This window comes from Sus scrofa, chromosome 18 (assembly GCF_000003025.6).
Source record: "Sus scrofa isolate TJ Tabasco breed Duroc chromosome 18, Sscrofa11.1, whole genome shotgun sequence".
Classification (NCBI taxonomy): Eukaryota; Metazoa; Chordata; class Mammalia; order Artiodactyla; family Suidae; genus Sus; species Sus scrofa.
The window spans coordinates 38,421,891-39,373,425 of record NC_010460.4 but is presented as its reverse complement, the minus strand read 5'-3'; the positions used below and the strand labels follow the sequence as shown (position 1 = coordinate 39,373,425).

General features: G+C 40.1%; 4 protein-coding genes and 2 long non-coding RNA genes across 30 annotated transcripts; 1 reads left to right on the top strand and 5 right to left on the bottom strand.

The window, feature by feature from the left end:
* On the bottom strand, positions 1,957–15,132 carry LOC106508214. 3 transcript variants are annotated; one of them, XR_002340514.1, is made up of 5 exons: positions 14,406–15,132; positions 11,564–11,649; positions 11,021–11,189; positions 10,351–10,551; positions 1,957–4,170 (listed from the first exon to the last, which is right to left on the bottom strand). It is a non-coding gene; the product is annotated as an uncharacterized LOC106508214 (long non-coding RNA). The 3 variants fall into 3 exon arrangements; XR_002340513.1 differs by lacking the exon at positions 1,957–4,170 and adding an exon at positions 7,419–8,196; XR_002340515.1 differs by lacking the exons at positions 1,957–4,170; positions 11,021–11,189 and adding an exon at positions 7,419–8,196.
* Positions 25,485–162,109, bottom strand: LOC110257625. Its single transcript, XR_002340512.1, has 5 exons — positions 161,662–162,109; positions 75,426–75,525; positions 72,164–72,273; positions 26,645–27,006; positions 25,485–25,703 (listed from the first exon to the last, which is right to left on the bottom strand). It is a non-coding gene; the product is annotated as an uncharacterized LOC110257625 (long non-coding RNA).
* NPSR1 (neuropeptide S receptor 1) lies at positions 160,635–430,927 on the top strand. The gene is given in 13 exon segments (XM_021079326.1): positions 160,635–161,311; positions 251,640–251,795; positions 283,610–283,733; positions 287,195–287,720; positions 287,723–287,814; positions 317,670–317,802; positions 391,213–391,316; positions 398,941–399,034; positions 405,691–405,892; positions 417,258–417,334; positions 426,431–426,517; positions 429,405–429,585; positions 430,449–430,927. Coding segments are annotated over 10 exon segments (1,110 nt in total). The 5' UTR covers positions 160,635–161,311; positions 251,640–251,795; positions 283,610–283,733; positions 287,195–287,671; the 3' UTR covers positions 430,540–430,927.
* On the bottom strand, positions 289,236–572,083 carry DPY19L1 (dpy-19 like 1). 16 transcript variants are annotated; one of them, XM_021079315.1, is made up of 48 exons: positions 571,684–571,981; positions 554,377–554,401; positions 553,671–553,758; positions 550,058–550,195; positions 546,602–546,722; positions 545,836–545,929; positions 530,161–530,218; positions 521,515–521,606; positions 517,280–517,379; positions 515,552–515,629; positions 507,077–507,163; positions 503,915–503,974; positions 503,248–503,328; positions 497,869–497,970; positions 492,427–492,498; positions 490,494–490,543; positions 486,736–486,760; positions 485,545–485,664; positions 483,950–484,124; positions 482,811–482,910; positions 481,193–481,318; positions 470,744–472,586; positions 468,516–468,586; positions 467,110–467,199; positions 433,197–433,373; positions 428,470–431,173; positions 381,839–381,968; positions 373,772–373,851; positions 366,810–366,952; positions 358,888–359,109; positions 358,479–358,590; positions 356,735–356,816; positions 351,411–351,566; positions 345,668–345,834; positions 344,496–344,599; positions 343,570–343,702; positions 341,767–341,973; positions 333,650–333,756; positions 324,321–324,466; positions 322,786–322,906; positions 317,608–317,810; positions 308,453–308,562; positions 302,466–305,063; positions 300,620–300,932; positions 300,229–300,373; positions 300,037–300,112; positions 295,673–295,741; positions 289,236–291,839 (listed from the first exon to the last, which is right to left on the bottom strand). In XM_021079315.1, exons 1-22 carry the CDS (start codon positions 571,979–571,981, stop codon positions 472,430–472,432), a joined length of 2,247 nt encoding a protein of 748 aa, XP_020934974.1. In that variant the 3' UTR covers positions 289,236–291,839; positions 295,673–295,741; positions 300,037–300,112; positions 300,229–300,373; positions 300,620–300,932; positions 302,466–305,063; positions 308,453–308,562; positions 317,608–317,810; positions 322,786–322,906; positions 324,321–324,466; positions 333,650–333,756; positions 341,767–341,973; positions 343,570–343,702; positions 344,496–344,599; positions 345,668–345,834; positions 351,411–351,566; positions 356,735–356,816; positions 358,479–358,590; positions 358,888–359,109; positions 366,810–366,952; positions 373,772–373,851; positions 381,839–381,968; positions 428,470–431,173; positions 433,197–433,373; positions 467,110–467,199; positions 468,516–468,586; positions 470,744–472,429. The 16 variants fall into 16 exon arrangements, with proteins under 16 accessions (XP_020934974.1, XP_020934973.1, XP_020934975.1 ...); XM_021079314.1 differs by lacking the exon at positions 345,668–345,834 and having other exon boundaries at positions 302,466–302,757; positions 304,973–305,063; XM_021079316.1 differs by lacking the exon at positions 345,668–345,834 and having other exon boundaries at positions 428,470–428,754; positions 430,919–431,173.
* On the bottom strand, positions 607,483–679,475 carry DPY19L2 (dpy-19 like 2). Of its 7 annotated transcripts, none has more exons than XR_002340221.1 (22): positions 678,774–679,475; positions 674,200–674,224; positions 672,469–672,556; positions 668,192–668,329; positions 658,783–658,903; positions 655,568–655,661; positions 654,000–654,057; positions 652,483–652,574; positions 649,537–649,636; positions 641,962–642,039; positions 641,102–641,188; positions 635,697–635,756; positions 630,722–630,802; positions 628,551–628,652; positions 627,167–627,238; positions 624,837–624,883; positions 622,051–622,070; positions 616,704–616,823; positions 615,349–615,523; positions 614,806–614,905; positions 613,365–613,490; positions 607,483–609,552 (listed from the first exon to the last, which is right to left on the bottom strand). XR_002340221.1 is itself a non-coding variant. In XM_003134795.4 (22 exons), exons 1-22 carry the CDS (start codon positions 679,453–679,455, stop codon positions 609,402–609,404), a joined length of 2,622 nt encoding a protein of 873 aa, XP_003134843.2. In that variant the 5' UTR covers positions 679,456–679,475; the 3' UTR covers positions 607,483–609,401. The 7 variants fall into 7 exon arrangements, 6 of the variants coding, with proteins under 6 accessions (XP_003134843.2, XP_020934216.1, XP_005657835.2 ...); XM_003134795.4 differs by having other exon boundaries at positions 622,046–622,070; XM_021078559.1 differs by lacking the exon at positions 607,483–609,552 and adding an exon at positions 613,993–614,044 and having other exon boundaries at positions 613,364–613,490; positions 622,046–622,070.
* Positions 691,736–737,823, bottom strand: TBX20 (T-box 20). Of its 2 annotated transcripts, none has more exons than XM_013990852.2 (8): positions 737,202–737,823; positions 733,805–734,063; positions 732,740–732,835; positions 728,612–728,720; positions 724,375–724,533; positions 716,481–716,557; positions 698,812–698,924; positions 691,736–696,634 (listed from the first exon to the last, which is right to left on the bottom strand). In XM_013990852.2, exons 1-8 carry the CDS (start codon positions 737,326–737,328, stop codon positions 696,294–696,296), a joined length of 1,281 nt encoding a protein of 426 aa, XP_013846306.1. In that variant the 5' UTR covers positions 737,329–737,823; the 3' UTR covers positions 691,736–696,293. The 2 variants fall into 2 exon arrangements, with proteins under 2 accessions (XP_013846306.1, XP_003134842.1); XM_003134794.4 differs by having other exon boundaries at positions 732,671–732,835; positions 737,202–737,822.

Genomic DNA, 951,535 nt, shown 5'->3' with positions numbered 1-951,535 from the left:
TTACTGTTTTGACTTTTACATGAAGTTTGTTAGGTGATCAAAGGATGACTTGGAAGGGCTATTGTCTCCCCAATAAGTTCATTATTCTCCCAAACAACCACAAAACCAGAGTAAAAGGAGTATGGTGGACATGAAGCTTCAAAACAACCTCCTCGGTCTACCCCTGCACCCACATTAAGGGCCCTGAGCACCCTTATAAAAACAAGGTCGAGCTGCTTGAGGAAACCACCCCGCCCATGGGAAGGAGATATTATCATGCATATTTGACAGATGAGTTAACAGAGACCCAAGATAGTAAGACAGAGCTGGGATTGAAATCTAGATCCGTCACCTATCTTAGCTACAGTGGTTTCAGAATTGCAGACAGGATGCCCCCTACTTCCGCTGCACACACACTTAAAGAACAAGTCTCCCCGAATGTTCTTACTGTCTTCTTTCGTGCCTTAGTTTTGCCTCAGCCTTGGTAATTAATGTCAAGTCCTGGAAGGTTTACTATAAAATGCATCTGGCTCCCATCCAAGCTATTAAAAAACCTGGAGTCTGCATCCAATCAGGACATGGTAATGATCTTTGGCTTAGTTATGATATGAAGCAAATGAAGGCCATGTAAAAAATTGGTACCAAACTCCCTTGGCACACACTTTACATTTTGCATATTTTTAATTTTTTATGTATATAAAAGTTTTCCATGGATGAGCAAGATTGCCTTCATCTCAACCTATTGTATTCCTGTCTGTTTTTCATCTTTCTGGCCTTCTCTTCCTCTTATTACCAAAATTAAATTAAAATGCCTTGAATTGACAGCCAGCCACCAAGATAAGCCTAACGGGGCTCAAAGGAATTATTCATAATAGTAGGAAAACAAATTCCCACCATTAGCTTATTCTCCCTAGACTCTGCCTCTTCTGCATGGTGTGGATGTGATCTTCTTCCCTGGCCCATCGTTGCCTGTTGCTTCATCCTGATCCAAATCCAGCTTCTAGCATTGTTGACCTCGTGACTCCAGTGCTGTATGCAGCCATTCCCGAGCTCCACACCGTCTTTGCTGGGCATTTCAGCAAATGATCCAATCCAGCTTTCTGCTCCTGGCACCTGTCCTGGAAAAGATTCTGAGAATCTGACCTTGATTGCCCAGATGGTGCCCATCTGCCTGGCAGTAATTTGGGTCACAAAGTATAGCCTAGGCCCCTGTGCTGACCAACACAAGGGAGAAGGGAAGGGAGAAGTAGGAGGGAGCCAGTTCCTGCTGATGTGACTCAGAATGTCGAACTAGGCACAAATATTTGCTGGATGGATGGTGTGACTGGTGACTGGATGAATGGGTGTGAGGATGAATGAAACCAAGGAGTAATTTCGGTTCACCTGAACTTTGTTAGGCTCTAGGTGGGATGAGCAAGTGGCTATTTTAATGGTTGTTTCAGTGCGCTGTTTTGTAATCTTCTTCGGTCAATTCAAGTAAGCATGAAATAGCATCTGCTTGGTCTTCCATGACAGAACTTATTAACCAGTGTTGTTTATCTCATTGCACTCAAACTATGAGCTGTCAAAACCAATCTGCCTTTTTAATCGATGTTGGCTTATTTCCGAAAACTGAAATTTAGCCTTTTAACTGTTGTTAGCTATTATCCCTCTTCCAGTTAATCTGAATTTTTACGGGTCATGGTACATCACAAGTAGCGTAATTCTGTTTCACTGCCATTCACATGCTCTTTGTAACGAAGACCCAGATCTATGAAGGCACTTGGCTTTGGACACAATCTGACTTGAGAGTTCTGACATAAGACAAAATTGAGTCACACTCACTAGGGAAAGCAAGCTGGATGGGAACATGCCAGAAATACCTTCCCTTGTTTAAGGCTTCCTTACTTCATAAAAGTAGCATATAAATATATATATAGAGAGAGACAGAGACAGAGGGAGTGAGAGAAACTGCTTGGGCTACCTGCATTTGCCTGTTTCAATTAGGACATCCTTTTTATTTACGCTTTGATTAGTTGTAATGGCCTGCACCACCAGAGAAAGTCCACAGGCTGCCACTGCAGTACGGGAGTACGGAGGGGGGCGGGGTGTGTGTCAGTGGTGCCTGGAAGCACTGGCACCCTGACTACATCACAGCTTTATCAGGTGTCATGCCTATTTGGCCAGTTATCCCTACTACAAAACTGGCTTCTGGTACCTTTTGTTACATCAGCAGAGGGTCCTTGTGTATCAGGAAATCCTGGGAGGAAGATATCGAGAAGGCCCCTTCCAGTCCCAGGCAGCTTTTAGGAGGCAGTGTGGCTTCATTCCTCCTTTGACTGGGGGTTGGAGGGAACTGTGGGTAGACAAGAGCAGAGGAAGCAACCTCTCCCTCTGAACACCTATCCACAAAGTGCCCTTTCAATAACATGAGGGAAGGCACTGATAGGCCGGTTGTTAAGGCTGCAATGAAAGGAACCCAGAGAAGGCAGTGTGGACAGCAGACTGTGAGCCCCCCCCCAAAAGCAAGCAAAAGATGGCACCATTCTCTCTGCTCCTTCTGCAGGCTGACCTCCCTGCACGTTAGGACCTGACTATGTCCCCACATCAGCCCTGACCTTCCAGTAGGCAGAATTGGGTCTGTGCCATCGGCTGGCTCCCAACTGATGGACAGTGGATTGGCTGAAGCAGTCTTGGCCCTGGAAGTGCCACAGGGAAGTTCATCACCTTCTTATGGAAAATTGCTTTTGACCTGGGCTTTTTTAGGGTGATGACACTTTTTCAAGGACAAACTCTGCCCGGCATTACTGGAGGTGGTGACAACAAGCCTGCCACATGCTGGTTAATCAGGCCCCTCAGCCCTGGGCACCAGTCTGAAGGGGGGACTGCAGTGACCTGGGGAGGCAAACAGAGGGGAGAAAACTCAAGGCTGGGTGCCTGGCCTAGAAAGCAAGCTCAGAAGGAGCACATATTCTGTGCAGGCCCAGGGAGCAGAAATATAACCCGTGAGGGGATGTTCAAGGTCACAGCATCTCTGCTGGTGTACACGATCTAATTTAGAGTGGTTTCTTATTGGAGAGGACTTATTGGAGGTAGCAATCTCACTGTTGCTCCAATCAGAGGTCCAGGTAGGGATGGTAAGAGACGCGAACTAAGGTCTCATAAGGATCCAGGTTTTGTGAGTTTATATAATTTAGGGACGCCTCTTAGCAACTACAGAATACAAACATGCAATTAGATATGAAGGTAAATATTTGTTTGGAATGTGAAAAGAAATCATGGCAGATTACTAGAGTCTTGGAGATCATGCTTCTTTCCTCGGAGATCTTTTCAGGCAATTTTCCATGGATGCTTATGCGGAAATCCTTTTGCTTATAACCTCTCTTCCCTTCTGCACACAGAACATGCTACGGTTCTCAGCAAAACGCCCATCTCCCCAATGGGAGCCCAAAAGGAAAAGCCCCAAAGTTTCAACCTCCTGACTTCACGGTAAATCCTCCCCGGCTGAGCTCTCATCTAGATTGAGAATTGTGGGGATGATCAGATGATGGTGGACCAGAGCCTCCTGCAGGGAGTGGAACCGACAAGTGGCAGGTGGTGCAGGAGTCTGGGGAGAGAGCGCCCTCTGGCTGAGTCCCTGGCGCCATGCTTGTCACACTCCACCTGTTCATCTCCCCTGCCTGGCTTAGCACCACTTTATTGTGCAGGAAGGTAAGGCTCAGAGATGTGAAGAGTCAAAGCTGCTTGTATCAGGTTTTGTGTTCTTCTTCTCACTTGGAGCTGCTGACGCCTTCTTACTGGAGACGTTTTCTTCCTGGTAGAAGGAGAATGATTTCTTGAGGACAGACGGAGCTCAGAGGGTAGCCGGAGTACCCGGTCGGGGAGTGAAACACAACATTCACGCCAGGCCCAGGGCTGTCCATGTGCAAATGTGTTTCCAGTTCAAGGAAGATGCTTTTAAAACCAGAGGAAATAATTCTTTTTGTGTGGCCAAAGGCACATGCTATTGAGGCTGCACTGATGAGAAAATTACCACTGACATCCGAGGGGAAATCAACTTTTATTCAAAACAACGGTCGGGAGTCTTGCTTTTTTCCCCCACTCAGAGCTGCCTTTAATTCCTCCTTAAACGTGAGGGAAATTGTTGCTGATTTCTGGGCCATGTTTTCTCCTCTTATGAACACAGCTGTCCTCCATCCTCCTTCAGGTTCTCTACGAGGATGAATGTGAAAGCAGTTTAGCCTTTAGTAGACCCATTCAGATACAGATCACACATGGCTATAAAAAGGCTTGGATATTAGTTTTGTTGTCATTGAGAAAAGCAACCACAGGTAACAATAATAACACTAATTGAGTTACAAAAGAATCCAGTCTCCCTTTGATGGAAGTGAAAGAAGGTACACTTTTTCTTTCATTATGAATGCTACATAATTAATTTACATTTATAGAAAACTCAGGACATATAAAGTAGAAGGAAAAATGATTCATAATCTCATCTCCCAGATATATAAATTGTTGACAGCATTTTAGTGTAAATTCTTCCTTCTCTTCCCTCTCCACATGCATGTGCAAGGGTGTGTAAAATGTTGTCATTTTTACCATTTTCCTAAACAGTATCTTACTATACTCCGTGTAACTTGATGTTGGCATAGTAATATACTGTGAACATCCTTTCATGCCCATAAAATCTATTTAATCACATTTTTTTGGGTCTTTTTAGGGCCGCACCTGCAGCACATGGAAGTTCCCAGGCGAAGGGCCTAATCGAGCTATAGTACCTGGCCTCTGCCACAGCCACAGCCACGCGGGATTTGAGCCGCATCTGTGACCCACACCACAGCTCACAGCAACGCCGGATCCCTTAACCTATTGAGAGAGGCCAGAGACTGAACCTGAACTCTCACAGATAACTAGTCGGGTTCCTTACCGCTGAGGCACAATGGGAAATCCTATTTTTATCACACTTCTAAGTGACAGAATTATATTCCATTGTATCAGTGTACATAACATGCAGACATATTTTTATTGTTGAAAATGAACAAAAAAGCAATTATCCTACACAATGATTCAGTAAACATCTTTTACTTGATGATCTGATTGTTTTCTTAGGAAGCATTCCTGGAAGTAGAATTACGGGGCCAAAGAGTATGTGCATTTTTTGGTTCATGATACCCAGACCAACACTTTCTCCAGAAGGCTGTCCATGTGCTCTCCCCATCTCTGTGCCAGAAAAAGCCAGTTTCCTCATGCCTCTGCCAAGAATAGGCACTTTGTTCCTAAACTTGGCCAGTTTGAGATGTGAAAAAAATGGTATTTTGTATTCATTTGCATTTTTTGCTTATTTTTGAGGTGTTTCTTAGCCTTTTGTATTTTATCTCTTACAAATTGCCTATTTATTTCCTTTGTTTATTATTTTTTCTAGAATATGTTTCTTTCATCTTTTTTGAGAAAGTATACTTAGCAATATTTTCTCTACCTTATTTTAGGATGTGGAGCTTCAGATTCTCTTAAAAATTTGATTTCCCCACCCAGTGTAGTCTCTCCTCACTGAAAAGAGGCAGGCAACAATTTTAAGAAGCAAAATGTACTGGCAGTAAAGAGAGCATATTTGATTTTTTAAACTAGCATTTTATCCTTCAATTTTTAAATGTGGAAGCTCTGTGTGTGTGGATGGGTTGGGTGTGTTTCTTGATGAACGTGAGCTTTTGGCTTGGATGAAAAACTAATAGGCTATCTAAATTTTATGCTCCATTTGAGCTCCAGAATCTTCCATGATCATGTGTTCATCTGTGTGTGTGGGAAAGTGGGGGACAGGGTATAAGCCATGGTGTCCACAAGGTGTCTTTATCTTAATACCCAGAGGGTTTCTGCAACCCAAGCACTTATGCGAACAGCGTAGGCAAACTGTTGTAAATGACAGAACCTATATTTTGGTACTAAAATAAGAACTCCATCTATAGTTCACTACGCAGACAGTTTAAGCGAAATTACACATAACAAATTATAAATGACACATTACAATTTCTGACATTAATTCTAAGTCTCCACCAAGAACGACCTCAGTTCTGCCCAGTTCTCCAGGCACTCCTTCTGTACTTTCAGATCTCTTGCATTTCTACTTCCTCTCTCGCTCTAGATGATCTCCTCCTGCTTTCAAGGCCCTGTTTCCTAGTCTCGGCACGCTCTCACCTCCACAGCTGCCCATGTCAGTCTTCAGTCATTCATTCCCGAATTGGGGCAGTTAAGCATATTTGCTTTCTCTGATGCTCTTTTGCACAAAGGATTGCCCTGGCTGCTGACAGCCATCACTACCTGGTCCCGAAGCTTGAGCCTCGCCGAGGACCTGCCACTCTCTGCTTCAGCAGCACCGCTTCACTTCTCATCGAGGCCGTGGCAGTGGGAAGGGTTTTATAAGCTTTAGCAACAGGGTACCTTCCAGACGGAGACGTGGTTGAAAATTATTTCCCCTTCTCGTTAAAGACATGAACACTCTGTCCCTTCAGAGGACACCCATAAACAGTGCCTCTGGCAGCTTAATCATGTAACCTCTCAAACGATAAGGGCTATTTACACCTTCAGGGGTCCTGCAAGTCTTGTTTACTTAAATCAAAACAAAACAAGTGAAAACTTCCTTTAAAATCTCTAATGAAGTATATGCAACTATTAATTTGGGGACTTTTATCAATTGAAGCGTTGCTGTTTCCCTTTGGTAATCTAGGAGTTCATACATCTGCAGCTGGGGTAAGAGACACACCAACTTCGCCTAAGTATGAACGAGGCATATTTTTTCACCAACCCCCAAGCCATCACTAATACAAGGTGGGTTGTGTCTAATTGATGTCTACTGAAAATATTTAAGGATAGCAGAGAAATTGCAGCACAAAACGAGAAGAAACTTGTAGTTGTGTTGTCAGGAATCACTATCCCTAATGCGTTATCAGCTATCCTCTGACCCAGAGAAAACATCCCGCTGAGTCTCCCGCCACACTGCTGACTCCCCACTGTGTCCCCTCATGAGAACTTTTTCCTACCTCTTCTCTCAACTGTCAGGTCTTCATCTATTAAACTGTTTCACAACTAAGCAGAGCCATTTATCTTTGCTTTGCCTTAACATTTTTCTCTTGGACTATGCCCAAGTCCTGTTTTTCATATTCAATAGGGCTATTCATAAGAGAGCCATTTGCCACTGAGAGGAAACTCTCTCAACACAGCCCTGGTGACAATTAGTAAATAAAATGTGTCCTCGAGTTCCCAATGTGGCGCAGTGGAAATGAATCCAACTAGTATCCATGAGGATGTGGGTTCAATCCCTGGCCTCGCTCTTTGGGTTAAGGATCTGGCGTTGCTGTGAGCTGTGGTGCAGGTTGCAGATGCGGCTTGGATCCTGCATTGCTGTGGCTGTGGTGTAGGCTGGCGGCTACAGCTCCAATTCAACCCCCTAGCCTGGGAACTTCCAGATGCTGCCGGTGTGGCCCTAATAAAAGGTGGCAAAAGAAAAAAACAAAACACAATGAAACAGAATAAAGTATGTCCTCTCTCACACTGACCACTCAGCAATACAGCCCTCAGAGACTGGTCAACCCCAGAGCAATCTTGGCTGTCTATGTCCACGCATATTCCTCTCTCCTTCTGTCACATTTACGCAGCCAGCTTTGCAGCCCTTCCCACTTTGCTGGGGTTTTAATGGAAAGATGCAGACATGGGAGCGCTCTGCTTACTCCTGAATAGGAGGTCCTGGGCCAAGATGTTTAATGCTATTCTCCTCCAGACGTGTTCTAAGCCAGCATCCACTTCCTCTATTTCCACTTCCTTTTGCTCAAGGGGTTTCTGGAGCTGCTGGAGGCAGTCCAAGGGGTACAGTAACCAGGTCTTCTCGAGGTTTATTTTTCTCTTTCTTTGACCTGCACCATTTAGTAAGTGATTGCTTTAGCATGTCACATGGTTGAAGGAGCCTCACAGAAGTACTTCACCTTGTTCTTGAGAAAATCCAGTGTGCTATTTGCTGATCAGAAGGAAGCCTTAGCTGCTGCTAGCAAGTGCTCTTACCCTGTTCGCCTTCAGCAAAGCCATACATCATCTGGCCTGGCTCAGGGCTGTTCAGCCTGATGCTGTAATTGCACTGTGATTACCTGCATTGGACCTCCTGCCTGCCTTAGATGCGGTCATTTCTCATGAGTGTAATTCATTGCCGTCATTGAGGACTTGGGGGTGATTCATTTCCACTGTCTCTTCTGGCTTCTAAAGAGAACAATTTAAGCAAAGAATAGATGAAAGGGAAGGCTGAGAACAGTGAGGAATTCCTACATCACTCCCAGCCGACATGTTCCCTTCCGAGACCAGAACCAGTGCATTAGGAGTAAAGAGATCACTCATGTCATGATATTTTTGTAATAAATTGCAAAGTTTACTATAGTGCCATTAAAGCCTTTTCAAAGAAAGATCTTATTGAAAAAAAAAGTTCTCTGTCAATTCAAGATTATAATGACTTGGAAGTTCCCATCGTGACTCAGCAGTAATGAACCCGACTAGTATCCATAAAGACTTGGGTTCAATCCCTGGCCTCACTCAGTGGGTTAAGGATTCAGCGTTGCTGTGAGCTGTGGTGTAGGTCACAGATGCTGGCATTGCTGTGGCTTGGTGTAGGTCAGTGGCTACAACTCTGATTCGACCCCTAGCCTGGGAACTTCCATATGCCACAGGTGCAGACCCGGGGGTGGGGGTGGAGGGGCAGATTATACTGACTTTTTGATACCAAGTCTTGCGGTTACCCTGACACCAGGCATTTAGCTGGGAGGAGGCTGCCTCAGTCTGAGATGCCTGGACCCTAGTACCATATTAATGCCTTTTTGCTCCTCTATACCTGAACCCAGAGCTTGCCCCAAAGAGTGACATATCCACCACAGATGGGTTGCAAGGCTGTCTAATGTAGGTGTTCCTTTGTTGGTTATGCCCAGGTAGGCTGAAAGCGCTGCTCTCTATTCTCCGGGAGGAGGAAGTACTCATCTTACAAAAGGATTCTGGGCATAGGGTTGGAGGTGGGGAGAGTGTGCTTTGGAAAGAGGAATGAACAGGACTAGGGAAGAGAGTTTGAGGAGACCTCCTGGGCTGTGCTACTCACAGTCTGTGAACCCAAAGCATCAGCATCACTTGGGAAGAGCTTGTTAGGACTGCAAGCCCTTCTCCTAAACCATAATCTGCACTTGTGATTGGTCTAATCCACTGGTTCTCAAATCAAACAGTGATCCTGGACAGAGGCATCAGTATCACCAGGAAAAATCTAGGTTTTTTTTTTTTCCTTTTTTCTTTTGTCTTCTGTCTTTTTTTAGGGCCGCACCTGTGGCATATGGAGGTTCCCAGGCTAGGGGTCCATTCGGAGCTACAGCTGCTGGCCACAGCCACAGCAACATGGGATCCGAGCCTCACCACAGCTCATGGCAACGCCGGATCCTTAACCCACTGAGCAAGGCCGGGGATCAAACCCGCAACCTCATGGTTAATAGCCGGGTTTGTTAACCACTGAGCCACTACAGGAATTCCCCTTGTTTTTAAGTTTTTTTTTTTTTTTTTTTTTTTGGTCTTTTTAGGGCCGCACCTGTGGCATATGGAAGTTTCCAGGCTAGGGGTCTAATCGGAGCTACAGCTGCTGGCCTACACCACAGCCACAGCAACGCCAGATCTGAGCCACGTCTGTGACCTACACTGCAGCTCACGACAACGCCAGTATCTTTAACCCACTGAGTGAGGCGAGGGATCAAACCCGAAACCTCATGGTTCCTGGTCAGATTCGTTTCCACTGCGCCACGATGATGGGAACTCCGTTATTTCTAAAATAATAGTTACGGAAATGAAAATTCTGTGTTCCCACCCCAGACCTACTGAATCACAAACTTTGGAGCCAAGCCCTCCAAGAGATTGCAGGGCACACACAAGAGTGAGAACTCTTGGTTCGACCCCACAGTCTTTGCCAGGAATTAGTTCAGAAACCCGGGCCTAAGTCAATCAATAGCTATAGGGTTGAACATGATGGAAGATACTATGAGAAAAAAAAAGATATGACTGGGTCACTTTGCTGTACAGCAGAAATTGACACAATGTTGTAAACCAACTGTACTTAATAGAAAAAAACTGCTATAGGGTTGTTCAGGAGTATGTATGGGACACCAGCATAGGTCAAAGAAACTCCAGCGGGAGGTTATTCATGTTTTGTGAGGGAAGTTTTATCACATTTAGACAGAGCCTTAGGAATGTGTGATTTCTCATCCTATAGATGATGCTATGAAGCTACAAAGGGCAAACACTGCTGCAGCCACCCTGCTGATGGCCTGAAGGGGAGCTGGCGTAAGGATGAGGACAAAGGTGAGGGGTTAACAGTCAAATGATATGGGAGCCTACCTTCCTCCGGTTATAATCATTCCGTTTCTTCATTTCAGCCAGTTTCAAGTTAACTGTTAAATGCAGCTTAAAGCAGCTCACTGACAGCTCTGATGCAATGAATAAGCTGCCTTGGCCTAGTTTTGCTGATGGTCTCAAGCCTCTTCAAATACAGACATGATATCCAAACTCTTTCATGACTGGTACAGTCCAGGCACTGACCTATTGAAGAGGGGACAACGGAAACACTTTTACTATTCACTCATGAGAGCCCAAGACCAAACTTTCTTTTTGATTGCTCCTGTAGCCATGCTGGCACTTCCACAACTTGCCATCAGGATAGAGACTAATTTCTTCTTTTTCTAGTAAGCCATTTTTGCTTTTCTGAAATCTATGGGCTGGCTGACAATCACAGGGACACGTCCTACTATGAATTTCCTTATACTGTAATTTCAATATTTTTTAGTTCCAATTTTTCTATATGTGAGGAAGGAAGTGTTAGTACTCATATCTTAATAAATCATAAAATACTTCTTCAACTCTCTTCCTCCTTTTCCTTCTTAAACATCAAATTTCATAACATGTGATAAAAAGTAACAATTAAAGAAAACTTTTAAAACTATTTATTAAAATTAAATCAGGGCTTAAAAAATTTATATTAGAACAATGTATGTGACTCTAAGATTTTTACCTTTTTTCAGGATTATTGTAGGAGTTGATTTTGTTCTAATCCTTTGAAAATTGTTAGTGCCTATGTAACGTCTCTATATGGTAATAGCTATTTATTAATCAGGACATTTGATCCACCAGAAAATAACTGCATATGTCTCAAACTGAGTCGTTTGGGATTTTAAGGTCCTCTATAAAGAGATAGAAAGTGGTTAAATTAATTTATTAAAATCAGAATCTAGAGCCTCTAACATAATGATAATGGGTACTGTGGTGTGTGAAATGAGACATGCATGTTTTAATATAATTTTTGCATTTTTAGCTATTGGTAACAGCTAGAGCGTGATAGCCTGAAATTGCCATCTGTTTGCTGACTCCTGTTTCGGTCCATTAAAGGCAGGCCGGCCAGTTCACCTGAGCAGAAGAGATGAGCAAATGAAGACACTGATGATTAACAACTAACTAGATCTCTCTCTTCTGAGAGAAAATGCTACTGTGCTGTATCTTACAGTTTTTTTTTGGGGGGGGGGAGAAAAAACCAACGTGGGACCCTACTTCAACTTACCGCACTCCCCTGGTATTTTTCCTGCCACAGTGGATGTTTCCCATTGGGAATCAGTGAAAGCCACAGCTGATTTCCTGGTGAGTCATCTATAAGCAAACACTGCAGTGAGACATCATTTTCTTCAAGGGACAACACAGATTGGTCCCACATGAACAGCACATTTTTTTCCTCATAAAAGGCTGTGTCCCCTGCTATGGCACATTGGCCACCTTCTTAACGACACTCGTCATTACACAGGTTCCCCCTTAACTGAGATGGCCTACCTGCCCCATCTGAGGAGCCTGATGCCAGGTTCAAGCAGACTTCTGGTAGCAAATGTCCCACCGTTAGGGGGCACCAGAAGTTCATCTCACCCGTGGGTGCAGCTAAGTCTACAGTGAGGGAGATGTTGAGAAGCCAGCAGAACGTGGCCTCAGCACCTCTCACTCCCCTTTCCTATGCCACTTTCTCTCTCGCCACATTTCTTCTCCGGTGTCCCCATGTCATCACCCTCCCCACACACATGTTCTTGTGGTTCTTCATAAAATAGACAATTAAAATATAGCACCAAGTTGGCTCATTAGGGCTTTCTCATATTTCAAAGAAAAGCATAAGCAGAGAATTCTGAAGAGCAGTCTCTAAATGTTAAAATGATAAAATTTCAGACACTGTAACCCTGAGGAAGTGTCTGGAGACTCCCCAACCTTACTGCTCAGTTTGCTGTCCCATCTGTCAATTTGGAAGGCCAGATCCACTGACAGCAGGGCTTTCCTAGAGTGTGAGTTATTTTGGATCTTGCCAGCAGCCATAGGAGCCTCCTATTTCTTATCTTATCTCCAGCCCATTGATCCAAGAGCACTGATGATATGTTTTCACTCATCTTTTCCCATATTTTTTATGTTCTGGAGAAAAAGTGGCTGAATGTCTTAGAGATGAGTTGACTCAGGCAAAGCCACACAGCTAGTAAGGACTTAAACTCAGAGCTGATCCCAAATCCAGCACTGCAGCAGCCCTGCAAATTTCCCCATATCTAATAGTTACAGACATTTAAATTTCTCCATTAACCTTAAAAGACTTGCTAATAAAACCATCTAGGTTCTGAGCTATGTTCTCTTGACCAATTTTTCAAAGGCAAATCACTTAAGCTTCCCACCTCCAGCAGTTATGAAACCTTACTTGTAAGCAAGGAAGACTTTAAAAGGGGTCTGATAATTCCTATCTTCAGAAGGGGCCCCAGGGTCCTAGTACCTTTAGTTCTTTTCTTTCCATATGTCCCTTGCAGTCATAGGAAGCTCTTTCTATGCCACATAATTTAGTTGAGTTTCCAAACTTGGTTTCATAGACTGACTGCATAAGAATCATCTGTGGTATTGTTCTAAAAACACAAATGACCAGGCCACCATCAAAGGTTATGACCCAGCAGGCCTCAGGGAGGGTCTCTCAGTAGTTTTAATGTATAGTCATGTCTGGGAGCTCTTGGACTGGTTGAAGAGTCAAGTCACAATGCTGGAGACCAGAGGTTTGGTCCTGACAATACCACCACTCCCAGGGACTCAGTCTGTTTGCTTGTGAGCTAGGAGTGGGAAGTCCTTGCCTTTATACACCCTCTGAGGCCACGTACGGGGGGTGGGGATCATGTCATGACTATTAATATACACGATGAAAATGCTTTGCAGATTAAAGTTTATTTCTATTCCTCGTCTCTACAAGAACGCCAAGAAAACATCTTAAGTGTGGATCAATTTAATATCTAGTATCCCTCAAGTTTCTATCCAAGAGGATAAAAATACTGTGGCTCCTTCCTTACCAGGAGCAGAGAATAAGCTTCTCGAGATCTCCTGGGTGATCTCCGTCAACACCTAGTCGCTTGGCCCTCTTCCAAATCTAAAGCTTAACGATCCATCCGTTCAGCGTTAGCTCCACTTTGACACCCACTTTACAGAAAGCGTTCTTTTGTCACTCGGGCTGTCCCGTCTGCAGGGCTTTCTCAATAGGTCTCCATCTCCATCATTTTCCTTCCCACCCTTCTACCCCTGGGCTACTCTAGTTCTTCCTAAACTTGAATCTGATAACAAGAGCCTGGGGAGTTTGTCATAGGTGCAGCTTCTCAGGTCCTGCCTCACAGATTTTGCTCCAGAGGGGCTGAAGTGATGCCAGACAGCCGCATTGAACAAGCACTCCAGGGAATTCTGTGACAATGACCCAAGGTGCACACTTGAGGAAACACTGCACTACACGTTTGAGTGGCATCAAGTTGGTATGTGCTTGCTTTGATTCCAGACATGGGATCGTGGCATTTGGAGCGGATGACCTGAGCATGGGCTTTTCACTGTGAAGAAAAGTTTAGTCGAGCCTCGTGACGTAACCCATGGTCTTCAGATCAACTGCTTCTTCTCACCTGGAAGCTCGTTACAAACGCAAAATCCTGTGTTCCACCTCAGACCTTATGATTCAGGACCTGCGTTTTAGCAAGACTCCCAGGTGGAGGATATGCTCACCGAGGTGTCAGAAGCACATCTGTAATGACCAGAACATAGGTTGGGGAGGAAGCTGACTTGGGCTTTATTTTTGGTGCCATAATTTAGGTTTGTGTGAACAGGGTGAGTAGCTTCACCTCACTGAGGGTCTCTTTCCTAATGAATCAAATGGAAAGAATAGATATGGAAACATCATTTGATTAATGCCTTCTATGATCTTGACAGGTATATTGTCTAGGAGAACTCCTGACAGAAAATCATGCTTTATAGATGTTACTTTCTTAGAACTCCTTCTATCACAGTTAATAGTAACCAAAATTTATATGGGGAATATGGAAATTGCTTAAGAAACCAAATTGTTTAAACACTACAGGCGGACAAGTTACCTCTTTAGAGGAATACGGGGACATTCTTGAGAGACCTGAAGGGTTGTCTGAGAAGAGCGGGCCAGGGACACTGCCTGTGTGACTGAAAGAAAAGAAAGTTGAGGATGTGCGGGAGAAGACAGGAGGGATGGGTACAGAAACCACTGGGTTCTCCTCTCTAGCCACTCCACGAGGGTCAGGGAGGGTGGAAATCGAGGCTGAGAGAGGAGGCCAGGCAGCCAACAACGACAGCTTGCCTGTGACTTTCCGAAAGGTGGCTAAGAGATGGCGGTTATGCTGGGATTGAATCCGAGAGGGTTTTCTGTCTGATGCCGAGTCCCAGGGTGGGCAGAGTCAGGATGACCTCTATGGAAGGGCTGAGCTTTGGAGAGGCTCTGGTCAAGGCGTTCAGGGCATTCCAGGAGAGCTGGGAAACTGCAAGGCTGCCACCATGGCCAGAACCCTCTCCCCGTATTCCTTTTATGCTTGAAGAGGCAGTTGCCATGGTTAATGGTGCGGCCTCCAGCCTACCACCTGCATACTTTGGGCAGGTGACTTAACCTCTTTGCATCTCTTTTTATTTTCAATATATAGACAATGATAGACCCTATGTCCTATAATTAGTATGGATTTAAATCCAGTAATGCCAATCAAAGGTCTAGCTCTGAATGGGTTAGCCACATTATTTGTTTATTTAGAATTAGAGTTACTGGAATTCCCTTCGTGGCTCAGGGGTTAATGAGCCTGACTAGGATCGATGAGGATGTGGGTTTGATCCCTGGCCTTGCTCAGTGGGTTAAGAATCCGGTATTGCTGTGAGCTGTGGTGTAGGTCACAGATGCATCTTGGATCCCATGTTGCTGTGGCTGTGGTGTAGGCTGGCAGCGGTAGCTCTGATTAGACCCTTAGCCTTGGAACTTCCGTATGCTGTGGGTGCAACCCTAAAAAAAATAAATAAATAAAATTAGAGTTGCTATATATCATCCACTACATGAACAGTCAATGAAGACTGAATGCGGAAGTCAGCTAGGCCATCTTTGAGTCTCTAAATAACTCCTGGGCACTTAATGTTTGATCTGTGTTAAAAAGTGATTCCTGTTAGTTAAACTTAATATAATTTTATTATAATGGGTGCCTGTCTTATAATTTAGACATTTCCATGAGTGCTCAGAAAGGGGAATTTATACCCAGTGATAGTCAGTAAAGCTAATTATCCCATTCATGAAAAACCACATCGATGAAGCTGCCTTAGCTCTGTTATCTCCGTGACTTATTTGAGGAGCATAGTGCAGAGAGAGCTTCGTTCTCCATAACGCACACGTACCCCAGTGTCCACCCTGTCACTGTGCTGCTCAGAAGACAGCAGCCCTCGGGCGATCGTCCGGGCCCTCCCACCAGCAGCCCATCAGGAGGCTCTACCTGTCTGCAGTCTCCTGCTGCTCCTACTGTCCAGATCTAGGCCAGGCACCCCATGTTCTCAACTGAAAAAGACACTTTATTCTTTTAATGAGATCCCTCTAGAAAACATCTAAGGAGCCAAATTTTCAGCTGCTGTCAAACACTGATAAGTCTGTCTGATAGATTGTGGAGAATAATTTCACAAGCCGCTCAAAATGAATTCCACTAAACAACGGCCATTTCTGTTGTGTGGCTTCGGAATTCCAATTAATGTTATATGGTGAAAGACATCTGTCAAACATTTAGGGGGACGGCTAATTGTGATACTTCATAGCATCCCTTCCATAAGGTGGATTTTTTACTCTTTGGAGGGTAGCACATGAAATTGCCCAATGGTGTTGATAGCACTGTGGCACCACTGCCATCATCATCTGCATTATCCCAACAGCGACTATGTTTTGAGCATCAGGCACTCTGCCAGGGATTTTTGCATACAAAATAGAAAGTTTAATGTTAAGCATTACACTTCCTGGTAAACCCTTTGGGGTACACACTTGCCAAAGTGTACTTTGCGTAGAATGAAATAATTTAAATTTCCATTAGAAAAATGAATATAGTAGCAACGCCGAGTAGTTATGCTGCAAGCCACACGGGATAAAATAAAAAAAATAAATAAGTAAAATTTAAAAAAAGAAGAATGAATATAAATCTATTGAATCTGGGAGGATGTCTGTCAAACCTAATGATTTTGGTGTAAGGCTGTTATCTTAAGCCATCCTTTTTGACAATAAGCAGATTACAATGCAAATTATGAATGGGAGTCCCTTGTATTCCATCATGATAAATAGGTCCCTACATTGTTTTCCAGACAGATTTCTTCTCAAGGTAATAAGGAAGTGTGATGGAGGTCAAGCACATCGGAATCACACTTAAGCACTTCTTGTTCCTTGAATTAGTATTAGCTTAAAACCCTTTCTTCCTGAAGCAACTGGCATAAGAGGTTGGAGAGAGAAGGGGGCTTCCAGTAACCTGCTTGGTTTATGGTTTCAAGGGCATCGAAAAAATGTTGTTCAAAGGGGTAAAAATCACACATGCCCTACGTAATTAGGTCTAATAAGTTAGCAAAGAGAAGGCCCCCACACAATGTCGCCATTCTGGTGCCAGAAAATCTTAACATGTGCTAAAGTTTGAACGTTTTAATCATTAGTGTCATCTACAAACAAAACAAGGTAAGGCACCTACAGGTTTCTAATCTTTCCTCAGATTATAAAGCTGAGAAGAATGGGTATCCTAGAAATCAGATGAGATCCGGGTTTCCTACATTTTGTTCACCAGTTCCCCTAGTTTCTCTTTACTCTCAGTTTTCAGTGAGCCTAGGTCTTCTCATAAGTATTTACCACATATGAGTGTTTTGCAGGAGATGATGGTTTTACCATAAAATTTAAATTTAACATTATTCCCAGTGGATTTTATTGAGTTCTTTTCTAAATTCTGTTTCATACATCACATCACCAAGCTGGCTCTGTTTTATCTGACAATGCTTTACAAACCAATAACTGGAGGAGTGATAATAAAATGTCACCACTGGAACTTGAATGTTCCTCATTCTATTTCAATATTTGATCCTCAATACAAACCCTGGTCCAATTATAAGTGTACATAAACACTGGGACAGCTATACCAAGATCACACTGAGAGGAGGATTATCACCTTCAGCCAACTCAACATACCAACCAGTCCTTAGAAAAATTAGCACTGTGTTAAGACAAATGTCCCCTGTCTACCAGAATGTAACCGAGCTAGTGCCCCGTGGGGCTCCTGGGCACCCAAACCTTTCTGTGTCCTCCATTTCTTGTTTTCAGGGAATAAACTTCAGTCTCCATGATCTTCCCTGAGTCCCAAAGGGCAGCTGCCCATCAGGGAAGGGAGGCGATGCAGAGACCAGGGAGGAGCAGTCATGAAATAATAGTGCAGCCTTGGGGCAGGGTCCTGGTTCCTCTTCAAGGAATATACATAACAATATCTTTCTGCAGAACTAAAACCCCCAACCAATCAAAGAACTACTTAATAGCATGCTTCATTCAGGGAAGAAGGAGGACCACCAGAACCAGTTCTGGCGCCGCTAAACACCGGCTCTGAGAGACAATGCAAGCTTGCCTTACCCTGCACCATTTTCCACTCCCCAAACCATAAAACCACTTTCTAAGGCCCTCCAAGCGGGGCACAGTCTTTAAGACATTAGCCCGCTGTGGCCCCCTTTTCCTGGCAAAGCAACAAAGCTATCTTTTTTTTCCTTCAACCAAAACTCTGTCTCCATGTTTCTATTTGACAATGGTGGACAGAGGCTGAGTTTTAGCAACAAGAAGCATTACCATTCAGCAGAACCAAAGTATGAATGATTATTTCCTTGCTCAGGGACCCTTCCACAGAGGTCCCTGAATCTGTTCACCAAGGACATCCTCAGCACTGAGACGCATGGATTATTGATCTGACATTAAAGCTTGTTTTACCCATGACAAAGTTACATCATAGTATTAAAACAAAGCACGCTCAGCTTCTTAGAGAACTGAGCCAGCGCCAGAAGGAAAACACTCCTGTGGCCTGAGCTGAGGGGCTTAATTTACATTTCCTTTATGCTCATGTTCCCTTAAACTTACATTTTCTCTACTCTTTAATATGAGGGTTGGCCAGGCCACCCTAACTCCAAAAATGTTTTCCCTTACAGCAGAGAATAAGAAAGGTGCTTATATCGTAATATTTAAGGAAAGGACAATTTTGGAATTTTAAGTGTTACAATAAGATGTAATGTTAAACTCCATTTTGAAAAAGGACATCATAACTTTTCTTTGGGATTCCGACCAGACAAGTTTGAAGAGAGGCGTCATGATGTTGCTGAAACTCAGCCTCTGTCTCCCGGTGCTGAACAGAACAGCGAAGAGTCCTGGTCGAAGGAGAAAAAGATAGCTTTATTGCTTTGCTGGGCAAAGGGGACCACAGGAGGCTAATGCCTTAATAAAGTCTGTGGCCCCCTTGGGAGATTTCAGGAGGTGGTTTATAGTTTGGGGAGTGAGAGGAGGGCCATAGATAAGGATCAAGGTAGAGGCAAGCTTGCATTGCCTCTCAGAGCTGGTGTTTAGTGGCCCCAGGACTGGTTCTGGTGGTCCTCCTTTTTTTCTGGAATGAAGAATGGCCCCTCTTCCATTTGTTGGGAGGGTTTGTTCTGCAGAAAGACTCAAAGATGTTGTTATGTATGTTCCTTGAAGAGGAACCAGGACCCTGCCCCCCAAGGCTGCACTACTGTCTCTTGACTGTTCCTCCCTGGTCTGTGCATCCATCCCTTCCCTTCTCTGATTAGCTACTGCTTGAACCTGCCCTTTGGAACTCAGGGAAGGTCATGGAGGCTGAAGCGTATTCCCTAAACACAAGAAATGGAGGACACAGAAAGGCTTGGGTGCCCCGGAGCCCCACAGGGCCTGGCTCGGTCACAATGATCCTGGGAAATACATACTCTAGGGAATCAACTGGACATAAAAGAAGAAAATAACTGTGATGTTGAGTCACCAAGCTTGAACTAAAATCATAGCTGTTCCATGAATAATTTGACTTGCAGCTCTCTAATCTAGTTCATCACACCCAGGTATTTTTCTATGTATTGAGGCCCTCAGGTCTCACCTATGTCCACAGTTACAAGGTGTTGCTTGAGGTACTGCATCTGACTGTGCTTTTAGCCTCTGGGATCATTTCATTTCTCTGACTTCTATCTTACTAGATAACCCTTCCCTCTCCCAGCTCCCCACACCCTTTAAGAAGATGTATGCCTGATGGCTTCATTTTGCTATGATTTGAGATGCAGCTTCTCAGCTTGATACACCTGTGGTCAGATACATGAGAACTCCCCACAGGGGCTTGAGCCCCACAGACTGCCAGTGCCTCCAAGCTGGGAGCCTAGGAACTGACTCCAGAGAGTATCACTTTGTAAGTCTAGACCTATATGCAGCATTGGGGTTGGTCTGCTAGAAGGAAGCAATCCCACTTTGCTGAACTAGGCAAGGGGAGCTTCAGCAAGATCTATTGGGAGAAATCTGCCAGTTGTTGGAGGGTTCAGCATGAAACTGGACTTGTAGAGTGAAGGCAGAGAGAATCACTTTTGAGAACACAACCACATGGGAAATACATCGCTTGATCAGGAACCTCCAAGCCCATTAACATAGTTGGTATGGTGGGAGGAGCCGGGAAGAAAAGACCAGAGACATAGTAGCAGATGATGACTGATCTTCTAGACTGTGCAGGGGGATTTGACTTGATCTTGAAGATGTGCTCTTATACATAATACAATAGAATCAGAATCAAATACGTTTCCTATAAAATGTGTGGCAGGTATAATGAATCTTCCAGAGATTTCAGGAATAAAGATGACTTTACAGGAATATAAATGTCACAGATTGAAACCATTTATGAAGCTAGGATTCTTCATTCCATCACCCATCAACAATGGCAAAAGCACCTATATGAAATTTTCTCAATACAATTGCTCTACAAATAGTTGTTTGAACTTCCCCAGTGTTGTCTTGATGGTTGCACTGGCCTCTCTTGATAGTAGAGGAACCTTCTGTCCATTTGACTCCTTTTTCTATTCCTGCTCTCCTTTTTATGCTACCTCTCACTGAAAGTTCTCTGAACAATATTTAAAGCTGTGACCTTTTAAATAAAATAAGCATTTAAAAGTCTTGCCGTGATTTAAATTCTGATCATGAGCCAGCTGTTTTTACCTAGACATGCTGTGGGTATGAAAAATTGCTAGAACAATTTAGGATGGAACTTTCTATTTCCAATCAGCATCAGATGACGATAAGTGAATTATACTTTTTGTCTTGCAGTGTTTTTCCATTTTTTACAATTCATACTGTGTCAGAAAAAAATCAGAATCCACTCCTGCTGCATTTTGATGCACTTCCTGAAAGATTATTAGCCAAATCAGTCATACTCTCAGAGAGATGATATGGTCCAACTTATTCTCATAACTTACAGTTTGGACTTATTTTTCCTTCACTTTCTTCCAAGCTATTATTTTACTGGCAGTAAAAAAAATAGGCCCATTGAGCTATCAGATATTTTGGAACCAGTATCGTTTTCAGCTTCATAAAGGCCAGCTTGAAACAATCAGCAGGGTTATCAAAGTAGCAATGTTTTGTCTTTTACAAATGACTGGAAATGATTGGAAGTCCTGACCAAGGAATTTTTGGACTCAACTGGGGTAATGAAGTATGATTTAATCTTTACTTTGAAACTGATTATCTAAACTAACTTCTAGTTCATATCAAAGATTTCAAAGAAAATGGGATATGCTTTACCTAAGATCAGGCAATTGGTTTCAGTCAAACAACCTTGTGGAATTGCTGGTTACATCTCCTGAAACACAGGATCCTTGTTATTGAAAGAATTTGTTTTTAGTAGTCTGTGATTCTTGTTACTCATTACTATTATTGGCGTGAGGGCTTGTGTGTGTGTGCGACTAAGCTGGGTATCCTCCACCGATTCCAGGCATGAAATAAGAGGTAAAGATTCTATTCATAAATGGAGTCCTTGAGTCTCTGGGCAGAGAAGATGACTGTGCACATCCACTCTGACAATAGATTTGCAGGTAAGAACCTGTGATGAGGGCTTTGTCCTCTCATATGCTCTGTCCTTAACTAAGTAGGGAAATTGCCCTAACCTCAGAGAGACCTGGGATTTGGAGCTCAGTCCAGGGACAATAGTTGGAAAACAACAACCTTGGGTATGACACAGAATGGGGTCACACATATTTTTTATCATTCCTATGAGATTTTTTCCCAGGTTCTTTGTGAGAATCTGAAAAGATGAGTACTCAAATTAAGGGGTAGACACGTAGGAGTGATGAGCTAAGATGGTATGTATTTTGCTTGGAGCTCTATACTAAATAGCAGTACTAGAGACTGACAAGGCTTTATTTTTGGCCTCAGCTAGAGTAATGTGGACAGAAACTGGAAGGTTAAGAAGGACTCTGAAAAGTTGGATATGCCACCAGCAAAGCACCAACTCTGGCCATAATTTCCCTAAAAGTCAGCTCTTTGCTTGGAGTAGCAGCAAACTGAGTGATCTGAAGAGTCTGCATGTAAAGAATTCCAGAGACCAAGAAAGAACTGGAAAGATACCAATATGGAAAACATTAGAGGCATGAGTCTTGGTTTTGGAGTCATCACATAACATCTCAACTTTGAAGAGATGTTATAAGGCAGAGGCATGGAGATGCCTCTTTTCTGCTGGAGAAGGACCTCACTGGCAGCCATGGAGAAAGGAGCAAGTCATCTTAAGACACTAGCTGGATATGGGAGTAGGTGTGTATGTGGTGGGCAAGTGAGGTGTAGAGATCCAAGTCTGGGAGAGAGGTTTCGAGTGAGAGTATAGTTGGCAAACTATGTGCTTTCTAGTCTCAGGTAAGTAAGAACTAGGAAACATGGTCACTGTGTTAGAACTCACATCAGAAAGCCACATAAGTGAACAAACTATCCCCCACCCCACCCCAACCATTGTCATTATACACAGAACAAAAAACTCTTACTCTTCCAAGGTCCAGTTCTCAACTCAAATTGAGACCATCTGTTTATGGGCAATTCATAAAGCGATGAACTAGTAGATGGAAGGCCCTGTAAAGCCTTGGGCAAAGTAAAGTCTGGACGCCCTTAGAAATAGTATCTTCAGTTCAACCAGGTTCTAACACTGGCCTGTCCTAGACTTCCATATTATGTAGCCTAAGAGGAAAGAATGAATGCATGGTTGGGAGAAGAGCAGAGTAGTCTTTCTTGATATGAAAGCCACTGTCCTCATCTTCACCCTTAATTCTAGTTCAAATTTCCTATTTTGAAACTAATTTGGCATCTCCAAGTCTGTAATCATTTCACCCTCAATGTGTCCTATTCTTACCACACGAACTCTTCCCTTTCTCTCTTCATCTGTAGAGCATCCTTCCACTCTTGTAACCTCCAAACTTGGAAACAGCTTTCATTTCTCCCCTAAGTCCCTGAAAACCCATAAAACAATACATTCTTGAATCATTCTGACCATTTTTCTTAAAAGAGATGAAAGTTTTTCTTCTTGCCACTATACAACCATAATCTAAGCATACATCTCATATACCTCCCTGTGTCCCTCTGTTGTTCAAGTATGTTTCCCTATTGCCTGAGCAGTCAAGTTCAGTCTTCTGTCCCCGCCACGGCTGGTTGCCCCCACCTTTCAAATAGCAATATTTCCACCACTTCTCAGTAATTAACCTCAACTCTGAGGCCCCCCCTAGTTTATGCAGAGCCCATACATCTCTGTATCAGCACCACTGTTTAGCTAATTCCTGGAACTGGCAACTTTTCTTTTTCCTATTATCAGCTTTGCTATTTTCTACTGTCATATAAAGCCTATTTGAATTCTCTCAATGTGGGTAAAGTGATCTTTAGTTACTTCTGCTGACACCAACCTTGAATAGCTCTGAGCTACACCTTTTGGGGCTCACAGTGGGCATTCAATAAATATTTGAATTAAATTATATTGGGTCATATTAATCTCCTTCATGTGTGAATAGTGTTGTCCTTTAAACTATAGTATAAGGCCTTTGAATTTAATGAGTACTTGCCAAATTGAATTGACTGACTTATGTTGGAAATAATTTTAATTTTAAAGTATGTGCTTGGACATAGTCTATCAAACATGGCCATTTAAATGTAAAGGAAATTTAAGCAAATATTTTTCTTCTACAGTTTATAGAGAAGGAGAACTGACAGGATTACGCTACTCTTTTGCTCTTTAGGGTACATAATATTCTCTTAGGAGTCAGGACAAGCTTGTCATTTTTAGCTTTCAATAGCATTCTACGCACACATCTTCTGATACATGGCATTGTGTGGGAAGACGGATAAAGGAACAGTCTCTATTTTCTGGATTTCTATATTCTAGTTAAGAAAAGAGTGATGAAATAATGCAAGACTTTGTTCCCAAGGGGACATTTTAGCCAGTGTGCTACAGGAATACACAGAGGGATTATCAATGGGTACAAAAACAATATGAGAAAGCTTTGTAGGGAAGTGTGCCACTAGAGAGGAACTTTGAGGAAAAGGGCAAGATTTTAACAGAGAATGGTAACTCCCTGTGAGAGGCGCTGCAAATCAACCTCTCCATCTGTGTCGTAGTACCTACCACACGAAATGAGGAACTTGGGTGTGATCACTTTCAGGGCTACTCCCAGGGACCCAAGGTCGGCAAGTGAGGGACATGGCAGAGGAGGCACTGTGATCATAGCAAAAAAGTGGCTAAGCATGTCAGAGCTGGTAAGGATTAGCAAAGATCTTTGGGGAACATTTGGTCCTGAGGATATAGATAACAGGTGTCAGGGGTTCAGGATATTCCAGGCAAATGGTTAAAAGTAGGTGGGTCTTTGTGGCTTCTTTTGGTCAGGTATAGCTCCTGATACCAAAATCCTTAGGGTTTTAGAATTTATAAATGACTCAGCTTGAATAATGGCTTCGAGTTTTAGATAAATATGTATGTTAAGGAAGATGAAGATAATTTGCCTGCCTCTCTTTTAAAACTCATTTTGAAGAGAAGAATGAAATAAGATCACATTGGCTGCATTTCAAACGCTTGGTAGCCACATGTGGCCAGTGGCTACCATATTGGATAGAGCAAATGTAGACATTGCCATCACTGCAGAAAATTCTACTGGACAGCTCTGCTTTAAGTCTCCTAGTGAGTTCACTTTAAGCCCCAGAAAGAGATCAGAACACACACCCTCCCCAAACTATCTTTGGTTTTATGATTACTTCAGACATTCCCAGAACATTTCAAAGAATGTCACCAAATTATTTTTAAGTTAATTTATGCCAATTCAGGTCAATTAAAACAAAAAAGATGTTACATTCCATTTCTTTCTGTGAAGAGTAAAGCCTTTTTATTGTTCACATCTTCTCAGAAGAGCTATTTGAGCAGGTCTGAAAATAGAACCTGTTCAGAGAGTGCAGGCTTGTTTGTTTCACCAGTTACATCATCAGCACCTTTTGGAGATGGCTATGTGCACTGGGCCCCTTGGTGCTGCTCAAGTGTTGTTTAATTGGCCAGACTCCTTTGTTTTCTCTTCCTTCGGGTCTTCTGCTTTTTTCATTGAGACATTCTGGTGCCCTCCAAAGAGTGGGATCCACGGTTAACTGATAAGTAAACAGTATATCTCGTGTGTGTGTGTGTGTGTGTGTGTGTGTGTGTGTGTCTTTTTAGGGCTGCACCGGTGGCATATGAAAGTTCCCAGGCTAGGGATCGAATCAGAGCTGTAGCCTCCAGCCTACATCACAGCCACAGGAACGCAGGATCCGAGCCACATCTGTGACCTACACCACAGCTCACGGCAAAGCCGGATCCTTAACCCACTGAGCGAGGCCAGGAATTGAAACTGCATCCTCATGGATACTAGTCAGATTGGTTTCCACTGAGTCATAATGGGAACTCTTGGTATATCCTTATATACAGGAGTCACAGAAATGTCAGGTTGGCATCTTGAATGGAAACTTCCCACTTGGCCTTCCCTCGTTATAAAATACAGTTATCCTTTTTAGGATTAAGCTCCCACCTCTTGTCGTGTAACAATTTGGAGAAAGCAATTTCAAAACACGACCAAACAAATAATGATTCAGATTCAGACAGCCTAGGAAAGGCCTTGGAGAGCTTTACTTACTTCTGGGACAAGCCCCAGACTCGCAGATCTGGGAGAGGAGGGGCGAGGGAAACAAGTGGGGCAGATGAAGGTGCTCCTGAGGACGGGAGGAGAAAACGACACATGCAAAGAGCGTCTCACCATCTCTCACCCCCTCTGGTAGCTGCCATCTCCTTCTTCATTCTAACCCTCAGGCAGACCTGCTGGAACTTTGCCTGCGGAGGCGAGAGCGTCACACATCAATGAACACATCTTCAGGCAAACATTGCTTCCTGCGAGGGTCCACTTGGCTCATCACAGAACAGAAATGAGAACGAGTCACATGACCTGGTTTTCCTCTTCCATGCCTTGCATCTGTACAGACTCTTTCCATTTTAAAGGTCTTCCTTCAGCAATGTATTTATTGAGCAATAATATTTTGTTCAATGGACTAAACGAGGCATCAAAGATAGTAAGATAAATAAGAAGTTTTCTTTGACCTTAAAGAGTTCAGTGACTATTAGAGGGATGTAAAACACCTGGCATGAATGTCGCCGCATTCACCTCGCTTATCACAGGAGACATTGTGCCTTTATTATTCATTCATCCAAATACTGAGTATCTACTGTGTATTCAGACTGAGCCGGCGCTAGAGATACCAAGGTATAAAATTCAGGTAAGATCTCTGCCCTCATGAAGTCTACATTTAACGTTCTCCCATTGAATTCAAATATGCCCTCAGGGAGTTCCCGTCATGGCTCTGACTAGCATCCATGAGGATGCAGGTTCGATCCCTGGCCTTGCTCAGTGGGTTGAGGATTGGGCATTGCCATAGGCTGTGATGTAGGTCGTAGATGAGGCTTGTTTCTGGTATGGCTGTGGCTCTAGCGTAGGCTGGCAGCTACATCTCTGATTGGACCCCTAGCCTAGGAACCTCCATATGTGGCGGGTGTAGCACTAAAATTAAAAAAGAAAGTATGGCCTCAGAATCCTTCTCAACACAGTGCTCTAGTATCACTAATTCCTGAGGCTGGTAGAGAAAAGGCCCATTGTCTGTCTGAACCATGGTTTGACAGGAGAGATAGATCTATACATAAAATACTGCAATGCAAGGTGACAAACACTACAGCAGAGATGCACATTAAGTTGTCCTGGAACATAGAAAGTGGTGACTCACCTGTGCCCAGGGAAATCAAGGGAACTCCTAGAGGAAATGCAGGTTTTAAGAGACTTGAAAGAAGCATAGGAGTCCATAAAGCAGGGCAGAAGTGGTCAGTAGAAGGAAGCGCTGCAGGCAGAGGCAGGAGCACCCGCAGAGCCCAGGGCTTGAAAGGCCACTGGTGATATTCAGGGAACACATGACGAGAGTCCCCCGTGTGGCCAGTGGGTGAAAGTGCTGTGGTGGCCAGAGCAGGCAAGGCTGTAGATGCAGGATTAGGCTCTGTCGTGAAAGGTCATCTATTCCATGTTGTGGAGTTTGCATTTCATCCTGATGGCGATTCTGGGAGGAGCAGTTTAAGGAAAGTGATGTGCTCAAACCTAAAAGGGAAGCAGTAGCATTTAATGCTTTTGAGAGCACAGACACTGAGCCAACAGCCTAGGTGTGATTCCATCTCTGCCACTCACTAGCTGTGTGGCCCCGGGCATGCCAGTCAGCACTTCTGTGCCTCAGTTTCCTCATCAGTAAAGTAGAGAATGATGGTAACAGCATTCACTGCATTGTGATGATTAAAGAACTAATATATGTAAAGTGCTTAGAACACTGGCACACAGAAGCCCTTTATGTGGGCTGTTTCTATGCTTATAACGCTGTTTTTGCAAATTTGGGAGCCGAAGCACAGAAAGACAAAATAATTTACTCTGGACTACAATGCTCCTTTGTGGTGGAGGCTGGATACCAATCCATCACACCAAACTGCTTTGAACAGGAGCATTATCAAACACTCATCTCTCAATGAATCCTAGTAGATACAGTTTTGTTTGTTTAGATGATGAAGAGGAAATTAATTCTCTTAAAACTCTCTGTCATTTTGATTTCCCCCTTTTATCTTAAGATGCTCCAGCTGCTTTCCATATTGTGTTCTTTCACGCTGTTGTTCTTTTACTTTAACATGTACCATTTCAATTTCCCAAAACACAGTGCAATTTATCATAATGTAAAACAAATAAATAAATAAATCTAAGAGAAACATAAAGCACATTTTTTTCTCCAAGAAACTTCTCTGTTCCAAAGCACAGACAGAGAAAACCCAGTGGCACCTTCAACAAACATATACATCAATAAGTGCATTAATCATATCACTGTAAGAAGCTAGTCCAGCTCTGCTGGAATTTTTTTTGCTTAAGATTGAGAGAGAAAGCACGTCTTTGAAGGCTGGCCAGATTGTCCAATCACTGCACCAAGTCCAAGCCATTTAAACTTGGTATTAAGTATTTTGCAAAACAAGCACATTAGCTATTAAACTGTTCTCAAGGAGGCATTTTCCTAGTCTCTCTATATAATAACCAAAATCTTTTGCTCCCCCAATGAATCCTGTAATATCTGTGGTCAGAAGTAGAGATTCTTACCATCAGTTTGTGTTAAAATCAAGCTGTCTGCCCATTCCTGAAGTGAAGTGAGTGTTTAGGAATTGGAGTCTATAATCAGGAACAAGAGAAGGCATTGAAGTGGACAGGAGAAAAGGAAATGATATTTTCAGTTGTTTATCTTTGGCTAAGACAACCACTGTAGAAGTATGGACTTCTACTTCCATATGTGCACATATAGGTCTAAGAACTCTAGGTTTTTGCTGTTGGTGAAAGAAAAGAGTTGAAGCTTATTTAAGGGGCACTGATGATGTAATGAGGTATATGGTTGGCATGTTCTAGTAATTCCTAGAGGAAGAATTTTATGGTAGAGTGGAATCTGTAAAACACCCTGGGTTAGAGAAGGATGTTTAGGTGAGGGGTCTCCATCAGTATACCTATGCCCAGTGGTTATCAAGGCTGCACTTTGTCCAGCTGGGGGTTGGAGCCTCATATACAACAGCTGGTTGAAGAAGCACAAATATCAGCCCATGGTCAAGAATCACAGATTCTGTGATTCTCAAATCTGAGGCATATTAAAATTTCTTGAGAAGATGTATTTTCTTTCCTTTTTTAAAAAGTAAAAAAAAATAGGATCATAATATATACTTATAAAGTACAGAAAACCTAAGTGTATAGCTCATGAATATTTAAAAGTGGCCTCACCCATGCATCACCTGGAACAAAATATAGACCACTAGCAGCACCCTACAAATCTCCCTTCAGCTCTTGACTGGCCAGTATCTGCTGGACCCACAAAGGCAGTTACCACAGACTCGCCTCCCCATAGAGTTGTTTTGCTTGCTTCTGAACTTTATTTTCATGGGATTATACAGGACATATTCTTTGGTGCCTGGATTCTTTCATCAGTATCACGTCTATGAGACTCATTCACGCTGCTACATATAGGAGCAGTTTGCTCTTTTTCGCAGGTGTATACTCTGGCTATGATGATAGGTACATACAAATTTATGTCTTATTATATATCTTCTTGATGAATTACTATCTATTTTGATGAATTGAAATTTTTCTCATAAATATCTCTTTCATTCCTTGTAATATTTGTTCCCTTAAAGTTTTTGCTGACTGATGTTAATACAGCAATGTCAGCTTTTTTTTTTTCATTAGGGTTTATATGTCTGTTTCTATCCCGTTTCTTTCAACATTTCTGTTTTCTTGTATTTTATATACATATATGTAATACTACAGGAATAAAATATATATGCTACTAATATTTTTTATTTTTTGTCTTTTGTCTATTTAGGGCCACACCCACAGCATATGCAGGTTCCCAGGCTAGGGGTCTAATTGGAGCTGTAGCTGCCAATCTACACCACAGCCACAGCAACTTGGGATCCGAGCCACGTCTGCAACCTACACTACAGCTCATGGCAACACCAGATCCTTATCCCACTGAGTGCAGCCAGGGTTTGAACCCACAACCTTATGGTTCCTAGTCGGATTAGTTTCCGCTGTGCCATGAGGGGAACTCCTATATGCTACTAGTATTTAGGTATTTTATATATATATATATATGATATAGGAATATATATAGGATTTTATTTTATTAAATTTTTTACTTGGATATTTTTTTTCTTTTTACAGCCACACATGTGGCATATGGAAGTTCCTGGACCAGGGGTTGAATCAGAGCTGCAGCTCCCAGCCTGTGCCACAGCCACATCAACACGGGCTCCAAGCTGCATCTATGAACTTCTGTGCTTGCAGAAATGCTGGATCCTTAACCCACTGAGTGAGGTCAGGGATAGAACTCACGTCTTCACAGAGACAATGTCAGGTCCTTAACCTGCTGAGTCACAACACGAACTCCTACTTGGATAATTTAGTCTAGCTTCAGTTAAAATAATTATTGATATATCTGGAGTTAAAAATACCATTTTATAATTAGTTTGCTATTTGTCCTACCTTATCCTTGCTCCTTTTTTCTTCTTGCCTTCTTTTGTATTATTTTAGTACTTAAAAATTCTATTATCTTTTTAGTTACATATTCTCATTGTTCTTTTAATGGCTACCTGTAATGGATCCTCGAGTTAATAGAGTCTACTTTAAATGAGTACCTCTATGACGTCTCAGATAATGCAAGGGCTTCACAATAATTTTTCTATTTATATCATTTCCCACGTTTGTGCTATTGTCATTGCTTCCTTTAATTCTACATTTATTCAAACCCTTAGAAGATATTATTATTATTAAAAAGGGAATATTAATTTAATTTACTCACATTCTTCCATTTCAGTGCTATCCGTTCCTTCTTACATTTGCTTCCTTCCACTTGGGATCATGCCTCTCCTGCCTGATGAATTCTCTTTAAGTTCTATGGGGGAGGGGGTGGAGTCCTTGCTAGAATAAATACCTTCTGTTTTTGTTGGTCAAAGAATCCTCATTTTACCTCATTTCGGAAACAATTCTAAGTTGACATGTATTTTCTTTCTGTACTATAACCACATCATTCTCTAGTCCAGTGGCTTCCACTGTTTCTACTGAAAATTCAGATTTCAGTTTTACTGCTGCTCTTAGAAGGTCATGTGTCTTTTTTTCCCTGACAGCTTTTAAGATTTTCTTTTTTTTATTATGAAGTATCAAGGTGTGCTTTTCTTTGTATTTATCCTATCTGGGTTTAAGAGAGTCTTGAATCCGTGGCTTTACATATATATATTTAAATAAATTTCAGATAACCTTTGGCTAGTTTTTCTTCACATATTTCTTTTGCTCCATTCTCTCCTCACTTTGATCCCAACCACACAATGTAGACATTTTCACTATATTCCATTTGCACCTTACCCTTTTTTAGTTTCTAGCCTATTACTGGCACGTGCTTCAATTCAGTTATTTTCCGCAATCTTCCCGCTGCTCGATCCTCTCTTCTAGTTTGTCTAATGTACTGTTACACTCATCTATTTAACTCTTAATTTTAATATCACTTTTTTTGTTGTTCTAGAAGTGCCATTTGATTCTTATCATTTTTGTCCACTGGAGAAATAATCCTTTCCTCTTTTTCTTGAACTCATTACTTGAAGATATTTTAAAATCCATGTCTGATAACTTCAATACTGTGATCATCCATGGTTTGTTTCCATCACATGGATTTGTTTTTTCCTTTTTTCTCTTGCCTTTTAGTCATCTGGTCCAGTTTCCTGGCATGGCTATTAATTTGAATGCCAGACTTTATCCATGAAAAATAGTCTGAAAAATAAATGGGGCTCTGGAAGATTTTATCTTCCTCCAGAGTGAATTTAATATTCTTCTGGCAGGCAGATGGAATATAGGCAGATGACCTTAATGCAAGCAGCAGGTTCCTATGATTTTAGGGTTTTGAGGCATATGCATTTTTTGTTTGTCTTTACCTTAGGGAGTAGCTCTTTTTTGAAAGGGGCAAATCAACGAAAATCCGCAGACATTTATAATGGCCTCACCTCCCTAGCAGACCCAACTCTAATTATTAGTCTCTCCAGTACCATGAGACTGCCTAGATTTCCATTTAGCTATTTAGCTTTTCAGCAGATGCTTTTTGCTTAGATTCTTGGCTTCTAGTACTGCCTACTCTTCCCACCTTCATGCACCACTTAAGAATCGACAAATGCCTTAAGAGGAAATGGCAGACATTTGGGGCTTACTTCTATGTGGTTTTCCTTTCCAAAGGATCTTCATCTCTCACGTCCTTGTCACACTGGTACCCCTAAACTCTATTTTTTTTTTTTTAATTTTTTATCCTAGAAGGATGGCTGAAGTTTTTAGGCCACTCATTTTGGTTCAGCCTCTATGCTCCATAACATGAATTGGCAAATACTCCAAAGGATAATAAAATTAAAAAATTAAAATTAAAATCCTATACCCCAAACAAAACAAAAACAACTGCTTACCTCAATGGGCTTTTCTTCTATATTGTTATTTCTTCTGCTTCTATTTACTTTTAACTTTTTTTATGCAATGATTTTTATTTTTTTCATTATAGCTGGTTTACAGTGTTCTGTCAATTTTCTCCTGTACAGCATGGTGATCCAGTCACACATACGTGCACACATTCTTTTTCTCACATTATCATACTCCATCATAAGTGACTAGACATAGTTACCAGTGCTACACAGCAGGATCTCATTGCTTATCCATTCTAAAGGCAATAGTCTGAATCTATTAACCCCAAGTTCCCAATCCATCCCACTCCCTCCCCCTTTCTGCTGGCAACCACAAGTCTATTTTCCAAGTCCATGAGGTTCTTTTCTGTGGAAAGGTTCTTTTGTGCTGTATATTAGATTCCAGATATAATTGATACCATATGGTATTTGTATTTCTCTTTCTGACTTACTTCACTTAGTATGAGAGTCTCTAGTTCCATCCATGTTGCTGCAAATGGCATTATTTTGTTCTTTTTTCATGACTGAGTAGTATTCCATTGTGTACATATACCACATCTTCTTAATCCAATCATCTGTCCATGGACATTTAGGTTGTTTCCATGTCTTGGCTATTGTGAATAGTACTGCAATGAATATGTGTGTGCATGTGTCTTTTTCAAGGAAAGCTTTGTCTGGATAGATGCCCAAGGGTGGGATTGCTGGGTCATATGGTAGTTCTATGTATAGATTTCTAAGGTACCTCCATACTGTTTTCCATAGTGATTGTACCAACTTACATCCCCACCAACAATGAAAGAGGGTTCCCTTTTATCCACATCCTCTCCAGCATTTGCTATTTGTGGGCTTATTAATGATGGCCATTCTGACTGGTATGAGGTGGTATCTTGTGGTAGTTTTGATTTGCATTTCTCTAATAATCAATGATGTTGAGCATTTTTTAATGTGTTTGTTGGTCATCTGTATCTTCTTTGGAGAAATGTCTATTCGTGTCTTTTGCCCATTTTTCAATTGGGTTGTTGGCTTTTTTGCTGTTGAGTTGTATATTTTAGAGATTGAGCCCTTGTCAGTTGCATCATTTGAAACTATTTTCTCCCACTCTGTAAGTTGTCTTTCTGTTTTCTTTTTGGTTTCCTTTGCTGTGCAAAAGCTTGTCAGTTTGATTAGGTTCCATTGGTTTATTTTTGCTTTTATTTCTGACGCTTTGGGAGACTGACCTGAGGAAACATTTGTAAGGCTGATGTCAGAGAATGTCTTGCCTACTTTCTATCATTTTATTGCATTGGTTAATGCCTCTCTAAAAGCTTGCTCTTGGTTTGCTCATTATCTCACTTAATTTAGGTCTCCATTTGAGGTCAGTTTCTCAGGGAAGCTTGAGGCTGTACTAGCACCAACATTTCCTCTCTTACTTTTTTTTTTTCTTTTTTCTTTTTAGGGCTGCACCCATGGCATATGGAAGTTCCCAGGCTAGGGGTTCCTATGCCACAGTCATAGCAACATGGGATCCGAGCTGTGTCTATAAACTACACTGCAGCTCGTGGCAACACTGAATCTTTAACCCAGAGTGAGGCCAGGGTTTGAACTTGTATCATAATGGATACTAGTCAGTTTCATTACTGCTGAGCAACAATGGGAATTCCCATTCTCTCTTGCTTTCTATCTTTTGTCAAAGCTCTTGACTTTAACAAACTTATGCTATTTACTTGTTTACATTTTTCATGACTCTCTCCTTTCTGGAATGTAAGCTTCATGAAGGCAGAGATTTTAAGTTCTTCTCACTTCATTTCCAGTGTCTAGGACTGACAGTTTATGACATAATGTAATCATCCATAAGTATTTGTCCAATGCACTAAAGGTACTTCCCTAAAGCATATAATATGGTTGCCCTTTCACAGAAGATTTCCTCAGGAAAGTCCAGCAATATGAGAAGGCAGGGTGAGGACACCTAGTATCTAAGACAGAATGAACTGTATAATTCGAATATTTAGTGGCCATCAGGGAAAGAATGCCTGAGGCATCTATTCACAGGATGAGAATCTTTCTGATTGTTTACCTATTTTATATACAGCTACTTTATGTACGGTAGTGTGCATCTGTCAATCCCACACTCCTAATTTATCCTTCTCCCTGTTCTCTTTGATGCCATACCTTTAAAAATAGTATAAATGAACTTACTTACAAAACAGAAACAGGCTCACAGATTTAAGTGTGCTATTCTTATTTCCATGGTCTTCCAAAGAGTGTAATTCTACTTTTAATTCCTAATTGAATGAAATGGTTCCTTGGGCTTTTTTTGTTCTCACTTTTTAAATTTTTATATTTTATAGTTTTACTATTTTGTTATCAAATAATATAGCTTATACATTTACAACTTTTCAAAATGAATTAAGGCTCAATTTTTGGTTTAATAGAAAATCAGTTTTAATATAACTATTTTATAGTTTCACAGAATGTTTGTGTAACTCTTACAAAATTCAATATTAATTTTTTCAACAATTTCAATCACATTACTCAAAATTTCTGTGCCCTTACTTAATTTTGGTGTATTCTATCACTCAAATAGAAATAATATTAAAGTTTCTCACCATTATTGCACTATGGGTGTTTTTATAAATTTATTTTCCATTTTTATCTCACAGTTTTGTTTTACATATTTTTATTTGCATATATTTTATTAGTCAAATATGAACTGCTTTATTAAAATAGGTACTTAAACAATGTCGCTGTTAATATTTGTTTGTTTTCTTTTGTGGCTGCCCCACAGCATATGGAGTTCCCCTGTCAGGGATCAGATCTGAGCTGCAATTGCAACCTATGCCACAGATGCAGCAACAGAGGGTCCTTTACTCCACTGTGTGGGATTGAAACCACGTTCTGGTGCTGCAGAGAAGCCGCCAATCCCACTGTGCAACAGTGAGAACTCCTGCTGTTATGTTTTAATATGAAGAAATAACTACAGTCTACATGATGACATCTTTCATTAAATGGCATTAATCATTCATGCTAATGTAACATTATCCTGAATAAAAAGGAAACCATATATAGCCAACTTTTACTAAAGAAAGATAAATGTAATTTTTTTTTTTTTTTTTTTTTTTTTTTTTTGCTTTTTAGGGCCACACTTGCAGCATATGGAGATTCCCAGGCTAGGGGTCAAATGGGAGCTATAGCTGCTGGCCTACGCCAAAGCCACAAGCAACGCCAGATCCAAGCCATGTGTCTGTGACCCACATCACAGGTCACAGCAACACCGGATTCTTAACCCACTAAGTAAGGCCAGGGATGGAACCTGCAACCTCATGGTTCCTAGTTGAATTCATTTCTACTGTGCCACAACGGAAACTCTCAATATAATGCATTTTAATAACATTTATTTGGTACCTATTATCTGCACTATTTTTCTTTCCTGAATGAGTAATACTTTAGGTCACAGGAAATATTTGATTAGCTATGTCAACTAAAAATTACCAAAAATGCTTCATTATCTTAACCATTTTTTCTTTAAAAAGGTGAAATTTGTATTTTTCTAGCTTTTCATACACCTACATTAAGTCACATTTATGAAAGCTGACTTATCAGTAATTTCACACTCTTAAAAACAGCAAGGTTTACTCACCTGCCCACTGTTCACCAATAACAGTAGCCAGGCAGTAAGCAAGACTGTAAGCCACCAGCACAATAACCATACTCCTAATTCTCCTTACAAATAGAATTTTAATACTATTTGGGGTGCCAAGAAGATCCAGATGAAAACTGCTTCCTGGCTTTCTTGCAATAAGGAGTGATTGTGTTGCTTTATATATGTAGACATTTTGTTATTGGCTGAATAAAAGTTCATGCTTTTCATCCTAATTTTATACTTTACCCTCAATTATTTATCTTATTAATATGAAATGATTTTCCTCATTCAATTTTAATAATTTTTGCTTTGATTTCCAGATCAGTTAAAATTAATTTTGACTTTTGGAATTTTTATTTTCACCAGATAAATCATAGCCCATCCTTTTTTTTTTTTAAAAAAAACAAGGTATTTTGTTTTAAATGTATTATTTTAAGTAGTATATAGTTAGGTTTTATTTTGTAAAAAACAATCTGCTGGAGATGGGATTAAGGTGGTGGAAAAAAAATTCACAACTACAGACTGAGCAATCTTCACTCAAATGGACCAAAAGATATCCTACTCCAGAATACAAACAGGAAGTGACATCAAGAGGTAGGAGGAGTGATTTTGCAATATAAACCACCCCATACCTCCCAGGTAGGAAGCCCCACAGACTGGAAACTAACTGGTTCACAGAGACTCACCTACAGGAGAGAGAGTTCTGAGCCCCACATCAAACTCTCACGTGTGGGGATCTGGCACTGGGAGGAAGGGCCCCTGGAGCATCTGGCATTGAAGACCAGTGGGGCTTGTGCACAGGAGCTCCACAGGACTGGGGAAAACAGAGACCCCATTCCTAAAAGGTGCACACAGACTTTCACGTGCACTGGGTCCCAGGGCAAAGCAAAGTCTCCATAGGAATCTGGGTCAAACATGACTGCAGTTCTTGGAGGACATCCTGGGAAAACAGGGGTGAATGTAGCTTGTTGGGAGGGAAGGATATCGAAAGCAAAGCTCTGGGGAATATTCAGCAGCATGCCTTTTTCTGGAGATGGCCATTTTGGGAAAGTCTGGCCCTGCCCATCAGTCAGCATTGAGAAGCACCAGGACAAACAACATTCCAGGTGGCATCACAGCCCCACCCCTCAGTAAACAGGCCACCTAAAGACCCCTCAGGCACACAACTGCCTCTAATCCCATCCAGAGACGAAGCCCCACTCACCAGAGGGATTAGAATCAGCTCCACCTACCAATGGGCAGGCATCAGCTCCTCCCAGCAGGAAGCCTACAGCAAGCCCCCATACCAAATTCAGCCACAAGGGGGGCAGACACCAGAAGTAACAGAGGCTACAATTCTAGTATCTGTAAAAAGAGCACCACACCAAAAATCTATAAAAATGAAAAGACAGAGAACTATAACTCAGATGAGGGAGAAAGGAAAAACCCCAGAAAATCAGCTAAGTGATGAGGAGACTCTCAGCATCCAGGAAAAAGACTTTAGATTGCTGACACCGAAGATGATGCAAGACATTGGAAATAAACTGGAGGCAAAGACGGATAACTTACAGGAAACACTGACCAAAGAGATACAAGATATAAAATTTAAACAAGAAGAGATGCAAAATACAATCACTGAAATAAAAAATTCACTAGAGGCAGCTAACAGCAGAATACAGGAGGCAGAATACAAGAGGAGAAGAACAAATAAGCGAGGTGGAGGACAGGTTAGTGGAAGTTATGGATGCAGAACAGAAAAGAGAAAAAAGATTGAAAACAAATGAAGAGAGTCTCAGAGAACTCTGGGACAACGTTAAATGCACCAACACCCACATTATAGGGGTGTCAGAAGAAGAGAGAGAGAAGAGGACAGAAAAAATATTCCAAGAAATAATAGCCGAAAACTTCCCTAACATGGGAAAAGAACCTCCCATTCAAATCCCAGAAGCACAACGAGTACCATATAAAATAAACCCAAGGAGGAATACACTGAGACCTTAATCAAACTGACCAAAATTAAAGACAAAGAGAAAATCTTGAAAGCAGCTAGGGAAAAGAAACAAGTAACACACAAGGGAACCCCAATAAGGTTATCGGCAGATTTTTCAGCTGAAACTCTGCAGGCCAGATGGGACTGGCATGATATACTTAATGAGATGAAAGGAAAAAACCTCCACCCAAGATTACTCTACCCAGCAAGGCTCTCATTCAGATTTGAAGAAGAAATCAAAACCTTCACAGATAAGCAAAAGCTGAGAGAATTCAGCAACACTAAACCAGCCTTACAACAAATATTAAAGGAACTTCTCTCAGACGAAAAGAAAAGATAGCAACAGGAAACAAAAATTCCACAAATGACAAGGCTCACCAGTAAAGGTATATATACAGTAAAGATATGAAATCATCCATGCACAATTATATCACCAAAATCAGAAATCATGAAAATAAGTGGGTACAAATGCAGGACATTGGAGATGAACTTGCAATTAAGAGGACAACAAGTTAAAACAATCTCATATACATACAGACTCATATCAAAACTTCAGAATAACTGCAAACCAAAAATCTACAACTGATACACAAACAAAGAAAAATCAATTCAAATATAACTCTAAAGATAGTCATCAAACCAGAAGAGGAGAGAACAAGAGAAGAAGGAAAGAAAAAAGAGCAACAAAAACAAATCCAAAGTAATTAATAAAATGGCAATAAGAACATATATAGCAATAATTACCTTAAATGTAAATGGACTAAACACCCCAAACAAAAGACATGGACTGGCTGAATGGATACAAAAACAAGACCCTTATATATGCTGTCTTCAAAAGACCCATTTCACTTCTAGGGACATATACAAATTGAAAGTGAGAGGATGGAAGAAAATATTTCATGCAAACAGGGATCAAAAGAAAGCTGGAGTAGCAATACTCATATTAGACAAAATAGACTTTAAAATGAAGAATATTTTAAGGGACAAAGCAGGTCATTACATAATGATCAAAGGATCAATACAAGAAGAAGATAACTATTTTAAATATCTACGCACCCAACATAGGTTCACCACCATATACAAGGCAACTGCGAACAACCTTAAAAGGACAAATTGACAATAACACAATAATAGTGGGGGACTTTAACACCCCACTTACAGCAATGGACAGATCATACAGACAGAAAATCAATAAGGAAACACAGGCCCTGAATGATGCATTAAACCAGAGGGACTTCATAGATATTTATAGGACATTCCATCCAAAAGCAACAGAATACACATTCTTCTCAAGTGCACATGGAACATTCTCTAAGACTGATCACATCTGGGGCTACAAATCCAACCTCGGTAACTTTAAGAAAATTGAAATCGTATCAAGCATCTTTTCTGACCACAACACTATACGACTGGAAATCAACAACAAGAAAAAATCTGCAAAAAACACAAACACATGGAGACTAAACAACATGCTACTAAACAACCAAAGGATCATTGAAGAAATCAAAGGGGAAATTTAAAAAATACCAAGCAGCAAATGACAACGAAGATACAACACTCCAAAACCTACAGGATGGAGCAAAAGCCGTTCTAAGAGGAAAGTTTATAGCAATACAAGCTCACCTCAGAAAACAAGAAAAAGCTCAAATAAACAAGCTAACTTTACATCTAAAGCAGCTCGAGAGAGAAGAACAGACAAGACCTAAAGTTAGTAGAAGGAAAGAAATCATAAAGAACAGAGCAGAAATCAGTGAACTAGAAACAAAGAAAACCGTAGAAAAGATCAAGGAAACGAAAAGCTGGTTCTTTGAAAAGATCAACAAAAGTGATAAAGCCCTAGCCAGACTTATCAAGAAAAAAAGAGAGAGGACTCAAATCAATAAAATTAGAAATGAAAAAGGAGAAGTAACAACAGACATCACAGAAATACAAAGGATCATAAGAGACTACTATATGCAACTATATGCCAATAAAACAGAAAACGTAGAAGAAATGGACAAATTCTTAGAAAAGTACAATCTTCCAAGACTAAACCAAGATGAAATAGAAAAGATGAATGGACCCATCACATGAGCTGAAATTGAAACTGTGATTTAAAAACTTCCAACAAACAAAAGTCCAGGACCAGATGGCTTCACAGGCAAATTCTATCAAACATTTAGAGAAGAGCTAACACCTCTCCTTCTGAAACTATTTCAAAAAATTGCAGAGGAAGGGATACTCCCAAACTCATTCTATGGGGCCACCATCACCCTGATACCAAAACCAGACAAAGATACCACAAAAAAGAAAACTACAGGCCAATGTCACTGATGAACATTGATGCAAAAATCCTCAACAAAATACTAGCAAACTGAATCCAACAATATATTAAAAGGATTGTACATCATGATCAAGTGGGATTTATCCCAGGGATGCAAGGGTTCTTCAATATCCACAAATCCATCAGTATGATACACCACATTAACAAACTGAAGAATAAAAACCACATGATCCTCTCAATAGATGCAGAAACAGCTTTTGACAAAATCCATCACCCATTTCTGATAAAAACCCTTCAGAAAGTGGGCATAGCGGGAACCTACCTCAACATAATAAAGGCCATATATGACAAACCCACAGTGAACATCATTCTCAATGGGGAGAAGCTAAAAGAATTCCCCACTGAGATCAGGAACAAGACAAGGATGTCTGCTCTTGCCACTACTCTTCAACATAGTTTTTTTTTTTTTTTTGTCCTTTTGTTATTTCTTGGGCCGCACCCTCAGCATATGGAGGTTCCCAGGCTAGGGGTCTAATCGGAGCTGTAGCCACCGGCCTACGCCAGAGCCACAGCAACGCAGGATCCAAGCCACGTCTGCGACCTACACCACAGCTCACGGCAACGCCAGATCGTTAACCCACTGAGCAAGGGCAGGGACTGAACCCGCAATCTCATGGTTCCTAGTCGGATTCGTTAACCACTGCGCCACGACGGGAACTCCCAACATAGTTTTGGAAGTCCTAGCCACGGCAATCAGAGAAATAAAAGACATAAAAGGAATCCAAATTGGAAAGGAAGAAGTAAAACTATCACTATTTGCAGATGACATGACACTATACCTAGTAGGCTGAATCGGAACTGTAGCTGCCAGCCTACACCACAGACACAGCAACTCAGGATCCTTAACCTGCTGAGCGAAGTCAAGGATTGAACCTGCATCCTCATAGATTCTAGTCAGATTTCTTTCCACTGAGCCATGATGGGAACTCCCACTAGCGGTTACCTTTAGATTATACATACACACAACATCTTTCATAATAGACATGGATGGAGGCGGTGAGGTGCTATTCGGTTTACTGTATGTCTTTTTTGAGGTATCTTTTCTTAGTGCAAAAGTTCCCAGGTGGGGCAGTTTTGCTCCCTGGAAGACAGCTGCTAATGTCTGGAGACATTTATGCTTGTCAAAACTTGGGGAGAGTGGATGCTAATGGCCTGCAGTGAATGGGGGCCAGGGATGCTGCTAAACATCCTACAATGCACAGGATGGTCTCCCACAACAAAGAATTACCCAGAACCAAATGTCAGTGGTGCAGAGGTTGAGAAACCCTGATCTAATTAAACCTTCTAAATCTTACAGATGAGGAGTTTAAAACTCACAGATGTGAAATGTCCTGTTCAAATTCAGTTAGCTAGTTAGCACCACAGTGAAAGCAATAATCCGACTATACAATCTTTTGCACTGCAGCACCCTACCTCCCTAACAGATGTTCATTTAAAATAAGCCACTCCCTATATATGTCAGATAACTTTGCACAGAGCCTTCTTTTCACTGAAAGCTGGCAACAATAGCTTCTTCGCTAGTAGCTCTGAGATCATATTTGCTTATTCAGCTTTTCACCTGAATAAGATCAGCTAGATGGTGGGTGGTTCTACAAAGCTTCAGTAAATTAAAATAGCCATGTGGGCAACAAGCACTTTTGGGTTTCTGTACAATATTAAAGGTGAAATACACAGAATTTGAGAGGAGAAAGTTGACTTGGAGGTCATCTCACTCCACCTCTCATCCATCATGATCATCTAGACTGTCTCTGCTGGGGCAATTTCATGGAGAGGAGGCTTAAGGCACTCAAATGCAGGTTGTAATGGTGATTACTGTAAATGCAAGGTATCAGAGAAACTGCAACTGTGATTATGGTGACCATAAGGTAACAATTGAATTTATGTTCATAAATCAATCAGGGAAGAGTCTGTCAAACAGAACAATGTAAGTATTGTTGAGAAAGTGACCCTAAGAGGGTATGGAGGAAGGTACTGAGGTTGGGAAGTGCTTTAGCATGACAGGTGATATAATCGAACTTCACAGGTCCTAGAAGGAAACTCTACTTCCAAGACAAAGGAGCCAACCCACTGTGAAGACCTGAGCTTCTGGACCAGAATTCTTACTCCCATGGAGAAAATTATAAGGAGAATTTCAAGATTGGGGTCACGATGGCTGATTTAACTGCTGAGTTAATCAATGGCTACAAGAGGGAGAAGGAAAATCCAAAAGGTTTCTTGGAAAAAGTCAAGCTGATAAAATCCCAGGATATTGTCTGTTATCTATGCGGCAAAAGAAGAGGAGAGAAGATATTCTTTACTTGGATCAACATTTTAGATGTGGACAGAGATGAGGAAATCACCAAAATTAAAATAAAAATTCTGAATTCTGGTTTTGAAAAGTGTACTATGAATTTCTACAAGTGGACTTTTGTTCCATAACCGAATTTTTTATTTACTCCCACCTCCAACCTGACCGCCTGCCTTCAGTCTTCCCCATCAACCAATGGTACTACCGTCTACCTAGATGCCTTAAGCCGTAGACCCAGAAGTCATTCTTGATTCCTTGCTCCTCCACATCCTTCCACCACAAGTCCGATACCGCATTATATGGATTCTGTATCCTAAAATCATCTCAACTGCAGACACTTGAAACATCCTCACCGCTATTACCCAGGTACAGGCGGCCATAATCTCCTATTCAGAAAACTGCCATCATTTTTCTGATTACCCAACTCTGAGTGCTTCCGATCTACAAAGCAGCAAGACGCAGTTGTTTGCTTAAAAGAAAAAAATCACAGTTCTTCTTGACTGAATAAGACCAAAGGACCCACGAAGAAATAACTTCAATAATAGTAATAATAATACCTAATTTATGTGCCATTATCAATTAGTCCTAAAACAACACTATGATGTAGTTTTATTGAGCCTCAATCTATGAATGAGGATATTGATGTTTGACAATGTTAAGTAACTTGTGCAAGATCACAAAATTAGGGAGTGCCTGAGCTGTGATTCAGCTTTGTCTGATGTCAGGATTATGTTTGTTGCTCTTGCTCCTAGTATTGGGGAAATGGTGCAACCTCTCCTCCTCCTTGCAAAGAAACTGTTTGTTTTTTTTTTTTTTCTTTTTTAAGTGTTTTTCATAGCCGACTCTTTTCACAGGCAGAAGGGAGAATCTACTTCTTCTATTTTAATACTCTGAATGTAAACTGGCTCTTCTGGCTAAATGTGCAGCCGTTTTGCATTATTATTTAAGAAAATAACAGAAGGAACAAGAAAAATCATCACAGCGTTTCTGAGGCAAATCTTCACGGTTCTTTTCTCACAGTGAAACGTGATTCTAATTTTTCTTAAACAAATGGAGTTTAACAAAGAATATCAGCCTAATAATGAAAATGTGAATTTTACTTAATCACACTTTAGCTTGTTTGTCAAGTAAATTTGGGATTTTCTTAGCAAGAAAATTTAGTTTTGAATGGTATTTTGCATGTCATCTTCAATTCAACTCAATACTGTGTATTCAGTATGTGGATGGGGAGGGCAGGTGTGGAGAAAAAGAAGCTGATGTTCAGCGATCAGACGTGGACCAAAAGATCCCTGTTTACCACCTACTACATGTAGGCAAGCAGAGAACTCAACCACTCTCTGAAGCTCAGTTAAACTCATCGCAAGAAAGGAGGCTAATTCCTACCTCAAAAGCTTATTGCAGTGATCAGCTGAGACAATGTATGCAAGACGGCTTAACCACTGTGCCCAAGACATGGAAGATTTCAAAAGAACTGGCTTTATCTGAAGTGGAAGAGATGTACAAGCAATGCAGGGTTATAGAGACTGGAGGAGGTCATAGGAAATGAGAGATACAGGAAAGCTCTCCTGGAGTAGGTTACACTTAAGTCAATATTTAAAGAATGCATAGAATTTCCAGAGGTGGAGATGAATGATAACAAAATTCCAGGGGAGTAAATTTGATTAAATGAAGGCAGAAAAGTACAGCTCTGATTTAAGAATCACTAGTTGTGAGGCTTGGCTTGGGATAAAAGCTTAGTGGGGGAGAGATGAGGAATTAATTGGATGATTATATTGCTATGTTCCACTTCAGTCACATCGAAAAACACCATCCACTGTACGAGGCACAGTTCTTCCATGGTCTATTCAAAAAGAAAGAATTCAGCCAAGTAAACCGTGACACAAAATCTGTATTTACTGAATGAGTGCTTTTAGAATTACTTTTACATCATATATCATTCTCACGCATAAGTAGGAAAGGAAAAAAAGGAAAAAGAAGTTGATTTAGGAATGCTGACAGCATCTTCACTTTCAGCACCCGGAGTCCCTTGTGCATTCAGAAGGGAGCTGTCCTCTGTGCCATGAGAGCGCTGGGAGTGCAGTGTTCCTTAAAGTGCTCTGCAGTTGTTTCTGGGGTTTCCTCCAAGCTGCTGACACCTATTCTGTGAATCCCGATGTGTTGTCTTAGGCAGGGGCCAGCATATCACTGTCACCACCTGGCCACCAGAGATTTTAAGACACAAGCTGATTTCAGAGATATTAAAAAGTGTGGGCGCAGGTAGGAAATGTGCTTTTCAGAAAATATTTGGAAGCCAGTGGCTGTGCAAGTTCTTGAAAATACACTATGCTTAGATTTTTCATTGGAAGCCAATTGAGAAGCACAGAATACTTTTGAATCAGAGGGGTGTTTGGGGCAATTCGTTCTGGCAGCCGGCTATAGAGGGATAGGAGGGCAAGGAGCTCAATGGTCTGTGGGCTGCTAGAGATGAAGATGGGCTCCACCAGGGCAACAGCTGAGACAATGGGAAGAAGACAAGAGACGTTCCATGGGGAGGCTGCTCTCTGAGCAAGCTCATCATGTGCCCCTGTGTTACTGATGCATCAAATCTAAAATAAGTTAAATTTTGTTTTTTCAGCAATTATACGTCTGGGCCCTAAAAAAGGAACAAGAAGATTTATAAAAGAAGTCTGGGAAACTTTGGTTATTCAGACTGGTAACAAATTTTTCCCACCTTCTGAACCTTTAGTATGTTGCTAGGCCCTAGGCTAGGTCCAGAATAGGCAAAGGTGGGCATGACTCAATCCCTACTCCCGAGGAACCAGTCTCATAGGGAATACAGAGGAAATGAGTCACATGCCACATGACGCATCCTGTGAGGAGTGACACAGGACAGGAAGGGTGGGTACAGAGGGGAAAGAGGGCACTTTTGAGGACAGAGAGCCTCAGGAGCCTGTGGGGGCCTAAGGGAGCAGCAGAGCTGCTTTTGATCAGGATACATAAAAGCAGAAGCAGAGGCAGGACAGAGTGGGCTTTTCTCCCTGGAATTCTCATCTCTGCCAGTGGGTAGCTTTATTCCTTAGTTCCCTCAGGGCAGGGTGTGCACGCTGGTGCCAAGATCCATCAGGCCCCAAAGAAGCAAATGTGACCTGCCCTCATCCGTATACCCCATCTCTTTGTAAGGGCCAGGAGGTATCAGACCCCAGTGTGGCTTAGACAGTGGTTCTTCCCCTTTTCTAAGGATGAACCAAGCTGTGGACAGAGCACCACCCCTCACCAGCCCATCTCAGAAAGGAAGAACATCCAGGCCATTCTTTTTCCAAGCTGATATGTCTCTGCCTTGGTGAGAAAAAAAATTGCCTCTTGTGATTTTTACTCTGACTTAGGAAATAAATTGAATTTTCTGCTGGATCGACATGGGTGACTTGCACCCAGAAAAATGTCCAGGAAATTGCCAATGAATGCAGATTCCGCTGTCTTGATTCATTATGCCAGTGATTGGTGTAGTTCTCTGCAGGGTCTGTCTCCCAGAGAGAAACCCTAGGTTGGAGGTAAAGATGCTGCTTGAGGCTAATGTCCTGTCAATTACTGAGAATAGCTCACAAATAGATATGTAGGATGCCAAACTAGAGTGTATGAACATTGAGAATAAGAGCTGCCTAAATTCAGCACCCTGCTGATGCTTAGATACTGGTGAAGGAAATAAATCTCTTTAGTGGAATTATTATCCATATGTTTATGATGTTTTGGATTTAATCCTCTATATTTAATGCTGAAAAGATTTTCTAGATAGGATGAGTCCAATTGTGGCAATAAACAAATGGCAAAATGCAAAATAGTATAATGCAAATGAAAGAAGTCTATTTCTTACTCACATAGAGTTCAGAGCAAGTGCTTATAACTGACAACCCAGGCTTGCTCTGCCACTTCAAAATTCATTGTGCTCATTTTTAAAAACCTAGGAAGCAGACCAAGGCATGAAGGATAATGCTTGGGTGGTTTCTGGGGAACAGGCCAAGGAGCCCATATCACTTCTGCCTACATTTTATTGGCTAGAACTCAGTCAACTTACACACTTGACAGTAAGTGAGCTTGAAAAATGTAGACTAGCTATGTGCTTGAGAAGAGGAAAAAGGTTAGAGATTAGTGAACGTTAACCAGTCTCTGCTATAGTCTACCTTCTGTTCACTAAATACAGTATCTGCCCAGATATTCCTCCCACACACAAAATACACTCAAGCCCCTTGTCAAAGAAGGAAAATAAAGTTCCATAAGTCACCACATCCAGTTCTGACCAGTGTGATATACCATTAGTTCCCAGTGAAAGTCAACCTATGAATATATCATTTGAGCCCACATACTCCATAGGCACAGTGGAACATAGAAAGGACAGTAGCAAAATTCCTGTTCAGAAATAGATGACACTTGTCTTCTGTTAGTCCGTAGTACTGGATGGAACCCTGATGGGTCACCAAATTTGGAAGTTTCTCAATTAAGCCCTGATTCTGCTGTATGGAAGAAACGCCATGGCACCTGGTTCCACCCTCACCGAGATTCTTTTTTTCATTTTTCCTATTTCACTTAGGAAGTGGTCATTGGAGAGTATGCGCTCCTTGGGAGGTAGGTTCATAGCCCATTTTCTGCTTATGTAAGGTTGGTTTCCCATGGACTCTTCCTTTCTTTCTTTTTTTGTCTTTTGTCCTTTTAGCGCCACACCAGTGGCATATGGAGGTTCCCAGGCTAGGGGTCTAATCAGAGCTACAGCTGCTGGCCTACACCACAGCTATAGCAACACCAAATCCTTAACCCAATGAGTGAGGCGAGGGATCGAACCTGCAACCTCATGGTTCCTCGTTGGATTCGTTTCTGCTGTGCAACGATGCGAACTCCCCATGGACTCTTTCAAAGTTTAAACTGTCAAAGATATTCTCATGGCCCTAGTCATGGTTTCTTTGACAACACAAGTCCCTCAAAAACTGTAGGCTTCTGATCTATTTGCACCAATAAATCTAATGTACCAACAACACCACCCAAATCTTTTCCTACTAAATTTGTAATCATCTTTGTTTCCGTATCTCTCTCCATCTCTTCTTTCTGCCTCCCCCTTCCCCACCCCTTACTATAAGGCTAATGGTAGCCTTATGGAAGCTATCTAAAACCATATGTGTTGGGGGGAAGGTTACAGCCTTAATCTGATCTTTGCTGTAGAACTGTCCCCTCTGCATACTTACATTACTGGTCAGCTAGATTCTCAACGTCTTCATTACTGTAAATAATTTCTCCCCTCTTTCAGTGTCTTTTGAATGAAAGTGCTGATTGCATTGGTTAAGAGCTTCTCTGGCTGCCAGGAAGTATAAAGAGGGAGCAACTGGTCTCTTTGGTTTCCTGGGTACTGAGAAGTGAACCTCTGTCTTACCATGACTCAGTCCCTTTACCAGCCCAAGAACCATATGTATCCTTCCCGTTTTCAAAAATAATGTTGTCGGAGTTCCTGTCATGGCTCAGCTGTTAACAAATCCGACTAGGAACCATGAGGTCGTGGCTCAGTGGTTAATGAATCCGACTAGGAACCATGAGGTTGTGGGTTCTATCCCTGGCCTTGCTCAGTGGGTTAAGGATCCGGTGTTCCCGTGAGCTGTGATGTAGATCACAGACACGGCTCGGATCCTGCGTTGCTGTGGCTCTGGCATAGGCCGGTGGCTACAGCTCTAATTCGACCCCTAGCCTGGGAACCTCCATATGCCGGGGTGCAGTTATAGAAAAAGACAAACAAAACAAAACAAAAATAATGTTGTCATCTAGTTATTCTCCTAAGGGAAAAGATACACTCACCAGTTCCTTAAAAGGAAACACCTCAAGGTACATCAAGTGTTGCATCCTGCTCCAAGTCTATGATCTCCAGGTTATATTCACTGCTCTATTTTCTCTATGTGAAGTCTTGTTATTCTTTGACTATAAACTAAACTGTAAAATTAGCCATCAAGAATCCATAGTGGGAGAAAGAGGTAAAACAAAACAGAATTTAGGTAAATATATAAATAAATAGACTTGAGACGATGAGGAAGGGTTTTCTGGAAGAGGCTATGCTTTCAAGCAAGGGGTTTTGAGGCTGTAGCTTGCGGTGTTTGTCTTTTCTTACTTTTCTACCTAGCTCATCTTCCTTCTGCTTTCAACCAGTGCATCTGCTGGCCAGTGCCCTTGACCTAGGGGGACTGACCCAAACTTTCATTCCTGAAAGATCTGAGCCTGTGGTACTTCTTCCTCAGTAGCACCAGAGTAGTTTTCTACTAAGTTTTGCTATAGTCTTGGTAATACAAAGACATACGTTGGCTTTCATATTCCATATTCTTCTCCAGCTGCAGTGTGCAAAAGCATCTCTATATCCTCTTGACAATTATGATCATTATGATAACTATTAATTACTGTCAGCACTGTGACCTCCTTTTATGTCTGTTTACTTAGTGGCATGAAAAAACCTCAAAGGCTATTGTCTACTTTGATCCTCAAATGGGAATTACTGTTGAGTCTCCTGATAGAAGTATTACTTCTTTATGCTTTTATGTACGTAATAGGCCAATGAAATCGTTGACTTGTGCATTGGTGGGATGGTGAAGTTCCCCATAAATGAATAGTGGCACTCATCTGCAGAGAAGTAATCCTGAGGCAAAATGTACTACCATCCCTGTCGAGTAAAACCATACTACTGCTGGTTATTTCCCTTTAGTGGGAAGCAGTAAAAACATCTGTCAGTTTCGTAATTGTATACCAGGTATTGGAGCTATAGTCCTCGTGCCAATTCTCATCTGTAATTGAGCCATTTCACATGATCGACCTTATAATAACCTTTTACTTTCATAGACCAATATTACTTCTACACGTTTAACTTCAGACAATTGGAGATATGAGGCGAAGTGCCAACCTTGAAAGTTTTGAGACTGAAAGTGGCACCAAACTCTGAATCACACTGTGATGTAGTATTGTTTTTATTTATTCCTTTGACGTGAAGGATGAGTTTGAAGGCTATGACCTTGGTCTTCCTACCACAATAGACTCAAAAATGGATCTAGGAAACCCATTTGTTGCAGAAGATTTTACTCCCACCTCTGCACTAAAGGGTAGGGAACACATCTCAGATGCGATCTGTGTCTCACCTGGCTTACCAGGATGTGGTCCAAAGTCATAACTACTTATTACTTTTATTTTACTAATCTCCCAAAAATTTCTTTGAAGAAGGCTAGAAGGTATATTTCTAGCTTTGTAATTTTTTTATGATTGTGACTATAGTACTCTTTCTCAAGGGTAAAAAAATCTGTTATTTAAGGTCTGGGAATAGCTGAGTGGCCATTGTTATCAATTGGTGTGGATTACAATCAGCTTCAACCTGATTTTAAAAATTAACTCTCTTCCTCCCTAGATAAGCACTCTCAGAAGAGATTTCTATAAATGTTTCTTATTCTGGCCTATAAGAATTAGCAGTCACTAATTTTTTAGCAAATTTTCAAACATAGAGAAACAATGAAAAAAATTTTACTGTGAACACATGTATACCTACTACCTAGATTCTACATTGGTTACATGTGTTTTATCACATATTTATTTCTTTTCCTTCTATCTTTCTTTAATCTATTTTTCTTTTATGTATTTCAAAGTATGTTGTAGATTTGATACACTTCCCCCTAAACAGTTCAGCATGTACATGAGTTTTGCAAAATAAAAGCAAATGTTTAACCCAACCCACCATTTAGATATAGAACATAAGTCCTTCCTATGTAAATTTTCTCTTTATAATTTTGTAATGATCTCCAGGAGCACGTTGAGTTATTACTTTCCTTATGACCTAAGGACAGTGAAGGGTGGGTATGGACTGGGTTCAGATGAGGATTAATTTCATTTATTAACTTACTCAGGCAAGGGAAACCCAATCAATAAAGTGAAGGGGCTATTCACCAGGCAAAGGAGGGTCGGATTTTATGTACCAAGAGGGTTCTTACAGATCAGTTTATCATTTGGCCTGACAGTTGCTTTCTCTGTTTTTCTTTTTCCTGTCTTCCTGTGAGTTACCTGAACCTTTCCTTAGAATTCCATCTTAATTTATCTATAGTGCATTTTAGTACATCTCTTGTATAAAATTTTAAGTGATTTTTCTAGGTATTATGTTATACATCTATAATTTATCAACAGGCTTCTGCTGCTGACATCTCAGGGATGTAGCCAGTTCCTCTTAAATACACATGTGAAGCTACATCATGTCAGGTGGAAGTCTTGAAGTCAGACCCATTTGTTTCCAACTCCTGTTTCTACTCCCTCCTAGGCTTATATCTCTTCAAGTTTCTTTACCCTTTCCAATCATAATGCAATGTTTTACCTATTTCCCCTGCATACACTGATAATCACATCAAATAATGCTACAATTTTTGCTTCAAACATGACACATTAGAAAACTCAAAAGGAGAAGGAAAGTGTATGGAAATTTGCCTTATTTACTCTTTCCATTGTTCTTTCTTTTTCCCTGATGTTCCATGTTCCTTGTTTCAGCGTTTTCTTTACATTTTTTAAGGTAAGTCTGCAGGCGTCAAATTCTCTTAGTTTTCCTTCGTCTGAGAATGTCTTTTTTTTTTTTTTTTTTTTTTTTTTTTTTGTCTTTTTGCTATTTCTTTGGGCCGCTCCCACGGCATATGGAGGTTCCTGGGCTAGGAGTCGAATCGGAGCTGTAGTCACCAGCCTATGCCAGAGACACAGCAACGCTGGATCCGAGCCACGTCTGCAACCTACACCACAGCTCACGGCAACGCCGGATCCTTAACCCACTGAGCAAGGGCAGGGACCGAACCCACAACCTCATGGTTCCTAGTCAGATTCGTTAACCACTGCGCCACGACGGGAACTCCTGAGAATGTCTTGATTTCTCCTTCCTGTCTGAAGAATACTTTTCCTCGATGCAGAATTTGGGATTGATAGGACTTTTCTTTCAGCATGTACAAATTACAGTGTGACTTCTCCCTGGTTATTTCTGCTAGAACTCCGCTGTTATTTGAATTGTTTTTCCCCTGTAGGTAAAGTTTCACTTCTTTCTCTTTGCTTTCAAGATTTTTCTGTGTTTAGTTTTTAGAAGTTTGATTATAATGAGTCTTGGTGTGCATTTCTTTGAATTCATCTTCACTGGGTTGCACTACTTGTTTAAATCTAGGTTTATGTAGTTTGCTAAATTTGAGAAATTTTTACTCATTTCTTTGAATATTTTTGTCAGTCCCATCCTTTTCCTTCTCTTCTTCTGGGACCCTGATAACACAAATATTAGATCTTTTGTTATAGCCAAAGACTATTTTATTTCCATCAATTTTTTTTCTCTGTTATTCAGTCTGGGCAATTTTTATTGTTCTATCTTCCAATTCACCAATTCTTTCTTCTTTTCTTTTTGTTCTATTATTGAGCTCATCTGTCAAGTTTTTCATTTTAGTTATTATATTAGTCACATCTAAATTTTCCATTTGCTTCTTCTTTATATCTTCCATTTATCTTCTGAGGTTTTCTTCTTTTTTCATTTGTTACAAGTGTGTTTGTAATTGTTCATTAAAACACGTTTATCACGGCTGCTTGAAAATCTCTGTGAGATAATACATTCATGTGATCCTGGTGTTACAATCTATTGCTTGTCTTTTCTCATTGAAACTGAGATTTTTCTTAGTGTGACAAGTGGTGTCTGACTGCATCTTGGCATCCTGGGCATTATGTTATGGAATTTGGGATCTTATTTAATTATTAAAATTTCTGTTTCAGCATGCCTCCTCCGACCCCAGCCTAGTGAACGAAGGAAGTTTCCCTCTTGTTGCTGCCTTATTTGATCTTCATTTGACTGTGATTTAAAGGAGGAATTTTTATTGTGTTTGGTCATTCAGATTTGGAGACTGTAAGAACAGCTCGTATGAATTAGCCTCATACTTTAGAAAAATATGTATCTGTTTATCTGCTCTATACAGATCCCTGACTCATTTCTCCAGTTCGTTTTATTAATGGGCACACTATAATGTGTGGTAGGAGAGGTGGGGATGTGGTGGGGGGATGTGGCGTGAGAGGACAGCAGCCTCTTTCTGTGCTCCTTTAGGGATATTTATTAAATTAACATTTTCATAGGGGGGGATAAAGCTCAATGCGATTTCTTCCCTAGACGCTCCCCCACTCTCCCAGTGGAAAGCAATCTCCGGTTGTACCCTGGTAAGCACTGTGCCTTTTGGGGTACTCTTCTGCCACTGGGCCCAGTGCACCAGCCCTCGTGGTCTGAAGAGAGAACACTACACTCTACAGTGAGGAATGTTTTCTCTTCCCTGCAGGGTCCAGCCTGCTGTGTGTAATCAACTCTGAAATCTGTGTGTGGCAGGTGCTGCTTACCTAGGGAGTGTGCACGAAGCACAAGCATGCTGCGGTGGCACAGCGACGGCGGAGCAGGTGAAGGCTGTTAAAAGACACGATCTGCTTCTCTCTTTCAGCGAGATACTGGTTTCAGGAGAAGGGACCAGAGTCTTCCTTCCAAACTAGAGTTTCCTCTTATCCCTGATTAGACAGAGAGAGTGAGGTGATTGCCTACCCCTCCACTGAGGCTGGGACCAACTCTGAACAGGGTGCTTTATGCTTCCGATCAAGTGAAATTCGGTCGGTGGAAGCATTCTGTAGCCAGTTCCTCTTAAATATGCATGTTGTGAAGCTACATCATGTCAGATGGAATATTGAAGTCAGACCCATTTGTTTCCAGCTCCTGTTTCCACTCCCTCCTAGCTGGTTAATGTTGGGAATATTTCTAGACTTCTCTGTTTCCCCAGCTCTAACATGAGACCTCGAAGGCCTACTTCTCAGGGTGGAATTAAAATAAGTAATATGGGAAGCACTTAGCTCTGTGTCTGGCACATAGTTGATGTTCAATAAATGTTACTTTTTCTTTCTTTTCCTTTCTTATCCACCTGGGTGGAGCATGGAGACAACTCTTGCTTATGCCTCTGCCTGCCTCAACATGTACATTTCTGGATGTAAGAAGCTCAAGACTTCTTCAGCTATGATTACACAAATTCTATAGCAAGTAACTTTGGCTACTTTAGTGTGCAAATTCCTTGAATGATGTCCCAACCCTCCTCCTCTGCATACTCCATTGGATGAAGACAGAAAGAAGGCAAAAGAATGGATAGGGCACTAGACTTGGCACCAGAAGCTCTGGGTGCAAATTTCCTTTCCAGCTGAGGCAGTGTTGGTAAACTTAAAACTCTCTCCAAACCTCAGTTTACTTGTATAGATGATGTCTGTGACAGCTTCCAGAGCAAGCTTCATGAAATGCAAACAATCTAGCATAAATATAATGTATTTCAGTGCGCTTCCAGCATACATTTTTTTTTTCTGATTGTTCCCCCCCCCGCCCCCCGCGATTTTCTTCTATGCTTTCAGGTGGCTTGTTCTACACGCGCCTTCCCCAGACCCATTGAGCAGCTGTGTTTTACACACAAAGGTGGTGCTTTGGCTGGGCCAGCCGTCCATGGCCTTGGACTCGCATCATCTTCCTTTGCTCACATCAAGAATGCATTGGTTTCCATGCATGCTACTTTAAAAAAAATCCCCATCAAAGCAGAGCACAGGGAGAACACACTCTCCTTGCCTAAGATTTTATTTTTCATATACTTGTCTCCATGCAATCGCAGATCCCTGATGTGGTTTATACATCTTTGTTAAGGTTTAGCGAAATCTCACCCCAATTCAGAGGTGGCCATTTTACAAGTGGAAAAGTCTAACAGTTACCACAGCCAGCAGACATGAAAGACAATGTATGGATAAGCTGTCTGAGATATTGTTACCGGGGGAGTCATCTGTTTGAATTTTCTGACTTTACTTAAAAAGCCTAACCACCTTGATGTTTGTTTAAACTTGAATTCAATTCCATTAAGGGGTAACATTCCCGTTGTCTCACTTATATGTTAACAGAGTTTTATACGTTTGAGAATATATTTTCTTACGGTCAGAGGCTTTCAGACCTCTGCTTTATTTCACAGCTGTCTGCACTTGGGGCCATATTTTTGGACATCTACTCTTAATTTTCCTGCTTCCAGCCTCTTTGGAACCGATTCAATCTCTCCTCCAAAGCTATACAAAGGTTCATTTGGGGAGCACGGTACCTATTTCCAAGGAAGAACACTGACTTTCAAAAAGAGAGTAAAATAACATGATGGAACTCTCATGTTCCAACTCTGTTCTGACTCATTAATTCTCTCTGTATGATACCTCGATGATCCGAATCACCTACCTGACTTCAAACAGGCTCTGATTTCTTGCGTTGAGTTTGGTTCCTTGTATGTTTCCTCTGCTGTCTGGAGAGTTTTCCTCTGTCTTTGGACTTTGACACAATGCAAGCTCATGTTCAACTCCTGCTTCTGCTTTTTTTTTTTTTTTTTCTCACTTGAGTCTCCTGAGCTAAATGGATCCTGTACAATTTACCTCATGCCTTATCACAGCTGTTACCACTTTGCTCCAAAAATGTTTTCCTCATATTTGATTACTTTGTCACTCAGGCTTATCGTTACGTTGACATAGCATTCACTCCTGTGTCTCGTTAACGTAACATTCTGATGTGCTGTACAAAATAGCAAACACATTTGATGTCTTGAAGCTACAGTCCTGTTTGGGGATAAAAGCCTTATTTGTAAATGTGTCACTCTAAATGAACACTTTGCAAATCTATTCTATCATCATTTCATTTCTTTTGATTCTGTTTAATAAGCAAAGAATAGTATATTTCTGGGGACTAGCAAAATTCTTTTATACAATGATAAATATTTCAGAAAGAAAAAAAGTCCATTTATCTGTTTCCCTCCTTGACTTTCTTGTTTTCCAAGGCTTTGTTAGGATGCTGAGAGTATATGCCATAACATTTGTCAGGATTTATTTTTAAATTTGTTTAACTAAGGAGGCCTTCCTCTTGACCTTTTAAGAAAAACTCCTTTTTCCATTAAGCTTTTTCTAAGGGAAACCTTAATTTTAATTTTCCTAATTTCATTCTCTTTTTTTTTTTTTCTGGTTAGAAAATGGAGGAATTTTATCTTCTTCTCTGTCCATAGAATTTTAGAATTGAAGGCAAACTTAGAGAGTATCTCATTCATCTTCTCAGTTTTTCAGATACCAAAGTTTAGGGTGACTGAGCATCACAAAACTAGTCTTGGCAGAACTGAACCAAAGTTCAGGTTTTCAGATTCAGATTCCCAGCCCAGCTTTGTCAGTCTCTACAGTGTTCAAGGACACTGAGTCTTTTCACCTGCTATTGTCCAGGTTCTGTGACTTTCTTCTTAGACTGTATGACTTGGAGGTGATTCACCCTCTTCAATTTAATTCCCTTTTCAGGAATAGGACATGGGGATAGCTAAAGACTGAAAAGTGGATTCACTGATTCAGTTACTTCTTCAGGCCAGGGATGGCATCCTATGCATTTCGGTAGTTCTAAGCTAGGTACTGGTTCTCACTTATAGAAAGTTCTTCGTCAATATTTGTTGAAGAAATGAATGAATGAAAACCAATCTCTTGTCTTACAACACTGTATGAACTATGCAGCATAGAAAAGATGGGGAAAAGATTTACTGCCATCAGTGAAAACCTAATCTTGAAACTGAGAGCACAGAACAGCATTTAACTGCCGGAATGAGAGTATCATCAAAGTTCATAAATGAAAAACAAATACAGCTAGAATCTAGAAAAATATAAGGAGTGTGCTACAGTAGACACTGATACATGTTGTGTAAAATGGGGATATATCTCCAGTTTGAAGGATATCTTCTTGAAAAATAAAGGAGAAATAAAGGGGAAAGTTCCTTTCAACAGAGAAAATAGAGAAACACACGTGTAATCTAGGGAAGAGAGAGAGAGAGTGAGAGAGGCAGAAAGAAAGCATAAGCTGAGGGACTAAGTCAAGTAAATTCATGAATAACATCTACAGATTTGAATTCAAAGTTTAAAAATATGAATCATTTTAGTATATAGGTTTTAAGGGCATCTCATCAATGTGCTCTAGGGCCTTTGTCTCTCAACTAAGAACTTCTACTAAGTAGGACAAATACTTTTCCCAATTAACTCATTTCTTGTAAGTTAATTTCTCATTAATTTTTTGACGTGGATTGGGGATGGGTAAGTGTATTTCTTGGCTATTGATTCAAACATAATGTTATTACTCAACTTGGTGAGTAGTTTAGATTTTTTTAGTCACATATGAAGCATCTCCTTAGAGGAAACAAAATATTGAATGGCTTTAGTACTAAATTTTGCCATCTCATGGTTTAGGGCTTCCAGTGATTCCTGAGGAAAGTAACATTCTAGATCTATGGACCTTGACTTTGTTGTCTCCATCTGAAAAATGGAAATGCTGCCCCAAGTCCTGCCTCTCCTTTGGAGCAGAAGAAAGGCGCTGGGCGGAAAGTCAGGAAGCGTGGTCTTTGATTCTGGCTATATACCTGGAGCAATGAAATCAAACCTCGCGAGGCCTCAGTTTCCTCATTTGCTAAATTAAAGCTATATTCTGAGGCTATGTCCTCTCAATATTTATGTATTAATTAAGGCTCTTTGGTTGCAAGCACCAAAGGAATTAACTGAAAGATAGAATTGGAATCTACAAAGAAGTTGCATAACCAGGTTTCAGAAAGAAGACCTAGGAAGAGTCGAGGTTCAGAGGAGGAGGATGGAACGGCTGATCCCCTCAGAATGCACCCATAAAGGAGCATGTAGCCCCCGTGTCACACCATTTGAGGTTCAAGTTCCCAGGACCAAACATTTGATTGTCCAGTACTCATTCTTGGGCAAGAGGTAGACCTAAAACCCTGGTAAAGCCTAACTAGTGCTCTTTTCCTAGAAACTGAATTTCAGGAAAAGTGACTGAAACAATACAAAAGTATAAGATTTGCTCCCAGTGAAGTTGAAGCTGCAGCTTTTTATTGTTGTTGTTGTATCCATGGCCTGCATGCAGAAATGCCTGGGCCAGGGATCAAACCTGGCAGCAATCAGAGCCACATCAGTGACAACACTGGATCCTTAATCTCTTGAGCTACCAGAGAACTTCAAGGCTGAAGTTTTTAAGGACCAGGCCAGGTCCAACATCTTACCTCTCAGTGAATCTAACTTATCTCTCCCCCCCCCCAGGATATATACATTTTTGCTAGATAGACTAGTCAGATTTTGTTTAAAGAATGTTCTTCCTCCTTCAGATATAGATTTTGGACATGTTCCAGTAATCTATTGCTGCCAAAGAGCCACCCTCAAACTTAGTGGCTGTCTGAGGACAAAACCCATGACACTGGCCATGATACTTTGGGTCAGGATTTTGGCCAGGGCTGGGTGAAGATGGCCCATCCCCACTCTACATGGTGCCAGCCAAGGAAGGTGGACTGGGGCTGGGGTATTGAAAACGGATGGAAGCTGGGGCTGGCTGTTGGCTGTGGAGGCCCAAACTACATCTATGCTTAGCTTCCTCCCCTGCCTTGTCTGCTTCCTCATTTCCTTACACAAATCCCCATCTCAGTCCCTGCTTCCAGGGCACTCAGTCGAAATCTCTGGGCCTCTGTGTCTTCACCTGCACATGATAGAAGTAGGGTCAAATGGAGTGTCAAGACTCCCAGGCTTGGGTAGGTTATCCTTTCCTGCTCCCCTCTCTGCCCCCCTGAGTGAAAGGAGACGTTTCCATAAATCCATAATATCAAAGAGCAATGGAAAGTTCGCACAGAGATCTAAATGCACTTCTGGCTGGGGGCCTTGGACCTGCTCCTTAATTTTTCTGAGCCCGTTTCTTCATCAGAAAAATAGGGATATCCGTATCTATCCCAGAAACAAAACATGTGGGGCACTGACAAATGGGACCTAATCAAGCTTATCAGCGTTTGCACAGCAAAGAAAACCATAAAAAAACACAAAAACAAAAAGACAACCTATGGATTGGGAGAAAATATTTGCAAATGATACGCCCAACAAAGGGTTAATTTCCAAACTGCACAAATAGCTCAGAGGACTCAACAACAAAAAAACAAACAACCCAACCAAAAAATGGGCAGAAGACCTAAATAGACATTTATTCAAAGACATGCAGATGGGCTATAGGCACATGAAAAAATGCTCAACATTGCTAATTATTAGAGAAATGCAAATTAAACTTACAACGAGGTACCATCTCACATTAGTCAGAATGGCCATCATTAATAACTACAAATAACAAATTCTGGAGAGGGTATGGGGAAAAGGAAACCCTTCCCTACTGTTGGCAAGAATGTAAATTGGTGCAGCCACTATAGAGAATTATATGGAGTTTTCTTAAAAGACTTAAAAAAAATATAGAACTTTCATATGATCCAGCAATCCCACTCCTGGGCATACATCCAGGAAAAACTATAATTCAAAAAGATAAATCCACCCCTATGTTCATAGCAGCACTATTCACAATAACCAAGACAGAAACAACCTAAATACGTCCATTGACAGAGGAATGGATAAAGAAGATGTGGTACATGACATACAATGGAAATGACTCAGCCATAAAAAAGAATGAAATAATGCCATCTGCAGCAACACGTATGCAACTAGAAATTATCATACTTAGTAAAAAAAAGTCAGAAAGAGAAAGACAAATACCATATAATATCACTCACATATGGAATCTAAAATATGACACAAATGAACTATCCATGAAACAGAAACAGACTCACAGGCATAGAGGACAGACGTGTGGTTTCCAAGGGTGAGGGGGCTGGGGGAAGGATGAATTGGGAATTTAGGGTTAGTGGATGCAGACTACTACATATAGATTGGAGATATATATATATATATATATATATATATATATATATATATAAAACTGAATTACACTGCTGTACAGCAAAAATTAATACAACATTGTAAATCCACTAAACAGAAATTAACACAACATTGTAAATCAACTATACTTCAATAAAAAATAAATTTAAAAAATGTGAAACACTAGTTGAGGGCCTGGTACATAGAAGGTGCTTAATAAATATTCTTTTTCCTTTTTTTTTTTTTCTTTTGCTCGAAGGCTCCATCCTTCTGGAGTATTACATTCCCCTTGGGACAGAATAGATCAAAAATCCCAGTACAATGCACTTTCCTATGACAGTGAATCTGACTGGCATCCATGAGGACACAGGTTGGATCCCTGGCCTCGCTCAGTGGGTTAAGGATCCGGCATTGCCATGAGCTGTGGTGTAGGTTGCAGACGTGGCTCTGATCTGGTGTTGCTGCGGCTGTGCTGCAGGCTGATGGCTACAACTGATTTGACCCCCAGCCTGGGGACCTCCATATGCTCCTGGTGCAGGCCTAAAAAAAAAACCAAAAGACAAAACACTGCTTAAATGATGTCCTCAAAAGCACAGTGACTTGGTGTAAAGTGTCAATGGCTGAGATTTGAGGCTGACTCCTAACCCAGGACTATCTAGGGTCCCAAGACCATGATTCTCTAGTAAGTGAAGGAATAAAAAAAATATGTAATTTGAGCTGTTCTGTTTTCAAGGTCACAGAATTCAATGAAGAAAAATGGAAGTTCTCATTGTGGCATAGAGGTAACAAACGCGACTAGTATCCACGAGGATGCAGGTTCAATCCCTTGCTACGCTCAGTGGGTTAAAGGATTTAGTATTGCTGTGAGCTGCAGTGTAGGCTGCAGATGTGACCTGGATCCCACACTGCTGTGGTTGTAGTACAGGCTGGCGCAGCCGCAGCTCTGATTTGACCACTAGTCTGGAAATTTCCATATGCTGTAGACAAGGCCCTAAAAAGACCAAAAAAAAAAAAAAAAAAGAAAAAAGAAAAAAAATAAAAGATAAAGAAAAAGAAAAATGGATGAGAAAATAAATTTTCACCTTTCCTGTGTTCATTAAAGAAACATGTCTACCAATCCCATTCCTGCTTCAATTTAGGTTGGGCAGGATTAAAAACAAAGCTATTCAGACTCTAAGTTGGAACTTCACTGAATGGTGTACCTATTTGAGTCAATAAAGCCCAGTAGTAAACTTCAAAATAAAATCTACTAATCTGTTCACTTATTTCATTTCTAGGGTCTCAATTTTTATATCCACTAACTGATATGCTCTCTCTCTAAATTATTCTTTTCTCTTTTAAAATTTTTTAAATTTTTAATTTTTTGCTTTTCAGGGCCCGCACCTGCGGCATATATGGAAGGTCCCGGGCTATGGGAACTACACCACAGCCACAGTAACTCGGGATCTGAGCCACATCTGCAAACTACAGCACAGCTCACAGCAATGCCAGATCCTTAACCTGAGGCCAGGGATGAACCCACATCCTCATGGATGCTACCGCTGAGCCACAATGGGAACTCCTTTATTTTTTATTAAAGTATAGTTGATTTGTAGTGTTGTGCCAATTTCTGTTGTACAGCATAAATTCTTACATTTTTTCGTATTTTGCCAATTAAAAGTGAGCATGACTCCTTTCTTCCTACCGGCAGCAAGCCACAGATACATGTTTTAAGTGAAGATTTAGACTGTATGGCTTCATGACCAAATTCATTCAATCCTGGTACTGTTGTAAAGAATGGCCTTTGTGAGCCGTTTTCTAAAGCATGTCTCTTGGAGACACTGCTTCCTGACTTATGTGGATTACCTGCCAATTTGAGTTCCCTTCCTTCACTAAAGAGCCATAAACCCTGATTGTTCATTTAATTTTACAGTAAGGCTGCATGGGATTAGCAAGACTCTCCTGGGACCATTTGTTAAGCATCATGTTTCACACATCAGGTAGCAACTCAAATCAACTTTCAAAGTATTTACTTTTACTTACAATCATTGCAAACTTGCTCAGCAAGTCAGACAGCATGCAGCAACTAACATTTCACATAGACCTAAGAAATAACTTAATAAACCACAGTAATAAACTTACTGAGCGGGGCAAGTTTTTATATGTAATTGACATTCTTTTATCTATAATTTAAGGAATCTTCATCCTCCTTAACTCTCTGCTCTATTCAACAGAAAAGTAAACACAAGGGACACTATGTAGATTTAGTTTAATATTCAGAGAATATACTCATTAAAATAACTGTGATATTTCCATCCATGAACTTGGCAAATTCAAATTATAAGGGGACAGTTTGTGGAAATAGGCACCAACATATACTTTTGACTTGGGTAAAATGTCAAATTAGGTAAACCACTGAGAAGGTGAGTTTGACATTCTATATCAAAGCCTTCAAAAAGAAAATGTTTCACCACTTCAAAGATTCCCATTTCAAATAGTTAACTCTAAAGAAATAATCAGAGACATGCTCAACAAATTCTTGGCAAAGATGATATTCAAAGTGGAATCTTTAACAATAAAAATTTAAAAAAAAATTACTCACACCAACAAATTAGTGCAATAAATGGTGACATATCCATTCAATGAAGTACTATATACCTGTCAAAAGGAATTTTTCCAGAATAGATGAGAAAAATAATTGTTTCAAAAAAAAAATAACATGAAGGTGCCATACGGTGGCCATTTCACTTAAAGTAATCAGAAACACATTAATACATAGTTATTTTTATGTAGGTATGTATATCTGTATACACATATTAATATGTGTGTGTGAGTGTAACACATCATCTCTTTTCTAGACTACTGTCACTAAACTGTCTGTGTTTCCACTCTGTGTCACTCCAGCTAATTCTCCACAAAGCAGTGAGGATGACCTTAACCAGATCATCTCACCGTCTTTCTTTAAATCTCTAACACTTTTTATATTTACAATAAAGTTAAACCCTTTACTAACACCTTCAAGACCATATGCATATAACTCCTTTCCGTCTTTCTGGGCTCATCTCTTTAACTCACTAATTCTAACTTGGTTAGGGGTAGTATGGAGCAAGCCCCCATATTCCCGAGTTGACCTCATTAAAAAAAAACAAAAAAACATAAAAACATTGCATGTTGTGTTGGACCCTGTGGTGAGAGGGGCCAGGAGACAGAGAACGGAGGAGGGGACAGAAGGAGCCTCAGGAGCTACCCTGCTGGGGAGAACTAGTCCCCTCTGGAGAAAAGGTCAGAGTGTAATATATTTTTTTGTTTAATATCCTGGTGGAAAAAGCAGAGGAAACACATCAGAGAGGCCACTAGATGCAAATAGCTAAATAAAGAAACTTGTTGGCTTTTCAGCCCCTAAGTACAGTTAGAGGCAAAAGGAATAAATCCATCATTGGAAGCACCAATTTACCAAGCATTTATCAAGTATCAGCTTTAGCACTAAGTACTAAACATATATCACCCTGTATGATTCTTTAAAACATCATGCGGATAATCATTAATTCCATTCTTTTTTTTTTTTTTTTTTTTTTTTTGTCTTTTTTGTTGTTGTTGTTGTTGCTATTTCTTGGGCCGCTCCCACGGCATATGGAGGTTCCCAGGCTAGGGGTCGAATTGGAGCTGTAGCCACCGGCCTACGCCAGAGCCACAGCAACGCGGGATCCGAGCCGCGTCTGCAACCTACACCACAGCTCACGGCAACGCCGGATCGTTAACCCACTGAGCAAGGGCAGGGACCGAACCCGAAACCTCATGGTTCCTAGTCGGATTCGCTAACCACTGCGCCACGACGGGAACTCCTAATCCCATTCTTAAGATAACATAACTGAGGTTCAAAAAGGTTAAGGGACTTTGTCATAGTCGCTCAGCTAAATAGCAGCAATTTGGGATTTGAACCCAGCTTTAAGAACTCCTAAGCCCATGGTCTTAACCTTTTGGTTACACTGGCTTCCAGTGGAGACAGGCATGGCAAAGATTTGGCAATACTTCCTGGGAAGAGATAGGGAGGGAGGTAACCTGATCCAAGATGTGCAGTGATCAACCTGGAGCAGGACATCCCTCCTTTCTGCACTTGTGTGTGTGTGTGTGTTTTTAGGGACAGGACAAGGTAAAAGAGCCCCTGTAGCAGCTCTGATCTGACGCTTTATCAAGGAACACTTCTTGAGGAGGACGTGGCCCGGGAGACACATGTACGGTGGCTAGGAGGGAAATATGGGACTCAGATGGACCCAGTCCAATGACAATGGCTTTCAGGCCACTGGCTACTTCAATAGGAAGAGGAGCTCTGACCATGAAGACAGAGGAAACTGGAGTATCACTAACATAGGGCAGGGGCTAGATCATGCTTGAGCCAGGAGCCACTGGTGATGTGGAAAACTGAGACAGAGAAAGGACCATAGTGCCCAGGAAGATACGAGGGAGAACCCTGGTTCCTGCTGCTAAGGTGGTGAGTTGAGCTCAAATAGCTTACCCTTTAAACTCTGCTCCCCTTTAAACTTTTGGGGCTCCTTGTGCAGAGTCTACATAAAGAGGTGAAAGCCTCTTTATGTAGAAAGAGGTGAGCTCCACGGGGTTTACTTCGAAACAGAAGAGAATAAAGATTCCAACGTGGCCTCCTGCCTTTCTGCACCACTTTGTACCTACAGTCGTGGTCGTGGGGATGAAGGCTCTCATACTTTGAGCTTAAGTCCATCCTAAACATTTAATTAGAGGTTTGGGAAGTTGTTAAAGGAAAGCTAAAGTGGAGGACCAGGAGACTACTCATTTAGTTCAGGAAAACATTCATAATTCTTTTGCTATGAAATGACAGCAATGGGAGAGGAGGAAACACTGGAGGCTAAGCTGCTCTACTTAACAAATTAACAGGAATCTTGAATGTTTCCCCTGGTCAGCCAATATGAGGGGGATTTATGACCCTGGGGCATGGAGATAAAAGAAGCAAAAAAAAGATCTTAGGAGAGAGAGTAAAAGCCAGTAGTGAAGAGGGGTAACTGGGGCGGAGGGAGGAAGTAAGGTTCTCCTCCTCGATGTGAAAGTGGATGAACTTAAACAACCTCATTGTCTGATACTGTATTTAAGCTGTTTCTTATCCTGTGCTTTTCTGAATTTCAGAAGCTATGGTCAAACATGCAAAAGAAATTCTTTTAAAGTGAAAATTATTCTTCTGTTTTTCTTGAGTCTGCATCTCACCGAGGCCCCGAAATGTAGTCTAATTCAACTTGGTAGTTAAGAGAGAAAAGCCATAGTTTTTCTTTTCTCTCTTTTTAGATGTATATCCAAGTTTCAGGAGACTTATAGAACCTCAAATCATCCAAAGAGTAGGGGCATTGCATCCTAGGGATGGCATTTGGCTGTAAGTATAGGAAAATTAATTAGTGACTAATAATAATCAGAGATTTTTATCATATGATGAAAACACTGGAATCAAGACGTCCAGGACTGAGTTGACGTTCTATGATGCCATCAAAGGCTTAAACATTTCTATTTGCTTCTGAGTCATTTATGTGTGAAATCTGTCCCCATGCATGCTTCCTGGTAGACACTAGTACCTGCTTCATCTTCATCATCTTGTTTCCATTCCAGAAAGGAAGAAGAGAAATAGCAAAGGTCAGAGGCACACAGTAGCTGACTCAGCACCTTTGGGGAAAATTTCTCAACTTCTGCTTACATCTCAGAGGCCTGAATTGTGTCACAGAGCCATTTTTAGCTTGAACAAGTTTGGAAAATGTAACTTTTTTCTTTAAGCATTTCCTGGCAAAATGAATGTCTGATAATAAAGAAGAAGAGGTCATGGCTATTAGGCAGGCGACCGGCCGTGTCTCTCTCGGGCATCACACTATCCACATCAGTGTCCTCTGAGATGCTGTCTCTTCTCAGGTCTTCGGTTTCCCCTGACACTTTGCTTCTTCAGTGAGACACAGATTTTGAGCAGGAGTCTAGATGGCTGGAAGAGTGATGTTGCTGATTTGGGCATCCAACACAGGAGGGGACTCAAATGCCCCATTTTCAAAAGCTGCTCATTTGAGCATGAAAACCTCAGTAGCGTTTAAGCCAATCCCTTCCATTATTACTCTTGGAACCTGGGTGCTGGAGTAACATCCGCAATTTACTACAGGTTAGAAGAGATCTAAATCTCATGAAAAATGAATTGTCCCCTCACTTGCTACTTCCAGTTAACTTGAAGTGTTTAATTAACCCCAGAACCTCAAACAACACAGTCTCTGTCTTTGAGCAGCCCAATTTTGATGAGGTCCTTTTGTTCTGGGATGTGAGTTTCTTTGGTCAAAAAGACAAACACGTGACCCATCTTTCTCCAGCTACTGAAAAGCAGGTCTCCAAATAATTTAAAGATAAAATGAGGTAAGTTGCTTCTGCCATCTATCAAGATCTGAACCTGACTTGAGAAGGAATAAATTGCTATTTAAATATCCTAAGATTATCCGTCTACACGTTACCCCTCCCCCTGTTCCTGAAGCTACCGTCTACTGAGTCAAAGAACACTTTGGAGTCAATACGTTTGCTTCATCAGTTTCTCTTGGCTTAGGGATTACTTAGGCTCCTTTAGGATTTACGGGAAGTGTGGCTCTCCAGACATAGAATCCTTTTCTTTTTTTTTCTTTTTTGGCTGCTCCGTGGCATATGGAGTTCCAAGGCCAAGGACTGGATCTGAGCCAGAGCTGCGACCAACACCAGACCCTTTAACCCACTGTGCCAGGCTGGGGATTGAACCTGTGTCCTGGTGCTTCAGAGATGCTGCAGATCCCATTGTGCCTCAGTAGGAACTCCCAGCATCCTTTTCTGATAGCATTGGATTTGCAACACTTTCAGGAAACCCTTCCCGAGAGACTGGTGTCCTGGTCTATGATACAAGGGAAGACTGTTCAGGGAATGAATGGATTCAAAAGAGTTGTTGTTCTTGGAGAGAACTCAAAAGGGTACAGGACTCCCCTGGGAGGGTTTGGGGGGCTGGGAAGACTGGAAAGCCTAAAGCAACCACCATTCACCTCTTAGCAGTCACAGACACCTCGGAGAATCTCATGAAACCTACAGATCCTCTTTCCAGACACGCAAAGGCTTTGGGGCTCCTTTTCTGAGTATTCTTTCAGAGGAGTCAAAGAATAATGTGACGTCAGGTTGTTGCACTGGCAGAGTGTGGCCATGTCTCACCTATCGTGGTCTAATTTGAGGTGCAATAAGGAGGAAAGACTGAGAAACAGCACAACACAACACTGGGGAACCTAGGATCCAACCTGACTTTCGCCCCTGGGCTTCTAATCTTCAAAGCCAGGGATTTTACCCCCTGCTTCAGTTTCTGTCCAATCTCAGATGTATGGGCCACGCCTGGCAGTCAGTCTGCTCTGTTCTTTCACTTGGGGTTTGGATCTAGGATCAAAGCCTAGGAGCCAAGTTTTTGCGATGCTCTCATAAACACGTTCCTGCCATACATTCTATTTGACAGGCTTGACTCTCATCTTTTGCCCTTTTGAAGTTTTAGAGCACCATCCCCAAGCTGTGAATTGATCTTGAGTTTTTTTCTTATAGCTCACCTTTCTGTGCCATTGGCCCTGATCACCAGCGATTCCAGTTCCTATTGCTCCCAGATGACTCCAGGAAAAGCGTCAGGAGTGAGCAATGAACTTTTCTTGGGTTCTGGAGTTTTTCAGATTCCAGTTGATCAGTGACATAGAAGCCCTTTCAATCCCTTTGTACCTTCTATCCTTTCCATCGTGAAACATTATTTTGTCAGATTCTATAAGACACAAGGTCATCGCTCCCGTCTTCAAGAAGTTTATACTATAATGGGACAAAAAGCAAGACATAATGTGACAAGCATCACGAGACTAAGATAAACAATAAGAAGACTGTGATACACAGAATTCCTGGTGGGGCGGGGGGGGGGGGAACACACATGAAAACTGGGTTTGAGCCAGAAGGTTCAAGAAGCCAAGGATCTGAGCAGAGTCCTGATGGATGGTGATGATTCCCACAGGACAGCCATTCTCAATCTTTTCTTTTATAGACCTTTGAGAACCTTCTGAAACAGGAGGAAAGGGTGCTAAAAGGCCTCTGAGGGCTGTGGTAACACCAGCTCAGAATTAAAAGTTAAGGTCCTGGATTGTAGTCACAACATCAGAATGACCTGAACAAGCCATTTTTCAAAGTGCATCTTGATTATTTTATCTATATAGTATCTTTGAAGGAGATATGATTAGATAATGATTCAGATCTCTACTTGCTAAAATTATATAATTCTATGATCTAATTCATCATCCTGGATAGAGGCATACTTAGGTTGTTTCAAAGAAATTAACACTTTCTTATCAGTGTTATGTCTTAGCAGAAGACAAAAATTATCTTTCTACTTCATTCAGAAATTTTCAAAATGATTGGAAAATGCATAATGCACATGGTGGGATTTCAATGAGCCTAACATTCTGCACATGTTTAAAGTCTGTCATAATAATGAAGGCCAACCTTTATTGAGCAATTAGTATGTATTGAGTGGCTAAGTGCATTGCATACATTATATCATTTAATCCTTGCACTAATTCAATAAGTACTCTTCTTATTATTCCCATTTTACAAAAGAAGAAACTAAGATTTGGAGAGATTAAATTACTTTCCTAAAGAATCTCAGTTGAATTTGAATTTAGGCATTCTGACTCCACACCGCAGGTACTCCATCGCTGCTGTGGCTTATTTTTTCAGTGGAGTGGAATGAGATTTTTCCTAAGTAGTTTTATGCTGTTTCTTAGGTCACAGGTACTTCAAAAATCTGATGAATTTCCAGTATGTAAACTTTTATCTGGAAGGACACACACACACACACACACACACAAGTACATACGCACATGTACATATGGGTACATACAGATATATATATATCAGGATCCTTAAAACTCTTTTGAGATCAGTTCAAGTTTTCCTACTGAAAGCCAAGAATAGCTTGAGTAGACTGAGGAAGGTCAAGCTTGGTCTCAAGCTGTCTTTTTGGAAGAACAAAGGGCTGTGGCTGCAGCTTCAAACATGGGTAGAGTTGGCAGAAGATGCTAATACAGGAGTTCCTGTCATGGCTCAGTGGAAACGAACCTGACTAGCAGCCATGAGGACGCAGGTTCTATCCCTGGCCCTGCTCAGTGCGTTGAGGATCCGGAGCTGCTGTGAGCTGTGGTCTAGGGTCACAGATGTGGCATGCATCTGGCATTACTGTGTCTGTGGTGTAGGCTGGCAGCTGTAGCTCTGATTCGACCCCTAGCCTGGGAACCTCCATATGCCACAGGTGTAGCCCTAAAAAAAGACAAATAAATATGTAAGTACATGCAGAGATACTTTTTTAAAATAGATGCTAATATAAGAATACCCCATAAGGCACTGTCAGCCTGATGAAATTCAGATATGCCACAGTTCAAGGGGTAAAGACATTGGACCTCACTCACTTTATCAGTAAAAAGAATCTTCTTTCTCCAATCACGCATTTTTACCATGAACCTTCCTGGTTTGTCTCCAAACACAGTATCTCCTCAGAAGTGACTTAGGCTTTTCAAAACCAGTCCTAGAAAATGGCATTTTATCTGCTTATTCTTCCTTAACAGTGAGACATGGAGTCACACTCAGCTGACATCATAACCAACACCCCAAGGGCGAAAATCCACGAATGATGAGTAAAATCTCCAGTTCTGCTTTTCCACTAAGAAGAACCCCTTAGAAATAAAGGCTGAAATACATGTCATAATAACACATTTTCGACTCCGTTTTCCTGCTTCTTTTCGGGTTCTTCTGCATGAGTTTTTGTTTCACACCAACCAGGCACAATCTTTCCAAATGCAACGTGATGCCATTTGTCCACTAGGGGGAGACTTGCCCCCACTTATAACCTATACTTCGTCGGGGGGCCCTTTCCTTTCTTTAGATAAGAACTGGAACTTGATTACAGCAGCAGCTCATTTACCCCGTTTCCTTGGCTAAGCAAGACACTTTAGTTTGATTAACAACATTTTCTAGTTAATGTTCCACTCTCATTTTAGGAAGCGATGAGGAAGAGGCGAAATGGCGATCATGCAAATAAAGTAATGACTTCGCTCCTTTTCCCAGACCTCTGAGATGAGTGGCTTTAACTCGACCCTGGAAGGCGCCAGCAGCCTGTGCCTCCTGAGAAAGAAAGCACAGCTGCAGAGTTGCCAGCTCCTGCGTGGGCAGGGCAGCGGACCCAAAATACGCACTCTGCAGCCAGCTCCGCCAGTGCCTTTTTTAGATTATTTCCGGCCAGGCTGACTCACGCAGCTAAGACAGCAAAATGTACCTGAGGCTATTACTGATGGGATTCAAACATCCTTATTTTCTTTTCTATTTTTCTCTCCTATACTCTAGCCGGTTTCTAGCTTCCATCCCTTTCCATCACCTCTGCCAACTTATGCCTCAGGCCTCCCAGCTGCTCTTGGCAGTGGCCAGCCCTGTGATTGGTTCTCAGCGCTCAGGGAGCTAGTGACTCTGACCTTGTCGGAGGTGACTCCCCAAGTTCGTGAACTCAGCAAATGTGCATCCAAATTATGTATGGAATTGCACCTGTTCTATCAGGATTCACCATACACACTTACTCACACACTTGGTTAAGTTTTATTTTTCTGACTTCAGAAGTGGTTCGAATTGGAAGATTATCTTTGTTAAACCAGAAGGCGGTGGGCACCCAGGGCGCATCATGGACCCGCTTACTTCTTTCATTTGCATCCATATGCTAGACAATAGCCAGGGAGCTGAGCTATAGATGTCTATTTTTTTTTATTAGCTTTAAAATGTAACATTTGATTCAGAAGAGGGAAGATGATCCTTAATACGTCCCTGCCCTCTGTATCTGAGGATGCCTGCCTAATTTAATAGCTACCTAATATCTACTTTTTAAAAAAAGGTATTTTAGACCAGAACACATCATAGGTGTTTTGCCTTCTAAGGGAAGAATAGCTCATACGGGGGGAAGACAAACACAGTCTGCAGTTGCCTTCGCCTGGCAGAGAGGGCGGGGTGCTCCGAGCAGCCGTCTCTGTGAGGGGAACCCTGATAAGTGTGTGGATATACAAAGGGGAGCCCTGAGCTGAGCTGAGTTGTAGGAGCAAGGAAGACGGAGACTGCTCTGCCTGGAGGGATGGGTGCTGGTAGGCGCGTGCCACAGGGAAGTGGAGGTGAGGGGATTGGAGAGACTAGCGAGGGAATAGTGCTGTGTCCCAAAGGCAAAAGTGGATCCTGACTCTTAGCTGTAAACTTCCCCCATTTCTCCCAACTGTCAGTAACATCTGTATGACCCAAAGGAATTCTAATGATATATATATTTTTTAATGGAAACCAAGAGAAGTGTCTAGGTCTCATTTTCATGTGTTCATATTTATTGAACGTCTGCTGTGAAGCAGGTTTTCGTCTAGATAACTCATGACAAAGAGGTGAATAAGGCAGTCGGAGATGCCTGCTCCCTGAATCCTTGCCTTCGAGTGGAGGGAAAAGGTAATACGCAAAAAGTTAGCAAGATCATTTCTGAGAGCACCAAGTCCTGTGAAGACTAGTACCCTGGTACAGGTTACAGACAAGGGGCCAGGTGTGAATGTCAGTATCCACTCAGGAACATGGAAACCACTCCAGGATATTTAAACACGGAAACTGTAACACAAGGCATTTGTTATAAAGTTATTGGAAGGACAGGAGAACAAAGGGAAGATTCTGCCAGTGGGGATTTGGCAAGCAGGAGATTAGGAGGCAGAGGGAGAGGAGAAGGCGCATCTCCTCCAGTATTTGGCAGAGACCTCGGCGGCGGCGGCAACACCTTCACAGACAGCAGCCCTGGGTCCCTGCTCAGGCACTGGGGTTCCAAATAACAGCAGAGGACTCTTCCTTTTGCTTTTCCAAGTAAGTGCATGGGACTTGTCTGAATTTCCTTTCAGAGAATACTTAGGCTCTCCCCTGCCCTGGTTCCTTTCCACTTTCGGCACAGTCGGATGACAAGCCTAGCCTCCCCAAACACACACCATAGAAGAAGGGAAGAGTTTTGTTTCTGAAGAAATAAGACCAGAGAGACTGTAAAATAAGGAACACTAGGTGAACTGGGGGGCCAAAAACAACAAGGGGGGTTTGGTGCCCGCCTACAAATGGAACAGAGATTTTCAGTCTGCAGCCCGTTTCCAGATCACTGCCAAGCAGACATTATCCCACTGCCCTGCCTCAGACACAGGGTTATCACCATGTTCTCAAAAAACCCGAGCACCTGAACCTTAGACACTGACATTTGGGGGTGCGCCAGTGAGAAGACCAGCTATTTAGTTTCTTTAAACTATATGCATCTGTTATTCTGATATATATATATATATATATATAAATATACCTGTATATTTAAATTGCAAAAATGGGATGTAAGGAAGTGGAGACATGGAGTACAGACAAATTTGAAGTATTTTAAGGGAATGGGAGTATGGAATTAAGCCAGTAGCCAGTCACTGGAGCAGGACAGAAAGCTGAGGGGTTTCAAGTTTGAAGGTACTGTAGTATCGTTGGACTAGGACAGCAGGGAGAGAGGGAGAGAGCAGTGGATGACACAGGGATGAATGGAAAGATGCAAGAGCCTAGTTCTTCTTCTTCTTCTTTTTTTTTTTTTTTTTTTTTTCTTTTTGGCTTTTTTAGGGCTGCAGGTGTGGCATATGGAAGGCCCCAGGCTAGGGGTTGAATTGGAGCTGCAGCTGCTGCCTACACTGCAGCCACAACAATGCAGATCCTTAACCCACCAAACAAGGCCAGAGATTGAACCCGTATCCTCAAGAACACTAGTCGGGTTCGTTATCACTGAGCCACAATGGGAACTCCTGAGAGCCTAGTTCCTGAGGTTGGAGGGATGTGGAGGTGACATAATCGAGTAGCTGCAAGACATGGTATGCAAATAAGGACAGCAGAAAATCAGAGCAGAAGTGAGGATGACTGAGCACCCCAGGACTTAGCAAACCTCTCAAGGGAGACATTGGATATTTGATAAAGTGTAGCATGATGGCTTGAGCAAAGCTCAACTTGTTCTTAAGGGTCGGGGTGACCTGTTTCACCCCTGGGTTCATTTATTTCTCAAGTGGAAATGGACTGTTTTAAAGCTGGTTCTAATTTAAAATTTATCTATCCAGTGTTTTTACCTTAGCCTTCTCTTTTTCAGTTTTGTCTTTTACTCTTTTATATATACTTTCTGTGCTAGCCAAGTTAATCCAAAGCAAGCCACTAACAAATATTTACTGTTGAATAACCAAATTGGACTTACAATCTCTTTGGCCCTGCTGGAGCACCCCATTCCTGCAGTCCGTGTTTTCCTGGATCTGCCCTCTGCGTCCAAGATTATGGTCATTTAAAAAGTTGTTAATATGTGTTAACCTGTGAACACAATGAGGATAGTAACCATATTTTATTCACCTTGTTTACCCTGAACAGCCTAACACATCATCATGTGTATAGGGAGTATTCAGCAAATAAAAGTTTACTTTTAATTTAATTTCCCCACTTAAGTGTTAGTGCACTGATAAAAATGCACCGGTGTCCTGTGACACTGGGGCCTCTCTTCTTCAACTGTGGAACAACCTTCTACCCGCCCAGATTGCAAACAGATACTTTCTTTTATCACTCCACTTTCAAGATTAAAGATTTTTTTCACATCCTTTGCAGAAACCCACATACCTGCAAAGGCACACATGGCCTAAAGGCACATGTACTCTAAGTCACACACATGTTCATTTGCACACATAGGTAGCTTCTGTCTCCTAAAACTGAATCCTGATTAGTATTCTGAATCAGTGTTTTTTAAAAAATCAGGTTTTTTTGTGGTATGATTTACACATGGTAAAATTTATCATTTTAGATATATATTTCTGTAAATTATAGTAAATACCTTGTATGAGTGAGGTTCTCCAGAGAAACAGAAGCACCAGGAGGAGATCTACACACACATGCACACACACACACACACATTATGAAGGGATTTATTCCAAGAAATTGGTTCACAGTTGTGGGGGCTGACAGGCCCAAAATCCACAGGGGACGGCCAGCAGCCTGGAAATTTTGGAGTAGGAGTTGATGCTGCTGTCTTAAGGCCGAATTTCTTTTATTTTTAAATTTTTTTATTACAGTTGATTTACAATATTCTGCCAATTTCTGCTATACAGCAAAGTGACCCAGTTATACATATATAAATTGAGGCTGAATTTTTTTCTTGCTTAAGGGAAACTTAAGTTTTGCTATTAAGGTTTTCCTACCAATTGGATGAGGCCCTCTTACATTATCAAGGATAATCTCCTTCACTTAAAAAATCAACTGATTGTAGGTGTTAACCACATCTACAAAATACCTTCATGACAACACCTAGTGTTGTTGACTAGCTGGGTCATGACCTAGCCAAGCCCACACATCGAAGTTACCAGAGCTGGCAGGTAGCTGTGTGACCACAAGCATAATGAAGATACAGAACAGTTCCACCATCCCAGAGAATTCCCTCATGGCTTTTTGTCATTGGTCTTCCCACACCACCCACCCCTACCCCTGTCAACCCCTGATCTGTATTCTCCCTCTATTTCTGTCTTTTCCAGAACATCGTATAAATGGAATCACACAATATGTGATCTTTTGAATCTGGCTGCTTCTGCTTAGTGTGATGCAAATGAGATTCACCCACGTCTATGCATGTATCAGTAGTTTGTTTCTTTTTATGGTTGAGAAAATTCTCTTTTATGGAGGAACCATGATTCTAAATTAATTTTATTAATGGGAGAGATATCATCTTTTATGTTTATCTAGATTGGGCACATTAAACACCCTCTCCAGCTTTTGTTATTTGTAGACTTGTCAATGGTGGCTATTCTGACTGGTGTGAGGTGGTACCTCATTGTCGTTTTGACCTGTATTTCTCTAATAATTAGTTATACTGAGCATTTTTTTCATGTGCCTACTAGCCATTCATATGTCTTCTGTGGAGAAATACATATTCAGGTTTTCTGCCCAATTTTTCCATTGGGTTGTTTGCTTTTGTGTTGTTGAGTTATATGAGCTGTTTGTCTATTTTGGAGATTAGGTCCTTGTCAGCTGCATTGTTTGCAAAGATTTTTCTCCTATTCCATAGGTTGTCTTTTTATTTATTTAATGGAACCCTCTTTCACTGTTGGTGGGAATGTAAATTGGTATAACCACTATAGAAAATAGAACGGAGGCTCCTCAGAAAACTAAATATAGAACTACCATATGATCCAGCAATCCCAATTCTGGGCATATATCCGGACAAAAACTACAATTCAAAAAAATACATGCACCCCTATGTTCATTGCACACTATTCAAAACAGCCAAGACACAGAAACAACCTAAATGTTCATCAATATATAAATGGATTAAGAAGATGTGGTACATATATACAATGGAATACTATTCAGCCATTGAAAAAGAGCAAAATAATGCCATTTGCAGCAACATGGATGCAACTAGAGATTCTCATACTAAGTGAAGTAATTCAGAAAGAGAAAGACAAATACCATATAATATCACTTATATGTGGAATCTAAAACATGGCACAAATGAACCTACTTCCAAAACAGAAACAGACTCATGGGACACAGAGAACAGGCTTGTGGTTGCTAAGAGGGAGGGGTAGGAAAGTGGGCTGGATGGGTAGTTTGGGGTTAGTAGATGCAAATATTACATATAGAATAGATAAGCAACGAGGTCCTACTGGAAACTATATCCAGTCTCTTGGGATAGAAAATGATGGAAGGTAGTATGAGAAAAATAAAGTGTGTATGTATATATACGTATGTATGACTGGGTCGTTATGCTGTACAGCCCAAATTGACATAACGCTGTAAATAAACTAATAAAAAATAATAAAAAGATAAAATAAATTAGGCACATTACAAAAGTCTGAAAATGTATAAGCATGTACATTAATAAAAAAGACTAGAGAGTTGTCCTAGACACATAACCGCTGAGAAATCATATATGAAGCCTATTTCCCCATGCCCGCGCAGGTATCTGTCCTTTAAAAAAATGAATGATTTCTTTGGGCACATAGAGTCAAGGCCAAGGTGGATCTAAAAAGCATCAGTCATCATAACATTCACATTGGCCATATAGCAGAGCAAACTATTTCAGGACAGGCTCAGTTGACACTTATTTGTCATAATGGTTAAAGGCTAAGCCACAAAATCAGATCAGGGAAGGGCTGGATTTCTGAACTAGTCATGAAGATGCTAAAAGGCGTAACACTGATGATTGGACATGACAGATGGTCAGATATACATGTTACAGCATAAGTGTCAATCACTCTGCATAAAATGGAAGGGCAGCTTTCATCCACGTGATCTGACATTGCAGAACTCCCTGGCATCTTGCTCAAGAAGTCAGGAAAGTCCACAGCCTAGTCTGGTCCAGAGGGGCCAGCCCCTCTCTACTTAACAGACCCTGGGTCTAAACCTCTTCCTGTCTATGATGCAAGAGTAGAGTATTAATCTGGAGCAAGATTATAAGCCGAATACCAAAGTTGACCTACTTTCCATTGTTGGTCTGCGAGGTGTTGGGCTGAGGTCCTCCTTTACCAGTCAACAAGGATTTATCCAGACATTCCTATGGGTCCCTCATGGTGTTCAGCACTGGGGATGTAAGAACAAACAAGACACTCTCAGTCCCTGTATTTATGGAATATAAATTCTGTTGAGGAAATGTATACAATCAAGTAATTGAATAAAGAAATGAAATCTCATAGACTGTGGGAAGTCCAAAGAAGGAAGCAAATAAGGAGCTGCGGTTCAGAACATTCTAGATGGGGGGCAAGGAAGTCTTCTCTGAGACTTTGGAAAACAGACAGAGGAGGATGAATTTGGGGAAGAAAGTTTGGACAGAAGCAAGGGCATGTGCAGAAGCCCTGATGGAGGTTCGGTGGAACTGGAACAGCTGAGCGAGTGCGAGAGGGACATGGTAGAGGGTTAGAAGGTGTGAGGTCACCAGCATCTTGTGGGCTGTGATAGGAGCTTCCGTTTCCTTTTGTACAAGGGGAAGCCTTTGGAGGGCTCAGGACACAGGGGTCAGATGATCAGATTTATGTTCGAAGAGGATTACTTTCGCTGCTGTAGGGTACTGCAGTGAGACAGGTTAGAGGGGTGACAGCAATTAGGTGCAGGTGCCCAAGTCCAGGTGAGAGGCGATAGCGATCACTGAGATAGAGAGGTGCCGATAGGAAGACAGACTGGAAATTTGGGAGATACGTATAGTAAATAAGGGGTTGTAAGTAAGGAGTAAAGATGAGGGAGGAAATGGACTGATTTATACATTGTGGTAAAGACCTCTGACATTTAATCAAAGGGGGAAAATTGGTTCGATCAGTGTTTGGAACTCAACAAGCTGAATTACTATTTCGGGATTCTAATACATAACCGGTAATATTTACAGTTATGGGAATTGATGAGCTTAGGCACCCCAACAATGTCAGAAGATGGAGGAAAGGCAATGCTTTACTCAGGTAACAAGAAAAAGAAGAGTCCAAGAGGCCAGGGAAATAAGAGAAAATCCAGAGGAATGTGGTGAAAGAAGTCAGGAGAGTCGTGCTCCAAGGATGAGGGTGTCATCTGTGGGGTTGACTTCTGAAGGGATGAAGGGCCAGGACAAGAGGTGGCAGCATCCTTGAAGAAAAGAGGCATGCCTGAGCCCTGAGAAGAAGCCTGTAAGCAGCTGGGCAGGAAAACCCTATCAAGGTGATCCTACAGGGATTCTAAGAATCTGTGACTCTGGTCTGATTTTGTTATTGTTAACTATAGCTTAAATTAGTGCAGTTTTGTGACTTATAAGAAATGTATATTTGTTCATTCAGATGATCAAAATATACTTTTCATATACATTTGATTTGCATCCTGGTTCCCGGCTCACAGTGACCCAAACCTGAGGGATTTCCTGCACAATGATAACAATGGAATCACTTTCTATTATCATCTCCGGTGTGTTGTCCTCAGTTCCTGAAATTATTTCAGAGCCATAAAGTTGAAGTGGGTGTCTGTTATTTATCACCAGACCCTTTCCATCACAACTGGCTTTACATTAATGAGGAGACTTTCAGAAAGCACCTAAAGCAGGGGTTGGTTACCAGAGGAACCAACCATGAATAGAGGCTTAAAACGTTCAGTCCCACTTGCTGATTTCTGGGGAGGAGAAACGAGAGGAGCTCAAAGTTCATCCGTCACTAATGGCCAATGATTTAATCAATAACACCCAGGTAATGAGGCCTCCATAAGAACCCAAAGGAAGGGGTGAGGAGAACTTCCAGATTTGGCAGGGAAGGGGTGCAGAATTCTTCCATGTGCCACCATGCTGAACCTCAAACTCCAAGAGCACAGTGCTCCTTTGTTCAGAGTTCATCCTATGTCTCTCTTCATCTGGTTGTATTCAGATCCTTTAATACTCTTTGTAATAAACCAGAAATCTAATGAGTAAACTGGCGTTTTGAGTTTTGTGAGCCTCTCAAGCACATTAATTGAACCCAAGGAGGGGGTTGTGGGAACCTCTCATTTATAGCCAGTGGGTCAGAAGCACAGGTAATAACCTGTACTTGTGATTGGCAGCTGAACTGGAGGCCAGTTGTGTGGGACTGAGTCCTCAATCAGGATCTGCAACTATTTCTGGGTAGACAGTGTTAGAATTGATTTGAACCACAGGACACCTAGCTGGTTATTAGGTGGGAAAACCCACATAACACACTGGAACTGGGTATCAGAACCCTTAATTAGCAATTTAGTTATATTTAAATAACTCCAACTCTCTCCTCCGTAGTACTTAATGAATGATATTAGTTACTTTATTAGAAAGGCAGCATGGTATATTGAAAAAAATATGAAATTTAGGGGTAGATGGATCTGACTTTAATTCTTGTCTCTGCCACTAGCTGGCTGTGCACTCTTAGGCAAATTGATTTGAATTCTCTGTGCACTCTTAGGCAAATTGATTTCAATTCTTTGATCTGGAAAGCAAGGGTGATATTAATATTTACCTAGATACTTATTCTGAGGTATACACTAATTAAGGTAAAGTAAACAGTTTTGAGAATTGCAAAGCTACATGCAGTGTTAGTGTAGTAGGACTGAATCCTAGTCCACAAACAGATACATAAGAAAAATTGCGTTTTATGATTTTACTTTGTATGATTTAATTATGAATTGAGATATCTACTAACCTCTTACAGGGTTGAAAATTCAACTTCAGCTATTATTCAACTTCCATCTCCTCCCACTCTCATATTTAGTCAAGATTCTTAAGGTTTTCCATAACACCACAGCATGGCTTTGGTACCGCAGAGCCCATTAGTCACTATGGAAACACCATAGATTCCTTCAGGCCCAGCATCTTCTATGGCACATGTGAGTGAGATGCTGCCTCCGCAGTTAAACTATGCAACCATTCTTCTAGAGGGGCTCCTGCAAGGAAGAAAGCCTAGGCCCACTTGAGAAAGTAAGGGACCTCTTTTTCCCCTCAGCTTTAGACAATATTCTTTCTCTTCCCATGTCCTCAAAAACCTTGCAATTACTATGCTATTACTATGCTGTCCTTCTGGGACACTTAACATTTTCTCCTTAAAGCACTTTGACTTTTACTAATTCAGGAAGAGCTATTACTTGAGAATTTTTTTTTGCTTTCAGGTCTATCAAAATTCCCAAGATAAGGAAGCCCCCAGAGGGTGGGAAAGTAAAGAAGGGACAACCAAAGCTATTTGAATAAATTCTGTTCTATGACAGTTTTTTTAGTTAATTTGCCCAGGATATCTGGTAGCCCTGTTGGACCATCTGCCTCATAAAGGGACAGGCCAATTCAAGAACTTGGAAAGTACTGGCTGCAAGAGTTAAGGAGATATATGTGGAAATTTCAACTCTTTAAAGAAAGATACTGTTTATATACACAGCATTTGAATAGGAGAACTAAGTCCACTTCCTAATGCAGGTATTAGCTTCTCTCGACTGGGAAAAGCACCAAGGAACTAGGCACCATTCGAGGCATCGATACCTATTAACTTAATGCGCAAATGGATCCTTACAAGCAAACTTCTTCAAAAAATGGCTGTGGAGCAATGAAGCGAATATCCTAGGGAGGTCCTGGTTGCCATGCTCAGCCAGCCGAGGAAATGAGCATCGCTTGGACTAATTGCTGGAGTTAGTCCTACTTGACTAGACAGTGGCCCATTTGGCTGAGCACACAGCTCTATCCTCACCCAAGTTTCTGTGCCTGAAATAGCAATAACAGAGACCTCATTTAAAACAGTGGCCTAGGAGCTCGGAACAGGGACACACTGAGTGCCACCAGGATGTGTGCAATTCATCAACATAAACTTCCCAAGGAGATGCTGGACACCCGCAGAAAAGCATCTTCCCAGATTACTATATAATAATGGAAATTCCGGCTCATTATTCTAAGATCAAGATGAGAAACCTTGAAATATTATCTAGTTTTATTCCCTGCCTCCGGGTAGCCTGAACCTACCACACCCTTACAGGTATTTACCTCAAATCCCAAAGGAAGTCTGGCGAGGTACAAAACCCCTGCTTTCATCTACTTCTACAGCCTGTTCCAAGGAGGAGTGAAGGAACCCAAAATTTACCAATGTGGGAGATAACACCAGGTGTTAGACAAAGGTCTAACATGCCAGCATTCAGATCTGCAGAGTTTAATTATATTTTACAGGCAGATTATTTAATGTGCAAAGAAAACAACAACATTTACCTCACAAAATAACAGAACACTCTTCTTTTTCTGCTTAATTTTTAAAATGTGTGTATGTAACAAAAACATTTAAATATATGGCCAATAATACATTGTGTCATGAACTACAACAACGCTATTACAGTAAGTTTTAAAAGAATACTGAAACCCAGAGTGGGTAAAGAAAATAGCCCTAGGTGACATAGCCAGATATGGGAAAGCCTTGATTTAAACCTAGTTGTGATCACATGCTTTATGACGACTGAGCATTTTAAGACTACTTCAGAATGCCTTCTTGTTTTCGGTCTCTCCTGGTTTCTTTAGATTTGAATAATCAGATTTTGAATACTATAAAGAACTCCATTATATGTGATCACAGAAAGAATGCATCTCTTGGCTTCCCTTTTTGTTCCTGAACTAGTGGCTGGGGTCCTCAGAGCTGTGCCAGCTGGGGGACATTGAGAGCCACCAGGTTTACAATGTGCGCCTAAATTTGACAACTTTTGTTCTCTATTTCCCCTTAAATTCTTTAAAGCCCAAAACACTTCAGTTGAACCAGTGTATTAATTCCATCTGCAAGAATAAATAAAAACAATGTGAAATTCCATTTCACATTAATGAAACGTGGTTATCTGGGTGGGAGAAAGGAAAGCATAATCAGAACCAGCTCTTTAGAAAGATAAGGAGCCCACATATATTCCCCACAGATAAATTATTCCATTTATATAACTAAATCTATGGCTCTCAGCCCTGACTAGTCTAATTTCGCACAGTCCACTAGCACCTCTTCCTACACTGAAGCCTGGTCTGGTCTAGACCTAGTGGGCATCCTCACCCACACTGTCTTACTACCATCCTAGAATTCCTTGCCCTTCAAACTTCGGTGACCTGCTTTGCTAATTTCCAGATCTGTACCCTTCAATGAAACTCTGTCTCCAGTGATAAGAGAAAGACTTAACAATTTGCAGCTCTTTCTACTGCAAGCATACATTGTCAAAGATGAGGCCCTTCATGACTCAGCAATACTTTATATCATCTTGTGTTGATTCTCTGGTATAATGATCTTATCTTCCACCCTATCTCCACCACTCATATCCAGACATAAACCTTAGATGCTGTATAATAATAACTGTAAAATCTGCATTTCCATCATCCCTGTTTCTAATCATATTTAATCCCTAAATTGTCTGCCCATACTCTCTGCTACTCCCACTCTAATAACTTCAATTCCCTAGACACAATAAACCCATTAACCTTAATATACTTCCTCCATTAATCTCCTCACATCCTTGCTTCCCTAGTTGTCCCACTTAGATTCCATAGCTCATGATAATAATTACTCTTGTACATGCTCTCAAGAGTATATTATACTCACTTGGAAAACACAAACCTGGTTAAATCTCCATTTACTTAAATGCCTTGAACAAATAAGTCTCCCAGTTTTTGTGAAGGGACACTATGTTTGGCTTGGGGCATGACTCCATTGCTTTGCAGACAGTTTACGACTGTATTTTAGCCTTCACTTCTTGTTTGTGTACAGCCTCAAGGTCAGCCAGAGGTGAGAGGTTAGGACATTCACAAGCCTTTGTATGTGTGAAGTCTTTTAGAGTCTCTAGAATATGTCAGAGCTTTTCCAGTTATTGAAATCTCATTTCCAAGCTTTTCCTTTTCAAGTGTTTTGATCAGTTTTTCTTTTAAGTTTTCCTGATCAGTTATTGTACCTTAGGCAGCTGTGACATAAAACAGTCATCACTGGTTGTTTTTTTGGGGAAAAAAATGCCCTAGGGAACATGCTCATAGCAGTGAGTAAGCTCAAGTCAGGTCAAATAAAGACAAGCCCTGTAAGTTGGGGTTCCTAGGTAGCTGTCACACAAGTCAGATGGTAACAGTTCTTGGGAATGGGGCACTTTTTGTGGCTCCTAAATTGTTCTACCCTTTTCCAGTGGCTGCGAGGCCACTGCTAGATGTTCATGGAGATGTTTGTGGCTACCACGGAGCTGGGGAGAAGGACATGAGAATAAGGCAAGTTAAAACATCATGAAGCTCCTGGCTCTGACTGAGATTTAACTATTTTTCTTGAATTAAACGTTCCTTGGCTTTCTGCAAGTCTTTAATTTCCAGAATTCTGAAAAAGATGAATTTGATTTTTCAAGTGATCTCATTGCTTTTATGAAGGAGCAGAAATTCAGAGATGCTCACACTGTCATTCCAAGCACTGTACTGCTTTTTATATCATACAAACCCAGTGCTTGATGTCCATTTTAAAAAGTAAATCCTTTAACACCACATCCTCCACAAGGTCCTGCCCATGTTTATTCTTATCTTTCTATTAAAACTCCCTGAAAGAATTCTGTTCTCATTTCCTTCTTTCCTTCTTCCAATTCATTCTGTAATCACTCTAGTCAAGCTTTTGTCCTCACCTTTTACTAAAAAAGAAAATCTCTTATCAATGTCATCAATACCCCTTCCCTAACCAAACTCAATAGTCAGTTTTTAATCTTCATTCTACTCAACCTCTTACTCAAATGGTTTACAGACAGCTTTCCTTTTTTTTTTTTGTCTTTTTGCCTTTTCTAGGGCCTGCACCGGTGGCATATGGAGGTTCCCAGGCTAGGGGTCTAATCGGAGCTGTAGCTGCCAGCCACAGCCACAGCCACAGCCACTCGGGATCCGAGCCGCATCTGCGACCTACACCACAGCTCATGGCAACACCGGATCCTTAACTCACTGAGCAGGGCCAGGGATCGAACCCGAAACATCATGGTTCTTTGTCAGACTCCTTGACCACTGAGCCACGACGGGAACTCCAGCTTTCCCTTTCTTGAAAAATTTCCTTTACTTATCTTTGGAACCCTGTACTCTCCAATTTTCTCCTCTCCTTATTGCTTCTGTACCTTCTTTAGTCTCCCTTGAAAGATCATCTTCTCTTACATGTCTAAATCTTAGAATGATCTAGGATCTACTCTGAGACCATTTCTCTGTCTACAGATTCTCATGGGAATTTATATAAACTGCATACTGATTTGTAGTAGAGATTACTAAAATCTGAACCATAAACTATAGAGATGTAGGGTTCACAGAGTAAGACCTACACTTGATCAAAGCATTGGAGTACAGAAATGTCAGTAAGGTTATTACCTGTCCAGAAATTATGAGAACTCTGCCCTTGGATTGCAGACTAGTGAGAAGCCTATTAACACACTAGGTTTCTTGATAGAAATGGTAATAAGAACACTGATACTGAATGGACAGACCCCAGGATTATTTATCCATAGATATCAACTAGAAACGTATATAATTTAGTTGATACAACATTATTTTTTATCAATTATTTACTAGGAGTTGGTGAAACTCTTAGCCGAGAGAAACTATGGAATTGTCTCTCTCTTTTTTTGTGGCAAAATGTGGCTTTCTCTTTTCTATTAATCATGTTCATATTTCCTCAATATATGCAATATTTTCTTGCATATTATTTACTCAGGTCTTTGTGTTTTAAAACAGAAAATGCTCAGCTTTTTCATTTGCAGTTGCTGCAAGTTCAAAAATTAAATGCCAACCAAGCTCATTCATTCCATAAAAGGTCCTTGAGGGCGTGACCTTGAGAGTATGGTTTATCACACTACAGACCTGGTATATAATAGGCACAGATTCATATTTGTTGAACGAGTACTGGCTGCCAGCTGCTTATCACCAGAGAATGCAGCTTGGGTTCTGTTTGAGATGCTCTCAGACCATAGCTGCTGGCTCTGCCCTCCCACAATGGTGAAATGCATTATGCACTGACTCCTTTTGGTGGAAGACTAACTTTCAGCTTAAGTGTAAGAGCAAAAGGATCAACAGCAGAAGCTCCAGGTTTCAAACTTGGTGAGAATACTGTTGGAGGGGATTCACTTCCTCACCAGTGCTGAAGTCTTAGGTCTCCTTGGTCCATAATGTAGGATTTGGCTCCTTGACCTTCTGTTCAATTCTGCAGTAAGACAGGGCTAGCCTTTCTGACCACAGTTTGTCCTACCCTTGTGGCTACTACTTCTTTTAACTGCTTTCTCTCATTGCCTCTAGTTCTCACTGAGGAATTCTCTCTATCACATGCTTTTTGTATTGTTTTCAAGAGTAAATGATTGGGGTCCCGTAAGATAGTAAGTAGACAGCTATTTCTCAGACCTAGTGTCAAGGTGTAAAGATATTCCTCCAAGTTGAACAATGCTCTCACAGCATTATGGCCAGAGACCACTTTAAAATGCAAACATGACCCAGAAACATAATTATTCCCAGGAGCACCCATCTTGCCTCATTTTTTCTGGTTCCGAGCACAGTTAACATCTTATACTTAGTTTCTATAATATCTTAACCAGGCCTCTGAGGTTCAGAATCAGTAGCAGAAAGAATTTTGCCTCTTTCTGTGGCTGCTCACAACTTTTCTGCTTCCTTTCATTCTTTCAACCAGGACACCTGTGGTGCCCATTGACAAACAGGTCCTCAGAATGGTCCCCCAGGGCCAGGACCCCCATATCAGGTGCGCAGGTAATGCCACGCTGAGACTGCTGCTATCTTATTGTTCCATTATTCCCACAACTAACCTCACTCCATAGATCACATTTCCCTATAATTTGTGGCTCAGAGTTTTGTGAAGTCAACACTTGGGTTAGTTTCTGTTTGGACTACATCTGATTCAAGATGGCAGATTGAAGCACTCTGCAGATGACTGTATGTTAGACCAATTTTATACCATTTGGAATTTGGGGGGGGAATAGCTGCTTTTTTACTATTAGAACCACATTATTTTTTGTTAAGCTGTGAGGCAGACGGGTAGACAGACAGACAAATGTGAAATATAAAACTGTAGAGAAATATAGTCTCATGTAATTACAATCCTTGCTTACGCATCCATGTCCTTCCATGTGCTCTAAGTTCCCTGATGAGAGAAGTTTTGTTTCTGCTATTATATCCCCAAGACCAATACAGTGCCTGGTATAAAGTAAACACTAAGTATGTATCTGTTGACCAAATGGCCACACTCCCACCCAACCCCAACCTGGGGTCTCTGTCTCGGTTGCCGTTTCTCTCCATCATGCCATCATCTCTGTAAGGAATACTGGAGAACGTTGGTGTCACATATTTGCATTTTCCCAGAATCCTTAGGTGACAATGTTTTACCTTAAAGCAATGAGTTCACACAATGGTGCTGCAGCAGACTGTCAGAGAATTATATGGGAACAGGCAATCCTTTCTTCAATGCTGTATTTGAAAACCTAGTCTATTTCATCCCAGGAACCCACTTAAATATGTAAGCTCCATTTCCATGTTCATTTGAAGGAGACATTAATTCCAATCAAAACATTCTCTCTCTGTAATCTGTTTTATTGTTTTTAACTAAACACAAAGATAGGTTTTAAGAGCTGTCTAAGCTTGTCAAAGGAAACCGCAATAAACTAGCTAAAATAGGCTCTCTTAGACATATTAATGTCTAAAGTCTTCTAAATCCATGCTACTAAACACAAGTTGTATTTTAAATAGCCTCAGGTTACAAGGACGGTGACTAATGAATTACAGAGGAAGGTAATTAACTTCCTACACTCTCTAAAAACTTGCATGGTGAGACCCTCGCTGACACTCATTTAGAGAAGACTGGAACGTCTGATTAGCATTGTGAAGAAAACTGCCCACTTCTCTTCTATTTTCAGATTCCTTTCAGACTGGGGGTGTAGCTACAGCAGACTGTGGAAATTTTGAAGTCGATCAGAAAAGGAAACATGGCATGTCAGGAGCTATTTTGCTATTAACCAGCAGTGATATTGAGGGCAGGCATGTCATTTAAACTCTATGCCACAGTTCCCTTATTTGTAAGGAAATTGTTACAAATGGTTAAAACACCATGACCTATGAGGTTGCTTCTACACCTTATGATCAATCAAACTTTCTCATCCAAAGGCACATGAAACATGGCAGGATGTTCCACAGTTCGTGAAAATTTAAATAACATTTAAAAGAAAAATCAAAACTGAAAAAAACTCACTGACCTGGATGACATTTCTATGACTTACTGGAACACTAAGAAAGGAGAATGACTGGTTTTCCTTATGCAACTGACATACTGAACAAGCTCAATGAGTGGTGTGGAATCAAGACACAATTTAATTTTTATCTCTCACCATCCCCTTAAACATTATCCCATGGCAGTAATCTTTTATCTTTGGTAATCTTTCTTCTGCAGGCTCATGACTTTTCCTTCACTCTTAGGAAACAGCGCAACATTTGCTTTGAGTAACAAATACTATTCAATTCAGGATATATGAAATCCAGCTTCTCATAATTATCAAAGTCAAAATTTGTGTGACATGTCCTTTCCTACAACAACTTGGACCTACTTCTTGGAACAGGCAGCCTGGTCCTGCTGACCTCCCCTGCCATTTGTGTTACTCGTGAGCGAGGTACTCCTAGCAAAGCTTAGAAGGATAAGAAGTAGAGGACGATTCTCTCCAAGGGTCTGGCATTGTGCTTTACGGGCCCGCAGCTGGTGGAGAATGACTGTTTCCCATTTTTCCCAGGGCTTTTGAGGATCCCCTTGGAGGTTTCCTGTTGGGTCCTCTCTCTTGCATTTTCCTTGACTCAAGCAGAAACACACTTAATCTGAGTTGCCAAATGAGGCTCCTTTTCTAGCCCTTGGTCACCTGTTGTTATGCTTCCAGCTCCCCCCACCACCCCAACACCTGAGCTTCTCTTTGCTGAGGTCTTCTCGCCCCGTAGCTGGACAGGACCTTGGACGATTCCATTCCAGCTTAATTCCATCCACTCCTCTCTCTCTCTATGGGAAAACTCTTATATCCTTTGCCCCTGTGAACCCTGGAAGGCCAGTCTAATCTCAACAAAGCAACTATTCTGGCTCTCTTTTCTCAAGATTTCTGGGTCAAGCTCAGAGCACATTCCATAGTGGGTTTTACTATCTCAATTGTACATCAGGGGCCAGTCTTCTATTTTCCTAATGTCAGGGAATTTCAATGTTTTGTCTCCTTTTTTTTTTTTTTGCTTTTTAGGGCCACACGCTGTGGCATATGAAAGTTCCCAGGCCAGGGGGTCAAATCAAAGCTACAGCGGCTGGCCTACACCACAGCCACAGCAACGCAGGATCTGAGCAGCGTCTGCAACCGACACCACAGTGCACAGTAATGCCGCATCCTTTACCAACTGAACGGGACCAGGGATAGAACCTGTGTCTTCATAAATACTAGTCTGGCTTGTTGCTGCTGAGCCACAATGGGAACTTCAGGTATTTCAATGTTTTCTAAGTAGACACTTTGGAGACAACCTCCTGCCTACTCTAAGAGCTACTGCCTGGCAGGTCTCTAGGCTGGTGGCTCATTTTTGCTCTCTGATGCCCTACATACACCCCCAAAGAAGAAAATGGGGAAGAGAGCAAGACAACAGATCTTTCCAGAAAACAAAACAAATCTAAACTTTCTTCACTAGACTTCTCCCAGTGCTTCTGTCTGATGTTTTATATGCCTTTGATCACAAGGAAGTGTCCAAAAATACATGGATTTCTTTTAACTAAAATTCTGCATTTGGGAATGGTGGACAGGTTTGTCTCTCTGTCATTGCAATCCAGGAGTTACTGTATTGCTGCTTCAGTGGAAACTAATTACGGGAAGACGTTCATTCTAACGTCCTATAACAGTCATATTAAGCCCTTTGCTGACGACTAGAAAAGAAATTTGAAAAGGTAATGAAATAATGGAAATATTTTAATTATCCTAAATCAATGTATGCTTTTATTTGGGGGTCAATAAAACCGTATTTCTTCATTTATAGCTATAATCTCATTGTACATATGCTTTGCAACATATTTTTTAAGCATTCCTTACACACATTTTGTGAAATCATGCCTGGAATTTTAATGTGTGCATATGGGCCTGGATATTGATGTGTTGTTCATTTTAATCAAAGACCTTTTGAATGCCTACTCTGGGGTTGCAAAAGTTAAAAGAAGTGAGTAAACACTTTGTTTAGGGAAGTTCAAATTATTACAATGCAATACTGTATTTGTCACAAGACAGCCACATGAAGTGGGAGTAGAGAATAGAATGTATTTATGTTTTTTAAAGGAAATTAGGAAGGAATACAAAGGAAGCATAGAGTTGAGATGTTTATGGAGGGTGCGTGGGAGTTTGCTAGGTGGGCAAGCAAGAGGAAGTCACCCATGGTGGATGGAACAGCTTGTGCAAAGGCATGGAATTTATTTTGATTTTGTATAAGGTGTGAGTGTTTTCTTTTTTTTCAAAACTGTTATTGAATTGTTCTAAAATTACTCATTAAGCAACCTTTTCTCAAGTATAGAGTTGTACCCAAAAGCTAGCTTTACTGTATATTAAGTTTACTGTGTTGCTTGGTCCACATATAGTCTCTTCAAGCAATTCCAAGGATTTCTACTCTTTGGGTGGGTCACACTCCACTTCTTAAAGAATTGTTGCTTTTTAATGGTTTCAAATACCTAAATAATATACCCTCATAGCTTTTTTGCTAAGCAATTTGTTTCTAAATTGTTCTTATCTTAATATTCCCTTAAAGGAACCTCATTCCCTTCTGAAAATCTTAAAAGGTCAAAAATATTTTTGATATTTCAAACACTTCAAGACAAAATTTCTTCAAAATTTTAGCTGACTTAATCATCAATTTTACGGGGTTCCCACTGTGCATCAGTGGTAACAAACCACCTAGTATCCTTGAGGATGCAGATTCAATCCCTGGCTTCACTCAGTGGGTTGAGGACCTGGCATTGCTGTGAGCTGTGGTGTAGGCTGCAGATGTGGCCATGATCCTGTGTTGCTGTAGCTGTGGCGTAGGCTACTGGCTACAGCTCTGATTCAAGCCCTAGCCTGGGAAGCTCCATACGCTGTGGGTGTGGCCCTAAAAAGACTACATATATATATATAAAATATTCTCTCTGCCTCTGGCTTTAGATAAAAATCTTATACAAAAGGCTTGAAGCCAAATCCTATACTTTTGGAAAATGTTTTGTTGCTGTTACTGCTGGCGTTTTCTTTAGATTTGTTTCTTCACACAAGCCTAAATGCATGTATCTGTGTAATCTCCTAAATAATTTCAAAATATCTTTAGAAACGAGGGGTTTAGATGGAATTTTCCAAACTGCGTAATTTAATTTATTGAGCAAAATCACCAGATAATTGCCAGCTTTCCTACTTTACATACGGAAGCATTCGTATAAACATTTGAAGATGGTTAGACTGTTATTTTTATGATTGGTGTTAGGTTTACATAAATTTAGCTCCACAGATTTCTTTCTCTCCTTGCTCCTAAAGCTAAGAAGAAAATGTATCCCAAAATAACACATACAATGTAGGGAGCCCATTCTGGCCAAAGTTGTGGGTTCAGATGTGCCTCCAAAGTACCAACAGATGGGATGGGTCCGTAGTCATTGACTTGCATGAAGACTATAGGCTACAGGAGGGTGAGGAGGAGTGGGGAGCATCCCCTGAGGGAATGGCACAGACCCAAGAGTCTTCTCCTGATTTTGGAGGCTGGGTAGGATAAACGTTTTCAGAGGTATATGCTGTGCGATATGCGAACCCAAGCAATACAGCCAAAATGACAGAATAGCTTTGGAGCTTCAAAGCTAGAACCAGGAAATACTTGCAACAATGTAGCACCTTTTCTACTTCACCTCTTTGTTCTGTAAAGGAAACTAATATCCAAACTGGACAGGATGCTTCTCTGGGACACTAGCCCATCATCTTCTTAGTCTTCTGGGTTTTCCAATAAAGTTGCCATTCCCTGCCCCCATCAACTTGCCTCTGGATTTACTGGCCTGCTATGTAGCGAGAACTCCAAGTTTGGTCTCAGTAACACGGAGGTCATGAGAGGGGCACCTTCAAGAATGGGATTAGTGCCCACGTAAAAGAGATCGCACAGAGCTTGCTAGCCCTTTCCACCACTGAGGGCACAGCGAGAAAGCACCGTCTATAAATCAGGAAGCAAACCCTCACTAGACACAGCAGCTGCCTGCATCTCGATCTTGGACTTCCCAGCCTCCATAACTGTGAGAAATACATTTCTCATTTCTAAGTCACCCAGTTACTTATTTTTTTAATAGCAGCCTGAACAGACTAAGACAAAAGGTTTAATTCAGACATGGAAGAAGGGTTCGAGGTTAGGAATTCTGTTAATAAAATTCACTACATAAACACTTTGAAGGAGAAACCATAGGATTATCAAATTATATGTGCCACTATTTAGCACCCTTTGTGATAAAACAAAACAAGCCTCTGTGTGTTATAGATCCCTTCTTATCTTGATAGAAGCTAGACATCAATAACAAATATCAATGAAGAGCCTAAGACATGCTTGTAGACCAGATCAAGACAAAGATGTCCACGGAAGTCTGCAAAGATGATACCACCCAGTGGACACGGGTTCTGGTATTTACACTCTTGTGCAGTCACTCTCACAGAAACTAACCAGCCCACGACTTGCTTGACAAAGAGAACACGGTAGAAATAATGTGGTGCCAGTTAGAGGACTATGACTAAAAAGATGTGACAGCACACCCTCTGGTGTGCTTGGAAGCCATCCACCATGTAAACATCTGATTATCCTTCTGGACAGAGAGGCCACCGGGAGAGGCTCATGGAAGGGCAGCAGGGCTGTGTATGAAGCCAAAATATTAGGCAAAACGTGCCACCTTGAAATTTACATTTCAGTAACTACACTGAAGGCTAATCAACTATAGTAATCAGATCATCAGGACCTTGGTATAAAGCTAGATATATAAATAAGTGAAACTGAATAGAGAACCCAGACACAAACCCAGGGATCCAAGGGCATCTAAGGCAGATATACATATTTTATATATATATGTGTGTGTGTATATATATACACACACACATATTTAGATATACATATTTATATATATAAACACAGACAGTAAGTGTATAAATACATATTTAAAAGGAAATCAAATGGGTGCAAAAAAAGATGAATTGGGCAAACAACACATGTTGTTGCTTGGTCAATTGGAATTCAGATATACAAAAGGAAAAAAAAAGACTTAGATTGCGCCTGTCATAAATAAAAATAAATTCTAGATAGAAAAACATTTTTAATGTTAAGAGTTCCCGTTATGGCTCAGCAGTAACAAACCCAACTAGTATACAAGACGACAGGGGTTCGATTCCCAGCTCTGCTCAGTGGGTTAATGATCTGGTGTTGCTGTGAGCTGTGGGGTAGGTCTTGGATCAGAGCCCACGTTGCTGTGCCATAGGCTAGCAGCTACAGCTCTGATTCAACCCCTAGCCTGGGAATTTCCACATGCTGCAGGTATGGCCCTAAAAACACCAAAAGGAGAGGGAGGGAGGGAGGGAGGGAGAGAGAGAGAGAGAGATTGATTTTTAATGTTAAAAAAAAATAGAGCTCTGAAAATATGGAAAAACAGAGGCAAATTTTTTTATACTAACTAAAAATGCAAAATTCAAAAGGAAGGATTTATTTATTTATTCATTCATTCATGCCGATGCAATTTAGCAATTTAAAGAAGGAGAGCATTTAATTTAGGATAATTGTTCTCTGGGATTCAAGTTTTCTTTCTTAAAAATATGTTTTTATTGTAAAATAACAGACATAGTGAAAAGCATTCAAAACCTAAATATAATTATTCATAAAGTATCAAGAAGTAAACACTATAATCTCTATAATCAGCGTCAGGTCAAGGAATAAAACCTTAGCACTGTCTCAAAAGCCCACTTCATGGCACTCCCATTACTACTCCTTTCTTTCTAGTCTGAGGTAACTAGTATTCTGACTTCCAATATTCTGGTTTAGTTTTATCCATCATTTAAACTTTTTCTAAGTAGAAACATTCTCTTACGTCTGCCTTGCTTTGCTCAGTATTACGTTTGCAAGATTTACCTTTATTAGTGCATTTAATTATAGTTTTAATATGTTACACGTTGGGTAAAATGTCACTTCTTGAATATATACAATTTGCCCTTCTGCTCTTGGGATTCGAGCTTTTTTTAGTTTGGGGCCATAATTAATAATGATTCTTTGAACATTCTCATATACCTTTTTGTGTAAAGTTCAAACATTTCTGTCTAGTCCATACCTAGGATTGGAAATACATATCCATAGGGAATGTGCATTTCAATTTTTATAGATAATGTTTCCAGAATGGTCCCCAAAGTTGTATCAATTTACGTTTCTACCAGCTGTGTGTAGAGGTTTATGCTCTCCTATCCTTGCCCACTTTTTACATCACTCTTCGTAACTTCTGGTATGCATATAGCTTTAATTTTCATCTTTTTTTTTTAAAGAAAATTCATCAGGATCCCATTTTTAGAATTTTTTTATTTTTTATTTTATTCTTTTTTTTATGGCTGCATCTGTGGCATATGGATTTCCTAGGCAAGGGGTTGAATCAGAGCCATATCTGTGACCTAAACCACAAGTGCAGCAATGCCAGATCCTTAACCCACTAAGAGAGGCCAGGGATGGAACCTACATCTTCACAGAGACTGTGTCGGGTTCTTAACCTGTTGAGCCGTAATGGGAACCCCTAACTTTCATCTTCTTGACGACTAATGAAGTCCAGCACCTTTTCATATACTTAATGATCTGAAGACCTTTATAAGCAATTGCCTATAGTTCAAGTACCTTTTCCATTTTGACTTGGTAGTGGTTTTCTTACTGAGCTATAGGAGTTCTTTATGTAATTTGCACATAAGCCCTTTCTTGCAAAAGTGTTGCTAGTAACATTTCCCACTTGTGGTGGTTTCTTTTCTATTCTTTGAATGCTATCGTGTCATAAAAAGATGTTCTTAATTTTAATATAACATAAATTATTGATATTTTCTTTTATGCTCTACTTTTTGTGCCCTGTTTAAGAACTCTTTCCCTGCCTCAGGCCATGAAAATAATCTTATTTACTATCTTTTAGAATTGAGCTGTTGATTACAGTAGCAACTAACCACATGCGGTCAATTTAAAGTTAAAATAATTGAAATTAAATGAAATGAAAAATTGTTTCCTTGTCATTCTAGCCATGTTTTTAGTGGCTCAGTAGCCAAAGGCATAGAACATTTCCATCACTGCAGAAAGTTCTACTGGCCAAATACGTTTTAGAAGGTCATTTTGTCTTGTCTTTTGCTATAACAGCAATAAGAATGTGGGTGGAAGGTTGTGGGAGGAAATGTAAGAATGTTAATTTTCTCATCTTTAGTAGGAAGGCAATCAATGTCTTCTAAAATGAACACAAGCAGAAAAAGTGTCCTTAATGACCTTTTATCATTTTAAAAAATTATGGATTCCCTTAGCTTTGGAAGGAATCTTTTAGAATTATTTCTGTTATGAGAAAATATTGATTTAAAGTTTATTAATTGTTTGGGTTTAGCTTGTCCCTTTTTATTCTAAATTCAGTACAATTAAATTATAATCGAGCAAGCTAAGATGACCTCTGTAAATGAATGACATCAGACCCCTGTTTTCCTTGCTTTGTTCTTGGCCTCCTTTCCTTTGTTTTTCTTTGTGCTATTTCCTTCTTTTCTTCTCCCTCCTCTGAACCTTGACAAACCACAAAGCTTCCAAAAATAGCTCTTGAAAGAACTGTTCTGACAGTAGCTTGAATGGGATTGTACCAATGATCCTGAGCTAGAAGCATGAGAAACCAGAATATTCTCTACTTCCTGTAACCACGAATTTGCAGCAGTTAGAGTTTTTTTTTGTTTTTTTTTTTTGTTTTTTTTTTAAATGCAATTCAGGCCAGATCACAAGGAAACACAACCTTCTCTTCTTCTCCTGTAAAACTCCAATCCTGCTTTGTTCGGGGGGAGTTACCTGGTTTTCAGGTTCTCTCTCATATGTGTCAACTAATAAATACTGTCCTTTATTTGAATCACTTAAACTATTTGCTTACTTGATTTCATGTCTTGGGGTTTGAAAAAAAAAATGTACTTGGGAATAGAATGCCTTGTTTTTGCCAGAACACAAAAATGTCATCAGGAAACCCCTACCTGTTGCTTATAAAAGCATGTATAAAAGCTACAGCAATCTCATCATCAAAACCCCTCAAATCAGGTGCCACTTAATAAAATGTACTAAAAGATAGCTGTAAAATAAAAAATTGTCATTGACTGGATAGTATATGCTTATTTTTTATTAATTGTAATGCATTTGGGATAGTTGATACAGGTGGCAAATGTAGTTTCTATGAAGTATATCTTGAATTTTTATCTATGTAGGCAGAAATGGGTACATTTTGGGAATTGTGAGTAAACAAAATATTTCTGGGAGAAGAAAGGATTTTATTAAGAATAGGAAGGACTGAGGGAACCTGGTGCTCATACACAATAGACACGTGGAGAAAGAATTCCAGAGAGTGCATCAAGATGATGGACCAATCAGAGGACCCAAGGGGAAAGCAGACTGCACATGCTAGATTCACATCTCATGAATTACAAAACCCTGGATAAGGCTTCTCATCATAAGAAGATGTGAACAAAACATACTCAAATTTCCAAAAATGTTAAGAGACTCTATCAAAATTATGAATGAACTTGGGAAGATAATGGGTTTTGCACTGTAGCCCAGGTACAAAAAAGCCAGTTTTTTCTTTTGGCAGGGAAGGGCTGGGAAGGTTGTTAAAGAGATGAGCTTGAAAAGTTCCATTTGCAAGTGAGAGATGATTGTAAAGAGAAGGACCTGTGTGCTCTCATCTAGGTTGGAAAGAGCTCAGACACAACCAGATCTTGTGCCATGACCAAAAATCGGTTATTTATACTCCAAAATCCATCATCTTACATCTTTGTGAGATTATATATTCTTTTTGAGTGTGGTAAGATTGCTATAACCTGGGAGGTATAATATAAACATAATAAAAAGTGAAGAAATAAATCAATATCATAATATCACTTTTGTATTAGGGTAAGAACTATAAAAATAAATTTTGAAACCATTATAATACCCTGTAATGCCTGTTTCCAAGGTGACTTAATCAGTTAAAAATTTCTCAAATTAAATTTGATTTTATTGAAAAGTTTTGTAGAATTTGATTAATTACATTTAGAATCAAGATTTAAATACTTAAGAGAATTCACGCAATGTGTACATGTTTATATGTTGGTGATGTTTAAGGGTTTAGAAACACTGTAACAAATAGATTTGTAGATTTTAACAAACTGAATGTTAAATAGTGAAGCCAGAAGTAGAAGTATGCTTCATGTTCAGGTTTGAAAGGTTCATAAACAAAAGCTGACGTTCAACACCGCAAAATATATACTGAAGGGATAACATGAAGAAGTCTCCTTGTAGTGGTGGGACAATCTGTATCCGGATTATGCTGATAGTTATGTGGATCCACATACTTAAAATTTCATAGTGCTATAAACTCCCAAAATAAATGATTTAAGATGAGAGTGTGTAAAACATGATGCAATTCAAATTCGGTCTGTACCTAAGTTAATTTTACGATATAGACGTCAATGTTCTGGTTTTGACACATTCTATGTATTACGTAAGATATTATCATTGGAGGAAGCTGGGTGATGGGTACGTGGAAATTCTCCATACTATTTTCGAGATTTATTGAGAATATTAAGCTATTTCAAACCAAAACTCTTTTTAAGAATATATATGTAGATATTAGTTATTGTAAAAAGAATAGGCATAGGCCACCTTAGTGCTGCAGACAGGTGGGTCAGCAGAGCCTGTATCAGCTTCCCACTGTCCCTTTGCCTCAACTGGATGTTCTGCCTGTGAACTCAGGTATTGGTATGACAGGAGGTAGATCTTGATGAGTCTGCCATGGCAGCTTATTGTTTCTTATTATCATTAATATTCTTGTAGGATTAAATGCAACAGGAAACAGCTATGAGCCTCAGCACTACAAAAACAATCATACACAGTCTTTCTTCCCACTAGATGATGCCTCCCTGAAAATTAATCTTCAGGCATCCCTTTAGATCATTTCTGCCCGCACAAAAGGTTTTTGGATGTTAAAGATGCCACTCTCCCATTTAAAAACCACCTAGTTGGAGCTCCCGTCGTGGCTCAATGGAAACGAATCGGACTACCATCCATGAGGATGCAGATTCGACCCCTGGCCTTGCTCAGTGGGTTAAGGATCTGGTGCTGCCGTGAGCTGTGGTCTAGGTCGAAGATGCAACTCGGATTTGAAGTTGCCGTGGTGTAGGCCAGTGGCTACAGCTCTGATTCGACCCCTAGCCTGGGAACCATAAGCTGTGGGAGCGGCCCTAAAAGACAAAAAATAAAATAAAACAAAACAAAAAAACCACCCCATTGTTTCTCCCATCACTTAGACTTGAACCAAAAAAAAAAAAAAAAAAAAGGTCTCCTTACAGTGAAATAACTGTTATTATTTTCTCTATTTACTTTTGTCTGCCTGTCTGGATCCACAGAGCCTAATACATAACTGGTGCTCAATAAATATTTTTGAATGAATGAAGAAAAGCTCCTATTGTTGGTGCTTATTCTGAGAAGTACAAATAAGGGTGATCAGACTTATACTGTACTTATATTTCAGGGCAATTTGATATTCTTAAATCAAGCATAAGCTAATTTTGCAACTAAGTTTAGGAAAACATACATCCGCAAACACACATTTATGCCTGGAACAACAGATCACTACAAAGGTCTTGATAGCTTTAACATTCTATGATCCTAGACTTTCCAAATTGTTCTCACCAGATTAAGGAAGGGCACATGGCACAGTTTAGCTCTAAATGGTAAGGTATCAAGGGAGAATCAATGGATTCCATTTTGCAATTATGAATACACAAATTAACACATGCACCTGTGTTCTCACCCTAATTCCTATAAAGGATGGGTCAAGGACATCAATTACCTCTAAACACCAGTTATGCTGGGAGAAAACAGAGGCAATAGCATTTCGGAAGGTGGAGGTGTGTATTGAGGGAGTGGGATGGCTCTTTGCAGATTGATTCTTTCCTTTTCCATCTGGTCTCTATGTATGGAGAAGCAGAATCTGTGCCCCCATATCTTGGCCTTCACTTTGAGCATTATCACTGTTATGTGTGAGTGAGCTGAGGTAGGAAGGGATCATTAAATTTTTGGTATGCCCTTTCCTTTTCCATAAAGTATTTAGGCATCCCACAAAAATACAAAAGATATATCAAGACAAGTCTAAAGCAGAAGACAAAGAAAGGGCCAAAGAGGCGTGAATGTGAAATGGAAGCAGAAGTGAGGGCTAAATAAAACCATGCCTTTCAGAGACCTACCCTCTTTGCAAATGGGGTGCAAACATTGGCTGGAACCTTTCACAGTTCTAGTATATAAAGGGAAACTGAATCAATGACACTTATTGCAATACTTCTAACATAAGATAAATCAAATCAATTGCTTTGTCAATTGACAGCCATTCCCCATAGCAAAGTAGAAAGGTTTTCTGAAAGTTTCTATAAAGAAGATGTTATTCTTAATCTCCTTGCGGTGATGTTTAACTTCATTTCTTTTAATATAGGGCAATGGCATAAGTCCAAGATGCAATTAGGTTGAAACAATTATCTGGTGATGGGAGAGATGGTGGAGTGTGAAGTGGGGGTGGAGGCTGTGAATGACACTTTAATATAAATATATGTGCCTTTAGCATAATCATATACATTTTCTTCAGTCATTCCAAGATGAAAATTGGCAAGCATACTTTTTTTTTTCTGTACCAAATTAGAATCTGCCCCAGGACTAAGGGAAACAGAGCTGGGAGACTGATCGTTAAAAGCCAGTAAAAGTCATTATTTCTGCCTCACTGGTCAGGCATATTTTGGGCAAATGAGTCAGCATGAGAGGGATGTTGGGGCTAGACTTTATCAGAAGTTACATAAATTTTTCCAGAGTGACTAAAGCTGTTCTGGCTAGTTATTTAAAGCTTTAGGGAGGAGAAGGACTGAGGAGGTGGGGAGGAACTGAACTTACTTTGTGACTGGGGCAGCTTTGATTGGGCAACTTCTCTGTTCTAGCTTTCTGTGAAATGCCCCCTTTCCGGGGTTTAATATCACTGTCTTAAGTATAAGTTGCTCAAGTTGGCCAAAACCCACGAATTCCCAACTCTGGAATATCTGACAGGTTCCAGCCTGTGAATGCATTCTTCCATGTCAGATCAGTTGTTCAGTGCATTTGCTGGCCCTTAGAGGTAAGGCTATCTCAGTGACTCATTTTGATTCTTCAGGCAATAACTAAGTACATGCTATGTACTCGATATGTATGCGGTTCTTAAGGAGATGACTGAGATCAAAACGTATGTTCTGTCCTCAAGAAGCTCATGATAAAGTGGCAAAGACAGGCCTGAAGATAATGCTAAGAGTGCCAAGAATGTGATCATAACAGAACCAGTGCATGGTTTCTGGAGCCAGAAGAGAAGAGAATGGACTTTTAGGAAAGGCTTTCATGTGTCTCTTTTGTTGAGGCATCTACCATGTAGCAATGCTCAAAATTTAGCACACAGCTAGACGGATGAATTAAGAGGAGTAGTGTTAACTGGACAAGAAAGACTGAGGTATGAAGAGCTGGGGATGCGTAGAAAAGACGTCCAAGGTCAGAAAGCTACATGGAGGCATGAAAAAGTACAGTGAGTAATAGAGTTGGATGAATTTAGATAAAGAATAGCCTGGAACATTGTTGACACCCAGATAAACCTGTTAGTTTTAAAAGGAACACTCTCCTGTACTTTAGTATTCTAAAGAGCGAGTTTTAGAGCACATAGAAACCCTTGGAGATGAAGGCAGACAAACACTGTTCTAAGATTAAGCTTGGCTAATCTAAGTCATGTACTATTGGGATGTGAATGATATGGCATAAAGCCAGGATTTTCTAAGGAAGACGCAATTATACCTGCTAGGTCTCCCTTCTCACTGCTGCCTACCTTCCGTAGGCACAGCCCTTGGGGAATAAAGGTAATATGCTCTATGAGCAGAGGGTTGGTACACTAAATGGGGATAACTGAGGAGAGCTTAATGAAGAGAGTATAAAATTGTGGGTAGGGTTAGAGGAAACCAGCAAAGGATGGTGAGGGTGTGTGGGTCTTAAGACCATTTGGAAGCCATTACTGCTCTTAGGACCAAACAGGCAAGGGAATGGAGTGGTTGTCAAAACCCAGAAGGAGCTGTGGCTCTGGGTGAAGGAAGGAGCAGGTCACCAACAGGAACTGTGGCCTCCTATGGAGGAACGCACCCCCTGCCCACCTGTGACCAAGGAGGGAGCTGAGGAATGAACCCCCCAGACCTCTCTCCTCTCAGTTTCCTTGTGGTCCTTCCTCACGTGCAAAAGTCTTCCCCAACCGGAAGCCAGAGTGCAAAGATGCCTGTGGCACAGTCCCTAGTGGTCAGCCTCCTGGCAGAGCAGGCAGAGAAACATGGAGAAGGACTATGGAGAAGAACTCAGAGCCAATTCAGCCCACATGGAGAAGACTGAAGCTCATCTTCCTCAGAGGATCTCAGGGGACCCACATGACACCTGTGATTATCATGGCATGGCGAGGAAGAAATACAGACACCTCTGCAGATTTAAAGGGTCCAACTCTCCCATATTTCAATAGGCTGGGCTTTCCATGATACAGAATTATCTGCAAGCTCCAGCTAACTCATTCTCCACTCTAAGCACTCCTATCCCAAAGGGGTCAGGGCTATCATTACTTTCTCAAATGTTGGTGACATGTGTAGGTACAATATCACGAATTAGGTGGTGAAATCGCTGGAAGACATGGATGCTTCCCAAAACAGGTGGCTCTCATTAAGACACTGAAAATCTATTTGTCTCCTTCACCCCAAAACTGCATTTACCTACCCAAACCCTTAAACCTCAAACACTTTTATCAACCTACAAGGGGATAAGAGTAACATATCTTTACCTATATAGCAGGCTGTAAATAAACCTCCAGGTAATATATTCAGATGTGTGCTTCCAAGGTCAGTATTATATGTTGGATGTGGGGAAGGGCATTTTATATGAGAAAAAATGTTATACTAGGAGAATAAAAGGAGAGAAGGAGGGTTGGCAAGCTTTGGAGAAAGTGTCAGTCATCTCAGAGTCCTCTAGCTAGGATACAGAGAGAGAGAGAGAGCGCCAGGCAGTTAAAGAAAAACTCCCACCTGCAGAGATGTTCAGTCTAGTTTGGTTTGAGTACTGATGTATTAAGGGTGAATTCTCAGCCATAACCTCTTATATGAGAAATGCTACACTATTCAAAACAAATAAAATCTGGCTTTGCCTTTCTATGATGATGGGCTAACAAGACATGAAACATCAATACTGATTGCTATGCATTCTCCCCACCACCAAGAGTCCATATTCTGGGCTTTGGAAGTCCTCAGCCACCGTGGCCAGACCCCCACCCCATCTGGCTGCCAGAGATGGAACCTCAGGCTCCAGTATTTGGAGAAACCGCTGCCTCTATTCTCTTCTATGTGCTGGGAATCTCTCAAAGGCCCTCCTTCTCTCCCCTTCTATGTAGCATAATCTCAGTGAGTTTAGCTTCTCTCAAACTGTAGGAAGAGGGGCTGCCCTCCAGAAACAGATTCAAATTCTTGATAAACAGGGAGAATAAAAATCTGAGACAACAAGATAAAATATCTCTCATCTTTTTCAACTCTCTCAAGATAGAATGAACAAGTCAAAATTAATATCTACAAAAGTTATCCTGCCATAGTGGTCTTCCCCACCGTCTTCCATGCCTGGTGAGCAGAGAGTGCTGTTCTCTCCAGCTCTGATGAGCACTGAACTGGAAGGCACTGCACTCAGCACCAGGGTGACAGAGAGCACTCCTATCTGCTGAGTTTACCATGTAAGCGGCAGCAGGCATGCCCACAACTACCATAGCTGGGATAAATTCTCTGACGGAGGTACAGATAAGAGGAAGGTACTGCATGGGGCCATGCATCAGAGGAGCAGTGGAGAAGGAGGACATACTATTTAGACTACAGATGGTGTCAGTGACCAGTCTGAGTGGCTCAGCAGGCATCAGGGGTAGGAGCAGGATGGTTCAGAGCAGAAGGGATGACATATGTAAAGTTATCAAATAAAGAAGAGCCCAGCATGTTATGGGAATAAGAGGTATCACTGGTCGAGTTTCCTAGGAAACAGACTCTGAGTCAGAGATCTGCATGCAGGAAGGTTACTGGGAGTCATCAATATGGGAAACACTCATGAGGAACTATGAAAGCAAGACTGAACAAGTTAAACTTCAAGGTAGTTGCAGCAAGGGCCTTGGCAGACCCTATGGGGAGCTCTAGAGCTAGAATGGTTCTGCTAAGGGGACTCAAATTAAGGCAAGGGAGCCAGGTGTTTGTAGGTCCTCAACTGTCAAACACAGGTCAGGGCCATTCTTGGCAAAAGCGGATGTAACCCTGGCAGGAGAAATTCCCTTTGGCTGAAGTCCATGCCTGGGGAAAAACTCAGCTCTGAGCCCGTAGCAGGCAATACCTCCAAAGCTGGCAGAGGGTGTGCCTCTCTCCTGAAGGAGGGGACCTGGGTAGTGACCCATTTCATCTGCTGCAGCAGCTACAGCCCAGCATTGCTGTGTCATGTCTGATGGGGTAAGAGAGGACTAAGTATTAGTCAGCGTGTGCTCAGCTATGCTGCAGAAACAAAAACTCCCAAATCTCATGACATCACAAAGCTTTCTTTCTTGTGCACAGCACTCTTTTCTGAGGGTTGGGTAGTTACTATGGTAACTTAGGGATTCAGGCTTCTTCCATCTATCCAGAGCTGCAGTAAGAGAGACAAAGGGAGAAAGGAGGATCACGCCAGGGGCTTGATGTCCTGGTCTGCATGTTGTGTGCCTCGCTTTTTCCTACCCTCTGCTGCTGAGACCCAGCCACATGGGCACAACTTAATTGCAAGAGAGACTTAGGAATACACTCTTCTACATGTCCAGAAAAAGGAAATGGGGTTGGTCATGTCTAGCCAATCTCTGGCTCAGACAAACTTGCTGAGCTTGCTTGCTGTCCATTAAGAGCAGGACCACTGGGTAGCATACATTTGCTAATATCCAGTATTGAACAGGACAGTTCAGGATTTTCCCTTTGTTTATAAACACAAATGTGTGAAAATCTTGTGTTTTCTTCAGCAAAATGAAAAACTGCTCTAAAATTATAAAAGCTTTCTTAAAACTTGAAAAAGTTTATCAAGCACACATTGCAAATGATTTATTAAAATGAGTGAAACTATTTTTAAGCTATGACCAATGTGCCCTTCCTGGCTGGTATTATGATATTTTTGTGCAGAACATCCGTCAACCTAGCAGTACAGAGAGGTAGGAGGGATGCTGGGGAGGGGGGTCCCTGCGGTGGGAGAGATTCATCCACAGACTCTTGAGCCTTTCCAAGGGATGGAACATTATTCTGAGGGCAATGGTACATCTGCAGGTTCAAGCAAGATGATAACCTGACACAACCTATCTGGAATATGGTCACCCATAGAAGCAGGCAACATGCAGCAATGATCTGATCCAACATGAGATCAGGATGTGTGTTTGCCAGGTATGTATTTGCAGTGTAAATCAAAATATCAAGTCATGACTATTTATAACAATTCACTTAACCCAAAGGAAAGTTCCTTTTGTGTAACCCTCCTACTTGAGTTACTTCCAGAATTAAATTTGATGAAAGGAAGCCACTTCCTTTCAAGAGAGAATTTCAAAAGTATCTGCCTAGCATGGAGTCCCCCTAACAACTCTGTCCCTTCATCAGTGAAGAGAGCTGGATGTTTCACTCTCTTCCAGGCAGCTTTTAGGAATCTCTTACTCTTTTGGAAAGTCAGGACTACATGGCTCTTCTAACAGTGACTTGATGGCAAAGGAGAAGCCAGATAAGCTTAGGCCCTGATGGGAGGGAGCAATAATTTCTGAATTACAACAGAGGCAAAGCCCTTGGTGACTGGCTTTCATCTGCTCTTTAGACTTAGCTGGAAATGAACATCTGACAAGACTCCTTTCCATGTCTTCCTTCTTCCTCTCGCTCCTGAAACATTCTGATTGGGGGCAGCACTTTATGGCTGTTGCTTCTTTATTTTTCTGCAGGCAACAATTGCCTAAGAGCAGGGCCCCTGTCTTCTACATGTCATATGCCCCCTAGTATTTGGAACTTCTTGCCCTCTGCAGGGGGTAGATAACTATTTGTTACAGGTGCAGGGGTCAGAGCCAGGCTTCCCATAACTATTTCCTATTGCAAACTCATGGAGTAGATCCTATAATGGTTTTGGTCCTCATCTAGAAGATGAAGAGGCTGGACATTCTCTGGTCCACCTTCTAGCTCTCAAGTTCATCAGTACAACAATTCCTTTTTGGGAGAGACTGGGGTGCAATGCTACCTCTGGAGTCAGGAAGATCTGGTTTTGAATTCCAACTCTGCTGCCAGCTGGGTGATCAGGCAAGTCACTTTACCCCCCTAAGGAAAACATTTTCAATTTTGTGACTTTCTGGTGAGGAATGTAAGAGATTTAGGCAAAGTATCTGGCTCACAGCAGGCATGAAACAAAAACAGACTTAATACATGAGACTAGAAGTAGTACTAGGCTAATACTAGATGTTTTCTAGGCTAGATGTTCTAAATGCAAATTCATGATGTTGGTGAAAGTGCCTTCTAGTTTTTGGCACCTGCTATGTCTGGGCTCTGAAACTGACACTGAGCAGAAAAGATGCTGAAGTTTGGTGAGAAACCAGATGATGAAACGGATGGGTATAATCAATTATGATGAAAATGCAACAGGCCACTTTTTATTTGGGTTGCCTTCTTCAGAAAGCTGGTAACATAAGGAACCGTTTTACCAAGAGCAAAGCCAGAAAACTGTATTTTAAATATTTGAACAAGACTTGAAAGGCTGATCCTGGCCTAGATGTCATTAACCCAGTGAAACTTCAGCGTGTGTGTGTGTGTGTGTGTGTGTGTGTGTGTGTGTAAGACTCCATGTGTCTGTGTATGTGTGCATGGTCACACGTGCTCACACACTTGCCCCTTTCGGCAAACACCCCCAGGTTTTGCAGGCATGTTCACACACTCAGATGGCAATAGCATCAGCAATCTGTCATCTTTTCACACCAAGAGCAGTAAAGCACGTTGATGTAACAAGAAAATACATCCTTCAATCAGCTCTGAGTAAAGGACAGATGACAAATAACTATATTTCTAAAGTTGGGAACACAGTCTGCATCTTCCAAGCTATGCTGGTAAAAGGTTCACTTGAACATAAGTACAGGGACTCAGCCAGCGTAAGGGGTGGATTTTCCCAGCAAGATACCCCTAAACGGCAACTGCTGCCAGAAAAAGACTGTGAGGCACTGAGTTAACTTAGCTGTTGTCTGTAACCTGCATGGCCCCCTAGTTGGGTCCAGCCCTGGAATATAAATGTGGGCTAGAGGCAGCAGGCCCATATGTATGTATGGTATCCACATATGGAAGGTCTGGGCATCTCAAGCCACTCCTTGGGACTGAGCTAAGATCATGGGAACCCCAGCTCTGCAGAGTGTGAAAATCCACCCCGCACCACGTGCTTTGGGAACTTCATATGACTGGATGATATTTTGAGACATTATTTTTTATTTGCTTTGTCCTCACTATCTCTGATTTTCTCTCTCTTTGGCTCATTCCCAAGGGCCATTTGTGCTGTACTTGTGTAGATAAGGTATATGGCAAAGCAGAAAGCTGGAGTCACTGGCAATACCTGGTAATTTCTTTATAAACATTTACAGAGAATCTGGGGGTCTGTGGAAAAAGTAAAAGGATGAAGGGTATCCAATGGCAGAGGCAGGGTGACCTGGAGGAGCAGAAGGGAGAGCTGGGCTCACCTGTGTCCTACCCCACAGAGACCTGGGCTACAGGAAGAGAAAGCTACATTGCAAGCATCCTGGCACAGCGGGGATCAGCCTGGCTTCCTAGTAGCACCCTGATGAGCGGCCCCAGAAAGGAATGCCGTGGGCCCTGTCTCATCAGATAGGGCCACAGGCTATATTTCAAAAGGATCCACAGAAAGGGATGATTGGTATCCCACTATAACCCAGGTATGCCTAGGACCAAAGGCCGGATTTCCCTGACACCCACCAATTCATCCAGGCTTAACCCTGAGGATGACTAGCATCAAGCCTCACAATGGCATCTGCAGAATAAAGAATTTTTTTGTTTTGTTTTTTTTTGCTTTTTAGGGCTGCTCCTGTGGGATACGGAAGTTCCCAGGCTAGGGGTCAGATGAGAGCTGCAGCTGCCATCCTATGTTACAGCCACAGCAATGCCAGATCCAAGGCACATCTGTGACCTACAGCACAGCTCATGGCAGTGCTAGATCCTTAACCCACTGAGTGAGGCCAGGGATCAAACCTGCATCCTCATGGATAGTAGCCAGGTTTGTAACCTGCTGAGCCACAATGGGAACTCCCTCATTTTTTTTTTCCCCACACACTTGAGGTTGTAAGCTGGCATTTCTATCTACCACGTATGGATGACTAACATTTTATAGATTAGCAGGTGGTCTTTATTGTCTGCTTTGAGGCTGCTCTAGGAACCTCTGCTCCTCACGCCTGAAAAGGAAGCCCCACAGGATATCCAAGAGTTGTTCTGGGACTATGAGAGATGTACCTCCACCAGAGATCCACTCTGGTGGATGACGCACCATTTCCTCCTTTCCAGGGGGTTATTTGCTTTTGCTAATCAGTTAGGACTGTGCATCCTGAGAGCATAATAAATCTCCAGCTGGTACCATCTCATTTCTGTTGCTTTCTCTGTGGCTTAATATCTTTAATCCCTATGATATCAGGACCGTACAGCTATGCAGGGTGGGGTGGGTGAAGTTCCTCAAGACTGCTGTTCCTAGAAAAGTTTTGGGGAATCATTTGTCTACAGCCTTCTCCTCCCCCCGCCCTCCCTCCCTCCCTTCCTTCCTCCTTTGTTACTCTTTTACTCTCGTCTTTCCTGTTTTAATTTTTTTCCTCTTTTTTCCCACATATATTGAGAACCTCCAGTAGATCATGCTCTGTGTCCAGTGCTGACAATACAATGATGAGCGAGGCAGACCTAATTTCTCCCGTTTTTGGAGTCTGTGTTTCCACAGGGAATTATCTATAAGTAAACAGGCAATTAGAGTCCTTTATCATGAATGTTCATCTATAGCACCCAATGCTAAGAATCTCACAGAAAGGGCAGGAAACTAGTTCATAGGACGGTTGGGAACCAAGAAAGCCTTCCTAGAGGAAATAATTACTAAATGAACACGAGCCAGATGTAAGGAGTTCAAAGTAGGAGAGGAGTGTTAGGAGAGAGAATGGCAAAGCTGGGAAAAGAGAGAAGATGTGAAGTACTGGAGGTATTTTTTAAAATAATGGCTTTAATAAAACTATAGTGCTTATTATAACCAACCCCATGGAGTAGATAGCATCATTGTCTACATTTTCCAGATAGAGAAACTGAGGCACATGAAGGGTAAGGAATTTGCCCAAGAAGTTCAGTGGGGCTGCCCCTGCTGTAGAGCGATTGCCTGTTCCATGATTTCACTGGCACTGTGAGGTCAAGAGAGCCAAGATCCCAAATAGCAGGGCTCTAGAAACAGCGTTCAACAGATTAACTACCAATAGGTGCTTCGGTGGACAACCAGGACCCTCTGGTCAGGATCAAGGCATACTGCTCTCTCCTTAGGTCCTGGGCCCAAGCAGAGTCAATTCTCTTCAAAAAATCCCCTTTGCTCCAAGCCGTTCTCATTCTCTTGATCCCTTATTTATGCCAACGGTTTGCTGAGGAAGGCTTTTTCGCTCAGAGAATTTAAATGGGGAACTGCAGTCAAGACTCTACCCAAATTATCATACACTTTGAGCAGAAAAAAAATTCTAAAAAGAAATCCTTAATTTGCAGATACATCATGACATTCTCATGAATAAATTAAATAAAGCACAGTTTGAAGAATGACAATCAACTTAAAAATAAAATTATGTTTCAAGCTTGGTAATTATGGCACCCCACCCCAACAGCTACCCACTTTATTTGTTTGCTTTTATCTTACAGCTTCATTCCCTTCCCCTTCTCTTTTTTGGTTGATGTGCTCTTGCTTTGCAATTTCCTTGACTTCTTTACTTGGTTTACTTGATAAGGTTTGGTGATATGAGGACATATTTAAAAATAAAATCTTGCAAATAATATTTGAGTAACCTTTTGAATTTTGTGATCATATGTCTCCATTGGAATTTTGTAGTTAAGATTTTTTTTTTTTTTGGGTCTCTTTTAGGACTGCACCCACAGCATACGCAGGTTCCCAGGCTAGGAGTCAAATTGGAGCTGTAGCTGCCGGCCTACAGCACAGCCACAACAATGCAGGATCCGAGCTGCATCTGCAACCTACACCACAGCTAATGGCAATGTCGGATCCTTAACCCACTGAGCAAGGCCAGGGATTGAACCTGCATCCTCGTGGATACTAGTCGGGTTCACTTGCCTCTGAGCCATGACGGGAACCCCAACACTTTTTTTATAAAAGTATTTTTATAAATTTTATTTTAAAGGCTCAATTTTGCAAAGAATATTCTCATTTCTGCTCTGTGGAGGAAAAACTCCCCAACACAATAAAATAACTCATTTCCCATGAAGACACTACCAAGTATGAAAAATTAAGTTGGTTTTTAAACACTTCTTACAAGTTGTTTCTTTCATACCTGTAATTTCATTTATTTTTTTCTTTTGAGTGCCAACTCCATGCCATCCCAAAGGGCACCTGACCTGCCTTCAGCCGACTAACAAGTGCACTGATACAAAAGTTCTAAAATAGGTGTATGTGTGAAATCCTGTCTGTAAGTGTTGGCAATGCTTTTTCAGAGAAGGGAATTTTGGGCTGGCCCTTGAAAGAGAAGAAAAGCCAGCAGAATATTCCAGGTAAAGGAAACATGCAAAGCCATGGATGTACTGCAGGGAGCTAACAGGTTATAGGACACTTAGAGACTGTGGTAGCCAGCTTCTCTGTCGGGCCCCTATGAACCTCATCTCTGATACTCATGCTCTTGCATAATCCCCTCCAACACTGAAGCAAGGCTAGTACAATACTATAGAAGTGATGGCATGTGACCAACAAGATTAGTCACAAAGACACTGTCCCCCACCTTGGCTCTTGGATGGCTCACTCTAGAGGAAGTCAGGTGCAATATTTTATTATTTATTTATTGTTTTGCTTTTTAGGGCTGCGCCTCTGACATATGGAAGTTCCCAGGCTAAGGGTCAAATTGGAGCTACAGCTGCCGGCCTCTACCACAGCCACAACAATGCCAGTTACGAGCCACGTCCGTGATCTACACTCTACAGCTCACAGAAACACCAGATTCCCTGCCCCCCGACCCCCAATCTACTGAGCGAGGCCAGGGATTTCACCTTCATCCTCATAGATACTAGTGGGATTCATTTCTGCTGCACCACAGTGGGAATTCCAAGGTGCAATATTTTAAGTACCCTCTGGAAAGGACCCCTAGGGGAAGGAATAAAGCCTCCAACCAAGAACCAATACCAACTTGCCAGCCACGAGATTGGGCCACGTCAGAGAAATTACAATCTCCAGCCCCAGTCAAGGCTTCAAGTGACTGCTGTCCCAACTGACCTCTGACTACAACTTTATAAGAGACTCTGGGCCAGGGTTCCCAAGCCAAGCTGCTCCCGAGTTCACAACATACAGAAACCATAAGATACTAAATTAGTATTGTTGTTTTAAGCCACTAAGATTGGGGGTGATTCTTTGGACACCAATAATTACGCAATATAAAACATTTCAGTGTTTTTCAACTATGAGTAGTTCACATCCTTCTCTCCCGTTGATTGACCACATGGGCTAATGCAGTAGGCTGTTCTTAAGTCCTGAATCCTTGAGTCATTCATGAGATGATTCTTCCTGGGAACTCTTTGCAAGAAAAAAAGTTTCCAACTTTATATCCTCTGGGAATCTAGCCCATTTATGTGTCAACATTCCTCTTTTGTTCTGAATTTTATAAGATGTGCAAACTATTTCAGAAATTTTCTTTTCTTTACCCTCGTTTGTGATTTGAGTAAGTGAAGGTACCCAGAGGCTGAGTAAAAAGAAACAAAAGGAGAAGGAACTGTAGCTATGACTCATCTATCGATTGGATAATCTACCTTGAATCACTAAGGAGGAATTAAAGAGTATGTGCAGGGCATGGGAGTTCAATCCTAGGGCTCTGTTTCTTGTACATTCCTGTGCTGTGTCCCTTGGCACTTCTGCCTGGCGCCTCCACCAGAGTATCCAAGGAGAAGGGTGGTCCAGGCAGTGGTGGTTCCCAAGGCAGGTTCCCAGGCATAGGGTGCTAGATCACAGCCTGCTTGCTGCTGCTCCTATTTAGCTGTTATCAACGTGGCATTCTGAGATCATCGCTCCTTTTCTCTACCTCTTTTTGGCCCTTCCAGGATATGCCCACTCCCACCAGGGCAGACCCAGACCCAGGCACATTTATCCCTAGAACCAGTCCCAACCAGAACAGAAATCCTATTAGAGCACCCACACTGCAAGTTCATGAGTCTGTTGTGTGGGGCAAATTTGGTGCATGCTTGAAGCCATTAATATGCAGCATTCCACTCTCTCTTTTCTCCTCGTCCCATGCCAATGTATTTTCAGGACTGGACTCATGCCTCTGTTTCCCTGACAAGCCCTCTTGAGCTCTACTTAGACCAGTGCTGTCTTACCTTGGAAGCATGCGAGGTGGTCCTGTTGCTGGCTAGCTTAGTGACTAGATGCCGTTACTTTCACAAATTACTGTTTTATAAATAGAAGGAAAATTACCTGGACCACAATCTGGCCATCTGCCTGACTTCTTTTTACGCTACACACTACCACCACTCAGGATTCTTCTTGGAAATAGGATTGTCTGGGTCAGAGTTTCCTGGTGACCTAGTGGGTTAAGGATCTGGCATTGTCACTGGTGTGGTTAAAGTCACCACTGTGGCACAGGTTGGATCCCTGCTCTGGGAACTTCCACGTGCCATGGGCATGGTCAAAAAAACTCAAAAAACAAAACAAAACAGAATTTGCCCAGGTCATATTTGAGCTCCTTAAAAGTTTTAGACACTGCACAAGACCATCTTCACCCGACCAGCTTTCCTCTCTGGCCTCTCAATACACATACTGCTTCCTTTAGCTGTGTGTTTCCCAAACAAGCCTCTCAATGTCCCAGCATGGCCTGAACTGCACTCCAGGAGTAATTAACATCTTGACTGTCTTGATTTCTTTGGGGAAGAAGATAACGGGATTGAAGGTTTAGTTCTTGCCTCTTTTACTCCCTAAGGAAGCCTTTATTATCAAGACCTGTTTGGTGGAAGACAGAGCAAGAAAGGTGGTAAGAAACACCAGAGACCCTGTGTGGAACCAGGAGCCATGGAGCCAGGCTTCCTAGCGGGACACACCCTTGTTCTCTCTCTGGGGGAAGATGGTTCCCGAACTCTAGTGAACCCATGGGGAATAGAGCCATGGGGAGGGCAACGGCTGATGCTACTTCTCTCACAGTCTCCATTTGCATCACTACACAAGCCACTCAAAATAAATATAAGATCCACCTAATAGTAGTGTGATGGAAACAGAACTTCAAGACAAATTCCCTGGTCTCCTTTGAAAGGGCTGATTGTGGGTCCCCAGACAGGTTCTCCCGCCTCTCCTAGAGAATGCACTGCTCCACACTTAGCCCTCCTTCAAGAAAACAAGTTCTACCATTTCACTCTGCCTGGAATTCATGCCTTCTTCACCTGAGAAATTCTTCACTTGCCAAGTCCCAGCTTGACAGTCTTCTCTTGGATAAAACTATCACTAATCTGGGTTTTCACCTCTTCCTTGTGGCCTCTATGGACTTTTGTTCATATCTCTATGATGGTGCCTTTTATCTTCATTTTAGTCCATTTTGCTACAGGTTGGTTGCTGTTGTTTTATTTTGGCTACCTGCAGCACATGGAGTTTCCAGGCCGAGGTTCAAATCCAAGCTGCAGCTGCAACCTGCGCTGCAGCTGCGGGGGCAATGGCGGCTCCTTTAACCTACTGAGCTGTGCTGGTGATGGAACCTGTGTTTATGGAATGAATGAAGGAGGAGACAGTTTTGCTGACCACCACATTTGACTCTTACTGTTAAACGTTCTAAGGAAACCTATTCACAGGGAGGATCATTATCTTGAGACAATTTTGTAACTCTCTGATCCTTAATACCTCCCGATTAAAAATCACAAAAGGAAGCTGAAAGAAGGAACAGAATTCCTTCTAGAACTCTCACCCCTGTCTTTGGCTCCTGCTTTTACAAGTGCAGGCTTGAATCTAGAATGAGGTGACTAGAAGGAATTGTGTCACATGCTGCCTGCACTTGAGTGTAGTTCAATTTTAATTTATGGATTGCTTTGGTCGTCAGAGACCATCATCGTAACCAAATGCCATGGCCTTATTACAGCACCTGCACTCATCTATCTTGCACAAATGGACAGTCAGACACTAAACGCCAATTGAAAAGGCCATTCCCAAGCTGTGCAGGTTAATGCTGATCTCTGATTAGGCTCAGATAATGTCTCAGGACTGACATCCTAATTTGCGTTCCCTTTTAGAGAAAAGATGGCAACAAAATCTGTTATCGGATTTGCATAATTTTTTAACCTTTTCAGTTTGTTTCACCTTGCTTCTCACTTCTCTTTAAGACTAAGATCATTTCTTCCAGAGTTCCCACCGTGGCTCAGCAGAAATGAATCTGACTAGTATCCATGAAGAGGCAGGTTCAATCCCTGGCCTTGCTCAGTGGGTTGAGGATCTAGCACTGCCGTGGGCTGTGGTGTAGGTCGCAGAGTGGCTCAGATCCCACGTTGCTGTGGCTGTGGTGTAGGCTGGAAGCTGTAGCTCCTATTCGACCCCTAGCCTGGGAACTTGCATATGCCTCAGGTGTGGCCCTAAAAAGACCAAAAAAAAAAAAAACCCCAAAAAACCCCAAAAAGATAAGACCATTTCTTCCTCTTTTATCACATTGGTTTTTCCTCATTTCAAAAATCTGGTTAGAGTTGGATATCTATCCCCATTGATCCCTAAGTTTTACTGTCATCTTAAAATAGGATTACTGGTTTGTTTTTTCTCTTAAAAAATTACTATCACAAAAATGAGATTTTTCAAAACCACTTTTTTGAGATATATTGGCATATAAAGAGTTGTACATATTTTTGGCATAAAACTTGATGAATTAGGAGGTAAGTATACACCCAAGAAACCATCATTACTATCAAGGCCATACATATGTCCACCATCTCCTGGAGAGATTTCCTGCCACAAAAATAAGACTCACAGCCTATCTATCTAAGGCATACAGAGATATTATATTTATCTAAAATACCAGTTCTGTATTCACACAGAAAAAAATCATTTAATTAAGAAATAGTCTCTGAGAGTTGTTTGTTCCCTATAAACATAAACAGATGACTTGGAATTTACATTTTGCAAACTGATGTTTCTTTCTAGGAAGCTTTGCCTTCTAGAAATCATTTCCTGTCTTGATTTTAGTTAAAATGTTGCAGTCTAGGGCTCTGTCCTTGGTGAGCACTTCTCAATCCCACTGAACATGTTCAAGGTGGCCTTGTTTGGTTGTAAAGGATGGAGCCAATCTCAGCATAACTTTGGGAAAGAAAGCTGTATTTTACTTGGCAGGATGCTCAGCATCATTGCACCTCCTGAGAACAGGACTGGAAGTCACTAAGCTGCACAGCTTCAATCTCATGGCAGCTGCTTCTCACTGCACATCTGCCAAATGCTTTACTGTCAACCACCTGGCATCTTCTCCACCTGCTCTTTTTTCTTTTACATTATGCATGTAGACTCTGAATTGACATGTTCTCAACCCAACATCATGAGTTTAATTCACTCTCTACCTCTACTTCTAACCCAGATTCATAATTTCCAAATCCCAAATGCCCCCAAACAGAAGCTGCACAGCCTAGCCCATCTTTGTGAACCAGATCTCACAAGAGATTGGTCACTAGCCAGCCTGTATATGCTCCTCTTTGAGTAAGATGTCCAGCTAGCACCAAGCAGCTGTGACAATAATGAAGGTTGTGTAATATAAATGTGATCTACTGAAGCAGAGGGTCTGAAGATGGCAAAGTGCATTACAGCAGAGGTGGCTGAAGCATACATTTATCTTTAGCATTTGTTAAGGCATGAAACCAATGTTTCCCTGGGCCCATATAGTTTTCCTACATGGGAAACAAGGACAGCTATAGTCATAACTCCCCGTGATCTTCAAAGGATTAAGATCCACTAACCAAGCAGTCTCAAGAGACTTACTGAGAAAACAAACAAACCAGAACTTCAAGTCCAGTGCTCACTTCTTGCCAATCCCAGTAACTTACTTAAAAGTGACAGAAGGGCACTTCAAATCAGCTTAAGCTAAAGAGGATCTGATGCTCACATAAACCAATTTCAGGAAGAAAGGGGTTACAGCTGACCTCAGAAACCCCTGGATCAGGGTTGGAGTCCTCTCTGTCTCCATCTCTGAGTTTTGCATCTCTGCATGCTGGTTTCATTGCTCTCAAACCAGCTGACCCTACATGGAATATTTGCTCAGGGCTCTACCACATCGCTGAAGATTCACATTCAGGGATAAAGGGGGATTTTTAAAAATCCTGGGGAAGGATTCTGATTGACTCAAAGCTTAGTCACAGACTGTGTCAGTCATAGTTCTTTAGAGAAACAGAACAAGGAGGATACATATATATATGTACACATATCATAGGAAGGCTGGCAGGCTGGAAACTCAAGCAGAATTAAGGTTGTAATTTGTGGCAGGGTTTCTCCTCTGAGAAATCTCAGATTTCGCTGTTAAGGCCTTCAGCCGATTCAATGAGGCCCACTCACATGGTCAAAGGTAATCTTTACTTAAAAGTCAGTTGATTTTAGATATTAAATATATCTACAAAATAGCTTCACAGCAACATACAGATTAGCGTTTGATTAAATAACTAGGTACAATAAGCTAGTCAAGATAACACAGAAAACTAATCCTAAAACATACCCAACTGATGTGGTAATGGGGACTGGAAAAATTAAGATCATTTGCTTACCCATGTTCATATGTGGGGATTCAAGCAATAGAAATGAGATCAGTACAGACATGAACACTTGCCAGCTCATAAGCCACCTCAATGGTCTATCCATAGGTGCATGAGTTGGCCTGGAAGCCAGGCAGTGCCACTTGGACGAGCAGTACCTCATAGATGAAAAGTGCCATATGGATGGGAAGTAAGACAAGAGAATGCTTGCTTTACTCAATTGTAATAGCAATGCAGTCTCAACATATGCTTTTCTTTTTGTCTTGCCTTTTGACAGTACTTTGCTTCTCATAGTCTCCAAAGATTAATGAAATGTGTAGGAGAATCAACATGAATAAATTTATAATACAAGATATTTCTTAATAGAAAACATGTACATTGACGTTTAACAAAAATTAAATACTGCTACAATTTCCAAAGTGTTTGTGATTTATACTGTGATTTATCCTATCTTCCTCTCCATCTCAGAGTTATACCTTACTAATTCATAAAAAAGATGCATTTTGAGTGCTGCTGTATGACAGTGGTGGTGAACAAGGCAATTAAGTTCCTTTATGAATTTCAATCCTGGCCCCTCTTTCCTTCATTGCTTGTTTATCTACATATTTATCCCATTCTACTTGAAATGGAAAATAATAGAGTTTAAGTGAACTGCAGAAAGTCAGGGTCTTCTGACTTCTAGCCCAAAGCTCCTTAAAGAGTGGCTCACAAACCCACAGCATCAGCATCATCTGGGAGATCGTAAGAAATGCAAAGTATTAGATTTATTGAATCAGGTTCATTGGGACATCAGAATTACCGAAGCAGACTTACTGAGGGTGGGATTCAGGAATCTGTTTTAAGCAAGCTCCTCTGGTGACTCTTCTGTACCACCAAAGTTTGAGAAAAGTTTTAAGATTCTTTTTAAAATTTAATTTAATTTTTATTAAGGTATGTTGTGCCAATTTCTGCTCTACAGAAAAGTGACCCAGTCATATATGTGTGTGTGTGTGTGTGTGTGTGTGTGTGTGTGTGTGTGTGTGTATATTCCATTTCTTATATTATTGTCCATCCTGGTCTATCCAAGGAGACTGGATATAGTTCCCTGTGCTATACAGTAGGACATCGTTGCTTATCTATTCTAAATGTAATAGTCTGAAACTACTACCCCCAAATTCCCCATCCATCCCACTCCCTCCCTCCTCCTTGGCAACTACAAGTATGTTCTCTATGTCTGTCAGTCTTTTTCTTATCTTTACCTACACCACATATGCTGAGTATTAATAAACTTTGCTTTAATTTGACTGTTTCATTGCCTCAGATTCTCTCAGAAGAATCTCATTCTAAGACCTTGAACTCTCTGTTATATGTGGTAAGTCATCCCAATACCCAGTCAATCAGCATCTGCATTGCTCTAAGGCAGTGAGGGGTGATTTTTGTCCCACAGGGGACATTTGGCAATGTCTGTAGACACTTTTGGTTGATACGACCTGAGTGGGGGTGATACCACTGGCATCTAGTGGACCAAGCCAAGGATGCTACTGAACATCCAAAAATGCACAGGACAGCTACTTACAACAAAAATTATCCAGCAGAGAATATCAATAGTGCTGAGGTTGAGAGACCCTCCCGAACAACTGACAACCAAAATGACTCATGATGACATTTTGACCTACTCTCTTCCTTCCCCACTCCCCAAATTATTAATAGCCACTTAGAAATGGCAAAGTTTGCTTGCTAAGCAGAGATGTATTCTGATTTTAAACTTGATTCAGCAAAAGAAATTGCTTCTTGACAGTAGAATCACAATATATCATTCCACACTCATCTATCACCTTCCTCTTCATTTTTTTCTTTATGTATCTTTACCAACATCACCCTTGTTAATATTTTACATAGCTATCTTATATGTTTAATAAAATGCATGCCATTTAAAAGTCATAATGTCCTCACCAGGATTCGTATATGATACCATATAATTTTTCTTGAAACAGGGATCTGGCTTAGAGAATGATTTCAATTTGTTTTCCAGACACATGCGACATAAATCACTATTTCACTGACTCTGAGCACCAGACCACTGCTGGTCTGCAATAAATGTCTCCCAGCCTGCAAACCTTTTACCACGGAAAGTTCTTATTTTTAAAAGCTATAAACTGAAACAATGATCCCTGACAGGGAATGAAACTTACAGCATTACTTGTTGAAGTTCTAATTTTTATATATCTTAGCAATAACATAAATAATTGAATAGAGAAAATATAAGTCAAATAGTGCCCATCTTAGCCAAAGCAGAATCTGAGGGTGAAGGTTTATGATGAGCAGTTAATCTGAGAATGTGGTTGCAAAAAGGAGAAACAAGGGATGGGGGATGAAGCAGGAAAGGAGAGAAATCCAACTGCACCACAAGTGGGCTGCACCATAAGTTGGCCACCCAGTGGGCAACTGGTCACTGCGCACCACGAGCCTCTGGGAAACTTTGTGACGTGTATCTCAGAATCATCAGTCTGGGTAAGAAAGGGGGAAGCAGCTGTCTGATAGCTGCCAGTCTCATGGATCAGTGCTGTTGTAAGAATGTCTGCTTCCCTGGATTTCATTTGTGAGTGCTAACTCTTCCAGAGATTCCCAAAGATAGGAAGAGAGGGGCTTTAGGCAAGAAAATATTAGGTTGCACCTGTTAGAAACTTGTGGAGGACTGTAGAACTTGACCCTGAAGAGGTAGTTATAATGAGAGGTAAGGCCAAGAGTACTTGAAGAGGTGAACAAGAGGTGTTTGCAACAGAACCACTTAATGATGCATTTAAACTATGTTGAGGTATATTAGTATATTACTCATACATCTGTAGCATATACAATGAATGTATCAATATCTGAGACATGTACTATACATATGTATCATTATGGGTATGAACCTATACCTGCAAGTATAGCTACATATGATATACACGTGTACATATATGCATGTACACATACAATTTATAAGTATATAATTCAAATAAATATTTATGCACATGTTATATGCTTATATAACATTTGATAATGATAAAAGGGATTTTCAACATTTTTCTTGTCTAAGCTTAGTGCTGTATAAGATGTATGGTTACTCTCATTTTGGCCTCATTTGAAAGGAATTACCATTTGACACTGAAGTGTACAGCTCCATTTCTTATTGGAAGTTCATGACACGTGTGCCTTTCTAGTGGATGTTAGCTTCTGGCATCCTTTGGGTAATATATTCAATATTGACTCTTTCGGCTATTTAGACTTAGAATCTGTTTACTTCTATTTAAATCTTGTCTATAAAACTAGTTGTGTGACCTTGGGCAGGTTATTTAATCTTTCTCTGTATCAATTTCCTCAGTTGTAAAATGGAGACAAGAGCAGCCCCTATCACATAAGATGACTATGGGGACAAATTAGATAAACAGGAAAAACCTTCATGCTGGGGCCTGGTACATAGCAGAAGCTCCTAGTATCTTAACTATTCACCGCTAATAAATGTTACCTATCATTATTCTTTTTTGCATGCATACCAAAACCATATGGAACGGGATGTAAGAAGAGAAAGGATGGAATTAGTTGGCCGAGGTTTTCTTGAGTCATTTCCTACCAATAAGCAGACCCCAAAGTATTTACAAACTGAGCAAACACTTTAAAGTGCCTGTCTTGGAGCCCGTGACAGCTCAGTGGCTAATGAACCCGACTAGTAACCATGACGACACGGGTTTGATCCCTGGCTTTGCTCAGTGGGTTAAGGATCTGGCATTGTCGTGAACTGTGGTATAGGTCACAGACATGGCTCGGATCCCGCATTGCTGTGGCTGTGGCATACGCAGCAGCTACAGCTCTGATTTGACCCCTAGCCTGGGAACCTCCACACACCATGGGTGCAGCCCTAAAAAGATGAAAGACAATAATAATAATAATAATAATAGTAACAATAATAATAAAAAAATTGCATGTCTTTTGCTTGTTTGTAAAGCACTTTGCTTATCCTAAGTTTCATTCAGAGATAAACTTTTTTTTTTTTTTTTGTCTTCTTAGGCCACATCCATGGCAAATGGAGGTTCCCAGGCTAGGGTTCGAATCAGAGCTGTAGCCACCGGCCTACACCATAGCCACAGCAATGCCAGATCCATCCAAGCCATGTCTGTGACCTACAGCTCATGGCAATGCCGGATCCTTGACCCACTAAGCAAGGCCAGGGATCTAAACTGTGTCCTTATGAATACTAGTCAGATTTGTTTCCACTAAGCTGTGACAGGAACACCTCAGAGATAAACTTTTAAAGTATTCTAGAGGGTATTTAGTATGCCATCTGAGAACTGCTGAGTCACACTAGGAGTTACTCAATGGAACAAAGCCTTTAAAAATCCAAGAAATGTCCAAAGCAAAAAACATGAGTTCAGTGACTCTGGATGAGTAAATTTGGAGGTCACACTTATAGCCATGTGGCTAAAGGGTAGGAAAACCCTCAAATAAGACAAATCAGAAATGTTCTCTGTAACTTATTCTAAGTCCTGTGCTAAGACCTTATCTACAAAGCTAGAGAGGAGAATCTCTCACTCAAGGAACTCAAAGCCTAGAACCCTGCTTCTTAGCTTTACATCAAAAATACGTACCAAGTATATATGAACCAAATGTATAAACCTGTTTTGGGTATAAACCTAAATAAAATCAATAAAACAAATGAAGTTTGTCTAAATGCTCTTAGTAAAAATTTAGCCAAATTGACTCTTTGGTACAAAGAATATGATTCAAGGAGGATTCTAGTGTGTGTTGGTTCCATTTCACTGTTAGATATAAGGGGCGAGCTGGAAGCCAAGTCCAGGCTAAGCCCTATTCCTAGAGAGAAAAAGCAATAGTCCAAACCTGGTCCTTGAGGATGAGAAGATGACCTAGAAGGGAACTGAAAAGAGGACTGTAAATGAGTGAAAGTTTTAAGTCTCTTAAAACAAACACTCACCTTCTGCCTGTCTGAGAGAAGAATGTTACCTTAGTTGAGGAGCTACTATGTACCAGCTTCCCAACCTCTTTAAAAGAAACGTATCATCATTACCCTTTTACATTTCCAAAGATCTCTAGCATTCCAGAAGTTAAGGTAGCAATCCTTAAGAGATTATGAAGGTAATAAGAAGCCAAAGCAGAATTGCAACCCCTGCCTATCCTACAATACAAATCATCAGACTGCTTTTTCCTGTGAATGCAAAAAAATGAGCACCAGCTTGCCAAATTCACAGTTGGCCATGATGACAGCTAGCTGGCCACTGATCATGGGAGGTCAAAGACAGTGACTTGGTGTCAGCCATTTTTGAGCCCGGGCAGCGACAGAAAAACGCTCTTGACCCATCAGAGTCGTGAGTTTGACAGGATAGATGAAAAACTGATATCAATTAGAAACATAAATTACGATTTTCCAGTCAACTTAAAAATAAATTATATGCAGAGCCATCCACAAGTTGAAGTGGGACTCATTTGCTGAATCAAATAATTGCCTCTCAATGTCCATAGCAAGTTAACTACCTAAGGCAAGTGAGAAAAAACACCCTCGAGAGAATTGTATTTGCTGTCCTGGTAAGGAGGCTTTTAACTGTGGTATGTCCCTCTGCCTAACCTCCTTGACATTTAAATGACAGTGATCCATTCTCTACTTATTACTCATGTTGACGATAAATAATACAAGGCTAAGAATTGATTTTCTACTAAAGGTAAATTATGTGAGGTTCAACAGAATGGTGAGGACAAGGCTCTCCATATTGTCTCTGTCCTCTGCTATCTATCGGGCTTAGCCCACACAGTCCCTTGTTTCCCAGAGGCACTGGGATTGGAGCAGAGATCACACACCAGAATCTTAGGTCCTAGGATTGCCACCGCTCTGCAAACTTAGAGAGACCCTTAACTTCTCTGATCCAAGTATCCTCATTCAGATGTAACTAGTATCATTTGCACACTTTGAAAGTGGCAGAAATTTTCACATACGTATCCTCGTTTACTGTATGTAACCTGCCACAGACCCTGCCATGCTGGTGATACAGTCCCTGCTCTTCAGAAAAAGAAACTAAGGTTTAGAGTGGGAAACTGCTGGAGTTCTCCTTTGGGATGGGGGTTAATGATCTGGCATTGTCACTGTAGTGGCTTGGGTCACCACTTTGGTGTGGATTCAATCCCTGGCCCGGGAATTTTTTTTTAACAGGCTATTTTTTATTATTATTATTTTAATAGTTATTTCCCCAATACAATTTTTTTTCTACTGTACACATGGTGACCCAGTTACACATACATGTACACATTCTATTATTGTACATTATCATGCTCCATCATAAGTGACTAGACATAGTTCCAAGTGCTACACAGCAGGATCTCCTTGCTAATCCATTCCAAAGGCAATAGTTTGTATCTAATAACCCCAAGCTCTCCAACCACCCCACTCCCTCCCCCTCCCCCTTGGTAACCACAAGTTTATTCTCCAAGTCTATGATTTTCTTTTCTGTGGAAAGGTTTGCTTGTATCATATATTAGATTCCAGATATAAGTGATATATATAGTATTTGTCTTTCTCTTTCTGACATTTCACTCAGGATGAGAGTCTCTAGTTCCATCCATGTTGCTGCAAATGGCATTATTTTGTCCTTTTTTATGGATGAGTAGTATTCCATTGTGTAGATATATATCTTCCTAATCCAGTCATCTGTCGATGGACAATTGGGTTGTTTCCTTGTCCTGGCTATTGTGAATAGAGCTGCAATGAACACGCGGGTGCATGTGTCTTTTTTAAGGAAAGATAGATGCCCAAGAGTGGGATTGCTGGGTCATATGGTAGTTCTATGTATAGATTTCTAATGTACCTCCATACTGTTCTCCATAGTGGTTGTTCCAGCTTACATGCCCACCAACAGTGCAGGAGGGTTCCCTTTTCTCCACACCCCCTCCAGCACTTGTTATTTGTAGACTTACTAATGATGGCCAATCTGGCTGGTGTGAGGTGGTTATCTCGTGGTAGTGTTGATTTACATTTCTCTAATAATCAGTCATGTTAGCATTTTTTCTTGGCCCAGGAATTTTTACATGCTGTGGGTGCAGCCCCCCCAAAAAATAATTAATTAAAAGAGAAAGGGAAATTGCTTTACTTTAGGTTACAACAAAGAACTGAGGTCAGCTGACCCCCAGTTCCATGCACAGTCCACCATGGTGTGTTGGTCATGTCCCTCTCCACTCTAGTAAAATTAGAACTTTCTGATTTCAAGTAAGAAACAATCAACTCTAAAGACTGTTCAAACTTGACCTTCTGCTTAGTGAACTTTGTTATACCAGCAAAAATCAACTACTTAGATTTAACTCCTCCCCCTCTCTGTCATAACCAACTTCCACCAAGGCCCTTAGATTCTCTGTTCTAAATGTTCTCAACTCTCTTTTCTTCCATTCTCCATCCCACTTCTTAGTTCTGAGACCTTCTCCTCAACTCCTGGGCGCCTGTCTCCTCCTCACCTCCCTTCAATCTATTCTCTTTGCACTGTTGGCTGCCTGGCCTTCTATATTATAATTCTCTCTGTTATGAGAAACCCATGCCCTGCTCTGCATTACTCTCCCAGGGTCAGCTCTTACACAGCCTTCATCCCACCTCATCCCAACCCCCAGGCCAAGTCAGCTGTTTTCATCAGTCTAGGCACTCTGCACTGCTTCATGCCGCTGTGTAGTTATTTCTGTCTAGAACCCTACTGTCACCTTACCAAGGAAAGAATTTTCCTTATCCTTGAAAGCTCAGCTGCCAATGAAGCCTCTCCTCCCCCTCCTTCTCCTCCTTACCAACACCCACCTCCCCTTTTGCTCAGATCTACTACTTACCCACAGCTGTCACTTTAGGAGATTATAGTGAAGAGTTCTCCCAAACTGGCAAACAAGGTAAGTAAAACGATTCTCTGAGAGTTAAACCTTGAAACCAACACAAAAAGGATCAAGGCAGAGAAGTACAAAGTCATCTTAAAGAGATAGAATAGTTTCCAAGCTTGAAAAATGGGTTATAATAAGTCTAAAACCCTTGAGGCCAGATTTACTTTGAAATTCAGATAGTTTTTGTAATACAACGCTTATTCCATATGTTCTATATATAATACTCTCAGTGCAACATGTCATGGAAATCAGTATTTTTGAAATGAAAATATGAATTTCACACCAAAAGACATAAATAAAGATTATGAATAGCTGCATGTTATTTCAGGTCATATTTGCCCTCAATTTACCACAGCTTTTGGATTTCAGAGCTTTGAGGGTTTCAGAATTGCGGATAATGTATTATGGACCTGAATATTTCTAAATAAAGAAATCTCTCAATCGGAAAGGGAAGCCATAACCATGGAGAAGTGAGTCAGTAAGTCTGGTCCACATTCAAGAGAAGGGGCTGATACAAAGGTGTGAGGACTAGGAATTAGGATCCCAGGGGGCCATATTGGAGGCTGCCCATCCTACAAGGGGTTGTGAAGTATTCCAGGGTTAGTTAAAGCTGAGCGGTTTTCATCCCAAGGGAGAGGGTCAAGGGGAGAGTAGTTCATAGAACTTGGAAGGATAGAAGCATGGGGAGAGGGCAGCCTTGAAACACATTGTATACTTGGGTCAAGGGAAGAGATATCTTCAGATGATCCCCCAGGGAGAAAGCAAGTGGAATAAATATCCTGACCCCTTTTTTCTCTCTCCCTCCATCTCTTAATGGACCTTTGGATTGGCAGAACCCAATCAGATGCCCTGAAGCAACAGAGCACATTGATGTAGTCCATAGAGGTCTGTCTGCAAGGCAGAGGGTGGGTCTGGAGGGATAAATAGAAGATACCAGCACATACTGGTATCTAGAAAATTTCCTGTCAGGGACATTTATGTCTTAGGGAACCTCCATGTAAAAAGTTAACTTGGTATAGCAAGGGAACTCTATTCAATATCTTTTAAGAACCTATAATGGAAAAGAATCTGAAAAAGAATATATATGATATATATTCATATATGTATATGATATATATATGATATATATATATATATGATATATATATATATACTGAATCACTCGGCTGTACACCTGAAACTAACATAATACTGTAAATCAATTATGGTTTAATAAAAAACTTTAACTCGAATTATTTTTTTTTAAGCATGAGTTACCTTAACAACTGTGTTATAAATTCCTGGACAGCAAGGATGGAAACACATTTTTTTTAACATTATGTACTAATTTACATGTGCCAAGACAGGTTCTCAAAAAATTCAGTATTTGAGAACTAGAAGGAATCTTAGATACTATGCAGTAAACATTTTTGGTTTTAGAGATGAGAAAATTGCTGCGATGTTAGTGAATTGCCTAAGATCACACAATGCTAAGCCCACATGTTCCAACACTATCTATAATTTACTAATTCCTTAATAGTAATGATAATGATAACTCTGAAACATTTTAAAGTTTACAAAGCGCTACCACCCACATGATCTCATCCAAATCTCAGAGTCACTCTGAGGTCCTTGGAGGTAGATGTTATCTCAGTTTTACAACTCAGAGGGTGACCCACATAAATGTTAGTTATTTTCTTTTTTTAATTTTAATTTTTAAAAATTTTTATTTTTTGCACTGTACAGCATGGGGACCAAGTTACACATACATGTATACATACTTTTTCCTCCCATTGTTGTGTTGTGATGTATCTAGACATAGTTCTCAATGCTACACAGCTAGGATCTCATTGTAAATCCATTCCAAGAGCAATAGTTTGCATCTGTTAATCCCACGCTCCCAAGCCCTCCCACTCCCTCCCTCTCCCCCCAGACAGCCACAAGTCTGTTCTCCAAGTCCATGATTTTCTTTTCTGTGGAAACGATCATTTGTGCTGTATATTAGAGTCCAGTTATAAGTGATATCATATGGGATTTGTCTTTCTCTGACTTATTTCACTCAGGATAAGAGTCTCTAGTTCCATCCATGTTGCTGCAAATGGCATTATTTTGTCCTTTTTTATGGATGAGTAGTATTCCATTGTGTAGGTACACCACATCTTCCTAATCCAGTCATCTGTCGATGGACAATTGGGTTGTTTCCTTGTCCTGGCTATTGTGAATAGAGCTGCAATGAACACGCGGGTGCATGTGTCTTTTTTAAGGAAAGTTTTGTCCAGATAGATGCCCAAGAGTGGGATTGCTGGGTCATATGGTAGTTCTATGTATAGATTTCTAATGTACCTCCATACTGTTCTCCATAGTGGTTGTACCAGCTTACATGCCCACCAACAGTGCAGGAGGGTTCCCTTTTCTCCACACCCCCTCCAGCACGTGTTATTTGTGGACTAATTAATGATGGCCATTCTGACTGATGTGAGGTGGTACCTCATGGTAGTTTCGATCTGCACTTCTCTAATAATTAGGGATGTTGAGCATTTTTTCATATGCTTGTTGGCCATCTGTATATCTTCCTGGGAGAAGTGTCTCTTCAGGTTTTTTGCCCATTTTTCCACTGGGGGATTGGCTTTTTTGCTGTTGAATTGTATAAGTTGCTTGTATATTCTAGAGATTAAGCCCCTGTCAGTTGCATCATTTGAAACTATTTTCTCTCATTCTGTAAGTTGTCTTTTTTTGTTTTCTTTTGGGTTTCCGTTGCTGTGCAAAAGTTTGTCAGCTTGATTAGGTCCCATGGCTTTATTTTTGCTCTTATTTCTGTTGCCTTGGGAGACTGACCTGAGAAAATATTCATGAGGTTGATGTCAGAGAGTGTTTTGCCTATGTTTTCTTCTAGGAGTTTGATGGTGTCTTGTCTTATATTTAAGTCTTTCAGCCATTTTGAGTTTATTTTTGTGCATGGTGTGAGGGTGTGTTCTAGTTTCATTGCTTTGCATGCAGCTGTCCAGGCTTCCCAGCAATGCTTGCTGAATAGGCTTTCTTTTTCCCATTTTATGTTCTTGCCTCCTTTGTCAAAGATTAACTGACCATAGGTGTCAGGGTTTATTTCTGGGTTCTCTATTCTATTCCATTGGTCTGTCTGTCTGTTTTGGTACCAGTACCACACTGTTTTGATGACTGTGGCTTTGTAATATTTTGCTTGAAGTCTGGGAGAGTTATGCCTCCTGCTTGGCTTTTGTTTCTCAGGATTGCTTTGCCAATTCTAGGTCTTTTGTGGTTCCATATAAACTTTTGGATTGTTTTTCTAGTTCTGTGAAAGATGTCATGGGTAATTTGATAAGGATTGCATTGAATCTGTAGATTGCTTTGGGTAGTATGGCCATTTTTACTACATTAATTTTTCCAATCCAGGAACATGGAATATCTGTTTCGTTACATCTTCTTTAATTTCTTTGATTAAAGTTTTATAGTTCTTGGCATGTAAGTCCTCTACCTCCTTGTTCAGGTGAATTCCCAGGTATTTGATTTCTGGGGATGCAATTTTAAAAGGTATTGTATTTTTGCATTCATTTTCTAATATTTCATTATTAGTATACAGAAATGTGACTAATTTCTGAATGTTAATTTTATATCCTGCTAGTTTGCTGAATTTATTAATCAGTTCAAGTAGTTTTTGGGTTGAGTCCTTAGGGTTTTCTATGTATAGTATCTTGTCATCTGAATACAGTGACAGTTTTATCTCTTCTCTTCCTATTTGGATGCCTTTTATTTCTTTTGTTTGTCTAATTGCTGTGGCTAGGACGTCCAAAACTATGTTGAAGAGCAGTGGTGAGAGTGGGCATCCCTGTCTTGTTCCAGATTTGAGTGAGAAGGCTTTCAATTTTTCTCCACTGAGTATTATATTTGCTGTGGGTTTGTCATAAATGGCTTTGATTATGTTAAGGAACAACAAAAAGCACTGTAATAGGCATAGAAAATAATCTAGAAGTTTGGAGTTTACTGAACTGAGCTATTCAGTCTCATCACATAGGCTTACCTCCTCTAACTGGCCAAGGCAATTCTCTGAACTATGAACTTCAGAGGAGCAGCTCAATGAGAAACCAAGACAGGGTCCACCTGAATGAAAACGGTGAGTGTAGACTGAAGCAGATCTCAGGGACTCTTCTAAGGGACTCTTCTCATCCCTGCTGAGGAGCTTTCATTCTCTACCACTCATGGAGTTCTTCCTGTGCTTTCTGGTAACATAGCTATAGCAATTCTTCAGGAAAGAAGAAGCCTATTCTCTTGGGAGAGCCTATATCATGAACATACACATCAAAAAACACAAGTAGGCTGGGGGGACATGAAGAGGGTCTTGGGAAAAACCACAAAATCTGAAGCCTCTACTGTTGTTTTAATTACCTACTGCTATTTTAAAAACCCCCAAACTTAGTGGTTTGAAATAACAACTTTTTTTCCCTTTTTTGGTGTCCCCCCCCCCCCCAGTATATGGAAGTTCTGGGGCCAGGGATCAAATGTGAGACAGAACTGCAGCAACATAATATCCTTAACCCACTGTGCTAGGCCAGGGATTGAACCAGATCGAACCTAAGCCTACAAAGAGACAAGCATATCATTAAGCCACTGTGCCACAGGGAGAACTCCAATACTTTTTATTATAGCTCACAATTTCATGGGTCATGAACTCAGGCAGGGCTCCACTGGACAATTCTTCTGTTTCCCATGGCAATGACTGGAATGATTCAGTGATATCCAGCTAACAGTTAGTCTGGTCTGGAGAAGTCAAGAGGCTTCATTCATGTAACCAGTGTCTTGATGGGGATGGCTTGAAAGCTGAGCTCCCTTCTGCCTCTCTCCCTCTCCATGTAGTTTCAGGGTCTTCTATGTGGTATCTCCAGTAGAATAACTGGATTTCTTTCATGGCCATTCAAGACTCCCAAAGACGCAGGAAGCAGTTGCTAGCCTTTGCCCAAGGCTAGTTTCAGAACTGGCTGGCCTTAGTTCAGCTGTGCAGTTTTGGTCCAAGAAGTCACAGGCTGACCCTACTGAAGGAGAAGCTAAATGGGCTTCACCATTTGGGGAACAGTGCTAAAGATTTTATGACCATCTTTAATCCCATACAATTCTTACCATAATCTGCTCCCATTTTCTCCATTTTTTTCTTTGTCATCACTCATTCCAATGTTTTTACAACTATCATCAGAAGAAAATCATGAAAACAAAGGCTGGGGGTAATTTTTTTTTTTTTGTCTTTTTGCTATTTCTTTGGGCCGCTCCCGTGGCATATGGAGGTTCCCAGGCTAGGGGTCTAATCGGAGCTGTAGCCACTGGCCTACACCAGAGCCACAGCAACGCAGGATCCGAGCCGTGTCTGCAACCTACACCACAGCTCACGGCAACGCCGGATTGTTAACCCACTGAGCAAGGGCAGGGACCGAACCTGCAACCTCATGGTTCCTAGTCGGATTCGTTAACCACTGCGCCACGACGGGAACTCCTGGGGGTAATTTTTAACTTTAGGAAAACTCCCTATCAACTGGGGACATAGCATGGAGTGGGGCCTGTGTTGCTGTTTCTGCTCAGCCTAGAGTGGAGGATGGTGAGTATAGGGATTGTCTGGTTCTTTTAAGAATTTATGTCTGGCATAGAGAATGGACTTGTGGTTGCCAAGGGTGGGGGGAGGGTGTGGGATAGACTGAGAGTTTGGGGTTGGTAGATGCAAACTATGACATTTAGAATGGATAAGCAATGAGGTCCTACTGTACAGCACAGGGAACTATATCCAATCTCCTGGGATAAACCGTGATGAAAAAGAATATTTAAAAAATGTATATATATGCATGACTGAGTCACTTTGCTATACAGCAGAAATTGGCACAACGTTGTAAATCAACTATACTTTAATAAAAAAAAATTGATGTCTGAGAAGCATAACTCCCAATATTCCTCTTTGATCCTCCAATTTGATCACCCATGTGAATGGGAAAAATCTTCTGTCCCCCAGAGGAGGAGGTATAGTGCTAGGCGTGACCACACTTCCAACGTCTTGGGGATCTAAGAATGTACTGGGAGCGGAGTTTGTGTGTGAGTTTGCCCTAAGTCCCGTCTCCTTCACACATGGAAAGAACATGAGAAGGCACCCCAGCACAGTGTGAACTGCCTTCTAAAGCCATTAAGCCTTATAAACAGATAGATCTAATTATGCATGAGTCATCAGTGTCTGATTTATTTCATCAACATTTCACTCATATAGTTACCATTACATATTTTTGAGCTTTTGTAGCATTGCGAATGTACTCACTATGAGAAGCTCTGGCATTTGGCACCGAATGTTCTTTTGCTTGTGCTTTTTTGGTTCTCTTTTTCCACCAACATCATCTCTCCCTTAGAGGTCACTCTCACTTGTGCAAACACCCTGATCTCAGAACCAAATTAGAGTCTGTAGAACTTCCCAGGCAGTCTCCAAGTAGGAAGGAAGGGGAAACTGATGGCAGTGTGAAAAGAAATAAGAAGGTCTTTAAAAGAGCCTTGCCGTAGCGCTCTTACTGTCTGCTTGCCGAATACTTGTGGTAGGTCCTAGTGAAGCTTATCAATGTTGTTTTTTAATTTTTTTTGAAACAAAAGCAATGAAATGAATTTTTTCTTGTTAGCAAAGCAATACACACTCATGATAGGAACTGTGGAATTTTCATGTAAATGAACATAAAATTTTTAAAATATCATAAGGAGATAAATTCTATTCACATTTTCATGAATGTTCTCGCCCATGTTTTTTTTTTAATGTACATATAAATAAATATGAGGACATACGGATCACACTATACATTGCTTCATAACCAAGCTTTTCATCTGACAAACTATCTTGAATGTTTTAGTGTTCATATGAAGAATTTTTTAGATCATTATTTAAAATGGATTATAGTATTTCGCTTTATGGATTCACCACTGATTATTTTACTATTTACTTACTGATGAAATTTTAGGTTGCTCTATTTTTCTTGTCCTAAAAGTAATTCTATGTGAAAAATTCTTATACATACACCTGAAAATACACCCATCTATTTTTCTTAAAGTCAACACAAAATCCCTACCTGTGCAATTACTAAGTTAAAGAGTTAGCTCACTTCAGGACTTTTGATACATAGTACAAGTTCCCTCTTATAGGTGGGTTCAAATCAACCTGGGTAGTATTAACAGTGTATGCAATGATTATCATTATTTCTAATTTCTGCCAATGAAATTAAAACTGGTACTTGGTTGCTTTGTAATTATTAAATACCTGATTAAATTGAATGTTTCTTCCCTCATATTTTACTACTTTTAACTTTTGTGACTTGTTTTTCATTTATCTAGTCGAAAATATTTATCAGGTACATAATACATGTCAGATGCATTATCCAGCCATGACTCTTTTTCTAATCATCTCTTATGAAGTTTCTAGAAGTCTGGACTCATTTGATTCAGCTCTTTAGATGATGAGGATATTAGCACTCCTATCTGTCCTGTACAGAGCATATGCCATTTCCGAGGGCCCAAGGGGTTGGGGGTGGGTTGTTTGTCTTTAATGATTTTATGGACTTTTTACTTATGTACGGGGCTTAGGCGATCAAACAGCCAAATGTGGGTGTGTGTGTGTGTCTTCATACTTACAAAGGTCTTTACCAAAAATAAAGAAATAAAGAAAAGCAGGGTGTTCAGAAGCACTAAGCTGCTGTTATGGCCCCAGAGATTCCTTTATTAGATGTTAGAGACTGGTGTGGGTATAATTATTTGGAAAGTAGCTTAAACATTATTACAAGCTATTTGGAAAGCTGTTGATTTCTGATAGCTTAATGGAGTTTGAGATTGGCCTAATTAATATCAAGAACTAATCTATATCATCTATATCTCGGAACTGTAATTACATTTGGGTAAATGTCTTTACCTAATCACGGTCCCTCCGACAGCTTCATCTACTTCAGTATATAGTTAGAAAATAGAATATAATAATATCAAATTGACAGCATTATAAGTTACAGAGTGCACATACTGTAGTAAAAATTTCTTCGTGTAACCTATTCATAGTATAAATCCACTTATTCAGGAAAGCCTTCCCACTGAGCGCTAGCATAGATTAGGTTAGCCTCTAACACCTTATCGAGGCTCTTCATCCCTCTCCTTAAAGTCACATGTGGAAATGGCAATTATTTAGACATTTGTAGAAGCACTGGGTTAATGCTGGCCTCTGCTATACCACAAGCTCTGCAAGGTACCCCTGTTTTGCCGATTACCCTACACCCAAGACCTAAAACAGGGCTGGCAATGAAGACAGTTGGTACTCAGAGGTATTGAATAAATATATGAACATTGGTCTCTTTCTTTGTGGAAATGGGACCTCCATCTTTTGAGTTAGGTGGAATTAAAAAGAGGAAGACAGATTGACAATTTATTCTTCTGCTTGCTTTGGTGAAAGAAGAAGAGAGAATGAGCCACAGAGGCGCACTGACATTGTAATCAGCAGTGATTCTAATCAGACCAGGGGTGCTGCAAATTAAGTCCCTGGGCCAAATCTAGCCATGCCCATTCATGTATACACTGTGGTTGCTTTCCTGCCAGTTAGTTGAGTAGTTGCATCTGATCTATAAAGTTTAAAACATGTATTAGCTGGCCTTTTCCAGAAAATTTTCTGACTTCTGTATTAGACAAATGATCTTACTCTGGACCATAATTCTCAGTACTCATATTGGCATGGCTTCTCATTTCCTCTTGTGTATCGGACTGAGGAAATCTATATCCCATGGCTTGAACTCACTGTGTGGGCTTACCTAATGAACAGGTGAGAACAAGTTGCCAGTCCAGGATGTGGCTGACCTAGGGAAACCTGGAGACAAGCCTAGTGGACTCCTTTCTGGATACGGAAAGACAGGAGCACTCTATGTTGGGCAATAAATTTGGCAACAAAAACCTAAAGGCCAAAAGTTTCATATGCCGAACTTCTGATCATTTTAATGTGAGAATGTCTTTTTCCTATAGAAACTTGTTTGTGGAATTTGAAGACCTTGAAAAGACTGTCCCCCCCTTAATGTAAACTTTCTACCTGTTAATACTGGACCCTTTCGGTTGCACCTAGAAGGTTGTCCTCCGGGTCTCAGAGGACCTTGGAGTTCCAGTTCTAAACACCGGGGACCTTTCCCATGCAGGAAACTTTCTTTCTCCTCCATGTAGCTACTCAGTATAGGCACTGGACCTGCGAAAACTGCTACCTCTTGTTTGGAACTTAATCAACCATGCCCGACGTGTGACATGATGGTAGCCTAGCAGAACTCTAAGATGGTGCCAACATCTTACCATTGAAAAGATATCCAGAAGGACCCACGTGACATTTATAAGCATAAGGAAACCAGGCAAAAGAAAGCTGAGTAAGCCTCGTTTAACTGTGCTTTGAAAGCTAAACACCTGTGCTAAATTCTGTACAGCAGGCTGGACTACGTGGCTTAGACCAGAGATTCAATGCAGTCTTCGAACAGATCTCCATTTGAAAATAATATCTTAGCTGATTCAATACAACCTATTGCTCCTTCACCCCCAGCATAATTCTAGAGGAGATGGATGTAGACAGGAAAAGATGGTAAGAGAAAGTACCTATCTTGTCTGGACGTCAGCATGGCAGAGGTCCGAGATGAGGCTGGAATGTCTGAGAAGAGCTTAGGAAGGAAACAGCTCTAGGGGTGTTCCAAGGTAATGGGTATCGGGTCAGATTCCTACTCAGGCCACTCAGGTGTAGGAGGGAAAAGAGAAAATGAGCCATTCCTGACCTTCTGGTGTCCCATGATTCTATCCACTAGAAACAGGGCTCAGTAGGTATCCTCAAGCCTGGCTTTTGAGATCAGTTTTCCTCCTACATTTGGATGAGCAGGAGTGGGGAGAAGTTAATGAGACAATTTCCCTTCCCATACATGCCCATATCATTGGTCAAGAAAAGGCTCTTTCTTTAAAGTTGCAAAGGAAAGCACTAAAAGGAACAGGACTTGATTTCCATCTATTACTCACAGGGACCTCAGGGGCAGAGTGACTCATCAAAGACAGAATTCAGATGCTAATGGACATTTGGGACAAATGCTATTTTTATATTATCTCTTTAAGTGAGAGGAAAGTGGGACACCAGACGAGAGAATCTCTAGGGTCCTCGCTTGGCCTGATACTTTGATGTCTGAAAGGCTGGTAGAGATAGAGAAACTGCCTTTAGAAGCCAGCACACTGGTGCTAAGGCATATTCATAACCTGAGCACAGAGGACAAAAAAAAATCTACAAAAATCAGGAACTCAAACATGAGACCGGCTTAGAGCCAGAGAATACAGACCCTTATATATCTGCCCTATGAGTCAAGACCTAAGGAAAATGGAGAGTCTCGTTCAGGAAATGGGACTTAAGGGGGAAAAAAATGCAGCTTAGCTTGACATCCACTGTGGGAAGAGTCAAATCCCAAATGAAAATGTTTTGGTGTATAAAGTTTTTAACTAACTCAGTTAAGGAATGTAAAGAAATCACCTCATAGCCATAGCCAATATGGATAGTAATTGACAAAAGAGGGCCAAAATGGGATTCACAGCATAAACATACTTTATCAACAACCAACTACCCACCAAGAATGGACCCAGAGTCATTATTTTTACCCAAGAATCCTACATTTCTTTTTAACCTTTGCCAGCATCGGGGTGCTTCTGGGAACAAATGAGCCATATAAGACAGAATTTTGAAGAAGAAGGAGGGGGGAGGATGAGGAGCTATATATTTGCCTCTTGGGGCAAAATTCATTGGGATTTGCAACTCTTCTTTCTTTGCTTTCCGCTGGGGTATTGGGTCATCAGTGCCCTATGGCCCTGGGAGCATCCTCTTTTCCAGGACAGCACAGTTCCACCAGCTGCCCCAACACAAAGGACATCTTACCCAGAGTACCTCTGTGGTGTACTTATACCAGATTGCGACCAAAAGTAGGTGCATTTATTTATTTCTTCTGTCAGAGGCAAGGATATCTTTTTAAGGACTAGAGTTAGGCAATGAGACAAATAAAAAGACAAATACCCCACATGTAAAAGAATGAAATTAGAACACTTCCCAACATCATACACAAAAATAAACTCAAAATGGATTAAAGACCTAAATATAAGACCAGACACTATAAAACTCTTAGAGGAAAACAGGCCAAACACTCTCTGACATAAATGACAGCAACATCTTCTCAGATCCACCTCTTAGGGTATTGACGATAAAAACAAAAATAAACAAATGGGATTTAAACTTAAAAGTTTCTGCACAACAAAGGAAACCCTAAACAAAATGAAAAGACAACCCAGAGAGTTGGAGAAAATATTTGCAAATGAAGCAACTGATACAGGAGTAATCTCCAAAATTTATAAATACCACCTACAGCTCAATACCAAAAAAACAAACAACCCCATCAAAAAACAGACAGAAGAACTAAACAGACAATTCTCCAAAGAAGACATACGGGTGGCCAAAAAACACATGAAAAGATGTTCCACATCACTCATCATTAGAGAAATGCAAATCAAAACCACTAGGAGGTACCACCTGACACCAGCCAGAAGGGCCATCATCCAAAAGTCGACTAACAATAAATGCTGGAGAGGGTGTGGAGAAAAGGAAACTCTAGTACACTGTTGGTGGGATGGTAAATTGGTGCAATCACTGTGGAAAACAGTATGGAGATTCCTCAGAAAACTAAACATAGAACTACCATTTGATTCAGCAATCTCACTCCTGGGCATCTATCCGAGAATACCATGACTCGCAAAGACATGTGTACTCCAACATTCATTGCAGCACTATATACAATAGCCAAGACATGGAAACAACCTAAATGTCCATTGACGGAGCAGTGGATCAAGAAGACATGGTACATATACACAATGGAATATTACTCAGCCATTAAAAGGAATGAAATACTGGCATTTTTAGCAACATTGGTGGACCTAGAAATTATCATGTTAAGTGAAATAAGTCAGACAATGAGACACCAACATCAAATGCTACCACTTACATGTGGAATCTGCAAAAAGGACAGAATGAACTTCTTTGCAGAACAGACAATGACTCACAGACTTTGAAAAACTTATGGTTTCCAAAGGAGACAGTTTGGGGGGGGGATACACCGAGGGTGTGGGATGGAAATGCTATAAAATTGGGTTGTGATGATCATTGCACAACTATAAATGTAATAAAATTCATTGAGTAATTAAAAAAAAGACAAATACCAGAGCTTGGGAGCAGCCTGTGCAGCCTACAGATTTCCCAAGTCACATGTTAATTAAAACGTGCAATTGTCTCAATCTCCTAGCCATGCTGTAGAAGTGGACACTGCATGGCTTGACTTGTTCTCAAGGTAGATTTCTTTCTTTGTGAGAAAAGCTCAAAATTTAAGCAGCCACTATTATCCTATGGAAACCTGAAAACTTTTTTACTGATTTTTAAATGTCCTTTATATATGAAGAGGATTGCTAGAAGCTGCAAATGGTATTATACTTATTGTTCCTTTTAATATTTTGTTAAAAATTTAAGCCATCAGATTTTTGAGTTTATGTCAAATTAATGAGTACATTTGGGGGATATTTTCCAATTTTTACATGTGTGAGAATGCATTTCTGATCCAGATAGTATATAAGTATTTTGATGTAATACCTGCTGATTCTTATCTATCAGCTTATTTTTAATTATTTAAAATGTCGAAATTGGCCCATATAATGGATTTATAATCTTCAGGATCCACCCCCCATAGCTATTTTTTCCACACATTTGTAAAATAAACAATTGCTTCCTCAGTGATTTATGATGATCTTTTCTTACCGCATATGAAGTTCTTATCTATATATATTAGGATCTGTTTCAGAGATAAGTATTGGGCTGCAAAGTTATTTATTACTGCCTTTTTTTTTTTTTTTTTTTTTGGTCTTTTTGTCTTTTCAGGGCCACAGCTGTGGCATATGGAGGTTACCAGGCTAGGGGTCGAATCGGAGCCACAGCAGCACGGGATCCAAGCCATGTCTGCTACCATAGCTCATGGCAATGCTGGATCCTTAACCCACTGATCAATGCCACGGATCGAACCCATGTCCTCATGGATACTAGTCAGGTTCATTAACTGCTGAGCCACGACGAGAACTCCTGCCACATTGTTTTTAATAGTGTAAACTGGGGAAAACTTTTGATTTTAGCTAAGCATTATGTTACAGATACACAATGTAATAATACTCTTTTACAAAGACGGTATTACAGAAGTATATGAATTGATAAGCTTGTTTAAATTACATTGTTAAGTGATAAATGTAGATTTATTTATTTATTAGGGCTGTCCCTGCGGCATACGGAAGTACCCAGGCTAGGGGTCAAGTCAGAACTGCAGCTGCTGGCTCATGCCATGCCAGATCCTATCTGTGTCTGGGATCTATACTGCAGCTCGTCACAATGCTGGCTCCTTTAACCCACTGAGCAAGGCCAAGGATCGGACCATATCCTCATGGATGCTAGCTGGGTTTTTAACCTGCTGAGCCACAACAGGAACTCCCAAATGTAGGTTTATTTATACATACATACACATTCTAAAATCTTTATTTTTTAATATTGATACACACAGGCAAAAATCTGAAAGAATACTTCAAAGTTGAAACTGATGATCTCTGAGAGTTGAAGTTCTGGTTAGATTAGAATTTCCTTTTGCTTGCTTATCTATATTTCTTGATTTGTCTATGCAATCTAATAGATATGCAATATTCAAAAAGCAATGTTATATATATTTTATTTCTGTTTGCTTAAACATAAATAAATTAATATTTTGCTAAGTTTTATTCCAGTATATAGGACTAGATTTTGCTTTTGACATTTTTATAATTATATTTAAACTCTGAATCTAAGGGAGGGTTTTTAGTTAAGGGCTATTTTTTGCTCAAGAATAGAGTTGATGTGATAATGAGAAATAATAATTTATGATAAAATTATCTATTGTACAGCCTTATCTCTAGGCCATGACTGATTTACCCTCACCGTTTTGAATGAAACAGGAATAGCCAATTCAATTAGTTGTGGACCTTGGGGTGATGTTTTTCCTACAGACTTTTTTCTGGCGAGTGGGATGTGGGCTTCTTGGCTTCCTCACAAGACGATACCCAGTCTTTTCAATGCAATAGTTTCCTTCTCTTGAGTTTTCATATTTTTAAATTCATTTGTCTGTAGAGGCATATCTTGAAGAAATCCTATTTCAAGGTAAGCCCTGGTATATCTAAGATTTATCTTTCTATTGCCCTCACATATAAAAAGAAACTTGACTGTGTATAAAATTCTTCAGATACAATTTTTTTTTTCTTCAAAATTTTGCAGCTGTCACAGTTTTGTCTTTAGTGAAGTTGGTTCCTGTTTTAGAAAGCCTATAATTTCTGCCTGGAAGCTCCTGAGAGCTTTTTAAAACAAATCCATCTTATTCAAATATTCTGCTAGTATATATTTATGTATGCACCTATTTTCCTCAGTTTGGTCCAGTACATGTTTAATATTTTGTATATGGCAGAATTGGACTTTTTTTAGTTTATTTATTGTTCTTGGTATATTTTATCTAATTTCGTATTATTGCTTCTGTTACAATGTCCTAGTTTCTTGCTAAATTCAATTTTATATTGAATCTATGATTTTTGTTAGCCACTGTTTCTTTCATTTGCTTTGTCCTCTATTCGGGATCTTACCATTTTCATATTTTGTCTTTTCTTTTTGCATTTTCAGAAAAGAGTTGAGTTGTCTTCCGTATCGCTGATTACATTTTCTTAAGTGTGAATCATACTCTTTACCAGCACCAGTGATGCATTTACTGCTTACTATTACTTTTCTGGCATTAATTCTGAATATTACCCAGCTCATTTTTGATACATTTGATTACTTTTAAATCTTTGTCCACAAGACCACCTGTTTTTCCACAGAAGTCAAAGTTTTCTAATGATAGTAAGGAAGTAAAACTTCCTTACCAACTCCTTCATTCTGGTTCCATTAAGATATTCAGGGATTTTTTTCTTAAGTCTTTAGCATGAATCCCACCTTTCCGTTTACTGAGATTTTTTTTGTACTCTTCATTTTTGTTGTTATTAATTTACTCCTTCTTGCATAAGAGGCTGATCCCATCATGGAACGAACTGCAGAGGGGGTAACTGTTCTTAGTCCCAACATCTGGTTATTTAAGTGCTGGTAGCATATTCCTCTTAGTTCTACAGTTGGATCAAAGATTGGCTCATTTTTGGCTGTGAAAAATAAAGGTGTTATATACATTTGAGTGCAGTTTTTTGTGCGAACACAGATTTCATTTCTCTGGGATAGATGCCCAGGGGCATAATTACTGGGTTGTATGGTGGTTGCAAGTTTAGTTTATTAAGAAATTGCCAGACTATTTTTCAGCGTGACTGTATCATTTTACATTCTCATCAGTAAAGAGAGATCATTTCTCTATATCCTTGCCAGCATTTGATGTTGGCATTATTTTTTATTTGATCCATTCTGATAGACATTTAGTGATATTTCATTGTGGTTTTAATTTGAATTTCCCTAATGGCTAATGATGCTGAGTGTATTTTCATGTACTTATTTGCCATCTGTACATCTTTTGTGGTGAAATGTCCCTTCAAATCTTTTGCCCACTTTCTAATTCAACCATTTTTTGTGGAGGTTTTTTGGAGAATTTCAGGGACTAGTCTTTGCTCATATGTATGAGCAAATATTTCCTCTCGCTGTCTCCAACTTGTCTTTTCTATCTTAAGGTGTTTCACAGGGAATAAGTTGTTAGTGCTGTTAAGTCTGGTTTATCAATTTTGTCTCTAATGGATCATGCTTTCTTTCTTTTTTTGTTTGTTTGTTTTTTAGGGCTGCACCAGCAGCATATGGAAGTTTCCAGGGTAGGGGTTGAATTGGAACTGTAGCCGCAGGCCTGTACCGTAGTGACAGTAACTCAGGATCTGAGCTGCATCTGTGGCCTATACCACAGCTCACAGCAATGCTGGACCCTTAACCCACTGAGCAAGGCCAAGGATTGACCCTGTATCCTCATGGATACTAGTTGGGTTCATTACCTCTGAGACACAATGGGAACTCCTTGGATCATGCTTTTGATGTCCTGGAATTCAAGAACTCTTGCCTAGCACTACATACTGAAAATTTTATCTGTGCTCTTTAAATAAAAGTTTTATGGTTTTACATTTTACATTTGTATCAGTGACTTACAGTGAGTTTTTTTTTGTATTAGGTGTGAGGTGTAAGTCGAAGCTCAATTTGTCACCTATGGATGTCTTATTGCTTCAGAACATTGTCCAAAAAGTTATCTTTCTGCAATTGAATTGTTTTTGCAACCTTGTCAAAAATCTGTTGTAAATATTTTTGTAAGTCTACTTCTGAGATCTTCATTCTGTTCTGCTTATCCGTGTGTCTACCCTTTTGTTAATACATGTAATCTTGATTATTCCAGTTAAACAGCAAGTCTTGAAATTCATAAGGCTGATTCCTTCTGTTTTCTTTTCCTTTTTCAAAATTATTTTAACTACCCCATTTCCTCTGCCTTTCTATATAAAGTTTAGAATAATCTTATTTATATCTACAAAAAAATCTTGTTGGAATTTGGAAAGGATCTATCTGTCTACATTATCAATTTCAGGACAATTACTATGTTGAATCTTCCAATCCAAGGGCATTTCTAGGGCTCCGTTTACTTAGATTTTAAAAATTTCTTAAACTGATTTTTGTAGTTTATCACATATAAGTCCTGTACTTGTTTTATTAGATTTTTACCTGAGTATTTCTTTTTTTCCTGAAGCAATATTATGGTTAGGCAGCACTGTATTTTTAATTTCAGTGTCCAGTACTTTTTTTTTTTTTAATGGACTTTGTCTTATAAACCTACATCTTCTAGTTTGCCACACTTCTCATCACTTCCAACCTGGTTTCTGCAGAGGTTTTCTCTATGTTAACTTCATGTATTTCTGGTAATTTTAATAGAAAACATTTCTGAAAAATCCAAAATCCAGGATAGCAGAATTTTTCCTGTTTTTGACCACGCCCAAATCACTCTGATTTGGGAGAATGTAATCCTCAAGATTTAACCCAAGAATCTAACTCATGTAGAAGAGACAGACAGACACTCCATCATCTCTATTTTTTAAAAATGCATTAAGGTGTGTGTGTTTGGCCCAATCTTGGTAAATGCTCTATGTGAGCTTGAGAAGAATGTGCATTCTCTGTTGTTGGATTAGACAGTCTATAGGTGTCAACTATATCCAGCCAAATGATAGTGTTGACAGTGTTGTCAAGTTGACAGATTTTCTGCTTGTTGGAACTATGTTTAAAAGAAGGGTATTGAAATCTTTAACTCTAATAATGTGTTCATCTATTTCTTCTTGCGGTTCTATCAGCTTTTGCCTTGGGCATTTTGACACTTGGTTGTTACATACATATATGCTAAAGATCTTTATGTGTTTATGTGTTTATTCTTTGATTCCTGTTTCTTCGTTTTCTGCGTCTTTTTTTAAATGAATCTTTTGTGTTTATCATCAATCCCATTTAAGCCGCTTTGTCCTTTCTCCCTGCTGTGGGAGAGTTAATTCTGTTGGTCTTCTCCTTCATTAATATGTTTCCTAATAATGTCCATTCTGCTCTTTACCTCCAACAATAGATAACACTTACCGGATGTGGATGTTGGGTTCCTGGCATTTACTTTAGGAAGCTTTATTCCTATACTGCCAAGTCTTTGGCAGGCATCTCTCTGCATGTTGAGATCAAGTACCCTCTGGTTCTGATTCTCCCGTGGCATCACTGCCTCGGACAGGATACATCCCCAAGAGCACTCCTTCTTTGACAGGTCATCAAGGACAACCACTATTTGTTTTCAAAGGTAAGAAGGCATAAGCAGTGTGCTCCTTAACAGATTATGTCTGCCCCTTACCTTCAGCCTCTGCTCTTCTTATTTCGAGAATGTTTCTGAAGATTTTCTTAAGACCTTTCTTTATTCGTCTTCTGTGTCTCATTAAATCCCTGTCTCGAGTTTATACGCATGTCAATGCTTAATTCTTATTATTACACCTTGATAATTACAGAAAATTCTGTCTTTATTTTCTTAAATCATTGTTTAAATGCAGAATTATTATAATATTCCTAAGGAGTTTTTTTCTCATAGTTAAATTATTATTTTTATTTTATTATGTTTTTTTAATGTAAGAATTTTTTTTTAGTCTTTTTGCCATTTCTTGGGCCACTCCCACGGCATATGGAGGTTCCCAGGCTAGGGGTCGAATTGGAGCTGTAGCCGCCGGGCTACGCCAGAGCCACAGCAACGCAGGATCCAAGCTGCATCTGCAACTGACACGACAGCTCACAGCAACACCGGATCCTTAACCCACTGAGGGAGGCCAGGAATTGAACCCGCAAACTCATGGTTCCCAGTTGGACTCATTAACCACTGAGCCACAATGGGAACTCCTAAATTATTATTTTTAAGACGAGGACTTGAAAATAACGACTACCTATTTGATGCAGGACTGTTTTTGATTTTCTGATGTTGTGACATTATACTTCATTTTGGAATAATATTACAGCTTCCCTTTGGAAAGCATAGGACAATGGAAATCAGACAATGGAAATCAATTCTCAATAACTTAAACAGAAAGTAACTTATCAGCAGGATCTTACAGGATCTAACAGAAAGGCTGGACAGAGGATCAGGCTCAAAAATAAGATGGAAAACAGGGCAACTCTATAGATATGCAAATAAGAAATTATTGACAGTGCTGCTGCTGAAATGGAAGAACTCTAACGATACTTTTCTATCCTTGACCACCTAGCTCAAGATTCAAAGTCCGTGCATGAGAGCCTTAGCCAGGGTCAGGAAGGTCAAACACGGCATGGAGATTTGCAAACCACAGGGAAAAGATATTTCCCTAAGAGGAAAACAGAATTCAATTACCAAAATAAATATAGGAAGAAGCAGGATAGTGGAAAACAGCAAAAGTCTACTGTAGACTGCAGGTTTTTTTTAGTTTTAAAGCAGAGTTTATTTACAATGTTGTGATAATTTCTTCCATACAATAAAGTGATTCAGTTATACATATACACACATCCATTAACTAGGTATCTTAATTTTAATTGGGAGGAGTCATGCTGTGTGGTCTTGCTGAATAGCTAAGAGAGAATTATTCTGAGATTCTCTGGTATCTTTCTCTCCCATACGGCTATGCTGGCAAATAACATGTTCTAACATCTTGGATTTCTTTATCTATAGTTAATGCCATTCATTGACACACATCCTATATTTTATTGAAGTGTACTTTAGGGTAACTTTTGTATTTATTTTGGAATTGTTACACATTCAAAATGTAATCTTTAAAAAACTTTGAACAAACCAAAGTCCAGGACAAGACGGCTTCACAGGCAAATTCTATCAAACATTTAGAGGGAATTCCCGTCGTGGCGCAGTGGTTAATGAAACTGACTAGGAACCATGAGGTTGCGGGTTTGGTCCCAGGCCTTGCTCAGTGGGTTAAGGATCCAGTATTGCCGTGAGCTGTGGTGTAGGTTGCAGACACGGCTCGGATCTGGTGTTGCTATGGAGTGTGGTGTAGTCTGGCAGCTACAGCTCTGATTAGACCCCTAGCCTGGGAACCTCCATATGCCTCAGGAGTGGCCCTAGAAAAGGCAAAAAGACAAAAAAAAAAAACTTAGAGAGGAGCTGACATCTATCATTCTGAAACTATTCCAAAAAATTGCAGAGGACATGCAGAGAAGGTGGAGGATTAAGACGGCGGAATAGAAGGACTGGAGCTCAACTTCTCTCCTAAAAACAACCAAATTCACAACTACAGGCTGAGCAATCTCCACCCAAATGGTCAGGAAACCTTAAAAAAGTTACCCTACTCCAGAAGAAAAAGAGGAGGGCACATTAAGAGGTAGGAGGGGTGATTTCGTGATATAAACAACCCCTTACCTCCGGGGTGGGAAGCTCCACAGACTGGAAACTAACTGGTTCACAGAGACTCATCTACAGAAGTGAGAGTTCTGAGCCCCTCATCAAACTCTCACGTTTGGGATCTGGCACTGGGAGAAAGAGCCCCTGGAGCATCTGGCATTGAAGGCCAGTGGGGCTTGTGTGCAGGAGCTCCACAGGACGGGGGGAAACAGAGACCCCATTCTTAAAAGGCGCACACGGACTTTCACATGCACTGGGTCCCAGGGCAAAGCAAAGTCTCCATAGGAATCTGGGTCAAACATGACTGCAGTTCTTGGAGGACATCCTGGGAAAACAGGGGTGAATGTAGCTTGTTGTGAGGGAAGGATATTGGAAGCAAAGCTCTGGGGAATATTCAGCAGCATGCCTTTCTCTGGAGATGGCCATTTTGGGAAAGTCTGGCCCCACCCATCAGTCAGGGCTGAGAAGCTCCAGGACAAACAACATTCCAGGTGGGATCACAGCCCCACCCCTCAGTAAACAGGCCACCTAAAGACCCCCTCAGGCACACAACTGCCTCTAATCCCATCCAGAGACGAAGCCCCACCCACCAGAGGGATTAGAATCAGCTCCACCTACGAATGGGCAGGCATCAGCCCCTCTCATCAGGAAGCCTACAGCAAGCCCCCATACCAAATTCAGCCACAAGGGGGGCAGACACCAGAAGTAAGAGAGGTTGCAATTCTAGTATCTGTAAAAAGAGCAGCACACCAAAAATCTATAAAAATGAAAAGACAGAGAACTATAACTCAGATGAGGGAGAAAAGAAAACCCCCAGAAAATCAGCTAAGTGATGAGGAGATTCTCAGCATCCAGGAAAAAGACTTTAGACTGTTGATGCCAAAGATGATGCAAGACATTAGAAAATAAACTGGAGGCAAAGATGGATAACTTACAGGAAACACCTAGCAAAGAGATACAAGATATAAAATTTAAACAAGAAGAGATGCAAAATACAATAACTGAAATAAAAAAATTCACTAGAGGCAGCTAACAGCAGAATACAGGAGGTAGAAGAATGAATAAGCGAGGTGGAGGACAGATTAATGGAAGTTATTATGGATGCAGAACAGAAAAGAGAAAAAAGATTGAAAACAAATGAAGAGAGTTTCAGAGAACTCTGGGACAACGTTAAATGCACTAACATCCATATTATAGGGGTGTCAGAAGGAGAAGAGAGAGAGAAGGGGACAGAAAATTATTCCAAGAAATAATAGCCGAAGACTTCCCTCACATGGGGAAGGAATCACTCACTCAAACCCAGGAAGCACAACGAGTACCACAGAAAATAAATCCAAGGAGGAATACACCGAGACACATATTAATCAATCTGACTAAAGAAACAAGTAACATACAAGGGAACCCCAATAAGGTTATCAGAAGATTTTTCAGCAGAAACTCTGCAGGCCAGAAGGGAGTGGCATGATATACTTAAGGTGATGAAAGGAAGAAACCTCCAACCAAGATTACTCTACCCAGCAAGGCTCTCATTCAGATTCAGAGAAATCAAAACCTTCACAGATAAGCAAAAGTTGAGAGAATTCAGCAACACTAAACCAGCCTTAAAACAAATACTAAAGGAACTTCTCTAGCCAGAAAAGAAAAGGCCGCAATTAGAAACAAAAATACCACAAATGACAAGGCCCACCAGTAAAGGTATATATACAGTAAAAATATGAAATCATCCATGTACAATTATACCACCAAAATCAGAAAACATGAGAGGAGGTGGGTACAAATGCAAGACACTGGAGATGAAATTACAATTAAGAGGACCACAACTTAAAACAATCTTATATATAGACTCTTATATCAAAACTTCAGAATAACTGCAAGCCAAAAATCTATAATTGATACACAAACAAGGAACCTCTGGAGAAAAAATATATCTCATAGTAAATAAGTGCATAATCCACCATGAAAGAGGTCATTTGACATCATTCTTGGAATGCTGAAGTCTTCTTACATCTGATTCTGATTTCCTCTCCAACAAAGAATTTACGATAATTATAATTAAATAATGCAACTGTACAATTAAATAATACAGTTGTACAACTGTATTATTAATAACCATTTCTCTCCATGGTACAATGTAAGGTCTATAATGTCTTCTTTATCACATCACCTAGAATGGTGTAATGACTATATTGAAGAATCAATAAGACATAACAAATTGTGAGGACATATTTATATAATTACACTGTTTTTTAACCAATTTATGCATTTTACATTTTACTTATTTTCAGAGGGTGTATTATTTTTGTTATTCTTACCAGTTAAGTTATTCTTTTAATTATACCATATAAAATATTTAATGGTATATGAGGCTTTCTTTTTTATAAATTTTAGTTGTATAATATACACAATTTTAATATAATGCTAATTTTTAAAGAAAAATTGAAATGTAATAGATAATACTAAATAGTAAAAATGAAAGCCATACAAAATGGGATAATGTATAGAATAAATTTCCTATTTGTCTCAGCATATTTTCCATTCCACTTCTCCAGAGGGAGTCACTTAATCTGTTTCTTAAGATCCATGATATAATAATCTGTGTTTAAATACATGTATTTTAATCTGTAAAAAAAAATTGCAGAGGAAGGGACACTCCCAAACTCATTCTATGAGGCCACCATCACCCTGATACCAAAACCAGATATAGATACCGTAAAAAAAAAACTACAGGCCAATGTCACTGATGAACATCGATGCAAAAATCCTCAACAAAATACGAGCAAACCACATCCAAAAATACATTAAAAGGATTGTACGTCATGATCAAGTGGGATTTATCCCAGGGATGCAAGGGTTCTTCAATATCTGCAAATCCATCTGTGTGGTACACCACATTAACAAATAAAAGAATAAAAACCATATGATCCTCTCAATAGATGCAGAAAAAGCCTGACAAAATCCATCACCCATTTCTGATAAAAACCCTTCAGAAAGTGGGCATAGCGGAACCTACCTCAACATAATAAAGGCACTATATGACAAACCCACAGCGAACATTATTCTCAATGGGGAGAAGCTGAAAGAATTCCCACTGAGATCAGGAACAAGACAAGGATGCCTGCTTTCACCACGACTCTTCAACATAGTTTTGGAAGTCCTAGCCACAGCAATCAGAGAAGAAAAAGAAATAAAAGGAATTCAAATTGGAAAGGAAGAAGTAAAACTATCCCTATTTGCAGATGACATGACACTATACCTAGAGAATCCTAAAGACTCTATCAGAAAACTGTTAGAGCTCATCCACGAATTTGGCAAAGTCGCAGGATACAAAATTAAAACACAGAAATCAATGGCATTTCTATATACTAACAATGAAAGATCAGAAAGAGAAATTAGGGAAGCAATCCCGTTTACCATGGCATCCAAAAGAATAAAATACCTAGGAGTAAACCTACCTAAAGATACAAAAGACCTGTACTCTGAAAGCTGTAAGACACTGATAAAAGAAATCCAAGAGGACACAAACAGATGGAAAGACATACCATGCTCTTGGATTAGCAGAGTCAATATTATCAAAATGACTATATTACCCAAGGCAATCTACAGATTCAATGCAATCCCTATCAAATTACCAAACACATTTTTCACAGAACTTGAACAAAATATTTTAAAGTTTGTTTGGAAGAAAAAAAGACCCAGAATAGCCAAAGACATCCTGAAAAAGAAAAATGGAGCTGGAGGAATCAGGCCCCCAGACTTCAGACTATACTACAAAGCAACAATCATAAAAACAATATGGTACTAGCACAAAGACAGAAATATAGATCGGTGGAACAGGATAGAAAGCCCAGAATTAAACCCACGCACCTACAACCAACTCATCTATGACAAAGGAGGCAATAATACACAATGAAGAAAGCACAGCTTGTTCAATCAGTGATGCTGGGAAAACTGGACAGCCACATGGAAAAGGATGAAATTAGAACACTCCCTAACACCATACACAAAAATCAACTCCAAATGGATTAAAGACCTAGATATAAGTCCATACACCACAAAATTCTTAGAGGAAAACATAGGCCAAACACTCTCTGACATAAATGACAGCAACATCTTCTCAGATCCACCTCTTAGAGTAATGACAATAAAAACACAAATAAACAAATGGGACCTAATCAAACTTCAGAGTTTCTGCACAGCAAAGGAAACCCTAAACACCACAGCCTACACCACAGCCACAGCAAAGCAGGATCCTAAACACCACAGCCTACACCACAGCCACAGCAAAGCAGGATCCGAGCCACCTCTGTGACCTACACCACAGCTCGCAACAATGCCAGATCCTTAACCCACTTAATGAGGCCAGGGATTGAACCCACAACATCATGGTTCCTAGTTGGATCTGTTTCTGCTGCACCACAATGGGAAGTCCACATCCTGGAATTTAAATCTCATTATTTGACATTTCAGGGAACTGGCAATTTTTTAAATGAATTACAGTGTCAAGGTAATGCATATGACTCCATTTCCAACTACTTTCTTTACTAGGATATACTGCACTCAACATATAAATTAGGGACCTGGTGGGATGAAAAAGGAATACCACAAGACTGTTAATGTAACAAGTAATTTCAACAATGTGATATACTCTCATGTTAAGTAATCCAAAGATGTGAAAATACAAAACTGTAGAACAAATTATAAATTAATCATTTGTTTTACAAATAATATATTCTATTAAAAACTGATTTGCCATAACAATTTCCACCTTCTAAACAACTTATTGTCTAATGAGATAAATAATAAGTTAATGACTTTCTTGAGTGGAAACTTATAAATAAGAGGGATGGAATATCATCTAACTTACTTAAAAAAAACAATGAGGGTCAGGAGTAAATGGTTATTCATTCTTCTAATCAAATAACATTATTTGAAGGCCTGTTAGATGCCAGATGCTATTAGGATCCAAAATCAGATGTGAGGATAAGTCACAGGCTCTATAAACACTCATGAAAACAGGCTATGAATTCAATATCCAAAAGCATGTAGAATGTCAGTATTAAGTTTTTAGTTTGGCTTTGCCGGGAAAAGGTAGACACATCACATTGGGTTCAACTAACATTCAATTCAGACTTGGTAGGAAAGATTAAAATAGGCCACTTTGATGGCTTGAGCTCTACCAGCCACCACTTACATTTGGTCACAAGGAAATTTGGATTTGTGGATATTTCATACCTATGTGGCCTGGGCTCTTCTTATCTTTCTCCCTTGACATATGTAAAATGTTAGAGTTCATCTGTTGCTAAACCTAGATTTGTTATGCAGAGGTGATGTCATGTTGTTGTATATTTCATGTGCACACATGGTATGTAGAAGGAGATTTTAAGTCAGGCTCTGCTGCACAATGGATAGCGCACTGGACTTCTAGAAGGAGACTTTAAGAGAGGATGTGAGTGTATGTGTGTGTGTGCATGGATGCACATGTGCTAATTTGCTTAGGATGTTCATATCCACCTACAGACATCTCAAGTTCTCTATGTAAGTGCCAGATATCATAAAGATTTGAAAGCCAGTAAGAAAGAAGATTAAATTATTTAATTAAATTACCCAATTAAGGTTTTCTGTTTTGTTTTGCTTTTAATTCCCCTTGAGTCTCTTAATAAAGGCCTCTATTGCTTATTAGGGGTTGTGGGGCTTTACAGTGGTAAGAGAGGCAATGATAAAGAGGAGATTAAAAAAGATGTTTCAAATTAGAGATGAATGTAACTAATATAAATCTTTTGAATGTTTACTCCTTGAAATTAAGCTCCAAACTTCCCACCACCTCTTCAATGATGCTGGATTATAATTATTAGGAGGAAGCAGAAGATGTAATGCTCATTTTTGACTAAGGCCTGGGGAATGCTTCATGGAGAATCCGTGTGGCAGAGAACTTTCACTGTATTATTGCTAAAATATTATGTGATTTTTCATTTAAGGACTCATTCTGGGTTAGAACTAGAAGGAAAATTATAGACAAAAGTAGTATTTCCCCTACCATTTATAATAGTAAAACTGAATGCTAAAGAGAGTGGAAGAAAAGATTTATCCATGATTATAGGTAGTTACTAGTGGAGTTGGAACTCGGGTGTTCTGTGCTATGATGCAATTCACAGCTATGCTGAATTAAACTAAAAGCACTTGCTATGAAATGAAGAGTTTGGCATCATTTCCCTATTATGTGCAGAGAGCTCTACCCATGGTAAGTCCAGTATGATCTGTTTTCCTCTGGTAGATGAGGAGGTTTCTGTCTATGTTAGTGAAGTGCTATTGATGTTATGAGGCCTAGGTTATCAGATTCGCTTCTGTGACAAACTTTGTTTAAAATTATGATAGACACGTTCACTGTATTCTTTTCATCAACAAAAATTCTTGAGTTGTGTATTTTAGAATGCATTAAGTTTACTCTAGGAAAAAAGGCTTTGTTCTTACTGGTAGCTGAATTCTTACTTGCTTTGTGAGAGAAAAGCATTGAATATTTAAAATGTTTAGCAGGACTATTAATTCCTTTTTAAATTATTCATGAACACTTTAAATGTATATCATAGCTATACTATGAGTAAGGTACTATGGTGGGTAAAAGATACTAAGAATGAAATACCTACGAGTGAAAGTGCATAGGAAGTTTCTGGCACATAATAAATACCCAAAATGCTACTTTTTCATATCTCAATTTTTTCCTGACATATAACATTTGTCCAAAGCCATGATACAACTTTCAGTTCTCCCTTTTATTCTGTTTTTCCCTAAAAATTACTAAAATATAATTCAACAGCCTAATATCTGTCCAACTATATTTGCTGTCAACATTCCTGGCATAAACAAAAGACTTCTCTGGGACTGAATTCATCAATTTTGTTTTTAGAAAACTTCGTCAAAACAATTAAAAAAAATAAAAGTAATCACCTTGAGAATGAGAAATTAGATAAACCCAAGTTTAAAACTTCATGTAACAATTCTACTAAATGTATTGGAGATCTGGATGAATTGGCAAATACGACAGAGAATATAAATTGATTAGAATTGACTTAAGGAGTGGAAAAATTAATCAATAAGCTACTGAAGATATGTAAAGAGTTGTTTATGAACTGTTTCCAAAAAGATAGCTCGATTTAGACTATTTTGCAGATGGATTTTCAAATTGTTAAAGGATGTATCATCCCCATGATATTAAATTGTCCCAGAAAACATGAATAATAAAGGAAAATATAGCTTCATTTTGCATATATATATATAATAACTCTGATCCGCAAACCTGACAAATATAACCCAGGAAAAATCCATCTCACTAATGAATACAGACGTCAAATTTTGGAATACAATTCAGCTGTATGTGAAAAGGAAAAAAAAAATCAGTGACTAATTTAGGGTTTATTCAGTAATGCAAATATGATTTAAATCTTAGAAAACCTATTACCCTAATTAATCGCATTAGCAGATCAAAGGTGAAAAATTGAATCATCAATCAACGTAACAGATAACAAAAAAGACCAGGTAAAATTCAGCAACCACTGCAGCTAAAATCCTTAATAAAGTATAAATCTAAGAATACCCCCTTAAAAAATGTTTCTTTTCGAGGAAAAGCAAATCTCACTTACAGACATATAGATGATCAGCATTTCCTTGGGGTTGGAGATAAGAAAGGTTATCTCAGGTCAGTCTCCCAACACAGAGGAAATAAAAGCAAAAATAAACCAATGGGACCTAATTGAACTGACAAGCTTTTGCACAGCAAAAGAAACCAAAAAGAAAACAAAAACACAACATACAGAATGGAAGAAAATAGTTTCAAATGATGCAACTGACAGGGGCTTAATCTCTAAAATATTCAAGCAACTTATACAACAAAAAAGCCAACAACCCAATTGAAAAATGGGCAACAGACCTGAAGAGACATTTCTCCAAGGAAGATACACAGATGGCCAACAGGCACATGAAAAAGTGCTCAACATCCCTAATTATTAGAGAAACACAAATCAAAACTACCATGAGATACCACCTCACACCAGTCAGAATGGCCATCATCAATAAGTCCACAAATAACAAGTGCTGGAGTGGGTGTGGAGAGAAGGGAACCCTCCTGCACTGTTGATGGGAATGTAAGCTGGTACAACCACTATGGAGAACAGTATGGAAGTACCTTAGAAATCTATACATAGAACTACCATATGACCCAGCAATCCCACTCTTGGGCATCTATCCGGACAAAACCTTCCTTAAAAAAGACACATGCGGAGGAGTTCCCATCGTGGATCACTGGTTAATGTATCCAACTAGGAACCTTAAGGCTGCGGGTTCGATCCCTGGCCTTGCTCAGTGGGTTAAGGATCCAGCGTTGCCGTGAGCTGTGGTGTAGATTGAAGACACGGCTCGGATCCCACGTTGCTGTGGCTGTGGCATAGGCCAGCAGCTACAGCTTCAATTAGACCCCTAGCCTGGGAACCTCCATATGCCACAGGAGCATCTCAAGAAATGGCAAAAAGACAAAAAAAAAAAAAAAAAAAAGACACATGCACCCGCATGTTCATTGCAGCTCTATTCACAATAGCCAAGACATGGAAACAACCCAAATGTCCATCGAGAGATGATTGGATTAGGAAGATGTGGTAGATATACACAATGAAATACTACTCAGCCATAAAAAAGAACAAAATAATGCCATTTGCAGCAACATGGATGGAACTAGAGACTCTCATCCTGAGTGAAATAACTCAGAAAAAGAAAGACAAATACAATATGATATCACTCATATCTGGTATCTAACATATAGCACAAATGAATCTTTCCACAGAAAAGAAAATCATGGTCTCAGAGAATAGACTTGTAGTTGCCCAGTGGGATGGAGAGGGAGTGGGAGTGCTTGGGAGCTTGGGGTTAACAGATGCAAACTATTGCTTTTGGAATGGATTAACAATGAGATCCTGCTGTGTAGCATTGAGAACTATGTCTAGATACTTACATCACAACACAACAATGAGAGAAAAAAGTATGTGTACATGTATGTGTAATTGGGTTCCCATGCTGTACAGTGGAAAAAAAAATTGTGTTGCGGAAATAAGAATAAAAAAAAAATAAAGCATTGGAGAGGGGATTGAAAAATAAAGACCTTATAACTATTTTTAAGCAAAAGCTACAAACAGCCAAAGCAGTAGATCAGAGTGAATATTGAAAAAGATATTTTTTGCCATTCTGCAAGTGGTTTTCCATTAAGGATAAGAATAAAATAAGATGCCACTATTATTTCACTCATTTAACGTTATTCTACCAGCACTGCCAATGTAATTAGATAAGAAATAAGAGAAAGAGAAGCTGAGAATAAAGGAAATTTAAGTTTGGGGTTGTTTTGTTTTGCTTGTTTATAAGGGACCATTGAAAAACACAGGTTTGAACAGCTAAAGTCTACTTATATGTGGATTTTTTTTAGTGTAAATAGTATGATAATACATGATCTTCAGTTGGTTGAATCCATGGTTGCAGAACTGCAGGAACAGAGAAATAGAATATATGGAGGAACTTGTACATGGAGGGCCAGCTATAAATGATACATGGGTTTTCAACTGCTCAGAGGTTTGGCACTCTTAACACCCACATTGTTCAAGGGTCAAGTGTATTTTGTTTTTATTTTGCTGATAATTTAATGGTCTAATGGAAAATCTAAGGAAAACAAAAGAAAACAAAAAATGGTATGGAGTATAAGAAAATTTTGTAACTTGGCTGATTATAACATAAATATTTAAGAAATTGATACTTTTCTATATATCAAGAAAAGGCATGATACTTTCCATAGTACATTAGATATGATAAGTGGCACTTTGGTAAAAATATGCCAGAGAAGTCATATTAAACTGATATGGAAAAGAAGCTTAATTAACATTATTCTCAACTTATTAAAATAAATATTTCTGCAAATTTTGATATATTTAATATATATCTTTATGCATTCAAATTTTTGATATGTATGTGTGTATATATATATACACACACTCCTACAACCCCATTACATACATCAGACATGTATGACTATATACGTAATGTATGACTATATATGACAATGTAATATTTAAGTCAGTATTACAGTATTATAAGTAATATTGATTTATATTGACTTATAATGTTATATTAGTTTCACATATAAAAACAGTGATTCAATATTTTTATCCATTATGAAATGATCACCATAAGTCTAGTTATCATCTGTCACCATACAAAGTTTTTATGAGTTCCCATTGCAGCTCAGCAGGTTAAGAATCTGACTAGCATTCATGAGTATGCGGGTTCCATCCCTGGCCTCGCTCAGTGGGTGGGTTAAGAAGCCAGTGTTGCCACAAGCTGCCACATAGGTTGCAGATGTGTCTCGGCCGTGGCTATGAAATCTTATTTTAATGTTTATTCTCAATCCCGCTGAAATAGTTACTTGTCTTATTTTTAGGACTGTGATTATTAGCTACTTATCTCAGTCTTCTCCCTATATTTAACTTGGTAGTCTATCAGTTTTTAACTGGTAATAGTTAAATAATTTAAATAATTATGCTTTTAATTTATTTAAATAATTATGCTTTTAATTAAATAATTATGCTTTTAATTTATTTAAAATTCTAAATGGTTTATAAATGCTAGTCATATATATTAATTCTACCTATAGCATAACACAACATTTACTAATCAAACTGAAGAATCGGAGCTGAAAAATATAGAACAAAAATTTGAGTTTGTTGCTTGCTTGCCATATTCATTTGCTAGGGCTGCCATTATTAAGTCCACAGACCAGGTGGCTTTAATCATAAGAACCTTGTGTACTCACAGATATAGGGGCTAGAAATTTGATATCAAGGTAGCAGCAGAGTTGCTTTCTTCCGAGGCCTCTCTCCCTTGGCTTATACATGGCCATCTTCTCCCTGTATCTCTCATGGTCTTCCTATTTTTGCCTCATTTTAATGAAGAGGTATTTAAAGATCCTGGATCAAACTATGGTCACGTTCTGAGATACTGGTGGTTAGGACTTTAACATACATATTTTGGAGGATAGAGCAAAGTTCAGCCCATAACCCCTGGAAATGGGGTGGCACTCAAAAGTAAGTTCAGAGAGTCTCTGTGACTAAATACAGGAAAAACAAATCAAGTTTGCTCAAATAAGGCAGGTTTCTGAAAGGCATCATTCAAGTTGGCCAAGGAGAGGATTGTGCCTTTCCTTTGGGATGCGTCTGCACTGCTCTGGTTCACACGATAGCATCACAGGCTTAGGTCTCAAAGGTGAGCTGCTTGAGATGCCACAGGGCTCAGGGTCATGGCCCAGGCACTTTCAGATGAATATGTTTGACACTTGGTGTATTCTTCCTTTCAACATGTTAGTGTAAAGTTTTAGAATTTCCTAACGCTTGGAACCTAATACTTGGAAATAATTTCCTCTTGCCAAAACAAACTATCAAGATATCTTAGTAAGAAAGTAAATAATGCCAGTGTTTTCCCCCAACATTTAAATCACATACAAGGACAGAAGAATCAGTTTAAAGATCCAGCTCAGTTTCACTCAACTTCTCCAGGCCCTCATTAAGTTCCTTCCTATAATTAGGTTGCTTCGTTTGAGAACTAAACCTTATTGCACACAACAGTCTTTCCAATTTACACTGACCATGGCTTTGGGATGGAGACTCTCATAGGCAATTTTAAATATACATATATATATTTAATATATATAATATATTTTTAATATATATAATATAAAATATATTTTTTTTCCTTTGGGATGGAGACTCTCATAGGCAGTTTAAAAAACATATATATAAATAAATATTCAATATATTAATAAATATAAACAATATATTTAATATATATAATAATATATTTAATATATATAAGTGTGAAATATATATAAATATTTGATATATTATATTAAATATTATATATTTAATACATTATAAATAATATAAACATATATAAATAATATTTTATATTAAATAATATATTTACTATATATAATAAATATAAAATACATATAATATTGAATATATTAAATATTTATTTATATATATTTAATATATTTAATATATATATTTTTTTCTTTGGGATGGAGACTCTCATAGGCAATTTAAAATATATGTTTTTAATATATGTAATATATTTTAATATATATAATATAAAATATATATTATATATATTTTTTCTCCTATTAGATGTTTCAGAATTCTCTTGCATTTGCTCCAAAAGACTTTAATTCTAACTGAAGCTTAAAATGTCATAGGACATTCATTTTGAAGATGGAAAATTAGAAAACAGAAGCAGATCCTTTCAGTATATTAACTGAGCCTAAGGAATATAGTCTTCAGACTTGAGTCTCACTTGTTTTTTCCAAACTCTGGGGTAACGTTGCAGTGCTAGAGAATAGGGTTGCTCTCATACTATTTTTGCAGAATCTTAAAGTCAAAGGTATGAGAGACCTTTTGAGAAAATTTAGATGGTCAGAGATAGATAGCTATCTCCCTTGTAGCAAAGGACTGATCTTACTCATCAATCTATCTTCAGTTGCCTCTACATAAGGTCACTCTTATGCATTATAAATGATCAGCAAATATTTTAGTGATTAAATTCTAGACTTATTGCTGATGCTTGTCCAGTAGTATCATCTCTTGGGTGTCCATAATTCCCACCTCAAAGAAAAGAGGATGGCGATACAGAAATGTAAGTACGTGGTATTTGGAGCAAAAAGAGATTTTGCCTACAGTGGATGGACATATCTGTAAACTAACCAACCAGTTAGTAGAACTGGGGAAAGAGAATTATCACTATTGGTGTTTTAAATTAGTAAGTTCTCTATTTTTCATAAAACATTTTTTGATTAAATAAGTTACTATAGTCACTGGCTACATTTCCCATTTGAAATGCTTTGGTATACACACACATTAAAAGCTCATACTTCTGAATCAAATCCCTTATCTTTTTACTTCTGCACAAGTACTTGAAATGCCCTGAGAAGAGATGTTTAAAAGGTCTTAAAATGGCCAGGTTAGGTCAATCTAGTTCTGAATTTCAATGTGGGTAACTGGCTTGCTAAAGGAGTCAGGTGCTTTACAATGAGCAACTAAGAACTATGGGCCCCCCAGGACAAAGGTTAGAAAGCAGGAATCAAGATGTATTTTCTTAGCCTATCAGTGTCTTGATGCTACTAAAGGAAATCTGGAGACAGTTTAAAACAGAAGAAATAAAATGAAGATGGAAATTCACTCAGATATAAATTAGATTTCATTTGAGCCCCCAGGCTATTGTCTCTGGAATCACCCAGGTCTTGTGGAGATTTCATTCCTTGTTTGGTATATTTCAGCCTTTCAGATTCTTCCAAATCTGGTTGCCATGACAACTCATTGACTGGGGTAGGGAAAGGAATCCAGCACACAGCATGCTGCAGCCCACCTCTATCTCAGATCCTGAGGGTCTTTGCTCCACTCCCCTGACCAATCTGGCACATGTTTTTTAGATTAAAATTGACTAATCAGGACAACCACTCCCCAGCACTCCAACAGTGCCCTTTAAACTTTTCCTTGGGAAGGTAGCTTTAATAGCCTTGCAAGTCAGTATATCAGCAACATACCCACTGCTCCTAATTGGGGGCTATGCAGTCTTTACATAGTCAAATATTTAAAGTGCTCAGTTCCATCTGTTTAAGATGAATCTTTGCATTGTTCCGTTTCAAGCCAGGCTATGAGAGATGGGAAATGACCTACCCCTACCCTCTCCAGAGTCACAACTTAGGGAAGGAAACAAGTGGTTTTGGATTATCTGAACGAAGTCAAGTTTTTTTCCATTTCACAAGTAGGCTGTGAATTCTCAAAGGCAGAGTTGAATATTTCACTTTTTAAAATTTTTTTGCTGGTGGCTTGCGGTTGGCTGTGATACCACTCTGCGGTCATTCTATATCAGAACCTGTTCACATGTGTACTTCTGAGCACTCAGTGTTCATGGTTGTACTCATAATAGCAACTAATAAGAATGCATTCATAGAAAATATTTGCTCCTTCTTTTTCATGCTTCATTATAAGAGGGATTTTTTTCTACCTTCGAAATACGGAGAATGTTAAAGTCATGTTTCCAAAATCCTGAACTACTGCTTATTTACTTTTCTCCAGAATAGGAATGACTTTTCAGTTGGGTGAAATTAATGAGAACCTGACATCCATTTATCTGACATCATGTTTATGTGAGGTTGGTTCATGACATAAAAAGATTCTATGTCCCTTTCCATCCTGCTGGTGCCTGAGATTTCAGGACAGACTGTGGTCCTCAGCATAAGTAATTGAATAAGTGAGTTCAGCATCTGTTCAGACCCAAGTCTCTCTGCAAGTCTGTGTCAAGTTCTATATTTGGTCTAAACTCAGGAGGGGACTGTAGAAACTATTCTGTATGCTCCTGGGTGCTCTTCATTTGAACGTTACCCAAGGAACTCCATGCTTTAGGAATTATTGGGGCTTCATGAATACTGGTGCTTGGATATGCACTTGGCTGCTCTGCTTTATTGGTTCTCTAGAGGGTAGAATCTGGCTAGAAGGAAGTCCCAGTCTTCCATTAGAATATAACAATTTCTGACAGTCTATAGAAATGGTGCCCTACCCTCAAAAAGGCAAAATGCTTCTGAAGATGTCTTCAATAGAATGGAAGGTTGGCTGCAATTCCCTTGCCATCAAAATAGTGGGAAAAGAATGGTGGTTCAAATATGGAAAAGCTAAAATTTGAGAAAGACAGCTGGTGGGAGCTATCATAGAATTTACCACTTGCTGAGACCCAGTCATACGTTGTATTAATAGAAGTGGATAGAAATTCCAGAAATGCTATTAAGGCATATTCAAACAAACTTGAATTGGTCAAAGCTTCTGATGTGACCATCAGTAAAAAGCTATGGAATGGAGATAATTATTAGATAAAAAAACAGTGAATGTATGATTTTGTGAAGAGTCTTTGCATCAGCAGAAACTTCTACTTTCTGACTTTTCTGTAGTAGTTTTGCATGTTTGTGATTTGATTTTTTCTATTTCTTTATTTTGGATAGTGTCTAATATTTAGGATCATCCCTTTCTGTCCACTACCCTCTCTTTAAGTAAAGTATATATAATGGATGATGGGAAGTTTGGCAGAAGAATGGTCAATGTGTCTAGTTTCTCTTTCATTTTATCAGGATTCTTAACTTTCACCTCTTCTTTCTTTCTTTTCTTTCACTCTGCTGTCTCCAAGTTATATTGGACCTCCTTTAAGGCATCTGGTTCTTCCCAAGAAGCAATGCTTTTCCAAGGCTTCCACTTCTTGTTCGTAACAGGGGGCCCAGGAAATAGAATTTTAGAGAAAGAATTATTTGTGGTCCATGGCCGGATCTAGCTTATAACAAGTTTCTTGTGGATAATGCTGTGAAGTTGTGTTGGCAGAAGCATGACAAACCAGAGACTCCTCATGGATGGTCACAGGCATTACCAAAAGGAAATCACTGGAAATTAGTATCAGAAACTTGCATCATACCCAACACTACTTGCTATACAAGAGAGCAGCTACCTGAGACATTCATATGCTGCATTATGTTTGCCTGAGATTTGAGATGCAATTTTGTATTTTTTTTTTCCTCTGAATAGCTCATAGTCTTAAACTTTTGTTTGGTTGCATCTGCCTGTTAAGCATGTACTGCAGGTTAAATATGCACCAAAGAATAGAACTCTGAATGGTCCCAGCTTCACAAGACATGCAGAATTGAGTAATTCAGAAAGCCGACCTAGCCCTTCAGCAAAGGCTCCCAAAATGCACTATCATTTATATTATATTACTATTTGGAATAATTCACCATTTTCTCTATACCTTAAAATGGAAAAAAAGCCCTATCATAGGAATTGAAAAAGCAAAATATTTTTCATTATTTCTTTCATTCACGGAGGCAATGACATATACATGTACCTGCCTTGAGAGATTTATTAAAACATGATCTTCATTCAAACAAAGATGACTAGAAAAAAATTCAGTAAAAGGATATAAAATGAAGATTTAATATATATTTAATTTTGCAGCTAGAACTAAAACAAGATGGGAACACAGGTTAAAAATAATATGTAAAGCATGAATCTGACAAACTAGGGAGAATACACCTTTAAAATGTGAGAAGAAGGGACAGAAAATTAAGGAAACAATAACATTAGTGACTGATACATAGGTCATGGAAAGAGTCAACAGATATTTAAAACTGAATATCAGAGACTGGAAGAATAAGAAAGAAAAAAGGAGATTAAGGGCAGTATAAATAGTACTATGAGTACAATAGGAAACTTTACAATAAAAACACACATTTTCTTAAGCAGCAAAAGCAATTGAGATAAAGACAGAATTAAAACTGAATTGGTTATAAATTCAGTGTAAATCTTAATAAAAATTCCAATGAGCTTTTTTTAAAGCTTATCAAGTTGATGCTAAATTTTACACAGAAAAATAAACTCAAAAAGAGATGGGGCTTTGAGTGGAGACTAGCCCTACCAGATGGTAAAACATACTATAAAACCTTTATAGTTAACACAGTGTGGTACTGACTCATGGATATACTGACAAAATAATGCAATAGAACAGATCAGGGGTCATCAAACTACAGCTCACAGGCCAAACATAATTCACCACCTGTCTCTGTAAATCAAATTTATTGGAACACAGACATGCCCATTCATTTACATGTTTTTTTTTTTATGGCTGCTTTAATTCTTATTATAGTGTTGAGATGTTGTGAGAGAGACCACAGGGTTCACAAAGCCAAAAATATTTACAATCTAGGCTTTTACAGAAAAAGGTCCCTGACTCCTGGTATAGATTATTCAAAAATAGATCCAAATCTATCAAAAATCTCAAATCACTTCAGCATTGGCAGTTTTTTTTTTTAAATAAATGGTATTGGACAAATGAGTAACCATTTGGAAAAAGGGAAAATTAGGTTCATTCGCTATACATAGATACAAACTCCAAATTGACTAGAGATCTAAATTAGGACCAAAAAAAAAAAAAAAAAAAAAAAAAAGCCCCAAATTATGAGAACTTGTATAATGAAAATACAAATGAATTCCACTCTCATATGGGTATAAGAAACGATATGCTAATTATGACTAAGAATTCAGATACGAGAAGAAAAGACTGTTTAAGGCCAACGACATAAAAACCAAAAAGTTTTGCTGGGCAAAAACATTTTAGGCACACCCAAAGAGACAAATGACAAACTAGGATAAAGTATTTGTAGCCTATACCATAGATAAAAGCATACTGACCTGAGTTTATAAATAAATCCTAAAAACCGAAGTGAAAATTTTGGATAGATAACCCAGTAAGGATGTGATACCCTAATAAGGAAATAACACTTCTGCTGTCTTGCGGCCAAGAATGTGTAACTGGAGTATAATGACGAGGAACACCGGACAAACCCAGGATGTGGAATGTTCCATTTGAAGAAAGAGGGAGGGAGATTATATTCTTTATACTGTTGATGTCTTCAAAGACAAGGAAAGGCTGTGTTATTGTTCCAGATTAAAAGAAGCTAGAAGACACATGACAATTAAAAGCAAAATCTGCCCCTAGACTGGATACTGTACTGATGGAGGGAAATGCTGTAAAGAATACCAGGTCAATTGACATCACTGAAACACAAATCGTAAATTAAATAAAAATGTATCATAGTAAATCTACTCAAGTTGGTAACTGTGTTCTAGTTATTAATGTAAGGGTGAATCATTAGTCTTAATAAATGCACCCTGAGGTATTTAGGAGTAAAAGGTCTACAGTTGGTTTTATACTTTTTTTTTTTAAATTTAACTTACAACTTTCTTTCTCTCTCTCTTTCCCTCTCTTTCTTTATTGCTTTTTAGGGCCTCACCCACAGCATATGGAGGTTTCCAGGCTAGCGGTTTAATCGGAGCTGTAGCTGTTGGCCTACACCACAGCAAGGCGGGATCCGAGCCACATCTGCGACCTACACCACAGCTCATGGCAATGCCAGATCCTTAACCTACTGAGCAAGGCCAGGGATCGAATCTGTATCCTCATGGATGTTAATCAGATTCATTAACCACTGAGCCATGACAGGAACTCTAGTTTTATACTTTCTCAATATTTTTATTGTTATAACATTTTTACAATTTAAAAATTATTTCCAAACAAGGAATTTTTAAAAAATAATGATAAATCTATAACAGCATTTTAGGGTTGGTTTTCTCTTCCTATTCCCTTCACCCCCACTCCCACCCCAAAATAAAGAATTAATAGAATACAGTGTACCAGTGAGTACCACTTTCTTAGGGTGATGCACAAAGACAAACAGACCAATAAAAAAGAAGAGAGAATTTATAAAAATACCATACCCATATGACCACTTGATATTTGACAAAGGTGATATTTCAGTGGTGTGAGGATTAACATTTCAACAAATGGCACCAAGCGATTTGGATATTCACATGCGAAAGATGAATAAGGAGGCTGAAAGGGGCAGAAGAGGAGATGGAGTATAGATCCCTTGGATCTCCCTATAGAAGAACATCAATTTTAGGTGCATCGTCATTCTGAATGTAAGAGGTAAAACAAAGCTCAATGAATAAACATAAAACATAACAGAATGTTCTCACAGACTTAGCATGAGCCAAATTTCATACGCAAAAACAACGAACACTCATCACAAAGAAAATAACTGATAAATTGGATCACTTTAAATTTCGCAAATTCTGTTCATCACAACATGTATTTAAACTTCTGGCTAAAGACAGTGTGAGCTGTGCAGTAATCAGCCACCCCAGACGATACAAAATAATTTCATAACTATGAAATTTCTACATACAACCATACCCTTAGCATTAACTGAAAGCATGAGCAGAAAGAGAAAAATCAACAAATTCCTCAGTATCATCCTTCAAGCCCCCATCCCGCCCTTGTCCCATTAGAAAACTACAGAGAGCAAAGACAGACCCAGACACACGTGGGAAGAAAGAGGAGGAAGGACTAGCAAAGAGGCCTGGGAGTTGGATCAGTCGCTAGGAAGAGTAAATCAACCCTACATCTAAAATTACTGAAAATATTTGGAGCCCTGGACTACAGGGCAGAGGTTTTTAAGTATAAGTGATTTAAAGAGCCAGGCCCCTTTATCTATTTAAACGGGAAGATACTACCCACAAAGCTGTAAAAGCAGACAACTACGACAGCCAGAGGCTAAGCAGACAAAGTGGGGTAATGGCCAGGTGGCAGGAAACCACACATCTTGTAAACAGTGGGGAACCTTGGGCGACAAAGAAAAAGCAGGAACCTCCAGACAGACAGGAAACCACACATTCGGAGCAGTAAGTGCCCTGGAGGCAGACAAGAAAAGGGGATAAAAGGTGGAACTCCCCTTGGCCCCAAGGCAACCTTCTGCTCATATCATGCCGTCAGTACAATAAAATTAGCCTTGCAGATAAGAAATTCCCATCATCACGCACTTACACGGTGACACTTCCGATAAAGGCTAAATAAGGCCGAAAACCCTTACTCTCCTCTGGGAGGTGGAGCTGGGATGAAAATCAGGGAATAGGACCCTCAAGCCCCTCCCTCCCGCATGGACACTCCACCCCTTCGTTTCCGCGCATCGCGAAGGGGCTGGCCAGACACACTCAGGGCCGCGGCTCCCCGAAAAGACTGCCCACTCTTTTCTTGAGAGAGTACTACCGCTCGAATAAATCCTCCCTTTGTTTCTTGACCTCCCCATTTGCTCTGAATTCTGAGGAGATAAGAACCTATCCTCCGAAACCATCTTTGGCGGAAGGGCTCCTGAGCAGGAAAATTCGGTAAGCTTCAGCCTCTCGCCTCCCTTGCGCTTGAGAGGCGCTACCTAACTCCCCGCCCTTACACTCTCGCTCGCTCGCTTTCTGGGTCCGTCCCCATTTCACTCTTACTTCCTGCCTTACGCTACTGGAGGTGGGGGAAAAGAAACCTGCCAGGCATTTTCCAACCTGGCTGCTAGGTCTAGCCCTTTTCACAGTTACAGGTGCGCGGGTACGTCCGGAAAAGTTTCCAGCCATTCTCAGGGGCAGCTCAGGACCAAACCACAGGAGCCTTGCCCTCTGGCTTTCCTTACTCATCGTTTAATTAACTGTCAGCAGGTCCAACTGTATGAAAATACAAAATGTAGCCTTACTTAGAGTTCACTGTGTTTCCTTGACGGGCTCCCTCCGGCCTTGGGTGGACTGTACGCCTGCGTATCCTCGGGTGTTGGGAGCTGGACTGGTCCTGCCCGCAGTTGGGACCCTCGGTGGCGGGAGTTGGGGGGGGAGGGGGCCTGCATCAACAAGCAGCCACTCTTCTCCCCGCCTCTGCACGCCCCAGCTGCCAAGGACAGTCCTCTTCCGGCCGTCTGAGGTCTGGCCCCGCCCTCATCCTCGCCTTGCCCTGTTGGGGGCAGAGCCCTGGTGCGGGGCTGGGCCTGCACTTGACCACGCCCCAGGGGGATGTGCCCCAATCGTGACCTGCCTCGTTTGCTCTCCCAGGGTTGCTGGGATTGGGAGTGTCCTTGTGGGGCAGCTGAGCTCTTCATCCTCTTAAATGCAGCGCATCTGCTGCCAAACAGAACAGAGCATTGGGGGGGCGGGGGCGGAAGGGGAAAGATGCCACCCATTAAAAGGTTAGAGAGGTTTTTTTTGTTTGTTTTTTGTTTTTTAAATAAACTACCTCCTTAAGGGCCTGTTTTAAGAAACTTTGCACCCTTTCAGAGAAAAAGCTAGGACCTATGTAGGTTCTGGACCTATAAAGATGTCTGTTTCAGGGATCATACCCCTGGAACACAGGGAGTAATCATTGGTCATGGAATCTCTAGAGAAGCCTTTAGGAAGGTAGGGTGTCCTGGGTGCTCTATAAGCCTCTTTATCTGGCCATACCAGAAGTGTAGCCAGAACTCCTTGGCCCCCTCAGGAAGTAATAGGTGAGCCTTAGAAAATTATCAGAGGTCGCATATGTTTTTTTTAGTCCAACCTCAACTAGTACCACACTTGCTTAGGCAGATGCTCAGAAGATCCTGGCCAACTGAAGAATTCCTGGGACTAATGCTCTCCTTAGACATTATCTGGAAGGACCTGAATGTCTTTTCCCACTGGTGCACCACCACTGAGGAAAAGATCTGTATTTAGGCACAGCCTCAAGCATATTCTGATGGATTACGCTTTGCCCAACCTCACGACTACCCTGCGGGCATGCTGGCAGTGCCTCTAATGGATCTCAATTGGCACTATCAGCCAGGTGAGTTTAGTATCACTAGAAGGGATCTCATGATAGGGATGGAAGAATGCGTAATTAAACCTGTTAGCTATGATGCCTCTAATGGATCCCGATTGGCACTATCAGCCAGGTGAGCCTAGTATCGCTAGAAGGGATCTCATGATGGGGATGCAAGAAAGCCTCATTGAAGGGATGGAAAAATGCATAATTAAACCTGTTAGCTATTATAAGTTTAAAAAAATCACCCCAGGCCAAGATGAAAATCCAGCCCTATTTCAGGCCCAATTGGTAATTGCCTTCAGAAAGTATACATACAGGATCTCCTGTCAGGGATCTGCAGTAACCAACCCGAATGGTATCCATGAGGATTTGGTTGGATCTCTGGCCTCGCTCAGTGGGTTAAGGATCTGGTGTTGCCCTGAGCTGCAGTGTAGGTTGCAGACGCAGCTTGGATCCCGCATTGCTGTGGCTGTGGTATATGCCAGCCCTGCAGCTCTGATTTGACCCTAGCCTGGGAACTTCCATATGCATATGCCATGGGTGCAGTCCTAAAAAGACAAAAAAAAAAAAAAAAAAGAAAAAAGAGAATACAAATGTAGGTCCAAATACTTTTGGGGGACAAATTGTGTTTGCTACCTGCCGAGACCAGCTCAGCAGGATGGGGCTGAAGAACAGGTGCTGTGAAACTTAAGGGAAAAAGTTAGCATAAAACAAGACACAGAGACATTTATCTTAAATAAAGATGGGAACCGGGGGACTCAAGGTCTCAGGGACCAAGAGCCCTGTCTCAAGAAACCACACTGCTTTTATTGTGCTCTTTAGGATGACATCAAGTGAGGAGGGGGTATGGGTGGAGGATATAGGGTTTGTTTATTGTTTTATAAGTTCTTTTATTATTTTAAAAGTCACTTAGCTGGTAGAAGGTTAAGCTTTTACTCTGACCTTTAGGCACATAACAATCATTAGCATTTGAGTTAGCTATGCAGAGCATTCCAGAGAATCCTCACTGTGCTTCTGCAAACGGCATGCCTACTTGTGGCAATCCAGTGTGCCTAGGTTTGCACTATGGTTCTCTTTGCTAATGCATATTTTGCTAGTGACCGCTCATAAACCACCTGGCCATGAGGTTCCTCTTTCTCTTATTCCTTAGAAGACATATCATGCTTGTGCAAATGGCGTGCCAGTCTGCACAGGTCTGGGGTGCCTAGACCAACACATTACGTCCTCATTCAGCTGACCCTATGAATAGCTTATGCCTTTAGGTCTTTGTTCTTAAGCTGTTCACCAGCACTGGGACTGTTTTTCAAGCAGGAAGATGGGATAATTAAAGCAGGCCAAGATGGAGTTTTCAGCAAAGAGGCTAAGAAAATATTGTAGAAATATGTCTTGCGACAGCTACCTACTTCATCAACCAATCAGCCTATGATATCCGTTGGAAGCTTCAAAATCTTGCCATAGGGCCCCGAACCCCTCTCAGCCTTCACATTGACACAGCCTTCAGTGTCTAACAATAGAAACCAGGATGAGGAGGAAAGGAAGGGACAGTGTGGCTAAAGAAAGGAAGAACGGCAAGGCAGGCTTTTGGCAGCTATCCTGCCAAGACCTAACCCACCAGCTACTCACGTGGAAAGTACTCCCAGAAGACCCCTGCCAGGAAAGGGAGTCTGTTTTAGCTGTGGGAGCTCTGAACACTGGAGAAAGGAATTCCCAGGAAACAGGTCCCAGCCTACACCCAAAACGCTGTGCCGGCTCTGTAAGCAGATGGGCCGCTGGAGTCGTGAATGCGGCCAGCAGAGGATATGGGGGAGGGGTTTGTCCCCACAAGGCCCAATAGGGTCCTGCTCAGTTACAATACAGCAAATAATAACAATCAGCAAAACGGAAGAAAAGCACAGAGAAGAGAACTCTTATGGAAGATAAGGAATGAAGTGTCACATACTTCAAGTAGGGAAAACAACCCCCCCAAAAAAAAACCCATAGAGCAGAATGTAACTTTAAATATTAGTCCAAATAGAATTAAATGTACTCAAGCATTTGAGAAAATGAGAAAATCACCTTGAATCAAAAATTCTAAACTTAACCAGAATGGACAAAAATAGGAGAAAAATGTAAGAGGTGATTGAACTCAGGAAAGAAATGGAAGAAAAAGACAAAATTTTCTTAGAAATAAATTAAGAAACTGCAGGAGCCCAAGGGAGAATCAACTGCAATGAAAATTTAATAAGACGCATTAAAGAAAGGTGTTAAAACAACCAAGAAATTTTAAATCCCATAAAGAATGAAGTAAAAATAAAAGTCAAAGAGAAAGTAATAGAAATGAAAGATTAGTAGAGAAGCAATAACATCCACATTATTGGAATACATAAAGAAGAAAAATGATGGAAGAGTTAATAATTAAAATTATAATTCATTAAAAACTTTTCAGAAATAGAAAAACATCTGAATCTTACACGTTGAAATGATTCCCTGTGTACCTGGGAAAATTAAACCAGAATGATTAACTCTGAGACATATCCTAGTAAAGCTATTAGATTTCAAAGATAAATTCCTTCTGGTCATCAGGCAAAAAGGTAAAGTATTTACAAAGGCAAAGGAATTAGAATAATAATTCCTTTCAAAATTAGCATTAAAGCAAGGCAACAATGGAGCCAGAACTTTTAGAAAAGTCAGTGAGGGAAAATGTGAAGTATGGATTCTATATCCAGCTAAGCTCTTCTTCAAACATCACCAGCTATGGTTTTAACATACAAGAACTTGGGGGAACACTGAGCCCTTCAGTCCTATCTGAGGAATCTACTGGAGATGAGTTTTATCCAAGAGTGATGACCAGGGAAAGTTCAGCAAAAGAACTGAAGTGAGCATTATAAATTATTTACATGTATGGATAAAAATAAAACAAAGGTGGACATGAGGGTGGAAGAATAATATATAAATGTTACATATTGTGACAAAGTAGAAATAATGCAAATATTGGGAAGAGATTGGAGCACAAAAGAGGAAAATTGATAAAGCTCATTGCTATTTGCTAACAGGTGATATTAACTAATACAAAACAAAAAACAAAAAGAAACACACTTAAAATTACTCAAGCTGAAAATAATGGAATGGACACATTTATACTAGGTAAATGGAAATAGAAAGATTATCATTACCCAAAATACAGGGTTTTAGCTATGCTAGTATCAGACCAATAATTCAAGCTCGAAAGCTATGACATGACAAAGATGGATACTTAATGGTAAAAGCTACAATGCCCAATGAATATGCATAAATAAAAGAACAATCATCTTTATGAAACTGAACTATAGAAAGTGCAAAGAGATATAGTTAGAGACACATTTATAAAAGGAGATTTAATATACCTCTTTTGGTTCAAGACAGATCAAGAGGACATAAATAATTAATGGAGAGAAGACCTAAACACCATAATCAGTTGAGTAGATCCTGGATACATACCAAAGCCTGCACCACAATGACAGAGACTACATATTCTTCTCAACTGTCCATGGCACATACACAAAAATTGATCATATACTGAGAAACAAAGAAAATGTCAGTATCACTCAGAAAGTATTAATAGTATAAACATTCTGGTCACACTATAATAAAACTAGAATTTACTAAACAAAACTAACAAACAATAAAAGTCTCTTCTACCTAGGAATTTTTAAACTTGCTATTAAAAAGTTGAAGGACCTAATGCTGTCTCTGTGAGGGTGTGGGTTCAATCCCTGGTCTCGCTCAGTAGTTAAGGATCCTGGATTAAAGGGGAAATACAAACTAAAATTAAAAAAAATTTTTAAATGACAATGAAACTCACTACATATCAGAATCTATGGTAGGTATTTAAAAGAGTGGTCAAATGAAAATTCATTACTCTAAACACACTTATCAATAAAAATGAAAAGAGACAAATAAGTGAATTATATTCCCAGCTTAAAAAAAGGAGTTCCCTGGTGGCTCAGTGGATTAAGGATCAGACATTGTCACTGCTGTGTTTCAGGTCACTGCTGTGTTTCAGGTCACTGCTGTGACATGGGTTTGATCCCTGGCCCAGGAACTTCTGCATACCCCAGGTGCTGCAAAAAACAACAAAACCCCTAGATAAAACAGTAACAATACAAACCAAAAAAGGACACTGGGCTACTTCCAAAATGGTCCCTTCCTGGTTTTTCACTGCACAAATGAATATTTTTGGTAGTATCAAAGAAAGTAACAGTATTGGTTCTGAAATGGCAGCTTGGTCTTCTGGTAATTTCTGTCTCATATCTTCTTTCCTCAGACCAGCACAGCATGACCTGAGCAGCATTTTCTCTAATAGTCCTTATGTTCTCAGCCTCCCCTAGCAGGACATTAACAGATGTGCTATTGCTGCCCAGTGAAGTAGTGACTTTTTAAATTAAAGAATATGTGAATTATGATATGTTTGGGGGCTTTGCTATTAACTGAACTGTTAGGCCATGAATTTTAGGGGAAGGGAAGAATGATTCAAGAGAGTGAGAAGGAAGCCCTTTCCCTCTGCTATTTTTTTTTTTTCCTATACTTGCCTTGTAGGAGAGCAGTGAGTCAGAATGAACCTTTTCATATACTAGTGGAATTATTCAGATTTGAAATGACAGCCAGAGCAAAGCTATTCCAGTGTAGTTATAAACCCCAGAAGGCAGAGGCGTTGTCAAGTGCAGATCCAAGGATCATCATCCACCTGCAGAGTTGGAGAGAATCGGGCTCACCTGATCAGCCGCACAGAATTCTTTGTGTCCAAACATTCCGTCAGATACCTTTTTTTTTTTTTTGGTCCTTTTAGGGCCACACCCACAGCATATATGGAGGTTCCCAGACTAGGGATCCAATCAGAGCTGTAGCCGCCAGCCACAGCCACAGCCATGCCAGATCCAAGCCGTGACTGTGACCTACACCACAGTTCACGGCAATGACAGATCCTTAACCCACTGAGTGAGGCTAGGGATCGAACCCGCAACCTCATGGTTCCTAGTCGGATGCATTTCCGCTGCGCCACAACAGGAACTCCAGTCAGATACCTTCTTGAAGAAGAAAATTCACATTTGAGAATGGTCATAAAGATGTGCATCTTAGCTAACTTGGCATTAGTATGAGTTAGAGGAGGAGAAATTGGGGAAGGAAGGAAGTGAGAAAGGGAGAGCGGGGAAAAGGGAACCTCTCTATGTCAACTCTCTGTATCTGCTAAATGCTTTTGCATATGTTATCTCATTTAATATTCCCCCAAGTAGTGTGAACAAGATAATATTTCCCCATTGTTTTAGATTTTAGAGATCTGAGTCTTTGAGAGAGTCAGAAAGTCAGAAAGCCAATAAGTGATAGAAGTACAGTGTAAATTCAAGTTTTTCTGTGTGAAAAGCAAAATACTCTTTTCCTAAATCTGCCTTTGTATCCTTCTCTTCCTCCCATTCTTCCCTATTTCACTCAGTAAATATCTACTGACTGCCAGTGGGTGAGGGACTGTTCTTGGCACTAGGGGTAGAGCAATGAACAAGACAGACACAGTTTTGCTCTCACAGAGACTACTGTCTAATGGAGGAGACAGAACATGAACAGTTACATAAACAGGAGTACTAGCAGGTCATGACACATGATGGGAAGATTATGATATGAGTGTGGGTAGGAGTTCCCTGGTGGCTCAGCTGGTTAAGGATCTGGTGTTGTCACTGCTGTGGCTTGGGTTTGATCCCTCGCCTGGGAATTTCTGCATGCCATGGGTGCAGCAAATAAAAGAAAGAGAGAGAGAAGTTGGTTGACTGCTTTAAGTTGGAAAGACCAGAGGAGAAACCAGATCTCTGAGTTATTCCAGGCATAGACCATTATGGGAAATGGGTTTGGATGTCTGAGGAGCAGAAGGAAGGCTAGTGGCTCTGGGGTGTAGGGAGCAAAGGGTCAGTGAATAAAAATAAGGTCAGGGAAGTTAGTAGGAGCCTGATCTTTTGAGAAACTGTATACTAGAATAAAGAATTTGGGTTCTATTTTGAGGCTGGTGGGAGACTTTTGAACATTTTTAGCTGGAAATTGATAGGACCTGCTTTGTATCTTGAAATGACATGGGAGCAGTGGGATTATGAAGAATATGTCATTTTAAGTCATTGCAAACCATCTCCACCCAAAGCTAGCATCTAGGATAGCAAAGGAAAAACTCCTGCAGACTGTATCTTCAGTTGAATAATGGGCAATACTTGAGAATGCCTTCCTGAGCTGCAGGGTATGGGAAAGAGCATGAGCTGCGTGCAGATATCCACAGATTAGTTCAAGCCTACTCTCAAAATTATCCAGCAGACATTTTTTTTTCTCAAAGGACTAAGCCTCACCTTGAGCAACTAGTGATGGAAAAAAGATTAAAAATTGAGCAAAAGATAACAAATGTGGGATTAAGGGCCAAAGAAGCCCGGAGGATGCAGATCCCAGGAAATTCTGAGCAGGAAATGTAACCTGACTAAAGATGAGAGCACTTTCTTTGAAGGTGAGGCCTTTGAATTCTTCATAAACAAAAGAATGGAGGCAGAAAACCTCCTCCCTGAACCAGATCCAGCTCTGAGAGAGGAGGCTGGGGATACAGAGACCATGTGTTGGTCCTTATTGGAGCAATAAGAAGCTCATGAATCATGAAGCTGGGAAGTCACCCTGACCCATTCCTTGACCATCACAGGAAAACCCATCTCACTTAAACATAGAAACAAAGAAGAAATATGACATCACCCCTTAGAGAGTTATACAAAGAAAAAAAATAGATGAAGATATAGTAACATTCTGATAAAGAGAGTGTACCAGAAATGTGACCACGAAGCAGACAAAAATTGTAACCATATTTCAAACCAAGTTAAAAGAAAGTTTAAAAATGATTGGAGCTTTGGAGTTCCCGTCGTGGTGCAGTGGTTAACGAATCCAACTAGGAACCATGAGGGTGAGGGTTCAGTCCCTGCCCTTGCTCAGTGGGTTAAGGATCCGATGTTGCCGTGAGCTGTGGTGTAGGTCGCAGATGGGGCTCGGATCCCGCGTTGCTGTGGAATTGGAGCTTTAAAATCAGCACAAATCAGAACAGATGAACTTAGAAACTGTGGGCAACAGGAAGATATGAAATGAGAATTGGCATAACACAAGAAAGGACTTTAAAAGAAAAATTCTTGGAGTTCCTATTGTGGCTCAGCTGGATAAGAATCCTACTAGTATCCATGAGGATGTGGGTTCAGTCCCTGGCCTCGTTCAGTGGGGTTAAGGATCAAGCATTGCTGCAAGCTGCAGTGTCGGTCACAGATGTGGCTCATATCTGGCGTTGCTGTGGCTGTGCTGTAGGCTAGCAACTGCAACTCTAATTTAACCCCTAGCCTGGGAACTTCCATATGCCATGGGTGAGGCCCTAAGGCCCCTACACACAAAAAAAGAAAGAAAAAGAAAAATTCTGAAATGAAGACCAAATGTTAAGGTACATAGGAAGGAATAAATACCATGGAAAATATAATAAGGGAAATATGGAAAGTAAAGAAGAAAAGTGAAAAAATAAAAGAGAATTTTGTTAAAGGAATAAAATAGATTTGAGGGAAAGGGATACATATGAATGTCAAGGAGAGGAGATCAAATATTCACATAAGTGGTGACACTGAGGAAGCTGTGAAACAGAATAAATATTAGAAAAACATAATTTAAGAAACCTTTCCTAAAATAAAAGCAGCCTTGAATTTTCATATTCAAATGGCACATCATCATGTACCTTGGAAACACAACCCAGAGCATCCAAGGGAGAGACGTATAATCTCAAAGGGCTTTTTCAAAAAGAATCTGAGAATCCAGGCAAAGAGCCACATTATTTATAAGGGAAAGAAAGTCAGGTTTGGATAGATAGCCTGACAGCCCCTCCCCTTTTTATAAAGTTAAAAAACAGTGGAAAGGTGTGCTTAAGGTATTCAGAGAAAGAAAATGTGAACTAGGATTTTATAATCAGCAAAATTCTACTTTAATTATATAGGGCACATTCAAACAGTTGAGAATATGCATGGACTCTGTGAATATTAATCCCATGAGCCCTTTGCAAAGAATCTATTAGAAAATGAGCTTTAGACAAACCCAGATGATTGAAGAAGCATTAGTACAAAGTCTGGGGTTGACTACTGAATATATTTAGCCATGAGGCTAAATTAAAACATAGGTATCTGGTGACAAAAATATATAAATATTTATGTTTTGACAATGTGGAAATAATAAAATTAACAAAAATGGGTGAGGAGAAGGGAAAGATTAGTTGAAGTGAAAGAAGTTTATTGATTATGTTATGTATATTTGCTATATATACATATATATTTATAAAATGATACCCTTTGAAGCTGATACACAGGGTCATAAAAGTTAAATACATTTTCAATACTCTCATTGACACTAAGATAACACTAGTGAGAAAGAAGGAAGGAAAGTAGGGAGAAGAGAGATTACTAGGAAGTTCAGCATTAGTCATAATGGTAAGTGATACCATCCAAGGAAAGAAAGGACTAAGAGGATGCAGTGAAGGTGTTAGTAACCAGTAGAAAAAAAAGCACACACAAACACCCCTCCTTGCAAAAGAGAAAATAAAGCAAATATACAGTGAAGGATTTTAATGTATATTTTAATAGCTATACATGACATTACCTCCCCTTCCAAAGAACAAGATTTTCAGACAAAGCAAAATCCAACATTATGCTTTATTTCTGAAATGCATCTAAAATATGCAGAAAGGTTTAAAACAAAAGGATGTGCAAAAAAATTTTCCAGGGACATGAAAACAAAAAGAAAGTAGAGGACTTCATCTTGTTATCAAAGTAGAATTCAGATCAAAGAGTATTAAATAAGACAAAGAGGGACACATTACTAAAAATTGTGATTTACAATAAAGATGTAATAATTGTTAATATCTATGCATTAAATAACACCATCAATTTTCATAAGGCAGAAACTATAGGGAAAAGAGAAATAGAACAAGAACACTGAAAATAGAAGACTTTAATAGTCCTCTCACAGATATAGATAGATCAAAGATGAAAAATTCATAAAGATATTGGAGAGCTAAAAAAAGCTTAATAATTAATATGGAACTTATATATTGAATAAGATAACCTTCTTTTCAGGTGCGTATGAATTATTTATGAAATTGATTAGATAATTGGTAGGCTTCAAAAAAAATTTTAACGAGCTGAAAGGAATGTGATAAAATACATACATACATACATTAGACACACATACACACACGCATAGCATTTTATATACATACATCATTCTTATGCAAAAATCAAACTTAATAACAAAGTGAGAAAACAGTAACGTCCTTTCTTATGGATAGTAAAAAGAAATAAATGACTAGCCTGCTAGAACTGAGAACATAGAAATTGAAAGATTATATTGTATACTTTGGAGATAGAGAAAAGGGATTTGCTGATGGATTTGGTAAGAATGGTAAATATAGAAAACAATGAAAGGGGAGTTCCTGTTGTGGTGTAGCAGAAACGAATCTGACTAGGAACCATGAGGTTGCAGGTTCAATCCCTGGCTTTGCTCAGTGGGTTAAGGATCTGGTGTTGCCATGAGCTGTGGTGTAGGTCGCAGACGTGGCTTGGATCTGCACTGCTGTGGCAGTTGTGTAGGCTGGCAGCTGTAGCTCCTATTCAACCCCCAGCCTGGGAACCTCCATATGTTGCCAGTGTGGCCCTAAGAAGAAAAAAAGAAGAGAGAGGGAGAGAAATGAAAGACATCTACTAGATTCTGGGTTTAACAAAGGGGTTCAGTTATTGAGGTGAGAGAAACTGGAAGCAAGTTTAGTGAGGACAAGATGGTAGAAGTGGAACTAAAGATTCTGTTTTGATCATGTTAAAAATGAGCTGCATAAGCTCTATTTACAATAGCCAAAACATGGAAATAACCAAAATGTCCATTGACAGACGAATGGATTAGGAAGATGTGGTATATACACAATGGAATACTACTCAGCCATAAAAAAGAACGAAAAAATGCCATTTGCAGCAATGTGGATAGAACTAAAGACTCATGCTGAGCAAAGTAAGTCAGAAAGAGAAAGACAAATACCATATGATATCACTTATATCTGGAATCTAATATACGGCACAAATGAACCTTTCCACAGAAAAGAAAATCATGGACTTGCAAATAGACTTGTGGTTGCCAAGGGGGAGGGGGAGGGAGTGGGGTCGTTGGGGAGCTTGGGGTTAATACTTACAAACTATTGCCTTTGGAATGGATTAGCAAGGAGATCCTGCTGTGTAGCACTTGGAACTATGTCTAGTCACTTATGATGGAGCATGATAATGTGCAATAATAGAATGTGTATATATATGTGTAACTGGGTCACCATGCTGTACAGTAGGAAAAAAATTGTAGAAATAACTATTAAAAAATAATAATAATTTTAAAAAGTGAGCTGCTTGTCTTGACATCCTATCAGGAATTGGATATATTCATCTTTGTTCTGGGCAGCCTATCGAAAGTTCTTTTTGAGCATATGAAAAAATCTTCCTGAAAGGAGTTCTGGTCAGCACATTTTGCTCCATCTCATCACTTTCCCAAATAGTCTAGTGCTGCAGTATTTCAGTGCTCCATGTATGCTACTGACCTTAACAGCTGCCCAGATGGCCCATCCCTTGGTCTAGTCCCCAACTTAACCAGTGGCTCCTCATCCCTTCTCATTAATGTCACCAACAAGACATAAGAAAAGCACATTTCAAACAACCATACAGCATTAGCACTTGCTAATTGTAAAGCTCTCCTTAATTTTCAATACCGAAGACTTTACTAGATTATATGTGCAGCTTCCTCTCCTTCCGAACTTTGGCTCTCAGCAGTTGCTTTGGCATCTGTTTGGGAAATATAAAGAATCTTGTGACCCGCTGGTGCTGGAAACAGGTAAGCTAAGATGAACATCTCTTGTCACCCAGAGTTAAATTTGATAGCTTCCCTACTTTCCTTGGGACAGAGTAAGTTTTGTTTTATTTACTTCCTTGGTATTTGATCATATTTTATGAAAACCATTGCTGATTCCAAGGTCAAAGATCTGAGCGTGTCAGGAAAAGAACTAGAAAAGAAGAAAGGTTATCTGTGGGACTACCTCTTAAGAGTGAGAAGTCATGACTTCATAATTTTTTTAAAGACTCTAGCAGGTCTACCTTGGGTCAAAGCATCCAGGCCAATTCCTGGTCAGAGTGAGAGTGGGAACCCAGAAAAAGGGACAGAACCAGGTCTTTACCACAATTTCCCACCATGACAAATCTTAGAAGAGACCTTAAAAGATCTTCTATCGAATCTCTTGACTGTATGACTGTAACTTGTATTATGTTTTTATTTCAGAGATTAGATACTTCAGACACTTTGCTCAGAGGTGTGGCAGTTGAAATTAGAGGCTCCTGACTTTTAGAACCATGGTTTTTTTCTGAGTCCACAGTTTGCATTGCCTGCCTTGTATCACTGCTACCACTGGGTCACTGGTCTTACAACTTTTCTACAACAAGGGAAGTGAGGGCAAGAGACTCATTTTTTTGGAAGTCACTCACTATGTGCAGCCTGCACTTAAAAAATGCGAAGTTACGCTCTACCTCCTTGATGGGGCGTATCTACATCAATTACTTGCAGTTCTACATGGGAGATTTGTCTCTTTCTGCCCATTTATTTATAGGAGTACGGGCTCAGTAATTACTGTCTTTTACACTGAATTGTAATCCATTAATATAGTGTTCCTTTGACATACCCTCATCAATGTTCCTCTCTCTCTCTTTCAGTCACACGCACACACACAAACACACTCATCCAAGCTACTCCAAGCTCATCTGGAATATTTCCTACCCCTATTATAGAATCAGCCTTCTCTCTGTGGAGGTTTGGTTTCTGGCATTGCAGAATGGAATGAGAAACTAAGATCTGGGTGGTAGGAAGGCTTATTGTTACTGGAATGTTCTTGTTTCTAGGTTCTTACAGCTTACAGAGAAAGGAAATATATGTGTGTACACTAAACCCTATATGTACACACATCTCTAAATATTTCTATATCTAGCCATCTATATTGATAGCTAATACCAACATAGTATACTGTATTGATACTAATATCTTTAACTCTAATCCAGCACCATGTGGATTATTCTAGCCTCCTCCTCTTGCTTGTGTATAACTTCTCACTCCAAAAGCGAGAAAGTTGGTTTCTTCCATTTGCCATCAATTTATTTAATTGTTCAACTCCAGAATAGTGGTATCAGAATTCTTAACCTGTCCTCTGTAAGAAAGAACTTTATTAACTAGAGTATAGTGCTTACGTACAGCTTTTTTGCCTTCGATTTTGTAGACACCAATCATTTCCAAAGTTATTTCGGTCAGAATCTTTTCCCACCACCTCCTTCAGTGAGATTGCTTCATACACCTGTAACAGTTAAATTATTTTGTCACATTCTGTGTACCGTCTTAGGATCCTATGAACTTCTAAATGATTTTTCAAATTACTATTTTAAGATTCACTCTTTGTGTTGCAAATTTTTATAGGTTTTGATAAATGCAAAGTGTTATGTACCGCCATTGCAATATCGTACCAAACAATTATACTACTCTAAAATATCTGTGTTTTACCCGGTCAGCTCTCCCCCATAACCCTGGCAACCACTGATGATTTTACTCTCAGTATAGTTTTGCCTTTTCAAAATGTCTTCTAATTGGAATTATACAATAAAGAGCCTTTTAAGTCTGGCTTCTTTTACTTAGCAATACACATTTAAGATCCATTTGTTGGAGTTCCCATCGTGGCGCAGTGGTTAACAAATCCAATTAGGAACCATGAGGTTACGGGTTCGATCCCTGGCCTTGCTCAGTGGGTTAAGGATCTGGCATTGCCGTGAGCTGTGGTGTAGGTTGCAGATGCAGCTCAGATCCTGCGTTGCTGTGGCTCTGGGGTAGGCCGGTGGCTACAGCTCCAATTTGACCCCTGGGAACCTCCATATGCTGCAGAAGCGGCCCAAGAAAAAAGACAAAAAAAAAAAAAAAAAAAAGATCCATTTGTCTTTTTGTGGTTTGATTGCTCATTTCTTTTTAATTTATAAATATTTCATCACATAGACGTACCACAGTTTGCTTATCCATTTACCTACTGAAGGAAATATTGGTTTCCTCCAATTTGGAGTAATTATGAATAAATCATTCATATGCAGGTTTTCATGTGGACATAACTTTTCAGATTAGTTGGATAAATCCTTAGAAGTACAATTGCTATATCAGATTTTAAGACTATGTTAGCTTAGTAAGAAATTAGCAAACTGCCTTCCAAAGTAGCTGTACCACTTTGCATTTCCATTAACAATGAATGAAAGTTGTTGCTCCGCATTCTCACCAACTTTGCTATTGTCAGTTTTTCTGCCTGTTAACTCTTATGGTAGGTGTGTCGTGGTATCTTATTTTAATCTCCTTAATTTCTATTTTTAAGATGCACTAAGGACAGCTTGCAACTGTCAATCACGGTGCTTGCTAGAACCACAGTCCTTTCTAGAACCACAGTCCTTTGGCCCCAGGCAGCCATTGTTAGTACCACGATTCCTGGCCTCTACTGGCCATGGTTGACCATGCTAGACATGGGCAAGTAACAGTAGGACCTGGTGGTGCAGTTGAGTGGAAGCTGAAATTACACAGAGATAAATGTGATGAGACAGAAAAAGAGTCAAGAGCAAATAGAAGTTCAAAAACAAAGACTCAGAAAGCAAGTAAAAGTTTTGAAGTAGAAAAAGTTATAAAGCAGATGTTAAGAAAGTCAGTTGGTAATGTAGAATTAAGAATTAAGAATCTATGTCAACACAGGAATGGTGATTTAATGGTGTGATGATATATAAATACAGCAAGTCAACATGTTGTGTATCTTGTATTTTCACAATGTTATATGTGAATTATATCTCAATAAAGCTTAAAAAAATAATCTGTACCAAGAGAAAAAATGCATTAAGGATATTTATTTCTTCACAATTCAGTTGTCTAGTATGTGCAAGAAATTCAGTACTTTTCTTTTTAACATCAGTATATTTATATTTTAAATGTAAGCCAGGTGTTAGTATTCAGTTGTTTTTTTCAATTCTTATTTCCATTCCAGTTGTTGTGACATTGTTCAAAAATTTCATAATTCTTAAATTAGATTTCCATTTATGATCTTCCTGTTACTACGATGTTTAACGTTTTCATTGTTTTTGTCATTTCCCCTACATCAGAAGACATCTTCTTAAATTTGACATTTAAATTCCTTATTCAAGATCCTGAATTTCTATTTCTGTCTTCTAATTGAAGTTTTGTTTGTTTGTTTGTTTGTTTTTTTGTTTGTCTTTTTGGGGCTGTACCCTCAGCATACCTTGTTCTCAGGTTAGGGTTTGAATTGGAGCTGTTGCCACTGGCCCACGCCACAGCCACAGCAATGCCAGATCTCAGCCTCATCTGTGACCTACACCACAGCTCACAGCAATGCTGGATCCTTAACCCACTGGGCAAGGCCAGGGATCGAACCTCCATCCTCATGGATACTAGTCAGATTTGTTTCCACTGAGCCACAACAGGCACTCCTGAAGTTTTTTTTGTTTTTTGTTTTTTTTTTTTTTTAATTCAATTGTTGAATGCATTTGTCTGGTTTCCTTATAGCATCCATTTCCCTTTGAATTTCTATTTCCATTTTATCTTTTCTCTTATAAAGTATTCATGTCCCTGATTTTTTTAAAGCTTGCTTTATTCATAGAATCATTTTCTGTGATACGATTTCTTCTAAGTCTTGAAAAGGATGAGAAGAGAATGATATGGATCTGCTGTTTACCAACAGTCAGGATTTGTGGTTTGGTTTTCTCTTTACCTAATTAGTTGTAATTTAAAAAAAGAAATCTTTACTTCTTTCTTGAAAAACATGAATTATGGATAAAATGTATAAAAATTGGACTTCCCATCATGGCTCAGTGGTTAATGAATCTGACTAGGAACCATGAGATTACGGGTTCGATCCCTGGCCTTTCTAAGTGGGCTAAGGATCCCGTGTTGCCGTGAACTATGGTGTAGGTTGCAGACGCGGCTCGGATCTGGCATTGCTGTGGCTCTGGCATAGGCCAGTGGCTACAGCTCCGATTCAATCCCTAGCCTGGGAACCTCCATATGCCACGAGAGTGGCCCAAGAAATAGCAAAAAGACAAAAAAAAAAAAAAAAAAAAAAAAAAAAAAAGAACCCAACTAGTATCCATGAGGACGCAGGTTCAATCCCTGGGAACCTCCAGGAGCGGCCCAAGAAATGGCAAAAAAACAAAACAAACAAAAATATACAAAAATCTTTAATGCTCAAGATGCACTGTGGTGTTTTCCTGCAGAGGACGATATAGCGAAGCATCCCAGTGCCCCCCGCCCCTCTGTTCTTGTCTGACTCACTGTTTTCTGAGAGCTACAATCTCTGAAGCCACTTGACTAAGAAGAATTTTGGAGCCATGTGGGGGAAAATGTCTCACTACAAAATATTAACTTACTGCAGCAGAGAAATAGATGTGCTGTTTGGGGCTGATAAAGGTCTGAGGTTCTGATCTGCAAGCCAAGATGTTAGTGAGAAATTTAATGTTCTTTATACTTCGGGCAAGAATGTTCCCTTCCCTTAGGTGAAAACCATATGCCAATGTCTCTTTCATATTCTAATTCTCATTTCTGCTTCATGTGTTTTTAATTAATGAAAATGCTCCCTATGGTCTGGCAATATGTTGACTGTCAGCCTTAGTTTTAGATGTAATTACAAATTATAATCATTTCCTGAGTTCCCATAGGTATTCCATTAGGAATTGTGCAAAACTGAATTAAAGAAAACTAGCCAAATGTTATAATGGTAAAAATGAAATATAGGATTTTCTCGACACATGTCTTATAAAGTAGAGAAACCCTGCAAAACACAAAAGAAAGTTTAAGAAACCATAGATTACATCAGCACACTTTACTAAATTACTCTGTAGCATATAATAAAATAAAATATGTGAGCTGCAGGCGTTAATATAGTGCTGTCCACACATTGTTATCACTTGTGCAGAGGCTGAAATAGAAATTTTGAGATTCATAAGGAGAAACTGAAAAGAATTAAAGGAATAATAATAAATCTTAATATGAAAACTGTAACGAGAGACTTAAACCCTCACATTAGAGACTTCTAGACACCCCTTCATTCAGATAAATTATTAGCAAATACGAAAGTGATCTTTAATCCATGTCTTTATAGCTTTATAGAGGTGTAATTTTTATATAATAAAATTAGCCCATTTTAAGTGCATAGCTTGAGGACTTTTACTAAATGTATATAGTCTGCAACCACCAGCATTTTCAAATTTAGTAAATTTCCATCACTCCCTAAAAGTCTGTGATTCCCCTTAGCAGTCAGTCAAGGCCTCTTGCACTGACCTCTGAGAACCACTGCTTGATTCCCAATCACTATAGTTTTACCTTTTCTAGAATATTATGTAAATGGAATCACAGAGAAAGTAGGCTTTTATAATTGGCTTCTTTCATTACATGACATTTCTTAGCTTTATCTATATTTTAGTGTTTTAATAGTTTGTTTTGTATTGCTGAGATATTCATTGTAAGAATATCTCACATTTTCTTTATCCATTTAGCAGTTCATGGATGTGTGTTCTTTAAATAACAATTTGAATTGATTACGAATAATGCGGCTGTAAATATTTGCCTAAGTTCATCAGTAGACACAGATGTTCATTTTTCTTGGGTAGTGGAATTTTGGGGTCATATAGTCAACCTATATTTGACTTTTCGAGAAACTGCCAACATGTTTTCCAAAGTGGCTGCACTGTTTCAGACTCCACCATAAGACAAGAGTGTTTCAGTCTTTCCACAACTTGCCAACACTTGATAGTGTCAGTTTTTTCGTTTTAGCTGTCCTGTGTGAAACACATCCAAAGGCAAAGCATGTTTGCATGTCTCTCAAAGCTTGCTCCATTCTCCGGGGTGTCACATACACATGTGTGCTTTAGCAGTCAGCCAGTGTGCCTGGAACATTTATTCTCTCTTCTGCAGGCTCTCATGACCAAAATCCTCCCATAAATTCTGAGCTGCTCTGCAGCCTGTTCCACATTAAGACCACCTTGTCTGGTAAATGATAGGTTTTAATGACCTAGGTGTGAGAGGGGTAGAAACGGCCACATTTTAAGAAGATTATAAAATCACCATTATTTACCAGTGAAGTATCAGTTATTCCCGAGTAAACCTTTTCAAGTTATTACTTGCCTTTGGTCAATTTCCTCTCCCCTAAAATTTTGGATTTTTAATAATTTAACCAATTTACCATTGTTTTTATGGGAGGAGCGGGGTGGAGAGTCAAAGTCCCCCTGCCTCATGCTGCCTCTACGAGACGTAGCATAATCAGTCCATTTTTGTGAAGTGGGAAAAAGTTGTATACAGATATGCACAGAGATCTAAGTGCCCTGCTACATCTGCCGCAACCAGACTGTAGCTTTTGCGAAGCAGCGAGGGCGAGGCTCGGGAAGTAATGGAACTGAGAGTGTTCAGTGCATGACCACAGGATTTATACACACCTGGTCAGGGAAAAAAAAGTCATTGCAAGAATAAGTGTTATTCTGAGCTTGGGAGAAGAGTCAGGGAGAATATGAGGAATAAAAATGATGAATAACTTAGTTATCTGTGGATGTATTACATGTTATTTTAAAGATAATGACAGTCCATTCCTCTTTGTCTTTAGTTATGATTCTAATGTAAAAGAAAAGGCCCCAAAGTAAAATTAAGAATAGAGAAAGTTCCCTTGTTAAATATTTGAACAGGCAGAGGGAGATGTTATAAAACTTTCTTTTCCTTTTACCACATTATGAGTAGAAAAAAGTAGCTTTTGGGCAAGGACTGAAATTAAATTAAGATAAACTTGAACAATACCTGATATTGTCTCCAGGTGCAAATGACTATAAATCATATTAGGCTATCTATGGTGATAAGAGTTTAGATAGCAGTATTTAGCAATTTATAATTGTTATTAAGTATATAAAGTGCTGCTATGATAGTGCTTGTTAATGTTATTTCCTACCTCTCAAATTATTAATATACAAAATACATTATGTATTAGAATTACTTAGTTACTCAGGATCAAAAGAAAATATTATGTAGCCAGAATATGAGTTTTAAGAGAAAAAATTACGTATAGGTAAAGCCTTATTATTATCACTACTTTTTATTTACTGAATACTTCTTTGGGCTTTAGTCACTGTATCCTGTGCCTTTCAGAAAAACAGCTCATTGAGGAGATAAATGAATCTTCACAGATAGCTTAAAAATGGGCAAATCACTGCATTTCCCGCATACTCTCAGAAGGATAAATGTATGGTCTGACAAGGAAAAGAAAATTATATGTGTCCCTAATCATAGATGCCAGGAAATCTAAGGGAAACCATTCAAAATGGGGAAGAAGGATGACTCTCCCACCCACAGTCTTGCAGTTCTTTCTTGATGCCGGCCGGAATTGTATTTGTTCATTTGTGTTTACAGATTATTCATTTACTTGTATTAATAATGCACCAGATTCCCAGTGCTTTGTAGAGTTTGAAACATTTTCACTCCATTTGCTTGATGACAACAACTCTGCCATTAACCTCATCAGAGGAGGAGTAAATTAAGAAAATTAGCCAGTGGTTACATTAGTCATGATTCTATCCAGTGGCCAAAAGTAAAATTAAGTAGAACCCAGAATTTGCTCTCAAGTATTTTTTTAAGCTGCATCAATTTTTTTCCCCTATCTGTATGCTGATGTAATCTCTAGAAGAGAGGTTGTTTCTTTTTTAGTCAGAAAAATGGAGGCATTCAGAATCCTCAGTGCGAGGTGTTCCTTTTCTTGAATATATTGTTAGATGCAGACACTCTAGCAAGACATGACTCTTGCTAAAGTTCTGGGTAAGTATCTATAATGCAGGGAGGTCATTTAGAAAATTTACAAGCTTTTAATTTGTTTCTGCAGCAGTTTATCTGTGCCCGTCGAACCCCTCTACCAACATCTAACTTGGTTATAATTTTCTCTCCATGTCTGTTTATTCTGCTACTGAACTGTGAAATCACTGGAGGCAGAGATTATGTTATAAATTGCACGTAGTGTTTACCATAATGCTTTGCACACAACAGTTCACAATCATTGTTTGTTAAATGAGTTATGCAACCCTATTCCAGTTTCTGTATGATAATTACATTTCTTTGGTTTCTTGACAAGAGCTATCAGTTTGGATAAGATGAGGAGAAACCATGCAATAGAGGGAGAGACAATAAGGAACCGATGTGGATGGTAAGTGCAAAAAAAAACAGTGATATTAGGGGAAAGAACCAAAGTAACTTAGAGGGAACTGGGAGTTAGTAAGAGGAAGGATGTGGTTGTTCAGAAGGCTGCAGAATGCACTGATTTGACTTGACTTTGGCTTAGACGTCAGAGAAAGGAACTTAGGAGGATGGGAACTTGCTAAAACCTGTACAGTGGTCAGCCTGGGAAAGTGTTTTCCTAAAGGAAGATTTAGAAAGGATTAGACGTCCCCACTGACCAAGAAGGTGCAGACTATCACCCAGGGAGACTCTGCAGAGAAGCAAAATGGAATGAAGATTAAAACCATCTCTCTTCTATTGAAACAGATGAAGATCAACTCAGTAGCTGTGACATAAGCCATGGAATCAACACTGGAACAGATGGCAAAAATGACAATAAATGAATACGTTCATACATAATACCTACGTACAAAAAAAATAAATACAGATGACTACAGGAAATTAGAAAAATCTAATTAGTAACAACCAATCTAACAAAAAAATATTTTACATGTGCTTGAAGGAAGAAAAAGATGGTTCTTGTAAGAGCATCCCATCATGGTGCAGCAGAAACAAATCCGACTAGGAACCATGAGGTTTCAGGTTTGATCCTTGGCCTCACTCAGTGGGTTAAGGATCTGGCATTGCGGTGAGCTGTGGTGTAGGTCGAGACGTGGCTTGGATCTGGCATTGCTGTGGCTGTGGTGTAGTCCGGCAGCTGTAGCTCCGATTCGACCCCTAGCCTGGGAACCTCCATATGCCGCGAGTGCAGCTCTAAAAAGCCAAAAAAAAAAAAGAACCAACCACAGAATTCCTATCCAGATGACCTGGCTTTTGTGGGGGAAACACCAGTGCTAAATAATAGAGACAGGCCCCAGAATGTGTGGATGAAGGTGAGGGGGCTAAGAAAGCAGGATGAAGACTCTAAGAGCGAGGATGACCCAGAATAATGATGGAGGGCCTGAACACTGGTAGGAGGGAGAATCAGAGAAAATCCCCTAGTGAGAAAAATGATTAAAGCTCTTCCAAGCACAGGAACATCTAATATACAATTTTAAGAAATTTTCTGTTCTATTTGGGCATGTAGCCTATTTCCATCACCACAAACCTTGAGTAAAGTTTACTAAATATATTAGATTCCACATATAAGTGATATCATATGGTATTTGTCTTTCTCTCTCTGCTTACTTTACTTAGTATGGGAATCTCTAGTTGCATCCATGGTGCTCCAAATGACATTATTTTGTTCTTTTTATGGCTGAGTAGTATTCCACTGTATATATATATGTACCACATCTTCTTAATCCATTCATCTGTCGAAAGACAAAATACCATATGATATCACTTATATGTGGAATCTAAAATATGGCACAAATGAATCTATCTACAAAACAGAAACAAACTCATGGATATAGCAGACAGACTCGTGGTTGCCAAGGGGGAGGGGGAAGAAGTGGGTTGGTAGATGCAAACTATTACATTTAGAATAGATAAGCAGTGAGGTCCGACTGTATAGCACAGGAAACTATATCCAGTCTCTTGGGATAGATCAGGATGGAAGATAATATGAGAAAAAGAAAAACATATGTATATGTAACCGGGTCACTGCTGGACAGCAGAAATTGACTCAGTGCTGTAAATCAATTATACTAATAAAAAAATAAATTTGATTTTTGAAAATTTACTAAATGTAGCTCTAGTCAAAGTCCTTTGAGGAGTGAAATAATAGGAAACTTTGCAGTTTGGGGGAGAGGGGCAGTTTTGGCTGAGGGTGTAGAAAAATGTTATCCAGGAAAGAAAAGGCAGACCAGAACCTTTTTAGTAGAAGTCAGAAGTTAAAGTCAGAGGGAACTGGGGAGAAGTAGGATCCCTCCCCCCTCTTCTCGTGGTCCTTCTCTGACACAGTTGAAGGGTGTTGCCTTTCCCACTACAAGGCTGTGGTTGTCTGAGACAATTGCATTGAACTTCTCATGGGCAAAGTAGACGCTCCTGAGAATGTGAAGAGGGAGGCAGGAGGTGCCTGGGAATGTACACCTCTGGGGATCATCTGTAGCAATGATGGGGGATAAATGCTCCAGCTCCTGTGTGCTGATCAGGACACCTCTGGGGAGGACGGACACTGTCTCCAGGCTGCCCCCGTGCTATTGAGCCAGGGGCATCCTCTCTGAGACTCTGCCTGTTATCATGCGCTATTTGGCCTTCTTCATACACACTCTTCTTCAATAAACCATTCTCACCAGAATCATGTCCTAAGGTCTGTTTGGGAGAACCGAACCTAAGATCAGAGGTCAAGGAGGGCCGTACAAGGGAGGCATGGTTGAACACACCAGACCCTGGACTCTGGGCCGCGTGGCCTGTGTCATTTATATTAGAGCACTCCTGGGCTCGAGCACAAGACCAGCACAGTGGAGAGTCGGTGCAGGGCTCTTGAATGTGTGAAAGTGAGTGAATACTCACACCCGGCTGGAATTGGAAGGAGGAAAGGACTTTGCCTCAGAGTCCAATGGAGTGAGATGAGGGACAAATCGAGGAAAATGAGATAGACGGATAGAATCGAGGACTGCAAAAGGCCCATCATTTGAGGTCTTTCTCACATACACCATCGCTTTCTTAACTATCTTCCTTTACTCTGTAGAAAACCTAAGGTTTCCGCAGCACCCTGAATACTCGGAGAAGGTGGACCACTGTCGGCACACTGGCACACCAAGGTTCAGTTGTGTTCACCTCCAAACCTGCTAATGACTGTTACAGTTGCTCCTATTATTCCAGAATATAATGAGGTATTATATGAGCTGATGAGGCAGAAGTGAAGAAAAGACACATGTTTCTATGAATACTTGGTTGAATGCTTTGGAAGGACAGCAGAGACTAGCTTAAAATGCTGTCAAAGTAGGGAAAGTAGGGATGGGGGAAACAACTCTTTAAAAAAGAAACTCAGAAAATTAAAATATGGAAAGATGCTGCGTCATATTACTATAGAATATATCCTTTGGTTCTCACTCTAAAGCTGGACATGGTAGCGAAGTCATGATGAAGGCATTCCGACCTGAAAGGTGAGATGGAGACCAAGTAGTGTGTCTCTTGTCCAAAGGCCTTCGTTCTGGCTTAAAATACGAACTGGATAATGTACAAATGTACATTTACTTATAATAAAATATTAACCACTTTAAAAAATTCCTGAATTTAACTGACCATTTGATTAAGAAAGCAACCACCAAGTGATATCCAATTGTGATGAATATGAATGCTTTTTAGAAAGCATTAGGCCACAGAAGCCTCCCAAGCCAAAGAAATAGTGAGTTGAGGAGGCAGTAATTCAAAACACTTACACAAATGCAGTCTAGAGCCAGGCTGGTGTGTATCACTTGCTAGCCCTTTCCGTTACAGACATACTTCAGAGATACTGCGAGTTCAGGTCCAGACCGAATGTTTTGGTTTCCTAATGCATGTAAAAGTTTACATTATACTGTAGTCCATTAAGTGTGCAATAGCATGATGTCTTTAAAAAAGCGATGTTTATACCTTAATTTAAAAATGCTTTATTGGAGTTCCTGTTGAGACTCAGCGGGCTAAGGTCCCAATGTTGTTTCTTTGAGGATGCAGGTTTGATCCCTGGCTTCACTCAGTGGGTTAAGGATCTGGCACAGCCGTAATCTGCAGCAAAGTTCACAGATGCGGCTGGGATCTGCTGTGGCTGTGGTGTAGGCTGACAGCTGCAGCTCCAATTTGACCCCTAGCCCGGAACGTCCATATGCCACAGGTGTAGCCATAAACAAACAAACAAATTTTAAATATGCGTTCTTGCAAAAACATGCTAATCATCATCTGAACCTTCAGTAAGTTGTAATCTTTTTGCTGGTGGAGGATTCAGAATACTGTGAGAATTACCAAAATGTAACACAAAGACATGAAGTGAGCAAATGCTGTTGGGAAAATGGCACCGAGTGACTTGCTTCATGCAGGGTTGCCACAAACCTTCAATCTGTAAAAAACCCTCAATATCTATGAAGTGCCATCAAGCAAAGTGCAATAAAACTAGGTCTGTCTAGACTGGCACTGCTTAGTGCTTCAAACACATGGTTAGGTTCAATCCTCCAGCACTACCTTGTTTGCAAAAGACTGTATCACAGATAGGGAAATAGAAGCTCAGAGATGAACTTGTCCTAGATCATGCAGCTAGGTGGACTTTGTTGCTATGGCTATTATTACTGCTACTATTATCTTGGTCAATGATAAATATACAACCCCCAATAGAACGTGGTCAGAGTTGAGAAGGTAAGCAAGCTGAAACATGTTTGTTTTTCGCAGAATTTCTGAAACCACTCCAGGCTCCCACCTTCCTGTGCAGTAAGCTTTTGAATAATTCACCTTTATGTGGAAAAAGAATTATAAGGGACGGAGCAGCTGGCTTTTGAACAAGAACAGGTGGATTTGTACTGATACTATCGCACCATTCTGCAACAGTAGGGGATGCTGAAGCTGCTGGTTTTGTCAGCTGCATACATTTCCCGTCCCCTTTTGCCTGATAACAAGCTGTCCTCTTTCTTGGGTCAGACTTTTCCTTACTCTACCACGATATATCTTCCTGGACAAGTCCAGGCACATGGCCCACACCAGGCCCGTCAGATTCCTTACTTGGAAGTTTTCAGATGGGGTTCTGGCAACTTTTCTTCACCATCATTTGTGAGAGCTTATCTGCAGAAGAGAGACCGAAAGCGGTGAGCAGGGATGAGTGGGAAAGGAGTGCATGAGACAGTGTCCCCTGGTGGCACGGAGTCTCTAGTTGCTGTTCTTGAGGGCTTGGTTCCTGCAGGGCTTTCTTGTGAACGTTCTACCATCTTTCGGGTTGAGACTACTCCACCCCACCTGCAAATCCCCCTTTCCAAAGCGTGCCTCTATTGAGTTCTTGTCTTTTGCAACTGAAAGAATCTTGACTAATATTGTGACCTCTGGGAGATTATTTAAGTGATCATAGCTTTATCTTCATTTCTACAAGGGTAAGGTAGGCACCTCCTGAGGTTATGGAGGGCAGAATTAGATGATACCTGGAAACACCTTCCACATAGTTAGTGCTCAATACACAACAGCTATTTTCATTGTATTACTGTTACTGCTGAAAAGAAGGGACCCTGAGAAACAAATCTCTATTATAAGGTAAAGCATTGACATAGTCCAGTTTATACTTTGGTTTCATGTGTGTCTGGTCCAAATAAATCCACCACAGGAATTAGTCATTTCTGGGTGAGCTGATACCAGGTTTTGGGCTAAAATCTAAGGGCTGTGCCCTGGGATTGGGAGCTCAACTGACACGCTGCCCACCGATGAGTAGCCCTTGGGGATCCCATTAGCAAACCTCAGCATGGAGTGTTGCACAGTCGTCCTGGAGTGGTACTTTGAGGCAAGCTTCACCTCTTATTGAAGAGGGTTTTATTTGGCTTTTTAACCGGGAACATGTTGTGGGGCAGTGGGATCGATTTATTTTTAATCTGGAGGTGGCCTGATACACAATTCAATAAAATGTTGGTGATAAATCTTCACCCTGCTCCAAGACCCTGGAGGCTAATAGCGACATGCAATTATAGATCAGTCATAGTTTGACAAATGCTTACTATTTAATCTCTGAGGAATCTGCAAACATTGAATCCCCTGAGTTTCCCAAGCCAGTTTCCAGTGTTGTCTTATCCTGAGAAGTAAGTCTTACTGGGGAGCCATACGCACCCTATGTGTGCTGGGCCCTACACTGTTCACTCATTTAATCTTCAAAATGCTAGGATGTAGTTCCTTACACATGGTTCCCATTTTATAGATAAGGAAGTGGAGGCATTGAGAAGTTCAGCCACTTTTGCAGATTCATACAGCTTGAGGATCCAGAGACAGGATGCAAACCCAGGCAATCTGGTGCAGACCCACCCACTACTACAGCAGCAATTACTACTAACAATACAACTGCCCATTCAGTTGGTGTTTACCATGTGTCAGGCACTTGCTAAACAAGTGTTATTAACTCTTAACAGATGAGCTTTATGATTACTTCCATTTTTACCAATGAAGAACAGAAAGCAGAAAAGGATGTGGTAAAGCCAAGGCTCCTAACTGGGGCCCTGATCAAGGGCTGTGGAAATCTTGCTTGAGGAATTAATGTTTGAACTTCATTTAGGAGAGTGAGAGGAATGAGCTAGGCAGAGGTAAGAGAGGGGTAAGGATGTTTCAAGCATGAACAAATGCTCTATATGGCACAGTCATGAAACCCAGCAAAGGCACTGTGACCAGAGAGCAGAGAAGGAGGGAGGTGTGTGAGATGTAGGAGTCTGGTTTGCATCTTGAACTACAGGAAGTTGTTGGAAAACTTTCAGTCAAAAAAATAACATTATAAACAAGATAAACAGAACGGTGGGAGACCAATTTGAGGGCTTCTGCAGCAGTCCTGGTGAAAGAGGCTTACAAGTTAAAATAGATACAGAGGGAAGGCAAGGAAGGGCAGGAAAGTGAATTAACTTGAGAGCTATTAGGCTGGATAGAAATGATCTTGAGAGAGAAGTGTCAGAGAATGACCCAGTTTTCCAGTTTGTGCAGCTGGCTGGAGAAAGGCACCATTCATGGAGATGGAAGACACACCTCTCTCCCCAGATGATGCTCTCACTGCTCATCCTGAGACCTAGGCTCCTGTGCAAATGGGGGTGTGGGTGGAGCTGTGCAGGGTAAGCCAGGTGCACTGGGAGAGTGCTCTGGACTGGAGATATTTGTCCATCCGAATCTTTGGTGCTGAGTTAGATCGGTTGTATGTCCTTATCCCACTTTGAAAGCAAGAACCATGAGATTATAGATGCAGCCTATTGCCTTTGGAATGGATTAACAATGAGATCCTGCTGTGTGGCACTGGGAAGTATGTCTGGTCACTTATGATGGAGCAAGATAATGTGAGAAAAAAGAATGTATGCATGTATACATTCTTTTTATAAAAAAAGAATAAATGTGTAAAATGTATAAAAAGTATAGATTTTCACCATGCTGTATAGTAGCAAATTGACAGAGCACTGTAAACCAGCTATAATGGAAAAAAATAAAAATCATTATGTAGAAAAAAAAAAAAAGAACCATGAGATTAATAAAATTATCCAGGTTTTACAGCTGTTGTTGTTTCAGCTCTTTGTATTAGTGACTCCAGAACTGGGCTAGTGAATGAAGTTTAGTTCCAGAAATATCTCCTCCCCACAAGCACCCTGGGTCTTGACTTTTTTCCATCTCTCCCTCTTATACTCAGCCCATCACTTGCATTTTGCAGGATCCACCATATCCTGACTATTGCCCCAACCTCTGATGGTCTCTGTGATAATGCCAAGCTCCAGAAATTCAAGGGCAATATTTTCTGTTTTCCTGAAATTATGTATGTGCTTTTTCTATATGCAGCAAAAGATTTTTTTTTTTTAAAGAAACATTTGGAGTCTAAACTGAGCTTAAGTTTTCCTTTCGGTTGGTCTCAACATGTTTAGAAAATCATTTTATATTTTGGAAATTATAATAAGAAATTACTGGTTAGTTCATGAGATTTATCTCATTCTCTGGAAGAGAAAGTCTTCTTGGAATTCATCCACAATTTATTCCATGAACATTCATGGAATCCCTACTTGGTTACCCGGCATCAAAGATATAAATCTGAGTAAACAGTATTTTCGGAAGTCAAGAAGGAATACGCCACCTCATGTGGGGGGCACACTCAGTTTGTTGTGACCCCCTCCACAACATCTCAGTGATAACCCACAGGGAACTGAGCATTTGTGTGGGAAGTGGACCAGAGCAACAGACAAAAAGACTTTAAGACAAAGAGTGTTTCCAGTCGGCACGCTGGAGTCGCTTGATTTAAGGCCCCTTCTCAAAAACTGTTTGAATCACAGTCCCAAACGGCATGAAATTTTGCCTGGGTTCAGGTTCAGATCAAGAGATATTTTGAATGCTGATTCATTAGATGTAAAAATAGATTTGTTCCAGCTCAAACTGGTTCACTGTTTTTGTTAAAAAATTTTAAGTAGTTGGGGGAGGAAGTGAACTCCGGTTTGTTATGAGGCTTTCAACAGGGCAGGGTGCACAGGGGGGTTTTGTAACACAGGTTGTGTCAAGCCCTCCATGGGAAGGCAGACAACCCAGAAACAGGAGTACACAAATGAGGACAAGCACCTGCTTCTCAGGCTTGTTGTAACTCCCAGTGGACTTGAGAAAGAAGAGAAAGCCTGCCAAATTAGCTGGCATAGAACATCAAAACTGGATGAGGAATTTTAAGAGGCAGAAAAGACTTTTAATCAGGAGGCAGTACCCTGAGGGAGATCAAAAGCCTGTTACATACAATAGTTATGATGGAGTTTAGTGCTGAAGGGGCCATTTGGCTAATTAAAGCCTTATATGTGACTCTTATTGTCTCCATCCTTAGATGCCTCTGTCCTCGTAGATGGAGATGGGAGCAGGAATCCGATTATAGGGCCTCCACTAGCTGAGAGCAATGTGGTTTGAGGACCTGTTTTCTTTTTCTTTTTCCCATTATAGTTGATTTACAGTGTTCTGTCAGTTTCTACTGTACAGAAAAGTGATCCTGTCATACGTACATGTATATTCTTTTTCTCACATTATCTTCCATCGTGTTCTATCACAAGTGACTGGATATAGTTCCCTGTGCTATACAGCGGGATCTCCTTGTTTATCCACTGCAAATGCGATAGTTTGCATCTATTAACAGCAAACTCCCAGTCTATCCCACTCCCTCCCTCTTTGCCTTGGCAACCACAAGTCTGTCCTCCAAGTCCATGAGATTCTTTCCTGTGGAAAGGTTCATTTGTGCCATATATTAGATTCCAGATATGAGTGATATCATATGGTATTTGTCTTCCTCTTTCTGACTTATTTCAGTTAGTATGAGAGCCTCTAGTTCCATCTATGTTGCTGCAAATGGCATTATTTTGTTTTTTCTGTGGCTGAGTAGTAGTGTTCCATTGTGTATGTATACCACATCTTCTTAATCCATTCATCTGTTGGACATTTGGGTTGTTTCCATGTCTTGGCTATTGTGAATAGTGCTGCAATGAACAAACAGATACATGTATCTTTTTCATTGAAAGTTTTGTCTGGATATATGCCCAAGAGTGGGATTGCTGGGTTACATGGTAGTTCTATATTTAGTTTTCAGACTTCAGGCAGTATTACAAAGCTACAGTCATCAAGACAGTGTGGTACTGGTACAAAAACAGACTTACAGACCAATGCAACAGAATAGAGAACCCAGAAATAAACCCAGACACCTACAGTCAATTAATCTTTGACAAAGGAAGCAAGAATATATAATGGGAAATTATATAAAATACAAATAAAATAAAAATACAGTCTTTTCAGCAAGTGATGCTGGGAAAACTGGACAGCTACATGTAAATCAGTGAAACTGGAGCACACCCTCACACCAGGCACAAAAGTAAACTCAAAATGGCTTAAAGACTTAAACATAAGACAAAACACCATCAAACTCCTAGAAGAGAACATAGGCAAAACATTCTCTGACATCAGCTGTATAAATGTTTTCTTAGGTCAGTCTCCCAAGACAACAGAAATAAAAGAAAAAATAAACCAATAGGACCTAGTCAAACTGACAAGCTTTTGCACAGTTTGCAAAAGATAACTTACAGAATGGGAGAAAATAGTTTCAAATGATGCAACTGGCAAGGGCTTAATCTCTAAAATATGCAAACAACTTATACAACTCAACAGCAGAAAAACCAACAACCCAATTGAAAAATGGGTAAAAAACCTGAATAGACATTTTCCAAAGAAGGTATACAGATGGCTAAAAGGCACATAAAAAATATGCTCAACATCACTAATTATTAGAGAAACCCAAATAAAACTCCTATGAAGTACCTCCTCAGGCCTGTCAGAATGGCCATCATTAACAAGTCAACGAATAACGAATGCTGGAGAGGATGTGGAGAAAAGGGTACCCGCCTACAGTGTTGGTGGGAATGTAAGTTGCTACAACACTGTGGAAAACAGTATGGAGGTACCTCAGAGGACCTGTTTCATACCAATCATGACCCAGAAGTTACAGCCTGGAAGCCCATGGGCCGTATTTGATCTGAAGATGGGTTTTGTTTGTGTGTTTTTGGTTTGGAGGGTTTTTTTTTTTTTTTTTTTGGCTGCACCTGTGGCATGCATAGTTCCAGTGCCATGGCAGTGACAGCTCAGGATCTTTAATCCACTGCACCACCAGGGAACTCCAGAATAGGTATTTTTTTGGACCTGTACAGTACTCACGAGTCACATGATGTAGTGAGGGAAAAAGTCTGGTTCTATGACTTCCCTTGAAAAACCAGACCTGAAGACTCTGGTCCTGAACTCCCCCGTAGCAGCTTCTGGATGGTTTTGAGTAGCATCTGTCCCCTTTAGACAGGACAGGAACTCTCCAGTTCACCACCAGCCTCATGCTTAAATTATTGCTTATTTTTTAAGCCTCTGTATCCTTGTTTGTATAGAAATTATTGCTAATTTTAGGCAATTATTGAAGAAACAGTTTTAAAATTATTGCTTATTTTTATGCCTCTATATCCTTGTCTGTATAAAAATGACCACACAATTTTTCTTACATGTAGTCCATTTCATCTGTCTGCATCATCTGCTTAGTCTCTGCTGCATTTGATTTTATCATTCTCAACATGGGAAATGCTTAGCCATGAATTTGTTGGGATCATTTTAAAGATCCCATTAACAAAACAAAACAAAACACCCGTTTAGAAAATAAAACCTGATTTTATTTTTGCTGGAGAACAGGTAGTTACCTTTCTAATTCCTTTTTGGTTTCTTAATGTGAGATGACAGAGTGATGGAGAAGAGAGAAGCAGATGTTAGAGTCAGGCAGCCTTGGTTTAAATTCCAGCTTTGCCAATAATTATGGGTAGACTTGAGGAAAGTCACATTCTGGCCGCCATTTCCTCAGTTCTAAAAATAGGTATAATAAAATTTTTCATGCAGAGTGATTCTGAAGATTAAATAAGAGCATCACATAAAGCTCCTAACTGCCCAATAAATGACGCATTATCAATTATGATCAAATAATTTTATATTCCAGCTCCAAATTTAACCAAGATTTTATGACAATAAAATTAGGTAATATGAAATATGTCAGGTACAAGTGTGCTACAGTCTATGGCCCCCCTCAGGAATATACGAGAAATACTATCGCTCATTTAGAGGTGAATTAATCTAATAGAAACCATGGATTGGAGCAGGGGTCAACAAACTTTTTCTGTAAAGCACCACACAGTAAATATTTTAGGCTTTTTAGGCCACAGGGTCAGCATCGCTGCTGTGTGACTCTTCCTTTGTAAGATGAAAGCAGCCACAGCTAATACATAAATGAATGAGCATGGCTATGATCCAATAAAACTGTGCTTATGGACACTGAAATTTGAATTTCATATCATTTTCACATGGACTCTAATATTACACTTGGGGTTTTTTCCCCCCGCAACCCTTTAGAAAAGTAAAAGCTATTCTTAGTTCTTGAGCAGTACAAAGTCAGATGGCTGGCTGAAGTTGGCCTGTGGGCCATAGGAGTCCAACTCCTGCATGAGAACAGTAATATGAAAAATCATAGGGAAAACATTCTAGCTCACAGAGCTAGACTTCACTTAGGCCATTGTAGCTAAATCATCAGAAGCAAATGGAGATTTACAGAAGAAAACTTGGGCGGAGTAAATCCTCTCCATGTCTGCCTGACCCCAAGCCCAGCTGGAAGGACTGGCCCCATCTGGAAATAGATGTGTTGGACTAACATGGCCTGATGCTAATTAGTGGTTGTATTGTGCCAAAATTCCCTCACTCACCAACAGTCCTCCTAAGTATATTTGGCTTTTTTTTTCTACAGAGCTGCTTACACGGAGCGAATGTCCTGGTCAAGCTGACACAAATATCTATTTTGTTTGACAGTTATTTCTTATCGCCAGTGAATTAATTGTGATTCTGATTTACTCATCAGTCTTTTCTAAATCCATTTATTTTTCCCTTGAAGCCTGAATCAGCATTTCCAAATGTAATTAATCTGGGGATATATATGAGACTGTTTTTATGAGCCTATGTGGCTGAGGGCCAGGTCCTCAACACTGGTTAATTTATGAAGGTAATTTCACTTGAAAGGCCCTTTCTGTGTGGCCAGCCAGCCTCCCAGAGAAAATCCAACATTTGCACTGGGTTCCATATTCTCCACCCAAACTTCCACCTCTTTTTAGAAGGTTAGCGTGGGGATTCATTGAGTTATGACAAGGAAGTTAGTGATGGCACATAGGAAGTGCTCAGTGAGTATGCACCATTATGACGGTCACAACTACAATTATGGAGAGTCGCTGTCACTTTACCCTGGTATCTTAATTATACCCATGAATAAGCCTCCCTACCTTTTTATGTTCCTGATATTAAAAGGTTATAATTTATTTGAATGGGTTGCTGGGACAGAGCAAGTTACATTATTAGACTGTCTTGGAATCTTTAATTAATTTAAAACTACTCTGAAACAGCTCATCTTTCTGTAGATTGTCAAAAAGTGCTTTCCACTTAGAATCGAGGTCACATTTACCAGAAAAGAAAAGAGGGCCTCAGATGCACTGAGTACTTACTCTCTTCCGGAATCTCTAGGCTTTAGTGTTTTCGTGAGGTCTGTAGGTTGGTGTAGGTATTCCATCTGTATTGACAAGGAAAATGGTTGCTCAAAAAAAATGAAGTCATGTGTCACAAAGCAGGGAAGTCATGACTCCAGGATTTGAATGAGAATCTCTATCTCTTCTTCTTAAACTGTATTGTCCCTTGTATGCGTACATTCTTTGTGCTACAATTGACATATAGATTACATCTAAATATGTTATAAATTCTACCATATGATGCTATAATTTTGCTTTAAACGACCCTATGTGTTCAAAAAATACAGAAAAAGGATAATAGATTCACATAGCGACCATTTCTGATATGAATCTGAGTCTTTGCTTCAAGCTTGAAGGTTGTCTCCTGCCTGATGACAGGCAACTCCATCAGGTTCCCAAACTGATTTTCTGTTCTTTTGTGCTTGGACATAGGACCACCCTATGATAGTATAAACCATAGCCTGTAGAAAGGAAAAAAAAGTTGCCCCACAACTTTAAAAAAATAGTGGGAACAACCGATATTTACTTAGGGCTGATGATGTGCCAGAATTCCACTTAGAGCTTTGCATGTAATTTCTCATTTAATTGTATTACCTTTAATAATAATCAGGTAATCTCATTAGCTGCAATTTATAGATGAGGGACCTGAGAGTTAAAGTGGTAATTTTCTCAATATAAAGGAGCTAGTAAGAGACTGAGCTAAGATTAAAATGTTGGTCTCTCTCTCATATATATTATTTTTCAGATTCTTTTCCTTTGTAATAACCTATTATGGTTATTACAAGATACTGAATATAGTTCCCTGTGCCAATATAGTCCCTTGCTGTTTATCTCTTTTATGTATAGTATAATTGAATCATTTTGTTATAAACCTGAAAGTAGCACAACATTGTAAATCAACTATACTTCAATTTTATTTTATTTTAATTAATTAATTTATTTTTGTCTTTTTTTTTTTTTTTTTTTTAAGGGCACCCACAGCATATGGAAGTTCCCAGGCTAGGGGTCGAATCAGAGCTGCAGCCACTGGCCTATGCCACAGCCACAGCAACACGGGATCCAAGCCATGTCTGCGAGCTATATCACAGTTCATGGCAATGCCGGATCCTTAACCCACTGAGCGAAGCCAGGGATGAGCCAGCGTCTTCATGGATACTAGTCAGATTTGTTTCCATTGAGCCATGATGAGAACTCCTATACTTCAATTAAAAAAAAAAAAGAAATCTGAAAGTAAAATACTGGTCTGTTTGACTCCAGAGCCTATATTCTTACTAAAATGCCTCCTGTTATTTCATGTTCTATGGTTATAACTATAATTATTACATTGTCATGCACTTATTCGGATCAGTGAACACAAATACCATCTTACTATACTCTAAACAATGCTCTAAAATTATCATATATTCACAAATACCATATAATATCAACTATAAAGTGACTTCCAATTTTTTCTGAAAGAGTCCTCCAAAGAGGTTTTCAGTTTTTAGCTTTTTTATCTGTATAAACTTTTGGGTTATAGATTTAATAGTTAATTGCCTTGTTATTTTCAGTCTATCAATTTACTTATGCAACATATGTGTGTATATATGCAAGTTACTATAGAAAATCAGATTTAGATTTTTTTTTTTACTCTTGCACTTCATGGAATGATTTTGTTCAAATTTTTCACATGCATCTTTAACGCCAGGGCTGTATCCATATTAGAACCACTTTTTAAGTCATTTAACATGGTTTTCCCAAACACATTATCTTCATTTCCATATAAGTAATTTGAGATGTGGCCCATTTGAGTTTTAGTCTAAGTGTGATGGTTCAGCTGTAAAACATTTTCTGAAGCCACAGCATTCATTTTTAAAACTTAATAATTTGTTTTTAATTGGTCATGTCATCTCTTTGACTTAACAACTGTATTATGCTTATATACCTGAAAAACCTTTATGACAATATCCATCACTGGCAACAATGAAGGTAAACCCCAGGGCTGATTATTAAGTCTATCAACATAGTTTATCTTCTTCCTTTTTATTTTGAAATGATAACACACTTAGATGTATTAATCCTCATACAATTTATTGGAAGCTTATATGAGATAGCATATGAAGATGTCTAGAGTGAGGGCTCTGCACATAGTAGGAACTCAGTTATTGTTAGTTCTAGAAACCAATGCAGTTCCTGCTACTGATGAAGGTAATATTATGACTTCTGTCTTTTGTAGCTACAGTACTTTTGCCCTTGATGAAATCAGTTGATGGTTTATCTCCTTTACAACCAGAAGACTGAGAGGCAGTGCACTCAGCCGGCTTAAAAGGCTGTTGCCTACTGTTCCATCTGCTTGCAATCTGGTCACTATAATTTTTCTTCTAAAATAAAAGGTCTCACACTGCTCCTCTTGGGTTTTTTCCTCCATGGTCCTCAATAATAATAATTACAATGACAATAATAATTACAATGATAATAGTAACTTTTTTTCTGATTTGTATAGAAAGATACAATCTACAAGCTACTTTACCTGTGTTATAGTATTTAAATCTAACAATGAGGCTGCAGCCAAGGTATTATTACCTCTCATTTTCTAGATGAGAAAATTGAGGTGCAGAGAGCTTAAATAACTTACTCAAATTCCCAAAGCTAGTATCAAACAGCTGTCATAAATACTCTTTTGTGTCCAAAAATGAGTCATGTTGGGCAAACCAACAATGACAGCAGTTATATTCAATAACACTGTGGGATATACACACCCCTTCCTTTTTGGCACAATCAAAATTAGATGGAATGGAAATTAAAAGTTGTAATAAAAATTATAGGCAATGGATTTAGACAATATTATATAATTCTCTATACAGAAATGAAGTACTTTGTTGCCCAGTCAGCATGGTCCCTGAATCACAGGTGGGGGGAATTCCCCAGACAAACCCAATCAAGCCTCTGGTTTTTAGGAATTATTTCTCTCCACGAATACCCTTTACCTTTGTCTACCCACTTTCAGTGTTGGGCAAACTTCTGTGTTCTTCTCAAAGAACCCAACTCAAAAGTCACATCCTCTGGTCTTTAATAAGATGTGACTTTTGTGTTAGGTTCATTTGAAGAACCTATCTGCAAAACAGAAACAGACTCACAGACGTAGAACCACTTTTTAAGTCATTTAACATGGTTTTCCCGAACACATTATCTTCATTATCTTCAGACTTGTTGATGATGGGGAGGGGGAATGTTCTGGACTGGGAGTTTGGGGTTAGTGGATGCAAACTATTACATTCAGAATGAATAAGCAACGAGGTCCTGCTGTACAGCATAGGGAACTCTATCCAGTCTCTTGGGATAGACCGTGGTGGAAGATAATAGAAGAAAAAGAATGTATATATATTGTATGCCTGGGTCATTTTGCTGTACAGCAGAAATTGGCACAAGATTGTAAATCAACTATAGTCCAAAAAATTATCCTTATCCTTAACATCATTGCTTTCAGCTTTACATTTTTTTCTCCATTATCCTCCATATCCAGTTTAGATTACAGTACTCAGAACTCCCTGCTTACTGTCCGCCCCCATCATGCTTGTCATTACAGATGTAAAAATCTGGATGAAGATAGATTGGATTTGTACCCAAGAGACCAGTACTGCTGGATACAGATCCCACCCTGGGGTGGGCTGGGACTTCTCTGTAGTGGTGATTACTTGCTCCAGGTGGACATTTTACCCTAGGGGTCCCATTCAGTGCTTGGTGAGCTGCCTCTTTCTCATTCATCAATGATGATTTTACATCTCTTTCTCTTCAAGCCTCCCAAATTTCCTTTCCCTGTGGTATTTTCAGCATGCAAAACTTACTTCTTCTTTCACTGAAAAAAAACAAAAACAAAAACAAAACTCTTTGAAAGAGAATTTCTTCACTGTGAAATGAGCAGGTCTAGGGATCCATCCTATCCAGTTTCTCCTCTTTCACAGTTTCCGGTGACAAAAAGCTCTTCTTCCTCTTACACCTGAGATCTGGAGCCCCTGTCCCTTTCTCCTTTCATGCCTCGCTCTTTTTCCTTACACCACCAATCTCCCTGCTGGAGCATGTGCTAGAGTATCCAAATAGGCTTTAGTATTCCCTATCTTAGGTGAAAAAAAGAAAGAAAAAAGAGAATACCTTGTGGAGCTCCACAATATCCTTCAGTTTTGTCCTGTTTCTGATGCCCTTTATAGTCCAAATTCTTAAAACCTCATCTTTCTAACTCCTACTATCATTCTTCCAACAGCTCTATTCTGAATTATGCTCTTGACTGTATTCAAAATGCTATTTTAAAAATCAATGGGACTCTCCAAATTAAAAGCATGTTTTTCTGTCCCTGTCATCCTTCACGTCCCAGCAAGATCCCACACCGATGACAATGCCTTATGGCTTCAGCATCTTCTCAGCTGGTTTTCAGAGCAAGTTGCCTATTTTCCCCAGACCTCTATGACTGATTCCACTGTCTTATTTTTTTTACTGACTTCTTTAACTTTGCCTAACCTTCAAATGTTGAAGAAATTCAAGTCCTTTCCGGTATCAGTTCCAGGGTAGCTTTTCATCTTTTTCAGTCTCTCTCAATGCAATCTCTAGGATTTGCTCAGCTTTAAAGACTAGAAATTTATTAAGAGGTTCTGGCTTAAATATGGGAAGTAAACAATTTCTTCTATGTTTATTCTCTTCTTGATGCTTTTTTCTTACATATCCACTTGTCCACTTGATAACCCATCCTTAAATTATTATATTCATCATGTATTTAATACGTTCAAATTGGACAGATACTGTGTTTTTTTACAAATTGAAGGTTTGTGGCAATCTGCCTCGAGCAAGTCTATCTGTGCCACTTTTCCAGTAGCATTTGCTCACTTGATGTTTTTGTGTCACATTTTGGCAGTTCTTACAACATTTCAAACTTTTTCATTATTATTATATTTTTCATGGTGGTCTGTGATCTTTGATGTTACTCTTGTAATTCTTTGGGGGCACTACAAATCACACTCACCTAAGACAGTGAACTTAATTGATAAATGTCCTGTGTGTTCTGACTGTTTCACTCCCAGCCATTCTTCCATATCTTTTCCCCTCCTGAGGTCTCTCTATTCCATGAGACACAAAAATATTGAAGTTAGACCAGTTAATAGCCCTTACAATGGCCTCTGAGTCTTCAAGCGAAAGAAAGCTGCATATATCTCACTTTAAATAAAGTACTAAAAATGATTACATTTAGTGAGGAAAGGGAGTTCCCGTTGTGGTTCAGTGGAAACAAACCTGACTAGTACCATGAGGATGCAGGTTTGATCTCTGCCCTTGCTCAGTGCGTCAAGGATCTGACATTGCCATGAGCTGTGTGTAGGTTGCAGACATGGCTCAGATCCCATGTTGCTGTGGCTGTGGCATGGGTGGGCAGCTGCAACTGAGATTTTACCTCTAGCCCAGGAACTTCTATATGCCACAGGTGCTGCCTCCCCCCCTCCTCCAAAAGGCGATAAATAAATATGCTTTGTAAGGAAAGCATGTTTAAAGCCAAGATAGGCCAAAAGTTAGCCATCGTGTGTCAAAATTAGCCAGGGTGTGAATGCAAAAGAGAAGTTATTGAAGGAAATTAAAAGGCCTACTCTAGTGAACACATGAATGATAAGAAAGTGAAACAGCCTTATTGCTGATATGGGGAAGGTTTAGATGTCAAACAGCCGCATTTCCTAAAGCCTTATCCAAGCCCTTCCTTTCTTTAATTATATGAAGGCTAAGAGAGGTGAGGAAGCTGCAGAAGAAAAGTTTGAAACTGGTGGAGGTTGATCGATGAAGTTGAAGGAGAGAAGCCATCTCTATAACATCAAAGTGCAAGGCAAAACACCAAGGGCTGATACAGAAGCTACAGCAAATTAAGCAGAAGATCTAGCTAAGATAATCTATGAAGATGACTAAACTAAACATGCAGTGTAAACAAAAATAGCCTTCAGTTGTAAGAAAATACTATTTAGCAATTTCATGGTTAGAGAGAAGTCAATGCTGGGTTTCAAAGCTTCAAAGAGCTGACTGACTCTCTTGCTAGGGGGTAATGTAGCTGGTGACAAGTTGAAGCCAAGGCTGATGTACCATTCTAAAAATCTTAAGGCCCTTAAGGGTTATTCTGGAGTTTCTGTTGTGGCTCCATGGGTTAAGGACCCAACACTGTCTTGGTGAGGATGTGGGTTTGATTCTTGGCCTTGCTCAGTGCGTTAAGGATGGAGTGTTGCTACAAGCCATGGCTTAGGTCACATATGCACTCAGATCTAGTATTGCTGTGGCTATGGCATAGGCCCCAGCTGCAGCTGATTCAATCCCTAGCCTGGGAACTTCCATATGCCACAAGAGCAGCTGTAAAAAGAAAAAAAAAAAGGAGTTATGCTAAATTTACTCTGTCTTTGCTCTATAAATGGATCAGCAAAGTCTGGATGACAACACATCTGTTTACAACATGCTTTATTGGATATTTTAAACTCATTCTAGAAACTTACTACTCAGAAAAAATTCCTTTCAAAATACTACTGCTTACTGACAATGCACGTGGTCACCCAAGAGCTCTGATGGAGATGTACAACCAGCTTAATGTTGTTTTCAAACTGGTAACACAACATCCATTCTGCAGCCCACAGCTCAAAGAGCAATTTCAACTTTCAAGTCTTATTAAAAAATACATTTCATAAGGCAATAGTTGTCATAGCTAGTGATTCCTCAAATGGATCTGGGCAAAGTCAATTGAAAACTTTTTGGAAAGGATTCACCACTTTGGATGCCATTAAGAACATTCATAGTTCATGGAAAGAGGTCAAATCTCAAAGTTAATAGGAGTTTAGAAGAAGTTGAAACCAACTCTCATGGATGACTTTGAGGGGTTCAAGATTTGGTTTGAAGAAATAAATGGAGATGTGGTAGAAAAACAACAACAAAAAAAAACTAGAACTAGTAGTGGAACCTGAATTGCTGCAATCTCATGATAAAATTTGAACAGATGAAGAGTTACTTCTTATGGATGAGCATGTAACGTGGTTTCTTGAGATGGAATCTACTCCTAATAAAGATGCCATGAAAATTGTTAAAATGACAGGAGTACCTAGACTATTACATAAACCTATTTGCTAAAGCAGCAGCAGGGTTTAAGAGGATTGCCTTCAATTTTGAAAGAAGTTCAACTGTGGGTAAAATATTCTCAAACAGCATTGCGTGCTACAGAGAAATCGTTGGTGGAAGGAAGGGTCAGCCAATGTGGCAAACTTCATTGCTGTCTTGTTTTAAGAAATTGCCACACCCACCCCACCTTCATCAACCACCACCCTTATCAGTCAGCAGCCATCAACACTGAGGTAAGATCTTCCACCAGCAAAAAGATAATCACTTACTGAAATCTCAGATAGTGGCTAGCATTTTTTAAGCAATAAAGTATTTTTTAGCAATAAACTGAAGGTATGTACATTGTTTTTTCAGACGTAGTACTATTGCACAGACTATTAACAGACTACAGTATAATGTAAAAATAGCTTTTATATGCATTATGGAATTTTAAAATTTGTGTGACTTACTTTATTGTGTTATTTGCTTTACTGCCTGGAACCAAACTCACAGTATCTCTGAGGTTTATCTGTACTTTGTTAGAGACCAAATACATGGTTTGCAAGGGAAACTTTTGAGAGATTTAATCCAGAAGAAGCAGGCATCAAAAAGCCATAGGGAAATGTTTACAGAAAGCTCCGTATTCAGCTGAAGAGAAGACCAGATGTTACCATAAACTGTTCCATGCTTGAAAAATTCTTCTACAGAGTTCTGGCCAGAAAAAATAACTGGAATCTTCTTGGAAACATGGGTAGCTTTTAGTACTGGCAATTAGGTGCCTCAATTTCTTTCAGTTATCATGTAGAGTTAACACTTCTCCCAAGCCAAATAATAACAGGTTGGGCCATGTTTCAATACAAATGGGAAATGTTCAAAGAACACGGATTATAATTCCCAGTGAAACTTTCAGTTTTTGTCCATGCTTCTGTGACCTAAATTATGTTCAGAAAAAGAAAAATAAAGTTGTTATCCTAACCATATGTTAATTCAGAGACTACCTTTGGTGGAGCAGTGAAAACTTGCCCTGGACCTGTAAGGCTTCCATGCAACCAGTTATTAAATCCTTTGGGGGAGAGTCAGGCCAGATATGAGAGGAGGAAGGAGTCTCTGGCAAGGATTTAGGATCAGACTTTGTGAGGGGAAAATAAAGGATGTTCCGTCTACTCCTGTACTGAGGAAGGTAGTGAAGCCCATTGAAATGGCCCAGGGCTGAAGTGGGCAGCATTCCCAGATGCTGTTTGCCCAAATAGGCTGGCTAGTGTTTACTGCAGTCACAAACAACCCTCAAGTCTCAGTGGTATGCAAGATCAAAAGTTCTATTTCTTTTCCATGTTACAGGGCCAAACAGGTAGGCAGCGGGGCTTAGTGCCAGGACTTCAGCTGATGGAGCTGCCATCTTAAAATGTATTTCCCTGATCAACTAAATAGTATGTTTATTCAGTATGTATTTATTGAATGAGAGTTGTGTGCTGGATCTAGAAGTACAGTAGAGAATATATCAAAGGGTCTGGCTTTGTGGATTTACATTCTGGTGGCTTTTGCACATGCTTTAATTCTCAGGAGCATCCTCATGAGGTAGAAAGTATTATCATCTCCATTTTATCGATGGGGAGACTGAGGTGTAAGTTAAGTCTTTCGTAACCAGTAAGTGGTAGAACTTGGCAGTCTGACTCCAGAGTACATGCTTTCAACCATGATGCCCTGCTGCCACTTGCTGATGCCTACTGAGGACAGTCACCATTTTCTGTTCCCAACAGATGAAAAAGAGACCTCATATATTAGATGTCATATGGACTTGGTTTTTTTTCTGACTTTCTTCACTTAGTATGAGTGTCTCTAGTTCCATCCATGTTGCTACAAATGGCATTATTTTGTTCTTTTTGTGGCTGAATAGTATTCCATTGTGTATATTTACCACATCTTCTTAATCCAATCATCTGTTGATGGACATTTAGTTTGCTTCCATGTCTTGGCTATTGTGAATAGTGCTACAGTGAACATAGAGATGCATGTATCTTTTTCAGTGAAAGTTTTTTTCTGAATATATGCCCAGGAGGGGATTGCTCAGTCATATGGCAGTTCTATATTTAGTTTTCTGAGGTACCTCCATAATGTTTTCCATAGTGGTTGTACCGATTTACATTCCCAAATTTACATTTGTGCAGGAAGGTACCCTTTTCTCTACATCCTCTCCAGCATTTGTTATTTGTTGACTTGTTAATGATGGCCAAACTGACTGGTGTGAAGTGGTACCTCATTGTAGTTTTGATTTGCATTTCTCTAATAGTTAGTGATGTTGAGCATTTTTTTCATGTGCTTGTTGGTCATCTGTATATCTTCTTTGGAGAAATGTCTATTAAGGTCTTCTGCCCATTTTTCAATTGGGTTGTTGGTTTTTTTGCTGTTGAGTTGTATAAGTTGTTTGTATATTTTAGAGATTAAACCCTTGTCAGTTGCATCATCTAAAACTATTTTCTCCCATTCTGTAAACTGTCTTTTTTTTTAATTTTTTTATTTTCCCACTGTATAGCAAGGGGATCAAGTTATCCTTACATGTATACATTACAATTACATTTTTTCCCCCACCCTTTGTTCTGTTGCAACATGAGTATCTAGACAAAGTTCTCAATGCTATTCAGCAGGATCTCCTTGTAAATCTATTCTAAGTTGTGTCGAATAAGCCCAAGCTCCCGATCCCTCCCCCTCCCTCCCCCTTCCCATCAGGCAGCCACAAGTCTTTTCTCCAAGTCCATGATTTTCTTTTCTGAGGAGATGTTCATTTGTGCTGGATATTAGATTCCAGTTATAAGTGATATCATATGGTATTTGTCTTTGTCTTTCTGGCTTATTTCACTCAGTATGAGATTCTCTAGTTCCATTCATGTTGCTGCAAATGGCATTATGTCATTCTTTTTTATGGCTGAGTAGTATTCCATTGTGTATATATACCACATCTTCGGACGATGTGGTATAAACTGTCTTTTTTTAATGGTTTCCTTTGCTGTGCAAAAGCTTGTCAGTTTGATTAGGTCCCATTGGTTTATTTCTGCTTTTATTTCTGTTGTCTTGGGAGGCTGACCTAAGTAAACATTTGTACAGTTGATGTCAGAGAATGTTTTGCCTATGTTCTCTTCTAGGAGTTTGATGGTGTCTTGTCTTATGTTTAACTCTTTAAGCTTAAGCCATTTTGAGTTTATTTTTGTGCATGGTGTGAGGGTATGTTCTAGTTTCATTGGATTTACATGCAGTTGTCCAGTTCTCCCAGTACCACTTGTCAAAGAGACTTTTTCATATTTTATATTCTTGATGCCTTTGTTGAAGATTAATTGACCATAGGTGTCTGGGTAATTTCTGGGTTCTCTGTTCTGTTCCATTGGTCTGTATGTCTGCTTTTGTACCCGTACCACACTGTCTTGATGACTATAGCTTTGTAGTATTGCCTGAAGTCTGAGAGTTATGCCTCCTGCTTGTTTGTCCCCCCACCCCACCACTTCAGGATTGCTTTGGTAATTCTGGGTCTTTTATGGGTCTATATAAATTTTTGGATTGTTTGTTCTAGTTCTGTGAAAAATGTCATGGGTAATTTGATAGGGATTTCATTGAATCTGTAGATTGCTTTGGGTAGTATGGCCATTGTAACAATATTAATTCTTCCTATCCAAGACAATGGAATATATTTCCATTTTTTGAATCCCCTTTAATTTCCTTGATTAATGTTCTAATATATGGCACACATGAATCTATCTATAGAAAAGAAACAAACTCATGGACTTGAAGAACAGACATGTGGTTGCCAAGGCGGCGGGGGAGTGGGATGGATTGGGATTTGGGCTTAGTAGATGCAAACTATTGCATTTGGAGTGGATAAGCAATGAGATCGTGTTGTATGGCACAGGGAACTATATCTAGTCACCTGTGATGCAACATGATGGAGGATAATGTAAGAAAAGAGTTTACATATATATATATGTACACACACACACACACACATATAATATATAATGGGGTCACTTTGCTGTATAGCATAAATTGACAGAACATTGTAAATCAACTATGATAGAAAAAATAAAATCTTTAAAAAAAGGGGACCCCAAAGTAGATGCAAACTTTCATTTAGAATGGATAAGCATATCAGACACAACTTAGAATAGATTTACAAGGAGATCCTGCTGAATAGCATTGAGAACTTTGTCTAGATACTCATGTTGCAACAGATGAAAGGGTGGGGGAAAAAATGTAATTGTAATGTATACATGTAAGGATAACCTGACCCCCTTGCTGTACAGTGGGAAAATAAAAAAAAGAAAAAAAAAAGAAAGAAAAAAGAAAGAATGGATAAGCAGTAAGGTCCTGCTGTATAGCACAGGGAACTATAGCCAATCACTTGTGATAGAACATGATAAAAGACAATATGAGAAGAAGAATGAATATATATATATCCATCCAATCACTTGTGATAGAATATGATAAAAGATAATATGAGAAAAAGAATGACTATATATATATATATATATATATATACACACACATAAAACTGGGTCACTTTGCTATAAAGCAGAAATTGACAGGATGTTATAAATCAACTATAATAAAAAAATTTTAAAAAACAAGAAAATATTTGTCACATGAAAAGAACAAAGAAGTCTCAGCCAAAAACCTAAGAGAAGCATTATAGAATTATGTCCAGAAATGAGTCAAAATTATATTTTTGAAGGACTTTATGATATTTATATTATTCATCAGCTTTTCAAAATCCACAATCTATTGTGATTCTGGTCATAGTTTAAATAAATATTCAGTCAGACCTGGAAAAATAATAATAATTAAAAAAGGAAAAATGGAGTTCGAGAAAGTAAGATGTGTATTGTCATTGAGTCAGCTGGAGAGCCACATGCTAACCTAAGTCACAAATGGTCCTGTGTGGAATAGCACTGAGCACCTCAAGGCTTCAAGGCTTCTACTACCTCTGTTCATTATAGAACTGGGAATGCTAGTTCCTAAGGCAGTGAGTTCAAGGGTCTGTTTGGGAACAATTGACTCAAACCCCCAAGTCCACGTTAAGGCAGTGCAAGCCTTGGGGCCCAGTGGTATACATTTGGATCCCAGCCCAACACCAGTGCCTGTGACTCTGGGCAAGTTGCGTAGTTATTTGAATCTTAAGTTCTTCATCTGTAAAATGAGCATGAAAATGGCAATTATCCGCGTATTGGTTTCATATAAGTTTAGAAGTGATAATGCATGTAAGTGGAGTCCTGGGACATAGAATGACCCCTATCAATTATTATCCATTATGTCACATGAGCTTAATGTTCCTTTTTACATAAGAGTTAACGGGAACTTAGGAGGCACTAGTTCAGAAAACTCAGAAGAGTAAGGATAATGTGTGGAACAGGAAGATGCTGAGAGGGCTATGTTCATGCAAACTGCCCAGATCCCTTCTCCTTTGCCCAAGTCACAAGTGTATTTCACATTTCTCTCCAATGTCTGCTTTGTCAGGTTTCTAGCATTCACTTCTGTTCTAATCACATTTTGTCTAATTAACATCACAATCTAATCCATAATTACTACAGGGAAAAACATCACTGGGAAACACTTCTTTTAATCCCTGATGGTGTGTAAACAAGAAGGGTATTTGCTGAGCCTTGGACAAGTCCTACTAGCCCAAGATATAATCAAGGGGACAAGGAAACTCATGCAAGCAACTGACCTACAATGATTAAGAGAATTTTCCTTCAAAGGCTATTGGTCCCCTGAAGGAAAAGTATCAAGTACCACGGTAGAGAAAATTTAGGACGTTTTGCTCTCAAGGGGCTCAATTATTTCTAAATATATTTTCAAATAAATGAGACTTTCTTAAACCATTTATCACCATAGCAACTAAGCTGGCAGAGTTGGTGGGAGTTTTAGCTTCTGTCAACTGTGAAATATGCTTGTTGCTTGCAAGTCTGTAGAAAAAAAAAAGTGCTATATTGAATAACTAAAGCAGTAAATTCATGAAGACTCACAGGAAATGAATGAATCAAGGGATGATGGAAGCATTTGCAGAGATGTATAATCTTACTCTAAGTGTTTAATAATGAAATTCCATTAGACAAAACCTCATTGTGCCCACAATTTAGTTATCTCTTAAGTTAAATAATTCTCTTAAAATACCAAATATGTGTCTTTATTCATACATCCCAGCATACGTGGTACCTAAAGGTAACGGCCTAGAGATGGAGAGATTTGGGTTCTAGCCTCAGAGCTGATGTTAATGAACCCTCTATGCTGAGTAAGACTTCTGCCCTCACAAGGAGCATTTCCTTTTCTGAACAGTGAAAGGATATGATTCTATTGCCCTGAATAAATGAGGGGAAGACTAACTTCTAAAACTTCTTTATGGCCTTTAAAAATGTATTTCTCTGTTTTCACATTTGCAATTTCTTTTTAAGTTCTGGGAGATGAATCAGGGATACAGGCTCAAGGGCTACGTGCCTTTGTAAGACCCTGGCTCCCCACATGTCTTTCAGTCAACTGAACGGAAGGGCAGGTTGACATTGAAGGCATTTTCGAAGGAAGGTGGAGGTAGTTATATTCAGTGCACAACTTTGCATTTACGGTACTTTTACATATTATCTCCGTTCGTCCTTACAACATTGTATGTCAGGGATTATAATTCCCACTTCAGAGCTGAGGAAAGAAAATGTTTAATCTGCTGGCTCACTGTCCCACCATCAGTAAGTGGTGGAGTTGGGGCTTTAATCCACATCTGCTGGACTCCAGAGGCAGGACCTCACCAGGCTACCTCGCCTTTGAATCCACCTGGTTCAAAGGCATGTTATAGTGGAAAGAGGCTTGATCCGGGAGTCGAGACCTGACCTTAAGATCCAGCACAGTCGCCTACTAGCTGTCTGACCTCCAGCAAGTCACTGCCATCCTTGGGCTTTAATGTTTATCTCCAAGAGACTGGATCATACACAGTGACCACTTCTTGAGACAATGGACATCCTCAGATGAAAAAGAGGATCAGAGAGTTGTCCCAAGGAGGAGAAGGAGGGTGAGAGTTTCAGACTCACTGTGGCTGTGAGTATTTACTGCAGGAGGCTGTGAGGTGACCATGTGTGGAAAAGTAGGTCCAGTCTTTGAAAGCAAGGGTGAGCTCAAGTAGCACAGGTTTCGAAGGGGGTTCATTCAGCATTCACAACTGGAAACAAAAGTCAGACAGAAATAAATAAGCTAGAAAAGAGTTTTCTGGCAGCTGAGGCAAGGGTTAGGTTGAAAGCAGCAGGCTGCATTTAGCTCTCTCTCTATTTCTCTGCAGGTGAGTTACTTTCAACTAAACCTAGTGTCCAGACATGAGAGCGGTAGAATCTACTAGAAAGTAGACTTGGCTTAAATTTATTAATACTCTATTTAGGGGGTTTTCTTTACAAGTGATGTCTTAATGCATTGGTAGTATTGAGAGACTATGTTCATTGGAATCTCACCACTTCCTTGTGTTTCTGTACACTCCAAAGAAATAGTCACCTGCAGTAAATAGAAGAAAACATACACCACCCTCACCTTACTACTGCCACCTTTTCATCTAGGCTTAGTAACTTTATCAAACACAATTCCACCTCTAGCTCCCTAACTCATGAATTAGAAGAGAAAGCATTGGACACATTTTATGAATATTGTCCCTCTGAATACAAGTGGAACAGGTCATTTGTGCTTTGAGAGAAATAATGTAGTGCAAAGGTCAAGGACCTGGAGTCAGCCAGTGGTATGCCCAGTTCTGATGCCTTCATTTATTAGCTGTGTGATCTTAATAAATAACTAAATATTCTGTACTTCATTTTCCTTCTCTGAAAATGACTATGAAATTCTAGCAGCTGTTGATTTCCTGGAAGTTAGTGTAGAGCTGAAAGCAAAAGATAAAACAAGCAGTCTCAAAAATGAGAATTCTGGGAAGAAGTTGGGGAATAAGATTCAAAGCAGAAGGAAGTTTCAAGGCCAGAACATGGGTGGCGTTAGGAGCTTGTCTATCCAGAACCCATCCACAGGTGTGGATGAATTGACAGTGACAAAGGGTGCAGTTACCAGCCAGCTGGCGAAGTGCTGGCAAGCCTGATGTTGTGACTGCTTACATTGTGATCAAATCACCAAGACAAAGGAAGAGAAGAGAAAGCAAGAAAATTTCAAACTGTGAGAAGCAGCAACAAAGGCTTCCAACGTGGAATGATGAAAAGAGGACTCAGGTGCAAGCAGCTTCATTAATAATGCGTTATTAATAACGTGGTGCACTCCATGGGGCTACAAAGATGGAAGAAATCATGTAAAGCCTTCCAGTTCTTCTGCTTGTTCTTCCCTTTGCTTTAATGTCACGTGTCTCTACTATGACACTCACACCACTCTGCATGCCATCCATCCAGGTACCCCTCTTGCCTGAACCCAGGAAGAAAGAGGGAGGCTTTGCGAGTGATGGTTTTCTCAAAGTAGGAGAGCTGGAAGGTGCCAGAGCCACCCTTCCTCCCTCAGGAAGTGGCACTCTGCCTCCTGACCCTGCTTCCTCTATCTGTGATGGGTAAGAGGGCATCATTTAGTCTCCTTCCATGTCATTGTCACTCTGTCCAAGCAGCTGTACTCCCAGACCTGACTGCTATGGGCAAGGATGTCCAGAGTCCCCCACATAGACCCAATAGCAGTAAACCTGATGGGTAACCCCAAAGGGGCTTCAGCAACATCTGTGCGTAGGTATGGATCATTCTCCTCCCTAGGGCTGGGCTTTACACTTGCAGTTAGTAACCATTCATCTAGGCCAATTCCAAAGACAAGTTCTTTATTAAATTTTTGCTTTACTCTTTATTTTTTAAACTTTGACTTTTGAAATGATTCCAAACTTAAAAAAATTACAGGAATTCCCGTCGTGGCGCAGTGGTTAACGAATCGACTAGGAACCATGAGGTTGCGGGTTCAGTCCCTGCCCTTGCTCAGTGGGTTAACTATCCGGCGTTGCCGTGAGCTGTGGTGTAGGTTGCAGACGTGGCTCGGATCCCGCGTTGCTGTGGCTCTGGCATAGGCCAGTGGCTACAGCTCTGATTCAACCCCTAGCCTGGGAACCTCCATATGCCACAGGAGCGGCCCAAAGAAATAGCAAAAAGACAAAAAAAAAAAAAAAAATACAAATTAATGCAATGTACTCTCATACACACTTTATCCAGAATTAGTTTCAAGAAGCAAGGATACATAAAGAATTTTCACGTATCCTTCACCCAAGTTCACCCTTTGTTAACAATATGCCACATTTGCTACACATTCCTTGTCTCTTATGTAATCTCCCTTTTATATGTGTATATATACATGTATATATCCTTTTTACCTTAACTACTGCAGAGTAAGTGGTAAACATCACACCCCTTTACTCCCAACCTGTACAGTGTATATTTCCTAATAACATACAGTGTATATTTCCTAATAACAGACTATGTGCATATGTAATTACAGTAGAATTTTCAATATCAAGAAATTTAGCATTGATGCAATACTATGCTTAATCCACAGTCCATATGCAAATTTTGCCAGTTTTCCTAATAATATCCTCTGTAACATTTTTTTTTTTTTCCAAGAATCATGCTGCTTTTTAGCTGTCCAGCCTCTCCTTTAACCTGGAAGTCTTTCTTCATCTTTCTTTGTCTTTCATGAATAACATTGACATTTTCCGAGAGGTTGTGCAGTTTTAAAAATATTTCTCAGTTTGAGTTTACTGTGTTTCCTCAGGTTATGTGATATTCCTTTTTGGCAGGAATATCGCAGAAGTGACATCTTGCCCTTCTCAGTGCTTCACAACAGGAAGCACCGATCTCAGTTTGTCTCCTATGGGGATGTTTACTTGGATCATGACATCATTTCTCCTGATCCTTGTAACACTGTGTGAGAGTCTGGATCAGTGGTATTCAAGCCTTTTTGGACATTAGGATCATCCTGGAAACGAAACAGCAACCACAAGCTTGAAGGTCCAGACTTCACCCTCAAAGTGATGCTTTTCTGAGGATAGAGGTGAGGGGGTGTTGGAAAGGAGGTCTGCTATCAGCTGCTTTAAGTCTGCACATAACGCAGAGAAGATTCTTTAATATGGCTATGCTACTTCTTTTCTGCTTTGTGTGTAAGAACAAATAAATAAAACCCACCGAATTAAAAGATTTAGCTGTTCAAAAGAAGGGGAATAGAGGTAAGGAGTTGGGATTAATCTTAACCTTGTAATTGATATTTACAATGCGATTCCAGATGACATTGTAGGAAAAAGGTGTTAGAAAAGAAACATTCAATATCAGGAAAACATTGTTTCAGATAATAAGCCCCATTCCTACATTTTAAAAAACACAGTGGAAGCTGTCACTGCTTCCACGGTTGGATAAAGAAGGAAACTGAGAAGCTGATAACAAAATGAGCACAGAACATTGTCTCAGAACCCATAGGAAAAAGATAAAGGTAGAAATATAATAATAAGCAAAATGACAAGAGACTAGGAAAAATGAGCCAAGAGATCCGACGCACATGATATATTGGTATAGGAGGATGAAATTGAGGACAAGGAGAAGCAAAATCAAAGAAATAGTTGAATAAAAGTATCCTTAGTTGAAGAAAAATTTGAAACTACCAGGAAATGGATTGTCAAATACCAGATGACAGTAACAATAAAAAGAAAAGAAATCTTGCTTTTCAACAGAAAAGAAATCTTTCATAGAGGATAAAAACTCTCAGTATAAAACCAAAGTTCCTCTTTACTACATTGAATACTAAATGAAAGTGGAAAATTTCAGTGAGATTCTCAAGAAAAAGTTTGCATAGATTTCTCTCTCTTTTTTTTTTTAATGAAAGTGTAGTTGATTTACAATGTTGTGAGTTTGCATTGCTTTTGAGGGAAAAGAATTCTGTACTCACCACTCTATGAATAAAATCATTAAGATACTCTCAGATGTTCAAGGATGCATACCCTTCCTGAAGATGTTACCCAGGAAATCATTGTGCCACTAAAAAAATAAAAATAACTCAGGAAAAATGAGGATGTGGTATAAAACCATAGATACAAAATAATGAAACTACTTAAATCTAGACTTACTGTCCAAATAATTACTATAAATATGTTTTCTCCCATAGGAAGAAGATTTTATTTTTCTCTTTAAAAAGACATATTTTTAAATCAAAGAAAAAGTGTTGCTTTAAAACACAAAGGCCAATAAATGCATTCCCTGTTTCCACTAAAAAAACCTGAACTAAGATCTAGCAATAACCATAGTCTTTGTATTTTTAACAGTTTTAATATGATTTTGCAACCTGGTAAAAGTACAAAAATATTTTTTTAAATAGTAAATAATAATAATATGATTGTTCATAAAGCTGATCTGGATATAAGATCCCAGATTATCCTAATGAACATTACTAGCAGGGGAAGGGAAGAGATAAATTGTGGACATATCCTACAGTTTGCAGTTTGCCTAGTGGACACCAGTGGATACTATTTCTAATCACCATACGGAAAACAGGCTAAAAGGATTTGATTTCTTATTGAAATAGAAACATCAAGAGGCTAATTTGAGGATAGCTAATATGTAAATATAAAAGGATGCTAGGAAAAATCACCTATGTGATATAACAAAAGCTGTTTAATTAGAAACATTCAAGCCTGATATCCTGTCATTATAGTGGATCTTATCTTTAATGGCCAAAGTCAAGTATTAAAAATGACGTTGATTTTGACTGAAGTGTTGGGTGAGTGAAGCTTCAAGGGGGTACATGGCGGTCACTCTTGACATGAGTGTCCGTGCAATATGGGCTCTGGAACATGTTGGTTCTTCTCAGATCTGCTCCCTTACTGTCTCCTGTGAGCCAGTGAGAAGCCCTGTTCTAGAACTGTGTATTATCAAATTCATCATTACAAAGACATTTTCTTGCTCTTAAAAAAAAACCGGACACTCAACAGGGAAATAAGGGTGTGCAAGTAATATTTGGTGGACATTACTGTGTTGCAGCAAAATTGCTATATGTTCTTTTTAACTACACAAATCATACTCATCTTTTTCAATTAAAAGGGTTTAAAGTCATCTTGACATTTCTTCCTTTAAATTTAAAGATGGACTCGAGTTTCCTGAGAAGGAGGAAAGTGGATGTGATACTCTCTGTATCATCACAAGATAGAATTCTGACACATCAGGATGGTTAGGATGGTGGGGGGGCTCCAGGCAAAAGAAAGAAGCTTTTGACAGAGAAGTTAGGGCAATTTTATGAGAAAGCAATATTTGGGTGGAAACTTAAGTGAGAATAAATATTTCAAGGAGAAGCTTTTCAGGGAGAACTCCCTGTTAATACAAAAACCCAAGGCAGAAATGAGCCTGAACTGTCCCAGGAAAATTAAGACAGCCACGACAGCTGGGAGCACAGAGAGTGATGGGGAAGGTATTCCAGGTGAGGTCTGGGAATTAGGCAGGAACAAGATCAGGGAGGACTTGCAGGCCATGCTAAGGGGTATGAATTTTATGCTGAGGATAAAGGAATGTCATTAAAGAATTTTACACTGGGAAGTAAAATTTCCTTATTTATATTCACAAAATTACTCTGATACATAATAATGAATTCCAGGGGCAAGAGATATGCAAAAAACCCAGTGAAGAGGTTATAGCTGTGAAGCAAGCCACTGAGGATACAAGAGGTAAATGCTGAGGAACTGATGGGTGATTTATATTAATATTCCTATCATTATTGTTATTATTCCAGAGAAGATATTGAATTTTATGAAATATATCTTAAGAATTAATGGGAATAATATTATGATTTTTCCCTTTTGATTATTAAAAGGTATTTTATATTAATAAATTTTGCATTTCTGGAATTGTAGTTACTTGGTCTTGCTCTGTTAATTCCTTTAGAATGCTACTATATTTTCTTTGCTTAATAATTTGCTTATTGATTTTTACAGTGATAGCTATAATTACAATTGACTTATAATTTTATCTTTATAGCATTTTGAAGTAGAATTCATGTGCTTTTAAGAATTTAGAAAACTTTCATTTAAAATATTTTATATAGCTTTAAGTAATCAATTTGCTCAATAGTATTTGGTAGAATTCCCTTGTGAAGTTATTGAACCTAGTGCTTTCTGTTTAAGTATTGCTCAATGACAGCTTTTAAAATTTGTGTGGAATTAGTTTCTCCAGGATTATTTTTATGTCTTCCTAGTCAATTTTACTAATTTATGTGTTCCTAGATATGTATCATTTTTAGCTAGGTTCTCAAACTTATTGCATAAAGTTAGGCAGAATAGCTTCTTTTTATTTTAATTTCCTCTATATTTTTAGATATTTATTATCCCATCTTATATTTTATGTTTTATGTCTTTTATTATTTTAATTTTTTCATAACTAGCTCTAAGAATATGTATTTGTTCTACCTTTCTTCTGTATTCTAATGCTTTATTTCCTTTTTATACTTTAGTAAATCCAGTATTTAGCTTTCCTTGAATTTTTCTATTATCTTTAACTTGTTGCTTTTGGTTTAAATTCATATATTTTCATTATTTTATAGTTATTAGTACAAGTACTTAATATCCCTAATTTTTCTCTAAACATTGTTTAACCTGTACCCATACCTTCTAATGTGGGATGTTATTTTACTAACATTTCTTTAAATATTCTGACTTTTTAATTGAATGTTTCTTTAGCAAAAAGTTCTTGGCAAAATTTTAAAATTTCAGGATATATTCTTTTAATTTCCAGGTGTTAGTTTAATTTTTCAGGGATTCTGATTTTGACTTTTTCTCTATTACAGTTCTTATTTTCTAGTTTTGTTGAGTTATGATCAGAGAATATTGTCTGTACCTTTTCTACTCTGAGGAGTTAATTGATGCTTCATCTGTGGTCTAATACAGGGTCACTTTTTAGGACTGTTTCATGGACTCTTTTCTGGTTTAGAGATTCAATGCATATTGTTGAAGAAATGTAGGTTTTTATATCCTGACCTATATTTAACCTACTTGAACTTCTGTGGACTGAGAGATGTGAATGAAAAGCTTCGCCAATAATATTTTTCTGCCAACTGCTGCTTGTAGTTTTTAAATATTTTGCCTAGGAAGGTTGGTGCTTTGTTCTATAGCATAAGGATACTGAGAAATGTGAGGCTGTTATTATGGACTATAACTTTTACCATTATAAAGTGCTCTTCTTTTTCTCATTTAATGCCTTTGGTTTGCATTTAACCTATGAGATACTAAGATTTGGGCATTTTTCCTCTCTTTTTCTAAATCTGCATTTACTCTTTATGCCTTCGCCTATTCTTTTAATTTTTATCCTTTCGCATTCATTGCACTCGATATGCCTGTTGTGTACAGTAACCTTCATGTGTTGCTTTGTGATTCAATCTGGGAGTCTTCTTATTTTAAAATGTGCCCTATTTCACTTTTTTTGGTTTTGATTTTTGTTTTATTATCTTTCAGTTTTATGTGTATTTCTGATTATTTGAGAAGTTTGCAGTGTTTTTATTTGGACAATGTATTATCACTTGATTTTCTATTTCTGTAACTACCATCTACTAATTTTCTACTAAATAAGCAATGATGGAATTAGTATCCATTTGATTCTCCTCCTATTTCTAAAATAATTTGGAAATATCCCACTTAAAAATTTCATCTGAAGAGAAAACTTAAGATCTTTTTTCAGTCAAATATACCTAAAGTTCAATGTTATCCAAAAAAAGCACAAATCTTTAAAAAAAATATGTCTTTAAGAGGAGTAGAGAAGTGACTTTCCTAAACATGCTGCATTGGGAACACACAAGCTAGTTAGGATCTTCAAGTCCAAAATTTCCATCCCTTGTTTCAGATACATCTTTGCCAAAGTATCCCTGGGCTGCAAATTCAGTTAAGCTCAATCCTTTCTGGGTAATAACCTAGCACTTAATGATTTTTAAATTAATGACTTTTCTGTAATTTACAAGAATAAAAAGACTTTGTGATAGAAGAGTGTTAAGAAATAAAGATTGAAATTAAATGGAAAATTTCCACTCACATCTTCATTTTCTCATTTCTCCAGTGAACACGTAGTGATTGCTGGTTTAGAAATTTATCTGAATATCATTGAGTGAATATAGAAGTTACAAATTGGAATAAATGAATAATCCTACATAAACAGTAATATGTATAATATCAATATAGTATAATAACCAGCACTTACTGAGCACTTTCTGTGGATTGTCTTTTTTAAAATGTAAATCAGTCTTATTAGCGAGGTCCTATTAGCATCCCTACTTCTGAGAGAAATGAAGCTTAGAGTAATTAAGTAGCTTTATTGGTAACATGTTTACAAGCAAAGCTGTCTGAACTTTGCATTTTATAATTCTCTATTTGACGTCTTACAATTTGTATCATAATTATAATAAAAACTAAAACCAAAAAAGTCTTTTGAGACATTTGCAAAAGCAACCATTTTATTACCAAATGTAGAGTCACTTAATAATTCTTTCCATTTATGCTCCCTTCCCCAAACTCACTCTCTAATAATAAAACATATAGTAGGAATCTTGCCAGCATAGTCTTTGTTTGAGAGCTCAGCGTTCCAGCTCCAATGGTCCATTGTTCCAGGACTAACTCTTTTCCTCTTTGATGGAGATTTGAATGAATCATTGGGAATTCTCCAGCGATGGCTTTTAGTGGTGAACACTTGGCAGCTGTGTCTTTAGTCACAAAGTTGCCTTTGGGCTGCTTGTATTCCCAGCTGAGCTGAAGTCCCTCTGCATATTCCCTAAGCTCATAATGATGGTATTTTGCAGGAAGGAGACTGACTTTAGCATTTCTTCAAAATATTTGTACTGAAGTTTATTACTAGCTCACTGGACACACTTATAACTATTTCTTTGACTGTCATGTATGATGTGGTTTAAAACAGACATTTCTTCCTTCTTTATGAATCTACCATATTTTTTTACTTCCCCTGTGGAACATCTGTAGACACTGTACCTTTAAATATACATCTCCCAGTTCTCCTAGCCACACTTTTGGGTATATTCCCATTCTCTCAGAACAGGGTCTGAGGTAAGGATGGAGTTGTCAGGTCTCTAGGAAGACCAATCTGATTGTTCCTTCCGTGGAGGTGGTTGTGGGGGAAGAGTACACATACACATGGTGGATATTTTTACCTCGATGTAAAAATATGCGTGCCAAGTTCAGATTTGCTTGATCAGATGACATGATTATCCTGATAACTAATAGCTCAGCCAGCCACAGAAATATACAGAGATGTGAGCCTCTCCTGGTTTGGGAGGGAAATGTTTTTGATACCAGAATGGGAATACTAGTTCGAAATTCTTCAAAAACTTTGAGAAGAGGGTTAAAAATCTCCAAATATAACTGTGGATTTGTCTAATTCTCCTATAGTTATGTATTTCAAAGCTCTGTAATGAGGTGCATAACATTCAGGATTTTTAGGTCTTCTTGATGAATGGACCTTTTTATCCTTATGAAACATTGTTCTTTATCTCCAGTAACACACTCTTTTTATTGAAATATATTCTGCCTGATGTTAATATATAATGTCCCCAGTTTATATTTGAATAATATTTGCATGCACATTATCTAGTTCCACCCTTTTACTTTTAAGCTCTCTGTATCTTTGTTGTTAGATTGTGTCTATTGAAGATTGCATATACGGATCTCTCTTTTTTTATACAATCTGGCAATCTTTGTATTTTAATTGATTATTTATTCACTATACATCTAATGTAACTATTAATAAGATTGAGTTAAAGTGCACCATTGTACTATTTTTTCTATTTAGCTTTTTCTACTTTACTTAATTCTCTACTTTTAAAAAATTAACTATTTCTTAGTATTCCATTTGATCTCCTCTGTTTTTTAACTATTTCTTTTTGTGTTCTGTTTATCTTTAGTGACTGCCCTAGAAGATACAACAAGAATTTTAACCTACCACAATCTGACTCAATTTGAAGTCAGATTTCATGCCACTTCATGAAGTGGATTTCATGCCACTTCATGAAATCCTTACAACAGCATGTTTCCTTCTGCTTTCTCTCTTCCTTCGGTTTAATTTCCATACATCTTACATCTACGTATGTCATAGACCCTCAAATTCATTGCTATTATTTTTGCCTCAAAGAAACAGTTGTCTTCAAGAAATATATTAATGAGGAAAAATCATATTTATAATTAGTGCTCTTTTTTATTTTTTATTTTTTTGATATTTTTAAAAATGTGGATCACAGTTTCCATGTCACGTCATTTCCTCTTGGCCTCAAGAACTTCCTTTAAAATTTCTTTTAACCCAGGTTTGATGGTAATGAGTGCTTTTATATTTGTTTATCTAAAAATGTGCTTCTCCTTTATATTTGAAGACTTATTTACAGGGAGAATATAAAATTCTAGGTTGACAGCTTTTTTTAATCCTATTTCTTTCAGTACTTTTAAGATGTCATTTCATTATCTATTGACTTGACTTCTGATGAGAAGTCATCAGTATTTCTTATCATATGTCCTCATACGTAATGTCTCTTTTCCTCTGGCCATTTTTAAGATGTTCTTTTCTTTTTTGAGAATTTATGTTATCTTTTATTTTGAATAAGTTGCCTATGATATGCCTAGGTATGAAATGAGAAAGAGAAAGAGAAATTACTGTTAAAATGTGTGTATATTTATTTATCCTGCTTGGTAATCAATGGACACTTTGGTTCTGTGGATTGATATTTATCATCAGTTTTAGGAAAATTGGAGCCATTATTTTTTCAATAATATTTCTGCTTAATTTATCTTCCTCTTCTTCATAGACTGTCCATTTCCCAGATATCATTTAACCTCTGTGTACTGTTTTCAGACTTTTTTTTTTCTCTCCGTGGCTTCATTTTGAATTGACTTCCATAAATCAATCATTGTTGTTGTTGTTGTTTTCTTTTTAGGGCCACATCTTGGCATATGGCAGTTCCTGGGCTAGGGATTGAATCGAAACTACAGCTGCTGGTCTGCACCACAGCCACAGGAAAACCTGATCTGAGCTGCATCTTCCGCCTACACCACAGCTTGTGGCAATGCCAGATCCTTAAGCCACCTAGTGAGGCAAGGGATTGAACCTGCATCCTAAACCCACTACGTTGGGTTCGTAACTCACTGAGCCACAGTGGGAATACTTGTAAATTGGTGTTTAAGTGGCTGGTTTTTCTTCTGCAGTGGCCAATACATTGATTCAACATTTATGTCAAATTTGTTCTTTTTCTGTTGCTTCTTTTTTTCCTTCTGGTTAAGGAATATCCTTTCCTGTCTCTTCACTGTCTACTAATTTTTTAACTTAATGCTGCACAAGTGGATGCTACATGGTAGAAGATTGGATTTTGTTGTCTTTTCATCCTATCAAGGATTAATTTGGGGCTGCATCTGGGGCTAAGTTTTTTAAGTCGGCCCTATAATAAAGTCTACTTTACTGTAGGGTTGAATTAGACTTACTCCTAGGAGTAATATTTTTGGTTCTTAATTCTCAGGTGTTCAAAAAAGTGTCACCATTTTGGCTGGTCAAAACTCCCAAGTTTTTTCAAGATACCTCTAGTATCTCCATGAATCTCACAGTCCAAAAATATCAGCATTCTGCCAGGCCTTATGGAGTCTTTTATTTCACATAGCTAAGTATTTGGCCAAAGCCTTAAAGGATCTCTATGGATTTCTTAAGGTCCTCTCTTTGTTGTCACCTTCTTTGCTGTACATTGTACTGACATCTTCAGTCAACTCCAAATCTGTCACTCCAGTATCTGTTTCCTCTGCCCAGTAAGCTTGCTGCTCTCTGGGAAACACTTTTCACTGTGGGAAAATAGCCACTTTGTGTATTGTCGGTAGAAGTATATGTTGATAATTCACATGGGGTGCAATTTTACAAATCCATTAACCTTAAAAATGCAAATATCCTTTGACCCTACAGTTTCACCACTGGAAGGAAGGAAGTTAGGAAGGAAGAAAAGAAAAAAGAGAGAAAGAGAAAGGGAGGCAAGGAAGCAAGCAAGAAGCAAAAAATAAGAGATTCTCAGCACTCATGAATAATTAGGAAAGTGTCGACTGAAATCATAATGATATACCACTGCATACTTACTTTTCTAAATGTATGCAGAAATTTTAATTGTAAAAGTTCAAACCGAAAACAACCCAGATTTTCATTACAAGTGAATGGTACACAAAATTGGTATATCCATGTAATGGAATACTACTTAGCAATAAAATAGAATGAACCACTGATACATATAACAATACAGATGCATCCTAAAATAATCAATAAGTGAAATAAAGGACAATTTTTTTGGAATTTATGATTCTGCTTATATAAAATTCTAGGAAATACAAACTAATATACCATGACAGAAACTAGACCATCGTTTTCCTGAGGAATGGGATTACCTTAATATGGGCAGAATGGATGGATTTCAAGGGAGGACAAAGAAACTTTTGGAGTAATAGCGATATTATCTATAATGTAGTGATGGTTTTATGGGTGCAAATATTTGTCAAAATTTATCAAAGTGTACACTTTAAACACATGTGATTTATTATATTACAATCATATGACAATAAATCTGCTAAAACAACACTATTAAGAAATGAGTAGACAGCAGTTCCCACTGTGGTGCAACAGGATTGGTGGCATCTTGGGAGTGCTGAGATGTGGGTTGTTTTCCGATCAGGCACAGTGGGTTAAGGATCTGGCATTGCCACAGCTGTGGCTTGGGTCGCAGCTACAGCTTGGATCTGATCCCTGGCCTGGGAACTCCAAAAATAAAAAAATAAATAAATAAAAAACAATGAATAGGAAATGAAACACAGAAAATATCTCAAATGTGTATATCTGGCAAAGGATTTTTTAACCAGCATATATTTAGTTTAAAATCTCCTTCAAAAAACAAAAAAAAAAGTTAAAGAAGTCTTTTTGTTTGTTTGTTTTGTTTTGTTTTTAAGGACTGCACCCACAGCATATGGAGGTTCCCAGGCTAGGGATCAAATCAGAGCTGTAGCTGCTGGCCTACACCACAGCCACAGCAGCACCAGGTCTGAACCGAGTCTGTGACCTACACCATAGCTCATGGCAGTGCTGGATCCTTAGTCCACTGATTGAGGCCAGGGATCAAACCCAAGTCCTCACAGATACTAGTTGGGTTTGTTACCACTGAGTCACATTGGGAACTCCAGAAATGCTAATTAAAACCACAACACATACGGCTATATACCCAGTACAATGACTACGATAAAAACACTAACAATCCAAAGTTCCCTTGTGATGCACATGAAGTATCCAGTATTTTCACTAAAGAGTCCCAGGTTGCTGCTGTAGTACATGTTCGATCCCTGGCCCAGGAACTTCCACATGCCACAGGCTTGGCAAAACAAACAAACAGAAAACACTGACAATCCAATGTTAGGAAAAATATGTACTGGAAATAGTAAGAAAAAAAAATAGTAAAAAAAGTAAATGGTTTATTCTCTTAGTATGAACATATGCATAACTGATATATTTGAGAAAATTTGGACATTTTCTTTATTTTTTCTTTTTTGTCATTAAAGTATAACTGACATTTAACATTATTAGGTTCAGGTGTTCAACATAATGATTTGATATTTCTATATATAGTAAAATCACCACGATAACTCTAGCTAGTATATATTACAACACAGTTATAATTTTTTTTCTTGTGTTGAGAACTTTAAAGACTTATTCTCTTAGTAGCTTTCAAATATACTATATTTGGAACTAGTATTATTAACTATAGTTTCCAGGCTATACATTACATACTCATGACATTTATTTTATAAATGGAAGTCATTTTGCCAACTTGCACCCATTTACCCATCCCTGCTCCCCAGCTTCTCACCCCTACCCCTACCACTGGCAACTACCAGTCTGTTCTCTGCATGTATGAGTTTGTTTTGTTTTTTATATTCCATATGTATGTGAGATTATACAGTATTTGTCTTTGATTTAAAAAAAATTTTACTGTCGTTGCCCCAATACAATTTTTTTCTACTGTACAACAACATGGTGACCCAGTTACACATACATGTATACATTCTTTTTTCTCACATTATCATGCTCCATCATAAGTGACTAGACATTGTTCCCAGTGCTACACAGCAGGATCTCATTGCTAATCCATTCCAAAAGCAATAGTTTGCATCTATTAACCCCAAGCTCCCAATCTGTCCCAGTCTCTCCCCCTCCCCCTTGGCAACCACAAGTCTGTTCTCCAAGTCCATGATTTTCTTTTTTGTGGATAAGTTCATTTGTGCCATATATTAGATACCAGATATAAGTGATATCATATGGTATTTGTCTTTATCTTTCTGACTTAACTCACTCAGTATGAGAGTTGGGCAGCAAGAGAAAACAAAGCATTAATTATAAAGGCACCCCCATAAGGCTATCAGCTGATTTCTCTACAGAAACACTACAGGCCAGAAGGAAGTGGCAAATATATTTAAAGTGCTGAAAGGAAAACATTTGCAACCTAAAATACTCTATCCGGCAAGAATATCATTTAAAATAGAAGGGCAAATAAAGGATTTCCCCAACAAACAAAAGCTAAAAGAGTACAGCAATACTACACCAATTCTAAAACAAATACTGAAAGTCTTTGTCTGATTTATTTCACTTACCATAATGCCCTCGAGGTCCACCCATGGTGCAAATGGCAAGATTTCCTTATTTATGGCTGAATAATATCCCACCCATGGCAATTTTATCACAATACTCTAGGACTGGAAACAACGCAAATACCTATCTGCAGGAGATCGAATAAACAAATTGTGATACATTCATTCAATGAAATATTACTCAGCAAGAAACAGGAGTTTGCTACTGAAACATGCAATAACTTGAATGAATCTCCAAAACATGCTGAGCCCGAGAAGCTAGACATAAGAGTTTATACTGTTAGGTTTTATTTAAATGAAGTGCTGGAAAAGGCAAAACTTGTCTACAGTACTAGAAATAAAAAAGCGGCTACTTCTAATGAGTATGGGACAGGCAATTGACTGAGAAATTTAGGAGGGCGATGGACCGGCATTTTCTATATCTCGTTTAGGGTAGTGTTGCATGAGTGTATACAATTGTTAAAACTCACCAAACTGCATGTAAATTAGACCTCAAGTAAAAGAAAGAAGGAAAATCAGTGAGTTGATTTCAAAATAGTAATAAGACAAAAGAATAACCTGAGAAGAAATGTGTTTTTAGGTTGTGCCCTAAATGAAATAAATGGCCACTGAGAAGCCGTAGCAATCAATTCAAAGTCCAGCCAAACTATCATTCAAACAGATAAAGGCTTTTTGAGATATGAAGTGACTCAGAAGTGTTTTTCTTCCCCACATACCTTATTGGGAAGCTGATTAAAATATGCTCTAGCAAAATAAGAACATAATGAAGAAAGAGAAAGACATGCATCTTGATAAAAATAGTGAATTCCAAGTAGGAGGACAGTAGAAGAAAGCTCCCAAATTAACAGTTTTAGGACACTTAGAGAGTGGTTTATACAGACTGGAGGTTGAGGAGAGAGAATTCCAACAGGAGAGTGTCTGGAAAAGAGGTGGATTCTTGAGACATATAATCATTTAGAACAACTTAAGGAGCTGAGAGATATTGTGTGCAAAAAAAAAAAAAAAAAAAAAAGCCATCAATCTTAGACTTTAAGGAATATAGCACCTTTGTGCCCAAATAAAGAATTTGGAATGGAGATATTCTCAGAGGAGGCATGGAGTCCCTTAAAGGCAGGTTGAACAGTAAACAACTGCCGCAGTGCTTGTAGCATTTAAAATAATTTCCCCCTTAATTTTAGAAGGATCCTCTAGAATCGAATAGTTCTAGTGTTTAAAATAAATAACTGAAATTCAGCAACTACTTCTCACATCAACTTCTTTTCCTTCTGTTTGATTCATATAAAAGTAAATTTCATACCTTCTTACCGAAAATATTATGTTATGTAAAGTGTTATCCCATTGTCACAAAAATCACTTCTCTGGCTATTTATCTAACCGTATTTCTTCCTGTGTGCATATATGCACAGAGAGCTGCCTGGAATCATGCTTATCTAATGCTCATTATATTTCTCAGTGGAATTTAGGTGACTTTTTTTAACTCTCATTCTTACACATTTTTATGATTGGATTTGTACCCCAAAAAGGTATCATTTCTATAAAGACAATAAAGAAGAAAGCTTTAATAAAGGAATCTGCACCAAAATGTGAGAAATGTATTATAGCTTAAGGCTACATAGGATGCTAACATTTTAGCAGGGCTAATTCAAAAGCCCGTCTGCACAAAGTAGAAGCATGAGAGCTAGCAGGCTGCTCATCCATCTTTTCTGCTGTAGTGCCTCAAAGGCCTGGTGAGTGCCTTTGCAGCTGTATGGCCTCTTCTCCGCCTCATTCTTGATGCCTTTTCTTGGAGGAAGTTGTCATGACCACAGACCAGTGCAGCCAGTGTGCTTGGTGCAACAGAAACAACTGCTTGGTTGTTTTGCTTTCAATTCAAGTAGAATTCAGAGAGATACAGTAAACTATTTAGAGGAGCGGAAGCAAAAAGACCTATGTCAGTTATTATTCAAACAGGACTTAGATAACCATAAGAATAAATTAGGGATAATCACAGAAGAAAATTAAATCCAAAAAAAGAAGAAAAGAAATGCAAACAAAGAGGGACAATGATGTCACAAACATATCCCTATTCATTCAACGTGTTCCATCCTTATTTATCAACTATTAGCTTTTCTGACACTGTGCCTGCAGCTAGGTGTGTAGGGTAAACAGAGGAGACCTGTTTCTTGCCTACTTGTCACTTCATTTTAGTGGGGAGAGAGCAAATAATCAAGAAAATAATTGAAAGTTGTGGTCAGTGCTTTAAAAGAAACGGCAGTTGAGATTAAAAAAATAATAACACGGTGGTCAGAGAAGATCTGCTGGGAAGAGATAATCATTAAAGATGAGAATTATGGAGTGAGAAGGACACTTTTCACCTGTGCTGTTGGCACATGTGTCCAGTGACAGGGCCTTGCTCACCTACCTTCTCTGTAGGTTAAGCATTAACCAGACCAAAGGTTTGAACCTTAAACAAAATGTAAACTTTAATAAGACAGTACAATAAGATGGAAACTCCCCTAATTTTCCTTTGAAGCTTTTGGGCCCAGCTATAGTTGGCAACATAGAACACCATCACCCTCATCAGAGAGAATATTCTAAATTGTTTACTTCACTTCACCTTTTCAGAAGTTCCCAAACCTGGCTGCTCATCGTAATTACCTAGGAGAGCTCCTTAAGTGACAGGTTCTCCAGCCTTACCTTTACTTAAGTACCTGGGCACAGAACCAAGAAATATACATTTTAAACCCAGTTCCCATGCATTCTGAAATGAATGGTCCACTGGGAACTGGGTTTGGGGAACCACTGTTCCTACTGGGATGGCCCAGGGAGTGAGACCCTGTTATAGTCATGTTTTTATACCCACCCCCTGACCTAGTGCATGGAACATGGGAAACCCCACAAGTGCTTTTTGTCCTGAACTGAACTGATAAATGCACATCGAAGTACAGCCCAGATGCGAACACCTGTAAGAATCAGTCACACTGACTAAGGGGCATTTAAGTAATGTTTCAAAAGATAAGTAGAAGATTTGCAAAGCAAATTTGGGTTGGAGGATAAAGACCTTCCCAAATAAGACGTTCTTACAAATAAGAGATATGGAAGCAGGTGGGCAATAGGGGCTGAGGCTGGGCTCTTGGGGATGCTCTGCCCTGCTCTCTCTCATACAGGAGCCCACTCAGCCAGGAGGTCCCTGGGTCCAGCCACAGGGTTGATTGTAGGAGGCCTGTAATCTGTATCTCTTTGATATCTTCAAGCCTCTGACATTGCCAGGGACAAGTGACACTTTCTAACTGCAAAACCTTTTCTCTTAGTGGCTCTCCAAGCTCCATCTCCCCACTTGTTGCCTGTCCTTTCCCTATTCTCTGACTTTTCTGTTCTTCCTTGTGGAGCTCAGAGTCAGTCTCTTGTGTACCTTGCTCTCCATGGTCCTTTTCTGTAAATTTCAGCTCAGCTCGAGAGGGAAGGTGGGGAAAGGGGAGAGGATTGTGAAAAGGGAAGGGAGAAGGAGGAAAGGAGGGAGGGAGTGGAAGGAAGGTGAGGACTGAACCTTTCTCGGGCATCTATTCTAGGCAAAGTGCTTTCCTATAGGGTATTTTGTTTATGACAAGCTGGTGAAATAGCTCTTTCTAGCAATACTTTGTTCATGTGCAAACCAGGTTAATAATGTGTCCAATATCACAGAAGGATCTGCTTCCCCTGTGTAGACGCCTGCTAAAATGGCTTGCCCCAGATAGACACTATTTCAGTAATCATCTTGGTTATGTGGTAAGAGGTGGATTGGCATTTTCTTGTTACCAGCACTAATTTTTAAATGCTAATATTCCATTGTCTTAGAAGGCAAGATTGCAAGGGAAACATTTTCAGGGCTGGTTCCTTGTTGATAAGCATACCCAAGGAAACATTTAAAGCTTTTCTCTCTCCAGAAGCAGCTGCTGTAAAGGAGAGAAGATCCCCAGTAGAGGTTTGATTCATTTCCTGGTTTGAGAGTTCGCTGTGGCTGGAGTCAGAGTTCAGAGACATTCCTCAGAGAGCAGAGTATACTGGCTTCTACAATCTCAATCGATTATTCTTAATGCTCTTTTACAGAATGCATGTTTCTCTTTTAAAACGTTTTATTCTTCCAATTGCCTAATAAAAAACGAGGGCAGTGGGCTGGCCAAAATATCATGTGGTGTTGAATATGGAATGCCAAGACAGGCCAAAGAGTCTCTCTCCTCCTGAGAGAATGAAAACGATAAAGAATAAACTCACACATTCTCTTCCCTCCCATTGCTTCAGCCACCACCCCTCATATTTCCATAGTGTCCTGCTTGTGACCACACAAGAATGACCACTCACAATTGCTATCTACCTGCCTGTCTGACATGTACCAAGCTCTCCATAATTCTTTTTAATTTTTTTTCCTTTCGTATCAATAATGGATCTACATTCTCTAACCCATTTCATCTCGGTAGGGTTGTGTGAGTAATTATTGGGAAGAGAAGGAAAGTGGAAATTGTATCCTTTGGTTTCTGCCCCCTCCCCATGCTGTCTTTACCTTTCTCCAGCTGGGTACGTACAATGATGAAGCCCTGGGGGGGGGGTCCTTGAATCCTACATAGTGGAGAGCTGACTGTCATACAGAAAGACTAATTTCAGACCATAGTGTAAAGAAGAAACACCTTTTTTCTGTATTTTGTTTGTTAAGGTAACCCAGCACAGCCTACTCAAACTCATAGCAATAGGAACATGAGTGACAGGTTAGATTTGTGACAAATGGTATTCCTTCCTACACCAACATGGGATCTTGACATGCTGCTGGAATTCTAACCCGTTACTTTGTAAATCAGCATTAATTTGCCTCAGCTTAAAAATTTAAGTCATGGGAAGTAGTTGGAATCTTACCTAAGTTCACAAAGAGACCATTTAGTATTTTAAGTAGAGAAGCGGCAAGACTAGGTCCATAGTTTAGAATGACAAACAGAGGAAGATGAAAAGCAGGGAGTCTATGTTGAATGCTATTGTTGGAGTCTGGATTCTGGGCAGTGTAGACAGAAAGTGGCAGATGTATTCAAAATATAGTGGTGCCGTGGGTTAATCATCCGGCATTGTCACTGCAGCAGCTTGGGTCGCTGTTGCTGTGGGGGTTCAATCCCTGGCACAGGAACTTCCACATGCCACAGGCATGGGGAAAAAAAAACCCTCACAATACATGTCTAGAAGGGAAAGAGGAAAAGGTAGTAAAGATGGAGAAGTTAAACATTAAAGAGATGGTCGAGACACAAGACACAAGAGCCTGCTAAGGAGACTCAAAGAAAGCATCTCAAGAAGCAGGAAGAAAACACAAGGATGTTTTGCACAAGAAAGGAGCCCAGCAGAGAAACTTCCGGGAGTGGGTTATGCACAGAGACAGATAATGCTGAAGGCAACAGAGCCAAGCACAAAAAGTGCCCATCTGACTCAATGAATGAGAACCACACTTTGGGCAGTGGGACCAGGACTGGGGGGAGGTCCCTAACCTGCATTTTTGTAGCTTTAGAAATGGATCTAGCGTGAGCATATGAAGACAGGAAGTTTCGAAAAATCTTTTCAGGAAGGTTAGTTATGGCAGGAAAAGTAGGGAAGTAGAGGAAAATATGAGTTGAAGGAGATACTGTGTGTGTGTGTTTTAATTTGTTTTAAATGTGAGGAGATTTTTCAGATATGAGTTGAAGGAGATACTGTGTGGGTGTGTGTGTGTGTGTGTGTGTGTGTGTGCGCGCGCGTGTGGTGTTTTAAATGTGAGGAGATTTTTCAGATTTTTCTGTTGTGAAGGAACACACAGAGAGAAGAGAGAATAATCAATGGAGCAAGTCTCTGATGAAAGAGCTGTAAAGGGCTATGTGATGCAGGGTGGATAGAGAAATTAACTCTGTTGGCAGGATGAGGGATACCTCTTTTATTGTAAACATGAAAAGTGAAAAAGAAGTACAGATGAAAGGAATTTATGTTTGGCAGAAACAAGGATATTTATGTTGTTGGCAGAAAAGGAAAGTGAAAATATTTATTCAGCCTATTAGAGTTTCTAATAGTTGGAGAGAAAGCAAAGTGGCCCTACATAAGGGTAATTCAGAGGCGAAATCCACATAAAAATGATCTAGGCAGGACCCAGAGTAGAATTTCAGAAATGTTGTGACCGTATGACCCAGTGGTTGAAGACATGAGCTTCGAGATCAGAGAAACAAGTTTTACTATTTAAAGTTATTAAATAGTGGCTCTGTACAGTTTGTCTGACTTGTACAGTTTGTCTGACTTTCATAGGACTCCAGTTCCTAATATCTGGAATAGGATTATGGCCACAAAACAATGACTTTGGTGTATTTCAGGTAGCACATTATTAGCCATCCAAATACTTTCAGCATTATCGTTATGATCTGTCAACAGTGTTTAAGGAACTATGGTCTTTATGAAACAAGCACAGACACACAGGGATTATGGATGACGATAGAAAAGCAAATGGAGTAGCTTCCTAGAATATTTAGGAAATGAGCACAGATTTAAACAATAAGAAAGTTGATGGATGCAGAGGACTCATATAAGTAATTGATGTTCCAGAATGAAAGATCAAAGAATAACAGAAGCCATGATCAAAGATACACATCCATTCATTTGCTATCTTTGTGAGTTTTCACACTGAACACCCACACACTTATAATCCACCCATTTTTGCTATACAAAAGCGGATTTTTTTTTTTTTTTTTTTTTTTTTTTTTTTTTTTACTTTTACAATTTGGAGCTGGTTACAATCAGCTCAGAGTCATATGACATAAATTTTTGCTCATATACTTTACAAGTTTTAGTGCTAGAGTTTTAATCGTTAATTATGTTTTAATTTGTGGCAAAATCATGCCACAGATACATTTTAACCATCGCTTGCCATTTGCACAGACAAAAGAACAAAACAAACCAATAAACTGGCAAAATGGCAAACACTAATTTTACCACTATTACCAAAATCCCTGTTACTTCAGGAGTTTTTTAATTTAATTGCCTAATGATAGAGGTTGTAATTATCTACAGTATGTAATTACCAACACTCATTATTGGTATTAGCAGCTTAAAACTTGAACTCTCTCTTCCATTAATAGGAGCAAAGCAGTTTTTGCAGTAGCGTTAAAGATACAATGTATGTGTGTTTTTGCCCAACTAGCTAAAACTTCCACACTTGTATGGCAGGGGCTGATTTATCAGAATATTCTGATGACCTGGAGACATCTGTATGTAATTGAAAGGCTCCTCCATGCAGACAAAAATCAATGACAAGGGATCCATGCTAGAGTCCATCCTGGCAATTTTTCTAATTACATAGATAAGGGAAAATTCTCAAGTGCGGAGATTTGAGGGGATGATGATATTTCAAACCTTTTGCCCAATCCCCACCTCAAGGTTGAGAAATCAGACAATGTAGACAGATGGAGAACACAAGAGCCCCAGCACTGATAAAGCTGACTGGGGATGAAGCTGAAAGCTGGTCCCCCACAGACATCCTAAATCGTCTATTCCTCTCCACACCCCTCTCAAAACAGAAACTAAACCTGCCAACCTGGTCACGAACAGAGCTGGATGAGCTCATGAGTCCCCCACAGAGGGAGACGCCTTACACGTGGCGGAGGAAGAGAGATGAAAGAGTTCCAGTGGAAGGTCACAGGTTGGGCACCTTGGTGTTCCTGCCTGAGACTTCTCCTTCCAGAAGACTAGCCTGGGCTTTCGACAGGCTGTGTGGGGCTTAGCAGGAGGAAGCAGAAACTGCCAGTCCTCCTAAAAGCTTGCCGCAAAGCCGGCACAGCAGCACTTCTACCACATTATATTGGCGAAGCAGTCAGGCCCGTCCAGAATCAAGTGAGCGAGGGATAAACGTCTCTGCTAGATGAAGAGCTGGCAGGAGTGTACAGGCAGGAAGGAAGTGATGGCAGTCAAGCTGCCCCACACTCTAAGGGGTCTGAGGCTACCTCACAGTTGCCTCCAAGTACCAACTTCCAGCCCATCTACATGGTCTGCATGTTTCCAGTGAGCAGCGTTGCTTTGGGGTCTGAATGCAGGGTGGAGAGGGCCCTGGCATGCTCGAGATTAATAAAATTCTCCCCAGATATGGAGTCTTACTGCTCTTCAATTTAGAGAATGACATATGAAGTTTGTTATGCTCTGGCTGTTCGTTGAAAAATGAGTCTCATGAAAGGTGAATCAGCAGAGCCTGAAGATTGTATTTGTAATAACAGTCTCACATTCTTAATGCTTAAAATCACCTCTTGAGTTTGAAAAGCTGTAAGAAACCCACCTTAATATATATTATAATTTCTTCATTTTCACCTTTGAAAAAGGGAAATTCATGACAGTGCTGAGAGATAAAAATAGATACAGAATGTATCTCTGAAAAAAGGTCGGACCTGGAATAAGAACTCGGGCCTTCTCCTTTTAAAATAACATTTTGCTGTTGTTGTTCATGAAAATAATAAATGTTCTTATATAAAATCCGGATATACAAAAAGCTTGAAGAATTTAAGAAAGCAAATTCCTTGTAAAAGTACATCTCACAGATAAGCATTTATTATTCTTGTGATTTAACTTCCAATATACTCATTTCTTTCCCCTTAGTTACCAGCAATAAAAAAGCTCTTAGAACCTTCACAATCATGTATGTAGTTTTTCAATTGTAATCATATCATAAAATGACTGGGTATATCCTTATTTCTCCCAGTCATCAGACATTATTCAAAGCAATTTGCAAATGATATATTCTTTAATTCGACTGTATAAACTGATACATTGTATAATATCTGGAAGTTCAAGAGAAATAATAAGAAATTAATTTTAAAGTGCTCTGTAGAAATTGACAGAACACTGTAAACCAACTATAATGGAAAAAATAAAAATCATTAAGAAGTAAAAATAAAATAAGATAAAATGCTCTGTATGCCTACTACCCACAGCTAGCAACTGCTATCTTTTTGCTGTTTTTTCTTCTGGAAATATTTTAATGCAGGTAGAGATATTGACAGTGACATACACATATCTTCCTCTTTCTATGTAAATATATAGATACTGATATGGCTATATACATGTGTATATACTCAGCATATATACAATACATATAGGTGCATTTTATATTTACAAAAGTGTGATCATAGTATACATTGTTTGTAACCTTCACTTCACTTTTATGGCGCAGCCTATGGTGAATATTTTCCCACGTCTGTCTTGACAACACCATCTCATCTAACATGTTATTATGCAAATTTTCAAACATTCAGAAAAGTGTAAAAGGTATCTCTTGTATGCTCATACACTGTCACCTAGATCCTACCACTGATGACACCAGTTCGTATAGTTCTTTGCTTGAGCATGTTTGTTCCTGGGACACCCTCTGACAGGCCTGACCTACTGTTCAGCAGGGGTAGACAGCAAGTACCCCTGGCAGTGCAGTACCTTTCTTCCAGTGACACTGGGTGGGCGAGGTCTGTAGGCAGGGCAGCTGCAGAAAGAAATGATCTCTGGTTCAATGGCCCACGGTCAGCGCTCTACTCATCACAGGCTCTACACATCTCGGAGGCCTTTCTCTGAGGTGATGTAGCTCTCCGACTTCCTTAGGGCAGTTGCAGGGGAAAGGTTTTCTGTTTCCAATACTGTCAGCCTGAGACAGTCATTTCCGGGTGGGTCAGTTTTCATTGTACTGCGAAGAAATTTTATTTTCGTTCTTGAAAACGGTTGAAATTGGTCTTTTAGCCTTACGCACATTGTCTGGAACCCCCAAATCCCTTTGCTATTTGAGAACGTAATGATCCTCTAAGAAAATGCAGACGTTTATCCCCCAAATAATAAATCAATAAATAAACAAACAGACAAATAAATAAATAAAACTGCAGTTCGGGAAAAAAACTCTGCACTCAAATTCTATATGAAACTCCCTGTGGTCTACGTGGTACCCGAGAATTTGCAGAGATGGAAACAGCTGAGCCAGCTCCCCTAGAGTTCCTTTCCCATCAAGTGGAACTAAGGGACCCCAGAAAGAGCTCCTCTGTCCATGGGGCTGTGAGAGTCCACACTGTCCCACTGAGCAACAAAATGACCTTAATCTTGACATCTCCACCCCAACGCCTGTTTCTCAAGGGTAGAGTGAAGCAGAGAAAAGCTTCGAGCTTCTCCTTGAGGAAAACGAGTGATCACTCTGAACTTTCACAAGCACTGTCCCGATGCCAATTCATGTCTCGACTCCCCTCGGGTGAAGTCAGGGAAAATATGGTCACGCTCTCCCCTTGTTGGAGAGCAGGATTCAGGGGTTCAGATGGGTGTTCGAACCTAGGTCTTTTGACCCCTTAACTCCCTGCCTCTTCCATGCCCCTGCCGTACTTGCGTCTCCTCAGAAGCAAAGAGAAAACTGGTCAAGACAAAAGGCTGAATAAATGGCAGGCATAGCGGCTTTATTACAAACCACCCACTAGGCAGCTTTCTTCCTTCCACAATGTGGCATCTGTAAAATGCTCCTGGCCTTCAAGGAACTTAAGAAGTTCAATCTGCCTCCTTTGCCTCCTGTGAGTCCCTACAAATTGAAAGCTATTCGGATGAAATGATTGAAAGGAGCAGTGCGCTTGCACCAAGGTCCCTTAACTCTCATTCTGCTAAAATAAAATTATGAGGCAACTGCCCACCTGAGAAACTTTAGACAAAGTAATAGGGCAGGGACCATTGATCGACTAGGCATTTGTTTACCCCAGTCTGGTTCTGTCTCTCTGAGGACCACCTCCTCAGGCTTTGGGCCACAAAAGAACCTTAATAATTTACAGTCATAAAAATGAAAAATCACTGCATGGAAGTGAGGTAAATCAGTTCTGTGCAATGAATAGGAAATGGCTTTTTTTTTCCTCCTCCCACAAAGCGCTCGTATCCAAGGAAAGGACTGAATCACGGTATTTCCAAAGAGCTCGCTCTTCTCTTACACAAATCGGTTAACCTGAGTTCTTGATTTATACTCACAGGAATCTGTGATTTGGCCAGTGTCTCATGTTGAGTTCTATGGGGCTCTTCTAGAAGGACCAGGGATGTTGCCATCTTTGACCAGACACATTTTGGATCATTTTCGTTTAATTGATTATGTACACATTATCTCCACAGTGGTGGGCTGTCTTGATTTGGATATTAATTCACTTTTGAAAGATTAAAAGCTTACACCAGAGCCTCTGGCCCTCAGCAATTATTCTTCCCCATGAGGGGGAAAAAAATATATAAAGGCAGACAGAAAGGTGGAAATTCTCAAACAGTAGACTTTTTCCCCAAATGAAACAAATAAGAAAACTCAGGTGTCAGCAGATTTTTTTTTAGTGCTAGCACATTTAGATCCCACTATTTATTTCCTCTGCTCTTAATTAAGGAAGCCCTTGAGACTCTCAGGCCTGCCCAGTCATCCAAGGACAAAAATTCCAGGAATTCAGCAGTTGTACCCACAGGAAATTTTGCAGCAAATCAAAGAGCTCATTAACATGATTTGTCTTAGAGACCAAACCTAAGCACCTACCAAATTTCCTATTTTATTGAGTTCCAGGCTTCTGTTTCAAATCTATAGCCTCAGGCCCTGAATCTGATTGAAATCCTGGTCAACGTGGCAAACCGAGACAAAAGCTGTTACTATTTCATGGGGTGATCTGGGCTCCAGGGGCTCACACTGCCATGTCTCCTTTGCTGTGAAATGAGCCTGCGGTGTTAATGTATTGTGCCTCCTATAGTGGGCTTCCTTTACCTTCCCCCTCTTCCTGACTTCTGCAGCCACTAACCTTCTCTTCTCACGTTGCTGTCTACATCTTTATTGTAATAACAGCTTGTGCTGCTGACAGTGTTTTAAGTGGTTTTCAATTAGTCCTGTCATATAGTGTGGGAGAAAAATTTGAAGATCATCTAATCAAACCTCTTCCTTTTTTTTTTTTTTTTTTTTTGAGTGACTTAAGCAACAAACATTTATTTCTCACAGTGGAGGCTAGGGAATCTAAGATTACAGTGCAGGCAGATCCCATGTCTGTTGAGAATACAATTTCCATAGGAGTTCCCGTCGTGGCTCAGTGGTTAACGAATCCGACTAGGAACCATGAGGTTGTGGGTTCGATCCCTGGCCTTGCTCAGTGGTTTAAGGATCCAGCATTGCTGTAGCTGTGTGTAGATACAGATGGGGTTTGGATCTGGCGTTGCTGTGAGCTATGGTGTAGGTCCCAGGCGGGACTCAAATCTGGTGTTGCTGTGGCTGTGGCCTAGGCCTAGGAACCTCCATATGCCATGGGTGCGGCCCTAGAAAAGATTAAAAAAAAGGAGAGAGAATTCAATTCCTGGTTTGCAGTTAGCCATCTTCTCTTTATAGACTTACAGGAACCTTTCTTCTTTAAAATCAAGAAGCCAAGGAGTTCCCGCCGTGGCGCAGTGGAAACGAATCTGACTAGGAACCATGAGGTTGCCGGTTGATCCCTGCCCTCGCTCAGAGGTTAAGGATCCAGTGCTGTGGTGATCTGTGGTGTAGGTTGCAGATGCGGCTCGAATCCCCTGTTGTTGTGGCTGTAGTGTAGGCTGGCAGCTGTAGCTCTGATTACACCCCAGCCTGGGAACCCCCATGTGCTGGGGGGTGTAGCCGTAAAAAGAAAAAAAAACAAAAAAAAAACAAGAAACCAAGCTCAGAAATTACATAATTTTGCCAAGGTATCGCTACTTATTTTGACAGAAGATCTATCCTGCTCTTCTAACTCAATCCTATATTCTTCACCCACATACCACTGATTCAAAATATTTTTAGCCGATGGACTCTTTCTGTCACTGAAATGAGATGGAGAAGGCAATTCAAAAAGATGATAAATTTAAAGCAGGAAGCCCACCTGCTGGATCATCCCCTCATCCTGCCCTGAGTCAGGCCATAAGACCTCTGGGAAGGAGATATAAAGAACATTTAACCATGTGCAAAGGCACAAAACAATCAAAACACATGCAGCCGTCACCACGGCCAGCCATGCAAATCCAAATGCATACTGGCTGATCACCACTGCTGCCTCCAGGGATCCACCAGTACAGCTCTGTAGACCACTGCACTTCACTGTGTTAGCAAGGCTGCAGGTGGAAAAAACACTAACCATCCAGTTTATCACCAACCAGAAATTTCTAGAAATTGGACTTTACAAATTGATAGAGCACTCGTGTCTAGTTGCTTATGAATCACAGTGTCAATTTCCCTTGAACAAACCACACAAAAATACAGAGTTAAGGTTTGTGCAGAGTGCTTCAGCTAAGTAGAATAAAAACTCTCCTTCAGCTAAGGAGAAAAATAACTGGGCCAAAATTTCACCAAGTGGGAAAATGGGAAATGTCAGCAGTTTATGGAAAATGGCAGGCACTTGGAAAAATTTAAGGTTTAACATGTATATTTATGTTTGAAATAAAATTTGAAATAAATATGTGTTTGTGTTGTATGTAGGTGGTTCTAAAAATATCTGGCAACTGACAAATGCTTGTTATAAGATTCATACTTTTTAAAACAGCAGTTAAACATGCACATGAAATCCCAAGACACCTCTCCATCACTCAGATAGAAAGAATCAAGAGGCTAAATCAATGTTATTTTCTCTCAGGTCAAAACCGTGCTTTCTCTTAGTTGGAAGGGTAAATACTAGAAAGTTTAGAATATCTGGAAAGTGACAAGCAAATAGATTTGGAAGTCTAAACTTTTCCACTTGTGCATTTCCTGGTTCCTGTGTTGGGGTGTTTATCCCACTCATTGCCTTTGTACCCCAAAGACAGTATCATCCAGCATGTCTGACTTTTCCAGCTCAGTTTATGGTACAGAAGACATGTCATGAGACCACAAGTTAGAAGGTCAGAAATCGAGGCCCTGTGTGATCACATGACCTCCCTGGCTCTAGGAAATCCTTAATCTTCAGGAACCTCAGTTTCCTCCTCATGAATAATTTTTATTTGCTTTGTTGCTAAATGTAACAACTGGAGATTTTAAGTTTATTACTTTCATTAATATTTTTATTTTTAAAATGTATTTTATTTAACAAACGCTTATATGTAGGGGCTATTTTTTTAAGTTCTATAATTGTTAACTTATTTAATGCTCAGTACTATGAGGCAAAATATTCCCTTTTCCAGATGACTAAACAAAGACTTATAGAGGTTAAGTAATTTTCTCAAGATCACACAGCTAGTAAGTCATAGGGTTGAAATTCAAACCCAGGTCTCCCGTTCTTACCTGTTACACTATACTGCATCATAGAAAGTAAAATGTTATTTTTAAAACATATCTTGACATTGTAGAAATTGAAAACTAACACCAGCCTCAAACAATGCACGAGGGGTAGCGGAGAACCAACACCCAAAAGGTGGAATGGTTTCCCAAATCTCCTCTTGCCTGCTGAGGAGTCACTATTAATCCTCTTCGTGCAGAGTATTAATCTTTGGCAAGTGGGTGTCTCCTAAAAATTCAAAGAGATAAACAAAAATGAGTCTTGCAGACAAAGTTGAATTGTAATTGCACTCTCCACATGAGCAGAAGAGTGCATGAATGGGTCATAGCAGAGTCCCCTTCCAACAGACTTCCTCCAGCTTGAGAGAAACAGTTTGAGCAGAAGCTACACTCAATGCTATAAATGTAAGGTTGCAATGGCTATTATCTAGGGGTGATCTCTTTCATGGGGATGTAAACCTTGAGTAACCAAGTCCTAGCTCTGAAACCTACAATGTCTTTTTATTTCCTTTGCAAACATTAAAGAGAACTGCTTCTCCCTACCACACTTGTCTGAGAGCCCCAATCATAAAAGAGAATAAGCTGGAATTCCTACATGGCTCAGTGGTTAACAAATCCGACTAGGAACCATGAAGTTTTGGGTTCGATCCCTAGCCTTGCTCAGTGGGTTAAAGATCCGGCATTGCCATGAGCTGTGGTGTAGGTCGCAGATGTGGCTCAGATCTGGTGTGGCTGTGGCTGTGGCTGTGGCATAGCCAGCAGGTGTGGTTCCAATTCGACCCCTAGCCTGGGAACCTCCATATGCTTCGGGTGCCACCCTAGGAAAGACAAAAGAAAAAAAAAAAAAAAAAGACAATAAGCCATCAAGACAACAAATGACTGAACTAAAGCCCATAAAGGACATCTCTTTGATGATGGGGGCTCCATCTGTGATGACTCAGCTAACATAGATCTTTGTAACAAAGATGAGTCCAGAAAGGATGCTAGTCCATCTTTAGCAGAAGACCAAGGTAGGGTCAGTGTCGTTGCTAATATGCAAATTTGAGTTCCCCAAGCGAGTCAACTCTAGTGTCTTTTTGGAAAAAGATACATAATCATAGCAGTAAATTTGTGTGTGTGTGTGTGTGTGTGTGTTTTACATGATTCAGGAGAAAATAAGCTTACAGCCCCACTGATGGAGAAAGCAGACATATAACTTAAGCCAGTTACCTAACCCCCACCCCCACAAAAAAAGTCATTCCACCCTCTTCAGAACAAACAGAAGCCTAGATAGACAAAAACTTTCGCATAGAGCTGTTGACCAGGGCCAGGTGTGGGGAGAGTTAATGAGGCTACTGAAGAAGAGGACTGTCCTGAGAAAGGAGAGAGAATGGACAGATTAAATACAGAGGACTGTATAGACGGAGAGGGCTGGTTGAAGAGGGACTACCCCACATGGAACACTCTCCAAACCCTTTTGAGCTGAGCAGTCTTATTTCTGCTTCTCCTACGGCTCCTCACTCTCCCACAGAGTTAAGGGAACAGAAAAGTCACACCTCCCAGTCCTCAAATTCTGTATTGACTTGGGATACTTACTTGAACCCTTTAATTAGAAACGTGGTGTGGAGATATTTGAGATGGAAAAAGTGGGGTGCTTTTAAGACAAAAATGTATTTTTTAAGTCCTGATTTGTTGCATATGCCCCTTTCCTTGGTAAATAGGTCCATCAATGCTGATTTCAAGCCACCAAGGTGATGTCACTGAGTGCAGAGTTTGTACGCTTTGCCTGCAGTCCCTTTCTCCTGAATCAGTACTCTCTGGCTCCCGCATCCCACTCTACTGGATGGGGGCCACACCCCTTTTAGATCATCAGCCTGTGTCTTCTGCGTGTCTCATTTAAAAGCTTACAAACCAGCCAGTGACCATGATCTTCCACGGCTGAGAGACTGTTAGACTCGTTTCCCTGAACTCTCCATTCCCCTAGAGACTATAAAAGGGATGAGTGTAACCGAAGTAACGACCATGACAGTAAACGGTGATGATAAGTCTGTTCCATGGAACAGGACCATGATCCATGACCTTACGCAGGGCAAGTAAGTAGCATCAGCAAACCCAAGTGCTGAGAGCCACCCAACCTGAAAAAAAAGGTCCAACAGTAATCTTATTAATATCTTATTACTTGAAACAGTTACTAGAGGCAAGCCTGGATAACAGAGTTTATGCCTGTAGTCAAGAAGGCTTCCAAATAGGAAATTCCCTGCAAGTAAGGAATCTGGAGGAATAGACACCTTTAAAATGAGAAGCACGGAGGAGAATAATAGAAATCATGTTCTCTGCAGGAAGATTATCTCCCAAGAGATTTTAGAGAAAGGAAGTGATGGGAGATTATGACTCAAATTAAACAGGTCCCTATTCTGACACAAGCAACAGTGGACCAGAGCAGGGTTCCTGAAACTTCCTAGGGATTCTTGGCCCTACTGAGAGGTAGGGTTTACAATGAAAGGAGCAAAAAGGAACGTTGCTCCTAAGAGATGTTTCTCCCAAGAGGGAACGAAGAGGGAGAGACTAGTTCTATTTTCCCTACACAACTCACCATCAGATAAGCTACTCCAGGGGTCAAGAGTATCATGCTAATAGATGTCTTTGTCCATGGAGCTTAAGCTTTTGATCAGCTAGGAGTGTGACTCCCTCTGGGGAGGAGAGCACCACAGGGCTTAGGGAAGACCTGTTCCCCCTTTTATTAGGCTTCTGCCTAAGCACTGACTTCTGCTTTGTGTGTCCTCACGAGACTGCTGATGAACAGTATATAATTTGCCTCCATCAGGCTTCAAAATTGTTCAGAACAGTTCATTAATTAGGACAACCACAAGGCTATTCAGTTCCCAAGGTTGAAAATTTCCTCTCTATTTTATTTCCCGTGCCAAATTATGTCCAGCCAGCATATCAGAGTTTCTTCAATAAAAACACGTGAATAAAATGCCAACTCCATAGACAGACCCTGAATTTGATCACTAAAACCTCTCCCTTAATCAATTTCCAAAGAGAAATTAAAGTTGAAAAATTTAACAAACCTTTGCTTGTTAAAGTCCAAGATTTATTCTCTCTGATCTCATAGTCTGCTCAGCTCAGCTAAATGAGTGATTCCAGAGCCTTTAACTCCACCTGTAATGGCTTCCTACAGAACTCTCCAGAAGTTACTCACACAGCTGACTCACCTCCCTCCAGCTTCGCAGACCTCACGTAGCAGCACTAAGGTCCAGGGTTCCTTTCCTCCCCACAATATGTCCATATATTTTCAGCGTCTACCTTCTCCTTCCCATCACCTTCTTTATTATCCCAAACAATTGAATGAGGATGGACTTGAGATGCGCAGGTGTGAAGATGTTTCTCACCTCCTGCTTCTACCTGGTTACAGACTTCAGTAGATATTCACAATCATTCAGAAAGGACTAGCAAATGGACATTTGATACACTCCTCCTCTGTCATTAAGGAAAGATAATTCCCAAAGGTTTCTATTCTTCACTTTTGGAAAAGCACAGATCTCTATGGTCAATCCCACTGCCAAGACATGCTGCTATTGCCTAGCAAGAAGGAATTTCTGAACATTGTATATGTTAGGACCAAAAAAAAAAAAAAAAAAAGACCTTTTTTTTTGTGCCATGCTTCATTAAGAGAATCTTGGTGACAGTGTCCTTAGGGACCATGCCATGTAATGAGACCTACTAGGCTTTGGAACTTGGCTTCATAAATAAGAAAAATAGTTTGCTTACCTAAAACTGGAGTATCAATTTTTCTACTTCTCTAATCATTGCAACCAACTTTGATAAATAACTTCTGACATTTAAGATGCAGCTTTTGAATCTCCCTTCTCATTAAAAGGAAAAAAAAGGAAATAGCCATCTCTCCTGGCTCTATTACTGAATGGATCACTTTTTAAATAAATGCTTTCACATAGAAGCTATCATGCTAAGTGAAGTCAGCCATACAATGAGACACCAACATCAAATGCTTTCACTGATATGTGGAATCTGAAAAAAGGACAGACTGAACTTCTTTACAGAACAGATGCTGACTCACAGACATTGAAAAACTTATGGTCTCCAGAGGAGACAGTTTGGGGGGTGGGGGTTGTGCCTGGGCTGTGGGATGGAAATCCTGTAAAATCAGATTGTTATGATCATTATACAACTACAGATGTGATAAATTCATTTGAGTAATAAAAAAAATGGAAAAGAAAGCAGATATAAAACAGTAAGAAAACGAACACCATGAAAAAAAATTAAATAAATGCTTTCACTATAAAACTAGAACATGCATATTAAAGAAGATTTGGAAAACCCAGGAAAGGAGACAGAAGAAAAAGCACACTTAGCCCCATTACCCAAGAAAAAAAACATTGATAGCATTTCAGAATTTTCATTTATGACTTCTTCTTAGATTTTACACTTATAAAGCATTTCCTCAGACTGAAAATAGATCAGTTACCCATAAATTAAGCTATCCATTTAATGTAATTCTAAATTGCAATTCTTTATTATAATATGATTCTGATAAAAATCTCCATAATTTTCTTCTAGAACTTGATTCACTCTAAATTCAACCTAAATTATAAATGGATGAGACTATGTAAGAACATCTTTTGAAACATCAAAAAAAAAAAAAAAGGAGTCTGGCAATACATATTAAAATTAAAAATGTATAATTTAAAATTAAATGCATATAAATAATCTATTATAAGAAAACTTTCTTTAAAAAGTGTAACACAGGAGCTTCCGCTGTGGCACAATGGGTTAAGGATTTGACGGCAGTGGCTTGGATTGCTGTGGGAGCATGGGTTTGCTCCCCAACCTAGTGCAGTGGGTTAAAGGATCCAGCACTGCTACAGCTGCATGTAGGTCGCAGATATAGCTCAGATTCAATCGCTGACCCAGGAACTTCCATATGCCCTGGGTGTGGACATAAAAAAATTTTTTTTTAAAGTAGCTCATAAATTTTTATTAAAGTTTTTTTTGGAGTTCCCATTGTGGTGCAGCGGAAACAAAACTGACTAGGAACCATGAGGTTGCAGGTTTGATCCCTGCCCTTGCTTAGTGGTTAAGGATCCGACCTTGCTGTGAGTGGTGGTGTGGGTCTCAGACACAGCTTGGATCTGGCATTGCTGTGGCTGTGGTGTAGGCCAGCAGCTGCAGCTCCAATTAGACCCCTAGCCTGGGAACCTCCATGTGCCACAGGTGCGGCCCTCAAAAGCCAAAAAAAAAAAAAAAAAAAAAATTTAAAGTATAACACTAGTATGTATTTTGGAGTGGATTGTTTGTATTGTTTTGGACCTGCAGGTACAGAGCATTGAATTCATTACACACTTCCCATTTATGAAACATCCTGACGTCATCCACACATGAAAGGAACACTTCATTTTTGTTTTTCTTATTAGTTGTTTCATTTTAATCTCCAATCTCATTCTCCCCCCCCCCATTTCCTCTTTCCACAGTAATCACACATCACTTTACAGTGATCCAGTCTTTTAAGAATGGCACCTAAATTGCCCTCAAGACCATTTTTTATCACAAACAATGTAGCAATGAACATCCCCAAGCACTTTTCCTTCTGGATCTGTGTACAAATTTAGCTGGGACACAGGAGGAAGGGAGGGAGAGAAAGAGAGAGAGAAACATCTTTTTTTGCAAAGTACTTTGAAACTATTTTTCAGTAAGACAAGAAAAAAAGAAAGAAATGTAGATAAGGGTTTGAATGAAAAATATAAAACTGTCATTATTTACAGGTGACTGGATTGTGTAAATAGAAAATCCAAAAGAATTGGAAATACTAGTTTTAAATTTGATACATGAATTTATCAAGTTTGCTGGACTCAAAGTCAGTATGCCAACAAAGATTGTATTGCTATATGCCAGCAACAAACAAATAGAAAATAAATTTTTTCAGAAAGAATCATATAGAATAGCATCATAAAACATCAAGTAATCAAGAATAAATCTAAAAAAAAGATATGTATGACCTCTATATTCAAAGCTACAAAACACTGAGTGAAATTAAGAAAGATGAAAATAAATGGAGACATATATCATGTTTGTATTCACCTGCCGGGGCTGCCATAACAAAATACCACAGACAAGGTGGCTTAAACAATAGAAATTTATTTTCTCAGTCTGGAGGCCAGAAAGTGCAAGATCCAAGTTCCAGCTAGTTCAGTTCTGGTGAAAGCCATCTTCCTAACTGCCTTCTCACTATGCCTGTACATGGCAGAGAGAGAGCAGTCTCTCTGGTGGCTCTTTTTGTTTTTTTGTTTTAATTTTTTACTATAGTTGATTTACAATGTTTTGTCAATTTCTGCTATACAGCAAAGTGACCCAGTTATATATTCTTTTTCACATATTATCCTGTATCATGTTCCATCACAGCTGGTGGGATATAGTTCCCTATGCTATACAGCAGGATCTCATTGCTCACCCACTCCAAATGCAATAGTTTGCATCTGCTAACCCCAGACTCCCAGTCCATCCCACTCCCTCCCCCTCCCCCTCCCCCTTGGCAACCACAAGTCTTTCTCCATGTTCATGAGTTTGTTTCGTTGCTGTAGATAGGTTCATTTGTGCCATATATTAGATTACAGATAAAAGTGATAGCATATGGTATTTGTCTTTCTCTTTATTACTCATTTAGTATGAGAATCTCTAGTTCTATCCATGTTGCTGCAAATGGCATTATTTTGTTCTTTTTTATGGCTGAGTAGTATTCCATTGTGATGTAGTATACCACATCTTCTTAATCCAATGATCTGCCAATGGACATTTAGGTTGTTTCCATGTCTTGGCTATGGTGGCTCTTCTTATAAAGATAGTAATCCTAAAGAATCAGGGCCTTCTCCTCAGGGCCTCATCTAACCTTCACTGCTTCCTTAGAGGACACAATAGAGGTTAGGCTTCAACATATGAATTGGGGAGGGGGACACAAATATTCATTCCATAACAATATTCAGGAGTAAAATCTTCTCTATCCTGGATATAAGGATAGGCAGTCTAAGATTCAAAATAAAAGAAAAAGAATTCCTAAGTTCTTCAAAAGTTTTAATACATTTTTAATAGCTTGTGCATGGCATATATACATATGTAAATCAAAGCCAAAAGAAAAATTGCAAACCTATAAAAGATACTTGCAAAATATAAGTAAAGTTCTAATATATAAAGAACTCTTTAAAAATGAAAGAAAAAGACTGAAATTCTGGTAGAAAAAATAGGGAAATGAGGTGAATAGAAAACTGAAATAAAAGATCTAAAAATAGCTCTTAAACATATGAAAAGTTCAATTTTTCCTCATACAGAATAGAGAAATGCATACTGACATACTATTTTTCACCAACCAGTGTGTCAAGCATTAAAAAGCCCGACAACAGTTCACAAACAACAAATGCTGGAGGGGTTGCACTGTTGGTGGAAATGTAAGCTGGTACAACCACTATGGAGAACGGTATGGAGGTACTTTGCAATCTATACATAGAACTCCCATATGACCCAGCAATCCCACTCTTGGGCATATATCTGGACAAAACTTTCCTTGAAAAAGACACATCCACCTGCATGTTCATGGCAGCTCTATTCACAACAGCCAAGACATGGAAATAACCCAAATGTCCATCAACAGACAATTGGATTAGGAAGATGTGGATTATATACACAATGGAATACTACTCAGCAGTAAAAAAGAACAAAATAATGCCATTTGCAGCAACTTGGATGGAACTAGAGACCCTCATCCTGAGTGAAGTAAGTCAGAAATACAAAGACAAATACCATATGATATCACTTACATCTGGTATCTAATATATAGCACAAATGAACATTTCCACAGAAAAGAAAATCATGGACTTGGAGAATAGACTTGTGGTAGCTGAAGGGGAGGGGGAGGGAGTGGAATAGATTGGGAGCTTTGGATTAATAGATGCAGACTACTGCCTTTTGAATGGATAAGCAATGAGTTCCTGCTGTATAGCACTGAGAACTATGTCTAGTCATTTATGATGGAGCATGATAATGTGAGAAAAAAGAATCTATACATGTATGTGTAACTGGGTCACCATGCTGTACAGTAGAAAACTGACCAAACACTGTAAACCAGCTATAATAGAAAAAAGTAAAAATCATTATATAAAAAGTTAAAAAAATTTAAATGATATAACTGTATCATATATATACTATGCTATATATTATACTAATTTATACTCTAACAATTATAAATTGCAATAAATGTTTTAAAATAAAAAGAAAAAAAATAAATAAATAAAAAGCCCGACAACAAATTCTATTCACCAGGCTATGGGGAAACAAGCATTATCCTACACTGATGGTGGGAATGTAAACTGCTGCAACCCTCAAGGAAGGGAATTTGGCAAGTTCTAGCACAATTATGCATGTATTTATATTGTGACCCAGGCTTCTCATGGCTAGGCATTTACCAGGAAATTACATCTGAACTAATCTGAAAATACGTATGCACAAATTTATTCTTTGAAGCTTTGTTTGAATTGCAAAAAACTATTGTAAACTGGAGTTCCCGTCGTGGTGCAGTGGTTAACGAATCCGACTAGGAACTATGAGGTTGCGGGTTCGGTCCCTGCCCTTGTTCAGTGGGTTAATGATCTGGCGTTGCTGTGAGCTGTGGTGCAGGTTGCAGACATGGCTCTGATCCTGAGTTGCTGTGGCTCTGATGTAGGCTAGTGGCTACAGATCCGATTCAACCCCTAGCCTGGGAAACTCCATATCCCGCGGGAGTGGCCCAAGAAATAGCAAAGACAAAAAAAAAAAAAAAAAAACTTTTGTAAACAATCTAAATCCCATAAACAAGAAAAAGTTTGAATAAACTATGGTACATCTACACAACGGAGTACTATGCACCTATAAAAAATAATAGGCATGATTTTTAAAAACTGATACTCTGCAAATTTAGAGAGGGATTAGGAAAAGTGGCTGTCACTTTTGGGGGCAAATTATGCAGTTGTCTCAGGGAGTACAGAAGAATAGACTCGTCAGGATGGTGGACTCTCTGTCTCTTCATTTATAGGTGTCAGCTCTCTTGTAATCCCAGGGAAGACAGTTTGGCACACACCGTAGAGAGCCAGCGCTTCCTCTGTGAGAGGACCACCTGCTGTGCACTGACCCTGGGGCATTCCTGAGCCTTCTTGCTCTGAGTGATGCTATACGCCATGACTCCAGTACAAGTAGGCATCCTCAGAGATAGAAAGAGCACCAGGGTTACCCTCCTACTGAAAGCCACTGGATGCACGTGCTTTCCATGGTGCAATTTCTACCAGCCACATTTGCCCTTTTCCTGAGGTTTATACCCTTTGGGAGGCTTACTTGGAGTAGTGAGGAAATTGTCAAAAAATGATTGATAGAGAAAGGAGCAGGATTTTGTGACCTGGAGAGTTGAGTACATATAACGACTGGCTTCCACCTTCTGAAATCATTTAACCAGAGAGGAAAACTTGGTCAGACTCTTTCCTAAGAAAGTTCTGGAGAAAGGCAGTAGGGGCCTCCAGCATTCCTTGCAGTGGAAGGAGAAGGAAAGGAAGTAGCCCCTTCAGTAGGGAAGCTCTTTCCTAGGGCAGAGCCTTGGGGACACTCAAAAGAAGTCTGGGATGGATGGGACAGACTCAACCTGGAGAACAGAGCAGAGGAATAGGAGCCATGGGACAGGCAGCTGTTCTTCCTGCTTCCTCATGTTTACCCTTCATCTCTCGACTTCTGGGCACAGTGCTGTAAGGGGACTTTGAAGTACTTAAACGAGGGATGTGGGTGGTTCTTAGTGAATTGCCATCAGTTCCTTTGAAATGGTTCTTGAGCAGGTGAAAGCCTGGAGAGTGTGCAGCAGACCACCTGGTCCCATTCCTTTGAGGACTTGAACAGTCTAGGAAGCCAGCTCTTCACCCAAAATGAAAAAAAAAAAAAAAAAAAATTCAGTACCTAAGTTCATTGAAAATTTTAGTTTGGTAAAACAATTCTATCTGCATATCTTCTAATGAGGGGAAAGAATCACATTTTCAATAAAACTTTTAAAAAGCATCCTCTTGTCTCATTAAGAAACAAAACGTGAAACTCCATTAAGAACTTATGCTCCTTTTATATGAAAGGTTACTATAGAAAATACTATCATAACAAAGCTCTAAATGAAAAGGCGCCAGAGATTATCCTAATAAATATTCAGTTAGCAAAATACCCCAATTGTCAGATCCTTATCTTTTATTTTCTTGCAATAAAAACTGAAATGGTAGCTGAATGAAAGTGTAGATCAAAGTAAATTGTTTTGAAAGATTACATGAACACTATCGCAAAGGTCGCAATTCATAAAAAGGACATGTTCCAAATAAGATTTTTTTTTCCTCATCCTGATGATTTGTCTTATGTTCTTATCTTTGAAAGTAGAGTTTTTAAAGAAAAACCATTAGGTTTGCTCTGTGCTCGTTTTTGTTCTGGTCAAATATTTTTGTTAACAACTTGGCTGTGGATAGCAATGGTATGCGGCGGATCCAATAACCCTGACCCCAAAGTGGGGAAGATCAGCTTAACTACCCAGCATGAGAAGCAGAGATGCTTAATACATCGGAATGTAGAACCAGGGTCCAACACAGACCACCATATTGGCTAGGAGCCATTCTTTATCAGCCGGGCATGTTTGTTTGTTTGCATGTTCAGTGGAAACCAATCATTCTAATAGAGGTGATGTTAAGGCTTAGGTGTGCATGGTATCTGGAAAAAGGAATCATAGCCCTGGTGTGTGTGGAGCCCATCCTAGAGTTTAGCTGTGGAGCAGGGTTTACTTCTAGGTTCTCCTTATAAACAGGTTACTCAGACAAATTCGAACCAGTTCAGAGGAGGACAGCTGAGACGGTGAAGACACTGAAGTGTTGTCACTTGGGGAGCTGGTAAAGGTACAAAGAGAAAAGATTTATGGAAGACATGATATGTACCTTCCAGTACTTGAAGGGCTGTCACAGCAAAAGGACAAGATGTTGCAGAGAGGCTGGCTGCACGTCTGGGTGAGGCCAACCAAGAACAGATTGGTAGGCTGCCGGAGTAGGAAATGAATGCCCCGCATGGAGGAGCTCCCACAGACAAGCATGGTTAGACATGGTTGGGGGGGTGTTCTTGGGTTAGAAGTAGCGGTGGCTAGAGGAGGCTGAAGATTGGAAGACTGGCCTGGGAAGCCTCTGCAGAATTCTACAAGGTTCTGTGTGTAAATTGGTTTTCCTCTCATGCCTTTCTCCCTCATCTCACTGCTGCATGGAAGTTTCCTTTTTTGTGTGCTGCCTTCTTCACCCCTCACACGGAGCTCTCTTTCCTCTTGTTTTTTAATGCCCGCCCCCCAACAGTACTCATCACATTCTGTTCCCTACTGCACTGCTCGTTTACCTATCCTGCCTTCTCTCTTCATCTGACTTGAGTCCTGATGTGTTAGAAGAAGGCTCTCACTCCCTGTCAACAGCATACCCTTTGGCTGAAAGCATCTTGTCAGAAGTGGCTGTGTTCAGCTTTGTAAACAGTTATATAAATAACTCTGAGAAATAGAAGAATCTGCTTTGAGAAAGGTGGGGGGGGCATGGTTAATGAGCGACCTCAAATACGTGTTATACAGAATGCAAAAAATAAGAGAACAAGCCAAAGCTTACATGCTCCATTATATAACCAAATAATATTGAACTGTGTAAAAAAATAATTTCTTCTGAACTGGAAAAGATCCCTCACCCACTGAGGAAACTAGTGTTTTCTGAGGTCACCTATGTCACTGTAAAAACAGAAATCAGGAATTCAGAAATACAGAGAGTCGGGTCCAGCATTGTTTGAACCCCCGCATTCTGATTACACTGAGTGTCATATGCTAAGCCCAAGACGACAGTAGTCAGTTTTCTAAAGTCATTCAGTGGAAAATCCTATCCATCCATGTTCTGGATGGGCTACATCTTTATGGGGTTCTAATAGGTGTACCTGAGGCTCACTCTACAGGGATGGTTCTTTCAGACTCTTCAAGCGCTGGGCCAGCTGCACTGTGGCTGCCCCAGGCAAACTGCCAGCCTTGCCCCCACAATTACAATGGCTGGGAGCAAAGCTAAAGTGCATATTGGAGACCAGTATATCTGAGGCTGTCAAAAGTCAAGGTATTGGAAAAGTTTCTTGTAATGTCCAAATTAGAATGTGCTTTCATATCATTGTTGGGAATTAATTTTTAAATAATTTTTGTTGATATCTGTTCATGTATTTACTACTCATCCACATCACATCACACAGAGTAAGGGTTTAAAGCAGGCAGCGTAAGGAGTCCTTGGCCTTAGAGAGGTGACAGCCCCTTTGGGAGGTAGGTCTGGGGTTTAACACAGGTTAAGGTCAGGAAATAAAGGACAGAAGGGAAGCCAAAAGACTTGGAATAGTGACCTATCTATCTCCTCCTTCGAGGCTCCTGTGCTGTGAGGACCAGGAGCTTCAGGCAGGCTTCTGCAGAGGTGCCACCCTGGGCTGTGGGTCCAGATAAGCTTTAGAGCACAGGTGCCAAACCACAAACCAGGGTGTCACAACAAGAGAATCCAGACTCCTTAATCCACACCACCCAGCATGGCTAAGTTCTGCCGCATTTCTGGCTGGTCTGACCATTCAAGGCAGAAGCCCAGCCAGGGTCAAGGGACATCTGAACAGGAACTCTTCCTTGGAAGGACGGTGACAAGAGCTGGCCACTCTCAGGGCAGGACCCAGGGAGGCCACAAAGGAGCATCCAAGACATCATTATATGGATTCTGATTCTAAGACAGCAGTTTACAGTGTTTCTCTACTGGGCTGTATGTGTTGAATTATTTTTACTTGCACAGCACAAGCCCATAGATGTAACCTTAACTCGGACAAACACAATCCTCTTTCACTATTTGGCATGGCATTTTAAAGCCTTTCATAATCACAACAACAATGAAATCAGGGACTTATCTCCAAACATTGTCATTTTAAAGAAAAACTAATAAATGTAACTAATCTCATTTCTTAACAATTTTGGATTGAAAGAAAAAACTAGTAGCTACCAGCGGGGCTTGGCTGAGACAGGACCAGTGGAGGATTGCCGATTCCAACTGAATTCGCTGTCAGAACTCCTCCTTCTCTCTCGCTCCAGTTCAAGTACTAACTGATCTTTCATCCGTATTATAATCTCTAATTACTGATGAAATGAAATTATGTGTACACCTCAGTTCCAGAGTACCAGCGATAATCCTTCTCACGGTTCATCACGGCACACCCACTGTCTCTGTGCCGCGTGTGGGGAGAATGGGTTCTGGGACCTGAGACCGTCTTCTCAAAACTCCCCAAAAGAATGTTTTCTCTGGTTGTGGAAACACCCCTACAGCCAAGGCTCCTTCTCCTCACTGATGTCCCATGGGCCCCGACATGCAAGGCAGTACCTTAGTCCAGGAGGAAGTGGGAGAGACGCAGACACGGAGAAGGAAGCTAAGGAGCTTTTTCTCTCTCTTCCTCATCATTCTATTTCAGGGAGGAGAGATATGCCTTAATAACTACACGAGATTATTACAGATAAATCCAGTTAATGTGCGATAAAAGCACAATCTTCCTTCCCTTCCCACACACTCTGCTGGAGACCGAAGGACCAGTTTATTCTAACTGCCGAGATATAACCCAAAAAATTGTATAACTGTGAAACGGAATCCCCCTAAAACTGAGTTCCCTTACTGAGTTTATGACACTATCTATCCAAAAATTTTCCCCTTTCCTGTCCCCTTGGACCTCAATCCTGTGCTAACTAAACACTGATCAACCAGAATCAGGTGACTAACCTGGCTGTTGTGGGTTTCATGATGAACCTACAACCTCAGGTTGTTTCTCCAGAGCAGGAGGAGGTAACAGATCCCCAAACCATGGACCGCCTGGCCTGACCATCATAAATTAAAAACATCCTGACTTCTGAAACTGTAATTAAGGAGTATCACAAGAAGATGATTCATTCCAACCTCTTTGTTCTTCCCCCTTAGAAATACCTCTAACTCGGAGACCAAGCTGGAGGGGATCTGAGGCTTCTCTCCCATTCCCTTGCTTGCCGTCCTGCAAAAAATGCTGTTTTCTTCTTCACCACGGAGAATTCAGAAGATCATCTTTGCTGCCGGTACATTGGCTTTGCTTCGCAGCAGGTAAGTGGACTTGAGTTCTGTTTGGTAGCAGTTGCCCCTCCCTGGGTCCCTTGGTTCTTTTCAAGTGGAGGAGGAAGCGTGCAGTGGTTAAATGCACTTTGGCCTTGGACCATGGTTCATGTCATGGCCGTGCTGTTTACCAGCCGGGTAGTCTTGGTCCTCAGATTTCGCGTGTGTTAAATATGGGTAAAAAATATTATGCCGTTGGATTTTGAAAAGTGATACTGCGTGTGAAGTACGGTTCCTGATACACAAGAAACAGTCCCCTGAGGCCTGCTAATATATAACTATTCATAAGAGTGATAGTAAAGGTGGTAAAATGTGTGAACGCTGAAGGCAAACAGTCTGGGCCAGAGCTTGGCTTTGGTTCTTTATGTTACCTTTGAGCAGGTTACCTGATTTTCTATGCCTCAGTTGCTGTGTCTGTAAATGGAGATAAAATTAGTACCTACTTTACAGGGTTGCTATGAATAGTAAATAACATAATCACGAAATGCTTTTACAGCAGACGTCTCGTGATATTAGCTATTAGTTGTTATCATCCGGTAGAGGAGCGCATCCTTCCCACCCTCCCGCCGCCGGGTCTAGAAGGGATCAGCACACTGGTGTTTCTCACTCAGACTGACTTACAGTTGGATTGGAAACCAAGGATAGCAGCTTACTTGGGCTGATTCCAGGTGGCTGTTTGGGTCTCTCCTGCCCATGAGTATCTCACTGGGCTCTCCTACCCGCAATGGCAAACCCCCTAAGCCCCAATAACTATGAATTCCTCACCACTTCTTAAAAAATTCTGGACGGTCAGGAACAATTCTTCCTGCTGAGACACCGCACAAAAGACTCCTCCAAGGCAAGCCTTTCCTGTCCACCTGACACATGCTCACCCAGGACCCCGCTTTGCAAGTTTCCAGGTTGCATGGCTCTTACACATCATTGTCATGGATTAATTATGCGGCACTTTAAGTCTCTGTTAGTCATGGGTCAGGTGTGGTCTTTCCAGCTAGAATGGGAGCTCCAGGGTAGTGAGTGTTCCGTTCATCCCTATTACCCAGTGCTTTCCCTCGGCTGCCGCAAAGTACACATTCAATAAATCCGTCAACCTAAAGAAAATAATCTGCTCAGTGTATCAAACTATCATGTTCTCAGATTGTTTCAAGCTCCCCCACAAGCCTGAAAGGTCCTTTAGGGCAAAGATAGTGGGTGTTTTTTTTTTTTAAATCTCTGTAACCCCAGGATTGCCAAGTACCTCGTGGGTGCTTAATAATCAGGTATGGAATAAATAAAACGATGAATCTGCAAACTGATTTCGTTTGAACGTAGCTTTTTATTAGCATAAAGATCAATAATTCTTGAATCAGGTAAATTTCAAAGATAAATGGTGTAATTTAATCAAGATTAAAGTAGCATTTTGTAGGGAGAATGTTTAGTTGATATGATAGATCTGCAGTTGCCTAGAAATTCCAATCCTTGGTCCTCAGGCAAATTATGGCAGTGGATCACTCACTGAGTTTTTAAAATTCACATTCTTAGGTTCCATCCCAATTTGTTGAATCAGAGTCTCTAAAAAATGAGCATAGACAGATGTTTTGTTTTGTTTTTCCAAGTATCTCCAACTTGCCAGCCCTGTGATCTTGAGCAAAGTTTTAATTTCTCAAAGCTCCAGTATCCTCATACACATACATAAAATAAAGATAATTATCAAATTATCATACTTCCCTTGTATTTATTTATTTTAATGGCTGCACCCACAGCATGTAGAATTTCCCAGGCCAGGGACTGAATCTGAGCTGTAGCTGTGGAAACACTGGATCCTTTAATCTACTGCACCAGGCAGGGGATCGAACCCGCACCTCCAAAGCTGCCTGAATCACGGCAGTTGGATTCTTAACCCACTGCATCCCAGCGGAACTCCTCAAGCGTCCCTTTTAGGTTGAGTAATGTTTAAATGAAAAAAAAAAAAAAAAATCCCGTAAGAACTAAACACAGTACCTAAAGTGCCAAAACATGGAACAAACATTTTTATTTTAATACTAGTGCAATTTTTAATCTTGGGAGTATGTGCCACACCACCACCCATGAGCCACCACTGCCACACTGGCCAAATATCCTAACTGCAGTTTCCTGTCCTTTGTTGTTTTTTTTTTGTTTGTTTGTTTTGCTTTTTAGGGCCATACCTGCAGCATATGGAAGTTCCCATGCTAGGGGTCAAATTAGAGCTGTAGCTGCTGGCCTATACCACAGCCACAGCAATGCGGGATCCGAATCGCTTCTGTGACCCACACCACAGCTCAGGGCAACGCCAGATCCTTAACGCACTGAGCGAGGCCACGGATCGAACCCACATCCTCATGGATACTAGTCGGGTTTGTTTCCACTACACCACAAATGGGAACTCCCTTTCCTTTGTATTTAAATAGTTAAAACTGAACCAACCCGCTAGTTCCCACTAATCAAGTATAAGAGAGAGGCTAGATTTTAAGTATTCCAACCTCCTCCCTTTTATCAACCTCTGCTATTGAGGGGCAAAATTTCTTCAGTTATTTCTAAGAATTAAGTTATGCAAGTCTCATCCAGGCTTGAAGTTACCTCTGTGGGGGATGGCAGAGAAAATGCTCTAGGACAAAACTTCTTAAATATATTTATCCCCAAAGATTAAAAAGATGGCTCAAGAAAACCTGTTCTGTGGGAAACTGTTTTGAAAGATACGTTGCATTTATTCATTAATTTCCTTTCTGTTCTCTCTCTAATGTCCTTATAGCTCTACCAGGGCTCCAATGTTCATTTCCATTCAAAAGGAGCCAAATGAGTACATACTGTGCAAACGGTAGCACATGTGAACTCTTCGACATTTCAGAAACCAATTTCTCTCTTAATATTATGGGGGAGAAAAGGAAAATATTTAGGAGGAACATAAATGCTTCAGGTAGAAAAAAGCATCCTTAAGAAAACAGCCCAGGATCTCCTGTATTCTACTAAGAGGTGGCAGGAACATAGAAACAAACTTCTGGAGTTGAGAAAACATGGATAGAACATTTTCTAGGTCAATACAAAGTCTATTATATACCTTATCTTCACACTTACTCTCAAAGGTAATCTTCCCAATGACGCCAAAAGGGTTGTGCTGTTATCCCAGTGTTACAGGTGAGGAAAGGCAGACACATTAAAGCTGAGACTTCACAGAATGGAGTGAGACTCAAAGCACGACTTGCTCCATTTCACGGTTCATCCTCTTTTTATTAAACTATTCTGTGTAGTACAGAGGAGCAGCCCACAACTACCCAAGGCCATTGCTAACTAAAGCAGAATACTCTAGGGAGTTCCCTGGTGGCCTAGCAATTAAGGACCTGGCATTGTCACTGCTGTGGCTGGGAACTTCCACATGCTGTAGGCATGGCCAAAAAAACCAAACAATTCTGTTTAGTTCATGTGAAGAAAAGCTCTGGAAATGGGGCACAAGACTCTGAGGGAAGACTTTGCCCTGTGGGAGACTCCCCTGGGCTGCACATGTTGGAATGACTTTTTTACACATTTGCAGGACATGAATAAAACAATTTTAGACTTTGGAGCAGAAAGAAATTGGTCAGGAGGTAGGGGACAATTTTTTCTCCCTCTGTTCTTCATGTTTTAATTTGGAGATGGGTTTATTTATTTTTAACTTATTATGAAAAAGAAAAGGAGGCTTCAGGACCACACTATGATGGGCTTTCCTATTTTTGTCAGATAAGGAGGACTCTCAGCTTTTTCACTCTCCCTTTATTTATACCAGCAGATGAAGACTTTGAACCAAAGCATTTGATGTTTTTCTGTTAATTCCTCAAAATCTTACCAGACCTCCCCCGTATAGCCCAATGCTTCTCTCTTACAAAGACCCGCGTGAGAAGGAGGGTAATGAAAAGATGACACGAAACATGGATGAATGAACCCCTTTGCAGAACTGTACCAGTTGAAGTGATGGCACTAAGCTCAGGTCTTCACGGCTGTTGTCTCTTTTAATCCTTAAGATAACTTGTGATGATCCTCTTTTATCAAAAAAAGGGCACTGAAGCCTGGAGGGGACAGTTAGCTTGTCCAGGGCCCAGCAGATCCTGGGCAGTGTTTCCAGATCCCTGACCTGTGCGTTTGTGCAGTGTAAGGGCTTTAGAGCCAAAATACTTGGGTTCGTATTTTAGCTCTACTACCCACGTGACCTTGGGCATATTTCTTAATCTGGGCAGAGAGATTCATCTCCAAAAGTCTTCATCTCCAAAACAGGGGGCAGTGACGGAGACAGTCAATCACAGCGCTACTGTGAAGATTAAATGAGTGAATACATTTAAAGGTCTTAGATCTGTGATTTCCGCCTGGTATGCCAAAGGGCTTAGGGGACCACAAGGCTGAGATATTTCAAATTTTCAAGGGAACCTTCAAGGGAAATATCTGACACCTGTCAGTGCGTGAGCTGCTAGCTTAAAGTGGTTCACAGTTTCAACACTAGCTCACACTGCGTTCCTTTTGATGATGGTATATCTTCACAAACTGGGTTCTCAGTTAACACTGTGGGGAGGCAATACCACCCCAAATCCAATGTGGAGCCGACATGAAAGTGGCAGTGTCCAGTCGAATCCCCACATTTGAGAAGCTGTACAGCACCCAACAGGCACACACATCCCATTATAGCTAATGACGTTATTTAAAAATGATACAAAAGTATGTCATTGTTTTCAAATGGCTCTTAAGCTGTCAGGACATAAATAGGTATCAAGTTGTTGAGACGACGGCAACATCATCATCAACATTAACCCATTTGTCCATCATCTACTTAGTAAATGGATATGATGAATATTTCTTTTGGCCCAGATGTGCCATGGGAAAAAAAAAAAAAAAAAAAAAAAAAAAAACAGTGTCACTGTGAATGCCACAAAATGAGAACGTTTGGAACGTCTGACTTGGAACAATTCCTGGTAGCTAGTCAGGCTGTATATGTGAGCTGTTATCATCCACCTCCATGCTGTACTGAGTCTCATATTAAGTTCTACCAATTCCATATGAGTAACAGAGCTGGTGTACGTGTCTGCAAACTGCCTAAAGAGGCTGGAAGAGAGGGACCGGTTTTACAGCTAAAGACGGAAGGCTGAAGCTGGCATGTGACTTGTCCCAGTCGTTCGGCTCATCCATGTGATGCTGGAACGTCCACAGAGCACTTGTTTCTCTAAACCAGGATGCTTCTTCAGAAAAAAAAAAAAAAAAAAAAAAAAAAAGGACACAAAACCAGAAAAATGTGTTACAACAGATAAAATTCTTCTTTCTGCTCCCCATCACACCCCCTGGGAATGGGGGAAGTTGCATCTCTTCCTTCATTTAATTATCAGTTCATTTGAAAGTACATTATTTAACAACTTTAATGAGAGTCACTCTGTTGATGAAGCCAGAATTAATTTTCCTCTCTGACTAACTGGGAAGGCTCGAAGAAAGCTCCCAATATGGAATTCTGGGATTCAAATTCCCATCTGCTACTTTTACCTCTGGGAGAGTCATACATACCCCGTGGAGATGGGCGCCTTCTGCTGCCTTTTACGAACCATGGCTGGCTTCTTCCAAGATCCGGCCTGGGGTGCCAGCAAAGAGGCAGTAGCTCGGCCACTTTAGCCAAAGGACCCAGTTCTGTTATCTCTAAGAAGCAAAGGAAATCAAGAAAAGACTTCACTTGGCACAGATAACTGTGCTTTGAGAGAGACAGCCTTTTCACTGATAATTTCAAGAAGCTGCCTTGAGGGGGTTTGTGTTTTCTTGTTTGTTTGTTTATATTATTTTTATGTGTCCCCTTAAATATTTAGGAAATTGGTTTACCTTTAATGTTTTCATAGCTTCCCTGTGGTTGTCCCAAGGGGAATGCTTCAATTCACATCAACAACAAGCTGCATATCAGCTGCTTCAAGCAATGCGTAAGGGATTCAACAAAGGTGCTCTGCGAAGACTTGGTTCTGGGCATCTTTCAAGGTGCAGCTTTAAGCCTTTAAGCCTCTGCCTCCATCCACTGACCCATAAACCATTCTGCTGGGCTCCAGAGATGCCACTGATACTGTTTCACCACAGTGGGAACTCCTCACAATACTTTATTTTTATGCTTCTATCAAGACATTACTCTTGATGGCTCAATATAAGTTTGCAATTCACTCCATTAAACCATGAGCGCCTTGAAATCAGGGACTGTGACTTGTTCATCTCTCAAATATTGGTGCCTACCTTGCATTAGATTCAACAGACGTTTATTGAATAGGTGGATGAAAGATATAGCTGGAAGGGCAGATTATTTCTGGTGAACAATAAAAAAAAGTCAAGAGTCAACATGGGAAAAAAAAAATGCAGTCTTCTGACAACCAAATGGAGAGAGTCAGAAAGTCATTGTTGAGTGTGGAAGAAAATTGGAAACAATCAACAGATCAATGCATGCATTCACTTTTTGACTCAAGAATCTCACTTCAAGATCTACCCTGAAAACAAACCTTCAAAACTATGAAAAAGTACATGCACTTTGTTATTAACTGTGGCGTTATCGAAATAACAAATGTCTATCAGTGAAGGACCATAGAGCATCCACAGGTAGACTATGACGCAGCTCTTACAGAGAAATGTGAACCTCTGTGAACCGATATAGGGGTCTCCAGAAAACAGTGTTTACAGAATGCTACCTTTTGTACAAGAAAAAGGGGGAATTTATGTATCAACATTTTTAGGAAACAAGAACCAAGTATATGTTTGCAAAATGAAACACAGAACTGATGACCCGGAAACTTATGAAAGTGGTTCTCTCTGGGAGTAACATGTTAATAACCTTTCTTACACCTCTGACCTTCAAACCACGTGAATGTCTTATGTGTGTTCAATCAAAAAGAAAAAAAGATCAAATTATAAAGCTGAACATGAGTGGAAGCAAATGAACTTAAATACATATATACACGTGGGATTTTCAAAAGATGAAAGTATCATGGGAAATAAAGTATGGAGACTTACTTTTAAAGAAAGAGACTTTATAGTCAAGTACAATATGTCAGCTTTGATTAGATTCTGGTTTAGAACAAACAGTAACAAAAGATTTTGAGACAACTGAATAAATTCAAATATATTGAAAATTAGATAATATTAGGGAACTATTAGTTTTCCTAAGTGTGATGGTATAGCTAAATGGGAGGATAGTGTAGCTGCATGAAGAAGTATTTAGGAGTGAGATATCATAACTGGAACTTACTTTCTAATAGTTCAGCAGAAAGAACATCTATATGTGCACATGTGAGAAATACACATAAATATCAGAAAGGAGAAAGAATATAATGAAATACAAATACTTTTAACCTAGCTGTAGTTGTACCATCTTTTCAGATTTTCTCTGTGGTTGATTTTTTTTTTTTTTACAATAACACATTAGGAGAAAATAAAGAACTTAGGATATAATATTGGCATCTGTGGCATTAAAGTTTATATAAAGTTCAAGGTAACCAAGATCTGAGAAAGGTTTAGCATAAAGATGATGATGGTGACAGGAGACCTTTGAAAATGTGTTACTCCTTATAGAGTCAGAGGAGAGAGGGCCAAGTAGCCAAGAAGTTCACTCACGCCAGAGAGTCAGAAGCAGAAAGAAGGATAAGAGTTGAGTAGCTAAATCAAGTACTGGATCATTGATTTTTTAATAGAAAAGACAATATCACAGTAATATTAAAGGGCCTTTGAAAGACATAATGATAATAAACAATCCATCATTCTTTACTCGTGTTTATTAATATTGCCATGCTTGCTATTTTATAGTCAAGTTTAACTATATATTATGTCAAGTATTTTCAATATCTGTAAAAACATATGCACAATAGCTTCATGTTTCATTATGCTTTATGTACCGTAATTCATTAAATCATAAACATTTAGGGCTCTTCCTCCTTTTTTTCCCCCTAAAGCGGCTGATGCTGCACTCATTTGTGTATATTCTCCTTCTAATAGATCATTTCTAACCCCCGGTATAGTGGTATGTGGAGTAAGAAAGCAGCTGAAGTTAAATGAAGTCACAAGTGTACAGCCGGAACCCCTCAGCATTAGTGTCTTTACGAAAGAGACATCAGGAATTCCCGTCGTGGCTCAGTGGTTAACAAACCCAACTAGGATCCATGAGGATGCGGGTTCAATGGCCTCGCTCAGTGCGTTAAGGACCCAGTGTTGCTGGGAGCTGTGGTGTAGGCTGCAGAATGCAGCTCGGATCCTGTGTTGCTGTGGCTGTGGTGTAGGCTGGCAGCTGGAACTCTGACTCAGCCCCTAGCCTGGGACCTTCCATATGCCGAAAGTTTGGCCCTAAAAAAAACAAACAAACAAACAAAAAAAGACATCACAGAGACCCCCCGACTCCCATGTACTGACAAAAGGCCATATGAGGATCCAGTAAGAAGACACCCATCTATAAGCCAGGAAGAGACCCCTCATCAAAAAGCAAATTTGTCTGCACCTTAGTGGTGGATATCCAGCCTCCAGAACTGTGAGAAAATCAATGTCTGTTGTTTAAGCCACCCAGCCGGTGAAATTTTGTTATGGCAGCCCACACAGATGAATACATCACATCATCAAGGGGGCAGTTCTTCTCAAATTAACCTACAAATTAAAATCATTTCAATCAAAATGTCAGTGAATTCTTTTTGAAAATTTAACATTAGTGCCCTCTACAAGCTCCTTAAAATTCAATTTGAGAAACATAATTTTCCTGAAATAAACTGGAAGAAAAATAAACCTACTTCAGTAGTAGAGTCACTGTCAGAGTCCAGTCAGGGAATTGGTTATACAGGTGACAGAAGAACTGAGAAGGCAAATGGGTTGACGAGGCAATGCAGAGTTTACAACTGCAGACAGTTGCTCACATCCTCACACCTGGACTAATGATGGGCAGGAAGTGGTGTCACCAGAACCAGAAGTTGAGACCTTCCTGTGAGAGCTGGAGTCCCAGTGGGAACCAGAGCAAGATTCCAGGGGAATCTGAGACTGCAGAGGAAGGGGCTGGAGTCTAGCAAGAGACTCATTGCTGATCATTTGTACAACTATAAATGTAATAAACTCACTGAGTAATAAAAAAAAAAATACACACACACAAAAAGAATAACACTCAAGGAGAAAGACAGAGAAGCATGCTGGCTTTTGCTTTCCAGTCTTCCACCAGTTCCTCACTTTAGTTAGTCTACCTGGAAATGAACGAGGCAATGACACCAGGGATACATAATTCCCAACAATTGAGAATAGAGCAGGGAAAGGTGGGGAAGAATCCAAGAGGGAACAGGCAATAAGCCAATATAACTATTCTGTGATATTTAGTGGTGAGGAAAACATATTCATGATATATTTTAAGGAAAGAAACGAGTTATAAACATTTATATATTTTCAAATAGGCACGTAAATACATATATAAATACTTGAGCACATAAAAAAATGAAAACACAGCAAGATATTGATGTTAGCATCATCTGAATGATACTATTTGGGGCTTATCTGTATCCTCTCCTTATTATAAAATATAAATATATAACACTAATGACCTAAAAGAATAAAAAGATAATTGTGTTTCTATGTTTAAGCAAAGAGTAATTAGATTGTTGGCTCCTTGAATATTGGATATAAAGATGAGCTGGCTTTATCATGTTTAGAGCCTTTATGTTAGAGGAAAAAAGAGCTTAAATTTGTCTACCAATATGAAACACACAACTGCATCCACTGACATTGCCCATCAGACAAAACGTTCAATGTATTTTTACCTCTGCCTGCCCTTTTCCACTCCCACATATAATAGAAATAATAAGGTACATTACATCTGATTCCTTTTTCTCTCCTTCAACAGTATGTTATGAATCATCTCCTTTAAGAATTTCACATTTGTTTTTTTAATCATGTTAACCTCTATTATTCAGATAGTTCCGTTTTATGGTTCTCATAGTTATTAACATTTTATAAAAGATATTCTCTATTCCTTAGATTGTAATTTTGTTTCTTTTTTCTCTCAAAACACTATCCATGTGATCTGAATAGTATTAGAATGCAGATCTTGTTTGGGAGGATAATTCTGACACCTTTCTAAAGTGGTAAAATGAGAACCCCTTACTTCTCCATAAAAAAAACAACTGTCCTTCCTCTAGGTTTGTCCGAGTCAGTATCCTGCCAGAAGGTAGCGATCACACCAATTATTTTCACAAAAAGAATTTAATACAAAGTATAGCTAATTAGATTTTGGAGAACTGATAATGCAAATAGGAGACACTGAGGTATTATGGAGGTTGTAACTTCAAGAATTAGCAACGATCCCTAGAGTTGGGAAGACAAAGAGAAGGAACGGGGTTACTAAAATGTAGATGCTTAAAGGCGGGGTCCCAAGGAATAGGATGGAACCATGTGCGGAGAGAGCACTGCCTGGTTGGTCTAGGCTTGTAGAAGGCTTCCTGAGGAGCTGGGACCCAACCCTCGGGGCAGGAGGTGCTGACCAGTCAGGGCTGCTATCCCTAAGGGGATCCCATGAGGTTCATTCCAACAACAAACCAGATAGCTACTGCTACTAGCACTTCCTGCCCCTGCCAGGATGGACATACACTGGAATGGTGTTGCCTGAGATGAAGAGAAAACAGACCTTAAGAAGCGTGGCGCCTTCTTCTTTCAGGGTGAGCAAAGCCACCCTCTCTCTGGCTCCCCCTATTGGCAGAAGTAATAAGGAGCAGATGGACAAATGGCGTTTGCAGAGACCTGGTTAGAAGCTGAGTACAGAAGAGTGTTTTGAAGCTAAGAAATATTAGAAAAGTCTTCTGCCACACAGCTTCTGTACAGAGTGTCTGCAAATAATAGGACTCTATGCCTATTTAGGAGCGTGAAAAGGATGATTGGGGTCCAAAACAGTAAAATAGGCTTGGAATAAAAATTGGGGCAGTTGTTTACCTTAATTAGTAGGATATCAAGACAGAACCATCTTCTCCCAACTCAGCTAGTGCTCAACAGGGGCAAGCTTTGACCTTCCCGATGCCGAGAGGACCTCGTACCTCATTATTTATTTGGTTCTCTGCAGCTCCTGGTATATATACATATTTTTTAAATCTCAATTCCTGTTATTAGTGCCCATTGAATCAGAAAACAAGTTTGAATTTCTGAATTTTGACTCTAGGAGCCCTCCCTCAGGTACAAAGTATATTGGCTCTTTTAAATGACATCAGTCCCCCCACCCCCAACAATATCATGGCTCATTATATGATGCTTTCCCACAGATCTGGGTTGGTCTTAGAGAGCCCTGTTTATCCATTCCCTAACACATGTTCCCTAACACGTTTGCTTAGAACTTTGTGTGTCCAACATTGTTCAAAACACTGGAGATATATTAGTGAGCAAAGCAGACCTAGTCTCTGCTGGAATGTGCATTCTAGTGGGGGGAGGGGCGGGGGGAGAGGGAAAGGCAGGAGCAAGGCAGGTGAGGCACAAACACATGATAGAAGGTCAGGGAATAGTGAGTCCTGTGGAGAATAATACAGCAGGGATATTATTCTGAAAAGATAGAGAGTAGCAGGGAAATAGAGAATAATCAAGAAGGTCTCTGAAAAAGTAACAGTTGAACAGAGATCAGAATGTTAAGTCTTAGGAAAGCCTGTGAATAAAGCAATAGCAGGTCGAGGGAAGAGAAATTGCAAAGCTGCCGAAGCAGAAGCATGGCTGGCATGTTGGCAGAGAAAAGGAAAAAAGCCTGGTGTGCTGGAAAGGGGCTGGCTTGGAGTCAGGCAGGCGGGTAAAGCCAGGGAAGGAGCAGATCACATGCAGTTCTACCAGCCATGGTAAGGACTCTGCAGAAATGAGAAGCGACTTAGAGGGCATGGGCAGAAGAGAGAAAGTGGTTGATTTAAATTTTTTTTAAAAAATTGTCCTGATTACATTTAGAATGGAGAAGCAATGAGGTCCTACTGCACAGCACAGAGAATTACATCCAATCTCTTAAGATAGAACACGGTGGAAAATAGTATGAGGAAAAGAATGTGTATATATACAGCTGGGTCACGATTCAGTACAGCAGAAACTGGCACAACACTATACATCAACTATAATTTTTTTAAAAATTTAGCAAAGAGAACAGATACTGATAAAAAAAATTTCTGTAATACCATCCAAACTCTATGATGTAATTAGAAGCTTCTAATTACAAATGCCAAACTTCCATTTGGCCTGGCATATTATCTTGATCTCAAAACTAAACTTTATTATAAAATTAATTTTTGATAAAAATAGCCATTAAGACCATGAATACTGTATGATTAATGTACCATATGATTGCAAGAACTGTATCGTTGCCAAAGTAAATGTATCCTGCAATTTTCTGAATAAATGTAAAATTACACTATTAAAAAATTGTCCGGGATACTGTGTGGATAATATATGATAGACTCTAAGAATTAAAAACAATTTGAAGAGATACCACTGTTGTTATGTACCACTAAGACATTAAAAAAAAAAACACTGGTAATTAAGCCACACATAAAGCTTTCTTTTGAACCAGAAAATATTTACACTTGTTTAAAAAGCTGTCTTAAGTTAATTCAAATAGAGATTTTATCATATATCCCTGTTTTACATATAGAAAAGGAAAAATATACATGAAATTAACTGGTTAAAACATGTCTGTCTTTACATTCAGAGTTCAACCTTTCTGAAATACTTTTCAATTCAAAGTCATCAAGGAAGCTCAGAGCGTCCTTTGTTCTTTCATTCATTCATTCAGTAAATAGAATCAAACACCTGCTCTGTGGTAAGCACTGTTCTTGGTGCTGGGATGAAACTGAAAATAGGACAGGTACAATCTGCGGCCTCACCAAGCTTACAGTCCAGTAGATCACGAAATGCAAGGAAAGGGAAGGGCAGCAAACAGAGAGGAGAGGGCAGCATTTCTGCAAACACTCTGTCATCATAAGGCATCACTCACAACAACAACTCTAATGTCAGACAAAGCCGGGTTTGAAACCTGTCTTTCCTTTTAGTATTGAAAAATGTCTTTCATCCTTGAAAAAATTATTTAATCTCCCTGGTCATCAATTTCCTTCTAATATTGACCTCATAGAGTTGTTATTAAGGAAAAATAAAATGTAATTTCCTTAGCAGAGTATTGACTCTAATTATGGAACTCATGGTTACGACATGAGTACATATATTTTGCATTTAAATATGTCTTGTAGGGTTCTCAAATCAATTTACATGCTATGATACCCTAGATTCTTCTTGAGTCTGTGCTTATTCCTTCTTTCTATAAACTTTTAGGAATCTTCTAAACATGCTACACACACAATATTGTAAGAACCTGACTATTTTGTCTTCTGACAATGATATACTGAATTGACATCTTGCTTCTCCTTCCCCTAACTCATAAAATCTCAAAAAAAAAAAATCTCACAGTTGCCTCCAATTGTATAAAGAAAATTGTTTTTATTTGCCATTCCTTTTATTTGGCGGAGGTAAAAACTGAAGGACTGAAAGGAAAGCGGTTGGAGCACAGGCTCAAAGAGCCTCAAAGATGGTGCCAAATTATTTCATCTAAACCAGTTGAAGGAAGTTAGGAAATGCTGGGCTGGCTCCATCCAGGAGCCGCCATTGTTTACTTGGCTCTCATCTGAGTCACTATAATAAACATTTCTCCATCAGTCCGTGGAGTTCCACAAGGAAGACCCCTTAGTCCTGCAGCCAGGAGGCTGAAGACAGTCACAGTAACACACTTCAGGATGTTGTTGCAACCATCCTCTAACAGAACTTAGAGCATCTGTGGCCCGGTCATCTTCCTGGCCATATATTTAAAGCTTAGATCAAGCACTGTTTGTTTCCATTTCAAAAAGCCTTACAGAGACAGAGAAAACCCAACTACAGCTATTTCTTTCCTTTAAATCTTAAGTGATATAGATTGTTTCTTGCTTGATGTCTTCTTGGCAGGAACTTCTTAGAAGCAAAGAGGAAAATCCATCTCCAAGATCTAGTTACATTATTTTTCTCTTTTAAATTCTAGACTTTATTAGAGACCTTGTTCACCATCTGGCTTAGCTGGGAGAATCCCAAAAAAACTGGAGTTATGAATTGGAAAAAATATGTATCTTTCTATATGTATCCTCTGTTAATATGTTAGCACAGTGAGTGTATGACCAACATTATTTCCAAGTGCATGAAAGACGTACTCTGCTCCCTGCCAACCTTTTCTGTTCCAAAGGAGGAAGGATCTTAGGGATCAGACAGTACAGCTTCCAAATAAAGAGGACTCCGTGGCTCCAATACCATTACAATAGCATAAGGTGCCCTTTCAATTCCTAAATGTTTTAAAATAAGATGTTAAATATATATATGCCCTATTTGATTTACTCTCTTCCAAAAGATACTTTAACTGCAATGAGCAACTTGAGGCAATATGGATCTACAGAGTGGTCACAAATGGTTAAAGTCCCATTACAGGCAAATAACGGAAACACCATGAGGAGAATAATGAATTCTTGCTCAGGCAACATATGGTCTTTAACTACAACAGGCACATGAGTGTGTTCTATGTTTATAAATTTTTAATTTTTCAAAACGTTCCAAGCAGCTCAAATTAATTGTTGGCATGTGATACTTCTTAAAACATATCCCATCTTTGGATTCACAAAGTAAAATTAATTTTTTTTTCATTTGAAGGTTTAACTGATGTGCATAATCAGATGTCAACTGGGTAGAGAAATTAATTTCATCCAAAGTATGGATAAATTACTTTCTAAATCAACCTTTATTTATTTCAAACGTCTTGCCTGTTGTACTTTCCACACGATTCCTCTTATGTCCTGATTAATACCTCCATTGTTTAATTTCCCAGAGAGTCCTGTGGAGCCAAGACGAAACCTGCCCAGGGCAAAGCTCATACTTGATTTCCACTTTCTCTTGAACTTTGCCAGTTTACTCCCTATGTTTATTGGTAACAATGATGACGATGATGGTATCTTCTATTTCATTCATTCAAATGCCATTCTCTTTTCTTGCACTAGAATGCTCTTGTACTTTTTTCCATGTTTATTACCTCATTTAAGTCTCATATCAGTTCTGAAACAGGTGGGGTAATAATATTATATCCATATTTATAAAAAGCAAAAGAGAGATTAAGTAATTCCACCAAAGTGTAGTTGTTAAGGACTGGTGCTCAGAATAGTACCTAGATTTCCTGACCCCATCACACTCTGTTTTCTGTCATGTCTTTGGGGAAATAATCTGAGTTTTGATATTGCATGTACCTCAGTTGGAATTTTCTGCCTTAACTAGCTAAGTGAATGTGATTTAGGCTTTAAAATTCTCCTTGAGCTTCAGTCTCCTCATCAGCAAAATGGAGATGGCATATAACATATATAAACCACCTGGCGCAGTTCCCAGTGCAGCCTAAATTTTTAATAAGTAGCTGTAGTAAGGGTGCTACTTAGTGCATAGCGGACGCTCCGTAAATGCAGGTTTCTCCCTTTCCAGTCAGATCACATCAGGCTTCATTGCAAAGGAGACTGAGAAGATATGACCAATGATATGTATTGAGCACCTACTATGTGCCATACACTGTCTATTCTAAAATGAGTTATATGCAAAGTTAGGTACTATTATTATCTCCATTTTACATATGAAGAAACTGAGTGCCAGATAGGTTCAATAACTCCTGAGATCATGCAGCAAAGAGTGACAGAGTTGGAACTGAACCAGTTAATCTGGTTCCAGAGTCCTCCAAGTATAGGTCTTTTCAAGTATCAATACTATATCCACATTATATACCAAAAATATGCAAAAAAATCCAGCCCTACATAGGAGGATGCCCTGTTTTGTTTTACACTTCTGTAAGAATCAGTTTCTGTCTTTGCATCATTCAACTACTTTAACTTAAAAAACCAACGTTCCAAAAAAAAAAAAAAAAAAAAAGTGTTCCCATTGCGGCCCAGCAGATTAAGAACCAAACATAGTGCCCATGACGATGTTGAGGATGTGGGTTCGATCCCTGCTCACTCAGTGGGTTAAGGATCTGGTGTTGCCTCAAGCTATGGCATAGGTCACAGATGTGGCTTGGATCTGGCATTGCTGTGGCTGTAGTGTAGGCTCTGATTGAACCCATAGGCTAGGAACTTCCATATGCTGCAGATGAGGCTGTAAAAAAGAAAAGAAAAAAAATTACCACATATCTTGGCATAAGGCAAAAGTTGCTTCTGAGAACAAGCCAATTAATATCTATTTTTAACCATCAAATAACAATGAAAATCTTGCTTTTAAATATTATGATAAAGGAGAGACGTTTTCCTTGAAGTAAACCAGGAGGGTATCAGACCACTTCCCTGCTTAAAAACATCTCCAACGCCTTCCTTTTTCCTATGGAATTAAGTTCGGATTTCTGAAGACACTCCCAGATCTGCTAGCAGTTAGTTTTTGTTTTTTCTCCCCCCTACTCAACAGCCTGAAGTCTCCACTGTTGTCCTAATATTACTCTCAAATTCTTACCTCACAACCTTCCTCTAGTTACCCCTCTATCCAGAATGTCATCTTGCCTCTCTGCCGTCCCTTCCCACCCTCCAGCACAATGGGCAGCATTACTTCAAGTGACTCCTCAATTCCAGCATCTTCAAGGGGTCCTTTTATGCCAACCCCTCTAGTCATCTGCTGTTAATCTTCGCATAGACTGAGCCTCTGTGATGTCCCGGATGCTCTCAAGGTGTATTTGTTCTTAATCCATCCAACACCTGGTATATACATTACTGTCCTCATTTCTCTTAGGAATAAATCAAGGCTGAGATATCTAACTTGCCAAAGGAGACTAGCTATAGAGAAGTGGATTGGAGATTCAAATCAAAATGGTCCAAAGCCAGAAAGAATATTTTCCTCCAAAATTTCCAAATCAGAGTCTAGATTTTACCTTTTAAGCCAACCTGAACAATTTCTCAGGATACTATCTTGAGAATAACTCCAAGGCTATGCTAGGGCACAGTAGGACTAAGTGCCGTGATCCATTAGTGGTGCCCTCAGTGGGTGTGGGAAAGGCAGCGGGCGTGCAGCACGGGGAGCACAGCCAGGTCTGACATAGAGAAGGAGAACATGCTGACATGGCAGTAGGTTGCTTCTCCTCTGGGTTTCCTTGTAGTCACCACACATCTCAGCTACTCGCTAGGCATTTCTGACACTCTTCTTCCTTGCTGTCTCCCACTGTCAAGCCTTTAAAAGCCAGGCACTCATTTTCCAGACTTGCTTACAGCTAGGGATTGCTGTATGCTCTCCTTCTTTTTTTTTTTGTTTTTGTTTGTTTGTTTGTTTGTTTTTTAGGGCCACACTTGTAACATAATGGAAGTTCTCAGGCTGAGAGTCAAATTAGAGCTGTAGCTGCCAGCCTATGCCACATCCTGAGCAACTCAGGATCCTAGCTGCATCTGCGACCTATACCACAGCTCTCGGCAACACACTAGATCCTTAACCCACTGATTGAAGCCAGGGATTGAACCCACATCCTCATGGATACCAGTCGGGTTCATTGCTGCTGAGCCATAATGGAAACTCCTTTAAAAAAAAAAAAGAAAGAAACAAAACCTTTTTATTAGAGTAAAGTGGGTTTACAAATGTAACAATTTCTGCTATACAACAAAGTGACCCAGTGTATGTATATATGAATGGGTGATGTATACATACACATACATACACACATTCCCCTTCTCACATTGTCTTCCATCAAGAGTCCCTCCCATATGCTCTCGTTCTGGCCAAGAAAATAGAAAGAGATACCTGCCAATACCTTCATAAGCACCATGAAAATATCTTCCTCTCAGAAAAGAAAGATGGATAATAACACCTTCTTCCACAACCACCCTCTCTTTTTTTTCCCCATTACTATCCTTGCTTTTTGTTCTGGATGCTGACATATGAATGTATGATGATTAGGGTTGGCAGTCATCTTGTAATCATGAGGGAAGCTTTTGGCTACAGGATAAAAATGGCAAAAAGGAAAATCAAAAGAGCCTAAGTCCCCTACAGCCTTGTCAAGTCACCAGATCTTCTCTAATACTGCCTGGTTCCAGAACTCTGTGGTATAAACCATATGTATTTATGGTTTAATCTACCATAAATTGAGTCTTCTGTTCCCTGTAGTCCAGTGTCCTAAAACAGATATACCATCAAATGGGCAGCAGAGATAACTTCTTACATGCTCTGCCCAGTCTGGCAACATAGATATAGCTCAGAACAAGGCAGTCACTGAATCTTTAAGTGATATTTTTATAAAGCTGTAGTGGCAAAAGTTCCACCCATTTTGGAAGGCTCAGCTTGAATTGTTAGATCCATATTCTTAAAAACATTCCTGATGGATTCAGAGCCTATAGTGTATACAAGCAAGGCAGGAGGAAGAGAATTCAGCCTAACAGGTGTTTCCTTGCTGCACACAGAGAAAATAAGAATATTCCCCATAGAGGATTGGGAATGAAGAGCAAGAAAAGAGATGCTAATGGTGGGGTCTGACTCTCACCCTTTTCTGCAGGCTTGACCTGTTGATAGGGGGTTGGATAGAATTGGTTTGGGGATCTGAATGTAGAAAGGGCTTGTACCACACTTCTTGTCTAGAATTCAGAGAGGAGATAGCTATGCAGAGTTCCTCGCATCAACATAGGTATGCTGCTATGGATTAGTAATAGCATAGCAAGACCAAGCCATCTCAGACCTTGGAAGAGATTCAGAAAGTCCCCCACCTTCCCCCAGAAGGGGCCCAGAAGATGCCTGAGAATTAAGAGCTGAACTGTGGTCAGGGATTCACAACCCCATAGCAGAGACACGGAAAGTGATGATGTCAGAGAAGTGGGAAGAAAAATTAGGTGCGCAATTCAGAGATTTAGTTTAAAATGAGTTACCCTAAAATGAAAAGACTGGAAAGATGAAAGGCTTTGCTTTTCTACTATAGAACAGAAGTGGTATTTCGTGAACTAAGCTGATTTCTATAATAAAGTTTCATTTTTCTCCTCTGAATTGGTCTTACAAAATTTAAAGTTGTAGTAGAAAATTCGACATCCCTGGAATACAGTATGCTATGGCGACTGTATCTGAGCTAACAGCAGTTTTCCCGAAGAGTCACCAGCAGTAGGCTACCCTGTTGCTGTCATGTCTGACACTGATTTGTCTGAGCCAAGGGTCTACCCAAGTTGAGAAATACCACAGGCTAAGAGGTTTTAAGCGTGGATTTTATTTCACAGTCACAAAGAGGAGGCACAAGCCCACCAGATGAAAATGGCTTGGCCAGCCCTTGCACTTCTCACCACAGAGCACTTTCACACTCAAGAATGGACCTTGTCTACAGGAAGCTACATCACTCAACTGGATTTGCCTCCAGTACCAGGTTCCTGGGGGGATCTGCTTATTGTGAGGGACATTTTATTGTTGACAGTAGGCTTTTTGGTTCACTCTAAGCAAGAGCCATTCAAAGCTCTAAAGCACCCAGAAAGAGAACTTCAAATTACAAACCAAATCAGGAGTTCCTGTCGTGGCTCAGCAATAACAAACCCGACTAGTGTCCATGAGGACTCGGGTTCGGTCCCTGGCCTCACTCAGCAGGTTAAATAATCCAGTGTTGCCACGAGCTGTGATGTAGGTTGTAGGTTGCTGTGGCTGTGGACTAGGCTGGTGGCTGTAGCTCCGACTTGACCCCTAGCCTGGGAACTTCCATATACCTCGGGTGCAGCCCTAAAAAGACAGGGGGAAAAAAAAAAAAAACAGATACAAGAGAGTTCAGAGCAGCCACCTAGGCCACTGCAAAGTATTTGAATGATCATGGACATGGGATCAGACTACCTGGGTCAAATCCATTTCCATGATCTGCTGGGCACATTACTCTTTCTTCAGTTTCCTCATTTGTGAAGTGGGAAGGCTAAAAGCTATCTCAGCATAGTTTTCTGAAGATTAAAGGAAGTAACACATAGGAGTTCCCATCATGGCTCAGTGGTTAACAAACCCGATTAATATCCATGAGGATGCAGGTTCGATCCCTGGCCTCACCAGTGGGTTAAGCATCCAGTGCTGCTGTGAGCTGTGGTGTAGGTCGAGGATGCAGCTTGGATCTCATGTTGCTGTGGCTGTGGTATAGACTGGCAGGTACAGCTCAGATTTGACCCCTAGCCTGGGAACCTCCATATGCTGTGGGTGTGGCCCTCAAAAGACAAACAAAAAAGTAACACATATAAAATAACACATACAGACCTAGAGAAGAAATGTGACAAATACCAGCTTCTTTTTCTCTCTTCTTTTCTTATTTCACACTGTAAATTTTACCTTATTATGAATTTAAGCCCAAAGCTAAGGTTTAACAACCATGGTGACTTCATCCTCTAGTCAATTAAATTAATTGCAGCGTGGGCTGCACCCAGTAGCTCCTGAAGATAATAACAAAACCACTAAACATTCAACTCTCTAAACATTAAGCTCCTATGATCCACTTAAACAGCTAGAGATAGCCCCACCGATACTCATTCAACAGATGTCTACTCTGTGTCAAAACCGGACCAATCTCATCCACAAGGCTGGAGGATAGAAAAGGGGATAGTATAGCCTTTGTAACACATGGCAGAGACAAACGGGGTGATATGGAGCTAAGATGAGGGATATCAAACCCAAAACCAAGACCGAGAAGCAAGGAGACTGTATCAGACTGTTTCAGTAATTCAGGTGGGAGATGATGGGGGCCTAAGGAAAGATTATCATAGTGGAGATGGAGAGAGACTGTTTCAAAAGAGCCCTGGAGAGGAGCCCTGGCAGGCTTTGATCACTGAACATATGGAAATAGCAGGCAGAATAGAGGAGGTAGATATGACACCATGACATAGTCTGTTCATTCTAATTGAGGGCCTGAGCCGGGGACAAGAGTTCCCCAGGTGACTTGGGAGATGAAGGTGAAACCGCATTCCTGACCTCTAGAAATTTTACAATCTATTTGTAATAAAGCATAATGTTTTCCCATCTCCCCCAATTTGTAATTTTATTTTTAAAGGGCCCTATTCAGTTGTTGGTAAAGGAAAAAAAAAAAGGTAGTGAGAATAAGAAGGGGTTGCCCCAAGGAAATCCCCCTGAAACCTCCACATAGTTGTTTTAGTCTGACAGAGAAAGTGGATGGTAACAGATTGTGCCATCTGCTTTTGAGCCAGGTCCCCCAAAGCGTAGATGTCCCTAGTTTCCTTTCTCTAAAGGGAAACTGTAGTATCTGAAAGCATTTTGAAAACAGCCCTTTTGGAATTATACTGAGAAAATTAACCTTTTCCTTTAAAGCCCATATTGCTTAAAAGTACATATCATCTTTGGATATGTGTATGTGTGTGTGTGTGTGTGCGCACATGCATGAGAAACTATCCTATCAGCGTTCCAGCTAAAGTAAAAGAAATTTGCTATGAGGTGTCACTGTGGGCCCTCAATTTCTGCTCTAGGTAAAATAAAGTGTAAAGTTGTCTCCCTAAATCCCTAGTCACAGCCCACAGTCTCCTTGTCCTATTTGTATGGGCCCTACCTCAGGCTATGGGCAACCTCTCCCTTCACCTGTCCTCATCACCAGGTGTGCTTTGCCCGCACCATCTCTGGGACCCTGAGTTTGTCAAGATGGCTAGAAGCCACCACATTCAGACAGAGAGGCTAAAGCCATCGTAGATCAATATTTGGACTTGAGGTTGATGTGGAGTCAAGGAAACACACAACCTGAACATCTCCACCCCTATTGCCCTGGCGTCTGTTTCACTGTGAATTCATTGTCCATCATGATCTACCTGGAGTAGTTGCTCCAGAAAGCATCCCAAGGAAGAGTAGGCAGATTCTCCAGGTCTAATTCACAGATCCAAAGCCAAGATTGTGTTAGAACAAGGTCAGGAAATGAATGGGAAGTTGGAGAAGCCAGGCCAAGCAGGAGTAAGCCTGAGAGTGTGGTATGGGACTGAGTTCTGAGGATGTAAATTTGAGACCACTTTAGAAAAGTTTCCTGAAGAAGCACGGCAGGTAAGTGAGGAGGCAGTATGGAATCCTTAAGGCCTCGTTCTACCACTTCCACCCCATCCAAATGCATACGGACATTGGTGGTATGCCTTATGAATCACTGGGACGGTACACTGACCGTGTCTTTTGCCTTGAGGAAGGGGTCACTGAAACTAGGACAGTAGCTCTGGTTTCCAACCAAACAGACAACCGGAAGTGTGCCAGCACTTAAAGAACAGGAAACTTATTATCCCCTGGAGAGTTATCATATTAAGTGAGGTTAATCAGACTGTGAAAGACAAACATCATATGATATCCCTTATACATGTAATCTGAAAAAGGATACAAATGAACTTATTTGCAGAGCAGAAACAGACTCACAGACTTTGAAAACAAACTTATGGTTACCAAAGGGAATGGGTTGGGGGGTGGGGTGGACTGGGGGGTCGGGAGTGGCATATGCACACTGAGGTATACGGAATGACTGGCCAACAGGAACCTGCTGTATAGCGCAGGAAACTCTACCCGATATTCAGTGATAAGCTATGTGAGAAAAGAATGGATGTGTGTACATGTATAACTGAATCACTTGGTTGCACATCAGAAATTATCACCACACTGGAAATCAACTATGCTTCAGTAAAATGAGAAAAAAGGAATCTTGTTATTCCAGACTCCTTATTCCTTGGGCGAGGCATAATTCTAACTCACTATTATCTCCCCTCTCTGATTTAATACTAACAGCTAACCAAGCCTTCCCCAGATACCCCGCATCCAGCCAACAGCTGACCTTACCTCCTTGCTAGGAATCAGGGGAGGCAAATTGATCTCCTTCTTACATGATCCACTGAATATGTTGCCTAGGGACATTTTGGTGCTGGTTCGTAGTTGTGCAGAAACTCTGTACCCGATTGGCTTCCTGAAAAAAAAAAAAAAAAGAACTGTACACCCCCTCATCATCCTATCTTAAGAGGGCTACTTTCTCTTTTCTCTTTCCTGGATGTGTTCCAGTGATCAAATGGCAGGTGCATTCTTCTGCAACAGTGAAAAAAGAGGACATTCCTGGAGAGGCCTAGGTGGTCTTCTGAATCTGACAGAATCTCCTTTCAGCTGATCTATTCAGAGTACCTGATATAATCAGCATGCATTAGGTTTAGAGCAATGAATTTTCTCTTCTCTTATTTGAGTGATGGAGATTGGGCTTATTAATTTTGTTTTCAATAAATGCTCCTCAACATCCCTCTTGCTATGATTCCTCACAGCATTGTAATTTAAAACAGTTTAGTGTGACAATATGGGGCATGATGTTTTGATTCTGGTACAAATCTGTCATAAGAGAGTGAAGGGAGAAGAAGAAAAGCTGGCTATTCAGATAAGAAAAAAATAATTGACTGAGAGCTCTTATACTTGAGAAAGAGATAAAAGTAGAAATTGAAATCATTGACATGAAGTGTGGACTTTTAAAAAACCTTTACTTTGAAATTTAAATTACCTAGATATGCCAGGCCTCATTCTACCCGAGGTCAGGGATTGTGATTTAAACTACAACCCATAGTGTCTGCAGTCAACCTTTATATTTTCTCCCTAAAGGTAACAGAGTTTGCTTGCAAAGTAGGGGTGCTGGATCTTGGGATGGGAAAGTAAGATGGGCCTGGGACAATTTGTGGTTGGAGAGTGGTGATTTATTTAGACATTCTGGAGATAGCATAGAGACAGGTAAGTAGATGGACTTGAGTAAGGACTTATACAACAGGCACTCAAACAACCAGAAAAATCATAATTATGGTCCATTAGAATAAGATTAATTTAAATGTAATCCTTGAGTCCATGATGACACTAAAAATAAACTGAAGAAGAATGCTAAGGGAGGGAAAATTGGATGAAGGTGGTCAAATACACAAACTGACAGTTATAAGATAACTGTCAGTTATAAGAAATACTAGGGATATAATGTACATGAATAATATGATTAACATTGTTGTGTGTTCTATATGAAAGTTATGAAGAGAGTAAATTCTAAGAGTTCTCACCACAAAGAAAGAATTTTTTTCTTTTTCTTTTATTTCTTATTGATATGATGGGTATTTACTAAACTTATTGAGGCAATCATCTTGTGATATATGTAAGTCAAATCACTAAGCTGTAAACTTTAAACCCATACAGGGCTATGTGTCAATTACATCTCAATAAAACTGGGAAGAAAGTATTTAAGAAATATTTAAGTTGGAGCTCCCACTATGGCTTAGTGGTAACGAACCCAACTAGTATCCATGAGGATGCAGGTTCAAGCCCTGGCCCTGTTCAGTGGGTTAAGTGTCTGGCCTTGCTGCAAGTTGTGGTATAGGCCACAGATGTAGCCTAGATACCATGTTGCTGTGGCTGTGGTGTAGGTCAGCTGCTGCTGCAGCTCCAATTTGACCCCTAGCCTGGGAACTTCCATATGCTGTGGGTGCGGCCCTAAAAAGCAAAAAAAAAACAACAACAAAAAACCTCACAGGTGTCTGTGTATTGTTCTGCTTTTGATTTTGCTTAGTGTTGATATATATAATGCATTCCAAAGATAAAAGTCAAGTAAAGCAGAATAACAGCTCAAGAAATTCTACTAAGTATAATTGAGTTTGAACCACAGCAGAGCACAACAGCCCTCAAATCCCCTTTGTAAGACTCTTACTAATTGCAGAAGAAAAGGAGAAAGGGGTTGATGTGATTAGGAAGTAGATGATAGATAGATATGGATGACATAGAATGAAAACCAAAGAAAGGGTAATAGTGTTCTAGGGGATGCAGGAGAGAATCAACTTAAAAAAAAAAAAAGCTAGTGTTTAAAAACTTCTCTAGTTCCATCCATGTTGCTGCAAAAGGCATTATTTTGTTCTTTTTTTATGGATGAGTAGTATTCCATTGTGTATGTATACCACATCTTCCTAATCTAGTCATCTGTCAATGGACAGTTGGGTTGTTTCCATGTCTTGGCTATCATGAATAGTGCTGCAATGAACATGCAGGTGCATGTCCCTTTTTTAAGGAAAGTTTTGTCCAGATATATGCCCAAGAGTCACCATGCTATACAGTAGAAAAAAAATTAATGTATTGGGGAAATTAAAAAATTAAAAAAACAAAAAGAATATGTGGTACATATAAACAATGGAATATTACTCAGCCATAAAAAGAGTGAAACAATGCCTTTTGTAGCAACATGGATGGATCTGGAACTATCATACGAAGTGAAGTAGGACAGTGAAAGATAAACATTATACAGTATCACTTATATATAGAATCTTAACAAAAAAGGATACAAATGAATTCATTTGCAGAACAGAAACAGACTCACAGACTTTGAAAAACTTATGGTTACCAAAGCTGACAGGCATATGTGGGGGATGGACTGGGGGCTTGAGATAGGCATATTGCCCACTGAGGCACATGAGATGATTGGCCAACAAGGAAATGATGTAAAGCACAGAAAATTCTATCTAATATTCTGTGATAATCTATGTGAGAAAAGAATCTGAAAGAGAACAGATATGTGTATATGTATGACTGAGTCACTTTGTTGTACAGAAGAAATTATCACGACCTTGTAAATCAACTATACTTCAATAAAACTTAAAAAAATTTTTTTAAAGAACAACAACAAAAAAACCTTCTCTCACTTGAGGAGAGTTCTAAGTATAAAAGAATCTATCATTAACAAGAATACCAGATAACAATGTACCAGCAACTGCACTGAGAACTTCAAATACAGTAACTTGTTTGATCATCACAAAAGCCCTAGGAAGCACATACTATAATTATGCCCATTTTACAGATGATCTTTGGGGTAAAATAACATAGTTCAATAAAAGTACGTGTCATAAATTTCTCTCCAACAACAACCTAACACTAAAATATACAGGAGTTCCCATCATGGCTCAGCAGTTAACAAACCCAACTAGCATCCATGAGGACTCAGGTTTGATTTCTGGCCTTGCTCAGTGAGCTGTGGTATGGGTCACAGACACGGCTCAGATCCCGTGTTGCCATGGCTCTGGTATAGGCCAGTGGCTACAGCTCTGATTCGACCCCTAGCTCAGGAACCTCCATATGCCGCAGGTGCGACCCTAAAAAACAAACAAACAAAAAGACAAAAAGAATAAAATGTACAGAGTAAAACCTATAGGAAATGAAAGAATAAGCTTACAAGATTTCAATTATAATAGAAAGCATTAGCAGATATCTCTGAGTCTTTGAAAAAACAATAAGTAAGGAAATAGAGGATCTAAAGAATACAGTAGAATATATGAGGATACCCTGACACATATGCATATGAAACTATTTGTGTGTGTGTATATTTAATTGTCTTGTAAATAGAATTCTGTGGATTTTTTTAATCTATTATATAAAAGTTTTTAAATATTTCAAAATGTAGATTTTTGTCTTCAAAACATAGTTCAAGAAATAAAAATGTGAAATTGTATTGGCTTGAACAAAAATAATATTTGGAAGTCACTCACAAGTAATTCTTTGCTGCAAGAAGAAAGCAAAGCACACATTATATATATGTGTGTATATATATATATAGTAGGAAATATATATTAATTTATTTATTAATATATAATTATTATCATTATTAACATAATATTGGTAGTATATTAATAATTATATTATTATTTATCTAAATATATGCATAGTAGGAAATAATGAAAATAAGAATAATACACATCAGAATCTGACTAGTTAAAAGCATATTCAGAGGAAAATTCATTGCCTTATACATGAATGAAAATAATTATTAAGCATTTAATTCAAGGGTTCAGATAAAGAACAGCAAAACAGACAGAAGAAGAAAGAAAAAGCAGCAATTATACCTTGAGAAAATATTTTGAGAATTTATCAGACAAGTGTTCAAAGCTGATTGTTCAGTGCACAATTTCTGAAAACTCTGACAACTTAAATCTCAATTATTATGAGAATAATTGAATAAATCCTGGGAACATCACATCTTAGCATTACAGAGAGACACTAAATATAACCATTATATTTATTAATATAGAAGTCTACAATATGTGAAATTTAAAAGCAGAGAACAAAGCAGAGTGTATGGTACCATCTCACTTGGGGACTGAGGAATACATTAGCAATTAATATAACTTGCGTCATTGCATGTTCATGTATTTATTTAGAGTAGGCAAGTTTTACTGTTAGAATTTTTAAAATACAACCCTAAAAGCATGGGCTGCTGTATCACATTTCTTCCAGTGTCCTCTTTAAAGTAGAACATTGCATTCCAGTTCTTTAGGGAGTATATCTCTTAATCACTGTAACATGAGTAACCTCTGGTACCTATCAGAGCAAGCAATTACCAGATGTAATACTGAATTTATCTTTTCTCCAGGCTCCCAAGGATTTATCTCTGTCTTCAAGGCAGTTTTCTCTCAGAGAACACTATTATTTCATACTAATAATTTAGAGCCCTCACTACCACATGAGAAGGCAAGGCAAAAATAAAGGGGCAAGGGAAATTTAATCAGCATGGGGTCGATGATGCTATCTAATTTCATCTCTCTACTTTAAAAGTGGGAGACTTGCACCCACTTTAAAATGATATTCTGGGAATTAAATGTCCTGACAGAAGCCAAGCACCCAGCACAGTGATTAGGTGGAATTCCCCCTTTTCCTTCTCTCATATTCTTTCCTACTCTTCCCGCTATAATTAAAGCTCCTCCAGCCAATCCCTATTTACATCGATTCTAAAAGCGGCATTTAAAGTAAAGGTGCAAGTGCAGCAGCCTCGATATATCTGCCTTCGGTAATGTCTGTGACATCACGGCTACTGCAAGCTTAGACTCATTCCTTTGAGAGAAAGTCACGGAGGGAGGAGGATCTGTTAGCACCTTCACCCTGAGAAATGGAGTCTCGGCAGCAGGGGCACTTTCTGGTATCAGAATCAAAATCCTGCCAGAGAAAGTTAATGTCCTTGTCCTAAGTCCACGCTTATTCAACCATTCTCCACGTCGGTAGAAAAGAAAAGGTGTGGGCTTCATCCAGAGTAAATAAAAACACCAAAACCCAAATTTAAACCTCAAAACTATGATCTTTGCTTCCTCTGAAGGTGAAATATTAATTCTCTTGGCTATTCACTTGGCTATAATTACACAGTGCCTGTGTCGCCTCCTGCTTTTGTGTTATTTTACTCTCCTTCTGTGATTGAACCTGGAGTGTCATATCTATTCTCTCCAAGAGAACCATGAACTTCCCCACATCATAATGTATTCCGCATACAGCAATTGCTTAAATAGGTTTTTTATGACTAATAACAAATTCGGTTCAGTACAACATGCATTTTTGAACGGTTTGGAGCTGTCAGAGAACAACATGGGACTTTGTTAAGAAGAGATTTGATTTGAAAGGATTGTGGCCAGAGGAGGAAAGGGGCTGCTGTAAACAGGGAAAGAAGGACCTATGCAGCAAGGAGAATGTTCCCGCCAGGAGATCTGCAAGTGTCTCCAGGCTTAGACAGAAAGCAGGTTATGAGACTGGAAAGAAGCGGGCATGGAAAAGAGGGATGGGTGGATTGGTGCGGGTTGAGAGTAGAGCCAGCAGCTTATTTCAGTGCAGGGCTATTATGGCAGGGCTGTAAGCCAGCTCAGGCTGGGGGCAGCCCAAGTTCAGCCTGTGGAAAGGACAGAATCTTAAAATTTGTTTAACCAGCATTTTGTTCCAATTGATCAGTGGAAACCAAACAACATTAGTGAGACAAAGAAAGGGAATTGGAGGGTCTGTGTCTAGCCACATGATAGGCGGCTGTAGGTGTCGATGACCTACGAGGAGCCATCCATGGATCTGATCTCACTTATATGGGGAATGATAGTTAGCAGTGAGTCATTCCTGGAACACAAAGAAATGGTTGATTTCTCTGTTTTCCAGGATCACAGGGCTCAGGGAAAGGCCATCCTTGTCAGAGGAGACAAAAAGAAAAGGTGAAGATTCTGCCCTTCAGGTTAGAGACTAAATGAAGAGCCCAGAAAAACTTACACACCTAAGAAGCGACAGTCATAACTGAGAAGGAGAAGAAGACAATGAGCATTAAGACAACAAGCATTATCTTCATTTAATTCCCCAACACCTCCTGATGCAGGCACCACTGCCATCCCAGTGCACAGACAAGGAAAGAGAGGCTTGGGGGTGTCCATGGACCCACAGAAAGGAGGTAGCAGAGCCAACTTTGGATCCAGACAGCCCAGGTCACAGTTAGTAGATGAGAATGCCAAAATGTCAAATAAGGAATGAGTTCTGGGAGCTCCAGAACTCTTTCTCCCTGTTGACATAGGACTAATGAGAAACCTTTGGGCTTTCAGACTGAGGCAGAATGGAAATTCGACTTGTTTCATATACATAAACATATGAAACAAGTCTAAATATTTTGCTTATAATTTTTACTCCAAAGCTTATAAACGCTTCCCTTTTAGCATTACAGGGAAACAATACATATGTTCAAGGACATAAACACTGTAGCCAGGGCTCCCACAATAAATGGATGAAGCAGAAAGCTGGGTGCAGGAGTGGATGGCAGGATGTGTGGAACCTTGACCGTCTCTCATCTAAATCTCTCCATTATTTTATTTACTGAAGTTGAAATTCCTGTCCCAGGGCAAAGCTTTTCATCCTAGCAAGGTTAGGACTTAAATGCTGCTACTGGGTAACTCCAAGCGGTATGTGTCTGATATGAGACTGATTTTGAGCAAAGGTGATTATAGTGGAGATGAAGAAGGGAGCCAGTAACCCAAGAAAGGTGACCTTCATCTTGGAAGGGAAGAGGCTGAGGATAAAAAACAAAGAATACAGAAAGGCCTCAAAACAAAACCAAGAAAAAGCTCTCTTCTTCATAATGATCGAAATGTGTCAAGATACAATTTCAAAATAAATTTGTGTATTCCTTCAGTCTTTGTAAAAATCCCATTACTTGTAGTCCAAGGCCATCTGCCTATCAAGCTGAAAGAGCTAGAGGCCAGTCACTGCTTTTGACCAAAAGGGTCACTGCAGGGAGAGTCATTTGTGAGCCATCAGCAGAGGGCCTTGTGGAAGCCAGGTCAGCTTCCAGCTGTCCTTTGATTGATATTTAGTAATAGCCCAACAATGGCCAACATGTCCCAAAAGATGTTCCACTAGGTATAATTCTTCCCTCTACTCTGGGAGTTAGGGAAACTCCCTGTATTAAAGCCACTCTGGCAATGGAAGCCCAGCTGGAAGCAGAGTCAGCTTGATTCCCCGTCGCCCCTGACACTGGCCACCGAGGGCCCTGGTTTCAGCTGATGCTTTCCTGTTCTCCATCAGGTCAGGAGCTCTGCCCATGACTCAAGAGCTGCCAGAAACTGGAGAGTCACCAAGGCAGTGAGGGACAAGGGGTTGTTTCTCTGACTGCCCTGGGCCATGTGCGGTGCCTTTCTCCAAACTAAAGTCTTGACTGATGCATCAGGAAGGGGTCGGGGAGTCTGAGGAGAGGAGAACGGGGCATGTACTGGAGACAAAGGTGGACAAAAAATAAAAGGTGGAACTTCCCAGATAGCTCCTTTTTTCCAAAGCCCATAGTCTGCTGTCCTAGGATGGGGATTCTTTTTCCTTGAGGTACATTAGAATCATTTAAAAACCCTAATGCCCAGGCTGCACCCCAGAACGACCTAACCAGAAACTTTGGGGGTGGCCTCCACATACTATTGCCTTTTAGAGGAGCCCCAGGTATTCTTATGTGCAGCCAGGACTGAGAACCCCTGCCCTAGGAAGTGGGGAGCATGTAAAATACAGGCTCTGGAAGGGGCTCCCAGTTTCTACAGGGAGCCTAGGGCTGTGAGGCTCATTCATTCCAATCTATTAGAAAACCATTTACTAAGGCTTGTGTTAAGGAGGTGGGAAAATGTGGGCTGCCTCTAGTCATGTACTAAGCAGACATCAGCACTCCCAAAACAGAGTCAGCATATGGAGGTTCCCAGGCTATGGAATCGAATCGGAGCTGTAGTCCCCAAGCTATGCCACAGCCACAGCATCGCCAGATCTGAGCCGCATCTGCGATCTACACCACAGCTCATGGGCACTCAGGATCCTTAACCCACTGAGTTAAGGATCCAGGGATTGAACCTGCATCCTCATGGATACTAGTCAAATTCATTTCCACTGAGCCATGACGAGAACTCTAGGTGAGCGTGTATCTTTCTTGCAGGCTCTGCCATGAGTCAGCCCCCAACACTATTGGAAATTGAAGGCAAAGCTCTCTACTGCATCATCACAACTTGCTGGGTTTGTGGGTGTGGTGTTTTGGGGTACTAGCTATTTAATAAAGTCAAAGTACTGACATTTTCCAGTAGTTTACGTTATTTTGTTAAGTTAGAAGTTTCGAGGTTATCCTTATAACAGTGCCACCCTCACGTACTTACACTCTGATGGGTTCATTCATTCAACAAATATCTATTTAATTCCTCTCATATGTGTGCCAAGCACTGTGTTAAACCCTAAAGATACAGCAGTTATCTGTAGCTGTGGTCCTTGTCCTCGTAGAACTTATCATTTATCAGGGAGCAGAGATAGTTCAACAAAGTATTAAATTGACATGAGCACTATGATGGGGCAAATAAAGGCTACCAAGAGATTACAAAGCAACAGACTCTTAGCAGAGGTTCAGGGAAGCTCCTTTCTGCCAGGAAACCTGACTGATTAGTAAGTGCTGAGCCAGAGAGCAAAGGATGATGTTATAACCAATAATGAGTAATTGTCCCAAACTAGGAACTTATTCCCAAAGCTATGGAAAGTCATCATCCCCAAGGAAATGAATAATTGTGACAATTATTAGCTATCATAATATTGTGATATACTTTACTTCCCTACAGATTTGGGGGAATTCATCATAATCTCAGTAAAACACAGGAGAAAACGTTCCAGGCACGTGGACATCATTTTTCATATGCATCATGTTACAGGAAAACAGAATTGATGCTGGAAACATGTCAAAAGGTAATCACATTCCTTTCATGCCTAGACATCAGTGGGCTGATGCATTTCAATCCTTCCCCAACTCCACTCAAGCCCCTCCACCCAACATCACTCAGTTCACCCCTCTAATGACCCCATGGGCTTTGGTATGAATCTCTGGAATAGTACTTTCCAAACTCTAGCAGGCATCAGAATCACCTGGAGTGTTGTTAAAACACAAATTCCTTAGCCTCACCCCTAGAGATTTTGATTCAGTAGGGCTGGAGTGGGACCTCAGAATTTGCATTTCCAGCAAGTTCCCAGGTAATGATGCAGATGCTGCCGGTCCTTGGCCCACATCTTGAATATCACTGGTCCTTGAAAGAAAATCCCAACTAAATTTGCAGCCATCTGAGATTCTTTCCAATTTTTTTTTCTTTTTTTTTTTTTTTTTTTGCTTTCTTTTTAGGACCGCACCTGTGGCATATGGAGGTTCCTTGGCTAGGGGTCAAATCAGAGCTGCAGCTGCCGGCCTCCGCCACAGCCACAGCAACATGGGATCCAAGTCACATACGTCAACTACACCATAGCTCACGCCAATGCCAGATCCTTAATCCACTGAGAGAGGCCAGGGATCAAACCCACATCTTCATGGTGGGTCCATTACCGCTGAGCCACAACAGGAACTCTCTCCATTCTTTACCTCTGAATACAGTATCCAGAGGAGCTTCTGACACCAGAAGCAGACTTGATATGCTATCCCCGACATTTTTGCTTTGGACTCCCTGGAAATGATGTGTTCAAATTTAGATAATACTGCAGAGAAGTTTTTGAAAGTGTATCAGTTTACATCACTACAGTAGTGCCTGATGTGTGATGCTTCTCCATCCTGCACATTCCTACAAACACATCATATTTCCCATCTTTATCCATTCAGCCTTTCTAGCAGGTATCTCATGGTTTACTCTAAGTCCTATGATTCATTAATGCCCCTCTTATTGTTGTGGAATCTCTAGGGATGGATTCGAGTAAAGAGCCAGAGGCCATGTTTAATACTTGGGCTTCTCCAAAGAAACTGAATCAACAAGAGATACATTGAGGAGTTCCCATCATGGTGCAGTGGCAATGAATCCGACTGGGAACCATGAGGTTGAGGGTTCAATCCCTGGCCTCCCTCAGTGGGTTAAGGATCCGGCATGTGCCATGAGCTTGGATCTGGTGTTGTTGTGGCTCTGGCATAGGCTGGCAGCAACAGCTCCAATTAGACTCCTAGCCTGGGAACCTCTGTATGCCACAGGTGTGGCCCTAAAGACAAAAAAAAAAAAAGAGAGAGAGAGAGAGACATTGAGAGAGAATTTACCATAAGGAATTGGCACCTGTGATCATAGAGGCTGAGTAGTCCTAAGATCTGCAATCAGTTTGCTGGAGAACCAGGGAGCTAATCTATAGTTTAAGTCTAAAAGCTGGCAGGCTGGAGACCCAAGAACCAATGCTTCTGTTTTGAGTCTAAAGGTCTGAAAAGACCAAAGCCCTGGCTCAAAATGGTCAAGTGGGAGGAGTTCCCTTTTATTTGAGGACACATCCGCCTTTTTGTTGTGTTCAGTTTTCAATAGACTGGATGGAGGCCACTCTGCCTCACTCGGTCAACTGATTGAAAAATTCATCTTATCCAGAAACATCCTCAAAGACACACCAAGAATAATATTTGGCCAGATATCTGGGCACCTCACTCCCCCATTAAGTTGACACACAAAATTCACCGTTACAACATGACAGCATGTTAGTTTTCCATCTTGTCGGCAACCATTCCTTTCAAATGCTATATTCCATTGTGAAATGTATACACATGTATGTATATGTGAATATATGTGCACACATATGTAGTCATACTTCATATGAATTTTAAAATATCATTTTGTTTAAAATTATATTTGTATATTTCATCTATATTTTTATATTTTCTACAGATCATTCCCCTTGATAGATAGTATCTTATTGTATGATTGCATGGAAATTCATTTATCCAGCCTCCTGGTGACAGGCATGTGGGGAGTTTCCGGTTTGGAACTTCTCATTGATTTTGTCACAGAAATATTTAGATTACTTCTGACTTGTTTCTAAGAAATGTTGCCAAGGCATCTTTTTGCATATTTCTTGTACACCCACATAAATGTTTCTCGTGGGTGTCTACAGGTCAAAAACTGGTCCATCTGGACCATGAGTGGAGAGAAAACAACACAAACAAAAGATTCTCTCTCCACCTTCACCACACTATGACCTAACTAGCTTCTGCAGTTTCCCAGAAGTTTCTCACAGATTTTTATAAATTTTTATTGATGTAAAGCATACCCACCAAAAAAGTGTGTACAGTTTATGTGTATAGTACAGTGAATTTCCCTAAATTGAATATACATGTCACCCATTATCTAGATAGAGTTGTGTAATTTCAGCTTTACTGCATACTGCCAAATCACTCTTCAAAGAGATCCTATCAGCTAACTCTCACACCAGACATGAAAAACTACACCCATTTCTTCTCAATTTTGTCAATACTTGGAGTAGTCAGACCCTAGTTTTCACTATGCCCACAAATAAAAATTCCATCTTGTTTTAAGCTGATTTTCTTTAACTAATGGTTGAGCATCTTTTCCTGTATATTTGGCAGTCAGAATATTCTTTGTGGAGTTCCTGTTGTGGTGCAGCAGAAACGAATCTGACTAGGAACCATGAGGTTGTGGGTTTGATCCCTGGCCTCGATCAGTGGGTTAAGGATCCGGCATTGCCGTGAGCTGTGGTGTAGGTCACATACACAGCTTGGATCCTCTGTTGCTGTGGCTGTGGCATAGGCTGGTGGCTGTAGCTCCTATTGGACCCCTAGCCTGGGAACCTCCATATGCCGCAGGTGCAGCCCTAAAAAAAAAAAGAATATTCTTTATTTTGATATTGGGTTGTCATCCTATTCTGCTTGGCTGAGTACAAGCAGCTTAATCCTTTTGTTTTACACCTAACCTGTTATTCTTACTCCTGTTAACTTCACGCTTCCATAGGCCCTTGAGATTTGATGCAAATCAGTGTATGTTACAATAAAAGCACCATTGTCTAGGAATTTCTGAAGAAGATGTTAGCATCTCATTTCCATCACCAGCTGTGGGATCCTGGGCAAGTCATTTCACTGCTGAGAAGCAGTCTCTTCCTGTGTAAATGAGAATGTAAAGATGTGTTTCATGCAGTTGGTTTGGGTATCAAATGAAAGAACACAAAGGTGATAAGAGTATCCACCAGGCACCAATCCCGTCACATCCCAAGGGGTCGTGACTTACTGACAAACAGACCACAGGCTTTTCTGAAACCTGAAGTAGAACCAGGGGTGTGAAATGCACATGTGCTCTTTGCTCACATTTGCTGAAATAATGCCCAGGCTACTGAGTAAATGGCTGAGTAAAGATTATAAGTCAGAAGGCAGCCGCAGCTGAAACAAATGCATTATTATGATTTGATTTCAGATATGCACACATGACCTGAATGAATGGACTGGCTGTTGAGCCCCAATTCCCGCACTGTTGACGCTGGAGCGGACGTGGGGGTTCCGTTTTGGAAGTGAGGAAAAGTATCCCTGAACAGGAGCCCTGTCGTGGGAGCCACGTGGCTCACTGGGGGGGCCTCCTACCCGCTTCGGGGGCGGGGCGACCCTTCCCTCCGCCCTGGGCAGGAATGGGGGCTGTGGAGGCTGTACTGTCAGCCGGATGCTGGATGGTAACTGCTGAGAAGAGAGCAGCACGTGGCTTCTCCGTCGGCAGGCAGAGCTCTTCAGTGCGGTGGGCTCCAGGAGGGCTCTGTGCCTCTGCTCAGCCGAGCTCCAGTGGAAGCCTAGGGAGGCAGGAGAGGTGCGGAGCTGCAGCTACTGCCCCGCTCCAGAGAGGGCTGGACACTCTCCCTCGGCTGCAGGTGCAGGAGCAGCCGGGCTTACCTCCACCTGAGCCATGCCGGCCAGCCTCACAGAGGACAGCCCAGTGACCAACGGGACGAGCAGGCGCCGGATTCTCCGGTCCTTTGCACTGCAACAGTGACTTTCACTGCAGTAGCGGAAGGAGAGGAGTGGGGGTCCTTCTACTACTCCTTTAAGGTAAGTTGCCTGCCTTCCACTTGGAACACTGATGGTAAATAATGAGACAAGTAGGATTTTAAAGACCAAATTAAAAGATCCTAGCCAATATTGTGAGTGAATATAGCTTATTTTCCTTTCTAAAAAGAGATCAAGGGAAAGAAAAAAACCTGATGAGCTAAAGCAACAAGTTTTTCATACTGTGCAAGGAACTATATTATAGTTTCTTAAGAATACTGATCTTGTTTTGTTTTATTTTTGTTTTGCTGCTGCTGCAAATGTGTGAATCATGAGAAACATTTGAGTGGATAACTTTTTAATTTTCCCCCTTTCTTTGGTTGAAAGAAAGTTTAATTAACCCTATAGTAGGGCTTGAAAGGTCTCTTTCTTGTAAGGGTTACTGCATGAGCTCTTTGCTAGGAACATCAGAGGTATGGAAAGTGCACCGTTCCCCCCCCCCCCCAGGACCTGCGTGATGCAGTGAGAGACCTAGCACGGAGTAAGGAAAGAACCACACTTTGTTGATCTTTTGCATTAAACATCAATGAGAAATAGGTTCTTTCACTGTCGTTGGTGATGTCACTGTTTGCAACAGGTTGCCTCCTAGAACAAATGAGGAAATCAGAGTTCGGTGAGTTTCCCCTTCAAAGTATCCAAGGGCCACACACTGAGGACAAGATCCTCATTAGCTGATCCCAGTTCCTCTTCTGCAGCAAGCTTTTGGTCAAGAATAAACCCAGCATCTGTACGGTAGCGCTGGGGAGTCAGGTTGTTTCACATGCTGCCTAGCACATTCAGTTGTTAAATTCCCAAGTCTCAACTGGTATTTAATACAAAAAAAGAAAGAAAAAAAAAAAAAAGCCCGAAACTTCAAGAAAAATTCAAGTAGTTTTTTTTAAAACCTCTAGGTGTTCTTGAAATAATTTGGTTTTTACCTGGCAAGGCAGGACTGCTGTAATATCCACCTCAGAGCTTTGCTTCTCTGCCAACACTCGGAATAAAACTTTCAGCAGGGAGCCGTCCCAGGAGCCAGCTTCGCTGGTGCTCCTCAACACCAGGTGACAACGAAGCAAAGCCGAGCCCAACAAGTCGCTTAAGCCGAGCACAGAGGACCCAGCCCTTGGCTTCTCCTCCCAGCTCCACAATGGAAAACAGAAACTGAAATTGGAGTTTGTTGCCGTTTACCCCTGACTGAGTAGTCCCTTCTATGAAATCAGCCTGCAGATCCAGAGATTCTAGTTTAGAGAAGCAGGATTTCTGCACCCGGAAAGCACTTGCCTCCTCTCAGTGATGCTGCCTCTGCAGCCTTTCTGATATTTATAGAACATGACAGCAAACAGAATGGAGAGAGACTGGCCACGGCGAAAGGGGTAATAATCAGCAATAAGGCGGTTGCTCTGAGATTCAGGCAATAATCACTCACAGCTGAAATCTCATTTGCCTTTTTTTTTTTGTTGTTTTGAATGCGGCTCCTAAGGGGATGTGTCGAGTAGTCAGAAAAACAAATCCTTGCTCGTGCTCTTCTAGTGTTTGTACTTTGTCCTGGCAGCGTGATCTCTAGGCACTAAGGAGAATCACATAGTTTTAATCTCATTTGTTAATAAGCTTGCCTGCAAGGAACTGGACCACTAGACACAGAAGCAGGAAGAGAGGAAATCTGTCTGGCCAGGAGCTTAGAATGTTCCGTTTTATGTTTTGAGTGATGTAATCATTCACTAAAACAGCGATTTTTAGTGACACAGCAATCAGTGGCGGTGTTGGTGGAACTAGTTTAAGTGTCCCAGTGTAACTTTTTCCATGGTCCCCTTTGAGCACAGGCAGTTTTGACGCACTGTTGATACAGAAGCAGCTCTGATGCAAACTCTTATTCACTGTGATCCTTTTGGTCCCACGTCCTTCTCAAGAAGAAAGTCAGAACTGTGCTTCTTTACTGTCTTCCAGACGTGTCCTTTTAATCCCCATTGCCTTTTCCAAAAACAGTAAAAAGGTCATAAAAATTAAAATGGTAACAGCAGTAGCAGAACTAATAGCAACAGCAACTGCCTTACATTTCTTTGCTGGGGGCTTTCTTGGTGACAGGAATCTTTCTGAGTGACTTTTGTGAAGTATTTCATTTAATTCTCAACCCACGGTGTAGCTTTCCCTCTGGAATCGCCTTCCATCCTCATCTGCATTTATCTAAATGCTACCTAGTCTTTAAGGCTCTCCTCTTGGGATGCCTCCTCCCTGACCCCCCCCAAACTACCCCCCACCCGCCCAAGATCCAGTAGTGTCTTGGAGTGTACCCCTCTCTTTGCCACTTAATTCAACTCTGTCCTCTACCGCCATTTAGTGAAAGGAATGCCTGATGTTTGTTTCCCATTTTCTCCAGAAACCAGCACCTTACTAGGCCTACTCAACAAATATTGACTGCCTTAATCAAGGGTGGCGTTGCGTTTCTGTCAATGGTCTACATGTTGTCAGACTGGGCAACAGGAAGTTTGCTTTCTCAGTATCAGAGATGGGGTCTTGTTAACCATTTACATCCCCCACCCCGCACCAGCCCTGCCCTGCCTGGTCTCTCCAAGCTGAGCTCATCAAGGTCCTTCTCTACAGCTACAGTCAGCTCATCCTTATTCCGTTGCTAAGCCAACGTGATCAGGTTTAAGTTACGGTTTCCGGTGGGTGGAGTATGGAAGTAGCTGTGGCATCAAACACCGGTACCTGGTACCTAGTTTAGCCCTGGGCAACACATACCCACGCTGTTGCTGCCTCACCGAGTCTCAGCTGCCTTAGTCTACATGCCTCTGCTCTAACTTGGTTTCCTACGTGGCCCTCTAGTTCTCCTCTGAACCCAAAGCTCTCTTGGTAGGAGGTAAACATCCCTATCTAGATCTTACTGGCCCTTCTTCCCAAGCTTAGAGCCTTTTCCTTCTTCCCACCTCCATCTCCAAATTCTCACCTCTGGTCCCCACCACTCTAACCTACTCTGCCATCCTAAGTGTGTCCTTGATGTCAGCAGGGAAGGCAGAGCTGACTTCCTGACCCCTTCCTCTGATATGGGCTTTATGCCACTAACCCTGTGTGCTCCTGGGTTCAAGGTTCTCAGCTCAGGCTCCAGTTTCCTTCACAGTTTCCAATTTCTCAAGTTCAAGTCCTGTCCAGTTCACGTCCTTAGTTCCTAGCATTGAGGAATTACATGGGCTTCAAGAATCTACTAGATGTTTCCTAGGAGGATGGGACCTGGATCATCAGAAAGTGAATGGGGGATTTGGATGTAAACCTGTCCAAGTGGAAGACAAAGCTGCCACTCTGTTAACAGCCTTTAATACTGCAGGTGAATTCACTAGCAGTGTTTCCTGAATCCCTGATTCTTAATGATGAGAAAATTAATTCAAAGTAACCGGGAGGGAAAACTGCCTGAATTAGTAAATTGCCTAAATTATAAAATAATGCAAATGAACTCAGTTTGATTACTCTCAGGTGAGGGGAGAAACCGGAAGGAGACCGCTGAAATATTACCTGAAGACGATCTTCTATTGAATCTCCTTCAGTGGGTTGTTACAGATGATATGCGATTAGTCTGACTACTGTTTGTATGGAAATGGTTGCTTCTGCGTGCTTGAGGGTGATTGGACACAGTTTGTTTCCTTTGTGCATCCTCTGCCCGCCACCTCACTGTGACTTTTCTGAACACACCCTCCCTCCATTAATACAACAAAAGCCAATTCCAGCTCAAGCCATAGCCCAATTATCTCACACTAGGCTTTAGGAAAAGCTCAATTTAAGAAGCTTAAATATACTGTGCTTGTTTGTATTATATTTAGGTTAACAACTCATTTCTGAGAACTCTATCTACTGAGCATTTCTGCAGCATGTGCACCATCAGTGACTGCCAGCTCCTCTTTGATACTTGCCCGCTTCTTTGAACTCTCCTCTTGTCCCATCACACCCCTGCAGAACTTGCCTGTGTCTCTTCCTTCTTGGGACCCCAAGACAATGTCAGGGATGCCCCCTTCCTGGAATCCAGGAGCCCTGGGTCCTGGCCAGCTCTTCCAGTAGAGCTCCTGAAAGTTGTAACAAGGGTCTTGCATTTACGTCCTGCATTTTTTTTTAACCTCTTCTAATTAGTTTCATTCAATATGTTCATTTTGAGTTTCTAGAGTTGAATACCATGGCTGTGTATAGGGAAATTACCACTAGTTTTGCTCAATTAAGTAGTGATTAAAGGTCTGCTAGCAGCGTTGCCACTGTGGCGCTGTGGGGTACGAATCTGACTGCAGTAGCTCAAGTCAGTGCAGAGCCTCAGGTTCAGTCCTCAGCCCGGTGCAGTGGGTTCAAGGATCCTGCATTGCTACCACTGCAATGTAGGGCACAGCTGTGGCTCAGCTTAAATCCCGGGAACTTGCATATGCCATCGGGTATATGACCATTAAAAGAAATAATAATAAAAGAAAGATCTACCACTGTCTGTTTCTCTGCTTCTGCTGTGCACACCTAGCACAACCCTCCCTTTCCAATCCCCTGCCCTGGGCCAGCTCATGTCCAATATCACTCCAAGTCCTTAAGAAAGGCACACGAGTTCTCGGCTGGCTCCACAAGGATGTCCTGTGATTCCCTGGCTGTGTACTCCAGTGTGTGGAAAAGGAAAACCTCCTTAACTCAATTTCCCTTTGTGTCACTGGTACATCTGAGAGCAGGAAACAATCTTAGTTAATTCCGAGGAAACTCAGAATTGCAGAGTCTTTCAGCTCGTGAAGGGTTCTGCCACTTTTTGATGCAGGGAAGCCGTCTAATCTAAGCTTTAGGAATGAATGATGCTTTTAAAGTGTGTTCAGAGTTCCCTTTGTGGCTCAGTGGTCATGAACCCGACTAGTATCCATGAGGACAGGGCCTTGCTCAGTGGGTTAAAGGATCTGGCATTGCTGTGAGCTGTGGTGTAGGTCATAGACGAGGCTTGGATCCTGAATTGCTGTGGCTGTGGTGTAGGTGGGCAGCTGCAGCTCCAACTGGATCCCTAGCCTGGGAATTTCCATATGCTGCAGGTGCGGCCCTAAAATAGATAGATAGAGAGATAGAGAGAGAGAGATAGATAAGGTGTGTTCACGTCTGTGTGGTTGAGAGGAGGGAGGGAATCTGACCTGGGCAGGAATCTGGGCAAGTTGGCATCGGCTGAGGTGTGCAGTCCTGTCTGGCCTTCAGAAGTGGCCGTGCTTGTTCCAGGCCCTTGCCGGGACCCCCACCTGGCTCAGATCAGGCTGCACTGCATTCTGCGCAGCGCCCCTTTGTCCCATTTCCTTTGGGTACATGGAAGCTCACATCTCCCTCTTTCCCTCTCTCAACCCCGGCTCAATTTCTGGATCCTTCCTGAGCATGAAACATTTAACTGCTTCTCCCTCACATGGGGGCTGGTCCCCTCTTTCCCCACATGGCGTCAGAATGGTTCAACTCTCACCTCATGAAAGCAGGGTGAATCCCTGGGGCAGCCGTCTCTTGATTTCTAGACAATAAAAGGAGCTCAGCACCCTTTTAATTCTGTGCATCCAGATGTGGTCCCTTCCGCTCCCTTTTTGTGGGAGCCTTAGGAGGGGGCGTACAGCATCCCCTCCGCAGTGTCTAAGGCTCCTCGCATTCCGCCCACTCTTGTGCAGTCTGACACGCCCGTCTCCCCCGTCTGCTTTCTCTGTTGTGGGGCAACTGACGAGACTGTTTTCTGCCAAATGTATTGTTCCAGACTCTCTGCTCTGAATGCTCAAAAGATATACCCTCTTGCAAAGGAAAAAGACATTTCTCTTCAAGCTATGTATGATATCCTCTGCGAGGTACTTTGAAAGCTGAGAGCTGACTTGCTTCTGTCTGCATTGCTAAAGTAAAGGTTGTGCCCTCAGGGCAAATGGGGCAGTGCTTGCTCTGGGCCGTCTGGGCTCCAAGGAGTTTATTCAGGGAAGCAGAAAGGAGCACATCCGTTAATGCTTAAAAATAATGTCATCCTGTCGTCCTTGAAATAATTCCTTGTTGGTGTAGTGTGTAAGACTTTCGAGCCGTGTACTCAAGTGGACAAGAAATGTAACTTTAGTTTTCTGTAGCTGAACTTAGCTTCTTTCTGGACCTTTCAGTTCAGCTGATGGTAGAAGAAGGAGTCAAATCATCCCCAGGTAAACTCAAGCTCTCGAATCTTCCCCATCACCGTAGTGAGGCACCTGCTGTCCAGTCAGACTGCTGGGACGGGTCCCAGTGCCACCTCTGTCTAGCTGTGAACTGGGGGCAGTTCACTTCTACCTGTGCCTTGGTGCGCCCCTCTGACAAATGACGTACTAACTGAACGTCCTTCTGAGGGTTGTTGTGACAAGTTAAGTGACTGAATGCTTGGAAGGCTGATAAGAACAGTGATGGTTTAGAGTGTTTGATAAATGTTAGCTTAATAGCCCCAGGGATTAATTGTTCACTCCTTTCTAAAGCCACTGAGAAAGGAGAAGCTACTGTTCTCTACATGGAAGAAGCTTCTGGAGCTTCTAAGATGACTGTAGTCAAAGTTCTCAGACAGCTTTAATATGTATTAGACCTTCAAACAGCAGGTCCTTCTTTCTTTCAATTAGACCGTGAAAAAATGTAGAATAAGATATTTAGAGAAGATTTCATTTCTTACTTTATCGTACTGTTACAATGTCTAATTTTATTTTGTTTTATTTTATTTTGTCTTTTTGCCATTTCTTGGGCCGCTCCCGTGGCATATGGAGGTTCCCAGGCTAGGGGTCTAATTGGAGCTGTAGCCACGAGCCTGTACCAGAGCCATAGCAATGTGGGATCCTTAACCAACTGATCGAGGCCAGGGATCGAACCTGCAACCTCATGGTTCCTAGTCGAATTCATTAACCACTGCGCTATGATGGAAACTCCTACAATGTCTAATTTTAACTAAGCAAGCTTAATGGCCCACTCCAAGAAAGGCTGTTTATAGAGGCGAAGTTTTGCCCTATCCAGAGAAAGGAGGGATGAGCTTCTAGTTTGGGAAAAAGACTTTCTGGGCCACAAGATGGCAAAACCACTCAAGATCGTGATGAAGCCATTAAGGCATAACTGGGGACTCTTTTTTTTTTTTTTTTTTTTCTTCCCCCACTTAGGCAATACTGATGGCTGCCCACAAATGATGTGTCACTTACACTTGGCGGCACTTTCAGTTAATAACGTGACCGCACAGGATTTCACCTGACTTCCCAACAACTCAAGGAGGGGTTACAATAGCGTTTTTTAAAAAATCAGATATGAACATGAAAACTGAGAGAGGTTAAAGGCGTGAACTTTCTAAGAAAGAAAGAAAGAGGAAAAGAAAGGAGTAAAGAAGGATTAAAGGAAAGGAGGAAAGAAAGAAAAAGAAAAGAAAGGCAGGCAGGAAGTGAGGAAGGAAGAAGAAAGGAAGAGAAGAAAAAGGAAAAAGAAATATGATTTTCCTGCAAACAAGTCTCTGCAACAACAAAAAGCTAAAACCCTAGATCTCAGTGGTTTAATACATCAAAAGTGTATTTTTCTTTCATGTCCCAGCTGCAAGCAGGTCAGCTTGTAGCTCTGCCTTCTAGAATAAGCAGTTTCCAAGGGAGGGCAAACTTTCTCTTATCTACTCTGGCCTGAAATGACACATGTTTGATTCTGATTCCTTTGCAAGAATTAATTAGCTGATGGGCATGAGAAATGCAGCTTAACTGGACATCCCCAGTGCAGGGAACACTGCTTTAAGCCTAGTTTGACCTTCACCTTTTTTTTCCACAATAAAACCCAAACTCTTCAGCCTGGCCTTCCAACTTCTCCCAGGCTGAGGGGACTCCCCTTCTCCTCCTCTCCCACCGCCTCTATCGCGATGCACTGAACACCTCACCACACTCCAGGGAGATAAGGTTCATGTTACCTTTGGCAGAAGTGCCTTGCTCATAGCTTTTTCTTCTGATAGCACATCCAAGCTCAACTGCCCCCTCACCTGTGAAGAATTCAAATTTCCAATCTCATCATTATCCTGATGCTTCCAAAGCACCTCAGATCTCTGTGCAGTAAGATTCATCTCTTGACATGCATGTCCGCCTACACACACACAGACATGACCGCAGACAAGCAGACACCCGTGCACATATAAATACAGACAGACACACGCATACACAGAAACACACACACACTAGATGTCACTCATTTTAGGGCAGCTGTAGTTCCCACGGTCCCTAGTATAGTGCCTGACACAGAGATCAATGGTCAGTAAATGTTTTGTTGAATGAAAGAGCATATCAAGAACAATGTGCATAACAAGTTTATTCCTAAGGAAAGTCTCAGTAAATTCAGTGAGCGCATTAGAGCAGATGGAATCTTAATCCTTATTCTACAAGCTATTGGATTTGAACTTTAAGGAACCATGATTTAGGAAATTCCTGACACCACAGCAGGCCATATTGGTGGGGAGGGTGTGTAGATAGATCTTTAGACCTGAAGCCAACAAGCTCCAAGGTCTGTCTGTCCCCCCACCCCCTTTTTATTTTATTTTATTTTTTGCTTTTTAGGGCCGCACCCAAGGCATATAGAGATTCCCAGGCTAGGGGTCCAATCGGAGCTATCAGCCTACACCACAGCCACAGCAACACAGGATCCAAGCCACATCTGTGACCTACACCACAGCTCACGGCAACACCAGATCCTGGACCCACTGAACGAGGCCAGAGATCAAACCACAACCTCATGGTTCCTAGTCGGATTCGTTTCCGCTGCACCGTAACAATAACTCCTGTCCCCCTTTCTATGCTGCCAGCTGTGGTTCCACCTCAGAGGCCCGGAAGCCATCCACTTCTGAGCCCTTAGACACTGGGCAAGTGGTGGAGAAAGATGTTACCATTCACGTCCTGCTCTCCATGTGTGTGTTCTGGTGCCTGATGACAGAAGCTCAGCCACAGAGACCTTCTGCAGAGGTCAGAGGGCAGAGGGCACAGCCTGTGGACAACACAATCTGCTCCAGTGGTGAATGGATCATCTCTGTCTCCTGGAACCTCAGGCAGGCAGGCAGTCACACATATGGTTCCTGTCGCTGCCTCTGGACACTTCAAGCAGAAAATGCATCTGTCATGTGAACAGTAAGACTACAGCTGCTTCCACTGGGTAGCACCTTACACTAGGTACTAGGGAGCCAAAGAGGATTAATCACTGTCTTAAGGGGCTGCTCAACTAATGCTTTAATTCAACAAATATTACTAAGATGAGTCCAACCTTTTAAATTCTTTTTTTTTTTTTTGGCTTTTTAAAATGTTAACACCTACAGAGCAGAGAAACAAATATTTCTCCCTCCATTCAATTTAAATTTTAAAATAAATATCATATCTAAAAATAAGTCAAAGTATAATATGCAGACACAATCTTTTTTTTTTTTTTCTTTTTTGGGATGCACCTGTGGCATATGGAGGTTCCCAGGCTAAGGGTCCAATAGGAGCTGTAGACACCGGCCTATGCCACAGTCACAGCCACGCAGGATCTGAGCCACATCTGCGACCTACACTACAGCTCAAGGCAACGCCGGATCCCCAACCCACTAAGCGAGGCCAGGGATTGAACCCTCATCCTCATGGATACTAGTTGGATTTGTTGCCGCGGAGTCACACTGGGAACTCCCAGAATACAGTCTTTTAAACTATATTATCCCCCCCTCCATATATTATGTATCCCTTTACCAAGTTCACAGAATGATAGATGCGCTTAACTGAGTATTACCCTTAGGCACTGGGGTTTTAAAGATGAACAAAATAGATACCTTGTTCTCAGATAATTCTGTCTCATGGGGAGAGACTCAGTCAACATTGATGATATAAGGAAAGAGAATGCAGTCACTTAAATAGGGAAGAAAAGATAGGACCAGGGGGCAGGGGAAGCGGCAGAGGGAGGTGTATAAAAAGAAGGCCTCTGCATTGAAAATCAGGTCGATCACTGAAGATAAGTAAGCAGAAGCTTTGGGTTTAGATGAAAGAGTTCAAGAGATAAAAAGACCCAAGTGGACCATTAAACTAAACAATATGGATTTTTTTTCCTTATGGGCAAGAAGAAATCTTTGAAGTTTTATTAGCAAAAATGTTAACAGTGAAAACTGTGACTTGAGAGAGATGAATCAGTCTGCAGAGTGCTGAATGGGAGGTAGAGAGGGGCCACTGGGGAAAGAGAGTCTGTTAGGACAACCTGGGAGAGGTGTCCTTGCTCAGCCAGACAAGGACTGCCTGAAGGCTGACGGCAGGAAGCAACGGGACCGCCTGTTGGATCCTAGGCAGAGTCTGGGGAATCAAAAGATTGGCAGAGGCAGGGAAGGACGATGATATGGGGGCGAGAATAGATAAGCTGATTCTAAAATGTCTATGGAAAGGCAAAGGAAATTGAAAGGCCACAATAATTCTGAAAAGGAATAAAGTTGGGGAACTCACACTCGCTAGTTACAGTGTGGTGCTGAGAACGGAGTCCAGAAATAGACCCATTCATATACCATCAGTTCATTTCTGACAAAGATAAAAAGGCAGTTCAAAGGAGAAAAGAAAAAAGGTTGCTGGGACAAGTGTATAGCCATATATAAAAAGTGAGCCCCTGAAATTCCCATTGTGGCTCAGTGGTAATGAACCTGACTAGTATCCATGAGGATGTGGATTCAATCCCAGGCCTAGCTCAGTGGGTTGGGGATCTGGTATTGCCATGAGCTGTGATGTAGGCTGCCGATGAGGCTTGGATCTGGCATTGCTGTGGCTGTGGTGTAGGCTGGCAGTTGTTGCTCTGATTTGACCCCCTCGCCTGGGAACTGGTGAGGCCCTAAAAAGAAAAAAAACAGTGAAACCCTACCTAAATCTTAAATCCCATAAAAATTAACCCCCAGTAGATCATATATCTAAGTATAAAACCTAAAATAAAACATCTAATTCATGTGACTGTGAATTGGGCAGAGACTTCTTATGTACAGCACTAAAGGCACAATCCATAAAGGAAAAATTAGATAAATTGGACTTCATTAAAATGAAGAATTTCTGTAATTTAAAAGATGCTATTAAGAGAATAAAAAGGCTAATCACACACTAGAAGAAAATACCTACAAATCACATATCTAATAAATAATTTTTACCCAGATCATATAAAGAATACTTAAAGCTCAATAAGAAGGAAAAAAAAAAACCAAAACCCTAGTTTAAAAAAAGCCAGGAGTTCCCATTGTGGCTCAGTGGGTTAAGAACCCGACTAGTATCTATGAGGATGCATGATTGATACCTGGCCTCACTTAGAGGGTTAAGGATCCGGCGCTGCCTCAAGCTGCAGCAGAGGTCACAGATTCAGCTTGAATCTGGTATTCTTGCGGCTGTGGGGTAGGCTGACAGCTACAGCTCCGACTGGACCCCTAGCCTGGGAACTTCCATATGCTGCAGGTGTGGCCCTAAAAAGAAAAAAAAAAATAGCAAAAGTTTCAAACAGACATTGCACCAAGTGAAAAAATGCTTTATATCCTTGGTCACTGGTGAAGTGCAAAATAAAACCACAACAAAAATACCACCACACACACACACACACACACACACACACACTTATAAGAATGGCTAAAATAAAAATACAGTTATGATATCAAGCACTGGCAAGGATATGAGGCAACTAGAACCATCATACATTATTGACGGCAAAAAAAAATGGTAAAGACATTGTGGAAAACTTTTTTGGCATTTTCTTCTTCATACATTTATTAAACTATCCAAAAACCCTTCTCCTGGGTATCTGCCCACAGAAAATCAAACATGTCTATATCAGAGCCTCTATGACATTTCTCTACTGGCTTCATTTGAAATTGTCAAAAACTGAAAACAACTTTAATGTCCAACAGCTAGAGAATGAATAAACTGTAATACCTCCATACAATAGAATATTACTTAGGAATCAAAAGGAATAAGTTTACAGATACACAAAACAACATGGATGAGTTTCAGAAGCCAGACTCAGAAGGCTGCACCATGTAGTGATTTCCTTTACATGATGCTGTTGAGAAAACAAAACCCTCAAGACAAAAAAAAAAAAAAAAAAAAAAATCCATGCTTGCCATGGGCTAGGGATAGGCAAGAGGGTATCTACAAAGGGGCGCAGGGGGAATCTCTTTGGAGGATAGAACTATTCTGTCTCTTGATTGTAATGATGGTTGCATTTATCAAAACTCACAAAACTAAACATCTGAAGGTGAATTTCCCTCTGTATAAAGTAAAGCTTAATTAAAAAAATAATTATATAGAGCCTTACCTTTCAACAAAGCATGTTTCATTTCAAAGTCATAAGCGGCAGCACAGTGGGGGTAATGGTAGAACCCCAGGAGGACCTGGAATGAGATGGAGATTTAGAAGATTAGTACAGAATTCAAGAAGGATGAACCTCCAAAAACACTTGATATAGGTCTTTGTTCAGATGTCACCTCCTCAAGAGTCTTCGACTTACTTGCCATTGCATGTCTGCGCATGTGTTATCTATCTCATGGTATCCACAAACTCTGCTCCCTGAGGATAGGAGCTGATTCTTGTTTCACCCCTGTGTCTCCAGTGCCAGCAGCCATGCCCGACCTTGATGAGACCCTCCGAGAGTCCTAAAGAGGGAATGAACCTTATCATGGCTTTAGCCTTGGGTTAGGCATGAACACTGACAAAGAATTCCTGCTACAGCTCTATGAATGTTTTCCAAGGGTCATCTTTATTTTACTTTACAAGTAGACATCAACCATTAGCCATTTAGTATGAATCCTTACTATACCATAGTTAGTGGTAATGAGGAATATTGATGATGAGACCAAATTTTAGAAAACATTAACAGTATGGGTGAGAGGAGGTACTACCTGAGCCTGGAAAAGAGGAAACCACGTTCAGGAACAGGTCCTGAAAGGGCTCCTGCAGGTAACAGTGCTGTCTGCTTGATTCCAAGTCTCAACCCCCTTCTGACTTTCCCAGCTGAATACTCATTATCCTAGTCTCCGGGGAGTAAAAAGTAGCACAGTTTGAGAAAGTCAACTGGAAGTCTGTGAGGCTTCTGATAAAGGTTTCTCTTCTTCTGATAGAAGGAGAGAGACATGGCTGGCATTTTATGTCCTCCCTTCTTTCTCCCTTGAATTCAGACGCACGGCTTTCTTGAATGGAGCTGCAGCAGCCATCCTGTGACCACAAAAGAAAAGCCAACACAGTTTTGATGAGTTAAGGACAACAGCCACCTATCTTCAGATCCTTATTATACGAAAAAAAAAAAATAATAATCTCTTTGGTCAAACCACTGCTCAGTGGGCTGACTTATTTTGGAACTGAACACTTTCCCAGGTGATACAGATATCAAGCACAAAACTACATGTTCCAAATACTGAAGGCAAGCCCTTGAAAGCAGACCACAGAGCGTCAAAGAGAATTTCATTTATTCTATATTTGGGTGGTGCAGGGGCTGGCTCAGCTCATATTTCTCATGCTGCTATTATCTAGATTACAAAGGGATTGAATAGAGTTTTATAAACATTGATTCAGACTGGATTGTATGTTTCCGAGTAACAAAGAAAGAGAAAGTTTCCCCCTCTTCCCAGAGCAAAGCGCCTTAAATTTTTTAGAATGATTCTTTACATTCCAGATAATGACAGTGCTTTTCACTTAGGTAATTTTATGGAGAAAAAATACTGAAGACACTTTTAAAAACATTAGTTCAAAAAACTACTGAAAATATCAGCTTATTTGTTCATGATGGCTAAATAAGAGGATTTTTACTCTCCTCCCTAAAGCACAAGGAATCACATCCTTTGCTGACAGTTTAAAACCACCAAGCAAAGAATGTATATATAGGTATGATTGGGTCTCCTGGCTATATGGCAGAAATTGACAGAATATTGTAAATCAACTATACTTTAATAAAAACAAAACCAAAAGAGAAAAAACTGAGAAGTGGGCTTCGGCCACTGAAGCCAATTCTCTATCAGGCTACCCCGTCACATCACATAGTTTTTCTGGCCCCAGGCAGCTCCGCTATGACAGCAAGACAGTATCGATGCCCCTGCAGGATGGTGAAGTAGGCAAGAAGCCAAAGCATATGTGTGGGGTGAGGTCTTGGGGGAGGGAAGCAAGAGGGTGACTAATGTCCGGGGGTGGGGGGTCCCCCCAACACAGAGGGGCCGAGGGATGGCTAATGCCCTTCTCCTCAAAGACCAGCCTCACAGCCTCTCCATCCCAGATTTATCCTCCCAGACCCGCCACCCACCCACACTATCCTCCCCCGACTGCTAAAGGTAATAAAGCAGAAACTTCTGAGACCTCTCCCTTTTTTCGTTCCATTCTTGGAGGGAAAGCGCTAGTTCTCCTCCAGATAGAAGTAGGTGGTTGGAGAGAAATCAGCAGCAAGCATAACCTTGACATGATTCACAAGAACACCCTCTCCCAAACTATACTTCTCCCTTGCCAGCCTCCTCTCCTCTCCTCATCCTTACCAGGCACTTAGTTTGGACCGGGAATGCCCTGCTTAAAAAAAAAAAAAAGTCTCCCTCTTTTGCACGGTCCTTCCTTCATCTCAAAACTCTTCCCCTCGATAAACTGATTCCAAGTATTTATATAAAAGCCATTCTGAGTAAACACATTCCTTCCCTCGGGTGGCTGTGTCTTCTTTGGCTATCTGCATTTTTAAGAGAACTTTGCTTCATGAATATACACCCTCCTCACCTGAGCTCCCTGGGCGTGAGATGGTGAAGGTTATACAGGGTCTAGGGGATCGCTGGACTTCGGTGAAGCAGCAGCACAGGGAGGAAGGTTCCCCTTAATTCCTCTTCTTCCAGCTCCTGAGGTCTCCTCGCCTCAATGCTCTGTGGGCCTGCAGCCATGAATCGCCCCGGCCTGCGGTGTTTCAGGCGCTGCACCGCACAAGCAATTTTCCCAGAGCTCTTAGAATTCCACTCACATATAGGTGTTGAACCAGTGTTCGCTCAAGAACCATTATTCACCACTTCTAATTTAACTAGAAAGGAAGAGAATAGTGTTATCGCCCAAGTGCAAGTCTCCTTTCTTTCATTTAGGGTCATGGAGCATCGTCCCTGGCAACACAGCAATCCAGGCCAACCGAAGATTGTTTTGGTTTTGGCTTAAGAATAAATTTGATTACCTTTCCAATGTAGTTAGTCCCTTTTGAGATTTTTTTTTCCCTAGCCCAAGATAAAACTTGAAGTAATCGACTGGATGCTGACTCTGCCAAGCACTTAGTCTTTTTCATTGATTATTTTATTTACCTCTTCACTAACTCGGGTTAAACTTGGTTATGCTGTAGTAACAAATAGCCAGGTATTGTCAGAGAATTAAAACCATAATGTTTAGTTTCTCTTGGTGCCACACATGTTTATCAGAGGTTAATAAGGGGCCTCTGCTTATTATAGTCACTTGGGGACTCAGGCTGATGGAAGCTCCATCTCAACCGTGGGAGGAAAATCACAAGAGAACCACTGCTGCTAAGAGAGCTCTCTACACTGGAGCCCGGCAGCCACGGACAAAGTGTGACTCAGGCATGTGTCAGCCTGGATGGAATCTGACCTTTTGACCACGTGTTGTCCTAAGGAAGGCATTGCAACATCTGCCAGAAACTCAAGACACTTATGGAACCACTACCCTAAAATAATTTGTGACAGCCTGTCTACTTATTGGACTCATATCCAAGAACAACCTGTGATTGCTATGGACCAGTTATTTCCTGACTTGCATCAGAGTCAATCACAATTGTTGTTAGGCAACTTTAACAACCTTGTGGCTTTTTGTCTTTATAAACCCCCTGCCTCTTTCTCTTCCCTGGACCACTCAGTTTCACTCCAGTCTGTGTCTCCAAAATTGTAATTCTGTGGACCTCCAATTAAAGGTCTTCAAGCCTTGATACTGATTTGTCTTGGTCACAACACAGGCTTCCATAAACCAGAGTTAGAAGACAGGCAGACAGACAGACAAAGAGAATAGGGAAGCCTGTGCTGGTTCTTGCAGCTTCTGCCCAGAAATGGCACGTTTCCCTTCTGCTCACAATTCACTGGTCAGAGTTAAGTTCATAGTCAGATCTGATATCAATGGAATAGAGAAAAATAATCCTCCCTCGGGGAGAAGCAGGAGATATCGGTGATGTCAGAGAGGAAGAAATCTTCCTCTTCTCTTCTGGATTCTTCTGTCTGTTCTAAGAATTAGATTGACATGAGACAGATTGGTTGGAGATAATCAAACAAAAGTTTAATAACACGTATACATGGGAGAGCCCCAGGAAAACTGAGTAATTCACCAAAACGGTCCAAGCCCTCACCTTAAAGGCCATCTTCATCTACAGAGGAACGAAGATGTTGAGAGCAGTGGTTTGAGACTTCAGAAGGGAGGAAGGTGATTCATGAAGAGATGGAAAGGCAAATGTTTGGTAAATAAATGTTTGCTGGGTCATGCCGAAACAATGGGACACAGAGTGGACCCTCCCCAATTCTTTGCAGACGTCTCTGGTGTGAGACTCCATTCTGGGAACAGACCTTTTATCTCATTTCTTTAGGCAGTTAAGGTGGAGTTTAAAAAAAAAAAAAAAGACTTACCGAATCTTCTCTTTCTTAAAAATAATCAGCCTGTGTCAATCTTCATGCCATAGAGATATGTTTTGGGGTGGCAAATTTTGCTCCCCTCCAGTGATCAGACTAGTGTAACTCCTACAACTCTGAGCTAGGCTTTATTATCCTTGACTTACAGAGAAGGAAGATGAGGCTCAGAGAAAATAAGTTCACACAGTAGTTCATAGCCCAAAATTTGGAACCCAGATCTGGTTCCCAAACACGAGCTTTTTTTTTTTACCATATCAGAATTCCCCAAAGGATGTTCCATAGCATCCTAGTTATGTGAGTTGCTAAGCAGATAAAAGGGGACTATCCCGCCAAAAAGTTGGGGAAACAGCACATCATATGTATCAGCATATACTTAGAGGGTGTGTCAGTCTAATAAAGTTTCTGAGAAGCCTTTCAGTAAAGCAAAGTGTTTAATTATGCTTAACCTGAATTTCCTAAATGTACTTGGCCACATAGCATTACAATGTTACGTCTAATTATACCTGCCACGAAGGCAAATGCCCCTGGAACACACCTCAGAAAAGGCCCTGCCCAGGAGCCTGTGGAATAACTTAACAGACCAACCTCTTTGGGCAGATGAGGGCCAGAGAACTAAAGTGATCTTACCAAGGTCACACAGCCATTAAGTTTTAGTCAGGACGAGACTTGCAGTATCAAGATCTAAGTCAGAACTCCTGGGCAGCTTGTTGAGAGGATCCTGAAAATACGAGGGTACTTTATAAACTGGAGAGCACTATTCAAAATTAAGATAGCCTTAGCTCACAATGCTAAGCAGTACTGAAATGTACAAAATATTCGAATGAGTGAAAAGGTACATGTGCTCCGGGATCAAAAAGATTAAATTTTGTGAAGATGTCAATTCTCCTCAAATTTCCTTTTGCTGCCGGCCTACGCCACAGCCACAGCAACAGGGGATCTGAGCTGCATCTGCGACCTACACCACAGCTCATGGCAACGTCAGATCTTTAACCCACTGAGTGAAGCCAGAGATCGAACCTGTGTCCTCATGGATGCCAGTTGGGTTTGTTACCATGGAACTCCCCTCCCCAAATTTCTTTAGGTTTAAAAAATTTAATCAAATCTTCAATGTGATTGTTTTAATTTGACAAAATAATCCAAAAGCTCATTTTAAAAAGCTAAGAAAAGTTAAGATTTGAACATAAATGCTAATGTTCCTGGAAGAAGGATTTTTCTCTCACTTATTAATAAATCTGAACCTGCATTAAGCAAAACATTTTAGAATGAGCACAGTAATTGACAGAGTAATAATAATAGTTTGCCCTGAAAATAAAATCCTAGTACATAAATGAACTTAACACTACAAAGAAACTACAAAAATTAGTGAGAAGGAATGAATATTTTGGCAGTAAGGGTAGTGGGTAGATGGATGATTCTTACCTCATGTAAAGTTTTCAGATCAATTTCAGTTGGATTTTGTAACTACGTTTTTATAGAATAGATAGGGAAAAGAGCATCAGACTGATTTTGGTCTGAGCAAGAACTTTCTAACCATAAAAATTTAAAGGGAAACAAAAAACTGAGAAAAGAACTTTAAATAAAAGTAAGTATACAACATATGTATATAAATATTTGTTACCTATTATAATACATAATAATTACAAATATAACATGATTCAAGTCCTTAATATATAGACAGTTCTTAGAAGAGAAAAAGATATTTCTAATAGAAAAAATGGCCAAAGGAAATAAGAAGAATTTTAGACTAAATGAAGAGTTAAAAGAACGTACAGAACGTTATTTGCAGAGTTCCCTGGTGGCTCAGTGGGTTGAAGATCCAGGGATGTCACTGCTGTGGCTCTGATTACTTTACTGCTGTGGCACAGATTTGATCCCTGGCCTGGGAGCTTCCCAAAGCTACAGGCATGTCTAAAAAGAACAAAATAGGAGTTCCTATCGTGGCTCAGTGGAAATGCATCTGACTAGCACCCATGAGGATGCAGGTTCTGTCCCTGGCCTTGCTCAGTGGGTTAAGGAATCCAGGTTGCTGTGGCTGTGGCATAGGCCAGCAGGTGTAGCTTGGGTTAGAGCCCCTAGCCTGGGAACCTCCATATGCCACAGGTGTAGCCCTAAAAAGACACACACCAAAAAAAAGTAAAAAAAAAAAAAAAAAAAACACAAAAAACATAAATAAACCAAACAAAATGTTACTTGCTAGTGGTCTGAACAATACAAACTTAACACTGAAACATAATATGAGACATATCAAATTGGTAAATATTAAAGCATGTGACAGTCTTGTAGACTGTTTGTGGGAGAGTAAATCAGGAAAACAAACCCAACTTTTTTAGAGAGCAGTTTGGTAACATACAGGAAGCCCAAACAGTAGATTTGCACTTTGACTCAGCAATTCTGCCTCCAGGATTAAACCTTAAGACTACTAAAGAGGAGTTCAAGTCATGGTGTAAAGGAAATGAATCCGACTAGGAACCATGAGGTTGCAGGTTCGATCCCTGGCCTTGCTCAGTGGGTTAAGGATCTGATCTGGCTTTGCCGAGAGCTATGGTGTAAGTCGCAGATGCAGCTCAGATCCTGCATTGCTGCGGCTGTGGTGTAGGCCAACAGCTGTAGCTTCGACTGGACCTCTAGCCTGGGAATTTCCATATGCCACAGATGCGGCACCTTAAAAAGAAAAAAAGAAAAAAAAAAGAATACTAAAGAAATGTACAGGAAAACTTTAGACGCAGTCATATATGCTAGGTTGTTTCATTCAGTACATTTGGCAACAGAAGAGTGAAATTGTGACACAATCACAGGGTGGAATATTCAGAAATATTCTGCACCTATAGTAATCATGATGCTAAAGTTTTTTTAAAGCACAATAAGCTGTATATAATGTATTGCAAGTTTTGTAGATATATAACTATTTATATCCAGATACATAGATATATACTCAGAAAATATGAGAGGGAATATGCCAAGATGTGAGAGTTCTCTCTGAAAGGTGGGTCTTTTGTCTTTGTACCTTTTAAATAGTTCACTAAATGTTTGACAGTGCGCACATACTACTTTTACTGTCAGAAACAACAAAATAAGCATGTAAAATACACCATGCAATGTCTCAGATACATTTTACACATTTTATTTCCATGAGAGCAAATGATAGGATCTATTTCCTCTGCAGACAAATCACAAGGGAGGTTCTAAAAAGTATCTGAAAGCAAACACCTTTGTGACAGCAAAGTAGACCAAATCCAGGAAGAGGAGGTTCCAGGTAACGCATGCACTGGCCCCCAAGGATCAGACATAGAAGGGTCTGAGAACCTACAAACATCTCCCTAGTAAGGAAATGTGTGGGCGGGAGAGGGATGTGATCTTTAAATAACGAAGGTTACACACCTTCCGAGCCACAGCAGAACTCAGGAGTTGAATGGGGGCAGTGCCATGATTCTCCCATGTCATTTTTTCTCTATCTTCCTCCTATCACTCCCCGTAGAATGTTTTTCCCAATCAAACCCCCAACTAAGGTCTTCATAGTGATTTCTGGACTAAGTATGGAACCGGTAAATTTCCTTTAAAATAGATTATCTATTTCCAATTGTGTAATTTTTCTATTATCATTGGAATGGACTGAACCATAAAGTATGCTTGGAATTCCATGTTAAGCTGAGAGTGGTAGGAAGTGGATTAGACAGGCAGGCTTAGAAGACCAACCTGGCCCAGGGAACTGCTGGGGTAACCAGGGCTCCTGAGCATAGACCCAAGGTGAGGTGGCCAACTCCATCAAAATCCAAGAGGCTCAGGTAGAGTGGAAGTGATGCTTGGAGTCAGGCAGGTGCCTGCCTCTCTTGACCTGGGATAGGCTCCCATGGAACCTATGGAGTGACTGATGAGAGGTGGAGGGACTAGTGTTCCACCCTGGGCTGGGGAGGCTTGCAAGATTAGAAAGGCAGGCAAGGGAATGAGAGGACAATGTAAACCAAGGCAGATGACCAGCTGTCATGGGGGGTACACTAACTCATTAGCCTTTTAAACTCTGCTGACCAGCCACCCAACTTAGATGCACAGAAAATGAAGCCACCAAGAGTAGCAATTTAGGATGAGCCCCTCTCGTGCCCTTTTCCCTACCTGTTCTCATCCACCAGGAGGTTCAGCTCCATGCCCTGGCCTCACATCTGCTTCGGCTCTTCCATTTCTGGTTGCGCCGGGTTTCTTCTAGCTACTTGGTTTTGAGCCTCCTGGATGGAACAGAAACTACAGATTGAAGGAAGGTATCATGGTCCGAGTTGAGCTGAGCCCCCGGGGGAAGGTTCCTGGGACACTATCCCCTGTTTAGTAGCACCTCCGAAACAAAACAAATTCCCACAAGTTTATTTATTTATTTTTTAAATAATATGGGTCATGAGAAAGAATAGTTTCTTGGTATTTTTATTACATAGTAATTACTTTGATTTCTACTGTATTGTAGAGTTTTGGACCTAATTTATCAAAATGTTAGTTTTCTGTATTTCAAGGGTCTAGAGCTCAAATAGCAGTTTAAATGTTAATCTCAGTTCTTGACACCAAGCAGAGACTTCATTCATTTGTTCAACAAATATTAACTCCTACCTGGACTTGGAGCCCAGTGGGCTTTAGTGATTTCTAGTGTCTATGGTCTGATGCACTGTGGGAATTCAGATGGAATCCCAGAATTTAATTGCCTCAAAGCTTCCCAAACACCCTATTTGTGATTAATCTGGAGATCACTTTGTGATCCAAGAATGAATCACAATAAGGGTCTCACATTAAAATGAATGTGAGAAACTGGCATTTCTGTTTCTGGTTTAATCCAGGGCTTCGCTAGTATCAGAAAACTGAGTCAACCAGTCTTGCAAGTGCAGTCCCTGATCTGTGCCAAAAGCTGACAGAAATGAGGACAAACAGGCAGTGGGAAGTTGACAGTGGTAATTAAACACAAACTCTGACCCAGGGCAGCAATGATAAAATACTCCAGAACAATAACTAAGCCTTTCTGGTCAGAGTAGAAGAGCTGATATTATTATCCAATATGTCCTAGAAGCTAAACTAAGAAGTAAATGTTAGGTAGCAAATCATTTTTCCTGTTCAGCCCCAGTTTGGAAGAGCTAAAAAAGTTGTATTCATCACCCATGATGATGGTGTTGAGAGGTAGGACAAAGGTGGTGTGGACAATGAAGACAACTGGAGAAGATTCCTAATGGAGATGAACCTTTTCTCTTGGTGGCTAGTTCTGTTCACTCAGGACAAAGATCCAGGATGGACCGTTCTCCACTTATGACATAGTTTTTAGGACGTAAGTCTTATTTCTCATTCTAAGCCTTTTTCTGCTCTTTACACTCACTCACCTGAAAGTTTTCACAGTCTGCCTTCACTCAGACTGTTGCCAGGCAACCTACCTGTTTGGCTACTTCTACCCATTTTTCAGGCTCAATTCACATACTGATTTCTCCAGGATATACCTTTTGACTGACCGTGATCAGCCCCTTTTCAAGTTCTGCTACACGCCGCTTATTGGGATTCTACACATCTCCATCACAGTAGTTCACGATGAAAATTTTTGTTTACATAGATGTCTCCACCATCAAACTAGAAGCTCCTTGTCTCAGCCTCCCTTCGGTTCCTATATGACTTTTAGGAAACTATGGCAACGTTCCCAAAGTATGTTGAACTTTACTGCCAGATTCTCAATCAATGTTTGTTGGGCCTGATTGTGTACAATGCAAACCAGTATAATCAGGTCAGAGCAATGTGATTTCAAGGTCAAGGTCCCACTTCCTGCATATCGTTTCTACACCAACATATATGCTAAGGCTCTCCCCTCGGGGTAGATGTCTTCTCCTTCTGATATACCACATAGGAATTCATAGAATAACTGTCACGCAGAGCTGTCTGGGACCATCTTGGTCCACAGCTCTGCTCTCAACCTCAACAGACCCAGGCTGTGACAATACCTCCCACCCCATTCATGTGCTCCATTCTTCATGCAGAAGGCCCCCTGCCAGCTTGTTCCTCCAGCCCCTAATCAGAGGGTACAATGCCCATCCCTGTTCCAGACCCCTGTTAAAATGATATGAAAAGCCTTACAAAAATACAAGGCTGGAATGAACATCCATCCACACTTGTGTGTAGCTTTAAGTAATTTTCTAGCTTTCTGTGATAGTAACTAATTTAAAAATCTTGTTAGATATCTTTTTCATAATTGAGTATTAGAGATGAAGGCTCTCCTGGAAGTCATCCAAGGTAGAATTCCCAGCAAAGGTGAATGCTGATAGGTGGGATGACAGTAATTCCATGGGATCTGCAAGGGTGTCTCCAAGCTTGGTTACTGGCTGCTGGTGAGAATGCAGACTTTTAAAGGGGCATCATCAGAAGGAGGGGGTGTGGGGAAGACTCTGAGCCGGACACTCCTGGTCCAACCCCCATGCCTCCTGGCTGACCGCCTCACTGGCTGTTGACCACCTGGCAGTGCTTCTAAAGGAGCAGGTGGGGCAGGACACTGGGGAAAATTGGGACAAACTCCCGAATGACAGGTTTCCAACTGTTCCGAAATGGCCACTGCTCAGGGGTCTACAGATCCTCCTAATGCGTCTCATTCCTCAGGTCAAATGAAGCAGCTTTGCGGATCCAAATCCTTGCAGTCTTTTCCCGCCTGTCTCACTTTAAATTGTGTGCTCTCCCTGTAACATAGTGATTCATCTTCAGTGGAATTAGACATTGCCAGGTCTCTGCTTTTGATATTCCAACCCACCCAAGCAAATTAAGGAGGCTTGGAGCCGACCTCAGAGACTGGGTGCTGAGAATGACAGGTGGCACATGGGTCTCAGTGACTGTCAGGACAGCAGAGCTTCTTTGCCTGCTCACTGAGAAGTGAGGCTGAATCAGAACCTATCTGAGCCTTCATTTCCTCTCTTGGAAAGTATGATCTATGTGATCCTTCCTGTGTTTGAGATACTCATCTTCAACATCACAGAAATAACAAGAATCGTAAAATGAACCACAAAAATGTAAAGGGCGGAGAAAGCCCTGTGATTCTCCGGGGGGCAGATGTGCAGCTGCATCTTGTGTGATATTTATGACTCCTGCTGTGTGGAAGCCACATGCTCCTCCAAGGGCCATCCGTCTGGACACATACTGAGCACTGACCTTACTCGCAGTCCTGGGGGAGACAGTCATGAAACCGACCCAGCTCCAGAAATTCAGACAAGTCTGGGATCATAAGGAAAATGAGATCTGTTTTCCACTTGAAAATTGAAAGTCATCAGGCAATATCACCATCTCTGGCTCCAAATTCGAGCAGAAAATCACTACAGTAAGCAGAGCATGGACTTTCCAGCCAAGCAAAGCCACATTCAAGTTCCAGCTGCATCCCTCTGAGCTGCCGTCCCAGGTGAGCAGCGTCTGTGAGCCCTACTTCTTTAACTAAAAGATCAAAGACAGTGTCATCTCATGGTCAGGCCATGACGACTGGCACATGACAATCACCAACAGGCATTTATTGAGTAACTATTCTGCATTACAAACTAAGTCAGTCAGGTGCTAAATTAATGTGATTTGCTCAAGTGTTAGTTCCCATTCACTCTGTGCTTGTTAAAGATACCTTCGAGTTTTTTTATTTTTTGTTTTGTCTTGTTTTCAGTTTTCAGGACTTCACTGGAAAAGAAAACGATTATGATCAATATAAATCCTGTCTTCCTCCCCAGACAAGTCTAACATACCTAGTTTCAACTAGTTATCCAACTAAATATCCTGTGCTTCCTGAGATAATTTTCTTTTCAAGTAACCTCTAACCTCTTCTGTGACACTTCTAAGTACCCCTGCCCTTGTAACAACCATGTATCCATCCATCAGACATCTACTAAGCACTTTCTATGGGCACGATAAAATGCCAGTCTGGAATAGTGACTCCTGCTAATGCCTCGCCTTTTTGGGCCTGGAAGCATATCCCATGGAGTCAAGTGCCGGGTATCAGTCCCATGGCAGCCCCAGCATCATCAAGAGAATGCTGCAATTCATCCTTCTCAATCCCAGGTTGTAATTTTGTGATCTGTAGGGATCTGAAATCACTGCATGGCCTCATGAACTCAAGGTTAAAAGCCAGGTAGTCATGAGCAACAAATGTATAACTGAGTTGAAAACACTGTAGTCTTTGGTCATTGAAAAATTCCAAATTCGTCTATTACTTCTATCCAGTATTGAGCCTCTGGCTTGACATTTTGCCTCACATGACCACTAGGGGGCATTTAATCCCCAACTATATTCTGAAAGGGTTCTAAGTATGGTGTGGGGATACCGTATGTACCTGCTGGGGGTGGCGGGGTGCAGGAGGAGGGCCTTTTAGGCTCAGATGAAATTCCAACAAACTGGAACTGAAAACAGGATAAATTCAAGCATCATTCTGCAAAGGTAGTGAGTTATTTATAAATCACCCCTCAAACCTAAATGTAGTCCATGAAACTAGGAGAGGAGATAGAGTAATTCTTACTGTGTGTATACGATGCATCAGGCCCTGAGCTGGGTTAGGGTTAGGGTTTTCATCATCCTGTCTATCCATCGCAAGTGTCCTGAGGCAGATTTCATTTTTATATTCATTGTATAAATGAGAAAACAGGCTCAGAGAGGTTATTACTTACTGATGCTTCACACATCTAGCAAGCAGTAAAAAATCTGATTTCAAATCAGGAAGGTTTGAAAACCTGATGTTCATATTGTGGCTCAGCAGGTTAAGGATCCGACATTGTCTCTGTGAGTATGTAGGTTCGATCCCTGGCCTGACTCAGTGGGTTGAGGATCTGGCTTGGCTGCAGGCTGTGGCACAGGTCGCAGATGTGGCATAGGCCACGGCTGCAGCTGATTTGACTCCTGGCTGGGGAATTTCCATATGCTGCAGGTGCAGGGGTAAAACGAAGAAAAAAGAAAACCTACTCACTTTCCTAGCACATTGCTTACTTACTGTGATGTTCAAATGCCTCTAAATTTGTTTTCCCAATTCCCACTGTCATCATCTTCCCAATCTCCACATTACCCTGGGATGTGTGTTAGGGTATATGCCCATGCATGGGTTAAGAATGCTGTGAATAAGATGATCCTACAACTGTGCAATTGTTTCCATCCCGAATGACCTTTGTATTACTTGATGATGAAACAGCATTTAAGTTTGGCTGGGGATAATTTATTTATTTATTTATTTTTTGTCTTTTTGCTATTTCTTTGGGCTGCTCCTGTGGTATATGGAGGTTCCCAGGCTAGAGGTCGAATCGGAGCTGTAGCCCCCAGCCTACGCCAGAGCCACAGCAACGCGGGATCCAAGCCTCGTCTGCAACCTACACCACAGCTCACGGCAACGCCGGATCGTTAACCCACTGAGCAAGCGCAGGGACCGAACCCACAACCTCATGGTTCCTAGTCGGATTCGTTAACCACTGCACCACGACGGGAACTCCTGGCTGGGGATAATTTATACAGTCTACATGCTTTAGTCTCCTTTGCAGCATCAACACTTTAATTGATACTGAATGATTAATAAATAAATAGCCATGGATCTTAGAAAGCAACAGTAGGGAACTTCTTCCATCTGGAAATTTCCTGAAGCCAGTGAGATTGTCTTCCAGTAGAAAACTCCAAAGCAGAAGGAGAGGACTGGATTTCACAGGATTTGTTCAATCTGCCTCATAGACATCATCTAATCCCAAGGAGAACAGACCCTGACCTGTTCACAGAGCACCCTGGGCCGACTAGCCCCAAGCATAGTTCCTGCAAGCTTCTAGGAAAAGACTCCTCTCAGCCGGCACTGGCTGCTCCAGCCCTCCTGAGACCTGACCTCCAATTCACTGAGACATCTAACCAGGATAATTTGATTTGCCATGTTTGTCACTTCTGCTCCTAGCAGAGTGGTTCTGAGCCCTGGGCCTACTTTGAAGAGACTGGATCAGGATGGTGCAGTACAAAATGAAGAAAGCAGCCATGCCATGCCCACTGGGAGGCCAGGGGGCACCTCCACTGGTGAAACTTGATTTCTAGAAATCTGGATTTTGGTGTCGGCAGCATAACCCCCAACATGCTTTGTGAAAAGCACATCGTTTACGTATTTCAGTATTGCCTTTCTGGAAACGTGGCCCGACTGCTCTTATCACAGGCCGTTATGTTAAGGACAGGGGAGCGTGACGAAAGAGGGACTCTGGGAAAAAACATTGACTTCTAGTTCCAAATTACCCTGGGTTCACTTGATTGACTCTCCTGTTTCTAATTCTTATCCTCAAGGCCTTCAGAGTGTCATTTTAGTTGGGAAAGATTCTGTGTCAGAAGCAGAAAATAGGGGAGGGTGTCACCCGCCTGCTGGGAAGTTGGAGGGCTCTCTGGAAGGTGTAGGATACACAAGACACCTGCAGGCAGGGCAGGCAGACCCATATTCATTCTCTCTCTCTCTCTTCTGGGAAGCAGAGGTCTCCCTGGGGATTTAGAGAGGCGGCCCAGCCCACAGGGAATCCCACCACAGGAGTACTCAGTCCAGAGGCTGAGGCTGGGGTGGATCCACTGCCTTCCTGACACCCTACCGTCCACTGCAGAAGGCCAGGCCTCCTTCTTTGTCTGCTTCCAGACACTGCTCTCTCCCCACACACCATGGAGATACAGACTTCTGATCTGACAAAGAAGGATCACAAACATTCTAACTTTCCCCTTCCTTCTCCATCTGAGGTTGAAAGAGTTCAACAGAGATGGAGATCTAGACAAGTTTGGAAATAAATTACCCTCCACCACCACTAAGTGGAGAAAGGTTGCTGGATGCAATAAGAGTATTTTGTAATTCAAAGCAAATTACTTAAGGCATCGGAATGCTTTTCCCTAAGAAACAGATTTCCCTAAGAGAAATAGGAAAAAAAAATCTTGGGAAATCTCTCATTTGCATGCTCAGCAGGGTTGGAAAGGACTTTGTAGGCCCCTTCCTGCCATACCACCTGCTCCAGGGGCTCCATGATATTTCTGAACCATGAATACTCCCAGGATGCAGTCATCTTTCCTGACAGCTCACTACATTAGGTCCATGTTGGGGCAGAGATGCCTCATGGATCACCTGTATCATCTATTACCTTATGGTATCCATGAGACCTTCTGCTAAGAGAGAATTCCAAGCCCCCTCGCTTCTTACGCTGGTCCCCAGGTTGCTCTCCAGTTTTAAAAGGTACATCCTCCACATACACATCACTTCTTCCTGTCCCAGCACCTACACATGAGCTGCTGCAGGGGGAACGTCAGTCTGGTACATCAGAGGCTTCCCCTGCTGTATCTGCTTGTGACAGCACAGTTATCCATCTTTCTCAAAGGAGAGAATTCTCTTACAAAAACTCATTCCCTCACTCCATTCAGAATAATCCTTTTTAATAATAAGTAGTTTCCACTCCTGATGCTTCCTCAGTGTCACCCATGTCTAGACTGCTAGAGAAATGAATCATCCAGAAAATGTGCCCCTTCTGGTCAGAAAGGACGAGAAGAAAAAGTAGGATGCCTGGCAACTGAGCAAAGATTCTGCCCTCTAAGCATGCTGGAAGTGAGCTATCTTTCTTTCACCTGTGCCTTCAAAGTACAGAGGTTGCCCACCCTTTGGTCTTGCCACTCCCACTCCAGTTGTGCACCAGCCCCGCCCCCTGGCACCACAAAAAGGTCCACCCTCTGTGGCTTCCACCATCATGCAGCTCCAAGGCCTTGACCTCCACCAGGGCCTCAGGACCCATTTGTAAATCTAAGATTTAATATCAGCTTGGTATATATTTGCTGTTGATGTGTGTGTGTGTGTGTGTGTGTGTGTGTGTGTGTGTGTGTGTGTTTATAAAGTACTTTTAAAAGGATTGGAAGGATATATAATATAATTGAAATGATGTTTACCTCTGGGATCAAACAGTTGATCAAGATGGAAAGAGGTGGCCAAAGGGGATCTGCATGTTATAGCTTTTAAAGAAGTTATTTGTCTGTTACTGTATAATTCAAAATTAATCTAGTATAAGAAAAAGTGCTTCCCTGATGCTTCAGAGTCTGGAATGCTGGAAACTTAGGCATGATTTCTGTGTTCCTCAAGGAACTCTTGAAAAAGCATCCCTTCTTCAGGAAACCTCAACTTTCGCTCTTAAGGCTTTCAATTCACTGGCTGAAGTCCACCCATCTTATGGAGGCACTCTGTGTTAAGTCCAGTGATTGTAGATGGTAATCACAGCCATAAAATACCTTCACAGCAACCACCTTACACTAGGGTTTGACCAAACGACTGGGTACTCTAGCCCGGCAGGTGACACCTATAATTTACCATCACAAGGGGCTTCTCTAGCTCTTCTTATCATCTCCTCCTAATAGGAGAAGCACTTTGTGTTCCAGTCTTAGGCATGTGCATTCTTACCAGGACTCTGCCTAGACCTTTTGGGCTGAAGTCGCTCAGCTTCTCATTTCAGACCTGCCTCTGGACCCCCCGGCTCCCCTCTTCCTCACCCACAGCCCACACCACCCCATCCCTGCGTCCATCATTTCCCGTCGCTTCAGGCCTCTTCTCATCCTGGGCTGTGGGCTTGGGGTAGATGGAAAGTTCCATTTGAAGGAACAGTGGGAAACTTTATGAGGAACCTGACATTTTAAATTAGTAGCATTCCTGATTTTTTTCATTTTTACTAATTATACATTATTCACTAGAATGTTAATATTACTGTATTATACAATTCTGTCAAAGGAAAAAAAGTAAGATAACCCATAATCACACGATACTAAAATAACCACTCTCAACATTTTAGTATACTTCAGGTTTTTCCCTACATGTATAATTTTGCAGCACTGTAATCATATTCAATATACAATTTTATCATGTTTTTCCACTTACCATTTTATTATAAGCATTTTTTTATGTTGCTACATAATCTTCGTGCCTGTCATTGTTAATAGCTACATAATAGTTCATTGACTTGAAGTGCTTTATTTACTTAACTATCCTGTTATCTTTAAACAATTTCCCCTTTCTTCTTACAATAAATATGCACATCTTTGTGATTGTAGTGCTCTTTTTCACACCTTGAATTCTTTCACATAGGCTTAAAATTGCTTGGCCAAAGAATACTGTGTATTCATTTTTGTCTCTTGACAAACATTTCCAAATGGATCTTTTTAAAGGCTATATCAATTTGCACTGCTGCCAGCTTAAATAAGGACCACTATGTCTTTGTTCTCTTGAGAGTAGAACTTGACAGGTGGGGAGGGGGCACCGGGAGGAAGACATTTCAAAACCTGAGCCTTACCTTCTGTGCAGCATGCTGGTCCTTTCTGATACACAGGTTTTGTGTTACTTTGTTTCTTACAGACTGAGCAGTTGATAACTCTGTGGGTCCTCTTTGTTTTCACCATTGTTGGAAATGCCGTTGTGCTGTTCTCTACATGGAGGAGGAAGAGGAAGTCGAGAATGACCTTCTTTGTGACTCAGCTGGCCATCACAGGTAAATAACTGCAGGTGGAAAAGGAATAAGTACAGAATTCCTATAGCCCCTCACTTTCAATTATTTTACCAATAGAGTTGGTGTATTATCAGTTCAAAAAGCAGCCACAAAGTTGCAAGTAATTTCTATAGGGATATAAAACTCACATCTGAATTTTTCTTCCAGCAAATTTAACACACTTAAATATTTACAAAATTCCATTATAGAAATAACTCCCTGTAAAACAAACTTGAAAGTACCATCATCAGCACTGCCAAAGAGTTCTAAAGGGTTCTGCTTTCCCTATACACAGCAGCCCCCATAGGTCATGAAGGTGATATTACCATATCAGATGATACTATGAGTTTAAAGAATATCTCCAAGAAAATAAAGTAGAAATAACTCTATTCAGTAATAAACATGAAGTTTCAAGGACTTTGCAGAGCTAAGTTTGTGGGCATTGCTTTTGAAATGTATAAGTGACCTGTAACACCACTGCTGGGCATAGTATAGGATCATACCCTGGATCAAGATACTGAAATGTGGACTTGAGGACTGGCTAGTACAGTTGAGGAGTAAATGCATCACACAAAGGAGGGAATGAGGAAATATTCTCAAGTTAAAGAATGGTCTGTGAAAGAAAGATCTCTATCCTTTACTCTTCGTCCAAGCCATATCAACACTCCCTATAAATTAGCTTTCTCATTATACTCTCAGTCTTTTTACTGCAGATAACAGATACTATCTCATGATTTTTGTTTAAGTACTCAGAATGCATTCCCTTGCATTTTTCCCTATACTAGATAATTTGGGGGTCTACATGCTTTTCTAAAGTAACTACTGCAATTAATACCTTGGGACTTATAAAAGTTGGGGAGTTTGGTTAAAATCTCTTTTTATAATTTGTCAAATTATAAAAGACTATATTACTAGCAATCTATGTAAAAGAAAATACATATACATTTATATAGAATATGCACGTATTATATGTAATTAATCTAAAAGAAGTTAAGAAAGAAGAGAGAAAATATTAGAATTATTAGAGTATGTAGGACAAATAAGCCATTACATTTAGCCTCAAATATATCAGTAATTGCATTAATTGTAAATGGACTGAATACTTCAAATAAAATAACAAGACAGTCAGAGTCGATTAAAAAATACCTACTTTAATCTTCTAAAAGATACAGATTAAATATAAAGATATGGTTCTTAAATATAATGATGTGGAAAAATCAAAATTAAAAGGAAAGTAAAAGAATACAAAGTAATAAAACAAGAAAACACAAACTAAAAGAAACCTAATGCAGTTGATACATGCATCAAAGATTCTGATAGCCAGTGACCCTCTTGGAATTACTTCGAACCATGTGTCTTAGCATTTGCTTCGGGAGGAATAGCGCTAGTAATGAACATGCTATTTACAGACCTTGATAATAGCTATGTGGGCATGTTCCTTTTGTCATTATTTACCAAATTATATGCTTCTGATTTGTGCACTTTATGTAGTTTATTTCAATAATAAGTTTGTTTGCAGGACAAACACTCTCTGACATAAACCACGGCAATATCTTCTCAGATCCACCTCCTAGAGTAATGACAATAAAAACACAAATAAACAAATGGGACCTAATTAAACTTAAAAGTTTCTGCACAGCAAAGGAAACCCTAAACAAAATGAAACAACAGCCCACAGAATGGAAGAAAATGTGTGCAAATGAAGTGACTGACAAGGGATTAATCTCTAAAATTTATAAACACCCCCTGCAGCTCAAATACCAAAAAACAAACACCCCTATCAAAAAATGGGCAGAAAATAAAACAAAAATACAACTTACAGAATGGGAGAAAATAACTTCAAATGATGCAACTGACAGGGGCTCAATCTCTAAAATATACAAACAACTTATACAACAGCAAAAAAGCCAACAACCCAATTGAAAAAAGGGCAAAAGACCTAAATAGACATTTCTCCAAGGAAGATATACAGAAGGCTAACAAGCACATGAAAAAATGCTCAACATCACAGATTATTAGAGAAATGCAAATCAGAACTACTGCGAGATACCACCTCACACCAGTCAGAATGGCCATCATTAATAAGTCCACAAATAACAAGTGCTGGAGGGGGTGTGGAGAAAAGGAAACCCTCCTGCATCATTGGTGGGAATGTAAATTGGCACAACCACTATGGAAAACAGTATGGAGGTACCTTAGAAAACTATACATAGAACTACCATATGACCCAGCAATCCCACTCTCGGGCATATATCCAGACAAAACTTCCCTTGAAAAAGACACATGCACTCGCATGTTCATTGCAGCACTATTCACAATAGCCAAGACATGGAAACAACCCAAATGTCCATTGACAGATGACTGGATTAGGAAGATGTGGTATCCATACACAATGGAATACTACTCAGCCATAAAAAAGAACGAAATAATGCCATTTGCAGCAACATGGATGAAACTAGAGCCTCCCGTACTAAGTGAAGTAATTCAGAAAGAGAAAGACAAATACCATATGATATCACTTATATCTAGAATCTACTATATGGCACAAATGAACCTTTCCACAGAAAAGAAACTCATGGGCTTGAAGAATAGACTTGTTGTTGCCAAGGGGGAGGAGGGGAGTGGGATGGACTGGGAATTTGGGGTTAATAGATGCAAACTGTTGCCTTTGGAATGGATTACCAATGAGATCCTGCTATATAGCACTGGGAACTATGTCTAGTCACTTATGATGGAGCATGATAATGTGCAATAATAGAATGTGTACATGTATGTGTAACTGGGTCACCATGCTGAAAATTGACAGAACATTGTAAACCAGTTATAATGGAAAAAAATAAAAACCATTATATTTTTTAAAAAATGGGCAAAAAATCTAAACAATTCTCCAAAGACATACAGATGGCCAAAAAAACACATGAAAAGATGTTCAACATCACTAATTATTAGAGAAATGCAAATCAAAACCACTATGAGATACCACCTTACACCAGCTAGAATGGTCATCATCAAAAAGTCTACAGATAATAAATGCTGGAGAGGGTGTCGAGAAATGAGAACCACTGTTGGTGGGAATTTGAACTGGTGCAGCCACTGTGAAAACTATGGAGATTCCTCAGAAAACTAAAAATAGAACTACTATTTGATCTAGCAATCCCACTCCTGGGCATCTATCCAGAGAAAACCATGACTTGAAAAGATATGTGTACTCCAATGTTCATTACAGCACTGTGTACAACAGCCAAGACATGGAAACAACCTAAATGTCCATCGACAGAGTAGATAAAGAAGACGTGGTACATATACACAATGGAATATTGCTCAGCCATTAAAGGAAAGACATAATGGCATTTTTAGCAACATGGATGGACTTAGAAATTACCATGCTAAGTGAAGTCAGATAGTGAGACACTAACATCATATGCTGTCACTTACATGTGGAATCTAAAAAAAAGGACATAATGATTTCTTTGCAGAGCAGATACTGACTCAGACTTTGAAAAACTTATGGTTTCCAAAGGAGACAGGTTGCAGGGTGGGGAATGGGTTTGGGGGGCTGGTTTGGGATGGAAATGCTATAAAATTGGGTTGTGGTGATCACTGCACAGCTATAAATGTAATAAAATTCATTGAGTAATTTAAAAAAATAAAATAAATAAAAACATGGAAAAAATTAAAATAAAATAAAAAGTTTATGTACAAAACATATCACCTCAATGGAGCGGAGGAGTTCCCATTGTGGCTCAGTGGAAATGAATCTAACTAGTATCCGTAAGAATGCAGGCTCAATCTCTGGCCTCTATCAGTGGGTCAGGGATCTGGTGTTGCCTTGAGCTGTGGTGTAGGTCACAGACTTGGCTCGGATCCCGTGTTGCCATTGCTATGGTGTAGGTTGGCCACTATAGCTCTGATTGGACCCCTAGCCTGGGAACTTTCATATGCTGCAGGTGCGGCCCTAATAAAGAAAGCAAATGTATATAGATAGATAGATAGATAGATAGATAGATAGATAGATAGATAGATAGATAGATTCATTCGAGAGTAACTATCTCAAATGCCTTCAGTTGTTGAGCAGGTAATGTAATGTGTAAAAGAGCCTGGGAAAGAGACAAGCAGAGATGGAGAAGAGGAAGCAGAGCAGGAATGCCCCACCTGTTTCTGTCCAATGCTGCGCTGATCAAAAAAACCACACCAGTAGGTCAGATCTTGCCTAAGGGTCACCGGTTTACAACTACAAATATATAAATTTTTTAAATCGGAATTTGAAAAGCGTGTGCCATTTCAAAACTCTAACTCACCTCTGAAATATAAATCCCACTTTTCACATGTGAGTGAAATGTTAAGCTTTTCGGATGGGGTTGGGGAGAGTGAGGGCAAAGTGGGGAGCTTAACACGAGATGGTTTAGATAAATCACATATTTGACATTTAAAATTCATTCTCTGTAATGAAAATGCATGTTGGGACTTCCTTCTATAGTTTTCTTTACTATAATTTTAAAATATTGAAACAGGATATGCTTCAGGAACAATAATAATACAAATGAATATATAAAGGAAATTTTCCTAATGATATCAAGCCTAACCCATATGATCTAAAGTCTTCATGATGATGAGATGACCATGTGGATTAAGGAGAAAAGTCAAAATCAGCACATATTCATATCTGCTTATCACTAAAATTTGTCCATTCTAAGACCATGTATTGGGCTTCTCTAAATGAGGAAAAAACCCTGCCAGGATGCTGACTCTATACGGGTGATATTAAAACGGGCTACTGGCTTAAACTCAGCATGGATGAGCTGTTCTCACATAATGATGATGCTGTAATTGGTGTGTTCCTGCAGTGCCAATATGCTTGCATCGATACAGCTAAATTGTATAGGTGTTTTCCTTTCGACATCAAAAGGGGGACATCCTAGTTTGCTCAGGTTGCCATAACAATACCATAGACTGGGCGGCTTAAATGACATAAATGTATTTCCCCACCTAAGGAGGCTGGAAAGCTGAGCTCAGAATGCCAGGGTCTTTGGGTCCTGGTGAGAGCTCTCTTCCTGGCTTGCAGTCAGCTGCCTTCTTGCTGCACCCTCAGGTCGTCTTTCCTTGGTGCCTGCACATGGAGAGAGAAAAAGCAAGCTCCATGGTGTCTCTTCTTATAAACACCAATCCTATCAGATCAGGGCTCTACTCTATAGTCTCATTAACATTAATTACTTCCATAAAGGTCTTATCTTCGAATACAGTCACAGTGGGGGATAAGGCACAAAGTAGTATATTTGGGGCAACACAAACATTCAGCCCATAATAGGTTAAAAGCTGGATTACAGATGATTCAGAATGGGCGGGACACAGTGGGGTGATGGAGGTCCTAGGTGAAAGGTAGTAGCAAGAAATGAGGGGCAGCAATGAATGGGAGCTTCTTATGGCTTCCTATGTTCAGGCTTTACCCTGATCATATCCTCTATATTGCTGGCTTTGTTCAGGCCACCGTCACCATTTATGTGGATTACCGCAAAGGCCCCAAGGTGTAGGAAATCAGAAAATAGATGCTTAAATTAATCCATGGCCAAGTCTGGCCCGTAACACAGTAACAAGGGAACAGTAACAGGAAGTTGAACTTGTCAAGAGGGTGATACAAGCACTGGACACACAAAGACCATGCCTAAGAAAAAAGTAGGACAGGTCCAAAATATACAGAGTCAGTGGAGGTCAAGGAATGAGAGGTCTCCATAAAGCTTGATGTGGGTTTAGTGAAAGCACTTGTACAAAAGAGCTGGAAGGGAGTGAAGATGTGTTCGAGAAGCAAGATATTCTCAGAGATGGCGTGACTCAATGGTGTGTCCACTGTACTGGGGAGCTAAAGTGGAGTGGCACGGAACGCCACTAGCAAACAGGGCCACAGTCCTGGAAGCTAAACTTTATTAAATGCTTACCATGTACCAGGCTCTGTGCTAGGCTTTATGTAGATAACCTCACTTAATCCTCACAAAAGTCCTATGACCTAGCCCTGCCATAATTCCACTTTTATAGATGTGGAAGTTAAGGCTCAAAGAGATTTGGACCTTGCCTAGGTCATGCAGTGAGTGGTAGACCAGAGATTCAAACCCAGCCTGTCTTTCTTCCAATCTTGAGTTTTTATCTGTTTTAGTTTGTTTTTTTTTTTTAGCCACACTCATGGCATGTAGAAGCTCCTGGGTCAGGGATCGATCCCACATCAGAGGAGTGACAATGCTGGATTCTTTAACCACTAGGCCACCAGGGAACTCCCCCAGTCTTGAGTTTTTAATCATTACAGGATGTCCCTCCCCAAGGGGCCTAGGTGTGGGGTAGGTAATCCATGAATATACTCAGGATAATGGAAACCTGGTTAAATGAAGCAAAAATGAGAGCCTGATGCCAGTGTATTTAATAAGTGAATGGAATTGGCCAAGCTAGAGCATAAGAGTAACTAGTGGAATTGGATATAAGAGCTGAGTACAAACTTCAAAGGATGTTTGAAAGTGCTGTGATTCAGCTATAAATACCTGTAGTTGCGCAGCTGGCTGGATTTCTGGGCTGCACAGTGAGCACCATGCCAGGACTCAACTAGTGGACAGCTGCCCATCCCAATGCCTCCCAAGCCTCTGAGCATCAGCAGAAATGCCCCACTGGAAAAACACTTCTTGGATGCCTGTTAAAGTGAAGATACTCTGAAAACACTTTCTCTTGCTTCACTTTGTCACCTCCCAGTGTGAATGAACTTTTGAGAGCTCTTAGAGGAGGGTCCTGTGGGTTGTGGATGGCAAGGGGCTGGGAAAGTGGCCAAGGTCACCAAAGACCAGTTTCACCCATTTCAAATTTTTCTACTTCAAATACTTTGGGGAGGCATTGGGAGTTTATATTTAAAGGCAAACACCATTAATGGTTCCAAGTTTTGAAAAGGGCTAGATATAGCAACATTTTTAGTTTTCTATTTTAATCAACATTCTGAATATGATCTTTTTAACATATCTATTCTTCCATCAATGACTGTACAAAATCACTCTTTAAAATACACAAAAATTTCCACAGACTCACCTCTTCGGATGAATATTTTGCTTTGCCAGTGTTTTAGGTTATTCAGATGTGGGTCTGAATCTCAGCAATACTACTTCCTAGCTCTGTGGCTTTGGAAAAAATGGCTTATTTTCTCTGAATGTCAGTTTCCTAATCCCAAAAGGGGAGATGCCTCTTGGAGTTGTGGAGAGTATTAAATGAGATGATATCTATGAACTGCCTAATGCAGTACAATGTCCATAGGAATTGTTCAATAAATACTTACTGTTTGGAGTGCCCTTTGTGGCTCAGGGATTAACAATCCTGACTAAGATCCATGAGGACACAGGTTCACTCCCTGGCTTCCCTCAGTGGGTTAAGGACCCAGCATTGCCATGAGCTGTGGTGTAGGTCGCAGATGCGCCTAGGATCCCACATTGCCATGGCTGAGGTGTAGGTCAGTAGCTGTAGCTCCGATTCGACCCCTAGCCTGGGAACCTCCATATGCCAAGGGTGCAGCCCTAAAAAGAAAAAACAAACAAACTTACTGTTTGATGCTGCCACCATCATCGTAGTTTAATTCATTGAAATGATTAATTTAAAATCCTTTGAGTCTCTTGCTAAAAAGTGAAGGTCCTCCAAAAGGGCTCACTGCCACCTCCACTGATTTGCTTTTCTCTTCAGGACAATGCACTTTGCTCGGCTGTGTCTTTGACTTTCCCAGGTTGCTTTGAAGGATGACCAAATTTTTTTCACATAAACAAATTCTTAAACCACCAGATTCAACTGACACCACTGACGACACACATATTTGGAAAACTAAATTCAGAGACATTATACCTGGCTCTTCTGATGGAGAAAAATAAGCACTAACAGTTACTATTGGATAAGGCAATATTCATGCTCTTCATTAAATAATGTTTTCCATCATGACTCACCTCCTGAGAACAGCCTCCTACATACAGGCCGGTATCCTTGAGTGATTCTTTGAGAAAATTTTGACTTCCATTTGGTCTCTTACTTATTTAGTTGGTGAATCAGTTGGAATTGAATTCAGCTGCATATGTATAAAAGCCAGATAATGGTGGCTTAAGTTTATAAGGATTTATTTTCATGTTATGTAAAGAATTCTGGAGGTAAGTGGTCCAGGGCTCATAGTGTATGTCCCTATCACTGGAGACTCAGGCTCCTCTATATTTCTACTGTATTAAAGGACTTTCATCCTCAAGGTCAGCTCATGGCATGGATGACTCTTGGTTCAAGGTGGCTGCTAGAACTCCTGCTCATCCCCAAATTCTAGTCAACAGAAAGGAAGAGGGGCTCGTGCCAGCCCTTTGTCCTCTTAACTGGCATTCCTGGAATTCCTACCCATTAATTTTTGCTTGCCTTTCATTTGCCATCTCTAACTTAAGAAAATCTGGTCAATATTTTGTCTGCTTTTTTGCTTGATTGTGTTTAACCCATTGCCCAGAATAAAATCAGGCTTCTTTTCCTAAGGAAAAATGAGAAGTAGCAGTCTGGTGTAACTTGTCTTCCATACTTCAGTCTCCATCAAGAACTGAGACGTTTAGACGGTAATCTGTTTACCCATCCATTTCCCTGCTTTGAAAATGCTCCCTCCAGAGCACCAAGCTTTCTTCTTCAAACCTCTTATCTTGGCGCAACAGCACTTTGTGTATTATCCAGATACCTCAGTGACCCACTGGATGGCTGTCCCATTAAGTAGATTAACGCTTATTGTTGACTGCTTACATACCCCCACCCCCACTCTTTGGGGTATTATCAGAAACTCTGCAAAAAATATCCTCACAATTAAATCTTGTGAGCATTCTTTATTACTTATTTAAGAAACTTTGAATTCACTTCCTTTGAGTGAGACATTTCTGTGACTTTCAAATTGGCCGATATTCTTTTAGGTCACCCAGGACCAAAAGGTCGTGAAAAATGTCATGGGATGGGTGCTGTAGAAGCCAACAACATAGATCCACACTGGGGGGGGGACCCTGAAAAGGATCCTAGAAATAAAAACCTATTGGCTTGCAACAGTTATAGAACCAGGATCACTTCCTTGAGTGGATGGATTCTCTATTCACCTGTTAATGTTTGATCCACACCAAATCAAATATAATTAATTTGCTTATTTTGAAAAGGAGCATTTTCTTCTTCCCTAGCTAGTGTTTTAGAGAAGAATCCATGCCTAATTCGTCTCCCCCCCCAACAGTAACTATAGCAGCACTCATATATCTGTGAAAACAAAGAGCACATCATTTACCAGACACCTGAATGAAAGAATTGTTTTAATTCTGCATCTGTATATTTTAACTCACTTCTCCTTTCTGCCCATTTCTTACCCTTTCAAAAAAAAAATCTTACCTAATTCTTCTATTTTCCATTAGGAATTTTGACTGTAGGATTAGTCATGAGCATGGAAGGAAATCAGAAGATCTTAAAGCTGCTATTTTGGCATATTCTGCAATTTTCAGCACTTCCATCTTAACAATTTCTGGATGAATTAATGACTGTTTATATTTTATGAGCTAAAGTGCCAATTAAAATTTATTAGTCATTTATCATCTCCAAGACTGACTTGTCTGTTGTATTCAAATGCCATAAAGAAAGGGAGCTAATGAGAGTAACTCCCATTGAATGTTCAACCAAGGAAAGATAGAAAACATATTCTTTGACACATATTCAAATAACTTCCTTCTTCTGATAGGACCAAATCTTCTCATATTGGTGGAAATTAGCTTTGTCTCAAAGCACTTTCTGGAGAGCAGTTTACTAATAAACTAATGAATGCACCACTCTCAAAATCCTTCTAATAATTATCTGAGATCAGAGAAAACTGAGAGGTTCAGCGAGGGAGGTGAGACCAGGAAGACTGAGGTGTTCAAGGCTGTACATGGAGTTTACTACCAACTTTCCAATGCTGATTTCAGTCACTTTTTCCCTGGAATTTTGAGTTGCATATTGGTTCATTTATTTATTTTAAATATGCTCATCATTTATTTTTAAATTTTTGTCAGCTTTATTGAGATAAAATTGACATAGACTATGTATAAGCTTAACATGTGCAAAGTAAAGATATGCTCTATGTATATATCGCAAAATGCTTACCACAGTAGGTTTACTTAGCATCCATCACCTCACATAGTTACACTTTGGGGGTGGGAGAAGGGTGTGTGTGTTAAGAACTTTAAAAATCTACTCTCTGGGCAGCTTTTGAATATACAATACCCTATTGTTAACTGCAGTCACAATGCTGTACAGTACATCCCCAGAACTCATTCTTCTTAGAACTAGAAGTTTGTTCCCTTTGACCACCTTCACCCATTTCCCCCACCCCCACTTCTGGCAACCACCAATTTGTTCTCCATGTGTTCATTGTTTTTTCTTAGATTGCACATATAGCATTTGTCTTTAATCCACTTAAAGTTCATCTTTGTGAACAATATAAGATGGGGGCCAGTGTCATTCTTCTGCATGTGAATATCCAGTTTTCCCAGCCCCACTTATTGAAGAGAGCATCTTTTCTCTATTGAGTATTCTTAGTCCCCTTGTCAAATATTCGTTAACTGTATATGCATGGTTTATTTCTAGCCTCTAAATTCTGTTTCATTGGTCTATGCATCTGTATTTATGCCAGTACCATACTGTTTGATTATGACAGCTTTGTAGCATAGTTTGAAATCAGAATGTACTATGCTTCTAGCTGTGTTATTTCTCAGAACTGCCTTGGGTATTTGCAGTCTTCTGTGATCCCAAATGAATTTTCTATTTCTGGGAAAAATGCCATAGAAATCTTCATAAGGATTGCATTGAATCTGTTGATTGGGGTAGCTTGGGCATTTTAATGATATTAACTCTTCCAACCCATGAATAGGGGTATCTTTCCATTTATTTGTGTCTTCTTCAATTTCTCTCATCAGGGTCTTATAGTTTTCTGTGTACAGATATTTCACCTTCTTGGTTAAATTTATTCATAAGTATCTTATTGTTTTTGATGCTATTGTAAATGCGATTGTTTTCTTTATTGTTTTTTCAGGTAATTGGTAGTGTAGAGAAATTCAACTGACTTTGGTGTGTTGACTTTATATTTTGCAACCAAAATCAGGCAAAAATGCCCAATAAACTTTCTTAGCCAGATGGGGTCACCAGCTGTGATCTTTGCTCCAATACATCTGTGAAGAGAAATCTGTCACGATCTGAGCACTGGTTGCCGTAAGCTCCATCCTCCTTCTCTGCTTATTTATGAACCACAGTGGTCAAGTCCTGAAGTCTTTGTGAGGTGAGACCATAGTGGGCAACCTGGGAAGCATCCTGCAACATTAGGAGAAGTGGATGTTCACTGTGGGATATTTTTTCCCCACTGGGGAAATTGTAGGCCCAGAAGGACCCTCTCAGTATGGCCTTGTGCCTGCCTGGGGGATGGGTTATGCTGTCCAAGTGTAGTTGTTCTGATTTCCTTCCAACCTGGTCCTTCTTGGTCTCTGTGGTCCAGGAAAGGGGGATCGGTTGTTTCTGGCATTTTCACAATCATGTCTTGTCTCTGGACAGCTGCTAGTTTGTTTTTTTGTGAGGGGGACTGAAGTCAGGAATAACCTATGTTGCCACCTTGATGACATTACTTGTAATTCTTCCCTGTCATAATGAAAATGTTTAAGACTGAATTTTTTTTTCTGAATCCATAAAGCTTATATGAGATCATTCTTATTGTTATTCATTTATTTTCCAGATATTTTATTGTTGAATTTTTATTTCCTCTTTCACACAATAACGATTATTAGTTTTTGGCTATTTTTATGTTTAATTTCTAGATGACTTTATTTTTCTTTAACATTTTGCAATTCACAGTCAGTTTTATTGCCTTGCAGTCAGAGAATATTTTTAGAAGGCTTCTTGCTCTTTAGAATTTATTAAAAGTGTCTTTGGCGTATAACATGTAATCATTTCTTGTGAAAAATATTTAATATATACTAAAAAGTAGGAAAAATAATTAAAGTTGTGGAAATTTTTTATTTTTAATTTTTATTTTTTTGTCTTTTGTCTTTTTAGGGCTGCACCCGCAGCACATGGAGGTTCCCAAGCTAGGTGTCAAATCGGAGCTACAGGCACCAGCCTACACCACAGCCACAGCAACACCAAATCCGAGCCATGTCTGTGACCTACATCCAGCTCATGGCAACACTGGATCCTTAACCCTCTGAGTAAGGCCAGGGATCGAACCCACATCCTCATGGATACTAGTCGGGTTCATCAACCACTAAGCCATGACAGGAACTCCAGAGTTTTGGAAATTTTTAAAAAAGGTCCCCCAAATGAGAAAAAGCAGTGGTTTATTTAGATCTTGTTACAGCAAAGAAGTCAGTCACTATCACTTGTGTTGGCAGGGGCTCAAAGTCAGGCAGAGGAGTGCAAAGCTTCATAATGGGAAAAAAGGGAAGACTTCAGGTATGCCCCGATGGGAGGCTGTTGGCCTGGGAAGCTGTAGGTGGGCTGACGAGGAGCAGGCAGCCCACGTGAATGAGTAAGCATTGCATAGTTGGCTCTCTCTGGTTGGTCCTAACTTGGAAGCAGAGCTGGTTATTAATTAGGGAAGCTGCCATTTATTCATCAAGTGCTGGCTATTTGGGACAGATCACTATAGCAGGTATAGTTTGGCTTTCTGGACTGGGTCCTACAAATAATAAGTTGGCTTCCTGAGCTGAGTGCCACAGGTTGTGGTTCAGAGTTCTATTTTTATTCACAGTCTAGTCATCGTCCATATGCATGTTCAGTCTTTCAAAAAAATCTTTGTAAAAAAATTTTTTTTAAAAATCTTTGTATTTATCTTTCTGCATTTGCCCTTATTAATTATAGTCTTCAAATTTTCTCTATTTGCATATACATACTTCTTGCCTATTTGATATATCATGGGTGACTAAAAGTGCTGTTAAAAACTTTCACACTTTCTCTCATGTTCTTGTGGTATTTTTATCAATATTTATTTTATAAATTTTAACATTTTGCTCTTTGGTTCCTAAAGGATCCTGACTTTAAAATAAGTTTGAGTGCTTAATATTATACACACACACAATCCTTTCAGTTTCATTTATTAATTTGTTTAAATATTATTTAATATTAAATGCATCTATTTACTTTTTATTGCATTTGTTTTCCAAGCATTTTAATAAAATCTCATTTTGAAAATATATTTATCGCATTTGTCTTCGGCTTTGTGACTATACTTGCAATAATTAAAATGAGTTTTTCTAGAGTTGAAGGTTTCAATGCTCACCAACAGCTGGCTTCCCTATTCTGTGTTCCTTTATTTTGATAGAGCTTCCAATTTTCTGGAGTATTTTGAGTGATAATTTTTTCGCTTTTCAGGATGGGTGCCTGGATAGGATTCTCAGACACCTGGCCTTAAGGAAAAAGACTTTCTCTTGGCTCCCCGACAATGACAGTATATTGGAAATCTTGAATTCACAACTCAGATAACCACAGATGTTGCTCCATTGACTCGTGGCATTTCATGTTACAGAGAAGTCTGAAGTCAGTCTGGGATTTCTTCCTTTATAGCTTATCAGATTTTTTTCTTTTATTTCAATTTTTTTTTTTTTTTTTTTTTTACTTTCGAGGATTCATACTGTTATCTGGTTATATCTATTTATTGGTCTGTTAGACTGTTAGATCAATTTTGCTTTTTGCCAAGTAAGCCCTTTTGATTTGCATATTAAAATGATTTCTTAGTTCATGTTATTTATGTTTGAATATTGATCACTTTCCATTTGCTCTGTTCTTACGTTCAGGAACCCTCTTTGTCAGTAACTATGGTCCTTCTCGCTCACCATTTAGATATTTTGGTCCTATTCTACATTTGGAAGAATTGTTAAAACATTTTCTGATCATTGATTTGATTTTGATTAGCAGTGTTAACCCTACTTTCTGATGTTTCTAAATTATCTTAAAAGTTGCTTTTCCTGTGAGCAGTTTCAAAACATTTATTCTTTATATTATCTTGTACCTTTTTACTGCTGTCAACGTCTCAGTATTTCTCTTTTCACAACTTACCTCATGTCTTATTATCCTATCTTTCACCTTTTATGCCATAATCTCTAATTTTTTTCTAAAATGTAAAAAGAATACAAAACACGCTGTTTAAGATTTAAGTGCGGAGTTCCCGTCGTGGCGCAGTGGTTAACGAATCCGACTAGGAACCATGAGGTTGCGGTTCGGTCCCTGCCCTTGCTCAGTGAGTTAACGATCCGGTGTTGCCATGAGCTGTGGTGTAGGTTGCAGACGCGGCTTGGATCCCGCGTTGCTGTGGCTCTGGCGTAGGCCGGTGGCTACAGCTCCGATTCAACCCCTAGCCTGGGAACCTCCATATGCCGCGGGAGTGGCCCAAGAAATAGCAACAACAACATCAAAAAAAAGATAAAAGACAAAAAAAAAAAAAAAAAAAAGATTTAAGTGCGTTTCCGGAACTAAGGGATTTGTTTAAGTGCATTCTTTTTCTGACATTTGTGTGCTCTTTTCTACTTAATGTTACAAAATTTCCCTACCGTATGACTCATTCATTCCACCAAAAGTCACTTGCTTGATAGGCTGATACCTAAATGAATGTGTTTGCCTTTCATTTAGATTATTCCTGCAGTCGCTGCACAATACTATCCTTGGTTCCTACTCAGAGAAGAGATGGTTTATGTTTGTAAAGAAAATCAGTTTCTCTTGAGCAGGAAAAGAAGGTATTGTCCTATCACTATGGGAATAATTTAACTAAAAAGAATGAACTCTTATCCCAAGAAAGCTTTTTCTTCTGTAGAGAAATTGGGTTTCTTTTCATTCCTTCCCTTTGCTCCACCATTACCATACCATGTGATCTGGGAAGGGCACTTAACCTCACTAAGCCTTCGTTTTCTCATCTCTAAAATGAAGGCATTGTCTGGATGATCTAAAAAGACCAGAATAAGCTGGTTCTAATGATTCTGTGCTTCAAATTAGAAATTTCCAGCTGTAGAAACTGAGGGCAATTTTTATATCTTCAGACGTCCGCTAATTAAACAACTTTTGTTATAATGAATACAGGTCACCTTTATGAATTAGCTCTGTCACTTAACAATGGTCGCATCTGGTTCCTGATCCACATAGAAGGAAAGTGGCCACTGGACTGCAGTAGTCATATTAATAAGGTTGACTCATTCCTCTGTTGCTTGCTGCCTCACTGGGCTTCCCAGATCACCATGCTAAAATTCCTTCTGTGGTTTTTTTTTTTTTTGGACTGCACCTGTGGCATGTGGAGGTTCCCAGCCTAGGGCTCTAATCGGAGCTACAGCTGCAACCTATACCACAGCTCACGGCAATGCTGGATCCTTAACCCACTGATCGAGGCCAGGGATCGAACCCAAAACCTCATGGTTCCTAGTCAGATTCATTTCCACTGAGCCTCAACAGGAACTGAATAAGCCACAGAAGGGGAATTCTGTGGTTTATTCATTCATTCCTTCCTCTTGTCAGTCAACAAATATTACTGATCACTTATTATGATGAGGCTTGGTTCTAGGTACTAAAGGCACCCATGATATATTTGGTTATAAGTTATAGCGGAAATAATACATCAATAAAGGGGATGATTTTGCTTTTGTCATGCGAAGTTCAGTGACAGAATAAGCCTTGGGCCTAATTTGCTTCAGCAATTCAGGAACCCCACCAAAGACCTGGTCTCTGACATGGTAGAAGGCATTTACCCTCAGCTGTCTTCCTCTTCCTAGTTACAGAACGCCGTATTCATTTGCTAGGGCTGCCATGACAAATACCACAGACTGGGTGGTGTAAACAACAACAACAAAATTTTTCTCACAGTTCTGGAGGCTAGACATCCAAGATGAATATGTTGGCAAGTCTGATTTCCTCTGTGGCCTCTCTCCTTGGTTTGGTAGCCATCTTCTTCCTTTGGCTTCTGTCAACCTAAAACAATAGACAGCCAGTTATTTCTCCAGCAAGGAAAAAAAAAAAAAGAGTATTTATTCAGGATCAACAAAGAATTGCCATTCAGAGTCTGCAAGTATGGCGAGCCACATACAATTCCTTCCACAACAAGGAGAGGAGAACTCTTTTAAAGTGGGGGAAAGGCAGTTCAGTTCAGAGGGCTATAGTTCCCTGGTTGAATTGAGAGTTCAAAGGATAATGGCTTTTCATTGGCCAAGTTGTGATGGTCTCTCACTGGCTGAGTTCTTGCCAGGCAAGAAGAGGAAGTCTTTCTTCTCCCTGTTGGGCTCTGCCATCTTCAGAGGACAAGAGAGCGCCCCCTTCTGGCCTCCTGACTATTTTAATTGAAGTTTCTGTTTTATCAGTTTTACACCCCGTGTGGTCTTTTCTCAACGTCTGTGAATGTCTGTGTCCTAATCTCCTCTTCTCATAAGGACACTAGTCAGGTGGGTCCCACTGTTATAACTTCATTTGGGCTAAATTACCTTTTCCTACCATATTTCTAAATAGTCTCATATTCTGAAGCACTGGGAGTTAGGATTTCAACAAATACATTTGGGGAGGGGGTTACATAATTTACCCCATAACAGATGCTTATTAATGACTCCTGGGGAACTCTTGTCCATGCACAGAGAAAGATTATGACTTCTAGAGGCCTTTTTAGAAATGTAGGAAGGCACCCTTCCCAGCAGAGCTTAGCAAACCCCCATATGCACCTCACTGACCTAACTTGAGCTGCATGTTCATATTTGAACTAATCAGCGTGAACAAGATATGCAGTTACACTGGTGAACTCAGATTAAAGTCAAATGCCCTATTCCTAGGGATTCAGCCTTCCCTGAAGCACACAGGCTGGGATGTGATATTTGAACTAAAAGCTGGGTGCTTACCCAAAGAAGTAGATGTTGGAGAGGTAACCTCATTACAAATGGTAGAGGGGCAAAAGATAGAATCCCTAATGCTTGGGAACTTCTCTTTAGGGGAGGGGGGAAAAGATTTTTCTCAGAGCTTCAGGACTGGGGCATCAGGGCATTTAATGCCTGGATTCCAGACCGAGACAGAATATAGTTCTGCCCAAAAGTTGGGAGCCTTTTGAATATCTTTAAAGATTAAAAGTGGCAACATACCACCTGAGAAATGTGATACTTGTGAGGTTATAAAGTTAGCCTATTCCATTCAACGCAAGGGAACTTACACAGACCAAATGAACTGCAATCATGTTTATCTCCCTGGTATTCATGCAGAAGGGTAAATGGCGAGCACAGACCTCCGAGATGTTTACAAACACTATCCCTTGCAACCTTATTCCAGCCTTGTACAATAAATATGCCCTTTATGAGGAGGCTCAGAGAGGGTAAGTGGCAGAGCAGAAGTCTTCCAGTGCCTTTTGCCCTCCACCATAGCTCCTCTCAGTGTGATGATACAAGAAGGAGGAACCTGGAGATGCAGGTAGTCACTTTCCCCTAAGGGGGCTCGAGAGCCATCAAGCACTTGTTCAAGGGGTCCCTGTGGTCATCCTTTGAGGATGCCGTAAAAGAGAGTGACTTAGTGGCACCAAAACTTTGTCCTATACAGCCCTCTCCTTGGTTCAGCAGTTATTGGCTCCATTATGGATGAACTCTGCCAAAAACTTTAACATTAAGCATTGTTGCCTGTCTTTAATTTTAATAAGTCATGGAAGTTTTACAACTTTCAGTGACTTTTAATTCAGTTTTATTTGGCGTACTCTTTCTTGTGCAGTAACAGTGTGATCCTTGTTATATAGATAAAGGCTGAACATGATCTATGACTTAACTTCTTCCTCCAGAATAATACTGCATGCTCCTGAGTTCTCTAGCTTTTTGTACAATTGGGTCATTGTCTCAAAATTGAAGGAGGCAACACTTGTGTTTAAAACGTGTCCTTGTATTCTTCTTTTCAGGCCAATCCAATTCACAATGCTATGACTTGTGTCGCCACCCACTTACTTGACATGTCTAAAAATGCCCTTCTTCTTGCACAGCTTTCCACACCTCAGCTGATGCCAGCACATCTCTGCAGTTGCCTAGAACACACATGAAGTCATCCTAGATTCCTCTCTTTCTCTTATACCACACATCCAATTAATCAGAAAATCATATATATATATATATATATATATATATATATATATCCAAAATTCAACCACTTCTTGCCATCTCTGTTCTACTCTATTCTGAGTGTTCATCATCTTCTGCATGAATCACCTCAATAGTCTCCTAATAGGTCTTCCTGCTTCTCTATAGTCTATGCCAATGGTGGCAAACTATAGCCCATTAAGTCAAATTCTGCCAGCCACCTGTTTTTGTAAATAAAGCTTTATTGTAACACAGACAGGCTCGTTTGTTTACATATTGTCTGTGGCTACTTTTGTGCTAAAACAGCACAAAAATGAACAGATGACACAGAGATTATATGGCCCACAAAGCCTAAAAATATTTGCTCCCTGATCTTTTTTTTTTTTTAAGGGCTGCACCAATGGCATATGGAGGTTCCCAGGCTAGGGGTCGAATCGGAGCTGTAGCTTCTGGCCTATGCCACATCCACAGCAACCCCAGGTCTGAGTCACGTCTGCAACCTACATCACAGCTCATGGCAACACAGGATCCTTAATCCACTGAGCTAGGCGAGGGATCAAACCTGCATCCTCATGGATGCCAGTCAGATTCATTTCCACTGAGCCATGACGGGAACTCCTCTCTGGTCTCTTAAAGAGAAAGTTTTTTAGCCTATGAAATCCTCCTAACTTGGCAATCTGAAAGGTCCTTTGAATAAATATCAGATCAGGTGACACCTCTGCTTATATCCCTCCTATGACTCCCCACTTTTACCAGGAGTAAAATCCCAAAAGCTTTACAAAGATTTTTAAAGTTACATGGTACGGCTTGCCCATTACCTCCCTGATTTCTTCTACAGCCATCTCCCTCATTCACTCTGTTCCAACCCAATGGACCCCCCTCGCTGTTTTTCCAACATGCCAGGCCTGACCCCACCTCAGGGCCTTTGCACACACCATACGTGCCACTTAGAGCTTTCCCCAGGTGTCAGCATGGCTTACTCTCTCATGTTCTTCAAATCTTTGCTCAAATATAAATTTCTCAAGGGACTTTCCCTAACATCATTAATACAGCCCACCATCCTCAGACCCGAAAATTCCTGGGATTTCCTTCAATCTGCTCTGTTTTTCCTCTTTTTTCACAGCAATTGTTATATTCTACTATATTGTAATTTACTTATGTATTGAATTTATCATTTATTGTTTGCCTACAGTCCCTAAAATGTAGGGCAGGGATCTCTGTTCTATAAGAACTTAGAAAAGGACCTGGACACAGAGAAGTCATTCAATAAATATTTGTTGAGGGAATGAAAAAACAAATGAATAAATGAAAAATGAATTAAAATATTTATATGGCCTAACACCCAAGCCCTGTGGGAGAACACCCCCCCCAACATATATGCGATGTGTTCCTCTACCTCAAGAAGTATTATCACATACACAGTTGAAGGAACTCAGGAAAAGTAAAACGGAGTATAATCAGCACTAAAATGATGGGTATAGCCAAATGTTCGGAGTAGATCAGAATCAAAGAGAACCAAGTAGGACAGAGTTGTTGAGGAAGCCTTCGTGGAACATCACGAACCACTCCCAGAAAAGTGGAGAGAATTAAACAGACTGGAATAACAGTGGGAGGCAGGAAGGACTCATAAGTCCATGTGAAGGGCTCAGCATAAGCAAAGCCAGGGAAGTGGGGAAGAACAATCCTTACACATTTGCTGTTCAGCAAATTATGAGTAGCCCTAGCTTAACAATCCAGTGTTGAAGTTTTGAACTTCCTCCGTCAATCGTGAATCAATCAATCAATCAACCAACAATCAATGGGACATTGCGAGCCTGGTCTAATTCGCCTGGAGAGTCAGTGCAGAGAAAGCAAACTGTGGAAGGGAACATGGGGCCTTCTGGAAGACACCTGGCCAGGTAGTGCAGGAAGAGTGTAGTTGAGAGGCATGCCTTTAGTAGATGTCTTAGCATCTGCACGTAGGACATTCTGATGGGCCTTCATGAAGCCCCAACCCCAGGACATGAAAGAGAGGGAAAGACGATTTCCTATTAACAGTTAAATTTACTAAACCAATCCATGATGGGAAAAGGCAGAGTCCTCTAGAACCACTGAAATAGTTACTTTACTATTGCTTTATCAGTCATATGCAGTCCTCTAAACATGTAGTATAATATGTAATAGTGCATATATATATATAGATATGCATAATAGTACACATGTATGTTATATATGTATGTATGTATACTAGATATATAATATATATATTTTATGTAACTATAATATATATAGACATTCGATAATATATAACACATATGATACATATGGTATATAATATATAGAGGTGCAATTTATGGTATATACAGATACATTATAACATAAGTTATGTATGCAGATACATGTTATACCTATATGTCACATATCATATCATATATATATATATATATATATATATATATAGCTATATAGATCTATAGCATCAGAAATTAACAATCTGAAATTTTTTCGTAAAAAGATAGAAAATTGGAATTGGTTATATACTGCTGGCCAAGAGGGACCCACTAAATCAAGTCATCACTGTGGTGTGACCAGACTCATCCTTTGAATCAAGGATGTCATCAGGCCTTACCATGATTATGTATCCATTCTATCATTCAAGGCTCATAGAGCATCTGCTACGCACCAGGCTTATGCTAAGTGTCAGGGATTGAGTGGTGAGTGAAACAGACAGTGTGCCTGGCCCTGTGGAACCGAAGTCTAGTACCTGCAACTATTAAACACACACTGGTCAAGGAGGGTTTGAAGGGGTCTCCAAGACTAGCCACCAATTCTTGCACTGATTGTATGATCATGAAACCACCTTCTGATGACTTAAATCAGGAAAACTGTGATTTTAGAGAGTACTGACTACAGACTGGAAGCCTAATTTCTGTACCAGCTGGGCTGAGGACTAAATCATAGACCCTGACAAATGCACCACAGGAAAGCCACTCTATATGCCTCATGGGGACAAGCACACAGAGACACTTTCCTGCTGGATACACACCCTGCTTTTAAGAGAATTTTTTCCTTGAGATTTCTATCTTTTCCCCATTTACATTTTCTCACGTCTTCTTTTTTTCTTCCTCTCTGAGTCCTCCCCAAAATAAGCCTGTCTTGACTTACCTTGAGTTCATTTCGCAGACTGTCTCGTGTTAGCTCCCTGGCATCACCGCTTCTCTCTAGCTTTTGCTGGGCACCACAAGAGCCTCCGTTCCCCAGAACTGTTTTAGCCATTTGTTTCCAGGTCACACTCTGGGATATAGACATGACCTTTCAAAGACAGACAAGGAGAAACCACTTTCTCCAGTGGCAGGTCTGCCAGAGCATGAGCAGATGGCAAACATAGGATTATCAGCAGCACCTTCTAAGCAAGTTCTTGGAAAATTACCTGATTTCCTGGTGCTTCCAAAGATTCTTGAAGTTTGCAGACTCGTGCTGAGCTCCTGCAAACCATCTGCTTTGGTGCTGCAGGCAACTAAGGTCATCTGCAGCAGCTTTGTAGCCACTCAGGTGCCTCTGGATTTTATGAACTCAAGCCTAAGCTGCCCTGAGCCCTCTTCAGTCTAGTTCCCTGTGTCTAAGACATTTCTTACTTGAAATACTTCCAAAGGCTACTTTCCGATCAAACCTGAAAGGTTCAGTAGGTTTGTGTGGGAAGGACTACTCCCAGTTATTTGGGGCCGCTCCTCAATATTCTTGAACTAAATATATAATGGCCTCCCTTCAGAGAGAGGAGAGAAAACAGAAGAAAGGAGGGAAGAAATTACCTGTCTCTAGATTCCACTATTCGTGACCACAGTGCCCTTTACACTTCCTGTACTGGAGCCTCAATGACTTCGAATAATCAGAGGCTTGGAAAGAAGTCCTTTAGCCAATAGGAAAAGGACCTTTCTACCTGGCCTGATGTTGGATAATTGAGAAGCTCTCCTTGGCCTGTGGCTTGATTCAATGAGGGAGTATTAATTTGGGGTCTACTGTGTACAAGGCCCTCTGCTAGGCCTGGCAGGGAAGAGTGACATTGGTAGGAAATAGTCTTTCACTGGGGGGCTTCCATATGGCAAGGAGAAATCAAAGTTATTAACTGAGATGACACAGACAGAGGAGAATGTCATGGAGAAAAATCCATAAAAGCAAGAGCTAAGACAGTGTCAAAGAAGGTGAAATTATATTCTCATAAGAGAAATCAGATAGGTTTTTCTGGAAGACATAGATCTTAAATCATAGTCAGGTTTCCCAAAGGGTTAGGCTGGGAGCTGTTTTGGCCTGGAAAACAGGATACCAAGAGATAAGCACTGTTTTAAGAATATGGCAAACAGGCTTGCTTGGATAGGGAACAGGGACTCCATAAAGGAGTGAGATTTATAAATACATGCACTAGACGCACTTCATTGACTCCAAGGCAAGTGCTTCTCATTATCCTGGAGATAGTCAATTATAAGAGCAATTACAAAAAAAAAATATGTCCAGGCCCATATCACAGATTTAATTTAACTGATCAGGAGGCAAACCAAGACAATAGTTTTTCAAAGTACTCAGATGATTTTAATATGCAGCCAGGGTTGAGAAACACTAAGAAGATGCCATGAAATGCCCAGCACAGATCCAACTCAAGAAATGTTTGCTTTTGTCCTCTGCTGTTAATGTTGGAAAATCTGAGATATAATCCCAGGCTTCTTGGAGGACTGTCTTTTCCTTGCCCCATGTAGCCCGGAAGAGTGGACAAGACCATTTGGCACACTAGCCGAAACTTCCAGTCAGTGGGGACTTTGCAGAAGTACTGATACCTGGTCCTATCCTGACCAATTAAATCACCTTCTGGGGTAGGACCCAGGCACCAGTATTTTCCCTATTAATTATTCCACAAACATCTGGCACAAGAGCTGATCTCTGCTTCCCCATTATAACTGATTTGCAGTTCTTTATGCCACTTCAGTTTGCTCAGTATGCCTTATATTATAGCTACTTGTTTATGTTCTTTCTCCTACTGTCCTGTGAACCACCAGAGGTCAAGGCTGATGTTGTGTTTCGTAGTATTTTTGTCCATTCCCTTTCCCCTTTCAGAACCCACCAGAGTTCTAAAACACACTATATACTTAAGTCATATTAATTTAATTCATTGTCTGAGGCTGCAGATACTCATTTGAAAGGCTCCAACCTCTCCAATCTACTTTTTCGCTATTTTCCTTGTTGTTGCCATCTTTTCTTTTCTTTTGTGGTGGTTGTTTTGTTATGTCCTTTTTTCATGCGGTAGCCAAAATGATCTTTTCAAATTCAACTCCATTATTGAAGCTGGCCGGTGGGTATAATAGTACACGTACAAGAACACAATCAACATGCTTGTTAGTTATATGGTTGGTCTATTTTTGTGTGTGTGAGAAGGCCCCCACAATTTACAAAGGTTTCCAGTGATTCAAAAATGCACCTAAGGTTAAGAATCATTGTCGGGGTAGGTTGAGGCCAGATTGCAGAAGCCCCTGAGACAGGGGACTGACTCTAGGGGGTTGGAGAGTAATAGATTGGGACACTGGGTCATCACTGAAGTCCTTGAACAGAGGTACAACTGAATCAGAGACATGTTTAAGTGTACAAGCCAGAAATGCAGCGTGTGGATACAAAAGGGAGACTAAATTACTTCTGAGAGTCCTTTATTCATTTCTCAAAGGACTTATGTAATCATCTCCATTCTGTTTCCAGTTTCCTTCCTTCTATAATTTTTTTTTCTCCATTCACTTACCATGATAGCCTTATACTCATTTGAGCCTCTGTCAAAGGGCCACATTTTAGTAAATTAATTCTCTTGCTAAACATCACAGCTTGAATCCCCATCTGCTATTTTTACTAAAATATAAATGGGGGGAAAAAACCCTCTTACATTATCTGGGAGATCCACGTGGGCAGCCCGGCCCCATTAGCTGTCGTCTGCGTGGAGGTGGATTACGGGTGGGCGTGATCTTAAGGAAACAGCCCTTCGGTGGTTGTTAAACAGAAGATCAGACAGGCAGAGAGAGGGTGTCTCCCTGATCAGTAAGTATCATCACTGGTGCCCACAGCAAACAGAATTTCAATTGTCAGAGCCATCCTGGTGGAACAATAGAATACAACTGTGAATCTAATTATCTAGAAACCAAGGACATAGTTTCACTTTCCTGAATGAATTTGCATCTTTTAAAACAGTGAAGACGTTCATGGTTTTGCTGGCAGAGTCGTGTGATAGAGGGGCAAATGCCCAAAGAGGGTCTAGAGAGAAAATAAGGAAATGAGGTTAAAAGGTCAAAGGAAGCAGCTTCTGGAATCCCTCCTTTGTAGCCCACCTTCCAAATAAAACTTCGAGAAGAAAAAACACATTTAATAATTCATCTCAAAGGCAGAAGGTGAAATCTGCAGGCACCAGAAATGAAGAGCAAATCCTTAGGTAGGAAGACCGTGGGAACGAAAGCCCTGCAGAATGCACTGCCGAATGTATTGAGATGTGATATTGAGGTGCTGCGTTTTCACACTGCTGTGGGAGGTCAAGGCTGCAGGACTAGAGCACGGAACTGGGCCCCCTGAGTGAAGCCCGGAATTGGGGAGACCGCAGGGTCTGTGACTGGGAAATGGAAAATCTCCTACCCGCTGGAAAGCCAGCCATCTGTCCCAGGCTTTGTTCCAGGTCCCTCCAGATATGAGAACCTTAGGAAATAGGATCTTGGTGTAAAAGCCAAATGGAAACATGGATTGAAAATAAGACAACCCAATGGCGCCTTCAGAAGTGATCATGAAACTAGTGCCATGGAAGGAACTGTACGCATTAGCGCATCCTCAGAATTCACAAAGGTGACAGGGCCCCTGGAAGATGAACTCAGAGAGAAGGTAGGTGCCACTGAGCAGAACTGGGATGTGAGCTCCAAGGCTGACCAAGTTCGAGTTCACAGGGTTCCCCATTCCAGACCCAGTCGGTCATTCCCAAGTAGCCTCGGGAGTAAAGCAGAGCCAGATCTGGGCTAGATGGGTGGGCAGGCTCTCCAGTGACTTTACCTGTGCATCAAGGAGTGCCACAAAGACCAGGGGCCAGACAAATGAAGGTGTGCCACGGGTGTGTTCATAGGACACAAGACCACATGCATATTCGTAGGAAACTACTAGGACCACAAACCTCCCTCTCAGCCCAGCAGCAGTGATCTCTGAACAGAAGCCCCAGGATAGCACAGTTCACAGTGGAGATGTGTGCGTAGATTAACACAGATGACAAGTACCATCGTGCTTCCCCTGTTTGGAGGATTAATTGAGGACAGCTCATGTGAGAAAGGAGTGAAGAGCCTGGCTGTCAGGGCTGGCATGTTCCTCGCTGCCCAGTGATGCTTCAGAATGGAACAGAGATATATGATGGCCCCATAATTCAGGCTGCTTGAAAGACAGCAAAGAGAGAATACCTGATTTAGTGAAATTAAGAAGCTCAAGCCGGTAAAGGCAATGCTATCCCAAGCCAGCACGGCTCTCAGGATAAGCACATGGAAATATGAGTCCAGAAAGTCCTTCTCCCAAAGAAATCACCTTTTATGACAGCCATTCAGGTGCAGGTGGATTATGAAGTAGCTCATGCACTGAGGCATTTAAGAAAGTCAGAAAACCATCATATCATTAGACCCTCCACCAAGGAACTGTCAGTCAGCCTTACAGAATATCTGTGTGGCCTTACCTTAAACGTGTGGCAGAAATAATTCTTCTCTTCTCGATGGGGTCATGCAATTTGTTCAAGCCCATGGAATGTGAGCAGAAGTGATTATGCCACTTCCAGGCTGAAACCATGAAAAAGTCCCGTTAAGATTACCCTGCCAAAATAAAAAAATAAAAATAAAAAATAAAAAAGATTACCTTGCCAGTCCCTGCATTTTCAGTAGTGAGTGTGGAGGCTGTGTTGACACATCAGGGTCTTCAAAAGCAAAGCAGCCTGAATCACTCTGCATTTGGAAGTCATCTGCTACCACAGGCAGCATAAGCCCCATCTACTCTGTTACTCCAGAGACCTAATAGGCTCATCTCTGTAGCTCTGATGCTGGGACCACCACATGGGAGGACCAGGGTGGAGGCCTGGGGGGCAGCACCTGGGCGGCAGAGCTTGTTGTTCAGCTTGGAGTGATGTTGGCAGAAATAATCCTAGGCTCTGCCTCCAAGAGAAGAAAGTCAAGTGAAGCCAGTCAGGATGTGGGAGATGGTCTTGGTTGAACTCAAAGGAGGGAGCCTAGAAAACCTGGAGGAGGAGTGATGATGTGGGTGCCTCCAGAGCTGAGGTGCCAGGACATGGTATAAATTGTGCTCAGGATTGAGCTGTTCAGGTCTCAGTTTACCAGTGGGTGACACATGCCTCGGTGCCCACTCAGCAGAGGACATACTTGAGGTGAAGATTGTGCTCTAAATTCTGTCAATGGTGAGTCTTGTTACTTGAACCACAAAATGATTCTAGCAAAGGCTTCATCCTCCAGCCACTATAGAGGAAACAAGCTGATGTATGGTATTTATTAACATGTAAAATGGTGCCAAACATCACACCCCTCAAGGCACATTACCTGGTACCTTGGAAGATGATGTTGTCAGGAAAACTCTTCTTCCTAGCCTAAGCCTTACCTGAGAAGAGTAGGAGAGTGAATATAGCGGCAGCAAGTTCTGGTTCAAATCCTAACTCTTCTGAAAGGTGATTATGTGACTTCTTTCTGCTCCAATTTCCTCATCTGTCAAATGGAGATGAAAGTAACTCCTTTTTCATAAGGTCAGAACAAGAATTACATTGGATCAAGAAGAAAAGTGCTAAGCCCTATGTCTGATGCCTGAGTCTTAAATAAATGTTAGAAATCATGATTTAACCAGGATCCTTTGAAGTACTGGATAGTTATCCTACCTGCTCCCTTTCCCCCATTTTCCCATCAGAAGGCCGAAGACAGGTCCTTTCTCCCCTCTCCACACCTGCCAAGCAATTCCCGGGAACACAACTGCACCGTGGGGTCCCGCTCTGGGATGGGGCATCCGAGCTTAAGGATCTTAACTCCCTTCTCTATCTCTGCAGGCTCCAAATTTCTGACTTGCTACCGTTCTTGTCTGCTTCACACCTAGACTGGGGTGTTCAGGGGCAGGTTACCCAGAGCCCTACAGCAGCTGCTCTGTGAACGCGGGCCTCTCTTAGAGGAAGAGCGGCCAGACAGTTCTCTCCTTGGTGTCCTTTTTTGGATTCCAGAAAACTCCCCCTTCTCACATTTTTACCACTTACATTCTAATGTCTTAAATTCTATAAGGCAGGAAGGACACTGTTGTTTAGCCAAAATGTAAAAATTCCAGGCAGAAGATACATAGAAAGACTTATTGATCACATATACCTCAGTATAAATTAATTTCTCACAGATTACTTTTCTGAAAGCAGGTTAGACAAGGGGGATATATAAGAGGATGAAAAGGATCCAAATGAGAGCCCTGGGGACGGGAGGGACTGCCCTCGTGGAGGTCATCTGATGCAGTCTGCTCGGAATGGGCCATGTCCCCTAACGAGATGAACCCCCAGAGACCTGCAGGGTTCCTCGGAGTCTCACTCTAAGAAGAGACTGCTTTCAAATCCTGGGATTGCAGAGTGCTTTTTGGTTTTGTTTTTTGTGTTTGGGGGCCACACCATCGGCATATGGGGCTGCCCAGGCTAGGGGTCCACTTGGAGCTACAGCTGCCAGCCTATGCCAAAGCCACAGCAACACCAGATCTGAGCCATGTCTGTGACCTATACCACAGCTCACGGCAATGATGAATCCTTAACCCACCGAGCAAGGCCAGGGATCGAACCCACAACCTCGTAGTTCCTAGTCGGATTCGTTTTCGCGGCGCCATGACAGGAACTCCAGAGTGCATCATCTTTAAAGTGTCATCTGAAGAGCTATTCATCAGCCAATAAGAAGTAATCAGTGTGCATGTCCAGCAGGTGTGGGCTCTGGAATCAAAGGCATTTTTATTGGACACGTCCTGTCTGGGGAACTTTTGAGTACCATCAAACTTGTCAAAGGCCTACCTGCCACTCAGTTAAAGGATGTGGGATCCCCTGGCCCTGCAGATGTGCCACTGCAGCCCTTCAGGAGAGTATAATCACAGGGATAAACAACAGATGATCAAATCCAGCTAAGAATTATTCTGGCGTCATATTTTAGAAAAATTATTTTAATTTTTTTTTTTAGTTTACACATTTTAAAATAATATTGCAGAGTCCCTGTTGTGGCTCAGCAGGTTATAAACCCCACTAGTATCCATGAGGATGTGTGTCCAAACCCTGGCCTTACTCAGTGGGTGAAGGATCTGGAGTTGCTGTCAGCTGTGGTGTAGGTTGCACACAGCATTGTACAACCTACATTGTGCTGGCATTGCTGTGGCTGTGGTACAGGCTGGAGCTGCAGCTCTGATTCATCCCCTAGCCTGGGAACTTCCATATGCCATAAGTGTGGCTGTACAAAGCAAAAATAATAATATTGCAGCTCCCAAAGAAATTTAGTTTATGTGGGTTAACTTATCTCTAGAATTACCACTTTGGAAATTAAAATTAATGAATTAAAATATTTTATTAATTTATTTTAAATAACAATAATAAAAATGTTAATAAAAATAACATGTATTATGAAAAGTAATTATTTTTTCCAAAACAAAACCAAAAAAAAAAAAAAAAAAGATTGCACTGTTTCTTCACCAGTCCCCTATGATGTTATATGTGTGGCATGGTAGGAAATACATACATTTGATCTATGCCCCATCCCTGGTGCAGATCTCCTAAAACCCCTGGAATTTCCTGGGTGACAGGCATGACAGAAGCATTTTCTGTTATTCATGAAAAGCCCCTTTCAACTGTACTTGCATTTATACTCATGAGGTGACACTTGGAGGTCCCCCAGATAGCTTCAGGATGGGAGCTGGTCCCCAGAGGAACCAACCCTGACTAAAGGGTTGGAACTTTTGGCTCCACTCCCTGCCTTCTGGAGGGGCTGGAGACTGAACTCAATCCCCAGTGACCGGTGACTTAAACCAATAATGCCTGCATAATGAAATGGCCATAAAATCCCCTGAACACCAGGATTTGAAAAGCTTCCTGGTTGGTGAACACAACAAAATGGTGGGGAGTAGAGATCCAGAGGAGGGTCTGGAAGCCAGGTGTGCACCCCCACACGTCGCCCTGTGCATCTCTTCTGCTTGCTCAGTGGCATCCTCTGTAACAAACTGGTTAACATGAGCAAAGCGTCTTCTTGAGTTTTGAGAGTTGTTCTGATGAACTATCAAATGGGGGCAGGGCAGGTTGTGGGAACTTCCAAATCTGCAGTCAGCCCTATAGAAGTCAGTCACCCGGGCACCCCATTTGAGGCTGGTGTCGGAAGTGGATAGTCATGTGGGACTGAGCCCCTCACCTATGATGTCTATACCAACTCTTAGAGTCAGTGTCAGAACTGAGTTGGATTGTTGGATAACCAGTGGGTGTCAGAGAGCCAGAGGCAAGTAACATAGGCTCTGGAAAACTCTGGAATGACAGTGAAAAGCAAATAACATCTTAACACGGCTGTAAAAGGGCTTTGACCTTGTAAAGCCTCCTGGAACTGTCTCAGGGGACTCCAGGGATCCCCAGACCCCCCTGACCCCCTGAAGACCTGTGTTTTAGAGGACTGCTTTCCGTGATTGGGATGTTGTGAAACGACCCATCCCTTGACTTCTAAATCCACGGTGCAAGTCTTGAAGGTCCAAGAAAAGCTTCAAAGCCACATTTTTGTAATTAAGGACATACCTAGATTTAAGATGAAGACCCCCAGGAGTATGGAATTTGTGGAGTAATTACGGATTAGGATGGAAGAGGATGGGTGCAGGTGTCTTTGCTGAACCTCCATGTTTGTGAGTCTGGAAACCACAAGGGAAGCAGCTGAGTACCCGGCTGTGCCACTGCAGGGCCGCACACACTTGGGGAAAGTCATTACATCCTTCTAAGACTTCCTCATTTGCAAAATGGAGGTAATGTCGGGGCACTTTGCAGATGTGACCTTATTTCTTATTTAACTCACATGCATATTCTACATGCACAGACTTGCACAATCCAGAGATACAGTTACGCTTCTTTACAGATGGGAAGTTACTTGCTCAACAAAGGGCCCAGCAGACACAAAGTGACTAATTGCAATCCAGGTTTGTTGACCTGGAAGCCCACGCTTTTCCCGCTCCTGCTGGCCTGGAGAGAAGGTGTCTAGGGTCAGCAGGGAGCAGAGAGGGGGATTTGTTCTGTAAGTTTATCCAGAGCCCTGGCACATGGTGATCATGCCAGGAGTGAGTGAATACTCAGTATCTAATAACTGCATGGGGGAGGTTTATATAATGAGTGGAAAATGGGATGGTTGTCAGAGGGCCAGAGTGATGAGCAAGGCCCTCAGAGCACATCTGCAGGGTATGCAAATGCCCTCCCATCCCTCCTGGGAGGTAGAGGGATGGAGGGAGGTCTCTCCCTCTCCTTTTATTTAGATGCTGACGCCTGGCATAATTTGCGGCAAAGCCATTTTCTCTCTCACAGCTCAGTTAGGAGAATGGAGTCAGATGGTTAGCATGCTAGATTGTTCAGAGCTATGTTGAAGCAGCAGGTGACCTAGAAAAGATCTGCCCTAAGAAAAAAGTGATAACACATTGTCTCTGGATAATGATGATATTCTGCCTCTACGCAGTGTTAAGAAGTTTCAGAAATATTATGGGAAATAAGAAAGGGGTTTTTCATACAGCTGGCACCTTACTAAATAAATATATATTTCACACCTGATTCTTCAATGAGGATTCCAAATGCATTCTCATAGTGCTGTCAGAATGTCTTCCTAAATCACAAACTGATTGTTTTTCTTCTCTTATGCAAAGAATCAAGATGGACTTCTAGCTCAAGATTGTGCCTGGCTAATAGCTCTCAATACAACCTGTCCCATTTTCTCACTTTAAAAATATGGGAAAAAATGAAAACTCTCATTACTATTGAAAACCATCACAGAGAGACAACCTAAAGTCAGAATCAGAGAGGGATCGATGCTACTTATAAAGCAAATGGAGCTGCACTGAGAAACACCAAGCCAAGGAGCCCTCTGTTCCATGCGCAACACAGACTGTCAACATTTTTGAGACGGGGCACAGTGTGTGGCCTGCTCTGGCCCATCGACAGGGAGAAACTCATCCTTAAATGCTGCTGGGCTACAAGGCAAGCAGAGGATGGATGCTTTACCCTACTAACTACTTTCTAGAAAGAATATAAGTCCCAGGAAATGCGCAGTATGTAGGAGTGGACTCAGGATATAATGCTGTGTGTATACAGTCCTACAAGTGAGGAGATGGGTGTGTGAGTAGAGAGACATGTCTTGGTAAGAGTGCCCTGTTGGGAGTGGGTGGGAGTGGGTGGTCTGTGCAGGGTGTAGGGTGCGTGCATGGAGTATATGTGTGTGTGCATGTGTAAGCCTGTGGTATGTGTGATGTGTGGTATGAGTGTGGTGTGGTGCGTGTGTGTGTGTGATGTGCTGAGTGACTGTATGTGTGCATGAAGTGTATATATGTGGTGTATGTGTGTGTGTGTATGTGTGTGGTGTTTGGTTTATGCATGTGGGGGTGTGTTTGTGCATGTACCTGACTATCATAATTAAGAGTCCCCCAAAATTGGGCAATTGAAGGAGAGGGAGGTTTCCTTTGAATAAAGACCCTTCAGAAACTTGGAGTTGGCCTGGAGCTGTTTGTGCATGTTGACCTAGCCTCCCGATGCAATCAGCATGTTTATTATTGGTTTATCGTATGCTGAACCAAGAGCGGAAACAAGAGATTTTCATTTAACATATTTGCTTCTAAGCATCAAATCTGAAAAGGAATATGGTTATTTTTTGAGAAGAAGAAGAAATCTATCAAATAACTTAGATTTATAGAAGCAGAAATTATACCAAGAAGAAAGAAATAACATCTGGAAAGCTCTGAAGAAAAAGACATCTCTTAAAAAATATACTTCAATGACTAGACGAGAAAATATTGCAAGGAAATGTTTTAGTGTCGTGCAAAGAGGTAAGAAGGTGTGAGTAGGAACAATGTCTTAAGCAGAAAGGCAGGAAGAGGATGGCGAGAAAGGAACCATTGTGAGGAAAGGTAGGCACCAAAACCACACCTGAGGCAGTGGCAACCAAAAAAGGCCAATACCTGGTGCAGAAAATCCCATCAATTACTGGAAGGATGGGTTTGAGAAGCCTTTCCAGAATGCCGAGGCAAAGGATAAGAAAGTCAAAACAAAGTAAGAGGAACTAAGAATGGAAGACGGCAAAGAGTGTTCCTGGAAGAGAAACAAGCATAAATGAGAAAAAACAGAATCAAACTTATAACAGAAGATATCTTTCCTGTGCTTGAAAAGGGGGGAAAGGAGAAGAGGCTTGTGTGTGTAGGTTCCAGGAGCTCACTGCTTTTAGGCCCAATCATTGGAAAGACAACCCACCCCACCCCACTCCACTCCACCATCATTTAATCACATCTTAGCAAAGTGTTTTTATTTATTCATTCAACACATACTTATTTTAGGTGTCTGGTACTGCAAGTATAAAGGTCAAGGGAAAAGTCCTCAAAAATTCAGGCAGAACAAAACTATTTACTTACAATACCCACAGTAAACCAAATATCAGGGCATCATAAGAAGACTGTCATTTTAAGGGGAGAGTTTACGGCTTTAGGGATTTAATAAGCTGCCAAGTTACCTTTCATGCATGAAGGTAGCAAAATGACAAATGCAGGTAGGTACACAGACATTATTGAACCAAACTGGGTTCGGCTTGCCTGCCTCACAGACAAGCCAATCTGAAACAGGAGGGAAGAAGGCAGCGCACAACCCTGAAAAGAATGACATAGTAGAAAGTTCCCATTGTGGCTCAGAGATAATGAGTCTAACTAGTAGTATCCATGAGGACGAGGGTTTGATCCCTGGCCTTGCTCAGTGGGTTATGGATCCAGGGTTGCTGTGAGTTGTGCTGTAGGTTGCAGATGCAGATCAGATCCCTGGTTGCTGTGGCTGTGGCATAGGCTGGCAGCCGTATCTCTGATTTGACCCCTAGTCTGGGAACTTCCATATGCCATAGGTGCAGCCCTAAAAAACAAAAAGAAAAAAAAAAAAAAAAAGAATGACATAGTGCTAGAGGATATGACAAAAACTGGTTAGAACCAACTAGGTCCAAGATGGTGGATGATGTGACTTCCAGTGGACCTCAAGTTTCATTATATGCTCATTGTAACACATTAGCAAACTGAATGACATGCCCACAGGTGTCATGACAATTCTAAGGCCTATCATAAAAGGCCAAAAAGTGGGCAGTGGCCCAATTCCTGGAAATCCCCATCCCTTCCCAGAAATAGCTGGAATAATCTTCCCACTTATTAGCCTATGAAATTACCTAGCCCATAAAAACTCACCACCTGATACTTCAGGGCCTCTCTCCTCTGGCCTCTCACCATCTGAGACAGCCCACACTTTGTCTCTCTCTCAATAAATCTACTTCTTACCTATTACTTTGCCTCTTGATGAATTTCTTCTGTGCTGAGATGTAAAATCCTGAATTTCGGTAAGTCCTGGACCAGGTGTGTGATTTCAATTTAAAGAAAAACAGTGGGTTCAAGTCCCAGTCTGAGGTGTATGGTTTCAAATCTTCTGACACTGGCCTGAGGGGAAGGAAAGTACAGCCTTTATCGCACAGCCAAGCAGGGCCAATGAGAAGCCTGTGCTCAAAAGACCCAACCTCCGCATGGATTTTAGGCAAGAGTTTCTAAAGGCAGTGTTAGGGGAGGGGATCTCAGGAGCATGATCAGCTCACGGACCTTCTTCTGATTGGTTGGTGGTGAGGTAACAGGGTGGTGTTTCAGAATCCTAATCATCAACCTTCTGGTTCCAACCAGTCTGGAGTCTACATGTGTGTGCTCAGCACAAAGTCACCATCCTCCATCTGAGTGAGGAGTCTTAGTTCTTGCACAACAACTCAAAGATCTGTGTCAGATTGTTATGTATATCCCTTGAGGAGGAACTAGGTTTTATCACTGAACTATTGTTTCTTGATTGCTTTCCTTTTATTTCTGTGTTCCCTCATTTCCCTCATTAGTAACTGCTCCAGTCTATTCCTTGGAACTGAGGGAAAGCCTAGGAGATTAAAGGTTTTTTTTCTACAAAAGTGAAACAAGAGGGCTTTATGCACCCAAGAGGGCCCTGCAGGGTCCTGCTCAGTTTCACAGTGGTGTAAAAACCATGGCATTAGTATTGAAAGATTAAAACTATATTTAAAGGTATTCCACAAGCAGTGGACAGTTGTAGTAGAAAGAATTAGAGCCCTAAAATTGAAGAAGTCATGTACAGAAGTCCTAAAATTATTAAAATAGACATAATCATAAATAATTGGTACACGTGGGGAGTTTCTGCTGTGGCTCAGCAGGTTACAAACCTGACTGGTATCCATCAGGATTCAGGTTTGATCCCTGGCCTCCCTCAGTGGGTTAAGGATCCAGTGTTGCCGTGAGCTGTGGTGTAGGGCACAGAGGCCACTCAGATGCTGAGTTGTGGTGGCTGTGGTATAGGCCAACAGCTACAGCTCTGATTTGACCCCTAGCCTGGGAACTTCCATATGCTGCAGATGCAGCCCTAAAAAGCAAAAAATAAAAAATTTTTTAAAAAATTGTACATGTGGTTGTAAACTGAAAATAATATAACAAATATTATACTAGAAAAAAACATATAAACATATATACACTTAACAATTCTATTGGTAGAGAATTTCTCAAGGAATTATTTAAAGATGAATGGTTTCTAAACAAGGATATAATTTACTATGTTGTATATAAGATGAAAAAAATAGAATAAGAATAAAATGGTGGTGGTACTGGTTCTATAAGCAGTAACTTATGATGAAATAAAGTAGAACAATTTAGATAATGTCCATTTATAGGGTAATAAGCTGTGATATTGTTACCCTAACACGGGATTCATCTCTTGGTGTTGAGCCAAAAGATAGAACCAAGCCAAAACTGGGGAGAAGGAAGGACTTATCATTACCTGCAGCAAGTACTGAGAATACCAGGGTTCTTTCTCAAAGCAGTGGCTCCCCAACAGCAAAACTGGGGGAGTTTTAAGCTAAGGGTACATGCATATTCATGGTGGGGCTTGGGTTGTCTACAATAGTCCAAACTTGAGTTGATTTTTCAAAATCACATGGGTCAGAAAAGGTCAACATTGTCATCCCTCAAGTTCCTTCCAGCTGATCTGGAGGTTGAGTGCTTCACACTAATCTTTACCAGTGAAACAGAACTGGGAGTCTTTACTGCCCAGATACTATCTTTGCTATTGTTACTTCTCTCTTTCTTGGTAACAGTCATTTGTTTCTGTATCCTTTTGTTCCCTGAAGATTATTAATTACTGTGACCTGATCAAGGGCAAGCATTGTGGCCAGGCTTAGATCACAAAGTGGTTTCTCTTCTGGTTACAATGTTTTGTTTTGTTTTGTTTTTTTCAAAGAAAAGGTTAAAACCCAGTATTTATAGTATAATTCTATCTTAGGAAAAAATACATGCATGTAAATAGAAAACAAACTCTTAAAATCTCTACAGTTAAATATTAATACTTGTTGTATCTAGATGGCATGATTTTCTGTGCTTATTATTTTCTGTTTTATCCTGGGTTGTTTGGCTCATCTGGCCTTTCTCTTCTACAAACTGCATGTAAGAGATTTAAACAAGGCTGTGACATAATTAGATTTTCAAGGGTAGAGACAGGATTATAGGGCCAATATTCTAAGAGACAAGGTAACTGAAGCAAACCAAGGGAGAGATGAAGGCAGCCAAAAGCCTGACAGTGGCAGTGGAATGGACAAAAGTGGGAAGACTTGAGTGATTTCAAGACAAGAACTGATAAGGCTGGAGATTGGTTAGATGTGGGAGTGAGGCTGCAGATAATTACAGTGCAGTAAGAAATCATGCCTCCTCAAAGTTTAAAGATAAGGGTCAGCCAGATGGAGAGGAAGGGAAGGTCGTTTCAGCCAGAAGTATGAGTCCCATCACTTGACCTGTCTCGCAGTGGCCTTTCCCAGCCAAATTGCAAACACACTCTCCCAAGTTGTATTAGCATTTTCAAAGGGAGAGGAGAGCACCAATCCCTCTGGAACCTCTGAGCACATCGTGTCAAAGTGAATCCATCTATCCTGGCTATAGCAATCTCCAGATGGGCTGCCCAAGGGTTATTCTCTGCTGAGCATCTCATTTACACCTGAATGGAGAACTCCTGGGAGTCCTGGACCAGCCAAGCACAGCACAGTTAGAATTTCTAGGAAATTTTCATTTGACGTTAGTGACTTACAATAATAGAGAGATGTCCGCTTGCCCAGTAATAATCACTGTGACCTTCACTGGGACTGAAGGGTCCTTTCCCCAAGGACCTGCTCCAAAATACCATCCAGCAGATGGGAGCTCCTGTCACAACAGGAAGATCCATCACACTGACAGGTTCTCCCTGAGGACTCCTAGTGCCTGAGGGTTTGAACAAAGCATCCTTTTAAATGCAGGATGACGGAGGCACACATTTCTAAATGGCACAAAATAGGGTGGTGTGTAATTACCTATCTTGAGCAGACATTTGAAGTAGGAATAGGTCAATGGGACTTCCTTGTCAAATCTTCATTGAAATTCTTTATCGAAAACATTTCTTTTTTCACTTGATATATTTAATATTTCTTACTAGTTATAATTTATATCAGTGGTAATCACAATGAAAGAATGAGTGTTTCTTAGTTTGCCAAGCCCTATTGGAAATGTATCTCATTTTATCATTACAACAATCCACACAAAGAAGGTAACCCAATTTCTACAGGTATCAGAGAGGAAATTTACCCATTTGGTTGAGCCAAAACCCATCTACCTCCCACACTGAGGAGTTAGGCTTTTTTTTTTTTTTTTTAAAGAATATGCTGTTATCAAGAAAAGCCCTTTAAACATTCAGTTTGACCTCTGCCCTCAGAGTCATCCAAACCTGAGTGACTGGTTGGTTTCTCCAAAAGGAAAATTAATGTTGATTTACTTTGTATCACCTTCCATGACTAGACCTGGGATAATGGCATAACTAGCATAAAGGAAAATTTCTAAAACAGTGTGGCCATATTGCCACAGAAACAGATTCAGAAAAATAAACCTGAGAACTCTAGAGAAAGAAAACATATTACATAAGTTTTCCCTTAGAGTTTGGCAGCCTTTGTTCATAGTTGGATATAAACTCATTTAGTTCTACCAATAAGCCCACACAACTTTACTTCCTGACATCTGTTCTCTCCTCCCAAGATCTGGAAGATTTCTTTCTTCTGATAAGTGTAAAACATTTGTGGGGATAAGATGTGTTCAGAAAGGGAGAGGAAGCAAACAGCCTAATCCAATGGTTCCTGGGTGGGGGGAACCCAGAAAGCGAGATTTTTTTTCTAAACCACTCTTTCAAAGTTTTTCTTACCCAGGTGGTTCTGGAAGAAAGTTTTGAGAACCTCAGGTTGGTTATTATTGGTGGCAGTACGCACATGGTGGTTAGGAAAATGGCATCACAGTGTCCAGAATCAAATCCCAGCTCTTTGTGTCACCAGCTGGGTGAAAGTGGCAAGTCAATGAACTAAGGTTGGTTTGATAATAACATGGGTAAATTAATGAGATAATGCATAGATGCAAAGTGCTTAGCACCATGTCCTTATTAAGGTAAGTCATCAATAAATGGAAGTAATTATTATCATTATATTATATGAAAAGTTAGATAATAATATAGTATGCAGTGAAGTTCTCATTTTATTGGACGGAAATAAACATAAATCCCTGTATCTGTTGCCTGTGGGGTTAGATGAGAGAAATGTTTAATGGTAATAAACATCATGTGTTATCAAACTACCTACATTAATAATCCATTTAAATTCCATGTTCAAAAGGAATGAAAAAGAGAAGGGACCTCTAAAAGAGAGAGGACCTCTAAAACCTTTCTCAGCACAAAGAACAGAGCTCTCAGAACAGTAAACTGCTAACTGCCACCAAAGTGACTTGGTGAAAGTAGATACAACTTTCAAAACTATTCCTGAAACCACTCATATTCCAAAGAGAGAATATACTTCTAAGACAAAAACTTAGTAATTAAGACAAACTTAGTAATAAAGCCAAAACAGGACATCACAATATGTGTCATGACATCCATAAGAACACTTTTGGAGAATTTACTATGTCCCATCAACTGTGCCAAATCCTGTACTGGAATTAGTTCATTCTATCCTGGCAACCACCCTAGGATAGGTGTTGGTTTGGTCTTCACCTGCAGCTGAGGGAACTGAGGAGAAAGAGACTAAGTAATTTAGCTAGGCGGCACACCTCTGGACAGTGGAACCAGGGTAAGCCCAGGATAACACATCCCGGAGCCTGTGCTCACAATCAGATCCCTCACACAGAACTGCCCATGTCGTCAAGAAAATAGCAGGGTCCCAGAATGTGGGCGATACCCAGAGGAGAGACCGTTTAGTGCACTCTGCCAGATAATTGTTGTCACCAGCTTGTTAATAAAAAGGAAGTAGGTCAAGAGAATGAGAAGACAAGTCACAGACTAGAAGAAAATATTTTCAAAAGACACATCCAATAAAGCACTGTTAACCAAAACATACAAAGAACTCTTAAAACTTGAGTAAGAAAACAAACAACTCTATTTTTAAATTGTGCAAAAGACCTGAATAGACACCTCGCCAACGAAGATATACAGATGGCAGACAGGCATGTGGAAAGATGCCCCACATATGTCATTAAGGAACTGCAACTTAAAACAACAATAAGATACTGCTACATACCTATTACAATGGCCAGAATCCAGATCACAGACAACATCAAATGCTAGTGAAGATGTGGAATAACAGGAATTCTGATTCATTGCTGGTGGGAATACAAAATGGTACAGCCACTTTTGATGACAGTTGCGGCAGTTTCTTACAAAACTAAACATACTCTTACCACACAATCCAGCAATTGCATGCCTCAATATTTACCCAAAGGAGCTGAAAATTTATGTCTACACAAAAACCTGCATGTGAATTTTTATAACAGCTTTATTCATAATTGTCAAAATTTGAAAGCATCCAAAATGTCCCTCAGTAGGTGAATGGATAAATAAACTATGGCACATCTATACAGTGTCACATTACTCAGTGCTAAAAAGAAGTGGGCTATCAAGCTATAAAAAGACAGAGGAAACTTAAATGCATATTACTAAGTGAAAGAAGCCAATCTGAAAAGGCTATATAGTGTATGAATTCAATTATATGACATCTTGGAGCAGATAAAAGTATTCTGTACTAAAATTAAACTGGACATAGTAAAAAGATCAGTGGTTTCCAAGGGTTAGGAGAGAGGTAAGGATGAACAGACAGAGTGCAGAGGATTTTTAGGGCTATTGTGTATTCTGTATGATATTACAATGATAGACACCTGTCATTATACACTTATCAAAACCCATAGGAGTTCCTTGGTGGTTCAGTGGGTTAAGGATCTGGCATTGTCACTGCTATAGTTCTGGTTACTGCTGTGGCACAGGTTCAATCTCTGGGCGAGGAATTTCTGCATGCCATGGGCGCAGCCAAAAAGAAACGAAAAACAAAACCAAAACAAAGAATGCACAATATCAACATCAAGAGTGAACCCTAATGTAAACTATGGACTTTGGATGATGATGCTGTGTCAGTGTAGGTTCACTGATTGTAACAAGTGCATCACCGGTGTGGATACTGGGGGGCTGTGCATGTGGTGAGGCAGGGCGTATATGGGAACTCTACCTTCCTCTCCATTTTGTTGTGAACCTAAAACTGCTCCAAAATAATTAAATGTCTTTTTTTTTTAAGTGGATGCTAATTTTTAAACATGTGCAGCTTTTGTAAACAATGATCTCCAAGAGGATGAGAATCATGTTTATTGTGTTTGCTTTTTTAAAATTTATTTTGAAATAATAATACATTCAAAATACAAAAATAAGATATAGAGAAATGTAGAGTGAGGTCCTTTAATCTAATTTGTCCACAATGTATTTTGCATAATTCTGTTATCAAAATCAGGAAACTGACATAAGAAAAATGTGTTTGCATAGCTCTATGCCGTTTGCCCACATGTACAGATTCGTGTATCCACCACCACAATACCTTATTCAAGTGCCGACTAAGATACTCAATACAACTATTAAGTGACTCAGTGCATGAACAAAAAGCAAGTGGCTGAGTGGATGACTGCATGCATGACTTAAATAAATAGCACATAGTTCTTATGTGAATATAGGGTCAGTCATTCTCACAAATCATTTTTATTCTTATGGAGTCTTGAACTGAGAGATGTTTATAAATGCGTGGATTGGGAGCACCCCAACACACTATAAAGAACCTACCTTCCATTTTGGCTTTTTGAGCCTATGGGGGTTTAAATGCTCTCCCCTAAAACGTTACTATTGAAACAATATAAATATAGCAGGAAAAGAAGAATCTCTCTCTCTCTCCATACTGATGATAGGAAATGAGTGCTATTGATGTAGAAAAAAAAATGAGACTTTCTTACCAGATTCAGAGCAACAGTGGGAAAAAAAGCAAAAAATTGCCTTGGTGGTAAGTGGAAGAGATACTCATCATCAAGAATCCACTCTCGATCCCAGTCCCCAGAAAACCAAGAGCTGGAAATAAGAGATATGCTGGGCATCAGTTATGGAAGAAATGCACCAGATCTGGCAACAGAGCATTGGATCATGGCCTCCTCCCAACCTGCCCACCTGCATGAAGAAGGCTTGCTGAAGGCTGGCCAGGCTGGGCTGGGGAGTGGAAGACTGGGTGCATGTTGGTAGAGCCAGTTTTTATAAAGCTCAAAAGCTCTAGGTGGAGCTAATGCTCTGGCCTTAGGCTCTCAGAATAACTGGACTTGGATCTGGCCAAATGGAACCAGAGAAAATTCTTCCTCAACTCTTGTTGCTCACCTAAGGTTTTTTAGGAATCTTCCAAGTATCCAAACAAGCGTGATATCACCTCTGAAGAAATACTCTCAGCTCTACATTTCATGTTGTGAAAAGACCCTCAGGAAAAAACCTTCTGCTGGGCTTGAGGCCCTTGACAACTACATCCATCTTCTCACAGGAAGCCCATAGGCTGGAAGACTGTGGTGACTGACTGTAGACTCTCCAAGCCTCTTCTCAGATAAGCTGCAAAGAGGAGCAGAGGGAATATGTATAATTTTTCATTGCAGTCTCTTTGTTGAGAAAGCATTTTTGCTTGCTTTTTATATTCTTATCAGGGAGAATAGAGAAACTTGCTCCTCTGCCACGCACGAGAAAAATGAAAACAAGATTTGATTTCATAGTGTGTCCACAGTTTCTGACCTGAGGAAATCAAGCAGGGTGTCTTAACCCCTCCCACCTACCCTTTGCAAGAACCATCACCTATTTTCCCCTTGGAGGCTCAGCTCTGAGTAAGATCCTCTGAGCACATCATCCTCTCCCAGGGAGACTTGTCAGTCCCAGGGTCCAGGCAATGCAAGCACCCCACCTGCCCGGGAGTTGTGGCAGCACAGTGGTCTCTAGAGGATGCTTAACCTTACACTTGAGAGGGGATAGAGGAGGAGCAAATCCATTGACTGATCTCTGTTTGCCTCTTTGTGTCCTGAAATTTCCATCTCCTTGTGAAAAAAGGAATCAAAGTATGCCCCACTCTCAGTGAAGAGCTCTCTCTCTTAACTCTGCAAGATTTGAACTTCTTGAAAAAATAGACCAATATTCTTCTCTGGTAGAAGAATCATGACCACATACCAAGTTTCTGTAGTTTGAAAGGAAACTCTCTAATGAAGTTAGCTAATGCCATTCAATAAGAAGACAACAGAGTAAAAGGTATAAGTGGGGAAAAAAATGGGTAAAATTATCAGTTTGCAATTGATGTGTCTGTCCAAGGAAAAAAACATAAGGTTGTTTGGAAAACCCACTGGTCCTAATAAGATATTTAATTAAAGTGGCTGATTATAAAACCAATAGACATAAAAGCAATTAAGTTTTCTATATATTAGCAATAACCTATTAGAAAACAGAATAAAAAAAAGATTGAATTTTCAATAGCAACCAAAACAAAAAATGCATATAAGTATACTTTAAAATAAATGTAGCGACTCACATGAAGAAAATTATGGAAGTTAGCTTAGTGACATTTTAAAAATTTAATCATTGAAAATCCATTCAATGTTTCTGGCCAGAAGATCTGACATTGTAAAGACTCCAATGATAATTTTAGTTCCATGTAATTCAGATGAAGACTCCAATTGGATTTTTAATTTTAAAACTAGCAAATATTATTTTAAAGCTCATCTGGAAACATATTCTTGATATTTTCCAAGAAATTCGTGAAAAGGAAAACAATAAGTGTAACTGCTCATCTTGAAACAAGATCATGTTGGCTTAAGATTCAAAAGTGAGAGAACAGAATGAAAGGCCAGAAACAAATCAAATACACATAAGACTTTAGGATATAAGGAAAACGCTTTTGAAATGAGCAGTGGGAGGGGAAAGGTGGCTGAATAAACAGGGCAGCACATGTGCTCCAGGAGACTGGCCTCCTGCTTTCCTGCCCATGCTTAACTCTGTGCAGCCTGCAGCCCTGTGCTTGCCGGCCCTCTGACCTAAAGTCCTCCCCCAAAGCTATGCCTGGTCTCTGCTCAATGGTCCCTGCACGGTGAGGTCTTCTTTGATCTCCCTAACTTAAAGTAGCACCCTTTAGAGGGTTTGAGAGATTTGGGGGCTTATCAATGAAAAAGATGTGACCATGAGGCACCAGTGACGTACATAAGCTTGATTTGGGTGCTGATTTGACAAGTTTGCAGGTGAGCAAGTCCCTCACAGCCGCAGACAGTCGATCAGCTGTGGCGCAGAGTCACTGTCCAGAAGGGAAGGAAGGGAAGCGGGGAGTGGAATCAGAGAGGGGTTCCTGTATCTGGTGACATCGGTCAGCAGCACAGCAGGGAGTCTAGATCGGGGAGCTCCAAAATTGACAGCATCCTCTCTGGATCTTAAGCTGTTAGATGTTGGGCACAGTTTTTCTAGGTATACAAAGCAGGAAGACTGTCAGTGACCTAAAAATCTGTTTGTTGGGGGTATATTTAAAATAATTGGATGGAAAAAAATTTTAGGGCCGCACCTGCAACATTTGGCCAGGCTAGGGGTTGAATCAGAGCTGCAGGTGCAGCTGCTAGCCTACACTACAGCCACAGCAACGCCAGATCCAAGGTGCATCTGTGACCTAAACCATGGCTAGTGGCAACTCCAGATCCTTAACCCACTGAGCAAGGTCAGAGAGGCCAGGGAGTAAACCCGCATCCTCATGGATACTAGCTGGTTCATAACAAGAATCTCGGACGTAAAAGCTTGAGTTTGGTGGCTGTGGGCTTTTGAGCTCACAGATCTCGGCCTGAAGGGAAGAAACAAGCAGCCAAGGAGCTAAGATACAGAGACCAGCTTTGGCTTATTTACATAACATATTCCCACTCCATTCAATATCAATACCCTGCTTGATATTTTGTTACAGCACTCATCCCTCTGTGACATTATAATCTATATTATTTGGGTTTTGTGTTTATCATCTGTTTTTCTCATTCAAATGTTAACACCACATAGACGGGAACTGTCATCTTTGTAGGTTGATGTTTCCTCAGTGCCAAAAAATTGAGTGTCTGAGTCGAACAAGCACTCGAGGAACAGCTGCTGGAGGAAGGCGACAGGAAAGGAAGAAAGGAGGAAGCTGTACCAAGATAAGCATCAAAATAGGTTTAAAATTCCAACATAAACATGAAACTGCTTCTAGGAAAAATTGCAATAACTAGGGTGGGTAAGGCTTTTTCTAGGTGTGACATCAAGGTAGAATAATTAAGAAAGACTAAGAGATTTGAATAAAAAAATATAAAACATAAAATCTAAATTATGAAGTTAAAATTTTAAAATTAAATTATAAATTAATTAAAATAGTTTTACAATATAAGTAGTACTTGCATTGCTGATAAAGAGTGGGTAGACTTGGGAGTTTCCATCATGGTTCAGTGCTAACGAACCAGGCTAGCATCCATGAGGAAGTGGGTTCAATCTCTGGCCTTGCTCAGTGGGTTAAAGGAGCCGGCATTGCTGTGAGCTGTGGTGTAGCTTGCAGACACAGCTCAGATTTGGTGTTGCTGTGGCTGTGGCATAGGCCAGTGGCTTACAGCTCCACTTTGACCCCCAGCCTAGGAGCCTCCATATGCTGCAAGTGTGGCCCTAAAAAGACCAAGAAAAAAAAAATAGAGTTGATAGACTCAACAATAAGGACTTCCTACAAATCTGTAATGCAAAGAAAAATACTTAATGGCAAAATAAACACAAACCTGTGGATAGGGACGACATAAAACGGAAATGTAATTCATCACTAAGCCTATTTTAAATAGTGTTGTCACAAACTGAATAAATGCAAATTAAAATAACAATGAACTACCATGTCTGCCCATCAAGAAAAGAATGTAGGTTTCAAGAAATTGGTAGTGCATCAGGCCATTTTTATTTAATAAAATCGGAAAAGTGTTCATCTCTTGGGTCATATTTTACTTTTTAATACTTCTAAATTTTTCAATACATATTACTTATGCAATTAAAAAGTAATTGTACATAAAAAATAAATAGTTGGGGTAAACCCCTGACTCCCAGGATGGCTTAATCATTGAAAACAATGTCCCAATACTGAGAACTGCCTGGGTCTGTTGCAACTTTCAGTAGCACAGGGGAGAGGGTGATTTTTCTCTGCTTTGGATGGGGGCCAGGGGACAGGGTTAATTCTGCGCAGATGGATCTTGAAGTCCCAGCAGGTGGCCCATAGAGGGAGGGATCCTGGGCAGAACAAAAGGTGAAAGGAGAGGGGTATAGTTCACTCTGAATTCTCAGTTTCCAGAATTCATACCTGACACTAAAAGTCTATCAGGTAATAGGGCTCAAGTCAGAGTTCACCTCGCTGGTTGTGGATAAAAGACAGAGTTTTTGATGAAACTTGCAAAGAGAGGGTTAGTAAAAAGAGCACAGTTTTCTAATGTCTTAGCTCCAGGAGTGCCAGGACAGGCCAGGAATGTACCTTCCAGGGAGGAGCCCAGCTTCCTCAGTTGCTCACCTTTCTCATTTATGGAGCCACAGAGCAAGTGTATCAGTGGGAGGAAGGGCGTGGCAGAAAAAAAGGACCATTTGAGCACTGAGCAGTAAGGTGTACAGGTCACTTGTTTAGAGCAGGAAGCAACTAGGAAAGCCAGCTGCCAGCTTGAGACTTGTGGGGGTGAGTTCAGGTGCAGCCCCATGTCTTGACCTCGGAAACCCCCTGGCCCCACTGGCTCATTATCCAGGCAACTCAGTGAGAATTCCCAGGGTTGCTCTGGGACTATTCTGTTTATCCATGACAGAATCTTAGGCTCTCTTTTGGACTATTCTGGTTTCCTTACGAGAGGAGCCATGACATTTATTGATTTTCAGTTTCACTGAGGCCGGACTACCCTCCACGCTTGAAGGGTAGTGTGCAGAACACATCACTACACTTGCACCTGAGGTCAACCACACACCTAGGGGGGCCGAGCTCTGCTAGATATCTCTTTGTGTATTTGTCATGGCAGACACATGCTTACTTATAATATAAGGCTGCTATCTAGTGAAAAGTAGCCACAAAACTACTTTTTTGTGCTTAGCACCAATACTAGGTGGCCATAAAGAGCAAGAGGTTAACAATTCTTGGGCAGAAAAGGGAAGTTCTGAATAAATGACAGAGAAGAGAAACATTAACTCATTTATCTGTTAAAGTTTGAATGATAACAAGTGCAACATTTAGAAAGAGATAAAGGTGACTTGTGAAACTTTTAACGAATGTCTGACTAACTAGAGATAAAATAAATTAATGATAAAATGGTGGTTAACTTAAGGTAGCTGTCTGTTCTTTGCAGGAAACTTGCACAGCAGAAGTACCATTAAGGCTTCGAATAGCGTATGTTGAAAAATGAAACTGGTTGGAAATTTAAAAAATATTTTCTCTTTGCAGGATTTGGATAATAGGGCTTTGTGAGGAGAAGCCTTCTAAATCACACCTCTGTACAAATGCGGATTCTATAGGAATAATTAACATCTTCCGTCACTCTTAATTAGTCTTACTGGGGTGATATAATGCAACATTACGTGGAGATTATTTTCATGAAAAGGTATACTATAATTGCTATTTAAATTACCTTAGTCCTACATGATGGAAGATAATACGACAAAATTATATATATGACTGGGTCACTTTGCTGTACATCAGAAATTGACAGAACATTGTAAATCAACTATACATTAAATTTTTTAAATAAATAAAATATACCTTTTTAATTTTAAATAAATATGTAAATAAATTACCTCAGTCCTGCATTATTGGAAGCCACAAATTTCTCAGCAATAATTTACTGCATTGTATGGAAAGAAATTGTGTGACATTCAAGAAAATGGAGTTTCACAATTGTTTTGAGATATTTCTCTTAGGAACATCGAAGACTACTTTGGTACTGCTATAGAATGAACTGGGAGCGAGAAGTCATGGAAGATGACATTAAGGGGCTGGGAGGTGGCAAAATGACCAGGAGGTTGAGTTTCAAGCCATGTATAGGAATTAGGGTTGGAAGGCTCACAAGCACAGGAGTGATGGAATCAGACTGGTTCCCAAACAGTTTCACTAGAAGATTCCCCTGGAAATAAGCAGACAGATTGGTGGAAAACAGATTGGTAAGAAATGAGACTGGAGAAGTCAAGGTGACAACTTAGGAGACTATTTTCATAGTCTTAAAAAGATGATAACAATCTCAAATCCAGTGATTCTCAACCCTGCCTAGATACTAGAGTCATCTGGGGATCCTTGAAAACTAGATTCCTGAATACCATTCTAGGTTAAATATCTCAGAATCTCTGGGAGTGACTTCCAAGCAGCACTATTTTTTTAAGTTCCCCAGATGATTCTGATATAAGATGAGAGTTGAGAATGCTGCTCTGAACCAAGCAAAGGCAATAGATGTGGATATATTTAAAAAAAAAAAATTCAGGAGATAGATTGACTGATAGAAATGGAGAAACAAGAATTGTCTACCCTTTGGTCATTTTGCAGTGTATACAAATTTTGAATCATGATGTTGTTCACCTATTATAAGTATACCTGAATTTTTAAATAAATTTAAAAATTTTTTAAATGAAGTGTCTAACTTCAAGGTGTAAGTCTTGGACAACTTGGAAGATCATGTTTCCAAGATGGAAAATACAGAGGACTTCTCAAATATGTTTCAAGGTCTGAAAACACTATGATGTGTAATCTCTTCAAAACCTAACCTGCCTTATAAACCTACAGACTTGGAGTGGTGATCAGCAAAGAAAGCTTATATAATTTGAAAAATAATTCTTTGCTAGTGTCAGGAAAAGCATATTCTTTCAAAAGTGACAAAAATTGGCTTGACTATAGATGCCTGTTCTCAAGGGAGATCTGGATATTGAAATAGCAACATCTCATTATGAAGATTTTGCTCTGAGGTTAGATTTCTTTCTTTTTGTAAAGACTGAGATGGAGCATCTACTCGGAGGACAGTACATCTCAGCAAATTAGTGTGTATGGCTATGAACTTACTTAGATTTCAATTCTTAGATTTCAGTCTTCTTAAAAGCCCATGTTGACCTGCAAACATGTTCTCTGTCATCTCCTACGGGTCTTACCTGTTTTTCTCTTGCTTCATCTCTCATCGAATGGTTGTATTTTTCTCTGAGAATGTGTTTCTCTCAGGCAAGATCTCCTCACAAGGAACCCCTGCAGTATCAGGTTTACATTATCCTTAAAGCTAGTAACTGGTCACCATGGCCATGGGGTAGACAACTCTGATTGAGTCATGAGTCCACACTAGGTAGGGGGCATGGAGTCAACACTGCCTAAATCATGTGGTTTAAGAGCCGCTTAGGGAAACATAATTGAGCAGCTGTCATCAGAAGAAATATATATAGGTTAAGCAAAACCCCACAGATAATGAGTTTCTGATTTTCCATTTTCCCAAGCCTCACCAGGGTTGAGTGATTCACAGGAATAGTCCACAGTTTACTGTGTTCCCTCCCCAGCCTCTGCACACAGCCATGTGTGGGGGCAGAGACAATCCTGCTTCATGGGAAGGCACTGGAAGTTTCAGATGAAAGACTGCCCTGGAGGTCAAAGCTAAAATGAAGACCAACTTGTTGTGCCATCCATGGCAGCTCATCCCTCTTGTTTCTTATCCCAGAGCCCTCCCTGTTCCTATCCTCTTTTTTGCTGACTTGGATAAATGAGTGAGAGAACAAATGAATATATATTTGGGTCCCCTACACATGGTCCCTACAAACCCCATGCTAGCCTTCCTTCTTTCTTCCAAAAGATAAACCAAGTGATTGCTGGGACCCAAGAGCTGGAAAAGTGACAACTCTCAATTTAAGATCCAGAGAAAGCAGAATAGGACTTGGGAAAAGTAATGCTTAATGAGTTCATTTCCAAAAGCCTAAAACAGAGCTTTAAATACATTTGTTTCCTTGAAATAGCAGTTAAGGTTTCAATAATTCACCCTGAGGAAGTCATATAAAACTGCTGATAAAGCTTTTTGCAAATAAATTTTGCAGAACTATTTATAATAGAAAATTGTAAACAAAGCGTAAATGTCCAACATTGAAAGTACAATTAAAGAACATATGCTACATCCCCTCAAAGAATATAATGTACTATTAAAAATAAGGTTAGTAATAAATGTGTAATAATATAGTAAAAATCTCCTAAAGTAAATGAAAAGCAAGGTAGAAAATGATGTGTGCACAACAAACTCCAGCAATATAAAAAGGTAAAGACTTACCTAGAAAAATGAACGCAATAACTATTGTTTTTGGTGATGATACAACATATAGTCCTTCTTCTCTTCCAACTTTCTACTTTTCTTTAGTTTCCATAGTTTGGGTAAACATAACCAATATTCAGTTCTCAACCATCTTGACTGACCTGTCAGCAGAATTTGACACAGTTGATCACATTATTCTCTCTGAAAAACTTTCCAAACTTGTCTTCTAGAATATCATACTCTCCTAGTTTTTCTCCCACCCATTGGTATCTTCTTCCCTGTATCTTTTTTGTTGTTGTTGTTCCTCATCTTCTCCTTGATCTCTTAGTGTTGGGTGTCCCAGAACTTGGTCCACAGACATTTACTCTTCTCTAGCCACACTCACTTCCTTGATAATCTCACACAGCACCATGATTTTACATATCGTCTACAGCCAATAAATTTCCCATTTATATCTCCAGACTAGACGTTGCTCCCAAACGCTAGACTTGAATATGCAACCCTATTATATAGAGAGAGACACAAAAAGACATCTCAAACAATTCACATCCAAAACTAATTCCTGACCTTCCCTTCCCAAACCTATTCCATTTGGATCCTTTGCATCTCTATCAGTCAAGATTTGATCCAGAGATCAGGGTTACTCTAATTATCATAGGAATAAAGGGGTTTAGTAGATAAATTGGTGCTTTCCTAAGTGTGAGCACAGCTAGAAAGGTGAGGATTAAGAAGACTGAAGCCAGAAGGTCAAAGAAATACCCCTAAAGGCTTGTGGTTCTTAACTGTTCTTTGGGGAACCATGGTGTTTCTCAGGGTTTATATCAAAGCTCCTATCAACTGTCTCAACTGCAGAAGCAAAGCAAGCTCTTCCAGAAGCCTAAGAAGCTATAAATCTTGCAGTTGCTCATACATCAGCCTTCCATGGCTACTGACAGTAATGGCTGCTTCTCATTTTTTCTTTTCAACTTCCTCTTTGAAAAACTCTAACCTGGAACAATATGGGGAAGGTGAATCTAGAAAACGTGGTTCCTAGATTCTTATCCACCATGCAGAGGAGTCCCCTAGAAGTAGACAGGTCAAAACACCAATCACAGCTCTTTGAGAATAAGGTTTGTATTGCTCCCTGTGGCACTAGCAACCTGCACCAGGAGTGCAGTGTCTTCATGGCCACTGTTGACCTGGGGAGTGGAGGATGGCAAGTGGGCAATTTAAAATGTCATCACCCCCTCTTACCACAATGCCCAACTTCTTTCTTCATTAGGCTTCCATTTGGATGTTGAAAGCCAAACCATATTCCAGAGTTCTGTGAAAGTTGATCCTAACAGTTTTCACTAGCTTATTAGTTGCTGGAATGATGGAGCCTTGGAATTCCCTATGCCCTCATTTTTAGCATCATCACCCTGATCTTTCTTAACTTCTTAGGTTAGATACTTAGATAATTTGCCTTCACACTTTCTTTTTTTTCTAATGTAAGAATTTAGGCACCATTAAGTATTTGTCAAAGATGCTTTAATTTCATTGCACAAGTTCCAATAGATATTATTTTCATTACTACCTCATTATGATTAAGGAATCTATAATTTCTATCTACCTTCCTTCCTCCCTCCACCTTTCTTTCTTTCCTTTCTTCCTTCGTTCCTTTCTTTCTTTTTGTCTTTTTATGGCCACACCCATGGCATATGGAAGTTCCCAGGCTAGGGGTTGAATTGAAGCTATAGCTACAGCAAAGGCCAGATCCAAGCAGTGTCTGCAACTTACACCACGAAAATGCCAAATCCTTAACCCACTGATTGAGGCCAGGGATTGAACCTGCATCCTCATGGATACTAGTTGGGTTCCACAATGGAACTCCCTACCTCCCTACAATTTCTATTACAATTTCTTTGTTGATGATTTTGACAAACTGTTATTTAGAATTTTAATTTTCTATAATACCATGCTTGCCTTTATTATCATTTACTAGCTTAATCTCTTTTCTGTTTTAGATTTTTTTTAATTGGATGAAAACTGACATATGGTATAATGCATAACATTTTTATAATGTGCCATGTGCCTTTGAAAATATGTGTTCTCCACATTTGAGAAGTGTTATCAATTATTTACATCAGGGCAAGGTTGTTTCCTGAGTGATTCCAATTCCCTCTATCCTTAGTGATTTTTTATCTACTTGGTTTATAAATAACTAAAAGAGGTTGCTAAAATCTGCAGTTATGGTGGCGGATTTGTCTATTTCTCCTTGTAGTTTCATTATTTTTTTTTTTTACTGTATTTATTTTAACAGGTTTAGAATTGCTACCTCTTCCTGAATTTTCAATCAATATTCAGTAACTCTGTCTCTAGCAATACTTTTAACTTTGAGGATTTTATCCTGTATTGATGTAGCTGGAGCATCTTTCTTTTGGCTAATATGTGCTAGACATGTCCATTTTTATTTTAACTTTTGTTTTTCATGTTTTAGGTGCTTCCTTTTTCTGCTTTGCTAAGAGAAAGTGCTCATTTGTCTAGCCCTGTGTCTAGTTTGGCCACTGGCTCCTGAGGGGTGGGTGCTCAGGATAAGGGGAGCAGGGAGAGCAGAGGAGATGGGAAGAAGCCCTGCTCCTTCACCTGGCCTCAGAGTGAGCTAGATGACTAGGCCTTCTCTCTAGCGTGGACCCTGGGCTCAGATGAAGTCTCCCATGATCTCCTTGTGTTTGAAACTCTAGGTGTCCCATTAAGAAGGCCTGATCCAGAGTTCTCTTGCCGTGCAGTGGGCTAAGGATCCAGCATTGCTACTCCAGCTGCTTGGGTCACTGCTGTGGTGCAGGTTCTATCCCTGCCCTGGGAACTTCCACATGCCAAGAGCACAGCCAAAAAAAAAAAAAAAGAGGGCCTGATCCCCAAGTGTTCTGTTTACAATGAAAACTCCATTTGGTATGTGATTCACAACTAACAACATCCATTATCTCCATGAAACCACTACCTCTTCCAAAAGCTGTGACATTGTGTGAAAATAGTATGAGATTTAAAATCAGGACATTTTCAGGTTTCCTGTACCTGAGACTAGCATCCTCCACTGATTATACAAAATTCCTAGGCACTATCTCTTTGAACAATGCCTCTTTTCCATTCTCTTTATCGTCTCTTCCTGGAACTCCAAAATGAGATTTTTGTTAGTCTTTCTCAGTCTATTCACTAAGTCTCCTAATTTCTCTTTGATGCACATCGTGGTCTCCTTCTCTTGCTCTCAGGATAATTTTTTCAGGCCTTTCTTCAGACTTATTAATCCTCTTTTCATCTGGCTCCAATCTTCTATTTAACTAGTTCACTGAAATACTAATTTTAATTATTACATACTTTTTTATCATTTCTCAAAGTTTTATTTTGTCTTTGTTTTAATATACCTGGTCAATCAGAGAGAGACCTTTTAATATCATCAAATTTATAACCCCGTGCTTTGTTTCTTTTAATATATTTTTAAATGTTACATAATATTGTTTTGCTGGTATTTTCAACATATGAAATCTCGGAACACCTGATTTCTGTGTATACACAGATGTTCATGTTTGTGTAGTGAGGTTTCTCAAAGGCCATAGTACACTCATGAGAGATAAAATAAAAAAATCAAATAAAGTCTTAGTACTCTTATGAAAATACTTTTGACCTGATAGATTGAGGGTCTCAGGGACTTTTAGGGGTCCTCAGATGACACTTTGAGAATTATTTCCCTAAATCATCCATTGATTTAATAATTTCTCTTCTATGCATTGAGAATTGACCTTGGCACCTTTTAGGAAGGTGCCAACATTGGGAACACTGAGACAATGAAAGTTCTAGTCACTTTCTCTGGAACTATGATTAAGAAAGACTGCAAACAACTACAGATGTAGCTATTGTGGTTGTATAATGTTTTTGCTTCTTAACCGATGTGTTTTCCTCCCTCTCCTCTTAAGAATGTCTGTCGCTATGTAATTCTCCACTTAGACAGTTATATCACGAGGTGTTTACTGCTACAATGAAGGCTAACTAAAGGGAATAGTCTACTTCTTGGCTTGTGAGTTTCAAGTGAAAGATGAAAAGCCAGGTTACTTGGATCCAAGAATGGGAAAGGGTGAGAAGAGAATGTGCAGGAAACAGGAGCTTAAACATCGGAGCATTGCTCTTGAGCCCTGAGGCAACACAGGACAAGCGCTGAGGAGGACATGGGAGGGGAGATACAAGTTGGAGAAATTCACAAGCAAGGGATTTATATTTTTTGAAAACAAAGGCGGAATTCCCTTGTGGGTTAAGGATCTGGCACTGTCACTGCAGCAGACTCTGGTCACTGAGATGGCACAGGTTCGATCACTGGCCTGAGAACTTCCACTTGCTAGAGGAGCAGCCAAAAAACAGAAGGTCTGTGACTCACTATGCCCACTTCCTCAAGAGACAGTCCAGGGAGGGAGCGAGGCACTGGGTTCCCCCTCCACACAGCACTGAAGGTGACAAGAAATGCATATGTGAGTATCTTAGGCAGAGAGCCTAAAACAGCCGCACACGGTCTCTGCACCCTGTATTCTTCTGTGGAGACAGAGAGCATATTCTGAGCAAACAAGAGCAGAGACAGCTGGTGGCCTAAAGGGGTCCTGCAGTTGGAAGAAGGCACCACTTTGATTTGCTGACAACCAAAGACAAGATGGGGTTGGGGGAGTGTCCATCGTGGCGCAGCAGAGACGAATCCGACTAGGAACCATGAGGTTGCAGATTTGATCCCTGGCCTCTCTCAGTGGGTTAAGGATCTGGTGTTGCCGTGAGCTGTGGTGTAGGTCGCAGACGCGGCTCAGATCTGGCGTTGCTGTGGCTCTGGCGTAGGCCAGAAGCTGTAGCTCTGATTAGACCTCTAGCCTCCATATGCCGTGAGTGTGGCCCTAAAAGGACAAAAGACGAAAAAAAAAAAAGGATGGGGTTGGGGACATCATCTCAGAGATGCCAATGACGATAAGAAATGACACGAAGAGGAGTTCTCATCATGGCACAGTGGTTAACGAATCCGACTAGGAGCCATGAGGTTTCGGGTTCAATCCCTGGCCTTGCTCAGTGGGTTAAGGACCCGGTGTTGTCGTAAGCTGTGTGGTGTAGGTCGCGGACGTGGCTTGGATCCCGCGTTGCTGTGGCTCTGGCGTAGGCCAGTGGCCACAGCTCCGATTCGAACCTTAGCCTGGGAACCTCCATATGCCGAGGGAGTGGCCCTAAAAAATGCAAAAAAATAAACAAAAAAAGAAAAAGAGAAAAAGAAATGACAGGAAGAACCAGACACTACATGAACGCGTGCCTGTACACACAAACACACACACACACACAGACACACACACACACACACACACACACACACACGGCTTCACACTGAATAAGCTTTCTAGAATTTTAAGAGGATACAGAGACAAGACAAGGGTAAACACTTAATTGACTGTAATTAAATTTTGACATCCAGCAGAGTAAGAGTTCATAGTAGCAATTAATTTCTGTTTTAGAAGATGAAGAATATTATTTTTCTTGTACCACTACAGACCAAAGTGGAATGAGTACTCAGATTCTAGGATCCCTTAGCTGGGTGACAGTGGGAGATGAAGCGGGAATGGAGGGAAGGTACCACTGCCTGGCTGCTCTCTCTCTTTGGGGACCGCATCACAAATGAGGCTCATCAGGACTCCAGGAATGTTTACTGCCTGGTTCTGCGCGGCAAGGCTCTCAGCCAGAGGCCATAATTGATGTGCACAGAGCCGGAGCTCCTGCCAGCTTGTGGAGCATGGGCCTCTAATTCAGAGAAAAAGGAGTTGGGCCTCTGCCAGTCATTTACCTTTTATGTTTCATACAGGCATCAGTCAGACCATGATTTCAGGCTGACAAACCAGGAAAAATAAAACTGTCAGAAAGCAGGCAGGCTCTTGACGGGGTCTGTTAGCTTGGTAATGGAAGGGAATATTATTGCTCTATGCATTTGCATAATATCTATTGATCAAGCCTCCACGATGTTACTCTTCCTGAGAGGTTCTGGCAGTGAGGGTAGGAGGGCTAGGTTCACATCACAGCCTCTGCACACTCAGGCTGGACCACAGTCGCTGACACAGCCCAAGAGTCGGGCAGAGAGTCCCCAGGGTGACCAAGCAAGAGGCAGCCTCCATCAGTGTGTGACTGGAAGTCGAAGTAGCTGGGTTTTACTCACAGTTCTGCCAAAACCTTGCTGTGTGACCTTGGGCAAGCTGCCAGCCCATTCTGTTCCTCTCTGCATTCCATTCTGCCTGGAATCCCTCCATTAGAGAGTCCCTCATGGGCCAAGGTTTAATGCTCCCATTAAAATGAAAATGTTGCGGAGAGAATTAAGTGCCTTTAGACATTAGCTCCTGAGAATTAGTTTGTCAGTTTGATTTGTTTACAACTGAGAGCTCTTTGGTTGGGGGGCTGATGTGGAGGCCAGAGCAGGTGGGAGAAGGCTAAGTGGCGTGCTGGGATGCTCCCGCCTGGGAGTGGGGTGGGGTGACACAGGGAAGGATCCTAGTGAGTCGCTATAGAATCACAGGCACAGGTGCACCCCTCCGCCTGCAGTGTCCGAATCCCTGGCAAACAGACTGAGGATCATGGGCGTGATGACCTCCTCCTGAGACAAGCTGCTCGGAAGTTTCAAGACATTACTGAGAAAAGACCCTGAGCCCAGTGCTGCGTTAGCCTGAAGTCTAATGCTCCTCCCAGGTGACAGCCCCTCAGGGGATTGTGACAGGCACACCCGGAGGAGTGTGACCTTGAATTTTTTCTTCTGGATAAATGGTATCCCATCCTTTCTCTGCAATGTGTACACCCCGACGAAGCTGAGCCCCTGGGTGGTCAGTCTCAGCCTGATGTAGTGCCCAAAGAAACCTCCAGCTTCCGCTTTGAGGGAACCTCTTGGAGGCAATGGCATCTATCTGTGGTGGTAAATTGCACAAAACATGTCAAAATGTCTTACATTTCCTCTGGGTCGTTCCATTTACCTTTTCCCAAAGTTTCCACCGGCAGCTCAGAATTTCTTTATTCCTTGTTTTCTGGGCTCTCTCTTCCTCTGAATTTCTTCCTAAACATTCCAAGGTAAAAGAGAAGGGGGCAGAAAGGAAGTGAGATGAAGAAAGGAAGGAAAGCTTCCATTACTGAGAGCCTGTTATGTTCCAAAGACATGACATTTAATCTTGACGAAGTCATGTCTAAGATGTCTTGTAAGCTGCTCAAGGTCACAGAGGGATTCGATGGCAAACAAGGGATTCTGATAGGGACTGTGTCACAATGCAGGCCCAGTTACACCCCAAATAATTCCTATCCTCCTGAGAACCTGAGGGCCAAGCTCTGGGGAGCCCAGGGTAGGGCGCTGGATGGGGCAGAAAGTGAGGAGGACACCAGATGCTCATCTCAGTTTGGCCCTGATTATACTATCTGCTCCAATTAAAGTTCAATTTCATCTCCCTAGGTTTCCTTTATACTCCAAGTCTGATGAGAAGTTCACATTCTAAAAACGGAGATCTGTTGACTATTTAAAATTCAAGTCTTGGGTTAAATCTTTTAAGAAGACTCTTCCTGTCTCCCTTACTCTCATTTCTGTCTAATTTTAGTCTCTAGAATCGTACTAGGTGTTTGGGGGGAGTGGGGAATAGAGGAGCCTGAGTTGTGAGTCTTATCCATGAGTCTGTCACAATTTGGCTGGAAAGACTAGCAACGTAAATGACATACACATATTAATGGTGAGTGACAACACGTGCTTCATACTTCCACACCTTCCCACGTGCTGCTGTCTCCACCTGAGGGCCCTTGTCTCACTCTGGTCTGCCTAGCAAAGCCCTGCTCCATCTTCAAGGCACAGAGTTCAAGGGGCCCCTCTGCGCGCCTTGCCTGGTCTTCTTGGTTCCTACTCGAGCAGATTTGATCAGTTACCTGTCTTTTGTACAGATATCATTTAATACTCTTTTCTGTTTTACATGCTTCCCTTTGACACTAGAATGTGAGCAAGTTGAGGACAGGAATAGAATTTTCTTGAATTCCCAGCATAGGGCATGGTATCTGAAGCCTAGCAGACAGCAATCAATAATTACAGATGAATTATCACTTAAATAAGTGCTAAATGAAGTGATGCATATCTGGGACCTCCCGGGAAACACGGTGGGAACTTCATGGAGGGAGTGGAGCTTGCACTGGGTCTTAGAGGTTGAATGACATTTGGGGTTGTTGATGCTGCCGAAAGGATTGGAGAAAGTCACCAGCTGGAAGGCTAAGACAGAATCAAAGACCACAAATACAAGGATATCTGCCCAGATGTTTCATGGTGGTTCTGGATTCAAATATTCCACCCTATTGTCAGACACTGCCAGCTTGAGAATGAGGAAAATTCTCTCACAGAGAAGATGAGAGTGAGTCTGAATCATAAACGCAGTTGAATGTTCATCATGAACAGAAGGCCTGGGGAGCAGGACTGCCCAATAGGATACTCAGAGTTTTAAAAGCAGGCGTTCCCATCATGGCTCAGCGGTTAGCAAGTCTGACGAGCATCATCTGGATGCAGGTTCAATCCCTGGCTTCACTCAGTGCATCAGGGATCTGGTGTTGCCGTGAGCTGTGGTGTAGGTTGTGGACGCAGCTCGGATCCCATGTTGCTGTGGCTGTAGCGTAGGCCGGCAGCTACAGCTCCGATTCGATCCCCAGCCTGGGAACCTTCATGTGCCACAGGTGCAGCCCTAAAAAGACAAAATTAAATAAATAAATAAATAAATACAAACAAAGAAGGCATGAGATGACTTTATCTGAGGCTCAGCCCAACCCTAGGCAGAAGGCCCAGCCAACTTGAAGCCCCTAAATTCACTCTGACAGTTCGAGGAGTATGTGCAGAAACCTTGCCAGATCTGAGAGGGTCACCTGGCATTGGAACCCCTTCTCATCTCCTCTGCACTACCTGACCTTCTCCTGAGAGCCACTGTCCCCTCTGCAGTGGGTGGCTGACTGGACACAGGACTAAGCACATCAAAACTTGTTCTCAGGTGGGATTTTTAGGGCAGTGACGGATACTCTAGGGATGGATATGTGTTATTATATGTTTTTCCAAGCCTCTAGGATGTAAAACACCAGGAGTAAACCCTGATGTAAATATAGACTTTGGACAATTATAATGCGTCAGCGTAGTTCATCTCTTGAAACAACTGCACCCCTCTTGTGTGGGGTGAGATAGCGAGGGGGGCTATGGGGGCAGGGGGTACACAGGAACTCTCAGTACTTCTGAGTTTGCTCTGACCTGAAAACTGCTCTAAAATAGCCTTTGTGAAATAAAACAAAAACTTGCTCTCAGGAAATAATGATAATAACAGTAACAACAAAATATTCTATCCATACAGGCAGACGTGTTCTTATATATTCAATGGCTGTCTCTGGATAGTCTGTTTGATGGTAGCAGTGGCTGTTTCTGAGGAGGGGTCTCAGTGACTAGGAGTCAGGAGTAGGAGGAGGGTGCCTTTTCATTTTCAGATTTTATTATTTTTCTGGAAATAGGAAGTCTAATGCTGTGCATGCATTTACAAGCATCAGCTGATGAATCTTCACACACTGAACACACCCATGTAACCAGCACCCAAATAAAGACCCAGAGCATTGCTAGCTGCCCTCAAGCTTCCTCCCGCCAGCTGCCCATCATCACCCCTCACCTCCACCAAGGGTGATCCCTGAGGCAAAGGTGAGCTTTCACCTGACTCTGTACCTTATCCGGATGGAAGCTCATCCAGATGGAAAGTCTGTGTGCTTTGCTGTCTGGCTTCTTTTGCTCAGCATTTGTCTAAGACATTCATCAGCATTGTTGCCGGTAGTTACAGACCATTCACGCTACTGAATGGCATTCCATTGTAAGACTATCCCACAATCGATTTCTCTATTCAACTAGTGATGGGCATTTGGGTAATTTCCAGTTTAGAGCTATTATGACTATTACTGCCTTGAACACTTTCAGACACATTGTTTTGTGAGACATTTATTTTTATTATTTGTACTACTTGAATTCTGTATTGTCTGCCTGTATTACTCTTTTTAAAAAACATGCACCAAAAAACACATGTTTTAAAAACACCTCCCAGGGCATTTTCACTTGGATCAGATTCTTTGCTCCTTCCCTGCTGACAAGGAAGCAGAAAAGTTAATAAAAAGAGCTAATATTTATTGAATGCTTATGGAACCAACTCTTTGCAAAACAAACAAACAAAAAAAAAACCCCAACATTTCTACTTTCTCATTTAATCCTCCAAATTACCTGAGCTAGAGATACTCTTATTACTCCCATTTTTGACCTGTGGAAGCTGAGACTGAGCAAGTTTAAATAACTTGCCCAAAGTCATAGTGAGCAAGTAGAGAACCACAGTTCAAGCACTGGTCCCTAACACTAAAGCTTGTGCCTCAGCCTCCAGGTCGCAGTCTCCACTAGGCAGGGCTGGGCGTCCAGGGAGCGGATCAGACGTGAGGAGCAGGAGCTGAAATACAGCAGCTTCCAACTGCCCGCTCAGCCTGGCCCAACAGCATGGATTGTTCTTCTCCTCCATCATGTCCTAATTAATCAAATCCTTTTGAACATGAAAGAGCAAGATTGGATTTTTGCTAAGATGAAAGAAAGGAATCTGTTCCCATCTGGTACCCTCAAGACTTTCCAAGGTAAGCCAGCAGGGAGCACTTCAATGCAACCTGCATGGCAATTTAATGATTTCCTAAGAATGCCGGAAGATTTGGCAAAGTAACAAGCAATCTGGATCCGCCAGCACTTGGGCATCATGGAAAGAACAGGTAGTCTAAGGTCTAGAGTAGGGGTCAAATAGCTTTTTCTGTAAAGGGCCAGATATTAAACATTTTAGGCTTTGGGGCGCAATGACCTCTGCCTCAACCACCCAGCTGAGCCACTGTAACATGGAAGCAGCCACAGACAATATGTGAATGAATAAGCAGGGCTATGTTCCGGTAGAATTTTACCTATGGATACTGAAATTTGAATTTCATGTATTTTTCATGTGCTGCAAAAATATTTTATTCTCTTTTTTTTTTCAAAAATAAAACACTTTTTTAAAAAAGATCCTTAGTCTGAAAACTGTACAAAAATAGGCGGCAGAGTCTAGAGACCTGGGTTTGAATCCTGGCTCTACCACTTATTATTTCCATGGCTTTTGACACATTGCTTCAATTCCCCCAACTTCAATTCTCTCTTAAGGCAATGAGCAGAGCAGGTACCATGCAGTCTGGTCCTTCTTTGTGGCCAGCACTGCAACATGTGCTTGACTTAATTTTATCCTCATCATGACCACAAGAAGCAGAAATCATATGACTGCCTTTCTTTGGACAGTTACAGTGTTGGACAGAGATTATGTATGTAATTTCACCTGACCTGGCCTTCATTGTTTTTGAGATTGATCCTTATCATATTCAGAAGTCTCTATATTGGTTCAATGATAGCATCCCAGCTTCTTCTAAGGTTCTAAGATTTTTTTGAGTATCTATCATTGTAGTGCACTTTCGAATGACTCATTTCATCTAATTGGAATTATTCTATTCAATTAGAAGTACTTAAAAGTCCAATTTTTACTCCAAATTTCACTGAACCAAAGTTGAATGCATACTCTGAAGGATTACTAGTTCTATTTATGTGCAAAGTAGAGAGCTTGGCTCAGATACATTCATACAAAGCATTGCATTCAATCAGAGAATGTGTGTGAATTGCCTAGCACAAAGCCTGCCACAAAGAAAGCCAGCCAATATTTGTCCCCAACTGCCTTGAAGATAAGGAGCAGACTCAGAGAGCTACTTCTTGGGAAAGGGGTCGCCTGGAAAGATAAGGCCAAGGCCTCAGAAGACACACTGAACCAACAAACCTTTCCCCGAGGAAATAAGTCCAGGTGTCTTGGGTCTGGGTGCTTGATCCAGAGCCTCACCAGGTCTTTTGCTTGTTCCTCAGTCTCTTAGTCCATCATCCATGGGGCTGGGCACTGCTTCCTCCCACTGCTATTCCAGTGACTCTACCCTGGCCAAAATCTTCCAGCTTTCTTCTGGCCCTGCAAGTTGGTTCTGCCAGTCTCTTCTGCCTGCTCACCCCCACTTCTGATGTTTCCTTGAGTTTGGCTCCATTTCCAACTCAGTACAGAGCTCTCCCTTCTGCCCCAAGATATCATGCAGCAGCTCAGACTCTCTGAGTAACTCTGATGGTGGTTCTTGCTTAATAAGAACAATCTGGACAGAACAGTTTCGTTTCTCAAGAGCCCCTCCAGAGGCAGAATGGTAGCGGAGTGAGGAGAGAGCCTGGACTCTGCAATTTCCTGCCTGGTTTTGAATTCCAGTAGGTGCTCCTCTCCATACTAACAGCTGAGCGAGTTACCCTCTCCATCCCTCAGTTTCTTCAACTGTAGAAGGAGGGGTAAACCCACAGCACCTGCTTCATAGGACTGTGGGGAGGATTAAATTAGTTCTTACATATAAAGTGCTTAGAACAATGTCCAGTACAGGGTAAGCACTCTTTGCATTAGCGGTTGTGACTTTGCTTTTGCTTTTAAATAGCATCTATATTTCCAGAGCATAAACTACCCCACCACTAAAGAGGATGAAGTTGCAGTGTCCCCTGGGCTCTGAGGAACAGAAATCAGCCTGCCTACAAATCTTTCTCTGAACAAATAGCTAACACACCCACTGCATAGGAACTTGCCAGGAAGGACTGTACTGGTCTGAGTGAAAGGGAACTGAGCAAATAATGATCAGCTTCTGAAAGAATAGCACCCTCTGCTCAGCATGTGGCCACCTCTGCTATACTGTGCACAGTTCACAGCCGCTACCTCCTGCAGGCTCTGCCCCAGAGGCTGAGCGGCCATATCATGTGTCTTTCCAACCAGGACACTTTGCTGTGCTAGCTTCTTTTTTCCCCACAGCACATGGAAGCTCCAGGGTCAGGGGACTGAATCTGAGCCACCGCTGTGACCTAGGCAGCTGTGGCAATGCTGGATCTTTTAACTCACTGCGCTGGGCCGGGGATCGAACACAAGCCCCTGCAGTGACCTGAGTCATTACAGTCGGATACTTAACCCACTGTACCACAGCAGGAACTCCTTAGTTTTGACATGATTTCAAAATTACAGAAAATCTTCAGAAATAGTACAAAGTGTTCTCATGTATCCTGGCCTCAAAATCCTCAAATACTAATGTTTCATATTTGCTTTATCATTCCCCTGCCTCTATCTATCCAATCATCCATCCACTTAAATATATATTATTATGTAATCTACAAACTGCCTTAAATTTCACCAAATTGTCCCAAGAACATCCTTTACAGTAAAATAAAATTCTAGACCACGCACTGTATTCAGTTGTCATGTATCTTTAATCTTCTTTACTCTAGAATATTTCCTCGGTCTTTTGAGTGTGTGTGTGTTTTATGACATCAAAACAGCACAGGTTGGGTATTTTGTGGAAGGTCCCTGAGTTTGGATTTGTGTGATGTTTCCTCCTGTCAGAAACAGGCTACAGGAGTTCCCGTCGTGGCACAGTGGTTAACGAATCCGACTAGGAACCATGAGATTGCGGGTTCGGTCCCTGCCCTTGCTCAGTGGGTTAACGATCCGGCGTTGCCGTGAGCTGTGGTGTAGGTTGCAGACGCGGCTCGGATCCTGCGTTGCTGTGGCTCTGGCGTAGGCCGGTGGCTACAGCTCCGATTCAACCCCTAGCCTGGGAACGTCCATATGCCGCGGGAGCGGCCCAAGAAATAGCAAAAAAAAAAAAAAAAAGACAAAAAAAAGAAATAGGCTACACATTCTTGAGATACCACAGAAACAGGGCTATATTCTTATCAGTATGTAACATCAGCAGGCACAGAATAGTTCTGTACCAATGGAAAGGTACTACTTTTCCCTTTGCAATTAATAAATATCTTAAGATTTCATAACCATCCTGTCACTTCTCAAACTTCTACTTATAATTCTTAGCAGTCAGGGTAGATTCTTTCTTGAATCAACTGTAAATGTTTCCAAACAATGAGTTTTTAACCCAATCATCGTTTCTACATTTATTAGTTGGGTTTCTATTGTAAGAAAGAGCTTTCTCTTCTGCCGCCATTTATTGACTTATATTCTATGGGCTCACAGATCCTTATTTTCTTCAGTAGATTGTAATTTGTTACTCATTATTTATTTTAATGCTTCAATTGCCAGTTTGGCCAAGGTTCCAAGTGGAACCTACAATTTGGTTCCAGTTTCTTTTGAAATATTTCTCAACAATCTTTGGGCATTTCTTTACTTTCTGGCACATAAGATGTTTCAGGCTCATCTTGTCCTTTTCCAGCCCAGGCCTGGAATCAGCTACCTCCAAGGAGCCGTGTAAAAGACATATAGGAACAGGGACCATTCTAGGGACACCAGCTTATGTTCTCAGTCTAAGCTCAAATATCTTTTCATGGTTGAGTGATTCTCACCTAGAAGTCATTCTTGGACCTTTGGAAATGCTGAGGCATTGGAGTTATCACAGAGTCCAGAGAAGCCAAGTTTCTTGCATTGCACAGGGGAGTCTAACCTAACAAAGAATCACCCCACAAACAAGATACCTGTTAACCAAGAACAATCCAGTCCCTAAACCACTCATCACTGCTCTTCTTTCTTGAGATCTGTCCCCTGATGTATTGGTTTGGTTCTATTCACCTTGACAGGCAATAAGTTAACTTAATCACCATCATTTTCTTAGTGGATGGCAAATGTACTAGCATGTGGGAGCTCCCACTGTGGCTCAGTGGAAATGAACCCACTAGTATCCATGAGGATGCAGATTAGATCCCTGGCCCTGCTCAGTGGGTTAAGGACCTTGTGTTGCTGTGAACTATGGTGTAAGCTGGTGGCTGCAGCTCCGATTTGACCCCTAGCCTGGCAACTTCCATATGCCGCAGGTGCAGCCCTAAAAAGCAAAAAAAAAAAAAACAACAAAACAAAAAACAAACAAACAAAAAAAACAACTACTATGCCTTAGAGCATGTAAAATAGCTAGTCTTCACTGCTGTTCTAGTTTAAACAGACCCTCAACCTCTTACTTACCAATTCTTTTCCGAAAAATATCTTCAAGCAAGTTGATTAGGAGCTCAGAAACACTTGCCATTCTCAGTCCCTGCAGCTTTCCATATAGTTGTTCAGCCCCATTCATTACATTAGCACCAATCAGATGTACCTAGGGTTTAAGCACCAAGCATGTTACTAAGCATTCTACATGCATTATCTCATTTAATCTTCACAATAGCTTTATAAATCAGGTACTCCTATTACTGCATTTTTACAAAAAGCCTGATGTTCAGCTTGGTTAGTAATGTGCCCAAGATGGCACAGCTATTATGTAGTAGAACCAGCATTCAAAGCCCTGCAGTCAGGCTCCAGGCCCCATGTTGCATCCACTGCCTATAACATGTAAGATGTACTCAGTAACATGAAAAATGCAGAATAAAAAAAAAATATGAGTCAGGGAAAATATTAAACTCTAAATACAAAGCAAAAACAAAAATAGATTTAAGCTTGGAGGTACTACAGAGCTACTGCAGCTGAGGATATTTCATTCTGTGCTTCCAAATAGCCAAAACTAAGGGCAAAAACACCTAGGATATGATTCCTTCCAGCTTGAGGAAAATGCACCACAAGATGCTTCTGATCATAAACACTGATTCTGTGGAGCTTATAAACAGGACTTTGATAAGACTTCAATAAAATGTTCTCTACAATATCCTCACAGTAAGTGAACCAGTAATTCTCACGGACCTTCAAAAGGAGGGAATGAAAAGAGCCTATTGGACTGAAAAGTGAAGCAGGCAGCTCCATGTAGTCAATGGATTGGTTTATTATAGGGTGACTTACTCACAGGGTAGGATTGGGTTTGGGCAAACAACCATCCGGAAGCATTTGCAGGTACACTCATTGAGGGGCCATTGGGACAATTTTATAATTAACCTTGGGTACAGGGGGAGGCGCTTGGAAACAGGACATGCATTCCTAACTTAAGACTTATGAATGGGTAGCTGGTCTCATGGGTGTCTAGAGGACATCAGCAAAGGTTTTCACCATCGTTTGGGGACTAACAGAGCATAGAGGCTACCTGGTCCTAATGATTCTTAAACAATATTTATTAGCTACAAAGCCCTTGATGACAGAAAAGTGCACAGTACAGTCCTGGATAGGGTCAGTGAAGTAGGATATTTGCTAAGATCTTAGATTATGCAAAGGGGCAACCATGAAGACCCTCCCAAGACAGTGAGTGATCTCACGTCCCTCTGCCATACCTCTTAGTGTAAGTTGGATTCTTTGGGGAACAGATTTTAGAGCAGAATTAGGCACACAAAGATTTGGGGGGAAGTAATACCTATGAAAAGAAGAGGAAGGAAACAGGATTGGTCAAGAGGCCCCCTCAGAGCATGATGGCAATCTAACGGGCTCTGTCAGCTCATTAAAGGAATCCCATGTTGCATGGAAATCACTACTTGCACCTCACTCAAGCATTGGCACTGCCTGGAATAAGAATAATATGATCTCATCTCCAAAGCTGAGGCAAACCTTGAAGAATCTAATAGCTGGAGGATGTCAATGAACCACATCCCTTGCAACTGGACAGCAAGTTCTTTTGTGAAGTGGGAGCAGCATATCTCCATGTCTGTCTCATGTCCCTGTGTACAAGCCTATACCTGGTTGCACCAGGATGAGACGAGAACCAAATATTTCATGTTACAATCTACCACTTCCATCTCAACCTGCTACAACTCAGCTGTCCTTGGGAGAGAATGCAAAGGACAAAAAAAGACATTCAAACAACTTGCCTCTTAGGTAAGTACAAAAGGAACTCCCCACTCCCACACTTAGATTTTTAAACATCCCAGGTCACTGGTGTCAATTCCTCTTAAGAGGAAAACAAAATCCCATTAAAAGAGGAAACGAGTTGTTCATTTCTTATATTTAAACCGAGTTAGCTTGTCCAATGATGTTGTCAAAATGATGACTGTGCATGACCATGCCTCATGAAATTTTCCCTTAAAGTGGAGTGAAGAGGTGGAATAACAGTGACTCAGTGCCTTATTTTCCCTCATTTCAAGAAAACATTTGCTCTTGCTGAACCTGATGTTTGCACAAATAAGTATAAGAGTTCATCACCGCTAAGCAATGATCAACAACCAAGAATGGCCATCTGGCCTCATTCAATGAGGTTCTTGGCTTTCGAATATAACAGAAGCAAAGGGAATAGGTTTTAGGAGAACTTGCATTTCTTTAACTAGACACATGATTTTTATTTGTTTGGTGGACCAATGGAGAAAGGGAGACATTAATGGCATTTTATGACTTGTTAAGACTAACAGAAAAATCTCAGGAACAAAGATTTCTGTGAAGCAGTGCTCTAATGAGAATGGATGTGATGATTATTTACCTAATTGAGCAGTAATGACTGAGGTGCAGGCCACTTTCCCAGGATTAATAAAGAGCTGGGGAATTGACAGTTGAGGCCATTAAGCTCAGCTACTACTCAATCCTGGTGAAGGGCACAGTGCCAGAATCATATTAGTATTGTAAAATTGAGCCCAAAACTTAGAAACACAAGGAATTCGTTTTTTGAGAAATAATTTTAATTGGCAGTAAAGTACCTGACATCAATTTGGGCAATGCAAGTTCTACTGTTAAACAAACTTTCACATAAGGTCTTCAAATCTTGTTCCATTTAGAGTGTTCTAAAGCATAAGGTTGTTAAAAAAGAAAAGTGGGAGAGGAGCTCCCGTCGTGGCGCAGTGGTTAACGAATCCGACTAGGAACCATGAGGTTGCGAGTTCGATCCCTGCCCTTGCTCAGTGGGTTAAGGATCCGGCGTTGCCGTGAGCTGTGGTGTAGGTTGCAGACGCGGCTCGGATCCTGCGTTGCTGTGGCTCTGGCGTAGGCCGGTGGCTACAGCTCCGATTCAACCCCTAGCCTGGGAACCTCCATATGCCGCGAAGGAGCGGCCCAAGAAATAGCAACAACAAAAGACAAAAAGACAAAAGACAAAAAAAAAAAAAAAGAAAAGAAAAGTGGGAGAGAGTGGGATCCTTAGTAATATCAAAAATAGTTTCTTGAGCAACTGCAAGCAAACAAGCTATTATCACCTCCCTTGCTTTAAAAACAAAACAAACAACGCTTAAGACATTGAGTCGAGCTAGAACCATCACAAACCCTGGAGAGTCACCACTGAGATTGTTACCCAGAGTGTCCCTACAGTAAAGCCAGAGCACCTCTCATTGATAACACCATAGTTGGAGTTAAAAGGCTTACATTATCAGAGATAAAACCTATGTTTGTATTCAGTAGTCCCCTCTCTAGTGCAGCAAATATTCATGTGCTACTCACCTGCCAAGAAAGAGAGTTACTCAGCTTGCTAGGTGTTCATTATTCCTACAGCTCTGCTCTGCATGGGAAAGTTCAAACATTAACTCCGAGCAAGTAGAAATCTAAGAAATGGTGCTTCACCTTGCTCTCTGTGCAGAAGGAATCCTACACTGGTGGGCTTGCATTTTCAAGACGTTTGCAAATCTGTTTTAGAGGCCAACATTTCCTTCTTTATCTCAGCAAGCACTGAGTATCTTTCAAGACACTAGGAAATGGGATGAGACTGTAAACATGAATAAGGCACAGCCCCTGTGGTCTTGCAACCTAGCAGAGACCTTAGGCTCCAGAGAGCTGGGGATCAAAATTTCCATGCTCCTCCTTCCAGCATCTTGACTCTGTCATCATTATCTTAACTTACGTGGAAGGAGATGGAGAAAGGGAGACATTAGCGGCATTTTATGGGGCTCAGCCTACTCTGTGGCACCACCTCTGCTGCAATAATGTAGTCATTCACTTAATGGAAAGTTACTGAACTCTTACCACATAACAAGACAACATTAGGGTCTGGAGACATGAAGGTGAATTAAAAAAAAAAAAATCTTGGGAGTTCCCATTGTGGCTCAGCAGTAATGAACCCAACTAATGTCCATGAGGCCGCGGGTTCCATCCCCAGCCTTGCTCAGTGGGTTAAGGATCCGGCATTGCCATGAGCTGCGGTGCAGGTCAAAGATAAGGTTCGGATCCTGCGTTGTGGTGTCTGTGGCGTAGGCTGGCAGCTGTGGCTCTGATTTGACCCCTAGCCTGGGAACTTTCATATGCTGTGGGTGTGGGCCTAAAAAGAAAAAAAAAAAAAAGAAGAAATAAAAAAGATCTTTATCTTCCTGTAGTACAGCAGAATTAGAAAGAAATTTAAAAACTCATGTGTTAATGTGCTAACAGCTACTTTGAGAGCAGGGTAGGGAGAAGCCCAGAGGAGGGAATAAGCCAGTCTTGGTGGTCTTAAGGAAGAAGAAAAGAAAAGGCATCACAAATGAGGTAACCTGGAACTAAACCTCAAGCCTCGGAAAGAGAAATCGGGTAGAAAGGGCCTCATAAGTCAAGGGACCAACACGAAGAAAGGGGCTGGCAGAATGAAGATGGAGATGGGCTTCCCAGTAGAGGGTTTCTCAGCTACATACTAAGTGCCTCGCTGGATTAACCAACGCTCTCCACTCTTTCTGCAAAACACCCTAATCAGCATCTGTAGCACAGTGGATCGACCCTAATGACTGTGTCCATTTCTCGTCCCACCTCCCAGGTTATGTCACAGGTGTTTGTTCCCAACCAGTTTATGCCAGTTGTACTCATTATTGAAATTATGTAACCAACATACACAACATTTAAGAGTTGTTTCTGTGAAAATTAAGTTGGATACTTTGAAAAGACTTGACTTTTTATTTTTACTGAGTCACTAAGAAAAGCTGCCATAGAATTAAGCTCATATAATGGAACTACAAAAGAACGAAGGAGGATTATAAAATTCCCTACAATGAGATTCTGCCTCAAATTGCTTTGCTGGTATCTCAAGTACTCACTCTAATTTAAAGAAACCAGAACTGGAAGTCATAAAAGATGCTTTGTGGAGGTATTTTACACACAAAAAGAAGATATGCATAAAATCAAAGTCTTGGCCCTGTTTTAGAGAAAAGAGAAATAAATGCACGTTAATGCTTTATTTACTATATTTAAAGTGGGTTTGTGGGGCGGTGTACTTCCTTTCTTTAACCAATATTTTGAGCAACTGACTGGATGTCATTATCAACATGCTGACTCAAAGAGTTTCTCTCATGCTCTGAATTTAGGATAGAATGAGAGACGACTAGACTGAAGAGTGAGGCAGGAGGCGCCGAAGTCAGAGTAGGACGTTTGGAGCTTATTCTGCAGACCAGGGGTTGGCAAACTTTCAGCCTGAAGCCCATTTTTATAAATAAAGTTTTACTGGGATACAGCCAGGCCCATTCAGTCACAGCAGTGCCTCTGGCTGCTTCTACATTATAATGGCAGAGCTGAGGAGTTGTTACAGAGACAGTGTGCAGGTAGAAAGGAAGGTTTAGACCATGCTTGCAGGAAAGGCATGAAATACTGCCCTCCTAAGAGGCTTTTCCTTCAACAAAACCCCTAGGCCACTGTGGGAGAAAATACTATTGCCCCAGAGCACAGAGAAAGGCACAAAAAACGAACAATAAAACCCCTCAACTCCTGGGGTTGGAGGTAGAAAGCAGCTGGTACAGGATTCTACACCATCAGCGGTCTTCTACCACTGGGGGAAGAGATGGAAACTCTCTCTACATAAGACCCACCGCAGATACAAGGCAGGACTGTGACTGCCAAGGGAGGGAGGAATCGGAACACTGAGAGGGTCCCACCCCCAAGGCCCAGGTGCACAGGTACATGTGAGACTGAGGATGAACCTGGACAAAGAGCATTATAACCACCAGCTTAGCAAGCACTGAGCAACGGGCAGTAGCAATGCTGCAGGAATACAGATGCACCTTAAAGCCAAGCGTGGAGCACTGAAACTCTCTAGCACCCCAGCTCCCTCCCTAATAGAGTATCTGAAGAGGACTTCCAAGCCTGTCGGGCTAAGGATTACCACAGCAATATCATCAACCATCATGGAACTGCACACTGAAGCCATAACGAGGCCATTATATACATAGGTGAATGACTAAGAAAAACATACGGACAATACCAAGTAGGTAAGAATGCAGAAGCACTGAATCTCTCACACCTTTTTTGTTTTGTTTTGTTTTGTTTTTGTTTGTTTGTTTTTTGCCTTTTCTTTTTTTTTTTGCTATTTCTTGGGCCGCTCCCACAGCATATGGAGGTTCCCAGGCTAGGGGTTGAATCGGAGCTGCAGCCACCAGCCTACGCCAGAGCCACAGCAACGCCGGATCCGAGCCGTGTCTGCAACCTACACCACAGCTCCGGGCAGTGCTGGATCCTTAACCCACTGAGCAAGGCCAGGGTTTGAACCCCCATCCAGTTACTAGTTGGGTTCTTAACCCACTGAGCTGCAATGGGAACTCCCTGTCATACTTTTTTGGTAGGGATCACTGGGATGCATCAACTCTGGAAAACTTGAGAAGTTTCTTATGAAGTTAACATATACTTAGCTTATGGCCCAACAATCTGCTCCTGGGTATTTACCTTTAGGAAATAAAAACTTACGTTCACACAAAATCCTATACATGAATGTTCACAGCAGCTTTATTTGAACAGCTGAAACCTAGAAGCAACCCAAATAGCATGAGCTTATCCTACTATATCTGCAGCAGGCACCACCATCTACCAGGGACACCCAAGCCAGGACCCTTAATACAGTGTTGACTTCTCCCTCCACCTCACCTAATTAAACATCTACTAGTCGCCAAATCCCCCTTATTTTACTTTATAAAGTGTATCTCACATCTGCATCTCTCTGTTTTTACTCCTATTTAACATACACTAGGTACCAGTGATCTTCTTTTTCTTGAACTTTTGCATATTTCCCTAACAAATCTAAATGGTAATTCCAGTGTTGGGCCTAGCAAATTGATCCCCCCAACCCCTAACCACCAGAGTAACTAAAGAAATCTATTTAAAACACATCTGAATACATCAACATGTAATCATTCCTTCGGTGTCTGGAGAAATAAAAGCTCCTTTAATTGGCACATAAGATCTGAAAATCCCTCCAGGCCCACTTCTTGCCACTTTCAAGCATTTTAGGCTTCAGCAACAAGTTAATCCTGTTTCATATCCACAAGCCATTTCATTTCTCATCTCGCGCTTTCTCACCTCCATAACTTTGTTCCTGCTGTCATCTGTCCAGGAATCAACGTCCTTTCCTCTCTATTCCCCTGAGGCCTACTCTTACTGACCCTTTAGGGTTCAGTTCAAGCGTCACCTCATTTTGACTTCTCCCCACTCCACCCATATTCATGCTCTGACTGGGAACCCACGTTCCTGTCTGCAAGAACCTGTCAAAGGAACAATAGAAGCTGCTGTGAGCCAGTATTGGCTTTCCCGAGTGTAACTGTTTCCTAGCATCATTCACGGAAGAAATTCTAAAAAGCAAGAGTACTACAGGGAAGTGATTAAGCCTTTAAAGTGTACCCTTTGTTCCCCAGGTCCTGTTAATTACCATTTAGGAAAGGCTTATTTGCAATGTACTCCATTACCTAGGCAACTAAATAGCTTTCACTGATCTGATAGAGCAGCATTTGCTTAACAGCAGATAACAAATGCAGTGGCACAGTTAGTTGACAGTCTCCCAGAGGTGGGTTCATTTAGGATTGAGCTCCAAGGGGAATTTTTTTTTTTTTTTTTTTTACTGAAGTACATTATAATTGTTCATATAGCCACTTAGATCTAAAAAAACATAAGCTTGGGTTTTTTTTTTGTCATTATTTTAAAATTAAGGGATAAGTAAACCAAAAGAGAATACTCAAGTAAGTTCAAGGTCCATTCCACTACTTCGTCAAGCCCATTCCTGCCAAGAAAACCTCTGTGAAATTCCTGTCTGATCAAATCACAACCCACAACTCTGAAGACCCTAATCTCGTCTAACCTTCTCAGTTCAAACTTCTCTGACGACCCAGAATACCGTGAGATTTCTCCTCTCTAATCTTTTGACCGTTTTGATGTAAGTTCCCTGTTCTTGCCAATGCTTCTGTTGTTGTTGCCTATAGAGGAACGAAAAGAAAGAGACAGGAAGAACACCGGGAGGGCCACATCCTCTTGAGGTGGGCCGTGCCATGTCAGTAAGGAAAACTGCTGGAGCGAGGGATCTGTCCGCTAGATACTGGAAGGCGAATAAGAATTCAACAGGCTGATAAGTAAGGGGAGAGGGGCCTTTCTGAGCGGAGGGAATGTATATCTGAAAACATAAATGTGCAGGCAATACTATGTTCAATATAAAAATGCCACTTGGGGGGAGTTCCTTGGTTGTTCTGTGGGTTAGGGACGCAGCATTGTCACTGCTGTGGCTCAGGTTTGATCCCTGGCCTGGGAACTTCCGCATGCTCTGCACATGTCCCCCTCCAAAAAAAAAAAAAAAAAAAAAAAAAAAAAAAAAATGCCAGCTAGGGACTTGGTAAGTGGCAGGCAAGACCAGATCATGGACGGCTTTGATGCTGAACGAGGGGCTCAGACTTTACCCTATGTGAAGATTCAGAAAGGGAAGACTTACCTTCCAGCCTCTCAGGTCCTTGACAGAGTGTGACATCCCAGATCCAAAGGAAGGGACTCCAAGTCAACCAATTCTTGCTTACCTAGTCTTAAGTTCCAGTCCTATTCATCAATCAACAGAGAATCCCTGAAGCACTGTTCTGAGAAAGATTCTCAATCATATAATCAATCAACAATACCTGTCCTGCAAGTGAGGGTAGAGGGAACTTCTAGATATCTAGCATATTCTACCATTGCTGCTGAAGACTTCTGTACAACTTAGATCGTTTATAACTATAGAATTGAGCACAAAGTCCATAAACTTGGTCTCAGACCTCAGTCTCAATGCAGTGAATTTAACCACCTCTGTTAATTAAACTGATGGATCATGCACTTGACTTTTTCCAAAGGTAGATTTGAAAGGGGGAAAGAAGAAGAAAGCAGAGGAATCCAGGGAAGGGGCCAAAACTGGATGTAGGGAGGCAACAAGAAGTCCAAGTTGTAAAGTGATGGGTGAAGAAGCGGGAATTTTCAGGGGTTTCATGAGAATAAATGTTTTCCTTTTCTCAGCGTTGCTCTTATCGATCCTCACACAGTCCTTGTTTCAGTACAGATCTAAACACCTTTAAAACTCCTCTTCTGTGGTTTAATATAATTAATATAATTCCTTTTCAGTCATCACCAAAAGCCTTCCTAAATAGCTACATCTGAGTGGTAACAGGCTCCAATAACAAATCCAAGTGACTCCTGTCTTGCCTTACATTTCTTCAATGGCCATCCCAGAAATCCAAAACAAAAACAAAAACAAACAAAAAAATCTCTCCAGGAATTTCTTTCAATTGTAGCATAGTTGCAAATTTGAAAGGGACTGAAATCAACCACTTATGTGTTTTTGTTAGACTCTTTCACAGGACTGGTTAACATCTTGACAGATATCATTTGGCGATTCACTGGAGACTTCATGGCACCTGATCTGGTTTGCCGAGTGGTCCGCTATTTACAGGTATGTGGCACTTTCCAAATGTGATGAGACAAACTGATACTAAAATTAGACCTTGGATTCAAACCCTGCAATTTGACGCAAAAAATCTGCTCACTTCCTCCTAGTTGAGAGAACAAGGAAAATTTGTAAGATTTTTTTTTTTTTTTTTTTTTTGTCTTTTTGTCTTTTCTAGGGCCGCACCCGTGGCACACGGAGGTTCCCAGGCTAGAGGTCTAATCGGAGCTGTAGCCGCTGGCCTATGCCAGAGCCACAGCAACACCAGATCCAAGCCACATCTGTGACCTACACCACAGCTCACCACAATGCCAGATCCTTAACCCACTGAGCAAGGCCAGGGATCGAACCCACAACCTCATGCTTCCCAGCTGGATTCGTTAACCACTGCACCACGAGGGGAACTCCTGTAAGATTTTAAAAAAATTTTTTTTGGTTGTTAAAAATAACACATATATTGGAGTTCCCATCATGGCTCAGTGGTGAACGAACCCGAATGGGATCCATGAGGACTCGTGTTTGATCCCTGGCCTTGTTCAGTGAGATCCAGCGTTGCCATGAGCTGTGGTGTAGGTTGCAGACACAGCTCAGATTCCATGTTGCTGTGGCTGTGGGGTAGGCCGGCAGCTATCGCTCTGATTCAATTTGACCCCTAGCCTGGGAACCTCCATATGCCATGGGTGCAGCCCTAAAAAGACAAAAAAAAAAAAAAATATATATATATATATATATATATAATGAAAACATTAAAAAAGCTATAATAATATTAACAGTCATATTTCTGGGTCACTAATAAGGCTTTTGACATATTTTGGCTGCCTCACTCCATTCAGGCTACTATAACAAAAATACCACAGAATAGGTGGCTTATAAATAAACGTTTCTTTCTCAAGTTCTGGAGGCTGGAAGTCCAAGGTCGATGTGCTTGATTAGTTAGGTGAGGGCCTTCTTTCAGACTGTAGACTTCTCATTTTTTCTTCACATGGCAAAAGGGGCAAGGGAGCTCTGTGGGCAGCTTTTATAAGGGCATCAATTCCATTCATGAGGGCTCCATGTTCACAACCCAATCACCTCACAAAGGCCCCCTTCCTACTTTGCATCACACTGGGCGTTTAGGACTATAACATGGGAGTCTGGGGGAGACATAAACCCCAGATCATCCATGGCATTGGCAAATAATCTCCAGAAAATATGCTAATTTTTTTTCCTGCTTTTTTACCCTCAGATTAATCCAACACTAGCTATTGTTCTTTTTGAAAAATTTTAGCGGTCTGTTAGAAAATAAATATTTCTCTAGTTGTTTTAACTTGTATTTCTTGCATTACTATCTAAAGTGAACTTCTGAAATATCTATTGGAATTTAAATTTCATCTTCTCTCAATTGCCTATTATCCCTTTTCAATTCTTTTATAACTGGAATTCTTGTTATTTTTCTCACTTATTGCTAATATCTGTTTTTAGCTGAAAGATATACTTTGCCTGTCAAATATACTTCAATGGAAAAATATAAATGGAAAATATATATTTGGTGTAAAACATTACATATGTAACACATATATTTATTTTATTATTAATGCATCATATATGTATATAGTATAGATTAAGGTACTTCCACTAACTATGGAAAGAAGGGACAATTTTATAACTAGTGTTAAGACTGATGTATTATTTTTGAGTTCTTAAAATTATTTTTCATTAATATATTTATATTCTGACGCTAGTAGTTTAGGTCTAAATTATTGCAGATTTATAGATGTAAAATGCATTTCTGGAAAACCTTATCCTGCTATATTCCATTTGTTATTAGGATTTTTGGAGTACTTACATTTATATTCATAAGTGAGATTATGATTATTATTTGTTCTATCACTTTCAGATCTTGATAATGGAGTTATTCCATCTTCAGAAAACAAATAGAGAATAGTTACAACTGTAATCTTTTATGTGCGTTGAACATAACCTTAGCAGTTTAGTAGCAGTGAAAAACCCTTATTAGTATCCAAGACTTGTATTTTCTCAGGGGTAATTTATTTTCTTTCTTTCTTTTTTTGGCCGCCCCATGGCACATGGAGTTCCTGGGCCAGGGATCAGATCTGAGCCTTGCAACCTATACCACAGCTGCAGCAATACGGAATCCTTTAACCCAGTGTGCTAACTCACATTTACAGAGAAAATAAAGTCTGGCAGCCATTAGAGAGAGCAGAAGAGGGCTAATGCTCTTTAAAAGGCTCATTTGTAGGAAACTGTGATTAGCTGACATGTCTGATGGTTCTCTGGAAGGCCTCACTTGCAAGGCTGTCTGTATTTTACTTGATTCAGAACTCATCCATTTTGCAAAAGCTTTTTCTCTGGAGGTATTTGTCAAAAACGATTACAAGCAATTGATTAATTTTACACATGCCTGAGTTATTGGCCAGTAGCTGGGGAAAACCATAGACTATCCTGAAATTTAAAAAAATAAGTTGGGTAATGAGATAGTCGTAGGATTTTGAAAAAGTTTGGCATGGTTCTGAGACTCTAGAAGACCAAGAACATACTCAGGACTGTGCCCATGCTCAGGAGGAAACAGAAAAGGTCATAAGCTGTGACTTTTGCTGAGCTTCAGGCTTTTTGCAAAAACAGGAAGTGAAGGCAAAGGCAGTTGTCAGTTGCCTGGGTGAGTGTCAACACTATGCCCCAACATTTACACAGAGCCCCTCTGCAGTGACTAAAAGACATGTCAGCTCCAGGCATTTGTTCATCAATCATAAGAGATGTACTAAGTGGGATTTTGATAATAAAGGAGGCTTTGCATTTGTGGGGGCTGTAAGCTTATGGCAAATCCCTCTAGTTTCCACTCAACCTTGCTGTGAACTAAAAGCTGCTCTAAAAAACAGTATCTGTTAAAAAAAATTGAACTATCCAAGAACTATGGAACAATTACAAAACATACAAAAAGCATGTAATGAAAATACCATAAGGATATGAAAGAAGGGAACAAATAATGTATAAAGTAAAATGTGGGAGTGAAGTAATAACAGATGAGAATTTTCCCAAAATAATGACAAACACCAAGCAACAGATCTAGGAATCTCAGAGAACTCTAAAGCAAGATAAATATCAGAAAAATCTATCCCTAGACATATCATATTCAAACTGCAGAAAACTGAAGTCAAAGAGAAAATTCTAAAAGAAGTTGGGGGGGAGATACCTCACTGATTAAAAAAAAATCAAATTAATAAAAATCACCTCTTCCCATCAGAATCCATAAAAATCAAGAAGAGGATAGAGAACAATATTTAAAGTGTTGGAAAAAAAAACCCCACCAAACTAGAGGGAAATAAACTTTGGTACACTCAATCATGGAATATTACCCAGCCAAAAAGCTAAATGAGCTACTAAGCCATGAAAAATTAAAGAGGAATTTAAATGCACATTGCCAAGTGAAAGAAACCAGTCTAAAAAGGCTACATTTATAGGCTTAGAACTATATGACATTCTGGAAAAGATGAAACTATGGAGACAGTAAAAAGATCAGTGGTTGCCAGGGATTTAGAGGGATTGAATAGGTAAAGCACCAGGGATTTTTAGGACAGTGAAACTCTTCTGACTGATACTGTGATAATGGATAAATGACCTTATGCATTTGTCACAACCTGTGGACCTGCACAACACAAAGAGTGAGTCTCAATGTAAACCATGAACTTTAGTTAATAATGTATCGATATTGGTTTGTCAATTTTAAAAAATTCACCACATTAATGTAAGATGTTAATAAGAGGAGAAAATGTGGGGGTAAGAATGCTCTGTTTTATCTGCTCAATATTTTTTTGTAAAACTAAAGTTGTTCTAAAAAATAAAGTAGATTAATTTTTTTTCAGTCTAGAAATTCTACTTTAAATGAATCCAATCTGGCATTTTTCTAAATAAAAATTTTTAAGTTTTCTGCATTTGTCTCACTTTTATGCAAGATTTTTTTTTTTTTTTTTGGTTTCATATTTCCTAGGTCATTTTTGTCAGAATTGAGGGTGGGGTGGTGAGAATTCAGACATATGTCCTCAAGCTGCCATCTGTTCCCCAAATGGTATCCCATATGTTGTTGATGTGTAGAATTTTCATTGTTGACATTTATGAATTGACTATAATTGTACTTTAATTTCCTTCTTGACTCAAGTTAATTATAAGGGTGTTTAAATTTCCAAGTGGTATTTTTTTAAAAAAGATACTAATTTCAGCTTTTATTGCTTGTTGTTTTAAATATATGAATTGTATAAATCCCACTTTTTGGAATCTATTGAGGGTTTTTTCCCTTATAGTTCAGTTTATGACTAATTTTTGAAATATTGCCTAGATATTTTACAATAATGTGTATTATTCTTGGAGTTTGTTTAGTTCTTTCTACCTGTGTATTACTGTGGGGTTTTTTTCCTCTGTAGAATTTGGAACATTTTAGTTATGTATATTTACTGTATCATTACTTGTTACATTCAGGTTTCTTAACATTCTATTGACACTGTGTATTGTATCTATTTATTCCATATAGTACTATTTGCTTTGCATTTAATTTGTCTAATAGTATAGCGATGATCCTTCTTTCAGTTTTTATTTGCTCTCTATGCCTTTGGCCATCACTCAATTTTTAAACGTCACTAATCTTCTGGTTTTAGAGGTTGCTCTTCTAAGCAGTACACAGTTGGGTTTGAGGAAAAGTTGTGTAAAGAGTCTTTGTTTCAGCGAAGGAGCTTAAGCCATTCATATTTATTTTGGCAAATAGTATTTGGTGTTATTTTAACCTTTCTGTGTTAATTTTTTTATTTACGTTTTTCCCCTTTCTATTTGGTTATTAATCATGGTAGACTAAAAAATGGTCCTCCTAACAGTTACAAACCATAATTCATGAAACTTGGGTATGTTACCTTACATGGAAAAAAGGACTTTGCAGGTGTGATTCAATTAACGATTTTAAAATAGGGGAGTTATTCTGGATTATCCTAGCGAGTCCAAAGGCAATCGTGCATACACTTGTAAGAGGAAGGCAGAGGAAGATCTAACATATAGAAATGGACTCAGAGATGGGATTGGTGTGACCATTCAAAAAATTCTGGAAGCTACCTGAAGCTGGAAAAGGCAAGGGAGGAATTCTCCCTTAAGGCTTCTGTGGGAGGGTGGCCCCACCAACACCTCAGTTTTGACCCAATATACCTGATTTTGACTTCTGGTCTCTGGAAATGTGAGAGAATAAATTTATGTTGGTTTGAGCCACAACATTCATGCAATTTGTTACAGTAGCCATAGGATACTAATACATTATTTTTCTGCATTTTCATTTTACTTTAGCATAGCTTACTTTTAATTTGTAGATGTAATTTGTCTCTATCAAAGTAAAAATCAAAAAAGATGTCTAAAATGTCTAAGTGGAAATTTACCATGGCTTCTTTTCTACTCTCTCCCTTCACTCAACTCCCCAGATTTTTCCCTAAAATATTTTGTAATTGTATACATATCTGTTTTATAAACACTTTGTGGTTTGCTGATTCATTGCTTACCATAACTGTATTAGTCCATCTTCTTTCCTCTTCTTGAGTTCTTAATTTGGAAACAGTTCTTAATCAGCAGAAATATTTCCTCAAGAAAGATTTTTCAGGAGTAGGTGATGTATTTTCCTTCTTCTTATATACCCAAGAAAATTATTATGTGCCTTGAAATATGTGCGAAATTCTTGAATCATAATTTTTCTTTCAAAACCCTGAACATTTTTATACTGTTTTCTGGCATTTATTTTTGTGGAGAAGGGGTGTGACAATTTGAGATGTATTTCTTTTAGATAATCTTTAACATTTTTAAGATGCTGCCTAGATGCTTGAAGACCTCCAACGTTAAATACTCTTTTTGACTGTTTCAAGTAGATCTCTTGTTGCGAACATTGCCTGTTCCTTGGGGCACACTATTGTGACGTTTCCTCCTGCTCCAGATTCTGAACGAGTGCAGCCACCTTGCTCAACACAGCTGCAGGATGGCCAAGACCAACTCATCCCAACATTCTGCCCCCATGCGGTTCCTCCTTGGGAGCTCTCTTTCCCATCCTTTTCTGATGCCATCTCCTCAACTGAGCGTGGCCAGCCTTAACAGTTCTGAATTCATGGATCACACAGACAAATCCCATCTTTCTCAAAGGAGACAGTCATCTTATTTTTATTGTTGTTAAACCTGGCCATCATTTTTCTGGCCATTCATCACCTTTATAGCAAGATGAGAATTTCTTCATATATCCCTCAGGGGAGCCTTCCATCTCTGATCAGCCTTCAGCATGCCCTCCCTGCGGCACCTTCTACAACACTGATGCTGGGATGCGTTTGTGGTAGTATTATAGAAATAGAAATTCCAAAGAGAAATGATATAATCGATCATTATTTGTCTCAGCCAGAGAATAAAGAAAAAGGTACAAATTCATACAAAGGTTATTAACAAAGTCATGCTATTGCTATTTCATCTTAGAAGAATTTCAGGCACCTACCCTTAGACTTCAGTCTTCGACTTACTTTTATACCCACTCTGAATTTGTCCTGAAGGTTACAAAGTGATGATATGGCTGGACTCTTGGTAGAAATGAGGTTCAAATTTGTCTAGGAGTTCCCGTCGTGGCGCAGTGGTTAACAAATTCAACTAGGAACCATGAGGTTGCAGGTTCGATCCCTGGCCTTGCTCAGTGGGTTAAGGATCTGGCATTGTGGTGAGCTGTGGTGTAGGTCGCAGACGCGGCTCGGATTCCGCATTGCTGTGGCTCTGGTGTAGGCTGGCAGCTACAGCTCTGATTAGACCCCTAGCCTGGAAACCTCCATATGCCGCGGGAGCGGCCCAAGAAATGGCAAAAAGACCAAAAAAAAAAAAAAGTTATCTGAAAATTTTCCACCTTGATCATCCTTTCAGAGAGATTTTGTTCAATTATATTTTGGGTATACACTTCACAGAAGAGATATTAACCTCTTATATTCCAATTTCCTTCTTTGCAAAGTATGCAAATATCACTGTACACAGGATCATTAAAGGGCGTGGGTAAGCTTAATAAAAGAGATGGTGGGAGACGGAGAGGAGACCCATGGGCTGCCCTAGTGGACAGCTCTTCTGGAGAAGCGGATGAAGAAGAAGAGCTCTCAGAGTGTCAGCAGATATGGTAATAGATGATTCGAAACAGCACGAGGGCTCCCTGAAACCAGATCCCTTTTATCGTCTCTCAACAACTCACATTGATAAAAGGCAAATGAACGTTTGTTTCTAATTATTCTAGAATGTCAACTGTGGCAGAGACAATTAGTTTAGCTTTAAAAGTCAATTACAAACAAATGTACCATGCAAATGTCAAGAGGGACTGGTCCTTGGAGAAATGAGGAGTCTCCAAGAAGCCAAGCAAATGAGTGAGCAAGTGAGAGCTAGAAGTGCTCTCGTCTGTCACAGCTAGCAGTGCAAAGTCATCATCAAGAACAGCAACCTTCTTCCTGACATGGGGAGTCAGTCATTCCCATCCATTCCCCAAACCTCATTTACCCCTTGGTTCAATGCCCAGGTTTCTAAACAGCACAAAACGCTCTTCTTTCCATGATGTGCATTCCCCACCTCCACTAAGCCACTCACATCGTCTCATTTCTGGCTACAGGTCGTGCTGCTCTACGCCTCTACCTATGTCCTGGTGTCCCTCAGCATAGACAGATACCATGCCATCGTCTACCCCATGAAGTTCCTGCAAGGAGGTGAGCAGACTCAACCATTCTGTAAGGAATCGGCCTTGAGTGCGGGTTTTTCAATAACATACTATTATCTCAATCATGGGGATCTAAATAAAGGGTGTTTTCTTCTCCCTTTCTTCTCCTGCTCCACTTCTTTCCCCATTTCATGGGTCTGACTGTTTAAAAAGATGTAGGAAAGAAAGCACAGGTGCCTGGGAAAAGGCTGATGGTTCCCATGGATGGCCAAGAGCTACTAGGGGCGGTGCTTGGCAGGGCTCACTTTGTGACCTTGAGGCCAATGCCTCCAGCATTTTCTTTTTTTTTTTAAGAGCTGGTTTGACACACACCTAGCCATAGAAATGAACACCCTCACTTCCATTTGCTCATTTTCCACAAAGAAGCACTGCCCTCCTTATCCCAAAACCACAGAAATAACAGGAACAATGTTTTTAATTGATAATCATAATGGAAACAAGGAAAACACTCTTCGATCCAGAGATAGTGCAGAATCCCTGAAAGAAGGAAGCAGATGGGTCAGAGGGAAGGCTGAAGCTGCACAACTCACAAAACCCATAAATGATGCTGCAGTAATGCAGGGAAGACTTCCTAAAAATAGACGGTGTAAATGCCCAGAGCAAGAAGAACTCAAGGAAAATGGCAGGATGATTCCTGGAGTACAATGAGGAGGGTTAATCATAGCACATCTCTGTCCCCACCACCCTCCCCCTTCCCAGACAGGTAGCAGGGATGGAGGTAGTGGATGCTCCCAAGTAGGGGGACACGGATGTAGAGAGACAGAGTGGGGCCCTGGGAAGCAATGACACCTTGCAGGAATGGTGGGTACCTTGTCACAGGACCAACTGACCATTACTCTGCACACAGGGAGAGCCCACGTGCCTCCCTGACCCCCAAAAGCAAGAAAGAAGCCAACACGCTACACTTTCCCAAGCAGGCTATGAAAACTGATAAAATGAAGATCCTAATATGTTATCTTGACTTGAAAAAATGCAGTGCAATGAATCATAAAAAAAGTGACAAAAGCAAAACTACAGGAAATAGACAATATGTTTAAAATACCGTTCTGCAGAATTTACACTTAAGGAAGCAAAATTAATAGACCAAGCAGAACTTTAGAATAAGTAGAATTAATCTCATCAGATACTATGAAATAGATCAGACAGTACTGATGCAGGATGGTCATTTAATAATATCTAATTAAAATATAAAATATGCAGCCTTTGACAGAGAACTTCTATTTCTTGGTTTCTTCTCTGGACAAACGCTCACAGGTATGCATGCATATGAATGTGTTGTGTATTGCAGCATTGCTTAGAGTAGCAGGAATTAAATGCTAACATGGTATTCCTCATTGGAGGAAAGCCTAGCATCCCATGTAGAAGTTTCCGTAGCTTAGGTTTACTGATTGCAAGTTTTGTGCTATTTATGATTCTAAGTTCTTTATGTATGTTAAATACTTTAGTCCTCAAAACAGCTTTGTAAGGTAGGTTCGATTATTATCCAAATCTTAGGGTATGGGCCATTACAATTCAAAGAGTTAAAGTGGTTTGCCCAAGGTCACACAGTTAGTAGATGCAGGGGCAGGATTTGAACCAGATGGTCTGGGTACAGCTCAGGTACCCTCACCTACTATACATTCTTCCTCTCAATGAGGAAGTGGCAGAGCCATGGACCATAATAAGCATCAACACAAAAATATCTATATCTTATTTTGAGTGATATAAACAACATACAATAATGTATGCAGTATGATAATATTAATGTAAAGAAAAACCCAAAGCAATGCCAGGTATTGTGAACTGAGACAGAGAGAAGAGTGGGAGAGAACCAAGAAGAGGCGGGGTCTCAGAATAATAAACAATTGCTTACGAGGACACACATCAATTTGTCCTCCCCTCTGGGGATGGGAACTGGACTCTTCATAGAGACCACGAGAACTTACATACCACTAAGTAGTTTTTATACCAGAAACATATCAGTATGTTGTGTGCAACTGAAAGGAATTTTAAGATAGAATTTACACATTTCTTAGGCTTTTTCTAGGTTGTGTATGTTACTGGGTGTACGTATGAAGGTGTGCAACCCACACCAAGCTCTCAAGATGTTGTCATGCTCTAGGGATTATGGTAGAGAAGGAGGCAGGGATGAGATGACAGTAAATGGGAGAGACGTTTTCTGACATGTGTGTGCAAAAGTGTGATCCACTTATTCATCCATATACTTATTTACAACCAGCAGGCTCTGGGAAGGATTGTGTATGGTGCTAAAAAAGACACCTACGCAGAGTATTTCAAGGCAAAGAAACAGGACCGATGGGAACAAAAGTATAAGAAAATGTAGGAGGGGCGTCCCAGGACACTTGCTGGAAGTAAAGGCTTTGGGATCCACAGCCAAGAGAGAAACATGGTCAGGCACACATCCCACTGCATGCATTAGATTAAAAATAAATCAACTCTTTAGCTTATGGGAACTGTGACTGGTTCTGAGAGATACTGTGCAACATTATGAACTGTGTCCTAAATTACAGGAAAGGCAGCAATGAATATTACAGTGTTCTTTTAAAGACATAAAGCAATTTATTTCCTCACTATAAAATTAATAAAGCCTCCAGGTAGGGCACTTGGAAAATAATCAGCTCTAGTATCTGTGAGGAAAGATGCAAGTTCGGAAACAGAAATTAGCCACTTTGCCTTCCTCTGCCCAATCCCAACTGGAATCATGGAAGAAACATACAAATAGGAAACTTGTCATATGGATGGCAGCCAAGGAAAGAAGCCATGCAAAGACCAGAAACCAAGGAATTCCAAGCACAGGAGGAGCAGATTAAACATGGATGCCAAGCCCCCTAGGAAAGCTCCATGGCCTTATAGGAAGTTAGAAAGATCCTCATAATGATAGGATGAGGCAGCTGTTGGAAGAGGGTGTGAGAGGGTCCCGGGAACCCTATGCTAGAGTCATCTTAGTGCTCCATCTTGTTGGAATGGAAGGGCAGCTGTGAGGGGCAGGGTTGGGGGTTTATGTGACTGAGCTTAGAGAAGGCAGGAGAGCAGAGCCAGTGGATGCCTGGAGGGACTGGCTGAGCAAGCACAGGACAGTGCAGCGAAACTGAGAGCAGAAACAGGGGACCACACTTTATTGATGTTTTACTGCTTTTTACTAGAGTGGTAGTTTCCTTAGCCAGCACCTCCAGAGGAGTTGGCAACTTTAAAGCTCTTGGGGAAAAAATAAATGTGAGAAGAGTTAGGAAAGTATTAATTAATAATGAAGAGAGATACATAGTGCCAGATATTAAAACATAATATAAAACTTTGATAATTATGACAATATGATACTGGAACCAGAATAACCTATCTAAAGTACAGAGAATGCCAAATAAGTTAGAAAGGAATGAATTTGTCAGCGTATGATGTTAGAATAGCTGCCTAGCCATTTAAAAAATATTAGATCACCACATGTCACAACTAATTACAAAGTGAATTCCATTCCAAGTGCACTGAAAAAGTAAAAATTTTAAACATGAGAGAGTTTAAGTATGGGTAAAATTTTCATCATTTTAGTGAGGAATATATCTTTCTAGGAATAATACCAAAAACAGAAACAGTAAAGAAAATACAGTTTTTACTATATAAATATTCTGAATTATTTAACAAATAGTAAACATTATAAATATACTTTATTAAAAAGCAAAGTGACAAATAGGAAATATCTGTATATGACAGGCAAAGGGCTAATAGTACTCTTCTTATAAAGAACTCTGGCAAAGAAATATCATACCAGTTGAAAAAGTGGGCAGGGAGTTCCCATAGTGGCTCAGTGGTTAACAAACCCAACTAGTATCCATGAGGACACAGGTTCAATCCCTGGCCTTGTTCAGTGGGTTAAGGATCCAGAGTTACCGTGAGCTGTGGTGTAGGTTGCAGATGCGGCTCAGATCCTGCATGGCTGTGGTGTAGGCCAGTGGCTACAGCTCTGATTTGACCCCTAGCCTGGGAACCCCTACGTGCTGTGGGTGCGGCTCTAAAAAGAAAGACAAAAAAAAAAAAAAAAAAGAAAATGTGGGCAAAGACATGAACAAACTATTAAGAAACAAAGAAACAGAAATAAACGAACAATATATAAAATGCTCTTTTTGATTACTAATTGAAGAACTGTAAGATCAAACATTTGGATAGGAAATCTTACCAACCAGATAACAAGATTAAGAGGAAGATACCTCAGTGGTGGGAGAATATAAGGAAATTCTTCACATTTCCAGTGGGAGCCATAAACTGTAAATTCTCTGGGGGGAAATTTAGCAATATTTGCCCAAATCTTCAGTTTCTAGGCATTTATCCTAAGGAAATAACCAGACTAGTGCAAAGAGATACATATGAATTATTTATAATAAAAAATAATTGGAAGCAATTGAAATACTTAGTAAAAGGCTATTGAGAAATTGGAGTTTAGTGTACCATGAAAAAAAAAAGTTATTTTATCAGTGTTTTTTAACTGCACACTGGCCCTGGAGGGTTTATTTTGTGGATCTGCTCCAGGACAGCACTGGAAGGTTCTGGCTGTCACCTAGCCTCAACCTGGGCCATCCTGGTTTCCTGTATTTCTACCAGAACATGGAAAGGAAAGAAGCTTGCGGTTACCAGGGAGGAATGGGAGCAGCCAGTCAGACGAAAGAGGCCAAAATAGTCAGGCAAATCAAAACCCGAGAGTTTCGGAAGAACCCAGGAAGGTCCCTGAGGAGCTGAAGCACCTGCTTTAGCAGCAGGCAGCACAAGAAGCATGAGCCATTTGTGACACGACCCGTTAAGAACTCTCCTGTCCCCTCTCTCCTCCTTGCCCCCTGCACCCCTGCTTAGAGAGGCCCTAAACTTGTTGACAACCGGGGAGGGGGGAGGAATAGGAAGGGCAGAGAAGAGCCAGCAGAGGGCAGGGCCCCCTTCCCGGACTCCAGGTTCTCCTCTGACGCAGCCCACTTGAGGAGAAAAGACCTAAATCTTAGGAACATTGAGTCTTTATTGTTACCTGGGATTCTACTCATTCATTTTAAATACTATTACTACAGTGAAGCACTACTTACCACTTAAGTGGCCACGGGGCCTTTTTAACCACCTATGAATTGTCACTGACGAGGGGCTTCCCTAAGCTTTTAGCCAGAAGCAGGAGGGCTCGCACCCCCACTGGATCCCTGGATACAGGTATAGGGACAAAGGAAAGACCTAAAAAGACTATATTATAATTCTACCCCAAGTTCCTGCTTGTTCGGTGTGCCAGTAATAAGCTGTCTTCTAAATCGTTCTAATACTTCTTTTCAGAGAGACAATTCAGGAAAAACAGAACCCCAGATATTATTCTCCCAAATATTTGGGGTTCTAATATTTGAGACTCAGACAGAGTTCCTAGTCTCTCCTAGATTTTTTTCTCACTTCTTATAGCTCCCTGACCACACCCTACACACTTCCCTCCCCAGTCAAAGATGCGCACCTCTTTCGAATTTGAGAGTTGGGAGGTGCAGGGAGGTCTCCTGGCCCTGGATGAAGGGGGCCGCCAGGACCAATCAGCGTAGACAGCACAGCTACAACAGGGATGGGGATGAAGGGCTTCAACAACAGCTCAACAGAAAGCATCACATCATAATAACCAGTTTTAAACAGCACTCTTGGGAGTGCCCACTGTGGCTCAGCAGGTTAAGAATCCAACTAGTATCCATGAGAATGCAGGTTCGATCCCTGGCCTCAGTCAGTGGGTTAAAGGATCTGGCATTGCCTAGAGCTATGGTTTAAGTGGCAGACACAGCTCGGATCTGGGGTTGCTGTGGCTCTGGTGTAGGCCTGTGGCTGCAGCTCCGACAGGACTCTAGCCCAGGAACTTCCATATGCCACAGGTGCAGCCCTGAAAGGAAAAGCAAGCAAGCAAGCGCACTCTCATGCATATGAATTATCTCTCTCTAGCCTCATCATGACTTGGTTAAGTAGGCAGGGTGTATATTTTTTCAATCCCACTTTAGAAAAGAACTTGGGCTGAGACTGTAGTTTGCCCAAGGTCAGAATATTACATCTGAAAGATTTTAAATGCAGTGTGAAGGGTTACAGCTATTAGGCTTCCTGGCTTGGTTTGAATGACCCCTGCTCTCCAGAACCGAGTCCAGGGTGCTTTTCTGCCCTATAATTCCTCCCTTATTCCTTTAAATAAAGGGTTACTTAACATTTGGCAAATGGCTTTCAAACACTGTCGCAGTGCTTTGCAGCTCTAGGTACAATAGAAGGATGACAGACAAAGGTCCCATCCCTGCCTTTGAGGATGGGCAGGGGACCAGAGCACATCAACCTATCAAATGGACTACATGTGGTACAAACTGAGCTACATAGTACATAGGAATGGAGGCATTAACATTTCAAGTCAGGCAGGTAAATCAGAAAAGAAGAAGAGAAGGAGAAATGGGGAAGACGGACCTTATGCCAGGCAGTGTGCTAGCTTCTGTGCAAGCATTCTCTTTGAATCCTTGCATCAGCCCTAGATGCAGATCTATTATCTCCATTTAGACAGGAGCAAACAGAGGTTCTAAGAGGTCCAGAGTCCTCATACAACAATCTTTTTCCACACTAGATGCCAAGTATGCTCCCAAAGGATGTTTCCAGATGCCCAGGCACCTCTCTCTTTTCTCCGAGCAGAAAAGCAGGCCAAGATCCTCATCGCGATTGCCTGGAGTCTCTCCTTCCTGTTCTCCATTCCCACCCTGATCATATTTGGGAAGAGGGAACTCTCCAATGGCGAAGTGCAGTGCTGGGCCCTGTGGCCCGATGACTCCTACTGGACGCCATACATGACCATCGTGGCCTTCCTGGTGTACTTCATCCCCCTGACCATCATCAGGTAAGAGGCCAGCAGGCCAGATCCACACAGAGTTTTCCTGGTTCGCCAACTGCTGCTCTCCTCCCGACAGGTCACTCATTGTTCCTAGGGTCCTTTGGGGAACTGGCTAAGCCACAAGATTTTATCTAAAGCTACTGTGTGCTGAGCCCAACTCCTCCAAAGTGGAATAAGGAGGAGGGAACTCACATTTTCTGAGTATGTGCTGTGTGGCAGGCATGATGCTAAGTGGCTAACAATTATTCCGTTAACCACATTACAACTTTATGAAATCATCACTGCTATCTTCATTTTATAAATGATAAAACGCATGCTCAGAGAGGTTAAATGACTTGCCCAGCATCGCGCAGGTTTTAACCTCAGGTTTGTCTGGTTTCACATCCTATTCTTTCTCATATATCATATAACCTTTCAGATATAAGACCTAGTTCCCATTTCAGAGATCTTACAATCAAAAAGACAGACAGACTTGAAACAAAACTGCACCAAAAAAAATGCACTACTCATAAAAATATGCTGGAACATTATGCAATGAGGTCAAGCAATGGCAGGGAACTCTTCTTGGAAGCATCCTTTGAGGGAGGAACAGCTTCAACTAGGAGAAAGAGAAGGCAGAGGGAAAGTAGATTCCCTGGTGACCAGAGGTCAGAGGGCATGCAGTGACAAGAAAGGACAGCAGGAAGCCCCAGTGGAGGAGAAGCTGGCAATCAGCTCTCTCTGGGTGGGGTGAGGCTTAATTTGCGAACAGCCTTAAGAAGTAAGGATGTTCCCTTTGTCCTGCAACCAGCGGTAGGTCAAAGATGGTCTTTCAGCCACCTGGACAAGGCAGGGTCTCACGTGGTCGCATGGCAGGGTCATCTCTGCAAGGGTGATTCTTTATGGCTGCATGGGATGGGGGGTTGCAGGAAGATAGCTGGCATGTGGAGTCTGTATATGAGCCTTGCCAATCCTGTACCTTTTGAGTCCCCAGGCCTGCCATAGAGTGTCACATCATTCGTCCTGGGCAAAGGAAGAACAGTCTTTGGATTTAGATAGGATAAATAATGCTGTGATAAAAATCTTTGTACTTAATATTATTCATGAGTCTCTGATTATTTCCTCAGAACTCATTCTAACGGAACTGCTAGATCAGAGATGATGCTCATTTCAGGACTGTCGATGCATATTCATAGCTACCCTACCAAAAAAAAAAAAAAATGTGTTCCTACCAAAAGCAAACAAGAGCTCTGATTTTCCCCCTCCTAACCCAAAGGAAGGTGGTATCATTTCCTTACTAAATCTTTGCCAACCACAGAGGTTTAAAAAAGTATCTCACTGTTTCAATATGCATTTCTTGGATTATTCATTGGCTGGGTATTTTGCAAGTGTTTTCTGACCTTATAGGAATCACTCATTTTGCTGTTTATTCAATCTTTAGTCTCATAAGATACTAAAGCTGAAGAAATATTATCCATCACAGAGTCCAAGTCTGAACTTTTGAGTAGACTTAGGGCTAAAGAAGTGAAAGGGCTTGCTCTCCATCAGAGGTGGACCTGGACAGGAGCAGACCGAAGCACGTGGTCAGCCCCAAAGCCTCGCTGAGAATGGATATTATCTGGTCAGCTCTGCTGAATCCACAGGTTAATGTCTATATTGTATTTAAATGTACTGCTCTCCTCTCTACCACGTTGAATCTGGGAGGAAACTTGAAGGAAAGATGAAGGTTATTTAGACAACCAATCAAAAGTAAGCAACAGCAATATTAAAAGGAGCATATGGACAAGGAGAAAGGCCAGTCGTAGCAGTAAGAAAGCACGAAGGAAGCAGCACATGCCACCATAGGCAACTGACACATTGATTTCAGTGGCAGAAAATGTCCCTGCTTCTCTCCTGATTGATTTCCCATCAGCTCCTGAAATCAGTCAAAGCTTCTGCTCAGCAGGGCAGATGCAGCTGTGAACCACAAGTTCACCACATGCTGTCTGGCCAGATCCCTCATGCAGGGCTTTCACCATCTGAAATTTCCTCCAGTAATTCAAGCTGCCTCTTCCCCTGGGGACTTTTCCAGCTTGCCTATGGCCCAACTTGTGCAATTTGTAGTGTCCTTGGAAAAAGCATGGTCTAATTTCATGATTAAAGAAGATGATTTTAAAAGCCAATTTCAAGCAGCCCTCATCAAACTAAGGACTCTATAAATCCAGCTCCTTGCTCCTTGCTTCCAGCAGGGGCAGAACCCTGACATTCAGTGCCCTTCCTCCGTCCTTGAGCTTCCCTGAAGCATTTTCCACCTACTCTGTCATTATCTGCCATCTTCCCCGTCAGACTTCTGCTGGAGAGAGAGCTTCTCCCCGGGGGTGCGACATACCCCACCTCTCAGCTACTCCACCTTCTAGAGCCAAGACCAGCCCAGAAGGAACTTTGTCAGGAATTTGTTTTCTAACGAGTTCCTGGGATAAGTTGCTATAACTTCATATATCTCAGAGCCAATGCTCAACTTTTTTTGTTGTTGTTGTTCCTTAATCACACTTTGGTGTGCTGAGCTTGATTCTGTTGCTTGTGGCTATTTCGGATATTTAACTCTTCTTTTTTGTCTTATCTTTGTTTTCCCAGGGCCACACCCTCGGCATATGGAAGTTCCCAAGCTAGGGTTGAATGCTGCAGCTGCCAGCCTATACCACAGCCACAGCAACATGGGATCTGAGCCACATCTGTGACCTACCATAGCTCACAGCAGTGCCAGATCCTTAACCCACTGAGTGAGGCCAGGGATTGAACCTGCATCCTCATGGATACTAGTCGGGTTCGTTACCACTGAGCCACAACAGGAACTCCTAGATAAGTTTAACTTTTTTTTTTTTGTCTTTTCTAGGGCCGCTCCCACGGCATATGGAGGTTCTCAGGCTAGGGGTCGAATTGGAGCTGTAGCTGCCGGCCTACACCAGAGCCACAGCAACTCGGGATCCGAGCCTTGTCTGCAACCTACGCCACAGCTCATGGCAACACCGAATCCCTAACCCACTGAGCAAGGTCAGGGATCGAACCCGCAACCTCATGCTTCCTAGTCAGATTCGTTAACCACTGCACCACGACGGGGAACTCCAAGTTTAACTCTTAATTCCAAGATTGAGTAGACAAAAGAAACAACTCAAATAACGTGTTTACTCTCTTTATTAACCATGCCTCATGCTTTACTGTCCTTCATGCATTATATACATGTGTATGTGTACATTCTTACCAAATTGATAGGCAAAAAATGCATATATATTATTGTTGCTTTAATTTGCATTTCTTTCATCACAAATGAGGCAGAACACATTTTATATGTTCGTTATCCCTTTTTTAAGTTACCTATTTATATTTTTACCCATTTTCTCCATTTTATTTTATATTCTATATTCTCTCTTTTTAGAGATATTATTTAATATAAAAACTTTTCCTGCTTTTATATGTTGAGGCTATTTCCCTAGTTTATCATTTGCCTCTTCCTTTTGAATACGGTTTTAGTTTGCTTTCAGTTAATAAGACTGATGTAATCAAGAAAAGGAGAGAAATCATGAATAACTAAAATTAGACATGAGAAAGTCAAATGACTCAACTTTAAAAAGTCATAGGAAAGCACTTTGTAAAACTTCATATAAATGCATGTGAAAATATGAATGAAATGTATATGGCTTTTCCGTAAGATATTTTACATTTCCATAAATGTAAAATAGACATTTTACATTTTAGTATATTCACATATACTCACACTTTTCTTTACATTTTTTTCATTTCTTTTCTTTCTTAGGAAATGATCCCTTTTGCATGCTTATCTACACTTTAATTTTTTATGATTTATTATTTTAATTATTGGAAAATAATTTCAGTCTTGGGAGAATGTTAAAAATACCACTTTAAAATTTTTTATTTGATTCCGATGTCAGCATGAATTAGAGTCTAAGTTAAATTTGTTTTTTTATAGCGGGGTCATTTGTCTCAACACCACTTACTGAATAATTTATCTTTTCTCTATGGTATGAAATGGTAATTCTATCCTATTTCTACCTATGTTCTTATTGCTTGTGAACTTTCTACTCTTTTCACTTCATTTTGTTTTTATTTTCTCTACTCTCTATCTTTAGGGAAGTCTTTATACAGTAACATTTCTTAAATATGTTGCTATTTCCCTACTTAGTCATTTATTTCTTCACTTTGAGTGTGCTTTCATTTTGTTTCTAGTTAATAGTGACTGACATAATTAAGAAAAGGAGAGAAGAGAGAAATAACTAATTTAGCAGTTTTTCTGCCACTAATACCTCATTGTTTTAATTACTGTAGCTTTATATACCTTTAAAATCTGCTAAGACAGGGTCAGATTCGGTAGCCATTCCCGGGGAAGCTGCTCACACACTCCCTTGCACACGCTACTGCAGCCAGAACAAACCAGCTCTTGTTTCCGGGACAGCGCACACTCCTCTCACCCCTGTGCCTTAGCGCTCATAGCTCCTTATGCCTGAGCACTCCTCCAGGCTCACCCTGCCTTGCTTCTGACAAAAGGATCCAGTCTTTCAGTCTCATTTCAAATACTGACCCCACACGGAGCTGTCTCTGCCAATCCTAGGCCACATCTCACCTCAGCCTGTCCATGTTGCCATTAAGCCTTCATGGCGGTGTCATCACCTCCTTGTGTAGCTGAATCTCTTGAGTACAGGGACAGCTGTCTCAATCTCTAAACTCCAAACCCAGAACACGATGGACACTTGGTAAATGTTGGATTGAATAAACAAAACAGACCCGACTAATCAACTTCATCAGTCAAACAGAAATGCCAGGTCACTCCATCTCACACACAGCCACATACACACCCCTCAGACGGAAATTTCTGGTTATTTAGTGCCTAGATCAGTTTCTGGCATATGGTAGATACTCCACAAATATATATGAAAAGAAAGAAGGAAGGGAGAAAGAAAAGAAGAGAGGAAGAAAGGCAGAGAGGGAGGGAAGGAGAAAGGAAAGAAGGAGCTATATTGTCAGCGGCAAATTCCCATGAGAGCTTTGTATGCATAAAGATTTAGCAGTTCTGTCATTAATTAAATCAGGCTCCCAGGACTTGAAATCATAGTTGCTGACAATAAGGGCTATATATTGTTTTTCTGAGTCAACACAACTCCTGTTGTTTCAAAATTCACTTGACATAATTGTCTAACTGTGGCTGAGGAAGATTTTTCGCCCTGGTATAATTGCTTTACTTCAGCTGTAGTTATTTTCTTGCTACCTAATTGATTTCTCATTCTCCTATCATTTTTACTCTGAGACAAAGGTAGAGGCATAAAAGGTCCATAGCCAACAACTGCAACAGAATAGGTGGAAAAAAAAGCATATTGGTCATGAAGCACTGATTTATGTTACATGAAAAAAAAAATCCATTTATTTTTTTGGGGGAAAGGGGATCAGACTGTGGGGAAGTCCCATACTGACATCAGTACAGTTCTGTGGAGTAGAAGGCCATGGCCTGCGGGTAAAAGGGCCCCAAGGTCCTAGCTAACACTATCCACAACATGAGGTCCAAGGCCAAGGTCAGATGACTCATTGCATCAGAGAAGGAAGTGATATCCTATACAGTGTCGCCTGAGGGTTGGCAAAAGCTAGGTCTTTTGAAAAAGCTATCATTACCAGTCTGCTAGGTAAGTAAAATGCTTCTGATTGAATTTCCCATATCCATTCTACCCTTAGCCACTCACATCATGTGAATAGTTTAGGAATGGCCAATTCTAGCCAATAAGACATGAGAGAGTGTCTTCTAAAGAGCTTTTAGAAAGATTTCTCCATTCTAAGTAAACTAAAAAGTATGAAATAAAAAATAAAAATCTCCCCTCACAATAGCCAAGACATGGAAACAACCTAAATGTCCATCAACAGATGGATGGATTAAGATGTGGTATATATACACAATGGAAACTACTCAGCCATAAAAAAGAGCAAAATAATGCCATTTGCAGCAACATGGATGGAACTAGAGACTCTTATACTAAGTGAAGGAAGTCAGAAAGAGAAAGACAAATACCATATGATATCACTTATATCTGGAATCTAATATAAGCCACAAATGAACCTTTCCACAGAAAAGAAAATCATGGACTTAGAGAACAGACTTGTTCTTGCCAAGGCGGAGAGGGAGGGAGTGGGATGGTCTGGGAATTTGAGGTTAATAAGATGCAAACTATTGCCTTTGGAATGGATAAGCAATAATATCCTGCTGTGTAGCACTGGGAACTATATCTAGTCACTTATGATGGAGTATGATAATGTGAAAAAAAGAGAGTGTGTGTGTGTGTATGTGTAACTGGGTCACCTTGCTATACAGTATGAAATTCCAGCTATGATAGAAAAAATAAAAATAATTTAAAAAATAAAAAAAAATAAAATGCCAAAAAAATAAAATACAAAAATAAAAATAAAAATCTTCCTCTCACTTCTGTCCTGTCCCCCTCTTCAGAAGGAGCACTGTTAAGAATTTCTCATATACATGGAGTTCCCGTCGTGGCTCAGTGGTTAACAAATCCGACTGGGAACCATGAGGTTGCGGGTTCGATCCCCGGCCTTGCTCAGTGGGTTAAGGATCCGGCGTTGCCGTGAGCTGTGGTGTAGGTTGCAGACATGGCTCGGATCTGGCATTGCTGTGGCTCTGGCGTAGGCTGGTGGCTGTAGCTCCAATTGGACCCCTAGCCTGGGAACCTCCATATGCCAAGGGGAAGGCCCTAGAAAAGGCAAAAAGCCAAAAAAAAAAAAAAAAGAATTTCTCATATACTGTTCCAGGACTATCCAATTCATATATCAACATGTACATATGTATAGAAACAAATTATACATACTGAACAATGTCTAATCTTTGGGGGAAAAAAACATTGATCAATCTATCATTTCATGTTCCAGTTTAGAGGCATTCAGTGGATTTTCATTGTTTTAGGATAAAGTCTAAGACTTACCCTGCACTGAAGGCGACGTGTGATCTGGTCCTTGTCTCACTTTCTATCGTTATCTTAGGCCACAGAAGCTGCCTCACTCATCATGCTTCAGCCACACTGGCCTTCTCTAAGTTCTTTAAATGCACCTGCTCCTTCCTGCCTCAGAGCCTCTGCACAGCTGTTCCCTCTGCTTGAATGATCATCCTTTTTTGCATTAAAAAAAACATTTTTTCCTTCAGATTTTAGCTGAAACTTCGCCTTCTCTGAGAAGGCTTCCCTGATCCCCGGAATGAGCAAAGGCTTCTAGTATATACTCTTGTATCACCCTTCACTTTATCTTCATAGCATTTTGCTCCTTTATAACCATATTACATCCTTATTTTGTTGTCTAATTCCCCAAATAAGATGTACGCTCCATGAGGGCTGGGTCTTTGTCTGTTTTGCCTGCCACAGTATCCACAGTGCCTCATTAGGGGCCTGGGATAAAGTAAGTGCTCAGAAAAATACAGTGAAATTTATGAATGAAGGAGAGGGACACTTTCGGCAAGGGAGCATCCTTAAGTCCCTGCTAGGAGAAGAGTAAAAAGGACCATGCCAAGTGAAGCATCAGCTCCCTCTACTCTCCTCTCCCCATTCCTGGCTTCTAATGAGATCTACAGAATACAACTGGACATTGCCTTCGGGCTCCAAAATGACATGGAGGTGGAGGCAGCTCTCAGGAATGGAGCCTGTGGCTCCAAGACTAGGATGGGCATCCATCAAGCCCCGGGACCTGTGCTGAGTCCTGCAAGAGTTGTGAAAGAAGCACTTATGGTCTGAGTGGAATGCTCTCCATGTTCTTGAGGACAAAGAACATTTTTTGATCTATTTCCTAGACACTCCTCTACTCAGTCCATAAGCAAGACTTGGGAAATGGCCCCAGGCATCCTCTTAAGTCCTTAATGCCACTGGTAAGGTCTTCCTCTGGCTTGGACCCCTGCATCTCACCACCATGAGCTGCCTTCATGAAGGCAATGAAGGAAACTGGGTCTGTGTTTGGATAGTCTTCCATAAAGTCAAGAAATAAATCAGCCAGTTATAGGGAAGCTGACCTCAATCTGAGAGACCTTTTGGTTTTCAGATTTCTAAGAAACTTAAAGAAAAGCTACACCCTAAGGAGAGAGACAGGTCAAAGACATGGAAGAAGTTGACTTTTGAGTATGGGCTGTTTCTAAGTCTACTTCATCGTTAAGCTATGACTGTCATAAACAAGACTCAGTGTACTGAGTGTTACACCAGCATAGAGGCTCCCAGAGGCGGGGAGCAAACTGTCACAGAGGTAGTAGAGAGGTAGCTCAGAGAGGCTTCACAGCAAAGTGACATATATTTATATATACATTTAGACCACCCTCCACATATCACTTTCCTATAAAGTATATATATATACATATACACATATATAAGTAATATACACACACACTCAGGAAGAGAGCAAAGAAGACGGAGAAATGGAAGGCATTGTAAACTCACACTGACCCAAAGTCAACCATGGCTTACGCCTGGAATCAGGGTTAATTTAGTTGGTTACTCCCGTTACTGACCCAGGAAAAGGTGGGTTGAGAGACAGTAGGGTAGAGGGATGCAGGATGATGATGATGATGGAGATAAGGCAGAGGAAGACTATGGGAAGCTTTGGATGCTTGAGGGACTGGATATCATCTTGCAGGAACGTGAAGGCACTAAGAGATTTTTAAGCCAGGGAATGACTCTCCATCCCAGAGCCCCAGTTCTGATGGGAGTGTGGGCCCTCGATATGGTAGCAGAATGGACATGTTTAGGGCAATAATCAGACAAGAGATTATAAGGGGTGCTTGCTTTGGTAGCATATACACTAAAATTAGAAAATACAGAGATTAGTATGGCCCCTCCATAAGGATGACGCACTAGTTTGCATTCCTGCATACTTCTGTGTTTAATGGGTACAGAGTTTTAGCTGGGCAAGATGAGAAAGTTCTGCAGATGCATGATGGTGACAGTTGCACCACAATGTCAGTGTACTTAAAGTTACTGAATTGTACACTTAAAAATGGATAAAATGGTAAATTTTATGTTATGTTTATTTTCCCACAATAAAAAAAATCACCAAAGCATTAAATAAAAGGTGATTGTAAGGGTCTAAGTTGATGCTTAAAAGCAGGAATGGGGAGGAAGGCACAAATCATAGAGACAATAGAAGGGATAATCCTTAGAACTTGCTGTTGAATTAGGTGAAAGAAAGCAGCAGGAAGAAGGAAATGAATGTATTCAAAGTTCTCTCTGACGCATGACAGTTACACCTTGAGAAGTGGCCAGATTTGGGTAATAAATTAAGGAGCACCCTGCTTATTAGTTTTTCCTGCTGGTACTAGCTTGCCTGATTGGTGGATAACTTCGGGGTAACTAAGGCCCAAACCTCTAACACACAAAATCTTTTTTATTTTTCCATTGTGTACTGGTTGATGATTAATAAGTGTGTGAATTACTGATCAATTAGGCAGTGCTACCCAATTATAATACCCAGTTCACCCTTGCATTTCATCTACCCAGGAAAGAGTTTCCTTGTATTTCATCTACCCAGGAAAGAGTTTTCCTGCTCTAACAAATATTCAGCTTAGTATAAAGAATGGACTCACCAGCAACTTTCTTTCTCGTTTTTTTTATGTATAGACCTATAAATTCCAGAAAAGTCCCTAGGCAGGCATGTGAGAAGGAGTGACGATGCTCCCCAAAGCCCTGAGCTTTCCCGGAACACTCAGAGGGGTTCTCTGAGCAGGGACAAAGCAATAAGAAGGGTTTTACCACAGTCATTAAGTTATAGTCTAAAGATCATTAAAAGCAATTAGTGCTTTGTCAGCCACTGCGAACTAGAGCTCTGATTTTTTTTTTTTAAACCAAGTGATTCTCAAGAGGGAAGTTAGTACAGTTTTAAAATGAAGCATTGCTTTGTCTCAAAGATTTTAGTCAAGGTTCTTAATATATTAGAAATGTCAGATAACTAATTAAAGAAGGGCATAAATGTTTATATTTATCAAAGGGCGCAAAGGATACAAAATCTGCTAATGCTTTTGAGTCATTAGCACTTTTTTCCCATGTTAGGTACAGATTATACCATGAAAAAGTAGGTGTGATATTATGTGAAAAATGAGGAAGAACTAGGGGAAAGAAAATGACATTTATTGAGCCTCTGATAATTTTCAAGCCTTGCGGATAGTACTTTAAATGCTGTCACATTTGATCCCTTAAAAACTCTTAAAAGGTTTGTATTGTTCACCTGATATGACAGTTTCAACTGAGGCCCAGTATCTTAGTGAGTTCAGGCTGCTGTAACAAAATAGCACACAGTAGGTGACTTATAAACAACAGGAATTTTTTTCTCACAGTTCTAGAGGCTGGAAGTCCAAGGTCAAGTTGCCAGTACAGCTGGATGAGGACTCTTCCAAGGTGCAGACTTCTTGTACCCTCACACCACAGAAGGGTCGAGCTCTGTGGGGTCTCTTCTTAAAAAGGCACTAATCCCATTCATGAGGACTCCACCATCCTTAGGATCTAAGCACCTCCCAAAGGCCCCATTTCCTTATACCATCACATTGGGCACTAGGATTTCAACATATAAATTGGAGGAGGAGGGTCACAAATATTCCTCCTATTTCACTCAGTGTTATTCGTTATCTATTGTTGGGTAATGTATTATCATGAATCTGGTGACTTAAAACATACATTGATTATCTCATAGCTTCTGTGCATTGGGAATCTGGACATGGCTTAACTGGGTTCTCTGCTTGGGCAAGGTGGCTGCCTTGGTGTCTTCTGGGGCTGGGGTGTCACCAGAAACTCAACTGAGGAAAGATCTTCCTCCAAGCTCACATGGGTTCCGGGTGGAATTAATTTCCTGGGGCTGCAGGATGCATGGCAGCTTGCTTCTTCAAAGCCAGCAATACAGAGAGACACCAGCAAGACAGGTGTGTTATACCTCTCATCAAAGACATCTCACATTCACCCCAATGTGCTGATGAGAAGGAAGTCACAGGGCCAGCCACACTCAAGGGGAGAGGATAACACAGTGATGTGAACACCCAAGGCAGGTATCATGGAACCAATTAAAGCTTATCTAAAGTCAAGGTCATACAACCAGCAAGTGGCAGAGATGGTTATAATTCTAAATTTTCTGACCCAAATCTGTGTTTGGATTCTAATCCCAGCTCTACCTCCGATCACCTGAGTTATCTTGAAGAAATCACTTAATTTCACCAGGTCCAAGCCTCCATTTAAAGAAAGAAGTAGATGCCACCTATTCTATAATCAGCCAGTATAGGGGGGCAGATGGTGGTTGAGAGACTTGCCTCCATACCTCACACTCAAGGAACCAGAGTTGTCCTCACAGTAGGGACCCCCCAGCCATTTTAATGTTATCTTTGGTGTTTCCACAGCATCATCTATGCCATTGTGATCAGAACTATTTGGATCAAGAGCAAAGCCCATGAGACGGTGATTTCCAATTGTTCGGGTAAGTCAGCTGCATTCCCAACTCTTAGCTCATGTGGCTGATGCAGAAGTTTTCCTCCAGCAAATATGATCTTGGATTTTCTCACTGAAACAACCCCGCCCTGTTGTATCAGGGCCCAGCTGGCAGATCAGACATCCCAAAGATTGTCCCTGGCAGGCCCTGCCTTCTCCATGTGGCTTCCCTAAAAACTAGGGAAGGAGGACTTTGGGGCTGGCCAAACTGTGCTGGCACAGTCCCTCAAAGCAGCCTTTGAGCCAGAGCCTGAGGGCTGCCCCACTCTGTCAGGTCTGGCAAAGGGGCACCTGGAGGACTCCGGGATGAAAAGAGAGGACCACGCAAGGTGGAAGCCCCATATTCAACAAAACACGAGGTCAGACATTTCTATTTGGTTTAAATTTACAGAAAAACTGCCTTCTATCCACAGAACAGCTCTGGACCCTAGGCCACAAGGCACGGCCCCATGGGTCCGCCTCCGCCAGCACAGCATCTCACACCAGAACCAGCCTGACTGCCCGCTACACCCCTTCCCCCACATCCCTTTTCCAGCAAACCCTCATGCAGAGCACCGCCTAGATGATAGGAAGGGCATTAGAGTAGGGAGGTGCTACCAACTGAAAAAAAGAGCTCAAATAGTAAAAAAAAAAAAAAAAAAATTAATTAGAAAACCCAAACTCAGGATTGCTGGCATGCCTTTCATCCACCACACTCTCTGACTTGCTCTGCTGTCAGAGCACTATTCCAGAGTCATCTCCCAAAGTGTGTGGTTTTGAAGTATGTAAAAATCTAAAAGGTGATCTCATTTGGTTTAAGTAGGCTGAGGTCTTTCTGTACTTTCGAATTTAAATCAGATTGGCTTAAACTCTCATCCTGTCATTTCTGCCAGTTCCAGGAGACTGATATGTCCTCACTCCCTGGCCCTCTGAGCCCTCACCCACCTGCAGCTCTCCTGCTCCCTGTGCTCCCGGTCCAGTGAACTGGGAATCCACCTCGTTTTCCTTAGGTTTGAGGTGATGGAAGGTTTCCACATTCTGTCAGCTACCCCTAACCCCATATATCTCTCATCCTTTTTTTTTTTTTTTTCTCAGCAGGCCTTTCACCACTGAGGTTGGGCCCCCCTCTCTCCAGAATCCCTCATATCTCCCTGCTACTAGATTTTCAGTCCCTGCTCTCCTGGGCTCCCCCAACCTCCAGACCCTGAAATGTCACAAAGCCACAGAGAGATCCATTTTCCCACTGATCGGCAGTGTGCCATTACTCCTCCCCAAAGTGCAAATGGCTACAATCAGTCTTTACACTTTAGTTCAAGTTTATATCTCCATCACACTTATTTTTTCAGTTGTCTATGTCTTTTTATCACTATCACTGACCCCCCCCCTTCTGGAATGAGGAGCAGATGGTAGTCTTAAAAGCCTATATATTCTCTGTCTTATTCATAAGCAGAACTCACTTGATTTTCTGTCCCTCATTGCAGCCAAGCAGCTCTGGAGCTGGCTGTAAATAGGATCTCCAGTAGTGTTAGCACGCCAACATTATTGCTCATCCACAAGGGCATATAAGCAATGATTAGTGTGAACACAAGCTCACTTTGTAAACATGGATGCAAAATTCAAGCCATCATTAGTTTAAGAATTACTCTTCTTTCTGGCCAATATGTCTAGTTTCTTTCCCTCAAAAGCTGACAGAAAGGAAAAAAAAAAAAAAAAAACCTAATAAATGATCTATAGGCTTTCCCACAAACAGGTGCTTGGAGGCAAGAGGTAGAGGAGATGAGGTTTCCAATCTGTAGGTAATCGTTCATAAATGAGCTTGCTCTTGATGCCCAGGGGTATTTATCCCATAAAACAGAACACTTACGGGAGAGGTACACCCATGAAATAGACAAAGTGTAACATATCCAGACATGTCTGCATCTGGCCATTAGGATTTGAAAGATGTGATTGATCCATGCTACATCCAAAGTGCATGTTTCCAATTAAATGAGGCAGATGAAATGGAGATAAGGAAAAAAAAAAAAAAAAAAGCTTTGGATTAGGAACTGGCTTAGAGTCCTATTTACTTCCAGCTAAATGTACTTAAAATAAGCCCACTAACTGCTCTCAACAGCTTTCTTCATAAGCACATGAAGGTAAAATAGCTTCTCTGCAAACAACCACCTTTAGCAAAAACTAGAAAGAACTTTATGAAAAAAAACAAATAAATGAAGCTTACAGCATATTCATGGATAGTAATATTCAGTACCATAAAGATGTCAATTCTCTCCCAAATGATCTACAGATTAATGCTATCTTGATGAAAACTGAAATGAGACATTTCATTGAGCTTGACAAGCCAATTTTAAAATATATATGGAAATTTCAAGGGCCAAGAAAAGCCAGGAAGACAGTTCTGGAGAAGTAGAACAAGGTAGTAGATGTTTACTGAACCAAAAATTGATTGATCATAAAGTCAGAGTGATTAATAGAGTTGGTATTGACATAATTCAATAGAAAAATGGAAAATAAAAGAGGTCCAAAACAGACCTACACATATATGAGAATTTGATGTTTGTCAGAAAATCACAGCAAAAGAAATGAAATTGGAACTTCAACCCAATCCTTAGGCAAAATAAAATTGCAGGGCAATTATAGACTTAAATGTGAAGCGTAAGTCTTTTAAAACTTTTCAAAGAAAATGTAGGATGTTATCTTTATGACACTGGGATAAGAAAGGATTTCTTAAGTTAATAAATACATTAAATAAAAAAATTATGGATAAATTTGACTCTATTTATATTTAAAAGTCAAGCCAAAAAGTGGGAGAAGCTATTTTGCAGCATATAACCTGGGAAAAGATGAATCTCAAGAATGTACGAAGAACTTCTAAAAATCAATAAAAATATATTTTAAAAAAAGATAAATGGAAGAAAATTAAGCAAGACAGATACTTCACAGGAAAGAGAAAGGGCCAACAGTAAGATTCTCAACCTCATTGATAATCAGGAAAGCACACTTTTAAACTTCAGTTAGATACAATTTTCTACCCACAGGACCGGTAAAAATTTTAAAGTCTGATATTTCTAAGTATTAACAGAGACATGAACCTCATGGTTTATTTAGCAATATCATTCCTTAAAACTTAGCAAGCTTCTGATTTATGTGCTTCCAGTCAGTTTTGCAGTGCCAGAAACCATATCCAAAAAGCATCTCTGAAAATAATTCTCAGTCTGACTTAATTCTTTGCTTCCTCATCTAATCCTTGTCTCTTAACTGAATGGAAGCTAATGTGAGGCCACCTCAAACAATAGGTCAGAGGCTGCTTCCTTAGTCTGACCTTCCCCTCAAGAATGATTCTTAATAGGCCACTGCTGGTTTAAACTTCTCAGTGTTATAGCTGAATTTGGGTGCTGGGCTCAGCTTCATCGGCACAGGACTTGCACACCCAGAAGACATACACATTTGCTTTAATACTTTGGCCGGGAGTTCCCATCATGGCTCAGCGGTAAGGAACCTGACTAGTATCCATGAAGACGCAGGTTCAATCCTTGACTTCACTCAGTGGGTTAAGGATCCTGTGTTGCTGTGAAGCTCTGGTGTAAGTTGCAGATGTGGCTTGGATCCCATGTTGCTGAGGCTGTGGTGTAGGCCGGCAGCTGTAGCTGATTTGACCTCTAGCCTGGGAACCTCCATATGCTGTGGGTGTGGCCCTAAAATTAAAAAAAAAAAAAAATACTTTGGTCTCACTTTCATTTTGTACCAGGCCATGCAAAGTATACAGCTGGTGCTAGGAGGGGCCAGAAGCAAATGACCCTTGCAACTCCACAAGATCCCAAATTTTAGGACTTTAACTTCCTTTCATTTTTGCTCATAAACCAACCAATTCTTGTCTCAGTTCTTTTTCCTAATACTTTGCCAAACACAGCTGGTGGCAATCAACACTGACTATTAACACGCTGTTTACCAACTGTGATAGTTAGTTTTCTGTGTCAGCTTAACTGAGCTAGCCAGAGAGCTGGTAAAACATTATTTCTAGGTGTGTCTGGAGGGGCTCCTGGAAGCATCTGACTCTGTGGACCAAGTAAAGAAGACCGTCCTCACTAACGCCAGGGAGTGTTGTCCAACCCGCAGAGGCTTGCGTGGAATGAGAAGGAGAGGAAGGGCAGAGTTGCTTCTCCTGCTCTCAGACATCCGCATTTCTGGTTCCTGGGCTTTTACACGAGGACCAGGGTTTACAACATGGGTCGCTGCCCGATTCTCCAGCATTTGGACCTAGACATATCCCAGCATCTGCCCTGGTCCTCATGCCTTTGGACTGGGGCTGAATTAGGCCTCCAGCCTTCCTGGTTCTCCATCTTGCAGACAGCAGATTATGGGACTTCTCAGCCTCTAGAACCACACGAGTCAATTCCTATAATCTACCTATCTAGCTGTCTGTATAGATTTCCTATTGATTCTGTTTCTCTGGAGAGTCCTGACTACACCACCTTGTCCCCTGGGGGTCAAGTCTCAGTAGGGACACAATCTGCCTTCCCGGGCATCATATGGGACATCTCTATCCAATGGATCTCAGGGGTCCCTGCTTTCCCTATCACTTTCCTTGCCCACTAGGCCAATGCCAAGCCTTCTAGGTTTTTGTTATGACTGGGCTGCATATGAAGCACCAATCTCTGCTCTAAGTTAAGGAAACACCAGCAGCTATACCAGAGAAACCCCCAAGTACAGGAGCCTTAACAAAATAGAAATTTGTTTCTTATTCAATTAAAGTCCAATTGACAGCAGAGGTCAAAGAAAAGGACACAGAGTCATTCAGAAACTCAAGCTGATGGAGATTCTGCCACTCTTAACAGATGGCTGCTAAGGTATCACTTAGCATCAGCACCAGCAGGCAGGAGGGGAGAAGAGAGAGTGAAAGATCACTCAGGTGGTGCATCTGAGCCAGGCCAGGTACACATTCTCCCCAGCTTCTCGTAGGCAGAACTTAGCTGCTGACAACCCACTGCCAAAAGGGAGGCAGGCAATTGTAGTCTCTCTGTGTGCCCTGGGGGCAAAGGAAAGGATCTGGTGGGCAGCTCACCTGTTTCTGCCACAATTAGTTTAGGCCTGTCAGGCCTGAACTGAGGAGCTGAGATACAGAAAAAGCTGTAAGTTAGGTGAGTTAGGTCACACCTCCTCATATCTAGCTATGACCTCCTGAGTCAAAAAAAAGCACAAATCCGAGAGAAGGAAGTGGTCAAGGTCCTGCATCTAAGCAGATGAGACACAGTGTGCTCAAAAAACTTAACATTCAGGTTATATTCATAGATAACGAGGCCATCAATGAGCAGGAGTTGAAAATGAATTTTAAGTTTAAAAATTTTAGAAATATATTTAATTTTTTGTTTTTTTTTTTTTTTAGGGTCACACCCACAGCACATGGAAGTTCCCAGACTAGGGGTCAAATCAGAGTTGCAGGTGCCAGCCTAAATTACAGCCAGAGCATTGCAGGATCTGAGCCGCACCTGTGACCAACACCCACTCAGGCAACACCAGATTCCCAACTCATTGAGTGGGGCCAGGGCTCAGACCTGCATCCCCATGGATACTAGTTGTGTTCATTACCTCTGAGCCACAACAGGAACTCTGAAATATGCTTAATTTTTAAAATCAGCCAGAAGTACATAAAGTTCCCAAAATAAAAAATACATATATATTTATTTAAAAATATTACCAGGTAGACGTCCCTGTTAGCAAACAAATAATCCACACTCATTATAGGTCCATTGACAGCCCCCACCCCAGGAATACATTCTTTTTCCTTTAAAATCCCAAGACATCAATTGCTGCCCTTCAGGTGCTCAGCCCACAAGAAGAATGGATTCCTAGTGGTTCTGCCAGGGACATGAAGCATGGAGAAGGTAAGGGGCAGGAACGGGCCTCCTAGAGCCTAAGCCTCCAGCCTGGGCCACACTAGGGATGCATCCTTGAACGAAGACATCCTAAGGCAACATCTGCTTACAGTCCTGATTCTAAATTGACCCACTGCCTTTAGGCTGCCCCCCTATTAATGCACAGTGACAGCCGAATTTAACTACTTTTCACTTCAGCTCAGCACCAAGGCCTTAGTAGAAATAATCCTTTTATCTCCCAATAAAGGAGAATTACTGGCATTTTATAGCTGAGCTCACTTTGAAGAGCCATCTTTAGGAGCTGGAGGCTTTGCATTTCCTAGAGCGGTCAGATTAAAGATGGTTTTCACTGAGCTCATTGGGAGAGCGAAGGGCACGAGTTGATTAAATTGTCACCAGTTGCCCTGTGGAAAGTACTGCAGGTTTCTATTTTAAATAGATTTCAGAGCCCAAATGTCATTCTTGAGAAGTTTTCTGAAAAACCAGCTAAGTTTTCAGAGCCATACTGGGGGTTTTTTTGTTTTGTCTTTTGTCTTTTTAGGGCCACACCAGCTGCATATGGAGGTTCCCAGGCTAGGGGTCGGACAGGAGCTATAGCCACTGGCCTACACCACAGCTACAGAAGCACCAGATCCAAGCCACATCTGCGACCCTCACCACAGCTCACGGAGACCCCTGACACTCAACCCACTGAGTGAGGGAGGCCAGGGATGGAACTTGCATCCTCATGGATGCTAGGCAGATTTGTTTCCACTGAGCCACGACGGGAACTCGAGAGCCATACTGTGTAGAAATCAGCTATTACTCCAGAAAATGGAGATACTCTGAAAAGATACAGTTTCATCTGCTGTCTTTTTTACTTGTCTCCCATGTGTATCATCCCATCCTGATAGATTTTTGAGGCATCTAATTCCTATATTCAGATAACTTTGTACAATAGCCTACGTAAATGTAGTAATACCGTCTGTTCACCTCCATAAAGGCAGCTCATATTCCTCCTGAAATACTGTTATAAAACCTCATTTATCCCAACTAATAAGTGGACTGACATTCTCAGCGTGGGGCTTGGCATCTTGAATACATTACTTTATTTTAATCCTCAAAGTCACTCTGTGAGTTTGCTGTTTTGTGCTTCATTTTTGAAAGTGGGAAACTGAGGCTGAAAACAGCGGGCAACTTGCCTAAGGTGACACAGCTAGTAGTAAGTTGTAAAGCTGGAGCGTGTATTCAAGCCTGACCCTAACGTCTGGGTTTCTCCCAAGATACCACATTGGAAATGCAGAGTTTTCAACCATGGCACTCTCAGTGTTTTGGGCTGGACAAGTCTTTTTGTGAGGGGCCGTCCGGGGCATTCCTGCCTCTGCCCACCTGAGGCCAGTAGCACTCCCCCAACCACTGTGACAACCAAAAATGTGGACAGACATTGCCAAATATAACCCCAGGGCACAATACTGCCCCTGGTTGAGAATCACTGCTGTAAATGCTTCTGAAGCATTTGCCTCCTTAACGCCACTGAAGTTTTGTGGTTCCATGAAATGCACAGAATAATGTGAAAGCCCTAATAGTGCCTATGAGTGGCCTTACAGGGTAGTCGTTCAGAAATAAGAAATCAATTATAATTAGCATTTCAGCTCACTGAACATAAAAAAAGCCCCTTATCTCCATTATTCCTGCTAACAGTCTGTCCTCTCCAATGGGTAAGTGTTTCCGCTGTAAAAACACTCAGAAGCTTCGATGGCGTGCGGCTGCCTCAGAAATTCAGCCTGAGCCTCAGGGCGACATTCAAGGTCTTCCCACTTTGGCCTCAGCTCTTCTCCCCACCCTCAAACCCAGCATCCTTTGCAGGATCCTGCCAAGCGAGGTGACTCACTGAGGTCCAAACACTCCCCACATTTCCTGGTTTCTGTGTCTTGGCTGAGGACGACATCTTTCCCAGGTCCACGCCCCCAGCTCTGCCTTAGGAAGCAGCCTTGGCCACGCGGCCTCCTCTGGCTCATGGTAGAGGGATGGCTCCCTTCTTCCTCCAGAGATAGTTTTTGGGTTTTGTCTCTCTCATCTCACGCAGCCTTGTGCGGAGTATGTGATCTTTCCTGCTGGACTGAAAGTTCCTAGTGGAGAGGAACTCTGTTTTAGCCTATTTTGTTCAGCCTTTATCTCTTAGCAGGTGTGCTTTGCCTGCTGCATTGGTCTGGAATGGCTTGGAGAGGGGTAGAATAAATAGTGCAAAGGTAAATGGCACACCAGTTTCCCTGAGGATTTCCATACATTCAAATGTGAAACCAGAGCAATGTCGTCAGGACAAGGGAACACAGCAGGTGGCCTCCAGGGTACAACCGCCCTTCCACATACGACTCAGGCACCCTCGGGGGCCCCTGACCTGGGCCACCACTAGGGCTGTGCCCCTTGAGCCATAATCAGATTAGTGGCACCCAGCTGAGGGTGTGTGGGGCTGGCATTCCCCCCTACCCACCGCACTGAGGGTATGCTCTGGGCAGGGCTGCAGACCTTCAGACGGAGGGCCCCTTTCACAAAGGCACCATATGGGCTGGAAGGAGCCCTGTCAATAAAAACTCTTCCACAGCATGAAGGTACCTGTCTCCAACATCTCCATCCCCCAATTTCTCCATCTATCTACTCCTACCAAGAACGACTGCACTGACTGCTGCCCATCCTAATCAACAGGTATTGTACCACCACTTCTCGACTAGAGACAGGTTTATAATAATTCATCTGACAAATATTTATTAACCATTCGTTTTAAGTTTAGAGGATACGGAAGTAAAGAAAACAAAGTTCCTGTCTCCATCAAGCTTACATTCTAGTGGATTCTTATATTCACCCTCGCATGTTTACTGTCAAACAACCACCCACATAGGATTAAAGTTATATCCAGGCTCTTACTGGGGACAGGTTTTTATTATATCCTTGGCTTAAGTGTTTGTTGAGGGTAGAGTTTCTGAGTTAGATGAGTAAGTGAGTCTGTGGTCACGTGGCTAATTCTAGCTTCAGCTGGTGGAGGGCATCCAGCCAAGCCTCCTGAGAGAGTCTGGATGTCCCAATGCATTTGCGTTTTACATTAAGTTGCAAACTGAGCAGTTTTCAGCATCTAACCCAGAGCTGTCTTTACTCTGAAAATGACCAAGGGGGTTCTTCCTGGGCATAGGGGAGCAGAATGTAAGTGGTCCCAATCAGCTGCGACGTTCTAACCTGCACGGTCCCTCCTTGTGTATCTGCAGATGGAAAGCTGTGCACCAGTTACAACCGAGGGCTCATCTCAAAGGCAAAAATCAAAGCTATCAAGTACAGCATAGTCATCATTCTCGGTAAGCAACATCCCCCTCATCAGCCACGTCTCCAGGCCCTTCCTCTGCTCGGCCCCTTGCTCTTTCTATAACAGTCACATTGGTTTCCCTGCTGTTCCTTCAAAGCGTCACTGTTTCCCCCACCTGAAATGCTCTGCCTTCAGATGGTGGCATGGCTTGTCCCTCATGTCACTTTGGTTTCCAGCAACACTGCCTCTTCGGAAAGGCCTCCTTGACAAGTTTTAAATAGCTCTCCTGTGGTTTTCACCCTGTCTTATACTTCTTCATAGTTCTATTCTATCTGATAGTATAGGTATAGTATATCTTATATATACTGACTTGCTTATTGTCTGTCTCCCTTACTGGCATCAGAAAACCATGAGAGCAATGACTTTTGCTTTTGTTTTCCTTACATTATTATCACCAAGCCTTTAAATAGGGTCCCATACAACCTAGATGCTTAATTAATTTCGGTTGAATGGATGAACAAAGATATGCAAGAAAGAAAGGGATTTGTGTGATTTCCTTTCTATTCAGCTCAAGTACTACCCCTCCCACCCCCTCTTGCAGCTCTTAGGAGCTCTAGGAAAGCGTGGCTCTCATGTTAGTTCTGCTAGTACTAAGACATCCATCTCACCTTTCCAACGCGCAACTGCAAAATACCAAACAGACCACATGCAGTGTGACTCAGCCAGAAGAACATCATGACAAAACAACTCTGCGGGCAGACCTGAGGATAGAGTGTATACCACCCACTGGGGCTCAAAATCTTTCCAAGAAGCTTCTGAAGTAGATCAAAGCTTACCTTGCCATCTCAATCAGAAGCTCAGACACATAGCCCTGGATGCTGAGTCAGGAAACCTACCTCTTTAGTCAGAGACTAGGAATGTCCACAAGGAGGTCCACCAGCGTCAAGAGCCCAATCAGACCAAAATGGCCCTTACTACAATAAATATTTGGTAATGTCCTTTACCATCTGGAAATGAAATGTATACATAAAGCTATCCACCTAATTTTTAAAAGCTCAATATATCATAAAGGGGACATAGAAAGAAAACAATTTATCATAAAATAATACAGATGTCAACATAAATATTTGGGCACAGCCACACTAGTAGAATAATGAAGTAGTCAGCTAGACAGAGTAACAGGTACAAATGAAAACCAATGCAGGTGTGTTTTCATGGAGACATAAAAAATAAAACAGTGTTGCTGTCAGTGACTTTATTTTACCAACAGGTGAACAAATGCTGCTAGTTCCAAATTAAACAAAGTAATCTTTCCTCTATGTGCAAGGGAATTGCATTTCTGGAAAATTCAATATTGATTTAAAATACTGTGTTCATATATAAAATAGATTTAGGTTTCTAGACTGGGGTACTTATAAACAGTGCTCTCTGCTACATCAATGTCCAAGTGGGCATTCAAAGGGTGGGTGGGACATGGGGGGCGGGGGGGGGGACTGCCTGCATCATGCAGGAGGACTGGTATTTCCAGGAAAACAAGAACCCCCAACACACACAAAGACATAAACATAAATTTTCAAAATCCCCCCACCCTGCAAAGGAAACTTTGCCTCTCAATGCCCCAGAACTACTACTCTGGGCCAGTACCTGGCTTCACAACCAGAGCCCAGAATGTTCAGTGGTCTTCGTGTTTGAGTTGTTCCCTTGTAATAGATTGCCAAGGTCTTGGGGGGAAAAAACATGTGTCTGCCCAAGAGTAATGGAAGAACGTTTGTTCCTGCAGGCAAATGGTGAAGGAAGCCTGACTCCTCTGAGGAAAAAATCTTATGGGTGAGAAAGAGGGAGAAGGAAGCTGGAGAGGACATGGCAAGGAAGTAGGAGAGCATGTGTGTGGGTGTCCAGTTGACCCCAAGAAGGTTTATCTCTGTGGGTATTAGTCTGGGTTATCCAAAGAAATAAGAGCTAGTATCTGTGTAAAGAGATTTATTATATAAGCAGCTGGCTCACCTGATTGTGGAGCTGAGAAGAGCTGATGGTAGACCCAGGAGAGCCAATGGTAGAAGTTCAGTCTGAATCGGTGTGAAGGCAAAAGAAGACCAAAGTCCTGGCTGCAAGACTCCCTTCTCATCAGCCTCTTCACTCTTTTCAAGCTTTTGGGGGACAGAATGAGGCTCACTCCACAGGGGAGGACAGTCTGCTTTCCTTAGTGTGCAAATTCACATGCTCATCTCCTCCAGAAACAGCCTCACAGAAACAACCAGAAATAATATTTAACCAAATGTCTCAGAGTCCCTGAAACCAGATAAGGTGACACATAAATTGGTCATTACACTCTGGGTCTCCATTTCCAATCCTCGGGATTTGAATTTAAACAGAATCGGAGTCTCATATACACACCAACTGATTTGGGATATAGAGTGGGTGTTTTCTGGAGTGGCTGACCTAGAAATGGGAAAAAAAACTTAGAATCTTGTGACTGAGCCAGGCTGTGTTTTGAAACACTAGGTACCACCCCTTCCCTTCGCCATACCCCCCAACAAGGAGTTGCTATCTTGGCAAAGTGCCCTCTGTTCTGTCTTTCCCCATAGAGTCTCCAAAGAGTGTTGCTGGTTTTTCTTTCACACTGTGTAGAATGAGAGGCTAAGGCCATGCTGAAATATTCCCAGCCTTTCAATAAAAAGTCACAACAATGGTCAAATGAGACCCCCCCTTTTACAGATAAATAAGCTCCAGCAAATTCACTCAATTTTAGAAATGTACCTGTGGGATGTGTATGCATGTATGTGTATGTATTTAAGTAAACATGATGCTTAACTGTTCTAAATATTTCTGAGAGATCCCAGGTACGAAGGAAACTCTTAGTTGAAGCTCCAGTCAAGGCCAACACAGAGGGGCCCCTGGGCTGCGGGCTGCTCTGGTGCTAATGGCTTTCTTCTCCCCAGCCTTCATCTGCTGTTGGAGTCCGTACTTCCTCTTCGACATTTTGGACAATTTCAGCCTCCTTCCAAACACCAAGGACCGTTTCTACGCCTCTGTGATCATTCAGAACCTTCCGGCCCTGAACAGTGCCATCAACCCCCTCATCTACTGTGTTTTCAGCAGCTCTATCTGCTTCCCCTGTGGGTAAGGGGCATTCCTGCCCAGGTCAGACAGGAGGATGGCCACTGCGCTCAGCTCTGCTGTGTGTCTTCCTCATGCCAGAGCTTCCTTGCAGGTTATGGATGAGACACTCAAGGGTCAAAAGGGGTCTGCTAGTGTGACAAATTCAAAGCCACACCCTAGCCATGGCTCATGCTCTTCCTCCTCTACCACATCACTCCTATAGCAACCATCCTAATCAGGTCACATGTGGAAGACCCTTTTGTTTGTTTGTTTGTTTACAGTTCAAAACTTCTCCACATGAGTTGCTTCAAAACAATGCTGTGGTGATAGCAGGACAAGAAGCATTACTATCGTTTTACAGATAAATTAAGCCTCCCAAGGCTAAGTGGCATTATTGAGATTATATGAATAATTAGTTGCAGAGCTGAAATTAGATCCCTCCCACAACTGCTCAGTCATTTTGCTGTTTTTCAGCTGTTTTACTGCATAAGCTTCAGGGAGTAGGTGGAAAAACCCATAGGAGAGAGAATCGTAGAATGGTTTCAGGTTTGGGTTTGAGGCTACCACTGCGGATTCATAGCTACATGTGACCTAGAGAAAGTTATTTAACTTCCATAAACCTCAATTTCCTCACCTGTACAATGAGGTTAATAGCCATGCCTACCCCTTGGTCAGTGATGTCTCTGTCCATTGGGCTCTGGTGCTGACCAGGTGGGAAGGAAGGCTGTGAATGGGGGGAAGGAAGCAGAGGGGTACTGCATGTAAAGTGTTTAGCACAGTGTCTGATCCTTAAAACATCCTCCATAACTGTGATCTCTTAACATCCCTACTCTCCTTTGCATCGGGTCAAATTATTTTCCTTTCCTGCTCTGTTCTTTCTGTAGGGAGCAAAGATCACGGGACTCCAGAATGACATGTCGGGAAAGAATTGAGAGGCATGAGATGCAGGTTCTTTCCAAGCCAGAATTCATGTAGACCCTGGAGCAGTGGTAGTGCTAGGCTGAGCCCTACCAGCTTTCCTGGGTCCTGATCACCACCTTGGGTATGTGCACAAAAGACTGAGCCAACTTCTCCACCCTGCATTTTTCATCCCTTGGGGCAAATGTCCTAATCAGTGTGTGTTACCTGCTTGGCAAGTGCTGGCCAACATGAAGCCATGAACTGTTCAGCCAGCCAGGAAAGGCGCTCCTTCCTTCCCTGCTCCGAGCTGTCTGTCTGACTGGTCAGCACCAGAATCAATGGACAGAGACATCGCTAGCCCAGGGTCCAGACTTGGGCAAGCAGAGGGAACTAAAGAAGCATGGTGGTATGTGTTTCTTATAATTACAATTTAAGAAGTAAATAAAAGGCTTACCTGGTCCTAGATTTTCCTGCCATTTTCGGATTGAAGGTTCATTAGTAGTAGTCAAAGAGATGTTTGTCCTTGAAATGCCAACAAATTCATTTTCAGGCATTGGCACTTTGCGTCTCCTCTGCAGATGGAGTTGCTTGGCAGTTGGATGTGTTGGTAGAAGCCAACCTCGTGGTCCCATTGTATCAACAAATGATTTGTAGGAAGAATACAAATGCTGGTCCTCCAGAGCAAGGTCGAAAGTAAGGGGTACTTTCTCTGGTAGGAAAAAAAAATAGTGCAAAAAGTCATGGGTCCCTGACTCTGAGAGTTGGGTTTCACACACGTCTTTTTTGGTTCTCCGAAGGCTACTCCTTTTGCATTCTACATTCAGGCCACTCTGGGCTCCATGCCTCACACTCCAGGAACACTTCTCTCTTTTCTGTTGGGAGTTGAATTCCTATGGCTTTTCCAGGCATGATGTTTCTGTAAGATCTTTATCGTTTTTGCATGTTGCAGCCATTGTCTACCCAACACCTTGGCCAGGAAGTGCTGGTGCAGCTTATTTTGACAAGTCTGGAGTTTGGTATTTGTATGCATAATCCAAGTGAAATATGACTAAATGTTTTCTAGTCAATTTTTACCATCAGATTTTTCCATAAGTGGAAGTAGAATAATTTAATTTTATTATATATACATCCCCACCCACGGCACTGGGATGCGCGTGAGCGCCTTATTTTTAGCCTCACATACATTCTTGACATTAAAATCTCCTTGACAAAATCCTCCTTCCCAGAATTATTCTGAGTTTAATTTTTTTTTCCTACTGCTAGTGGAGTTATTAAAATCTGCAGTATATTTTAATAGCCTTCCATTCCTCACTATGGTGTCAACTCAAAGACTTCATGTTTAAGGTCACAGTGGCATTTTTCCCATAAACTCTCTTTTCAATTCCATCTGACCTTAGGAAAGTAGCGCTTAGGCAGAAATCAGACTCCTCAGTCACCATCTCTCTGCGAATTATTTTCTGAATTTGAGGAGACTGAATAATCTAGTTGTATGTCCACAGAACTGTCTCAGGCTGCCTTCCTTTCTGTCCAATCAGCTAAACGTGAGTAACCCTGGAAGGCCTGAGTGGTTGAGAAGTGCTTTTTGACATTTCACTTTCAATCAAGATCTGCCACAGAAGACCCACAGAATCATTGCTAAAATAACTGCCTGCATGGGAGCCAATTAACAGAGCAAAATCTGGCAGGTATCCTAGATGGTAAAATGGGAGGCCTGGGTTCTCTTGACAGAGGCTTTCAATCTCTGTCAAGCTCTGATCTGCAAAAGACATTACATGCCTACCTCATCCTTCAATAGACCCTGAAAGCTAAGGAGAAATTCGAGTGAGGGGCATTGTGGTCTTTAAAAACCATGAATGCAGTTCTGTAGTTGTTGTGTCTCCCATTCCCACTGAAGACTAGAGATCAGTTAAGATAATGGTAAGGTTGCTGCAGGATAACCTGCCATTAAAACGAAACTTGCTTCATATTGGTGTGGATTCTGGAATCCTCATTTTCATGTATTTGCTGAACTTGAGGAAACATGATTTATGCATTGCGGAACACTGGTTATTACTAGCCTTATGACTGTGGGCAAATTATTTAATGTTTCTGAGCATCCACTGTCTCGTCTGTAAGATGGGAACAAAATAAGCCTGGAATAGAGGGTCTTGTAGGTTCTTTACAGATACAGGTTCTGAGATTGGAACAGCTTGAATCACATCCAGAGAGGCAAGAGTTTCTGGAATCCTTTCCCCAGGTGACCAATGACTCTATGACTCAAAGCTGAGTTATGTGCTCTTTAGAAGGTATAACTTCCCCACCTATCATCATGCAGTCAGAAAAACATCATTTCCCAAACGCAAAATACAGACTGAGCTCTTGGAGAAAGTGAGCAGCTTAGTGTTGTGATGTTACTGTTTGTAGCCTTGGATGCTCAAGTGGGGTCAGAGAAGCCAGCAGGGTGCTATATAAATAAAGGGGCTTACTCCCCACACCAAGATGTCAAAGATGCCTATGGCTGTATTATCACAGCTTCAGGCATAGGTGAAAATTTAGGATAATGAGAATAGGTGTGTTAAACATATTTATCCATGTTGGAGTAAATGAGTGTATCCATTTTACTGAACTAAATTAAATATGAATGGTAAAAACTTCTCTGCTTTCAGGGCTTGAGTGGAGCATAATTTAATGGAAGTTTAATTTTGTCAAGCAACACCTCCCACATTCCCCCCACCCCCAGAAACTGGTAGTACCTTTTTTAATGGCTTTCATTTGTGACTAATTATGAGAAAAAGTATCCCTTTTCAACCAAACATGCATCTTAACCTTTCTTCATCACTTCATTTGGACAACTCTGCACATCCACATAGAAAGGACTTTGCCTCTTCCTTTTGCATCCGGTGTCAAAAGGGACCATAAGCCTGGATCTTCTGGGAAGATAGGAAAACAAAAGTATTTTTAGCAGGAGATAAAATGGTTCTGCTCTTCTAGAATCATCTTAGGTAAGCTAAGGCCTGATGGCAACTACAGTTCTTTCATCATCATCTGGTTATACCTCACTTTATAGGCAGATCTGCCGGTGCTCCCTGCAGCTTTTCAACTGCACTTGATTCAAAGGAGATGACCTGTTTAGGTGCTGACCTCCTTGCTTTTGAAAACCTGAAAAACCCATGCCTCATTTCTCTGTGACTCAATCTTAGCAATGCATTATCCTCATCAGGGCTAGTTTGGTTAACATTTTAAAAGTGCAGTTACATGCATGCAGAATGTTAGATGAACAGAGGCTTGGTTAGTGTAGTCTCGTTTTCAGACTGCTCAGAGTCCTTCCTAGGAGGTTACAAGGAGGTGATTCAGGATTCATATTCATACATACAACAATGGTGTGTGCATGTGTGTATATAATACATGTATACATACATGCATATATATACATACATGCATATACACACACACACCATAGACATATATGTGTAAGAGGTATATATATTATACATACATAAGTCTAGGGGAAACTGAAGAAAGTTAAATTGCTTAAGTCCTTGAATTACCGGAATAAATATGGAATACATATTACCATTAGACATTGATATACCAAAAATGCATGGTTTTTTTGTTTTTGTCTTTTTGCCTTTTCTAGAGCCGCTCCCACGGCATATGGAGGTTCCCCGGCTAGGGGTCTAATTGGAGCTGTAACCACCGGCCTACGCCAGAGACACAGCAACTTGGGATCCGAGCCACATCTGCAACCTACACCACAGCTCACAGCAACGCCAGATCCTTAACCCACTGAGCAAGGCCAGGGACGGACCGCAGCCTCATGGTTCCTAGTTGGATTCGTTAACCACTGAGCCACGACGGGAACTCCCAAAAATGCATGTTTTAATTTTAATAATGCATGTTGTAATCACTAAAATAACAGAAATAAAGAAGTACATAATTTCAAAACTAAAAGAGAAGAAAAATAAATGATAAAATCATTCAAGCAGTCCAAAAGAAGGCAAGAAAAGAGAGAAACAGGAACACAAACAGCTGGGACAAAAAGAAAGCATACGGGAAGATGCTAGATTTTTATCCAAATATATCAGTAACTGCAATAATGTAGACCAGCAGCTGCAGCTTCAATTCAATCCCTAGTCCCAGAACTTCCATAAAAAAGTCCAGTAGGAATTTTGTAGAGCTTGACAAAGTGCCTCTAAAATTTATATAGAAGTGCAGAAGGCCAAAATTAGCCAGGACACTCTTGCCTAAAAAGAAGAAAATGGAAATGTTTGATCAACCAGATACCAAATCTTATCACAAAGCCATAACAATAAAGGTCATGGCATCGTGTCAAAGTAGACAAATTAACAAATACAACAGAAAAAGATGCCCACATATAGGAAAACTTGATTTATCTCAGGGGTAGCATTGCAGAGGAATGGGAAGAGTGTTCCTTTCAATACATAATGCAAGGACAATTGGGCATTTACGTGGGGAAAAAAGTGAAAATGAATGCCTAGTGGATTATATACATAACTGGTTCCAGGTGGATTATGGATCTAACTGCTTGAGACACAACACCTTGAAAAAATAATGTAGTAGAATATCTTTAAATTCTACTCTAAATTTAATCTCTGACCAGGGGAAGAGTTCATTAAACAAAATACAAAAACTACTGCTTTAAGGGAAAAGACTGATAAATTTGATGACCTAAAATTAGAAACTCTGTTCATCAAAATACATCATAAAAAGACTGAAAAGGCAAGCTATAGAATGGGAAATGATATTTGTAAATGATCTAGTATTTAGAATATATAAAAACTCATGTACATCAGTAATAAAAAACAATAGCAGACCAAAAATATGCAAGACTTAACTTCAGAACAGAGATTTTCCAAATGGCTTTTAAACATAAAATTATGTTAAATCTCATTAAAAGTCAGGGATAAGTAAATTAAACTACAATCAGATACTAATATGCACCCACCAGATTGGCAAAAGTTAAAAACTCTGACAATATCAAGTGTTGATGAGAATGTGGAGCATCAGAAATTCTTTTTGTCCTGGTGGTTAAATAATTGGTAGAACCATTCCAGCTTTTTACTAATAAAATTAAGGATGCATATACCCTGTTACCTTGAAATTCCATTCCTGAGTACAGATACTACAGAAGATTGTAGTTATGTGCACCTTGATATATATGAAAAAATATTCATAATAGCATTGATTGTAAGAACCCCAATTGGAGGCAAAACAAATGCCCGCTAGCGCAATAGAAAAATAGATTATTGGGAGTTCCCGTTGTGGCTCAGCGGTAACGAACCCTACTAGTATCCATGAGGATGAGGGTTTGATCCCTGGCCTCGCTCAGTGGGTTAAGGAGCCGGCCTTGCCATGAGCTGTGGTGTAGGTCACAGATGCAGCTCAGATCTGCGTTGCTGTGGCTGTGGCATAGGCTGCAGCTCCGATTCTACCCCTAGCTCAGGAACTTCCAAATGTTGCAGGTGTGGCCCTAAAAAGACCAGAGGAAAAAAAGAAAAAGAAAAAGAAAAATAGATTATGGTATATTTCATACAGAATACTTTACAGCAACAAAAATGACCAAAAATAAACCACCACAGCTGCTTACCACAACATGAAAAAAAAAAAATCTTTAAAATCATAGTATAAAAGTAAAGGCAGATACCAAAAGATATGGTATGATCTCATTTATATAAAATTCAAAACCAGCCAAAATTAGACTATTGTATTTGGGGATGTGCACTCAGGTGATAAAATTCTAAAGCACAGCAGGGAAATCACTTTTCATAAAAGCCAAGATTGAGGCACCTTTGTGGGAAGGGAGAGACTGTGCTGGGAACAGGAGCGGCTGGCAGGCTTCTACTGCTTGCTCTGGGTGGCAGTCACAAGGGTGTTCACTTTCTAATTACTCATTAAGCTATATATGTATGTTTTGTGCACTTTTATGAATGTGTCTTATATTTCACAGTAAAGAGAGTTTCTAAAACTGTATTTTTAAAAAGCCATTTAGAACCATTATCCTGGAAGCAGTGCAGAGAAGGGAGCCAGACTGGAAACAGGGAGGTGAACAATTGGGACTCAGTTACATACAAAGAACAGCAGAGATGAGATGGCTGAAAGATCCTTCTGGGTTCCTTCTCTGCATTCCAAACCAACGTGTATCATTAGCATGCAGTAATAGGAATATTGATGCCAACATTTTTCAAAATCTGCAGAAATGTCTTGGCTCCTCCACAGAACCTTGGGCGTCAGTTCAGCAGAAATCAATGTCTGGCTTCTGTTCTCTTGTTACCTATTGAGGGGGCCTGGAGCCCTTAGGATTTTACCCCTGGCCTCCCATCTCCATGCCCTTCCAAAGAGTCTCCTCCTCCTTGTCCCATCCTTCCTGCCCTTCCTCATCCCTCACCTATAGTTGGGAGATAATACACCTGCTAAGATGTTGCTCCCAGAGCACAGCTGAATCATTCCTCCAGAGAGGATTTCAGGAATATGGGAATATTTGAGATAGTGCTGTCCTGTCCTCTGAGAACTAATGGACCAAAAGTGGGTTTGGGGCCCTTGGGAGGTGGCTGGGAGAAACATTTTGGGCCAAAAGCATTAACTCAACTCCTAACAACTTGACAGGGTTTAAGAAGACTGAAAATGGTCCCAAACCTGACTGCATCACAGAATCACCCAGGGGGTTAGGAAAAAGGTACAGATTTCGAGATCTCCAGCCCCTGCTCACTGGGTTCTGGGTAGAACCTGAAAATCTGTGTGTGCAACAAGCAACTCTGGCAATCCTGGTGCAGGGGGTTCTGGCACAACTCTTCAATGGGCCAGTATTTGGCAGCTAGCAGTCAAAAGCAGGCCGGGTCATCGGAGCCCAAGTTTCTCAGGGCCATTTTCCCTCATCTCCGTCCAGCTGCCCTAGGTCCAACTTGAGGACAAGTGTGTTCTAAGAATTCAACTTTATCACCTTGCAACTCTCCAGATATCTGTTAGGTAAACCCAGAACATCTCCAATTTTTTCTTTCTGCTTTGGACTAAATAGTTTCCCCCCAAGAAGACAGATTCTAATATAAATTAGCTCTGCATGCAGGTAGTTACCCAAAAGAAAGTCAAGTAGGGAAGGATGGCCAGGTGTTTATGAGAGGTCTGGGGACAAGGAAGGATGCCCTGAAGGGATGTTTTGGGGTATCACATCAAAAACTCTTGAGAGCAGTCTTTCTTAAAAGTTTGGTGTCAGGATCCCTTATGCTTGTTTATGTGCATTATACCCACAAATATTCACTGCATTAAAAATTAAAAGTGAAAAAATGTTTAATATTTACTTTTAAGTTCATTTATAAATAACAATAATAAACTCATTACATATTGACATAAATATCTTCTATATGGAAAGTAACTGGATTTCCAGCCTCAAAAAAAATTAGCAAGAAGAGCGACTTGTTTTATCTTTCTGCAAATCTCTTTAAGTTTGGCTTAATAGAAGACAGCTGGATTTTCAGATCTTCTGCATTCAATCTGTGGCAATATGTTGTTTTGATAGAAATATATAAAGAAAATCAGGCTTCACACAAATATGTAGTTAGGGAAAAAAAGGAGTATTTTAATCTGCTTCTGCACTCAATCTGTTGTGATATTCCATGCCATGTAACCTCTGGAAAATTCCACTGTACACATGAGAAAACGAAAATTAAAAGGCCAAAAAACAGGCTAGTGCTACTATGAAAATAGTTTCGAACTCACAGACCCTCCTGAAAGGTTCTCTCCACCCACGGGGTTCTGGACCACACTTTGAGGACTGCTGCCTTAAAAAAAAAAAAAAAACAGTGTGCACATTTGTTTGCCAATAGCAGCAGCTATTGCTTTAATCCTGCTGTCTTGGCTGCAAAGCTAAGGCAGGGTGAAGTGGGTAGGCTAACAGACCATATGTATCTGTTTGCAAAGCTGGCTAAAGCACTAATTATAGGCAATTATGATTGAGACTTTGCTCCAAGATGACACCTCAGCAGGTAAACTTAGTGATTAAACTTGCCTCTGCTGGGGGCCAGAACCCATAGTCCTATTCATACAAGATGCTCAGGCCATGTCCAGGACTGGGAACGAGCGGTTGCTTGGGCTGAGAAACAGAAAGGTCACTATTCATCTCAAAAGCTATGGCACTGATAGCGTTCTGAGTGTACAAACGGTTCTCCTCGTTTGCCTACTGTACCTGATAAGTGAGCCTACCCAGACCACACTGTTTACCACTGTGGCTGCCAACCTATCTATCCTTATTTCTTGCACCATTCTGTGTTTTTCTTGGCTCCAGCATTTATCACCTTCCAATATATGGTATAATGTACTTATTGTGTTTATTGTTTATTGCCTGCATTTCCTATGAGACAAAAATGGCTGTACCCCCAGGACCAGAACAGCACTTGGAATAGAGTAGTCTGATAAATATGAGTGAACTAGTAAGATTTACAGATGAAGGAGCAGAGGAGAGTATCGGCAGCCTGAAGCAGCCTGTACCCAAGAGAAGGGGAAGGCTGAGCTCAGTATGCCATTTATTCTCTCCGAATTCATGACACAGATTAGGTCATTTCTTCCCCTTGGGGCAACCTGAGAACAAATAAAAGTTGAAAATGAAACATCAGAAATATTTTCCCCAATTGTTTGTTTCCCACAGTTTGTGCTACACTATGAAGCCCTGTGGTCAACCAGGGGTATGGTGATCCTCAGTTCAGGAGATCAGAAGTTCTGTTAAGACCTTTCTGCTCCTCTTCCATCAGGCACTCCCCCAGTGCCATTTGCTGCATCTGCATTTTTATTTTTTTGTCTCTCTTTTTGTCTTTTTAGGGCCGCACCGGCGGCATATGGAGGTTCCCAGGCTAGGGGTCCAATTGGAGCTGTTGCTGCTGGCCTATGCCAGAGCCAAGGCAATGCCAGATTCGAGTCATGTCTGCAACCTACACCACAGCTCATGGCAATGCTGGATTGAACCCGAAACCTCATGGTTCCTAGTTGGATTTGTTTCCGCTGTGCCACCATGGGATCTAAACTCTTTATGTCCCTACTGTTTCTTAGCTCTAAGCCTACCCTCCACTTTACTTTATGGATCCTCCTGGGAGCACGGATGGACAAGTTAGAATTGATTCCCAGAGGGCTCTTAGGTGGGCCAGGAAATCTCCACCAATTAAATCTACTACATGGCTGGAAATTCCCTGTTCCATATCTCTTCCTAATGATGTGCTTCTACACAGCCCAAGAGAGGTACAGTGATGATAGAGTCCAGTTCAACACACACAGTATAGGTTTATACCTGTTGTTCCAGCATCATTATTAATAGAGCCTCTTTCTCTCTCAAAACTATCCTAGTTTGGGTGATAAATTATACTGTCACTCTAAATATAGATCATTCTGTGTTCTACAAAGAAATTAAATGATGTTAAACTACTCCAGCAATAAAATACTAATTATAAGATGTTCCAAGTTTGTATATCAGCCCCTTCTCATCATGAATTTTCTGGGGAGAAATTAAAGTTTCATGATTAAAGTCAATGATTAAGTCAAAGTCCAAAGATATTAAATTCCAAAAGATTTAATATCCCAAATCATATTTTCTTCCTCTTATGATTTAAAGTGCAAAGAAAATTAGAGTCCAATCCCCCTCCTGATTTTTTATTCAACTCCTATATTTTCTTTCTCAATGTTCCAAGGACTTGCACCAAATGTTGGCACTGAGGGGTCCAAAAATAGCCTCTCCCCCATGAGGGCTTTGAACAGATTACAAAATAAAACAAAGAATGACAGAATGACAGAGGTTAAGACAACACCCTCATTAATCATGAATGTAACCTGTACCTAAGGCAAGAGAGCCTGTAATAATAATAATATGAACAATGAACTCTAGAATTAGGCTTTCCCACAGTGGCATGTACAGCTACTGCTAATATCTGTACAGACCCCTTCTGCTGGACCACACTAGACATTTCTCAGCTTCCCTCACAGGTAACTTTGACCATACGAGTTGCGGACAGTGGCTCATGAGAAAAGTTATGCGCACCATTTTAGCATGATCCATAAAAACTTTCCATGAGTGTTTCTCACGCTCCCCGCAACCCCATCTGCAGGTTGAATGGAGAAGACTTTGAGGAGTTAGGAAAGGGTGAAGCTAAGACACTTCTGGAAGTTGTTTCTTGCCGTGCTTAGGTTATCCTGCCTGATACACCCACCAAGTTCCCAGAAGCACTGACCCAGGACAGGTTTTCCTACAGTGGAGAGTTAGCTGCTTCTGAACCCTGCCTATGGCTGGAGCCCAAGGTTGAGAGGGCTGAGTTGTGCTGAGCATGCTCAGTATTGTCCATCTTCAAACCAATCAGATTAAGCCCCAACAGGTGGGCCTGAGGGCGCCTCTTTCCAGAGATTAAAGTGATCACGCCTCCTCGTGGAAGGAAGTGTCTCCCCACCAAAAGGGTGTTTTCTTTTTGTGCACCACCTATTTGACCTCTAACAATCTTCCCTTTGCTCCTCATCCGGGTTCTACCAGCTCTTTCCCTGGACCCTGTCCTAACTTCCTCGGGTGTGAAATGGAGGAGAACTATCTATGCTTCTCTCTCGTGACTAGCCTGTGGAGGCCAGCCAAACAGTCCTCCTTGGACAAAGCTCAGTGAAAGTTAAAGAACAAATCCTTCTTGACCTCTCCTTCCACCTGGTCTAGATCCCAGAGTCTACAAAGGGTCATTCTCATTAGATATAACAGATCCTGGGCACATTTCTTTTTTCTTTTACTTTTTCTTTTTTTTTTTTCTTTTTTTTTTTTTTTAAGAATAGTGGCATTTGGGAGTTCCCGTCGTGGCGCAGTGGTTAACGAATCCGACTAGGAACCATGAGGTTGCGGGTTCGGTCCCTGCCCTTGCTCAGTGGGTTAACGATCCGGCGTTGCCGTGAGCTGTGGTGTAGGTTGCAGACGCGGCTCGGATCCCGCGTTGCTGTGGCTCTGGCGTAGGCCGGTGGCTACAGCTCCGATTCAACCCCTAGCCTGGGAACCTCCATATGCCGCGGGAGCGGCCCAAGAAATAGCAACAACAACAACAACAACAACAAAAGACAAAAAGACAAAAAGACAAAAAAAAAAAAAAAAAGAATAGTGGCATTTGCTTACAAATCATCAGCTTCTTTCTGAGGGAGGCTTGTGCCCTCAACAACCCCATGCCGCAGAGTCCACCTGCCCTGGAGACCACCTCCCTTCTCTTGAAATGTGGACAGAAAAGCTCAGATCCTCACCGTAGCAGGAATAATGCTGGCATGGGCGTGCTTTAGTGTGCTTGCTATGCCCACAGTCTTTTCTGAAAGACACTGTCCTGCATAGCCCTTAATACTCAGGCCAGTATTCAGTCCCATGCAGCCCAGCACCTTCCGGCCAAAGCAGATTAGACCAAGGCAGATCCCCAATCCATGATGACTCAGCCACAGGATGGTCAGCAAACTATGGCCAAGGGACTGAGTTATTTAGTAAGAATTGAAACCCAAATTTCATATGATTCAAATGGGAGAGGGCACAATGGACTGTTTCAAACTCATAAGACACAGGACCCATGAGGAAACAGAGGAAGTTGACTGACTGAAAAAGGACAATGGTGCCGTTGTACAGAGAAATGCAACTGGAGAGAGGAGAGGGGACAGAGGCCAGAGGGAGAGAGAGAGAGAACAGTTGGGAAGAACCCACCCATGGCGATATCTGGGATCCTGACAGTTGTTCAGTTCCTTCTACGCCTGTCCTTATACTAACCTCCTTTTTCCTTGACCTGACTTGACTGCATCACTGTATCTTGTCTGACTAGAACGATTCATTTCCATAATTGTTATCAGACTGTGATGAGTGATCCCCTAGAAAACCATGAACATGTGAGCTTCTTCTTCCTGCCTACCTGTCAGATGCCTTGAGCTACTAACTTTGGGAAGAAGCTATGAATGCATAATAAAGACTTCAGCAAGATTGAGACTTTGGAAAGAAAGGAGACTAAGATAGGTGCATCTTTGCTTCGTTTAGGTTATTAAGAGGTTCAGGGTGAAGGAGACATCCTTGGAGAAACACATTCCAGTCCCCAAGACCCACATCTATCACAGCTGTGGAGGACCATCAGCTTTCCTCCTGGACGTTTACCACGTCACTCAAGGAGCAACAAAAGACTTTGATCAGGAAAAAGTCACTGCGGACATCAGTGGAACTTCTTCAGGGAGCAGTGTTACTTAAGAACTTACAGAGCAAGTAGCTCCCCATGCCCGACATCATCCTTATAGCATAGTGTCCTCAGCCTGGTTCCAGAAGAAGTCCAGAATAGTCTCACATGCAGTAAGGGAGTCCGGTTATATAAAAGAGACACTCTGAAATCTGTGGAATGAATAAACTAATGAGGCACATCTATCCCAGGTGGAGAAAGCCTGCCAGTTTGATTAAAAATTTCCAGCCTTTAAAATTTATAGCAGGGGCAGCTACCATATATTGAATTATCTCAATCCCCTTCCCCCAAAACAAAGAAGTTGGTGAGGACATCAAATGAGATGAATCTAGGACTGCCAGTTCAAATCAGCCAAATAGCCACATCATCTGGTCCACGTTAGAGTATTATTCAATAAGTCTCTGGTGAATTTCCTTTATTAAAGAGCAAGGAGTCAGCAGGAGGAAGGCGGGGGGTATGCTGGAAGTGAAAGTGAGGAGGGGTCTGGAACCCCTTCTCATCCTCCACTAGAAAGCTGGGGAGAGTGGAAGCAGCAGCACTCCCCTCAGGACCCCCACCCGGCGCCCTGTAGTGCTTCCTTATACCTGCCTGGCCTATTGGTCTCTGAATAGCTCTGACCCAGCTGGGGAGAAAGTTGGGTCTGGGAATTTCAGCATCCCTGACCAATGAGAGTTGAGGGTCCCTCAGCAGAGAGTAATCCCCCAAGTCAAAGGAAGGGAATGAGATCAAAACATAAAGCTCACTACACACGCAGTATAAATCCTGGCAGGGCCCACTTCTGGGACACAGTGGCATCTACACTTGTCCAGCAGATGGGTGAGGGTAAGCCCACTCTTGGCATGAGAGAGAGAGAGAACTTGCAATAAAGGGGAAGAGCGGGGCACATGGCATGGCCCAGTAAGACAAGCCTGGTTCTTCAGAGCAGAGAGGCGACTTGGAGTACCGTGCTATCCATCGCTGTGCTTGCCCCCTTGGCAACTCGAGTTTAAACTCGTCAGAGCTGTCAAAATAGAATACATATGGGGCAAGAGGTAGTGCCAGTCCTCAAATCGCCAAAGGCCGGGGTGGGTGTGGCCAGGACAAGAAGGGGCCGTGGCTGCAACCCCAAGCCTGCTTGAAGGAAGCAGGGGCTCTGGGCAGCATTGAAACCAACGCTCTTGAGGAACTGGAAAGACCTCACAGGAAGCTCATTCTGTGCAGCATCTGGGGCCAGTTCTGAGGAAGTGAGTCCCACATAATGACCACGGAAAGAGCGCCCATCTTGCCACCCTCCAAGACTGGGCTGACAGAGTACGGCAGCAGGCAGAACTGTTCCTGAACACGACCAGGTGAAGGCAGGAATCAGCGAAATGTGGATTGGACAACAAAACAATTCAAGTGAAACAATAAAGTCATTCAAGGGGTGAAAACACAGGCCCAGTCATTCACAGTGCTTGAAAGTGATTATTCTCAAATGCAAATTTAGTGACATCAGATCCCGTTTAAAATCGCTGCCTTTTCTCCATTCCCACACACCCTGCCTTAGCTCAGACCATAATTAACTACTGCTCGGATAATTACCATAGTCTTCTAACTGCCACCAGACGTACCTCGCACCCCCCGCCCCCCTCAACCGCTTCTGGGAATCACGCCTTGAGCCTTTCTTAGGCAGTGGTCCTGGCAGGGCCGGGGGTGGCAGTGTGTATTAGTTGATGGGCAACAGAAAGTGAGGTCTTTCTGAAGGAGAACTCACAATTTTTGTGCCAAGTATGCTGGGGATGTTCTCACGCTGCATTTTATTTAATGGTATTGTCATATCCCCTCATGAGGCAAATGTCAGTATCCGCATTTTGCAGACATGGAAAGTGAGACTCGGAGATGCCCAGCCACAGAGCCCGAGTGGGGTGTGGGATTTGAAGTTGGGCTTTCTGACATCTTGTCTCATGGTGTCATCCAGTTGTAATGTTTCCCTGCCCCCTGTGCCCTCTTCTTTCTCTCTTCTCCTCAAAATCCCAGTTAAGCATTTATTGATCTGGCTATCAACATCTCTTTCTTGACCCGCTGTGGCCTATGACCTTACCAGTCCTGTCACCTTCTGTCCCACCTGCCCTTTGCCCCTTCATCTCCTCCTCCCCTCCCAAGACCCCATCAGAGTTTGCTAGAGCTTTGCCCCATTTTCTTGAGATGAATAGACCTCGGCACGTCCAAGGCCCACAGCATTTCAGAGGAAGGTGGTGGGGCCCAGGCAGGGGCCATGTGAACAAAGGCGGTTATAATAGTGCTTTCAGGGCTGGACTAAGCGTGGCATGAACACAATGCCTTGCATTTTGCCTTTTAAGCATTCTCTGGCCTATCTGGCTGGTTCCTGCCATTGAAATCCTGCAACACTCGTAAATAAAGAGCCACTGTGTTTCTTTCCCAAACAGAACTGGGCCTGCCATTCCTAATACAGATAGTACCTTGCCTTTTTAGTCAGTATTTGCAGTGCTGGTCCTTATTCTCCCCTAATAATAGCAGCCAGGTGTCGCCAAGAACAGGGGCCAGCATGGCTGGAGGCCTCCAGGAAGCACTAGGGCTTGGTGCCCTCTTGGAGAATGGTTTAAACTTGGGATCTCCAGGCCAATCCAATGATGGAGCTGCAGGGCCTGGTCTTCTCACTGGGTCTCTCAGTGGTGTGCCTGACCTTGCAGCCTCTGCTCTCATCCCTGGAAGCAGACCCTTGAGTGTGAGGCACAGAAAGCACTACGCTCTTCGTTATCCCTTAGCACAGAGCTTCGGTGTATATAGGAATCCCCTGGGGTCTTGCGAAAACGCCAAGTCTGGATTCAGACTGAGATTCTGCGTTTCTTACAAGCTGCCAGGTGAGACTAACGTTGCTGGTCTGAGACCATGTTTTTACTCACAAGGACTGAGAGACTTGCTCAGCCCCCAGGGGCAGGATCAGAGCTGACATCCGAAGGGCATCTGTGAGGCTGTGAGGAACTGCTCGGCTGGAGCCAGCCAGGATGTCACAGTCCCCTCCTAGCAGATTCCCAGACGTAGCAGCAGGTCTAGCCCTCAGGAAAGAGTCGAAGAGGATGAAAGAAATCATCAGAGATGCTCATAAGGAAAAAAAGCACATCTGTGGTAGCATGAGTTGCAAAGTGAGAAACAGGGTGAGAGGTGGACCACATGTTGTGTGAGGAGTTACCACACAGAAGACAATCCGAGTCCCTACTGATTGCAATAAACCTTTCTTCTTTCTTTCCTGGCGTCCTCTCTTCCCTGTCAACCCAGGAGGCTGACTCTGTGATGCCCTCACAGAGAAAGCCAGAAATGTGGCCAGTCTTCCTGCCTCCTCTGCTCTCATCACATGCTGCAGGTGGCCCTGGGCCCTCTGTCACTTTGACGGCATATGACGGCACACGGACACCAGTGGCTCTGAAAATGGGTCACAGAAGGTTTGGCTGTGTCACAACCACCAGGGAGGCTTGTAAAATGCAGATTCTATTTTTTTTTTTTTTTTTTTTTTTTTTTTTTTTTTTTTTTTTTTTTTGTAAAAAGGCAGAGTTCTGAACCTAGAAATTCTGACGCAGCAATATGTGGGGAAAAAACCCAGAAATTTGTGAAGAGGTTTAAGTTCTCCAGGCTATTATGAAGCACAGTCAAACTTGAAAAGTTCTGATTTCCACAAAATCATACTACTATCCAACTATTTAAAATGCTGTTAACAAAAGGTATTTAAATGCCAATATTAGAAACAGTATAACTCCAACTGTGTGTACATGCTTTGTAGTATATAATAAACGGTATAACTCCTGTATATATTTTATAAATACATACATACATATGTAAGATACATAGATGTATAGGTATGTGGGTGGCAGGAAGCTTGGCTTATAGGGTTTTCTCTTCTTCCTTCTTCCGCTTTACTCCTGCTCTCCACCCATACTGCCCAAAAGACAGGGGTGACCACAGGCCCCGTCCCTGTGTACATGTCTGATGACAATCGTTCTGGACTAGAGACAACAAGGGGTGGGGTCAGGAGGCCCTGGAGAAACACACTGTGCCCAGGCCCAGCCTCACCGCTGACACGCTGGGCAACGGACTTCTGCGCCCTAGGTCCCCGTCTGTAAAAAGAGGCTATTGAGGGCCTTGTTTGGGAGAGTGTTGTGTCCCTGACACGAAGCACGATGTAGGTGTTCGATAAGATGTTCTCTTTTCAGACCTCTTCACTGAGATTGCCTGTAAATTTGATTCTAGTTAAGGCTTCAGGGCATTCACTAACACCTTCCCACCTACGTGAGAGGTACAGACAGTCTTCTCTGCATCAGCACTAAATTCATGAACCTGTCCCAGGCCCAGGTCCCCAGGGTCGGAGGCCACTGTCCACTCAGACTTTGCCCCTGGGCGTCCTCTTGGAAGAAGAAAGGGGGGTTCTCTGTCATCCTCCCTCCAACACATGCATTCCCTTCCGCTCACCCCCACTCAGAGCATTCGGTCTTGGGGTCTGCGTCTGTGTTGAAATGTGCCCAGCATTTGTTTCAGTCAGGTATGCTAAGACCTCTAGACACAGACAGGGACTGTCACAAAGGAAGACATGTACACACAGAGATCCCTAGAGGCAGCAGGCACACCATGCCAGGTCATGCAGGGCCACGTTAGAAGCACCAGGATAGGTCAGGAGGCAAACAAGGTGAGAGAGGAGAGCACGGCTCAGAATGTTTATTGGGGTTTTCTCAGAAGGGATGGGCCAGGTAGGGTAGGTACACTGCGTAAGCGTAGGAGAGACTTCCTCAGGCTCTGAGCCGTGGGGGTGGTCTCTAGGTGTCCGGCACCTGCTCTTGGATGGTTGAGAGCAGGAGTGCGAGAGGTTGATAAAGGAGATGATGGGGGTGTGGGTCTGGGTTGGTTGGTTTGTCTGTCAAAGGCACACTCCTGGGAGGTCATTTGCTACCTCTAGGAATGAGCTGGCCCAGGAAGGGGCGGTCTATTCCAGAATCAAGGTCCCAAATGCCACAGCATCAAGAATACAAATAATTTTAAAATACTGTCAACACAGCTTTGCATAACCAACCCTCAAAAATGCCAGTAAGGTCTTTAAATGACACCGAGAAAAATCAATTGCAGGGTTAAAAAGTTTTGTGTATTTTGGACAGTCTGTGACAGACTTCACAACCTCTTTAAATGACAACGCTCGTAATTTCAGGACCAACTTTACAAAGTATTTTCTTTTACTTATTTCCCTTCATTTAATTCCATACCCATTCAATAAGATAAGCTGTTGGTCCCCATTTGATGCCTGAAGAAATAGGCTGGTGAGGTGTTTGGGGTCAGGGGAGAGAAAAATAAGGGACAAGCTAATAAGCACTAAAGGGTAGACAGTGTTATCCTCATTTTACAGATGGGGACTTGGAGGCTCACAGAAATTAAGTGGCTGCAGTCAAGTCCAGAAGCTGAAGTAGCCCCCTGGGTTGGGCACTGAACCCACCCGGGTTGGATCTCAAAACCCATATCCTTTCCACTAGATTCACTGATTCAAGCAATAATGGTGAACCCCTGTGTGTTCCAAAGCTGAGCAAAATAGATGACATGTTCCCTGGTCTTGGGGAGCTTACAGAACAGCAGGGGGGAATATTAATCAATTAATCATCAGAAAATGTAAAATTAGAACTGTGTTAAATACTTTGGGGGAACGCTTCTATGGTACTGAGCCTACCTTCTCAGTCCCCGAATCTTTTACCCTACTGTATAAGGAGCTTTGCAGATATGATTAAGTTGATGATCTAAGAATGTGGAGATTGTGCTATATAGACAGGTAGGGCCAATGTCATCACAAGGGTCTCTACAGAGAGAGGCAGGAGGCTCAGAGTCTGTAGCAGAAGCAAAGGTTGGAGTGGAGTGGGATACAGGTGGCTTCTAGATTTTGAGAAAGACAAGGTAATAGATTTCTCCCTGAACCTTCCAGAAGGAACACAGCCCTGCTGACATCTTGGTTGTAAATTTCTGACTTCCAGAAGTTAAAAGAATAGATGTGCTTTTTATTTTTTAGAGCCACACCGAAGCACATGGAAATTCCCGGGCTAGGGGGTCCAATTGGAGCTGCAGCTGCCAGCCTACACCACAGCCACAGAAACACCAGATCAAAGCCACATCTGCGACCTACACCACAGCTCATGGCAATGCCAGGTCCTTAACCCACTGAGCAAGGCCAGGGGTCAAACCGGCATCCTCATGGATACTAGTTGGTGAGCCACAAAAGGAACTCACGCAATGTGTGTTGTTTTAAGCCACCACATTTGCAGTAATTTGTTGCAGAAGCTATAAGAAATGATTCACTCCCATATGGTTCAGGGAGGGTTGACGGGTGCACATGGGGGCTTTGGACTTTTGCCAAAACCTGAGGAAGCAATTTATGCTGAAAATGGCAACATCAGCACCTCCTGAGGTTCCCAGGCCACCTCTGGGTCATTCACCCACCTGGTAGAATGCTTTTTATGTTGCCAACAAGGACATCCATCAAGGTGGTGAGGCTAGTGTCCAGTCACAGCCCTTTGGCACCTCCTCCAGGTGGACAGCACTGTGTGTGTTAGAGTCAGAGGGCAGAGCCATTCCACCTGTCACCTGGCCTGTTAACTAAAGCGTGAACTGCTTCACCCTGGCACTTTGGGGACACTGGGGTCTGTTCTTTCCTGACTTTCACCCAGAAAGGAGAGAGAGCCAGGGAAAGTGAGTTCAGGCAGATCTTGGGATGAAGGAAGGCGCTTCTCCAGGCCCAGCCAGCTCTCTAGGCCAGCACCAGCAATACCACCCTGCCAATAGGCACTGCCAAACATGGCTGGCCTCCCAGACGCTTGCAAATTGAAGGTGAAGAGATAGGAGACCTCTGGCTGCCAGCAGGCGCCATTCCTCCACTCTGTATGTTCCATTCCCTTAATAAAAGCAATTTTCAAGCTACCTCCCTGCAGAGCATTAGTGTAACAAGCTGAGTGCTGGCAGTACCAGTGCCATCCTGATTCTTTCATTTGAAGCACATGTTCATTACAGACTTTCTTTCAAATAAATCATATTTCTGGCTCAAAAGGAGAATACTTCTCTCAGCTCACATAGCAACCCGGTCAAGACAACAGCACCAGAGTCTCTGTGACATGCATTCGGCACTTGGTCTCACTAAGCGGAACAGTGCCTGGAATTAGAGCTCTGTTCCCACCATGTTCCTAAAATAATGACCATCAATCCTCAGGTGCATTTTCTGTGGGTATAGCAGTTTTCATGCACCTGCTCTGCTTGAAGGAGGCTGGAACACCAGGCTGTAGGACAGCAGAGGGCAGGATAGCGGCTTGGACTCTGTGAGGCTAAATAAGGCAGCCTTCCCAGGAGAAAAGCAGGCACCAGAACCAGAAACTTTTGATTCCAACACCAGTACTCTCTCCACCACCCATTCTGTTCCACTACTGGTAATGCCATCCTTTTGCTGAAGGCCCCCAGATTCCAACATTCCTCTCAAAGGTAAGAATAACTCTCCAGCAGTCCGCCCAAACTCATGTTAGCTTTAAAAAAACAAAAAACAAAATACCCAATTTTCTAAGTTGATCCAAGGGAGCAGACAATGGTCACTGACTGGTTCTCAGGCATGCCCTGCTCCCTCTGGCAAGCAGACCTGGCTGGGGCCGCCATCTCTGGGCAGACTCAGCCAGGCTTCTTTCTCTCCCATCTCCATCCTGCCTGTAACTGGGTAGGAAATTTAGGCTTATGTCTTAAATTTTCACGGAATGGGAGTGAAGTCTATCCTGGATTTCTTTCTTTACATTGGGAGTTGTTGCATCTAGCACTTAATGACAAGGCACATTTATTTCCATTTGGCTATTGAGCCTTGTATATAAACCTCTTACCAGGTAATGACATGGGAGGCCAGTGTGGTTGAGCCCAGAGCCCTTAACAAGTCCTCCTGCCCAGGAAATAATGCTATGGGAGGCCATGTGGCAGGCCTTGGTCAGTAAGTAACTATAACTGAAGGGGAACAAAATCAATTCTATATCTTGAAAAGTCCACACAATTATTTTAAAATCATATCATGGCATTCAGGCATTATTTAAATGACTTGAAAATTGGTGTTGATAAAGCTGGTAAATGCATTTGATTTGGGACTAGGTTGTGGCCAATACTTGTAGGATAAGGATGGACCTCTGTGGTAGATACAGTAATGGCCACCAAAGATACCCGTATCCTAATCTCCAAACACAGGAGTGTGTAGGTTACAAGGCAAAGGGGAATTAAAGGTGCAGGTGGAATTAAGATTGCTAACGGGATGTCCTGAAAATAGGGAGATTAACCTGGATTACTTGGGTAGACCCAATGTAATCACAGGGGTCCTTAAGTGAAAGAGGGAGGCAAGAGAGGAGAATCGAGGCACGAGGCACGGCGCCTGAGAACTTGGCCTGACGCTGCTGGCTCCGAAGGAGGGCAGGACGCATAAGTAAGAACTGGAGTACCCTCTAGAAGCCACGTGTTCTCCCTTCGAACCTTCAGAAGGAATGTAGGCCAGGTGACACCTTGATTTTAACCCAGTGGGACCCATTCAGACTTCCGACCTCCAGAACCGTACGATAAAAAAAAATGTGCATTATTTTAAGCCACTGTGTTTGTAGAAATTTGTTACAAGAGCCATAGAAAACCCTCTCAACCCGAGTTTCTCAATGTCATTACTACTGACATTTTGGGCTGGAAAATTCTCTTTTCTGGGAGCCATCCTGTAAAGTGTAGGATATCTTGTAGGACTCCTCACCTCTACCCACTAGATCTCAGTAAGGGCCCCATGTTACAACAACCAAGAATGTTTCCAGACATTGCTTTGAGGAGAGGGGGAAGGCGGAAAATCACCGTTGGTCCAGAACCTCTGCTCACCATGGTTGTCCATTTTAATATAAATGTGCCCTCACACACATGGGACTCAGATCACTGGTTTTCTCCATGCAGATGATTCTGTGTGAGGCCTTTGATGCCAATAGAAAGTTAAGTACCACACAAAGCTGGCATTAGTCTCTGACACTTCAGAGTGAGTATCTATCACTTCCACCAAGCAGACTTGATGGGGAGAGAGATAAAGGAATCTGGACATGCTATTAAGTAAAGAGAAGGACATAGAACTGAGATCTTAGAGGGATATAAGACAAATTCTGCTCATACCATGCAATACTCTTTTATCATTTAAGCTGGGCTGGAGCATGAACAGGCGCAAGATGTGATTTCTGCTCTTAGAACCTTATCATCTCATAAGGGAGACTCATGCAATTAAAAAAATCTCTCAGAAGAGCTTAAAAGGACTATAAACATGCCATGGTCATACATTCTGAATCAAGAATCCATGGTCCAGACACAAGCTATGAGAAAGTATAACAATAGGACCAAAGATTTCAAATCAAGACTGCCCAGAAAATATGCTCATGCTACCCATCAGAGGCATATATATGCAGCAACATGGGTGGACCTTGAGGTTATCATCCTAAGTGAAGTAAGCCAAAGACAAATTTCATATGATATCACTTATATGTGGAATCTAAAAAAAAATGATACAAATAGAACTTATATACAAAACAGAAATAGACCCACAGACATAGAAAACAAACTTATAGTTACCAAAGGGGAAAGCTGGGGGAGGGACAAATCAGGAGTTTGATGTTAGCATATATATATATACTACTACATACGAAACAGATAATCAACAAGGACCTACTGTTTAACACAGTGAACTATACTATACTCAATATTTTGTAATAAGCTATAAGGGAAAATAACCTGAAAAAAAATATATATATACACACTTATACTTTATATATATATATAAAATAGATGTGGCTGTTGACAGATAGTTCCAAACATGCATAATACCAAAGTTTAAAAAAAATAGACAAAATGGGAATTTTTATGTAAAAATTTTTATATCTCTCTTCTTAATCATCCACGGTATAACCTTGTGCAAGGTACTTCTCTGTGCCTCTATTTCCACATCTCTAACATGGGAATAATGTGTACCCTTTAATGTTCATTGAAGGAGTCACATATCCAGACTAAGAGTTTTATAACTGTTCCTATTAATACTACTGAAAGTATTATTGCCAACAGTGCTTAAATGATGGACAGGCTAGAGTTTACCTGCAGGGCTCCTTGCTACAGAGTGGTGCTGGGTTCAGTCCCACCGAGGCACTGGCACACGTTCTAGAGGAGAGACTCCAGAGCAGGGAGAGCAGCCATGGTGCGGAGCTCTCCAGGGCCAGGCACCTGTGGGAGCGCTGCAGGGGAAACACAGGGATGACTGCTGCAGCTTCACCTGTGTGCCCAGGGGTCCGAGAAGTCTCCACACGACCACACAAGGGCCCTGTACAGAGCAGTCACTGAGGACTTCTCAATCTACAGTCCAGAAGGACATTTAGGGAGTGGGGGCCCGTGGTAAACTGGGGGTGCAGATGCCTTTGTAGAGAGAGTATCGCTCCTCAGTTCAAACCAATTGTTGTCATAAAAATTTTTGCAGATCTCATTTTTATGAAAGAGAAATCAGAAGTTTCATGGGGAAATTCTCATGTTTTAAAAAGATAGCTCATTGGTCTTAAGACAGATTCAGCCTATAGGCCACCCTTGTGAGACCCTGCCTTAGGGCCTGTGAAATAACCTTTCTTGCCTTGTCTTTTGATGTGAGAACACCACCACCAAGAAGTTTGGGTGTTTTTCTTGTAAGACTCTGATGAGCCCCAGAGGAAGAAATTATTTCTGAGTTTCTCCAGAAAAATCTATATATTGATTAAAGTAGTGTTACTACCTTAACATCACTGTCTCAGCTGGCAGCTCGCCAGCCTCTTCAAGGTCAGGAAGCTGCAGTCATTTGCTCTCTCCCTCTCCTGGCCCTCACAGCCAGTTGATGACCAGGTCCTAGAGAAGGGATCCCATAGATCTGTCACTCCCACTGACACTTCAGGTTATGCCATCCTGTTGCTGAAGCCCTGCTGATGCTTCCTAACAAGCCCTTGTGCACCACCCGACCAGGTCCTCCTGCACACTCCACGCTGCAAAGTTACCATCCAAAGCAGACTTTGTATGACCTTGAGTCACCACCTCCCTTGGCACCACTCAAAGACTTTGGCTACTAATAAGTCAGAATCTGAGCTCCTTGGCATGACAGACATGTCCAGGGAGTGCGGAATATTTACATGTGGCTGCGTGTTGGGAGCAATGGAAGCTGGGAATGTCAGGTAGGGGTCATACTAAATGTCAGGCTGAGTTGTTAGGCTACATTATTTCAACAGTGCAGAGCTATGGATGGTTTGAGGCAAAGAACTTTGGTCTAAATTTTATAAATCCCAACACTATTTGCTTCCTTCATAGCACTTATCACAGTTTGTAATTATTTCATCTTGTTCATTTTTTTCCATACCTCTCATTAAACTTCAAACTGTAAGAGGAAAGGAACCATGTATGTTTTGTTCACTTTTTTTCTCAACTATAAGTGCCTGGAATATAGCAGGAATTCAGTAAAGAGTTGTTGAATAGAAGAGTAAATGAATAATGAATGCAGGAATAAATGGGTAAAATGAACACAAAATTAATGTCGGGTTCCATTCAACCCATACCTCACTACTCCTGTCTATATGAAGACCTTGAAGAAATATGCAAAGACAAGTGAGATTTTGTAATGCAGGATGCAGCAGCAGTGACTGAACATTAATGATGTGCATTTTTATTGAATAAAGCATAATACAGAGCAGCAACTAGTAAGTAATTAGAGGAACAAGACATTCAGAAGTACATACATGTCATAATTAATTGAAAAATCTGCTCACTGTTACTAGGAGCATAAATGTCAAGATTTGGTATTCAACTTGGTCTATAAGCATGAAAGATCAAGAGAATTAGCTATTCAGGTACGCCTTCTTTTAATTCAAATCAATCAGGTTTTAAAATAATTTGAATATACACTGAAATGCTATCAGGGGTCTTCTCTGGGTAGTGATTTTTCTCAATTTTCTAAAGTTTCCGTTCTAAGCATACATTACTTTAAAAAATCAGAGAAACAATAAAATCTTAGGAAATAATTCCTAAGAAAGGAATCAATTTATTGTGTGTTGTCTCAATCCCTATAGTTGATATTTTTCAAATCCTTTATATACATATTTTGATCCTTACCATCATGAATTTTTTGAGTAGGTGGAAATCTTGTAAGATCATCTCATGACTCTCATGTTTCACTGGTAAAATTTTGACTACCCAGTGTCTTTCCCCCATTGCACAGTAAAACTGTCAATCATGGAGATGAGTAAGGTGGGGGTTGGGGGGAGTGTAGAGAGGCTGAGAAGCAAGATCCAGACTAAATAACCAGAGAGTGTTTAAATCATTCCCTAGAAACCATAATTAATCTGGCAGTGCTCACATGGCTCCAATGGCCTTTCATATTACTTCTGCTGGGGAGAGGATTATTTTCTTTGTGTTGGCTGGGTTGGCCCTTGAGTTAAGGAAAGATGTGGTTCTGGAATGGCCATTCATATTGTGAATGACAGATGTACTTGGCCCAACTCTTTGGACTTCCCGGAAAATTATTAGGCCTATAAATTACTCTTTTTGCCAAAGGTTTGAATTTATTTTCTGTCACATACATCAGGGAGAAATCTTAATAAATAACCACTGATTACTAATGCCGTTTGTCCCTTCTATTTACTTATTTTCTAAGAAAGGCAGACTGCCTTTCAACAAAACAGAAACAGACTCACAGGCATAGAGAACAGACTCCTGGTTGTCAAAGGGGAGGGGGCAGGAGTGGGATGGACGGGGAGTTTGAGGTTGGGAGATGCAAACTATTACATTTAGAGTGGATAAGCAATGACATCCTGCTTTGCAGTTGAGGGATAGAACATGACGGAAGATGGTATGAGAAAAAGAACATATGCGTGTGTGTCTGTGTGTGAGAGAGAGCGCGAGAGACTAGGTCAATATGTTGTACGGCAGAATTTGGCACAGCACTGCAAATCAACTATAGTCTAATTAAAAAAAAAAATTGAGAGAGAGAAGAGTTCCTGTTGTGGCTCAGTTGTAAGGAACCTGACTAGCATCCATGAGGATGCAGGTTCCATCCCTGGCCTCGCTCAGTGGGTTAAGGATCCAGTGTTGCTGTGCGCTGTGGTGTGGGTTTCAGATGCAGCTTGGATCTAGCGATCTGGCGTGGTTGTGGCTGTGATCCCTAGCCTGGGAACTTCCATGTGCTGCGGGTGGGGCCCTGAAAAGACAAAAAAAAAAAAAAAAAAAAAAAAAAAGGAGAGAGAGAGAAGAGGCAACAGGGACATTCCTTCAGAGGGAAAAGACCTTGATGGACAGAGAAGGCAGTCACCCAAAACCCAAGGAGAGACCCCTGCAGACACTAAGCCCGCAAACACCTAGATCTTGGCCTTCCAGACTCCAGAACTCCCAAGATAGAAACGTCTGCTTTTAAGCCATCCAGTCTAGGGTATTTTGTTAGGGTAACCCTAGCGAATTAATACATAGATTCAAGAAAATGGAAAAAAGACCGAATGAACATTCAAAGTAGCAAACTCAGAGATAACATTCTGCAAATCTAGTTATATCGTTAAGGATGTTTTGATCAATGTAAAATAGTATTTCCTCTATAGTAAATAAAAACCCACAATAAAAAGTTATGGAAATCAAAAAAAAAAAAAAAAAAAGGGCAAGTGAGAAAGGGCAAATTTTAAAAGTATCCAGAGAATACAGGGATATTACATATAGAGGAACAAAAATAAGAATTACAGCAGATTTTTTTCTTGGAGATGGTAAAAGAAGGAAGACAACAGAGCAACATCTTTAAAGTATTGGAAGAAAAAAACCGTTAACCTAGAATTCTTCATTCTATAAAAATGCACTTCAAAACAAGGATAAAATAAAGACAGTTCCAGTCATACAAAAGCTTAAAGAATTCATCACCAGCAGACCTGCACCACAAAAAATGTGAAAGGAGGTCCTTCCTGCAGAAGGGAAATGATACTCGGCGGAAATCCTGAGCTACACCAGGGCATGAAGTCAGGAATTGAGCAGACACTTAAGATTTTTTCCTTATTATTTAAATTTTAAGTCATTCTTCCTTTACTTGGCCCTCCATGACCTCCAACCCCCCATTAAAGCCCTTTATGTAAGTGAAGATCAAACAGCCTTTTCTCCATCTTTCCTTCTAACTTTACACGCTCATTTCTATTGATTTTCATTCTCCTGGGACTTATTTTCGGTACCTCCAGGACTTGTGCTGCTGCTCTTCGTTACACTGCTCTAGCTGCTCCCCATTTTCTTGAACTGTGGTAACTTAACGTCCAGAACAACTTCTATTTAGTACCCATACGGTCGTAAGTGGTTTGACAACCATCTGCTCCACTAAAGGGCTTTTGACCACTAATGAATACTTGCATGTTATCCTTGTCATGGTGCACATTAGCATATTAAAAGTTCATTACTGAAGTATTCTAAGTCATTCATCCCAGCATTTCCCCAACTTATTGACCACAGGATCCTAGGAGCACAATTTGAAAGGTATTGTTTCCATTCAACATCCTTATTTTATAGATGAGAAAACTAAAGTTCAGAGAAGTAATTTGTCCAGTGACATATGGAATGTTAGTGTCAAGTCTCCCAAAATAAGTCCAGAGTTCTTTCCTCAGCATTTACCCAGAAACCTTGGAATTCATGAAACCTTCCTTAGGAATTTCCTAACTTTCTTTTCCGGTAACCAAGCAGGACCCTAGGGGGCCTCCCTGGGACAGACCCCTCCCCTCACGTGCTCTGCTTTAGCTCCTCGATAGACGTACCTAGATGACAGTATCCGATGCATATTTCTTAAGTAGTTTCACAGATGCTAAAACCTCCACCAAAGGAAGAAGTTAACTACCCGATGATCATGGAGCAAGTGGCCCCCAGACCTACTGGAGCCTCAGGATTGATAATGTTAACCCTTGTGACACCACCCTGTTACCTCGCCATCAATCAATCAGATAACTGTGCATGAGCTGATCACACACCCTAGGACTCTCCTCCCTCACCTGGCCTTAAAGATATCTCCCTGAAACCCATAGAGGAGTTTGGGTGTTTTGAGCACTAGCTGTCCCCGACTCCTTGTCTGGTGCCTCATAATAAACACTGCACTGCACTTTCCTTCACCACAACCTGGTGTTGTAGATTGGCTGTACTGTGTGGGTGAGCAGACCCCAGTGTGGTTCAGTAACACTTTCAAAGCCAGTTTCACAGCCTACAACTTTGCCTTCCACTCTCAAGGTTTTTTCCCCAGCATAAAACTCTACAACTTTAGGAGTTAGTGAATGCCTGGGCATTTGGACAGGAATCAAATCTTCAGATCATAAGCCTCTGCAGGGAATGCAAGCTCACTGTGAAAACGCCATATGAAAAGACAACGCTGTGCCTTCTTAGAGGTGGCAATTCTACTTGGAGTTGGCGGCCATTCCTCTGTCATCACTTAGTCATTTTCCTGTTCAGCTCAGAAGGCAGCCCTGGCTGTGCCAGGAGTGACAGATGCTGTGCTGAGCAGAGCCCCTGGCCCATCCCATCTCAACCAGCCAGGACCACTTTAAGCAAAGGCTGAGTGAAAGGGGCAGATGTGGAGCCAGACTATTTTGACAGGAGATTGATTTTCCCCTCCCTTCCCCCACCCCCTCAAAGCCTTTTCTCTTTCCTTACGTTTAGATGGGAATTATTCCTACTCTGAACAAAAAGCAAAGAACAGCACGGAATTATTATGGAGGGGTTGGGGAGACACCTTAGAGGAAAAGAGCACAAAATGAAAACCACAGAGGTTTTCAGTATTAAAAATGGTTAGTGATCAGATCCACCCTGATTTGCTCATCTCTGCTGGGCATCGTGATGAAAGGAAGGGAAAAGAAGGGAGACACTATTTTTTTTAAGGTGTCTTTTATTTAAGCTTGATAGAAAATTCAGTTCAAAGAAACCCCTTATCCTCTGGATGGGAAAAACAACCCAACAGGAACCTTTGATTATGAATGTGAAGCCCCCCCAGGGGAAGAGATAACCTAGATAAGAAGGTGAGAGAAAAGAACTGAAATCCAGATCTCACTGAGATATGAAGAGTATGTACTGCCAAGTACACTGCATTCACAATAGCCAAGACAGGAAACCACCTAAATGAATGGATTTTTGAAATGTCGTATATACATACAATAGAATATTATTCAGCCTTTTCAAAAAGAAGGAAATCCTGCTATATGTGACAACATGAATGAGCCTTGAAGATATTATGCTGAGTGAAATAAGCCAGACACAGAAAGACAAGTACTGCATGAGTCCACTTGTATAAGGTATCTAAAATAGTCAAACTCGTAGAACAAAGAATGGAAAGGTGGTTTCCACGGGCTGGTGGGAGGGGGAGTCGTGGAATTACTAATCAACAGGTATAAGGTATCAGTCAAGCAAGATGAAAAACTTCTAGATTATCTGCTGTATGCCCACCATTAACAATACCATATTGCCCTCAAAATTTGTTAGGAAGGCAGATCTCATGTTATGTGTTCTTACAACAATTTAAAGGGGGGGGGGCTTAGGCAAAGAGGAGATAAATTGCTCTGTATAATGAATTTAGGGAATTTAGGATTTGACCAGAGGGGGCTCACTAGTGGGTGGAAGAGGCGGGGCTGTTGACCAGAGGAGGAATGAGAGTGGTGGGGAGAAGGGACAACCTTGCTGAGGGCAGAGGGCAGGACCAAGGGAGGAAGCTTAGCCAGCGACACATTTCCCGAGGTCTTAATGGGGGCACAATTGATCTCGGTGAGACAGTAGTGAGTGATGGCTTGAAGTGTGGTCTTAATTCCCTGCTCAGGAATTGAACCTGAGCGGCTTGGGTGAAAACTAGGAATCCTAGCCCTTAGACCACCAAGGGCTAGAGGCTAAAAGCAGAAGTGCCCTGATTCTTGCCCCCTGTTGAAAGCAAGAATGTTTCAAGGAGGCAAAAACTGTAAAAATAGGCACAGGATTTATTATTATAAGCACAGCTCATGTGGGAGAGCACACAGGGAAGCAGTTTAGAGCAAAACATTTATCTGCTCAGAGAGGAGTGGATTCCCTGCTGATGGGGAGTGTGCCAAGGGGGTGATTCACATCACTTATATAGGGGTGGTTCTTCCGGGTCTTTGCTTTCTTTCGGCCAATTATCTTGTTTTATTTCTCACACCTGACTGGACCCAGGGCTCTCCCTGAAATGCATGCACATCTTTTAGCCATGATGGATTCCAGCACAAGGGCTTATGGGAAGACTGACACAACATATTATGGCCTGGCGTCACATCTCTTTTTGAACCCTAGGAGTCTTTCTGCACATATGTAGTCAGGGAGGTCACCTTGACCTTATGAGTGACTGATGTGATCATCTTATCTTTTCACCCCAGCAGAGTTCAGCTTCTGCCATTAACGTTTGCCTTGAGGTGCCAAAGGGAAACAAGGCCCAATATACTCAGCCTGACAAATCCTGGCTGTTCTCAGCCCAGGGGCCCATCTACCTCCTACCTTCCAGTGGCAGCACCAGGACCCAGGCTCTTCTCTAACCCCAGACCTCAGAGGAAGTGTGTGGTGTGCTGCTCTGGTGTTCTCAGTGTTCAGGGGCCTCAAAAGAAGAGCCGCCTGCTGAATTTGGGTGAGGAGGAGAGAAGAGTGATAGGAAAGAAGACGCAAGAAGATACCAGTGTGATTGACAGGCCAGCATCATCAAACAGCATCTGATGTGGTGGGGATCTCTAGACAATTGGTATTCTTACATTAAATGGAGGAGCGAACACAGAGAATTGGCAGTAACTTGGTCACAAAAAGTAGATCTCATTTAAACCTCATACACAGGCCAGGAAGAATCATTATTCCTATTTCACAGACCTGCAAACAAAAACTTCCAAAGGTTAACATGTTGTTCCTAAGATCCCTTAGACTTTTCCAGAGAGTGGCAAAGCCAGACTGAATGCCCTGCTCTGACCCACATCAGCACATGTGCTCCTAGCCAGTGTGCCTGGGATAACACTTGCAGGTCCCTAAACTTAGTTTTGGCTCTCCTTGATGGAAGGGAGTGTGACTTTTTACTCCCTGATGCTTCCTCAATGCCTGGCATGCAGCAGGTACTCAATATATGTACATTAAATTGCAACCAAAAAAATAAATCTAAATCCTACAATTTCCAACATGGAGAATATTCCCCAGACAGCACAAAGGTTATTTAGTTTGCCTGAGATCACATTGCTAGAACGTAGCCCAGATCTGCCTCAATTAAACATTTCCTGAGGACCCTTGGCCAATCTCCCAGTGGCCCTATGGGGACACCACTAAGTCCTCCAGCCTGCCACACCTCTTCTCCTGGCCAGGATAAAAGGACCCAGTGCTCAGGGTGAGTTGGCTCTGTACAGCATCTCTTTCTTCAGGCAGGAAACGTCATCCAGGGTAAGATTCCAAGGTCAGGGCAAAACAGCAAGCAATGGGAGGTTCGGCGCAGGGAGAAATCAATAACGGAATCTGTCATTCATTTAAAAAAAAAAAAAAAACGTTTTGCACATAGACTATGGAAGATAAGGCCTCCTGGCTTCAGGAAATTGATTCTTGGCAGAAATCTTTGTTCAGTTTGATTCTTTTGTTCCCACAGGGATCTTTTGCTGATAACAAAAGGCCTGTGTGTGTGGAGTAAACAGGAATCACAATAATTACTTGCACAAATGCAAAGTGAATGTTTAGTCACCTGGAACTAGAAATAAATTCTGTGTGAGTACCAAAAACAAGAAGCAAGGGGCACCGAGAGGACACTTAACTAGAAACCCCGCCGGGCCCTTGTGTGTGCCAGGGCACCTAGAGAAGTCCAGAGAAGGGGCTCCTGCACTCTTCCCAGCGAGGTGCCTTCCTGCCTGGGGAGGGGGGGGGGCGGGGGGGAGCTGGTGATGCCTCTCATTTCAGCCTCATCTGCCATCATGGGTAGGAGGGAAAGGAGGGGACTTTTTTATTACATTCTGACTACGAAACTTTACACACACTACCTCGTGTAATCCACACAACAGCCATGTGAGACTGGCGTTGTTTCTCATATTCATTTTACAGGGGGGGGTGGGGGTGGGGGAATGGGCTTTCTGATTGTAACTGACTTGTGCTTGTACAGTCTGGATCCCAACCTGATTAACTGTGTTCCCAAGGCGTCTCTCCCCCCCACCACCACCACAAAGGGAATGGCGTGCCCCAGGCTAGGGCCCAGGGAGCAACTCTGTAATTTCAGCTTTACCGCTGAGCGCTCGCCTGAGCTTGGACAAGTCACATCCCCTCTCAGGGCCCCAGCTTCTCCATTTAGAAAAAGATGTTAACTCCAACCTCATCAGCAAATGCTTTCTTCTAACAGGCTGTGGTTTCAGAACAAGCAGAACCCTGTAGCGGCCCCCCCCCCCCCCCCCCCCCGCCCACCAAGTACAACAGCCCCTCCATATTCCCTGCCCCTTGTGAAAAAACTGACCTCACAGGCCTCCCTGAGTCAAAAACAGAGCAGGCAGAAGCAGTTAATGATTAGGACAATAGAGTCGCAGACTCACCCTCAGATATCCATTCCTGAGTTGTTTCACAGATCCTATAACTGCCCTCAGCAGGAACTCCCTCTGGCCTAGTTAGCAAAGCCACAATGTAACTAAACCTGAACCAGGCCCTCCCTGCTCTGCTAGTCTCCAACCCAAGCACACTTTTCAAATCTTTCATTACACACCACCTGGCCTAACGTGTTGGTTCTTTCCAAAAATCAAAGAAGGAGAGATGAAGATTAAGTAATTAACAGATAACCAGACCCTAGCTTCCCCTGCAGTGATCCTGCCAACAAACTGTGTGAACAAGATCACAAAAAGTGGAGGGGCCTGTGCACGGAGACGCGCAGAAGGAGACGGCAACACCTCTGACCCCTGTCTCAGATTAACTGAGCGGCTTCCCCTTTCCCTTTAAAACTTGCCTGGCCAAGCAGAATCTTCGGAGTTGGTTCCTGGGGGACACGGTTCCGCCTTCTGCCCTCATCTCCCGCTTTCTGCGCAAAAGCAAATTTCCTTTCCACCAACACTGCCTCTCAGATTGTTAAGCAGTGAGCAGCTGGATCTGAGTTTGGTAACACAATTTAACATCTTAAGTGGTTGCTGCTGGCCTTTTCAAAAGAGATGCCTATTTCCCTGCTCCCACTGCTCCCTTTGCATTGAACTGAGGGAACATCACGTGCCAGGCACCAAGGGAAATACTAGCTAGAAACTGTGATTGCTGGAGAGACTGAGGATTTCCTCTCAACCCCCTGCCACACCTACTGTGGGTTGCTCTTTTCATTGCATATTAGCATCTGAAAGTGTCTATGGGTTTTTTCAACATTGAATATTTGTTGGAGAATAATTACAAAATATGCATAAACAACTGGAGTGAAATTACATCCGTATACCCACCACCCAACTTTCAAGATCACATGACCTTTGAAGGCCCCTGTGTGCCTCCTCTCCTCTGAGAGCTGCCAATCTAATTTTACTTGCTTTTCTTCATATTTAACCATATTTTAATCCCTTAAAATTATGTTATTTAACTTTACGTTACTGAACTTTCTATAAAGGAACTCACAAATTAGATTTTGCTTTTTTTGGCTTATCAGTATTTCCTGAGTCTTCCGTGTTGCTGCCTATAGCTGTTTTATAGTTTAACATATTCAATAGGGCCCTGGATGACTATACGACTCAGAGTCTTTACCTGGTCCTCTGTTTACTCCAGACACACCTGCAAGTGATCTCACCAGGTTCTCTGTTTTTATGAACCCTTGGCAGTGAACTTCTTAGACATGTCCCCTGATGCACGTGTGTAGGAATTTTTCCGGGGCATAAATCTAAGGAGTGGAGAAGCTGAGTCATGGTATATATAATCTCAAATTTATCAGGAAATGCTATTTATTTGCAAAAGAGTTACCCTCCACTGGGAGTGAAGACTTATGCTGTCTCTGCCTTTTCCTAGTCCTTGAAAATTTTAATGAATGTTGTGAGTTATAAATGCTGTCACTGTGGTTTCATTTTGCATTTCCCTGATTATGAATAGGTTGGATTTTTCTTACTAATCTTTCATCAGGTATCCAAGTCACAATTATCTTCTACACATCATGGCTTGCTTCACTTTCTTACTCCTCTTAGTGAATAGAAGTTATTAACCATAACATAAGGAATAAATTGATCCTTTCCTTTACAGTTAGCGTTGGGCTTTTGAAAGTCCTTTTTGAGAAAATCCTCTTTAAGGATATAAAGATATTACCCTATATTGTCTTCCAGGTTTTAAAGTATTATCTCTCATATGTAGGTCTTTCATCTACTTGGAATTTTATTTTAATGTATGATGTAAGGTAGGGAAACAATTTGTTTTTCATATAACCAACTGCTAGCTTCACTTATTAAATAAACACACGTTTGTTTTGAGCTATTAGTCAATTTCCATATCCCTGTGCCAATATTTTTTTACAGCTGTTGTGATAAATCTTTCTAGATGGTAGGGAAAAAATGCCCCTATCACGACCTTCTTCAAATTTGTCTTGATTATTCATCCATAAAAATTTTACATTCAGCTTGTCAAGCTCTATAAAAAGTCCTATTGGAATGTTGATTAAAACATAGATCAATTTGAGATGAAGTAGTATTTTTCCATCTTATGCTCAATTGATTCCTAGGTTCTTGTTTGCATCTTTGTTCACAAATGTACCAGACCTGTAATTTTCCTTTGCTGCATTAACCCCACTCTGCCCTTTGTGTTTAATGTTACAGTCACCTAAAAACTGGAGATTTATTTCCTATACTTTGGGTGTTTGCACAATACTGAAATAATCAGTATCTTGAATATTTAGTAGAAGAGGCTTGTAAAACTCTGAATTGTTTCCTTTGAGGGGAGATTTTTTTTAAAAAAATTACTAATTCAATTTCTTTGCTAGAGATAAGATTGTTTCTAATTTCTATTTCTTCTTGGATCAGCTATATTTTTGTATGAATTTAACCACTTATCTGAGTCTTCAAATTTATTCACAAAGTTGTTCAAAACATCCTCCTCTGCTTACGCTCTATGGCTTTGGTTATTTGCCATTCCTAATTTTTTATGCCTTTTTTCAAAGTTATTTCAAATAATCATCTTTGGCTTTATTAAAGTTTTTGTTTTCTGTTTTATCAAGTTCTATTTCCTTCATTTTGGAAGAGGGTGTATACTGTTGCTTTTTGTATATATTCCTGATATCAATATTTGAATTCATTTTTATTTTAATATGTACATTTTAGACCAATAGGGAAAAAGTATATTTCTATCTGGATTTGCTTTAATTACCCACCACAAGCAGTTTATGGTATATCATTGTTCTATTTTTTTCTTTAAGAGTTCATCATAGATTCTTCTTTGATTCACGGATCATTTAAAAGTTTGTTTTTTTTTTTTTTCAATGTTATATTTGTTTCTAACAAAGGATTATAATTATTAATTTTTTGAGAATCACTATTTGGCTCCATGCAGGATGACCTTATTCATTCAACAGATACTGAGCACCCATGTATGCCAGTACTCTTCTAGGTGCCTGGGTTACTTCAGTGAACTAAACAGACAAAAAAAATCCATTACTTCCTAGAGTTCATGCTTTGTCAGTTCTTGGAAATGTCCCACATGCTTGAAAAGAATATGTATTCTTCATTTGCTTGGTTCCATTGTTTCACACATAACCATTAAATCAAGATTACTTTCCTCACTACTGAAATCATGTATTTCCTTAGTGACTTTTTTGCCTGCTTATGACATCAGTTTCCAAGAGAGGTATGTTAACATTGTGTTTGTGGATTTGTCTAGTTCTCCTGTTTTTACCCTAGAAGGTACCTCATTTTTAAAGACAAGAAGATGGATTCCCAAATTAAGAAATATGTCTTATCTCACAGAGACTGTAAAAAATGGATCCAGGATTCCAATTCAGTTGTCTCAATTATGACAACATTAATTGTATGACTGCTATCATCTGTTTGGCCTAACATCCTCATCTAGTGACAGCATGAGTCTCTTACCAACCTTTGGGAATTCTCTCCTCCAAGACTTTAACCAAATTCCTAATCAGAGTTCTTTGCTTCCTGGCCAGCAGTGAATGTGCTCAGGACTGGCCATCATAGTGTCCTGAGCCACCCAACCTAAACCAGGCCTGTGAGAGTCCTTCCTCTGGAGGCAGACCTATCCAGCTTTGCCATACTGATTCCCAACAGTTATCTGGTTTCTGGCCACTTCTGAATGTATAAAGGTAGCTAGTTAGGATACGTTATGATGTTAATTTTTGTTTAGCTGTTTATCAAGAAAGTTTTTTTCTCCTATACAAGCTATTAATCTCATCTGAAGAGATCCTGCATTTCCTTATTATTCCATCACCATAGCTGGAATACATAACCCTTCATTTATTCCAGTCGGGGGAAAAAAAAATTAGTGAAATCTAGAATTTATTGCATTCTTGAGTAAGTATGGTTTGTTTTTTAAAAAAATCATTAAGAATTACTTCTTGCTAGGCACTGTGCTAGGAGACACTATGGATTTGGAATGGAGTAACATAGGTTCAGTCTAAAAGGACACAATGCAGGAGAAAAAAGTCATGTTACATGTGTGGAATTTAGGTGCTATAGGAGTGTGGACAATAGGGGAAGTTCACTCAGCAAAGGGGTAGGCATTTAGGGAAGGCTTCACAGAGGAGGTGACCTTGGAGTTGAGTTGCATCTTGAAAACTGATCAAGAAAGCATATTCCAGGTAAAAGAAAAAAAATCAGCAAAGAGAAGAAACAACTAATATTAAATTGTCAGAGTGATTTTTAAAGTAACTTTTGGGGTTTTTTTTGGGGGGGGGTGGCTGCTACATCCCCATTTCTCAATGGCACTCAAATCAGAGTTTACAAATACAAGGTAACTATTTGGTTTACAAATATGTGGTCCCTATGGGAAGGCTGCCACTCTCCCCCTTCCCATACCCACTATATCGGTTATCTTTAACTGAACACAGAATTCTTACCTTAGCAAGTCTACTCAACACTAAGTACCATGATCAATAAAGTACCAATGGTCAATCATTACGGATAAAAGGGAGTGTATATGAGAAACATGCTTAACCATTTCTAATTTGATTGGGCAGAGACATGGTGGACATCCAGATGTGAGGCAGGGAGGCCTGGCTCTAAAATGTCTTTAGGCCTTTTCTAAAGTTCAAAATCTTAGGACACACCGTAGACTGATTAAATCCCAATCTGTGGAGATGGGTAAAAGGCTTCAGTATTTTCAAAGATTTGCAAACAATTCCCAATGTACAGACAAGTCTGAGGATGACTGCCTAAGGGATCTTTGTTAGGAAAAGCCAAATTCATCTCAGATTTAAAGCGTCAGAAGGATTAACAAATTGCACTTTCTAGGAAGAGGATGTTTCAGGGCAAGAGGACTCTGGTCAATAAGCAGATACCTTGAGTGCAGACCTGAGGGGCCTGGCCAAAGAGCAGGGCATCATCACCAAGGCAGGCAGACACAGACACGTGAGCTGGCCTTCAGGCACCTTTAAAGAGAAAGTTTTCATGGCTTGATGCCAATTTCTTATTTTCATTTCTTTCTACATTTCTAGAAATGCCTCAGGGCTGAAGCTTGAAGAGCATCGGCATAACAATGAAATGAGCTTAATTTTTGCTACACTCAACTTTCTTTCAAGGTATTAAGTTTGTATACAGGGGAGAAAAAAGCCCAGGTACTTTTAAAAAATCAATTAAATTATATTATGCTGAATTAAAAAGGACATACCTGCATAAAAATACTCAGTAGCACTACTATTTATTTGAAAATCATTTTGAAAATGCATTTCTTATTTAAAGTAATTAGAATTGAGGGTTAGATATCTGAGTACAGAAAGCATTGCTCTGAAAGCAGAGCCATTGTCAATACTATCTTAATCTCGTTGCAAAAAGAAAAAGTCTACCTTTTAATTACACCACAATGCTTCAAAATCTTAAGAAAAAATTTCAACTATTACACTTCATTCACAATTTTAAAATCTCTCTCGTGGGAGGAAGACTAAGAGGAAAGAGTTGTCAAGACTTTTCCATACCTTAATGTCCTTTTTAACTTTGACGTATTTGTACTAATACAGTACTGTGAAATAAAGACCAATTCAAGAATAGAATGAAGTTTAAAAGCAGCTCCTCTTGGAGTTCCTGTCATGGCGCAGTGGTTAACGAATCTGACTAGGAACCATGAGGTGGCGGGTTTGGTCCCTGGCCTTGCTCAGTGGGTTAAGGACCTGGCGTTGCCATGAGCTATGGTTTAGGCTGCAGATACAGCTCAGCTCCCGCGTTGCTGTGGCTGTGGCATGGCTGGCAGCTACAGCTCCGATTGGACCCCTAGCCTGGGAACCTCCACATGCCACGGGAGCAGCCTTAGAGAAGGCAAAAAAAAGCAGTTCTTCTCTTTCTGCACAGGGAACAATTTCACTGATTTAAATTAGAAACTTCTAGTTTGGGGAAGGAGAAAGGGAAGGCAGAAGTGAGAAACAGGTGATCTGTGAACCAGAGCTGATCCTCAACTGCTCTCTAATAGGGGGAAAAGCCTGAAGATTTCTGGAGCCAAACAAAAGTAATAAAGTGGAAAATGAAGTTTTAAAATCCACACACATCACTGAATTTATCTATTTTCTTCTAGACAATGTAATTTTACAAAAGTTAAGTTCGACCTCAAAGGATTTCTTTTTCCAGTTCTGAACTGAAAATAGACAGGTCTAAGCTCAGTCTAGTTTACAAGTTCAAAATACTTAAATGATCCATAACTCATCTATTTAGCAAAGACAATACAAGTGAGCTGTATTAGTGTCTGGTTAAAAATTACCTTATCTGTTCTTGGTTAAAAATCACCTTATCTGCTCCTTGCTCCTTGCAAGTTCCACTGAAGCATGCTCCCTAAGAGACAAAGAAAGGACTCCGTAAAATTCAGTTCCCAGTATAGGGACCCTCTAGCCTGTTTTGGTGGGATTAGTGCTGTCAGGAATGGAGCGCCCCCTAGAGGCCAGTATTCCAGATAGTTTTATCCATTAGAGCAGTGGCTCTCAAGTATACCCCCTGCAGGAAGAGCATCAGCATCATCTGAGAACTGATTAGGATGCAGTTCTGGGACCCTACTTGACTTAATTAATTTGGGGCTGCTATAACAAAATATCACAAACCATGTATCTTAATAAAGAAAGTTATTTCTTACAATTCTGGAGACTGCAAGTCTAAGCTCAAGGTGCCAGCTGATTCAGGGTCTGGTGGGAGTCTACCTCCTAGGTCATAGATGGCACCTTGTGGCTGTAACCTCATATGGTGGATGAGATAAGGGAGTTTTCTTGGGCCTCTTTTATAACGGCACTTTCATAACCCCATTCATGAGAGCTCCATTCTCACAACCTAATCACTTCCCAAATGTCCCACCTCCTAGTACCATCACCTTGGGGGACAGGATTTCAACATATCAATTTCGGGGACGCAAACACTCAGACCATAGCACCACTTTTGCCACCGACTCTGTGGAGGGGTGCAGTGATCTGTTTGAACATGGCCTCCAGGTGACTCTGATGCACACTAAATTTGAGAATCACTATCCTTCAAGAGGTCAGAGAGTGAAGGTGTTACTATGTAAAAAAAATTATACAAACATGAATTAAGCTAAACTGTCTTTCTTCCAAGCAGATAAAAAAATTTAAGTTGATGCTTATATCAAGTAAATACATGGAGCTGTAATTGAGGAAATGTTCTAAGACCAAACTGTGCTTTAATGTATGAGAAAAAGCTTTTCCGGCAATTATCTTGAAAATATGGCTGTAAAGAGTGATTGTGTCCCTTGGTGTAAATGATAAAGTAATCTAAGTGTGTAATGCCATAAATATAAGAAGAGTATGGGGACCCTCCATCCCTAGAATCATCACTAATGAAAAGGACCAAGTCGTTTCATGGTCCTTTAACCCTTCCCCTTCATTGAGGACTGTAATCTGCCCCAAACCAATTCTTGGTTATCTGACTACAGAATGAAGTTGAACATGTCCACAGCCAAGGAGGAAATGAAGATAACAATGGAAAAAAAAAAAAACACTTTCCATATTTTTCATGACCTTTTTTATTTAACATACATAGTACATGTAAACAACTGGCATAAAATTCATAAAAATACAATACCCCTATGCATTATCACTTTATTCTTGACACATCCTTTCATTTTCTCCTTAATATCATTGTCCTATTTTAACACTACACTTGTTTTGCTAAGCACTTTTAGAGGCTTATCTTTTTATAGAAATACTGCCCCAACTTTGTTTTTTTTACTATCATAGCAAAAGCTATTTTTATCACCACCTAGTCCATCCTTAACCTTCTTCACACTAAAGCAAAAATATTTTTAAATGCTAAAAATGCATAAAATACTGAGCTTTAATACTGTTTTGTCGTGTATATCGAACCTACTACTACTCTATGTTGCCATAAAAGATATATATAATCTACAGCACCGGCTGTACCAGATGTGACCAAGGCTGAGTGTGCAGTGTAGCCCAAGGCCTCTGTTCTAAACTGACTGGCCTAAAATATAATCATAGCTTGCTGGTGGAGTTACATTAATAAATACTGTTACAAAAGACGTCTTCTGGAAAAAAAAAAAAACTAATTTGACTATTTTTATCTTTTCCTAGCATATGAAACAGTTAAAATAGTATTTTAATGCTTTTCCTATATAAATTTCAAACCATTACATGTGAACTTCCTGGGAAGGGAATTACTGAAAGGTGGGAAGAATAAAGAATAACTTTAAAACTAAAGTTTTTCAAAATTGTAACTGCTGGATGTACAAAACACATGTAGGTGAGAAACAATGGCAAATAAAGCAGAACACACACTTCCCCCTTCCTGCCTGTGGTGACTCTTAATCTTCCTTGGCCTCGAGTGCCCACTTGCCATTTTTCTGCATTTCTGCATCACCGCTCAAATTCCACTCCTAATCCACAACTCCCCAGATGCTTCCCTGTTTTCTGCAACTGGCAAAAGACCACGAAATAAGTCACCCAGCAAGTGAGAAAGAGGGGCAGGCACCTGAAGACACTGACAATCTCAGGCCAGGAGAAGGCTCCCTGGGAAAGGCGGGCTCTGGGCAGGCGGGGGGCTGCACACTCCTCAGCCCAGGCTGTCTCGGCAGCTGTCTGCTCTAAGCAAGCTAATGCTTCTTCCCCCAGACCAGGCTTGTCCTTGGGCTCTGGTGAGAAGGCAGAAAGAGAACAGCTCTTCAGTGGCTCCCCGGAGCGGGCACTGGAAACCGTCCCTGAGGACTCAGGTCTCCAGGACAATCCACAATGAGGTTAATCTGCCTGTGGTTAATAAAGAGAACACTGTGTAATTAAATGTGTAATCTGCCAGAGTCACGGTTTGCTTAGAACGTTATATCTTAGAGCCATTCCTCAGAACTATGAGGACTCACTGTTTTGAAGAATCTCATTTCACACAAATTAACTTCTAAGAAACAACAATTCATACTAAGAATTTAAAGCAAGTTTGCAAATTTTTCAAAATAAAAATAAACAAGAAAGAAAAGAAGTAGAGAAGCCTGAATATATTCACTCCTCATACGGAAATGATGGTTTTTGGAACCCAAATTATAACATAAGGCTTAAGGCTTTGTCTTATTAAAGACAGGCAATTTTAAAAGTAAAATATAAAAACCTCACTCACTTAACATTATTCATTTACTTGTTTGACAGAAAAATTAGTCATACTTTATTGTATCTTAATAATAAAAGAAAAATTACCATATACTATAGCCTACAGTTGCACTATAAATTATGTCTACTCAAATATACATTAGTTTCTAGATGCATTATATTTAGGGTTGTTCAAAATAGTTTTTCTTAAAACTACAATTATACATGAAAAATTTTAAGTGGCTTAAAGGTATTAAAATATAAACATTTGAATAATACCAAAAATGAGAAAAGTACACAACTGTCATTAAATTTTTTAAACCAAGAATAAGTACGTGTTAACCAACTAAATAAGTGAACAACACTTAACAGACAAAGAATGTTGGGAAAGAGACAGAAGCACATGCGTGTGCGTGCACACACACACACACACACACACACACACACACTCTAATGCCACATGACTGGTAGTTACAAGAATTTGGTCCTAGTCACTACATCCAAGAGTCTGGATTAATAATGAGCAGAAAACGCTTCATTAACCCAAGCAACAGAGTGCATAGGAATGTGAAGTGGAATAAACAGATAATTCTCCATAGCAAATACCCATATCTGCCCCATCTACTCTCACTGAGGTTGACAACAGGGGCTCACAATAATCACTGAAATGTTCACAAAACAAGAGCAAAAGGTAGGAAAAAAAGCAAGGGGCATCGATAGTCCATGAACTGTAAAAGCAGCCCCTACGCAGCTCAGAATTGACTCTATGTTCATATCACCCTTTCCACGACCCATCATATTTTTTAATACACGAGCTTTGCTCACTTTAGCACAAATATTTAAGTCAAGTACAAGCATGTACTCATTTGCATAGCAAATTTTAAGGGCTGCACTGAAACAGTAACCAACTGATAAAGGCTTAAGTATTTTTACAATCAGGATGACATTCGAATTGACCAAATAAGACGTTTTCCATTTGAAAACAGTTGCCTACGAAAGTTTTGGGGATCTGAATTAAAAACAAGGCATGAGTTACTAGCAAAACAGGAAAACCATTACTGGTGGACTTCTCTGTAGGCAGCGGTCATTCCTCTATAACTTCTAAGACTTTGTAAACACTGTTCTGGAATACAGTGGTGAAGTGAGGCTTGGACTCCTTCACCAAGATGTTACATAAGGGAGGTTTCCCAGCATTAGCAGGATCTTCCACATCCCAGATTTCGGGCATACTGCAACCAGGCCTAGGGAAATTAACATGCAAAATTAAAAATCACTGTGCATTATATAATGGCAGATAAAACAGAGCACACCTTTCATGACTGCTCTCATTTCATTTTTCTCAACTTACTTTAAAGAAAAATCCTACCATGGTTATTTATATTTATGTAAGCTATCGTAAATTATTTTTTTTGTTTGTTTGTTTTTTTTTTTTTTGGTCTTTTTTTTTGCTATTTCTTGGGCTGCTCCCGCGGCATATGGAGGTTCCCAGGCTAGGGGTCCAATTGGAGCTGTAGCCACCAGCCTACACCAGAGCCACAGCAACGCGGGATCCGAGCCGCGTCTGCAACCTACACCACAGCTCACAGCAACGCGGGATCGTTAACCCACTGAGCAAGGGCAGGAACCAAACCCGAAACCTCATGGTTCCTAGTCGGATTCGTTAACCACTGCGCCACGACGGGAACTCCATCGTAAATTATTTTTAGAACAAGGTGAACACAGCACAGGTGACTATAAAGAAAGACATAGAATGTATGTAAATTCAGGTAGTGGGTTAAGAGATCTCAGTTAAATTCTGTCTCATCTACTTAGCAAGAATGCACTATTGGACAGTTCACTCAGCCTCACTCTCCATACTTGTAAATGGGAAGTACTGACAACAGGGAATTAGAGACTGTACCTAGCAGCATGCCCAGCACACAGCAAGAGGTTAAGATACTGATGCAGAAAATTACATGCGCACACCTCTGAGAGACCATGGGCTTGGTTCCAGACCACCACAATAAAGCAAGTATTGCAATGAATTTTTTAGTTTCCAAGTGCACATAAAAGTTATGTTTATACTGAAGTTTATTAACTGTGCAATAAAATTACATATCTTAACTTAAAAATGTTTTTACTGCTGGGAGTTCCTGTCATGGCTCAGTGGTAAGGAACCCAACTAGTATCCATGAGGATGTAGGTTCAATCCCTGGCCTACGCTCCCTGGCTGTAGAGTAGGCTGACAGCTGCAGCTCCAATTGGACCCCCAGCCTGGGAATTTCCATATGCTGCAGATGCAGCCCTAAAAAGCAAAAAGGAAAAAAAAGAAATTTTTATTGCTAAAAAAATGTTAATCATCATCTGAACCTTCTGTGATAAGGCTTCCTTTTTGTTTTTGCTGGTGGAAGGGCCCTTAAAATGAGATAATAATGAAGTTTGCCCATGGATTGGTCCTCCCTTTCATGGATAATTTCTCTGTAGCATGCAATACTATTTGATAGCATTTTATTCACAGAGGAACTTCTTTCAAAGTTGGAATCAATACTCGCAAACCCTGCTGCTGCTTTATCAACTAAGTTTATTTAATATTCTAAATCCTTTGTTGCCATTTTAGCAATCTTCACAGCATCTTAGTCAGGAGTAGATTCCATCTCAAAAAATTACTTTCTCTTGCTCATCCTTAAGAAGTAATTCCTCATCCATTAGTTTTATCAGGAGATTGTAGCAATTCAGTCACATCTTCAGGCTCCACTTCTAATTCTAGTTATCTTGCTATTTCCAACACATCTGCAGTTATTTCCTCCATTGAAGTTTTAAATCCCTCAAAATCATCCATGAGGGTGGAATTAACGTCTTCCAAACTGCTGTTGAGATTTTGACCTCTTTCCAGGAATCACAAATATTACTTTTTTTTTTTTTTTTTTTTGGTCTTTTTGCCTTTTCTAGGGCTGCTCCCTTGGCATATGGAGGTTCCCAGGCTAGGGGTCCAATCAGAGCTGTAGCCACCGGCCTACACCACAGCCACAGCAATGCAGGATCCGAGCCACGTCTGCGACCTACACCACAGCTCACGGCAATGCCGGATCCTTAACCCAGTGAGCGAGGCCAGGGATAGAACCCGAAACCTCATCATGCCTAGTCAGATTCGTTAACCCCTGAGCCATGATGGGAACTCCCAGAATCACAAATATTCTTTTCTTTTTTTTTTTTTTTTTCCTGCAGCATATGGAGATTCCCAGGTTAGGGGTCGAATTGGAGCCGTAGCCACAGGCCTATGCCAGAGCCACAGCAACTCGGGATCTGAGCCACATCTGCAACCTACACCACAGCTCACGGCAACGCCGGATCCTTAACCCACTGAGCAAGGCCAGGGATCGAACCCACAACCTCCTGGTTCCTAGTTGGATTCATTAACCACTGCGCCATGACAGGAACTCCACAAATATTGTTAACGGCACTCAGAATGGAGAATCTCTTCCAAAAAGGTTTTCAATTGACTCTGCCCATATCCATCAGAGGAATCACCACTGTCTATGGCAGCTATTATAAAATATATTTATTAAAGTATAAGACTTGGAAATTGGAATTATTCCTTGATCCATGGGCTGGAGAATGGATATTGTGTCAGCAGGCATGAAAACAACACTGACCTCCTTGCAGACATCAGAGCTCTTGGGTGATCAGGTGCACTGTCGATGAGCAGTCTTATTTTGAATTGAATCTTTTTTTCCTGGGCAAAGTCTCAACAGCAGACTTCACATAGCAAGTACTGTAATGCAGGCTTTGTTGTACCATTTATAGAGCACAGGCAGAAGAGACTGAACACAATTATTAAGGGCACTAGGATTCTGGGAATGGTAAATGAGCACTGGTTTCAACATCAAGTTACCAGCTGCTTTAGCCGCTAAACAAGAGTCAGTCTTTTCATTGAAGCTTTGAAGCCAAATGTTGACTTCTCCTAACTATGAAAGTCCTAGATGGCATCTTCTTCCAACAGTCATCTGTGCTGAAAATTTGTTGTTTGCTCTAGCAATATTCATTACTGATCTTAGCTAGATCTTCTGGATACCTTGCTGCAGCTTCTACATCAGCACTTGCTGCTTTACCTTATACTCTGATGCTATGGAGATGACTTCTTTTCTTAAACCTCAAGAACCAACCTCTCCTAGTTTCAAACTTTTCTTCTGTATCTTCCTCACCTCTCTCAGCCTTCAAAGATCCAAGGAAAGTTAAGAGTCTTGCTCTGAGTTAAGCTTTGGCTTAAGAATATTGTGGCTGGTCTGATCTTCTGTTCAGACCACAAAAACTTTCTCCCTATCAGCAATAAGGCTGTTTTCACTTTCTTATCATTCATGTGTTCACTGGAGTAGCACTTTTCATTTCTTTCAGGAACTTTTCCTTTGCATTCACAACTTGGTTAACTGTTTGGCACAAGAGGCCTAACTTTTAGCCTATCTTGGCTTTCAATGTGTCTTCCTTACTAAGCTTAATCACTTCTAGCTTTTGATTTAAAGTGAGAGACATGGGGAGTTCACATCAAGGCACAGCGGAAATGAATCTGACTAGGAACCATGAAGTTGCAGGTTTGATTCCTGGCTTTGCTCAGTGGGTTAAGTATCTGGTGTTGCTGTGAGCTGTGGTGTAGGTCACAGACACAGCTGGGATCCTGTGTTGCTGTGGCTGTGGTATAGGCCGGCAGCTATAGCTCTGATTTGACCCTTAGCCTGGGAATCTCCATAGGCCGCAGGTACAGCTCTAAAAAGCAAAAAAATAAAACAAAATAAAGTGGGAGACATGGGATTCCTTCTTACACTTGAACACTTAAGAGGCCACTGAAGGGTTATAAGTTGGCCTGTGTCTCAAGGTACAGGGAGGCCCAAGGAGAGGGAGAGAGATGGGGGAATGGCTGGTTGGTAGAACAGTCAAGATACACACAGTATTTACCCACCAAGTTCGCTGTCTTACGTGGGGTTCATGGTGCCCCCAAACAATTACAATAGTAATATCAAAGATCACTAATCACAAATGACTATGATAAATATGAATAAATATGGTAAAAATAAAAGTTTAAATATTTCAGGAATTACCAAAATGTGACACAGACACAAAATGAGCATTTATTATTTACCAAATCCGTTCTTATCCCATTAATCAGTAACTGATATGTTACTTTCAAATCTTTATTACCTAAGTATTTTACAATCACCAATGTAATAACTGATTCATGGAAGCCTAAGAAGTGGATACAAGAACCACATGGTGAAAGGCTATTGATTATAAAGAAGATCTGTCTTCTCAAAATGGAGAGGGTTGTGGGACACACTTTAATCAAGTGACCAAACTTAGCATTATCAATAACAGAACAAAGTGACATGTACCTCCTGAAACAACATAACAGAAAGTACCTAATACCTCCTATGTTGTATTCTTGCCAAATTGTGTCAAATCGAATCTAATCATGGGGAACAAATTAGACAAATCCTGATGTGGGACATTCTTACAAGATAAATGGCCTGGACTCTTCCAAAAATACCAACGAAGACAAAAAAGATGAAAGGAATTTCATAATTTTTGTATTTTTTATTAATGTTAAAAAACAGGAGTTCCCACTGTGGCTCAGTGGTAACAAATCCAACTAGCAGCCATGAGGGCAAAGGTGAGATCCCTGGCCTTACTCAGTGGTTAAGGATCCAGCGCTGCCATGCGCTGCGGTGTAGGTCGCAGTCGCAGCTCGAATCCTGTGTTGCTGTGGCGTGGCTGGCTGGCAGCTGCAGATCCGATTCAACCCCTAGCCTAGGAACCTCCACATGCTGTGGGTATGGTCCTAAAAAGCAAAAAAAAAAGAAAATTACAGAGATTTGACAATAGCTTATGTTTGCTTCACTTTTCTTTCTAAGAGCAAAAACTATTTCCAACAAGTCCCTTTTCTTCCCAATGGCAGCCCCACTCCCCTGCTCTCCACCATGAGGTAAGCACATTGACAGGAATGCTCATGCTTTCTCCTTTTCAGTAACATCTTTAATTTAAAAGGAACCTTTACCCAAAAGGTGGCAAAATTAGAACCTATCAAAAGGAATAAGTGAAAGTCCCAGTCACCCCCAATGCTGTTTCTTAGAGGTGGCTTCTGTAAAAAAAAAAAAAATCAGCATATATTCTGCTAGATCTTTTTTATCCACGTGCAGACATACAAGCACACAAAAACACAGGCACAGACATTTTTATATACACAGATGCTCCTGGGTTGCTTTTATAAAAATGAGATTAATCTGGGACTCCTCACTTAGCAATAAAAAGTGGCTACTGTTCCATCTGCTAAAGTATCTACTTTATTCTTTTTAATAGGTGCTAGCACTTCTATGTATTATTTAACCACTGTTTATGGACAGATATTCTAATTGTTTCTCATTTTGTCATTATAAAACAATGCTGATGTAAAAAATTTTGTGCCTGTATCTTCTGCAAGCTAAACTTCTAAAAGCAGCACTATCATTACATCAAAAGGCTATACAAATTTCACTTTGCCTCTATCAAATTACCTCCCCAAAAGGTATCAGCAATGAGTGTTTCTGCAAAGAGTATTCGGTGCACACCCTCATTGAGACCAGATTTTACCAATGTATGAAGATATGACTGGGCCCGGGTTTTCTACCTTTTAATTTTCTCACATATGCCAAGGCCAAACTGTTACTACACTGTGGGCCAGTGGTATTAGAGAGTGAGATAATACAGGAGGTAGAAAACTATCCAGCTCCTGAGGTCAACTGCTTCCAGGGAAAGAAGAGGGCAAAGAGCTGTCTGTGAGCTCTCAGTTTAACACCCTTCAGTCCTTTTTTGAGCTTCTAGACATTTCCCCAGGCCAGCCAGCTACATGTTTAAAATAGCATTAGTGAAAATCTGAGTAATTTTCTTCTGAATTTATTTTAATTTTATGTCAACTCTATTATGGAAATTAATGAGAAAGAAAGCACAGAACTGAGAATAAAAAAAGTAGTTCATTAAAAGCTCATCTACAACTTGCACTGGGTGTATTTTCATCCTTGTATCTGAACACAGGTTCCAAGTAGTTATGGAATGATCAGGTGTACAATTAAGCCACTCTGTCAATGACAGCACCTGAATACAGTGCCCACCAAGGTACAGAGCATAGTTTAGGCTCCAGATGGACATTAGTCCTTCTTTCCTTCATTCTCCCACTTGAATCCCCTATTTGCTGCCGTTGTTCTGACACATTTTTCTTTTCCAGTAACACACAGCTGTTTCAGGCTAGCACAACTGAATTAGAGAGCAAGGGCCAAGGCAATAAAGAAGATCCCCATGCTGGTGGAAAGCCCTGTCCAGAAACTCAGCTCTTCTTACTGCAGAGGCAAGCGCTGAATATCAGTCCTTCCCTTTTCTCTTCTGAGTCCTCCATTTGCTCTTCTGTCACAACAGAAAGCACAGCTGTGTTCTGTTTCAAGGTTTAAGCAGAGGCGCTGTCTAAGGTTTCCTGAGACTTATAATCAGTCTGACTTAAATCGTGTAGTGGATGGAGGGCATTGTTTTAGTTACTAAGTGAGGAAACCAGATGAGAGAAAGCCACTTCTTCACCTTCCCCCCTTCTCCACCTCTGCTGGAACAAACACAGCAAGGGCAGCTGAAGGTCCAGAAGAGAAATCCAGCACATCCTCCTCCCCACCCAACTCTCAGTCTGAGTGCCTGTGAGCTCTAAAAGAAGGTAATCAGAAGTCAGTTAAGGAGTTCCTGTTGTGGCTCAGTGGCAACAAGCCCTACTAGTAAACCATGGGGATGTGGGTTCGATCCCTGGCCTTGCTCAGTGCGTTAGGTATCTGGTGTTGCTGTGAACTGTGGTGTAGGTCACAGAACGCAGCTCGGATCCTGTGTTGCTGTGGCTATGGCATAGGTCACTGGCTGCAGCTCCAATTTGACCCCTAGCCTGGGACCTTCCATATGCTGCAGGTGTGACCCTACAAAGCAAAAAAAAAAAAAGAGAGAGGAAGCCAGTTAATTGACTGCTGACTTTGTTTAGTGTGCAAGATTTATTGCCACACTTCCTAAATTTGTCTTTTGATCCCTTCTTGTGTACAAAAACCAGTGCTCTACCCATCAGAACATGAGACTACTACAGCTATGCAATCCAAGGAGCTCCATCAGCATCTCAGAATAAAATACTGCAGCCTCTGCAATTTCAAAATACTATGCAGGGGTCCAGGAAAAAATGAAGAATCCTCAACCAAAGTTCATCATTACGCTGGGGGAAAAAAGACCGCAAAGTAATTTTTATGTTCTGATAACCTACAGGTGTCTTACACTGGCAGCGCTGACCTGGAGAGTTGGAGAGTGATCTCTGGGGCTATAAAGAAAATTCGAAGGCTGCTGGAAATCTCTGCCTAGAAACTGAGTTCTTCTGACTGCAAATGTCAGCCCATCATTCACTTATTACAATGTCCTCATCAAATTATTATGAGATGCTCATGATTTTTTTCCAAAATTTATATAACAAAGTTAAAGGCTATGTACAAATTTCATCTATACTCATACATTCATAAGGACTTAAAGCATTTTGGAAATTATGATTCTAAGAACAGTAATATTTTCTATAGATTGATTAAGTTCAAATCACTTGGGACATATGCACTGGAAAATCATTCCACAATCAACAATTGTTTCATGGAGTTCCCGTCGGGGCGCAGTGGTTAATGAATCCGACTAGGAACCATGAGGTTGTGGGTTCGATCCCCGGCCTTGCTCGGTGGGTTAAGGATCCGGCGTTGCTGTGAGCTGTGGTGTAGGTCGCAGACACGGCTCGGATCCTGTGTTGCTGTGGCTCTGGTGTGGGCTGGCAACTGCAACTCTGATTAGACTCCTAGCCTGGGAACCTCCATATGCCGAGGGGGTGGCCCAAGAAATGGTAAAAAGACAAAAAAATTAAAAATAAATAAATAAATAAATTCAAACAATTGTTTCAGTTTCCTTGTGGGCAATGCTTGATAGATACTGTATCACAGCACTATTTGTACTCCTGAGTCAATATTTAATCATTTTGTCTTACCACCCTTGTGTATCACTGAAATACAAGGTGAATGAGTATGATTAAAGCACATATACAGCAATCTCCTGAAGGCTTCTGTTAAAGAGTAGTGAGAATTTTAAAAATAATAGTATTCCATACATTATCCATGATTTCTGATAAAACTACTCCTTTCTGTGCTTCTCCTGGAGTGAATGCTTTGGTATTTTAATAGTAAGCTGTCATCCAAAGGCACCATTTCTAAACTGCCAACTTCAGAATTCCCATTTGCTTTGAAAATCTTACTAATTGTTGTTGCTATACTCTGCTTAGTGTGAAAATGATTTTTAAAACTATATACCCTAGAGAATATGGGTCACGGTAAAGTCAATTATTTCCCCGCTCCAATAAGATGCAAAAACAGCAAGAGAAAAGTTTCACTCTAAGGTGAAGCTGGGAGGCTCCCATCTATCACAGGATGTGGCATGGTGCAGAGAAACGGTATGGACAAAGCTGTTGTCATCATAATGAGACTCAGTTATTTGGTTTCAGACTCTGCAAGCCTTTTGAAAGAAAATACATTCAACTTTAAATAAAAGTGTTTCCAAAAAAACAACAAACATCAAAAGCAAATACAATTTGGGAAATTATCAGTAAGTGCCAAGACTTTTAAGGTAATGTGCACATGCAAATCATGATAAAATGACTAGAAAAAACTCCAAGTAATAATCAAAAAAGTTTCCTCTGCTTATACTTTCACATACATCTGACACAATTAACTAGGAAAGCACTTGCCATGAGGCTGAATTAACTTTAATGTCTTATGAATATAAGATACTAATTGTGTTGGGTACTCACTTGGATCTTCTTATACACCAGGACTCTTCCAGAATGTAATAATTCACTTGTAACTTTATCAATTCTCGCTTCACTTCTTCAGCTGCTTTTCGACTATACATTGAATATACTATTTTCGTTCTGGCTCTTTAAAGAAAAATAATTGGGCAGAAGATTTCCAAGATTAAAATAAAGTCCAAAATCAACCTTTTTGGACAAAAAAAGCACTTAATGGGACTAGGAGAAGGACTCTACAGAAGAATCAGGTCAAGAGAACAGTCTACACAGGAGTTCTTGCTAAGGGCCACTGGGGAAGACAATCAAAAAAGGCAGAAGTAGCTCAAGAGTCCTGGGAGAAAAGGTTAAGTTTAATGAATCCCTTCATTTCCAAATGTAGTCTTTTGGTTTGTTTGCCTGTTTGTTTCGTTATAAATTCTCTATCACTCTATCACACATAAGAGTATGAGCTACACAAACACATCAATAGGACTACTTTAAAGCTGCAAGAGTCCCAACTTTGATAACCAACAATTAGCATTAAATGGCTCTCCACTTTATTTCCAACTTTAAAAAAACAAAACAAGGAGCTCCCGTCGTGGTGCAGTGGTTAACGAATCCGACTAGGAACCATGAGGTTGCGGGTTTGATCCCTGCCCTTGCTCAGTGGGTTAAGGATCCGGCATTGCCGTGAGCTATGGTGTAGGTCGCAGATGCGGCTCGGATCCCGCATTGCTGTGTCTCTGGCGTAGGCTGGTGGCTACAGCTCCAATTCGACCCCTAGCCTGGGAACCTCCATATGCCACGGGTAAGGCCCAAGAAATGGCAAAAAGACAAAAAAACAAAAAAAACAAAATAAACAAAACAAAGTAAAAAAAACCCCTAAACTTATTTAACACAACTGCTCTGGAAATTAGGCTGCTAAAATTGATTTTTTAATGAAAAATCTTTTCCTTTATAAAAGGTCTGTCCCATTGTTACACAAAATAAAATATTAATAGGAGTTACCAAATACTTAGGAATGAATAGCTGATCAACCTAGAAATTGCATCGAAATTAAATCTATTTCCTTTTCAAAGAGAACACAACACTCTAACTTAGGAAGAAGATAGTAAAAAAACAAACAAACAAACAAAAAACACAACACAGGATTATTCTAGCAGGCTGTAGCAGCGAAATCAGAAAACTCTCTTTGAATGGGATTCCATTTCGACTGACTCCTCAGAATTTAAGAAAGAATTGAATTTCTATAAGAAAATCTTAATAAAATCCTATAAGCCTATAAGAAAACCTTACTAAAAACTATAGGCTAATGAATCTTCTGGGTAACTTATAAGGACCTGGGAGTTTTGGAGCTCTGTTAACAGAGCTGTCTGCTAACAGCCATGGAAAACAGACATGGTATGATATCTTTTTGCTGCCTAGGACAGAAGATAACCAAAGGCTGAAGTTTTATTGTCCTATGGATACTTACAGTTTATACAGAACTCAGCCATCTTACTTAAGCATTTTTTATCCCCTAATTCTGTAAATCATAGTTCACCATATCCTTCTTGAAAACTCGTTATTTTGCTGGTTCCCTCATTCAGTCTCTATCTGTATGAAATATCTGCTTTCAACGCTGGGATAACTGTGTACTAACCTCAACCCTGCATCTTCATAATGTGGATGATTCACAATGGGCCGAAGTGCAGAGAGTTTCACACTTGCCATTGTGGGCATGGCACCTGCAAACACTGCATCTGCAAAGCAGGGAGGAAGGTCTTAGGAAGAGACTTGGTGAGTGTGACAAGGAGTCTCCTTCTGGTCAGGTCAATTGCTTTCCAAGAGAAAAAGCTGAAGCCCATCTTATGACTTAGAGATTCAATGGCAGAACCAGAATGAAGTTGGGTGGCTGATAAAATGGCAGTCAACAACCAAGCTGGGGTAAACTATTCTTCCTTGGAAGATAAGAGTCTCATCATCTATTTCATTAATGAGGATTTCTGTTTCTTTTGATTGCTTGTTTTTAATATCTTTTCCTTCTTCTAGGAAAGAAGTAACAAATTGACTAGGGAAGTTTTATAGCACCAAGGAATTCTAGAAGATGATTTAATAATTGACGCTCAGATGACAATGAAATCTCCCTTTCTATACATGAATAAAATATCACATTTCATGAGTTCATTTCAAGAAGGAATGTAAAGATCTAAGATTAAAAATTAATTAGGAAAATAGGAGTTCCCGTCGTGGCGCAGTGGTTAACGAATCCGACTAGGAACCACGAGGTTGCGGGTTCGGTCCCTGCCCTTGCTCAGTGGGTTAAGGATCCAGCGTTGCCGTGAGCTGTGGTGTAGGTTGCAGAGGCGGCTCGGATCCTGCGTTGCTGTGGCTCTGGCGTAGGCTGGCGGCCACAGCTCCGATTCGACCCCTAGCCTGGGAACCTCCATATGCCGCAGGAGCAGCCCAAGAAATAGCAAAAAGACAAAAAAAAAAAAAAAATTAGGAAAATAAGCATAACATAAATTATTTTAAAAGTTGTGCCAGGTAAAACTCTGAAGACATTTGGAAAAAAATAGAATTTATCAAAAATAGATAAATAAGTGACTAAGAAAACATGGGTAACATTTCCTTCGCAAGCCATGGAAGAAAGACTGGCATCTTTTTCTGGAAAATCTAGAAGCAGGACTTAGAAAGATTTAAGACCACTGGAAGTAACTTGGGCCTAACCTAAGATTTTGCAGTGGTATATAAAATTGTGAAGAAAACCATAGCTAAAATAATATAACTTTTATTTTTTACCTGGTTTAGTACTATATTTGATCCATTCTATAAGTTCTTCTTGTGGCAAATTGCTGAACTCCCCTACAATATTCCACTGGGTTTGCAGATTTGCTGAACCCTGTATTGACATTGCGGCTAACACAGCAAAAACAACAGCACCAGGATGTACTTTGCAAAAGAGCCATCCAAACAGCTGAAATCGAATTAAGAATGTATTGATAATTGTTAGTACAAAGCATCTTGTATCCAATAAGCAAAAGTTCTCCCCAGAGAAGTCTCTGCTACAATCCCAGATAAAGGATTAATTATTCTAAAGAAAAGTTCTAGAAACGATAATCAGAGGGATCAAAAGAATTCTACCAGTAGCCTTACACAGGTGAGACCTGATTTAAGACACTCTCTCAACTTTTTCTCTCTACTCCCAGATTTGGGTAAGGTCATGCCTACCTACATAATTTGCCAGACCTCGTGCAAAATAAAAATGTGGCTTCCTTACTAAATATTATTAAGAAGTTCAAAACAGCAGCAGCAGAGCATCAATCTAGGTGCAGAGGGCTTCTGAGTGTAGCCCCTGTGCGATCACAGAGGTCCCACACCTATGAAGCCCGCCTGGGGCAAGGCTCAGTACTTCTCTATCATCTGTCACGCCGCAGGTGGGATCTAAGGTGAGAGGCTTCTCATCACCCTCTTCCTGTCCCAGCCTGGAGGAGTCAGGAACAGGGGCCGCACACCCCAGTTAGCCTCTGGAAAGCAGTGCATCCTTAATGTAATACCAAGATCTGACTGGGAACCCTGAGGTGGACTACTTTTCTCCATCTTCGAATAGCCCACTCTCACTAACAAGACTTTGTCTCTGTTGTCCTCTCCTTAGTACTGTTTCTCTGCATGTCTGTAGAGCTAGATATCAAGTATTTTAAGGGCATATATCCACTTTTGCTTTTTGATTTTTCTCTCTACCACTCTACCCCCTCATGCCTGGAACACGGTACAGAGGCTTAGTAAATATTTGCTCAATTTAAAAAAAGTAACGCTGCTGCACCTTGGCTAGTTGATTAATGAAAAAGCGACCCTATATAGAAGCATCAATCTGTGGACACAGAACAAGGAGACAGATATCTAGGAAAAAAAAAAAAAAAAACCTTCACATAACAAAGATGGCCTAAACTAAATACTAAAAAGTAAAGAGTTAGGGGTGTGCCTATGAATGGACACTCAAATAAATGGAAAAACATTTTTAAGTTTGATACTAAAGAACAGATAATTTGAATGTACTGATAACTTGAAATCAATTGTTAAGGTTCTTTGTGATATGAACGTCAAAAAAAAAAAAAAATGTCCTTAACTAAGCTCTGCTTTCTATCAACATCTGTAGTTATCACTCATGAATTCAGCCTACACTGACTGAATGTTTGTTGTATTTTTAGGAATGTAAAAGATAAATGATTCCATTTTGGCCCTTACCCTTTAGGAAAGATTAGTACAAAATCATGAAGAACGCTAATAACAATTTAAAGAACTCTGGGTAATTCGATATTATTTTAGGGCCACTCAATAACAAAGGCTGGAGTAGAATTACCATAGCACCTATAATGCCAGCATAACAAGCATCTCACCTGTCTTGAGCAGATCAAGGAAGCCATAACACACATGTGTGGTGTCAAGAAGAGTTTTAGTCTCATAATTAAAACACCAAGAACTGTGTATGCTAACAGTTGCAATGCATGATAAACCAGCTGAAAGAAAGAGAAAATAATTTTTACTCCTATTTACGAAGCTTAAGAATATGGTGTGAAATTGGTGAATATACAGAAAGGAGGACTTTTTCTCAGTAACAATATATATTTTTAATTTTATGGCTGCACCCACGGCAAATAGAAGTTCCAGGGCCAGGGACTGAATCCAAGCCACAGCTGCAACCTACGCCAAACCTGTGGCAACACTTTAACTCACTGTGCTGGGCTGGGGATCAGTGATCCGAGCCACTGCAGTGAGATTCTTAACCTATGGTGCCACAGTGGTGACTCCTCAGCAAAAGAATTTTGATTTCTGAAATAAACAAGTCTTAAAATCTACTTTCAAACTCTCCATTTTATTAGAGAGCTAAAACTATAAAGTCCCTAAGGCAAGTGGTTTTATAATTCTGCTTAGAATCAAGCCTGTAGTTAATAAAGCCCACATTTCTAAATATACCTTGGCGCTACCATCAGATGAGGCAGGAAAGTGGTCAAGAGAAATAACTGCTATTTTGGATCCCAAAACTCCACCTCAGAAGTGCCATCAACACCATGTGGAAATATGAAATACAGTCATTGCGCCATTGTTAAGAGAGTAGATCTTAAAAGCCCTCATCATAAGAAGAAGAAAAAAAATCTGAGTAATTATGTACGGTAACAGACGTTAACTAGACTTACTGTGGTGATCATTCCACAATGTATGGAAATTTGAATCATTAAGTACATTTGAAACTAACATATGTCAATTATTGTCAAAAACAAAAAACATGGCTTGAATTGACAGAGACGGGAACAGCAGTCAGTCACATCTCTGAGGCCTCAGGGGAGGGCGAGCAGAGAGGAAAGATACTCCAAGTGGGCTCCAGCAGTGAATGGCTATTACCGTGAGGATGGTCAGAGCAGCCCACATGAGTTTCCTTCTCAGCTGTCTTAACAAATGAATGTTTGTAGTAAAAACACATACAAGCTATTTTGAAAGATGATTAATGACAATTACCATTAAAGTCAGAAAATGGAACTAGAAAAGCCCAAATTAAAATAAGGTAAATTTTGGTGATATTAAGTCTTTACCTCTCCATGATCAAACTGGTGTTTTCTGAAATGAAAAATGAAATATTGCTATTGAGTCACTTGAAACACTTACTTCAATAATGCGCATTTTTATCTTAGAAATGTGAGTTTTACAACTTCTATAATATTCCCCCAGGACACATACATGTAAATCAAAACAACTAAAAGTTATAAACCAAAATCGGTGCTACAATCTTTGAAGACAGTTTATCTTGCATATCCTACAAATCTGACTACATGAATAATTATCAGGCCAGCACGGCTCCCTGGCTGCCACACAACATACCTCACTGGTAACATCCTGGCCAAGCAGCGAGTGAAAGGAATGCTGAAGGCTTCACAGTCCCATAACCCTCCTCCTGTCCCCAGGGGTCCCTCAGCTCCCCCATAAATTATCACTACTGCGGAGACAATTTAGGAAGCCACATACAAGATTTTCTTCAGCAGCAGTTCTGAAACATAAAAATAGTCACGTATGCTATCTTTCACCTTGCTTGAGAGTTTTAATTTCCTAAGAAAGGATCCGTGCTTTGAGGCCCACATATCCTCCCATCTCACTCCAGTTCCCTTCCCACACCCCACCTGCTGTTGATTCTCATCAGAGCAGTTAGAGCAACCTTTTGAAAATGGGAATCCAGACATGCCACTCCCTTACTTAAAACTTCCCAAGGTTTTTGTCACCCCCTGCTGAGGGGGGGAGGGTGTATAATTAGAATCAACTCTCAAATCCTTACTATCCTAACCTGGCCCCCATTTCTCATCCTTGAAACTCATCTTCTATCACATTTCCTCTTCATTTCTGTGCCCCAGTCATGCTAGACTAATTTCATGATTTCAGCTTCCATGTTCAGTGTCCCTTTCCTTGCTCACTCCTATTCCATTTCCCTGTTTTATCTTCTCATAGAAAACAAAAGGTTCACCTACTGGTTTACTTGATTGTCATCTGTCTCTCCCTACTAAAATGAACCCTTGAGGAGTACAGGGTACAAATCCATCCACCCACTCAATTTCGTTGAGCACTGAAGACACTGGAGGTATAGCAGTAAACAAGATGGGAGAAAACCTGTGCCTTCACAGAGCTTTCATAAGTTGAAGAAGAGAAACATGAAGGAAATAAACACACATCACATTGGAGATAAACACTGTGGGGAAAAAGGAAACACGGCAAAAGATGCAGCTGCACCCAGCAACATATGTATATACGTGTGACTATACATATGGTTACCGACTAAGTGACCTCTGAGTTGGGCCTGAAGGAACTGAGGGTTTGAGCCTGAGGATCCTTTAGGGAAGAGCATTTCAGGCAGTGAGACAGACACGGCACAGCCTCATGGCAGGAGGTTCCACAGTAGGATAACAACAAAGATGGCAGATTAGAGAAGAGAGCATGAGGGGGAGAATGAGGAAGGTCCAGGCATGCGGACAGGGAAGCACATTAAGAGGTTCAGTTCTATGTTCACAAAAATTGAGACTGTCACTAGACACTCTAGAGATGATACATAGGGAGTCACGTGCACAAACGTGGATGGAGCTCAAGGGAGAGGTCTGGCCCAGAGTCACAAATGCGTGACTTGATAACATACACCTTCTATATCCCAAGCATGCCTAACGCATAGAGTTCAATTTTTTTTTTAATGAACAAACAAATGATTCAATTAACCCCTAATCTAGGTAGCACACAGTCTGAGAATTTGGTTTCAAAAATATTAATGTATTAGCAAACAGTAAAAATACTGGACAAATGAACAAAGTGCAACAGATCCTTCTTTATCCTTCTTTCATGCCAAGTAGAAATTATCAGTTACCATTTACTGAGCATCTATAATGTTAATAGAATCAGTATATTCCATTAAGTCCTCTCTTACAACTAGTTACTATCCCACCTGACAGCCAAGGGAAGCAAGTCACAGAGCTATGAAGTGGCAAGGCCAGGCCTCTATTTTGGCTGATTTCAGAGCTACTATATTTTCTACCTCATGCTCTCTCTGTCCTTGCTTTAGCTCCTAGGTCCCTGAGGAAAGGAGATACTGGTATTCACATCTTGATAATTAAAAACGTACCTTCCACCCCTTTCAATACTGGCATATGACTTTGGTATTTATGCAAAATGAAATATCAATGTGCCACTCTCCTTTCAAAAAAAGCTCTGATCCTACCTGAACTGAAAGCTCCATAAAGCTCTGTGGTTTTCTACATTTATTTCTATAGTTGAGTTATTATCGAAAAGACTGCTTTGTTTCTGTGAAAAGTTCTACCTCTCTCTTCCACAGCTGCATACTACAGCTGTTACCATAGCTCCTTTGCATGCTCTTAAAAAAAAATTCATCTCAATTGGAGAGAAAACTTGGCATTATACACCAGAAGCTTTTTCCTTTTTCCCCGGCCCTCAAAAGCATCAGGTCTAAGCAAGGACGCCAGTTATAGGAAGTAGTTTCTAAATGAAAAGAAAAATTGTCTCAAGAGGGCATGCAGTCATTTGTCATTGGTTGGAGGTGAAAGAACAATAAATAAGGCTCTGTATGTTATCAAAGAAAATATTCGGACACAATTTCAACAATCCCTACTCCTTAAAAAAAAATCCCACAAGAGTAAAATTACACTTAAAACTTCCTTTACAGGTTTTTTCTTCCAAATCCCTATGTACAAATAAACATACAAAATCTTCCTATTTTAAACATAAGTGTAACACCCTATATATTTTGTTTTGTAAATTTTTAATTCAAGGATGTACGATGAAGTATTTCCAGAAAGCTTATGACTTGGTCATAATTAAACCAATCCCACACTAGTGCATATTTTGATTATTTCTATTTTTCACATTACACGTTCTACCACAATGGGCATCTCTGTACCATTTCCTCCACATTTCTGTAAGCATTTCCAGAGGACATGATTACTGGTGAAACTGCGAGGTTAAAGGACAGGCCCACTGTCTGTTCTGCTTGTATTGACAAACTCCCCTCCCACCCACCTCTCATGGTGGGAAAGAGAAAATGGGAATTAATTTTTTTTCTCAATTGCTCATTGTGTCCTTCACTCATTTTTCTACTGGGCTTTTAGCATTTTTCTTACTAATTTATAAAAGTTCTTTACGTATGATGGTCATTAATCCTTTGTCATATATTGCAACTATTTTCTGCAAGTTGTATTTTTTTTTGAACAATGCTTACAGTATTTTACCAAACCAAAGAATTTATCTGGTCAACCTTGTCAATCTTTCCTTCTAGCTCACAGGTTTCATGTCATACTTAACAAGGCCTCTCTAAGCCTAAAATTATAAAAGTAATCTCTTGGTTTACATAGGAGTTTCATTTTTTTCTCTATTTAAATCGTTGCTCTCTCTGTAATTTATTTTATGTAAAAAGTGAGTATGGAGCCACTTTTACGTTTCCCTGCTCTTTTCTCAAAAGGCTGTCCACTGGTCCTAAAGGCTGTCCCCTGATCCTACAACCGTCAACAGAGTGGTTATTTTTGCTGCCAAACTGAAGCACAAAGCTGTGTCCTTCATGTACAGATTAGCATAGGGCTACTGTCGGATTGCTCTGGATGGGACCTTGGATATGCATAAGTGATGTGCTAAGCTCTGCACAGACAGGAAAAAATGAGACAAACAAAGAAGGGGGATGACAACAACTGAAAATATTATCAAAAGCTTAGTATATAACATGTAACTAAAAACTGCTTATTAAATCAATAAATTGGTAAGTTATAATCTACTTAACAAATGGAGGAAGTAATAAAATTATTAGTGTATTTACCTTATATGTGCCTGTTGTTTAGTTAAGACACTCCACATGTCACTAATAATCTGCAAATAGATTTTTAAACATTTAGAACAGCTATTTTTGAGAAAAAGAAAATTTTATCTTCTAAACTTTCAACCTTTTACTTAAAAATATAGAAGTACAGAGATGAGATAACTCAGAAAATAATAATTACAATAACACAATCTTAAATTTGTACAGTACTTGATCATATCTACACCAAACAACCCTATTTGGTAGATTTTATTATCCTCATTTTGTAAATGAGCAACAGGCCCAGAAGTACTAAATGATCACCCTACAGGTGGACAACAACTAAGAAGAGTCTCAAAAATAGACCTTTTGGCCTCTGATTCACATTCGGTGAATTCCACCATGACCCTGTTGTTGGCAATGCCTTTCCTCAAATATGCACGCACACAACTGGACAACCAGCTCAGAGAATGATAAGCACAACCACCTAAACCCCATGTTTTCCTATCTACAGTCACTGGGAGGTCACCTAATCTGAAATCCTACCCTCAACATGGATGTTCTCTGCGACACTGCTGATAGGTTTCAATTCAGCTCTTGGAAGAACCACCCAGCTGCTGCTTGACTCTTTTAACACCTTCCTAATCAGTCCAGATCAATGCTGGTCAAAAGCTCTAACTTCTAGAATTGGCAACAATTCTAAGGAGTCAAACTGAGTACAATCATATTTCCAAATGGCAGGCTTTTAAGTCTTCAAAAATAATTACACTCCTTCCATTCTAATCTTTCTTCTTTAAATCAAACATCCCAGCTTCTTAAACCAATCTAATCATTTCTGTCATCTCTAGCCATCTAGGGTGCTATCTTTTCAATGCATTCTGGACCACCAACATCTAGTATTTTTTTTTATGACCTACTAAGCGCACACCTACATGAAGTATGCAAAGGAAGCATAGAGCCTGGCATACAGCAGAGACGGACTAGCCATTAACTGATAAGATGTGAAAAGGAGCTGTGAGACTACAAAGCTGAGTATCTCAAAATGTCTGGCGAGGAGGGTAGAGGTGCCATCTGCTTCTCACTCTTCCCTTCCTTTTTAATAGAGATGATGTGAGGTTGATAACAACCTCTCTGACTTTCCAATTTTGCATCTGTCAAAATGGGGATAATAATATCTGTGACCCACAGTGCTGCTGAAGACCCAACTGAAACAAGGCATGTGAAGCATTTTAGGAGATCACAAATATATGATGTGAATAATAGTTATAGTACAGAGTATCCTACAACTCTATGCCATTGTATTAACACAGAAATAATAGCTACGAATCAGAAAACTTCTAGGTTCATCATTTGTTTTTTGATTACAGATTAATCCCAATTCATTCTCTTAAAACATCTGTAGTTACAGAGTTCACTCTTAAAAGAAAAAAAAGAGAGAATATCACACCACTCTTTGCTAAAGACTGGAACTTCCATGGCCTGATTTACATCTGGACTTAAAATTTCATTATCAACGCCAAGTTACGAGTCTGTTCTATCAAGTTTAATAATACACTGTTAATATTCTATTTTTTCCTTTTAATTAATAATAAACCCTATCCTGAAGTTAATGAACACTTCACAAATGACCTTAAATGCATATATTCAATAGTTTAAAGAAACATTACACAAAAGTTAAAAGTGAGTAATAATTTACATAAGCGAAAACAACAGTATCTGGGTCAATATGGTCTCTCTGATCATATCCTGCAAAATACACAACTAACAAAATTTGAGCATCCTTTTCCTAGGTCTACTTTATGCTGGCAACTAGTACAATATTTTTAAGGCTTACAAATGTTCATCAAAGGTTATTCCTAACAGAATATAGAATATGTTTTAATCTTTATGCTAGTATATATAACTGCTATAAAGTGTTTTATTGTGAGAAAGTGCTCTAAAATGACAAACCTACCTTTCTAATGATTGCAATAAACACAACAAGAACAACTGGAAGCAATAATGTCTTTGTATACCTCAGTGGAGTCTGAAATTCAGAAAGTTGTTTCATTAGAGGAAAATGTAATTTCAAATGAAATTTCAAATCAAGAACCAAGTGAATTTTAAAACATTTACATGAAGAAACATGAGGGAGTTCCCTAGTAGTCTAGCAGTTCAGGATTCAGCATTGTGACTGCTATGGCGTGGGTTCAATCCTTGGCCCGGGAACTTCCACGTGCTGACCCATTGACTCCCTTCATAAAAATGAAGGTCCATTAACAAACTTCCTCAAAATGTTAAGTTGAAAACACAACCAAATACAGTCTCCAAACATTTGTAAGCATAAAATGTGACTAGAAAGATTACTGTTCACTTTTGCACATTACATTTCTAACTAGAGAGCCCAACTTACTATTCACCTAAGGTCAGCAGAACTCTTCAAACAGATGAGCATTACTGTGCATTTTATGGGGGATAAGAATCTTAACCACTATCTCCAGATACACACACACACAAATGACCAATGTTTACAAGAGGAAAAAAACATTTTTCCATTTTCTTTAGTAACAGATTAAAAAAAAACTTCAGAAAAACTGTTTTTAATAATAAAAAAGCCCTATATACTGCAATCCTGTACACCTCTCAATAATTTGAGATCACAGTCTTAAATCATTCTGGGCCTGAAATTTCTAAATTGCAATTTATTTGCTTATTACCAATACTTTCCCTCACAAAAATAATCTCATAGCATTAAGTAAAACAACATATGCTTTCCCCAATATGTTTAGAAAGAGAAGTCTAGCTTCAATCATGTTAAAAATACTGGCATATTTTAATTCTACAAAGCATATGGTAATTTTTTGATTTTCCCTCTTAGTTCAATTTTCTCATTTATTATTCTGAATTAGAAAAGTAATTTTGATAATTTATTATATAAAATGCATCCTTCATGAGTTAGAAATTCCATTAAAAAGAATTTTTGTTTTTATTTTACTATTTACCTTTATAAACATTTGCATAATTATTTTAAAATATATATATTTCTATTTCATAAATTTTAAATTGTCAACTTATGCAAAAATCCTATAACTAAAATGATTTCATCATTTTAAAAATTAGATATTTGCTAATAACATCTAACAAAAAATGCTAACAGTACGATACAGATATTTACCTTAAAAAGGAAATATGCCAAAATTGTGATAAACGTATTCACTAAAATTCAGTGAAGAATTCAATTTTAACATTATACTCTAAAAGTTTACTGAAGATCAGATGTTTTTTAATATTTCTCTTAAAAGGAAAATCAAGACTAGCATCAGACTTTCAAAGCAACACTTTATATCAGAAGATAGTAACTTATTTAGGATACTTAAGGAAAGATACGTGGACCAAAGACTTTGTATCTAGCCAAACTGACCTTCACACAGAAGTCACTGATAAAATAGTTCATGTATATAAAAATTTAGGGATCATTGTTCCCACAAGCCCTTCCTGAGGACTCCACAGGAGAACAAGCGTCACAAAACCAAGAAATGGCAAGAGGAATTTCAATCCTAGAACTCAGTAGCAGACATTAAAAACAATGACCTCTAGAACAACGATGATGGGGATATAAAGGTGACCCAAATTGTGAGATGTGATATGTGCTGACAATGAAGGTACAATGGGATTCTTAAAAATGGGATAAGAGGGGGAGAGTATACAGGAAGTAAAACAATCTCCCTAGTTATGGTTTTACAATAATTTTAAAATGGGTGGGAATGGGTGAGGGGCAAGAGATGACTAGCCAAGTTCACTAAAACTCTCAGGAAGCAACCAATAGATGGGCCTGAAGTTAATATATACAAGTATTAAGATAATAGAAATAAAATTATAAAACTTCCTCAATGCCAAAAGATACACCAGAGAGGGTTTGCACAAGAACAAATGCAACAGAACAAACCACACAGTGAGAGATGCCTGTACCTACATGTGCATGTGTGTGTATCATTAGAATTACAAGTTCTTTTAATATTTCTTGTAACTCGTTTTATTCTAAGCATAAAAGTTACATATGCTCATTATAAAAACTAGAAAATGAGTATCTAGACATGGTTCTCAATGCTACTCAGCAGGATCTCCTTGTAAATCTATTCCAAGTTGTGTCTGATAAGCCCAAGCTCCCGATCCCTCCCATTCCCTCCCTCTCCCATCAGGCAGCCACAAGTCTATTTTCCAAGTCCATGATTTTCTTTTCTGTGGAGATGTTCATTTGTGCTAGATATTAGATTCCAGTTATAAGTGATATCATATGGTATTTGTCTTTGTCTTTCTGACTCATTTCACTCAGGATGAGAGTCTCTAGTTCCATCCATGTTGCTGCAAATGGCATTATGTCATTCTTTTTTATGGCTGAGTAGTATTCCATTGTGTATATATACCACATCTTCTGAATCCAATCATCTGTTGATGGACATTTGGGTTGTTTCCATGTCCTGGCTATTGTGAATAGTGCTGCAATGAACATGCGGGTGCACGTGTCTCTTTTAAGTAGAGTTTTGTCCGGATACCTACCCAAGAGTGGGATGTCTAGATACTCACGTTGTAACAGAACAAAGGGAGGGGGAAAAAAAAAGTATACATGTAAGGATAATTTGATCCCCTTGCTGTACAGTGGGAATATAAAATAAAATTTAAAAAAATAAAAAATAAAAACTAGAAAATGGAGAAAAATAAAGAGACAATGAATTTCACATTTTAATGAGTTATCAGCATTTCCTCCCTGATGGACTGACTGTATGTTCGTATTGTTCACCCATTTCTGCGTATGTGTGTGTGGTCAGGGATGTTTTTGGTGCTAGGAAAGGGTGAAAGCCCTTAATAATTTTTTTTTCTATTGATTTGAAGAAGCTCCTATACTAATCACATTAATCCCTAGTTTCATTTGTTAGGTTTACAGCAAGAATCATCACTGTTAGTCATTTGCTTTTTAATTTTTACAATATTTAATGTAGAGATGTTTTAAGTTACATGCAGACAAACCTATTAATCATTCTCCTACATGTTTTACACTGGTATTATGCACAAGAAAATGAAGTCAATATTCAAAGAAATATTTCTCAAGTTAATTTTTCAGGATTTATTTATTTATTTATTTTATTTTGGGGGTCCAGGTCCATGGCATGTGGAAGTTCTGGGCCAAGGATCAAACCCATGCCACAGCAGCAACCCAAGCCACTGCAGTGACAGTGCCAGATCCTTAAACTTCAGCACAAGGGAACCCCCGGTTTCCTTCATATTTAACACACAAATTAAATTAATTAAATGAAGTTTGGTGTATAAGGCTTTAACCTGACTCCCCAGCCCAATTCAATTTTTCAAGCAGTATTCATAAAACAATGCATCTTTTGTCTATTTACCTGAGGTGCCCTCTCCATTTCATACTAAGTATATACACATGGGTCTATCCAGCACTGTCTATTTTTGGTCGTAATGTTTCTGTCTTGGTATCCCTATACTTTAAATTAAATACTGTTGCCTTCCATTTTCACATCTAAAAGGCAAAGATACCCCCATTGTTTTTATTTTCTTTTAATAGCATAGTACAATTAAAATACGATTATTGTAGAAAATTTAGAAGCTGGAAACTATGAAAAAAAGTTAATCACTGGAGTTCCCATCGAGGCTCAGTGGTTAATGAACCTGACCAGCATCCATGAAGACACGGGTTCAATCCCTAGCCTCTCTCAGTGGGTTGAGGATTCAGCGTTGCCATGAGCTCTGGTGTAAGTCGCAGATGCGGGTTGGATCCCGCATTGCTGTGGCTGTGATGTAGGCCAGCGGCTATAGCTCTGATTGGACCCCTAACCTGGGAACCTCCACATGCCGCAGGTGCGGCCCTAAAAAGACCAAAAAAAAAAAGTTAATCATTAAGTATCTCTCCACTGAGAGATAACAAAATTTAAACCCTGTTAAAATTTTGGTCTCTTACATTTTATTCTATGTGTGCTAAATATAGGTAAATAAAATTGGATCATCTTGCTCACGCATTATATATCTTGAGTGTCTTTTCATATTAGTATGATATTGTGTTAAATTGTTCCCTCTTCCCCATTATAAGAACATACCACACTACAGACGCCCTCTCTGAACAGGCCCTTGCTACAGAGACACGTATGGAGATGAGGAATGGCAGGCTGGAAAGAGCTTTGCCATTTTCTTCAAATTGACTGAAGGCATGCCGCACCTCAATGCATAATTTCCTCTATCATATAACCTATGGTTCATACTCTCAGGTTGTAGTGGTGTATGATAATGTTAAAGGATTCCAACTGAGTTCTAATTTCCTTGTTGATGTCTACACTCTACTTTTTTTACACCTCCTTAAAGAAGTCTTGATCTGCTAAAAGCACGCATGTTAATGTCTTCTAAGATACTTTTCCTTAATTTCTTTCAGCAGGGTCAACACTATCATTTGTACAGTTTTTATCAGCCATTATGCGTCAAAACCATTTGCCAGAACACAGGAAATGAAGACTGGGTGATGTAAGTCTCCTCCGTGGCACATTCTCCTCTACTGGTCTATAGCTCGGGACACAGGCTGACCCAGTGAGGATCAGGGAAAATGAATGTGTCAACAGAGGACTGTTAGCCAGTTCCCCACACACATACACAACCTCTGAAGGAAAATGTTTCACAGATAATAAAATATCATCATAAATTGGGGCCACATGGGTGGTGTGAAAACAGACACATATATACACATGGTTGTTAAACCATCCAAACTAGCTCATAAAGTACTGCAAAATAGCACTCAATATAAAATATCTTAAAATATCAAAGTACTCTGCTACGTATCTCCTTTCGTTCTCTCAGTATCTGCAGTGTAGTGCCAGAGACAAGTAAGCTATTACTCAAAGAACGAGAGGCACTTATTCAAGCATGTCAAGTAATACGGCAGACTTCGGTCTCACAATTCACTAAAGTATTCTCGTTTCCTTTTAAACACCTGCATACAGTTTTAAAAAGAAGAAATGTGTTGGAATGAAAAACTTGTACTCAATGATATTTCAAAGCAATGCAATCGTGCAAACAAACAACCACAAAGTGAGTAGAAATGCAGAAGCTTGAGAGCATCCCTGAATTAACGCTCCCCTGAAAAGAAGTAACTTGAGGTGCCTCCGTGTTTACTCATCCAAAAAGTTTTTGGTACACCGAATGCATGTTTCTAAACTATCAAAATGAGAACAGAGTGTATATTTCAGGAAGCTACACTAATGTAAATGGGAACATCATCCTCTGCCAGATTTTCCTTTTCCTTCCAACTGAAATAAGGGCGCAGAGGTAAGAATCTGAAATAACAGGAGCACACTTTATGAAAAAATGAATGAGCCAAATAAAACCTAAGGAAAGAAAAGGAGAAATCACATCTTACCTCCTTCTCCATAAAGTCAAACTCTGCTGCACAGGTATACAATAAAGTATCAAAATCCTTGTAACTGAAGAATTTTGAGGTTAACAAGTTGCCAATATGAGCCTAGTAAGGAATAAAGGGAGGAACCATTAGATTATACTATATATTGTAATAACACATTTTAATCTTATTAGTACCTAAAAATAATTTCTACTGTATGACAGAGCTCACTGAACCCACACCCAGCTATATCTGGACCCAACAACTTCAAGGTTCCCCTTCTTTTACTGACAAGTGATACTTCCAACAATACCCTGCCTTCCATGCTCCATCATCAACATTCCAAAGGCTTTTATCCTAAGGTTTTTCCCTGCTCAAGGTGCTAAACCTGGTGAAATACACTACACAATAGTGGGAGGGCATGGTAAAATACACAGTCAATCACAAAGGGACAACATGGAGAGAAAGAAAAAAAAAAAGCAAACATTAATTCTTTTTTTTTTTTTTTTTTTGTCTTTTTGGTATTTCTTTGGGCCGCTCCCGCGGCATATGGAAGTTCCCAGGCTAGGGGTCTAATCGGAGCTGTAGCCACTGGCCTACGCCAGAGCCACAGCAACGCAGGATCCGAGCCGCGTCTGCAACCTACACCACAGCTCACGGCAACGCCGGATCGTTAACCCACTGAGCAAAGGCAGGGACCGAACCCGCAACCTCATGGTTCCTAGTTGGATTCGTTAACCACTGCGCCACGACGGGAACTCCCATTAATTCTGATTTCTAAAAAGGGGGACTTAAAAGACTTTTTGAAAGAAGTGGAAAATGGGCAGACCTTGGACTAAAACAATCAGCATCTGTGCAATTCTTCACACCACCAAGTACTTCCTATAAGAAGCTTCCTATAAGAAGCCATGTGGGAAAGCTCTGTTAACCAATGAGAAAACATTTTCCAAACTTTCAATTTATTATTGTCTAAAAGAGCACGAACCATAGGAAAGGGGGGAAATCACTTCTGAAACAAACCATGACTAAAACCCTATTACACCCATGCGAAGTGGAGGTTCAGGAGGTGCGTAGGAACTAAAGCGTGATGGGACGTGCCGAAGAAGCTCAAATGCTCTGTTTTACGTGTGCTCAGAAGATTAAGACATTAACATAGGCCTAAAATAGCATAAGCAAACTACCTATACACTGAAAATGAAAAGACATCTAAAAAGAAAGTAAAATGGTTGGAAAAATCTCAAATAAAATGAAAGAAGTAAGTCCTAATATAATGATAACTGCCATAAATGTAAAGAGTTTAACTTCACTAATTAAAGGACAGATGCTCAAACTGGATTTAAGGAAAAAAATTCAATAAAAGCCACACTTAAAACAAAAGTATGCACAAAGTTTGAAAACAGGAGAACAAGACATACCAAATAAATATGAAAAACAAAGAAATATACAGGTTAGCAATTGTAATGTCTCACAAAACTGAATTCAAACAGAAATATATGAAAAAAAGAAAACAAATGGCATTATACGCTGGTAAAATGGACAGCAAAGCAAGATTATACATATAATGAACATATGTGCCATTAACAGTATAGATTCAAAGTATATAAAAGAATGACTGAAAAAAAAAAACTGTAGGAAGAAAAGATAAGTTGGCAATGGTCATTGGAAATGTTAAATATTTCCCCCTAAAATAGGAAAAGCAGACAAACATTAACATGAAATCTGAATGTCATTATTAATAAAGCTCACAGAGAATACAAACTTTACAAACAGAAACTATGTTATCTTCAAACACAAGTAAAATACATTTTTAATGTTCACATCCTATGCCACAATAAATTTCAGTGACTTGATATAATGCAAATTATTTTTTTTCTAATCATAAATGTAGCAAAATTAGACAACAGTAACTAGGAATGACTTAAATCCTTTCAGCTAGAAACTAATGTAAAACTTATCTTTAGGTTAAAAAGAAAATCACACAACAGCTAATTTGTAAGACATACAAAAAAGTACTTCTCAGAGGAAAATTTATAGATTTAAAATGCATTTATCAGAAAATAAAAAAGGTGAAAACAAAAGAGCCAAACACTTTCTCTCAAGCATCAGAAAAAGCTACATAATAAGCCCAAAGAAAGAGGAAATGAGGTTGACAGAATTCATTGACAAAGGGAAATGCAACAAAACCAAATAGACTTTAAAAAAGTGGTATTTTGAAGATATTAATATAGTAAATCGAAAGTGGAAAAAATAGCAAAAAAAGCAGCTCTTTATATATTAATATTGATTCCAAATACAAGTAAGGAAAATTACAGAGCGTAAAAGATGATTTCACATATATGCAAAGAATTTCAATAAGAAGTTTTCATGGAGTCCTGTAATAATTTTTTAAAATCATGATCCATTTGGTGACATATATGAAATGAGTGAGTTTCCTCTAAAGATATAAACTACCAATAACTTCCTAAAGAAAGTGGATTTGTAGTAGAAGAGCTCTCCCAAGAACAAAACTCAAAGACCCTGAGGGCTTAACTGCTGAACTCTATCAAACATTTAAGGAAAAAGTACAATCAGTTCTACACAAATTCGCATTGAAAATAGGAGCTGGAACACTTCTCAATAACTTTAGGAAGTGAGCATTACCTTGAAACTAAATCCAGATAAAAATATTATAAGAAAATAAAACTACTAATATCCCCCATGAATATCAGCAAAAACCCTTAAAATTATTAGCTAACCAAATTCAGTACCATATTGAAAACTAGTACATTGTAAGCATGTGAAGTTATCTGAGAAACACAAGGCTGGCGCAACACCCAAAAATCAGTGGAGAAAAATACATTTATTAAAAAAACCAATCAACTCTGGATGGAAAGAGAGGGAGTTCACTTTGGCTGCTCCCATCCACTGCTTCCCCCAGCTCTGTCAGCCCAATAGTTCCATTGGGTTGGGGCTGGCCATGAAAAGCAGAACCTTTGCTACAGGAAGAAGCAGACTTGTTTGGGGGCAGAGAGCAAAACACCTATCAGTAAAAGTAGCAAACTCAGTAGGAAATGAAAGGTGAAACCTCATAGCTCTGCCAGCCTAAAGTTATAGCAATGATTTGGTGAACTGGCTAGAAATGTGACAGAGATTCTGAAAATGAGACAACCAGTGAGGGGCAGAGAAGTTCTCACAACCCTGGTGGGCTGGAAACCTGCCCACAAGCTCTAGGGGATATAAGAGAGCCCAAACTCTCAAGAAATCCATGACTGATTGGGAGGCAGTATGCACATTCGTGGAAGATCCCAGAGGGTGGGGCTGGCAGAAGGGAAAAGATGGGGCAAACCTGACGTCCGGCTGAGAATTAGCATCGGAGGTCTGAAGGCTGCCCTTTGAAAAACCTGCCTGTGAGGCTGAGCACTGAGCTTCCCTGGTAGACGACATCACGAGGACTGCTGACAGCATCAGGGAAGGGAAATCCCGCTTAGACTGAGAAATGGCTCCCCGGCCTGCTGGAGGACAGGGAAGTGGGTCTAATCACCTTAACGGAGAAGCGTGGGTGGAAACGCTCCTCAAGAGCCGTGTGGCTTTGCCATTCGCTTCTTCTGACCAATGGCAAAATTAGGAATTTATGAGCTGCTGTCCTTTAGCAATGTCACAAATTTCTAGAGATACTAAAGGTGCAGTTATTTCTGATTGGAAATAACTGTTTTTACAGCCTTTTTTTCCCTCTCTCTTTCCATTGTATAACATTAGGCTGTGGTAGAAATGATAATAGTCGCTTTAAACTGAATCAATACTTGACCTGGCTTGTCTCTCCTCAGTGAAGAGACAGAGTCCATAAACCTAGGAACTGGGCCATTTCCCGTTGCTTCATGCTCATTCTCTACATCCTGGCTGACTCAATCACCTTTTCCGCTCTCATCTTCACAGCTGACTTCTAAGAGCCTTCCCTGACTCCTCCTGCGTATTCTTGCAGCACTCTGTACTTAGCTGTATCATGGCTTTCACTGCACTGTATTACAGCTGCTGGAAATTGTTCCCATCTCCCTCTAGACCAGGTCTTAATCAGTTCTGTATCTCTAGGATGCATTCTATTGCCAGGCACACAGCAGGTACATATTAAATGAATGAATACATAAATAATTCCATTTTAGACTTTTTCAAAATTTGTTAGGGTTTTATTTATGTATTTATTTATTTTTGTCTTTTTGCCTTTTCTAGGGCCGAACCCAGCAGCATATGGAGGTTCCCAGGCCAGTGGTCCAATTGGAGGTGTAGCCGCCGGCCTACACCACAGCCACAGCAATGCGGGATCTGAGCCGCGTCTGTGACCTACACCACAGCTCACAGTAGGATCCTTAACCACTGAGCAAGGCCAGGGATGGAACCCACAACATCATGGTTCCCAGTCGGATTTGTTAACCACTGAGCCACGATGGGAACTCCAAGACTAACTTTTAAACTTAAAAAAAAAGTCTTTCCATAGGTTGTAGACCATCTCCTTAACAGCCCCGTGCTTTCAATTTTTTTTAAGCAAACAATACCTTTGTTCAAATGAAAACCTGATTAAAGCTAGACTGTCCTGCATGAAAGAGAGGCTGGCAGGGGAACTGAGAACAAGGACCCTTTAAGTTCCAGAACTTTATAGAACTCAGTTTCAAAACCACAGCTTTAATTTATTACAGGAGGAAGAAAGCCAATTAAAATAAATTACAGAAATTACCACTGAGCCACAATTGGAATTCCTACTTTACTCTTTCTGTGTCGGTTAGTGTGCTGTTCTCTTTTTGAATCTAATTAATGTGTTCACCAAAACATCAAAATAAAGTAGGCAAAGAAAAATTATAGACAGGAAGATCCTTATAATTTTAAAGCAGGATTTTTCCCATGTTGTTTCCCTCTACTACCCGAATACCCAAAAAAGCAAGACAAACAACAATAATAAAAATGTCTCTTATTAATAAGACTAACTTGGACTAAATGACCTATAAGGGCTGATAAATAAACCTTTCACAAGCACTGGCCAGAAAACTGTAAGAAAGAAAGAATAAGCCTAGAACATGATCTATTAAGAGGCTCTGAAAGTGGAATCTTAATCTGTTATTAAAAGGGATTATAAAAATGATTGTATAGGCCTTAAAATTTAAGTCTAGAGTTTTCTTACTTGAAATTTTTAAATTTCTGTGCTATAGAAAAGCCAATAAAACAAGAAAATTGTGTAAAGAAATTAATTTTGGAGAACAGACCATATACATAGTCATATTTACTTTCTATTTTAGAAAACAGATAAAATAACAGGTAAACAGACTTCACTTTAGAATTTGGTTTAAATAGTGGTACTTTAATAACTTAAATAATTCATTCTTAGCCTATCTGATTTATTTCAAGTCTTTTAAGATTAAGCAAAAACGTACTTACATCATCTGCAATGCCAAAAATTTTAGATGTCAGATACTTGAGTATGACAGTTCCAAATAACCAAAAACATCCTTGGATAACCTACAAAAGGAAAATATACCAAAATAAAACTAAACTGACACATCAAACAGCCATTTTATAGACATGGCCTAGGAAGAAAAAAAGGTCTTTATTTATATATGAAGTAATTATCTCCATATCTAAGAGAAAAATGCTAAAAATGCACCTTAAATTAAAATAAATAATGATACTCCAAAATCATACAGCTATCACTAAAGAGAAAAATATATACATACAATCTTATTACCAAAATTAATATATTTTGTAGGAGATTTACATAGCAAGTATGGTTAAATTCCTCTTCTATCAAAAGTTTCTCATACTTATATGTAAGTGTAAGAAACTTACATTTATATGCGATGCTCCTCAGAAAAAAAAATGAGTAATAAAATAAATAAAACTGGAATTCTTTAACTACCTATCCAATATTAATCTTAACTTGCTTCACGAAAAGAGCAATTTGGTACATTAAAATTGAGCCCTAAAACCTTATAAAACTGTTAGATCTCCTGCATTATGTAGATCCTTTCCTTGAAAGTAAAACATAAAACCAATGATTTATTTTAGAGAAGGAAAAATTTGTACATTCAAATAGATTGATTCTTACCCATAAGCTAAGTTCAGATACATTTATTTTCAAGAAATGTGGTTTCATTGCCAGTAAACCCTGCATGGAGAAAATAACAGAGCATACAGTTAATACGTAGAGACACAAATTCAAGTACTAAGAAATAATACTTCTAAATAAGACTCTTGAGAATCTAAAATTCAGCACACTTTTGATATTCCACATAGCATAACCACAAGCTCATTTGATTTTAAGAAATAGCCCTATTTTATCAAAAGTATTTTAGGTCAGTTAGTCACTTTGTAAAGTTGAAAAGAGAATCATCATATGTAAATTTCTATAGATGATTTCTATGACTAGTTCTAATTTGCCTAAGAACCAAGAAGTATATAATTTCAGAATTTTAGACAAGTGACCTGTAGTCATAGATTTTCCTTAAGTTAAATTTTACTAACTCCTTGAATAAACTACAAATAAGTTTTTAATGGATCAACTAAATACTTCTCCTCTATCAAAACTTTTTTTTTTTTTTTTTGGCTTTTTGTCTCTTCCAGGGCCGCACCTGTGGCATATGGAGGTTCCCAGGCTAGGGGTCTAATCGGAGCTGTAGCTGCTGGCCTACACCACAGCCACAGCAGCACCAGATCCGAGCCATGTCTGTGACCTACACCACAGCTCACGGCAACACCAGATCCCCAACCCACTGAGCGACGCCAGGGATCAAACCCGCAACTTCATGGTTCCTAGTCGGATTCGTTAACGACTGAGCCCCAACGGGAACTCCCAAACCTTCTTTCTTTTTAGGTACATAATAGTGTAGCACCCAAAGTATAGTCCCTATACAGATCTAAATCTACCACAAACTTGGCAAAAATAGGGTTAGAGATCAAAACATAATACATGAACTCAAATCAAATCTTCTTCTGAAGGGAACCCTCCTGCACTGTTGGTGGGAATGTAAACTGGTACAGCCACTATGGAGAACAGTTTGGAGATACCTTAGAAATCTATACATAGAACTTCCATATGACCCTGCAATCCCACTCTTGGGCATCTATCCGGACAAAACTCTACTTAAAAGAGGCACGTGCACCCGCATGTTCATTGCAGCACTATTCACAATAGCCAGGACATGGAAACAACCCAAATGTCCATCAACAGATGATTGGATTCAGAAGATGTGGTATATATACACAATGGAATACTACTCAGCCATAAAAAAGAATGACATAATGCCATTTGCAGCAACATGGATGGAACTAGAGAATCTCATACTGAGTGAAATGAGCCAGAAAGACAAAGACAAATATCATATGATATCACTTATAACTGGAATCTAATATCCAGCACAAATGAACATCTCCTCAGAAAAGAAAATCATGGACTTGGAGAAGAGACTTGTGGCTGCCTGATGGGAAGGGGAGGGAGTGGGAGGGATTGAGAGCTTGGGGTTATCAGATACAACTTGGAATAGATTTACAAGGAGATCCTGCTGAATAGCATTGAGAACTTTGTCTAGATACTCATGTTGCAACAGAAGAAAGGGTGGGGGGAAAATATAATTGTAATGTTTACATGTAAGGATAACCTGACCCCCTTGCTGTACAGTGGGAAAATAAAAAAAAATTATAAAAAAAATTATAAAAAAAAAATCTTCTTTTGAGGTTTCTGTATATCTGAAAGCACAAAATGTGTTACAATTAAGGTTTCAAAGTGATAACTAGAAACAAAAACAGACAAATGTGTTTATAGTTAAATATGCAAAAACATGCTATATTCTGTAATTGTTGCCCTCATTTATTTTTTATATAGCAAAATACATGAAATATGCATAATGCTTAATCCATACCTAAGATACACCTTGGTGTCAAGCACCTAGTAGGAAATCTGACATATTGCAGGTGCTCAACTGAAGAGAAATTTCCTGCAAAATTACTTAGATTAGATTTTACTGATACGCAACCTTCCATTCTATGGTTTCCAGGTACAAAAGCACCAAGAGTCATGTACTTTACCCAGAGTGATGGCAGGACTTCCCATGTACACATGCAAATATAGAATTGAGTACATTGTTACATTTCCTAATTACAAACAGAATTCATAACTGTAAGAACTACCACTAATCTCAAAGCACAGCAACTCAGTTACTGATGTTTTTTGTCATTGTTGAAAATATAGCATCACTATACACTAATTGCTTATTTCTTCGCCTAAGTATACTCAAGTCACACCACCTGAAAAGGGTGGCAGCCCAGATTGCAAAGAGGTATATTCTTGAAAAATGGGAACTTAAATAAATATTATTTGCAAAATGGGGCGAAGGAATAGGAGATTCCAAATTTATTCATGGGTTCCAGAAATCAAGAAAGACAAAATGATCTGAGTTACTTAAATGATTATTCAAGAAATACATTTCAACTGCTTTCACCTTCAAGAAACTGGCCTAATCCTCATGCACATTGAACATAAAGAATCATTTCTTTCCCCTTAGGTTTGCAAAACATTATAATGGAAAAGCCCATTGACCAAAAGGGCATAACAACCTCTGGAAGTCCTTAAATTTATAAAGACTTATGTTTAGAAAGTTATCCTAACAAAAACCACAGGAGTTAGATGACATTTTACCTTTAGCTCTAATTCTATTAGAGTCTCCCTATACTATAAATCTATTCTTCATAGTGATCTAACAAAATATAATTGATCACACCTGATTTAAACTATCTGAATAATTCATACAAATAGACATGAGGGGAAAAAAAACTAAAAAAAAAATCCCTCTTAGCCCAGGGGAATATGGAGAGAATGCTGTGAGACATCAGAGGGAAGGAATGGAATGGGGGTCGGAAAGGGGAACAGGAATGGGATAAACACTGAAAAGACGGGAGGAAACAACAAGAAAGAGGAAAGCATAGAAACCATTCTAAAATAACCCTGCTACCCAAAGTCAGGTGAGAGAAAAGATGAGGAAAGAGAAAGCAGAGATTAGGATGACAAAGCAAAGCACTACGCTTTTCCAGTATTGACTTCTGCTGTATTTCTTTCCTGTTTTGGAAGTGAGGAAAATACACTATCACACATAGATGTATTCAGTAAGACAAGTGAAACAGTCTAATAGAAAATTCCTCATGAATCTCAATCCAGTGATAAAGAAACTAAAAAACAATTAGTTTCAAAAAAGACATGTACTTAAAGAACACTTACCCAAATAATTACCAAAGAGGAAGCATAATAAGAAGTTAATAACATTGAGTTTCCAAACATCAAAACAAAACAAAGTGCAAGAGAAATCTGGAAAATGCAAGAAAAATATAATTAATACATAGAAAACAAATAATTTCACATGCCCATGATAAACAAAATTCAAACCATTCAAAAGGGAATATACAAGGCAAACCAACTTACATTCTATGCCACACTTTAAACCCCAGAAATCACCACCATCACCAATTTCCTAGGCATCCTTTCAGATATTCACATATACAAATTCTAGATTGTTATTTTTTTAAAAACCACAAATGGAAACGTGGCCTAGAAGCTATGCTATTGCTTGCTGTGCCTCTCAGTTTGTTTCAAAAGGCTTTCTATATCAATCCAAAACAATCTAATTTATTCTGCAGAATAACTGAAAAAGGTGTTCTACTTTGGAGATGTACCATTATTTATTTAACCAGCTCTCTAACTACTTCTGAATACTCAAGCGCTTTCCAGTTTTTTGTTTTGTTTTGTTAATTTTGTTTTTCCTGTCACAAACAGTTATGATAAGCATCCATATACATATATTTTATGTGTATGTCAATACATCTATGGGACAAATTACTAGAATGGATTTAATGGATGAGGGGTACACACATTTAAAAATTTGAATAAATACTGACAAATCATGGTACAAAATACGATACCAATTTACTCCCCACCAATAGGACATGAGATTTCCTGCTGATACACACTTTCTGCAAACATGGTGTACACTCTTTTAAATATTTGTCAATCTAACACAAAAAAGAAAATGTTGCCTCATTGTTTCCTTTTTCCATTGCTTTAATAGTGGGTGAGATAGAGCATCTTTTCCTCTATTTGCTGCTTATATTGTTTGGTGTGTGTATGAACCACCTACTCCCATAACCCATTTTTCTATTAGGTCTTGGTATTTTCCCTAAGTACTCGCTTCATATATTATAGAATATCAAGAAAACATACTGTAAATATTTTTTTCAGTTCATTTTTATCTTTCTTTGTGGTATTTCTCTACTACAGTTCTTCTAAATTTTTATGTTAGTCATATTTATTATCGCTCATTTTCTTTAGGTCTTCAAGATTTAACTCCATATTAGAAAAACCTTTAAAAATAAAATAATCCATATTTTCTTCCAGAAGCTTTATTTTTGATCCATATATGTAAATTTCCATATGAATTTTATAATCAGCCTGTTTCAAAAATTGATATTTTTATTTAGAACTGCTGTTATATAATGTACATATTTTAATTACATCTATAGAATACTGAATCTTTAGATCAGAAAATAATACATGTTATTTTCATTTGTCTTCTTTTATATACATCAGTAGAGTATAAATTTTTCTTCATATAGATCTTACATATTAAGTTTATTTCAAAGTATATTATTTCTGTTGTTATTACATCAGAAATCTTTTCATCATATTTTCTGATTTATTTTATTTTATTTTATTTTTTAGGGCCGAACCGGCAGCATATGGAAGTTCCCAGACTAGGGGTTGAATTGGAGCTACAGCTGCTGGCCTACACCACAGCCACAGCAATGCAGGATCTGAGCCGAGTCTGTAAGCTACACCACAGCTCATGTCAACGCTGGATCCTTAACCCACTGAGCAAGGTCAGGGATCGAACCTGTAACCTCATGGTTACTAGTCGGATTCATTTCTGCTGCACCATGACAGGAACTCCATATTTTCTGATATTTTTTATATTTAGAAAAGTTATGTTAATCGTGCATAAATGAATACAAACTCATTGTTCTGAGCAGTAAGAAATTTATTAATTTGGGTTTCTTAAGTATTTAAAGTCATATCATTTGCAAATAATGATACTTTTACAACTTCCTTGTCAATTTTTGAAACTCTCATTTTTTTTATTCAATTGTATTAGTTAATATTTATGCAACAATGTTAAGTAACCAGATTGGCAATGGCAAATTTGCCAAGTTTCTGGCATTAATGGGAATAATTCACTTATCATTTTGTCTGATACTAGTTTTTGGTTTAAAATATATGTATGTACATAAATTTTCATGAAATATCCATCTATTTTCATTTAATTAAGATCCTAAAAATCAAAACTAGATGTTGACTTTTATTAAGTGCTATTACAGCACCAAAGGAAATGACCACATTATTGATCTTTTTAAAGTCCATTAACATGATAAATTATATTAATATAACTTCTAATTTTAAGCCATTCTTGCACTCTTGGAATTAATTTAATGTCATGTTATATTTTTTCTTATATGCATACTAATTTGAGTAAGTAGTCAAATTCTCAGAATTTTATGACAATAGATTTTTTTACTTTAAGTGCCAAAATTTAAAACCGACTTTAAAACTTTCCTAATCAATTTTGGCAAAAATTAGCAAAATATCATCACTTTGAATAAACAGATTCACAACCAAGAATCAGGCAAAATAATGCCAAGTGGGAGTTCCCGTCGTGGCGCAGTGGTTGACGAATCCGACTAGGAACCATGGGGTTGCGGGTTCGGTCCCTGCCCTTGCTCAGTGGGTTAAGGATCCGGCGTTGCCGTGAGCTGTGGTGTAGGTTGCAGACGTGGCTCGGATCCCGCGTTGCTGTGGCTCTGGCATGGGCCAGTGGCTACAGCTCCGATTCGACCCCTATCCTGGGAACCTCCATATGCCGTGGGAGCGGCCCAAAGAAATAGCAATAAGACAAAAAAAAAAAAAAAAAAAAAAAAGCCAAGTGTATTCAAGAGAAATATAAAGTAGTATTAAGAAAGAAGGTACTAAATGTATGGAGAGATATTTGGGTGACCAGTTCCCATCTGGTCACTTCTCTGCTCAACCCTTCCAAGGGGTTTGATTCTGAATCCAAGGAAAAGCCAAAGGCCTTTCAAAGACTGACATGACCCTATAGGATCAGCCCACTACCCACCAACCTCTGGGACCTCATTTCAAAAGACCCTTTCCTTTTCCACTCCAAGGCATTCTAGAATTCACCAGAACACCCCCAGACAGAGCTTCTTCAACCTAATGGATGCTCCCCGAAATCCCTCAACTAGCCCCATGTAACCTCCTCAGTGAGGCCTTCTTTTCCCATCTTTCAAATTATAACTTCTACCTACTCAGCAAATCCCACCCTCCTTGTCTGCTTTATTTTCCCTACCAGTGCTTACTTGCATTTAACACACTACTTATCTTACATATTTGGGTTATTTCTATGTACACTACAATATAAGCCCCATGAGAAAAAGGACTTTTAAAATTGTTTTTATCACTGTTGCACCCTAAGGACCTATGAAATGTTTGACAAAACTGGTGCTTAAAAACATCAGTTAATTTAAATGTGAAGAATAATATTTGAAAAGTAATATACTGAGAAAATTGAGAACTTAGAAGGTACAAAATATTACATATTATTTTGGTATATATAACTTTTTTGAGTATCTGTACTTCAGCAGATTAAAAAAATAAGAGGGAGTTCCTCTGTGGCACACCAGGTTAAGGATCCAGTGTTGTCGTTGTCACAGCTTGGGTTGCTACTGTGGCACAGGTTTGATCCCTGGCCTGAGAAATTTCATATGCCACAAGTGACCCACTCACACACACATCGCCAAAAAAGAAAAGAAAACACTGTGAACAACTTCATGTCCATGAATTTTAAAACTGAGATGATATGGGAAAACTCCTAGCAACATAACTAAAAAATGTGCCAAGAAAAAAGTCTAAGCTGTGCTATTTCCATTAAGTAACTTAGATCAGTAATTTAATATTGGTCCATAAAGAAAAAAAACAGGTCCATATAGTTTAACAGGCAAGATCTTCCAAACTTTCAGGAAATATTCCTACCAATCATACACAAAATCTACCACAGACAGAAAGGGGAGAATACAATTAATTCTATGGGGCTAGAATAAACCTGATTATCAAGATCAGGCAAGTGAAGCTGGAAGATTCTGGAGAAATGGCAGAGTGGGAGACACCAAGAATCCACCTCCCCACCTAGACAGCAACTCCAGCTTGATGACGATGTCTAATGGAACAATTTTGGAAGCGGGGAGTCTGTCAAAACTGCAACTTCCAGGAGAATTCCTGGGTGGGAAACTGTGGTCAATTTCAGTAAATTTCAGCTCTTAGCTCAACAGATGCTACCCATTTCTCATAAACCAGCCCTGATACAAACCACCATGCATGTGTTTAAAAGTACAAGCAACAAAAGCAAAATAATAAGTGGGACTACATCAAACTAAAAAGCTTCTGCACAGCTAATGAAACAATCAACAATATGAAGAAGCAACCTATTGAATGGAAGAAAAATTTTGCAAACTATATTTTGGATAAAGTTAAGATCCAAAAAATATAAAGAATTCTTACATATCACTAGTAAAACAAAACAAAACAAAACAAAACAACCCACAAATGATCTGATTAAAAATGGGAAGAAGACCTGAATAGATGGCTTTTCCAAGGAAGATATATAAATGATCAACAGATACATGAAACAGTGCTCAATATCACTAATCATTAGTAAATGCAAATCGAAACCACGACACATCACCTCATACCTGTGAGAAAGACTATTATCAAAAAGCCAAGAGAGATACTCATGTTGCAACAGAAGAAAGGCTGGGGGAAAAATGTAATTGTAATTGTAATGTATACATGTAAGGATAACCTGACCTCCTTGCTGTAACAGTGGGAAAATTAAAAAAAAAAAAGAAAGGGAGAATTATAAAAAAAAAAAAAAAAAAAAAAAAAAAAAAAAGCCAAGAGAGGATGTAAAGAAAAAGGAACCCTTTCTTCCACTGTTGATGGGAATTAGTACACCACTATGGAAAACAGTATGAAAGTTCCTTCAGAAATTAACAACAGAGCTATGTCATGTATGATCTGATATTCCCACCTCTGGGTGTATACTCAAAGAGAACAAAAACAGGATCTCAAAAAGATATCTGCACTCCTATGTTTTTGCAGCTTTATTTGTAACAGCCAAGACCCTGAAACAGGCTAAGTTTCCATCAATGAATGAATGGATATTGAAAATGTGGTAAATATACACAATGGAATAGTATTCAGCCAGAAAACAAGAAGGAAGCCCCTGCCATTTGCATCAACGTTGATGGACCCTGAGAACATTATGTCAGATGACATAACCCATTCAGCATTCATGAAAAGACAAATACTGCATAATCCCACTTATATGAGGTACCTAGAGTAGTTAAAATCGCAGAGATAGAAAGCAGAATGAGAGTTTCCAGGGCCTGGGGAGAGGAAGAAGAATAGGGGTTATCACCTCAAGAGGGTACAGAATTTTATTTTTGCAAGATGAAAGAGTTGTGGACAGAGATGGTGGTGATATTTACACAATAATAAGAATGTACTTAACATCACTGATGTGTACATTTAAAACAAGAGGGTGTTCTGTGTGTTTTATCACAATAAAAAAAGGAAAAAAATCCTCTTTGGAGATAATTTTATATTTTTTTCTTTTGTAACTACAGGGATTTAGGACTTTGGAAGAAGATATTCCATAGTAAGTGACTAGTTCTATAGTTGGTGATATCATAAAGCATGTATCATTTACCCAGGACAGGTTCTACCACAAACTAAACCTGTGCAATTTTAGCACTATTGTAACTATTACTTTGAGTCCAAGCCCTCAACCATAGTTGCTGGTGTAACTGTGTAACTGATGGACTCTAAATGCTAAGCAATTATTAAACTTTTATTGCAATGTAAAAAAAAATTAGTTTGGAAAAAAATCAAGTGTAAAAAAGTATAAATACTGTCCAATCCTATTCATGAACAGATATTTAAAACTTTAACAAAATAACAGCAAGTGAATCCAGCAAAATATAAAAGTTATGTTTGGCCCAGAAAAGCAAGTCTTCTTAACGTAGGAAATCAATTAATGTAATACCATTATTAAAGAGAGAAAAACACACAAGGTCATCTAGACAGATGAAGAAAAGCATTTGAATAAGCTGAGTCTTTATCAATTTATCTGAAAAAAGTGCTCAAAGAATAATAATATCATGTTAAAAGGACAAAAAAGCCAGCAGGAAGTAGCTGGCCAAATTGGGAACAATGCAAGCATCAAAATAAATAATGAAAATAGTGGTTTTTACTGCAGTAAATAAAATAGATGCCATTTTTTTTTCTTGGACATAAGAGAAAAATTGATGAAAGATATGGAGAAAGGATGCAAAAAGGAAAGACAAAGGGTCCATAAACTTACCCAAAGATGTTCAATGTTATTGAAAACCAGAGAAAATATAAATTAAGGCCAAAAGATACCATTTTATGCTCTTCAGATTGACAAAATAAAAAAGGACATAGAAAACCAAGAACTGTTATATGCTACTTTTTGAAGCAGTCTAATCATTTTTGAAAAACACTGCAATATTAAATCATAAAGTTGAAAGTGTATATAATTTTCCACCTAAAAATTCAACTACTAGGTAAATACGCTAAAGAAACTTAATATATATGCCCCAGGAAGTATGTGTAAGAATGTACAGCACTATTCATAAAAGGAAAAAACCTAAATGTCTTTAAAAAAGAAGATGGTTATAAATAAATTGTGCTTTATGTATACAATGGAAAACAAAACAAAGAAATTGTATGAACCCTAGTAATATATAAATTTCAGAAATCTAAGTGAAAACATGCCTCACAAAAAGGATACCATTTTATCCTTTAAGCCTTAAAAACATTATTAATATTCAATAATAAAAATATTTTATTTAGGTATATGTATATAGTAAAGTCATAATGGAAAGCAAGTTAATTATAACTTTAAAAGTCAGGATAGCGGTTTTATTTCCAAGAGAACAGAGAAGGATTATGTTCAGGACACAAAAGGGCTTCAAAGTAAGAATGGTTCCATTTTTCAGCTAGAGGGTAGGCTCATGGTTGTTCATCTTATAACTCTGTTTATAAGTTCTATATATATTATAAATGTCATTTTAAATGTATCTATTAGAGAATTTAAAAATATATATGGCTGTAGAATAAATCCTCACAGTTGTGGATATTTTTTTTTAATTTTTGTAATAGAAGTGTGTGACTTTTACTGTGATCCACTTCAAAGACGGCTTTTTTTTTTTTTTTGTCTTTTGTCTTTTTAGGGCCGCACCCATGGCATAATCAGAGCTGTAGCCGCTGGCCTACACCACAGCCACAGCAACGCAGGATCCGAGCTGTATCTGCAACCTACACCACAGCTCATGGCAACGCTGGATCCTCAACCCACTGAGTGAGGCCAGGGATCGAATCCAAGACTTCATGGTTCCTAGTGGGATTCGTTAACCACTGCTCTACGATGGGAATTCCCAAAGATGGCTATCTCTTGAGTAAACATACTGCCAAGCCACACCACTAGATAAAGAGCCAGCCTAGCAGCCCTGACAGAAGCCCCTTTGTTTTAGAGATCTTGATTAATTTCAATAACTGACCTTTGGGACCAGTCTTTTCTCTTCCTGTGATTTAAATTCCCACTCTTATTTTAAATTCACCAATAAAGAATGAGCCCTCAAAACCCCAGGACCCATCCTGGACCCCAATAAAGGTAGAACCCCGGGTGCATGCTTACTCCCTACCGATCCCAAACCCCACCCCACCGTGACCTAACTGTACAGTCCCAGGTGTGCTGTGCAATTTCCAGGTCCTGTAAGTAATAAACCTTGATCTTTTTTTTTCAAAGTTCCCTGATAATTACTGCCGAAGGGCATCTTGCAACCATAATAAGAACCATCAATCAATATTCATCACAATCAACCATGCAGCCTTAGGACCTTTGCTCTGGCTGCTCAATCAACCTGAAATATTCTTCTCCACGATATGTACTTGGCTGACTCCCTCTCCTCCTTCCAATCTTTATTCCACTACCCGCTTCTCAATAAGACCTCCTCCTGACCACCTCACTTGATACGCAATCTCCCATCCCTTGACAGTGGCCCTCTTGACCTCCCTGGGGTACCACGACTTGTCCTTTTCTTTAGTCCTTACCACCTCCGAGAATACTACATAATTTACCCATTTGCTACGTTTATTGTGTTCTCTCCTTCCTCCACTCGACTAGAAAGTAATTCACAATATGCAGGGTCTTTGCAGTTCTAGTCACTGATATATCCCACATGTCTGGATAGTCGGTGCCCAATAAGTGAATATTTCACTTCATTTTAAAAGAAGGCACCGAGATAATACACCATTCCACGTCTCTCGTTCACAAATTATCTCTTTAACTGATAATGTATAAACTCATATCAGATAACATGACCCAAATTAAAATTTTCTGGGTGGCCTGTTTAAAACAAGGTCTGTTAATTATGTCATATTTTTGAATAACACTTGTTTTAGTTATGGAATTATGTTACAATTAGTTTCAGCAATGAATAAGTCAAATATTAATCAGAGGCGTGTTTTAAGGTCAAAGTAAATGGAAAAAAAGAATTTAAAAACCATTACCATGTGCATATAAATAATCTTCCGTAATTTGCATATATCAATGTATCCCACAACATATACTGCAAATAATGATGCAATCTGAAATTTAAAAAGGAGTTGTGTTAAAAATTAAAATCACCTATACACTGAATAGATTAAAAAATTAAGAAAAGGTTATTTTGTCTCAAACTTTTATCTATATTGGAAGCAAGTGTCGTTTCTCTCTTACCTGCTAACTTATTATTAAATACGGTCAATTTGTTAATATAGCAAATATTGTTGATTTTTCTCTGCTATACACAGCTCTCTCAATTAACCATGTAAATTATCTACTTTGGAAATTATCAAAAACAATACTCATTTTAATGTCAGAGTAACTCTATGGTCAACATGAACAATTACAAAGTGCCTTGCTCAACAAATTTTCCCAATAGCAAAAAACCAAGGTTTCCCTTTACCCAGATTTCTCCATGGGGAACACAGCACTGCTGAGGGTGACTGCTATGACGCACTAACTGTGGGGAAGTGTGTGTTTTTAGCCAACATAAACCCCACAGAGAAGCATACTACTGTCTCCCCTCACTCCTTGCAACTCACCTCAAGGCACCCCGCTCTCCACCCATAAAAAAACACCCCAATCCAAAAGCAGACCATCTCCACTAAGTGAAAGCGATAGAAACAATCCTTTTGTACTCAGGGGCTAAGCAATACACAGCAGGCCTTTAGGAGTGAATCTTAAGGAGTGACTCTCAGGGATATTTTAAACCAGAAACATTTAAAATGTCATCAAACTAAAGAACACAAAGGAGTTTAAAAGATGAGCTCAAAAAAAGAATTAAGTACAAATAGATCTTTTTAAAAACTGATAGGTAAAAAAAATTAAAATTATAGAAGTAGCTAATCTGCTGTCTTGCTAAGTAGCAAGTAATTAATATGTTAAGGGTCTTAAATACATGACCACTTCTGATTCTAACCACAACCCAATACGGTAGTTTCTCCCACCTTCTCTATTTCACATGTGAGAACACTGAAACTAAGGAAAGTTATGCAGTCCAATTCAAGAAGCTAGTGAATGGAGTTAAGACTCAAATCCAAGTCTGACTATTTCTCAAGAAAGATGTTTCAAAGGACATTAAAAGGCAACTCTTAAATTGCTTTATATGAATATGAATATGGTCATTCTAATAAAGAATTAGAAGCAGTGGTGGCAGGGAGAAATGAGCACACATTTCACTCCCTGTCTCAATAAGCTGCCTTCACTTGCTTTACAGACCTCATCTGAAGAGAAAGAGAGAAGACAAGTATACATGGAAAGAAGATAGATACATTAGAGACTGGTAGGGGAGTTACATAAAACATAAATTGTTTAGTTACTTGTCCTGTGTTATCCTGTATAGCATCATTCAGAGAAGAAATACATTTTGCTTAAGATAAAAACTACAGTCTTCTTAAGATAAATACTTTAATGTTATGGCACCAGTCCTCTTTTAAGCACACCAATACTGAATAAAAAAAAAGATAAGCATTCTTGTAAAGTTCAATAAATGAACTCTGCTAGTAAGTGAATAATTAACACCCATTAATAAATAAACCTTATATATTTCCCTACTCTGAAATTTCTTTCAAAGTATCAACTAAAAAAGTAGGACTTAGAATCATATAACATATCAGTTCTATAATTTTAGACAAATGAGTTTTAATAATCAAACACATTAAGCTTAAGTCAGTCTAAAAATATAAGCACTTTACCTGAGTAAGAAGTACAAACTGAGCAAACTGCCACGGAAGCATAAAAAACACATTGGAAATGCAGAGTGCAATCAAGCTTCCTCTATAAACTTTGGTAGCCCTTGGAAAAGATAAAATAAGTAAGTTTAACCACAAACTATTCTAGCATGGCTCCAAAGTGCTGCAAATTAGAATCTCTAAACATGATCTGATTATAACATAAACCAGACACAAATAAACAAAATGAACCAATGGATTAGAAATTATACCTGATTCTGAATTGCAACAATTTTCTATGAAAAGTAAATACCCATTATAACTATAAAAAACAAAGCCTGCCAAGGAAAGAGAGGGTATCTGAGTCAGTGAGTCCACTGAGTTTTTTCAAACTAGATTTTGATGAATTCATGACCAAACATATTTAATGCTGCATTTAATAGATTTGGAGAGACAGTGTCTATGAAAAAATCACAGAAGTAGCAGCCTCTGAGTGCTAAGTATTCTGCAGACAAGTATGCAAGAATCTAGGATATGAGCTGAGCAGTGAGGAGGGTTTCATGGAGGATACGGGATAAATGTTCGGTCCTGCACAGGCAGGATGAAGGAAAGAGAAGAGGAGGCAAAGGCAGGGGCTGTTCTGGAGCCGCATTTAGAGGCTTCCCTCTGGTCCAACTTGTAATGCAGGGGATTTTTAGGAGAGTGAGGTTGATTTTAGCTTTCAGCTTAGTTTTAAGAAGTACTTTTCTCCTAAATCACTCCTAAATCAGTTAGCCAGTGCAAAGCCCCCAACCTGCCCAACAGCTTCACAAGGTGAAGCGCATATGTTCATATACTGAGGCTACAAGGTGTGCACCTTGGACACAGCCGAAAGTCCTCCCTTGGACATGCTTGCCTGGGGCACAAGGCGCCACCACAAATCGCCTTTGCTCACTGCTCTAAGTAGCCTTTCTCCAGAGGACATCCCTCTCTGCTCTCCTAATCTAGTTCTTTCTATTGTGCCCCTAAATCAAGTATTTTTAAAATTCAGGTAACCCATTAATGAGTTACAAAACCAATTTATTAGGTAAAAACCAGCAATCTATAATGGGGTGAAGCAGAGCAGAAAAAAAAAATATGACTACATTATATGTAATAAGAGTTCTATTCCATGAAACTTCTGTTTCAGTTGTTTGTGTGCACACATGTATATTTACACTGGGTCACAATATAAAATGTATTTATTTATTGGAGATCACAGTCAAAAAGCTGGAAAGCCACTGTTTAAATTAAAGCATTTCAGAGTTCCCACTGTGGCCTAGCAAGTGGACTCAGGTTTGGATCCCTGGCCTCGCTCAGTGGGTTAAGGATCCAGCACTGGGGCAAGCTGCGGTATAGGTTGCAGATGCGGCTCAGATCCCGTGTTGCTGTGATTGTGGTGTAGGCCAGCAGTTGCAGCTTTGATTCAACCCCTAGTCCAGGAATTTCCATATGCCGCAGGTACACCCATAAAAACAAAGAAAGAAAAAAAAAAGCATTTCACTACAGGTTTTGAATAATGAAAGTAATTTTCATTTTATCAGTAATGAAAGACAAAGATTTCTGAGCAGAATTTAATACTAATCTGTCAGCTGGGTACAGAACACACTAAGGGGAAAGAGGAACAATAGAAAGCAAAGGAATTTCAACTGGTGATGGCAGGATCAGTATAGCACTGAACCAAGATTAGAAGAATGGAAACAAAAGTGTCAGGAACAATCAGTATCAGGTGATTTATATAAAACTAAATCTCTAAATATACTTAAAATTCAAAACTGGGTAAAACCAAGTTGTTAAGATAAAATACCTTTCTAACCCTATTTATAAATAATGTTTAGCATTAGGAAAAGTCTCTTTTCTAGCTTTATAACAGTTTCCTCGGTACTTGCAGCCCATAAAACCCTGCTCAGCTTCTTCTTGGCTCACCCAAGGCATTCGCCCCTCCACCCATTCCATCAGGAGATGTCAATCTTAGTTGGAAACCAAGAACTAAAGGAGATGGCTACTGTGCCAAGGAGACAGAATTCAGTAATAAGGATGAAACACCAGATGATTTAAATGACCAGCAGAAATGAAGCTGTTAAACTTCAGAAGAAAGGAAAGTTTATCACAACTTCAGGAAAAGAAGATGTGCTTTTCCCCAGCAAAAAGGACTGTAGTTGCCAAGAAAACAGAAGGAAGGTGTCAACTAGAGAAAAACAAGGAGAATGAAAAAGACCTTGAAGGAATAAAATCCGCTTAACACTTTTCTATAAGAACCAAAAGTAAAGATAGAAATGAGGAGGTTGATGAAACTGAAATGACAAAGATTAGGAGGCTAAAGAAAACATAAAGAAAAAGCTTACCACAAAAGCACCTGACAACCAGTCAAAAGATGCTAAGAGAAAAGCAGCGCCTGAAGCCAAAAAAACCGTTGGAGTAGCTCCACTATGGTCAACAGAAGAAGAGCTTCCACAAAGGTCCATGTCCTAGGCCCTGGAAGCTGTGTCACATACACTTTACATTAAAGGGGGATTAAAGTTACCAATCAGCTGACCTTCAAGTAAGGAGATTATCCTGGATCGTCCAGATGGGCCCAATATAATCACAAGAGTGCTTAAAAGTCAAAGAAGAAGCCTTGAGTAAGCTGACAGAGAAGAACTCAATTCGCCATTGCCAGCTTCCAAGAAGGAAGGGGCCGCAGGTCAAGGAATGCAGACAAGGAAATTGACTTTCCCCTAGACTTTCCAAGGATACGGCACTGCTGACACCTCTATCTTAGGATTTCTGACTTACAGAACTATAAGACATAACATGATGAATCTAAGTTTGTGGTAACTGATCATGGAAGCAACAGCAACCTAGCAGAACCTTCAATATAATGCCCCTTGGGGTGGATTAAAAAAGACAACACTCAGCAGGTGGAGAAGTACCATCCCTAGCTGCTCAGATCAGAGAAGATTAGCAAGGGAATCTGAGAAAAAGCAAAAGTTTGCCATCACTGAATTTAAGACAGAAGCAGAGGTAGAAGAAAAGCAGAAATTAGAGACTGATGGGAAGTCCACTCTCTACACTACATTGGAGAAAAAAGCCAAGATCAAGAATGCGGATGTGGAAACAGCATGAGCAGTGGTGAATCAGAGGCTCCCACAGCACAACACTTCCTGAATTGTTTGAGAAGGAAACATCTATCAAGGTGCCCCAAAACTAAAGGTTATGAATTCCAAGTTTACCTTATTTGAAGATGCTAAAGAAGCTTTAATTTCCATTAAAAAAAAGAGAAGAATTTAGAGGAAAGCAATCAGGCAGGAGTAGCAGAAACTTGAAAAGCTAATACAAAAGCGGTCACCCATCCCACGTTCTGGGAAAGGCCCTTCTAAAAACACTCCATAAGAGGCAAAGCCACATAATGGCTCTATTCCTGCTGAGATCATCACGAGGAAATGGATCATCTAAAGGGTTTGATGTAACAGACTTCAACCAGTTCTGCAGATCAATGAAAGGAGCTCTTAGTCTGAGGCATCTTCAGATTTTCATCATGCTCTGTTCTACTGTTTCATAAAATCCATTTTGCTATTTTCACCTTCTGAACCAAGGCAGCATCCATCTAAATTCAGTATCTGTCAATAGAAATAGGAGGAAACTGCTCTTGGTCCAACACTCTTTCCACTTGTGTGCTGCTGCAGTCTGTTAGGTCTCTTACTGAAGGCCAGAGAAACATGGGAGAGCCCAATCCAACCCAGAGTTTTTAGCAGAAATTCTATTAGCATTCCTTTGTTTACTCAGGTGGTTTCATTCTATCTACTGCTTAATTCTCATGGATGCTAAACAAATGTAGAAAGGTATTAATGTATCTGACCACACTTATTCTATGAACTGCTCTTTGCTCTAAAGGGTTATATGGTATAGGATATTCTTTACTCTCACCAGCTTTCCTCCATCTTTCTGTCTAGTTTGGAGGAAGCTGTAGTGGTGGCAGAAAATGGCTCAGGAAAGTGCAGATGACAGAGGACGTGGAAGCAGATCTGCTGCTCCTCAAGCAGTATTTGTGGACCACTAATTAAAGGGAAGAAGGCTAGAAGGCAGATTAAGGAAAGGTTTTGGTAGTAAATATTTTGAAGTTATACTCTTTTTTATGAATTCAACCTAGCAACAGCACCATCTTAATTATTTTATTGCACTGTTTTAATAATGGCAATTTAAAAAATTCTAGCTTAAGTTATTCGACACAAAACAAACTACTAAAGATAAATCAAAGTTACCTGAGAATATGAGTCACAAGCAACATCTGAAGTACAAGGAATGGATATGAAAAGCTTTCACGAAGAGGAGGTGTCCACATCACACGAGTACACTGAAAAAAAAATTCATAGTGTATGGTATCCTTGCTAAATTTCTTGAGTAAGACATACCAAGTGAAACTTGCTATTCAGTTTTTTCCCCAACAGCAAAACCAGGAAGAAGACATACATGTCATAAGATCTTGTGAAACAGTAACATGGTGAATTGTCAACAATCATGAACTAAAAAACTTCAACTTCGGCTTAAAAGGAAAATAGGAAAAGTATCAGCAAGAAAATGTTTCGCCTAAATTAAAAACATTATTTTTGAATTGGTTATGAAAACGAACTATACTTTATTTTCTTTCATACGAATTTCAGCAAAACTATCCATAACCAATACTTGAAAACTCTCTATGGTCATGACTATTAGTGTTTTTATTGACACTGCCCCTTAAAAGGAGCACTCCAATTTTGTTTTTACTTCTTTGACCAAGCTACCCTGGACTGCAAAATGTTTAAAAGTGGCACAGGGGATGGAATAAAATAATAAAAAACAGTCAAGTATCAACCTTCCTGAAGAGCTTACTTAAATAATTAATTATCTTAAATAATTAAGACTTAAATAGGAGTTCCCGTCGTGGCGCAGTGGTTAACAAATCCGACTAGGAACCATGAGGTTGCGGGTTCGGTCCCTGCCCCTTGCTCAGTGGGTTAACGATCCGGCGTTGCCGTGAGCTGTGGTGTAGGTTGCAGACGCGGCTCGGATCCCGCGTTGCTGTGGCTCTGGCGTAGGCCGGTGGCTACAGCTCCAATTCGATCCCTAGCCTGGGAACCTCTATATGCCACGGGAGCAGCCCAAGAAATAGCAAAAAAAGAAAAAAAAAAAAGACTTAAATAATTTAATATCTCAAGTGCAGGACTCCATAATTTTTTGCATATATACTAAGTATATTAATAGGTCCATTTTTCAATTTAAAGTAAACTGCACTCAATTAAATGTAAACAATTTGATATTGCTACTACTAAGCTAGTCACATTAGATGAAATTATTACATCTTTCATGTCAAGCATGGCTACTTTAAAAACTACATAGAACTACAAAGACCACAGTGGAAATACCCCTTTTCTTTATTTTAACTCTACTTCAGACTATTAGCTATTTCTACTTCTGCTATAGAAAACATGAGCCAATTTACTCCTCTTTTTTAAACCAAAACTCACCATTCTCTATGAAATTAACATAAATATCTATTTACGAAGGAGATACAAAAAGACTGAAAAGTCTTTAAAAATGCTTTTTTGTTGATACCGAAATGCACTTTAAAAAAATCCGTTAGTTTATTAAATTAACTAGAGATTTCAGTATGATGATAGTAGAGATATCTAACCAAAGTTTATAAAGCTACCAATCCCCTACAAAGACCAGTAGGAAAATATTTAAACTATATAATACACAATTTGAAAGTTTTCTTCACACAGACTGTTCACTCACATTTATTTTGTTACTACATTCAACCGTGTTGTCATCTCAGAAATTCATTTCTCATAATAGTGTAAGTCACCCAGTTCTCTAAAACTCAATTACATCCTCTAGGAAAGTACGGATAAGAAGGCTCAGTTATAAACTGTAACAGAGAGCAAGGTCTTCTCCTCCTAAGTGTTAAAAGTGCATGAATTCAAATGTATGCGGAAGTGTTTCTCCAATAACACAGGATGCTCTACTAGCTCTCGTACAAATATAATTGTTTCAGATGACACCATATAATATGAAAATAGTAAACAGATTTGCTTTCATCATACCTTAAGTTTCAATAAATAAATATTTTTCTTTAACTATAATTTTAAATGAAAAGGAAAAATCTAAATTTCTCTTTATAGGATGACAGCTTAAAATACCAATGCCTTTTAAAGGCATTATCTTTAATGTAAGAAATAAAGGAGAAAATATACACATGTAAACTGCTTCAAAAAGGACTAAACAAATATATTCTGTACTCTGACAAAAAACAAGATTTTTTTTAATTGTGAGAATAAATTCAGCAAAAAATCTTACACTGTTTAAACTGTCATCACCCACTATATAATTTTTAACACACATTTCATAGCACTGAATAATATCACAGCATAAAACTACCTACATATTGATGACAACAGGTTTTTAATTTATTTTGTTTGGTAAAGGCTGAATTTTTAAGCTATTTACTCAAGAATGAAAAACAAAGGAATTTCAGCAATAAACACCTTCAATTTCTTTTCTTTTTTTTTTTTTTTTTTATGGCCACACTTGTGGCATATGGAATTCCTGGGCCAGGGTCAAATCAGAGCTGCAGCTGCAGCCTACACCACAGCCACAGCAACATCAGATCCAAGCCACATTTGCGACCTACACCACAGGACCTTGTCGCAACACCAGATCCTTAACCCCATGAGTGAGATCAGTGATCCAACCCGCATCATTACAGAGACCTTGACCTGCTGAGCCACAACAGGAACTCCTCATTTTTCAACTTCTCCTTCCAAATAGTTTATTTATACTAGGAGATATCTAGAATAATCTAACTGATTTCTCTTCACAATTTAGAAGAACTGACTAGTGAATTATAAATTATAGTTAGTATCAGATAAATCATGTTAAGGCTTGTTTCAAGAGTTTTAACCAGAGTTGACATTTGTAGGATCAATTGTATCTTGTTAGCATAATGTTTGGGTTTAAAACAAATTATCCCACCTCTAACTGCTACACTAATATATTAGCTATAATATTGTTTTAAACATTATACTTGCAGGGATTCCAAAAAAGATTTCTGACCACCATGCGTTTGGCTATTCTTTTTCAGAGAATGGTAGAGGTTTAAGGATTTAGCTATCCAGATGCCAACCATAAAAATGCTCTGTGCAACAGCCATTGTTTGAACATCTTTTATTTGATGTTACTTAGGGTGGTCCCATTGTTTAGGCAGACCCTGACTTAGCCAGGCATGGGCTTTGTGAGCCTGACGGCACTGCGCAAATGATAATAGGTCTGGTAGATTACTTGGAGAGTCTCTTTCTGCATCATGTATTAATATGCTGCCTTATTAACCAGCCAGTTACATATGCTAATTTGAATTTGTAATACAATTGGCTCACAGGAATGTTACAGTGATGTATAATTGCTATTTTTAAGTTTTACTATCTTAATAAAGAATTTCTACTAGTTCCATGAAAAGAAACATTTATCTTTTTTTGTCTCTGAACTTCCAGATATCAGCATATCCTACCCTAAAGTTTGCAGAGAACTTCTGTGAAATCAGTCAGCTTTGTTGGATAAGGAATAAATTACACCTGTAAGACTCCATCCTTTGTTGCAATGACTCAAACCTGACCATTCATTACTTATTTAAAACAAGTCAGAAAAGAATATCTGATAAGATGTTATCAATATTAACTTGACCACCTTTATTTTACCATGTGGCTGTAAACCAAACTTTTCAAGGTTATCAATGTAATAAGAATTGTGTATACAGTATAAAAGTATACATCAAAACAAAAAAGTAGTATAAATAGAAACTGAAATAAGTGATTCTAATTGTATTAAATGGTAACACAATAGAGAAGCAAAAATAATTAGGTATATTTTACCTGTTTTACTTTTGAACTCTATACCCCCTTAGTAGGACATAATCTTACAAAAAAAAGAACAGCAAAGAAATCTTAAACCTTACTTAGCAGGTTTGTTATTGGTAGTTGGATTAGTATCCTAATTCTGAAATTATTTTGTGTGTACTATAGAAGAAAGAAAGTAAATACATTTAGATTGCGGGGAAGAAGGAGATACAAATATGGAGTGGGGGAAGGCAGAGTTTAGAATACTGAATTATTGGATTAGAATTATTGGACGAATAAGTATGAATTAATGATTTTTGCTGAAAGGAGCTAAAAGCGATCACATTCGATAAGCAGTAAGCACACCAAGCACCCTGCTTGTGGTCTCTAAATACCATTTTTCATGAATAGGATCCAAGATTCCTTGGAAAATGACTGCTTCCATATCTGGGGACAAGAAAGCATTAGGTGATCTTGGAACATCTTTTTGAACTAGAAAGTTAGTGTTCCAAGAACACTGAGGACACATCAAAAAGACAGAGAAGGAGTTCCCGTCATGGCGCAGTGGTTAACGAATCCGACTAGGAACCATGAGGTTGTGGGTTCGGTCCCTGCCCTTGCTCAGTGGGTTAAGGATCCGGCATTGCCGTGAGCTGTGGTGTAGGTTGCAGACGAGGCTTGGATCCTGCGTTGCTGTGGCCCTGGCGCAGGCCGGTGGCTACGGCTCCAATTGGACCTCTAGCCTGGGAACCTCCATATGCCACAGGAGCGGCCCAAGAAATAGCAAAAAAAAGACAAAAAAAAAAAAAAAAAAAAAAAAAAAAGACAGAGAAGAGCACTATATATACAATACATATATACATGTAATATACATATTATATACATGTAATACATATAATACATATTATATACATAACTATAATATTAGTAATTAATCTAATAAAAAATTGCAAGACATAAAACACTGTCAAAAGAAATTAAAGAAGACTGATATAAATGAAAGAATATCTATGTTTATGGATAGGAAGGTTTGATATATTTAGAATGTCGCTTCTCTCTAAATTGATCTAGAGATCCAAGGCAATCACAACTAAAGTCCCAGCCGGTTGTATATGTGTTGGGGGAAGGGGGAGTCATGGCAAGCGGATTCTAAAATCTACATGGAAATATAAAGAACCTGGAATTGCTAAAGCAACACTGGAGAAGAACAAAGTTGGAGACTTTCACTACCAGATATTAAACTTTTAATGCTACAATATTTAAGATAGTATGATAATGGCTTAAAGATAAACAGACAAATGAAACAGATCTGAGAGTCGAAAAACAAATCTACCCATATATAGTCATTTGATTAATGATAAAAGCACAACTACAGTTCAATGGGGCAAGAATGGATTTTTCAACAAATGGTACTAAGTTAAATGGATACCCAAACTGGGGTAAAGAAGCAGTGAAGAGCAGCCAGGAGGCAGAATCTCACATAGTGCTTAACTTCCAGGAACTTGCTTAAGTAGAATCCAACGATGGACTGAAACTAAACGGCTGCAAACTAACTCCTCTAAATTCCATTGGGGGTAAAATCAAAGAGATCATGCCCTGGGCTGAGCATCTGGGAATCTGGAGATTGAGCCGAAGGGTAGAAATCTTAATTCATTTGAAACTGGAGGTAAACTACAACAAATCAAAACTGTAACCCTGCCCAGCTTAGTAAGATTCATGATGGGATCCAAGTGCCCAGGTCCTCACCCTACATGCCTGAGTTTGGGATTGACACACCCACTCCTATATATAAAGCAGATAACCAACAGGGACCTACTGTACAGCACAAGGGACTATACTCAATATTTTGTAATACTCTATAAGGGAAAAGAATCTGAAAGAGTATATGTAGGTGTGTGTGTGTATACACACATATATATACACATATACATACATACAAACACATATATATAAAACTGAATCACTTTGCTGAAAACCTGAAACATGACCTTATAAATAAACTATACTTCAAAAAAAATAGATGAATGGATAAAGAAAAGATTTAATCATATACTAGCTTAGATGCAAGTGCAGAGCAAACTAAATAGTGGAAATAGAACTTAAAGTCAGGAAACAATTCACAATTACTTTTTGGCACATAAATCACCACATGATTTAAGTAACTTTTTTAAGAAAGAGGGGTAACAGGAGTTCGCATCGTGGCTCAGTGGTTAACGAATCCGACTAGGAACCATGGGGTTCCAGATTTGATCCCCGGCCTTGCTCAGTGGGTTAAGGATCTGGCATTGCCGTGAGCTGTGGTGTAGGTCGCAGATGTGGCTCGGATCCTGCGTTGCTGTGGCTCTGGCGAAGGCTGGCAGCTACAGCTCTGATTAGACCCCTAGCCTGGGAACCTCCATATACCAAGGGAGCACCCCAAGAAATGGCAAAAAAAAAAGACAAAAAAAGAAGAAAGTGGGATAACAAGTAGTAAACTGTCAGAAATTCCATTGAGCCAAAGACTGTGATTCTCTGGAAAAGCTCACAAAATGCATAAATAGGTATTACCAGAGTAGAAGCTTCCTCTCATATAAAAAAATATGTGCTTCAGGCAATATTTTTAAGAATCAGAAGAAAACAATAGCCTGAAAATCTCACAATATGAAAACCAAAATAAGTATAAAATTACAATAAAATAGTTTTTAGTTACTTGAGTTCTCATGATTATTTTACCTCAAACTGCCATTTATGTTCTCAATTTTAACGTGTCATTACTCTAAGTGGTCGTTTTTCTGCTCTAAAGCTACAGCTACTGATGTAAGTACAATTATCTACTTGACTCATTCAGTAAAACTACAATTCTAATTCTAATCTCATTTAGTTTACCTTTTCCTAAGTAGAAAATGATCCCTAAGCATGCTTCAATATACCAAGTAGCTGAAAAATATAAAAAAAAAATTTATCAATCTGAAAAATGAACTGAACTGTCTAAATTTCACTGTTACAAACTAAAAAGACTTTCTAAGAAATGATGTTCATGCTACACGAATATTAAAATCACTCAAAAAACGCAAGATCAAGAATTAGTAACCTTTAATTTTCACCAAGGGTATCACAGATTTTTCTTAACAGACGGTAGTCTTTAAAACCGTGCCTTGGCTTCACATTTTTCAATAATTCCCTTCCTCTCAACATCTCACTGTGAACACTCAGTGCTCCTTTTTTTCTTTTCTTCATATGGAGAACCTCCATATGGAGGTTCCCAGGCTAGGGGTCGAATCGGAGCTGTAGCCACCGGCCTACGCCAGAGCCACAGCAACGCGGGATCCGAGCCACGTCTGCAACCTACACCACAGCTCACGGCAACGCCGGATCGTTAACCCACTGAGCAAGGGGCAGGGACCGAACCCGCAACCTCATGGTTCCTAGTCGGATTCGTTAACCACTGCGCCAAGACGGGAACTCCAGTGCTCCTTTTTTTCATTGTTAAGTGATTATTTCCTATTTTTTAAGTCAATTCTCACAGATCTGTGCTTCCAAATGGTCCACACTGAGGCACTGAGCAGCAGCCATAGTCAAAACGAATCAAATAATTCTTTTTCTCTTGCTCAAAATTCAGACCAAACCAATTAACTGATGTCACATTGCAATCCTCTGTCAAATGCTCTAATCTATAAAGCCACTCTAGCTTTACATTTCTGTGATTCTAAACTCTAAGGATGTGTTAGTTCAATATCCATCAGTAAGCCACTGAATATCCATCAGTAAGCCATTGAATAACAAAAAGAAGTTCAAGTTTCAGACTTCAGTTAAGTTTTTACATGACTACTCTTAGGACTTTGTAACATGTGCATACTCAAATACTGTACATACATAGCGTAGAAACACATAGAAGCATTAAGTTACTTCACACAAAGCAATCTGGCCTTTCTTTTCTTTCCCCTCACACCATATTTACCATGAAAGAAAACCAGACAGATACATATTATACATTTACGACTATGATTTATTTAATTTTTTTTTTTAGGGCCGCATGTGCAGCTTATGGAAGTTCCCAGGCTAGGGTTCGAATTGCAGCTGCAGGTGCCAACCTATACCACAGCCACAGCAACATAGGAGCTGAGCCACGTCTGTGACCTTCACTACAGCTCATGGCAATGCCAGATACTTAATCCACTGAGGGAGGCCAGAGATCAAGCCAGCATCCTCGTGGATACTTGTCGGTTCTTTACCTCAGAGCCACAGTGGGAACTCCCACAGCTATAATATAAGTTACTAATAGTAATACAAACTAACAATTACACAAACTAATGATTACATAATAACTACATGTCAAACATGTTCTAGGCACATTACACATATGAACTCATTTACTCTCCCCGATAATCCCCTGAGATGGGTAACATCATTACACCAATTTACAAAAAGGTAACTAAGGTAGGTAAGATTAAATGATTTGCCCAAGTCGCAGAGCCACTAAATGGCAAAGCCAGAATCTGAACGCAAGTAGCCTGGATCTGGAGTCCATGCTTTTTACAATGCTATTCTCTTTAGAAAGCCCATGGATTGTGCAAATTTATAGATATAATAAAATATTCTATAAAGGATACTTAAAAGTCAGTCAAAGTTTAATACAAATGCCTTAAAACTATAGGCACACTTTAGCTATAATCCTACATCAAAAAGTTACCCCCATATAGGAAGTTAACTGTATCCATGGCCAGATTAGTGTTATTATAGCTAAAACATGAGTTTTCGCAGTTTTAAATTACATTCAGAATTAACATAGACCCATTATTTCTTCAAACCACTAAGAAATATATCACATAAAAGATACAATGGTCATGAAAAGATAACTTAAGATAAATGCTAGTGTTTAAAATCTGAATCAAAATAAGATCAAAAATTTAATGAATGCTACTACAGAAAATTTAAAGAAACATATTTCTATAAGCAAAATTTCCTAAAATTTTAAAAAATATTTGACCACCTAAAGAAGAAACCTGTATTTCTAGAAGAAAAAAACCCTAAAGATTTTGAAAATATTTGTTGACTACCTACCTCTCCATGATTGAAAAAGAAGCACAACACCGTAACCAGGCCTCCTAATCGGCTGCCACTGGAAAAGAGATAAGAAAATGCAACTTGAACAATAGAAACCAGGTCAATCCTAGTAAAACCTTGAAATAATACAGCATGATACTCTGCTAGTACTACAAAAAGTTTTAGCCACACCAGAACTCTACTATACTTATTTATAAAATAGCTTATTTCCTCAAGTGTATCATTTGTCAAAGCAAGTTTCATTTTTTTAAAAAATCATTTACCATCTTTGAAATGTACAGAAAAACACACAAACTGATAAGGAATTTAAAAAGTTCTTAATAGTCATTTCACTGGGTATCATGCAACCTGATCTTTCCTTTTCTTTGTTTTTTTTTTTTTTTTGTAATTCTTTAGTACTACATATTAGTGTCCCTCAGCATTTCTCAATCTATTTTTCTTGGTATATGATACACAGAAGAGGGGATGGGAGGACGTGCAGGAAAGTGCTTTATGGTCATAAAGCTGGAAATCGTCACATTGTCTCCTGCTCTTGGAAATTCACAAATCATGTTAGCACATTAAAGATTCCGCTAATCAGTATTTCTCAAACCCCATCTCCAAGCTACTTTTCTACAGAACATGCTTGGAAAACACTAGTTTACAGATAAAGTTTTATCTCTCATTCGTTTTCAAAAGATTGGAAAATACAACACAAATACCAAAACAGGAGAATCTGGCTTACAAGTCTAGCTAAGAACCCACAATGGTATGATTTGGCAGTCCTAACAATTAAACTCTCATTTGCTCAGGTAAGAGTGAAATACTTGCCCACTCTCCTGCCACCCCAGTCAGCAGCATCTGAGCAGGGGAAAGAAAGGCTGTTTTTAGGTTTGTTCCATCATTTCTTTCATCTCTACTCATGAGCTCTTCTTACTCTCTTTAATTTAGATCACGTTCCTTTCTCATTATTTTACTCAAATATCTCTCCTTTCTATCCATCCAACAAATACGTGTATAACACAGAGAAGTAACAAAGAATCAGACACAGGAATTCTAGGCCATTATATCTGTTCTTCAGGATGCAGAAATGAGGAAACACAGAGAAGATACAAGAGAAGGCAGCACACGAAGCGAGCACACACACCCTCTGCACTTCCCCCAGAAGAGACAGGAAGGGCTGGGATCCCCTGCAAGGGGGCAGTCAGCCTCGACCCAAGAGGAGGGTGTAGTTTACATGTCCAGTGTCAAGGACTATAGAGTATGGGGTTGCCATTTTCAGAGTCAGAGCATGGAGACACTTGCTGCTCAAGAGATGAGGTGGCAGTGCTAAAGGTTGGAGGGAAAAGGAGGCGGGTGTCTGAAATAATACTTGCATTTAAGGGGAGAGATAAGGAGGGAAAACAGAGAGCTATATAGAGCCATCTTTAAGGGAGCAACTGAAGCTCAAGATCACAAATTCATACAGATGCTAATGGTAGGGACTGTGTGATTTTTCTCTACCAGTTATTAACTTAGACTGGCACAAATGAAATACAAAGCGGCAAAGGAGTGGCCAGGGAGTAGGTGAAGTGATGGATCACAGAAATAAGAGGGATAGATAAAGAGCCAGAAAGTAGGACAGGCCAGCGAGCAGAAGTCAGGGTTCTCTCCTCAGAGATGCAGTATGACTACTTCAAGAGACCAGCAAGCAAGCAAACCCTAGCCCTCACTGCAAGTGATGAGACTTTGGCAAGCTTAACAATGAGTAATGGGCTTAGATAAATAATTATGTATTTAAACACTAGATGTTAAATAGATAAATTTATTTTAATAATTTAAGCATATTCTAACAAGACAAAAAGTCTACATATTTTAAAGGTCTATATATTTTAAAAATGGTTTCCTCCTAGCCACTCTCCCCTCATCCCATTCAACTAAGATAATCAGCAATGATATTCGAGTGTGTCCATTCTTCCAAATTTTTGTCTCCATATAAATATATTTTGTAATGTTTTTTAACATCCCTCTGAAATGTCCCTTTTATAATTAATCTATCATAAAGATTATTCCTTATCAATACATGTAATCCAAGGCATTCTTTTGAATAGATGTCAAATACTGCATAGTACAAACATACTGCAATTCGTTCAGCCTTTTCACTGTTATTGGACATACAGATGTTTTTTAATTCCTTGCTATAATTTTAAAAATGTTAAAATAACATCTTTGCACATGTAAAAACTGACGCTTTTATCTCTATTGGATATACCTGACTTGTAAGACTGCCAAATCAAAGAACATGAACTTTCCAGAAAAGCCATTCTAGTCCCCACCCCCACCACTGTATGATGGGTGCATTTCCCCGTTTCCCTGTAACACGGCACCAAATGCGCCCCAATCCTTTTACACTTTGCCCACTGAATGGTGGAAATTTTTTTCTCGCTGCTATTGTGATTTGTACTTCCTTCCCACTTGTGCACAGCATCATTCTAGTGAGTTGTTTTTGTCTGTTTGACAATGTTCATTTCCTCCTCTGTAAACTGCCTGTTCGCAGTCTTGTCTGTTTTTCTATTGGATTCTATTTCCCCATTTAAACATTAGGGATATCTAAGTTTTATCATCATTATGTGTGACAAACACTTTGGATATAATTTATGGAGTATTCTGCCAGAAAAAAAATTAATTTTTGTGTAGTTAATTTTATAGTAAAATGTCAGTATTTTTCTTTATTTCTGCACTTCTTATTTTGCCTGTGAAGGTCTTCTGCAGCTCAAAATTATATAGTGTTCTATTATAATATACGTTATGGCCCAGCATCTTTCATGATTATAGCTCTTTGCTTAATTAAGCAGGGAGGCAGATTTTCTGGTATAAGTTCATGCCCTGCATAGCCAGGAGGGGAGATTAAACTTTGCTTATTGACAAAGACTGTTCTAAGTTACAATCACTAGGAAATGCTGTGACATTTCATGAATCTAGAATAGTGTCTCCAGCATTTACCCTCAGGTCCTTGGAGACTACCACATAGCTCATTTTATTTTGCTGAACAGAAAGATTTAGTATTCAGAATACTTAAAATTGTTTTTTGTTTTTTGGTTTTTTTTCCCCCATTACAGTTCAGCATTCCCCTGCAGTTAAAAAAAATAAAAATTAAAAAAAAAGGTTTTTTTCTGCAATATTACCACCACTGTCAGAAAATATGAAAGCTCCTATTGCACAAATTTTAAAGCATCTAAGCTTGCTAAACATTTATCACATTTACACTTACACCCCACTCGCACCTTTTGAGCCTTGGCTTCTTGAGGTATAAAATGAGGGGGTAGTAACATAAAAGATCTTAAAAATACTTTTCAGTTCTAACATTTAATAATTTTATAATTAGCTTATTTCCCAAATCCTAAGTGAAGTGGATTCCAATCAGTCATCACACTTTGGCAGGCTTTGTTAATCATCCAGGTTTTTACCTCTATTTACCAAAGCATAATGAAACATGCAAAGTTCAAAGAGAAAACAAAAATAATTACAGCTGATTCAAAATGATATTAAATTACCCTTGGAATGAGTTTTCTTCCTGTGTAAATGCTTAAGAAAGAGAATATGAGAGAATAATTTGGAAATAAATCAATTAAGAGAGTTTCTGGTCTCCAGTTTGACATGTAAGTTTCAGCATCTGCCAGACAAAAAAATGCCCACCAGGCCAGGCCGAGCGTCTTCCTTAAACTTAGTGCTCTGGAATGAGAATACTCCCAAACACTAAGGAGTGGGAACACTCCAGAACACTAAGGAAACAAAAAGTAAAGGCAAGAAAGAGAATGAGAACTATGAAGTCTGAGAAAAGTTCTCAGATTGGTCCCTCCAGTCTGTTACACACAAATAACTATGTCTTTAATTAAACTCTTTGTCTGCAAGATCCAAGACAGAGAATATTTTATTTACTAAGTTGTGAACTTTCTAATTCATCACTGCAGCGGCCGTGGCACCTAATACTGAGCCTTGCACAGGGCAGAGATTGAAAAGTTATCTGAAGTGCGGGGGAGCCAAGGAAATACAGGAGGCCAAGGAAGGGAACTAGCCTGATGGCACAGTTCCGAAGGCAGGGTTCCTAACCGAGGAAAAAAAAGCCTACCCGCCAACACAGTTCCGAGGACAGGTTTAGAAACAGGGAAAGGGGCTTACCCGGTGCTACAGTTCCGAGGGCAAGTTCTAAAAATAATGAGGCTCACCTGCTAACCCGACAACAACGACAACAATGATAAAGTGAAGGCTTTGCACAATAGCGCAAGAATAAAAATTGCTTCTTGGAAAATTCAGTCTTTCCTGTTATTTACTTATTACTCAGCCTTTTCTGTTGTTTGTTATTCCTTGTTATTTTTCTATATTGTTTTGTGATTCAATAAAATTGGAACAACAAATATTGGAACAGTAATAAAATAGTAAGAGTTTCACCTTGGTGAAATTCCCCCTATTCAGATCTAATGCAAGCAAAAACAAAGTGTTCATTGGATTGTTACAAGTAAAAATAGGTTTTAGAGTAAGGTAATTGTGGAGTGTACAATAGGTTAGAAAAGGTTAGACATACATCATTCTTGATGGAAAAATATAATCTTGCTTTTAATAAGTTTTGTAGGGAGCTTTTAAGTTTTATGAAATTAAGTTGCTCTGATATAAAAAATATTTTCTCATACTGTCCCCTGACCATAATGCTTTTAAGTTAGTACCTCAAGCTTTAATCTAAAAAAGAGTTTTTGTAAATGTTAAGTTCTTGTGCTTGTGACCTTTCTAGTTGTTAAAGTTTAGTTTAAAACAATAATGGGCGGCGCTTGCTAAAAGTAACCACAAGACGTTTTTATACCGAATTGCCTTATTTTCATATATATGATTTTTCCACATAATGTTTTGTACCCATTATAATTTTGCATGATGCATCATATCCATTAGTTTTGATTAAAATTCTCAGAACACATTGTATATCTACTGTACCATGTAGTCTAAAATTTAACCTTTGAGAATATGATCTAAGCACTGTGATGTAAGTTACAATTAAGCTGTCTATATAAACTGTTACCTACACTTAAAAAATCTGAGCAGTCCAGTGCCCTGAAAGTAGGGACAAAGAGGCTGTCTCTGTGTGCTTCACCGACACTGTCCATCCCCGGAGGGAATACCCTGGCTGCTGGAGCTGGACTCCGGCACTGAAGAGTAAGTGAAAACACAAAAACTATTCCATTGGAGGACCACTGGCATTCATTTTGGGGGAATCTTGAAGTCAAACATACAATGCCTCACATTACTGCTCCTGGGACCTCCGTTCCACAGTGAACGTCTCCCTTTCCCACCCTCAGCTCTACCCAGATCCTTCCTTCTCTTCCTGCCTTGAAACGTCACCCTGCTCTGCAAGTCCCTCTGTCATGCTCTGTATGGCTCTAGGTCCGGAGGTGAGGCCAGCAGGCTCCTTCTACTGTCAATTCCAGGTACTGCTCCGGAACCCCTCGTCAAACCCCACTCATCTGAGCTCACTTCTCTCACAGGCCCTCCTCCGAACAGTTATCTCCCAACACTCCAGCTCATTCCCCACTATTCATAGCTTTCTCCTTCCGCACAGGCAGGCCTAGCTTCTTAACTCTCCGTTGAACACCACTGGAGAAAATCATACCAATGTGTGCAAATCTGTGCTGTCCTAAAAGAACAATAACAACAACAACAACAAAACCCCAAATAAAAACCACCTGCCCAGTCATAAAGCTTCTCGAACTCAGCCTCCTCAAAACCTCAGTCTGTCTGCATCCCTCCATCCACCTGCTACGCTAGCTCAGGCCCCCATCCTCTTTCACATGGACAACTTCACCTGGACAACATGCAGCTTTGCGACATCCAGGCTCGCTCCTCCTACAGTGTACCATCATTAAAAATAAATTAATTCAAACATGCTAATGCCATCCACTCAATCCTCCACTGGCATCCCATTGTTCTTCGCAGCAAATTCAAACACCTAAACATGTCTAAAATGCCCTGTGGGATCTGGCCCCTGCACACACTTGCAGAGTCCTTTAGTGATTTTTTTCTCCTACACCAAGGGCTTATTCCAATTGCACTGTCCTTGTCACAGTTCCTCAAACTAGATCATGCTGTCCACAGTGTGCAAAACGGCCTGGAGGGAGGAGGACTGATGGCAGCTGGGGCAGTCCTAGAGGAAGAATGGCCTGGTGTCCTAGTAAGAGGGACGCTGGGCTGTCCCAGAGAGAGGGACAGCACACCAGGGTGCCTCAGGGAAACAGAACATTGGGTACAAAGAAAGAAGTGCAAGGATACCAGAGATCTTCTGAAAAAAAACTAATAGGGTTTTGTGACTTGGATTTGAGAGGTAACAAAAGGGGAAAGTCATGGATATCTTCTCAGGGTCAGACTTTGGCAATAGTGCGGTTAAGTATTATTTGCTGAGACAGTGACATAAAAGGGACAGACTTTGTAAAAAAGACACCAATATTGTCAACCAATAACTTCCATCAATTTATGCATGCTGAAGAGAAATACTTAGCTTTTAAATATTCATATACAACTGTTAGACCAAATGATTAAAGATGTGCTAGCAGGCTGAGTTAATAGAACATTCAAAAGAACCAAAAAAAAAAAAAAAAAAAAAAACCCACAGAGCTGGTGAAATTCACAGCCTATTTGAGACACGTTTTTAACCAAAAACTCAGGCTGCATAAACAGTAGGAGCTTGATTTTGTATTGAAGAATTATAAAATGTCAAATAAAACAATGGAACCAAAAACAGCATAAAGAATAAGAAATTCAACTTTCCCTTAAAAGAGGTGGGTGGCAAGGGAGGGGCAAGAAATTGATATAAAAAAAAAAAAAAAAAAAAAAAAACGGAGTCACTTCACTGGTGACTTTGGGTAGGATCATGAGAAGACAGAGTAGGAAAACTGGTTATATTAACTGCAAGTATTCACTTCGGGATAGAAAGGGGGCATTAAGCAAAATTAAAAGGCACGTTGACATACAGATTAATCTTCCAGGCCCTTGAGGCTTCTGGAACTTATCTAGAAATAAAGTAGTTTTTAAAAGAATTCCAGTATCAAAGAAGCCACTATGAACCACCAATGACCAAAGGAAAAAGGTGAGAAAAGAAAATCAGAAGAGAATTTTCCTTGTACTCTGTGACTGGTTGGTTGGTTCCTCAGATGGAAAAGGCATTTTCTGATGATCACCTATGTCTACAAAAAAAAAAAAAAAAAAGGCCAGGCTTTTTCTCACAAAAGCTGAGAAGCAGTGGAGAACTGAGTGGAAGCAGAGACAGGTTAATATTCAAAAGAGGAGGAAGAGTCAGAGTGGCCTCAGAGATACTGAGCAGCAGACATTAAATGTACAGAAGTTCAGAAGAAAGATCATTAAAAAGATCTCCTCAAAAAACTCCCTTAATACGGAGTTCCCTTCATGGCTCAGCAGGTAACGGACCAACTAGAGGATCCATGAGATTGCAGGTTCGATCCCTGGCCTTGCTCAGTAGGTTAAGGATCTGGCATTGCCATGAGCTGTGGTTTAGGTCACAGATGCAGCTTGGATCCTGTATTGCTGCAGCTGTGGCGTAGGCTGGCAGCTGGAGCCCCAATTTGACCCCTAGCCTGGGAACTTCCATATGCTGTGGGTGAGGCCCTAAAAAGCAAAACAAACAAACAAACAAAAAAAAAACTACACAAAAAAACAGGTGTTCTTATTCATCACCAAAGGAAATAAAATATACTACTTTATTAATTTTGGCTTAAAAAACCATTAGAATAAAAACTCTGACAAACATACTGAAACATCGAGGTCAGACCATCCAGAACTGTAGGGCACAATCCTGAATGGAGAAGAAGGAGCCAGTGAAAGAAGTGCCATCGCAAAAAACACACACTCAAAACACAGAAACACTGCCACACACCATATGCTACCATTCACTCCAAGCTGTAATGGGTCAAAAAAATTATTCTTAGAAAAATTAATGGATCACAAAGTCACATATATGAGAACTAAAAAGGAGCAAAATAGGACCCTGATAAATGGTAATATTAGAAAGAGTAAACTTCGACATGTCAAACTAAAACAATGCCCACAGTTTTTTCAAAATTACACAATATATCATATTTAAGAATATATATACTAAATGCCCATCAACAGAGGAGTGGATAAAGAAGATGTGGTACCTATACACAATGGAATATTACTCAGCCATTAAAAGGAAAGAAATAATCGCATTTGCAGCAACATGGACGGATCTAGAAATTATCATGTTAAGTGGAGTTAGTCAGTCAGTGAGACACCAACATGAAATGTTATCATATGTGAAATCGAAAAAAAGGACATAATGAACTTCTTTGCAGAACAGATAATGACTAACAGACTTTGAAAAACTTCTGGTTTCCAAATGAGACAGGTTGCAGGGTCGGGGGGTACACTGAGGGTTTGGGATGGAAATGCTATAAAACTTGGTTGTGATGATCATTGTACAACTATAAATGTAATAAAATTCATTGAGTAATAAAAAAAGAGTATATACAGCGGGGGTAAAGCTATAAAGAAAAGCAAGGAAAAAACTAACCCCAAAGTTAGGATGCCATTTCCTCCGAGGCTTGGGAGAAGGGAAGGAAATGCATTAAGGAGGAATTTTAAGTGAACGAAAGCTTCCAAAGGTGACATTTCTTAATCTGTGTGATGGGTACATAGGCGTTCACTCACCTTATTTGTTTAAAAATATATGTAAAGATCTTATACAATTCCATATGTAGGACACATTTCACACTAAAAAAGTTTTATAAGAGAGTGTAGTAGGTGATAAAGTATTCAAAAAGATGCACAAAACATGAAGTAAGAAATTACACATAGCTATTTCTTTTTTTTTTTTGTCTTTTTGTCTTTTTGTCTTTTTGTCTTTTTGCTATTTCTTTGGGCCGCTCCCACGGCATATGGAGGTTCCCAGGATAGGGTTCGAATCAGAGCTGTAGCCACTGGCCTTTGTACACCAGAGCCACAGCAATGCAGGATCCAAGCCGCGTCTGTGACCTACACCACAGCTCACGGCAACGCCGGATCCTTAACCCACCGAGCAAGGGCAGGGACCGAACCCGCAACCTCATGGTTCCTAGTCAGATTCGTTAACCACTGCGCCACGACTGGAACTCCCATAGCTATTTCTTATAAGACCCTAAAAGTAAAGTGCCAGAGGCCAGCTCCGGTGGCCAGGGAGTGTACACTTTTTCCCCAATGGAGAGGGACATGGCATCAGCAAATGTACATACAGAGACAGTCTCTTTGTCCCTTCTTTCAGGGCTCTGGACTGCTCAAATTTTATTGGCATAAGTGGTTGATTATATAGACAGTTTTTCACTACAGATTACATCATAGTGTTAAAAGCACATTGGTTAACTTTTACATGGTACAGCAGCTATACATCACGTTCTAATATCTTTGTCTTAACTAAATTTAGTGAGTACAATTTAAGGGCAATTAGGTACAATACATCATGTGGAAAGGAGACAGTACAAATCATCCCATGGCCAGCCAGTCTCCACAAGTGAAGAGGTCATGGACATAAGAATTGGGCACTCACAAATCTTGTTTTTAGACTGGTGTTTATCTTTAAAGTGTTATGGCAAGGAGACAGTGTAAGAAAATATAACTAGCTATCACTTAAAAGTTTTTATAACTCATAGCTAGGTGTCTTTTGGTCAAGAATAACATATGCCTAACTTTTATGAATCTCATTAAAATCCTAACTCTAAAGTTTACTATAACTAGTTAGTAGATAAACACTATATATTAATTAAGTTGGATATGAATAGGGAAAAGTCCTTCAGGATGAAATTTTTATTATATTATTGTTTTAACTTTGTTAAATCACAAATCGCCACAGGAAAATAAGAATAGAAAATAAGAATAATAAGCAAATGATCAGGAAAGACTGAGGAAAACTGAATAACAAATAAAACAACAGGAAAGACTACGTCACCCGAGAAACAATCCATGTTCTCTGGCGCAAACATGGAAATTGTTTTCCCAGGAAAGCCCCAATTCTTCCCCATAAACATCAAAATGAGAGCTGTGTAACCTGAGGCCTGCTCTCGGCTTGTACCGTACAGGCAGGCTTTTATCCTGACCAAAAGCCCACCTTTGGCTTATACCGTTCAGGTGAGCTCCCTTCCTTGGTTAGGAACTTGCCTTCAGGTTTTTCTGCCATCAGCCAAGGTCTTTTTTTTTTTTTTTTTGAGTCCTTGCATCTCCTTTGCTCCCTACAGTAAAGGTCAGTAAAAGTATTTTCCATGGAAGACAACAAACAAAAGCCCAAGTAGGCAGCAGTGCCAGCAGGGGTACCAGGCAGTAGAGACGGTCACTCAGTGTGAGCTGAGCTGGCCCCATGATGAGTCATCAACTCTACTCACTGCCCACTGTTTCCTCCAGAAGATCTGCTCAGATGCTGCTTAATCTAGAGAGTCAAATGCTGAAGTGCCTAAATACCAAAAAAGGGGTATTTTCTGGGCACCCTTGAATAGGATGCTAAAAGGAAAGGGCTCAAAGATTCTATTACAAGATCTAAAAGTCATACTCAAACTCAGGTGCTTTAATGATTTAACACTATTTCTTCTGTCTTAAGAATTGTGAGGAAGGAGTTTTCATCTATCCCTCAGCTACGGTTTTGATGAGAGGCATAGGAACTCTAAAGATGGTAGCAGCTGCAATCAGTGAGAGATGAACTCTAGAAAGAAAATGAAGCACAAAAAGACAGAAACAGAGTCCCCTTAGGCTGGCCACAGTGCTTCTCTGTGAAAACCTTAAGTAGTTTTATGCATTATTTTACCATCCTTATAAAAACCAAACAAAAGAATGGCTTGGCCTGGCTGCCAGGTAATCACTGCAAAAGGGGGCAGGTGGTACAGGTGGATGGAACCACGTCCTCACCATCAGTGAGAATGGACTATAGGAGAGGAAGGGACAGGAGTCGTAAGACTAGATTGGGGGTCACAAGGACAACCCAAGGAGTAGTCCCATTAGAAAGTCATGTGTCAAAGTTCCCGTCATGGCTCAATGGTTAACAAATCCAACTAGGAACCATGAGATTGAGGGTTCAATCCCTGGCCTTGCTCAGTGGGTTAAGGATCAGGCATTGCCCTGAGCTGTGGGGTAGGTTACAGACGCAGCTCGGATCTGGCGTTGCTGTGGCTCTGGCATAGGCTGGCAGCTACAGCTCCAATTAGAACCCTAGCCTGGGAACCTCCATATGGCACGAGTACGGGCCTAGAAAAGACCCAAAAAAAAAAAAAAAAAAAAAAAAGGAAAGAAAGAAAATCATGTGTCAATTTTGGAATGATAAGACATGTTCATATTCCTTGGCAGAAGGGAAGGAACTAAGAAAGACAGATTGAAGGACACTAATAAAGAAATTAACTGCTTGGTAGCAAGTAGGAATGAACTCTGTAACATCAACAGCGAGACGATCTTAAAACAAAAGCACATCTTCCAGTGGACATCCTTCTTCCAGGATGTCCTCAATTGATGTACCACTAATAGAAATATTCACCCTCAAAAAACAAAATTTGTTTTGACTTCCTTTGAATTTCAAAGCAAGGTGAAATGGCTGAAACCAAGTAACTGGGGAACTACATGTAATTCTGGGACACACACACACACACTCTATCAGGGGAGTAATAGAGACCAGAAACAAGTGGAGAAGGAGGGCAGGAGGGAGAGGTGACACAAGAAGAACAGGCCACCTTGGTTAAAAGGGATTTCAAATGCCCAGTTTCAGTTTTTGTGAGGCCCAAATACTATGCTTTCTGCCCCTAATTCCATAAGACCTCTATATCCCAGTATCACACTTCCTTTTTTATTGAGCTCTTCAGAGTAGTTCTGGCAAGCTATTTACAAAAACAAAAAAGAAATCCTGTTTAGCAACTGTTATTATTTTTACATTTTTTCTTTGGCCAGGCCGGTGGCATGTGTAAGTTCCTGGGCCTGGGACCCACGCCACAGCAGAAACCCAAGCTGCTACAGTGACAACGTCAGATCCTTAACCTGATGAGCCACAAGAGAACTCCATGCACACATCTTTTATATCAACAAAATTTATAATGGATTTTATGTATCAGTGCATTTTTTTCCAGAGAGCTGGTTAAACATTTACCAGCACACACCACTGCTTAGGGAAAAGGATTAATAGCTATAGATACAGTCCAATCTACTCTTACTCAACACAGCAGGATGGACTAGTGAGAGAGAACCCTGCACTCCAGAATACTACTAAAATCAAACTAAACTACAAAGAATCAAACGATTACGTCTACTTGCACGATAACTGCCCTTTGGGAGCAAGAAAGGTTTTGGCATCTATTAGTAAGAGAGTTCCATTTCCCAGGAACATAGGCATTTCCCCCAAAAGAAGCAAGGGGGACTTTCCTAACTGCCCGTAACTACTCTCGAATGTCCCCTCCTCTCCGCAGAACAGAGACTTGCACACGTGGGGTCTTGAGAAACTGGCCTGCAGAAACTGTCAGTCTGTGGCAGTTAGCCAGAAACTGTTAGGGTATGTATCTTATGAAATAAATGTTACTACGAATTAACAGCACAGCTTTTAGAAGATAATTAGCAACAGGTATTTTAAAGCCATACTAAAATGCTGAGAATTCCAGACAGAAAAGTACATCATGAACAGTTTATGTCTCGAAACTATCTTACTTGACTTCTACGAGTCAGAGCAAAGCAGCTCAGCCCCACTGGACCGTTTAGTTATGTTTCCTATGTTCCCTTCTCTGTCCATTTCTGATGAAATGAATTGGCTTATTTGACTTCAGAAAACTTATACCTATATACTCAAAAACAAATATACTTCTGGATTTTAAAATGTCATACTCGATCTGTCTGTAAGCTTCTAATCTGTTAGACAAATCTCAACTTTTATTTTTCAAGATATAACACAATTTATAAAAAGATTCTAAACTCAACTGAAGATATCCTTCTCTTTTATTTTTAACCCACATGTTGAGAAGTCTGCAGCTTTATCCAATTTTATAAAATTAGAAAAGTGACTAACCTAACTATCAAGGAAGAAAACATTAAGAACTACCCAGTAATTTGAAACCTCTAAAAATCCTCTTGTGTCAAAAACACTTAAAAATTCAATGGGGGAAAAAAAACAAACAAAACCCTGATAGAAAAAGTGATAAAAGACTTGACTGAGCAAAACATAAACGAGGGTCACTACTGAAGTATAATTTACATACCTGGCCCCCTGGCCTTGCGATAGTCAAGGCTCCTTAGAATTCACGTAGCTCCACAATGCACAAGAACCGGATGCTCATTTGGGGATGGATGGAGCCAGGAAGAACCTAGAGCTTACGATGTGTTTGGAAGGGCTAAGGAGATTATTCAGGGAAATGAAAATGCGTAACACGAGTCTCTATTTTCAGCACAGCTCCAGAGGGTAGACCACTGGGTACAAGAGTCAGACAACACTGACAGGGCTGCTGGGTAAAAAGCAGAAAAGTGGGTAAAGCTGAAACAGGATGCAGCCCAGAGCTGGGAGAAGAACCAGAGACAGCTATCTGGAAAGACTTAAGTCCTCTTTAGGGAAAATCATTCCCTCCCGTTACCCCTAAGCAGTGAGGATTTTTTAAATTCTAAAAACAACAATAAGAAGTGAGACTTTACACCACAACTCAGTATATGTATATGTATAGACATATATGTAGTAAGCAACAAACAGAACTTTCTCTAAATAATATCTGTTATAAAGTGAGGTATACTTTATTATTTACAGCTGTATTCTTTTCTTTTTCATGTGAAAAAAAAACTGCTGAGCCCAACTCACTAAATTGATTTTAAAACCCCTTACTAGGTTACGCCCTGGAGTTTGACAGACTCTGCGCTAGTCACTGGCTGACTCTGGGGACAGATGGAAGTCAAGGGTCAAATGAGATCATGGCTTGGCTTGAATCCTGTCCCTCTATTAGCCAAGTTCCTGATTTCCTTCACACACTTTGGAAAAGGTTTCAAACCAGCCTGGCATTAAGGTCATTCATCAACCAGACCAACTCATTTCTCCAATCTTACTCTCCCACGACACCTCCTCAATAATCTGCATTCCAGCAGTACTGACCTACTTGCTATCCCCTTTCCATGTCCCAGATTTTCCACCTTTGCCTCTTCCTAGGATTCTTTCTCCTCCGCCTATTCAAAATGCTCTGACGCTCCAAGGTGGAGCTACAGGGACTGCTCCACACAGAACAAATTTCTCCTGCCTTCAGAATCATAAGCACTTTATCCTTGCTGTCTATCTTTCACAACTTACGCCCACCACCACTGCCACCTCCCACCTTACTCCACCACCATGCCCTCAGAATCAAACATGCAGTCTGAGAATAAGACCACCTCGTATGCACCTTATGTGCTGACTGAACAAGTGAATATGCATGTCCCACGGAGGGAGAGAATTGCTGTCTGGAGACTAAGAACTCCCAGGCCAGGGCCCAAACCACCAAGAACCTTTCAACCAAAACCAGAACCTCATATTCACTGCAGCAAATACTGTACCTTCAGCTTTGAAACAGTTGTGACAGCAAGCATTATATGAAGACAATTTTGAATACTTACTTTTATATAAATGTTTAGATATTCCTTCAATTAAAAAAACAGCACAGGGAGTTCCCATTGTGGCTCAATGAGTTACAAACTAAACTAGTATCCATGAGGATTCGGGTTCGACCCCTGGCTTGGCTCAGTGGGGTAAGGATCCAGCGCTGCAGTGAACTACGGCGTAGGTCACAGACACAGCTCAGATCCCACATTGCTGTCACTGTGGCAGCTCTGATTCAACACCCAGCCCAAGGAACTTCCATATGCCCTAGGTGTGGCCCTAAAAAGCAAGGAAAAAAGAGGGGGCATAACTACAGATTAGCAGCAATTTAGTAATAATGCTATGTTCCATGTTTTAACTTCTCTTACTTACATTCGACTCTCCCAAATGTAATAAAGCTCTTCATAAGACAGCTGAGCAGTACTTAGCAAAGTGAATAGATTCCCCAAGTTCATCTAACTTTGGCTCCTCATGAGACAAGGCACACTGGCCTTGCTTTCCTACAGGTCAGCCTTCACTCCTGATTTCCAGATACTTTTGGTTATTTCTATGTGTCTTGTTTCAAAAACAAAATTTTTCACATCATCTTTCAATCATAAATTTTCATTTCAGTCTCCCCCACTTACATAACTAACATACTTTCTTAAAGTCAGAAATATTAGCATCAAAGTATCTGAAATCTCTACTCAAATACACTTTAAGTTGATTTCCTAATAGCTTCCTCATTTGATAACTATTTAGCAAGTAACTGCTCTACACTCAGTGAGCTAGGAATGGAACAGATCTTTGAGGTACTAAACTGAGACAGCCACATTTACAAAGCAAAAAAGATGACAAGATAATAGCAGATTCCCACTCATTAAACCAAATTTAAAGTCATATACATACACCATACTTCTATACTACAAAAAATCAGTAAGCAGTAATGAAGAAAATTTTAAAGACACTTTGAAGGTAGAAGAGTCCAAACAAATACTTTTGTATCTATAAGTAGATATATTAGAAATGACATTGTGAGAAAACTAAACAAGTTCATCATTATCTCATTATTCTTACTACTCTAGTGTATATCATAAACATATATACAAAATGAATAGTCTTACCTTAAATATGTGCCATATATGAAGAATAATGCCATCATTAGTCCATTTAAAATAAAAATTACAGCAACATAAAAGCAAGCAGGATCTCCCAATCCTTTAAAAATAAAAATAAAAATAAATTAAAAAACACATGTACTAACTATAAATTACTTTGTGTGTCTGGCAATTTATATTAAAATATGATTATTTTGAAAATGGTTGCCAGATATATTAAATGGTTGCCTTGGTTCCCATATGAACACATGACACTGATGTGGGACACATAGGAGACCAGAGTAGTAGCTACAGTGGTTTGGAAACAGGGCTGCAAACCCACGGTCACTCCTCCTGTAGAGATATGGGGTCTATGACCCTGCTTTTGAGTCTGGCTGGGCTTGGGATTTCTCCAGTGGACCATGGCAGAAGCCACAGAGAAGAGGCCAGGCAGTATCCAAGTGAGCTACCACAGGAAAAGCTAAACAAAAGCCTAAGCTGCATAGAAAGCGCACAAGTTGTCTCAGTTGAGTCTCAGCAGGTCCAGCCTTATCGGTACGCCAGCCCAGGAGCCAGAATGTAAGTGAAGGAGCCTCCAGTTAATGCCAGTCTCCCCAGCCATTTGAGTCTAACACAGTCCTCTGACATAGAAACAAAGCAACCATCCTATACCCTGTCCAAATTTGCTACTCCCGGAATCCATAAATATAATAAAATGGTTATTTATACCACCAAGTTTGTAATAAGATTAGTATGTTGTAACAGAAAACTGAACAAAAGGACAGAGACTTGCCTTCACAGCTTTCAATAGGGCTGAGTCCTTCTCCTCTGGTAACTGTCCAACATATCTTGGTTTGAATACCAATCAAATCCATTATTTTGATGTAAATCCTGTACCAGCTGGCTAAGATTACCTATTTTTTTAAAAAAGAAACATTATGAAGAAAAATATCGGAGTTCCCACCATGGCTCAGTGGCTAACGAACCCAACTAGTATCCATGAGGATGTGGGTTTGATCCCTGGCCCTGCTCAGTAGGTTAAGGATCCCTCATTGCTATGGCTGTGGCACAGGCTGGCAGCTACAGCTCCTATTCAACCCCTAGCCTGGGAACTTCCATACATTGCAGGTGTGGCCCTGAAAGACAAAAAAATATATACATTATCCTGAACAGTTTTCTTACTAGAATATTTTTGAGATATTTTGATAATTATCAAATTTTCCCTTCCTATACCATCCCCTTGGGCCCCTTCCCTTTAAATCTAGTAAAAGGAGATTCATAGTCATATATACACGTATTCACTGGTCAGTCTTCATCTGTTCACCCATGGGTAAGAATAAAATATAGCAAGAAACATGCAAGATTTATAATTTTCAAAAGCTGTAAAAGTCTATAAGTCTACATAAAAGAAGAGTTGAACAGATAGAAAGATACCTGTCATCTTAAATAGATCTAATTTTCCAAAATGTGAATTCTTCCTCAAATTGATTCATAAACATTAAACAATGCTAAGTAAGCAAAATCCCAAGTGTTTATCTAGATGTTATATGGAAAACTAACAAAAAGGAGATAACTGAAGAAAAAGTCCTAATAGATAATAAAATTCATTATTTACATAATTAAACTAGTGTGATACTGGCACAAGAATAGCCAGACAGATGCAAGTAACCATGGTGAAGGATGCAGACTGCCACCAGATCCCCCTTCAGGATTGAGGCACTCATTCCCCCAGCAGTTGGGAGGGTTGGTGACTGACACCTCTCAGCAGAGTCCCTATCTGGGAACTACCTTCTGCTGAAGAGACTAAATGCACTAAAGGTCACACCTCTATCCAAGGGCAACTGCATTCAATGCCTAATTAAGTCCACAGGGAGAGCTATAAAGGCTAGGGGCCCTTGCCTCAAGTTAGGACAATTCTGCAGGACCTTTCCAGCTTCAGGGCTTCCCAAGGGATTGGCTGAAGCCTTTGCTGTAACTGCATCACAGCTCAACAACTCCTCCTGCCTCCTCCAGCTTCCTTCATCCCCTCTTCAGATGTTGCCCTCCAGGGCACTCCCTTATACACTTCCTGTATGCAAATCTCCATCTCAAAATCTGCTTCCCAAGACCTCAACCTAAGGTAATACTGAACACAGAGTCCAAAGGCAGGTGCAAGCAGACATATATAATAATTTTGTATATAATAAAGAAGCAGGGAGAAGACGGACCACTCATTCAAGTGTTAGGTTACACAAAAGATCATTTTGAAAAAATATAAGGTAAGATTCCTACCCCCACACTGATGATCAAAACAAATTCCAGATAAATTGAAAATGTCAATATCAAAACATAATTACAGGATTTCCCGTCGTGGTGCAGTGGTTAACGAATCTGACTAGGAACCATGAGGTTGCGGGTTCGGTCCCTGCCCTTGCTCAGTGGGTTAAGGATCCAGCGTTGCCGTGAGCTGTGGTGTAGGTCGCAGACGCAGCTCGGATCCTGCGTTGCTGTGGCTCTGGCGTAGGCCGGTGGCTACAGCTCCGATTTGACACCTAGCCTGGGAACCTCCATATGCCGCGGGAGCGGCCCAAAGAAATATCAAAAAAAAAAAAAAAAAGACAAAAAAAAATAATAATAATAATTACAATGGTCAAGAATGAGTATTTTTCACCTATGTTGATGAATGAAAACCATAAAGTTAAGAGGTTCATAGATATGCTATTTCTGAACAGAAAAAATACATTCACATCATATGGTAGAAAGCTAAAAGGCAAACAAAAAACTGGAGAAAATGTCTTATCTACATAGCATAGTATTAACATCCTGCATATAACAAATGAGGTCTTGTAAAATTTCAATAGAAATATAAAGGACTTGAACAAACAATTATTTTTAAAAGTAAAAATGCATTTTAACACAGAGCATTGAATAAAATACATATACACATATATATACAGCAATGAACAAAATACATCATATGATCTTATTTTTTTTAGCCTATTAAAGTAGCAAGGATGCAAGGAAACAAGCAGTGTTTCAAAAACACTGCCAGTGGCAATTTCTATTAATATAACCTATCTAGAAAACATTTTGGCAACATTTATGAAATTCATTAAAGCATATATTCTGTTGAACTAAATAGTTCCCACATCAACAAATTTACAGTTTAAAAAAATGTAAGAATGTGTTCAAGATTTCATTTCAAGGATGCTTACTGCAGCTTCAGAATATTTTAAAAGTTGAAAACAACCAAAATTTTCATAAAATATGGACTAAACAAACAATGATAGATTGTATATAAATAAAGGTGTAAAAAATGATGCTGTTGAGGAAAAGACAGCTTAGGAAGATAGTTTTCAACATTCCTAAAAGACAAAAAGCACTCATAAAAAAATGTGTCGTGTGATCCCGATTCAGTCAAAGTAGACGTGTTCGTGGTTATAGAAAGTACTCAGCAAGCAGCACATTAGTAAGAAAACACCGAGCCTTAGTGGTTAGTTATTGGTCTGTATCTCTATCGCCTTACTAATCAATCGGGCTGACTCAATTGACCTCAAAGCTGGGCTCCTCCCATTCAATGGAAAATGCCTGAGAGCCCTGCTTAGTGCTAGTGATGAGCCTGGGCTTGAGATTCCACAGAGATCAAGGCAGCTGTGGCCCTGGCAGCTGGCAGTGGGCCTCTAGCAGCATGAGCATGCTAAGAAGCAGGAACCAGGGCGAGGGAGCTTAACGGGAGCCTCATACCAGGTCATGGAGGAGGTCACTGAGGAAGCTACACCTCAGCCTGGCCCTAGGGAAGGCTTAGGGGTGCATCAAATGAAGGAGGGGCAGTGAAGAAAAGGACAAAGTTACTGACATTACTATCTTCCTATTTCAGCTCCTGGTGGACCCACCTTTCTTCTGTTACCACAGGGGAAGATGCATCCAATTAAGTGAAGAGTGGCAGATAAGAAACATTATTTGGCAAATGACATGTAAAAGTAACTGTGCTCCCCTGCTATAATTCCTACAAACAAACCAAATCTGATAGTTTTCACATTTGCCAAACTACGCAATGCAATCAAAATAATCATTCCCCAAAAATCACTTAAAGCCCTCCAATTAATAATGATCTTTTTTCCATATTCCCTTCCAAAAAAAGACAAACATTTCCTTTTTAAAAAAGATACAATTTAATATATTGAATTATATCTTAGACCTAGAATCAGCATTTAATACAGGCAATATTTTAAAAAGTTAAAAAATAGCCACAGTTGAAAAAGTATCTTACCTCAGGATAAAGATTGAACCTTTTTAATGTATTAATAACAAGGGGGTATTCAGTGAGCTTATCATTCATAATCATCCATACTCCATTCAAAAATGAGGGTGCTTCCACAATAGTCTTAAAGTAGGAATAATATAGTCCCTGAAATAAGCATATATTGTAGTTATAATAAAAATACATATTACTATGCCACTTATTAGCCTTAAAAAAAAAAAAACTACAGCATACTGTTTTTGAAAAATAAAGCAAGCAAGTAACAGCTATAATTAATTTCACAGGTTTCTGATCACTAATAAATCCTTAGGTTGCACAAAACCTATTTATTTAGTACATCTTAGTATATTCCATCTAACTGTTAGTTGAATCCCTAAAAGGGTACTATCAGCCATCTTTCCTCCAGACTTACATGTAAAAATGCAAATACATTAGGCAGGCTACACACTGATGTACTACATACAATTTAAGATGTCAACTAGTTTTACAGACTATTTTCCTTCCTCTCAGTTCTGCCCAAGGTAAGAACCCTGCAGCACTGGGGCTATGAGGATGGAGCAGAGGGACAGTGATGATGCTCCCACTGTGAAGACAATAAATAAATTTTTACTTTGACACGCTAATTAGGAAAGATATCAAGGCTGGAATAATACATGGGACAAAAAACAAGCAAGTGCTAGAAGGAATAGAAGTGACAGCATAGGGCAAGAGAGATGAACACAGGAAACAAACTCTATCTTCTGTACAATTCTGGCCTCCAGCGGCTCTGGTAGCCAGTACCATTAACTGTCAAACTCTAAACTGGGTTTAAGGCTTATAAATATGAACGTGATTTCCCTATCCAGAAAAGGGAAAGACTGGCTCCTGACACCATGCTATTTAGGTTCCATATCACTATTTTTTAAATGCTTCCTACTGCAGTAAGTTAAATAATGTCCCCCAAAATTCAGGTTCACTAGAACCTGTGAATGTGACCTATGTGGAACATGTTCCTCCCAAAAGTAATCAAAATAAAATGAGGCCATACTGGATTAAGTGGACCCCGAATACAATATAACTGGTATCCTTACACTAAAAGGGAAATTTAAACATGAAGACACTGGAAAAAAATGCCAATGAAGACAGAGGCAGAGACGGGAGTGACTTTATCTCCAATGCATTGCAAGAACTGCTAGAAACCACAAGAAGCTAGGAAGAGTCAGGAAAGGATCCTCTCCTGGAGCCTTTAGAGAGAACACAGCCTCGCCAACACCATGATTCAGACACCCCGCCGAAACCATGATTTCAGCCTCCAGAGCTGTGAGAGGATAAACTTCTGCTCTTTTAAGGCACCTAGTTTATTGGACTTCATTCTGGAAGCCATAGGAAACTATGACAATCTACCTTGTTTATAGGTTTGATTTTAGAACCGTGTAAATATTTAATTAAAATTTTAAACCAAAAAAATTTTAAATCCCTAAATATCCAAAGAAAATTAGAAGGAAATTAACTATTTATCAGGTTGGAAGAGGATTTCAAATAACTATATGACATAGTAATTTTACTATATACCTCTAGTGGAATATATACTAAAGTTAAAAAGAACTGCAAGAAAGTTTTAAATTATTTTCAGTAATCACTTTTTTTTTTTAAAGGGCTGCACCCAGGGCATATGGAAGTTCCCAGGCTAGGGGTCAAATTGGAGCTGCAGCTGCCAGCCTACACCACAGCCACAGCAACACAGGATCTGAGCCACTTCTGAGATCCACACCACAGGTTGTGGCAACACTGGATCCTTAACCCACTGAGTGAGGCCAGGAATCAAACCCAATCCTCACAGATACTAGTTGGGGTTGTTACCACTGAGCCACAACAGGAACTCTCAGTGATCATTTTTAATAATATCTTTGGTATTTTTATTCCTCAAATATAAGTAATTTGAAACCAAGATTCTCAGGCTTACAGAAAAGATACAAATTTAATATCAAATAAGTAAAAACCACCTAATCCAAAATTGTAATTCAGAAATCTAAATTGATGATTTATCTTCTTCAAAAAAAAAAAGTTTCCTAATTTTGTTTACTAAGAAGGCCTAAACACAATGGCCAATCTAGTATGAAACAGTAGCAATGAGCACCTCAAGCACCTAAATGTGGTCCATAAACAACATCTGCCATTGAAAGGAATCAGGGCTCCTTAGTAAACTGGATGATTCCAGGTCTGGAGAGGAGTATCTGCAAGTAATAGCTACAGAATCTGCAATAGCTACAGATACTAGTAAGGTCATGATGAAGAAACACAGAACCAACTAAAGACAGGTAAAGACAGGTAAGTTTAAATAATACAGTAAAATCTATCTGATCATCACAGTACTCTAAAAGATGGAACTCTACTGGTCAGCACAAGAAGATGCCAGGGAACCAACTGCTTTTTCTGAAAAGAGGTAATAAAAAGAAACAATCAAGCACTTTCCTGTCTTCCCTGTATGAGTGAACCTCAAATAAACCAAACAGGTACTGTGGGAAAATTCTTCCTTACAGAGGAATTATGGTTAATAAATGCAAGGAAAAATAACAGAATAGATGATAATCACCATTTGGCAATTCTGAAGAAATAAATGCTCTAGGCTGAGGTCTAAGCTATAATGGAGGGATCAGCATGACAATACCTAAAGCCATTGGTCAATCTTAACCTCACAGAGAGTGAGACAAATGGAAATGGTATGGTCTTGGTATGGTACAGTCAGGGCACAAAACCACTTATGAAGTATCCGTACTGGGAAAAAAAAAATCAAACTTTTAGCTATCAAGAGCCTGATCCATCAACTTTCAGGAAACTTGGGACAGTGGAACCTAATAAACAACATGAATTACTGTGAATAATTCTACAGGACAAATGACCTGGACTCTTCAACAAATAAGCAGGAAGAAAAACAAAAATGAGAAGAGGAATTTATAGATTAAAGGACTTAAGCGATATATCAACTAAATGCAACATACAGATACTGTCTAGAGCCTGATTTAAACATGGCAACACATCATCTGAATGGGGAAGAAAGGCAATAAGGTCATTTAAGCATTGATTGATATTTGATGATTTAAGCAACTGCATCCACTGCTCTCAAGTGTGACAATGATATTGTGGTTAACAAAAAATCTTTCCTTTTGAGACATAAATGAGATGTGTTTGCAGATGAGGTTTCCTTTAAAAGGAGATGGGTGTGTGAGGATGTAGATGAAAGAAATATGGCTATGTGTCCTCAGCTGTTGAAGCTGGGGGATGGGTAGAGGAGAAGTGTCTACTCTATGTTGGAACATTTTTGAAAATTTCCATGAAAAAAAGCCTGAAGTTTTTAGATTTCTCAATTACTACATCAGGAGTTCCCGTAGTGGCTAAGCAGAAACAAATACAACTAGTAACCATGAGGTTGTGGGTTCAATCCCTGGCCTCGCTCAGTGGGTTAAGGATCTGGCGTTGCCACAAGCTGTGGTGTAGGTCATAGACTCGTCTTGGATCTGGCGTTGCTGCAGCTGTGGCATAGGCCAGCAGCTACAGCTCCAACTGGACCCCTGGCCTGGGAGCCTCCATAAGCTGCAGGTGTGGCCCTAAAAAGCAAAAAATAAATAACCACATCAAAACTAACCATTTCAGTGCGAAAGGCCATCTCCCTTTCCAAAGTTGAGAGGTGAGAAAAATGACGATCATTTTCAAAGAGGTGTGTTATATGGCTCCTGAAAAACAAAACAAGGACAGAACAGTATTGAAACTTCTATTAAATATCATTTTAAAAATAAACTCTAAAAGCAAAACCAAAGTTATCCATAAATTTGCAGCTAATTTTTAATAAAACTTAAAAACACGTATTTGTTTTACTGCTCAGTATATCTTACATTTCTACTAAAATTTCTCTATATAAGAAAACACATTCAAATCAGATTTTACAAATAGAGTGAACCAGAATAATGATATTTTAAGCCAAGAAAAATAAAATTATAGATTAAACTATAAATGTCATTGGGTTACCATTTCAGAAATGTCTGATTAATGAAATTCATATTTCTTTCTATCCAGAAGATTAAAAAAATTAATCTTCCTCTCAATATGAATACTCTATTAATGTTAAGCAAAGGCGTCTCAAATATAACCTCTTTAATAATAGATTTCTTTATTAAAAAATTTCATTATTCTGACCCTGATTTATTAATTAAACTACATTTTCAGTCTATTTTCTTACATTTAATACTATATATTCATCCTTATGCTGAAATTATTCCTATATGCATGTAGGAGAAACAGTTTTGGTAAGTTAGGAACATCTGCATAAAACATGCCAGGGGAGAAAATCTTACCAGTGCAACACTGCTGCAAAGGCAGCTAGAAGAAAAAAGAAATGTAAATTATTATTTTTGCATTAAAATTACTTTTGCCTTACAAAAAAGCATTACAAAGACAAGCATAGTAAAGCTGGGAAAGTGTACATCTTGAACTCTCAAGGACTGGGCAAGGAATAGGGACTCTTCAAAAGAAGTCCCAGGGCTCTGCTTAAAATAACAGTAGGCTGAATTACAAAAGAATTAGGCATACATTTACAATTTTCATTCACTCACTCATTCAACAAAATAAATGAGGGGTTATTATTTGCAAAAACCTATGCTGGAATCCTTGTTTGGAAAGCTCCATAAATAGAGCTATGAGAAGAATGAACCAATGGTGAGAGGCAATAGAATAAAGAAATAAGGTGACCTCAGAGAACAGGACTGGGACAGATAAAAAGAGGGAACTACCACTTTTTAGATACCGCTATAATATCTGAATTTTATGACAGTTTACTTTTTTAAAAACAAATTTAAAATGAAACAAGTAAAGAAGGAAGAAAGAGATGAAGGGAGAAAGTAAAAAAAGAAAAGGTAGTACTTAAACCAGTCTATGAGAATCAGTCATTTGCTTTCTGTCCAAATACAAAGAACATGTTAAAATGAATCCAGAAAACACCACTCAACTTTCTTTTTTAAAAAAAATGCATGGGAATTTATTTATTTTTTAAATGATTTTTATTTTTTCCATTATAGTTGGTTCACAGTGTTCTGTCAATTTTCTACTGTAGAGCAAAGTGACCCTAGTCACACATACACACACGCATATATATATATATATACACATACATTCTTTTTTTTTTTTTTTTTTTTTTTTTTTTAATTTTATTTTCCCACTGTACAGCAAGGGGGTCAGGTTATCCTTACATGTATACATTACAATTACAGTTTTTCCCCCACCATTTCTTCTGTTGCAACATGAGTATCTAGACATAGTTCTCAATGCTATTCAGCGGGATCTCCTTGTAAATCTATTCTAAGTTGTGTCTGATAAGCCCAAGCTCCCGATCCCTCCCACTCCCTCCCCCTCCCATCAGGCAACCACAAGTCTCTTCTCCAAGTCCATGATTGATTTTCTTTTCTGAGGAGATGTTCATTTGTGCTGGATATTAGATTCCAGTTATAAGTGATGTCATATGGTATTTGTCTTTGTCTTTCTGGCTCATTTCACTCAGTATGAGATTCTCTAGTTCCATCCATGTTGCTGCAAATGGCATGATGTCATCCTTTTTTATGGCTGAGTAGTATTCCATCGTGTATATATACCACATCTTCCGAATCCAATCCTCTGTCGATGGACATTTGGATTGTTTCCATGTCCTGGCTATTGTGAATAGTGCTGCAATGAACATGCGGGTGCATGTGTCTCTTTTAAGTAGAGCTTTGTCCGGATAGATGCCCAAGAGTGGGATTGCAGGGTCATATGGAAGTTCTATGTATAGATTTCTAAGGTATCTCCAAACTGTTCTCCATAGTGGCTGTACCAGTTTACATTCCCACCAACAGTGCAGGAGGGTTCCCTTTTCTCCACAGCCCCTCCAGCACTTGTTATTTGTGGATTTATTAATGATGGCCATTCTGACTGGTGTGAGGTGGTATCTCATGGTAGTTTTGATTTGCATTTCTCTTATAATCAGCGATGTTGAGCATTTTTTCATGTGTTTGTTGGCCATCTGTATATCTTCCTTGGAGAAATGTCTATTCAGGTCTTTTGCCCATTTTTCCATTGATTGATTGGTTTTTTTGCTGTTGAGTTGTATAAGTTGCTTGTATATTCTAGAGATTAAGCCCTTGTCAGTTGCATCATTTGAAACTATTTTCTCCCATTCTGTAAGTTGTCTTTTTGTTTTCTTTTGGGTTTCCTTTGCTGTGCAAAAGCTTTTCAGTTTGATGAGGTCCCATGGGTTTATTTTTGCTCTAATTTCTATTGCTTTGGGAGACTGACCTGAGAAAATATTCATGATGTTGATGTCAGAGATACACATACATTCTTTTTCTCACATTATCTTCCATCATGTTCTATCATAAGTAACTAGATATAATTCCCAGTGCTATAGAGCAGGATCTCATTGATTATCCATCCCAAAGGCAGTAGTTTGCATCTATTAACCCCAGATTCCCAGTCCACCCCACTCCCTCCCCCTTCCCCTTGGCAAAAGTCTATTCTCCAAGTCCATGAGTTTCTTTTCTGTGGAAAGGTGCCTTTGTGCTCTATATTAGATTCCACATATAAGTGATATCATATGGTATTTGTCTTTTTCTGACTTACTTCACTTAGTATGAGTCTCTAGTTCCATCCATGCTGCTGCAAATGGCATCACTTTGTTCTTTTTTATGGCTGAGTGGTATTCCATCGTGCATATATATACCACATCTTCTTAATCCATTCATCTGTCAATGGACATTTAGGTTGTTTCCATGTCTTGGCTATTGTGAATAGTGCTGCAGTGAACATACGTGTGCATGTGTCTTTTTCAAGGAAAGTTTTGTCTGGATATATGCCCAAGTGGGATTGCTGGGTCATATGATAGTTCTACATTTAGTTTTATGAGGTACCTCTATACTGTTTTCCATAGTGGTTGTACCAATTTACATTCCCACCAACAGCATAGGAGGGTTCCCTTTTTTCCACACCCTCTCCAGCATTTGTTACTTGTGGACTTATCAATGATGGCCATTCTAACTGGTCTGAGGCAGTATCTCATAGTAGTTTTGATTTGCATTTCTCTAATAATCAGTGATGTTGAGTATTTTTTCATGTGTTTGTTGGCCACCTGTATATCTTCTTTGGAGAAATGTCTATTCAGGTCTTTTGCCCATTTTTCAATTAGTTGTTGGTTTTTTTTGTTGTTGAGTTATATAAATTGTGTATTTTAGAGATTAAACCCTTCTCAGTTGAATCATTTGAAACTATTCTCTCCCATTCTGTAGGTTGTCTTTTTGGGTTTTTTCCAACTTTCTTATATCATAGAATCCACCTTATTGTAGGCTTCTGATTAAATAACTACTAAGTAACTGAATTATGAAAATACTCTTAGAAATGAAAAACTCAGATTTTATGCTTATTCTTAAAAAAGTATTTATATTTTAAAAAATTTAAAAATGCATTTTGCCTAGGAGATTATTAATGGTTACAAAAGACAAAGAGTTGCTCTTTCTAGACCACTGAAACTGCAAATATTTAACTAGGTTTGTCATTTGATGTTTGTTTGTATATGGTACTTTGATCTTTTGAAATTTTGATTTTTTTTTTCTTGTTGACTTTTTTTTTGGTTTCCACCTTTAAAGATTTCACCCCACCATGATAAAATTTGGGCTTTATCTTCTCAATGATCTAATTATGTTCTGAATAAATCATGTTTCTCTCAAAGAAAGTAAATGCTGCCTTTCATCACACTGAAGACCTGTCACAATTTATACTTTGGTAATCCCTTAGAGATTATAACTGGGATTTCATTTATAAGTGAATATGGGAAGAATCTACATGTTTACAATATAAATCTATATGTTCACATCCATAAACATTGCTTTTTAATTGCCACTGACAAAAAATCCTATCAGTAGAGTTAATACCTAATACACAGTTAAACTCATATTTCTCATTAAGTCTTTTAACATTTTTTTCCTGCTAATATCCATGAAATTTTGTTTTCATTATACTTTACTGGATATTGTTAAATGTATTTATTTTTGTTAAGCATATTTATTTTGTAATGTATTTCTTTTTGACTCATTTACTGAACTATTAATTCTTTTAACTTTTTTGGTTTATATCTTCAATTCTTTCTTTTAAAAAATATTTTAGGGACTTCCCATTGTGGCTCAGCAGTAATGAATCTGATTAGTTTCCATGAGGATGCAGGTTCAATCCCTGGCCTTGTTCAGTGGGCTAAGGATCCTAAGTTGCCGTGAACTGTGGTGTAGGTCAAAGACATGGCTCAGATCCCACACTGCAGTGGCTGTGGTGTAGGCTGGCAGCTGCAGCTCCAATTTGACCCCTAGCCTGGGAACTTCCATATGCCGCAGGCGTGGCCCTTAAAATAAATAAATAAATAATCAAATTAAAAAATATTTTAAAAAATATTTTAAATTACTTTGACCCTGTTTTATAATTTTACTCTAAGTTTCCTTTACCTATCTGACAAAAAACTAAAACAATACTAAATAATTCTAATAAAAGAGGGCACCCAGTCTTCTGCTGACTTTAACAGAAATGCATTTCATCTTACGCCTTTAAATTAATTGGCCTTTGGCCTTGACAATTCCGGAGTGATAAACAGGAGTTCTCAAGATCATCATCCCTCTCCTTTCTCAGAACACTACAATTTCTCAGAAGGATGGAAGGTATTGGTGCCTTCCTTTAATTCCTTTAATTTAACCCATGCAGCACAAGAACAGACAATTCTTAAAAGAGTTTTAGGTATTTGAACGACACTCTTTCATAGTCTTCAGGATTCATTCATAATCTGCCCAATGCTTTGAATTCCTCTGTTCATTTCAATTTACTAGCAGTTGTAGTTGCAGTAGTAGTAGTAGTAGTAGTAGTAGCAGCAGCAATAGTAGTAGTAGCAGCTAATATTTGAATTGATTACTTGCCAGACAGTTTTTCAAGCGCTTTACTTGAACTAATTCAATAAATCCTCACAACCATCCTATGTGAACTTTCCCATATACAGATAAGAATCTGGGACCCAGTGAACTTTAGGGATTTATCCAACATACACGATGGGTAAACAGAGCAAGGGATGCTGGAGGCAGGAATTAGGATCCCTGTACTACGGGTCATCTCGTGGAGGACAGAGGGGCTGAGAGAAAGGTCAAGTCCTCCTTACCCTAATGTATCTTAATTCCCCTTCCCTCTTCGTTTTTTCTTTTAAAGATCAAAGACCAAAAAAAGGTACAATTCATCTGCTGATAAAGGCAATACATTTTATAGAAACTATTAATTTTATATAAAAGTATAGTTATGCTTTATTTAAAATTGAAATAAATTACACATACGTCATGTGACAATGAAAGCCCCAGTAAAGCAGACACTGCCCTATAAGCATATAATTTAAGCATAAAGACATAAAATGACAAAAACTTAAGACATTCCTAAAGAGCTTTTTTTACCTTCTCGCCTATAGGAAAGATTACAAATGATTTTCTCTAAATACACTCCAGTAATTATCAATCTGGTGTATAGCCTTTTGGGAGTGTCACAAAATTGGTCATTCATTTTTCCAGCTTAATACATATGCTATTTTTGTCAATATAGCATTTAAAAAATCAGAACATTAAAATCTTCCCCAAAATACGAAACTATTCTATAAGAAAAAGATGTTCAAGGAAAGGTTTGCTTTGCGAGCTAATTCAAAAGATGGCAATCTTGTGGCTGAGAACAGCGAAAAGCTCTTAAGTTTTGCTGGAAGCACACACATTACCAACACTCCAAAACTAAACTGGCCACTCCTTCCACTTTCTGATTAAAGACATTTCGTACCAGATTATAGGTCACATCAGGCCAATTTTCAGTCTTATCGGATTTGAGCTCTTCTTCACTAAAAATTACTCCTCTCCTGTTATTAGAAGCTTGTTTAAATGAAATAGAATGTAACCCTCTGAGGGTAGAAACAATGCTGTACGGAGCTTTACTACAATGGTACTTATTAGCAGGAAGCTGAGCGCACAGCCTAACTCGAATGCATGCTGAATTAATGCACACAACTGGATACGATTAAGGGGAAAATAAAAAACTCCCAAATCATGTCCACATAATAACCAAAGCAGAATATGCCTGAAATCAGTGCAAATTAGACCTATCATCTACTTGCAGCCTGTAGCCTAAGCATCCATTCGCAGCCCTGCACCAGCACAAGGGGGTCCCTGAGGTCCTGCCCCAGCTCTGCTCCCTCTGATGCCACTCCTTCCAGCCACAGCTCAGAAAGTGGGGAGGAGCCACCCCCTCCCTGGCCCACAACAGTCAGCTGCACTAAAGAGGGCAGGAGGAACAGGAAAGAAATGGGAGAAGGGGTTCTTCCATAAGGCTCTGCTCAGTCCTCAAGGGCTCCTAACCCTATCCCCTGTCCAGCCAGCACCAGGGCCCCGACTGCTCCTTCAACCCTCCTGCTTCCTCCCCTCCCCTAGTCACTTAGCCCCAGCAGGTGACTCAAAAGTCCTGGGCTCTTCCTTAGATCCCCCCAACACCCACCCAATTAAGCATGCTGGCAAGTGGAGCCTGCAATCTGCTTTTTAAAGATTCCTGAGCTGAGTCTTCCGCGTGCTAAAGCTAGAGACCCACTGTCCTTTCTCTCTTCCTCCTCAAGATAGGAGAGCCAGGGTGGGCTGCTTCTGCCTCCACCCCTCCGTGGTAACTTGCAGGCAAGTACTCCTGACCACAACTAGAGTTTCCCATCTACGCGACATTTAACCCCTTCGATGTGTATTTTCTAACTAGCAGTTTATTTCATTCACAGAATCCCTTCACAAGCTCTCTTACTGGAGTCTCACAACAATCTTGGGAGCATGTATTCCCATTCTACAAATGAAAACTGGGTCTCCAAGATGTTATTTCCCCAAAAGCAAGGACCTGGACCTAGAGGTTTTAATTCCAAGCCTCAGTTTCCTTCCACAGTGACAGAGCTGCCTCCTCTCCCATTTGACGACCTCATCTTGTAACAATATTTATATGGAGAAATAAATTCTAAGTCCAAAATGACTTGCAAAATTTAAAAATACAACTTATTCCTAAATTGAGGTTAATCCATACTTAAAGCATCCTGCAGAGTTTCAGCCTCCCTAATGCTCAAGTGACAAAATGACAGAAAAAGAAGCAAAGAACTCTTCTTAAATCTACTGGACAAGGGTTTCAAATCAACCTTGACAAGTTCTATACTCAACCCCTTCCTAATACTGCTAACAATTGTTTTCAAGGGCCCACTCTTTCTTCCCAGAAGTTGAAGTCACCGCTAAGGAGTCTCCCTGTTCCACACCTGCAATCCATCCTGGAGAAGGAAGACAGTTTCTAAAGGTACAGATTTAAGCATCTCCTCCCCTTGTCTGAAAAGTCCCATGACTTTCCATGGCTCACACAGAGCCCACAATCTGGCCTTTTCCCAGTTAATCCCACCATATACCCTTCATTCGGACTGCATTTGGGAAACAATCCCCTAAAATACCAAGTGTTTTCATAATGTTATACCTTTCCCCCTGCCTGAAAACTCCTAATTCACCTTTCAAAGTCAAAGGAATTCAAATGTGGCGTTTCGTGAAGCTCGTCCTGCCACCATAGCTATCTGACCTTTATTAGAGCACCTTATCAGCTGGTCATGCACATAACACTTCCTTCTGCTAGAATGCAAAGGCCTTCAGGCTGAGCTTGTGCTGAATTCATCTTAATGTCTACATGTTCTAGCATCGTGCCTGGCACCTCCCTGGGCTGAACTGTTAAATGACTATCACTATGTAAGAGAAATTAGAGAATGTTCTCAATCAAATAAAAACCTAAACTCCTACAGACAATATCTAAGCATTTCCAACTGCTCAAAGGGTTTCCATTATGTGAAGGCAAAATAGATATTACATATTGAAAGAAACCGTAATTCTAGTCTACAGTACCTAGAGTAAATTCAAGTCCAGTTTCTACGTAGCAAACCAACAGGGAAAAGATATTCTTTAGCCCCAGCTTGGGAAAGAGAAAACAGTCACGTATACCACAACCTCAGCTCTTTCCTTCTTTCTAGCACCTAGATTTCTCTGTGTTATTAAGTGCTTAAAGTCAACAAGTACCTAAATGTCTATTAAATACACAACAGAGTTTTCTAGAAACTGAGAACATTAAAGAAATGTTAGCCAATATCTGTGCCCTTAAAGAGAAAATCTTTGAGAGATAAGATTTAGGTATATAAAATAACGAGAAACACATTAGGCACCCTAGCAAACAGCACAAAGTCTATGAACTGTAAGAAATCTAAGAAGGTAGATCAATAAGGCTCTCCCAGGCCAGGGATTACAAAAGGAGATTTGGGCAGGGGTGGGGGTAGGTTATGGGGGGGTCTCAGGACATTATTACAACTTAGGTGAGGATTTATGGTGAGTAGCCAAAAAAGAAGACAGTTACAACAAAGCTGGATGTGGACTTTGACCCAACACAACAAAAGAATTCCTATCACTAATACTGATGACAAAATACACACGAAACTGACAATAGTGAGATGTTTATTGAAGGCCCACTCACTGTATATCCAGTGTGTCAGACTCTCAGAGCTCTGTGAACACTAGGAGGGGAGCTCGGCAGAGCCACCCAACCAGTGGCACCAAGAGTGGTAGTCACCAGAGTCCTCCTGGGCCAGTAACTTCTGTGCTTTAAAGAGATCATTTACTCCCACACTCATGCCACATAAACATTATCATTTTCTGTGTGTGCCATGATATAAGAAAGGTTGTGAAGCAATGAGCTAGGCAATAAAGAAACTGAGCAAGTTTCAGAGAGAACATCATAAAACCTGGGACTGCACTGGAATCATTAGGGACACTAAATAAAACTAGACATGTGTGAGTATTAATCCAGGGCCCTTAAATCTGAAACTCCATGGGTTTGTTGTTTTTTTAATATGCAAGCTATTCTAAAGCACAGTTGAGGTTAATTATCACTGGTACAGAAATGACTGGAGTAAAATCTCTGTAGTTGTTCACAAATTTGAATATAAGAATTGGCTGCTTTGTATTCCATGTATTTTCCAGCAGTAACTGGATCACCCACCCGAGAGCTTGTCAGAAATGCAGACTCTCAGGTCCCAGGCCCCCTAACTCCAAATCTCTCTCTTAACAAGACCCCTCAGGTGATTTATGAACACTTTGAAGGGCAATGTCTCAACACTGACAGCACACTGGAGTCACCTGGGAGCTCTGAACACTGCTGGACCTGGCACAGGGGGTGACTCTAACATGCAACCAGGGTTGAGAATACTGATCTGGGGGGGCATTTTAAGACAGCATTCCTGGCCCCGACTCTCAGAGATCCTGATTCAACAGCTCTCACTTGGGGCTTGGAAATCTCTATTTTTAACACTTTTTATTAGGAAAATACAAATATAAATTCAAAAGATACTCTGAAGGAAAAATTGTCAAAATCTTGATAGCTGAAAATAATGATTAAGAAAGGGAAAAAGTTAAAATTAAGAATTAAAATTCTTTTTTATTGACCCTGGTAAGAAAGTTATTCTTAGGAAGAAATATTTATTGGATTTTATATGACTGACTTAGCCTCAGTCTCATTTTCACCAAATGTGCAATGAGGGTTTTTACCTGGTTATCTTATTCCCAGCATTTAATGGCCTTGCATAACTACAACTACTGCCACTAATACTTCGGACTCAGACTCTCAAAAGGGTCTCTAGTTTTCCTTTTAGATCTTTCTGCTCCCCAAAAGAAGTGTCGGTAGGTTTGAGTCTTTTAATTTTTTCTTTTTTTTTTTAATAGGGAAAAAAGGAATGCATTCAATTTACTAATAGAAATATTGCGTCTCAAAGTGAGAAGTAGGATTGCTTTAAAATTCAGTTATGATTTCAAGAAACTACAACTCCTAGGTAAGATCTAGACTTCACAGTGGTCTATGGAATAATGATGGTTGTTAAGGGTGACCTTAGTTTGAATCTCCTCCACATATTTGGCACTGAGCAAAATAATACCTTACGATGTTAGGAAAAAATTAAGAAACTCTCATTTATAATGAATAAGTCTAACAACTGTTTATCAGTTGCAAATAACAGGGCACTTTTACGTATTAAGCAAAAAATATCCAGGAGTCCTTTTAAGGCAAAGATGGCTCTTATCTTCCCATGAGGCCCAAGGTCACATGATTGGGATGAACCAAGGCCTGGGGGAGATCCAAGGTTCCATGACTCTGCTGTCCTTCTAATTGGAAGATCAAGCATAAAAAAATGTTAATAAATGCATTTAACCAAAAGGATGGACTGACATAAAGGAGGAAACCCCTCAGAAATCATTTAAGCCTCAAGGACAAAGGTTTACTTTAAGGTGAATATATGAAAACAGAACATGGAAAATATAATCACCATTCCCAAACAGTATAAAATTAGTCCTCTCACTAGAGAAATACACAGAGTAAATTTTCAAATTTTAAAAGTATATATGTGTATATATATATTAGACAATACTTAATACAACAATTAATCCACATGAGTTTTTAAAGCTGTAAATTCTAATTTCCTTTAAAAATCTTACCCTCACATAATATGAACATGAATATTTCTAAATCACACAGTAACCTACATTAGCAACTTTCATTAAGGAACTTTCTCCTTACTGGAAAAAAAAAAAAAAAAAAAGCCATTTCAGTCCTTAAAGAACAAGTAGCTAGATAAAATAATACACCTGAAATAATGCACTAGCTAATTAAATACTTCTGAGCACTCACAGTGAAACTGTAAAGCTTTAACAAACCCAAGGATAAAGCGTAGAAACTTCACCTCTTCACTAGAGAAAAAAAAAGATCCATACATATATAATATAGCCCCAGGCCCATCATATTAAGCAAGAGACTTTTAACAAGTACATTAATCGATAAACAATTTAAGGTTTTAAGGCAATAGATTCTTAAGGTTATAGATTTCCCCTCAAATTGCAAACTGCCCTTAGGTATCACAATGTTTTGCTTATTCTTTAAGTGACTATGAAAACTATGACACCATTTTTCACTATTTTACTCTGTGTTTTTAAAAATAACAATGCCAAACAACCAACGAAAACAAAAACAATTCAGGATTTAGCAGTTTCCAAAAAATAGTAGTTACACAAAGACAAAAGAGAGACTGACACGTTGATCATAAGGATTTAACAGTCAGAGTAATTCCTCAAATGAGCATAAGCCACCAAAAAGTAGTGCTCTCGCTAAAAGAAATTATCAGGTCTTGGAAGTTATAAGGTCATCTTCCCATTAAAGTATCTTTGACAGCTGTCTTAGATTGTAGTTCTGAAACCAACAATTTGACAGATGTGCTTAACAAGCCAAGAGACCTTAAATTTAATCTCAAACTTCAGCCAGTAAACTCACTAAAGATGTCAGGCCATTCTCCCACTTTGGTTCCCTCACATGTAAAATTCTAGGAGTTAACTTTTAAGTTCTAGATTTCCATGAAATTTCCATGGAGATTAAAGATGAGAAGAGTGAGAAATTAGGTCTTTTTTTTTTTTTTTTTTTTTTTTAAATTTTAAATTTTAAATGGGAGTTCCTGCTGTGGCACTACAGGATCTGTGGCACCTGTGCATTACCCAGACACAGGTTGGATCCCCAGGCCAGCAGGTTATGGATCTGGCATTGCAGCAGCCCAAGTGCAGGTCACAACTGCATCTCAGATCTAATCCCTGGCCCTGGAAACTCCATATGCTATGGGGCAGCCAAAAAATAAAAACAAAAAACAACTTTTAAATGCAGTAGAAAACAGTTGCAATCTGCTAGTTATATAAGTACTTCAGCATTAGTATTAAAATGTGGGGAAAAGATTCTGAGGTGTAACATTAGCAAGAATGACTGAAAGGCTGCACTACAAAAAGCAGTGGTGACTGTTAAGAAGTTACAAGAAAATGCAATCAGAGCAGCAGCATATAAGATAAGGTATGAAGTGGTGTAAAAATATAAATAACACCTCACTCTTCTCAGTTACAACAATATTCTCAAGAATCTGTCAAGAAAGCAAGTTTTCAAAAGTTTTTGGCCGAGTGATTTATAAACCACATTTAAGATATAGTTGGTGGTACCGTAAACTAGAAGATAAAATCACCTTCATCCTTGGTCACTATAATGAATCACTCAGAACTTCTGTGATTGATTTTGGTGATTATGCTATTATGTTAACATTTGCTTCTATGATTAAAATTACAAAATGCCATCCAAGAATCTATTATGTGTAGTGAAAGTACTGAAAAACACACCTGACAATTTGACTTTGGAAAGGAAGTCAAATACAAGGATACCTCCTCATATTTGCCAGGCAAACATGAAGATATGAGAGCTGTTAATTTCATGGCATTCCAGGGTGGGGGCGGGGGGGAGACAAGAGTAATGCTGAGAAAATGAAAATTTAAAGCTAAAATAAAAGGTACAGTAATTGTAGATTTATACACGCTAAAAATTAATTATTCTACTTTTTAAATTCAATGATTCTTGAATTATGAAAGATATCCATAGAGAACTGATCTTTCCTATGAAATAGAACTACTTTTTACGGGGTTAAATAGCAATATAAAAGTCTTGACCTAGAAAGATGTAATTCTTACTAACTTTGACGACTAGTCATCATTAGAACAGTAACTAAAGAAAACTAGCAGACTCTTTCCCAGAAGAATAATGTTCCAATGGTTTAGGCAAAGTACAATCCAATGGTAAAAGATGATCTAGTAAAATAAGAATTTAGGACTAAATACATAAAGTCTAAAGCTGCCCCATTTAGAAACAATAGCATAAGCTTATAGTCTCTATGATAATTTAAATATATCATTAACATAAACTTTGACATTATAATATAGCCTAACAAGTATGTAAAGCTTATAAAAATAGCTACAGTTCAAATATTAGCAACATCCAAATACACACATTATAAAATTATCTGCTTTCAGTATTGTTGCCACAAGTTGGTAATATATCCTTATATTTACACCAACTAAACTCATCGCATTTGTTACTTATTTGAGCACTCATGAATATCACATATTCAGAACCCTTCTAATTCTCTTTTAATAATAACATATGTTTGTGACTATAAACATTCTTTAAAGCTAACCAGAAGTCTATTTTGGAAAGAAAAAACTGGTTTTAAACATTGAAGAAATTCTCTAACAGCCCCAAAAACCACCCTATCCACTGGCTTTCCAGGGAACTGTACTAGCTCAACATCTATGTATGAATACACCCTCAGAGCTAGTGCTCTGGTGTGGCCGAGTGTTCGTCTGAAAGCCATCCCACAAGATGGCCAGTGGCCCCCATGCCTCTCAGTTCCTCAGCTTTCTTGCCCATTAAGCTACCCCTAATACGCTGTCCACCTGTTATCCCCTTATCTCTAGTTACGACCCCTCTCTTCCTTATTTCACCTAAAGAAGGAGGAAACAAGAAAGCTAAGGCTTACTGAGCACTAAATGTCGAGGTTTCTCAGAACTAGACCCTCGGGCTTCATTTCTCCTTTTGCTATACTTACCCTAGAGAAGATAAAAAATATAAGCATGGTGGTTAAGAACATGAACTCTGGAGCCACAATGCCTGGATTCAAATCCTGACACTTCTACATTCTAGGGGTGACCTTAGGCAAGTTACTTAACATCTGTGTGCCTCGGATCCCCCATTTGCTGAAACGGTATGACAATCACAGTAACACGATGGGGAATGAGTTAGTAATTAAATGAGTTTGAGATAAGTGAGTAAGTCCAAAGCACTTAGAACTATGCCTGGCACAGCGTCAACCCCACATCAGAAGATGTTATCAGCAATCCCTATGAATGTAATACCACCCATTTTCTCATGCCTCCCCACTTTACATTCCCACTCAGACCTCTTCTCTTGTGTTCCACTGCACACTTGACATATCTACTTGGACATCTTATGAATGTCTCAAAGGTAACATGTCCAAGATAATTCTTGATCTTTTCCCTTAAACTTGTCCCCTCCCCACACCTCTAGTCTTCACCATCTCCATGAATGCCACCCCAATTAACATAAGAGCCACATCAGATGATAAATGGCAACTCACAGCCCAGCCTGCTTAGGGAACACAATAAAGATGTGGAGAAACTCTGGCAAACTGGACTGTGTCTCTATTTAAAAGAGGGGAGGGGTGGATATACTTAGTTGCAGAGGATTGCTGCCATGTAAAAATGTCAGCTCTCTGATGGTGGACAGTCTGCTCCTAGAGGGGAACAGAACATGAGACCTTAAAGTTACTGATGCTTCCCTCCACCTCACCCCATCCCCAGATTCTGATTCAACTGGTCTGACATGTGGCTTGGCTACCGGAATTTTTTCAAGTTGCCGGGTGACTACAGTATAGAGCTAGGATGGCAAATCATTAGTCTAGTCCACGTCTCCCATTTTTACATGTGTACAAATTGAGACATGGAGAAGCTAAATGCTTCGCTGAAGCACCAACAAGTTTGAATAGTGACAGAATCAGAAAACAGTTCTTTTAAGGCAGTGTATTCGAACTGTGAGTTATAATACTAGACCATGAAATCAACTTTACGGTTTATACAAACAGCATTTAAAAAAAGAACAGAAAGTCAGAGTATACTGTATATTGTAGGGTAAGTACAGTACATGACCCTTTTGTCTTAAATATAGGCACATACTGCTCATTAGCTTCCATTTCCCTTTTTAAATCCATTCTCCTCCCTTCTCTGCCTTGTCCCCAGCCCCAGCAGGCTAACCCTCCAGAATGTTTCAGTTGGGCCCCCTGTCTAAGGGTTTTCAGTTGGTCAGCCAGTGAGAGGCACCAGTGGGAGATCAGAGGGTGGGCACAGAGTGCCTGGGGTTACTCTTCTTGGGTGATCCTGCCCCACTGCACAGCTTTCCTTGGGTTCAGCTCTGGAGGGAGCGCCCTTTCCCCTTCACTGGTGACAATTCCTGGATGCTTCAGTGTTCTCTGTGGGTACCTTACAGCTGCTCACACTTTTGCGGAACAGGCCACTTATTAAATGTTTCCTTTAGAACACTGATACATAAATAGTTGGATAGACACATGAATTACTGGGTTGGATTTTTTTCATGTGTGAGCAGGTTTCACATTGCTTACCATGGGTTGTGGTAAAAAAAAGAAAAACACTGTCATGGTTCTTCTTACTACACCACTGCCTCCCCTGGCTGATACAGGGAGCTACTGGGTTGAAACTTCTAAAAATAAACATTTCAGAAACCCTTCTTATCACTGTTACTATCAAGTAGCACGTAATGTCTCCAAAAAGAGAAAAACATGTTTATTAAAATGGATTTTTGGACAGGGCTTAAGACTGCCCAACAGTGCAAAAGGCCACCTGGGTAGCTAAGTGAGTCGCCATCATTGATTGCTTCACACATGTGGAGGTGACAGAACTGAACTCGGGACCTCTAGTCAGTCTCTCTTACACAACTATGCTTCTATCAGGGAGCCTCAAGATGTAAAATTTATTCCAAAACATAAATGAAGCAATGTCATAGCAAAATCCAACATTAAAAACCCATATCGTGTCAACTCAATTCTCACTCATTTCGGGAGGAGGAAGGAAAAGTGGAAATGAGGCAGCTTTCAAAAATTTCTAAATTGTGCTCCTTTTTGCTGGATCTGAGGGTAGAGAGATCCAGAGAAAGACCCAAACATCCCAGGCCTGATCATTCTCCAGACCCATCTTGCGCCTGGGCCTCATGTAAATGGTTAGCAAGGACAGAACGTCTCCAGACCTTGGTCTGATGATCTGATTATCAACCACCTGATGGCCAGCATCCAGAGTATATTCAAAAATGTGGGGCGGCGCCTTCACTGTAACTCCTTCCAATACTCAAATGAGTGAGTCAAGTAAAGTATCATGCTTTTATGCTCATACAAAATGTACTAAGGTATGAGCATTACTAGATCCAAATATAAGCCATCCAATATAGGAAGATTTAAAGGAAACGCAATTACAAGCAAAGAAAATATGTACAAAAGGGCAACAGATATTATTCTATGATTTGTTATTGTTAACCTCCCTGAAGAAGTGATGCCATTCCATGTTTTGCAACAAATTGGTTAATGTTTATAGTAGCCATTCAGGAAAAATGCAACCTCATCTTGTCACCAGATCAGTATTATGCATGTCCTTTTATAACAGCAACTAAAAATTCGTTAAACGTTTTAAACACAAAAGTGTCTAGTCAAATAATACCCACCCCTTTTAGTTCTGGTCCTCAGGACATGCCCTGGAGTAAGTAGGGCAGGTGATAATCCCATGTCACAGAGACACCAAGGCTCACAAAGGAAATAACTTGAAACTTAAACGAAACTTAACCACCGTGAACTGGATCAGGAGCGTCTGCCTCATCCTCTGTACCATGCTGCCTCCCCAAGGTGAACTTCTCTAACCTGCACACTGGCAAGGTTTTTCAAGCTCGCTACTCAAAAAAAAAAAAGAAGGGATGTACTGAAAATACTGAATTTCTGTAGGCTTGAATCTACAATAGAAGAAAAAAAAAGTGCCCTAATAGCAATATCAACCTTTGTGAGCCCATTAAAATGTTCGTGGGCACGCGTGCGAGAGCACAAATGCGCGCGCGCACTCACACGGTGATGACTGTGGTTTTTATCATTGAGTCGCTTCTAGTGATGGCTGTGATCTCAGGGGAAGACTATTTGCTCTGTCCTATTCCCTGGTCTACACTGAACTCCAAATCCTTTTGGGTCACTAAGGGAATGTGAAAGGGTAATAAGGGATAAATCACCAATAGTTAAATAATTAAGCAGCCAAAGCCCATTAACAACATTATATTGGAAAAGTAGTGTTACAGCATTTTACTTGCTGACTTAAGAAAAATCTGGCCTATTATCCAAACTGCTATAACTTGCCTTATCAGAATGTCAATCAGGAAACAAAGGAAACCTCAAAACGGTCCACAACATGTGAACAATTTAACTTTATTTCTTTCAGCTCATCGCTACGTATCATCCGTTTGGTCAAGGCCCGAAAGACGAGGGCAGCCCTCCAAACCAATCGTTCGCCAGGTCAGCAGTGTCCCAGCTCAGGCGCCCAAAACACAACACAACCGGGAAAGTGATGTGCGGAGGGGAATCACTAAGTGCCACCAGCTGTGGTTGCAGCCAAGAAGAAAAAAAGCACGCTAAAATTTAATTATAAGTTTAGCAACTTTCTAGGACAGGCAACCTGCTTTTGCTTTGGGCTCCAAGTAATCGCAAACCATCCTCCGGAGCAGGGGCCGAGATAACGGGAAGGCAGCCGGTCCGCGCCAATCAGCAGCGCCCAAGTCTCGTTAGCGCAGACCTGCCAGTTCGCGGCCAGACCGGGCAGCTGTTGATCTCGGGGCCATTTTTTTTAAAGCCGACACTGAGAGCGGGTAGGAAGGGAGCGAGGAAGGCTGAGCCAGGGCGGGGGAGGGGAGGAGAAGGTAAGGACGTCCCAGGAAAAGTCGGAGAGGGCTGCAAACTGACGGAAACCGGCCGGCGGGGCTCGGCGGCACAGAAGCCGGAGGAGAGAGGAGCGGAGGGGGAGAGGGGGACCCGTGCCTCAAAGTTCCGCGTCCCGGCGGCGCCCGCGCGCTGGGCTGCTCACCTAACAGGAGCGTGGTCCAGGTCCGGCCGCGCCCCGAGCGCCGCAGGCCCAGCGCCCCGCTTAGTCGAGCCGCCAAGCGCCCCCCGAGGCCGCCCCCGGCCGCCGGCGCGGCGGGCTCCGCGCGGAGCCCCTTCCTGCCCGCGGCGCCCTTGCGCCGAGGGGACGGGGGCGCGCGCTCGGGCCCGGGTTCCCCGGCGCCGACATCTGGCGTCCCCCTTAGCGGCGACTGAGAGGCGCGGGGCGGCTGGGGCGGCTTGGGGGCCGCTTCCCGGTGCTTGTTCCGCGCCTGCAGGACCATCTTGGCATAGTCGCGCCCGCTCGCTGCGCGCGCCCGGACGGCGGCCGGGGAACGGCGGGCTGGCGGGGCGGCCCCGGCGCCGCTCACTCTCCGGCGGGCGGGCGGAGGGCGGTCCGGTCCCTCCCCGCCGGCGGGGAGGCGGGGAGAACTGCAAGGCCGGGCGGCGGCTGCCTGCCTGGCGGTGCTGCCGGGAGGCGGCGCCGGACTCGCGCGCCCGCCGCCGTTGCCGCCGTTCCGGTTGTCACGGCGACCGTGGAACGCCAGGGGGCGGGGGCGGGGACACCCCGCGAGCGGCCGCAGCCGCGGCCCCGCCCCTGCTGCCCCTCCGCGCCGGACGCGCGCTCCCGGCCGGCAAGCGCGCACGCGCCGACTTCCGGCGGGGGCGGGGGCCGACCCCGGGCCGCCCAGCGACCCCGGCCAGGTTTGGAACCCGCGCAGGAATCTGCAGGTTTGAGGACGCGGACTGCCCAGCGGGAGTGGCGGTCCCACCCTTTGGGAGCGACGGGGAAAGAAGAAGGGCCCTCTCTGGGCGGGCGCAGCTGGTCGAAGTTTTGGACCCGATTAAGGCTGCAAGTGGAGCTCGGTGAAGCCCGCGTGGCCCAAGCAACTCGTTGCGGAGGCGGCTAGACCCGGGAGGAGGCGCTAGAGAAGGACCACTTGGGGGCGCTGTGTGTGCGCTCTGGAGTTCTCGGTGGCCCTGCTGCTAAAAGGCTAGCTGCCCAAAGTCCAGCCAAAGGGTCACGTTACTCCACCCTGTGTGGCCTCGTAATTTAGAACGCTGCCTAGTGCAGCTTCCGCTTTCACAAACCCGACGAGCGGGGCAACCCGATTTAAAATGGCAGTAGAGTATCAGGGTGAGCTGATAAAGGTCGGGACAGAAGTGTGTGCCTGACATTAAAACCAAAAACCAGGGGTAGCAGCCTAGACTGAGGGTAATAAAATTGAATGGACTGAGAAGGAAAGATTAGCAATGAGAATGTCCTGTTAGTTTCAAATGCTATATAACCTTATGGCTTGAAAGAGAGTAGAACTTTATTTGATGTTAAATACAAGCCTTTAGTTGAAAACGTATTTTCTTTCATGCAGCAGCAGAAGGCATGACTGAAGGAAGCCTAGGAAGATTGGGAAAACCAGGCAACTTTCATTTACCTTCCACCCCCGCCCCCACATCCCTGCATTTTTTGCACAAAACCCTGCAGCCTCGTGGATCACCGAAATGTTCCTTACCTTTAAATCCAATGAGCTTGTTCCAAAAAGTTGTCCTTAGTTCCCAATTTTGTATATCAAGCCACATGATTCTGATTATCTCCACTGTAATCCTAGAGGCTTCACGTGGCTATGGGTCCTCTCCCTTGTTTCTCTGCCCAGTGATTTAAGTAACTTAATACCGGCATTCACTTACTTTTTAAAGGCAGTGAATTATTTTGTAATAGTTTTTGCCATGCAAATTAATAATTCTCCGTACTCTGTATTTTTGTGAATTTGGATTTTCAGCTGTCTTTTATCCCAGGAGGGAACGACTATTTTTGGACACTGGTTTTTGAAAAATTATTGAAAGTGATTTTAAAGAATGTTTACATTCTGAAACAGTGTGTCTGATGGATCCAGTGTTACCCTGTTAGATTCAACTGGTATCACTTTACCAGGGTAAACAAACACTGAATGGATAAATGAGTGACTGAGTGAATGAATGCAGGAAATAACATGACCAAATGATGATTTATAATGCTGTGTTTTGTAGTGCACTTGAAAGTCACTTAGTTCTAGCCCTCCTCTCCTATATTCTCAAATTTCTGAAGGACAAAGCATCTTTCCTACTCAGCTTCATATTATCCCACAGAGCCTAACCTGGAGCCTGTCTATGAAAGTTTATTGAATTGAACTGAAAGAGGGACATCTGTCTTTTAAGACACACCCAGGAGGGTTTGATCAGTTCCACCAGTGCTGAAGAGCCCCTTCTTGGCAACCAAGAAGACTGTAAAATATTAGTTAAAATGGTAGGTGAAAACTTGTACTTGCAAATAAATAAATTGCAAATTTATTTTATTGGCAACCAAGTGAAGAATCCCCGAAAGGGGCATTCTAACATATTGGTCAAAAAACATGGTAACCGTAGATCCATGTTCTAGTCTTTGCTCCTATATACCGGTCCTGTGTCCTTGGCCAAGTTACCAGACCTTTTTGAGTCTCAATTTCCTCATCCCTAAAATAAAAGTAATAAAAGCATCTACCCTACAGGTTTGTGAAAATTAAATAAGACAATGTATATAAGGTATCTCACAATTACGTCCATCAAGGTAACTATCCAATAAATGTTCAAAGCAGTGAATGAGGTATAGAGGGTAGCAAGTCTTCTGTCCCAGAGCCTGAGGCTGATGGATGTAAGGATGCAGGAAGTAGGATGCAGAAGAGCAAGGACAGTGGTGTGATATTTGGACCAGTCCCACACTCTCTGGGCTTCAAGCTTATCAGCTGTCTGAGAACTGATCCTCCCCTAAAGTTCCTTGCTTCCCACGCATGCTTTACAAATGGTGACCATTCAGTGGGTCACTAAGCCTGGATAAAAGAAGCAACTGCTCTTACCCTTCTCTGCCCCACCAACACCCGCCCCCCCAAAGGAGGATGTTTCACACAGGGAGGGTGGTGAAGCAGAAAATGGAATAGTCATGAAGGTTATGAGTCAAATTTCATTTTGTCTTTATAACTCTGAGATCCACAAGAGCAGGGAGTGCAGTTCACTCATATTCCTATCTTTAGGCCAAGAGCTGCCACATAGTGGTGGATGCCAGAGAGAGAGAGTAGAAGGAAAAGGGAGAAAGGGAAACTGAAAGCTGCATTTAAAAAAAAAAAAAAAAATGTGTTGTACACAGATGATCCTATGAATTAATTCAAGATTGCAATGAATATAGATTAAGTATTACAATTAGTGGCCATTTTTTTTTCCCACAAGTTTCAGATGTGCCAGGAAGTTACTTCTTTATGTGACACTATAGAAACACTGGGTCAAGGCAGACAAATTAATTCCGAGGAAAGAAACCCAACAGAGCAGCCACTCATGAATTCCTCTCTGGTCACCAGTCCAAGCCTAATCCTTTTCTCTCCAAAACCTACACTTTGGGCATTTGAAATAAAAACTTTTCATGAAAAAAAAAATGTAAAACTTTGGGGAAGCAGAAAGAGGAGGTTAAAAGGAGTAAATGAGCATAAAATTTAAAAGACCATAAAATAATAGAGTAAGACAAGTAAATGCACCAAAATAGAGCCTAGCAGTATTAAAGCATAGGGACTAGGGGAACATTGTTAAATGAACAATGAAAAGCAAAACTGGTCAAGGCTAGACGGCTGGGAACCAATGTCCTTACTTCTTTACAATGGCATTTGAAAGCCCCTATTTAAAACTTCCAAATTTCCCCTTTTCCTCCCACTCCTACCCACAGTGTGAGAGCAAAAGGAGAATCTTAACTGTGACATCTATTTTTCATTCCCTTGAGCTAAGTCACTTGATCTCTTTAGTGCCAGTGTGTCTGTGGGTCAAGTTCTAGAGTCTGACAGTTGTCCCGTCAGTAGTTGCTCATACAAGAAAGGAACCTGCATAATTGGGCATACTTCACAGAAACCTCAAATGGGTGCAACGAAGTATATCTGCATAGCATTCAACTTTGCCGCAAAGCTCCAACATTAACTTGTCACTTTGTTGGAATGTATTCCTTTAGTCTCTGGTGAGAACAAATGTAAATTGCTACTTTATTGCTTTTCAAATTTTATCTTCTATATTTCTGGTAGCTGACCTTGTAATTTAAACTGTTCATGCTCCAATGAGTGTTCCTGATGAACTCAGAGAGTTCATTATTAGTCCCAGTTACAGTGCATCATCAAGAAACACTCCACTCCAGAGGGGCATGTCTCCCTAAAATGCAGTTCCCGTCGCTGAGGGCTTACTCTGTGCTTGGTGTCTTAGTGGATTTTAGAGACATTAAAAATTCACATACTAAGTCCCCAGCCCCAAAGTGCTTACAGTTTTGCTGGAGAGGCAGGGCGAGCCAAGAGAAAATAAGGTTACATGGGGAAATACCTGGTTCATCAGTACTGAAAGGGTTCTGAAGAGAAGAGACCATGTCTGACATGACTGAGGGGTTTTCAGGGAGGAGCTGAAACTTGTCTAGGCCCAGTGGGAACAACAGATCTTGTCGGAGCAGAAGGAAACGTGGAAAACACATTATGGACAAGGAACAGCATATTTCTGAAACCCTCGTGTGCCTTGCCCATAATAAGTGACAATGGGAACATCTTAACTCCTCTTTGGAGTGAGGAAGGGAAGAAACAACTAATGTAAGTTTGAGGAATAAATAAATGGACAAAAGAGTGAACAGATGAACGAAGTAGTGATTAGAGCATGAAATGCTCAGAGTGCCCCAACACAGATCCTGGGTCTCAGAGAGCCCCAAAACTACCTACACCTGAACAGACTACACACACACACACACACACACACACACACACACACACACACACACACACACACACACACACAGCCACGGCCTTACGAACACTGGAAGCCAAGAAGCCAATGAATTACACCCCTGGCCTCTGCTCTGGGCAGAGACTTGACTGCATCCAGTGGGCCTTGCTGCCTCATACATAGCCAGATGCCCAAGCCTTCCTCTCACCACACCCCTGGCCTCTGCTCTGGGCAGAGACTTGACTGCATCCAGTGGGCCTTGCTGCCTCATACATAGCCAGATGCCCAAGCCTTCCTCTCACCTGCCCCCAGATGAAGGTAAGGTGGGGAGACTGATGCATTTGCTCAGTCTCACAAGTCCATTCTCCAGGGTAAGAACCTGGACGTATCACACAATCTATCCCCTCCTCCCTAAGCTATTCCCTCAACCCAGCCTTACTTTGTGCTCCCTGAGGCCATAGATTCATCCCTGTCACACTCGGCTTTTCTCCGTGGTTTCTACCTCTTGGCCCTTCCCCTCCTATGACAGGTTCATTCTCCCCACAACTCTACCCCTTCTTTCCGTGAAGCGCCTTTCTGCCTCCGGGAAAGCTCCACTGAAGCCCTCGTCATCTTGACCATTCACTGCTGCCGGCCTGTGCAGACTGCCTGGTAACACTCCTGACCATTTACTCTAGCCCCGCCCCCCAGCCCCCTCAACTTCTACCACTGCTACAAATGACCACCCTTCTAACACCCAGCCTCTCACCTGCTTGACAGCCTCATCTCTGTGACCACACTCCTACTGCATGTCATCTACCTGCTCTTAGGGCCCCATCCTGCTCCTTGTCATCACCCCAATCTGGCTTTGCCCCTGCATTTTAAAATTCAAGCAACCACAGCCAGTGCCTCTAAGTCTCCTTACTATTCCATATCAAGTGCCAGTGCCCAGCTCATCACTGCAGTGTCGGGATCCCACTCCCACCCCCTCCACCTGCCGCATGGTGTTTTCATCTCACCCACCTGGCAAAATCCCGATGTCCAACTTTGGAGCTATGCCCATGCTGCTGAGGAGTGCTGGAAAAATGCCACAACTTGGAAGGCAGGAACCCCTATGTATTCTTAGCTTCCATCAGCAAAAGGACCTAAGTGCTGCCCTGAAGTTGTCCTCTAGTCCCTTGGTCCCATTCCCCAGAGCAGATATAGCAAATGTTCGCTGCTGCTATCAACACACATACAATGCATACACACTCCTCCCCAGATTCATATGTTGAAACCCAATCCCCAGTGTGGTGGTGTTTGGAAGTGGGAGTCTTTGGGTTGGGGTTAGATCATGAAGGCAGAGCCCTCAGGATGGGATTAGCATCCATGACAGAGACTTAGAACTCCTTCTTCCACTTCTGCCAAGTGAGGACACAGTGAAAAAAGGATTATCTATGAACTAGGAAGGAGGCCCTCACCAGGCACTGAATTTCTCAGAGCCTTGATCTTGGACTTCCCAACCTCCTGAACTGTGAGAAATAAATGCTGTATCTTAGCTACTTACTCTATGGTATTGTTAGAGCAGCCTGAGCTGGCCAAAACAACTGGTCTCACAAACCTGCCACACCTGTCTCACTGATTCCCATGATCCCAGCAGAGGGCCTTTCCCCCTAAGCTATGAAGAGACTGGACACCGTTGGAAGGATCTGCTGTCCTGTCCTTCCAACTGATGACAGACCAAGGCCCTACTTCCCTCTCATCACTAGGAGGAGCCCCTCTTCCATAGGCGGCCAACCTCTTCTCCAGGGGCTGGTTTACTCCATCCCACCATCCCTGATGCCTTCCTCTACCAACTAACTGCTGAGTCATCTCTCCATACCTGGGGTTGCCTCCTGACAACCTTAAGCTTGCCCAAGTGACTTCCATCCTAATTAGAACCATTCCCCAGACAACACCTCTCCCTCTCCTTGCTTCATTCACTGATATTTCTGGTAGAGTTCCTTATACCTGTCATCCCTGCTTCCTCATTTCCCAGTCAGTCAAGCTCATGGAAGTCTGGCGTTCATTCTAAGACACCGCAAAACTCACCAAGATCACTAATGACCTCCAGATTGCAAAGCTCACAGGACACACCAGACTTTATCTTGTCATCTAACGACTCTCTTCCTTTGGTTTCTCTGACACACACTCTTTTGGGTTTTGTGTCTCTTTTGTCCCTTTTCAGTCTCCCTTAAAGGGCCCTCTTGTTCACTAAGTATTAATGCCATTTAGGGTTCAAAACTGAGCCTTTCCTTCTTTTACTCCAATGCATTCCCTGGGCAATCTCATTACAGCCTTTTTGCTGGAGATTTCTAAACCTGTGTTCCCCACCCAGATTCCCTCAGCATCAAACCCATATTACCAACTGCCCCTTCGATGCCCACAGTAGGATGTCCCCAAATCCAAAATTGCTTCTTTTCCAGTCTTCTAATCTCAATAAATGACACCGCAATTTTCTCTATTCCCCTATCCAGGGAGTCATCTTTATTTCTTCTCTCTTACTTCCAACATACAATCAATCACAGAATCCTGCTGATTCTATCTCATAATTGTCTCTCAGATAAGTTCTTTTCCTTCCATCCTCACTGCCACTATCCAACATCATTTTTCCCATGGATTTCAGCAGCACCTTCTACCTGGTCATTTTGCATCTTCTCTTGCTGCCCACCATTATTCCAGAGAACCGTTTCTAATATGAAAATCTGATGCCATTCCTTTTCAAGACACCATTCAGCACTTCCAAATTCCTAAATGTGACTTCATGAATTGTGCCACAGCACACTCTCTCCCTACTTTTTTTTCTCCAGCCTCATCTCTCACAATTCTCCAGTCCTCAGTGTCCTCTATCCCCCTGGACCTGTACATATGCTGTTGTCTTGAACCATCATACTTCTGTCCTGCCCTACTCCTGGCAGTTCTCCCAGATAACTGTCTCATCCTCAGCATCACACTTAGAAATCAGCTCATGCAGGAACTTTCCTCTCCTTCTGCCTTCCTCCCTCTTAGCCATACATCTAGTAACCCTGACTGCCCTGTCAAATCATTACCATACTGTCTACTTGCCAGTTTATTTATCTGACTTCTCTGTTAGACTGTAATTTTCTTGAAGGAAAGCTCTGTATTAGGTCAGGTTCCCCAAGAAGACTCTAAGATGAAAATTTGCAAGTAGGTGGCTTTGTGGGGGTACTTTTAAGAACAAAGCCTGTAAAAGAGTGGAGAAAATGGAACTGGGCAACGAGAAATTGCAGTAGAGGTCTCGGCCAATCCAGCAGGGAGCCCAGGAGCTAGAATGACCCTTCAAGATCATCCCAAATGGTGGCAAGAGTCCTAAGCCTTTGACTCCACATCAGCCAGTTATTGGCAGTGGCTGCTTAGAAAGAGCGGGAGAACCCTGGGCAAGGCAGCTCCATACAATGTGTACAACTAAGAGCTAGTCCCAAAAGAGATTCAGTTGTGAGCCCTCAGCAACCTACACCCCTAGCATCAAGCCTGAAGGGGAAGTCTGGGTGGCACATCACACCCCAAACTGCCACCATTGTGTGGTATCTCGGAACCTGACACTCCCAGTGTGCCCATTCAATCTTTGTAGGCAAATGATTGAATATATGATTGTATGGATTAATGAAACAGCAGAAAAGAAAGCTAGTTAGGCTAAATGAATTGAGATTCAGAGCCTTACAGAAGGACAAAATTTTCTATTTGAAAACCGTGAACTGGAGTGATCAAAAGATTGATAGTTGAAAAAATAAAGATTGCTAGGTTGTAAACAGGGTTTGAAAAAGCATCAAGCAGACATGCTCTGAGGATGTGAACTTGTGGCATGTGGGTGGGGGGTGGCTGAGGTATTTGCAGGAAGATGGACAGGGAAAAAGCCCAGGGCCTGAGAGGGTGCTCCTATAAGCAGGTGCTCCTATAAACAGGATGGTGAAGTACAGAAGGCCTATAAGAGAGCAAATCAGGACAAATATGAGACCAGTTAAAAGGTTAAGCTGGCTCTTTGGAAGATACCTATGATTAGCTGTACTTGATCTCATTTAATAGTCATTTGAAATGTAAGGATGATAAATTAGAGTTAAGCCTAGCCTTCTAAGATATTCACTATATATTTATACTATAATTATTTTCGATAAATTTTGCAGATATATTTAAAAACTGAGTGATTTTGTTGTTTCACTTCCCAAGCAGCTATTAATGCAACTCAGTTCAGCTCATGCCACTAATCCTGGTTTGTTTTCAGAAACTAACATTAAAACTATAGCTGGAGATAGTTTATCACCATTGCAACATGACCTGAAGCCCGCAAAGCTCAGCAACGCTGGAGTCAAATAGAGGCTGCACCTTTGCCTGCCCAGAAGCTCCGTGTGGCTACAGTGTCCATTCTGTCCCAGGCAACAGGTTAGGGAGGAGTACGAGATAAGGAATCTTTGGCTCTTCAGAGAAAGCTAACTGACATGGGTTCTAGCACCTGAATTTGCATCCAGACCATGTACATTGTATCTGGAGTTAAGGGTGCTCTTGCAAGAGCTGAAATGCAAAGTGCAGCGAAACAGCACACTAGCCCCGGCACCTTGTTTGAGGAGCAGTGCGCACCATGCTGGCTTCCTGGAAGCTTTGGGAGGCTCTGCAGTGTGAATTCTGTGAATTCAGGCTCAGACAGAATCAAGACCCAGTTGTCACTGGCCCTGAGTTAATGGGAGAAAAGGGGCACAGAGAAAAGAAGCTTATCCCAGTTCTTTCTGACCTGCCCCAAATGATCTATTTGTTGAGTATAGTGAACAAAAGAGCAAGAAGTGGCAGTGACAGAGCACATCCCTAAAAGTCCATCCTCAGTCCTATGACTGCACATTCCATGGACTTCTAATCATATTTGAGGAGTTTCCAACACAGGATGGGGGGGTGCACTGGTAATGGGTACAAAGGTATTAGTGATACTTTGGGGCCATTTTTCTTGAGTTTTCTTGTTTCTTTTTCAGAGAGGCTTAAGCCGGCCTCCAGATCCCCCCGAAGAGAGGCAACAACCCACCCAGTGACTGGCCCAAGTGTTTCGTTTTGCTTTCTGCAGAGTTTTGTCACACTTGAATATGACAGCGCCCTGTGAGGTCTATTAGAGGATGCATGGCCCACTCTGCAGTTCCTTTGGCAGCCCATCACAGCATGCTTGATTCACACACAGACTAGATGTTTGCTCTTCTTTCCTCATCTCCCACCATGAAATAAAGACAATTAGGACTTTAAGAAGTTACCTTCAGCGAGTTCCCATCGTGGCTCAGTGGAAATGAATCTGACTAGGATCTGTAAGGACACAGGTTCAATTAGGCCTCACACAGTGGGTTAAGGATCTGGCATTACTGTGAGCTGTGGTGTAGGTTGCAGACAGTTTGGATCCTGTATTGCTGTGACTATGACGTAGGCCGGCAGCTACAGCTCTAAATCAACCCCTAGCCTGGGGACCTCCATATGCCACGGGTGCAGCCCTAAAAAGACAAAAATAAATTAATAAATAAATAAATAATCAAAAAGACAAAAAATAAAAAAATAAATAAATAAAGGAGTTCCCGTCGTGGCGCAGTGGTTAACGAATCTGACTAGGAACCATGAGGTTGCGGGTTCGGTCCCTGCCCTTACCCAGTGGGTTAAGGGTCTGGCGTTGCCGTGAGCTGTGGTGTAGGTCGCAGACGCGGCTCGGATTCCACATTGCTGTGGCTCTGGCGTAGGCCGGTGGCTACAGCTCTGATTCGACCCCTAGCCTGGGAACCTCCATATGCCGCGAGAGCGGCCCAAGAAATAGCAAAAAGACAAAAATAAATAAATAAATAAATAATAAGTTACCAACTCCTTCATTGCCAGCTTAAAATTTCTAATCTGCAATATTGTTTTGTTAGTGGGAGTGAACCTTGCACGGAAAGTCTGATAGAGTTACTTAATGTAACACAGATTGACATAATACAAGATCAGCCCTCAACAGCAGTCCTGAAAAACCAGAGCAAGGCTTGGACACTCTTGAAGGCCACTCCAGCAAGAGTGAATGCAGTTTTATAATTCATTATGTATAAAATAAATAGGCTACAGCACAGAAAACATAGGCAATATTTTATAATAACTTTAAATGGAGTATAATCTACAAAATTATTGAATCACTATGTTGTACACCTGAAACTAATAGAATATTATGTATTAACTATACTTTAGTTAAAAAGAACACTTTTTTAAAGAATAAAATACCTAGGAGTAAACCCACCTAGAGAAAAAAGACCTGTACTCTGAAAACTATAAGACACTGATGAAAGAAATCAAAGATGACACAAATAGATGGAAAGATATACCATGCTCGTGGATTGGGAGAGTTGACATTATCAAAATCACTACCCACCTAAGGCAGTATACATATTCAATGCAATCCCTATCAAATTGCCAAGGACATTTTTCACAGAACTCGAACAAAATATTTTAAAGTTTGTTTGGAAGAAAAAAAGACCCAGAATAGCCAAAGACATCCTGAAAAAGAAAAATGGAGCTGGAGGAATCAGGCTCCCGGACTTCAGACTATACTACAAAGCAACAATTATCAAAACCACATGGTACTGGCACAAAGACAGAAATATAGATCAGTGGAACAGGATAGAAAGCCCAGAATTCAACCCACGCACCTATAGCCAACTCATCTGTGACAAAGGAGGCAAGAATATACAATGGAGAAAGGACAGCCTGTTCAATAAGTGGTGCTGGGAAAACTGGACAGCCACATGGAAAAGAATGAAATTAGAACACTCCCTAACACCATACACAAAAAATAAATTCCAAATGGACTAAAGACCTAGATATAAGACCAGACACTATAAAACTCTTAGAGGAAAACATAGGCCAAATACTCTCTGACATAAACCACAGCAACATCTTCTCAGATTCACCTCTTATTAGAGTATTGACAATAAAAAGAAAAATAAACAAATGGGACCTAATCAAACTTAAAAGTTTCTGCACAGCAAAGGAAACCCTAAACAAAACGAAAAGACAACCCACAGAATGGGAGAAAATCTTGCAAGTGAATCAACTGACAAGGGATTAATCCCCAAATTTTATAAACACCTTCTGCAGCTCAATACCAAAAAAAGGAACAACCCCATCAAAAAAATGGGCAGAAGATCTAAACAGACAGTTCTCCAAAGAAGACATACAGATGGCCAAAAAACACATGAAAAGATGTTCAACATCACTCATTATTAAACAGATGCAAATCAAAACCACTATGAGGTACCACCTTACACCAGCCAGAATGACCATCATCAAAAAGTCTACAAACAATAGTGCTGGAGAGGGTGTGGAGAGAAAGGAACCCTAGTAGACTGTTGGTGGGATTGTAAATTGGTGCAACCACTGTGGAAAACAGTAGGGAGATTCCTCAGAAAACTAAACAGAGAACTACCACTGGATCCAGCAATCCCACTCCTGGGCATCTATCCAGAGAAAACCATGACTCACAAAGACACATGTACTCCGATGTTCATTGCAGCACTCTTCTCAATAGCCAAGACATGGAAACAACCTAAATGTCCATTGACAGAGGAGTGGATAAAGAAGATGTGGGACATATACACAATGGAATATTACTCAGCCATCAAAAAGAACGAAATACCAGCATTTTTAGCAACATGGATGGACCTAGAAACTATCATGCGAAGTGAAGTCAGTCATACAATGAGACACCAACATCAAATGCTTCCACTGACATGTGGAATCTGGAAAAAGGACAGACCGAACTTCCTTGCAGAACAGATGCTGACTCACAGATATTGAAAAACTTATGGTCTCCAGAGGAGACAGTCTGGGGGTTGGGGGGATGTGCTTGGGCTGTGGGATGGAAATCCTGTGAAATCAGATTGTTATGATCATTATACAACTACAGATGTGATTAATTCATTTGAGTAATAAAAAAAAGAACACTTTTTTACAATTTAACAAGTTTAATGCAAATGTTAAAAAATAATTACTTCACCTTACTAACTTATCATGTTCTAAATTTCTTTTCTTTTGAGCCTGGATAAATGCATCTATTTCAGAAGCTGTTGAGTGAATAGACTGGTTGAAAAAGAAGGTATGCTAAGATAAGAAGAGTTCCTGGAACCTTAACAAGGACCACCCTTGGAGTGGAGAGAAGAGGAGGAGAGATGGAAGGGGACAAGTTAGGGGGCAGGCAGCTCAGTGGAAGCAGAGAGGCAGACATGACACCAATGTTCGGAGTCCTTCAAGCAGCTGGGTGCAATGTCTCTGGGAAGCTCCCTTGAATCCCCAGGACAGGCCACCGCCAACTGAACCTCAAGCCTGCCTCATCACCACTTTGTCCACTGATGGAACTCCACTGTCACCAGTTTATTTGCTGGGATTTTGTGCACAATTTTATTTTTTAAATGATACTGCTGCAATAAAAAAATAAAGTCAGGTAAAATACATAGGAAGCTTGCTTAAAATGCACATGACTGGCCCCTGCCCCTAGAGAGTGAGGAGTAAGACTGTAGCTACCTGCCTGTCTAGCCAGGAGGTTCCTGACCACAGCTAGGAAAACCTGGCTTGGATGGTGCTTTAAGACTCACTTACTCCATATGAAGCAGTTCTAAGTGTTTGGAGGTCACACTCTCCAGTAAATTAAGATTCTTTCTTTTGTTTATATTTTACAATTTTTGAAGACAGATATATATTTTCTCTAATTCCTCTACTAGTAATATTTAATAATATGTACATTTCATAAGGAAATACTTAGGAGAAGCAAACAAATTTTGCTATAAAAAAAATTGAAAAAGCAATAGAGATTGATTTTCACAAACTTTATCCCTCATCCTTCCTTCTTTCTGGAGTCATCCTTTGGAAGAATAGCTATAAAAGTCCATAATCATTCTTCTTTAGTAGTTTAAGATAGATCTTGGAAACGGGTCTCGAAAATATTGCCAAGAAAATGAGGTAGTTAACATACTATTAATAAAACTTTGTTAAAAGATTACACAGATATATTATTTGGGGTTCTGTTAGAAGCATCTTTGGTGTCACCTGATCTTTTTCTTGGAACCTGAAGTCTGGGGAAGGAGGTACAGGGACTACCCACCACAGCTGTTCACTGTGGACCCATAGGCTGCCAGGTCACACCCCTGGAGATCAGGCAACATTAACATTACCTGGGAGCCTTTAAGAAAAGCCAAGGCCTAGATCTCACCCAGACCAATGAAATCTGAAAGGACTGGGGCGGGGGGTGGATATTTGTAATTTTTAGAAACTCCCCAAGAGACTCTGCCAAACAGTGAGGCTGAGACCTACAACTTTAAGGGAAAATGAATTGATGTCTATTTTTTAATTTTTAATTTTATATTATTTTATTTTATTTTTTCTTTTTCAGGCCACACTTGCAGCATATGGAAGGTCCCAGGCCAGGGGTTGAATCAGAACTGCAGCTGCACGCTTACACCACAGCCACAGAAACACTGGATCCTTAACCCACCACTGAGAGGCTAAGGATTGAACCCACATCCTCACAGACACTATGTTGGGTTCTTAACCCATGGAGCCACAACAGGAACTCTGCTGATCTCTGTTTTTGTGCCTTAGTTATATGATAGACTTTTTAAAACATATATTAAATTATCTTTAACGCAGGGTCTGTGCAGTAAGAGGAAAAAACAATGCAGATAAAAGGATTACAGAGTGTCACTCCAATCAAAACAAAGAAGTGGCTTTCCACATCAGAAGCAGACTTGGTCTGTGGCATTGGTCTCTACTTGTTTGCAGCCTTTCCAAACACTTGGATCAGGCCACAAATGCTAATTTAATCTACAGAGCACAGTAGTACACAGCACTGGCTGGAAGACAGTGTGGAACTTCAACCTGGAAAGCCAGGGATCCATCTTCTAAACTCCTGCTCCTCCCCTCAGCCCAGCTCCGGCTTTGCCACAGCTTGGAAGCCCTGAGTAGGCATCTCCCCTCCCCACCACTCACCCTCCACCCTCTCTGGGCTGGTCAGAAACAGAAAGAGCCTGAAAATGATGGATGTAAAGATGGAGAAATGAATCAAGGTGCAAGTATGAGGACCCAGTTGAAAAGAGTCATGAGGTATTTTGAGGAAAGCTCCCTGTGCCAAGTTTCATTTTTCCTGGAGCTACCCAAGCCCGAGACACATTTCTGGAGCCAGCCAAGGAAGAGGTTCATGGAATTTTAAGTATTTCGAAAACAAAAGAAATTCAGGCCGATGTGCCCTGTGTATTTACGTGCAGGCATGATGCAAAAGCAGTAGTGATGCTTTTGAATCTTCACCCAAAGACAGCACAACTCGTAAAACACTGATGAAAACCCTCAAAAAAGGAAAAGGCTCACACACAAAAAAAATAATAATACTAGCTGCTGTAAAACTAGGCTTTGCCAGATCTTGGGCACTGTTCTGTGTCTTGTATACACAGTATTTAACCCTCACAACGATCTACAAGGTGCATAATTTTATTATCCCCAATTTACAGGGGAAAAACCACAAAGAGGCTGAGGAACGTGCCACTCTCCTCACCCTTGGCTCTATGCTGTCTTGTGTGGTGACACCTTCACAAAAGATAGACCCTGTGAATTGTGGTTTCCTTTAAGAGCTAAAAATTGCTTCCTTCAAAATAAAGGCTATCCAACAATTACAGGCTTTCACAAGAAAGTATGTTCAGGACAACTGAGTGTGGCATATCATGGGGAATAACTTGAGTTCTCTTTAATTTATATATTGTTTTCAATATAAGTCGTTTGCAGACTTGGGAACTCTATTGTTAGCAACAAATGACTTGAACCACCGCTGACAGCCCATTGCAACACCCCAGTGGGTTGTGACACCTCTGTAGTGGGAACCACCAGCCTGGAAAATAGGCCTAAACAGAAAGATATTTATGTGACTGAGTTGGAAAAGGTAGCGGGTAGGTGTGCGAAACCAGCCATCAGCAGTTTGTGTCAGGTCTCCCAGCTTCATGCCTTTCTGGAAAAGTGGGCAAGAAAAGTAGCCAGTGGAGAAGCAAACACATCACATCGTTGCTGCTGAGCCTGCAGAGAAAAGCTTTGGGGCCTTCTGCCGCCTGCCGAGACTAGAGGACAGAAGTCCCAGAAGCCACAGCATTTACTGTTTGTGATCAAATCACTCACTCCTAGCTGAGAATTCTCCTCTTTGCTACAACAAATGACAGGCCCCGGAGGAAGAAGGAGCCGCTTCTCCCAGGACCTCTGGAGGCTTCCACTGGCGTTTTGGTTCCTTGACACTCCAGGTCAGCTAGGTGACTTTGGTCATGCGCTCACTTGCATGAGCCCTATTTATCCTCCCATCCCCTCAAAAGATCTGGCCCAAGAAGTATTATTCCCATTCAGCTCTGTGGAGATTTCGAAGCATATCTGTTCATTCTTTGACATTTTTGCCATCAAGAAGAGGGATCTATATCCCCTCCCCTGGAACCCGGGCAGGATTTTCCATGCCTCCGTGAAAACAATGAAGTGTGACCTATGAGGCTAGGTTGCAAAAGGCCTTTGACTTCATTTGCCACTCTCGTGGGACAAGTACCCTTGGAGCCTGGGCCTTCATGTAAGAACTCCAGATGCCCTGAAGTCACCACACTAGAGAGGTCATATGGAGGGACCACACTGTGACAGGGAGAGGTGCTCTAGAGGCCCCAGATGTTCCAGACCCCAGCTGTTTAGGACTCCCCAGGCCAGCCACCAACCATATGAATGGAGTAGTGACTGTAATTGCAAAAGGACCAAAACCCACCTAGCTGGACCCCCATCAACCCCCAGAGAGTGAAAGATAATAAACGCTCATTTGTTTCACACCACTAAGTTTGGAGTGATTTGCTGTGCAGCAGGCTTTAAGAGAAGTCACTTTTCAAGATCACTCAGGACCTTCGATGTGAAGCTGGGGCTGGGTTCAGTTCATTCCATTCAACGCAGTATTAACCAATCAGCTGTGGGCCCTGGGGCCAGACAAGGATAAGGTGCTGCCCAAGCCCTTCACCATCAGGCCTCCTCCTTCCACCTCCTCCTGGAGGCAGCTGCTCCTTGCTGGATAGATGGTGGATGGGGCAGATGAGCCCGACCACTACTGGTTTCTAAAAGAAACTGGCTCCAGGGCACCTTGGCTATTCCATTGCACCGTGCTGTGTGCAGGTGGCTTCTGGCACCAAGAGGTGCTAAGTCTGCTGCCAGCCTTGGCTTTCCCTCCAGTTTTTCTCTGATGAATTGATTGGCTGTGTTTGCAACTGAGGGCAGACAGTGTTGCAATGGTAGATGAGTACCATACAGCCTGCCTGCAGAGTGTAACTTGGCTCTGATGAATTATGCCTAGTCCCTGGTCTCACATTTGGCTGGATCTACAGGAAAAATATGTGTGTTCTGGGCCCCAGTTGATCTTTTAATCTAGCTTCTGTTCTAAGGTAAACATTTTCTGTTAAAATTATAAATTTTCATCTGCTTCTTCCAGATTGGTTTAAAAAAAAAAGCACGAAATATATAAAAATCACTTTTATTTGTAATGAGCTCAGGGCTGCTGGGTGGCTAGCACTCACCCAACATCCTGGAGTTGTCCTGTAAGTGGGAGATACACATTTACACAGACAACCATTGGAATGGTGCGCACACACACCCCCCTCTCTTCAGGGTACAGCAGTGCTATGATATTGTGTATTAGGCAAAAGTAGTAATCTTTTCATTTCTGGGATGTATATATTTTCACTTAACATCTACATGTTTCATGAATCAAATTGACAAATACTGACCAAGTATTGATTTGATTAAATATGTTGTTTAAAAAATGAGAAACCAGGAGTTCCCGTCTTGGCTCAGCAGAAATGAATCCATCTAAATAGTATCCATGAGGATGCAGGTTCCATCCCTGGCCTCGCTCAGCAGGTTAAGGATCCTGCATTGCTGTGGCTGTGGTGTAGGACAACTCCAACTGGACCCCTAGCCTGGGAACCTCCACATGCTGTGGGTACAGCCCTAAAAAAGACAAAAAAAAAAAAAAAAAAAAAGAACCTGCTTATTTTTGTCTGCCACAAAAATCAAAGCCCCACTTAAAAAATTATTACCAAATTTATATTTCTGTTTTCTAGGTTTCCTTTAATTGAAGGATTCCTGTACATAAAGAAGAAGGATGAAGAGGAGGGGAAGAAAGAGAGGGAGAATTCAGGTTTGTGACAAGGAGTAAATCTTATGAATACTGCCTAGCTTGTGATAGATGCTCAATAAATGCTAATTTCTGATCTTTACTCTTCTGCCTTATCTTTCCAAGGCTTCTCCACCACGAGAATACAAATGAGGTCAAACTTACAGGAGGATTAAATTTCACCGACTGGTTGGCCGGCTCACCTCTGCAGGATCTTCCAGCATCCTCCACTCTAACTTCCATGCCAGCATTTTTGGGACTCACCAGATGGTGTCTCGCAGGTGTGTAAGAACTAGCCCGCTGCCTGTGTCCTGCCTATCATCAGAATGCCCGGTCTTTAGCTTCCATCACTTCCATTTGATGAGGGGATCCAGCCTCTCTACCATCCACCCATTCTGATGTCCTGAGCAAGGCAGACCTGTGGCCTGTGACAACGAGGTGTGGGAAGAGAAGGACCAGCTCTGTGTTACCGGCTATGGGAGGGACCCAAGCAGGGCTGCTTGTGACCTCCTGTGCTAGAAATTTACAGACAGAATTGCTATCTTTAAAAAGACATCAATGTCGTCTTTCCTCTCCCTTGGAAACAGATAAGCACCTGTATCCCAGGAGCTAGGCTGGGATGGGTGTGAGTAAGTGCCTTTATACTGGACTTGGAATCTTCACTGTCTTTAAAGGCAAAGGCTTTGCTATACGGGCCAGTTTACTGGCCCCAAACCCCTTCTCTTGGGAGGTCTGCTCCCTGGGGGTCTGTCCAGCGCCCTGCAGTCAGGCCCCAGTGGCCCAGGGCCGTCTCCTCCAGCAGGATCTCCTGCCTATGCAAACAGGCTGCTGTAGGTCCACTCCTTGTCTGCTGGTCATTTAGGGTCAGCCTCCCCCACCATTTAGGGCCTGTTCTATGGAGCACCCCTTGGGCATCTCATCCTCCTCAAGGAACTGGCCACTCTGGCCGCCGAGGGCTCTGCCCTGCTCATGCTGGGACTCGGCTCTTTCTGCCCCAGAGTGACAATTTTGACAAATGAGTTTAGGCAGCCTGGCCTCGCAGACAGATGGAAAGAAACCAGTATGCAGTGAGCACCACTGAATGCCAGGCAGGTGCCCAGAGCCACTGTCTCTCCTCTCGCTGTCCTGGGAGTCCCCTTTGACAGCAGGGGTGACAGGAGCTTACTTTGCCCTGGGCAGAAACCTGACCTCAAAGTCAACTCTGGCTGAATCAAAAGTCCGTGCTTTGCAGAGGCCCACTCTCTCCATGTCCCCTGAGGGAATCTTTGCTTGTAAATGGCTTCCTGAGAGTTACGAGAACCCCCTCAAGAGCCAGGCTGAGTGTGACTCAACACAGCACAGCTCTGGCCACCATATTCCTCCCACGTGGCCCCTAAACTGGTCCTGGACCCAGGCTCCATCAGCTAGGTCCTCCAGCACTTTTCTGGGAGCCTGCGGGAATTGTCCACGGCCCCTGCTTGGGTGTATGCCTCATCCTGAGCACCGAGGTGCCGAGAGCTCCTCCAGTGAACCTCCAGCGTCTCCTGGTGGCCCTCCTAGTGATAACCACTCTTTCATTCCTGACACTGGTAGTTTTTGCTCCCCACCCCCACACCCCTCTTTGTCAATTTAGCTGGAGCTTTATGCATTTTATTGACATTTTCATAACTTTGTTTATTGTTTTCCTGGTTTCACTTTCCTTAATTTTTGCTCTTTATGTATTGTTTCCTTCCTCCTGCTAGCTTTGGGTTTGCTTTATTCTTTTTTTCTAATATCTTAATGTGGAAGCTAAATTCTTAATTTGAGACTTTCTTTTCTAATATGAGCGTTTAATGCTATAATTTTTCCCCTAAGCACTTCCTACAATTGTTATATTTTCATTGTTACTCATTTTAAAATATTTTCTTATTTCCTTCAGAACTTCTCTTACTTCTTTGACCAATGGACTATTTAAGATTGTATTGTTTAATTTCCAAACGTTTGGATAGTTTTCTGGTTTTGACTTTTTCTTTAATTCTGTGATGGTCATGCATACTTATTACTGTCAACATAGTATACTCTCAATTTCTTCTTTTAATTTAGGATTTGTTTAATGACCCAGAGCATGGCCCATATATGCACTTTAAAAGAATGTGACTTTGGGGGTTTTAGAGTGGACTGGCATCTGTTGATAGATCTTCCTTGAGAACTGGTCACAGTTTCTTGGTTCTTTGTTAACTAGTTTTAGAGTGTATTCTAAACAATTTGATATTATGTTGTGAGACTGGGTTCTATTAAAATCCTCTGGAGATTTTTGGAGTTTTTCCTCCAGAAGAAATTCTGGAGAATGTTGATTTTGTTCATTTGTTTTAGCAAATAAGTAACTTCATTAGGTAGGGATCACAAGTTCTGTGGAACCATAGCTTCACATCAGGTGCTTAGGTCTTAAAGTGGTTGCCATGTTGCTTTGGGTGTGATTCATGCACGGATGGCTTGGGCATTACATTCTGATGGTACACAGAATTAGAGGATTCCCTTCTCCAGTTCTGGCCCTGCCAGGGTTTCCCTCGCACTCTCCAGCTCCCAGGGCCTCCAGTACTGGGTTCCTCTGGCTAGAAAGATCAGCTCCTTATAGAATTTATTCAGCTCACTCTCTTACACAGTTCCATGTGAGTGGCGCTACATTCAGGGCAAAGTGGTGAGATAAAAGAGAGAAAACAATAACTGGGATTTCTTTCACGCTCCTGGGGACACAGAGAACCCTTTTCCAAGATCCTTTGACCAGAGAGACTGCTTTTTCCTCAGTGTTTTAGGTGTTCATGCCACGGCCACTGCCTTGAAGTTCCAGACTGGGGCCACCCTTGTGTTAGAAGTAGGAGAAAAAGGAGAGGAATGGAATGTGTCCCCCACTTTTCAGGGTGCAGGGGCCCTCTTTCTTGCTTCGGTCAAAAAAGGGAGCTTCAGAGTTCTGATGTCTGTGCCTGCCGCCAGCTCAATAAGGGGGTCACTTTCCTTTGAGAGCTGTGAAACACAGGAGGAAAAAGAACCTGAAACACTGGTTTTGCTTCATCTTTTGACTTTCTTCTATCTTTTACTTTGTGGAGTCTGTGGAACTGGTTTTAGCTATAATTAGTGAGAGAGAGGCTGTGGAGAGCTTACTTCACCTTGGCCAGCAGTGGCTGTTGTGGTAATATTAATACTTAATGATTAGTGAATTCTGAATACAACTTGCATGTCTCTGTACTTCCCTACTTGGGAATATGTGGGAATTCTGGAGATGTTGTGGGGTTCTGACTTCTGTTTTTGCCGGGGGAGGTGCTGAGAGCTTCCTTGAGGCTGTTGTCTGTTAGACCACCTTGTGCTCCTTTGCAAATTGTTAGCTTCAACCTCCCCCGAGTCATTATGATCCAGGGTCCCATCCAGTGTTTATGTGTGTTTTTATGTGTTTATGTCTACATTCTGGAACCATATAGCTACTCTCAACCATTGCCTATAATACTTGGTGGGATAGCTGGTTTATTTGTCTGTTTCCTCCCTGAGGGTCCTTGAGGGCAGAGAATTCATCACTGCCCTCTGAGCTCCTTCCATTTTTTTCTGGCACATGGCAGGAATGTGATCTTTCTTTAAAAATTGTCTGACTGTGCCTTAAAACGGGTTTTCAGACTTTGAAGCATTTTTCTTGTCTGTTAACCATGTCTGATAATCCATCACGCATTTCTGAGAACTATCTTGTAATCACAGACACCCATCCCTGAGAGGTCAGCACTTCACAAACATCAGCATCTTGGGGCTGGCAGACAGGGTCACCCTGAATCTTCTCAGGGACAGGTAAACCAAAACATGCGGAGGCCAGGTGACTTTCTACTCAGCCTGAAGTTATTAATCACCATGAAGAAATTGGAATGGGGAATCTGAGTCAACCCAGACTCATGGTGGCAGTCTGCCCTCAGCTGCCTAGCAGACAGCTCCATATACATTTACGAGCACACATTTTTTACTTTTGCATTAAGACATCACTTAAGAACAAGATTTCTGACTTACTCTCTGTCTCCAACTGCATTAACAACCAAATGTGTATGCCTCACCATTTCCATCCGGTTATGGAGCAAAAGCCTTAAAAAGGTTTTTGTTTTGTTTTGTTTTGTTTTTTAAAAAAACATTTGCATTCTTCTGGTTTATGTGTGAGGCAATTTTATATTATTTTCCAAGTCTTTTATATACTTAGGGAACTTTGCCGTTGAGAGGGCTCAGCAAGATGTCACATCAGCCATTCACCTGCACGTTCAAAATTGACTGCCTGCCCCGTCTGGCTGAAAGCTACATTTATCATAACACTGGGAACAGCTCCACACCCTCAGAAGCTACACTGGATCGCACATGCACACCTCACACTGTCACAGAATTACCTCAGATGGGAATTTGATTTCCTCCAGAGCATTTCAGCTGGTAAATGCGTGCTGGCGACCAAACAGGAAATGCTGCAAAGGCCTCTGCCCTTGACTTTTGTTTAATGTTAATCCTGTGCCTGAGTAGATCCAGCAGGGAAGCCCACGGTCTGGACTTGGGCAAAAACCTGAACTTCTGCAAGAGGGAGCAGGAGCAGGGACCCTGGCAGTGAGTCAGCTGTGGGACCCAGTGAGGGTCTCCGCAGCTCCCGCTGAATCTCTTCTTATTGTGAGAACAGGAAGAATGGATTCCACTGTGGACAAGAGCTCTGGCTTTACGGAATGACCCCCCCTCGTTCCCTCTCCACTGGTGCACCAGCGCAGACTGGCTCCCCACCCCCAGATTCAGCGCTGCCCTGTACCCCCAGGCCTACACTAACCCCGAAAGGGTTTGGGATGAGAACAGCTGGGTCAGCAATTTTTGAAGGCATTTTTGAGATGATCTTTCGCACCCAAGTTCTTTAACTGCAAGGGTAGATCTATCTTATTTTTCCCTTGCAGCAGATCCAAGACCCTCCTTCTCAGCCAGCTATTTCTCGATCTCCATTCCTTCCACCACCCGGTCCCAAACATAAAATTATTACTCCTGGGTCCCTTACTTTCTAGATTGCCAGTTCTGTCACTCCATTTGGTACAGATTGGTTTTTTGTTTATTTATTTATTTTTTTAAAAACTGTATCCGTGGGTCAGACAGACCTGAATCTAGTTTCCAGTCTTGCACCTATCTAGCTAAGAGATCTTAAAAAGCACTTACCATCTCTGAGACCCAAGTTTCTCATCTGTGAAACATTACTGACATGTTCTCAAGATTAAATAGGTCATGTATAAAGTGACAGAACAGGTCTATAAATTATGGATTATTATTTTTTAGGAGTATCTATATAGCCATTTCCTTCATTTCCAAACTTCTCAGACTCACCTTTCTTAATCACACGTCACTGAAATCACAATTTAAAGAATCAGTCCTTGGCCCAGCTCTCATGTTCAGATTTATTCTTGGCTTTCACCTAAATTTGGTGGTCATCCATGGATTACTGGGCCTACTTGAATTACTTTTCCTACCTTTTCTCTGCCTGACCTGTCCTTTTATTTCCTAAGCCTCTAATTTATTTATACAAGAGAGAGCAATATTAGGTGGTATAAATTCTGCTTTGCTCAAAGGTAAATATTAATATCTTGTATTATTCAGTAAACAACTAGATGCTGATTGTTGTGCATCTTACCTAGTAAATCAGTGGAATAAATGGTTTAAATACTCTAGTGATAGACTGTTTTGTTTTTCTCTACTTTACTGATGGGCGCTTTGTGTCAGAACAGATATTCACACTTCAAAATTATGAGCAGTGGTTTTGTGGATGTAACCAACGATGATAAAGTTTTTATTGCCTTTGGATTTAACTTAGTTCACATTTACTCTCTGAGATGGAACAGCCTTTATCCTACTGTACAGCACAGGGAACTGTGTCCAGTCTCTCAGGGTAGAGCATGATGGAAGCTGGTTTGAGAAAAGGAACGTATATATATATGTGTGTGGCTGGGTCACTAGGCTGTACAGCAGAAACTGACACAACACTGTAAATCAACTACACTCTAATAAAAAAAGAGATGAAAAGACAAGCCTTTAATGGTACTGCCACATGGAGGATCAAATAGAGCCTAGACAGAGAGGGTCCATACACTGAGTCCCAAGCGCAAGACTCCTTACCTGGGCACTAGAATCACACCTGCATTTGTAGGAGGGAGCCCTCAGTCTATAACACCAGAAAGGAAAGGCTCTTTACTTCATCGACTTTATAGATAATAAAGGTATAGTGAAGAATTACTATAAAATCATAAATCATATCATAAATCATAAATCATAAATAATAAAGGTATAGTGAAGAATTACTATAAAATCATAAAACTTCAAATTTTAAAGAAAAGAATTGCTGTCCTATATGTTGCTAACAGTCCCTGTTCTTCCTCCCTTCCTTCCTCTTCTTTCTCCCTTTCCTCCCTCTTTCCTTCCTTCCTCCCTCCCTCCTTTCTTTCTTTCTTTCCTCTCCCTCTCCCTCTCTTTCTTCCTCTCTCCTTTTCCTTTTCACTCTCCTTCTCCTTCTTCTTTGTAAAACACATACTGTTAAGTAGGTGTTATGGGTTGAACTGTCTTTCCAAAATTCGTATGTTGGACCCCTAACCCCCAGTATCTCAGAATACATATGTCTATGTATCTCTTTAAAGAGGTAATTAAGGTCAGATGAGACCAATAGGATGGTCCCTAATACAGTATGACTCCTCTTATAAGAAGAAGAAATTAGAACACAGAAAAAATACAGAGGGAAGATGCAAAGACTGAGCGAGAAGACAGCCAACTGCAAGCCCAGGAGAGAGGCCTCAGAGGATACCAATCTGCCAACACCTTGAGCTCAGACTTTGAGCCTCCAGGACTGTGACACAGTAAGTTTCTATTGTTTAGACCACTCATTTTGTGGTGCTTTGTTATGGCAGCACTAGCAAATTGATACAACAGGTATTCCCCAGAGGTGGTATCTTCCTGTTTCCTTTTGGTGCTCTATGTTATGGTCAAGAGTGTGTGTTATCTTCCTTTGTGTGGAAATAGGTCCTCAGTGGGCAAATGCATAGTCAATATTAAAAACCCACTATTGGGAGTTCCCTGGTGGCCTAGTGGGTTAAGGATCCAGAACTGTCACCACTGTGGCTCAGGTCATTGCTGAAGTGAGGTTCGATCACTGGCCTGGAAACTTCCACATGCTGCAGGCACAGCTAAAAAAAAAAAAAGAGAGAGAGAGTTCCCACCATGGCTCAGTGGTTAATTAACCCAACTAGCATCCATGTGGATGTGGGTTCGATCCCTGGCCTCGATCAGTGGATTAAGGATCCAGTGTTGCCCTGAGCTGTGGTGTAGCTCACAGACATGGCTCGGATCCCACATTGCTGTGGCTCTGGCATAAGCCAGCGGCTACAGCTCTGGTTGGACCCCTAGCCTAGGAACCTCCATATGCCGAGGGTGCGGCCCTAGAAGACAAAAAGACAAAAAAAAAAAAAAAAGAAAAGAAAAAACAAATCAAATCCGCTGTGATCTTGGATCTTTGAGAATTTGGTCCCAGGGATAAGTTAGTGCATAGAAAACTAATGTAAAGTACAGCTAGTAAAATGTCAAATGTGATATGTGGAACAAGAAGTGTTGCAGTGGTTCAGGGAAGAGTTCATATTAAGTGACAAGAAAGGCTCCAAAACGGGAAGATTTGAGCTGGACTTGCAAAAGAGCATTGGATTTGGTAGTGGAGATGGTAGAAAACAAGGAGAAAATAGTGTAAGCCCCAATGTGGCACATCCAGAAGATTGGGCAAAGTCTTCTGGTTCAGTCTGTTTAGATGAGCAATGGGAGATGTGACTGGAAAGGTCTACCCAGACTGCAGTGTAGAAGATCGTCAATGCCAAGCAAAGCCATTTGCCCTGTGAAGAGTGGGTAGCAATAGAAAGTTCTGAGTAGAAATGCAGCCTAAATGAGTAGCAGCCCGTGTTTAGGAAGATGAATCTGTGATGAGATAACGTATGGTGCAAAGGGAAGTGGTGGAGATGAGGCACAAGGTGAGAAGCTCTTCTCACTGTTCTTGTACAAAATGAAAAGAGAGTTTGGGGTTAGTACATGCAAACTATTGCATCTGGAGTGGATAAGCAATGAGATCCTGCTGTATAGGACAGAGAACTCTATCTCACCATTTGTGATGGAACATGATGGAGGATAATGTGAAAAAAAAGAATGTATATAAATTTATAAATGGGTCACTTTGCTGTACAGCAGAAATTGACAGAACATTGTAAATCAATTATAATAAATTTTTTTAAAAAAAGAAGAAAGCTAATGAGGGTTGTGTGTTTGAGTGGGAAAGAAAAAGACAATTCAAGCTTTACTGAAGCCATCACTAAGAAGCTGGCCGCCATTAAGGCTGGAGAAGAGTAAGGTAACTGACCTTTTAAGTTTTGATTAAAAGGGCCAAATTAGCCTATTATTTCCATTGGACTAATGGAAACCTAAGGCACAGTAGATTTGCCTATGGGTATTCAAACAATCTAAGCCAATGAAAACAAAAGTTCCTGCTCATTTATCCTCATTAGTGTGTAGCCTCTATCACATTTTCTACCACCATGATCTCACTTTAAAAAAAATATTATCATTAAAATTTCCCTTCTCAAAATAACTCTCGTTTCTTTATTTTTGCAATCTCGTTATGATTCATCCATAGATTTGAATATCTTTTACCCTCAATCCATCACATCTATTATCTTTCATTTTATCAGAAGCCTATGGAAGTGATGATTTTCTCAGGAAAAATGTATCAGCTTCAACTACTACAAAATTGCTTTTTTGGGTTTTTTTTTTTTTTTTTTTTTTTTTGTCTTTTCTAGGGCCGAACCAGCAGCATATGGAGGTTCCTAGGCTAGGTGTCTAATCAGAGCTGTAGCCACCAGCCTACACCAGAGCCACAGCAACACGGGATCCCAACCGCATCTGCAACCTACACCAAAGCTCATGGCAACGCCGGATCGTTAAACCACTGAGCAAGGCCAGGGACCGAACCTGAAACCTCATGGTTCCTAGTCGGATTAGGATTAGGTTAGTTCTTCAGTGTTACCGCTATCTGTCTCTTCTAAGTATCCAGGAATCCCCCCCCCCCATTTTTCAATTGGGTTTCTTATTATTGAGTTGCAAGAATACTTTGTACATGCTGGATACAAGTTCTTTCATATGCATATATTTTAAAAATATATGGTTTAGAGTAGTTTTGGGTTCACAGCCAAATTAACAGGAAGGTACAGCGATTTCCCATTTACCTGAACCTACACACACAAAGCCTCTCTCATTTTCAACACACCCCACCACAGCGGAGTTGATGAGCATACACTGACACATCATAATCATCCAAAGTCCATAGTTTACATTAGGGCTCACTCTCGGTGTTGTGTATTCTACAGATTTGGACAAATATATAATGACTTATTGCATCATTAGGGTATTATACAGAGTGTTCTCATTGCCCTAAAAATCCTCTGTGCTCCTTTTATTCATCCCTCCTTCCCCACCCCCTTCGCTCTTGGCAATGACTGAATTTTTTACTGTCTCTACAGTTTTGCCTTTTCCAGAATGGCTTATTATTGGAACCATACAGCATGTCGCTTTTTAAGATTGTTTTTCAATCCTCCTTTCACTTCTTTCACTTAGAAATATATATTTAAGCTTCCTCCATGTCATATCATGGCTCAATAGCTCATTTCTTTCTTGCACTGAATAATATTCCATTGTCTGGATGAATCACTGTTTGTTTATCCACTCACCTACTGAAGGTCATCTTGGTTGCTTCCAAGTTTTGGCAATTATGAATAAAACTGCCATAAACATGTATAGAGTTTTGTGTGGACTTAAGTTTTTCACCTCCTTTGGGTAAATATCAAGGAGTCTGATTGCTGGATCATATGATAGGAGTATGTTTAGTTTTGTAAGAAACTGTCAGACTATCTTCCAAAATGACTTTACCACTTTGCATTCCCACCAGAATGAATAAGTTCCTGTTGCGCCACATCCTCCAGGATTTGTTGTAAACATGTATAGAAAGATACTCTGACATGGAAATGACTGCCATAAAAAAAAAAAAAAAAGCTTACTCACAGTTCCCAAGAGCAGGGGGCACACCATGACACGCCACATGGAGAAGCATCAAGGCACCTCAGGAGGCAGAGAAAGGTGGGGAGAATGTGGGCAAGAGGCTTGATTGTGGTTTCTAAGGGAAGGAACAGACAAGGCAGGGCGATATAAGTTTAGGATTGGCTTGTTTAAAAAATTTCAGCAGATGCTGGGGCATCGGGCTGTTCCTAGTTGTTAGGTAACTGGCCAAAGGCAGGTGGGTAATGGTAACATAAAAAAGGCAGTGGAGGTGTGGGCTCTGGATTAGTTATTTTGCATATGAAAGGTGTGCTTGCAGTAATCTGTGACTTTAAGGAATAAGCGATCCCTGGGAGGGGCAGCCCCCTACCCCCGACTCCTCCCCATCCCCGCCCCTGGTCAGGTCAGCAAATCCCCAGACATCAAAGCATGGAAATGTAGAAAATATAACTTAGGGTTAACATAGTATCCTTACCACTGGTCCTTCTGTCACCAGTTGTGTAAAAAGTGCTTACAAGGTACTTAGCTGAGTTAAACTGGGTTGAATTCAGAGTCTAAGTGTGTTATTAAAGAGACACCAATATAAGTTTCTGGACGGCCCACTCTGAAAACACTGAAAGATAACTTCCTTATTTTCAACTGACTGATAGGATATGCTGCCATACAGTGTATTTGCTACAAATTTTCACTTTTGTTTTTCAACAATAAATATTTTCATTATTTCATCTAGCTCCTAAAAGGAAGACTGACTTTTCTAGAACTCCTTCGCTTACGTGTTTCCCACCTGAATTCGAAAGCTTCTGCCGTTTTGACATTTTGGGGTATTTTAAACTGCTTCTCCCCCCACCCCACCCCCAGCCTCGAAGTAAAGGTGTCAGTGCCCATGAGTCATTCACAGATCGTGGATGTTTAAGAACCAAAGGCTTTAGAGATCATCGAAACTACAAGAGGGGCATTCCGCTGGTCAGGTAAGAGAGAAGTAGCTGCATGCTGGTCAGGTAAGAGAGAAGTAGCTGCAAACAGAAAACAGAAATCCGCAAGAAAGAGCAGATTCCATTGGAGCAGTAATGTAATCTGCTCAGCTCTTTTTTAAAAACTTCAGGACCCTGTTGGTTTCCCTTATTTGCCCCCGTTCTGGTTCTCATGGAAACCATGCATGTGGGATCTGTTTGCCTATATAAATTAATTCTCAAAACATTTACCAAGTTCCTGTGAGAAGCCAAGCACTGAGCTAGGTCTTGGGCACGCAGAGAAATTGCTTTACTATTAAGGCATGTTCCGTACTCCTAAGGAAAACTGTCACCAGCAAAGGGGCCTGGGGGCCCTGGGAAAAATGAGCTGAATTGAGATGATAAGGTCTAACCTCTTCTGTGCTTAGTCCCATTAACTTGTGGAGGAGCCTCCTCGCGTCTAACACTTTGGATTAGATGTTCCCGAAGCAGAACCGATGCGTGGACACCTCAGCTTGGCTGCCATGTGTGGAGAACTCCCTGCTGCGCAGGACACTCAATTCAACATGGTGGCATCTGGCCCCGCCCCCCCCGCCCCGCCCCCCGGCCCCGCCCCCTGGAGCGTGAGCTGTGCGACTGCGCAGGCGCCGGAGCTGCCCGCCCCCGCCGCGGAGCCTGTGTCACCTCTCCATTCTCTGATGGAAGAACATAAAGCTTTCCGTTGCTTCCGCACCAAACTTGGTCTACTTCTATTGGCACCAGCGACCCTGGCAGGAGGACCCTTGTTGGGGCTCAACTTGAAAACGTTGGAAACAAAGTGAAGGTTAGTAGAGTGCGAAAGCCACTAAAACATTGTCTATCCCGCAGTAGGAGTCTATCAGTACAGTGGAGGCCTAAAAGAGGAAGGAGAAATTTCATTCCTGCCTATTTTTCTGATCTGGAGAACAGAACAGATGACTTTGTAAAGAGCCTTTGTATTCTTTTGCTGAAGTCTCATATTTATCTTCTAATGTTCTTAGGCTCAAACAGTTAAGAAAATTGTTACAATGCCAAACTTCTTAACTATGGTGACAATGTTCATTTTCTTGCAGGAGGGGGTGGTTCTAGAGAAAACAATTTCTCTCCATTAATCGTCTCTTTCTACTTCTCTATGACCTTGCTTGTGGCTCAGGAGGGCTGTGGACACACTGCATATGTGTATAGATGTGTGTGTCAGAAGATGTGTACATATAAAAGTATCATTTCATATGAGTGTGTGTGAATCCATAAACTGCCGAAGAAAATGGCATTAGCTAAAACATTGTAAAGTCAAAGTTTAAGTTTGTTTTCTCTTGGGTGGTGGTAGTCATGGAGAAACAATGCTCAGAGAAAAATCACCTGTCGTAAGTACAGCCATGGTCAATGCAGGGAGCAGAGTGTGAAAAAACCAGTTTACTGAGACTGAATCCCCAGCCTAGGTAAATGATATGAGAGATTGGTCTCACAACCCAAGTTTTATGCCATGACTGTCCACATCATAGCTTTACCCAATTATGTGAAAAAGGGGTCCTGGGAAGCTGTTCTAACTTGGGGCAGCCCACAGCTACTGTCTGTTTTCTCCCTCAACCACCATTTCCTTCCTTTCCCTCCACGTTTTCCCTTCCCCTTCTTCTCAACTTGTTTCCAGTAGCATGAGTGAGAGGCAGGAAAAAGAGCAAGAGAACCACTTAGGAAAGAACTAAATCACAGTATTTGTCTCTGCTCACCTTTTTCATATCTGACTCAAGGTAAAATCATTTACAAAAATGGGAGCTTAGAGAAATATTTGCAAACTCCACCTACAAGTGAACTGAAATAGCCTTTGCCATCCTCCACGCAACTAGCCTACGACATTAGGTAAAATCTCTACCCAGGACGTCAACTCCCGTGATGATATTCATTTCCATTTGAAAAGCAGTTATTTTTTTGTATTCAATTGGCTTTGCCTGCATTGGTGAGAAGTTAACCAGAAGCCAAGCTCTGGAGACCGAAGATTGTTTGGTTTCTTATTTTATACCCGGAAGGAAAGACCACGGAGTAAATTCTAAGTTATTTTAAAACTTCAAGCCACATGATACCACTATACTATGGCAACCAGTTATTTGGCAGCAGAAGCAACACAGTCACATATTTAGGCTGTGTGCCTGTTCTGTTTTCAGCATAATGGCTTTTTAAAATTAGATACGAATTAGCTCTCATCAGAGAAACAACACAGTAGTAAAGCTTCCCCAAAATGACAGAGCAAAATATTGATGATAGACTCTACAGGGGACAGGCAGTGCCTAAGGAACAAAGAAACTATTGAGTGAAGAATAGAAACCACACCCTGGCAGCAGCTGCTCTATGTTGTGCTGATCTTCAATCAGTTCCTGGACCTTAGCTAGAACAACAACAAAAAGAACAGCAATAAATAGCTTAATAGATGCTGACTCTATTTTACATGCTTTACACACATTACCTCATTTTTTTCTTCAAAAATACCATTTTGAGGGTTATTACTTTTATTATGGCCATTTTGTAGGTGATAAACTTTTAAAATGTTAAATTATTTACCCAGCTCTAGTAAGTGATAGAGCAGGGATTCAAACCCGGTTTTAATTTAGATACTAATATTTTGAATTTCATCCCCAGAGCACATAATGCAGTATTGGATCAAACAACATGACAAGTGGAGTGGTATTAGCAGACCTCGGAGGAGCTGGCCAGGACCGACTTCCAGGAAAAGGGGGGCTTCTGAGCAGAGATGGGAAGGATGAGCAGGAGGAAGGGGGAGGAGAACAGATAATACCTTAGTAGACGGAGGGGAGAGTGAGCATTAGGCAGGAGAGAAAATGTTGCAATTCCTAGCTGTCCACTGGTACTAAAGTCAAAGTGCCACGTTGGAAGTGTCAATGGTCCTGGACAGGGAGGCAGGAACGAATTCAGACAGAACCTTCTAAGGCACTGGAAGTGGGAGTTGGATGGAAAAAATAATAGAGATGTGGTGGGTGAGGGAGAAAAGAGCCAGGAATTACTCTTTTATCATTGTCTGTGAGATAATCACAACTGAAAAAAAGTGTTGCTCGTGTCCTTGGATTCTCTTTGGACTTCACCCATTTTCTATTAAAACACATACAAACTAGCTCCTTAACACCTTTGGTAGGTATATTTTATGACAAGTGTTATAATACTTCATAGCCAGCAGATGGCACTATGCATACATAAAATATTTTGTGTACTCAACTTTTTTAGTGGGCATTCCCTCCAAATTATTCCAAAAGAAAATGTCTTTATAATACAGCAAATCATTTTGTTAAGTATGGAGAATAAACTAGAACTATATTTCAGATTAAGATTGCTTTTCACAATATTATAGAGAGCGTCTAATAAAGCCAAACTGTTCATTTAAGATAATTGGACTTGACTAGAGTAATTTTATGACCCAATTTGAGTATTTAATTCTTCAAAGAAGAGTACCATGCATATTTACTAGACTTGATGGTTTGAACGCTTGGTCTCTATCTTTCGTACTCTGGGAAGTCCGGAGTTTGAGTAGGGCTTGGGGGTGGTGTGAAAAAGGATGGGCATCTCATAGGCATACAGTCGCCTCTCCTGACAATTGCAATGGTGCTGTAGGCACATAGGAATTACCCTGAGGACCTCAGTAAGCTTCTAAAAAGAGAGAAATTTCTTGGTGGCACCATCTCTGAGTGGTCAGGAAAATTCATGGAAAACTAGCAGTGGGTTAAAGAGTCAAACAAGGCTTTTCTTTCTATAGTCAGTTTTTGGTTTTTTGTTGTTTTATTTTAATGTTTATAAGCCCTGCACGTACAGAGAGAGAACAGCAGAATCTGTCCAGAATCGACAGCCTGAGACAAAAACCTGAACTTGCTCTGTTTGTGATCTGGGCTGGCAATCTGCCTAGCCTAGCTCAGGTTCTCCAGGAAACAGATACCAAGATGGAGTAGGGAAGGTAGAAGCTTATTGGAAAAGGGATATCAGTTGTTAGAGGAGGAGGGAGCCAGAGTGGGCCAGAAGCTTTCGGGTACATCGGATCCCTAAGACTGGAAGAGTAGGTGAGGAGAGCTGGGGGATCTGACCAGGTCTCGGCTTACTCAGAGAGGATCTCTTAAGAAAAGCCTGCCTGTTCCAGCATGCTGCACTGAGCAGAGATGGCCAGGCCCTGGTACGTGCCGTGCCCAGTTAATGGCTGGGGAACTGGCTGGAAGTGTTTGATCTTGGTCTGAACGCTAACAGCAGGTTTTGGAAGGTGCTGTCCTGGAGGCTGTCAGTCAACTGTATTCTTGCAGCTAGAGCTGGACAGTTGGTTCTTTCCCAGAAGATCTGAGGGCTGGCATACCTTTGTGGCTGCCGTACTGGCCTGGTTAAAACAATCACTATTCCACTATTCCTGTTGAGGTCCCCTTTGTATCCCTTAGGTCTCTCTCAGATGAAGCTGTGTGAACAAGTTATTTCTTTTCCAGTAGTTGAGGTGCTGTTTCTGTACAGATGTTAACACCCATATTCTGGTTCATGATTCAATCCAGAATATTCTAAGAAGGGCCTTCAGCTTCATTTGAATAATCTTGCATCTGTATATGAATTATACATAGGTCTTTTATGGAATTTTAAAAATAAAGGCCATTGCCTCTAAGTGTTCAAAAGTTACAGGCAGGCATAATAAGGAAGTCAGTGTCTGCAAAGTCTCCTCTAACACAAGGCAGTCAAAGATCAGTGATTTTCTTATTTGCTCTTTTGGATTAACAATTCTTAGATCTTATAAGCAGCTGAGGCATTGAGATTTTTTTTAAACAGTATTATTTAATATTAAATATGACATACTGGATATAGTATAAAGTATACTACTGTAAGATATAAAGTACACAGTATGCCTTACTCTTTTAGACGGCCTGAAGCATAATGCCCAGTCTACTGAGTATAAGAAACTCATTTGGCATTTTTATCAACTTTACTGAATACCAAATGATAAGACAGACACATCAACAGCAAGTATCTGTACTGCAGACAGGCTCAGTGCTAAGCTGCTGACATAAATGTAAACTGCCAAACACCAAAGGAAAATCAACAATTTACACACATGAATAGGGATCCAATCATACAGACCATGGATTAAGTGCAAATTAAAATGACAATGAATACCATTTTGGGTGTCACAACTTAGCAAAAAATATTTTCAGTAAAGCTAACCAATGCTAATGGGTGTTGTGAGATGAGCACTGTCATACACTGAGTTTTGGTGGTGCATACATTCCTTTTGCAGAGGTAGTTTGAGGCAATCTGCATTGAAGGCTGTAAAGGTATCCACATCCTTTATTAAATTTAACTTTATGGAATATATTTGAATTCCATATTCCATAACCCAAAGGAAATAATTTGAAAAATTAAAAAAAATTTTTAATGTACTAAGATATTCATGGCAGTGTTCTATATATATGTGTATATATATATATATATGCATGTGGTAGCAAAAATGGAAATAGCTAAACAATGGCTATGTTTATGTACACTGATATCTATGCATGTATTTATATATAAAATAGGATAATATGTAGTCATTAAAAATAGTCCATATTTACTGTATGAAGAACAAAATATAAAACTGTTATGTTAAAACAAGCAAAAAATATGCCTAAAGATTGGAAGAAAACAATGAGACATTAATGCTGCTTAATGAATATTTTCCCTCTCTTTTAAATTTCCTGTTATTTTCAAAACTAATTTTCCCCAGTGAGTTTGTATTGCTTGTATAATAGAAACATATAAAATATCAGTGTAATTTTATTAATATGAAAAGTTCTCAATGATTTTTGATATAGTGTCATTAGAAGCAAAAGAGTACAGTACAGATATTATTCAGTGAAGATGTACATCAGTTTCTGACAACTTGGTGATGGAGGGGATTGCTTGTGTACAACTTACTCCTATCATGGTTTCAAATAAATGTGTAGAAATATGACAATAGGAAACAGAGGAAAATTCTCCCTTGCATTGAGGAAGTGCACAGCATTCAAGCACAGTCTTCATCTTTCAAAAGAATGAACAATAAAATATATGGAGGCAAGAATCCAATAGCATAATTTATATAAAAGTATGCAGTGGTTCAGTATTCTTACCAACACTAAATAAAGGCAGGCCTATTTGAAATTCTGAGATGAACTAACCTGCTATGTAACATGCTATTACTGAACTGGTTATTAGTGAGTGAGGGAGAAAGAGCAAATGGAACTTTTTTTTTTTTTTTTTTTTTGTCTTTTTAGGGCCGCACCTGTGGTATATAGAGGTTCTGCGACCTACACCACAGCTCACGGCAATGCTGGGTCCTTAACCCCCTGAGCGAGGCCAGGGATTGAACCCTCAACCTGATGGTTCGTAGTTGGACTCATTAACCACTGAGCCACGACAGGAACTCTGTAACTAACATTTGTTACTTAACATTCTCTCACTAATCCTCAAAATGATCCTGCCAAGTAGGTAGTATGAGTTCTCCTTTAAAGTTAAGAAACTGAAGCTCACAGAGTCAAGTTAACATGACCAAGCTTAGTACAGTGCCTTGCATTCAGTAAGTGCTCAATAAATATCTTTTGGATGGATGGTAGGTAATGCGCTAGTAAATGGAAGTGTCAAGATTCAAGCTTCGTAGTCATCTGGTTCCAAAGCCCACACTTATCTCCACCACAGTACACTGCCTTCTGTGTGAGACCACACAGAATTGTTTTAAAATGGCTAAAAAAGATCACTGTCAATGTAAACATGATGAATAAATCCAGGAAACTCTGATTTCTACCTTCATATCAGAATGCTTTCAATTTCAAAATGTGTGTTTAGTAAAGAATGACGAAAGACAAAACACACAGAGGGTCTTCAAGGGCTTTAATTGACATAGCAGATGAAAATAACAAATGCATATTAATACATTATATTCATATGAAACCTTTTTTTTTTTTTTTTACAACTCACCCACTTTTGTTGTTAAATGCCACCAACTTCTTTACAATGTTGCCTATGAAAATACCATCCAAAATGTGTTACTTTAATTTCATTACTGTTATTAGGTGTTATACCTCTTTTCCTTTTTTGCCCCATGCTTATACCAAAACAAATTATTGGAAAATGTTTCAATAAGTAAACTATGTCATGCTTTCCTAGCAGCTTTTCATCCTGTATTAAAATATATTACAACTAAAAAGTTGAAAATAATTTTATTGTTTTTCTGTATATAAATCCATGTAAATATATTTGTATTGAATATTTTATTAGCTAATGCAGTTCTTTTTTGAAAAATTATTCTACTAACTTCTTTAAAATATTTCCCATGAAAACATCATCTGAAATGTATTTATAAATATTAGGTGTTATATCTCCTTTCCCTCTTTGTCCCACACTTATACTGAAACAAATTATTTGAAAATGCTAATAAAAATAAAATTTGGCATGCTTTCTTATTAGCTGTTTTGTATCTTGTATTAAAATATTTTTATAACTATAAAAGTTGAAAAATAACTTGTTCGTTTTCCTGTTTATATAATATAGATATATAAAATCTTCTACCTACTATAAAAGTGAACTAATCTATGGAATTAAGTCACTTTGTTATCCCAAACATAAAGGGCCAAAAACATAGGGAATTACAAAAATTCCAAGATGATTAAAGTAGGTGCACAATAAAATAATAGAGACAGAGCATATTTAACATCTATCAAGTAGAGACAGAGAGTGTTTATCTTTCCCGTTGGCAACAATCTTAAGATAACTATTTACCACTTTTCAAAGCATTATTGTTGGGAGGTTTTATACTCGGGGAGAGGACCTATAAAACATCACCTTCCTCATCCAAAACCAAAAATAAATGGGGACTTAAAAATCTATTATTACAAAATATGGTGACCAGAAAAAAAGACTATGTCCAATGAGCTACATGGCTTCAATATGAAAATGCCTTTGCTTCACTCAAGATCTAGAATCTTAAGATCTCATTTGATAAATTTAACAGGATTTTCTTTTCTGATTACATTTAACCCCTAAGTTTTTCTTGTGTACTGTAACAATTTTTATTCTACTTGGACATTAGAAGTAAAACCAGCAGATTCTAGAAACAGAGTAATAATCTGCTGAATTTAAGTTCAGAATTAATCAGTGCAAAATATGTATCTGGTTGGGTAGATATGCCAGAGATTCGAAGTATTACAAAGTAAGCTGTTTTTAGAAATGCTTAACTTCAAGTGAAAAAAAGTTATTAAAAGCTATTAAAGATCTTTCCTGAGGGATAATAAAAGCAAAAACAACATTAAACAACACATGGTTACAAAGAAACTTCCTCACAGAGGTAAAGAGGTTGTGATCAGTATCAGTATCTTTAAAAATTGTCCTTTCAGAAATTATATTAGTCTATACTAAGTGGTTTAGAATTTAAGCTGGTATATCTGGTACTAGAGAAACTCCGAAGCAGTTCACCTAGTTGGATACAAAAGGAGTTACATATCCTTGATTTATTAAATTTCATTGTTCTTTTATACATATTTTTTCTTTAAAACTTTAAGTTGATCATTTGTTTATAGAGTATGGAATGATTTACTTGTTTACATGACAAGCTTAATAAGGCTGATATTCAATGGAAAACAATGAAATAATTTAACTTTTTGGAATTAGAAAAATTTTTAATTATTTTTATTCTTTTTAAGGGCCCCTATTAAAGCTTGTTATTTTTATTAGTGTAAATAAACTAAAGTGACTGTTTTTTACACACCTCTTTGCACCACAGTGTAAAGGGTAGTCTCAGTTAACCTTTAATACCCTGTACATACTATTCTGAAATACTGTGGTGAAGTATGGCCTCGCATCCTTGAGCAAGACACTGCATAAGGGAGGGTTAGCTGAGTTGGAAGGGTCTTCTACATCCCAAATTTCAAGCATACTGCAACCAGGCCTGAAAAAAATAGGCACACACATATCTATATTTAAAATGCATTCAGATCTCGAAGAAATATAATAATAAAGTATCTCCTAGACTGTTTAGAGACTTCTTTAATAAATGAAAGATTTTAAAGCATTTCAAAAAACATTAGTTCAAAATTTAGAGATAATAAAAGTGAAAGTATGCTGCATTTTCATGTTCCATTTAACAAAATAATATTGAATCAAATAATAAGGGCTCAATGTACATTCAGAAATATATATTTAAAATTCACTTTTAAAATGAAATATAAATGTTTTCTTTTCTTTCTTTTCTTTTTCTTTTTTCTTTCTTTTCTTTTCTTGCTTTTTTAGGGCCACACCCCCTGCACATGGAAATTCCCAGGCTAGGGGTTAAATTGGTGCTACAGCAGTGAGCCTACACTACAGCCATAGCAACACAGGATCCGAGCCGCATCTGCGATGTACACCACACTCACGGCAATGCCAGATCCCCGACTCACTGAGCGAGGCTAGGGATTGAATCTGCAGCCTCATGGATACTAGTCGGATTTGTTTCCACTGTGCCACAGTGGGAACTGATAAATGATATATATTTTCTAAGTGATATTGCCATTCAAACATCAGGGCCATTTATAGTAGAATGGGACAAATTAAAGTTTATCTAGCTCCTGATGAAGTTCATATTCTTAGCTTTAATTGATTTGGATTAGTATGAAAATACATATAGCCCAAAACATACAGCCCAAAGCAGGGAAGAAAAGCTCTTATGCCAATTTTATTCTCCTCAACTCTTTCCCTTTTGGGTGATTTTATCAGTGGACTGAATGAGATAATATTTCTCACTAGAAAATAACCCTGCATGAGAGTCATTAAAGAAGAAGTCAAGCAAAATTGGTTTCTAAACATCTATATTGAGGCATAATTTATGTACAATAAAATTCACCCATTTTATATGTAAAGTTTGTTAAATATGGGCGAATGTCTTTAGGGGTTTAAGTAACCCCGTAATCACAATACAGAAAATTTCCATCACCGCAATGAGTTTTCTTGTACGCTTGACAGTCAAGTCCCTCTCCAAACATAAGCTGAGGCAAGCAATGATCTCCTTTCTGCGCTATAGTTTTACTTTTTTTTTTTTTTTTTTTGTCTTTTTACCATTTCTTGGGCCGCTCCCATGGCATATGGAGGTTCCCAGGCTAGGGGTTGAATTGGAGCTGTAGCCACCGGCCTACGCCAGAGCCACAGCAATGCGGGATCCGAGCCACGTCTGCAACCTACACCACAGCTCAGAGCAATGCTGGATCCTTAACCCACTGAGCAAGGCCAGGGATTGAACCTGCAACCTCATGGTTCCTAGTCGGATTCGTTAACCACTGCACCACGACGGGAACTCCTAGGAAAAAAATTTCTTTTTTTAAGGGCTGCGCCTGTGGCATATGGAGGTTGCCAGGCTAGGGGTCAAATTGGGGCTGCAGCTGCTGGCCCATGCCACAACCACAGCAACACAGGATCCGAGCCATGTCTGCAACCTACACCACAGCTCACGGCAATGGTGGATGATTAACCCACTGAGTGGAGTCAGGGGTCAACCCCAATCCTCATGGATACTAGTTGGGTTTGTGACCACTGAGCCACAACCAGAACTCCCAGTGATTTACATAACTAACTGCTTCCCTAAGTAGTGTGAGCCTAAGTTCTCACTTCTCAGTGCTCCCGGCCACTCTGTTGGTTGACAGACCTGCTTACGATCTCATTGCTCTTTCTTCCCTGCCATTTCTAACAGTTCTCCGAAGTGATTGTATCATTTTTACTTCCATTAGCAATGTAAGAGCTTTACAGTTATTCTGTTTCAATTGGTCTTTATTATTAACTTGTAGAATTTTCTTTTCTTTTTCTTCTTCTTCTTTTTTTTTTTTTTTCTTTTTTTCACTTTTTAGGGCCACATCCACAGCATTGGAAGTTCCCAGGCTAGAGGTTGAATCAGAGCTACAGCTGCTGGCCTATGCCACAGCCACAATAACGTGGCATCCAAGCCATGTTTGCAAACTACACCGCAGCTCATGACGATGGATCCCTGATCCCATTGAGTGGGGCCAGGGATTAAACCCACATTCTCATGGATACTAGTTTCTGCTGCACGACAATGGGAACTCCCAGAATTTCTTTATATGAACTATATTTATAAGTCCTTTATCAGATATATGTTTTCAAATATTTTCTTCTAGTCTGTGGCCTGCCATATTTTTTTTAACAAAATCTTTTTGAGGAAAATATTTCAATTTTGATATGTCCAATTTATTGATTTTTTTTAACGGTTAGTATTGTGTTCTTAGAAATCTTTTACAATTTTAGCTTTTACATTTACTTCTCTAATCCATGTAAAGTTAATTTTGTGTATGGTATAGTATGGGTCCTGGTTTAATTTTTCTTTTATACATTACATCCAGTTATATCAGCAATATTGTTAAAAGACCCTCTTTTTCCATTCACGTAAAAAATAGTGCTTTAAAATTTCCTTGGGGTTTTTTTCTTTGACCCACAAATTATCCATAAGTTTACCATTTAATTTATAAGTATGTATGGATTTACTAGGTAAGTATTTATTATTGTTTTCTATTTTAATTCGGTAAGGTTCTAAATCTTTTAAATATATTGAACCACTTATACAGCCCAGCATATATTCTCTCCTGGTGAACATTCCACATGCCCTTCAGAAGAATGTGTATTCCACGGCTCTTTCCTACAGTGTTTTGTAAAAGTCAATTAGGGTCAGGTGATTCAATACTCTTTGTTGTTTATCTTCTATATCCTTACTGGCTTTTTATCTACATTTCCTAGCAGATAAAAGAATGTTAACGTTTCCAAGTATGGTTAAAGATTTGTTTTTTTCTCCTTTTAGTCATCCACATTTTATGTGCTTTGAAGCTCTGTTCAGAGGTATGCACATTTAAAACCGTTACATATTTTTGATGAATCCATCCTTTTGTCATCATAAAATATCCACCTTTGTGGATAAATAAAAATTTTGAAGTATGCTTTGTCTTCTAAATTTTAAATTAAATTAATATGATAAACATATATAGTGAGATTATAATATTCCCATTTCTTTGAAAGGTGCCATTTTTCCTAGACATATTTATTAGATTTAAAATTAGGTATAAAAATTAGCTACTAGAATTTTCAAACTTAGCTCTTTGAAAATATGTGATAGCCAAATTTCTACTTATCCACAGGAGAAATGAAAATTCTTAATGTTAAAATTAATACAACAAAGGACTTCTTAAATTTGAGGAGGCTAAATGAAGGCCTCAAGATATGTACTACACATCTCACAAATTCATGTATTTTTAGAAATTCAAAATTTAGAAATTTAAAAATTTTTGTCAGAAACATTATGTCCTTTTGAGTTATGTGAAACTTTTCTTATGAGGCTTATAAATCCAATGTAAATCAGTTGTAGTAACAGGATGCTAACTAATATCACAATTTGCTATAAAATTTCAGCAAATTGTATTTGCTGACATCTAATAAAATTTATCAGAAACCTTGAAAATTATGGGAAAAAGCTACATTTAAGACGTTAAGTTAAAATGAAAAAATTAGGATACTAAACTATACTTAAATAATAGTTAGGTTATACTTAAATAATAGTATAATTTTACTTTCCTAAACAAAATAATTTTAAATAAAATACCAGGGTAACAATTTAACAGAATTAATTTAAAACAAGAATTTTTAAAGAATCAGGACAGCTGGAATCAAGTAGAGCATTCGTTGTTCTAAAATACACCGTATCATATATAGCACAGGGCTCATACTCACTTAGTTCTCACAACGCACCATGCCTCTTCTAAAATGTAGTAATTCACATGTAATTCCAGCAACTTATCTCTCACTTCTTTTGCAGATTTTCGACTATATGCAGAATAAACTGTTTTTGTCCGAGCTCTTTAAATTCAAACAAGATGAAAAAATTTTAAGTAAATGATAATAGAATTGATTAAAGAAATTTTGCTAGTAAATTAAAATCTCAGTGCTTACTGGATTGGAGCATTGATTATATACAACTTAAAACAGGATGAATAATTTTGATGATAGCAGTTTCCACATTTCTACTTATATTTTGCACACGCTAAAACTTATATAGCAATTTGAATTTTGCAGGTATAGCTTATTAGTGTGTAAACCAATTTAGAGTCTAGAGACAGGTAGCAGTATAAAGTTCAGAATATAAAATTTGTTTTGTATAATTCATAAAATAATCTGGAACAAATTAAGATAGAGGCTAAATATAGTAAAAATGTGGATTTCAGCAGATAATTTCATCTATAGAAGCTCTGAAAAGCATATAAGTTGAGCTGAATGTAGAAAATAGAACAATTACACAGTGGGCATCTAGGGTAGCAGTCAGGTAGAGAAAGCAGCTTAAGAGAAGGACAGGAATGCTTACCAAAATGTGGTACAACAGATGATTTAGCCCTTAATGGGAGTTTTTATAAAATCTGCACAAATTACCAATTATGTATCAGATTTTTCTTAGAATTTCAAGCATACAGAATGCCCAATTTCCACCACCAGACATAAAACTTTAAGTAACTTGAAACATTACCTCTAACAATAAGCCAAAAACACTTTGAAATTAAATGATTACCTACACAATTACTAGAATGACTAAAATAAAATTTTAAAAGTCAGTCATTTAAGTTAAGGAAGACAAAACTTTCAAACTTCAGCAGGAACTAGAGTTCTCATAATAAGCTAGTGAAAAAGCACTCCAAATTTTCATAAAGGCATTTAAGATGGCATATTTCATGTAAATTTTCTATCTGTTAAAAAAGCTAATCAACGGCCACCATTAAGATCAAGAATGGTTTCTTAAGCCAGGCAGAGGGGCTGTGGAATCTAGAAAAAGATCTGGCAAATTATGGCGATGAGCCAAATCTATGTCCCCTCTTGTTACTACTACTTAGGAGTTTCACAGTAACACACGTATCCATATAAAGACTAGTCACAAATGTGACACATTTTCACTGAGCAAAACTGGCTTTTGCTTTTTTCAGTTTTCAGAGGTTTATTAAGGTTTCTTTAGGTCAACAGGTATATACTGTAATTTCTGGATGGTTATACATTTTTTTTAACTTCAAGCATGACTATGAGAGTGAGAGTGTGTGTGAGTGTGTGTATAACAATTTTCTCTATTCCTATGAATCAGCAGAAGTCATTAGTGTGTCTGATTCAAGAATTCTATCAGCTGCCCACCCACCTCAAGTCAGCATCTTCATAATGTGGGTGGTTCACAATGGGGTGAAGAGTGGAAAGCTTGACACTTGCCATTGTAGGCATGGCACCTGCAAAAACAGCATCTGAAAAACAAGATTATATTCCTTAACAACATGTTTTAAATTTATACATTTCATCAAACCATTTCATTACTTATTGTTAGTACATTTTGGAGGAATGACATGTATATATATATTGCCTTTTGTTTATAACTAGTGATACACTAAAATTTATTCTCTGGCTCCAATTTCAGTTCTGTCTCTTGGGAGACAAAAAGAGTGACTGCTTACTTCCTGGCACTTTTATATAATGCTTAAAGAATTAGGAAGGTTATCATTTTTAATCAGTACAGTAAAGTCAGTAATAAACACAAGGCATATTATTCAGATCTACTGTAAATAACTGAATGTTTACTTTCAAATACAATTAAGCATTCTTAATGTGTAGGAAAAACCCTATTTCCCTACTGTGCTCATATTTACATAATGTCTATGCTAGCTCTACATATAACTAAACAGCTACATACCTGGTCTGGTATTGTATCTGACCCACTGTATCAGTTCTTCCTGGGGCAAATTATTAAATTCTCCTATTATGCTCCATTGATTATGGAGGTTTGCACACCCTTGTATTGACATCACTGTTAGAATGCCAAAGACAACATTCTCAAAACGAAGTCTGCAAAAAAGCCAGCCAAAGAGCTGAAATGAAAGAAACCATTTATTTATAATTCTTAGATGAAGAGTGCTACTGGATCAATAACAAATTTTCTCCTTTCTACTTAAGCCAAGGTGGGTTACCATTTGGTACTAATATTATACAGAGCTATTATCACCTATTGTTTAAAAAGAGAAAACATTTTGGAATTAGGGCCCAGTTAAAAATGAAGCTTTCTCTCCTCTTAAAAGAATTAAAGAAGGAATACCTGATTTACTACCACACACTAAGATTAGAAGATAACAACTTTGAAACATCCTGGAACTAAATCCTTTAACATTTGGCTGCTTTTTTTTTTTTTTCTTTGTTTTAGGGCCACTCCTGTGGCATACAGAAGTACCCCATCCAGGGGTCAATTCGGAGCTGTAGCTGCTGGCCTATACTGCAGCCACAGCAATGCAAGATACAAGCTGCATCTGCAACCTAAACCACAGCTCATAGCAACGACAGATCCTTAACCCACTGAGCGAGGCCAGGGATCGAACCCCAGTCCTCATGGATACTAGTCATATTTTCAACCCACTGAACCACAACAGCAACTCCCATCTGGCTGCCTTTTATGCATATTTTGAATAACTAGGGAACCCCACTAGTATTGACATGTATCTTCCTCTTGGGAAAATAAACACTATGATATTCTAAGGTAAGACACTTATAATCAAAACTAAATAAGGTGTTTCTAGATGTAACTTGGTCCCAAAATTCTATCTACTTCAGCTAGCTCTTTCACATATAAGATATAGTAACAGAATGCCAAATTGACAATTTTCCTCCTGATTATCTGAGCCCAACAGGACAATACTGGAGCAATTACTCTGCCTCTCCTCCAGTACTACAAGAGCACTTGAGGATGGTTTTGATGGACCAAGACACTCTTAAAACAGACCTGAACTTCAAAAAACTCTATTTGTGGATAGGATACTAATAGGAAAAGTGTGCCTCATCACTTGTCACAGAAGTATCAGCTAAAGTCTAGGAATAATTTTCAAAGATATTTGAATTTGCTTTTCTTACTCTATTTTGAATCATGAACTAACATTTAAAATAATTTAGGAAAAAAACACCTAGTGTTTTTGTGTTTTGGATTACTCAGCAAAGCCATGATAACTGCACTGCAGCTGCTATAGTTGTAATAATTTAATTATACAAGAATGAATACCTTACCCGTCGAGAGCATATCAGGGAAGCCATAATACACATGTGAGGTGTCAAAAACAGCTTCAGTCTCATAATCAAAATTGCAAGGGAAGTAAATGCAAACAACTGCAGTGTGTGAAAAATTAGCTATAAAAACACAAAATGAAATGACATTTTCACTTTATGTATTTTAAAATTAAAATATGAAAAATAAAGTATATTAAAACTTGTTATTTGCTAGGACAAGGATCTTTTAACTTAGTAAGAAATCTATTAATATTTGTTCATTCATTCATTCAACAAAGCTTTATCAAATGCCTGCTATCTGCCAGGTACTGTTCTGGCTGCTTTGGATAGAGTAGTGAATATAACAGTGAACAATTCCTGTCCTGTGAGGGTCACATTTTAGTACATTTAATATGGAGAGACAGAAAATAAATACATATAGCAAATAATGAAATCCTTTAAACAGTCTATCAGAAAGTGGTTAAGTGCAATGGAAAAGGAAGCAGAGCCAGGAAAGGAGACTAGAGTGCATGATGTGGTGTGAGGTCACAGGCAGGAGAAGTTGCAAGTTTAAGGAGCATCATCAGAGGGGCCTTTTGGAAAGGAGGTATCTGAGCAACAACCTATACAAGGTGAGGAAGGGAGACATAGAGACATGAAAATATGAGATGCTCAATAAACTGTGTCATTCAATCAGCAACAAAAATCATAACACAAACTAGATTAACTTAGAAGTAGGGGAATTGTATATTTGCTAATTAGTAGGACACCTCATTTTGATTAATGTGGGAGTCCAATGGAATTCCTGTCATGGCTCAGTGGAAACAAATCTGATTAGTATCTATAGGTACATGGGTTTGATCTCAGGCCTCACTCAATGGGTTAAGGATCCAGTGTTGACGTGAGCTATTGTCTAGGTCACAGACACGGCTTGGATCTGGCATTGCTGTGGCTGTGGTGTAGGCCAGTGGCTACAGCTCCAGTTCAACCCCTAGCCTGGGAACTTCCATATGCCACGAGTGCAGCCCTAAAAAGACAATGAAAAAAGATGGGGTTCCACTGAGCAAAAGTGCCAAACAAAACTTTTCCAATAGACATTCATAAAATATCAACCAACTCCTCACTAGAAAAATGGACAAAGAATTAATGCAACCAAAAGTAAGTGCAACTAAAAATCCATTTTCCAATTCACTAATTTTCAAACAAATTAAATAGTAAAGATAATATTTTACCTATAGGAGTTCCCGTCGTGGCTCAGTGGTTAATGAATCTGACTAGGAACCATGAGGTTGCGGGTTCGATCCCTGACCTTGCTCAGTGAGTTAAGCTCTGGCATTGCCATGAACTGTGGTATAGGTCACAGACATGGCTCTGATCTGGCGTTGCTGTGGCTCTGGCATAGGCCAGTGTCTACAGCTCCGATTAGACCCCTAGCCTGGGAACCTCCATGTGCTGCGGGAAGCAGCCCTAGAAAAAGACCAAAAAAAAAAAAAAAAAAAAGTATATATATATATATATATATATATATATATATATATATACATATATATATATATAAAACCTATAAAACTGACAAATATTACAATAATACTGAGTGTTAGCAAGGATGCCATGAAATACACACTGAAATAACTGGTACATTTATGTAATTTAGCAGTATTTTTCAAAACCCTAGAAAAGAGCCAACTCCTTTGACCTAAGTTGTAGTTAAAGAAATTTAACTTAAGGGAATAATCAAATCACAAAAATGTTTCTACAAAGATGATCACTGAAGTGAATTTTTAACAGCAAAAACAGAAACCTCAGAGATCAATACAGAAGACTAAGTATGTAACTGCATTTCCTATATACAGCCATTAAAAGATTACATATTGGAAGATTATTTAATGGCATGGAAAAGTTTTCAGAAGATAAAAGTCTTTACTTATAGAATGATATTAATTTTGTGAAAACCATCTATATATGTATATCTAAATGCACAGGGGGAAGAGACTGTGAGAGAATATACCCAAAAAGTTACCAGAAGTTATTTCTGAATGGTGATTTTTCTGCATTTTTCAAATTTCAAAAATAAAGAAAATAATAAAAAGTTGAAATAAAAGAGAAGCTAATATAACATTATATGTTAACTATACTCTAAAGATTAAAAAAAAAACAAAATGGTAAAAACTATACCTAAAGCTGTATTTTTAAAAAATTTTTTTAAATAATGTTTAAAAATGGAATTTGCTAATTTTTAAAATAACTCTTGAAACCAAAGTTGGAATGTGGAATATTTATTTCAAAATCAATCCCTCATTTTTCTTTAGTCAAACGTCATCTTTGGACAAAATCAGGAACATGATGTGGAGAGAAGAAAAGACGCCAACACACAAAAGAGATCCTTTTGTTTAGGAGATTATGTGGGCCACCTGCTTTAATCATCTATCCCAAACATGGATCACTTCCATAAATCCATGAACTGAATATTCACTATTTCCCTAAAAGGAATATGCCGTAGGAGTACCTATACAAAAACGGATAGCTGTAAACATTAGGAAAATCTTTTCTAAAACTTAACTAATGTTTTCCTGTAACTTCCACACCTCTGGAACTGCACCAAATTAGTCTAAACCCATTTTTGCATGACAGTTCTCTATTATATAAATATTGTAATTCTGGCTGTGTACTATCCCCAAATTCTATCTTTCTATCTTTAGGATAAATATTTGGAAAACGTCAATCATTAGTTGTGTGTTGTGATAATTCTGGTTGCCCTGCTCTGGATGTGGCACAGATTGTCCACGTTTTTCTTAAAATGTGGCATCCAGAAATAGACTATAATAGATATGGATAATCAATGCAAATACGCATTTGAATTCTCCCTATTTTCCATACTTTGGTTATTTTGAGCCACAGGATGATACTTTCATTTTCTCCCTACCTCCTGTAACTTCTGCCTTAGCAACACCTTCTCACATGACCAAAAAATCAAATCCAAAGTAGTAATTCTCCTTGACTTTCCTCTGTCATCTAAAGATTAAAGGAAGGATTCTGTTTTCATAAGGAAACTTGAAAAAGCTCCACCATTACTTTGTCTTCCCTGCATGATGCTTTTTGTGGCTGGATGACAGAACAGCTATTCCAAATGGCATCATTTATGATTCTTTTCTGTTCTCACCCAAATGTTCCTAACCATTCGTTTACTCCCAGTCTCCTGACTTTCCATAAAGTTCTGTCAGCATAGTTATTTTCTCTTCCATTCTAAAGAATAACTTTTTTTTTTAACCACCAAGTGGAGGACAGAAGGCTCTAGTCAAAAAGTATAGTACAAAAATTACTACTGTATGTACACTATTGTCAATCTGGTACCTCTTTCCATATAAATATTACTAGGAAAATCCTGACAACATTTTTAGAGGCTGGAATGAAGGAAGAGAAGCTCAGGAAACTGTTTACTACTCATCTTTGGAATAAGTGAGCCCAACTGGGTAAAGTATGAAGTAGCAGCTACCAGAGAGAGGGAAAACAAGGACTAATTAAGCCAGTCCAAATGGCAAGTTGTTCTTGTCAAAATTACCTCTCATGACAGTGTGAAGATGTCCTGAGACTATGCTAAAGAGATGCCCTTCACTGGCACAGTTAACAGGGAGCGGAATATTAGATTTGAAGTTAGATCCAGAAGGCATTCTAATTATAAAATTGGACATTTACACAATGCTTAACTCATACTAGACATTATTGTCAGCATCTTACATATAATTCATTTAATCCCAGAGCAACCATATGAGATAAGCACTATTACAGTTGTTGTTTTTGTTGCTCCCAGAAAGATGTGAAATAACTTAGCCAATATCACACTTAGTAAGTGGAAGAACAAAGATCTGAGATCAGTGCAACTCCTGAGTCACTGTCTTTCACCATTATCCTACACTCTTTCTCTAAACAATAAACTATGCAACAACAGTTCTATTAGTCTGTGAATACAGAAGTGTAGACTCCTAATCACCATTTCTATCTACATAAAAGCAGTGCACATTGGTGGTAGCAGAGTGAATGGCTAACAGCATGGATTTTGCTGCTACATTGCCTGGGTCCTTGACTCCGCAAAGCTTTGTGATCTTTAGTAAATCACATAACCTTCCTATGCCACAGTTTTTTTCATTTGTAAAATATATATTAAAAAGAAAAAAACAGTCCTTACCTCAATGGCTTGTTCTGAGAATGAAATTATTAAGATATATGAATAGCTTTCTCCCAAACACCCTGCACTTGGAAAGGAGTAAGGACTGCCTATTCCTCTGAGAGCACTGGAAATGTATTGCTAGCAGTCAAACGCAAGATTTATGGCAAATTAGCTGTGAGACTTTAGGTAAGCTACTTAATTTCACCAGGTCTCTAGTTCTTGGCAGAGACCCCTTTGCTCTTCTTTCTAGACACACAGCAAGACTCCATTTCCCAGCCTCCCCAGCAGTCAGGTGTGGCCTTGTGCCTGAGTGTCCCTGGGCAGGAAATGAGGTCCATCTTTTTCAGGCCTAGCCCTTATGAGGCCTCCAGTGCACAATCATCTGTGTTCTCCTGGTTTCAACTTCATATGAGCAAAGCAATAAACTACTACTGAGTTAGGTCATTTTAGTGTTAGGGTTTATTTCTCTAACAGCTAGTACCATTTTAATTAACATATTTTTTTATTTGCAAAGTGGGAACAATATTATGAGAATTAAATAGTACAGTACATGGCACATGGCAACAATTTAAAAAATATTAGTTATCATCATAACTATTTCCTATTAAATTTAAATTCAGTTACCCTCTTTTGTAAATTTGTCATTTCCCTTAAAACTTAAAGTTTTTTTACTTAGGAAATTTTATTTCCAGCCCATTCTGCTCTTTCTTTAAAATAATTTAGCATCGTAAAAAAGGCTATCTTGGTTTTTTTCATTGAAAAATTAGATATATTTTGAGGGTAGGAATAGTGCTATATCATTTGTTGTTATCATATAACACTTCTGAGCTTGTAACTGATTGGCCATCAAGTCTGTGTGTGGCAGAAAGCTACCAGTCTCAAGGCCATGCGTTCTTGCCCTGATGGCCTGGAGCTGATTAGCTCAGCAGGTTAGAATTTAATGTTTACTATTGTTGAGTGAATAAATGAAGGTAATTTAATTATACTCTGTGATCATAAATCAGCTTTCTGGCTGTCAAGTCCTTACTACTGTTCAAAACTGAGAGAAGGAAGGAAGGATCAGGAATAATTTATTACCAGTGTTGAACTACTTATGAGCTGCTGATAAAGTATCAGCAGCAAGGGTAAACCTTCATGAATTATCCTTGAACTAAAATATAACGCACAAATTTAGCAAAGAGTAAAAGGAAAGCTTTACCTCACCATGTTCAAGGAGCTGTTTTCTGGAATAAAACAAAAATATCCTCTATTTATTGAATGCCCATTATTACTATCATTACATCAAAATGAACTTCCATTCATTTGTTCTTATATTTTAAAAATCTCACTCTCTCTAAACTACTTAGGAGTATAAATAAAAAATTAGTAATATTACTAAAAATTACAGCAATTTAAAAGGCATGATTTATAGTCATACTATTTGAAGTATATCAAAATGCAGCTCTTTGGTTAAGATAAAATAGGTTTTGCTGATTGCTGAAGACTGTGCCTCTGGAGAGATAAATAAAAATTATTTATTTATTTTTATTTATTAAATATTATCTATGAAATATTCAACCATATATAGAATACATAATGCTTTATATAATCAATGCTGTGACTTTTGAGCTGTTTTCATTTTTCACAATTATAAATAACATGAACATCCTTGTACATAAAACTGTGTGAGCATCTCTGAGTATTTCCTTAGGATAAATTTCTAGAGTAAAATTTATTAAGTAAAGTACATAAGTATTTTTAGCTCCAGAAAAGCTAACAATTTTTAAAAAATATTTATGTCTGCAAATATACTTCATTTTTATAGCACAACTTACTGTGTTCTAGGCACTGTGCAGTGAACACAGTGAAAATAGCATAGATACTGTTCTCATCCTCATAAAGTTTATTTTAGATCCAGATAAGAGGTTTAAGACTGCCTATTTCATTGCTCCACTGAGATGACTGAATATTTTAGTTTTATAGGCTTTGCAGGATAAGAGGCCTTTTCATGTGAATTTTGGGGTCGGAGAAAGAAGTAAGACAATGTAAGTAAGAAAGTTAAGAAGTGTAAGAAAGTTCAGGGGCACACACAGATCCAGAGATTCTTTTTTTAAAGAATAGTTAGAGGAAGGTCTCTTAGAATATTAGTGAAGTCACCAAATTATTTTCTACCACTGCAGCTCTTTCCTGACTTATGCAGTCAAGGGTGGAGGTGAGGAGTGGGTGAATGGGTTCCTACTTGTCCTGAAATCTGCAGTCACAAGAGAAACTTGTAGTGAGCTATTGCATATAAGTGGAGAGACCCTGGTAGGTAAGTATTATAATAACCAAGGACCCCAACAATAACCACCGGTATAAACCCAGAAATTAAAATATCAATATAAAGCCAAATCATGAGACATAAATAGGATGAAAGGAAAATACCAGGATAAATAAGCAAATGAACTGACCACTCAAGAAATAGTTAACATAAGAAATAATAGAGCATCAAATGAAAATTCTAATTATCTTCACAGAAGTTTAAGAGGATACTGCATCCATACAATTAAAACAAGCTGCAATATAAAAAAGAGCTTTCAGAAATTCTGAGTAAAACATATTTGCCTAATTTAAAACTTCAAAAGAAGGCTGAATAACAGAATGTACACAGCTGAAATTAGTAATGTTGAAGATCCAATCATGGAATTCTCTGAGAACATAAAAGAAAAAAGAAATAGAAAATATGACAAAAGCAATAATAGATGTTCATAACAGAGAAGCTAATGCAGAGAGAGAGAGAATAGCAATTCCCTGAGCTAAAGAAAGATTTTGAATGTTCAGATAAAATAGTCCCATGAATAAACATATAAAAGGGCAGAAACCTTAAAGAGCAATGGCTGAAAACTTGCTCCATCTGAACAGAACAAAGTAGAGTGGATCTATTAACCCCCTTGATTTGGAAACAACTTTAAGAAATAAGATTTTTTTCCACTTCAACAGTAAGATTCTAATTAGCTTTTCTGGCAGCCATACAAAACTGTTTACTGAAAATATAAGCATGGAATACAGGGTTCCTGAGAACTCTCTGTACTACTTTCACAATTTTTCTGTAAATCTAAAACTGTCCTAAAATAAATTTTATTAAAAAACACTCAAAGGCATTCCCGTCGTGGCTCAGCAGAAACGAATCTGACTAGCACCCATGAGGACAAAGGTTTGATCCCTGGCCTTGCACAGTGGGTTAAGGATCCATGAGCTGTGGTGTAGGTGGTAGACGTGGCTCCAGATCCCACGTTGCTGTGGCTGTGGTATAAGCTGGCAGCTATAGCTCCAATGCGACCTCTAGCCTGCAAACTTCCATATTCCATGACTGTGGCCCTTAAAAGATAAAAAAATAAATAAATAAAATTTAAAAACTCAATCTAATGGACGTATCTCTACAAATATAAAACGTAAATTGAGTTAAAATTTTCCTCAGAAGGAAGTCTTCACAATTTACTTCTCATGTCCTATAGCAATGTGTGATTTGACGTGTATTTTTCTTGTATTTGCCACTAGTCACAATTCTAGTGACTATGAAAAGCATGAATAAATGTAACAAATAGTTTTAACTATAAATGTAGGGAAACTATTTTGTGAATATTCAGAAAAACAAGTAAGTATGATTTCTCCGAAAGTTTAAAAAAAAAAACAAAAGAATTGCCGAAATAAAACTTTAGCTTACTTCTATATACTGACTTTAAATTGCAGAGGTATATTAAAATTAAACTAAATCATTCAAACTTTGAGTTAACCCACAAATATAAATACCTCCAAAACAAGTCCAAATACATACAACAGAGATGGCCATAAGACTAACACATTTGGTCTTGCTTTTTTTTTTCTTTTTAAGAATATATCTAAGTTGGGTTCATATCTCCTTTTGTAATTATAATACTGAAGTTTACATAAATTCATTTGGAAAATTGATATTAAAGTAAGTTATTTAATAACTGAATGTAGTATCATTTAAAAACTGTGATGTAAATTACCTTAGATAAGTGTTTGCAGATAAGACACATAAAATATCACGAAAAGCCTGTGGATAGAATCAAGTCAATAAAACTTCTAAGAAATTAAGTGACATTTAAAATGCCCTGCTTCATTAACATAAACACTCCCACTAGAAAGAAGTATTTTTATCATTAAAATGAGCCCTCAGGAGCAGTTTAGTTCCAGCTCTACCTCAGGCAAATAATTTCTTGAGGTTGTAATCTCCTTTTCTATTAAAAAAAAAAAAAGGCACTGGAGTAAATCTTTTGGCTCTAAAATCCAGAGCTTTTATACGTGGATGACTTCTTACTAGAGTTTAAGTTTACTGGGAGGTGGGTGGGTGTAGATGGAGGACTGGTTTTCACAAAGGAGGCAGCTTCCTCCAGGTACTTTCAGAGACTATTTTATCTTGACCTTTCAAGTGAATTAGGAATCTCTCTAGCTCCATCTACACAGTCTATATTGCTACTTCAAACTCTTGAGTATTATGCAATTAGTTATGGCATATCTGCTTCCCTGATTTAGCTCAGCCTAAAATGAATGCTACCAAAGGCTTAAGAGCATTTATCAAAATATACAGATGATGATGAGGGAGGAAGAGAGGGTAGAGTAAAAGGGAATGTGGAAGCTAATTTTGGCCAAAGAGGCTTTAGCAGCAATCATATTTAAGGAATTTATGGGGAGATTAAAATTTTGCACTCTATGTGATAGGTGGTTTATAACTTACAGATAAACATTTTTTAAAGTATGTAGTAAAATTTGGACTCTAATTTAAAATGAAGTCTAAGTTCAAAATTTGTAACTTCTCTCACTGAACCAACAGCATCCTGCACGCAAGAATGCTTCAAATAACATGAGATTACAGCTACTTCAGCAAGCAAAAGCTTATTCAAGGGTATAGATGACAGAATGTATGCATTTATGAAAGTCTAAGATTCAGTACTGTCAGGGGAAAATCATACTATCTGGTACGATATGCCTTCCTCCTTTCCTTTCCAGAAGTGATTTCACACAAACGAAAAGTTAAATGGATGTCAGAAGTACCCTTGAGGTGGGAAATAAGCCAAAATAGGACAAAGACTGAGGGGTTTAAGTGGATGCAGAAAGGAGTTAAGCTTTAATGGCTGCGGGACGGGTGTGTGTATGTGTGCCCGCAAGTGCACACTTGCTCGTGCACACCCATGGTTTGAGCTGTTGCTTGTTCTGGGGCTAGTGGTATGTTTATGAGTCTTTGATCTTGGATCTTAATTTAAAAAATAGTTAATGGTAGATCTAGGTTATCATTTTCTCCTGTGCTGGATAGCTCCTCAGTGAATGGTTAATTTCTGCATTAGTCCTCCCAAGTGGAGTCTTGTAAGAATACCACAAGTTGCCATGATGGAATAGAGAATCAGGCTGGAGGAGAAAATCTGCAACTTGAGCTAGGTAGGGCCCAAGCAATGGAGAGCAGCAAAATTGTGTTCAGTGTACCTATTCCTTCTCATTACATCTATCCTGACTCTCTCCAAGTGGTCCCTAGGCAAATGGAACAAGGATGAAATAACAGAGACGTAGAGGGAGGTGCCTTTTTCACTCACACATTATTCACATTCTCTGTGAAAACAAAGGAATGAGAAACATGGGAACTGGAACTACATAGAGAAGATATGCAACCTGATTTTAAATATAGAAAACTGACCTCAACAAGACCACACTTGGTATAATGGTACAGAAACTACGTTATTGCTGTCTGCTTAACAGTATAAAATACATACTGACTTAAGGAAGGACAACTTTTAAACAATATAAATAAAATGCTTCAAAATTGCTAAAAAACTGAGGACTCACTCTTTAACCAGGCTTTCAGGTAAACTACTCCCAGACCAAGATCTTCCAGGGGTATTTTAAATATTATTTCTTCTATTGTGATAATATTTTCTTCTTTTTGTGAAAACAGTGAATTGAATAAACAGTAGAGAATTATTTTTTTAATGGCTATACAAATTTCTCCTATTCACCGTGATCTCAAAATGGATCAAGATTTCTTTGAATTTGCTTTATATTTGAAAGCAAATCTTATTTATCCCAGTGTACCCACAATGTTAATGTCATTCTTGGTATGTGATGGGAAGGTGACAAATTTCCTTTGAAAGAATAAGAGTATTTTTTTAATGTGGTTTTTGGGAAAAAAAAAAACTCTTATAATACTAAAGAAAAAAATCTGAATAAAAAATATTTTTTAGGGAGGGGAAGAGAGCTCATCCTAAAAATAAGACACAATTCTGAGCTATTAGCATTAATCTAAGTCCTTATCTTGAACCCAAAAGCAAGTGAAAAAAATTTTAAATACCTTTTTAAAGATAAAATAAGTAATCACCATAACGACTGGAAGCAATAATGTCTTTGTGTATCTCAGTGGCGTCTGAAATATAGCAAATTAGTCAAAATAGTTATTTATTAAATTTTATATTAAATGAGTAAAAATTTATGTCAAATTGAGTGTTACAATAAAATTTTGTAGAGGTAAAAACATCTTTGTCATGGAGAACATATACATTTATCGAATTTCATGTTCTAATATAAGAATCAAAATTATAAAAGTAGTTACACAAATGTATCAAAAATTTTAATGATAAAAACTATTAAACCAAAATTACTTATGTATATTATTTTTTCATTTATTTTGGTTTTATCTTTCCTTTATTTAGATAATAGTAAGTTTTAAAAAGTGTGTTTACTGATCCCTAGATTATCACCTCCTGGGCTATAAAGTCCTATTATTTTCATTTGTAAAACTACAGAACTAACAAGGAAGAAAGTTACCCAAGTAATTACTGTTAAGTATAAATAAGTATTTAATTAATATGTGCAGCTAAGTCATTGTCATGAATTGTAACAGGCAGTGATTTATCATGCAAGTAAAGTGTATATTTCTTAAAGGCAGGAAGTGAATCATAAACTGCCTCACAGGTGATTAGTGGTCAGTGATTATTTTTGAATGAATGTATGACTAACTGGATAGATAGGAGAATAACACATGGTTAGTAGTATAAACTTCCTGGCAACATCCTATTTTAAAATTTTGTAATATTAGGGATATTAAGTGAAATAAAACTGAATTTTTAAAAAAGCAAAACAGGAGTTCCCGTCGTGGCGCAGTGGTTAACGAATCCGACTAGGAACCACGAGGTTGCGGGTTCGGTCCCTGCCCTTGCTCAGTGGGTTGACGATCCGGCGTTGCCGTGAGCCGTGGTGTAGGTTGCAGATGCAGCTCGGATCCTGCGTTGCTGTGGCTCTGGCGTAGGCCAGTGGCTACAGCTCCGATTAGACCCCTAGCCTGGGAACCTCCATATGCCGCGGGAGCAGCCCAAGAAATAGCAAAAAAAAAAAAAAAAAAAAAAAAAAAGCAAAACAAAGAATTTGGGTTTATTTTTCCTGGGTGGTCTTATAACTACAACTGATCTAGATTATTAAAAGTAATTGAACTGTAATTATAATAATTCACTATGGGTTGTATAGAATGTTACGCACTTTTCCCAGTAAGGGCCATTTTTTAAAAATTGATTTTACATATAAGAAAACAGGTAAGGAAGGCTATATGATTAGCAAAAGCATAAAAAATGAAAGTTGATAGTTTCTAAATAAAATTTTTGAGTTGCAGATTAAAGGGAAAACTTAAGAGCAAGAAACCATAATACCTATAGAGAAGGAAAAAAACAAAGAAACATTCATACCGCTTTTTCCATGAAGTCAAATTCAGGAGCACACGTGTAAATTAAAGTGTCAAAATCTGTATATCGTAAGATTCTGGCTGCTATAAGGTCACTAAGGCGAATCTGGAAGAAAATAACATAAAACAAATTAAAATTACACAAATAATTACAGTCAATAATAATTGGTTTGATGTAATAGCAACAAACTCTACAGAGACTCCAAGGATGTCCTTCCAAGAAAACAAACAAAAAAATACAGTGAACTATACATGTTAAGTGCTGAATTATGAAGAAAACTGAAAATAAAGAGAAATGAAAGGCAAGAAGAAATCAGAAAAAATAAGCAGAGAAAATGATAATTTAAAGAGTGAGCTAATCAATATTTGCTGGGCACAAACAGGACACAGTGATCCTGAGATTTTTATAATCAAATCATTTATCAAGAAAAAACTAATTTCATTTTAACTTTTTCACCACACATTCTAAATCGTTAACAAATTTTCCAAGCATTGTCATTTTCACAAAGCCTCATATATTGACCACAATTTTTGGTGCTTCCTGAATTTTTCAGACATACATTCAAGCCGCTAAATATAAGAACTATACATACAACTAAGAAATACAAGAACTGTACACACTACTTTGATTTAGTTACTTGATCTCCAAGGCCTTTAAAATAAACAGTGTGTTTTAAAATAAATAAATAAATAATAAAAATAAACATTGTGAACCAAATCCAATGTCAATTCCTATTTTCTACTGATTATTTATTGCCTACTTTGGTAAGACAATTATTTTTACATTGAATTCTTAGAATGCCAGAAAAAGAAAAACAATTGGAATGCAAAACATTAACTCAAATTATTTTACAAGGACATAAATTATTTTATACCACCTTTGATAATTGCTTTTCAATTATTCGTGATTTCCCTTATCTACCAATGCCAAGGATAATTTAGAGTTAACTTTATTTTTCTAATTTAGAGTAGATTTGGTGACTAATGGTAATTTAGCAAAACGACTTTTGTTCCAAGTTTTTCTCACAGCTGTCACATAGAAGTTACTTAAGAATACCAAGGTGTGTCTGTGTGTGTGTGTGTGTGTGTGCACGCATGTGCGAGAGAGAGAGAGAGAGAGAGAGAGAGAGAGAGAGAGAGAGTGTGTTGTGTTTAGGATTTGTAAAGAGTTGAGTGACAATGTGGAGCAAAGCAAAAAGAAAATTACAGGCCAATTTAATAGATAAATAACTTAGGAAGCTTAAATAGAGTTTACCATAAAATGTATATCTCTTTTAGAATACAAAGTTAAGAACAACAAATAAACCTAAGAAACCACTATGTAGGGCTAAAAGCAAATGGTAATATAAATTATATTGTAAAATTTTATTTAACATAAATATGTATGTGGGATCAATTTCACTGGATAGTGATAGCACTTAACATTTTAGAGCATAACTACTATAATTCCTTGTTAAAGTTGAAGCAATTTCAGCATTAGACAGGTTCCTAATTTGAGAGTACTAAATAAGGTAAATTTCAGAGTAGATTATTGTATGATACACTTATCTATGCTCACTTCCAAACAGAAAGTGCTGAAATCAAGTTAAATTTATGTATTACTTTCTATTTCCTAAATTAGTTAATAGAAACTTATGTTTTGAAAAGGGTCATTACTTGAGGTATTAGCCTTAAAAAAGACAGAATCACCATGCATGAGGGATATATGGTCCATATACTTTCTAGAAGATGAAAAGATAGAGAATCTCTATCATTCTCTTTATACAAGAAAAACTTTAAAAATATTAAACCATATCTCAATTTTACTCTATATTATAAATAAAATTAGATTGAGATCTTGAGTTCTCTATTTCCAAGTACAGACTGTTCATATGTTAACATTTACAACAAATTATAATCTATTAAACAAATTATATTTTAACCAAAATATAAATAACTACTTAACATATTTTCTTCCTAGAAGGCCAAGTTAGCATTCATTGATATACTTTTCTCTTAGTAGGTTGAAAAGCTCTGCAGGGCTTTAGTACTGACTCTGCCAGTGCTCAAAACCATGAAGTAAGGCACTCAACCTCTATAAAATGAAGAGGTTTCATTTTAAAGTAGATGGTTTCAAAGTCTTCATTCAACTCTGTGTTTATATAAATTTTAATGTTTTAACTAGATAGTACTTACATGGTCTGAAACACCTAAAATTTTAGATGTCAGAAATTTCAAAATGATTGTCCCACAAAACCATGCACAACCTTGAATTAGCTAGAAAATAAACAGAATAGATGGAAGTCAGAAGACAGAAAGGCCCTTGTTCCTTGAAATTAACAAAGCTTCTATTAACAAGTTTTAGGTAAAAGGGAAATACAAACTTAAGAATTTTTTTTTAAATATGATTATGAAAACTACATGTTAAAAACTAAGGGAGACATGGAAAGCAATGATTGAAGAAAATTCATGGCCTCAAAAACTTTTATCAATAAAAATGAAAGTGAAAACAAAATTTTGATTCTAATACCTAAATAAAGAACAACAAAGTAAACCAAAAGAAAACACATGAAAGGAAATGCTCAACAGAAGCACAGTCTACTATATTTACATCTATGTGTATCCAATTTTGTGGTCCTTTACTTCTTTTGGATGTTCTAAGATCCCCTCTCTCATCATTTACTTTCTGTTTCAAGGACTTCCATTAATCACTATTTAAAGGTTGCTCAACTAGCAACAAATTCTTAGTTTTCCTTCATCTGTGAATGTGCTTTAATTTCCCTTCATTCATAAAAGACGCTTTGACTGGATATATAACTTATGGCTGACAATTCTTTCCAGCGCTTGACAAATACTGTGCCACCTCCTTCTGGCTCCCACAGTATCAGGTGAGAAGTCTGCTGTAATTCAAAGCAGCTTTGCCCTAAAGGTGACACACCATTTCTCTCTGTCTGCATACAACTTTTCTTTGCCTTTAGTTTGCAGAAGTTTAATTATAATGTGTCTTGGCATGGATTTTGTTGGCTTTATCCTACTTGGGATTCACTCAGTTACCTGATTGTAGATTTATTTCTTTTACCAAATTTGAAAAGTTTTCAGCCATTACTTCTTCAAATATACTTTCAGCCCCATTCTCTTTTTTCCTTTCCTTGGGGAAATTCCACAATACAAATATTATATTTTTTGTTATCACCCCCCAGTTTTTTCTGGTATACTTTTTCCTCTGTTGTTTAGATTGGGTAAATTCTATTGTTCTATCTTCAAGGGCACTGACTGCTTCCTTTGTTATATTCATTCTGCTATCAATCTCATTCACATTTTTTTCAGTTATCACATTTTTAAGTTCCATAATTTCCAAGTTGCTCTTTTTTTATAAAAAAAGTTTCTATTTCTTTGGTGAGATTTTCTATTTTTTCATTTGCTTCTAGAGTACTTATAATTGCTCATTGTAGTATTTTTATGACTGCTTTAAAATCCTTGCCAAATAAATCCCAACATCCTACTCATCTCAGTGTTGACATCTATTTATTGCCTTTTTTCATTCAAGTTGTGATTCTCCTTATTTTCATTATAAGTGATTTTACAAAAATTTCTCTAAAAACTTTACATTTCAAAAGTATTATTAAATTTATTTAGATATTATATTTTTTTAGTCCTAATAGGCATGGCATGTTTTCAAAAATATGTTTTCTGCTTGTTGCCAAAGAATAGGAATGCAATTGACTTTAGAATACTAATCTTATATTGAGCCATGTTATTGAATTCTCATAATCTCTAATAATTATATGTAAATAATATAATGAATTTTGCTTCATTTCTTTCTCATTCTTGTTATTTGCTTTCTTGCTTTAATGTTTTTGAACCTTTAATAAAATGTGAAAAAACATATTTATCTTGACCTTTATTTTAATTTAATTTTTTATGGCCACACCCATGGCATACAGAAGTTCCTAGGCCAGGGATTCAGTCTGAGCTGCAGCTGTGACTTATGCCATAGATGTAGCAACACTGGATCCTTGATCTTTATCTTAAATGGAATTCTCGAACTATCTCACCTGTAAAACCAATGACTGCTGACGAATTTTATTGGGTTAAGTAAACTCCCTGCTATTTCTTCTGTGTTAAGAGTTTTTATCATAAATGGATGCTCAATTGTATCAAATTTATTTTTTGCAACTAATGAGATGATTATAAAGTATTTTTCTACTTTAATCTACTAGTATGATAATTTACATTTGTGAACTTTCCAGAAATATCTTAACATCTTTGCATTCCTGAGGTGAGCCCAATTGGATAAGAACAGGTTATCTCATATATATATATATATATATATAATATATAATCTTTTATATTTTTATATCCATGGAGTGTTTTTAATCTAGGTGGAATTTAAAATCTATGTTCATGAGTAAGAATAGGTTTAATCATACTGTCCTTGCCTGACTTTAGTATTTTAGATTGCCAAGAAGGTTTCGTTTCCCTTACTGTAAGTATCTTCATCCCTTATGACACATTCTCCTTGGTGTTTTTGAGCAAATTTTAGCATAAGCTCAGCTCAATATTTATCTCACAACCAAAAATGTGGTCTCCCATTAAGCACTGAATTTTTTCCTATTGTGACACAAACTATAAGTGAATCATTTAGGTCTAAAATATTGTTTAGGCCTGGGAAGTTCCCGTCATAGCTCAGTGGTTAACAAACCCGACAAGCATCCATAAGGACATGGGTTCGATCCCTGGCCCCGCCCAGTGGGTTAAGGATCTGGCATTGCCGTGAGCTGTGGTATAGGTCGAAGACGCAGCTCAGATCCCACATTGCTGTGGCTTTGGCGTAGGCCAGTGGCTAGAGCTCAGATTCGACCCCTAGGCTGGAAACCTCCATATGCTGCTTCTGGTGTGGCCCTAAAAAAAAAAAAAAAAAGACAAAAAGACAAAAAAAACAAAAATTGTTTAGGCTTTATGTTATAAATACTTATCTTTGCTAAAGATACACACAAGCTAAAAATAGAGAATAATTAACATCTAGGAAGGCAAGAATTTTTTCTTCTTTCAACTTACCACATGATGGTAAAGAATATTAAAATTAAGGTTTGATCAATCATAAGTGATAATTTATGTACTGTTTTACTGTCATTTGATGTAAAAACATAAGAATTTCCTTGTTTTCAAGCTTTCCAGTTAGGACAGAGCAAGATATTTTGATTCAATCTTTATTGACAGGTATGTAAGAATTACTTGGGGGTAATAAAACAAATGTTTTGTAAAAAAAGATTGTTAGTTCACAAAATAGCTTTGCTTTTTCTTTTTTACTGTCTTCAAAAAAAAAAAAAAAAAAAAAAAAAAAAAGGACCTATCTCCTGCGTAGTTTACATGACTACCATGATTCACTTCTCCCTTTTGCAAGAGACTGTATTAACTGTGTGAGTTTTGAAACATAAATATAAGCTGAATACTCATTATATCTTAACTTTTCTCTCTTTATATTTTTGTTTCTTTGAAATTTTTGAGTTGAAAGTTCTTTATTCTTTCTAGTCTAAAATGGAAATTTTTTTTTTTTTTTTTTTGTCTTTTTGTCTTTTTTGTTGTTGTTGTTGTTGCTATTTCTTGGGCCGCTCTCGCGGCATGTGGAGGTTCCCAGGCTAGGGGTTGAATCGGAGCTGTAGCCACCGGCCTACGCCAGAGCCACAGCAACGCAGGATCCGAGCCGCGTCTGCAACCTACACCACAGCTCACGGCAACGCCTGATCGTTAACCCACTGAGCAAGGGCAGGGACCGAACCCACAACCTCATGATTCCTAGTCGGATTCGTTAACCACTGCGCCACGACGGGAACTCCTAAAATGGAAAATTTAAAATAAATTTTCCTGAGTGCAACTTTGGCAGAACTCTCTAGATGTCCAAAGACACTGTTCTATTTGTTGTAAATTTTCAGTAATTTGTGATTAAAATGTTGACTTTCTTCTGAGTTCAATTATTTAAAAATTTAAATTTTATGTTTATTTCTTTGTTTAATCTTTAAAAAAAAAAAAACACTGCCAATTTTTCTGAAGTAAAAAAATCATATATTAGAAAGGTTATGTGATTGGGGATGGGTGAATGCTTCCAGCAATGAGAAATTGGCAAATCATTCCATTTTGTTCTTTTGAATTCTGCATGGAAATCTACCTTATCTTACTATAACTTTTCCAGTTTTTCCCTATCAATTACAATACATAAACTTTTCCAGTGTTACAATTTATAATATGTAATCACACTGTTCTTCAACATGGCAGACTTTGTTTATTTATTTATTTATTTATTGTCTTTTTAGTGCCACACCCACGGCATATGGAGGTTCTCAGGCTAGGAGTCAAATTGGAGCCATAGCTACCAGCCTATGCCACATCCACAGCAATGCAGGATCTGAGCTGCGTATGTGACCTACACCACAGCTCAAGGCAACGCCAGATCCTTAACCCACTGAGTGAGGTCAGGGATCAAACCCGAATCCTCGTAGATGCTAGTTGGGTTCATTAACCACTAAGCCATGACAGGAACTCTGAGATTTTATTTTTTAATAGGAGTAAATTAAAGACCCAGAGAAAAAGAATGAATGTCCTGTGTCTGATATTATGCCTACCTAACGGTATGTTTATTTTACTTTGTAACCTAACATACAAATATCAAGGTAACATAGGCCATCCATTGCGTATTTGGAAAGAAGTGCAACCAAGGCCAGGGAGTGGCTGAGATGAAATAGAAAAGGACTGGGAGATTGCAGGGAAAATGTTAAAAGGACAAAAATAGTCTAAAGTTGGAAGCTGAAGGAAAGATAATGGATAAATGTAGAGAAAAAAAGGAAAGTTTTGGGGACAGAACTACAGAGTGAGTTATTTTAAGAGAAGGTTAGTAAATCTAAAGAGAGAAACCCAAAGCAAATAGAAAGAAATTTAAAAATCAAGATGGTAGGGGTATAGTAGAGTGAAAAGTAAATAAAGAAAGATTTGAAATAAATGAACTAACTTCTTAAAAATGACATAGATGTTGCTGAGGACTATTACCTATCTTATGCAAGTAGCTATTTATAAGATTAACTATAAATCATTCAATTTTTAAAGTATTTATCTGTATTCAGTTGAGAGAAATAAAAAATAATTTGAATAAGCTGTGTTAAAAAATGTTGAAACTTACCCAAAAGTGGAGTTCAGATACTCCAAATCTTTGAATTTTATTTCTCTTTAGAATTATCACCTAAAATTCACATGATATAAAATAAAACAATTAAATAAAATTAAAATTTGTATTTTATATGAGTGATACATTTGAAAATTACACAGCCACCCCCTTCAATTTTGGCTATCACCAGCCATTTTGCCTTAATTGTTGATTTTTCTGAATTTGGACATGGAAAGTTTCCTTGGGGTGAGAGCTAAATGCTGTACACCAAAAGTTGACTCAAGAATAAAGTTATTTTCTGAGTTACTTAAGATGTTTTATGCAGGACAATTCTTTTGAGGAGGGAGATGGTGTGTGTGGGAGGTATGTTCACGCGTGTGTCTATGTAAGCTCCCCAGCAAAATTAGTGGTCTAAATTACATGAAAACCCTTCCCCTCCAACTCCTAAACATTTTTAAATGTTTTAAAAAATGCCTAACTGAACTTATAAAAAAGAAAAGGAACTTTCCAGGTACCAGAGAAGGTGATTTTAAAAACTAAAATATTAATCAGAAGAGAACCTATGGCAGTTTTTAAGAAGATCTGTAGAACACAGTTAAAACCATGGACTTATGTTAAAAGGGATGGCAGCAGAAGAGGACTTGGGACTATGGAGGTAAAAACTAGAATTGAGACTCATGCATACAGCTCGGGTCCTCAAAAACCATACCCTTAGTGTTATCAGCTGAATGTTTATGTATACCCTCACTATATCCATATGCTGAAACTCTAATCCTCAATGGGACATATTTAGAGGTGGCCCCTTTGTGGTTAGACCATGAGGGTGGGCCCTCATATCATATAATGTTTAAGAAGAGACGTAAGAGAGATGATCCTTCTCTCCACCCTGTGAGGATAGAGGAAAGACATCTCTCTGCAAATCAAGAAGAGAACCCTTACCAAGAACTAAACCAGCTGACACCTTGATCTTGAACTTCCTAGCATCTAAAACTTTAAGAAATAGATTTCTATGTAAGCCACCGGGTTGGTATTTTTGTTATAGCAGTCCGAACTGACAAAGACATGCAGGAACTAGGAATACTCCTCTTACTATCTCTACAAGTTGGTAAGGTATTTATTTATTCCCAAGTTAGTGTTGAAAGAAAAAAGCTTCTAATGAGAAACTAAAATGTCAGGCCTGTATATTAAGATTTGGAGGAGAATTTTGCAGCATCTAGTTAGCCCAAGGTGAGCCAAGATTCCTGAACTTCCAACAATTGGAAAACAAAAATGTACCATGATTGCACACGGCAAAACTGTTTGTAAAGGGAAAATACAAGAAACCACTCAAATGCCCAGACACAAGACAGTGGTTGAATTATCTATGAAACGTGCAGAAGGGAATACTTACTATGAAATAATAAGAAAGAATGTAGATCTCCATGAATTGATATGCAGTTAAATACAAGCTAAGCTGTTAACAGACACCCAGGGTAGGTTGACAAATCAAAATGCAAAAGACTATGGTTTGCTACTTTCATGTAAGAAAGAGAAGATATAATAAAATACATATATAGGAGTTCCCGTCATGGCGCAGTGGAAACGAATCCAGCTAGAACCAAGAGGTTGTGGGTTCGATCCCTGGCCTTGCTCAGTGGGTTAAGAATCCGATATTGCCATGAGCTGTGGTGTAGGTTGCAGACGAGGCTCAGACCTGGTGTTGCTATGGCTCTGCCATAGGCCAGCAGCTGAAACTAATTAGACCCTTAACCTGGGAACTTCCATATGCCACAGGTGCAGCCCTAAAAAAAAAAGACAAAAAATAAAATAAAATAAAATAAAAAATACATATATAATATTTATTAGTGCAAAAAATAAAAAAGTCAACTAACTGGGTAAATCAGAAAACCAATGAGATATTTCATTTACAAGAAACAGACAGGACCAAGGTAAAAAGAAAGGTGGTGAGAAAGGGGTGGAAGAATGAGGAGTGATATTTTCTGAGTATAAGATTTGTATATTTCTTATTTTTAGAAACATGGTAGTATTTCATCACAAAAATAAATCAAGTAATTATAATTGATCAGGATGGAAATTCTGCTTCTGGTCAAAGTGGCATAACAAGAACCACATTTACTCTCCCTTCTGAAACCACTAAACACAAGCAAAACAGATTTTTAAGAGACTGCTATGAACAATTAGATGCCAAAAAAAATTATATAATAAGGAAAAATGGATACATTCCTAGAAGCATATTATCTACCAACACAGAATCACGAAGAAACAAAACACTAAACACACCTATAACTAGTAAGGATGGTGCATCAGTGATCAAAAATCTCTCAACAGGAGTTCCCGTCGTGGTGCAGTGGTTAACAAATCTGACTAGGAGCCATGAGGTTGTGGGTTCGATCCCTAGCCTTGCTCAGTGGGTTGGGGATCCGACATTGCTGTGGAGCTGTGGTGTAGGTTGCAGATGCGGCTCAGATCTGGCATTGCTGTGGCTGTGGCATAGGCTGGCAGCTGCAGCTCTGGTTTGACCCCTAGCCTGGGAAGCTCCATATGCCACAGGAGTGGCCCTAGAAAAGGCAAAAGGACAAAAAAAAAAAAAAAAAAAAAAACCAAAACAAAACGAAACTCTCAACAAAGAAAAACCAGGACCAGGTGGCTTTGCTGGTGAATTTCACCAAACATTTAAATAATAATTAAAGTCAATAGTTCTCAAACTCTTTCAAAAAACTGAAGAAAAAGAAACTCTTCCAAACATATTTCATGAGACCAGCATGATTGTGATACCAAAGCCAGCTAGGACACCACAAGAAAACTAAACTACAGATCGATATCCCATATGAACACAGATGCAAAATCCTCATTAAAATACTATCAAACCAAACGTAACATCACATTAAAGGGATATAGAGCATAATCAAGTGAGTTTTTTCTTTGCATTGCCAGGATGGTTCAACATATGTAAATCAATTAATGTTGATAGACTATGTTAATAGAGTAAGGGATAAAAATCATAAGATCATTTCAATCTATACAGAAAAGCATTTGATAAAACTCAACCCCCTTTTATGATAAAAATCTCAACAAACTAAAAATAAAGGTAAATTATCTCAACATACTAAATACCACATATGAAAAATCCTACAGCTAACTCACACTCAACAGTGAAAAACAGAACAAGGCAAGGGTGTTAACTCTCACCGTTTCTATTCAATATAGTACTGAAGTCCTAGCTTAAAAATTTTTTTAAATTAAAATATAAATAAAAGGCATAAAAATTGAGAAGGAAAATGTAAAATTATCTCTGTTCACAGATGGCATGATCTTATTAAAGAAAACTCCAAAGATGCTACACACACACACACATACACACTGTTAGAACTAATAAACAAGTTCTGCAGAGTACTACAAACCCAACAAACGAAACTATGATGCATTTCTATATACAATGACCTATCCAAAAAGGAAATTAAGAAAACAATCCCATTTATAATAGCCTCAAAAAATAAAATATTGGAGTTCCTATCATAGTGCAGCAGAAACGAATATGAGTAGGAGCCATGAGGTTGAGGGTTCGATCCCTGGGCTCAGTGGGTTGAGGATCCAGTGTTGCTCTGAGCTGTGGTGTGGGTTGCATACGCAGCTTGGATCTGGTGTTGCTGTGGCTGTGGTGTTGGCCAGGAGCTATAGCTCCAGTTAGACCCCTAGCCTGAGAACCTCCATATTCTGAGGGTGCGGCCCTAAAATAGCAAAAAAAAAAAAAAAAAAGGAAAAAAAATAAAATATTAAGGAAAACATAACCAAAGAGGTGAAAGACCTATGCTGAAAGAAATTAAAGAAGACACACATGGAAAGATGGTATTTGTCCTTCTCTGTCTGACTTATTTCACACAGCATTATGTCCACAAGGTCTATCCCTGTTATCATAAATGATAAGAAAATCACATATTTACCTTTAGCTACCATTGCCAGTGCCCTTCATTTGCATAGAGACAGACTGACATCTAATATTACATTCCTTCCACCTGAAGGACCTTCTTTAACACTTCTTTTAGTATAAATATGCTGATCATAAAGTCTTTATTTTGTCTTCATTTTTGAAATATATGTTTGCTGGGTATTTAGATGGAATTTTTAAGTATTTTAAAGAATGGCTGACTGTCTTGTTGCTTGCACTTTTTTTTCTTATGAAAAATCTGCTGACAACCCTACACTCTGTTCTTCCATATTTGATATGTCTTATTTCTCTTGCTGCTCCTAAGATTTTCTCTTTATCACTGATCTTGAATAATCTGATTATAAAATGCCTTATAGCTTTCTTTATGTTCTTGTATTTGAGATTCACTGAAATTCCTCATTGCTGAGATTATAATTTTCATGAAATTTGGAAAATTTTTGGTCTTCAGTTCCTCAAGTATTTTTCTACCTCCTCCCAACTCTCCTCATTTAGACATGAACCCTGCTTGTCCTATATGAACTGTACATTAGGGATTTGAATATCACCATTTCACAATCCCTCCTGGTTTAATGGATCTGGTACTAAGTATTAATGGCTACCGTCATAAAAGGAGAGGCACCAGATAATGTGTCTCCCGACTAAAGAATAATACTATAGACTTGCCAAAGGGATTAAATCTGAACTTGTTCAAATTTTAGACCCAATTATTAATATATTATGAATATAGAAGACGTAGGAAGATGTAAGGCTGCCTCATGAGGACTCACAGAGCAAAATCTAGACCACATGACCCATGATTTACTGAACCACCATTACAAATACAACTCCAAATGAGTGTTATTCCATGAAAGTAAGGCACATAGGGAGACTATACATTTATTCTAACTATGTTGATTGCTGACAACAGTTTGGAACTCTTCTTTATAAACTACCTTCAGGGATTATTTCCCTATAGGTGCAAGAAAATTGGTCTTAGTACTTTACTGTCACAGCATATTTTGACCAAAATCTGTATTACCCAGCCCAATCACCCACTTTATTCACAAGATTTTGGTCATTTTCACCCCTGAAAGATGAAGATTGCCACCTTAGAGGATATTCAAAAGAATGTACCACGGTGTGTGAAGGCAGTTGAGAGGAGTTCCAAAAATGTTTTGGCAATGGCAGTGTCACTGTAATTAGTATTTGGCCTACTGAAGGAAATATCTAATTTTTATCATAAATTATTATTTATTTTAAAAATAAGTCTTATTACCTTATTATTTTTAAAAAAATATTTACTTGGGCATTGCATTAAAAAGGTAAACTTTCATTATATTATTTTTTAAGGATGAGACAGCATTAAAGCATTATTTGTGAAAAATTTATTGTGAGTAGCAATTCAGAAAGGGCTTTATTTAGTCTCCTAAACCTATCAGATGGGTAAATCTGCTATTTGATAGGTTAAAACTTCATGAGCTTAACAAATGCTTACCAATGTCATTAACAAAGATGAAGAATAATAAGAAGATAAATACATTGGATTTCCAAACATCAACACAAAACAAAGGAGAACTGAAATCTGAAAATTGAAGAGAAGAAATACATTTTATAGTTATTAGATAGATAGCATAATGCATATGTTATCTACAAGGATATAGTTATTTCAAATATAAACTTTATTTGCATAAATACAATTAATAAATAGATCTTGACCAAGGGATAATAGAATTTCATATAGCTTGGTTCTAAGTATTTTCAACACCATAAATATTACATAGCAGAATTAAAATTTTTCTCTATTTACAACTTGGTACAAAGAAAACAGAAAAAAGCTATCATTTCTATTGACTCAAAAGTGGAGTGATATAATAAGAAAAACTGAGTTATAAGTATTAGTTTTCTAATCTTATTTTTGTTGAACTACTTGAGGACTTTCATCACTAATGAAGCTTTATTTTAGGTCCTTATCTAAATGATTTTTATTTTTTATTTTCTTAAGGGAGATGCATTTGGAAACTAAGACAGAAAATGATAATGCAAAAACATAAATTTTACAGAGTGTCATATTCATGAAAAGCGTTAAAAATCTCAGGTCTCAGGGAGAAAAGGCAGTTTCAAAAGTAGCAACAATAATAATAAAGACTTTTTTTTAGTTTCAGAGAGTACAAAAACATCTACAGTCTAGTTGAAAGTATAATTTGCTATAATTTGGCATTCAGTTATCCTTCTAAATATTATCAATATCATATATATTAAATACTATTTCAAAGGAGGTATATAAAGAGTCATTTCTACTTTATAAACCCTGAAGTCTTATTTTAACATATGACTTATAAATATTAAAAAGGTTACCATGTTCATATAAATGATCTTCTGAAATTTGGTTGGCTCAATGTACCCCACAACATACATGGGAAATAATGAAGCTATCTGAAATAAAAATATTAAAAAAGCACAAGTGAAAAAATTGTAGAAAAGTACTTCACTATTCATGAGCAAAGTAAATCTAATAGGAGAGTTATATTGCCAATAATGATAGCCAAAGTAATGTGAACCAACCTTCTCACTGAGAACTAGAAGAGCTAGAAAAAGTACTAAAAGTACCTGCATGAGAGCCACAGATAACTAATAAGGCAAAAAAGAATGAGGAAGTTAAGACCACAGAAAGATGGACATCTACAGAGATGAGCACGAGATTTTGAGTTACTTTTCTCCCAGAGGCATCTGCCAATTCTCATAGTAGCATTTGCCCACAAGCTGAGAGACAGTTGAGAGATTTCCACATGCTCAGCAGTCAGGGAACCCTGAGAATGAGATCTCTGCTAAGTATGCAAGCTTTGGTTTGGGCCTTCAAAGGATTATACTATAAGAGAGAATCAGAAATCAAAGCAACCCTCCTAAATACTGATGTGTACCTTTGAATCATCTCATTCTCTGATTACATGAGAGTGATTAAAAATTGTTAGTTCCTATATTTGCTGCTGGGAGCAAATGTGATTTTCTCTAGAAGTTGTTAATATCATCTTAGTCTCAAATTAACTCTACAGTTGTTCATGCACAATTGTCTAATACCACATCAAAACTAATCATATGAAGGAGGAGATAAAATATTATCATGAAGACAACAGAAACAGATCTAGGAAGAAACTAAATCCAGTTCAGAAGTCAACAAACTTTTTACGTGAAAAGTCAGACAGTAAAAATGTTATGATTTGTGAGCCACATACAGTCTCTGTTGTATATTCTTCTTCTTCTATATTTTTAAAACAACACTGTAAAAATGTAAAAAATTAGGAGTTCCCATCGTGGCTCAGTGGTTAACGAATCCGATTAGGACACATGAGTTTGCAGGTTCAATCCCTGGCCTTGCTCAGGGGGTTAAGGATCCGGCCTTGCTGTGAGCTGTGGTGTAGGTCACAGACTCTGTTCGGATCCCGTGTTGCTGTGGCTGTGCGTAGGCTGGCAGCTGCAGCTCAGATTAGACCTTGGAACCTCCATATGCTGCAGAAGTGGCCCTAGAAAAGGCAAAAAGACAAAAAAAAAAAAAAAAAAAATTGGAGTTCCCGTCATGGCACAGTGGTTAATGTATCCGACTAGGAACCATGAGGTTGTGGGTTCCATCCCTGCCCTTGCTCAGTGGGTTAAGGATCTGGTGTTGCCGTGAGCTGTGGTGTAGGTCGCAGATGTGGCTCGGATCCTGCGTTGCTGTGGCTCTGGCGTAGGCTGGTGACTACAGCTCCCATTAGACCCCTAGCCTGGGAACCTCCATATGCTGCGGGAGTGGCCCAAGATACGGCAAAAAGACAAAAAAAAAAAAAAAAAAAGTAAAAAACTGTCTTGGCCCACAAACCACTCAAAATCATGTCTGGCATCATCAGTCCTAGACTTTATGACATAAAGTGCTTTTTTTGTTTTGACATAAGCACAGAAAATTCTAGGAGGGTACTGAAAGCCGTAAAAATAACCAAATTTAAAATGTACAACTAAATATTACAATAATCAATAATAAGAAGTCAAAGATGGGTTTTAAAGCAGGTTAAATGCAGGCAAATGAAGAAGTGATAAATTGGAAGGTAGGTCAGAAGAAACTATCAAATGACAAAGCCATGAACAATAAATGAAAGAACATAAGATATGTGGAGCATTTGCTCTCTGCTGTCTCTTGTTGAGTCTAGCTCATTTAATAAAATAGTTATGGTTTTTAAAAGGAAGTTCATAATTCACTTTGTGAGGAAAATTAATCTTGACACTAATTATGAAAAATGTATCATACAGAATCTTACATAGAAAAGCAATTAGGCAATAGAATAGACTCAATTATAGTTTTACAGAAGGTAAAGAAGAATTCTTCAAACACATATTTCTTTTATTAATGCTGCATGAAAGCTGAAGCATTTTAGCAAGGAAATAACACAGCCAAGTGTATGGCCTTCAATACAGAAGAATTCAAAGACCCTAGACATGTAACAAAAAGAAACTGGAAAGTGTTAGTGCTCTACAGTTGGGCAGACTTGATTTTAACTTAATACTTGAGCTTCAGTTATCTTCACCTGTAAATTGTAAGTTAATACTACTCATCTCGGAGTTCCCGTCGTGGCGCAGTGGTTAACGAATCCGACTAGGAACCATGAGGTTGCAGGTTCGATCCCTGCCCTTGCTCAGTGGGTTAACGATCAGGCGTTGCCGTGAGCTGTAGTATAGGTTGCAGACGTGGCTCGGATCCTGCGTTGCTGTGGCTCTGGCGTAGGCCGGTGGCTACAGCTCCGATTCAACCCCTAGCCTGGGAACCTCCATATGCCGCGGGAGCAGCCCAAGAAATAGCAACAACAACAACAACAACAACAAAAAATACTACTCATCTCTCTGGACTCTTTGAGCATTAAATAAAATAAACTGTAATACAGTTTGGCATATGTTAGTCTCCCTTTCCTACCTCCCACAGAGCAGTATCGTTAGGATATTCAGATCTATATCGCCCTTCTTAACATCACATTTATGCTTGGCTTAAAAAAAAAATACATCACAGGTAAAAATTCTGCTTAATTGCTGAAATGTTGCTATTTGAATCACTAGTTAAAAAGAGAGCCCTGTCCTTTAGATATGAGCAACAAAGTCAACACTCTGCTGAGACAATGTAGAAAACTGACTTCTAGTCTTGCCTCCAAAGGAAGATGTCATCAGACTTCTGCAGATACTAGCCTCAAGATAAGCAGGTCTGAGGGTAGATCAAAATTTGTTTTCAGGAAACAATAGAGAGTTTCAAATCTGTTTAAATGCTTGGACCAATTTTGTTTCTGAAATCAGAGATGAGTGCAGACATTTTAAACAAAATGGGATAAAACCATAAAACACTTCTGTGAGTTAATTATTGATTCCCTGTTATCTAGTTTATATATCTAGAATTTAAACTATATTTTAACCATTGTGGTCACAATACACACTATCAAACTAATAGGTAGAAATCAACTTATAGAATGAGACTGAGTTCAATAACAAGATTCCATGTCAGATAAAGCTTTAGGGAAGAGAAGCTGACATTTATATAGTAAGAGTAACTGCTTCTATGTCTAATGGAAGAAACATCAACTCCCCTTGGAAAAAAACATTTTGGTGACCTCTTAGTTTCGTCTAATCAAAGGCAAGTCACTCACTCTACTTGCACAAAAAGTTTATCTGACTTGACAAAAATTGTCCTTTCTCACTCTCATGGTGTGTGTTAAATTTTATGTTCAGTAAAGACAAAGGAATTGGAAAAATTTTCACAGGGAACCAGGGATCTCCTGGGGGAAAACCTTTCTGAGATTCACCAGTATTTGGACATCTCCAAAAAACTAATATAATCCTGATTTGACAAGACAGAACCCTAAGGAACTTGAAGAACACAGTGTGTAGGTAAAAGAACCTTGAACTTGTAAGCTCACTCAATACCAGAAATGTAGAGTCTTTTCTTAGAGGAAGGCTAATTCTGCAGATAGCATTTAGCTAATGCCAGAATTCCTTGAGCCATTACTGCAGGCACGCCATGAAACATTTACATGAAAGAGAATGGTGCCCCTCATGAATGAAAGCACAGAGTCTAGGTCAGTTTTAGTGCAAAGCACTCAGCACTTATGGCTGTTAGAAGTTTTCTGTCTTAGAGAATGTAAATTTAAGTTGTTGATGTCAATGCCAATCAGGGGAGTCCTTACACTTGAAAAGAGTGGGAGAAGAGGGCACAAAGTTTATTTAAAGAACTAATAGAAATTCCCATTGTGGCTCAGCAGGTTAAGAATCTGACTAGTATCCATGAGGATGAGGGTTTGATCCCTGGCCTCAGTCAGTGGGTTAAAGATCTGGCATTGCTGCAAGTTGAGGAGGCATAGGTCACAAATGTGGCTCAGATCTTTGACCCCCTAGCCCAGGAACTTCTGTATGCCGCAGGTGCAGCCAAAGGAAAAAAAAAAAGACACTGGAGATGAACTTGCAATTAAGAGAACAACAACTTAAAAACAATCTCATATACATATAGACTCATATCAAAACTTCAGAATAACTGAAACCAAAAATCTATAATTGATACACAAACAAGGAATCTCTGGAGAAGAAATATATCTCATAGTAAATAAGTGCATAATCCACCATGAAGAGGGTCATTTGACATCATTCTTGGAATGCTGAAGTCTTCTTACATCTGATTCTGATTTCCTCTCCATCAAGGAATTTATGATAATTATAACTAAATAATGCAACTGTACAATTAAATAATACAGTTCTACAATTGTATTATTAATAACCACTTCTCTCCATGGTAAAACATTAAGGTCTATAATGTCTTGTTTATCACATCACCTAGAATGGTGTAATGCCTATATTGAAGAATCAATAAGATGTAACAAATTGTGAGGACATATTTATATAGTTACACTGTTTTTTAACCAATTTATGCATTTTATATTTTACTTATTTTCAGAGGGTGTATTATTTTTGTTATTCTTACCAGTTAAGTTATTCTTTTAACTATGCTATATAAAATATTTAATGGTATATAAGGCTTTCTTCTTTATAAATTTTAGTTGCATAATATACACAATTTTAATATAATGCTAATTTTTAAAGAAAAATTGAAATGTAATAGATAATACTAAATAGTAAAGATGAAAGCCATACAAAATGGGATAAAGTATAGAATAAATTTCCTATTTGTCTCAGCATATTTTCCATTCCACTTCTTCAGAGGGAGTCACTTAATGTTTCTTAAGATCCATGATATAATAATCTGTGTGAATGTAATTGTGTTTAAATATATGTATTTAATTCTGTAAATAAATAAATAAATAAATGTTATTAGACAAAAAAAGAAAAGAAAAAAAAAAAGAAATAATAGCTGAGGATTTCCAAACCTGAGGAGACATTAGGGTATCCAAGTCCCCAAAGCTAATAAATCACCCCACTATTGCCATTGAAAAAGACCTTCCCTAAGAGACACTATAATGAACTCATCAAAAATAAAAAACAGAATCCTAAAAGCAGTCAATAAGAAAAAAGATTGTGACAAATAAGGAACCCCATTACATTATCAGCTATAGTAATTGAAACAGTATGGCACAGGCATAAAGACTGATATATACTCCAATGGAACAGACTGAGTGCCCAGAAATAAACCCAGGCATATATAGTGAACTAATATTTGAAAGGAAGCCAGGAATATTTGGGGGGGGGAATACTGTCTTCAATAAATGGTGCCAGGAAAACTGGATATTCACATGAAATTGGGCTTCTATCCTACCCCACTAACAAAAATTAACTTAATGGACTAAAGACTTAAATATAAGACCTGATACTGTAAAATTCTAGAAGAAAAACCAAAGGAATAAACTCCTTGACAAGAGCCTTGACAATGATTTTTTGGATTGTGACACCCAAAGCACAAGAAACAAAAGCAAAATTCAACAAATGAGACTATATCAAACTATAAAAAACTTCTTCACAGGAAAAGAAACATTCGACAAAATGAAAAGCAACCTATGGAAACGGAGAAAATATGTGCAGACCATATACTAGCATATGGCTTGGATCTGGTGTTGCTGTGGTGCGGCTGGGAACCTCCATATGCCTCAAGCGTGGCCCTAAACAAACAAACAAACAAAAAACACACAAGAAATAACAAGTGCTGGCAAGGATATGGAAGAACAGGAACCCCTTGTGCACTCTTGGTGGAAATGTAAATTGATGGAGCCACAGTGGAAAACAGTATTGAGGTTCCTCAAAAAATTTAAAGTAGAACTACCATATGATCCAGCAATCCCACTTCTGGGTATATACCCAAATGAAATGAAAACAGAGTATCAAAGAAATTATCTGCATTTCCATGTTTACTGTAGCATTATTCACAATAGCCAAAGTATACAAACACTTGTCTGTCAACAGATGAATGGATAAAGAAGATGTGCTACATATGCATACTGAGTATACCTAGCCATGAGAAAGAAGGAAATCCTGCCATAGGACATAAATGGACCTTAATGGCATTATATTGAGACATAAACCAGAAAGAGCACGACAAATATCTTACTATATCACTTGTATGTGGAATCTAAAAAAGCCAAACTTTTAGAAACAGAATTGAATGGTGGCTACGAGGTCTGAGGAGTGGGGGAAATAGGAAGATATTGTAGGAAGATATTGGACAAAGGGGACAGACTTGCTACTAGAAGATGAATAAGTTCTGGAGATCTAACACACAGCACAGTGATTATAGTCAATACCGTATTATATAATTCAAAGTTGCTAAGGAATTAGATCTTAAACTTTCTCACCACAAAAATGAAATAATGATTATGTGTCTGGAAAGCACTATGGGGGTAATCAAGTGGTAATCATATTGCAATACAATCATGTATCCAATCAACATGTAAACCTTAAGCTTATATGTTACATGTCAATTCTATCTAAATTTAAAAAAGAAAAATAACTAAAAATCCAGTAAATCTTTTGAAAGGACAGAAAATCATTAAGGCAATATTGAAATTACCCAAGGAACTACTTAAACAGTTTCGTCAATACCACTAAATTAATACATTTGCTTGCAAGGAAATGATGCAAGAAATTTCCTCTACTATGTTGGTATATGCAAATAATGAAAATTATAGAAATTCTGTGTTGGTTATAGACCAAATATAAGGAAGTAAGGCAGAGGGAATACCCTAAATATGCTTTAAACACTCAGCACCAATTAATAATTTCATTCTTTGTAGACAACTGGCAGCTTGAGGACTCTTGGTAGAATTTCTCATTGCCAATAAAGAACATTATTACACACTATCAGTGTTTGTCAGTTAGGTGGAAAGGTGTTCTAATGAAAAATAATAGCAGGAAATTTCATCAAAATTGACCTTTTACTCTCTGCTTCAACAGGTCATTTTCTTGCCAATAGTTACTTGTTTGTGGAAACAGAATCTGGCTTCAATCCCATCAAATAATATCATGATTAAAGTTATAAGAAATGGTGTCTAGAACGATTGTGTACTCCAGACAAAACAGCCAACATTTAGCTGGATTAGAAGCAGAAATCCCTTACCATGAAAAGTCAAACTGGCCCTTACCATGTTGTGCAGTCTGGCACCCAAAATGATTCCTTAAGCAAATGAAAATCTACAGGCATATTTACGAAGATCATCTCAAATAAGAACACGAAAAATTATTAATTAAAGTAAGAGGAAAAAGCCTATTTATTGCATGTTGACCTTTAATATCTGCTTAACTAACCAACTCATTAACAGAAGGTAGAGTTAAATGCTTTTAAAAAAAAAACTCATGTAGATAAACTTTGAAATTATTCCATATTTGAAAAAATCTATTAGGGCACAAATACAATCGCATTTTAAAATTTCCATGGAAACAAGCAAGTACATCTTACGTTCAACTTAAATTAGTTTAAAATCATCTTACCTGTGTAAAAAGTATAAACTGAGCAAATTGCCAGGGAAGCATAAAAGCAACATTGGAAAGGCACAGTGCAACAAAATGTTTTTTACTATTGTTCGAGGTCCTTAATGGAGAGAATTGACACCAGTAAGTTCTACTATAAAAGTAACCTATCGTTAAACAGAAAGACTAATTGCAAAATGTTAAAATCTAATGACCCCCTTACCTTAGATTTAAGACAACAGAATACAGTTAATTTTTAAAAGCTCATTTAAAAAAAACCCATAAAATATTTGGATTATAAAAATGCTTATCATAGAACAATCAAAATTAGAGCTTTAAATAAAATACTGTATCTAGTTTATCAGTAAGTATTTTAAACACAGAGAATTACAGTCATTATCTTATAATAACTTTAACAGAGTATAATATGTAAAAATAATGAATCACTATTCTGTACACCTTAAACTAACATAATATGGTAAATCAACTATATTAAAAGTTTATTTTTCTCTAATGATGCATAGGATTAAAAATTTACTACTCCAGCAAGAAGGTCAGAAAGTACAATGTGACATGATCTTGCATACCTCCAGATATTTACACTTTTACATTTCAAAAAGCAATTAAGAAAATCCTAAGTGCTGGTGAAATAATAAGCTAACAACTATGAGAAAAATTTAAAGAAAGAGATTTTGTGTTGTGTTTTTCTTTTTTCTTTTTTTCCCCTTTTAGGGCTGCACCTGCGGCATATGGACATTCCCAGGCTAGGGGTCAAATCGGAACTACAGCTGTCAGCCTGTACCACAGCCACAGCCATGTGAGATCCGAGCCTCAGCTGTGATCTACACCACAGCTCACTGCAATGCCTGATCCCCGACCCACTGAGCAAGGACAGAGATCGATCCAGCATCCTCATGGATACTAGTAGGGTCTGTTTCCACTGCTCCACAATGGGAACTCCTGAATATTGAAGTTTAAATTGTGACACTTCCTGTCGTGTTCAGCAGTTAGTGAACCTAACTGGCAACCATGGGGACATGGGTTCAATCCCTGGCCTTGCTCAGTGGGTTGAGGATCCAGCGTTGTTGTGAGCTGTGGTGTAGATTGCAGACGTGGCTGGGTGTAGGCTGGCAGCTGTGGCTCTGATTTGACTCCTAGCCTGGGAACCCCCATATGCTGCGGGTGCAGCCCTAAAAAGACAAAAGACTAAATAAATAAATAAATTGCCCCTTCTGTAATTGTAAAATATATCAGTAACCAATACCTTTTACCACATAAGATTTTAGTATCTTTTAGAATATGAAAAGAAATGCAAACATTTTGTGTAAACTATAAAATTGTAACTTCTTTTTATAAAAGTTGTATTAGACTGTAATCAATCCTTGTACTATGGTATATAAATTTTCAAAAGTGAAATTTTTAATGTTTATATTGTTTAACAATATTATCACAAAATATATTAAGTACTCAGTCATATTATATTTGTAAAATAAAAATTACTTTTGACTAAGGTATGGAGTATAACACATGTACTCAGGGATATAATCCTAAATATTCCAGTTAATATGTTCCATTTTCTGAAACCCCTTATCGGTCAGGCTAATGTTACTTCAAAAAATTTAAAAAATGGAAAAAAAAAAAACAAAAACATCTTTCTAGGAGTTTAACCAGGAATAAGTGGGGATGAACAGGCAGCTTCCTCCTCCATACTCTTTGAGAGAAGGTAATATGTACAGCGAAGATACAGAAATCTGGATAAGGAGCAGATTCCCAACTCCAAATTCCATCTAAAAATAAACTTTCATATAGGTAACAAACCAGAAGTTACTCTGCACCTTTCCTGAGGTTGTAGCCACCCCAGTATGCCTCTATTTACCTTCCTTAAGCTAACAAAGAAGGACCTTAAATGTCTACATGGCAGTGTTGATAAGTGGTTAAAGAGATAAATGCACTGTTTCCAGCAGCATTTTATTATATTAAATGTATGTTTAGATATTTGTGTATGTGTGATTTGTTAACAAATTTACCGTTTAAGCAAAGAAAAAAGACATACAAAAATGACCTTAATGTAAGTAGAATCTGATAGGTACTAGTGATAGAAGTATGAAGTTCTCTGGGAGTGATAGTAATCATTACCTTATTCAGTGAGAGATCCCATCAACATTCTATGAAACTCATCTCTACTGTGAAGCTACAGTATTCAACTATTTATATTTTTTGTTGTCATTTCTCAGGCTTTTCAAATTTTTGAAGTGCTTATACAATTAATCCCCACAACAAAAAAGATATGTCCAGGAAAAACAGTTGTGATGAAACTTTGGTTGAACTTCTAAAAACAACAGTAGTTCAGAAATACTTGTAAACATATGACTATAGATGCTTTTATCTAACCTAGCGTTTCTCCAATTCATTTGTGCATAGAACACTTTTTTCATGCTCCATCAAAATCACAGATTGGAAAACAATGAGTCAGAGTCCATAAGCATTGAGGGGAAAAAAGTAATAGTTTCTCAAAAACCTCTGAATCTTTTTACCAAGTATTTATGAACACATACCTATTGATTAATTAAAACATAATGTAATTATCTAAAGCCTGTAGTTTAGGCTCTTAAATGGAAAGAAACTTTTATATAGTAATTTTTTTGGCCCCCCAAGGCATAGTCCTGGCCAGGAATCAGATCTGATCCAATCAGTTGCAGCTGAAGCAACACCAGATCCTTGACCCACTGTGCTGGCCTGGGATCCAGCCTTCGTCCCAGCACTTAGGAGACACCACAAATCCTGTTGTACCAAAGCAGGACTCTCTACAGAGTAATTTTAGATTGTTTTTTTTAGCCAGATTCACAACTTACTTTTGAAGTAATTTTTAAAAACAGAGTCTGAATTTAGTAATTATAACTTAATAAGTTGAAGTATATTTTAAGAAACTTAAAAGTTTTCTATATTTATTTTATAAATAAAAATTACCTGAGAATCAAAGTTAGGATGTACATCTGAAGCACAAGAAATGGATATGAAAAACTTTCCCGGAGAGGCGGTGTCCACATCACCCGAGTGGCCTGAAATCAATACAGTGCTTACTTCACTTTATGTTACATTGCGATAAACATCATTAATTTAAAAAATCATGGGTGTTATGGTTTTAATAATGTTAATGCTAGACTCATTTATTTCTGAATGCCTGATATAACTCCTCAGTTTTTGGAGTTCTCTTAATAACACACATAACCATTAGGTAGAGAGCTATTCAGTGGCAATTCCAAAAACAAGTGAAAGTTATATCATGGCAAACATAAGGACACCCAAAGGACAAACAAGATGATAGAAACAGGAGTGGTAAGGATTCTGGGAAAGACGAACCAGATCCACATTCCAGCTCTGCAGTGATGACTGTGGCATAATCCCAGGGCTTTGGGAAAAATAGCTAAACAGTCACCTAGGGCATTCACACACACTAAGAGAGTTTACATATGATAAGTTTAATGAGGACAGACACACATTACAAGTGATTAAGATCATCTCTGAATTTGTGAAATATACCTGCGAAATTTCTAAAAACAATTAGAAGTATTTAAGAATCACTAATATGATGCATATAATGAAAGTATTAATTAAATTTTCACATAGACTTTAAAACTAATTATTTCTAAGACATATAGGTGAGAACATTACAGAATTTTATATCAAGAGTTCTGAAATTTTAGAAAAAATCTAAACTCTTACAACCTTGCAAGAGTATTAAAATTGATTGCTCTTCTTCCAGGAAACCAAAATTATAAACCTTTGAATTCAGCATGTTGTGTTATTGAAAGGGCAGCATGATGTAATAGAAAGACGTGAGGCTTTAGAGCCAGTCAGATGTAGAATAGGAAAGCCAATTTCATCATGGACTGAATGCAGAATCTTCAATAAGGAACTTGCGCTCTACAAATTTCAATTTCATATCTTCTACTGTGAGGATAACAACTACTTTCCAAAAAGTTTGGTAGAAGTAAATGAGATAATGTATATAAAGTGCCTTAACTTGACAAGTATGGTATTTCCTTTTCCTACAAAATATATGTACTATATACATATGCTAAAAACCAGGCAAGACATTTCATATCATAAATTCTAATTATTCTATAAAAATGTGGATTAACATGATTAAAACAACTTACAAGTTTCTTTAAAACATGAGTTCCTAAGTAATACGCAACTGAATATTATTTTGATGAATAAATTTGTTACTATGCCACCCTTTCTTTTTTTAAAATTATTTTCCAGCTCTCACTGTGGCACAAAGGGTTATGGATCTGGTGGTGTCTCTGCTGTAGCATGAGTTTGATCCCTAACTTAGCACAATGGGTTAAGGATCCAGTATTGCCACAGCTGTGGTGTAGGTCACAGCTATAGCTTAGATTTGATCTCTGGCCTGAGAACTTCCATATGCCACAGGTGCAGCCAAAAAAGAAAAAAATATATATATTTTTTAGAAAACAAACCTCTCCATGGTTGAAAAAGTAGCATAATACTGTAATTAGACCTCCAAGTTGAGTCCCACTGTGAAGAAAAAGTGTACAATCAAAATTCATGTAAAATATAGTATCTCACAAAATTATCTTGGATTTTAAAATGTCATAGTACTAAACCCTATAAAATAGTAGTAAAAATTTCAAAAGTACCCATGTAGTTGACATTTTTTCTTGACTGTACAAGCAAAGAAAACACACATACAAAATAGTCTTTTTTATAATTTATATTTAAAATATTTTCTAAATTAAATATTAGATGAGGACATAAAATAATTTATAACAAGCCAGTGCTCCGGAGTCTATACTGCATTCTTTGAATATTCTAAGTGGAAGCAAATTTTTGTCATTCTAAATTGGATTTATGTGCTCAGAAAAATGTACTCTGTTGAGAGAAACAGTAAATCTGACAAAAGTCACTTAAATAATATGGATGTTTACTATATCATTCAACAAGAAAATAAAAGATAAGTGTTGGCATTGGTTTAGAAGCAGAAATATGTTAGGGCAGACATATGTGCTATGTTTATGGCTTTTCCCCTCATGATCACAAAATGACTGCAGCAGCTCCAGGTATCACATTCAGGTAAAAGTAGGAAGAAGGAGAAAAGGGGCAGCTGAATCTAACTTTTTGTTAGAAAGGCAAGTTCTTTCCTGAGTGTAACCAAGTCTGATTTCACCCTACTTTTCACTAGAAAAGCTAACTCCTATGGTTCTCCTAATGTGCCGTGAAGAGTGGGAAGCAGAATACAGTATTTTCATAGTTAACTTCAACCTACCACTTGAAACTGGGCACCCTGCTACTCCAAACAAAATTGTGGTGCTATTATCAAGAAAGAAGGCTATCAAATGTGTCTGCTATAAGTGATATACATTTTCTTTTACTGCTTTCTTAATTTCACATGTACAGAGATTAAAATTGCAAATAATCTGCTACTAGTGCCAACTGATGATCCCCTCTAATGTAATAAAGAAAGATTTCATATAAGATCTAGAGTTATTTTCATTAGAATCTTTGTTAAAGAATATTAATTGGCTTAAAAATATCAACACAAGTATAAAAGTGAAGACTTTAAGATACTATTTTAGTGACAGTTCTAGTTTTTCATTGCTTGATATTTGGCTAAGCTTCTGAAAAAATTAAATCTATAGGAGTTCCTGCCATGGCTCAGCGGGTTGAGAACCCGACTAGTATCCATGAGTATGTGGGTTCAACCCCTGGCCTCACTCAGTGGTTAAAGATGCAGTGTTGCCGCAAGCTGTGGCAGGGGTTGCAGATGCAGCTTGGATCCTGTGTTGTTGTGGCTGTGGCTTAAGCCAACAGCTGCAGCTCTGATTCAACCCCTAGCCTGGGAACTCCCATATGCTAAAGGTGCAGCACTCCCCCCCTCCCCCGAAAAAAAAAAAAAAAGAAATAAACAAATAAAACCTACAGTTTCCTACTGTTAATTAATCACATTATTTCTCCTTTTTGATTCACTCAATAAATGTCAGAAAGTCTTTATAATCCCACTGAAAGATCTTTTATATAGGAGGCTTACCTCAGGTATGCACCATACACGAAGAACAATCCCATCATCATTCCATTTAAAACAAAGATTACACCAACATAAAAGCAAGCTGGGTCTCCCAATCCTTTAAAAAGACACAGATTATTCAGCATTTAATCAATAAATGACTATATAGCAATTAGACATAATTATCACAGTGCTTTGTAACTAAGAGCTCATGAATTTGCTGAAAGCATTTCATTTTCAGATTGCTGCTCTATTTAATAGTTACATTAGTACTTTCCTCTTACATGAGGCATTGTAACATTTATACTTTATAGTTTACTGCAGTTACATTTATACTTTTCCCTGTTGCAGTATTATTATTATTATTATACTATAATGATCAGTTGGTACTTCATTTTATTTAGGTGATGCTGCTATTGTTCAGTATCTAGAACTGTCTGTAGAGTCACTTGATAAATGAATTACAAGAGAAAATCCACTGCATTATTTTTATCTTTTGCTAGGCTCTAGGATGAGTAAGATACGGCCCCTGACCTCAAAAAGCAGTGTTAGTCTATATGACCTAGTTATTTGATCCATTATTATGTGTAGCCAGAACTTTAATACTTTAATATATCACTGTATAAGCTATACACACACACACACCCTACTAAATGCTTTACAATCATCATCTAATACTAAAAACAAATCTATGAAATTATTTGGTATGAAAATGTTTTTTAATAGTTGAGAAAACAACACAAAAAACTTTAAGTAACTTGCTAAAAGTTATTTAGCTGTAACTGGTGGAGCCAAGATCTGAAGGCTGGACTTTCTGCTTTCTTTTATTTCTCTGGCCATTCCTTTTCAGCCTGTCCTAATTACTTCCCTTCCTTTATTCCCTGCCCCCTTCACTGTTGGACCATCTTAATCCATATCACAGCCCCTCTTCTTTTCTCATTCTGCATAGTCTCCTTAAGGAAATTCTTTTCCATGATTCCAGTGATCATCTATATACAGATGACTCCAAGTCTATATTTAGATGAGAACTTTCTTCTTATTCCTACATAGAAAGGCAGCCACTTGACATCTCTACTTTGTGGTCTCTCAGGTATCTCAAATTAATGTAGGAATTCAAACCTGCTACTTTAAAAAAGTTTCTTACCATTTTGAATGGAGGAACTCAAATACTTAAGCAAGAAACCAAACAGTATTACATAATTTCATTCTCCTTCCCCTCCCATCAAACAATTACCAAATCTTGTCAATTCTGCTTCCAACTATCTCTCAAATCCATTTATTTCCCAGTTACCTTTCCTGAAATCACTTGCTGAGAGCCTAAGAGTTCCTACCTGGCCTTTTGTCCTTTACTAATACATTTTCTATGTAACTGCCAAGATAATGTTTTAAAAATAAAAATCCTAAAATTCTTTAATGAATAAATATAAAACTCTTAACTATGGTCCTTTATTATCTGACCTTTGCTTAAATTTCAAACATCATTTAATACCATGTTTTCTTCTTTATCTCGCTCCCCTGAAAGTCTAGCTTTCTTTAGTTCTCTCGTCTTAGGACTTTGGAATATGCTGGTCCCTATTCTTCAAATACTTCTCCTGATCTCAATGACTTTATTTTATTTTATTTTGTTTTTTGTTTGTCTTTCTGCCTTTTTTAGGGCCGCTCCCACAGCTTAGGGAGGTTCCCAGGCTAGGGGGTCTAATTGGAGCTGTAGCTGCTAGCCTACGCCAGAGCCGCAGCAATGCTGGATCCTTAACCCACTGAGCGAGGCCAGGGATCAAACCCACAACCTCATGGTTCCTAGTCGGATTCATTAACCACTGAGCCACGACAGGAACTCCTATTTTCTTATTTGTAATATCCACCACAGTTGTAAACACTAACATCCCTCTTACAGTGTAAACTTTATGAGATTAAGGGCGCCTGTTTACCCCATTTATCTGTGGGTCCCAACTACCAACACTAATCTATCACTTAGTGGTAACTTAATAAATATCATTTATGCACATATATAAGGTGATTTTTTTGTCCAGCCTTAAGAAAAGTTTATACCTTCTAACCTGATTGAGTCTATCATTTTATGAGGCATTTTCTCATTTCCTTTACTTTGTATTTAAAGTACTCTCTACCAGTACTGATTTAAATGTTATAAAGACCATCTGAGGGAATCAGTAAAAATGTAAGGAATACAGAGAAATATAGATTTAGACTATATTCCAAAAACTGAATGTTACTGTACACAAGTCTACTAAAATATGTATAAAATATAATGTTGCAGAGAATATAAAGAAATAAAGAAAAAACAACTGTGTTATGCAAATAGATATATGTGATTCTGAATAAGAGTTTCAAAGGACAGCATCATACTTGGACTACAATAGTGTTCAATTACAAACATCTCAAATAGAAGTGACAATTACAGATCCTGGAAAATTTTTATATGATTCTAAGAAAAGTTATTTGACAAAGATATTGATTAGAAAATGTATACTAAGAGTTTGATTAGAACTATTCATGGGCTGTGAGAGCACAAAAACAGGTTTCTAAAGTAATCTGTTATCACATATCTGATTTTTAAATATGTATGCACAGGGAGTTCCCTTTGTGGCTCAGTAGGTTAAGAATCTGACTAGTACCCATGAGGATGCGTGTTTGATCTCCAGCCTTGCTCAGTGGGTTAAGGATCCAGCATTACTACAAGCTGTGGCCTAGGGTGCAGACATGGCTCAGATTTGATGTTGCTATGGCTGTGGTGTAGGTTGGCAGTTGCAGTTCCGATTTAACCCCTAGCCTGGGAACTGTCATATGCCACAAGTGCGGCCCTAAAAAAAGCGGGAAAGAAAAAAATACATATTCTTAACTAAATTTCTGTGTTACCTATCACAGGTAGAACTCTAATTAGCCTACATCCTCCAAATTTATATATTTGAGCCACCCCAAAACTTTTTTTGTACTTTTTTATTCTGAAAGGGAGGAAGGACATAATCAGGATGACCTTACACTGGAGTATATTCATATTCAAATTAAATTTCAAATTAATATTCATTTTAGTAAGTAAACTGCCTTCTCAGAAAATTACTTTAAGGGGTAAATATTCTTTTAGGTGAATCAGTTCTAGAGTGTTTTTAAAGAAAAAAATGAATAATAGTAGTTTATAATAATTCATAAAGTGAATCATAACATTATAAAATGTTTATGTGAACATTAATGACAATAAAGCAGCATTTTAGGAAGAAACATGCCTTCACAGCTTTGAACTTCATTTAGAGGTTCTACTCTGGTCACATTCCAGCAGGTCTTAGTTTCTAGCCCAAATGAATTCATTATTCCCACAACTGAGCGATACCAGAAGGCTATAATTACCTATGAAAGATAAAAGCAAAAAGATAATAAATAAAAATACTTTATCTTCATAATTATAATTTTTTTCCAAAATATGATTTTATGATGGTGCTTCAACATTGTAAATATGGACAAATTTATTTAAATCCCATTTCACATGGGAAATAGTCATTTTAAATTTTACACACACACATACACAATAAACTAAAGCTGTGTATTACTGAGTAATGCACATCTTTAAAATTTATGCTGGAATCGACATCTCTGTAATATACTCTTGTAATCAATTCTAACAATTGCTGCTGTAAAATCAAGCATAAAGTATATAAACAAAATTTGATAATTAATAGAAAAACACAAAGATCTACAAAAATATTTCATTAACAGTTCACCTCAGTCTTTGAACTTATTTTCTTCATAGTTTAAAAACTAACTCATTATAGTCTATAAAACTTAACTGCAGGAGTTCCCATCGTGTCTCAGTGGTTAATGAATCCAACTAGGAACCATGAGGTTGTGGGTTCAATCCCTGGCCTCAATCAGTGGGTAAGGATCCAGCATTGCTGTGAGCTTGGGTATAGGTCGCAGATGCGGCTCAGATCTGGCGTTGCTGTGGCTCTAGCGTAGGCCAGCAGCTACAGTTCTGATTCTATCCCTAGCCTGGGAACCTCCAATAGGCCGCGGCTGTGGCCCTAGAAAAGACAAAAAAAAAAAAAAAAAAACAACAACAACTAACTGCGCATGGAATAATAGCTCTTGTGCACCTTAAAACTTTGACCAAGCAGATTTAACTAACCAATCCCTCCCAATCTGAAATCTACTTTAAAAAGTTTAAGACTAGGGAATATAACACCAAAAAAATTACAAACAAAATGCTCGTGCCTGGGACATTTTAAAAAAATAACTAACTATTCATAAACTATGCACATTGAATATGCACATCATATTCAAACTACAGAAAACTAAGATTAAAAAAAAATTCTGAAAGAAGTCAGAGGCAAAAAGTCTTACTTAAAAAGCAGTAAAGGTAAGAACTAATCTGACTTTTCCTCAGAAACAACTCAATTAAGAAGAAAATGAAATATTTAAAATTGAGAGAATAAAAACCAACTTAGAACTCTCTATCACGTGAGATTATCCTTTAAAAGTGATGGATAAATACTTTCTCAAACAAACAAAAATTGAGGAATTTTTTAAGGATATTCTTTATGGAGAAGAGAAAGATACAGATTAGAAACTTGGAGCCACATAAAGAGCATCAAAGAAAGAATAAGCGAAGATAAAATGAAAACTCTCCTTTTTATTATTCTCAAATGATCTAATGTGTAATAACTTTGTTCAAAATAATAATAGCAACAGTGTATTTACTTACATATTGTTATGCGAGCGTGTGTGCTTAGTAAAACTGTCATAAGTGAGCACTGATTCAGGGATTGGGAAGGAGGAAATTAGAATTATTTTGTTATTATAAATTATAAGGTACTCACATTGCCCTGGAAGTGGTTTAGTGTTATTTAAAAGTGGTCTTGGATTCATTGTAAATGTATACATGTAAATGCATATATTGCAAACTCTAGGGCAATCACGAAAAAAAGTAAAAAAAAAAAAAAAGAATCATAACTAATGTGATAAGAAAAAGTGTGGTAATATAAAATACTCAGTAAGAACCCCAAAAGTCATGAAAAGAGTAGACTCAAAACAGGAACAAAGAACAAGGGCAACAAAAAGAAAATAGTTACAAATATAGATGATTTCAATCTAAGTCAATAATCACTTCAAACATCAATGATCTAAATGCACCAATCAACAGACAGAGATGGTCAGAGTGATTCAGAAAATAAGACCCAACAATATGTTGTTTATAATAAACTAATTTTAAATATAAAGACAGGGAGTTCCCTTTGCAGCTCAGCAGTAACGAACCCAACTAGTATCCATGAGTATATATGGGTTTGATCCTTGGCCTAACTCAGTGGGTTAAGGATTTGGAGTTGCTGTGAGCTGTGGTATAGGTCACAGACACAGCATGGATCCCATGTTGCTGTGGCTATTGCACAGGCCAGCAGCTACAGGTCTGATTTGACCCCTAGCCTGGAAACTTTAACGTGCTGCAGCTGTGGCCCTAAAAAGAGAAGAATAAAAAGTATATATATATATATGTATTTATGATACATATAGATTAAAAATAAATGAGTAAAGTAAAATTACTATGCTAAAACTAATTAAAAGAAAATCAGAGCAGCCGCACTAATTTCAGACAGAGCAGACTTCACAGTAAGAAAAGTTATCTGGATAAAAAGTGGTGTTATGTAATGATAAAGGAGTCAATTCTACAGGAAGACATAGCAATCTTCAATGTGCCTGCATCAAACAACAGAGCATCAATACAATAAATAAAGCTCTAGCCAGGCTAAGAAAAAAAAAAGAGATAACACAAATTATTAATATCATAAAATGAAAGAGAAGACATTGTTACAGAGCTCATGGACATTAAAAGGATAATAAAGGAATAATGAACAATTCTATGCCCCAAAATTTAATAACCTATGAGCCACTTCCTTGAAGCAGCACAAGAAGAAATAGACAATCTGAATAGGACTATATCCAGTAGATAAATTTAGTCAACAATTAATAACCTTCCAAATCAGAAAGCACTGAATCCAGATGGGGTCACCAGTGAATTCTACCAACCATTTAAAGAAAGGAGTACCAATTCTCCAGACTCTTTCCAGAAGAACAGCATATGAACTCACTCCTTGATGCCAGAATTATCTTAATACCAAACCAGAAAAAGATATTACAAGAAAATAAAACTATCCAACTTTAAGAGTTCTTATAAAGTTACAGTAATCAAAACAGAGTGGTACTAGCAAAGGGATAGACAAATAAATCAATAGAAGAGACTAGAGAGCCCACAAAATAGATCCACTTAAATGTAGTCAACTAAACTTTATCAGAGGAACAAAGGCAATACAATAGTGTAAGACAGTCTTTTCAACAAATGGTGCTTGAATAGCTGAACATCCGCATGTAAAAAAATAAACCTATACTCAGATTTTACACCCTTTGCAAAACTTAACTTACAATGGCTCATGGATCTAAATATAAATCATAAAACTATAGAACTCCTCAAGTATAACAGGAAAAAAATCTAGATGACCTTGGGACTAGCAATAACTGTTTAAATACAACACCCAAAGGAATGATTCATGAAAGAAAGAGTGAATAAGTTGGACTTCATTAAAATTTCTGATCTGCAAAAACAATGTCAAGAGAATAAAAAGACAAACTACAGGATGGAAGAAAATATTTGCAAATGAAAAAAAAGATAATGGACTGTTATCTAAAATATACAAATAACTCTTGAAAATTAACAATAAAAAAACAAACAACCCAATTGATGGGAGGGATGGATGAACACAGCATTTTTAGGAAAATAATCTTAGGGAAACTATTACATGCAATCCTATGCTGGCATAGGTATGCCATTATGCATTTATTCAAACCCATAGAATACACACCTCCAAGTGTGAACACTAATGAAAATTATGTATTTTGGGGGATGACAGTGTGTTAATGCAGGTTAATCAACTGTAGAAAGGACATTGTGTATATATGGGGGCAGAGGAGAACACAAGAACTCTGTATCTTCTACTCAATTTTTGCTGAAATTAAAACTAAAATTCTGGAGTTCCCGTCGTGGTGCAGTGGTTAACGAATCCGACTAGGAATCATGAGGTTGCGGGTTCGGTCCCTGCGCTTGCTCAGTGGGTTAACGATCCGGCGTTGCCGTGAGCTGTGGTGTAGGTTGCAGACGTGGCTCGGATCCCGCGTTGCTGTGGCTCTGGCGTAGGCGGGAGACTACAGCTCCGATTGGACCCCTAGCCTGGGAACCTCCATATGCCGTGGGAGCGGCCCAAGAAATAGCAAAAAGACAAAAAAAACAAAAAAAAAAAACTAAAATTCTAAAAAATAACATGTATTAAAAATGAATGCAATGTATCAAAATTGTGGGCCAGAGATAAGGCAATGCTGTGAGAGTAGTGCATGGCAGTAATATTAAAACATTAGAAAAAAGGAGAAAAAAATCAATGTTCCAAGATCCAACCTAGGAACCTAGAAAAAAAAGAACAAAATAAATCTAAAGCAAATAAAATAATAAGGAAGGAAACAATAAGGAGAAAAACAAGTGAAATTGAAAGCAGAAAAATAGAGAAAGCCAATGCAAACAGCTGGTTCTTTGAAAAGGTCAATAAAACTGACACAAAAACAAAGACATGAGTTACCTGTGTCAGGAATGAAATAGGAGCAATCACTACAGTCTGCAGGTGTCAAAAGGATAATAAAGGAGTACCTTGAACAACTCTCACACTTAAATTTAACAATTTAAATAAAATGGATCTTGATAAACATTCGGTATATAAAAAAAGAATGTATGTTTATTATGATTGGGTCACTTTGATGTACGGTAGAAATTGAAGGAATATTGTAAGTCAACTATACTTTAATTGAAAATCAAAAAAAAAAATCTACCTAAATGAAAGGCCCAGGCCTAAATGGCTCTGTGGGAAAATTTTCTCATATGTATTTTATGTAACTGTCTAAGGATATAAACTCTCTCAGAAAATAGGAGTAACGACTTTCCAACTTATTCTATCAGGCCAGTAATACCCAGATACCCAAGCCAGCCAAAGGTATAATAAGCAAACAAAACTCCATAAAACAAAAACCACATATCAAAATCCCTCATGAACACACACACACACACACACACACACACACATGCACGCATGCACACATCCCTTAACAGAATATTAGCAAGCTCAAACCAGCAATGTAGTAAAAAAGCTTTACACAGCATGGCCAAGAATACCAGGTTAGTTTAACAAATAAAAATCAATGAATGTAATAGCTCTATAAATAGAATAAAGGACAAAAACCATGTGATCATTTCAATAAATACTGAAAAAAAAATTTGAAAAAAATAAACGTCTATTCATGATGAAAACTGTCAACAAACTAATAGCTAGGGAACTCCCTCAGCCAAAAATAATCCAAAAATAAAGTTAAAAAAACAATTTTATTTGCAATAGCATCAAAAAGAATAAAATACTTAGGAGTACATTTATCAAAAGGAATTTAAGACCTATACACTAAAAACTACAAAACAATGATGAAAAAAACTGAATAAAACCTAAATAAATATACTCAGTTAACATGTTCAGGGATTGGAAGGTTCAATATTTTTAAGTTATCAATTGTCCCCCAAATCAGCTATAGATTCAATGTAATCCCAATTAAAATCCGGACAGTATTTCTGGTAAAAATTGACAACATAATTCTAAAATCTATATGTAAATGCAAAAGATGTAGCATAGCCAAAATGTTTTGAAAAAGAGAAAAGTTGGAGAACTCACACTATCAATTTCAAAGCTTATTATAAAATGATAGCAATTACCAATAGTATGGTACTGGTATAAGGACAAACATAGATATCCAAGAATAGATGAAAGAGTCTAGATATAAATCTGTTTATTTATGGTCAATTAATATTTGACTAACATGCCAAAGTAAAATAATGAGGGAAAGAACACTCATTTCAGTAACTGATGCTGGACTATCCATATGGGGAAGTAAAACTCTCAGGTATTTACCTCACACATAAAAATTTTAAATGGGCCACAGACGTAAGTTTAAGAGCTAAAAGTGTAAAAAATTCTAGGAGAAAAATCTCTGTGACCTGATTTAGGCAACTATTTCTTAGATGTGACATCAAAGGTATAACCCATGTTTCAAATGATAAACTGAGCTTAACAAAAAGTAAAAATTAAAACTTTCCTCCTTCCAAAGTCATTACTGAAACTCCAGAATGTTTTAGATGTCACTTCATGGCAGTAACCATGGGTTCATTTCACTGTATACAATGTCTGCATTATATGAATGTGTCACAGTTAAATAAATACCCTACATGATGAACCCTTTTACATTCTTGTACACTTACCTTTGTAAGATTGCCATATGTGAAATTCATTGGTAAAACTGAAAGGGAGTATAGTATAGTGGTCAAGAACACACACTCTGAAGACACACTGCCTGGCTTCAAATTTCTTAACTCTACTATACCCAACCTGTATGGCTTGAGCAAACTATTTAACCTTTCTACTCCATTGTTTTTATGGGTACAATGAGGATGAGTTACAGCATTGTTCTGAAAATTAAATGTAAAGTACACAGTAACATTATTTAGGTGTTAGCTATGATTTTTTAACATTGCTAGACTTTGAAACATACTCTATAAACAAAATATAGCATTATAACAATACCATATCAGTGAAGAAATAGACAAATGATCAAGGAATAGAATATGAGAGAGAAAAAACAAACATAAAATGTAAACATGAATATTTTGTTTATGATAAAGGTAGCACATTACTAGTCAGTTTAAAAATGACAGATTAACTGAGAATTAAAATAGAGAAACACAGTTTGGGAGAACTGAAGAAAGACATGAAATAAGCAAAAAGGCCAGGGGTTAGCAAAACTAAGGGGTAAATCAGGACATGTGGCCTATTTTTATGCAAGTTTTTTACCTTTCTCCCCAGCAGTTTAAGGCTTTTTTCCCCATAAGGAATACAAGGGAGAAGGACGTGGGTAGAGTTTCATGGCTCTCCCTATGTAGCTCCTCCAGGCTTACCGTGAGGGCTACTTTCTCAGGACTCTTGATGATCTTTAGTCAGCACCCAATGAGATCTGTGGGAAAAGCATGCAAGTGACTGCAAATTCCCTTCTATCTGGGTTCCCAGGAGTCCTATATTCTCTTGCTAACCCACTTCAGGCATTTCCAAGCTGGTGAACAATTTGAGTTGCATTCTTTATGATGATGTCCAGGGGCATCTGAACCACATAAACAAATATTTGTGTCCCCATTCTCCTTGCAAGTGCCTTCTTTCTTTTGACTTTGAGGTAGTTGTTTGCCAGGCAACCTCGGCTCACTGATGGCTTTAGGAAAAGTTGTGACTCTGCAGATTATCCAGCCTATGTGTTGCTACTAGGCTGGGAGCAGTGGTCTTTCTGGCTTTTTACATTCTATGGAAAGCTGACCAAATGTGATTAAATCCAGCTCTCCACCTTCTCAGTGCTCATACTTGGTAAACTGATTATAGCTGGAAAAACCAACTCTGCTGGCTGGTTTTGTTCTAGGTTCAAAAGCAACAACCTCAGATGAAGCCCTTGGTGCTACCCAGGAAATCTATCTTGTTTCTCTAATCATTCTCCTAGATAAGAGGCCAGCAAGCTTTTACTATAAAGAACAAGACAGGAAGCATTTAAAGCACACACAGACTGAGAAGCAGAATAAAGATGACTTTAATTGTATTTATAATGTTTTAATTATTTTAACATAGCTGAAGCAAAAAAAAATGACAAAAAGGTAGCATTTATTTATTTTAGATGGTTAATCACACATATTTCATGTTATTCTTTAGTTTCCATAATTTAAAGCATCTCAAAATCTAAAGAGCAATAATTTTTAAATCCATAAAATATGAAGAAATAAAAAGCCATCCAATTGAAAAACAGACAGAAGACCTAAGCAGATATTTCTACACAGAAGACATACAGATGGCCAAGAGGCATATGAAAAGATGCTCAACATCACTAACTATAAGAGAAATATAAATCAAAACTATAATGAGGTACCACCTCACATCAGTCAAAATGGCCATCATTAAAAACCTACAAATAAATGCTGGAGAGGGTGTAAAGAAAAGGGAACCCTCCTACACAATTGATGGGAATGTAAATTAGTTACAACCACTATGGAGAACAGTATGGTGGTTCCTCAAAAATAAGAGTTGTCATATGATCCAGAAATCCCACTTCTGGGCATATATTTGGAGAAAACTCTTATTAGAACATATTTATGCATCCTTATGTTCCTAGCAGCATTATTCACAATAGCTAAGACAGGAAAACAATATAAAGTCCATGGACAGATGAATGGATAAATAAGATGTGGTATATATATATATATATATATATACAATGCCATAAAAAAGAATGAAATAATGCCATTTACAACATTATTAAATGGACCTAGCGATTATTATACTAAGCAAGTTAGAAAAAAATATAAATACCATAATTTGTGGAATCCATAATATGACAAACATGAACCTATCTACAAAACAGAAACAGACTCACAGATAGAGAGCAGACTTGTGGTTGCCAAGGGGGAGGGAAGGATGAGAGTGTGGGATTAACAGATGCGAACCAGTACATACAGGGGGGATAAACAACAAGGTCCTACTGTACAGCACAGGGAGCTATATTTAATATCCTGTCTTCAGCCATTATGGAAAAGAATATGAAAAAGAACGTGTATAGATAACTGAATCACTTTGCTATGTAGCAGACATTAACACAACACTGTAAATCAACTATACTTCAATAAAAACAAAAACAGTTAATTTTTGACTAATCTATTAGATACTGAGATAACTCAAAAGTAGTGCTTATCATGCTATCGAGTCAGCAATTATCTTCAGAGTTCATAAATTGAATTTACTATTTTTCCCCCAATTTCTAGAATGTACAGACCACCATAAAACATATACTCTTTAGTACGGGGAAGTACTCATATATTTCTGGCTGTATCACTACATAAGGCCTGCTTTATTAATGTAACTCTAAGGTCACTGTTCTCCTCATCACTTTCACTGTCTTTTCATGTGATTAGTATGTCCATCCACGTGGTCTCTAAAGCCAACAATCTCCATCTAGAATCCTTCTTGGCACCTTCCCATCTGGCTTGTCTATTTTGCTGGTCACTACTTCCATACTAAAGCTCTATTCTTTAAGGTCATGTGAGCATAATTTCTGGAGTTGGTTTTATTTTGTTTTGTCTTTTGTCTCCGCAGCATATGGAGATGCCCAGGCTGGGGTCTAATCGGAGCTGTTGCTACAGGCCTATGCCAGAGCCACAGCAACGGCAGATCTGAGCCACGTCTGTGACCTACACCACAGCTCACGGCAATGCCGGATCCTTAACCCACTGAGCGAGGCTAGGGATCGAACCCGCAACCCCATGGTTCCTAGTCAGATTCATTTCCACTGTGCCACGACGGGAACTCCAATTTCTGGAGTTTTTAAATTTAGGAGAGGAACTTTTAAAACCCTGATCAACCATAAGGACACACACAATCAATAAACTTTAAAGATCCCGTCCTTCCTATAACATCATTGTGCTCACTATTTTTATCCGATAAAAAAGAATCCCTCTACAAATATTTATCCCAAAATATTGCTTACCTCTGGATAAAGGTGGAATCGTTTCACTGTATTAATTACAAGGGGATATTCAGTGAGCCTGTCATTCATAATCATCCACAGTCCTTCCAAAAATGAAGGTGCTTCAATAATGGTCTTGAAGTAGGAATAATAAAGTCCCTTTGAAAAAGTACAAAGTGTCAATGTAAGTAAAATTGGAAAATGTTTATTTTTATAACTCTTTTTAGAACAGTTTCTTCTGAAAAAAGAAAGAAGTTGATAATAAGATTTCCTAATTTCTCCTTGCTATTGCTTTCTTGGACACAACCATGTATTTTCAGGTTATAGTTGTACTATTCTTTAATAGTTTCCATAGGTTTGAAAAAGTTTATAGAGCTGGTTAAATGTTTTTAAGGAGCTTTTCTACCTTACCATGTTTTCATACCTTACCATGTTTCTACCTTACCATGTTTTCTACCTTACCATGTTTTCATACCTTAAAACATGTACACAATATATTGTTACTTCTACCATGCCTGATTTTACCCCTGCATTAGGAGATGCCTAGAGCTTGAATATAATGATTCTGGCATAAACAGAGATGACTTCATGTCCTTGTATATGTACAACTTTGCATAGAGAAAATTACTTCTTTTTCTCCAACTCATTTAAGAAATAACAAATAATGATCACAAACATCATTCATTGCTTCCATCTAACTTCTTAGCTCCATCTATTGACTCTGCACAAAGTGAAAGCTAAGGGAATGTGAACTATTGTTCATGACGCAAATGCTTTGTCCTAAAAATGGATTATTTTAGTGCATTATTCTAGCATGTGGCTTTATTAGGCTAGTAAAATTACTGTTTAGTTAAAATTCAAAGATTAACAAAAGCATGTTGCTTCATATTACTTTATCGGTTTCTTGTATTCCTTCCCTTTTAAAAATAAAGGGCCACCTAGTTTTTAATACACTCTCTGCCAAGAACATTAAAAATAAGCTTCAACTCTACATTCATTCCTGCTTCAACAACTACAGATACTTTATTTTACTTTTTAAATTTAGGGCTGCACCCATGGCATATGGAAGTTCCCAGGTTAGGGGTCGAATTGGAGCTGCCAGCCTACACCATAGCCACAGCAATGCCAGACCCGAGCAGCATCTGTGACCTACACCGCAGCTCTTGGCAACATCAGATCTTTAACCCACTGAGTGGGGCCAGGGATGGAACCTGAATCCTCCTGGATACTAGTCAGGCTCATTACTGCTGAGCCACAACAGGAACTCCTACAGGTACTTTATTTTTGATAGATGAAGCAACACTAGTAACTACTAAAGATCTGTCTTACTAATGTCTGAGAGAGCATTCCCTCATAGTTTTGATTAGTAAAACGAGTTCATAGAAGGATTTTCCCTTTTTACCTTATGAAATAAACAAGGTAGTATTACAATGAAAAGATGTCTACTATGCATGTCTATATTTAGAGAAATAGCAAGCATAAATTTTTATTAATAACAGCTATTGTTTTGTGCCATGTACTGTGCTATGTGCTTCATTCATTTTCATCTTCCTTCATTTTTGATAAACTCCTGTAAAGTTAGCATTTTTCTCTAGTGAAGAGATGAGACTGAGAATCAGGTTAACTTACTAGCCATGACACAGCGAACCATAGAACTGCTGTTCGAATCTAGTGAACTGTCATCAAAGCTGAGACTCTGCCTAGCTACATTCTTTATTTAATAATACTTTATACCCTCTTTGGAAATAACACCTATATTTAAAATTCAAATGCCATACAAATGCTAGCAAATCCAATTCTTCAAAGCCTAGAGGGGCTATAGGGTGAGACTTTAAAAGTAGTAGCTGAGATACCTAGACTAGGCAAATATAGAGACCGGAAGTAGAACAGAAATCACCAGGAGCTGGGTGAGGACGGAGTGGGAGTGAGAAGTGTTTAACAGGTACAGCTTCTGTTTTGGATAATAAAATTCTGGACACGGACAGTGGTGATGCCTATACAACAATGTAAGTATATAATATTAGCAATAAAAAGAATGAAATGATGCCATGTGCAGAAACATGAATGGATCTAGAGATTATTATACTGAGTGAAGTCAGAATGAGAAAGACAAATACCATATGATATCACTTATATGTGGCATCTAAAATATGACACAAATGAAAATATCTATAAAAGAGAAACAGACTCACATAGATAACACACTTGTGGTTGCCAAGGGGAAGGGAAGGATTGGGAGTTTGAGATTAGGAGATGCAAACTAGCACACACACAGTAGATAACAAAAAGATCCTACTGTATAGCACAGGGAACAATATTCAATATCATGTGAAAATCGTAATGGAAAAGAATATGAAAAAGTGTGTATGTATAACTGAGTCCCTTTGCTGTATAGCAGAAATTAACACAATATTTTAAACCAACTACATTTCAATAAAATTTTAAAAAAGTAAATTTAGCCACAGTTAAAAGTAAACAAACAAAAGTAGTGGCTACCCAGACAGGAGAGCCAGTTTCAGGTCTTCTTTTGGTCCCTAACTAGCTGGAGGACAGTTGTGGTCTCTCTTTATTGCAAATTTCTACACTTCTGTCATTCTTTACCCTATTTAACCCCCACAATAATTATGTGAAATATATATGGTAGATGGTATCATCTCCATATTATGGACTAGGTATCTGATAGATGATTATTTATTGCCATTTGATCCTCGTGTTCCAGTTGATTCTATGGTTCTCCATTCTTCCTTTCTTTTTTTTTTGTTTTTTTTTTTTTGTTTTTTTGGTTGGATGGTCTCCTGTTATTATCTGCTTGAGTGTATTTTTTTTTTCATTTTTTGCAAATGCAATATTTGGTTTTGGCTTGTGGTTGCCCTGTTTTTTAAGTATGCTAACCCCTTCAAAAAGAACAGAAAAAATTATTAAAGACATTTTATCAAAAGTTGTCTCTTACAAGAGATTACCTTGAAATCAAGAAAGCTAAAAAAAAAAAAAAAAAAATTGTAAAGAGCCAGTAAAACATGGGGTCTGCCATCTCTATCCCAAGAGAAAGGAATTTCTGATAATATTTGATAGTCTTGTATTACTTCTTAAGCCTTGTCTTCATTTTCCTTCTTCCTTAGCTATTGTATCTTTTATCTTAAAAAGAACTCTGCATTAGGAAAGAAGGAAAATGAGATAAAAAACCTAAAACACTTTGTTATATAAATTTGTTTTATTTTTAGATTCCACATATAAGTGATAAGACTATTTGTCTTTCTCTGACTTATTTCACTAAGCATAATATTCTCTAGGACTATCCATGCTATGGCAAATGGCAGAATTTCATTTTGTTATGGTTAATATCCCATTGTATATACATATTACATCTTATTTATCCATTCATCTGCTGATGGATACATGGGTTGCTTCCATATCTTGGCTGTCATAAATAATAATGCTATGAATTTTGGGGTGCATGGATCTTCTCAAATCAATATTTTTGTTTTGGAGGGATACATGCCCAGGAGTGGAACTACTGAATCATATGGTAATTCTATTTGCAGTTTTAGAGGAAGCTCCACTGTTTTCCATAATGGTTGCACCAATTGTACATTCCCATTAGCAGTGTACAAGGATTCCCTTTTCTCTACATCCTCACAAATATTTGTTATTTTAGACTTTTTGATGGTTGCCATTCTGACCGGTGTGAGGTAATATCTCACTGTGGTTTTTATCTGCATTTCTCTAATAGCGTCAAGTATCTTTTTATGGTCCTGTTAACCATCTGTCTGTCTTCTTTGGAAAATGTCTATTCAGGTCTTCTGTCAATTTTAAAAAAAAATTATATCGAGTTATATGAGTTGTTTATATATTTTTGAATGTTAACCTCTTATAAGTCATAGTATTTCCAAATGTTTTCTCCCATTCGGTAGGCTGTTTCATTTTGTGGGTGGTTTCCTCTGCTTTGCAAAAAGTTTTATTAGGATGTATTTACTTTTGCTTTTATTTCTTTTGCCTTAGGAAATAGATAAAAAAAAAATACTGCTACAACTTATATCAAAGAGTGTTCTGTCTACGTTCTCTTCTACGAGTTTTATGGTTTCGGGTCTTACATTTAGGTCTTTAATCCATTTGGAGCTTATTTTTGTTTATGGTGTGAGGACTAAAACACTTTTTCATTTAAATAATAAACCTATAGACTATAGCTTGAGAAACAGTGCAATTCACCAAAAATTTTCAGTTTTCATATAATAAATGCCACTTTTATAGTCTTACTATTCTTAAACTACAAATGGATTTATTAGAAGAAAGAACCTAACCATTTCAGTGCGAAAAGTCATCTCTCGTTCCAAAGATGAAAGGTGAGAAAAATGACGATCGTTTTCAAAAAGCGTTATTAAATGTATCCTAGAAAAAAAATGACATGTTTCAAAAATAGTAATAACTGTTATAAACAAAGTATGAAAATCATAAAAAGAATAAATTTTATAATAAATACTGAGACAGCTTTATAATTTAATAATTTGTATATTTTTAGACATTTATAATCTAGCATTAGCAAATAGCTGAAATTCCTTAACTCCTTGGGTCCTAATCTTAACTTTCTATCTAAAACTCTGCAGCTCTGTCCACCCCTCCTCCCACTCCACACCTCTAAACCACAGCAGAGCCATGTTTTTGTTTGTTAAGTTTCACAAGTGATTCTAATGTACCAGGTTTGGGAAATTCTTATAACTGTTGAAAAGCTTTGGAATATAATTATAAATAAAATTATTTTATATTAAAGCAAATTTTAAATACGTATAATACTACATAAAGTGCCAAAGAACACAAGACTGTACTTAAAGAGATTAGAACAACTCAAAAAAACTCAGCTGTAGGCACTGAAAAAGGAGCACATGTGACAGGTAACATTAGCTATAGTTACCAATTATGCTAAATCTTAACTGACATAGTAGATGATTTCCAAAGAAGTAGAAAATAAATCAAAATTCCATATACGAACCCTGTCTTCCACTCATGTTTATTTACATGTAGGAATTATAACAGGGTACAAAAGCTGTAGGAAATATTTCTTACTACCACAGCCTTAGTTCTAACATTGAAATCTCCCTGCAGAGTAATGGTCAGAACAGCACTATCCCAACAGGACGTGGGGCAGATCCCATTCTTTCCAAGAGTAGAAATCCTTGAGCTCAGGTAGAAATGAAGATATGTCAGAAGAAAATTATTATTATCTCACACATAGTTTTTACAAATAGATCACTCAAGTAAAATAACGTGCATGTGTACACGCACTCAAAGGCTCATATAATTCTGTATTGCCATTACAGGGTGTAGTGTTCATATTCATTTCTACCTGGTTCCCAATTGAGAGATATTACTAAAACTTTATCTTTGAGTTTATGTCACCAATGACACTCAATTACTATATAATAAGGAAGATTTAATATGAAATAAACATGAAAAGTGCACTATAAAAGCTAAATGTTTAAGAAATATAACGGTGGGAGTTCCCACCGTGGCGCAGTGGTTAACGAATCTGACTAGGAACCATGAGGTTGCAGGTTCGGTCCCTGCCCTTGCTCAGTGGGTTAACGATCCGGCGTTGCCGTGAGCTGTGGTGTAGGTTGCAGATGCGGCTCGGATCCTGCGTTGCTGTGGCTCTGGCGTAGGCCGGTGGCTACAGCTCCGATTGGACCCCTAGCCTGGGAACCTCCATATGCCGTGGGAGCGGCCCAAGAAACAGCAAAAAGACAAAAAAAAAAAAAAAAAAAAAAAAAGAAAAGAAATATAACGGTGAACCCTTTGTTAAAGCAAAAATATTTTAATTCATAGATTACTATTCCCCTAATGCATCCATTTATCAATGCGGCTTCACATATGAGTTTTTAAAAAAGCTATGTGTTATATCTATATATGTATACACGTAAACAGTGCACATACAGATGTTCTACATACATAGCAAGTGGTTACTGTTTTCTTAATACAAAATAACAATGGCAATTTTTAATCTGAATGTTTTTATTTCAAACTGAAACTAATCTTACCAGTGCAAAAATGACACAAAGGCAGCTGGAAAAAGAAAAAAGAAAAAAGGCATCAAAAGCTGTTTTGCTGTAACATATCTTTAAAACAATTACTCTATGGTTTTTAAAAAACATATCACAATGTTGAATGTTCCCAGTCATACTTCTCAAGCTCTTTTTTCCATACTCTTACCATTCGGAACTCATTCCTACTACTCTTCAATATTTCTCATATTTACTTGTTTTATATCATGATCAGCAAACTATGGCCCATAGTCTGTTTTCATATTGTCTGCAAGCTAAAAATGGTTACATTTTGTAAGAGTTGTAAAAATAAGGAAGAAGAAGAATGGATAACAAAGAATGCATGTGGCCTGTGAAGCTTAAAATATTTACTATCTGGGTCTTCCTAGAAGAAAAATATATACTCATTACGTATGTTAACTTTGTATCTATTATGTGCAGAAATATACTCTGAACTACTTTAAAATTAAAACTATACCTTCCCTCTCAACTTGAAACAGATGTCCCTCTTATAAAGTTTCATTGACTATAAGATACACAGTGTCTTATTCAATTATATTCATATCCTCTTTTTTTATTCTTTAGACAATTATATATACAGGCAAACACTCTTAGAAATGATATTTAAGGAAAAGATCAAATATCCTACTACATCCATTTAACTTTCCCCAAATCTTCAAAATATGCTTGTGGTTCTCACGTCTTCCTCTTACCCCACACTCCACACCTGACAAAAGAGTAAGATGTAATGATGTCAATACTGGGAATGCAAGGCAGTGCCTATCACAGCTCCTTCCAAAGCTGTGATTAAAAAGCCTGTCCTCTGGGCCCTTGCATCCTGTCTCAGAGTGGTCAATCTCAACTCTGAACATGACCCAAACCTTATACTTTACTGAAACAGGGATCATTTGATGCAAGCACTTTCGACTTCTCTTATACCCACTTCAACATTTCTCTACACAGCAATCCTTGCTTTTCTATTCTCTACCATCTGATAAGAAGCAGCATCTCTTCTCTTTTCTACAGTTAGTTTCTCAAATTTGTGTCTTTCTTTCCATCCTTCCCGATTATTCTGACTGCTCTATCAACCAACTATCTCTTGTCTTGGAACCTCAGTCTCACCCTTTTCCCTGTTCCCTTCAGCCTTTAATTCTCCTAGGCCTTAAAACACTTCACTTGATGTAGTAGCCCTTCAAATGATGAAATTCCCTGTCCTCTGTCATTATATAAGATTCTTTTTCTTTTTTTTTCTTTTTTTTTCTTTTTTTTTTTGTTTCTTTCTATGGCTGCACCTGCGACATATAACAGTTCCCAGGCTAAGGGTTGAATCAGAGCTGCAGCTGCCAGCCTATACCACAGCCACAGCAACGCGGGATCCAAGCCACACCTGCAACCTATGCCACAGTTTGTGGCAACACTGGATCTTTAATCCACTGAGCGAGGCCGGGGATAGAACCTGCATCCTCATGGATAATAGTCGGGTTCTTAACCTGCTGAGCCACAATGGGAACTCCTATGACAAGATTCTTATCCAATTTCTTTCTTCTAAGTTCCTATGACTCTTGTAAATGACCAATGACCTTTCAAGTTATCAACATCAATGGCTTCTTTCAATTCTCATGTTTTCAATCTCTCTGTAGCATTAGATGAGATTCTTAGGATTTCTTCCTGTCATCTTCCATCATATCAACTCTCCCAGTTCTATTTTTCTGACTATTTTGTTTTACATGCTTATCTATCTGGCTTTTCCTTTTTATCTCACTCCTTAAAACTAAATATAAAGGATTTTTCCAAATATCTTTACTTTTCCCTCTTTTCTCTCTTGGAAATCTAACTCCATCTTAATGTTTCAACATACTTCTACATGGATAAATCCCAAATCTATAATCTCCACGCCTGAACTAATCTTCATGGTCTCTCTCCTTCTTGCCACTTTCTTTTCCTCTTCTGCCTCACTGCCTACTCGGTCCTCTCAATATATTTTTATCAACTCTCACCTCTGTCCTCTCTTCTCCATCCCTATCCTCACTACCCTCATTCAAACCACTAGTGCCTTGATTCTAGCATTCAATTATTTTTTTGCTTCTCTTCTCAGTCCATTTTACATACTGCTGTCAAATTAATCTCTCAGAAGCATACTTTCTGATCATGTCACTCTACTTAAAAATCATCAACACTAGCATTGTGAATATACCAAATGTCACAAAACTGTTCACTTTAAAAATGGTTAATTCTATGTTATGTGCATTTCACCTCACTAAAAGATTATTTTCTGGAGTTCCCATGGTGGTCCAGCGGTAACAAACCTGACTAGAATCCATGAGGACTCGGGTTCAATCCCTGGCCTCGCTCAGTAGGTTAAAGATCTGGTGTTGCTGTGACCTGTGCTGTAGGTCAAAGATGAGGCTCGGATCTGGTGTTGCTCTGGCTCTAGTGTAGGCTGGCAGCTACACTTCAATTTGATCCCTAGCCTGGGAACTTCCCTATGCTGCAGGTATGGCCCTAAAAAGACAAAAAAAAAAAAAAAAAAAAAAAAAAAATCCTAAAGAAAAGAATCAATCAGTGCCTTCCTACAGAATGAAAAATTCAAATGCCTCAAATTTAGACTTGAATTAGACTTTCCGTGACAGGTCCCAACCAACTTTTGGCCTTCCAACTTCCTCTTCTCTTTGAACCTTTTGTACCTTTACTTTCAACCTTACTTTGTTTTCATATTTTTTATTTCCATGATGCTGCTTGTGCTGTTCTGTTAGCCTCTAATACTTGTTGTTCTCTACGTCTCACATTCAAATAGTAGCCTTTTTGTCACGATTTAAATCACCTTTTCCTAAAAACCTTCCCTGATCTCATTTCCCACTTCCCATCCTAAAGTATTAAAGTCCGCTCTTTTGAACTCTCATGGCACTTAATGCACTCAGTTTATCATTTCACCCCACATTCACTGAGGGCCTTCAATGTGCCAGTCATGGGTGCACCTTGTGTTCGGGCAAGACACCTCAGTTCTCCAGACACTCTTGATTATGGATGTGGAACATTTTTGTTGCCATAATTAGACATCTGACAAGATCTAAATATGAACCTCCCACCTATTATTTCTCAAGCATTTTTAACACATCCTAAATGTGGGGATTCATTCTGCTTTAAAATCAGGAGTCAACTTAAGATGGAAAAGAAATCACAACTTACATTAGGAGACATTTATCTATATCAGCAGTCTGATCAAGGCTCAAAATTGATTTTAATGAAACAGCAACAGTTAAGTTACCTGTTCAGCTATAGAAAATGAAAAATGAAAATAAAAATATTTTAAATGTTTAAATAAGCAAATTCCTCAAATTTAGGCATCAAAGTTCCTCAGCAAGATGAAAGTAAATGGATACCAACATGGGGAAATATATTGCCTAATTCAAACCTATTATCGCTATTAAAATTTCTCAACTAAGTGAAAGAACACTTTATTTTGCTTTTTCAAGATACAGGAAAAATATAATGTCTGACCGCTCCCCCATAAATGGCTACCTTGATTATGAAGAGATTTTGTTGGTGACTGTTGAAGTGATCAGTATGCCTGAAAACCCTGGAAAAATGTTTTAAAATAAGAACTAAGGAGATTGGGAATACTTGTCAGCGATTTTCCAGAGATTGGACTTTGCCATTATTGCTCACTTGTTATACTGATCTTCAGGACTCACCAAAACCACTTCCTAGTACAACAACTATGGGAAACAGTATGGAGGTACCCTAGAAAACTAAATATAGAAATACCATATGACCCAGCAATCCCACTCTTGGGCACATATCCAGACAAAACTTTCCTTGAAAAAGACACATTCATCCCTATGTTCATTGCAGCACTATTCGCAATAGCCAAGACATGGAATCAACCCAAATGTCCACTGACAGATGATTGGATTAGGAAGATGTGGTGTATACATTCACAATGGAATACTACTCAGCCATCAAAAAGAATGAAATATTGTCATTTGCAGCAACATGGATGGAACTAGAGACTCTCATCCTGAGTGAAATAAGTCAGAAAGAGAAAGACAAATACCATATGATATCACTTATATCTGGAATCTAATATAAGGCACAAATGAACCTTTCCACAGAAAAGAAACTCATGGACTTGGAGAATAGACTTGTGGTTGCCAAGGGGAAGAGGGAGGGGCCAGGATGGATTGGGAATTTGGGGTTAACAAATGCAGACTATTGCCTTTGGAATGGATCAGCAATGAGATCCTGCTGCATAGCACTGGGAACTGCATCTAGTCACTAATGACAGAGCATGATGGTGTGATAAAAAGAATGTGTATATGTATGTGTGACTGGGTCACCTTGCTGTATAGTAGAAAATTGACAGAACGGTGTAAACCAGCTATGATAGAAAAAATAAAAATCATTTAAAAACAAACAAACAAAAACAACAACAAAAAAAACCCCAAAACCACTTCCAACCCGAGGCTCAGAGGGCCTGCGGGTCCCTGGGAAGAGTGCCGAAGCTGCGCTGGGGAGCATCCGCACAGAGCCCGCCCGGCTGACCAAGGGCTCTCGCCTTCGGCTGCCCTCACCTATGCCAAAGGTGATCCTGCCCGTGAACGGACGTCTCTGTAACAGGTGCACCTTGTCGCGGAGCTGCTCCACAAAAGCGCTGAGGAACTGAAAGCGACCGAGAAGAACGGTCTTTGTAACCATCTCCAGTTTCATGCAATTCTGCGCATTCCGCGCGTTCAGGTTTCGGGTCCTCCGTGGCGAGTACCCCCGGGCGCCCCCTGGCAGGATACCCCGGCCTGCGGACAAAAGCAGCTCAGGCTCTTTCATCTCCTCCTTCGGCTCCTCCTCGAACTCCGGTTCCCCGGCTCCGGTGGCCCGGCGCCGCCGCCTAGACTGCGTGGAGCGGGGAGAGTGCAACGGCTGTGAAGCCGCTTCTTTGAGCTTATTCCTCGTTTGCCCGACCATTTTCTCATAGTCCCTGTTCGGATGGAGCTGGGACTCTCCCTGGCGCGGGCCCAGCCGAGTAGGGCAAGGTCCGCACGGCCCGGGCCCAGCTCCTAGCTTCAACGACTCGTCCCCACCACCGTTGCCCACCGCCGGGTTGTCAAGGCGACCGCGAAACCGGGAGGGAGGGGGGAACGTGAGGCCCAGGCTGCTCTGCGTCGGTCGCGCGTGCACCGCCCACGTGCGCAGCCGCACGTGCCCAGGCTCGCGGTGCGGCCCGACGGGCGTCCTCTCACGTGCGCCGCCCACGTCCATCCTCTCACGTGCGACGCCCACAGGCGCAGCCCCACGCCGCAGGGCCGTCAGGTCTGAGGAACTTTTTTCTGTTTACTTTTTCCAGTTTAGGCTTAGCTTTATTATTATTTTTTTTTTTACCGAAAGATTTCTAGAGGTTATTAAAGGGAAAGGAGATCTTAACTGAAAGAAATAACCCTAGGGAGAGAGCTAGCGAAGGAAGTGAGCGCCTTGAGATGCGCCTGCACCTGAGGAGCGTCTCTGCGGGCCTTGGGCGTTCAGAATCCGCCTTTGACGCTGAGGTGATGGCCCGAGGCTGCACGCAGCAGTTGGCAGAGCCCGGTGAGTCTAACCCCAGAGCCTCAGGTTGACCCGAGGTCGGTGATGTCCCGTTGAGCACAGTGCTTACTCGTCCATTTTTGAAGGAAAATTAAGTGTCCCAAACACGGTTGCTCAGAATTCCTCAGCGACTGAGCGGGGAGTTGTGCCCCGGACCTTTCGAACGAGGAACCACCCAGGACCACAGGAGAGGGGAGCTCCTAGCCCCACAGTCACTGCACAGACATACATGATGCCACAGCTGCTGGCGAAGGTGGACAGGGGCCCCCGGCATTTTTCTTGTCCTCTGCTCCAGGCCATGGCGCAGGAGCCCACACTTCATGTGCTATCTGCTGTTCGATGGCTGGAACTCCCTAAGCCCTTTCTCCCCTGGCTGAGCTGAGGCTCTCCGATCAGGCTCACTTTCCCGATGCCCCCACTCCGAAATGCTCATGACTGCCATTAGCCCGCAGACAAAACGTAAACTCTCTGGCTTGCTGATCCATACCTTCAATAATCTGCCCCAGATTGCCTTTTCAACTTTGTTGTTCCAGGCCCCCAGACACAGATCTTCCTTTCCAGTCACTCCTAGCAAGGTCCGCTGTGAGGCTCCATAGCCAATACTTTACTCGTGCAGAAAACTCACAGGTGGCTTTTTCGTTCATTTCTCCCCGCCCATCTCAGTCCTGTCACCTTCCAATGCCCAGCCGGTTTCTCCAGCCCACATTGATTTCCCTACTCTCAAGGTCTAAAGCAGTTACTGACAGGATTATTCATCCTCTCACTTATTTAAATTCAGTAAGTGCTGTTATCAATTTGGTGGTTTTTTAAGGAGCATTTCTTTGTGTTTGGTGCTTAAAATGTTTTCCCATGTAACTCGTACAGTAACTTTGAATTCGGAAACCGCAGATCAAGGATGTAGTGACTTACTGGTTTTAACAGTTAATAAATCGTTCATATATGAGTTTAAAATACAAGGTATTTATGGGTGATTGATAAAGAATATATTATTGAATAAATATGCAAACTCAAAAAATTCCTTATGTTTTATGAGTATTTTAATATATTATTGGAACAGCAAATGGAGTGCTATAATTATGTTATCCTTTAATAAAAGGGGATTATAAATTATATTAGACTCATAAAATGAATTGGATTGGCACATTTTTGTCTGTAGTAGAACATCTAGTTCTTAATTTTTCTTAATCTTTTACTTTCCTTCATTATTGTTGGTATATTTACATTTGTCTACTACTTCTGGTATCAATTTGGGAAATTTAAATTTTCCAATAGACACTTCAAGTCAGCTGAATTCTGCACCTTAGTTTTAGCTGAAATTAATATAACCATCTGAGGTTTTGCTAAAAATCAGTGTTTTCCCAGTTAATCTGTTTATCCTTCAACTCTGTGATTTTTAATAGATGTGTTCATTTTAAGCTATATCTTATTGAGTATTTTAAAAGGTTATCTCAGGGTCCTTGTTAATACATTATTCATTTAAATGATTTGTAAGTTTAATGTCTTTGTTCTCCGTTAGGGGTGGGTATTTTTGTAGGAAGTAGAGTGGCTACTACTGGAATGTTGGTCAGATGTCATTTTCAGAACTGAACTTTCTGATTTTGATTTTACTGTCTACAATCTGTTTGCCAACCTGTCTCCCTTTTTGGTGAATTAGTTTGTTCCTTGGAGTTCCCGGTTGTCTTTTGGATCATGCCATGTCCTAAAAGAATAAAGCATATTCTTACCTTTGGTCTAGCCCTTGAAAGTACAAATCTGGTTGTTTTTTTCATTTAAAAAATAATTTTTATAATGTTCATTGTACTGTTATTTATATAAGTGAAAATTAGAAATAACCTCCATGTCAGACAATAAGTTACAGAACACTGGTTAATGGTGAATCATTCCTAAATCGACTAAAGTCACTTTGAATAATTTTTTTAACAATATGGAAAAATACTCATGATGTAATATTAAATGTAAAAGAAGCAGGGTAGATATGATTCAGATGTAAACACATAGAGTTAACTACATTCCACGCTCCATTCTAAATTTTTGCAGAGGACTTGTATATAGAAGATTAGCAATGTGTGACTTTTAGCTAGTAACTTAGCCACTTTAATATTTATCCCCTTATCTGAAAAATGCTGAAGCACCTAAAATATAGTAAATCATCCAAAAGAGTACATGCTTAATTAAAAAATGGCTACTGTATCCTCCTGCTCTTAGAGTGACCATATTCAGAGTATACTGATGACATTACTTCCAATTAATATTTTGCTCATCTGGATTTTTGTCATTAACTTATATGTTTGTTCTATTATTAAAGAGTAATATGAGTTCTAGTTTCACTAGTTAACTAAGAAAACTCAGAGACAGTTGCCTAAAGAGTTACACTTTCTCTCAGTAAGGAGAGAATAGATTGTGTATATGTGGGAGAAGACATGGCACTTAGTTTTACTCAGTTGAATAGAATCATGACATGTCATCATCTTTTATAACTTATATAACAGTATTCACTTATTTTGAGCTAGTTATTTTGAAGTTATTTCAGTCATATTTTAGCTTCATGCCTATTAATGACAAATGGTATACCTGATACTTATTTTATGGTGAACTGACAGTTAAAATAGTGCATTATAATTTGATATAATGCAGTATATTCTTGAATTATCTTTTCCTCTTTGAAATGATAATAACTTATAATTTACAGGTTATTTCTCTTACATAGAGATTTTCCAGTCATCTATATCTAAAACTTGTCTTTACTTTCTTTTAATGAGTAGCATTGAGAACTATGTCTAGATATTCATATTGCAACAGAACAAAGGGTGGGGGAAAAAATGTATACATGTAAGAATAACTTGATCCCGGTGCTGTAAGGGGAGGGGGAAACAATTTTACCCTAAAATGCAATGAAACTATCTCACCAGCAGATGGCAGTAATGACTTGTAAATCAGAATTTTAAAAATTAGTTTTTAAGTTCACTTTCAAAAAGATCACTGTTGTAATAAATCAGTTAACTAAATATGAAATGTAGGAAACTCAAAAATGTGATTTTCCATAAAAATAATTACACTGCATATTTCGTATATTAAAATAATTAAGATATTCATCATGGCCAATGTTTGCTTTTCCAAAAAATAACTTTATTCTCATTGATTCAAATACCTTTTAATCAAATTTAAATGTTTTAATTTTGCACAAATACACAGATATAAATTTAAGTGGATAGCTGAATTATATCTATATCTAGCCTGGATAGATGGATCAGGAAAGATAGAGGAAATTCAGTGAAAATCATTTTGAACATGTTAAATTTTCCACTTATAAGTTGATAATTTAAATTACTAATTTCACTTTAATTGATAATCTGCATAGAAGATTGGATTTTATTTGTGCTCTTTCACAGTTTCTCATACATTAAACTACTTTTTTTCCCTTTTATAGTATAAGGAGTTGGAATTGGCATCAATGTGTTTATCTCTAGTCTGTTGTATTAGTTAGTCCCAAAGATGGTAACAAAAGTCTTATCTCATACTTATGCTATCTATAATTGATCCACATATCCAAGATTTTTCAGAGCTTTTTAATGAAGTAATTTTATTTATTTCAATTAAGAAGTTTTAAAAAGATGAACCAGAAGTTCCCATCGTGGTGCAGTGGTTAACGAATCCGACTAGGAATCATGAGGTTGCGGGTTTGATCCCTGGCCTTGCTCAGTGGGTTAAGGATCTGGCATTGCCGTGAGCTGTGGTGTAGATTGCAGACTCGGCTCTGATCTGGCGTTGCTGTGGCCCTGGTGTAGGCCGGTGGCTATAGCTCCGATTAGATCCCTAGCCTGGGAACTCCATATGCCGCAGGCGGGGCCCTAGAAAAGACAAAAAAAAAAAAAAGAGATGAACCAAATGGATTAATTTTTTGAACTTTTGTAAGACTTCCTATAAATTAACAAAGATGAAAAAAAAATCTGTTTATTCATGCATTTTTATTTTTGTCTCAAAAATAGGATAACCATAGATATAGGCTTTTTGGTGGCTGTTTACTTTCTAATTGGTCTGTTTTATATGTTAAAAGATCCTTTCAAATTCTTCTTCAGTAAGTTGTTTCAACTAAAAGAAATGTCTTTGCATTTGTGTATTTTATAAAATGCTTCAGTGTAAAACCATTACATATATTTGGTTGAATCATTTTTAAATAGTGCATTTGCTCCTATTGAATTACTTTATAGAGCCTATTTAAATTCCACTTGGGTGTAGGTGCTTTTTCATACAAGAAAATGGAAAGTCACCAAGTTGCAGTGAAGCATACAGCCTGAATGTAAATTCATCTGTATGTGATGCTTTGCATAATGCCTTTTTTATCCACAGAAGAAAAAGTATCTGTAGTTAGTTGGAATTACTAGGAGTTCTAGTCTACTTTTGGTATCTATGATGATCCAGTTCTCCTTTTAAAAATTGGAGCTCTCTCAGCCACCATATTAATTTAGTTCCCCAGACCTATATAAGATGAAATGATGTGCCTTTAACTTGAATAGCCTTATATAGGCATGTTTCATTCAAAGGAAGGGAGGTAATCCATTAATTGGGAGAATTCCTTTACCTCCCTGCTACATTGGTGCACTGCCCAGTTGCATAATTTAGCACACTGATTGGAGCAGAAGGGTACTCAGTAATTTTTTTTTTTTTGTCTTTTTGACATTTCCTGGGCCGCTCCCATGGCATAATTTTTAAAGGGCTTACGAATATATACACAACCAAATACATGTACACCATAACCCAAAATCATTTTTCCGTGAACCCAATGATGATAGTTCCATGTACAAACTCCAATGTAATGAGATTTTTAAAAATTTACTGCCAAATTAACTAATACAAGGATTACTACATTCAATATAAATAAGCAAAAGTCTTAGGATATATTAAAGAATGAACTATTGCATACGTACAGGTAGGTTAAATGCAAAATATAGCAAAACCAGAAATGATACATAAGGCACCTGTTTGCTCTTTTAGATTTAACTTTGATCATGACACAGTGATCAAGAAATACTACAGCAGGAGTTCCTATAGTGGCTCAGTGGTTATTGAATCTGACTAGCAACCATGTGAATCCCTGGCCTTGCTCCGGGGGTTAAGGATCTGGCGTTGCGGTGAGCTGTGGTGTAGGTCGCAGACATGGCTCGGATCTGGCATTGCTGTGGCTCTGGGGTAGGCCGACGGCTATAGCTCCAATTAGACCCCTAGCCTGGGAACCTCCATATGCCGCAGGTGCAGCCCCGGAAGAGACAAAAAGACCAAAAAAGAAAAAAAGAAAGAAAGCAAAAAGAAAGACAGACAGACTACAGCAGGGTATGAGTCAGTATGTTTTTGGCAATTTACTTCTTTAGCTCTAATTTCCTCAACTGTGAAATAAAGACTTCGGACTACGTGGCCCTTTTAAGGTCTTTTAAACTTATTTGATTCTAGTTGGTATTTGAGCATATACTCAGGTAGCTGGAAAAATGCACCTATTGAGTCATGCAGTTCCCTGAACTAAACTCCCTTCTTAATAGTGCTTCACTTCTCTCCTCATCTGTCTCCAGCTATGTATTCTTTTTTTTTTTTTTTTTTTTTTGTCTTTTTTGTTGTTGCTGCTATTTCTTGGGCCGCTCCCGCGGCATATGGAGGTTCCCAGGCTAGGGGTTGAATCAGAGCTGTAGCCACCGGCCTACGCCAGAGACACAGCAATGCGGGATCCGAGCCGCATCTGCGACCTACACCATAGCTCACGGCAATGCCGGATCGTTAACCCACTGAGCAAGGGCAGGGACCGAACCTGCAACCTCATGGTTCCTAGTCGGATTCGTTAACCACTGCGCCACAGACGGGAACTCCAGCAGCTATGTATTCTGATTCCACCCTGTTGATCTTACTCTCTGTAGTCTACTCCACAATTTGACCTCCATCCTGTCCTTCAGTTGCTATACCTTTCACTGCCAACTCAGAGGAACTGAGCCTATCTGTCACTACCTAATCAGCCCAGCCCCAACCTGGTTTCCACCTTATTCCTGATCTCATTCTTAAGGTTCTTCCCTGATTCTACTTGCTGTCCAGTCTCTTAAGTACAGTGGGGCTTCATTGTTTCTATTCTCTGTTTACTTCTATCCTTTAGCAGCCTAAATGTCCACTAGAGCATAAAGGGAAGGGGAAGCCTCCCCTAGATAAGTAACATGTTTATGTGAAGACAACTAGGCTCTAGCTTTGGGCAGCAGACCCCTGCTTTCACAGAGGTAGTGACCTATCCTTAAAAAGTAAAATTCCTTTTTGTCTTTGCTACAATCTGAGACTCTTCTTGAGACACTCTCTTACCAGTGACGATCAATCTAAAATTCATTAGGAGAGAAAGTGTTGAGCTGTGATTTTATGTTTCTTAATTAAGGTTGTATATCTGGATTCAGTGAAGGCATTGTAGACCTTAAATATGTTTTCTTAAAATCTAGAAATGTTTGTTATAGGGCTCAGCACAGTGTCTCAGTTATGAGTACAGATAGGATTTGAATCCTGGCTATCTCATACACTGTAGTTCTCTGAACATTTAATTTCTCTAAGCCTCAATTTTCTCATACCTCAGGTGGAAATAATAAGAGCACCTACCTCATAGAGTTGCTGCAAAGATTAAGTAAGATAGTGTTTAGTAAATGTTTTGTAAAAGGTAGCAAGATGGACAAGGGATTATTTATGTCCTTTTTTTCTTTTTCAAGGAGTCCAAAGAACCAGGTATGATTCTTCCTGGGGGAAAAAGGGAGGGGATAAAAATAAACCAGTTCAAATTGAGAGGCTAAAATGATACAATGCTATCTAATAGGCAGTGTTATCTTCTCTTTACAGATAAAAAAGAACTTTGAGTCAGGGAGAAGATTCTAGACTGCTCACTCTTAACTCACACATACTCAAGATTTACTTCCCTGGGACTCCTCAAAGTTGACAAGTTGGGCCCTAAAAAATGGAAAATAAAATATTTTCTGGATAGCTTTTTTATGTTTTAAAGTAACGGCTTTAGTGAGATATAATTCACATACCATAAAATATATTCTTTTAAATGTAGGATTTAGTGACGTTAGTATATTCAAGTGTTGTGGAACCATCGCCACTATCTAATTCCACATTTTCACTACCCCCCAAAGAAAGCCAGTACCCGTTAGCAGTCACTCCTATCCCTCCTTCTCTCCAGCCCCTTATAATCTGCTTTCTGTCTCTCTGAATATCCCTCTGCTGGACATTTCATTTTTTTTTTCCTAAAAACAAGTTTTATTTAAATAAGAGTTTAAATACATTACATAACATTAAAACTGAAGGGGGAAAAAAAACACCAAAAACCAGTTTGTTACCTCACATGGCATTGGGCAGCTGTTGCTAGTAAGTTGCAAGCTCTACAGCTACATGAACTGATAGGTCGGTTTGTAACTTGTTCCCTTGTCAAAAGTTTAACTGATAGTAGGGTGGCCTCACATTCTATTTGGACATCGATTAACTAGGATATGTCTGGTCAAAAAGACTTTGGCAGCAAGCCAGATGCCCTATCCCTTCTGCTCTAAGTTCTGCCCATCTGGTCATGTTGGAGACTCCAGGGGATCTTTTCCTGATGGCCACAGGCTCCCTCTAGCAATACAGCTGCCTTACCCCATCCTCCACTCGGCTTCACCGAGGGCTGTTCAGGTGGTGACATTCTCTTAGGGCAGGAAACTCTGGAAAGGGATCGCTGAGGAGCTTCTGGCCAGACATAGCCATCTGTGATCTTGGGGCTCTGGACTTGGCTGAAACATCACCTTATTGCTTTGTTTCAGGCGGGACATTGCCAGGTGCCTACTGCTTGACCTCTGTTTAAATGAAGGACTTCAAGACTAGACAGCATGCCTCTTTTCAGTTTATTGCATGAAGGAGTTACACTAGTCCAAGTTAAAAGCAGACCCCAAATGGTTACATTATACAAGCTGTGAGGTTTTTATTTAAACTTGTGACAAGGGACAGAAGGGAAATTCTACTCACTGAAGCTTAAGTGAGGAAATCCTCACTTAAGCTTCAGTGAGCCAAAAGCACTTAAAACCCATGAACCTTCAGCTGGTCGTCCTTAGCTACTCCAATCTCTACAAGGAACTGGCATATGTTCTTGCGCTGGTCACCCTGTAGCTGAATTATTTCCCATATATCCCTTTCTCCTCACCACTGTTCAACACACTTTCTCCTGTTATTAACATTTTACATTATTGTGCTATATTTGTTATAATTGATGAATTAAGGATGATACATTATTATCAATTAATGTAACTGTAGTTTACATATGGCTCGCTCTTTGAGTTGTACAGTTATTGGGGTTTTGACAAATGCATCATGCCATGTATCTACCATTCTAATAAGATACAGAATTTTTTCACTGCCCTAAAAAGCCTGTGTGTTCCCTCTATTCATCCCTTCCTTTCTCTTCCCAAACCCCTGGAAACCTCTGATCTTTTTACTGTCTCCATAATTTTGTCTTTTCCAGAATGCCATGCAGAGTGACTGTACCATTTTGTACTCTCACCAGCAATAAGTGAGAGTTTCTGTTGCTCTTTATCCTTGTTAGCATTTGATATTGTCAGTGTTTGAATTGTGGCCATTCTAAGAGATATGTAATAGTATCTCGTTGTTTTAGTTTGCATTTCCCAAATGATATATAACGTTGAATATCTTTTCAAATATTTATTTGCCATATTCATATATTTTGTGATATGCAGTTTGTTCAGATAGATCTTTTTCCTATTAAAAAACGGGATTGGGAGTTCCCGTTGTGGCGCAGTGGTTAACGAATCCGACTAGGAACCATGAGGTTGCGGGTTCGGTCCCTGCCCTTGCTCAGTGGGTTAAGGATCTGGCGTTGCCGTGAGCTGTGGTGTAGGTTGCAGACGCGGCTCGGATCCCGCGTTGCTGTGCCTCTGGCGTAGGCCGGTGGCTACAGCTCCGATTCAACCCCTAGCCTGGGAACCTCCATATGCCGCGGGAGCGGCCCAAGGAATAGCAACAACAACAACAACAAAAGACAAAAAAAAAAAAAAAAAAAAAAAAAAAAAAAAAAAAAATAAAAAAACGGGATTGTTTTCTGATTGATGAGTCTTATTGTGTCTTTGTGTATTTGAATACATTATCATATAGGTGTTTTTTGAATATATTCTTCCAGTTGTGGCCAATCCTTTCATTCTCGTAATAGTGTCTTTCATAGAACAGATTTTTTAAAAAAATTTTAATATAGTCCATTATATTAACTTTTTCTTTAATGGATTGTGCTTTTGATGTTGTACCTTAAAAAGCCAGTGTTACCTAGCTTTTCTCCTGTTATCTTCTAGGAGTTTTATAGCTTTGCGTTGTACATTTAGGTCTCTGATCCATTTAGGGTTAATTTTTGTCAAAGGTGCGCCGTCTATATCTAGATCCATTATTTTTCATGTGGGTATTCAGTTGTTCTGGCATACAGTTATTTTACAAAAGACGATATACTTTCTCCCACCGAATTACTTTTGTTCTTTTGTCAAATATCAGTTGACTGTATTAATATGGGATTATATGGGGGGAGTTCTCTATTGTGTTTTGTTGAGCTACTTTCTGTTCTTTCACCAGTACCATAGTGTCTTTATTATTATAGCTCTGTATTAAGTTTTGAAGTCAAGTACTGTCAGCCCTCCAGCTTTGTTCTTCTTCAGTATTTTGTTGGCTGTTCTGGGTCTTTTGCAGACTTTAGGATCAGTTTGTTGACAGCCACAAAACTTGTTGGGATATTAATTGGGATTGTGTTGAATCTGTAAATCAAAATGGTTGTTGCTATTGAGTCTACCTATCATGCCAACTCCGTTTATTTAGATCTTTGATTTTTTTTTCAGAGTTTTGTAGTTTTCTTCATGTAGATCTTGTACATAATATCATTATATTTACCCCGTGTATTTCTTCTCTAATTTTTCAATCCCGATATAGATGATGTTGCACTTTTAATTCAAATTCCAGTTGTTCATTACTGTTTTGTAAGAAAGTAACTATTTTTAATTAACCTTGTATCCTATGACCTTGTTGTAACTATTTATTAGTTCTGTGAGTTTTTTTGTTGGAAATATATATAACCTGTTAAAAGTTTAAGCAAACTGAACAAATGAAAGCAGTTGTATTGCAAATACAGAACATAACCATATAGGTGTAAAAAAACTAAGTAACTGCTAAACCCAGGTCATTTGACTTATACCCTTAGTTGAGTGGGAGGTAGAGGGGTGGGGAACAACTGCAAACAAATCCTGAACTCTTTCTGAAAGATTTATTGTAGTTATATGAAAGAAGCAATATGAAATTGTTTGTGGTGTATAGTAGAACTGAGTAAATAAATATGTTGATGTGTTGGAAGCCAGGGTTCTCATTGTGGAAGAAGACAAATACAGACATGGAATGGGGCAAAGCATGGGGGAAAAGGACCCTGTGGGAGTACATTGGAATTGGAGATGTCAATATAAACTCATGGTTTCTAATAAGTTTTATATGCACACTCAAACAGGTACATACATGAGTGTGTATACTTACATACATAGATGTATTCCTAATTCTTTCAGCTGAAAAGACCTAGAAACATACCCCAGTAAGCACCTCTGGCACTCAGATATTGGTTACTAATGCAAGTCCCCAGCGAAAAGGAATCTTAGCTTCTGGTAGAAACTGTTAATTCCAGGGCTGAGGCAGGAAAGGTGCAAGGTGGGCCTAGAACAACATGTAATGCCAGAAATTGAAGACGTTCTTTAAGAAAAAAAAAAAGTTGTAGATTGGGGCATGTCAAGGGGACACAGGAGCCAATTTAAGGGGCTTCCAGTGACCAAATCTGGGATGACTTGAGCGTAAAAATACCAACGATAGTAATAAATTATAAGCCACTGAGAAATAGGAATTCTTTTGCTATGAAAACAAAGAAAGGCTAAATAATTATAGGTACCAGATTACAGAATTAAAAAAAAAAAAACCAGTTAAATGAAATATGTGCTTCTGAATGGATCTAATCCTTTTCACTGAGGAAAAACACGTGCTACAATGGATGTCACTGGGCCATTGACAAAATTAGAGTACAGATGGTAGATCACAGTATTGTACCATTGTTAAATTTCCTGAACCTGCTAACCCACTGTAGATGTGTAATGGAATCTTCTTGATTTTAGGAAGTATACTTTGAATTACTTAGGAGTAATGAGGCATGATATGTGAGGCTTGCTTTCAGATGTTCTGAAAAACCATTTGCATGTGTGTGTGTATGCATGCACTGCTCAGCATGAATGGAAATGATAAATGAGTCAGAATGTTATCAGTTGGTGCATCTCTATAAGGAGTATACAGAGTTCCTTTATACTATTCTTTCAACCTTTACTTGGAATTATTCCAAGTAAAGGATTTTTTAAAAGGTTGGTGTTGGGCATGCAGAAAATATTAAGGATAACAGAGCAGAATTCTGAAAGCAGAAGGTTTGATAACGTCAAGTATTTGGAAGGACTGTTATATGGAAGAAGGATTAAGACTTTGAATTTGGCTGATCTTATTTTCTGTCAGCCTGCTTTGTGTAGTATCATTACAGCACATTTAAGAGACCGTGACTGGAGTGAGAGGTAGGAGTTCTTTAAGCTTTATGGAGTTTTCAGTATCATTCAGTACAGAGAGGTGCAAAGACCTGCAGTGCTAAGGATTCATCAAGTAGAACGCATGAGTGAAGGGGACTGGGTATAGGAAAATGGGAACTGGTGGCAGCATGCAAGCAGTGTCTTCTCAAAAGACTTTCAAATACAATTAAAGACAAAACCAAAACCCTGTGTGGTACTCCAGTGGGCTATGCGTGGCCCGGGGGGTGGCCAGTTGTGACCCCTGGTCTTACATAATCCCTCTTTTTTTTTTTTTTTTTCAGATGAAGGAACAGGTACCAAAAGTCACAAAGTGTGTGAAATAATGAAAGGTGTAAATGTGTACATACATATCAAAACACGCCATTTTTAATGAAAGAAATTAATATCCACACATTCATACTTCTGTACAGTTTTGAGTAATATATAATTTTAAGCTGTTTACAAATAATATGTAATGCTTCAAATATTACATAATGTTGATAATACATTTCTAGCAGAAATAAATATATTGCACTTAAAAAGAACTTCATTAGATGTTACTTCATAGTATTAGGCTTATAACTTCTTTTCTCATAAAACATTTCCCATGCCCTTCCCCCCACCCCCAACACACACACTTCATTACAGTGACTGTTCTCACGCAATTCATTAAGCAAATGAACACAGCAAACAATAGAACTGTGATAGAGTCTACTAAAGAGGCTATATCCAATTTTATCCTTTAGGAAATAAAAGACCTTCTTTTAGATTTCTGACACTAAGAAAAACAACTAAATACAGTATTTTAATGTACCAGAAGTAAAATACAACAAATTGTATTTTTTGTCCAAATGTACTATTTCACCAAAATGTTTTTATTTTCTTATTATCGGGGAGGGGATTAGAATTATCCAAGGGGAGGGACACGGAAATAAGGGTCAGAAAATACTTATGGATTATCTGCCTATCAAATATTTATAAATGAGCCTTTGCCTATTTAAGCATGCTGAAGAAAGCTAAATATTGAAATATTTTATAACTGGCCTGATATAATAGTGAAGAAAGGATGTTATGATTTTCTAAAATTTTAGAAGAGTTTTTAACCTTCCCTTTGTTTACATAAGACCCTTACATTCTGAAATAATATAAAAAATTTTTTAATTTATTCTATACCCAGTCTGACTTTCTAAAGGAGCCAGCTAAAAATCTTTTCTGTCCAGTGCTTTATTTATTTTTGTCCATCTAGATTTTAGAGTATAATATTGTTTTGTTTGTAACAATGATCAATTCCACACACATTTAATAATGAAAACAGTTTTTCTTACTTAGAAAATAGAAGATTGGGTAAAAAAACTGCTTTTCTTGCCATATTTGATCTTGCATATTATATAACTGCATTTTTTTAACTTTAGCTACTGAGTCACGGCTTGAGTTTGACTATGTTTTCAATGGGCTGGTAAAGTCACTCCATTTACTTAGAGCACATTTTTCTCAATAAAATGCAGCTTAAATATAAGCAGGACAGCCTGAACAGCTAATGTGAAATTCAGAATTGGGATAAATATCCTAATATCTCTGTAAAAAATTCGTAGGCAGTATGGGATGAGGATTCTTTGCTTCTTAGGAATAGTTATTTCTTGGGTTTTTAGAGGTTTCCTTTCTTCCCCCTGAGGTGGAGATATTGTGGCTGGAGAAGTGCAGTGACAGAGCTGTGGATAACGGTGGGCAAAGGGGATTTTGGAATTCCCAAGTCAGTGTGACTCCTACACAGTGTGATGATAAATCATCATCAGGAAGCTTCTTAGTAATGCCTCCTCTGTGCCCTCCACCTAGAAATGGTGGTAGGCTTTTCAGACAACATATCACTGTTCTGAATGCAAAAGAAACAGCGATGCAATATAAATTCATTAATGTAGACCTTGTCACCTAATAATTTGTGATATGTTAGACACAAGCTGTATATGTTTATACTTTCAAGGGTGGATGGAGGAGGGGAGGGGGGAAGATTTACTAAATCAAAGAAATAAATGAGCTTATTCAGAATTATTGATAAGTGTTTTAAAAACAAGTCATAACTAAGTCATGAATTAATTCTTTGGGGTTAGATAAAGCCATTCTGGCAGGGCTGCTTTTTAGCAGCACTACGCAGTAGCCAAGCTTTTCGATACTGTTATATACCTGGGGGGAACCCTGAATTTATTTCAAAAATACTATAACTCATGCCCTTTATCATTCATTTGGCTTTCTCACTAAGTATCTAGTTCTTGCGTTTGCCTTTGGTAAAATAGACTTTTGAGTTTTAAATCTTAAATATAAAAGGAATTAAATTATAGTAAACAAGCAGAATAGTTCAGAAAGACCCTGGTGGGGCAGATACCTACCCCTGGATCCCATGACTAGATTGACTGATTGGGTTAAGCACTATTGGACTTCGGCTTCTTTCTTTTTCAAATGATACCAAATACTTTGAAAATGTATCCAATTTAGAATTTCAGGTGTGATTTTTCTGGGAGCATACTTTGATGGCTGTCTTTGTTTTTGTCTAAGCACACTACTTATTTTTAGTCTTATATTGATTATAAAATAAAGTTATGAAGTCAGGAAATACTGTTCTAAAACCATATTTAACAAAAATGTACACCAATCAGGAAAAATGTCAAAATAGTATGAAAATGATCCTTGCATTAACATTGAAAAGAAAATTCATCTATGGATTCACTTTGGTAGACAAGTAATTTATAAGGGTAATAAGTAGCATCATGAAAAATAGTATTTACTTTTGTTATTCCTGCTTTAAGCAGAAGTCCTCTGTATTAAAAGCACTGACAAAAGGCCAACTATTAAATATTAAATCCCTTTTCTAAGCTCTATGGATATTTAAACATTATGCCTAACTGCTTTTTTTTTTTTTTTTTTTGGTAAAAGAAATGCACATGTGTGCTGTGTTTGAAAACAAACCACCTGTGGATACTACAGTGTAACATGCAAGAAGTTAGAAATAAGCCTCCAGTGTCTGCCATAGGACTATGAGATATTTAGTTAACACGGCTGTGCTTTTCCATAACTAAATTTTGGAATACAGTGGAGAGAACCAATTGCAAGTCCAACAATGGCATTGGGTAGACAGGCCATGCCAGTATACCTTATTTCATACGCTGGAAATGCCCAAGAAGGCATTTGATATGGAAAATCCTAACATTAAAATGACCAAATAAAATTTCACTTGAGTCTGATGTGATAAGTATATTACATTTACTTCCAAATACAGCTCTGCTCTCAGCAGCAAGATTTCTTCTTTGGACAGATTCAGTACTTTTATAGTCAGAGCAAAGTAGAATGAATATTGTGTAAAAATTAAGAGTATTGGGGGACTCTTTGAAGAAGACAGGTTAAATCCTATGGCTAGAATGTATTTTGTCTAAAGTTGAAGGACAGTAAACTTCTTTAAATCTCTGTTAGGGAAATGAACTGTTGCATATGCCAAATGTTTTACCCTGATTGTAAATGCTTAGATATATATGGCTGAAAAATAATACAGATATTATATATAACTATGATATAGTTAATTACTATTATAAATATTTAAAGAAGGCTTAAGAAGATAGCAGGAGTTGAAAATAAAGTGGATAAATGCTTTAGGTTTGCTTATAAGCACTGCCAATGTTTTAGTCAGGGTGCATTGAGTTAACATGCAATTTCATATTATGGACCTAGAAAAATGGTAGAGTCACTGAATGTAACACAATAAGAAAAAAGGGCAAATCAGATATATGGACACATTACTATTCATGACCATAGGTTAAATGGTGGCTATATGGGCATTTAGAATGGTCATTCATAAATTCCTGTCAATCAGTGGTAGCGGCTAATCAAACAATGAAGCAGATTTACTAAAAATGAGAATTTGACCTGGTGCAAATTCAGAGCAAAATAGAAGGGCTGAAGTAAAAATGAAGGGACCTTTGGTACCCATGGTAGAAAAATTCCTTTCAGAATAGGGCAACTATCTTTTCATTGTAGCTGTAAGTAAAGAAAGTCTCACATGTTGGTGTGTAGAGACCTTAGAGTGGTCCTCAGTGAATGAAGTCAATAGTGTATTTAGACTGAAGTCCAGAAAAATAAAATCTGTTTTACAATGTTACATACAGAGGCTCTTGCTTCTTAATAGTATATGGAAGATTTTCCCTACATAAATGGCAAGTAACTGTAAGAAAGAGTATTAGGAAGAAAGACAAAACTGTGAAAGAGAACTTGTCAGGTACTGCCCCTTCAGTACTACAAAAAGAACTTTGTGAAGTCATTACCATGTATTCATCTGCAAAACAGGATGCATGAGCATTATCTTAGCTCCTTCTCCAGCAAACTAACACAAAGGAAAACTAAACATGCTTAAGCTATAGCACTACAAATATTTTTCTACTGGCTCTCATTTCTACAGGGAGAAATGGACTTAAGTTAGTCATTATGGTCAGTATGTTACATAGTATTGCCTCTTTGAAGATTCTTTTATCCTGTGGAAAGTAGAAAGAAAACCTATACACCTTGACATTTTACATTACTGCATTGACACAGCATTTTTAACCACTAGGAATAGTGCACCTTAAGATTCATCTGCCTTGTATTGTTAAACTTTTTGGGTAAACCGATATCCTCTTAGTCGCAGGACTTCGGCTGGCTAAGGACTTTACACTGATTCTCTCAAACCCAAGAGCTGTCCCCAACTATGGATGAATCCTGGTCCATGGTGCCTTCCCTCAGTGGTAGGTTTTATTGTGAGTCCTGCTCTCCTCTTTAATAAGTCTCATGTCTCTGGGAGAGCCCCTGCTCCAAACTCCACATCCCACCCACCCAACCCTGTCCTGTATTCCCATACCCATTTGCACATTTTGGATCTGGATTCTCCTATTTTCGGGAGAGTCATACAAATGGCGTCATCACAGCAGAGGAATGGCGCAGTCCTTGGATAGCAGCATAGGGCCCCTGCTGAAAGTAGTGATGGTACCGGGGCATGTGGAATGAGGGAAATGTTGGGCCACTCCCCTGCATGGAGCTGGCAATGGCTGATGGGGTCAGAGGCATCCCGAGTCGGCTGTATGGTGGCAGAGAACCTTGTATGGGGTGAGGAATGGGTGTTGCTATGGATGCTGTGCTGGTGCCAAGAGCAGTCAGGGACTGTGGGTGCTGAAATCCAGGGAAACTGGATGAAGATGATACCCAGGAGCTGAGAGACAAATTATCAGATGTTGTAAAGGCTGATCCTGAAAGAAAAAAAAATCTCATTAGACTGAAGACTCTACCTCAGTGTGCAAATCAGGAATTAAATTATTGCTTAAGGGTCAATCTATTTTTAAAAATATGTAATAGATCTATAATTTAAAAAGAGAAACAGTATGAGACAACCTTTCTACATAAGAAGATATCATTTATACCATATATCTAAGAGAATTTACTTAACAGAGAAAGGCTTAACTTACTAGATGCCATGCATATTCCCTGAGAGTAGCCAGAACACTAGCACCCTGCCTGAAGGTAATGACCTGATTTCCTCTGAAGGAGTTCCAAATAGCTGATAATCTGGCCTAACCTCTGTAGCAGCCCCATAAATAAGGCTCGACAGACAAGCCTCAACAATGCTATCTGGTTTCCAAAACCACTGTGAAAATCCACAAGAGTATTTTTTCTTTCTTTCTCTTTCTTTCTTTCTTTCTTTTCTTTCTTTCTTTTTTTTTTTTTTTTTTTTTTTTTTTGTCTTTTTGCCATTTCTAGGGCCACTCCCGTGGCATATGGAGGTTCCCAGGCTAGGGGTCTAATCAGAGCTGCAGCTGCAGGCCTAACCAGAGCCACAGCAATGCCAGATCTGAGCCACATCTACAACCTACACCACAGCTCACATCAACGCCGGATCCTTAACCCACTGAGCAAGGCGAGGGATCGAACCCACAACTTCAGGGTTCCTAGTCAGATTCGTTAAACCACTGAGCCACGACGGGACCTTCTCTCTTTTTTTTTTTTTTTTTTTGAGCTTCCTTAACCCTTTTCTTTTGGAAATAATAATATCAGTTACTATGTTGATTATATTTAAGACAGATACACAAAATCCAAACATATTCTAATATTCCAGCTATACTCAGAAGTTGAAATGTGGGAACAATAATAAGCCAAATATAAACCATAATTCTTAGAAGTTACTCTGAAAAGAAATGCCTGACACTTTCCCACACGACTATATTGAAGGATGTAAGGGAATACTTTAATAACTGGATCACATTCCATATTCTTAGATGAAAATTAAAATGTTTTTTAAAAGTCATTCATTCTCAAATTAACTTACTGATTTACTGTAAAGCCAGTGAAATGCTAATTCCCCCACTTCAACTCCACTCTCAAAATTACCAGGACAAATAATGACAGAATATTAAAATTTTTTAAATTGTAATAAGGGTAGATTTTCCCTACAGGATGTAAAAACATACATGTTATAAAACAAAATGATGCATTTGTGAAAATAGTATAGTACTAAGCAAAGATTAGAAGCCAGGTCAATAGAAAATTGTCACAAAACAAAATATGTGTGTATATTGTATTTATCACATACTTAGTATATAATAAACACATCATTACAAACTGCCAGGAATGATAGCTTAGCTTCCATAATTTTTTATTAGATATTTGCCAAGTTGCAAGAGTATGTTTTTCTTATATTGTAGCATCCAGAAGTTTAAACAAATGTTAACATTGAATTTTCCAGCTGAATAACTGGTAGTTCATTTGGATTTAGTTGTAAAAGATATCATATGTTTTGACTGTTTATGCTGTTCCGTATCATAAACATAAAAATATGACGAAGGACATTCCCTATACAAATACCCCTGTGCCCAGACATCTTCTGGTGTCTTTTCTCTGGCCTCCCAGACGTAGATGTTCAAAGGGCTCCTACCTGAACGTCTACAGTGGAGGCATTTTGGGTTACCCCCCTCTATTCTCACCAAGGCCACTGCCTCACACAATGGACTTCATTAGAAGAATCTGCCTTTTAAAAGTGTTTTCCATTCTAGTCATTTATCCTAATAAGATACTCTTGATGTCAGTGAAACAGATATATTCCTTGACTTTCAGACTGTAAAACTGAGGTTCAGAAAGACTAAGAGACCACCTCTAAAATCCAGTAGCTCTTTGGTAGTATCACAGATAAGTAGCTCCTGGGTCCTGGCTCAGAGGCTCAATGTCCTTTTACTGGAAAACAAACCACAGGAAAGCTTCAGGCAGCATAATCACTTAAGACTTAGAGGCAAAACAAGGATCAGCCTTAGGCTGTCTCTTCCTGAAGAGACTTCTCAAATACTTTGGGGCAGTCTCTCCCCTGAAGACTAGACATCTCATCACCTCCCTACCTGCATTCCCCTTTGGATGCTCTTGCTCCCGGAAGCTGTCTTACCTCGATTCTGTGTCGTCTGAACCTCATCCCCCAGCACATCCTCTTCTCCTCCATAGGTACGGATGGGTGAGCGGGCATAGGAATGCTTTTGAATCAGGCTCTCCACACTTTCCCTAGGTTAGAGAGTAAGCAAACTAAAAAGTTAAGTACTCAGAGAAGGAGAGGCATCTTGAAGATCATTTACTAGTCAGGCAAACCATTTTCTCAGCCAAAAGGCCACCACTTCCAGGAAAGACAACATTCAAAACATGTACAGTTTTTACATTGTAGACTCCTCAGAAACATGACCTCAGGCATACAAATACAAGAAACCTAACTGCATAGGAGAGGCACAATCCTCTGAAATCCTACAAAATGAGGGACAGAGGTGAACAAGGGGCTATAAAACCAGACCATAGGAATATGGATTTAGTGATATGAAAAAATGACAATGAATTTATACTGGGAGCTGCAATCCTGTGTCTTCATTAGCTAATGAATACAAAACAAATACTTACCTGATATGAACTGCAGTGATTGAACATCTGATGAAATGTTGGCCCAAAGTTCACAATATCATTAGTCATAAAAAGACTCAATGTTCACTAATAAACCTAGTTAAGTGCATATAGTATATGACATTATGGGTAGTTTGGATAATGGACATTTTGAGATTCTTGTTGCTTTAAGGCTGAAAATTATAGAAAACCTGTGAAAAATACATAAATGGCCACTAGGGCACCAATTTATTTGGGGGCCTAAATTCCCGTGTTGCTGTAGCTGTGGCTTAGGCCAGCGGCTACGGCTCCAGTTCAGTCCTTAGTCTGGGAACCTCCATATGCCGCATGTGAAGCCCTAAAAAGACAAGAAAAAAAAAAAGATAAAAACATTAAGCTTTAATAAGTCCATATCATCTGTTTAAAAGTGTAGTCTATTTTTAAAAGATCCCTGGAACAAACTTGTTTAACCATTGAGTTGGACTTGCTGAAATGAAAACATTTTATCATTTACTAAGAAGCACCGGTAAATATAATAGATGCTGAAGTTAACAGGATAATTTGGCATGACATGAACCCTAACTTATCATTTTGCCAACTGCCATATATTTTAATCTTTATATCCCCACATTCTGGTAAGTTTGGACCTTGGACCCCTGCAGCCTTAACACTTACTGAAGGACTTATTTCACTACAGTATTAGAGTGTGACTGTCTTTTTAGTAACTTGGGTCACTAAGAAAAAAGTCAGTTGAGTTGAGCAACCCTTAAAAAAAATGACGTCTATAACATACATTCAGCTGATGTCCTTTTAGTCTTAGCCATGTGTCATACTGATAATATTTAAGGTGAACTTAGAAAAAAATTAGGTGGTTACTTTCACATCAGGAAAGAACTTGCTTCAAATACCCTAGAAAATATTTTCTCTTAGTTAAAGTCATAAAAGAATGACCACCAGGGGTCTGAAATTATGGACTGTATATTTCTAAAGTGTATTCTTCTGCCCATCCTAGGGACACAAACTGCTCAATCCAAGCATTTAAGTTCAAAAGGAGAGTGAAGCACCTGCCTCTCTAAAAATGTCCTTCTGTAAAATCATTTAAACATTTTGTTCACATACATGCAAGAAAAACTTAACACAGCGAACCACTGACTTGTGAGATATGTTGCTTTTCTATATGAAGTACCTTATATTCATTTTGTCCTTAGAAGATCACTGGTATCATTACTTACTCTTATCTCTAAGAGGAAGAAAAAAGGGATTTTTATTGAAGTGATTTACTTGTGTCAGGCCTGGAAGTGAACTGAAAGCAATGGCAGTTCTTATATAAAGGATGGCATAATTAAATTATTGCCTTTTAAGTGATTGAAAACAGTGGTGCAAATCAGGGCCATCTATTCAAAGATGTTACAAAGAAGAGACAGCTCATGTTGTTTGCTTTATGTCTAATTCCTGTTTTCAGCAGAATGAAAAGTGCAAAGAATCTGTTTAGCCCAGAAGCCTATTGTGAGGATTTCTAAAATGTTGTGCCCTGAAAAATAAGGGATAACTCACCTAAACGGTTAAGTGATTTAGGTATTACAAGCTAGGACAGTGCCTTATAATGTTCAGTTCTGCTAAATTCCAAAGCAAGAGACAGTAGTTACTTTGGATTTTAATAGATAAATAAATGGTACCATTATTGAAGTTTTGCCTTTCTAATATCTGACACTAAATTATTTTTCTAAAAGAGCACATCATTACCTTAGATTATCTTCTGACTAATAATATACACGTGGGAGAGAAATTCATAGGCCAGAAGGTCGGCAAGATAGAGAAGGTAGCTTCAGGGATTATGTTGCTTCTGCCAGTATGTTCAAAACTGTTGGAAGTCGTGTGAACTCCTTGTTCAAACTCTAGATAAGCAAAACCAACATATTCTATCTGTACTGAACTGATTTTCTTTCCTCTATTCTCTAAAAATAGAGTGTAAATTTCTCAATTCTCGAAGACAAAACCTTTTCTTTCTCCTCACATTCTCCTTTGCACTATAACTAGACCCAATATATTCCTCTATAAATGCACTTACTAGATGGATGGCAATTTTGTGTTTGTATGACTCTCTCTCTACCACTACACTGTTGGCCTCTGAACAAAGGTGAGAACAATAGTTAGTTTCTTTATCTCCGCAGTGGTTCTCAAACAGTGTGTTATGGACTGTGTCCCCCACAATTCATGTGGAAATTTAATCGTCAGTGTGATAATTTTAGGATGTGAGGCCCTTGGTAGACAATTAGGTCTTGAGGGTGGAGCCCTCATGAATGGGATTAGTACCCTTTTAAGAAGTGACAGGAGAGCTTGCTTTAACTTTCTGTGCTTCAGCCCTTTGAGGACACAGTGAGAAGATGACTCTCTGTAAACTAGGAAGCAGGTCCTCACCAAAAACTGAAACCACTAGCACCTTGTCTTGGACTTCCCAGCTTCCATAACTGTGAGAAGTTAATGTTTAAGCCGCTCACAATGTGACATTTTTGTTATAGCAGCCCAAACAGGCTAAGACAGTGTTCATCAAAATTACCTGAAGGGCTGGTCAAAACAGACTGCTGGACCTCACCCTGGCATTTCTAATATACTAAGTCTGAAGTATGGCCTTGAGAATATAATTTCCAGTGTGTTTCTAGGTGACAATGATGCTGCTGACTTGGAGGCCACACTTGTAGAACCACTGCCCTAATGTAGTGGTTACTGCATGTTTGCTGGAATCTGCTTAGTTCAGATATCCTAGCCCTGCCACCTGCCAGCTGTGTGCCTTTGGGCAAATACTTCACTTCTGTGTGCCTCAGTTTTCTCAGCTGCAAAATAAGGATATTAATATGACCTAGCTCCTAGGGTTATTAGTAAGATTTAATGTTAATACATATAGAGTGTTTATATTGGTACCAGGCATATAATAATGTTCAATAAATGTTTATAGGTGAAAAAATTAAATTACTTTTGTTATTGAGTATCAAGGTCATATGTTTCCAAAGCTAGTTACATAATCATAATCATTTTAGATGAAACTGAGACTTCTAGTGGCTATAATTTGCCATGCTTCCTTTAAACCATCCTGTGTGTCATATATGTTAAGAGAGAAAATTAAATAAAAATTAAATGTTTTTTCAATTTATATTCTAATTTTCTCTCCTAAATGTAGACCTGGAAAAAGATGTACTTAGGGAAAATGTCAACTCCATTAAAATCAAATCTAATTTATAGGAAACAAAATATTTAAAGTTGTCCTTGCTTATCAATTTGCTCATGTTTTACTTCATAGCTTACTGGGCCTTTGTAAATAACTCCTTGTCACAATATTTTTCTAAAGATTTATGCAGATAATGTTATAAATTACTGGAAGACAATATATCAATATTTGTAGCTTCTACACAGTACTTAATAAATGAAAACTTTAGGTAATACAATTTGAAATGTATTATAAATCATTAATTTTAATTTGAGAACAGAAATATATTATGCAATCCATTTTGGAAAAACAAAATCACCGTAATCTTTTTAAAAGCTTTTAGATTTTAGTTTATTTTTATTTATTTGACTTAATCCTACTCACTTTTCTTTTCAATGGTAATATACATTTCTGGTTTTATATAATCATTAGCAACTTAAATAAGTAAACTATACCATATGGGGGAAGGGAGAGCTATTATGTTTCATTTTCTAAGTCTAACCATTGACTAGAACAAAGATCTCATGCAAACTACTGACTACTCAGCCTCTAAATAAACATTAGTAAACTGTGAGGCAGGGGGCAAATATCCCCTATGTATGTTCTATACACAGAAAGACACAAACAAGAAAAAAAAAAAAAAAAAAAGAGGACAAGTTACAACCATAAGTCAATTGTGAATAACTCTGCTAGACTATCAGACTCACTGATTTGACACTGTTTCGTAAAATACATGTTTTCTCTTAGAAGCCATTGATAAATAAGTAGCATTTTAAGTGCAGAAACACAGCTTGCTAGTTAAAAGAATTTAGTGGTGACTACTTCTATAATTTGAAAATTTAGCTCCATTGAAAGGCATCCTTTCCTTTTTGTGGTATTGTCAATAGATTATTTTAATTTACTAAATTAATAGATTTTATTTAAAAGCAGACTTTAATCTAGTTACCGAACAAAATTATTTTAATTTTATGCATGCAGTCTCCTATACTAACTGTTGTCTTCATTGGAGATGATGAATAAAAGATGTTTCTTTACTAAGAAGCTGTTTGATCAGAGTCCCTGTCTGTATCTGGGCTTTGTCTTTCTCTATAAAATGAAGGAGTGGTAGGGAAATGGTGGACTGGATTAGATACTCTCTACAATTCATTATGGCTCTAATAATTTATGAATCTATAAATTAACAGAGATAAAAATTAAAAATAGTTATTTTGAAAATGTCCAGTACTTGTTGCAAAGAACCCTGAGTTCTAACCTCATATTTTCTGCTAATTAGTTGTGTGACCTGGACAAATCCTTCTCTGGGCCCTAGTTGCCTCATTTGCATGATGATAGGGATAAACTGGATGGGTGCCCAAATCATTCCAGCCTCAAAGTAAATAAAGCAGAGATTATTGTTGCTAGCTTTTGTCATTTGCTTTCTTTGGTATTTTTACTTTTGAGTAGCCTGCCTCTCATATGGTGGCTGACCCTAAAATCCAGGGAGGTTTTTTTGTTTTTTGTTTTTTTTTTTTAAGCAGACTTCATTGAAATTATGTTTTAGTTTCTTTTTTTTTTTTTTTTTTTTTTGTCTTTTTGCCATTTTTCTTGGGCCGCTCCAGCGGCATATGGAGGTTCCCAGGCTAGGGGTCGAATCAGAGCCGTAGCCACCAGCCTACACCAGAGCCACAGCAATGCAGGGTCCGAGCTGCATCTGTGACCTACACCACAGCCCATGGCAACGCTGGATCCTTAACTCACTGAGCAAGGCCAGGGATCGAACCCGCAACCTCATGGTTGCTAGTCGGATTCGTTAATCACTGAGCCACCACGGGAACTCCTGTTTTACTTTCTTAATTACAGACACTGTATAATCTACTCTGTAAGAATCTCCATAACAGTCAAATATAGTTGTATTTATGAAAGATTAAGGGAATTCTCAAGCCAAGTTATTTCAGTATTCACTAGGCTGAAATTTAACTCACTTATATTCTCAGCCAATTCAGCTAAATATATATACATATTTATTTCTCTCCTCTGTATACATTGATTCTACCAGTTTTTTCCCGTAAAGATAACACTTAATAGTGATATGAGAACTTATGTTATTGGCTATTTGGGCAACAACTATTAGGTTGGACTCATTAGTTTATGACATGCATAACTTATTCAGGAGCCCTGAATGTCAGGATTTTTTTTTCCCCAAAGCTAGCCAGAATGCTTAGAAGAAAGCCCAGATGCCAGTAGATATCCTAAACAGGGGAACGTGAAAATGGGAAGGTGAGAAAGAGCCAAGTACATAAAAGAGAGTCTCATTCTAGAGCAAACCTTGAGAACACAGTGATCAGTGTGTCCAAAATTCAAAGGTAGAGGGGGATTCATTAAGGAAATGGCTCTACTATGGGACATCTGGAGAAAGTACTAAGCAGACATCCACTCAGCCCTCCCACAGAGTTCACCAAAATGGTACAAGCGGCAGGTGTCTGGATGGGACACCAGAGAAGGGAAATCCACATAATCCTCACATTTCATTTCACCACAAATTTCCTGCTCTCTGCTTCTAAGGTTATCAGCAGAGCTTCTGACAATTTAAAAATGATTCTATTGGCAAGTTCACTAGAACTTAGTGTAGGGAGAGCCTTGGATTGTATTCCAAGGACTCCTTATCCTAAGGAAGCATGAAGTACCAGAGGAGCAAATGAGTAATGATTCAGAGGGCTGATGCCACCTTCTTTCTGTCCCTTCACATCATCTGTGAGTTGAAGAAACAAGAACACAACACTTACAGATAATCCTCCTCTGGGAACTGGAGATCCCCTATTACCCTTTGATTAGGGACAATGGGAACAAAGGGATGGAACTCTTTTGATGATTCCAGAAAAAAGACCAAGTCACTAATATGGGAAAAAATATCAGGTTGTCATCAGAGTTTGACAGCCACTCTTTACTCCAGGAGACAGTGAAGTAACAACATATCTAAGATACTGCAGGAAACAAAATGTGAAGTGAGGACTGTATACCAAGTCAAACCGACTCTGGGAAATAAAGGCCACAAAGTGTCATGTTCATGTTCATGCAAAAGACAAGGAATATCGGTCCCACTAGCCTTTCTTGAAGAGCCAGGTATAAATTGAGCTTCAGACAACGAGGACACCGGAAAGACACTGACATAAAATGCATCAGGGGGACATTAAATATACATTTACTTGTAGAACTAAGACTAAACCAGGGTTACAAGAAAGGATAACAATATATAATGAAGATACTTTCTGACAAGGTAGATGAGATACAGTTCTCAAAAATGGGGGGAGAATGGGGAAAGAACATGGTAAATAGAATAATGTTGTTGATCATCTACATTTATTAACTGAGATTAAAGGAATATTACTTCAAATCAGATGCTGAAAAAGAAGGAAAGTAGGGGGAAGATAAAAAGAAGTTAATAGTTAATTTTAATGGTTTTTTTAGTAGGGGATCTAAAGAAAATGAGAAAGAGGGAGGAATTTTTAATAGTTATTAGTGAAAAGGAAAACAAGAGTATGAATATGGCTAATTGACAAAAAAAACAAAAAAGTTTGCTAATAAAATAGACCACATAATAAAAGTTTATATAAAATACTTGTATATATATTTAAATACAAAAAGACACAACTGAACTCAAAACATATTAATATATATTACATCTACTTACATAGTACAGATTACATATATATAATATAATAATGTATATTGTTATGTTAAAAAAGCTGAAAATGTGTAGAGTATGTTAAAATTTAAGAAAAAGAGAATATATAAGTGTGCATCTGCTTATATTAAAAAATCATAATGGAAGGATAAACAATGCTTTTTTTAATGGTTGCTTATAGGAGAGAGAAGAAATAGGACAGAGAAGATAGGGGTAGAATTTTGACACCTTTGAATAAGCTGTGTTCTGTAGATTTGTCTTGAAACCATGTAAATTTGAATAACCACATAATAAAGTTATAATTTTGTAATTCCAAAATATAAAAAGTACATTGAAACAAATGAACCTAAATGTGTAGCCTTGTGTTCGTAGTATGACTACAAAATCAAAACAACCACAAAACCACTCTGGTGGAATCTACACTAAGGAAAAAAAGAACCACAAAAAGATCTTTGACTATTTTTAGTTGTCACACTGTTGGAGGCATGTTTGATATGCATAGTCTGAGATTGCTCTGCATCTGTAAGCAGTGAGATAGAGCAAACAAGCAATGACAGGATATTCTATCATTCCTAATGGTACCCAGCATGTGCAAAAAGAGATACAGGTGTAAAGTCAGAGAGGTTAAGTAAAACTCTGTCATCCTGAATTGAAATTCACACAGGATGTTATCTTTAAAGTACACCTAGGTGTACAAACACATACCCTTCAAACTGAGAAGAGACAATCTGGAAAGGGGGGATTCTGAGAGATGGAAGCTCACATTTAACTTATTTAAAGTTTGAGTACTCTATTCGTACACATTTTAAGTATCATGTTATTTTTCCATTTAAAAATGCAAATTTGGGAAATATTAGAAAAAGTATTTTCTAATTCCTTAACAATACACTGGATGATGTTTTAGGAGTCTTTTTAACACCTACTTTCCCAATTGCCTTTTTTTACCTTTTCCTACAAGCTCTGCAAATTTCTAGTACTCTGAAAGAGGAAAAAAAATTACAATCTATTTTTCAATTATTTGTAATAGTTGAGGCACGGGATTAGAAGATGGATAAAAATAAATAGATAATTGAAATCTACAGAGAATCTTAAAAGGTATGCACCTTGAAGTTGTTACTCTGTCATCCTACTCTGTCATCTTTCTCCTGGCTTGAACTACAGAAGCTAAAATGACCCTAAGAGGATGTTTCAAACAACCACTGTAAAGATGAAGGGTAAGGTGTTGGCAGAGATCAAATATCTCCAGCTTTGTCTATTAGCATCATCTTGTGGGCCTGAAAATGAAATTCTGAGTTTCTTCATTTTAGGAAGAAAGAGGAACTATCATAAGGATAAATCCTCAGGTGGGAGTTTTTCTCCAACATCTCCATAACCCCTTAAAGTTCTAAGCCCAGGACCAGTAAACTTTCTCTGTAAAAGTCAGACAGTAAATATTTTAAGCTTTGCAGGCCTTGGGATCTCAGTCAGATATACTCAGCTGTGTCACGGTAGCACGAAAGCAGCCACATACAGTATATAAACAGAAAAACATGACTGTCCTCCAATAAAACTTCACGGACAATAAATTTTAATTTTATATTTTTTGTATGTACAGAATATTATTTTTATATTTTTTCAACCATTTAAAAATGTAAAGACCATTCTTATGGGCTGTACCAAGTGGGTGGCAGGCAGTAGTTTGCCAACCCCTGCTCCAAGCTATTTACCTCTTTAGAGATGGGCCTCACTCACACCATACTGCTCAGTGCAAACCTTACTGCCTCAGACCAGCTTAGAGCTCTGTTGGAACGAAACACTACTTTCTAAAACCAGGAGTCCCTTGTGGAAAACCTAAATCATCCATAAACTATGACTCTCTTTAGCAAATCTGCCAAAATGCTTGCTGCTCCATGGCTTGATGTAGATAAAACTTCTATAAATTTCTGGAATATCATATCTGCAACCTTGTTTCCTGAAGTTTTCTTCTTCATCTAAACTAATAGAGTCTCTGAGCATGATTCCCTCTTGGCTTGTGTCCAAAATTCATGCATTTGAAAGTTTTATTCAATGCCAGAGAGTTTTAAACATGTTTTATAGAGACTCTAAAGTATGAATCCTGAACCAATAAGGTGAGATAAGCCTATGTATTTAATTCTCTGCCGCACTGACATGACTTAGAGAAAAGAAGAACTCAGGAAATGAGAGAGAGTGCTAACTGCATTCTTTGACATTTTAGCCACAAACAGTAAAGGAGTGGGGGAAGCATTAACCAGTGTGCTGCTCCTTGCTGTATATATATCTACCTCGGGGGAAAGAATTGAGAAGGGTTTTTTTTGCCTAAACCCCATCTTGGAGCAACAGAGATTAATTATAAAGGCAGATCCTTGAGTTGAAGGCGAGCAGATTCTCACACTCCTGGAGGCAATGAGCTAGAATCCCACTGCAGCAAGCTATCAGCTAGCACACCATCTTTTGGGTACGCTGAATGATGTGGGGCCATGACCACAACAAGGTCTGGGGGAGGGCCATGAGGTTGCCTTGCTGGGGAATAGCTGAGTTCTAGCTGCTGAGCTATGTAATTTAATCAATGTGAAGTGGAAACTCCCTTTCCTAAGGCTCTCTCCACCTACCTGCAACAACTTCCTAATGCAAACAGAGTAATTCTATCTCTACACAAGCACACTTACAATAATTTGGATTATTACCCCTTCTTCAGTCTGCATCTAAAAATATTAAACAAAGATCCACATACTTTTATTCAAAATTAATCTCAGCTCCTAACACTGAATAAAGTAACAGACATCACATTCTATACATGAGCTACAGAAAGATAATTGGACATTATAAAACATTCAGCAATTCAAAAGAAGAAAACTAATTTTAAAAAACAGAACAATATGCAAATGTAAAAGTATACTTGGAAATGGCAAAGTAATAATTATCACATTTTAAAAGGACTCAATAAGGACAGCAAACAGAATACTGGATACTGCAGAAAACAGAATCAACAAATTAGAAGATTCATATAAGAAATTCTTCCAATATGAGAGTAAAAAGATAAAGAGTAGAAAATTAGTAAACAATATATAATAGAAATGGAATAGATTCAAGAAATGTAACAAATATATAATAGGAGTTTTAGTAGGTCTGAATAGAGCAGACCAATTAGAAGCAAAAAGGAAGAAGAGAAAAAGAACATGAAACATTTCCTGAGATGAATAACAACTTGAATTTTCAGTTTGAAGGGCTGGGTTATATTGCAAATACAAATGAAAACAATATACAACTGAGCAAATACTGGTAGAATTTCTGAATTTCAGAGAAAACTTTCCAAAAGCATTCTATCAGAGAGAAAAAAAGGTGAGCTTCTGACAAAGGAAAGACAGTGACTTTGGCATCAGCTTTTACTCCACAGTTTAAAAGCTTGATGACAAAGGAAGGTTGAAAGGGTTCTGAGAAGAAAAACTATGATCCCAGTCAGGTTTATACATAATGTCAACAGATCCTCTCATAAGAACTGATAAAGAAGATGATGCATAGATCCTTCCTCAACCAATTACTCAAACTTTGTCAGCAACTGAGAATAAAGTAAGAATACAATTCTAGCAATTACAGTTTCATAGAAGAAATGATCATTAAACAATGAAATGTGTGTGACGAATTAAATTTAAATGATTATGGTATTTTTAAAAAGATATCATTATCATTATTTACTTAACAAATAATTTAGTACTACACACTATTCTAGGTTCTGGGGATATAGTAGGAAATGAAAGACAAATCCTTGGACCAATCAGATATTGAGAGCTGCGTATTTCAAGTAGGGATAAGGAAGTATAAAGGCCCCAGGGCCGAGATGGTCTTGGGCATATTCAAAGAAAAGTGAGCAAGACAAAGGTAGATATGTTCTAGAAGATAACTAGCAAGTTTATCTGATAGATTCAGGTCCTATAGGACCTTTTGGGCCTTGTCTGGACTTAGGATTTTACTCTGAATGAGAAGGTAGGTCACTAGAGAGCTCTGAGCAAGAATGATATAGTCTGACTTCCTTTCTTTGATGAAATCATTCTGATTGGTGAACTGAAAATGGACTTAAGAGTAGTAAGAGTGGAGGCAGAAAGATCAATTAGAAGATTAATGTAAGCAGTTCCTATTGTGGCTCAGTGGTAAGGAACCCAACTAGTATCCATGAGGATGCAGGTTCAATCCCTGGCCTCGCTCAGTGGTTTAAAGATCCAGTGCTGCCGTGAGCTGTGGTGTAAGTCACAGATGTGGCTCTGATCTTGCGTTGCTGTAGCTGTGGCATAGGCTGGCAGCTGTAGCTCTGATTCAACCCCTAGCCTAGGAACTTCCATATGCCACAGGTACAGCCCCCCCCCAAAAAAAAAGAAAAAGAAAAGAAAATTAATGCAATAATTTCAGAAAGAGATAATAGTGTCCTAGATAAGAATAGTAGCAGTGGAGATGGTAAGAAGTAGTTGGACTCCTCTGAATGTAGTTTAAAGGACTAGTTGACTCTTTGGATGTGGGCAGTGAGAAAAAGGAGCCAAGGTGACACCCAGTTTTTTGGCTGGAGCAATGGGGGGGGGGATGCAGCTTCGAAGGGAACTGTAAGAGAAGAGCAGATATAGAAGAGTGTTGTTGGCCATCCTGTTGTAGATGAATGAAATTTGAGGTACCTTTAGGGGAGAGGGAAAATAAAGGAAATAGCCAGCCAGATCTCTGACTCCAGAGAGTCCAGAACCAGAGATGTAAATTTGATAGTAGTTATCATATAATGACACTTAAAGGCATGAAACTGGATCATATCACCGAGGGAGGAAATGCAGGCTGGGAAGAGAAGACATCCAAGGACTAAGGCCTGGAACACATTACTGTTTATAGATGGAGGGCAAGGAGAAGAACCAACAAGGGGATGGAGAAAGAATGGCCAGTGGCATAGAATAAAAACCAGAGATTGTGAGAGGTTTTGGAAGCCAAGAGGAAAAAGGGGGAAAATAAACAACAGTGTCTAACCTTGATGATAGGTGATGTAAGCTAGGACTGAGAATTGACCATTGGGCTTAGCAGTAGGGAGGTACAGGTGAACTGGACAAAGGGGGACTGGTGGGATAGTGGGAGTAAAAGTCCAAAAGACAGGGGAGAAAAGACAAAGGGGAGAAAGGAATTGAGAACACATAGAGCTCTTTCAAAGAAGCTTTACTATAAGAAAGAAGTAGGAAACTGGGAGAATCAGTAACTCAGATACATGGCATTAAGAGAAGGTGGGTTTTTTACTTAAAGAAGGTCAGAATATTTGATGATGCGGGGGTGGGGGGTCTATTGGTATAGAGACAAAAAATTTTTTTAATTAAAAGGTAAATCAAAAAATTTTAAGATATAGCAATGTAAGATTAGACAAAGTAGAACTCAAGACAGGATTTAAATGTGATAGAAGTAACTGTATACTTGACTGATAAACTATGGAACAAACTATGTAGTTAAAGAAGTATTCCCCAAGAGAATACTGCACCCAGATGAATTTATGGGCAAGATTATAAAGGACCGCTTCTTTGCTATTTAAACTAATCAAACAGTAAAAAGAGGGAAGATATTTTGATTCATTCAAATAAACTAGGATAATCTGATACCAAAAACTGACAGGAAGGAAAGAAGAAACAAAGTAAATCTCTGTTACGAAGGTTGATACAAAAAAGTCTTAAATATGAGTAAGTTAAATCCAGCAATGTGTTACAAGAAAAATAGCTAAAATTCAGACAAGATGTATTCCAAAAATATCAGGGTGGTTCAACATAGACAGTATAACTAGAATTACTCATACTGTTATTTAAAAGTAGAAAAATAATTAAAACTGTCTCAATGGATGTTAAAAGAGCATTTAAAAAACAGATTCAATTAACATTCAAGATAGCAAAAAATGAGAATACTGCATGTGTTAAATATTTTTTTAAAAAAACCTAGAAAGCAATAAAGTGATAGAAAATATGTAGTTGAATATTTATATACTTATATAATTTTGGAGTAGGAGATATCTTCTTAACACAGAAATCATGAAGAGAACAATGAATTTGGTAATGAAATGTTCTCTTTATCAAAAATATAAATAAAAACATTTCAAACTGGTAAAATGATTCCAACATATATTAACAATAAAAATATTAATACATAAAAAGATTTTATAAACCAATAAGAGAAAAGATGAACCATCCAAAAGGAAAAAATGGGCTAAGGACATAAATAGGTCACTTACAAAAGAAAAATACAATTTTTTACCTATCAAAATGGCAAAGATAAAAAGATGAATGATGATCATATTTGACAAGGGTGTACAGAAACAGATACTCCTGACCATGACATGGACAGTCTTTCTTGGAGGAAACTTGTCAGTATGTTTGAAAAGCCTTTAAAATGTATATATTTCTATTTATATGAATACCTAAGCTAGACTAATTCATCAAGACAGGAAGTAGAGTGGACATTACCAGGGACTCGAGGGAAAGAGTAGAGAGTTACCGTTTAATAGGTACAGATTTTCTGTTCGGGATGATAGAAAAATTCTGGAAATGGATATGATGGATGGTTGTTGCCTAACACTGTGAATGTACTTAATGCTACCAAATTATACACTTAAAAATGGTCAAGATGCATATTTTACCTCAGTTTAAAAATTTTTCATTGCATGACTATAAGTATTTATTAAACTATTGTCCTACTGTTGAACATTTAGGTTTGACCCCAAATTTAACAATTAAAAATAACATTATGGTTAAGATAATGTATATCCTTGTATGCAACATTTTTATTTGTTAGTATTTATCCTGTAGTAATAATAATGTCTGTAAAGACATACATTTCCCTCCTGGCACTGTTTGTAATAACAAAAAGTGGGAAACCTAAGTAATTAACATATAGGATTGGTCAGATTATTGTACACGATGGAAAATCAGGCAGTTATTAAAAAGTATACACATATACCAACTGCTATTAGGGAAAAATAATTAAAAGTAGTGTATGAGATAAACTTCAAAGGAAGTTAATGTTTATATGTGCACAGGAGATTATCTGGGTAAATATATAAATTTTGCCAGTGGTTATGTCTGAATGAAAGGGATTTTGTTGCTGTCTTTATGCTTTTTTTCTTGCTTGTCAGTATTTTTCTGCAGTAGGTATGAATTCTATTTTTAAGAAACAGAGCAAACAAAAAAACTAAGAGAAGAAAATTTTGCACTATTAAAAACCCTCATGGTTATTTTTCCTTTCTCAGAAGTAATACCATGCCTTCATTTACTATACAAAGTGCCCCTTTCCTTCCCCCCACCGATAAGAAAAAGAAAACACCAACTGATGGACTGAAAGTTATTTATTGTAAGGCACCAGCAGACTATTCTTTCCCTCAACTATAAAAAACTATAAGTTAGATAATATTAAGAAATCCCTTTGGATTTTTGGTTTGCTTCTTAGCTGTCCACTGTAGGTGGGTATGCAAAGCATCTAATGAAAATACTTTCTACTTTCACTTATAAAATGAATTTCCTTTTACAAATGAGGGAGATACTGTCCCTGAGAGTAAGGCTACATGTGAAGTATGTGAGACATTCAAGTATCTGAATGGAATCTCATAAAACGAGAGCAAGAAAACCAGAATGCTTTTTAGAGTTTCCCCAAAGTTCATGCAGTAGTAGAAAGAATAATACTGTGAATTTAGAGGTACAAGGAAAACAGATCCAATCCTAAAGGCATTTTTGTTTAGGTGTCCCACACAGTAGTTGTAAATTCGGAACAGGAAACTTGAAATCATTAAGGTCACATATCTATAACATCATATTCAATTAGGTTAGAAAAGTGCAATTTCTGTCATCATGTCATAAAAAGATGTGTTTTTCTCTAAGATCTCTTCTTTAAAAAAGGCCTCTATATTGTTACAAATAGGGCTGTTTTCAATCAGTTACAAGGAGCAATTCAATTACTAGATGGTTTAGTGCAGTAACTGACTCCAGACTAATTTAATTTCTTTAGGTCTCCAAAGATCAATTGATCTGATTTGTCCTATCCCCAAAGGCTGTTTAGGAAAAATTCAGACTTAAATACCTGGAAATGAAATCCAAAACCTTGGCCAATTTCACACTACTTAGGTCATGTTGCAAACTTTCAGCTGGTCATATAAGATGCTCTCTTGGCCCTCAGACTATTGAAAACTTCTCAGCTTCATGTACATGGGAGTGTTCCCCACGTCAGGATGTTTATTCAATAAGTGGAAGATATGGCTGCATGTGTTATCAAATCTGTCGCTTTCTAAAAGGCAGTCACTCTGGGTACTTGTCTCTCGTGAGCATATGTGCAACTACAGGGGCTATTTTTACTCGAGGAGTAGTATAAAAGTAGTCTTAGGGCAAAACTATGCTCATCTAATAAAATGTAATTATTTTATATTTTTAGGTTTAGAAAGTAATTTCACACACATCATCATACATGGTTCCCATAGTAAACCTTTAAAGTGAGCAGGGTTATTCTCTCCATTTTCTAAATAAGGAAAGAAACTCGGGGGTTACATGACTTCTCTAGACCACTCAGCCAGGAAAAGGCAGAGTTGAGCTTGTCTCCATTTACCAGGCTCATCGCCCCCCGTCTGAGACAGATGATGCACAATACAAGAATATATCACTGCTTCCCCCCTGCCCCAAACCACTGATTTCATTCTTTTCTGACACCTGACTAGAACAGAGAAAAGGTTCACTTATTATAATCCCACTTGCATAAACCCAGCCTGAAATCAGTGCCTTTGGCACTCCAGAAAAAAGGAGATTAAAAAAGGCCACACCTAAATGAGAGTAGCCTTTGTAAATGGGCTGACTCATTTGTCACTCACGTTTCTAAAATCACTTTCTCACTGACTTGGATCTCATAGCCTCTTTGCCTGCCTATGACCCACCTAATCACCTAACCAGAGATTACTGCCTTGCCATCTCTCTGTAGTTTGCGATGGATTTTCAACCACAATTTCAAGTTTCTTCCTGGTCTCAGTACCCTCAAACTCTTGTCAAGCTCTCCAACTAATTATTCTTTCTTTTCTACTCAAATCCCACAGTTGCTGCCCAACTGCCAGTCCCTCCTGCTGGATTCTCTGCATCTTCCCCGGGTCTTGATATCTGTTCCCCAAATCAAAACCACCCCCCTCTATGCTCTGCCATTTGGGAAGGGTAAGGGAAGGATAAGACAGATGTTGATAAAACATGGAATTACCCTTTCATTCGAGTTGCCAGGACAAGTTGGGGAGACGTGCTTGAGGTCAGGAGATATGACCATGTGGTAGGTCACAAAGAATGTGGCAGAAACATAACAGTTGGTAGGGAAATCACACAAAGATTTGGAGATAAAATGAACCAAATCTGGACTGGTAACTAGGGTACCCCACTTGTCAATAAATGTTTCAGGCTACGTAAAAGAGTAGTAAGTAAGTACAGAAGATGAATAAGATCTGAGGATCTAATGTATAAAATGGTGACTAGAGTTGATAACACCGTATTATATAATTCAAATTTGCAAAGAGTTAGAAATTAAATGTGCTCACCAAACCAATACAAGCAAAACAAACCAGAATTAAGTATTGAAAGTTACATAGTATGTTTAAGGGATACAAATATTCAGGTTGAAAAATCTCTTTGAAAAAGAAAACATTTTTTGACATTCATATTGGGCAACCGTGGGTCTCAATATAGTCATTACTAATCACAGTGACAGTCTCAAACTGTGTGAACCATTTTAATTAAGTAAAAAGTGGGGTAAGTTATAGGCACATGATTGTCACTTGCCTTCTTAAAGGTCCTGAGATCTGATAGCTTTCCTATTGAATATAAGTACTCTACATTACAGGTAAAATATGTGCCTTGAATTAAGTTACCTCTCCTTATTTCAAAATTCCAAACGACCTTTTTAGTCTTTGTGTTAGCGAGTATATCCACTTCAGAAGGCAAAAGCTATTAAGATTCTATTTCTCTGCAAATTGCCACTCACAAGATGAAGCTTAATATCATCAAGAGGACAGAGTCTTTGATAACAAAGAAACACTATTTTTTATAGTCGAATAAATGTCCTGTCCAAAGAAGCCACTCAGAAATTAAGCATCAGATAGATCCAGTTTCAGCAGCTGTCAAAGCTTAAGCAGTTGCCTATCTACAGGGTTTATAACTAACTGGAAGGGAAGATAGAGCGGGGAATTGGAGACTGTACAAGCGTTGGAGACTATAAACAGTATGGTTATGGTTCTTTGGCATTGACAGGAGTGCGTTCTTACAAACTTCTGCTTCTCTTTATCTTATCTGGGCAAAAAAAGTAAACAGAAAATTCTCATTACCTCTCAATATCAGTGAGCCTGGAGGAGTCCCGGAATCCTTTGGCAAAAGGGTTACTGTCTATCTTCAGCTTGGTTATCTGGAAAGGGAAGAATGGGTAACAAAACAATATCATTTCTGAGGTAAAGGAAATAAAACCAGAAATTGAGTTTGTTCATTTTTCATCATGCCATCACAGGTGTATCTTAATGTCTCTCAGTATTGTGAGAAAGGTTGAAATTGCTATAAAAGTTCTCAGGAGGCCCAGATTAGGTGGGGGTGGTTAGGGAAGTCCTCAGAGGGAAGTAAGTGAGGATAGCCTGATCCTAGAACAAGCTGGAAGTCAATGAGTAGAGATGGTTAGAAATGGGGGCCTTTCATGAATCGTGTTGCTGCAGTGTGAAGAACTTAAGAAAGTAGTGAAATGCTGAGGCTTAGCTAGGGAATGGGAAAGTTGTCTAGAAGCCCACATTGGTGGGTAATGGGGACTTGGCAGCCTCTTTTGTTATACCATGGGCACCTGTATATACCATAATGGATACCACAATAGCTTCATGTTCGATACTATCTTGGAATAAATGATAAATACATGATATAAAGCTTTCATAATATAAATTTATCCATGTCCCCCTTTCCATCTATCTGGCTAAATTAGATTCAAATTAGTGGGTCTTTTGTTATCCTCCTATGCAATGTTATTTATAGACACTATGCTTATGTGGAAAAAAAATACTTCCTAATAAGAATCATAGTCTGAAGTATTAAGCATCTGTACTGTGCTAGCCATAATTCCCACAGTGTTACTGTTAATGTAGAAAGATCCATTAAAATATATGCACTGTGCCTTCAAAGAAAAATACAGTAGGTTACAAGGCAAATAAATAAACAAACACTGATTAGAACATACTTGACTCGCAAAATTCCTGAGTATTAGCACTGGAAGGAAGGAAGAATTAGGACACAGCTAGTCAGTATCTGAATTAGAACCACAGATGCTTTTAAAGAGAGTCATAGCTCATTTTTATCAAAACAGGAACCCACATTAATCTTTAGTGAGAGACACACAAACAGTAGTCTTAACCTGGAGAAGAAATTACAGGTTGAGGGAGGCCATGCCCTCCTCTTTCAATAATATTTTCATAATATAAAATAATTTGAGGTATAGTTTGAGATATAGCTTGCCAATAGCAACTTATCCTTTGATCAGAGTATATCTACTATTCATTTTAAACCATTAACATTTAAAAAATTGCTTTTGTTATTACCAAAGAAAGTTTTTCTTTTTTCCTTTTCAAATTTCTTAATGTGAGCTAACCATTGTACAAACTGCAAAGAAGCTATTTACCAACAAAAAGAGAACACACGTGGTCCCTGCCTTAATGGAGATTTAAATTCAGTAACAAGCAAAGGGATAAACTGCTGATCAGAACTGGAAGTGATTTAAGTGCCACTAAAGAGGATCGTACCACGTCCCCTGCAGTGTTAGTGACATTAAAGGTGAACCAAAGGTGACAGTTTCAAACTAAAACTGAGGTACAGTGATAAAGTTAAGCTTTCTTTAAAGCTCAATTCCTATAAGCTCATTTATAAAATTAAAAAATGAATGGATTTGCCAACGGATAAAATTTTCTGGAGACAAAGGCAAATCTGGTGGAGAGACTAAATTTTGAATGAAGTCCTTTGCAGGCATCCTTCCAAAATGTGAACTGTATTAAGCTTTGTTTGAGTCTTGATAAACTAAAAGAATAGAAAATATTGTCTATCTGCTATAATAATTAAAGAAGAACCTTTGATCTACTTTGTCCCTGAAAAGGATTTTGCAAATTGTATTTGTTGTTATTTATGTTTCCAAAAGGTAAAGCCTATTGGCTCAGAATGTGATGATTGTGAAGCTGTCATAGAGAATAAATACTGTCCGTGTGTGTATATGTGTGTGTGTGTTGTTCAGTTGATGTGTCACCATATCTAGTATTACTTCCATAACTTTGAATGAGGAAGTAAATTAAATTCAACACAAATTTTCAGATTCCTTTGGAATTTTCTTTCATTTATTAGAATTTCCTCTTTCTAGTATCTTTTTAATCCTTCTTTCATCATCCCCAGGAGTATTGATAGTAACTTTTTTCTTTACGTTTTGATACGATTTCAAACTGTAGGAAAGTTTCAAAAATAGTACAGGGTGCACCCATACAGCTAGATTTACCAGTTGGTTATAGCAATGATTTAACTTTACTGTGCTAATTAGAAAAGGAGCTCAAGACAGTAATCATACTTTCTCTATGGACCATTTTATCTAATTCCAAGGAAGATTGCTGCTTTTGGAAGTTAGAGAAAAAAAGCTGAATGGATCTCTTATTACTAAAATTGTATTGGGGCCCTGAACTAACACTACAATCTTGAACAGGCTTTATGGAGTATTGATTAGCAGCACAGGGATTGTGGGTTAAACTTCTTAATGAGCCCATCATGCTCACTGTGATATCATTAGACACTAAATCTACTGGAGTGCCAACAGAAAGCACCCTAAAATTGTTGACCGAACTTGGCTTCAAGAACAAGCAGTCAGAAATATCATTTCATGTTTATCAGCTATAGACTAGGTAAAATTCTTCTTGAGTTTATATAAAAAGCAGTTCATTTTTTTCTAATTTCAAGGTAAAGTAATTTTTAAATAGCAAAGTTTTAACATTCTAGGTAATCGTGCATTTTTAAAAGGTCCAGCATAGATTTTATTCCACAGGTATTTAAATAAAAAATGGTAATTACCTAGAAAGGAATTCATTTCTGTAGATATAGTTTTACATTGCTTCATGAAATTTGGGAGAACTGAAAAAGTTACATATTTGAGAACTGATGAGAGAGAGGATCTTTGTTCCCTAATATAAAATACCTGCAGCTTATTCATGCTGTTGAACAGTATCTCCCCTGTCAAAAGTCAGACTAAAAGAAGGATCCAAAAATAGCTACCCTACCAAACAACCCATGTGAAACCGCTGTTAATGGTTTTGTGATTCAACAACAAATTTTAAAAGTAGCAGTGTTTTTCATGTCATGAGGAAAAAAGCATTTTGTGAGGAAACAGCAGTATGTGCTTAAGAAATCGTGTAGTTCCATGGGTATCTATATGCAAATCACTAATTCTAGCCAAAATACACTCCTGATTTTTCATGTATTATCTTAAAAATATGGAGGATAATGCATTTCCTAACCAAAACATTCACTCTCAACATCTTCTTCATCTATAGATAAATGTATGCATAACTAAAGAGCATATTTTGACACTGCCAGCTGCACCAAAGAGAAAAGGACTTTTTGCAGTAGTTATTATTCCATATGATATCACTGGACTCTGAATCCAGCTGGGGTTCCAAGCCACAAGGTGAAATTGGCCCTCAGAGACCATTTCTCCAATTATCAGGGAAAGATCTGTCCAAAGGCATTTAAAAATGAAACCTGACCTACACTTCAACTCTACAGCAATGGCCTCCTTGCTCAAAAACAATGTATGACCTTTAAATCTTAAATTATAAAATAGTTTGTTGAAAGTGTAATGTATTTAGCTTTAATCTAATAATGTAAAGAAATGCAATCATTTCCTCAAAAAAAAAAAAAAAAACCAAGGAAAAAACAGAAAAGAACAGGGGGGAAATGTCCCATCTATATTACTTACAAATAAAACTACCAGACACAATAAACAGGAAGCTTTTTCACAAATTCTGTTGGAAACTATGAATTGGATTTTAATAGATATGAAAATAATGTTCTATTCAAAATTTAAGATATAAAAGTGATCCTAAGTGTTTAAACCTTTTTCTCTTTTCTCTCTGTTCTTTGTACATGAAAGAATTCTAAAATTGGTACTGCCCTTAGTGCATATCTAATTTTTTATTCTGTATATATTTATTTTAATATATGTTGTCATAGGTAAAGCGGTAGACAAGCATGGTATAGCAATGAAAAAGCAGTAAATGTGGGGAGGCCTAGAAAGAATCAAGGATAACTTTAGAAAATTGTATAGGACTAATGAAAATACCAACCAAACTGATTTATTCACCCCACCTATGTTTATTGAATATGAATTTTGATTAGTCATATGAGGCTTATGAACCATTTCCAAAACTAGCTTCTTAATATAACATCAAACTTTTTATGATTACTAGAATTTCAAATATATATATATATATATATATATATATATATATATATGGGATTGTGCTAGGGATTATGGCTTTAAAGGTGGATGTGAAGAAATTAGAAATTAACTCAGACACAGCTGGATCTATTAAGAAAACTCTATTGTGGGTTATTTAGCAATGAAATGAAATAGTCATTTTAATCATTACACTTAACAATGCCAATGAAAGCTAGCTAAGCACTGGTAGGTGGATTTTGAGCCCATTTGTAACCTTAATTAGAAGTAAACATTTTCAAGAGGAGGAACTAGGAATGTGTGTTTGTTAGTATCTTAACCTATTTTAATTTAGCAACATTTTCAAATTCAGTTTCCCAACCTTAACACCTTCAGTGATCACTTTCTTGACCCTGCAGTCTAGCATGATGCCACCAAAACGGAGTAATTAAGACCCAGAAGATGGTTCTGTCACTTAGCAGATTTGTGACCTTGAGCAAGTATATTAATCACTCTGAACCTCAGTTTCTTCATCCACAAAATGAGGCTTATGGGCTTTCTTCAGGGTAATAGTGTCAGAATTAAATGAGATACTAAGAGATTTTTCTAAATTAAAAGTAATAAATCCAAATCATGAACCTTAGGTGGATACTAATTCAGGAGAAGGGGAGGGAGGTTATAAAGACATTTGTTGGTCCACCTTGAAGCTTTTAATATGAACTCAATTTTAGAGGTGATAAAGATATTGTGGTAACAAAAGAATCTTAGTGTAGACTTTTAGAAGTGCTTACAGATAAAATATGATACATGCAACTTAGTTTCAAATGATTTAGAGAAGAGGGAAAGTATGTACATATACAGAGATTGAAAAACGGGACAGGAGAGGTAAAGCAAGTGTGGTTAAATGTTACTGTTCAACCTGGGTGGAGAGTACATGTGGTTCATTTTACCATTTGTTTAACTTTAGGATATTTGAAAATTTTCTAGATAAGTGTTGGGCAGGAACAAAAGTATTCAGTGAGATAATTTCACTAACTACATATGGCTCCTATTGGAAACAGCTAATGCCAGTATATAGTCTGACCGTCCATTTAGATGATTATCATCTTGTTACACTGGCTGAGGTCAGTGTGAAGTGCTCCACGCGCATAGCAGGTAAGCAGTGAGCACTTGCTGAAAAGAAAAGTTAACATAAAGAACTGAAACTCTCTAAAAAAGATGTCTTGAATCCATAGAGGTCACAGCTGAGAGGAGGTGAAGTTTTGCTTTCTTGGAGACACCAGGTACTTAAAGCTTAGAGGTTAAGAACATGAACTTTTAAAACTAACCACCTGGATTCAAATCTATGATGGGCGCACAGACTGGGTTAAGTTATTTAACTCCTCACCTCAATTCTTTCAGCTGTAAAATGCAACGTAGAAATACTGTTGTTCTTATCTCATAATATCATTGCGAATATTAGATAAGACAAAGCACCTTAAATGGTGCCTTGCACACAGTAAGTACCCAAATATTAGCTATTATTATAACTGTGTAGATAATAACCTCCTATTCCAGTGTACTGTGATATGAGAAGTTCTGCCAGTATTTATTCAGGATTGATTTTTCACCAGTTAAACCAAATCTAAGATGTAGTACTTAGAACTTTCCTTAATTTTATTCTATTTGTAATTTTCACTAAAAAAACCCAACTTACCTATTCTTGTTTTGGTTCTCTAATTCTGATAAAAACAATGAAGTTTCCATTTGACAAGTTTTTCTTTCATTCTCAAACATTAATAGGGTTTCTTGTATTCATAATAAATCTAATGTTTTATAATAATAAAAGCTACAAATTCAGTTAGTGTAAATTGAGTTGAATGTTTCAGAAATCTTTTCTGAACCTATGATATCTGCATTACATGTATCCTCAAATAAATTAAAAATGAGATCGCTGATGTTAATGTTCCAGATTCTAAGAGAAATAGCATTAGTGTTTTAGGTCTTTGTGGGCTTCGGTCTATACTGAAATTTTTAGCATGGGCATTTTCTGAAAGTTGCCATTCTGTCTTGTTATCTTAGGGATAATTAAAAAGTTACTTTGCTTTTACTTAAAGATGATTAATATGATAATATTTGTGCATTCATTTATCTTAACTTAAAAATAAGCCACTAAAATTTAAAAATCCAAATGGGGACAGATCCTCGTCGGACATTCCAGACACAGTCCAGTAGTCACCACATGCCTTATTGATGGAGTGCCTTACAGTTTCTAAAGGCATGCATAAGCACAGCATCTCATTTGATCCTTACAGGAATTCCCTAAGATGGTCTGGTTCTTACCCCAGTTTACAGGCAAAGAAAATGACAGCCACAGTGATGAAGTAAAATCTGCTCAAAGTCGCACAGAAATTATAGGCTCCCTATGCCTTTCAGACACATCCCTACTCCAGCCATTTTCTACATCCTTTCTCTAGGCTCACATTTTCTCATTTGTTTAGGGCTTTCAGCTTTTTCTTTTTCCTCTTCCTGAGAGACTCAACACCATCTCTCCTTGGTTTACCATCCCACTCTGGACTCTGCCTAACAGTTATTCACTGAGAACCCAAAATACAACAGCATCAAGACATGAGAGCAAGAGTCCTGGCTACCTATAGCTAATCAAATAAAAGTCAGATAAAAATCACATTATGATAATAATCAAATAAAAATCACATAAAACACAGATTAAACTGACCATGTGAGTTTTTTTTGTTTGTTTGTTTGTTTGTTTTTTTTTACTGAAATGCAGTACATCAAGCTGAATTCTTCTTCTGGTCCTTTCGGACTATGGAAAATTACTTATCTTCTCTTAGCTTCAGCTTCCTCACTCAAAAACGTTACTGTCACCTCCAGCCTTAAGATTGCACTGACCATGAAAGAAGAATACATGGGGAAGTTTCTAATGGTGCCCAGTCCTTAGCAAGACTCTGACAGATATTTACTGATTCGGAATAAATCTTATGGATGAAGAAATGTATAAGGTTTAAATATGATTTAGACAGTAGAAAATATGTAACTCAGTATTATAAATTAGATAGCTTGGTGTTAATTAAATACATAGCTGCTTCTACAGTTTATTATCTAAAGAGGCATTTAAAATCATTCTACTATTGGGGTGGGGGGATGTGCTTGGGCTGTGGGATGGAAATCCTGTGAAATCAGATTGTTATGATCATTATACAACTACAGATGTGATAAATTCATTTGAGTAATAAAAAAATGAAAAAAATAAAGCATACTTGAGCATAAAAAAATAACAAAAAATAAAATAAAATCATTCTACTATAATTATATCACCCTAAATTACAGCTAAGTCTCACAAAATACCTAATGTATCAGTAGTTTGGATAGTTGGCTAGACTGTGTGTTAATTTGGCGGAAAAACTGAACTTCCAAATTTTATGAAGCAGTAAGTATATGGTTATGTACATAACGAAGCTGTATAGGGAGAATGAAAAGCAAGATGGTAATTTTCTTGAGAAGAAAATTTGAGAAGGCAGATTGAGACAAGTTTGGGTGGAAGAGTGGGCCATGAACAGCCTAACCGGGAGTTTAAAGATTCTAGAAAAGATGGTATAATAAAGACCTTCATAACCTCGAGCTACAATCTTTCTACACACTTGGAGATCCTGGGACTGATTCTCAATAGCTTACTCCAAAGTGAACTTCTATATTGAGTACTGGAATAGCTCTTCTCTCCAAGAAAATAAAAGCACGTCCTAAACCCTCATCTTATTCAGGAAATAAATTGTGAAGGGTACACTCACTAGTTGATTCTGATAGGCAGTGACCGCCGTAAAAACTGTTTCTGGAAAGATGAATGTTCGGAATTCTTCAGACTTCAGATTGAGCAGTGAGGCTGTGTGGTCTTTCTTCTTAATGATGTGCACTCGTGGCTGGTACTTGTGCATTGAGTTCAAAATTATCTGTAACAACAAAGAGTGGGAAGTACAGTGCTGAATTTTAAGAACTTATGTTGCTAAACAGCCAAATTATAGTGAGGCAAAGAAAGAACCATAAAATCTACAGTTTCAAATTCAGTTATAAGATTAGGATCTCCCCTTTCACATTCTCCAGGCAAATAATTTTTACAAGATACTGCAGAGTCATCATTGTGAACCACATTTTACCAAAACAACTGCAAATAATATAGGTTGTTTCAAGTGTCCTTTCCAAAATGATGGAGGAAAAGTCATTTGGAGGATAAGTTTGTTTATTTAAAAAAAAGGGGTTTTTTTTGTTTTTTTTTTTTTTAGTCTGGTTAGACCAAAGGTGGTATGTCTCTAAATTTTCTGAAGTTAAGAAATTACATATTCGAGAAGGCCAGGTTTGTTATTGGGGCTGTGGAAGATGGGGGCTTGAGTAGGAGATGGGGAGGAATAAAACAGTTTTTAAAAGCAGGGCGGTATAAGTTAGACCTTGGTTAGAGTACTGAATCTGCTACTTTCCAGCTCTTTAATCTTGGACCAAGTGATCTCACCTCTCTAACATCATTTGCTTAAATGCAAAAACAGTATTAACCTGATAGGGTTGTGGCAAGGATAAGATGATATTACCCTTGTAAATCACATAGCAAATAGGAAGTGCCCAGTATATATGAACCGTATCATCGTCGTCATCACCATCATTTCCAACAGATTCATTGATTCCTGATGTCCAGTTACAAACTAAATAGGAATGACAGTGAGGGCCATCTTCCCTTCCATAGGTACTAGAGGTTGCCCAGTGCTTAGACATCAGAAACAAACTCTTGTTAACAAGGCAGTATTTTTCATGTATTTTAAAATAAAATATAATAATTTACCATTATGAAACTTGAGCAACAAAATTTACTTTCAGATGTGAAAGATCTTCCACATCTTCCCCCCTGTAGCCCAGAGAGATACCTAAATCTGCAAAATCAAGTATGTTTTTCCTGGGATAACAGGGCTCACATTGTACACACACTTCACCTCAAGGGCCTAGCAGAGAGCCTGGCTCTCTGGGGAGGTGTTTGATGTTGTTGCTCCCTTGTTTTCTCAGCTAACTTGAGTGTAGTGGGTGAGTGTTACCACTGGTTGACTTTAGCACAGTTAAATACTAGTCACTGTGAGGTAAATGATAGAGAATCACTCTCTTTCTACACTGAGATATAAGCCAACAAAGTTACAGGGCATTAACTGGTATTGAGTTTTGAATGTGCCGTCATTTTATTATCCCAGATTTGAATAGAAATTACTGAAATGAGAAAGGCAAATACCATGATATCACTAATATGTGGAATCTAATAAAAAATGATACAAAAGAACTTATCACAAAACAGAAATAGATTCATAGATTTTGAAACCAAACTTATGGTTACCAAAGGGGAAACACTGGGGGAAGGGATAAATTGGGAGTTCGAGAGTGGTATATACACAATACTATAAACAAAATTGGTAAGTTAATAGGGACCTACTGTATAGCATAGGGAAATCTACCTAATACTGTATGATGGCCTATATGGGAAAAGAATCTGAAAAAGAATGGATATATGTGTAACTTTGCTATACATCAGAAGCTAACACAACATTGTAAGTCAACTACCTATATGTAATTTTTAAAAAGCAATTATTGAAACAAATGAGAGCTTTGTTTGACTCATTTGTTACTCTCATATATGTAAATAACATATATGTCAACTACATATATATTTTATATATTTTTTAAAAGAAATTAAATGAGAACTTTAAATTAATCAAAACAAACTTTGAAAATGTTATCTCTTTGTATAATGCATTTATTATAGGAGTTCAGGATGCATATGCTCAGTCATAAAACTGGAATAAACTCAAAGTGGTAAAAGTAAATACCTCCTGATACTGATATAAGAAAAACTTTAGCATTCATTATATATTTTACTAAAAAGATAGAGTTTCCAAATCTCTCCCTCTCTCCCTCTTTCCCTCTCTCTTACACACACAGACACACACACACACACACAAACTAAGTTTTAAATGAGACCCCCTCTTCCTTACTTAAACCACACCCAGGTTGATTTCCTTTAGGAAAGGGTGCCAGACAGACTCAGACCTCAAATTGAGTCTCAGACCCCAGGGCTCATTGGACCTCTGCTCAGACTTGTATGGAGCTAAGGAGAAGTGATAAAAATGTAGAATTTGTTTCATTAAAGAAATAAATTTCTGGAAATAAGAAGCCTTCCTGTTGTAAAACTAAAAGTGCATCTAAAAGGGGAACTTCTTCAGGGCTGATTCAAAGAACTTGGCTGAACAACACAGGATCTAAAATGTTCCTTGTAGTTTTCAGAATACACTATTTCTAGTGACAGAAGGTTATATTAAATAATAAAATTTTAAAACTAAAATGGATATTAGTAACCATTCAAGACAGCTTGTCAAGGTCTAATCTTGGCATAATCAGACTAGAACCCAGAGCTCCTGAAATATAACTTAGCACTATTCCCATTCATGAAGCTGATGCTGAAAAGAAAACATATCAAAATGAATTCTCAAATCTTTCTGGAAAGACCCAAATAGTTATTCTAAAAGCTCTACATATGGAAGAATACTAGAACCATTAAAATATTTCATTTCTCCCTGCAAAGATTTCAGTGGAGCCCAAGTAATTTTAATATGACTGACATTAAGAATGATCATGGGCCTACAGAAAAGGTCTCTCAGATACTTAATAAATTTTAATTTGAAAAAAATTCTGTCAGTGATCTAAAAAAAAAGGATAATTGCGCCAACATCCTTGAAGGTACATCTCAACTATCTTTTCCAGTACATCAAATAACAGAAACCTGTTAACCTATGTCTGGCATCCCAACAGTACCACCAGCAGAGTCGTGAGTTAACCTGATCACTTTGACTTGGTTGGGATAAATAAGGTCTTCTGTGGGCCTATGGATAGTGGCAATGCCTGATGTGATTTATTTGGTTCCAGGTTAAATCCAACCATTTGAAACCAGGTCTAGAACTCTCTGATTTATTATCTACATGTAACCATCTTTCTTGAGGAAAGTTTTGAAACTCTTCTTCTAAATTGCATTGATTCAATAAAAACTAAAACCTTAAGTAATAGGAGCCCTAATAAAGGAGTAAGGGAGTGAATAATTATATCAGGATATCTAAGCCGAGGAAAGCAACTATGAAAATAACAGTATGCTTTCTGGCAAAAGAGGCAAAAAAAGAAACAGTATTCTCCTCATCAAAAAGAAGCGTGCATGTCTATCCAAAGTTTTCTTAGCATCAGTCCTAAAACAGAATTTTTTAAATGTAAATCTTTATTTTAGAGCATGAAATAACATCACAGATAGTTCCTTAAAAATCAATCTTATCAAATGTGTAAATGCCTGTGTCAATGGCTAATGTTCTATTAACTGTTAAGAGCTCAGCATTCCAATTTTTCTTTTTTCCACATTTTGATGAAATCCTTATTGATGCAGAATCAAATTGTTTTGCTTTTAACTGCAAGACTTTTCTGTGTTTTAATATTCATAAGACTCTACAGAGGGGATTAAACAATGAGTTAACAGGACTTTCCCAAATTTATTTGGACCTAAAACCCTTTTGCCCATTGCATCTCACAAGAATGTGTTCTATAAAACACACTTTGGGAAACCCCCACAGGAGGTCTTAGCCCCATTCTCTTTATGTTGGGTTATCAGTTACATCACTGACAGAAATTAGATGTTTAACCCATGGATGGGCTGTAGTAACCTCCAAAATGCATATATTCTCTTTGTTTAGTTGGTGCAGGTAGTAAAGCATTGCAGAAGTCTTAGGAATCCAAGGTGCTGAAGGTACCCAACCCTCTTGCATAGAAATGGCATACAGCATCCCTGTAAGGGACCTCTTGGCAACAGCAGTCAAGGTTCCCTGAGGAAAACATGACTGTTCTCCTGGAATGACTCAAAGCCAGAGGGTGGGAGGGAGAAAAGGAGGAGACTTTGAACTAGGAAGTTTTACATGACTTCTCTTTTCCACGCCAGGGAATCCACATAGTCCAAGGCACTGTACTTACATGGCCATGCTGATCCAGTTCATTGTTCGTGAGTTTCACCTTTTCAAAAGACACCATCTGTTTGAGTAGCTGTTCACCGGTGAAAGGAGAGTCTGGATGTACATACAGCCTAAGGAAATTATGAGAGAATATCATTGAGACATTTAAAAAAAAATCTGTTCTCTATGGGTTATAATGTATTCTGATCTAAAGGAACACAGAAATCTCATATAAATGGTGAATTTCATACAATCTCAAAGTTAATACAGCAATACCAAAGTAACTCTAAAACATTTAAATTTAAACTTTTTGTGTGTTTATCAATGATTTTAAAGGGGGTAATAATGCATTTTCTATTATTTGCTGAACAAGTCATTGTTTTAAAGGTAGTTTTAAAGGTAATTTTTAAAGGTAGTTTTTGTCCATCTATCTAATCAGCTATTAGTCTGCTTCTGTCAAATTAAAAATCCTGATGGAGTTCCCTTCGTGGCTGAGCTGGTTAAGAACCCAACTAGTATCTATGAGGATGCAGGTTCTGTCCCTGTCCTTGCTCACTGGGTTAAGGATCCAGCATTGCCTTGAGCTGTGGTATAGGCCTCAGATGAGGCTCAGATCTGGCGTTGCTGTGGCTGTGGTATGGGATGGAAGCTGCAGCTCTGATTCGACCCCTAGCCTGGGAAATTCCGTGTGCCACAGGTGTGGCCCTTAAAAAATATATATATTTTTATTGTAGATATTCTCAAAAGAAAGACTAGGTTGTACTAATTGCCTGATGAGTTCCTAGTATAAGCATTGCTAAAAAGCAGTGAAAATAAAGAATTTAAAAGAGGAAATAATTCTAGACAATCTGTTCATTTAAACTTGAAAGTGACTCAGTTTAAAGTTTGCGTTCTTCGTAAATATAAGACAAAATGATTTTAATACAGTGACCTAGAGAACTTTTAATGGTCTACAGATCATGTAGTCTCTTGCTTCTCTTGGTACCTTGAGTATTACCATTTTCATCATCACCTAGTTAAGTGCTCACTAAGTGAGAGTGAAAACAAGCTAGGTAAGCTTCAAATTATTCAATATATTCATCTCACACAGCCTAAGAAAAACAAAAAACAAACAAACAAAACCCCCAAACCAAAAAAGCTTTGATGAGAAAAAAATGTACTTAGCAAGTATTTATCATTTATTGATCAGCTGCTATGTCCAGGCAGTCTTTTACCCACTCAGAGTTAAATGCAGCTTATTTGTTCAACCTGCAGGTTTCACACTAAGTAAAACTCTTTGTAAATCTCGGTCCTGGTATCCACTCAATGTAAGCTTTTCTGAAGTTAGGAGATTACAGAACTAATGATGGGGAAGGAAATATCCTTGATTTAATGGGATAAATTCCTTTGTCTATGCATCAGGTTATTTATATCTATATTTTGTATAGGATCCTTATAACTATCATTAAACGTAAACATTACAGTTTGAGCAAGAGCAAAGAAAAAAGCCAATAAAACCCTTCCCTTGTAATATTCATGTAAAGAACAAGAAGTCTATGCTGTGGTTTGGTCACACAAAGGACTACAAATAGAGGAATTGCTTGCACATGCTGAAACTCACAAAGCCCACCAGAAGCAAAATACAGGCTGACAGCACTGGATTCTTACCAGACCCATACAAGAACTTTAAAGGTTTTAGGTGTTTGTTTGTTTGTTTGAATTTTTTTTAGAAAGAGTGCTCAAAATTGCTTTTCAATTGAAGTATTCTTTGATGACACAACTATAATAGCTTTTCAAGTGTCACCCCTCTAAGGCTATAGCTTTATAGGGGCAGTTGTTTTATTGATCAGCACCACATCCCACCCACTCCTCCAAAAAAGTTCAAAAATATTTAACATCCTAGAAGTTGATAAGATGGTCCCTCTTAAAGTACCAATTCACCACATATGATAACATTAATAAGATTAATTTTGAAAATCTCAATTACTTTAAAGAGAAGGAAATGTCTTAGATGAAAATATAACTATTTAGATCATGTACAATATCCTGCCCATTATTATGATCGAATGATATTGTCAGGTATCTGACAATATTCTTCTGATTAGGAACAACTGACTGATGAACTTCAGTCTAAAATAAAATGCTTCAAAGAACTAGAACCACAAAGAATTTCTACCATCGATATGAAAATGATCACCTCCCAAGTTTCTCACTTTGCACATGTGGAGCTAGAAAATACAGCACTATATCTTTTAATAATGATAAAGAATGGTTACTTACATGATCTAACATATTTCTGTCCTCTAAAGCACAAAATGTTTTAATCTAATATCAATATAAATAAGCTGAATTCGGGTAAATGAAAAAGCATTCAGGAAGCTCGCTTCTTTCCAGTCCCTTGGGACTTAAAATTCCAGCAATAGCTTAAACATGCTTCAGTTAAGATAGTGTATTGGTACATGCTTTCCTTCTCCAACCAGAACAGATTAGTAACATAAACAAGGCATGTCATATTTTCAACTGGCCTGCATCAGTTCCCCATACCTTCAGATAGGAGGAAAATGTATGCTAAATAAGAGTGATTAACTGCTTAGAGGAAAGACTTGGAGAAGAAAAAGGAGGGGTGGTGCTTGTAAAAATGGTTAGGAATCTGCTAATATACTTCTCTTACTCTTTTCTTTCTTCCCCTCTCTCCTTTAAAAAATGTATAAATTTTGGAGAGACACTCTAGAGTAATGTGAATTGCTAATTAATAATAAATAGTAGAGAACACTAATTATATTCATTTTAATATCTATCATACATTTGTAAATCTTGCTCAGTTTTTTTTTTTTTTGAAAAAAGTGATATTTGAAAAGTTTCTTAGTTCTGACTGTTATTTAATATAGCAATTTGGAAGGGTTGGCAAGATGTCCTTCCTAGACTCTTGTGGGATTGGAAAACTCTGAGAGGCTTCTTTTAATCTCTTCTTTAGGTTTTTAACATACTGTAAACTCAATAACTTGATGGACTACTAAGTAAACTTAAGAGTCCTCCAGTATTGTATGTGTAAATTGTCAGTGTTGTTTCTGTGCCTTGACTTAGACTCCACACTAAATACTTAAAAAATCAGCCGTAACTTCACAGAATTCCTAAATCTGTACATTTAAATAAATTCTTAGCTCTGATGTGAACTTTGAATCAATTAATAAATATAACACAGTCATAAAATAACTTTAAAGCTGTAGGGCTTTGTTTTAGAACCCTAAATGTAAAGTCATTTAATATTTGTTGTTCGTATTAAAGTATGCAGTAAGAATCCTGTACTTCAACTATTAGTATTCACATAAGCAAAAACATGCTGTCCCCCCTCCCACCCCAAATGCTCATTTGGGCAAAGCAGCAGCAAGAAAGGTTTGCATGTGATTTTTTAAACAGAGTTCTCATAGAAAAATATTGCCAATGAATGGCACAAAAAAGAACACGTTTTGTTTGGATCATTAGCTATTAATTGAGTAATTTTTCAGTAAAAGAATATCAACCTGATGTTGACTTATATTTATCCATTAATTACGAAGAAAGGAAAATAAGAGTTTCTTTTTCTTATTTAAAAATCTCTGAGCCTTTTGCTGGTCAAAACAACCATATTTTACCAAAATGATGTTTATTAGGTGAAGTTATAACCACATTATAATAAATATTTACTATAAGCAACTGCTTTGCTAAAATGCACGCTTCTAAAAAGGATTTTAGGGCAAACACTTCACCGGTAAGTTTATTCTTTTTGGTGTTAGCCAAATAGAAATGATGAGTGTCCTATGAAATGGATCCAGATTTCTAAAAAATATTCCAATTGAAATTTAAGGAAAAAAAACTTTAAAATGAATTATGAGGAAAGATAAAATTAAATACCGTGTTCTATGCACAAACTCTGCCTTTCTCAGAGATGAACCCATATTTTGTATAGTTAATCCTGGATTGTCTGGGCTTGGAATGCACTCTTACCAGAACTCACGGCTTTAAAAACAGACCTGCTTAAAATTCAAACAACCTAGGTCAGGAGACGTTCTGCCAGCAAGGTTAACATGCATTTTGCTCGGCTGGAAAATCTGTAGTCACAAACCTGGCTGGCAGCGGCGGGTCTGCCTTGCCAGCCACCAGCCAGGAAGACCGGTGGTAGGCATAGCGGTACCTCTTGTTGTCCACGGGGACGATGTCCATGAGGACTATGTACTTGGCCTCAGAATCCACGCCGGAAAATGACACTCGGATAGTAGGAAACATCCTCCTGACCCAATGAGACAAAGAGAATCAGCCCGAATTAGGTATGAGGAAAAGAGTCCACCTTCCCTCCCTACCCAGCCTCCCAAAGAACTCTTTTTGTTTCCTGTAAAGCCACAGAGATGTGACTAGGGAGACCAACCTTCTCCTAAACCTAGATAATCAAAAGCGTCACCTCTACGGGAGACCTCATTACTACCCAAAGGAAGGGCTGTGATTAGGGAAAATCCTGTGCTATATCATCAAGCACATTAGGCTCCTGGACCGAAGTCTCTGAAAGCAGAGGAGTTCTGAAACCTTGCTTTGCAGGGAGAAAACTCACTCCTGCTGTAGAAAGCCAGAGTGGGGTTCTCAGGTTGGGTTTTTGGAAGGCTTGGGGGTGCTTCCCCAAGTCCTGAGGGCTGGCGCGATCAAGCACCAAGAGCCTTAGCTCCAGTCCCGAGCCACTCCAACCTAAGACTTCCTGCCTGCCCTGAGTCAGCTGGCTTTGGCGCCAAGTGGACCGGCTGCACCAGTGCTCCATCCTACTGAGGGGTGGGGAGTGTGTCGTTTCTGATTTCATTCTTCCGCCTAAGTTTTAATTTTTATTTTCATGGGAGCTTTTGCAAATTGAGGCCAACAAAAGGGAAGACATCCGCCTCGCTCCCAACACCCAGCGGTCTGCCCTGCGCCCTGGCAGGAGCTGAATTCCCCTTTCCCTGCAAATGCCAAACGACATCCCAGGCTGCTGGAGGACAGAGATCCCAGTCCTGTGCCCTTCTCACAAGGCAGGGGTGGGGCTTCTCACAGTCAGATCCTAAGAAAGCAAATGCCTGGACATCTGTCTCTGCAGCTCTTTCCAAAAGGAAAGAAGCCCTTCTTGAGCGAAGCTTCCTCATTAAGTTTTACCCAATTCCTGGAAACTCCCTTTGCCACCCAGGGCTCCATTCCCTCCTCCCTACTCCTCACCCTGACAAGCACCCCCACCCTGCCCCACCTTCCAGACTTGGTGATGATCATCTCCGTGCCTAGCTCATGGAATTTGTCCCAGAGCTCCTTCGTCTCCAGGCTGCAGGCAATTTTGGCCATTTCTTCGCTGGGGATGATGGGGGTGGTGGGGATCAGAGGCTCTGTGCACAAAGAAGAGGAGGATGGGCTGCTGCTGCCCACACCACTGCCTCCAAACTCCCCGTGAGCATCCAGGCTGGTCAGCTCGCCCAGGGGCTGAGCGCAGGATGACTTCTCAACAAATTGTTCTGCAGGCGAAGAGAATTGAGACTGACAGGAATGCTTGACCAAAGATACAGTAAGGAGAACAGCACTACCTAAAATAGATACCTGGATTTGAGTTTGGAAAAGTTAAGCTCAGACTTTTCAGGAGGGCAGCAGTAACTCATCACAACATAAACCTAGAGAGAGTCCTGTGGAGTGACATGGTTCCTGCTTACTTACTGAACCAAATGAGTTCTAGAACCATAGTTTGTTACCACCATTACTGAAACCCTCTTTGGAGAATAAAAATGTGAGGTGTGGATAAAGGAAAAAGTAATGACCATGAATACCATGAGCAGCAGGTATTCCTGCTGTTATCCCTCCCACATTCTAAACTTCATAGCTTGTGGGATCTAGTGCCCGTCTTCCCTCTTTGACAAAGAAGTGACACTTTCCGATAGGAAGACCCAGGAAGTGAAGAGATCAGCACATTTGAGGGGAACTTCCCTTTGCTCCTGGAGCCCTCTCTCCATAAGAAAATGAAAAAGGCGTGTGTGGGGGAGATGTATTTTTTTAAATTAGGTTACTTCACTTCTCTACCTGGCTCTTAGTTTCCTAGGCTTTCAGATATTAGATTAGAATATTTTTATAATATCCCTCCCAGCCTGTGATCTTGTAAAAGACTAGCATATTGCTTGTTATACCAGAGGAGTGTACTCTCTGGGCCATTTTTTTTGAATGGGTTTGAAACAGTTACTTGAGGGGTGATGTGTGTATTTTTTTCTCTCACATTCTCTCAAAAATGTTCTGGAAGTGAGGAAAAGAGGCCCAAACCTAGACTAGCAAAGTATTAAAGAAGGAAGAATGGTTTGCCGCCCACCATCAGGCTGAAATACCACTTGCTTATGAACCAAACATTCTCCTTCACAGCTGATAAGGGTCTGGGACTACACCAGTCACTTTGATGGAATACAGGGAGAGTTTTGTAATTGTCCCAATTATCTTGCATCCCTTAAAAAAGAAACTACTTGAATCTGCAATGTGAAACTGAACTCCAAACACCTCTGCTCTTAAGTGCCCTCAAGGAATTGAAACAAGTTATATATATATAGAGAGAGATATATAAAAGATTAAATATATATATACACACATATACACATATGCACATAAAATGTACTTAAAAAAGAAAGAAAAGGAAAAAAAGAAAAAAAAGGCAAAAGGAAACTCCCTCAGTCCCAGACTAACTGTGTGTCAGGGTTGGGAAAGTGGAGAAAGAAAATGATAGTGAAATGCTCTAACACAACATTCTCTATCAATTATATCTCAATTTAAATCTTTTTTAATGCTCTAGTGGTCTAAGGTAGTTCTTCTGAATAGAGTTAATGTGTTTAAAATGAGCAATCATGAGGCACATATGACCCTCACCCTACAGTTTTTTTAGCCTCTCACTAGTGTTTCATTCTCTCTTAACAGGTATTTCACATGCTGGAATCCTTTTAGTCATTAATTGTACTGTGTTGAACTGGCTCTTGAAAGAGACTAGGATGCTTTCTGGTTCTTTCTTTTTGTCTCAGAAGCCTGGGGAAGGATGCTCATTTTGCAGACTGGCATAAGAGTAGGGGTGCTGTGAGCTGAGAATGACTTCATTTTAGAATTCATAGGAAGAGAGGTTTTTCCCCCCTCTGGAAATAGAGAAGGAAGCAATGTTGAAATTGACAGTGGAGCTGAAGCTGTCATGTTTCCCAGGCTGCTTTCTGTACTTCTGTCAGGAATTTTAACCAGAAATCCTCTTTTCCTGCTAGCTACTGAACTATAATGGGGGCATGTATAAAGAATTTGGAGGACCTTAAATAGGAGTGGATAAAGTTGGGAAGCCGCACAAACATAATTTTGAAATTGGTAGTGAATTTTTTTCTAAACAGTTTGGGGTTTGTCTGATGGCTTGTTTCCATTTCTTTGGCAGGGTAGGTGGGAAGAACCAGGGAAAGGGAGAGAAAACCTTGGCGGGGAAATTTTTTGTTTTTATAGAGATCTGATTTCCTTTCCCTGGTTCTAAGTTGCTACAGAGATTTTTGTTCTCTCCTCTTTCTGCCCAGGCCCCTTATTTTTCATCTCTAACCTTTCATCTTTCACATTATCACTGTTGTTTCAGATGTGAGATGTTAAAATGAAGGACAGGATAAGGCAGGAAAAAAGTGAGAGTTTAAAAGTTTTTTAAAATATTACCCTAAGTTTACTATTTGATGCTTTCCACTGTTTCAGGGCTACCAGATGATCAGGGTGTGGAATAATTATTACCCGGCAACCCAAGAGGTGATGAGGAGAACACTTCTTTCTCCCTCAATTGTAAAGAGATTTTTGAAACACTTATATCAGTTATCACAGTTGGCAGTTTCTTTCTCACACAATTCACTCCTGCTAAGGGGAATATAGTCTCTTTTCTCCCTTTACTCTGAGCGTAGTGTCTTCTATAAATGGTAAAGGTTGTTAAATAAACAGTATAGCTAAAAGTTGAGGAATTTGGGAAATGGTTACTGCTAATGTTTTTGCCAACCTCCACTAAAAATGACAGCAGTTATAAAATGTCTTAACTGATAAGTCTAGAGCTTCTGTGAAGAAAATGGTTCATGCGGACAGAACTGGTTTATTCTACAGCTCTTGATGGCTTTAAGGAGCGGACTTTGTAGTTTAGCCCAGTCAGGGAAAAAACAAAATCAAATACGTTTGTTGTGAAGTCAGTCTCCTTAGTTTCAAATACACAAGCATGTGTTAAGGCATCGTAGTAAATCCTGTTGAGTCTTTTAAAAGGGCTTTATTATTATTTATCCCAAAATGTTTTATGCTGACGAAGTCACACAAACGCAAGCACACACACGCTCACACACCCACGCACACAGTGTAAGTCCAACTTGACATAAGGATTCTAGAAAGATGGGAAAGCAACTACCGATATATATACGAGATGCGAAACGGTTGCGTTTAACAGACTGCAAGAGGTCCAAAGAATTTGGGCCGAAGAGAAAATTCTCCCACCCGCATGTTCTCTGGCCTAAGGGTCAGAACTGCTTCCAGCCGGGAAAGGTGGTTGGCCACCCTCGAGGGCCTCCCGCAGCCAGGAGACAGAGGGAGAGACAAAAGTGCAGCACTCCCACGCCTGCCCACTATCTGACAGCCCGACTTACCCAGGGGTTTGATAGTGTTCTCCGTAGCCTCCTTCTCTTTGGAGCCGCCGCTCGACATCAGAGCGGCGATGGAGAAGGCGTTGGCCCTGGAGGAAAGCTGGGGCTTGGGCGATGCGGTGAACTCCATGGCCCCCAGTGCGCGGTCCTGGCCAGGGACCGGGCCTGACGAACTGCCGTCCAGCTTCCCCAAGAAGGACAAAGACCGAAACACAGCGCAAAGTTTCCGAGTGCAACAACAAGGGAACGGGGACTCTAGATGAGTCAGTCCCAACCTCCCCAGAGCTCCACTGGTCTCTCCTCTCTTGCACCGCAAGAGCCCACGAACAGCAGGGACTTCGAACTAGCCGGAGGGGACCAACCGCGGGCTCAACCCGGTGCGCAAGCACCGGGATGCCCGGCAGGTCCACTAGCTACGCCGCCGCCGGAAGCTGGAAACTAGCATAAGCCTCGCCAAGCCCAGGGGTCCTGCAGCACCTCTCCGCGTCCTTCCTCCCTCTTCGCGCTGGGGACAGCCAGAGCGGCAAAGTGCCAGTGAGAGAGGGGGTGGACGTCTGGAAGCCCGAGGGCGGCGGTGCAAGCACGACGGGGCGCGGAGGACACTGCGCCTGGCGTTAGCTGCCCTGCGCCTTAATTTGCTGGCAGCTGCGATCCCGCACGCCGGCAGCCAGTCAGCGCTGCCACACGTCACTCCTTCCTGATTCCGTGCGGGGGGCGGGGCCGGGGGGGGGGCCTGACCAGGGCGCCCTCTTGGCCTCGCGCAGCAGCTAGCTGAAACCTGGCACCGGTTCGGGAATGGGATGCCCTCACCGGGATGGCTCAGCGGCTGCGGACCCACCTCGCCTGGTCTCACAGTCCTGGAGCGGGAGGGAGGTGTTCGCTATCGAGAGGGGACGTTTTTGTTGCGTCCTAAGATCTGGGATCCCGGTAGTGACCCGGTGCTCGAACCCAGACCAGAGGAAGCCTTGGGGAGTTCTTTCAATTCTTTTTTTTCTTTCTTTCTTTTTTTTTTTTTTCTTATTGGTACTCAAAGTTCCAAAATAAAGTTGGAAAACGCTAAATAGAATAGAAACTGGTGCTACAGAGCGGGTGTCAATGGGCCAGATCCCATTAGTCGGGCAGCACCCAAGGCTGGGTCTTCACATTCGTTGAGCTCCAAAATTTGGCAGCTAGACAGTGGAACTGGAACGCTGCAGCCCTGCAAAAGAAACGCTTAAGAGAGGGCGGTGAGGATTTGGCAAAGGTTGCCCTCAGAATCACAGCTTCTTTCGCACACCAGTGCGCCTCTCACTCGGAGTTCCTATTTCTGAGAAGGACTCTCAGAAAATTGGGTCTCGACTGAAGGAAAATCGATGGGTAGACAAGGTGCAGGGGGTGCGGCACCCTGCGGGGACCACGCGACGCGCGGTGGGAGAGTGTGAGCCTTGCAGTGCTCGGGCTTGGCAGACACGGAACCTTCCTTCAGCCTTCACAGACTCGTTGCGATTGGGACTTCCCACGGCTGTCGGGGTTGGGGGGCGTCATCTTCTTGGCTTTGTTCAGCTTGAATAACTCAAATTCTCCGAATTCGCAGGGTAATCCGCTTCACTTGGAGCAGTGTAAACTCAGGCTGACACACGCATTCAAGCTATACATGTAAATATTTGCGCTCCTTTCCAGCCTGTTGGTCTGGCGATTAGGAGCCTCTTGGTGGGTCTTAAAAGGAAGGAGGAAAAAAAGGAAGGAAGGAAAGAAGGGAGGAAAACAGCTCGCATTTCCCACCAACCTTTTCCTCTCTCCACCCCCTGAAATAAACTTATGGGGCGTGGTGGTGGGGGGGACCCTGAAAGTCAAACATTGAAAACTTCCGTGTAAGTAAGATGATGGTACTTTGAAGGGACCTGTGGTTTAAGCCTCGTTGTATCAGTAGTTTCTGACAATGTGCTACAGGAAGGTGACTAATGAATATTCTGATATCAGTCTCCAAGTACAGATTGTATATGTGTAAATTTGGGGGAAATTTGTTCAACTAAGACTTGTACTAGAGATTTTACACAGTCGTCCAGCCCTTGTCTCTTTGCTTTTGAGAGAGAGAAACCGGGTCTAGCGGAGCGGGGCGGCGCATCTCCCCTAACATTGACCCAGAGGGCTGGAGGCTCAGGAACACGCACTCCAAAGGCATTGACCACACCCCGGCCCTGCAGCTGGACTCTTCACTGGAGATCCACCGTAGAGCCAACGCCGGCAGAGCGCAAAAAGCTTTCAGATTAAACCATGGTAAGAGGAGAGGCAAAACTACTGCATGTGCTGAAAGATCCATATCTGTTCTTCAGTCTTTGGTCCTTTGCGGTTTTGGACAACCCCGACCCTTGGGTTGATAAAGCTTCCTCCCAACACTCTTCCCGCCTCAATCAACGAAACAGTGGCATTTCCCTCCTTCGAATGTAAGGTGTAAACTTGTTTCTTTCCTGTCTCAAATGCTTAGGATTTACCCAGGAAGGAAAATTCTGTCAAGAATTTTTTTTTGGGGGGGGGGAGTTTGTTTGGAGTGGGTGATGTCATAGTCTAGAACTTTATGCTTCAACTAGGCATCAAAGATCTTATTTGCTTTAGTTTTCTAAAACTTACTATGGAATTATGTACTTCAATTAAAAAACCCTTGCTAGTGCATTTCTACACAGAGGAATCAGCGTGTCTTTTCTTAATTTTCTTAATGGTTCAGACTAGAATTTGAATAATGTCATGATAGGGACATTTTTAGAAAAATTGGCAGAGCAAAGGGAAAATGATTTGCCCCCTAATCAGTTTCCATTTCCGTTTCCAACGTCACACATGACCTTAGCTCAGTTCTGGGTCTCTGGTGGGCACCGATCTTCGACTATTTACCCTATAAAAGCAAAATAGGAAGCTAAGCAAAATGCACAGAAGCAGGCAGCAATCCAGAAGAACTGAAAAAACCATTTAAAACAAATTTAGGCTCGAGAGGTGAGCTGTTTAGGATCCCTAAAACGCGATGCATCTTATTGGTGTTGAAACAGCAGCAATAAAATGTATACTACAACGTAATTATCGGGGGCACACTGTCCCTTCTCCTAGATTTATTGCCTTTGCAAATCAATACGGTGCTGTAAAAATGGGGAACTGGTGTTTGGAACACCAGTTCCAAATGGGGAACTGGCCTTCAAAGGGTAATTCAAAGCCCACTCGATCACCCAGTTCTGAGGCCCCTTCAAAATCCTAGTGTTAGTACACGCTAACAGGTAAAGCCACCTAGGGGGCTGGAACAAAGAAATCACATTAACACTTCCCAGCAGACCCTTCTCTTGCTGACCTCAGGCAGGAGGAGGTGGCTCTAGACACTGGAAAATGCCTTGGACTTGGGGAAGGCTTTGAATCTTGACTTTAGCCCTCCCAGAGACTCTGTAAGTAGGTTACCTAAACTTTTTCAAAGCCTCCATTTCATCATCTACATTAAAATATTCCCACCTAGAATATGGCTTTGTGGATTAAATTAGATAAGATGCTTAAAGCACCTAAACAAATTGCTCTGAAATAGTAAAACATACGTATAGAATTTTATTTAGTTTTTAACTGCAATTTCTCGATCGCAGAGATGTACCTCTCGCGTGCTCAGGTAGAGTTACTTGTGTAGACAGTTGTGGAATGTTCTCAGAGGATTGGGGCCACGTAGTGGTGACGGACCATTATTTACATCTTGCTAAACTTTTAAGCTTAAGTATTAAGACTTGGAGTTATATGTCTGAGTTTTGTTATACGGTGTTTGATTATGTGAAGGATTAGAGGATGTCTCGTTATACAAAGAGCCCTTTCAAACTCTCATTTGTAGCTCCGGAGTGCAAAAGTTGGTTGACCCCAGAACCGTGCAGGAAGAAACGGTTTCCTGATTTTTGTCCAAGGGCCCCCGTCTCAACGTTAACACTAACGCAAAACCCTCCTGCTGACAGCGGTAGGGACCCACCGCCAGCGCCGGGGACGAGAGCGGCACCGGGAGCAGCGGGACCCGGTTCCAGACCGAGAGCGCCGCCCTGGTATACACTGAGGGCAAGAAAGGAGACTCGCTTCTCCACGTACCCGCCGCCCTATTCCCGAGATCCCGTCCCCATCCTCTCTCTTCCGCTTTCTAGTAAATGCCTTAAAAGCAAAAGTAATGGGCTTCGATGACTCTGGATTCCTTTATTCGGTTTACCGAGTGGGAAAGACACCCGAAGCAGCTTGTGGAGGGCGGCCAGAGCTACGCGCCCCGGGAGCGTGCCAAGAGCAGCGCGCGTCCCCGTGCCAAGTAGCGCGCCGCGCGCCCTCGGATTTCGCCCAGAGGCGAGAAGGTGGGTCCCAGCCTTTCCTCGGAGGAACGCAAGGCCGGGACTCAAAAGCAACCTTAACGGTGTTGTCTTCTTGAATCCAAGTGGTCCAGGAGAAGGGCTTCCTCCAGCCCCGGCCGCAAGATCGGGCTGGGGACGTTCGAGGCACCCACGCCAAATTCCGGTTCTAAGGGCAAAGTAAAGACCAGCTCCTCGAGGGGCGCGGCCGGAGTGTGTGTGTGTGTGTGTGTGTGTGTGTGTGTGTGTGCGCGCGCGCGCGCGCGTCCCGGGATTTAAGACAAACTCGCGCGCAACTGTTGAATCCAAGACAGGAAAGGCTCTCGTGTGGGCCTAAGGCAGTCGCGCCCATCTCCAGGGCCCTCCTTCTCAGCTTGTGAAAGGAAAAGTCCTTGGGGCCAAAGCCACCCACGCTGTTAAGTTCCGGGAGGAGCCTCAGGCTCCTGCAGCTGTGGGCGCGTGCCACCGCCCGACTACTGGAGCCCGCTCGGGACCCTCAGGCGGCTCAGCTTGCTGGCCCCGGGGCCTTCTCGCGTTCCCATCGCCTAGCGCTACCCAGCCTACGAGCTGAGGTCAGACGCCGGACCTCAGAGCCTCCTCGCAAGCTGTTTCCTCAAGACCGCGACCTTCCTGTGACCAAACGCTTCCCCGTTTGTCCCCCAGGAGATGGCGACTCTGGGAATCGGTCCCCAGCGCCCCAGGCCATCTTCTGACCGGGAAAGAACCCGTGCTCTAGAGTTGCATGCAAAACTCGCAGTGTGATCCCAAGAACCGCAAAGAAAGATCTCTTCTGACTGCGTCGAGGAATCCAGACCCAATCTCTCCCACCCTACTCCAGTCTCCCTCCTCCTCCACCTCCTTTCCTCTCCACCACCTTTCCTCCCCCTCCCCTGGAGCAAGAGCCAGCCTTCTCCAGCCCTCCTCTAGGGATGTCACCGCCTTCCTTCCGTCAACTGCCCGCTGCTGATGGATCCTGTCTTTAACACTTGGATATTTTCTTTTCGTACATCATGAGTTTTTGCATGAATTTTAATCTTTTAAATTACTTCATTAAAATTTTATTTCTTGATTAGTTTTTTGGCACCCCCTTAAATTTTAGGCTAGTCTCAGCCGGTTCAGGATGGTTAAGAATTTGATCGAAATTATACTGGTAAGAGGTAGAGTGGAGTTTCCCAGGCACCTGGCTAGCTTCGAAACTGTCGCCCCTGCCCCTACTGCGTGCAGTGGACTGATTAAGAGGGAACTCTTATTAGGAGGAGGAGGAAAGAGGATGGTCCCCTGCTTCAGATGAAGGTCCTCTTGGCCAGGTGTCTTGGCGCACCGATTTCAGAGCCGTGAGGCCTGAGGCCTGAATGGATAGAGCATGCCACAGCGGGACAGGCAACTCGAGTGGTTTGCCCAGCTGTAGTTTCTTAGGTATTTAAAAACAAACTCAAAACTAAATGAGTCAACTGTCGTAAAAGAGAATCACAGCTGTCTTGCCAACCCTTCCTCTGGCAAAGTAGCACCAGTTTTGAAGATGTCACCTAATTAAACTTACTGCGCTTGCCACATTTCGGAAGGTGACCCAGCCTTCCAGCAACCAACTGCGCCCTGTCCCCTCGGTGATTGTTGGAGCATGTCCAGCCTCTGCTTTTCAGGAGCCAGAGCCAGCTGTTTTGGTGACAGTTTGTCTGAGTCCTTATCAGGAGGTTTAGGAGATCAAGCTGGGGAAGACATGGGCGGGAAGTAGTCCTCCAAGTTCTCTGCCTCCAGCCCCCATTGCAAGTCTCCCCAGAAGCCAGGGATAGAAGCTCATCTTACTCCCCCTCCTTGCAGAGGACAAATACACCCAGTAACCGCTTGGGTGCCTATTCCCAAATGTCAGCATGCTTCAGAAGACTTGAAGCATATATTATGCAAGGAAACAGAGACGTGTGAATGTAATAAAAGATAAAGCAGGGTTCATTTATCCAGTATTACCTGGTACTTTAGTCTGTGCTAACTTCCATAAGTATATCAGTGCTCAGGATCCTAAAATTCCTGCCTCATGCAACTCAGTCTGGTGAGAGACGCTGATAATAAGCATGCAAAACCACGCACACACAATAGACACTGTGATTAAACACTTGGGGAAACAAGAAGCAGTTATAGCCAATTCTACCTATTTATGGGCATTCATGCTGGACAAGGCACTGGCTTATTGGGATAGGGACTGCGTTGGATGATCCCTGCTCAACAAGAATTCAGAACTTAGGTGGAGATGTAGAAAAGAGCATCCACATGAAATATATACATTCTGCTCAACATTGAGCTAAAAGAACTCTTAGGATGTAGGGGCATAAAGGCAGCTTTTTATTAAAAGCTTTAATAAAAAAGCTGGCAGAAGAAGGTGTGGGGGCCTGGCATTAGAAACACCAGTTTGGAGCAAGCTACCTCTGTTTCCACATTTGTCAAGTACAGTTTTATTAGTGTAATACCTGCATCGAGTTTGTGGTGAAGAGTAATGTACATGTGAGGATATTGGACTTCACAGGGATTACTATTGGCCAACTCTGCAACTTGGGGAAAGATTCCTTTTTCACGTAGTACAAATTACACATTTGTAATAGATACAAATTATTCCAACCTGTAATTGTTAGGAATATAAAAACAGTTTTCTCTGTGGGGTGTGTGAGAGGCTCTGGGTCTCACATGGGTTCTGTGGTGAAGGAAAAACCAGAAGGCACTACAAGGAGAGGGCTGTGTCCCTGGGAGTGCTCAGAAATGAAGCCTTTCTGCTGTGAACACCCTACTGGGAAGGCTGGCAGTCCACAGTTGGGCTTCTCCTGGCTCTATTTCCTCTCATTAACTCACGTAGTTTGTAGGCATTTAGCCCGCATTTCAAGTCCTGGATGCTAGTTTTTCAATGCATTACGAAGAACTTCAATCGCACACTTAATATGCGCAGGGCACTGCACTAGGCTTTCCAGAAAATATATAACATTGGTAATAATATCAGTCTGGTAGCGTTATCATGTGCATTTTAAAGTTGCAGAAAAATGAGGCTGTGAAGGCAAAGTAACTCGATCTAGGTGGGGCAGCAGGAGGCAAAGGAGTCAGTCTTGTGTCCTGCGATTCCTCTTTTCAATGGCCTTAACCTTCTAACCCATATGGCTAGTTTCCGGTTCTGGAAGCAGAGGCAGTTCGGCGAAAAGTGCTGGATTTTCTTAATCTGTTTGCAAATAGCAGCCCCAGAAACTCCTTAACACCTGTCTGTCTTTGTTGTCTGCCCACTGCCTGGAACCTTGTTCCTCCATATGTGGGCAGATGTGACTTCCATGCCCTCACGGTTCACTCTTCCAGCGCAGAAAGCAGGCCAAGTAAAGGTCTCTCGATGTTGCACGTGGACCGCGGGCCCAGGCGACCTTTGTCATTTTTTTCTTTTCTGGAGGTAATTACCGAGTAATCCGCTAGTCCCGAGGAAGCAGAGGAAGCGGCGAGGGGGGTGGAGGCGGGGCGGACCCAATAGAAGAGTCACAGCTTCGCCGGAGTCTGTGTACCCTCAAGTGTGGAAGGCAGGCTTCCAAGTTTTGGAGGTTTCGATACCAGTATTCCCCTTTCCTGGAGCTGTGAGCCTGGGCTATCTGGACTGCTCTGAGCTTTAGTTTCCCTAGCGTGAAGAGTCTCTCACAGTGCCTGTTACTGAGGGCACTGGGACCAGCCGCCCCAGTTAGGGCGTTGCGACAGCAGGAAGCAGATACTTTCCGAAACGGAGAGGCGCCGACTCACCGAGCCCAGACGCTTACAAGGCTCACTCTCGCCTCTCAGATCTGGGATTCGCTGGTTTTCTCCCGCCAGCTCGCCCCATCCTTAGAGGCTGTCATTGGTCCCAGACCTCCACCTTGGAGAGGCCAGGGCAGCCCAGAGTAAAGGGGACAACAGCGCTCTAAGCCCGGCTCCACTAAATTCCACTACTTGGTGACTCCAGAGGTGGACTGAGATTCCTAAAGACACTTAAAGCGACGCTGTAGGCGTCCCTGAGAACGACTGAATAGTGGCGAAGCAGACTTAGAACTGCTTCTCTGCTCCTCTCTGCGCTGGGTCCGCAGTCCGGCGCGCGGCTCCAACCCAGGACCCGAGGCCAGAGACGGTGCCCTCGGCTCCGACTGCCGCAGTCCGTGGGGCTGGGACTCAGACGTCCAAGTTAGAGCCCCCGCCACTGCCAGTCCCTGCTTAGGCGGCGTGGTGGCGCTGGCGGCGGCCAGGGCCTTCCCTTGGCTGCCCCGCCATTTAATCAGGGCTATTATCAGGCTCGGCTTGCAGGATGGCGCCGACCGAGCTTTACCCCCATTAGCGCAGGGCAGGGTGGGGGCTGGGTCCCCAGACCGCCGCCGGTCCGTATGCAGCTGCAGCGCTTCTGGGGCGCTTTTGGGAGAGGCCAAGGCATGGGATCTGTTGGTGACTTGGGTCGCCTCAATCCAGCCCTTCTCAAGCTGACAGTTTATTAGACTTTTAAATCCTGCCTCCCAACCAGACCCTTTCTAGCTCTTTGGAGTTGGAGACAATCACTGAACTTCCCTGAGCATCAGTTTGTCATCTGTAAAATGGATCTGGATAAATACTTAACGCAAGATCCTTGTGAAGATAAACTAAGATGATGATGCATCCTAAGTGTTTTGTGGACGACCTGGCTCGCACAAATAGTGTTAATATTGTCATCACACTAGAATTGTATTTGCAGTTTTTAGCCCCCCTTTAATTAAAAAAAGGGGGGGGTGGAGAGTGACCAAGATTGAACGTTTCAAAAAAGTCCAAAAATCACTTACAGACTTGCTGGTTTTATTCATGACTGTGTGTGGCTTTGGGCACTTCACGTCATCTCTTTGTGCTTCTTTGCCTTAGCTGTTAAATGGATGGAATATGAGCACCTGCATTATTGGACTGTTGGATACATTAAACCAGATGTTGCACGGTAGAATGCCAAGCACAGAGTAGGCTCTCCTTAAACACAAATTGTTTGTTGTTAGCAAAGTGTTTTTACAAATCACCTACTTTAGGTTTTTAGTTTTTTGTTTTTTGTTTTTTTTAACTCCCAATAAGCAAGTAACTGACATTAAGTAATATTTATGTCAGAGTAGGGGTGTCAGGTTTAGGGCTGAATGTCAGGCCCCAGAAATGGTGGAAAAGGGAATCATACAGCCCTGTTTTCTCTTTGCATTCCCATCACAATGCCTTATTGACACCATCCATTTAAAGATAAAAGTCCTGGCAGCAAAAATCAGCAAGCATTATTTTCAGATGGCTGCTAAAAAATTAGCACTCTCAGCAACCCCAGTATTGTCAATGGTCATTTCTAATCAGTAAAATGTAATTAGCAAAGCAAGGCTAATTATTAAAGTGACCTACTAAGTAGTGAATGTTTGTGAATGGTCCTTAAGAGGGATGTGCTGGGCACACAGCCCAATACTTAAGGACTAGGCTCAGCTTCAGCCAACACCAGCCTCAGCCCACCAGTTTTGGATTGACTTTCTTCTCTGGCATGAAGCAAACAGCCTGTATAGTGGTTAAGTTACTGCAAATGCTTGTATGTGCCTGGCAATATCCTAAGCACATTACCTGTATTATCTCATTTGATCTCCATTTTACAGATGAAGAAACTAAGGCAAAAAGAGAAGATATGTAACTTACATAAATCACACAGCTAATAGTTGGTGGAGCATAGGTTGGAATGATTGTTTTCCTTTCTCATATGCCCCTTCTCCCAGAACTTTTAGCCCCTACTCTTCTGCAACTCCTGGAACAGTTCAAAACCAGTGTGCCTGGAAGAAAACAAACAAAAAACCTCAGCAAGTTCTCTGTCTCTAAGGAGGCACCTAGGGGAACAGACTACCATATATGGCAAGGGTCTCAAGGCTTTTATTAGTCAGAATGACTTCTTGTCAGTCATTTGTCCTTTGTGCCACAATTCACTCTTTATGATTGAATGCTTCTTACACTGTATAACTAACATTTACCTAGACCTAATGCATGTCTAAGTCTGTAGTAGGTGCTTTTATATTTAGCATTCCATTGTAAAATAAATTTTATTTGATAATAAATACTGTCTGCATTACAGGGCTTTTGTCATGATCCAATGAGTCACGTTATTTGGAAGCATTAAAAAATAAGATGTTATTGTAAATGGTTATTATTTTAAATATTCTGAAAAATATATATTTCTTTGGACAGTGATTTTTCAGTGTGTGGTTTAAGGTCTACCTGAATCTAAAGCACCTAAAGTTTTTGTGTATTTCTTGGTTCCACCCAGAGTGATTAGACTCAAGTCTCCTGGTGCCTAACAGGGCCAAAGAAGTTGGAGAAATATATATTTGAACCAGGCACCCCAAGAGTCTCCTGATTTCCTAGTCTTCTTCATGGCACTGCAGTCTTCTTATTGGCTATACTTATCTTTGGATTTGACCACAGCCAATGAGAAACAAGAACTTCCTATCTCTTCTGAGAAGCCATCTATGATTAAACAAAAAGTCCCACACTGAAGCCTGTAACCTTCATAATTTTTCACCACACATTTAACAGGAAAGGAATAAATAATTCTTGTTCTGATAAGTCTATTGTTTCTTTCGGGGGGGTACTAGAAGAACATGACTGATGTGCAAGTTTAGGTAGAAAACAAAGCCACCAGGAACCCTCCCCTACCCCCATGCCACCCCACCACACACAAACACATTAAATAGAAGGCACTGTGGCTTGGATTACTACAGCAGGGACCAAGACTTTGCAGAATGTTTGAAAAGACCAGCAGAGTCACTAAAATTCAGTGCCTTCCCATCTTGTGGATGTGGAAATGGAAAAACTGAAGCCTAGATCGGGAATGGACACTCCCGGAGTCACTCACATTGTTGGTCAGGTCCTTGCACCAGGTTGCCTGACTTTGAATTAATGCTCATCCTCTGACAGGAGCCCTGCTTAGAGCTAGGAAAGTCTTTTCATTACCTATCATTAGTTTCCTAATTTATGCAACTGCACTCTCTCAGTCATGGCCCACATGTATTAGGCATTTTGGTGGTGCTTATGAAGCCCACACAGCTGCTCTAAGACCCAAACCTGAATTCTGCAGCATGGCCTCATTTGGCATGAGCGCAGAAGAAAACTTGGAGTCCTATCATTGGTGTTAAAGATTTGACTTCCAGGAGTTCCAGTTATGGCTCAATGGTTTATAAACCCAACTAGAATCCATGAGGATGCAGGTTTGATCCCTGGTCCTGCTCAGTGGGTTAAGGATCCTCCTTGCTGTGAGCTGTGGTGTAGCTCGTACATGAAGTTCGGATCCAGCACTGTGGCTGTGGCTGTGGCGTAGGCTGGCAGCTGCAGCTCCAATTTGATCCCTCACCTGGGAACTTCCATATGCCTTGAGTGTGGCCCTAAAAAGAAAAAAAAGAAAAAAAAAAAAAAAGATTTGACTTTCAGAGGAGTTCCTTGTCATCTGGTTTGCACAACAGTCATCTTTGGATTTTAAGACTTACAGGCCAGCAGGGTTGATTTGCTCATTTGAGAGGAGGGAGATGTAGAGTTGAAGGAGGGTGTTTACACATGGCCAGATAAAATGCAAGTATTTGAAACTAACTTTGAAGAAAAGGGGATTAAGATAATGTGTGCATCAGGGTTCTGTGTTGCTAATAATGGGAAATTCTTTTCAACTTAGTTTAACAATAAAACGAGTTTGTTGGCCCACCCACTTAAATAGTTTAGATATAATTTCAGATGAAGTATGATCCAAGGCACGAAGGAAATCTCTTTTTTCTAATCACTGGCTTCTTGGTGATGGCGCTAGTTTTTGGCAGACTTTTCCCTGGGGTCACAAGATGTCTGTCAGCTGGTCTCCTGGCTACATTCCTCCTTGTTTGCACCTACTAGGAAACAGTTGTCAGCATGTGCAGAGAAAGGAGTTTAGAAAATGTCTTTACCGTCTCTGTGGACCCTGGTTTAGGATCATGTGCCTTGAACCCCAAACTATGATCCAAACGATTTGCATACCCTGATTGGCTTGTTTGGCAATTTGAAACCCCTGGAATTTGGGGATAGTGGAAGTCCTCCCAAACCATGTGACCAGTAAAGGAGTGATTTCATTGAGGAGAGATGAGATTACTATTGGCCACATTCATGCTTTTAAATTTTTTTTCTTTTTGGGATATCTGGGATGTGTTTCCCAAAGGAAGCTTTAAGAATCCAGGTTGCTGCAGATGTTGTTTACTTTTGTATGTCCTTCCAACAAAGAATTTTTTTTTTTTAAGTTTTCAAATGGTTTTAAAAAAGCAAAAGAAGAATGGTATTTGGTGACTTATGAAAATTATACAAAATCCAAATTTCAATGTCCACAAATAAAGTTTTATTGCAGGGGTTAGCTACCTTTCTCCGTAAAGGGCCAGATGGTAAATATTTAGGCTTGCAGGCCACATGATCTCTGTCACAACTGTTCAGCTTTGCCATTGTAAAATAATAGCAGCCATAGGCAATATGTAAACAAATAAAAGTTGCTGTGTTCTGATAGAATTTTGTTTATGGACACTGAAATTTGAATGTCATATCATTTTCACATGTCACAAAATATTATTCTCCTATTGATGTTTCTCAACCACTTAAAAATGTAAAGACCATTCTTGGCTAGCAGGCTGTATAGAAATAGGTGACTGGTAAAATTTGGCCCATGGGCCATGCTTTGCAGACCCATTTTACTGGATGTCTTGGCAGGACAGGGGAGAGCTGAGTATCTGTGACAGAGACCACATGGCCCACAGATCCTAAAATATTTACTAGTTAGCTGGTCCTTTATTTAAAAAAAGTTTGCTGCCACTTACTCTAGAATGGTGTCTCATGCTTTAATTTTCATGCAGAGCACTTGGGAATCTTGTTAAAATGCAGATTCTGATTCTCATAGTTTGGGTCAGTTAGCATTTCAGCACGTTCTGAGATGGACCACATTTTGAGGCTTTTTCAGTCCTTCTTGGGACATCCTATATCAGAAAGCTGAGAGAAACTCCTCTCTCACTCCACCCCAACTTGGACTTGTTGAATTAGAATCTTTTTTTTTCAGGCAGATTGGATCTGCATCTGTGCAGTTCGTTTTGAGAACCATTGTTGTTTTAACGGAAATTCAGTTACAAATTCGTTGAGGACCCAAGATTAGCCAAACTAATGCCCTCAGAGCTGGTGAGATTTTGGTGGCTTTTTGTTCAACAAAGGATTAATATGGTTTTAAAAGATCTATTTATTATAGCATGCAGATGATTTATTTACTGGTTAATCTCCAAGGGGTGAACACTGCTTACACCTTCTTCATTCATGTGAAGGCAGTGATTTAGGCATATTGATTGCTGGTATACTGGCACCCACCCTCTGTTTTTCCCATTTCAGTTATGCATTTTTGAACTGCCAGATCTATTAATGTGCAGATTGGTTTAAAGAGCAAGGATTGGCTTTTTATCTGTTCTTCATGTAGTAAGTAGCAAAGCAAATTTTCTATGAAACCCCATTAAACCTTCTCTTTGTTGACTTACTTTTCCCTTCCTCCCTCCATTCTTTCCGTTTCTTGACAGCCATCCCTCTTCAGTTCTTTATTTTTATTTCCAGCTTTAATAAACTTCTCAAGCACTAACCTTCCCCCACAACGCACCTTTTATATTAGAACTAAAGAAAAAAAAAGGGAACGGGGAATCTTTGCCAGACTTGGGATTTGGGGCTTACAGAATATGAGGACAGCAAGGAGTAGCCGACCTGAGAGCCGTGAAGGGTAGAGACTGAGCAGTTGTGGACATAGGACACCCTCACCCCTAATTGAGTGGGGAAATCTGCCTTGTGACGTGATGTGTCAGACACACTGTTCAAACAGCGTTCGCAACACTGGGTCACATGAGTGGAAAAGCACTGCTCATTTTCTTCTTTTTTATACTTGCTAATGACTCAAAGCCAGCTTTCTAATTCAATCTGTGCACTTGGTCATATAAGCCAGGCCTGTCAGTACTGTCTGCTTCTTGTGGGAGCGTGATAGGACACTGGGGACTGGAGAACTGGGTGGAAGCAAACATTCCATTCAAAGTCTGCAGAGAAGTGTAAGGCATGTGGGGAGCTACTAATGTATTAATTTTTCAATTCTTTAAAACATTTTTTATTAAAGTATCATTGATTTACAATGTTCCTTTAATTTCTGCACTAATGTTTTATTAATTTAAGTTTTGGTTGTTTCGTATTGGATCCTGGTGGGTATTTTTATTTTCATTTAAATTATTAGACATTCTTAGGAAAAGAGAAAACCAAGTTGATGAATGTTAGTAATGATAATTTTTAGGAAGGCCATCTTGCATGTTCTTAAATAGTTAAACTTTCATTTAACCAAGCTGTAGTGGTAGAGAAAAGCAATATTCTTCTACTAAAAACAGAAACAAAAACAAAAACAAACCTGACTTGTCAGGGTTGGGTACAGAGCGCCTTCCATTCTTGACTTGATGTTTTCCATAATTCAGAATGATTAGCCTTCTAGCTTAAAAGGCTGCAGAGTAAAAGAAACCTGAAAATGAAAATCCCCTTAGACCTCTTAGAATAAATTATGTGGATTTGCTAAGTACACAGACTGACCCTTTTAAAAGGGAGATAACCGTTTTAACTATAGCTTTGGAAAGAGAATCCATGAGACCAATTGCGAGTCTTATTTTACATTAGTGATTTTACATCAGCAAACTTAACCACCTTGGGCCCTTTGCAAGGTGTTGTTTTGAAACAAACACCAAATGAATTTGGAATCTGTTCACATTTCAAAGATAAAGCAGCAAAGTCTGGTAAAGGAACTGCCAGACCAGGAGTCTGAAAATCAAATTCTCCTCACCATTTCTGAAAAAGCCTCAGACATTTTCATCTATGAAAAGCAGAGAAAAATGTCGGCCCCACATTCGTAATAGTGTTTTTTTTCCCTATTAGTTAATGGTGGTAAAGTTCACAGCACTTTTGTGAGGCACAAGTGAAATTAAAAGTTATGAAATTTCCCTTAGAAAATTATGAATTCTAGCAAAAGGTATTTTGGAAGGTTAAAATAGGTTTATTGAGACTGTAAAAACATTTACATGATTATTTAATATCAAATTATGTTGCATTTTCCTCTTTCCTAGCCTCAGCTTTCTTAAAGTAAAAATCACATATAAAGTATCAGAAAGGGAAGGAAATTGCTCTTTCTTGATGACTAATCATAGGTTCTGGTGGTAGCCAGCCTCCATGATATTCTCCGGTGAATCCACCTCCTGGCATCAGGTGCTTGGGTGCTCCCCTCCTGTATTGTTCCAGGCTTGGCCTGTGTGACAGATAGGATGCAACAGAAGTTATGGTGTATCACTTCCAAGATAAAGTTATAAAATACTGAAGGTTTCATGTCTCCGACTCCGTTGCTGTCTCTGAGCTCTCTCTCTGGGGGAAGCAAGCTGCCATGTTCTGAGCAGCCCTGTATAGAAACCTGTGTGCCTAGTAGCTGAAGTTTCCTGCTACCCACCAAGCTTAGAAGCAGATCTTTCTTTCAATTTATTTTTTTATTGTTATTTTCCCCAACACACCTTTTTTTCTCCCCACTGTACAGCATGGGGACCTAGTTACACATACATGTATACATAATTTTTTCTCCCATTTTTGTGCTTCATAGTAAGTATAGAAGCAGATCGTTCAACCTGTCAGGCTTCTAGATGATTTCAGTCTTGCCCAACAGCTTGACTGCAACCCCATGAGAAATCCTGACCTAGAACCACCCAGACAAGGTGCTTCCCAGTTCCCCAACCATGGACACAAGATGAAGTAATAAATGTTTTGTTATTTTAAGATGAAATAATAAATGTTTTTTTTATTTTAAGAGGTAAATAATACAGGTTTTAATAGGAAGAGAAAATGTCATAGATGCAGTTGATGGATTCTTTTAACTAGAGAGAATGTAACCAAGAAAGCCTGTTAGGCACACATTTCCTTACTCAACACTTTAGCTTTGATGGGGATTGGAGAAGCAAAATCTCAGTATATAATAATGTCATCTAATGAGGTGTGTTTTGATATTGATGTTGCCCTTGACAAATCGTAGCACACACTTGCGTCACCTGTGCAGCATGAGGAGAGGAATTCACTGAGAAGCAACATGGTTTAGTCAGGTTCTAGTCAGGAAAACAGCCCGCACCAGGTAGCTCAGTAGAGGGCATTTGAGATGGTGATCCAGTCATGGAGATTAGAAGGCTAAAAAGCCAAACAGAAAATGAGGAGGCAGCTCAGATTAGCAGTGACAGGAAGTTTCTGTGACCCTGTGACTAGAGAAAGCAGGAGCTGTGCTAGGGACAGGAGAGGCAGTGCAGTCCACATGGCCAGAGCTGAAACCGTAGAGAAGCTGCACTGATGGAGATGCTGCCCTAAATACAGAGAAAAGGGGGTAAGTGCTGTGGCTCTGCCCCCTCTGGGGGCCTTAATCATCCACTGATCCCACCTCTGGATGGCCTAATGGAATCCATTTAGAAAGAAAACTTTGGAAACAGAGTTTGCCAGAGTCATACCCTTGTGAAACAGAACAAGGGAAGTGTGAGGAATGGATCTGAGAGCAAACAAGCATAAGAGCTCCCCTCTTCTGCTACTCAGCAGCTATTCTCACATTGCCTCCCATTTTTACTTCCCATGCAACATCAACCTCATGCTTCTGTCATTCATATCATTCTAGCATTTATGCAAATGAATACTGTTACTCTCCTAGGCTAGGAAGGGGAGACAAATTCACATCAGTCATTTCGGGGGCCATTTATTCCCATTTCAAGGTCTAGAATCACCAGAGGTACAATTCTCCCCTTTAGGACCAGATGTGACTCCTATGGTCTGGTAATATATAAATAAGGACTCACCTAAATTCCTTGCACAAATAAGAGAGGAAAAGAGGAGGAGAGGGAAAAGAAACTATTGTTTGTGTATGTCTGTGTACATATCTATCATATTATATTATGCATATATGCATATAGGATATACACGTATATATATAGAATAACTGAGTATGCATTATCTTACTCTGTGTGATATGTATTATATTCCTCATTTCTGTAACTGATTATGAGGCCCTGTGAATAGTTATCACTTTCTTCTTCTACCACCCATTTCATATTCCCTTTGTCCTCAGCTTGCATCTCAGCTAATTGGGGAAGCTAATCTGGAAGATCCAGAGTTTTGTTCTTGAATTTTCTGAGGCCTTAATGCTATTGCCTTTATTGAATTGCTGTGATCCTCCATCAAATTTGTATAGAATAAATCAGGTGTCCCAGTGAATTTCAGTTCTAGAGAGTCCTCCATGATCCCATATGGAGCAGCAACTAACTTTCTCTTTGGTAATTAGGATCTGATGCCTCTACCAGTATTGTACCCACCTTACTCCCTATTGTTTCAAAGCCGTGAGGAACACAGATTTAGAGCCAGATTTAGTGGCCTCATTACTCTCTCTCTCCCAATGGAAGCGTTTCTCCACTAGGAACCAAGGCCTGTAACTAATCATAGCCCAAGGTCTTAGGACTGGGAAACTAGCTCTCTTCAAGGAGACCTTAAACATAGAGGGACCATTCCTTTATATCTCCTCCTTCAATTCCTTTATGGCTGGACCTCTATATTGCGGTTATTGGAGAGACTGCACCATATATTGGTTGTGGTTCAGTGTATGTGTTATGTCCTGAAGGACAGCCTCTGTAGTAGGTAGAATAATGCCATCATTCCACCCTACCCTCCATCAAGATGCCCACACATGAATTCCTAGAATCTGTGAATATGTCAGCCTACAAAGCAAAGGAGAATTAACATTATAGATGGAATTAAAGTTGCTAATAAGCTGATCTTATAATAAGAAGATTAGCTTGAATTATCCAAGTGGGCCCAATATAATCATCAGAGTCCTTAAAAGTAGAAGAGAAGAGTTCCTGTCATGGCTCAGCAGAAACGAATCTGACTAGCATCCACAGGGATGCAGGTTCGATCTCTGGCCTTGCTCAGTGGGTTAACAATCCAGTGTTGCTGTCAGCTGTGGTATAGGTTGCAGACATGGCTTGGATCTGACGTCGCTGTGGCTGTGGCATAGGCCAGTGGCTACAGCTCCGATTCAGTCTCTAGCCTGGGAACATCCATATGCCATGAGTGTGGCCCTAAAAGGGCAACAACAACAACAACAACAACAGAAGTAGAAGAGAAAGGCAGAAGAGAATTGGAGGAACAGATATGATGATAGAAGCAAGGTCATGGTAATGAGATATGACACAGACTCAACTTTCCTTTAATTGCTTTGAAGGAGGAGGAAGGGAACCACAAGCCAAAGAACTCAGACAGCCTCTAAAAGCTGAAAAGAGGCAAGGGAATTGATCCTACCCAGAGCTTAAAGGAGCCCAGCCCTACCAAATACAGGTAAACCTGTGTCAGACTCCTGTACTACCGAACAGTAGGATGATAAATTTGCATTGTTTAAACCACTACGCTTATGGTAATTTTTCACAGCAGCAACAAAAAATGAATATAGTACCTCAGTCTTGCAGGGTATTTATCTCCTAGATAGTGCTATAGCTGAATCTGCACTAAGCCATTTTACCATCAGACTAGATGTTTCTGCATGATGATATTATAAGATAAGTAAGTTCTATGAGAGTGATTTCATTGCTGGATTTTTCTCACTATAAAATGATTTCCTTGGTTAGAAATAAGTGATGAAGTAATTCCACAGATGGTGCTGTTGGCAGAGGCATGGTGGGCAGAGAATGTATATCCATGGAGTATCCAAATCAAATTGGATGAGGTTAGGCCCATGATTGGTCTCTCCCTATACCACCATGGCTATTTGGTACCTGGACCTTTGGCAGTTTTGCATATGGGCCTACTGAGCAAGCAAGCACTGGGGTGGCTAAGGAAAGAAGACAGATTTCATCTACTGAAAGAGATCAGGCCATCTTGTCCACCTGAATACTGAGTCTTATTATTTTTTTTTAAAAAGGAGTCTTCTCTATAGTAGATGCCCTTTGAAGAGCATTCACACGGAGCTCAAGTATCTTTACATTCTATAGCTATGCTAGGCAATTCCACTGCCTATTTTATATACCTTCTTGTAGTTAACCTCATTCTTTCCAAGTCTTTGATCAGCTGGGAAACTTAACTATCTATGAATAAAGAGTAGACCCATACCTCAGGAGGCTTCTCCTTCCAGGCAAAGCAGGCAACTAGATATAATGCTTAAAGATTTTTTTTTTCACTGGAAGTTCCCTTCCCCACTGCCTAGAAGGCTACCTAGAGTGTAACTTTTAGTGTGACAGCTGGAATTCCTAGTTGGAATCAGCTTGCCATGCGGATTTATACGTCAACTCTGCCAAAGTGTTTTCTTCCTTCAACAAGAAGTCATAGAAGAGTCCTCATGAGTTCCATAGAATTGGATTGAGGGAGAAGTGATGATGCACTGAAGAAAGTGCCCAGATAGTCTAAGTCAGCTACCTGTGCAAGCATTTTACTTGAGCCTTCCAGACCTGCTCAAGCTCACTTATATATGCCCTTTTCACTTGATGATGGACTTTCATGTCCATCCTAATCGGTGGCCTGATGGCTCAGACAACATCCCAGTTCAATGTGAGTAGCTCTGTAGTATTAAGTGTTCAGTCTCTTCCACAGCCTGGTAGTAAGTCAGAAGCTGTTCTCGAAAAGAAAAGATGAGCAGAGGGGGGAACATGACTATGTTTCAAAATGTAGGATCTTTCCGTTGTGGCTCACCACAGAGCCCATACGGCATTCCAGTTTGCAGCAGGTACTTCCAGCATGAATAGATCTGTGAGGTCAGAGGACCTGAGTTACAGAGCAACTGTATCCTACCTTGGAGAAAGTAAAGAACCTCTGAAAACTAGCAGTCCAACAGGTAACTCAGTAAAAGACTTGGAGCAGCAAATTCCAATGAGGAGCCATTGCCTTCAAAAGGTAGAGGCCCACTAAGCATTGTACCAAGTGAAAATAAACTTTTTTTTTCCCATTTTCACCCAAATGTTCCCTTTATCTTTCACCAGCACATTCTTGAATAACTCAGAATGTTATGATGTGGCGGGCCCATGAATGTTTATGGGATTTATCTTCTGCTTACTAGACTGCACGTGTCTTACTAAAGCATCTAAGATACTTGCTCTTAGTGCTTCCAGGTCCATTCAGCATGATGTTATCAATGTGATGGACCAGCATGATGTTCTCTGGAATGTCAGAGTGATCAGGGACCTAGTGGACAATACTGTGACAAAGAGCAAGAGAGTTGACATAGCCCTGGGGCAAGATATTGAAGGTATATGCTGTTCCTACAAGCTACTGCTTCTGATTGCATCTGCTAATTGATATAAAAGAAAAAGCATTTGTCAAACCATGAATTGCATAATAATTGCCAGGAGCTCTGATAAATTTTCCCAGTAAATATATACATATCTGAAACACCAATTGCAATTGTGATACCACTTTATTAATTTAATAGTAATTTCAGTCATTCTCCAAATGGAGTCATTCTCTATCTGGCTTTTGCACAGGCCGAAAAGAGATGGGTTAAAATGCATAGGTATAGGAATCACCACCCCAGAATCTTTCAAGTCTGATGCTAGCATTAGCCTCTGTGATACCTCCAGATATGTGGTATTATTTTTTATTTATTGTTTTGACTAAAAGGGATAATTCCGAGGTCTTCAACTTGGCCCTTCCTACCATAGTAGCCCTTACATCAAGTCAGGGAGCCAGTGAAGGTATCCTTCTGGTTCTTGAGAATTACGTCTTTTCCAACTATGCAGTCTCTGAGAAAATAACCACATGGATGGGGAAGTAGGCCCTCTATGCCTATTGTAAGACTGAATAAGACCCAAACTCCATTTATTACCGTAGGCTTCCATAAACCTCTCCCTATTTCTGTCGGATCACAGTGAAATGTAGACCCAGAGTCAGTGTCTAATAACTTCTGAAGTGTTGACATTACTGACTTTTTTCTCTTCCTGGTGCATTGTGGGAATGTGAACAGGAAATTGAGGAAAACATTGTGAGACCATGTTCACAAGTGTTTATAAAGGCTTTATAGCATTCCTTTCACTTTGCTGGTGGGCTTTAATAAATAATCAAAGGAAATGTCATATGTAACTCTTTAGATTTTGATTAATTTATATTCCTTATCTGTGCCACTTTTCCTGTACCATAAAATTATAAGGTCATAAATGTTCTGATACTGGTAGATTTTTATCTGTGTTTTGTGTCTTAGCTTTAGAGTCTATGTAAAATCAAGATAATGTATTTTGGTAACCTGCTTAGATGAAAATTATAATGATCAGAAAGTAAATCAATTTGAATGAACTATGCACCAGCTAAAAAACAGTCACAGACCCCTTTGGGGATGATGTAGAGAAAGATTTACAATATACACTTATGTCAGTGGGACCTGCTTTTAACTCACTTTAAAGGCTCTGGGTTGTCAAGTGGCTTAAGTTTGCAAACTAGATGAGAAGTCTTTCTTTATCTCATTTATGGCAAACACAAATCAGAGTTATGCTTACTATAACCTACAATTTTTTTGATAATATAAATCAATTAATATTTTTCCCATCAGCCTATATCATTTCTAGAAGCACCGTGATCAGTTAACCACCATCATAGATTCTTATGTGTTTAAATACTCTGATTGCCCTTCAGCTCTGCTGTCCATCATGGTACTTACACCCAGCTTGCAGCTACTTGGCCACTGCTTGTCTGAAATCTCATGATTCTCACTGAAATCAGCTCACCTGTTTCAGCGGTAGTATTTCCCACTGCCACCAGATGCTGGCTCTTCCCTCCCAGTGCATGTTAAAATTCCATGATACTCCAGGTACACAGGGGTACGTTTGCCCATAATAAATTCATTGTGATATTTACACCTTCCTAAGCTTTCAGATTCCTTCATCCATGTTATTTCAGAGAAGTGGCAGTATCTTGATCTCATTGGATATAGGTCATCAGCCTACAGGTTCAACTATTCAAACAAAATGTTAGAACCACTGCAGCCAGGTAAGCTAGCATATTAAATTCAGAAAGTTGGCTAAGTGTACCCACAATGGTAAATTAGCCTATACTATACTGGTCTGATAATTATTGATTCCCACACATGTTCATGAGGTTCTTACTGATATAAATCACCAATAAATTGAAAATGGTCAATATATAAGCTGTGTCTTCTCAGAATAGACTTTATAGTTCTCCTCCTGTGATACACTGGGATCTGATTTTTCTCTAGATTTGGAGAAAAAGGGAATTGAAAAATGATTTTGCAAAGAGAAGACATCCTCTTTGGAAGCAACTTCAAGCATGTAACTGATTTGCTGATGTTATGTATTCAACTTTCAGTAACTCAGCACAATTCAGTTCACATCTGATCATTAGTTATGTGTGTTCCATGGCTCTAGGAAATTACATTTTTTGAGGCTGCTAGAGAATGTTTCTGATTCTCTGACCATGCCTTGAGTTGAGCATTAAATCGCCAGACTTATAATTTTATTTCTGTTAGTTCCCTAGCACTATGATAAATACCTAGCCCATTCCATGATCTTTGATTTATTTATTAATGTCATAATTGTCAGATGCAGCAGCCAGTTGATTTCTTAAAGCCTTGCCTTCAACCAGAAGTTCATCCTAGGCAGCCACATAGAATAATTGAAGTACTCTTGATGTCACTGTACACCACTAATCATCAGTATTCCATTCCCCACCAGCACACCAGCAAGGGGGGTCTCCTTTTAACAATGCAAATAATTCCTAACTATTTAACTCTGTCAGCTTCCAACCTTTTATGGTATTGTTAACATTTATTTTACTTTACATATTTTATAAACTCCACAGACACTATTATTGGTATCACTTTAAGCAATATTTTAAAAATTTACCTATGCATTTACCTTTTCCAGGGCTTTCATTCTTCCCTGATGTTCTGTGCTTTCATCTGCAGTTACTTCCCTTTAGTATGAAAAATTCATTTTGACATATTTTTATAGCTCATGTCTGCTCATAATAGAATTTCTTAGCTTTTGTTTGCCTGAAAATATCTTTATTCATCCTTTGTTTTCTTAATAAACTTTAGTTTTTAAAACAGTTTTTAGACTTCAGGAAAATTGCAAAGGTAGTACAGAGTTCTCAAATATAGCATATAAATTCTCTGTTTATATCTTCTATTAGTATGGTACATTTGTTACATGTAGATAACCAATATTAATGCAGCAGCAGCATTATTCCTATATTATGAACTCCAAGTCTTATTCATATTTCCTTAGTTTTTACCTATTATCCCTTTTCCGTTCAGGGCCACAGGAGACATTTCATTTAGTCATAATTCTCCTTAGTCTCCACATGAACATTACAGTTTCATTGTTACTTTTTGAAGGTTATTTTCAAGAGGTTGGTAAGGTTTTTTTTCTTCATTTAACACTTTCAAGATATTGTTCCATTATCTTCTGGTATCTATAGTTTTTGGTGAAAAGTCAGTCAAACTCTCCTGTTGCTCTGGTGGTAATTGAAGTCTGAGAGGGGGTTTCCTGGACAGGAAAAGTGGTGTATAGTTTAGGAAAGGACACAAGGAGTGCTCTGAGGCACTGGAAGTGTTCTCCATTTTGATCTGAATAGCAACTACGTGGATGTGTAATCATGTAAAATTAATTGAGCTATTTACACCTGACTTATTATGTGCTTTATGTATATTATACCTCCAAATTTTTTTAAAACATTGAATCCACATTCTCATGGATACTAGTCAGTTTCATAAACTGGTGAGCCACAACAGGAACTCCCTATTTTTGCAACATTTTTGTAAGTATAAAATTATTGCCAAATTAAAATTTTATAACATCAGATACAGTTCTAAGATAAATATGTATGCTGTCAAAATATAGGTGTTTGTTTGGAAATGAAGAAAATTCAAAACAGTTCCCTGCAGTCAGGAGTGTGGAGAATATAATCAGAAGATGTATATAGAAGTAACTTTATTTTGCTTTACAAACTGCAGTAACTTTATTTTGCTTTACAAGCTTCTTTACAGATCATATACCCTGAAGCAAACTTTATTTTGCTTTACAAACTTAGATATTAAGGTGTTCATTGCATTATACTTTGTAATTTTTGTATATTTTACATCAAATTATTAAAAAGAAAGTGCACAGAAAAAAGACAATCTAAAAAAAAAAAAACCCAAAAACCAAAAACAAAAAAAATTACTTAAAGAAAAGTCTTGCTAATATAGTGAGCCTGTTAATTTGGTAGATGCCAGGAGGAGCAAGCCTTGTGGTCACATCAGGCAACAGAGTCACCTATTAGGTGTTGGGGGGTGGGTGGGCATAGAGAAGGCAGAGTGGTAAACTGAGGGTACCTCTTCCTGCAAGGGCAGCAGAGCCCATAAAATCTCTCTAGCCAACCGCACATCATGTATGCTGCTCTTTTCACTGATTTAGGATGATTTTTAACAACCTTTGTGCAAAATAACCCACTATCTAATGTAGATTTAAATAGCAATGTTAGAAGTGCTTGTCACACATGCACACATGGGTATGGATCCCTGATTAGAGTTCTTTGTCAGCTAGCTCACCAGCACCAGGGTGTAGACTGAAGCTAAGTCACACGCACATACGCATCTCATACAGAAGAATTTTAAAGTAAATGACTGCCCAGAGAAGCAGTCTCAAAGAAACAAAAGCTGAAACCATGTGAGCAGCTATCTCCGAGATAAAGGGGCTACTAAAGGAAGGATCCATGGGATGAGAGTATTTCAATAGTTTATACAACAGCAAATACATTGAAGAAAAGGGTCATTGAATTTGGTGATTAGATTGGTAATTGGTGACCTTTGGGAGAAGAATTTTTGAGAGTAGATGCGGCTGAGGCCAGATCACAGGACTAAGTGTGAGGCCGAGGGGCCAGCAAGTGGGAGGAGCAGATGTGAACCGCCCCTTTGAGAAGATCCATGCCAACTATGGATCATTCTCCTGGGGCAGGTGAGGCATCAGAGTGGGAATTAAAAAGCTGCATCTTACCCTGGAGCTCTATGTTGATGTTGTCCCGAGGGGTCCCTGCAGCCAGGCTACTTTATGATGAGAACCTTTCAGATTTGGGCTGGTCTGTGTGGTCCACTGTTTACTATGGAAGAGCTTCAGGGTGTATGATCTCTGTTCCTTTGAAGTATAATTAGGCCTCATCAAGGTGTAGTCATTTCCCTCTCTTCCTTTCTTGGGCGAAGATATAGTGACAGCCTCCAGATATTGAGGCTGCACAGCTAGCTCAACAGAGGCTCTGTCTTCTGGAGAGCACAGGTGAATTAATCATGAAAGGAAATAGTCAGAGCAAGATAATACCTTAAGAGGCATGGAGGAGGTGTCATGGGAATTTTGCCTGGGAAGGCTTCCTAGAGAAGATCTTGAAGGACAGGGAGGAGTTCGTAACCCGGCTAAATAACAAAGTCAGTTAGAATTGATGAAGCAAGAGTTTCTTTCTCGGATTTAAAAGGGAGAGTTGGGAAAGTGAAGGGGAGCCAGAGGAAGTACGTGGTGCTTATGTTCTGCCTCACATCTTATTAGATACGCTGTCCACACCTTTGCTTAACAATTTAAGAGGAAATACAAGCATGCTTACGTGCATGTGGCTACAGTAGAGAGTCATTTTATACATATGGGCATGAACACCAAACAGGAAAATAAATGACTCAAATGACATTAATAGTCATGTGGTCCCAGTGTGCTTGGGCCAGGAGCTGCCTGCAGAGAGAGATGTGACTTGCCCAAAAAGCTAACACTTGAATAAAATGCAGATTCACAGTGGAAAGCCAGGCCATTCCACTGTGAGAATCCAGGCAGTAACAAGATATCATACCCAGTCAGGGCTTGTCTTCCTCAAGGCCTGCGTCTGGATAACCCCTCAAAATAGATGAGTCATTTTGCAGTGCCTGGAGCAAGGTGCTGTGTGGAAGTCTTCTCTAATCTCTTTTGATGACAGGCCTGGTGACCTTCAGTGGCACACAAACTTTTTAAGGGAAAAAAAATTATAAAGTGCAGAAGCCCAAACAATCCAGTTCCCAGGATTAGCAGACCATGTCCAGCCTTCACCTTGAATTCTTCATCTTGCTCAGTTTCCCATTAACATGAGACAAGGTATTAAAAAGGTCGGGGTTTTGAACCAGACCAGAGTGTTTGGTTTTCTTTTTGAGTCTATCTTTGCCGGATAATTAAGGCACCCTTACTTTACAAATTCATTTACAACTCAAAAGGCGAGAAAGAAATCTAAAAGTGATGTTCAGAGGAACATTTAGTGGCCTGGAGAGGGTCACTCATGGTACTAATGTGAAGCTACCTGTACCCAATCCCCTTTCAATAGCATGTCAGGGCACAAAGTCTCCCTTATAAGATCTGACAAGCGTATGTTCTAGAGGAAGCAGAGGGGAAGCTCTCTGTTCATATGACTAATTAGACGGACTTCATGCTGGGTTGCTCTTTTTTGATGCAGGTCCTGGTCCTAATTGTCAGTTTGCTCCTCAGAAAGTAAGGTTGAGTTCAAATGCTTATGAGCCCTGTTTTCTTTTAGCATTCCTGACCTGAAACTGATGCGGGGTGACAGGGAACAGACGGGAAAGAGAATTCTCATTGCACTCAGAGTAAACCTTTTCAAGTTCCCCACTAGGAAGACTGCACCACCAGCAGCAGCTTCCACAAGCTGCGCTTATCAATTAACATGGCTCACACCAGCTGGGAGTTCTGCCCAGCCATGCACAAGCCTCTGTGATGGGCAGCTAAGCCCAAGTGAAGAGACCAGAGAGGCTTATTGGCCAGGTCTGCTTGGAGAGTTCTCTAAAGGCCAAGGCGGTTACTGGCACAGACAGGGCAATGTGTTTGGGGATAATATTGGGAAATGGAGTGTGAGAGATTGATTGTAAGAATGACTGCAACTCTTTACCATATCTATAGCCATACCCTTTGCAATATCCCTCCCATCAGGAGTTGGGGTCTATCTCTCTACCCTTAAATCTGGGCTAGCCTTTTGACTTTCATTGATCAATCACATGTGGTGGAAGTGAGTTTGTGTCAGCTTTAAGCCCAGATCTCAAGAGGCCTCAGGTTTATGCTCTATCTTGAGACAATGCTGTGGGCACAAGTGGCAGGATGAGAGAGCATATGAAGCAAGACTGAAGCATCCCAACTGCGGCTATCCTAGATTGTTGTGTGCCCAGCTGACCCACCTGGCTGTGATGCATGAGCAAGCTCAGCTGAGATCTACCCAGCTTGACTCAGGCCACAAGTACCGTCTGGCAAACCTGTACACTTAAGAGCAGAAACAAACGCTATTGTTCTTACCATTTTAGGTGATTTAACTTTGAGATGTGTATTAGTTCAAGTCCTCTGAGAAGCAGAAACCAAGAGGAAATTAACGTACAAGAAATTTCCTGTATGAAATGATGTCGAAGGATAGATAATGAAGGAGACAGAGTAGGTGAGACCCTTCAGACCGAGCTGTAGGGCTGACCTCTGTGGAAGACAGAGGAAGGAAGGATTGAGTGGGTAGGGTCTCAGACTAGAGCACTGGGCTAAGAAAGTTCTGGCTGGCCTGAAGGGGAGTTCTTGAGCCAAAGTCACTGTGAAAGGAACCCCGTGTTTCACAAGAGCGGCCTGCATTAGCATGCCCACTGTGTTCAGTCATGGGAAGTGTGAGTCATCCCCTCATTGACTGGGGACGGATCCAGAGGGCAGCAGCTAAGCTGTTAATCAGTTATACTTCCCACAGCAGGAGCTCTGAAAAGCTTAGGCTGGTTAGTTAGCCAGCATTTTTGGGGCAACAGATAATTCATACATTGGACAAATAGGTTTCCATTCCTCCAGAGATTTTTGTTGTGTCCTGAGCTTAAACTGTCTTTACCCTGAACATATCTCTATGACTAAAACTAGAGAAGAATCTTTTCATTGCATAACATGAGAATTTTTAAAGGATTTTGCCAACTGTAGCCCCTAGATCAAGAATGTCCTGTTAAAGATGCAAGAGACTCAGCATTCCATTCCTCTAGAGGGCATCATTTTGTTCATTTTTTTTGCCCAAGAAGCTATCACACAGTGTCCTCCATGGCATGCCAGGAGGAAACAGAGTCCTTAGCTAAAAGGCTTTTAATTACCTAAATTTGAAATTGGCTTCAACCTGTGAGATAAGATTTATGGAATATTGTTGTTGATGACAAATCCTTTACATATCTATGTGGCCTAGATTAGCATGCCTCATTATTATTGTTTTTATAAAAGCAATTTAATTACTAAGCATTTGTAATCACTATGATTAATTAGTTTTTTATAGATATCTGGGAAGAAGATACAACCTCAAATTCAATTAACATTTATGGAGCTCCTTTTATTGCTAGGCACTTTGCCAGGGACATATTTTATTGAATTCTCACCAAAACTATGGGAGATGCTTATTATCTCTGTTTGTCTCGGTGATCACATTGCTGGTAAGTGGAAGAGTGGCTTGGAGAAGATGGGTCCTCTGACTTGATAATTCATGTACTCAACAATCATTCATTGAGCAACCAGAGTATTCTAGAAGCTGTACTCTTTGATGGTAATACAAACAGTTCCTGCTTTTAAATCATCCACAGATTAGGAGGTGATACACATACCATGTTTTTATATATCTCAGTCAGATCCATGCCAAGTGAGAGAAGCACAGGACACTTTAGACACTGAGAAATGGAACCTGTTTGGGGCTGAATTATGTTTTCTCAAAATTCATATATTGATGTCTGAACCTAGTAATCAGATGTGACTGTACTTGGAGATGGGGCCTTTAAGAACTAATTAAGGTAAAATACAGTCAGATGGTTGGGCTCTAAGGCAATATGATTGGTGTCCTTATAAGAAGAGGAGATTGGCCATAGACAGGTTCACAAACAGTGGAGGAGCCATGTGAAGACACAGGCAGATGACAGCCATCCACAAGGCAAGGAGAGGCCACAGAAGAAATCAAACCTGCTGACACCTTGATCTTGGTCTTCCAGCCTCCAGAACTATTAGAAAACAAATCTCTGTTGTTTAACCCACCCAGTCTGTGGTATTTTGTTATGGTAGCCCTAGCACATTCATAGTACCTAGTTCTGCTCAGTCAGGTAGAGGGAAAAAGCAGTTCCAGGAGGATCTCAGAGAGGTATTAGGGTATAGTGGAGTGAACACAAGTCCGAAGGAGGAAGCATGGCTTTTATTCCCTGCATGGCTGTCGAGTCACTGAATAGCTTTTAGCAAGTCGCTTCCTTTCTGTGGGCATCATCTTTCTCATCTTATCAGCCTAGAAGAGTATTTCCTCAAAATATGTTTCATGCATCACTGCTCTCTTGAGACACTTCTCAGAGAAGGGAAGCTGCGAAGTTCCCTGGTGGCTCAGCAGGTTAAGGTTCTAGCACTGTCTTTGCTATGACTCAGGTCCTACTGCTATAGCGTAGGTTTGTTCCCTGGCCCCCAAACTTCCACATGTGCAAGTGTGCCCCCCCCCCCAAAAAAAAGGGTGGGTAGAAATGAGAAGGTCTTTGTGGTAAAATATACTTGGGAACACTATACACTGTACTCCCTCTTGGCTGTTCATAACATAGAGCTACACATTGTAGGTCCTGAGAAGTCCCGTTTTAGGTAAGTTTCACCCAACTTATTTAGCCTCAAAACTCCACTTCCACAGCATGTTAATACTAGAACCCATATTGAGTGACTCAGGCCTAAGTTCCTTACCTCTTTATTTTCCAACTCCAATACTTAAAAAGTCACTTTAGTGACTTAAAAAATTTTAAATAAGATATTAAAAAATCCCAAATACAAAATCTTCAGAGATGAAAGGTTAGACCTGTGACTTACAAATCATTGATCCAAAGAGGTAGTTCTAACACCAGGAACAAATGGAAAGGAGATGGTGTATTGTATTTGTGTTCTCCTGCTTGATGTTTTTCTCTTCATTTCTAATATTTAAACATAGTTCTTTTTTTTTCCCACTGTACAACAAGGGGATCAAGTTATCCTTACATGTATACATTACAATTACATTTTTTTCCCCACCCGTTGTTCTGCTGCAACACGAGTATCTAGACAAAGTTCTCAATGCTATTCAGCAGGATCTCCTTGTAAATCTATTCCAAGTTGTGTCTGATAAGCCCAAGCTCCCGATCCCTCCCACTCCCTCCCCCTCCCATCAGGCAGCCACAAGTCTCTTCTCCAAGTCCATGATTTTCTTTTCTGAGGAGATGTTCATTTGTGCTGGATATTAGATTCCAGTTATAAGTGATATCATATGGTATTTGTCTTTATCTTTCTGGCTCATTTCACTCAGGATGAGATTCTCTAGTTCCATCCATGTTGCTGCAAATGGCATTATGTCATTCTTTTTTTATGGCTGAGTAGTATTCCATTGTGTATATATACCACATCTTCCAAATCCAATCCTCTGTCGATGGACCTTAGAAATCTATACATAGAACTTCCATATGACCCCGCCATCCCACTCTTGGGCATCTATCCGGACAAAATTCTACTTAAAAGAGACACATGCACCTGCATGTTCATTGCAGCACTATTCACAATAGCCAGGACATGGAAACAACCCAAATGTCCATCGACAGATGGTGGGGGAAAAACTGTAATTGTAATGTATACATGTAAGGATAACTTGATCCCCTTGCTGTACAGTGGGAAAATTAAAAAAAAAGAAATTTCTACTTTATTAACCCCACTTAATAAAATATCGATATATAAAAATCATTTTTCTGATAGTTTCAGTTCTAGCTATGAAAACACCACATCTGGTCTCAGTTAGCAAATGCATTTGCTTGTTTCTTGCCACAGGATCCTACCTAAAAAATGTTGCTATCTTATCTAAACTTTTTTCTCAGATCAACTTTTAGAATATGTAAACAACAGACCTGGACTAATTATTATGATAAAGTAAAGTGGAAAAAAATCACCAGAATGGATATTCTGTATCTTTCATCTTAATAATTTAAAACAAAAGCAAAGAAAATATGACACCAGGGTAGAAGGCATGAGGCTGATTTATTTGGTAGTTAATCAGTTTATTTCAAATTTCTTATTGATTTAAATGCTTATCCAAATCTTGATAGTAATACTCAGATGCCCATCAATGACAGATTATTAATTTAGGCTTGTGTCAGCAATGTTTCCCATCCCTGGAGATAATCAGGCTGTGGAGATCTTCAGAAAAACACACATCAAGTCTCCTAACATCATTAGCCTCTTCATTTCTCTTACAACCAGAGCTCAGCCTGTGCAAAAGCACTGCTACAGAAGTCATGGAAATACACTTGCATGGTTTTCCCAATCCCAGGAATTCTTGGACAACTTCTTTGCTAAGTAAGGAGCATAATGCAATGGGTTATAGACTATTAGGGTTAGAAGGGCCCCTGATTTGCTGTTGATAGCTCAGTCGACTTTTATCACAAGCATTCCCTTATTTTTTGGATATAGTCAAAGTAATGAAGAAAAATGCTGTATCAATAAGTTGAAGAAGAGTCTCAGATAATAGCAGAGTGGTATTCTCTTATGTGCAGACCATGCTTGTAAACCATAACTGTGGATATTCTCTTATTTGAGCATCACAGAATGCCAGAACTGGGTGTGAACCTAGAGATTCTTTTGTTCCACCAGCTCATTTTATATATCATTGTAAATTGAGCACCAGAGTGCTTCAGTGACATGCTTCCCCACTATGGCAGACTGCTTACATGCTCATCTGTTTAATTTCTTTGACTGCATTTACCAAACTTGTGTTAGATTAATATGACCACCCTGGGGTAGATGTGGGCACAAGTGATGTGCACCATTCTAAGCCTCACACAGTCCCTGTCTTCTCTCACAAAGGATGCTGTACTTAGGAACTCCTAGAAGGTGGAAACACAAAAAGATGAAAAGAACTGATATTCCTCAAATATCACATTGAAAGCTGTACACCTGCTTGGACCATTAAAATTTGGGGAGTTGTTTGTTCCAGGAGCTTGTAAAATTATCCTGACTACTACACCGATGGTGTAATTTGGTGGTGACAAAGCTATAGATTTCTAATATCCTGTCCTTGCTCTCAATTACATATCATTCTTTAGGTAGAAATTATTTATCTACATAGACTCCAAGGAATGTTTTTCTTCTTGAACACCTTCCAAGAGAGGAGACATTTAAAAACACTTTTGCAAAGCTGAAGTGACAAGCTATGTACGTGATCCTACTTAAGAGTTCTCAGTTTCTCTCATAGTAGCGTGTGTGTGTGTGTGTGTGTGTGTGTGTGTGTGTGTGTATGTGTATGTGTGTGTGTGTGTGTGTGTTCTTTTGGATACAGCTGATGGGTAGTTGGGCAATTGCCCAATGTGAAATGAACTGTGCTTTCTTTGATTGCTTATAAGACAAGAGGGAGCTTCGAAATATTTAGGCACCTCTGGAAACTTCTCAGTAGTCAAGGGAAATGACTCAATCTCCTTGGGGAAGATGGTTTCATCCGATTTTAGTGACTTCTTTCACTCTTATCGTTTGCTTAGAAAATGATTAAGAAGGCCATAGGTGGGAAATATTCCACTTGACTCTCCAGCTTGTTGATTGAACATTGAGCTCATATTAAGCTGTAGGTGGACTGTATCCATAAATTCAAAATGAGCCTGAAAATCATCTCACTCTCGTGTTCCTGGAGAAGTAGAATGTTTGCTCCTTCTAGCCACTATGGCAGACTCATTGTTATTGCCCCATTGTGCTGATAAGGGTGGACTCTCTTCCTTACTTGAGAATATTAAGCATTTTTAGTGATGTTTCCTGTGGGATGTTTCTCTGTCCTTGTTACTTTTTTTCTGATAATGTTTTTCTGATTTAATATTTTTTCAGACTACGAAAAAGGATAATTTACTTTTAGTCTTTTCATGTCACTCATTTTACACTAATTTCGAAGAAAATAGAACTTTTTGGAGTTCCTGTCATGGCGCAGTGGAGATGAATCTGACTAGGAGCCATGAGGTTATGGGTTCGATCCCTGGCCTTACTCAGTGGGTTAAAGGTCTGGTGTAGCCCTGAGCTGTGGTGTAGGTCACAGACACGGCTTGGATCCCACATTGCTGTAGCTGTGATGTAGGCCAGCAACTACAGCTGCAATTCAACCCCTGGCCTGGGAACCTCCATATGCCACAGATGCAGCCCTGAAAAGCAAAAAAAAAGAAGAAAAAAAAAAAAGAAAACAGAACTTTGTGGAAAGATACAGTTCTTGATGAACACTTTTAACTAGAGTTGACCTATTGACATGTTCAGTTCTCAGGTAGATAAGCTGTAATTGGCTTCTTCTGGAGACTACATTATAATTTTCAGGGGTAGGGGGTGGTTAGGAAGCAGTTTGACTAAAGCCAACATTTATTTGAAGAAGTCAGGAAATAAATTCAAATTAATTAGAAGGAGATAGATAGAGATGAGAACAGAAATTAATAAAATGAAAACCACAGATGCAATAGAGAGTATCAACACAACCAAAAGTTTGTTTTTTGAAAAGACTGTTAGAATTTATCAAGAAATACACTGCTGAAACTGACCAAGAAAAACAAGAGAGGTCTCTCTTATTTTCTAATATATTTATTTTAAAGGCTGTAATTTTCCAGAGTTACTGTTGTGGCTCAGCAGGCACAAGGTGTGGTATAGATCTGGTGTTGCTGTGGCTGTGGTATAGGCTGGCAGCTGCAGCTCTGATTCGATCCCTAGCCCGGGAATTTCTATATGCCACATGTGTGGCCATAAAAAGAAAAGAAATTTTAAAAAGGCTATAGTTTTCCTCCTTAAAAACTCTTTTGGCTAGAGCCTACAAGTCTTTATTTTTTATTTTTTTATTTTTATTTTTTTGTCTTTCTGCCTTTTCTAGAGCCACTCCTGCAGCATATGGAGGTTCCCAGGCTAGGGGTATAATCGGAGCTTATAGCAACGTGGGATCTGAGCTGTGTCTGCGACCTACACCACAGCTCACAGCAATGCCGGATCCTTAACCCACTGAACAAGGCTAGGGATCGAACCCACAACCTCATGGTTCCTAGTCAGATTTGTTAACCACTGAGCCATGACGGGAACTCCCACAAGTCTTTAAATGTAGATTTTTTTTTTTGTTACCATTGTATTTAGATAGTTTCTAATTCCATTATGATCTATTCTTTGACTCTCAATAGTATTTCTTAATTGCCAAATGGATATTTTCTAACTTTTAGATTTATTTCATTGTGTTCAGAAATCATTCTCTACATGATTTCAATCACTTGAAATTTGATGAGATTTTCTTCATAATTTAGTATACATTCCTTTCTTTTAATTTTTTTTAACCCTAACCTTCTCTTTATGAGTTTTTTTCCGGTTCATTGAGATACAGTGGACATATAACATCATGTAAGTTTGTGTACAACACATTGATTTGATATATGTCTATACCCCAAAATGTTTCCCACAATAATATTAGTTAACACATCTATCACCTCACATAGTTATAATTTGTGTATGTGTTAAGAAATTTTATGATCTACTTTCTTAGCGACTTTTTTTTTTCTTAGCAACTTTCAAGTATACAATACAATATTGTTAACAATAGTAATATTACATCCCAAGAGCTTATTTCTCTTATAGCTGGAAGTTTATTTCGTTATTATTTATAACTTTTTTTTTTTTGCCTTTTTTTATGGCTGCACCTGTGGCATGTAGAAGTTCTCAGGCTAGGGGTCAAATCAGAGCTGCAGCTGCCAGCCTACACCACAGCCACAGCCACAGTAACGAAGGATCTGAGCTGCGTCTGCGACCTACACCACCACTCACAGCAACACCGGATTCCTGACCCACTGAGTGAGGCTAGGGATGGAACCTGCATCCTCATGGTTACTAGTCAGGTTTTGTTTCTGCTGTGCCACAACGGGAACTCCTATTTATTACTTTTTAAATTGAGGTATAATTGACATATAACATGATATTAGTTTCAAGTGTACAACATAGTGATTTGATATTTGTATTTATTACAAAATGATCACAAGTCTAGTTAGCATCTGTAACCTACATAGTTACAGAATTTTTTTTCTTGTGATGACAACTTTTAGGATTTATTCTCTTAGTAACATTCAAATATGCAAGATAAATTTATTAGCTATAGTTATCATGCTATATATTACATATATAACTTATTTATTGTATAACTGGAAGTTTGTACTTTTTGATTCCCTTTATCAATTTCACCCACTCTCTGTCTCCCGTCTCTGGCAACCCCCAATCTGTTCTCTGTATCTATGAGCTTGGTTTGTTTTTTGTTTTTCTTTAGATTCCACATGTAAGTGAAACAATACAGTATTTGTCTTTCTCTGTTTCACTTCTGTCACTTAGCCCTCAAGGTCCATCGATGTTGCTCATGGAAAGATTTATTCTTTTTTTGGCTGGATAATATTCTGTTGTACATATACACACATACATACATACATATGTACCAGTGGACACTTGTTTCCATACCTTGGCTATTGTAAATAATACCAAAATGAACATGAGGAATATGTATCTTTTTGAATTAGTACTTTCATTTTCTTTGGATAAATATGCACAAGTGGTAGTTCTATTTTTAATATTTTGAGGATCCTCCACACTGTTTTCCATAGTGGCTGTACCAGTTTTACATCCCTCCCACCCCAACAACAGTATACAAGTGCTCCCTTTTCTCCACATCCTGGACAACATTATTATCTCTTGTCATTTGGATAATAGCCATTCTAACAGGTGTGAGGTGATATCTCAATATGGTTTTGATTTACATTTCCCTGATGATGAGTGTTGTTGAGCATCTTTTCATGTACCTGCTGGCCATCTGTATGTCTCCTTTGACGATAATCTGTCCATTTTTAAATCAGATTGTTTGGTTTTTTTGCTATTGAATTGTGAAGTTCTTTATGTATTTTGGATATTAATTCCTTATCAGATATATGATTTCCAAAAATTTTCTTTCAGTAGATTGCCTTTTTATTTTGTCAATTATTTCTTTTTCACACAGAAGTTTTTTAGTTTGATATGATTCTACCTATTTATTTATTTATTTATTTGGTCTTTTTAGGGCCGCACCCACAGCATATGGAGGTTCCCAGGCTAGGGGTCTTTTAATGTTCTATTTGTGCTTGAAAGACGTGTTTGGCTGTGTTCTACGTATGTCAGTTGGTTAAAGTTTATAATTGTGTTAATGTCTTTGGTGTTCTTTCTGACCTTTGTCACTAAGGAGTAAAAGATTTCAACAACATGATACAAGTAACTATCAGTTTCTGCGAGAGATGATTATAGGTTTGTCTTTTTCCTCATTTTAGCTCTGTCAAAATTTCTCTTTATTATTTTGATGCCATATTTTCAGGTGTATATACATTGATGAATGAACCTTTTATTATTTTATAGTGCATTTTTAATCTCTAGTAACTTTTTTAACCTAAGTTTACTAGTTTAATATTAGTAGAGCCACACTAGCTTTCATTTGATTATTGTTTTCATTGACCATGTATAAATATCATATATGTAATTATTTTTTATGTTCTACCTTTTTTTTTTTTTTGGCCACTACTGCAGAATGTAAAAGTTTCTGGGCCAGGGATCAGACCTGGCCATTAGCAGCTACCCAAGCCACTGCAGTGACAACATGGGATCTTTAACCTGCTGCACCACAGGAGAACTCCTTTTCTATTGTTGTTCGTTGTTGTTGTTGTTGTCCTACCTTTCTTGTTCCTCTTGTTTTAGGTGTGTATCTTATAAACTATGTTTTTTCTTTCTTAAACCCAGTCTGATAATCTTTGTTTATAGTTAAAATTTATTTCATTTCTTTATGCAATGAGAAGTATTATGATAGAGTAATATGACTAAATATGTAAAAAAAAAAAAAAGAAAAGAAAAAATTAGCTGCTTGTAGCTACTGGCTGAGAAATTTCTTCTTGCATCTCTGGATGGTACCCAAACAAGTCATAAGACAGATAACGTCTTCTGAGGCATTCCTTTTTTTTTTTTTTTTCTTTTTTTCCCTGAGAGTCATGTTATCTGACAGAGCACATGAGATGGGAGGCAGGGGTGACCTGCCTGGCCAGCCAGCTCAGGCCCATCCACCCTCACTCCTTACATAGGACAAATGCCAGGGCCAGATTGCCCTGACATCCAGGATGCCCTGAGGGGTGTTCCGTTCCTTCTCTGATCCCAGTGACTGGGAACAAAGTGGCCATGTGTGGATTCTCAACTTTCTGTGCAGATTTGGGGCTGTGGTATAGGAGAGGAGTATTTTTACCTTTAGTGTTTGTCTAAGGGGAATTTCCTTCTAGAGGATGACAGCATTTTCCCCTTCTATTCCAGATTGCAAATCGTGACTGCATGATTCCAGTGTGTTCATCTTAGAGCCTGATAGAGCTGACACTTAGGGCAAATAGAGCTCCCTGTGTAGTCCTGACTATACTGTTTATATCCAGTTGTACCTCTGAATCTGTATTTTGTACATGGGGCATGAGCACCATTGATAAGCCTTCCTCTTCTTCATATTTGATTTCTCTTATATCTTGGCATTCTCCAAAATTATGGGGACATGAAAAGAGAATAAGTAATGCACACTAACGTGTATGCAATGATTGACCAACAGGGACCTGCTATATAGCACAGAGAACTCTACTCAATATTCTGTGATAATCTATGTAGGAAAAGAATCTGAAAGAGAATGGATGTGTGAACATGTATAACTGAATCACTTTGTTGTACAGCAGAAATTATCACAACATCGTAAATCAACTATACCTCAATAAAAGTTTAAAAAATGAAAAAAACCAGCAGCTGAGTTTCAGAATAAAAAAAAAAATTTCTATAGCAGCTGTTAGAGAAACTCAGTGATACAATAGAGAAGATTCCTTCACATCTACTTACATGTGTTTTCTTTGGGAACTTACTGCTGTTAAGAAATAAGATATGCTTAATTATTATACATAACTTCAAGTCAAAAGTGGTGTCTCCTGGGGAATTCCCATTGTGGCACAGTGGAAATGAATCCGACTAGGAACCATGAGGTTTTGGGTTCAATCCCTGGCCTTGTTCAGTGGGTTAAGGATCTGGCATTGTCGTGAGCTGTGGTGTAAGTCGCAGACGCAGCTTGGATTCTATGTTGCTGTGGCTGTGGTTAGGCTGGCAGCTGTAGCTCCCTTTTGACCCCCTAGCCTGGGAACCTCCATATGCCTCCATTGCAGCCCTTAAAAAAAAAAAAAAAAAGTGGTGTCTTCTTTTTGTCCTTATTTTATAGTGTCAATCCTTATTTTTCATGAAATTCTTTCCAGCAGTTCTGTCTTTAGTCCTTCTGAGAGGAAGTGGGGAGGGAATCAATAATCAAGCAATATGCCAGCTGCCTGCTTTGTATCTAACAGAATCCAGCCCACTCTGTAATGTTCAGGTTTTGGAAGAAGAATGTGTTGCTAGGACCCTTAACTCTTGGAAGATGGTTCTTTCTGCCAGAGAAGAACTAAATGTCTTTTAAAATATAAGCTACTCTACGAATATATCATTTACAATAACACTGAAAGCTAGGAGTTTCCCAGCAGCTCAGTCGGTTAAGCATCCAGCATTTTCACTGGCTCAGGTCGCTGGCCCTGGAACCTCTGGCCCTGGGTTCAATCCTTGGCCCTGGAACTTCTGCATACTGAGGGCGAGGCAAAAAACCAAAATGCCGAAAGCGATCCAACAATTGGCTGACATTGCTTTGAACATGAAAGAAATGTAACCATCCCTCCAACCATTTAAATTCTAGAGTGGGATGTATACGCCCTTAACCCAGACAATCACAGAATCCTTCAGGCCTGTGCCTGGATGAAAACAGCTACTTGGAAAAGAAGGAAGGGCTACTGGGAACTGAATGGACAGACACAGGTGGCTCTAACTAGAGGCTTGAAGTGAATCATGAGATTTGGTTTGGGGTCTATAAAATGACTTACTCTAAGTTTTGAGTTGGTGGAGGCTGGTAGATGTTGGAGACTCAATTCTAGCATACTATATTCTGATGTCACATCTCCATGGTTGAGATAAGAAATAAACTTGGAAAGTCCTTATATGCTCTAAGGCAAGGCAAAGGAATCAGACAAAAACTACCGTATGTTCAGTAAAGTGTGGGAATACTCTCAAGGCCTTTCTATTTGTTATGAATTTGAGGCTCTCTTAGCTACAAGAACTATTTTGGAGGAAATCCTCTTCTACCACTTAAAGGAGGGGAATTCATTCTTGGGATGGAGGAGAAAGGGGAATTGATCTTGAGCACTGAGATATTAGGAGAGCAGTGCACAGAAGCAGAAGGGTGATAAAGATATTGATAAACAGTTGTGCCCCTGAATGTACTTGAGGAAATGGTCATAAGAAGTCAGCACGGTATGATGAAGGGAAGGTTACTAATGTTAGCGTTTCTCCATGGGAAATCTGTTGGCATCTTTGAAAAGACAGTCTTTCCTGGGAGGAATGTCCTGAACAATGTGGGACATTTAGCAAGTCCAGTCCTCAGGACAGTAGCACCGCCTAGTCGTTGAGTAACAATCAAATATTATTACCCTACATACTTCTGAATGTTCCCAGAGGGATGGTACTGTCCTCCATTGAGGGTCACTAGTAGATGTTCAGAAATCCAGGATCTAGTCTGGCTCTGCTATTAGCACACTGTGAGTTTCTTGGCAAGTCTTTTTACTTATATAGCTCCAATTAGTTTCCTCATATGGAAAATTTAAAGAACTGGAAGTTCTATAAGATCTCTTTCAATTCTTACATCCACTGGATCTGTAATTTCTAAGTAAGGAAAATATGAATGAATGATCTCCTTTGATTCTACAAAAGGACTAAGTGTACCCCAAAAACCACAGGACATAGCTAAGTCTGAAATGATTTTCCCCAAAGAAACGAAACAATGAATTGCAGGCCTTGCAGGTCTTCCAGACCTGATAAGAATAATTTTCCTTCTTATTCATTTTCCCCAGAAAACTGTGGCTCATTTCTGCTTGGGTAGAAATTGGAAGGAGATCTGATTAAAAGAGAGCATAAAAAACTTCATGAGTTTAAGTGAATTTGATGAGAAAAAGTAACTTATATAGTCATTGCTTGCCTTCTATTTATTTCATTGTTAACTTCCCCTCCTCTCTCCTACCTTTTCCCTTCCTCCAAGGGCTAAGCTTTTATCACTGGGATCATTTGATAAAAGTCTTACTTTGCTGTGTGACATTGCAAAAAGGATCTGTGTACCCAGGAACATTCTCACCATTTCCAAAGTATCCAATTTTTGTCTCACTTGCTCTGTAGAAATGTTTCCCCTTGGGGTGTTCTTACTCACTTGAGTGCTTTAAGTCTACATTAATACACTTATTTCAACTAGACCTTTGATCAATATTTCATGGGATGTATTGAGAAGACCCACTTAATCTCTTTTAGTCTCTGCAGGTGTAGGAGTGAGGGAAAGCACTGGCCTGAGAAGACGGGTGTCATTTACACACAAATGAAGATGTTCCTATTGATCATAGGCTTGTTGGGATAATACTTGTGATGAATCATTTATAGGAAGGGGACAAGGCATCTTATGTTTTACAGAATGGGACTTTTGGATCCTTAAATATCTATCAGAGCCCCATTACTGAAGAAATCAAGGATAACCATTAGATTGACCTCCTGGCAAGGAAAAATACTAATGCAAATAAAACAACTTGAATAGGCAGATCACTTGGGGCTACAAATAATTCTAATGTTTGTGAACAGGTATGTTCTGAAGAGATCTCAGAGTTTTATGATCCATAGACAAAGGAAACTCAGTGAGAAAGTTGGAGTGGCTTTTGGAAAAGTAATTTCTTTTTAGTAATGTTTATAACAAGTTGCCTGGGACTTAGAATTAGCAGGACTTTGCTCAAATTCTGGCTCCTAAATTTGTTATCTATATGAATGTGGGCATTTTATGTTATGTCTCTTAAACATCACTTCTTGAGCTATAAAAATGTTTGATTACCTTACGCATGTTAAGTGCTTACTGAGTGCCAGATACTTGTTTAAATTCTTAGCCTATTTATTGTCCTTAAAATAAACCTTAAAAGGGAGATACTATTGATTACTTTAGCTATTAATAAGTCTATAAAGTGGAATTTCTTCTATTTTTTTTCTTTTTTTCAAAACTGGCTTAGCCGTTTTAATTCCTTTATCTTAGAATAAGCTTTTCTCCACCTATAAAAACTTTGCTGGGATTTTAGCAAGATTTGAATTAAAGCTATGGATCAATTTGTGGAGAAATGACATCTTTATTTTGTTGAGTTGTCTAAGCCATGAAAATTGTGCATCTGCTTGTTTAGGTATTTGATTTTTTTCATCAATAATTTTTAAAATTTTCAGCACACAAAGCCTATCCATGTTTTTTTTTAGACTTATAGATAAATATTTCATTTTGGGAAGTGACTATATATATTGTAAATGATATTTTGTTTTTAATTTCAGCTCTCACATGTTCACTACTATAGAAATATGGTTAATTCTTTTTTAAATTTGTATTCTGCAGACTTGCTGAACTCAGTTCAAGGTTTTTTTTTTTTTTTTTTTTTTTTCCTCAGAGAATCCTTGGGATTTTCTATGTGAGCAATCATGTTATCTGTTAGTAGGGAATGTTTTATTTTTTCCCTTTTCAACCTGTATGCTTGTTATTTCCTTTTCTTGCCTTATCATGCTGACTAAGACTTCCAATATTATGTTGAATAAGAGTAGTGAAAGCCAACATCATGCTTTGTTTCAAATTTTGGGGAGAAAGCATTCAGCTTTTCATTATTAGTATATTGTTAATTGTAGGATTTTTTAGACTCTTATCAACTTGAGGAAATTCTCCTCTATTTCTAGTTTCCTGAGAGTTTTTTATTATAAGTGGGTATTGAATTTTGTCCAGTGCTTTTTTTAGTCTTATTGATATGATAATATGCTTTTTTCTTTATTTAATTTTTTAATTTTTTAAAATTTATTTTTTACTGTTATTTCCCCCAATACACTTTTTTTTTTCCCCACCGTATAGCATGGGGACCCAGTTACACATACATGTATACATAATTTTTTCTCCCATTGTCATGTTGCATTGTAAGTATCTAGACATAGTTCTCAGTGCTATACAGCAGGAGCTCATTGTAAATCCATTCCAAGAGCAATAGTTTGCATCCATTAACCTCAAGCTCCCAATCCCTCCCACTCCCTCCCCCTCCCCCCAGGCAACCACAAGTCCATGATTTTCTTTTCTGTGGAAAGAGTCATTTGTACCGTATATTAGATACCAGATATGAGTGATAACATACGGTATTTGTCTTTCTCTTTCTGACATATTTCACTCAGGATGAGTCTCTGGTTCCATCCATGTTGCTGCAAATGGCATTATTTCATTCTTTTTTATAGCTGAATAGTATTCCATTGGTATGTATACCACATATTCCTAATCCAGTTGTCTGTTAATAGGCATTTGGGTTGTTTCCATGTCTTGGCTATTGTGAATAGAGCTGTAGTGAACATGCAGGTGCATGTGTCTTTTTTAAAGAAAGTTTTGTCTGGATATATGCCCAAGAGTGGGATTGCTGGATCATATGGTGGTTCTATGTATAGATTTCTAAGGTACCTCCATACTGTTCTCCATAGTGGCTGTACCAGCTTACATTCCCACCAACAGTGCAGGAGGGTTCCCTTTTCTCCACACCCCCTCCAGCACTTGTTATTTGTGGACTTATTAATGATGGCCATTCTGACTGGTGTGAGGTGGTATCTCATGGTAGTTTCGATCTGCATTTCTCTAATAATTAGGGATGTTGAGCATTTTTTCATGTACCTGTTGGCCATCAGCATATCTTCCTTGGAGAAATGTCTATTCAGGTCTTTTAATCATTTTTCAGTTGGGTTGTTGGCTTTTTTGTTGTATAAGTTGCTTGTATATTTTAGAGATTAAGCCCTTGTCCGTTGCATCATCTGAAACTATTTTCTCCCATTCTGTAAGTTGTCTTTTTGTTTTCTTTTTGGTTTCCTTTGCTGTGCAAAAGCTTTTCAGTTTGATGAGGTCCCATGGGTTTATTTTTGCTCTTATTTCTGTTGCCTTGGGAGAATGGCCTGAGAAAATATTCATGAGGTTGATGTCAGAGAATGTTTTGCCTATGTTCTCTTCTAGGAGTTTGATGGTGTCCTGTCGTATATTTAAGTCTTTCAGCCATTTTGAGTTTATTTTTGTGCATGGTGTGAGGGTGTGTTCTAGTTTCATTGCTTTGCATGCAGCTGTCCAGGTTTCCCAGCAATTCTTGCTGAAAAGACTGTCTTTTTACCATTTTATGTTCTTACCTCCTTTGTCAAAGATTGATTGACTATAGGTATCAGGGTTTATTTCTGCCTTCTCTATTCTGTTTTGGTACCAGCACCACACTGTCTTGATAGACTGTGGTTTTTTAATATTGCTTGAGGTCTGGAAGAGTTATGCCTCCTGCTTGGTTTTTGTTTCTCAGGATTGCTTTCGCATTTCTGTATACTAACAATGAAATATTAGAAAAGTAATACAAAAATACAATACCTTTTAAAATTACACCAAAAAAAAAATCAGATAACTGGAAATACACCTGACCAAGGAGGTAAAGGACTTATATGCTGAGAACTATAAAACATTAATCAAGGAAATTAAAGAAGGTGTAAAGAAATGGAAAGATTAATATTGTACAAATGGCCATACTACCCAAAGCAATCTACAGATTCAGTGCAATCCCTATCAAATTACCCATGGCATTTTTCACAGAACTAGAACAAACAATCCAAAAATTCATACGGAACCACAAAAAACCCAGAATTTTTTTTTTTTATCTAATGATTTTTATTTTTTTCATTATAGCTGGTTTACGGTGTTCTGTCAATTTTCTACTGTACAGCAAGGTGACCCAGTTACACATACATGTATAGATTCTTTTTTTCTCACATTATCGTGCTCCATCATAAGTGACTAGATATAGTTCCCAGTGCCACACAGCAGGACCTCATTGCTTATCCATTCCAAAGGCAATAATCTGCATCTATTAACCCCAAATTCCCAATCCATCCCACTCCCTTTCTCTTCCCCTTGCCAACCACAAGTCTACTCTCCAAGTCCATGACTTTCTTTTCTGTGGAAAGGTTCATTTGGCCGGATACTAGTTTTTCTTAGTCTATTATAATGAATCACACTAACTGGTTTCTAAGTGTTAAACCAGCCTTGCATTCCTGGAAAGAACCCCACTTGGTTATATTGTATTAACCTGTTTATATATTTCTCGATTTGATTTGTTAATATTTTGTGGAGAATTTTTGCATCTATGTTCATGGGAGATATTGGTCATAATATTTTTGTCTGGTTTTGTTATTTAAATACAAAATTTTAATATTATATTTTTGAGTTGGTGTGTAGGAAAGCTATTAATTTTCCACTTTATTGTTACATCCATTTACTTCTTGGAATTTTGTTTTAATTCTAATAATTTTTAATTTTTTTAATACTCTAGGTAGACAATTTCAGCTTTTATTTATAAAACACTTTGGTCTCTCCAACTCTCACAAATTGATACAGGTTTTAGTTGTTATTGTATTTCTGCATTATCCAATCTCTGCAACAATTTTAGTAAGTTGTATTTTTTTTTTTTTTGTCTTTTTGCCATTTATTGGGCTGCTCCCTTGGCATATGGAGGTTCCCAGGCTATGGGTCTAATTGGAGCTGTAGCTGCCAGCCTACGCCAGAGCCACAGCAATGCAGGATCCGAGCTGCGTCTGCGACCTACACCACAGCTCACAGCAATGCCGGATCCTTAACCCACTGAGCAAGGGCAGGGATCAAACCCACAACCTCATGGGTCCTAGTCAGATTCGTTAACCACTGTGCCACGATGGGAATTCCTGTATTTTTATAAATATAACATTAATATGGTATTTGTACATAGTATTTACTAATAAATTTAACCTTCTTCCTATCTGTAGTGGTATTCTTTTTTTCATTTCTAATTTTTTATATATTCTCCCTCTGTCCCTTTCTCCATATTAATCACACATATCAGAACTTAACTTTTCCCCCCACTTATGCCTTTCTGAAAATTGAGATATAATTGCCATATAACATCATACTAGTTTTCACTGTATAAGATTTGATATATCTATATTGTGAAATGATCACCACAATAAGTTTAGTTAATATCCATCATCACACATGGTTACAGTTTTTTCCTTGTGCTAAGGACTTGTAAAATTTATTCTCTTAGCAACTTTCGAATATACAATACAGTACTGTTAGCTATGGTCACCATGCTGTACATTACACCCCCAGGACTTATCTTATGACTGGAAGTTTGTGCCTTTTGACCTTCTTCACCCATTTTGTATAACTCCTAACCCCCACCTCTGGCAACCACCAATCTCTTATCTGTACCCATAAATTTAGGATTTTTTATATTTCACATTAGGTAATTAATATTTGTCTTTCTCTAAAAAGCCTAACTTTAAAATTGACTCTTAAAGGCAGATTTTAATTTTATAATTATCTACTGTTTGTGTGTTTTGTTTTTTATTTTATTATATTCTTTTTTCTTTTTTGGTCATTTTATCTTTTTGGGGGGGCGCTGTACCTGCGGCATATGGAGGTTCCCAGGCTGAGTAAATCAGAGCTGTAGCCACCAGCCTACACCACAGCAACTCAGGATCCGAGCCACATCTCCAACCTACACCGCAGCTCACGGCAACACCAGATCCCCAACCCACTGAGTGAGGCCAGGGATCAAATCCATGTCCTCATGGATGCTAGTCGGATTCGCTAAACACTGAGCCATGACAGGAACTTCTATTTTATTATATTCTTATTATTAATGAATCTCTTCCTTATTTAGTTTTTTAGCTTCATTAATTGAGTGGTTGGTTTATTTATTTTCAGGATGTTAATTTTTCTCTGATTTCTCTCTGATCACATTTTCATAGATCTCAAAATATAGTGTTTTCATTATCATTTATTGCTGAATAGTTTATCATTTCAATTTTGTTTTCTTCTTCCTTCTAAACCCTGCCAACCACTGATCATTTTATTGTTTCCATAGCTTTGCCTTTCCAGGATGTTATGTAATTGGAATCATTTAGCCTTTTCAAACTGGCTTCTTCTACTTAGTAACATACCCTTAAACTTCCTCTATGGCTTTTCCTGGCTTGATAGTTCATTTCTTTTTAGCCCTGAATAATATTCCATTGGCTGGATGTACCACAGTTTATTTATCCACTCACCTACTGAAGGACATACTGGTTGCTTCCACATTGGGCAATTATGAGTATAGCTGCTATAAATATTGTTGTGTGGGTTTTTTTGTGAACAGTTTTTATAATTTGGGTAGATACCAATAAGCACAACTGCTGGATTGTATAAGAGTATGCCTAGTTTTGTAAGAAACTGCCAAACTATCTTCCAAAGTGGCTGTACAATTTTGCATTCTTATTCAGCAGTAAAGGAAGATTCCTGATATGGCACATCTTCGCCAACATTTGGTGTTGTCAGTGTTTTGTTTTTGTTTTTGTTTTTGTTTTGAAATTTATTCTATAGTTTATCCCATTTTGTATGGCTTTCATCTTTACTATTTAGTATTATCTATTGCATTTCAATTTTTCTTTAAAAATTAGCATTAAAATTGTGTATATTATAAAACTAAAATTTATAAAGAAGAAAGCCTTATATACCATTAAATATTTTACATAGCATAATAAAAAGAATAACTTAACTGGTAAGAATAACAAAAATAATACACCCTCTGAAAATAAGTAAAATATAAAATGCATAAATTGGTTAAAAAACAGTGTAACTATATAAATATGTCCTCACAATTTGTTACATCTTATTGATTCTTCAATATAGGCATTACGCCATTCTAGGTGATGTGATAAACAAGACATTATAGACCTTACATTGTATCATGGAGAGAATTGGTTATTAATAATACAATTATAGAACTATATTATTTAATTGTACAGTTGCATTATTTAATTATAATTATCATAAATTCCTTGATGGAGAGGAAATCAGAATCAGATGTAAGAAGACTTCAGCATTCCAAGAATGATGTCAAATGACCCCCTTCATGGTGTATTATGCACTTATTTACTATGAGATATATTTCTTCTCCAGAGATTCCTTGTTTGTGTATCAATTGTAGACTTTTGGTTTGCAGTTATTCTGAAGTTTTGATGTAAGAGTCTATATGAATATGAAATTGTTTTTAAGTTGTTGTTCTCTTAACTGCAAGTTCATCTCCAGTGTCCTGCATTTGTACCCACCTTTTCTCATGATTTCTGATTTTGGTGGTATAATTGTTCATGGATGATTCTGTATCTTTACTGTATATATACCTTTACTGGTGAGCCTTGTCATTTGTGGAATTTTTGTTTCCTGTTGCTGTCTTTTCTTTTCTGCTGAGAGAAGTTTCTTTAGTATTTGTTGTAAGGCTGGTTTAGTGTTGCTGAATTCTCTCAGCTTTTGCTTATCTGTGAAGGTTTTGATTTCTCCTTCAAATCTGAATGAGAGCCTTGCTGGGTAGAGTAATCTTGGTTGGAGGTTTTTTCCTTTCATCACGTTAAGTATATCATGCCACTCCCTTCTGGCCTGCAGAGTTTCTGCTGAAAAATCTGCCGATAACCTTATTGGGGTTCCCTTGTATGTTACTTGTTTCTTTTCCCTAGCTGCTTTCAAGATTTTCTCTTTGTCTTTAATTTTGGTTAGTTTGATTAATATGTGTCTTGGTGTATTCCTCCTTGGGTTTATTTTCTATGGTACTCGTGCTTCCTGGATTTGAGTGAGTGGTTCCTTCCCCATGTGAGGGAAATTTTTGGCTATTATTTCTTGGAATATATTTTCTGTCCCCTTCTCTCTCTCTTCTCCTTCTGGCACCCCTATAATACAGATGTTGGTGCATTTAACGTTGTCCCAGAGTTCTCTGAGACTCTCTTCATTTTTTTTCAATCTTCTTTCTCTTTTCTGTTCTGCATCTGTAATTTCCACTAATCTGTTCTCCACCTTGCTTGTTCCTTCTTCTGGCTCCAGTATTCTGCTGTTAACTGCCTCTAGTGAGTTTTTTATTTCAGTTATTGTATTTTGCAACTCTTCTTGTTTAAGTTTTATATCTTGCATCTCTTTGGTCAGTGTTTCCTGTAAGTTATCCATCTTTGCCTCCAGTTTATTCCCAATGTCTTGCATCATCTTCAGCATCAACAGTCTAAAGTCTTTTTCCTGGAGGCTGAGAATCTCCTCAACATTTAGCTGATTTTCTGGGGTTTTTCCTTTCTCCCTCATCTGAGTTATAGTTCTCTGTCTTTTCATTTTTATAGGTTTTTGGTGTGGTGAACTTTTTACAGATAATAGAGTTGTAGCCTCTCTTACTTCTGGTGTCTGCCCCCCTTGTGGCTGAAGTATGGGGGCTTGCTGTAGGCTTTCTGATGGGAGGGGCTGATGCCTGCCCCCTGGTAGGTGGAGCTGATTCTAATCCCTCTGGTGGGTGGGGCTTAGTCTCTGGATTAGAGGCAGCTGTGTGCCTGAGGGGTCTTTAGGTGGCCTGTTTACTGAGGGGCGGGGCTGTGATGCCACCTGGATTGTTGTTTGCCCTGGGGCTTCTCAGCAGCTGACTGATGGGTGGGGCAAGATTTTCCCAAAATGGCCACCTCCAGAGAAAGGCATGCTGCTGAATATTCCCAGAGCTTTGCTTTCAATGTCCTTCCCTCAGGACAAGCCACATTCACCCCTGTTTTCCCAGGATGTCCTCCAAGAACTGCAGTCAGGTTTGACCCAGATTCCTATGGAGACCTCACTCTGCCCTGGGACCCAGTGCACGTGAAAGTCTGTGTGCGCCTTTTAAGAATGGGGTCTCCGTTTCCCCCAGTCCTGTGGAGCTCCTGCACACAAGCCCCACTGGCCTTCAATGCCAGATGCTCCAGGGGCTCTTTCTCCCAGTGCCAGATCCCCACATGTGAGGGTTTGATGAGGGGCTCAGAACTCTCACTCCTATAGGTGAGTCTCTGTGAACCAGTTAGTTTTCAGTCTGTGGAGCTTCCCACCCTGGAGGTATGGGGTTGTTTATATCATGAAATCACCCCTCCTACCTCTTGATGTGGCCTCCTCTTTTTCTTCTGGAGTAGGGTAACTTTTTTAAGGTTTCCAGTCCATTTGGGTGGAGATTGCTCAGGCTTTAGTTGTGAATTTTGTTGTTTTTAGGAGAGAAGTTGAGCTCCAGTCCTTCTATTCTGCCATCTTAATCCTCCTCCTGTTGTCAGTGTTTTGGATTCTGGCCATCTAATAGGTGTGTATTGTTATCTCATTATTGTTTTAATTTGCATTTCCCTAGTTACATATGATATAGATGATCTTGTCATATGATTTTTTGGTCATCTGTACATCTTGTTTGGTGAGCGCTATTTTATTATTCTAAGGATGGTTCTTAAATTTTTATGAACATATTTGAAAATGTATTAATTTCTTAAATTATAAAAGCAACACAAATTGTTATAAAGATTCTATTAGCATGGAAGGTGAACAAATGAATCAATGTTTGCCCACTTTGACTGGAAAAATCATCTCAAAATTGTTTTTATAATCATTGCTTTTTTATTAGTTTCTCAGGTTAGATTAGAATGATTGCTTTGCTTAGTATTTGCAGTCCACATGATTGGTATGGTTTTGGTATAGTTTTTAAAGTAGTTGAGAAGATGGTTAAAGTGAGCCTCCTTACATGATTCCAGACTCAAAGTCAAAAAGAGATATCACTACGCAAAAATTGAATCTGTCAAGTCATCACAGTCTCATATTCCTGGACAAACCCAAAGTCATCTTTATTTTGCTTTGCTAATGTCATCAGAAACTAGTTACACTTTTTTTATTAGGAATGATAGACACCATTGGAAAGAAATTGCTTGTAATTTTTACTTTTTCTCATTTTTAGAAATTGTCCTAAACTTAATTTTAGTAACTGATCTAACAATACCTATCTCAGTAACTGGAATAAACTTTGTAGCTAGACCCATCTTCTTTGTATGTTGTGCCTTCCTTTGAGCCTAGGTGATTCAAGAGGCAGCCACACTAAAGAAATGCTGGGCAGGTGTTAAATGGGAACTAGAATTATCTGATGAAATATGATGTGTTTGGCACTGTACTAGGCAATTTACATTGGTTGTTTTTGTCTAAAGTGGCCTCCAGTTGAGGGAAAACTGGATTAGCTGACTGCAATCAATTAGTTGAACTGGTTGATTGCAGTCAACCAGTGGCTACTGGTCATTGATTGCTTGCTGATCTGAGGCTAAGGAACCCTTCCTTCTCTTTCCTGTTTGTTTTCATGATTTGCAATTGTGCTCAAGAGCAGTGCTAAAGGGCTAAGCCACCAAGCAAGGACCACAGAGGATACTGAGCTTAAATGAATATTTACTTTTCAAAAATGAAAGTGCTTTAGAGAGTGCCCTGGTGGGTAAGACTTGGAGAAGACCTTTTGGGTCCAGTTTTTATAGACTCCTAATCTTTAAGGCAAAGGACACAGGCCCATTCCCCCTCTTTCTCTTTGCTCTCCACAGGCAGCCAGCAGCCCTTCCCTTTGGTAGCCCTGGACACTCATTTGACCAGATGTAACAAATGTGGCCTAGGAGGGTATTAAAATGTAACTCACCCTGGAAGAATGCCACAGTCTGGAGTCCTTTCTGAGCCCAGTACACCTGCAGTAACATCCCAGAAGCCTGCCTCTGTCCTGTGGCACCAATGCACCTCCCTCCATTGGGCAGCTGGGATCCCCAGGATGCTGCTTTAGAGCAGACTGTGCTTGTAGGAGCAGATAAGGGAGCTTAGAGGGGTCTTTTTATCAGCTGCTATGCTCACAGAGGCCAGATGATCTTCAAGGAGTTGCTTAGAGATTTAAAGCACTGATGGGACAAGGATGCTTTGATTCCAAAGTTCCAGCCATCTCCCTGCAGCCAGTGTTTATGTAAACTTTAAAAAAGCTGCCACTACTGTTCATCGCCCTCGTTTTTCAACCTTAATGGTAATTACATTCCACGGACAAGGGGGAGACTTAGCATACTTCAAGTCTGGGATTGGATTCTCCCTTAAGCGTGGCATTATAGTGTTGTAACCCAGCTCTTAGGGGCATGGGCAGAGTGGGCTGCAGGAAAGAGGGAGGCTACTCTTGGATGACGTTTGGAAATCAGCCCCCAGAAAGCTTTAGTTTGTTTATTAGTTATTATAGTAAATAGACAGCTCTGACTTTAAAGACTCAATGTCTCTTTCTTGCTTCAATGTATGAATCAGAATTCAAGAATTAGAACCCTGGCTTTCTCACTGCACCCTGTGAAGACTGTGATTTCTTTCCCTAGCCCCCAGCTTTCTTTTATTCCACTCACCCTTCTCCTTCTCAAACTCAGATCCTACCTTCTCTCTTTCATGGCACTTCTCTCTAGTAGCAAAGATGGGGCTCTGTGAAGCAGAGAGACCTGTCCCTTCATTGCAGAATTCCAAACCAAAACAGTAGAAGGGAATACTAAGAATCAAGACTGTTCCCCTCCAATCAAAGACATATACTTACACTTTGGCCAGCTTTCAGTGCTTCTTCCTTGCCTTCCACTTCTAAGGGAACTGAGATGTCCCTACCATCATCTATTTTTTTTACCTTAATCATTCTTTATCCCTCTAGCTGCTCTCCTATAGGAGAAAAGGGGGGAAAAGATTTTGGTTGGGAAAACAGAGTTTTGTGTGTGAGAACAAAATGTTTTTGTCTCTTTACTTCTTTTCCCTAGTTAAGGTCTTAAGGATAAAGTTGGTGAGCATCAGGAGACCATATCCTGGTCTTGAGCATCTTGGCCACTTCTTGGGTAGTTCCCTGATCTCTGTTTGGCACCCTCCATACCACTGAACCCTGGCCCTGGCATGGTGCTTTGGTGAGCCCTGCCTTTAGATTGATCATTGGAACAATGCCGAGGGCTGTGAGCAACAGTCACACGGATGAAAGGAACTGGATCTTGTTCCTGGAATCCAGAGCAAGGATCTTCGATGGAGATTTTTTCTTCCTCTCAAAGGCTGAGCCTCTGGCAGACTCCTTTTCCATCTGTCCAGGAAAGCCAGCTTTCAACAACAGAGTTTTAAGAGCTTTTATCCTGCTCTTGTATCCAAAGCTGGCCCAGAGTGCAGCTCTTGGCTTTTCTCAAAATCAGCTCTGTGTGAGAATAGGAACTCCATAGGTTTTAGTATATAGACACAGCATTTTTCAGCTTGCCTATCTTAAGTAGAAATTTAGGGGCAGATGCAGGTTTCGTGAGGCTTGAAAGTTTGCTCATGATAGTTTGAAACCACCAACCCGATAGGAGTTGTAATGAAGTCAAAGATAGAGTAGAATGTGACAGCAGTCTTGCAAACTGAGTTAAAATGTCTTACTTTAGCAACTTAAAAAATGAACAACCATATGACTATGTGGACCCCTTACTGGTGGCATCTAAGCCCTAGGAAGGAGCCATGCAAGTGAGGAACCCTACAGTTCATGTTTCATTACCTTCATGGCAAACTTGTCTCTGTAGGAATGTTTTTCTCTTAAGATGAAAACACATCCTATGTCCCCCAAACCACATTACTTTATGTTTCTGAAATGCTTTTCAAGTGATCTTTGCACAATTTGACAATATATCAAGAGCCTGGAAATATTCATGTTTTATCTCAGTAATTCTCCTCTTGACAATCTAAGCTAAGAAGAGTAACTAGATTATGGGAAAGCTTTTGCACAAAGATGTCTATTGCAGCATTATTTATAATGGCAAAAATGGGTATACTTTCCTGACAACATAGGAATGACCAAATAAAATATGATATATTCACCTAATGGAATACCATATCATTAATGACAGTAATTTTTCTTTTCTTTACAAAATGCCTATAATAATCTGGGAAAATGCTAAAATACCAAATTATCAGAAAATAGCAGCAGATAAAAATTATATAAACAGTATATAAAAACAGCCAATTGATAACATTGTCTTTGGATTTCCAGCTCTTTGGAAGTATTCGTGCATTACACATATCTCACCTGATCAAAAGAAAGTTCTAAACCCCTTGGATCTTTGGAATTTCCAAAGTTGAGGGCCAACACTGACCATGCTAGAAGAAATTTCATTTTAAAATATCCTCTGATTTTATATTGTTTTTAAAGATAATTCTTGATATTAATAGAAATGTGATGAAATCAGCAGCATGTTTATTTATTGCTGATTGAAGAATAATAAGCACAATGTTTTTAAAAATTATTTTGGCAGTATTAATCAAAATCCTTAAATGTATTCATCCCAATTCTGAGCATTCTATTACAAGGAAATTACCAGAAATATAAAGATATTATGCACAAGATGCCAATTGCAATGAAATTTATAATAGGAGAACATTACTAACAACTTAAAATGCAACAATTTTTAAAAATCTCTGTGTATCTATAATGGCATATTGAAACAGTGAAATAGGTGAGAAAGAAAATAAAGCAAACATAAGAGCATAGATTGGAACTGTGAGTGAGGTTAATAAAAAAATGCATATGAAAGAATTTTGTTAACAAACTCCAATACGTACCGGTCACTGTTCTAAGCTCTTCATGAAAATTAATCCATTTAATCTTCATAACGACCCTATGAGGTTGGTTCTATAATCATTCCCATTTATGGTTGATGATGGATGAGTTGGAAAGACGTTAGGTAACCGGCCTCAGATCACACCACTGGTGAGTGGTGGAGCTACAATTCTCATTCAGCAGTCTAGCTCCAGAAGCTTCTACTTTTATTCTGTATACCGTGCTACTTCACTTAGCCCAAAGCAGTCCTAAAAAAAAAAAAAAAAAAAAAAAATTAGTGTAGGCTATTCCTGATATTAAAATGTGGTGTTACTTAATGACTGTCATCCTTGGAGGAGAGATTGCACCACGCTTCATATGCCATTTTTGATACCTTCTCCTCATTATGGACTGAACCAGTGGTATTGCACACCAAAGGATACGTCAGCAAGAATGATTCTGTAGGGTGTGGGTGGTGGTGGAGGAGCTATAGTAATGCTCTAACACTTTTTTAGTGAGATGAGTTAATTCAAGAATGAATTAAGGAATATCCAGAAGCATGAATAGGGGTGCATATTCCTCACATAGTACTCCATAAATACTGTTTTTCTCAATCAGGCTTTGGTTAGAGCCTAAGCTAATAAGACTGCTTTAGTGTAGTAATCCTATTTATCCTCACAATTCTGTAGGTAGACAAAAATAGGTATATTAAAGAAGAGGGGTAAAGGGACTTGCCAAACTGCAGTCCAGATGTTCTACCTCTTAGTCCAGGGTTGTGCACCGTCAAGCATTAGTGAAATCAGTTGTGCCAATTTACATTCCCACTAACAGTGTAGGAGGGTTCCCTTTTCTCCTCACCCTCTCCAGCATTTGTTATTTGTAAACTTATTAATGATGGCTGTTCTGACTGGTGTGAGGTGGTACAATTTGCATTTCTCTAATAATCAGTGATGTAGAACATTTTTTTTCATGTGCTTGTAAAATTGACAGAACACTGTAAACCAGTTATGATGGAAAAAATAAAAATCATTGAAAAAAAATCAGTTATGGTGTTGTGTCCATTCCCGTCAGACATCCTGTGAGGCTTTGGCAAGTCTGTGAGTTCTCAAATGAGCTGCTGGAGCAGCCAGCTTCGATGGGGCAGGCAGAGCAAGTTCTTTCACTCTCAGTCACGGGGATGAGAATGTAACTTGCAAATAGATAAAAATATTAGTTTAAACATGCAATAGGATTTTTTTAGGATAGTACTTATCCTATCCCTATATCTCTTCCCTATGTAATTGTGGTGGGGAAAAAAAGGAAAGAGAAAAAAAAATATCCAAGTGTGACTGCACTCAATTTCTACTCAAGGCAACATCAAACCAATCTTCCCTCTTCTCCCCAAGCCTAAGCAGTCAGGAATGAGACCAATCAGAGCAATGGTGTGCTTGTGTGGGACAGTCCAGCCGCGCCCTCCTTTTCTCAGCCAAACAGAGACGTAATGACAACAAACCTGCAGGACAGAGCAGGACTCTTTATTTATGGTTTTAATCTTTTTAAAGAAAGGGTAGAACTGATGGGCTGGCTCCAAGTATGACATATAGCCCAGGGAGCAGTGAATGAAGAGCCATTTCTGTCTCAGCAGCCATGGGCTTTGAACTAAAAACTCTCAGGAAGAATCTCCTTCCTTCTGTTTGCTGAGGTGTCCAACAGTTATTGTGGGTTTAGCCTTGCTGTTCTGTCTTGTTTGGGTGTGGTTCCCATGCCTTGCCAGACGTCATTGCTGTAGTGTCCCATCTATGAGGTTACCAAGTTACTGTCATTAACCAGGACCTGTTTTATGTTCACCCATTATGGACATTTTATGGGAGCCACTAAATGAATATACACATATGGGATTACTGCTAACTGGAGGGGACTAATCTGTCTTTTCCATGTAGATTGCTACCGCCCCACCGTCCCTCGTGTCAAGTGTAGTGGGGAGCAGGTTTCATGTCATTTGGGGCAGGACCTGATTCCTTGACTTGGATCTTTCGGGGCATTTCCACACACATGCAGCTCTTTGCTTCTCTTTACATATATGCAGGCATCCATACCCTAACTAGACAACCAGGTCTTTCCTCCTGACTAGGACTTTCCATTGTGACTCTCATCCCCACCCCATCACCACTGTTCCCAAGGAGAGTCCAGGCCCTCACCACTGCCCCCAAACTAGCTGTCTCTTGTGACCTGAGACACTTAAACTCTCCTTTCCTCCCATCTGATAAACATAGTGTTGAGCTATTGGTGGATAATGATGGTTTAAGACAATTCATCTCAACTTTTATTATATACAGAGATCACTTAGGATATTCGTTTTAAAATTTCTAGGCCTTTCTCCACAGGGATTCCCATTCTGTAAATTTATTCCTCACTTTGTTTTTTGTTGATTTAAATGAAAATAATGCATGTGCCTAGTTTAAAAATCAGTTAATGTGGAGGTGCTCTGCTTGCAATAATGGCAGTGCATAGTTGCTGAGTAGTCTGATAACTATTAAAGAAATTGCATCTATAAGTTAAAATATTCCACAAATAAAACTAAAGAATTCTACCACACATTTAAGGAATAAGATCAATCAACTCAGACATTTCCAGTGAAAAGAAAAAGAGGCAATAATTCCCAAGTCATTTTTTGAGGCAAACATTACTTCCATATAAAAATTGGACAAAAACAGTACAAAAGGAAAATTATAGGTCAATTTCACACTAGAAAATATATGCAAAATTTAGAAAAATGCTAGCTAAATAGAAACAAACTGAAACCAGTAATATATAAAAGGATAATATATTCCAACCAAATTGGATTTGTTCCAGGAATGCAAGATTAGTTTATCATTCCAAAATCAATTAATAGAATACAAGAGGAAAACAGTATTATTATCTCAACAGGTACAGAGAAGAAATGCATTTTACAAGTTCACTACCCCTTCATGATAAACAATAGCAACAAAACATAGACACATAAAACCTCTTAGTGACCTAAGAATGGAAGGAAATTTCCTTAACTTGCTAAAAAAATTGCAACAAAACCATACCTAATGGTGAAATGTAGAATTTTCTTTCCCCTTGAGATTGGAGATTAGAAGAATTCCTTGAGAGAAAAATGATACTCTCACCTCTATTCAACATTATTCTTGGAGTTAAGCCAGTGTAATTTGTAAGAAAATAAAATGAAAGTAGAGGTGATTTAAAATGGCCATTATAAGTTGATCCTGTAATACTGTGAACAGAAAATGCAAAAGAATCTATAGACACCATTCTAATCTCCATGTCCATGATCTGTTTCTATTTTGTAGATAGATCATCTGTACCATATTTTAGACTCCACATATAAGTAATATCATGTGGTGTTTGTCTTTCTCTTTCTGACTTACTTCACTTAGTGTGAGAATCTTTAGTTCCATCCATGTTTCTGCAGATGGCATTATATTGTCATTTTCATGGCTGAATAGTATTCCATTCTTCTTAATTCATTCATCCAGGGAGTTTGGGGTTGGTAGATGCAAACTGTTACATTTAGAAGGATAAGTAATAGGGTCCTACTGTACAACACGGGGAACTATGCCCAGTCTCTTGGGTCAGAGCATGATGGAATATAGTATGGAAAAAAAAAAAAAGAATGTGTGTGTATGTGTGGCTGAGTCATATTGCTATATAACAATTTCTGAAGGAACATTGTAAATCAACTACACTTTAATAAAATAAATAAATAATAAATTGGAAAAAAGAACCTATAGATTTGGATTAATCAGTTTGTTTAGTAAGGTGGCTGGGTATACATGTCAGTATTACAAAATATTATTAAAATCAATTGTATGGATTGTTAGAAAATGAATTTTTAAAAATACATCATTTACAATAGAATAAAAAATAATATCAAATATCTGGAAGTATTTCATGTGAGATATTCAGGGCTATTACTCAGAAAAACTATAACATATTATTGGAAGAAATTAGAGAAGTCCTAAATAAATGGAACTGTATTATGTTCATGGATTGGAAAAGTAAACATTTTTAGAAGACGTGCATTCTTTCCCCACCTAACTAATATATAGATTTAATGCAATACCAAGAAAAATCTCACTGTTTTTCTTTTTTCTTTTTTTTCTTTTTTTTAAACTTTTTTTTTTTTTTTTTTGTCTTTTTTATGTTTTTTTAGGGCCACATCCATGGCATATGGAGGTTCCCAGGCTAAGGGTCTAATTGGAGCTGTAGCTGCCAGCCTATGCCAGAGCCCTAGTAATGCAGGATCTGAGCCACATCTGCAACCTACACCACAGTTCACGGCAACGCCTTGAACCACTGAGGAAGACCAGGGATCGAACCTGCTACCTCATGGTTCCTAGTCGGATTCGTTAACTACTGAGCCATGACGGGAACTCCTGTTTTTATTTTTTCTTAGTGGAAATCCTAAGTTAATTTTAAAGTTTATAAAGAAATGTGAGAAACTAAAAACAGTTTTAAACAACCTTGAAGAGGAACAGAGCTAGAAGACTTATTCTACCAGATATCAAACAGCCAATATGGAGTTATTTGTAGGCATTATTTATATGTTATTTTAATTTATGTTTATATGTTAATTTATATATACTATTAAATTATATTAAGCCTCAATTTCTTTTCCCATTACCTTTGTTTTTACTTTTATTAAAAGCATGCATTATGTATATTTGTATTTTCAATAAAGGTGTATTTGACTATAAATATTAAAGGTATATATTATTTTTTTTTCAAGTGTTATATGATTGTATCTGGCTTTACAAATGAAAAACACCTATTTTTGGCAATGACATGTTAGCTGTGAGTATTTTTTCTCATTCATCCCATTTTGTATTTTGTAGACCTTTTACAATTTGAAATTCACTTTTTAGCTCTGGAAAATTTCTTTGGTAATTTCTTTTGATAATTTTCTACTCTGCATTTATTTGTTGTTGATGTAACTCTTCTCTTTGTTGGATGTTGGACTTCCTGGTTTAATGCTCTATGTCTCTAATCTTTCTCATCCCTTTGCCTCTTTATTTTTATGATCTGAGAGGTTTTCTAGACATTTTCCCCAGTGCTTTTATTGGAATTCTATTTCACAATCAGGTTTTTAATTTCCAAAACTCCTTTTTTGTACCTTGAGCATTCCTTTGCATAGGTTCCTGTTCTTGAGTATGTGGATTAAACAGCTCTTCAAATAGGGGGTTCCCATTGTGGCTTAGCAGGTTAAGAACCTGACTAGTGTCCATGAGTATGTGGATTCATTCCCTGGTCTCGCTCAGTGGGTTAAGGATCCAGCATTGCTGTAAGCAGTGGTGTAGGTCTCAGATGCAGGTCAGATCCCAGCGTTGCTGTGGCTGTGGCATAGGCCCATAGCTGCAGCTCTGATTTGACCCATGATCTGGGAACTTCCATGTGCCACAGGTGCGGCCCTAAAAAGGAAAGAAAAAAAGCTCTTCAAATAAATAAATAAATAAATAAATAAATAAATAAATAGCTCTTCAAAGCTCACTGAGCCTAATGATTAGATTTATTTATTTATTTATTTAACAAGTAATTTATTTATTTTTCTTTTTTTTGCTCTTTTTTGTTTTTAATGCTGCTCTTGCAGCATATGGAAGTTCCCAGGGTAGGAGTCAAATCAGAGCTACGGATGCTGGCCTACACCATAGCCACAGCCACTTGGGATCTGAGCCGCATCTGTGACCTACACCACAGCTCACGGCAAGCCGGATCCTTAACCTACGGAGAGAGGCCACTGATCAAACCTCACAGATACTGGTTGGGTTTATTACAGCTGAGCTATTACGGGAACTCCTGATTAAATTTTTTAAGCACTGAACTTGAATTTTCATATTCAGTTTCTCTTGCTCTTTCTCTTTCAAACTTCCCCAAGAAGGTCTGGATGCCTTTTAGTGTTCGTTGATATTTAAAAGTGTGAACTAGGAAATCAGTTCTCTGTACATGGCCATGGACTTGTTATTGGCAGATATCTCTATAAGGTGAGCAGATGGGAAACTAATGTGCTTCCAAAAGCATGGATGATGACCACTTTACTTTTAGGCACCAATACCTCCAGTAGTTGCCTTAGTTCAATCCAGGTACATTGTAACTGTTTTTTTGTTGTTGTTGTTGTTGTTGTTGTTGTTTTTTAAAGAGCCCCCCCCCCCCCCCGCCCCGGCCCCTCCGGCCATTTTTGACTGGAGATAAATGCCTGCCTGCTTGAGCTTTGTACAAGGAGAGAGATATTTACTGTTTTGTTTATAGTCTTTTCATTCATTCTCTGGCTTTCAGCTCATCTTATTTCCTCTCTTCTGTGTGTTCCCTCTGAGTCTGGAGGTTCTGTGGTTCTGCTGCTTTTGAATTCCTATAGATTCTTCAAGGTCACTGTTCCCTCTGCTCTGCTTCAAGCCATCCATAACGCTGCATTTACTTTCTGTTATCTGGAAACTTGTTAAAATCTCTTGTCTGTTGATGAGTATCCTTCTATTCTCTTGTTGGTATAGGTTTTTCCCTGTTATAGGTCGATGAGTATTCTTCGGTTCACTTGCTGTTGCTTTACCGTCACTTTTCTGAATAAGTCAGAGAATCTATCATGGGAATCTAGTTTATCGTCCTGGAGCTGAATTCCTTAATGTACTTAAGAGGAATCCATTAAATTCCATGGAAGAGGTTCAGTCCAGTTTTGAAAAATAAGTAGAATTTGCATATAAACAGAGGATAGTAGAAGCCAGTCCAAAGAGAGGACACGTTTGAGCAGTACTGTGGAGATGGGTGTGACCATGCTAGGTTTGAAGAATAATGAGTACATAAATCTAGCAGGATCCCAGAGTTCCAGGGGCAGAGTCATAGGAAATAAGACTTGAAAAGTAATCTGGATCTACAGTTTTTAATTGTAGAAAGGAAAATTTGGCTGTTTTGAGCAGAATAGAATAGCAATGAAATCAATATTTTAGAAAGGTTTATTTGGCAGAACATGAACTATGCTTTGGCGGGAGATAGACTGGAGGCAGAGAGCCAATTAGGAAACAGGCAAAATCATCCATTTGTGAAATGAAGGACGATGGCAGCAGAAAAGTAGGAAGCAATGGCAAATTAGAAATAAGAATCTATAGTACTTAGTGACTGATCGGCTATGGAGAACAAAACGATTGTTAAGTTTTCAAGACTAGGTAACTATGGAAAATTACATATAGTTGAATTGATATAGTTGGCATTGATACAGTTGGAAAATTCATAGGTACCTAACCTACTTCCACCTGCTCTTTCTACTAAGAATAGGTCACCCACAGTATAATCCTCGTTTCTCAGCCTTGGTTTTTATAGGTGGTGATAGCAGTGGTAGTAGTGGTGGTGATGATGGTAGGGATGGTGGTGGTAGTGGCGGCAGCAGTGGGGATGGAGGCAGTGGCAGGAATAGTGATGATAGTTACAGTGGTAATGTTGAAGGTGGTGGTAGTGGCAGTAATGATGGAGGTGATGTTAGTGGCAGCAGTGGTGGACATAATGGAAGTGATGGTGGTGATGATAGAGTTGGTGATGATGGTAGCAGTGGTTGTGTGATGAGGGTGGTGAAGGTGCATGTGGTGTTAATGTTGGAGGGAGTGGTATTGGTGGTTGTAATGATGGTTCTGATGGAATAGTGGCAAGTGATTGTGGTGAGGACTGTGGTGGTGAGGATAGTGGTGTTGATAATGGTGATGATGAAGATGGAAGTATTAGTAGCAGTGGTTGTGGCAGTGATCGTGGTGTGAGTTGTTAAGTGATGGAGTTTTGAGTCATAGCAATGGGAGTAACAGCAATAGTGCTGATGGTAGAGTGCTGGTGATTGTGCTAGGTTGTGGCAGTAGGTGGCACATCTTAGCTTTACAACTATAAGTTTGAATTTACTCCTGTCTAGTCATACCATGAACTTAGGAGAAGGCTTGGTTGTTCAAAAAACTATGTGACCCTGCCCTGCCCTTTACCCACAGCTGATTAGATGAGAAGTGGGCATCTGCCTTGGAGAAACAATCTTTAGGTGGTTGAGCTAAGATTTTCAACCTCTAGCATTTAACTAAGAGACTAGGAAATTGTAGCTATAAGATGTGGACACTTGAATGGAAAAGACTTGTGGAGTCAGAGTCTGAGTCATCACCATGGCAATGGAATGCAATGTGGAGTGAGGTTAAGAAAGAGTTCACAAGTTATGAGTAAGCAGAAAAGGGCAATGTGCTGATAGAGGCAGGAAATGAAGCAGGGGGGCAGAGAGAAGCAGAAAGGAGATCCAAGGGGCAGCCTTCCTAGCTGACAAGGTCCAGGACTCATGGGTTCCCAAGGAGACCATACAAGGCCATTCTGGTCTCAAGTGGCCATGAAATTGCCTGTTCTAGTCAGTCCATAAATTTCCTTTTTATTTGAATTAATTTATGTGAGTTTCTTTTCCTTGGAAACAAATATCAGAGACTAAGATGTTCATGAAGTAAACTGCTTATTTTTCATGCTGTTTGCAGACTTTTCAGGATCACCAGGCCCTAGATACCACGATTACATGCTTTCGTGTTTGGACCACTCAGCTCTTTCCTGGGGAGCTTACATTGGACAGATCATGCACAAAGAACTGTATTTAATATCAGGTCAATTTCACATGGGGTCCAGGCTTTATTTAATATAATCTAATACTTAATAGTGCCTGCTCAATACTTTAAAATTACAGAGTTCCCTCACTCAGGTTATGACATCCTGCTTCTCACTGGCAGGAATGTCTCTAGACTCTATCTCCTGAAATCCCTTACTGTGTTCTTGTTTCTCTGGTTTGCATTTTCTTGACTTACACCTTGACTCTCCTCTGCCTTCTTCCTTCAGACGCCTAACCTGGACTCTCCATCTGACTTTGCTTTTTGGCTCACTCAGAAGATCCTGACTCTGGTGTCACTCTCCCAAGGACAGAAGAGCACAGTTGACAGACATGCTGGACTGAGATCTTATGCTCTCACTTCTGCCAGGTTGGTAAGAGAGGACGAATCTATATCTGCTGAGTACATGTGTCAAGTACTTTATAGCCTGGGAGGCTGTAATCATTACTGCTTTCATTCTATAGATGATAGACCTGATAAGCTGCGCATTGAAGGTGACTTGTCCAGTTTACATAGTAAATGAATGGCAGAGCTGGGGTGTGAACTAGTGTGTTTGACTTCAGAACATGTTTTCCCTTTAAACTGATGATTTGCCAATGATGGGATAAAACCTGTCTTATTTGAGCACTCTGGCAGTGCCCTTTAATGACCACCCAATGTCCACTCTCCCCTTCCTTCTTCATAGCAAAGCCCTGGTTTTATTTGGTGTGGAAATGTGCTCCCTTAAAAGACTCCACAGTTCAGGCTTCTTCAGCAAGGCATGGGCATATGAAAGCAGATATGTCAAAAGGTTGTGTGGAGCTTCTAGGAAAGCTGCTTAAAGCCTCAAGTTGATCCAACTGGGAATTTTTCCCCTTTGCTATCTTGCTGCTCAGATGGAGCTCAGATAACTACCTTCGACATGAGGAAATACTAAAGGTAAAATCCGCATTCTAGAGTAGAGGAGCCTGGGAGCTTGAAGGCAACAGTGCTGCCATATCCGTTCTGAAATTCCTACCTTTGGATGCTGATGTGCAGGAGACGTAAATGCCCATTTTGTTTGAGCTACTTTTATATGCCGTATGATTCAAGCACCTCCTAGATGTGAAACACTGCTGGCACTTGGACATTTGGTTGCCCCCATTTCAGATGAAGACCCTATGTTCCAGAAAGCTTAAGTAATTAATTTAAGCTCACACAGCTAGTTAAGTGTCATTGCTTTAGTAGAATGAAAGTCTAAATTCCTTAACATGGCATATAAAACACCCATGATCTAATGATTGCCTTTTCTCTTAAGTCTTACATTTTGTTTTATGCTTTTGAGAATGCTCTTCATTCTGCTAGAATTCTCTGCCCCTACTTTTCCTCTGAGAAACTTCTATTCATCCTTTAAGACCCAGTCTAAGTGCTACCTCCTCTGTGGCATATGGAAGTTCCCAGGCTAGGGGTCAAATCAGAGCTACAGCTGCTGGCCACAGCCACAGCAATAGCAACATGGGATCCAAGCCATATCTGTGACCTACACCACAGCTCATGACAACGCTGGATCCCAGACCCACTGAACGAGGCCAGGGATCGAACCTGCGTCCTCATGGATACTAGTCTGATTCGTTTCTGCTGAGCCACAGTGGGAACTCCCTCTGAAGTCCCACTTAAACAGCTGTCTCACGACATAGGTCTTCCATCTTGTATGCCTCTACTGCTTCAGGCACTGCATTACTAAGACACCATGTTGCATACAGCATGGTATTTGTCTACATGCCTGTCTCCCCTCTAAACTGTCAGCCTCTTTATGGGCCAGATCTTTCCATCTATGTATCCTGAGCATTAGTTCACTGCCTAGCACATAAGAAGGAAATTTTTATTGAATGACTGACAGCCTGAATGAATAAAAGTAGGCAATCAAGTTGAATGGTACCTTTTAGTAAACTTCAGGAGCAAAATGTCACCTAATGAGGCTTATCTCCTTGTGTGTCTCCTAAGCCACCTGGGAAGCATATGGGAACACAGCATTGAAGGGCTGCTTTCAACAGAGACACATGAGAGCTCATGTCTCCATGGAGACCCTTCAGTTCACTCCTTACTCTCATTCTATAGCCCTGGCGTCTAAGGAGGACTGTGGCATATTTCCAATTCAAAATATGGTTTTGTTAGGGAATGTGCCTGAAAAAAATCATAAAGGTAGATCTGGTTCTTACTTAAATCCTTTCAAGAAATTGAATCAGTTCTGACACAGCATACTTTTTCAAGATTTTGAAAACTTTGAATCCATTTTAAACAAGATTGTGATGGACAAGCCCACTGAAACATTAGCAAACAGTTAAATACTAATTAGCCAAGTCCCTACTAATCTCCCAGCTGTCAAAGGCAGAGATAGAGACAAAAGCTTCTATTAAACCTGAGTTGGTCCCTGAGGAGGAAGAGGTCAGAGGGGAGTGTTCAGTCAACTGTGAGATTATGTGAATGAAGTCTTAAGTGATAATCATAAAAAACATGCAAATGTCCCTTTACTCATTTAAAAAGACATTATAGTGACATGAAAACTGTCCTTTTGTCATTTTACTTTCCCCAGTTTCCCCATCATTCAACTGCTACCCATTATTTTTAGGATAAATTTCAAAACCTTTGCCCTGACATTCTGCTGCCAAGTAAGATTCCAGCTGTATTTGACACTTCCTCCCCCTCTTCTTGGACCTTCTCCTCAAGGCTGAACATGCCCTTAGGTACACAGAGGAAGATAAGTGCAGGATACAGGATGGACAGAGATACTGTAGTTGTGAATGGTGGTGATGGGGGAGGGGAGCTACTCATGAGAAAGGATGGAGAAAGCTACTTCTCAAGACTCAAAGACTCAAAATGATCTGCACCAGAAAGACCTCACATCTCCTGTCCTCCAACATTGTCCTCCAACATGTCTCCTAATTGTTTTTCCAAATTCAAGCAAGTGTAACCCAATATTTTAGTTCAAATCACCTATTCAAGTGAAGCCATGCTAAAAAATACTATCCATCATCCCCTTACAATAAGACTTTTCTGACACTCCTTGGTCTATAGGTGAATTTTCCAGGGGAGGCATGGGGCAGGGGGCAGTGTTCATAATCTTTATATAATTCTCACAGGTATTTTAGACTCCTCAAAAGTTTTAAGAGGACATCCATTTAGAAGATTAAAACAGAAATTCTTAAATCATGGTCTGTGGACCACCAAAGAGCTTGTTTTTACTATAGATCCTTGGACCTTAACTCAGAATTCTTGAATTAGAAAACTGTACGACTCTGAAAATACTGGGCTGATTCAGCTGTTTCATATTCCGTTCTGCGTCATCTAATTATTTTTAAGTTCCGGCCAGTGACTTTGGTGTTAACCAGCATAGGGGTGGTAGAAAGAAACAAGTGAAAGGATCTCAAGGGGAAGACGAGATATAGGTAAAAAGTGAGTGCTCCATCCTCCTAAGAAATACTTCTGGAGCTGATCCTTGAAGGTCTTGTGATCTGATTTTGAAAGCGATTACCCAAATGAGGGTGAGAAACCCTGAGGTTCATGTCTCATCTCTTGCACTTTGTAGATGTATGAACCCAGGAAAGTTATTCCGTGTCCCTGAACTGAAACTCACTTATTAGTCCCAGGATCTTTTTTGTGTTGAGTTTTGTCAAATGCTTTTTCTGCAGAAGTTGATATATGATCATGTGTGTTTTATTCTTCTGTCAGTTAATATGGTAGACTCTTCTATTGGTTTTTAAAGTTGAACCAACCTAGTGTTTCTGTAATAAAATCCATTTTTTGTGATGTATTTTTCTTTATAGATTGCTGGAATTGATTTGATGATATTTTCTCAAGGGTTTTCATCTATATTTATAAGGGATATATATCCTTAGTTTTCTTTTCTTGTGCTACTTTTGTCTTGTTTTGGTATCAGGATGCATGAGATGACTTGGAAAGTGTTTTCTCCTCTTTTATCTTCTGGAAGATATTGTATAGAATTTCTGCTATTATTTCTTTAAATGTTTGTTAAAATATACCATTGAAACTATTGGACTGGGAACTTTCTTTTTGAGGAGGGTTCAAACTAATTTTCAGTTTCTTCAAGAGACATAGGAGTAGTAAGTTTATCTATTTCTTTGTGGATGACTTTTAGTGATTTGTGACTTTCAAGGAATCAGACCATTTCATCTATACTGTTGAACTTTAATTAATATGTTGTTGTAATATTTCCATATTATTCTTTTAATGTCTATAGGGTCTGTATTGATATTCTTTCTTTCATTTCTGATATTAGTAATTATTGTCTTCTTTATTTTTTCCTTTCTGTCAATCTATCTAGTTTTACTACTATAATTATTGTTACAAAGAATCAGCTTTTGGTTTTACTGATATTCATTGATATTTGGTTTTATTGATATTTATTGATATCAATATTTTATTGATATTGTCAATTGCTTAATTTTGTTTCAACTCAGATTGCTACAGTGTATCTTTAATCAGTTATTTTCAAGGAAAATGAGACATATGTCATATAAATCTTAAGCCCTGCCTCCCTGAAAATTTCTCTCTCTTGGTCATACATGAAAGCCAATTTACCTGGCTATAAAATTCTTAGGTTATAACATTTTTCCTTCAAAAATCTATGGATGTGTCTTTACCATCATCTAGAATTTGATGTATAGAGGTATCTGAGGCTACTTGTTTGTGTCGTCGTAAGAAATAGATTTTCCCTCTTGCTAATGACATTGTTTTATTTTTGTAGTTTAAATTTTTCCAAGAAGTAGACCAATTTCCAATAATTTTTACCTGGAATGTAGTCAGTGCATTTAGTCTCCAGGTCTTTCTTCAGCTCAGAAAATTGTATTAGATGATATATATAATTGAGTATTGCTTTATGTAACTTTTCTTGTTAAGTAATTTTTTTTTTTTTTTTTTTTTTTTTTTTTTTTTGGTTTTTTAGGCTGCACCTCTGGCATTTGGAAGTTCCCAGGCCAGGGGTCGAATCAGAGCTGCAGCTGCCAGCCTACACCATAACCTCAGCAGTTCAGGATCCGAGCCACATCTGTGGCCTACACCACAGCTTACGGCAATGCCGGATCCTTAACCCACTGAGCAAGGTCAGGGATCAAATCTGTGTCCTCATGAATACTGCTGTGCCACAACGGGAACTCACTTAAGTAACAATTCTGCTCTCTATTGTAACTACTATTTGTGTTCAGGTGGTGATTTGCCATTCCTTATTCTGTATTTCTGTTGACTTTCAAAGGCTTTTTATTGTTTTTTCATTATGTCTTTGTAGTCTTCTTATTTTGTTAATCTCACCTTATTCTCTTGATTTTAGATTTTTTGAAGTAGATTTGCTCATATTTATCAAAGTTATTTCTTCTTATACCCTTCTGTATATGCCAATTAGTTTTCTGAAATTTTATTCTGAATCCTAGAGTAGACATTTCCTAGGTCTATGCTTTTATTTTGAAATTGTTATTACATATTCTTTTCCCTCTGTTTTGCAGTATTTAAAAAAAAAAAAAAACAACCTTCTGTTGGTTTTCTTCTCTTGCTCCATCACTGCCTAGAATAGGGCCTGGTGTACACCAGAGGCTCAGTGGACATTTGTTTAAAGCATTAATTGTGAGGAAGGTGAAATCTTTCTAGATACGGGGCATGTGAATTAACTTTGGCCCTGCTTTTACCCTGCTTATGTAATGGTCCAATTCACTTTTCATATCTGTTGCTGTAGGCTAATTGATGTGCATAGTTTCCAATCCAGTTCCTAGCTTAAAACTGTGTCACTTTTCAAATAAGATGATACATTTCTCTCTGTCTGATGTTCATCTGTTTGCTACTGATGGAATATATGATCAAACATTATTCCATGTCAACCAAATTTTGTCCTATGTCTATGCTTATCTATAATGGTTTTTCATGATGATTACTTATCCCAGGTGCAGTGCTCAAATGAAAGTTTCCTACCTGTATTTTCTACCCAGTTGATATCTGGCATTTGCTTTTTGACTGTCTGAAGATGTGAAACAGAGCAGAGAGGTTTGTTGGCATATGTGTTCAGTCATTGAAGGAAAGACTTATGCCCAATTTTCTGGGTGGTACACACTGGAGTCTTTGAATCACTGTAAAATGCACTATCATTTTATATTTCATCACCTTTTTGGTATTCTTATTTAATTTATTGAGTAGGTGAAAACTATTAAACACAGAGCTAACAGCCAATACCATTTCTAGCTAGAACTCCATGTCTAGTATATCTTCAAAGTATTAGAATTTATTTTAAAATCCATCCAGAATCTAGGGCATTTATTTTGAATGAAGACACATTGCTGTTTTTCCTTATCATATTCACCTCCTCCCACACACTCTTGTACGTAAATATGCCAAACTAAATACACTGCACACTCACTACAGACAGTTTGATAAAGGACTTTTGAAACAATTTATATATATTTATTAAAGTAAAAGAATAACAACTGTTACCAAAAATAGCACCCCATCTAAATATATTTACAACTGATGGTCTCTGAAAATCATTTTTCACTGACAGTTTTTCATTTTATTCTAATTCTGCCATGTTATTCTCTCCCAGATCACTTCAGAGTTATCAGCTGTTCTCCTTCATGAATTCTCAGTCCAATTAGCAAACCCTTATGTATCCTATTACACTGTCATTCACAGTGCTTGCTGAATTCCAAGTCCAGCACAATCTATTTCTAGTCTGGTTCTTCCCACAGGAATTTTTTTAAGTTCTTAAATGTCAAAGAATTTATTTTCAAAATAAGAACTGATAAACAAGTTGTAGAAAAATGTGTTTTTCTTCCCAAGAAAGATTACTGAAAAATGTCAGAAAAACTCAAACTTCTGATGTATCATCTTCAATAATCCTGTTTTATGGATTGACCTTAACCAATCCCAAACTATCCCCTTCATAAATAAGAAAAAATAGTTGGAGAAACACCATAAGCTACAAAACTAAAGGCAGTGAAATACTCAATTAAAAAAAAAAAAATCAGGAAGCCATAAGCTTTCTCTCTCTAGACACACTTTTCATTTAAAATGTTCTGGCGGGAGTTCCCGTTGTGGCGCAGTGGTGAACGAATCCGACTAGGAACCATGAGGTTGCGGGTTCGGTCCCTGCCCTTGCTCAGTGGGTTAACGATCCAGCGTTGCCGTGAGCTGTGGTGTAGGTTGCAGACGCGGCTCGGATCCTGCGTTGCTGTGGCTCTGGCGTAGGCCGGTGGCTCCAGCTCCGATTCAACCCCTAGCCTGGGAACCTCCATATGCCGCGGGAGCGGCCCAAGAAATAGCAACAACAACAACAACAAAAGACAAAAAAAAAAAAAAAAAAATGTTCTGGCAGCCACCTAACTGATCAGTTCTTCCCACCCTCTTTTGACCTTTTTAAGAGCAGTTAACATGGTCTAAATCATTGCCTTTACTATTTCTAAATCTGATGTTTTTCTTTGTTTGAACAATAGCTATCTATAATCATGTTTTCTCAGGTCTCTTAGAAATTACACTAATAAGAAATAGCAGGCAGTTGTCTCCCATGCATCCTAAAAGCAGATTTCTCATGTGGCAAGACAAAAAAGGAAAAAAATATCATTTAACATAAAATGAGGCCCTATATCTGAGACGCTGTGAGGTCATGTCTGTCCGGCAGATTGGACTCCTACTTAAGTTTTTCTCATGGAGACAGAAGTGATTTGGTGATGACATAAAGGGGCCCTGATAGGGGACTGTCAACCTTTCCTTAGGTGACAAGACTAGTTCGGAAAACAGAAAAATATTCAATCAGCTCCTCTCTGGCTTGCCTAGGGCAAAATGGAGTTGAAGGTTGTCTAAATTATCTCCATCTGCCTCCTTTAAAAATAGGTGTTGATGTGAAAATTAGGACTCTGTTATACCACCAGCACTGCCTTTACTTTCCTCACTGGCAAAAGCACAAAGGTGGCCCAATGTGTTTCTTGAAGTTTTATTTCCAAGCTAAACCCCAGGTGCTGTTGTGCCTACAGTACCATCAACTTTCTCATCAAATAAGCATCAGAAAATACACCCAAGCATGTTTGCGTTTAAGGGGGGGAAGGTTAATTTCAAAATGAGCAGAAGAATTTGTCAAGGGAAAATCTAGTTTTGTTTTGTGCAGTGCCTTAATGGACCATTTTGTTGTAAAAAGACCCCATAGAACCTGACCTGAGGTCCAAGTTAAGCAGACAGAAATGGGCTGCTCTGCCTCCCAACTCCAGGCTTGGGTTTCCAGGGCAATTCCAGAAGGAGGATGGCAGATCCCAGAATAGGGAGAGCAGTAGGATGACAAGAGCCTGAGTAGTATCATATCAGACTGACTAGTATCCATGAGGATATGGGTTTGATCCCTAGCCTTGCTCAGTGGGTTAAGGATCCTGCGTTGCCGTGAGCTGAGTCTGTTACAAAAGCTGGAGGTTGAAAGCTGAAGAGAAAAGACAGGCAGAAGTTCCCCTCTGGTAGGTATTAGGGAGATACTTTTTTTTATATATAATTTATTTTTTTTCGCACTGTACAGCAAGGGGATCAAGTTATCCTTACATGTATACATTTTTCCCCCCACCCTTTGTTCTGTTGCAACATGAGTATCTAGACATAGTTCTCAATGCTATTCAGCAGGATCTCCTTGTAAATCTATTCCAAGTTGTGTCTGATAAGCCCAAGCTCCCGATCCCTCCCACTCCCTCCCTCTCCCCTCCGGCAGCCACAAGTCTTTTCTCCAAGTCCATGATTTTCTTTTCTGAGGAGATGTTCATTTGTGCTGGATATTAGATTCCGGTTATAATGATATCATATGATATTTGTCTTTGTTTTTCTGACTCATTTCACTCAGGATGAGAGTCTCTAGTTCCATCCATGTTGCTGCAAATGGCATTATGTCATTCTTTTTTATGGCTGAGTAGTATTCCATTGTGTATATATACCACGTCTTCCGAATCCAATCATCTGTCGATGGACATTTGGGTTGTTCCCATGTCCTGGCTATTGTGAATAGTGCTGCAATGAACATGCGGGTGCACGTGTCTCTTTTAAGTAAAGTTTTGTCCGGATAGATGCCCAAGAGTGGGATGGCGGGGTCATATGGAAGTTCTATGTATAGATTTCTAAGGTATCTCCAAACTGTTCTCCATAGTGGCTGTACCAGTTTACATTCCACCAACAGTGCAGGAGGGTTCCCTTTTCTCCACAGCCCCTCCAGCACTTGTTATTTGTGGACTTATTAATGATAGCCCTTCTGACGGGTGTGAGGTGGTATCTCATGGTAGTTTTGATTTGCATTTCTATTATAATCAGCGATGTTGAGCATTTTTTCATGTGTTTGCTGGCCATCTGTATATCTTCTTTGGAGAAATGTCTGTTCAGGTTTTTTGCCCATTTTTCCATTGACTGATTGGTTTTTTTGCTGTTGGGTTGTATAAGTTGCTTATATATTCTAGAGATTAAGCCCTTGTCGGTTGCATAATTTGAACTATTTTCCCCCATTCTGTAAGTTGTCTTTTTGTTTTCTTTTTGGTTTCCTTTGCTGTGCAAAAGCTTTTCAGTTTGATGAGGTCCCATGGGTTTATTTTTGCTCTTATTTCTATTGCTTTGGGATACTGACCTGAGAAAATAGGGAGATACTTTTAATAACTGAATTGTTTAATACCTACTCTTAAATTCTTTGTTGTATTACACAGTCAATTCTGTCTTAGTCATGCTGTGAACCTGGAATTATGAATTTTGAGCCATTGTTCCTAGAAGTGCAAGGTTAGGTTCCTTTGAGCCTCTGGTTACAATATTTTCAGCAACTGAAAATAACCTTGTTTTATGTGTGTTTCTGTTTAAAGAAACCTTTTAATATATTGATGATTCATTAACATTGAACTCATGGCCAATACACTATTACTCAAGATTGAAAGACGCTTTCCTATGCACATGCTGTCTCTGTAAGGCATGTCATGATCTCTTGTACTTAGGAACTCTAGACAGCACATCAACACCATGCTTGGGGCCATTTTAAACAGCAGACCCACAAACAAAAAAGCACAAAAATGGGGGGAAAATGGCACTAAATAGACAACAAAAAGGACTCTCCTTTACAATATGAGCTCAGACAAGAAGGCGGGGGGTCACCTTGTTCTCCCCTTAGCGGGGAATGTGAAGGTTGGGTGACTCAAATTTTTTTTCACTCTGCTTGTGTCCATGAATAACCATAAAACCTCTGTGAGTATTGATTTTGAGCTTCCCAATACATTTTAGCAAGTAAGTGAATTCACAAATGTGCAATCCTTGACTGATGAGGACCATTTTTACTTTGATATCATCTTTCCTCATGGTGACCCCCAAAGATGTCAGTAAATACTTGCTTTACACCACTTCCCATTGTGTTCATTTAGGAGAAATGAAGGAACAAAGGTGAGGTTCCACAGCTGGGTTGATGTACGTCAGAGTTCCTGATGCCTAGTTAATAGTAGTTGTTGTTATTATTCTTAGTACTTCACAAAGTGGGATATGAGACAGCAGCCCTCTGTTCCACATGCACCTTATAATGCATACTTCCTCTTCATGATTACTCTTACTATTTTAAAATAGTTTCAACTATATAAAAAAGGGATATGTGCGTGCATCTGTAGGAGGGAAGCGTGCAAAGTGACCTGCTCAGCCTAAGCTCCACAAGGACGGTCTTAGCACCAGAATCCTTGTTTTTACCTGCCCCTACTCCTTGTTCCTTCAGGCCCCACTCCTTACTTCTCATACAAGGCTACTATCAAAAAAAAAAAAAAAGAATTTTAAACAGTTATCTGTACTTTTTGAGAATTTGATTTTGGAGTACCCATTGTGGCTTAGTGGGTTATGAACCTGCCTAGTATCCATGAGGATGTGGGTTCTGTCCCTGGCCTTGCTCAGTGGGTTAAGGATCCAGCATTGCTGTGAGCTGTGATATAGGTCACAGACATGGCTCAGATCTGGCATTGCTGTGGCTGTGGTGTGGGAAGGCAGCTACAGCTCTGATTTTACCCCTAGCCTGGGAATTTCCATATGCCACAGGCGAGGCCCTTAAAAAAAAGAAGTTTGCTTTATGCCACTTCATTTTTAGAAGAGAACTTGAACCTAAACTTGTACCTACAGAAAGAAATTTTCTCTTTTATGAAGAAGCTTCTTCGCTTCTTAGTAAGCTTCTTCACTCACTTTACGGCCATTCCTGCTTTATAAAAGTTTTCTTAGAAACCGTCACTTTTGGATAGTGGGGGGAAAGATGTATTTGTTATTTGCATCTTACTAATTTCAGCTCTTCATCTACTATTCCATTTAATTACCCCCTTTGCATCCTCCTCTTTTCTTCCTCTCTCTCATCTTTCCTTCTTTCCTTCTCCTGGAGGTAACCAACTCTAATAGGAATGCAAGACTTGATCAAAACACTGCCGCCTGCAAGAGATGGCTGGTCTGCTCTCTCACAGTTCTCCTTGGAGACCCTTCATTATGACAAGGAACTTATAGCTAAATTTCTAGTCTCAGTCAGAGATTCTGGCAGTTGAGGTCCCAAGCAAATGTAGTTGATACACATGTAAAGTTCAAAATATTTGTCCAACAAACTTGCTCCTTATTGCCTCACAGACTGCCTATATGAAGAATCATCTCCAAATATGCTATTAAATCCACTAAATTAATTCTGTGCCACATGGGAAGTTGTGATGAGGTCAGCAAATCTCCAGTTCTGACACCAGCTTCCTCATTAGTGCAATGGGCAGAACAAAGAAACAAACATCCTGGGCTGGAGGTCAGGCCTCTTGGGCTCTTTCTGTGTTCTGCCACTACCAGGATGGGTGACCTTAGCCAAATTCAGTCACCAGCCTTGGGTTAAAGTTTTGTTCTCTGTAAATTGAAGAGACTAAATCACGTAAACTTTAATGTAAGAGTGTCAATTTTAAGAGGGCAAACAAGTGTATATGTGTTAAATTCCAGTTAAGTTTGAACTTCAGAGAAACAAGAGATAATTTTTTAGTGTAAGTATATCCCATCCCATATTTGGAATATACTTATACTAAAAAAATATTCATTTTTTTCCTCTGAAATTCAAATGAAGTTGGGTTTTCTATAGTCTGTATAACAACACTACTGTGAGATCCTTCTTAGCACTAACATTTCAAGAGTATTTTTGTGCTGTATCAGTCATGATTCAATCAGGAAAGCTGAGTTATGGAAGAGATTTCTTACAAGAATTACACCTTACACAATTGTGGAAAGAATTGGGAAAGTGAAATCTCAGGAGGGAAGTTGAAGGATCAAAGGGTCAAGAAATCGACAAAGCTAAGAGGCAGAGCACTTCCAGCCACCAAAATGAAGCACAAGGAGGTCTATGGAAAGCTGTGTCTGTGTAACCATCACCTTTTGGCACCTGCTGCCAAGTGTCTCTGGGGCCTGGGGACTTGGGGTGATCCCGTATCTGCCTGATACTCACTGTGATGACCTTCAGAGAATAATGGCTGCTGCTTCACTTCCATGTCCACATATTGTCCGTGTTCCCTTTTTGGCTAACTCCAACTAGTAGAGGAGAGGATTGTGGACAACACAGTTCCTGCTTAACCAACTTGACCCAGTACAAACTATCATATTCAAGAAATCTATAGGAATCTATTGAAAAAGTATTTGAATTGATAACAGAGTTTGGCAGGTAATAGGGAGATACAATAATAGCTTTCCTATATAGCAGTGATACTAAGTTAGAAAATATAGTAGGAAAAATCCTATCTGTCAGCTGAAAACCTAAAACACTTGGGAATAACATGAACAAGAACTGGTATCCATGTGTAACACACTTCACAGCCTTACTCAGGCTCATAAAAGCAAGTGTGGGTAAATGGAAATGCAAACCATGTTCTTTCATGGAAACTCAGTTCTGTAGAGATGTCAGTTTCATATTTAATCTGTAAACCTGGTACAATTCCAGTAAAAATTCCAATGGCATTATTTTTTGAGAACATATCAAAATTATTTTAAAATGTATCTAGAAGAATGAACAAGGGAGAATAATAAAGAAAATTTAGAAAAAGAAGGATAATGAAGGAGGATTAACCTTACCAGATATGAAGACATGTAGTGAAGGTACAATCAGTAAAACAATACATACTGGCACCTTAAGAGACAGACATGCCAGTCACTGGAATGAAATAACTGAGATTTGGAAAAGATATCAAAAGCCAGCAGTAGACATCAAAAGTCTTGAAAATAAGCACAACTTTGATCCAACAAAACTCCTTCTAGTATTTTTTTTTCCTAAGGTTCTATCATGACTATTTGTCTTTAACTATAAGAATGTTCATCACAACTTTGTTTAAATAAATAAGTGCCCATTCATGTGCGGTTTGCTGAAGTAAAGCACACTTGACAAAATATCATGTAGTCATCAAAAGATTGTTTAGGGAGTTCCGTGGTGCCCTAGTGATTAAAACTTGGCACTTTCACTGCTGCAGGCCAGAGTTCAATCCTTGGTCTAGGAACTAAAATTCCACATCAAACTGCTGCTGCATGAACAGCCAAAAAAAAGAGAGAGAGACAGAGAGATTGTTTAAATGCATGGGAAGGTGTACACAACATACAATGTCATTAATGAAAAGTCAGTTTATAAAACAATGTCTTAAGTCATTCATTATCATTTATTACTTTAATAAATATTGATTAAGTCTCAATATGTGCCATTCACTAGGCAGTATTAAATAGTACTAGCAATAGTACAGTAATTATATTAGTAATTGTATTGGTAATAGCATATAAATAGTACTATAACAATCTCCCTAACATATACACAGAGAAAGTACTTGGAAGGGTATCTACCAAAGCAGGTAACTCTAGATACATGTGATTTTCATTTTCCTACTTTGTTTAATTTTTCTCTAAACTTTGTACAGTCAATAATACATTTACTTTTGTGATAATAAAATTCATAATAAAATTCATAAGAAGTTGTTTATCATTCTCCATGTTTTAGTCTTCTCTACCTTCTATATTCTTTGACCTATTTCCCTTTCTGCCCAGTGTGAAGCTTTTGTATGGAATCAGAGGCTAGGAAATCAATTTTGCCTGGAACAGGAGAGCAAGTCCTAACGCTGCAGCTGAAGGTGCCCGCTGAGTAGACTGACCCCCGATTTACCCAGAAAGGAAGGAGAATGGCACATGTTTGGCTTATCAGGGACTCAGTACACAGCAAAAGCCTCTTCTGGGCAGCCCCTTTCTTCCCACACACACTGCCACTCTCCATCAAGCTCCCGTGGTCCTTCCCACCGCCAGGCTGCCCAGCCACAGTCTGCGTCTCCAGACTGGCTCTGCTTGTCACGTACCATCAGCTGCTCTCCTCACCTATAAGATAGAATATGAGCTCCTCAGCCTGTCATTCAAGACACTTCCCTCCAGCACCTGCCCACCTACCCGCCATTATGTTCATTGATGCTTGCAGTGCAGCCCCACCACCTCTTCCTGCCATATCCTCTCCCGGCGGGCCTGTCCTCCAATTTTATTCTTGCTTTTGATTTCTCCTCAGCTGCTCTGTCTGGTCAAAGCCATCCCATCGTTTGGTTCTGCTCAGATTATACTTGGAAAGACTTCTTCAGTAATCTTGCTGCCACCACAGTATATTCACTCTTTTATTAGAGTGCATGCCTGACACTGTAGTTCTTTGTATGAGCACTGTGTCTTTGCTTACATCATCTTGTCTTCCATGGTGCAAGGAACTAACTCGGTGTGCATTTGATTAACTGAATTCACCAATACTAAATAAGAACTGGCAGTCTTCCAGTGATTCAAGTATACAAGTGTCCTCACCACTGAAGGTAGCCTAAGTGTTGAATTTTTAATGGGATAATACTTTATGTATATAGTGTTCTATTATTTATTTACAAATCTCTTTCATATAATGAGAACCAGTCTGAGTAAATATTTGCTTTTTCCTGAGGAAACTGATTCATCTGATGTTACATGGATAGTTAGAGGGAAGAGTTGGGATGTAAAATCTGATTTCTTCCTTTCCAATGCTGTGCTTTGGTTCCATTTGGAAGGGACCTCAAGATCTTACTCCATGAGAAGGAATCATTTTAATATCCATGTACTTCATAGAGGGTTGCAGAAGTTCTGATTACAGGAGCTCTTTGGTTGTTTAGATTCTGAATAGACTGGAGCTTGTTTTGTGATTAATTCCTTGGGCCCTACCCCCAGCTGGGAGAGGAGTGTTGCCAGTGTGTGGATGTCCCGCTGACCCCCAGACGTTTGTCCCCTGTCCTATGGTGTGACTTCTAGATTTTCTCCTTTCCCGGGTTGGGGGTAGGGCCACTCTGCTTCAGGGCAGACCTGGTGGGCTTGCTCAGCCTTCTTCACGGAGGTCACTGGACCCCGTATATTTTCCTACAAATGTCTCTGGCGTTTGAGAGGCGAATGAGCCCCCAGCGCCTGCTTGTTCACAGAGGGCCTTATCAGTTGTTGATGAGACCCTGTCTAGGCTCACAGACAGGCAGTTTCCTCCAGCCCCAGAGCCCGAGCCCGCTGTGGAGCCAGAAGAAGGTGATAAGCCTCCGAGAAGATTTTTTAGGAGCCTTGCCTATCTTTCACACCAAGTCGCCAGGGCACATTTTCCACGGTCGCCATTTACAGATAGGGTGGCTGCTCTGGATAAGGCTGGGGCGGCAGTTGGGGGAGGAACAGCCAAGGGGGCAAATGGATTTTCCAATTAACTTCTCTTGGGACTCCCTCAGGACCCTACAGGATTTGTCTTTGACAACTTATTTTTTCTTTTTAATTGTAACAATTCCTCCCTTGCCAGCCAAGTAAACCTTTGAGGCTGGCTCCAAAGCAATCAGACGGGGTAAGCCCGGAGACTGGTGGTAAAAGTTGAATCTTCTTGGGCCTTAACTGTGGGGAATGTTCTCTCTACAGCTGCCAGGCTGGAAGACTGTGGCCATGGGGGCGGTAAGGCTGCCATAGAAAAGCCCGGTGTGAAGCCCAGTGTCTCACAGTAGTCAAGTTACGGGAAATACATTGATAAAATCTACATAAACCAACCCCTTGACAGTCTCCCTGCCAAGTATTTGGGCAAGGCCAGAGGAAAGCACAAAGAGATGAGCCTATGACTGAAGAGCAAGACGGGTTCATTTTCCTGGGATCCAGAAAATCTGTCTTCTCTTTGGAGACTTTCGAGGGCTAGAAATTAGTGATGCCAAAGGTCACTTTTCACTGCTTATGAAAAATTAAATGAGGACTTCACAATCGTGTTTAGAAAATGCATCATCTTGTTTTCTTATTTGGATAAGTGAATATGTATTCTAGGCTTTACAAAGAGCATGGAAGTCCATTTTTAAAATAGGATATTTTAAGTTACTTGTTAAGCGCCTTTCTGTGACATTGTCTCATTTAATTGTTCTTCTCACTATTTTCCAATGACGAACTGAGGTTCAGAGAGTTAAGCCACATGCCCAGTGTCATACAAATAGCAGGGGTAGAGAGGTCGTTCCATGAGTTATGTCTTTCTTCCATTTCATGTTACTTTCCGTTGCTGTTTTTTTGTCTTTTTTCAGGGCCACACCTGTGGCATATGGAGGTTCCCAGGCTAAGGGTCAAATTGGAGCTGTAGCCTCTGTCATAGCAATGCCAGATCCAAGCTGCATCTGCGATCTATACCACAGCTCACGGCAACACCAGATCCTTAACCCACTGAGCAAGGCCAGGGATCGAACCTGTGTTCTCATGGATACCAGTTGGGTTCATTTCCACTGAGCCACAACAGGAACTCAACTTTCTGTTTTTTTAATATTCAGTGTTTTTTTTGTCATTCCTTTAAGGAGCAGACCAAGACAGAATGAGTCTTCAAGGGTCGACTGGGGAGTAAAGGATCAGATTTGGTGATGACACAGTGGTGTGTGTTGGTCACTGTGGAGGTGCCTATAATGTTAAGTTGGCTACTCTGGAGTAGAGCTGTTTTGCAGTCTGCCATCCAAAGACTGCCTCCTTTCTTTATTTAAGTTTTTCAAGTGATAACATGCAGACCGTTACGAGTGCTTTCCAACACACTGTTAAATTTTTCCCACTGTCAACTCACATCATAATCTCACAATCTTGTCTCAGATACTGTGGTTTGGGGCAAGTAGTTTGGGTCTGGCCTCATGTTCTTGGGTGAGATGATGCCTGTAGTGCCTGGAGAACAGTGATGGGCACATAGAAAATGGGCAATAAGTGGTAGCCGTAATTGTCATTCTGATCATTATTGTTTCCAGTGAGCAGCAATGGTGTGAGAACAGATGGGGCTCTTTACTACAAAAAGAAATGCATATACAAATGATGGCACTTCTTTTAAGGCTCCCAAACAGTCACAGAGAAAAAGTGCTTGTAGCCCCTGGGACCACTTTGAAAACAGAGCTGCAGGGCAGCAGTCGTATTCCTTCATGGCTAAAGCTTGGAAACTCTTCCTTCTGGTTTCTGTTTATCTTATGAAACCTGAGCTTTGGGAAGACAGACAGGTGGAAATGCCTTTCTGGTCCTGCAGGAAGAAAGAACTAATTAGTGGTCTGCAGTGGAGATTCCCAGGCCTACTATTGACCTTCCTATTCACCTTCCTTTATTTTGGAACTTGATAACTCAAGGCAACCCCCAGTGAAGACCACCAGCTACTTGCCCTCTAGGTAAAGTTCCACATGGGAACTTGGATTTGGAGTTTACTTTGAAAGACTGAAGTCAGTGCCAGCACCCAAGCTCAAGGTGTTCGCATAGGTGGCCACCAGACGCTGCCCAGTCCCAGGCAGCTGTCTTCTAAAGTTTGGACTCAGCCTGAAATGGTCACAGTGTTGCTTAGAGACTTCTTGCAGCTCTCTACCCTTTAAATTCTGGGACCAGACTCTGCCACTAAATGTGCTTCAAGAGTCATTTCATAACATCAGTGGTTTTACTTTCCAGTACAGCGCTGGGAGAATGAGTAGAAACTTCAGTGTTTGTGGAAAACGCCGAGACCTTGACAAGTCCGGATTCATTTAGAATAACAAGACCAGGACAGGTGGGTGGTAAGCCCATGTGTGTCGATTTTATAGGTGAGGAGATAGAAGAGAGAATCTGAGAATCTCAATCCTGGAAAGTTCTTGATCCCAGAGAATAAAATGCCTGGGATTGTCTGGTTGTGCCATTAACACAGCATGAGAAACTAGCAGGAGGGGCTGTGTTTTCCAGCTTTGTGCTCTAGTCTGGGAAGTATGCCTCATGGGGACAGTAAGGAGCTGGTTTTACTATTCCCAGGGCCCAGTCTGTGACTCAATACCCTCCCTTGACCACTAACACTGGCCACGTGGATGTCACACCTCTCTTGCTTATGGTGCAATCTTACCCCAGAGGTCTCTGTCTCACTGAGAAGGAATGCATGAACCACCCCTGGGGAATCCCCATTACTTGAATTACTACGTGTCCCAGCGTTTATGAGTCTTTCTTCTCACATATTTTTACTGGTCAAAATGAAAAAAGAAATTGTCCATTGGAAAAGTAAATACAATATGTCATTTTATTTTTCTTTAAATGAAAGGCATCACTTGTTCCCTTTCTATAACAGAGTCTTTTATCCATCATCTAATCACCTAGAAATTCAGTAACCCAAGTTTTTAAAGAAAAATATCATTTGTCTTAATAAAAGGAAGACAAATAATAAACACTCCTCCATTAGGAAAAAAAAAAAAACAATGTTAAACCCATTTTCATAGAATACAATAGTGGGGTGGGTATGCTTTGTACTTAATACCCACATCACTGTTCCTTAAAGCATGTACACCAGGACCATCGGGTATCAGGAGACCCCTGTAGGGAGGACCCCACTTCCCTGAGTCTTAGAAACACTGGAAAACCACCTCCTGCCCCTCCCATCTGCAGACCTGTACCAAGATTTTGGGGCATGATTCTTTCTCATTTGAATGGCAAATGTAGTTTTATTGTCCTTCAGTTCTTTGAGATTTAATTGGCTCTTTGGTGCAAATGGCATAACTCAGCCAACTGTTGGCATAACTGTTGTGTTCCCAGAGCTATTTTCTCTCATTCTGGGAAAGTTGGGGCATTTTGCAAGTGTCAAGGGAACGTAACTTATTTTTTCCTTTTCTAGATGAGCTGAGTTGCTTTCAGTGGGTGTCAAAGATGGCCTTAATTTTGTTCACTACTCAGTTTTAGGCTATTTAACTTTTTCCTTCTTCCTACTTAAGTGACTTCAGAATTTAAAGTAAACATTTACTTTAAAACTCTGTGTCCTTAGCAACCCAGATGTCCATTGATAGATGAATGGATAAATAAGATGTAGTATTTACACACAATGGAATATTATTTGACTTTTGAAAGGAGATTCTGACACATGCTACATGTATGAACATTGAGGACATTATGCTAAGTAAAATAAGCTGGACAGAAGAAAAATATTGTACAATTCTATGTATGTGAGATACCTCGCATATTTCATAGAAACAGATAGTAGAGTGCTTGCCAGGGGCAGGGGGAGAGGGAGATGAGGAGTTATTGTTTCCTGGGTACAGAGTTTCATTTTCACAAGATGAGAAGAGTTCTGGAAGTGGATGGGGATGATGGTTGCAAGATAATGTGAAAGAATTTAATACCACTGAACTGTCTCCTAAGAATGGTTAAAATAGTACATTTTAGGTTATGTATGTATATATTGCCACAGCTTTTAAAAAATCCATGTCCTGTGGGTAGTGCCATCCCTTGGCCATGGTATTGGGGGTTTGAATGGAGAATGGAAATGCGGCTCTCTCTGTTGCTCCGGGGACAGCTCTGAAGCTTTCAGTTCTGTCAAGCAGATGCCAGAGTTCAGTCGCCTGCAGTCAGGATCCCTGATGTCTAGGACACTTAACAGAGGCCTTTTCGTGGGTCCATGTTTTTTCTTGGCGAAGTGATAATGCTTCTAATTAGCGAGGAGACCTGCGTCTGGACAGCATGACAGGCCAGGCCCTTGGCCGCTGGCTGGGGAGGGAGGCCAGCAGAGGGCTGTCTGCAGGACCTGCTCCGGGGCTGAAGCTGACCCACTTGGGAGTGGATGAGCACCCAGCAGACAAGAGGCAGGGGCTGGAGGGAAGAGGAGGCCCAAAGATAGAGAGGGCAAGAGGGGAATGTTTTGCTGACAGAAAAGAGATATATTTTAGACTGACTTCTAATGCCAGGGGTGCCTTAATCTCATTGCCAGAGCACAGCGCTCTCAGGATAACCTGAATTAGTGTCTTCTGTGCTCTTTCTCCAACGAGGACCCAGGGAGACTGCAAAAGAGTACATCTCTTCTCTCTTTCTGCTTCTCTCTGATAATTACAGCCCTTGAGGACCCTCTATGAATAATTTAAAACCAAAGGGGCAACCCTAAGTGCTGAAGGTGCCTCCAGCCATGCGGCATCCTGCCCTTTCTCTTGCCCTGGGACAGGCCCTGACATCTTGGAAACTGTCTCCCTCACCCACGCCCATAATGCAGTAGCAAGTTGAAGGGTGGCCTCCAAAACATATATCCACTCAGAACCTTTGAATAGCATCGTATTTGGAAAAAGAGTCTTCATAGGTGTAATTAAGGGTTTGGAGATGAGATCATCTGGGATTATCCAGGTGGACCCTAAGGTCAAGGACAAGAATCTACATTATGGAAAGGCAGAGGGAGATCTGAAACTCAGAGGAGAAGGCCATGTGAGGGGAGAGAGAGATTGGAGGAATGTAGCCACAAACCAAGGAACTGCTGGAACCTCCAGAAGCTGGAGGAGGCAAGGAAGGACCTCTATCTAGAGTTTGGAGGGAGTGCAGCCCTGCTAGCACCTTGATTTCAGTCTCCAGAATGATGAGAAAATAAATTACTGCTGTTTCAAGCCATTAAGTTCATGGTAATTTGTGACAGCAGTCCTAGAAAATGAATACAAATGCCAACACTTAAAACCAGCATGGAGATCTCTTTTATCACTGAATTATAGCTGATGGAACTTACACTTGGTTTTCTTGAGAAAGAGCCATGTCAGTGGCATGTTGGAGCAGCGCTTCCCACTTCTCACATTATACACACACGTACCCCTGGGGTCCCTGTGTGAGGCAGGCTGGGACACAGCTGGGGGCCTAAGAGTCTTCATTTCTGAGAGGCTTCTTGTGACACTGATGTTGCTGTCTGCACAAGCATTCTGAACCCACAAAAACCATTCACTTTTGTCCTAACATGTCTAGTGTGGCATATAGAATGTCATTATTCATGATCTCTGTCCAGTAAACTGAGAACCAGTCATTTCACATATAAGCCTGTGTGCTTCATCTTCCTCACCTGTTAGACAGGGGACTTGGGTTTGTGTTGCTCAGGCTTTTTTCAAGCGTGCACTTTCTATGCGTATGGAGTGCTTTCCACATAGAGAGACAGAAGATTCTGTGGGGTCACAGTGTCTACCTTGGCCTTCAAACACCAACTTAATTTCAGCATTAGCCTTTCATCTCATTTTGCCATATACCAGGACACAAAATGTCTTGACTCTCTGCAGTGTAAAAGAAAGTGATAGAACATTCATTTGACGGTGGCTGCTGTGGTTTGCTCACTGATAAGCTGAGACATCCTCCCTTCCCCCTCAGTGAGTTGTGAGCTGTGTCCCGAGGAGCTAATCCCTTGAATAAGTTGTTCCCGAGCCTCCATTTTCAGGGGAGGGTGTGTGTGTGAGAGAGAGAGAGAGAGAAAGAGAGAGAACCTTACTGACCACATCCCTGTGGTCAGCTTGTGCACATAACTGAGTGTGAAGTCTTTCTGTCCAAAAGCCTGCAACTGTGATCTGTTCTCTCTTAGCACAATCTGGACAATACCGTTGCTCTGTGGCATAAAATGTCCACTGCCTTTATCAGGATGTCATTGCCTTAATAAGTGTTTTGTTTTGTTTTGTTTTCCCCTCACAAAAAGCACTTTACTCCCAGGATTGACACTGTAGAATTTTGCAAAGATGCTATATGAATGTCCCACAATCCCAGCAGGACAGCCTTTTTCAAAAGTCACATTTCAGTCCCTCTGCGTTCTTTTGCCTGGGCACACTTCTAAAAGTAAGCACTTAAAAGATTTGGCCTTTAATAAACGATAAGGTGGGAGCCCCTGTTGACTGACACAAATCCTCCAGCTCATTGAAAATGCATTATTTCCTTATGATGTTCACTGAAAAGTTGGAATGCGGGGGGTTGGGGGCGGGCATCACTGAAAATAGAGTAGGGTAACTCTTTAAACATGCCCTACGCAATTTATAATGTGGAAAATATTTATACTGATGAGTGAATCATCATCACCTTCCTTACTTTCCTTCAATTCATTTTGCGTGACCTCACTCCCTATTGCTCCTCTCTTCTCACTGTTTTGGTCAAACTTGTTTGGTAATAAAAGTAGAGACCCTCACAAGATGCCTCATAGCTGTGGGAGTTGATGGTAGGCTGATTGATTCCTGAGCAGGAATCTGCTTGTGCAATATGGACCAGATGCTCGTCTAGGACTGGTGTCCCTTCCTGGTACCTCTGGCTCTGTCTGCATAACTGCTCCCCACGATGTTTTACTTGCTACATCTTGCTTCACCTCTGACTGCATATTGGAAAGTTCTTCCCATGTGTTTGAGTTCAGATTCTCTAGAGAAAGAATCTGATCATAGGAGGATCTCATCTTTTCATGGAGCCACTGCATGATTGGTGCAGCCTCTGATTGGTGCTTTGAGATCCCATGACCCTGGGTCATGTGACTCGAATTGACCCAATTTGCTGTGGCTCAGATATCACAGAACACAAACCCTGGCCCAAGCAGTAGAGAAGGGACAAATTTGCTATGAAGAGGGTTTGAGCAGGGTTGGCAATGACCCAGTTTCCAAGACACATGCTTCCTTCATCTTCCTCTGAAAGGGCTTTAGACATAAAAGGCCAGTATGGCAACTCAAGGGACCGGGAGTCATAGCTGTACAGTAAGTACCAGCATCTCCTGGTACTGAATCTTCAAAGCCGAGAAGGGGTGAAGTCAAAGTCACAGAGAATTGAAACTGACCTTCTTGAAATAAGTGTGTTAGGAACAAAAGTGAGCTAGTGTCCCTGTAGAGGTTCAGCCCAACATATCAAAACAGTGTCAGGGAGAGCAGGCTGCAGAATTGCTGGGAAGTGGTTGGTGTGAGAGGGCAGGAGAGGCAGGCTCTCAGCTGTGAATGTGTGGTGTGCAATTGGACTCGAATCAAGCCGAGCCCACCATGCTGCACATCAAGGGTCATGGCACTGTGTGAATTCCATTTGCAGGTCCCCTTTTTAAAAGGCAGAGCTGACCTCCCCAGCTCTAATGGAGAGGAGGTTTCCCCAGCACTCGGGAGACTCTGATTGTCTGGGTCAGGCATCCACTTTGTTTCTGCTGGCCTCAGCTCCCCGCTCCATTGCCACCTCCCTTCTTTCTGTACTCTCCACTTTTACTAAAGATGTCGCATGTTTGAACAACACAATGTGACATCAGAAGTGACTTAACTTTAAAAATAATGCTTCTGGAAGAAAATTCAAAATACTCTCACACCTTCATACCTAGGAATAGGTGAAGGATGTCTTAGGATACAAAAAAAAAAAAAAAAAACCCACTAACCATAAAAAATAAGTAAATTGGGCTTCATCAAATTAAAAATTTCTGCTCATCAAAAGACACTATCAAGAAAATGAAAAGAAAGCCAAAGACTGAGAAATATTTAGATATGTATATATAGCTGCATCTAGAATATAAAAGGCACACCTACAAGTCAGAAATAAAAAAAATAAACAACCCAGTAAAAAATAAGCTGAAGACTTCAACACTTTCTAAATATGCAGTGGTCTATAAATGCATGCAGAATGCTCAACATTGTTACTCATCAGGAAAATGCAACTTAGAAACCACAAGGTGTTATTACTTCTAGCCACTCAGATAGCATTAATTAAAAAGATTGATGGCACCAACAGTAGATCAACTAGATATGGAAAAAAGGAATCACATATGTTGCTAATAGAAGGGCAAATTGTATAACCACTTTGGGCAACTGTTTAGCACTTATTCTTTAACTGTTAAGAGTATACCTATCCCATGACCACCATTCCATTTCTAAGTATTTATCCAAAAGATGTGAAAGCATATGCACACACATAGACTTGTTCAAGAATATTCATATGGGAGTTCCCGTCGTGGTGCAGTGGTTAACGAATCCGACTAGGAACCATGAGGTTGTGAGTTCTATCCCTGGCCTTGCTCAGTGGGTTAAGGATCCGGCATTGCCATGAGCTGTGGTGTAGGTTGCAGACGCGGCTGGGATCCCACATTGCTGTGGCTCTGGCGTAGGCTGGTGGCTATGGCTTGATTAGACCCCTAGCATGGACATCTCCATATGCCACGGGAGCAGCCCTAGAAAAGGCAAAAAGACAAAAAAAAAAAAAAAAAAAAAGTCCATAGCAATTTTTTTCTTAATATTGAGAAATTGAAAACCATAAAAATGTCCATCAATAGGTTAATGTATAAACAATCTGTGGTATATTCATAAAATGGAGTATTACTAACAATAAAAAATTATGATGTACACAAAAGTGTGATTAAACCTAAAAACTATTATGGATGCCAGATATGACAGACTACTTTCTTTATGATTCCATTTATATGAATTTATAAAACTTACAAAAATATAATCATAGAATTCAGAGCAAAGGTTTTCTTTTGAAGGTGGGGCAAGGGGCAAAGATTGACTGCAAAGGGTACTAGAAAGTTTCTGGGGTGATGGAAATGTTTTCTATCTTAAGAGGGATGTTGGTTACATGATGCAGTGGTACTCTGCCAAGGTGCCCCCCTTAGGACTGATAGACCCAAGCACCAATCAGGATAATCCACATCAGCATTTCTTACTGGGTGTTGCCCTTGGCTACAGAGCCTTGCCCAAATGTCTTCCTTACAGGGAATGGCATGACTAATGACTGTCCAGTGCAGGGATTCAAAGGCCTGACTCCTTGCCTCACTGGGGCACTCTAAAGGACACTCCTTCTCCATACTCCCCATAGGATTAGCCAAAGCTTCAGCTGCAACAACATTATGGGTCAGCTTCTCTCTCTTCCTAGCCCTACCATTCTCACTTTATCACTTGAGAGTATGTACCAGTAAACACTATGCACTGATTTTCCACTTCAACATCTGTTTCCAGAAAATGGAACCAAAGTAGTTCCAATAGGAATGGACACTAAAATGGGATTTTGGAGCTGATAAATGGCCAGTTGGCCAGCATGAGAACTCACCCTAGTGGTAGGCAGAACATGACGAGTCCTTAGCAGGCTGTATGGTGTGATTGGTTTTTTTTTGTTGTTGTTGTTGTTTTGTTTTTTTTGTCTTTTTGCTATTTCTTTGGGCCGCTCCCACAGCATATGGAGGTTACCAGGCTAGGGGTCTAATGGGAGCTGTAGTCGCCAGCCTACGCCAGAGCCACAGCAACGCAGGATCCGAGCCGCGTCTGCAACCTACACCACAGCTCACGGCAATGCCGGATCGTTAACCCACTGAGCAAGGGCAGGGACTGAACCCGCAACCTCATCGTTCCTAGTCGGACTCGTTAACCACTGCGCCACGATGGGAACTCCTGTACGGTGTGATTGTTAAAGCATGTACCAGTGGTAGACGTGGTTGGGCTATCAGTGGAAAGGAATGCATGGTGGTGCATACCAGTGGAATCAAACAAGTGGGAACCACTGCTTGTGGTATTGTGGGATTGAGTGGCTGTTACTGAACACATAGATTTATTAAACAAAGAAGATGACTGTCTCATGGTAATTAATCACCAACATAAGGCAAACTGTGAGGCTCAGAGGTCATCCTAAACATTTAAGGACACTCCAATCTATAGTCAAAACAAAAACAATGTGAAGGATCAGACATAGAACTTAAAGAGTAGTAGAGCTTTGAAGAATTTGATTTCACAGAGGCTGGAACTCTGTTTCAGAAGGAAGGAGACCCTGAGAATTGCATCTGGAATACCTGAGTAGATGCTGCTGAGAATCTTGAACTCCTAAATCACCCTCAGCCTGGTGGGTTGTAAATGGTCTACTTCTGCTTATTAAAAAATAGTGCCCTCTCCCTTGATTGAAGCTTATGAAGAAATCACAAGGGAAATAATTACCTTACAAGATAATGTCCCCTACTTAGGATCTCCTGGAACCTCTCAGACCCCTTACTGTCAAAGAGACCAATAACGAGGGCAAAAGCCCAGCGCAGCCTGACGGCAGAGGTTCTGGGTCTGCTACAGTCTGAAAGAGGCTATTCACCAAATATCTACTATGTCAAGAAGCTGTGGGATCTAGCTGTAAGTATTGGCAGATCCCAGAGTGCCTGCCTGGGTCTGGTCCCTGAGCATACAGGATTAAGAGAGAGGAACATAAAGTTTGATGAAAGGGAGTGTAATGATATGAGAAACTCTAGTGATCCAGGATTTAACACTGTGGCTAGGTTCCTGAACATGGAGTTAATATGCTGCCAGAATGGCTTATTAGAAGCTTGAGAAAAGTGACAGCCTCCACTAAGTGAAGCAGAAATGGCAGGTCTGCCATGGCAGATAAAGAGGAAGAAATCAAAAGGTTCTGAGAAATGGGCATGCTAGAGCAGATATTTCATAAGGCCAGAAAACCCGTCGAAAAGCCACGCTTTGCAGGAGGGCCCAGAGAATATGCTAGTGAGTGTGCAGTAGAATTATTTAGCACCTCAGTGGTGGCTGTCTTTATAGACCAGGGCTGCCAGCAGGGGGTGCCGCTGCTGAACTGAGCTCCTGATAGCAATGGGAATGATAAAAACCTGAGATAATAGATGCCAAACAGGCACAATTATTGCAACAAGCAGTAAGATTAGAGCAAAACCAAGGATGATGGACCAACAGAGAGATGGAGATGATTGATAGAATACATGGTTCCTCTGACTGAGATGGTTGGGGAATCAGCAAAAGCATTGCTTAATATGTACAATTAAAATAAATCAAGGATGGATGGTTAGGAGTCTATGGACATCAGCCACAGGAAAACTTCAGGGTCCCTGACCGTTCTCAGATTTGTAATCCATTGACTGAAGTATAAATCAGGTCCCCAGGAGGAACAATTTTGAAACTCCACAGCATGTGTACTCAGTAGTAATTTCCCTAGTCCTTCTCTATGGCCATGTTTTCAGGTAGCCATGCATTGAGCAAAGGGGAATATTCATAGACTTCTCAGGAATTGTTGAACTCCCTAGGGGCTTGACTTGGGAGTTGGCATTAATGCCCAAGAGCTCAAAAGCAATCATAGCTTACCTGTTAGAAATGAGGCATGTAGAAGCAAGGTAATAATTGGATCCCTGAACCTAATGGAGCTAACAGTGGACTCACTGGGCCTTCAAAACCACCGATTATTATTTCCCTGGTCCCTGGATGTGTAATTAGAATTATAATAACTCTTGGTTATTGGCATAACCCTTGCTCGTGGGTGTGGCCACCCAGACTTCACTTCCCAACTTGGATCTTTGTTACTAGGAGTATGAAGACCAGCTTGGACTCCAACCCCTTGACTCGTCCCAGTCTTAGCTGTTTTGAGTAACTGCTCCATCCATCTGGCTATGAACCTGAGACCCTAACCCAGACCCTAGCCTGCCCAGCTGGGCTCCCCTGCCCCAGGGGAGACTGTACACTCTTCCTCCCAATAGACCAAACTTTCTATTCAAATACAACCCACACCTTGCTCATTTATCTTTTGTCTTTGCTTAAAGAGATGTTAGAAAGTGAGACATGATATTGTACCCAAGGATCAAGGCTGAAAACAGTGGAAATAGTTCCTGAGCCCCACCAATGCAAGTGAAAGCCAAATAAACACATTTTGTATAATACATCAATAAAAAAACAGGGTTGCACAGTTATTTAGAGATGAAATAGATAGCAGATTTGCTTGTTACTACCACTAGCAGTAAATAATAATACTCGCTACAATTCACTGAGCAACTACTGTGTACCAAGAATATTCGTGTTTACTCTCTCATTTAATCCTAATGACAATCCTGTGAGGTGAGTGGCATACCCATTTCATAGGGAAAGAAACTGAGGCTCAGAGAGTTGAGATAAATGGCCCAGCATCATGAACCTTGTAAGAGTCAGACTTCCAGCCTAGTCTGCTGATGGTGAAACCAGTACTTTTTCTGTCTCACTAAATTGGATCCTGCTTACAGAGATTTGTGGCTCAAGCACCTCATAGAAATCACTTGGCTCCCAGCAAGTGGACTTAAGAAAATATGCTTTTTCTTTCATGTTTTTGAAGACAGAATCAGTCATAAAGGGCATTCCTTTAAGACCTTCTGCTTTGAAGTGATAAAAGCTGGATTGAGGGAAGGCTCACAGGCCCCTGATCTGGGCTCACCCCTGCCCTTGGAGCCAGGAAATGTGATTTCTTCTGCCATTCCTTTCACTTACTGCACTTGCTCTGCTTCTTGGGTCTCCAGTGGTTTTTTTTCTTGAGAAAAGAAGATAGCTTGGGCTAATTTCAAGTTCTCCACAATTTATCTGTACTGAGCTGGAAGAGTGTTGAGTGGGAAAGGGTTTCATTGTCCACGAGGGCCTCACGGCTCTTCAACACCCACCGCTTCTGCCTCATGTCAAAGGAAAGCAAATAGGTTTATTAAATAGCTGTCAAACTGAATGAGCGAGTACCGAGAACACACAGAGGGGAGATTGGATTAGAGGTAGAGGACATGCCACACTAAGCAAGGGCACAGATTTATGGCCTTGGCCATGCGGCCTAAGAAATGATGCCCGAGGTAGGTGTGTGGGAAGAGGGAGGCAGGGCCAAGGAAGTGAATGGTGAGGTACAGAGGGCAGGGCTGAGCATGAGGTACTTCCAGAAAGACCATGCTTTTCTTTCCCAGCACTCTGGGAAAGCACTAGGAAATGCAACCTTTGACTTTCCAGTCTCTCTAGTATCAGAAGAGCCAAGGAGAGGATTAGAATGAGTACTGAGTGAGCCAGTATGCAGCATCTGCTATATTACTTGTGCTACTTTTAAGCCAGTTTATAGTGGGTTTTATGTTACTTGAAACTTATGCATCAAATAATGAATATTGGTCACTTTTTGGAAATCTTAAAGAGCTTAATATCAGGTAAAGGGGTTCAAGGTTTAACTATGGGGATTTAGGGTTTTCTTCAGGTAGGTGTATGACCTAGAACTGGACATTCTGACTGCTAGTCTGTATTTTTTACTGCTCTGAAGTGTAGATTCGTTTGAGACCACATTCTTCTGCTGAGTTCCCTCGTAAACAGAATTTTTCTCAAGTTATATGTCAGATGATATTCCTTTAGGGCTTTGATTCTCCAAGTCTGGGCTGCAGATCAGTGATAGGAGCATCCACTGGGAGCTCATCACAAACGCAGTGTCCCTCCCCCCAGACCTCCTGAATCACAATTTATGTCTCAACAAGACCCCTAGTTGACTTGTGTACAGTAAAATTTGAGAAGCATTGTTTTCAAGGCATTAGCCCTTTCAGATGCTCTACCATGGCAGGAATGATTCTACAGACAAAAAAAGTTTGGGAAACACTGAATCCTATCCTATTCGTTTTGTGTATTTGCATATTAAAGGCTTGGGAAAGTCCTAAAGTAAAAAAAGAATTATTCAACTTTGCTTAGTCCAATGTTTTCCCAATTTATTTGTTCATGGGCTCTTTATATGAGTAATACTTATTAATATTCCATGGATTAACTGTTTGAGACATGGCTGCCACAGAAGGCTGGATAAAGCCATACCTGCTTGTGTGTGTGTAGTGAAAAGTAGTTTAGAGAAAAGCACCAAAGGCTGATCTGGTAACCGCCTATTTACATCATCTTCAGGTGGGGATTGCACTGCCATGTGGGCACTCATGCCTGCGGGCACTCATATGGGAAAATGAGGAAAAAAAGGGTATTCAGATAAGGAAAAACAAAAGAAATCTGTGAGAAAAAAATGAGTAGCAGTTTGCTGTGGGCAGGTATGTCTGACCAAGAGGAAAATGGATGAAAGCATAGATATTTGTTTCATTAAATTATTGCAGTTTTCTCCATCATAGCCTTCCCTACAATGTGAAGCATTTTGAACTGGGATCGGGGCCTATTTTGTATTACATATGTGATTTCATTCAATCTCTGCAACAACCCTGGGTGGTATGTATTGGTATGCCATTTTACCAGTGAAGAAATGGAGGCTCAGAAAGATTTAGTCATTTGCCAAGGGTCACACAGCTGGTGAGCCGAATTTCAACACCACATTTGGTGACTCGAAAGCCCAGGCTCTTTAACCTTTATATGGTCTGGCACAGAAAACACAGTGGGAAGCTGTGTCTGATCTCAGCCTGGAGTCCTGAGGAAAAGGTGCAGAGGCCAGGAGCCAACTGGGAGCTGTTGTGGGTTGTCATCCTTCATGATTGACGTGTTTGTCTCTGCTCCTGCAGGTGTTCTTCTGGTGTCTGGGACATCATGTCCAACAATTTGTCTCCTATACCTTATCCTCCCCCTCGAGCCCTCGGCCCCTCAGATTAATAGAAAGAAGCTGCTGTGGCTAAGCAGCCAGCCATTCCCACCTGAACATGTCCAAGTAAAATAGATTATTGAACAAAGAAATGAATAGAGAGAATTGGGGGCGGGGGCAGAGGTGCTGATGAGGGAGAGGGACACCAGCTAAGTTGCCTATTTTTTGAACAGCCATCACCGTTGGAGTAATTGATTGATTGCAGGGAAGACCAGACTCAGTTTGGCCTAGTTTGGTGATCACTTACTCAATTATTTATTTTTTAAGGAAAACATTTTTCTCTAGTAAATGAAAACAGAATAAACCATGAGATTTAAATCCCTCCTTTCAGGGAACTTTAGTCACAGGTCACATCTGCAAAAAGGAGAAAGTTAGGAATATCTGGACTTGGGTGAACACTAGTGACAGCAAGAGTGATAACAGTAACCACGAATATTAAGTTATTAGTGCTATTATTGGTCAAGCCCTTGTGCATGTTCTAACTCATTTGATTGTCACATAAACCCTATGGAAATAAGTACCATTATCACCCCCATTTTATAGATTACAAAATTGAGGCCCAGAAAATTCTCATAATTTGTGCTTAAAGTTGCACAGCTAGCAGGTAACAGTTAAACACCTAGAAGACAGATTCTAGACCAAAACTGCCTAAGTTCAGATTTTACCATGCCATGGTTTCCTTATTGGGAAAATGAGAGGGTGTTATTAGATTCCTCTTTGCCAAACCTCAGTCATTTTCTTAACAACTCTTAATTTTTGGACAATTCTCATGCAGTCAGCACAATTATTTTCTTAGAACTTTCTGTGAACCAACTCTTCTTTTTTGAAGTTTAAGTATATCTGAAAAGGAAAATATCAAAAGGTTGATTGAAAACTATTGTCTCTTAAATAGAAGATAATGATAAAAATAAATATGATAAAAAGAGTATTACCTGAGTCTAAGGCATAAACCTGATTTCACCTTTTTAAAGAGAGAGGTTAGGGAGTTCCCATGTGGCGCAGCGGATTAACCATCTGGTATCGTCACTGCCAGGGCTTGAGTCACTGCTGAGGGGCGGCGGGGGAGGGGGTGACCCCTGGCCAGGGAACTTCTGCATGCAGCCAAAAAAGAGAGAGAGAGAGAAAGGTTAATAAGTGTTACAGACATGTTTGAAACCTATTCGACTCTGTCCATAGTCTTCCTCCTGGATATAATCAGAATATTGAGAGAACAGAGCTGGAAATACCTTGTTCACAATTGCACTTTGGAAAGTGCTGCATTGCTTATTTCTCAGGTCTTTCTCTGACATCACAAAACTGAAATGTCATGGCAGAATGCTGGAGTTTGGAAGCTTAAAGAGCCCTAAGTGGGTGGTGAGGCTTCTTTGACTCCAGAGGCCGCCAGCTTAGGTGATCTGTGTGCTGATCTAGGAAAGGGAGATGGTGAGGGCACCATCTTTGTCCAGTCCAGAGAGATCCCCAACAAAGTGGCCCAAGCTCCAAAGCATCCAAGTAGTCTTGTGGTAGCAGTCTGTGACCACACATTCAGCCTGCCTCTCCTTTCAGACAGAGGGGAGGACCACACTCACTCCACCCCTCATACTTTGACAAAAGCCATGGCCATTTCTCTTGCTCTTGACCAATGAAACATGAGAAGAAATGATGCATACCACTTCCTGGTGAAGCATTTAAGAGCTGGTGCATGATCTCTCTTCCCCTACTACAGTGAATCCTGGGACCTCCTGTGGAGATAGCAGAGAGATAAGGTGGTGGAGGCTCCATTGGCCTGGTCCTCGAGTGACCACTGTATACTGAAAAGCCTCCCTCATCCTAGCTCTCTACTGACTTACAAGAAGATTCATGTTGTTTTAAGCCACTGTGACTTTGTGGTCCTTTGAGATTAAAATGTAGGTCAGCCTATTCTGATTGATTAAGAGAAAAAACTTACACTGCCCACCGAGGCTCTAGATCGAGGTCCTGATTATCTGGCAAGCTGTTCCTCTATGCTGGATTTCCCCTCCTTGGCCATTATTGCTGCCTGTTCATCATTAGTGAAGGTGGAAATTTGTTGACGCTTTTGGTACCATCTGTAGCCACAGTCCTGGAACTCTGCAGATCATGCTCTTACTGAGTCCTGGTATCCTGAGCCCCCAGTGCTGCAGTTCCTGGGTCCTGATTCATGATCTTTCACCTTAGCTAACAATGTTTCTGTAAAGTGTGACCGATACTCTTTGTCTCTCTGTTACCTCAGTTAAGTGCGCCAGGGAAGCAAAGGCATTTAGAGATAAAGCTCTTTGGATTCATACACACAACCCTTTCCTCCAGATGCAGATACACCAGGCTGGCTGCGTCACATCTTCTGTGCTGTGTTCCATGTCCTCATCCTCTATCAGGGTCATCCCCACTTAGCAGACATGTTTTATGTGTCAAATCACAAATACCTTTTACCCTGAAATCTCCCCACCTTCTCTGAAAAATCATTGGACACAAATGGACATGAAGGGAGTATCTGAAAGCCATCCAGGGCACCCTGTATGTGGTGGCCCTGCATATAGTTTCTCTATACACAGCAGCTCTAATTCTTCCTCATAGACTGTAGACTCTGTGAAGGAAAGAGAGAGGAGAGGTCTTAATTATGTTTCCGTCTGTCTGGTTATTTCTGCATGAAAAGCCACCTCAAACTAAGTGGAAGAAGACAAAAGCCATTTCATTATGCTCATAGATTCTGGAGATCATGAATTCAGACACAGCACACTATGGTATCAACAACCATGAAGGGTTCAAGATGTTTCTCCCTTATATGCAAGCTAACAAGCTAGCCTGTTACAGTTTTGTGGATGTAAGTATGAAATATGTCCTAGGTCAGAGACAAAGGATGTTATTTCTCTCAGCAATAGCAGTAGTTCTAGTATCCATATTTTCTTGTGTCCGTTTCCTGAGATCCAATTCCTACAGGGTGACTCCTACACACACAGTGGGTAGTATTATAGTAGAGGAGCTCCAAGCTTAGGAAAGCTGAATCTTTTATAATAGGAAATAAGCACACTTGCCATAAATTCGAGAGGAGGACGTTATCTTTATAATATTGGCCACTCTCTGTTTCCTAAGGCTGTTCCCAAATCTGGCCCTTGCTTCAGAGGGAGGTACAATCTCTTTCTTTTGTGGTTGCTCACTATATAAGCATCTTGTAAAAGATGATCTGGAGCAAAGGCATGCTGTGCTTCTCCTTATATGTAGAAATGAAAGAGGCCCATGGACAGTTGTCTCCCAATGAAGTAATGGCTTTTTCCTGCTCCAAAGTGTCTAGGGCTTCAGCTAGGAAGACTCCTATGGATGTGGGCTAGAATTATCTGGAGGCTTCATGCTCAGGTCTCGTGGCTGGGAAGACTTGAAAGCTGTCTTCAACTGAGACTGTCAACTGGTACCACACTCCATGTGGGTTGGGATTCTTATGTTATGACAGCTGGATACAGAGAGGGAATATTCCAGGAAGGGCTTGTGGTGAACAATTGACTGAAGAGAACCTAGGGAGAAACTGCAAGGCCTTTCCTGACTAACCTCAGGAGTCATGTAGCTTTACTCTGCCACCTTTTCTTAGTTGTAAGCAAGTCGCTAAGGGCACCCAGACACAGGGAGAGGGTAATTAATCACCTGATGTGGGGGAGCAGCAAGGTCACACCAGAGAAGAGCATTGGGCTGGAATATTGCAGTGATCATCTTTGGAAAGCAGGCTTATGGAGTATAGTACACCCCCAAATGCTGCTGTTCAAGCTGTATAGTGCAGTGGGAAAAACCTAGCCTAAATGTCAACAAGGCTTTCTCCTAGTTCCTGCTACACCACTAAACTACCTGGCTATGGCCTTGGACAAGTCACTTATGCAACTGAGCCCCTAAGATGCTGGTTCCCTGAGTGAACACATGATGCAGGGAAGGCCCTGTGATGCCCTTCTCGCTTCAGAGCGTTGCTGTAAAAGTCACTCGAGAGTCCTATGAGGATCCCTGACATGCCATGCAAATGGACAAGGAGTTCTAAGGATTACCACATGTGTGACTGTCCAGGAGGTAGAGTGTCTGCAGACCATCTGTATTTGAGGCTCTCTTGTATCCTTAGTTCACACAGCACACAGCTTCAAAATAATGTAACTTAAGCCTTTTAATTCTTATAATCAAGTTACCCAGGAAGAGCAAGGGTAGCACCTGGCCTGTCTTCTAAGGGCTAGAAAAAAAAAAAAAAGGATTAAGTGTACCATGAAATTGCTTCTGGGATCTTCCTAACCAGGGACCTCCTCTACCTAGTAAAAAGAAAACGAAGAAAGAGCCAGGCAGAGAATAAGAATGGTAGGTATGATTGTGGCGGGAGGTGCAGAGAGCACAAAGGATGGCTGGCCTCAAATGGCAGAGACCCCTGTCCCACTGCTGAACACAGAGTTGCACACTACAGGAGATTCAGGAATGGATACGTGAAGGTTCCTGGGCACTCAAAAATCCACATCTTGGGACTGAGGATGAGGAACATGGGGAAATATTTAGAACATCAGAAGGGCTTAAAGTGTTGCATAGTAAAGTTATTGAGCATTCACTAGGAGACATGAATTTCACAAATCTGGGAGCTAAGCATTATTATTATAAAGGAAGAAATCAAGGTGTAGAGAGGAGAAGAAAATTATCCAGATTGCATGGTCTAGGGGAAGGGATGAAAGTACACCTTTAACTGGAGATTATTTGGCTCCAAAGCCCAGCCTTCTCCATTGTTTCCCTTATTTCTCTGCCTCTTGGTAGGGGTAGAAGTATGGAGGAGAAGTGGGAGTGGAGTGTGTGGGGGTAGAAACTGGAGTAAGAATGGGCTATCCTAGCTGGGCCAGCCAAAGACTTGTTACCATGAGGCACTCTGCCATGTCCCCAGCATCAGCCTGGTACTCATGGAGTAAGAGCCAAGGAATATGTAGAGGGAAGGCTGGCTGGCCAGGTAAGTGAGGAGCTGCTGTATTTTCATAGTTTGAGGCTGATGTGTTCTGGACAAAGTGCTTCCTCTGCAGCACCTCTGGTCTCACTTTACTGTCCCTGATGTATGCTCCACTGCTCTCCTTACAACTTGGTTTAGAAAGTATTTGTTGAGTGATTGTTATGTGCAGGGCACTTGCCTGCCTGTGGGAATGCAATGATAAATATAATTTCCTTGCACTGGATAAGCACTCAATTTAATGAGAGAAATGGATCATTTCTATGCAGATTGATTAATGCTCTTGTAGAGGAAAAACACAAGAAGACATCCAGGCTCATCAGAGGTGATCACAGTCAAGGAGATCTTCTTAGAGGATTTAGTAGTTTAGTTGAGTTGGAGGGACAATAGATGAAGAGCAAAAGGCATCATGAACAAAGTGATGGCGGATGGAAAATGGTTCTGAGTCAACTGCTGCTGTACCAGAGTACTTTATTCCTTCCTATTCTTTCCTTCTGTCAGTTAGAATGCCTTCAGTTTCAAGTTGTATAAAACCCAAATCAAGCAGGCTTAAACAATAAATGGACAACTAAACAGTTGTAGGAATGAAAATGGGGCCATATCTACAGAAAGAGAAAGAGTAGAGACTTTAAAAATCCTTTAAAATCTTAAGGGAAACTTAAATTAATTCCTCAGCTTTATAAAAATATAAATTAAGAAAGTGGACAAAGAAATACAAAAACTGGTTACACTATGAACTGTTAAAAAAAACTATACCAATAGACAAAATCTCCTTGGCAAAGAGGACATCAGATAGTGTGTCTGGAAAGTTTTACAAAACTTGCAAGGAACAAATAACTCTTATTTCATACAAACTGATAATCTTCCAGTTAGTGGAGACGAACCATATTATTTCCTTCCTAAATTCAGGAAAAACATGCAATAAAATTTCATAGCCATTTATGTTATGAAACCCTTAGAAAACCATAAATTGAAGAGAACTTCCTTAACCTGTCAAAAACCAAGGAGAAATATTATACTTGATGGTTAAACATTAAACATATAAAGTCAAGCACAAAAAAAGGAGGCCTATTATTACCTTTCCAAGTACACATTGCACTGGATATTCTAACCAATGCAATAAGACAAGGGGAAAAATTAAAGATATAAGAAATGAAAGAAGTAGCTTAGACCACTGCTGTGGTGTGAATTCATTCCCTAGCCCAGGAACTTCTACACGCCACAGGCATGAAAAAAAAAAAAAAAAAAAAAAAAAGAAAGAAAGAAAGAAAGAAATGGACAAATTACCCTTATGTATATATTAAATAGAAAACAGAAGAGATTTACACATAAACTATTAGAACTAAGCTTCCAATAAAATCTCTTGCTACAAGATCAGCATACAACAATCAACAATATGCCTATATACTTGAAACACAAATTATAAAATGTACTAGAAAAATTATATCAACAAAATTACAAGTTGGCTAGAAGTAGATCCAACAAAAACATGAAAATCTTCTATAAAGAAAGTATAAAACACTATTTGGATGGCATGAAAAATAACTCAGATAAATGGCAATATACCATCTTTATGAGCAGAAGGAATTATATCATAAAGATGTAAATTTTCCCTCATTAATGTATTTATTCAAAGAAATTTGAAACAAAACATCCAGAGTATATACTTTATGACATGCCAGTAGAGCCTGAAGGTAATGAAAATAAAGGCCTAGAATATCTAGGCATTTCTAAAGAAGAGGAAAGCAGGGGAATTTTCCTGAGAGAGATATCGAAGCCTATTATAAAGCTATCATAATTAAATGTTGTGGTATTTGTATAGATAATATTAGCAAGCCATAAACAGACACCCACAAATTCCTAGAAACATTGTCTATGAAAGCTGTAGCATTATGGATCACTGGAGAAAAGATATTCTATTCAATGAATATTGCTGGGTCAGTTATTCATACAAAAAGAAATTGGGGAGTTCCCATCATGGCACAGTGGAAACAAATCCGACTTAACCATGAGGTTGCAGGTTCGATCCCTGGCCTCACTCAGTGGGTTAAGGATCTGGCATTGCTGTGAGCTGTGGTGTAGGTCGCAGACATGGTTCGGATCTGGCATTGCTGTGGCTGAGGTGTAGACTGGCAGCTGCAGCTCCAATTAGACCCCTAGCCTGGGAACCTCCATATGCTGAGGGTGTGCCCCTAAAAAGACAAAAAAAAAAAAAAAGAAAAAGAAAGAAAGAAATTGGATCCTTACCTTAAGTAATACACAAAAATTAATTCTAGGTGCATTAAAAAACCAAATGCCAACAGTGGACCATTTAGAAAAAAATTTGACATAGTTACAAAAAAATTCTTAAATTGCAAAAAATAAACAGAAACCATTTTAAAAGTTTGATAAATTTCACTTCATTGAATTATATATTTAGGTATGGAGAAATATACCATAAATATAATAAAAAGATATTATATTTATATAGGGAATAGGAATGGGAAATGATACTTGTATTTATACAACCTTCAAAAGATTAGTATATAAATCACATAAAAAACTCCTAAAATTCATAAGTGTGGGACAAACAACTCAATAGAAAAATAGGCAAAGAATATTGTTTTCCCCTAGTACCCTTTCTTCCTATCCCATATAATCATAGAACTTCTGGAGTTTAACCTGATAATTGGTTGTGCTGCTAAAGGCTACATTTTTCAGCTTTCTTGCAACAAGGTATGTTCAAGTGACTATATCTGGGCCAGTCAGACATTAATGGAAGCAATGGGTCCATTCTAGTCATATGTTTTAAGAAAGTGATTGTTTACATTCCACTCCTGCCCCATCTCTTTTTCTCCTGGGCTGGGGTGCAGAATTAGTTGTAGTCTGTCAGTCAGCTGGTAGACTAGGACCACATCCTAGAGGATGACATGGTAACAAAATAGAAGGAATTTAGATCACTGGATTACTTCCCAGAGTAGAGCTGCCTACCCATCTAGTCCACCCACCAACTTCTGCACTATTATGCAAGAGAGAATTTGCTATTTGAGCCCCTGAATTTGGAAGTGTCTGTTACACCAGTTGTACTTATATCCCAACTAATGTCAACAAGAATACAAGATTCACAGAAATGAAACTTGAATGGCAAATAGAATGCTCAACTTTAGTAGTAAACAGGAAAATGCAAATGAAAATAGAAATAGGATGCCATTTTGTTCTCATTAGATTGGTAAATATGAAGTTTGACAACACCATTTTCATAAAGGAACATATTCATAGCCACAGTGCAGCTTTTAGTAGCAACAATCACTAAAACCAAAAAGAAACAGCCTAAAATTCTATTTGAATATTATTATTTAAATAAATATTATCTATTTATTTAAACATCCTAAAATAGAATACTATTGTTGGGGAAAAGTAAAAAATGCTGAAGTGTCATGTACTACAGGTAGGATTATAGGTTGCTGTACCACTTTGAGGGCCATTTGGTGACATCTTTTTTTTTTTTTTTTTTTTTTTTTTTTTTGTCTTTTTGTCATTTCTTGGGCCGCTCCAGCGGCACATGGAGGTTCCCAGGATAGGGGTCTAATCAGAGCTGTAGCCACTGGCCATCACCAGAGCCACGGCAATGCAGGATCCCAGCAGCGTCTGTGACCTACACCACAGCTCACGGCAACGCTGGATCCATTAACCCACTGAGCAAGGGCAGGGATCGAACCCGCAACCTCATGGTTCCTAGTCGGATTCGTTAACCACTGCGCCGCGACGGGAACTCCAGTGACATCTTGATATATGTATCTTAGGTTATTAAATCACTCCCCAAATTCATGTTTTGAAGCCTTAAGCCCCAGTTTCTCAGAATGTGACCTTGTTTGGAAATAAAGTCATGGCAGAGGTGACAAGTTAAGTGAAAATGATGTCTTTAGGGTGGGCCCTATTCCAGTACGACTGGTATCTAATGGGGAAATTTAGAGACAAACGCAGACATGAATAGAGGGAAGATGATGTGAAGAGACACAGTAAGAAAACAGGAATCGATGAGCCAAGAATGAAGACCTGGAACAGATGTTGCCCTTAGAATAATCAGGAAACCACCTCTGCCAACACCTTGATTCTGGAATTCCAGCTTCCAGAACTGTGAGATAATACATTTCTGTTGTTTAAGCCACCCAGTTTATAGTAAGTACTCAGTTATGGCAGCCCTAGCAAATTAATCCACCTATGACTCAGCAGTTCCACATATAGGTATATATCTACGAAGCTCTCACAGGAGTGGACCAGAAGTTATATAGAAGGATGAAGCATTGTGATAATGAAATATTGGATATTCATCAGTATTTACCCATAAGAAAATAAATATATAAAGTGTGTTAACACTATAGAAAACTCTACTGCAGAAAAGTGATGAATTGGTAGCATCTCAGTAGGGATTGAAATAAGTAATATTTTATTTATTTTTTTTTTAAACGAGAGTTGCAACGTTTATTTCAGGTTCTCTCTTGTTTTTTTTTTTTATTTATTTTTTTCTTTTTTGCCACACAGGCAGTATGTGGGAATTCCTGGGCCAGGGATTGAACCTACGCCACACAGCAGCAACCAGAGCCACAGCAGTGAAAACGCAGGAGCCTCAACCCGCTAGGCCATCAGAGAACTCCCTGAAATAAGTAATTTAAAAGTATTTTAAAAGTTCATATCCAAAAAAATTTTTAATAAAATTTTAAAACAAAATAAAATACAAGTGGTGACCCAGTTGCACATACATGTATAATTCTTTTTTCTCACATTATCATGCTCCATCATAAGTGACTAGACATAGTTCCGAGTGCTACACAGCAGGGTCTCATTGCTAATCCATTCCAAAGGCAATAGTCTGCAACTGTTAACCCTAAGCTCCCAATCCATCCCATTCTCTCCCCCTTCCCCTTGACAACCACAAGACTGTTCTCCAAGTTCATGATTTTCTTTTCTGAGGAGATGTTCATTTGTGCCTTATATTAGATTCCAGATATAAGTGATATTAATATTGACAGAACAATGTAAACCAGAAAAAATAAAAATCATTATATTAAAAAATTTTAAAAATAAAATATAAATGACAAACTGAGAAAAAGCATATGTGAAATAAGACAGCAAAGGGGTTTTTATTCTTTTGAATTAAAAAGAGCCCTTATAAATAATAAGAAAAAGATAAATCATTCCACACAACAGGAATAAGACACAACAGTGCTTTTCAAGAAAAATGCAAATAAGAAATAAATGTTGGAAACAATATTCATTGTCACTAGTAACAGTAATGCAAACTTATGAGAAATTAAAAAGATTTAAAATCTTACCTTTGCAAAGATTAGATATTAATCAGTGTCAGTGGAGATAGGAAATCAACCTATCTGAAGGACAAATTTTCAGTACTGAAAACTTAAAATATGTAAACCTTTTTGTCTTGCAATATGAATATATCTTAAAACGATAAGAAAACTACTGATGCAGTCAACCATGTTCATAATTACTGTGAAGTTATCGAGGCAAACAAATCAGAAACAACTTAAAAGGGATAGTATGTTTTTATCTAAATAAATACTGGTGCATCCTAAAATGTAAAACTATTCAGTATTGACATTTATTCTTCTCGACACCTTTATTTGCATTTTGTGAAAGGAAGCATACAAGGCAGTAGTCAGTATATTACCAGTTTGTGTACTTGTGGTGTGGGTGCTTGTGTTTGTGTGTATTGGATATGGTGGAGGAACTTCAGAGTGACAAACACAACAACTCAGCTCAGCACAGGGAAGGGACCACCTACGTCTTCCAGACAAGGAAGTGGGGGGACTGCCCCTCAATAAATTACAGAGAGAGAACAACTCTCTTGGTTTGACAGAAGGGTCCCTTTGCCTAGTGAATATGCTCCGCACGGAGAAAGGACTAGAGTGAACCAATTAAGTCGGGGCTAAAATACCAATTCTTGAAGTTCTCTTCAGTAAATTTGAAACATTTCATAATTGAAAAGTCTTTAAAGGAGCTAAAACAGAAAGCTCCAATTTTAAATAACAGCTCAAAACTTCAAAAGCTAGTAATAAACTTTACAAGCAATATGTAAGATCTCTATGAAGAAAACCAGAACACCTACCAAGGAGCTTAAAAGAAAATGGTCAAAATCAAATCTCAGGCTGAAGCTGGACATATAAAATAGATGCTAATATTTGTTGCACAAACAGATAACAGACTCCATTTATCAAACACATATTTATGCCAGACACCCTGCAAAGCGCTTCACGCACATTGTCCCAGTTAATCCTTCAATAACCCAGTAAAGCAAGGATTGCCATAATTCCTGTTTTGCATATGAGAACACCATGGAAGATTGAGGTTCTCTGTTTAGGATCAGAGAACCAGGAAGTCATGGAGTCAGGTTTGTAGCTCACGAATGCCTGGCCCCATAATTTAGGATCTTTATTCCACTGTAAAACCTCTCTTCTTTAAGTGGGATGGGGTCCTGGAGCCCTGCCTCTTGACACCTCCTGGCTCCCTAGGAATGAAGAACTAAATCTACTAAGATAGGAAAACTGCACAGTTCCCAAAAGACTTGGCTGATTCAGTTGTTTCTTATGTTCTGTTCGGCAGGCGTCTAATTTTTTTTTAAGTTCTGGCCAGTGACTTTGGTGTTGACCAGAGTAGGGGTGGTAGAAACAAACAAGAGAAAGGATCTCAAGGGGAAGCCAAGACAGAGGTAAAAAGTGGGTGCTACATCCTCCCACAGGGAATGCTTCTAGAGCTGATCCTTGAAGGCTTTGTGACTTGATTTTGTAAGTGATTACCCAAATGAGGGTGAGAAACCCTGAGGTTCATGTCTCATCTCTTCCACTTGGTAGATGTGTGAACTCAGGAGAGTTATTCAGTGTCTCTGAACCTCAGTTTCTTTATGCCACAGAAAGGGTTGTTAGTCTTCAGTGAGATGACGCATAAATAGTGCATGACTCAGAATTTAGCGTATGGTAAACCCAAAGTATGTCTTACGCATAATCATCACTGTCATCATGGTCACAGCACCATTGTTCTCAGAACCTAGAGACCACCCCCCAGAACCTCAACTCCTGAGCCTTCCTGCTGCTTTGGTCACACAGCCTCAGCTTAAGCAAGTCCCCCTCAGCAGCAGCTCACTAGACCAGGGCCCTGGGAAATGCCCAGTCCCTCAGGCCCTTGCTCCCAAGCACAGGGCTGAGAGTTGTTTGTGGAAGCCTGAATGAGAGACTGATGACTCAAGATAAGATAGGCAATCAGCTCGACCTGCCCCTGCAGACTTCTGGTCTACTTGTAAAATGAGTCTTGTCATTTATTTGACAGTCCCCAGGATTTCACACAGGGGGAGGGACAAATAAAACCAAGCCCCCAGCAAAGTGTTCCTGATAGCCTCAAGTGTGGAGTTGGCTGTTCCAGGGCCCCCCAAGCTTGGGCAACCCCTCAGCATCCTGGCTGTGTCCAGGCTCACCATTCATTTTTAGCCAATGTTTGTTGAGTGCCTACCATGAGAGAAAGTTCCAGGTGCTTTTCCCCTTTAGAGGTGAGCTAAATATTTTCGCTTCAAGTGAATTCAATCTAATTTCAGGAATTTAACTCAAAGCAGAAATGTCTCATTGGTATCCCTCTAGTCGCCATCTGCCCTTTAGTCAGCGGTTCATTAAGTGGTTGGGAACACAAGCTTGGCTGGCAAAGATCTGGGTTCAGAGCCTGACTCAGCAGCTCTGAGCCAGTTTTCCCCTTATTCTTATGCTACCAATTTCTGGGAGTGTGATGGTTAAATGATATTGTACATAAAGCATCCAGGAATGCATGCACCTCATTAAATTAATCCTAAAGAAAACAACTCGTAAAGCAGAAGCCCCTTGAGCCACTTTTTATCTGCTTTCAAATAGAGTGTTTTTATGCATTAGGTCACCTTAGAATTCAGACATCACACCATGAGGAGAGGGAGGCCCAGTCCAGTCATGGTATATGGCAGGCCTGCCATGCCAGAGTATGGCCAGGGCCGTTGCAACCTGCTTATCTGTGAATGTCTTCCCCATTTATGCTTCAGGTTTGGCTCACTTCACTCAGTATTCTCAGCACCTAAGAACAGGACCTGGCAGTCAGCTGGCACTTCAGTGAATGTCTGTTGAATGAGTGGTTAAAGGATGAATGGTAGAAAACAGAAAAACAATGAGGGAAGAAAAACATAATCTCATTGTTCAACTACAATTGCTGTCCATTCTTCAATATCCAGATCAACATCACTTTCTCTTTGTTGCTTTCCTAGCTCTCTTACCTTGTCCCTTCCCTCCCACCATGCCCTTCACGCCCCTTTTCTCTCCCTCTCTCCCATCTCTTAATTTGCCATGATAGGGCAGATAGCTCTTTGTCTCTTTTCTCTTTGAAAACCTACGGAAGAAATGTGAAGGGGATGGAATCCACTGGACATGGATAACACAGCAGGGTAAATGCAGTGTCCTCCTTTCACCGACCTGTGGCCAGTGGAATCCATTTAGCTATGGAATGGACGGCTCTTCCTTATACCAAAGAAACAGAGTAGCAGAGTGGGACAAAAGAGCGTGCATCTGGATGTAAGCCTAAAAGTGAAGGGGAGAGCCAGCTTACAGAGAGCACTTAGGAAAGTTTAGAGAGAGAGAGGAGAGATACTACTGTGGAGAGCCTACTGTGATCATCCATTGAAACAGAAAGCATGAAAACATTTCTGTCAATAAACCAGTGCTTCTCAGTGCAATGTGCACAGGAGTTATCTGGGGATGTTGTCACAAATCAGATTCTGCTTTGAAAGGTCTGAGGTTGGGACTGAGATGCTGTACTTCTGACAAGCTCCCAGGAGATGCTGGTGCTGCTGGTCCAGGAACCTCACCTTAGATATCAAGAGTTAAGTGCAAAACGCACTGAAAAGTCTTGCCAGCATGTTCCATCTCATCTTTTTAAAGATGTGAGCAGGCCACCCCAACAGAAACTGAAAGACTCTGTCTGGTGTCCAAAGGGATCCTGTGGTCTTTCCTCCCTTCCTTTCATCTTACAGGCTCTCCCAGACTACTCCCTGGCACAGGGCAGCCTCCTCCAGGCAGCCTAGGCTGAAAGGGGATTAGAAATTCCAAGAGCTCAATTTTAAACCTCTAGCTTGATCCCCAGCTCCCACAGCATAGATGAGGGCAGCCATAAAGCGTCATGCTGGGGCTTCCTTCAAAGAACACATAAGCCATATGGAATTTCATTTCACTGGCTATTCTCTCTTCTAGACAGGTGATGTAAGAGCATATCTGTAGGTATTTCTCCCTCTTTCTACTCACTGTTACCCCTAACACACTCAACCACTAGACACTGGCCACCTGAGGAAGCTGGTTTATTTCTTTATTCCCAAAGATTTTAACATAGTAGTTGTTTCATAAATGTTTGTTGAACTAATTAACGAAAAGCTTGACTTTTTGTTGTTGTTGATATTTGGAGTAATCAAATTAGATTTTTTTAAGGCAGTCAAATTTCTTTTGCATGACAGCACAGGTTTGGTGAGCTCAAGTGGTTTTACTGAAGGTTAACTGTCAAGGAGAAGAACAGAACCAAAACCATGGTTCCTGAAACAAACTGTAATACGAGTTGCTCACAGTGTGAGGTGAACAGGATTGGGTTAACTTATTTTTTTAAAAAATCACAAAATTCTGAAACTAGAAGATATCTTAAATCTTACCTAATCCTAAAATGGCAAATACCTGGCGAGAGAAGAGTCATCTCTCTCCATACCTGTGCCCATGGCAGATATCACTAATCAATTATGGCACTTTCCCTGCTAAATGTATATGTGACTTCAGAAGCTTAGGGTTTGAATACAATATTAGGTTTCTTCACCTGACCCCTGGTGAACCCTTATGTTCCTGAGCATATACTTACCAGATTATAACCTGTTTTGTAGTTCCTTGTAAAACTGCTCACCCAGTTTGCCTCCTACAAATCACAGCTTAGCCTGAACTGCCTTGAATTTAAGATAAGGCAGATACATGTGAGAGAGGCTCACACTCCATTGTGCAGAATATCAAGAGGGATTATACCTTGTTCATTCATTCCTTTACACATATTTATAAGACCAGGCACTGGTTTGAACTGTGTTAACTTCTGTATCACAAGCCCCTAATATATATGTTTATTCATTTAAAAAAAGAAAATCTTTTTAGGGTAGTACCTAAGCCATATGGAAGTTCCCAGGCTACAAGCTGAATTGGAGCCATAGCTGCCAGCTTATACCACAGCTCAGAGCAACGCCCAATCCTTAACCTACTGAGCAAGGCCGGGATTGAACCCGTGTCCTCATGGATACTAGTCAGATTTGCTACTGCTGAGCCACTGCAGGAACTCCCTATATGTTTATTCTTGCATGAGTGATGGATGGAAGGGTGGTTAAATCTTTGGTTAGTTACCTCTTGTAGGGTGATGCCTGGTAGTCCTTAGCAAGGACATCCTTCTGCCTCTTTCTGAGCAGGTCATTTTTCTGTTCCTCTTTCTTCCCTTGTTTGTTGTTGAGAGATCTTGAGAACATTCTATACACAGCCTCACCTGCAAGAGGTCCCCAAGGACAGTGCTCGCTTGGTTGCCAGGCACTTCAAGAGGTATTTTAATCTGCCTTTTAGACTCCATTCAATCTATTAGATTGTCTCTTTGACTGGAACTTGTCTTTATGGAGAAATTTTTGTCAGTAAAGTTCTGTCTTTTATTATTTTTGTAAAATGCTGTCCTAGATCTTTTACATAAACTATCTTGTTTAATTTCAAGCACGAAATTGGACGAGGCAGTCATTATTAGTCCATTTTATAGTGGAGGAAATGGAGGCTCAAAAAGACCATTTTATTTGCCCAAGATTACACAGTTAAGTTGCAGGAGAATGTGAGCTTTATCCTGCCTGATTCACAAGTCTGTGCTTTTGCAAAGGGGGCTGTGGCTGGTTAGAGTCATGAGAGTCATGGTAAACCACGTGGTTGCCCCAAGAAGTCAGGAATTCCTGCATTTGTGACCATCTCCTTACAGAAAAAGTCATTTTCCCCAGGGCTGGTGGGGAGAGTGATCATCCAGCTCTTCCATCTGATGCCCTTGCTTGTCCCCTTTTGCCCATGATGCCCCAGATGTCTCTGTCTTCCAGAAGGGAAGGGCTTGGCCAATCAGGAGTTGAGAGGGTACCCCAACCCCTGCATAAAGGGGCGGGGAATCATTTCAGATTTCACCTTAAGGATTTCTGAGGCTAGGGAGCAGGAGCAGGTTTGGGCCCTTCCTCCCACTTGCCCTACCCCCGGCCACCAGTGCCAGAGGCAGCAGCTGCAGTGTCCCAGCTCAGCTGCCCCTGGGGCCAAGTCTGGGAATGACCCAGGCTCTGCATGTCACCTCATGGCCCTGGAACAACCCCCAGGCCTCCTTTAGCCCGAAGCCACCCCGGCTTCCCAGCCAAGGCTGGGGCACTGGGAAAGCCCCACTTTGTGTAATTGTTTAATTATCATGTCAATGTAGATTCATTAGCATGGCAGCTGTCATTGCAAATGGAGGAGGAGGGGACTCTCAGAGCCCCTAGGGTCAGCCTAATTGATGTAGTGAGCAGAATACTGTATTTACTCAACAGTGGTTTGGGTTTCTCTTCTGACCTGGGAAGGGCAGCAGTGCTTACCAGGAATCAATAGCAGCTGAATTTTCATCCACTGCGATGGGACAGCATCCATGGCTTAACCCCTCCAGGCCCATCTGGAGACGAGGCAGGCATCCCACAGCAGTGAGAAGCTAGAGGTTTCTGCTTCTCCCAGAAGAGAGGTGAGGTGGGAGCACGCAGAGTGGTAGAAATACATTCCTTACTTAACAGAAGTGTGTGACCACGTTCTAGTTAATCCTAATTTCCGCAAGTGTCTGACTGGCTCACATTCACCTCTGCATCCCTCCCAGCTAGTAGTACAAGGTGTAAAACAAGCTGATGTTCAGTAAATATTTGTGGAATGAGTTATAGCTTGCTTTAACTGAACTGTGCTAGGCACTGCCCTAAGGTTTCACAGGTGTATCAACCTAGAATTCTCACAGAATCCTCTGAGAAGCACTGTCCTGGTTATTTATTGCTGTGTACCTAACTTATGTTAGTGGTGGAAAACAGCAGTTTATTGTTATTATGTCTCGTGATTCCATGGATCGGGGATTTGAACAAGATACAGAGGGAATGGCTTACCTCTGCTCCGTAATGTCTAGCCCTCAGTTAGGATGATTTCAAGAGCTGAAGGTAGTACTAATAGAGGCTGCGTGGGCCTCTTACTCTCCTCAAATCCCCAGCATCTTCAAATGCCCAGCTTGAGCTTCCTGACAGCATGGCAGCCTTTTCTGTGGTAGTTTGGGGTCCATGAGACCAAGGCAGAACCTGACAATCCTCTTAAAAGACCAGGCCTAAAACTGGTATATGACACTTCACTAGACTTTATATGTCCAAAGAGTCACAAGCCAGCTCAGATTTAAGGAGAGGAGAAGTGGGCGACATCTCTTGAATAGGAAAGTATCAAAGAATTTGTGACCATCTCTAATCGATAGAGACTATGATTATTTCCAAACATAAATGGGGAAACCAAGGTTTAGGGAGGGTGGCTACCTCTCCCATGTTACACAGCCAGTGAGTGGAGGCACTTGGGGTTGGATTTAGTCCAGTCCTTGAGCCCTTAATTGCTACAGACCTACTCTGTAACCTTAAGTAACTCATTCTCTTCCTTGGGCCTCGGCTTCTGATAAGTAAGGGAGTTCGACTGTATTCTTTCAAAAGTCCCCTCTCACTTTCTAATTCTCAACCATAAAGAAAATAATCTCACCCAGCACTTGTACTTCTATTGGTTTGGGGCACAAGTGGTTGAAAATTCTCAGGAATTTAAAACATGTGTTAGGTCTCCAGAGATTCCTCAGAAAAAGTCAATTCACAGGGAGGCCAGTTAGTAAGTACTCGAGTTACAGGGGGTATGGCATCTGGGCCTCTAGGAGAAATCCAGGGGTGCTGAGGGTAACAGCAGTCTTACTAATTGCTCCTCGCAGGTTTTTCAGCCCCAGGAAGTGGGCTCTCCTCTACTTCTGTCAGGCTCTGATTTAAAACTTTGAAACCACTCCTGAGTTGTGACTCAACCCATGGAGTTTTCCAGAATCCACTTAAGAGAAGGAGCCAGCACCAATGGGACTAAACTCCCTTTTCTGCAGAAGAGACATTGTCCTGACAGCTTTAGGCTGCTGAAAATCCCAAGCTAATCAGGCCCCTGAAGAACAGGGTTAAAAGGCTGGTAATTGGGGTGGGAGGTGGGAGGGGCATCACGCAGTGGAACTAGATCAAGAACTTGAACATGGTCTTGGCTCACACAAGACAAGCTACCTGTGTGACCTTGGGCAAGTCATTTAACCTCTCTGTGACCCTGTTTCTTCATCCACAAAGAAAGGAATTTGATCAAGACCAGGAGGATAAAAAAGTTTCATCATTGGTGCCAACTTCACCGACTGGAGGTGGCTTCCCAGAGGGTCCCTGCACTGTGCTAAGATAGTGTCCTCTGATGGGAAGCTCTCTGGAGATTGGATGAGCCAGAGATAGATCCCTGGGTTCAAATCCCACATCTTCCACTTAATAAATGAGTGATCCTTGAAAAACCTAAGTTTTTTGAAATCACCTTTTCTGCTAAATTAAAGGCTTTCTTCAAAGAATTGATGATGACTTAAGTGAGACAACTCAGAAAAACCTTGCAGCCAAGAGCCAAGCACGCTATACATGTTCAGTAAAGGCTCATTGAATCTGAAACCTGAACATCACTGGGATAAACAGTGACAGGCAGGGAGGCCTTTAGTTACCTAAATACATCCTGTCAAATGTAGCAGAACCCATATTTTAATAGTCCGTGCCATTTCAGATAAACCTGAAGGCTGTAGGCATGATAGAATATGGAAAGTATAAAGTAAATGCACTTTTCTCATTTAAAAAATGGAAATGATACCTATCCATAAAATGAGTAGAAGTGAGTATTAAATGAGATAAAATTTGTGAAAATGCTTATGCAGAACAAGTACTTGATACTAATGTGTATGGGAGGACTAGAACTGTTACCTCCCCCAGCATTAGAGGACAGAGAATGGAGAAAAAAACATAGGAATCAACATAGGAAAAGCCTTAGCTTCATCCTTTACTCCTCACTGAAAATCACACCTATGAGTAAGTTCCATAAATGTAAATAAATGCAAGGTGTCCTGCTTCTGAATCTGGGAATGTTGGACAAAGAAAACAGGGGTCTAACGATATTATGATCCAGTATTTGAGTAACAATCTTTCAAATTTAGTCTGTTAGATATGCAAATGAACGGGCATTCTTCATGGAGCCATCACAACAATAATCACAGTGTAATACCATGTAGAGAGTGCTCACAATGTCCCAGGCACTGTGCAGTGCATTCTGAATTGCATTGGCTCATCTAATCCTCACAGTAAGCCAGTGAGTTCTACTACTGTCCTCATTTCCCAGGAGGGCACAGAGAGATCTGGAAATGCCCAAGGTCACACAAGTTAGTACTCAGTGGTACTGAAGCGGTCAGGCTCAGAGCCTGTGTACCTCTGAGTGGCTTTTTAGGGAAGTGACAGAGTGGGAAAACTACCACTATCCTAAACCAGGGAGGCCTCCAGAGTAGTAGAGCCAGGCAATCCTACGTTCAAATCCCAGCCCGAGTTTATTATCTGCATCACCTTGGGCAGGAGACTGACTAATCTTCTCAAGACTCAGTCTCCTCATCAGTAAAGTGGGGATACTAATCATAGTAATGCCTGCCTTATTCTCCTGCCCTGAAGACCAGGTTAAATGATGTACATAATGAGATGAGCCCTATGCCTGGTGCACAGTAGATGGTTGATCATTGTCAGATTCCTCTTCTTTAAAACAGGATTTCACTGAATTTTCAGCTGCATTGAAATCATTACAATAGATCTGGGAATGAAGAAGCCCTCAGAAATCTAAATTAGTCTCTATAAAATGCTTAATAACATGGATGGAGTTGTGTGGATGTGTGTGTACATTTTTTTTCACAAAATATGATTTTTTTCCATCACAAAAGAGCCCCCCATCCTTGAGGTTTGGTGTTGAGATGAAAAAATAAAGCCAAAAAGATCTAGGAAATTAAAAAAAAGATCTATACAAACGTATAAGTAATGTCCATAATTTGAAACTCAGTATTTCTTTTCCTCACAGCGTGTTCATTAGCTAGTCTCCCCAAACTGCCTTTTTGTTTCATTAGACAACACTCCTTGCAAATTACTTCTAACTTTGGATGATTTGCTGACCTTCACTGACTAGGGTCTCCCTTTCTCCCCCACCTATAATACCCGCTTTGCATGGTAACCAAATGTGGCCTCCCTATGGCCCCCCCACCTTCCACTGGGAATGATCTCTTTATCAATAATCCGACCCCTGGAAGCCAGTGGGCAACTCTTTAGTGCCCCCCGACACCAATGCAGATGGGGGCTTTGGATCCCCAGTGTAATCTCAGCCTGAAATGTTACCAGGAGCCCCACGGCTCTTCAATTACCTCCCTTGGCCTGTCAAGACCACAGCATCTCAAATTCAGTTAGCTGGTCTTTGGGTCTCAGCCAAGGCCCAGCCTCTGCTCCTAATGACAGCCAGCTGAGGGGACACTGAGAGGGGCTAAATTCAATTTGCAGCCCTTCTAATGAGATTAAGGGAGCAGGGTTTTTTATTTTCTCCAAAGTTTGCCATGGGCAGGATGAATGATGGCCCAGGGATGGGCTGTCAGCGTCAACAAAGGCTCCGAGCTGGGAGAGGGGGATGGGAGACAAGGATGGGAGAAGGAGAGGGAGAGATTTTCCAGACAGAGCCAAGGAGCCCTGAGTAAGTCACCCAGCAGGTGACAACGTCTGGCTGGCAGAGTGTCACTCTGTGAACAGAACGCCATCAAGAGTGAATCTGGAGGAAAGGCAAGTGTCAGTCATAAGCAATATTCCCCAGTAGATTTTTTTTTTCTTGCTTCTGAATTCTTTCTCACCCTTTTTGACTTTCTAAACTGTATTTCTTAAAATGAGTCAACTCAGAAGTATCTTTTCAAATAAAGGAGCAAGGTTCCCACTGCTCCTCTGCCTGTGACAGCCCAGCCTGGTGACCTGTGCACCTCCCAGCTGGGAGCTCCCACTGAGCTGGGGACTAGGACCGCAGATGCCCACGTTATGTCGTGGCTGGTGGTGAAGAGCCAGAAAGTACTTTAGCTGATGCAGAGTAACATTGGGGTGAGGTGTGACAGGCAAAACCTGCCTAATGAGTGTTTTAGTTGGCGCCTGCCTCCAAGTAGCTCCAGCTCAGATGTAGGGGTGGGAGAAATAGAGCAGGACATTTTCCCAGGTCCAAGTGAGACAGATGAAAGGGGAAGCTCTTTAGGAAATCTGAAGAGGAAGAGGTGTCTGTGGCTGGGAGAGATCAAGGAAACTGGTTTTGGAGGTGGCTTTGAGCTATACCTTGAAGGAGGATGGGATCTAGAGAGGCTGAGAGAAGGAATTCAGGTCCGACCCTTGTGGCTGCAGGTTTCCATGCTTCTCCTTCCAGGCCCAGCTGCGCCCTGTTCCTGGATCATTCCTGGTAGCAACTGCAATAGTCCTACCACCCCAGGCCTGGATCTCAGGCTCTGAGCACCTTCTCACAGCTCCTCAGAGATGGTCCATACATACAGCAGAGCTCCCCCAGCTCCCTGTCCCACACCCCAACATTCCATCATGCGGTAATCCTGCCCCAGACCGTGGCTGTGGCCCTGCTGCCTTGAGTTGCCTGGTCTTCTCTGGATGGTGGGAGTTGGATTCACATACATTGTCTTTTGTCCCCTTACCACTGTCTGAAGTCCTGCTCCTAGCAGACCGATAATAGGGAACCATGACATAAGTGCCCTTTTTCTACTTCTCTTGAATATGGAAATCAACTCAGACCAAGGTGCTTACTTAGCACCAGAACAGGTCAGCATGAGAGAAAACACACAGTGGGCACATCGTTAACATTCATTTCGTGTCCATCAACTGAAATGGGCTCATGGGGAAGGTAAAACTTGATCAGGCAGAGCATGGGAGCAGTTACACAAGTGGCTGGAAGTGGGAAGGCTTTCTCCGTAAGGAGGAAAGCTCAGATCTGGGGTCATGTTTGTGCACAGAGAACAAGAGTTCCTCTCCTCTGCTGCATTCCTTTCGGCCAAGTTTTGACCCCATTGCCCACCAGCCCACAGTCAGCACTTCAGGGCCTCTGGCCACTCAAGAGCTCCAGTGATGGATTCCTAAGACTGTCCCCTCATGAAGAAGTGCAGCTGACGTCCACAGGCCAGGGGGCCATCCTGCTGATACTACAGCCTGACCCAGGCCATCAGCCAGATGGTCTAGAGGAATCCTACAAATTCCAGAACCCAGAACATCTCAGGGGCATATTGTAGCCAGAATTCAGGGTATCTCCCTTTCAAAACAAACCACCAAACCCTTCCGGGGCTCGTGAAGGATTATGTTGGATTATTGGGCCTGGGATAAAGTGAGTTATTAATCCAGCCAGTGCCTTACAAGTCCACTGCTGCTGAGGACAACTTCAAGATGCTAGGATTCTTAGAGTTCCCTGGTGCCTTGGCACTTAAGGACTTTGTGTTTTCACTGCCGTGGCTCAGATTACTGCTGTTGCTTGAGTTCAGTCCTTGGCCTGGGGAAGTTCTGTATGCCATGGGTGTGGCCAAAAAAAAAAGAAAGATGCTAGGATTCTGAGCCCAAGAGAGCTCGGTTCTATGGCTAATCATGGCTACATTATTAATGTGGCTCCTTTTATGTTGTGAATTGCTTCTGTATTTTTTTCATATTCCACTGACTTGTATTTAAATTCCTTGTGAAAAGAACATTCTGTTCAAGTAGGAATTTTGTGCCATGAATTGATAGAGACATCAGAAATGCAAGGCTAAGGCCTGAGACCTCCCAGCTCTTCTCCATTATCCGCCTGGGGTGGGGGCACTATTATGTCCTGATAAGGAGGCTTTGTCCAGGATGGTGTTGTGTGGCTACTGGGGACACTTTGCCTGGACTCCTGAGCCAATATAGGTGACACTTGAATAAACCTCCGACCCATGTCGCTCTTTCCCACCTCAGGCTGTGACAGGGGAAGTAGGGTTAAGAATGGCCAGACATCAGTGCAGATGCTTATTAACAAGAAGGAATCACTAAAGGCCAGTTCCTCAGGAACCAGAACTCTCTTTTGTAAAGCACATTTCAGTCTCAAAGGACTGTCACACCTATTTTCTTATGTGAGCCTTACAACGAGTCTGAGAAGAAAGTATCCTGATCTCCAGTTTAAAGATGAGGAGTTGGAGGCACCCCAAACTTAAATGAGTCACCCAGGTTCATGCAGAGCTGAGCTTAGGATGCAAGGTCAGGTCTGTCTGATGCCAGATATGCTGCTGTGCCCTCTCCCCTGCATTTCATCTTGATACATGACCGTGTGCCCAGGATGGACTCCCCTCCCCATCTCCTCAGACTGCAGTCCCCTGCGGGGGTGCAGACTCTGCTTACCATCCTCTGACGGTGGAACTGATGGCCCATCAGGAGGGAATCGTCACAGGACAGCTCCCTTGTGCTAGCTTTTTAGGGGTGCACTGAATACGTGGGATATGGCACCAAGAGCACTGGGCTGGGCCGCTTGGCCCTGCTGTCGCTAGCTCCCCCTGTGATCTTGGGCAAGGGACTTCCTCTCTACTCCAGTGCCCTCTTGGCTCCTTGCCAGTTCCGATGTTCCCAAATACGCATTCTCCAGACGCCCAAACAGCTGAACGGTCACTCAAAGTCATTTCGTGCTCCTTGCAAATTACATTTTCCTTCTGCTCTTCTTCTCTTCCTGGTCTTCTCTATTTGCTGCGCTCAGTTCAGTTACACTCTGGCCTGGTTATGGGCATTTCCAGTGTGAAAGCTCAACCCCAGTGCCTGCTGGGTTTGCTAAAACCACCCCTGGGCCCACCCCTCTCAGGGCAATGCCAGACCTGGGGATGGAGCCCTGGGTCTCTTCACTTTGCGCCGCATTATCACAGAAAGGTGGATTAGAAGTTATCTCCGCTCTGTTTTCTCTCAGAGCTCCTTGGCAACACAGCCACCTCGATATAAATACACACCAGAAATGTGCACAGCCTCATACTCACAGTTGAGGCCTTTAGAGGCCTGGGGACAGATATCACCAGAGAGCAAGGACGTCAGGAGGTCCCCAGGACACAAAGGAGTGCCAGCCTCACCGCTTCAAGGTCAAATATGGCACTCATCAAATAAAATGCCTGTGATCCCTGATAATTCTCTGACACCCCATCCTAAATGCTAGAGATCTTTCATCTCTCTGAATCACCACAGATTTCACAGTTGAAGCTTCTTTTGCATTGTTTGCAGTTAAGCAAAGAGCCAGCTCACCTTTCCTGGCTTTGTTTTTCTAACACTTTTTTTCTCCCTGGTGTTGAGAACGTAGCCCATTCAGGTTGAAATTCTGTTGCTTTGGACCATGGGTTGTACCAAGATCTAAAAAGAATAAATCTTAAAATCGAACACAATGAAATTGTGTTTCTGGGTGTAATGGTGTATAATGTTTTAGAATTGAATTCATAAGAGGATTATAAACCAGTCCATTCTTAGCATATTGTTAACTTTAGTGTCTAAAATAACTTCAAATATTCAAGAGACCAACACACTAATTCTTATGGTTGATAGAGGTTCAGTAGCGTGTTATTTCCTTCCTTACCTTCTAGGTAAGACCATAAACAAAACCACCCACAAACTTGATTCAGGCATATGTAAAAGACTGCAAAAAAAGGTCTTTCTTTGCTTGGAGGCACGGGAATAAAATTCCTCAAATATCTCTCAAATATATGATAGTCCTCTTAGGATTTAGTCATTAGGCTCCATCAAACATGTTTAAACTACAAAGGATCTGGAAAGAAAATACAATAAAGAGATCAGAGACCTAAATGCCAGGCCAAAGAGAAGAACCAGAAGGAGCAAAGCGTGTTCACTGTAAATATTTTAAAACTGTATTCTTATCGTCATTCAGTGCTGTGTGCTGTCTTGTCTCTGATAATTGTAAATATTTAATGTGCTATAGCTCCATCTCTTTACTGATACAGGAAAGATGAATAAATCCATATGCACAGGATATGTGTTTTCACTTGCCTGAGAGAGAGCATCCCATGAAGGGCTGCTGTGGATGGTTGCTGTGCCCTGTACAAGGTGCCTGCCTGGTGCAGGGATCTGAGAAAGAAGCCCCACCCACCCAGCTCAGGGGTCCCTGGGTCAGTTCCGAAGTTCTGAGCTAACAGTTTCTTTGTGCAGTTAGCTGTGGTTAGAGGGTGCCTTTCCCCCCCACTCCCAATTCACAGTTTACTTGTGTGAAGGGAATTGAGCAGATCTGATGGGAAAAGTGGTCCTGTTCATTAGAAAACAAAATCAAGAAATCTTTTAGGTTTCAATATGATTTTCTTAAAATGAAAGTATAGGAATTTTCATTCCGTTTACTTTTTTACTCCCTTGGGACTTGATTTATCTTGTGAACTGAGTAAAGGAACTTATAGAAGCAACTGTCTGCTACAGGGGCAAGGAGGATGAGGCAATGAGAAGAGGTGGCTTCAGAAGCCCTGGTGTCTTCTGTACAGACCTTCTGTCCGTGAACTCTCTCACCCTGACCCTGATTTTGTTTGCCCTAGCAGATGACAAGGTCTCCCCTGCCTTTGGTTCCTCGAGCCTTCTCATTGGTCATTCTTACTCAGTTCTAATCTTGCCTCTACGGTTCCCTCGCTTCAGGGACTACAGATGCTTTGTCTCTGCTACTGCAGCCAACATCACCTGCTTTCTAGGTGATGGCAGAAAAGCAGCCAGAGGAAACCCTAGAGATTCTAATTGGAGTTATCGTCAGGAATAGACTTCTACAGTTACTCTGACCCTCTAACTTGACCGAGTGAAGAAGAAACCTGGGAAATACTTGTGAAGTCCAACCATTGAACTTGCATCTTTAAGTTGTACCTAATAAAGGAAGACAGTTTGGTAGCCCTGCCTAGCAAGCAGGATGGGGAAGGCAGGTCGCTGCTGTGCTAGGAGAGCAGCATCTGAGGCCAGATGGCCTGAATTCCAACCCCTCTCCACAGCTTCCACACAGAGAGACCCTGAGCATGGGTTCTGGTGGCCTCAGTCTCCTCACCCCTAAAGAGGAAGTAATGGAAGTTAAAGTCTCATTGAGTTGTCCTTAGAATTAAGGGTTAGTACTCTGGTCAAGTTGCCTAAAGCAGTACTTCAGACTAAGTAGTCAATGTGTATTGGCTATGATTATGATTCTTATTTCCAAATGGCTTGAAGAGTTGGGGTAATAAAGTCCTAAGAAGATTTTATGGCTTAGGAGAAAGCAAAAGGTAAATCGCTTTCCAAATTTGGCCATTGATATGCTCAGTTTCCATACTAGGAAATTCCTAAGGCACAGTAGGCATACGCAAAGCATCAAGAACACACAAGTATATATACATGTGCACACACAGATTTATCAATAGTACACACCAATACGCATTTGCATTACTCCAGAAACAGCCTGGGGTAGGATGTTCAATCAAAGTTCCATGGATGGTAGGAGACTTTACTTGGTTTAGCCACCATTCAGCTGATGCCTGGCCTAGATGCCAGGATGCCATGGTATAAATTGAGATATACCAGTGTCAGGTCTCTACTGGATCTGCGGAAGGACAGTCCACAGAGGCCGAGACCTCTAAGAATGCCATCCTTTCCCCTCCCTCACTCTTCTCCATTCTCTCCAGGCGTTTCAGGGGTTGCTGTGGGCCATTGTGAAAAGTCTTGGCTCGGGGTCCCAACTGCCAATATGGGTGGAGGTGGACGGTGATGTAATTGCTGATGACCTGTTCTCCGGGAGAGACTGTAGGAATGTCAAAGCACCCTGCCCAGTACCAAATGGGTGCCCAATAAGAGTTCCTGAGTAAGTGAACAAAAATTAATAGATTCCAGCTCCAGCCACGTATTGGCCTATAGCCTTGGGTATGTCACATACCCTTTCTTTACTTTAGCTTCCTCAGGTGTAAAATGGAGATAAACATATCAACCCTTAGGGCTGAGTGAAAATTAAATATTAAACCAAATTAGGGAGTTAATATACAATGGTTTCTCTCCTTTTAGAAGGGCAGGCAGTATAAGCAAGAAACAGTCTCTTTGGGATGGACATCTGTGGGCTTTACACTTTAACATGAAACCAAGAACTATAGTGTTTGAGAAAGAGTTTGTGATGAGGACATTTCTAGTTAAGAAATGCCATTATAATCCAAAATTGCCAAAGCAATCCTGAGGGGAAAAAACCGAGCAGGAGGCAGAACTCTCCCAGACCTCAGACATTATTACAAAACTACAGTAATCAAGACAGCGAGGACAGTGAGGTACAAAGACAGACATACAGATCAATGGAACAGAATAGAGAACCCAGAAATAAACCCAGACACCTATGGTCAATTAATCTTTGGCAAGGAACCAAAAATATAAAATGAGAAGAAGACAGTCTCTTCAGAAAATGGTGCTGGGGAGTTCCTGTCGTGGCGCAGTGGTTAACAAATCCAACTAGGAACCATGAGGTTGCAGGTTCGGTCCCTGCCCTTGCTCAGTGGGTTAACGATCCGGCGTTGCCATGGGCTGTGGTGGAGGTTGCAGACGCGGCTCGGATCCTGCGTTGCTGTGGCTCTGGCGTAGGCCGGTGGCTGCAGCTCCGATTAGACCCCTAGCCTGGGAACCTCCATATGCTGCAGGAGCGGCCCAAGAAATAGCAAAAAGGCAAAAAAAAAAAAAAAAAAAAAAAACTAGAACACATCTCACACCATGCACAAAAATAAACTCAAAATGTCCTAAAGACTTAAACATAAGACAAGACACCACGAAACTCCTAGAAGAGAACACAGGGAAAACATTCTCTGACATCAACTGTACAAATGTTTTCTTAGGCCAGTCTTCCAAGGTAAGAGAAATAAAAACAAAAGTAAACCAATGGGACCTAATCAGACTTAAAAGCTTTTGCACAGCAAAGGAAACCATAAAAAACAAAAACGAAAAAGTGAAAAGACAACCTACAGAGTGGGAAAAAATAGTTTCAAATGCAGCCAACAAGGGACTAATCTCCAGAATATACAAACAACTCATTCAATTCAACAGCAAAACAAACAAACAAACAAACAAAAAAAAACAAAAAAAAAACCCAAAGAAGACATATGGATGGCCAGCAGGCACATGAAAAAAATGCTCAGCATCACTAATTATTAGAGAAATTCAAATCAAAACTACAAGGTACCATCTCATACCAGTTAGAATGGCCATCATTAATAAGTCTACAAATACCAAATGCTAGAGAGGGTATGAAGAAAAGGGAACTCTTCTACTCTGCTGGTGAAAATGTAAACTGGTACAACCACTATGGAAATCAGTATGGAAGTTCCTCAGAAAACTAAACATAGAACTACCATATGATCAAGCAATCCCTCTCCTGGGCATATATCTAGACAAAACTACAATTCGAAAAGATACATGCATCCCTATGTTTACTGTAGCACTAGTCACAATAGCCAAGACATGGAAACAACCTAAATGTCCATTGTCAGAAGAACAGATTAAGAAGATGTGGTACATATACACAATGGAATACTACTCAGCCATAAAAAGAATGAAATAATGCCATTCGCAGCAACATGGATGCAACTAGAGATCCTCATACTAGGTGAAATAAGTCAGAGAAAGACAAATATCGTATGAGATCACTTATATGTGGACTCTAAAATATGGCGCAAATGAACCTATCTGTAGAACAGAAACAGACTCACAGATGTGGAGAATAGACTTGTGGTTGCCAAGGAGGAGGGGGAGGGAGTGGGATGGACTGGGAGTTTGAGTTTAGTAGATGCAGGCTATTACATTTAGAATGGATAAGCAATGAGGTCCTGCTGTATAGCACAGGAAACTATATGCAATCACTTGTGATAGGACATGATGGAAGATAATATGAGAAAAAGAATGTATATATAGGTATGACTGGGTCACTATACTGTACAGCAGAAATTGACAGAACATTGTAGATCAACTACACTTTAATAAAATTTTTTTAAAAAAGAAATGCTGTTATGTGCATTTCCCTTTATAGGCAAGACACAGGGCAATTCTCCCACTTCAGGAGGCTCACTAGGGAATTTGCACTTCAGAACTTAGGTCTCCCAGCTGATGAGACAGGTGCAGTCTACCCAGGGTGCCCTCTGAGATGAAATTTCCCTGGGTTTTTGCAGTCTTTATGGTTTTATGGCCTTTTTTTTTTTTTTTTGCTTTGCTCATTGAGTTAGTCTTCAGGGAAAAGGGCTAGGCCAGGGAGCATAGAAAGCAAGACGCAAATATGTCTGGAGCCAGATCCCAACATCAACTGAACATAACAGAGCCTCTCACAGGCAGAGGGAGCAACTCTGTTTATGGGCTAAAAGGAACTGGAGCCAAACAGGGGCCCTTCATGGGCTTGACTGATTAAAATTCTAGGAGAGTCTCCCACAGTCTGATTATTCTGTGTACTCTAAAGCACTTCCAAGTCTCTCAAAGCATAAAATGTTGAGATATACTGAGCTCTATGTATCTGTCTATCATCTATCACAAATTCATTTTAATTCACTGTAATATGCACACAAGCATGTCATGTAGTAACGTGTATTGGATGCAGGATACATCAGGAAATCAGGAGAGCATGCTGTAAGCCCCAGGAGGGTGGAAATCACTGCACCAGACAACTATTTTATGTTCCTCTTTGGACCTGAAGGTCATAAATATTCTTCCCACAATTTCCAGCTGTATTTCTCAAATGGGATGTGGGGAATTACTCTACAGTCTCTCACCTGTCCATTTTCGTGTGGATTTGAAGATCTTTGAATAGTTTTCTTGTCTCTCATGACATCTTCTGTGAGATGGGGGAGTCCTTTCCTCTCTATAGGTCTTTTCCACCCTCCTCCCCGGCCCTTCACCTCCTCACACCTAAAGATAGCCATTCAATGACTTATCGCCTGTCGAACTAGTGTGTACTAAGAACTGGAGATACACCCTGAACAAGACAGTTTCTGCTCTCGTGAAGCTCACAGTCTCATAGATAGAGAGGAAACATGAACAACTCACATGAATGATATTATGAGGTAGATGCTGTGAAGTGCTGTCCGGATCCCCCTCCAAGAAGGAGAAATCATTCTCCAGCTGTTGGGAGTTCTGCTGGGACACAGCCTCAGCACAACCCTTTCAGGGATTTCCCTTATGGAGGAGAGCTGCCTTACCCAAGGACACGCCCTGTCCCCGGGGTCGTCCACATCAATGCCAGCTGACCCATTGCCTCCTCTGGACAACAATGAAGGGCCATCCAGCTTCTGAGCTCCCCAGATATGCAAACCCATCACCTTTCTCTTCCCTGGGTTTGTTGACCTGTGAAGCAGCCAAAATTGTGTTGGCAACTAATGTTCTTTCCTCCATCAGCTTTTAGAACACAGGCCATCAGAGAGCAAAACCTGAGGACTGGTAATGGCCTATGACATTCTGGGGGTGTAATTTTCAGAGGTAGGGATAGCTGGGGTGATAGTGGCAAGAATCATAGAAGCAATACATTCTTGGAGTTGTGACTTTTTCACATTCCCGTGGTTTCAAGTGTTATAGAGCCATAAAGAAAAGAAGACCTCCTGAGCGGGGCAATGGTGCATTAGTAAAAGCCTGAGAAAAACTAGGAAACTAGATTGAGAGCTGTGAACATCAATCCACCTTTCAACCATGGAATGAAAAACAGGAACCAACCATCACCAGTGGATAAAGCATAGAGCCAAGGGCAATCCACATGGGTTATCTGTTGACAACAGTGAGCTTAAACTGCCCTCGCCTTTTTGAAAATGAGTAATGCTTTTGAACGGCTTCATAGTAATAGCTATTAGAATTTTAAATGGAATGCATACTAAGGATGATAAGTGCAAATAGAATATATATTCTTCATTTTTAAAAACTGAAAATGAAGTAAAAATCAGGGAAGTATGAGAACCAGAAATCAAAAAAGAGTAGTACAGATTTAAAATGAAATAAGTAAATTATAATAAAGGTCTGTAGGCTAAGCTTGTCTAATAATGGATCGATACTTCACACAGAATAGAAAAATCCATTTAACTTTAGAGACAAACACATAAATACTTTAAGGTACAGCTTTAATCAAAAATATGGCATATGATTTCCTACAGAAAGTAGAAATCAGATTTTTTTTTTGTTTTTATCAAAGTGACCCATGGAGGAGTTTACAGAATCTTTCCCCTCCTCTTCTGTTCACTTAGCTTCTCTTTCCTCCACCTCTTTCTGGAGATGGATCACAGCTTCAAAGACAGATCTGAGGGAGAAAAGCAGAGTCGGAGAACTATCTTCCACATGGGGCAGGGCATGGAAAGACCTGATGTGTCAGGAACATGTGGCACATTATATAAGGCAAGAAAGACAAAGGCACTGAGATAAAGACTCGGGACAGTGTGGCTGAGAGATTTCTGTTAGAGTGGGAGAGGGAGGGTTCTCTAAAGCAGGAGATTACGGAAAGTCTCCCTTGAATACTTGAGACAGACACAAGTTAAGTTAGAATCCCAAACTTGACCTCCCCCCGCCCTACTTTTTAAAATAAAACATCAGAGTCCAGACTTTCTCAAAGAAAATCTCAAAAATTTTCAGAAGTTAACCAGAAAAAATCTACAGGCCATATTCTTGGTCACAATGCAGTAAACCATAAATTTAAAACATTTATTTATACTAAACCTCATATACTTATAAACAGTAAACTTTTCCCCTTGAAACTCTTTTGTCAGCAAATAAAACGGTGTCACAATTATTTAGAAAGCAGTGTCTCTAAGAATATGCCAAACAAAATGTACAGAATATGGCCAAAACTATAATGAGAAGAATATTCATAGCCCCAATTTTTTAGTCATTAAAGAGAAAAAATGAAGATGAAATAATAATGAATTCAAGTCATGAAACTTTAAAAGAAAACATTTTAAAATATGAGAGGATACATTTTACAAAGACAGGAGCAGAAATAGTAAAAATAATAAAATTGAGAAATGAGCTGCTTCTTTGAAAACAAGCATAGACAGATATCTAATAAGTATAATTTAAGAAAAATGACAAATATACAATATTAAAATCATAAAACATAATTACAAATTTAAAATTTTAAGCATAGACTTGATCAAAATACCATAAAGCTAGTTAATGACTTGGGAAGAACAAAGTTAAATTCTGAGTCATACTGAACCCAAAATCAATTCCAGATGGATTAAAGTGAAAAAATAAAGAGTATATAAATATCAGTATTTATTTACAGTAGAGAGGCATTTTATAAATATGACATCAAAAGTAGCAACTGTGAAGGAAGTAATTGCTCAATTGCATCAAATTAAAAAAACCAAAACTCCTATGCAGAAAATAATCCTAAAAGACAAGTGATAAATAGGGAAAATATTGCTAATAAATGTGACAAAATACTAGTGACTCTAATACATAAAATATATGAATATAACAATAAATAGAAGCAAATTTAATAAAACAGCAGTCTCAAAACTCAACTGCATAAATTTGAAATATTTGTTTTTTAAGCTGTAACCGATATGTCCACTTAAAAGTGAGATATATATTTTGACTATTGAATTTCAAGAAAACATAAAAAGTAATATCTTTTGATATAAAATTTTGGGGATATAGTTGGGATGTGTATCAAAATGTCTTCAAAACACACTTCTGCTGGAATTCTATTTCTAGGAAGTTATCCTAAGAAAATAATCTGACCAATATGTAACCATTTAGTTACAGTGATTATTGCTGTGTTTTTTATTTTATTATTTATATTTAAATTTTATTGGAATATAGATGACTTACAAAGTTGTGGTAATTTCGGGCTACTGATTATTGCTGTGTTTTTTAAAAATCATATTCCCAAAATTCCCTGGTGGCCTAGAAGTTAAGGATTCAGCATTGTCACTGCTGTGATTCGGGTTCAGTCCTTGACCTGGGAACTTCTGCATACCATGGACACAGCCAAAAAAAAAGATCATTTTCCCAAATTGAGAACAGTGTTAATTCTTAGCAACAGGAATGGTAAAATTAATTGTGGACCCTCTGTTTGATGAACTACTATATAACCAATGAAAAGTAATGTGGCATCCCGGTATTTATTAATTCCGAAAGACACTAGCAATATATTCAGCATAAAGAGCACATTGCAGTATAAACAATAATATCCTATTCTTTTTTTTTTTTTTTCCTGGTCTTTTTGTCTTTTGGGGCTGCACTTGTGGCATATGGAGGTTCCTGGGCTAGGGGTCCAATTGGAGCTGTAGCTGCTGGCCTATGCCACAGCCACAGCCATGCCAGATCCGAGCCATGTCTGCGACCTACACCACAGCTCACAGGCAACACCGGATCCTTAACCTACTGAGTGAGGCCAGGGATTGAACCTGCGTCCTCATGGATGCTAGTCAGGTTCACTAACCACTGAGCCACAATGGGAACTCCAATAATATCCCATTCTTGTGTTAAAATTTGTACATACATACATGCATGGATATGTACATATTACGTATGCATATTATTCATACATTTCCATTTTTAATTAATGTGATTGGGGATTAATTTGTTGATCTTTTGTATTTTTTATCCTATAATATATTGCTTTATTTTTCAAAAAAGAGAGAAAAGAAAGAGAACACTGAATGAAACCAATTAGACTTTTTTTAAAAAAAACAGAGTCAGTGGCTATGGCAGAGGTTATATATGTCTACCAGTGTATTCTTTTACACATCTTTTAATTAACATGGATTAGTTTTCAAATTCATTTTGTGCCTTTAGCTATTATTCCCCTGAGGACAATTCATTACTCCTTTGTGCACCCAGCACTTTATACATTGTGGACATTATTAAATGTTAGTGTTTCAAGGAAGGCAACGAGTGAGGTGTGGGAAAGTATGGAGGAGAAAGAGGAAGAGAGGGGTGAGGGAGGAAAGGAGAGAGAGGGAAAAAGGAGAAGAAAGGGAGGAAGGAAGGAAGGAGAGAGGGCAGGTGGGAGGGAAAATGGGAGGAAGGAAGGAGAAAAGTAAGGGAGGCTGGGGGACCAGGGGAAGAAGATTTGGTTATAGGCATCATTTCTGCACAAACATACTTTTACCTCCTGGAGATAGAACCAAAATCCCAGCCAGGCTGACTCCTATGCCCAGGCCTTGTTTCTGCCATGCTGCTCTGTTTCAGAGGCCCTGTGATGCTGCTGGGCTCAGACCAGTGGGAGCCAGTCTAAGAAAAGCTTTTCCCACAAGGTATGAGTGCTTTTTACAGATGTCTGCTAACATATCAACAGCTGGAGTGCTGCCTAACACAGTTTCTCAATCATTAGCAGACATTACCTAATTGATAAGGGTGTCCCTCTGAGCACAGCAGCCTATTCCCAGTTCCATGTGACACACAATCAAACTCTGTTCCCTTTGCCTGTGACATCAACATTCTTGGCTGGGCCATTGGAGGGGAACTCCTTTTCCACCCGTGATAAACTGAAATCTTGGGACAGAACCATTCCCCGAGGACCCCCACAGCCACATTCTCCCATCCACTCCCATCTTGCTGGTCCACACAGTGCTCCAGTTCTAGCCATGAGCTGCTCTTCAAGGCCTCACTGACATTGACCCCACTGCAGCTGTAGCTCTTCACCAACTCCCTGTGACAGGGGGAAACAGATTGGAGGCACCAGGCATTTGGTGTCAGCGCATGTACACACATGAACTCCTGGGCTGGGACCATCTCTCCCTCTCCTTCCTCTGTGCCTCCCCCACAGGGACACAGTCATGCATCAACAGTGACAACATTCATCTGGTCTTTCCTGGCAATAGGTTCTTGATGATAACGTATTTCCTTAATAGCACTTGGGGATGGCCTGTGAACCCAAGAAGCAATAGACCTTGGCCACCTATGGCCAGCTCAGGCCAAGGCACAGAGAGAAGCACAAAGCAGAGCCCAGATTATAGGGAAACCTTTTGAACTGCAATCCCGGACAAGCCCACCTTCTGCCATTTCTTGTGCCTTTTGGGTGACCTTGTAGGTATTGAGATCCCTGGTGAGCATAGCATGTCCCTCCAGTACAATGATCCCTGTCGGGTTGCAAAGAAAATCTTTGCTATTAAATTAGTCTTGGGCCCCTGAGGTTAAAGGAAAGACATAATCAGTAAAAGAAAGAACAGCAGAAGTTCTTTTTCTTTTTTTTGGGGGGGGCATATTTGGGGGGGGAGGTTTAAATAAATGAAAGATTAGTTTATCTTATCTTTGTCTTAAAGCATAATGGAGAATTTGGAGCCAGATAGACCCAAGTTCAAACACTGGCTCTACCATTTATTGGCATTACAACTTGGGGCAAATTTGTCTCTCTCAGCTCTCATTTTCTTACATGGTTCTTGTAAGAGTCAGTAAGACAATGTATGTAAATCCCTGGTCTGGAGTAAAGAGCAACTGTAAAAAAAAAAAAAAAAAAAAAAAAAAAAATCAAAGTTTATGAAGAGTTTTGAAGTCAATGCTTTGACATTTGTGTCTAGAATGTCGATTCTTCCTTTTGTCAGGTTGGTATTATCTTACTATTCCACCGTAAATTGTGACATAATTAGCATAGTTGTCTATGAACAGAATTAAGTCAACAGTGGCCAACATTTAAAAGAGAATGCCAGTACAGCAAAGGTCTCAAAATCATCTCATTCAGCCCTGGGCCCTTTACACATGAGGAGCCTGAGGCTTAAGAGGGGAAGTGAGGACCCAGTTGATGCTAGGGGGCTTGACCCCAAGCCTAGTCATGTGTCATTCATCCCTGGCAGCACCTTGGAGGTGGGGGGAGTTGTGGGCACAGGCGCAGGCCCAACTCCCTCACAAGGGGATGCGGCAGGGGGAGCCCAGGCTTTCGTCCACCCAGCCTCTAGAGCAGTCATACTGTGCCACTTGAGGCCTCAGAAAATGTCTGCATATTTCCCCGGTTTCCTGTTCGCAAGATTGGGTCTCCACTGGAGTGTTCAGCCTAAGGTTTTTGCTAAAACATCCCTCTGTGGAAAGCCGGTGTGGATCTAGAAGAAACCCCGCCGCATCCTTTGACTTGTAGCGAGGTGGCCATATCCTGGCTAGCTGGGGCATTACAACTTGGGGCAGTCTGGGAAGTGAGTGAAACTCGAGCCCTGGGTCAGTGAACAGGCTCAACATTGATACCTCCATGAGGGTGCCTGGGGAGAGCCTAGAAAAGCCTGGCTCCTGATGGGGAAGTAGAGGGGTCAGGGATCACCTCCATGGGTGGCCGAGTGAGATCAAGCCAGTCCCCAAACTCCTGGTGCAGTGAAGAGTGACAGAAGGGGCCCTGGACTGGTCCATCTCTTTTTGGCCTTTTGGTCTGTTCCTGGTTCCCGAAGCTTTGGAGGCTTTAGACAATCACGCCCCTCTCTCTCGGTTTCTGTCTCCCCTTCAAGGTGAAGAATGATTGATAGAATCTCTTTCGGCTCCAACACTGTGAGATGCTCACCTTGCTGGCCCTATCCCCACTCCCCACGTTGTAGACCTCCACAGACCCAAGTAAACTTGGATCTGAGAGCACAGAGCCCCTCCTTACCCACGACCCCTTGAAGGATTTGCATCTCCAGAGGGAAGGGTACCCGAAGAATTTCACTGTCATTCACCTGAGCACAGACAGCCAACTTTTCCTGTCATGAGAACCTATCAGAGACTGGACTAAGTAAACTTCTCTTCCCATATCTCATTCTCTTGAAGAGGACACAGCCATAACTCCACAGAGAGTAAACATACACAGTCTAATCTTTCTCCTCTCTGGGACAGTTTGTTGAAATTGTTGAAATGATGCAGATCCCGCCGAAATGGCTTGATAAGAGCTGTAAGTCCAACTTTGTGATTATTAAACCAGGAGCATATTACTCAGCTGCTTCTGATTAACTTTAAAAAGCACCCTCTCCCTTAGTTGAATCTTACTGCCTACCATGTAGACACATGGTTTAGACATACCTAGAGCTCAGATGCCTACCAAGGCACGTGCATACATGTGCCCCCAGCCTCTACTTTCCTTGGGGACGGTGTCTCTGCCTCTAGAGAGAGAGAAAACCCTACCCCAATTCTGTGATTGCTCTTCAGGTTATTAGTGACATCATGAAAGAGAAGCCACAGTCTGAATGAGTCATACTGTACAAGAATTATGCTGAAAAAACAGCAGTTATTGGAGTTTGGATATGTAAGTTTTTCTTTTCTTAGAGCTGGCATCAGCAAAGTATAGACCACAGGACAAATCTGGGCCAGGGCTAATATTTGTGTGGCTGAAAATTTACATTCTTGGATGGTTGAAAAAAATAAAGAGTAATGTTTCATGACACATGAAAATTACACAAAATTCAAATTTCAGTGTCTACAAATAAAGTTTTATTGGTACATAGCCTCATCTCTTTATTTATGTATCACCCTATGGGTACTTTCAGGCAAACTTGAGCCTGAAAAATGAAAATATTTACTCTCTGGACCTTTATAGAAAATGTTTGTTGATCCCTGAACTAGAGAATTTCAGAAGTTTTTTTTTTTTTTTCCTCCACAATATATTTTTTCATACCATTTCACAGACAGATGAACTGGGAATCTGAGAAGGAACGAGACATTTTAACAAAAGTTCTCTGGGTTATTGAGCCCAAAGAATAGCAGACTTCTCACCCCCATGAAGTAGGGTTTCCTTCTAATCCCTCCACCGCACACTGACCTTCAGAAGATATCCCCCCACAGAAGGGCTGTTGAAATGCCCATTAAGAAAAATTGATTCTGAAGTGTGACATCATGTCCTTGAAGATACACGATATCATGACAGGACATGATATAATGTCCTGTGCAAAAATAAACTGCATTGTCAGAGCCCCAGTGGCTTCAGAAGGAAAGATACGGCTGTAAAAATAAAATCATAATTTATGAAACTGTGTTATTTGTGGAAGGAACGTTCAGCATTGAAGACTCTTCTCTTTATAGTGAACACTGCATTTTTGTGTTAGATGCTCCGGGACTTGTGGCTTGCCACTTTTGTTCTTTTATTGATCACACATCACAAGAACTGAGTTTCCCATGGTTCTTTTATTTTTAGGCTTTTGCATTCACTCAGTGGTATTTCTCAGGAAGGTCACTTTCAAATTCAGCTTCTTGAATACCATTAAAGCAACACCAGGTTGAGAGTTCCCAGAACTTCTTTGTTTTTTTTGTTTTTTTTTTTTCTTAAATCCATTTTTTAATGAAAACACTGTAGGATTATGAAATCATCTAATTCATTTAAGTGCTGTGGGAAGTTTCAGAGAAAATAATGTGCAGCCATATCCTACAAGCCAGAGTGTATATAGGTGGCCAAAGAAAAGGCAGGGGAGAGATTGTTTGTCCCTTCTGGGGATGAAATGTATAAATTCTATTATAGTTCGTAAGTGATGGTTGTCCCAGACCCAAATTCTGTGTGCTACTTCCACAGACAATATTCTGATATTGACCCCAAGAGTCTTTTCCTAGCTCAGAATTAGCCTGAAGAAAGTGGAAGTAAAAAACACAGGGGCCAGTCAGAGGCTCATGGCTGCCTCCTCTTCTGACTGACTTTGGGCAACAACACCCAGGGCAGTGGGAGAGCAAGCACAGAAGATGAGGATGTGGAACCCACAGTTCGGGATCTCTGTGAGTTGTAGGAAAGTGAGGGGGCAAATGGAGGCCCATCTACCAAGCACTGAGAGCAGGGTGTCGGAGTCCCCTTAGCTTGTCTCAGCCTTTTACCCCCCCCAAACCCCCTCCATTCCCTACCATCCATTGCACCTCATATCTCATTTAATACAAATTCATGTTGAAGACCCAAACAGAGATGCCATATTAACTGCTGCTTTTGAGTGACTTCTCTGTGTTAGACACTGCATGAGCACCTCCCTTGGACTTTATCTCACTTAATTTCACATAAACCATATCTTACAGAGGAAACCAAGACCTATCGAGGTTAATTATTTTGTTCCAGATTGCAGAGCTGTAAATTCTAGGAATTGAAGTCTACCCATACATTGCCACCCTCCCTTCCGTTACTTCTCAAATGAAATGAATCGGGCTAAACCTGCCTTTGGAGTAATTGGGGTATGACATAAGGAAGACTTTCCCAAGAGCCAATGATGCTAAACATTAGAGCATAAAGAGGGGAACCACTTCAGGCAGATGCTGAATGATCTAACCTGCTTTTCCATCTAGCCTGGTGGACACCAACTTTTGAGTTTAACATGCTTTCTTTTTTTAAAATTGAAATACAGTTGATTTACAATATTGTGTTAAAGTTAGGTGTCCAGCAAAATGATTGAGTTATGTGTGTTTTTAGATTATATTCCATTATAGGTTATTAAAAAATATTGAATGTAATTCCCTGTGATATGCAGTAAATGTGCGTTGATTATCTGTTTTACGTATAGTAGTTGGTGTATGTTAATCCTATACTCCTGATTTGTTCCTCCTTCCTTCTCCCATTTGGTAACCATAAGTTTGTCTTCTGTGTCTGTGAGTCTCTTTCTGTTTTGTATATGGATTTATCTGTATATATATATTTTTTAGATTGCACATATAAGTGATATACTCTTACTTCACTAAGTCTGTCTTACTTCACTAAGCATAATATTCTCTAGGTTCATCTATGTTGCTGCAAATGACAACATGCACTTTTTATGGCCAAGTACTGTTCCATTTTGTGTGTGTATGTGTGTGTGTGTGTACATCTTAAGCCATTCATCTGTTGATGGGCATTTGGCTTGTTTCCATGTTTTGGCTATTATAAAAAGTGCTACAGTGAACATTGGGGTGCATATATCTTTTTGAATTAGAGTTTTCATTTTTTTTTTTTTTTGGATATGTGCCCAAGAGTGGGATTACTGGATAATTTTTAGTTTTTTAAGGAACATCTGTACTGTTTTCTATAGTGGCTTCATCAATGTACATTCTAAGCAACAGCATAGGAGGGTTTTTTTCCTCCACACCCTCTCTAGTATTTATTATTTCTGTTCTTATTGATGATAGCCACTCTGACAGGTGTGAGGTAATATCTCAGTGTGGTTTTGATTTGCATTTCCATGATGATTAATGATGCTGAGCATCTTTTCATGTGCCTGTTGTCCATCTGTATATCTTTTTAAAAAAAAAATCTATTTAGATCTTCTGCTCATTTTTTTCCATCTTGTGCAAATATTTTATTTCTTATTGAAGTATAGATTGCTATAAAATATTATATAAGTTATAGATGTACAGTATAATGATTCACAATTCTTAGGGGTCATACTCCATTTATGGTTATTATATTCGATATATTCCCTGAGTTGCACAATATATCTTTGTAGCTTATTTTATAACTAATAATTTGTATCTTTTAATCCCCTACTCCTATATTTCCCCTCCCTGTTCCCCTCTTCTCACTGGTAACCACTAGTTTGTTCTCTATATCTACAAGTCTACTTTTTTGTTACATTCACTAGTTTGTTGTGTTTTTTAGATTCCACATATAAATGATATCATACAGTATTTGTCTTTTTCTGTCTGATTTATTTCACTTAGCATAATAGCCTCCAAGTCCATCCATGTTGCTGCAAATGACAAAATTCTCTTTTTTTTTTTTTATGGCTGAGTAGTACTGATATATATACCACATCTTTATCCGCTCATCTGTTGATGTTCACTTAGGTTGCTTCCTTATCTTGGCTATTGTAAATAATGTTGCTTTGAACACTGGGGTGCATATATCTTTTCACATTAATGGGTTTTTTTTTCGGGATATATACTCAAGAGTAGCATTGCTGGATTATATGGTAGGTGTACTTTTAACTTTCTAAGGAATCTCCATACTGTTTTCCACAGTGGCTGCACCAGTTTACCTTCACACCGACACTACATTGAAGGTTCTCTTTTCTTCACATCCTCGCCAACATTTGTTATTTATGTTCTTTTTGATGATAGCTATTCTGACAAATGTGAGGTGTTATCTCATTGTGGTATTAATTTGCATTTCCCTGATGATTAGTGATGTTGAGCATGTTTTCATGTGCCTGTTAGCCATCTGCATTTCTTCCTTGGAAAAATGTGTATCCATTTTTTCTGCCCATTGGTAATTGTGTTGTTGTTGCTGTTTTTTGACATTGAGTGTTTATATATTTTGCAGTGTTTATATATTTTGGATATTAATCATTTATTGGTCATATCATTTGCAAATATTTTCTCCCATTCCATAGGTTGTCATTTCATTTTGTCAGTAGTTTCTTTGCTGTGCAAAATTTTTAAGTTTAATTAGATCTCATTTGTTTATTTTTTGCTTTTATTTCCTTTGCTTTAGGAAATGGATCTAATTTGACTGTGGGTTTTTTTGTGATATTAAGTTTCATGAACAATGCTTTCTTGAAGTTAATATTTTAAAATCTTTAAAGTTCTGAACCCATTTGGCAAGTTATGACCAGATGAAGAATGTCTGGGATTTTCTATCTCATTAGCCATCATATCCAAGCAAAAATGCCCCCGAATGTTCAATGTGCAGTCAGGTTGGAGCCAACTTATCTGGACCCAGAGGCTACTCCAGAGAATGCTGATGGAGGGCTAGACCACTGAACCCTGCGTGGCTCTGACACTTCACACTTGCCATCTCTCCTCTCTCTGATGTTAATGGCTGATTTCCCCAAGGTTCTTTTTTTCACCTTTTAACCATGCGTCTGTCACCTTAGCTTGTTAATGGCTTTTGGGGCATCCTGTGGCACAGGCATCCTCTGCAGTTCCACAGAGACTCCTGCCAGCCTTTCTCCTTGGCTAGGGGTTGCTTACAATGTGTAAATCAGCATATTAGTCACAGTTAAATGTTTACTGAAGAACTTTCCAAACAGCCCAGAGCATGGCTTACAATGTGGGTTGGTGGTAGGATGCTTCACACAGAAACCAGCTTGTGGGACAGAGTTGAGTCCAATCCAGGGCCACAGCTGAGGATGCCATCCTCCAGAGTGAGGCCTTCAGCACTTAGAGCATGAGGGAGGGTTCATTCATCCCAAAGAAGACAGCAAAAATAAAGGAACTGCTCAGGGGACCTGGCTGAGTACCCACTCTTCTACTCTGAAGCCTCAAATAGCAGTGTAAGTGGAAACCCTTCTGTTCTAGTTTTGATGGTTTTTTTTTTTTTTTTTTTTTTTTTTTGAGCCTATGGATTGCTGTATCGCCACAGAACAGGAGACCCTCACACCTCCTTGCCCTGGGGGTATAGGAGGGACCTGGAAAAGTCCTAAACCCCTCAGGGTTTAGAAAACATGGGCTATTTGGGCACTGGCTTTGGTTTTTGCCAGGAGACCTTCCTATATCTGGCCCAAGAATGAGAGCTGTTCAAAATTAGATTGGACTGCCTTGTAAGGGGTGAGCGTCTCATCATTGAGAGGGTGTGGTGGAAGCAGAAATGTGACTCCTCTCAGAGTTTTAAAAGAAGGAATATCTGTATTGGGTGAGTAATCCAGTTCTACACATTTACAAAATCCACTGTGGGAAGTGGGAGGGTGATGTGGTTACTGCCGGCCATTTGCTCACAGTTACCTGACTGCTGTGTGCAGATGTGCTATGGTTGAAAGCAGACATAAACCACACCATCTAAGACCAAACTGGATGTGATTTCCATATGCCGCAGGCCTCAGATAACGCTACAGTGAGATTCCTGCCTCCTCACACATTGCTCACGTAGTCACTTGGGGAAAATGAAAGTAACATAGCCCTGCAGAAGGTTCCCTTCTGTCAGATGGACAGGACAATCAGATGTTGTACCGAGTGGCTCCTCATCCTCTCCTTGGAGGTTAAAGAAACTCCCATCCAGTTAGGTTTTTTTATCAAAACAAATTCCCTACATCATAATACCAATTCCCATTTGTAAAGGAACTGAGTTATATTCTCATATTGAGTGGCAAAAATAAAAAATCAGTCCATGAAGCCCCTGCTTGCCAGCAACAGGGAATGCAAAATACGCATTTCTACCCATGTGAACTTCAGTGTATTTAAGTATTTAGTAGATACGCAGTAAAACACTATTGGGTAAATGATAGGTATCTCTTTCAGCTATAGAGTTGACCCACTAGATTTGAGAATATGGAGTAGAAGTGATCATAGGCATTTTTAACAATATAATTACAATGTTGATTTACAATGTTGTGTTAATTTCTGCTGTACAACAAAGTGGTATACACACACACACACACACACACATATGCTTTCTTTTTAAATATTCTTTTCCATTACATAGTCTTTTTAATTTTTCGTAAGACTGGGCCCCAGAAAGAGGCTGCTATGGAAAGGATACTGGCTTAGATGGCAGCTTCAGTGGTTCTGCTAATATTACACTAAAAGTTCAGATCCATCCATTATCTTTTGGTTTACTTATAATTGTTGTCCAAACTGGAACATTTTTGAGTGTGAAAGGAGGTGCTATTAATAGTGATCCTGGGATGTTCCAGGCAAAGTGGATATTCAGTCATCTTTCTCAGAACCCACCCACCCTATGACTGTTATACATCAATCATAGGAAAGTAAATGATTTAAGCTGGAAGGAACCTTAGAGGTCACTGTCTTCAACAACCTCTTACTTTATAGAAGAGGGCAGTTGAACCAGAGAGCATAAAAGACTTTGCCCGAAGCCAGATAGCTTGGTAGAGCCAGAGTCAGGCTAGAAGCCAGGTCTGTCCATTCTCAGTACAGGCCACCCCTTCCTCTGTGTGCAACACAGTGAACTCGCTAAGACTTGGCCAAGGAAAGGCATAGTCACCAAAGTTCTTATGTTGTGTCATACCCAGGAGGAAATGAACCCTCACAAGAGTGTGTTCCATTGACTTCCTGGATGATTTTAGATAAAACACCTAATCTTTCTGCATCCTGTATTCTGACTTGGAAAATTGGGAGCACTAACTGGCCCCTACCTGCCACCTTGGAGGGTAGTTGGGAGGCATGAATGTAAAAATAAGGAGGCCCATTGTATCTCTAAGGGGACAGGGGCATAGACATCCATGTAGAGCAGTGGTTATCCTCACACTGCAAAAGTATACTCCACATACTCATGGGCCAACTTCTTAATAATAATACCCTTGTGTCCTGAAGGTGATAAATTGATTCCAAAAACCTAACTTGGGAAGCAAGAGGAATTTCTTGGAGGGAAGGATGTAAGGGGAGACTGGAGGAGGGGGACAAACACAAAGTAGTGGAAAGACTTATTCAGTGTAGTCTTGATTTCCCTAACTGAACAGGAGAAAATTGCTGAAGAAATAGACATTGTGAAAAATTAGACCTTTCGGGGAAAAAAAAAATGCAGAAAAACTGAACATAGCCTTATTATCCCCTCAAAGTCCAGTGTGATTATTTCACCCAAATAGGGAAAAAGTCAAGCAACTAAAACCCCCGAGATGCTATAGATATTGATGAAAACTACTGGGTAGTTGCCTCAGCTTCACTCACTTGTCCTCCACATGCCGACCTGGCTTTTGCTCAGCTGTTCTGGCTCAGAAGTGATGGAACATTGTGCAAATGCAACTGGGATTTGCTTCTCAAAGTATAGCCTTGCTCTGCGCTTTACAAATTGATTGCTTCCAGTGAGGACAAGTCCTCTGTAAACTTTCCAGGTATTTCTGTGTGTGAAATATGCACAATAAGACTTTCACGTGGAGAGTCTCTTGGCTCCTGGCATTCCAGAGGTGGGCGATTTAAACAAAGTGACAGACCCCAAGAAAGCCAAGAATTGGATGCATGAAATGCAGATTGGTGTGTGAGTTGCAGCTGCCCGGTGTCAGAACCATTTTATGTCCACATTTATCTCATGTAGATATATGGTGATAGTGTGTGTGAAAAGGTTACAAGGAAGCTGAGGGAGGTCAGAGGCAGCAGCACCTCATTCTGTTGTCAAGGATGGAAACTCATGATGAATTTTGAAATTGTAATATTGCACCAAATTGGAGCCACTTGGTGGTACTCATCCCTGCTTGGTACTCAGCTAGCTTTCCTTTAACGAAGAAGGCAAACTGTTTAAAACATGTTCTCCATATGAAAATCCCAAAATTTAAAATGCAGGGGCATCACCTTTGGGGCTACGTGTGACCTTTAGGAATAAAATTAACTCATTTGGGAAATGATGCCGAGGATTTCCTTGAACTCAAATGTCTGACCCCTAGGCATGAGAGGTCTCATGAACCCGGAAAACGAGTAGACTTTTTGCTAGTTTCTTAAAAGGTAGCAAGAGTGAAGCCATTCTTAAGCCTGCCAAAAGAAAAAAAAAAATGGTATCTTCTAATTTGAGGGGTTTAGGGCAAGGAAGCAGGAGTTTGGGCAACAAGAATATTGAACTGAAAGGGTGCATTGGGACCAGCCTGCCCAACTGATGTGGCTTGTGCTATCAGCAACGATGGGAAGGTGGTCAAATCAAGTAAATGGATTTCAAGAGCAGGGATTTCAACAGGCTTAAGGGATTCATTGAAAAGCCTCCACAGCAAGGTGATCAAGGGCCAAACAGGGGCGCCGAGACAGCCAGGTGTTCTTACAGGAACAAAATTTCACAAAGTTTTGCACTGTTACCATTCAAAAAAAAAAAAAAAAAAAAAAAGAAAGGTGGAAGGTGAAAGACAATCCAGCACGTAAACCCTAGGCTTCACAGGACTGGAGACACATACCAGAGTCGCCAAGAAATTGTAAAATGAACTTATTCCCGGGGAGGGTGACAAAGAAATCAGAAAAATATGTTCAGAGAAGTCAGGAAATCTGAAGCAGGATTTGAGATGTAACCTTCCTGGGAGCACAAGAGGAAACGCCATCCCTGTATTAGGTGGAAAGAAAAGGAAGAGATGGTCACGATCCTTCCCCAGAATGCTGGAGTCTTGGAGGTTCCCTTAGGTCGTGAATTGTACTCTTTAAGAGCAGACAGTGGTACACTTTTCAGTGTACTTTCATGTCATCTTATTTGAACCACCTCACAAGTCAGCAGAACGATTTGGAAGGTCCTAACCAAAAGGGAGAAAAGGCACGAGCAGGCTGGATGCCAACGCCTGCATCACGTCATGAACACGGTTTGACTTACAGTCTGGAGACTTGTGACCCAGGCCACCCAGAGAACTGCCCAGGCACCTGCCAGGTGGGAAGCACAATACATCAAAGTGGGATGGTGGAGTAGTTTAAGGTCACTTTCTTTAAACTCAGTCCCTGTGCCAGAAAACCCCTGACAAGACAAAAACAATGTTCAATTATTTTGCAGACATGTAGAAAAGAACAGCAAATGGAGTTACATTTCTTATTCATAAATTCATTCATTCAACACATGTATATTGAGGACCCTGGTATGTGTGAGATGCCGTCCTAGATTCAATGACAGCAACATCGTGTCATAAATGTAAGCTTCCTGTCATACCCATCTAATTAACAGGCTTGATTCTTGATTTATAATTCACCCTTGCAGTCTGCCTTGACTTTGCAGCTCATCCAATTGTGCCTCACATATCATTGTCTGCCATAAACAGAGAGAGACCCTGTGTGCTGATGCTCAGAGAACATCCATGCATAACGAACTCATCAACCCACATGATGAAAACAGTCAGATCTTACATCCGCATTGCTCCTCTAACAGCTCTGTTGAGTAAGCAGGGAAGGATTTTTTACCCAAGAAGAGACTAAATTCAGAGAGGTTAGGTACCATGCCCCTGGGCCCATAGCTGGGGAGGGATGAACCCAGGCAGGGTACCAAGACATGCCATCTTATGAAGTTCTTCCAGAATGGATTTGTGTTGCTGTTGAAAAGGATGAACAGAAGAAAACACACTCATGTTCAGACCACAGAAGACCAGATGTGAGGATATCAGAGCTTCTGAGGTTAGGACCACTAAATCTAGCATAGGATGCTCAATGAAACTTGAATTTCAAATATGTCCCAAATAACGTCCTGTTTTGTTTTATTTTATGTTTTGTGGCTAAATTAGGCAACTCTTCATGCAACCCCCTGAGAAGTAACAAACTGTGATCCAGGGCCGTTTGCCACACTCTTCTTTGAAGTCCAATATCTATCTCCCCTGAAAAGGAACATTGTTTTAGCAGCTCCCTCCTTGCATATAACCTCAAGTTTGCTGCCTTATTTTTCCTAATAATTCAGTGAGTTTTATTACATTTATAATTGTGCAACCATCATCACAACCTAATTTTAGAACATTTTGTTGCCTTCTTTAAAGGACCGTTTAGAGCTGATGAAACAGACATGACTGTTTCTCCAAGAAGCAGAGAAACTGGAATGTCAAAACTATTGATAGTTACCATGTGTGGAACTCAGACTTGTTCTTCAATCGTTGGGACCATGCTAAGGGTTAGCTATAATTTTCGCCATTTATACAGCCCATTACTGAGTCTGTAAATCGGGTCCAAACTGATGAAGTGTGAGGATCTGGGATTTAAACCTATACTGACGGCACTTCTGTGCTTTTCCCATTATGCTCCCTGGTGAAAGAATGTGCACTTTCCAGAAATTGGACCTGAGCTGCTTCTACAGTGTTTCCTATCAACTTACAGCAGTGAGACTTTCTCCAGAGACAAAGACACACCTTGAAGCAGGAGGATATGTGAAGAGGCCCAGGAGGGCTGTTAAGACTTGACAAGCAATGGGAAGGTGTCAAAATGACAAATGCTATCTTGCCCCAGGCAGCAAAATCTCCCTTTGGGGAGCAATTGAATGAAATAAAACTTTCACCTCTCTGGGCTGGGTCAGGGCTGGTAACATCTCTCCATGGATATCCATCCCCCCAACCTCCCTGGGGGCCTCTCCTCCCCATGGTACTCAGCTCAGGGCCTCACACCTTTGCTCAGCTGCCTTATCCCAGTTCCTACATCCACAGCAGTTACGATGAAATGATGTGCCAGAGCCACGGATGTTCAGTAAGGGAGCCAACAGAAGTGCATTTCCCAAGTATGTGTGTTGGTAAGGAGAGAAGGGAGAGGGGCAGAGGCTCCTGGTATTTTCCATTATCTACCGCCTTCCATAACCCAAAGCAAAGGGTTATGTCCTTTTGATTCTCTGGCTTTAAGTCTTTGGCTATCCATCCTGCTTCTTGAAATGCCCGCTACAGAGAGAGTCCATTTTCATTTCATCTCTAGCATACATGGAATGGGGTGAAGAGAAGGGAGAGAGCGTGAGAGAATGAGCGTTTATTCAGAGTCAGACCTATCACAGGCCAAACCTCTCTTCCACCCCCACAAGTCTGCCCACCACTTTCTCTAAAAGGCTTTTTGCATGAGCGATCCATACAAATTCAATTTGGGACTCACAATAGAATGGCCACATAGACCAATGGATAGGCCAGGTTAAAAATTAAATATATGGATCATCTTCAGGGGGGGAACTTTGGTTGACAACATTTTTCTCTTAGCCAGGGGTTGAAGGCCACGACTAAAAGTTGCCTCAAATGTTTCAAAGATGTTCTGCTTGGACCTGAAAACAGTAGTTAGGTTCTGGAAGAACTAAGTAAACTCATTAGCAGCCCAGAGACGGGTGAAATGGTGACACTAGACCAGCTATACACACAGAGAGTGCACCATCTAAAGAGGAAATAACGATAAGAAAACACACCTGAACGGACCCCTCCACATAAATTTTCATTCAAACACATAACATTGATCTGTGTTGGGCTAAGCTTCCCACTGAGTAAATCTCTTGTTATAATAAGAGCTTGCTACCTATTTAGGTTTATTTGCACAATCTTGTTTAATCCTCGCAGCACCCAGAACTTCTTCCCTCTGCCTGATACTTTCCCCAGAAAACAGCATGGCCAATTCCTTCACTCCATGCAGGTCTCAGCCTAAACAGCACCTCTTCAGAAAGGCCTTCCTTCCTGGGCCCCCATATATAACTAGCACCCCCCAGTACCCTCTGCCCCTTACTTTGCTCTATTTCTCTTCATATGTCTTACTTCATGTATGTCTTTGTCTGCCTGACATTCTGTGTGGGCAAAATCAGACTTAAAAGCATCAAGATGACTTTGAGGGGTAAAAAGTTCCTTCAAAAGGAAAACATTCAACTTGGTGGGTATGGGGGTGTGTGTGTGTGTGTGTGTAAAAGGAGAAAAATCAGTTCTTCCCCATTTGCCTTTGGTATTAGTGCTGGGTTATAAAATAACACTTAGGAAGATGTTTTTGTTTCTTTTAATACGTGTAGAGTAGGTCTCAATGTACAAAACAATTCCTTGCTTTTGTTTGAACTTGACAGCTCTTTTCACTTGTAGGTGGGCCAGTGTTATTTGTTGTAAAGATGAGGAAACTGAGTTTGGATGCACTGGGGACTTGTGAAATATTTTGAGTTTATTAAAAAGGAGAGAAGGGGCCCAAGGTAACCATCCAGATGCATGAGACATTGGGTGAAGCTCTACTATAAGGAATTTGCATTTGTAAGCTGATAGCAACTCAGTGATGATAGCAAGGCAACTGGCCCAACCCAAGAGGCATAACTGGAGACAGAGGGGAAGCCATGTGGCCTTGAGCTTATCACCTTCTCCTCATGAGCCTCATATATGGACCTGTAAATGGGGGTTGTGATAGCTCTGTTGTAAGATTGAAATTAATGTGTCAGTGCCTAGATGATGCCTGACTTGGTGCACAATAGAAAGTCACAGAATGTGTTGCTAAGCATCTCACCTGAAGCCAGGTAAAATCTTAGTGAGTGAGCTTTCAGATGAGAAGAATTTTAAATTTGTAGTTATGGTGTCATTATATTCTAAGACTTGAGGAGAAATCCAGTACTCCATGAATGTCCCCTGCAGAGTCCTGCCTTATTTGTCTTTGTATCAGAGTTTAGCACTGATTTTTGCTGTACTTTTCACCTGGTCCATTGCAGTTGCCTCTCACCTCTTCAGAGGCTCCTCCTACCTCTGCAGGGGCTCCTCCTACCTGGTGCTCAGATCACTTTCCTAAGGCATCACCCTTCCCTCCTGGGCCACTTCCAACCTCACGTGCCCTGACAGCTCCTGCACTTTAAGCAACATTTCTTTTTTTTTTTTTTTTTTTTTTATTTTCCCACTGTACAGCAAGGGGGTCAGGTTATCCTTACATGAATACATTGCAATTACAGTTTTTCCCCCACCCTTTGTTCTGTTGCAACATGAGTATCTAGACAAAGTTCTCAATGCTATTCAGCAGGATCTCCTTGTAAATCTATTCTAGGTTGTGTCTGATAAGCCCAAGCTCCCGATCCCTCCCACTCCCTCCCCCTCCCATCAGGCAGCCACAAGTCTCTTCTCCAAGTCCATGATTTTCTTTTCTGAGGAGATGTTCATTTGTGCTGGATATTAGATTCCAGTTATAAGTGATATCATATGATATTTGTCTTTGTTTTTCTGACTCATTTCACTCAGGATGAGATTCTCTAGTTCCATCCATGTTGCTGCAAATGGCATTATGTCATCCTTTTTTATGGCTGAGTAGTATTCCATTGTGTATATATACCACATCTTCCGAATCCAATCCTCTGTCGATGGACATTTGGGTTGTTTCCATGTCCTGGCTATTGTGAATAGTGCTGCAATGAACATGCGGGTGCATGTGTCTCTTTTAAGTAGAGCTTTGTCCGGATAGATGCCCAAGAGTGGGATGGCGGGGTCATATGGAAGTTCTATGTATAGATTTCTAAGGTATCTCCAAACTGTTCTCCATAGTGGCTGTACCAGTTTACATTCCCACCAGCAGTGCAGGAGGGTTCCCTTTTCTCCACAGCCCCTCCAGCACTTGTTATTTGTGGATTTATTAATGATGGCCATTCTGACTGGTGTGAGGTGGTATCTCATGGTAGTTTTGATTTGCATTTCTCTTATAATCAGCGATGTTGAGCATTTTTTCATGTGTTTGTTGGCCATCTGTGTATCTTCTTTGGAGAAATATCTATTCAGGTCTTTTGCCCATTTTTCCATTGATTGATTGGTTTTTTTGCTGTTGAGTTGTATAAGTTGCTTATATATTCTAGAGATTAAGCCCTTGTCAGTTGCATCATTTGAAACTATTTTCTCCCATTCTGTAAGTTGTCTTTTTGTTTTCTTTTGGGTTTCCTTTGCTATGCAAAAGCTTTTCAGTTTGATGAGGTCCCATGGGTTTATTTTTGCTCTAATTTCTATTGCTTTGGGAGACTGACCTGAGAAAATATTCATGATGTTGATGTCAGAGAGTGTTTTGCCTATGTTTTCTTCTAGGAGTTTGATGGTGTCCTGTCGTATTTTTAAGTCTTTCAGCCATTTGGAGTTTATTTTTGTGCATGGTGTGAGGGTGTGTTCTAGTTTCATTGCTTTGCATGCAGCTGTCCAGGTTTCCCAGCAATGCTTGCTGAATAGACTTTCCTTTTCCCATTTTATGTTCTTGCCTCCCTTGTCAAAGATTAATTGACCATAGGTGTCAGGGTTTATTTCCGGATTCTCTATTCTGTTCCATTGGTCTGTCTGTCTGTTTTGATACCAGTACCACACTGTTTTGATGACTGTGGCTTTGTAGTATTTCTTGAAGTCTGGGAGAGTGATGCCTCCTGCTTGGTTTTTGTTTCTCAGGATTGCTTTGGCGATTCTGGGTCTTTGCTGTTCCATATAAATGTTTGGATTGTTTGTTGTAGTTCTGTGAAAAATGTCATGGGTAATTTGGTAGGGATTGCATTGAATCTGTAGATTGCTTTGGGTAGGATGGCCATTTTCACAATATTGATTTTTTCCAATCCAGGAACATGGAATATCTTTCCATTTCTTTACATCTTCTTTGATTTCTTTGATTAAGGTTTTATAGTTCTCGGCATATAGGTCCTTTACCTCTTTGGTCAAGTGTATTCCGAGGTATTTGATTTTGTGTGGTACAATTTTAAAAGGTATCGTATTTTTGTATTCCTTTTCTAATGTTTCATTGCTGGTATACAGAAATGCAACTGACTTCTGAATGTTAATCTTATATCCTGCCACTTTGCTGAATTTATTAATCAGTTCAAGGAGTTTTGGGGTTGAGTCCTTAGGGTTTTCTAGGTATAGAATCATGTCATCTGCATACAGTAAGCAACATTTCTTATCTGACTTTTTACCTCAAAGATGAGAAAATCTCTTTCCCCAGAGCCTCCATTGCACTTTGCTTCTCCTCCAAGTCATTGCTTGAGTTTATCTTTTCCTATCAACCATCCCGAGTATCGGGCATTGTGGCGCTGGCATGGGTAACCCCCTGTATTTTCCAGTTTTCTGAAGAAGTGCTACAGCAGAACTAACTGTACCCCACAAACAGGCAGTGATCCAGGTGCTTGCCCATATCTTTTTATACAATGACGTCTCCCCCCATAAAATTTGTATTGTCATGGAGTAAAATTTGGAGATCTTTTAATAATAGGAAGCATCTAGAAATGTTTTTTTTCTGATTTCACCAGGATTTCTGACACGGTCCCAATGTCCTTCCAAAGGGTAAGAGAAAGGACAGTTTGCTCACAGCCTCTCTCTTTGGGACCCACTACTTTATTGCCCCACTGTACGCTCTGCTTCATTTTCTGTAGACCAACCCTGCTTTCATTCAGGGCCATGCTTTGTATTTGCCATCTGGCCTCACCTTCTGCCAGAAAAGAACTATGGACTTGAAAAATATAAGGCAAATTCCATATAATCTGGAAGTTGGCAGTTTCTCCTCAATAGTTATCCCCTGAAGTCTACTTTAAAAAGGTGTCCCTTTGGGTGGGCACAGTTTTGTGGCAGGATGCACTGTGGATGCATCTCAGCCTCCCTCATGTGGTCCCTGGGTAAGGTCCCCTGGTGCAGGGGATATAGCTGGCCAAGCTTACCTGGTTCCCTGACTCTACCTTGGGCTGAGTGTATTGGTTCCCCAGTATTGAGTGTTGGAGCGGGACTCCAGCATGATGAGAGAGGAGGAGGGAGGAGAGCCTGGCCTGAGACCCTGCAGAGATAAAGCAGGGAAGCCCCGTGCAGAGAATGACCCAGAGTCATCCAAAAAGGGGCCCTGTGTCACAGGCTGAGTCATACTCCAAGCAAGGGACATGGGGACCTGAGCCAGGGCTAGCTGCTAGGCTGAGGGTAGAGGGCTGGCAAGTCCAGGAGTCAGCACTGGGCAACCACATCACCAGGCAGCGTGTCACTAGGTGGCTACGTGTCCTCTGGCCTTTGGCTCCTAGGCCTGAGAGAGCATCCTTTCTCAGCCTCTCTAGGCAGGGGCCTGGGGCTGTGGTGTGCTTTCAGGCTGGGTGAAAACTTAAAGCCTGGGAAGGAGACTCCACCCTTTACCCACTGACCTGGAATCTCCAGAATAACCTGGGAATCTGTATTTTTAACCAGCATCTCCAGGAAGATTTTTATGACCAGGCAAGCTTGGCAGATCCTGACCCAGGCCAGTGATTTGCAGAGTTCCTTTTAGTAGCCAAACTTTTCTGCAAAGGAAATGTTTGCAGAATCCAGGGCTGCCGTGGGTGAAGCAGGGGAAGGGCCCTACCCTATCAGATTCTTCCTCCTCTCTCTCCTTGAGGCAGAGACTCTTAAGTCAGCAGAAGAGAATTTTAAAATCCTCGATTTACTCCAATGACTCCATTTTACAGATGCTAAAGCTGAGGCCCAGAGAGGTTAAAGTGCTTTTGTCACATGGTAGGAAGTGACAGGGCAACTTTGTGATCCAAAGCACTTGGAGCTGCCTTCTAATCTAAAGATTGGGCAGGGGGAGCAGGGAAAGGCTGGCTCTGGACTGGGCCCCCAGGAAGTGAGCTCAGGGTTTAAATAGCATTGTCTACTACATTCCACACCAGTTTTGTAGCAAAGCAGCCACAGACATGTAGAGAGCAGAGTCAAGGTCAGAACAAAATCTACAGGAGTCTTAAAGTACCAGGGCCCTTCCCTGAGTGACAAAAGCATGGATTCCATATGAAAGCAATGAGCGAAGGAGCAGGGCCATTGCTGAAATTGCATAACCTGGAACTGACACTACTGCTTTTCACTTGCCTGTTGAGATTTGGAGTATGTGTTTTTAAAAGGAAGCAGAGTGTGATGGGGATTTTATTCCATTCTCCCACCCTCTTCACTCCCAAGGAGAAGTCTCTGGGATCTGGGTGTGCTTGTGAGGACTTCAACCCAGGGGAGCCCTATCTGTGCACAGATCGCTTCATACCTCTTCACAGGTGGGGCTTTTGATACGGTGGATCAGGGTTAAGTACCTGAGGATTATTCCGTTTTCTCTGAGCTGCAAATGGTGCTCAAATGAATGGAGGTCAAGGAGCAGGGTGTGTGGGGTGGGAGACTCTCGCAGGGTGGGCTCACATTCTTCTGCCTTCCACCCAAGTTTTTTTTTTTTTTTCTTTATGAGGAGAAGCATCAGATAACAAAACTGGAGGAACGAGACAGAGAGAGGAGAGAGAACAAGAGAGAGGGAGAGGGAAAATGCATTATGGGATGGGGACAAGGAAGCAAGAAAGAAAAAAAGAAAATTCTTTTTCCATGCATAAAGGAAGACAGAAGAGCATGAATTGAATACATGTATTTTGTTTACCTGAAGAGTGTTTATTCCTTTAGTCTCAGGGATAAGAGATATTTTTGGAATGGAAAACCCCATGGAGTAGCCATCAGCCCTGTTCTGCACGGCTCACCCTCCACTCGTCCATGGTCTGTGATCACTCCTGACGTAAGCAGTCCTAGAGCACCCAGAGGTCCCGGAGGACCAGGCACGAATCAGGATTGCCCTGAAATGGCTGTAGCCCACAGGTCTGGTTCACTCCTTGGGGCAAGGGAGGAATGGCCAGGGTTCCAGTCAGAAGCTGACTCTGGCTGGTGCTCTGAGCTGAGTAGTCATCCTCCAGAGCTTGATTCTGTGGCACATGCACACTGGAAATCACTCTCAGCGAAGGGATTCAGGAGGAGTGAAGAGGGCTAGAAAGAAGAGTCTGCGGAGAGTGCATCGCATCTGGTTATAGCATAGTCTGCTGTGGTCTTTCTCAGCTTCCCAGGAAAACACCCACAGAAACCAGAGAGGATAGAACATGCTCTTCAACACCAACAACCAAGAGAGACAGATGGCATTTGTTTCAGGATGTTTCTGCACAAGCAAGAAAAACTCACCCAGATTTAACCCAATGAAATACAGACTGTTAAAAAACAAAACAAACAAACAAAAAAACCATCAGGTCTTTTCCTAAACTCAAAAAAGCCAGGTCTAAACCACTGAAAAAGTTTTACCCTTCTTCTGTGCTTCTGGCAGGCCACAGGGGTCCCATTTTCCTCTCAGCCTTATCTCCTTCCCACTGCATTTCTACAGCTAGGGCAGCCTCGGCTGTTCAGTGCAGGAGGAAAGAATGGGAAGTGATCTTCCTACAGTGCAGACCTTTTTCGATACCTCTCCAGTTGTCCCCAGCAGCGTTTCCTAAACTGCTCCTCTTTAATGTGGAAAACTTCCCACTCGAAGCGACTCAGTGAGCCTGCAAGAATATCACAGCAGATGCATGACCTTTGTAACGGGCTGCCGTAATGGTCCCCATTGCTACTTTCAGGAATGATGAAAGGAACAGGATCTACAAAATCCGGGATCCGAGGTGACGGGACTAAGTCCAGAGGGAAGGCTTCTTCCATGTGACCCCTTCATTTTTGCTATATTCATCTCCTGTTGCTATTAGAGGATAACAAAAACTGTCATTTTTTTCTGAGTTCTTTATTAGAGGCGCTGAGAGTCCGTGCTGCCTCAGCCGTCTCTCAGGGGTAGTTCCCAACTCTCTCCACCCCTTCGTTCCCTGTTTCTTTGTACATTCTATTTTTCTGTCTGGAACCCTGTTCCTCTTTGTCAGCCACATATCACTCTTTCTTCCGTGTTTGGTTCTGCAGGTTCTGTGGAGCCTTCCTCAACTCCTTCTCCACAACTCCTCATCCTCCCAGCCATTTATTTCTCCTCTAGCTTTTAAGACCTTGGCTGTAATGACATGTATGCTTTATCTTCTCCTCCACGGAGTGTTCATATCTGCACACAGAATTTTTCAGTTGTGGGTCAATGACAACTCATTTGAAGTGGCCTTGAGCAAAATGAACAGAAAAATCAGGGGGCAGATCCTTTTAAGCCACTGAATTTGTGGTAACTTGTTACACAATAGATAACCAGAACAGTGCCCCCCAGAGGGTGGTAGTGAGGATCTCATGAGATTTATGTGTGAAAGGCTGAACCCAGGAACAGCTCAATTAATATAGTTAATCAGTTAATAACTATTCATACCTTTCCAACATAGCTGTTTTCTTGATAATCTCTAACCTGAGAAGAGGTGATTTTCTCTGTTTTTAGAGGTGCGCCATTTAGAATGTAGGTCACTAATCAATCAAATTAAAACAGATGAGCTTCCTGCCATCTCCAACCCCCCTTTGGAAACTTGACAACAAACCTCTTAATGTATGTTATTTGGAATCAGATGAAAGTGCTCACAATGCAATCTCTGTGTGTGATGCCAGCAAAATCTGAGTTTTTGATGAAGAATCATCATCACTTGGCTATTCCTGTCTTCCAAAAAAAAAAAAAAAATGTATAAAGGGAAGATGCAGGGCCAAAACTTAACAAAAAGGACTATCAACACCATCACATTTAAAAAATATGTTTGAAGTCAGATATTTTATGTTTCCTTATTAGTTCTTTCCACACCATCCAGTCCTCCAGCCCAGTAAAACTCTAGTATGTGCAGATGACACACTAATACAGCAGAGACAATTTGATTCAAGTCAAGGCAATTTGATTCAAGTCTCTGGTCAACCAGAGACAAGCTGTGATTCTCTGTCTCATTAGTCAAATTGCTTAACCTCTCCCATACTCTTAATTGGAAATTAAACATGGCTTTTTAAGGCATTTACACAAAGTTTAGAGGTGATTAATTCTTGGCTGTATTTTCAGTCCTGTGCACATAAATTTATACACACAATGAATATTGCTTAAATTGAAATAGACTTGATTTAATTTGACACATTTATTGAATATTCAATACGTGCTCGGTGATAGTAATAGCTCAGTGACACAACATTGCCTGTGAAGTTATTCCAGTTTTCCAATAAATTAAATTGAAAATCTCTTTAAAATTCAAAGCAACAATTTATGCTAGGTCTTACTGCTTAAGTAATTTGGAAGAAGGTATTATGAGGACTTTTAGATTTTAAAATATTTCAATAAATACACGTTAATGAATAAATGAGTGTTGCAGTTCATGTTCATTAGGTGACTAAAGTTGATTACAGCATAGTTTGTATTTCTGTTGACACATCTTTAAGCAGTCTCATCAAAGTTTAACTCATGATTATCATCTAGTTTTTGGTTAGTTAGTACTTCAAAACTGTATTTGCTGCTAAAACTTTTTCCTGGGATTCACTGATGGATTCTTTTGAACACCCTTGTATTTTGCTAAAAGCCCTGAATAAAGCAGCTGAGTAACTCAATCATGAGTTTGAGAGCAGAAATATCAGCACTTCTGTATGCCATTAGCTTCTTGCTCATGACGGACACAGTGTCTTGGTCATTTTGGTCATTCTTTTTTTTTTTTTTTTTTTTTTTGTCTTTTTGCCATTTCTTGGGCCGTGGCATATGGAGGTTCCCAGGCTAGGGGTCTAATCAGAGCTGTAGCTGCCAGCCTATGCCAAAGCCACAGCAACGCAGGATCCGAGCCGCATCTACGACCTCCACCACAGCCCACGGCAACGCCAGATCTTTAACCTGCTGAGCAAGGGCAGGGATCGAACCCGCAACCTCATGGTTCCTAGTCGGATTCGTTAACCACTGTGCCACGACAGGAATTCCATTTTGGTAATTCTATAGATAGACTCCTTATAAATAAAAATATATGCATGATTCAAAGATAGCACATAATACAGAAACCTAAATGTAGCTAGTTGCTAAAACTGATGTAATAGGCTTTTAAAAATGCAAGACTGAGAGATTTGCCTGAAAACTCTGGACTTCAAGACTTTCTGTTCTGTTGGAGTTCCTGTCGTGGCACAGTGGTCAACGAATCCAACTAGGAATCACGAGGTTGTGAGTTCGATCCCTGGCCTTGCTCAGTGGGCTAAGGATCCGGTGTTGCCATGAGCTGTAGTGTAGGTCGCAGATGTGGCTCGGATCCTGCATTGCTGTGGCTGTGGTGTAGGCCGGTGGCTACAGCTCCGATTAGACCCCAGCCTGGGAACCTCCATATGCCACCGGAAGCAGCCCTAGAAAAGGCGAAAAGACAAAAAAAAAAAAAGACTTTCTGTTCTGTGCTGACAAGTGAGGGCAACATGAAGCCCCCTTCACCCCAGAAGCTGCTGTGTGACCCATTAGCAGCACACGCAGGGGGATGTTTCCATACACCCTCTTCCATGTCATCACACGGGCCCAGGCTTTTGGCCAAGCAGCACACACCACGAGGAGTGAAGGTAGCCTGTCTCACTTTTTCATCCTTTCACTATATGAAAGTGAAGAATAAAAAACAAACAAAAAAACCTATTGAAGAAGAATGCAGCTGCTTCTTACACAGAAAAGTTGTTCTCCATGCAACTTCTTGAGAATCTCTGACCTTATTTTTATTTTATTTTATTTTTTTAGGGCCACAGTGTGGCATACGGAAGTTCCCAGGTTAGGGGTCGAATCAGAGCTACAGCTGCCAGCCTACACCATGGCCACAGTAACATGGGATCCAAGCCACATCTGCGACCTACACCACAGCTCACAGCAACGCCAGATCCTTAACCCACTGAGCAAGGCCAGGAATCGAACCCACATCCTCATAGATACAAGTTTTGAATTTATTTCGGCTGTGCCGCAACAAGAACTCTGAGAATTTCTGACTTTAAACAAATGGTTTAGGAGCAGAAGCAATTACACCTCTCTGACAGGTGTGGGAACTGCCTGTGGCTTCCTAAATCTGCATCTGTCAGTTTTCCCCTTCTATTACCTATCAGAATCCTTCCAGATTTCCTCAGGCTTCTCAGTTCCTTGGTGGTCTATTTTGACATCTGCTTACCCTTATCTCTAATCATTTTAGCTGATAGGCCTTTCCTTGGAAAAGTTGTCTAACAGATTTTTTTAAACCCCTCAAACAACGACCAAGTACTTAGGAAATTATCTTGGTGGCCTGTGAGAGTGACAGTCCCAAGACCTCCAGCAAAATGATCACTGTGTATGCATTTTCCCACGCTGCCCCGACCATCTCCTTCACTGAACAGATGTGATCATTAAATCTGTTCTTTCAGCTACAAGAAACACATTATGTAGGAATACAGATTCTGTCTGAGAGACCACAGTTTGAACCCATTTCTGGCCCTTAATAATAATGCAGGTTTTGAAAAATTGCAACTTTTCTCATCTGTGAAATGGGGATAATGCCACAAGGCTCGCAGGGCTGAGGAGGGAAAGAAACACGAGGAGCGTGCCCTCCCCAGGCTCAGGTGTGAGGTTGGTGGAGCAGGTCCTCCAGGAGAATGGAGTCCCTTCCCCCAGCTTCCTTCCCCTGGGGATGGGAGGGGAGTGGAGAGTGTGGGAAACAGCCTGGGGCCCTCAATCACCTGCATGTCTGTGCTACTCGGTGGCTCTGTCTCTGTCTCGACAGGACCCTTTCCTGGAGGCGTCCTTGCCTCTTCCTGCACTCCTCCTCCCGCCACACAGCGCACTGTCAGTGTTTCCTCATCTCCACACCCCAGCTCAGACTTCTGCCCATTGACTGATACCCCTACGCTAGACCCTATGGAAGGAGAAATCCAAATCAGCCAATCAGAAGCCCCCACACACCGTCCCGTGAAGAAGGAAGCAAAGGCAAATGCCAAGCCTCTAGAGCAAAGGGGAGAATTCAGCCTATGCTTGAAGATCCTCTATATCAAGAAATAACCTAGCATAGATGGTTGAGAGGATCTTTCAGTTCAGATAAACCTGTAGATTTCTGGGAGACTGAGTTTTCTTTTTTTTTTTGTAAAGAAATATCAAAAGCGGGATATACTGCACATCCTCTTACATTCATCCATGAAAAAATGAAGCAGATGAAATAAAAGTAAAGAAAAATGAATCAGATAGCAACTTTTTTCTTTTTCTCATCTTGATACCCTTTCTTAAAATTCACATCTTATAACTGAGAAGGACCAATTCCAGAGACCATGATAACTTCATGTGGCATCCTCTCAAAGAAGTGGAAGTTAAGTTCTGAGGTAATTGAGTGTAGCTAATGTGTGAAAAATGCTTATAAGAATGTAAATGACTTTGTTCCATGTTTTACATGCATCATTTTAATTCACTCTTACAATAACCCTGTGAGGAGGGTTATTAGCCAAATCTTACTGAGACACAGAGAAGCTGAATAATTTGTTCACAATCAGAGTTGTAAATAATGGAGTTAGGATTTGAAGTGAGAAATCGGGTTCTGGAAACCACATACTGACCCAGGTTGTGTGCCCTCCACACGCTGGGTGCCCGGTCCTTACCCTGGAGCCAAACAGCCCCTATGAAGACAGAGCGTTTGGCCATCCTGCCATGTTGCTGCAGAGAAACTAGAGTTGATGGCGTCTCAGAAGTGAATGAGATAGAGACCTTCTCCGTTCTGCTGGGCCCAAGCTGTTTGGAGAAGGGAAGAAAAATGCTGGAATGGAAGTCCTTTGAAGCCTTGCTCTCCAGGCTGAATTCTTGTTTGAAAAGTGTGAGATTTTTTTTTATTGCAAAATGCTCTCTGTGGTCACAGAATTGAGATAATTCTTGGAAAGAAAAACAACAAAAGCTCCTGATTGAAAAACATGTAGCTAGTTTCTTCATTCCTCTTGAGCTCTACTGAGGAGAACTAATAATCATTGAAAATTAGCTGAGGAAAGAGTGAAGGCGAGGAGGTTAAAAAAAAAAAAAAAAACTGCTTGGAGAGATAACAGTTGTAAAATGCTGATGGTAAGAGTCTAAAACCAAATTTGAAAGCCCCTGTAAAAATTTCCCCAAGCTGGCCAAATAATTTTGAAAGTACTAGTTCAGGTCAACATTTATTTATTACCATGCCTTAAATTGCTGTGTATGATGCTGTGAAGATAAATAAGTGACACTTTACTCAAGCGTAGTACAAGAGAGAGAGCAGTCATCACACCAAAAATGCAAGGCAGGAGTTCTCATTGTGGCACAGCAGAAACGAATCTGACTAGTATCCATGAAGATACAGGTTTGATCCCTGGCCTCACTCAGTGGGTTGGGTTCTGGTATTGCCATGAGCTGTGGTGTAGGTTGCAGATGTGTATTGGTTCCTGAGTTGCTGTGGCTGTGGTATAGGCCAGCGGCTATAGCTCTGATTTGACTCCTAGCCTAGGAGCTTTCATAGGCTGCAGGTGCGGCCCTAAAAAAAGAAAAAAAAAAATGCAAGGTACAGTGCATTTAGTTTTGTGTATAAAAAAACAAGAGCAAAATAAAAACACAAACACAAAAATAAACATATAAATTAAAAGAGGGAGTGAGGGGAGTAAAATTCTGTCTGTAGTCAAAAAAACCTTTCTAGGAGTCTGGCTGTATTTAAAAGGTATTTTCTAGACCGGCGAAATGGTAGAGATTGGGTAGGTGAAAAGCATTTTGGAGAAAGAAAATGGAGCGTACAAAGCCATGGAGGTCTGGGATAGCATGGTGCAAAAGGAAAACAATGTTTTATATTTGTTGGAAGGAAGAATGTGAAAGGTGGTGGGGAAGATGAAACAGTCTCATGAATTTGAGGGGGTGAAGGTGGAGGCAGGGAAATTGGCTGGGGGGGTTACTATAATAGATCTTACAAAAGATAAGGAAAAGTTAGACTAACTTGTTCTGAGTGACAGTGAAAAGAAGGGAGAGTGGATTTACTGAAGAGACAATTAGCTAAAATTGACAGGACTTGGAAGTTAATTGATGACTAAGGGAGAAAGACTCGAGGGTGATGTCAGGAAGTCTTGTTTGATTAGAAATAAGATGATGCTGGAAGAGTGGCTGAGACTGTCTATGGAGGACAAGATGTGAGAGGTGAAGCTGAGGACCAGGTTCTGCAGAAAAAAGGCTGGGAATAGGTGAGGACTCCATCTAGAAGGGACTGATTTGAGGCAGAGACTCTGGGGTGACAGATTGCAACTGTTTGCCACTAGAACACCTGTTAAAAAAATAAAAAATAGGGAGGCCACAGTGGCAGACTTTAAGATGGCCCTAAGACCTCTGCCCCCTAGTGTTCACCCAGTATAATCCCCTCTCCTCAGGGTGGCGGGACTTGCTTCTAACCAATAGTATATGGCAAAGATGATGGCTATCTCTCCAATGGCTATGTTATAAAAGACTGTCTTGCTAGTTAGAGCTTCTCCTTATTGGCTTGATGAAGTTAGCAGCCATGAGGAGGAATTGCAGGCAGCCTCTAGGTGTTGAAGGTGGCCTCCCACTGCCAAAAGAAGCCATGCCCCTCAGTGCTACAGCAGCAAGGAAATGAATTCTGCCAACAACCTGAATGAGCTCAGAAGTGGATTCTTCCCTAGTCAGGCTTTCAGATAAGAACACAACCCCGTCAGTTCCTTGATTGCAGGCTTCTGAGACCCTGAGGAGAAGACCCAACCAAGCCATGCCCAGACTCCTGCCCCGTGGAAACTATGAAATGACATACGTGTTTTAAGCCACAAGTTTGTGGCGATTTGTACAATAGCAATCAGAAACTAGTAGAATCACAGTATGGGAAGCACTCAGAGTAAAAGTACAATTACTTTCAGAGATTTTGAGGACTAGAAGGAAAGCAAAGTTGAAAAAGGAAGCTTATCAAGGAGGCCACTGCTACTGTGGTAGAGGAAGGTGGCTCTGATCACCACCCAGTATTGGACCTACTGGGAACAACACATACTTCCCAGCTTCCCCTCTGAGATGATCTGGGGCTTCTCCCAGATGAATGATCACCTCATATTCTCTGTGTATATCACACAGGTGGGAAGGGGGCTTCACAAGTGGACATCTGCCCTCTTGGGGGTCGGGGGTGGGGTGGGGGAGGCCTGTCTGCCTCTCAGGAGGAGCACTATTCCACGAGAGAGGAAAACTAGGCCCTGGAGCCGCAAACACTGCTTTGCCCACAACAGGCCCACACTTGGCCTTTTTTGCTTAGGGGATATATGTTGCTGATCTCCTCTGTCAAAGTTGGGTAGTTTGTGTGTCTACTAGGAAACAAAACCCTTACACTCTTTGCTTCTTTTTTTCCTCCCTCCTTTGTACTCAGAACCAATAGTACTTTCAACTACTCAGGCATAATTCAGTGACATTTTTTAGGTACAATATTATGGAGAACCTAGACATGTTTATATCCCAGAAACACACACACACACACACACACAATGCAAATTTCCATTACAAAGTAATTGGGTCCCATCCTAAGTTATGTGAAAGATAATCATTACATTGCTTAAAACCCTGCCTTGATTGCTTGTTAATATGTAAAAGCATGGTAAGGAGCCAAATTTTTGCTAAAAATGCATAAAGTCCAAATCTTAGTAACTGAGTGCTACTGATGACCCTCATGTAAGCAAGCAAGTTCTGTCCCAATTGACTCTTGGATTGAATAAGAATAAACCCTCCCATTTGCTGAGGGCGTAAAATATGACAGGCCCTGTGCTAAGCACTTAGTACACTTATCTCATGCAACCCTCACATTAATGACATGGAAGAGTGATTATCATCATCTATAATTTAGGGAATGAGAAACTTAGGCTTGAGGAGGTCAGAGTGAGTGCCCAACTGGACAGCTCACTCTGTTTACCTCTATTTACCACATAGAAAGAGAGGAGGGTCAACAGGACTCCGCTGTGTTCACTGTTCTTTTCCCCAACTTAGATATACAGATTCTGAAGTCAGAGTCAAAAGCTCCATGGCCACAAGAAAATTTTACTTTAAAAAAAAAAAAAAAAAAAAGATCAGAAACCCAGCAGCAAGCAGTTCATACCCAGGCAAAGTGTAGCCTGATACAGAAGGCCAGCTGCACCTACAACCCAACACCTTCAAGACAGCCTCCACCAACACAGTTCCCCCCAAACATGAGCCCCCTCCAGCTGTGGGCTTGAAGAGGTGGAGGATGAGTCAAGTCAGCCTTGTTCACCGTGGCAAACTTAGTGCTGGGAACAGAGGAGACCCTCAAGCCATGTTTGTTAAACAACTGCATGAATCAATAGAAGTGTGGATAGATAGATAGATGGACAGATGAACAGACAGGTGGACACAAGGAAAGAAAAATAGATGAATGGATGGATGGATGCAGAAAAGCCCAACTCAAAAGAGGAAGAGAAACAAGTTCAGCTTCTTTTAAGTCATACTCCTCATTTCTGGCCATGGACTCCGTGGCATCCTAGAACTATGAAATGAAAAATAGCAATAAGGAATACACAGTTTTTCCCTTTATTGTCTCAGCCACATGTTTTCAAGATTTATTTTTACAGGTGACAGTAGATAAAGGACATTTATTTTATTAAGCATTAGTCAAAGAGCTTTCTAAAAACTGGCACACTGAAAGACACTCATGGAGTTCCTGTTGTGGTTCAGTGGTAATGAACATGGCTAGTAACCATGAGGATGTGGTTTCAATCCCTGGCCTCGCTCAGTGGCTTAGGGATCCAGCGTTGCATGAGCTGTGGTGTAGGTCACAGATGCAGCTTGGATCCTTCACTGCTGTGGTATAGGCCGGCAGCTGCAGCTCCAATTTGACCCCTAGCCTGGGAACTTCCATATGCTGCATGTAAGGCCCTATAAAGGAAAAGAGAGAGAAAGAGAACGAGAAAGAAAGAGGAAAGACAGACATTATTCTTGCCACTCTGAATTTTTCTTATGGACCTCAAATACTTAGCCCCTGAGTGGACATGTAGGGAGCTTGAAAAAAGGCACATTTTAATATGTAAGCACAGAATCTTGTCATGCCCCTGCCTGAATACTAACAAATTCATAAATTAAGCCAAACAAGGCCTACAAAGTGCCTGACTGTACATTCAAATACCATGGCTCCAAACCTCCCAGCATTTCTGAAGGTTAACTAGAGCCACTGGCAAGCTGGCTCCCAAAAGCTGACCTCTTGACATTGAGATGGCAAAAGGGGGTGATACCCTCAGGTCTGCTCCATGGTAAAGGTTGTGCAGCTCCATGAATGCATGCAGGCACAGTTTTCCTGCCTTTTACATAGAGCCATGACCTCATCCTGCCACATCTCATGTCTCCAAAATGCATCCCTCAGAGGCCCAGAAGCTGGCAAACAGGGAAGCAGGAGACATCATATCAGTGAGAATGGCTGCTTTGTTGTGAAGTCCCCTTGAGTGGGGACATCTGCCAAACTGGCCACGTGAAGCTGAAGACATGGTTATGGTGATCTGGAGGGAAGCAAACAACGATATGCAAACTTTTTCCACTAGCCTTGATCCTTAGAGAAAGCTGTTTCCAGATGGGGCCTTTCATCAACTTCCTACCAAGAGACCTCAAGGCGCCTAAACCACGTTCTGTACCATATGGATCATCTAATACAAACAGCATCTAATGACACTTGCTCTCAGTTATCCAGGAGCTATTAATTTAGGGTGTGGGCTAGCCAGAACCTCAGCTTCCTCTTCCCCTCCAGGGCTGGCCTGGCTTGTGTTTCCCTCCAGCTCCTCCCCAGAGGAGGCCTGAGCAAGGCTGAACTTGGCTGCTTTCCCCTAGCATTTGTAGCGGACAAAAAAGTCAATGTCAGAACAGACCTTACCCATCAAACCATTTCAATCTTTCCATTTTACAGATGAGGAAAATGAGGCCCAGATTGGGAAGGTTAGTGGCTGAACTGGAGCTCAGACGTAAGTCCTAGGATTTCTAGTCAAGTGTTCTTCTCATCATGCCTGGCTCCAGTTCAAAACATAACTGAGTGAGGAAAGGCTGAAACCAATGGTAACTCGGAAGTCTGGGGACTCATGCCTTCTTTATTAATCTGTTCTTCATTCAGTCTCCCCATTTCCTATGTATCAAGTCTAAAGATGTTGGCCTGAGATGGGAATAGAAAATAGATTTCATCTTGAAGGACAAAGCTGATCAGTTGTCAGTGGCTGCCTAGGGGTCTGTACAGAGAAGGACAGGGTGCCATGGGTGATTAGTAATGACTTTCTTGGACAAAGGAGTAGAAAAGTGCCAAGAGCCACTGACTTGGACATGAAGGGCCTCCATAATCTGGCCTCATCTCACTCATTTAACCTCATTTTTCCTACTTCTCAAATAAGAGCCCTCTGCTGGGGTAAGAACCTGACTCAGCCTTCCCACTAAACCGCATCTGTGTCTTTCTTACTTCTGCTTTGGAACTTTGTTCTTATGTATTTTCCTGCCTAGAATCCTTACCATGATTCTCTCCATCTATCACATCAGATCACAAGACCTATTTCTCTACAGAGCCTACCTGACCCCACAGCCCACACAGCTTATCAGCTGAGTTGTAAGGGACCACGCATTAAACTTATCATTTGATTACTGTCTTGCTCTGTGCCTAGATTAGTTGCTTTGTACTGGTCTTCTCCCCAACCGGGAAAGATTTCTTATTACCCCCAAGAATAGTGGAGATGCAGTTAAGTTTCAATAATTGACATTAGAACTCAGTGTGAATAGCTAATTTAATAATAATTTTTAATATGTGCATGTATGTTTTATGAGGAGTTAGAAGAGAAGAGAGGCTTGGGGTTGCCTCTCCTTTACCTCCTCCCTTCTTGTTCATTCCTCCATGACCTCCTTCTAAACTCATTCAGAGCGAGGTTCTGACAAAAGCAGCATTTTCCAAAAACTAAACCCAAGTGTACCTAGCAAATTCATTTGATATAAATTCTTGGCACTTAAATAAATCAAGGAGCGAGTTTTTTAAACCTTCCAATACAGTCTTAACTCGAGCTCAGCAATGTTAACTGTCATTTACTCCAGGACTCTGTCCTCAGAACATAGCAAGGAAGTCAGATATAGATAATATCTCTAAAGATTCTTGTTATAGCTCATCATCTAAAAATGTTTGTAATCTCTTCCCTTTAGCAAAAAGCTGAAAGATTTTTCTTACTGAAAAAGAAAACACAACACTTATCACTAATATTACCTTGTATAAAAATAATAAATTAATATATTATTTGTACAGTGGCCCTCTCTAAAAAGCTCAGAAGTTTCTGTTAGTGGGTGGGGGCAGGAGGAATAAAAATTCAGGGTCTTTTACTGTTATTAAGGCCTCATGTGTCTTTTTCCAATTTCTTTTTAGGTAGACGTATTGGTGTTCGTTTACCAATAGAACTGGCTGGTAGATAATGGAAGCCCTTTCCTCTCCATCATCCACCCCCTTCCCTAACAACATTCTTTCGTTTCCCACTTTGACTGACAGTGTCACCAAACTCTTTGAGCTGCTTCCATGAACCCCACCTACACTCTCCTAGATGAGTGGGAAATTCCTCTCAAATAAATCATGGTAAATCACGCACCATCTCCACTGTCTTGGGTGTGGGAAGGTTTGCCTCATGTACACTGAACTTTTTGGGGTTTGAAAACTTACTTTTAAGTGATGGGCCAGTTGAGCTTCTCCACACCATGGACAGCCAAGGAGAGGAAGACAGGTCCTCTGTGATGGGACCAGGACTGAACACACCCACCACCCACAGGCCATCAGCACATGAAGGTCTCAGGCCCCCCCAAGGTGATGGGGGCAGGGCACTTGAAGAAGAGGCCTGGAAGGCAGGGCTCTGAGCTCCCCTCCCCGCAAAGTCACAGCTCCTCTGCTTTAGTCCACACCAGGACATGTATACTCTGAGGTTCTGAGTGACCTGATTACTTTAAGGGCTCTTCTTTTTAAAGGGAGAAAACCATCAACCTAATGAATGTGTCTCACTGCCTTAGAATACCAGGTACCGAAAATATCTTTTAAGTATTGGGAGCAAAACAGTATGGAGGGTATAGGAACTAGGAACAAAACTTATTTGGGCCATTTTTTTTTTTTTCATAAGCAAAAAAGAACCTATATGGGTAAAATTTTGAAGACATTTGCTGAAAAGTCTGTTTAAAAAGACAGTCCCATAGATTTTTTGTTTATCGAAGCCTGCAAAATCTCAAAAACAGATGTTTTAAGAATCAGTACACACTTCTTATTTTACCAGGTAAGAACAATGAACACAAACCAAAAGAAAACCACCGAAAGCAAAAATCCTCCCAGCTATTGACACTGTTGTCTCACTTGTCCAAAGGGAAATTTTACCACCAAAACATGAGAAGGAAGGCAGTCCTTTAAATAACACAAGTTTAGTTTCCTGAAAAGTGCAACACACAGCCTTACTTTTCTCTTTTGCTCTGGACGGTGGACATTCCACCAGGGCCTGCTCCTTGGAACCTTCCATCCTTGGGGATGGTGGGGATTCACAAGGGAGGCAGAGGACCTGGGTCAGACAGACCCACGTGTGTTTCCCAGGCCCTTCCTTCTCTTTTGTGACTGGCTGCAGGGCTTCTGCACGTCTGACTGTCTGGAGACTGGCTCACTAGTTCCGTCAAGTCTGGCTGGAGTCTGGGAGCCAGCGTGGCAGTGTTTGTGGAGCCAAAGTGGAGATTAAGTCATGTTTTAGAAGTGACCTCTGTCCACCCTTTCTGCAGACATCCTCTCCCCTCCGGGCCTCACTCCCCAGCAACTCGCCACCTACATGCTTTTGTTCTGAGTGAGCCCCTCCCTGCCAACACAAGGTTCAACACGATCCCCCGCGCACACCCACCATCACCTCCCGACCCTCCACCCACCCCCACGTTGCCTTCTCTTCAAATGGACCTGGTCTTTGTTGTTCTAATTAGATTATCTCTGCCTTAGGGACCTAAGGGACGGTCCCAGTCAGCCCTGGCTGGAAAGGCAGGTCGCATAATCCCTGTTATCAAGAGGCTTGTCATTTAGCATGTAGATCAACTAATTCTTTCGATACCAGGGGAGCAATTGTGCATCTTAATATTGATTTTTTTGGAGATACAATCGCCTACATTCCTGAGTCAGACTCACTTACTGAAGCTAAAAGGTTCCACTTACTATATTATGAAACCACCCAACCCCCAACACATGCTCCATCCCAATTTAATGTTACAAAGCTGGACAAATCTGAAGGGCTTTGTGTTTTTCCACTCGGTCCAATTTCAGAATGAGCATCCAGCTGAAGAGAAAAAGAAAAAAACACTTCTGGCTATTTTAAGACAGTATATGTGTTTGTGTTTAGGGTGGGGGCAGGGGCATACTCTGCCATTTCCCACCACCCACCCGGTCTGCCCACACTTCCTCTACTCCCCAAACTTTGCCATGCAGTGATATTGGGCTCTTAATTTACTTTAAGATGATCAGATTTCTACATTTCATGATGAATTGGGAAGCTGGGCTTTCAAATTAAGCTGGGGGCATTTTCTTATCAAACATCCTTCCAGGGCAGTGGAAGGCAGAGAAGGAAAATTTTGAGCTACAGCAGTAAAGAATAATAATAATAGTAATAATAATAATAAGCTATCTTCTCAAAGGGTCAAAAATGCACTGAGGTTTGGGACAGGCAAAGGTGCTGATTTTGTTATGAAGGGATGTAAGACAAAAGCAAATAGCAGCCAAGGGCCAAATGTACAATTTGTTCTACCCAGAAAGTTCAGTGTTCCTAAAGTGAGAATGCCAGCTGCATTAAAGCACACTATCATCCACTGGAATATCAATCATGATGACTCCACCACTTACTGAGCATTGGCCATGGATTTGGCTCTGTGTTGCAGAACGTGTGCTCAATCTTTTACATTGTCTCACCTTATCCCCACAGCAAGCCTGTAAATTGTGGTCTATTAGTTATTCCCATCTTATAGATGAAACTGCTGAGGCCAAGACAGATTATATGACTTGCTCAAGTTCCTAGAACCAATAAGTAGTAGAGACAGATTCAAACCCAAGTCTACCTAACTCCTAAACATGTAGTTTCAGCTAGAAAACTAGTCTTTATGCTGTGCTGGTTTAATAAGGGGGTATATTCATCTAATCCATCATCTGTCCATTCATTCCAAGATGATTGCTCACCGTCACATAAGGTGATGGCTGCTCCCATAGAGAGATGAGTGAAATTCAGGAGGAACACTGGAGAGGGGTCTTTCTTAAAGATTTCACTGAAGATTTTAGTGTTTAAGTTATTTTGTTCTGAAAAAGTCCTTGAAAATGAATAGTTGCCTAAGAGAATGGAGAAAGCACTGGTTTTCATTAGAAGTCTGTCCTGTGCATGAGCTAATAAGATCATGATATTTTCCTTTGTATTTACTGAAATCTTCTTTCTAATGGGCTCTGGATATGTATTGATGTTTTACTGCTTGCAAAGTGAAACCAGCAAACTCTTTAAACAGGAAAGCAGATGCAGGTGACTTCAGAACACTCTCCGTAGAGATCTATGTGTTAGGCATGAGACAGTATATGATTTTTTTGTAGTTACTCTGTGTTTAAGAAGGGAAGAGTTATATTCTTTTTTTGTTGTGTAATTATAATGTAGTGTGTGGTTGTGGTTAAGCAGACTTATAGGTTTCTGTCCTAGGATCTCTAATTCTTACTGCACTGTTTTGCTTACCTATCTGTCTCATGCTATTGGACTGCAAAGTCTTTGTGGAACATATCATAAGATCCTAATTCACTGTCTGGCACACAGTAGTAGGTGCGTAAAAAAGTGTTTGTTAAAATAGGAGAATGATGCATGAGTGAGTTAAGAATGCCTACAAAACCTCCCTGAAGCAAATGCTATACCCATTGTATCATGGGTTTGTACCATGATCACATCATAGTTTTCTAAAACAGTCCTGACCTGAAATAGTCTGTTCTCTTTTTCCTACTAACCATCAAAATATCCATTTTAATATTTGAGCAGTATCTATGAGCTTACTTCTTGTGTCCAAAAACAATTACTAAGATGCTTGGTTGGAACCATGTTTCCCAGTTTTCCTATTGGAAAACAGTTACCATAGCAACAGATAAACTATGTTCTTAAATGAGAAGATAGACACCATTAAGGGGTATGAAAATGAAGAGCTGGAAGTACAACCCAGCAATTTGGATGCTAATAATTTTTGGTGTACTCATTAAGGAAAAAGAACGTTTTATGTTTTATTTTTTATTTCTTTTTAGGGCTGCACCTATGGTATATGGAGGCTCAAAGGCTAGGGGTCAAATTGGAGCTGCAGCAACTGGCCTATGCCATAGCCACAGCAACCTCCAGTTGAGACACATCTGAGATAAACACTGCAGCTTGTGGCAATGCTGGATTCTTAACCCACTGAGTGAGGCCAAGGATCAAACCCTCATCCTTATGGATACTAGTCAGGTTCTTAACCCACTGAGCCATAAGGGGAGCTCCCAAATTTTATGTTACAACATTTATTCATTTATTAACAAACACTTATTAAATGTTCTGAGAATATTGAACATGTATTGATTGTAGGAACTTTTTTTTTTTTTGGCCACTCCTGTGGCATGAAGAAGTTCTTGAGCCAGGGATCAACCCACACCATAGCTGCAACTCTAGCCACAGCAGTGACAGTACTGGATCCCTAATCTGCTACACCACCAGGAAACTTCTATAGGAAATATTATATAATGCTGTAATGAAAAATTGATTGAAAATATTTGACTCGTACATCTTATTGCCACATTTTTATTTGTCCAACATGATTTTGATAGTAAATAACTTCAGGCCTATACTGGACGTTTGTCATATCCTTGCCTGCCTGTCAACTTCTAAAGCTTTTAAGTTTAATAAGGTCCTATTTGTTTACTTTTGCTTTTGTTTTCTTTGATTTGGGAGACAGATCCAAAAAGCTATTACTATGATTTATGTCAGAGTGTTCTGCCTGTTTTCATCTGGGAGTTTTATGTTTCCCATCTTACATTTAAGTATTTAATCCATTTTGGCAGAGGAAGGGCTGCATGTGGTGTTAGAGAATGTTCTAATTTCATTCTTTTACATGTAGCTGTCCAATTTCCCCAGCACCACTTATTGAAGAGACTGTCTTTTCTCCATTGTATGTCCTTGACTCTCTTGTCATAGATTAATTGACCACAAATCCAGGGATTCATTCTGGACTCTCTATTCTTCCTTTTTTCTTTTCTTTTGGTTTTTAGGGCCATACCTGTGGCGTATGTAAGTTCCCAGGCTAGGGGTCGAATCAGAGCTATAGCTGCTGGCCTACACCACAGCCACATGCTGCATTTGCAACCTATACCACAGCTCATAGCAATGCCAGATCCCTAACCCACTGAGTGGGGCCAGGGATCAAACCCATATCTTCATAGACATTAATCAGGTTAATTTCCACTGAGCCACAAGGGGGAACTTCTGGACCCTTGATTCTGTTCCATTGGTCTATGTATATGATTTTGTGTCAGCACCATACTGTTTTGATTACTTTAGCTTTATAATATAGTCTGAAGTCAGGACACGTGATATCTCCAGCTCTGTTCTTCTTTCTCAAGATTGTTTTGGCTATTTGGGTCTTTTGTGTTTACATACAAATTTTTAAATCATTTGTTCTAGTTCTGTAGAAAATGCCATTGGTATTTTGATGGGGATTGCATTGAATCTGTAGATTACCTTGGATATTATGATCATTTTAATAATATTAATTTTTTCCAAACAATGAACATATCTTTCCATCTGTTTGTGTCATCTCAAATTCTTTCATCGGTGTCTTAAGGGAAATCTAATTAATGCCGTATATATTCCAGCTATTTGATTTTTTTTCTTAGAAACTTACTTTTAGTGATTTTATCAAAATCTTATTTGGGCTAAAGAAATGTATCCCATGTGTGAACATTATCAATCATAGGTACTCAAAGAAAACAAAAAATTTTGTGCTAGACCAGTCTTTACTAAATGCTAGTGTATCTGGTAGTGTTTGATCAGAGGAAAAGAATCCCTATGAGTGATATGAAATACAGAATTTATTCCAGCAGTGATATAAGTATGGTTTGATAGAGCTTGCTGTGATGAGGGAAATTTTCTGTATCTGCACAGTTCAGTAATATAGGCACTGGGTACACATGTGAAATATGGCAAGCACAACTGAGGAACTTAAGTTTCCGTTTTATTTAATTTTAATCAATTTTAATGTTAATAGTCAAACATGGCTAGTGGCTGCTATATTGAACAGCACAGAATTAGATCTTACCCTATTTGGAGAGCTGGTGAAGAAATTTCCAGATGGAGCTTGCCTTTGTATCTGGAGTGGATGGGTCTGAAGTCACTGCTGAGCCATAGGGCCAGCAGTGGGAGAGAAAAGCTGGTTGTGAAGTGGCGGGGCCGGGGGAGAACAAGCTGGAACCAACTAGGAGAAATGGGGACCCAAGTCTGTATTTCAGACTGTAATCTTGGTGGACATGGGTGATCTGTAGAAGACAGTGCCTTTTCCCTCAGAATGCACACACCTGTGGCCCACGGCTCTGAGAAGCTAAAGGGAGGCTCTGTGTTAGTGACTGAACTTCTCTGACAAGGTGAACCAACAAGAAACACAGCTGCCTTTGGAATGTAATGGCTGCAGTGTCACTGCCACAGATATCTTCTGTACCCCATCCTAACTCTGAGCCACACAGGGAAAGGAATTCTGGAAAATTCTGTATAATACCCAAGCACTCCAGCCCTCCTTAGGACCCTCCTCCTCAGTTTTAAAATGGATGCAGCTTGGCTTCACTCTCTTTGTCCTCCTCTTGTCCCTCACTCTTGAAATACACAAGAGGTAATTTAGAGTTTACCAGTTAGTAGTGCATTTAGGATGGCTCTTCCAAAACTGAGAAAATTGCCCATTTTATTTATTGAGAGATACTTTGAATTCTTTTAGTGGATATTTACTCACTTACTGTTGGATAACATGTGAGAGTCAGAATGAAGGAATCAGAATTTCTGTCCTCACAAATTTGTCTAGTTCTACTTGGATTCCTCATGGCTCTGTTTTTTTCATCAGTGTGTGAAGGAGGAATGCCATGAAACAGAAGTGGAGAAGAATTACAGTACACTTCAATTTACTCCTTAGAAGCTCTCAAAAAGATTTTGACACTAAATACAGCCTAATAGTCACCGTGAAGAAGAGCACTTATTTATAATCTTATTTTCACATGCATTTTAAAAGCTAACCATGTGTTTTATCCAAGATGATCTGCTTTTATTAATGCCAAGACTGGACATGTGTAAATAATAATATGAGTTTACTTTATAAGAAGGCTTGGATTTCACACTCCAATTTTATGGTAGGGATCCAGACTCATCCAATTCTAATAAAATTGGATAAACTCAGGGTTTTCCTATAACAACAATGACTATTATTCACAAAATCACAAAATCTATACTTGAGAATGTATGTTATTGTTCTTTCTGTGCACATTAAGCAGTGTTACATATTTATATCTACTGTATTGACACTATAGATGAATATTTTGATTAATGAGTACAAGTTTATCAAGTTCTTTGAGAGTCTTGGAAGAAAAAGTAAAGTAACTCAAGGATTCAGTCCAGACTAAATCGTGTGGCCTAATAGATCAAAAACCTGCAAGAAACCAAGCTGTAGAAAAGTAATAATGTAAATAAAAATGTGATTTCAATCCCTGCTTGGCGACTGTCCTCACTCAGGCCACGAAGGCTCGGTGCCATCAGATGCATTAATGTTGAGACATTGGTCACTATCGGGGGAGGGGGAGATGGTGAAAGCTTTTTTGCCTGTAGATCTGGGGAACTGCTTATAAGCCTGAAATGCATTCAGCTGATGCATCAGACATCAGTTATTGAAGAAGCAGAGGTGATGAATTTACTTTAGCATTGGACTGATCCAAATGGATAAACACATGGCAATGTGCTGAATTACTTCAACAATTCAGAGAGGCCCAATGTCAAAATGCCACAGGGCTATATATTGTTCCAAGGCTGGGATGAGGTTTCCATGAGATTCTCTTAAGGTGTTAGGATTTCTACAGTGTCTACAGAGATGCAGCCCTCCCCCATCTCCACCCCAACCCCACTCATTGTAGGAAGAGCAGAGTAACTTTTGTTCTGGCAAACAATAATAGATGATCCCCAAGGATCCTTGCAAATAAAAAGTGTTGGTGTCTGAGGACAGAGCAAGAATGGGCAATAGCTGAGAAGACATTTACAAGGAATTCCTTTTCTCCTGCTCTCTCCTTTTGTTCTTGTGCCAAGCCATTTTCAACTGCTGAAGCCCCAGAAGGGTTTAACACTTTGGCAGGAGAAAAGCCTAGGGATGGGCATCTAAAATCTAGGATTCCAAGACCTTTGCTCAGATTTAGAAATCTTCCTGTAGCAGGGAACTCTGATAGCATAGGATTAAGCACTAGGTCTTGGGAGTCAAACATCCTGGTTTCAGATTTTGATAGCTGTGCAAATTTTGAAGAGGTGTTTACCTTCTCTGAAATGTTTCCTCATCTACAAAGAGGATTTAATCATAATATCTATCAGAAGGAATTGGGATTAGGTTGATCCTCAAGTACCAAGAAACTTAAGATAACAGTGGTTTTAAAGGTAGAAATCTCTCTCATGTAACATAATAATCCAGGCCTGGTTTGGAGATTCCACATGACTAGGTCTTCTACCTGGTCATTCCACTATCTTTAATGGCGGCCTTAATTTCTGGGCCAAGATGGGTACTGCAGCTCTAGTCCTCAAACCCATATCCTGCCTAGGAAGCAGGCAAAGTAAGAGGAAGGGACTGGCCTTCTTCTTTATAGACATGTCCCACAAATTGCACAGTACGCCTTACTTTCTTCTGTGCCAAACTTAATCACATGGCCACACCTGGCTGCAAGAGAGCCTGGGAAATATGCTCTTTAATCTGGATGGCTATGTGCCCAGCTGCAATTAGGAAAGTCTGTTATTGAGAGGAAAGAATGATATTGGGGGATGCATAGGATTCTCAGCTACCCAACCTGTCAAGCTATGTGAGGCTTCAGATAATGCTGGTAAAGTGATTTACACAGAGGCCAGGCCAAAGGAAGTGCTGCATGAATGCCTGGGCTTGCTGCCATCCCTCACTCCACCCAGAGCACCAGTGTTTGCTTCTAGGTTTACAAAAGGGCCCTGCAGCTACTAGACAGGAAGCAGAGTAAAACATGTGAAGATGCAGATGTTTGTGGAGAGGGGAGGCTGCTGAGGGCTATCAGGGGGTAGGGCTGGGAATAGGGTAAAGTGAGTGAGGCAGTCATCATGGGTGCAAAATTTAGGGTGAGGGGCGGCCCAGAATCTCAGTAGTACTCAAGAAGAGTAATACTTTAATGAAATATTTTTTAAAAACAAAATTAATGCAAACCATCACAATGAACAGAAATATAGAATCCAAGGCTCCACTTCAACAGCTCATTTCACCTGCTGCCCTAGTCCCAGCCCTATCAGGTCCTGTTTTCCTTGGCAACCCTTACTCAGCCCCGAAAGAATTAATGAAGAATTAGGGAGATTAGTTTAAAATTTGAGAGATGTATCTGCAATAATTAAATAGGCTCCGATAAAATATAAACTCTCTAAGCTATATAGATATCTTTAATCTAGACATTAGCTTTAAAGGAAAAAAGTCCTTTTAATATTTAAAAATCCATACTACCTAAATCACAGAAAGAAAATTAAAAGCATTTGCAATTGTACCAAGAAGCTTAATTATTATTTTATGTCTATCTTTCCAACTTTTTTTTTTCCTCTGTATAGCATGGGGACCAAATTACACATACATGTATACATATTTTTTCCTCCCATTGTTGTGTTGCAATGTACGTATCTAGACAGTTCTCAGTGCTACACAATATCTTTCCAACTTTTTAAAGCAGTGTATGTATACCCTTTTATTTAAAATTGAATCATTTATCATATACTATAATCCACACTTTCATTTAACAATATTTCTGTTATATTCTTCTACAATATCATTTTATGTTTATATATATATATATATATACACCAAATTTAAATTGTTTCCAACCTTTTGCTCTTATAAGTTGCTCTGCAGTAAATATCCTTGTCCTTAAATTATTTTTGGAATTATTTGTTTGTTTACTATTTATAAGTTCCTAAAAGAGGAATTGCTAGTCAACCTTCTTATGATTGCCAGATAACCTTTGGGAATGTTGATACTCCTCCCAGAAGTGTGTGAGAATACGTTTCCCATGTCCTTGACAACACTGAGTATAATTAAGTTTTTAAATCTCCACTGACTTAAATAGTGAAAAATTAAAATATTTTTATTTATGTTTCTTTAATTGTTAATGGAGGTCAAGATTTTTTAATTTTTTCAATAAACTTCGTGAAGTGGTAAGATCACTGATGGCAGAAATTTGAGTCTTTTTGTTCATTTGTGTTTCCCAAGCACTTACAACAGTGCCTGGAAAAAAAAAATTATTGAATGAATGAAAATGTCCAACAATTTCTAAGAGTTCTTTATATATCAAAGGAATTAATATTTAGGAAGGGTTTCAGATATTTTTTTCAGTTTATCATGTGCCTGTCAACTTTATTGTATTCTCTGCTATGTAGAAGTTTTTGAAAATCAAATTAATCAATGTTTTCCTTCATATTTTCTCTTTTTTTGTCAGGATATTACGTGCACCAGGACTCTGTGTGTGTTGTGTGTGTAAACATTTTTTCCTAACATTTTTTAGGTTTGAAATCACGTGTACCTTATTTTACTCAATAGTGTATTTGATTTTCTTAGTTTTTTCAGATATGCAAATACCTTTTGCAAGAAAATATCTTTTTCTCTTTTTCAATATTTATACCTCTCATTTCATTTTGTTATCGCCATTCTTTAAATTCCAGAAAAATTCCTATTAATCGTTGTTATAGTGGTAACTTTGTGTTGTTTTTGACTTTAAGAGAAATACTTCTTATTTTGAGCTATTTATTTCAAGATAATAATTTGGGAATTCTTAAGTTAATTTTTTTTAATTTAAGAGGATTTCTTTTTAGTTAGGGATAGATTTTAGATTTTACCAAATGTTTCTTAACACCAATATTTTGATATTTTGACCTGACATTTTTCCTTGTTCTAGTAATATGGTTAATACATTAATCAATTTCCTAAAAGTATATAATTCTTATACTTCCAGAATATACTTTCTTGGGCATAGTATATTTTTAAATATAGCTCTAATTTTGATTTGCTAATATTTCATATGGGATTATGATATTTATATAGTTATATATTTAGTCTATAGTTGTTACTTTATAATTGGCTCTAGTATGTCAAGTTTTGGTATCAAGGTTACACTAGTTTTCTAAAATAAATTGAGAAAACTTTTAATAGCTTTTGTAGCACAGGAATTATGTGTTCCTTAAAGATATGAAAGAACTTGTCATTAAATTTACCTGGGTCCAGTGCTTTAGCATTAGGACTTCAACAAATTTTTTTACAACTTTTCCATGCTTTTTGTTCTATGTAGACTTTAACTTCTTCTTATACAAACTTGACTATTTGTATTTTCATTTTTAAAAACAAATTTAATCAAGTTTTTTGAATTCATCAACATATTGAGGTACATTACATTTTCTCAAAAGTTTTCACAATCTCTTTTGTATCTTTGCCTAAATCCACTCCTCATTATTGGTATTTTCGTATTGGATTTTTTTATCTTGGAGGTTGGTTCTCTTTTCTCTCTTTTTTGGTTTTGATTATGCTTGTGTGGATTTTGCCAATGTAATTAGCCTTGTTGAAAGAGTGAATTTTGGATTTACCATCATTTCTCCACTTTTCTAATTATTTAATTTTACTTTAATCTTTATGTGTCCTTCCTCCTACTTCCCTTATACTTCCCTTTCTCTTTCTGGATTGAGTTAAATGCTTAATTATTTCTGTTGTTTTTATTAAGACTTGGATTTTCTTTACTGCATATAGCTGTATTAGTCAATTTTTTGGTAGGTTATGCTGCAGGAACGAATGATCCCCTACATTTCCCTGGTTTCCAACATCCAAGGTTTATTTCTCTCTTGCATTACATGTCCTTTGCATGCTGCTTGCAGCTCTGATGTGTTTTCCTTAGTCTGAGATGTTAGCTGAAGAAACAACCTCCTATCTGGGGCATGCTGCTCTCATGGCAGAAGGAAAAGAACAGTGGCTGAGACTTCTGCTTGGACAGAGCACATGTTGCTGTTACCCATTCACATTCTAATGGCCAAATAAATGTCAAGTGGATGGAGGTGGGGGAGTATATCACAGAGAAAGTGGTAAATAATTGGAAAGAATAATACAGTTTACTGCAAAACTTCGGCAATATCCTAGAGTTTAAGAGGTAGTATTTTACAGTCACTTTGTTAATAGTCTGCATCTACAGGATTTTTTTTTTCATTCATTCATATTTTTTAAAATATTCAAGTTTTAAAACATTTTGCTTTAAATTTTTAATATTTGCTCTTATTTTTAGTTTTATTACATCCTAGACAGAGAACATAGCCCATCCAATTTTCACTCTTTGCAATGTCTTGAATTCTTTTAAATTCCTAATAAATGGGGAGTTCCTGTTGTGGCAAAGTGGAAATGAATCTGACTAGTATCCATGAGTATGCAGGTTGCATCTCCGGCCTTGCTTAGTGGGTCAGGGATCCAGCATTGCTGTGGCTGTAGTGCAGGCCACCAGCTATAGCCATGATTCGAGCCCTAGCCTGGGAACTTCCATATACTGAGGGTGCAGCCCTAAAAAGAAAAAAAATCCTAATAAATGATAAACTTCCATTTAATGTCAGTGGAGTAATTACACAGTGATGAGCACATCTGCCCACGAGATGTGTCTGAAAGCAATGTTTCATTGCAAATAATTTTTAATGTTGTGTAAAAAAGGTATTTGCTTCACTTATTTTTTTTCCCTTGAATTTTTATTTGATATTAGTATTGCCAGTATTATTCTCTTTTGCCTGGATTAGCATGCATTTTTGCCTATTTCCTTTAAAATTTTATATTCAAACTTTTGTATCACTTTGCATGTCTCTTAGAAACAGAATATAAATTATTTTTAGCTAAATCTAAATATCTTTGTCTTTTGTGATGAGCATTTAAAAATCAGTAGTTACCGTGAATTTAATAACCCTGTACTTATTGTGTTGGTTTTTTTCCTATGTATAAATAAGTGTGTGTGCATGTGCTTTTCCACTTATTTTAAATAATTATAGCATGTTATAAATATTGAAACTTTCCCGTTTTCAGCTTCGCATGATTATTTATAAATAAATGTACAGGAGTTCCTGTTGTGGCGCAGTGGTTAACCAATCCTACTAGGAACCATGAGGTTGCGGGTTCGGTCCCTGCCCTTGCTCAGTGGGTTAAGGATCCGGCGTTGCTGTGAGCTGTGGTGTAGGTTGCAGACGCGGCTTGGATCCTGCGTTGCTGTGGCTCTGGTGTAGGCCAGTGGCTACAGCTCCGACAGGACCCCTAGCCTGGGAATCTCCATATGCCGCAGGAGCGGCCCAAGAAATAGCAAAAAGACAAAAAAAAATAATAATAATAATAAAATAAAATAAAACTTTCTTAAAAAAATAAATGAAATAAATAAATAAATAAATAAATGTACAGATCCTTCCTCACTTGACTTTGGAGAAATAGGCCAAGTAAAACCCACTGAAGTGCTAGTACTTATGAAGGGTGCTGAGTCATTGCTAATACTAACCTAAACTTTACATGAGAAATGGAAAAAGAAAATAACAAACTCACTTTTTAAAAATATGTGAAAGACATTCTCTCCCTGAGGCTTAGTTTTGATAGCAAGGAAAGTAAGGGCCACAGAGCTAGTTCCTAAATAAGGACGAGCATAATATTTATTTTGAATACTTGCAATGGTTTTGAATTGGTTTAACAAGTTCTCTCTGTTTGCCCAAGATCCTTGGCTATTGGACCACATTCACAACATTAATCTTTAAAAAAATTTTTCATATTAAAAATTTAATAGCTTTATTTAGATACAGTTGGTTTTAAAACTGCACATATTGGGAGTTCCCATCGTGGCGCAGTGGTTAACCAATCTGACTAGGAACCATGGGGTTGCGGGTTCGATCCCTGCCCTTGCTCAGTGGATTAAGGATCTGGCATTGCCGTGAGCTGTGGTGTAGGTCGCAGACGCGGCTCAGATCCCACGTTGCTGTGGCTCTGACATAGGCTGACAGCTACAGCTCCGATTCGACCCCTAGTCTGGGAACCTCTTATATGCCGCGGCAGCGGCCCAAGAAATGGCAAAAAGGCAAAAAAAAAAAACAAACCCCTGCACATATTTAGTGTATACCAGTTGATGAGTTTGAGCATATGCATATAGCTGTGAAAGCATCACCAGTCAAGGTAATAAACTTATCCATCACCTCCAAAATTTCTTTATGCCTTTCTGTTTTGTTTTGTTTTGTGGTAAGAACACTTAACATGAGATCTACCACCCTAGGCAATTTTTAAAGCGTACACTGCAATATTATTAGGCTTCATGTAAAAAGTTACTATCATTGGTTTCCATGCTCCTTGGATCAACTTTGGGCAACTGAACTTTGGGCATTTTGACTGCAGGAGGAAATAGCCTGCCCAGAAAAGTTACAAATGTGTAAGTGGGCTCCAGGCTGGTATCCAACCCGTGCTTGCCCACCTGCTCCTCAAGCTTGCCTCTTAACCCAGTAAGAGAAACTCCCTAATGCTTGGTGCTTAGCCATAGTCTAAACTGGTAGTGGAGCTTATTCTGAGCACTGTTTCTTCAAAACTGAGACATGAGCGTGTTCTGACTGCTGCCCTTTGGATTCTTACCATTTTCAGGTGGATGTGTCTCTGGTGTTATAAGACAAGCAAGTCCAGAGAGTGTGTTTTGACACAGAGCAAAGGCATCCAGCCCGGTCTAAAAGCTAGAGAAAGCTTCCCAATGGAGAAAATGGTTCCTGCTGAACTAAGAGTGAAGGAACAGGTGAGTTTCAGAATGGGGAACTCCTTTAATTGTTTAGTCAAATGCCAGACTGCAGTTTTGTGGTAACCATAGCTGTGGCCATGAATTATATTTGCACACTATGAAAGTATAATCTTCAAAAAGTTAAAAACATGACTTCTGTGCAAATATGAAAGGAATATGTGTCAAAGATTTTGTGTGACTTATTGATTAATGGGAGAACCTATAAGATGTTCAGGTTGCTTCAGTGGAAAATTTTTTGAAGAACAGAGATACTGATAGGCAGGCAGGAACACTGAAAAAAAATCACTAACAAATGCAAAACTGGTTAATACCTGAAATGTTTGGGGGTTATCTTTTCTATGCCTACTGGATGAAATTCATTTGCTTTGCTATGGACAAGAATCATTTGCATTATTATCAAGTTTTCAGCAAGTTAACCTCTACCCCTGTCATTGGAAAATAGCCTAATCAACAGAAAGCCGGTCAGAAGTGCACACTCTATGGGGTACACTAGACAGTGTCCAGCAAGCCACTGCAAGGACACTCAGTGGTCTCTCTTGCCCATTTTCAAAGTTTGGACAACTTTTCCTGCTAACCCCTTTTTAAGTTGTCAAAAGAATAATACCGGTTTCCAACAAAGTCATTGACTCTATTGAGTGGGTCAAATATGTGTGAGCCCCCTTGCAAGGTCTTCAAACTTGTATCTCTGCCTGCTGCCTCGAATCAGGTCTGATGTATATTTTAATACTCTCTACTATGTGTCCTGGGAAGGTCATTTGGGTTTACTCTTGCCATCAAGGGTAACACATTCAGCAAATTCTTAAGTTCTTGTCATCTCCCCAGCAGCCTTTTGTGGCCCTTTTAACAGTCTGCTGGGCTGAGCAGGAAGAGACAGGTTGCTCTGGGCAGTGTTCAACAGCACAGCTCTTTGTCTCTCGTTGTCAGCCAGCCCTGTCACTACATTGTTCTTCAGGCGGCAAGCCTTTGATGGACTATCTCCCCCTCATGTCTCAACACTCAGGGTAGCATTTGGAGAAACAGCAGCCCTACACTGTTCCTTCTGGTACAGAATAATCCCATTACAGTATGATGGGCTGTCAACTCAATTCCACATATTTCTTGAGGACACCGTGAGGAAGTCCCCAAAAATGTGAAGCCAGGCTTTTTGTTCTCAAAGAGTCATCCCTCTGCTGGGGAGACAAGCCATACCCAAGAAGAAAATAGCAAAGGCTAGAAAGAAGAGCACAGAAAGAAGACAGGGTCCAAATTCCTACTCCACTGTTTGTATGATCTGGGACAAGTATTTTATTACACATAAACCATGTGTATGTATACACACACCCCATTAAAGCTACCCATTGTAAATACATATTTCAATATAATTATTTTTAGTAAATTTATAGAGCTATGAAATATCACTTCAATCCAATTTTAGAATATTTCCATCATTCTCAAAAGCTCACTTATGACCACTGGCAGTTAATCCTTAGTCTCATCCCAGCTCAAGACAACCACTGACCTGCTTTCTGTTTTTCTAGAAATTTCATATAAATGGAATCATACAATATGTACTCATTTGTGTATAGCTGCTTCTACTTAGCATAATGTCTCTGCACTTGAACCACTTTGCATCATGCATTAGCATTTAGTCATTGCTTTTGATTGTTGAATTGTATTCCATTTTATGGGTGTACCACATTTGATTATCCATTCACCAGCTGATGGATATTTGGACTGTTTCAGTTTGGCCTATGATGAATAATGATTCTATGAACATTCAGTGGTTCAGCTTTGTATAAATGTATGTTTTCATTTCTCTTGGGTAGATACCTAGGGATGGATTCATTGGATTGTATGACAAGTATTTGTTTAACTTTTCGAGAAACTGTCAAATTCCTTTCCAAAGTAGTTGTGCCATCTTGCATTCCTGTCATCAATGCGTTAAGGGTTCTAGTTTCTCCACATCCTCATCAATTCTCGTTATTACCTATTGGTCCTTTCAATTATAGTCATCCTAGTGGGCAAGCATTGGCATCTCATTGTGCTTTTGACTTGCATTTTCCTAATGGTAAATGATATTAAACAGATTTTTATATGCTGATTAGCCATTCATCTATCGTGGGAAAAATGTCTGTTCAAATCTGGCCTATTTTTAACTGGGTTGTTTTTCTTCTTATTGTTGAGTTGTGAGAGTTGCTTATATATTCTGGATACAAACTCCATACCAGATATACAATATGCAAATATTTTCTCCCAGTCTGTGGCTTGTCTTTTCATTTTCTTAATGGGCAAATTATTTAAGCTACTAGAATCTAACTTCAATTTTTGCATACACATTGTGGGAAAATTCACGATATTTATTTTCAGGATTGTGGAAAGGATTAAAAAAAGGTAACATACGACATTTTCTTGTGGCACAGCGGGTTAAGGATCTGGCGTTGTCACTGTAGCAGCTTGGGTAGCTGCTGTCGTGTAGATTCAATCCCTGTCCTGGGAACTTCCACATGCCATGGGTGTGGCAAAAAAAAAAAAAGGTAATATATGTGAAAAATACTTAATACAGAGTTTAAAAATATTAGGAGGCTCGCTGAATGTTCAGTGAGTACTCTGAATATAAGAAAGTGTGTGTAAAGCTGCCAAGCTGCAGGCAGACAATGAGTGCTTTACTTGTTCAGGGAGGAGATGAAATCAAGCAAGAGCTGGTGGCTCCACAGCTCCGCAGTGGGAGAAAAACCTTGAGGGATGCATTGAAGGATGAAAAACACTGGACACAGGAAGGCAGTCCAGGATAGGGAAACGGCCAACAGAGGCACAGAGGCAAGAGTAAGCAAAGCATGTCAAAAGTAAGCAGAAGGGAGACTGTTTACTAAGACTGTTCTCATGCAGAGCCAAATATCATGAAAGCCTGATGTGACTGAATTAGTATATAAAATAGGAGTTTGTTCAGTTCTCTAACACTCAAGTTTTAAACTGTGATCCTTCTATTCTGAAAGGGAAAAATCAAAGAAATAGCAAAAATATTCTAGGCAACGTAAAAATATGTCACCAATCCTGAAAGAAACCTGCAAATATATTACTTGACCTGGAAACTCTATGGTGCTTGACAAGACTGGTCAAGGAACGGCGCCCCGGCCAGATGCCCCAGCTATGGACTTTTTGGGGGCATGAGCCACTATGCAGTTTTATAACTTGGACCAATTTAAAACTGACACCATGTTGTCAGGGAGTCAGCAACCAAACACACATTCGAGAGCTAGAGTCATGAAACCGGGAAACCCAGGCTGTTATGAAAACAAGGTAAACCCAAAAAGTCAGGAAATAATAAAAACTCATGTCTGTTTGAGTTTACTGCATACCTAGGACTGGGTCAGATTTTTTTACATGAACAATATCATTTAATCTTTGCTCTTCCAGGTGAAGTAGGTTCTGTTATTGTCCCCATTTTACAGATGAGGAAACCAAGACTCACAGCAGTTAAGAAACATGACAGAGCTGGGAGTTGAACATAAACAGTCTGACCCAGGACCTTGCTCTGAAGCATGGTCTATCCTGACCACATCCCAGGCTGGGCTCACATCAATGGCAGGGTTTCTCTTGGTATCCTTGTCATAGCACAGAGCCCGGCATAAACGCTAATACCTAAGAGCTGTATGCAGAAGAGAGCCCAGAAAGGACCAAAACCAAAGCAACACACAACATCACAGAAGGAGGCTGAGCACTGCGTGCCTGAGGAACGGTGAAGACATCCACAGGTAAACACCTAGATCAGGAATACCTGATGGAATATCATGATCAGGAGATGGAAGGCAGGACTATCCAGCTAATTGGAGTCAAGACGTCTAAAGTTTGCAAATCATCTGCCTTTTAAAGATCCATTTGAGCAGCTCCAGGCTTTGCCCTCTGGAGTAATAGTTCCATTCCACCCCCACTTTTTTCAGTGGACTTTGTGGAGCCAGTACCATAACTGGCCGTCTGGGGCTTATGGGTGACCCAGTGTGGATTCAATGAGAGAACCGTCACACTTGCAGCTTCTGGCACAGGTTGGACACTGCTCCTCCAACCTGCATCATCGCACATGGCATGGTGGTTCAGGGTCAAACTACATCAGTCTTTTGCCAGTTGCCTCATGGCCAAGGAGTTTAACCTCTACTGTCTCAATTTCATCCTCTCTAAAATGTAAATAAGAGTTTCTACCCCAAGGAAGACCAAAGGGCTGCAGGGAAGTTTAAATAAAATGTTACCTTTGAAGTCATGAGCACAGGGACTTCCATTTAAGAAAGGCTCAAAAAACGTTGGTATTATCATTCTACCTGCCCAGGTGTAGTTCCAAAGCTCATGCCAAGTGGGAGCATCCCTTCCCCCAACATATGACTTCCTTCCTATGCAATCCCAGGCTGGATACACAGGGCACCCTTGGGGCTGACTGGCCCTTCTTACCCTGTGCAGAGAAGGAGTAGATGTACTCTCTAAGATAAGGCATCCCTAAGGCCCTTCCTTCCTCCGTAATTTTCCACCCCCTCTCTTTTCCCCTTTCAGCCTAGTAGACAAAGAAAGTGCATCCTGGCATCTTGCCAGATGTAGCAGGAAGTTATGAATGAGGATTGCACAGGACAGTTGACTCTCGACAGAGATAGGCCTCAAATTAATCCTGAAGGCTGGGCAGTAACCACAGGAAACTTGGAGCCATGAGGCCACCACTTAACACTTACATATCTTTGTCTGCCCTGGAGTGGTCTATCCTGGAGTGGCAAGTAATAGCCTAATCCACTAAAGGCCTAGGGGAGGTATTATTAGTCATGCGCTATCTGAGATCAGCACTGGAGAACATACACTTAGGGCCAGAATCTGGAATCGGGCCTCTGGTGGGACTGGGATCCTTATATGAGTCTATGAGGAATGTCACAGCAAATTTCCAACAACTGGTTAATGTCCACCAGTACTTAGCAAATTAGGCCTGTGTTGAAGTGTCAATGCCCAAGGGACTGATTTATTGAACTGCCTTAATTAGGATCTTGTAACACATCAAAGGGCCATTAAAGAAAAAAAGTGCTGGCTTCAGAGACTGGGGAGTATACACAGGCATGGTTTGTCTTTTTTCTGGGCTCAACAAATGCCATTCTGACACTGCAGTGGGTTCTAGTGGGATAGCAGCCATCAATTAAATTAAAACATTGACCTATCTGATGGAACAAGTGTGGTGCAACAACGGTCCCCATGTCCATTTTCTCCTTTTCTAGCTTTTCTCCCATTTTCTAGCCTTCTCCCCCTTAAAAGCCAGAAGCTAGCTCAGAGTCAAAGCTGGGAAGGCTCCTGGATCACAGATCTACCCAGGAAAACCTGCCACTGAAGATTCAGAAATAAGCAGAGACAGTTAATCAGCTTCTGGAATTATGGTCCCCCTCCTTCTAGCACCATCATCATGTCTTCAGTATACATCTTCCATTTGAAATCTGCTTAACCACAAATGAAAACAGCTTTCCCATGGTCACATCTTGCCAAGCAATCCAGTCTTGCTGCTGAGAGGATAGTGCCATAATCATTCCTACCCAGGCTTCAACCCCAAGACTGCCAATTCACTCTCTATAAATGTTAGTAAGATACTCAATCTCTCTATCTTGGCTTCTTCATCTGTAAAGAGAGAGAATTAATAATACCTACTTTATGGCATTGCTGGGAGGATAAGGAATGTATGTCAAGTGCCTGGTACATAGTTAAACCTTGATGAATGTAGTGGTTATTACACACATACTATTTTGATTAAAGGAGACCTGGATAAGTACCTAATAAACATTGACAAACAAGTCTTCACAGAAGGCCTTCCTGTGGCCAGGGCAGAGAAAGCCTCTCAGAATATCAAACTGTCTATGCCAAAGTATCCTAGGTTGCCCCAGATGCAAAACAGTCCACATCCCCAGTAAGATTCTATGCTTAGCTAATTGTCTAAGCTTCCATTTTGCTGACACTGAAGAACATAATGCAGAAAGCATCAGTCACCGGTGTTCCCGTCGTGGCTCAGCAGAAACAAATCCATGAGGATGCAGGTTCAATGCCTGGCATTGCTCAGTGGATTAAGGATCCTGCCTTACTGTGAGCTGTGGTGTAGGTTGCAGACAAAACTTGGATCTGGCATTGCTGTGGCTGCAGTGCAGGCTGGCAGCTACAGCTCCGATTCAACCCCTAGCCTGGGAACCTCCATATGCCATGGGTTCAGCCCTAAAAAGACATTAAAAAAAAAAAAGAAGAAGAAGAAGAAGAAGAGGAAAGCATAAGTCACTCATTACAAGTAACAGGGCTCCTTGGCTGATCTCAGGTCTGGTGTGGGGTAAACCTGGAGCTCTCTGCCATACCAGACAGAAAGAAGCTATTACAGTCCACTGGGGTCAAGAAAAAAAGGATCAAGAGCGGTCTAAAACAGGTTCCCACCAGCCAAAGATGGGGCAGTCCAAGTATCAACTAAGGTAATAACTGCTATGATGAATTGAAATACATCAAATGTATTCTAAGGAACCAATTCGTTGTTTTTAAGTAAAAATAATCTTCTCCGACAGGAGCTGTACTTCAGAGTAACCAAATTGTTGATGAGGGGAAGTTTCTCTTTATAGAGTTTACAACTAATAACTGTAAAAGATAGACTATCACCATTTTGCAATACTAATGAATGAATTTATTTAGGCAATGATGTTCATAATGTCATAAAAAGAGAGGCAATCAAACACTTTGTGCCTCCTGATGAAAGCACATACCAGCATCTGTAAAGTGGTCTTGTCAAAAATATCAAATTTTGATCCCAGTCAACCTCTAGACCTAAAAACTAATTTGCAAGAAATATGGAAACAGGAAAACATGCTAAATGGCACAATGAGGCTACAATCAGCAAACTCTAGACTGCGAGAAACTCTGTAGAATAAATGATTGGTTTCTTCAACAAAAAGAAAGGTGAAAAGAGAGAGAGAAAAGAGAAATCAGTAAATTTAAAAACAACCTATGCTGAAAATACCAAGTGCTGGTAAGGATATGAAGCAACTGGAACTCACTGTTCATGAGAACACAGAATGGAAGAATTTGGCAGTTTCTTATAAAATCAAACAGACTTATCACATAATCCAGCAAATGCACTCCTTGGTTATATACCCAAATGACTTAAAAACATATGTCCACATCAAAACCTACATATAGATGTTTATTGCAGCTTTATTCAAAATTGCCAGAACTTGTAAGCACTCAAGATGTCCTTTAGTAGCTGAATGATGTGGTATATCCAGACAATGGAATATTATTGAGCACTAAAAAGAAATGCGCTATCAAGCCACTAATAGACATGAAAGTAACATAAATGCATAATACTACATGAAAGAAGCCATTCTGCAAAGGCTGCATACTGTATGATTCCAACTTTACATGACATTGTGGAAAAGACAAAACTGTGGACAGAGGGAAAAAATCAGTGGTTGCCAAGGATTAGTGGGGAGGAAAAAATTAATAGATAACAGGATTTTTAGGGCAGTCAAAGCATATCTGTATGATACTATAATGTACACATAACGGTAAGCTATTGTAATGGCAGATACATGTCATTATACGTTTGTCTAAACCCACAGAAGGCTCAAGACCAAGAGTGAACCCTAATGTACACTATGGACCTTACGTGATGATGATACATCAGTGTAGGTTCATCCATTGTTACAAATGTACTACTCTGGTGTGGGATGTTGACAGGGGAGTTTGTGGGTGTGTGAGTTCAGAGGACATATGGGAGCACTGTACTTGCCATTCAATTTGGTTGCAAACCTAAAACTGCTCTAAAAAATGAAGTGTATTTTTTAAAAAAGCAAACCACGTGAAGAATCAACCAGTGTACAATGTTTGGACCTTATCTGGATCCTGATATGAACAAACTATATATGGAGGGTGGGGTGGGAGAAAGAGAGGAGAAATAACTAGACATTGTGTGGTGTTGAGGAAGTATTATAATAATTTTAAAGGTGATAATGGGAGTTCCTGTCGTGGCACAGCAGAAACGAATCTGACCAGGAACCATGGGGTTGCAGGTTCCATCCCTGGCCTCCCTCAGTGGGTTAAGGATCCGGCATTGCCGTGAGCTGTGGTGTAGGTTGCAGACTCGACTTGGCTCTGGCATGGCTGTGGCTGTGGTGTAGGCCGGCAGCTGTAGCTCTGATTGGACTCCTAGACTGGGAACTTCTGTATGCCATAGGTGTGGCCATAAAAAGCAAAAAAAAAAAAAAAAAAAAAAAAAAAAAAAAAGAATATGCATAAAGCAAAATTGTCTGGGTGATGGGTGTCTAGGTTTCATTATAACACTTTTTTTTTTTTACTATTGTTTTATGCTTGAAAGTCTCCATAATAAAAAGTTAAAGGGAAAGGGCAATACCAGTTGGGGTACCACGTCCAACCTCATGACCATACATATTCTGTGATAGTACTTGGCTCCATGAACAAAACTCTGGGAATTTTATTACCAGGGAGGAAATTCAACACTTGAAATATTAAGCCAGTTAAGACATTCCAATCTGGGAACCTTCAAAAAATTAAAGCAAACTTAATTATTTCAAACCATTGGCTCCCGTACCCATTTGGTCTTCTGTGGTTGACATGTTTACTGAGAATGAAAAGGCTGATACTCCTTTTTTTCCCCTGCAATGGCTATGTAAAATCTGAGCGTCGTGAAGACCATCTCCTGCTCCTAGTCTAACAAAGGGAAGAAAGTGAACATTCTTGTATGAGAAAGAATGAGAAGAGAAAGTGAGTCTTTCTATGTGTCAGGTGCTAGGCTTGCTTCATCTCAGTACTCAGAAGAGCCCAGTGAGGTAGGTTTCCCATGTTGAGATGGAGAAACTGAAGCTCAGAGAGGTGAAGAGGTCGACTCAAGACCAGAGATAGTGAGTGGCTGAGCCAGGACTTGAACCTTGGTCACCTGAATACAGAGCACAGATTTTAAATCTCCCCTCTGTATTCTCTTCGTCTGGGATTGACCCAGATTGAGTTTTAGCCATCACTTAAGAATGTGATTTTAGGTGTCAAGCCCAAATGCCCACCCCCCTCCTCTCCCTCTTTCCCTCTCTCTTCTTTCTTTAAAGTTCTGTCCATGGGTTATATGGCAGGGGCTTGGTTGCTAAGTAGAGGGCTAGGGACTTTCGCAGTGGGGGGTAAGGAGCTGCGATTGATGCCAGAAGCAGATAGAGGAGTACACAGAGCTGAGTCAGTGACCAGGGGGTCAAATGGAAGCCACACACCAGACATCCATCCATTCTGCCCCTCTGAAGGTCTAGGCAGGACCAGATCTGAGGCCATAGGATGAAACTGGCCTATGAGTCCAAGATAAGGGCTACATGAAGAAGAGTTGAGGGAGGAATCTGATCTGACTTATTGAGTCAATGTCACGTGCCACTAGGGCCTTGATCTGGGGGCTTTGGAGACCTGTTCAGATAAGCCATGTTCTTCATGATGTTACCTACTCACATTTCTCCCTTTATACAATGTCCAATGTGTCACAATTCTCCTAAAATGCACACCTCTCTCCACTTAGCACTTCATTCCTTTAAAACCAGATATATTTTAGTGTCAGGAGAAGCCTCAGACACTGTCTAGGTCAGAGGTTTTCAAATTGTTCTGATGCGCTGAGGCAGTCACCTCAAATCATCTCATAGAGTCGCAAGCCGAAAAGGTGGCCTTCTCTTTCTTGCCCCATTAATGTAAGCACTGCCTAGAAGCCCTCATCCTAAATGTACCAGTACACTTTAGATCCCATCCAAGTTAACAGTCACTAAATGTTTACCTATGTTTTAACCTCCAAGCCCAGGTGTGATTAGAATTTCAGACTGACAGCTTAAGCACATGGCTAGAAATATGTTTTCTCTCTCTCCTAAGGGGAGACTTTTCAGAATTTTAATACAAGATGTTTCTAAAGAATGCCTATGCACCCTCTCCAAAGAGCTCTAAACTGATTACTGAAAACCCTCAAAGCCAACGTTATACACAGTGACTCATCAAGCATATCATTTTCCATGTTGAAGGACAAGAGCTTCCGATTCTGCTAGAGCAAATTTGAGTGAAATAGTAAAACTCCAAAGTTGCTTTATGATATGTATTGTTTGTGATTTATTGTATACATTTGCTATGTCATAGGGCTTGTTACTCAGTAGGAACCCAATTAGAGCAAATAACTTCAGGTTGAATTGTTTTATAAAGAACAAAAACACTGTACAGATTTGAATTAATTTTTTTCTAAAGTAATGTACATGGCAAAGCACCTTCTTCCAGGGTCATGATTATTTTTATGTCTGAGAATCTCCAAGACCCCAATTGCTGGGGGCCCCATCAAAACCAGCCACTAAGAGAAAAATGGTTTGATATCTACCTCTAGAAACATCCATGTCTATGTGTAGATGACCGGGGTTCCCAAGGCCAGGTCAGGGGCAGAATCTCTGAATCAAGTTTGTTTCTCCTTTGTGCCAAAAGCTCGACTTTCTTGCATGAAAAGCATGGATTTTCAGGTGCAAAACAGCCAAGTAACTGTGCTCATGAGGAGAGAGACTCAAAAAGATGAGGCGACTTGCCTAAGGTCACAGAATTTGGGAATGGCAAGACTAGAAACAAGGTCAGGATGCCAGCTAAAAGTCTGGCACCCAGTCTGTCCTACCCCGTTCACTTTTACTCTGTTTTTCCAGCTGTTTCTCTTTCTCCATAGTGCCTTGATTGCACATTTAAAGTACCTGAACCCCACAAGCCAGAGTTCACCTAAGTAGCCTCTCAGACAAGGCCAGGTCCTCTGCTTTCACTCATGCCCTGAGGTGATCGCCACCCAGCAGCTGTCAGGATGCAGTGTTTTGGTGGGGCTTGTGTGTCACTTTGGGTCCCTGGACCCATATCTGGGCCCTCAGGACGCCAGGTCAGAAAGCAGTCTGTTATTCTAGTTGAGTGATGGTCAGTTCCCTTGACTGGTTAAGAGATGTTCATCAGTTCTAATGACTATCTCAGAAAAGGCACAGTTGGACAGAGTGTGGAGTTGGGGGAGAGACGATTCGATTTTTATCTACATTTCCTAGAGCAGATACTGCCCTCAGGGAGCTAGGTAAGAACCCTGAGCCTCACCACCTATGAACCCAGCTCTAATGTCACTGGAGGCCATGAAGGAGTCCTAGAAATCCAGGCCTCTCCCCACCAAATCAGAGAGATGTCCTTCCCCCCGCCCCCTTCTGCTTTCCTTCTTCCTGTACACATGTAGAGGCTCGGTTTAGGAGGGAAAAAATTAAAAACACGACACCTACCTTAACAAGCTCAAAGACAGACATGAAAGGACAGAAACTTGTTAAGACATAAGTCCTGTATTCATCACTGAATGTTTATCACAGACCTTTAAGAGAAGTGTGCCACACACACCAACATTTAGGAAAGTGCTGCTTAGAGGTGACAGGAGATCCACCCAAGGTCACATAGCCAGTAACAAGCAAGACAAGGTTTGAATGCAGAACCCAAACTCTTAACCACTAAGAATGAGAAGGTACCAGAACCTGCCTTTGCTTTTTCCATATTGTTTTCTTCCCACCCACCCCCACCTATATAGACAAAAGATTCACCAAGAATTTACTTTCAGTAGTTTCTCTCTAGAAGCTGGAACATGCAGAATATTTGGAAAATTTAGCGGAGCAGCCACTGGCTACCAATACCTTAGTGACTCTTCTTGGCCACCGGAAGTCACTCTGTGAATCAGCCCTCTTGGAGTCAGCAGGCCCTTTGTGGGGGAGAAGCAGCTCCTCTCAGGCACGCAACCCTGCTCTCTGCCCGCATGCAGGACTTGCTTAGGCAATAAAAGCAAACAAAACTGGTTTTAGCAACAATACTGAAATCCTATAATCCTCCTTTCCAGATTCAGAGTGTCACCATGGCAGACATGGTGCAGGTTCTTGATGTGTTAACATTTCATGGGATTCCCTGCCGCTGCCCAGGCCTCACAGCCCAGAGTTACCCTCTTCTTACCCTCAGAGGCTGGAGCTGGGCAGCATGGGCAGCAGAGGCCCAGAGAATGAGGTCTGCCCAACTTCTGGAGGCGAGGCCCCCACCTGGCAAGCACAGCATCTCCTCTGTCCCTCTCAATTCCCTGGGAAGCAAGCAGAAAGCTACAAATCTTCCCTTTTACAGACAAGGAAACGGAGGCACAGGAAGATCCTACTGCTGATAACTAACAGACCTTCTTGGTCTTCCAACACATGGACCTTTGTTCTTTTCCACTGACCATTAAGGCAATATGAGCGCAAGGCCATAGTGTAATGTGTTATTGTTATTTCTTAGTCTTCTGAAAGGAATCCCTCCTAAAACATTGCCAAATAGTGGCTGCAACACAATAAGGTCATCTGCTCATAATTTCCGCTCTTCCCCCAGGTGCCCCTGGCCCCTGGCCCTCTCCCATGGCCCATCTATTAGCACCGCCTGCCTTGGGCTCCTTTTCCCTAGGAGATGTCCAGTATGAGGGTGCCAGGAAGGAGGTGTCCTTCGGAATTCTCACTGAGACATCTGTCAAAGTAAGAGAAACTGGGAAATAATGGGGAAAGGGAATATGTGGGAACAGCAGCTATTTTCTCTCTCCAATCCCAGGAAGAGAGATTTCCGGCTTCTACAGACGACTAAGCTCTGAAAAGAGGCTTCTTTTACATACACTTTGCAGGGATGACTTAAGTAAGTCTTGACGACTCTCTTTCCCCCGGAGACTAGACTAAAAGTATTGTTTAGAAATCTAATATATGGTTTATTTACTCAATTTGTGCTGAGCTCCACAGTTCCTTCAGGCCAGCCTCACTCGCCCATTACTCTATTAATGCTCCATTACTGAAATTAGTGCTGTAATTGGAGGGGGAAGGGCCGAGGAAGGGGGCACTCCTTAAAGGCACAGGTCTCGTTTAATCACATCACGGAGCACAGGCACGGAACTGGTGTAGGGCCACAAGCATGTTTGGGCCAAGCGACGCCTTAACAGCCAGGCGGCAGAAAACGGACAGCGCAGCAGCAAATCGCACTGACGGATCAGCGGGCAGGTCCTGTGCCAGGCCCCGGTGGGGACAGGGAGTCAATGTCACAGCACCTCGCTCCAGCTCCGAGGACAGTGATGCTCTTACCCCCCACCTAACTCCTCACACCGGCAGCTCCAAACACTCCATCTGCCCCAGAACACCTCTGACCCCTCATTCGTAGCAGGTGAAGTCGAGGCTGTTTTTCTTAAGCTTCCTCTGTGTCACTCCTCTTTTCATCCATATGCCTGTGGACTCTGGCTCCTTTCTGGCTTCTCCTTGCTTAAACTTAGCTCCCTCAGGACCACCTCCCACTCACACACACACTGTACTCTCAGTCTGGGCCACACCCACTTCCTGTAAGAACTCTTCCAGAATCTTCCACCCTCACTTTCCCTCTCTGTGGTTTTCTTCTCTTCTGAAAGCTGATTGATGTCCTCCATGAGGTAAAATAACCCACTACCCCTTAGGTATCTGGCACATCCCTCCATCTTACAAATAATTTTCTTATGAGGGGCACCCATGCTCCTACCCTCTCAGTCATCACTGCCTGCTCACTTCTCTGCAACTTAAGATCTGAGTTGTGACCTCTCCCACCTACCGAGCTGGCTTGCTTAAAGGTGATCAGTTATCCAGTCCAGAGGCCATTTCTCAATTCTTATCTTCCACAGGACACATTTAAGCATCCAAAATTGCCAAATGTCATCTTTCTGGAGTGAATTTTCCCTTTGGCACCTATTAATAATATGTGAAGAATATTTCCCCCAAATTCTTCTTTTGACAGAACATTCTCTTTCTACGGCTGTGATTCTTATTTTTTAAAGAGTCACAGGTTCTTTTGAGAGTCTGATAAATACACACGCATATGTACCCATTCATGGATCCAATACAAGTCTGTAAGTGCCAGATTAATCACATCTACTCCTTACTTTCTTTCTTAGTGATCTTGGTAATTCCTATTTTAAAAAGCATAAGTATGTGGACAATTCCCAAATCTAAACCTTGCTCCCTTCACCTGCCTTGGTCACTTTATCAATTTAACACCTGCACTTTCAGCTGCCTGATGAACACCCTGCAGGGACCTCAAACACATCTTCCTCTCACATCCTGCTTTGCTCTGGTCTATCTCTCTTAGTGGCTTAGTGACATCTTCATTATTATGCAGACTGGGAAACTTGGGGTCATCCTTAAAACTCCTAGTTTCCTACACCTGCCCCCAAGCCTATCAGACACTAAGTTGTGGTGACTCTTCCTCTACTGTGACCCTCACAAGCATTCCTTCCTCTTTTTTTCCCACTGGCACTCCCTCAATTTGGCTCATCCTTATAACTGATCTCCTTGCCTCCAGGCTCAGGCTGCCCAAGAGATGTCATGAGATGGATTTAGAAAGGGCGGAGTCTAAGGGTCTTAGATATTACAAGGATCCTTTAGGGACCCTTTAGTCCAGCTTACTTTCCCATTCAGTACCCTTTACAGTGCATCTGGATAGCATCTGTCCAGCCTCTGCTTAAATATCTCTGATGAAGAGAAACTGACTTCATCATTAAATAGGTCATTTAACTTTTGATCAGTTCTCATTATAGAAGGCTTCATCCTTATATTGGCCTAAAGTCTTCCTTAATCATGTCACTTGTCAGCTCTTTAGTGATTCTCTTTGCCTGCAGAAATTCCACTGTTTATCTTAGCACAAAAGGCCTTTCACAGTTAGACCCAAGGCTCCTTAGCAACAAAGATTACCTGAATAGTGGCCTGCACAGCTATTGACTGCATTTCCCAGCCTTCCCTGCAGCTAGCTGTGGCCCGTAAGTTCTTGCTACTTCACAGGAAGCAAAACGAAGTGTGTTGGTGCTACTTCACAGGAAGCAAAACGAAATGTGTTGGTGCCACTTCCAGATGTGGGCCTTCAAACATGCAGCACACATTTCTTAGATTTCTGATCCTCTTCCCTAAAAGCCAGAATGTGGAGGTTCCCTGGATCATACAGACAAAGGCAACACCCTACGGGATGACAGAGCAATAGAGCCAGGGACTTGGCCCTTGACGACCATCCAGAGCTATACTGGACCACTCCCCTTAGGACTGTTACATGAGGGAGAAGTAAGCATTTACAATCTTTAAGCCACTTTGTGTTAAAGAGCTTTCACCTTGACTCTGAATACACCATTTCTCATTAGGCCCCCTTGAAGTCTGTATCCCAACCACACTGAACTTCTCACCATATCCAGATATAGCCTGTCTTTCTACATATCTGATCCACTGTTCAAGCTGGTACTGCTACCTGGAGTGCTTTTCCTCAGCTGGTGAACTCTGCCCCACCGCTGGAATTTAGTAGCATATACCGTGTTAAAGTCTTTTTCCCATTTTTAACTTTTAGAAATGTTTTTACCTACTAGTAACAAAAAAATTCAACTAACTGTGACTATGACTGAAAGATATTTCTCTCTACCAGGTGATAGATGGCTGTGGTGGCTCAGTGATGCTATCAAGGTCCCAAGCACCAATATCTATACTTTGTCATCCACAATTATTGTCTGTAACTCTCTTCTGAGTCACAACATGGCTTTTCCAATTTTAAGCATCACATAATTACACAACAGCATTCCAAGAAAGAAGAATGAATACGCAAAGGTTTTATCCTCGTGATATATTTTATCAGGGAGAAACATCCTTTGCAAATGTCCTGAAGACTTCTGTTGAAGTCCTACTGGCCAGAACTGAGTCACATACCCATCTGTAGGGCTGGTCACTAGAAGAAGGCATCACACTTGTAGTGACTAATTCATCATAACTGATCCATGGTGGCAGAGCAGGTTAAATGGGAATAAAATTGGACTCCCATTAACAAGAAAGAAGGGAGAAAGGCTGTTCATTAAGCACATAGGCAACTGTGTCTGTCATGACCACAGTATTACAATTTTTCAAAGTATTGGTCTAGACTTGGAATTCCTTAAAGGAACAGAGACTGTGTTGGTTTCACCTTGGAGCCATCCATGTCTCTCATGATAAAGGTGTTTAAAAGATATTTTCAAAGGATAAATGAAGAAGCCCATGATTCTTTTCCTGATTTCCCAGGCAGTTAGCATTCTTGTCAGAGCAAAAAGTTGACTTGATGGCCTTTGCACAAAACAGGAGAAAGCTGAAACTCATTGCCACTTTATCTTCATGTGAAACTTAATCAGAACTAACATCTACCGTTCCCAGGAAGCCTAGGTTATTTTAAGGGTGTGCGGGTGAAATACTATTAGTGTCTCACATCTCCTACCCTTTATTGATGCTGCTGAAACCAGAAGCAGAAGTGCTAAAATACAGCTGAAAAGCCTGGTCTCAGGGCATTTCTTGCCAAGTCAAAGTTGGAAGGATAAGAAATCCCACAAGGTTGTTCCTGTAAAGCTTAAGGCTACATCTTGGGAGAACTCAAGATTTATGGAGAAGCGGCTCTCCTTCAGGGTGCTCTCTGGGTCGAGGGACAGCTGCAGAGTCACACCTTCCCTGGGGAGAGTGACATCTTCCACTGCCAGGGAGAAGCCCCCACTAATGATTTTCCAAACACAGCTCTTCTAAGTGGTTTGTGTTGTCCTCTGGGTAGAGCGCAGGAAGGTGGAGGGCAGTTGTTGGGACTGAAAGAGATCAAGTGTATTGAAAGTGTTATATGAGATGAGATTTGCAAAATGAGTTCCTAGCACAGTGCTCATCCTGCTGTATGAATGTCGATTGATGGCTATCTGATCAGTCTTTCATTTTCCAACTCTGGGACTCAAGGTAGGGAACAGGCAGTCCACTATGAATAGAGTCCAAATGTTTGATCTTAATTTATATATTTCCCAAGGTGTATAATGCAAGTTTAGAGCTTTCTAATATCCCTCTATGACAAAAATGCCTGTCCAACTGATATAGCTACAAAGTTCAAGAGGAAGAGCTTGAATTTTGTGATTTTTCTCTGCAATCAAGAGGTCAATTAATCAAGAAAGTATTAAAATAGAAAGTAGAGCATTCTGTTCCATCCCTTGATCTGTGGTTGATGTAAACAATTAACTAGAATCTACCTGATTAAAGTAATGCAGAATTTTGAATTTAATAAGTTATTTAATCTAGTGCTCTCTTTAATATATAAAGAAAGTGGGATGCACAAGAAATTAAAAAGACCTAATCAAGGATTATCAGTCTCTTTCAAAGGACTGAGTTTCCTGACTCTCAGATCTCTGATATTTCCTGTTCCCAGACTGTCCCCAGTCATCTCTGTTGTGGACCTACAGACTCCCAGCTGTGCAGTGCAGTTGGTTATTGATTAGACTAGAAGCTGTAAATCTTCTAATGGGAGTATTAGTGGCCTGTCATCAGATGCAGGTGGCCCTTTAAATCTGTGTTCCCATGGAAGAAACAAATTTGGGTGAATGTGATGGGATAGAATGCAGCCAAATGTGAAGATCTTAGGAGGCATACAAATGGCCTGAGCTTCCACAAGTTTAGGGTATTCATGATTCCAGAAGGTTCAAACATGCTCACTAGAGTCCCACCCTCAACTTGGCCTATTCAGAGAGAAACCAAGCCAGTCAGCCACTGGGGACCAAGAATGTCCAAAATAGAGTTCCCTGTCTGGGCTTGAACACCTATCTTCTCCTCAGGGTGGGCCTTTCTAGCCCAGAGTTTGGCATTCTACATTTCTTTATTCATTCATCAAGCTTATCTTTACTGAGACCTAAAATATAGCAAGTACAACATAAGGCTGGGGATTTGGAATGACCTGCATTCCTTTTTAGATCAGCCAACTACTCTTGCACACAGCCTTCATCTCAGCCCATTCTGACTTTGCAGCTTCCTGTTCCTATCTCACACACATAGACAGCAAGGTTTGTTCTACAAGCGTCTTCCTTTTCTAATAGAGTAACACTTTAGAGCCATGACTTAGCAGATAAAGTCTCCCATAATTTTCAGTACCTTTCTATAGGCCCCTTATTGATCTTTTATTTCCACTCCTCCTTGAGAGTAGAGATTGCTCTCCAAGCTTGGAGTTTTCAGCAGCCCCCACCACTGTACATTTTGGTGCCCTTCTAAGGTACAGAGCTAAGAACCAGCCACTGGGTCAATTTGTGGGCCTTTGCTTTGGATAATGCTGCTGGACTGAAGTTAGATTTTCCATGCTGCAGCTCACAAGCTCTCTTAATGAGATGTGGATTTAATTCCTCTTGTACATATTTAGAACATGAAAGATGATAACCCGCAGCCAGAACTGTGTCCAGAGCTCTTGCAGACTCTGCAATGCAGCTGATGTTTCTCTTTAGGCATCTAAGTGAGCCAAGATGCTCCTCCAGTTCCCCTCTGCTTTGAATGGATATGGGAAGGATAATGTAAAGGCAGCGGTGTGAGGGGCGGAGGGTGGTGGGTGGCATCCTGGAGAAAGTCAGGGCTCCAGTGGCTCCGCTGGCTCTGAAGACAGTGGAGGAGAGATAGCTTGTTGCGCTAATCCTTGTCCCTGTGACTTGAAGGTAAAGACATGAGCAGGAAGGTATTTAGGCCATTTCATCTGCTCTCTTTGGATTTTGGATGTTTTAATTGGACAATGTATGCTCCAAAACTGTTTCTCAATCCTTTCCTGTTGTGGGGTCATCAATAACAATTACCTCCAGAATGTAACATATGACTTCTCTTTTATTTTGTTAAAGGAGTATTACCTTCTTGTTGTTTGTTTGTTTGCATTTTCATGGTATTTATACTGCCATGGGTTGGAGCAGGGAGACTATACTGGGCACCCTACAGCAGGTTAAATCAAAAATCCTTATTTCTGAATTTTGAATTTCACTGAATTTTATTCTCAACTCTTCTTCCTAACTAGAAAGCTACTACACCATTAAAAACATTCAAAATTGTGCAGGGCTTTAACATAATGACATTTTTTTTAGACTGTTAAAGTATATAAGAGTGTCCCCAAACTAAATATTGCACTTTTTAAAATTCTTTGGTTTTCTTTCTTTCTCCCCCTTTATCTTCGGTTGGGGCTGTCTTTCCTTCTGGATTCCCTCTAGGGCTACCCTGGCCTTCCTGATGCAAAGCCTAGTGCTGCTGCTACAGCTAAAAGGGGATGTGCTTGCTTTTTTTTTTTTTTGTCTTTTTAGGGCCACACTCGCAGCATATGGAGGTTCCCAGGCTAGGGGTCGAATCGGAGCTGTAGCCACCGGCCTATGCCACAGCCACAGTAATGCCAGATCCGAGCTGCATCTGTGACCTACACCACAGCTCACGGCAACACCATATCCTTAACCCACTGAGCAAGGCCAGGGATCGAACCCACAACCTCATGGTTCCTAGTCGGATTTGTTAACCACTGAGCCACAAAGGGAACTCTGGGATGTGCTTATTTCTGAAAAGGGAGTCATAAAACCTCAACTTGGAAGAAAAAATCTGAAAGGGCTAATGGAGTCTTCATGCTCCTCTGGAGTCCCCTCCACCCCATTCCCTACCTCTCATCAAGGGGCCCTTCGTCCTCTGTTTGAACACCTACAGTGGTCGGGAACTCACTACCTCTTGACGCAGGCAGCTCCATCTCTGGGCAGCTCTGCCTGTTGCAAAGTGGTTTCTCACACAGAGCTGGCATGCCTTCCTCCTTTGCCACTGATCCTGGTTCTCCCACATGTGGACCAGGAGTCTGAGTGTGTCTGCTCTTCCACAGGAGTACCTGTCAGGCGTCTGAAGGCAGATTTCATGTTCCTCCCCCTTCCCAAGCTCTCTCTTCTTTGAGATAAACATGTTCAGTTCCTTCGGTAACTCCTGCAAGTCCGTGTAACTGCTTACGTTTGTCGTTCTACTCACAGGAGTTCTTGGTTCATTTAACGGGAAGCAGGAACATCAAGGTCTCATAAGTGCCCGAAGGTGAAAGTGCCAGGGAGACTAGCCTGGGGTGTCGTCCAAGAGCAAAAACAGGACTTTCCAAAGATGATGGGCAGGAAGTGTTCATTTCTAGCTGGAGCTGCTCTTGCCAATGAGATGAGACGGCCTCTGTGTGGGAAAACTAGAGAGGTGGTAATAAAGTGAATGACGAAGGTGTAGACAGCGAGAAGGGAAACCACAGGGAAGGGACCATCATGGCACCTGGTGACAGTGGGACACGGTCACCGTCCCTAAGCCTGAAGGGGTGAGGGTGGGGAGTGAGTCACAGTCGAGCACAGTGCAGAGCCTGTTATGGTAAAAACTTTTCTGTTACCTTTGTTTAAAAAATACGAACAGAGATAAAAATTCTGTGGTTTATATTTTGAACCCTCGCTTTTGGATATTAATTGGCACCTATTAAAAATCTAGGAGCTCATTGGCTTTAATGAAGCCTCAAACAAGAAGTGGACTAAGTAATCAGGATGGCTAAAGTAGGAGCAGGAAGAGAAGGGCGTTCGGAGACTCATTTAAAGGGGCCCCCAACAAGTGCCGAGCCCTTTCCCAGGCAGACTTTCCACCCTCCCCCACTTCCCCCGGCTCCCAGAGGTGGCGATTATATGTCCCTGAAGCACAACCTGGCCGGGAGGCAGCTGGCACCAGCCCAGGCACGAATTCGTGCCTACCCCTCTGGGCCCCACTCTAGCAGGTCACCCGGGTCTGTGTTGTCACCTTGAAACATTCGAGAGAGCTGTGAGCTTCAGAAGGTGAGACATGTGGGGCTGGGAGCTGGGGGAGGGGCAAGCCAGTCCTGCAGGGTGGCTGGAGAGCCTTTGACAGCCCAGGCCAGAGCCCAGGGTCCTATTCCTGACGACGTGAGCCCCCAGGCAGGCGCCGAGTGGATAAGAGTGTAGACAGTGAGGCCAGCCGTGATGTTTGCCAGCACCTGCAGATAGCAGGCAAATAATTGGCACATGTTTAAAAAAAATTAAAAAGCTATTGGATGTGAGTATTTTCTAACAGTGTCTGGCGGGAGTGCCTGGGAGGAATTTAATCAGCAAGAGTTGTTTAAATGGGGCTTCGCACACAGGCCCTGGCGAGGCTCGTAATGAACTTCGTATCATGTGCCACTCCTGTCTGCTGAGGACATTCAATTTGTTAATTCTGCAGTTGGTGAGAGAGGTCAGATAGGAAAGTGACGATTGTTTTCTGACGTTCCAACCCCTGCTCACATCTTTCTAATTAATCCTTTTAGGAGCCACGGGTAGATTAAGAAGGAGAAAAGGTGAGGGAAGCAAGCGCGAGAGAAATTGATGGAAAAAGAGCACTTCCCTCTCTTCTCAAATGGGATGGATGTGGGGGGTGGGGGTGGGGCGGGGGGGTGGAAAGGAAAGGCCAATCTTGGCCTGCTGCCCACTGCTCTGCTCACTCAAAGGGAAAGCAGATGCTGCAAAGAGATGGGACCCGCAAGGGCTGTCACATCCTCTCCCGTGGTGACTGTCTCTTAAACAAGGGTCACGGAAGGAAGGGTCTCCATTGCTTGGTCTTGGACTGACCCCAGCCATCAGGAGTTGTGGAGGAGTGTGACCTCCCAAGCAGAGTGGACAGCTGTGCAGGGTGAGAGTGTGACCTGCAGTAGAAGGACCACCAGTCATTGGTCATTGGAATCTTGTAAGAATGTCACCTGAGCGCCAGGAGACCCGATCAGATGCCTCCATTCTTCATGTCCTGATGCTCTTCCCTGCCCGTGGGAGATGCTGCTGGTGTGTGTGTCTTCTGTTTGCCCTTCCAGATACATCCTGCTCTTCACCATGCAGATGGACCCGTATGGACCCCATCCGTGGGTTCCCTGGCCTCTGGGCCTGGTCTGTGGGAGCCCAAAAATGGAAGGGAGGAGAGCAGCAGGTTGCCTTAGGCAACCTCTCCTCCCAGCTTTCTGTGCCCTCTCCCTCTGCTGACAGCTGTGTTGCTCCCAGCCTAGGCTCCTACACTGCCCCTCTGGGCTGCTCTCCCCACCCTTAGCTTTGTACTTAGTGTCTTTGTGAGTAAACACCCCTCAGATTATCCTAATTGAAGATCCCTTTTCCCACTGGGACATTAACACAACTGCCTAAATGGATAAGGTTTTGAGTTTGCATCTGGCCTCTATTCACAGTAAGGACTTGAGAAAATCATTTAACCTCTCTGAGCCTGGATTGACTTCATCTGTAGAATGACAATGATAGATACCAACCTATAACGTTGTGAAATAACCTGAACCAAACACCTAGTGGTTGCTTCATGAATGCCCATTTCTTTGCTTATAAACATGTCAAGGTTAATAGAACCACAAAAATCAGTAAATAGTGGGTCACCTTGCTGTACAGTAGAAAATTGACAGAACAATGAAACCAGCTATGATGGAAAAAATAAAAATCATTTAAAAAATAAATAAAACCAGTTTCAACCACCAAAAAAAAAAAAAAAATCAGCAAATAGTGTGAATAAAAAAGTACAAGGAACATTTGAATTGTTATCAAACCTAAGATCATAGCATACTTTTCCTGCTGTGTGACTCCAGCCGGGTGGTGCTCTCTGATAAAGAATTCCTCTGCCCTGCTCAGAGCATCCATCCATGGCAGGCATAAGGTGTGGTTCACAGACATCCACTCTACATCCTGGTGGCTCCTCGTGTCCTTCAGTGCCTTTACTTATGCTCCAGTGTATTCATTCTGCATGCATTTGCTGGACCACCTTTTGTGTACCAGGCACTGTGCTAGGTCCTGGGGAATCAGAGGTGAATCAGCACCAGGCCTCGTAGCACCAGATCTTAAGATGCTTCCAACCAACTAGGGAGACAAGCCCTGAGTCCCTAACTTTAATCAAATAATAAAATGCTACCAAGCAGAGAGGTGGAAATGATTAATTCGAGGTGAGGGCGGGGGAATGTGTGTTAGGGGAAAAGGGTCTGGAAGGCAGCTCTAGGGTCTTGAAAGATGAGCTTCCCAGAGATCGGAGAAGAGTTCTGCAGACAGAGGAACAGCATGTACAAAAGTTTGGAGAGAGGACAGTGGTGTTTGGTGGGGCGAAGGGGATCTGCCAACAGTGCACAGTGACTGGAGCACAGGGTCCAGTGTACGAAAGGTGGGGCAATTCAGCTGAAAATGGAGACTAGCTCAGAAGTGAGAAGGACTTGAAAACCATCCTCAAAAATTTAGCTTTGATTTAAGAGGAAAAGGAGAAATACCAAAATTTCTTCATTCTAAGCATTTTGGAAAGAAAACTGTGGCATGTACTCCATGCCATTTTGTTTGCTGCCAACAAAGATGTGCCTTTGTTTGCAATCAGCTACATTCTGGCAGTAAGACCCTAGTTTGCTGGGCTTTGAGGAGATGGAGTCACAGCCATCACTTTGATGGCCTCACAGCCTTCTCTGAGAATTCCCCTTTCCTGGTTGCGACTCAGGGGTGCGGGTTCCTAGGGTCTTCCTCAATGACAAAGCTCCAGGTGGCCACACAAAGCCAGCTCCTTGAGGTCTGTCCTCCTCCCCTAGGACTGACGTAGAATGGGAGTGGATCCATGTTGTGTCCCCAGGCTTGGGGGGCAGCTTTCTTTTCTCTTCTTTGACCCTTAGAACCTTTCTTTTCGCCCCCATCATCCTCTTCCTGAACACGCATTCTTCTAATATTCCAGAAGCATTTACCATAGACAGGAGGAAACATAGACTTCAGAAGTTTTTGTTTACTATTGTCCTGCAAAAATTCCCCAAAGCAAGGGAATGCTCAGAGCCTGACAACTCACTTGAAATGTGGCAGAGGGAAAATCCAGAATGAGCAAACACAAATGAGTTTGTCTGTGAAGTCACTCGCCGTGCACACTTGGAAGGGCTTTGATAGCTCATTACTAAGTAGGACATTCCACATTCTGATGCTGTGTCTACTGAAGTAATTATCCAAATAATTTGGTCTCCCAAGTGCTATGGGCAAAAACATCCAGATAACTGAGACAACAGCAGGAACTTTTAACTTAACTTGGAATGCATTCATAATAATCACACCTAAAATAATCTCTACTAGACAGTGAACTTCTTCAGGACAGAACTGTTAACTGTAATGGTCTTAAATTTAGAGTTTGACTTTTGTATCTTGAGTTATATAAACTTGAACAAATTATTTTAATCTGTTGAGCCCATTTCCTCTACAATAAAATAGAACTCACTTTTTTTTTTTTTGTCTTTTCTGGGGCCGAACCTGAGGCATATGGAGGTTCCCAGGCTAGGGATCCAATCAGAGCTTAGCCACCAGCCTACGCCAGAGCCACAGCAATGCCAGATCTGAGCTGAGTCTGTGACCTACATCACAGCTCATGGCAACACCGAATCCATAACCCACTGAGCAAGGCCATGGATCAAACCTGCAACCTCATGGTTCCTAGTCAAATTTGTTGACCACTGAGCCATGACAGGAACTCCAGAACTCACTTTTCAACACAGTGAGAACATGGTACAGAAGGGGACCTAAGAGAGAGTAGGCATGAAATAAATGCTAACTGGAGGGTTAGGTGGATGGAAGAACATATGGAAAGACAGATGGACATCTCTCAGCCCTTTAATTTAATCTGTTTGTGTTGCCCAAATGTCAGAGGCCTCAAAACATTATTTAAATAATGTTTTCAATTATGATACCAGCAGAAACTTTGCACCTTGGAATAAAAGCTAAGCATTTGCTGAGCACTCAGGTCAACTGCTAAACTGAGGTCTAAACTGAGATCAGATCTCTGTCTTGCTGTGCAGTTTATTGCACATAAAAAGAAATACTGAGTTTGGGGAGAGAGGAGGTGGGGGTCAATTAGCTCTTTATCAGGTGTAAGGACAGCACATTCTTCCATTCATTAGCACCTACTTGTACCTGCCAAGAGAAGGCCAATCGGCTGCCATTTGCCTGGGGACGACTGAAGAGGTGAGGAAAATAGAAGAAGTGACCCAGGAGACAGAAGGTTGGATGCAGCAGTAGAAAGAGCCAAGGAAGAAAGATTAGAACTGTTGAGCTCCAGGAAGGAACTAGCTCTCCTGGCCTCAGAAGCACAAAGATTCGACAGCCCCACTGGCCCTCACAGGGTATGAAGAAGATCATATGAGCCATCACTAATCATAATAAAGTTGCTCTTGAGGGCAAGAAGAGGTCACTGAAGTGGCAGAAAAGCAAATCTACCCCATGTTCTGGAGGGCAAATGGTCTCATTGTTCTAAGTCAGGAGCAGCAGTTTCCAGGCCCGTGCATGAATGAGTGAAGCAAAAAAGAAGTAACATAGTGTGAGGGAAGCACCATGATAAACTGTATGGCCTAAACAGGGCATATATATGGTTATCAGGGTTGCCGTTTTTTCAAATAAGCCCAAGATTTGGACATATATGTGTAATCTCCCAATTCTAAATGTTAAGATACTATAAATTCAACATTTATAAAAATGTAGGTCAAACAAAACATGTCTGAAGGCCATCAGTGGCCCACAGACTGCCAGTGTCTCACAATCAAATCCTGAATTCAGGCCATGAGGGACGGGTAACATTAAGGGTGAGAGCCACAGTCAGTACCAGGAATTATGGTGGAAGATGTCATGCATCCAGCAAAAAGAACATCAGGATCAGAAGCCAAGTTTGGAATTAACAGTGCTCATGAAACAACAGGTGACTGGGTCTTGAGAGAATTTATGAGGAATGACTTAATTCTAGCAGATTCTGTCTTGTTGGCAAGAAGCTATGTTCAAAGTGCAAATTTCTAGTCATCCTGCAGACTGAGTCAAATGACCCGTGTCCTAAAGGGCAGTGAATTACCATTTTGTAGATAGTAATAATAAGGTTACAGCTACAGCATTATAAACAATGGTAGTGATGTTAATTTCTAAATATTTAGATTTTACCATTTTTTTAATTCCCTGAGAGTACATGACCAGAAATGAAATTATTATTGCATTTGATTTGTACTGTAAATTGATTTCCAAAAGGGCTGTACCATGCATCAGGAAGAGTAATATTCACTCAATACTTCCTATGCACCCTTACATTTTCCAGCTCTCTGTAATTAGTTTGGGGTCATGTGACTAGTCACAGCCAATGAGCTATGAGCAGAATGGCACACATCCAAGATACTTGAGGCAGGCTGTGTGTTCCATGCATCCTTTTCTCCTGTCAAGGCAATACTGAAAGCCATACATGGAGATAGTAGTGTGGATCCCTGAGTCACTAGATGGAAAACAGCTACTCCAAGCAGTCCCTGGGCTGTTTGAGCAGTAAGCTTTTGCGTTAGGCCATGAAAATTTCAACTCGTATAGCAGCATGGTCTGTCATCCTGATTAATATATGCCACTTTATAATGCCATCAATAACAAGTGTAAATATCGTTTATACTATATCCTGAACATCTGGCACCACAATTAGAAATATTTGCTTTACCTTTTGTAAGAAAGAAATGATTATTTCTCACTTTTGTTTAATTTTGCATTTAAAAGATAATTTATAAGGTTGAATTTTTTATGTTTATTTGTTATAATTCCTATACTATAAATTATCAATTATCATTTGATGTCACTTGAATCTGTTGATTTTTGATGTTTTTATTGTTTTTTAAAAAAATTTTTTATGGCCATACCTGCAGCATATGCAAGTTCCCAGGCCAGGGATTGAATCTGAGCCACAGCTCTAACTATGCCATGGCTGCACAACACCAGATTCTTTAACCCACTGTGCTGGGCCAGGGACCAAACCTGCACCTCTGCAGTGACCAAACCTGCTGCAGTTGGATTCTTAACCCACTGCACCACAGTGGAAACTCCTGTTCTTAAAACTTTCTTTAGATGAGCACTTCGTATGATAAAAATATAAGCCTTTGTCAATAAAATTGAAAATATTTTCCAGGTTTTTTTTTTTGTCATTTTAATGGCAGTTAAAACCGTTTGAGTTAAATCAGTTGCACTTTTTGCCTGTGAACTTTTCCTGTTATTTTCAAACTTAAACATTCTTCCTCCACAAAAGATCTGATTAATAATTAACTCAAATTTTCAACTTTTTCTAATATTTGAAAATAAATCCATTTTGTATTTATTTTGTTTCAGAATAAAAAGGATGATGTAAATAGTACTTTATTACAAAATGCTAATCAGTTATTCCACACATTTGTATATAATTTTGGTCCTTTTTCCAAATTAATTTATAATGCCTATTTTATCAAATATTTAATTTAAATATAAAAGACTATTCTTTTGTTATCCTCTTCCATCAGTGTATCTGTTGTTGAATCCATGCCACAAAGTTTAAATTATTGTAACTTTACAGTGTGATTTAATGCCAGGAAGAGCTAAGTGGCATCACCCCCTGCTCCTATACGCACATTTTTCAGAATCATCTTTCATATTCTTGGTTTGTCCTATGAGACTTTGAATTATTTTTGTCATGTTTCCTGCAAAACATCCTGTATATATTTTATGGGAATTGCATCTTGCCAATCTATTAATGGGGAAGGATGAAATATTCATGATATTTGATTCCTCATTTAAGAATGTAGTATGTCTTGCCATTTATTTAAGTCATCTTTTGTATTCCTTTATATCCTTTTGTAATTCTGTTTATATAGACTGGGTCCAAACAAATATACATTCAAATAATGATGTAAATATCACTATGAATTTGAAGAACAGAGAGTTTGGGCTGTGACTCTGCCCATCGTCCACTCACTGAGCACATTCTGGAGAGGAATGGGGGATCGGTCTCAGCTTCTAGCACTTTTCATGGTGTCAGCATCTCAAGGTGCTGGATGTTATGCTAGGTTATGTTGACTACATAAGATTTTAGCTGAAAGCTCAGTCTATGATCTAACTCCTATGTAAGAGGTAGTTCCACTCTAATTTTCAAGAACCTATCAAGTTTATTAGGTAGTTTATATTTCTTTTATCTATCATGTAGTTTATATTTGCTATTGCAAGATTTTTTTTACAGTACTCTTTTTCTCAGTAATTTTCACCTTTTCTTATTATAAAAGAGATAATTGTTCTTTATATAAAATTTGTAGATGCAGGTTATCAGTAAGAAGTAAAGTTAAAAGCATTAGCAGAAAAATGGCATTCTAGGATGGTCCAGGCTCTCATTCCCCCATAGAAACATTTTTTTTTTTTTTTTTATGAAAATGGCTAATCTCTTTGCTGAGAGTGTGAGGAGTCTTATTTTATTTATTTATTTTTTTTGTCTTTTGTCTTTTGTTGTTGTTGTTGTTGCTATTTCTTGGGCCGCTCCCGCGGCATATGGAGGTTCCCAGGCTAGGGGTTGAAATGGAGCTGTAGCCACTGGCCTAAGCCAGAGCCACAGCAACTCGGGATCCGAGCCGCGTCTGCAACCTACACCACAGCTCACGGCAACGCCGGATCGTTAACCCACTGAGCAAGGGCAGGGACCGAACCCGCAACCTCATGGTTCCTAGTCGGATTCGTTAACCATTGCGCCACGACGGGAACTCCATAGAAACATTTTTTAAGAAACAAACTAGTGACTGGCTGAAGTAACTGTATAGGAGCTCTAGAAAATAGTCAGAGGTTGATGACAATCACACAAATCTCCAATCAAGAAAAGCCATATTTGAAATGGTAGGAAATGTTGTGACATTTTTACTCACCTTTTTTCCATCTCCTCCCTAGTGTGGGGAAGTCTTGGTCCAGAGGCGATAGCAGCCGAGGTCCCAAATATCTCCCTTGTACTAAAAGCAGAATGGCCTCTACTTGCAATGTTATAACCTGTTTGGGGAGCTGCCTGAAGGATTCATCTGTGTTCTGCCTAGGTTATAGCTTGTGGGGAAAAGTGGCATAGCTTGCATCTCAGGCTAGGGAAAATGGCAAAAAAACAAAACAAAACAAAACAAAACTGCAGGTACAGCTCACAAAATCTGCAAGAACCTGAAACAAGAGATTACAAAGGGAGGCATACAAGCCCCAAGGAGAAGCTGAGGTGAGACCCTTTGGGAAATTAATAATCCAAAAATATTTGATTCCTTTTATATTCAGGAGGATTGAAAAAGCCCCATACAGGTCCAGGCAAGACACATGTTTAGAAAAGATTTGTAAAAATCTTAAGCCTCCACCTTGATTTTATTTCAAGATCCAAAGAATGTCCAGCTATTAAGTAGATGAATGCTCCAACACAGAGGCCATCTGCAGAGACTGGGAGAGGTGACTCTTATCCAAATGTCCAACTCCCAACACAAAATAAAGTATACAGAGAAACAGAAAAACATAGCCCATTCAAAGAAACAAAATATATCTCTAGAAACCATCCTTGAGGAAACAGATGGCAGACTTACTAGACAAAAATTTTTTAATTTTTCTTTAAGTGAAAAATCTAAAGGATAGCACAAAGAACCAAAGGAAATGAGAAAAGTGATACATGAATAAAATGAGAATTTCAACAATGAAATCAATAGCAGAAGGAAAACTGGAAAATTCACAAATACATAAAAATTTAAAATACACTTTTAAAGAACCGGTGAGTCAAAGTAGAAATTACAAAGTAGAAAATACCTTGAGACAATGAAAATTAAAACACAACCTTCTGAAACTTATGGAATACAGCAAAAGCAATATGTACTAAGAGGGAAATTTATGCTTGCAACCACTAATATCAAAAAAGAAGAAAGATCCCAAATCAACAGACTTACTTTAAACATAAGGAACTAGGAGAGGGGGAAGAACAAACTAAGCCAAAAGCTAGCTGAAGGAAAGAAGTGATAAAGATTGGAGTAACAATAAATAAGTTAGATATGAGAAAAACAACAGAAAAAAGTCAAGAAAACGAAAAGTTGGCTCTTTGAAAATGTCAATAAAATTAGCTAACCATTAGCTACATTCACCAAAGAGAAAGAGAGAGGACTCAAATTCTTAAAATCAGAAATGAAAGAGGGGACATTACTACCAAGTTTACAGAAATAAAAATTATTATAAGCAAAATATGAACAATTATATGACAACAAAATGGAGAACCTAGATGAAATGGACAAATTCGTAGAAACACACAAACTACCAAGAATGAATCATAGGAAAAGTGTTAGTAATCCCACCATTCATTAACATTCTGATGTCTACATAACCAGATGGATGAATGGACAGAGGAGAGCAAAAATGGAATTTCCTATACTGAAGTGCTTTTTATTTTACCTCTTCAATAAGCAACATATTTTGAACCTCCACTGGTTACCACTTATTGTCTAGGACTCTACTGTCCATCATGGTAACCACTAGCCAAATGTGGCTATTTATATCCTAATTTACATTAATTGAAGTTAAATAAAATTAAAAATTCAGTTCTTCAGTGTAACAGTTCCTATTGCCACTGTGACACATTACCACAAACTTAGTAGCTTAAAACCACACAACTTTGTTATCATACACTTCTGGGGACAGAAGCTCAGAATGGACTACCCTCAAGGCTTTAGCAGAGCTGCAAACCTTCTGGAGGTGCTAAGAGAGAATCCATTTACTTGCCTTTTCCAGCTTGTAGAGGCCACCTCTGTTCATCAGCTAATAGTCCCTTCCTTTATCTCCAAAGCTAGTGGTAGCATTGAACCCACCCAGATCATCCAGAATTATCTCCCCACCTCACGATCCTTAATCATGTCTCTAAGTCCCTTCTCCCATGCAATGAAGCATGGACACAGGCTCTGAGGTTTAGGATGTAGGCATCCTTGAGGGGCTATTCTGGGGACAGATTCTACCCCAGAACATGCCAAAGGTTTTAGGAGCCACAGAGCACAGGTTGTAGAACATCTCCACCACCACGGAAGTGCTATTGGACGGCGCTAATCTAGACTTCAGGATCACATATCTTTGTGCCTAGTTTCCTTCTCTGTAGAATGCACATAATAGCAACAGTTGCGTGGTAGTGTTGTAAGAATAAAGGAATTAACAACCGCGCTGAGCTTTACGTGCTACTTGCAACATGCCAGGCACTGCTCCAAGTACTTTACATATTTTACCTACTTCAATTTCCACAACAACCCTATAAAGCAGATGAATGATTATTTATCTCCATGATGTAGATAAGAAAACTGAGACACAGGGGGTCAAGTACCTTGCACAAGATTATGCAGCAAGCATGAGGCACCATGCTGCACCATACCATATGCTTCCCATTACTTAGAGTTTTGCATCTAACCCACCCAACAACCCTATAAGGTAAAATCCTATTACCAATTGAAACACTGAGACTTGGTTGAATAACTGAATAGGCTACATAACTTGCTAAAGGTCAAACACACGGAATGTGCATTGGTGGTGAGATACAAACCCATGTTCTTTCCACCTCTGGATAGGCAGAGACATTGGGACTAAGGGCCGTGGAAGTTCTCATATCTCACAGAAGAAAATAAAAACCATGCATTGCAAGATACACAGGCTCACCATGTGAAGCCTGCCCTACAGAGACCATGACAGTGAGGTAGTGGTGAGCACAAGGCCGTGGCTTCCTCTGCCCACCCCTGGGGGCTATAGGGGGCCACCTGTCATTCATGTTTCTGAGCCAAGAGTAGAGAACACAGCTTAGCCTCCTTGCCAGGAAGGAAAGGAAAGAAACCAAAGTTGGAGGGTGAAAACACTTTCAGAGGCTTTGAAATTGGGGAAGAGAAGCACTCATAATAGCCAAATCAAGACCCACAAATTGAATACAGGGCCAGAGTGATCGATGGGGGCCTAATTAAAGAGCAGCTTGGCTGTCTTGTCTGGAGGCTTCGTGTGCGGCCAGCCCTCCCTCTGGCCCTCTCATCCCTTCCCCACAACCCCCTCCCCAGCATTCATGGACATGCTCTCACCGTGATGGATGGCTCAGCCAGCCTGGAAAGAGAGCTCTGCACTAAAAGAGAGCTTGGGCAATGCACATTGCAAAACCTCCATTTGCCTTGCAGAAGAATAGCAGTAATGTATTTTCTCATGCAAAAAGCTTTTACATGGCACCTGCGCCATGCCAAGCGTCTTCTAAGCCCTTCTTGACCCACCCTCCCTAACCTACTTCCTGTCTCTTCTCTCTGAGCTTTTCCTACCCATCCTGAGCTCTGGCCACCCCAAATTCCTCCAGGCAGATGCTTTCCCTTCTACCTGCAATGTCCTCCCCCACCTTCTTTGTCTGGAAAACTCCTACCCAGACTTAAAAACCTCAGCTCACAATCATCTCTAGAAAGCCATTCCTGAGTCACAAGGTTTCCTCTGCGCCCAGCCCCTCTGCATCTTTCTAGTTTTATAGTGATGTTGTATTACACCGTGTCTGCCTCTCCCCACCAGACCGCACCCATGGCATATGAAAGTCTCCCAGGGTAGGGGTTGAATCGGAGCTGTAGCTGCCAGCCTACACCACAGCCTACGGCAACGCTGGATCCTTAACCCACTGAGTGAGGCCAGGACTCAAACCAGCATCCTCATGGATACTAGTCAGGTTCGTTTCTGCTGAGCCACAATGGAAACTCCCTGAGGACTGAATCTTGCTCATCTCTGGATTCTTAGAGGTGAACACAGGCCTGGCGCTGTGGGTTTTCATTCAATGCAATGAACACAAACAGAAGATGTGGTTCTATTAGTCTGAAAGAAGAGGTACAAGGCACACAAAAGTCTCCGTACCACAGGCAAGTTTTGCTGAAAAAAACAAATGAACTATAGCATTCCAGAGTGAATTATTCGAGCCTAGAAGACAAGCAGCAGATGCATGGATGAAGCCACAGAGATGGAGCAGAATTTCCACAAGCATTCCCATTTTCTAGGATTTGGTGGGATGTTAGAGTTTCCCCTTGCTCTCTTGTAGTATCAGAAAGAATAGGGCCTGATAGCCAGGAGTGCACATTCTTTCAGGAAGTCTGGTTGTGTTGGAGTCTGGGAAGGAGAAAAGGGGTGTTGGGGAGAGGAGGGAGGGAAGACCTTGGGGCGATAGTCTCACCTGCCCAGACATTATTTCTTTCCTCCTCCATCCTTTCTGTCCAGGTGAGGCAAAGCAGTGTTGAGGTTAAAAGCTGGAACTCAGGAAACTCTGTTCAAAGCCGATTCTGTCACATATGGCCCATGTCTGTATCCTATTTGGGATTCACATTCCTCGTCTGGAAGCAGGATATAAATGCCTACCTCAAAGAGATATGAGGAATGAAATGGAGCAGACATGCCATATCAGTCAGAGCTCAGAGCAGGAAGCAGAAACTACTCTGGCCAGAAAGACTGAAGACAGGGAATTATGTGCTGATGAAAACATCAGGTCTGGAGGAGTTACTCCCGGAACCCACAAAACGCCCCCACTCCCAGTGACGCAGTCAAGAATGTGGGGAATCAGGAGCCCCCCACCAGAACAATCAAGTTCAAACACACCACCAGCTGAGAGGCTGCAGACCACCCCCTGGCCTCTCTTCGCATGAATCCATCCATCCACACGAGGGTGGAGGGTGGGTGGCCCAGGTTGAGGCTGGGCATCTCACAATGGTGGGGCCTGGGGCAGGAGGACAGTGAAGACACACAGAACTGTGGGGGGCCCTGTGGAGGCAGGCCCTTCACATAGGGACTGCGTGAGATAAGAGGCCACAAGCCACCCTGGTCAGTGACAAGTGTGGCTCCAAATGAGGGAGCAGGGCATTCCTCTCATAACACAGAAACAGGAAGGACTCTGGGCATGCAGCTCACTTATGGTACCTTGAGGGGAGCAGCTTTTCGTACCAAGGAAATCACCCCGTGCACAAACGCCAGTGTCCTTACAGGGGCTCCTGCAGGCAGAGACGTGGCTCCACTCTCAGTGGCCTTGTGGGCAGCAAATGTCACCAGGGGCCGCGGCACAGAAGACCAGAGAAGAGGATGAACTCTGCCTGGCACCCCCAAGGTCAAGGCTAGATTAAGAACATTGGTGGCCTCTGTTCTGGATGGTGGTGTTATCCTCACTCCCCATGTAAATCAAGGTTCAGGCAGTATGAAAAGAACTTGCGCATCAGCAGGTCCAGCCACATTCATCTTTCCATTGCTGACCCACTGGATGATTTTACTCTCCATAAAAATACAATAACAGCAACAATTGGTCACTCTGAGTTTTCGCTTCGTTGCCTAGTTGGGCACTGTCCTAAGATTCAGAGAACAAACTGGGTGAGACTTGGAGCAGAACCGGAGGAATGGTGTAGAGCAAGAGCAAAGGGACTCAATACAGTTGTTGAAAATCCATAAAAACCCACAGAGGAGAAAATCCTGGAGAGTCCTTGGATTGCTTGCATGGCATTTTACATATTATCTATTATGCTCCAGAGTTTTTCAGAGGCAGTATTTTCCTACCTCATGCATCAAAGGAGGAGAAATTCAAGACTCTGAACTGAAATTACTCCTCTAATGTGAACTTCCCCAGTTGCCCCTGCAAATCCCTCAGAAGTAAAATCAAAAGATCAAGCTTTGCTGGAGGAGGCATATAGCCCCAGGCAGCAGGAAATGGGACACTTGAGTGATACCAGCCTACCTTGCTCCCAACACTTGCAACCCCACTTTGCACATTCCATTAAGGTCTAGATTCAGGGGAGGAGTCTTCCGTAAGGAGCCCCATGGATACAGACCCTGATCCCTTCACTGATGTAATAACACAGGGCAATACCCGGAAAAGACGCACAACCCGCCAACCAAAAAATCCATCCTTCCTTCCTTTATTCTTTTCCCTTCTTCCCAGCCCTCTCTGCTTTCACCTTTTCTTTTCCTCCTTCCTTCTATTCTTCCTCCCATCATCCATCCATTGATTTAACAAATATTTATTATGCACCTACTGTGTCCTACTTCTCTGAGAAGAGATGGCATGGGCAGCAAGTACAAAGGCTCAGGCCATGTCTGAGAAGCAGAAAGAGGAGTGTTGGGGCTGGAGCTAAGTGAGCAAGGGAAAGAGAATGAGGAGCTGGCCTGGAGGGGCAGGATAACCTGGAGCCTACAGGACCTTGTACTCCATGGTAGGGATTTTATTCCAAGGGTAATAAAGCCCTGGGGATTATGAGCAGGAGAATGAGATGATCTGCCTTTCATTAAAAAAAAAAATTATTCTGAGAGTTTCCATTGTGGCCAAGTGGGTTAAGAACCTGACATTGTCTCCATGAGGATGTGGGTTCAATCCCTGGCCTTGCTCAGTGGGCTAAGCATTTGGCGTTGCTGCAAGCTGCAGTGTAGGTCACAGATGCAGCTCAGATCCACTGTTGCTATGGCTGTAGCGTAGACTGCTGCAGCTCCAATTGGACCCCTGACCTGGGAGTTTCCATATTTGTGGGGCTGATGTAAAAAAAAAATCTATCCTGTATATGTGCTAACATATTTAGGGGAAGAATATTGGTATCTACAACTTATTTTAAATGCGTCAAAAAATAAGATGGATTGGCGGTGGCTAGATAGATCTGTGATAAAAATAAGTATAGTAAAATGATCGTGGTTGAATCTAGGGGTTGGTATATGGATGTTCATGATAAATTTATTCCTTTTTTGTACATAGGATGTTTTTCAGAGTAAAGAGTTTTTAAATACTCACTCTGGCTGCCATGTAGAGAATATACTGCAGGGAGGCAAAGGAGGAAGCTGGGAGGTGAAGGTGAGGCCTATTGCCAGAACCCTGGCTGTGGGAGGTGGAGCCCTGGACCAGGGAGAACACTCAAAATCAATGAGCAGCAGGAATTTTGTTGGAAAGGACAGTTAGAGGACAGCTGGGCATCAAGGAGTGAGTGGAATCAATTGTGAGCAGGGATGTGGCTAATCTAGGCTGAAATCCTTCATTTTCCAGTTGCTATGTGGCCTTGAGAAAAATCTCCTGATCTCTCAGAGCCTCCATTTCAAGAGGAAAATGAGAGGAACAGAATTAACTAGGCAATGTTCTCTTCAATAACATGACTCACATAAATTGCCAAAAAGAGGGTTGGAAACACAGTGCGTGCTTAAATAAACATTAAGGGTGTGGAGCACCTGAAAATAATTAGCGCTATTAATAGCCACTTAAGACACAAACTCAGCTACCTTAAAAAACTAGACTGTGAAAATGGTCCATTAATATTGTACTAAAATATGGAACAAGATCGGCAACTGTTCTGCAAAGGCTTTTTATAATTAAAAAATCCTCAGGGCAATACACAGGAGACCTTAGCCAAGGAAAAAAATGGAGAAACTTAGTGAAGTTCCTCTTTAACCTCTCCATTTTCAAGCAGAAAGGGCCAATCTGAAACCTTTAAGCCCGACTTCAGTTCATATGAACAAACTTCACCTCCAGCAGTTTTCCAGACTATCGGACAATGCTGTTAATTTAAAAAGCCGTAGCGATGGAACTGGAGACTCTCACACTAAGTGAAGTCAGTCAGAAAGAGAAAGACAAATACCATATGATAACACTTTTATCTTGAATCCCATATACAGCACAAAGGAACCTTTCCACAGAAGAGAAAATCATGGACTTGGAGAAGAGACTTGTGGTTGCCAAGGGGGAGGGGGAGGGAGCGGGATGGACTGGGAATTTGGGGTTAATAAATGCAAACTATTGCCTTTGGAATGGATAAGCAATGAGATCCTGCTGTATAGCACTGAGAACAATATCTAGTCACTTATGATGAAGCATGATAATATGAGAAAAAAAGGTGTATATATGTATGTGTGACTGGGTCACCTTGCTGTACAGTAGAAAATGGACAGAACACAGTAAACCACCTATAATGGAAAAAAATAAAAATAATTAAAAAAAAAGTCAGAGTGGATTTGAATCCGGAGCTTGCAGTCATGACTTCAGTGCTTTGTGAGCTCCCTAATGACTTTCCTAGGTCTTTAAACTCTCAAGTTTTGGCTAACTCCGGGAATAAAAATGCCAAAACACTATGGACAAGACATTCTTTTATAAAGGTTCTGGAAAGTCCATACAAGATGTCCAGTAAATTGAAGTTTCTGAGCCAAAACTGCTGAATCTATTGATTAGTCCCAGTGAAAACACTCTCCCCAATTCCCTTTCCTCTCTCCGCCTCTCTCTCCCTAACTTGCTCCCTTCCCCCGACCTCCCCCTCCCCCCGAATTGCCTCACTCTCCTGGAAGTTCTGAGTCAGCTGAACAAATAGAAGAAAAAATAATTACAAGTCAGGAGGGCAAATGCTCCAAATGCCCACTGGACAATTTGCTTTTTTCCCACCAAGACTTGGCGTCTTAGTCTCCTTGTGGGAGCAGTTTTTGTGAGTCGAAGTCATTCAAGTAGTGAAAAAATGGTCCAAGGGTGGTATTTTGGGTCCAGTAGGAATTCTGGTCCTAATTCCAGGAGGACTGCTGCAGGTCAGTGCTGCTCGTGTGCTATGTCATCAAATAGCCAGAAAATATGGGGTCCTCAGTGGGATACTTACTGAGATGCTTGCTGTACCGGGCCTGCATGACCTCATATTTAGTGGGTCTGGATGTGTTTGATGACCTCAAACCTCAATAATAGTAATAATAGCAAGTATATGTTTAATATGCCAGGGCCAGTGCTCTATGTATATTGAGCCATTTAATCATCACAGTTATCCCCATAAAGTAGATACTATTACCATCTCTCATTTGTAGATGAAGAAACTCAGGCACAGAAAGGCAAAGTGACTTGCCCAAGGTCACACAGCCACTAAATGAGAGAGCTAGATTTGGACAGTGGTGGTCCATTAGGCTATGATTCTTCTTAAACCCAGTCCAGTATTCTCCTCCAGTGCTGGTGACCCCATGTTAGTTCCATCAGTGTCCCCGTGTCCAGGCCTCATGAGGCCCTGAAGCTCCCATGCAAGTGTCACGTGATATAACTGCCCATCCTGTAGATCAAGTACATCTCTGACTTACACAGGGGCCGAGCACCTTTTGCCAAAATATAAAAAGTAATAATATAGCAAATTTGAATCCCGCCAGAATTCTGGTGTAAATGCTATGGACATGTCTGGCAGACAGAGGTGGCCCCAGCAGAAAAGAGATTGTGGCAGGGACAACACCATCCCTGGAGCCAAAATCTACCACAGGGGACACAGGAAGGTGACACTGTGGCCCAACCCAAGCTGAGGGGCCCCCACAGGAGGAGTCAGTGGGATTCTGGGTACACAATGACCCCAGGCCTCACGCTGACCAGGCCACTTGTGTGTCCTGAAAACAAAGGGCTGTGTGGAAATTGAAGGTGCCATCTCACTTGAGGCTCAAGCAGCCTCGTTCTGCCACTAGTTAATTCTCACATGAAGAGAGGGATGGAGAGTGTGGTGTTCTCACTTCCAGGAAAGCAGCTGAGATTCCAGGTGCATTAGCTCAGAGCCAGAGTGGAGTGGGGGCCTCTCAGCTGCAGCAGCCCCAAGGGGGCAAAGTTTCCTTGATAGCCAGACTTGGAGAGGTCCAGCTCCCCAGAACCACAGTGCAGGGCTCTCCAGCAACCCGCCCTTGGGCAGCTTAGGCAGCAGGCTGGAGCTCAGCTCAGGGGCCACCTCTGAAATACCTACAGGGCCATCTGTTTGCTGGCCGTGGTAGCAAGCGATTACCTGAATGATTCTCAGATTCATGCAGGCATTCCTTGAGACTTCCAAGAAGTAACAGGGGCCAGGGAGGAAAATTCTTCTGAAGCCTGGAATGCTTGCAGATAAGTTGATTGGAGCTTGTAGCCTTCAAGGGCCAAGTTGAACGCAGCCACCTCTGTGCTCTCTGGCTTGTGAAGCCTGAGAAGTCAGAACATGTGCATTTTGAAACTGGAGAATTCTTTTTTTTTTTTTTTTTTATTTTATTTTCCCACTGTACAGCAAGGGGGTCAGGTTATCCTTACATGTATACATTACAATTACAGTTTTTCCCCCACCATTTCTTCTGTTGCAACATGAGTATCTAGACAAAGTTCTCAATGCTATTCAGCAGGATCTCCTTGTAAATCTATTCTAGGTTGTGTCTGATAAGCCCAAGCTCCCGATCCCTCCCACTCCCTCCCCCTCCCATCAGGCAACCACAAGTCTCTTCTCCAAGTCCATGATTTTCTCTTTTGAGATGTTCATTTGTGCTGGATATTAGATTCCAGTTATAAGTGATATCATATGGTATTTGCCTTTGTCTTTCTGGCTCATTTCACTCAGGATGAGATTCTCTAGTTCCATCCATGTTGCTGCAAGTGGCATGATGTCATTCTTTTTTATGGCTGAGTAGTATTCCATTGTGTATATATACCACATCTTCCGAATCCAATCCTCTGTCAATGGACATTTGGGTTGTTTCCATGTCCTGGCTATTGTGAATAGTGCTGCAATGAACATGCGGGTGCATGTGTCTCTTTTAAGTAGAGCTTTGTCCGGATAGATGCCCAAGAGTGGGATGGCGGGGTTATATGGAAGTTCTATGTATAGATTTCTAAGGTATCTCCAAACTGTTCTCCATAGTGGCTGTACCAGTTTGCATTCCCACCAGCAGTGCAGGAGGGTTCCCTTTTCTCCACAGCCCCTCCAGCCCTTGTTATTTGTGGATTTATTAATGATGGCCATTCTGACTGGTGTGAGGTGGTATCTCATGGTAGTTTTGATTTGCATTTCTCTTATAATCAGCGATGTTGAGCATTTTTTCATGTGTTTGCTGGCCATCTGTGTATCTTCTTTGGAGAAATGTCTATT

What these genes read in the sequence shown, in the direction of transcription:
- DPY19L1 (XM_021079309.1), bottom strand. Translation starts at nt 571,981, where the DNA reads ATGGTCCTGCAGGCGCGGAACAAGCACCGGGAAGCGGCCCCCAAGCCG. An exon ending in TTTTTGGCATTGCAGATGAT is followed by an intron (nt 497,971 to 503,247) that starts GTAAGTACGTTT and finishes ATTCCTTACTAG; the next exon opens with GCTCATATTGGCAACTTGTT. An exon ending in AAACAACAGGCACATATAAG is followed by an intron (nt 486,761 to 490,493) that starts GTAAATACACTA and finishes TTTTCATTTCAG; the next exon opens with AAAACACCAGTTTGATCATG.
- DPY19L2 (XM_003134795.4), bottom strand. Translation starts at nt 679,455, where the DNA reads ATGGACGTGGGCGGCGCACGTGAGAGGACGCCCGTCGGGCCGCACCGC. An exon ending in CAGGATCACCTTTGGCATAG is followed by an intron (nt 674,225 to 678,773) that starts GTGAGGGCAGCC and finishes TTCTTTTTCCAG; the next exon opens with CTGCCTTTGTGTCATTTTTG. An exon ending in CTTATTTTATCTTTAAAAAG is followed by an intron (nt 624,884 to 627,166) that starts GTATTTAAAATT and finishes TTCTATCCACAG; the next exon opens with GCTTTTCGTGATATTTTATG.
- TBX20 (XM_003134794.4), bottom strand. Translation starts at nt 737,328, where the DNA reads ATGGAGTTCACCGCATCGCCCAAGCCCCAGCTTTCCTCCAGGGCCAAC. An exon ending in ATCATCACCAAGTCTGGAAG is followed by an intron (nt 732,836 to 733,804) that starts GTGGGGCAGGGT and finishes TCATTGGGTCAG; the next exon opens with GAGGATGTTTCCTACTATCC. An exon ending in CTGCCTATCAGAATCAACTA is followed by an intron (nt 716,558 to 724,374) that starts GTGAGTGTACCC and finishes TTCCCTTTCCAG; the next exon opens with ATAACCAAGCTGAAGATAGA.